Source organism: Carcharodon carcharias, chromosome 1, assembly GCF_017639515.1.
Source record: "Carcharodon carcharias isolate sCarCar2 chromosome 1, sCarCar2.pri, whole genome shotgun sequence".
Lineage (NCBI taxonomy): Eukaryota > Metazoa > Chordata > Chondrichthyes > Lamniformes > Lamnidae > Carcharodon > Carcharodon carcharias.
Window position 1 is genome coordinate 161,885,308 of NC_054467.1, and position 1,126,919 is coordinate 163,012,226.

The 1,126,919-nt window shown below is 42.2% G+C and overlaps 9 protein-coding genes, 1 long non-coding RNA gene, 1 other non-coding gene and 1 pseudogene across 23 annotated transcripts; 6 read left to right on the forward strand and 6 right to left on the reverse strand.

Moving 5' to 3' along the window:
- Positions 1-11,184: 11,184 nt before the first annotated feature.
- cnot7 (CCR4-NOT transcription complex, subunit 7) lies at positions 11,185-63,959 on the reverse strand. The gene is made up of 7 exons (XM_041193503.1): positions 63,836-63,959; positions 61,253-61,475; positions 36,879-37,072; positions 34,872-35,033; positions 21,913-22,057; positions 20,019-20,129; positions 11,185-13,409 (listed from the first exon to the last, which is right to left on the reverse strand). Exons 2-7 carry the CDS (start codon positions 61,367-61,369, stop codon positions 13,278-13,280), a joined length of 861 nt encoding a protein of 286 aa, XP_041049437.1. The 5' UTR covers positions 61,370-61,475; positions 63,836-63,959; the 3' UTR covers positions 11,185-13,277.
- A 240-nt stretch (positions 63,960-64,199) lies between these two features.
- On the forward strand, positions 64,200-101,062 carry vps37a (VPS37A subunit of ESCRT-I). 2 transcript variants are annotated; one of them, XM_041188144.1, is made up of 12 exons: positions 64,200-64,444; positions 71,913-71,987; positions 75,037-75,154; positions 76,218-76,318; positions 81,973-82,180; positions 87,686-87,756; positions 90,023-90,150; positions 90,241-90,299; positions 90,377-90,445; positions 94,128-94,271; positions 97,075-97,191; positions 100,712-101,062. In XM_041188144.1, exons 1-11 carry the CDS (start codon positions 64,329-64,331, stop codon positions 97,150-97,152), a joined length of 1,167 nt encoding a protein of 388 aa, XP_041044078.1. In that variant the 5' UTR covers positions 64,200-64,328; the 3' UTR covers positions 97,153-97,191; positions 100,712-101,062. The 2 variants fall into 2 exon arrangements, with proteins under 2 accessions (XP_041044078.1, XP_041044070.1); XM_041188136.1 differs by having other exon boundaries at positions 97,075-97,152.
- A 5-nt stretch (positions 101,063-101,067) lies between these two features.
- On the reverse strand, positions 101,068-230,630 carry mtmr7b (myotubularin related protein 7b). The gene is made up of 14 exons (XM_041188124.1): positions 230,434-230,630; positions 208,578-208,700; positions 206,735-206,897; positions 203,843-204,000; positions 200,232-200,360; positions 198,748-198,882; positions 195,859-195,991; positions 180,560-180,669; positions 174,598-174,723; positions 170,604-170,653; positions 137,938-138,138; positions 116,909-117,043; positions 114,674-114,800; positions 101,068-103,161 (listed from the first exon to the last, which is right to left on the reverse strand). The coding sequence occupies exons 1-14, from the start codon at positions 230,455-230,457 to the stop codon at positions 102,802-102,804; spliced, it is 1,974 nt and encodes a 657-aa protein (XP_041044058.1). The 5' UTR covers positions 230,458-230,630; the 3' UTR covers positions 101,068-102,801.
- A 4,318-nt stretch (positions 230,631-234,948) lies between these two features.
- Positions 234,949-433,645, forward strand: slc7a2 (solute carrier family 7 member 2). The gene is made up of 12 exons (XM_041191056.1): positions 234,949-235,002; positions 350,540-350,930; positions 352,497-352,652; positions 353,328-353,493; positions 375,721-375,857; positions 377,862-378,084; positions 387,511-387,647; positions 392,016-392,118; positions 396,466-396,680; positions 420,250-420,416; positions 421,624-421,732; positions 433,442-433,645. The coding sequence occupies exons 2-12, from the start codon at positions 350,555-350,557 to the stop codon at positions 433,612-433,614; spliced, it is 1,962 nt and encodes a 653-aa protein (XP_041046990.1). The 5' UTR covers positions 234,949-235,002; positions 350,540-350,554; the 3' UTR covers positions 433,615-433,645.
- Positions 433,646-437,212: 3,567 nt separating this feature from the next.
- On the reverse strand, positions 437,213-463,032 carry LOC121282891. Its single transcript, XR_005944144.1, has 2 exons — positions 462,640-463,032; positions 437,213-438,333 (listed from the first exon to the last, which is right to left on the reverse strand). It is a non-coding gene; the product is annotated as an uncharacterized LOC121282891 (long non-coding RNA).
- A 544-nt stretch (positions 463,033-463,576) lies between these two features.
- On the forward strand, positions 463,577-463,691 carry trnal-caa. The gene is made up of 2 exons: positions 463,577-463,614; positions 463,646-463,691. It is a non-coding gene; the product is annotated as a tRNA-Leu (tRNA).
- Positions 463,692-464,889: 1,198 nt separating this feature from the next.
- pdgfrl (platelet-derived growth factor receptor-like) lies at positions 464,890-496,295 on the forward strand. Of its 4 annotated transcripts, none has more exons than XM_041196688.1 (8): positions 464,890-465,142; positions 465,394-465,609; positions 469,880-470,201; positions 475,839-475,990; positions 482,047-482,340; positions 492,054-492,193; positions 494,400-494,606; positions 494,720-496,295. In XM_041196688.1, the coding sequence occupies exons 2-7, from the start codon at positions 465,600-465,602 to the stop codon at positions 494,589-494,591; spliced, it is 1,110 nt and encodes a 369-aa protein (XP_041052622.1). In that variant the 5' UTR covers positions 464,890-465,142; positions 465,394-465,599; the 3' UTR covers positions 494,592-494,606; positions 494,720-496,295. The 4 variants fall into 4 exon arrangements, with proteins under 4 accessions (XP_041052622.1, XP_041052618.1, XP_041052612.1 ...); XM_041196695.1 differs by lacking the exon at positions 465,394-465,609 and adding an exon at positions 468,978-469,221 and having other exon boundaries at positions 464,892-465,142; XM_041196684.1 differs by lacking the exon at positions 465,394-465,609 and having other exon boundaries at positions 495,373-496,295.
- Positions 496,296-541,553: 45,258 nt separating this feature from the next.
- mtus1b (microtubule associated tumor suppressor 1b) lies at positions 541,554-736,768 on the reverse strand. Of its 2 annotated transcripts, none has more exons than XM_041188957.1 (15): positions 736,428-736,768; positions 702,457-704,902; positions 690,701-690,911; positions 657,924-658,127; positions 655,070-655,207; positions 652,698-652,790; positions 594,382-594,623; positions 577,914-577,980; positions 568,021-568,235; positions 565,546-565,651; positions 565,291-565,364; positions 563,494-563,589; positions 557,445-557,564; positions 556,248-556,345; positions 541,554-544,899 (listed from the first exon to the last, which is right to left on the reverse strand). In XM_041188957.1, the coding sequence occupies exons 2-15, from the start codon at positions 704,710-704,712 to the stop codon at positions 544,683-544,685; spliced, it is 4,137 nt and encodes a 1,378-aa protein (XP_041044891.1). In that variant the 5' UTR covers positions 704,713-704,902; positions 736,428-736,768; the 3' UTR covers positions 541,554-544,682. The 2 variants fall into 2 exon arrangements, with proteins under 2 accessions (XP_041044891.1, XP_041044894.1); XM_041188960.1 differs by having other exon boundaries at positions 658,116-658,127; positions 736,428-736,767.
- Positions 665,638-665,965, forward strand: LOC121278657 (annotated as a pseudogene).
- Positions 736,769-804,277: 67,509 nt separating the features above from the next.
- Positions 804,278-842,193, reverse strand: fgl1 (fibrinogen-like 1). Its single transcript, XM_041191874.1, has 8 exons — positions 842,039-842,193; positions 841,817-841,895; positions 835,926-836,112; positions 826,926-827,085; positions 822,991-823,088; positions 812,716-812,804; positions 806,661-806,848; positions 804,278-804,626 (listed from the first exon to the last, which is right to left on the reverse strand). Exons 2-8 carry the CDS (start codon positions 841,883-841,885, stop codon positions 804,464-804,466), a joined length of 954 nt encoding a protein of 317 aa, XP_041047808.1. The 5' UTR covers positions 841,886-841,895; positions 842,039-842,193; the 3' UTR covers positions 804,278-804,463.
- A 73,051-nt stretch (positions 842,194-915,244) lies between these two features.
- Positions 915,245-1,085,431, forward strand: pcm1 (pericentriolar material 1). 7 transcript variants are annotated; one of them, XM_041207250.1, is made up of 41 exons: positions 915,245-915,365; positions 916,428-916,532; positions 928,838-929,083; positions 934,149-934,415; positions 936,069-936,239; positions 944,138-944,254; positions 944,515-944,691; positions 950,227-950,404; positions 953,481-953,590; positions 954,382-954,592; positions 956,026-956,224; positions 959,104-959,289; positions 969,442-969,626; positions 971,346-971,566; positions 975,141-975,286; positions 982,786-982,915; positions 983,294-983,428; positions 989,895-990,085; positions 991,511-991,747; positions 1,006,866-1,007,085; positions 1,009,900-1,010,045; positions 1,018,235-1,018,422; positions 1,020,473-1,020,650; positions 1,031,008-1,031,363; positions 1,034,553-1,034,714; positions 1,039,997-1,040,053; positions 1,041,345-1,041,517; positions 1,041,599-1,041,733; positions 1,045,956-1,046,097; positions 1,046,525-1,046,647; positions 1,052,632-1,052,768; positions 1,056,182-1,056,316; positions 1,059,949-1,060,146; positions 1,060,523-1,060,582; positions 1,062,427-1,062,574; positions 1,065,664-1,065,821; positions 1,068,717-1,068,786; positions 1,068,958-1,069,190; positions 1,081,332-1,081,427; positions 1,082,270-1,082,387; positions 1,083,284-1,085,431. In XM_041207250.1, the coding sequence occupies exons 2-41, from the start codon at positions 916,428-916,430 to the stop codon at positions 1,083,307-1,083,309; spliced, it is 6,471 nt and encodes a 2,156-aa protein (XP_041063184.1). In that variant the 5' UTR covers positions 915,245-915,365; the 3' UTR covers positions 1,083,310-1,085,431. The 7 variants fall into 7 exon arrangements, with proteins under 7 accessions (XP_041063184.1, XP_041063274.1, XP_041063357.1 ...); XM_041207340.1 differs by having other exon boundaries at positions 915,247-915,365; positions 1,081,335-1,081,427; XM_041207423.1 differs by having other exon boundaries at positions 915,247-915,365; positions 971,346-971,560.
- Positions 1,085,432-1,094,779: 9,348 nt separating this feature from the next.
- LOC121283012 (general transcription factor IIE subunit 1-like) lies at positions 1,094,780-1,102,377 on the reverse strand. Of its 2 annotated transcripts, XR_005944167.1 has the most exons (4): positions 1,101,930-1,102,377; positions 1,097,672-1,097,873; positions 1,096,762-1,096,978; positions 1,094,780-1,094,916 (listed from the first exon to the last, which is right to left on the reverse strand). XR_005944167.1 is itself a non-coding variant. In XM_041196922.1 (3 exons), exons 1-3 carry the CDS (start codon positions 1,102,375-1,102,377, stop codon positions 1,097,143-1,097,145), a joined length of 660 nt encoding a protein of 219 aa, XP_041052856.1. In that variant the 3' UTR covers positions 1,097,063-1,097,142. The 2 variants fall into 2 exon arrangements, 1 of the variants encoding a protein (XP_041052856.1); XM_041196922.1 differs by lacking the exons at positions 1,094,780-1,094,916; positions 1,096,762-1,096,978 and adding an exon at positions 1,097,063-1,097,152.
- Positions 1,102,378-1,126,919: the final 24,542 nt, after the last annotated feature.

Consider the following 1,126,919-nt stretch of genomic DNA (forward strand, 5'->3'; position numbering starts at 1 on the left):
CAACTATCACAAGCTGTGAATAAGTATACCATTTTCATATGAAGATTATATCAAAAGATATTTTTTGGTACAGACCAAAATCAAAGCTATTTAAAAAAAAAGTAAGCTTTTGTAAATTGCAACTTTCAATCCATTTTTTTAACTATCAATAAACAATTCCAGCCAGTTTACCTAAATCAATGGATCTTAATTCCATGACAAATCTACAGAAGTTGGAGAACAAGAAATTGTTTTACAGTTTTCATTTGGATGATATTCCGATTTCCGCTCCATTCATGAACAAGTAAGGTACCTAGAAAATGTTGCAACAATATACTTAATACTAAAGAGTCATGCTATTTTGTAAAATCTTCCTTTTCTAATCTAATTTATAAGACAGCTCCCTACTGAAAGGAGAATAAAACAGAGCAGTGAAGATAAATTGAGCATGTTGGTATCCATTATTTCAGCCAGCTCAATTTCTTTTTTTGGTATAAAGCTTTGTTATTGTCAGAATTTTTGTATGTTAATGAAAAGTATTGCTCTGTTTTGATTGTTTTTTGCAATCAGTGTAAGCTGTGGCATTTTGTTGTTAAAATGGATTTTAATGACGTAATTTGTGTATGCATTTGTATTATCACAAAACATATATCATACATGGGAGTTGATGTGCTGTTTACCATACTCTGTAATGCTGGGAACCACTCAACCAACATAAAGACATGTTTTGATTGTGACCACAGGGTATGTGCAATTCTTGCTTCGTATATTTTTTTTTAAACTTTCCTTCTCTGCAATGAATCATACCTTCACTAATTTTGTTTAGTAATTAAACAAGCTACCATTCAACAGTAATATCATATCAACAATAGCTTGGCTGCCAGATAATTGTGGAGAAATGGGGTGAAGTGTGGAAACAGATCCTCACAACTGTGGTAAATCAATTCAATGCCTTATACCAAATGTACTGCAGCCATTACTGATTGAGAAATGCTTGAGATACTGGTTTGGAATATCTGCTGTGATCCATCTCAACCTGAAACCCATAATCTCACCATCCAACATCACATACACAATACACAAGCTAGGTCAGCTTTTCCTACAAATAACAAGAAAGTATATCTTCTGTTGTGAAAAGGCCCTGTGCTTCTCCAATGCAAGAAAAAAACCCATGAGAAACATAACAGTCACAGCAAAAAATGTGAATCACCCTAAGGATAAAGTACCATGTCTGGAGTAACTCTCTGGAGGAATATGTAATAGCCTAACCAAATGAGCACTGAAGCCACTGAATTTATGAAATTCAGTTTAATTTAAATGATGTAAGCTGGTGCCCAATTGAATTCTCACCTCCAACTGCAATCGGTTACTCATCCCACTGGGGGATGAGGGAGGGATAAGAAATAACATAGTGTTGTCAGATATAAATGCATGCAGCAGCATAAAGGGCCATGCATCAGCAGGACAGCGCACACATGGGAACACTACCATCTGCAAGATCCGCTCCAAGCCATCCTAATTTGGAACTTTATCACAGCTCCTTCATTGTTGCTGTGTCCAAAACTGGAACTCCCTAACTGAGCTCTGGGTGGACAGCAGCAGTTCAAGAAAGCGACTTACCATCACCTTCTCGAGGGCAACAAATGCTGGCTTGTCAGTGACACGTCCATTTAATGAATTTAAAAAGAAAAATCAGGTCATTGGAATTCAAAGGACGTTTAGAAATTGATCACTCTCTGAGATGCCTGTCCATAGTGCACAGTTTGGGTTATGCATTGAAGTACTACTGCTTCATAATAAAGCTAAGAAGGAGCGTAGTCTTTGAGATGGCAAGGAGAAGGCCTGCAAGAACTCCTGTTCAGCTACAGTGAAAGGAGATGTGTCTGGATGTGTCATCTCCAAGTATAGCAACTCAATGACACAATAAGTTTAATAACTTTACCAAGCATGAAGTGCTCTAAGCATGCTTACCATTACAACTATCTTTCCCTCATTATATTGAACTGCTTCAAAGGCATTCCATTGATGTCTAATTAAAACTACAGGGCTCTTTACGTTTCACATGGGACAGAATTTTATGCTGATCGGGTGGGCGCATGCCTGCCCTGATCCAGTGTGAAATTGGGTGAGATGACACTGAGCGAGAGTCTTGACATTATCCCGTGATTGCACGATATTTCAGTTGGCGCACGCATGCAAAAGTCGGAAGCGCACCTGCTGACAATTAAGAGGGCAATTAAGGTCATTAACGGCGCAATTGTCTTTAATTTTACTTTGCCCGTCCAAGCTTACAGTTGACGGAGGGGCGAATTGGCCAGGAGTCCTTTACATTTTTCATGAAACCTCATCCTCGGGCAGGATGAGTTTTCTGTGATGAATTAAAATAAAAATAAAAATCAGTGGACAGCATTTTCATCATGTATATTTTAGAGGTGCCTGATCGGGATGGCTGGACATTTTTTTTCTGCTTTTCAAAACTTTATTTTTGACTTTTCAGGTCTACAGCTCCCTGAGGCAGCTCTCTGCCTTCAGGGAGCTTTCTGTCAGCGCTGGCCCGCGCCCGTGTTGACATCAGCGCCCACCCTCTTTCCATCCCCACCCCGGCAGCACTGAGCTTCTCAGCGTGCGTTTCACGCTGGCTTAATTGGTCAGCCAACGTGAAATTGCAGTCAGGGGCTGATTGCAGTCAGTGGTCCGTTCTCACCGATCACACCTGTCCAACTGCTGACCTAAAAATTCTGCCTGTGGTGTAAAACTGACTTCTGCCACAATCTTTTGTTTTACCCAAGGTAATCTCAGTGATCACATGTGGCAAGCCACAATACTCCAAAACGTAACAGTGGTCAAAGGAATTTCTGAAAATATCCCCTTTTCATAAAAAGAAAAAACAAATTGCTTGCACTATCATTTGCAGTTATAAGTTACCCAAATCCATGATCTTTTATGAAAATCATCATGCATGAACAAAAACCGTTTGTTCTTTCTAGCCTTTTCTGAGATGTCATGAGTCATGAGCGACTCTTTAGCTTGCTTAGTTAATTACAAGCATTGCATTGGCTGATGTGGCCCTTAATCTTATTCCTCATACTTGGCCACTATAGCACTTCTCTTGCTTTCCTCAGACATGACTCAATTCCTTGATGCCTTGCATGGATATGCTTCAGCAATTTTTTTCTCATCTCCTTAGGGATCATGACTCTAGTTCCTTTGTACAAGATGCCATCTTGGGTAGTCACTTCAGCTTTATGTCCAGTACTCTCTTACAGCAACAAGCGTGTCCTTGATGGTTTCAAACCATCCTTTCATCACTACTTCCTGTGTATTTGAAGAGTTGCATAGTTTGCTTGATCTGAGCAAGACACTTATCAGATTCAGTGTCTCTGCTGGGTTGATGACTTCTGAGCATGTCGGGCTGTTGCTTCTCATTAAATCTGGAAGATTTCACACTCTGTACTAGCATCAACTTCCTTCAAAGGGAGTGCAGCTCTCGACAGCATGTCGGTGATGTACATCTGCTTCCCTTGCTTGAACATCATTTTCAAATTATACCTCTGCAAATGAAGTAATATCCTTTGCAGGCACTTCGGAGCAGTCAGAAGCTTTAAAGTAGCTTGTGGTCAGACTCTACCATCATTTTCTCTCTCTTATACAAGTATAGATTAAAATGCTCACAAGCAAAAACAAAAGCCAGACACACACACTCAACTTGTGTGTAGTGTTTTCAGTTTGTGTTAATGCTCTGGATGCAAATGCAACTGGTTGTCCTGCTGCACGAGGGGCGTTCCAAGTCCCGTTTTACTGGCATCACACCGCAGCATGCCTTCAGCGAACATTGAAGTACTGGCATTGTCCTCACACATTGTTTGATGCAAATGAAAGCTACTTCTTGTTCTGTACCCCAATACCACTAAACATTCTTTGCAGTGAGCTTGTGTAGAGGTTCACAGTCTGAAGACAAATTGGGCAAGAACTTTGCTAGGTAGTTCACAAATCCAACAAATTATTGCACTGTTTTCACATCTGTTGCTTGCTGCATCTCTTCTGCAGCTTGTATCTTATCAGAATCAGGGTAAAGTCCTTCCACTGTCAGTACATGACCGATGCACTTGACTTCAGTTGCAGTTTTTTCTTGTTCAGCTTCAGATTAATCTGGCAAGCTCTCTCTAGCAGTCTCACCACATTCTGGTCATGGTCTGTGATGGCTTCTTCCATCATAAGTCCACATCCATAGATTACCCATGATCTTTTATGAAAGTCATCATGCATGAACAAAAACCTCCCACTCTTAGAAGATCATTGACTATCTTGTGTTGTTGTTATTTATACTCTTTCTGAGCAGTAGACATGCCAAATGGCATGCACAACCATCTGTACCTCCCAGATCATAGTCAGGAAACTGCTGCTTTCATCCAACTGCACTTGCCAGTATCCATTCCTTCGCCAAGGTAAAAACCTTTGCCTTGGGCAAGGTGCAGCAAAATCTCTTCAGTGGTTGGCATGGGTTAGAGAAATCTCTTCAAAGCTTAACTGGGGTCTTTTGGATCTATGCACAGTTTTACTCCTACCATGCTGTTAATCCAGTCTGTAGGAGTTGTCACTTTCTTAATTACTAGCAAATTTTCAAGTTCCTCTATCTTGTCTTTCAGGTTGGACTTGAGGGCAACTGGAACTCTCCTCAGAAGATGCTAAGTTGGTCTCTCAGTCTCATCTATTTCAAGATGATATTCACTAGGAAGACATCTAATATCTGCGAAAGCATCTTTGTAACTTTTTAGGATCTGTTCAGCAGTCAACTGTGCCATGCAGAATGCTGCAAATCTATTCTAGTACATAGAGTTCAAGTTTTTGACTTATTTTAGCTGAAATGAGGGGACTTTGTTTAGCCAGTATCACTATCATTAACACCCTTTTGTCCATGACATGTCTGGCAATCTCTCCTTTGCCTCCACCTATCGCTGGCCTTCTATCCAGCTTCACCTGCTCCACCCCCCCTTAAACAGAATAAATTTCATGACATTTCTACTTCTCTTTAGCTCTGAAGAAGTCATAAGGACTCGAAATGTTAACTCATTTTTTCTCTCTACAGATGCTGAGTTTTTCCAGCATTTTCTGTTTTTGTTTCAAAATTCCAGTGGTGAGCTTGATGATTGGTGGCAGAATGCATGTAAATATAATTTAATTGATGTCCTCACAAAACACAGGTGTTACTAGATATTACTGTAGCATATAACTTTGAACTCCTTGGAAAAGACACATGCCTTTCTGGTGAAAGAAATGGAGGCATAGTAGACCGCTTCAAACAAACCAACACAGCAGCTATTGGGAACATGAGCATTTCCTGTGACAGATCCACTGGACATCCGCTCTTATCGACAGAGGTGACAGGACTGATGAATGGAGCACACACAACTGTGGGAGTCCAATCTATGACTTTAATGATGCAGTGCCCTTTCATATGAGTGCTGGTTGAAGGCAATAATAAATGATCTTGCCTCCAGCAATCAATACTTCTGTACATAGCTGATTTGTGTCACTCAGGACAGTTTGGAACAAAGTTGAAACATTCAGGGTCATAATAATCTGCACATTGGTAGTGTGGTGCTTACAGTTGAAGTGGGTTGCAGAGCACCATATCTCATTATAGGTTTCCCTTGTTAAATGCTGTTTCCTCAAGCACCGTTTCGGAATACGTTGGAAGTCGGAGTGCCTTGGTTGTATATTCTGAATGTCAGGTACCAGAGGGTGAATATCCAGTGATACCTCACCAACCTCTGCATCTCTTCCTGAAAAATAAAACAAAGGGGAGGCAATAATGCAATAATATTGTCGCTGGATACCTGATTCACTAATGTTCTTTAGGGACGGAAATCTGTCGTCCTTACCTGGTCTGACCTACATGTGACTCCAGACCCACAGCAATGTGGTTGACTCTTCAATGCCCTCTGAGATGGCCTAACAAGACACTCACTTGTAATAAACTGCTACAAAACAGGAATAAAATCGGACAGACCACCCAGCATCGACCTACGCAGCAGAAACAACAATGGCAATTTCAGCCCTGTCGACCCTGCCAAGTCCTCCTTACTAACATCTGGTGGTTTGTGCCAAAATTGGGAGAACTGTCTCACAGGCTAGTCAAGCAGCAGCCTGACATAGTCATCCTCACGGAATCATACAGATAATGTCCCAGACACCACCATCACCATCCCTGGGTATGTCCTGTCGGCAGGACAGGCCCAGCGGAGGTGACAGCACAGTGGCATAGTTGGGAGGGAGTTGCCCTGGGAGTCCTCAACATCGGCTCCAGACCTCATGAAGTCTCTTGGCATCAGGTCAAACATGGGCAAGGAAACCTCCTGCTGATTACCACGTACTGCCCTCCCTCAGCTAATGAATCAGTGGTCCTTCATGTTGAACCTCACTTGAGGAAGCACTGAGGTTGGCAAGGGCACAGAATGTAGTTTGGGTGGGGAACTTCAATGTCCATCACCAGGAGTGGCTTGGTAACACTACTACTGACTGAGCTGGCCAAGTCCTAAATGACATAGCTGCTACACTGGGTCTGCAGCAGGTAGTGAGGGAACCAACGAGAGGAAAAAAAAAAATACTTGACCTCATCCTCACCATCTGCCTGCTGCAGATGCATCTTTCCATGACAGTGTCAGTAGGAGTGACCACTGCGCAGTCAATGTAGAGACGAAGTCCCATCTTCACAATGAGGATATCCTTGTGTTGTGTGGCACTATCACCTTGCTGAATGGGATGGATTTCGAACAGATCTAGCAACTCAAGACTGGGCATCCATGAGGCGCTGTGGACCATCAGCAACAGAATTGTACTCGAACACAATCTGTAACCTCATGGCCCAGCATATCCCCCACTCTACCAATATCATCAAGCCTGGGGATCAACCCTGGTTCAATCATGAGTGCAGGAGGGCATGCCAAGAGCAGCACTAGGCATACCTAAAAATGAGGTGTCAACATGGGGAAGCTATAACACAGGACTGCTTGTGTGCCAAACAGCATAGGCAGCAAATGATAGAGCTAGCGATCCCACAATCAATGGAGGAGATCTAAGCTCTGCAGTCCTGCCACATCCAGTCGTGAATGGTGGAGGACAATTAAACAAATCACTGGAGGAGGGTCCACAAATATCCCCATCCTCAATGAAGGAGGGGCCCAGCACAGCAGTGCAAAACATAAGGCTGAAGCATTCGCAACAATCTTCAGCCAGAAGTGCCGAGTGGATGATCCATCTCGGCCTCCTCTGGAGGTCCCCAGCATCTTAGATGCCAGTATTCAGCCAATTCGATTCACTCCACATGATATCAAGAAACGGTTGAAGGCACTGGATACTGCAAAGGCTATGGACCCTGACAATATTCTGGGAATAGTACTTGTGCTCCAGAACTTGCCGCACCCCTAGCAAAGCTGTTCCAGTGCAGCTCCTACACTGGCATCTACCCGGCTATGTGGAAAATTGCCCAGGTATGCCCTGTACACAAAAAGCAGGACAAATCCTCATTACCGCCCCATCAATCTACTCTCCATCATCAGTAAGGTAATGAAAGGGGTTATCAACAGTGCTATCAAGCAGCACTTGCTTAGCAATAAACTGCTCACTGATGCCCAATTTGGGTTCTGCCAGGGCCACTCAGCTCCTGACTTCATTACAGCCTTGGTTCAAACATGGACTCCGAAGGTGAGGTGAGGTAAGGGTGACTACCCTTGACATCAAGACAGCATTTGACCAAGTGTGGCCTCAAGGAGCCCAAGCAAAACTGAGTCAATGGGCATCAGGGGGAAAACTCTCCGCTGGATGGAGCCATACCTAGCAAAAAGGAAGGTGGTTGTGGTTGTTGGAGGTCAGTCACCTCGGCTCCAGGACATCACAGCAGGAATTCCTCAGGGTAGTGTCCCAACCATCTTCAGCTGCTTCATCAATGACCTTCCTTCCATTATTAGGTCAGAAGTGGGGATGTTCGCTCATGATTACACAATGTTCAGCACTCATGACTCCTCAGATACTGAAGCAGTCCATGTCCAAATGCAGCAAGACTTGGACAATATCCAAGCTTGGGTTGACAAGTGGCAAGTAACATTTGCAACACACAAGTGTCAGGCAATGACCATCTCCAAGAGAATATCCAACCATCGTCCCTTGATATTCACTGGCATTACCATCACTGAATCCCCTACTATCAACATCCTGGGGGTTACCATTGACCAGAAACTGAACTGGACAAGCCAGATAAATACAAACTACAAGAACAAGTCAAAGGCTTGGAATTGTGTAATGAGTAACTCACCTCCTGACTCCCCAAAGCCTGTCCACCATCTACAAGGTAAGTCAGGAGTGTAATGGAGTACTCCCCACTTGCCTGGATGAGTTCAGCTCCCACAACACTGAAGAAGCTGCACACCATCCAGGACAAAGCAGCCCGCTTGATTGGCACCACATCCACAAACATTCACTCCATCCACCACCAACGCACAGTAGCAGCAGTGTGTACCATCTACCAGGTGCACTGCAGGAATTCACCAAGACTCCTTAGACAGCACCTTCCAAACTCACGACCACTACCACCTGGAAGATCAAGGGCAGCAGATAGATGGGAGCACCAACACTTGGAGGTTCCTCTCCAAATCATTCACCATTCTGACTTGGAAATATATTGCTGTTCCTTCACTGTCGCTGGGTCAAAATCCTGGAACCCCCTTCCTAACAGCACTCTCGGTATACCTACACACATGGACTGCAGCGGTTCAAGAAGGCAGCTCACCACCACCTACTCAAGGGTAACTAGGGATGGGTAATAAACGCTGGCCCAGCCAGCGAAGCCCACATCCCAGGAATGAATTTTTTTTAAAATTATTTTATAATTGGGAAGGGCAAAAAATGGGAGCTCCACAGAAGGTGCTGCAGTAGACACTAAAGCAATTATTAGCAGTGAAACATTAAAATAAGGTAATAGTTTAGGAATAAGGATGCTAGCTTTTTTTAAAAAATTGTATCTGTGTTGCTTCTTTAAATTCACTTCCACCTTTAATGTAGCACCACACAGTACTGGATACCAAATTCTATACGAGTGTGATTAATGATTGGTATAACCAGTTCCACAAGGACTACTTATATCCAGGCCTCATTACAACTTCATAGGTAAGGTGAGGGTGACTGCCTTCAACAGCAAGGCAACATTTGACCAAGCATGTCATCAAGGAGCCTTAGTGAAATTGAAGTCCATGGGAATCAGGGGAAATCTCTCCACTGGCTGGAATCATACCTAGCACAAAGGAAGATGGTTGTGGTTGCTGGAGGTTCATAATCCCAGCCCAGGACATCGCTGCAAGAGCAGCGCCCTAGGCCCAACCATCTTCAGCTGATTCAATGACCTTCTCTCCATCATAAGGTCAGAAGTGGGGATGATTGCAGTGTTCAATCCCATTTGTAACTCTTCAAATACTGAAGCAGTCCATGCCTGCATGCAGCAAGCTTGGCTTACATGTAATCCTACGAAATGGGAGCAGAAGTAGGCCATTCAGCCCCACGAGCCTGCTCTGCCATTCAATAAGATCATGGCTGACCTGTTTGTGTTTCAAATTCCACATTCCCATCTGCCCCGATAATCTTTGATTTCCTTGCCAAACAAGAATCTATTTACCTATGCTTTAAAAATATTCAATGGCCCCATCTGAATAGCCTTCTGAGGCAGAGAGTTCCCTCCAAGAAAAAAATTCTCCTCATCTCTGTCCTAAAAGGGCGACCTCTAACTTTAAAACAGTGCCCCTTGTTCTGGACTCACCCATAAGAAGAAATATCCTTTCCGTGTCCACCTTGTTGAGACCGTTCAGGATCTTTTATACTTCAATCAAGTCACCCCTTGCTCTTCTAGCCTCCAGTGGAAACAAGCCCAGTCTGTCCAATCTTTCCTCATAAGACAATCCGCTCATTCTAGGCATCAATGTAGTAAACCTCCTCTGAAGCACCTCCAACGCATTTACATCCTTCCTTAAATAAGGACACCAAAACAGCACACAGTATGTGGTCTCAACAATGCCCTGTATAGTTGAAGCTAAGTGGCAAGTAATGTTCACGCTATGCAAGTGCCTGGCAATAACCATTTCCATCAAGACAGAATCTAACCATCTCCCCAGAGATGGAGTGCAGTTCGATAGTATAAACCAATGATTTTGATTGGGACTTTCAAAATCTTTACATTTATTTCTAAATTAGATGGGATTTCTGACATCAAAATGATATTAATTGAAGGCCCTTTGCAAGTTGAGACTACACAAAACTTTGTCCTTACTCTGAAGGTTCTAAAGGTCTGGAACAAGATGCCTACCAACATCAAAACAGGATGATAGCTACAAGATGATGTCTGCCTCACCATAAGAAGAATAATCCACATCTGGACATCCGTTGTTTCTGATTTCATACCAACCCATGAAAGCTCCTGTGTGGTAGGAGATACATCAAAACCATACCATGCTCGAGATAATTTTGCAGCATTATCATTTCAGTCCTAAGTGCTAAGACAAAGGAATAGTGCTTCACTGGATGGTTGTAAACTTTACACAGATTATTACTGGAAATGCACAAGCAATTGTACAGCATAACTAATAGTCTGGCGCAAGTACCAAGAAAAATCTGTTATTGGTTTTAACTAAAGTAACATTTCAAATAAATTATCAGATTAGGCTGTAACATGCACTGATTCACAGCAGGTTACCAAAGAAAATTGTAGAATTTTTTTCTATAAGACAACTAGACTGTGGTGTTGATGACTGGAAGAAATAAAATGACCCAAAGATTGACTTCAGACTAAGGTTGTTACCCAAGGCTATAATGAGGCAAATATTAAACAGGAAGCTGTCCTGCAGTTAATCCCTATGTTGGAAGATACATTGAAGGTTAATGCATATAAAGGATTATCTAGAACATCTATTTCTAATTCTAGTATAACTTTGCTTTTGATTATAATTATTCTACCTTGCAGATTGGAGAGGCAATAATAGGTAGAGGAAGCGAAACATTGAACAAGTCATTATCTTCCCAAGGTTCAACTGGAATACACAAAATAACTTTTGCAGTCCAAGTTTGCTGGTCAGGCTGGAAATAGGGTTTGTTTAGTTCCAATGAACAATGTAAAAAGTGAAGGGCATCTTGTGAGTCAATAAAAACAAGCAACCAGACCTTATGTAAGTAAGAAACAAATTTGAAGCCTTTATTTACAAAAAGGTTTAAAAACAAATAATACCTTGTTTTTCACATAATTGTTTTATAAAAGATCCATTAAGTTACAGTTCTGTAACAAAATGAAATAACAGAACACATTAATTACATCGTAGTCACATTGGTCTGGGGATTTTGACCTTTTGCTAAGCTCGTTGAAATCTAATAAGGACTGAATTCTGCAACATGCATTTGATGGTTTCAGGCAAGTACCAGCTATTCACTAAAGGTCTTCCTGCTCAGCTGCTCTAAATGCATGCAGAATACAATGCATAAGACTCAATAATATATTACATGGTGTTTACAGTTCATATATAATGTACTAAAGGGGTTGCATAGCATGTCATGCTGCATCAAAACCAGCATCACTCAGTTGATATACCTACTTAATGCTACTCATGGAATTGCAATACTGTAAAAAGACAAAGTCTGGCTTTTCAAAGATTTTTTAAAATTCCACCTTTTTGATCCTACAGAAGTAAAATGTTCAATAAAACAGTAGCATTAAAGTGTTGATTATGAATTTCTGTTAATTCCGGGTTGTGTGTGGTAACAGCCACTTTGAAAGCCCTAACAGCATTACAATTCAATTTTTACAATGCATGTATGGCCTCGCACTGTGCTAGCAGAGAAACAATTGTCTACCTCTCCATTTATCAAGGGCTTGAATCTCTTCAGACAACAACCCAAAGCACTTAAAATGATTTGATCATTTCTTAGCTATATTCCAAAACAGGAAAACCCTGCTTGTTTTCCCTCGTGTGAATATGTGCTTCCTGCCATTTGCTCTACAGGAGCACAACAGTGAGCAAAAGAGAAGTTGAAGCCCGATTCTCCACTAGGTAGGCAGGAAGGTGAGTCAGAAATAAAAACACTGATTAAAATGTAATTAAATGACAAAATTTCTGCATTACTATGTTTGAAAAAGGATTTGATCAAAGAAAATCTCAACTGAAGTTAAAAATTCCATGTAAATTGGACAGTGCTTTTTTAAACTTTTTGGAGGAAGCCTAGCTTTGGTGTAACTGAGATGCTCCTGCAATGTTGTAATTACTGTTCAATGAAAATGAAAATATATCTTTTATAATAAAGCCAAGTTTTTAAAAAATCTCAGAACATTCTTCAGTTGAAAAAAGGCTCATTGTCATAAACAATATCATATCACAGACATAATCTGGCACTAATGACATCAGTGCTCGGGTGTGATCAGTATAAATTGTAAGTTTTTTAAAACTGAAATTAAACTCATTCAAGTTTTATTTTATTACAACAATGCAGTTCATGTACAAACAGGCGTAGTAGCTGCAACACTAAGCATGTAAGATGCTGGTTTTGGTTCAGCTAGCTGCACTTCCGATATGTTAGAATTGTGTGTATGGGAGGCATTCCCAGAAGAAACTGATGTTAAAAGGAAAAATTGTAAGGCAACACTTACAGGTCTCCTTCTTCAACTGCAGCAAATACAAGAGCTTCAGTAATATTGTTTGCTACCACAAACCGGTAGCGAAGATGCTGTCACACTAAGCCAGCAGGCACGAAAAATCCATTAACAGTAACTCAATGGTGTGAAGTAGTTCAAGTTTCCGAGCTTTCTCATCTCACTTGTGAGAACGTGAGAACAAGAAGCAGCAAAATTCCCATAAAATAGAGGAACCAGTCACTCTTTAAAGTGCAAATTCGATGGTCCACAATCCTGAATAGCTAAAATTCCTGTTTTTATTTTAAGTGCCACATATTAGATTAGATAAATAACCAGTTGATACTTATTGCATGCTTTTAGGAAAAGGGGGGAAAAGTAACTACTTGAAAATTCATCCAGTTGGTTATTCTTCCCACTTTCTCCAGCAACTTTTCAAAGAAAATCTGTATTGGAACTAATTGGGCAGTTATACCAACATGGAGTTTCCTTACCAAGGTCAGAATGACCAAGATGTTGGCACAAATCTAGTGAACAGAAAGAACAGGGAAAAGAAGGAAACCTGAATGTCTGAGCAACTCAGACACAGATAAAAATTAGATCCAGTATATGTGGCCCAAAAAATTAATCTCCCCATTTCCGGTCAAGGCTGCTGTTTATTGGCTTCTTCTTCGTATGCATTTCCCGTACCATTCTGAACATATGACGAGCCTGAGCCAAGGCCATACAGGTGGCCACAATATTTGGCATCATCAATGTGATCCTCAAAGAACATCTGGAAGAAAAAAAGACAGACAAGAAAACAAATCAAAATTCAGAAAAGTCACTACTAGGTAAAAGATTCTTCTAAACCAAATATGTTGGCTTTCTTAATCTATTTTCGGCACCTTAATCTTTAGGGTACTGCAGAAAAATTAACTATTATTTTGAGGATCAATGAGTTTAGTAACCACTTCTGGTTCTGAATGACCTGATCACAACTCACCAATCATTGTTGTTCTGACTTTTTGATTGTATAGTAACTGCTTCCCAAAAAGACAATTAAAATCCACTTTAAAAAAAAATTACTCTGAATCAATCACACAGAAGTATTGTATTTGTATGTCTGATTCATATTAGCTAGCTAATTATAACTTGCAGAATGTACGACAAAATCTAATATGCAATTCTGATCTTGATTTACACACATTTTGCTCTAAAACTAAGAATTACAATTATAAAACCCGGACACCAATAATAGGTTGCTTACATCTATTTTGGCATAGATTAAGCAATTATTCTTAGTACATTAGCTTAGCTGTTAATCCTGGTGGCTTACTGTGCATTTCCACCTATATACATACCACAATGATAACTGAGCTAAGTCAAAGTATACTTTGTTGCAACAATAAAATCACAGAATTGTTAGAGCATGGAAGGAGGCTATTTGACCCATCCTGTCTGTGCCAGCTCTCCAAATGAGCAATTCACTTAAGTGCCATTCCACTGCCTTCTCCCCGCAACCCTCCACATTCTTCCTTTTCAGATAATAATCTAATTCCCTCTCAACTGAATCTGCCCCACCACACTCTCAAGTAGCGCATTCCAGATCTTAACCACTTGCTGCATGAAAAGTTTCTCCCAATATCTCCATTGCTTCTTTTGCCAATTATCTTAAATCTGTGCCCTCTCATTCTTGATCTTTCCACCTTTGGGAACAGTTCTTCTCCTATTTACTCTGTCTAGACCTTTGATAATTTTGAATAGCTCTATCAAATCTCCTCTCAACTTATTCTCCAAGGAAAACAGCCCCAACTTCTCCAAACTATCTATGTAACTGAAGTTGCTGATCCTTGGAACCATTCTCATGAATTTTTTCTGCACCCTCTCTAATGCTTTCACATCCTTCTTAAAGTCTGGCACACAGAACTAGATGCAATACTCCAGTTGAGGCATACAAGTTCAACATAACCGCCTTGGTCTTGTACTCTATGCCCCTACTAATAAAGCAGACGATACTGTATGCTTTACCTACACTCAACCTATACTGCCACCTTCAAATGACTTATGCACCCTCTGCTCCTATACCTCCTTTAGAATTGTACCTCTTATTTTATATTGTCTGTCTGCATTCTTCCTACCAAAATTAATCACTTCACACTTCTCTGCATTGAATTTCATCTGCCACTTGTCTGCCTATTCCATCAATCCACAACTTGTCCATGTCCTTTTGAAGTTCTACACTAGACTCCTCACAGTTCTCAACATCTCCAAGTTTTGTATCATCTGCAAATTTTGAAATTGTGCCATGCTTACCAAAGCCTGGGTCATTAATATATACCAGGAAGAGCAAGGGTCTGAACACTGACCCCTGAGGAACTCCACTACAAAACTTCCTCCAGTCCAAGAAACATCCATTAGTCACTACTCTGTTTCCTGTCACTCAGCCATGTTGCTGTTGTCCCTTTTTCTCCATGAGCTATAACTTTGCTCAAGTCGATTGTGTGGCACTGTATCAAATGCCTTTTGGAAGTCCATGTACACCACATCAAAACCATTAGCTTCATTAACCCTCTCTGTAACCTCCTCAATAAACTCCAGCAAGTTAAACAGAACTTTCCCTTAACAAATCAATGCTAGCTTTCCTTACTTAGCCTACAGTTGCCCAAGTGACCATTAATTTTGTCCCGAATTATTGTTTCTAGAAGCTCCCGCACCACCAAAGTTAACTTGTTTCTCATCGCCGGGCTTAGAGCTAAACATAGGGCCAAAAATTCAATATGGCTAATTTGCACGTGGAGGGATAGCGATGCACAACTACCCCACACTTGATCAAGGTGATGTAGACAGCACAGAAACCTCGTGTTGTTTGCTCTGTTCCACGATTGCGCTACGCAGCCCAGCACTAAGTGCGCTGCTAAGCGGCTGCAAATTTAACAGGAAGCCTAGATTCTTGTGAAGCTAACACATTAAAGCCAGCCTGCCCCTTTTAAAGGGATAATGTATTCTAGCAGTAGCATCTGTTGGAACTGTTTCAGAAAGTGTTTCTCACAGGAAATAAATAGTATCAATGGAACAGCTAGAGAGAAGGCTCCCAGGTTCTTCAATGCAGCACTGGAGGTTTTAGTTTAGGAGGTGGAAAGGAGGAGAGGTGTGTTCGGTTTTGGCAGGAGGCCTGGAAGCCCTCCAAACATACTCTGAAAGGAAATGGAAGAAGGTCTCCCTTGGGGTCGACACAAAGAGACTGGTCCAGAGGACCTGGTTGTAGTACTGCAAAGAAATTCAATTACCTTACACAAATGGTCAAGGTCAGTGAATGCATCTTCAAACGCATCACCTACCCATCACATGACTAACTTCACACATTTTCAACTCACTCATCAACAATTTCTAGCAACTACAATTCATGCCTAAATTCAAATGCTCCAATGACCCTCAAACACTTCCTACTGTTGCAAGCCTTATACCCACATCTTGCAGATTCTGTATACTTCCAGCTATACAGCTGTGACAGGCAAATCACCCAAACACATTGCAATACACTCAATGACACTCTTCCCACTTTCTTGCAGGACAAGGTGGCACCTAATATGAGTGAGCTGTAGATAGCCACTGGGGTGCAGACATGGCTGCTTCTCTTCAGCCCCTTGGAAAGGACGGTGCTCCAAATTATTGGCACAGAAATTACTGAGGCCACTGCAACCATCATTACTGAAAGCTTCCAGGATGATAACATATTCCTGCCTATGTACCCTGTCAGATCCCACTTCAAGCAAGTGTTGAAAGGGAGGGAGGGGGTTGGGAGGGGGAAGTGGTGAGCAAAACAGCTGTTTCAAAAAACAGACTGTGTGCGTGTGGTTACAATGTGGTTCTTGGCACATACGTAACAACCGTGCTAAATTGAAAATGGAGTGAGTGCTATTTGGGTAAGTTCTGTTATCTACAAACTACGTTAAAATACACTATTAGATTGCGCTTTAAATGGGAGATACCGGCTCAAAGTTGCAGATGGTGCAACTATGACCCTTTGCTCTCCACCTACCCTGCCCTTCTGCATTTGTATTTAGGTATTCTAGAACTGCTCCCTGGCCAGCCAGCATAGCCTGATGAAGAGTGTGAACAAGAGCAGATGTCGGGTGAAGAAACACTGTCACATGGAAACATGCAGCCATCAGTTCAGATAGAGACACTGCATGGACTTTGGAGTGTGGTTTAGAACTGTGATCAGCAGTCACTCATGCTGCAGCCAGACTGGGAGGGGGGACTGTGCGTGTGCCAGCTACCAGAGGGCAAGGTCGCAGACGAGTTCTTTTGCAGAGAACTCAAACAAGGGCTTTGGTGAGGCAATATACAGACAGACTTATGGGCACGTACACAGAAATACTTGGTGCATTTGTTGGCCAACCACTGTCTTCACGGTTAAGTGGATGGGGGAGCCTTTCTCCAACTTGGCACACTGCTTTCAGCAGAGATGCTCAGGCTGCTGCCATCATGGCTGCTGATCTCAAAGGGACATGCAGACTCTCAGCAGTCCGGCAATCTATCCTCCAACAGATTACTAGGATTGCCGAGATGCCACCCATAGGGAGTGGCAATGGCTCTTTGGTTCACAAATCTTATGTCCCTTCTCAGGATGACAGAATCTGTGCTCCCATTGCTCTCACCACTGCCACTTTGCCAGTTCCCTTGCTGATGCCTCTCACCCAGCCAACCAGTCCAAGCTGCTGCAGCCCATGCTGGGGTGATGCAGTCCATAGCTCAGCCCTCTACAGTCTCCCACTGAAAGTCAGTAGGCCTTCACCAGCCATACTGCACCCACTGTGGTAGTACTATGATGAAGCAATAGGCCAGGCAAAGGCAGCCACATGACAGGTAAAAAAGGGAATACACAATGGTAAGGAGTTATGTTTTGTAAATATTATTTGAATGCATCATTCATCAGATGTAATTTTTTAAACAAATGAGCAATGTACCCAAGATGAATTTCCAAATGGACAAAGTGAACTGATTGACTGATTATTATTCAGTGTTGTTAGATAAAGTTGTTACAGATTATTTTTAGTGGTGTCTTTTATTTCAAGATTTTAACAAAGAGGACATTGTGATACTACATTGCTGAGGAATGGAAAGGTGGGAAATTGTGAAGCAACAGTGATGAGAGGATATTTTCAGGGGAACTCTAGTCTGATGAGCTGCTCAAGGACAGCAAAGCTGTCTCCTTCCTTCTTGCTCCCAAGTGCTCATCAAAGGTCAGATGGCAAGATCTGTGCCCTCATCATTGCAAGGTCAAGTAGAACACAGCAAACCACTGCAAGTTTGGAAACACATTCCAGTAAGTATTGGATGGCATTACCTCCACCAGCCTTCAAGCAGTTCCTGCAGTGGAACTATTGCTTGAGAATAACCGATGGCTTGCTCCACAATGTCAAACAAATTTGTACTGTTTTCTTTTTCCTACAGCTTGCATCAGGACAAAAATTTTAAATACTTATTGCCTCAAAGCTTACACAAACCAATACAAGGTAAAAAGCACCTCTGCACCTAGTTCTTCTCTCAAATTTCCAATGTTTGTCTTTTACTTACACTGCATAAATTTTTATGAACAGTGTGACCACTCAAGTGACCTTTCAGAAAAGCTTTCCTTACTCATACGTCAGCACTCATCATAGGTGGATTCCACTCTTTAGCTTTATGAGTTTAAAGCCTGCTAATATAAAAATAAACCACTTTTCTAAAATATCTGATTGAAACTTGTGGCCTTTCTCAAACAATTCTTGCCAAATCATTATAGCTTCACATTGTACAACTGCATTGAGCATTGATGCTATTTATCCAAGGTGTATATATTTGGAAGGAATTAGGTTTACACATGTAAAGATTTTTGACAGGACTACAAGTATCAATTGAAGCACTAAAAATTTAATTTCAAACCATTGCGGCATAAAGAACACAACATTACAAATTCAAGTATTTATATATTATTTTAGCGAAAACAGAAATAAACTATACAATGTACATTTAACACTATGATCAGTTTTCCATCAATTCTGGATTGTAATTCTCAAATTAGAGAACCACTCACATTTAAAATCATTCCGCTGAGCATTTGCACTGCAGCAGATAAACAGCCGCATAAAATATTGAAGGAAAAAATTATTTTTTTGGTTCTCCATATTTAAGTCTAAACAGCCTACAGGATTCTGTGGAGAGATATGTTTATTGATGGAATAGTCTTCAATCTAGCGAAGTAAATGCTGACTTGGGTTGAAGTACTCAAAAATGAAAAGAATACTCAGTGAGCACACTTTCTCAAGCCAATTAGGGGTGAACAATGAATGCTGGCTTTGCCAGCGATGCTCATATTCCACAAAAGATAAGAAAAAATAAAAAGTAGGGGGATATGGGTTCGGTTCTAATACAGGAGTTGTCAGAAAATGGTCCATGATTCGGAGTGAGGGCCTAAACAATAAAATTAACTGAACGACTTTTATTTAATATTTACATTGTTTTTAGATTGCTATTACAAGAAATTAAATGAAAAGATAGAACTGTCTTTTACTATTGTACAGCATGGCATTCCTAGAGTCTTAAGCGCAATTCACAATTTGAGCAAATAATCTAGGCGGAGAATTTAGTGCAGTACTATGGTGACTCTGTGTTGTCAATGGTAACATCCTTCAGGCGGGATGTTAAACTGAGGTCCAGTCCTCATGTCCAGGTGGATGTAAAATATCCCGCATCACTTTCTCGGAGAGGAGTAAGGATCTGCGAGATTTACTGGCCAATATTAATCCCTAAATAATTGCCATCAAAAGAATGAACTGGTCATTCATTTTACTGTTGTTCATAAGACCTTGCTATGTGCAAAATTGGCTATCATGTTTGTATACAAAACAACAGTGATTACACTACAAAACAATTGCACTGGGACATTGAGGACGTTAAAGAAGCTGCTGGTTCTTTTTCTTCTAGTTTCTTTTCTTTCATTCAATAATATCTCTAATTATATGAGTATAGTTAATTTTATTATTATGATGTTAATAGTATTAGGATCTGGAATGCAGTCAGAGTGTGGCGAAGGCAGATTCAATTGAGGCCTTCCAAAGATAAGTGAGTGATTGAAAATAAAAGAAATTCAGGGCTGCAGGGAACAGGGAGGGGAGTGGGACTAAACAGGTGTTTTTACAGAAAGTTGGCATGGATGCAACAGTCCAAATGGTCTCCTTTGCTGTATCCATTCCATGATTTTATAAGTAAACACTAAATTCTGAAACTTAAGTGAAAATATTATATAAAAAACAATATTAACCACTCACAAATGATGTGTCGAGTCCTGAAAAATATCACGAAGAGACTCAAACAGATTTAACTTTTAAAGTTTTAACTTTTATGTTGATATGCATACCTCTCGCATTTTGAAAAAAGCCATCCCTGTTAATAGAGAGTCTGAGCCTGCTTGATGCTGTGGCCCAATTCGCTCTAACTCCAATTGTTCAGCTACTTCCTGCAAGCCACCCTGCACAAACAAATCTCAGTTAGATATATTTTGTTTATATAGCGTACACAGTATTTAAAGAAAGATGGGAAAAAGAAATATAAGTAATTGCACTCAGAAATATGTTGCACTGGCAATCAAATATTCTAGCTAAACAATAATCGAAATTTCTTAAAATAGCACCATAGCAGACTGAGCAAATCCAAACCATTAGAATAGCATTATGAACTTTAAAAATTTATATCCACTGGATCACAAAGTGTGCAAGCAAGGTGGGGCTTTGGGAAAAGGTGCACCAAATTCATCTGCAAAGCAAATTAAAACGCCAGTTGTTCTAAAACAATTTAAACATATTAGCCACATATTGTTTCCATAATCAGTCTTATAAAAATGACATATGCTGACAGTGCAGTAAATCATTATCAATCTGCCATAACATTTCAGAAAAAATACTGTCCTCTCAAAAATGTCCTTCTCAAACAGGAAACCTAGAATAATTTACATAGAGGAGCTAACCCTTTGACTCTAGCTACAATTATAATTAAAACTAAATGATGATTCTATTAATTACTCAGACTCATTCATTAGCCAGGTCAGTTTTCCATATTAAAGACTGCAGAAAGTACATATGAACAAGAGCAGGAATAGGTCATTCAGCCCCTTGAGCCTGCTCTGCCATTTAATAAGATCATGGCTGAGCTGATAGTAACCTGAAATCTGCATCCCACCTACCCCCAATAACCTATTACTCCCTTGCTTACCAAGAACCTATCCATCTCTGCCTTAAAAATATTCAAAGACTCTGCTTCCACCACCCTTCCAGAAAGAGAGTTCCAAAGACTCACGACCCTCTGAGTGAAAACATTTCACCTCCACTCTATTTTAAATGGGTGACCTCTTATTTTTAAACTGTGACCCCTAGTTCTAGATTTTTTCAGAAGAGGAAACATCCTCTCCACATCCACCCTGTCAAGACCTCTCAGGATCTTATATATTTCAGTCAAGTCGCCTGTTACTCTTGTGGATACAAGCCTAGCCTGTTCAACCTTTCCTCATAAAACAACCCACCCATTCCAGGTGTTAGTCTGGTAAACCTTCTTTGAACTGCTTCCAATGCATTTACATTCTTCCTTAAATAAGGTGACCAATACTGTATACGTTGTTACTTACTGCAGTAAACTAATATTCCACATACTCAATCTCTCAGGATTCTCTTGGTTGATATCAGCAATCAAGTTTTGTAATTAAAAACAAAATGGTCTATCAGCATCTTTTAAAAAAATATGGATTAATGGTGTAGACCTCTATCATCTGATGGTATTGGATATTTTTTATTCTTAAGAATTTTCTGGTTTCATTTCTGGTTTGCCAAATGTATATATTTTTTTCTTTTACCTCAGTTGTAATTTTGTCAAGTGTTCACATTAACTCAATCTTTAAGTTTCTGGTACTATAAACTCATATGGCTTAAACAACTTTGAGAAACATGGCAACTGTAAACATACTCTGTTTAATTCAAGGTTAGTGATACAGTTTACTTTTTAAAAATTATGAGAGAATGCTATTTTAGTGGCAAGGGTATCTGTGGTGCTGGATATACCAATGAATTTAACACAGTAAGCTTAGACATGTACATTAATACATATTTGTTAATTGATTTGACATTGGCCATAGCCTTCAAAAATTTAGTTTTCCACAAAACAACCTTTCGTAAATACAGCAAAGACTAATACTTGTGCAGTACTGAAAACCTTTAAATATAAACCACTCTCATGATTCAGTTTAAGATAAATTACAGCAATACCTTAAGATTTTTGCAACTTTTCATGAGGTATTTCACATCATAAATTACAGGGAAAAACAACCGTAGAATTTCAAAGAAGTCTGGTTCTTCTTCAGGCAAGTTGGAATTCGTGAGTATTTTAATCAAGTAGCCAAAGTCATACCCGCTGTAAAGAAACAATCATACTTTGATTACCAAAACCTTATTTTCAATGTTAACCACTCAACAATGCATTAACAATACTGCAAACCACAGAGACCAAACAACAGGATGCAGGTTTACAGCTGTGATTTTCCTCACAGCAAGTTACTGCCCTCTGCAACAGATGACCTTGCCATTTTTGTGCACCACTTAATGCTGGTTTCAGAGCATCAATAACGCAAGTTTGCCTCCCACAAACACACCTGTGAAATGGTCAAGGGAGTGGAAGAATGTGTTTTTTTTAATATTGTTATTCGTATTCCTTGAATGTGATAGCTATTCACAAATCACGATGAACATGTTGCTGCTGGTAGGTTTTTTAAATTACTTTGTGCAATGTGGGCATCACTAGTAAGGCCAGCATTTATTACCCATCTTAATTGCCACTGAGGTGGTGGTGTAGGTATGCTCAGTGTTGTTAGGTAGGGTGTTTCAGGATTTTAAACCAAGGATGATGAAAGATTGGTGTAGATTTCCAAGTCAGGATTGTAGAATTGAAATCCCCTCCAACTGGAAATTTATGGAATATAATTTCAAACCCACAGACGTGTTTTGACCTCATGATTGGAACTATAAATTTCAAAAATATAAGCTGCAGTCAGCAGTACAGGTCTGGACAGCAAGGGGTTAATTCGGACATTTAGTGAAAACACAGTGACTCCTCAAAAGTGTTTGGACGTTGACTAACGCAATCAAGAAGTCTGATTACCCAATGCAGTGGCATAAAGGACATATCATCAATACAATACACTCAAGAAATTATTCAGCCACCACAGACAATAGTACTGGAACAGGGTCATTCAAACCCTCAATAACTTTGGAGTCCTGTGCTTCTACTGTGTCACGTCAAACAGCTGGAGAATTACTCATACAATGAAAACTGATAATATTTGTGTAGATATATCTTCCATGGAAAATCCTGTATTATTTCAACCAGCAGGAGCTGATGCCATTTGTCTGGACTGTGGAATCTACTAAAAGGACATTGGAACAACCTTTGGAAATATGTTTTAACATTTCTAAATTAAATTGTTATAAAAACAGAGCAGATCTTGAGCATCTAGGCTGTTGTTGGAAGAAGGGTCAAGTTTGGTCACCTCGACTCAGACCTACAGTCAACACCGAACAGACCAACTGTGTTGGGGATTGTAAGTTTCAGTCAAATCATAGTTATATTGGTCTGAGGGTATTGTGAAGGTTTGGGGCGAAAACTTAGTGTTTTTTGCCAGTACCTTATAAATTGGTTTCAGCCACATTTTGGTGATATTGGTCTGGGTTTTTTTTTAAGGTTTCATGACAGGACGTGGTGTTTTGCCTGTGTTTTTATAAGTTTTAACAGAGTCATGGTGACTTCGTGTCAGGTACTGGGAATAGGTGGTTTTAAATTTTGGGTTTTGTACTGTGGGATTGTGGGTGATTCAATAAAGCAATTGTGAATTATCAGAAGAAACTTGTCTCGCTGGTCATTCTGACACTTGTGAACCTGGTGTCACGAACTTGACTGTGGCGAGGGTCTCATAGGGAAAAGGGGAAGTCCCACAGACTCCTGAGCCACTTGGTGGGGAACCTGCAGGTGGTGGTATTCCCACGTGCTTGTCATCCTTATTCTTCTAGGTGGTAAAGGTCACAGGTTTGGAAGGTGCTGTCGAAGAAACCTTGGTGAGTTGCGGCAGTGCATCTTGTAGATGGTACACATTGCTGCCACCGTACATTGGTGGTGGATGGAATGCATGTTGAAGGCGTTGGATGAGGTGCCAATCAAACAGGCTGATTTGTCCTGGGTGATGTCGAACTTCTTGAGTGTTGTTGGATCTGCATTCACCCAGGTAATGGAGAGTTTTCTATCTCACTACTGACTTGTGAAAGGGAAAAGGATTTGGGTAGCTCCTGCAGAATACCCAACTTTTGACCTGCTCTTGTAGCTATAATATTTACGTGGGCAGTCTAGCTACGTTGCATGCCAGGGTGTGGTTGGTGCCGAGTGCCAGCAATTACCGAGAATGCACTACTCAATCAAATCCTGCCTTGATGTCAAAGGCAGTCACTCTTATATTACCTCTGGAAATTGGCTCTTTTATCCATATTTGGATCAAGGCTATAATGAGGTCTGGAGCAGTGTGGCCTTGATAGAACCCAAACTGACTTTGGTGAGCAAGTTATTGCTAAATAAGTGCCACTTTATAGCACTGTTGACAATGCCTTTGTTGATGGCTGAGTGTAAAGCGATGGGTTTGTCCTGTTTTTGTGTACAGGGCATATCTGGCCAATTTTCTACTTCATCAGATACTTGCTGAAGTTGTGCTGTACTGGAAGAATTTGGCTAGAGGTAAGGCTGGCTCTGAGGCAGAAGTCTTCAGCCGCAAGGGTATTGGGGGCCATAGCCTTTGCTACATCCTGTGCACTTAACCGTTTCTTGATATGAATATAAGAACAAATGAAACAGGAGGAGCAGTAGACCATAACAGCCTGTCAAACCTGCTCCACCATTCAATATGGTCATGGCTAATCTTCTGCCTCTACCCCATTTTCCCACCTGTTTCCCATTTCCCTCAATTCCATGAGACACATCATAGATATCACATGGAATAAATCAAATTGCTTGAAGACCGACTATTGTGATGGTGGGGACCTGAGGAAATAGAGATGGATCATTCACTCTGCACTTCTAAATCAATCCCACTTATTGGTTCCATACAATACAGGACTTTGTCTCCACAAAAACTGTGCCATGATCACTCCTACTAATACTGTCAAGGACAAATGCATCCATGACAGGTAGATTGGTGAAAATGAGGTCAGATCAGCTTTAATTTCTTGTTGGTCCAGTTGCAGGTCCAGTTAGGTCACCATGTCCTTCAGAACTCAACCAGTTTGGTTAGTAATGGCACTATCGAATCATTCTTATTGATGGACACTGATGTCCCCCAACCAGAGTATATTTGGTGCCGCTGCTACCCTCAGTGCTTTTTCCCCAAAGCGGTGTTCAACATGGAGCAGCACTGATTCATCAGCTGAGGGAGTGCAGTAGGTGGTAATCAGCAGCAAGTTTACTTGCCCTTGCTTTTATTGTGAAGCCATGAGGCTTCAATTGATCCAGAGTCAATGTTGAGGACCCCCAGGACCAGTCCTTCCCAAGAATATACCACAGTGCTGTCACTTCTGGTGGACATGTCAGTGGGACAGAACATACCTAGAGCTGGTGACTGAGGAATCTAGGACATCAGCTATAAAGTATGATACTCTAAGTATGACTCTGTCTGGTTGTTGCTTGACTAGTCTTTATGACAGCTCCCTCAGTTTTGGCAGATATTAAAGAAGAGGGCTTTGCAGGATTGACTTGGCTTGATGTGCCTTTGACATGTCCAGTGTCTGGGTTGACACCAGGTGGTCTGACTGGTTTGATTCTAATTGTTTTTCCACAATAATCAGACAACTGAGGGGCTTGCTAGGCCATTTGGGAGAAAAATTAAGCATATTATTACAGATCTGGAATCTCACACAAGCCAGACTGGGTAAGGACAGTAGATTTCCTTCCCTAAAGGACAATAGCGAGCCAGGTGAGTTTTTACGACAATATGAGGGCAACAATGATCATGAAACTGATTCTAGCTTCTAATTCCAGATTTATTTCACCAGCTCACATAGTGGGATTGGAATCATGTCTCCAGATCTTTAGTCCAGGCCCCTAGATCACTAGTCCAGTAGCATAACAACTACACAATCATACCCCTATGCCCTGCATTATGAAGTGCACTACTGTTCCTATTAATCATTATCATACGTATACACTCAAGACAATTGTAGGCATGTGAGCATTATCGGTCTATAGAAGATTATTATAGTACTTCCACTCTCCTAGGGGCAAGGCATTGCCACTGGGTGGCCATTATATCAGAATGGTATGTTCTTAACTACTCAAATGGTCATGGTACTTTCAAGGATTAGATTATGAGAAGAGATTAGATTAGACTAGACTTGTATTCCTCGGAACACGGATGATTAAAGGATGATTTGATCGAGCTTTGTAGGATTTTGAAAGGAATTGATAAGATAGATAGACTTTCTCCGGCTGGAGGGGTCGTCTACGACAAGGGAGCATAACCTCAGTCAGAGACAGGCTATTCCGGAGAGAAGTAAGGGAACATTTCTTCACTCCAAGGGTGGCAGTAGTGTGGAACTCTTCCCTATAAATAGACGTTAGCTCAGTTAATAATTTTAAATGAGATTTATTGATTTTTGCTATACAAGGGAATAAAAGGATATGAAGACGGGCGCGCGGGGTTGTGTGTGTGTGTGTGAATGGAGATAAGATGCAGGTCAGCTATGATCTCACTAAATAGAATAAGATTAAGGGGCTGAATGGCCAACTTCTATTCCTGTCTTCTTGAGTACTTCCAAAGGAATTGCTATAACTATCTTTTTGGCCTGCAGTGAAAATGTGTGGTCCATCCATAGAAGTCATCTCAGAAAAAAGGACCTCACTGTCCAATTCACAGACCTTCAGAAGATCTCCTTTTATCTTCAGCTTATCTGCAGATCTTATGAGAAGATTCAGATTACAAAACTAAGCAATTCGGGTCTGACTAACCTGAACAGTACACTACACTCCTAGGTGCTGGGTAGCCATTACAATCTGTTACATCCAAGGTTATCCATGAAGGCCTCCACAATGGGAAGCGAATTCTCCCTCCTATTTTGGAATTAATAAAACCTGACAAGACAAAAATTACAGTGTTCTCTATTGTGAAAGCCCCATGCAGTGAATGGGATAGTGGCCACTCTTTGCTTTTCAGAATTCTTAGTAAATGCTATCTGGTTTGTTAAGTTCTGACATCAAATATTTGTCAAGTTCAGACAGGTTCTTTGATGTGCAGCAAAAAAGAGTGATGCAACTCCATGGCCTAGCTCCTCTGCATCTCTGTCACCTCCTCAAATCCTACAACTCAGATATCTGAGCTCCTCCAATTCTGGCCTCTTACGCAGCCTTGATTTCAATTGCTTCACGATTGGCGGCCATGCCCTCAGTGGTCTAGGCCTCACCCCATTCAAGATGCTTCTTATAATATAGCTCTTTCACCAAGCCACTGATCATCCATCCTAATATCTCATTTCATTGCAGAATTTGTTTGATATTGCTTCTAAAGCGCCTTGGGACTTTTTACTGCATTAGAAACACACTAAATGCAAGTAGTTGCTGTTGCATTAATTGATTTTCTTAGCCTCTTTCCATGACCCCCAGTACAAAACACTTGTCAATTAACAATCAGATTAAAACAGCAATGCTTAACAACAGCACAAAATATATTTCAAGTAGCTGACTTGCTGATAGAATTGCAAGAAACCACATATATATTGGCTCTAGAAATTGTCATAACATAACTACTAGCTAGAATCTCAAAATAATCCTATATTCTCTGGAGTTTAGAAGAATGAGAAGTTATCTCAATGAAACATGCAAGAGGCTGAAGGTGCTTGACAAGGTAAACACAAGTTGCTTCCCCTGGCTGGAGAATTTAGAACATTGGGGGCACAGTCTCAGGGTGAGGGCTCAATCATTTAGGACTGAGATAGGAAATTTCTCCTCTCAAAGGGATATTCTTTGGAATTCTCTGCCCCAGAGAGTTGTGGATGCTCCACATTGTTGAATGTATTTAAGATTGAGACAAACAGATTTTTGTTCTCTTTGGGAATTGAGAGATACGGGGTACAGGCAGGAAAGTGGAGCTGAGATCAGCCACAATCATACTGAATGGCGGAGCAGGCTTAATGGGCCATATGGCTGACTCTGGTTCCTAGTTCTTAGGTTTTATGCTCTTACCCATTGAAATAGTGTTCTTCCTAAAACACCTTTTTTTGTGTTTCAACATGCTGTCCATTCATTTCCCATTCCTTGATACATTTGCCAAGTTCAAAGATTAGAACTTGAAAATTGAATACTTAAATGTATTATTTTCCTACATCACATTGGTATAAGTTTTAGCTTGTTGAGAACACTAAACCCTGCAACACAGATGAAGTAAATGTATGCAAACTCAATTATTAAAATGAACTCAATATTTACTTGTTGAGACACAATAGTTCCTGATAATAGCTCGTATGTAAAGTGAATGTTCTGACATTGCTCAAAATAAGTTTGATAATGCATTGTTTTATAAGGGCAGGAGCTTAACATCAGATGATGTACAGTGTTTTACATTGCTAAGGTGAAGCAGTGGGCCTTTAAGGCTACAAAATCAATTAGTTAGGTCAGAACTTAGTTAATTGTTTGATGAAATTCTGCAGGTGAGGTTAAAGTTTAATTGTGTTTCAGCCTGTGAGTCAGAGCCCAGGATGAAATGCCCAGCAAAAACAAAAAATGTTACTATAAAATTCATTGTCTAACATTAATCAGAATGCCTGTAGAGAGGTAGCCTCTGTTCATTTCTTTCTCTGAATATTTCAAACAACTTTAAGTTGCAAAATTATTGTAAGAAATTTGCAAATGAGTCTGTAAGGAAAGGGTTATTCAGAGTAAGAGCAGAAGTTTGCTATTGGCTTGGAGTGATTTAAAACTGCTGTTTTGTTAATTTTTAACAATTGTTTGTTAAACTGGGAGAACAATTTTTAAATTGCAGTATCTTAAAACAACTAATTGATGTTATGGTTGTGTAACTACACAGCAATTCTAACATGGTGACCACTGATCTTTCAAACTGGGACTGACACTTCTAGCACTGGTGTGTTTTTAATATGAAGTAATCACCTGCTAAATGGGTTAAGTTCATTGGGAACGTGCCAATGTGTGCTGACCTCAGATTTGAGAGAAGTGTAGCACTGATCTGTAGCTGCAAGAACATTAGTTTATCCTGCAAAAGAAAAAGTCTGCATAAAACATTATCTTTTTAATTAAAGTCTCTGTAGGATATGATGACCAGGTTAGTGATTAGGGGGTACAGGATCAAAGACAGACTTATAGTTAACATTTCACTTGGTCAAATTGCAATTAAATATAACAGGAAAGAAATAAGTGGGAAAAATAAGGGGATGCAGTGAGCTCACTGTAAAAGGAGCTAGTGAGGGCAGGATCTTAGCTTGTTGACTGAGTTATAAGGTTTAGGTTCTTATTCCAATTCTATACGGAATTGTTTTGACATGTAACAATTATAACATGGTATGATGTGAAGGCAGCTATAGTCACATGGCAGGGTCAAGAGAAAAAAATTACAAATGATGACTTGTACCAAGAATATGGATTTCAAGGGTCTAAATACTAAGCTCAGAACTGTAACAAATTTGAGTCCCTAACCATCAGATGTGGCTGTGGGAACTAAACAATGAGGTTTATGTTTAAGTGACAAGTATTTTATATTGCGTAAAGTGGATTTTAACATTTCAAGACATTACTGATTCTGTGGGATGGGTAGAACATCCAATCATAAATAAACACATTTACTTGCCTTTATTAGCAGAGGCATAGAATATAAGAGCAGGGAGGTTATGCTGGAACTGTGTAAAACACTAGTTAGGCCACAGCTAGAGTATTGCTTGCAGTTCTGGAATCCGCATTATAGGAAGGATGTGATTGCACTAGAGAGTGCAGAGCAGATTTACCAGGATGTTGCCAGGGCTGGAGGGTTTTAGTTATGAGGAGAGATTGGATAGACTGGGGTTATTTTCCCTGGAGCAGAGGAGATGCAGGGGGAACATGATTGAGGTGTACAAAATTATGAGGGGCATAGATAGGCTAGACAGGCAGGAACTTTTCCCCTTGGTAGAGGGATCAATAACCAGTGGTCATAGATTTAAGGTAAGGAGCAGGAGGTTTAGAGGGGATGTGAGCAAGAATTTTTCACCCAGAGGTTGGTGGGAATCTGGAACTCACTGCCTGAAAGGGTGGTAGAGGCAGAAACCCTCAACATTAAAGGAGTATTTGGATGTGCACTTGCGATGCCATGGCATACACGGCTATGGGCCTAGTGCTGGAAAATGGGATTAGAATAGTTAGGTACCTGTTTGACCGAGGCAGACTCGATGGGTGAAGGACCTTTTTCTGTGCTGTAGACCTCTATGACTATTTTCTAACAATGCAATCAGCTACAAAAAAATGTGGAGTAAATTGTCTATCATATGTAACAAAGTGTGAGTAGTAAGACATATCTGAATAGAAAATGCACAAATGATACCATTTAAGAAAGTCAGCCAGTCATTTAATGGTGAACACTTCCAACCTTGAATCTGAAATTTAAAAGGGATTTTCCAATTCTCAAAGATTCATCACAAAAAAAAATTAATATCAAAGTGGCTTAATGGTATGTTTACTAAACAACTGTTACAACACTCTGGCCTTAAACTGACAGTTGCAATTTGGTCACAGAATATATTGTGCGTTATACTGTCATACATTCCTTATAAAAGGACATAACATTTGACTCATCAATAGCATTGGCTGATATATTTTTTAAAATGCAAACTTCCTGTCCACAAACCTTACTTCCCATCTAATGATTTTGAGCATCAATTCAAAAGGAGATCATTTGGTTCACTGTGTTAGCTTTTTGAAAGAACTATCCAATTAGCCCTGCTCTTTTTCCATAACCTTGCAAATGTATTCTTTTCAAGTATATATCCAATTCAATTTTGAAAGTTACCACTTAATCTTTTAACTTTTTAAAATGAAAACCATCTCTGCAAATTGTACATGCCATATCGTTACAATTTTCGACAATTGTTAAATTACTCATCATTACTCTTTGGTTCTTTTGGCAACAATTTGAAATTTGTACAATCTGGACACCAACCTTCCTGTCAGTGGAAAAAATGTCACCTATCCACCTACACTGAAACCCCAATCTCCACTAAAGTGCCTCATCCCTCGTAGCATTCATGCAAATCTCCTCGGCACCCTCTCCAGCTGAGGCTCTACTGATGAATTATAATATTTAACAAAGCTTCCTTGCTTTTGTGTTCTATGCATCTATTTATAAAGCTCAGTTCCATCTATGCTTTTTTTTTGTAAATAACCTGACCAACTTGTCCTGCCAACTTTAAAGACTTGTAAATGCGAACTTCCAGGTCTCCTCATCCCTGTACCCTTATTTTGTAGATGGCCAATTATTTTAATATGTGATCATAATGCACATAATACAGCAGGAAAGAGAAAAATTAGACACTGCCATTCATCAAGAAGAAAAAAAGGACATTAAAAAAAGCCTGAGATGGGAGTAGCCCATTTGACTCCCTGACATTCGTGTCTCCTTTTTTTTTATTCATTCAGGGATGCGGGAGTTGCTGGCTAGGCCAACATTTATTGGCCATCCCCAATTGCCCTCAAGAAGGTGATAGTGAGCTGCCTTCTTGAACTGCTGCAGTCCATGTGGTGCAGGTACACCCACAGAGCTGTTAGGGAGGGAGTAGCAGGATTTTGACCTAGCACAGTGAAGGAATGGCAATATATTTCCACGTCAAGAAGGTGAGTGGCTTGGAGGGGAACTTCCAGGTGGTGATGTTCCCATGCATCTGCTGCCCTTGACCTTCTAGAGGGAAGTGGTCGTGGGTTTGGAAGGTAACGTCTAAGGAAGCTTGGTGAGTTTCTGCAGTGCATCTTGTAGATGGTACACACTGCTGCCACTGTGCTTCGGTGGTGGAGGGAGTGAATGTTTCTGGATGTGGTGCCAGTCAAGTGGGCTGCTTTGTCCTGGACGATGTCAAGCTTTTTTGAGTGTTGTTGGAGCTGCACTCATTCAGGCAAGTGGAGAGCATTCCATCACACTCACGACTTGTGCATTGTAGATGGTGGACAGTCTTTAGGAACTCCTAAATCTTACCAATTAGGAACACGAGTAGGCCACTTAGCCCTTTGAGCCTGCTCCATCATTGAACAAGATCATGGCTGGTCAAATTTTAACCTCAACTTCACATTCCTGCCTAACCCTGATAACCTTCCTTGCTTATCAAGAATCTATCTACCTCTGCCTTAAAAATATTCAAAGACTCTGTTTCCATTGCCTTTTGAGGAAGAGAGTTCCAAAGACTCAAAACCCTCAGGGAAAATCTCTCTCATCTGTCTTAAATGGGTGACCCCTTATTTTTAAACAGTGACCCCAAGTTCTAGATTCTCCCACAAGAGGAAATATCCTCTCCACATACACCCTGTCAAGACCCCTCAGGATTTGAGATGTTTCAATCAAGTTGCCTCTACTTTTCTGAACTCCAGCAGATACAAGTCTAGCCTGTCCAACCTTTCCTCATAAGACAGCTCATTCCAGGTATTAGTCTAGTAAACCTTCTCTAAACTGCTTCCAATGCATTTGCATCCTTCCTTAAAGGAGACCAATGCTGTACACAGTACTCCAGATGTGGCCTCACCAGTGCCCTCTAAAACTGAAGCATAACCTCCCTACTTATGTATTCAAATCCTCTCACAATAAATTATAATGTTCTATTAACTTTCCTAATTACTTTCTGCACCTGAGTACTAACCTTTTGTGATTGATGCACTAGGACACCCAGATCCCTCTGCATCTCAGACTTCTGCAATCTCTTATCACTTAGATAATATGCTTCTTTTTTATTCTATCAAAATGGAAATTTTGCATTTTCCCACATTATCCTTCTTTTGCCAGGCCTTTGCCCTCTGACTTAACTTGTTTATATCCCTTTGTCGCCTCCTTGTGACCTCTTCACATCTCTTTCCCCTATCTATTTTTGTGTCATCAGCAAATTTAGCAAACATACTTTTGGTCCCTTCATCCAAGTCATTTAAATAAATTGTAAAAAGTTGAGGCCCTGTTACTGGCCCCTGTGGCAAACTACTGGTTACATCTTGCCAACCAGAAAATAACCCATTTATGCCTACCCTCTATTGCGTGTTAGTTAGCCATTAACATGTTACCCCTTACACCATGAACTTTTATCTTCCGCAATAACATTTGATGTGGCACCTTACCAGATGCCTTCTGGAAGTATAAGTACAGTACATCCACCAGTTCCCCTTTACCCACAGCGCTACTTCTTCAAATAACTCCAATAAATTGGTTAAGCATGATTTCCCTTTCACAAAGCCATGATTTCCCTTTCACAAAACCGTGCTGACTCTGCCTCATCACCCTGAATTTTTCCAAGTGCCCTGCTATAACATCTTTAATAATAGCTTCTAACATTTTCCCTATGACAGATGTTAGACTAACTGGCCTTAGTTTCCTGCTTTCTGTCTCTCTCCCTTTTTGAATGAAGGAGTTGCTATTTTCCAATCTAAAGAATAACCTTCCCCAAATCTAGGGAATTTTGGAAAATTAAAACCAACGCATCAACTATCTCATTAGCTATTTATTTTTTAAGACCCTGGGATGAAGTCCATCAGGACCTTGGGACTTGCCAACCCGCAGCTCCAACAATTTGCTCAGTACCACTTCCCTGATGATTGTAGTTTTCTTGAGTTCCTCCCTCCCATTTCCTGACTTGCAGCTATTTCTAGGATATCACTTATATCCTCTATAGGGAAGACCAATACAAAATACATTCAATTCATCTGCCATCTCCTCACTTTCCCTTATTAATTCCCCAGGCTCACTTTCTACTGGACGAACACTCACTTTAATTATTATTTTTAAAATATCTATAGAAACTCTTATGTCTTTATATTTCTAGCTAACTTACTCTCATACTCTTAATTTTTCCTTCCTTATCAATCTTTTGATCATTGTTTTTTTTTTAAATATTCTGTTCAATCTTCTGACCTGCCACCCATCTTTGCATGTTTTTTTCTTTAAATTTGATACTATCTTTAACTTTTTCAGTTAACCATGGATGGTAGGTCCTCACTTGGAATTTTTCTTTCTCGTTAGAATCATCTATTCTGTGTATTCTGAAATATCCCCGTATATGTCTGCCACTTAACCTCATTTTTCAGTTCACTTTAGCTAGCTCTGCTTTCATGCCCTCATAATTGCCCTTATTTAAGTTTAAAATAGTTGTCTTAGACCCACTCTTCTCTCCCTCAAACTGAATGTAAAATTTAATCATATAATGATCACTGCTACCTAGGGGCATCTTCACTAAGAGGTAATTATCCTATCTCGTTGCATAATACCAGGTCTAGTATAGCCTGCTCCCTGGTTGGTGCCAGAACATGTTTTTCTAAAAAACTCTCTCCAAAACAGTCTATGAATTCCTCATCTAGGCTACCTGTGCCCATCTAATTTTTCCAGTCTATACATAGATTAAAATCCCCTATGATTATCGCCGTACCTTTCTGGCAAGGTCCCATTACTTCTTGCTTTAATACCCCGTCCTACCATATCGTTGCCTTTAGGGGGCTTGTACATCACTCCCACAAGTGATTTTTTGTCATTATAATTTCTCATCTCTACTCAAACTGCTTCTACATCCAGCTTCCCTAAACTTAGGTCGTTTCTCTCTCTATTGTGCTAATACCATCATCAATTAACAGAGCCACCCCTCTACCTTTTCCTAGCTTCCTGTCTTTCCTAGATGTCATATACCCTTCAATGTCAGGTCCCAGTTAGGTCATTCTGCAGCCATGTCTTTGTTCATGGCTATCAGATTGTACTTATTTCTATTTCCACTATTTGTTCATCTGTTTCATTTTGAATGCTGAGTGCATTCAGATAGAGCCTTTAGTTTTGTCCTTTCGTAACTTCTAGCATTATCTGCTGATTTTCTCCGAGATTTGTACATTCTGCCCCTTCCTGTTATCTTGAAGCTAAAGTTGCATTTTAGTGCTCCTAACGCTTAGGAGCAGAAATATTTGTTGTTAGTCAACTGGTATACTGGTTACTTACCTGTGGAATGAAAGCCACTTGACCCCTTCACATAGTACAACACCAGATGTCATAAGAACTTCTGCAAAATACATTGTGTCAATCCCTTCCTCCTCATGTTTTTTAAACTGGATACCAGAAGTTGTAAGGAGCTCTATCGAGTCTTGAGCATACATGTCCTCTCTAAAGTCGACATGAAAAATTTAAACAGAAAAATAAACATAAGAAAATGTGCTTCTTGCAACACAACCCATATAAAATGGTAAATCCATCCATTATCCATGGTATAATGCACTACAGTCAGGTTGTTTTGTGCAATTTTTTTATGGTCAAACTGCATTGTTTTCAAAATTTTTAAATAGTACAATTTATTTTTGCTCACAATCACAATTTCATCTATTCATTTATTTTCCACTTGTTGATGGGAATTTCATGAATTTAACACTAAAAAACATCATTTCCCATACTAGAATCATGCCCTCCCAAAGCAGTCTGAAGCACATTAACTCTGACCAACTGATCATACAGAAGGGAGACAGGATATTCTGGTGTATCTTTCCACTACTGCCTTCAAGGACATTCCAGATCAACATTCAAGAATAAGTTCCAGCAGAACTTTTAATAGGAAATAACTAGCAAGTCTGCAGATCTTAATCCAAATTCTTAAGAGTCCTTGGAAAGACTTCACAAATTTAATGTTCTTTCAGGAGTTGATTCTTGTCAAGTAGTGTTTATGCATTTGTGTACAAAGTGAATTTTCAGCTGCATTAATTTTAATCTCTACTGGCAAACTATTTCCAGTGCTTGATAAACTTAGAGCTAATATGAAATATGTTTTAAGTAGTTATCTGTGAAGCAAATGCAAAGAAAAAATGAATAGTCCGCCTATATTAAAATCTTTCGCCTGTTTGATTGCATGACAGCACAAGTGCACGCTTGCAAGGTCCCTTCAATGTTGCTAATCAGTGCAGATCAATAAGGTAGGATTGCGATACCAACACCTCCAGGATGGCCATGGGTATCCTCCTGGCTTTGATCCGGTCTCAAACTTTAGCCCATAGCAGTTTCAGCCGACCTTCTCCATGGGAAGAATTTTCTGGCCAGGGCGGGGCCCACTCGCCGACCCATAAAATGAGGCGCGGTGGTGTCGGGCGGGCGTACCGACATCACTGCACGTCATTTAGATTGTCAGTTCGGCAGGCATGCAGACGCATCAACTGCACACCCACTGAACTGCCAAAGGCCTATTAAGGCCATTAAAAAAGTCATTAAAGCTGTTAAGAATGTTACCCATCCAACCTTAAGGTTGGCAGGCAGGCAAAGAGCCCAGGCGGCCTTCGCATTTTTCATGAAGCCTTATCCATGGGCGGGATGAGGTTTCATGAAGGGTTCATTAATTAAATAAAATTTTTTCAAAAGATTAATGGACATGTCACAGCTCATGTGACAGTTTCACATGAGGGGTCATGTCCTTAAAATTTTTTGTGACCTTTATTACATTTTTCAAGACTTAAACTAATCTCCAAGGCAACTCCGTGCCTCACGGAGATTTCTGTGCTCTTTCGCGCGCATGCCCACCCCCGCACAACCCCCTCAATGGGGGGAAAATTCAGCCCCATGTTATGACTTCCAACTCACAAACTAATGGTCTTTCCCCAGCTTAAGTCTTGATTCCTATGTGAACTTCCCAGTCACTGCCTGTTCTTGACCCAAGGGTCGGCCATGCCAAACTTCAAGCCAAGACTCTGCCTTAATGAGTGTTTTCAGCTTATTGCCCCTTCTCTCCTTCAGACAATCAAGGAAATGTAACCTATGATTGTTCAGAAATCTGAACATGGTTATGAATTTACATGCCTACTCAGAATTTTATTTTTAAAACTTGAAAATCTTTCTTGCAGAATATCCTGCCTTAAACCCGGACTTATACTTTTATCAGAAAATAATAAACAGACACCAACCAGATTGCCTACAGTTGGACAAAGCAGACTAAGCAGCAAATAACAAATACAAATCCTTAGGTGCACTTACGTTAGATTAAATTTGAAGTTGAACTGCCATGTAGAGGTGCCTGGAGGATACTCGCCCTGTTCATTTACAAATGTGAGTCCCAGCTGTATAATCTTCAGTAAATCTACATTACAGCGCAATAGTTGGTACTGGTAGTCTGCATTACTTCGGAATTCTCCAATTGGTCGTGCTACGACACCTGGAAATTCTGTGTCCTAGTAAATTTTTGAAAAATATAATCAGAAATCTTTTAAAAATCCTCTTTATTTTAACAAACACAAATGATTGCAGTTGGAGCTCTGAAAACAATATAGATCTCACCCCTCCAGAAGCAAACCACCATATTTAGAAAGTGCTTTAACTCTTGAGTTATGTTGTAGCAGAAATTACCATGAGTCACAAAACACAGCATTTTATTTGCTCGAGCAAGAAAATTATTTATCACAATGAAAATCATGAGAATCCTGTCCAGCAACCTATATGGAGACTCACCTGGTTTTTCCAAATGATCATCAGATTCTTTACTTTATATAATACTGTAGACGTGCATTAGCTAGTCTCAAAGACAATCACTACACATAGGCTTTATAATATTTTATGAAATAGGAAATTTGTGACAATGAAAGTCTTACACTGCTGATAGATTCTTTAAGGACCACCCCCCCAACCTCCACCCCACCCCACCCCCACCCACCCACCCAGAGTTCAAGGAGCTTTACCTTCCATAAAAACCACCTTCAATGAACAAACTAACTTGGTCTAAACATTTCTTGGTAGGTTCAAGCCTCAACAGCTATTATGTGTGGCTTTGCATCAGCCTACAGTTATACAACAGCCCTACTGTGAAGTCCATAACTATTTGCTAGTACACAATGATTTATTCTGAAGTGCCAAATCAACTCCTAAACAACTTTGACACGCATAGGAAACATTTTCTTTTAAAAAAAACAATAGATGTTTCCCGATTTTAGAATGACATTGAAAGCCATAAGGATTCAATGTTGTGTTAAGATGACATAGATAATCCTGACTACATCTAACAATTAAGTTTTAACACGTTGCTGCATCTGGCACATACCAAGATAGACCTGGAAGTTCCTGATGCAGACAGTTGCTGCTAAAGTGGAATGTTCATCTGGGTTTCAGCAGTTCCCTCAATTTGATGAGCATAAAAATTTAAACAACTTTTTCCCTGAAAAAAACCTTCATTTAATTCTCAAAAGCAGGCAATGCATTTCCAATGTAGCTTTTCAAAATTAAAAACATGGAGGTTGGTAATAATTCTCTACTGACCTAGAAGGTGGATTTCTAGGTAAATAAGCTTACTTTTGGCATCTTCCAAACAGAAACAATCTTTTCCAACACTGATAAGTTAAAAATGTAGGAGGTCAGTCAATAAAGTTCAACAATCTTGTTATTTATTCTTAGCCACACTGGACTACTGCAGGAGGAGTCTTCTTAACCTACATTATTCTGGTTTATTCATTCTTCTTATCATTGTTGCATGACTGTAAAGAACTGCTTTCAAATATAGCTTTTAAAAATTAAAAACAGGAAAGTATCCTACATTTGTAATGTTTCATGCTCCTTTAAGGACAGGGAATGTATTTTTCTTAAGAGGTCACAGAGGTTTGGAAGATGCTATTGAAGGAGCCTTGACAAGTTAATGCAGAGTACCCTGTAGATGATACACACTGTTGCCACTGTGCAGACAGTGAATGTTAAGGTAATGAATGGGGTGCCAATCAAACAGGCTGCTTTGTCTTGAGTGGTGTTGAGCTCCTTGAAGTGTTGTTGGAACTGCACTCATCCAAGCAAGCATATAGTATTCCATAACACACCTGATTTATATATGAACATACGAATTAGAATCAGGAGTAGGTACTCGGGTCTTTGAGCCTGTGCTGCCATTTGATAAGATCATGGCTGATTTGACTGTAACTTCCCGCCTATCCCCGATAACCTTTCACCCCCTTGTTTATCAAGAATCTATCTCGGCCTTGAAAACATTCAAAGACTTTGCTTCCACTGTCTTTTGAGGAAAGAGGATAGACTCACTACCCTCAGAAAAAAATTCTTCTGATCTGTGTTAAATGAGCGACCATTTATATAAACAGTGACCTCTAGTTCTAGTTTCTCTCACAAGGGGAAACATCCTCTCCACATCCAGCCTGTCAAGACCCCTCCGGATCTGAGGTGTTTCAATCAAGTCTTGCTCTCGCAGATACAAACCTAGCCTTTCTAACCTTTCCTCATAAGACTATTTGTCCATTGCTGGTGTTAGTCTAGTAAACCTTCTCTGAACTGCTTCCAACACATTTACAACCTTCCTTAAATAAGGAGACTGTACACAGTACTCCAAATGTGATCTCACCAGTGTCCTGTAAACTGAAGCATAACCTCACTACTTTTATATACAATTCCTCTCGCAATAAACAATAACATTCTATTCTAATTTGCTGTAACCTAGCTTTCTTTTTTATTCTTCGTGCCAAAAATGAACAATTTCACATTTTCCTACATTATGCTCCATTTGCCAGTTCTTTGCCCACACTTGCTTAACCTATGTCCTCTTGTAGTCTCCTTATGTCCTCTTCACAACTTACTTTCCTACCTATCTTTGTGTCATCAGCAAATTTAGCAAACATACCATCTGTCCCTTCATCCAAGTCACTTATATAAATTGTAAAATGTTGAGGTCCCAGCACTGATCCCTGTGGCACACCACTCATTACATCCAACCAGAAAAAGACCAATTTATAGCTACCTTCAATTTCCTGTTAGCTAGCCAATCTTCTATCCATGCCAGTATGTTACCCCCTACACCATGAACTTCTATTTTCTGCAATAATCTCCGATGTGGTACCTTATCAAATGCCTCCTGGAAATCCACCAGCTTCCCTTTTTCCTCAGCATGTGACCCCTTCAAAGAACTCCAATTAATTGGTTAAACATGATTTCTTCTTCATAAAACCATGTTAACTCTGCCTGATTGCCATTAATTTTTCTAAGTGCCCTGCCATAACATCTTTAATGACAGATTCTAACATTTTCCCTATGACAGATGTTAGGCTAAGTGGCCTGTAACTTCCTGCTTTCTGTCTCCCTTCCTTTTTGAATAAAGGAGTAACATTTGCTATTTTCCAATGTAATGGAGCCTTGCCCAAATCTAGGAAATTTTGGAAAATAAAAACAAACACATCAATTAACTAGCCACTTTTTTTTTTAAGGCCCTAGGATGAAGTCCATCAAGACCCAGGACTTGCCAGCAAATTGTTGGAGTTTTGTACTAAGTGTGACTTCCCTGCTAATTGTAAATTTTCCCGAGTTCCTCCATCCCTTCCAATTCCTGATGTACAGCTATTGCTGGAACATTACTTATCTCCTCTATAGTAAAGACCGATGCAAAATACTTCTCAATGCATCTGCCATCTCTTTATTTTTCATTATTATTTCCCTAGACTCATTTTCTATAGGACCGATACTCATTTTGTTAACTCTTTTCTTATTTAAGTATCTACAGAAACTCATACTATCTGTCTTTATATTTCTAGCTAGCTTTCCCTCATACTCTAATTTTTCCCTCATTAATCTTTTTGTCATTCTTCGCTGTTCTTTATATTCCATCCAATCTTCTGACCTGCCACCTGTCTTTGCACAATTATATACTTTTTCTTCAAGTCTGACGCTGTCCTTAACTTTTTTTTTTTAAGTTAACCACAACTCGTACTTGTAAATGGTGGACAGGCTTTGGGAAATCAGGAGGTCATTTACTCACTGCAGAATTCCCAACCACTGACCTGCTCTTGTAGTCACAGCATTTATAAGGTTGGTCCAGTTATGCTCCTGGGCTGTGGTGATGCTCAGGATTCTGATGGCAGGACATTCAGCAATGAGTCATAGAGGTCTACAGCACAGAAAAAGGCCCTTTGGCCCATCGAATCTGCACCGGTCAAACAAGTACCTAACTATTCTAATCCCATTGTATGCCATGTATGCCATGGCATCGCAAGTGCACATCCAAATACTTCTTAAATGTTGAGGGTTTCTGCCTCTACCACCCTTTCAGGCAATGAGCTCCAGATTCCCACCACACTCTGGGTGAAAAAATTCTTCCTCACATCCCCTCTAAACCTCCTGCTCCTTACCATAAATCTATGCCCCCTGGTTATTGATCCCTCCACCAAGGAGAAAAGTTCCTTCCTGTCTACCCTATCTCTACCCCTCATAATTTTGTACACCTCAATCATGTCCCCCCTCAATCTCCTCTGCTCCAGGGAAAATAGCCCCAGTCTATCCAACTCTCCTCATAACTAAAACTCTCCAGCCCTGGCAACATCCTGGTAAATCTCCTCTGCATTCTCTCTTGTGCAATCACATCCTTCCTATAATGCGGATTCCAGAGCTGCATGCAATACTCTAGCTGTGGCCTAACCAGCGTTTTATACAGTTCCAGCATAACCTCCCTGCCCTTATATTCTAATATATGGTAATGCTACTGAATGGCAAGGAGAGATGGTTAGGTTCTTTCTCGTTAGAGATGGTCATTGCCTGACATTTGTGTGGCACGAGTGTTATTTGCCATTTATCAGCCCAAGGCGGAATGTTGCCTAGTTCGTGTGCAGGCATGGACTGTTTCAGTGTCTAAGGAGTTGCGAATGGAAGTGAACTCTGTACCGTCATCAGCAAACATTCCCTCTGCTGACCTCATGTTGGAGATGGTCACTGATGAAGCAGCTGCAGATGGTTGGATCTAGGACACTGCCCTGAGGAACTCCCGCAGAAATAGCTTAAGACTGGTATGATTGACCTCCAACACCCACAACCATCTTCTTTTTTGCTGGATTATGACTCCAATCACTGGAGAGCTTCTGTTCCCCCCTCCCACCAATTCTCATGTTAAGTTTTATTTTCTGATACAAAAACCTTTTTAAAAGCAAACTAAACTTCTTACATGTTAAGAATATATATTGAACTGTACATGTTGTTTATATAAGGAAACCTAACAATTCTCAAACAAAACACGATACACAAACCAAAGTCACAATTCTGTCAATCTACTACATTCAATACAATTCTTCTCCGATATTTCTCATTAAAAAGTGTGTTCTTACAACAATCCAAGACATAAATACGCTGAATTCAAAGTCAAGTACAATCAATTCCTGAATAACATGTCTTACATTTATCACGTATGAACTTGTCAATAAATAGCACCAGTTCTAACCAACTGTTAACATTTACGTGCTGCAAGTGAAAGCAAGATTTTTGCTTCCGTGGCAATCAGATTTTATGCAGAACAGTTCTTTAGGAAAATATTTGAAATTCTGAAAAGATTCACTGTGAGGATATGGCAGTAGAGGATAAGGTGAATTCTTAGCAATTACTAGACGGGTCATGACTCATGTAGTTGTTTCAATCCAATTTGTATAATCTGATTTGGAAAATATCAGCTGACAAGTGCTCAACAAGGATCATGCAATAACAGTTTTCACAGGGCCCTTCTTTGCCTTATATCTGAACATTGAAACTGTTTAAATGCTTCCCTACCTGAGGATCGAGCCCCAGTTATGATGAAGGACTTATATCTAAAACACTAACCTGCCTGTTCTCACAAAATATCTGAATAGACCTATTTGATGTTTTCAGCATTTTCTGCTTTTGTTTCAGGTTTCCAGCAACGGTAACTTATTGCTTTTTGTTTTCACCAAACCAGTTTACTTTTTTTTGGAAAGTTAGCCAGTGTTCTTTCTGACAGTGGAAGGGGTTACAATTGTTTCAGCACCCTTCAGCTGAAAAGGGGCATTAAAACAGTAAGCTAGAAAACTAAAGGTTTTCAACAATATGGTGCTGATTGCATAATGTTCAGCACCATTTGCGACTCTTCTGAAACAGTCCACGTCCAAATGCAGCAAGCCCTGGACAATATCCAGGCTTGGGCATGCAAGTGGCAAGTAATATTTGTGTCACACAAGTGCCAAGCAATGACCATCTCCAACAAGAGAGAATCTAACCATCGCCCCTTGACATTCAATGGCATTACTATTACTAAAACTCCCAATATCAACATCCTGGGGGTTACCATTGACCAGAAACTGAACTGGACTAGCCATATAAATACTGTGGCTACAAAAGCAGGTCAGTGGCTAGGAATTCTGCAGAGAGTAACTCAACTCCTGACTCCCCAAAGCCTATCCACCATCTTCAAGGCACAAGTCAGGAGTGTGATGGAATAATCCCCACTTGCCTGAATGACTGCAGCTCCAAGGAGTTTGACACCATCCAGGGCAAAGCTGCCCACTTGATTGGCACCCTATCGACAAAGATTTACTCCCTCCACCACCGATGCACAGTGGCAGCAGTGTGTACCATCTACAAGATGCTCTTCAGGAACTCATCAAGGCTCCAGACACAGCACCTTCCAAACCCATGTCACTACCATCTAGAAGGACAAGGGCAGCTGACACATGGGAACACCATCACCTAGAAGGTACCCACAAAGCCACTCACCATCCTGACTTGGAAATATATTGTTGTTCCTTCACTGTCGCTGGATGAAGATCCCGGAACTTCCTCCCTATCAGCACTGTGGGTGTACCTACACCACAGGAACTGCAGCAGTTCAAGGCGGCAGCTCACCATCACCACCTTCTCAGGGCAATTTGGGATGGGCAACAAATGCTGGCCTAGCCAGCAACACCCACATCCCGTAAATGAAAAAAAAAAGAGATAAAGATGATTATGCCATAAATGATCTATCGATGCTCCAACCCTGGCTTTCATCTTTGTAAATAGATTTTGTTTTCATCAGCCTCTGCTGCTCTCCCATCGTCCCCTTGCTCAACAAGCCAAACCACAGCCCCCATCTCCTACACTAGCCACCATTCTCTTTCATTTTTTAATACCACATCCCATTCCCTGTCCTTTTGAAGTTTATCTTATCAACGGGATCCATAGTTTGTTCCATTGGTCCAATTACTACTAATTGACTTCTCTGGTTGGGGCCCTATATTAATCACCATTGTAAACAGTTCCAACTACTCAGACACCTTCTCCCTAGTTAAAATCATCGTCACCACAAAACCTTGTCAAAACCCACCCTGGACCTTTCCGTCTTTGCAAACTGCCATCTCATTTCCAAACCTTTTACTTCTCCAAAGTTTTGTATCCTTCTGGATAAGTGCCCATCGTTCTGCTTAAATCTTTATAATTTGTTTTCTACCCCAATGAAATATCCCTAAGCAAAATAACAAATGCCATTCTCTGTTACTGCAATCAATATGCATTACCCTACCTTGAATCTGCAGCCTTTTACAAGGTGGCAGGAAGAATGAAGTAAGGTAGTATGAGCTGAATTGTACAATTTTAAATGATCTGTAGGAACTGAGGAACCAGGGGGCACATGTACATAAATTCTTGAAGGTGGCAGGACAAGTTGTGAAGGCAGTTTAAAAAAATATGGAATCATCGTTAGAGCTATAGAGTACAAAAGCAAGAAAGTTATGCTAAACATTTATAAAACATTGGTTAGACCTCATTGTGTTCAATTCTGGGCACTGCACTTTAGGAAGAACGAGAAGGCTTTATAGAGGGTGCAGAAAAGATTTAAGAGCATAGTTTCAGGAACGAGAGACTTCAGTTATGTGGATGTGTTGGAGAAGTTAGGTGATTCAACTCAGAAAAGGTTGAGAGGAGATTTGATGGAGGTATTCAATCACCAATAATACAGAGTAGATAAGGAGTAACAATTCCCACTGTTGGAAGGGTTGAAAATTAGAAGACACTGATTTAAGGTGAAAGGAAAAAGAACCAAAAGTGACATGAAGAAAATCTTTTTATGCAGCGAGTGGTAAGGATCTGGATTGCACTGCCTAAGTGTGTGATGGAGGCAGATTCAAAAATGGCTTTCAACAAGAGAAAAAATTTACAAGGCTACAAGGAAAGGACAAGACAGTTGGGCACAATGGCCTCCCTCTTGGTGATTAGGAAAGCAGGAATGTTGCCAGTTATTGCAACGGGAATGGAATACCAAAGTAGGGATGTTTTGCTCAGTTATACAGAGTATTAGTGAGGATGCATAGAGAATATTTTGGTCTCCACATTTAAGAAAAAACATAACTTCATTAGAAGCAATTCAGAAAGGTTCACTCGACTGATTCCGGGGGTGGCGGGGGGGGGGGGGGGGGGGGGGGGGGGGTGCGGCAGTGCAGTTATCCTATGAGGAGCGGGTGGACAAGTTGGGCCTGCATCCATTAGAGAGTTTAGAAGAATGAGAGGTGATCTTATTGAAACATACAAGATCCTGAGGGGACCTTGACAAAGTAGATGCTGAAATGCTCAAGGAAGAGACTAGAACCAGGGGACACAGTTTTAACATAAGGGATCTCCCATTTACATCAGAGATGAGAAGAAATTTTTTCTCAGAGGATCGAGAGTCTTTGGAGCTCTCTTCCCCGGAGAACAGTGGAGGCAGGGTCATGGAATATTTTTTAGGCAGAGGTAGATAGATTCTTGATTGACAAGGAAGTCAAAGGGTAGGTAGGAAAGTAGAGTTGAGGCCACAATCAGATCAGCCATGATTTTATCGGATGGCGGAGCAGTCTCGAGAGGCCGAACGGCCCACTCCTGTTCCTAATTCGTATGTTATGCTGTGATCACATGGTGGAAGCAGATTCAAGAGTAACATTCAGAAGGGGATTAGATAACCAGCTGACGAGCCGTGGGAAAGGAGGGGAGTGAGATTGATTGGATAGTTCCTCGCAATAGCCACCATAGGCAACAATGGGCTGAAAAGCCCCCTTCTGCCCTGTATAATTCTATGATTCTGAGGTCAAACACACCATCGCTTCCATTGACTTTCTTCTGTTGTCTGACTCAATGGCCTGCCTTTGCTTGCTTTCCACTCATTACTATAGGCAGGGAATCTCCAGCAATTAATTATTTTATTTCACCTCCTGCACCATTGCCTTAGTTGTTTTCTCAAGATCTATCCTAGGCCACTGCCTCTTCCACATTTACATGCTACCTCTTGATGTGATTATGGGCACATAGGGTCAGCTTGCACACATATACTGACAACAACCCAGTTCTAGAACCCCTCTCGACCCAGCACTCACTCCATGTTGTCAGACTGCTGGTCCAACATCTAGTCTTAAACGAGCCATGAACGGAAATTTCAAATGATCAGGGCAACACATTATGACACAGCAGCTGGTAAAGGCTGAGGTGTTTAAATCCCAGGGGGAAACTTGAACAACTGTCATAACCAATATTTTCAATTGGTATGTTTGAGATGCAGCTCTGAATTCAGAAATAAAACCACCAAGCCTCAAAAGGCTTTTTTTGGCATAAAAACATTTATTAATTTACACCAAATTAAACACATACACAAATCTACGAATTACTATCATAATAACTTTTAAACAAATCCCCAAATTAATCACTCCTAGGTAAATCTCCACCAAGGCAAAAATAACACGTAGACTTTAAGCAGACAGCAGGCAAAGCATATTTGACCATACGAATTTGAAATAACGTTCATTTTACCTCTCCTAACAATAATCCTTTCATTCCACCAATTTTATTAGTAATATAAACACATTGCTTGGTGTCTCCCAGCTAGGTGCAAGATTTTACCCATTCTTTTGAATGGTTTATTCAACAAATCAAATTGCACTTTACTTTTTACTCCTTACATTTATCTAATTAACATCTGAAACTAATATACATCAAAGCACTCAGACTAACTAGCTTTAATCCAATTAAGCCACACACACACACACACATAGACCCAGACCCTACTACAATTCCAATTTTAAAATAATTTCCAATAACATTATACACATTAATATCTCTTCATGACAAATGTATACCACTGGAGAAAAGGGGTGCTGATTGGTTGGCAAGTCAACTTTGATTAGTTGAGGCATTGCCATGGAGAAAGCAATGGGGAACTACAGGTTCCCCATGTTTCTGGTAATTCAAAAAAGGTACAAGGCTCAAGCATATGCCTTTTGTTTGCAGAGAAAGGGTGCCTGTGTACGAATTTAACAGGTAGATTCTTGATTGACAAGGAAGTCAAAGGATGTAGCGGATAGGTAGGAAAGTGGAACTGAGGCCACAGTCAGATCAGCCATGATCTTATTGGATGGTGGAGCAGTCTCGAGGGACTGAATGGCCTATTCCCATTCCTAATTCATATGTTCGCATGTTCTGTGCAGTGATCATCCGATGAAAGCATGGTAGAAGCAGATTCAAGAGGAACATTCTGAAGGGAATTGGATAATCAGCTGACGAGTGATAGGGAAAGAAGCATGTTACAAGCTTGACTAGTTATCTTAAATTGGTGGTTAGTGTAGCTATTAGCGGACTGAAGATTGTTCAGCAAGAACCGCCCAATCATGGAATCATATCTAACAGTAAATGTTTGTTTTGGGTTTTGCAAGCACAGGTTGGTTGACGACTATCTGTCCACTGCTTATTACAAACAACTGGGGGAACATGTTTGATTCGGTCAGCCAATCGTTGGGACATAGGGGCTACATACCAGGCATTGAACCAACACTGAAATCCATACATGACATTACTCAACTGTGCCATAGGTAGAATGTCTTTTTGGACTGATGGCAGCATCCCATTAGTGGAAAATACCACTTGCGCTGCTACTGCATGGCAGCATTGTGAAGTGGCTTGCTTAATGTATTCAAATGTTCGAGATACTTTGTCTTTCCCAGGTGTTAGACAGGGGAGAGATGGGAGGACAGTTCCCCCCTTTTTTCCTGTCTCAGTCAAAATGTTTATTTTTCAATGCCAGAATGTTTTTGTAACAGCACCCGCTCACACGTACACAGGCAAAAGCATGCACATGGACAAGAGAAACGGTGATTACAGAAGTACTATGCACTTAGGTTTTAGTCCAAAAATTCAGTTATACTTGATTCTCTCGAGATGGGAGCTTGAAATGTTGCAGGCTTGATGATGCCCTTTTGGTTCACTGAAGAAATGAAGGTTAGGAGCTTCCAACAACAGATTTGCAGTGGCTTACTGCTTACAGCAGCAGATTTCTGACTTCAGATGGTCTCTGATGACTTGAGCATTGACACAAAGTGTTTGACTTTTACCTAATTGTATCTCCTTGCGATAGAAGGGGAGATGGTTGCGTAATGGTAATGTGACTGGACTAATAATCCAGAGGTCCAGGCTAATGCCCTGGGGACACAGGTTGAAATCCCACTATGGTAGCTAATGGAGTTTAAATTCAATTAATAAATCTGGAATATAAAGCTAGTCTCAGTAATTGTGACCATGAAGCCACTGTTGACTGTTTTAAAACCCATCTGGCTCACTAATGCCCTGTAGGGAAGGAAATCTACCATTCTTACCCAATTTGGCGTAAATGTGACACCAGACCCACAAAAATGTGGTTGACTCTTAACTGTCCTCTGGCTTGCTAGGCCATTTCACTTAATTCATGGGCAACTAGGGATGGGCAGCGATGCCTGCACCCCATGAAAGAATTTGTTTAAAAAATTGCAGGCAAGAAGTCTTGCAAGTCCATTGCAAACCAGCTTCTGTAGCTATTTGCACAATTGCAGCTATTAAAGTCACAGGAAAGGTTTGTTGCATTTTAATGCCTTTACAATTAAATGCCCAAAAGAGATCATTTGCATTTTAATGTCCTATCCAGACAAGCATACAACCTTGTGCAGTTCCATGTATTTTCAAAGACAAGAGGTCACCTGACCTCTCAACTCCATTTTTTTTCAAAACTGTGCTCATTCTCCATTTTTTTTTAAAAGGAGAAGCGTCTATTTTCCATAAATCCGTGAGTGTGGGCTTGACAGGTAATGAGGGAGACTGGGCACTTTTCTGGTCCAAAGGTGGCAGCCTTTGGCCAGTTTGTGTGATGCATAGCAAACAATAAGTTGATCAGGGTAGACACAGTCCTGCGGAATAGCTTTGATGTGCTCTACTTTTACACTGAGCTTACAAGGCAAAAAACCGGCAAGGGTCTTATTTTCAGGATTGCTGATAAGGCCAATCTTATAGTACTTGGAGCTACCTAAATCACAACGCGTATAATGACTAGTGAAGGTAGGCTTGCATTAGACAGCAGTGGAGAAGTCATTAGCGGATTTCTCAACTCACATCGAAGGGAGCACGTTAGACTGCTCCATCTCAAAAGTAAATTGGAACATGGGATGAAGCGCAAAGCGTGTAAGGAATTCCTTACACGACTGCATATTCCAAAGCAACACCTCAGTAATTCAGAGCCAACTTGCCAACCAATCAACATCCCTTTTCTCCTTTGTGATTGTTTTATGTACAAATACATAACATACATACACATATACATGTATGTATATTTTATTATATGATAGATATTTATAATATAAATCTCACAGTATTCATGACATAGTCAAAGGAAACATGGTTATATAAAACATAATTCTTTATTCTTCTATTAAAGTGCAGGCGTGCGTGACATTTTAAGACTATGGTGTGTAAATGATAAACACTGCAGTCAGTGCATTCACAAGTCTATTAAGATAATGCAGATATTTTAGCTTTGGTAAGCTGTGTTCCTGCAGTTTTTCTATAGATTCCAAATGCTGCCTTTGTTTCTTTATAATCCTTCTCTCCAAGCATAACCCAGAAATTTGCATTAACAATGTAAGACATCTAACTGCAAAGAACAGGAAGCAAATAAAGCTATTATAAATACAAAGTAAATAAAAATGCATTTATACTTAAATTAAGTACATATTTGATGGGATTACATAGGATTAGTTTAGGTCAGAGTTCAATATTCAATAAAGCAAGTGTCAGGCAGTCATAGTTTCCAACGTATCAGCTAAACGCTTGTGGTCACAAGCCAAAAAAAACATACATTTATATAGCATCTTTCACAATCTCAATGTCCCAAAGTGCTTTATAACATTGGAGTACTTCTGATGTTGTTGTCACTGCTTTATCATAGGAAATGTTGCAGCTTGTGTACAGCAGGCTCCCACAAAGTGATAATGATCAGTTCAAATGTTTTTGTGATGTTAATTGAGGGATAAATGTTGGCTTGGGCACCAGGGATAGTTTCAGTATTCTTCTTTGAAACACAGACATGGGATCCTTTACGCCCACCTGAGAGTGCAGTTAGTGCAGACAGCTGATGTTTCTACTGGAAAAGTCAGATCCTAGAGTTGACAGGTCTGAACTTTTATTTTTTTTAGAAATCATGGAGCTAAGTTACTGAATAAAATCATAGGAGGCTGATGAGCTTTTAACAAAAAGAATTAAAAATTTATTAAACAAGAAAAACTATATTACACAAGACAAAAAAGGTTGGAAAGATCTCAATACAAATTCAGAAAGATGAAACAATTTACCATATTGTTCTTATACTCAATATTCTGTGTAAGTATGCAGTGCATGTGAACCAACTGGCGAGCTGTAGTCAGACACACCACACTCCAAAGTAAATGACAGATAGAACCAAAGCAGGTTCTATGGTTTTCTCAACAACCCACCCAGATACTTGTCACACCATGGGCCAACTGAAACTCCGTCTTTCTCATGAGGCTTTCCAATCTCCACATTTGAAGAACTTTCATTAGAATTCTCTTCAAACGTCATTCCCAATTGAGCAGCTTCCACAAGGATCCACTTCCAAGGTTTCAATCTCGCCTTCTGAGATTCTTTTCCCCTGGAACGCCAAGTGTACTCAAGCTTCACCTTCCAAGCACAATTTCAGATCTTCGGCCATGACAAGTAGAACACCACTGCTCCCAAAAAGGTACCTTTGCCCTTATGGCCCGCAGCACAGAGTGACCAACCTTCAGCTGCCCCCTCGGATTTTCAGGTTTCTCTTGAGCCCACTTTAGTTCAAGTCTGCTCCTCACAGCTGTTTCTTTATCTTGGAGCCTTTTTCTCTGCTTCTCTCTCTCAACTTCATGTAACAGGATCTGTTTCTGATCTCTGCCCTTGTCCTTTACCTGCAACCTCTTTCTGCCCCACTCCCTGGTTTGTGACCACCTTCTTGGTTTGGGACTTTTTCTCCCTGTTCCCTTCCCTGTGTCCTGTTCCTTGGGACACCTTCTCTCTAATGGTGCTCAGGTTCAGGTCAGCTGACCTCCAGTTTCATGCCATTTCACTTCTTTCCTTCTGCTCTAAAGAACATAAAAAAAGACCAACTGCGCATGTGCAGCCCTTTCCTAGCTGGTACACATACAGAAGGCCCAAAGTTCATTAAAAGAAAACACAAACTGCACATGTGCGGCCATTTCTCGGCTAGCACATGTGCAGAAGTTCCGAGGACAGTCAGGAACTGTAGTTCCTGGCCTCCAAACTCCCAATCTCCACTGCCAATTAAAGCAAGTATTGGAGTTCATTACAATAGGGCCTCAGTTTAACTTCTAATCCAAAAGACCTCCAAAATTGCAATACTCTCTCAATAATGCACTGCAGTCTCAGTCTAGACTTTTTAATCTTCAAATCCCTGACTAAGCGGCGAGTGTACTCGACTGAGCAGTGGATGACACCCTAGGTATGATTAGGGCTGTCTGGCGACGAATGTAATTCATTCTAATTAATTTCAGGATTAAAAATTTTAAATCTCCATATATTTTGGCTTTAATCATACCATCACTCTAAACTGCAAGCCATGAATGGAAATCCATGGAACAACAGGCCTCCTGGGAACCCTGGCTAATGAAGATATAGTCTGCAGCAAGTCACAGTGATGAGCACTGACTGACATGCCTATGCCCATACTACGGCCATTTTGGCAACAATGCTCATATGTAGAAGAATATAATGGCTGCACATCGACAGAACACAATGTGTGCATGTGCATTGCAATGGGATAATGCTTGTTGATTGGCAAGACATAATGACTGCACAAATAAAGTAAGGAATGGTGAGGTGCACTGAAGGTTTCAGACATAACTAGTATCATTAATCTATGTTTAAAGAAACAAGAGCCAAAATAATTAATATATTAACTGCAGAAGTTAACTGCAATTAATCGACAGCATGTATAAACAAACTCATTTAAGTGGTCATTCAACTTATCAAATGATCCATTTCTCATATTCAATAAAACATAATGGGAAAAACATGTTGCAATACCATACTATAAATGACATTTGTGTTTAATGCAATAAATGTCCCAAAGCACTTCACTAGCATAATCAGAAAAAAACTGACTCCGAGCCAAAGGGGGAAATTTAATGGAATTGATATATAATTGGATAGGATACAGAATGGGATATAAAAAAGATGAGAATTGGGGGCTCAGCTGAGGGTTGTGTAGGATGGCAAAGTTAAATTAAAGAAATAAGTTTTAAGCAATTTATTAAAGGAGGATGGTTGGGTAGAGGAGGAGAGGTTGTGGGAAGAATTTCCCAGAGCTTAGAGGCTAAATGTCTGAATGCATTCATTAATGGTGAGTTGAAGGGAGTGCAGGCTTGTGCAAAAGGACGGAATGAGAGAAAGAGTTCTTGAAGGGTTGCATGGCAGGAGGACATTGCAAAAATATGTAGCCAGTGGTAGTCAGCTGGGGTGTGAGATGATGCAGGTGTTCAAACAAGAGAGTGAGAATTTTAATATCAAAGCACTGGTGAATCATTTGACAATGTTATCTGAGGGGGAACTAGTGTGGATTAGCATACGGTCAGCAGCGCTTTCAATGAGCTCAGGTTTATGGAGGGTGGAAAATTGGTGGGGTGGGGGGGGTGCAGAAAGCAAATCATGAGAGCATTGCAACAGTCAAGTCTGGAGGTAACAAAAGAATGGATGAGTATTTCAAAAGCTGGTAAGCTGAGGCAGGGGAAGAGGCTGTCAATGTTAGGGCAATGGAAACAGATTGTGTTTGTAACATTCAAAGATGTAGAATTGGAAGTTCAGCTGAGGGTCATATAGGATGGCAAGGCTGCAAACGACAATGGCTTGGATCTTCCCAATGTTTAAACTGAAGGAAATTGAGGTCGATCCAGGACCTGATGTCAGATAAGCAGGGAGAGAACACAGATAGAATGGAGGTGCCGAAGAGGTTGTGCTGAGGTAGAAGTGATGAACAGAGTATTCCCTCCTTAAAACTCTCTACTTCTCTTTCCTCCTTTAAGGCACTTACATATTTTTTAAAAATTATTTCACAGTATGTAGGCATCATTGGCTAGGCCAGCATTTTTACTGCCCATCCCTAATTGCCTTTGAGAAGAGGTATCCTACTTCCTTGAACTTCTGAGCATCTAGTACTGAGCAAATTGTTGGAGCTGTGGGCTGACAAGTCCCCAGGTCCTGATGGACTTCACCCTACAGTCTTGAAAGAAATGGCTAGTGAGATAGTTAATGTGTTGGTTTTAATTTTCCAAAATTCCCTATATTCAGGGAAGGTTCCATTAGATTGGAAAATAGCAAATGTAGCTCCTTCAGTCAAAAAGGGAGAGATAAAAAGCAGGAGACTACAGGCCAGTTAGCTTAACATCTGTCATAAGGAAAATGTTAGAAGCTATTATTAAAGACGTTATAGCAAGATACTTGGAAAAATTCAGGGTAATCAGGCGAGTCAACTTGGTGTAGTGAAAGGGAAATCATATTTAACCAATTAATTGGAGTTCTTGGAAGACAGAACGTGTGCTGTGGATAAACGGGAACTGGTGGTTATTCTGTACTTAGATTTCCAAAAGGCATTTGATAAGGTGCCAGATCAAAGGGTACTGCAGAGAATAAAAACTCATGGTGTTAGGGGTAATATATTGGCATGGATAGAAGGTTGGCTAGCTACCAGGAAACAGTAGGCATTAATGGTTCATTTTCTGGTTGGCAAGATGTAATGAACGGTGTGCCACAGGGATCAGTGCTGGGGCCGCAATGTTTTACAATATATATATAAAAATAACTTTGACGAAGGGACTAGAGGTATGGCTGCTAAATTTGCTGATGATACAAAGATAGTTATGAAACTAAATTGTGAAGAGGACATAAGGAGGCTACAAAAGGATATACCCTGTAGATAGGTTAAGTGAATGGGCAAAGATCTGGCAAATGGAGTATAATGTGGGAAAATGTGAAATTGTCCATTTTGACAGGAAAAATAAAAAAGCAGATTATCTAAAAGGTAAGAGATTGCAAAACTCTGAGTTGGGTGTCCTAGTGCATGAATCGCAAAAGGTTAGTATGCCAGGTACAGCAAGTAATTAGGAAGACTAATAGAATGTTATCATTTGTTGCGAGAGGAATCGAATACAAAAGTAGGAGGTTATGCTTCAATTATACAGGGCACTGGTGAGACCACATCCGGAGTACAGAATGAGGTGAGGTGAGAGCGACTGCCCTTGACATCAAGGCTGCATTTGACCAAATGTGGTATCAAGGTGCCCTAACAAACTTAGAGTCAACGGGAACCAGAGGGAAAACTATCCACTGGTTGCAGTCATACCTAGCACAAAGGAAGATGGGTGTGGTTGTTGGAGGTCAGTCATCTCAGCACTAGGACATCACTGCAGGAGTTCCTCAGGCCTCGGCCCAACCATCTTCAGCTGCTTCATCAATGACCTTCCTTCCATCACAAGGTCAGGAGTGGGGGTGTTCGCTGATGACTGCAAAATGTTCAGCACCATTCACGACTCCTCAGATACTGAAGCAGTCCATGTCCAACTGCAGCAAGCCCTGGACAATATCCAGCCTTGGGCTGACAAGTGGCAAGTAACATCTCCAACAAGAGAGAATCCAGCCCTTGCCCCGTGATGTTCAATGGCATTACCAACACTGAATCCCCCATTATCAACATCCTGGGGGTTACCATTGACCAAAAACTGAACTGGACTAGCCAAATAAATATTGTGGCTACAAGACAGGTCAGAAGCGAGGAATCCTGCGACGAGTAGCTCACCTCCAGACTCCCCAAAGCCTGTCCACCGTCTACAAGGCTCAAGTCAGGAGTGTGATGGAATACTCCCCACTTGCCCAAGGGCATAAGGACATAAAAGGTAGGAGCAGGAGTAGGCCATTTGGCCCCTCAAGCCTGCCCCATCATTCAATAAGATCAAGGCAAATCTGCCTCATGCTTCAACTCCTCTTTCATGCCAGATCCTCACAGCCCTCAACTCCCCGATATTTCAAAAATTCATCTACCTCCTCTTTAAATACTTTGTGATCTAGCCTCCACAACTCTGAGGTAGAGAATTCAAGACTTTCACTACCCTCTGAGAGAATAAATTCCTTCACATCTCAGTTTTAAACAAGTGTCCCCTTTTTCTGTAACTATGCCCCCTAGTTCGAGATTCCCCCACTAGTTCAAGATTCCCCTGCTAGTGGAAACATTTCCTTGACATTACCCTGTCAAGCCCACTCAGAATCTTGTACATTTCAATAAGATCACCCCTCGTTCTTCTGAACTCTAATGAATAAAGGCCTAACCTGTTTAGCCGTTATTGATAAGTCTACCCCTTCATCCCAGGGATCAGCTTAGTGAATCTCTTTTGAAATGCCTCCAATGCCAGTATATCCTTTCTTAAATACAGGGACCAAAGCTGTACACAGTACTCCAGGTACAGCCTCACTGACACCCTGTACAGTTGTAACAAGACTTCCCTATTATTAAACTCCAACCGCTTAGCAATACAGGCCAAAATTCCATTTGCCTCCTTAATTATTTGCTGCAGCTGTGTGCTAACTTTTTGTGTTTCGTGCATAAGAACACCCACTTTCCTCCATGCTGCAAATTTTTGGAGTCTCTCTCCATTTCAATAATAGTCTGCCTTTTGATTTTTCCTACCAAAGTGCATGAACTCACACCTTCCTACATTAAGCTACATCTGCTAAGTTTTTGCCAACTCACCCTACCTATCTATATCTCCTTGCAGATTCCTTATGTCCTCATCACAACATGCCCTCCCACTTACTTTTGTATCAGCAGCAAATTTGGACACATTACATTCTGCCCCGCCCTCAAAGTCATTAACATAGATAGTAAATAATTGAGGCCCGAGGACTGATCCTTGTGGCACTCCACTAGTTACGCCTTTCCAACCTGAAAAAGACACATTACCCCGACTCTATCTTCTGTGTGTTAACGAATCCTCAATCCATGCTAATATATTACCCTATATGGCGTGAGCTCTTATTTTGTGCAATAACCTTTTATGTGGCACCTTATCAAATGCCTTCTGGAAATTCAAATACACTACATCTACCCATTCCCCTTTATCAACTCTGCTTGTTATATCTGCTTGGGTGAGTACAGATCCCACAACACTCAAGAAGCTCAATGTCGTCCAGGAAAAAGCAGCCCACTTGATTGGCGCCACATTCACAAACATTCATTCTCTCCACCACTGACACACAATAGCAGAAGCGTGCACTGCAGCAATTCACCAAGGCTTCTTCAACCAGCACCTTCCGAACCCATGACCGCTACCATCTAGAAGGACAAGGGCAGCAAATGGATGGGAACACCACCACCTGCAAGTTCCTCTCCAAGTCTCTCACCATCCTGATTTGGAAATATATCGCTATTCCTTCACTGTCGCTGGGTCAAAATCCTGGAACTCCCTTCCTGACAGCACTGTGGGGTGTACCTACACCACATGGACTGCAGTGGTTCAAGAAGGCAGCTCAACACCATTGTCTCAAGGGAAACTAGTGATAGGCAATAAATGCTGGCCCGGCCAGTGAAGCCTGCATCCCGTGAATGATTAAAAAAGTACTGGTCTTGTTTAAGGAAGGACGGAAATACGTCAGAAGCAGTTCGGAGAAGGTTTACTAGGCTGATGCCTGGAATGGACGGGTTGTCTTATGAGGAAAGGTTGGACAGTCTAGACTTGTATTTGCTGGAGTTAGAAGAGTAAAAGATGACTTTATTGAAACAAATAAGATCCTGAGGGGTCTTGACAGGATGGATGCAGAGTGGATGCTTTCTCTTGTGGGAAAACCAAAAACTAAGGTTCACTGTTTAAAAATAAGGGGTCATCCATTTAAGGCAGAGTTGAGGGCAATTTTTTTCTCTCAAAGGGTCATGAATCTTTGGAACTCTCTTCCTCAAAAGGCCGTGTAAGCAGAGTCTGAATATTTTTAAGGCAGAGCTAGATAGGTTCTTGATAATATGACAAACGCTGATTCTTAGTTTAATTGGAAGTCAGAGATCAGGAGTTCAGATCCAGGAACTACAGTTCCTGTTGGGCCTCAGGACTTCTGCACATGCATAGAAACACAGAAAATAGGAGGGGTAGGTTATCCAGCCCTTCGAGCCAGCTCCGCCATTCAATATGATCGTGGTGATCCTCTATCTCAATGCCATTCTCCCCCCATATCCCTTGATACCTTTAAAGTCTAGAAATCTGTTCCCTTCTAAATATATTGTGACTTGGCCTCCATAGCATTCCGTGGCAAGAATTCCACAGGTTCACCACCCTGACTCAGTCCTAAATGGCCTACCCCGTATCCTGAGACTGTAACCCCTTGGTCTAGAAACCCCCCCAGCCAGAGGAAACATCATCCCTAAATTCAGCCTGTCCAGCCCTGTCAGAATTTTATACTTTTCAGTGAGATCCCCTTCATTCTGCTAAACTCGAATGAATACAGGCCTAGTCAACCCAATCTCTCCTCATACGACAATACTGCCACCCCAAGAATCAATCTGGTGAACCTAGCTGCATACCCTCTAAACCCTCTATATCCACTCTTAGGTAAGGAGACCAAAACGGCACACAATACTCCAGGTGTGGTCTCACCAGGGCCCTGCACAGCTGCAGTAAGTTGTCCTTGCTCACATGCGCAGCTGGTGTCTTTCATGTCTTCAGGCCGGGAACCAGCCACATACACACATGCAGTTCATTTCTTTTACATCTTTAGGCTGGGAACTGACTCTGCACACCTGTGCAGAAGGAACAGAAACAGTACGAAACTGCAGATTACGTGAGCTGTAGAGGAGCCCATTACAGAGAGCTAGTCCCAAGGTGCAGGCCACGTGGAGGGGGACAGGGAGAAGATCCTAAACCAAGAGCAAGGTCCCAAACAAAGGATATAAAGAGGCTCCAGAGGACAGTTCCAGGTAAGGGGTAAGGCAGAGATCAGAAATAGATCTGTTAAACAAAGTTGAATGAAAGAAGCAGAGCAATTGCCTCCAACTTAAAGAGTGCACACAGTGGGGAGCAGGCTTGAAGCAAAGTGAGCTCGAGAGAAGCCCAGATGATCTGTGGAGGTAGTCGACGCTTGGTTTCTCTTTCCTGCGGGCCTTTGGAGCAGTGGTGCTATGGTTAAGACAACCGAAGATCTGCAAGTGTATTTAGAAAGTGAAGCTTGAGCGTACACAGAGATCCAGAGGAAAGGAATCTCAGAAGATGAGATTGAAACCCTGGATGTGGATTCTTATTGAAGATATAAAAACAAAAAAACTGCGGATACTGGAAATCCAAAACAAAAACAGAATTACCTGGAAAAACTCAGCAGGTCTGGCAGCATCGGCGGAGAAGAAAAGAGTTGACGTTTCGAGTCCTCATGACCCTTCGACAGAATTTGAGTTCGAGTCCAAGAAAGAGTTGAAATATAAGCTGGTTTAAGGTGTGTGTGTGGGGGGCGGAGAGATAGAGAGAGAGAGAGAGGTGGGGGGGGTGTGGTTGTAGGGACAAACAAGCAGTGATAGAAGCAGATCATCAAAAGATGTCAACGACAATAGTACAATAGAACACATAGGTGTTAAAGTTAAAGTTGGTGATATTATCTAAACGAATGTGCTAATTAAGAATGGATGGTAGGGCACTCAAGGTATAGCTCTAGTGGGGTTTTTTTTTATATAATGGAAATAGGTGGGAAAAGGAAAATCTTTATAATTTATTGGAAAAAAAGGAAGGGGGAAACAGAAAGGGGGTGGGGATGGGGGAGGGAGCTCACGACCTAAAGTTGTTGAATTCAATATTCAGTCCGGAAGGCTGTAAAGTCCCTAGTCTTCCGACTAGGTGTTAACTTTAACACCTATGTGTTCTATTGTACTATTGTCGTTGACATCTTTTGATGATCTGCTTCTATCACTGCTTGTTTGTCCCTACAACCACATCCCCCCCCCACCACCTCTCTCTCTCTCTCCGCCCCCACACACACACCTTAAACCAGCTTATATTTCAACTCTTTCTTGGACTCGAACTCAAGTTCTGTCGAAGGGTCATGAGGACTCGAAACGTCAACTCTTTTCTTCTCCGCCGATGCTGCCAGACCTGCTGAGTTTTTCCAGGTAATTCTGTTTTTGTTTCTTATTGAAGCTGCCTGGGTGGGAGCAACTTTTAGAGAGAATTTCAAGGTGAGTTCTTCAAATGTGGAGATTGGAAACCCTCGTGAGAAAGACAGAGTTTCTGTGAGACCAGTTGGTTCACGGTGACAAGTGTCTATGTGGATTGTTGAGAAATCCATAGAATCTGCTTCGGTTGCATCTGTCATTTACTTTGGAGTGTGGTGTGTCTGACCACATTTCGCCAGTTGGTTCACCACATACTTACCTTGAATATTAGTGTGCAAAATGGATATGTTAAATTGTTTTACCTTTCTGAATTTGTATTAATATCTTTTCAACCTTTTTATCTGGTGTAATATAGTTCATTTTTCTTGTTTAATAAATGTTTGATTTTTTTTTTGTTTAAAGTTCATCAGCAGAGTTCTGTGAATTTGTTCAGCAACTTAGCTCCATGCTTCTAAAAGAAAATAAAAGTTAGCATCTATCAAGCCAGGTTTCACTCTGAGATCTGACTTGCCCAGTATCAACAAGCAAGAGGGTGAAAGGTTATTGGGGGTAGGTAGGAATGTGGAGTTGAGGTTATAATCAGATCAGCCATGATCTTATTGAATAGCAGAGCAAGCTCGAGGGGCCAACTGGCCTACTCCTGCTCCTAATTCGTATGTCCAAATATCTCACATGGCTTGGTGTCAGAATCTGCTTCATAACTCTTAATAAGACATCAAAACATCTTGATGTTGTATTAAAGGCACTATAAAAATGCAGGTTGCTGTCACTGACATCAGACCGGATGCAAAATGAAGCGGGCTTGGAAGCTGGAACAGGGATGTGAGTAATGAGGTATACAAGAAAATTATCAAAACGCCCGCATCTTTGACAAAAAGATGGGAATAAAGAGATTACATGAGACAACAAGATTAAGGAGGTAGCCAGGAATAATAGTTAGAGCTTATGTGGAGGGAGAGGGGAACAGGAGGGTACTGAACTCTTAGGAGAGGGGGCAAGGTAAGTTGAAAGAACAAGCAAGTGTCATGTTCAATTCCTGGTATATGCTGAGTTAGTTGTGCTCAGTTGAATAAGCAACAGAGCTTCAAAAAAAAGGCTCCAGTACTTTAGACTATGGAATGAAGAAAATAAAATGTCACCCAAGATTTCCCTTCCTGGAGAAAGTTGGACAAGAACAGATTCAGGATCTCCAAGGTTGAAAAACTAAATCAATATTCGCATTAACATAGGTCATTTGACAAGGTACCGGAGGACTGCAGTTAACAACAGTGAAACCATGCCCCAGCAAGAGGGATGGTTTTCAAAGGAGGCTAGGGTGAAAACTGACAAAGAAATTACAATTATAGCTAATATAAAAACAGAAAATGCTGGAAAAACTCAGCAGGTCTGGCAGTATCCGTGGAGAGAGAAACAGAGTGAAGAGTCATATGGAATTGAAACAGTAACTCTGTTTCTCTCTCCACACAGCTGTCAGACCTGCTGAGTTTTTCCAGCATTTTCTGTTTTTATTTCCAATTTCCAGCATCCACAGTATTTTGCTTTTATATTACAATTATGGCTATCTGGTTTCCTTTCAAATGACCATTTATGCTCCAATTGATTTCTCATCCTCGGATTCTTTTCCCATAAACTTTAGGGTTCTGTTTTCTCTGCCACACTGCTTCTGCACACAATATTTTGCAGCTATTCCACTCTATATTCATTAGCTTTCTTCAGATCATGTCAATGCCTGTAATACTCCACATTGTTGCCCCACACTGTTTTAGTTATCGCTTACTGGCACAAGGATAGGAAATATCAGTGGAGAAACTAAAATATACCCATCAGGATATTTATTTAGACAAGTGTTCACATAAGCAACTTTCCAAAATGAACACCTGTCATGCCCATAATTTTCAGACTGACAGCGCAAAAGTTTAAAATACCTTTGAACCAATTAATTGCACTTTGAAAGAAAAGCAATTTAATGCAGATTCTTATTCAGAAAATAATGACTGCCTCCTATTATGAAATAGCTAAGTGATAACAAACTGCAAGAAATAATTTTTTTTTTTAGAAATGAGAAAATACCAGTAAAAATGCCTTCTGCCATGAGACAAATATATATTTCCCAAAACCTACATTACTGATTTTTTTTTCTTTTGAAACATGCACAAAACAACCAACTTACCATTGCAACATAGTTGAATTTACGAATTACTTGACGTATTCTCTTCATCTCTTCATCCAGGTTACAAGCCCAGACCTCACAGATTCTTTGAGTATGATCTACTGTCGCTGCTGGCATGTTACCAAATTCAAGTAGCAGTCATCAAAGCACTACACCTTCAGGTCAGGCAGTTGTAAATGAAGAACTCCAAACTTATTGCCTGACCTTCAATCCCAATATTTACCTTCAAAACAAAAAATGACTAAAATTAGGATGTAGAATAAGTGAAATAACAAGTCATGCAAAAGATTTTCAGCATCAACATAAGGCTCAACTGCAAATTTCTGAAATCTTATGACAATAATTATTTGCTGACTGCTTCCTCAACACCTGGAGTCTTTCTGAATGTAAGAAAATCTGTACTCTTTAAAAAGTTATTCTTTCATGGGATGTGGGCGTCCCTTGCAAGGTCAGCATTTATTGCCCATCCCTAATTGCTTGTGAAATAAGTGGCTTGATAGGCCATTTCAGAGGACAGTTAAGAGCCAACCACATTGTTGTGGGTCTGGAGTTACATGTAGGCCAGACCAGGTGAGGATGGCAGATTTCCAGATGGGTTTTTGCAACAATCTACAATGGTTTCATCAATAGCCTGTTAATTCCAGATATTTGTATTCAATTCAAATTTTACCATCTGCCATGGTGGGATTCAAACCTGAGTCCCCAAAGCATTAACTTAGGTACCTGGAATGCTAGTCCAGTGACAATACCACTACACCACCACCTCACCGGAATACTCTGGAACACTCGCCACCTGCCCAGATGGGTGCAGTTGCTGCAAACAGTTCAATTGTTCGGAACCGCCCACTAGCCATAATCCACTCCATCCACCACTGACATACTGTGGCTGCAACGTGCACAATGGCGGCAGCTTGGGAAGGCTATTTCGACAGCACCTCCTAAACCCATGACCTCCATCACCTAGAAAGGCAGGAACTGCAGGCACATGGGAGCAGAAATACCTCCAAGTGTCCCTTGGAATCACACACTATCCTGACTTAGACATATATTAATGTTCCTTAATGGTTGTTTGGTCAAAATCCTGGTATTCCCTACCTCACAATATTGTGAGCACCCCTTCATCACAAAGACTACAGCAGTTTAAGGAAGCCCAACACCTTTGCTGTGGCAATTAGGGACAAACAATAAATGCTGGCTTTGTCAAAGGTACATAGCCCAGGAATGAATAGAAACTTTATGGAGAATAGATTAAGTAGAGGCTTTTAACTTCAAACAACAATAAAGAAGTTTTGCAAATTACTCTAGCAGCTCTGCTGAACTGTCACTTAAAGAAGCTTTCCAGCAAGTCACCTGCCTTGTAGTAACAGTAAGGAAGCCCAACACCTTTGGTGTGGTAATTAGGGACAAACAATAAATGCTGGCTTTGTCAAAAGTACATAGCCCAGGAATGAATAGAAACTTTATGGAGAATAGATTAAGTAGAGGCTTTTAACTTCAAACAACGATAAAGAGGTTTTGCAAATTACTCTAGCAGCTCTGCTGAACTGTCACTGAAACAAGCTATCCAGCAAGTCACCTGCCTTGTAGTAACAGTATAATTTCAAAATGAAAGTTAATATGTCTGTCAGTTGAACCCTGATTCAGCATCTCAATGTTACAAAACAACCAGACATGATATAGAGAAACTTTGTAAATATTCAGAGTGGGAGCAATAAGTTACAATTATGTAATGAAGATTCAAAAGTACAATCAAAATTATATTAAAAAAGTTTGGGAACATCTTCCAAGCTACCAAAATCGTTACAGCCTATCAAAACAGATAATCTAAAAATCTTTCTGTAGTGAATGCACATCTCATTGAAGTCACTGCCATATAATTAAGCTCTACTTTCAGAGGCCATGACAAGACTTTAAAATCAAAGTTCTGAATACACTATAGGGTTACAATCCATGTACCTAAACTCCAAATAAAACTGACCATGACAAAAATCAATAACACTACACAAAACAAAATCGCAATATAGTTATACTACTTTCAATGACTGATACTTGAAAAGGCCATTGCAATATTTGACTCGGAGGTTTTAAACATTAAATAAACGGTGGCTGTTTATTTTTAAGTTTCTGTTGGGGTTGAATTTAATCCTTTACCATCACCAAACTGGCTCCGGCTGAAGATAATTATTTCGATGGTGATAAAATTCGATGTTTGAATGTGTTAAATATCAGGGACGTGTAATTTATTTTAAAACATGCCCCATTCCCACACTGTCTCGCCAAGTCAACAGTTAACTTTGTTCTACAATCCATTCCCAACATATTTTAATCATGTTATGTACAGGCGGAAGCCTGCAGCCATATTTTGGTCACGTTGACTATCCTTTATAAAACACCAGCCTAACGGTTTTGAGAAGGTCCAGTTCTGGACAGAAGTCGTTTGTTATTATCACTCAGACACACGGTTTGGGGAAGAGGGAATTCTGTCGCTTTCAGATGGAAATGAACATCCCAAGCAAAAAAAACCCAGTAGCTCTATTGCGAACACAAATTTATGAGTTGCAGTTTCTTGAGCGTTCATTTTACCTGCGTCAGCCGGGAGCGGGCTCTGAAACTATTTAACTATTAAAATACAAGCCCGTCTCCTCACTGCCTCAATAACCCATTCGCATCCTCCATTACAGCCACCGCGCAACCCTCTGACGTCACTGAACCATGCGCATTCACCTTTCAACTTTACCCCGTGGAGTTAAACAAACAGAATCTAAAACGAACTTCCGTTAGAGAAAGCTAAACTTCGTGTATTACAAGTTAAAAAAGTCACAGTTTGACTCTTGAAGGATTATAATTTGATTTGGCTCAGTTGAGGGGAGAGACGTCAACATGGATTCTGATGACGTATTACACAGTGTAGGAGCTCGGTGTGGGGAAGCGGGATTTGCGCAGTCGCAGTCCGGGTCTAGAGCGGCTGATCCTCGCGCGGATATGAGGAGTTCAGTCGACCTGTCAGTTCATTAGTCTGAGCCGTGTTTTCTCTGCTTGTTGGGACTGGGCCCGGAGTCCTGTTGAGGCCTGGAGCATGAACTGGATTTTGTCGAAAAGCGGCGGCAGTAGCGCAGGACATCTGCCGCCTCTCACCAATTTACAGAAGCAGCGCCAGCGGCAGATCGAGTCGGTGAAAAGCTCACACAGTGGGTGAGTGAGGAGCCTGGCACGGCCCCGCACTGCAGTGCCCCGGGTATTTAACCCTGTTTGTGTTGGTGTTCGGCGTTGTGAACTTGGTGGCTTTGGCCTCCGATCATAGTAAATGGGAGAGTTTCCATGGGAAATGTTTCTCTGGAGGTCAATCAGCCTTCCTGAAATTTCTCCTGAGTCCCTGTCTCCATGATTATTATATATGTGCATCTAAAAGATTATATGGAACCTATATATAACATGAATAACATATGGTATCTGTGGATCAGTTCTTAACAATGAAAAGCGAGAAATGCATCCCCCTCACTCCACCGAGTGTTAGAAATAACGTAAAGATTGCTACTTTCAGAAAATCATCATTTCTAGCTCTTTATTTTAAAAAAGCCTTTATGATACGAATTAGTGAAGCATGTATTCAGCACAACAGTCAGTCTAACACTGAAATTCTATTACAACGGTAGTACATGAATGACTATAGTAATTGAAAGCAAAATGATTACTCGACAAATGTTTAGATATAAAGAAGCGATCGTATATGTTGTATTGTAAATGATGTATTGGTTACATATAAATGTGACTGCTCTATTAGTCAATGTCAGTTTAATGATAATTGGGAAGTGGTTTTATGATTTGGCGAAAGAGTAGTAGTTTCATCTTTTGTTCATGAAATCATTTCATCATGTTTGTTAGCGTCCTCACAAATGTTGCGTGTCTTTTCAAAAGGGCATAGTTCACAGAGGTTAAACCACTCTTGTGCTCATGATAATTGACAGTTAAATCTTTTTGTTGTGGGGATGATTTTGGCTGCACGGGCAGAAGTTATTAACCCTTTAGGAATTCAGCTCTAAAACCAAGCATTCACATTTTAGTACCTCAAACGTTGATGTCCCTTTTATTTTCACTTGGTTGTTTATATAATTTGAAATGGGAGGGATTTAAGTTTTGTTGCCGAAATCCATCTCACTCAGAAGCTTAAAATTATATTTTGTCTTTGCTGAACATGAACGTTCTCTGTTTTTAGGAAACCAACGTATTTCAATAACACTCATGCGATATATTGTATATACATAAAGGGCTGAGATGGTGCCTCATCTCATGGTCATGTGAAATATGATTTTAGGCTCTAGTTTCATTTTGTAAAGGTACATGTCCGACTGCATCAATATCTTGTGACCAGCAACTTTGAAAATATTTCAGAGCCATAAACTGTGCCGTTGTTTTAATCCCTATTAGTCATGTGATACTAACATCATTTGTTCCTCGCTGAAACTCATTCACAAGGGTTAATTAACAAGGAATGGCGATATATTTACAAGTCAGAATGGCGAGTGACTTGGAGGGCAACTTCTAGGTGTTGGTGTTCCCATCTATCTGATGCCATTGTCCTTCTAGATGATAGTGGTCAGTGGTTTGGAAGGTACTATCGAAGGAGCTTGGTGAAGTCCTGCAGTACATCTTGTAGGTGGTACACACTGCTGCTACTGTGCGTTGGTGGTGGAGAGAGTGAATGTTTGTGGATATGGTGCCAATCAAGCGGACTGCTTTGACCTGTATGGTGTCAAGTTTCTTGAGTGTTGTGGGCGCTGCACTCATCCAGGCAAGTGGGGAGTATTCCATCACATTCCTGACTTGTGCCTTGCAGATGATGGACAGGCTTTGGGGAGTCAGGAGATGGGTTACTCATTGCACTATTCCTAGCCTCTGGCCTGCTTTTGACTAGCCATATAAATACTGTGGCTACCGGTTCAGTCTCTGGTCAGTGTAACCCCCAGGATGTTGATAGTGGGGAATTCAGTGATGGTAATGCCATTGAACATCAAGGGGGAAGATGGTTGAATTCTCTCTTGTTGGATATAGTGCAAATGTTACTTTCTACTTGTCAGCCCAAGCCTGGATATTGTCTAGGTCTTGCATTTGAACATGGACTGCTTCAATATCTGAGGAGTCGTAAATGGTGCTGAACATTGTGTGATCATCAGCGAACATCCCCACTTCTGACTTTATGATAGAAGTAAGGTCATTGATGAAGCAGCTGAAGATGGTTGGGCTGAGAACGCTACCCTGAGGAGCTCCTGCAGTGATGTCCTGGCGCTGAGATGACTGACCTCCAACAGCCACCACCATCTTCCTTTGTGCTAGGTATGACTCCAACCAGCAGAGAGTTTTTCCCTGATTCCCATTGACTCCAATTTTTCTAGGGCTCCTTGATGCCACACTCGGTCAAATGCTGCCTTGATGTCAAGGGTAGTCACTCTCACCTCACCTCAGGAGTTCAGCTCTTTTGTTCATGTTTGAACCAAGGCTGTAATGAGGTCAGGAGCTGAGTGGTCCTGGTGGAAACCAAACTGGGCATCAGTGAGCAGGTTATTGCTAAGCAAGTGCCATGTGATAGCACTGTTGATAGCACCCTTTCATTACTTTACCGATGATTGAGAGTAGACTGATGGGGTAATAACTGGCTGAATTGGATTTGTCCTGCTTTTTGTGTACAGGACATACCTGGCCAATTTTCCACATTGTCGGATAGATGCCAGTGTTGTAGATGTACTGGAACAGCTTCTAAATTTGCATTTCTTAAATATGCATCGTTTGTTCCTCTTTAATATTCTAGATTTTCTGTAACTTTAATGTTCCCAATCTTTGGAGATTCTGTTATGTGCCAGTTATGAAAATTTAGAATGCTTTTTCTCATGTTGACTCAGTTATCTGCTCTAGAGTGATATAAGTGGCAAGTTTTGTACCTCTGTACTTGGGCAAGGCAGAACTCGTACTTCAATCCCATCTTGTTGGGCTTGGAAGTAAAAATATTAAAACAATCAAAGCTTTAGAACCTATAGAGAAATGTATTTAACGGGATAGTTGCAGATTTCAAGAAGACAGACAGACTGTCTCATGGCAGACACTACTTACTGCAGAAATGAGTGATGCGGTTTAGAGGGAAGAATAGAGAGAGGCAATACAAACTAAATGGTACAATTTTACTGTGGTTGTAGGAACAGAGATCTTGCACATACAGAAATCTGTAAAGGCAGCTGCACAACTCAGTAAGGCTTTATAAATATAAACATGAAATACAAAGGCAATAAAGTTATGTTAAACCTTTCAAGATTGATAGTAAGGTCTCAGCGAGATTATTGTCAAATTCTGAGCACCACACTTTAGGAAGGATTGAAGATCTTGAGGGAGGGTTCAGAAGAGAATTTACCAGAATAATACTAGGGATGAGCAACTACAGTTATGCAGAGAGAATAGAGAAGGATTGTTCTTTTTAGATCTAGTAGGTTAAGGGTAAATTTCATAGAGATGTTCTAAATTATGATGGGTTTTCATAGAATAAATAGAATCTGTTTCCATTGATAGAAGGATTGGTAAGCAGAGGACTCATTTGGGTGAATTAGGAAAAGAATCAGCAGAAAGATGAGTTGTTTTTATGCAGCAAACTGTAATCTGTAAAGCCGCCTTCTATGCTGTATGCTTCTAGGATGAGAATGTGATGACAAGGCATCTTAAAACAACAGAATTTGTTGCAATAAGTTTCTATTAGAACATAATCTGTTCATTTTTTTGATAACTGACCTCATAGAAAACCAATGCAACATTTTGCAATGTATATACCAGTAATTTTTTTTTACAAGGGGTGCAGTAGTACCATTGAATTATTAAATTAATGCAATGTTGAGTAGTAGTAAATTAATAAAATTAATAAACCTCTGGGATCACCAATGAACTGATAAATCAATGCCGCAATAGTTGCCAGTAAACTGCTTTAAAGAAACAGCAAAAATGAACAAATTAATGGAAATGAGCATTGGAGAAATTAATAAATCCATACAGCAGCAGAACACCAACAAATTAATCAAGTAATGGACACCAGTAATTGGCTTCACCAGCCTTTTACTTTTCAAAGCAAAGTGAATGTTTTCTAAACCTATAAAGTTTACAAAAGAGTTTATGAAAGAACGAGTAAACTTGGCAGCTAAGAGAGGATTTTTGAGAAGGCACATGTATGCTTGTGTATACTTCATGTATATACATGTATAGTATGTATAATATAATGTATAGATTCCTGTTTTTTCATCAACATAAAATGGTTGAGATAAAATTTCCCTTGCCTGCCTGCAGTGGAGAGCAGGACTGGTTAAGGAGTAGAGCCCATGGTCAGGTCGGGGATTAAGGCAGGTCCAAATGTTGTGATGTATGAACATGTGTCTGAAAGATTCACTGGGTCAGGCGTTATGTTATAGGCAGTAACAGACCCCGATACTAACTGCTGTATTCACCAGGGGCAACAAACAGGGTAATAGGCTGATCTTGAAATCAACCAACCAGTCACTATACTACTGGGGCAGCGTGGGGGAGATCCGGTAGTTTAGATTAGGTCAGGCTCCAGTTTGAAATCTAGAAAGTTCAGGTTACTGGAAATGTTATTGGAGATCTGTAAACTGTTTACTGTGCTAGTCAGACTAGCTTGTACAACAAGTTATTTATGTAGCACCGTTATTGTAATGAAACATCCCAAGGTGCTTCACAGGAGCATGAAATAACAAAGTATGACTTCAGGGAGATATTTAGTCAGGTGACCAGAAGCTTGGTCGAGCTGCTAGGTTTTAAGGAGTGTCTTAAAGAAGGAAAGTGAGGTAAAGGGGTATTCCAGAGCTTAGGGCTGAGACAACTGAAGGCACAGACACCAATGCTGAAGCAAGTAAAATTGAGAATCCACAAAAGACCAGAATTAGAGGAGCTTAAATATCTCCAAGGGTTGTTGTGCTGGAGGAGATTACTGTGATAAGGAGTGGTGAAGCCATGGAGCAATTTGAAAACAAGTTGAGAATTTTAAAAGCAAGACATTGCCATCATTCACTCCATGGTCAAGCATTGAGCACAGGAGTGACAGGGGAATGGGACTTGATGTGAATTAAAACATGGGCAGCAGAGTTTTAGATGACATCAAGTTTATGAAGGAAAGAATGTGAGAGATGTTATGCTCCTTCTATCGGGTCGCTTTGCTCAGCGAATATGGTTACACGCCTATCTACTAGTGAGTGAGTTGGTAATCAAGATGATGCAGACGAAGAGACCATTGTAAGATGAAGCACATGCTGTCCATTAACATAAGTAATGGAGCACTAACATGTGCTTCTGAAACCAAACAGTTTTCTAAAACTGCTGATTAACGATATAGCCAGCGCTACACAGCAATTGGGTAATACAATCATGTGGTCAATTTGCTCATATTCTATTAAAGGTGTATTGCACCTCAGATTACCATAAGAGACCAGCCAGGGGAGTGTTGGAATAGTCAAGACTAGAGGTAACAAAGGCATGACTGAGGATCTCAGCAGCAGATGAGCTGAGGCAGGGGTGAAGTTAGGCAATGATACACAGGTGGAAATAAGTGGTCTTAGCGATGGCATGCATATGAGGTCAGAAGCTCATCTATGGATCAAATGTGACACCAAGGTTGCAAATAGATTGGCTTAATCTAAGACAATTGCCATGGGGAGGGATGGAGTCAGTAGCTAGGGAATGGAGTTTGGCTTGGGGACTGAAATGGCTTTGGCCTGCCCAATAATTAGAGGAAATTTCTGCTCATCCTGTACTAAATGTTGTGGATATCAAATAAGCAGTCTGATCATTTAGCAATAGTGGAGGACTTGAGAGGTGGTGGTGAGGTAGAGCTGGGTGTCACCAGAGTATACGTGAATACCAACGCTGTGTTTTGGCTGATGTTTCAGAGGGGCAGTATGTAGATGAGAGATAGGACGGTCCAAGGATATATCTCCAGATTCTCTACAGTTCTGGTCAGCAAGAAACAAGAGGAATATTTAAGTACTTGGGACAGTGCAGAGAAAGATCATGAAGCTTAGCTCCAGTACAAGTAGTGCCAGTTATCAAGAAAAAACTAGTGAGAAATTGAGGATGTTGCTTTAAATTAGAAGAGTAGGACAAGGAGTCACTGGTTCAAACTTAAAGGCAAATGTCGGACTGATTATCAATTTTTTTCATCATTCAATGTGTTGATAACCTTTAGTGTAAACTATCAAAGTAATTGAGGCATGAGCTGTGCAATTATTGAACACTCTATCAATGTAAGATGTGTGCCAGTATATGAGTGTAGTTATAGTAATTAAGCTATATTGGCAGTTTCTATTATAAATGTGGTCAAAGGAATTTATGAAAGTGTTGCAAGAAATTGTGTGGATGTAAGATTTTTCATGTATTAGAATGCTATAGAAGGGCAGTTCCAACCTCCTTACAGGTAAAATAAGGTATTTTTTCATTTTACCTACTATAACTTTTACCATTTATAATCCTGTCCAAGCTGAACTATAAAGTTCCTAGAGTAGAAGTGTGTGCAACTTATATAATTTTCAGCACAGAAATGGGCTACTCGGTTGATAAGTCTGCCAATGTTTATGCTCCACACAAGTTTCCTTGCACCATTTCATCTCACCCTATCGACATATCCTTCTGTTTTATTCTCCCTCACTTAATTATTTCGTTTCCTCGTCTATGAATCGGGTAATATGGTTATTAAAGGTAGCTGCCAAATGGATTTTTTTTAATTAAGGGACAAACTGAATCTTTTGACTTTCTATCTTATGTCATAGAATACAAAAGTCAAAGCAATATTAGATTTAGGCAAGGCTGCAGTTGTAGCATTGTTTACTGTTTTGGCACCCCATCATAGAAAGGATATGAAAACAGTTGAAAAAATGCAGCGTGAATTCACTAGGATGTTACTGGAGATCAGTTGGTTATGAACTGAGGCTTGTAAAGTTGGGGATTTCTTCATTTCTCCATAACCACTGAGGACATTAAGGGGTAACTAAATAAAAGCCTTCAAGATTATTAAGGTTGATGCAGACCGGTATTAAGTGTGCAGAAATGTAAGATAGTCACATAATGGGAGGTTAGAAAAACAAATTACAAATCATTACTAGAATTGTAGCAATCTCTACCACAAACCAATGTTAAAGTGGGCTCTATGAATTAGTTTACAGAAGAATAAGATAGCTACTGTGGAAAAAGAAATGTTTAAAATATTCTGAAGCAATTAAGATAATGGGCTTGAACTTGTTTGAGAGAAACAGCAAAGAATTGATCGACCAATCGCCTGTTTCTTTGCTATAGCATTCAATTAAACCAATTTACAGAATAAGAAGTGTAACGTGGAATTGCCCTGATGAATGTCATTTTGTTTGTGTGTGTGCATGTGAATATATGTATTGGAGTGCAAAGTGAGACTTCAGAAACTCACTCAACAGCACCAAAGGCTGACGAGCCTGTAAGTACGTCATTGCAGGCAACTGTTTGCACATAGGATTTCCACGCAAGTTATTTTTCAATCAGCAGTTTCAATGTTAAATGACATGATTTTTGGTCAAACTTTAATGTCAACAAGTATATTTGTATATTATAACAATATTATTCTTAACACCAATTACAATTCTATTTGTTTGTGTAGTATTGTGGAAATACAGAAGGATGTGGAATACAGATTGCCTTTCACAACGAACAATAAAACAATCAATTTGAACATGTAAGTATAAAAAAGCTCAAGTTTGAGATACACATTTTACATGAAGTACATTCATACAACTATATTTTTCACTTGTATGGTCAGGAAGATATAATAATGTGATTGGAATTTATTGGAAAATAGTAGTATCTGTGTCCATATGTGTGTATGAGGCTTAATTGGATTAAAGGCAACTGGCCTGGAGGCTTTGTAACAAAAGATAAGCTAGGTTAAGTAGGTAAACGTGGGAGATGTTTAGAATGTAAAGCGTAAAAGGGCATTTGCATTTATTAAATAAAGCAAACTAGATTGTTTTCAAAGGAGGGGTGAAATGTGTCACCTAGCCAGGTGAAGTTCAGAAAGTGTTTATATTATTCCCAAAGATTACTGGTAAAATTGGTACTATGATAAATTTTTATGATCAGAGAGGTAAAGTCCAAAGACATAGTGAAACAATGGAAATTTGCATTCAAAGGGGCAAACATGTGTAAAGGAGCGAAGGCTGTGTATAAGGGTAGGCATTTTAAGATCTAACAAGTGTGAAATGCCTTCAGCATTTAAGCCTCAAGCTGCTGTCTACAGAGAACTGAAGTTAAGGAAACTCACTTAGATTGGATTGTTCAGGGTATCATGTTTCTTTGCTTGGGTCTTTTAAAATCTGTGTTTTACTGTTGCCTTAATGGAGGTGTAACTGCGAGTCAGTATAATTAGGGGATTTAGAAGTTATTCTAGTAGTAATTTGTAGACATATGTATATGCTTAAAATCACTTATCTTATTAATAAATGTTTAGTCTAGTTTTGTAAAAACCTACAGGGCTCAGTGGTCTTATTACTACTGAATTCAAAGCCCACATCTTGAAACGTACAAATTGCAAAAATAGTTGTGGCAGTTGTCTCAAGTTTCCCACTGGGATTTAAACAACTCAGCATTTACCATCAGCTGTGTCATAACACATATACATTAGGAATAAAATCCAGAAGAACTAATTAGACTTTAATAGCTTTAACATGCTCCTGCCATATTGGCAGCCTGCTATTTCTTGGAAAGGTCAGTGTGGTGGAAGGTTTGAAATAATTAGAGCGTTTTATTTCTTGAAGAATGGCATGTTTGTTGGGTTGAAAGCTCTGTCAATAGAGGTTTCAGGTTCCTAATGAGAAGGGTTGAGTTCAAATGTTGACATCACTTGATCAAATTGACTTATTTCCTTGATTAATAAGCTGCGGCGCTAAAACAAAAACAGGAAAAAGGTCATTCAGCATCTGTGGCTGGTTTTAGGCAGAGTCCTTAGAAGTGGGGAAAAAATGAAAGAAATGCAAGTATTTTATTCAAGTCAGAAGAAAGGGAGGGGGAAAAGAACAAATAGTTAGTGCCTTCCATCCTGCTTTTTCATATAAAAAGCAGGAGATTGTTAGATGAAGTAGATCTGTCAAGCAATAGGGAAACATCTGTTTTATTAAAAAAGTGAAAAGCTGTGATGAGAGGCCCACTGAAGGAAAAATGTGACAAAATAGAAGAAATTGAAAGCTAAGTAAACCTTCAAATCAGGCCTTGGAGTTCAAACAGTGGATCCGTTAGTCCTGAAATGTGTATTTGGTGAAAAAGTGAGTTTCTGCTACTCTCACAAACAAAAACAGAAAGCTTTAAAAATGGAGATGAGTAGAATACAAGAGATGACCATTATGTTTTTCAAAGAGTGGAAAGAACTTTCTAATGATTAGCATTCCTAAGCAGGAGTAAATTAATTGTCACAAAAAAAGCAAGAAATCTAAATATTTGTTTTAAGGTTATAGATTTCACAGCCAATCTAGACTTGGATGATCTGTTTTAATTTTTCCTTTCCTATCTTTGTATTGATTTGTCCTTGCTTATTCTTCATTTTTCGGTTGTGAAGATGGATCCTGCCCAAAGGCATAGATCTGCCTTTTCTCCACAGATATAAGATGACCTTGGGCAGCATTTTCCGGTCGGCGAGCAGGTGCAGGGCCCGCTTGCCGATGCGTAAAATGACATGGGGTGATGTGGGGCATGCGTCCCAACGTCACTCTGCAACATTTAGATTTTCAATTCGGCGGGCACACAGCCTGGTTGGCTGCTTGCCCACTGAACTGTCAACGGCCTATTATGACCATTAAAAAACTAATTAATGAACTTAATGGGCATGCCCATCCAACCTTAAGGTTGGTGGGCAGGCGGGGAGGCCAGGCGGCCTTCGGATAATGCATGAACCTCGTCGGGCAGGATGAGGTTTCATGTAAGATTTAAAATTTCACAATTTTCTAATAAAAGTAGTGGACATGTCCCATCTCATGTGACAGTTTCACATGAGGGGACATGTTCTTAAGTTTTTTTTCCGTCTTTAATTAGGTTTTTAAAAGTAACATTGATCTCCCTGAGACAGCACTTTGCCTCAGGAAGACCTGTGTGCTCTTTCGCACATGCGCGAAAGAATGCACTTCCGGCTCAGGGAATCCACCCCCCCCCCCACCCCCCACCCACCCACCACCACCACCACCATCATCCGTACAGGGAACGCACTGCGCTTCTGGGCAGGCGTCACGCTAGGCGGGCCTTAATTGGCCCGCCCACGTAAAATGGCAGCGCACCCAATCGGGAACCTGCCCACTACCACACAACCTCCCCCCGATTGGAGGGAGGATGCTGCCTCTTGTGTTTCCAGAGTTTTCAGTTTTTATCTACATTGATAGTTTTGTCCTTCCTAAAAGAAGTGAATTAATTGGAACCTGTTCTGGAGTGCAAAAAGGAATTGTAGGTTTTGATATTTAGCTTGTTAAAAACTCAGTTTGACTCAATCAGACTTGCCATATGAAAGAACGAATGAACATGGTGCGTGGATAGAGATAAATATATACCACTACTGCCAAAAAGGTTTGCAGAATGGTAATGGAAATTCATATCTTCATTTACATTTATAAACTATAATTATTTGTTTTTGAGTTAAAATTTTGTGATGTACACAAGTGACTCTATGTTTTTGTTTAAAGCCACTGTAAGATCTAGAAGGGATGGATACAGATTTTACTTCTAAATTTTTCCTTCTACAAATCTAGCTTGCTTCCTCCTCAGTTTCCACAAGAAAAGCCTGTGGTCTCAGTGTTCCCTCCAGTGAGGCATCATTTAGTGGACAAGCATAGTGGGACACTGGTGACGAGCCCACTGATTACAAATGTATGTAGACAATCTCATTTTTTTAACTCGCTCATTTTGTGAAGTATATAATTGTGTTGCTTTTCATCGTATTCATCTATTCCTAAATTCAGAATTCTTGTGTCTAGCGTGTCATATTTTAAATGGGTAGTAGCATGACATTGCTCACAGCATCCTGAAGGATATGCTGTTTTATAACAATAGGAGCTCCTACCATTCATAGAGAAATGTATTATATAATGCAAGTAGAACCACTAGAAAATTTTAAATAACATATCTAACTTACTACTCTTAATGAAGTTTTCGTTTGTAACAGTAGATTCAAAGACCCTTGAAGATGCCACCATGCGCAGAATGCCATGCAGATTGTACATTGGTTTGGGGCCGGGAGTAGTGTTTGTGTGGTGGGGTATGGAGTGATGCTCGGGGAATACCAAACTATTGAATAAAACTTAAAAAATAGAATTGAAAAAGTAGTAGATAAAAATTGCTGATCAAAGCTAAGTGCAAAGCAACGGAAAATTCTGAAGTAATAAGATTATGCATGTGAAAAATCAACAGAGGATCAATATAATAGAAAATAACTTGTCACCATATATCCAAATCACAAGCAGCACAGTTGAAAAATAAAAGTTGCTCAGCGAGGAAAGATTTGCAACTTGAAAGTAATAAATGTCTTCCTGCAATCCCCTACATTTACGTACAGATAAAGTGGTCCATTTATCCATGGAAACCCTACTTTTAATGTAACTCTTGCTGTAATCAGAATGTATTCAACCTATACCTTATCCAACTCATTAAATATTTCCCAGTACTGGTCTGTTGTTGGACCTGCCAGTTTTCCAACAGGTGAACTTGGGCTAGGTCTCCTTTCATCCCATTGAAATTGGCCGAATTTCTAGATCAGTATCTTTATTTTGCACTCCCTTTTTGTTTTACTTGATTGTAAAGGTAATTAGTTTATGGTTGCTATTACTTAATCTATATCTGTTATGTATTTTAGTTTGTTCCAATTATATCCCAATTGCTGTTTTTTAAATAATTAAAATCTTAATATACATTTTTTATTGATCTAATATTGAAGTTCGCCATGCATTCGGACCTTGGAAAAGTCATTCAGGCTGTCCTTGAAGAATTTTGGAAGAACCCTCCAGTGATAGCTTCAAGCTCAGCATCCTTTCCATAGTAAGTATGATCATCGTGTATGCTTCATCTTGGGTCAATGGTAACAAGCACACATTTGAGTTAGAAGGTTGTGGTTTCAAACTCAATCTAGGACTTGAGCACATAGCCTAGTGTAAAGCTTTAGTGTGGTACTTACGGAGTGCTACATTGTCAGGGATGGCATTTTGCAGATAAAAATATAACAGGAAATAAGAACATGAGTAGGTCTTCTGCTGTTCGAAATCTTTTCTGCCATTCAATAAGATAAGGACTGATCTTCAACCTTAACTCCATTCTTGCCAATCCCCATTTCCCTTAGATTCTTACACATCATGGGAATCAATCGACCTCAGCTCAGCCTTGAATATAATCAATGATTGAGCATCCATTGTTCTCTGTGGCAGAGAATACCAAAGATTCACAACTCCGAGTGAAGAAATTACTCATCTCAGTTTGAAATAACTGTGCCCTTAACCTGAGGTTATGCCCCCTTATTCTAGACTCTCGAACCAGGGGAAGCAGTCTCTCATCAGCTGTTCATTATTCTGCCATTTATACCTCTTCTAGACACTTCTTTTTCTATTTTTGTCCCACTACTATTCCCTTTGGGTCTGCAGAACAAACTCTTTAGTCATTTAATCTCTCCTGTCTTCCTCCCTATCACAGATCTTCCCTTTTGCTCTTTTTCAACCTGCCCCCACTTCACTTGTTTAAAACCTATTACATTTCTAAGTTCTCACAGTTCTGATGAAAGGTCATCAGCCTGAAACTTTAACTCTGTTTTCCTTTGCGTAGCTGCTGTCTGACCTGCTGAATACTTCCAGCATTTTCTATTTTTATTTCAGATTTCCAGCATCTGCTGTATTTTGCTTTTATGTTCTTACTGTTTTCTGTCCTCTAGCTAATCCTCTCTCCAGGCTAATATATTACCCCCAACCTCATGACCTTTATCTTGTCCCAGTACTTGTTAGTTATATCCTCAAAAAGCTCCAAAAGTTTAGTCAAATATGATCTCCCTTTCACAAGTCCATGTTGACACTGTCTAATCATATTATAATTTTCAAAATGCCCTGCTGCCAATTCCATAATACGGGATTCCAGTGTGTTTTTTTTTCTGACAACTGATGTCAGGATAACAGTCCTGTATTTCAATGTTTTCTCTCTTCTCCCCCATCCCCTTGCCTTCCTTTCTTGAATAGCAGTGTTACATTTGGTACTTTCCAAACCACTGGAACCATTCCAGATTCTTGGAATATCACAACCAGTGAATCCACTACCTTTGTAAGCACCTTTGTCAGAACTCCAGGATGTGTAGACCATTAGATCCAGGGGGTTTGTTGGCTTTTAGTCCCATTAATTTCTCCAGTACTTTTCTTCTACTAATATTAATTACTTTTAAGTTCCTCACTGTCATTAGACTGTTGGTTCCCCTTATTTCTGATATGGCTTTTGTGTCTTCTACTGTGAAGAGACAGGCACAAAATATTTGTTTAATATCCGTCATTTCCTTATTCTCTATTAATTCTTTCCTACCTCAGCTACTAAGATACCCACATTTACTTTCACTACTATCTTGCTTTATATTTTGGAAGCTCTTACAACTTGTGTTTATTTGTTGCTAGTTTACATTTATTCTATTTTTGACTTCTTTACCAATTTTTTGGTCATAAGAACATCAGAAATAGAAGCAGTAGGCCAATCTTTGCTTGTTCTAAAACTCTCAATCTTCAGGTTTATTATTTTTCTTGGCAATACTGTTGGCCTTTTTTTTTAATCTAATATTATCCTTAAACTCTTTAGTTTTGCCGTGGATAGATCACTTATTCCGTGGAATTTTTATTTGTCAATAAAATGTATATTTGAGATTTATGCAATATTTCTTTAAGTATTTGCTCCTGCTGATCTGCTATCAACGTTTTAATCTAGTTTCCCAATCTACTTTAGCCAACTTGCCCCTCTTACCTATGTAAGAGAGAGCCAGCTCTCTCTCTCTCTCTCTTCCTTCCTTCCTTCCTCCTCTCCCCCGCCCCCCCACCACCACCACCACCACCACCACCACCACCACCACCCCACACACACCTTAAACCAGCTTATATTTCAACTCTTTCTTGGACTTGAACTCAAGTTCTGTCGAAGGGTCATGAGGACTCGAAACGTCAACTCTTTTCTTCTCCGCCGATGCTGCCAGACCTGCTGAGTTTTTCCAGGTAATTCTGTTTTTGTTTTGGATTTCCAGCATCCGCAGTTTTTTTGTTTTTATCTCTGTACTATTACAGTGCCTTTGTTACAAGCTGCTCTTATTTCTTGGTTATTACTCTGTCCAGATGTGATGTTAAACTGAGTTCCTGCTTGGGTGTTCAGTTGAATTTGAAAGGTCCCATGGAACTAACGTAAGATCAGGAGAGCTTCCCCTGTTGTCCTGGTCAATATTTATCACCCGACCTACAGCTGCATCATCAAAAAAAACTGATTAACTGGTTATTTATCTCATTGCTGTTTGTGAGACCTTAATGTGCATGTTGTTGGTTGCTATATTTGTCAACATAACACCAGTGATGACAAAATAATTCAGGTGGTTGTGAATAGCTTTTGGATGCATATTGCAGATCTGAAAGGTGCTGTATAAATGTACATATTTTCCTAGGATGAACATTTTTGGTATCCCAGCACAATTGTGCAAGAAACTTGAACCAGCTTTCACTTTTTCCTTAATTTTGCAATAGTTCCTGTCAACCAATTTTTGTTCACATAATTGAACGAACTGATAGTCAAATGAGTTGCAGGGATTACACAATAAATGGATGTATACTAAGAGGGATAGATGAAGTGAGAGATCTTGGCGTACAAGTACACAGGTCCCTGAAGGCAGCAGTTCAAGTAGACAAGGTTGTAAAGAAGGCATATGGAATGCTCTCCTTCATTGGCAGAGGTATAGAATATAAAAGTAAGGATATAATGTTGGAATCGTATACAACACTGGTGAGGCCACAACTGGAGTATTGTGTGCAGTTCTGGTCACCACATTACAGGAAGGACATAGCTCTGGAGAAAGTGCAGAAGAGGTTTACAAGAATGTTGCCAGGGTTAGAAAAGAGTAGCTACGAGGAGAGATTGGATAGGTTGGGGTTATTTTCCTTAGAGCAAAGAAGGCTGAGAGGTGACTTGATTGAGGTGTACAAAATTATGAGGGGAATAGATAGTAGACAGGATAAAATTGTTTTCCTTGGTGGAGAATTCTAGAACCAGCAGACATAGATTCAAGATAAGTGGCAGAAGGTGTAGGGGGGACATAAGGAAGAACTTTTTTACCCAGAGGGTAGTGGTTGTTTGGAATTCGCTGCTCAAGTTGGTGGTAGAGGCAGAAACTCTAAACTCTTTTAAGAAGTACCTGGATCTGCACCTTAAGTGCTGTAATATGCAGGGCTATGGGCGGGGTGCAGGAAGGTGGGATTAGAAAGGGCACCTGGGTGTCCTCGGGCTAGCATGGACAAGATGGGCCAAATGACCTCCTGTGCTGTAACTTTTTTATGGTTCTGTGGAGTTATTTACATTTGACTGAGCAATCACTGTAAGTCATTATTGTAGAACTCTGATAATACAAGTATGTACACAACTATATTTAAGTTTGATCTATCTTCCTAAATACCTATGATTGACATGGTACACAATTTAAGTATAGCTGAAAAAAGGGACATGTTGTTGAAACTTTTCGTCCTGCACTCATCAGGATAGATTCAGAAGAATACCAATTGTAAAGGGAGCAACAATTATTACAGCATGAGAAGAGAGTGCTGATTGATTGGCAAGTGGGCTCCATTTAGTAGAGGTGTTGCCATGGAGAATGCACCAGGGAACAGTTAACTGCCATACTCTTCTCGTGCATTATAAATTGCTCCCTTTACAATTGTTTTCTTGCGAAACTGTCCTGATCATTGCAAGATGAAAAGCTTTGGCAACTTGTCTTTTTTCAGCAGTATTTATATATCTTGTAAGTTGAATTTGGAACTTTTTTGCTTTCCCTTCATCATATAGGTAATGGGATTATTTCAATAATTAGCCCACCTATGAATCCAAGATTTAAATATGATTTGAACGTTTTAAAATGCAGTAGTTTAGTCAGAAAAACAGTTCCCTGTTGACCGTTATAAATTTCATATGGACATCCAGTGGCATGGGCACTTTTACTCCATACCTGTCATAATGAAATCTGGCATTTAGTGATACTCAAGTGGCTAATGATGAATTTAATTGAAATTTGACATTCATTAACATGGTGTGTGCTAAAACTTTCGAGAAATTATTACTCTTTTGCTACTAGTTTATTAGTAAGGGTTTGATATTTATAGCAAAGTAAACTGTCCTCCTTGATGGGGCAAATTTTGGCCCAACTGTATCTCAAGAATTTTAGAAAACTGTTATTTTGATGTATTAAGAACAATTTTATTTGAGATTTAAATAGAAAATTGACTCTTTTTAATATAACTTTAGCATTAACCAGTGATCTGCTGTTTCTCATTAAGTTTCCACAAAGAACATGCTAAAATATCTGTCATGAGGCCATTAATGTATATAATATTAGTGGAAAATATTTTTCTTTTAAAATAGAGGTTTAGTCTGTGGGTGTGTCTTAATTGGATTAAAGCCAGTTAGTCTGGGTGTTTTGATGTTTACTAGTTTTGAGATGTAAGAGAGGTAGGGTGCATTTGCATTTTTTTTGAATAGAGCATTCAAGAAGTGAGGTGAAACCTGGCAGTTAGCTAGTAGAGACTAAACAATATGTTTATTTTACTAATAAAATTGGTACTATGAATGGGATTTTATTATTAGAAGAGGTGGAGTTCAAAAAGGCTGGTGATACAATGAGAATTTACATTCAATGAGATGTGCTGGATATAACCAATTACAGTTTTCATGTGTGCAGGGTAGAGGCAATGTAAGATCAAAGTAGCTGTAAGCCGACAACTGTCTCCACGGGGCCCAAAGTGAAAGGAACCTCATTTTGAATTTGTAAGGTGAAAATGCTTTCCCTGGTGTCTGGTTAAGTCTATGGGTTGCTTTTGCCTTAATGGAGATTAGTTTAGGAATTTGTTATAAGTTATGATAGTAGTAATTTGTAGCCATGTATATGTGTTTAATGTGTTGTAACTTAATTAAATGTTTCATTTAGTTTAATAGAAAGCCTCTCAAACTGGTAATCTGATTCCTGAATTTAGAGTTGCATCTCAAACATATCACTTAAAAGAAAGGTTATAGATTATGACATTTGTTTAAAACTTTCCCTCTGGGATTTTTAAATAACTCAGCTTTATCAGCTGCTGGGTCATAACAATATCTTAGTAAAAGGTTGCATCTTTTCTTAACATTTGAGGACGAGATATCTCTGTTACAGTAAGTCAAACATTTTTCTTCCAAGTTTCTGTTTGGAGCACTATCTCTTCACTTTTTTTTCCAGTTTGCGCTATTCAGTTAATAAGTACAGTTTATGTACTTCATTTTTATAAACTTTTTTAATATTGGGAGCCACTTGGGCTGTTACAAATTACACATGGCTGACTGTCCAGCTTTTATATGCTCATTTATCTTAGACTTCAATCATAAATGCAAATAATTATCCAACTTAAGTCTCTTGTTTTGCCCGTTTCTGTGTTGTAATCTTTACAAATTTAATCTCTTAGCCGTTTCAGTGGCCCTGCTGGTATGGCTCCTTACCCTCCCCAGGGATATCCATTTATTGCGCCGTTTCCTGCTCAGGAGTCAACTGTTCCTTGTCTTTCGGATACAGTTCCAGGCCAAGGCTTTGGTAGTCCCAGACCTGCAGCTCCTGCTTATGGATTGATTACTGACTTGCCTTTACCAGTTCCCACAGCTGACTCATCAGAACAGGTAAATTTGAAACCCAGTTTAATATTTAGAACATAAAACATTATCTCATGCTTTTATAATACTGTATTTAGTTGTAAGTGCAGAGGAAAACCGCTTTATTATGCTATTTTCCATTTTGCTAACCAACATGTTGTAGCTTGTTTAATTCCAAGTGTTCATCTTTTTTGGCTGAATAAGTATTATTTGTAAAAATGTGACAGATGTGACAAGTCTATTATCATATCCAAGAAAAACTACATTGGGGTTCTTGACCTAATAGATGGATGGTCAAGTGCCAATGGGAAGATCTGTTGCTAAACTGTGTCATGCTACCATTCCTTTATTCAAAAGAGCATATAAAAGAAGCTATTTTTCAGATAGACTTTACAAATACAGTTTGAATTTAAGTTCTGATTAATGTACTGTCAATTGCTTGGGAAGTTAGCTAGTCTCAGGTCATTTGGATAACGGAAAGAAAACTTAGGTAATGGACCAACAAGGAGCTACATTGATAAGAATCAAAGAATTTTGTCAACACTGTCATCTATCAAGCTTCCTAATTTTTTTTATACCTGTATTAAAAAACACGCTGTGTTTAAAAAAACACTTTTTCAGGCAGATACTCCATTTACTTGCCTTCCACTGGCAGTGATGAGGTTTATACAGTCTAGGGTCAATGCAGAAACTGTTTTATTCTGCGTGTGTGCTAGATAGAGTGTATCACCAGTACAAGGCAGAGCAGCAGAACCACCACAAAATCTTTTTTTAAAAATGGGTACATTGGGAAAAATAAGTCTGCAGCTAAAGAATCCTTTGGGTTTGACGAAACACAATCAACCAGTGAATCAAATTTAACTTCAAGCATGAAGAAATAAAGCACCATGTTTATTCCAGCCCCAGATTGCATGTATAGCTTTCTGATTAAGGTGTATGATGTTTTTTTTCGCAGTAGGTGACTTTGTAGAAAAGAGCTAAAGATCGTAGTCAATTTGATTTTGCTTCACAAGGATTCTTGGCTGAGATAGTCAGGATTCCCCTTAAATCAACAAATCAAACTTCTTTCATAGGGTACATTCAAAATGGTTTGGGAAATTGAAGTGGAAATAAAGAGAGACTTAAAAAGTTGATTAATTTCTTATACACTGACATCCCTTAGCTTAATAAGCAGAAAAAAAATAATTGCTTTGTCCCAGTCCACACAGAGTTGGGATTTGCCCAAAGAGTTCTTTGAACAGGGCATTCCCCCAGCTTGCATCAATGTCTGATTGAGGATTTGACATTTAAAATAGCTTTGATCTTATCCTCATCCATTCCTTAAATTCAGCCTTTGCTTTTAAAGGGTCAACAAAAATGTCCTCAGCCAGTGCTATAAAAGCTTCCAGCACAGAAAAAGGCAATTCAGCCCATAATGGTTGTGCTGGTTCTTTGCTAGAGCAATCCAAAATTAATCCTATTGCCGTGAATCTTCCTTGGCTTCAAATGGTTAATTACTCTGTATTTTAAGGAGGTAAATACGTGTCCAAGCACAATCATAGTAAAACTATCCTACACTTATTGACAAAACATTATAATACATTCCAAACTAAGATTTGTGAGATAAACACAATGTGCTGGAACTATTCAGCAGGTCTGGCAGAATCTGTGGAGAAAGAATCTGAACTCAATGTTTCAGATCAATGGCCTTTCGTTGATTCTGATGAAAGGTCATAGACCTGAAATGTTAAGTCTGTTTCTTCCTCCACACATACTGCCAGAACTGCTGAATATTTCCAGCATTTGCTGTTTTTATTTCAGATTTGTAGAATCCATGGTATTTTGCTTTTGTGTAAGATTTTTGAATGTTGGCAATTCCAATGTGTTCTGTTTTTCATTCTCTCTCTCCATATTTGAGGAAAAAATGAGAGAATAATAGGTAAGAAAGATTATCAGGACCTCTTAGGAAAATCAACTCAATAACCTAAAATTCTCTGCTTGCCTATTCCTTCTTTTTTGCTAGTTGTTGCTTTCTACTCTCCCTCTTCTGGATTAAACTAACATTGTTCTCTTCCTGACTGAGTCTGGCATGTTCCACCATATCCAGTGTTCTGTCATGACCCATTCCACTCAGTAGGCTGTGCAATTATTGTCTCCACAAGTCTCTGAACTTTGTGCAGCCACAGGAGAAGAAACAGTGTTTGAAGTTTCATGGCCTTGGAGAATTGGTAAAGCTATCGCCTCAGTTTTGGGGGGATGTTTACTTCCTCATTGGTCTTAAGTCCACCAGTGAGGGAGCAGTCTTTTCCAAGCCTGTAAAGCTAAAGCATAGTCAGCAACAAAGGAAGAAACTTGTGCAAGCAAGTGCACAAGTAAAGGGAAAAGGCCCAAAATATTGTGGATCAGGTAATAGGAGGTCCCAAACTTGAATCATCTTATAGGTCATATTCTGAATACTTTCGAATAGGATAACCTATTTTCACCAGTTGATAGTATGCAAGTTGCAAACCACCTCCAAAAGATGATTAGATACCATTAGTTAATGGTGCATTTTCCTTCCTAGACACACCCTATCGTGTATTTTGGATACCCTGTCTTCAAATAAAGTTGTTGGCTAGTCTTTCATGGGAAAACTGCTTTCTTTCTTGGACACACCCCCTTGTGTATTCAAATACCCTGTCTTCAAACAAAGATGTTGGCTAGTCTTTCATGGGAAAGCTGGTTTGAAGAATCTTGTAAGGTTTTAGAAAATTCAAAAAAAAAGATTGACGCATTTCAGGAACGACCATCCAAGGGACAGACAACTCAAAATAGCAGCCTATGAATCTGCCTTCTGATCAAAGATTCCCTTTATAAGAAATAGGAGCTGGAGCATATTATTTGCCCCTTTGAGCCTGCTCCACTATTCAACAAGATTCTTGACTGATTTTCTACATCAACTCTGCCTTTCTGCATTATCCTCATCTCCCTATTTCCCTAAGTACCTAAATATCTAGCAACCTCTGTTTTGAATATGCTCAGCGATCAAATACACACACCTCTCTAGGGTAGAGAATTCCAAACATTCAGAACCCTTGGAGTGAAGAAATTACTCATCTCAGTCCTAAATGGTCAACCTGTTATTCTGAGACTATGACCATATGTTCTAGATTCCTCAGCCAGTGGAAACATTATTTCAGCATCTACCTTGTCAAGTCCCTTAAGAATTTTGTATGTTTCGATTAGATCACCTCTCATTTCTCTGAACTCCAAGGAATAAAGGCCTAGTCTATTCAATCTCCCCTAACAAGGCAATATGCCAATCCTTGCAATCAGTCAAGTGAACCTTTGTTGCATTCCCGTATGCCCTTATGCTAGGAGGCCAAAACTGTGCATTTTATTCCAGGCATGGCCTCACTAATGCCAATGTTTAATTGTAGTAAGACTTCTGTACGCTCATACTCCAATCCCTTTGTAACAAAAGCTAACGTACTGCTTGCATTCCTAATTGCTTGCAATACCTATATGTTAACTTTGTGATTCATGTACATGGGCACCCAAGTCCATTAGAAGCAAATATTTCCCAGTTTTTCACCATTGAAAAAAAAATCCCACTTCAATTTTTCCTACCTAAATGGATAACTTCACATTTCACCACATTATGTTCCATCTGCCATGTTCTTGCCCACTCACTTATCCTATCTGTATCTCTCTGCAGCTTCTTTATGACTTCCTCACTGCTTACTTTCCCACCTAACTTAGTATTGACAACAAATTTGGGTACGTTACAGTCAGTCTCCTAATCTAAGTCATTAACATAGATCATAAATGGCTACAGCCCAAGCACTGATTCTCACTATAGCTTGCTAGTTATAGCCTGCCAATCTGAAAATATTCTGTTTATTCCTAATCTCTGTTTTCTGTCCATTGACCAATTCTCAATCTATTTTAATATAATATCCCCAGTCGATTGAGTCCTAATTTTGTGTCATAACCCTTGTGGCACCATTTAAAAATCTAAATGCACTACATCCACTGGTTTCCTAATACTTACGCTAAAAAAAACTCAACAGATTTCTCAAACACAATTTTCCTTTCATAAATCTGTGTTGATTCTGCTTGATCATATTCTGATTTTCTAAATTCACTGTTAATCACATTCCTAATAATATGCCTGGGTATAGACTGAATTGGAAACTAGGCGAGCAATAGAAGATGCATGACCATCTTGGAATCCAAAAGCTCTGAATGGTGACTTTATTTTTGTCTCCTTTATTTACGATCCAGCTGGAAGTTGAGAGGGAGATTAAGAATATTTATGTAGATAGATATATAGGTAAGAAAGATTGTTTAAAATAATTTTTTGGATCAGAGCCATTTTACTATGGAAGTCGTGTTTTTAATGAGAAAAGTTATCCATTGAGCGTAGATTAGATTGGGCTATGAGACCAAAGGTCACAATATTAAAACAGTGGTTAAGAAGAGTTTTGAGGATGGAGAAACTCTGATAATAGACGGGATTTTCCACACCCACCTGCCTTTGGGATCTTCCAGTTCCGCCGTAAGTCAATGGACTTCAGGCTGAGGTGCAGCCTTGCCCACAGTGGGTCCCGCCCGCGACAAGGCCGGAAAATCCCAGCCAATATTTAAGATTAGCCCAATCTGGATAGCAGTTTTTTTTTTTTGAAATGTGGATCAACAATGAGCATTTAAGCTCACTGTATTTGGTGGTGAAAATCATAGAAAACCAACACCCTGTTTTGTGGCACTAAAGTAACTATAATCCTGGGGTTGAGTAAACAATATGACTATAATTGTCTCCATTCTTTAACATAATTTACTCTCCATTTATCTTTTCATATTTTCATGACCATTGGAATAGACTGTTCATCACTCCAACTGCATTTTGAGTTTTTAACTTGATATTGTCAAATTATTTCATTGGATACTGGCCTATGTTAGGACTTTTTTTATGCAGAAGAGTGAGGAAAAACATTTAACAATTTAAAGTTTAATTAAAAATTAAAGCAAGCAATTAATTAGTGATTTTCCTTTGGGGTGATTGGCCTTAGCCTTAAAATATATGAACAACAAACTGCATCTTAACAATGAGGAAGACTGCACTGAAAGTATGTAATCCATTTGTAGCAAACTATTTCTTTTGTGTTGTGCTGCCATTTTTTTACTCTTTCATGGGACATGAACTTCACTGGTAAGGCCAGCATTGCCCTTGAGATGGTGGTGGTGGTGAACCGCCTTCTTGAATCACTGCTGTCCATTTGGTGTCGGTACACGCACAATGCTATTAGGAAGGGAGTTCTTGAATTTTGACCCAGCAACAGTGGAAGAAGAGCAATTTATAGTTCCAAGTCAGAATGGTGTTTTTGGTTGGGGAAGCTTGCAGGTAGTGGGGTTCCCATATGCCTGCTGCCTTTGACTTTCTAGGCGGTAGAGGTCAGGGGTTTTGAAAGTGCAGTCAAAGGCAATATTACGATTTAAAAATATTGTTATAATTTTCAAAGCATGCAACTTGAAATTAGGATGCAAATGTATTTTTTTTTTTGTCTGTTTTAGCTTGGTTTGAATGGTCACAGTTACAAGATGCCAGATGTCCCTGACCACTTTGCAGAGCTCCATGAACTTGGGTATAGTATATAGATTTTAAATTGTCATAGCACAATGTATTAATCAGAATTGATTTTAGAAGTAATCCAATAGAATAGTGGTGTAATTATTTTAAAGTACATTTAAGTAGTCCTGATATGCCAATCCTGTGGGGAATGGTGCGTTGTGAATATTTGAAGCTATGTTCAAAATGAAGATGAATGAGGATTCAACAGGGCATTTGAGTGGATCAGATTTCTGTCCTTTTGTCCAGGTATATTGTATGCTACAAGTACAATGTCTCGAATAATCTAAATTCCAAGGTTCCATTTATAATAGAAACGACCTATGTGAGCCTGTCATTGTAGTCACACCCTCTTACTAGAGGTGACAGTGCAGTTTTGTGTCTCACTTCTACTGCATGGAGAGTCTTGTTCAAATTGCTTTGGCTTTTGCTATTTAACTATGAATAATAATATGACTCATAGCCTGATTTAAGTTGGTATGCTGTGGTCCAATTGTCCTGGCCTTCTAAGTCCACTTCACTTGAAGGCAACACTTGGTTTTGACTCTCTTCCTGCATACTAAAATGTTATAATAATATCGATTTTTCCTTTAGGTAATTGATGCTATGGATGCTGAAGGTGTTTTCCACACAGGAATATTTTAAAAACTATGGACATAGGTTACACCAGTGTTAATCAACTGAAATTGCTAACTACAGCCACCACAACACTGTTTTAGCCACATGCACTCAATTTAATAGAAACACCTTACATACATTTAAATGTATGTCATTTGTGCATATTGGCTTAACAAACATCTACTGCTATTCAGTAGCCAAAAGATGTAAATACAGTTATTAGATAATTAATAGAATACTCATTTTACTGTATTGCATTTTACCAATGAACACCACGATGATACACAAATACCTAACCAAATAACTTTTATAATAAAAACAGAAAATACTGGAAATACTCAGCAGGTCGGGCAGCATCTGTGGAGAAAAGAGTTAATGTTTTGGGTCGGTGACCTTTGATCAGAACTGGGAAAAATTGTTTTTTAGTTGGTGAAAAGGGGAGGGTGGAGAAAAGAACATAAGGGAACGTCACTGAGGTTGGAAGACAGGAGACATTAAATGAGAAAAGAGTTGATTGTGCAAGGAAAAGGAGTGGTAATGGGACAAGTAAAGAAACAAAAGGTGGTGAGAGAAGGTGCGCAGCGTAATGGTGAACTGCTGCCACCTGCTCCTTAATCAAATAGCAAAAATAGGTGGCTGTCTGTGGTTCAGAGGGCTGAATTTTGCCATCAGCAAGCAGGGTGCGGGGCTCGCTCGCCGACATATAAATTGATGCTGGATGACGTCGGGGAGATTCCCCCAACACCATCCCGCCCCATTTAAATTTTCAAGAAGGCGGGGGCACAGTGAAATCAGCTGGGGGCCCGCCAACCTGTCAATGGCCAATTGAGGCCATTGACAGGATCATTAAAACAATTAACGGCCCTGCCCATCCAACCTTAATGTTGGCAGACAGGCCAGGAGCCCCAGCAGGCAATAGAAAAAACATGAAACCTCATCCACCGGTGGGATGAGGTTTCATGTAGGGATTTAAAAAGTTTAGTAAAGTTTTAGTGTCAGTTATGAACATGTCCCATCTCATGCGATTGTCACATGAGGGGGACATGTGAAGGGTTTTTTTTTTCTATTTTTAATGTTCTTAGAACTGTCAGCGATCTCCCTGAGGCAGCACTTAGCCTCAGGGAGATGTGCGCTCTTTCATGCACATGCACAAAAGAGCGCACTCTCACATCTAGGGGAACCCCCCTCCCCAACCGCCCGCACAGGAAGCACATAGCGCTTCCCAGCGGACGTCATGCTGGGCGGGCCTTGATTGGCCCGCCCACGTAAAATGGCGGCAGGGATCGGCTCTCCGTCCGCCGGAGATTGGGTCGGGCCAGCCGACCGGGAAGGTAGAAAATTCTGCCTAGAGAATTGAGGATGCAAGTTTACTTGAAGAATTCAAACTCTCAACCATTCCTAACACTTGGGACAGTTTACATGGCCGTCTATTGTTTCTTAATGGTAGTGAGGTTAAAATTGTTAGCTATATCTGAAATATAAAATTTAACTGACTCAGATTCTAATGAACATCTTGAATACAGAAGAAAATTGTTAGTGCCCATTATCTGACTTATTTGTCTTAATTTGTTTGGAAATATATTTGTGTACCCAAATAGACACATTTTTTGCTAATTTAATTTTAATTTTTGTTACTATGCTCTCAAATTGATTTTGTTTTATAGTATATCACAATTGACAGACTTGAATGAAAATGAGGACCTGCTCCTGGAACATTTCATCGGGTTGCCACAGTTGAAGCAGATTTGCACTGACAAAGATGATCTGGTTAACTACATTGAGGAGCTAGCAAGTATGTTTAGTTCTAATTATCTGTCTACATGTTTTTGTTTGATTAATGAGTATGGAGTCTCTCAAACTTTTCTTTTGTGTTTCTTGGAAGAAAAAAATTTGCAACTTGAACCTCAGTTGGAAGCAGAAAGACAGGAGCTGTTAGATAAAGTAAGACACAGTTTATATTTTTACATTTTTATGTTTTAAAATGTATGTTATATGTCATACTTTTTGTTTGCTTTCAGTATGATCAGCTAACTCATCTCAAAAGCACCTTTGAGAAAAAATTGCAAAGACAACATGAACTGAGTGAGGCAAGTGATGTCCTTTCGTTTCACTGTAAATTGTGTAGTTTGTTAACTGAGGGGAGACAATGGCATAGTGGTAATCCAGAGGCCCAGGCTATGGGTTCAAATTCTATGAGCTGGTGGAATTCAAATTCAATTAATAAATCTGGAATGTAAAGCCAATCAGTGATGGTGACCATGACAACTATTATCAATTGTTGTAAAAATCCATCTGGTTCACTAATATCCTTAAGAAATCTGCCATTCTTATTCTGTCTGGCCTACATGTGACTGTGGACCCACAACAATGTGGTTGACTCTTAACTGCCCTCAGAAATAGCCTAGCAAGGTACTCAGTTCAAGGGCAGTTAGGGCTGGGTAACAAATGCTGTCCTTGCCATAGATTCCATGAAAGAATTTTTTAAAATATTTTTTGTTGTTATTTCCTATAGAGTAAACAAATAATATGGAGGCTTATTAACGTAAAGCCATCTGATTTTTATAATTTCACAGGTTCACAAAATTGTTACAGCGCAGAAGGAGGCCACAGCGCAGAAGGAGGCCATTCGGCCCACCATCTCTGCACTGGCTCTCTAACTGAGTGCCATTCTCCTGCCTTTTCCCCGTACTCTTGCACATTGTTTCTTTTCGAATAATCATCTAATGCCCTCTTAAATGCCTCAGTCGAACCTGTCTCCACCACACTTTTAGGCAATGCATTCTAGACTCAAACCATTCACTGTGTGAAAAAGCTTTTTCTCACATCACATTTGCTCCTTTTGGAAATCACTAAATCTGTTCCCTCTTGTTCTCGAGCCTTTTACAAACGGGAATAGTTTATCTCTATCTACTGTATCCAGCCCTCTCATGATTTTAAACACCTCTGTCAAATCTCTTAGCCTTCTCCTCCCAAGGAGAACAGCCCCAACCCCTTCGATCTATCTTCCTAGCTGAAGTTTTTCATCCCTGGAACCATTCTTCTAAACCTCTTCTGCACTCTCTCCAATGTGTTCAGATCCTTCCTATAATGTGGTGCCCAGAACTCTACACAACACTCCAGCTGAGGTCTAACTATTGTCCTATACGAGTTCAGCATAACCTCCTTGCTCTTGTACTCTATGCCCCTATTAATAAAGCCCAGGATGCTTTTTGCTTTATTAACTGTTCTCTCTACCTGTCCTGCCACCTTCATTGATCAATGCACATATACACCCAGGTCCCTCTGCTCCTGCACCCCCTATAGAATTGGACCCCTTATTTTATATTGTGTCTCATGTTCTTCCTACCAAAATGCATCACCTCACACTTCTCTGCATTGAACTTCATCTGCCACCTATCTGTCCACTCCACCAGCTTTAAGCTTTACACTGTCCTCCTCACAGTTTACAATGTCTTCCAAGTTATGTATTATCCTCAAAATTTGAAATTGCCCCCTGCACACCAAGATCTAGATCATTAATACGTATCAGGAAAAGCAAGGGTACCAGTATGACCCCTGGGAAGCTCTACCATAATCCGCCTTCCAGCCCAAAAAATATCGTTTGACCATTAGCCTCCATTTCCTTACTCAGCCAATTTTGTATCCACGTTGCTACTGTCCCTTTTACACCATGAGCTATAACTTTTCTCACAAGTCTGTTTTGTGGTACTGTATCAATGTCTTTTGAAAGTCCATGTACACCACATCAACAGCATTACCCTCATCTACCCTCTCTGTTACCTCTTCAAAAAACTACAACAAGTTAGTTAAACAATATTTCTCCTTTAGAAATCCATGCTGTCTCTTCCCATCCAACCCATGTTTTTCCATTTGAGTACTATCCTATCCCAAATAATTGTTTCTAACTTCAGTGGTGGGAAGTTTCTAAACTGACTGGTCTGTACTTGCTGGGCTTATCCATTGAATTCTAATATTTACAGCTGTCCAGTCCTCTTGCACCATCCTGAGTCGAGGGAAGATTGAAAGATTATGGCCAGTGCCCCTATCATTTCCACTCTTGCATCCAAGGACATTGAAGGAAGTATCTCATCAGATCCTGGTGCCTTGTCAATTTTAAGTACCAACAGTTTATCCAACACTTCCTCCTTATCAACTCTGAACCCTTCTAGTGACAAAGTTCCCTCCTCTGTCACCGTGGCCTTGGTAGCATCTGCTTCCTTGGTGAAGACAGATGCAAAGTATTCATTTAACACCTCAGCCGTGCCCCCCGTCTCCATGTGTAAATCCCCTTTTTGGTCCCTAATTGGCCCTACTCGTCCTTTTACCACCCTCTTGCTATTTATGTGCTGATAGAAGACTTTGGGATTCTCCTTCATGTTGGCTGCCAGTCTTTTCTCATAATCACGCTTTGCTTCTCTTATTTGCTTTTACACCTCCTCTCTGAGCCCTCTGCATATTCCGCTTGGTCCTCAATTGTATTTTCTACCTGACACCTGTCATAAGCACACTTTTGCTTCTTAATCTTAATTTCTCTCTTCTTTTTCATCCAGGGAGCTCTGGATCTGTTTGCCCTACCTTTTCCTTTTGGGGAATATACCTTGACTTTTCCCAAACCATTTCTTCTTTTAAGATAGCCCATTGTTCAGCTACAGTTCTTCCCACCAACCTTTGGTTCTAGCTATACAGCCCAGCTCCATTCCTGCCCCTTTAAAATCGGCTCTCCCCCAGTTAATTATTCTTACTCTGGATTGCACATTGTCCTTTTCTACCATCATCCTAAACCTTACGATACAATAATCACTGTCTCCTAAATGTTCCCCCACTGACACTTGATCTACTTGGCCCGTCTCATTTCCAAGAACCAGGTCCAACAGTGCATTCTTTTTTTGTTGGACTGGACACATACTGCTGTAGATAATGCTCCTGAACACAGACTTGCCCCTCTCCACCCTTTACACTACCACTGTCCCAGTCTACATTCGGGGAAATAAAGTCCCCCTGACCCCAGAGTGAAGTCTGTCTCGCTAATCATAAATATTTTCTTTATTGTGAAAATGAGAAGGAAGAGCCACTGACTTCAAAAGCATAGAACTCCAGTAACACCTTTAGAATTTTTAAAAATTAAATGATTTATTAAAAAGGAAAAAAAAAACTAAGCACACAAGATAAAAGTTGCACAGTTAAAACAGTCTAGCAAAACAACCCCCAAAAAACAGCCTCAGTCAAAAGTATACAATTAAGCTATCTTTCTGACAACCCCTTATTAGATTTTAACCACAAAAATCCAATAAATATTACCTAAGTCAAGGAATTGTTGTTACTTTAATAAAGGTACACCTCATGACTTCTCAGACATTTCCACTCTGATGTGGAATGCCAAAAGGAGGTTCAGAAACAAACTGTTTCCTAAAACAAAGACTCTCCTGGCTTAACACTGGCTGCCTCCAACTCAAAACTTTCACAGCTTCTCAGCAGCACGCACACAAAGAAGCTGGCCCACAGTGGTTCCCACACAGCAACTCTCAACAGTTAAATTTCCCTTTCCTTAAATGTCTACTGAATTACAAAATGTGGTGGGTGCATGTTTAAAACTTTCCCCATATCTAAGTATTGAATCCACTCCACCCTTTATGGAGGGGAGAGTGGTGTAAATACTACAGTAGTTTCAAGTCTGCAATACTCAGGAATGTGTATTAGGTGTTATAAAACTAACCATTCACCAGTTTTAAGTTGTGGAGTTTTAATTACTGAAATTTTGGATTCCTTTAGAGTTGCAGTTTAAGTGCCCTGCAGGCCAGGTTGAAAGTAGCAGCTCATCAAGCAGAAGAGGAATCTGATGTGATTGCTGATGAATTCCTTGAGGGCAAAGTTGAAATTGATGATTTCCTCAGCAGCTTCATGGAAAAAAGAACGGTATGTACCAACCTTCTTTGATTATATGATGATCGGGTTATTGAGATCCCTTGGTGTGAAATGTATTTATTTTTTTCTTGTCTTCAGTCACTGCCCTTGAACTTTCCAACCCAGGAAACCCTTGCCCTCATTATAGCCTAGTAATAGAAAGAAGCAATTCAATATTATGCTGAAATAATTCTGTTTAAGTATCATGTATGTACTTAAGATAGACTTTATGTTAAATGTAAGCAAATCACCACTAAGCAATATTTTTAAAGTGTATAAAAAGGGGAAGAAAACTGGTCACTTCCTGATGCATGCCAATTATTGTGAAAAAAATTTAGTTTGTAAGTTGGTAATTGACCTCTGGATTTGCCTGTTTTAGACCACTATTATGACATAGCCGATGGTAAAGGCTGAGTTGTTCAAGCCCCAGAGGGAAACTTGAAACAACTGTCATGATCCATTTTTGCAATTTGTATGTTTCGAGATGCAGGCTTTGAATTCAGTAATAATAAGACCACCGAGTCTCGAGAGTTTTTTTATATATAACTAAATTAAACGTTTATTAATACAAGAAAGATTGTAAGCACATATAAATGTCTACAAAATTATGCTAATAATAACTACAAAAATCCCCTTATTAATCTGACTCTCAGTTAAAGCCTCGTAAGGCAACAGTAAAACTCAGATTTAACAGACCTCTAGCAAAGCGCACCCTGGAGAGTTGCATTCAAAATGAGTTTCTTGCAGACAGACTTGAGGCTTTCAGGCTGGAGGCTTCTCACACTTATTGAATCTTAAAATGCCTCTTTACACACAATCTCCTTCATCCTTTATACATAGCTTTCTCTTTGAATGTAAATTTTCCATCGTAGTACTAGGATTTTAACTTTATCTCTTCTAACAATAGCATCCTTTCATGCCACCAATTTTATTAGTGAGCTGAAAAAAAGTAAACACATTGCTTGGGGTGTTCTAGCTAGGTGTAAGATTTCACCCACAGTCTTGAATAGTTTCTTTTAACAAATACAAAGTTACACTTTACCTTCTACCCTCCTTATGTTTATTTAATTAACATCTCAAAACTATTATACATCAAAACACCCAGACTAGCTGTCTTTAATCCAATTAAGGCACACAAGAGACACACACATAGACACAGACCCCCAATAGAACTCTCTTAAAATAATTTCCAATAACATTATTATATCTTCTTGACCTGAATACCCAAGCAGTGGTCTTGAGTGGATATGACCTCTTAGCAACAATCGTCACAATTGTGCTGCAAACCCAGACTACCAATTAACATACTTCTGAAAATGGGAGAATATTTTAATAGTGGTCCCACTGGATTTTATTTTACCCTTAAGTGTTTGCATAACATGGACTGTATTTTTCACTTTTCAACATGGAGAACTGGGAAGACTGATCCTGTGATACCCCTTCAGACTTGCTGCAAAATGGAAGGCAGTACAAGCAGAGTTAAGCTTTTATATGAGAATCCATAATGTGTGTCTAAAATAGGGGTGGTGCAGACAGAAAACATTCAGAATCATTCACCAACACACAGTTTCCAAATGTCAGCAAAGGGCATTCATTTAACACCAGAATTAATTAAGCCAGTTTTCTCAAATTGCAATGGGAGGATTTGCCAAATCTCTAGAATCTGATTTTACATCGTAAAGAACATTTTACATTGCATCTTTTTTGCCAGTTGTGAAAACTAGTACTCCACTGCTGATTTGTCTTTTCGAATCTAAAATTGTGTTAAATATATTTTCTAACTATGCAAAAGGATTGCAAAGTTATTGCTTTCTTCACACCATTTTTTAACAGTATTGGGAATTACATCTGGTTTTAGAATGTATTTTTCTTCATGTGAATTTAAAACCTGTTGTCATACTCAAGTACCTGATTTGGCATCAGTTTTGCCATCTAAATTCAAGGCCATACACCGTGATGAACAATCCTTCAGTGACTAATTTCTGCGAATTGTGATTGTGTTGTCTCCTAATGTCTCTCTTTTTTGATGTACAACAACAACTGACATATACTGCCTTTAATCTAGAAAAACATGCCAAGGAACTCCCTGGGTGCATTATCAGACAAAATTTGACACCAAGCTATATATGAAAATATAAGGATAGCTGACCAAAAATTTGGTCAAAGGGATTGGTTTTAAAATGCATCTTAAAGAAGAAGAGGTGGAAAATTTACAGATGGAATTCCAGAGTTTACAGCATAGATATCTGAATGTACAGGTGTCAATGGTGGCGGTCAAGAAATTCAGGAGTTCAAGCGTATCGGGGCTGGAGGAGGTTAGAAAGATGGGGAGAGGCAAGGTCGTGGTGCAACTTGAACATGAAAATTCCTTCAGCATATTCCTTCAATATTGCCTGAGCTATCTAAGGAAGTGCCAGTAAGTCAGTGGCTTTGAAAAAGAGAGAGAGAGAGAGCTCCTGAGGCGCTAGCATATGAACCAGAGGTGAAATGAAATAAGGAACCAGAATGAAATAAGATGGTCAGCAGTTTAGTGAGATTGGTGTAAGGGAAGTCAGAGATGGATCGAACAGAGGCCACTAAAGAGATGGAAGTGTCCTGTGGCATTTAAGTTAAATATTTAGTTTTAAAAATATTAAACTCTAATTGGAAATGGCACAGAATAATTGTCGGACAAAGTGCTAATTTGGAAATAACTTTAATTTCCAACATATGCAAAATATTACCTTCTGTCGTTGCTTGAGAAATGCAACACGTGGATTTTTTTCTTAGAAGTTATACTTAAACTATCACTTGCACCCTTTCTTTGTTTCACCAGCTTTGTCACTGTAGACGGGCTAAGGAAGAGAAACTTCAGCATTTGATGACACAACATGGACAGTTTCACACACTATAGGTGAAGTTTAATTGCATGAGTTTGCCTAAGAATTTTAAGGTAGTGAAAGCTAAGTTTTTATCATTGATCAACTGATTTTTGATTATTAATGTTTCAGTCAAATATTAATGTGTACTATGCATTTACCATTCTTCTGCAGGAATCAACAGTTTTGATATGTTGTTTTTACAAGGCTTACTAATGTGGCATCATTCCATATCTTGAAGATGCCAATTAGGTTTATAGACTAATGGATTGTTACAACAGAGTTTTAGGCTTATTAAGTCTTTAATGTTCTTCTTCACATCCTCTAGGCTCACTGCTCATTTCCCATACCCTCATTCCCCATATTACTCTTCTTCAAGCAATGATGTAACTCTTTTTTAAAGAACTTAGTAGACCTTGCTTCAACAATAATTTTTGGCAAAGGTTTCTACATTTTAACCACCATCTGATTTTTCTAATCTGTTCACATCTCTCTTACTAGTAGGCACAATCTATCATTTCTTATAACTTTTGGATTTTACACTGGATATTTTACTTCGATTCGGACCACTCCCTTAAGCAGACCTCATATCTGATAGGTTCTAGCATGTGCCCAATATCCAGATAAGCAATAGTGAGATGCATGAATTAAAAAGTGAACTATTGCTGTGCTGGAATATATTGGTAGGCGGAATTATACATTCTTATAAGACCCAGGCTCAAACTATAAATCAAGACTATTTATACAACATAGAATAAATATGTTAATGAATAGTATCCAATACAAAGCAGTGTATTTTCACTAAATGATAACCTTAGTTATCTTTCACAACACATCAAAACAATAAAGGCACTTTTGCTAAAGCTACTTCTCTCTACATTGAACCCGGAAAATAGGTGCTCATATCTTGTGTGAGAAATTGCTACCTGGGGTCAAACTAGCATACACTTGTGGCTGTAGATTACAGACTAATTGAACTAAATAGAGGTTTCCCATAATTACAGTTTTTTTGGCAAGAATTGTCCAAGTGAAATATGATAGAATTGTTAAAACTGCCCAACTCTCAGATCTGACCTTTGTCGTCACTACAGAGATCAAACAAGAATTGCTAACTCAGAATGTCAATTGCCTTTAAAGTTTTAGAATCAGTCAGTTTAATTGATATGTGCCATGTATTCCCAAAGATTTGTTGGACTGGAGGGGAGAGGGAGAGGAAGACGGGGCAATGGCAGTAGTCTGTCCATACATGTCGTCTGTATCCTTCCTTATTGTGAACCAGATGCAATGTAAAATAGCTAATAATAAAAGATATTGACCTTGTTTGTGGCTGTCAATAACAAAATCTTAAAAACAAAAATGCTTCACTTTTGATACAACCTTATGGCTTTTAGTCCACCTAATAGTTGACTCCTTACCCTCAGTTTCACTGAAAAATCCTGACTTAACAAATCTCTTTTTAGTTGTAGCCCTCGTTACTAGTAGTAATCTAGTGGATCTTTACTACTACCTTTTGTTAATTTTTTATATTCTTAATTTCATAATTTTCTACGTTGAACTGTCTGCTCCCTATCTGCCCTTCATGTTAGCTTTTCAACGTCTTCCTGCAGTCTTTCACAATCCTCACTGGGATTTGCCACACCACTACCTAATTTGGCATATAGTTATCAAATCCTGATATTTTTCCCTCAATTCTGAGGTCCACCTTGTTTATTTATACACTAACTTAGAATGGCCCTAGTAGACAACTGTAAAACACTACTTGCCATGTCTGTCCAGTCTAAGAAGCTTTCTTTTGGGTCCAGCCATCATTTCATGTCTTTCAAACACTTCTATATTCCTGTGGTCACATTTCTCATAATTTAACCCTTTAACATGGAATTATGAAGATAAGTTGTATGTAGTTGGTTTTAATGGGCCAGAATTTACTGTAAAAAAAATATATAACAGTGAAGCTAATGGCACTGACTTGTTTATGTGTAAGTTGGACCCCAACTTCAGGCAAGCACGATACGCTACTGAATGTGAAAATCCAGAAATTGCTCTTCTGTTAACTTCACGAAAATTGCATCTTGCTGTCTGGCACCCCATTCAAATGTATTGAAATATGCATGAAGTTCCTCAGGTTGAATGTTAGGTACAGACTAAGCTTTCCACAAATTTAGGGTTTGTCCATTTCAATCTGTTACTAGTTTTAATTATGTACATCTTAATTACTATCAAGCAGCCACAGTGACTCTGAAAATTAACTTTTGGAAGTGTGGCATATCTTTGCCCTCGGATTTTAGTTGATGGAGCTCTTTTAAAAATAAATTATTGGTTGATTCTTTTTCTTTTTGTCTTAGTTGCCCAGATTTTCTTTACTTAGTCATGGTGAACACTTGAGATTTTCTCCTCTAACGAGGGCAGCAATGGCACTGCAGATCTCTGCGAATTTTTCTTAAGCTGAAATCCAGAAATTACAAAGCGCCTGAATAGTTCCAGAGGAACCCACTCTGATGGTCCTGCCATTCCTATTAAACTGGTAGGGACCATTAGTGCCAGAATTTTGTTTAATTGCCCTCACCTTGCCCAGAGTTTTATGTGCCAAAAGTTAGGGCTCATAAGCACAAGTGTAAGTCAGCAAATAGGCAGGATAAGTGAATGTTTCATTTCTGTAAAATATTCATGATTTACCCCAATTCCTCTTCATCCAACCCTGTCCCAGGAGAGCTGTATAGTATTGAACCTAATGTGCCAGAAAGCTGTGGACATGTTTCCTAGTCAGTTGCTTCTCTGCAGCACACTAATAGCTAAAGAAGCTTTCTCTTCTTTAACCTATTGCTGATAAAAGTATTTAGAAGTTTATAACAATTTTCAAAGTTTATAAAAATATTAGTAATTAAAAGTATTTAAATTTTAAAAAGTTAAACACTGCCTAAAATCATCATAAAGCACCAACCTGGACAGTTACTGACTGCTTGACCTCAAGGGCGTGACTTCTAGTTATGTCACTAGGAGTATGGCTTCACCAAGAATATGTCTCAGTGCTAAGCCTTGGAGATGATCTTGCCACTAGACTCCTGCAGCAGCGGGAAAGGCAAGTTCCCCCTACCACCTACAGACAAAGTAAATATGGATTTTTTTAGTGCAGTCAGCAGCGGAACATTGACGCTTTGTCATTGACAGGAAAATCTGGGCCAGTGTGATCTTTTTATCTTTCTGTTTTGCCTCTGCACCTGTTTTGGGATTAAATTTAATATTCTAATTTGCACTTCCTGGTTCACATTGTGTTGTTCATTAGAAACACTGCGATCTGCTTAAGGAGCCATACAGTTGCTTGGACTCAAACACCCTTTAGAGGGCGGTATCCTATTTGGATGTTGCTGCGAGTTAACCATTGGCATAAGGTTAGAAGATAAATAGGTAAAGGGCAAGTCTGCGGTTTGTTCACTGGTTACAGTAGTTTGTGTATATTTTTCTCAGTTTAATAAAGTGCGCAACCTCTCTGGTTTTTAGTTTTGCAGTCTTTAAATAATTTTAGAACTATTCTTTGCAGATAAAATCACTCAGTCTTAGAACATGCTGTTATTAATAATGCTATCTTTTCTCTCTCAGCTTTTAAGTTGGCATGAATTGAAATTTTTGCTCTGGACAAGATGGAATGCATTCAAACTGCAAAATGAAAATTACAGATGTGTCAACACATTTAAGAAATGTTATACAGCATGACTTTTTTGAAATGGTGATGTTTTTGTAAAATCACAATTTCCAGTATTAAAATGCAGTTCAAAATAACCAAAATTTACCTAAATTTGTTCCTGTATGTTAGATTTCAATATTCTTGGTAAATATTGTTAAATTTGTAAGCAACTGTAGTTTGAGTTCCTGTGTTAAATATGGCACTAACATGTAAATAGTACTGATAATTGCACTGTTGCTTTACTATTCATAAAATGTTTTCAAACAGTTTGATCATTGGTGAAATTTATTGAGCTGAAGTTTTCAGTTTAAGAATAACATCGTGGCATTTCATAAGTACATTACAATAAGCAATCTAAATGTCATGCTGAGGTAATTTGTATAACTTATTTCAGAAGGTCAAGGTGAAAGTGCAGTGACGCATGACTTCAGATGTTTTATAAAGTAAATCTATACTTTTTTAAAAATTCATTTTGCTTGAATTATGGAATTGCCACAACCTACTTCACATTTTTGTATTTAATTAGTACATTAAGCATACAATGATGTTACAATAATGTGACAGATTTTTCTATTTACAGAATGTTAAGATATATAACAGGATTTTCAAACTATAAGTAGCAAATATATTTACCAGCGTACTATTCTTTTCATAAAAGAAGGAATAAAATCTCAACTTCAACGTGTAATGGTTTGCACATGTTGAGTTTTCTAATGTGGGACATTGACTCATGCATTCAAAGATTGCAGATATAAAAGGTAGAGAGCAGTGTTCAGTGTTGAAACTGGGTGCATTTACACAATGGACATTGCAAAAAAAAATTCTGCTTTTGAGTAACTACTAAAACATACGTGAGTATCTGTTGGCTGAAGTTGAGAATAAATGAGCAATTTTTGGACATTTTAAATTTCAAAGTAATCCATTTTTAAACAAAATCCAGTAGCAAAATATGTTGGCATACTTGCCCATTTTGTCACAGTATGTTTCATCCATGATTGTTTAGACAACTTTTATCTTTGCTTGGCCTTTGTGAGGACACAAGACTGAGGATGAATAGTCTTTTATTAAATAATTGGAATGGGGTGAAAAATACTGTTACACCAAAGCAATGGCATTAATTGCAATTTCAACATTTTTTAACCTTGATTGAAAGGCATAGGCTACGAAGTCAAATAAATTAATCAGCTCGTATTTTTTGAAGGGAGGGTACATTAGAGGTACTTCTGTGTTTTTGGCTCATTACATGTTCACATTTTGCCATTTACCTGAATTTTTTTCTTTTCAGAAGTTGTATGGTGATGTGTAAGAAATCATTCAATTTGACGAGGAAACTATTTCATATAAAAAGCCAAATATGTAAATGCCATACTTAGAATAACTTAATGTTTACAGCTATACAAGTACATCTTTTGTGTTCACTTCATTTAATTAATTTCACAGCATGGAAAATCTAGGGATATACTCACTGAGATGCTATTGGTCCAGTTACAATTAAAACAAAATTCTAGCTGTTCACTTTTTAAAAATTTCAATTCTCTTGCCAGCACGTAGACTCTCAGTACGAATCCTTCTATCTACTGGTTCACTCTGACATCAGTTACAACTTTAGAACTGCTCGAGTTCAGGAAATTAGTCACATGCTGAATAAATTGCTTGACTTCCTAAGGTTGGCCAGTTCCCAGACTGCCCCCTGCTGGTTGTAACAGACCTGGTAAAGGATACTTCTGTCATTGACCTCACTAGAGTCCTCCAGCAGGAAAGAAAACTAAAGTAGTCAATCTGAAGTTTCTTCCCTTTTAACCAAAAATAACTTTTCCAATTGTTTCTCCCTCAGAAATAACTGAGCTCTATATGTTTAAGATCTGAGATGGAATTTGATTTATAAATTATAACGATACCAAAAACTTACAATCTGCCTTATTTACTAGTGTATAATATAAAATGGATCTTCTGCTCTCATAATGTATGAATTTGTGGTCCTTTTTAACCAGGCATCACTAAATTCTCATGCAATAGCAAAGGCAACTTCCTCTGGGTATTCTGACAGATTTTTGCTGCTATCTTCACTAGACAGGAAGTCTCCACCACTTGGTGATCTGCAGCTCAAATCAGCAACACCTGACTCCTGGTCACTATTGCCAGAAAGATCAGTGTCTGAATGCTTCATGCCATGTATCAGAATTGTAGTTTCTGAATCTTCATCTGCCTGTGAAGGGCTATAAGAAGTGAATGGTTTCCCACTGTCGGTGTAATCCTGAGGGGTGTTGGCTAAACATTGATCAGAAGTGGAGATTTCCAGTTTGTGAAGCAGTTTGATTTCCTCTTTTCTGTTCCTCACATGAGATTGATCCAGTCTTGCTAACTTCTGTTTAAAATAATCAAAGTAGCATGTCAAGAGAGATTTTGCTTAAATTGGATATCAAGTAGCTGTTCAAATGAAAGCAAAAGAATTAGAATGATAGAAATACTGGAGACAGTTTTACTTAATGTTTATTAATAGAAAATCATGGAAACACACCTGTATGTTCCCATTATGTATTCATGCTTGCTGAGAGTTCTTGCCAGGCCCTTATTTTGTTAAAACCAGTCCTTCTCTGCATCTTTCTCTAGTTCTATCATCTTTTCCTTACTCCTAGTTAATTTTGTCCATGATACCCATTCCCACTGAAGTGCTGACCACCCAACTCCCTTCTGGCTCCTATGCATACAAACTAGGAGCAGAAATAGGCCATTTGGTGCCTCGAGCTTGTTCCACCAATCAATAAGATCATGGCTGATCTGTATGTGTTTCAAGTTCTACATTCCCATCTATCCCTGAAAACCTTTGATCTAAGGATGACTGATTTCTGCACCTAAGACAGTAGTGAACCAGATAGCTTTTTACAACAATCCAATAATTACATGGTCTCCATTCCTACTGATACTAGCTGTTTATTCCAGATTTATTTCATTAATTAAATTTAAATTCCCCTGTTACCATGATGAGATTCAAACTAATCATTAGTGCAGTACCATAACCACTATGATACTATTCCCTTGAATCCTCTATCTCCTTGCAAACTTTGGACCTGTGTCCCATTTCAGACCTCAATAGTTCAATACAATGTCTCCCAAATCCATGTCCTCCTTCCCCACAACTCCTCATGTTTGAATCTCTCCAATCAGTAATACGATAGCCTATCTAACAAGTGAACTATCCCTCTTCATCCTTCTCTACAGCTCAGTCATTGCCTGAAACTCCTGCAATGACATATCTTCTCATCCTCACATTCTTACTTCCAGAATCCCCCAAGCATCCATCCTTGACACCACCCCCCCCCCATTTCTCATCTCCATGCTACCCTTTGTCAACATTATCCAAAGACATGATGTCAGGTTTTACATGTATACCAGCATTCATCTCTACCTCACTACCCACCTCTCTTAACTCCACCACTACATTGTTAGATATCTAACAAAATCCTCCAGTTAAACATGGTAAGACTGAAGGCATTGTATTTAGGCCCCCATCACAAAAGCTGTTTCTTTGCAAACAATTCCATTCAGTTTTCTGTAAACAGGTGTTTCCCAGGAGCATTAGTCAAACAAATCTGACACTGAGCCAACAAAGATGTTAGGTGAGATAACCAAAGCTTGGTGGGCAGCATCTTAAAGGAACAGAGATTTGGAAATGGAATTGTAGAGTTTGGGATCTACCTTGGTACCTACCTCTTTATCAAGCTTTTGACCATCCTTCCTAATACCTTATTTGATTCACTGTCAATTATTGTCTAATCGTCATTTGGTAGTACAGATCTCGAGTATTGCTGAAAAAAGACATGTCGAAGCTTTTCATCTTGCACTCTTCAGGACACTTCCCAAGAATACCAATATAAGGGGAAAACAGCAATTTATACTTTATGAAGAGTGCGCTGATTGGTTGGCAAGTGAACTCTGTGTGGTAGAGGCATTTTCATGGAGAATGCACCAGTGATACTGACTGACAGTTAACTGTCAAGCATTGTTTGAAACTTAAACCAGGCATCTTGACCCTGATTGGTCAAGGCATTGCCCTGAGGAATGAGTTAGCAAATGGCTATCGCTTATTTTGTTTAGCTGAAACTGGTGCAATGTATGTACATGTTCTTTCTGTCTGTAAAGAACAGGGCCCTGTGTATTATTATAGCTAATACAGTTTACAGTAAATGCAAACGTGGCACACTGAACCTGACTGACCATCTTAAATTGGTTGTCAGCGTAATTCTTACACGCTGACGATTATTTCGCAATTGTTGTCTACTCTCTAATTGCGGAATCATCTCTAATGTTGGACACTGCTTTGAGTTTTGCAAGCATGGGCTGGTTGGGTATGGTCTGTACCTTGCGAACAGCGGTTGGCACATGCTGTTTGATATGACCCGCCAGTCTTTGGGAATGTACGGCCTACATACCTAGCATCACACTGGCACTGAAATTCACATACCACATTACTCATTTGAGATAGGCAGAATGTCTTTTTGACGGCAGCATCCTGTTAGTGGCAAATACGACTCGAGTTGCTACTGGCTAGCAGTGTAAAACAGCTAGCTTTACCTGTTGCTCAAATTGCTCATTTGACATTGCTAGCCTATTCACCAATGTTCCACTTAAGGAAGCCATAGATATTTGTGCTGCAGCCATTGCATGAATCAGTGTTCATTGAACTTAGCAACTTGCGCAGTTGAGGTCAGCTTTTATTGATACCATGTATGCCCAAATTGTTGCCACGAGATCCCCTCTAGGCCCAATTCTCACAAACATCTTTGTTGGGTTCCATGAAAAATGTGCCTTCGATGGAATGAGATCTAACCTCCTACCCCTCGTATATTTCTGGTATGTGGATGATATTTTTGCTATATTTAAATCCGCAGATGCATGTAACAATTTCCTTACATGTTTTAATGGGCTCCATCCTGCACTCAAATTTACCTTTGAAATGGAACAGTGAAATGAACTCTAAGATAAAAGCTAAATACTGCGGATGCTGGAAATCTGAAACAAAAACAAAAATAGCTGGAAAAAGCTTTTAACAGCTTTTTTTGTTTTTGAGTCAAATGAACTCCCCTTTCTTGACGTACTAGTTGAGAAATCTGCCCGGGGGGTGCTCTAACACAGCCTACCAGAAGCCTACCTTCACTGGTCAATGTACGTGTTGTGATTCTTACAGTTCCACACGCTGTCATTTTGGTCTTATCAGTAACCTTGTAAATAGGGCCCGAGCCATTTGCTCACCATGCAAGCTTGATGCTGAAAAAGGTCGCATCAAAGACATTCTGTAGGATAATGGATATCCTGATTAGATCAATTCACACTGTATATCATGCAAACTCATGAATGGTGGGCCTAAGGCAGTCACTTGTGGCCCTGAAAAGTGCAGAGTCTACCTCAGATTACCCTGGAAGGGCAAGGAATCTCAAAACTAAAAGCAACAGATGAAGCTAGCTGTTTAACGTTGCTACTATGCTGTGGCTAAACAAGTGGTATTTGCCACTAATAGGGTACTGTTGTAAAGCCAAAAAGACATTCTGTCTATCACACAAATGGGTAACATGGTATATGAATTTCAGTGCCAGCATGATGCTAGGCATGTAGGCTATATGTTCCAAAGACTAGCGGATCGTATCAAATAGCATATCCCAGCCGCTGTTTGCAACAGGCAAGGTATATATCATACCCAACCAGCCCATGCTGGTAAAACTCAAAACACAGTGTGCAACATTAGATGTGATTCCACAATTGGACAACATTTTCTAAACAACCCTCAGTGTGTAAGAATTACGCAGACAATTTAAGATTGTCAGTCGGGCTCACAGTGTGGAGCATTTGTGTGTACTGGAAGCTACGTATATTAATACACAGGGCCCTGTTCTTTGCAGACAGAAAGAACATGTACACATATTGCACCTGTTTCAACTAAACAAAATAAGGGATAGCCATTTGCAGATTCATTCTTCAGGGCAATGTCTAGACCAGAGTCAAGCTGCCTGGTTTAAGTTTCAAGCAATGCTTGGCAGTTAACTGTCAGTCACCATCACTGGTTCATTCTCCATGGCAATGCCACTTGCCAACCAATCAGCACTCTCTTCATATACAGTATAAATTGTTCTTTTCCACTTATATTGGTATTCTTGCAAAGTGTCCTGAGGATTGCAAGATGAAAAGCTTCCACGTCTCTTTTTTCAGCAATGTGTTCTAATTACAATAGACAAAACACTTGGGACATGTTCCTACTTTAAAGGTGCTGTATAAACACAAGTTGCAGAGATGGGCAATCCCATACTAGTGTTCTGGAGTTAAACAAAGGTAACTACGTAGGTATGAGGACAGATTTGGCCCTAGTGGACCGGACAGGAAAACTACAAAGTAGGACAGTTGATGAAGTAGCAGATACTTAAGGAGGTATTCAATTCCTCCCAAGTAAAATATATCCCAAAGAGGAAGAAAGATGGTAAGAGGGGGGAAAAGCATCCATGGCTAAGCAAGGAAGTTAAAGATAACAAGGGTAAAAACTAAGGCATACCAAATTGCAAAGGTCAATGGGAAAATTTTAAAGATCAACAAAGGGGTTACTAAAAAAAAAATAAAAAGAGCAAAGGTAAAGTATGAAAGAAAACTAGCGCAAAATGTAAAAACTGATAGCAAAAGCTTCTACAAGTATATAAAAGGAAAGAGAGTAGCTAAAGTGAATGTTAGTCCCTTGGCGGATGAGACTGGGGAGTTAATAGTGGGGAACGCAGAAATGGCAGAGACGCTTACTCAATATTTTGCCTCAGTTTTCACGGTGGAGGACACTAGTATCACCCCAATAGTAACAGGTAGTGCAGAGGATGTAGAGGAGGAACTTAGAACAATCACCATCACTAAAGAAAAAGTACTGAGCAAACTATTGGGATTAAAGGGTGACAAATCCCCAGGATCTGATGGCCTACATCCCAGGGTCTTAATGGAAGTGGCAGCAGATATGGTGGATGCATTGGCCATAATATTCCAAAATTCCCTGGATTCTGGAAAGGTTCCAGTGGCTTGGAAAAATGCTAATAAAATGGTCTTATTCAAAAAGCGGGGGAGGCAGAAAGTAGGAAACTATAGACCAGTTAGTTTAACACCGGTCGTTGGGAAATTGTTGAAATCCATTATTGAAGAAGTATTAATGGGGCATTTGGAAAGTCAAAATGCAATCCATCAGAGTCAGCATGGTTTTATGAAGATTAAATCATGTTTGATTAATTTGCTAGAGTTCTTTGAAAATGTGACAAGCAAAGTGGATAATGGGGATCCTGTAGATGTAGTATATCTGGACTTCCAGAAGGCCTTTGATAAAGGTGCTGCACATAAGATTAATACACAAGATACGATCACACAAAGTTGGGGGTAACATATTAGCTTGGATTGAGGATTGGCTAACCAACAGAAAGCAGAGAGTCGGGATAAATGGGTTTTTTTCTGGATGGCAAGCTGTAACTAGTGGGGTGCCACAGAGTTCGGTCCTTGGGCCCCAACTATTTACAATCTATATTAATGACTTGGATTCAGGGATAGAAGGTATTATAGCTAAATTTGCAGATGACACCAAAATAGGTGGGAAAGTAAGTTGCAATGAAGAAATAAGAAATTTACAAATGGATATGGCCAGGTTAGGTGAATGCGCCAAAATTTGGCAGATGGAGTTTAACGTGGGTAAGAGTGAGGTTATCCATTTTGGTTGGAAGAATAAAAAGGTGACATTATTTAAATGGAGAGAAACTTCAGAATGCTTCAGTGCAGAGGGATCTGGGTGTCCTTGTGCATGAATCGCTGAAAGCTAGTATGCAGGTACAGCAGGTAATAAGGAAGGCAAAAGGATTTTTGGCATTTATTGCTAAAGGAATAGAGTATAAAAATATGGAGGTGTTGTTGCAACTGTACAAGGCATTGGTGAGACTGCACCTGGAGTACTGTGCACAGTTTTGGTCCCCTTAATTGAGGAAGGATGTAGTTGCACTAGAGGCAGTTCAGAGGAAGTTCACTAGATTGATTCCAGAGATGTGGGGCTTGTCTTATGAGGAGAAATTGAGCAGTTTAGGCCTATACTCACTAGAGTTTAGAAGGATGAGAGGAGATCTAATTGAGGTATATAAGATGCTAAAGGGGATAGGCAAAGTAGACGTGGAGCGAATTTTCCACTTCTGGGGCATTCTAGAACGAGAGGCCATAGTTTTAGGCTAACGGGTGGTAGATTTAAATCAGAGATGAGGAGGAATTACTTTTCTCAAAGGGTCGTGAATCTGTGGGATTCACTACCCCAGAGTGCAGTGGATGCCGGGACACTGAATAAATTTAAGGAGGAGATAGACAGATTTTTAATTAGTAATGGGTTGAAAGATTATGGGGAGAGGGCAGGAAATTGGAGTTGAGGCCGAAATGATCGTAATGATTGGCTGGGCAGGCTCGAGACGCTGAATTGCCTACTCCTGCTCCTAGTTCTTATGTACCTAGGGAGATGACCAAGATGTTGGGCAGTGAAGGGTTTGTTGAGATGGAAGTGATGTAGTGGTTGAGCAAATGGATAACTAGAGAAGTATCTTACTGAACGAAAGACAAAAGATAGTGGTTTAGTGAGGATGGTCTGGGGAGAGTTGAGAGTATTGTCAAAAGTAATTTGAGGGAGAGTTTATTTTTCCAGGAATAAGAAAGTGATAAGGACAGAGAAGGAAGTGAAGCTGTAAGAAAATAGTGTGGTGAGAGCTTCAGGAAGTGGCCAGGTGTGGTCCTGTCAAGAGATAGAGACCACAGATGTAAAGAGGGTACAGGTAGATGCCAAGATCACGGGTGATTCTACCATTGTCCATTTTGAAAAGCAAATAAAAGACAACTATTAATACCAGAAGGACACATCTTGAAATATTTGTGAATTGAACTGCCTGAATGCCACTTGCTGACCAAGCATTCTATCACATCTCAATTTTATTTTAAAAAGCGTACAATGCAAACAATGTCTTATGGGGAAATCTTTTGGCTGTAGCCTACACACTGAATAGTGAACAACAACCTGTGCAAAACAACAACCAGCTGAGAGAGGCAGAGACAATTGACAACTCCCTGGTTAGAATCATACAATGGTTACAGCACAGGAGGCCATTCACCTTGTGTCTGTGCTGGCCCTCCAAAGGAGCAATTCATTTAGTGCCACTCCCCTGTCTTTTCCCCAGAGCCCTTTTTTCCCTTTCAGATAATGGTCTATTTCCCCACCAAGTTGCCTAAATTCTGACAGCACGAACAAACCTGTCTTTCTACCTAAGTCATTGGTGCCAATGTGGACCACAACTGCTGGCTGTTCATTCACTCACCAAACCCCCCATCCCGTGTTCCCACCTCACCAGGGTACTCTGCAGTTGTTCATTGACATCATTGCCCTGGCACCAGGGAGACAACATAGCATCCTAGATTCATGTCTGTGGCCACAAAAATGCCTGTCTGTTCCCCTAACTATGGAGTCTCTAGTCTCTATTACTCTTACAGTTGTTTTGGTGCCCCTCATAGAGCTAGGCCAGCTGCTAAGTTGTGGACCTGGTTTTAGGTGCACTCCCCAGATAAACCATCACTTTCCTCAATATACTGGTTGGAGAGTAAAATGCAGTCTGGGGTTTCCTACACTAGCAGCCTATTTCTTCTTGACTACCTGGTGGCCACCTGTTCCCTCTCCCTCTGCATATTAAGCTGCAAGGTGAGCAGATCTATAAACATCCTATCCAAAGAGCTCTCAACCTTGTGGATGTGCCACAGTGATGCCAGCTGCTGCTCAAGCTCCAAAATCTGGAGTTTGAACTGCTGCAGCCCATGACACTTCCTGCACATATGGTTATCCATATGGTTATGGTTCTCTATCAACATCCCGGGGGTTACCATTGACCAGAAACTGAACGGGACTAGCCATATAAAAACTGTGGCTACAAGAGCAGATCGGAGACTAGGAATTCTGCGATGAGTAACTCACCCCCTGACTCCCCAAAGCCTGTCCATCATCTACAAGGCACAAGTCAGGAGTGTGATAGAATAGTCCCCACTTGCCTGGATAAGTGCAGCTCCCACAACACTGAAGAAGCTGGACACCATCCAGGATAAAGCAGCCCACTTGATTGGCACCACATCCACAAACATTCACTCCCTCCACCACCAACGCACAGTAGCAACAGTGTGCACCATCTTCAAGATGCACTGCAGGAATTCACCAAGGCTCATTAGACAGCACCTTCCAAACCCATGACCACTACCGTCTAGAAGGACAACGGCAGCAGATAGATGGAACACCACCACCTGCAAGTTCCCCTCCAAGTCACTCACCATGCTGACTTGGAAATATATCGCCATTCCTTCATCGTCGCTGGGTCAAAATCCTAGAACTCCCTTCCTAACAGTACTGTAGGCTTACCTACACCACATGGGCTGCAGCAATTCAAGAAGGTAGCTCACCATTACCTTCTCAAAGGCAACTAAGGATGGGCAATAAATGCTGGCCCAGCCTGTAAAGTCCACAACCCGTGAATGAATTTTTAAAAATACAGGAAATCTCCTGGAGTTCCAAAATGGAAGAGGATGTGCACTTCAGGCGTTCGTACTGCCCTGCCATTCACGCTGATCCTGACCTGTTTCACACTTCCCCAGGTAGCATAAGGAGTGTTGAGTTCCATTTCCATCACAAATGTAAAACACCAAAAACTGTTAAAAGCAAAAGGCATGAGGAAATTGTAGCATAGTGGTTATGGTACGAGATGATTAATCAAAGGAAATGAGTTTAAATCCAAATCCAGATGGACTTAAATTCAGTTAATAAAAGAAATCTGGAATTAAAACTTGTAACTAGATTATTGTAAAACTCCATCTGATTCAATAATTCCTTTAGGGAAGGAAATCCATGTCCTCGGCAGGTCTGGCAGCATCGGCGGAGAAGAAAAGAGTTGACGTTTCGAGTCCTCATGACCCTTCGACCATGAGGACTCGAAACGTCAACTCTTTTCTTCTCCGCCGATGCTGCCAGACCTGCTGAGTTTTTCCAGGTAATTCTGTTTTTGTTTTGGATTTCCAGCATCCGCAGTTTTTTTGTTTTTAATCCATGTCCTCACCTGGTCTACAGTACATGTGACTCCAAAAACATAGCAATGTAGTTGACTCTTAACTGCCCTTTGAAACGGTCTAGCAAGTCACTCATTTGTCAAGGTGTTGGCTCAAGAGCAATTAGGGATGGACAATAAATGCTGGCCTTGCCAGCATGTTAGGAAATAGAGATAGTTTAAGTAAGTTATATTGGTATGTGTAGGAATGAGTTTTAGCTTTAAAGTTTAAGTTTGATTTCTATTTCTGTGTCTGTGTGTTAAGAAAGGTCAAATGGGGTTTTAGTTTCACTTTAAATGGGTGCTTACATATCTAATGAGGTTTTTTATGGCTGTTGCAACTAAGTTAAATGAACAAGGGTCGAAGAATTGAACTGTTGCCTAACAACAGGGGGCCAGGAGGCAGGTGCCTCCCACGGACGCACACACAGAAGAAGAGAAACAGCAGTTTTGATTTGGAAGCTGTGGAGTTCAGGTATTTTTTTTTTTTGAAAGTTGCTGCCAGGAGAGAATGGAGCAAAGGGGACAGATAGCCAGTTCCAAGCTAAAGAAAAACATCAAAAAATCCAGGGGAGTGGAAGAGGGGAAAGTGAGCAGTTGAGCTATATAAACAAGGCTATCCAGAGTTAAATGTGCTGATTACTGAATGCTAGAGGTTTCTCAGTGCCATTAATGAAAAGTCAGCCAGACCTGCCACTTTTGATTATCACTCTGTGGCCCTGCTAGGGTGAGGTCAAGTTGACCAGTAATGTCAAAATGATCAAATACCATGCTAGGTTCATAAATGAATAATGACCTAGTAACTGCAGTACCAGATTGTAGCCTGTTGAAACCATATAACAGTAAAGAACTTCTTCACAAAAAATGTAAAGAAGAGAACATCAATAAGAGCAATTTTAAATTTTGCTCTTTCAACTTTTGGACCACTTCTCTGATTAGCCATGAATCTTTAAACTAGTACCACATGAGTTTCTAACTGTCTTCTTGATTGTTCATCTATCTGCCTCTTCTATCAGTTTACAAATTTAAATAACCTTGTGAGAACTTCTCATAGAGATATCCTTTGAAGCCTGAATCAACCCATGTCTTTCCTAACAATAAGCTGGCAGACTATGACTGCAAACGGACATTCCTCTAACATTATTGATCTTAACATGGTTGAGTCAGATGACTTCCAGGTTATTAATTGCTTTCACTATCTGATATCATCAGTAAAGGAGACCACATTAAAGATGTTGGCCTGGAGCCAGAGCAGAGTGTTAGAGCAGCACTTTTAAGTGTATTCACAATCATGCCAGCAGCAAACTCAAAATTTGAGGTAAAGCAAGTTGAATTAGCTTCAATTTTGGCTTTTTTCATAGCCTCTATCTCATGATCAGTTAAGGTGAATGGTCTAATGATTAACATAAATGTTAGGTTGCACTACATTTTTTTAATATGCTTTCCTGGAGGTGCAGACACATTGGTTAAAGAATATCAGCCAAATGTTTTTAAAATAAAATCAAAATACTGCAGATGCTGGAAATCTGAAATTAAAAACCAAAAGGCTGGAAATACTCAGCAGGTCTGGCTGCATCTGCAAAGAGAGAGAAACAGGGTTAACATTCTGAGTCGAATATGACTCCTCTTCAGAACTGGACCTTGCTCTGAGGAAAACCCTCTATGTTAAGTTTAACTAACATGCAAAGGGACAAATCCAGGGTTGGATCAGGCATGTCAGATCCAAATTTATACATTCAGATTTCAGTCCATGACAAAGAGGGGGTTAAATTAGATAATTCCCAAAAATGGGATTGGGGATTGAAGTTCACGATTAACCTGTGCCCACTGATAACATTGCAGGCAACATTAAATTCATGCTCTCTGCTGTTTTAAATTATTTCTGCAAGCAGTTAACATTGCCCTTTGGCTGATGCAACAGCAGAGGCCTGATATCACCAGTAGCTAATACTATTTAAAGTTAGTTTGCACCTCTAAAAGGGGATGGGCTTTCTATTTGCAAGAAGTGGTGGGAGTCTCTTGTGAACTCAATCTGTGCTGTGAAGTATTGAAGAATGGCTGAACATGCACAAAGATTTTATGATAATGCATAGGAAGTTTTGGCACAAGATATGGTGAGAAGGAGAGACATTCAAGGGTGCAGGAGACCATAGGTGCGTATGCTTAGGAGGCAGTGAGAAGCAGCAGCAGTGGAGGTCAATGTCTGTAGTACTGATCCGAGAATATGGATGCAATGCAGGAAGAAGTTTATGTACCACCGGTGCATATTCTATCACTGCAGCCACCTCTTAGAACCCTAGGATGTATGCCAGGGGATTAGCTGGCTTTCTGTCTCATTAATTTCTTCAGTACTATGGTACAAAAAATGTGAAGTATAAACACAAGCATGGACCAGTTGGGCCAACTGGCCTGTTTCTGTGGTGTAAATTCAATATAATTCCAAGATACATTGTCACTTTTATTTACTTGAAAACCATCCACCTATCCTGCTGGCCTAACAGTGTCCATCTAGTCAGAATTTGCCACTAACCCCCAAGAGAATTTGTATCATCAGCAAATTTCATTTTTGTTCCCTCAATTTTTAAATGGCCCCATGCAGTCCTCTGGAAGATCACATGCCATACCTTTCCAGTCAGATTTTTTTTCTCCTATCTACTGCCTTCTGCCCGCCAACCATTTCTCTAAACATTTAGCCACATTCCCTTAATTGCAAGTTCTGTTATCTTTAGTGTAAATCTCTGCAATGGTGCCTTATCAGTTAAGACAAATTACCTCCTCTAGCACTTCAAGTTCTTCTTCCAGTTGCTGGGTTTCCTCCTTCACAGCCATCAAGAATTCTGTAATAGGCTGCCGAGGATGCATGCCTTTTTCAAACCGGTTGTACATGCTCCTCCAAAACCTACTTGAAACAAGGCCGTTTAATTAGGATTTCTAAATGGCAGTAACTAATCGAGTCAAACCTAAACATTTGATCTGTGAAATAATGAGGGAAAATATTAGTACTTTGAAGTCATGTTACACAGAGATTAATTTGGTTTGAAGAAAATACTTCTGAGTTGAAACAATAATTCTGTACAATAAAATAGCACAATTATGCTAAATTATAACATTTTTCCTGCTTGACTTTGAAATCCTACATGGTTTTAGTCAACTCTTATTTTTCATGCTTAATATCTGTCCTCTCCCATGAGGAAATTTATTACATAAAAGCCACTACAAAAACATAACTTGCTTCACATGAGCGCAAAACCTAAATTATGGAAAACCTGCATGGTATTCATCTGTTCTATTTTTCACCCTAGCTCAAAGGTTACTTTAGGATCAGGTAGGAAAATTAATGATTATGAAACCAAGAGCAGATATAAAAACTTTGTTCACAGTTTTGAATAATTTTTCTATTGATTTTATGAAGTGGATGAAAAAATGTATTGTTAAGCAGTGGCTTAAGCAGTTGGCCATTGCTACTTCCTCTTAATAATCCCAGTATGGAGATGCGGGGATGAGAGGCCACAGCAACAGTCACATGCAATCCTATGGAGGTGCTCCCCCAACCTCAGCAGTGGGCCTTCCTCCCGACTGAGGGCTCCAGGATACGACGTCCTGCCAGGCTAGAGCTGCCAGGCCAGCAGCTCCTGCACTTGGCAGTGTCATGAAAGAGCCTGCGGCTGCGACTGCTGCCAGAAATCCCTGAGTCCCAGGGTTGCAGAGAGACCTGGGAAAAAGTTAAGTGCTGTTGGTGGGGGTCTCGTGAGGTGGGGATCGATTGGTGTTGGCAGCAAGGGCAGTGGGTGGCTGTCAGAGACCAGCCTCATGTCCATGCCCTCAATCATGCACAGATTAGTGCAGATTGAGGGACTCCCCCCACTGCTCCAGCTGATATGCAGCCCACACAGTTTAACCAGTCATTCAGAACTTCCAGTGGAGGCGGGAAGGCATTGGGTATCAGTCCTACTGCTAACCCACCTAATTTTCAGGCCCTCTGGCATTCTTCTACGCCTCCTGTGGGGGCAGAAGAGATGCGATTTTTCAAATGAGAGATTGGACATAGGACCAAACTTCCCTCAAGGGTGGACGTAAAAGATCCCATAACATTGTTTGCATAGGAGCAAACATGTTCTTTTTACTTGGCCAACATTTATTCCTCATTCAACACCACCAGAATTAGATTGCCTGATCATTCACCACATCGTTATATGTGGGACCATGTTCTACAGAATTTGACTTCTACATTTACCTGCAAAATAAAACTATAATTCGAAAGTAATTCATTAGCTATAAAGCGCTTTGGAATAACCTGATGACACAAATGGCACTATATAAAAACAAGGGGCAGAAATTTTCGCTCAGTGGGCGGGAGCGCACCTGACCCACTCGAGTGTGAAATGACACGCGTTGACATCGGCTGAGCTTGCTGACACCAACACACAGTCGTGCAATAGCTTGATTGGCAGGCGCGCGCCGGACAGGCGAAAAGGCCAAGCGGCCTTTGCATTCTTTTGGAAACCGCATCCACGGTGGGATGAGCTTTCCAACAGCAAATAAAAATAAAATAAAAACTTTAAATTTTCACGAATAACCTGTCCCTGCTCACCTGACAGAGTCACATGAGGGGACATGTTTTATTACATGTTTATTTTTTAAATTGTTTTTCTTCATATCTCTTCACCTCCTTGAGGCAGCTCTGTTCCTCAGGGAGATTACGCAGCGCTCATTCACATGCATGCATGAAGGTCACACTCGGCCCGCACGCCCTCCTCGCCCCCCCACCCCCGCACAGGCAGAGCTTAGTACTGCCACTCGTGTTTCACGCTGGGCGGGCATTAATTGGCCTGCCAGCGTGAAATCGGGGTGCGGTGCCAATCGTGGGCAGCAGTCAGCTTCCCAACCTCCTCCGCCTGCCAAGGGCAAAATTCTACCCAAGTTCTTTCTTTCTAATTCTCCCATGAGGAAGATGTTGTAAATTATAATGAGGTCTGATCTAATTTAATATAAAGCCGGTATACCAACCTGAAGTTAGATGGAGCAGTATGTGGTCTCAGGACTCCCTGAGTCTGACTGTGGTCTTGTCTGTAGAGGGGATTCTTATAATCTATTTGATTTTTCCACAAGTGAGGCCATAGTGAGTGAGTTTTCTCCTGAATTCTGTCATGAGAAACAATCATAAAAGTTAACACATCCAACACTTGGGGAAAAAAGATGGTTAGAAAAAAAATCAGAAAATATAGTTATCAAGCTGCAACTGGGAGCAATCTTCTGCGTTATGGTTGACTTTGCCATATTGTTGGTGTTCTACCACAATAAGCCATTATTAAAATACCCGCAGATTCCCGATACAGGTTCTCCTTTACAGCTAAAGTGTTAAGAGGAGAGACATAATTTGTGTGTTAAGGTAATAAAACAAGAGAAAATTTGATTTGGTTTATATTGCAGGGATGCAGGATTTTCATTGCAAGGTCAGGTTGGAAAGGCTGGGGTTGTTCTCCTTGGAGGAAAGGAGTTTGAGGAGAGATTTGGTAAGAGGTGTACAAGACCATTAAACCATAAGACGCAGGAGCAGAAGTAGGCTATTCAGCCCATTGAGTCTGCCCCGCCATTCAATGAGATCATGGCCAATCTGATAATCTTCAACTCCAGTTTCCTGCCTTTTCTCCATAGCCCTTGATTCCCTTACTGATTAAATTATATTTAATGACCCAGCCTCTACAGCCCTCTGCAGTAAAAAATTCCACAGATTCACCAGCCTCTGAGAGAAGAAATTGCTCATCTTTGTTTTAAATGGGTGCCCCCTTACTCCGAGATTATGTCCTCTGGTCCTAGACTTTCCCACAAGGGTAAACAACCTCTCAGCATCCACCCTGTCAAGCCTCCTAAGAATCTTATATATTTCAATAAGGTCACCTCTCATTCTTCTAAACTCCAATGAGTACAGGCCCAACCTACTCAACCTTTCCTCATAAGAAAATCCCTCCGTACCCAGGATCAACCCAGTGAACCTCCTCTGGACTGCCTACCATGCCAGTATATCTTTCCTCAGATAAGGGGACCAAAACTGTTCACAGTATTCTAAGTGTGGTCTAATTAGTACCTTGTACAGGCTTTGCAAGACTTCCCTATTTTTATACTCCATTTTCTTTGAAATAAAGGCCAGCATTCTATCTGCCTTACTATTACCTGCTGAACTTGTATGCTAGCTTTTTGAGATTCATGCATAGAGATCCTCAAATCCCTGTGCTGCAGCTTTCTACAGTCTTTCTCCATTTAAATAATATTCAGCTCCTCTATTCTTCCTTCCAAAGTGCATACCCTCACATTTTCCCACATTGTATTCCATTTTCCAAGTTTTTGCCCATGATTATGATCATCACAAGTTTATGATTAAGATTACGTCTGTATAGATAAGGTAGACAAGGAAAAACGCATATGGTACAAGGACTAAGGGTCACAGATTTAAGATTTTGTGCAAGAGATGTGGGAGAATGTGAGGAAGAACTATTTTACACTGTGAGTAGTAATGGCCTAGAACTTGCTGCTCACAAGGGTAGCGGAAAAGGAATCAGTCAATGATTTCAAAAGGAAATTGGATGGGCACATGAAGGAAATAATCTTGCAGGGCCACAAGCAGGGCATTGCTCCGTGGGGAGCTGGCATGGATTCATTGGACCAAATGATTTCCTTCTGTGCTATAAATGACTCTATGAAACCATGTGAAGAGCTTTGTGAATTCTGTCTTATTTCTCAGGTAGAAAATTAATAGACCATGTAGAGTCTTGCTCTATTCCGCCCAGTTACTTAAAAAGAACCAGAGAATGAAAACATTCTTTTGACAATGAGCATGCTGCCTCTTCCAGCAATAAGTGACTACTTATGCAATTCATCGGGCAGAATTTTGCCCACGAACGGCATGCGGGCCCCACCAGCTCGGCGGCAGGCAGGCAGCCGACCTCCACCACTGAAACAGGGCCTGCTACCATTTTAAGTGGGCGGGCCAATTAAGGCCCGCCCAGCGGCATCCCCGACAGAAAGCGCTTTTCGCTTCCTGTGCGGGGGTTGGGGGAGGGGGAAATTCCCCAGCTGTCAAAGTGTGCTCTTTCCCGCGCGTGAAAGAGCACACTGCTCCCTGAGGTAAAGTCCTGTCTCAGGGAGAATACTGACAGTGTCAAAAACATTAAAAATAGAAACATTAAAAAATTAACATGTCCCCCTCATGTGACAATGTCACACGAGATGGGACATGTTAATAAAAAATCCATACACTTTATTAATTTTGTACAAAATGGACACGAAACTTCATCCCACCAGTGAATGAAGTTTCATGAATAATCTGGGGGTCCTGGCCTGCCGGCCAGTCTTAAGCTTGGACAGGCGGGTCTTTAAGTACTTTAACTAACCTGTCAATGGCCTCAATTGGCCATTGACAGGTCAGCAGGCAGACAGCTGATTTCGCTGTCCGCCCACCTTCCTAAAAATTTAAACGGACCAGGATGACGTCGGGGATTCCTCCCAACATCATCCCGCGTCATTTTCCCCTCGGCGACCGGGCCCCGCTCCCAAATCGCCAAGGGGAAAATCCTGGCCATGGTCTATAGAACACAAGACATACTTAACATAAAATATTTAACCATCATTAATTTACTTAAAATGGAGTGTATCTAATTTCAACACAACCTGTTAAGGGATAATTTTACAAGTTTGTATTCTAGGTATGGAGCTTAGCATGCCAGAAGGGCAATGGGATTTCAGCTGCTGAATCACAAAGTCTTCTATCCAAACCTATGGAAATATCAAGGAGGTGTGTATATCTAAATTACCAATAAGTGCAGGTAGCCATATAGCACTAGAAGCACAAATCCAGAAAACTATATTAATTGGTCTCCGTAGAAAATATCAGAGGTTAAATTAAAGAAACCACAAAATGAAAGTCATGTTAGTAACAAGTTAAAAAAAACAAACAAAATTATAACTACTTCTACCACAACCTTAAAGAATGGCAATCTGTCTAGATCCAAAGTACTTGAAAGAAAGTATGGTAGTTTCCCAAATATCAAAGTGTGGAATACAGACCACAATGATTTCATATTCAATTCCTTGTTGGAGTTGAGTTAGCTGAATGGCCTCTACACTTGCTTCAGTGTTTCCAAGGGGGTGAAAAATCAACCAGGGTTCATTCCACAGATTACTATCCAATGATCCATAAGAAAGTGCTGATATAGGCGTGTGATAAGGGCAGGGTCTAGCAGGCTGGAGGCCATGTACAGTCATACATTAGCTCAGGCATGAATTTGGCAGGGTACCGACGAACCTATGGAACTGCTTCTCAACATATGGAAAACCATCCTGGCAGCAAGTAATAGACAACTTCAAAACACACTAGCAGCATAGACCATAGTTGCAGGGCTAGTGGAAGTTTAATGATCTCACCAGAAATACCAAAGTAAGGAGCATGGCATAATACACTGCACAGCAATAAGATTAAACTGGAGTAGAATGAATAGCCCTGTCCCACTCATATAGTATTATGGTACTGATGTAGCCATGCATGGTTGCTTAATATGCTCAAGTATTTATTAACATCCTCAACTGCAGGATCCTCTGATTACAACTTCTATGTGCATGTATGGTGGTAGCACCTTTGGACACCTATGTGATAAATGTGTATCTGTGTCTTTCATGCCATCCAATGTCAAGTATTTAATGCATTCCATTGCTTTGACAGAAGACTGCATGACAAGAGGAAGAGAGAATCCTGTTACAATCATGAAGTTTATAAGATTGTTATGTTTTGAGATGTTATGTTAATAATTTAATGTAAAAATGAAGGGGTCATGTGAACTGTTCTAAAGTCTGCTTGACAGCAGGCTCGGTCGGTTTGATTGTTAGAGATTAAAGGGTTCTCAGATTGTTTTACAGGGAAGAAGATGCAAGGTTTTTACACTTGGAGACAATGGCAACCACCTGTGTGCTATGAATTTTCAAAGTACCAGAAAAGTGTTGAGCATGTCGGGTCGTAAACAGTTGTGCTTTAAGCTGTTCATCTAATTCCAAGAGCAAAGAGATCTCAAAGATAGCTAATCAACATTTCGACCCGGATACAAGGCCCATGTGATTCAGGGGTTCATAGAAATGGGCTTTGAGAGGGGAAGAGTTTCTAAGATATCTCTGAAAACTCTCAGGCACAGTGAGAGAGAGCAGCTATAGGCATCAAGAAGCTGTGGTTCACCACGCAGGAATGCAGTTTGGAGCTGGAACTCAGTTTGAAAAGACTATATTCATAAAGAATTAAAACAAAACTGGAAGATTTGCCTAGCTTGTACTAGAAGAAAAATTTGCAGGGAATTGCGAAGGACAATTCTGAGATTAAACGTTTCCAGGCTGTGAAAGGAAAAGAAGGGATGGAAACCCTCAGGAGCTAAGAATCATGTTGGACTGGTTCACAGAGAATTGAATGTCACTTAAAAGAGAGTGTAACATTTTTTCAATTCATTTTATGGGATGTAGGCATCGCTGGCTGGGCCAGCATTTATTGCCCATCCCTAATTGCCCTCGGGGAAGGTGGTGGTGAACTGCCTTCTTGAACTACTGCAGTCCATGTGGTGTAGGTGCACCCACAGTACTGTTAGGGAGAGAGTTCCAGGATTTTGACCCAGCAACAGTGAAGGGACGGCAATATATTTCCAAGTCAGGATGGTGTGTGGCTTGGAGGGGAACTTCTAGGTGGTAGTGTTCCCATGTGTCTGTTGCCCTTGTCCTTCTAGATGATAGTGGTTGTGGGTTTGGAAGGTGCTGTGTAAGGAGACTGCAGTGCATTTTGTAGATGGTACACATTGCTGCTACTGTGCTTCGGTGATAGACAGCGTTAATGTTTTTGGATGTAGTGTCAGTCAAGTGATCTGCTTTGTCCTGGAGGATGTCAAGCTTCTTGAGTATTGCTGGAATTGCACTCAGCCAGGCAAATGGAGATATTCCATCACACTCCTGAATTGTGCCTTGTAGATGATGGACAGGCTTTGGGGAGTCAGGAGGTGAGTTACTCGTCACACGATTCCTAGCCTCTGACCTGCTCTTGTAGCCACAGTATTTATATTGCCAGTTTCTGGTCAATGGTAACCCCCAGGAAATTGACAGTGGGGGATTCAGTGATGGTAATGCCACTGAACATCAAGGGGCAATGGTTAGATTCTATATAGTTGGAGATGGTCATTGCCTGACGCTTATGTGGCACAAATGTTACTTGTCATTTGCCAGCCCAAACCTCGATATTGTCCAGGTCTTGCTGCATTTGGACATGGACTGCTTCAGTATCTGAGGAGTCGTGGATGCGGCTGAACATAGTGTGAAATACTCACTTCTGATCTTATGATGGAAGGAAGGTCATTGATGAAGCAGTTGAAGATGGTTGGGCCTAGAATACAACCCTGAGGAACTCCTGCAGTGATGTCTTGGAGCTGAGATGACTGACCTCCAGCAACCGCAATCATCTTCCTTTGTGCTAGGTATGACTCCAACCAGTGGAGAGTTTTCTCCCTGATTTCCATTGACTCTAGTTTTGCTATCACACTCGGTCAAATGTGTCCTTGATTTCAAAGGCAGTCACTCTCACCTCACCTAGATACATATACCTGATAGTGTTACTTTTCTTAATTACAGTAAAAGTTCTGTCGTTTTTTTTGTTCATTCACGGGCTGGGCCAGTATTTATTGCCCATCCCTAGTTGCCCTTGAGAAGGTGGTGGTGAGCTGCCTTCTTGAACCGCTGCAGTCTCTGTGTTGTAGGTACACTCACAATGCTGTTAGGAAGGAGTTCCAGAATTTTGACCCAGCAACAATGAAGAAACGATGATATATTTTCAAGTCAGGATGGTGAGTGACTTTGAGGGGAAATAGGCTAAAAGGTAGAGATAAAACAATGGATGGAAATACATTTAAAAATAATGGAAATAGGTGAGAAAAGAAAAATCTATATAAATTATTGGAAAAAAGGGGGATCGGAAAGGGGGTGGGGATGGAGGAGAGAGTTCATGATCTAAAATTGTGAACTCAATTTTCAGTCCAAAAGGCTGTAAAGTGTCTAGTCGGAAGATGAGGTGCTGTTCCTCCAGTTTGCTTTGAGCTTCACTGGAACATTGCAGCAGGCCAAGGACGGACATGTGGGCATGAAAGCAGGGTGGTGTGTTGAAATGGCAAGCGACAGGGAGGTCTGGGTCATGCTTGCGGACAGACCGAAGGTGTTCCGCAAAGCGGTCACCCAGTCTGCATTTGGTCTCTCCAATGTAGAGGAAACCGCATTGGGAGCAGCAAATGCAGTAGACTAAATTGAGGGAAGTGCAAGTGAAATGCTGCTTCACTTGAAGGAGTGTTTGGGCCCTTGGACAGTGAGGAGAGAGGAAGTGAAGGGGTAGGTGTTGCACCTTCTGCAGTTGCATGGGAAGATGCCGTGGGAGGGGGTTGAGGTGTAGGGGATGATGGAGGAGTGAACCAGGGTGTCCCGAAGAGAACGATCCCTGCGGAATGCCGCCGGGGCGGGGTGGTGAAGGGAAGATGTGCTTGGTGGTGGCATCATGCTGGAGCTGGCGGAAATGGCGGAGGATGATCCTTTGAATGCATAGGCTGGCGGGGTGATAAGTGAGGACAAGGAGGACCCTATCATGGTTCTGGGCGGATGCGCGGGAGATGGGCCGGACACAGTTGAGGGCCCTGTCAACCACCGTGGGTGGAAAACTTTGGATAAGGAAGAAGGAAGACATGTCAGAGGAACTGTTTTTGAAAGTGGCATCATCAGAACAGATGCGACAGAGGTGAAGAAACAGAGAGAATGGGATGGAGTCCTTACAGGAAGTTGGGTGTGAGGAGCTGTAATCGAGGTAGCTGTAGGAGTCAGTAGGCTTGTAATGAATATTGGTGGACAGTCTATCACCAGAATTTGAGACAGAGAGGTCAAGGAAGGGAAGGGAAGTGTCAGAGATGGACCATGTGAAAATGATGGAGGGGTGGAAACTGGAAACAAAATAATAAATTTTTCCAGGTCCAGACGAGAGCATGAAGCAGCACCGAAGCAGTCATCGATGTACCGGAGAAAGAGTTGTGGGAGGGGGCCGGAGTAGGACTGGGACAAGGAATGTTCCACATACCCCATAAAGAGACAGGTATGTACCATGCAGGTACCCATAGCCACACCTTTTATTTGGAGGAAGTGAGAGGAGTTTAAGGAGAAATTGTTCTGCGTGAGAACAAGTTCAGCCAGACAGAGGAGAGAGTAGTGGTGGATGGGGATTGTTCGGGCCTCTGTTCGAGGAAGAAGCGGAGAGCCATCAGATCATCCCAGTGGGGGATGGAGGTGAAGAGGGATTGGACGTCCATGGTGAAGAGGAGGCGGTTGAGGCCAGGGAACTGGAAATTGTTGATATGATGTAGGGTGTCAGAGGAACCACAGATGTTGGTGGGAAGGGACTGGGCAAGGGGAGAGAGAATGGAGTCAAGATAGCAAGAAATGAGTTCCGTGGGGCAGGAACAGGCTGACACGATCGGTCTGCTGGAACAGTCCTCTTTGTGGATTTTGGGTAGGAAGTAGAAGCTGGCCGTCCGAGGTTAGGCGACTATCAGGTTGGAAGCTGTGGAGGGAAGATCTCCAGAGGAGATGAGGTCAGTAACAGTCCTGGAAACAATGGCTTAATGTTCCGTGGTGGGGTCATGGTCCAGGGGGAGGTACGAGGAAGTGTCTGCGAGTTGACGCTCAGCCTCTGCGAGGTAGAGGTCAGTGCGCCAGACAACAACAGCACCACCCTTGTCAGCAGGTTTGATGACAATGTCAGGGTTGGACCTGAGAGAACGGAGTGCAGCAAGTTCAGAGAGAGACAGGTTAGAGTGGGTGAGAGGAACAGAGAAATTGAGACGACTGATATCACGCCGACAGTTCTCAATGAAAAGATCAAGAGAAGGTAAGAATCCAGAGGGAGTGGTCCAGATGGAGGGAGAATATTGGAGGCAGATAAAAGGATCCATTGAACGGGGAGAGGACTCCTGCCCAAAGAAGTGAGCACAGAGACGAAGGCAGCGGAAGAAGAGTTCAGCATCATGCTGAGCCCAAAATTCATTGAGATGAGGGCGTAAGGGTGTGAAACAGTCCTTTGTTCAGCATCGGAGAGGGGAAGGGGACAGAAGGATGGGCAGGGGTGGAGGGTCCTGGATGGGCGTTGGTGTCTTTTTCCTTTTGTCTATGACAATTTTTGGCAATCTCCACCTATCACTGACCCTCTATCCAGCTCTACTTGTCCCACCCCCCCTTAAACCAGCTTATATTTCACCAATTTTTCCTTTGTTCTGTTGAAGAGGCATACAGACTCGAAACGTTAACTGTGTTTCTCTCCGCAGATGCTGTCAGACCTGCTGAATTTTTCCAGGTATTTTTATTTTTGTTTTTCTATTGAGTCAGTCACTCACTGTTACTGAAGGACGCGCTGTTCTGCAGTTAAGTTCAGATAACTCTGGCAAGGACAATAGATGCAATTGGCAAGATGTTGACAGATAGGAGGCTTCTCCTGTAGTGAAATCTACCCTCACTGGCATCTATGCATTCTCTGCACCGCAGGCTTGCAAGTGGAAAGTTTAATGTAAATCTTAACTTCCGAAGTTATCCTTTCGCTGTAATAAGACATGTGGCCACTGGAGGGCGGGTCAGATCATAAAAAAAATCTTTCTACAACTGAGTTGATTATTCTAAAGAATGTTTGTTCACAGCCTTACTAAATGCAGACCCCCAAGTTTACACCAGGTGAGACAAAGCCGTCTGGAGTCGTAAATGTTACTCTACAATAAATGAAGCACACAAAACAGGATAGAATGAAGATAGCTCAATACAACCAGTACAACATCTGTCCCCATAGTGTTAAAAGTAAAGAATGACTGTGATTTAGCCCAAATGAACATGTTGTCCCACTCAACATAAAAGTACACTGCAATAGTTTCCACTTTGTGCACAATGGGGAAACTACACCGAAAATGTTCTGGTTAAGTTAGGCTTCAAATTTCCACTAAAATTAATTTGCACAATTACAAAAGTAAAATCTTCCAAAATGAACCAACACAATCAAACACTGTAACAGGACACAATTGCTTAATTTTCCTATCATTAAAAAAATCCTTGATGTATTTAAGAGCTGTAACCTGGTGCAATTGTATTAATGCATCTGAAAAGGGGCTGATCAACAAAAATAAACATTTTTGATAAAGGTGTCCAGTCCTCGATATGTGAGTAACCTGATTTAAAATAAGTGAGACAAAAACTATACTGAACCTTTTAAAGTTTCATTGACACTTGTTAGTCAGTTTCTTGGTAAATTAAATGTTGATATGAAAAATCTTATAAACCAAACCAACTAGTGTCTGTGCACCTAAGAAAATTAATGCAATTTGAAGAATCTTCCTGAACCAGTGGAATTGCTGGAATGATGCAGTTTTGACTTCGGTGGCACGTGGCTGGTTTTGTGGACAAGGCCCAATTCGGGCAAACTAAACCCTGAACCAATATAAAAGATTGAGGAAATTACGAATGCAAGTGGTTCTCAACATAATTCACATTTTAAATTCCCCATCTTTTTCATTGGATTGACCACTTCTGCCCCAGTTATTGATAACTAACAGAAATGAGTGGAAATTGAACACAGCTCCCCTCTATCTCTCTGTATCCTGACCTACCACCCTGGGTAGTTGTTTGCAGCCTTTAGCTGTCTGACTCACTCTTGGTGACTATGTTCTGATTGGTTTTTAAACCAAGTATCTTTCACAGCTACCTGCGAGATCGTAGAAAGATACTTAAAAGATGCAGAGTGTTTCCCTGAAAATCTAGCCAAAGTTAATCAACTGTACATTGCTTAAGTCTCAGAGAATAGAACTTAACATCTCACCACTTTAATTAACATGCATCTACTTCCTGATCCACAACCCAACATGGGACTGTCTTATTTATACCATTTGTGGAAAGTTTTTGCTTTAAAAAAACACATCTTAAAATAATTCCCGTCCTCCAAGACTTTTTCATGTCAGTATGGCTCATTTGGTAATAATAGTGCCTTTAAATCAAAAGGTTGTGAGTTTGAACTCTAACCTCAAAGTTGAGCACATAACGTAGGCTGGCATTTCAATGAATGGGTCTTCCATGGTCAGAGGTGTCACCTTTCAGATGACTGGAATGGCTGGATGAGATGGCTGGAATGAAACTATGGCTCAGTCAACCTTTTTCAAATGAATGTAAGAGATCCCATGGCATAAAGGAAAAGGTAGGATATTCTCTCAGTGTGTTCAACATTCTTCCCATACACAAATTGACCCCCTATGGTGACTGCATTTCAAACATTAATTTTTTGGTTGAGAACTATTTCTATACATTCTGAAGAAATGACAAGGAAATAGAAGTGCAAATTATTTCTGTTTCATCTAGAAGAAGCTGGGAAGAGTGTCTTGCAGTCAGCATCACAGTCTGCACTGGAGTGTTGCTTTGGGAGTTCGGTGATGAGGGAACAAGGTGATCCTTTGAGTACCGTGAGTACGGTCGGGTAAGTATTTACTACTAAAATCGCTTATAGTTTTTAAGGTCTTATTTTGTGGTTCATTGTTTGTAAGGGCTATATTCTGTAACAACGAGAAGCAGAGAAGAAGGGCCCTAGAGTAACTGATATTATTTAATATTAAGTATCTTCCAAAAGGTGTAATTTAATTTAAAGGGGTAAGTCATGGCAGGAGAGCTCAAAGCCGTGGGAAGCCGGGAACATTTCTAGTGCCTGGGGCCAGCATGAATGCGGGGAGTGTCTCCAGCTGCAGCTCCTGGAAGCCAGGGTTTCAGAGCAGGAGCGGCAGCTGGGGACACTGTGGAGCATTCACGAGGCAGAGAATATCGTGGATGGCATGTATAGAGAGGTGGTCACACCACGGGCTAAGAGTCCACAGAGAGGAAGGAAATGGGTGACCACCAGGCACAGCAAGAAGACTAGGCAGGTAGTGCAGGGATCTCCTATGGCTATTCCCCTGCAAAACAGATATCCCACTTTGGATACTGATGAGGAGAAAGGCCTCTCAGGGGAAAGCAGCAACAGCCAAATTCATTGCACTACTGTTGGTTCTGCTGCACAGGAGAGGAGTAAAGAGTGTGAGAATGCAATAGTTATAGGGGGTTCAATTGTAAGAGGAATAGATAGGCATTTCTGTGGCTGCAAATGAGACTCCAGGATGGTGTGTTGCCTCCCTGGTGTTAGAGTCAAGGCTATCTCAGAACAGCTACAGGACATTCTGAAGGGGGAGGGTGAACAGCCAGTGGTCGTGGTACACATTGGTACAAACGACATAGGTAAAAAAAAAGGGACGAGGTCCTAAAAGCAGAATATAGGGAATTAGGAAGTAAATTGAAAAGTAGGACCTCAAAAGTAGTGATCTCAGGATTACTACCAGTGCCACGTGTTAGTCAGAGTAGAAATAGCAGGATATATCAGATGAATACGTGGCTGAAGAGATGGTGTGAGGGGGAGGATTTCAAATTCCTGGGACATTGGGACCAGTTCTGGGGGAGATGGGACCAGTACAAACTGTGCAGGTTACACCTGAGCAGGACCGGGACTGATATCCTGGGGGGATTATTTGCTAGAGTGGTTGGGGATGGTTTAAACTAAAATGGCAGGGGGATGGGAATGTATGCAAGGAGTCAGAGGAGGAGGAATTAAGGACAAGAACAAAAAACAGAATGGGGAATAAGAAAAGTGATAGGCAGAGAAATCAAGGGCAAGAATCAAACAGGGCCTCAGTGAAAAATAGTGGGAATGGGACAAGTAATGTTAAGAAGACAAGCCTAAAGGCTTAGTGTCTTAACGCAAGGAGCATTCGCAATAAAGTGGATGAATTAACCGCGCAAATAGATGTAAACAGGTACGAAATAGTCAGGATTATGGAGACATGGCTGCAGGGTGACCAGGGATGGGAACTGAACATCCAGGCGTATTCAGTATTTAAGAAAGACAGACAAAAAGGAAAAGATGGTGGAGTTGCATTGCTGGTTAAAGAGGAAATTAACGCAATAGTGAGCAAAGATATTGGGCAGAATTTTGCCCTCGGTTGGCGGGTGGGCCCCACCGGCTTGGCAGCAGGCGGGCAGCCAAACTCCGCCGCCGAAACGGGGCCTGCCACCATTTTGAATGGGCGGGTCAATTAAGGCCCGTCCAGCGGCCTGCCCAACAGGAAGCGCTATGTGCGGTGAGGGGGAGGGAGTGCGGTCTTTTGCGCATGCTCATGAAAGAACACACTGCTCCCTGAGACTAAATGCTGTCTCAGGGAGATTACTGACAGTGTCAAAAACATTAAAAATAGAAATATATAAAAATTATTAACATGTCCCCCTCATGTGACAATGTCAAACGAGATGGGACATGTTAAAAAAAAGGACTTAAACTTTATTAAAGTTTTTAAACACAGACATGAAACCTCATCCCGCCAGTGGATGAGGTTTCATGTATAATCAGGAGCCCGCTGGGGCTCCTGGCCTGCTCGGCAATCTTAAGGTTGGATGGGCAGGTCTTTACTTATTTTAATGACCCTGTCAATGGCCTTCCTAAAACTTTAAATGGACCGGGATGACGTCGGGGGTTTCTCCCGACGTCATCCTGTGCCATTTTCCTGTTGGCGAGCGGGCCCCGCCCCCAAATCACCAACGGGAAAATTCTGGCCATTAGCTCCGACGGTGTGGAATCTGTCTAGATAGAACTGAGAAACACTAAGGGGCAAAAAAACTTTAGTGGTTGTACATAGACCCCCAAACTGTAGTGATGATGTTGGGAATGGCATTAAACAGGAAATTAGAGACGCATGCAATAAAGGAACATCTATAATTATAGGTGACTTTAATCTGCATATAGATTGGGCAAATTAAATTAGTAACAATACTGTAGAGGAAGAATTCCTGGAGTGTATACAGGATGGTTTTCTGGACCAATACGTTGAGGAGCCAACTAGAGAACAGGCCATCCTAGACTGGGTATTGTGTAATGAGAAAGGACTAATTAGCAATCTAGTTGTGTGAAGCCTCTTGGGGATGAGTGACCATAATATGATAGAATTCTTCATCAAGATGGAGAGAGATGTAGTTGATTCTGAGACTGGGGTCCTGAATCTTAATAAAGGAAACTACGATGGTATGAGGCGTGAGTTGGCTATGATGGATTGGGAAACGTTACTTAAAGGGATGATGATGGACAGGCAATGGCAAACGTTCAAAGAGCACATGGGTGAACTGCAACAATTGTTTATTCCTGTCTGGCACAAAAGTAAAACAGGAAAAGGTGGCCAAACCATGACTTACAAGGGAAATTAGAGATAGTATTAGATCCAAGGAAGAGGCATACAAATTGGCTAAAAAAAAACAACAGACCTGAGGATTGGGAGCAGTTTAGAATTCAGCAAAGGAGGACTGAGGGATTGGTTAAGAAGAGGAAAATAGAGAACAAGAGTAAGCTTGCGGGGCACATAAAAACTGACTGTATAAGTTTCTATAGGTATGTGAAGAGAAAAAGATTGGTGAAGACAAATGTAGGTCCCTTACAGTCAGGAACAGGGGGATTTATAATGGGGAACAAAGAAATAGCTGACCAACTAAATACATACTTTGGTTCTGTCTTCACAAAGGAGGACACAAATAACATACCAGAAATGTTGAGGAACACAGGGTTTAGCGAGAGGGAGGAACTGAAAGAAATCAGTATTAGTAGGGAAATGGTGTTGCGGAAATTGATGGGATTGAAGGCCGATAATTCTCCAGGGCCTGATAATCTACATCCCAGAGTACTTAAGGAAGTGGACCTAGAAACAGTGGATGCATTGGTGGTCATCGTCCGAGATTCTATGGACTCTAGAACAGTTTCTACAGGTTGGAGGGCAGCTAATGTAACCCCACTATTTAAAAAGGGAGGTAGAGAGAAAACCGAATTATAGACCAGTCAGCCTGACGTCGGTAGTGGGTAAAATTCCAGAGTCCATTATAAAAGATTTAATAGCTAAGCACTTGGAAAACAGTGGCAGGATCGGACAGAGTCGGCATGGGTTTATGAAAGGGAAATCATGCTTGACAACACTACTGGAATTTTTCGAGGATGTAACTTGTAGAGTTGTTGAGGGGGAGCCAGTGGATGTGGTTTATTTGGACTTTCAGAAGGCTTTCAACAAAGTCCCATATAAGAGATTAGCGTGTAAAATTAAAGCATATGGGACTGGGGGTAGTGTATTGAGATGGATAGAAAGCTGATTGGCAGACAGGAAATAAAGAGTAGGAATAAATGGGTCATTTTCCGAATGGCAGGCAGTGACTAGTGGGGTACCGCAGGGATCGGTGCTGGGACCCCAGCTATTCACAATATATATTAATGATTTAGATGAGGGAATTAAATGTAATATCTCCAGATTTGCAGATGACACAAAGCTGGGTGGGAGGGTGAGCTGTGAGGAGGATGCAGAGATGCTTCAGTGTGATTTCGACAAGCTGAATGAGTGGGCAAATGCATGGCCGATGTAGTATAATGTGGATAAATGTGAGGTTATCCACTTTGGTAGCACAAACAGAAAGGCAGATTACTATCTGAATGGCTACAAATTGAGAGAGGGGAATGTGCAACGAGACCTGGATGTCCTTGTACACCAGTCACTGAAGGTAAGCATGCAGGTGCAGCAGGTGGTAAAGAAGGCAAATGGTATGTTGGCCTTCATAGCGAGAGGATTCGAGTACAGAAGCAGGGCTTTGGTGAATGTTGTGTGCTGTTTTGGTCTCCTTATCTGAGGAAGGATGTTCTTGCTATAGAGGGAGTGCAGCAAAGGTTTACCAGACTGACTCCTGGGATGGCGGGACTGACATATGAGGAGAGATTGAGTCGGTTAGGATTATATTCACTGGAGTTCAGAAGAATGAGGGGGGATCTCATAGAAACCTACAAAATTCTAATAGGACTAGGCAGGGTAGATGCAGGAAGGATGTTCCGGATGGTGGGGGAGTCCAGAACCAGGGGTCACAGTCTGAGGATATAGGGTTGACCATTTAGGACTGAAATGAGAAGAAATTTCTTCACCTAGAAAGTGGTGAGCCTGTGGAATTCACTACCCCAGAAAGTAGTTGAGGCCAAAATAGTGTATGTTTTCAAGAAGGAGTTATATAGCTCTTGGGGCAAAAAGGATCAAAGGGTATGGGGAGAAAGCGGGAGCAGGCTATTGAGTTGGATGATCAGCCATGATCATGATGAATGGTGGAGCAAGCTCGAAGGGCCAAATGGCCTACTCCTGCTCCTATTTTCTATGTTTTTATGTGGTGCTATACATAGTTGGTTGTCCATGGTCTGAACTGTGCTAATGCCATATTGAAAATTGCACACAATGACTCCCCACAGATGGCAGATAAGATCTTGACTAAAGCTGACAAAAAAAAACACAATAAGCCCTAAAAGTTCAACGATTGAAAAAAGAGCATTACTTAACAAAAAGGGGCTTGTACACAAGGAAATAAATATTTAATCTAACAGCTAGACTCCCTTTCAAAAGATAAAATCTTAGAATGCCTGAAGGGCCTTCTAAGCAGCACCCATTTTATATGGGTAATGAAGAAAAGCAACACTCTTAAATCGCTGACCCTACATTTTGGAACTTTAGTAAGTGAAGTTATCAGGAAAATATGATCATTTTCATAATGTTATTGGAATTTATCATATGGTAGGAATAGTGTTTGTTTGTGGGTGTGTGTGTGTGTGTGGGTGTGGGTGTGTGTACTTAATTGAATTAAAGACAGCTGGTCTGAAGGTTTTGATGTATCATAAGAGAAGCTAGGTTGAAATGTTAAACAGGTAAACATGGCTGGAGTTTTAGAATGTGAGATGTAAAGGGAAAATTTGCATTTTTAGATAAACCAGAGTAATTTGAATTTCAAAAGAGCAACAAATATCACTATCACACGACATTAAGCATTGATTAGCCCCTGTGTCTCTTACATTGTTAATATCTTTACCTACTCTACCCTGTACACATGGAAAGACTTCCTCTTCACATACAAAATCTTTAAGCATTTCTGCAACCTGCTGCTCAGAATTCCCTTGCTTCAGGAGTTGGTGTGAGGTTTTTTTTTAAGTGGTGAGACCGCAAGATGGCTTTGGCAGTTGCTAAGACTTGTCTGGGAGTTGAAGTTATAACTTGGATTGTTTTACAAAAGGCAAATAAAGCTATATTTATGGAATTGACAGATAAGTTACAATTAGGGTTACCTGCAGGGGTAAGGAAATCAGACATAATTGAAGGTATAGCACAGCATTTGAAACCGGAAGGAATACCTGAGAGACCGAGTTCTGCAAGGGGTGGTTCATTGGAATAGGCTCAAATTCAGTTGGAAATGAAAAAACTTAAGCTGGAGGCAGTAGAAAAAGAAAAGGAAAGAGAAAGGGCACTTCAAAGGGAACAAGTAGATAATGAGAAAGAGATAGAAATGCAGGATTCTGAAATGGATTTTCCTCTAATCAAATTGGATGAGGAGGTGCTTGAAAATGTAATTGTAATATAGAGTTATCTTCCAGACAAGTGTCAAAGTGTTGGGGGAAGCTATTGCAGTCACAGAAAGCTATTTGTGGGAATAAACTGGGGTGGACAAATCTGACTATACATGATGTGTATGCTGCAGTTTCATCTTCAATGAGTTAACATTCTTTTGGATTAAATCTCGGAAAATTATCTAAATTACAGAAAGAAATCAAATTCATGCTTCAAAATGATATCATTGGGTCTAGTTGCAGTAACTGGAGTTTGCCTATTGTTCTGGTACCCAAACCAGATGGAACACTAAGACTATTGAAAGCTGAATGCAGTGACAAAAGCGGATTCATATCCTATACCATGGTTGGAAGATTGTATTGAGAAAGTGGGACAATCAAAACTTATCACAAATGTTGACTTGCGAAGAGGATATCGGCAAGTATCATTATCGGAGATAGCACAGGAGATATCAGCTTTTGTGACGCCAAATGGACTATGTCAATTTAAAGTCATACCATTTGATATGAAAAATGCACCTGCAACATTTTAAAGGCTGACAAACAAAGTAATTGCAGGTCTGAGTAATTGTGCTGTTTATATTGACAACTTGATAGTTTTCATCAGACATGGGAGGAGCATTTACAGCATCTGGAAGAATTGTTTTGTCGATTACAAGAAGCTAATTTGGTGATGAACTTGGCTAAAAGTGAATTAGCAAAAGCACAAGTTACGTATCTAGGCTATGCCATTGGACATGGTAAGGTGCCTCCGAGAGATGTAAAAGTCAAGACTATCATGGATTTTCCTGTGCCTACAACAAAAAGAGAAATTTTGAGATTCCTCGGCATGAGTAGGTTTTACCAGAAATTTGTACCAGATTTTAGCAGTCTGGTTGCTCCATTAACCAAACTACTAAAAAAGAACAAGAAGTTTCAATGGACACAAGAGTGTCAGAAGGCATTTGAAAGTTTGAAGATTATATTAACTACAACACAAGTGTTGGCAGTACCCAATTACGCCAAGCAATTTAAGTTGGCCGTTGACGTAAGCGATGTAGGCACTGGAGCTGTATTGTGAAAAGATAATGAAAATGGAATTGTAAAACCATTTTTTTTCACGCAAGTTGACTGTACCACAGAGAAGATATTCAACAATCGAAAAGGAAACTTTGGGTCTTGTGTTAGCATTGTAGCATTTTGAAATTTATGTTGAAAACAATTCACCAGAAACAATTGTTTATACAGACCACAATCCTTTAAAACAAAAACAGAATTAGCACCAAAGTACTCACCCGCATGGGCCCCAGCTATGCCTGTCTCTTTATGGGGTATGTGGAACATTCCTTGTTCAAGTCCTACTCTGGCCCCCTCCCACAACTCTTTCTCCGGTACATCGATGATTACTTGGGTGCTGCTTCATGCTCTCGTCTGGACCTGGAAAAATTTATTAATTTTGCTTCCAATCTCCACCCCTCCATCATTTGCACATGGTCCATCTCTGATATTTCCCTTCCTTTCCTTGAACTCTCTGTCTCAATTTCTGGTGACAGACCGTCCACCAATATCCTTTACAAGCCTACCGACTCCCATAGCTACCTCGACTACAGCTCCTCACAACCAGCTTCCTGTAAGGACTCCATCCCATTCTCTCAGTTCCTTCGCGTCCGTCGCATCTGTTCCGATGATGCTACCTTCAAAAACAGTTCCTCTTCCTTAACCGAGGTTTTCCACCCACGGTCGTTGACAGGGCCCTCAACTGTATCCGGCCCATCTCCCGCGCATCCACCCTCATGCCTTCTCCTCCCTCCCAGAAACATGATAGGGTCCCCTTTGTCCTCACTTATCACCCCACCAGCCTCCGCATTCAAAAGATCATCCTCCGCCATTTCCGCCAACTCCAGCGTGATACCACCACCAAACACATCTTCCCTTCACCACCCCGGCGGCATTCCGTAGGGATTGTTCCCTCCGGGACACCCTGGTCCACTCCTCCATCACCCCCTACTCCTCAACCCCCACCTACGGCACCTCCCCATGTATACGCAAAAGATGCAACAGCTGCCCCTTCACTTCCTCTCTCCTCACCATCCAAGGGTCCAAACACTCCTTTCAAGTGAAGCCGCATTTCAGTTGCATTTCCCCCAACTTAGTTTACTGCATTCGTTGCTCCCAATGAGGTCTCCTTTACATTGGAGAGACCAAACGCAAACTGGGCGACTGCTTTGCAGAACACCTGCGGTCTGTCCGCAAGAATGACCCAAACCTCCCTGTCGCTTGCTATTTTAACACTCCACCCTACTCTCTTGCCCACATGTCTGTCCTTGGCTTGCTGAATTGTTCCAGTGAAGCCCAACGCAAACTGAAGGAACAGCACCTCATCTTCCGACTAGGCACTTTACAGCCTTCCGGTCTGAATATTGAATTCAACAACTTTAGATCTTGAACTCCTCCTCCATCCCCACCCCCTTTCTGTTTCTTCCCCCTTCCTTTTGTTTTTTCCAATAATTTATATAGATTTTTCTTTTCCCACCTATTTCCATTATTTTTAAATCTATACCTTTTATGCCCTGTTAGTCTTATTTCACCCCACCCCCACTAGAGCTGTACCTTGCGTGTCCTGCCATCCATTCTTAATTAGCACATTCTTTTAGATAATATCACCACCTTCAACACCTCTTTGTTCTTTTGTCTGTGACATCTTTTGATTATCTGCTCCTATCACTGCTTGCTTGTCCCTACAACCACCCCCCCCACTCCACCCCCCACCCCACCGCCCCCACCCCCAACTTCCCCCCCCCACCCCACCCCACCACCACCACCACCACCACCTTAAACCAGCTTATATTTCACCCCTCTCCTATTTTTACTCAGTTCTGTTGAAGGGTCATGAGGACTCGAAACGTCAACTTTGTTCTTCTCTGCCATTGCTGCCAGACCTGCTGAGTTTTTCCAGGTAATTCTGTTTTTGTTTTGGATTTCCAGCATCCACAGTTTTTTTTTATCACAATCCTTTAAAGTTTATGAATAAATTTCGAGACAGAAGTGCAAGGCTATTCAGATTGAGTTTATTACTGCAACCATTTAATCTACAGATTGTACATATGGTTGGACAAGAAAATCTGATTGTCGATGCATCGTTAAGAGTTTATAGTTAAAGGAAAATTAGACATTTAAAACCTGGACAGTGGACTGGAATGATTTCTGTTGATACCAAGAATTTCTATATATATTGTTATGATAGTGCATGCATCTGGTAATGTAATAGTCTAGCAAGTATCAGAAGTAATGTAAAATGGGTAAAGAAAATGAAGCTGTCTTTTTAAATTATGACGGTTCATTTTTTGTAAGGAGGGGGGGTGTCAGGAAAATATAATAATATTCATAATATTACTGGAATTTATTGTAAGGTAGGAATTGTGTGTCTGTATGTGTGTGTTGGGGGGACACATAACTGAATTAAAGAAAGCTGGTCTGAAGGCTTTGATGTATAAGAGAGGCTAGGTTTGAAATGTTAAACAGATAAACATGGGGTGTAAAGGGAAAATTAGCATTTTAGATAAACCAGAGTTATTTGAATATCAAAAGAGGTGGTCAAATGTTATACTTAGCCAGAAGAAGCCAAGCAGTGTGTTTATTTTTCCCAAAGCTTACTGATAAAATTGGTACTATGAAAGATTTTTATTATTAGAAAAGTAGAGCTGAAAAGAGATATTGGGACAATGGGGTTTACATTAAAAAAGGAGAAACTTGTATAAAGGAGATGAGGTTATGTGTAAGAGGAAGGCGTTCTAAGATCCAACAAGAGGCCTCCAGCCTCTAAGCCTCACGTTGCTGTCTATACGAACTGAAGTCAAGAAAACTCACTTTGAATTCGACTGTTCGGGATATCGTATTACTTTGCCTGGATCTTTTAAAATTTCCATGTTTAACTGTTGCCTTAACGGAAATGTAACTGGGAGCTAGATTAGCTAGGGGAGCTTGGAGTTATCATGGTAGAAATTTGTAAGCCTATGTATGTGCTTAAAATCATTTTTTATTAATAAAAGTTTAGTTTTGTAAGAAACCTCGGTGGTCTTATTGTTACTGAATTCAAGGTGCTCATCTCGAAATACAAATTGTAAGATAGTTGTGCCAATTGTTTCAAGTTTCCCTCTGGGATTTGAACAGCTCAGCATTTATCATCTGCTGTGCCACAACAAAGTACATGAATGTACCATTGCCCTCTGCTTCCACAGTGTTGTCTGGCTAAATAACAGCACATTCAGCATTTTAGGTGAACAACAAAGCCCAATTCACTGAGCCTAGTAGCAAACCCTACTCGCATGATTGGCACTGGCAACACAACTTGTGGAATCAGCCTCACTATCTCAGCTGGCTAAAGAAATAAATTGTACCTTTGTTGTGGACAATTCAAACTTATGCAGCTGTTACATAAAAATTCAGACGAACTGATGATTAACAGAATGAATGCATAATGGCAAGCCATAAACGAAATCTTTAAAATTCACTTTACCTTAACTCTTTGCTCTCTTTATTGTTGTTACAAATAAAGTTGCCGAATTGGCAGGAGTAGACATGATGATGAATGTGCAGCAGAAACCTTTCATTGAATTCAAAGGCACATGGGAAGTGTTCCATCAGCTGCCAGACACAGTCAAAAAACTGATCAATTACTGGCGAAACCTCCCTGGGGTCACCATCCAAATGACTGTATCTGCAAAACAAAGGATTAGGTGAAGAGGTCAGCTTCTTACTGGAAAATTAAACAATATATTTTAAAAATCATAGTATTCATATATATGCTGCTTTAAGATAGTTTAGACCAGTATCCTCCAACTGAAGTTGGTAACTAGCCACAGTTGCTGCTGTGGCAACACCTTTTTGCCACGTGCACTAATTTTAGTAGAAATTGCCTTACATCCACTCACACAAGAGAGATAAATACACGTATTGTGTATATTTACTGAACATACTTCTATTATTTCAGTAATCCAGGAAGCAAAATACATTCAAAAAGCACTTGCACACTCTTCTTTTAGTTTGCTATTGTGCCAAAAATGCTAAAAAAAAGTTAAAGTACAAATGCGTACACTGTGCGAAGTACTGAGATCATAAAACCAACAACGGTGTCTCTCTTTTTCTGTACTAATTAGAAATGCAATTAGCAACATCTTGATTCTCAATTAGCCCCATACGGGGCAGAATCTTCAGCCTCACTCGTTGAGGCGTAAAATGATGCGTGGTGACCTCATTTAGATTTTCAATTCAGAAGGCGCACAGCCAAGTCGGCTGCGCACCCGCCGAACTGTCAAAGGCCTATTATGGCCATTTAAATATCAGTTAACCTAATTAACTGAGCCACCCATCCAACCCATCCATCCTTAAGGTTGGTGGGCATGCAAAGAGCCCAGGCAGCCTTTGCATTTTTCATGCAACCTCATCCACAGGCGTGCGTTTTTAAAGTGTTTTAAAAGTTTTTCATAAAATTAATGGACATGTCCCAGCTCATGTGACAGTTCCATATCAGGGGTCATGTCCTTAAAATTTTTGTTTACCTTTAATCAATATTTCATAAGTGAAACTAATCTCCCCGAGGTACCTCTGTGCCTCAGGGAGAATTCTGCACTTACTTGCACGCATGCGCACGAAAGATCGGACTCCCAACTCAGGGAACCCCACCCGCACAGGGTGTGCTCAGCGCTTCCAGGTGTGGGTCATGCTGGGCGGGCCTTAATTGGCCAGCCCACGTAAAATGCGCAGATCCGATCAGTGCACCCGTCCCCGTACAACCCCCCCCACTGGGGGAAAATTCTACCCATGATTTAGTGGTTAACAAATTCGATAACACTGTTCTGCAGAGGGTTACAAACACTGGATATGACACTGAAACTAGCCATTCGGCCCAACCTGTTCATACTGGTGTTTAAGCTCCACTCAAGCCTCCTACCCTCATTCCTCATTTAAATCCAACATCATAGCCATCTATTCCTTTCTCCCTCAAATGCTTGTCTAGCTTCCTCTTAAATGCATCCATGCTATTTGCTTCAACTACCCACCATGGTCATCGTCAGCTATCTCTCGATTTGAGAATGACATCACGACTTTAGCGTTGTGAGTTTCTGCCATGGATCCTTATGTGACTGAACAGGCCGATTCTCAACCCGCAGATCTTTGGGCACATAGAGAAGACGTCCCATGAACTATCACAATACACAGTATCTTTGCAGTGCAGAAGGAGGCCATTTGACCCATCGACTCTGCACTGGCTCTCTGAAAGCGCATTCCACCTAGTCCCACTCTCCTGCCTTATCTCTGTTCTCTGGTAGTAATCCAATTTCCTTTCGAATACCTCGATCAAACCTGCCTCCACCACCTTTCAGGAAGTTTGTTCCAGACTCCAACCACCATCTGGGTGAAAAAAAATTTCCTCTAATAGGAGATTGGAGTAAAGGATTTGCTTCCTTTTCTTTCCTTCATTACTGTCGCTCTGGCTCAACATTGAGGCGTTTGGACTCAACGTGAAGCAGCTTGATGGACAAGTTGTCTCCATTTTGAATGATTGGTAGTAAACTCCTCCCAGTCATTAATGTCAATGCTGCTGAACTTCAAGGAGAGCATCAGAGTCTTTGAAGTGTTTCTTTGTCATCCCCTGGAACGCTAGCCATTTGAGGGTTGAGGAAACAGGACCTGGTGGGGAAGATGCTTTTGGGCCATCAGGATATAGGAGGAATCTTCTGTTTCGGCGGATGTCTGGTGTGCTGCCTAACACCCGTGCTGACTCTGAGGAGGAAGGCCCGCCGTATCTTCTGCCAACAGACAGTTAAGTAGACAGTGGAAGGCCTTCCTCCTGACAGAGGACCCCAGGATATGATGTCCAGCCCACCTAGAGCTGCCGGCCAATCAGAGACTAGCAGTACTTGCGCTCAGTAGCACCGCGGAGGAGGCCATGGCTGCTGCTGGAAAAACACACCCTAGAGTCCCAGAATCACAGAGAAACTCAATAAAAAGGTAAATGTCATTGGGGGGGTGGGGTTGTGGGGAGAAGGGGCCCATGAGTTAGGCAGCAAGGGTAGGAGGGTGGCTGTCAACCGCAAATTATTGTAGATCAAGGGACTTCCCCCCTCCAGCTGACATGCAGCCTGCACAGTTTAACCAGTTGTGCAGGCTGCATGTGTGTTGTTGAGAAAGCTGCAACAGAGGTGCAACAAGCGAAAGTGGTCTTTAATTGGCCACTTGAGGGTCTCAAATGGAGGCAGGGCAGGAAGGTCAACCATGGGCCTCCCCACCCAGAACTCGCTTCAGCTGAAGGCAGGAAGGCATCAGGTATGCGTCTCGATACCAACCCATCTAATTTTCAGGCCCTCCCCCCTACTTCCTCGCCTCCTGTGGGGGAAGAAGATTCCACCCACAGTGTCTGGTCCTTCATAGTTGATTTTGCAGTTTTGCCTGAATACTTGTGGAGTTGGCTTCAAGAATGACACTGATGCTTGTTCAATGGTCCTCCCATTGAATCTGGAGGATATAGCAGAGATATTGCTGATGGAATTTCTCCAGTACCGTTATGTGCCACTGATACACAGGCCAGGTTTCACTGCAGTACAGGAATGTGATGATGACACTACTCTGTACACTTGGACTTTTGTTGACTTGCGATCTTTGTTGTCAAATACTCATTGCCATAGTTTTTATAAAGCTGAGCTGGCGCAGCAGATCTAGTGTTGGATCTCCTTGTCAAGGTATTTTGAGAGAGGCGGTTCCCAAGGTATTTTTTATTTGTTCATGGGGTGTGAACATCACTGGCTAGGCCAACATTTATTGCCCATCCCAAATTGCCCTTGAGAAGGTGGTGGTGAGGTTCCTTCTTGAACTGCTGCAGTCCACGTGGTGCAGGTACACCCACAGCAGTGTTAGGGAGGGAGTTCCAGGATTTTGACCCAGCGACAGTGAAGGAACAGCGATATAGTTCCAAGTCAGGATGATGAGTGACTTGGAGGGGAACTTCCAGGTGGTGGTGTCTGCTGTCCTTGTCCTTCCAGATGTTAGTGGTTGTGGGATTGGAAGGTGCTACCTAAGGAGGCTTGGTGACTTACTGCAGTGCATCTTGTAGATGGTACACACTGCTGCTGCATGTTGGTAGTGGAAAGCGTGAATGATGTAGATGGGGTGCCAATCAAGCGGGCTGATTTGTTCTGGATGGTGTCAAGCTTCTTGAGTGTTTTTGGGGCTGCACTCATCCAAGCAAGTGGTGAGTATTTCATCACACTCCTGACTTGTGCCTTGTAGATGGTGGACAGGCTTTGGGGAGTCAGGGGGTGAGTTACTCACTGCAGAATTCCTAGTCTCTGACAGGCTCTTGTAGCCAAAGTCTTTTTATAACTAGTCCAATTTAGTTTCTGATCAACCCCCAGGAAGGCTGATAGTGGGGGATTCAGCAATGGTAATACCATTGAATGTCATAGGGTGATGGTTCGATTCTCCCTTGTTGGAGATGGTCATTGCCTGGCACTTGTGTGGTGCAAATCTTGCTAGTCACTTGTAAGCCCAAGCCCGAAAATTATCCAGGTCTTGTTTTATTTTGAAATGCACTGCTTCAGTATCTGATGAGTCACAAATGGTGCTGAACATTGTGCAATCATTAGCAAATATCCCCATTTCTGACCTTATGACGGAAGGAATGTCACTGATGAAGCAGCTGAAGATGATTGGGCCTCGGACACTACCTTGAGGTGTGGGAAATGTCGACATATTCCAGAATCTCTCCTTCAACATATATGGGAGGTAAAATATTTGACTGACCAGGTGTGGATTGATATGAGTTTTGTTCTGACAACATTCAAGGGCAGGCCAAGTCTCTTGTATGCAAAATTGAAGAGATTGAGAGTAGCTTGCAAATATGGTAACAACACTGCAGTCAGCCGCAAACCGTAGGTCATGTATGTCTATGGTGGTGAGTTTAGTATCAGCACGGAGATGACTGAGGTTAAAGAATTTTCCATCTCAGTGATATTTAATAATCATACCAGAGGGCAGTTGAATTTGATGAGGTGAATAGCCACTGGTAGCAAATTCCTCATTCTCGCCATTCCTTGACTAAAGAAGTTTCTTCTGAATCCCCTATTGGATTTTTTGGTAACTATCTGTTATTGATGGACTCTAATTATGCTCATCCTCACAAGAGGAAACAGTCTCTCTGTATCCACTCTATCAAAACTTTCCTAATTTTAAAGACCTCTCTATGGGTCATTCTTCATTTTTTAAGAGGAAAGAGACCCAGCCTGTCAATCTTTTCCTGGTATGTATACCCATACATTTCTGACATCATCCTGGTTAATCTTCTCTGCACCCTCTCCAGTGTCTCTAGATTCTTTTTATAATACTGCAACCGGAGCTGTAAGTGTGGTCTAACCAAGATTCAATATAGGTTTAGTATAACTCCCCTACTTTTCAATTCTATCCTTCTAGAAGTAAAACCTACTGCTCGGTTGCTTTTTTTAAGACATTGCTAACCTGTGAGGCAACTTTTAATGATTTGTGTATTTGTGCTCCAAGATTGCTTTGTTTTTCTACCTCACTTAGACTCGCACCCTCCAAGTAATAAGTGATCTCCCTTTTCTTCCTACCAAAATGTACGTCCTCACTGTGTTGAGTTTCGTTTACCAAACATTAGCATTCTGCATGTCCTCCTGTAACTTATTGCAGTTATTTATTGTAGTCCTCCTCAGTATTGACTTGCCACCACCACCCTCACCGCTTCCAAATTGATGTCATCCACAAATTTAGAAATTGTGTTTTTGATTCCAAAGTTGATTCCCTTTTGATTCCTTTGTTAAGGGAAAGTCATGTCTGACTAACTTGATTCAATTTTTTGAGGAGATATCAAGGAGGAATGATGAGGGTAACACACTTGATATAGTCTCCACGGATTTTAACAAGTCCCATGGCAGACTGGTCAGAAAATTAAAGGCTCATGGGATCCAAGGGGAAGTGGTAAGTTGGATCCAAAATTGACTCAATGGTAGGAAGCAAAGCATATTGGTCAACGTGTGTTTGTGCGATTGGAAGGCTGTTTCGAGCGGGGTTCCGTGCAGCTTGTACAGGGTCCCTTGCTGTTTGTGTATCAATAATTTAGACTTGATTGTAGGAGTCATAATTAATGTGTTTTCAGATGATACAAAAATTGGTCATGTGATTAATAGTGAGGAAAAAAGTTGCAGACTGCATGAAGATGTTTTTGGACCGATCAGGTGGGCAGAAAGTAGCAAATAGAATTCAATCCAAAGAAATGTGAGGTAATTTTTAAAAATTCATTCATGGGATGTAGGAATCATTGGTAAGGCCCTCATTTATTGCCCTTGAGAAGATGGTGGTGAGCTGCAGTCCCTGAGGTGTAGGTACACCCACAACATGTTAAGGACGGGGTTCCAGAGCCCAGCAACAGTGAAGGAATGCTGATATATTTCCAAGTCAGAGTGGTGTATGACTTGGACAGGAACTTGCAAGTGGTGGTGTTCCCACGTATAAGAATATAAAAACATAAGAAATAGCACCAGGACATAGGCCATTCGGCCTCTCAAGCGTGTCCCACCATTCAATAAGATCAAAGCTGATCTGCCCAGTGCTCAACTCCTCTTCTGTGCTCTCAACACCCGATATTTCAAAACTATATTTATTAAAATGTATTTGCTCCCCTTGTGCTTCTAGGTGAGAGGTCATGGGTTTGGAAGGTGTTGTGGAAGGAGCCTTGTGGTGAGTTGCCACGGTGCATTTTATAGATGATAACACTGCTGCCAAGTGTATCAATGCACCACATTCTTCAAAAGGTGAGCCAGCAACGCTGAAAGCTATTCTGCCAGTCAAAGGTATCAAGGGATATGGGGCAAAAGTGAGTATATGGAATTAGATCTCAGACCAGCTATGATCTTACTGAACGGCAGAATAGGATAGATCGTGTCCTTGCCGGTCAACAAAGATCTGAGTACATGAAACCCATTTTCTAGCGCTGGAAGACTATGGCAACACAACTGAATGTCTAAATACTTCTTAAATGTTACAAGAGTTTCTGACTCAACCACCCTTTCAGGCAAGGAGTTCCAGATGCCCACACCCTCTGGGTGAAAAAAATTCTCCTCAACTCCCCTCTTAGCCTTCTACCTCTTACCTTAAATAAATGCCCCCTGGTTATTGACCCCTCTACTAATGGTAAAAGTGCCTTCCTCTCCAGCCTATGTCCTTCATAATCTTATACACCTCTATCGGGTCCCCTCTCAACCTTCGCTGCTCCAAGGAAAACAACTCCAGCCTATCGAATCTTTCCTCATAGCTCAGACCTTCCAGCCCAGGCAGCATCCTGGTAAATCTCCTCTGCATCCTCCCTAGTGCAATCACATCCTTCCTATAATGTGGTGAACAGAACTGCATGCAGTACTCAAGTTGCGGCCTAACCAGTGTTTTATACAATTCCAGCATAACCTCCCTGCTCATGTATTCTATGCCTCGGCTAATAAAGGCAAGTATTCCATATGCCTTCTTAACCACCTCATCTACCTGCCCTGCCAACTTCAGGGATCTGTGGATGTGCACACTAAGGTCCCACTGATCTTTAATACTTTCCAGGGTCCTACCATTCACAGTGTAACCCCTTGCCTTGTTAGCCCACCCCAAGTGCATAACTTCACACTTTTCTAGGTGAATTCCATTTGTCGCTGCTCTGCCCACCTGACCATTCCATTGATATCATCCTGCAGTTTACAGCTATCCTCCTCACTATTTACCACCCTACCAATTTTCATGTCATCTGCGAACCTCTTGATCATACCTTCTACATTTAAGTCCAAATCATTTATATACACCACAAACAGCAAGGGCCCCAGCACCAATCCCTGTGGAACCCCGCTGGAAACAGACTTCCAGTCACAGAGACATCCCTCTACCATCACCCTCTGCTTCCTGTCTCTCAGTCAATTTTGGATCCAATGTGCCACTTTGCTTTGGATCCCATGGGCTCTTACTTTCTTGAACAGTCTGCCATGGGGGACCATATCAAAAGCCTTGCTAAAGTGCATGTAGACCAAGTCAAATGCATGTCAACACTCCTAGTTATCTCCTCAAAAAATTCGATCAAGTTTGTCAAACATGGCCTTCCCTTAACAAATCCATGCAGAATACCCCTGATTAATCCATGTCCCTCCAAGCGCAGATATATTCTGTCCCTCAGAATTCTTTACAGTAACTTCCACACCAATGAGGTTAGACTGACTAGCTTGTAATTTTACCTGCAACTTTGAAAAGATTTTATCTACAGCAGGCGCTGGAAGTAGCTGGGGAAGAAAATCCTACCTTTAAGAGTAATAAATACACAACATGGCAGGCAGCATTTCCCAAGGTTCTCTGGCTCAGCACTGGAGGTACTGGTGCAAGAAGAGGGAGATTCTTTATCCCCAGGGTGCCAGGAGGGCCTCCTGACAGATGTGGCTCAGTGTGTCAGCTGTGGATCAGTTGGTAGCACTCTTGTCTCCGAGTCATAAGGTTCTGGGTTCAAGTTCCATTCCAGGACATCAGCACAACAATCAAGGCTCATGCTCCAGTGCAGTACTGGGGGAGAGCCGCACTCTCGGAGGTGCTGTCTTTTGGATGAGACATTTTGCTTAGGTGGATGTAAAAAAATCCCCTGGCACGGTTTCAACAAAAAGCAAGGGAGTTATCTAATGTACTTGTCAATATTTATCCCTCGATCAATCTGGTCGTTATCCATTGCTGTTTGTGGGAATTTGCTGTGTGAAAACTGGCTGCCACATTTCCTACATCACAACAATGACTGCCATCAAAAAGTACTTTATTAGCATTGAGACGCCGGTGGTCACGAAAAGCATGATATAAATACAAGTCTTTCTTTTCATAAGAAGACAGTAGGAGCAGATTGCTCTCAAGGTCAATGCCAGCAATGTAGCCCCGAGGAACTAGGTGTAGTGCTGCAAGAAGCTTCATAACCTCACATAAGTGATCAAGGTCAGTGAATCCATCCTCAAATGCTACATCCTCACAAACAAACCAAGAGACTCACACGCTGCTAAACTCACCTCTTCCCTTCATTCACTTACCAATAATCTATCAACCACAACTCATATTTCCCATTCATAGCTTCTCCTCACCCCCATGCATTTAGCTCTGCTGCAAGCCTTACACTTACATCTCACAGCTTACACATACTGCCAGCTATTCAACTCTAACAGGCACCTCATCCAACTCAATGACACATGACATGACAACTGTACAGTTTGACACACCACTTCTGACAGCTTCAGGGTCAATAATGGATTACAGGGTGAAAATTGGAGTGAAACAGGGCTGTGTCCCAGCCCATAATTCGTTTGGTATTTTCTTCTCCATACTCCTAACCTTCGTCTGTCCTGCAGATATGGAAGTTTACCTGCATGCTATGTCAGTCGGCAAGCTCTATCCAGACTGAAAATGAAAACAAAAGTACAGCACATGTTGATCAGAAAATTCCTCTGCACAGATGATGCTGTGCTAGCTGCTCACACAAAAACTCAGCTACATAGGCTCTCCCTTGCCCATAACTTACTCTCCCTTACTATAAGCCTAAAAAAAACTTGGTAATGGGACAGAGTCTCACACCTCTGCTCTTGATCACACTATATAACACCTTGCTAGAAGTAAAAGCAAAATACTGCGGATGCTGGAAATCTGAAATAAAAACAGAAAATGCTGGTAAATCTCATCAAGCCTGGCAGCATCTGTGGAGAGGGTTCTTTAGCTCTGAAGAATCATATGGACTCGAAACGTTAATTCTGTTTCTCTCTCCACAGATGCTGCAGACCTGCTGAGTTTTACCAGTATTTTCTGTTTCTATTACCATGCTGGAAGTGGTTAGCAAATTCTACTACCATGGGTCCACCCTGACATTTATTTGACTCTTGTTGCAGAACTCAATACAAGCATAGGGAAAACAGCTACAACCTTTGGCTGACCCACAAAATGTGCATGGAAAAACAACAAGCCAGACTAAGGCATTTGTTTATGAGAACTAGGTTGTCAGCACCTTGTAATAAAACTATGAAGCATGGATGACATAGAGCTATAGAGAAAAGAGGCGCAACAATTTTCACCTTGATGTCTGCAGTGCATCTGCGGCATCTCACGAAAGGACAAAATCCCAAATGCAATAATTCTCTCAAAGGCAAATCTCCCGCCTATTCCAGCACTCAAGCAGAAGTGATTTCGATGGCTCAAGTACGTTCAGAGAATGTAAGACGAATGCAATCCAGAGATGTTTCTGTATGGCGAGGCAGCCAGAGGCAGAAAGATCAGCAGAACCCCCAAAGTTCTGCTTCAAGGATGTTTGCAAGTGTAGCGTTTAGGCCCTAAACATTGATTTGCACACCTGGGGTACACTAACTAATAATGGAGGGAAATGGAAACATTACCTGTGGGCCAGCATGCATCACCATAACAATCAGTGACTAAAGCTTGACAACAGGTGCCTACACCAAAAATAGCCCACAATGACAACTGATAACCACCTCATATGCAGCTCTTGTGCAGAACCTGCCTCTCATGATTGGTCTCTGCAGCCATCAGCAAAATTGCACTAAGTGAAACTATCCCATGGCCAAAGGGTATGCTGCATATCCATCATCTCGCATAGATGGAAGGCTGCCGTGACACTCACTGACATATTTCCCTCTTGCAGGACAAAATGGCGCATAACCATGAGCAACAAGACCTAACTGGCAGAGCACATAGATGTACATCCTCACCCTGGAGGAGACAGTATTGGCCATCACTGAAGTGTTACGATTAAGACAGTGGCCAGTAGCCGAGCCGAAACCATTAAAGCTGACAGTATATTCCAACCTAATCCTTCTCATATCCCACTTCCCTCTCATCCTAAAATCTCTTCTGATTTACAAACTGCAGATTGTGTAAGCGTGCAGCTCGTTTTCCTCCCATACCCCAAACTTGCACCTTCCCCCACCTCCCTTCACCACAATCCTCCTTTCTCCTTCCAGATACCAAAAAACTGCCACCTGGCCAAGCAGCGATGAAGAAGTGGAAAAGCCAAAAGGAACAAGAGTCTGATGACAATTTAACACCATCTCTTGATTTCACAAGCTCAGATACTGGCATTTTGCAGGATAGCATTGAGGCGAGACCCACAAGTGGTGAGATACCATGCATGATTGGCCTGCAGCCAGGGCACTGGAGAAGGATATTGCAGGTTCCAGCTCCCCGGAAGGCTAGGATGCACACAGATTCTACTGCAGGGGACTCAGATAAGGACTTTGATAGGTCGGCATACAGGAAAAGTGGGTAGGCAAACTGTTATACTCCCAGCTGATGTTACTACTGGACAAGTCATATCCCTGGCTTGATAGATCCTAAATTTTATTTTTTGTTTAGAAACGTGGAGGGTGGCTACTGAACAGAGGTACAGAGTCTGCTGACCTACTTTTAACAAAAGAATAAAACGTTTATTAAACAAGAAAAAGATGAACTATATTACACTACTCCTTTGCCCACAACCATACATTTACAGATATATACACATTCATAAGAATTACACAAGTTACAAAGTATCTATGTTACAATCTTATGTTCTTAGTAAGTATACAGTCCATGTAAACCAATAGATAACCTTTGATCAGACACGCCACACTCCAAGATTAAGTGACAGATACCACCCCGAACAGATGCTATGGATCTCTCATCAAATCCCCCCAAATACTTGTCATACTGTGAGCCAACAGGTCTCATGGAACTCCATCTTTCTCCCATGGATTTCCAATCTCAACGCTCAAAAAAATTTGCCTTGGAACTTCTCCCAAACAACGCTTTCACTTGGTCATCTTCTACAGGGATCCACCTGCAGGGTTTTAACCTCTCCTTCTGGTGTTCCTTTCCCTTGGATTGCCAAGTGCATTCAAGCTTCACCTTCCACACTCTTTCTCAGATATTCAGCTATGCCAAAAGAATACCATTGCTTCACAGGCCTGCAGTAAGGAATCACCAACCTTTGGCTATCTCCTCAGATCTTCTAGATTCTCACAAGCCCACTCTGCCTTGATTCGGCTCCCTGCAGCTTTCTCTCTTTAATTCGGAGCCTCTTCCTCATTCCTTACTTTAACTTTATTGAACAGGGTCTTGCTCCAGATTCCTATCCTTAACCTTTGACTTAGTTAAAAGGTTTCTTGGGACCTTTACCCTTTTCCTTTGGACTTGCTCCCTGCAGTTCCCTCCCCCAGTAGACTGCTGACAACTTGTTACCTCCCTTGAGATCCAGAACTCACTTGACATTCACTGTTAATTTAACTTGAGAGCTCTAAGATTCTTAGACCTATTTTCCTCAGCAATCTGCTAGCATATCCAGCTAGAGAGACTTAAAAAGCTCCCTTCACCTTAAGAGTATAATCACCAACTGCACTCAAACTGCTTTCTGTTTCCATCCCCATTGGCGTTGAGCGTCATGGCAGGCATGAGCAGATAATATGGCTTGAAGGCCAAAAATCGGTTTCACATCGTGAAACCAGTTTGAGATTGTCCGCACCGCCCGTCAATGGTGGGCCGCACTTCCTGCCGCCAGAGGTCAGGAATGTCATTTTAATATATCTGCATATCATTATAAGCCCTGCTCACTGGAAACATCCGGCACGCTAGATCATCCAGGCATGTCGGTGTGCCACAGCATTTAAAAGGCATGCCCCTGGCAAGCTGAACTTCGAGGGGAACTCAGAGGTGAGTGCGCACAAATATTGTGTAGTGCTTGCGAGGGTCTCCCATTGGAGGTTGAGGCGCCGCGCATTCAGGTGAGGGCACAGGCAAGTTGCTTTTTCCCGGCTGGCTGACAGTGTAGTGCAAGGGCAAGGGCTGCACTACAGTTGGGGCGAATTGGGGAGGGGGGGTGGGGGAAGAGCGGCAAAGCAGCCTAGCCTGATGGCAGTGCACAAGCACCACCTGCAGCAGATGGGGAGTGGGGGGTGGTTGGGTAGGAAACCTTGTATAAAGTGACCATTCCTCCGCAGCTGAGACAGTTCAGATGCAGCCACTTTGGCATGCTTATATTTAAAGAAGCTCTTACTGTCCATTTTTATATTACTTGCTAGTTTACTCGCAAAATTTATTTTCTCTTTTTTTGGTTTGAGCTTTGCAATACAACTTTACATCATCAGCTTATCTGCTCACTCAAGGCAAGAAAATGCCACCCGATGCTCGAGAGCTTTTCACCCCTCAGGCAGAGACTGTAAACTAATGAACGTTTTAGTGGACTGCAGAACAATTGGACGGCTGGGCACAATCTCTTTGCGAAAACTGGCTAGGGAGCAGTCACAGGTGGATGCGCTTCCAGCCCCTTGCAATGTCATCATTCAGGTTTGGTCCAGTCTCCCCCATGGTTCACACTAACAGTGCAGCCTTGCAGTGCGGGTTAGGAAAATGGCTGCAACTGAACCGAGAGCACAGCATGCAGTCCTAGGCGTGGAGTGAGGCGAAGGTGGTTGGGGTTTCGGGCAGCCATGAAGCACACTAAACTCTGGCAATCCAAGTGGTGGCTAGCACTCTCTGGGATGCGTTAAGGGGCCTTCAGACTTAACCAGTTCTTAGTACACCCACAGTAACCATGCATCTCTCTCATTCACCCTGCAGGAGGAGTACATCAGGAGCATGGAACCTGGTGACCTAGCTGTATGACTCATGACTTAGAGGGAGCGGAGACAAAGAAGAAGAGAGTGACCTAGGCGCCTGGCTGGATAGAGGGAGCAGCACCCTCAAGAAGAAGAGGTGGCTGGGGTCCTGTGCACGCCTCTGAAGAGTGACAGTGAGCCGTCTCAGGCTGGTGCCTAGCTAAACCCAGGGTCTACAGACAGTGCTAGTCATTCCTACACATGACCAAGAACCAGTGTCGCCAAAGACTGTGCTTGACCAGGGAACTGGTTGGTCACATCCGCCACCTGCTGCAGGATTTGATGCTACGGGGCATCCACTGCCAGTAGCCGTGAAAGTGACCACGGAACTCAATTTTTACGCCAGCGGGTCCTTTCAGTGCTCCACAGGTGACCTCTCTGGGATATTGCAAGCCTCCATGCACCAATGCATCTAGGAGGTCACAGACCTCAATGAGATCATGGTGGATCTGATAATCCTCAACTCCACTTTCCTGCCTTTTCCCCATAACAATTGATTCCCTTACTGATTAAAATTCTATCCATCTCAGCCTTGAATATACTTAACCACCTAGCCTCTACTGCCCTCTGCGGTAATGAATTCCACAGATTCACTACCCTCTGAGAGAAATTCCTCCTCATCTCTGTCTCAAATGGGCAACCCCTTACTCTGAGATTATGTCCTCTGGTCTTAGACTCTCCCACAAAGGCAAACAACCTCTCAACATCTACCCTGTCAAACCTCCTAAGAATCTTATATGTTACAATAAGGTCACCCCTCATTCTTCTAAACTCCAAAAAGTACAAGCCCAACCCACTCAACCTCTCCTTATAAGAAAATCCCTCCGTCCCTGGGATCAACCTTCTTTGGACTGCCTCCAATGCCATTATATCTTTCTTTAGAGAAGGGGATCTATACTGTTCACAGTGTTCTAGGTGTGGTCTAACTAATGCCTTGGGTAGTTTTAGCAAGACGTCCCTATTTTTATACACTATTCCCTTTGAAATAAAGGCCAACATTCCACATACCTTCCCCATTACCTGCTGAACTTGTTTGTTAGTTTTTTGGGATTCATGCACGAGGACTCCCAAATCCCTCTGTGCTGCAGCTTTCTGTAGTCTTTCTCCCTTTAAGTAATATTCAGCTCCTCTAATTCTTCCTGCCAAAGCACATAACCTCACATTTTCCTACATTATATTCCATCTGCCAAGTTTTTGCCCACTCACTTAACCTGACTATATCCATCTGTAGACTCTTTGTGTCATACTCACCATTTGCCTTCCCACCTATTTTGTCTCATCCGCAAACTTGGCGATAGTATATTCACTTCCCTCATCCAAGTCATTAATATATATTGTAAATAATTGTGGCCCCAGCACTGATTCCTGTGGCACTCCACCAGTTACAGGTGGCCATAGGTGGCCATCCTGAAAATGCCCCCCTTATCCCAACTCTCCGTCGTCTATTAGTTAGCCAATCCTCTATCCATGCTAATATACTACCCCCAACACCATGAGCTCTTATCTTATTAAGTAGCCGTATGTGCTCTGACCACTGTCTTCCTTTTTATATATTTAAAGAAGCTCATACTGTCTGTTTTTATATTACTCCTAGTTCACCCTCAAAGTTTATTTTCTCCCTCTATTTTTTTTTTGGCTTCAGCCTTGCATTGTCATCACCTGATGTGCCCTTTACAACCTGGTGTTTCAATGGGGAGAGGAGTTGGCTGAGGAGGAGATGGAGAAGCTGCACATTTCCTCTGATGAAGAGAACTTCAAAGAGATCAGGGTGAGGGAGTCCTCGGAGTTCAGGATGATGGTGATGAGGCTCTTGCGCTGACCAAACGAGGCAGGCTCGTTCGGGAGGCCCTCATAGCTGCTAGATTCGTGGAGGATGATGACGACATGCAATGAGGAGACACCATAGAACCTCACATTGCATCTGTGAACGTTTGACTCCTGTCTGGCTAATGGCAGTGCACATGTGAGGTGAGGCTCCTATCATGGATACACAGCAGGTGCGCATAGTCCCTACATTCCAGGAAGATGATGACGACATGCAGTGAGGACACTCCATAGATACTCACATAGCTTATATGAATGTTTGACTCCTGTCTGGCTGATGGCAGATCACTTGGACTCTTTGAAAAGGGTCATATCATGTAGCTGCATCTGGAAAACTTTAACTTCTCCTGATCCTATGGCATCCTTCGTGAGCTGAACACTTCAGGACCACACTGTTACTGGACACAGATGCTGATGAGATGTGGAGCCAGCTGCATCTCAAAGATGCTGAGAGCACACAGAGAATGATGGAACTCTGTGCCACTGGCCCAGAACATTCTGGCAGCAATGGTTCAGGTGCAGCCATGACTGATGTGTCCAGTGACTGTGAAGACACACCATCAATGTGCTGGGAAGGTTGCACGAAGCACAGGGAAGAGGCCCTGGGCTAAGACACCTCCCTTTATCTTGTGCAGGAACCAAGATTTCACATCTGAGTGACATGAACACTGCTCATCATAACAAGGAGCCATAGGCAAGGAGACATTCTTGGGAGTTTATTTACAATCTTGAACATCATGTACAAGTGATTAACACCTATTCCCAGGCTTTGCAACTACATCTTCTTAACCCTGCTGCTATGTCATGGTGCTCCCTTGGCATCCACAGCAGAGGTGCAGGCAGCCTGCTGACTGTTACGCCCTGTGATGACCTTGACAGGTGTCCTCTGGAGGGCAGAGACCTGGAGGGCCCCAGCCTGCTTTCGGGGTTTGCTGTGTGGCAGTGACATCCTCTGGCCTGTGGAGCTGGAGCTCCTGGGGTCACAGGAGCCAGACACTCCCGGAATGACCTGGATGGATGGCCCCAGGGTGTGCACCTGCTGATCCTCCTCCCTATGGGTGCTTGAGGGCCCCTGGCTGACTCCTTGAGGAGAAGGGGAAGTTGGAGTGAGATTGAGCTGTCCCGTACCCCTCTTGCATTGACACTGTTGGAGGCCAGCTATGGCTTCAGCGATGGAGTTCAGCCCACACAGCAGTGCAGGACCAATATCCTGGACCAAGGCCTCCAGGGTAGTCGCCATCCTGCCAGTGTTGACCTTGATGCATTGGCATGCCGATGCCATAACCCCAGACTGAAGGTGGGCAGACTCCTCCATCGTGCCTTGCAGTCTGAGGACTGCAGCAGACGTCCCTTCCTGATGTTTCCAAGCTTGCCTTTACAGCTCCAGCAACTGAGGTATGACCGAGTCCAGAGGATCCTCATCTGACTCAGACTCAGCAAATTTCTGTTCTCCGGCAGTACTCCAAGTGCCGGTAACCTAGGAAGTCCTTGCCACCACCTGCTGTGGATCAGAGGCAGTGTGAAGTGCTCACCAGATTGTGACCCCAAGGCTACTCTAAAGCTAGATCCCACTGGGTTGTGTGTCTGCGCTGAAGGGTGTGGGTCAGTGCTGTGATGAATCTTCAATTCGGGTGTGATCCGATTCTTCCTCTGAGGTTTCTTCGGGGCTTGATTTGAGGACCTGGCTTGTGGATCCTCTCAGCTGTTTCCCAGTTGTGCCTGTGAAAGCAAGGAGGGATAATTAATGCATGGCAGGGGATTCAGAACAGAGGAAATGACTCACAGCATGGTTGTCTGATGGATGTTGCACTGTTGGATCCTCACTTGGTTGAGCGTTGCCGATCTCACCGTCAGCACAGGAACAGTCCAGATTGTCGCTGGCCGCTGGATGACTCTATTTTCAAGGTCCGTGAGGACTTGATTTCAGTCTCCATTCTGTTGTGTGCCAGCTTTTCCTAAATGAAGACAAATGAAGAGAGGGTAAGCAAGACGCCTGCAGGCCAGGTGAGAAGGAAGTCTGGAATGCGTGGATGCTGGGTGGTGCCATGGACAGGATGAGGACACGATTCGCAGAGCAAATGAAGTTGCATGTGAGAGAGTGAATGGTGATGGCTTATTCCTGACATGGTGATGTCCCTTGATCTGGCAGTGAATGAAATCCCAATGGATGTGTGATGGATTGGTGAGTGTGTGAGTTGAGAGTGATGAGAAGAGTGACTTACCCTGGCGAAACGGGGGAGATCATTCATCCTCTGTTGGCACTGGGGGGCTGTCCTCTTTTGCAGGACCACTGCTGCCACCCACTCCCATGCAGGATTTGTTTGCTGGCCTTGGCCTTGAACTGAGGTAGAGGACATTGCAGTTGGCCTCCACTGCATCCAGTTGGCACTCAAGGGAGGCATCGCTAAATCTGGGGGCAGCATATTTCCTCACTTTGGCAGCCATCAGTTTCCAACAGCTTCCTATCCCTTGAAGCATGCTAGATCTTTGCAGGGATGGCCTTTAAATATGATGCCCGGTTTACTGGAGGACTCAGGTGACGGTGGGGCAGGCGAATCGGGGACGCCTCACCAGTGACCTGGCAGGTTTCCTGGGAATGCATAATTAATGAAGTGATAAGGAGACAATATGGCACGAAAACCTGCCATTGAAGCCAATAGGTAAAAAGTCCTTTCTCCCGCCCGCTAGTGCACTTTGTGCAAATCTGGGACGATTCCGCCCTCTGTCTCTGTGGGCCCCCTTGGTGCTAGGCAGCAGCACTATTTTTTCTACTTTGTTTTAACTTCCCGCAACCATTTCAAAGGTCGTAAGACCTCATTAAAATGCAGGTATACACAGACTTGCAGGCTATATTCTCACAGAGAAAAACTCTAAATGAAATTAGACCCAGGTTTCATCCTGTTAACCCACAAATAAAACAGAAACTTAAAGCTTTGGCTTATTCCTGACACATATAACTTACTTAAAACTATCTCCAGTTCCTAACAATAATAAAATGTGCGGTGAATTGGCTTGCCTGCCATCACTGTTAAGCACGGAAGAATTTGACACCAACTTGCCACAGGGCCTTGCACAGAGCATGGAGTCCATGCTTTCTAGTGTGGAAGTGGTGGCCAATTCCACTGGTATACTTGTAGACTCAGTGTCTGATTGCCAATGTGTCAGCTTCAAATGCAGTACAAGCAGAAGTCATCCTATGTCCTACTGCTGCAGTGGAAGCTCAGACTGAGGTGATGCAATCTTGGCTTGCTGTCATGCCATCGTGGCTGCAGATACCAGTGCTCAAAGAGGCTTGCAGGGTCTCACAGCAATATGTCATCCAACAGATTATTAGGATTGTTGAGGCACTGCCCCTGGAAGGTGGCAGCAGCACCATGGTGCATGAACCTGCCACGCTCTTTTGGGATGACAGCATTCATTCTCCAACTACTGTCCCTCCACCAGCATCCTTGCTGTTGCCTGTCAGCCAGGCTGCTGTGACCCATGCCAAGGTGGGGCAAACTGAAGCCAGGAATTCTAGACCCAGGGCTACCCAAGATTATCTGCAGTTTCAGCACCCTAATGGTCTGTTCAATGCTGTTGTGTGTGACAGTATGATTCTCATATATGCGTGCTGCCCACATGTGATTGTGTTGTGCACCACAATCATGAGCCAGTTGGTAAGAAGATAGCCCTCATCACCCAGAAGCCACCCTCTGGTTTGATGTGGTTCAGTGATGCTGATGCAATAGCAGATTGGTGCAGAATAAAGGCATTATGACTGCTGCCAGGAAACCAGGTATTCATCCGGATACATCAATTGCACATTCAGGGATTGCTACACCTATGCATTTATACACAGTACCTGCAAAGCTGTGTGTATATGCAGCCAATGCCACCCTGCACCATGAAGATGCCCAATATCCTGACAAAGCCATGTCCAATCTCCACCTACTTCTCTCTGGTCAGAGAGAGAATGTCATGTACTCACCTCCCTAGCATAAACAGCATTAGTCACCACTCTCATACAGCAGTGGACAGCAAAAAAAGGTAATATTAAGAGCTAGCCCTGGGAGGATCCCTATGTAAAGAACCACATGGCCATGGGCATCTTCACACCCAAGGGGTATGATAACTAAAGCACCTCTAACTGGGAGCAAGTGGTCCAACCAGGCCTTTATATATGTAACACCACTCATTGGCAATTTTAACTCCTTTTAAATAACACTAGAAAACTCACAACATTGCTACAAACTGTCAGAGCCATTAGAAATCCATCAGCAACTAACCTGAAAGTAGTTGATGATTCATTTAAATACAGCTATTGGAGAGAGATGGGGGGAGGGGGCAGTGTGGGATTCTTCCTGTTGTTGAACACGTGGTCAACTCTACATCTTTAGGAGGGGGGCATTGGCTGGAGCAGCAAGCTCAAAAATAGCAGCATTGGCATCAAATCAGTGTTACACATTAATGTCACAATCTGCCTACTCTACATACTTCCAGCACACACTCAAACATCCACTAATGCCCACAACACATGGCATCTGGAGTGGGCTGCCTTATAATATACCATTTTTGTACCAAAATGACATGCATAGTGCTGAAACTACAAGCACGACAGACTCAAACTTTGTAGCCCATATATTTTGACAGAGGCGAGAAGACAATTTTTATCATCACCCTCTTTAGAGTTTCCTTCTTCCTATTAATTTTTCTGCTCTGGTGTCTTGAAGATGGTGGCTCAAGCCGCACCCAAGTGCCATTCTTGATATTTAGGCCTGAACAGTGATTACAAGCAGACTTTTCAACTGTGAGCAGTATCACCTCTGAGACCAGTTGTATCCACACGCAGATATCTCACCCATGTCTAAAAGAGTGGAAAGTCAGGGTGTGTGTGCATATGCATGCAGGTGCACAATTTTCCAATGTACACTCCTAGCAGACAAAGGGCAGAATTTTCCGTGTCTATTAGTGTTGGGCATGTTTAGCGGCGTGAGCAGGCAATATGGTGAGAAGGCCAAAAATCATGACGTCGATATGAATCCAGTTTGCAATGGTCCACTCTGCCTGTCAATGGCAGGTTGTGTTTCCCGCCATCAGACATCAGGAACCTCAGTGTAATACATCTGCATATCATTACAAGTCCAGCTCGCCAGAATTATCCCCCCACGCTGGACATCCAAGCACACTGGCGTGATTATAAGCCAATCTATCTCACAACTGTACATAAGCGACATGCACCTGGCGAGCTCCACTTTGCTCACAACTTCGAGATTTTTTTGCCTACCTTGCTTCAGGCAGCACTCACAGTCATCAGCGCCAGGCTTCGCAGACAGCATCACAACACTTTTAGGGCAGCTCACAGGCAGGTCTCTTTCCACCAGGCCAGCCATAAGGCGGGACTGGCTTTTCAACAGCTGCAGGAGTATGGCTTGCTTGGGGAAGGTTGAGAAGTGGCCTCAGGCAAGGGAAGAGGCTGAAGAGCAAGGTTTATACTGGGGAAGGTACATATCCCAGGGGATGTGTGGAGGCTCAAGTTGATTAGTGCAAATGGCCTCAAGATGGTGAGAGCTGAGGAGGCAGTCTCCAGAGGAGATGAAGCCAGATGGAGATGTGAAGATGTGTGAAAGAGAATGAGTGGTGATGTCCCTTGTGCTGGCATCGAGTGAGATGCCAGTGAATGTGTGATGGGCTTGAGGGTGTGTGAGTTTAGAGTGATGAGATGGTTGCCGTACCCTGGATGAGATCATTCATCCTCTATCTGCATTGGATGGCCAACCTCTTCTGTGCAGCATTGGCACTGAACACCACTGCCATCACCTACCAAGCCAGAGTGGTAATGTTGCTACCCCTCCTGCGGCCAGAGCAGAGGACATCACGGCAAACCTCCACGGCATCCAAAACATGCTCAAGGGACATCACTTAACCAGGGGACTGCAGTCTTCTTGCCTTTCAGGGCCATGTCTTTTGTGCAGCAGTCCTGGGCTGGAAGAACTGAGAGATGTGCGCGTGGCTGCATTTTAAATGTGGCATCTGGTGTGATGAAGCGGCGAGATGATGGCATGGAGGGCAAATGCAGCCCGCCCACCATCAAAATGGTGTGTTTCCCGGGAATGCAAGATTAACAAGGAGGGATTGGGATGATACAACGTAATAAGTTGCCATTGCGGCCGGCGGGTAAAACGTCCTTTTTCCCACCTGCTAGAGCACTTAGTGCAAATCTGGGACAATTGCACCCGAACTGTCAAAATTGTACAACTGAAAAATTTACCATAGTTGCTACATGGTGCTATGGGTTCTTATTTAGGCAGAATGAAAATTACATATAACAACAACTTGCATTTATATAACTTTTAAAGGTGCTTCACAAGGGCACAAATCAGACCAAAACTGACACTGAGCCTGGGAAGAAGCCATTAAGACAGGTGGCCAAAAGCTTTGTCAAAGGGATAGGTTTTAAGGAGCACCTCATAGGTGGAGAAAATGTTGTAATGCAAAAAGCTTCAGGGAAGGAATTCAGGATCTTAGGGCTTAGACAGCTGAAGGTTGCCAGCGAGTGGGTGAAGGAAATAGGCAATGCACTAGAAGTTAAAGGTGTGCAGAGTTTTCAGAGATTCATAGGGCTGGAAGAGATTAAGACGGCAGGGAGGAACAAAGCCATTGAGGGATCTGAATACAATGATGAGGGTTTTAAAATTGAAGTACTGCTGGATCAGGAGCAAATACAGGCCAGCAGATACAAAAGCAAAATACTGCAGACACTAGAAATCCAAAATAAAAACAAAATATGCTGGAAATACACAGTAGGTCAGGCAGCATCTGTGGAGAGAGAAACAGAGTTAAGTTTTCAGGTCAGGATGACCTTTCATCAGAACTGAAGAAAGATAGAAATGTAAGAGTTTTTAAGCCAGTGTAGGAGAGCAGAAAGAGCAAGAGAAGGTCTGTGATAGGGTGGAGAGCAGAGCAGATTAAAGAACAAAAAAATTCATCATGCAAAAGCCAAGGAGAGCGATAATGCATATAGTAAAGAAACAAAGGTTGCATCCAAGTCAGGGAGAATGGTTACACAGGTGCCATCTGATTGCAACATGAAGGGATAAAGAAAGAAGCAAGACAAGACCAATACAACAAAAAAAAAGAAAAAAACCACATAGAACAAGGTGAAGGCAGAGATTATAATCTACAGTTGTTGAACTCAAGGTTGAGTCTGAAAAACTGTAGAGCAGGCCTTCCCAAACTGTGGTTCACAACTCGCAGTGGGGTTGAGAGACAAAGTTTTGGGGTTGCATGCTCCAAGGCAGCAATGGCTGCCATTGAGCTCCAACCAAGTGTTAACAGCTATGAGGCCTGTATAAATGCTCATGACATTTTCAATGGTGGGTATGGTCTGACTCACCAATCTTTAGGGCTTGATTCCTGCTCCAAAAAAGCCAGTGAATCGGTAGTTTAGACAGGTGGCTGCTTTGCAAAACCCGCCCTTCCCTGCTTTCATAGCTGTTTGCCCTCCCCACCTCGCTCACCACTTGGCTCACACTCTGGGGTCACAGCAATTTTCCAGCCTCAATATGGGGTCACAGTGGAAAAAAGTTTGGGAAGCACTGATGTAGAGTGCTGTGTCAAAAGATGAGATGCTGTTCCACAAGCTTGCATTGGATTTCACTGCAACACTGTAGCAGACCATTGGAGGAAAATGTTAGCATGGGAGCAAGGTGGAGAATTAAAATGACAAGCGACTGGAAGTTTGGGGTCACATTTGGGATCAAATGGTGATGTTCTGCAAAGTGGTCACGCAGTCTACATTTGGTCGGCCCAATGTAGAGGAGGCCACATTGTGAACAGCAAATACAGTATACTAAATTGAAGTAAGTACAAATATATTGCTGTTTCACTTGGAAGAAATGTTTGGGGCCTTGGATGATGAGAGGGGAGGAGGTGAAAGGACAGGTGTTGCATCTCTTGCGCTTGCATGTAAAGGTGCTGTAGGGAAGGATGGGTGTATTCAGGGTGACTGAGGGGTGGACTAGGCTGTTGTGGAGGGAATGGCCCCTTCGGAAAGCAGGAAAGGGAGGGCAAAGGAAGATGTGTTTGGTGGTGGCATCACACTGGAGCTGGCAGAAATGGTGGAGGATCATCCTTTGAATACAGAGACTGATGGGGTGGAAGGTGAAGACGAGGGGAGTCCTATCATGGCTTGGGAGGGAGGGACGGGAAGGGATGAGAGAAGTGTGTGAAATGGATCAGACACAGTGGAAGGTCCTGTCAGCCACACTGGGACGGAATCCTCAGTTGAACACAAAGGAAGACATATCAAAAGCACTGTTGTGAAATGTTGCAATATCAGAACAGATGAGGTAGAGATGGAAAAACTTGGAGAATGGAATGGAGTCCTTATAGGAAATAGGGTGTGAGGAAATGTAGTCGAGGTAGCTGTGGGAGTCTATGGGCTTGTACTGAACATTAGTTGATAGCTTATCACCAAAATGGAGACAGGGAATTCGAGGAACTGAAGGGGAAGGTCAGAGATGGGCTAGGTGAAGGTGAGGGAAGGGTGGAAATTGAAAACAAAGCCAATGAAGTTTGTTCAAGTTTTCCACTTCATGGAGAAAGCAGGAGGCAGCACTGACTTGGTCATCAATGTATAAGGCAGGCACAGCCGGCACCCATAACCTTTTATTTGGAGGAATTGAGTAGAGTTGAAGGAGAAATTATTCAGACTGAGATCAAGCTCAGCCTGGCGGAGGAGGATGGCAGTGGATGGGGACTGAGGTCTCTGGGTAGGGAGGTCAGGAATGAATGGGACCTGGTGCAAGTTAGGGTACAGGTAGCAGAGTTTTGGATAAGCTTAAATTTATGGAAGATGAATGATGGGAGCCCATCCAGGAGAATCTGGAGAAAAGAAAGCTATGGATGAGGGATTCAGTAAGAGATGTACCAAGACAGGGGCAGAGAAGGGTGATGTTATGGTACTGAAAGTAGGCAGTTTTTGTGACAAAAAGGATGTGAGGCTAGATGTTCAACTTTGGGTCAAAGAAGGTGACAATTTCATGAACAGTCTATTGCCGTTAGTGCTGTGCTGTTCTGAACACGCTCTGCAGTTCAGCCAGGGCAACTCAGCTCCTGACTTCATTACATTGTTAACCTCGTCTGTCTCCAGCATTTCCTAATGATAGCATCTGAATTCCATTTCTTCAAAACAAAAACCCAAAGTGCTTCATCATGACCACAAAGTTTGACATTCTAGACAGGCACATTACAGCCTTAATCCAAACATGGACAGAAGAGCTGCACTCCATACTTGAGAGTGACTGCCCTTGACATTGTGACAGCATTTGACAGAATGTGGCATCAAGGAGCCCTAACAAAACTAAAGTCAATGGGAATTGGGGGAAAACTGTCCACTGGTTGGAGTCATACCTAGCTCAAAGGAAGATGGTTGTGGTTGTTGGAGGCCAATCATCTCAATCCCGGGACTTCATTGCAGCACTTTCTCAGGGTAGTGTCCTAGGTCCGACCATTTCAGCTGTTTCATCAATGACCTTCCTTCCATCATAAAGTCAGAAGTAGGGAGTTTCATGGATGATTGCACAATGTTCAGCACCATTCACGACTCCTCAGATACTTAAGCAGTCTGTTTCCCTGTGCAGCTAGACCTGGACAATATTCAGGCTTCGGCTGATAAGAGACAAGTAACACTTGTCTCACACAAGTGCCAGGCAATGACCATCTCCAACAAGAGAGAATCTAATCATCCCCCTTGACAATCAATGGCATTACCATCACTGAATCCCCTACAATCAATATCCTGGAGGATACCTTTGACCAGAAAGTGAACTGGACCAACCATATAAAACTGTGGCTACAAGGGCAGGCCAGAGGTTGGGATTCTATAGAGAGTAACTTACCTCCTGACTCCCCAAAGCCTAACCACCATCTACAAGGCACAAGTCAGGAGTATGATGGAGTACATTCTCCACTTGCCTGGATGAATGCAGCTCCAACAACACTCAAGAAGCTCCACATGATCCAGGATAAAGCAGCCGCTTGATTGGCACCCCATCCAGAAATATTCACTCCCACCACCACCGATACACAGTGGCAACAGTGTGTACCATTTACAAGATGCATTGCAGCAGCTCAACAAGGTTCCTTCGACAGCACCTTCCAAACTTGCAACCTCTACCAAGAAGGACAAGGGCAGCAGATGCATGGCAACATCACCACCTACAAGTTCCCCTCCAAGTCACATACCATCCTGACTTGGAATTATATTGCCATTCCTTTACTGTCGCTAGGCCAAAATCCTGGAACTCCCTTCCCAACAGCACTGTGGGTGTACCTACATCACGTGGACTGCACTGGTTCAGGAAGGCAGCTCACCGCCAACTTCTCAAGGGCAATAAATGCAGTACTTGTCAGCGATGCCGACATCCTGTGAACGAATAAAAAAAAAAACATGCAACAGTTGCAGCTGTGGCCAATGTCACAGTATATGGGAGAATTTACATAGAAGATCTTTTTGGGAAAGTCAATCAGCACTCAATGTTTCTGAAGATTCCACCCCTCAGCTCCCCCTACCCGCCCCCGTTCCTTTCCTGCCTGAGGCCTGATCAGGGTCACCTTCTGGGCTCTGCCATGCTGAGAATTGAGGCTGCCCTAAAGTGGTCATTATTTGGGATTTAAGGGCCTCAACTGGGGCAGGGGTAGGCAGGCTGGCCTATCAGTTTTTCCCTTTTTAGTGTTTGCTACTTCCTCAAAGAATTCTAATAATCAAACATGATTTCCCTTTCACAAAACCTGTTGACTCTGTTTGATTGCATTGAGGTTTTCTAAGTGCCCTGCTATAACCTCCTTAATACTAGGTTCCAACAATTTCCCCATGACAGATGCTAAGTTAACAGGCCTGTCATTGGCAAACTTAGATATATGGCTTTGTTGCATTGTCCAAGTCACTAATAAAATAGTGAATAGTTGAGGCCTCAGCACAATTTCTTGTGCAACACCACTAGTCACTTAGTTGAATCATTTGAAGAGCATTCACCAGCACACTAGATGTACAGTTATTAAAGGCCAAAGGCGAATAGAAGACCTGTATATGGCTTCAGGCATTTTAAACTTCAGACACACAAATTAGCAGATGGATGAGAAGACCGATGAAAATGTCTGGAGGCCACTTGAATTGGCACAGCAGGATAACAAAATTTTGCTGAAGTATCGTTACAGAATGTAATTTGGCAGAGATTGGATACCCTCTGAGGGTCTCGTGAATGGTAGTTTACAGTTTTTTAGGTTTGTAGATTTTGTTTGTAAGTTACTGTACTTTTTGGCCCAGATTTTGCAATCAGCAACGACTTCCATTTTTCCAACGGCAGTTTAAACCTGGCACCAAATCAAAGGGTTAACAGAATCACAGAAGCAAGAATTTTCCCATCGGCATGTGGGGCCCGCTCACTGACGTGTAAAGTGACACGGAATGACATTGGGCGGAACTCCCACATCAGCCCGCGTCATTTGCATTTTCAGGTCAGCAGGGGCACAGCTGAGTCAGCTGTGCGTCCGCCGACCTGTCAACAGCCTATTGAGGCCATTCAAAAAGCAATTAAAAGCAATTAGTGGCCCTTAAGGTTGGCAGGCAGGTCGGGAGCACTTGCAGCCACCTGAAAAAGCATGAAACCTCATCCACGGACGGGATGAGGTTTCATGACTGAATTTAAAAATTAAGATTAACTTTTACTTAAAGTTATGTCCATGTCCAAACTCATGTGACATTGTCACATGAGAGGACATGCATGGTTAATGAAATTTTCCAAAGAATAACTTTTGTCCCTTTGGGAACTGATCTCCCCGAGGCAACACTTAGTCTCAGGGAGATCGGAGCGCACTTCCGCATTTGCCATTCCCCACCCCCCCACCCCCCGCCCACACAGCGCTTCCGTGTGGATGTCACACTGGGCAGGCCTTAATTGGCCTGCCCACAATAAATGGCGGGGCGCCCCCAATTGGGGGCGCTGATCGGAGGGCCGCCCGCCCACTCCTGCTCCCACACTTCCCCCCCAACTAGGGGGGGGGGGGGGGGGGATTTTGCCCAGGATCGCCTGGTTTGCAGCAGCAGTGATATCAGCAGTTAGGGTGAGCAACCAATCACATTGAAGTGTTCCCAGACAGAAACAAGGATATAAAGTGCACCAAATCTCTTCATTTAATTTAATTTATCAGATTGCAAAACAAATAGCTATGATTGGATCAAAATAGAAGCTAAAATATCACATAAACAAACATTAGGAAAATTATTTTAAAAATATATGGAATTTCTTATATTGGAGCAATTTGCTTTCCAAAAAATATAAAATTAGTTTTTCAGGTCAATGAGACTGTTTAACAGTAATTATGAACTTAGTACACCATTAACCATTAAGGATAACATGAAATAAAGGCTACAACTCTAAGTGCAGGAGCAGAGGAATCTGGTTGTATATGTGCATAAGTCATTGAAGGTAGCAGAACAGATTGAGATAGCAGTTAATAAAGCATACAGTATCCTAACAGCAGTTAATAAAGCATACAGTATCCTAACATTTCTTAATAGAGGCATAAAAAACAAGAACAAGGAGATAATGCTGAATTTATATGATAATAGTTCAGCGTCAGCTGGAGTATTACGTCCAGTTCTGGGTGCCAAACTTTCGAAAAGATGTGAAGGCATTGCAGAGAGCACAGAAAAAATTCACAAGAATGGTTCCAGGGATGAGGAGTTATGAAGGGAGGTTGGAGAAGTTGAGACTGCTTTCCTTGGAGGAGTGAAGGCTGAGAGGAGATTTGATAAAGGTATGCAAAAGCAAGGGGAGCCTGGACAGAGTAGATAGGGAGAAACTATTACCACTCATGAAAGGATCAAGAAAGAAAGGACAAGATTTAAGGTAATTGGAAAAAGAAGCAAAGAGGAACAATGTTTTCACTCAACTAGTGGTTAAGGTCTGGAATGCATTGCCTGAATGTGTGATGGAAACAGGTTCAATCAAGGCATTCAAAAAGGAATTAGATTGTTATCTGAAAAGGCAGAACGTGCAGGGTTACAGGGAGTAGTCAGAGGAATGGCCCTCGGTGAATTGCTCATTCGGAGAGCCAGTGCAGACATGATGGGCTGAATGGCCTCCTTCTGTGATTCAAAATCCAGTTACACCTTATTCAACAGGGTCAACCTTTTCAAGAGTTTTTACTACAAAAATAATCATGGGGTTCAAGTTCTCATCAGTTCCATTAATTTTCCTTGGTTGCAGTCTCAGAGATCCACAGCAGTGCAATCTTTAGAGAAATATAGGGCAGAATTTTCTGCCAGTCAGGCGGGTGGGCCTGACCCAATCTCTGGCGGGCGGGGAGTTGATCCCCGCCGGAGAAGCGGGCCCCGCTGCTATTTTACGTGGGCGGGCCAATTAAGGCCCGCCCAGTGTTTCGTCCAGCAGGAAGCGCTATGTGCTTCCTGTGTGAGCGGGGGGATTCCCCAAAAGCGAAAGCGCGCTCTTTTGCGCCTGCACACGTAAGAGGGCACATCTCCCTGAGGCTAAGTGCTGCCTCAGGGAGATCGCTTACACTCTGAAAAAAGTTAAAAATAGAAAAAAAAATTCCCTAACATGTCCCCCTGTCACATGAGATGGGACATGTTCATAATATACATACTAACTTTATTAAAATGTTTAAAACCCTGCATGAAACCTCATCCCACCGCTGGATGAGGTTTCATGTTTTTTCTATTTGCCGCCGGGGCTCTTGGCCTGCCCGCCAACATTAAGGTTGGACAGGCAGGTCCTTTAATTGTTTTAATGATCCTGTCAATGGCCTCAATTGGCCATTGACAGGTCGGCGGGCCCGCAACTGATTTTGCTGCACCCCCGCCTTCCTGAAGATTTAAATGGGGCGGGATGATGTTGGGAGTTCCCCCCGATGTCATCCCGTGTCATTTTACACATCGGCAAGCGGGCCCCGCCCCCTGCTCGCCGACGGCAAAATTCAGCCCATAGAAACACTGACAACAAGTTCTGGATTTTTGCATTAGTCCGCACATGTGGATTCTTGAGGTTGCCGTCAGTTTCACTGATGTAATGACAAATATGCTGACAGTTTTACCAACATTACTAGTACAAAACTTGGCCAATATAACTAGTTTCCCTTAATATGCCTCTATGTTAATTGCCTCATACACTGCATATGGTGGAGTTCCATATTTGCACCTTTCTCTAAGTAAAGAAGTTTCTCCTGAAATTTATTCTTGCATTTATTAGTGACTATTTATTAGTATCTTATATTATAATGTACAGCTTGTTTCTGTTGTGTATTCACATTTGTGCTCAAATAATATTCTAATAATATTGAAATTTTTCTTTTTTCCAATTTCAGGTTATTCATGTATAAATATTTTATACTTAGCATTTTTCTACAAACAAGGAATTTTATTTTATTTTTAAATTTTAATGGGTTCTAACACACTCTTTCAAGACCTGATAGTCATCCTTTATAAACACCCACCCCCCTCCCAGCCCAATGGATTTTAAAGTATCTAAATAATGCCCATATAAAGCTTTATTTAATCATGCATCTTTTACTGCCCTTGTAATTTTGCCCCCCTCTACTAAAAGAATGTTTAAAAATGGTACATGATGCAACAATCCAAGGTCAGTCAAAGCCAGGTTCAAAGATAAACACAGTGTGCACCATTTGTTCAGGGAACAAGGTCAACCAGCTAGTGAAAGCAGACTATTCAATTGGTCATATGAATGTAGTAGAGCAGAAGAAATAGTTCGAAATTTAACATTTCTAAATACGAAAAACAGAAACTTCTTTCCACTTTTCAATGAACGTTTTTTGAAGTAGACCAACTTTACTATAAAATATAGTATAAATGAACAAGAATCACTCAGCTGTTAGTAAACTGTCATACACGCTTCAACCACACTGAACATTCAGTTTAATAACTTGCCTTTCATGTCTCCCCAAAACACATTTAATATAGGGAGCTAACACTAAGAATAAGCAAATTGTGATTTTACAAAATATTAAAGGAAAATAATTAGTAGCACTTGTGAATATGTACCTATAATAAGCTATAGCTTATAAACTGGTGAATGTGCAAACATGTATGTGCTAATACATCTTAACACGCCACTCCACTCTCTCTTTACTCATCATTTATGTTTTCAAAATTTCACAAATTTCTGACAGTGAATTTCCAAATGCATAAAATTCTATGCAAACTTATCTCAGGGCAGAAAATGACAACTTAGACATTGAGCTGTTTTTGCCTGTATTAAATTACAAGAATTTTTATTTTTTCTGGGATTAATTGTTTCGCTTGATTTGCCATCAAATGCACATTTAATTTATCCATTACTTTTCCACTTCTAAGAGTGCATGAACTTCAAGTGAAGGGGTTTATTTCAGTTTTGTCTTGATAATTGACCGGACAAAGGCAGCACTGAGTGACAATAATGTGTGATAGTGTCCAGGTCGATCTAAGATTTATTCTGTGAAGGAAATGAAAATAGACAGGCTTATTTTTTTTTAAAATCTCATTTTGCTTGTCTGATTTCAGGTTATCCTTTATTGAATAAAAGATTTTTAGTTGTACTTTTGCACACACAAGTCATTTTATTTTTTTTAATTCCACTGGGTTTTTAATTTTTTTTAAACTTTTTCAATTCTTTCCAATTTATAAATTTACATCAAGCTTTTAGTTCAACGAAGTTACTCAGAGGAAGTGATTCTTTTCTGCTTTGAAATTTGTAGCAATCCTGTAGCTGGCACACAATGATGGCACAGTGCACCAGTTTTGGGGAGTTATATATTCACAGCTAATTAGGTGGATTGCTTTGCCCTGGATGGGAGCAAAGTGAGACACTCATTCCAGAGTATCCAGCCTCTGCCCTGTTCTTGCAGACACAAAATTTATATCATTGTTCAGTTAATGTTCTGTTTAATCATGATCCTAGGGTGTCAATGGGGAGAGACATGTTGACAGTGCTTAAATTGCAAGTTGAGGAGTGGTGATTAGGCCTTTTGTTTTTAAAGGTGGTCACTGAATGGCATTTTTTGTGCCACAAATGCCATCTGTCAATTTTCAGGGTTACAGTAGTTGAGTTATGCTAATAGGAATATATACTCAATGGGATGGATGAACAGAAAAAAAGAGATTGAAATAAATAATTTCCTGAAAATGTATATGTAGGTAATTAAAAATAAGAATTAGTGTCTTTTTGGCCATGCTTTACAAATCTATCGGAATTATAGGAATGGAATAACTCAGCCGATGGAAAAGGATAATTCGGTAAAACTAATTTTCTTCGATCTTCTGGAAGCATTTGACAAAGCCTTTCATGAGGTCAGCACAAAACAGGCTTGTTCAACCTTTTCACATGGGGGCCATATTTCAATTTATTTCTCACTCAAAGGGCCAATAAGTAAATCTCAGAAAGATAAGGTTTGGCACAATATTAATTTTTTTTAAAAAGCTGATGTATGAAAAGGAACAATTGCTCAGCAAAACAATGTCAAAGCAATAACTTGATAATTTTTAAAAATGAGTAATAAATAAAGATGATGATTAGAGTGTGAGAGGGTGAGTCTGTGTGTTCCAAGCACACTCCCGGGCCAGAATTTTACATTCGACGTGCGGGCTTGGCGGGAGTGGGTGGGGGCAGTCGGGAAGCTGACTGCCGCCCGTGATCTGTTCCGCACCACAATTTCAAGCAGGCAGACCAATTAAGGCCTGCCCTACATGGATCGCGAGCGGAGTGCAACTGTGCGGGCATGGGGGGAGGGAGAGTCGGGTTTAGCGTGCAGTTCATGCACGCGCGCAAAAAAGCACTTCAATCTCCCTGAGGCACTAGTGAGCCTATCAGCAGCCAATGCAGAGGGAAACCAGCCTCTGATTGGACAAGTAGCTTTACAGCATTTTTCAAATGTATATCAGCTGAATGTCCAACAAGCCTGGCATCCGAGTTCAGAGGTCTCAGGGGCCACATGTTAGACAAGCCTGGTCTAAAAGGTCACGAAAGAGTTGGCACATCTTCTTGAAGGTTTGACAACTGCCTTGGTGACAGAGGGTAAACAGTGGCAATAACCTGAAAGTGTGCTGCCTGGAAAGAACAAACTATTGATGTTCCACAGGGAACTGTTCTGAGATCCTTCATATTAAAAATATTTGTAAATGACATAAAACAGGGTGTTCATAACTATTATTAAATTTACTGAAAACAATAAGTGAATGAGATATTCACTACTTATACTGACAAATGATAGATGAATTTCTACACAAATAAATATAGAAATAAACAAGTTCCCAGGCTCAATTATGCTGTCGGACGCTAGGGGCAAAGAGACCAAATTGCAGAATTAAGTCTGACCCAAACACAATATCTAGCAGCAAGTTTTCCGCAGAATTAACAGAAGCCTTGGGATAGCTTATCAGCCCAGCATTTTATCTAAGAATTTAAATACAGGAAAATTACAGAGAAAGTTTGTCATACTAACTGTCAAGTTACCAGTACAATGAATATTTCTTCTCTGGGAACTTCTATTGCTCCAATCTGGATTAAATTTATATTTTAAAAAATCTATTGAATATTTGTTGGTATGAGAAATAGAATATCAACATGCTATGAGGCATACAATTAAATCCTGCTAATCCTGCTACCTGTGGTTAAACTTGTGTCCAAAGGAAACCCAATCTTTTTCAATTAAAACCTACAAAAAAAATGAGAAGGGTTTAGAATATTATAATCAGTAACAATGACGTAAAACAATCAATTTTACAAAATCTCTAGTATCATGATTAGAGAATCAGAATAACCGGTCAATTTGTAGCAAGAAAGAATGAACCAGCATTTACATAGCATTTGTTAATTAACTCAAGACATTTTAAGCCCTTTTGCACTGGAAGAACTTCTTCAAATTCTGCAATGGAATCCTTTATGTCTTGATGGGGCCATGGTCATCCACCATGGGACGATTCTGAGCATTCACACAGGGATCATTCTGAGCATTCACAAAATTATCATCAGAAAGAGAGCACCTCCAACAGTAATGCACTCTAGCACCTGATTGCACTGCTCCATTAATGTAACCTGGTTGACTCCTTGAAAAGCCTCCCACTCCACAGCAAGGCAGTTTGCATAAAATTGTGTCTAAAGAGTTTATCCAGCAGCTATCAGGCCAGTCATATGAATTACTGAAGATGAAGAGTAATTTTTTGACATTAGCCTCAAGTTTACCCTTTATTAGTTGGAACTTGTGCTCCATTGTTCTAATGTCATGCTTTAGGCTGAAATAGTGTTTGAGATTCACCCTTTGTATGCCATTTGCTTTAAATGCATGCATACAACCCTATATCCCAATAAGATCACTCCTCAATTATCTGCTTTCAAGGTTGAAAACTGTTTAGTATCACCAGTCTTCCCCATAACTCAGACCTCAGATACCAAGATATTTTTAAAAATGCTGCAGATGCTGGAAAACTTAAATAAAAACAGAATGGTCAATGACCTTTTGTCAGAACTGTTTAAAATCTGTTACATCACTCCATAAAATTAAGCGTGCCATCCTGATCCACCATACAGAAACATGTTTTATGCAGCTCAGTTATGTAAACTATTGACCTTGATCACTGAAGTCCATAGTTAAAGCCACCACATCCTCTTTGCAACAAGAGGCAGAAGAGAGGATTCTAAAGCCAAAAAAACTCATGAACATAAATAAAATTGACAAAAATGATTGAATAACAATTAAAATATTAATTATTGAACTAGGAAACTGCTGCAACAGAACTGTTGGCCTTGCTGCATGTATCACATGAACATTTAGGAAGGATTAAAAAAACAAAGACTCAGTGGCTAAGTTCATTGCAGCTATAGTACTGAGTTATATTAGCCAAGTCTTGGGGGTGGGATTTCCGGCCCCGCCCACATCATGGCAGGTGGGAGTGGAAAATATTGCGAGGTCAGAAAAATCAATCTACTGCCATCGTAAAAGCAGTCCGGGATCATCTGCTCCAGCCACCAATGACAGGCCTGCATTTCCCACCACAGCACATCAAAAACATAATTTTACTACATTTCTACCTCATTATAAGTGGTGCTTGCTGGAAACATTCTACCACGCTGGATCAAGAGGGCATGTCGGTTTCCAATTAGACCGACACGTTTCACAATAGTATATAAGCGATGTGTAACTGGAGACCTGCACTTCGCTCATGACTTCGAGATTCATTCACCTACCTTGCATCGCGCAGCACTCGTAGCAATTCAGACTCAGCACCGGGCTTCGGAAGCAGCACCACATCACTTTCGGGGGGGTGTCAAAGGCAAGTTTCTACTTATCAGACCAATGGTAAGGCAGGGGCAGCTTTTAATGTGCTGCAGGGTAAAGTGGGAAAATGATCTGAAGCAAGACCAGGGGCTGCAGGGTAAGACCTGCACTGGGAAAGGTGAGAAACTGTCCTGAGGGAAAGGAATGTGCTGCAGGGCAAGGATTCCACTAGGGTGAGGGGGGTGGGTAAAGAGTGGAGAGTGGGGAAGGTTGTACTCAGACACGAGTTGGGGGGGGGGTGCAGTAGTAGGGTGCACCTGGGGGAGGGGAGGGGTGAGGGGAGTGTCCTCAGGGCCAGGATGGGGAGAGAGTCACTTACAGAATGACATAAGCAACTTTAGGCCAGAATGGGAGGATCACTGAGTGAAGTAACGCTTCAATGTTGAGCTTACGAAGACCGTCCTGTCCCAGTCCAGGTAGAGGAAGGCACGTCAGTCTAGATCATACCTAGGATGCATCCGCAGGATATCTCCTGCGTACCGCAGGACGTTGTTGTAGCCTCATACAAAGTTGGTCAGGGGCGGAGGGGGGGGGAATATTTTCTGGCATCATACTGGGCCGCAGATGACATACTCAGTCATGGGAGGCAATTTGCAGCCTTAAGATAGGGAAAAGGTATTGTGGGGGTGTTCAAGGGTGTCAGAAAGTGGGGTGGGCAGGTGGGGGGGGGCATGGTATATGTCAGTCTATGCAAGTGTCCTCAAAATGGGGAGGGGTGAAGTCCACATGAGGCATAGACACACCTACCTCAGCATGTTCTGGGAGTGACAAAGGGATATCCACCACAATCATGATGGGACCAAGGAATACGGGGGGTGGACTGAGAGGTTCTTGGAGGAAGGGAAACCTGAACATTAAGCTCCTGCAGGACAATTGGAGGAATTTCCACATTCACACAGGGAGGTTCCAAGCTGGTTTGGTAGTGAGACTTCAGCTCCACCATCTTCCAACCTGCAGCAATGGCGCAGTATATAATTAAAATGAGGAGATAGTCTGCTGGTGAGGGCTCTGAGGGCCAATTGGAGGGCAGATGTACTGCACTTGGGAAGCCAATTAAAGGGGCATCCAACTGAACTGTACATTTCCAAATGAAGAGAGATGCACAGCTGATACATCTTAGGAGCCTTTGAATGACAATGAAGGCAATCAGGAAAGTGAAGCAATGATGTGCTTCCATACAAGGCTAATCCCGCAAGGTGGCACTAACTGGCAGTGTGAGATATCCCTGTGAATGTGAGTGTGTGGGTTGAGAGTGATGAGATAGTTGACTTACCCTGACAGCATGATGAGATCACTTATCATCTTTCTGCACTGGATGACCTCCTCTAGGCAACATTTGCACTGACCACTCCTGCCAGTAGCTCCCAAGCAGAAGTGGTGATGTTGGTGGACCCTCCTTCAACCATCACGGAGTAGAGGACATCACGGCAGGCATCCACAGCACCAAGCAGGCGTTCCATTGAGGCGTCACTAAACTTGAGGGCTGCCATATTCTTAACTTTAGCGGCCACGTCTTCAGTGATGCAGTCCTGGGCAGTATGCAGAGAACGCTGTGTGTGGCTGTTTAAATATGGCACCCAGATTAAGGAAGCGTGAGCTCACAATGGGGCAGGCGAATCAGAGGCTGCCCGCCTGCAATCCAGCTTGTTTCCAATGCATGCATAATTAATGCGGCAGGAAACGGACGATAAGACTCAAAAACCCATCATTACGGCTGGCAGGTAAAATGCTATTTTTCATGCCCGCCACTGCGCTTAGTGCACTGGGGGGAAAAATCCCACCCTTAGTTTATTTCCCTAATTTGAGCTTGGCAGTAGTATCATGGGCCTCACTGCCTCTGGGCTTCAAACAGGAAAGGAAAATAAGACAGGTTTCCTACTGATCAATATTGAGAAATACCTGATGCAAAATGTACGTATGGCTATTAAGTTCGGATCAGTCTTAGTTGTGATATAAGCAACAACAAAATTGACTACCATTGATCATTGTCAAGTTTCACACATGAAGAATGGTAACATAAGCAAAAGTACCAGATGGTGACACTGGAACCACTCCCTGGTGAAAGATCATTGACCTGAAACTTTAAATCTGATTCCCTCCCCACAAATACTACTTGACCTGATTAGATCCAGCATTCTGTTTTTATTTCATTTTCAGCATCCTCGGTATTGTGTTTTCACACGCCTCAACACAGTTGAGTCTTCAAAATAAGGGATTAAGAACAGAGGAAAAAAAATAATAAAAACATTAGCATGTACTCTTGCTTCTATGCACTCAACATGCCTGCTCCCCATTTATTCTTTGGTATATCATGTTCTGCTTACCATGAATCCCTTTATGGTTCTGTAAAATGCGTCAAGTAACAGGCTTGCTATGGAGCAAACCTGTGCAGTTCTGTCCCAACCATCTGAGCAGTGAACGAGCACACTGGCTGCTTCCTCGGCAACTGCCTGAAACAATATGTTGCATCATATTTATGTCAAAGAACCTAAACCCTATGCATCATATTACAAAATTCATCTTTGTTATTTACCTTTATATGCTACAAGTAAGGCAATCAGTCACCTCCTACTGTCTGTCACACATAAATGATGGCAAGGAAGTGAGACTCATGTGACCACAGATTTTCCTGCCTTCCATTGCTACTACCACTGACCGTAGGGGGTGGCGGAAGTAACATTTGCACTACACAAGTGCCAGGCAATGATCATCTCCAACAAGAGAGAATCTAACCATATCCTTTTGACATTCAATGGCATTACCATCACTGAATCCCCCAATATCAACATTGTGGAGGTTATCATTGACCAAAAACGGAACTGGACTAGTTATATAAATACAAGAAAGAAAGACCCAAACCTCCCTGCCACTTGCCATTTTAACACTCCACCCTGCTCTCTTGCCCACATGTCTGTCCTTGGCTTGCTGCATTGTTCCAGTAAAGCTCAACGCAAACTGGAGGAACAGCACCTCATCTTCCGACTAGGCACTTTACAGCCTTCCAGACTGAATATTGAATTCAACAACTTTAGATCTTGAACTCCCTCCTCCATCCCCACCCCTTTCAGTTTCTTCCCCATTCCTTTTGTTTTTTCCAATAATTTATATAGATTTTTCTTTTCCCACCTATTTCCATTATTTTTAAATCTCGTATGCCCTGCTAGTCTTTCCACCCCACCCCCACTAGAGCTGTACCTTGAGTGCCCTGCCATCTATTCTTAATTAGCACATTCGTTTAGATAATATCACCACCTTCAACACCTCTTTGTTCCTCTGTCTGTGACATCTTTTGATTATCTGCACCTATCTCTGCTTGCTTGTCCCTACAACCACATCACCCCCCAACTTCTCTCCCCCCCGCCACCTTAAAGCAGCTTATATTTCACCCCTCTCCTAATATTCACTCAGAAGGGTCATGAGGACTCAAAACGTCAACTCTTTTCTTCTCCGTCGATGCTGCCAGACCTGCTGAGTTTTTCCAGGTAATTCTGTTTTTGTTTTATATAAATACCATGGTTGCAAGAGCAAGTCAAAGAAGGCAAATTCTGAGGTGAGTAATACACCTGATTCCCCAAAGCCTGTCTACCATCTACAAGGCACAAATCAGGAGTGCAATGGAACACTCTTCACTTGTTGAGTGACTGCAGCACTAACATACTCAAGAAACTGGACACCATCCAGGACAAAGCAGCCCCCTACCACCTTAAACATTCACTCCCTCCACCATTGGCACACATTGTCAGCAGTGTGTTCCCATTTACAAGATGCACTGCAGCAACTCACCAAAGTTCCTTCGACAGCACCTTCCAAACCCACAGTCTCTACCACCTAGAAAGATAAGAGAACAGATGCATGGGAATACCACCAACTGCAAATTCATCTCAAGCTATAGAGCATCCGGATTTGGAACTATATCGCAGTTCCTTCACTGTCACTGGATCAAAATCCTGGAATTTCCTTCCTCGCAGCACTATGTGAGTATCTGCACCAGATGAACAGAAGTTCAAGAGTCACCACCGCATTATCAAGGGCAATTAGGGATAGTCAACAAATGCTCGCCTTGTCGGTGATGCCCACATATCACAGAAGAATAAAATAAAGTAGTTAGATCATGAGGCAGTAACAGAGTCCTATGAAGGTCCTTATGGAGGATTAGCTTTTTTTAAATACAATCATGGAATGTGAGTATCACTGACAAGGACAGCATTTATCTTACACTGAACAATTTCTCCTTAAACTCCTCTCACTTCCTCCAAATAAAAGGTGTGGCTATGGGTACCCGCATGGGCCCCAGCTATGCCTGTCTCTTTATGGGGTATGTGGAACATTCCTTGTCCCAGTCCTACTCCAGCCCCCTCCAACAACTCTTTCTCCGGTTCATCGATGATTACTTCGGTGCTGCTTCATGCTCTCGTCTGGACCTGGAAAAATTTATTAATTTTGCTTCCAATTTCCACCCCTCCATCATTTTCACATGGTCCATCTCTGACACTTCCCTTCCTTGACCTCTCTGTCTCAAATTCTGGTGATAGACTGTCCACCAATATCTATTACAAGCCTACTGACTCCCACAGTTACCTCGACTATAGCTCATCACACCCCGCTTCCTGTAAGGATTCCATCCCATTCTCTCAGTTCCTTTGCCTCCGTCGCATCTGTTCTGATGCTTCCACTTTCAAAAACAGTTCCTCTGATATGTCTTCCTTCTTCCTTAACCGAGGTTTTCCACCCACGGTGGTTGTCAGGGCCCTCAACCGTGTCCGGCCCATCTCCCGCACATCCGCCCTCACACCTTCCTCTCCCTCCCAAAAACATGATAGGGTCCCCCTTGTCCTCACTTATCACTCCACCAGTCTCCGCATTCAAAGGATCATCCTCCGCCATTTCCGACAACTCTAGCATGATTCCACCACCTAACATATCTCCCCTTCAGTACCCCTGGCGGCACTCCGCAGGGATCGTTCCCTCCAGGACACCCTGGTCCAACTCCTCCATCACCCCCTACTCCTCAACCCCCTCCCATGGCACTTTCCCATGCAATGCAGAAGATGCGACACCTGCCCCTTTACTTCCCCTCTCCTCACTGTCCAAGGGCCCAAACTCTCCTTTCAAGTGAAGCAACATTTCACTTGCACTTCCCTCAATTTAGTCTACTGCATTTGTTGCTCCCAATGCGGTTTCCTCTACATTGGAGAGACCAAACGCAGACTGGGTGACTGCTTCGCAGAACACATTCGGTCTGTCCGTAAGCATTACCCAGACCTCCCTGTCGCTTGCCATTTCAACACTCCACCCTGCTCTAATGCCCACATGTCTGTCCTTGGCTTGCTGCATTGTTCCAGTGAAGCTCAACGCAAACTGGAGGAACAGCACCTCATCTTCCGACTAGGCACTTTACAACTTCCGGACTGAATATTGAGTTCAACAATTTTAGACCATGAACTCTCTCCTCCATCCCCACTCCCTTTCCGATCCCCCTCTTTTTTTTCAATAATTTATATAGATTTTTCTTTTCCCACCTATTTCCATTATTTTTAAATGTATTTCCTTTCCATTGCTTTTGGCCTTTTTTGATTCCTTCACCCCACCCCCAGTAGGGCTATTTGTACCTTGCTTGTCCTGCTTTCTACCCTTAATTACCACATTCCTTAGATAATATCACCACCTTCAACACCTCTTTGTCCTTTTGTCTGTGACATCGTTTGGCTATCTCCATCTATCACTGGCCCTCTATCCAGCTCTACCTATCCAACCCACTCTTTAACCAGCTTATATTTGCCTCTCTTCTATTTTTACTTAGTTCCGTTGAAGGGTCATTCGGACTCAAAATATTAACTGTGTTCCTTTCTGCAGATGCTGCCAGACCTGCTGAGTTTTTCTAGATATTTTTGTTTTTGTTTAGGGCGGCATTTATTGCCTGTCCCTAACTGCACTTTAGAAAGCGGTGGTGAGCTGTCTTCTTGAATTGCTGCAGTCCTTATGGTGTAGGTACACCCACAATGTTGCTAGGAAGGGAGTGTCAAGATTTTGACCCAGCGTCAGTGAAGAAGCAGCAATATAGCTCCAAGTCAGGATGGTGTGTGGCTTGGAGGGGAACTTGCTGATGTTGGTGTTCACATGCACCTGCTATCTTTGTCCTTTAAAGTGGTAGAGGTAATGAGTTGGAGCGTGCTGTCAAAAGTGGCATAATGAATGGCTGCAGTGCATCTTGGATGTTGATAATGGGGGTTTCTGTGATGGTAATGCCATTGAGAGTCAAGAGAGATGGTTTGATTCTCTCTTGCTGGAGATCATTATTACCTGGTACTCATGTAGCACAAATATTACTTTTCACTTATGTCTCCAAGCTTGAATGTTGTCCAGGTCTTGTTGCATGCAGGCTCGCACAGGTTCACTATCTGGGAAATTATGAACAGGATTGAAATTGTGAAATTATCAGCAAGCATCCCCACTTCTGACCCTATGATGGTGAGGGCATGGAGGGTTTACAAGGAGGTGGCCTTTGGCACTGGTCGTACCCTCTAGGGGCCACAGGGTGCCCAATTAGGACACCCACCTCCTTACCCCCAGAAGGATGCCAGCAAGTACTTGGTAGTCTCTCCGCAAAGCAAAAGGTCGCAAATGGCCTCTGAGCAGCAGGACAGTCTGCCAACTTCCCACCACTGGTAAAATGCCAAAGTGGCGGGAAGACAACAGATATGCAACCCTACCCTGCCCTGTCCCCCACCCCCACATCCTCCCACGCCACCTCCCAGCACATTGCCTGAGGCCCCATAAAATTCTGGCCATCGTAATTAAAGACTTCATGGACTTACTGTATCTACAAGATTGGAGGCAACTGAATTCACTGCTATTTACATCACAAAGCATGGGGTTTTTTGAATGACAGGGTTTCCCGTCCCGCCACCTGATGAGTCAGCAGGAACGCATCCCGTCACCATAGCAGCCCCACAGCCATTTAATGCTCCAAGGAGTGTAAATTGGCTGGAGACAGGAATTCCTTCCGAGTAGAGCTGGCAACCAATCTGATTGGTCAGCAGCTCTCTCATCCTAGCAATGCCAGTAGCAACTGTGGCCAGGACTGGAACTACAAACATCCCCAAGGTTCTAAATCCCAGGTAAGTGCAGGGTCTTCTCTTGGCAGGGTGGTAAGGCGAAGCCCGAGAGGGGTGGGGTCTAAATGGAGGCAGCACCTGTAGGGGACATACTTTGAGGGGGAATGCCCAATCTGGAAAGGAGGACCTGGAGGGTCCCATCCTTCCCACCAGAGGCCCATACAGGGTGACTTGTGAGGCAACCCCCTGCTCCTGAATTCTTCCTCTCAGGCTCAAACTTGAAGCCAGGACGGGAAGCGACCTTTAAGTGGCCAATAATTATGGACAGGTCAGGGGCGTGTTGGAGGGGGCAGGATGGTCACCCAGGGAATTTTATACACCCATTCTTTTCTTTACTTTTTCATGGGGTGTGGGCATTGTTGGCAAGGTCAGCATTTGTTGCCCATCCCTAAGCCGTTTCAGGGGGACAGTTAAAAGTTTATCATATTGCTGTGGGTCTGGAGTCACACATAGGTCAGACCCGGTAAGGATGTCAGGTCTTCATCTCTTAGGAGAATTTGTGAACCAAATGGGTTTTTATGACAATCAATGATACTTTCATGGTCACCATTACTGAGACTGTATATTCCAGATCTATTAATTGCATTTGCTGCAGTGATGGGATTTAAATCCATGTTCCCACATCATTAGCCTGGGCCTCTGGATTATTACTGCAGTGACATTACCACTATGTCACCATATCCCCTGTATTCTTTACTACATTTCTTTAAGATAAAAGTAAAAATAAAAATATTTAGCACTATGGCTACATGTTGAACAGCACTGTTCCTTTGATCTATACTCCTGAGTTTTAAAAAAATGTCAATGTTCTGGCAGGCATGCAGTTCATTCCTCAACTTCAGTGTATCAGGGTAAAGAACCTCATATCAGAAGGTGGTGATATATCCATAAAAGTGTATTTTGTGCCTTAAGAAACCATTGCTGGAGACCTATGAATATTGCCTTTGTGCTTTTAGTGTAATTTTGTTCTCAATTTTCCACTTACTCTTTAAAATGTAAATAAAACTATCAATTTTAATCTGCAGCATGCTAGCCCTTAATGAGATATTCTCATGTTTGACAGTCCCACCTAAGGAACAAGGGTGGTGTCAATGTAAGAAGGAAAAACAAAATGCAAAAAATAAAAACTGGAAACAGCATCATTAAAGCAGCTTTAGGAAAGTTAACTTACTTTTGCAATAAATATACCAGCATCCATGATGGCTTTAATGTGCTTCAACCAGCCTGAATTCTCCAAACCCCATAGGAAGTCACTCATTGAAGGTGATCGAAGCTCACAGACTGAAAAGCAAATCTCAGTAATGTTATATGTTACATTCTCACAATGCCAAACCTGCACACCAGCAAATACAATTATTTTATAGTCTTTTGTTCTATAGAACAATTCCAAATAAAAGTATATTGTGCATCACATGCAACTATCCATGTTGACAACAGTAATGACAACTACATTGGACTACAATAACACTTTTCATTCTCAGGTGAATATCATGACCTGAGCATCTACCATCAATATATGAATATACAAAATAGGAGCAGAAGTAGGCCATTTGGCCCCTCGAGCTTGCTCCGTCATTCATTAAGATCATGGCTGATCTGTTTGGGTTTCGAATTCCACATTCCCACCGACCCCTGATAACCTTTGATTCCCTTGCCTAACAAGAATCTATCTACCTCTGCCTTAAAAATGTTCAATGACCCGGCTTCCACCGCCTCCTGAGGCAGAGTTCCAAAGTCATACAACACTCAGAGGAAAAAGGATCCTCCTCATCTCTGCCCTAAAAGGACAATCCCTAATCTTAAAACAGTGCCCCCTAGTTCCAGACTCACCTACAAGAGAAACCATCCTTTGCACATCCACCTTGTCAATACTGTTCAGGATCTTATCTACTTCAATCAAGTCACTTCTCACTCTTCTAAACTCCAGTGGAAACAAATCCAGTCTGTCTAAGCTTTCCTCATAAAACAACCTGCTCATTCCAGGTATCCATCTAGTAAACCTCCTCTGACCCACCTCCAACTCATTTACATCCTTTCATATGGATGTTCTTCTTTCTTCTTGGTTAAGTGCAGATAGTCTCTATGGTTTTGTTGTCTAATTGGCTGTTTTCTATTTTTGTTATCCAGTATCACAGGAAACTGTTTTCCCACAATTATAATATTTTCGGCAATCACATTTCAGCACAAAAAATGTTCTTTGCACCACACATCAGCAAACAAAATTATGGACAATCATATTACAAAATGATCTCCAAAATACAGTCATCATGGCAGTTCCTTTCCCACTGCAAATATTATACATACACGTACACAAATATAAAATACAAAATGAATTAGAAATGGAAACATCTCAAAGAATCAGAGGGCACCTCAAAGATTTGTCTTCATCAGGAGACTCACCTGCCAGTTTGCACATGATCAGAAAATCACAGGAACACAATTTTCGGTATATTACAATGAATAACTGAACAAGTATGGGGAGTGTATCCACAACTCAACATTTGCTGGCTATCCTCGGTGCAAAGTTGGAAAGTCTGGCCTATAATGCGGTGCCTTTATTTTGATGGAATTCTTACATGGGTCATGTGCTTAACTAAAAACTGCATGTAAACAGTCCCTATGGAATCTCCAAAACAACACTGTCCACAATCAGCTGACACGGTTTTCTGCCAGGCCTGCAGATGGTATTTTAATAGCATTTCCCACTTTAATTTGGTCAATAAGCTGGGTGCCCAGCAGACTAGCAGGTCCAGCTATACCCCAGGCAGTAGGGTACAGCTCACATTCACCAGCACCAAAGTAAAACTGTTCTATCAGGTGGATCTGGAGAATGTCCTCTACTCCCAACACAAGTACCAACACTTGAATAGTTGAACACTTGAACAGTTCAGCCTATCTGATGAATACAAAGTTGAGGTGAAATTCCATTTAATAAAATGCTAAATATATGTATCATAGACAAGTTAATATTTGTAATCTCCCTGCTTCAGTCCTACTCTACATTTGATTCCTTGGTATATTATATGGCGCTATACCACTTTATTGTACTGCTAATTTTCCATTATCTGTCTGCCACATACCATGCTTCAAAATGACATGGCCTTCCAGCAGCAGTGCTGTCTGCAACCCACTGTACTTGGCTCCATGCTGTTGTTAGTGGCTGCCAGCTGAAAACTGCAGATATTCATAAATATATAATTATATAGTGAAGGGTGGAGATTATGGGGTGAGTCTTAAAGGTAGCACCTCTGCTTGTGAGACAACTGCACTCAGAATGGTGGCTTTAGAAGCAGCTGGTCTTGAAGACTCACCCAGCTCTCTCAGTGGCTTCAAATGCTACACCCTAGGTATGCTCTTTGGGTATGCTAAGCCTAGTGAGAGTAAGCATGGAGTAATGGTTGGATACTTGCAGAATTCAATGCCTATGAAAGCGAATGAATGGTAGAAGATGAGAAAGCCATTTGATGTTGGGTCAGGCTTTGCTTGGATAAACAAGGGCTGCGTCACTGTTCAGAGATCAAGATGGGAGGAAAAAATGCTTTTAAAATCGGTACAGAACATAAGATATCCACACAAATGTGGAATACATGGATTTTACATCAAATTGGAGCCCTGGTAACTTTGATTAATGAACTAAAAAGATATCAATGCGAAATTGTGTGTTCATGAGAGAAGATGGAATACTAAAGTTGAGTTTCACTATGATGGACACATGCGGCAGAATTTACTAACATTGTTTTTAAACAGGATAGGCATCATATGTGGATCCTGACTCTGATAGCTTCCGAGTCCTGCCTACTACTAACTAACAGGCCCCCTCAGGGAATTAGGCTCAGTGGTTGGGCTGTGCAAGCGGGAGAACCAAGAAGAGAACCCGAAGCTGAGGGTAGCCGGCAGCCCCAGCAGGAGAGGTGGGCTCTGCCAATGTTGGTGGCAGACAATGGTGGCAACTCAAGATGGACTTGTCTCCTAAAGACTTCAGAAAAGGCTTAAAATAAAGCATGGTCAAAGCTGCAAGGCAATCATTGTAGAGAGGGAGCCCATCACCAGGAGGCCAGTTCCAGGCCTCTGCCAGACTTGGCTTCAACATGAGACCTGTCTGCCATCAAGAAGATCCCAGTGGAGTCGCCAATCTTCCCCAAGTAGGCATTTAGTTGATCTTAATTAGCTACCTATTGGTGCCAGGGAGGTACATGGTGTTGGTCAAATCGCACCTCTAGCAAACTTGCCTGGAGCACGAACACATCAGGTCATCTAACCAAAGCATAATTTTCTCACCCTCCCGCCCCCACCTCCACAGGGCTGATAAGATTTCACCCACAGTTTTAGTGCCTGAAAGAGAAGATGGTCTAACAGTGTTAATCTTGCAACCAGCTACAAGTCAAGCATTCATTTCTTTCAATCTCACATATACTTATGTTAAAAGCTAGACTATCAGAGTAGGCTGGATTGTTCAGGTACAGGAGGAAGGTTTCAATTTGATGAAGAACTGTTACTTTCCTTCTGCTTAAGCAATATTCTGATGGTGGCACGCAGTTTTCTATCAAAGAAATAAAATGGACTTGGTTGTTAAGTAATGGGCAGACAAGAAAAATGATTGACTTCCTTCACTGTAAACAGAGGGTAGAAATCTAGGGTAAGAACTTGGTCACAACCTGAAAACAGATGTAGGAATCACAGTGCACAATTAATCCTCATCCATTCAATGTGATGCAGACAGTATATTAAATTCGAGTTGCTTTGTTTAAAATTGATTACTGCATGCAGCCAATGCTACCTATTGGACAGATCAGCAGGAGGTTCAATTTTTCAGGTGGCTGGATCGTGCAGGTATGTGCATCAACAGTTGGAGGAAGGTTTCAATGTGACAAAGAACTCTTATTTTCCTTCTGCCTAAGCAATATTCTGAAAAGGTCTCACACTCTGAGTTAGAGTCAGACTTAACTGGATAGTTACCCAGGAAATATTAGCCTGAAAAAAAAACACATCTAACTCCTGGGTAACTAGACAAGTGACCTCCCCCACACCCAACTCCCCACTATGTTAAAAATAACTTTGTAGTGGCAGTGTCATTTTGGATGATACATTGGGCTCCCCCTCTGACTCCTCTCCGGTCCCCTTGACCCTCCGAGTTCCTAGCTGACCTTCCAACTTCCCCACACGAACCCCCCGATCCTCCGACAACCCCCACACTCCCTTGGCTCATCCGACTGTCCGCCTGATCATCTAACTGCCCCTCTATCCCTCAGACCCACCTCCCTGAACCACCCATTCACCCTCCAACTATCCCCAACCCTCTGACTCCCCAATTAACACCGGCTGTGGTAATAACAATTCCCAGAGCGAGCGCATACACAGGGCAGCGTGGACCTTTACAAAGATCAATGCTTGGTGAATCATGAGGCCAGAAGGTGCAAGAGTGAATGCTGGACTTGTTCTCAATGCGAATAGTAGGACATCCTCTGAGATGAAAGGAAATGGCATTGAGGCCTAGGAGAACCATAGCCATCTCTCCTTGCCTTCACTTTACTCCTCCTGGAACCTGTAGCCATTGAAGTAAGTGTCAAGGGCACGTCTTCCAGGTCTTGCTTCCTCTATGGCGTTGTCTCGTTCAAAGTAACCATCAACACCCTCTTGAGGAACCTGGGCCTCTGGATCTTCATCCTCCGATGGGCTCTCATCCTCCTCCATTTCACCTCTGGCAAGGGATCACCTCTTTGCATCACCAGATTGTGAAGGACACAACACACAGCAATGATGAGGGAAACCCTATCAGGAGGGCACTATACTGAACCGCTTGAGCAGTCCAAGCATCTGAAGTGCATCTTCAGAATCACTATGATCTGCTGAATGAGGGAGCGCTTGGAGCTGTGAGCAGCGTTGTACCTCTCTTGGAATGATTTTGTGTGCGACGCACCAGTGTCATCAGCCAGCTTTTCAGCGGGTATTCCTTATCCCAAGCAGCCAACCCTGCAGACGTTCAAGCCCTTCGAAAATCTCATGCACCTCGGAATGACTCAGGATGTGGGAGTCATGGCAACTCCCAGTGCAGTATGTGCTTCTGATGATCACGCATCAGGTGTACATTGATGGAATGGTAGCCTTTGCAGCTTATAAACATCAGGCCTGCAGCCATGGAGCCCTTAAAACCTCATGGGTACAGTCAATTGCACTCCTCGCTCTTGGGAAGGCCGAGGTAGAGACGAAGCCGGTTAATCTTGCAGCCTGGCTATCTTCATCCAGAGCAAACCTTACATACTGATGTGCCTTCCTATAAAGGGCATGTGTAACCTCCTTTATGCATCGATGTGTTGCAAGCTGCAAGATGCCACAGAGGTCCCGTTGATCCCTGGAAAGACCCACAGGCATAGAAGTTGAGCATTGGGATCACCTTTAAAGCCACGGCAGGGGATAGCCTCCAACTCGATGAGGCATCAGGTCTTTACGAAGAATATAGCAGATCTGATATACCAGGGCTTAGGACAAGCGCAGACCCGGCATTGTGTCTCACTCATTTGTAAATAGGAAAGTCTTCTTCGATATACCCTTGGTCTGGCGATTCGCCTCCATTGTCTGGGTCTCCCATCCTACCTTCTTGATCTTGTTCTGGTCCCCCTTGACTCTGGACACCAGGTGCGGCAGCCTGGTGGAGCTGCTGTCTGCGTCGTCTCTCCCTCCTCTCGAGGGAGACGCGAAGCACTAGGACCTTCAGAAAGGCAGCAGTGAGCCCTAGATCTATTTCTTCTTTGACTGTCTCTCTGAAATGCAACATCGCAGACATTAATGAGGAAAGGTTCTAAATAGCGAAGCTACCTGCAAGAACTCTAATGGTCTACGTTGGTTTCAGCCCTTATTTGCATTGTCACTGATGTTGGTTGTCTTTGAGGCGCTACCATCCACATCGAGGTGACCAAGATGCCATCCCAGGAATGTGAAATGTGAATCCCTGATTGGTTCGTGAGGTTTGAATGACAAGCGCTACCTAACCTGACTCCGTGCTCCAATCTCTGACCTGGCATTCTAATTAACGATAAATTGCTGATGATTAATTACTGGGCGCCCTTTGGCGGGTTTGGAATGTCAACTCTGAAGAACATCTGACCGGCCTCCATAAATGGAAAGCCATATATTCTGCACCTGTGCCCCCTCCCCGAGTGCCTGCATTCCCAAGTTATACATTTGGATCTGTTAATGTTGATATGCAGTGAATTTGATGCGAAGCCAATGAGTTATGATCCCGTTTACAGCGCTGATAAATGCACTGGCTTCCAATGGCTTTCTGCGTTAGGAGGGCTTCCTCCTTCCTGCATAAGACAACTCCAGGTAACTCTTGCAGCAGCAACAAGTTAGAGGGCATCCCTAGAAAGGACCTCTCAGTGCAGCTGTGTTCTCCCACACAGCCTCACACACCGCCTGTTCAGAATCATTTTCACTTTCGAATTAAAATTGCGCAATAACTCCAATAGGACAAGATGGTGGTTCTGCAATACTATTTCAAAATAAGTCTTGATGCTCCCTTCTGACTGTCTGTGTACACGATATTTACCTGGAACCTCACGGTGTGAAAGTAGAGCGCCCTCCTGTTATTCTCCAGCCTCCCCCAATAATACTGGATCCCATAGTTGTTGTGGTGGACATTCCTACCTTCCCATCTGAGCCCATCACCACTGGAGTGCCCATAATCCATGTGGACATCTATACTGCTCATCCGGAGGCTGTGTGCATGGTCACCCTCTGAGGTGAATCCCCCAGGAAAGCTTCACATACCCGCCCCCACACCACCCCCAGACCTTTATTACATGTTCCCCAAATACAGGCTGCAGATGCTTCCCGTTACAATCTGCAGTCCAGTACAGAGACAGACAAGACCATGGACAGCGAATTTGAGACTGCCCTGCACACCAATCTGTGCATTATTCTTACTGAGCACACAGGGCTTGCACCTCTTTGCTGCTGAATTCTCCGCTCCCGACCGTCACAAAACCCGTCACAGGCGGGATGGGAAAATTAGAAACATAGAAAATAGGAGCAGGAGTAGGCCATTCGGCCCTTTGAGCCTGCTCCGCCATTCATTATGACCATGGCTGATCATCCAACTCAATAGCCTTTGATCCCTCTCGCCCCAAGAGCTATATCTAACTTCTTCTTGAAAACATACAATGTTTTGGCCTCAACTACTTTGTGGTAGCAAATTCCATAGGCTCACCACTCAGTGAAAAAATCTCTCCTCATCTCAGTCCTAAGTAGTCTACCCCGTATCCTCAAACTGTGACCCCTGGTTCTGGACTACCCCACCATCGGGATAGAAAATCCCGCCAAATGAAACTGAAAACAGATAAGCCAATTGAAAGGCCTATCCAATAACTAGCCTACCATTCTTCACATCATAGCTGGAGTTCATTATAGCTTTTTCAATGCTTTTTCATTAGGGCGTCTCCTTTGCTTCCACCTACAAGTGTGATGACGTAGTCAATATGCAATTTGCGGCAGGCTGAATTCTATGCCACATCAAATTACACATGGTGTAAAACAGGGCCCACACACAAAGAAGATTGAAAATTGTATATGTCTCTCCCTCACTACTACTTCCAACTGAGAATGACTGCCCTTGACATCAGACAGTATGTATTTGACTCAGTTTGGCAACAAGGAGCCCTAGCAATACAGCAGTCAATGGGAATCAGGAGGAAAAATCTCAACTGACCGGAGTCATCCTTAGAACAAAGCATTATGGCTGTAGCTGTTGGAAGTCAATCATCTCAGTCCCAGGATGTCGCTGCAGGAGTTCCTCAGGGTAGTGTCCTCAGCCCAACCATCTTCAGCTGCTTCATCAATAACCTTCCCTCCATTATAAGGTCAGGAATGGGGATGTTTGCTGATGACTGCATAATGTTCAGCACCATTCGCAACTCCTCACATATCTTTACCTTTATCTTAGTGTTTAACTTATCTTTATCTTAGTGTTTAATTCACTGCCACTTCTCTTCCAAGAATGCCTACCTTGAAGAAGTACTACTCATCTCTCCGACAGGATTTCTGCTTGTCTCTTTTGCCCTGTTCACTTTCATTACTTTCCATTTCCCTCCTGGTTTTTCCACAAGGTGTTTACTAAAACTCAATATCACAGTCATATTTCCCCCCTCAGTGACTGTCTCCGTCTCCAACTTACCCCACATGGGTTCCAACCGAAGTTCCATCGCTCATGTTTCGAATCCACCCAGAATTACAGGTATCTCCGGATCATACAACGTTCCTCAGACTGCTGTTCTCACTGCATCCTGAGAACTACACTCAGTGCCATGTGCTGCCATATGAACACACTCAATCTCTCCCTTCAGCAGCACAGACTCACCCTATCTCAAGCTGTCCTTGACCCCAGTTTCATTTTATTCTTCATCTCATCTGACAGCTCTGAAGAAGAGTCGTAAAGACTCGAAATGTTAACTCTGTCTTTCTCTCCTGCTGAGTTTTTCCAGCATTTTTTGTTTTTGTGTCCTCAGATATTGAAGCGGTCCATGTTTAAATGCAGCAAGACTTGGCCAACATGTAGGCTTGGGCTGATAAATGGCAAGCAACAATTGTTCCACACGAGTGCCAGACAATAATCATCTCGAACAAGAGAGAATCTAACGAACTACCCAAGACCTTCAATGGCATTATCATCGCAGAATCCCCAATATCAACATCCTGGGAGTTACCACTGGCCAGAAACTGAACTGGACTGGCCATATAAATACTGTGGCTACAAGACCAGGTCAGGGGCCAGGAATTTTGAAGCAAGTAACTCACCTCCTGACTCCCCAAAGTCTGTCCACCATCTACAAGGCACAAGTCAGGTGTGTGATGGAATGCTCTCCACTTGCCTGGTTGAGTGCAGCTCCAACAACACTCAAAAAGCTCAACATTATCCAGGACAAAGCAGCCTGTTTGATTGATACCCCATCCATCACCTTAAACATTCACTCCTTCCACCACCAACACATAGTGGCAGCAGTGTGTACCATCTACTAGATGCACTGCAGCAATTCACCAAGGCTCCTTCGACAGCACCTTCCAAACTTGCAACCCTTACCATCTGGAAGGACAAGGGCAACTGGTGCATGGGAACACCACCAACTGCAAACAGCACTGTGGGTATACCTACACCATATGGATTGCATTGATTCAAGAAGGCAGCTCACCACCATCTTCTCAAGGGCAATTAGGATGGGCAATAAATGCTGGCATAGCCATTAATGCCCACATCTTGTGAAAGAATAAATAAATGAATACTTCGTATAGTGCCCCAATCCATAAGACAATTTGTATGCACCAATCACCATGGAAGATGGATTGCTCAGCCAATCAGAATGTTGGTCTTCCCCCATATATATTCCAATACCATGCATTGGCAGTAATAGTCAAACTATGAAGCCTGTAGTTTAAATAATAAAAACTCACCCATCTCTGCTATCTTCCCTTCTCCATAAGGTCATCCTTTAACTTGGAGAGAACAATGATCTGGCACTAGCAAATGTCAGTGGCAGGACATGCGCTATACCCCCAAGATGACGAAACAATCTGCCCCAAGCCTCCGGTTGGGATCTTATGTGCCCGATCGTTGATGTGATGAGATCGGAGAATCTTGTAAGAAGACCCTAGGCTCGTTTCCCGATGGTGATACTCCCCTCCCCTCATCAATGGTGGGCTGCGTTTCCTGCTGTGGAATGTTGGGAACTTAATTTGAATGCATCTACATCTCATTATTGTGGCCAAATGCTGGAATCACCCCCTCCACCTCACCCCATCAAATTTAAAGTCCACCCCAGTGTGATTTTATGACGCCACGATTGACAAGGCATGCACCTGATGACCTGAACTTCGACAAAAGCTCGGAAGTGAGTGCTGCTTTTGCAATGATCTCAAGTGGCTCTGTAAGTCCGTGGGGAGGAGGGCGGGGGGTTGTGGTCACAGGCAAGTCTCCACAATGGCTTCTTCGTGGCTGTCTTGTGGTGCTGGGGCAGGGGCAACAGTGCAAAGTGGGAAGGGGGAGAAGGAAACATTGGAATAAGGCCAGGGGTGTTGCGGGGGTGTCATGGCACCACAGGCCAAAGTTTAAAAACAAACACATGGCAGGTGTATGGGTGGAGAAAACAGCCAGATGCTAAAACATGTCAAAGATGAGCACACTTCCACAGCTGAGAGCATTTAGCTTGAGCTCAATTGAAATGCTTGGATTCAGGCTAGTCAAGCAATTGTGCCCACTCAAATCAGCATAAATTCTTGGCAGTGCCAATGATTGCCCCTCTACTGTTAACCCTTCGCATGCACACTTCAAACTCAGATGCGTACTATGATGCTACAGAACCACTGGGCAGCTGAGCAAGCCTGAGGAAAGGTGGCTATCGAACACTGACAGAGGGTGCGCTCCTGGTCCCTTGCATTATGTTTGAGTAGATATCAAAAGGTCAGCCTCATGGTCCAAGCAAACCGTGAAGACTTGGGGGTCAAGTTAGGACAATGCCTGTGCCTAAAATGAGAGTTCAGGATGTAGTTGAATGGCCAAAGTTGTTGTCATTCTGTCATGTGATGTGGGGTGGTGCTGGGTGTGGGAATGGTGAACCATCATGCACACTAAATGCTGGGCATCCATATGGTGGCCTGGACTCTCTGCATGTGTTAAGGGGCCTTGAGAGGCAACTGCAGGCGATGACTTGACCAAGAGTGATCCTTAGGTGACAACTGATAATCTTTGCGTCTTTCTCTTTAATACTGTAGTGAGGAGGCCGTCAGGAACATGAAGCCTGTTGATCTTGCTGTCTGCCTCATTGCTTATATGCAGGAGAGAAGAGGGAGAAGAATGCAACAGAGGCACCTGGCTTGCCAAAGGGAGAGGCAGAAATCTAAAGACCAAGGGGTAGCGCGGCCTCCTATGCATGCACAGGATGAACTCCACAGAGTTGTCATTCGTAGGCGTATCACGAGACCCAGGGTCTATAGACACTGCATGTGCTACTTGCAGATGAGCAAGAACCAGTGTTGCTGATGCTTGCACATGTCAAGGGAACTGATCTTACACATATATCACCTTCTGCAGCATTTGGTATTACGGGGACTTGGAGGGCATCCACTAGCAGTTAAAGTTACCGCTGTGCTCAATTTCTACGGCAGTGGCTACCTCCAGGACTCCACTGGGACCTTGGCAGGATCTCACAAGCCTCCACCCACAAATGTATTTAGGAGGTCACAGAGGCCTTTCTGCCAAGGCACACAACTTTGTCAACTTTGACAGAGATCAGGCAAGCAGGAAGCAAGAGCGCTGGGATTTTCTGAGATTTCCAGATTCCCACAGGTGCAGGGTGCCATCGACTGCACTCACGTGGCTCATAAATCTCTCTGGCAACAAGCAATCCAGATGTGAACCCTAAAGGTTTCTATTCTCTCAATATTCAATTAGTCTGCGACCATAACAAACAGATCGTGCAGGTATGTGCAAGATACCCTGGACGCGTCCACGACACATACATCCTCGGCAGGTCTCAGATCCCGGACATCTTCCAGGGACCACACAGGATTCAAGGTTGGCTCCTCGGGGACAAGAGCTATCCACAAAGGAAATGGCTGATGACATCCATGTGGAGGCCTCAGACTCCTGGTGAGAGAAGGTACAATGAGGCTCGCTGGAGTTTGGTTGAGCACACCATTGGCATCCTGAAAATGAGGTTACAGTGCCTGACAGATCTGACGGACCACTTTAGTGAGTGTCATGCATCACAGTGGCTTGCTGCATGCTACACAGCCTGGCGATGCAAAGCGGGGAGGACCTGGATGATGAGGAGGTGCAAGAGCTGCACATCTCCTCCAATGAGGAGAAAGTCAAAGGGGAAGAGGGTGATGAGATCTTGGAAGGCGAGGGTGCAGGCGATGAGGCCATTGCACTGGTCAGGTGAGACAGGCATACTTGCAAGGCCCTCATTGCCAAAATAATCCAGGAGGAGGATGATAAGATGCAGTGAGGACACTCCTGAGATTTGCACATTGCATCTGAGAACATCTGACACCTGTCTGACTGAGGGCAGCGTACATATGCTCTGTGAAGAGGCTTATATCATGGAGACGCTGCTGAGATACAGCGGGCACATGGACTTTCAGACAACTTGATCCTTTAGCAGGCTTCATCACCTGTTCCCTTCAGCACCAGGCCTTCACCTGTCAAGAATGGTGTCGAGATGTTGGTGGGGTGTGGCGGCAGCCACACATCTAAGGTGCTGAGAGCACACAGAGAACATCATGGGACCCAGTGACGCTTGGGTATGAGATTCTTACAGCAAACAAAAGCCACATGGAGGTGCAGCAATCACTAATCTGGACAGTGACTTTGAAGCCGGACAATCACTGTGCTCAAAAGGTTACACTCTGCACAGGGGAAGAGGACCTGGATTGTGACACTTGCCTTCATTTTGTGCAGGATGCAAAGTTTCACATCTGATTGACACGAACACTGCTCATTAGAACAAGGAGCCATAGACAAGGAGTGTATTTACAATTGTCAACATGAAGTATAAGTGTTTAACACTCATGCCCACGTTATGCAACTACATCTTCTTGACCTTTCTAGCCTTGTTGCTACATCTGGCTGCTCCACCGACATCCATAGCAGAGGGTAGGCAGCCTGCTGACTGCTATGCTCTGTTGTCTGTGATGTCCTGTGGAGGGCCGAGACCTGGAGGACCCTGGCCTGCTTTCGGGATTCTGCTGTGTGGCAGTGGCACCCTCCTTGGCCTGTGGAGCTGGAGCTGCTGGGGTTAAGGAAGAGGGGATTCCAAAGGGCCAGACACTCCCAGAGTCACCTGGGTAGGCGGCCCCAGGGTGTAAACCTGCTGATCTTCCTCTCTATATGTGCCCGAGGGCACCTGGCTGACTCCTTGAGAGGAAGGGACAGCTGCAGTGAACTCGAGATGCCGCAGCTCACTCTTGCGTTGACATTGATGGATGCCTGCAAGTGCCTCAACGATGGAATGCAGCTCCTGCAGCAGTGCAGGACTGATGTCCTGGACCAAGGCCTCCATGGCGGCTGCCATCCTACTAGTATTGACATGGTGCATTGGCATGCTGGTGCTATCACCTCAGACTGAAGGCGGATGGATTCCTCCATCGTGTCTTGCAATCTGAGGAGCGCGCAGACATCCCTCCCTGATGTTTCCAAGCTTGCCTTTGCAGCTTCAGCAACTGAGTTAAGACCGAGTCCAGAAGCTCCTTATCTGACTCGGACTCAGCAGATATCTGGCATCCAGCAGTCTTCCAAGTGCCAGCAACCTGGGAAGTCTCTGCCACCGCCTGCTGTGGATCCGACAGTGCGATGTGCTCACCAGATCATGATCCTGAGGCTACTCTAGAACTAGGTTCCAACGAGGTATCGTTCTCTGAGCTGGTGGAAGGTGTGGGTCTTCAATTTCAGTGTCTGCAGATTCCTCTTCCGTGGTGTCCTCGGGACTGGAGTCGAGGATCTGACTTGTGGACTCCCTCTCAGCTGTTTTCCAGGTGTGCCTGCGAAAGCAAGAAGAGATAATTAATGCATGGCGGGGACTGCAGAACAAGAGAACTCAATCACAGCATGGTTGTCTGATGGATGTTGCACAGCTAGATCCTCACTTGGTTGAGTGCCGCCAACCTCACCGTCAGCACAGGAAAGGTCCAGATCATCATCAGCTGGCTGGATGGCTCTATTTTTAGTCTGTGAGGACCTTGATGCCGGGCATTCCTCCACTATCTGCGGTCTCTCCCCTTTGTGCGCCAGCTTGTCCTGCATGAATATAGATGGAGAAAATGTAAGCAGGATGCCTGCCAGGTCAGGTGAGGATGCCTGGCATGTGTGGGAGCTGAGTAGTGCCATGGACAGGATGAGGACACGATCTGTAGGACAGGTGAAGGTGCATGAAATAAAGTAAATGGTGGCGTCCTTTGAGCTGGCAGCGAGTGAGATCCCTGTGGATGTGTGATGGGTTTGTGAATTGAGTGATAAGAAGAGCAACTTACCTTGGCAGAACAGAGGAGATCATTCATCCTCTTTTGGAGGATGTTGGTGCTATCCACCCACTGCCACCCCCTCCCATGCTAGATTTGTCACCTTGGATGAAGTTCTTCACCCAAGTGGGGGTAGAGACATTGCATCCAGTAGGTACTCAAGGGAGGTGTCACAAAATTTGGGGGCGGCATTTTCCCTTCCTTTGGCAGCCATCAGTTCCCAGCAGTTTCCTACCCATTGAAGAGTGCTAGCTCTGCCCTGGCACCCAGTTTACTGAAGACCTGAGGTGATGGTGGAACTGGCGAATCAGAGGCCACCCCACCAGCGAGCCATTGTAAAACCCATGCCAATCAATTTTTTTAAACAAAGTGCGCACAATACAGTGGAAAAAGTCGCCACTACCGTCAATGGGTCACATGCCGACTTCCCTGACCGATATCAGACTTTGCCAATTTCTGGGACAATTCTGCCCTCCATCAATGCTGTTCACAACAAAACATGGGAGATATATGTCAATGTCACAGAATAATTTACTTCTACCTATTTTCAGGAAGACAATTTTCTTCCATTTAGCATTTTCTGTGGATTGCTCATAGTCAAGTTGAAGAATTTACCCAGTAAGAAAATCGCAGGATACGAATTTGTGTTCCACCATTAATGCACTAATTCACCAACAGAATGTGCCAGACAGCTGCTTTTGATGTTGTAATGTTTTAAGTTTTAACCTTCTGAACCCTAACACTGTTAGACTTTATGAGAGGCTACAAACTAGGATAGTACTAGTTTCAGAATCCATCCATGCAATTGGACACAGGAATTAAAGAGGTGGTTGTGAATCAGCCACCATTACACGCTCCACCAAATTCTTCTTTTCTTTGACTTTGGGTAGCATGTATAAAGCAGCAGGAAAATGTATAATAGGTAGAGGAGGGAATGTATAAATGGGCAGGCGATCACTAACACATGGTTTATGCTTCCAAAGCTGCAAGTTCTACCCACTGGTCTACTGGGGTAGAATCCTACAAGTGTCATCCTACTAGCCCAAGTGGCTATTCCCCATGTACCAGCATACTTAGTGATTGGCTAAAGACTATTTTACCATAGGCAGTATCACAGCCAAGTACAACTTGCCCTTAATCAATAATCCATTGGGTATCTTCTCTAGTAGAGGTCCACGATCAGAACATGGAACCTTAGGTGATTTTGTTCCCCCCCATAACTAAGGGTATTGGATCCTTTCCAATGATGGTCTTGGTTTAGATGAGCTGTATCATCACAGACCAAGGATCAAATCTGGGACATTTCTGCAATGTATGGCTCATTTCCATACTGATGCTGAATTTACTCATCAAACCATCGAGAATAGGATTAAAAATTAAGAAACAAAATGTCACGGTTGGGTAAAGATTTTGTCTCAACATGATTTATCATGCAAGTGTGCATTTATCCACACAGCAAGTATTTACCATCCAGCAGTTTTTGCAAACTATTTCTCATTACATGGATGTTTTCTATCCCTATGAAATGGAATTTTATGTTCGAATAGTTGTCTTCATTTTCATATCCTTTTCCTGCTGCTCGGTTTGCCATTGCGTTTAGCTGAAAAAAAAATACAAGTGAAGAGTTTAAAACAGCCTGAGGTAAAATCACATCTGAATTGCATTTAGGACTTGTTTAATTCATACATCAAAAAAGAGAAATGTCATACTTTTAATCTTATATCCTTTGGTCACAGAATCAGTGTTACATAGCCTTCTGAGTTTGAGAGCAATTTTATTCCTAGATTACCGTCAAGAAAAATCAAATTAAAACAGCTGTGAGCGAAAAATAACGGCTTACTTAGTCAAATTTCTCTTTTAAAAATGGTGACCATAATCAGAAAATTCAAGTTTAAATGGGAAATCAGGGCAAGTTAAATAAAAAATCCTGCACACTTAGGGCAGAATTTCCCCCCCCACCGTCTGGGGGAAAGTTGATGGGCAGGCGCGCTTCCGATCGGCACTCCCAATCGGAGGCGCGGTGCCATTTTACGTGGGTAGGCCTAGCGTGACATCCGCAGGGAAGCGCAGCGGGCGGGAGGAATGCCTAAAAATCAAGAGTGCACTCTTTCGCGCATGCGCACAAAAGAGCGCACTCATCTCCCTGAGGCTAAGTGCTGATCAGGGAGATCACCTTTACTTTCAAAAATATTAAAAATAGAAAACAAAAAATTCCTTTATATGTCCCCTCATGTGACAATGTCACATGAGTTGGGACATGTTCATAATTTACAAAAAAACTTTATTAAAATTTTTAAAACCCTACATGAAACCTCATCCCGCCGGTGGATGAGGTTTCATGTTTTTTCTACTTCCCGCCGGGGCTCCTGGCCTGCCCGCCAACCTTAAGGTTGGACAGGCAGGTCCACTAATTACTTTAATTGCTCTGTCAATGGCCTCATTTGGCCACTGACAGGTCGGCAGGCCCGCCGTTATTTTTGCTGCACCTCCACCTTCCTGAAAATTTAAATGAGGCACAGTAACATCTGGAGTTCCGCCCAACATCACTGCACATCATTTAAGTGTCGGCGAGCGGGCCCCGCCCCCACCTGCTGACAGTAAAATCCTGCGCTGAATGTGGCAGCAAACCAATAAACTGATCAATGATCTCAATGTTAAGCTGGGGCTGGGTCAGTCCATATAGGGGGTGCAGGGTGAATGAGAAATTTGCTGAGGTACAGGGTGATTTTGGAGATAAAAATTCTACCTGGACAGATGATAACGTATTGGCTACCCATTGTATGCTCTGCTTGGTAGCTATACCTCTTGAAGTCAGTCTAAGTGAATATTGGGTGAGGTGTTTAACAGGTGGTCTGTTCAATACTGCTTGTTTTGTGCTACTGCTCAAGAGAAATTTCTCTCCTTTGATTCCTGGCCTCAAGTAAATATTCAGGCTCAGGCTCGGACCAGAACTCAGCAGAAATCACCGGGGACCTGCAGGAATGTTCTGCAACGCTGATAGTATTTGAAAAATCCCAAGGACATGTTTAAAAAATATACTTTGCTCAAACTTTTATCTGGCACAAACAAGCACTCACTTTATCTCAAAGCAACTCTTGCCTCACCTATCTACTTATACTGCACAGCTTCAACTAACACCAACTACAATAACATCTCCACCTGGTATCAATGTCTGACCTATTAACTATGTCTGACCTGTTAACCGTGTTATGCAATACATTGAAAAACTCAAATGTCAGCCATGGCTCATTGGCAGCACTCTCAGCTCAAGTCACAAATTTGTCAGTTCAAGCCCCACTTCAAAGGCAAGCACATAATCAAAGATGACACTTCAATTCAGTACGAATATAGTACTGTGTCCTCAGAGGGGTTGTCTTTCATATATAGTGCTAAACCAAGGGCCTGGTGATCGTCTCAAGTCGATGCAAAAGATCCTACAGCACTATTACAAGAAGAACAAGTATCTTCACCAATGTTTCCCGCTTAGCCAATATTATTAAAACAAATTAATTGATCATTTATTTCTCTGCAGTTATGGGTCTTGGCCATATTTGTCACAACATTTCCTACATTAAAATAGTGGCTGCACTTCAAACAAATATTACCCACTGCGAAGTAAATGTAAAGATATGATCATAATATCACTAAATCAATTAATTACTTACAGCTTACAATTGGTCTGGTCCATTATTTTCCTTTAACATGCAGTTTAAATTATTAGACAATGATATTACAAACTCTGCTACCTCCCTGCTGATGCCTATGGGAAAACACTGAACTTTTTGGTTTACTTACTTCCACATAGCTAAAAATAGGCTTGAAAATGCACATTCTGGAAATGTTTAGATTAGGAACAATTAAATATTGTAGAAATAATTTTTATTTTGTAACAAAAATGTAGTCTTATGAGTTATTTACAGACTCTTATTGACAAAGGAAGCTATTTTGAATTTACATTTCCTCTTTTTAATAATCATTTATTTATAAGCTCATCAAATTCATTCTTGGAGATGTTCAATGATATTTTAATAAATGGTCTGATCTAGTTTTCCAATCAGGCTCAGTGGATATTGATCAGAGTGATATTAAGTCATTTCAGCATATATACTTGGCAGTGATCCTTACAACCTTCCTCCTTCCCCTTCCTCACTTAGTAGAGCCAAGGCTAATTGCAAAGCTCCCACCACCACTCATTGGAGATCAGATAACTTAGCACAGGCCAAGGAACATAGTTGGGATTTTCTCAGTCTGCAACACTTAGTATTTACTGCCTTAAACAGCTGAATTACAATCGAAAAATTTTAGAGCATACAATTAATGATGGATTCCTTTGTTGTAGCAGTAATGGCTCTTTACCTTTGGCCGGGTATCAACAACATACAAGAAATCACTTCCTGGATTTGACTTCCTGATGGCCTGAAGCATCTGTTCATCTTCAAGGCACCGAGCACTGAAACCTGATAGAGGTTGGCTGCTTCTACAAATAGCACCCTGGACACAGAAAAGCACAGAAATCAGAGGAATTTGCTTCACAATAAATCATTCATCTTCTTTTACTCGAGATGTTTCACCTTACCCCAAATTCCAAATAAAATTAATTTCCATATTTGTACAAACCATCTCCAAAATGACAAGGACTTCGATTTGACTTTGGGCTGTGTACACATAAGCCATATAAACCATCCTGTAGAAATCAAAATGCTTTCTAAAACATGAGAAGGGAAGAAGAGGAAGCTCTTCAATCTGTGTACTCTTGTACATTTCAATGGCCAGCTCAAAAATTGCCTTAGCAATGACCTAGAAACAGGACACATCCTGATCTTTACTCAGGGGGTGCTGTGCCAAAGCAAACTGAAGTAAGAGTTGCAAATAACTTATAGGAAAAGCAAAAATCTAAAAGGGACATGCAAACAACTTCCAATCAGCTGCATATACTGATCTGAACAAACAGCCATGCATAACAAATTAAAACACTTCCTGCGAAGATTGTCCCTTACCCCGTTCTACAGAACCATAGAAGTATACAGTACAAAAAGGAAGTCACTAGCTCATTGTACTGCAGTAGCTGTTTGCTATAGCAATCCTAAACTGATTCCACTGTCCTGTTTTCTCCCCATATTAATGCATCTTCTTCTGCCTTAAATATTTATCCAATTTTCCCTTAAAAAATTCCAAAGATTTCTGCAACAACAACAACAAAGCATTCCTTGCACTAAAACCTTTTTACATGAAGATATTTCTCCTTGTCTCTCATTCTCAATGATAATTTTAAAATGACGACTCATATTCCGTGTCTCCCCAACCACAGGAAATAGTCTTTCCCTATGAATTCAATCCGAACCCTTCATAATTTTAAACGCCTTTATTAAGTCTACTTTTAGCTTTCTATGCTCTGGTAGAAATAGTCCCAAGGTCTTATAGAGTTTATCATCCTTAGTATCATCCTAGAGGATCCATGTTGTATGCTCTCTATGTCTTCAATATCCTTTCTGTCACAGACATCTAAAGCTCTGACTGTGGTGTTACCAGTATCATGTGAAATGTTATTATTCCTTTACTCTTGTATTCTATGGATTTATTTCCAAAGCCCATAATTAATACTTTACCTGCTTGCACTTATGTTTTTGAATTCCTAAATCTCTCCTTTCCGCACTCCCTTCAGCGTTTTGTTTTGAGCACATATTACCAATTATTGGTTTTCTTCCCAAAACATTGCTCCACACTTATACACAAATATATTTAGATTTTCAACACTATTAAAGAGATTTCCACAGGAAAAAATATTTGAACAAAAACTGAAGATTTTTTTTAAAATGAAGTGTTTGAGAAATTGTACATACATTGTTATCCTGGCAGAAATAACAGAGAACAGGAAAGCGACCTCTGCTCCTGAATTTGGAGCTGCCAACTATAACCGGTGTAGAGGCCGATTTTGGTACATACAACTCAGCAGGGTACGTATCACAAACCTGTGATGGAGAAAAGAGCTTAATGAACAGAAATTAAGCAATTGCTGCTACAATTTTGACTCAATCAAATAATTGTCAATGTTTGATAGAAAATTAAAAAGCTATTTAGGAATAAGTACATCAAGAGCTGCTAAAATAATTCTACAAACCACCAGGTGTCATTGATATTCCTGCATTAAAGTAACAAGCAATCATTTGAATTAATTATTTTAACTTGCAGACCATATTATTACAGAGGTGTATAGAGGTCCGCAGTCTCATGCTTAACACAAAATGCTTACATTAAATATTGCAGTCCACATTCAGGACTACATGAATATTGCTTGCATCTTTGGAGCATAAATTTACACAACAACCTAACATCAAGTATTTAGTTGAACATTTGATTCCAATCTAAAGGGCTCTAGCTTTGTTTTTTTTTAGAACAAACTCTATGTCCCGAAACACTAAAAAAATTACACACAGTATTGCTGGTAGCAACTAAGGTAACATTTTGCTAATGAAAAGTCAGAAATGAACAACTATTATTTCTCTGGGTCCATTATAACTCTCTCTGTTCAGCAAGAACAGGGCAGCAGTGCCTGAAACTCATGGGTATATACTTCTCACACACATTCAATTATTGCCATTCTCCCAGCAGACTCTGCATGAGCAGTTCCCACCAGGAACCTAATTCTAAAATGATGTACTTAGGAGCCTTTTACAATTTTGAGGGACCAATGAACTGAATGTGGACCATATTCACACACCCATTGGTGCCAGGGGAAGAATTTTCCCATCGGTGATCGGGGGCGGGGCCCGCTTGCCGACGCATAAAATGACGCGTGATGATGTCGGATGGGCGCCCCGATGTCACCATGCGTCATTTAGATTGTCAGTTTGGTGGGAGCGCAGCCATGTCAGCTGTGCACCCGCCGAACTGTCAAAGGCTTATTAAGGTCACTAACAAAGTAATTCATAGAATCACAATGCAGAAGAGGCCCTTCAGCCCATCGAGTCTGCACCGACACGTGAGAAACACTTGACCTACCTACCTAATCAATTTACTTGCACTTGGCCCATAGCCTTGAATGTTATGACGTGCCAAGTGCTCATCCAGGTACTTTTTAAAGGATGTGAGGCAACCCGCCTCCATCACCCTCCCAGACAGTGCATTCCAGACCGTCACCACCCTCTGGGTAAAAAAGTTTTTCCTCACATCCCCCCTAAACCTCCTGCCCCTCACCTTGAACTTATGCCCCCTTGTGACTGACCCTTCAACTAAGGGGAACAGCTGTTCCCTATCCACCCTGTCGTGCCCCTAATAATCTTGTACACCTCGAGCAGATCACCCCTCAGTCTTCTCTGCTCCAACGAAAACAATCCAAGTCTATCCAACCTCTCTTCATAACTTAAATGTTTCATCCCAGGCAACATCTTGGTGAATCTCCTCTGCAACCCCTCCAGTGCAATCACATCCTTCCTATAATATGGTGACCAGAACTGCACACAGTACTCCAGCTGTGGCCTCACCAAGGTTCTATACAACTCCAACATGACCTCCCTACTTTTGTAATCTATGCCTCGATTGATAAAGGCAAGTGTCCTATATGCCTTTTTCACCACCCCACTAACAAGCCCCCTCCGCCTTCAGAGAGCTATGGACACACACACCAAGGTCCCTTTGTTCTTCAGAACTTCCTAGTGTCATGCCGTTCATTGAATACTTCCTTGTCAAATTACTCCTTCCAAAATGTATCACCTCACACTTTTCAGGGCTAAGTTCCATCTGCACTTATCTGCCCATTTGACCATCCCATCTATATCTTCCTGTAGCCCAAGACACTTAACCTCGCTATCAACCACCCGGCCAATCTTTGTGTCATTCGCAAACTTACTTATTCCCCCCCAATATAGTCATCTATGTCGTTATATAAATGATAAATAATAGGGGACTGAGCACAGATCCCTGTGGTATGCCACTGGACACTGGCTTCCAGTCACTTAAGCATCCTTCTGTCATCACCCGCTGCCTCCTACAACCAAGTCAATTTTAAATCCACCTTATCAAATTACCCTGTATCTCATGTGCATTTGCCTTCTTTATAAATCTCCCATGTGGGACCTTGAAACTGTTAAGAATGCTGCCCATCCAATCTTAAGAGCTCAGGCATTTTTCATGAAACCTCATCCACGGGTGGGATGAGGTTTCATTAAGGGTTCATTAATTAAATAAAATTTTTTGAAAAAAATTAATGGACACGTCCCAGCTCATGTGACAGTTTTACACAAGGGTACATGCCCTTAAAATTTTTTTTGATCTTTATTACATTTTTCAAGACTTAAACTAATCTCCCTGAGGCACGGGAGTGCACCGCGCTTCCGGGTGTGCATCACGCTGGGCGGGCCTTAATTGGCCTGCCCACATAAAATGGTGGCGCACACCCGATCGGGGGCACCGATCAGGTTCGTGCTCGCTCCTGCCAGCTCCCGCACAAGCCCCCCAATGGGAGAAAAATTCAGCCCCAAGTATTGAACAGCCCAACCAATGGTCCTTAAAACATCTCTCCAGAAAAAGTATGTTTTCTGTAGATGGGGAAAGTGAGGAAATGGGTGGTTGGTATTAAAGATTTTTGTGGAGCCATGAGGAGCATGAATTCCACTCCTGGCCCCACAAAAATCTTCCAGTCACCACTAGCTTGCCTATCTCCCACTGCCTATACTGGATAAGATTTCCAGCTCATTCCCAGGTTGGAGCACCCAGAATTCAAGACCCGCTCCTTTCAACTGGCAAGCTGTCTGTGTGTGCCACATTTGGGAGCAGACCAGTTGTAGCTCATCATCAATATTGAAATGAGGCTTGGTCCCAAGAATGGCTTGGGTCTCACAGCAACGACTTTGTATAAGTAGTGCATATATTTTTTGCCTAAAATTAAAATTGACCCCTTCATCTCTATCTGCATACTGAAGTTCCTGTTTTTACTTCTGGATTTGTCGATTTACTATTGAACCTGCTCACTTCGTGTTCTCCCACTTGTTTACGAGAATATTGGAAAAGATATGGGAAGCTGTGATTCACATTGATCTTCACTCTTTTCTACATCCTTGTAAGTAACTACATAAAAATTACCTCTGACAAGAAAGATCCCTGGGACTCTGCTAAGCAATTTTTCATGTGAAGAATCAGCTTAAGAGTACAACTACCTTCTAAGTAATGTTGCTAAATATTTAATTCTTTATACAGCAAGATAAATCTCAGCTATGTCACCGAATTCCCTCTTATAGTTTGAATTAAGTGGTAGGGTACTGTGGATTCTCTTTAGAATGATTTTATTCTGCTGAACTGACAACAGATTGAGCCTCATTTTATTAAATCTTAGTCAATAGAATCAATGCTTTTACATTTTAATATGCTAAAATATTTATAACATCCAGCTAGTGCAGAAGCAATGTGAGAGTTTAGAAAATGTAAGACTTGTGATCATTTCTATTCCTAAACTTACCCCATAGTCTCTATTTACATGAGAAACTTGCCACAAGCTATTAGGAACCCCCATGCGGTTGTATTCAGCCTTGAGATCAATCAGATTCCAGCCTCGGTCCCTCTCATTTTTTTCTTGCTTTGGGTTAAATGAGAAGCAATACAATTCTTCATACTTTACTAAAAACATCACAAAGACAAAACCATTAGTAAACTTTCATTTCCTGTTGTTCATCTAGCTTACATTAACTTTTAAGCTATTCAGCACAATCAGACCAGTTAATGTTGCAACTAAAATAATATTTTTTTTAAAATACTATACTTTCAATGGGGAAAATAAACAAGCACAGCAAGGAAAACCAATAGTCATATCAAGATACCCTTATTCTTAACTTTTCTTCCATGTACCATAACTGCTGACCAAAACCTATATGACCTTTTGAGGAGGTTTCGTGAATATATGCTGCTTAACGGTTTAGCTTCCACCATCAGCAAACATGTTGAAGAATGAAGCTTTGTATAATGGCTTTGGTATGGAATTTTAATGCTATATCACATCAAAAGTACTCAACTAAAAGTCTTATTTTTTGTTTAAAAACATGCTTGTGGGGCTGCCTTGGTGCTATGGTAAGCCAATGAATTGTGTGGTGTTGTACTGAGCCATTTTAATATTATAAGTAAAATGCATATGTGGGAAGCTTCATTTACTTCAAAATCTGTCACAGGGCAGATTCAGAAATGTGAAGCACTTATAGAGAACAGTCTGTTTAGAGAGCATGTCCAGATAAGGCAGATTCACAAACTTACAATCATAATACTGATACAAGTAAATGTATAGCACTACTTGATAGTAAACATAAAATTTACTCTATATCAAGCAAGTAATGATGCAATTACCCAGCTTTAATATGCGCAAATCTGATTATCCCAATTTAATTTACAATGGGATTCCAATGCAATCAAAAGATCTAGGAACATAGAAAACATTGGGATTTGCAAAATGCCCAATATGCTAGACATAAGGTATTAAGCAAGCATTCCAATTTGTCTAGAGATAAAATAAAGGTCACATATCTGCAGACAATGAATACAAAGGTTTCAATTGTGTACTTAGTTTTTCATTGGAATCACATTTAGATTATCACTTCAAATACAATCTTCCACTCATGTGCATTACAACAATAGCATCAATTACAAACAGACACATGGAAGACCCAATTAGAGCACACAATTTCTATTTAGTTTGCTTATGGAACGTGGGAATCATTGGCAAGGCCTGCATTTATTGTGCATCCCTAATTGCCCTCGAAAAGGTGGTGGTGAGCCACCATAGTATCATGGGATCATTAAGACAATATTCCTTTGAGGCAGTCTCTGCTAAACAAGTGTCTTAGATTTTATTTTGCCCAAGGACATCGAGCTTTTTAAAAATATTTTATCTTATAATGCTACACAAGTATCCAAATTACAGTTCAAGTGAAAAAGTGATAAAGGAAAAAAATAAACTGTAATGCTAGGAGTCCAAAATAAAAGTACAAAATGTTGGCAATATGTGGGAGATCACTCAGCTTCTGAAAAGAAAATGTAATGCTACAATGGAAAAAAAGGGACCTCAAAATTTCTGGTGGTAGGCAGTCAGAGTTGTAGCTACTCGGGGTTTCGCCTGCAAGTTTACCCTAGTGTCCACTTATCTCAATTCCTGGGAACGGTCCAGTAGCACTAAGAGAATAGGTAATGCAACATTTATGCCAATCCTTGTGTGCCCACCCCAGAATTTTAGAATGGTATTCTGTCTACAACATTGCCACTCCAGCCAAATATCCTGACTTTTTTTTTTAAAAGCTGAATGAACTGTCTTTTTCCACTTTCCTATTGATAATCAAATGCAAATCAAAACGTTGAAAGATGGACCCTACTGTGGCTAGTATGCAATGTTGACAAACAAAGAGCAAGAAATAGGTGCTGGAGTAGGCCATTTGGCCCTTCAAGCCTGCTCTGCTACTCAATAAGATAATAGTTGCTCTTCTACCACAACCTTGCCTTCTCACATCAACTCCACTGTACGTCTACATCATGTGGTCATACTGCCAGCCCTTGTGCGCGCGTCCGCGAAATGAAAACTTCTGCCCAGAGAATGGCAGCTTAAGGGTCTTAATAGGCCTCTTAATTGTCGGAAGGCGCGCTGCCACCTCTCGTGCATACCTGCTGATCGAGAGTGCACGATGACGTCGGGTCACTCACCCAACATCACCGTGCACTATTTCACTCCCATTTGGGTCAGGCGCACATCCGCCCGCGGGACAAAAAATTCTACCCAGCGAATTTATACAACCAGAATCCAGGATTTGCCAGTTTTCAATGTGACTTGTAATATCACCATACAAATGCATTCTAAGGCATGGAAAATAGAATGCAGGTCCCAGTGAGGATGTTTTTCTGAAAACACTTAAGCACTGAGATAAAAGATTAAAAAAATTACTGTTTCATGCTGTACCTGAAAATGTGTTCATAATTTGAAGAGAGGCTTGGAGAAAGTGCAATTACAGGAATCTCATATATAGGGCCCAATAACTTAGAGATGGGACCAGTTTTACAAGCCGAAATACGTTTGGGCAGTAGGATTTCTAGGTGATTGTAAAGATGGTGGAGATTTGGGAGTAATTTATTTGCACCTGTAATCTTTTAGTGTGTATTTGGTTTCTAGTTCATTTACGCATATCACGGAGTACAAAAACATAGGAAATTCCAGGTATTTACTAATTATTTTTCTCTTCTCAAGTGATTTTTCTAACATTTTAAGTTGGCTAGGAGTTTATTTAAATCTTAATTCAGATCTTGATTAAATCCACCAAGGTTTTGTGTTCAGTATCACAGTTTCTATTCAAAACAAGCTGATCAACTAGAAAAACCATACCTGGGCGTGATAAACGAATTAACGAAATGTAAATATCATGGCAATCTCTTTCTTGTGAAATGATAAACTGGATGACCTGGAAGTTTTTGCAACGAATAAGCAGGGGACAGCCTGTTGCAGTTGTTGCTTGCTTTTCCACAGCACAGATCTGACTATGAAGTATCTAACGGAAAAAGTAAATAAGCCACACATATTGTGAAATATCTACTGCCTGTTTTCTAGGAAATGATCATAGGATACCAGTAGAACTGCACATTTTGTCTTAGGAACTAACCAACAAAAAAAAAAGCTCTTTAATCTGAGCAACTGTGCCTCCCAGCTTACTTTCATCGGAAAATTTGAATATTCAATTTTCACTTCCTTCAACCAAGTCATCAACATACACAGTGTGTATAAAGGCCTTGTGTAGCTTTAAACTTTAATAACTTTGGATGTATAAATGATAGAAAGTTTTTCATCCAATTGTTAACTGATTTCCTGTCTGGTGCATTTTTCTTGTAATAAGCAGTGAATTTTCTTCTCCTAACTGCAATGAATTTCAGTTCCACTAGCCCTAACACACAGCTGGAGTTTTCTTCTACTATCGCTATTCTCAATCAGGAAAACATTAAAACAACATTAACAAAAAAACTTTATGCTTTCATATGCCTTTTATAGTCTGCTTCTATTATGTTATTCAAGTTTAAAGTTGCATAAGGTCCTTATAAATAGCCTGTATATGATGAAAAGCTGAGACCCCAGTACAGATCCCAAACCACTTGTCATATCCCACCAGTCAGAGAATGAACCTTGCATTCCCGCTTTCTTTCTTCTAACAAATTATCAACCCATTTCACAAGGTTACCTCCAATCCCATGCCCCTTTGTTTTTGCTAATAATCTTAATAAATGTCATCTGGAAGTCCACATAGGTGATATCTATAGATTCTCCTCCATCCACCATACTAGTGACCTCCTCAAAAAAGCAAACTCAATTAGTCAAGTGTAACCTCCCCCTCACAAATTCTCTTTTAACTTCTTTTAACTCTCTTTGATCAGCTGTTACTCGGCCAAGTACTCAGTCACTTACGATATAACATAGCAATTTGCCCACAACTGGTGTTAAGTTGACATGTCTGCAGTTACCTGCTTTCTCCCTGTCTCCCTTCTTAAATAACGAAGTGACATTTATAATTTTCCAATTCAAAAAAGGCACCATTCTTGAATTGAGAGAGCTGTGGAAAATTGTGACTAACGCAGTTGTATTTTCCTCACCTATTTCTTTTAATACCCTGAGGTGGCAATCATCAGCTCCTAGAGATGATTGAGAGTCTGTTCCAGAGGTTCATCTGGGTCATGTTATTGGCCCATGACAGCAAAATCAGGTACTGACATGTCCTCTGGCCTGTCTAGAATTCAGTTTGATGAACAGCACAGCTGGAGGTGGAAAATTAATCTTCATCTCTGCAACTTGAGAAAATTACATTTTCCCTGGTTTCAGTATAATCCCCAGTAAACATGTTACCTGGATGGACTCTTCTTTTTAAACAGCCCTTTACAGATTGATGAATTTTCCAACAGATTAAAATTTGATAAAGCAACATTCCATAACGTTCTGTCCAACATTGGGCAGACACAGATATAATTCCTTTTCACGCTCTTTGTTACTCTTAATACACGGCCAAGAGAAAATATATAAACTCTATTATTTCCCCTTCTGCCAAGACATCGCAATAATAAAGAAAGTAACAAATATAACAACATGCAAGGAAACATCTACCAAAATACATAAACATCTATCATACAAGTATCATAGAAAACTTTTAAATAGCCATTCAGTTCTGTGAAAGTTAAATGTAACTTACCCAGGTTTCTTTCCGAGATTCAGACAAATGCTCTACAAAAATCAAGTGTGTTGCCGTCAGATACAGCGAACCAACTGATGCTTTCTTTGAGGAGACTCGATCCAGCAAACGAACATTGTCAACCTACAAACATGAAATGAGTGCATAGAAAGTGAAGTTACAATTGAACAGGTAATAAACATAATAAAAATTGTATGTATCATATAATTAAATCCCATTTTGCTCTTCAGTCAAACAACATCAACTTAATATCTGTCATCCTGATTTCCAGAGCAGGATAGCATTTGCAGTTTATGTCAATTTGTTCTGTTATGCAGAACAGCAATGGATATGCTTAAGATATCTAAAGGAAAAAAATCTAAGATACACATTTAGAATTTTCCAAGAATAAACTGCAAATGAACTGTAGTTCACTAATGGGAGTCATACCTATCACAAAGGAAAATACTTGTGGTTATTGGAGGCCAATCACCTCAGTGCCAGCTAGGTCATCGTTTCAAGGCAGTGTCTTAGGCCCAAACATGTTCAGCTGCTTCTCCAAAATAAGGTCAGAAGTGGGGATGTTTGCTGAAGATTGCACAGAGATCAGTAACATTTACAACTCCCCAGATAATGAAACAGTGTGTACCCACATATGAAAAACCTGGACAATATTCATGCTTGGGCTGATATGTGGCAAATAATATTCACACTATAATAGTGCCAATGGTCAACTCCAACAAGAGAAAAACTAACAATCATCATTTGACACTCAACAGCATTACCATCATTAAAACCCCACCATTAACATCCAAGGGGCTATCACTGACCAAAACTTAAATTGGATCGGCTATCTGAACTTAAAGTTGTTAAGGCACCAGGACCAGATGAGATGTATCCAAGAGGAGGCACTGGCCATAAATTTCCAGTCTTCCTTAGACTCAGGAGTGGTGCCAGAGGACTAGAGAATTGCAAATGTTACAACTTTGTTCAAAAAAGGTACAAAGATAAACCCAGCAACTACAGGTCAATCAGTTTAACCTCAGTGGTGGGGAAATTTCTAGAAATTAGGTAACAGAGAAGGTTGATGATGTGGTGTACATGGACGTCCAAAAGGCATTTGATAAAGTGGGAAAAGCTATAGTTCATGGAATAAAAGAGGCAGTGGCAACATGGCTATGAAATTGGCTGAGCAACAGGAAACAGATAGTAGTGGTTAAAGGATATTTTTCAGATTGAAGGAAGGTTTGTAATGGAGCACCCCAGGTGCCAGTGTTGGAACCCTTGCTCTTCCTGATATATATTAATGACTTAAACCTTGGTGTATAGGGCACAATTTCAAAATTTGTGAAAGATAGGAAAATTGGAAGCATTAACTGTGAGGAGGATAGTGTAGAACTTCAAAAGGACATAGACAGTTTGATGGAATGGACGAACAAATTGCAGACAAAACTTAATGCAGAGAAGTTTGACATGTTTCATTTTGGTAGGAAGAAGGCGGAGAAACAATATAAAATTATGGGTACAATTCTAAAAGGGGCGCTGAGCAGAGGGACCTGGCTGTATACGTGTATAGGTCACTAGATGTGGCAAGACGGGTGGAGAATGCAGTTAATAAAGCATACAGCAACATAAGCCTTATTAACAAGAGTCTAAAAGAAAGGAAGCAGGGAAGTTATGCTTAACTTGTAAAAAAAACACTGGTTTGGCCTCAACCGGATTATTGCACCCAGTTTTGGGTGCATCACGTTAGGAAAAGATATGAAGGCATTAGACAGAGTGCAGAACAGATTCATGAGAATAGTCCCAGGGATGAGGATCTTCATTTACATAGATATACTGGAGAAGCTGTTATCCTTAGAGAAGAGGTTTGATAGAGGTATTCAAAATCATGAGGGGTGAGAGTGGATAGGGAAAGAAATGTTCCCATTAGTGGAAGGGTCAAGAATCTGAGGGTGCAAATTTAAAACAATGAACAGAAGAAGCAATGGCAACATGAGGAACAACTTTTTCACAAAGCAAGTGGTTAGGCCCTGGAATGCACTTCCTGAGAGTGTGGGGGAGGCAGGTTCAATCAAGGCATTCAAAAGGGAATTGGATTGTTATTCGTAAAGAAGGAACGTGCAGGGCTATGGGAGAAGGCTGGAGAATGGCACTAGGTGAATTACTGCTATAGAGAACTGGCACAGACACAAAGGGCTAAATGGCCTCCTATGCTATAACACTTCTGTGATTGTTCCCCACACAGTGCATCTCCATTTCAGCCTGACAGTGTCCAATATCGTATTTGCCAGCTAATGCACAGCTGTGTTCTTCTAACTAACTTACCCTTTTAAGATCACATTGGCTAACTGGTGTCGTTCTTCCTCTTTTTTAAAAAATAAACTTTTGAAGTTAGAATTGTAATGGACTTAATTAGTTAAAAAGGCAGATGCCAAAAGCCAATGACCCATTCAGCACATACTCACCAAAGCCAACAGAAGGCTTATGATTTGAATATGCTGGGTTCCAGCCTTCTTCCCCAACTTTCATAAGCCTTGCATAAGAGAGAATCTCTTCACTCAAATAGGATCACTTCCGTGAAGTGGAACATGGTCCAGGGAATCAAGTGCTCAGGCATAGAGTTTCCTGGTCAAACAGCAACAGTATCCCAGTGAGTGAAATGATGCCTACCAGCCATTGCAAGGCTGATAATAAAGACCAACTGGGATCTGCAACTCGTTTTGTAACTTTAAACCAACCTCCACCAAAGGAAACATTCGTTCAGTGCACTTGTTGGGCGGTGGAAAGATGCAGGTGGCAACACTGTGCCCCCAAAGCAGGCAAATTCTGGCAGAATTACCAATCTTTCCAGCCTGACGTGTGACCATAGTGGCACAGTATTACGTTGAGGTGGCCACTCCTTGATACCATATACAATGGGATATCAGCCCTGTGGGTTTTCAGTATCACAAACAGGGAAAATAAAACCTCAGCTTAAAATTTAGCTGTAATATCAATTGCCCTGTGCTCCTACCTGTTAAAGGCAAGTAGATCTTATTTGTCTACTGGTCTTTATAAACATATCCTCAATTTTACTACAGTTAAAGCATAGAAATCTTCCCTTTTCCTGTGGTTTGATTGCCATGTTGTGAATTTAATAATTGCATTTCAGCTAAGCATGGAAAATAGTACAACCTTTTAAAATTGACTAAAGTAAGAGATATTTGATGAAGGTGCATTCCACCATACTTCAAAAGAAATGGTTTCAACAGTGGTTCAGTGTGTTGGAGCGCTCCATAACACAGTACAAATCCACACCACCATCCTTGTAGGAAGTACAGTAGGCTGTACTTCCTACAAAACATTCCCACACGTCGAGGAGAGGAAAATTAAAGACATGATACAATAACATGCAGGTTACTTGTGTGCTTTGAGCCAGTGAGCACACAGAAAAACCCTGACAGCAGCTCACCAACAAATCATAGCGAGCAAGCAGAAGGTGAAGAGATACAGTATAAGCAAGCTGAATTTCGTGCGAAAAATTTGTTTTTAAATAAGACAATCAGCACAATATCAGTTTAGGAAGTACCTCCCCAATACAACAAAATTACTTATAAAAATAGGTACATTCTAGAAGTGCCATTATGAGCACCATTGCAGAAAAAAAATTGCTGCAGTTGCTTGTGACCCTTTGGGGAATGGGCTTTTCTCAACTTGTGGACTGACAGATTGAACTGAATACAAAAAACTTTGGAAGCACAATAAATCAATCCAACATACCACCCAAGGAGTGAGCTCTTTGTGAAGCACAACCAACCTATGTGCTAATCGACTTTGTTTTTGATAAAAGCTATGCTTTTCACTTCGCATTTTCTGAAGTGCAAATACTGATTACTCAAAATGTCCCCTCCGAACAAGAATACCATCTGCTCTTTTACCTAATATTAAAAGGCGGATAAAGTTCTCATGAATAGTATGAAACACAGTTGCAGTACAAGGAAAATATATTATGGTTTTCAGCAAAGGAGAATAAATATTTCAGGCAGGCTGCTATAAGTGCTGTTCTTCTTATCTAGAGAACCAACTAGGGGTTATTTGTGCAAATGCTGATAGATAACATCTCACTTGTAGGGCATAGCCTTACATTTCTTTGTGCTCATCAAAAATTAGATATATTAATACTCAAGGGAATAGATTTCCATTTTTTTCTAAACATGGGCCAGAATCAAGCTTTTTAGGTCCAGAACAGTACAAGCAAAGTACAGGATAAAGCTCTTCTTACACAGTTCCAACAAAGTGTCAAGCCCACAACCCCTTCCTGCACCAGTCTAATTTCTTCTGTTTCCCACACCAGCCACTGTTATGCTGTCTTTGGGTGAGATTTTCAACAACGTGCTAGGAATTCATACTCATTAGAAACTAGGTCAAACTGCATACTTATTTCACACTGGTCCTTCATAGCCAACAAACAGAATTTCACTTTAGTTTGGGCTTCATTCAAACTCCTTTGGTCAGAGTGTAATTGCCAATTCAGAGCCATCTTTCCCTCAGTTCAATAATTTAAATCAGCAAAAGAGATTTGAGTGAAAAGAAACGCAATGCTAGTAGAATGTGACGCATTTTGGGAAGAACAGAAAGAAGAGGGCATTTATACACTAACCTGCTGTGAACATCCTGGGAGTTACTATTGACCAGAAGCTGAACCAGACCAGCCATATAAATGCTGTGGCTACAAAAGCATGTCAGAGGCTGGGAATCCTGCAGTGAATAACTCACCTCCCGACTCCTTCAAACCTGTCCAACATCTACAAGGCACAAGTCAAGAGTGTGATGGAATACTCTCCACTTGCCTGGATGAGTGCAGCTCCAACAACACTTAAGAAGCTTGACACCATCCAGAACAAAACATCCCACTTAACTGGCACCCCATCCACCACCTTAAACAATTGCTCTCTCCACCACTGATGCACCGTGGCAGCAATATGCACAATCTACAAGATGCACTACAGCAACTCACTACTACCCTCTACCACCTAGAAGGACAAAGGCTGCAGTTACCTGGGAATACCACCACCTGCAAGTTCCCCTCCAAGTCACACACCATCCTGACTTGGAAATGTATCATCGTTCCTTTACTGTCGCTAGGTCAACTTCCTGAAACCCCCTTCCTAACAGCACTGTGGTTGTACCTACACCACATGGACTGCAGCGGTTCAAGGCAGCAGCTCACCACCACCTTCTCAAGAGAACTCAGGCATGGGCAATAAATTCTGCCGAGCCAGCGATGCCCATACCCTTGAAAGAATAAAAAAAGATAAAAATTTTAACAGGAGTAAAGGAGTAAAGTAGTGGTTTAGCAGGACATATCCTATGTTGGTCATAATCTGACAGCTTCCTGCAATCCTCCCACAAGCTATGGACTGTAAAGCCCAAGTCTCCTGACATCTAATTGCTACCTCTTGATTTATTGTATCTTGACTCTCCTATTCTTTTCAACTTTGGTGGTAGGCCCTACTGCAATCCTTGCAATTTCACATGTACCTCTCAATGTAAAGGTCTTGTTACCAACAAATTCCTCAGAACCTGACAGTATAATAGTGCATTGGAGGCAGCATTTGTATCTCTTAGCACGGTTTTTAAATTCATTCTTGGGATGCAAGCATCGCTGGCAAGGCCAGCATTTGTTACCATCCTTAACTGCTCTTGTACTGAGTGGCATGCCATTTCAGAGGACAGTTAAGAGTCAATCACATTGCTGTGGATCTGGAGTCACATGTAGGCCAGACTGGATAAAGACAGCAGATTTCCTCCCCTGAAGGATATTAATGAGCCAAGTGGGTTTTTCCAGCCATTACAGTCCCCAAAGTGATGAATTTTAAAAAGAAATTTGAACTTCCACTTAATGACTAAAAGAATAACACATCAAGGTTTCATGTTTTGAGACATTTTACCATTACAAATGACTAAAAAACATTATTAACTAATCACCATCTTTGTAGGCAATTTATACTTTAAAACCACAGAATGGAATACCCCCTTCCTTAGTCTTAGTCCAATCGAAAAACACGTTTCACAGGTATACCTTACACCATCCATTGCATAGGCATTCAGTTTTGTCAGAATCAATCCAAAGTGATTCTTAGCTTCTGAGAGTTTATTCCTGTTCTTTTCTCAGCCTGGTAACTTACAATCTTAAAACTTTCTTTCTCAGTGAGGTTTCTTTTTTCCCCCTGGAGACTCTCACTCTAGTCCAAGCTAGGCAATTCTTTCAGCCTTGTTTTAACTCTCCACAAATTTGATCTTTTCAATCAAAGCACAAGTTTCCACCCGCATTCCTGTGTGGCAAACCACAGAGACCTTTGGCCTCTAGCTACTCACTCTCTCCCAGATCCAGGCAGACTCCAAATGCTGTGTGTGATATTCTAGGGGCAACATTTTCCCCTGTTGGGGGAGAAGGGGGTGTGGGAGCGGGTGTAAGCGGGCAGCCCTCCAATCGGCGCCCCCGATTGGGGGTGCGCCGCCATTTTTCATGGGTGGGCCAATTAAACCCCAGCCAATGACATCAGCACAGAAGCACTGTGAGTTTCCTATGTGGGTGTGAGGGGGAGATACCAAATGCAGAAGTGAGCTCCGATCTTCCTGAGACTAAGCGCTGCCTCAGGGAGATCGGTTCCCAGAGTGAAAAAGTTCTGTCAAGAATTTAATTTACCATCCATGGCCCCTCATGCATAAGTCGGGACATGGACATAACTTTAAATAAAAGTGAAGCTTAATTTTTTAATTCAGTCATGAAACCTCATCCCACTTGTGGATGAGGTTTCATGCTTTTTCAGGTGGACGCCAGTGCTTAAGGTTGGGCGGGCAGGTCCACTAATTGGTTCAATTACTTTTTGAATGGCCTCAATCGGCGATTGACAGGTCAGCGGGTGCACAGCTGACTCGGCTGTGCCCCTGCCAACCTGAAAATACAAATGACGCGGGACGGGAGTTCAGCCTGACGTCATTCCACGTCACTTTACACGTCGGCGAGCAGGCCCCACGCCCATTCGCCGAAGGGAAAATTTTTCCCTAGGAAAAGTCAGTAACCTGATCTTTAGAATGGCTTCCTCTGCATCCTTCCTCACGGCAACGTGAATCGCATGGACCTTGTATTGAGGTACAATGGCTAATTAGCCATCCTTGACAGGCCAACTCTCTTTCATCTTGGAGCTAAATGGATAGTTTAAAGCACAACAGTTTACAACCTGACAGTTTCAAAACTTTTCTGGGACTTTGGAGACTCCCAGTCTCCACTGTTAACATACAGACTGCTGCCATTATATCCAAGCGTACTGACACCTTCTTCCCAGTAAAACAATCTAAGCTTCCTTTGATCTCTAAGAATCAAACCAAGCAGCCTTACTGTCAGGCAGACATCAGAACAGGTGACATGATCTCCCCAATTAAGCCTAAATTTAAAAAATACAGTCCCAAAACATAATACAGTAATCTTATAAACCTCATGATTGTAACACATTCCACTAGTTTCATGATTATTAATAAATCTAGAATAAAATGCTACTTTCATTCGTAATTAAAGCTGCCACCTAACATGACTCCATAAGTTTTTTTTTCAATTATCAAAGTTCTTCTGAGCACAGCAGCAGATGAAAATCAGCACTGCACAACTTTCCAACTGTTCCTGATGATATCCACAAAGGACTATGGCCCTCTGGAACACACCCAGTAATACAACAAAAACCAAAAAACAGCATGGAATGTTATGCCAGAGTCAAAATATCGGGTGCAAATATATACATAAGATAATGCTGGATTTTTAGTGTCACTTTACTAGATCTTGATCAAGAATTCTAACAATACCTACTTAAAGCACTTGCTTCTTCAGCATCTCTTTTATCAAGCAATTCCTATTACTGATCAGAATAAAGCAATGTCACTTGCACTAATCATCTGATAATCTAGCCCAGGGCATCATAAAAGAATACATATGGTTGGTAAGCACAGATATGGAAGAGAAGACACAGCTCCAAGGCAGATAAATAACAAAGGAAATCAGGGGTGCAAGGCAGGGAAGGAGGGTGTCCACACTTGTTCAGGGGAGAAACTGAAACAAGGAAGTAAGAGCTCTAAAGCAGGCACATGGTCAGAAAGTGAGAGGGTGGGGTTGGTCAGATGGTGGGAGGGGTGGGAGAATGTAGGACTGGAACAAAGATGGAGGAAATCTGAAGGTGGTATACAGAATGAAAGAGCTAAAACGACTCTCTATTTTCCCTAATAATTTAAATCCCCAGATATAAATAAATCCTTGTGCTACACCATCTTCCAGGACTGCACACACGAGTCTCACAAATCATGATTGAATTAGGTCCCTACAATTACTCTGACATCCTACCATAGAAACAATTGAGGAGATTTTCTGAAATTCCTCGCTCATGAAAAGAATTTTAGACTAACAAGTGAAACATTCATACACTAGTATTGCACAGTTTAATCCCAGGACCATTTAAAAAAATGCTGAAAGAAAATCAAACATTTTTTTTTACAAAGAACAGATGTTAAATCATGGGGAGGAATTTGAAAAGTAGAGAAAGGTACTGACTCATTAATGAAAGTAGATAAGGAAGGATAGTGTGCATGCTGACCTCCGCATTCTAAGTTATGCAGGGTAAATAGATTACAATTAAACTACTATCCTAATATTGAACTGCATTAAAGAAGGAAAGATTTACATTTGTAAAGCACCTTATCACATCTGTCAGAAGCATCCTGAAGGACTTCATATACAATAAATTACACAGTGTAGTTAATGGTGTATTGGTCAACAAGGCCTTCATTTTACCCACAAATCAGAAAGAGATAAATGGCAAGTTAATTTGTTTTTTGATAGAATTGGTTGAGGGAGGAATGTTTACCAGTTTAACCTCTGGTTCCTCTTCAAATACTACCATGGAAAAGTTCCAGTTTCAATCTCTGACCTCTGCCAAGTTAGTTGATTACCAGTCCCCAGGCTAAGTAGGAAACAAGGCTACAACTAATACGCATTGTACAGTGATCACACCCCTGTTAGAACAATTATGCCTGTGGGCATTGCGTGAAATAGAATGCAACAGTGATGACGTCCATTCAAATAGCCTGCGCACATTAGTTGGCTAGGTTCACATGAAGCATGGGCATTTGAATGAGGTACATGAGGACTGCGAGCCTCCATGTAGTCTTTCTCTTGAGCCACTTCCATGAATATCACCAGAGGCCAATTGGATGGACTGGCTATATCTGTTGGATGAACCAGGCAATCATTACCATGGAGACACACAGGGGGTCATTTCAACTTCAACAGGGCAGAAAACTGATGTTATTAAGTCAGCCGCCATGTTCAATGGAAAGAAAAATATCAGGTGAGCTGCTAAATAGCAGCTGATCTGAAACTGCCAGTTTACTAACCCTGCCAAAACAGAAAGCTGCTCCCACTGTGTTGAAATTAGCAGGAGGAGATGTCTTGGAATAGCTTAGTTACATTTTATTTCATGGTATATCAAGAGAACTGTATTAGGAAATACTATCACATTATCCCGTATTGGTTTAACTTGCCAACTTGTACAAAATTTCACTATAATAGTATTAATGAAAATGATCTTTCATTTCTTACTGGAAAATGCACCACCCAGTCCATCCACAAAGTCAAATAAGCCAGAAGATCCCAATTTCAGTTTCAATTTGATTAGCTAATCTCACTTAGGGACCCCAACTGATGTCAATAACACTGGGCTAGGGGTAGGAGGAAAATAACAGCCAGAGATTCCCACTCTTCATTGCTACCAGGTGACCCATGCCAGCATCAGGTTTGATGTCTTCCACAGCTATCACTTGCTTATAGGCTCACATATGAAGAATGGGAAGAAGCTAGTATTAGTGCAATTGTGCAGCAGAATGAGTCTGCATCTTTAAGAAAGGGTGGGGGGAAAATGTTAGTTTTTGTTTACCCACTTCTCATGCCTCCTTTGGCTCTATGTTCATAGATCTCTCTCAATAAAATCTGAGACATACACTTGTGGCTCCTGTGAATCCAGGTTTCGCTTTGGGTGATATGACATTGCAGTGGTTTCTATAAAGCAGCACCATTTTTTACGTTTTGAAAAAAGCACATTTTCATGACCATAACAGAACAGGGTAAAAGTCCCCTCAATTTACCACTACTTGATAGAAAGCTAAGACAGTAAAATACTTCCAAAAAATAGTAATGCTTTCATTGAAATATCAAAAGTCTCCTGTAATCAAATTATTGCAATTGCTATTTCAAACATTATTTGCAATAAATTTTGGTACTTGCTCTAATCTTAAATATTGGGATTTAACAACTTAATTTAAATGCAACTCACTTTTCAATTGAAATGAACAGTTTAAGCAGTCACAGCCAGCTGAGTTACAAGTGCTTTTGGAGTTTTGATCACCACTGCTGTAGTGACCTGTCTTTTATATCTCAACCAGCTATTTTTGTGCACCACATTTACCTTTCTTCTGCCCCCCCCAACTGCCACCCTTTGCCCTTACACCTACCATGCTAACTCACCCAGTACTCAAGAACTTAATTTTATCTCATCTCAACGCAGGGCCTAAGTGTCTATTGAGGAATTTGCTACTTCAAAAAAAAACGCATTCTCGTTGATTAAAAACCCATTCTCGTTGATTAAAAACCCATTCACTACATTTAACTTCCTTTAATCCTTCATAACAAGGAACATTGGAATTCATAATCCCATTTCAAAGGATCTATAAACACTTGGAGCTGTCAATGAAGCTGTGAACTGAGAGACATTCCACTGTGATAATGGAAGATTGTGAAATCAGGCATGCAACATTAATCCAGTAATGATTACCCTCATGCTTATGTCAACAGAGTAAAATAGCAAGGACTGAGTTTTTTTAAATACTGTAGACAGTTTTTTTTTCAAATAGTTAAAGGGCAGGAGTTCTAAGTGCCTTGACAGCTTGACAATTCCTTTTGACAGTTCCAATAAGTTTTTGCACTTTTTACAGCCATTCATGTCTGCTTTTAACAATCCAAAAAGGCACTTACCTCTCTCAAAGAGCACCTTGCCGATCCCAAAGGGCACCTGATCTCCCCCAAATGTGTCCTGGAGTCATATCCAAAAAGGTACCTCACCTATCCAAGCAACTCCTGCTCCTAGAAGGTCTAATCTGCACGTGTTATGTTACCCACTCCTAGCTGACGAAAATCTTAAATGACTGTTTTATATGAGCATCTGCCTCTATTTACCACAAATGTGCAATTTGAAACCTGACCCATTACCCTCCTGTGAAAATGGTGGGTGCTGTGACTTCCGGATCCGGGCCCTCTGCAGCCATTTTAATAATGGCAAAGAGGGTCTCCTTCTTTACAAAAGTTCAGGCCTTAGATTCTGCTTAATGTGTCTACACACGGGCACTTCTGAGATAAGAAACTCAAGTGGAAATAGGTGAATGTAAATCTGAGACTTAGTGTTATGTGGCACACTCATCAGACCTCCAATTCACTGAATCACTTTGTCACTCATAATTGGGGTATAACAATGCATCATCCCAGACTGGGGCAGGTAAGACCAGCAATGCAGTTATTTTCAGTGTTTACAAGTTACTTCAATGGGTCACATAACATGCAAGGCATAAACATCCAGGCTTGAGCTGATGCATGGTAAGTAACATGCAAAGCACAAAATACCAGGAAATGACCATCTCCACAAGACTCTAACCACTTCCCCAGGATATTCAGTGACTTAATGATCGCTGAGGTAAGAGGTCCAACAATCTTGGGATCACCATTGACCAGAAACACAAGTCAAGCTTGCCCACTGGAGCAGGTCAGGGGGTAGGTTATCTGTGATGGATGGGTTCACCTTCCAACTTACCACAGTTTCTCCACCAGCTACAAAGTGCAAGTCAAGGCTGTGATAGAATGCTCTCCACTTGTGTGGTTAGCTGCAGCTGCAACAACACTCTAGAAACTCAATACTATCCAGGGCAAAGCAGTCCATTGATTGGTAACCCATCTACTATCTTAAAAATCCACTCCATCCACTCCTGATGCATTGTGGCCGCAGTGTGCACTATGGCTGCAGTGTGTGCTATCCATTGGATGCACTGCAACAACTCACCTAGGCTTCTTCAACAATGCCTCTGAAACCCTCAAACTTCCACCACCTAGTAGGAAAAGGGCAGCAGGTGCATGGGACACCATCTCTTCCTGGTTCCTCTCCAATTCATACATCATTGTGACTTGGACACATATCACCATTCCTTCATCAATGCTGGCTCAAAATATTGGAACTGCCTCCCTAACAGCGCTATGGAAGTACTTTCACCACATGAACTGCAATGGCTCAAGAAGGCGGCTGACCACCACTTTCTGAAAGCCAACTAGGGATGAGGATAAATACTGCCCTTGCTAGCAATGGCCACATCTTGAGAATTATTATTTTTAAAAAAGAAGCACCCCCCAAATGGAAGTAATCCACTTCTGTAATGATAAATGCAGAATACGACAGTTGAACACACATGAAGTTACATGGAACAGATGATTTGTAATCTCTGATATGAGTACATTAACTCTCTTGATTCTCATCAATTACTTGTATCCAGAGTACAAACACCATTTATAAGACTTTTTGCTGTATTTATTCAGATAATACACTCTCCAGTATCCAACTAACAGGCGGACCGAAATCATGTTGATGTCTGATGATGGCAAAACAGTCAAAGCATTAGCCAAATATATGAAAATTGGCAGAGAAAAAGACCAATTGGTTCACCAAGCCATAAGCTATGTTGCAAACGACCACCATGACTTCCAATTCTCCTCAACCAACAAAGGGGAGATGATGGCATAGTGGTAATGTCACTGGATTTGTAATCCAAAGGCCCAAGCTCTGGGGACATGGTTTAAATCCCACTATGGTAGCTAGGGAATTTAACTTCAATTAATAAAGCTGGTCTTAGTAATGGTGAGCATGAAACTGAAAACCCATCTGGTTCACTAATGCCCTTTAGGGAAGGAAATCTGCCATCCTTACGTGGTCTGGCCTACACGTGACTCTAGGCTCACTTATTTCCAGATCAGAACCCAGTGGACAGATGTTTAAATTTGTACAAGCTCTTCCAAAGTTTGAGGAAAGTGATGTTGAAGCATTCTTTATTCCATTTGAGAAGATAGCTAAACAGATGAATTGGCCACAGGAAAGCTGGACATTGTTGTTACAATCCAGGTTGGTGGGTAGAGCACGAGGTTTATGCTTCATTATCAGAAGAAATGTCGCTGAACTATGACGTGGTAAAAAAGCCTATTTTGAGTGCACATGAGTTGTATCCTGATGTATACAGGCATAAATTTAGGAATATGGGAAAACAGCCTGGGCAAACTTATATTGAAAAAAGCAAAATACTGCGGATACTGGAAATCTGAAACAAAAACAAAAATAAAAACAGCCGGAAAAACTCAGCAGACCTAACAGCATCTGTGGAGAGGAACACAGTTGACGTTTCGAGTCCGTATGACTCTTCATCAGAACTAAGGAAATAGAGAAATGAGGTGAAATATAAGCCGGTAGAGGGGGGTGGGACAGGTAGAGCTGGATAGAGGGCCACTAATAGGAGGCAAAGAAGAGATTGCCAAAGACGTCATAGACAAAAGGACAAAGGGGTGTTGACGGACGGCTTATATTAAGTTTGAAAGAGTAAAACAAAGTAATTTGGAAGAATTTAAAGGTTCAATTCCATCAGTAGTGAGAACTCATGTGGAGGAACAGAGGGTTGAAACAGTAAGGCAGCAGCAGAGAAAGCTGATGATTATGAGTTAGTTCTTAGACATAAACCTTTTTGTCGTCACCCTTTTAAATCAGAGAAGAAAAAAGCGGGCAGGTGAAAGGAAGGTAGGTAGTCAGGGAAACAAAGGAGTAGGTGGAAATTTGCAGAAACTTTTCTTTCAGAATAAAAAGGAAAGTGCAAAGGGGAGAAGTGACTTTTGAAAATTGAGATGTTTTTATTGTAATAAAGTTGGACACATGAAGTTTGTGTGTTGGAAATTGCAGGGAAAATCTGTTGGGGTTATTAGGGTGCAGAAAAGTTCTGGAAGTAAAAGTACTATGGATTCTGAGGTTCAGGCACAGGAAAAATCAGTGGTTTGTGTACAGGTAAAACAGGAAGGATCAGTGATAGTTAATGAAGTGGGTATGTGTTCATAATTTACCCAAGAGAATTCTGAGGAGCAAGTTACAGAAATGTTTAAAGATTTTGTATGTGAAGAGGAAGTCTTTCCATGTGTACAGGGGGGAGTAGGTAAAGACGTTAATTTTAAGAGACACAGGCTAGTCAATGCTTAAAGTTGTGGGATAGTGATATTTGTTGTTCAGAGGGAGTATTGCAGGAGCAGATGATAATAAGTAGGGTTCATGGAGATGCTAAACCTATTCCATTGTGGAAGGTAAATTTAAGGAGTAAGAGGAAAACAGGTGAAGTGATTGTTGAAGTAGTGGAAAAAATGCTGGTTGCAGGGGTTCAATTTATTCTGGGTAATGATAGAGCTGGGTCACTAGATGTGGGTGACGCCTATGGTAGTTGAGCAGCCTATAGAAGTGTTTTTGGCAAAAGTGTTGCAGAGAGAGCATCCTGGAATGTTTCCAGACTGCGTGATAACAATACTGCAGCTCCTAGGTTGAAACAAGAAGAACAGGAAGTTCAAATGCAGGGAGAAGGTGTGGAAGTCCAATTAGCTGGCACTGTACTTGATAACATTGTTCAGGAAGAAAGAACAGAGGACAATTCAGCTGAGGCGTTTAACTCAATGCAGTTAAGAGTTACAGAAAAAGAATTCGCAAATAAAACAGTTATATCAGACAACTTACTCAGAAACAGAGTCAGAATGTATTTCAGAATGTTATTACCTTAAGGGTAATGATCTAATGAGAAAATGGCAGCCTTATGCTTCAGCAAATGAAGGCTGGGGGGAGGTGCACTGGATTGTAAAACCATTTGGATATAGAAATGAGATTCTAAGGATAGCTCATGAAATTCTGATTGGGGGACATTTGGGAATTAGAAAGACACAAGTGAAAGTACAAAAAACATTTTTATTGGCCTGGATTGCATAGGGATGTAGTAAAATTCTGTAGAACATGTCACACATGTTGGGTGATAGGGAAACCACAAGCAGTGATTAAGCAGGCATCTTTAATTCCAATTCCAGCATTTGAAGAACCTTTTACTAGGGTCATGATTGATTGTGTAGGACACCTCCCTAAGATTAAAAGTGAAAATCAGTGCTTACTGACAATAACAAATGTGTCTACAAGGATTCCTGAAGCAATACCTTTGAGAAATATTACAACAAAGAAAACTGTGGAAGAGTTAACTAATTTTTTTTTTACAAGATATGGCTTACCTAAAGAAATACAATCAGATCAGGGTTCAAATTTCATGTCATAGCTGTTTAAGGAAGCAGTAAACAATTTTGGGAGTCACAAGGGGCTTTGGAAAAGATGGCATCAAACTCTAAAAACTATGATGAGAGCCTATAGTCAGGATTATCCATTGGATTGGGGTGGGGGAATTCCATTCTTGTTATTTGTTTGGAACACTCCTAATCGATTGGTTTTAATCCTTTTGAATGAGTTTATGGTCATGAGGTAAGGAGACTGTTGAAATTGATTCATGAGAAATTGATGGCTCAAAATTCAGAAACTACTCTCCTGGATTATGCAACAAACTTCTGAGAAGGATTGGACAGAGCATGTGATTTGGTTAGGGAACATTCAAAGATATCACAGCAAGTGATGAAAGTGAGGGCAGACAGGAAAACTATAGCTCATAGTTTTGTTGCTGGGGAAAAAGTGCTAGTTCTGTTTTACCAGTACTGGGTGACTCATTAAAGGCAAAGTTTAGTGGGCCTTACAGGATTGAAAAGAAACCAAATGGAGTAAATTATTTAATAAGTACTCCAGATTGAAGAAAGGAGCAGAAGGTGTGTCATGTACATATGCTTAAAAGGTACTTTGTCAGGGAAGAGGACCAAAAGGAGGTGTTAGTGGTGGTAGATAATGAGAAAGAGGTAGAAATGTAAGATTCTGAAATGGACTTTCCTCTAATTAAATTGGATAATGAGGCGGTACTTAAAAATTTAAATATAATACTAAGTTATCTTCCAGACAAATGTCAAAGTGATTTGGGGAAGCTATTGCAGTCACACAAAGCTATTTGTGGGAATAAGCTGGGTAGGACAATTTAGTTATACATGATGTGTGTGCTGGAGTTTTATCTTCGATAAGATAACATCCTTATCCATTATATCTGTCAAAGTTATCACAACTACGGAAAGAAATCACATTGATGCTTCAAAATGATATCACTGGGTCTAGTTGCAGTAACTGGAGTTCGCTCATTGTGCTGGTACGGAAACCGGATAGAACACAAAGACTGTGCGTGGACTGTGTATCGAAAGGTGGATGCAGTGACAAAAGCATATTCATATGCTATATCACTGCTGGAAGACTGCATTGAGAAAGTGGGACAATCAAAATTTATCACAAAGATCGACTTACTAAGAAGATTTCGGCAAGTTCTGTTATCGGAGATAGCAAAGGAGATATCGGCTTTTGTGACGCCAGATGGAATATATCAGTTTAAAGTCATGCCATCTGGTATTAAAAACACACATGCAACATTTCAAAGCCTGACAAACAAAGAAATTGCAGGTCTGAGCAATTATGTTGTTTATAATGACCATTTGATAGTTTTCAGTCAGATGTGGGAGGAGCACTTACAACATCTGGAAGAATTGTCTTGTCGATTACAAGAAGCTAATCTGGTGATGAACTTGGCTAAAAGTGAATTTGCAAAAGTGTGAGTTAAGTATCTAGGCCATACCATTGGACATGGTAAGGGGGCTCTGAGGGATGTGAAAGACAAGGCTATTGTGGATTTCCCCATCCCCAGAACAAACCGAGAAATGTTGAGATTTCTGGGCATGAGTGGATTTTACCAGAAATTTGTACCAAATTTTGGCAGTGTGGTTGCTCCATTAACTGAACTATTAAAAAAGAACAAGACACAGGAGTGTCAGGAGGTATTTGACTGGTTGAAGACTGTATTAACTACATCACCAGCTTTGGCAGTACCCAATTATGATAAGTAATTTAAGTTGGCCATTTGAGGTATTGCGGGGGGGCGTCTGTTACAAGAAGATGAAAATGGATTTGAAAAACCGATAGGTTATTGTTCATGAAAGTTGAATGTACAACAGAAGATATTCAACAATTGAAAAGGAAACTTTGGGTCTGGTGTTAGCATTACAGCATTTTGAATTTTTTTAAAATGCATTGCAAATAACTCATCAAAAACAATTGTTTGTACAGACCACAATCCTAAACAAATTTCGAGACAGAAATGTAAGGCTATTCAGATGAAGTTTATTACTGCAACAATTTAATCTACAGATTATACATATGGCTGGATGAGAAAATCTGATTGCAGATGCATTGTCAAGAGTTTGAAGTTTAAAGAGAAAATTGGACATTTAAATTCTGGACACTGATTTCTGCTGCTATCAAGGATTTGTGTATATATATTATGTTAATACATGCATCGGGTAATGTAATAGTGTAATAAGTATAGGAGATAATCCAAGATGGGTTAAGAAAATGAAGCTATCTTTTTAAATTATGATGGTTCATTTTTAGTAAGGAGGGGAGTGTCAGGAAAATACAATAATTTTCATAACATTATTGGAATTTATTGTGAGATAGGAATGGTGTGTATGGTACTTAAATTAATTAAAGACTACTGGTCTGGAGGTTTTGATGTGTCAGAAAAGAAGCTAGGTTTGAAATGTTAAATAGGTAAGCATGGCTGAAGATTTAGAATATGCAGTGTAAAGGGAAAATTTGCATTTTTAGATAAACCTGAGTAATTTGAATTTCAAAAGAGTTGGTGAAATGTTACACTTAGCCAGAAGCCAAACAACGTGTTTATTTTCCCAAAGCTTACTGATAAAATTGGTATTCTGAAAGATATTTTTATTAGAAAAGTAGAGTTGAAAATACTTATTGGGACAATGTGATTTACATTAAAAAGGGAGGAAACCTGTATAAAGGAGATTAGGTTGAGAATGGGAAGAAGGAATTCTAAGATCTAATAAGTGTGAAAAGCCTCCAGCCTTTAAGCCTCAAGTTGCTATCTACATGAACTGAAGTCAAGAAAACTCAGAATTTGACTGTTCAGGATATCACATTACTTTGCCTGGGTCTTTTAAAATCTATGGGCAGAATCTTGCTGTCGGTGAGCAGGGGACGGGGCGAGGCCCCCTCGCCGATGCGTAAAATGACGTGGGATGATGTCAGGTGGAACCCCCATCATCCCGCCCCATTTAAATTTTCAGGAAGGCAGGCCCGCAGCAAAATTGGCTATGGGCCCGCTGACCTGTCAATGGCCAATTGAGGCCATTGACAGGATCATTTAAACCACTAAAAGGACCTGCCTGTCCAACCTTAAGGTTGGCGGGCAGCCAGGAGCCCCAGCGGCAAATAGAGAAAACATGAAACCTCATCCACAGGCAGGATGAGGTTTCATGCAGGGTGTTAAAAATTTTAATAAAGCTAATCTGTAAATTATGAACATGTCCCATCTCATGTAACATTGTCACATGAGGGGGACATGTTAGGGAATTCTTTTTTTTAATTTTTAATATTGTTCAAAATGGAAGTGATCTCCCTGAGGTTAAGTGCAGCCTCAGGGAGATGTGTGCTCTTTCATGCGCATGCGCGAAAGAGCATACTCTTGATTTTAGGGAATCCCCCCCACCCGCCCAGAAAGCACATAGCGCTTCCCGCCGGACGGGCCTTAATTGGCCCGCCCATGTAAAATGGTGGTGCGGCCCATTTCGCTGGCGGGGATCAGCTCCCCACCCGCCAGAGATTGGGTCAGGCCCGCCCACCCGAAAGGCATAAAATTCTGCCCTATGTGTTTTACTGTTGCCTTAACAAAGTGTAACTGGGAGTTAGATTAACTAAGGGAGCTAGGAGTTATCATTGTAGTAATTTGTAAACCTATGTATGTGCTTAAAATCATTTTTTTTAATTAATAAAGGTTTAATTTAATTTTGTAAGAAGCCTATAAGGCTCAATGGTCTTATTACTACTGAATTCAAGGCATGCATTTCGAAATAAATACACATTGTAAAATGGTTGTGCCAGTTGTTCAAGTTTCCCTCTGGGATTTGGACAGCTCATCATTTACCATCCGCTGTGCCATAACATCGGTAAAAGGATTAGAAGGAAATTGAGGAGTGATGTTTCACCCAGAGGGTGGTGGGTAACTGGAAGTCACTGGGTGAAAGGGTGGTAGAGGCAGAAACCCTCAAGACATTTTAAAAAATGGATGCGCACCTGAAGTTACCTAACCTACACAAGCTAAGGACCAAAAGCTGAATTGCACTGGATAGTTTTTTTTCAGCCGGTATGGACATGATGGCCTGAATGGCTGCAATGTGTGCCATAAATCTTTCTATGTTTCTATCATCTAACATCCTTCATACATATCAATATTGGCATGAACCAGAAACTTGTTCAGCTCCCTTTTGAATACTTGTAACAAATCCACATATACTGTATAGCCTGGCAACTTGCTCCATTGTCGATGGCCTTGTACAGTTAAAAAAACTCTTGATATCTAACCTAGTTCTACGCTTATAGGTATATCCCCTACCTAATTTAAATAGGCTATCCATTTGGACATAGTCTAGCCCTTTCTTATTTTAAAAACATCTCAGTCAAATCTTCCTAAAATCCATGCATATAAAGAACAAAAAGACCCAGCTCTAAGCATATAACTATAACTACAGACATACTTTGACATAATTTTATGTTACAATAGGCAATTTCATACATCATCAAACTAAAAGTCCTGTATTGGTGTGCACAAAGTCATAGCTTTGTCGTATTTTTTAAATGAGGCCTGAAAAGGTATCAGTGCACTGGCACGGTGTATGCCAACAAATGTTAATTAATTTGCGGAACAAATAAAGCATTTGTTTTGTTGTCCATATTACAAAATGGAAATCTGATAGAAACAACAGAGAATGACAGAATACAGACACTAACATGTAGAGTAAATAAAGACTAAGGTGTTCATTCTTTATCAAGTTGCACTGTAGTACCAGTGGGAGCAGTAACAACTTTGATATGTTTACAGGACATCAAAGCAGCAGTTCAGATGATCCATATAAAATTTGTCAGGTAATCAGATTGAGTTTTACTGATAATATAGTAGCATAAAACTAGAAGGGATTCATAAAACATTTACAGTCAAATTACTAAATTTATTGCAACAGTACTTCTTTAAATACAGGACTTCTAGTTATTCCTTGACCAAAGACCAACAGAATTAAAACTTCCCAGTCTGGAAAAAGCCACATAAAGCTGCCCATGTGTAAAAACTGGCTTAGGACTATAAATACAATTTTTGTCAAGAGTCTGGCCTTGTGATTTGGTTATAGTCATAGAATATGAAAATCTAATTGGGAATTGTTTTCACTTGAGGTGAAAAGGCAGTTTTACATCTGATGGGCTCAATATTATTCGAGGAATACATCTCTATTTCCTTAAAATCTGCAGTCATAATTTCAGCAATCATCAAACAGGTTCTGGACTAGCAATCTTGTTCCATGACAATAGGATTCAAACTTTGTAGCTACATTACAACTGCTCCTTCTTTAAGTCTAAGCTTGTGTGGTGACATGTCCATTGGTGTTAGCAGTGTAGAAACTCAGGAGAGTGCAGGTATGGAATGCTATCATCTGCTTCACCTATAGAATCAATGCTGCTGTATTCTTTTAGTTCACCTGACAACTCTCTGAAAAATTTTCCATTCAAATCTAGAAAATCCTCATTTTCAGCACAAAGAATAGCCTCCAAATGATAAGTTGCATCAAATAATTGTTCCTGCCATTTTGCCACACTTAACCAACCCCATCATCTCATCCATTCCTTTCATGTCATCCCTCTCAAGCAAACTCTATCCCATTCCATCCTCATTGCTCCTGCCAATCCCATTCCATCCCACACAAGAACAATGTCCCCAGCCGAACAAATTTTGTTGTTGGGTCCCCCCTTATCTTCCACTGTTTTTATCTTCCATCTACTCCCACAGCCCGCTACCAATCATTGGCAATTGCACATGCATCAAGCACTCCCAGCCTCTGCGTGCCTCACGAGCATCCAAGTGTGTCATGCATTTCCCCACCCCCACCATATAAACACATCCACAGATGCACCCCTTAAACTGATTAATTAAAGCAGTCCAGATAAAAAAACCTATAATTATGACAAATGATGCTGTTACAGATATGATGATGTCAGTAGTTATTTCAAACATTACTACTGAGTAAACAACTTCCTGCTATGCAATCCTCAAAAAATGCTTAAGAAGTGCCCTTGGCCTTGTAGCGGTCTTAAACTGAGCTATATATTGAAGCAAATACAGCTTCACACTGAAGGAGCAAATGTTCCTTCATGGGTCTATGATACAATGGAACACAGGAACAGACCAATGTATTTGGAATTTGAAATTGAACAAGAACTTTTGTTTTTAAAGAGAACATTAGTCACTTAAAGGTATCCAAAATGCCACATACTATATTTGTAATGAGACCATTATTCTTTTTAGATTTTTTAAAAATCTCTTTTCATTGTAATGCATATTACACCCGAATGGGCAAAACCAAGCAATTTTTTTTAAAAAAACAAGCTTTCCAAATCCAACACCTCACAAGTGACAAGGTCAAAACAACAAATGACAACGTCATGCACAATAACAGCACATCAGTGATGCCAGCTGCAGCTTGAGCATCTGCTTTTACCTTTGGGGTTCTGATGTGCTCCATCCCTTCCCTGAAAAACCCAAGGTGCCAACAAGGCAATTACTACTCCTAATTTTGGGGAGCCAAGGGGAACTGATTTCGCTGGAAAGATTGTGCTTCTTTCCTCCGGACGATGCAATACCAGTATCTGAATGATTCCAATCAATGGATGGATGCTCCAGCTGCCATCCCTCCCACTGCATTCACTCACCCAGCAGCCTCTGCGCAGATGTTTCCTCCGGGTCCTATCGCCCGTCCCTTTTATTGCCTTAAACGATTCATTGTCCCATTTGCCACTTCTCCCGTAAAAGAGGAACCAAGAAAGAGGCTGGTTTTGATTTATTTTATTAGAGTTTGAATATTTACTATTTTGTTATATTTCTGTTAATTTATAAGAGGCACAGCGAACGGAATGCTACTTACAAGAACTACAAAACTAGGGAACAATTCAGAGCTGGAAAGTGGGGTTAGGCTGAAAAGCTTTTGCAGCCAGCACAGACACGATGGGGTGAATGGTCTCCTTCTGCACCATAAGTTTGCACGATTCCATGATTCTATCCTTTTTTCACTCTCAGGTTCATGAGACTATTAGTTGGAAAGACATATGCTGTACTAACATATAAGCTTATTAATGCAGACCAATTTCTGTTCTGTTGACAAAAAAGTTACAAAAACAACTTAATATAAATTCTTCAGTCCTCTCATTAAGCTATTATACCATGGTGTTATTTTTTTCCCATACACTGGATGAGCAGAAATCTCCAATTAATTTTTTTCATACATTTACAGGGTGTGGGTGTCACTGGCTAGGCCAGTATGTATTGTTCATCCCTAATTGCTCTGGAGAAGGTGGTGGTGAGCTGCCTTCTTGAACCACTGCAGTCACTGTGGTGTAGGTACATCCACAGTGCTGTTAGGAAGGGAGTTCCAGGATTTTGACCCAGCGACAGTGAAAGAAAGGTGATATATTTCCAAATCTGGATGGTGTGTGGCTTGGAGGGGAACTTCCATTTGGTGTTTCCATGTATCTGCTGTCCTTGTCCTACTAGGTGGTAGTGGTCATGGTGCCACCTAAGGAGCCTTGGTGAGTTTCTGCAGTGCATCTTGTAGATGATACACACAACTGCCGCTGTTCGATGGTGGTGGAGGGAATGAATGTTTGTGGGAGGTTTCAATCAAGTGAGCTACTTTGTCCTGGATGGTGTCAAGCTTCTTGAGTGTTGTTGGAGCTGCACTCATCCAGGCAAGTGGAAAGTATTCCATCACAATCCTGACTCGTGCTTTGTAGATGGTGGACAGTCTTTGGGGAATCAAGAGGTGAGTTACTCACCACAGGACCCCTAGCCTCTGACCTGCTCTTGTAGTCACAGTATTTTTGGGGCTAGTGCAGTTCAGCTTCTGGTCAATGGTAACCCCCAGGATGTTGATAGAAAGACTAAAGCCACTATCTTTGGTCTCTACTTCTAACTCAGTTCCCTAGCCACCAGCTCCATCCCTCTCCCTGGAAATTGTCTGAGGCTGAACCAAACTGTTCATAACCTTGTGTCATATTTAACCCTGAGATGCACCTCTGACCATATGTCCACACCATCATTAAGATCATCCATTTCCTCCAGAATCTGTCCAGTGTTTGTTCCAATTCCTGGATCGTTGACACATCGCTGACAAATGTTTCAGCTCTATATATATACATTTCAGACCAAGCAGGACAGACTTCTTTCTTCTTGATATGACATATTCCACAGTAATTTTAGTCAATTTTAGAAGTTTTCCAACATTGCACTGTAAAAAAATTGAGTAAAAGATGCCAGTATATAATTAGAATCCAGCTGTTCAGTTACGTTTCTCAGAGAAGGAAAACTGTCACCTCTTCCTAGTCTGGTCTACATGTGATGCTGGTCCTGGTGATTCTTGTTGCTCTCAGAACAACTAGAAATGGGTAACAATTGGCAACTCCATTGCAACCTAAATTCTAAGCATGCATTTTTTAAAAATATTTTTAAACATTCTGGCAGATCCACATTGAGTTACTTCAATTCCTGGCAATAAGCAGTTAATGTTGTTCTGATCAGCCAATATCAAACCTGCAAAAACAGAAGTTAAAAACTACAGGGGTTGACAATCAATGACATGGTGAGGGGAGGGTGGGTGTGGCTGGGAGTGGTGTTGAGATATGGACAAGGATAAGGTCAGAATGTACTTGTTGCAAACTTCCACCATCGATGCAGCAGACTAGGATCATGGAGAAGTACCTTACTTTGCATTCCAGGCATTGGCTCACTGATGCTATTGTGGTTGCCAGGTGTAGGGAGGGGAGTTTGTGGATGTGAATTCTGGATCGTCCTGGGGGAAGATGCTTTCCTTCTCTCTTTGTAGGGGGGGCTGTTTTAAAGATTAAAAAATACCCACTCAAATTTTCAAGACTCCATATCCTCAATCCAGCCTGACTCCCACTGCCAACCACCAGTATTTAGCAGCATGGTAGGAAATATTATGCAAATGAGGAATCTAATATATCCCAGTCCTGGCTCAATTTCCAGCCCCTCTGGCACACTCTCATCAGAGTTAGAGCAGGAGCGCACCAAAAGAACCAGAAACTTTTAGCCCCATTTGTCTTTATTACTCAGCCACTTTGAATGTCTTCGTATTGCTGTCAATCCTACTGTTGCAGCAGGTTGCTGTAGAATAAATTTTGCAGAACTCATTTTCCCTTTCAAAAATGTCTAGATCCACCGCTGTAGAAATTACACTTCTGTGTACTTTAGCTTTTTCCATCCTGAAAATCCAACTGATGGCATATTGGTTAAAACAATAACTTAAGTCATAGCAAGTACATGATAACCCACTGCACTCCATTGTAACAAGAAAACAACTTGCATTTATGTGGTGCTTTTCATGACCAATGGATGTCTCAAAATGCTTTACAGCCAATGATATACTTTTAAAGTATATCATTGTTGTAATATAGACAACACAGCAAACTCTCACAAACAGCAATTTGACAATAATCAGATCATCTGTTTTTGCGATGTTGATTAAGGGATAAATATTCCAGTGAAGCCCAACGCAAACTGGAGGAACAACACCTCATCTTCCGACTAGGGACTTTACAGCCTTCCGGACTGAATATTGAATTCAACAACTTTAGGTCGTAAGCTCCCTCCCCCATCCCCACCCCCTTTCTGTTTCCCCATTCCCCTTTTTTTTCCAATAAATTATAAAGATTTTCCTTTTCCCACCTATTTCCATTATATAAAAAAAACCCCACTAGAGCTATACCTTGAGTGCCCTACCATCCATTCTTAATTAGCACATTTGTTTAGATAATATCGCCAACTTTAATTTTAACACCTATGTGTTCTATTGTATTATTGTCGTTGACATCTTTTGATGATCTGCTTCTATCACTGCTTGTTTGTCCCTACAACCACACCCCCCCCCCACCTCTTTGTCTCTCTATCTCTCCGCCCCCCACACACACACCTTAAACCAGCTTATATTTCAACTCTTTCTTGGACTCGAACGCAAGTTCTGTCGAAGGGTCATGAGGACTCGAAACGTCAACTCTTTTCTTCTCCGCCGCTGCTGCCAGACCTGCTGTGTTTTTCCAGGTAATTCTGTTTTTGTTTTGGATTTCCAGCATCCGCAGTTTTTTTGTTTTTATATTTAAGGGATAAATATTGTCCAGGACACCAAAAGTAAATTCCCCACAGATGCTGCCAGGCCTGCTGGGTATTTCCAGGACTTTCTGTTTTTATTTCAGATTTTCAGCATCTGCAGTATTTTATTTTAATAAATTCCCTGCTCTTAATAGAATTAGTACCATGGGATCTTTTGGGATTCAGTTTAATGTCTCACCTGAGGGACAGCACCCCCAACTGTGCAGCACTCCCTCGGAATGACTTTGGAGTGTCAACCTATTTTTTTGCGCTCAAGACCTGGAGTGAGACTTCCACCCACGACCTTCTGATTTAGAAAATAGTGTCACCAAAGAAGCCACAGCTGACACTTGCGCTATCTATGCGTAATGTTTTTCGCGGCATTCACAGTAAAACTGCACTGTGAACTCTGATCTCAAAATACCAATAAAGATCTTGAAATCCAATGCAATAAGAAATTTAATTTCATTCAGTGTCGTGTTTCAGTTGGTTGCAAGAAAATGTCCAACTGGGTCAATAATTTAAAGCTCTGAAAATAATTCACAAAACTTCAACAAAATATTTTAGCCCACGGCAATATGAAGTCTATTTGAGAAGCAAGGTCACATCAATTTTGGTAACATGTTGCTTCTGGTTGGATTGGGGAACTCTGATAGAGTTAGCAATGACTCGCAGTAGTAGAGTGCGCCGCCTCCTCATCTCCTGCCTGGTCAAGAGACTGGGCACGTGGCCGGGCTCACTTTATATCTTGCAGGAATTGTTGCAGTTCACTTGCAGTGCGACTGTAGATCAGGTCTAGGGCGGAAACAATCTTGTGTCCGGCTTTGGAGATTGCTATAGTGTCCTTTCAAAATAGCTTACCGCACTTTGGGGAATCGTTGTTACCAGTGGGTGCACTTTTGAAAGAAAAGTAAGTTATTCACAAAACGTTTCACGAAAAGGGCGATGAAGCGTTTCCACTTTATAAATACTGCATTGCAATCTCTTTTTCGCACCTTGGCACAGTGAAGTATTTACTTGTGTCAGGAAACGACGGTGCTTAGTGCCGACCTCTCGTAAGAAAGTTGTGTGTGTAGTTTTGATATGTTTATGACAACTGTACAAAAGCAATTTGTGTTACAGAAGGAATCCTCTAATTACTGTTGCCCCTCGGGTCACGTACTTGGCGGGTAAATTTGTACGGAATTTAAGTTTGTGATCGTATTCCATGAGTAACTCGCATGTCGTCTGCACACTTTTAATACTTGCAATACTTATAATTATTTGGCGGTCGATTCTTGACACATTCAAGTCAAATAACACTTTTGTACAATAGAAACGGAAAATGCTGTATATACTCAATCGGTCCGACAGCATCTGTGTAGAGAGAGGCAGAGTTAATGTTTCGAATCGACTGTGATCTTTCCTCATAACTGAACAAATATTTTTGGTTTTTTTTTGTTTTTTTGATGTACAGATTTTCTGCTCCCCTTTGACTTCTCCATTCCATTATTGACTGATTGACAGTGGGGGGGAGGTGGGATAATTTTCCGAGTACAGATTTGTGGTCGGCTAGCTTCCCTTTTTTGGAGTTATTAAGATAGACATTTATTTATTGTGTATATGCACATAATTATAGATACATTTTAAACAAATTATAAATGAAGTGGCAACACAGACACTGAAAGTTTAACCATTGGTTTCACGGGAAATTGGCATTCTTGATGTGTGAAGCCAGAGGGTGTGACAATAGGTTATTTATCTGTCGGCATGGGTGTGCATCACATTGATGTAGTCTTGTTGTCCCTCAAGAGGCTCAATCTTAACCCATTCAAAACTCAGGAACTTAATAAATAGAGTTAAAATTGGGCCCAAGGGGTCTGTATTGATTCCTGGATGGGTAGCAGGCTGGTAAGGTGTGCTGACTGACAAGCCACCCATTCCAGGAGGGGAGATAGCCTCCCTGAATTTGTGGCTCAGGCCTCATTTATTGCAAGAGAGCTTACTCGGACATCTGATGCAACTCATCAGATTGAGGTTCCAAAATTGAGTCAGATGTATGATTAGCTGCAAGTTTAGTCGTGATTTTGCGTCTCTGGGCCAAAATTATTCAACTTTTGCCTTTGGTGGCCCTCCACAGTTCCATAGGTATGGAAAAAAAGCACAATCTCAAAATATACATTGAATCATAGCCTGAATCTTAAGTAAGCTCAAGAAGAATTATATACTAAAAATATGAAAATGCTGATGTTGTAGTACAAGGATTGTATAATTGGGATTCACTTGGGAATCAATGATTTTATAGAAAGTAAAGCACTAATGTTGTGGATGATGTAACTGTCTTGATGTTGTGTGACTGTTGTCATTCAGTTTATTTTTCCTAGACTACCAGTCCTGGCATGTATGTTCTGTATTTGCAGTTTGTATTTGTTTAGTAGTGTGTGTTCAGGAGTCCATTTTCAAGTGGTACCTTTGCTAAGATGAGTTTTTTGTTCAACATGGCAGAATTACTTTATAATTTAAATTCAACATGGATTACTAAAAGTTGAAGACTAAGTTTAATCTGTGTTGTGGTTGAGATCCCCGGTGTTAGCCAGCATGATTTTAAAATCAATTATGAAGGCTTTTTATTTCAGTAGAGTGCAGTGCAATTCTTACAGTTAAATGTCGACACGTGCAAAAAATTTTCTTTTTGTTGATATTAAGTAAGTGCAGAAAGATATTGACACCAGATAGGTTTAAACTGGGCTTGTGTCTTCACAATAGAAACAGATCTGCTGAAATCTTTTTTTGGTACACCTGCAAAAATGATTTTGAATTGAGGCTGCTAGTATGTACATGTAAAATTGACAACATTTGCAGCCAATGTGAAAAGGGAGCTGTGGTCATATTGGCCACTCACATTAATCTAATCTGGGAGTGATACTATGCCTTAAAATAGAATTACATAAAATATACAGCACAGAAACAGGCCATTCAACCCAACCATCCCATGCCAGCATTTATACTTCATTTGAACTGCCTGGAATGTCTTTTTCCTTTTCTCTCCAAAACCAGGAATATAGCCCCACTCAAATGGTCAGTCTTAAATTGTGATCACTGTTAAGCCTGCTTCAGTTCTCATCAAATATTTGGAGACATACACTTTCTGACTGAGCTTATTGAAAAGTATTGATTACTCTTTTCTATCTTTCTAATGGAATGACATTCATGCCAGTTGTAGTGCCTTCAGTCCTCAAACATCTCAGCTAATCTAGTACTCTGCAACCTGGATCCTCACCCTTGCAAAGTGCCACACACTGATTGACCCTATCAAGTGCATTGGCATAGTGATTATGTTAGTAAATGGTTATCCAGAGGCCTGGAGTAACGACCTAGAAATATGGGGCAGTTCTTGAGCCTCTGCTGATTCTGGAAATGGAGGTAAGCGGGAGTTAAAAATATCACTGCTGGCTGGCATCCTGGTTCCTCAGCTCCGTTTCAGGCTGTTTTCACAGAGGTGCGATTGGATGGCGTGATGCTATAGCACTACATGCCCACATTCAGTGGTAGCTGACATGGCCCATTAACAGCCTGTTGAGGCCAATTGAATGACTGGCCTTTGGCTTCCGGGTTGCACCTTGGGGAGGAGTGTTGTGGTGCTGGCGACGCCCAACACTCCAGACAGGCGTGGGGCCCTCCCTCCCTGCCTTGATGCAGGAACAGCCACAGGCTGCCCTGCAAAGGGGCTCACCCTCCCTCTCCCCACCCCACAGTGGTGGTTTGGCTGCAACATCCATATTTTAATTTAAGTTTTAAAAAGTTAGACAGACGTAACTCCTATTTTAAAGCACACTCTCCCTTATTTTCTATTGCAACCTGCTGCTCCTTTCAAACTGGAAGGCCCCTGGTTCTCCAACTTGGAGACTCTGCCCACTCTCACTAATTGAACACAGAGCCTGTTTCCAGTCCAATGAAATGAGTCCCCCTATGAAAATCAGGAATGGTGACTATTTTCCCTTCCATCCCCTTTTGGGGGAGTGGGTACAGGACCAGGAATTTCCTGCTCCTGGAGGGAAAATCCTGCCTATGAGTTCAAATCCCCCCAAAGCAAATGAAGAATTTAAAAATTAGCCTCAGTAATGGTGATTGTGAAAGAATTGGTTTGTTGTAAAACCCCATCTGGTTCACTTATGTCCTGTATTGTAGGAAATCTGCTGAGCTTACCTGACCTGGCCTCTAAGTGACTCCAGACCCACAGCAAATGTGACAGATTTCTGAAAGCTACTCCATTTCCTCTAGGGCATTTAGTGATGGATAATAAATGTTGACCATGCCACTCATGCCCACGTACTGTGAATAAATTAAAAAAAAAACATTGATCCTCACCATGGGGCAGAATTTTGCCCTTGGCGTGTGGGCTCAGTGGGGAAGATGCTTGCCACCTGTGATCAGGCCCAGAAAGCAAATTCATGCTGGTGGGCCAATTAAGGCTCGCCCAGCATGAAATGTGAGTGACAGCGCTTAGCGCTGCGTGTGTGTGTGTGTGTGTGTGGAGAGTGAGTGGAGCAAGCACAACCTTTGCACACGAGTGCATGCTACGTAATCTCCCTGAGGCAGAGAGCTGCCTCAGGAAGAAGAACTGATTTCAAACAAAAAAATTAATGGTTTTATAAATGTCATGAAACATGTCCCCTCATGTGACTATCACATGAGCAGGGACATGTTATTAATGAAAAAATAAAGGTTTTATTTGATTTTTATGTGCTTTTGGAAACCTCACCCCACCCATGGATGAGGTTTCCAAAAAAATGCAAAGGCCGCTTGGCCTTTTCGCCTGCCCGCCAACTGTAAGGTTGGATGGGCAGCAAAAAATTTAAGTTAATTAACTTCTTAATGGCCTTAAAAGGCCTTATAATTGCCAGCGGGCGTGCTGCTGATTCCCGCGAAATATTACACGAATGCGCAATGACTTCAGGACTCTTGCCACTTCCCTCTCCTGAATCTGTGTTCCTAATGAAAATCCAGAACTGATCCAAAGCCAGAACACTGAAGTAGTGGAAGTACGATTCCCGAGCTGGGGCTGCTACAGTTCATGTTATTTTTAAATGTCCCAATTGCTGCTCTTCACCTGAGCCCTCGCTCACGGTAGGGAGAGGAAATACCACAATTCAGAGGTCGGAGAAGGGGAGAGGCCGCAACTCGGAGGGTTGATGAGGGGGAGGATTTGCAGTGACCAGGAGGATCAGGGAGCAGGAGGTTCAGGAAGCAGGTGAGCAGGATGCACTACAAGTTGAAAGGTACATTTTTGTTTTATATTTTTAAACCTATTTTATTTTTTAAGCGATTTCATTTACCAATGTAGGAATTCAGCAACATAAAATATCTCAACTGAAGAGGGTGTAATATTATAATATTTGATTTTTTTCTGATAAGGAAGGTCCTACAGAACCTAACTGCAGTTTTAACATTGATTCTTATGGAAACCAATGTTTCACTAAAGCTGTGATTTTTAAAATTCATTCACAGGATGTGGGATTTACAGGAATGCAACCGCAACATTAAGTGAGGATTTACTGTAATGAGCACCCAGTTTCTTCTATGGTTTCCAGGTGTCATGGACTCAAAATTTACGTTGCATTTGCAGTTAAGTCCATGACACCAGGAAACCATAGAAGAAACTTACTTAAAGTTTACATTGCATCTGCAGTTAAGGAAATTAACGTCAGAATGCAATTTGGAGGTTATAAACACCTGATGCTACTGACTCCTGGACTGCTATTTTAGTGCTTATAATCCTAAGGAAAATACTTTTTTTTGTCAGAGAAACATTTTTATTCTTCACTTTTTGAATAAAAAAATGGTTTTACTTTTCTGAATGTAACACTATGTGATGGAGTCTGTCTCACTGTTGCAGTTTAGCTTATTTGCTGACAGATGAGGAGCAACAAAATAAGAAAGCAAGATTTGTATTTATATAGTGCTTTTCACTACCAGCAGATGCCTCAAAGCCCTTTATAGCATATGAAGTACTTTTTGAAGCTTAGTCACTGTTATAATGTAGGAATACAGCAGCCAATATGCACACAACAAACTTCCACCCTGTCATGTGATAGTGACTAGGATTATTTTTGGTGCTGTTGAGGGATAAATATTGGTCAGAACGCTGTATAAATAACTAAGCTGCTCTTCTTTGAAATACTTTCACATCCACTTGAGCAGGCAGTTGAGGCCTTGATTTAATACCTCATCTGAAAGATGACCCCACCGCCAGCACAGCATGCCCTCTGTACTGCATGGGAGCATCAGCCTTGATTTTTGTACTCAAGCCCTGGAGTGAACCCAGAACCTTATGACTCGGAGACAAGGATGCTCCAACTGAGCCTTGGCTATCTTCAAGGGCTCTTGACAGCTACTGAAGTCATTTGCCTGGCCATCTCCTACCAGAATAGGAATTTCTACCTCCACCTCCTCATTTCTTATCTAACTGTTTTGTGCCATGTGTAACCAAAAACCAGTGCACTTCTGCCATTCTTCCATAGTTGTCATCCCTGTGCCTCTAGTTACTCTTTGGCAGCATGGTACAGCCCTTTTAGCAATCTTCACTAAGGCAAATTATGGGGCTATCTTGACAGCTGTCATGGCAGGCATGGCACAGTAGTGCAAACTCATTCATAGGATGGAATCTTAACATGCATTCGAAGATCACCAGTACATAAAGCACAGTTTCTGACACATATGTTATGGCAGGCTTGTAATTTCATTTGTTAGAAACTGTAATGATTAAAATCTTGACAATTACCTGCAAAAGAAACCAAAAGATCTGGGTTTATGGCTGCAACTTTAATAATGTTGCTGCCTCTAAAGTTAAGATGGCTCCACAATTCTCATTGTGCCCTATGAAGTGACTTCAGACAAATAGGTAAAGGGATTTGATGCCTGTTTCAGGACTGGGTACTGTACTTTGTTTTTAGTCTTTCCCAACATTGTGGGCACTGAAAGCTGTGACTCATAATGAGTGTGAACCTCTTACCTGCCATATTTGGGACGTAAAAGACTTTTTGGAGGTTGAAAAACAGGCCATATTACTAGGTCCTAACCTTCAGCTTTTTGTTTATGTGGGCACGACATGGAATTGCAGAATTTTGAATGTGATGCCAGAATCATTCCAGGGAATGGAGCAGGGGTAAGAGCAGAAGTCTTTCGTATTAATTGAAGATTTTACTGTGGATGCTAATTGTATTATTGGTATTCTCACTCTGCTGACCACCAATGTTGTTCCTCAACCTCAGAGAATTTTGACTATTTTTCTCACTTCACCACTTCCATTGATTTTTTTTTTTGAAGCAGAAGTGTGTGAAACTTTCCTATCAGCTTAGGAACTTTTGTAAATCACACCAACAGAGCAGGAATGCAAGCAGCACAGTCAATATTTACAATAATCCCCTCAGTTAATTTGGACACCTCACTTACCACCTAGTTGCACTTGGCTTCTGTTGCTCAGTGAGTACTGTTACTGCTAATTGTTCCAGTTCCTGCTCTGTTGCTACGTTCTCCTGTCTCTTCCGCTCCTTATGTAATGTAAAGGGAACTAAATATTACTGTTTAGCTAAAAAATACACTTTTTCAAATGTATCTTTTGACAACCATATTGGTACCATGTCCTACTCTTGCACCAGAGTGGAAAATTTAACCATCTTTGCTTCCAATTTCCACCCCTCCCTCACCTTTACATGTTCCATTTCCAATTATTTCCTTCCCTTGTTTGACTTCTCTATTTCCATTACTGAGTATAGGCCCCTCAACGGCCTATATTCCAAGGGGTATAGACAGATGCTCTGCAGACACAAATTCAAATCCCATCATGGGGACTTTAAATTCAATCAAGTAATGAATTTGGAATAAAATGCTAGTCTGATTAATAATGAAACTATCGGATTGTTGGGGTTTCACTAATGTCCTTCAGAGAAGGAAATCTGCCATCCTTTCCTGGTCTGGCCTACATTGACTCCAGATCCACAGTAATGTTTGATTCTTAACTTCCCTCTGAAATGACATAGCAAGCCCTTCAGTTATATCAAACCACTATCTACACCATGTGGACTGCAGCAGTTTAAGAAGGTGGCTCATCAAGTGCAATGAGAGATGGAAAGTAAATTTTGGCATTACCTGCAATGCTCAGATCCCAAGAATGAATTTAAAAGAAAAGTCCACTGACCCCACAGATTATACTTCTTCACACACTGCTTTCTGTTCCCAGTTTCTTTGTTTCCATTGCACCTGTTCTAACGATGCCAACTTCCATACCAGTGCTTCTGAAATATCTTGCATTTTCCTCAACCAATTATTCCCACACACTATAATTCACAGGGTCTTCAAGCATGCTCATCCAATTTCGTGCACTTATGTTAGAAACCATAGAACCAACCAAAGTTTACAGCACAGAAAAGGACCATTTGGCCCATTGTGTCTGCACTATGTTCTTACCCCATTTCCTGTGCCTCCCAGAAACATGACGAGGTTCACATTGTCCTTGCCTCTCACAGATCAACCTCCATATTCAATGGATCATCCTCCAATATTTTCACCATTTCAGTGTGACACCACTGCTAAACACATCTAACCCTCCCCATGGTGTTCAGCATACCAAAAGGACAGTTCTCTCTATGACACCCTAATCCACTATTCGCCCATCCTATGGTACCTTCCTGTGCAAGCACAGGAGATGCAACACCTGTCCTTCTACCTCTTTCCTTTGGACCGTCTGACCCCCAAACACTTCTTCCAGGTGAAAAGTGATTTACTGGTATTTCTTTTAATTTAGCATTCTCATAGACTCAGAGATGTTTACAGCACAGAAGGAGGCCATTCAGATCATCGTGTCCACACCGGTCAACAAAGATCTGACTACAATAATCCCATTTTCCAGCACTTGGCCCATAGCCCTGGAGGCTATGGCAATGCAAGTGTATATGTAAATACTTCTTAAATGTTACGAAGGTTTCTGACTCAACCGCTCTTTCAGGCAGAGAGTTCCAGATTCCCACACCCTCTGGGTGAAAAATTTCTCCTCAACTCCCCTCTTAACCTTCAACCTTTTACCTTAAATCTATGCCCCCTGGTTATGACCCCTCTACTAATGGAAAAAGTACCTTCCTGTCCACCCTATCTATGCCCCTCCTAATCTTATACACCTCTATCAGGTCCCCTATCAATCTTCGCTGCTGCAAGGAAAACAACCCCAGCCTATCCAATCTTTTTCAAAGCTCAGACCCTCCAGCCCAGGCAGCATCCTGGTAAATCTCCTCTGCACCTTCTCCAGTGCAATCACATTCTTCCTATAATGTGGTGACCAGAACTGATGCCCTACTCCAGTTGTGGCCTAACCAGCCTTTTATACAGTTCCAGCACAACCTCCCTGCTCTTGTATCCTATGCGTCGACTAACAAAGGCAAGTATCCCATGTGCCTTCTTAACCACATTATCTACTTGCCCCGCTACCTTCAGGGATCTCTGGATATGCACACCAAGGTCCCACTGATCTTTAGTACTTTCCAGGGTCCTGCCATTCATAGTGTAACCCCTTGCCTTGTTAGCCCACCCCATGTTCATTACCTCACTCTTTTTCAGGTTGAATTCCATTTGCCACTGCTCTGCCCACCTGACTAGTCCATTGATATCATCCTGCAGTTTACGGCTATCCTCCTCACTACCTACCACCCTACCAATTTTCATGTCATCCATGAACTTCTTGATCATACCCCCTATATTTAAGTCCAAATCATTTATTTACACCACAAACAGCAAGAGCCTCAGCACTGAGCCCTGTGGAACCCAGGGTGGCTTCCAGTCACACTAACATCCCTCTACAATCACCCTCTGCTTCCTGCCTCTCAGCCAACTTTGGATCCAACGTGCCAGTTTGCCTTGGATCCCATGGGCTCTTACTTTCATGACCATTCTGCCATGAGGGACCTTATCAAAAGCTTTGCTAAAGTCCATGTAGCCCACATCAAATACATTACGCTCATCAACACTCCTGCTTGCCTCCTCAAAAAATTCGATTAAGTTTATCAAACATTATCTTCCCTTAACAAATCCATGCTGACTATCCCTGATTAATCCATGTCTCTCCAAGTGCAGATATATTCTGTCCATCAGAATTCTTTCTAGTAACTTCCCCACCACCGAGGTCAGACTGACTGGTACATCCCTTCCTCCCTTTTTTAATAATGGGACAATGTTAGCAGTCCTCCAGTCCTCTAGCACCTCACCTGTGGCCAGAGAGGATTTGAAAATTATTGCTTGGGCCCCTGATATCTCTTCCCTTGCCACCCCCATCAGCCTGAGATTCATCACATCCGAGCCTGCAGATTTATCCACTTTTAAGGCTGTTAAACCCGCTAGTACCTCCTCTGTCTCCATGTTAATTACCTCTAATATTTCACAGTCCTCCACCCTGATGTCTATACCTGCGTCATCTTATTCCATTGTGAAGACTATGCAATGAGGACTGTACTCATGTCTTCTGCATCCACACACACATTACCTTTGTGGTCCCTAATTGATCCTACTCTTTCCCTAGTTATTCTCCTGCTCTTTATATATTTAAAAAGCCCCTTTGGGTTTTCTTTTATTCTACTCACCAATGTTTTCTCATGCACTCTCTTAGCTTTCCTAATTTCACTTTTAAGTTCCGCCCTACACTTTTTATACCCTCTAGGGACTCTGTTGTATTGAACCCTCGGTATCTGCCATAAGCTTCTCTTTTTTTTTTCTTAATCCTAACTTTTGTGTCCCTTGACATCCAGGGTTCTCCAGACTTGGTTCTCCCATTTGGCTTTATGGGAACATATTTGCCCTGTACTCTCGCTATTTCCTCCTTGAATGCCTCCCACTCCTCTGACACAGTTTTATCTGCAAGTAGCTGCTCCAGGTCCACTTGGGCCAAATCCTAACTCATCTTGGTAAAATTAGCTTTTCCCGAGTTTAGAACTTTTACTCCCAGCCCTTTTCCATAACTCTCCTAAATCTAACTGAGTCATGGTCACTATTTCCAAAGTGCTCCCCTACTGATACCTCTTCCATCTGCCCGGGCTCATTTCTGAATGTTAGGTCCAGAACTGCCCGGTCCCTTGTTGGACTTTCTACATACCGGCTAAAAATGTTCTCCTGGATGCAACTTAAGAATTTTGCTCCCTCCCTACATTGCACACTAAAACTATCCTAGTTAATATTTGGATAGATAAAATCCCCTACTATTATTGCCTTATTGTTCTTACACTTCTCAGAAATTTGTTTACATGTTTGATCCTCTATCTCTCTCCTCTGATTGTTTGGGGGCCTATAGTACACACCATATGCCGCTTTTGTGTTTTTTACTTCTACCCATATGACCTCATTTGATGATCCTTCGAAGATATCATCCCTCCTCACTGTTATAATTGATTCCTTCATCGATATTGTGACCCCTAACCCTCTTCTTCTATCCCCCACCCCCCCATCTCGTCTGAATACCCTAAACCAGGATTGTTGAGCTGTCAATCCTGCCCTCCTTTTAGCCAAGTCTCAGTCATAGCTATGATATCATACTCCCACAGCTCATCTGTCTTATTCCTTAGGCTGCTTGCATTAAAATATATTCCATTTATCCTTGCTAAACTTTCTTATCTAGCCAATGTTTCCTCTGCCTTCCAGACTCACTTACTAGTGTTTTAACTTCTAATCCCATCTCAGCTTCTCTCCCCTCTGAACTACTTCTCAGGATCCCATCCTCCTGCCAATTTAGTTTAAATCCATCCCAACAGCATTAGCAAACCTCCTAGCAAGGATGTTTATCCCATTCCTGTCCAGATGTAATCCATCCAACTTGTACAGGTCCCACCTCCCCCAGAAATGGTCCCAATGTCCCAGGAATCTAAAGCTCTCCTGCACCATCTCTCCAGCCACACATTCATCTGCTCTATCCTCCTGTTCCTATACTCACTACTGCGTGGCACTGGGAGTAATCCGGAGATTACTACCTTTGAAGTCCAGCCTAACTCCCTAAAGTCTGCTTGCAGGACCTCATTTCTCTTTCCTCCTATGTCATTGGTCCCAACATGGACCATGACCTCTGGACGTCCCCCCTCTGCCTTCAGAATGTCCTGCAGCCGTTCTGTGACTTTCTTGACCCTGGCACCTGGGAAGCAACATACCATCCTGTAGTCACATCTGCAGCCGCCGAAGCACCTGTCTACTCCCTTCACTAACGAATCCCCTACCACTATTGCCCTTCCACACTTTTTCCTCCCCACCTGACCAACTGGACTATCCACAGTGCCATGGCCTTGTCTCTGGTTGGCCTCCACAGAGGAACCATCACTCTCATCATTTTCCAAGGCTGAAAAACAGTTGTCGAAAGAGATGCACTCGGGGGGATTCCCTTCTTCTGTCTCACAGTTACCCATTCCATTTCTGCTTGCACTTCCTGTGGGGTGACTGCATCCTGAAATTTGCTATCCATGAACCTCTCAGCCTCATGAATGCACCGTAGTGCCCCCAGCTGCCGCTCAAACTCCAAAACCCGGATCTTGAGTTGTTGCTGTTGGAGACACCTCCTACACGCCTGGTCAACCAGACCACCAGGAATGTCTAGGATTTCCCACATAGCGCAGGACTGAGCTCCACAGATATATCTAAATGAAATAGAATATGGACCCTTGCTTTTATTTTACCCTTACTCCTACTTGAGTATAGACTAGATGCTAGATCCTCTAGCTAGACTAGATCCTTTGGGTGCTGTTGACTGCCTGATCCAGGGTCCTCTTCTTGCACTCTCCTCTGGGTGCTGGTGAATGCCTGGCTCGGGGTCCTCCTCTCATACTCTTTTCTCGGTGATGCTGACTGCCTGTCCTAGGATCCTGCTCTCTCACTCTCCTCTAGGTGCTGCTGATTGCCTATCCCAGGGTCCTCCTCTCGCACTCTCCTCCAGGCCTGTATTCACTACTCACAATATGGTCTCTCCTATGTCAGTGAGACAAAACACAGATTGGGTGATTGCTTTGCATAATAGCTCTATTTAGTCCACAGCTTTCAGTTGCTTGTCATTTTAATTTTCCACACCACTCTCGTTCTGGTCTCTATCATGAAAACAGAAATTACTGGAAATACTCAACAGGCCAGGCAGCATCTTTGAACAAAGTTAACCTTTCAGGTCAGTGACCTTTCATTAAAACCACATCTGTAGTGTTTTGCTTTTGTACTGGTCTTTCTGTCCTTTAAGATTCCTATATTGTTCTAATGAATCTCAATGGAAGTTTGATGAACTTATCTTTCTGTTGTGCTGTGTTCAGAAGTCTATAAAGTGCCTGAGTTTAAAAATTTCAGATCATAACCATTGTTTCCGTTTTTGGACAGTGGTTGCTGGTAATGATTCTTTTGTCATTTTCAGCTCTCTAGATCCATCTTTTTAAAGTTTTATTGTCCCATCATCACCTTTTTAACCTTGGCAGATCATCAGTTTTGTCACTTAATCTGTCCTGCCTTCCACCCAGTCACAGACCTTCATTTTTGTTCTTTCTTCTCCTCCGTGCTGTCTTTGCCTCTGTACTTAAAACCTGTTACATCTCCTAACATTTTCCACTTCTGATGAAGGGCTTGGTTTTTAAATTAGGCCGGGAAACTGATGCCCAGATAATTTCTGGGTCCCAACCCTACATCGCAACTGCATCACTCACGTGATGCTATCGTGAAATGCAAATGCCTTAATTGAACTGGAGGCGAGCTTGGTGTCCAATTAGTGGCACCAAGAATATCTAGGAGGCAGGAGATGCCTTCAAAGCATGAGCAACAAACTCAGACAGCAGCCATGATGGAGCCTGCCGCTGCTTTGCAGAATAGAGCAGACAGCACCTCAGAGGGTCAGCAGCCTCACCAACCACGAAAGCGGCCAAATGGATGGTAATGTGCACGCTCTGGTGCAAGATCCCCCAACTTGTGAAATTTTTCCCATTTTGAACCTGGCTTTAACCTGGCAGCTGTGCACTAACTGTTTGGTGATCTCAACTTTGAAAATTGCTTTCACACCCTCCCCCAGCCCTTTAACAATCTCCTCGAGGAGTTTAATGAGCTTTAATAGGAGGCTCATAGGTTTCTTATTTATTCCCCTGTCCTCCCTTTGCGTTACATCCTGGAGTCGGCAGGATCCAATTATGCCCTCTGGGAACACAATTTTCAAATTGCACCTGAACCCCTTCCCGGCCTCACTCGGAATTGAAAATCCCAGCCCTTAAACTCTGTTTTGATCTTTACATATGCCTCCTGATCTGTTGAGTATATCCAGCATTGTCTGTTCAGTTTTTTTGAAAAAAAAGCATCAGTTTCTAGCAACCTTCAATCTTGCAGTGTTGGCAGTGTTTTTGGGTCGTTATAAGGACAACCAAATCCTGAAAAGGGTAAAAATATCTAGGAAAAGCTTAAAAAAGCTTTGTAATATTAAACTGCAATTGTGCAATTTTTACACTTCCAAGTACCGGTGAAATCAGGAATAAAATCCCCAAAACATTGTAAAAATCCCATGTAAAAAAAAAAACATGAATTACTCTGACACCATAAACCGATAGACCCCTATCATTTACGGGATGTGTACACTGCAGTGGAGACATGTTGCTTACACAGGAATTTGGGTGGCAAAATGAGTGGATATGCAAGTTAACACCATATATTGGCAAGCTGAAAATGAAGTTACAACATTAGATTATGAATAATATTCAGCACAAAGCAGCTGTTTTGCATGGCTGCAGTGTGAAAGAGAATCCAGTCCAGCCTTCTACCTCTTCCTGCTTCTGATGTCTTATCCTGGTGGTTTTCCATTCATTGCAGTTGATGTTTCCATACATTAGAATGGATGCTAATGTTTGTTTTGTTTCATTAAATCTTCTCAATAATCTTGAAGATATTGGGGCATAGTTCTACAGGCTTTGTTGGAGAGATGTTATTAAAGAGCTATTACTGAATGAAATCCTTCCACAGTGACATAGTAATCTCCATGCAGCTATGAATTTATGTAAGATCTCAACATAGATAGTACCATCAACATATTTGTAAAACGCTGATAGGGTGGAATGTTTTCCCCAATGTCTTAATGACTCGCTGTCTATCATGGTGTCAAATTGAGCCAAACGGAATGGTGGTGGAAAGGCGAGCTTTGCTTTAGAAAGTGAGATTAGTGGTTTACTAAAGTAAAGCTGTTGTTAGTTGGGCTGCATATCCCAAGATCTGAATTATTAGAGCACATAGTGTACAGCGTGCTTGTTGGAAACCTAGTAATGTTTAAAGGGAAACATTGTTTAAAGGGTTGAAACTAAAACATAAGTATCCATTTGGTTTATCAATGCAAATGCCACAGGGTGACATATGCACCAGACCTAATGGAGTTTGTGACAGGAATTCACACGTGATGGTAACCTGCTTTTTATTTTCTGAATTAAAAAGCCATGGGTGGTAAACACAATGTTTTACGTTGATTTGTATATGCTGGATGATGCACAAAGGCAATCCTGCAGGAGTTGTGTTCCTTTCCAAAGTAAGTTAACAGGAAACATGGAACGAGTATTTTACACTTGTAATCAATAAATTATGTTAAGACTGAGCTGGAAAATCCTGTGGTGCTGGTTTTTAATGAAGCCTTGGTATGTGGTCTGTACATGAGTAATAACAAAAGCACTTGTCAGAGTGTGAAATAGAATTTGCAGGGCAACCAGACCAGCATAGTCTTTGAGTCAATGAACAGATTTAGGACAGGTTCTTATTTCATTGCCTTCGGCAACAGCTGTGCACATCCTCATTTCTTCTGCAAGAATATTTGGTAAAAAAATATTATGTGACAAAAGTGATTTTAGCTGCAAGAATAAAAATGGCAAGTACATGCCTTTAAATCATGCAGACTCATGCTGTCACCCAGCTAGTTTTATTTTTGCATCCTTAGTAAAATCTACAAATGCTATTCCAGTTGCCAAGTTTGTTATTCTGTAATTACTAAAACAGTTTAATTTATTTTATTCCTTTTGTTCTGGATATTGTAGCCAACTCAGTCTTTAACTGCTGAAAGTGCCTTGTATTTCATATGCTTCTAATACACTAATTTCTTGCTTAAATTTGTAGGTGCATACCTGAAATGTGCAACTTTAAATGTAACAACATTAAGCGAATCAGATTTTCCCATTATAATCAATTTAAAAGCTTTAGTTATGTTCTGTAGGACTTTTCCTGCCAGAAAAAAACATTAAACCCTTATAGCTTGTAAATCTAAATACAGTACGTTGGTAAATTACTATATTCATAAATGAAATAATGAAATATGCTATCTCTTTCTACTTGCCTTCTGCTCTTCGCCCCTCCATTTGACCATTTGTCTTGCCACCGATTGTGTGTCCCAACCCTCCCGGTTGCCACTGCCTTTCTTGCTGTCCAACCCTTCTGCCTGCTGCTTCCGTCTACGGAACTCTCACTGTAATTGAGGGCTCGGGAAATAAGCGGCAAGAGGCAGGAAGCAATCTTCTGAGAGCAGCTTTGAGTTGAGGTAAGCCACAAGCTGAAGAGGCAGCCAGCGGGAGGGTTTGCGGCAACCCTGGTAGGTGTCGGCCAGTAAGAGGGTTGGAGAGTGGGAAAGGCCGCTCCAAAATGGTGCCGATTGTGTCATGCAACCCTATACCACAGCCAGGGTGAAACAATGTTAATGCGAATCCACAACACTAAAAGCCCCATTAAAAACACAGTGTTAAACCGAAGCAACATAAAACAGGGCAACTTAAATTAAGGGCTTACTGTACTGATGTCCTGCAATGTTTCTATAACAGGTCTACTTTGCTAGCCTCCTGATTTTTTTTAATGAGTAAAAATTGTGTTGTGGTGCCAATGATATCATTAGCCTTTGAATTTTGAATGTAATGTCGGTCTCTACCTACGTGGAGTGGGCTGACCTCCTGAGAGACATGTTTTCTAAATAAAAATGGTGTCTGGGCCATATCTGGAATATGTGCATAGACCCCCTTCACCATTTTAACTACCCATCCCTCCGCTTGTGCTCAGTTAAAAACAGAGCTTTATTTTCTTCAGTGTAATTGTCCACTTTGAAGATACTTGCCAAAATGAGAAGAGGTTGAGAAAAGGGAAACTTTGGATGTTGAAAATCTGAAATAAAAACAAGAATGCAGGAAATGCACAGCAGGTCAGCATTTGTAAGGAGAAATGTTTGGTTAACATTTCAGTGTGACCCTTAGATCACAATGTTATCACCTTATCTTTGCACATGTTCACTTTGTAGAAAGGATAGTAATGATTAGGAGTGGGAAATCATGGCTATTTTTGCTTTTTTCTCTCTATTTCATGTTGGTTCTTGTTTTCATCTCACAGTCCTTACATTGCAGCACATTGCACAAATTATACTTAAAGAAGGGAGCAAAGTAAAATAGGTACTGTTTACTGTCATTGGCAGTATAACACGTTTAAAAAAAAAAAGCCTAATCTGTAATCTTTTTATTCACTGACGTGTTGGTTAATTGCATAATATTCCCATTCAGCCTTTTTAATAAAAATATTCATGCCAAGTCACATAGCCCCCTGAACTTTATAGATATATGATAACAGCACTCCTACTACATAAAGATTTACAGTACAATTATTGGAAACAGGTCAAATAAACATTACTTATAGAATACAAAAACAGAATTACCTGGAAAAACTCAGCAGGTCTGGTAGCATCGGAATGCTGCCAGACCTGCTGAGTTTTTCCAGGTAATTCTGTTTTTGTTTTGGATTTCCAGCATCCGCAGTTTTTTTGTTTTTATTACTTATAGAATGTTCGTCATTCCTAAAGAAAGAACAATATAAACTGCCAAAGCAAAAGAAATGAAAAAAAGCAGTTATTGTATTTAAAAAGCATTGTGATTTTTATAGTTGTCAAATAATCTTAGATTTATGTCTGGTTGAATGTTATTCTTATGTTTAAACAATCTAATACTTAGAGCCCCAAGTTCTTGCTTAGATGCAAAATAGTGCAATTCTGATGTAAAGGAACCCAGTTCCTGCTGCCTCCATTACTGGCCTCCTTTTCAGATCAGGTGCCCCCTCCCCAGGGAGGTGTTGCCTCCCCTCCCTGCCTGACCTTGCCATCATGACCCCCAGATCCCCCATCCCCACCAAGCCTCCTGTCCTATCTCCATCATGAGACCCTGCACCTGCCTGGTCTTGTGGGCTCAGGCACTTAGACTAGTGGGACTGATTGTGGCCCCTGCAATGGTCACTGCACCAATCTGATTGGCCGGCAGCTCTGAGAAGGGACTTCCTTCTCAGGTTGGTAGGTGCCTGTGAGGTAGCCAACACCCTGCCATCTGAAAAATCTTACCCGTAAAATTCTTGAGGGATTTGAAAGGGTAGCTGTTTAGAGCATATTTTCTCTGCAAGGGAATCTATAACGACGGATCACAGTTTCAGAATAAGGTGTTATCCATTTCGGACTGAGATGAAAAATTTCTTCACCCAAAGGGTTGTGACTGCTTGGAATTCGAGAGCTGCAGATTCCCAGTTGTTGAGAATGTTCAAAACCGAGATCAAGAGATTTATGTATAGTAAGTGAATTAAGGAGTATTGAGTAATTTGGGGAGGTGGAATTAAGTTAGATGATCAGCCATGATTTTACTGAACAGTAGATGGGGCTAATCCTGCTCCTGTTTCTAATGTTCTTATGAGATTAGTGGGAAAAGTCAAATATGCCAGAGTTACATCTGTTCCAAAAATCTGGCTGAGGTCAGGAGGAAGCCAGCCAACTCCTTTATAATTTGGATTCCAGATATTCAGCATCTGCAGCACTTTGGTTTTGTCCTTATAATGCTGCGCAGACACTGGATTTTCTAGCTGTATGGGATGGACATGCAATAGATACGCACTCAGTGACACTCAGTGACATCTGCCTGCCTGCTACAAAATTAGCATCCTCCTAACAAGCCCTTTCCTATAATGATGCTCTTCTCTATACTATTCAGATAGGTTTATTGATGGTGGGCTGTGGCATATGAGGGGAATGCATGTTACTTACCTGCATGCAGTGAGTGAGTTTATATTCTTACAAAATAAAAAAAGTACAACACTTGCTTCACTGTCTGAACATTTCTGTCTTGGAACTTCTTTTCAAATTCATTCCATGGAATAGTGCAGCCCTTTTACATTTTCACCTTTTAATCACAGTAGATCTGCTAGTTTTTTTAAAAAAAAAACACCTATTGTACCAGTGTGAATTGTTCTCTTTCTGCTACCTGTGTGCATGGTAAGAGAACATTACAAATGTGACTGTTCTAACACTGCCATCTGATGGCTTAATTATGACATTCAGTGAAATAAAACATATCATTTCAGTATCAATCATGTGGAACATTAAGGGTTAAAACTTCATGTTCTTGTTTGGTACCAAACAGAGTCAGGCTGGGAGGGATGCAGATCTGGAAGTTGCACCTGCATTTCTGACGCTGGCCGTTTTCAATAGCATGGGCAAGGGGGCAGGTCAGAAATTTCACATGCTGCGATGTAGAAGCTGCCAGAACCATTCCAGAAGTGGGCATTTCAGAACTTCTGTAATTTTCATTGAGGCAGCCACATTTTGGAAGCTTTCCAAAATTGTACCTGCAGAGTGGAGTGCAAGTTTTTCTGCATACGCCAATGTCAGGTAGTAAGGGTGGGAGAGATTCCTGATCAGTCATATAATGGAAAGATAGTTGGAGTCTCTGCTGTCACCATCCATAGCTCCAGACTACAACATGAATGGAAAATTGGATGCTGCCAAGGCAACTTGGACTCCGAGTGAACTGTAACATGAGTTATATCTGTGTTTATTAAAGTGAGTGACAGCGTGGTGATTGGAAAATGTAAGTGACCATTAAACAACCTGGTTGCCAGATTGTTACTTCTAACCACTGGTCAAGCTGTCAAGTGAAAGAACAGCATTGTAAAAGTAGAAGTCAGGGGCATTGGAGTAGATTATCCACTGGATAAAGTGTTATCCCAATTTGAGATCCAGAACTAATTATTTAAACTCTGCCCATTGCTTTCATTCATTCTTTGCGAAACAGTTCAGCCAACTGTTTGGCTGTTTGAAAGCTTGGACAAATGTATCAGCTTTTGGCTTCCTTCCAAAGCACTAATGGATTTTGAACTGCAGAGTTGGGTTATTCAGCTGTCCTGGAGAATAAGTTTAATGGTTTTGACAGATTTATGAGCTTATGAAGAGAATAATGGTTTTAAGTGCCTTTCAAATGATGTTTATTTTGACAGATTTGAGCTTTTAACAACTTCCAAATGTCATTATGGGACTTAAGAGTTCTTATAAAGTGGATACCAGAGTGGGGTTCAAAGAGAAGATGAAGAGGGTGAGGAAGGCTTTATTCCAATCTGAAATACTGGGCTAATTTATCTGCAAACAGAGGCGGGCTTTTAACCTGGCAGATTCATCTTCACCTCAGTCTATCCAGCCCTCCAAAAGATGAAAATTCTGCCAGTTGGCACTGCCATGATGGAGACAGGATTGCGATGTCAGTAATGCTCCTAACTCCCAATCCTCACCTCTGTGATAAAAATCTGGCCCCAGGACCCCACTTAGGTGCATTGAATGTGGAGGCCTTACAAATTTTATTGTTGTTCATAAACTTTGTACCTTCATTCACCAGGAGTTCCCTAAATTGGAAAAATTCAGCACATAAAATTGTTAATTTACATTCACAAATACATATCCAATTTGGTAGGAAAAATAGAAAAGAAATATTTTTTGAAGTGGTGAGAGACTGAGAAATATTGGTATTCAGAGGGACATGGGTGCCCTGGGTGACAATTAAAGCAAGAAAATTACAGAACAGCTGCAATTATTTTGGCTCCCAATTACATACTTTGAATCTGGCTGCCATTATGTACCATTTTGCTGTGCATCCTAGACTTTATGGACAGTCCGACTAAGTGTAATGATCAAGTGAGCCAGAGCTAGAGAGTGAGGGATAACTGGAGCACAGACATAATTCCAGCCCCATTTGAAATTCACCTGTCTGGCCTTATTCTCTCTCTATCTATATAATAATAACAAAATTAAATAACAAAACTTATGCCAATTTGGGAAGCAGAGAAGAAGAGTTGATTGCAGTATAAGGGCTTCTTGACAGTGCAATCTAAGGAGTGGGAGACACAAAACAGGCACTACAGTGCAAGAAACTAGTGTAGCAGGTTTATATTGGCAGTTTCCACTATGAGCAACTTAGTATGGAAAAGCAAACGCAACAGAGTGACAAGGACATGAAAATAGTAAGTAAGGTTTTGTGGATGGGAAGTGTTTGCATATCAATATATATGGATATATTCATTGAAATTCTCACAGTGCCATTGTAAGTGCAACAGGGCAGACCATCTAACCATAGTGCTAGCATTACCATGGCTCCAACTGAAATCCCAGAGATAGGGCTAGTTACACATTAGAGACTAGTGAAATTAGTCAAAAAGTGAAGTGCACCTCCTATCCTAAAATGATAACTGGAATCCTAAGCACATCAAAGGACTTAAATTTTCATATTATAAGAGAACTGCAGCCTTAAACAAGCAGCCCAGTCTACTGACCCCACTAGGCTTGAAGTCAATTTCAATAAGTTATAACTGATCATTGCTTCTTTACTTTTATAAGTTATAGGAATGTTGTCTCAATGTCAAATAACACATGATAATCAACTGATAATCAGACGCTGTTTATTTGTTTGAGAATTCACATTATTTCCAAAAGAAAACCCCACAAATAGGACTGTGAAAGACATCCTGGTGTGGAAATGGTGGCAGACTTGTGTGTCCAGCTTTCCTTGTGTTTTGCTCAACTTAATACATTTTCTGGGGTTTATAAAATATTGATGATTTGATCATCAGCTAATGCTGTAACTGTATTCGGGACAGTGTGTCATTTCTCCCTTTCACATGAAAACATAAACACAACAATTTTTTAAAGAGTGAAATGGTGCTTGTTGAGTGAGCAAGCTGTCCTTTTTGCAATCCCTCACCTGTACCTGAACTCCAGTACAAAATATATGCATTACTGGTGACTGAACGTTCTGATCGTTCTGTTAATTATTTGAAGACAGTTGATGGCAAATCTTTATTGCTGTCGTATCAATAATTGCTCAAATCGGCACCATTTAATTGACTAATCCAAGCAAAGTCATCACCTTTGAATAGCTGATTGATAGTATGTGCATGAGCATGATACTTCAGTAAAGCAAATCAATATTGGGCTGAATTTAATTCTCCCTCTGAAGGCAGGCTGAGAGGGGTTGTGGGTTGTGGGAGGTCCGTATGATCCGCCGGGAATGTGAAGTGTGAAGACCATGTCACCTTCCCGACTCCCCACTGATTAAGTCTGATGTAGGAAGAGTTGCGGAAGGCCTTCCCATCCACAGGCCAATTGAGACTCTTTAAGTGGCCACTTAAGGCACTCAGCCTGCAGTTACCTGCTCAAATTCAATAAGGTTGGTCAAGCAAGTTTTTCCCTTTTGAAATGCAGACTGATTATTCATAATTATATTTCTCATTTCTAAATGTTCTATTCACTCAGGATTCTGTGACCTGAATTTTGAGGATTTCAGGGGCTCGCCGCGCCCCCCACCCCCTTCACCCGCCTTCCGAAGAGTCAGCAGGGAACACATCCCCACCGACTCCGGCTGCCGCCCCAGCCATTTTAAGCTCAAATGAGTGTTGATTGGCAGGAGGCGGGACTTCTGCCCCTCACTCGGGCAGAAATCCCTCTTTCGAGAGCATGCAGGCCAATTAGATTGGCCGGTAGCTCTCCAGTCCCTGCAGCAACAGCGCTACAGTGGCTGGAAGAGGAACTGCAAGGAGCTGCCTGAGACTAAGGCTGGGATTTTCCATACCCACCCAGCATGTTCGGTGGCACCAGGGTCAGCATGTTCGGTGGTGTGAGCAGACAATATGACATAATCGGTTTCATGATGGCATGAAACTAGTTTGTGATCATCTGCTCAGTCTGCTGATGGCCGGCTGCATTTCCTGCTTTCGGACATTGGGAACCTCATTGTAATACTTCAGCACATCATTACAAGGCCAGCCAGCTGGACTCATTCACTGCTCCCCCACCCCCCCACCCCCCCACCCCCCCAATGGATTGTCTGCCCACGTCAGCGGGAAAACATGCCAATGTGTTTCACAAAAGCACATAAGCAATGTACACCTGCTGGGCTGCACTTCACTCGGGACTTCAAGGTTTGTTTGCTTACCTTGCTTCAGTCAGCACTCACAGTCATCAGTGCCAGGTTTCACAGACAGCATCGCATAACTTTTAGGGGGGCTCACAGGTAGGTTTCCGCCTACCAGGTCAGCCATATGTGGGAGGCTTTTCAATGACTGCAGGGCAAGGTCTTGCTTGGGGAAGGGGGAGAAGTGGCCTCAGGCAAGGGAAAAGGCTGTAGGACGAGGGCTGTACTGGGGATGGAGGATTTCCCAGGGTGTGTGTGAGAGCACATGTTGATCTGTGCAAGTGGCCTCAAAATGGTGAGGGCTGAGGAGGCAATCTCCAGAGGATTTGAGGCCAGTTGGACATGTGAGAGGATATGTGTGAGAATGGGTGGTGATGCCCCTTGAGCTGGCAGTGAGTGAGATGTCAGTGAATGTGTGATAGGCTGTGGGTGTGTGAGTTTAGAGTGATGAGATGGTTGCCATACCCTAGCTGCACAGATGAGATCATTCATCCTCTACCTGCCAACCACTTCTGTGCAACTGGCACTGACCACTGCTGTCACCGCCTGCCATGCTGGACTGTTGATGCTGCTGCCCGTCCTGAAGCCAGAGCGGGGTAGAGGACATTATGGCAGGCCTCCACGGTGTCCAAATGGCATGCTAGTGATGCATCATTAAACCTGAGAGCTGCAGTCTTTTTGCCTTTCGCGGACATCTTCCCTGCAGTAGTCGTGGGCTGGAAGCACTGAGGTATGTGCCCGCAGCTGAACTATAAGTATGGAGCTCAGCGTGATGAGCTGTGAGGTGATGGTTTGGCGGGGGAATAAGAGCCCACCCACAGTGGAAAGGGTGCATTTCCCAGGATGCATAAGTAATGCGGTAGGTTTGGGACAATATGGTGTGAAAACCTGCCATCGTGGTGGGATTATGTGCAAATCTGGGATGATTCCACCCTAAGTCCCAGGAACCGGCGACCCAGGTAAATGTCAGGGGTCCCAGGATGGGGTGGATAGGGAAGGCCTGGGATTCACAGGGGGTGATCGGGGTCTCAGGGGCTATGCGGGGGGATAGAGAGGGAGATTCAGAGTCACCGGGCCTTAAGAGGAGGGCACCCCTCCAGCGAGAAGGGAGTTTCTGATGGAGGTGCCTCATGCCCCCTCCCTCACCCCTTGCCTCCTCCCACACTGCTGCCACTTCCATCTGAGATCTAACTCTTTATTTTCAGGTTTCCCCCATGCCCGTCAGCTTAAAGATTAAGGCAGGAAATGGCCCTTGAGTGACCATTAATTGGAGCAAGGACGGGCTTCCCTTGTGGAGGCCTTGCCTACCCCAGTGTAAAATCGCTGCAAGGTCAGGGTGGGCAGGAACTCAGAGGGAATCCCGTCCCTGCAATTTTATGCTCTGCCCCGCCCAACTAGAAACCCATCGGCGGTGGGGAATGCGTAAAATCCTGGCCCATTATTTTTCCTACCACTGGCCTGTAATTCCTGGACATTTTCTGTCCCCTTAAATATAGGCATTACATTACTATCTGCCAGTTCTTTGGCACCACACCTTTTTCTAATGAATTATTAAATATAAGTGGTAATGCCTCTACTATCTCTCCCCTAGATTCTTTTAAAATACATGAATGCAATCCATCTAGACCAGGTGTTTGTTTAGTTAATTCAGTACATCTTTTTGGGTGGCACAGTGGCGTAGTGGTATCTTTTCTGCACAACTCTAGATGATCATGCTGAGTGCTGTTACCATGGTAGCCAGTCCCCATAATGCAGCTGCCCGAAACATAGAAAACACATTTCCAACCCTGCCCATTGTTAATTTTAAAAAAAACCCACACACACACCAAATAGAACTTAACAGTTAAACAGTTCCTGGGACACCACTGATGAGTGGGGAGATGGTCAGTCCTCGGTGTTATCGATGGCACTTGAAACCAAGGTCGACCATCTTTTTGCCATTTACTCCCCAGGCTGGAAGCTCCACAGGACTGGTTAGCGCTGCTGCCTCACAGTCCCAGGGATCCGCGTTTGATCCTGACCTCAGGTGTCTGTCTATGTGGAGTTTGCACGTTTCCACCAGAGAATGGCACTGAGTAAATTGTTGGAACTGTGGGCTGACAAGTTCCTGGGTCCTGATGGTTTTCACCCTGTGGTTTTAAAAGAAGTGGCTAGTGAGGTAGTTGATGCATTGGTTTTAATTTTCTGAAACTCTCTAGATTCGGGGAACGTCCCATTAGATTGGAAGATAGCAAATGTAACTCCATTATTCAAAAAGGGAGGGAGACAGAAAGTGGGAAACTCCAGGCCAGTTAGCCTAACATCTGTCATAGGGAAAATGTTAGAGGCTATTAAAGAAGCTATAGCAGGGCACTTGGATAAGCTCAAGGCCCTTAGGCAGAGTCAACATGCTTTTGTGAAAGCATGTTTAACCAACATATTGGAGTTCTTTGAATAACATGTGCTGTAAATAAAGGGGTACCGGTGGATGTACTGTACTTAGATTTCAAGAAGGCATTTGATAAAGTGCCACATCAAAGCTTATTGCAGAAAATAAAAGCTCATGGTATAGTGGGTAAAATATTGGCATGAATAGAAGATTGGCTGGCTAACAGGAAGCAGAAAGTAGGCATTAATGGGTCTTTTTCAGGTTGGGAAGTCGTAACGAGTGGTGTGCCACAGGGATCAGTGCTGGGACCTCAACTGTTTACAGTTTAGATAAATGACTTGGATGAAGGGATGGATCGGATGGTTGCCAAAAATGCTGATGACACAAAGATAGGTAGGAAAGTAAGTTGTGAAGAGGACTTAAGGAGGCTACAAAAAGATATAGATAAGTTAAGTGAGTGGGCAAACATCTGGAAAATGGAATATAATGTGGGAAAATGTGAAATTTTCCATTTTGGCAGGAAAAATAAAAGAGAAGCATATTATCTATGTAGTGAGAGATTGCAGAGCTCTGAAATGCAGACAGATCTGGGTGTCTTAGTGCATGAATTGCAAAAGGCTAGTGTGCAGGTACAGCAAGTAATTAGGGAAGCTAATAGAATGTTATAACTTATTGCGAAGGGCATTGAATACAAAAGTAGGCAGGTTATGTTTCAGTTATACAGAGCACTAGTGAGACCAAACCTGGAGAACTGTGTACAGTATTGGCCACATTTAAGAAAGGATGTAAATGTGTTGGTAGCAGTTCAGAGGTGGTTTACCAAAATAATGCTTGGAATGGGCGAGTTGTCTTATGAGGAAAGGTTGGACAGGCTAAGTTTGTATCCTCTAGAGTTTAGAAGAATAAGAGGTGACTTGATTGAAACATATAAGATCCTGAGATGTCTTGACAGGGTGGATGTGGAAAGGATGTTTCCTCTTGTGGGAGAATCTAGAACTAAGAGTCAATCCTTAAAAATAAGGGGTCGCCCATTTAAAACGGAGATGAGGTGAAATATTTTCTCCCAGAGGGCTGTGAGTCTTTGGAACCCTCTTCCAGAAAAAGTGGTGGAATATTTGAATATTTTTAAGGCAGAGATGGATGGATTCTTGGTAAGCAAGGGGGTAATAGGTTATCGGGGCTAGGTGGGATGCAGATTTGGGGTTACTATCAGATCAGCCATGATCTTATTAAATTGTGGTGCAGGTTCAAGGGGCCGAATGGCCTACTCTTGCTCCATGTTCGTATGTTCTACCTGTGTCTGCATGGGTTGCTGCTGGGTGGCCTGGTTTCCTCCCACTGAAAAAGATGTGCTGAATAGGTGGATTGGGTACAGTAAATTGTTCCCTACTGTGTGTGTCTACGTGCATGCGAGTATGTGCCCTGTGATGGGCTGGCGTCCTGTCCTGGGTGTACCCTGCCTAGTGCCCATTGCCTGTCAGGATAGGCTCTGACTCCCTGTGACCCTGAATTGGATGAAGCGGTTCTGGAAAGCTGAGTGAGTGAGTACATCTTTTAAAAAAAAAAATGTAAATGCTCTTATTTCATTACTTTTCTCATTATTCAATTTCATGTCTAATTGTTCAGTCTCCCTGGTAAATGTGGAAGAAAAATAATTATTTAATTTTTCTGCTGTTTCTCCATCGTTAATTGTGGGATTATTTTGTTAATCTGTTAATGGCTCTATTCCCATGACAGCCTTCCTTTTTATAGATGTGCCTATAAAATGTTTTAGTTTAATTTTACTTGATAATTTAATCTCATAGTTTCTCTTTGTCTTAATAATTGTATTTTATCTCCTTCCTCCTAAACTCTTTGTATTTCTCTTATCATGTACTCCTCCGCTATATATGTACCTAATGTATACTTGTTTCCTTGTTCCCTTATGTCTTTATCCATCCATAGAGTCCCACTAGTGTTTAGTTTGTTCTTTCCTTTTAGCACAATATATTTTTCCTCCACTCTGTTGCGTACTGCCTTTAATGTCTTAACTGTCATAGAGCTGTGCCATCTCCTGAAGATCATTGAAGAGGCTACTGAACAATAGGGATGGCACTTCCTGTACCCATGAAGGCTCCCACTGCAGAAAATGTAATGGGTCTGTGAACTTCGCCATGTTGCTAAGAAGAACATCTAGAGTATCATAGGGTGTGCAAGTTGCAAGCTGTTCTTTGTGGTCCTTGCACTACACATAGGAGAGATGTAAATCAAATAGCCAATGAGGAAACTAGAGTTTGAGATGGCAAGTGCTGGAGGCTGGGATTATGAACCTAAACTTGTTTATCCACTTTGTGATTTTTAAAGGGGCCAACAGTTGCTGCTCAAGTTGTGCATCTTTAATTTGTGGAGCTGGTGTTTCATGTCTTGACATCATTTACATTTATTTGATGAGCTATACTCCACAGCATGCCTGCTGTCTGATAACCACAAAGGAAAGACTGAAACTATGCTTGTGGCAATTGGTGACTATCCACTTGGGAGGAAAGAATAAAATGAGGCTGAGTAGAATTTCTTTGGGTCAAATTGGCACCAAAATGACTTGCCTGGTGATTGGAGATTGCAATCTCTGGCATAGATGGTACTTGAGCCAGGCAGGTCCACAGTACTGCACAGCATTGTTCCTGATTGGTAAACCTTCCAAGCTCAATGGAGATTCCCAAGAGGCCAACCTTTGACTTGCTATAAAAGTATAATACTGAAATAATTAAGGTAGTCCATTCTGGATTAACAGCAGGAAGTTTAGCAGCCCTTTGTGCTATTAAACTGTGAGGTTTTACTTGAACTCCCTGAAACGTAATCCTTAGCAATCTGTGGCCTCTGAGCTTAGCTCAAAGGAATGTATTTTAACAAGGAGGAAATGTATAATTCATGGACAAACAGAAAATAATTGTATGGATTCTCTGTAATTCAACTTGGAGTCTTAAGCAATGTGCCGGCTTTTTACTTATGTCAAGATGCGCAGCTGACGGCGGAAAACCCTGAAGCATCATATTCAGTTGCTGAAATAGCTTTTTCTTTCATTATCAAAACTTGGTTTGCTAGTTCACATTGTATTTTGGGGCCATGATATTTTCCAGTTCTTCAAGACAAAAGACTTGTTAGGTTCATGTTTACTCACATGAATGTACACACAAATATGTTCCAGTATATGGATAAACCTCCATATAATGCCTGATAGTACTAAAAACTATAAGTATGCGAGTAAGGAGCGGGTGAACGTTGCTTATTTTGATCTTGAGTCTATAACAATTTATATACAGATAGAGCAGAGTGGAAAGGAAAAACCTGATGGTTGATGTCCATTGGGCTGCTCCCAAGTATCTCTTGGCAGCTTGCCAAAAACAGCTTTAAATGGTTGTTGATATTGACTATTTAGTTACAAGAGGCTGAAGCCAATTGAACCAGAGAAAATCTGGAGAAAAGAGCTTACATAAGAACTAATTTTGAGTCCATGATGTTGGTAGGAGCCTTGCATCAGTGAATATCAGAAAATACTTCTAAGACCCAAAAATAATGATTGAACATGTTTCCCTGTGAGATTACAATCCTTGTTTTTCCTCACAATATTACCAATATATTTTTCTTTGGTTAATTTTGAGAAAATTTATAGTTAGAATAATATATGTGTGTATATATATGACTTCGGGGAAAAGGGACTAGGTTTAAGACTGGAAGCTGTGAATAGCAATAGCGACTGGGACTAGATGGGATTGGGATAGTAACACTGGCTAAAGAGGTAATGTCAGCACTAATAAGCAGATCAAATGATCTCTTTCTGTTTTGCAATATCTGATCAAATGAAATTAGTGACATTGAATGCTGTGATTTATTTGGCATATGGATATTATTTTTCTTGAAATGGACATTTATATTATAGAACAATTTATATTGAGTGTCTCTGTTGAAGAGACTCTGTTGAAAAGAGTGTCTCTTTTTTCCTGTTTTAGTGACGATGATCTGATTCTACTGTGTTCAGATTTGGCCAGCCTCCCATTTTGGAGGCTTACCCTGATGTGGTAAAGCGAAGTAACAGTAAAATAAATACCATGACGAAGCACTGGGTTTAGGTTTCACAAACTTCATACAGGGGTGAAAAGATTTTAACTGGACAAGTCCAATCCATTTCCACAAGTTAAATATTTACCAACTCCCACTTCGATATTGATTTGAAGTTTGAGCTGGTATGTAGTAACCGATCCTAAATATGCAAATACATTTGATCCATTTTGTGTGCTCTAACTTGCTTATACAATAGAATAGGGTTTGCCTTGTTGAAAGCTAACAAGTTTGGAATAGATCTGGAAGCTTGTGAAATGTATGTGAGTGACATCAACCAAATGTTTAATACTATTATGCTGATTTTTTAAAAAAATATTAGTAGATAGGAGGTATTTGGGGAGGGGAAGATTAGAATTTTTTATCTGGCATTGTATTTTTAGGTTCATTTTTGCTCAGTTTTTCAGCAAATAATATCACAATCTCCCATGGCCTCTTAATTGAAAATAACAAATTGCAACCTAGATTTCTGGGCCATTCCCCTATTAACACAATTCTGCAAGATTTTTATCACTGTATTTAAGTAACAATATAATCTTTGAAACTGGCAGTTTACTTAATTTGCACAGTAAAACGTGCAGTGAAGAAATGAGGCTTTTTGGGGAGATGATTTTGGCTGATTGCTGTTTCCAGCAAAGTTGTATACTTGGTCCTTTAGAATGATTTATGCTTTTGCTAGAAACTGTGATCAAGGGGGAAATGGTGGTGTGATGGTGACATCACTGGACTAGTAATCCAGAGGTCCGGGCTACTGTGGTGGAGGCATGGGTTTAAATCCTACCAAGGCAGTTGGTGAAATTTGAATTCAATTAACTAATCAAAAAAAAGTAAACTAGAATGAAAGCTAGTCTCAGTAACAGTGACTGTGAAACCATCAGCATTTGTTGTTTAAAAAAAAAAATTCTGGTTCACTAATGTTCTTTAGGGAAGGAAATCTGCCATCCTTGCCTGGTCTGGGCCTCCATGTGACTCCAGACCCACAACATTGTGATTCTTAATTGCCCTCAAAAGGCAATTGGGGGATGGGCAACAAATGCTGACTTTGCCAGTGATGCCCCCATTCCATGGAAGAATAATAAAAAAGGCAATCTTGCTGGTGAATTTACAGTTTGCACTGATCCTTTTTCAAGATGGCATTTTCATATCCCTTCCTGGATCTTCAGTCAAAATGTAATATTGAATATGGCCAATAATTTCTCCACAGGCCCTCCTGCTCTGTTGCCATAACTTTGCCAGAAGCAGAGTGGGAGCAGGTTCAGAGGAAATTCTTTATTAATAGGCTACAAGAGATTGTGATGCTTTTTGATGAACTACCTTTTAATAGAATTTCTGGCCTTTGTATTGATCACTTCATTTCATAGAGCAATGTTAGTGAAAATTGTGACTGCTTTCCAGTGCATCAGGATAGGGACAGGGTACTGAAATTCTGCATGGGTTGCAACAGTGTTTTACTGTGACTGTAATTGTTTTTAAATCTTAAAAATCCATGTGATTATCTACATTACTGAGTTGCTATATTGTATAAACTAAAGCACTTTTTATAAATAGTTAAGTGTATCCAGATGCATTGAATAGTCAAATGTACAATGTGGGAGTTATTACTGCAGAACTGTTATTCTTCAGGTAAGATTATTTTCATGCTTTTCACCTGACCTACAAAAGTATTCCTATCATACCATTAATAATATGGGTCTTTACAGAATGCATGGGGGCAAGGTATGTAGTACATTATAAATTTATAAATATGCACAATTCTTGTTCTAACAAATGTTTACTTGTTATTAATCCTACCGTCAATTTTATTTCAGAATTTGAAAAGAATATATGCTTGGCTCACTATAAAAGCACAAAATGGTTCGTTGGCTTATTTTATCTTTAATTAGTGTTTTCAATAATAATTTAGTCATTTGTGGACCAGTCCATTATGACTGCATTCTCCACACTGTGTTAAATGTAAAACTTGTGACAATTGTAACAAAAGTGAGATTGCTGCCAAAATGACAGTAATGCTATAAGCAGTAAGGCTGTAATATGACTGTAGATAGATGACATCCGGACCATGTTTTCAATATGCAGTGACAGATGGCAGACACTTTGTTCAGTGAACTGTAGTTAAGAGGACCCGAGGCTTTAACTTTTTCCTGCTGACAGTACTGTTTCATGACATTGACAATATTTATAATGCATTCTGCACACTTGGTAACACACATCACCTTTGATAGAAATGCATTCCGTATTCAGCTATACACCTCCTTTCACTGCTGCTGTCCAATACCTGAGTAATTTAGATGGGTTCAGCGACAGATGAAAATTTAAGCTATATTTCTCTTTCTCACAGATTTGGAGAAGGAAGATCAGTGCATGAGGTGGGAAAGGCAGATGCAGTTATCCTATAGGAATTATGCATGGGCCTTATCTATGCATGCTTGTAGATCCTGGTAGGTCTACCTGGGATGTTAGAGGGCAGTTGGCTTCGCTGTCTCTGCTGTCATGGAGCTATGCTTTTTTTTAAAAGGCCAACATAGAAGGCTGCTGATACAATAGGGATGGCTTTTCATGTGCCTATCACTGCAGTAAATGTGTTGTTCCAAGGAGTGTCTGCCATATTGGTAAAGGCTTCTGCACAATTGACTCTGGTCCATGTTTGAAGCTTCAGCCAACCTTGAGTAGGAACTGACTTGTCAATTTCCTGTTTCCCACAACCCCTTTGCCCTCCCACTGTTTTTGAAGCCCTGCTTCTTGTGCGCTTTTTGAAATCCCACTCTCTGGTTTCCGTTAACCTTATTGTGCTGCTCCACGTGCAGCAGCTCACAAGAATGTATGAAACCGAGTGAAAAGGAGATCCTTGAAAAAGCAAAGACGAAATAAAGGGAAAGTAATAAGTAAAGTTATTAAAATTGGGGGAGAAAAGAAAAATATAGAAGGAGACACTAAACATGAGTGTGGCTAGAAAACAAAAGTAGAAAAGGGCGACAAAGTAACAAATGGAAGTGAAAGACAAGAGAGAGGGGAATGTAGGAGAGTAATAGAAACCGAAGTGGAGGAAGAGACATTTACTTCACACTTAACACTGGGGTTACTCTTAGTTGCAGGATGTGTGAAGCGGAGAGAATTTTGGGGGTGGCCGTGTCCGAAAATATTTTCACAGCTACAAATTTATTCAAATTTGTTTGCCTGGAATGGAAAGTTTGCTTGAGTCAACCTTGAGCAAAGGCATTTAAATAGGGCAGACCCATAATTAATTGTCAAATTATCCTACCATCACTTTAGTGTTGGTTGCACTCATCATTAAACTTTTACACTATCAGATCCTTCCAAGCCACAAGTTGAAAATTAAGCCAGATCAGCCAGTTGGGTTTTCATAGATGCATCGCCAACAATTTCAAGTACCAGCACAATTAAAAGTTTTCCTTTGGAAGGGTGCCAAATCCAACAGAAAATGAACAGCCATTTGTACAAACATGGACTAATAACAGAGAGCAGGCACAGATTTGTTAATGGTAAACCATGTTTGACTAACTTGAGAGAGGGTGGATGATGACAGTGCAATTGATACTGTGTATATGAACTTTCAAAAGCACATTTTATGTTTGTTCACAGATTTGTTACAGCACAGAAGGAAGCAATTCAGCCCGTCGTGTCTATAAGACCATAAGACATAGGAGCAGAAATTAGGCCATTCGGCCCATCGAATCTGCTCCGCCATTCAATCATGGCTGATAAGTTTCTCAACCCCATTCTCCTGCCTTCTCCCCATAACTTTTGATCCCCTTACCAATCAAGAACCTAACTATCTCGGTCTGAAATACACTCTGACCTGGCCTCCACAGCCTTCTGTGGCAATGAATTCCATAGATTCACCACTCTCTGGCTAAAGAAGTTTCTTCTCATCTTTGTTCTAAAAGGTCTTCCCTTTACTCTGAGGCTGTGCCCTCGGGTCCTAGTCTATCCTACTAATGGTAGCATCTTCCCCACGTCCACTCTATCCAGGCCTTTCAGTATTCTGTAAGTTTCAATCAGATCCCCCCTCATCCTTCTAAACTCCATTGAGTATAGACCCAGAATCCTCAAACGTTCCTCATATGTTAAGCCTTTCATTCCTGGGATTGTTCTTGTGAACCTCCTCTGGACCCTCTCCAGGGCCAGCACATCCTTCCTGAGATACGGGGCCCAAAATTGCTCACAATATTCTAAATGCGGTCTGACAAGAGCCTTATAAAGCCTCAGCAGCACATCCCTGCTTTTATATTCTAGTCCTCTCGAAATAAATGCCAACATTGCATTTGCCTTCCAAACTACCGACTCAACCTGCAAGTTAACCTTAAGAGAATCCTGGACTAGGACTGCGCCAGTTCTCCGAATAAACCTCATGCTATTCCCCCTCCTTCTCCCCATAACCCCATACATTCTTCCCTTTCAGATAGCAAAATTGAAGACCATGAGATAAAAGGGGAGTAGCAACATGGATAGAAAATAAGCTAAGGGATAGAAAACAGAGTAGTGGTGAGTGACAGACTGTTGTTTGGATTGGAGGTAGGTATGCTGTGAAATTCCGCAGAGTTTATTGCTAGGACCATTGCTGTTTTTGATCTCAATTAATAACTTGGATTTGGGGATACAGGGCATAATTTTGAAATTTGCAGATGACACAAAACTTGTACATGTAGTGGCTTCTGAGAATTATATTAATAGACTTGAAGAGTAAACAGGTTGGCGGAATGGGCGGACACTGGACAAATGAAATTCAAGGCAGAAAATTGTGAGGTGATACATTTTGCCTGGGAAAAAACGAGGAGAGGCAGTTTTAAAGGGGGGGTGCAATTTTAAAGGGGGTGCAAAATGAGAGGGATCTGGGGGTAATTGTGCATAAATCTTTGTAGGTGGCAGGACAGGTTAATAAAGCATATGGTGTCTGGTTTTTATAAATAGAAGCATAGAGTACAAAAGCCATCTTGTTCATCATCTACCTTTTCTAGTCCCAAAATATAACACATATAATAGCAATGGAGTTATTGACTAGTCAAAGCAATCAATCTCTATCAGTTAGTTTACAATAGACCAAGATACAAGGCAAGGAAAAACCACAACAACAACTTGCATATACACTGAATTTTTAATGTTGTAAAATGTCCTCAGGTGCTTCACCAAAGTATTATCAAATAAAATTCAGAAGGCAGAAAGGGGGCAGAGAGGCAAAAAAATTCACACCAAATTCAGAAGGCAGAAAGGTGGGTAGAGAGGCAAAAAAATTCAAAGGAGGAAATTCTAAAATTTATGGGGCTAGGCAGCTGAAGGCACAGCCACCAATGATAGAGCAGTTAAAATCAAGATGCAGAATTGGAAAAGCATGGACTTTTCAAAGGGTAGTAAGGTTCGAAAAGGGGTTACAAAGATAGGGAGAATCAAGGCCATGAAAGCATTTGAAAGCAAGAATGAGGATTTTAAAATTGAGGCATTGCTAGTCTGGAGCTAATATAGATCAGCAAACATAGAGGTGATGGGTGAACTGGACTTGATGTGATTCAGGAGATGGGCAGCAGAGTTTTTGGGTGACCTTAAGTTTATGGAGATTCATTGGCTCAAAGTCATCTGTTACACCCAAGCATGCTAAATGTACCTACCACATGTCATGTCTCAAATCACTTATCTACTGTATCCCAAAATATTTTCTGAAATAAATCTGATCTAACTTTCATTTTATCTGCTTCCACCATCCCAACAGGAAGACTGTTCCATAGATTGACCGCTTGCTCACTGAAGTAATGCTTCCACAGATTTTGAATTTAACCCACTCCAAATGCAGGCATGTCTTTCAGTTCTACTGTTCTGGACAATGTTATGACCAGGATGGGAGGAGTCTGCTGTTTGACTAGACCCGCTACTCCATAGTTAGTTTAACAATTTAATTCACTCACCAAAATGGCCAATTATTTACCTTCACTACTGGTACGCAGAATGAAAGAGACTTTAACCAGGCTTCTTTCAATAAACAACAATCTTATTAGTTTATTATAAAACCAGTCTTGTCAAATAGAAAGGCATAGCTTATTAACATACAGTATGAAATAAGAAAGTGTACTAATTACACATGCACACACCAAAACAAATAATAAAATAACAATAGATGAACTCTGCCAAAGGTTAAAAGTCAAGGGGTCAAGGGAAAAGGAAAGATGATGGCGTCCTTGAAATTATATCTGGGTATGCAGTTGGTGACTCAGCGCTGATCTGCAAAACAATCAATGACTCTTGCACTGCTTTTGAGGCGGACTCAAGGAACACCTGGAGGTACTCAATTCCAGCATGTAGAGTAATTTAGAAGTGGTTTGTATTCACTTCTGACTGTGGACTAGCTCTGGACTGCAAAAAAGGTTGCTGATTCCTTCACAAGCAGTTGGTCCTTCTTCTCAGAGCAAAACCAAAGCCAACTTTTAAATACAGTTCCAGGCATGGTTTTTTTCCAGAGCAATAAACTACCTTTAGAATACAGTCCACCAGGGTCACAAGATTTCCAGCTGCTTTGCAACTGCTTAATTACATTTTCTTGTAAATGGCTGTCACTTCCAAGAAAAGCAATCAGAGTTCTTGCATTAACCCTTTAAGGAACAATGTCTTTTAAACACAAATTGTTCCAGAATGTTCTTGGTCCTTGAAGATGAACCATTTTCTGTGGTTAAACCGTTCATGACACTTACTGCCTTGGAGAAATGAAATGGCATACTTACATCCACTTCATTACAAAGTGAAATAAAACATAAAGAAAAATACTAAAACACACCCACACTCGTTCATTCACTTTTTATACGAAGCTAATACAGTTATTCTCTGTGTCACTTTGGCCTTTAGCAAATTTAAAGCAAAGTCAAGTTCTAAACAATAATGAGCAATTACAATGTGGACAATCTTTAAGTGACAAGGCTGTCATAATAAACTCCATCGAAATAGCCTGGCATTCTGGTTTTTAAATTTGTCCACAGAGGCTAAGGGTGTGTGATGAGCACATATCAGTGTCTCCCTGTATCCATAGCGGATATACACATCAAAATGTTAGAGAGCCAACTGCAAGCCCAGAGTTTCCTTCTCCACTGTGGAGTATTGTTTTGGTGCCAATTCAGCTTTTTGGAACAGTATCTCACTGGCGTTTCTATGCCCAATTCATCATCTTGCAACAGGACTCCACCTACCCCCAGGTAACTGGCATCAATCACTACTTTGAAAGGTTTAGTGAACTTTGCAGCAGTCAGCACTGGTTTATTGATCAATGTTGCTTCCAGCCTTTCAAAAGATGCGTGACACTCTCCCATCCACACTGCCTTGGCTTTCTTTTGTAGCACGTCCATCAGTGGAGCAACTATTGTACTGAAATTTGTTACAAATTTGCGGTAAAACTCTCCCCAAAAACTTCATGATCTCTCACGTAGCCTTAAGGGCAGAGCACAGCACAAATGCCTATACTTTTGCTGTTTTTGGCAATACTTGGCCTTGTCCTACGAAATGCCCTAGTTAAGTTACTAATGCTTTCTCAAATTCACTTTTGGCAAGGTTTATTACCAAAACAGCTGACTGTAGTTTTAAACAGGGCTTCCAGCTGTTTCGGGTGGTTTCCAAGTGTCACTGTATATCAGTACATCATCAAGATAAACCCCGCAGTTAGGAACATTGGTCACCGCTTTTTTTATTCATTCATGGGTTGTGGGTTTCCCTGGCTAGGCCAGCATTTATTGCGCATCCCTAGTTGCCCTTGAGAAGGTGGTGGTGAGCTGCCTTCTTGAACCGCTGCAGTCCATGTGGTGTGGGGACACCCACAGTGCTGTTAGGAAGGGGGTTCCAGGATTTTGACCCAGCGACAGTGAAGGAACGGCAATATATTTCCAAGTCAGGATGATGAGTGACTTGGAGGGAACTTCCAGGTGGTAATGTTCCCATCTATCTGCTGCCCATGTCCTTCTGGATGGTAGTGGCTGTGGGTTTGGATGGTGCTGTTGAAGGAGCCTTGGTGAATTCCTGCAACGCATCTTGTAGATGGTACACACTGCTGCTACTGTGCGTCAGTGGTGGAGGGAGTGAACGTTTGTGGATGTGGTGCCAATCAAGCGGGCTGCTTTGACCTGGACGGTGTCAAGCTTCTAGAGTGTTGTGGGAGCTGCACTCATCCAGGCAAATGGAGAATATTCCATCACACTCCTGACTTGTGCCTTGTAGATGATGGACAGGTTTTGGAGAGTGAGGATGTGGGTTACTCGTCGCAGGATTCCCAGCCTCTGGCCTGCTCTTTTAGCCACAGTATTTATATGGCTAGCCCAGATCAGTTTCTGGTCAATGGTATGTTGATAGTGGTGGATTCAGTGATGGTAATACTATTGAACACCAAGGGACGTTGGTTGGATTCTCTCTTGTTGGAGATGGTCATTGCCTGACACTTGTGAGGCACAAATGTTACTTGCCACTTGTCAGCCCAAGCCTGGATATTGTCCAGGTCTTGCTGCATTTGGTCTTGGACTGCTTCAGTATCTGATAAGTCGCTAATGGAGCTGAGCATGGTGCAATCATCAGTGAACATCCCACTTCTGACCTTATGATGGAACAAAGGTCATTGATGAAGCAGCTGAAGATGGCTGGGCCTAGGATACCCTGAGGAACTCCTGCAGTGGTGAACTGGAGCTAAGATGATTGACCTCCAATAACCACATCCATCTTCATTTGTGCTCGGTATGATTCCAACAAGCGGAGAGTTTTTCCCCTGATTCCCATTAACTCCAGTTTTGCTGGGGCTCCTTGATGCCACACTCTGTCAAATGTGGCCTTGATGTCAAGGGCAGTCACTCTCACCTCACCTTGGGAGTTCAGCTCTTTTGTCCATGTTTGAACCAGGGCTGTAATGAGATCAAGAGCTGAGTGGCTCTGGCAGAACCCAAACTAGGTGTCAGTGAGCAGGTTATTGCTAAGCAAGTGCCGCTAGATAGCGCTGTTGATGACCCCTTCCATCACTTTACTGATGATGGAGAATAGATTGATGGGGTAATTGGCCGGGTTGGATTTATCCTGCTTTTTGTGTACAGGACATACTTAGGCAATTTTCCACATAGCCGGGTAGATGCCAGTGTTGTAGCTGTACTGGAACAGCTTGCTTAGGGGTATGGCAAGTTCTGGAGCACATGTCAGTATTATTGCCAGGGCCCATAGGCTTTGCAGTATGCAGTGCCTTCAGCTGTTTCTTTATATCACATGGAGTGAATCAAATTGGCTGAAGACAGGCATCTGTGATGCTGGGGACCTCCGGAAGAGGCCAAGATGGATCATCCACTCGACACTTCTGGCTGAAGATTGTAGCAAATGCTTCAGCCTTGTCTTTTGCACTGATGTGCTGGGCTCCTCCATCATTGAGGATGGGGATATTTGTGGAGCCTCCTCCTCCAGTGAGTTGTTTAATTGTCCACCACCATTCACAACTGGATGCGGCAGGACTGCAGAGCTTAGATCTGATCCTTTGGTTATGGGATCGCTTAGCTCTATCACTTGCTGCTTATGCTGTTTGGCACACCAGTAGTCCTGTGTTATAGCTTCACCGGGTTGACACTTCATTTTTAGGTAAGCCTGGTGCTGCTCCTGGCATGCCCTCCTGCACTCTTCATTGAACCAGGGTTGATCTCCTAGCTTGGTGGTAATAGTAGAGTGGGGGATATGCTGGTCCATGAGGTTACTGATTGTGTTTGAGTACAATTCTGCTGCTGCTGATGGCCCACAGTGCCTCATGGGTGCCCAGTTTTGAGTTGCTAGATCTGTTCGAAACCTATCCCATTTACTCCTACTGATACTCTCATGGACAGATGCATCTATGGCAGGCAGGTTGGTGACGATAAGGTCAAGTATGTTTTTCCCTCCTGTTGGTTCCTTCACCACCTGCCGCAGATGCAGTCTAGCAGCTATGTCATTTAGCACTCGGTCAGATTGGTCAGTCATGGTGCTACCGAGCCACCCTTGGTTATGGACATTGAGGTCCCCCACGCATAGTACATTCTGCATCCTAAGTGTTTCTTCCAAGTGGTATTCAACATGGAACATCAGCTGAGGGTGGGTGATACATGGTAATCAGCAGGAGGTTTCCTTGCCCATGTTTTACCTGATGCCATGAGATGCCCAGAGTCTATGTTGAGGACTCACAGGACAACTCCCTCCCAACTGTATACCACAGTCCCTCCACCTCTGCTGGGCCTGTCCTGTCAGCTGGACAGGATGTTGGTGTCTGGAACACTACCTGTAAGGTATGATTCCATGAGGATGCTAGTAAGGAGGACTTTGCAGGGTCAACAGGGCTGAGATTGCCATTCTCGTTTCTGATGCCTAGGTCGATGCTGGGTGGTCCTTCCGGTTTCATTCTTTATTTGTGACTTTGTAGCAGTTTGATACATCTGAACCAGAGGGCATTTTAAGAGTTAGCCACATTAGTCCAGAGTCACATGTAGGCCAGACCAGATAAGGATGATAGATTTGCTTCCCAAAAGGGCATTAGTGAAACAGCAACAATCAACAATGTTTCATTGAATTCCAGATTTTTATTGAATTCAAATTCTACCATCTGCCATGGTGGGATTCAAACCCAGGTCCCCAGAGCATTACCCTGGGTCTCTGGATTACTAGTCCAGCAACAATACCACTATGCCATTGCTTCCACTGGTTCATTAGCCTCTGAAAAGTTGCTGGGTGTTTTTTAGCCCAAATAGCATCACTTGGCATTGGAAAAGACCATGTGGCATGACAAAGGCTGATATTTCTTTAGCTCAGGATGTTAAAGAAACCTGCCAATATCCCATTAACAGATCTATTTTGATAAGAAACATGGCACTGCCAAGTCTGTCATTACAGTCTTCCAAGCAAGGAATTTGGTAGGTATCTATTTTTGTTGCTGCATTGATCTTCCTGCAGTCTGTACAGTATCTGGTTGAACCATCTGGTTTAGGCACTAACTCAACAGGGGAACTTCAGCTGCCTTGGCTGGGTTCAGTGAGGTAATTTTCCAACATGCACTGGATCTCTGCTTTCACCTGAGCTTGTTTCCCTGGCCCTAAGCATTAAGGCTACTGTTTTATAGGAGGGGATTCTCCTACATCAAATCATTTATAGTTAAGGTTGCATGTCCTTGTTTGTCCCTATAGATTCCTTTAAGTTCTGAAAGGAACTTCACCAGATCCTCTCATTGTCTTTCCTCTAAGTAAGAAAATATGGTGTCTAACAGTCCTAATATTTCAGTGTTAGCTAACCTGAAAATAGGTGGTTCATTTCGTGAACTGTCTAAATCTCCTGGCTCCCTCTCAATGTCTCTTTCATCCTCCACTGTGCTTCCTACTTGACATACCAGCTTCTTATCCTCCTCCCTACAATGGGATTGTTTTAACATATTGATATGGCACTGCTGATTCTTTTTCCTATGATGTAGGGTGTCTATCTTTACTCTTCTTTAGGCTGTGGGCATCACTGGCTAGGCCAGCTTTTGTTGTCCATCCCCAAATGCCCTTGAACTGACCTTGCTAGGTCATTTGAAGGGCAGTTAAACATCAACCACATTGCTGTGGGTCTGGAGTCACATGTAGGCCAGACCAGATGCAGATTTCCTTCCCTAGAGGGCATTAGTGAACCAGATGGGTTTTTACGACAATCGATGATGGTTTCATGGCTACCATTACTGGGTCTAGCTTTATATTCCAGATTTATTAACTGAAATCAAATTCCACCAGCTGCCATGGTGGGATTTGAAGCCATGTCCTGCTGGGTCTCTGGATTGCTAGCCCAGCGACATTACCACTATGTCCCAATTTATCAAATAATTTATTTTACCAACCCTCATACTTTCCTTGTGTGGACCACTAAACCATGCTTTCAGAGGTTCTCTAACATTTCATCTGCTGGTTGTAATGTTCAGGCCATAGCTTGCCGATCTGCCCATTCCTTCATTTTTGTCTGAAAATCTTTCAGGATGTTCTTGAGCCGCTTTCTTCCTGGAACATGGACACGTAATGTAACATAGAGGATTTGTCCCTCTGTTCTCAAAACTTTTCTTTGATTAATTTCAGAGGACCTGTTACCTCATGTCCATAAATTAATTCCAAAGGGCTAAAATCAGTAGACTCATTTGTGAATTTCGAGTAACAAATAAAATAAATCTAGTCCTTTGACCCAATCATGGGGATATTCATGACATACGAACATTAAAAGTAGGAGCAAAAGTAGGCCATTTGGCCCCTTGAGCTTGCTCCGCCATTGAATAAGATCAGGACTGATCCATTTGTGTTTTGAAATGCACATTCCCATCTACCCCCGATAACCTTTTGATTCCCTTGCCTAACAAGAACCTATTTACCTCTACTTTAAAATTATTCAATGACCTTGTCTCTACTGCCTTCTGAGGCAAAGTTCCAAATTTGCACAACCGCCAGAGAAAAAATGTCTCCTCATCTCTGTCCTAAAAGGGCAACCCCTAATTTTAAACCAGTGCCTCCTAGTTCTGGACTCACCCACAAGAGGAAACATCAGTTCCATGTCCACCTTGTCAAGACCATTCAGGATCTTATATCCTTCAATCAAATCACCATTCACTCTTCTAAACTCCAGTGGAAAGAAGCCCAATCTGTCTAACCTTTCCTCACAAAACAATCCGCTCATTCCAGGTATCAATCTCTCCTCTGAATTGCCTCCAATGCATTTACACCCTTCCTTAAATAAGGAGACCAAAACTGCACACAATATTTGAGATGTGGGCTCACTAATGTCCTGTATAACTGAAGCATAACATCCTTACTTTTATATTCAATTTCTCTCGTAATAAAGGATAACATTCCTTTAGCCCTCTTAATTACTTGCTGTATCTGCATACTAACTTTTTGTGACTCATGCAGTAGAACACCTAGATCCCTCTGCACCTCGGAATTCTGCAAACTTTCTCCGTTTAAGTAATGCTCTGCCCTTTTATTCTTCCTGCCAAAGTGAACAACTTCACGTTTTCCTCCATTATACTCCCAATGCCAGATTTTTACCCACCCACTCAACCTATCTATATCCATCTGAAACCTCCTTATGTCATCATCACAACATACCTTCCTACCTATCTTTGTGTCATCTGCAAATTTAGCTACCATGTCTTCACTCCCCTCATCTATGCCATTGATATAAATTGTAAAAATTTGAGGTCCCAGCACATACTGTTTGTAGGACTCCACTCGTCATACCCTGTCAGTCAGAAAAAACCCATTTATGCATACTCTGTTTTCTGCCAGCTAGCCAATCTTCTTTCGATGCTAATATGTTACCCCCTACTTCATGGACTTTTATTTTCCACAATGACCTCTGATGGCACCTTATCAAATGCCTTCTGGAAATCCAAGTACAGCACACCTACAGGCTCCCCTTTATCCACAGCGCACGTTATACCTTCAAAGAACTTCCAATAAATTGGTTAGACATGATTTCCCTTTCACAAAACCATGCTGACTCTTCCCAATTACCTTGAGTACCTCTAAGTGCCCAGTTATAACCTACTTAATGATCAATTCTAACACCTTTGCCATAATGGTCATCAAGCCAATTGCCTATAGTTTCCAGTTTTCTGCCTTCACTCCTCCCTTCTTGAATAGAAGGGTTATATTTGCTACTTCCCAGCCTGATGGAACCTTTCCCAAACCTAGTGAATTTTGGAAAATTAACAGCAAAGCATCTACTGCCCCATCAGCCACCTCTTTTAAGACCCTAGGATGATGCCCATCAGGACCCAGAGACTTGTCAGTCCACAGCTCCATCATTTTGCTCAGTATTGCTTGCCTAGTGATTGTAATTTCACCAAGTTCCCCTCTCCCTTCCACCTCCTGATTTACAGCTATTACTGGAATGTTTCTTGTATTCTCCATCCGCTATTTCCTTTATTATCTACTATTAACTCCCCATTGTCATTCAGTAAAGGACAAACACTCACTTCACTTACTCTTTTCCTTTTTAAATACCTGTAGAAACTCCTATCCATTTTTTTATTTCTAGCTAGCCTCCGCTCATACTCTAATTTCTGATTAACCATTTAGTCATTCTCTGCCGTTCTTTATACTCTGACCAATCACCTGACCTGCTAGTCATCTTTACGCAGTAATATGTTTTCTCTTTAAGTTTGATGCTTTCCTTAATTTCTTCAGTTAACCATGGTTGGTGGCTCCTCCCTTTAGAATTTTTATAGTAGGAATATAGGTATTCTGAAATATCCCCCTTAAACGTCTGCCACTGCTTGACTAATGATCTATCCCCTAGCTTATTATTCCAGTTCACTTCAGCTAGCTCAGCTCTCATACCCACATAGTTGCCCTTATTTAAGTTTAAAATACTAGTCTAAGACCCACTCTTCTCCCTTTCAAACTGGATGTAAAATCCAATCATATTGTGGTCGCTGCTATCTAGGGGGTGCCTTTGCTCTGAGGTCTTTAGTTAGTTCTGTCACATTAAACAATACCAAGTCTAATATAACTTGCTCTTTGGTTGGTTCCAGAACATGCTGCTCCATAAAACTAGCTCGAAAGCATTCTATGAACCCCTCATCCAGGCAATGACTGCCAGCCTGATTTTTCCAGTTTATAAGTAGATTAAAATCACCCATGATTATTGCTGTCTCTTTATCACAAGCACCCAATATTTCTTATTGTATTTTTGTCCTACATTGTGGTTACTGTTAGGGGGCCTGTAGACCACTCCCACTACTGACTTCTTTCCCCTGCTATTCCTCATCTCCACCCAAACCAATTCTACATCCTGACCTCATGAACCAGGGTCACCTTTGAATATTGTACCAATGCCATCCTTGATCAACAGTGCTACCCCTCCACCTTTACCTAACTTCCTATTCTCCTTGAAAATCATATACCCCTCAATATTCAGGACCCAATCCTTGTCATCCTGCAACCATGTCTCCGTAATGGCTATCAGATCATATTTATTTACTTTAATGTGTGCTATCCATTCACTTACTTTGTTAAGAATGCTATGTGCATTCAGATATATTGTCTTTAGTTTTGTCTTTTTGTTATCTTTGTAAAATCTGGTCTTGACTATTGGTGTATTCTTAGATTTTATCTCTCTGTCCCTTTCCGCTATTCTGTGACCCTCATTTCCCATATTACTATTATTGTCTCCTGCTTTGAATCTAACCCTTGATTTTCCACATTTACCCAAGCTTGATCCCTCACCTCCTTGTTTAGTTTAAACCCCTCTCTACTTCCCTAGTTATGTGATTCACAAGAAACATGTTCCAGCACGGTTCAGTGTAGACCATCCCAATGGTACAGCCCCTACTTTCCCCAGTACACATGGTAGTGCCCCACAAACCAGAACCCACTTCTCCCACACCTGTCTTTGAGCCATGCATGCATTTCTCTAATCTTATTTGCCCTGTGCTAATTTGTATGTGGATCAAGTAATAACCCAGAGATTATTACCTTTAAGGCTCTGCTTCTTAATTTGGTACCTAGGTTCTTATACTATGCAGAACCTCCTTCCTTGTCCTACCTATGTCATTGTTACCTACATGGACCACAATGACTGGATCCTCCCCCTCCCACTGCAAGTTCCTCTCCAGCCCTGAGCAGATATCCCAAATCTTGGCCCCAGGCAGGCAATACAGCCTTCTGGACTCTCGCTCTTTGCTGTAGAGAAGTGTCAATCCCCCTCATATTGTCCCCTGCCACTACATTTCCTGTTTGCTCCCCCCATTTGTATAACTTGCTGTACCATGGTGCCATGGCCAGCCTGCTTATCCACCTTGCAGTCCTCGCTTTCGCCCACACAAGTTGTGAGCACCTCAAATCTGTTTGACAATACACTTAAATCATGGTTTTGAGAATTTGATGGCACTTCTCTAAAGCTCCCTGTCTTTGTGAATGACATGCTGTGGACTTTAACTGTTTTACACAAACTACTCATTATATTAATTCATATCGAGTAGAAAAAAAAATTGGGTTAACTTCCCTACCACTACTTTAGTTGTATTCGTCCTTAAAGAGATAGCCTCTGAAAATCAAGCTGTCATATCCATAATAGTGAGGATGTACTGGTGTCCTGCTTTTCTTTTTGGTTACGCCCTACTAAATGGTTCCTCAAAAACTGGTATGGGAATTAAGAGTGCTGGTTTGATTGCATGTTGTGCTTTTCCCACCATTTGGGACCTATGGGCATGTTTCACAAAATTGCACCACGTCCTTGTGAAGACCTGGCCAGTAAAACTGTCGGTTTATACACTTTTGAGTTTTCTGTATCCCTACAGTCATGTGTTATTTGTAACATCTCTTTACAATATTTGGGCATACCACTACCTGATGAGCAACTGTCCACTCTTCATCTGCAGATCTGTGAGGAGGTCTCCACTTCCTCATTAGTATCCCATTTTTATTATAATAACATTCAGGACTGCCTTAGCCTTAGCTTCAGTTTGGGCTGTTTGTGCGATCTCACTTTAGTGGATCAAGCTGATCCAGAGTTGAGAAGATTTGTTAGACATCTCTTTTGGATTATCTGACTCTTTAGAGAAAGTTTCAGTCAGCCAAACATCTGTCCGTGGCATCATTTTGACATCGGACGATGGGCTTTGCTTAGCCATCTCTCGGGTCGTTACACACAAAGGAAAAATTCCTGGAACCTTTCCTGTAATTGCTCCATCTCTTTAACCTCTTTTGGGCTTTCCACAATTATGGGAGAAGCTACTAGGTTCACTCTGGTGAAATTATTTCCCAGGAATAAGTCAATTCCATCCACGGGTAACTTCTGAACAACCCCTACCATCACTGTCCCAGACATTGGGTCACACTACAAGTGCATATGGATATATACTCCCCACCAATAATATTCATTAAAACTTTGGCTTTTAATGCGCTTCTGGAAAAGTTATGCCTTTCCCCAGCAAAGGTGTTTGAGTGGCTCCCGTATCTCTTAATATGATCACGGGTTTAACCATCTCATTTGAGGGATGAGGGGTTACTTTTCCTCTCGACAAAAATTCTTTATAACTTTGATGTCTTTGAATCACCTTTCCTGAACTCACAGCAGTGTTCACACTTGGTTTCACAGCTGCACTTAGTGTTACAACTTGATCTGTTGTATTTTCAGGCAGGGTTTCTTTTCCTGAATCACTCTTTAGGTACCCCAATAAGTCCCATGGATTTCTTGTGCAACTTGCAGTAATCTGCACAAACGTGTCCCACCTTGTTACAATGAAAGCATTTAGGCTTTCGATATATCACTTCTGCCATCAGCATCTTCCTTTCTTGTCTGAGTAGAAGTTTCTGGGGTATTCCCAACTGTCCCTTCTCTTCCCTACCTACTTGCCTTCCTTTCACCAACCCACCTTCTATCCTTCTTGGGGTTTGTGGGGGGTGACAGAAAAAAGGTTTAGATTTATGGACCTACTCATAATCGTCAGCCATCTCCACTGCCCGTCTAGCTGTTGGAACGGTCTTCAACATGGGTTCTTATTATTGGAGGGAGTGAATTTTTAAATTCGTTCAGGAGAATAATTTGCCTAAGAGCTTCATATGTTGTCTCTACCTTTAATGCCCGTATCCAACAGTCAAAATTACTTTGCTTTATCCTCTTGATTCAGTATAGGTCTGTCCAGGTTGTTTCCTTATGGGCAGAATTTTTCCTTCAGCATGCGCAGGGTGGGACCCACCTAGCTGTCAATGGCCTATTAAGGCCATTAAGAAACCAATTTAGCTCATTAATGGACCTGCCCGCCCAACCTTAAGGTTGGCGGGCAGACTGGGAGCCCAGGCGGGCTTGTGAAAAAACATGAAACCTCATCCACTGGTAGGATGAGGCTTCATGAGGGTTCTTAAATTTTAATGAAAGGTTGATATAAAAGTTATGGACATGTCCCAACTCATGTGACAGTGTCACATGAGTTGGGACATGGCAGAGAAAATTTTTAAACTCCTTTATTAAAAGTTTCAAAACGGAGCTGATCTCTGTGAGGCAGCACTTAGACTCAGGGAGATCTGTGCGCTTTTATGCCTGCATGCGCGAAAGAGCGCAATCCTGGCTGAGGGAATTCCCCCACCCGCACAGAGAGTGCACTGCGCTTCCTGGCAGACGTCACGCTGAGCTAGCCTTAATTTGCCTGCCCACGTAAAATGGCAATACGCCTCCAACTGGGGCTGCCGATCGGGAACCTGCCCACTAGCGCCCGCTGCTGCTCTTTTTCCGCCTCCCCACCCCCCTCCCCCAACAATGGGGGGAAATGTTTCAAAATTTCTGCCTGTACGTCTCAGGGACCAACTCATGCACACTAAGAATAGCCCTTTTTACTGCGTCATAATCCACAGAAAGCTCTTCTGAAAATATTGCAGGAACCTCATGAGCTCTACCCACCAACCTTCCGTATAGGAGCAATGTCCAGATCTCTTTTGGCCACTTCATTTGCTTAGCTACCTTGTCGTACGAAATGAAGAATGCCTCTACATCCCTTTCCAAAAACTTTGTGAGGGCTTGTACAAATTTAAACATCTCCCCACTGGGCTTTGAGTTAGACATGTTTTTTTCACCATCAGAATCTTCCTCAGCATCTGAGACCTTTTTTTAAAAAAAAAAAAAAATTCCAGAGTTTTAAGCTGGTATTCCCTTTCTTGTTCTTTCTCTCTCTTCTTTGACACTTTTTTTTATCCCTGTCCCTTGCTAACTTCTCTCTCTGAAGGTCAAGTTTCCACATTCCCAATTCTCTTTTTTTCTTTTTCAAGTTTTCTCAACCCTCTTTCTCTTTCCTTTTCTTCCCTTTCTCTTCCTTTTTCTTTAGCCTCCAATTCAAGTTTTTTCAGTTCCTATTCATGTTCAAGCTGCTTCATTTGCAGCTGAATCGTAGCTATCTCAATTGAATCACCCCTTGGAGAACATGGTTTCTCTTGTTTCCCTTCAAATTTCAAATTACCTCAAGTATACCCTCTTTCTTCACCCCTACAGTTAATTCCAACTGCAACTTATTCACCAATCCCATTAGCATAGACTTGGTTACTTTTTGTAAACCAGTCAGGGTTAAGCCTTCCATCTCTAGAAAAGCCTTAGTAACTTCCAAAGCCATTTTGCTGTACTAATGTATAAGAAATCTGGTCTCTGTCCTTTTATTTTTTTTTTTCACCACATTATTATTATTATTATTATTATTATTATTATTCCACATGCAATCACTCACTGTCTGTCTTTCAAATCCCACAAGAGCCCCCAATATATGTTATTACCTGGTTGGAAGGAGTGTGCAGTTTGACTGGCCCCTCTACTCCACAGGTCATACTATTAGTTTAAAAGTTTGATTTACTCACTGAAATGACTAAAATCACCTTCGCTACTGTTACCAAGAATAAAAGAGACTTTAACCAGGTTTCTTTCAATAAAAACAAACTTATTAGTTTATTATAAAACCAGTCTTTTCAAATAGAAAGGCAAAACCTATTAACATACAGTATGAAATATGCAAGTATACAAATAACAATTTTGAGATACCCTAAGTCTCTTTCTGTCACACACACACACACACACACACACACACACACACACACATACACAAACAAAACACAAAAAAAATAACAATAATAGAGGAATCCTGCCAAAGATTAAAAGTCAATGGTTCAAGGGAAAGGAGTATTTGAAATGGCATCCGGGTTATGCGGCTAGTCTCTCAGTGCTGATCAGTGAAACATTCGATGACTTTTGCATTGCTTTTCAGGTGGACTCTGGGAACACCTGCAGGTACTCAGTTCCAGCACGAGGAGCAACTTAGAAGTAGCTTATATTCGCTTCTGGTTGTGGTCTGGCTCAACTACAGAAAAGGTTGCTGTCTTCTTCTCAAGCAGTTGGTCCTTCTTCTCAAAGCAAAACCAAAACCAACTTTTAAACACAGTTCAAGGCATACTTTTTTTCCAGAGCCATAAACTACCATGTGACCTCTTGTACACAGTCTACCGGGGTCATGAGGTTTCCAGCTTCTTTTCAACTACTTAATTACCTTGCCATGTAAATGATGTCTCTTCCAAGAAAAGCAACCTGTCTTGCATTAACCCTTTAAGGGACAGTGTCTTTTAAAACACATTCTTCCAGAAGGTTCTTAGTCCTCGAATATGAAGCTTTTTCGTGATTAAAGTGTTCATCACAACAATGTTAATAGCTTGTCCTGGTCTACGTTACCTATTTACTTTAGAATCCTAAAACAGCAATTATATCACCTCCCAACTTTCCCTATTCTGGTGAGAACATGCCCAATTTACATAAATGTGCCTCATGAACTAATCACTACATCTCCTTAATTATTGGGTTCATTAGTGCTACGCAACCCGCAATGTTAAAAATTTCAAATGACATCTGAGGTGCACAGGCACACACTTCTGGTGCATAGTGCACTGGACACCAGATTGGTAAAGGGGTTGGAGCATGTGCACGTAATATTTGTCAAAAGTATGCAGAGTAAGATAGTGATGTTACTTGCTGATTTGCTGCCAGTGCCACCATTTGCAGTCCATGACTTCTCTTGGCCTCATATAGTTGGACATGACATTAAGCAGCATGAAGGACCTCCCACTAGCACTAGCATTAATTTTGGCTGTTACTACAATTCTGTACTTTTTTTGTGCCTTCCATTGATGTTTCAAAAATTGTTAAGGAATGGTGTGACAGATGTTGAAGTACTTTTTGCTGAGTTCAAGGCTTCTGCACAAACTAGTTTTTCCCAGCCATGGATACACTAGTAGGCTTTTGTCTTGGAATCGAGCATGAGAGTGGCAGATTGAGCAGAGCAGGGAAAGCTGTTGGAAGAGGAAGATGGGGGAGGAGGGCTCTCAGCAGGAGGACACATTCTCCAAGGATGTTCAGAGAACAATTTTTCTACCTGAACTTCAGTGACAGCCAACGTTCAAGATTTCTGAACTTCAGTAAAGAGATTATCATTGAAATCTGCCACCTGCTGCAGTCATGATTCCAGGCTCAGAGTAAGGCAGTTGTGAAGGTGACTATGGACTTATGACCTGACTGTGGACTGCACCATCCTGGCATGGTTAGCAACAGTCTAGGCTCACTGGATGACTGGCAACAGTAAGGGCACCGATGGAATGACAGGGATGGGTGTAGGAATATTGCTTTCTGAGAGGGGATAGTAGGTTTGTTCTGTATGAAGCCACTGCTACACCCCCAAGGCTGAACCTCAGCAATCCTAGTAATCTGTTGAAGGATAGACTGCTGTGAGTCTCTGCAGTCCCCTGAGAGCTGTGACACTTGGAACCATGATGGTAGCTTCCACTGCAACATTTAGACATTGAGTGGAAACTATTGGTCCTGCAGTGGAAGCTGAGACATTGGCCGTCAGGCACTGCATCATGGTTGGTTCCACAAGTGTGTTGATGGAGTTGGCCACCAATTCCATGATGGAAAGGATGGACTCTAAGAAAAGCCCTGAGCCAATTTGGTGTTGAACTCCTTCATGCTTCTTGGCATTGAAGATGGGTTTTCTGACAGGTTTCCCAAGAATTTCAATGTGTACATCCAGCAACCTTTGACGACAGACTGGCCCATCGAAGTACTCGGCTGAATCCTCTTCAGGTGAATTGGAGTGTGACTATTAGATGGTATGGACTATCCTTTCCCCTTTCCTTTGCTGCAGCACACTTGTTCCCAGTGGCTCCAGTCCCATTTCCTTGCTGTCCCCTAAACTATGCACCATGTCAGTACCTGAGCTGGTGGCTGTGAGTGTGCCACTAAGTGATGTGTGTTTTCATCATTATTGGTGTCTTCCTGCTGTTCCTCTGCTGTCTGGGCAGATTGTAGTTCCTGGGTGACTGAAATGAAAAAGGGATAAAGATTAAGTTGTGGTGAGGAGAGAGGAAGAAATAAGAAGTGCATGCTTACACAGTCTGCAGCTTGTAAATGAAAATAGAGTTAGGGATTAGGAGGAAGTGGAATGCGGGAAAGAGGATTAGATTTGAGGATACAATATCTTTGGTTGATTCAGCCCCATCAGTGGACACAGCCTCAGCAATATTGGCCAACACTGACTCCTCCATAGGGTTTAGGACATGCAGGCATGTCTATCCCCTCTGGTTAGTTCCTGCGGCCTCTGGTTGTACACCGCCGCCTCCTACCAGAGAGGGAAGAGAGGGAGTGTGGTCAATGTAATTGGGTGATGTTGTCATGGTTGAATAGCTGGCAGTGTGTGCAAGTTATGAGACATGGGTGTTATGCATGTAATAGAGCTATGATTGAATTTTATATCCAGTTTGAATGAGAGAAGAGTGTGCCTAAGACTAATATTTTAAACTTAAATAACTGTAACTATGTGGGCATGAAAGTTGAGCTAGTTGAAGTGAACTGGGATACTTGGCTAGAGGATAAATGAATAGAGGAGCAGTGGGAGATATTTAAAGGGATATTTCAGAATACCCAGGATAAGTATATCCCTACTATAAAGAAATATTCCAAAGGGAGGACCCACCATCCTTGGCTAACTAAAGAAGCTAAGGAAAGCATCAAACTTAAGGAAAAAGCACATAACTGTCCAAAGGTGAGTCAAAGGTCAGATGATTGGACAGAATATAAAGAACGGCAGAGAATGACTAAAAGGTTAATCAGGAAAAAGAAGTTAGAGTATGAGAGGAAGCGAGCAACAAATGTAAAAATGGATAGCAAGCATCTTCAGATATTTAAAAAGGAAAAGAATAGGTAAAGTGAGTGTTGATCCTCTACAGAGTGAGAATGGGGAGTTAATAGTAGATAATAAGAAAATAATGGATCAAATGAACAAATATTTTGCTCCTATCTCCACTATTAGGATACAAAAAACATTCCAGTAATAGCCATAAATCAAGAGATGAAAGGGAGAGGGGAAGTTGGTGAAATTACAGTCACTAGGGAAACCTTACTGTTGAAGCTGTGAGGTGACAAGTCTCCAGTTCCAGCTGGATTTCATCCTAGGGTCTTAAAAGAGGTGGCTAATGAGGTAGTAGATGTACTGGTGTTAATTTTCCAATTTTTTCTTGATTCTGGAAAGGTTCTATCAGATTGGAAAGTAGCAAATATAACCCCTCTATTAAAGAAAGGAGGTAGGCAGAAACCAGGAACCTGTAGGCTAACTAGCCTGACGTCTGTCGTGGGGAAGGTGATACAATCAATCATTAAGGAAGTTATAGCTGGACACTTAGAAAAACTCAAGGTAATTGAGAAGAGTCAGCAAGGTTTTGTGAAAGGGAAATTATGTTTATAACCAATCTATTGGAGTTCTTTGAAGGAGTAACTTGCCCGGTGAATAAAGGGGAGCCTGTAAACATACTGTACTTGGATTTCCAGAGGCCTTTTAATAAGGTGCCACAACAAAGGTTATCACGGAAAATAAAAGCTCATGGTGTAGGGTGTAACATATTAGCATAGATTGGCTGTCTGGCAAAAAACAGCTTGCATAAATGGGTCGTTTTCTGACTGGCAGGATGTAAAGTCCCAAAGGGTTTGGGGCCTCAGCTTTTTACAATTTATATTAATGACTTAGATGAAGGGAGCGAAGGCATGGTAGCTAAATTAGTGGATGACAAAAAGATAGGCAGGAAAATATGTTGTGAAGAGGACATAAGGAGGTTGCAGACGGATGTAGATAGTTTGCGTGAGTGGGCAAAAAATCTGGCAGATGGAGTATAATGTTGGAAAATGTGAAGTTGTTCACTTTGACAGGAGAATAAAAAATCAGAGCATTACTTAAATGGAGAACAACTGCAGAATTCTGAGGTGCAGAGGGATCTAGGTGTTCTACTGCATGAGTTGCAAAAAATTAGCAAGCAGATATAACATGTAATTAAGAAGTCTAATGGAATGCTGTTCTTTATTTTGAGAGAAATTGAATTTAAAAGTAAGGATGTTATTCTCCAATTATACAGGACATTGGTGAGACCACATCTCAAGTACTGTGTGCAGTTTTGCTCTCCTTATTTAAAGAAGGATGTAAATGCGTTGGAGGCAGTTCAGAGGAGATTTACTAGATTGATACTTAGAATGAGCGGATTGTTTTATGGGGAAAGGTTAGACAGGCTGGATTTGTTTCCACTGGAGCTTAGAAAACTTGATTGAAGTATATAAGATCCTGAACGGTCTTGACAAGGTGGACGTGGAAATGCTGTTTCCTCTTGTGGGTGGGGTCACTAGATTTGCAGCACTATATCTGATTTATTTGGGCTAAACACCTGGCATTGACCTTGCAGGCTATTTGTTCTTCTCATCTTGTGTCTGGAGTATATGCTCTGCCCCACATCCTCAATGTGCCCCCATTCCCCTGACCCCTGAGGATACAGGACATCTCTCCTCCCTTCCTTCACCTGCGCCAAGACTTCCAGTGCAACATCCGAAATCTCTGTCCACACTCTCCCATGGTCATCCATTTTTTTTAACTCTTCTCAGGTCAGATTCAATTACAGAATGAATCCCAACACCTGCTCCAGCCACAATTCACCTCTGCTTTAAGAGTTGCCTACTAGCTTTAAGTAGCACAGACTAGCTTTGACAGTTAACAACATTTGGCTGCATGCAGCAGCAGGTGGCTCAAAGAAAAGTGTGCTTAGTACTGGCTGCATGTAGAAATGATTAAAATAAACAGACAGCATGAAGTTGGCTGCCTGCACTACATTTGAATGGGTGTAAATTAATTGTGCTTTGCAATCCCCCACCCATTTTCAGGTGCTATCTAATTTAATTCCTCAGATCTCTCATTTTCCGTGCATATTTATTTTCTTTCCATTTAAATAGTAATGCTTACCTGGATTTTTGTCCACACATAAAGCACTTTGCACTGTTCAACATCAAACTTCACCTCACACCTGTCAGTCCAATCCCAAGTATATTCAACTACAATGACAACTTGTATTTAAATAGTCCTTTTAGCATAGTAAATTGTACCAAGACACTTCACATAAGCTTAACAAAATTTGACAGCCAGCCACATCAGATTAAAATGACCAAATGCTTGTTCAAAGGGGTAGGTTTTAAGGAGCATCTTAAAGGAGGAGACATAATTAGAGAAACCGAGCTTTAGACATGGAATTCCAGAGGTTAGGGCCTAGGAAATTAAAAGCACAGCCACTAGCAATGAAACATTTAAAATAAGGGAGTTTAAAAAAAAACAGAGTTGGAGGAACAGAGATGTTGAAGGGTTCTATGGCTGGAAGAGGTGAAAGATAAGAAGGGGCAAGGTTATTACTTAGATGAGGGAAGTGAATGTACTATCACCAAGTTTGCAGATGACATAAAAATAGGTGGGAAGGCAAGTGTTGAGGATGACACAAGGAGTCTACAGAGGGATATAGACACATTAAGTGAGTGGGCAAAAACTTGGTAGATGGAATATAATGTAGGAAAATGTGAGGCTATGCACTTAATAGAAAGAATGGAGGAGCTGAATATTATTTAAATGGAGAAAGATTGCAGAAGGCTGCAGCATAGGGGGATTTGGGAGTCTTTGTGCATGAATCCTAAAAAGCTAACATATAGGTTCAACAGGTGATAAGGAAGGCAAATGGAATGTTGGCCTTTATTTCAAAGGGAATGGAGTATAAAAATAGGGAAGTCTTGCTAAAACTATTCAAGGTACTAGTTAGACCACACCTAGAATACTGTGAACAATTTTGGTCCTCTTATCTAAGGAAAGACATAATGGCATTGGAGGCAGTCCAGAGAAGGTTCACCAGGTTGATCCCAGGTACGGAGGGATTTTCTTATGAGGAAAGGTTGAGTGGGCTGGGCCTGTACTCTTTGGAGTTTAGAAGAATGAGAGGCAACCTTATTGAAACATATAGGATTCTTAGGGGGTTTGACAGGGCAGATACTGAGAGGTTGTTTCCCCTTGTGGGAGAGTCTGGGACCAGAGGGTGTAATCTCAGAGTAAGGGGGCGCCCATTTAAAACAGAGATGAGGAGGAATTTTGTCTCAGAGGGGAGTGAATCTGTGAAATTCTTTACTGCGGAGGGCTACAGAGGCTGGGTTAAGTATATACAAGGCTGAGATAGACAGAATTTTTATCAGTAAAGGAATCAAGCGTTATGGGGAAAAGACAGGAAAGTGGAGTTGAGGATTATCAGATCAGCAATGATCTCATTGAATGGCAGAGCAGACTCGATGGGCTGAATGGCCTACTTCTGCTCCTACATCTTATGGTCTATGAAGGGATTGAAAATAAGGATGAGAATTTTAAAATTGAGGCATTACCAAAAGGTGAGCCAATGCAGGCCCACAGCACGGGCTTGATAGGTGAAAAGAACTTGGCGCAAGTTAGGATATGGACAACAGTTTTGGAGGATGATGGAAGGGAGGCTGACCAGGAGTCAATGAATAGTCACATCATGGCTTAACAAAGGCATGGATGAGAGTTTCAGCTGTAGTTGAGCTGAGATGGAGCTGAGTTGGGCATTCTTACCAAGTTGGAAGTCAACAGTCTTGGTGATGACACAGATATATGGCCAGAATCTCATCCTGGGGTCACACACGACACCAAAGTCGTGAATGCTCTGTTTTAACCTCAGGTAGCTGCCTGGGAGAGGAATGGAGCTTGTGGGTAGGGAATGGAATTTGTGACAGGAGCAAAAGACAATCGAGCAGCCTTTCCAATAAAGAGTTGGAAAAAATGTTCCTGTTTCTTATCCAGTTTACCTTTGGAGTTTACACCTTCATTTGTTTGTTATCATTATATAATTAGTCATTATGAATTTTACGGCTCCCTGCTCGTGTATTTGAAGGTGGGGGGGCATGTAAAATAAAACAGATGGCCAGCTCATCATCTATCCACCCACCCATAACCTGTCCTCGTATTACTGGATGTGGGTAATGGGTCAGGCAACCTGCCCTTGGGCCTATTGAGACCCTTAAGTGGCCAATTAATGGCCACTTAAGGAACTTATTTCACCTCTGCTGCTATATTACATTGAGCTGAGGAAAACAGGTTTCACTGCATAGGTAAAGGCGGACAGGAAGCGTGTGAGTACTCCTTGCAAGATGATATTCCCTTCACGTTCAGCCTCCCTCTCTGGTATCTGGAAACCAACACCCGCAATGCTCCCTTGCTGGGGTCACAATAATATACCCGCTCAAAACGCCCAGACTTGCCATAAGACTGGGAGACATATCCAGTTCTTCTTGGGACTACATGTAGTCCCAACAGTGTCCGCTACTGTGTTCTGGCATCACTGGGACTACAGAGCTGCTGGCCAATCAGATTGTCTGGAAGGGGCAGAGGTCCCATTCTCACCTCATTAAGGCCACCCCAGCTCTGTGGAAGCCAGATTTAAAGTTGGTGACCTGCCAACTGACTTTTCAACCAGGGTGGTATTGGGTAGGAGGGTGCTGGTAGGCAGGGGAGATGAATACGCCTCCCACCCCATAAAAATCATCTGTGTGTTTTTGACTCTTAGCTCCTAGATCTGGGTCATTTCTGAAGATGTTGGGTGCAATTTTAGAGCCTCATCCCTGCGGGGGCAGGGCTGGAAAATGAGGTGAGCCATTCAAAACTCTTTGACACAGTTGGGACTAGAAGATCCCACTGGCAGGAGTAATATTCCGCCCATTGAATGAAAGAAATCGCTAAACAGACTGCTTTTTTTTTCAAACAAATGGAGGAGAAATCTAGAATTCTTTCCCTCAAAGTATTGTGGATGCTGGGTCAATCAAAGTATTCAAGAATGAGATTGATAGATTTTGCCATAGTAGGACATTAAGGGATTTGGAGCAAAGACAGGTCAATGAAGTTGAGGTAAAGAACAGCCATGATTTAAATGAATGGCAGAACAGGCTTGAGAAAGTGAATTGCCTCACCCTTTTGCTGTGCCAAGTGAAACCGACATGGGGAAAACCTGAAACAAAATTGTAACTAAGATCAGTCAAAGATCGCAGTGGGTTAATAGTGTAACTTCTAGACAAAAAGAAAAAAACTATGAGTAGGTTGATTGCAATATTCACCTTTACTTTTATCTTATTGATTCACATCACCAGGTTAGAAACTATTACCAAGCTAAAGAAATGGTAAAAAAAAGAGTGGACATATTAGAATCATTGCTAGCATCAGCACATTTCTAAATGATAGTTCAGTGATTTTTCTGCCTAATTTACTTAAGCCCATAAAAAAAGAGCAAGCTGGAAGCTTGTTTTCTGAGTGTGTGTATGCACACAAAAAGCATTTCTTCAGCTTGATTAATGCTTGAGTACCCATTACATTTGTTTACATTTGAAACATTTTGGCAAATTATTGTGGGAAAATGCGCAAGAGTCCAGACGGCGTGGGACCTGTTTGAACAATGTCTCTTTGTGAACCATTTTATGGAGACTAAGAGTATATTGACCACCACATGAAGGGTTTCTACTGTGTCAGGAAATTTTAGAAATAGAAAATTTACTCCTTTTTTTTTGGATTTCAGCAAAATTATCTAATGACAGTATCACCTATCTCTATTATAGCTGTATTACTAATTACAGCAAATATCATTAGATTCTGTGCAAAAAATGAGATTCGGTATAACATTCCAGATTATTTTATATTTATCAAATTCAGCATATTTTAATCTTGTATCTGTTTTAAGTGGAAATGTTTCTTCAAGACGGAGAATATCTGTACTGTGGAAGGTACAAAGGTATGGCACTTACGTGATGAAGTATTCCCTATCAAGTCCAAGAAAGAATTATTTGCATTTATGAAACTTGTTTCAAAGCTTCAGTACATCACAAAGTGCTTTATTGTCAATGAAATAAATTGTTGTAATATGGAAAAAAATGATTGTTAATCTGCAGTAGGAATGTGGTTATGTTACTAAGCTAGTAATTTAGAGATCTAGATTAATGATCCAGAAATTTAGGCTCAAATCTCCTCTAGATAGCTGGGAAATTTTAAATTGAGTTGATTAAACAACTCTGGAATAAAACGCTCGATTTAGTAATGAAGATCAGGGACCGGATTTTCCCCTTTTTGAGGTGGGAATCACGTGTTGGCAGTACCCATCCACGATATTTTCATGGTCTGGTGGCAGAAATGGGCTGGAGTTGGGGCAGCAGACTTGAGGTGGAAGTGGAGATGGTCAGAGACTGAGGTGAGCAGGTTAGAAGGTCCAACCCCATTTGCTAGGATATTAACCCAGTTCTGAAGGAATTAGCCCCTAACCCTCACCCCCATACCCTCTCCAGACTATCCATACCACCTCATGTTTTCCCCCACCTCCCCCATCCCACGTCTACTCACCCAGTATCCGCTATGTACATAACTCATGAGTGTTATAGTAACATTAGAAAGTCTTTGAGATACTCATCAAACTGTCAAAATAAACAGCCATTCAAACTCCACTTGGGGAAAATAATCCTATTGAGTGGTCATTCATCTGTCAACATGACAAGCTCATAGACCCCTTGGCAACTGTGTCAACAACCCATGCTGAGCTGAATCCATTTTTGGATTTGGAACTCAGCCAACCATTCATAATGAGATTACATTACATAACTGTGTTGATAAAACCTTCAGAGTGGAATATATTAAAGCCTTTGAAGTCATTCAAAGAGCTTAGATATCTGTTCCACTGCTTCAAAGCCTGAATACATGACTGAGTTGTCAATCAAAGCTCAGCAATCTTAGTTTTTGAAACATGGAACAGATATCTGAGATGTCAGTCAATGAAAAGATCAAAGCACAGTGTACAATTGACGCTGTCAAATCTGAATTTCAATGCTGTTCAATGTAGAAGTGCACTTTATCAATTGGATAATGTATGCTAATGCATCTGAAGACCTTTCCACTTTCACAATGTTGGTCAATTTAATGGACACTTACCTTTTAAGAACAAAGCGCTATGGTCAGCCACTGCAGTTGAAACATACTTAATTTACCATACAGCATCTCGTTATGAAGTTGGCATCACTTTTTGAAATTATCTATAAATAGGTTCCTGACTCCAGAGCAGGATTCCCCCTTGGTTCACAACTTCTTTGAGATGGTGTAAACCACATTGCCTTCTGAAGGCAGAGGGATCTGAATTGCCCATCCCCGCAATGGAGCCAGCAACGTTGGGATTGTTGCAGACATGACCCACAACCTTATCTCATGCCCTTCAAAATTGCAGGCGATGGGAATGGGGTTAGGAATCCCTGAAATTGGTCCCAAGCACCTTTTTTAAAGCCGGTACAACACAGGTTGGCCCATGCCATAACGCTAATGTCCTTTTAGGGAACAACTTCTACTGGTCTAGCCTGTATGTAATTCCAAATCCATAGCAATGTCTTTGACTCTTAACTGCCCTCTGAAATGGCCTGACAAGCCCCTCCATAAATAGGAATGGACAAAGGATGGCCTTGCCAGTGACAGTTACATCCTGTGAGGGAATTTAAAAAATACAGCAAGATTACACAAACACCAATGTGATAATGATCAGATAACCTGTTTTTGTCTTGACTGAGTGATACATACTGACTACAAAATTGCAGCTCCCTTGCTCCTCTTCAAGATTGGAGAGGACAAGAGCGGATGGGGTCTTAGTTTATGTTTTATCAGCAAGACAGCACTTCTGACATACAGCACTCATTCAGTACTCTACTGAAGTGTTGGATCTTCTATTCTTCTCCAAAAGCTAACTTTTAACCTGAATCTTCAAGCTACTCCTGCAACCAGTATATATGTTCGATTTTCCACACCAACCTTCTTAATTTAATATTGTCAGGTTGTCCTTGACATAGAGACAGCAAATTGATCAAGTACTTTGGTTTTGTACATAGTACATCATATATTGCTCTATTCTGGAGGCACTTGTTTTTATTTGTACAGGGGCTGTAGGCATCGCTAATAAGGCCAGTGTTTATTACCTATCCATAATTGTCCTTGAGAAGGTGGTGGTGAGCCCCCTTCTTGAACCCCTGCAGCCCATGTGGTGTAGGTATACCACAGTTCCAGAATTTTGCCCTGGCAACAATGAAGTAACAGCGATATAGTTCCAAGTCGGGGTGGTGAGTGACTTGGAGAGGAATTTGCAGGTGGTGGTGTTCTCACGTGAATGCTGCCATTGTCCTTTTAGATAGTAGAGATCATGGGTTTGGAAGGTGCTGTTGAAGGGGCCTTGGTGAGTTGCTGCAGAGCACCTTGTAGATGGTACACACTGCTGCCACTGTGCATCAGTGATGGAGGGAGTAAATGTTTAAGTTGGTGGATGGGATGCCGATCAAGTGGACTGCTTTGTCCCGGGTGGTGTTAAGCTTCTTGAATGCCCTTGGAGCTGTGCTCATCCAGGCAAGTGGGGAATATTCCACCATGCTCCTAACTTGTGCCTTGTAGATTGTGGACAAGCTTTGGGGAGTCAGGAGGTGAGTTACTCACCTCAGAATTGCCAGTCTCTGACCTATTCTTGCAGGCACAGTATTTATGTGGCTTGTCCAGTTCGGTTTCTGGTCAATGGTGATTATCCCCCCCAGAATATTGACCATGGCGGATTGAGTGATGGTAATGCCATTGAATGTCAAATAGAAATAATTAGGTCCTCTCCTGTTGGAGATGATCATTGCCAGGCATTTGTGTGGTGCAAATGACCCTGGACAACCAAAAAGGAACCTTTACCAGTACAGCAGATGACATCCTTCTGGGGCAGAATGTGCACACGCATGTGCCCACCGTATTGGAGGTTTATAACACAGTCAAACTTTCCATTTACTATGGAAATAGTTGAATGTTTCACATTTTACATCCTTTCCAATATGACATGATAATGACTGATTCATTCTGAGCTGGAGCATTTCTTTTGCTCTGTGCTGTGTGCCTAAATTTACACCTTTCTTAGATCACAGAACTGAGGCTAGGAATTTATCAGGCATGAACATTCACATTCTACTATTCTGTGGTGATGTTTGCAATAAATCAATTGAAAATACTCAAGTATTAAGCTATAAGCCATGAATACAAAGTGTGTCAATAATCTGGATTCTCAAGCTTCCCTCTCCACATCGATCCAGAAAGACATTTGTGCTATGCATAACTAATTCTGACATACTTTTCCTGCTCCAGTAACCTGTCAAAAGACTAAACATTTGTGAAAGTACTCCATTGACATTTTTTCATGTTGATGAATAATTGCTGACCAATTACTACTTTTCTGCTTTTTGTAATAGAAACTGACTGCATAAGTAACTTTTTTGATAAGTAGCAAGAATTTTGGGGTTACTTATTCATTTAGATCTTGTAGACACAAACTAACTGATCAGTTACGGTTGATAAGATTTGATAGTGTATATAAGATAGTCCTATATTTCATTTAAGATAGGGACTTGAATGAAACTGCTATCTAATTGTCTCAAAAAGAGGCTGTGATAAAACTGAAAGCTTTTGTGTTATTGGCTGAAAGATACAAACCGGTAGAGCAGAACTTTCCGCAGCAGCATTCAAGTAAAAACTGCACCCCATCTACATTCACATTTTCTAAAATCAAAAACTGAGGTAAGTAATTTTTCCATGCTTTTCTTTTACTAAGATACGTTAAGACACTTTTTAAAAAAACAAATAGCCTCCTTTGAAGATCTGAATTGTCCGGTCCTTTAGCATTGTTAATTGAAATGTGCAAAAATAATTTTATTTTATTAATTGGTTGCAGTTACCAAGTTATTTTGCACTTATGTTTGGTTTAATAACTAAATTAACATCACTTTTTAAATGAGCATGTAACTATTGTGTCTACATTTTCTTCTATGAGAGACTGCTTCAGTTATTTGCTGGTAAAGTTATTGTTTCTGCAGTTTTTGAATTGAACTATTATATTCTGTTGATATGATCAACTAAATTGGATTGTTGCAATGCTTAATGGCAACAGCATTAATTGCATTTAATTTTTTAGCTTTCCTATACCTGCTGCCCTCCTGATAGACTACTAAGGTGTCAGGGTTCCAACTGTAGATTTTGCTTTTGTCAAATCCCAGTTAATAAAACCCAATCTTGCCAACAGCTTTTCAGACATGCCCAGATAGAAAACTGGCATCTACGTGACAATGTGGAAAATTACCAAGTTATCTTCTTTCCACAGAAAGCAGGACAAATCCAATCCGGCCATTTACCACCCCATCAGCCTACTCTCTTTCATCTCTTTGCAGCCTCTCTACAAACTCCCCACAGCTTACCTTTCCATCTACTTTGGAGCATCAAATTTATATACGTTAGTCTCTGTCCCTTCGTCTAAGTGATTAAATAAGTAAATAGCTGAGGCCCCAGCACTGATCCTTGTGACACTTCACTATTCACTGCCTGCCAGCTTGAAAAGCTCCATTAATGCCCACTCTCTGCACCCAATTTATGTCCATTCTCTATCCATTAACCATTGCTGTACCCATGCCAATATATTGCTCCAATTCCATGACGTCTTACCTTTCCTATTCATGTTTTGTGTGGCACCTTTTTGACTGGCTTTTGGAAATGCCGGTATGCTCCATCTACTGGTTCCCCTTTATCTATCCTACTAGCTACATCCTCAAAAATCTTTTCTAAAAAATTGTCAAACGCAATTTCTCTTCAGTAAAACTATGGGAAGAATTTTCCCCCCATTGGTGCGGGAAGTGCAGGAGTGGGTGCATGTGGGTGTGCCTCTGATCGGCGCTCCCGATTAGGGGCACGTCGCCATTTTACATGGGTGGGCCAATTAAGGCCCACCCAGTGTGACGTCCGCCAGGAAGCGCTACGCACTCCCTGTGCGGGTGGGGGGAGGGAATCCTTCAGCCGAGAGTGTGCTCTTTCACACGTGCGCGAAAGAGCGCACTAATCTCCCTGAGGCTAAGTGCTGCCGCAAGGAGATCGGCACCAAATTTAAAAATGATGAAAGGGCAAAAATAAAATTTCCCTGACATGTCCCCTCATGTGACACTGTCACATGAGTTGGGGCATGTCCATCACTTTTAATCAAACATTTATTAAATTTTTTAAAACCCTCATGAAACCTCATCTTGCCCATGGATTGGGTTTCATGCTTTTTCTGAAGCCTGCCTGCCAACCTTAAGGTTGGATGGACTGGTTCATTAATTATTTCAATTACTCTTTAAATGGCCTCAGTAGGCTGTTGACAGGTCGGCGGGTGCATAGCTGATTCGGCTGTGCCCCTGCCAACCTGAAAATTGAAATGACGCGGGTTGACGTTGGGAGTTCCGCCCGAGGCCATTCCGTGTCATTTTATGTGTCGGCAAGTGCCCCTCCCCCCCGCTCGCCAAACGAAACATCCTGGCTCATGTTTCTTGTTCTGATCATACAATACCTTTCTAAGTGCACTGTTAAGACATCCTTAATAATACATTTCAGCATTTTCTCAATAACTGATGTGAGACTAACTGGCCTGAAGTTCACCATTTTCTCTCTCTCCTTTTCTTAAAAGCAGTGTAACATTTGCCAACTTCTGATCTAATGGGACGATTCCTGAACCTAATGAATTTTGGAAAATCATAGCTAGCACAGCTCTGCAGCTATCTCGTTTAGAACCCTAGGGTTTAGGCCATTACGCCCTGGGGATTTGTCAGATTTTAGTTCGTTAAGTTTCTCTGCTGATATTAATTTCCTTAATTTTCTCAATCTTTTTAGCATCTAGGTTACCATCCTTGTCTGGTATGAAGTGTGGGTCTTCTACAGTGAAGACAGACAAAATATTTGTTAAGTATCTCTGCCATTTCCCCATGATAATTTCTCCTGACAAGTAACTCTTTCGAGTACAAACACATTTCCATCTGTTTTTCAGATGAAGTTACATTGTTTCAAAGTTTGCCATTGTGAGATTTGAACTCTTGATCTTGGGGTTACAAACCCAGCACCATAACCACTTGGCTATTTAGGCCAAGCTCTCTTGCCACGTAACCACACCACACAAGTGCAGGCAATGATCATCAATAATGAGAGTGAATCTAACCAGCTCCCCTTGACATTTCAATGACATTATCATCACTGAATCTCCCACCACCATTATCCTGGGGCTTACCAGTGATGAGAAACTTAACTGGATGAGCCATATAAATATTGTAACTACAAAAACAGGAGAGAAGCTGAGAATTTTGCAGCAAGCAACTCACCACTTGACTCCCCAAAACCTGCCCATTATATACAAGGCACAAATCAGGAGTGCGATGGAATACTCTCCACTTGCCTGGATGAGTGCAGCTCCAACAACACTTGGGAAGCTTGACACCATCCAGGACAATGCAGCCATATTGATCAGCACCTTAAACATCCACCACCTTAACATTCACTGCCTCTACCATCGAAGTACAGTGGCAACAATGTATACCATCTACAAGATGCACCACGGCAACTTGTCAAGGTCCCTTAAACAGCAACTTCCAAATCTGTGACTTCTACCACCTAGAAGGACAAGGGTAGCAGATACTAGGGAACACCACCACCACCTGAAAGTTCCCCTCCAAGTCACACCTTCTCAATTTGGGAATATAAGATCATAAGAAATAGGAGTAGGACTAAACCATGTGGCACCTAGAGCCTGCTCCAACATTCAGTAAAATCATGACTGATCCTTGGCCTCAGCTACACTTTCCTGCTCACTTCTGATATCCCTTGATGCCCTGTGAGATGAAGGTTGGGATTTTCAGCCCTCCATGGGGATGAGATTGGGAGTAGTGCACTTTGAAAATAGCACCTCTGGATTGTATGTCTGTGCAATGGAAATTTCAAAGTGAGGGCAGTGTGGGGCGGGGGGTGGGCCAGGAGCTTGCTTGTCTCCAATTTACAGCCTGTTAAGATCCTTAAGGAGCTTGTCAATGGGCTGTGGTGGGGGGGTGAGGGGGGGAGGTGGGGGTGGAAAGTGATTTACGATTCTCAAATTATCAAACATGGGCAGTCTGGTGCAAGTTATGTATGACAGTGCATAGCTGTCAGGTTCAGTGCTGGGAGTAATTAAATACTTTTTTAATAAGAAAATGTTTTCTGAGTTTTTGTATGAGGATTGGATTTAGCACCTTTTATAGTTGGCTGTTTTGGCTGCTTACCACACAGTGAGGCTGTAGGCCCTCCAATGCCTTGCCTCCTCTTCTGCAAGGCAGCAGCAGGCCCCATCATGGCTACCATCTTCCTTTAATGGTCTGCTCACTAGGCAGCTTCCACCTCCTGGCAGCACTAGGCACTACTGATTGGGTGCCGAACTTGCCACTGGCCCAATTAGGGCATCTACATTTGAAGACTGTGTTGCAGGGCTGGAACCAGGAAATTATTGGTGGGGGGTCAAAAATCAAGCCCCAAAAATCTGTCTATCTCTGCCTTATATATACCTAATGATGGAACATCCATAAACCTATGGGTAGAGAATTTTAAACACTTTGAGTGAATAAATTTCTCCTTGACTCAATCCTAAATGATTGTCTCCATATTCATGAATTGTGCCCCTATGTCCTAGATCCCAAGCCAGGGAAAGCTACCTATCAGTATCTATCATGTCAATCCCCTTTAGAAACTTGTATGTTTACATGAGATAACCTCTCATTCTTCTAAGCCCCAGAAAGCATAGGCCCAATTCACTCATCCTTTCATAGGATAATCCTTTCATCCCAGTAACCAATTTAGTGAACGTTTGCTGTACCATCTCCAATGCAAGTATATTTTTTCTTAGTTAAGGAGGCCAAAATTGCATATAGTACACGAGGTGTGGTCTCACCAACATCCTGTATAATTGTAGCAAATCTCCCTTATTCTTGTACTGCAATCTCCTTGCAATAAAGGCCAACCTGCCATTTGCTTTCCTAATTGCTTGCTGTACCTGCATGCTAGCTTTCTGTGGTTCTTGTGCAAGCACACCCAAGTCCCTCTGAACATCAATATTTGCAATTTCACATCCTTTAAAAAATATTCTGCTTTTCTATTCTTACAACCAAAACGAATAACCTCACACTTCCCCGCCTTATTTAGTAGAGATGGTAGCATAGGGGTAATGTCACTGGACTAATAATCCAGGGACCCAGGCTAATGCTCCTAGGAGTTGGTGGAATTTAAATTTAATTTAAAACAAACCTGGAATATAAAGCTAGCCTCAGTAATGGTGACTAGGAATTGGTTGTCGTAAAGGCCCATCTCGTTCACTAATGTCCTTTAGGGAAGGAAATCTGCCGTCCTTACCTGGTCTGGCGTTCATGTAACTCCAGACCTACAGCAGTGTGGGTGAGTCTTAAACTGCCTTCTGAAACGTTCAGTTCAAGGGCAATTAGGAATGAGCAACATGTCCATATCAAGAGCAACTAGGGATGGGTAATATGGCCATATCCCATGAAAGAATTTTAAAAAAATTATTCTCTATCTGCCAGCTTGTTTCTCACTCAAGTAACCTGTTTATATCTCTTTGCAGCCTCTTTGTGGCATTCTCACATCCTACATGCTTTGTATCGTCAGCAAACTCAGATATATTAATCACTGTTTTTTCATCCAATATAGATTGTAAATAGCTGAGGCCCCAACACTGATCCCTGAGAAAGTCCACTAGTTACAATCTGCCAACTTGAAAATGACCTATTTTTCTTGCTTTTTGCATACTATCTGTTAACCTATGTTATCTATGCTCGTAAATTATCCCAACTCTTACCCCAAGATCTTATCTTGTGTGGCATCCTATCAAATGGTTTTTGGAAATCCAGGTGTACTACATTTAGTGGTTCCCTGTTGTCTACCCTACTGGTTACATCCTCAAAGAACTCTAATAAATGTATTCAACATGACAAATATCCAACATTGCTTTCCTTCACTGTTGCTGAGTCAAAATCCTGGAACTCCTGTTCTTAATAGTACTGTGGGTGTACCTACACCACATGGGACTGCAGCAGTTCAAGAAGGCCAACACACCACCACCATCTTCTCAAGGGCAGTTAGGGGTGGGCAATAAATGCTGGCCTACCCAGCAAAACTCTCATCCACTAAATAATTTAAAAAACACATACTTTATCTAATACTCAGCTGTTCAGGCATACTGTATTTCCTGTTAGGTAAGTAATTTGCAATATCAATCCTATGCTTAATGGAAATTCTCTACACTTAATTAAAATTACATGGATGTGATACCATAGTGTGTGACATGAAATTTGGGTTTGTGGGACTAAGTGGTACAATTGATTAGAATACTGTTCTATCACTTTGGGGACCTGTGTTAAAATCCAGACAACTTGACATGATAAGGTTGTCTCAGTTGTGTGTTTTGGGTGACATCTGAGGCCTGCAGACTGCAGCATCTTGGCATGACCCAGGGCAGCTAGCTTTGTGGCATTGCCAAGAGAACTGGTGGATTATGTGGTGTGGGAGCAGGCATGCTGTTATCCTGAGAATGCTCACAGGTGCCTTTATCTTGGAGACCAAAGTCACTTTTCTGGCACCGCACCTCAGCACTCCTCTGGCCCTGTTTGAGAACTCAGCACAGGAGTGATATGGCATTTTGAAATGCCCTGTTAGTGCTGGACCCCGCAGCCAAGATAGTAATGTAATCTGCCAAGGAATCTGTCATAACTGTTAACATTGAGCACAATACTGTTTGCTTGCAGCTAACCACTCTCTCCATACTTGACTGAGCTCTACACAAACCACACTACCCCCACCCTCTCACGTAAATTGGAGTCCTCCATGCACTCAGCCGTTGTGAGCTTCTCACTTGCAGGCATGCCTGGGGCACTAATCATTTCCTGATGTATGCCCATGAGCCGTCTTCAGTAATAAAAACAGAAAATGCTGGAAGTACTGAGCAGGTCAGGCAGCATCTGTGGAGAGGGAAACAGAGGCCTCAATTTTTGTCCACACGAGAAGAAGAGCAGAAATAGAAGAATTCCAGGCTCTACAAAACTGACTTCTGTAAGTGTCTGACCAAAGGCTGGATTTTTGGTTTTGGTTTAGCAGGCTATATCAGGAGTTGGGGCAGGTGACGCCGGAAGTAGTGAGTGGTTGGAGGCAGTCCTGACACAGGTTGGGTAACTTGGACGCAGATAAAAAGCAAGCCTTCTGAAAGTCCATTTGAGAGGTTGGTCATCCACGCTGAAGTCCCTGCGACTCAATGGGGATGTCATTAACTTCAATAAAAGTATAGATACTGTTGTAATGTAGGAAATGTAATATTACACTTCCATCTACACTGCTTGTAATACCACCTATCTCTGTTTCATTGGAAAACTTGTACATGTGGTTGTCTATCCCATCATTTAAGTTGTTAATAAATATGGTAATTAAGATCCTAACACAGATTGTTGTCGGACACCAGATTCATATCCTGTCAATTAGAGTAGTGGTGGCGGTGTGTCATTTGGGAAGTCTGAGTTGCTGTGGCAACGTGCATATTTAGATGCATGTTGTAGTCTGGAGCTATGAATAGTAATGGTAGAGGTTCCAACTTTCCTTAAATCAAATGGCTGAGCAGGAATCTCTCCAGCTCTTACCGCTTGCCGTTAGTAGGTGTTGGAAGGATTTGCAGACCTGTTTGGTCACATTATGAATGCACCTTCCTTGGCCATTAAGTCCTGGGATGAGACTTGAACCCAGAACTTCTGGCTCAAAGGCAGGAACGCTGGCCACTGCGCCACAGGGATACCAATTAGAGTAGCTGCCCATTATCCCTTCTGTGTCTCCTGTTGCTCAACCAATTTCCTCACCAGGTCAATAATTTACCTTTAATTCCCTGAAATTCAACTTTTGCTAATAACCTCTTTATAAGGGGCTTAGGAGCTGCTGTGCTCAGTGCTGCCTGTGTGGGGGGAGAGGAGGGCAAGTGCGGAACATCTCGCATGTGCACGGGTGCGCGCAGTAACAGCTCCCTGAGGCACAGAGCTGCCTCAGGGAGCTGAAGCTTTTTGAAAATAAAAAACAAAGAATTTAAGAATGTTAATAACATGTCCCTGCTCATGTGACTCTGTCACATGAGCAGGGACATGTTACAAATTAGTTCAAAATTTTTTAATGGCCTTAACAGACCTGTTTACTGTCACCAGGCGCACTGCCGACTCCTGTGTGCACCCGCCGACCAAAATATCGCGCGAATGTGCAGTGACATCGGGACGCTTGCCTGACATCATCGCACGTCGTTTTACTCTTGTTCAGGTTGGGCTTGCGTATGCTCATCTGACGAGCGCAATGTGCTGCCCAGGACTTCTGCCCCCCAACTTGGGTGGAAGCCCTGCCTTAGAGAGCTGCAGGCCAATCTGATTGGTCAGCATCTCTGTAGTCCCAGTAATGGTCAGGACTGGGATTACAAGCAGTCCCCAGATTCTAGTGCCAGAATTCAAGACCAGGTAAGTGTGGTGAATCTCCTGGCAGGGAGGGTAGAAAAGGCCTGGGAGATGTGGGTAGGGAGTGGAGTGGGGTTTTTGATGATGAGGTCAGGGGGAGAGTGGGCACCCATGGAGGGCAGACCCTGGGGGCTAGGGGGAGAGCTCCCAGAAGGTGGCCCCCTTCCCACCCAAGGCCTGAACTGGGTTTCTTCATGCCAGCCTCTAAATTGAGGTGGTGGACTGGCGGGACAGCCAGGCCTCACGCACTCCCTGACAAATAGTGGACAGGCTGGGGGAGGGTGGTGTAAAGGACATCTGAGAGTTTTACGGGAACCCCCTGCCCCATCCTGCAAACCCGCCTGTGGGAGACTGTGAATTCTGCCCAGAGCTTCTGATTCAAACTGAATAGTCTTTGACATTAGACATTAAACATTAGTTATAAAATTTGGGAATAGCACTGATAAGAAAGGAATTCATGAATAATTTCAGAATTCAAAATACTTCGGATCATTTGCAAATGATGACTACATATGGCCTCTTATGCATCAGCAGAGTTCTTCCTTCAGCTCTTCTCCCTGCTGGGGTGCAGCTCAATAGGCAGTGGCTCTCCTTTGCCAAATGCCATTTTCAGATATGGGCCTCAACAGTATTATTCGTCCTTTGAAGAAACACTCCCAATCTTATTTTTCTGTTCTCATTTGATGTCTACACGCACAAATTTACAGTAAGGATTGTTGGAAAGCGACCAGGACAGTTAGCTATGGTTTTCTTCATCCCAGACCGAGGCATGTAATTAATTTGTAGTTATTCACCTCAATTTCAATGTATACACCCATTTTCTGCAGATCCTTTTGTACCCTGTAGGATGAAGTCTTTGACTTCAAAATAAAGCTTTGAAATAAAGCTACTTATAGATATTGTCACAGTCTCTTCAATGTTATTCCAATAACATTTCGATAAATATAACGACAGAAAGTAAAAGTAATATTGAATTAATATGCATATAGTGTAGTTAATGGCTCAAAGTTACTTGGGCTTTTTTTTGTCTGAAAAATACGTAACATGTTCATTAAAAAGCATACTGCCTTTATTTGTAGCTTTTTTTTCAATTTGGAAATTAGGAAGCTAGACATATTGCAGCCTTCATCTTTAAAATGTTTGGCATTTTTCACAACATTTAACAAATTTGTTTACATTTGTCAGTAAATACTCATTATGACTAGGTAAGAATTATTAAAGACATGCAGATGAAGAATGGCTTTACATAGCGGATACACGATATCTTGATATCCATCCTTTCTTCTTCTTCCCCTTTAGTGTTTAAATCAGTTGAATTTCAAGGAGAGTAATGAGAGTGCTTTTCGGGTCACTGCTCAAATTGCTTCAATTAACTGTATTTTCTCTGTTAGTGCAAATAGAGAGCAATGCATTGATGTGATTTTTTTATTTTAAGGCATAGTTGTCATAACTGTACATTTGTGCTTTGGTAAGTATTGTTTTAAAAAAAAGGATTAAATCTGTTAAGTTATTTTCTGGTAAATTAATTTTGATTCATAGACTGTGTTCTAATTTATTGCATTGGTTAATAAATTACTGTGAATACGTCGACAGCCAAGTACCTTGGAATAGCATGATTAACATTGAAATGTTGTATTTTTTTGCTTTATATAATTTTCTATGCTGTAGCTAGAAAATCAGTGTCTTTATCACAAGATAATGTAGTTGCTTGGGACTCTATCATGAAATCTTTAAACCAAAAGCTAATTTGTTTTGTTTGCATTGAACTGATCATTGGCTTGATAAAAGCCTGTGGAAATAAGTTTTTTCTTACAACTTATACCATGATCACATTAGTCTAGACATTTTTAGCCATGGTGCTTTAGCCTAGTGAAAATTTAAAAAGACTAAGTAAGGATGTCAGAAGCAGTTTGTGCTCTTCATTGATAAAACACAACAATAACATCAATATTAACTCTGTTTGCTTTGAGAGAAAATTGTCTCGAATTGGACCATGGATCAAAGGTTTCAAGACTGCTTTTCGAAGCTGAGGTGGCCTCTGTTCAGTAACCATGAACTGAACAAACTTGACAATATCAGTAGACATTGAATTCCATGGAGACAATCCATATAAACTGTGCAAAGTAATCTGCCAATTCAAAATCCTTTTCATTTGATGAATATCAAGTGATTTTAAGTATTTGTGCATCTTGCAAAAATTAAAACATTTTTATTGCATTACCTTGTGAAATACAGTAAAGTAGACTGAACCTTTTGATTATTTTTTCCTTTTATTAATCATATTTTTACTTCTAAAGATCACTTCTAAGGGACATAATTTTCTCATGTGACTGAACAATGGCTGTATTTTTCCTGAAGTCACTGACATTTATAAGCAGCCAAAGCACTGACCGAAAGTTCAAATTATAAGAATCAGGTGGATAAAGAATGGAGTATTGTATAGTATTGTGCATTGACAATGGTCTCTAAAGATGCATTACAGGATCTTGAAGCAGGCGTACCTTACAATGGATGTCTTTGCTTGATTATCTGATAAGGAATAGTGTTTCCATCAGAGTTACACATTATTTATTTGTTGTACATAATCTGTGATCACATGCTGAGTGTTCATTTTCTGCATTTCAAGTCACAGTCTGAGTTTTAGTGAAGAAGTATGTTGTAGGCTTTTAACCTTCAGAACGTGTCTCTAAATTTATTCAACCAAGACAAATGGGATGAGCTCCTTATCCTCAAATTACTATATTAGTATTCTAAGTGAAATCAGTGCAGGCTGTTCTAGTGGGGATTGTCCACTTCAAAAATTGGTACATTGCACAGCTTGTTGCCATTCATCCAACAGTCTTGCTTAGGGTCTTGTTCAGGCATGCCTTGATGTTCTGGGCAGTGGAAGGGAGCTCAAGAAAGTTATTATGGAGGTAAGTGCTTTTAACTATCATTATAAATAAAGTTACATAAAATGGTTTACATTTTGTTAATTCTCTATTTGAATGTTCACTACAGACTGACCACCCTGATGTTTGCTAGTTGGCAGTAATCCTTGGCAGTAGTGCATAGTACCTTTTATATTTCTGTTATATATACTAATATTTCAGGCCATTGATGGCTAATGTGTTTCTGAAATACAAAATTCACTGCAAATTTAAGGTAATCTTGCTCGTCTTACATCATATAATAATTTATATTAATGAACAGCTGTGCATTAATGATTTTGTATTTACAAATTAATTGTTTCTAACAATTGCTAAGTATATATAGCAGCACTGTAATTTTCTGGATTTTTAGAGTCATTTAAAGATACACTAGTCAAATCAAACATCATTGTTATTAATGTACAATATTAATCAACAGAGATTACACACTCGATAACATCTACCACAGACCCAGGCAAAATGAAACTTAATTTAATTGTTTCAATGCGATTTCCAAGATTTGAGCAAGGATGTTGTCTTTCCTACAAGCATAGCTAATTCATCACCTAAGAACATCGGATATTGGTTTGGTTGTTTGTCTCCTTAGCATCTGTGATCCATCCTTTCCCATTCATCAGCATGTTATGGGAATAGTTGGAAATATCAGCCAAACATGAAGTCTAAAATTTGTAGTAGGAAAAATACATTCTTGCACAATCATAGCTTCTTCACATAACTTATCTATGAAACATAGAGAACTAACCTACTCAGTAGAACACAGTCAAAGCCATTAATATGAACAATTTTACTTCTGGGTTGAGGTATTTCTGAAATTGATAAATCAGTTTTAATTCAACAGTGTATTAATTCTATATAATAATGCCTGATCCATGATATAATCGGCCCCATTAAGCCAGAAGAAGAAGCAAACATATTAAATGTGTCTGTGTATGAGTTCATGTAATATATACACACAAGTATATTATATATTTTAGGCACTCCTGAGGGCTGCTAACCTCACCCCCACCACACCCTGCCAAATCCCCAAACCCCATCACTGACCTCTTTCTCCATCCTCTGGCTGTTACCTGAAGTCATTGCTGGTAAGGCAGGTTACCCAAAATTTGATCCTGCAAAGGTTTGCATTACCAATGGTTCATCTGACAGGTGGCGACAGCTCACCCAGATTATTTAGATGAGGCCCAAGGCTCAATTTCAGGCTGTCATCAGGCCTCCTTGCGCATCACCGTATTCACAGCGAATGTATGGAGATTGAATGGTCTAACTCAATTAAATCCTATTAAATATGTTGTGCATTTAAAAAAGATTAAAATTGGAATTACAGACTTTTTGAGGAATAATAAATAGAAAAAGTAATCTATATTTTGTATTTAAAAACAAAGAATATGAAAGGGGGTAATGAAATATAGGGTATAAATTTCTTGGGCATAAAATAGATTAAGAAATTAGCCCTTTTTTTCAAGGAAAAATAAAAGAAGGAAAATAATAATGTTCAAGTATAGTGTACTTTTTTTTTAGGAGTTAGAGCATTGCCAGAGATGGGCTACAGCTCCGGCTTTCACCAATTTTACTTTATTTTTATGTTGAAGGGGTTTTCTGTGTTGAGCTTGACACTTCTGGATGTTTGATATGTTTCTTGGGAGTGGGCGGGTGTGGCGGGTGGTAGGAAGAAGCGGTGGTTGCAGTGACTATGATGTGAGGAAGTAGCAGGCAGTCTTATCGGCCTTGGAAGCTGTGCAGCAGCGGCATGGGACCTCGTATGATATGCCTGATTTTCTGATTGATCATTTTAAGGCAACAAACCTATGCTAGTGGAATGCCCCACACCTCATTTATATACATAAATATGTATGAAAGCGGTCCAAACAAACTGGAAAAGATTCTGCCAGATCATGAATACTGCCCATAAAAACTGGGTTTGGGGAAATATTGGAACCACCTTGATCCAACTAAAGGTGATCTCTTAAAGATGCTAAAGGCAATTTTTATTTCAAATTTTTGTACCTCTAATTATTGTTTATTGTGTTTTGATCCGCAAGTTAGTTGGCTTTGCTGGGTAGCCCTCTTTATTGCATTCCTGTGTTTCTTTTCCTTGCTGATATTTAGTTTTGTTTACCTTTGTATTCCTTAGTTGCTCTAGTGTCAGATGCTGAAGCTCATAACATAATCAGCATGCTGTATATTCTCCAAATGCATGGCTCATAAAGGTCTCAAATTAAAATGAGGAAAACTCACCATAATTGACTTGAGCCACAGATATATTTTGATTTGCTATTTTAATTGCACATGCATTTGAGCTACTTTGATATTTCAGGAACCTCAGGCTACGGAATTCAGCACCATAGCGCCTGTATCTTTGGTACTAAGGGTGCTGTTTAGAGGACAAAATAATAACCCTGCTACATGCATAGATTTCTAGGCCAGGATTTTCCCCTCGGCGATTTGGGGGCGGGTCCCTCTTACCGTGGGGAAAACGATGTGGGATGACTTCGGGAGGAATCCACAACGTCATCCTGGTCCCTTTAAATTTTTAGGAAGGCAGGTGGACAGCGAAATCAGCTGTCCACCCACCAACCTGTCAATGGCCAATTGAGGCCATTGACGGGGTAATTAAGATAATTAAAGACCTGCCTGTCCAAGCTTAAGGCTGGTGGGCAGGCCAGGAGCTGCAGCGGGCTCCAGATTATTCATGACACTTCATCCATTGGTGGGATGAAGTTTCATGTCCGTTTTTTAAAAATGTAATAAATTTAACTTTATGTGTTTATTTTTAACATGTCCCATCTCGTGTGACATTGTCACATGAGGGGGACATGTTAATAATTTTAATATTTATCTATTTTTAGACTTTACTTACCTCTCACAAATCTCTCTGAGACAGGACTTTGCCTCAGGGAGCAGTTCTTTTGCAAGCATGTGTGAAAGAGCACAGTTTAACAGATGGGGAATCCCCCCCTTACGGGAACAGGAAGCGTTGGGCAAGCCGCTGGGCAGGCCTTAATTGGCCCACCCACTCAAAATGGTGGCTGACCCCGTTTCAGTGGCAGGGGTCGGCTGTCTGCCCACCGCTGAGCCAGTGGGGCCCGCACACCATCCAAGGGCAAAATTCTGCCCCATGCCACATGCCAATTTGGGTTGGTCGAAAAGCACAGATGTTAAGTCTGTGCTGCAGATGTATAAAGGGTAGGCAGATCATAACTCCAGTCAGCGGGTGACACTATTCTGCTTCTAGGGCTGTTTTTGACATCGATGCTCCAGCTATTGTCCTCTCTTAACCTAGCATTGCTGAACATGTGTTGAATAGCTTGAAGGACTACAGTGAGAAGGTATATTTCAAACATCTTTCAGTTTGTCACTCTTGATGTATGAGGGAGGTGCCCGAAGCTGTCTGCAAAGAGAGGGGAATATATTGTTTTCTCTTTCCTGAGAGAAGCAGGAGGAGCGAACACATGCTTTGTCAGGTTGGTGGGCTTTCCCATGCTGAAAGTGCCATTTGGCCAGAATTTCGTGCTGGTGCGATTTTAGGCTGGTGGTGGGGGGGAGGGGGGTGAGCATGAAACTGAAGGGACAGGATTCGGAAATCACATTGCCGTGAAGCTGACTGCACGCCGAGCAGCGCTTATTAACGAGGACTGAGTGGGACTTCCACCCCTCATTGGGGCAGGTCCATTAGTCCTGGCAGTGCCAGGAGGCCAGTGGCAGCTGCCGGGACTGCAGCTGAAGTGATGAGCCCAAGGCCTCAGATCCCCAGAGCAGATGAGTCTAGGGCCTTGGCTGGGAGTGTTTGGGAGCGTTAAGGACAGGAGCAGTTTTGGGGAGGGGGTGGGTTTAAGAGAGGAAGTGGATAGGAACAAGGTGGTGGGTTCAATCTAAGAGGAGGCCACCCTGCAATCAGCAAAGGGCAACCCCTGAAGACCAGTTCTCCTCCATCCCCCCCCCACTTCCTTCCCACCCTTTAACCATTTGAGGTTAAAAATCAGGCTCCCCACTGCTGCCCATGCCAAACATATAATGGGGTGGGCAGCATATTATTAAGATCAATAGGCTTGATGGGATGGGTACCATTTTTTATGTGCCCCCAACCCCTGCGGGAAACGCCCATCTAGAGCACATAAAATTCAGCCCATAGTGTGCTTTCTGCTCTGTAATGCCATTTTTGGTCTGCTTGCTGGTCAAACACTCATCCCAAACCACTTTAGCACCTGCTGGAGCCAGAATGCACCTGCCTTTGAAAGATGCAGGCTGACTTTAAGTGACACTAACCATGCACAAATTTGGCTCCCCTGCTAAGGCATGCAACTACTCAACAACATGTTGGTCACTGGACTGCACACAGCGCAAAGTTTTATATACTGCATCAGAAGGAACGGCACAAGTTAGTTGGCCAATGCAATTCCCATGCTCATTTTTGGGGGCTATTGAATTATGTCCCAAACTGTTTAAAATAATACATTTCTGTGACTTGAGTTACAATGCTAAGCAAAAAAAAACAGCTTGAACATATATTCCATATGCAAAGAGGGATATCACCCTGAACTGTTTTAATAATGGTAAAAAGCAAGGCGTTTATATGTGACGCTGGCATGACAAATTGGTCCACAGTCAGAAAGCTTAAGTGTTCTGAACATATTGCTTAATCACTTTTTCGAACTAAAAAAATAAGCAAACATTTCAATTTCCATGACTCATGATTTAAAAGAAAATCCATTAGGGTAAAATAATCACCAAAATGCATTTATTGAAAAGGAGCTGTTCATGATTATCTTAACTGCCTTACATCAAAATTTTAAAATTTAGCTAGAGCATTGACAGTTATGAATCTAGATTCACTAGAGATCAGAGAGCCAATTTCAGTAAGGACACAAACTGTTGAGACATCAGCCAGTTTACACCACTTTCTGTTTATTTTAACACTTTCTTTAACTTTATTGCTTTTGTTCCTGCTCCAGAACTAGAGATGGCAATTTTTCATTAAATTCACAACGATATTTTTGGATTTCAAAATTTTATATTTTGTGATAAAAGCTATACATTGTGGTTAGGACTGTAGATAGCAGCACCTACCAATTCCTCTCCAAAAATTAAACTGAAACTGGGCTTTCACATGGGGCAGAATTTTTCAGCCGGCGTGCGGGGGCGGCCTGACACGCTGAAGAGTAAAAGGACAAGCGATGGTGTCAGGCGTGTGTCCCAACGTCACTGCGAGCCATCATGATATTTTGGAAGGTGGGCATGCTACAAGTTCGGAGGTGCGCCCACCATTAATTAAGGGGCCAGTTAAGGCCCTTGAGGCAGCAATTGAATACGATTTTTCACAGCCCATGCGATTTTCAGTTCTTCGCACGGGCACAACAGGCAGGTGGGTAGGCCACATTTTTAAAAGAGAGGTGAGGGGTCTCGCTAATGCGAGTTGTTAGAACTGAAGTTCATTACTTACTGCTACTTGCTTGTGTGAACAGGACAACTTCATTTTCCTTTTGAAGCTGCTTTGACAGAAATAACAAGCTTCAGTTCAGGTCTCTGGAGGAATCATACCATTTGGGGCCTGCCAGGTATCAGACAGCCTTCCCTTACTCTGGGAATGGGGATTGTGGTCTCCGCTGGAGGCACCTCCTCTGAGGAGGAAGAAAGGGCCAGAAGGAGGACGAGGCCAGGAGTCCATATTCAGCCTCCAGGGGAGTCACCTGTGGGAGGATAGGCACAGGCACAAGGGGCGCAGGGCCAACAGGAGGTCAAAAGCAGAAAGGGCTGCAGAAGATGCTACTGTCCTGCTGCCAGGGTTTACAGGCGGTGATGCAGCTACCTCAATATGTCTGAGGTGCAATGCCGAAGGAGGCTCCGTGTCTCAACGGAGACAGTGACGTCTATCTGTCAGATGATCGATCCTGAGATCAGCTCCAACTGTGTGGGTGGACACCCCATGCCAGTCACAGTTGCCCTCAACTTCTGTGTCTCTGGCTCTTTCCAGGGGTTGGTGGGTGATCTTCGTGGAGTCTCCCAATCTGCTGTCCACAGCTGTGTCAAGCTGGTGACAGACACTCCGTTCAGGTGTGCATTGACTTTCATTCACTACTGCATGGATGAGGCCAGCAAGCCAGAGGTATTCTGTGATTGCTGGGTTCCCCCATGTCCAAGGTGCAATCGATTGTGCAAATGTGGCCATCAAGGCACCAGCGGGTGAGCCGGGAGCCTTCGTCAACAGGAAGGAATTCCACTCCATGAACATGCAGATAGTGTGTGACTATAGGATGCAGAGTCTGCAAGTCTGTGCAAGGTGCCCAGGCAGCTCCCATGCCGCATACATCCTGAGACACTCCCAGATGCCGGGGCTCTTCAGTGCTCTGGCCAGGCTGGATGGATGGCTCCTGGGTGACAAGGGCTCTCTCCTCAAAAGGTGGCTAATGACGCCACTCTGCCATCCAAGAACAGAATCTGAGCAGTGGTACAATAGGAGCCATGCTCCATAAGGGCGGTGGTAGAGAGAGCCATAGGTCTTCTCAAGATGCGCTTCCGATGCCTGAACCATTCAGTGGGTGCACTGCAATACCCCCCAGATTGTGTGTCACTGATAGTGGTTGCATGCTGCGCTCTTCACGATCTGGCGCTGGAAAGGGGGGACACAGTGGAGGAAGAAGATGTAGATGCAGATGCTCTGGCAGCAGACAATGAATCCAGTAGTAAGTCCGAGGACGAGCGCGCTCAGAGAAAGCTGAGGGGATAGATGCTGACCTGGGCAACCTCCAGGGAGGCAGGGAGATCCTGAAGGTTTTGATCCAACACTCCTTCAGCTAGCCTACCAAAGATGAACCACCAACGCATGCCAGGGCTGCAGGCTCCATACGCGATACCTAACAGCAACATTTGCCTGGTCAGCAACATGAACTATGTGCCATTTCAATAAAGCCCAATTACAAACAAGTCACTCATAACATGGTGGGTTATCCTGCACCTGCAGAACCAGTGAAGCACCCAGAGGCTTGTTGAGAACAAACACATTTAATGATTTGCAGCTTGGCATACAGAAATCAAAATAAATTAAAAGGTGTTGAACATCCCACTAACTTAACAGTAACTTAAAAGTGGGGCAAAAGAAAACCACTAGTGATAAGCCCGTGTTGTGCCTAAGGTGATTTATGTTTACACTTGCAACTGCTACATCTAGGTGCTTCCCCTTGCTGGCATCGGCATTGGAGACAGCCTGCTCACTCTGCTGTCCTGTTGGCCTTGGTGACCTTGGCAGGCGTCCTCTGGCCTGTGGAGCCTGTGCTGGCCCTGCCTGGGAGGGAGCAGCCAGTAGCATGGCTGGCATCTCCTCAGTCATCGCAGCCTCATCGGATGCCATGGTCACTGGCACAGGGGTGGAGGAGCTGCTGCCGTCATCCAGACCGCCCTGAGAGGAGCCTGCAGAGACAACAAGCAGCTCGTGCGCCAACTTGAGGTCGCTTTGGACCTCCCTGCTCCCCATTGATGGATGGGCATCCAGCTCGGATTCTGGGTGCCTAATCCATCTCCCACAATGACACTGAACACCTGAGGTCATTGCTGCTGTGAGGGCTTGCCGGCTCGAGCACATACCCAGGAAGCCCTGATTGTTCTCCTGGAGGAGCCTCTCCATGAGAGTTGTCATTCTTTCCATGGAGGAGGCAGTGCGCTCGGCCATGAGAGTCATTGCATTGCTCATGCTCTGCATGGACTCCTCCACAACAGACACTATGGCACACATTCCCTTATGTATCTCCGCCAGATCCTCCCGCACATCCTGCTGGACTTACAGCATCTGCTGCCTCAGGGATGACTCCAGAGGCTCATCATCAGCCACCGACTGAGCATGTTCCTGGTCCCCTGCATTCCTCTGACTGTCGGCGCCCTGGACATTCTCTGCATCCGCCTGCATCTCAACATGGTGCGAAGTGCCTTCACCGCAGTGTGCCAAGATACTAGCCGATGATCTTATCCCTACTGACCTGCTGGTATCTGCGCTGGTGCCTGCCTGTCTGAGAGGGTGTGACACTGGTGCATTTATATCTTCTGTGCCCTCAGGGGTCAGCGGCTGTCCCTCTGCCTCCTGAAGGGTCATGAGGACTCGAAACGTCAACTCTTTTCTTTTCCGCCGATGCTGTCAGACCTGCTGAGTTTTTCCAGGTAATTCTGTTTTTGTTTTGGATTTCCAGCATCCACAGTTTTTTTGTTTTTTTACCTCTGCCTCCTGAGTCTGGTGAGGCTGAAAGGAAGAACAAGGACATTTGATTAGTTGAAGTCATTACATTGTTAATGTGCATGCCTGACACCCAGATCAGGATGTGCTCCTCCTTCCATCATCAGTGGGGATCCCGTGTTGGAGGCTGAAATCAATATACAATCAACAGTGGAATGTTTGCACGACAGACGTTGTGACCTCCGTGCATGGCGCTCTTAACTCCCTGTGGCACTCCAACCTCACCACGGCTGGTTGACCTGGGTACATGGCGCCTTTCCAGCTCCAGTGCTTCCTGCTCATATCTGCTGATGATCCGCAGCCGGTCTGCAGCCATTATTGTGGGCTGTCTTCTCCTGAAAGGAGAGAGAAGCATTGATTAGTCCACCCTGTACCTGCATTGCCATGGCAGCCTTGCCACTCCCACCTGAGGAAAACCTTGCAGAACTCATCCAATTCGTGACCCTGGAGCCACAATACATTCACTCCAAGCAGCCAGGGCTGACCTCCTTGCCCAAATGCTGCCTCCATGACATTTGCCACTCACAATCTAAGAACTTCCAAACTCACGACCACTACCACCTAGAAGGACAGGAGCAGCAGATGGATGGAAACACCACCAACCGGAAGTTCCCCTTCAAGTCATTCAGCATCCTGACTTGGAAATGCTTCGCTGTTCCTTCACTGTCGCTGGGTCCAAATGCTGGAACTCTCCCCCTAACAACACTGGGGGTGTACATGCACCACATGGACCGCAGCGGTTCAAGAAGGCAGCTCACCACCACCTTCTCACGGGCAACTAGGGATGGGCAATAAATGTTGGCCCAGCCAGCGAAGCCCACATCTCGTGAATGAATGAATACAAAAACAAAATTCTGAGGTGTTGGAGGTGGGTAGGTGGGTGGTGGCAATCTAACTGCTATGCTAAGTGACCCACGCTAACACGGTACTCACCCTTCCCGGTCGCAGGAGTTCATTAAACTGCTTGCGGCACTACACCCAGCTGCGTCTCACCACATCGTGAGAACTAACCCATGATGCCACCTCCCCCCAGGCACGTTTTGTTAGGTGGGGCGGCCTCCTCCTCCCGTCCCTTGGGACCAGGATTTTGTGGCGTGCTGCTACCTCCTCGAGGAGGGCAGCGAGGCACGCATCAGAGAACCTTGGGGCCAACTGCCCCGCACGACCTGCCCTCCCACCTGGCCTGCTCTCCGAAGACGTTTTCCATCATATAGCTACTAACCGAAATCAGTGACAGCCTTAGGGCTGCTGCCTGCGCCATTTTTGAATAGGCCACCGTGTCGCCATTGGACCCGGCGGTCATTGGCCTCCTGCTGCCACCCGCCCCTTCCCGCTGATCTCAGACCTTAATTGGCCCACCGCATCAAATAGCGGCACAGAGCTGATGGCGGGTGGCAATCGGCTCCGTGCCCGCCCACGTCAGCTCCCGCTGAGCCCACCTGCCATATGAAAAATTCTGCCCATAGAGAATTTTAGAATCCAGTGGCTAGTTGCCAGGCTTATTTTTTGCATGGGCTGCTAAGTAAGAAAATGAACTGGGTAAATAAGCAGAAACTGTTTCCACTGCCAGCTGATAGCCAGTGGTATATAAGACAGATGATGGTATGGAAAAGGTGAATAAATAAAATTGATTTAAAGTAAATTAAGAGTAGGAAAGAGGTTCAGAATAGTAAACTGCAAATTCAGGATCGATATTAAGAAGTCCTTGTCACACAGAATAATCAACATAAGTAATGGGCCTGGAATTATTATGGAAACATCTGGATACTTCACTGGGGGATCTTCAGAGCCTTTCTTGATAGGTGGGCTAAAATGGGCCAAATAGCCTTCCTTATCCATAAATACCTTAAGGACTTTTGCATTCTATTGATGCCTTGCAACTTTAAACTTATTTCTCACTAATAACCTCAATTTTGCAGTATCCTAATTAACACAATCATCCATTTCTCACGGGAAATATTAGTCAGAGAACAGCTAACGTTACCTCGAAGGAGATAACGTTATCAACTTTAGAAAATAATTTTGAATTCCCAGCTATTTCCTGAAAGAATTATGCCACAAGATTTCACGTTTTAAACAAAAAACTTCCACTGTACAAGAAGTAAACAAAGCAAGTACTACTAACTTAATAAAACATTTCATAAGCCCTTATTATTTAAGCCCGAAATCTCAACAGACTACCAGACTACTTCCCATTCTGTTTTTAATTCCATCCAAGAATTCCTCTATGCTTTCAGGATCTTGAGGGTTCCTTCTCTTCTAAGACCAAACCAAGTTGTGCCACAGCTCTTAGGAATTCACTTTGAGTCTCCTAACTGTTCCTGCTATTCTCTGAAGTGTGAAATTTCTTTCCACTAACATTTGGCCAGGCAACCCTCCAATTCTCTTTAAGCACCTCACAATTGTGGACATCCCATCTCAAGTATAGGCTTCACTACTTTCTTGATCAGGTGACTCCAAAATCAGAAAACTCCCTTGTTTCTGATAGTCCTTTGCCAGTGGTATTACCAGCTTCCAAGAACCCACTGCTGGCAGCTTTCTCTCTCTCTGCCTGTGTCCGTGAGAAAACACAGATAAACCCAACATATTGCAGCCTATTCCCATGGTAATGTACACACCTGGGATATCCCTATACAGAGATTCAAACACATCATCCACAATTTCCAAAGTCGTCCTGAGCAGTATATGGATACTTTAAGAACTTCCTTTATTGATCAGATGCTTTTCGAACTTTCTTTGACCTGGGAGATTATATGTATAATTCACATCTCCCACAATGACAGGACAATTCTCCTCAGTATTACTGTCTTTAGGTCCCCAGCTAAACAGCCTCAACTGCCGTTTTATGGTTCTCACACTGCTAACTCTGACCTTGTAACTACATATGGAAGCACCTTTGATGTATAAATACATTAGGTGATCTTGCAATTCAGAATTTGAGTTTCAATTACCTTATGTTTAAAATTTTAATTTCCCCAAAACTAAAAGTTATATTCCTACAATATATGAATCATGAAATTAGACACTTTCACATCTCTAATCACACTACATATATAATCAATTACTTAAGCTATTATTAGTTTAAACTATCCCAATGATAAGGTACCAAATAACTAAATTTAACAGGAATAGCTTTATAGAGCTCCTTTGATGTAGTAAAATGTCCCAAGGCACTTTACAGGAGCATTATCAAGCAAAATTTAAAACTGTGCTTCATACGGAGATATTAGAGAAGATGATTGGTAGGTTTTAAGGAGCAGGTTAAAGGAGGAAAGAAAGGCAGAAGGGTATACAAGGGGAATTCCAGAGTTTAGGTCCTGGGCAGCTGAAGGCATAGCCACCACCTTGGAGTAATTAACATTGGGGGTGTAAAAGAGGCCAGATTTGGAGGAAATAAACAGATGGAGGCAATGGTAAATCCCGAAAAACGAGATTTACAGAGGAGGCAGGGGCACGGGAAACAACCTCAGGCTCGTGCGTGTGTCCCAGGCAGTGCAGCATTTAGAACATCACAGCCTTCTAACTGATTTTAGAGTCAGTATAACTCTTCAACAATAGTGAAACACTCTGAAGTAGTCTTGCTTGATACAGTCCTGGAGTATCAAAGATATATGAGAATCAGCCCAGGAGCCTTTAGGATTTGCGAGAGTCAGTCTTGGAGAGTTTGTATGTGTGAGAGTCAGTCTTGGAGAGTTCGTAAGAGTCAGTCTTGGGGAGTCTGTATGTGTGAAAGTCAGTCTTGGAAGTTTATAGAATTTGAGAGAGTCAATCCTTGAGTGCCTGGGATGTGTGGAAGTCAGTTCTGGAGTCTTTGGGATGTGTGAGAGTCGGTTCTGAGTGTCTGGGATATGTGACAGTCAATCCTGGAGTCTTTGGGATGTGTGTTTGTGAGTCCTAAAAAAGAAAGACTTGATTTAGTCTAGCATTTTTTATGATCTCAGGATATCCCAAATCCCATTAGACCTCTTAAAATAAAAGGTCTACCTTTTAAGACAGAGATGATAAACTTTTTCTCTCAAAGGCTTATAACTATGTGGAGTTCTCTTCCCAGGAAGTAATGGAGACTGGGTCATTGAATTTATTCAGGCAGTATACAGATTTTTTGATAGATAGGGGAGTCAAGGGTTATGGGGGAAAACAGCAAAGTGCAGTTGAGACCACAACCAGATCAGCCATGATCTTATTGAATGGCATAGCAGGCTCAAAGGGCTGAATAGCCTACTCCTGCTCCTGTGTTCCTATAGGTGATGTATTAAATGAATACTTTGCATCTGTCATTCCCAAGGAAGAGAATGCTACTCAGGCCATAGTGAAAGAAGAAGTAATTTAGACACGGAAAGGGTTTATAATTGATAAGATAGAGATATTGGAATAGGCTGGCTATTCTTAAATTGATAAGGCACCATGACCAGATGAGATGCATTCAAGGATATGGAGGAAGCGAGGGTTGAAATTGTGGAGGCACTAACCATAATCTTTCAGTCTTCTTTAGGCTTAGATGTGGTGCCAGAAGACTGGAGAATTGCAACGTTACACCCTTGTTCGAAAAAATGTGCAAAGATAAGCCCAGCAACTACAAGCCAGTCAGTTTAACCTCGGTGGTAGGGAAACTCTTAAAAGCAATAATTTGGGAGAAAATTAATAGTTACATGGATAAATGTGGCTTCATTAAAGAAAATCAGCTTGGATTTCTTGAGGGAAAATTATGTTTAACTTGCTGGAGTTTTTGAAGAGGTAACAGAAGACTGATGGGGGCAATGCTGTTAATGTGATATGCATGGACTTCCAAAACGGCTTTGATACAGTGCCACACAACAGACTTGTGAGCAAAGTTATAGCTCATGGAATAAAAAGGATACAAAATTGGTTGAGCGAAAGGAAACAGTTGTAGTTAATGGATGTTTCTCAGGCTGGAGGAAGGTTTGTAGTGGAATTACCCAGGGGTCAGTATTAGGACCCTTGCTTTTCTAGATATAAATTAATGACCTGGACCTTAATGTACAAGGCACAGGTTCAAAATTTGCAAATGGTACAAAACTTGGTGACTTTGTACTGTGAGAAGAATGGTGTAGGACTTTGAAAAGAACTTATCTTTTTATCTTCTGTTGGACTGTGGATTGGAATTACAATGGCTGCAGTTTGAGAGACGTGTCCACGGGGACAGGATGAAAGATATATACAATGTTGCAGTCCTGGAACAGAGTGTGCCATGATAGACAGAATGGTGTCAGAAAGGAGTCCTGGACCAAGGGAACTGCCTGACAACAGCATTTTAATTGGCTCCTGACCAGGTGACCAGGGTGTGTGTGAGAAGCAGTGCAGCAGGATAGCTTCCAGCCTAAAAGGAACAAAACCTAAAACCTCTTTCTCCTGCGTGTGGAAGATTCCAGTGATTCCACAATAAGAGCTAGCTGTTTTTTTTTTTCCCCTTCTTGTACCTCTATAACCTGCTCTGCCTCTGAAAACCCCTGTTAAGAGGAAAAGGGGAAAACCACTGTTAGAGACATTGAAAAGCAAGTTTTCAACCAGTCAACTAAATATTGAAAGTGCTGGAAGACAATCTCTTGTCATCAACAAGAACTGAAAGGAATTTGGAAGACATCAATCAAAATCAACACATCGAATCTTGTACTCCGGATTGGTGCTATTGAACTGTTTTATCTCACACTTAAAATCCATGTTTTGTATGTGCGCATGTGCGTGCATGTATGTGCTCATGCACATATGGATTTAAGAAGGGGGTAGAGTTTAAGTTATAGTGTTAGAAGTTAGAACTTCCTTTTTCTTTTACCACTAGTTAAAGACAATTTGTTCAATATACAGTTACTTACTTATTAAGTTTACAGACTAGGTGCTTGTATTCTGTTAACCTAAATTAAACAGGTAGAATTGGGGCAGTCTGATCAGGTTTGGTCAAACTTTTCACATTTGTTGCGGCTTGGGAAACAGATATTACAGCACACTATCCCCAGTGAGTCGTGACAACTTCAAAGGGATATGGACAAATTGGTGTAAAGGGCAGACAAGTGGCAGATGAAATTCAATGCAGAGGAATGTGAGGTGATTCGTTTTAGTAGGAAGAGCTTGGAGACAACATAAAATAAAGGCTACAATTCCAAAGGGTGTGCAGGAGTAGAGGGACCTGGGTGTATATGTGCATAGATTATTGAAGTTGGCAGGACAGGTTGAGAGTGCAGTTAATGAAGCATACAGTATCCTAGGCTTTATTCATAGGGGCATAGAGTATAAGAACAAAGAGGTTATGTTGAGCTTGTATAAGAGGTTAGTTCAGTCTTAGCTGGAGTATTGCATCCAGTTCCGGGTACCACATTTCAGGAAGGATGTGAAGGCATTGGAGAGAGTGTAGAAAATATTCATGAGAATGGCTCCAGGGATGAGGAACTTCAGTTATGTAGAAAGGTTGGAGAAGTTAGGACTGTTTTCCTTGGAGAGAAGAAGGCTAGGAGATATGACAGAGGTTTTCAAAATCATGAGGGGTCTGGACAAAGTAAATAGGGAGAAACTGTTCCTACTCATGAAAGGATGGAGAACAAGAGGGCACAGATATAAAACAATTAGCAAAATAAGCAAAAGCAATATGAGAAAAAACTTTTTGGAATGGTTAGGGTCTGGAATGCACTGCCTGAGGGTGTGGTGGAGGCAGGTTCAATCAAGGTATTCAAAAGGGAATTAGATGTCTTTTGAAAAGGAAGAATGTGCAGGGTTACAGGGAGAAAGCAGAAGAATGGCACTAGATGAATTGCTCATTCGGAGAGCTGGTGCAGACACAATGGGCCAAATGGCCTCCTTCTGTGCTGGAACATTTCTGTGAAAATCTGTAAATTCTGTGGAGAAGCCCAGACATCTCAGAGGGTTGTAAGGCTGGAGAAGGCTACAGAGATCAGGAGGACCGACACCATGGAGGAATTTGAAAACAAAGAGGAGAATTTTAAAATGAAGGCCTTTCTTATCTGGGAGCCAATTTAGGTCAGCATGCACAAGGGTGATGGTTGAACAGGACTTGGTGAGACTTAGGATTTGGGGGGTTATTTTAGATAGTTTTGCCGGTTATTTTCATCAAAGATCTTAAACAGGTGTTAAATGGTTGCAGTGTTAATGAGAATAGTCTGTTTGAAAGTCTGGATATAACAGACAGTTTTGCTCCTAATTGTTGATTACCATAATTTGAACTTGCCCGGAAATACTAAATCAGACACCTAGGACAGAATTTTGCCATCGGGGAGCAGGCAGCGGGGCCCACTCGCCAATGCGTAAAATCACGCGGGATGATGTCAGGCAGAATCCCCGACGTCATCCCGCCCCAGTTAAATTTTAAGAAAGGCGGGCCGGCAGCAAAATCAGCTGCGGGCCTGCCGACCTGTCAACAGCCAATTGAGGCTATTGACAGGATCATTAAAACAATTAAAGGACCTGCCCGTCCAACCTTAAGGTTGGTGGGCAGGCCAAGAGCCCCGGTGGCAAACAGATAAAACATGAAACCTCATCCAGCGGCGGGATGAGATTTCATGCAGGGTTTTATAAAATTTTTTAAAAGTTATGTAAATTATTAACATGTCCCATTTCACATGAGGCGGCCATGTGAGGGGATTTTTTTTTCTATTTTTAATATTTTTCAACGTGGAAGCGATCTCCCTGAGGCAGCACTTAGCCTCAGGGAGATGTGCGCTCTTTTGTGCGCATGTGTGAAAGAGCGCACTCTCACTTTTGGGAAATCATCCCCCCCCCCCCCCCCCCCCCCCCCCCCCCGCCTGCACAGGAAGCACATGGCGCTTCCACCAGATGTCACACTGGGCGGGCCTTAATTGGCCCGCCCATGTAAAATGATGGCTGGGCTGCTTCCCTGGCAGGCATCGTCTTACCATATAACAGCTAAAAAATAAATAAAACAAATTTAATTCAAAATACAATAAAATAATTAAGAGAAATTACAGTATATGTGCATCAATCATCCCTGCCAAGGCAAAGCTCCACATTTCCCTGGCCTTTTGGATTCCGTGCCTTCTTGCAACTCAAGACATTAAATTGAAACAGTAACTATTTGAGTTACTGAAAATATCCACGTACAGTGGCTGCTTAGTCTGCTGTACCCATTGATTATAAAATTGTGTTTTCAAGAGAATTATGCAGTCTATTCCAAATGCAGGACTGGTTAAAAAACAATTTCAATGGATCAAACATAATTAACATATTTGTCATTTAGGCATAAAGTATTTTCTAGTTAAATGATTCTTAAGATGGATCTTTTAGCACTGGCCCAATGGCAACAGGAGAAGGAGAGTTGTTAAAATTGACACAACCTGAAAAAACTGACTGGAAAATTAGCTCACTTTGTTTTTTACAGAGGCTTATAGATAATGGATTACTAACAATTTCCAACCAGTCCTTCACTGGTGCATTTCAGTCACTTTCTTAATTGCTAGCAATTCATTGTTTCCCAACAAAAATAAAAGAAAATGAGAGAGAGATTGTTGTACGGTGGCAAAATAGTGGCAAAAATCAACAAGAAGTTGGTGACGCACCTGGAATGCATTATCAAAGATGCTGGGTGGAAGTTCTCTGTGTACTGGGCTTTGAGTTTCATCTCCATAAAGCCAGCAAGTTATGGAAGCCAATGGGGTGTCCCAAAGCAACTCACTGGTCCAAGCTCTGGAAAATTTGTCTAGCCCTCATGGGGAGCCATGCAGGCTTTAACCAGTTTCTGCTGAATTCAGAAGCAGGATCTGAAAACAATCATTCAGGCCCCGATTCAAGACACCTCATGCCTATTTCAGACTGGGAGGCTAGACCTTGGTTTCAAATTTTGTAGATGGTGCATTTATAGGGAATGAGTAGTGTGAGATTACGCCTGAAAATTGGTTCATAGCCCATGGCCCTTTCTCGCCCTGAACACTGAGTGAACAGTGTAACAGGGCACTTTTTCTTTTATAGTAGGCCCCATCTTAATTTCCTGGAAGGGAGAGAGGCAACCATAAAATTGACTTGAATTTTGATTATTCATCTGCACCCTCCTGCTTGGGAAAGTGTCTCATATCTGCTTGTGCAATTCACTGACAATCAAACTTAAATTGTAATTCAGATTGTAGCAAATTATGTGCATACACTTATGTCCTATGACATTGGCACAATTATTGTATTGGTTTTTAACCCTTAGCTTGAATATCAGTATCATTGACCAAACAATGATATGAAAAGACCTGTATTGCTAGTCAATATAAATTTATACAGGAGTGCCAAGTTCAGAGAAGCAATCCCATATCAACTTTCTTTGAGGTCTTTTATACAAAACAAAAAATTTGATCCTTTGTTTGCAGTTTTGCAAATTGTATCACACACTTAGTGGCTTGAATGATTTTAGAGATCTGTTCCTTCAGGTAGAGAGCCCCACGTCTTCAGCTGTAATAATCTTGCTTTGTAACCTCCTCAAGGAGATTTCATTAGTTCTTCCATTCACTAGGCCAATTTTTTTCCAATTTATTTTGTATATTCAACGGCATTTTCTTATCACACATGTACCAGACAATGACCATTTCCCACAAGAGAGAATCTAACCATCTTTTCTTGATAATCAATAGCCTTATCACTGCTGAATCCTGCACCATTAGCATCCTGGGGGGACCTTCCAGTTCCTCAGCCTGTTCCTATAACAAAAGGAGAGCCATTGAAACTCATTATACCTGTAGAGGCACTAATAGCTACCACCTGTCTCCTAAGATGAACAATGGATTTTGACCAGAAGCATAGAAACTACTTGTTAGCTTGCAACTGACTTATTAATGGGGAACATCATATGACCTTCTTCTAGCCTTTTCCAAGTTTGAATATTAAATTTCTACACTCGCTACTTAGTCTGCTGTTTAAATTCCAGCCTAAAAACATCAAAGCAGGACTCTAGGCTGACCAAAAGCCTGCATCAAGTCTAAGCCCCCTCAAAGCATATTTCTCTGGAAGATTCCTGCTATTGCCTTCTGAACAGACTAGGTCTCTTCGCTCCAACCTCATCTCGCTGTGTCACCATCAACTATAAAGGGATTCTGCAACTCCTGCTTCAGCTAGCTGAACCCACCTGAACTGTAACTCCTCCAGGAAGGAACCCTCTTTGGACTCTAACTTTTTGGACTGTGACTTCTTGAACTGTGGCAATCACCTGAACTGATATCCATATCTGTGATTCTTTTTCTTTTAAGTTATTCATAGTCTAAAAACTCTTCTTTCCTATCTTCCTGTTGTGTGCTTTTGTGTGTGTATGAAGTTGCGACCATCCCCTGGGGTTGAATGTATGAATAAACTCCTGATTTAACCCTAAAGAGAGTTTTCTGCGAGTCACTTTAAAAATTGAAATCACAAACAGGGTTTTGAAATAGGCCACAGCCTATTAAAACAGATAGATAGATGGTGAGAAAAATAAAGGAGTTCAGGTTTGCCCCTCTTCCCTGAACATAATACCTGGATTGCATTGTTTGTTTTTTTTAATTCATTGATGGGATGTGGGCTTCGCTGGCTGGGCCAGCATTTATTGCCCATTTATTGTGAGACAATCTGTGCGAGTATGTAGTTCCGCAGTCCTTGGGGGCTTCTCTGTGGATTGTTATGTGGCAGTGTTCTACAGCACACTGTGAAAATCCTTATTGCTATCCCAGAGGATGTCACAAAATCTTTTCTGAAGGTAAGCCTAATGGTATAGTAATTTCCTGCTCATGCAACCAAGAACGCAGTGGACTAGAATTCTCATCAGCTGCTACTGTTCCTTTACTGACATTTCCACTTGTCCTCCCCTTTATGATTTGCGCTTCTTTATGAAATGACTACATAAATTCTTCAGCATTCTTGATTCTCTGATGTTGCTTGCAAAAATGGATTGTATACAACCACAATCTGTAACCTCATGGCCTGCATATCCCCCACTCTACAATTATCATCAAGCTGGGGGATCAACCCTAGTTCAATGAAGAGTGCAGGAGGGCATGCCAGGAGCAGCACCAGGCATTCCTAAAAGTGAGGAGTTAACCTGATGAAGCTACAACACAGGACTACTTGAATGCCAAACAATATAAGCAACAAGCGATAGATGGAACTGAGCAATCCCACAACCAGTGGATCAGATCTAAGCTCCGTGGTCCTGCCACGTCCAATCCTGTATGGTGGTGAAGAATTAAACAACTCACCGGAGGAGGAGGTTCCACAAATATCCCTGTCCTCAATGAAGCGGGTGTCCAGCACATCAGTGCAAAAGATAAGCCTGAAATACTTTCAGCCATCTTCAGCCAGAAATACTGAGTAGATGATCTATCTTGACTTCCTTTGGAGGACACCAACATCACAGATGGCAGTCTTCAGCCCATTTGATTCACTTCACATGACATCAAGAAAGGACTGAAGGCATTGAATACTGCAAAGATTTCTGGGCCCTGGCAACATTCTGGTGATAGTGCTGAGTACTTGTGCTCCAGAACTAGCCATGTCCTGAGCCAATCTGTTCCAGTACAGCAACAACACTGACATCTACCTGGCAATGTGGAAAATTGTCCAGGTATGTTTTGTCCACAAGAAGCAGGATGAATCCAACATGGCCAATTACCACCCCATCAGTCTACTCTTGATCATCAGCAAAGTGATGGAAGGTGTTGTCAACAGTGCTATTAAATGGCACTTACTCAACAATAACCTGCTCACTGACACAACTTTGGTATCCTCCAGGGCCACTCGACTCCTGACCTCATTGCAGCCGTTGTCCAAACATGGGCAAAAAGAGCTGAACCCCAGAGGTGAGTTGAGTGACTGCCCTTGATAGGGAGGCAGCATTTGACTGAGTGTGGCATCAAGGAGTCCTTGCAAAACTGGAGTCAATGGGAATCAGAGGAAAACTCTCCATTGGTTGGAGTCATACCTAGCTCAAAGGAAGATGGTTGTAATTGTTGGAGGTCAATCAGCTCAGTCCCAGGACATCACTGCAGGGGTTCCTCATGGTAGTAGTCATACCTAGCTCAAAGGGAGATGGTTGTGCTTGTTGCAGGTCAATTAGCTCAGTCCCGGGACGTCATTGCAGGAGTTCCTCATGGTAGTGACCTAGGCCCAACCATCTTCAGCTGTTTCATCAAATACCTTCCCTCCATCATGAGGTCTGAAGTGGGGACGATTGCACAATTTCAGCATCATTCACGTATCCTGAGATACTGAAGCAGTCCGCGTCCATATACAGCAAGACCTAGACACCATTCAGGCTTGGGCTGGTAAGTGGAAAGTAACATTCGTGTCACACAAGTACCAGGCAATAACCATCTCCAATAAGAGAGAATCTAACCATCTTCCTTTGGACGTTCAATGGTATTAACATCATTGAACCATTACTGTCAATATCCTAGGGGTTACCATTGACCAGATATTGAATTGGATGAGCCATATAAGTACTGTAGCTAATAGAGCAGGCTAGGGGCTGGAAATTCTGGAGCAAGTACCTACCTCCTGACTCCCGAAAGCTTTTCCACCATTTACAAGGCACAAGTCAGGAGTGTGGTGAAATACTCTCCACTTGCCCAGATGAGTGCAGCTCCCACAACACTTGAATCTTGACACCATCCAGGACAAAACAGAACACTTGATTGGCACCCCATCCACCACCTTCAAAGTTCATTCCCTCCACCACCAATGTACAGTGGCAACAGCGTGTACCATCTACCCAGAAGTCCTCCTGCAAGCCCACATCATCCTGACTTGGAAATATATCACTGTCCCTTCACTGTCATTGGTTCAAAATCCTGGAACTCCCTTCTAATAGCATTGGACTGCAGCGGTTCAAGAAGGCAGCTTGCCACCATCTTCTCAAGTATAATTATGGATAAGCAATAAATGCTGGCCTAGGTGGTGCCACCAGCATTGCCCACATCCCTGTGAAAAATTTTTTTTTAAAAATTGTGCATTTAAAATATGCATAAACTCATTGTAACTGTCAAAGCTGCAAAATCTGTCAAGGAACTGTCAAAGGATACTAGGTGAGTTGGCATGGAAGAGTTAAGGGCAAAGGTTGATGGGTGGGGGCATAAGGCACTAAGTTGGCATAGGGGCTGTAAAACGCCATGGAGATGTGGGGTCATGGGGGTGTGAAAAGCCATGGAGAATGGGTACAGGGGCATGAATTGGCAAAGAGATTATCTGAGGCCATGGCATGGGTATAGGGGCATGGGTTGGCATAGTGGGCATGGGCTGTGGGGCTGGGTGGCATAGATTGGTATGGATGGGGCAGAGCCCACCTCTGCACTCAGCAGCCTCCACTTTCATTGTAGGATTGGCAGGCCTGACTTCCAATCCAGCCCACTCCCTGCCCCCGGGAATGAAAATCTGACCTGCAGGGGCCCATTTTATCAGAGCCAGGAGTTCTCCTGTCTCTGTGCACCTGATCGGGAGTGATAATCTGGGCCAAAGTTCTTAGTTAAGGGTCTGAATGAATGTCGTATTTGAATTACACAGCATTTCCATATTGTACTTAATTGTTTCTGTTATAATTTTGCAGTTGTTTAATTGTGATGCAGAACAGAGCAGCAAACTACCATGTTAAAACTTATGTGGTTGCATTCCATTATCAATGTTTGCAGCTTTTACAAATACAGTTATTGAAAGAATGTTGAAAGTGCTGCAATACTAATATTATGGCATTTAATCTTTCAATGCTGTGTGTGTCTTTATACCCCATTGTTCCATATAATTAGACAGCACAAGTGTACAAGTGAAAGTCCTTGCTTGCTCCATGGAGACTGCAAGGACCATCCTTGACATTGAGATCACTCTCTACGATAATGTGCAGTGTGTGCCCTTTTGCATACAAAACTGAAGAATTGAAATGCAGTCAATATATTTTCATTATACATAGTGTGTCGCTGCAGTAGATTTTATTTTAAAAAGTCCCAATAATCAAATACCGCCAGTGTTTCTTTTGCTATTAGAATGACAAGGACTCAGTCGTAGGAAGTAGTTATCACAACTGCAGCAACTTATATAGCACCTTTAACGTAATAAGATGGCAAGATGCTTCACAGGATTAAAGAAAAAAGTATGGCACTCAGCCACATAAGGAGATATTAGGTCGGATGACCAAAAGCTTGGTCAAAGAGGTAGGTTTTAAGAAGTGTCTTAAAGGAAGAAAGCAAGGTAGAGAGATGGTAAGGTGTAAGGAGGGTATTCCGGAGTTTTGGAGCTTAGACAACTGAAAGCATAGCCACCAATAGTGGAGCAACTAAAACTGGGGATGTACAATAGGCCAGAACTAGAGGAGCGCAGATACCTTTAAGGGTAGTGGGCTTGAGGGGCAAGATTGAAATAGTGAGGGGCAAGACCATGGAGGAATTGAAAACAAGGATGGGAATTTTAACTTCAGGACATTGCTTGACCAAGAGCCAGTGTAAGTCAATGAGCACAGGAATGATAGGGAAACGGGAATTGTTATGAATTAAGATATTGGTAGCAGAGTTTTGGATGACCTCAAGTTTACAACGGGTAGAACGTGGGAGACCAGCCCCATTGGGATAATTGAGTGAAGAGATAACTAAGGCATGAATGAGGGCTTCAGCAACAGATGAGCTGAGATGGACGATGTAATGGAGGTGGAAATAGGCAGTCTTAGTGATTGCATGAATATTAGGTTGGAAACTCATCTCAGAATCAAATGTGGCACCAAGGTTGTGAACAGACTCTCCAGCCTGAAAGAGTAACTCAGCATTACCATGCATTGGCATTCTCCAGTCTCATAAGGCTAACCTAGAAATGGCTTTTTAGGGCCAGAACCTCTGCCCACCTCAAATGTGGCCATTGACGTAGAAGATGATGAGATGTAGATAGTGGAGAAAATACTGAGATTAAAGATAGATAATTCTCCCGAACATGATGTTTTCTACCCCAGTAAATTAAAAAAGCAAATGAGATAATTGTAGGTATTTTCGTCATTATGTCCCAAAACTATCTTGATTAAGAAATTGTTCCTTTGCATTGGGAAATCACCAATGTAACTCCATTATATAAGAAGAGTAGGAGAGATAAAGTAAAAAGTGATAGACCTATTAGTGTAACGTTGTAGGGAAGTTATCCAAATCTTTAATTAGATACTTAGACAATATTTTTCACACAATACAGCAAAGTTCTAACCAGTGATTTGTAAATGCTTACCAGAAATTTGCTGCTTTGTAATCTGTGCCTTATTTATTTAGTATTCTTTCATGGGATATGGACATCGCTGGTAAGGCCAGCATTTATTGCCCATACTTAATTGCCCTTGAACTGAGTGGCTTGCTCAGCCATTTCAGGGAGCAGTTAAGAGTCAACCACATTGCTGTGGGCCTGGAGCTGCATGTAGGCCAGATCAGGTAAGGATGGCAGATTTAATTCCCTAAATGATATTAATGAACCAGATGGGTTTTTATAACAATCAATCATTGTTTCAGTCACCTGAAACTACCTTTCAATTCCAGATTTATTTTTAATTAATGGAATTCAAATTTCTTCAGCTTCCATGGCGGAACTTGAACCAGTTTCCCCAGAACATTAGCCTGGGGCTCTGGATTACTAGCCCAGTGACACTACCACTATGCTACCATCTCTCCCTTCCACCCACACCCCACCAAAATAGGCAAGATCCCATTTGATTTTTAACAGCCTCATCAACTTGTCCTGTCACCTTTAAAGATTTATATACATGAAGCCCATTCTCTGTTTCTGTGTGCTCTGTAAAATGACAGAAAGATCTACGTTTTAAAAATTCATACCAAGTGAGACCTCTGACTTTTATTAAAGTGCAATGTTTTATCAAAACACAACTTAAATCAACATTCATGTCCATGTAAACTCTTTATTTATCCCACAAGGTTTTGATATAAAAGTTGATTTCCATTGGGAGATCATCTTAATATGTATTAAATATATGTCAAGGTCAATATACCACACAGGAGGTCAGACTTATTTTCGTGAGCTCTAAGGCATTCCACTCCTCAAATTGAAAGATTGGTTGATGTTCACTTTGCAAATTAGCTTGACCATATTTTGATCAGAGCTCTTTCCTCACTTGACTTGATTGGGGAATGCTTTACATACTCAAATGAGAAGCCAAAACAGAAAGAAGGACCCCAGAAAATCCATTTTGCTGCTCTGATTACCAATTCCTTTGCATACTTTGATACATGGAAAAACAATAGCATTCGAAGTGTTAAAATGAGGCTCTGTTGTACTGTTGGCTAGGATTGTTGTACACCTATGCATTTTTTAAGATGCAAACTGGCTTTGCCAACTTTGTCTTAAGCCATTTTAAAATGTATTTGAGTGTTACCCACAAATTATTTTTGAATTCACTAATGAAGTTACTTAATCATCAATAAAGTAGATTGAACTGGATGAAGTACGAAAACAATAAGACATCGTTATTTTGACCTTAGAGTCAAATTCCCAGATCATGCTCATGATATAACATAGGAATCTTCTAAACTACAGCCTGGAAGTTCCTAGCAAGCTGCTGAGCCACTTTAATTAGGTCCGCCAGAGAGGGACATTACCCAGCAGATTGCTTCAGTGCAACCCCCGTCTGAAATCTCAGGTGAGAGCGCTAGCACAAAGGACATGTTTACTCATACCACTTATGTGTCCCTTACTCCCTGTGTGTCCATTGGATCTGAAGGGAGTGGGGAAGACAAGGAATTTCAATGCAGTTGCTTTCTGTCCCATTGAAATCAGGTCATTCTGAACATAGACGAGATTTTTTTTTAAAAAGGGAATCAAATGACATTTGCTGCTTTACTAATAGCAATTAATCATTTTTGCCATTCAGAAACTGGTATTGTGAGCACCATCCTTGCAAGCAAAGTATTTCTTATCCTGACTATTGGAAGCCTTCAAGTCAGCACTGTTAAGATTTCTGCTGGGTAATGTCATCCTTTTCTCATGCCACTTATGTGTCCCTTACTCCCTGGGTGTCCATTGGATCTGGAGGGAATGGGGAAGACAAGGAATTTCAATGCAGCTCCTTTGTGTCCCATTGAACACACGACCCATGTCCCTTTGAAATGTTAGTGAAGACCTAGCGGAGCTGGGTCACTTCACAAATTCCTCACCCTCCTGCATAGGTAACAGCAACTTTATATAATCAACAGCCAGGAATTTTTATTCCAGTATCTCTCATTTATCGATGGTTGATATACTAACTTCAATAGTTATATCCTAGGTTCTTTTTCTTTATTCTTTGATTGGATGTGGGTGTTGCTGGAAGGCCAGCATTTGTTGCCCATTGCCCTTGAATTGAGTGGCTTGCTAGGTCATTTCAAACACATTGCTGTGGGTCTGGAGTCACATGCAGGCCAAACCAGGTAAGGATGGCAGATTTCCTTCCCTAAAGAGCATCAGTTTTTATGACAACAATGATAATGCCATGGTCATGATTACTGAGATTAGCTTTCAATTCCAGATTTTATTCATTAAATTGCAACAGCTACCGTGGTTGGATTTGAACCCATGTCCCCAGAGATTTGGCCTGGGCTTCTGGATTACTAGTCTAGTGATATTCCCACTACATCACCATCTCCCCAAATGACATATGATTGTATTCCAGGTGTACTGATTTGATGAGATTAACCATTATCTAGATTTCAGACTGAGTGCTATTGACAGATTTGCTCCATTGGTTCGACTTATTTATACTTTTCTTTATTTTTTCACTTAAGTACATACATTCCTCTATTGTGGAGGTTTCTGTCACGAAGCTACAATAGATGAGATGATGTGTTAGGCAGTCAACTGGTTGGAAGAATTGTGTTAGTATAGAATTTGAAAATGTGATATTTGAATCATACCAAATATAGTTTCCTTTTTTCTTCTGCATAAACTCTCTTCATTACCTTAGCGGGGGTGTTGAACTATCTTATATGGGTTAACAGCTCTGTTAATGTTTCATGGAATGAAAAATTTGGTATAAACAAATGATATGATATGATAACATTGTCCGCAGTACGTCATAGGTTTGTGTGTTTCTCATTTGTTGTTTGGCCTGTTTTGCAATCCACACTTCAGATTGATTTAATGTTAGATTGGAAGTCGAACATATTGGAATTAACCAGGCTAAATTGCTTATAACTGAGCATGGGATCGTAATGTGCTGTTATCCCATGCCCATTAAAGTGATGCAGGCAGCATACAAATGTTATGTTATTTGCTAATTGAGGATTATGGCATACAGCCCAGTGCTACATCTGCTCCTGAATGGCAGCATGTTTATGCAGAAAATCCAAGCTTGTGCGGGGTTAGCATCACTTAAAGCTAGGCTGCAGTGCTTGAAGTCAGATTGCAACTCTTAAAGATAAAGTGCATTCTGGTGGCAACAGGGTCTAGAAATGTTTACGGTAGAGTGGAAAACCAGAACGAAGCTACAGAAATAGTGCAACAGGCCAGAAAATATGCCCTAAGGTTCTTGGATGCTGCATTGGATAATTCGGTGCAGGAGATGGACAGATCGAGATACACTCTTCCTGCTGGACAAGGAAGTCCTCTAGAAACATACTGAGAAGAGAATGGGAGCAGATATCGCAGCAGTCAGTGACCTGAGGATCTGGATGCAGTACCGAAAGATGTTTAGTAACCCCATGGTGGTCAAGGCAAGAATACACCCTCAGAGGGTCTGATCGCTGGACTGCTGTAAGATCCCAAAAGCCCCTTTGAGCACTGATATCTGCAGTCATAATGGCCTGAGCCCGCATGGCACCAAGCTGGAGTTGCATAGCAACAAGCTGAGATTTCATGATGTCAGTCTAAACTTGCACAACAGCACTCAGATGGCTTCTGCTTTGCACTGCAAAAAAGCTGAGTAATCAGCCATCTGAAGCTGCATGATGATCGGGTCTATAAGTGTTCACCTGGAGTTATCCACCACTTTCACACTAGAAAGTAAGGGCTCCAAACTCTCTGTGAACCTCTGCGCTAAGCAGGAACCCGACTCCTCCATGCCCCTTGACAGTGGTTGCAGGCTTTCTGGTAGGTCTGCCGTGTTCCTCTATACATTACTAATGTTCCTTCTAAATTGCAAGGCCGCACCACTCAGAAGTTCCTGTGCAGGCCATGCACAAGGCAACCCCTTTAAGTTACTGCACAGGCAAACAAAAATTTAAAGGGCACACGCAACACACAAAAAAAATTGCAGGTTATGTTGCACATCATCTGATCGAAGTCCTCATCTGTGTCCCATGCATCATAATTCATGTGCAGGAATCTGGCACCCAAACTCTCCTTTCTCCCTGCCTGACTGTAGCTCACTCGAGTTCAGTGACTCATCGAATGCAGAGCCCACCTCTATGCTATCTTCTGAGGTGCTCACACATCCGATATCTGAACTGGCGGTTGTGAGTGTGAGATCTTCTTCCTCCTCACTCAGCTCTCTGTCTAAACTTTTATGCTCCTGCATTGCCTGCTGGCCTGGCAGCAGCTCTTGGGAATTTGAAAAGACACAAAGGCAGAGTTGGGGGTGGGGGAAGGGGTGAAAAGCAAGAGGTGCATGTTTACATCATATACAGCTTGCACACCATATTAGTTATCGTGGTGAGGGTGAAATGTGATTTGCAAGGTGCATTAGGGAGAACAATACTGTCATCCTCATTGGCTTTATTATTTCACTGGCTACAGTCGCATCCACTCCAATTATTCCCAACACCATCCCTTCCACGGGGATGAGCATATGCAGCCATGCCTGCCTCGCCTCTCCTCCAGTTAACTGTTGCTGATAATGATTATGGGCCATCTTATCCTGTAAGAAAGAGAAATGTGCAATACACTTGGGTAATATGCCTGCCATAATTGAAGAGCTGACAGTGCATGAAAATCACCCTCCCCACCCCCCTGCTGAGCGAGAGTCGGCACCATGGAGAATAAACCTGTTGTCCTCTCTCAGGATGACAGAATTTGTTATTCCACCACCGTAACTCCGCCAGTGCTCCTGCTGTTGCCTGTCCAGACAACCATCACCCTTGCCATGGTTTTGCAGTCCCCAGAGTTCAGAGCTGCTTGAGGGCTTCCTTAAAGGCTGGCTGCTGTTATTCCCCCCAGTACGAGTCAGCAGCCTTTGACCAGAAAGGCTGCAACAACGGGGATAGCACTACATTGGAACATTACACCAGGAAAAAGCAACCGCAAGACAGGCACTAAGAGAATGTAGAGAATGTTTAACATCGCGTATTGGGTGTTTGTCAATTAAAATTTGTATGGAGTGGTTGCTTTATAGTGGCTTTTATTTCAGGATTGTGTCAAGTGGTTACTGCAATGATCTGTAACTGAGAAATGACATGGCCTGGAAGTGTTAAAATCAGTGGAACCTGATTTGAATGGTGCCAGTCTAGAACATGGATGTGCTAGCTGCCTCCTCCTCTTCCTCCTCCTCTTACCGAGGTGCACACTGAATCCATGATGATGATAACTGTGACCTCATGATAAGCAGGTTGCTATTCAGAGGGAATACAATGAAGTCCCCACTCCTCGTGTACAGAAGATCTGTAACTTTTCAGATGCACCGATGGACAGCAAACTGCAAGATGTCGGCTATGTTGCCTGTTCCAGCCTGGAAGGAGCTGCTCTTGAAATATTTCAGGGCCACATTACTTTCTTGGTCACTGGCAGTGCGGTTCTGATATTGCAGGTCTGATTCTGAAAGGTGGCATAATTCTGTGACCACCTCCTTGGTGAATTGCAAACACCACGCACATTGCACCTGGCTTAGGTGGAAGTAGGAGAGTGCTCCAGGAAGGCCCGAGATGGGTAAGGTCTCCTGTTGTGAGCCTGTTCCCACCTTCTTGTCCTCCCTTTGCAAGCAATTTTTCTTTGCTGCCTCTGCTTCGTTGCCATCTGATGCTGCAGTCCAAGAGAGACTGCTACTATAGCCCCATGATCAGGAGCAAGTGGTTGCTTAGGACCCTTGAAGTAGTAGCCAAACCTTTCTTATGTGATTCACCATCGCCGGCATCTTACAAACTGTTGTCAACTCCTCCGACTTCAATAAGCTCAGTAAACGCCAATAGAAAGTAACAAGCAATTAACATCCAAATGGATATTCCCTTTTAAATGCTGATGGTGGTTGGCAGGATTGGGTGAACGGTCCATTGTGTTGCTGGATGCATGTTTAGCTGTGCACATTTAAGAGAGGGCCAAAGCTAGAGCAGTGAGGCTGAAAATGGCAGGTTGGACGTCAAATCAGCATTAGGGTCTAAGTGACATCACATTCTGCTCACTCTACATACTTCAGTGCACACACAGAACGCCAGCACGAAAACAGTCAAAAACATGACGTATGGCATAGACTGCACTGGAAGTGGGCAGAAGTGGCAGAGGTGTCTTATTTCTATTAAACCTACAGCTATGGCACCTAACCTACCAGCAGTATAGAGCTGAATTTTGTGGCCTAAATCTCATCAGGCAGCTCTTGCACTTTAACTATGCACTGTACATTTAATTAGCATGGAAATAATTTATTCCATCCATACAATATACTGACAAATGAAGGTTACCCCTTAAATGAATATGACTGTAGTGTGTAAATATATAAATTTATTTTAAGTTGTTCACTCTGTCAGGACGAAAAAAGAGCGACATGAATATTTCTTAATTTGTTTTGTCCTTCACCATACAAATAAGTTAAAGGAAACTAAGTATGGTAGCCACGCAATGTAGCAGCAAGTGGCCCTTAAACTTAATCCTGACAAGATATCTAGATACTGTACTGACCAATCACTTGTGGTTCAGTACCTCCACCCGCTGTGGAAACTACCAACATGTTTTCTTATCACATATTCGGTGTTGCAATGGTGGTTGTTTTCTCAATCGTGCAACTATGTTTCAGGTTTTGACTACACAATAGCAAATGTAGGACAGGGTCTTTGACACTGAAAACACAGCATGGAAATTGAGTTGAACTTGTAAGAACTTATGAATTTTTAGGAACTGCTATAGGTTATTAGTATGAGGTCCAATAAATCTTCTGTAAGGGAACAGCCCTGTATAGATTTGCATTTTTATGATGCCTTATTATGTTAGAAATAACCCAGGTCACTTCAAATACATACAATTATTTTGTACTGGTGATGCAAGTGCTAGGGAGACAATCGAATGGTAAAAATGGATCTGGCCCTGATAAATTGGAATCAAAGATTAGCAGGCAAAACTATAACTGAACAACGGGTTACCTTTAAAGAAGGGAGAGTTCAAGTATATTCCTGTGAAGGAGAAAGATAGGACAAACACATCCAGAACTCCCTGGTTGACGAAAGGATTAGAGATTAAGATGAAGCAAAAATAGTGTGCTTATGACAGATGCTAAGTGGATAATACAATTGAGAATCAGGCTGAATATAGAAGGATCAGAGAGGAATTGAAAAAGCAAATAAGAGAAGCAAAGAGAGAGTACGAGAAGATCTGGCAGCTAACGTACAAGGGAATCCAAATGTCTTCTATAGGCATATAAATAGTAAGATGTGGTAAGAGGAGGAGTGGAGTCGATTGGAACCAAGAAAGGGATTTATATGCGTGGGCAAGGGGCATAGCTGAGGTACTAAATGAGTACTTTGCATCTATCTTTACCAAGGAAGAAGATGCTACCCAAATCATGGTGAAAAGGAGATAATTCAGACACTAGAAGGTTTTAAAATTGATAAGGAGGAGGTTTTGGATAGGCTGTCTGTGCTTAAAGTTGAAAAAGTTCCAGAAGAGGATAAGATTCATCCAAGGATAATGAAGGAAGTGAGTGTAAAAATTGTGGAGGATTTGGCCATAATTTTATAATCCTCCTTGGATTCGGGGCTGGTGCCAGGCGACTGGAGAATTGCAAATGTTACACCTTGTTCAAAAAAGGATTTAAAGATAAGCCCCGCAACTATAGGCCAGTTCATTTTAACCTCGGTGGTGGGGAAGCTTTTAGAAACAATAATTTGGGACAAAATTAATAATCACTTGAGCAAATGCAGGTTAATTATGGAAAACCAGCTTGGATTTACATATGAATGAACATACATACGAACATACGAATTAGGATCAGGAGTAGGCCATTCGGCCCCTCGAGCCTGCTCTGCCATTCAATATGATCATGGCTGATCTGAATGTAACCTCAACTCCATATTCTGCCTTCCCCACGATAACCTTCCACCCCCTTGTTAATCAAGAATCTATCTAACTCTGCCTTAAAAATATTCAACGACTCTGCTTCCGCCACCTTTTGAGAAAAAGTGTTCCAAAGACTCATGACCATCAGAGAAAAAAATTCTCCTAATCTCTGTCTTAAATAAGTGACCCCTTATTTTTAAACAGTGACCCCTAGTTTTAGATCCTCCCACAAAAGGAAACATCCTCTCCACGTCCACCCTGTCAAGACCCCTCAGGATCTTAAAGGTTTCAATCAAGTTGCCTCTTATTCCAGTGTATACCAGCCTAACCTGTCCAATCTTTCCTCATAAAATAATCTGCCCATTCTTGGTATTAGTCTAGTGAACCTTCTCTGAACTGCTTCTAACGAAGTTACATCTTTCCTTAAATAAAGAGACCAGTACTGTACACAGTGCTCCAGATGTGGTCTCACCAGCACCCTGTACAACTGAAGCATAACCTCTCTATTTTTGTAATCAATTCTCCTCACAATAAATGATAAAATTTTATTAGCTTTCCTAATTGCCTGCTAGACCTGCATAATAGCCTTTTGTGATTCATGCACTAGGATACCCAGATCCCTCTGATCTCAGAACTCAATGGCAATCTCTCACTATTTAGATAATAAGCTTCTTTTTTATACTTGCTGCCAAAATAAACAATTTCACATTTTTCCCACATTATACACCATTTGCCAAGTCATTTATATAAATTGTAGAACATTTGTTAAGGGAAAATCATTTTTAACTAACTTGTTAGTGTTTTTTGAGGAGGTAACTTGAGGGGGTAGATAGGGGTAATGCTGTTGATATAATGCACATGATCTTCCAAAAGGAATTTATTAAAATCCCGCACAACAGACCTATGTGCAAAGTTAGAGCTCATGCAGTAAAAAGGACAGTAGCAACATGGTTACGGAATTGGCTGAGTGACAGGAAACAAAGAATAGTGGTGAACAGTAGTTTTTAGAACAAAAACAGAATTACCTGGAAAAACTCAGCAGGTCTGGCAGCATCAGCGGAGAAGAAAAGCGTTGATGTTTCGAGTCCTCATGACCCTTCAACAGTAGTTTTTAGGACTGGAGGAAAATTTAATAGAGGGGTTTCCCAGGTATTGGTGTTAGGACCCCTGCTCCTCCGATATATAAATTGGTGCCCGAGACCTTTGTATGCAGGGCACAATTTCAAAATTTGGGATGACACAAAACTTGGAAGCATTGTGAACCATTGGAACCATGAGGAAGATAATGTAGAATTTAAAAAAGACATAGGTTGCTGGGAAGGGTGGACAAGTAGCAGATGAAACATAATGCAGAGAAGTGCACAGTGATTCATTTTGGTGGAAGAACACAGAAAGACAATATCAAATGAAAGGATACAATTCTAAAGAGGTGCAGGAGCAGAGGAACCTGGGTGTGGATGTGCATAAGTCACTGAAAGTGTGTTATAACGCAGCAGATGTGTGCCAGGTGGATCAAATCCACAAGGGAAACTTGATTGTGCTATCATAATGGCTTTGCAGTATGTGTTTATTTTGAGATGTGCGCCCTAAATTCAGAAGTAATAAGTCCACCAAGACTTTAGAGATTTTTTAAAAAATTAAAATTAAACAGAACCAGCAAATTAACACAATACCCTGGACAGTGGAGTTCAAATTGGCTCTCTCCAACTTCAGGAGGCTTCATTCCCTTCTATTAGATCTTACAATGTCTTCTCCTGACACAGCCTCAATCTCCTTATATATATGTTTCTCCCTTTTTAATATGTAAATTCCATTGTTTCCATATGTCTTTTGAACTTTACCTTTCTCATAATATAAATCTTCTCATGTTGCCACTATATATTGCCAGTAACCCTTGAGAAAAATAAACACATTCTTAGCTTGTTTGTCTGGCTACTTGTAAACAGACTGAGATCCCTTTGAAAACCAAATCCCCTTTCATCTATCTAAAAATGCAAATTCCCTTTACATCTTACATGCTAAGACCCCAACCATATTCACTCATTAGCATATTAAAGCACTTCTACACCTTACTTCTTTTGATAACTTCACCTTCAGTCTGCTTGGCTACAAAATATAATTAAATCACACACAAGACAGAAAAACACAGCCCCCATAAACCTACTTCACAATAAAGCAGAAAAATATTATGAAAATTATTATACAGTCATGACAAGGTGGTAGGACAGGTTGAGAAAGTGGTTAATAAAGCATAAGGCACCCTGGGTTTTATCAATCGGGGTAAAGAGTGCAAAAGCAAAGGAGTTATGTTAAACCTGTATAAAACACTAGTTTGGCCTCAGCTGGAGTATTGCGTACTGTTCCAGGTACCACAATTCAGGAAGGATGTGAAGACTTTAGAGAGTGTGCAGAAAAGATTCAAAGTATGGTTTCAGGGATGAGGAACTTCAGTTATGTGGAAAGTTTGGAGAAGTAGGAGCTGTTCTCCGTGGAGAAGAGAAGATTGAGAGTTTTGATAGAGGTATTCAAAATCATAAGGGGTCTAGACAGAGTAGTTGGGGAAAAAAATGTTCCCATTGGTTGGAAGATCGAGAATCTGAGAGGGCAGATTTAAGATAATTGGCAAAAAAAGCAATAGTGTCATGAGGAAAAGCTTTTTTCACACAACAAGTGAGAGTGTGGCAGACATAGGGTTAATTGAGGCTTTCAGAGGGAATTGGATTATTATCCGAAAAGAAAAAAATTGCATGACTACAGGAAACTTGGCCGGGGAGTGACACTCGATGAATTGCACCTTCAGAAGGCCAGCACAGATATGACAGGCTGAAAGGCCTTCTGTCCTTAACCATACTATGATTCTAGTTGTGCACAAGCATCTGCAAATAGAAGCTACATTAATAACCAAAATTTGGTTGAGGAATGTAGGCCAAAGCACCTGGAGAACTCTTTGCTCTTCAAATAGGGTCATGGGATCTTTAGGATTCACCTGAACAGGCAGACTCGATTTTGTACCATTTCAAATTATAGGAGGGCAATAATAAAATTGCAGACTGGGCATATAATTTGCAAATTAAGTTCAAAAGTTAAACGTGAGGAGGTAGGAAGAATTTTTTTTTATTAATTGCAAGGTGCAAGTCCAGGTGAGGGAGAGGAACAAAACAAATCATTGACATTTGCACCACAGGTTAGCAAGGCCGTAACAAAAAGCAAACCAACAATATGCTTTATTTTTTGAAGGATAGAATTGTAAAGTAGAGAAGTCATGTTAAACCTGGATCGAATTTTGGTTAGATTACTCTTAGAGTACTGCGTGCAGTTCTAGTCGCCATATTATATATATTTTTTAAATTTATTCTTTCACAGGATGTGGGCTTAGCTGGCTAGGCCAACATTTATTGCCCATCCCTAATTGCCCTTGAGTAGGTGGTGGTGAACCACCTTCTTGAATTGCTTCTGTCCATGTAGTGTAGGAACACCCAAAGTGCTGTTACAAAGGGAATTCAGGATTTTCGCCCAGCAACAGTGAAGTAACGACAAAATAGTTCCAAGTCAACATGTTGTGCGGCTTGAAGGGGAGCTTGCAGCTGGTGTCCCATGCATCTGGTACCCTCTTCCTTCTGGGTGGTAGAGGGCACAAGTTTAGACAGTGCTGTTGAAGGAGCTTTGGTGAGTTCCAGCAGTGCTGCTTGCAGATGGCACTCACTGCTGCCGCTGTGCGTCTGTGGTGGAGGGAGTGAGTGTTGATGGTGGTGGATGGGGTGCCAATCAGTTGGGCTGTTTTGTCCTAGATGATGTCGAGCTTCTTGGGTGTTGTTGGAGCTACATCTAGGCAAGTGGAGGGTATTCCATCACACTCCTGACTTGTGCCTTGTAGATATTGGACAGACTTTGGGGAGTCAGGAGATGAGTTACTTGCTGCAGGATTTCCAGCCTCTGACCTACTCTTGTCGCCACAGTATTTATGGGCAGAGTTTTCTGCCTGCCGGGCGGGCAGGCCCAACCCAATCTCTGGCGGGCAGGAAGCTGACCCCCGCCGGAGAAGCGGGCCCCGCCACCGACTTAAGTGGGCGGCCATTTAAGGCTCGCCCAGCGTGCCGCCCGGTGGGAAGCGCTATGCGCTTCCTGAGGGGGGGGGGGATTCCCCAAATGCGAGAGTGCGCTCTTTTGCGCATGCGCACAAAAGAGCGCACATCTCTCTGAGGCTAAGTGCTGCCTCAGGGAGATCGCTGAAAGTTGTCCAAACATTAAAAATAGTAAAAAAGTCCTTAATATGTCCCCTTCATGTGACAATGTCACACGAGATGGGACATATTAATAAATTTCACAAAAACTTTATTACACTTTTTTAAACCCTACATGAAACCTCATCCCACCAATGGATGAGTTTTCATGTTTTTTCAGAAGCCCGCTGGGGCTCCTGGCCTGCCCACCAACCTTAAGGTTGGACGGGCAGGGCCATTAATTGTTTTAATTATCCTGTCAATGGCCTCAATTGGCCATTGACAGGTCGGTGGGCCCGCAGCTGATTTTGCTGTGCCCCCGCCTTCCTGAAAATTTAAATGAGGCAGGATAGTATTGGGGGTTCCCCCCGACGTCATCCCGCGTCATTTTGCGCAATGGCGAGCGGGCCCTGCCCCCTGCTCACCAATGGCAAAATTCAGCCCTATATGTCTAGTCCAGTTCTGTTTCTGATCAATGGTAACCCCCACAATGTTGATATGCTGCATACGGACATAGACTGCTTCAGTATCTTAGGCGTCGCGTATGGTGCTGAACCTTGTGCAATCATCAGCGAACATCCCCACATCTGACCTTACAATGAAGTGAAGGTCGTTGATGAAACAGCTGAAGATGCTTGGGCACAGGACACTACCCTGAGGAACTCTTTAAAGGATATAGAGGCCCTGGAGAGAGCGTAGAGAAGATTTACAAGGTTGATGCCAGTAATGGGTGGGTATAGATATCAGGAAATGATAAACAACCTGGGTCTCTTTCTCTTGAACAAAGAAGACTGTGGGATGACCAAATAAAGGTCTTTAAAATTATGAAAGATTTTGATAGAGTGGATACAGATATTGTTCCTCTTGTGGGGAAGAGCATAAATGCAGGCCAATATAAGATAGTCACCCAGAAATCCAAAAGGGAATTCAGAAGAAATGTTTTTACCCAAAGAGTAGCAAGAATGTGGAACTCATTACCAAAAGCAAATAGTATTGTTGCATTTAAGAGGAAGCCAGATAAGCATATGAGGGAGAAGGGAATATAGGGTAACAATGATAGATTTAGATGAAAGATTTGAGGAGGTTTGAGTGGAGTACAAATGCTGGACAGGTTGGGGCGAATGTCCTGTTTCTGTGCTGTTTTTCCTACATAAGCCGATTGTGATCCGTCGTTTCAAAGCTTGTAGTTTTGAGAAAGACCATAATAAAAGGGAAACTGAGAAAGGAATTTGATCCTTCCAGTTCTAAGTAACCTAAACCTGAAACTGAGATTGGAAACCAAAACTTCAGGTAAGACTGAAACTGGGTGAAACCACATAAAAGAGGACAGAGCAGAGCCATCCAAGCTCAAGCTCAGATGACAATCTCAGCGGTGCAGTACAGGCAGGCTGAAGAAGCCAGAGGGTAGATCCAAATGCTGAGAATAGGCAAATGTACAGTTGCTACAGTTGTTTCTGTTACTTGAAGATAATATTGATGGCATGTGCCATGTCGACCATCATAAGCAGAGTTGAGGAGATTCTGCAGACATGCTATATTTGGTGATGACCTAGCTTGTGGAATTTGGATTGGTTGTGTGCTGTTGTTGGTTGGTAATCAGCTTAAAGTCTAAAAGAAGGGGAACTCAAATTCTTTACAAAGAAGACAGAGTTTTAAAGGACTTTGTGACTGAGGTTGATGACATGTAGGTTGGGTGGACTGCTCAGCCAATTTGTAAGATCTGCCTTAGTTGTATCTGCTATTTAACGTATATTTTATAGTCAACCGCAACTTGCCTGTTAATTCATGTTTAATTTCTGTTGATTGTGGGCTTTAGATTATAGGGCGGGGGGAGGGGGGCTACCTAAGATAGAAATTAGTTTTCCTTTGTTCGCCTCTTGTATAGTAAAAATTGTTTTGTTTTAAATTTTGGAATGTTGTGGCTTTATTCTTCCAGTCATTAACTAGGATTTTCTATTTTTTCTTAAATTACTGGTCTTGACCGAGATCATAACAGTATGTATTAGCCATCTGAAGTGTGCCATTGTGATAGCATTTATTCAAATTGCTGCATACTTGATTCAGTTGCATGAAGAGGTTCCTATTGCTGTAAATGGGACAGGCCAAGATAGATACAGTCACTGAAGCTATAGTTTCTTTCTTGACTGCAGGACTTCTTATTGGGTCCCTGTAATCTTTTGTCACACTTTTTTTTTAAACGGGATGTGGGCTTCACTGGCTGAGCCAGCATTTATTGCCCATCCCTAGTTGCCCTTGAGAAGGTGGTGGTGAGCTGCCTTCTTGAACTACTGCGGTCCATGTGGTGTAGTTACACCCACAGTGCTGTTAGGAAGGGAGTTCCAGCATTTTGACCCAGTGACAGTGAAGAAACGGCGATATATTTCCAAGTCAGGATGGTGAGTTACTTGGAGGGGAACCTCCAGGTCGTGGTGTTCCCATCTATCTGCTGCCCTTGACCTTCTAGATGGTAGTGGTCATGGTTTGGAAGGTGCTGTCTAAGGAGCCTTGGTGAATTTCTGCAGTGCATCATGTAGATGGTACACACTGCTGCTACTGTGTGTCAGTGGTGGAGGGAGTGAATGTTTATGGATGTGGTGCCAATCAAGTGGGCTGCCTTATCCTAGACGGTGTCCAGATTCTTGAGTGTTATGGGTGCTGCACTCATCCAGGCAATTGGGGAGTACTCCATCACACTCCTGACTTGTGCAGGCTTTGGGGAGTCAGGAGGTGAGTTACTCATCACAGGATTCCTAGCCTCTGACCTGCTCTTGTAGCCACAGTATTTATATGACTAGTCCAATTCAGTTTCTGGTCAATGGTAACCCCCAAGATGTTGATAATGGTGGGATTCAGCCATAGTAATGCCATTGAACATCAAGGAGCGATGGTTGGATTCTCTCTTGTTGGAGGTGGTCATTGCCTGACACTTGTATGGTGTGAATGTTACTTGCCACTTGTCAACCTAAGTCTGGATATTGTCCAGGTCTTGCTGCATTTGGACATGGACTGCTTCAGTATCTGAGGAGTCGCGAATGGTGCTGAACATTGTGCAATCATCAGTGAACATCCCCATTTCTGACCTTATGATGGAAAGAAGGTCATTGATGAAGCAGCTGAAGATGGTTGGGCCTGGGACACTACCCTGAGAAACTCCTGCAGTGATGTCGTGGAGCTGATTTGACTGACTTCCAACAACCACAAGCATCTTCCTTTGTGCTAGGCATGACTTCCAAGCAGCAGAGACTATCCCCATGATTCCCATTGTCTCCAGTTTTGCTAGGGCTCCTTGATGCCACACTCAGTCAAATGCTGCCTTGATGTCAAGGGCAGTCACTCTCACTTCACCTCGGGAGTTCAGCTCTTTTGTCCATGTTTAAACCAAGGCTGTAATGAGGTCAGTTGCTGAGTGGCCCTGTTGGAACACAAACTGGACATCAGTGAGCATGTTATTGCTAAGCAAGTGCCGCTTGATAGCACTGTTGATGACCCCTTCCATTACTTTACTGATGATTGAGAGTAGACTGATGGGGCAGTAATTGGCTGGGTTGGATTTGCCCTGCTTTTTGTGTACAGGACATACCTGGGCACTTCTCCACATAGCCGGGTAGATGTCAATATTGTAGCTGACACCGCCTCTGTGTTTATCATCCAAATGCACCTTTCTGTATGAGATTAAAAATGTATTCCATCTACAATCCTCCATCCCTACCTCCACACATCCTATTTATGGACAAATTTTTGACAATTTTCTTCATGTAATGTTCTTGTGGTCTTCACTTTTCCAATAAAGAATGAGCCCAACCTCCCTTACTGTTTCTCATAGCAGAATCACCATCATTGCTCACCTTTGTATGTTCTTAAAGGATGATAATATTCTTCCTTTGGGTGGTCAAAACTCCATTCGGTACACCAGATAAAGTCTGACAATTACATTGTACAACAACATTATAATTTTCTTAACTTGTCTCCATCTCTCAGCTAAGGCAACTCAGCATAATTTTTGCCTTTTTTAGTACATTAGATTACTAAGATTCCATTCGGCCAATTTTTCATTGAGTTTTCCCAAAATGTTTATTTTCACTGTTGATTTGATGAATTAAGCTACTATAATATATGTAATATCTTATGATTGCTACCTGCTTCATATTTGGTGTGGCTATGTAGGACATTTTAGATACTCTGTAGAACAAATACATTCGAAAAAATGGTGTTTTCCTTAGCTGAAATTGTGTCTGTAATGGAAGATGTTTCCAAGCATGGGTTAAATTGTTTTTAATAAAACCCTCCTTAGATAGTCAGTCCTCTTATAATCGTTTAATTAGTTATGGAATCAAGCCTGTTTTTTTTAATTAACGTGATTTCAGATCCAATTATCCTACTTCGTTAATACGTTATATCTTATACGCATAGCAAGCCTGTCCTTCAAGTTTAATAAAGATAAGATAGTACTTTTTATGAAATATTAATGAAATGTGGAAAGTTTGCGTGAACACCATTGTTTTACTTAGTCCTGAAACCTTGCCCTATTACGCAGGCAAAGCAAATATTTGTACTTTAAAGCTAAATATTTAGCCTCCTTTTGAACTCTATTGATAATGCTCTGTTCCTTAATACTTCAGCTGAAATAAATGTTTTGATACATAGTGCTGCTGGGCAGGTAGTTTTCCAGTGATTGGAACAATTAGCTTTCAGAGTTGATTTCGATGCCACAATGTACTTGAAACAGCTGCTTTGAAAACTCTTACAGTGACAACAATATACACCGATATGGCTGCATACGTACCAACAGGAACATGGCTCCTTGCCCATGTGACTATTTCCCAATGTAAACAAGAGTTGGCAGACAAGTGACCTGCAAGATGCACCACAACAAAACCCAACCATGACCTTGGGGACATGACATTTACACAGGTGCACTTTCCAGCAGGATCGTAGCCATATTTTACACTTTTCTTCCTGTTTGTATATGGCTGCGGCTGACATGTGATAAAAGCAGACTTGTGCATGCTGTTAGGTTTGCACGGTTACCTGGGGAATAGCTCAGCCATGCAGACCAGATACATGAGTACCATGATTCAAACAGGGCCAAAAGATAAGAATTCCCGAGGTGAGTGACTGCCTTTGAGATCAAGGCAGCATTTGACGAGTGTGGCATCAAGGAACCCTAGCAAAACTGGAGTCAATGGGAATCGGTGGGGGAAAACTCTCCGCTGCTTGAAGTCATACCTAGCACAAAGGAAGATGGTTGTGGTCATTGGAGGTCAGTCATTTCAGCTCTACAACATCATTGCAGGAGTTCCTCAGGATTTGTCCTAGGCCCAACCATCTTCAGCTGCTACATCAGTTACCTTCCTTCCAGATAAGGTCAGAAGTGAGGATGTTCACTGATGATTGCACCTTTCGTGACTCCTCAGATATTGAAGCAGCCCATGTCCAACTGCAGCAAGACAATATCTAGGCTTGAGCTGATAAGTGGCAAGTAAAATTCATGCCACACAAGTGCCAGGGCAATGAAAACTCCAATAAGAGAGAATTAACCCTTGACATTCAGTGACATTACCATCATTGAATAGCCCACTATCAACATCTTGGGGATTACCATTGATCAGAAACTGAACTGGACTAGCCATATAAATACTGTGGCTACAAGAGCAGGTCAGAGGCTAGGAATCCAATGGCAAGTAACTCACCTCCTGACTCCCCAAAGTCTGTGCACCATTTACAACGCACAAGTCAGGAGTGTTATGGAATAACCTCCACTTGCCTGGATGAGTGCAGCTCCAGCAACACTCAAGAAGTTCAACACCATCTAGGGCAAAGCAGCCCACCTGATTGGCACCCCATCCACAAACATTCACTCCCTCCACCACTGACGCATAGTGGCAGCAGTGTGTACCATCTACAAAATGCACTGCAGGAACTCACCAAGCATCCTTAGATAGGACCTTCCAAACCCATGACCACTACAATCTAGAAGGACAAGGGCAGGAGATAGTTGATGGGTTCTTGGAGGAAGGGCTGTTGTCAGTGATGATGATGGGACCCACTACACCTTGGTTTTAAAATGAGAATCCAAGATGAATTACTAGGAGTGAAATAACCCTGATAAATCTAGCACCAAACCTGCAATATTTTAGTGTGTATCTGTTTAACATGTTTAATTATGTTTTTAAAAAGGAAGTGAATTTTTTCCACCTGGAAGTTCCCCTCCAAGCCACTCCCCATCCTGACTTGGAAATATGTTGCCATTCCTTTGCTGCTGGTTCAAAATCCTGGAACTCTCTCTGTGGGTGTCCCTAAAGCACAGGGACTGCAGCAGTTCAAGAAGGCCTAGCCAGTGAAGCCCACATCCCCTGAATGAATTTAAAAAAAACACATCCCCTTGGATAAGCTTGCTGAACTATCAGAGTGCAGGTCTACACTGAGTTAAATGACCTTTGTGGGAATAGCAAAAGGTGCTAAAATAGGCTTTAGAGTGCTGTGCTTGTGTTAGGGGAAAAAATATTGATGGTGTTAGCTGAGGATGTCAAGATATTGGACAGAATTTCAAGACCACTGCCTATCAGAAAGACCTGTTGAGCCAAAGTGGATCCCAAATGGAAGTTTCGCTTGAGGTCAGGAATGCAGGGCTGCATAAAACAAGCCACACCTTTGGCTTTCTGCCCCATTCCCTTTAAAGATCAACGTCCCCCACTGCCTTTAGATTTGTAAAACCAACGCCTCAGAATGACACTACAATTCTGTCAAATTCCATCACCACCTCTCCAGCCTTCCAACATTCCGCTGACCAAACAATTCTAGCAAAATCTGGTTTATGTTAATGCTGCTAATCCCCAGGATACTACTCAAGTGGTGCAAAAACTCCAGACTCTCCCTAGTGCTGCAAAATCTTATGCTGCCAACTGCAGTGCTCCCATCCCTTACCAATATCCCTAGTGCTGGGAAATGACATTAACGTAACAGTCTGAAGATAGTCATATGGACTCAAAACGTTAACTCTTGTCTTTCTCTCCACAGATGCTGTCAGACCTGCTGAGTTTTTCCAGTATTTTTTGTTTTTGTGTAACCTAACACTCCCTGTGCCACAACCGCTCCCCCACCCCCACCCACAGTCAACCCACCACCTTTTTATAAAGTCGTTAAAGCTACGAGTCATTCCATGCTCCAGTGCCACTAATCAAATACAAACAGTATGTACATCTTGCTGAAACCTCCTAGGCTTTGGTGTACAGACACAATAAAATTGAATATATAGCCCAGGAACTTAGGTAAACAGAATTGCTGAACAGTTTAAAAAAAAACAAGGATAAAGATGCAATTTGACTTATTCAGTTGCTGTAAAACAGTGGCTCTGATATAACATTGTACACTATGTTGAGTGACATCTATATTCTTATAAGACAGTGCATTCTCTTTATTGTTGAGTGAAGTACAAATGATACAATTGTATCTTTATTGTACATGTACTGTGTCAGACATATAAAAGAAAAAATCCCGTACGACAGAATAAAAGGATTTAGACACCTGGATGTTTGTTCTTCCGCCACAGGGCAAGATTTGTCTGAACCAGTGGCCCTGACCGAGCTGGAATTTTCTGGGTCAACTAATGTTAATATTGTCTGCTGGGTCAACGATACCAGGGGATATGGTTCGAATTGGGGCAAAGAAAGTTATCCTGTATACTTCAAGTGCCGTAACAGTTTGTAGGCCCTGAAGGCCACATTAAATACATCTGCCTCTCAGCAGTAGCATAATACATTGTACATTGGAAAAGGAAAAAAAGACATTAAAGAATGGCAACATCAGAGCAATGGAGAAAGAAATTCACCTATGTTTTTAATACTGTTTAACTAGGCTAGTTTGATAAAGGAAAATGTTTCATCATAGCAAATTTTTTGTTATGCAGATATTTAGACAAAAGTTCTTCGGCAGTGGCTTGTCCTGACAATAAGCTGATAGAACACTGAAGAAATTGAAGATGCGAAACAAAAGATGTCTATTTAACGCGTTTTTAAAGTATTTTTCTTTTTGTTTCAGCACTCCCCATCAAAGATGATTCACTGTGGCACTGTGTGGTCTTTTGCTCGATGTTTAGTTCGTAGAAAAATCATAAACCAAAATAATCTTGAAGATAGCAAACTATGTCGCTGTTTGTCCACCATAGACCTGATAGCACTGGGAGTTGGTAGCACTCTCGGAGCTGGTGTTTACGTTCTAGCTGGTGAGGTTGCCAAATGGGATTCCGGACCCAGCATTATCATCTCTTTCCTAATTGCGGCATTGGCTTCAGTGATGGCTGGTCTGTGCTATGCAGAATTTGGGGCCCGTGTTCCAAAGACTGGTTCTGCATATCTATACAGTTATGTGACTGTTGGTGAACTCTGGGCATTCATCACAGGCTGGAACTTAATTCTTTCTTATGTCATTGGTAAGTGTTTCTTACGTACATAAATAACAAGTAAATAGCAAGTAATTAGGAAAGTTAATACAATGCTATCATTTATTGAGAAGGGAATTGAATACAAACGTAGGGAGGTTATGTTTCAGTTGTACAGAGCACTAGTGAAACCACATTTGGGTGTTGTGTACAGTATTGGTCACCTTATTTAAGAAAGAATGTAAATACGCTGAAAACAGTTCAGAGAACGTTTACCAGACTAATTCCTGGAATGGGTGGGTTGTCTTATGAGGAAAGATTGGACAGACTAGGCCTGTATCTGCTGGAGTTTAGAAGGGTAAGAGGGGACTTGATTGAAGCATATAAGATCCTGAGAAGTCTTGACAGGGTGGATGTGGAGAGGATGTTTCCTCTTGTGGGAGAATCTAGAACTAGAGCTCACTATTTAAAAATAAGGGGTCACCCATTTAAGACAGAGGTGAGGCAAAGTTTTTTCACTCAGAGGGTCGTGAGTCTTTGGAACTCTTCCTGAAAAGGTGTTGGAAGCAGAGTCTTTGTACATTTTTAAGGTAGAGGTAGATAGATTCTTGATAAGCAAGGAGGTGATAGGTTATCGGGTGTAGGTGGGTAGCAGATTTCAGGTTATTATCAGATCAGCCATGATCTTATTCAGTGGCAGTGCAGGCTCAAGGGGCTGAATGGCCTACACCTGATTCTTGTTCGTATATTGTATAACTGAAGTTCACTTTCCATTTATTTTTGTGCATTTCTTAATCTTGGGTTATCCTGGTTTTGCTGAAGATTAGAGAAAAAGATGCATTAATAGTTATCCTAAAGCGATTATGTTTATATTTTATGGGAGTTAGGTTCTGCATTAAGCTGAAGAGAAACAATTTCTTTCAATAAGCTGCTAGGCAGAGTTTTAATTTTAGTTATTCCGTTTTATGTTCAGCCAAGGGTATGGTGATGCAGTCGTTATGTCGATGGCTGGCATAGGAAAAAAAAATTATGAAAAGTTGACTTCTTGAATGTTACCAAATCCTAAGTTGGTTCACTCATGGAGCCTGCCTTTATCAACTTTGCTGGGTCATTTCAGAAGCCATGAAGAGTCAACTATAGTCAATTATAAAAGAATTGCTGCAAATCATATTGGTAATCATTATGCTAATGCAGTTTAAGATGAATGGCCACCAGCTTTTTGGCAATTATGCTCCAGCTCCCTTATGGGATGAGCTCCTAATTTGAATAGGATTTACATCTCAAAATGTTCAAATTGCCCCACCTCAAGATTTCAGAGTTACACGTAAGCTCACGTGTTTCAGATATTTCACATTGCATTGTTGATCCTACCGTGATCTCTGGTCTCTTTCAGGAAATTTCATAGAGCTTTGGAAAATGAATTATTTTGGAGTACAAGTGATAGTGTTGTAGTCTAATGGGATACCTCTTGTGTATAGCCTGGAATATTGTCGCGATCCAAGCAACAATTATTCATCCAATGAACATTTTGTTTTTCTTACTTTTCACAGGTTGCCAATGAAACACTAATGTGAATCCATAACTTTGTTGTATATGTTCATTTGTCTTTGCACTTAGGTACTTCAAGTGTTGCCAGGGCATGGAGTGGTACCTTTGATGAACTTGTTGGCAAACAGATTGGATATTTCTTTGGCACATACTTCAGGATGAATTCACCAGGATTAGCAGAATATCCAGACTTTTTTGCAGTGTGTCTTATATTATTATTGTCTGGTATGCTGAGAATAAAGTTTTAGTATGTCATTTTACAGTAATCTGGGAAAGACATTTATTGTAATGCTTATGAAATGGGGGAAATGTCTAATTTCTTTTACTGCAGGGTAGGATAATGAATTTAAGGAGATTTTTCAAGTAAAATTTCACATGACATATTAATGTATCAGTTGTTCCTTAAGTGGAAAGACTTTATTTAGTTTATACAGGGATAAAACAATTTCCCTTTGCAGAGAAATTAAATATTTTGAGGGCAAAAGTCTTTGACATTTCTTTCCAAAATATTTTATTCAAGTTCTTATTTCATGCAATGCCCACAAGTAGCCCAGAATGTCACCTGTGCCTGTTCATATCTATCAGAAGTATATCAGAAAGATTTCAGGGTAACCTGGGAATGCCCTAGACAAGATGTCAAACTGCTGCCAAGATATAAGTGTTGTGGGAAACCATTCGGATGAAATTTGCTGTACAGAGCAACAGGCACAGACTCTGCTGTACCTAAAACCTATCTCATTTCCTGAAACAAAACCAAAAATCTGCTGATTTTGTGCGATAAATATCTAGGCTATATTCTTCTATATTTACTTATATCTGTTGTGAAAACATTTTCCTGTCTGTGGAGAAAAAAAACAGTAAATTGATGCATTTATACTTTGAATATTCTATGCACCTTAGGTCTTCTGTCATTTGGTGTGAAGGAGTCTGCTTGGGTTACTAAAATATTTACGGCCATCAACATCGTGGTCCTTATATTTGTTATTATCACGGGATTTGTGAAAGGAGACATAGAGAATTGGAAGATCACTGAAGAGTCGCTCATAAACTTCACAGCTATTACAAAGTAAGTTTGCTAAAAGGAAGTGGATACAACAGAAATAATTTATCCCAAAAGTTATTTTGCATTTGAAACAGTGGGATCCTTAATTTGAGAAAGTTTTGAATCTTGCAACAAAACATTTTGCTGTTGAGAGACATAACTTTGGTTAATAATTTACCTTTCTGCAGTTAATGCAGCACATTGGGCAGAATTTTACATCCCCCCCGGGCGGACGCGCACCTGACCTGATCGGGTGTAAAATAGCACGCAGTGATGTCAGGTGAGTGTCCCAAAGTCATCGCGCACCCGGGCGCGAGCGGGTGCCACAGCCGCACTCGCCATTAATTAAGAGGCTGCAATTTAAGCCATCAAAAAGGCAATTGACAGTGATTTTTTTGTTGCCTGTGTGATTTCACACTCGACGCACATCGCACAAGCAAAACGGGCAGGCGGCCAGCCAACATTTTCAAAAACCCCATCCACTGGTGGGATAAAGGGGTCAGCAGCATTGCCTTTGTCAGTAGAGGGGAGTTTGGTACATAGTTTGTTGCTGGTGACTTATTGGTTCTTGGCAGCTTCATCTCTGCTCGGGGCTTAATTCTTAGCAATTGCAGGCTTCATTTCAGGACTCATTGGCGTCTCCAGGCCCCTGGAGGATTCCGGTGGATTCAGGCCATATGGACCCTTCCAGGTATAAGACAGCCTTCCATTATCCTGGTAATGGGGATTGGGGTCTCCACTGGTGACACCTCCTCTGAGGAGGAAGAGAGGGGGCAGAAGGGAGAGAAGGCCAGGTGTCCCAATGCAGCTTCCAGGGGAGCGACCTGTGAGAGGAGAGGCACAGGCACAATGGGCGCAGGGCTAGCAGGAAGTCCAAGGTGGAAGGGGCCACTATCCTGCTGCCAGGGTTTACAGGCAGTGATGCAGCTACCTCAATATGTCCGAGGTGCAATGCCGAAGGAGGCTCTGCCTCTCAAGGGAGACCACAATCTCCATTTGCCAGATGATTGGGCCTAAGATCAGCTCTGAATGTGTGGGTGGTCACCCCATGCCAGTGACTCTGAAGGTCACAGTAGCCATCAACTTCTATGCCTCCGGCTCTTTCCAGGGCTCAGTGGAGGATCTGTGCGGAGTCTCCCAATCAGCTGTCCACAGTTGTGTCAAACTGGTGACAGAGCTCTGTTCAGGCCCGTACTAACCTTTATTCTTATGGTATGGACGAGGCCAGCCAGGCTGAGTGAGCCAGAGGCATTGCAGTGATTGCTGGGTTCCCCACATCCAGGGTTCATCGACTGCACATGTGGCCAGCGGGTCAGCCGGGTGCCTTCACCAACAGGAAGGGCTTCCACTCCATGAACGTGCAGACAGTTTGTGGCCACAGGATGCAGATTCTGCAAGTCTGTGCAAGGTACCCTGGCAACTCCCATGACGCTTATATCCTGAGACACTCCCAGGTGCCGAGGCTCTTTAGTGCTCCAGCCCAACTGGATGGTTGGCTGCTGGGTGACAAAGGCTATCCGTTGAAGAGGTAGCTCATGATGCCTCTCCGCCACCCAAGAAAAGAGGCAGAGAAGCATTACAATATGAGTCATGCCTCCACAGGGGCAGTGATAGAGAGGACCCTAGGTATCCTCAAGATGTGCTTTTGATGCCTGGACCGTTCAGGGGATGCACTACAATACTACCCCATGTGTGGGTGGCACTGATAATGTTGCATGATTGTGCCCTCCACAATCTGGTTCTGGCAAGGGGGGACCTACTGGAGGAAGTGGATCTTGATGCACCTGCAGAGACCACAGATGACGAGTGCAGTAGTAAGTCAGAAGAGGAGCACAGTGAGGAGAATGCTGAGGGCATGGAGGCAGGCTTCATTACTCCAGGGAGGCAGGGACACCTTGATCCAACGCTTCTTCAACTAGACTACCAAAGATCAGCTTCAACCGCATACCAGGGCTACCTCCATCCCAGATGTCTGAAATCACCCTTTCATTTGCACCCAAAGTCTACTCAGTGCCTGTGCAATAAAGTTCAGAGCCACTCACGTCCAGCATTACACACTGGCGTACCCTGCACCAAAAAAGTAAAAAGGGAACTGTATTCCGGCCATAACGACAAAAACAAACAAAAACAGAAAATACTGTAAAAACTCAGCAAATGCTGGAAAAATTCAGGGTTGAGGGGGAGAATTTTCTCCCTATCGGGGGGTCTAAGTGGGAGCAGGCGGCAGGTGCACAGCCGATCGCTGCCCACGATCAGCTGTGCACTGCCATTTTACTTGGACAGGCCAATTAAGGCCCGCCCAGCGTGACGCGCATCTGGAAGCGCTTAGCGTTACCTATGCAGGCGGGCAGAGGAGGGAGAGTCGGGGCCTGTGATGCACGAAAGAGCGCAGAAATCTCCCTGAGGCAGCTCTGTGCCTCAGGGAGATTAATTTGATTGTGGAAAATGGAAAAAAAAGAATGAAAACAATTATTCAGGCATCTCCCCTCATGAGCTGGGACATGTCTATGAATTTTAATAAAATTTTTTAATTAAAGTTATAAACACTTCATGAAACCTCATCCCACTTGTGAATGAGGTTCCATGAAAAATGCGAAGGCCACCTGGGCTCTTCGCCTGCCCACCAACCTTAAGGTTGGACAGGCAGCCCAGACAAGTGCCTCAATTAGTTAATTAACAGCCTTAATAGGCCTTTGACAGTTTGGCAGGCGTGCAGCCGACTCTGGTGCGCGCCCGCCAAACTGAAGATCTGGATGAAGCGCGGTGACATCGGGACGCACGCCTGACGTCACCCCGTGTCATTTTATGTGTCAGTGTGTGGCCCCACCCCACATGCCGAATGGAAGATTCAGGCCAGAAAAAAATGAATTTTTCCAGCATTTTCTGTTTTTGTTCCAGCATTTTCTGTTTTTGTTTCAGATTTCCAACATCTGCAGTATTTTGCTTTTATGACAAAAACAAAATTAATCTCATTTAGCCAAACCACAAAAATTTACATAACCTTCTCTGGTCTTCATTCCCAGATCAGTAAAGATAATCTAAACATAAATGAACAGAAAATCACCTGTGAACTGTCCCTCTTGTGCTCGTGGTGCCTTTAACTTATGTTTCCGAGTGCTATGTCTTGGTGCAACCCCCCCACCTCCTGCTGGCACCAGCATTGGAGACAGCCTGCTGACTCTGCTGTGTTGTTGGTCTTGATGACCTTGGCAGTCTCCTCTGGCCAGTGGGGCCTGTGCTGGCTCCGCCTGGGAGGGAACGGCCAGTGCCACAGTTGGCATCTCTCCAGCCACTGCAGCCTCATCAGATGCGACAGTCAGTGACAGAGGGGTAGGCTAAAGGAGCTGCTGCTGTCAGCCAGAGCGCCCTGAAAGGAGCCCGCAAAGACGGCAGGCAGCTTGTGCATCAACGTGATGTTGTTCTGGACCTCCCTGCTCGCCATTGATGGACAGGCACTTAGCTGGGATACTGGGTGCCTCATCCATCTCCCACACTGGCACTGACCACCTGGAATTGCAGGTCTGAGCGCAACCCCAGGAACCCCTCATTCTGTCCCTGGAGCTGCCTCTCCATGAGAATCGCCAGTCTCTCAATGAAGGAGGCATTGCGCTCGGCCATGTGGGTCATAGCAGTGCTCACTTTCCGCATGGGCTCCTCCACAACGGAGACCATGGCACGCAGACCCTCATGGATTTCCACCAGATGCTCCCTCGCATCCCATTGGACATCCAGTATCTGCCGCCTAATGGACGACTCCAGAGGCTCATCTTCTGCCTTCGACTGAGCATCGTCCTGGTCCCCAGCAGTCCTCCAACTGCTGGCACCCTGGGACTCTCTGCCTCCATCTGCCCCTCAAGCGAGTGTGAAGTGCCCTCACCAATGTGCACCAACATTCTAGCCACCGATCTAATGCCCACCAAGGTACTGGTATCAGCGCCAGTGCCTGCTTCAGAGAGCGCAGCTGCAAGTGAAGTCCGGTGGTCCTCTGGCATCAGGGGTAGCCTTTCAGGGTCCACAGAGCAATTGTATGTTGGCGAACCAAAAAGGGAGAACAAGGATATGTTATTAGTTAAAGTCATCACACTGCCACTGTGCATGCCGGATACCCTGGTGAGACAACGGAGATCTGTATCATGATGCCATTGTCTTTCAATGAACAATGGGGACTCCAGGTTCAAGGCTCCCATCAATGAAGGGTGTACACTAGAAAGGTTGCAGAATCTGAAACTCTCACCCCTGTGCACTGCATTCTTACCTTCATCTAGCACCTCTGGCTCTCCACTCCCAGTTGCACGGGGAGCGTACTGGTTCTCAAGCTCTTGGGCGTCCTACTTGAACCTGCTGAGCAGCAGGAGGTTGGTTGGGCCCCCGCCTGTACATGACCACTCTGCTTGGTTATGGCTCATCTTCTCCTGAAAGGACAGAGGAGCATTGATTAGTCCACTCTCTACCTGCAGCGACATTGCAACCTGGCCAACACCAGCTGAGGAACACCTTGCAGGGCACATACGAGTCATGGCCCTTGAGCCACAAGGCACTCAGTCCAAGCAGCCAGGGCTCAGCCCCTTGGCCAGCTCCGGCGTCATTGACAGTTGACACTCAGACTCTAGCACCCTTGAGATCCACGGGGGGACGGCCACACCTTAACACTTCTACACACTGACCCATGCCAGGACAGTGCGCACCCTTCCTGAGCACAACAGGTCATTGAACCGCATCTGGCACTGCACCCATGTGTGCCACACAATGTCATGGCTGCTCACCAGTGCTGCCACCACCTCCCATGCCCGCTTGGTGAGGTGCGGTGGCCTCCTTCTCCCATCTCTGGGGACAAGGGTGTCCCTCCTGGCAGCCACCTTCTCCATCAGGACCGCGAGGCACTCATCTGAAAAACGGAGTGCCGAGTGCCCACCCAATTTGCCCTCCCACCTGGCACCTCCAGCCGCACTCGACTACATAACTTGAATGCTGGAGATGCAGAGGAGACGTTCTTCTGTGGCAGCCTTCCATGGGCTGCCTGGGCGTTTTTAAACCGGCTGCCGGGTCACCATTGGACTCGGCGCTTCAACAGGCACCCACCCCCTCCTGACCAGTGATGAGCCGCTTTTCATGCTGAGCGAGCTTTGACAAATTTCCAGACCAAAGTAGATAAATCTCCAGGCCCAGATGAAATGTATGCCAGGCTGTTGCATGAGGCGAGGGAGGAGATAGCAGGGGTGCTGGCAATAATTTTCAATACCTCTCTGGCCATCGGAGAGGTGCCAGAGGACTAGAGGACAGCCAATGTGGTACCGTCATTCAAGAAGGGAGGAAGGGATAAACCAGTGAACTACAGGCCAGTCAGTCTAACCTCAGTTGTGGGGAAACTATTGGAAACAATTCTGAGGGACAGAATTAATCTACACTTGGAGAGGCAGGGATTAATCAAGGACAATCAGCATGGTTTTGTTCAGGGGAGGTCATGTCTGACCAATTTGATTGAATTTTTTGAAGAGGTGACCAGGTGTGTAGATGAGGGCAATGTATTTGATGTGGTCTTCTTGGACTTCAGCAAGGCTTTTGATAAGGTCCCGCATGGGAGACTGATAACAAAGGTAAGAACCCATGGGATCCTAGGCGATTTGGCAAATCGGATCCACAATTGGCTGAGTGTCAGGAAGCAGAGGGTGATGGTTGAGGGGTGTTTTTGTGACTGGATGCCTGTGTCCAGTGGGGTTCCACAGGGATCAGTGTTGGGTCCCTTGCTGTTTGTGGTATATATAAACGATTTAGCCTTGAAAGTAGGAGAGTTGATCAGCAAGTCTGCACATGACACAAAAATTGGTGGGGTGGTAAATAGGAGGAAAGCCTTAGATTACAGGAGGATATAGATGGGCTGGTCAGATGGGCTGATCAGTGGAAAATGGAATTTAATCCGGGTAATTGTGAGGTGATGCATTTGGGCAGGACAAACAAGGCATGGGAATACACGATGAATGGTAGGACCCTGGGAAGTACCAAGGATCAGAGGGACCTTGGTGTGCATGGGATCGATCCCTTAAGCTAGCGGGACAGGTAGATAAGGTGGTTAAGAAGGCATATGGGATACTTGCCTTTATTAGCCAAGGCATCGAATATAAGAGCAGGGAGGTTATGCTAGAACTGTATAAAACGCTGTTTAGGTAACAGCTAGAGTATTGTGTGCAGTTTGGGAATCCGCATTATAGGAAGGATGTGATTGCACTAGAGAGAGTGCAGAGGAGATTTACCACGATGTTGCCTGGGCTGGAGAGTTTTAGTTATGAGGAGAGATTGGATAGAATGGGGTTATTTTCCCTGGAGCAGAGGGGATTGAGAGGGGACATGATTGAGGTGTATAAAATTATGAGGGGCATTGAAAGGGTAGACAGGATGGAACTTTTCCCCTTGATGGAGGGATCAATAACCAGGGGGCATAGATTTAAGGTAAGGGGCAGGAAGTTTAGAGGGGATGTGAGGAAGAATTTTTTCACCCAGAGGGTGGTGGGAATCTGGAACTCACTGTCTAAAAGGATGGTAGAGGATATATACTCATAACATTTAAGAAGTATTTGGATGTGCACTTGCGATGCCATGGCATATAAGGCTATGGGCCTAGTGCTGGAAAATGAGATTAGAATAGTTAGGTTCTTGTTTGACCGGCGCAGACTTGATGGGCCCAAGGGCCTTTTTCTGTATTGTAAATCTCTGTGACTATGACTCTAAAGCACAGTCAGGGGCTGATCATGGGCGATGGACTGTTTCCTGGCCAACCCGGGTCCACCCACCCAAACGACCTCAAAACCTGTCCATAGTGAATGGCCTTTTTGTCAAGGATGCTTTGAAACAAAGGAGACCATGCAGCTGGTGCATCAAATTGGTGTCCTATTCCAGGAAGTAGTACCTGACTTTTCAACTGGTGTGTGGGGCTGCTGCCTCTGTGAAAAATTCCAGCCATTAGGTTGAATTTTACCAACCCTTTGGGGATCGGCTGGGAGGCAGGAAGTCTGGGAAAGTAGCATGGGAAGATGTCAATGGCTTGCCCGATGTTTTCCTGCCACTGTGCCATTTTTTCAGCAGTGGGAATGATGGCAAACAAGTTTCCACCCAGAGATCAATTGAGCTACGCAGTTGGCCCTGGTGGTGGGACTTCTGCCACCCCCCCCCCCACAAAATTCAGCCCATTCTGTTGTTTTGTTCATCAAGAATGTAGTACAAATACCTGAAGAAACTGCATAATAAGATGATGTATTAGATAAGATTTTATCCTGCAAAAAACAAAGTTCTGGTGGATAATAATTATGGCAGATTACACACAATGGTGGTTTCACTGTATAGCCTAATGTTAATGTCTTGTTTTAGTCAGAAATACGTTTCTCCAGTGAGGACTTCCAGTTCAAAGGATATAAGTGAAACAAGCAAACCATTACAGTGATTGTGTTAACGAAAACTCACAAATCATTTGTTTAGCAGAAATCTCCCAGTCTGGCTATCAAAAAATCTTTTAACAAAATCAAAGGACTAGCATCAATTATTTAATTATCATTGCATTTTTTTTTAAAAAAGGGACTTGCAAATATATAGCACCTATAACTTTTATCTTTGGGAGCTGAGAGAAACCAGACCCACTTGGGAGCACCTCAATTCAGTAGGGGTTAAAGAGTAGACAAAGTGAGACTTGGGACCTTCACTTACCTTTGGAGCTGAGAGGAACAGGACCTGCTTGGGAGCACCTCAAATCGGGAGTAGATAAAGAAAGGGAGAGGCTTGGGGCTTTCACTTAGCTTTGGGAGCTGAGAGGAACTGGACCTGTGTGGGAACAAGTCAAATTGAGAGCCTTCAGGAGCTGAGTGAGTTTGAAAAAAAAATAACAGTGACATCACAGGAAAATGGTGATCTAAATGAGTAACTGTGGTTGGGGACTCTGTAAATAGCTAAAAATTTTAAAATGTTTAAAACAATTTTTTTTTAGTAAAGGCTACTTAAAATTAATTAAGTGACACAAGCTGAAGGGAAGTAAAGGCATGGCAGGGCAGCTCAGCTGTGTGGAATGCCCATCTTGTAACATGTGGAAAGTCAGGGACGCTTCCTGCAGCCTGGATGCCCATGTGCAGGAATCATCTCCAGCTGCAGAAACTTGAGCTCCAAGTTTCGGAACTCGAGCGACGCTTGGAGTCACTGTGCTGCATTCGTGAGGCTGAGAACTACATGGTTAGCATGTTTGAGAAGGTGGTCACACTGCAGGTAAATAAAAAGCAGGCAGAGAGGGAATGGGTGACTGCCAAATATTCTAGGAGGAGCAGGCAAGTGGTGCAGGAGTCCCTGAGTCTATCTTGCTCACTAACCGGTTTTCCATTTTGGATACTGGTGAGGGCAGTGGTTCCTCAGAGGAGTGTAGCAAGACCCAAGTCCATGGCGCCACGGGTGTCTCAGCTACACAGCTTGATGTGGGGTTGGGGGGCACGGGGCGGGAGGGGTGGGGGGGATGGTTGAAGAAGAGTGGAAGAGCGATAGTGATGGAGGATTCAATTGGGGAACAAACAGACATTTCTGTGGCCGTAGACATAACTCCAGGATGGTATGTTGCTTCCCTGGTGCCAGGGTCGGGCATATCACCGAGTGGCTGCAGGACATTCTTATGGGGGAGGGTGAACAGCCAGAGGTCATGCTCCGCATTGGTATCAACAACAAAGATGGAAAGTGGGATGGAGTCCTGAAAGCAGATTTTACGGAGCTAGGAAGGAGATTTAAAAGCAGGACCTCCAAGGCAGTAATCTTAGGATTACTCCAGTACTACGTGCTAGTGAGTATAGAAAAAGGAAAATTGAGCAAGTAAACCCATGACTGGAAAAATGGTATAGGAAGGGAGGGCTTTAGATTTCCGGGGCATGGGACCAGTTCTGGGGCAGATAGGACCTGTACAAGGTGGACGGGTTGCATCTTAGCGGGACTGGATCTCATATCCTCGTGGGGAGATTTGCTGGTCAGGGGGATGGGAATCTGAGAGGGAGCTCAGATAGGAGAGAAACAAAGCTGGTAATGGGAAATATAAAAGTATTAAACAAAAGTGGGAGGCAGCAGAAGCAAAGGCCAGCATCAAATAGAGTCAAAATACAGAATAATGTTAAGAAGGCAGAATTAAGGGCAGTTTAATCTGAATGCATGCTGCATTCGCAAAAAGATAGATGAATTGATGGCACAAATAGAGGAAAACAGGTATGGTATGATTGCCATTACAGAGAGGTGGCTGCAAGGCGACCAAGGCTGCAAACTAAATATTCACGGATATTTGACATCTAGAAAGGACAGGCAAAAAGGAATAGGAGGTGAGGCAGCACAGATAACAAGGGATGAGATCAGTGCATTACTGAGAGAAGATCTCAGACCAGAAGAACAAGATGTCGAATCAGTTTGGGTGGAGCTAAGAAACAGCAAGGAGCAGTAAACATTAGTAGGAGTTATTTATAGGCCACCAAACAGTAGTGGTAATGTAGGGAACTGTATAAAACAGGATATTAGAGGTGCATGCAACAAAGGTAATGCAGCAATCATGGGAGACTAGAATCCACATATAGACTGGACAAATCTAATGAGCGCTAATGCTTTGGAGGGTGAATTCCTGGAATGTGGACAAGTTGGTTTTCTAGAGCAGTATGTTGAGGAACCAACAATTGGATCTGGTTATTTTAGATCTAGTATTATGCAATGAATGGGGGCTAATTAATAATCTTGTAATACAACCCTTAGAGAAGAGTGACCATACTAGGATAGAATTTTCCATTAAGTTTGAAAATGGTATCGTTCAATGTGAAACCAAGGGCTGAATCATCGCACCCTGCAACAAGTATGGTAGTATGTGTGAAAAAAGACGTTTTACCCACCGATCACAGTGGCAGGTTTTCACGCCTTGTCGTCCCCTTCCCGTCTCATAAATTATGCAGTCACAGGAAACACGCTGGATCGCTGGCGTAGACCTCTGATTGGCCTGCGACGTCATTGCCTCTCCGCTTCCTCATGCTGCACGCCTTATTTAAAATGCAGCTGCACGCACACTTCTCAATGCTTGCAACCCAGAACTGCTCTGCTGAAGGCATGGCCCCAAAAGCCAGAATAATTGCAGCTCCCCAATTCAGTGAGGCATCCCTGGGAGACCATCTGCATGTCGTGGAGGCCTGCCGCAAAGTCCTCTACCCCTGCTCTGGCCGCAGGAGGTCCATCAGTCTCACCACTCCGGCTTGGGAGGGGATAGCAGAGGTGGTCAGTGCCTACACTGCACACAAGAGGTCGGCCATCCAGTGCAGACAACAGATGAATGATCTCATTCATGCTGCCAGGATAAGGCAACCAGCTCATCAACTCACCCACTCACAAGTCCATCACACATTCACTGGCATCTCACTCACTGCCAGCTCAAGAGGCATCACCACTCACTCAATCACACACACCTTCACACCTCCATCTGGCCACATCTCCTTTGGAAACTGCCTCCTCATCTCGTCCATGGCTCCACTCAGCACACACGCGTTCCTGGCACTCTTCTCATTTGGCCTGACATGCGCCTTGCTCACACTCCATTTGTCTTTTTGCAGGACAATGTTGCACACAATCACCAGGAAAGTTCCCATACCGGGGGTGGAATGCCGGATACCAAGGCCCTCACTCTGTTCGAGAGTCGAGTACTGGAGCTGGCCAAAGAGGACATCGACCGTTCCTGCGGCAACAGTGAGATCGGCAGTGAAAACACATGTGAGGATCCTGCACCACATCGTTCCTCTCTCAATACTACTCTGAGTCCACTGTTCTATGTTCAAAGTGGCTGCCAAGCACTAATAATCTCTACTTTCTCTCCTAGGTACATCTGATGCATCGCCCTCAGGCAAACCTGAGTCCGATCCCAGCACCAAGAGCACCTTGGATGAGGACCCTGAGGGCAGCACCATTGAAACTCTGTCATGGCGCTTACCCACACCCTTCACCAGCACAGTGATGCACACCTCCGTGGGACCTAGATGTAGAGCAGTCTTGAGATCACAATCTGGTATGCACACCAACCAACCTGTTTCACAGAGGCGGAGGCAGGGACACCCTTGGTTGCCGGCACTCGGAGGACTACTGGGGGCAAGGAGTCTGCTGAGTCTAAGTTAGATAGTAAACCTCTGGACTCAGCCGTTAGTCAGTTGGTGGAGCTGCAAAGATGATCACGGAACATCAGGAAGGGATGTCTGGTGCACTCCTCAGGTTGCAAGGGACAATGGAGGAATCCGTCTGTCTTCAGTCTGAGGTGATAGCAACAGCATGCTAATGCATCGAGTTCAACAGTGGCAGGATGGCGGCCACCACTGAGACCTTGGTCCATACAAATTGGGAGCAGGCATAGGCCACTTGGCTCCTCAAGCCTGCTCTGCCACTCAACAAGATCATAGCTGATCTGGATGTAACCCCAACCCCACATTCTTGCCTACCCCCTAATAACCTTTCACCCCCTTGTTAATCAAGAATCTATCTAGCTCTGCCTTAAAAATATTCAACGACTCTGCTTCCGCTGCCATTTGAGGAAGAGAGTTCCAAAGACTCAACCCTTAGAGAAAAAATTTCTCCTCATCTCTGTCTTAAATGAGCTACCCTCTATTTTTAAACAGTATGACCCCTAGTACTAGATTCTACTGTAAGAGGAAACATCCTCTCTACACCCACCCTGTCAAGACGCCTCAGGATCTTAAAGGTTTCAACTAAGTCACCTCTTACTCTTTTAAATTCCACTGGATAAAAGCTTAACCTGTCCAGCCTTTCTTCATAAGACAACCTGCCCATTCCTGGTATCAGCCTAGTAAACATTCTCTGAAGGAGACCAGTAATGTAAAGAATACTCCAGATATGGTCTCACCAATGCCCTGTACAACTGAAGCATAACCTCCCTACTTTTGTAATCAATTTCCCCACAATAAGTGTAAACATTCTATTAGCTTTCCTAATTACCTGCTGTACAAAAACAGAATTACCTGGAAAAACTCAGCAGGTCTGGCAGCATCGGCGGAGAAGAAAAGAGTTGACGTTTCGAGTCCTCATGACCCTTCGACAGAACTTGAGTTCGAGTCCAAGAAAGAGTTGAAATATAAGCTGGTTTAAGGTGTGTGTGTGGGGGGCGGAGAGATAGACAGAGAGAGAGGTGGGGGGGGGGTATGGTTGTAGGGACAAACAAGCAGTGATAGAAGCAGATCATCAAAAGATGTCAACGACAATAGTACAATAGAGCACATAGGTGTTAAAGTTAAAGTTGGTGATATTATCTGAACGAATGTGCTAATTAAGAATGGATGGTAGGGCACTCAAGGTATAGCTCTGGTGGGGTTTTTTTTTTAATTTTTATTTTTTTTTAAATAATGGAAATAGGTGGGAAAAGGAAAATCTTTATAATTTATTGGAAAAAAAAGGAAGGGGGAAACAGAAAGGGGGTGGGGATGGGGGAGGGAGCTCACGACTTAAAGTTGTTGAATTCAATATTCAGTCCGGAAGGCTGTAAAGTGCCTAGTCGGAAGATGAGGTGTTGTTCCTCCAGTTTGCGTTGGGCTTCACTGGAACAATGCAGCAAGCCAAGGACAGACATGTGGGCAAGAGAGCAGGGTGGAGTGTTAAAATGGCAAGCGACAGGGCCCATGCCCACGCAAAAGATGCAACACCTGCCCCTTCACTTCCTCTCTCCTCACCATCCAAGGACCCAAACACTCCTTTCAAGTGAAGCAGCATTTCACTTGCATTTCCCCCAACTTAGTCTACTGCATTCGTTGCTCCCAATGTGGTCTCCTCTACATTGGAGAGACCAAACGTAAACTGGGCTACCGCTTTGCAGAACACCTGCGGTCTGTCCGCAAGAATGACCCAAACCTCCCTGTCGCTTGCCATTTTAACACTCCACCCTGCTCTCTTGCCCACATGTCTGTCCTTGGCTTGCTGCATTGTTCCAGTGAAGCCCAACGCAAACTGAAGGAACAACACCTCATCTTCCGACTAGGCACTTTACAGCCTTCCGGACTGAATATTGAATTCAACAACTTTAGGTCGTGAGCTCCCTCCCCCATCCCCACCCCCTTTCTGTTTCCCCCTTCCTTTTTTTTCCAATAAATTATAAAGATTTTCCTTTTCCCACCTATTTCCATTATTTTTTAAAAATAATTAAATAAATAAATTTAAAAAACCACCAGAGCAATACCTTGAGTGCCCTACCATCCATTCTTAATTAGCACATTCGTTTAGATAATATCACCAACTTTAACTTTAACACCTATGTGTCCTATTGTACTATTGTCGTTGACATCTTTTGATGATCTGCTTCTATCACTGCTTGTTTGTCCCTACAACCACACCCCCCCCCCTCCACCTCTCTCTCTGTCTATCTCTCCGCCCCCCACACACACACCTTAAACCAGCTTATATTTCAACTCTTTCTTGGACTCGAACTCAAGTTCTGTCGAAGGGTCATGAGGACTCGAAACGTCAACTCTTTTCTTCTCCGCCGATGCTGCCAGACCTGCTGAGTTTTTCCAGGTAATTCTGTTTTTGTTTTGGATTTCCAGCATCCGCAGTTTTTTTGTTTTTACCTGCTGTACCTGTTTGCTAACCTTTTGTGACTCATGCACAAAAACACCCAGATCCCTCTGAACCTCAGAGCACTGCAATCTCTCACCATTTGGATAATAAGCTTTTTTATTCTTCCTGCCAAAATGAACAATTTCACATTTGCCCACATTATACTCCATTTGCTAGAACTTTGCCCATTCACTTAACCTAACTATGTCACTTTGTAGCCTCCTTACATCCTCTTCACAATTTATTTTCCCACCTATCATGGTGTCATCAGCAAATTTAGCAACCATTCCTTCAGTCCCTTAATCCAAGTCATTTATATAAATTGTAAAAAGCTGAGACCCCAGCACTATGGCACACTACTCGTGACATCTTGCCAACCAGAAAAAGACCCATTTATGCCAACTCTCTGCTTCCTGCCAGCTAGCTAATCTTCTCTCCATGTCAGTAGGTTACCCCCTATACCACAAGCTTTTACTTTTTGCAATAACCTTTGGTGTGGCACCTTATCAAATGCCTTCTGAAACTTTTAAGTTCAGTACATCCACCGATTCCCTTTTATTCGCAGCACATTTGACTCCTTCAAAAAACTCCAATAAATTGGTTAAACATGATTTCCCTTACACAAATCCATGTTGACTCTGCCTGATTGCCTTGAATATTTCTAAGTGCCCTGTTATAACATCTTTGATAATAGATTCTAACATTTTCTCTATGACAAATGTTAGGTTAATAGGCTTGTAGCTTCCTGCTTTCTGTCTCCCTCCCTTTTTGAATAATGAAGTGATATTTGCTATTTTCCAATTTAATGGAACCTTCCCTGAATCTAGGGAATTTTGAAAAATTAAAACCAGTGCGTCAACTATCTCACCAGCCACTTCTTTCAAGACCTTAGGGTGAAATCCATCCCGATATAGAGAGTTGTCAGCCCGCAGCCCCAACAATTTGCTCAATACTACTTCCCTGGTGATTGTAATTTTCCCGAGTTCCTCCCTCCCTTCCATTTCCTGATTTACAGCTATTTCTAGGATGTCACATGTGTTGTCAATAATGAAGACTGATGGAAAATACCCATTTAATTCATACACCATCTCCCTACTTTCCATTATCAATTTCCCAGATTTCACGGGACATTGGTCCTGCACTGCTGCGCGGGCTGAATTCCATCACTGATGTCATAGCTGGCCTCCAACAGTGTCGACACGATAGGGGTGCAGGGCAGCTCGATCTCACTCCAGCTTCCCATTCTCCTCACTGAGTCAGCCGTGGCTGTCAGGCACCCATAGGGAGGAGAGCCAGCAGCTCGACACCCTGGGGCCATCCACCCAGGTGACTCCAGGATTGTCCAGCCAATCCAAATCCCCTCTCCCTGTGACCCCCACAGCTTCAGCTCCACTGACCAAGTTGGGTGCATCTGGCCCACAACAGGTCACCCAAAGCAGGCCAGGGCCCTCCAGGTCTCGGCCCCCAGAGGACGCCTGCCAAGGTCATCACAGACAGGGTGTAGCAGTCAGTAGGCTTCCTCCACCTCCACTGTGGATGTCGGGGGAGCACCAAGTCGTAGCAGCATGGTTTAGGAAGATTAAGAAGATGTAGTTACACAGCCTGGGCAAGGGTGTTAATCATTTGTACATAATGTTCATTATTGTGAATAAACTCCCAAGAATGTCTCCTTGCCTATGGCTCCTTGTTATGATGAGTAGCATTCGTGTCACTCAGATGTGAGCTTAGAGCTTGGATTAGTACTTGGGATGTTATTGCTATTATAGAAACTTGGTTGAAGGATGAACAGGATTGGCAGATTTGCCAAACAGGAGGCAAATGTTCAGAGATTCAAAGTGTGAATGTCAGGGCTGACTTCATTGCTTCTCATCACCATCCTCCATGAATCTTGCTGCTATGAGGGCCTGCCTCATCTGGCCAGTGCGATGGCCTCATTGCTTGCATTCTCACCTTCGAGAACCTTATCATTCTCATCCCCTTCGACATTCTCTTCATTGGAGGAGATGTGCAGCTCTTCCATCTCCTCCTCAGCCAGGTCTCCCCACGTTGCAGCGCCAGGTTGTGTAGTGTGCAGCAAGCTACCATGATGTGCAACACCCTCAGTGGACTGTATTGCAGTGCTCCACCAGACCTGTCGAGGCACTGGAACCTCATTTTCAAGTTGCCTATCGTTTGCTGCGCCAAAGTCCATGTCGTGGCATGAGCCTCGTTATACCGTCGCCCTGCTGCAGTCTGAGGCCACTGCTCAGGCATCATCGGTCATGTCCTCTCTGAGTAGTCCTTGTCCCTGATGAGCCAACCCTGCAGCCTCTGGGCCCTGGAAGGTGTCAGGAATCTGAGGCCTATTAAGGATGTAGGAGTCATGGGCACTCCCTGGGAACCATGCGCAGACCTGTAGGATGTGTTTGCGGTGGTCACACACCAGCTGAACATTCAGCAAGTGGAAGCCCTTGCAGTTGACTGCTTGTTGCCATGGAAATCTAAGTGCCATGTAAGTGCAGTCAGTAGCACCCTGCACCTGTGGGAAACCTGAGATCCGCACAAATCCCAGTGCTCTTGCTTCCTGACTTTCCTGATCCTGGTTGAAATACACAAAGTTCTGTGCCTTCACGAAGGTGGTGTCCGTGACCTCCTGGATACACTTGTGCGTGAAGGCATGCGAGATCCCACACTGATCACCTGTGGAGCCCTGGAAGAAGCCACTGGTGTAAAAATTGAGCGCTGCGGTCACTTTCATGGCCACTGGCAGTGGATGCTTTCCATGTCCCCATGGCGCCAAATTCTGCAACAGGTGGCATATATGACCGAACAGTTCCCTGGACATGTGCAGTCTTTGGCAAAACTGGTTCTAAGTCATCTACAAGAATGATGAGCGCCATCTAAAGACCCTGGGTTTAGCAAATCGCCCATGATAAATAGCTCTCAGTGGATCTTCAGCTGTGTACGCAGCAGCCCTGCTGCATCTTTTATCTTGAGGTAGGTGCTCCTCCCTCTGCTGAGCCACTCTCTTTTCCTTCTTCTCTGCTCCCTATAAGCCATGAGGCGTATTGCTAGATCACCAGGCTCCATGATCCTGATGTTCTCCTCCTGCAGGATCAAAGAGAGAGATGTGTGGGTTAGCATATGTGTCCTAAGAACCTCTCTTGGTTAAGTCCAAAGACCCTTCAAGCATGCAGGAGTGCTGGCCAACATTTGGATGGCCAGTGTGCAGTGGGTGTCCGAAACCTCACCCACCTCCGCCCAACTCCGCCTGACCGATTGGCAGCAGCTTTGTCCAGTGGACTGCATGCTGTGCTCTCTGCTCAGGGGCAGACATTCACCTAACCCACATTGCAAGGCTGCGCTGTTAGCTTGAATGATGAGGGATATATTGTAAGGGGCTGTGAGCTCCTCCACGAGTGATTGCACCATGGCCATCTTTCACAAGGTGATTGTATAACTTGCCCAGTTGGCCAATTGCTTCCCTGTCCCATAAAATGCACATTAATTTGCAGTCTGCGCCAGAGGGGTGAAAGGTTCTGGAACATTTGGTGGCACTTTCATGCTTTTGCGTTGCTTGAGTGGCAGAAAAGCTTCACATGGAAGGCCTCCAAGCATGTCAATGGAGCTGCAGCTGGACAGTTTCAGCTGGGAAAGAACGTTCACTTTTGACAAGCTTTTCCAAGTACTTGGCCGCTTCCCTCCAACCTCCCACCCACCCCAGCCACCCGGTATGTGCTCGTGTACTTCCTTCAGTCTGTGCTGCCTTGCCCCCACCTCACCTCGGTCTGACCTGCGCTGAAAGCCAGCCAGGAAAAAGCGACTTGCCTGACTCCACCCCCCCCGCCTCTCCCTTGACGCCCAATGGGCAATGCTCGCGAGCACTGTGCAAGGCTGTATGCACTTACCTCCAAGTTCCCTTCAAAGTTCAGCTCGCTAGGTGCACACCTTTTAAACCGATATGAAGCACGCCGTTCTGAAGTCATGCCGGCTTGAGCAGTAAATTTTACACGGGGTGATAATTCTAGTGACCAGGGATAATAATGAGATGCTAAAGTATTGAAATTTGTTTCCTGATGTGCGGTGGCGGGAAGCACGGCTCGCCATTAATGTGTGGAGCAAATGATCACAAGCTGGTTTCACGACAGCGTAAAACTACTTTTTGGCCTTCACACCATATTGTTCACTTATGCACGTCATGATGCCCGACACCAATGGGACCAGATGATTCCGCTCTGAGGCTTTAAACCTAAACAAAGAAAACTATAAAGTTATGAGGGACAAGTTGGATGTAGTGGATTGGGTAAACACATTAAAAGGTATGACAGTAGGCAGGCAATGGCTAGTATTTAAAGAACTAGTACATGGTTTACAACAAATAAACATCCCATTAAGGCACAAAAAGCCAACAGGAAAAGCGAATCAACCGTGACTAACAAGAGAAGTTAAATATTGAATTAGATCAAAGGAAGAGGCTGATAAAGTTGCCAAAAAAAAAGCAAGCCTAAGAATTGGGAGCATTTTAGAATTTATCAAAGAAGGACCAAGATACCAATAAAGGGAGAATAGAATATGAATGTAAACTAGTGAGAAACATAAAAATGGACTGTAAAAGCTTCTATAGATATGTAAAAAGGAGAAGATTAGCAAAGACAAATGTGGTTCCATGGGCGGAGGGAAGAGAATTTATAATGTAACATAGGGAAATGGCAGAGAAATAGATAATTACCTTGTGTCTGTCTCCATGGAGGAAAGTACAAGAAACCTCCCTGAAATGATAGTGAACCAAGGGACTAGTCAGAATGAAGAACTGAAAGAAATTAGTATTAGTAAAAAAGTATACTGGAGAAATTAATGGGACTGAAAGTTGTCAAGTTCCTGGGATCCAATGATCTAAATCCCACAGCGTTGAAAGAGGTAGCTATAGAGATAGTGGATACATTGGTCATCTTTCAAAATTCTATCTGGGATGGTGCCTGCAGATTGGAAGGTTGGAAATGTAAACCCACTATTTAAGAAAGGAGAGAGAAAATGGGGAACTACAGATCTGTTACCCTGATGTCAGTAGTACAGAAAACACTGGAATCTATTATAAAGAATGTGATAACTAGACACTTCGAAAATAATGAGCTGATTGAGCAGGGTCAACGTGGATTTATAAAAGGGAAATCATGTATGACAAATGTGTTGGAGTTTTTTGAGGATGTTACGAGCAAGATAGTTAAGGGATATGGTGTATTTGGATTTTCAGAAGGCTTTCGATAAGACCCTACACAGGATGTTAGTAAACAAAACTGGAGCATGACATAGCAGTAATGTTCCAGCATGGATTGAGATTTAGTTAATGGACAGAAAACAGAGAGCAGGAATAAATGGGTCATTCTCAGGTTGGCAGGCTGTGACTAGTGGGGTACCACAGGGATCAGTACTTGGGCTCCAGCCATTAACAATATATATCAATGATTTGGATGTGGGGACTAAATGTAATATTTCCAAGTTTGCGGATACACAAAATTGGGTGGGAATGTGAGTTGTGAAGAGGATGCAAAGAGGCTTCAGGGGGATTTGGACAGGCTAGTGAGTGGGCAAGAACATGGCAGATGGGATATAATGTGGATAAGTATGAGATTATCCACTTTGGTAGGAGGAATGGAGGTGCAGAGTATTTCTTAAATAGTGAGAGATTAGGAAGTGTTGATGTCCAAAGGGACCTGGGTGTCCTTGTTCATAAGCCACTGAAAGCTAGCATGCAGATGCAGCAAGCAATATGGAAGGCAAATGGTATGTAGGCCTTTATTGCATGAGGATTTGAGTCCCAGGAGTAAAGATATCTTGCTTCAATTGTCTAAAACATTGTTTAGACTGCACCTGGAGTATTGTGTACAGTTTGGGTCACCTTATCTAAGGAAGGATACACTTGCCATAGAGGGAGTGCAGCAGAGACTCAGCAGACTAACTCCTGGGATGGCAGGACTGTCTTACAAGGGAGAGAAAGGAGACTGGGCCTGTATTTTTTTTTAGAGTTTAGAAGAATGACAGATGGTCTCATTGAAACTTAGAAAATTCTTAAGGGGCTGTACAGAATTGATGCAGGAAGAATGTTTCCCCTGGCTGGGAGGTCTAGAACCAGGGGACATCGTCTCAGAATAAGGGGCAAGCCAATTAGGAATGAGATGCAAAGGAATTTTTTCACTCAGAGGGTGGTGAATCTTTGGAATTTTCTACCCCAGAGGACTGTGGAAGCTCAGTCATTGAACATGTTCGAGACAGAGATCAATAGATTTCTAGATAATAGTGACATCGAGATATGGGCAATAGTGTGGGAAATTGGCTTTGAGGTAGATGATCAGCCATGATCTAGTTGAATGGTAGAGCAGGCTTGAGGGGCTGAATGGCCTACTCCTGCTCCTATGTTGCTATGTTCTTAAAAAGCTCATGGGGTTGGGGGTGATTTTTCGCATGAATAGATTGGCTAAACAGAGTCGGGATAAATGGGTCATTTTCAGGTTGGCAAACTGTTGGTAATCAATGCTGGGGATTCAACTATTTATAATTATTAATGAATTGGATGAAGAGATCGACTGTATTATAGTGAAATATGCTGACAATACAAAGATAGGTAGTACAGCAAGTTGCAAGGAGGATACAAAGAGTCTGCCAAGGGATATGGATAGGTTAAGTAAGTGGGCAGATGGAATATAATGTGGGAAAATGTGAACTTGTCCACTTTGGCAGGAAGAATAGGAAAGCAGAATAATGTTTAAATTGCTTGAAACTGCATATTGCTACAAATGTTACGAGGGATTTGTGTGTCCTCATACATGAATCACAAAAAGTTAACATGCAGGTAAAGCAAATAATTAGGAAGAAACAATGGAATGTTGGCCTTTATTGCAAGGAGGATGGAGTATAAAAGTAGGGAAATCTTTCTAGAACTATACAAGGCATTGGGGAAACCTAACCTAGAGCAATGTGTACAGTTTCGGTCTCCTTACTTAAGGACGAATATATTTGCATTGGAAGCAGTTTGGAGAAGGTTTGCTAAGCTGATTCCTGGGATGAAGGAATTATCTTATGAAGAACAGTTGAGCAGGTTGAGCTATACTTATTAGAGTTTAGAAGCATGGGAGGTGATCTCATTGAAACAAAAAAGGTTCTGAGGGAGCTTGACAACGTAAATGCTGGGAGGGTGTTTTCTGTTGTGGGAGAATCTATTACAACGGGACGCTGTTTAAAAATAAGTGGTGTCACATTTAAGACAGGGATGAGGAGGAATTTCTTCTCTCAGAGAGTTGTCAGTCTTTGGAATTCTCTTCCACAGAGAAAGTGGAAAACTGGATCATTAGATATGGCCAAGTTAGACACATTTTTGATCTTAACAAGGCAGTTGAGGGTTCTGGGGATCAGGTAGAAAAGTGGAATTTAGACCACAATCACATCAGCCATGATCTTAGTGAATGGCGGAACAAGCTGGATGGACCAAATGGCCTACTCCTGCTCCTATTTCTTATCATCTTTCATGATGTCAGGAAGTCCCAAACAGCTTTACAGCGAATGAAGTGCTTTGAAGTGTAGTTACTGTTGTGATCTAGGAAAGTGGTTGTTAATTTGTGCACAACAACTCTCACAAACAGCAATCTGATAATAACCAGATAATCTGTATTTTTTATGATATTGATTAAGGAATAAATATTGGCCAAGATATCAGGGATAACTCCCCTGCTTTTCTTCAAAATAATGCCATGAGATCTTTTACACCCACCTGAGAGGGCAAGTGGGCCTCTATTTAACGTCTCATCCAAAAGACTGCACTTCTTAACAATGCAGCACTGCCTTCGAACTACACTGGAATGGCAGCCTAGATTTTTGTGCTCAAGTCTCTGGAAGGACTTGACTCCACAATCTTCTGACTCAGAGGCAAGAGTGCTAACACCTAAGCATGAAATGCAAACCAGTTGAGTTTGTTTCCCTAAAACTAAAACTCCTTACACGTTGTAGGAAAAACTCTCCAAGCATCTCCTAGGGTGGAATTTTACTGCCCTGTCGCCGGGGGTGGCGGGGGGGTGTGCGCGTCAGGGTAGTGCAATGCGACGAGCTGTTCAAAAGTCCATTGACTTCGGCAGGAACAGAAAATCCTGCTGCCGAGAGGGGCCATAAAATTCCGCCCCAAGTGTTTTGATTTTGATTAAAGTATCATATTGGTATATTTGTGTAGTTTTGAGCAGATTTTGCAAGGTAGAGAGAAACAGACTTTTATGATGTATCTGTATATTATTCAATTAACTGTGCTAATTATTTTTGCAACTCAGCATTTAGAACTGTATAGTTTAATTTCAATATTATATCAATAGAAAATATAATTTTAAAAAGGTAATAAGTGGCAATTTATTAATTGCATTGTTACATAAAACAGACTCAAATAACAATCTGTAGAAAATGACTAGTAAAGCATATTGATTATGTCTTAATAGAAAGTTTGGCTCTGTACAGTACATTAATTTCTGTTGTTGCCACAGCATTCTGTATGTTGAATTCTTTTAAGAAAAAGGAAACCCTGTTTTCATACATCTGTGAAGTTGGCTAAATATCATGCATTAGAACATTTTTTCAAAATGATGTTGAATGAGTAAATGAAAGTTGAATGTGTCTGTAAATATAATGTACTTTTTTCCCTTTCCCTCTGTTTTGTAGCAATCTGTCATCTTCAGAGAATGTCACCAGCAATTATGGTATGGGTGGTTTTACACCATATGGATTAGCTGGAACATTGGCTGGTGCTGCTACCTGCTTTTATGCTTTTGTTGGGTTTGACTGTATTGCTACTACAGGTAAGGATCATGGATATATTAATCACTGTGGAATTTGGTCTGATGGTTTATGCAGCAACCAACCTGCCATCTGTAGTGATTCGCACACTATTTGCATTTGAACACATTTTTCCCCCAAAAAATATACATTATTCATAAAATTTGTAAAAGTACATTACAAAACATTTTGAGTTGAAAATTTTAGAGTGCAATAAAATTCAACTTTTCTCCATACAGTGTGTTCTACTCTGAGATGCCTCAATATAATTTAAATATTCTTGATATTCATAATGCACATTCCATGTCAGGCCTACGACCCGAGGGGTTCTACGCAGCTTCCAGCCCCTCGGTGTACTATGGCAGAAAGGCGTTAAATATTGACCTTTCCCCATTGTGCCTCTGTGGCGGCTGCTCCAAGCTTCAGTGCGTCTCTCAGCGTGTGTCCTGGACCTTGGAATGTGCCAGTCTGCAACTCTTTGCACTGCAAGACCAGCAAGTTTCAGGCAGAAGCTTGCACACAGTGAGCATGGATCAGATATTGGACTGTAACACCATACCAATGCTTCTCTAATTTGTGAACCCTTTAAGTGTGGCTCCCTACTGAAAGAATTAAATTTCCCTTGCAATTTGTCCCCAGTTACCCTATGCAATTTGGAACTATAACTGACAATCATAATTTCAGTTGCTATCCCATTAAAGAGACCTTCTATGTGGATTTAAAACTCTAGGCTTGGTCCCATAATTATTTTCTTCGTCGACTTTTGTGTTTATTAAGAGGATTGAGATTAGTGTTAGGGCATTAAATGCTTTTCCTTTTCTGCCATTCATTGTCATTATCAAGTGCAAATCAGAACATGTTCAAACTAAAGTTTCAATTCTGCCCCAACAATATGCTTAGCTCTTATATCAAGTGAGTATGCTGCTACACAAGCCTGATTTTCTTCTTTCATTTCACAAACCATAGTCATAGTTTTGGCCTTGTAATCTAGGAGTTTGATTTCTCCTGCTAGCATACTGATTACTATCCTTGCATGAAATTGCATTGCGCACTATTTTAGTGCAGCTGTTAACTTGTTTATTTTAAATGGGTATTTACTGTGTTAAATAATATACAAAGCAATCTTCTATAAACATGTCAACCAGTGTGCTAAGCAATGAAATTACCCTCTCACCACGTCAAGTTATGGCAACTTATGGGTGGTGTTATTATTCTGTGTTGACATCCATTAAGAACTGAATCAAGACAGCACAAACACATTTCTCAGAGATGTTCAGTTTTACAGTTTTGGCAAACAAAGGTGATTGCACACAGAATAACATGCAAAATGCATTTTAATTTTGCTTCTTAAATTATGAAGAAAATTCAAGAAATTTTAATGTTCAGTACTTCCAATTCTGGAGTATGTTACTATGATCTGTCTTAGAATGTGAATTGTGATTAGCACAAAATTTGATTTACTGTTACTGTGCAAATGTATGTCCCTTAGAATTTTTTTTGTGTTGCTTCCATACCAAAGTATGAACTACTTAATGTTTTGCATCGACTTATTTATTAACTATTTTATTGCTTTTGGATATAATTCAATTCTGACATAAAATGTATTGATGGTTAATTTATGTTCCAAATATCATTATACTTGGCCCTATTATATTATTTGCTACCCCTTCTATAGCCTTTCAAGTACCATTCCCCAACTGATGGAATATTCAAATGTTCTGCTCCCAGACCTTTGGTTGAATATTGTGTGGTCTACAAAGTAGCTAAACCTTTTTTTTATTTCTCTCCCTTTTTCATGTTGCCTTCTCCCTCTTTTGGTCCAAACACAAGTAGTAAAACCCTCTTCATCATCTGAGTGACAGCACGATTGAGATCAAAAATTAATCATCTGATATAAGCAAAGCAGGAGCAGTTCTGAGGAATTTCCTGGGTCTGTGTTTTCTGTCATCAACTTATCTGACAAAGCTCATCTTGCATCAGCAACTTTTTGCATTTGAACCATACAATGTTCTTTGCTGCCATTCCAGGTGAAGAGGTGAAAAATCCCCAAAAGGCTATTCCCATAGGAATTGTGACTTCCCTTTTGGTTTGCTTCCTGGCATACTTCGGAGTTTCAGCAGCACTGACCCTCATGATGCCTTACTACCTGCTGGATGCAAGAAGCCCACTTCCTGTTGCCTTTGAATATGTTGACTGGGGTCCTGCAAAATACCTGGTGGCAGTGGGATCCCTTTGTGCACTATCAACAAGGTATGAAAAAAATCAGATTTCTTTCAGAACAGACCAATTGGAAAGCTTTATTGTGTAGAATTCATACAAGCAAACATTAGATTCAGAACTTTTGCGTACTTCATCAAGTTGAAGTTATTTAATAAGTGATCATCTTAAAATTGTGATGGTTATTTAGTGAGGAAAGGGGTCATCCCTAAAGTTTGCATTTAATGGTAAGTGTGACAGTTAGCACATCTTAACTTCTACCCTTCTACTGCCACTCTCACCACCATATCCTCCCTTCTTTCTTGCCTCAGCACTGTACTTAAATCCATTTGATTTAACAACCCTCCTATCGTCCCTCAACCTTTCCTTCCATATAATTGTCCTAGTCATATTTATGACTACCCATTTTCTACTCACTAATTCCTGCCAACGCAAGATAGCCGCCAACAGCGCTTCTGCGTATGAGTACTGCTCCACTCATGAGCTGACATCCAGTGTTGTCACTGCTGCACCCAGCCTGCCAAGACCACTTTGTGCATACGCTGATGACATCACTGTGCATGGTGTGCTGATGCCAGAAAGATCATGCATGAATTTCAAAATCTGATAATTTTTTTAGCTGTGGAGAGACAGAAGAGGCCACCAAATGGTGCAACCGAGTCAACAATGGGCACCACACACAGCCACCTGACATAATCCGTGGGGTGCCCTCCTGTACCTCCCTATCTCTGATACTTTCTGCACCCCTTACCAACCTCATTAACCTGCCGCAGACCCCACAACCTTGCCTATCTTTGTGACCTCTTCCAATCCCTTCAACCCTCTGTGATTTGCGTGTTACTACAATTCTGACCTCTTTAGCATTCTTCATTGCTCCTAAATTGGCGCCTGTGTTTTCAGCTGCTAAATCTCTCATGCCTAGAATTAATCTTCTTAACTCTTGCTTCCAAGTCTCATTCTATCAAGAAGAATGAGGATTTATTGCAAAACTAATTTGTTTTGGATGATTATAAATTCATATGTTTCACAATTCTGCCCCAAGCGCACATTAAAAGGATGCCGCCACCCAACTGTGATTTCAGCAGCACCATCTTTGGTCCTGGCCCCTGCCTATTTTGTCGCTTCAAATTATGTCACAAAGCAACATGCTCAAACCTTTTCTACCTCAGAGTCTCCATCATACCATGGTCATAATTACGGGCAAGGATATCTCCTTGTATGCTTCGCTTCCCACGACCCCAAACTTCTTCCATCCTGCTCCCTTCTGCATCCACTGCTGCACTACATACTTCCCCAAGTCACTTACCACTACAGCTTCAAACTTCCAACTATTCACTTTTTGGCATTCCATTCGCCAGAATACTTCAGCACCTATCCATCTACTCAACCACTCCTTTTCTGTCGGAATGTCATGTAAAATGGGCAGCAGGAGATCAGGCTCCTGTTTACACTATGCCAGAGAGGGGCTCCTGAGCTACACCAGGCGATGCTTAACACAGAGTTGACCACTATGGTGCAAAATATCATCTTACGAGATGGAAGACTGCCAACAATATACACCTTTTCATTCAGTGTTGAACAGATTTTCTGTGATTTTCCAGATGTTGAAATGACATTGCCTTGCTGCAGTGGTTTTCCCATCCCTGTAATGCTCTCCCCTTCCTTCACTCTCGCTGGGTCAAAATCGTGGAACTCCCTCCTTAACAGCACTGTGGATGTACTTACACCACATGAACTGCAGCAGTTCAAGAAGGCAGCTCACCACCACCTTCTCCAGGGCAATTAGGAATGGGCAATAAATGTTGGCCTAGCCAACAACTCTCACCTCCCATGAACGAATAAAAAAAATGTCACTACTTGAAGCTCGTAGTGTGGAGATCACCAGGCAGTCACTGTTTCCCCCACAGCAGGGAGCAGGCTGACAGGACTACTGTCACTTCCTGTTGACACAGGTTTCCCATCCAAATTGTCAGGGTCAAATACTTGGCTTGTTTCTGTGCACCCAGTTAGTGGTTTGTGAAGTTGTGAATGTGTAACAGAGTTCATGGGAGCATTTATCATGTTGAGGCAGTGGTCTTGAGAGAGAGGCAGACATTGCCCTGGAGTTTGTCTACCCATTGGTGGTGTTTAAAATGCCCTGCGGTAGACCTTAATTTTCACTGCCAGGTGGTAATCTAAGGGTTGTGGTGTTGCCTTCAGTTATACACCCTGCCTGATTTTTCCATTCCATTGACCTCCAGTGGAAAAGAAAATAGAGTTGAGTATATAATTGTTAGCTTTCCACCAATGCAGAGTTTACATAATCTGTCAGTGAAAGATAAAAATCCACTACCCAATTAATTAGTATGCAATACAAATTGCAATTTTTGTGGAAACATTCAATATAAAATGTTTGCTTGTTGTGAAATGGTGAAGGAGAAAACAGTCTCCAAAACTTCTTGGCATGCCTAACTCTACATTTTTCTATCTTCACAGCTAAATAAAATCAAATCAAGCTAATTTTTATTACGTGATTACACTGTAGGACTCTACATAACTGTTTCCTGTTTGATAGCGTAAACACAAATCATGTTTGACCAACTAAATTTTGTCTAGCATGCTCGACCGGTTGAATACAATCGAACATTAACACTACCTACTTCAGCAAAAAAATCTGTTCTGAAATCCCATCTTAAAGTCAGGAAAAAGTCATAGTTCTGAGTTACAATGGCATGGGTGGAGTTGCTCTGGAATCACTTGTATAACTCCTTGCAGGCAGCATTGGTGAAGGCCTATGACAGTGGGCATATCATTGTTGTTGGTGAATTAGAGATTCAGCAAGGACAAGGAAGTTTAAGTCCTTGATTAATCTACTCTAAACATCATTGCATTTCTGATCCTCCAACTCGTCCATAGAAACAACACTATGAACTGAGGTGCACAGTATTGTTGGGGGTCTCCTGATTTCCAACTATAATTTTGGTGGAACTGCTGGAAAAATGGCATTAATGGCTCAAAGTGGTTTCTCCAGAGATTCTGCTGAAGTTACAGCAAGAGAAAATTCAGTTAGTCATGTATTTTATTATCTGTTTTAATTCCTCAGTTCTTGCCCTCCTCTCTTGAAACTGCAGATTATTTCTAGGATATAAACCTAAAAGGAAAGCCTCCTGCACCTTGGCTAAGTAATCATTCTTTATGTGTAAGCCTAAACATGAGTGTTGCACATGAACTACTTCTGCAGAGGTGTCAACATATTCAAACACAATAATGTTGCCACCTGATGTCTGTGTGCACGCCCACTTTCTGTAGAATTCCCTGAATGCTTTTTTAATCCACCCACCCCACCCTCCTCCCCGATACCATAGCCCGGAATCTTAATATAGGCTGGCAATGAAATTGGAATATGCTGCTTTATGTGTCTGAGTAATACACCAGGCAGTGTGCCACCCACTGGGGTATTGATGGAAATCAACGTGATATTTTGAGTTTGTAAATCTATTCTATGATAATTTTTAAAACACTTGTCATTTTATTTGGGGGGGTGAAGAGCTATGTGGATTTTACAAACCACTGCCCCCTGGACAAGGAGAATTTGGGAGTTTATGTAGAGCCCTAAAGTGAATGTCAATTTACTGCATACTGGCTGTGACTCTGATTTGCGACATTCTGCATGTCTTTGCTCTTCATTCAGTCTACTTGGTTCCATTTTCCCCATGCCCCGTGTAATCTATGCTATGGCTGAAGATGGGTTGCTTTTCAAAGTTTTAGCCCACATCAATTCTAAGACGAAGACTCCAGCTGTTGCTACAATGTCATCAGGTGTGGTTGCAGGTGAGATTTTATGGATGGATGGAAGAAGGAAAGTAAAGGGGGAATTTGTGTTAAACAAGCAAATGTAGAACAAAATTGTCAGATGGTCAGCGTGTTAATTCTTTGCTGGGTCTAATTTAAAATTTGAATTCTCATTTTCCAAGCCACTGCCACTCAGATCTCTCTATGCATGGGCTCCTTCACTATTTGAATTAAACTCAACAGAAGTTCAAGGAATAGCATCTCATCTTTTGATGAGGCACTTTACAGCCTTCTGGACTTAACACTTAAGTTCATCGATTTCCCATCATAATCATTACCATTTTTTTCTGGACAGCAACTGTCAGTAATTATTTTGCTGTTGTCATTTACACTTCCTCGGGACTCATTTATGTTTCTCCTCTTGTCTGAGATGAGGAGAAATTTCTTCACTCAAAAGGTTGAGAATCTTTGGAATTCTCTACCCCAGAGGGTTCTGGATCCTCCCTCATTGAATACATTTAAGGCTGGGAAAGACAGATTTTTGGTGTCTCAAGAAATTAAGAGATATGGGGAGCAGGCAGGAAAATGGAGTTGAAGCCCAAGATCAGTCATGATCATATTGAATGGCAGAGCAGGCTCGATGGGCCGCATGGTCTACTCCTGCTCCTATTTCTTAAGGTCTTATGTCCCCATACCCTTCGTCGACCTGACCTCTCCTCATCTCAAGGCCACATGCACCCTGACTTTTTGGGACCTTCTCACCCCTCCCCAAACCCCCACATGATACCATCCAATACCCACCCATGACTTTTCAGCTACTGGCTTACAGGATACAGATGCCACCCCTGAATGTGACTGTGCCCTCTGCATCACGGTACCATGTCTCTAACCCCAGGACCAAATTCCTTAGGTGACTGCCCACATCCTACATACCATACTGTGCACAACTGTCACTACCCAGAGAGGCCTTCACCTGCCCAAGACTGGGACCAAGACATGTGTGCCATGCAGAGCCCTCTAACATGGCCCGCATAGCCCCAGGATAGTCTCTTCAATATGTTTCCAACAGTGTGGCCTCAGCCCAAGGACAATCTCGGACTCTTCCTTGGATACTCTTGCCCCAAGCCAGTCTTTCAGTACTCCACTTTGTTCTTTGACCACCCACTAGTCCTGCCTCAGTTTATCCCCCACCCCTCTCATGCTCCAACCTCCTCCCCAGTCCTGCTTCCGTCTCCCCCCTCCCCACTGGTATTGCTTCCCATGCCCAGGCTTGGTGCAGCTTGTGATATAGGCAACCAAAATCTCGCTGCAACTCTCTTAAAGGTATGCAAAAGCAGCATCTACTGACCTCAAAGTCATTAATGTGAAGCTCGCCAGGTGCATGTCACTTATACACAGTCGGGTAACAGGCTGTTCTAATTATTCACTGGGTACTTAAATTCGAGGGGAATGTAATTCCAGTGGGTTGGCCTTTTAATGAGCATCATGAGATGCAAATATGGTTCCCAACACAGATCAGCGGAAAACTCGACCGCCTTTAACCTGGTATCAAAGTCGAGAGAACAAAATTCCAAACCAAATTCCCGCCAGCGAGAAACTGACTTTTTCCATCACGCCAAATTTAGTGTCCCTGCCTGGCAGGAGTTGAAAATGCCATGAGAAATCCTTCTGATGGCCCCAGGGCTATTGGCCTCCACTGCGACCTCCATGCAGGCCACTTCGGTCAGCCTTGGAGTCTCCTCTTAGCATCAGCTGGCATTAGGGCCTCCCACCTGGTACTTACAGCCTGGGGGAGGGCTTGCAGGGAGGTGTCATTGAACCTTAGAGCCATCCTTTTCCTTCTGCACTGGTCAGCAGCTCTCTACCTTCTCTCCGCCATCTGAGGAGACACGGGAAGATGTTGAAGCCTGATTCTCAAGATATCCCTGCAATCATGAGGCTTATGCTTGAAGTGCATTCAGCTTTCTTCAGCCTGCCACAATTCCATTAATCTACTCATAGATAATTAAATACACTAACACATCTAAATCGGTACTCACCTGTGTGAATGAATCAAAATCTTTTTTTTGGAAAAATATACTTTATTCATAAAATATCTGGAAGAACATACCAAACCATTTCAAAATCACCATCACAAAGGTACAATCAGGTTCAACTTTTACAACATGAATCACGAGGTGCATCAATACAATAAATGAATATTACAATCATTTGCAGACATTCATTTTGAGCTGCACAGCCCGAGGGGCTCTAAACAGTTCCCTGTCCCTCGGTGCACTGTGGCAAATTAAAATTTATATCAGCAGCAATAAATTCTTCTTTGCTCATGACTGCTTTCAGCCCTGGGGCAGCTCACAATGTCCTGTGCCAGGGGCCCCTTTAAATGAGTAGCCATGACCTCCTCCTGGTTCATGGCCTGCCAGGATAGTAGCCAAATGTCCCACCCTCCACTACACAATAGTCGAGCAGCCTACCCTCAGGAACCCATGTTGGCCAAGAATACACTCGGCATCTGTTAATAGGCCGATTAGCATATTATTCCAACTTTATCCAAAGTAGGGGCGGGATTCGGCGAACCGTTCTCCCCTGCATCGGACTCCTGCCCACCGCAATGGTATGTAAAGTTCAGCCCTAGTTTTATATTCTAGATTTTTAAAATTGAATCTGCTATCCTGGGACTGGTACATCCTTGGGCATTCCCAGGTGCCAGTTCTGCCCACCAGAACCTTTGGATGGTTGGTTTCTTGGAGACAAAGGATACCTGATGAAGAGATGGCTCATGATCCCAGTGTACAGAGGCTGAAATGTAGTACAATGTGAGCCACACATCTACTAGGATCATCAAATGAATTTCGATACTTGGACCGTGAAGGTGGCTTTCTGCAATATTCTCTAGCTCATGGCTCACTCATTGTCATGATCTGCTGCACCTTACACAACCTGGTGCTCCAGAGAGGGGAGACCTTGGCAGAGGATGACCTAATGGAGTGAGCCACATCCTCTGACAATGAGTCTCAGGACGAGTCTAAGGACAAGGACGAGCCATGCCAGCCAGGAGCAGAAGTTAATGTGCAACAGGCTTTGGATGGCAAAGAGACATGGGAGTCTCTTATAATGTAAGGATTTGACTAGAAATATGGAATTTGTTATACGATAACATCTTTGCCTCACCCACCTCTTCTTGGTATCTCCCACATATCAACACCAAGGCCATGTGCCAATGGTGAGGCGCAAAATGAGGCTGTTCAGAGAGGCCCATATGAGCACAAACTTGCTTGATAGCAGCCAGTCCATCAAAATCCAAATCCAAACAAGGACACCAGACACAACATAGAATCAAAGCAAGTACACGCAACACAGAATCAAAGCAAAATATCTGCAAACAAAAAACACTATACAATCATCCTTGTGAACTCATGTGTGACTGATGTGTTTTCTTAATTCATTTCTAGGTACTACAGCATGGTGCTTCCCCCTCACCAATGTGCTGGAAACAGGCTGCTGACCATATGCCCCTTTGCCTGGGATTGTCATTTTTCAGACGAACATACATGGGAGGGTGTGCGGGTGTGATGTGTGTGAATAGTCACCAGAATGGTGAAACATGCTCTCACCTGCTGCTGCTCCAAAGCTTCAGTGTCACATGGGACTTCGGCAAGAGTCCGTGGTCGCCCGAGCCTATGAGGGCCCCGGCAACGTGGGAGTCTCCTGCACATTGGCAGGAATCTCATCTGTTGCCGTGGCACTCAGAGGCATTAGTGTCAATGGCAGAGGTGCAGAGGAGAGGGTGCCCTATCAGAGGCACCTTGAGAGGCGCCCCCCCAATTGGGACAGCAGCTGCTTATTCACCATCCTGAGGTCCATTTGGTCCCTCCCTGCTTTCCTGAGAGGAACCAGGACCTGGCTGTGACTCCAGATATCTTGTCCCCTGCCTCATCTTGGCTCTGGGCACCTGAGCTCAGGGACAAGATGATTTGCACCCCAGTATACCATCAGTGAGCTGCTGGGTTTGGCCATCCATGACTCTTTAAAATTGAGAGAATCTTTCTTCCCAAAATGCTGCAAGCCACCAAAGTCAAACACATCTGTGCTCTCTTGCCACCCACTTCCCAATTTATCACCAACCCCTTCTGCACAATCCTTCCAGGTGAGAGCTTTGGGCCCTTGGAATCTTACCAGCCTGAGGCCCTCCTCCAGCCTCTCCACAGCTGGTGGTCTTGCACCATTGGTTGGCTGCTGTCTCCAAAGCCACCTCCTCCAGAGGAGTCTAAATGACGGGCTTAGTGCTCCTTGTCCACCTCATGAGCCAATTACACACTTCACACCCTCACACCCTCCCATACAGGTCCATCTGCAAAATGGCTGTACAGTCATCCTTGCCAAAAGTAAGAGGTCGTTCAAATTCTTGTGGCACTGCAGCCAGGTCCTTTGGATGACCCTGTAGCTGCTTATCACCTCTGCAACCTCCATCCAGGCTTCTTTGGTCTGGCAGGGAGGTCTCATCTGGCCATCCCTTATTCACAGCATGGAGGATGAGTCACAGGGAATCATTGTCGAATCTTGGGGCCATCCTTGATCTGGGTCCTTCCATTTGTCTTGCCTCCATTTGGCCTGCCAGACCCAAGACTTGAAGGTTCAAATGTGAGACTGCCGGAAAGGACAGGTTGAGTTTCCTGCTCTGTGGAGAGACAAACAGCGTTAGAGGATAGATGATGAGTCTTTTTCTGAACACTTCTTATTCAGAAAGGAATGGGACAAATATGCACAGATCATGTTCTTTCTTCCCTGACAAGGGCTCTGAATGAGACTCCCTGTCATTTTGCAGATCACCAAAATGGTGAAACATGCTCTCACCTGTCGCTGCTCCAATGCTTCAGTGTCACCTGTGGATTCTGTCCTCCTATCAGTCTTCTTTCAAACACCTTTTTCCAACACATGGATCTCTCCTCAAGTTGCCACCAAACCAGTGCCAGAGTGCCTTTAAATGGGTGGCTGTGACAAACTTCCAGTTCACAGCCTGACCCTTCTCCCATTGGACATCCCACCCTTAACATCCAATTGGGCACAGAGCCTCCCTTTTATGCAGCTAGTTGGCCGCCTTCCTGCCTGGTGCCTACCAATTGGCCGAAACACGCTTGATTCGCCATGAGGAAACAGCAGGGACAGCAATGAGCAGACTGCGCAGTTCCGTGTCCACCTCCCTTACCCAGCCATATAGCATAAAATCCAACCTATGAAGTAGTAATTTCTCAATTGCTAATCTTGTTCCATTGCATAATCTAGGAGCATCGAGGTTTCTCAACAGGATAATTGGGACACCCACTTTCAACAATAAATTGTGATAAGGCATGCCTGATGGTGTCAGAGAATTGAGAAACTCTACAGAGGAGCATCATCATCAACATCAACTGCTTTGTATGATACTTCTGTGGAATTTCTTTCGACAATAGATCATTAATCTTATCTACATCTGTGTATTTTGGAGCTAATAATACCCCTTCCACATAACCAACCAGCATTTTTGTAATTATAAACATTATGTACTTCAATGAATGAGAAGACTGTTAATCAAAGATATAAAAGTGATATGACCATTGACTTTGGCAATTCTACAGTTGCTAAATGTATCCTTTACAATACATTGCACTGAACATGCTTTTGTTTGAACTTTGACCTTTCTCCTTTTAGCCTGTTGGGGTCTATGTTCCCTTTACCCAGAATTCTGTTTGCAATGGCACGAGACGGTTTACTGTTCAGTTTTCTGGCAAAAGTGAGTAAGAGGCAGACACCAGTTGTTGCAACACTGGCATCAGGGGTCATCTCTGGTAAGCTGATGCAACTTGTCCCTTCCCCCGACGGGACCTCATCTGTCGATAAGCATGCCTGGGCTTGATGTACTGTTCCCTGAAGCATGCAGAGTTTTGGTGCCTTCACGAATCAGGTGGTCAGGATTGTACTGCAAATGGGTATGCCAGGTTCTAGGAAGCAATAATTATAATTCTGTAGAAGAAATTTATAGTAGCAGACATTATAATCTCCTTTATATTTCATAAGTGGATTAAAAAAATCTGGCATCTGCTTAAAAGACTAAATACGAATTCTTAATTTCATGAAATGAAAATACCTTCTGAAAGAAAAGATATATTTTATGAAAAATGTGTACAAAAATAACCTAGCATACCTAGCCTCTAGTGGTAATTGTTCACATGGATATTAAACAGTGGTGTTAAGATTAAAATATGGCCTTTTATAAACAGCCAAAGCAGACAAATCAAATCCTCCCGGTCAATGTCAAGTCATACGGTTTCACGGTGTCTGTGTCTGTTCTGGAGCAAACTGATGTTGATATGAAAGTGCTTTGCAATTAAGTTACTTACTTATTTTTCTTCTAATCTCTGTAGAATCTGACAAATGTTAATAATTCTAATGGGCATTAATTCCAGGGATTTGAAAGCACATGGTTCCCTTTGATAATATTTAACTTTTAATGCCATATCTTGTGATATGTGCCTGAGACAGATTAATGAGTTTCGTAATACATATGGGGGCTGATATTGTAATCCTTGCTGGAACCATTGTTCACAAAGGGATGCTTTGCTTGAATACTTTTTCAAATGCTTCCACTACATAATGTGTGTGGAAATATGCTAAATTGTTGAATTTAGCATTTCGGGCGCTAGTTACAGACAAATGGATCTTGGCCCCTAAATAAAACAATAACAATTTCCATTTGTGTAGCATCTTCAAAATAGAAAAAATACTCCAGAAGTGTAACCATGTAAAAATGTATATCAAACCAGAGAAGGAGATATTAGGATGGGTGAGTGAAAGCTAGGTTAGAGGTAGGTTTTCAGCAATGCCTTAAAGGATGGAAGTGTGGTGAAGAGGCCAAGAGGTTTAGAAAGGGAATTTCAGATCCTAGGGCCTAGGCATAAGATGGCACAGCTGTCAATGGTGGGACAAAGGGAGTTGATGATGCACACAAGGCTAGAATTGGAGGAACACTGAGTTCTTGGAGAGTTATAGGGCTGAAAGGTGTCAGAGATAGGTAACAGTGGCGGTGGGAGGTGGGTGAGGGATGGTGCATGGGGTAGGTTGTGAGACCATAAAAGGATTTAAACATAAAGAGAGAATTTTAAATTTGAGGTGTTGGAGGGCTGGGAGCCGTTGTAAGATAGTAAGCACCAAGGTGATAGGTGAATGGGACTTTGTGTGGAACAGGATATAAGCAGCAGAACTTTGGACTAAATCAATTTCCACCGCAAGGATATTCTAGTTGATTTATTTTTTTTTAATTTAAAAATGTGTAGGTAAACTAGAAGAAGCTTTTGAGATGATAACAAGGAGGGTCAGTGAGGGTAGCGCATTTGATATCATCTACATGGATTTTAGCAAGGCTTTTGACAAGCTACCAGATAACAGACTGGTCAGAAAGGTAACATCCCATGGGATCCAAGGGAAAGTGGCAAGTTGGATCTAAAATTGGCTCCGTGGCAGGAAGCAAAGGGTAATGAATGATGAATATTTGTGCTAGAATGTTGTTTCCAGTGAAGATCCACAAGGCTCAATACTAGCTCTTGTTTTTTGTAGTATGTATCAATGCATTCCCCTTTAAATGAAGGGGGAATGACTTAAGAACTTTGCAGTTGATACAAAAATTGATGTATGGCTGATAGCAAAGAAGAACGGAAGATATCAGTTGTCTGGTCAGAAAAGTGGCAAATGGAGTTCAATTCCAGAAAGTGTGTGGTAATACATTTGGAGAGGACAAACGAGGGAAGGGAATACACAGTAAATGATAGGATACTAAGAAGTTTAGAGGAACAAAGGGACCTTGTCGTGTACATGTACACACCTCAGAAGGTCGCAAGATAGGTCAGTAAGGTGGTGGTTCAGAAGGCATGCGGAATACTTGCCTTTGTTAGCTAAGGACTATAAGAATAGGGAGATTGTGCTAGACCTGTAGAAAACCCTTGTTAGGCCACAGCTAGAGTGCTGCATACAGTTCTGGTTGCCTCATTACAGGAAGGATGTGATCGCACTAGAGAGTGTAAAGAGGAGATTTACAGAGGGATGCTACCAGGATTGGACAATTTAAGCTATGAGGAAAGATTAGATAGGCTGGGGTTGTTCATTTGGAACAGAGGAGGCTGAGGGGAAAGTAATTTAAGGTGTAAAGAGGCTTAGATAGAGCGGATAGGAAGGACCAATTTTCCTTAGCAGAGAGCTCAATAACCAGGGGCATAGTTTTAAAATAATCGGTAGAAGAACTAGAAGGGAGTTGAGGGAAAAAAAAATTTCAATCAGGATGATGGAACTCACTGATTGAAAGGGTGGTGGAGGTAGAAACTCTCATCATATTTTTTTAAAAATACTTGGATGCTCACTTCAAATGCATAATCTACAAGGCTATGGACCAAACTGGAAAGTGGGATTAGGCTCTTGTATGTTAGCCTCTTATAGCACCTTTTCAGCTGAAATGGGCCAAATGGTCTCCTTTAGTGTAAATTTTCTATGCTTCTAAGTAAAATGGGCTCTTAACAAGTAAAGCCCAAGAGCAGCCATTTAGCTTCAGCCATTTACTTAAAGTATGTTCATTTTAATCTCTTCAAGTTTACTATAGCTATGCTAACTGCTTGCTGCCTCTGCATGCAAGTGTTTTGAATTTAACACAGCTGACTCAGGCAAAGCTATCCAAGAACCAAACAATCCTGACCAAGATCCTAACTTCATAACCAGTTTTTATGACATGGTTTAACCAAATAGCAACTGTCTGCTTAGAGTATTTATTCTCCTTTTCATTTGTACGTTTTTCATGCAGCTTTTATGATATTACTGGAGGGACTATTTGATGTGGAAGGGGAAGGGAATTGACTGCAACACAGATTATCATGGTTATGTGCAGATGTGCATTTTTTATCAGGAGTTTGTTGAGATGGAAGAGATATGGGACGTTGATTTAAGTGGATTAGGACAAGAGACCTGAAACATCTGGTCTAATTTTATTTCTCTCTCATGTTTTTTGGGAATCAGTATTAGAGTTGTGTGGAGTAAATTAGTGGACTAGAGTTTACTGTGGTGAGTAGTGTTGTAGTGTAGAGATGTGTAGTTTAATATGCTTTGTATTTGTTTCAATTTTCTGGTAGGAAAGCTTTGCCTTAGTGCCATTTAACAAAATAGTTAGTAATTTTTACTAAACCCGTAAATTAGAAATTTCTGAATTCCCAATTCATGTACATTTGTTTCAAAATTTCACTTGCAGATCAAGCAGTTTAAGCAGTTTTCATGGCAGAAGACCAGCTTCATTTCCACTCCATATTTGAATTTTTCAAACACACCTTTTTTTCATGGAATTCTGTCTAGGTGGGATCCACATTTTAATCTCCATCATCACTGTTTCAATTTACCTGTGAATAAAGGCCATACTAGAAAATTTAAGCATGATTGGGGATTTTTCTAAGTTTAAATGTGTCTTTATGTTTTCTATTTTGGTTGCCTCCAAAAACTAGCAAATTATTCATTCTATCTTGCCTATCAATTGTAGCACTGGCAATAACATTTCCAAATGTATTAATTTAATGTCTTATTAATTAATCAATTAACCTATTAGGTGTCTTAATTCATTGTGGTATATTTTCATTAGATCTAAGACATAATCTACCAACACAACAGTACTATGAAACCCATATTTTGTGCTATAATTGAAGCTTCACAAATTGCATGCAACAGGCTGTAATGATTAGCATGATTTAAATGTGTAAGTAAACACACTACAGAACTAAATCATTAATGGGTTCCGTGTATTTTCATGTGTCATTAACTCTTTAAAGAAGAATCTTTGAACAAACTCAATGACACTGTACCCTCCACACTTTGAAGATGTTTCTAACATTGCACAGCAGTTGTACAAGTTAGGCTAAAATGACTATACAACTTAAAAATTACTGAAGAACACTTAACATGCTTGCATGATATTTGTCTACTTGCTCTTTTAGCAGAGGCTTTAGCTCATTTAAAATGAAAGGATTGTGATAAAACAGCAGACAGGACTATTTCCTGAATATGTTAACTGATAATCTATTGATATCAGCAACAGGTCATTTCTAGACTTATATGTATTTTCCCACACAAACTATAGGTTTTTTTTGTTTCAACACTACTATTCACATCCTGGTGCGTTTTTTTTTTGACAGCTATCATGGCATTCCTCTTTGATCTTAAAGCCTTGGTGGATATGATGTCTATTGGGACACTCCTGGCATACACTCTGGTAGCAGCGTGTGTACTGCTCCTAAGGTACAGTAAGTCCTTGCTTAATGTTGACTCTTAACATTGTTTCACTTTATTAATGGCCTTAAAGTGAAACAAAGTCAGTGTATCCATTTAACATTGCCAGTTTCACTTTAAAGTCATTTGTCACAGACTTCTTTGTGGCCTACCTGTGCACAAAAAAGTTCCCATAGTGCTTTCCATTCTCAGCCTTGCCTCCCACATCCTCTTCTTATAAAGGTCTATTTTCAGTTGCTCTGCTCCTGGCTTCGCTGATTGCTCTGGTTCTGAACTGAAATTTGTGGATTCCATCTAGTGACAGAAGTTAGTCTGTGCAGGTAGTCCCAGGATTCCAGCAGCTTCTTGCACTGACCAACATCTGACAATAGATGGAGCGTAGTCAATCAAAAATTACTGAGGTGGGTGTAATTTTTTTTAAATTATATCACATTTTCTTGTATTTATTTGTTATATTTTGTAAGTTATTTCATGTAGCAATGCACAGTTTTGCACATGTATTGTACATTATTTTTCGGGAGACAAATGTCCGAAGGAGACTAACTCTGCCTTTAACATTGATTCCTTGGGAAACTATGATTCACTTAAAGTTGTTTCATTTAAAGTCGTGATTTTCAGGAAAACTACCACCAACTCTAAGTGAGGACTACCTGTAAGTATTTATGCCTCTGTGAATATCTTATGTTTAATGGACAGTACTCCTTTTTTTTTACCACTGTGATCAGTGGACATTTTGGACATATATGGGTCATGATAACTCAATTTTAATTGATGTAACTATTTTTATTTTTGTGAGCAAGTTCCACTGTGGGAAGAAAATGCACCCTGTTTGCTCAGCTACTGGGCCTTAAAAGTAGTCACAACCAGCACCCAATCACAGGTTAAATATTCTTCAGTGGGGTGGTGGTGGTGTAGTGATATTGTCACTGAGCTAGTCATTTAGAGACCCAGGGTAATGCTCTGGGAACCCGGATTCAAATCTCACCACGATGTCTCGTCCCACCGGCAGAACAGGCCCAGCAGAGGTGGCAGCACAGAGGTATAGAGTAGGGAGGGAGTTGCCCTGGGAGTGCTTAATGTTGACTCCAGATCTCATGAAGTCTTATGGCATCAGGTCAAAACACGGGCAAGGAAACCTCTGTCCCCCCTCTGCTAATGAATCAGTACACCATGTTGAACATCACTTGGATGAAGCACCATCACCAAGAGTGACCTGCTAGCACCACTACTGGCTGAGTCCTAAAGGACATAGCTGCTAGACTGGGTCTGCGGCAGGTGGTGAGGGAACCAACAAGAGGGAAAAACATACCTGGTGAAGATGAGATCAGGTATGTTTTTCCCTCTTGTTGGTTCCCTCACCACCTGCCTGTCACAGATGGATCTGTCCATGACAGTATCAGTTGGAGTGACTGCTGCACAGTCCTCCTGGATACCCTCCATCATGTTGTGTGGCACTACTACTGTGCTAAATGGGATAGATTTTGAACAGATCTAGCAACTCAAGACTGGGCATCCATGAGGATCCTCAATGATGGGAGAGCCCAGCACATAAGTGCAAAAGATAAGGCTGAAGCATTTGCAACAGTCTTCAACCAGAAGTGCCAAGTGGATGATGCATGTCGACCTCCTGAGGTTCCCAGCATCACAGATGCCAATCTTCAGTCAATTCGATTCACTCCACTTGATATCAAGAAAAGGCTAAGGGCATTGGATTCTGCAAACACTATGGGCCCTAACAATATTCTGGCAATAATACTGAAGACTTGTGTTCCAGAGCTTGCCATGCCCCTAGCCAAGCTGTTCCAGTACAGCTACGACACTGGCGTCTACCCAGCAATGTGGAAAATTGCCCAGATATGTCCTGTACACAAAATAAAAGCGGACAAAACCAAACCAGCCAATTACCACCCCATCACTCTACTCTCGGTCATCAGTAAAGTGATGGAAGGGGTCATCAACAGTGCTATCAAGTGACACTTGTTTAGCAATAACCTGCTCACTGACACTCAGTTTGGGATTCGCCAGGACCACTCAGCTCTTGATCTCATTGCAGCCTTCACTCAAACATGGACAAAAGAGCTGAAATCCAGATTTGAGGTGAGAGTGATGGCCCTTAACATCAAGGCAGTCTTTGACCGAGTGTGGCATCAAGGAGGCCTAGCAAAATTGGAGTCAATGGGAATCAGGGGGAAAACTTTCCATTGGTTGGAGTCATACCTAGCACAAAGGAAAATGATTGTGGTTTTTGAAGGTCAATCATCTCAGCTCCAGATTTCCTTGGGGTAGTGTCCTAGGCCCAACCATCTTCAGCTGCTTTGTCAATGACCTAGCATTCGAAACAAAACAGATGAACTGATAACGCAAAGATAAATAAATAAGTATGATCAGATAACCATTACAGAGACATGGCTACAGGATGACATAGATTGGGACCTGAATATTGAAGGGTACGTGACACTTAGGAAGGGCAGAAAGTTAGGAAATGGTGGCTCTGTTAATTAATTATAGTATTGGCACATTAGAGAGGAATGACCTAAGTTCAGGAAACCAGGATGTAGTTGAGAAGATTGGCTGGCTAACAGGAAGCAGAGAGTAGGCATAAATTGGTCTTTTTCAGGTTGGCAAGATGTAACAAGTGGTTTGCACAGGGATTAGTGCTGGCACCTCCACTGTTTACAATTCATATAAAGGACATAGATGAAGGGGTGGATGGGATGGTTGCCAAATTTGCTGATGATACAAAGATAGGTAGGAAAGTAAGTTGTGAAGAGGACATAAGGAGGCTACAAAAAGATATAGATAGGTTAAGTGGGTGGGCAAAGATCTTGCAAATAGAGTATAATGTGGAAAAATGTGAAATTGTCCATTTTGGCAGGAAGAATAAGAGAGGCATTTTATCTAAATAGTGAGAGATTGCAGAGCTCTGAGATGCAGAGGAATCCGGGTGTCTTAGTGCATGAATCGCAAAAGGCTAGTATGCAGGTACAGCAAGTAATTAGGGAAGTTAATAGAATGTTGTAACATTCATGCCACACAAGTGCCAGGCAATGACCATCTTCAACGAGAGAGAATCTAACCATCTCCCCTTGACATTCAATGGCATTATTGTCACCAAATGCCCCACTATCAACATCCTGGGGGGTTACCATTAACAGGAAACTGAACTGAACTAGCCAGATAAATCCTGTCGTTTCAAGAGCAGGTCAGAGGCTAGGGATCCTGTGGCGAGTAACTCATCTCCTGACTCCCCAAAACCTGTCCAGCAAGTACAAGGCACAAGTCAAGAATGTTATGGAATACTCTCCACTTGCCTAGATGAGTGCAACTCCAACAACAGTCAAGAAACTTGACACTATCCGGGACAAAGTTGCCCGCTTGCTTAGCACCACCTCCACAAACATTCACTCACTCCACTACTGACGCACAGTAGCAGCAGTGTGTACCAATTACAAGATGCACTGCAGGAACTCACCAAGGCTCCTTAGACAGCACCTTCCAAACCCACAACAACTCCGTCTAGAAGGCAAGGTCAGCAGACACATGGGAACACCACCACTTGGCCTTTCCTGTCAAGCCACATCACCAATATATATTCCTTCACTGTCGCTGGGTCATAATCCTGGAATTCCCTCCTTAACAGCACTGCACATCGCATGCACTGCAATGGTTCAAGATGGCAGCTCACCATCACCTTCTCAAGGGCAATAAGGAATTGGTAATAAATGCTGGCCTAGCCAGCAACGCCCACATCCCATGAATGAATAGAAAAAAGAATCCCCCACTGTGCTCTGGCCATCTATAATTCCTTGCCCACTTACATTCCAAGATAGATTGTTGGAGAAGTAAGCCAGAAGAAGAAAAGTACATAAAGTGCTTCAAAATCAACTTGAATGTGTGGAATTGATAGAAAATAAGTTGTGTCTTGGCTATTTTTTAATTATGCTTGATGTGAATAAGGGTGATTTCTCTGAGGTAACAGAGGGCCTCTGATTCTCGAGGAGCTATAGCCAGCATGAGTTCAGTACTTTCTGAAAAAATGTAGAGGGAGGAGTTAAAAATAGGACTTTAGATAGTTGTTATTTGGTGTAATTGTGGAAGAGAGATTCCCTTCCACTAGTTTTCCTCTTGGATAATAAGGAAATGTCCTTAATGAAATCCTTAGAGATGCCTATGGTGCCTTTTAATTTTGCTGACCTGGCTGGAATAAACAATCAGAACAAGTACCACGAAAAGCATACAGTCAGACTTATATTTGTACATTGTAATTGGGTTTGCAGAATTTGGAGCATGTACCTTTATTGTTTTTAAATGAACTTAATCTGTTTCTAAATTAAATTTTGTCTTTAAACTTGCTAGGTATCAACCAGATTCACTCTATGCAAAACAAAAATGCTCTTCAGAAAGACAGAAGCTCACAGCTGAGGAAGATGGTGAATTGGATGAAAATGAATCAGATTCCCATACGACCATGCTGAAAAATCAAGACTTCAGCTGTTCATCATTGCTGAATCCCTCCATGATCCCAACAGAACAAACATCAACTGTAGTATATGGTTGTGTTGGGCTTATAGGTAAAATTTGGAAATATTTTTCATTTTGAACAGTCATGTTATTTCTTTATGTGGTCTCCAGGAAATGTAGCACTAATTTGTCACACTGTTCCGTCAAAATTAGAGATTTTAAATCATTTTGGATCAAGCCAAGCTTAAAAAACAAACTAATGGATTCTTGAAATCGAGGCATGGGGTTTCGCCTTGAAGACAATTGCTAGTATGCAGAGGGTAAGAAAAAAGGTTGGAAGCAGGTTCCACTGAAACTCCATCTTATAAAGAGGAATCTGGGGAAATTGTAGTGAAGGAGCAGGCCGTATCTCTTTCACTCACCCTCCTCCCCACCCCCTCCCATGTCTAGGGATTGATTATATAGGAAGGTGGAGGAATTATGGTGTTCCTGTGTTTTCATAACAAATTTCCACTTGGTATATTGTCTGATGATCTCAGTTGAACTCTGTCTTCTGGGAGTCAGTACACATTCCATTATGGACCTTGAAGGCCCCAAAATGCTAATGTTAATTGACCCTAGAGGGACATAAGTACACCTAGAGCCCTATGCCTCTACACCTTTGTGGAAAGAAGATAAAAAATGCTAAAAAATCTGCTACGTCTGATAAGGCCCACTGGAATATACTAACCTTCTCTCCATGAGGTGGAGACCCAGCAGAAATGTGGTCCACCCCATTTTCCTGACCTCCCCAGCAATTAACAGGTTCAGAATGGAATTTTGCACCCTGTTGGGTTCATGGTCACTAGTTTAGTTGGACTAATGAATCCAGGTTGCATGTTTGTTTCAGGATGACTGAGTTGGTACCATAGACATAGCAGATCAGTAGACAGTTCTTATATAAAACACATTCTTTTTATTTACAAAGGAATTCAGCAGCTACACTTTAGTTGTACTTACAACTAAAACCCTGTCTCTACAGACTTTTACTCTAGATTACTAACTACTACTGACTACAGACTAATAAAGTAGCCTGCGCTACTCTATCATTGGATAAGATCATGTGATCTTCTATTATAACATTCTTCTTAAAGGTATATTACACATCAGATTACCATATTCCTCCCCATTTACTCAAAATATTTTACAGTTGCAATTACAATTTTTTTCAAAATATCAAATTATTTATACAGATAAGTAATTTACAAATTCGGTCTTTCTGGGGTTTCCTTATGTGAGTAGAACATCTCAGCTCTACAGCTTCAGATGTTTTGTTAGGAACCTGCTTTTCTGATGTTGTCCGAACATCAGGTTCTTTGGTGGGCACCTGCAACTCTGTTTCCTCAATTCTTGCAGGTACAACCGATCCTTCAAACGCATCTGTACTCAGTTGAGTTTTGTCAACAGGAGATGTTGACGCAGTCATGAACACTGGAGGAATCATTTCCTGATACTTTGTTTCTCTCCTCCTTATATGCTCTATATCTCTGTGTATGATTCGGTCTTCTACTTTCACAAGGTAAGAAAGAAGTCCAGTAACTTCACTTATTTCACCTGATAACCACTTAGGTCCTTCACCAAAATATACTGTCTCTCCTACAGTAAACTTCCTGTCACAACTATGCCAATCGTGTACAATTTTCTGACTTCCTGTCTCCTTTCCACCTTCCCCCCTAAATTTGGCATTACTAAGCTCAATCTCATTCTGAGATGGTGATTTATCAACAATTCCACAGGTGTAACACCTGTTGTCATGTGAGGGATGGTTCTATGATGGGGGAAAAAAACATACTAACTTGGCTGCTCTGGAGTCTCCAGTTAATTTCATCATACCATTTTTGAATGTTTAAGCCACTGTCTCGGCCAGTCCATTCGAAGAAGGGTGGTATGATGAAATTTTTACATGAGTAATACCTTTGAGGCTGATAAACCGTTGAAATTCAGCACTTGTAAATATAATGCCGTGTCTGATATGACTACTTCTGGTAGTCTGTTGATGGCGAAACTTTATCATAGCTTGTCAATTGTAGCAGATGTTGGTGACTTTACTTCATACATGTCCATCCATTTTGAGTGAGCATCAACAATAAGGACAAATATTGTTCCCATAAAAGGTCTCACATAGTCAATATGCAATCGCACCCATGGCCTTCCTGGCCACTCCCATGGGTGTGACGGAGCTGCTGGAGGTAACTTTTGTGCTTGCTGACACTGCATATAACTTTTTGTTAAGCTCTCTATTTCTCCATCCATTCCAGGCTACTATAGATAGCTGCGTGCTATGGTCTTCATTCAGGAAATAACTGGATGTGCACTATGCAATTCAGTTAACAAGGGCTTTCATCCTTTTGGAGGAACAATTACTCTAGCTCCCCACAATAAGATAACCAGCCAGGATGGTATCTCATATCTTCTGTGAAAATACGGTTTCATTTCGTCAGAATCCTGTTCTTGTGACCAACTATGAAAAACTTGTTCTCGCTCTTTGGATAAGACTCGGTCTCGACTTCTCCGCTCTCTAACCTGTCTAGCACTTACGAGTGATGAATTTAATAAGTTCAATAATAAAATGAGTTCTTGAGGAACTGGAACACCCTCATGGTTTTCTTTCAAAGGCAATGACTGAGTGTGTCAGCGTTTGCAATCTGATCTCTAAGCCTGTGGATGAAAGGATACTCATACGCTGCCAGAATCAATGATATTATTTGTGCTTCTTTGTCTTCTTTCGAGGGGCTTTCTTCTTTCTGACACTGACTTTATTTTCGGTCTTTTTGACTTATTGGCCAGACTGCTCTCAGATGCAAGCTCGTCTTGAGTGAACTCAATGGTTGAGTCTCCCAGAATTTCATCATTTGTCTGCTTTTTGGAAAATTCTGCAGCTTTTGTCTCCAAAGCCTTTTTAGCTTCATGCACTGCTTCTTCAGCTCTTTCATCTTTTTTTTGCATTGGTGTACTGCCTCCTGGAAAATTAAGCAGTAATGTTTTCTCTGCCAACTCATCCTTCATTTTACTCAGAGAAATGCAGAACTCGTTCTGTTTCTCTTCAGTTACAAACTTAGACAGGAAAGAAACTGGTAGTGTGTGAAGGCTTTTCAGCAGGTTTTCACTTTTCTATCGAACGTTGTTCACCTCGACCCGGACTCTGTCCTTCAGGATGGTCTCTCCTAGTTCTTTTTGCTGTCCTACCATGCTTTTGCTTAAAACACCCTGCATTTCTTTAGGTTGTTGAGTCTTTATACACTCCTTTTCCAAAACGGGAACATTTTCAGCTTCCTTTTGGAATCTCTGTCACAAATCAAGGTTGATTTCCCTCAGCCTATTTCATCCTAATAGGCTTGGTCCTCTGCCTTTAATATCAACACCGATAGCTTTGCTGATTGGCCTCTGTACTGTACACTAGCCCTGCTTATTCCTTTGACTTTGATGTCATTTATATAAACGACATAGATGACTATGTGGGGGGTACAACTAGTAAGTTTGCGGATGACACAAAGATTGGCCGGGTGGTTAACAGTGAAGTTGAGTGTCTTGGGCTACAGGAAGATATAGACGGGATGGTCAAATGGGCAGATAAGTGGTAGATGGCATTTAACCCTGAAAAGTGTGAGGTGATGCACTTTGGAAGGAGTAATTTGACAAGGAAGTATTCAATGAACGGCAAGACACTAGGAAATTCTGAGGAACAAAAGGACCTTGGTGTGTGTGTCCATAGATCCCTGAAGGCGGAGGGGCATGTTAGTGGGGTAGTGAAAAAGGCATATGGGACACTTGCCTTTATCAATCAAGGCATAAATTACAAAAGTAGGGAGGTCATGTTGGAGTTGTATAGAACCTTGGTGAGGCCACAGCTGGAGTACTGTGTGCAGTTCTGGTCGCCACATTATAGGAAGGATGTAATTGCACTGGAGGGGGTGCAGAGGAGATTCACCAGGATGTTGCCTGGGATGAAACATTTAAGCTATGAAGAGAGGTTTGATGGACTTGGGTTGTTTTCATTGGAGCGGAAAAGACTGAGAGGCAACCTGATCGGGGTGTACAAGATTGTGATTGTGGCATGGACAGGGTGGATCGGGAGCAGCTGTTCCCCTTAGTTGAAAGGTCAGTCACAAGGGGACGTAAGTTCAAGGTGAGGGGCAGGAGGTTTAGGGGGGATGTGAGGAAAAACTTTTTTACCCAGAGGGTGGTGACGGTCTGGAATGCGCTGCCTGGGAGGGTGGTGGAAGCAGGTTGCCTCACATCCTTTAAAAAGTACCTGGATGAGCACTTGGCACGTCATAACATTCAAGGCTATGGGCCAAGTGCTGGTAAATAGGATTAGGTAGATAGGTTAGGTGTTTCTCATGTGTCGGTGCAGACTCGATGGGCCGAAGGGCCTCTTCTGTGATTCTGTGATGTCTTCTCCAGTGTAAGTTTTCAATTTGGCATCTGTTTCTTACAAATTTTATTCACATTCCCCATGATTCAGTTTTTTAAAGGCTTGCTCACTTATCACCATAGCAGAAGCTCCATTTTGGTAGGCCTATTATTCACCCTCACAGTTACATAGATTGGTTCTGCTCTTCCTACCTTTAAATTACATAACAAATAAATATCTGAATCTGTTACTTCAGTCTCTTCTATGTTATGAATCTCATGGGGTTTTTTCTTTTGATTAAAAATCTGCCTGATTCTATCCTTCCCATGTCTCGTAAGGTGTCCGTTTCGATGGCAGTAAAAACATTTGACTTCTTTAAACTTCCATTCATTACAAGGTTGTCTGCTTCCACCTCTACTGCCATTATTCCATATTTTTGCTGCAAAGTCATTTTTAAAAATTTGCCTGTAAGCTTTGGCTGCTTCTCACTTCTCATCAGTACATTTTCACGCCCTTTTTGGTTGGGGCACCCTGCTCAACGTGGAGGACGGCACCATTTTTCCTCCCTGTATGGCTTTCGAGTCGCTCGCTTCCATAGCCAGCGCTATTTCCTAAACCTTCTGAAAATTCAAGTTTGTTTCAGAAAAGTAATCTCTTCCGAATTGAATCTTCATTTATACCTCACACCAAACGATATCTAAGCATTTAATTTATAGATATACCAAACTTGCAATATTCTGTTAACTGTTTTAGACTTGCCACAAAACAAGCAACTGTCTCCTCTGGGGCTGTATTTCTTGAGTTAAATTTGAACTGTTGCATTGTTACCGAGGGCTTGGGCTGGTAATGATTCTTCACAAGGTTCACTGGATCATCAAAATCTTTTGAATTCGGGGCACCGGGTGTCATGAAACTTCAGATAAGTCTTACTCCCACATGTGGATAAGAGGATCATGTGCTTCTTCTCCTCCCCCACAACGTCATTAGCTTGGAAAGAAAACATGAGGCATTCAACATAATGATACCAATCATCCACCACTGGGCTGAAAGGATCAATTCTTCCAAACTGCAACATGCTTTGAGGGGACTGCTTCAACAATTAGGACGGAAATTCTACTTACAATTACTGTGCGAGGTAGGGCCCAATTTTGGTTCACTTGATTTCCTTCCTCGCTTTTCTTGCGTTTTTTTAATTCGTCGCCAATTTGTTGGACCCTTGGACACTAGTTTAGTTGGAGTAATGGATCCGGGTTGCACGCTTGTTTCAGGATGACTGAGTTGGTACCATAGACATAGCAGATCAGTAGACAGTACTTATGTAGAACACATTGTATTTATTTACAAAGAAACTCCACAGCTACACTTCTGTACTGACAAGTGTCTCTACATTACAGACTTTTACTCTAGACTACTAACTACTACAGACTACTAATGTAGCCCATGCTACTCTTGTCATTGGATAATAAGATTATGTGCTCTTCTATTATAACATTTTTCTTAAAGGTATATTACACATCAGATTACCATAGGCCCTTAAATGTTTTAAAAGTTTCAATCATTCTTTACTAACTTGGCTTGATTCAATCAGATTTAAAACCTGTCAGGGTGCTGTAACGGTTTTCCAGCACTCCTTCAGGTAGGTACCATTAATGCACCCTCAAAGATTTATGCTTTACAACCAACCATGCAGCCTTCCCGGGAAATAACCAGCTTGTACACCTTTTACACATGAGTATACTTAAGGCCCACACAAACAATTTTTTTCCTCAGGGAGATGCTACAAATGGTCAAGGTGAAAAAGCAGTCATAGAAGATTCTGGTCCAAAGCAAATTTTGATGACAGTCATTTGTATAGCTGGGTGGGCTACATAAGCAGCTGACACCCCAGTCCAATTCAATCTGCCCTTCAATTTTTAACTAAAAAATGTTAAAGACTGGACTGTATCAAACTTAAAGAAAAAGCATACAATTGTGCAAAGATGGGTGGCAGGTCAGAAAATTGGACAGAATATAAAGAATGGCAAAGAATGACATAGGCCTGGATTTTTCCTATGGCGGGCAGGCTGGGCAGGAGTGGGCATGGAGCTGCCTTGGGGAGATTGAATAGATTGTAAAATATGTTAATAAATGAAGTAAAAATTTATTTAAACTTTTCCCCTCATGTGACATGTTTGTGAAGTTGGGAAAGTTTATTTATTTATTTTTTAAAAGCTTCAGGAAACCTCATCCCGCCCCTGGATGAGGTTTCCTGAAAAATGTGAAGACCTTAAGTTTGGACGGGCAGCATTCTAAAGTATTTTAATTAATCCCTTAATGGTCTTACTAGGCCCTTAACATTTCAGTGGGCACGCAGCCGACTCTAGTTTGCGCCTGCCGAACGAAATATCGCGATGACATCAGGATGCATGCCGACGTCATTGTGCATCATTTTACGCGTCGCCATATCTGGCCCACCCCACATGCCGACCAGAAGGTTCAGCCCATAAAGATTAATAAGGGGACAAAATTAGAGTACAAGAGAAAGATAGCTGTAAATATAAAGATGGATAGCATGAGTTTCTACAGAAAAGAGTTAACAAAATGAGAATTGGTCCTATAGAAAGTGAGTTTGGGGAATTAATAATGGAAAGTAATGAGAGGGCAGATGATTGAACAGATATGTTGCATTGGTTTTCACTGTAATGAATACAAGTAACTTCCCAGAAATAGCTGTAAATCAGGAAATGGAAGGGACGGAAGAACTCAGGAAAATTATAATCACCAGAGAAGTGGTATTGAGCAAATTGCTGGAGCTGCAGGCTGACAAATCTCTAGGCCTGATGGACTTCATCCTAGGATCATGAAAGAACTGGCTAGTGAAGCAGTTGATGCATTGGTTTTAATTTTCAAAAATTCCCCAGATTCAGGGAAGCTTCCATTAGATTGGAAAATAGCAAACGTAACTCCATTATTCAAAAAGGGAGGAAGACAGGAAGGGGAAGACTACAGGCCAGTTAGCTTAAGATCTGTCATAGGGGAAGTATTTGAAGCTGTTACTAAAGATGTCATATCAGGGCCCTTAGAAAAATTTAAGGCAATCAGGCAGAGACAAACATGGGCCAGAACTTTATGTCCCGCAGGCAGTTTTGCCCCCGACCCGAACAGGCGTAAGATCGCACGAGATTACTTGCATGATATTTCGTTCGGGCGTGTGTAAAGTTCAGAAGAGCACCCACCGACAATTAAATGGGCAATTGAGCTCATTTATGGCTCAATTATAAGTGATTTTTAGTGGCCCATTCAACCTTATGGTTGGCGGATGGGCCAGTCGGCCAGGCGGGCTTTACATTTTTGGCAAAACCTTATCCAAGGGTGGGATGAAATCTCCATTAGGATTTAAAATAAAAAGAAATATCGGAGAACTTTTTTATGAGGTATGCTTTCAGGTGCTTGATTGTGCTCTCAAGGACATTTTTTTGCAGCATTTTTGTGCTTTCTTTTATTATTTGGAGGTCTGCTGCTCCCTGGGGCTGCCTTGAGGGAGCTCTGTGGAAGCACCTGCTGTGACATTGGTGCCCGACCTCTTCCCAACCCCCAACAGTTGTGCTGAGCCTTTCTCAGGGCACATTTCACGCTGGCTGACTGTTAATTGGCCAGTTAACATGAAATCGTTGCCGGGGGCCGATCGCGGTTGGGGGACGGTTTCCGATCCACTCCCAGGCCAGCCAATCGCGCATGCCAGACAAGCACAAAATTCAGGCCAGGTTTTGTGATAGGGAAATCATAGCCTGAATGTTCAGCTCGGCAAGCGGGGGCAGGGCCCGCTCGCCAAGGTGTAAAACAACGTGTGGTGACGTCAAGCGTGCGTCCTGACATCACCGCGCATCATTTAGATCTTCAGTTTGGCCTATTAAGGCCATTTAATTATCAATTAAACTAATAAACTGATCTGCCATCCAACCTTAAGGTTGGTGGGCAGGCGAGGAGCCCAGGCGGCCTTCACATTTTTCATGGAACCTCATCCACGGGTGGGATGAGGTTTCATGAAGGGTTTATAAATCAAATAAATTTTTTCATTCAAGTTCATTGACATGTCCCAGCTCATGTGACACTGTCATATGAGGGGACGTCTTAAAAATTTTTTCTTTATTAAAATTTTTGTAACTTAAACTAATCTCCCTGAGGCAACTCTGTGCCTCAGGGAGATTTCTGCACTCTTCAGTGCGCATGTGCGGAAGAGCGCAGGCCCCGATTCCGGGATCCCCCCAGCCCACACAGGGAGCGCTCAGTACTTCCGGGCGCACATCACGCTAGGCAGGCCTTAATTGGCCCGCCCACATAAACTGGCGGCACGGACCCGATCGGGGCACCAATTGGGTCTGTGCCTCACCCCCACCTGACCCACACAGCCCCGCCAACGAAGGGAATGTTCTCCCCCATGTTTAATCAATTTATTAGAGTTCTTTGAAAGAGTTACATGTGCTGTGGATAAAGGGTAACTTGTGGATGTACTGTACTTAGATTTCCAGAAGGCATCGATAAAATGCCAGGTTATTGCCGAAAGTAAAAGCTCATAGTGTAGGGGGTAACATATTGGCCTGAATTGAAGATTGGCTAGCTAACAGAAAACAGTCGGCATAAATGGGTCTTTTTCAGGTTGGCAGGATGTAACGAATGGTGTGCCACAGGGATCAGTGCTGGGGCCAACTTTTTACAATTTATGTAAATAACTTGGATGAAGGGACCGAAGGAATGGTTGCTAAATTTGCTGGCAACATAAAGGTAGACAGGAAAGTAAGTTGTGAAGAGGACATAATATAAATATAATGTGGGAAAATATGAAATTATCCATTTTGGCAGGAAAAATAAAAAAGAAGCTTGTTATCTAAGTGGTGGAAGATTGCAGAGCTCTGAGATTCAAAGGGATCTGGGTGTCCTAGTGAATGACTCACAAAAGGCTAATATACAGGCACAGCAAGTAATTAGTACAGCTAATAGAATGTTATTGTTTATTGCGAGAGAAATTGAGTATAAAAGTAGGGAGGTTATGCTTCAGTTGTACAGGGCACTGGTGAGACCACATCTGGCGTACAGATGTGTACAGTATTGGTCTCCTTACTTAAAGAAAGATGTGTTAGAAGCAGTTCAGGGAAGGCCTACCAGGCTAATACCAGGAATGGGCAGGTTGTCTTATGAGGAAAGGTTGGACAGGTTAAACTTGTATCCACTAGAGTTTAGAAGAATTTGAGGTGACTTGATCGAAACATTTAAGATCCTGAGGGGCCTTGACAGAGTGGATGTGGAGAGGATGGTTCCTCTTGTAGGAGTATCTAGAACTAGGAGTCATGGTTTAAAAATGAGGGATCGTTCATTTAAGATAGAGATGAGGATAATTTTTTTCTCTGAGGGTGGAGAGCTAGATAGATTCTTGCTTGGCAAAGGGGTGAAAGGTTACCGGGGTTAGGCAGGAGGTTACAATCATATCAGCCATGATCTTATTGAATGGCAGAGCAGGCTTGAAGGGCTGAGTGGCCTGCTCCTGCTCCTAGTTTGTATTTTTGTAATTTTTTGCCGAAACTGTACAATTCCCTGTGGAACATTTAAATTGGAGAAAATGATTGATCCACTTCAGGATGGATTACCTTACTCCGGCAAAGGTTTGGGACTTTTAGACAATACTCATGCGGTTTTAACTGGCACGGGCTGTACGGATGTCTTTCAACATATAAACAGAGGAATTTCCCAAAGAAGCATAAGAACCCCTCTTGACACAGGGAACAAAGGCAGAAGATCCACCCACATTTCCAAACCGAAATTTAAGGGTATGATCCAACTTGGATCTGAACCTTGGTTGAGTGAGATCCAGCCCATATTTGGTCATGGTCCATGCCTCCCCAGCATAAATGGAACATTCATCCTTTCCAGCACTGAGAATTTTGGGCCATAGTTTGATCCCAACTTTCTTTGGTTTATTTTTACTACATTGTCTGCATGGTTTAGCATTTTATTGGCTTTGATTGCTGCTATGCATTGCCTATGTTGAAGATGTTGAATATTGGTCTTTCTTCGATTTCACCTTTGGATATTTCAGTGTTAATTCATGGAGTACGTGTGTTGCCTGCTTATCCTTCCTATGAACATTCATATCTTCCTGGCATTTTTTTTTATTCCACCCTACCCTGGACACAATCTTGCCAAAAGTTGGCAAACATTTCAAATCAGTTTTGAAACATTATAAAGGCTGAAATTATATTTTCCACAATATGCAGCCATTTAACTGTAGGTGGGACTCATCTTTAAATTTGAATTCTTAGCTTTAATACTTTACCTCATTAGGTTCACTGCCAGAAACAAAGCCAGAGTTGTACTGGGAGCTTAGGTTAACTGCAAATAATTAGAATCCACTAAATTGCACCAAGTCAGCTCCGTGTGCTTTGAATTAATTGTGCCCTTAAAACCACACATTTTGGGCACCAATGTTAGAGGTTGCATAATCAGAACCTAGGAGTCTAAGACCATCATGCTTCATACCTTGAGTATTCTTTGTACTCTATTTAGTTCTGGTTGCCAAGTCACAAGGGAAACATCACATTACCTGGCAGTGGTGGAGAAAGAAACCACAAGGCTGTTTTTTTTAAATCATCAGAGGACTGAGTCATGAGGGAATATTATAAAGTCTTGGATTCATTAGCCTTGAAGGGAAGCAAAGGAGACAGGGGGTCATTATAAGGTGTATGATACTAAATCAATTAGAAAAGGTTAAGCTGGAAGGTTTTTCTTTTACCAAGCGGGGACTGAAGGACAAGGAGACCCAGGTACATGCTGTTAAAAGCCAAATTCAGTACTGATATCTGGGAGCACTTCTTCACAAAATAAGTAATACCTGCTAGCTAATTCAAGGAGATAATTAGATGCTGTTATAGGTAGACTGAAGCTCTATGGAAAGATGAATTTAATGGTCTTTTGTACTTCTAGAGCAGGAAAAAAATTGAATCATTCAGTGTAGAGTATTGTTACCATATAACTGCAGCAGTAATTTTGACAGTTACTACAGCTGTACATTGAGTTAAAAAAAAACTTCACTGAAACATCATGCAAGGCAGTTACTGAGGGTTGGATCTGATTAAGTGAAGAAAACTCTTTTGGTGAAATTATTTTTTCCAATCCAGATACAGTGTTTATTTTTCATGAAGTACCCAGTCACTAATGCCATCCATAATTAGCAGCTTTAGGAGAATCCTTTTGGGAGAATTTATAAACCAAGAATTAACCTGGCTTTCACTGAGTTTGCAGCCATTATTGCCTCTCCAGACATGCCATTGCAAACAACTTCCACATATTGAGCTAGTGATTTGGATCAACACTGTTACAGCACCAACTGCAACAGCAGTGGATGTTGCTGCAATCAACTTCCATGCTATGGCTGTTTCAGGCTCCAGGAGGATGTTGTGTAACACTTCACTGTCAAAAGGATGACTATTCCACCACCTCCAAGAGGAAACAGGTAGATACAATTCCCAAGATCAGCAGAGATGCAAAGTTTTTATGGTATGACCACATTCTGTATGTGCTTAGAGTAGTTGACTATGTATTTGTAGAAAATAGCAACCCTCAACACAACTAACCAGCAATATTTGCAAGGGATACCATGTCATTGTGCAGATTGCAACATACAGCATTAAGTAATGTAAGTAACTGCTACCTTTTCGGATGAGTTTGGGCTGGCTATTTTGGAATAAAGAGATCTTTTGAACAAAATGAAAGAACTATATCCTTGGATCCATGACTGTATTCTGAAGAAATGCAAGGGGGAATTTTAACGCCCCCAGCTGATGTATTTGCAGGCAGGGAGTACATAAAATAAAACGGATGGCTAGTCCACTGCCTTCCCATGCACTCCCGAGCTGTTCCCCATATTAAGGCAGATAAGGCATCAGCCAGCTGACCCGCCCTTAGGCCTATTGAGGCCCTTGACTGGCCAGTAACGGCCTCATTCAGCCTCCGCTGCAATGATACATGCAGCTAGGGAAGGCGATACGAAGGCCAGCCCACAAATTTTGCATCTTGGGCTAAAAGGCAGGTGGGGGGGGGTACCTCCTTTGGGGGTTTCCCTGTGCCCATTTGGGGCATGCCCACCCAAGAGTGTAGTCCCTTCTTGTGCCCCCTCCCCACCCCGGCATTGAAAATCTGACCCCCAAGACCTCTCCCCCACCCCAGGGTCACCAATCCCTCTCCGACCAAAAACCCCTGTAAGTCTGGTCTCCATGGATCTCCTTCTGTGGACTCCCTCGTAGTCCCAGCAGCAGCCAACTACTGTTTTCTGGCACTAGTGGGACAATTCACCTGCCGGTCAATCAGATTGGCCAGCAGTTCTTGAGGGTGAGACTTCCTTTCCCTGAGGGTCAGAAGTCCTACTTTTACCTTGTTAATGCCTTCCCCCAATGTATTATCGCATCGGGCAGCCCTTTTTAAAGTTGGTGAGCTGCTGTCCGTCTTCTCTACCCCCGTAAGATTCACCTCATGGTTGCTGCCATTTCTATGCAATCCACTGACCCACCTCCAGTGACCCCAGTGAGCACAGGAACTGCAAAATGTACCAGCCAACACAAAACACTTGTCATCCTAAAACAAAGGTTCCATTCTGCTGTATGGTGCTGTTTGTAAATAATACATCAGGATACTTCAAGACAAAGATATTTTCAGAAATTAAGTAATGCCTTTGAAGCTCAGGGACCACATGGTTAAAACTCCATGTTTCCATTAACTTGGATATATCTCAAAGTACTGATGGTAGGATTTTGGAGTGCATGACTAGGATTTAGCTGTTAATTAGGCAGCACTACTGAGGACAGCAATTTCTAAACCTTTTCGGTCACTAAATTGAAACAGGACAAATCAATGAATAATAGAAATAGCTGTGCTGGTGGACTAAGTTGCACTAGTGTAGTAGGCCAATTTGACAAGAAGTGTGCCATGTGTTTTAGATTGTAAATCCTGCTAATTACGAACAATGAAACCAGGTAACATATGGAAGTGAGATTGAGAGTATTCCAAAGGATCAAGACATTAAGGAGATATATGAGGGAACTGAAAATGGGTTTTAATATCAAGAATTTATGTCTAGATTTCAACTCCCAGGAGTTGTGTGGGCAGGGGTGAAGGAAGTTGGCAAATCCTCTGTCGCCTTGCAGTGTGAAGTCCAGGAAATTTTAACTCCTAGGCTTCATTTGTAGTTGGAAGTTACGTCTCCCACCCAAACCCAATGGGAAGTCCTACTGGACCAGCAGGTAGGAGTGAGATGTCAGGTGACAGGAGGCCACCTTTCAGGAAGCTAAAGAATCAGCCCCCTGCAATCACGTGAGCACACTGTCACCCATGCGAAGTTGGTGTAGTCAAGACCCAGAGCAGTTTGAGTGCGTCCAGCAAGGCTATCTGCAGTCTCCTCCACAGTAAATCAGCAGTCTTCCACCAGACATACTGCAGCCACAGAGGAAGGGCAACCTGAATAATAAATCAAGACTTTCCACATCGTTAGAAGAATGCGTGAAAGGGATCAGATAAAATCACCTAGCAAATTATATTGAGTATGGGGAATTGACTCCTATTCAGGGGAACAAAATGGTTTGTTGTATAATTGGATGCTTTATTGGATAAAGATGCTAACAGAAAGATTTTTGCAGGTGTTTTTTATTGTGGAATGTTGGCCATGCAGATGCTGTAATGTGGTTTCTCAGATGGATGTAATGGTGAATTCAGGGTGGAGTTTATGCAGGCACTCTCAGATAGCCCTATGGAGTGAGGGATTTCAGGATGTATCCTCCTGCAACGGCCTCTGAGATCCTGGTGACGATGCCTGTGCCCTCTTGATGGCAGTGTTATGGAGGATGCAGCACACCACCCTCAAACTTGGGACACCTGCTTTGGCATGTATGGGAGGGCTTTCTCTCTCTCTCTCTCTCTCTCTCTCTCTCTCTCCTCCCCCCCCCCCCCCCGCCGCCGCCGCCAACCAAGTAGCCTAGGCATGGAATCATTGCTTCAACATGCTAATGGTCTGCTTCATGATCCTCCTGGTGGCTCCATGGCTCTTGTTCTACGCCATCTGCAGTGGAGGACTGAGGTTTGGTAGTGATGGTGGTGGTCGGGGGATGGGGGAGGGGGAGGAATGTCATCAGCCATGGCCTTTGTTCCCAAGCAGCCAACTTCTGGCTGATCTTGGAGGCACGAAGACAGAGGGAATAGAAGACAGCTTCAGGATGAAGGTATTGTGTTGCTGCTAGAATAGTGAGCATTTATAGTTTGTACATGGTTGCGCATAAACTGTGTATTAACTGACTGGTAGCTCTTGCGGTTCCTATACCTCTCCCCATTGATATGGTGGGCCTGCAGAGCCAAATGCATGCAGTTCATGGCTTCCTGCACTACCAGGAGGTTCAATTTCCTGACAGAGTCGCGTGCTCTCTCAACATGATTCACAATGCTGAACAAAAGCAATAAAATCACCTCTTCTGGCATGCATCATCTCCTAGGTGTATTAACAAATGGTATACTGGGTGATGTTGCAAATGTCACCCAGTTCCACCTGAAAAAATCAAGAGGCACAGAAGTTTTTTAAAATTTATCAAGGGAAATGGGCTTCACTGGCTAGGCCAGCGTTTATTGTCCATCCCTAATTGTCCTTGAGAAGGTGGTGGTGAGCTGCCTTCTTGAACCGCTGCAGTCCATGTGGTGTAGGTACATCCACAGTGCTGCTAGGGAGTTCCAGAAATTTGACCCAGCAACATTGAAGGAACGGTGATATATTTCCAAGTTAGGATGGTGAGTGGCTTGGAGGGGAACTTCCAGGTGGTGGTGTTCCCATGTATCTGCTGCCCTGTCCTTCTAGATGATGGTGGTTGTGGGTTTGGAAGTTCAGTGCCACTGTCAGCTTTCAGGCCTTTGGTAGCGCCACCTTCTCCCTGATGCAAGACTCCAGGTTGTGTTGAAGGAAATGGCAGAGTTTTATGACGGCTGTGATAACCTGAGGTGCAAAACACCTTTAAGAGAATGCGAGCAGATTGAGCACATGACTGTATGACTCAATGACTATGTAGCGCAGGCTACAATGTTAATCAGTAGTTTAGAATAGGGTCTGGCTGGAGGAGCACGTATGTGTTAGTGCTCTGTTACTTGTGTAAATAACCAGCATGTGCTTCATCTAATATTAGTCTCTGCGTCTGCAGTATATTGTTTGCCAACTCACCAACCAGTAGATAGGCGTGCAGCTGTGTTTGCAAGCAAAGCGACCTGACAGAAGGAACATAATAACTGACAACTAGGCAAAACACGACCAGTTGACAACACCAAGGAAAGCCGTGAAAATTCCACTTAAGTGAATCAGCCGTACCTTGCAGGCCAATTGTAAGTACAACCGTCCTCACCATAGTTGTCAAAGTTATCCCTCTCCAATATGCCACAGTTTGGTCATATCAACTTGTTTGATCAGACCACCAATGACTGGTCACATTATATTGAATGCCTCACATTCTCCTTTTTTGGCCAACGACATATCGGGGGAGGAGACGAGGCGGGCAATCCTCTTATTGACATGTGGCAGTAAAACATACGGCCTAATTCATGGTCTAAAGGCCGTTATTTACTCACCACACAACTTAAAAATGGGTAAAACAGAGTCAATCTATGTGACATTGGAAGTCAAAGGAAAACCCATCTGAATGGAGGTGGATACAGGGGCATCCACAACAGTTACAGGGGAACATACATCCAAATATCTGAATGGAGGAGGCCACTCACTAAATTTGGAAAATTCAGATGCTAAATTAAAGACGTAGACTGGTGAAGACATACAAGTAGGAGGCATATGCAATGTTCCAGTACAGTATGGAAGCTTGTCTGTTAATTTACCCCTGATAGTGGTAGCAGGGGAGGGTCCAAGTTTACTTGGTTGAAACTGGCTTAAGGAAATAAAATTGGAGTGGACTGAGATTTTTCAACTTAGAATGAAAGATTTGCAAGAATTATTACAGAAATATTCCCCTGTGTTCAGGGAAGAGCTCAGGAAGATTCAGGGGCTGCAAACTAAAATCCACTTGGATCCTGGAGCAACTCCCAGATATTTGAAGGCGAGGCCAGTCCTCTATGCTTTACGAGAGAACATTAGTGTTGAATTAGACAGGCTGGAAAGGTTGGGAGTCTTACAACATGTACAGTTTTCTGAATGGACAGCACCCATAGTTCCAGTACTAAAGCCTGACCAGAGTATGTGAATATGCGGGGACTACAAATTGATCGTTAACAAAGTGTCCAGACTTGACAGGCACCCTGTACCGAAAATGGATGAATTGTACTTCAAGCTGGCAGGGGGAACCGCATATACAAAACTCGACATGAGCCACACTCACCATCAAGTCGAGCTAGGAAAGGCCTCTCGGGATTTTGTGACTATCAACACACATAGTGGGTTGTATCAATATACCAGGTTCCCTTTTGGAGTCTCATCGGTTTATGCCATATTCCAGCGGACTATGGAAAATTTACTTCAAGGTCTACCCCATGTAGTGGTTTATCTCGATGATGTCCTAAAAGCAGGACCAACTGATGAACACATGGCTAACCTGGAAGAGATATTAAAGTGTTTCTCACAAGCCAGAGTATGTTTGAAAAGAGAAAAATGTATCTTCCAAACAAAAGAAGTGGTTTACCTGGGTCATAAGTTCGACTTGCAGGGCCTTCACCCAGTAGATGACAAGGTGAGAGCTATTCGTGAGGCGCCAGCACCAAAAAATACCATAGAACTCAAGTCCTTCTTGGGAATGGTTAACTACTATGGCCATTTTCTCCAAAATTTGTCAACAGTACTGGCTCCGTTATAAGGGTTACTCGAAAAACTACAGGTGGACTTGGCAAGTTCCACAACGACAGGTTTTTACAACTGTAAAGCAGTTGCTACATTCATCAGCCCTGTTGGTACATTTCAACCCAAAGGAAGAATTAATTTTAACCTGCAATGCATCCCCTTACGGAGTAGGGGCAGTACTCTCCCACCAGATGGCGGATGGCTCCAAACAGCCCTTTGGTTACGTCTCAAGAACACTGTGTGGCAGAATGAAGATTCTCACAAATAGAGAAAGAAGGCTTATCCATTGTATTTGGCGTTAAAAAGTTCCACCAATTCATCCATGGTTGCCACTTCACCATTTTATTCAATCACAATCCACTACTAGGCTTGTTTGGGGAAGATAAGGCAATACCACCAATTGCCTTGGCACGCATCCACAGGCGGGCACTGATTCTCGCTGCTTACGAATATACTTTTATCCACCTGCCGGGAAGCCAGATTGCAAATATCGACGTGCTGAGCTGATTACTTCTAAAAGACAGCAATGTGAATGTCCCCATCCCTCAACAACTTGTCTTGTTATTAAACTTTCTGGATTCATCACCAGTATATGCCAGATAAATAAGAGAGTAGACAGACCACAATCCAGTTTTATCTCATGTCAGGGAACAAGTTTTGCAGGGGTAGTCTAACAAGCCAAAGTCAGATGAAATGAAGCCCTATTTTAATAGGACATACGAGCTCACCTGCCAGGATGGCATCTTGCTGTGCGGGGCAAGGGTCAGGAGCGTTGGGGTGCTGCTAATTTTGCGCAATGTCCTCTGTCAAATTGGAACAGGACTCCTCCATGCACCTGGATAATGACAGGAGGCTGGTTGGGAGGCCTGTCAAGGCACCAAGCATCCCAGTGTGCATGTTTATCAGCATTCTCCTGCATGTCGCCTGATTGAAATCCTTATCTGAGTTCCCTGCAACAGAACTCACCTATGACCTCGATCTCGGGAGACTGGCAAAGAAGCTATCATTACCCCCTGGCTTGGCTACAGCGTTCATGCCTATGTCTCACAACATGCAAATCCCAACTCTGTAGTAGCTTCTGAAGTTCATACCATGCCAGTATCTGAGCATGTGACAGATCATTGGAGGTTGGTGCAACTCTCTCTCTTATGCCCGAGGCTGCTGTGGCTGGCCAGGTGGCAGTTCTTAAGTATCTGAAAGGATAAAATAAATAGGAGAGGTGGGGAGAGTTAGGTGAGTCCTGAATGCTCAGGACTGCTGATGGGTGAGCTATGGCAGTGTGGTGCACTGAGCAATATGAGAGCTTGGTTCTGCGGTGGGAATGAGATGTCATTTGAGGATGGATTCACTCACATAGGCAAGGTCAGTAAACTTCTTCCGGCACTGTTGCCACATTCCAGGCGATGGCCTCCCTGGCCTTCTGGTCCCATTCCCTTTGAAGGGCATGCCCTTAATGTCTCCTGGCCCCCATTCAGCCATGGAAGCATAGTGTCTCTCCACCTGTCCGTGACTAAGGCCTCAGGCACTGCACCTATGAACTGTGTAGCCCTCTCCCTGCCCCAATCCCCTATTTCTATTCTTTCCAATTGTGTCAGTGACAATTAGCAACAACCTCCTTTCATTCAGTGCAGCTTCCAATAAGAAAGGCAGACTGCCTTTCAGTGCTGGAAACTAGCCAGTACATGTGCTAGCTTCCTATGCTGTTAGGCACTTTGTTATATGTATGGTTAACCAACAGCATGGGTTGTACAGGCTGCAGGCTAAAATGATGGAAATGAGGAGTAAACATGAAGTGGGTGTGCTGCCTGCTTTAACAAGAATGGGTGCAAGTGGATCACAAATCATAACCGCACCCCGCCCGCCCTCACACCCTGAAAATGGCCTTAAATAATATTTTAAGCCAAATGTTTCACATTTTGCCATCGAATTTGTCAGCTTTTACTGGGGAGATGGTGGTGGAGTGGTAATGTCACAGAACTAGGAATCCAGAGGCCCAGCTCTTGAGACATGGGTGCAAATCACAGCAGCTGGTGCAATTTTAAAAATTTAATTCACCTGGAATTGAAAAAGCTAGTGTCAGTATTCATTCATGGGATGTGTGCATCGCTAACTATGCCAGCATTTATTGCCCATTCCTAATTGCCCTTGAGAAGATGGTGGTGAGCTGCCTTGCACCGTTGCAGTACATGTGGTGTAGGTACACCCACAGTGCCTGATAGTGGTGGACAGGCTTTGGGGAGTCAGGAGGTGAGTTACTCCCCGTAGAATTCCAAGCCTCTGACCTCTTATAGCCACTGTATTTATATGGCTGGTTCAATTCAGTTTCTGGTCAATGGTAACCCCCAAGATGTTGAAAGTGGGGAGATTCAGAGATGATGATGCCTTTGTTGGAGCTGGTCATTGCCTGGCACTTGTGTGGTGAAAGTGTTACTTGCCACATATCAGCCCAAGCTTGGATATTGTCCAAGGTCTTGCTGCATTTGGGCATGGACCACTTCAGTATCTGAGGAGTCGCGAATGGTGCTGAACATTGTGCAATCATCAGCGAACATCCCCACTTCTGATCTTATAATGAAAGGAGGGTCATTGATTAGGCAGCTGAAGATGGTTGGGCCTGAGGATCTCCTGCAGTGATGTCCTGGAACTGAGATGATTGACCTCCAACAACCACAACCATCTTCCTTTGAGCTAGGTATGACTCAACCAGTGGAGAGTTTTCCTCCCAATTCTCATTGACTCCAGTTTTGATAGCACTCCTTGATGTTACACTAGGTCACATGCAGCCTTGATGTCAAGGGCAGTCACTTTCACCGCACCTTGGAAGTTCAGCTCTTTTGTGCATGTATGAACCAAGGCTGTAATGCGGAACCCAAACTGAGCATCAGTGAGCTTACATTGCTACGCTCAGACATTGAAGGAAAATGGCTGTTCTCTGTTAACTAGCAGGTAAAATGCTGATGGCAGCTTTTTCTGTAGTCACAGGGCAGAATTTTGCCCTTGGCGGGCAGGAGATCAGGAAGCCGACTGCCGCCCGGGATCGGGGCGGAGCTGCCTCAGGGAGATGAAGCATTTTTAGAAAAAGAAAATAAAAATGTCATGAAACATGTCCCCTCACGTGACTCTGTCATAGGAGCAGGGACATGTTATTAATTCAATTGTAAAACTTTAATTTTATTTTTATTTACTTTTGGAAACATCATCCCGCCTGTGGATGAGGTTTTCAAAAAAATGCAAAAGCTGCTTGGCCTTTTTGCCTGCTTGCCAACTGTTAGGTTGGGTGGGCAGCGAAAAATTTAGGTTAATTGATTATTTAAAGGCCTTAACAGGCTTTTTAATTGTCGGCGGGCGCGCGCCAGAGACTGAACTATTGCATGACTGCATTGACGTTGGCACGCTCGGCCGACGTCAACGCACGTCATTTCACGCTCGAGTGAGTAGGGCATGTGCCCACCCACCGAGTGAAAATTTGCCCACAATGGGGAGAAGTGAACCTGTTGAAAGCTGGGAGTGACTTTGAACCGTTTCCTGAAAAATGGCAATTCTGTGGAGAGCATGGCGTAAAGTAAATGCAGTCTGGGGTTATCAATCATGTAAAAATGCTGATAAGGAATGTCATTTCTGTAGTTTACAGTATTAGTTACCTAATGTAATGATTAATGAGTAATGTTTAGTTAATGTTGCTTTTAGTTTGTTACAGTAAACGCCTTTAAACTTGAAATCTTGTTATGCAATCGCTTTAAGTCAGTCACTGGGAATTCATTTTTTTTAAGTTATCGGTCTCTGCAGGCATCATAATACTCTAAACCCATTATTTGATTTTTCTTATTGGTCTCCTTTTACTTCACACCATCACCCATTTGTTCATTTAGTCTCTCCTGCCTCCCACCCTATCACAGATCTTTCCTTTTGTTCTGTCCTCCACTCCTCTTGCTTTCACTGCCTTGCTTATAAACGGTTACACCTCTGAAAAAATTTAAACCCCAGGTAGATGCGTGCATCAGTTGCACTGGAATAAATTGTCTAGCACAACATGTATGTCTGGTGCACATCACCAAAGCCCACGTACCCTGCTGTGTCTAACAACAATTTATATTTATACAGTACCTTTTAACGTATAAAATGTCTGAAGGCACTTTATAGGAGCATTATAAACTAAATATGACAATGTGCCCAATGCAACTCTGCCACTTATAAATGTCACAAGGAGTGAACGGAGGGTAGATACTGGCATCTAAGATGGTGAGGAAACTAGGTAGAATTGTCCACTCTGCATTTTTGGCAGAAGTATTTGTAAATAATTCAGCCTTATTTATTGCACTCACTTTCTGACCTCTGTCATACTTAGGGATGGGGATTTTCATGGAATCTCACCCCTACTATTGTGTATTTAGCACATCAAAATTTGTCACACAGTGGGAAGAGAATGATCACAGGTGTTGTGGGACAAGTGCCACTCGGGGTTTGGAGCTATGATACAGTCAGCTACAGTAACTTCATCACTATACACAACAGCACATGTATAGGCCAAGGGTTGTGATGGAACAGTAGAGTGAGAATTGCAGCTTTCATGAATATAACTCACCTTTATAACTCATGTTAATTGTATTAACACTTTATTCCTCACATCACAGGCAAATGAGGAATCAGAGGAACAGTAGGGCATGAGTTTTCGCTCCTGGGTTGGGAACACAGTTGGGACAATTCCCAGCTCCGCAAACCCGACCTGGGAGTAAGTCCCCCAGACGGTCGGATTTTTGGTCTGGTGTGGAGTGGGGGGAGGGGTGGGGCGGTGCGGTTGCGAGTGAAAATTGGAATTGTGGCAAGCAACCCCGGGATCAGTGCAGAGGCTGCTGGCTGTGGTAGCAGGCTGGGTGGGAGGCTTGCCTCGGTGCACCAGCACTGTGTGGAAGTTTTTAAAAAAACCTATAAAACATTAAACAGTCCTCCAGTCCTCACCCCTCAACACCCACGCACTCCCCATGCCCCAGCCACGCAAACCTGTGACACCTGATGCCCCCCAATCACCCCATGGTGCTTCATACCTTCCATACCAATCTATGCACCCTGCTTATCCTCCAAGGCTCTTTCTAACCTCATGACAACTCATGCCCTCCAACCATCTTTTGCCTTTACATCTATCATGCCACCTCACGCAGTATCCATTATGGGCAGACCTCAGTTATTAAGTCTATTAAAAATTCGCAACCTTAAAAAAAAACCCTCATAAAAACCTATTTACTACATTTAACTTACTTTAATCTCTTATAAAAACGAGCATTGGAATTCATCATCCCACTTCAAAGAGTCTATAACCACTTGGAGCTATCAATAAAACTGAACTGAAGGGCACCTCACTGTGATAATGGAAGGTTGTGAAATCATTCATGCAGCACTAATCCAGTAATGATAACACAGGCTCATGTTAACAGAGTGAAATAGCTAGCATTGGTTTTTTTAAATCATGACAGTGTTTAATTCAAATTTTTAAGGGAAGGAACTCATTAGCAAGTTCCTTTTGCCAATGAACTTGACAGTTCCAATGAGTTTGACAGTGCCAATGAGTTCTTGCACTTCTTACACATATTAATGTCTAATTTTAACAGTCCCAAAGGGCACCTTACCTCTCTCAAAGGGCAGTTTACCTCTCTCTAAAGGATACCATAACTCTCCGAAAGGATACCCTACCGAGCCAGACAACTCTGCAAAGTTTAGACCCGACAGGTCTAATCTGTACACATCGTGTTTCTCATTCCTGGCTGGCAAAAGTCCAACAGGACTGAAGGCAGCTGCTGCTAATGTAGGCAGCTGCCTTCACGAATCACAGTTGTGCAACTTAGAACCTGCCTCCATTCCTTCCCCCCCCTGAATATGGTAGGTGCCATGTTCGGGACAGGACTTCTAGATCCTGACCTTCACAGTCATTTTCATAGCAATAGTGAGGTTCTCTGTCTTTACAGGAATTCAGGCCTAGGAAGTCTTTGGACTGGTCATTGCCGCTTTGAAAGATGCAAGAGAGAAAACTGCCTGTAAATACTTTGAGTTCAGGGAATGATGTGTTACACTCAGAGACCTGAGGAGGTGGGAAGATTATTTAAAAGAAAAGGGGAAGAATAATAGAGAAAAGAAAATAAGTTAAATAGCTGCAGATTCTGGAAACCTGAAGGAAAGGTGATACCTGAAATTTTACTTTATCATTCTTTTTCATGTGCTCATTGACTAATTAGATAATACAATGTTAGTGGCAGGGGGAGGGGGCGATAATTGCGTGCAACATACTAGCACAGACACCTGGCCCAATGAAATGCATATCAGAAAATCATGGGCTGCACACCCACAACTTCAGATGTGTATGACTGACAGGCAAGGTGATCCAAAATTTACCCTTTAGATGCTTGCACTTAAATGTACACATTATTTTAAATGACCACTCTAATTTCTTTCATTTTTCTTTCAGCTGTTATCACTTGTGCATTGAGTGTGCTGATTACTTATGCCAATGAAGCCATTCTTTCTGCGGTGCCCTGGAGCATAGGGATTCTTGCTGTATTACTGATTATGTTTGGTGTCTCTGTTTTCATCATCCACAAACAACCCCAAAGTCAAATCAAAGTGGCTTTCATGGTAATTCATCTGCACTCTATTCTAGAGTTTGTTACTGAATATAACCAGGGGTTAACTGATTTTGTGGGATGTCCTGAAAGGGTAACTGGACAATATATAGTCATATTGGATACAGTAGCATAGAGATTATATTAATGGACCAGCAAGCCAAAGTGTGTTCAAATCCCACAATGGCAGTGTGAATTTGAATTCTGTTTCTAAAAACCTGGAAATAAAAGAGGTGGTATCAGTAAAAATGATTTTCAGATTATTGTAAAAACCCAAATGCTAATGTTCTTTAGTCTAATGTCCTGTTCTGTATGTGAGTCCAGTTCCACACCAATATGATTGACTCTTAACTGCTCTCTGAAATGGCATCACAATCCACTCAGTAATATCAAACCTCTCCCAAGAATAAGAAAAAAATACCACTTGGGCCACAGCAGTTCAACAAGGCATACCTTATCACACCAACTAAGGATGAGCGATAAGTGCTGACCTTGCCAGTAAAGTCCACATCCTTTGAATGAATTTAAGAAAACAGAAAAAGAACAATGGGTGCTGCATATGTTACTGCAGTTATGAGTTTAGTGTTAGTTACAATTTAGTATCACACTGACAAAAAGTTAATTTTGTCCATGATCATTTTCCTGACCATTTACATTTTTGTATTTTTCTTCTAGTTTTACAAATTGATAGAATCACCACGTGGTCAGCACAATAGGCGACAAATAAATTTCAGTGTGGTGCATTTTGTTAAGAAGACTTTTTGAAAATTAGAGTCTAGTCAAGGAAGAAGAGCAAAGGAATTCAAGATACAGACAGACAAATCATTAAATTAGTAATGCAGGTATATAAGGCCATAAAAAAGCAAGGAAAGCACTGACGATCATTTCTAGAGGAATAGAATTGTGGGTCTGAAGTCACATCTAGGCCAAATCAGGTAAGGATGGCAGATTTCTTTCACTAAAGGATATTATTGAACCAGATGGTATTTACAACAATTAGTTGAGACTAGCTTTATATTCCTGATTTATTAGTTGAGTTTAAATTTCATTGGCTGCTGTGGTGGTTTTTGAACCCGTATCCCCAGAGAATTAGCCTGGGCCTCTGGATTACTAGGCTAGCTACAGTCCAACTGCACCACATCTCTCCCAAGTTGTAGGAGTTCAAGACTGCTGCATGCCTTTGATATAAAGTTAACATTAAACCTGTTAATATATTTTAGGTGCCACTTTTACCATTCCTGCCTATTATCAGCATCTTTGTTAATATCTACCTGATGATGCAGTTGAGCGGGGGAACTTGGATTCGTTTTTCTATTTGGATGGCTGTTGGTAAGCACCAGTGATATAATTTGCATTTCAAATTCCTAGTCCCATGTCAGGTTTCACACCCCTGAAATTCCTGGTGGGTCATTGTGCCACTGGATGTGCCAGCTGAAGACAGCTCAGGATCAATTGCAATGTTCGCCACAATGCACGTGTCAAAGGTCACTTATGAATAATGGACGCTTGGGTGAGGTACTGAACAATGACCAGTATCTAATTGGATACACGGTCAGGGTGCCAACCTCATTTTCTTTGGCTTGTAATGCTATTAATTTCCGTTTCTCTTGGCTCTCTTGCTCTCATGAATGACTGATGCAAAGATACAGATTTAATGCCCTGCGGCACCTACCTTATGCAAATGGTCCACGTAATGGGGCCCCAAATTTTCTTTGTGCCTAGACACCTGCTAAATTAAATAAAACCTAGAAATGGCCATCTGGCCACTGGGGAAATGGCCACTGGTGAAAGTTGGGATGGTCTACACCTGAACCATGCTGGGACCAGTGTTCTAGCAAGCCACATAACCAGGGAATTAGGGTTTTAAACTAAATTGTGGGGGCAAGGGATCAAATTTGGAAAGATGTTGTAAATCAAAGAATAGAGACAAGGCAAGAGAGAAATGTATTAATATGGGAAATGATAAACAGACCATGACAGGAAGGGACGGAAAGTACAAACCTAAGGGTAAATCAGATAAGGCTAGAGGTTACAAAAATAATATAGTAATAATAAATAAAGTCAGCATGGTTTTGTTAAGGGGAGGTCATGTCTGACCAATTTGATTTAATTTTTCAAAGAGGTGACCAGGTGTGTAGATGAGGGCAATGCATTTGACGTAGTTTACTTGGACTTCAACAAGGCTTTTGATAAGGTCCCGCATGGGAGACTGCATAAAGGTAAGACCCCATTGGATCCAAGGCAATTTGGCAAATTGGATTCACAATTGGCTGAGTGGCAGGAAGCAGAGGGTGATGGTTGAGGGGTGTTTTTATGACTGGATGGCATATGGGATACTTCCCTTTATAAGCCAAGGCAAAGAATATAAGAGCAGGGAGGTTATGCTGGAACTGTATAAAATGCTGGTTAGGCCACAGCTAGAGTATTGCGTGCAGTTCTGGAATCCGCATTATAGGAAGGATGTGATTGCACTAGAGAGAGTGCAGAGGAGATTTACCAGGATGTTGCCTGGGCTGGAGAGTTTTAGTTATGAGGAGAGGTTGGATAGACTGGGGCTATTTTCCCTAGAGCAGAGGAGATTGAGGGGGGACATGAGTGAGGTGTATAAAATTATAAGGGGCATTGATAGGGTAGGCAGGAAGGAACCTTTCCCCATGGTGGAGGGATCAATAACCAGGGGGCATAGATTTAAGGTAAGGGGCAGGAGGTTTAGAGGGGATGTGAGGAAGAATTTTTTCATCCAGAGGGTGGTGGGAATTTTGAACTCACTGCCTGAAAGGGTAGGAGAGGCAGAAACCCTCATAACATCTAAGAAGTATTTGGATGTGCACTTGCGATGGCTATGGGCCTAGTGCTGGAAAATGGGATTAGAATAGTTAGGTACTTGTTGACTGGCGCAGATTCGATGGGCCAAAGGGCCTTTTCTGTGCTGTAGACCTCTATGATTAAACTAAAGGCTCTAAATCTGAATACACATAGTTTTCAAAACAAAACAGATGAACTGATAGCTGAAATAAAAATAAATAAGTGTGATCTGATAGCCATTACAGACACATGGTTGTAGGTGTTATGACACAGCAGTTGGTAAAGGCTGTTATTTAAAATCCCAGAGGGAAACTTTAAACAACTGTCATTACCTATATTTTCAATTGGTATGTTTTGAGTTGCAGCTCTAAATTCAGGAATAAGACCACCAGTTCTCAAGAGGTTTTTACATCAATCTAAATGAGACATTTATTAGTTTACAACAAGGTATTAAACACATACATATGGCTACAAATTACTACTTTCATAACTTTTTTAACAAATTCCCAAATTAATCTCCACTAAGGCAACAACAACCAATAGACTTAACCAAACACCAGGCAAAGCATTTCACCGTACAAATTCAAAATGAGATTCCTTACAGTTTGGTTCCTTTGCAGACAGTTGTAGGCTTACAGCTGCTTTGATGTTACATGCCTCTGCCCTGCACACACAAACTCCACTCGGGTGATACTCAGAACTTCTCTTTAAATGTAAAGTTTCAATGTATCACCAGGCCCTTTGAACTTCTTTCATAGTACCAATTTTATTCGTGATATAAACATTGCTTAGTGTCCCCTAGCTAGGTGCAAGATTTCACTCCCAATCTTGAATGCTGTATTCAACAAAATGCAAATGTACTTCTTACCTCTCTTTACACCTCAAAACCACTATACATCAAAGCACCCAAACCAGCTGGCTTTAATCCAACTAAAACACACACAGACACACCAACAGACTAAAACTCTATTTTAAAAAATAATAAATTCCAATAACATTATATACATTAACAGCTTCATGACAGTAGGATGGCATAAATTGGGACCTGAATATTGAAGGACAGGAAGCTAGGAAGAGGTGGAGGAGTGGTATTAACATAATAGAGAACGCAAGTTCAGAAAACCAGGATGTAAAAGTGGTTTGGGTAAAGATGAGAAATGATAAAAGGCGAGAGGAGTGGTGTAACCACACGGTAGGAAGGAGTATAAAAGAAATATTGCAAACTTGTCAGAAAGGTACAACGATAATCATGGGGGACTTTAATACACATATAGGTGGAAAAATAAGATGGGCAAAGGTAACCTAGATGAGGAATTCATGGAATGTTTTCAGGATAGTTTCTTAGAACAGCATGTTCTGGCACCAACCAGCGAGCAGGCTGTACTAGACCTGATATTGTGCAAAGTGATAGGATTAATTAATGGTTCATAGTGAAGGTGCTCCTAGGTAGCAGCAGTCATAATATGATTGAATTTTACATTTGGTTTGCGGGAGAAAAGAGTGGTTCTAAGACTAGTATTTTTAACTTAAATAAGGGCAATTATGAGGGCATGAAAGTGAGCTTGCTAAAGTGAACTGGAAAATTAAGCTAATGGATAGGTCATAGAGATTCAGTGGCAGATATTTAAAACGATATTTCAGAATACACAGAATAGATACAAAACAAAAACAGAATTACCTGGAAAAACTCAGCAGGTCTGGCAGCATTGGCGGAGAAGAAAAGAGTTGATGTTTCGAGTTCTCATGACCCTTCAACAGAACTGATCTTTCTTTACAAGGAGAGGAAAATATAAGCTGGTTTAAGGGGGGTGGTGTTAGGATAGGAGCAGATCATCAAAAGATGTCACAGACAAAAGAACACAGAGGTGTTGAAGTTGGTGATATTATCTAAACGAATGTGCTAATTGAGAATGGATGGTAGGGCACTCAAGGTATAGCTCTGGTGGGGGTGGGGGAGCATAAAAGATTTAAAAATAATGGAAATAGGTGGGAAAAGAAAAATCTATATAAATTATTGGGAAAAAAAGGAAGGGATACGGAATAGATACATTCCAACAAGAAAGAAAAATTCCAAGGGGAGGACCCACTATCCATGGTTAACTAAAAAAGTTAAAGACAGTGTCAGACTTAAAGAAAAACATACAATTGTGCAAAGACAGGTGACAGGTCAGAAGATTGGACAGAATATAAAGAACAGCAAAGGATGACTGAAAGATTAATAAGGAGGGAACAATTAGAGTACGAGCGAAAACTAGCTAGAAATATAAAGACAGATAGTAAGAATATCTATAGCTATTTAAAAAAGAACGTTGGTCCTATAGAAAGCGAGCCTGGGGAATTAGTAATGGAATATAAGGAGATGGCAGATGAATTGAACAGGTATTTTGCATTGGTGTTCACGATAGAGGATACATCCCAGCAATAGCTGTAAATCAAGAAATGGAAAGGAGGGGGGAACTCAAGAAAATTACAGTTATCAGGGCAGTGATTCTAAGCAAATTGTTGGAGCTGCAGCCTGACAAGTCACCAGATCCTGATGGACTTCACCCTAGGATCTCAAACGAAATAGCTAGTAAGATAATTGATGTATTGTTTTTAATTTTCCAAGATTCCCTAGATTCAGGGAAGGTCCCATTAGATTGGAAAATAGCAAGTGTAATTCCTTTATTCAGGAATGGAGGGAGACAGAAAGCAGGAAACTACAAGTCAGTTAGCTTAACATCTGTCATGGATAAACATTAGAAACTATTATTAAAGATAACCAGGGCACTTGGAAAAAACTAAAGGCAATCAGGCAGAGTCAACATGGTTTTGTAAAAGGGAAAATCATGTTTAACCAACTTATCAGAGTTCTTTGAAGTAACATTTGCTGTGAATTAAGGGGGACTGGTGGATATAGCGTACTTAGTTTTCAGAAGGCATTTGTTAAAGTGCCACATCAAAGGCTATTGTGGAAAATAAAAGCTCATGGTGGTAGGGGGTATTGGCATAGATAGAAGATTGGCTAGCCAACAAGAAACAGAGAGTAGGCATAAATGCACTATTTTCTGGTTGGGAAGATGTAACAAGTGGTGTGCCACAGGGATCAGTGCTGCGGCCTCAACTTTTTACAATTTATATAAATGACTTTGAGGAAGGGACTGGAGATATGGTTGCTAAATTTGCTAACAACACAAAGTTAGATAGGAAAGTAAGTTGTGAAGAGGACATAAGGACTGTGCAAAGGGACGTAGGTTAGGTGAGTGGGCAAAAATCTGGAAAATTGAGTAAAAAGTGGGAAAATGTGAAATTGACCATTTTGGCACAAAGAGTAAAAAAGAAGCATGTTATCTAAATGGTGAGAGATTGCAGAGCTCTGAGGTGCAAAGGGATCTGGGTGTCCTAGTGCATGAATCGCAAAAGGTCAGTATGCAGGTACAGTAAGTAATTAGGAAATCTAATTGCACTGAAGTGCTGCTTTCAGCTGCTGTAGAGTGCTTAAGTTGGAGTTTGGTGACTGAGGGAGTTCAGTGAGGAGGGAACAAGATGATTCTTTGAGTACCATGAGTACGGTCGGGTAAGTATTTACTACTTTTATTGCTTATAGTTTTTATTTTGTGGTTCATCGTTTGTTAGGGTTATATTCTGTAACAAAGAGGAGCAGGGTTGAAGGGCCCTAGAGTAATTTATATTATTTGATATTAAGTATCTTCCAAAAAGTGTAATTTAATTTAAAGGGGTAAGTCATGGCAGGAGAGCTCAAGCCATGGTGTGCTCCTCCTGCTGTATGTGGGAAGGTGGGAATATTTCCAGTGCCCGGGGCCAGCATGTGTGCGGGAAGCGTCTCCAGCTGCAGCTACTGGAAGCCCAGGATTCGGAGCTGGAGCGGTGGCTGGTGACAGTGTGGAGCATCTGCAAGGCGGAGAGTATCGTGGATAGCACATATAGAAAGGTGGTCACACCACAGGCTAAGAGTCCACAGGCAGGAAGGGAATGGGTGACCACCAGGCAGAGCAAGAGGACGAGGCAGGCAGTGCAGGAATCTCCTGTGGCTATTCCCCTGCAAAACAGATATACCACTTTGGATACTGTTGAGGGGGATGGCCTCCCAAGGGAAAGCAGCAACAGCCAAATTCATTGCACCAAGGTTGGTTCTGCTGCACAGGGAAGGAGTAAAAAGTGTGGGAATGCAATATTTATAAGGGGTTCAATTGTAAGGGGAATAGATAGGCATTTCTGTGGCCACAAACGAGACTCCAGGATGGTATGTTGCCTCCCTGGTGCTAGGGTCAAGGATGTCTCAGAGCGGCTACAGGACATTCTGAAGCGGGAAGGTGAATAGCCAGTGGTCGTGGTACACATTGGTACAAACGACATAGGTAAAAAAAAAAAGGGATGAGGTCCTAAAAGCAGAATATAGGGAGTTAGGAAGTAAGTTGAAAAGTAGGACCTCAAAGATAGTAATCTCAGGATTACTACCAGTGCTATGTGCTAGTCAGAATAGAAATAGTAGGATATATCGGATGAAGAGATGGTGTGAGGAGGTGGGTTTCAGATTCCTGGGACATTGGGACCAGTTCTGGGGGAGATGGGACTAGTACAAACTGGACGGGTTAACATGGGCAGGACCAGGACTGATGTCCTCGGGGGAACATTTACTAGAGTGGTTGGGGAGGGTTTAAACTAAAATGGCAGGGGGATGGGAACCTATGCAAGGAGTCAGAGGAGGGGGAATCAAGGACAAGAACAAAAGACAGAAAGGGGAATAAGAAAAGTGATAGGCAGGGAAATCAAGTGATAGGTCAGAATCAAACAAGACCTTAGTGAAAAATAGTGGGAACGGGACAAGTAACGTTAAAAAGACAAGCCTTAAGGTTTTGTGCCTTAACGTGAAGAGCATTCATAATAAAGTGGATGAATTAACAGCGTAAATAGATTTGATATAGTCAGGATTACGGAGACATGGCTGCAGGGTGACCAGGAATGGGAACTGAACATCCAGGGGCATTCAGTATTTAGGAAGGACAGACAAAAAGGAAAAGGCGGTGGAATTGCTTTGCTGGTTAAAGAGGAAATTAACACAATAGTGAGCAAAGGTATTAGCTCCAACGATGTGGAATCTGGGTAGAGCTGAGAAACACTAAGGGGCAAGAAATGTTAATGGGTGTTATATATAGACCCCCAAAGTGTAGTGGTGATATTGGGAAAGGCATTAAACAGGAACCTAGAGACATAGGCAATAAAGGAACATCTATAATTATGGGGGACTGTAATTTGCATATAGATTGGGCAAATCAAATTAGTAACAATACGGTAGAGGAGGAATTCTTGGAGTGTATACGGGATGCTTTTCTGGACCAATACGGTGAGGAACTAATGAGAGAACAGGCTATCCTAGACTGGGTATTGTGTAATGAGAAAGGAATAATTGGCAATCTAGTTGTGTGAGGCCTCTTGGGGATGAGCAACCATAATATGATAGAATTCTTCATCAAGGTGGAAAGTGACTTAGTTGATTAAGAGACTAGGGTCCTGAATCTTAATAAAGGAAAATACGATGGTATGAGCCGCGAGTTAGCTATGATGGATTGGGAAACGTTACTTAAAGGGATGATGGTGGATAGGCAATGACAAACATCCAAAGAGCGCATGGGTGAACTTCAACAATTGTTTATTCCTGTTTGGCACAAAAGTAAAACAGGAAAAGTGGCTTACAAGGGAAATTAGAGATAGTATTAGATCCAAGGAAGAGGGATACAAATTGGCCAGAAAAAACAACAGACCTGAGGATTGGGAGCAGTTTAGAATTCAGCAAAGGAGGACCTAGGGATTGATTAAGGGGAAAATAGAGTAGGAGAGTAAGCTTGTGGGGAACATAAAAACTGACTGTAAAAGTTTCTATAGGTATGTGAAGAGAAAAAGATTGGTGAAGACAAATGTAGGTCCCTTACAGTCAGAAACAGGGGAATTTATAACGGGGAACAAAGAAATGGCTGACCAACTAAATACATACTTTGGTTCTGTCTTCACAAAGGAGGACACAAATAACATATCAGAAATGTTGAGGAACACAGGGTTTAGTGAGAGGGAGGAACTGAAAGAAATCAGGATTAGTACAGAAATGGTGTTGGGGAAATTGATGGGATTGAAGGCTGATAAATCCCCAGGGCCTGATAATCTACATCCCAGAGTACTTAAGGAAGTGGCCCTAGAAATAGTGGATGCATTGGCAATCATCTTACGAGATTCTATAGATTCTGGAACAGTTCCTACAGATTGGAGGGTAGCCAATGTAACCCCACGCTTTAAAAAGGGAGGCAGAGAGGAAACAGGGAATTATAGACCAGTCAGCCTGACATTGGTAGTGGGGAAAATTCTAGAGTCCATTTTAAAAGATTTAATAGCTGAGCACTTGAAAAACAGTGGTAGAATCAGACAGAGTCAGCATGGATTTACGAAAGGGAAATCATGTTTGACAAATCTACTGGAATTTTTCGAGGATGTCCGAGTAGAGTTGATGAGGGGGAGCCAGTGGATGTGGTTTATTTGGACTTTCAGAAGGCTTTTGATAAAGTCCAACATTAAGTGATTAGCATGTAAAATTAGCGCATGGGATCGGGGGTACTGTATTGAGATGGATAGAAAACTGGTTGGCAGACAGGAAACAAAGAGTAGGAATAAATGGGTCTTTTTCCGAATGGTAGGCAGTGACTAGTGGGGTACCACAGGGATCTTTGCTGGGACCCCAGCTATTCACAATATATATTAATGATTTAGATGAGGGAACTAAATGTAATATCTCCAAATTTGCAGATGACACAAAGCTGAGTGGGAGGGTGAACTATGTGGAGGATGCAGAGATGCTTTAGTGTGATTTGGACAAGCTGAATGAGTGGGTAAATGCACGGCATTTGCAGTATAATGTGGATAAATGTGAGGTTATCCACTTTGGTAGCAAAATCAGGAAGGCAGATTATTATCTGAATGGCTATAAATTGAGAGAGGGGAATGTGCAATGAGACCTGGGTGTCCTCGTACACCAGTCGCTGAAGCATGTAGGTGCAGCAGGCGGTAAAGAAGACAAATGGTATGTTGGCCTTCGTAGCCAGAGGATTCGAGTACAGGAGCAGGGATGTCTTGCTGCAGTTATACAGGGCCTTGGTGAGACCACACCTGGAATATTGTGTGCAGTTTTGGTCTCCTTATCTGAGGAAGGATGTTCTTGCTATAGAGGGAGTGCAGCAAAGGTTTACCCGACTGGTTCCTGGGATGGCCGGACTGACATATGAGGAGATATTGAGTCGGTTAGGATTATATTTGTTGGGGTTCAGAAGAATGAGGGGGGATCTCATAGAAACCTATAAAATTCTAAAAGGACTAGACAGGGAGATGCAGGAAGGATGTTCCCGATGGTGGGGGAGTCCAAAACCAGGGGTCACAGTCTGAGGATACGGGGTAGACCAGGACTGAGATGAGGAGAAATTTCTTCACCCAGAGAGTGATGAGCCTGTGGAATTCGCTATCACAGAAAGTAGTTGAGGCCAAAACGTTGTAAGTTTTCAAGAAGGAATTCTTGAAAAGGGAACGAAGGATATGGGGAGAAAGTGGGAGCAGGCTATTGAGTTGGATGAGCAGCCATGATTATAATGAATGGTGGAGCAGGCTCGAAGGGCCGAATTGCCTACTGCTGCTCCTATTTTCTATGTTTCTAATAGGATGTTATTGTGTATTGTGAGGGGAATTGAACACAAGAGTTAGAGAGGTTATGCTTCAGTTAAACAAGGCATTGGTGAGAGCACATCTGGAGTACTGTGTATAGTATTGGTCTCCTTTTTTAAGGAAGGATGTAAATGCATTGGAAGCAGTTCAGAGAAGGTTTCCTAGACTAATCGGAAATAGGGAGGTTGTCCTATGAGCAAAGTTCTATCCGCTAGAGTTCAGAAGAGTAGGAGGTGACTTAATTGAAACACATAAGATTCTGAGGGGTCTTGACAGGGTGAATGCAGAAAGGACGTTTCCATTTGTAGGAGAATCTAGAACTAGGGGTCACTGTTTAAAAGTAAGGGGTTGCCCACTTAAGACAGAGATGAGGAGAATTTTTTTCTCTGAGGTTCGTAAGTCTTTGGAATCTCTTCCTCAAAAGGCAGTGGAAGCAAAGTCCTTGAATATTTTGAAGGCAGAAGTAAATAGATTGTTGATAAGCAAGGGAATGTAAGTTTATTGGAAGTGGAAGGGAATGTTAAGTTGAGGTTACAATCAGATCAGTCATGATCTTATTGAATGGCAGAGCAGACTCGAGGGTTCGAGGGGCCAAGTGGACTACTTCTGCTCCTAATTTGTTCATATCAGAATTCTAGTTTTATGCCTGAAAAAAACCATAGCTTCCAATCTTCACCTTTAGGCAACCACCATGTTAGAATTCAGGAGACAGGCAGTGAAAATTAGAACACTGGAACCTAGACTTTATACATTTTACCAGCTTTTATTTAGACACACATTGCATATTGTGCATCTTCAGCCAGCAACTCAACTCCTCTTTCAATCTGCTCCCAAATGTATGAGCACAAAGTCTGCAATTAATACCCACCACCGGAACACAACTAATACTCAACAGATATAGAGTTAATACTCCTCATTCCAACTTGATTTCTTTAAAAATCAATCAAACCTTGGAAGCAAACGGAAAACCAAGGAACAATGGGGGTGAGAGGGAAAGCAGGAAGAAATTTGATTTTGGGTTATGGGTCCTCTGGAGGGAGTAGATGGAGGATTAAGGAAAAGAAGTTTCAAGGGTTTAGTGGGTAGTTCAAAGGGTAAAAGGTAGGGGTTGATTAAAATAGTGGGAAGGTGATAGGGCCTGAGAGTTGCAATAGGAGCCACTGATGGCCAGATTTTCTCTCCTAAACCCAAATGCAGCCTGCTGCCATTGACAGCTCCGTTCACTGGCACCACACACAGTCTCCCACTGAAAAGAAAAGAAAGAAAAATAAAAAGTCAGGGGAAGAAGAGGTCTGACAGAGAAGTTATGGGGAGAAATGCAGCAGAGAGAGGAAATACAAAGAAACAAAGTCATAGACTGGGCTTGTTTCCAATGGCGTTTAGAAGAGTGAGGGGTGATTTGACTGAAGGATACAAGATCCTGAATGGCCTTGACAAGATGGGCGTTGAAAGGATGTTTCCTCTTGTGGGTGAATCCAGAACTAGGGGACTCTGTAAAATTAGGGGTTGCCCTTTTAGGACAGAGATGTGGAGAATTTTTTTCTCTCAGAAGGTTATCCAAATTTGGAACACTGCCTCAGAAGGCGGTGGAGGGTGGTCATTGAATATTTTTAAGGTAGAGGTAGATAATTCCTTGTTAGTCAAGAGAATCAAAGGTTATCGGGAGTAGGTGGGAATGTGGAAATCGAAGCACAAGAAGATCAGCCATGATCTTATTAAATGGCGGAGCAGGTTTGAGGAGCCTGTTCCTTTTTTTTATGTTCTTATGTAAAAGTGGCCTTAATCTGACTTAACAAGTGCAATGATAGAGGAGGTTGACTAGCTTGCTGAAGAAAAAATCTAGGAACTAGAGTAAGGGAGGAATTTTATGGCCATTATCACCAAAGTCAATGAACCTTTGAATGGCTCACCACATTTTACTGTGACAGGGCCGTAAAATTCCACCTAAATGTTTCAATTGGCTGGTGTAAATTGCATGTAATTGATGCCATCTGCTGGTCACAGCTGGAAACTGCATGATTTATTAAAATAAATTCAGTCATAAAATGATGTACATTAGCTGAGGTGAGGTCCTAAGGCTTTAACAGACCGGAAGGGTTCAATAATGATGCTAGGTAACCAAAAAAAAAAAATTCCAGTCTTGCAGAGACTCCTTTGTTTTCTTTCTTAGGTTCCCAGTATTGAGTTTATTCACATGAACCTTTGTTATAGCTAACAATCATATTTGAAGAATGTCCACTAAACATGACAAAAGAATAAAATAGGTGGATTTACTGAAACACAACCTTACCTGAAACTATTTTCAAATATTCTTTTCCCTATTAAAAATTCAGCATTTTGTAGCAGTAGTGAATGCAGAATATTTACCAGTTTTCCTGACTTCCTCGACTTTCATTAAGAAAACTTATGAAAGTATTTCAATCTTCTTGAAATTTTAGTCAAATTTCCTTATATACTATAACGTAAGTAACATTGTTAAAAAATAACCGCATTTTCACATTCCCTGCTCCATTTAATTTTTTTCTCTGTTTAAAGGATTTGCGATCTACTTTGGTTATGGCATCAGACATAGTGTTGAAAGTCACCATGATGACGAATCGGTGCACAGTGAAACTGAAAACATAAAGAATTTAGAAGGAATGGACAACAATGAAATGGCAACTGAGCTTGACCAGTTTATTCTTCATGAAAAGACCAGCGAATGTTAGCTTTAAAGAGCAATATAACATGCCAGTTTGCCACATCAGACATGTTTGTGTTATCAGGAGCAGTGAAGCTGTATCGACTTTGGTCTCAGAATTTAGTTAAAACTCTTAATAGACGAATTGTACTAACAAATGAGTGTTTTGCAGCAGATCACCTTAAATTGCTTATGGGGGAACTGAATGTTTACTGATTAGCTGCCGAGTACCTCTGTCATCTGCAGTGGCACCAAGGTTGATTTAGTCTATTCAAAATAATGTTGAGTGAAAAGCTAAATAATATTTTCCCAAAACAATAGGATCTCCGGCATGAGAAAAGACTGTCTACTGGGAGGCAAATTGTTTTTCTGAAAAGCAGCAAAAGAAAGTGAGTTTTGTAACCATTTGGCAGTGTAATACAGAGTTTATTTACCGTCCTTAAGATTTTCTATAATTCCAAATTATTTAATTTTAAAATATTCGGTGAGTGCTATTGCATTAATTCAGAACATGAGATACGAGAACTTAGGAAACAGGAGTAAGAGTAGGCCATATGGCCTCTCGAGCCTGCTCCGCAGGATTAAATCACTTGTGGCATTGCTGAGTGTTTTTGTTTATATTCACCTTTCAAAATAAAACTAAATTGAAAAGAGAGACCTCCAAGGTGGTTGGGTTTAGAATTAAAAGGAGAGGAGAAATTTGCATTTTCTTTCACCAAACTCAGGAAGATATCACCCTAAACTATTCTAAAGCTTTTAAACCTCTTTTAACACATTTACCTGCAAAGTTTAGTTTGTAGCTACTAATTTTAGTAGCTACTAATCTTAGTAGTCCATCCTTTTGGGACAAAAGGGTTCAGATCACACTTGAGTGCTTCAGGTTTATCTGAAAATATAATCATTCATGCTTCTAAAGTTCATAACCTAATAGAAAGCATTTACTGTGAATTAGCAAAAAGTTTAATATTGACAAATCCTTATAAGGGATGTTCCTATCTATCTTGGTGGTGCTGTATTTTTTTTAAACTCCTGATTATAAGTCAGCTTTATATAAAGAAACATTTGAGAAAAAAACTATGAAACACTAACCGCTTGGCTCATGTAGTGATGAGTTAGTTTATGATTCTCAACATGAATCATAAAATGATTGTAGCACAGAAGGAGGCCATTCAACCCGTCATGTGCATGTCTGTTCTTTACAAGAGTAACTCAGCTAGTCGCACTCCCCTGCTCTTTCCCTGTACTGCAAATTTTCTCTCTAGGTGCTTATTAGATTCCCTTTTGAAAGCCACAATTGAATCTGCCACCACTACACTCTCAGGCAGTGCAATCCAAGTCCTAACCACTCACTGCATAAAAAGTTTTCCTCATATCACCATTGTGTTCTTTTGCAAATCATCTTAAATTGTTGTCCTCTGGTTTTCAACCTAATGGAATAGTTTTCATTTAAATATTCTGTATAGACCATTCATGATTTTGAACACTTCTATCAAATCTTCTGTTCTCTAGAGAGAACAACCCCAGCTTCTCCAATCTTTCATAACTGCAGTCCCTCCTCCCTGGATCCATTCTCATAAATCCTTTTTGCACCCTCTCTAAAGTCTTCACATCCTTCCTAAAGTGGTGTCCAAAATTAGACACACTGCTCCACTTGAGGCAAAAACCAGTGTTTTATAAAGGTTCATCATAAGTTCCTTGCTTTTATACTCTATGCCTCTGTTCATAAAACACAGTATTCCATGTGCCTTTTTGACCAATTTCTCAACCTGCCCTGCTACCTTCAATGATTTATGTGGATATGCCCCCAGGTCTCTCTGCTCTTGCATGCCATTTAGGATGTTACCCTTTATTTTATATTGCCTCGCCTCATTCTTCCTACAAAAATGTATCACTCCCCACTTCTCTGCATTAAATTTCATTATGTGACCACACATTCCACCATGTCATCTTGAAATTTATCAGTATTCCCTTCACAGTTAACAATATTTATGAGTTTTGTGTCTTCTGAAAATTTTGAAATTATGCCCTGTACACATAAATCTAGGTCATTAATAAATATCACAAAAAGCAGTGATACTAGTACTGACCCCTGGGGAGCCCCATTGCAAACCTTTCTGCAGTCTGCAAAAGAACCATAGAAAAGTTACAGCACAGAAGGAGGCCATTCGGCCCATCTTGTCCATGCCAGCCCGAGGACACCCAGGTGCCCTTTCTAATACCACCTTCCCGCACCCAGCCCATTGCCCTGCAGCTTACAGCACAACCAGTTCTCACTTTTCTGTTTCCTAACATTTAGACAACTTTGTATCCATACTGCTACTGTACCTTTTATTCCACAGGCTTCAACTTTCTGGCAAGCCTCAATGCCTTTTGGAAGTCCATATACACCACATCAACAGCATTATCCTCATCAGCCCTTTCTGTTACATCATCAAAAAAATACACAAGTTAGTTAAACATGATCTGCCTTTAACAAATCTGTGCTGTCTTTCCCTAATTAATACACACTTGTCCATGTGCCTGTTAATTTTGTCTTGGATTATCGTTTCTACAAGCTTTCCCCCCCCCCCCCCCCCATTGAGGCTAAAATGACTGTACTGAGCAAGAAATTGAGTTCCAGGCAATCTGTCATTCAGCCTTAGTTGCCTCAGCTGAAGTTGTTTTGACAATTTTGGGGTAAATAGCGGTGAGGGATAATATTGTAGGGACAGGAAAATCTGATCAATATGGAATCCAACTCCCACACCCCCAGTAACAGTCATTCCTTTCTGTTGACCATTTTGCCTTTAAATCTTTGAATATTTTAAGTCATGTAGCGTAAATAATCAGCGATAGAGGAATTCTCTTTCTGCAGTGGTACAAGGAAATTGATAGCTAAGTTTTTACATCAAGTGTTTAGTAAAACATCATTTTTGATGCAGGAGATAGCGGTGCCTGCAGATCAATTACCTATTATAAACCCTGTATGAATTGTGGCTTGGATGCATCGTGATGGGGGATGGCTGCTGATCCAAAGCCGCCTCTTTACTTCCCACACCTAAAGCAAAAGTTACTTTCATGATGAATCTTGTCAGTATTTTTATTCGCTGAATCGATGGAACCTGCTAATACTTTCTGCTATTTCCCAATTGCAATTTTGTTCTTTTTAGAGGTGTAGAATTCCTTAACATATTTTAGATGACTGTAAGTTTCATTAGAGCTATACCTGAAGGGACACAATCTTGAGGTGTGCTGTGGGCAAATTCCACCAACCTAGGAAGTAGCAGTTGACTTTTAATCAAAAATGTTACCTATAGTTTATTTTAAATATGAGGACAACAAAACCATATATGTAGTGAACTTAAAGGAGTCTGCCAATTCAAATCTTTTGAACGTCATTAGCCTTTATCTATTTCACTATATTAAATTGTCCTCAACTGGAATGTTAATCACTTAATATTGGCAATGTTTACAAAAATGATATTTTCATAACTGGAACTGCTGCTTGTAATAAAGTACTGTTTTCACTGCTCATTGTGCTGAAACACAAAATATGCTGGGAAGAAAGGTACAAATTGTCACTTTTATTTTCCTAAATTAATCCTGTTTAGTTGAATTCATTTTATAAAATTGCAGAAGCCTTAAGAGACGGTTTATAAAAATTTAATTCATTCACAATGCTGCTTAATCACTGCTTGTACAATAGAGCAATATTTTTTGAGAGTATTTTGGTGGATTATAATTTCAATTCAAGGAAATAGCACACACGATTATTTTATATCAAATTTTATTGGATGAAAGGTCTCAATTAGGCAAGTGTTAACTAAAGGGTACTTGATAGTCATAATATTTTCTTCGAATGAGAAGAAGAATTAACTGTATGTATGAAGACATTGCTTTATTTTAATTTAGTTCTGCAGCTGAGAACTAATTTTCCAGTATGAGCAAGTGGCAGGGTGTTGGTACATTCCCACGATTCTCCACATAGTGAGTTCCCAGTTTCAGACATGCCATCAAGAAAAATTGAAGAGAGGAACAGGCACTTTAATAGTAAGGGAGAAAAGTTTAAAATGAGGTTCATTGCAGGCTTTCAGTTAAATCTCCTAGCTCAGGGGATGGTATTGGCATTAGGCAGGGAATAGTTTTGCCTGCCTGCCCAGTAAACTGGAACATAGCAAATTATATGGAGGATTAAGAACTACTTTTAATTAATGAGAGGTTCAAAAATGATTGAAGAAATACTGAAAAATCTGAAACATCTGCCAATTAATTATCAAGAACTCTGCTAAATTAATTATTTTATTTTATAATCCATCAGTGAGCACACTCCCAATTGCGGTTCAGACCCAAGCATGAACTAAAAATAAAATATTACTTTGAATTATTGCTGCCAACCAAAAGTATTTTTTTCATCTTGTATGACAGTAAAATTAATTTTATTTTTCAGTAATTACATATTCCCAGTGTCAGCTCAGAGTCATATAGAGTTCTGCAAATGAGCATAGTCTTCAAACTGCAAGGTGACCTGGCAGAGTAGGTCACCACCCAGGGTGGGCTTTTCCAGCCTGCCCACCACCGGCATCATCCGAATCTCCCGCAACAGGTCCTGCCTCGATAAGGCCAGTATGATCAGGCAGGTGCTACAGCAAGGGGATGCCCCATTCCACTATTGCAACATGAGGACAGCCACTGATGAGTTACAAAGGGTCTGGCAGATACTCAAAATTTACCAGTATATTTTGAGTCTTTGGAGTAATGCTTTAAAAACCTAAGATACAAAAAAAAAGTATAGATACGTTTGTAAGAATAAGAACATCAAACAGTGAAATTTAAGAATGTTTTTGCCTATCACTTGTTCCATGGTCCATATACAACCTGCCATGTCAAAGACTACTTACCTCCTTAAGCTCTTTTTGAGAATGTTTTGTATATATCTCCACCCTGATTCTCAAAGGTTAACAAGGCTTTTATAATCTTTTGGGCATATTTTTAAATGTATTCTGTATAGAAGTCTTTTTTTTGCTAATAGATGAAAATATACTCAAATGTACAAATACGCATAGTTTCAAAAATGCTTATCTTTCAGACCAAAATTGTTAAAAAGCTGCTGAGAGGATTGGGGATTGTATATCTATGACACCTTTCATGACCTCAGGATGTCCTAAAACATTTTATAGCAGATGAAGTATTTTTGAAATGAGGCAGCAAATCTGCACACAGTTAAGTCACCAAGAGAAGACTCCTGCCCTTTTTTGCATAGTTCTAAGCAATCTTTTACTACCTGTAAAGGCCTCAGTTTAACATCTCATGCCAAAGACAGCAGGTGAGATTTTAACTCATTCAGAACCCATCCACTTTCAGAGTTATAATCAGACCCAGTGTCTCTTGACATCGCAGCTTCCTTTATCTCTGCACCAAAATGGGAGCCCAGATTGTGCTGAAATCTTTGGAGTGTGACTGGAGCCTACAGCCTTCAGACCCACTGCTTACACTGACCCAACCTTGATACCTGTGACTGCAAATCAGATTGAGGTTTCAGATTCAATCCCAGCCTGTACTGCATTTTCTTTGTTCATTATGGGGTTGTAGGTGTCACTGGCTAGGCCAACATTTATTTCCCATCTTTAATTGCCCTTGAGAGGGTGCTGGCAAGCCACCTTCCTGAACTGCTGCAGTTCATGTGGTATAGGTACACCCACACTGCAGTTAGGAAGGGTGTTCCAGGACTTTGACCCAGTGACAGTGAAGCAACAGAGATATAGTTCTAAGTCAGGATGGTGTGTGGTTTCAAAGGGAACTTGCAGGTGGTGGTCTTCCCATGCATCTGCTGCCCTTGTCCTTTGAGGTGGTAGTGATTGAGGGTTTGGAAGGTTATAGCAGCCTTGGTGAGTTGCTGCAGAGGGTACACACTGCTGCCACTGTGTGTCAGTGGTGGAGGGATTGAATGATTAAGGTGGTGGATGAGGTCCCAGTCAAGCGGGCCATTTTGTTCTGGACGGTGTCAAGCTTCTTGAGTGTTGTTGGAGCTGCATGCATCCCGGGAAGTGAAGACTATTCCATCATGCTCCTGCCTTTTCTAATGGTGGACAGGCTTTGGGGAGTCAGGAGTTGAGTTACTGACCACAGAATTCCCAGCCTCTGACCGGCTGACGAGGGATCTGCAGGTAGGGCATTTGTTGTCATGTGGGATGTCTGGTCATGTATTATCAGTTCGGGTCATGGTTTGTTCTTTTTGCCACACTCAGTTTTCCTCTTCGTTTTGTTGTTGGCTTTCAAAATGCTGAAATTCTGCCCACATACTTAATAGCACTGCCAATAACCCTTCCATCACTTTGCTGATGATTGAGAGTAGATTGATGGGGCAGTAATTGGTTAGGTTGGACCTGTCCTGCTTTTTGTAGACAGGACGTACTTGAGCAATTTTCCACATTGCCAGGTAGATGCCAGTATTGTAGCTGTACTGGAACAGTTTGGCTCGGGATGCAGCTAGTTCTGAAGCTCAAGTCTTCAGTACTACAGCCGGAATGTTGTCAGGGCCCATAGCTTTTGCAGTATCCAATGTCTTCAGCCATTTCTTGATATCATGTGGAATGAATCAAATTGGCTGAAGACTAGCAGCTGTGATGCTGGAGACCTCAGGAGGAGGCTAGATGGATCATTCACTTGGCACCTTTAGCTGAACATGGTTGCAATTTGTGGAGCCTCCTCCTCCAGTTAGTTTTTTACCACCACCATCCATGACTGGATGTGGCTGGACTGATATCATTTGGGAAAACAGCAACTGCTACAATTAGACATAGTGCCCAAGTTTGGGAGGGAAATATTGCTGATCCTTGCCTATTGGCCTGCTGTCAGATGGAAACTCAATTGGTGATGTCAAAATGTCAAACAGTCTGCCAACACTGAGCTTCCAAATGTGGCTTTCGGCTTTCTAATGAAAAATAGCCTGAGATAAAAAGAAAAGAAGAATTGCTGAAAATCTGAAATAAGAACAAAATACTGTCAGTGTACAGCAGGCCTGTCAGCATTGGGTAAGAGAAAAGACATTTAGAGTTTTGCGTGTAATTTCTGCCTGCTTTTCATGGAAGCTGATGAAGTTGATATTTCCAGAAGCATTCTACAAGGAATGGCTATTTTTGGGCATAGTGTTATAGGGTACCCTGTTTCTATGATATTGTCCCTCAGCAGAGTCAATGCCTTCAGCAGTCAGAAAGGGTAATTGGCAATTAAATTAACAAAATGGCTTCATTTACTGGCTAACTTGGAAAGTGTCTTTTGAAAACTAACTGAATATTTGAACCATTTACAGTTAACCAGTAGAGATAAGCTCATGGGATAATTTATTTTTATAATTTATTAAGTTTAGCTGTAATGATGACATTAAGGATGAAATTACCCCCCTAATAAAAGCATTAAAATACTATACATGTGATGCAAAATTGATTGAACCTAATCAGTTGTGTTTTAAAGAATTTGTGTGCATATTCTTGTAACATTGGGTGACTAGTTACCACAATGCATTATGCTTTGTTCTGTTACAAAATTACCTTCCTGTATTTCTAATATACTGTAGTCACAGTGGAAAAACAACTTCAATGTACATTTGTTTTATTTTTTTAAAGCACCTCACCCCATTCAATTACTCCATATTTGCAAAGGTTGACTCAATCGTACACCAATGATGAAAACTATTAAATTACTGATAAAATGCTGTTTATATTGAGATATAAGCAGCTGAACAACTTTGTGGTCAAAACTTTTCAATATATCAGTTACGTTCTGAGAAATGTAATTCACTCTTTATATTTTGAAAACACCCAAAGAGTTTGAAATATTGTACAAATACTGGTCTGGTTTTTTTAAAAAAGCCTTAAATTGTCCTTAACTAAAATTCACCCACGCGCAGTTTGGTCATGCCCAACTACTGTAAAAGATTATCAGCAGTCTTAATTCTTTGATTCCATTCCATTATGCCTTAGCCAGCCCTTTTATTATCCCATCCCAAAAATGGTTTTGGATGCAATTCAGCCAGATGTGTGCATGCTGTTTTCATATTTTGCAATCAAATTTTATGCAAAATGCAAATCCTAAATTATGATGATTTTAAAACATTCTTTAACTATTATAATCAACAAGCTATTTGGTGTTCACATTGAGGGTATCTATTAAGAGGCCTGGTTTTCAACAAATCTTAAAATGTCTAAACTTTGCTGTATTTCCTGTATTACACCTTGGGTATTTTCAGCAGATGTTCAGTAACATTTAGGTCATTACATCTCAGTCACTATGTAAGAGGGATATGAAGGACTGAGATGATGCCATACAGAGTCACATTTGCAGAAACAGACCTGGAAAAGGATAATAATATTTGTTGATGGCCAGCAGATTTGTAATTCTCTGATCACACCAAAGGAAAATTTTAAAAAAGCACAATGACCTACAAACGTTCTTGATGTTTGAAATAGAAAAATTCTTCTCTTTATATCCCATAAATAATCCCAGTACTTTATAGAACAGCATTTTTTTGAATCGTAGTGTCTGATTACAGCAATGCTATTGAGCTACGTTAATGTCACTTAAGTACTGAACGAAGCATTAAACATGAAAAACTTAATTGAGTTATAACTTCTGCTCCTGTAGAATTGGTGCACATTTCATCTTTGGGATTCTGTGCCAGTTGGTTAATTTGTAAAGGGAAAATTCTGAGTGTTGGCAGCACTCTGGTCCCTTAATGGTCACTCTTTATATGGAGGCAATGAAATGGATTAGACAGCTGCAACTGAATTTAGCACAGGCAACACAGGCCAAGTGTCAGCCTCCTGTGCTCCAGTTTCAATGAACCAGGATCATCCTGGAAAGCAAAGATAATCCCCAACTCCTTTCTCTGTTACCATCTCCATAGATCCCTCTATCTGCCCCCTTTACCCTCACCTCCAAAAGCAATTGTGAGGAGCTCATGAACTCCTTCGCCACTAAGGACTGAATTGTTCTGATGATGGCATTTTCCGTCCTGCCACCGGAGAAGTCAGTGGGGAACGCAACCCCACAGATCAGGGGTGCCTGCTGTCATTTAGTGCCACGAGGACCTTTAATTGGCTGGAGGTGGGCTTTCCATCCTTCACTCAAGAGGAGGTCCTGCCACAGAAAGCTGTCCGCGAATCTGATTAGCCAGCAGGTCTATAGTTTCAGCAATGCCCGAGGAGCTATGGCCACTTGGGACTACAAGCAGGCCCACTAGTGAAAGTGCCAGCACCCCAGGATGGAGTAATTGTGGGGTCCGCAGTGGGGAAACGGAAGAGAGCCCCAGGGAAGATAGGGGTTTGTCCTTTGAAGGTCAGGGGAGTGGAGCACCCAGGAGGCCCAGAGCTTGGAGGAGCGCACCCAATTTCTAAAGGGGGCCAGTAATGGAGGGTCACCACCCCCCCACCCTCATCCCTCCCAACCGTCGCTGAGTTCCAAGCAGGATAACCTGTCAGGCTTCTTCCCCTGTCCTTGAACCCCTCCCACTGGCCTCAAAAGGGAAGCAGCACTCAAGTGGCCACTTAAGGATCTCATTTGGGGCAAGGGCAGGTGGGCTACCCTAGGCCTCGCCCACCATCGCCCTACACAAAATAGCAGATAGGTTGGGGGTGGCCGGCGGAAAGGCCACCAGAGGAATTTTAACAGACCTCCTCGCCTACAAACTCGCCAGCAGTGAACTGTAATATTCTGCCCTAAAGGTTAACCATCTTGAAATGTTTTGTCACTTCTTAACAATTAAGAATACACACACACACACACACACACACACACACACACACAGCTATCTGCTTCTGGACCTCAACATCCTGTGTAAGAAACAGAAGGTTCCTTTATTCCTTATTCTATACCAGAGGGCAATACATCTAGGACTTAGCACACCCTACTGTCAGGTTTTTTATGTAACACTTTTTAACTAAAATGTCCTTATAAAAAAAGGCATAAACATTAAACACAAACATCATATCTCCTCCCCGTTTAGCCAGGAACAAATCGGTCAGGGTTATGCATATTCACTTCGGTCTAGAGAGGAGTGTTGGCTTAGGTATTTCAGTTTGTTTGCTTAGAAATGGAAGGTTCTGTTGCTCCACTTGTCTCTGTTCAGGTCCAGCAGTTGCAGCTACAAATTTATCAGTTGAATCAAGTCGGATTTCACCAACTGGAGCAGATGTTTCCCAGAAACCTTCCACAGTGACTGGAGATCCCTGGAAATTTGGTTCCTTGGATTTGGCTTCTCTGATCTGGTCGGTGTATCTCTTCTAGATTCCACAGGAAGATTTAACATCATAGGTCAGTGGTCCTCGACACTTGATGGTTCTTTCCAGGAGCCACTTTGGTGTTTCACAGTAATTTCAGACCCAAGCAGACTGATTCAGATTAAATTCACGAGCTGGTTTACTGGTTTTCATGTGACCTTTTCTGATCAAGCTGCTTTGATCCAATCTTTCCTTTCAAATCCAGACAAAATAAATCCATCCTGGTACACAGTCATCTTCTAAACATCAGCTTAGCAGGAGATACGCCTTTTGTTGAATGTGGAGTGTTACGATACATCATCAACAAGTTCTTCAGCTTCAAATTCCAACCTGTTTGCATCCTCCCCTTCAATATGACCGTTATCAATGTCTGGACAAAGTGCTCCGCTTCACCATTTGAGGATGGGTGGTAAGGCGAGATGAGAATCTGCTTGATTCCATTGCTTTTCAGGAATGCTTGAAATTTACATGGTGTGAACTCTGTGCTATTGTCAGACACAATCTGCTCCAGCAATCCAAAAGTAGTGAACACATTCTGGAGAGCATCAATGGTCTTTGCTGAAGTAGTCAACTTCATGGGAATAACATGAGGCCACTTTGGGCATCCACCACAGTCAGGAATGTATGTCCACGAAGTGGACTGGCAAAGACCATATGCAGTCTCTGCCATGGGTGGTCAGGCCAAGCCCACGGATGTAATGGGGCAGGTGAAAGAGAAGACTTCATTTCTCTAATATTCACCTGATGATGCTTTTTCTATCAGATAATTGCACTGTCTAAGACCTTACTTACCTGGCAGGGGAGAGACCATCACGTTTCTGCAGGGAAAGAGCAATGGCTATAACCAGTCGAACTCCTTACCATGGGGTACCTAACACCATCCGAGTCATGGTGAAGGGCAGCGAGCAAGGAACAGGAATGGATAGGACCTTCTTCACCAAGAGGATCCTATTCAAGCTGTGTGGTTTCGAGGCTGCGGAGATCTACTGCCGACAGGATTTCCCCAGCGCTAGTTTTTTTTTGATGTGACTTTCAAGCAAGTGGCAGCTTGCGTCAAACTCCTGAAGGTGTTTGAGGAAAAGAAAGACCTGCCAGAAATGAAGATCCTGACGGCGGAGCTGCTCTTTGCTCTGCCGTTGCAACGAGAACGGGTTGCGACGGTGCATCTGTACAACCCCTTCATCCCTGTCGCTGACGTGCTCACCTTCCTTACCAGGTACTTCGATAAGGTTGGGAGCTGCACCGCGGTTAGAGATGATTTGGGGATCTGGACATGTAAACGCCGGGTTAAGGTAACGCTCAAGACCTACGGTAAGGGAGCCGTCTTCCACCCCCCTTCCAGATTCGCTATCGGGGGAAGCCATGGCTACCTTGTCTACGCTGGGCAACCCAAACTTTGTCGCTCATGCGGCAAGTCTGGTCATGTGGCGGCCAACTGCAGCGCCGTCCTCTGCAAGAACTGCAAACAGGAAGGGCACCAGACAAAAGACTGTAAACAGGCTAAGTGCTGCAACCTGTGTGGCGAGGCAAGTCACCTCTACAAGACCTGCCCCAAACGTTGCCGTACTTATGCACAGGCAGGCAAAGCCAACGAGGGGGAAGCAGAAGAAACGCCTTGTGTCACTCCAACTACCAAGGCCCCCAGGGAGAACAACGGGACAAAGGAGGACACAGAGAGAGACAAGGTGGAGGAAAAGATTGGGGCAACAGAGGGCCAACCAACAGCACGGCCCCCTGAACCTCCCACTCCTCAGGAGAGCGAATCAATGGAGGAGGAGGAGGCAGCAGTGGGAAAGCAGCAGGGGGAGTGGCAGCTGGTGAAGATAGCCAAAAGGAAGAAGGGGCTAAAAAGAAACCAAGCCACTTCCCAGACAAGAGTCAAGAGGCGTCTCCTATCCGACACGGATAACAAGAGCAGCAGCTCTTCGGACGAAGAAGGGCCAGGGCGGCGCCAACAGAAGAAGCGGCAAAATGCTAGGGAGTTGGAGGATGAGACACCCGAGCTCCAGAACATTGGAGACAATGAAGAGACCAGCGCACCCCAACTTTGCCCACAACCCGAAGAGGCCAGTGTACCACAACCCCAGGAATCTGGGAACAGTGAGGCGCTCAGCGCACCCCAGCTCCGGGAAGCTGGGAGCAGCAACGCCCCAGAGGGGGAGAGGATTGGAGAAGCTTCTCCAACAGAGGACATTTCAAACCCCGCTCTCTGCACGGACCCCCAGATGCCACCCGAGCAGAACATCTCCAATGGGGAGGTTCAGGACGCTTTCCTCAGCCCATCCAAAGTGAAGCAATTTGAGCACACTACGGGCATGAAGGAGCAGACCAAGGTCTGGAACTCTCACAGACAACAGGTTTGGTAAGCGACTAACTGCTTTAAAATGGGTGTAAAGATTGTATCCATAAATGTGCGTAGCATTAAATCTACTACGCGATGCGTTGCAACCTTGGACTACCTTGCCAAGGTCAAAGCTGACCTGTTGTTTCTGCAGGAGTGTGCGATACCACACCTCAGCTCCTACAGGCAATGGTCACGATGGTGGTCCCATGGGCCATCGATTTGGTTGGAAGGAAACAACTCTCGTTCCTCCGGCCTGGGTATTCTTCTGCGGGGAGGCAACTTCACCGTCTCCCAGGTTAAGGAGGTGGTGGGCGAGCGCCTCCTCGTAGCAGACGTAATGTACAAGAATGCTCCACTCCAGTTAATTAACGTCTACGCCCTGTCACAAGGGGCTGAGCGGCTGGAGGTTTTTCAGCAGCTCCCACTGCTGCTGGCAACCTCCAGGCCGGTCATCCTGGGCGGTGACTTCAACTGCATCATCGATGCGGCTGGACGATCTGGCAGGGCCGAAAGCAGATTGGACACTACGTCCAGATCCCTGATGGAAACAGTAAAGGATGCCAAGCTGCATGACGTCTTCAGCAACCCTGCAGATGGAGCGCAGCGTAGATACGCCTGGTCGCGGCCTGACGGGTCCATCTGTTCCAGGATAGATTTCCTGTTTGTGTCCTGTGCATTCGCAGTCAGATCCACCGACGTCAGGCCGGTGTTCTTCTCTGACCACTGCCTCCTACTGGCTGACTGTCACTTAGAGGAAGATCAGAGAGTTGGCAGGGAGGCATGGAAGTTAAACGTGAAACTGCTGACCCCAGAGAACATTGAGGAGCTCAAGAGGGATTACAAAGGTTGGAGAACCATGAAACCCCACTTTGAGTCACTGACACACTGGTGGGAAGTGATCAAGGGAAACATCAAGAGGTTTTTCATCCTCAAAGGCACCCAGAAAGCTAGAAAGGAACAGAGGGAAATGTCCCGACTCCAGAAAAACATGCAGAATCTGCTCCGGCTGCAGTCGATGGGGGTCGATGTCAAGGAGGAACTCCAAGAGGTGAAGAGCCAGCAAGCCTCGCTCTTTGTCTCGGAGGCCTCCAAGATCATCTTCCGTTCCAGAGTCCGCTCCGTGGAGCAGGACGAGACATGCTCATGTCTCTTCTTCCAAAAGGTACACAGAGAGAGCTCTGTGATCAGCAGCCTGAAGGAAGAAGATGGCTCAGTAAAATCATCACAGTCTGACATTTTGAGGATCAGCAAATCCTTTTATGCCGGATTGTACGACGTGAAGCCCACAGACAGTACAGCCTCCCAGTCCTCCCTGTCCTCTATCACGGAGGTCTTAGACAACAGTACACGGGAGAGTCTGGACAAAGCGCTAACTCCTGACGAACTGACTGAGGCCCTTGAGTCCTTCGAGAAGAGTAAAACTCCCGGAAGCGACGGCTTGCCGGCGGAGTTGTATTCGGCTCTGTGGGACTGAATCGGCTCGGACCTGCTAGAAGTGTACGAGAGTATGCTCCTGGCCGGCAGTCTGTCAGAATCCATGAGGAAAGGCATTATCACCCTCATCTACAAGCACAAGGGGGAAAGGGAGGAAATTAGAAATTGGCGACCCATTTCACTGTTGAATGTGGGCTATAAGATTCTGTCCAAGGTCATCGCCAATCGGGTCAAATCCGCTCTGGAATTGATGATTCACCCTGACCAGACCTGCATTGGGCCGGGCAGGAAGATCTCTGACAGCCTCATGCTGCTCAGGGATACGATTGCCTATGTGCAGGACAGGGGTGTGGACACCTGCCTCATCAGCCTGGATCAGGAGAAGGCCTTTGACAGAATATCGCACACCTACATGGTGGACGTGCTCTCCAAAATGGGGTTTGGGGAGGGAATTCGCAATTGGATCCAACTGCTCTACACTAACATCAGTAGTGCAGTCTCTATCAATGGGTGGGAATCAGATAGCTTTCCTATTAAATCTGGAGTCAGGCAGGGCTGCCTCTCTCGTCTGTTCTTTTCGTGTGTTGCATAGAACCCTTTGCTGAGTCCATCAGGAAGGATCTGGGCATAAGAGGAGTGACGATCCCAGGCAGTGGAGGCACTCAGGTCAAAGTCTCCCTGTACATGGACGATGTCGCCGTCTTCTGCTCGAATCCGCTGTCGGTGCGCAGACTGATCCACATCTGCGACCAGTTCGAACTGGCCTCGGGAGCCAAGGTAAATCGTGGGAAGAGCGAGGCCATGTTCTTTGGGAACTGGGCTGACCGATCCTTTGTCCCCTTCACTATCACGGCTGATGGCCTGAAGGTGCTGGGGATATGGTTCGGAGGGACCAGAGCACACATTAGAAACTGGAAGGAGCGAGTGTCTATGGTGAAAAGGAAACTGGGCATGTGGGAGCGACGCTCCCTTTCCATTGCGGGTAAGAACCTGGTCATCAGGTGTGAGGTACTCTCGCTGTTGCTGTACGTGGCGCAGGTCTGGCCCATTCCACACTCCTGTATGGTGGTGATCACCCGAGCCATCTTCCGCTTTATCTGGAGGTCGAAAATGGATCGTGTCCGCAGGGACACGATGTACAAGCCTCTAGATAAAGGGGGAGAAAACGTGCCCAACATCGCCCTCATACTGATGACCACCTTTGTGTCCGGCTGCATCAAGCGGTGCGTAGACCCTCAGTACGCAAACACCAAGTGTCACTACATGCTGAGGTTCTACCTGTCCCCAGTGTTACGAAGGATGGGTCTGGCCACGCTGCCGCGGAACACTCCAAGTAGTTGGACCGTGCCGTACCACCTGTCCCTCGTGGGAAAATTTATGCAGAGAAACACCTTTGACCACAAATCCATCAGGCAGTGGTCGGCACGTAATGTCTTAAAGGCCCTGAGGGAAAAGGAGAGGGTGGATCCCGTGGGATGGTTCCCTGAGCAGACTGACAAAGTCATTTGGCAGAATGCCTCATCGCCAGAACTTTCCAACAAGCACCAAGACGTAGCTTGGCTGGTGGTGAGAAAGGCCCTCCCTGTAAGATCCTTCCTACATGCCAGCAGTCTCACCCCCTCTACACGTTGCCCTCGAGGTGGCTGTGGTGGGGAAGAGACCGTTGTTCACCTCCTTGTAGGTGTCTTTGCAAAGAAGGTCTGGAGAGAGATGCAGTGGTTTCTGTCGAGGTTCATCCCGAGCAGTTCTGTGACACAGGACTCTGTGCTCTACGGGCTGTTCCCAGGGACACACACCGAGACAAACATCAACTGCAGCTGGAGGATCATCAACTCGGTGAAAGACGCTCTTTGGTCTGCCCGAAACTTGTTGGTTTTCCAGCGCAAGGAGTTGTCCCCGACCAAGTGTTACAGACTGGCACATTCCAAGGTCCAGGACTACGTGCTGAGGAACACAGTTAAGATTGGGGCAGCCGCCGCAAAGGCACAATGGGGAAGGGTCGCTGCCTAAGACCTTTCTGCCACAGTGCACTGAGGGACTGGGAACTGTTTAGAGCCCCTCAGGCTGTACAGCTTAAAATGAATGTCTGCCAATGATTGTAATATTCATTGTTTGTACTGATACACCTTGTGATTCATGTTGTAAAAGTTGAACCTGATTGTATTTTTGTAATGGTGATTTTGAAATGGTTCGAAATGGTTTTGAAGATTTATGAATAAAGTATATTTTTGCAAAAAAAAAGACTTCATTTCTAGGCATGGAAGGCAATCACTGGCCATGCTTTCGATGTCTTTATCCAGGTGTAGCCACCATTCATGTAGACAAGCTAATGCTTTCATTTTGACAATTCCCATGTGACTGAGGTGAAGCTCTTCTAATACTTGTGTTTGGAATCTTGGAGGAATAACAACTCTGATTCGCCGTAACAAATAACTGTCTTGCAGAGTCAGCTCAAATCTACTCACGTAGTAAGGTTTAAGCTCAGTAGTCACTTCTTGAAGTACATACCAACCCTTCTGTGTACAGGTAAACTTTGGGGAGCACAGCATCCCCCTGCGTTTCAAGTGGAATTTGCTCTGCTTTAACAGGTAACATGTCTGTCTGGTTCACATTGAAAGCAATGACTTCACTTTGGGTTGTGGAGCTGTGGTGTAATGGAAGTCTGGAAAGTGTGTTCGCATTTCCATGATTCTCAGTCGAGCAAAATATAAGCAGATAAGATCAGTGCCCACCTTTGTAGGCGTGCAGCAGCAAGTGTTGGGGTTTATGACTTCGGGCTAAGCAACCAAGTCAAAGGCTTATGGTCCGTAATTAAAGTGAATTTACACCCATACAAATATTCGTGGAACTTCTTGGCTCCATTGATTAGTCCAAGAGCTTCCTTCTTAATTTGGGCATAATTTTGTTCTGTCTTGGACAATGTGCATGAGGCATATGCAGTGGGTCTTTCACTGTCATCAGGAAATGTGTGGGAGATGACAGGTCCAACACCATATCCAGATACATCACAAGCCAGGCTGACAGGTAACTTTTCGTTGAAATGTGCCAGGACTTTAGCAGAAGTGAGCTCTTGCTTGAGTTCCTTGAAACTTCTGTCAGACTTCTGACCAATCCCATTTTGCATTCTTCTTCAGCAGATTATTCAGTGGTGCTGCCTTGGTAGCCAAACAGGAAATGAACTTATCATAGTAATTCACAAGCCCCAAAAATGAATGAAGCTCCTTAACATTTTTGGTGCATTCACCACTGCCTCCACCTTTCTGGGTGAGGTTGAGAGGCCAGTTTTTGTCGATCACATGTCCCAGGTACTTCACTGAGGGCTTCAGGAACAAGCATTTGGATTTCTTACAGCAGATGCGACATTTTTCCAGTCTACACAGGACCCTGCCGAGGTTCTCTAAATGAGTTGGGAGGTTTTTCCCAGTGATGAGCATGTCATCTTGGAAGCAGATTACACCAGGGAGGCCCTGCAGTATTTTGTCTATGGCCTGCTGGAATAAGGCTGGTGATGACACGATTCTGAATGGTAGTTGCTTGTACTGATATAGACCTCTGTGTGCACTGATGGGCATATACTTCCTGGAATCTTCACTCAGCTGCATTTGCAAAAATGCCTGTGATAGGTCAAGCTTTGTGAATATATCACCTCCACTCAGAGCAACAAACAGGTCCTCAATTTTTGGAAGTGGATACTGATGCACTTCCAGGAAAGGATTAATAGTAATTTTATAGTCACCACATATTCTGATAGACCCATCATACTTCACAGCTGGGACAATTGGAGTTGCCCACTCTGCACAATCAACTTTCTCAATTATCTGAAAGTTTTCAAGTCATTCTAGTTCCTGCTCGATTTTCTGTCACATTGAGTAGGGAACTGAACGTGATTTGAAGAACCTTGGAGAAGCTTCAGCCTTCACAGCAAGTTTGGCTTCAATGTCTTTAAAAACTCAAAGGCCTTCTTTGAAAACAACAATATGCTTATCTAACAAGGACTGCAACATGGGGTTGCAATGCATTTTATTTATTTTATTCTAGTCCAACCAAATTTCTTTTAGCCAGTTTCATCCTATAAGTGATGGACGATCCCCTTTCACTATGATATATTGCTACTTGATCTCCATGGGGAACATTTTCCCCCCCGTTGGGAGGGATGTGCGGGAGCAGGTGCTGGTGGCCGGCCTTCTGATCAGTGCCCCCGGTCAGGGGGAGTGCCACCCTTTTACGTGAGCGGGCCGATTAAGGCCCGCCCTGCATGACATCCGCCAGGAAGCGTTATGCGCTCCCTGTGCAGGCGGTGGGGGGGGGAATTCCCTCAGCCGGGAATGAAAAGTGCTGCCTCAGGGAGATCGGCTCTGATTCAAAAGTTCACAGAAAGGTAATAAAAAACTTTCCCTGACATGTCCCCTCATGTGACACTGTCACATGAGTTGGGACATGTCCTTAACTTTTATTTAAACATTTGCTAAACATTTAAAAGCCCTCATGAAACCTCATCCCGCCTGTGGGTGAGGTTTCATGCTTTTTCTAGGCCCACCGAGGCTCCTGGCCTGCCTGCCAACCCTAAGGTTGGATGGGCAGGTCCATCAATCAAGTTAATTAGTCTTTTAATGGCCTTAATAGGCCACTGACCGTTTGGCAGGCGCACAGCCAATTCAGCTGCACGCCCACCAAACTGAAAGCCTAAATGACAAGGGGTGACTTTGGGATGCACGCCCAACGTATCCCCGCGTTGTTTGACGCATCGGCGAGCAGGCGCCGCCCCCACTCACCGACTGGAAAAGCCTGCCCCATATTTAGCTTGAATGGACATTTTTCCAAGTATATTCACAGGCTCACCAGTGTAGGTGCTAAGCTGGAGGAGGGTTTTTTCCAATAGGCATTTCTTGAAAATTTTCTCCCATGTCTTCTCTGAAGCAATTGAAACAGATGCTCCAGTGACAACCTCCATTTCAACCATTTTACCATTTAAGGCAATGCCAACTTTTAGTCCTTCACCTAGATTCAGATCAGACTGAATGCAATACAAATGCTCTTCTGCATTGTCGCTGTTAGCTCCACTTTCTTTCTCATCTGGACTCCCATTACTTTTGTATTTTGTTTCCAAGGAATGCATCTTTTCAAACTGCCTGTTCATTTTCAAACGTGACTTGTCTGTGTGCTCCTCATGATGCCCTTTTCTTGGCGGTTAATGCTTTACTGTGATCAGCCTTTGATCTACATGCATGTAGTATGTGTCCTTTTTTCCACAGTAGCAACAATCAGCAGTTTTCCACTTACAGGCTTCTGCATTATGTCCTATTCCATTACAGCGGTAACAGGTTTGGAAGCGAGTATACCCAGACTTTACTATTTTAACTTCGGCATTGTTAGAATGTGCTTTCAAATCTCCAGCCTGGTTCTCTGCCTTTTCTATGCTTTGTGCAATCTCAAACACTTTCTTCAGTTTTAACTCTTGTTGTGCTAACAATCTACGCTGAATTCTTTCATTTCTTAGCCCATAAACCAAGCGATCATGCAAAGCTTCTTTCAGGTAACCTTTAAAGTCACAATGTTCTGCTAATTTTCTCAACGCAGCCAGGAACTGGGAAACTAACTCACTTTCGTGCTGTGTTCTTCGGTGAAACTTGAATCTCTTGGCAATCGTTGCTGATCTGGGAAGTTCTTTTTCAAAATGTCCACAAGCTCTTTAAAGCTTTTATCTGCTAGCTTGTCAGGCGTAACAAGATTTCTCAGTAAAGTGAAATTTTTAATTCTGATGACTAAGAAACACTGAGGCCTGCTTTTCCTCTTGAATCTCATTCACAATGAAAAACTGTTCCATTTGCTCGACAAAAACTGCAAAGTCCATAGTAGCTGAATCAAAAGCCTCTAAAGTCCCTAATAATGATGATCCCACGCTCATCGCCATTTGAAGTGTTCTGTCACTTCTTAACAATTAAGAATACACACATGCACACACACGTGCACACAGCTATCTGCTTCTGAACCTCAACTCCCTGTATAAAAAAACAGAAGGTTCTTCTATTTCTTATTCTACACCAGAGGGCAATACATCCAGGACTTAGCACTCCCTGCTGTCAGGCTTTTTATACAACACTCCTTTTTAACTAAAATGTCCTTTTACAAAAAAGCATTAATGTTAAAAACAAACATCACACATCTGTTCAGCTGCCTCTGCCCCATTCCTCCTTCCCCATTCCCAGGAAGCCAACCAACTCCCAAGGCTCTCCCTGTCCTAGCATGAACATGTATAATTTCCAGTTTCTTTCCTACCTTCCTTTGTTCTCTCTGAGCTTAATTTTTTCATTATATCTGTCTCTTTCTCTTTTGATCCCATTCTATCTACCAAATTCCCTCACTATCCTTCATACTAGCGAATGCTTTAATCTTCCTTTCCTCAGGTACTGTCCCTCACCGTTTCAAAATTGCCACCAGTACCCCCCCACTCAAAAAACACATCTTTGGCCCTTCTGTCCTTGCAAACTACCAATCTCCAGTCTCCCAAATCTTTCCCACAACTCCATGTTTGAATCTCTCCAATCAGATTTCTGTCCCTGCCACAGTACTGAAATGGTCCTAATCAGATGACATCCTCTGTCACTATGAACATAAGAGCATAAGAAATAGGGAACAGGAGTAGACCACTCGGTCCCTTGAGCCTGCTCCGCCATGCAATAAGATCATGGCTGATCTTCTTGTGCTTCGATTTCCACATTACCATCTAACCCCGATAACCTTTGATTTCCTTGCCTAACAAGAATCTACCTACCTTAAAGATATTCAATGACCTCCTCTAACACCTTCTGATGCAGAGAATTCCAAAGTTGCACAACCCTCTGAGAAAAAAAAATTCTCTTCATCTCTGTCCTAAAAAAGCAACTCCTAATTTTAAAACAGTGCCCCCTGGTTCTGGATTCACCCATAACAGGAAACATCTTTTCGATATCCACCTTGTCAAGGCTGTTCAGGCCTTGATTGTGATGCATAATCCCTCTTTTTTCACTGTAGCCTTCAACTTTTTCAGGCACACCAATTTCCTCCAATACCTCTCTTTCACTGTCCAGCTCTGCCATTGCATTCACTTGGTTCCAGGTTTACCTATCCAACCAAAGCATCTCTAGCAATGGCTTATCTTCCTATCCCACATCATTACCTCTGCCATCCTCTAAGGATCCTATCTTTTTCTTGTCTACATGCTGCTCTTGGTGACATCATAGCTTCCACAAGTGTGTTGATGACACCAACTCTACCTCTTCCCCATCTCTTGTGACCCTTTAACTACTTCTTTGACATCCAGTCCTGGATGAGCTGCATTTTCCACCTGTTAACACTTTGGGAAGACCAAAGACATCATCTTCAAGCTATATTCAAACTCCATTCTCTTGTCACTGAATACATCCCTCTGCTCAGCTGTTGGCTAAGGTTGAAGTAGGCTGTAGCATCCTATTCAACCCTGAACTAAGCTTCTGACACCATATGCTCTCCATCAAAAGACCAAGTACTTCCACGTCCACATCATCACATGCCTACGCCCCACAGCTCAACCCTTTGGCATCACCAGACCCAACTATTCTAACACAAAAGCAAAATACTGCAGGATTAAATCTGAAACAAAACAGAAAATATTGGCAATAGAGTTAACATATCTATGTATCATATATATATATAGTTAACATATCGCCTTTTGTCAGAACTGGTAAGTTAGAGATGCAACAGGTTTTAAGCAAGTAGCGAAGCAGTGAAAGAGAGGAAAGAGCAAAAGAGAAGCTCTGTGATATGGTGGAAGAAAGGATGCTGCTGCAGGGGTTCTTCAAGGCAATGTCCTAGGCCCAAGCATGAGCTGCACTCAGAAACATTGAAAATAGGAGCAGCAGTAAGTCATTCGGCCCTTCGAGCCTTCTCCGACACTCAATATGATCACGGCTGATCCTCTATCTCAACACCGTACTCCTGTGCTCTCCCCATACTCCTTGATGCCTTTAGTGTCTAGAAATCTATTTCCTTCATAAATATATTCAGTGACTTGGTCTCTATAATAAGAATTCCACAGGTTCACCACCCTCTGAGTGAAGAATTTTCTCCTCATCTCAGTCCTAAATGGCCTACCCGTATCCTGAGATTGTGACCCCTTGCTCTAGAACCCCAAGCCAGAGGAAACATCAGCCCTGCATCCAGTCTGTCCAGCACTGTCAGAATTTCATACATTTCAATAAGATCCCCTCTCATTTTTCTAAATTCCAGTGAATACAGGCCTTGTCGCCCTAATCTTTCCTCAGATGACAATCCTGCCATCCCAGGAATCAATCTGGTGAACCTTCGCTGCACTGTCTCTATGGCAAGTATTTCTTAGGCAAGGAGACCAAAACTGCACACAATACTCCAGGTGTAGTCTCACCAAGGCCCTGTATAGCTACAGTTAGACATCCTTGCTCCTGTATTCAAGTCCTCTTGCAATAAAGGCCAACCATTTGCCTTCTTAACTGCTTGCTGCACCTGCATGCTTGATTTCAGTGATTGGTTTACAAGGATACTCCTATAAAGGTCCCTTTATATATCAACATTTCCCAATCTACCACCATTTAAATAATATTCTGCCATTCTGTTTTTTCTACCGAAGTGGATAACTTCACACTTATTCATATCATACTGCATCTGCCATGTATTTGTTCACTCACTCAACTTGTCTAAATCGCATTGAAGGCTCTTAACATCCTCCTCACCACTCACATTAGGCTAACCAGTCTGTAATTCCCTTTTTTAAATAATGAGGTTAAATTTGCCACCCTCCAATCTGCTGGAACTGTTCCAGAATCTACAGAAATTTGGAAGATGACAACCAACGCATCACTATTCCCATGGCCACCTCCTTTAGTATCCTGGGATGTAGATTATCAGGCCCTGGGAATTTATCAGCTTTCAGTTTGATTAATTTCTCCAGCACTGTTTTTTTAGTAATACTAATTTCCTTCAGTTCCTCCTTCTCATAAGACCCTCAATTCCCTAGCATTTCTGGGAAGTTATTTGTGTCTTCCTCCATGAAGACAGAACTAAAGTAGATGTTTAATTGCTCTGTCATTGTTCTCTATTATAAATTCTCCCATTTTGGACTGTAAGGGATCTATGTTTGTCTTCACCAATCTTTTTCTTCTTACATACTTATAGATGCTTTTACAGCCCTATTTTATGTGCCTTCCAAATTTACGCTCATATTCTATTTTTCCCCTCTAAATCAATCTCTTGATGCTCCTTTGTTGAATTCTAAACTGTTCCCAATCCCCAGGCTTGCTATTTTTTCTAGCAACTTTATATGACTCCTCTTTGGATCTAATACTATCCTTAAGTTCTTTTCTTAGCCATAGTTGGGCCACTTTTCCTGTTGTGCTTTTGCGCCATTAAGGAATATATAACCGTTGCAATGCATACATTCGTTCCTTAAATATTAGCCATTGCCTATCCACCATCATGCCTTTCAATTAAGTTCCCCATTCTACCTTAGCCAACTAATGCCTCATACCTTTGCAATTTCCTTTGTTTAGATTTAGGATCCTAGTTTCGGATTGGACTATTTCATTTTCTAACCTAAGGAAGAATTGTATCATGTTACAGTAACTGTTCTCTAAAGGAACCCACACAACAAGATTATTAATTAACCCCTTCTCATTGCACAAAACCAAATCTAGGATAGCCTATTCCCTAGTCGGTTCCTTGATGTATTAGTCTAAAAAAAACATCTTGTACACACTCCAGGAATTCATCTGCCACAGTATTATTTTTAATTTGGTTTGCCCAGTCTATATGTAGATTAAATGATTAACCATGATTACTCTAGCACCCTTATTACATGCAACTCTAATTTCCTGTTTAATACCATCCCCTACCTTACCACTACTGTTTGGAGGCCTATAGACAATTCCCACTAATATTTTTCACCCCTTGTTGCTTCTTAGCTCCACCCAGACTGATTCTACATCTAGACTTTCTGAGCCAATATCTTTTCCCACTTTTGCACTGATTTCATCCTAAACGAACAATGCCACACCACCTCTTTTTCCTATTTGCCAGTCCTTCCCAAATATCGAATACTCTTGGATATTCTGTTCCCAGCCTTGGTCACCATGCAGCCATATCTCCGTAATCACAATCATATCATGCTCATTTATATCTATTTGCGCTGTTAATTCATCTATCTTATTGCAAATGCTTTGTGCATTCAGATACAGTGACTTTAGAATTGTCTTTTTACACATCTCTTTTTGTACTATGACCCTATTTGCTGCTAGCCCATTTCATCTGCCTTCCACTTTTGCTTTTTACTTTTCTGTCTTTCATTTCTATCTGTTTCCCTCTCTCGTGTCTCCCTGTTCAGGTTCCCAATCCCTTGTCTCTCTACTTTAAACCCTCCCCCAGAGTACTAGCCAAGGTATTTGCCTCTCCAGGCAAATAGAGGGTATTCCATCACATCCTGACTTGTGCCTTGTAGATGGTGAACAGGCTGGAGGGGAGTCAGGAGCTGAGTTAACTCACTGTATCCACAGTATTTATGAAAACTCTCCAGTTCAGTTTCTGGTCAAAGGTAACCTCGGTATGTTGATGACAGGGGATTCAGTGATGGTAATTTTTTTAAATTCATTCACGGGATGTGAGCTTTGCTGGCTGGGCCTGCATTTATTGCCCATCCCTAGTTGCCCTTGAGAAGGTGGAGTTCCCCAGGGGTCAGTATTGGGACCCTTGCTTTTCCTGATATGCTTTAATGATCTACATCTTGGTGTGCAGGGTACAGCTTCAAAGTTTGCAGATGATAGGAAGCTTTGGAGTATTGTAAACTGCAAGGAGGACAGTGTAGAACTTCAAAAGGACATAGACAAGTTGATGGAGTGGGCAGATAGGTGGCAGATGAAGTTCAATGCGGAGAAGTGTGAGGCGATGCATTTTGGTCGGAAGAACATGGACAATGTAAAATAAGGATTGAAATTTGAGGGGGGTGCAGGAGCAGAAAGACCTGGATGTATATGTGCATAGATCATTGAAGGTGGCAGGGCAGGTGGAGAAAGCAGTTAATAAAGCATATAGTATCCTGGGATTCATTAATAGGGGCATAGAGTACAAGAGCAAGGAGTTATGCTGAATTTATGTAAGACAATAGTTAGACGTCAGCTGGAGTAGTGTGTACAGTTCTGGATGCGAATTATAGGAAGGATGTGAACACATTGGAGAAAATGCAGAAGAGATTTACAAGAATTGATCCAGGGATGAGAAACTTCAGCTATGAGGATAGATTGGAGAGGTTGGGACTGTTCTCCTTGGAGAGAAGGCAGCTAAGAGGAGGTTGATAGAGATGTTCAAAATCATGAGGGAGCTGGACAGAGTAGATAGGGAGAAGCTGTTCCCACTCGTAAATGGATCAAGAACGAGAGGGCACAGGTCTAAAGTGATTTGCAAAAGAAGCAAATGTGACGTGAGAAAAACTTTTTCACACAAGTGGTTTGGGTCTGGAATGCACTGCCTGGAAGTGTGGTGGAGGCAGGTTCAATCAAGGCATTCAAGAGGGCATTAGATGATTATTTAAATAGAAACAATGTGCAGGGGTGCAGGGAAAAAGGAATTTGAATATTGAAAAGGGGATAAAAAAGGGGTGAGGATAGGGGAGGGGGGCACCTTCCCATGCAATCGCAGAAGGTGCAACACCTGCCCCTTCACCTCCTCCCTCCTCACCGTCCAAGGGCCCAAAGACTCCTTTCAGGTGAAGCAGTGCTTCACTTGCACCTCCTTCAATTTAGTCTACTGCATTCGCTGCTCCTAATGCGGCCTCCTCTACATTGGAGAGACCAAACACTGGGTGACCGCTTTATGGAACACCTTCGGTCTGTCCGCAAGCATGACCCAGACCTTCCTGTCATTTGCCATTTCAACACCCCATCCTGCTCTCATGCCCACATGTACATCCTTGGCCTGCTGCAATATTTCAGTGAAGCCCAACACAAACTGGAGGAACAGCACCTCATCTTCCAATTAGGCACTTTACAGCTATTTTTGTTTTTGTCATTTGTTCGTTGTTCTTTCCAGAGTGCTTACCCTTGTCCTGCTATTACCACATTCTGCTTTCTGACCTTAATGCCACCATCAGCACCTCCTTTAGCCAATACCACTACCATTAACACCCCTTAGTCCTTTTGTTCATGACATCTTTGGCAATCCCTCCTTTGCCCCAACTATCGCTGGCCTTCTATCCAGCTTCACCTGCTCCATCCCCCCTTAAACAGTATAACTTTTATCACATTTTTACTTCCCTTTGCTTCTGAAGAAGAGTCATACGGACTCGAAACGTCAATTCTGTTTTTCTCTACACAGATGCTGTTAGACCTGCTGTGTTTTTCCCAGCATTTTCTGTTTTTGCTCCAGATTTCCAGCATCCGCCGTATTTTGCTTTTATTATAAAAAATTCTTAAACTGATTAACTGGGTAAGTGCTGAGAAAATGTTTCCCCTGGCTGGAGGATCCAGAACACAGAGTCACAGTCTCAGGATAAGGAATCAGCCATTTAAAACTGAGATCAGAAGAAACTTCTTCATTCCAAAGGTTGTGAATTTAATTCTCTACGAACATGCAGCTATCCCCAAAATCATTCTCCTAAATCTTTTCTGCACCCTCTCTAAAGCCTTCACATTCTTCCTAAAGTGTGGTACCTAGAATCGAAGCAGAATTTCCCAGTTGGCGTGCGGGTCCCGCCCCTGCACACTGACACGTAAAATGACGCGGGTTGATGTTGGCCATGCGTCCTGACGTCACCCCGCGTCATTTAGATTTTCAGTTCGGCGGGCGCGCAGCCAAACTGTCAAAGGCCTATTAAGGCCTGTTAATTATCTAATTGAGGTCATTGTCAGGGCTGCCTGTCCAACCTTACGGTTGGCGGGCTTGCCGGAAGCACAAGCAGGCTTCCAAAAAGCATGAAAACTCGTTCAAGGGCGGGATGAGGTTTCATGAGGGTTTTAAAACAGTTTATTAAGTTTTAACATTCAAGTAATTGACACGTACCAGCTCATGTGACAGTGTCACATGAGGGGACATGTCAATTTTTTTTCTTCTCTGTTCAGCACAGTTTTTAAAGTTGAAGCGATCTCCCTGAGGCAGCACTTTGCCTCAGGGAGAATTGTGGGCTCTTTCACGCATGCGTGAAAGATTGTACAGACCTGTTCAGGGAATCTCTCCCCCTGCCCACACAGCGCTTCAGGACGGCCGTCATGCTGGGCAGGCCTTAATTGGCCTGCCCACATAAAATGGCAGCACGCCCCCGATCGGGTCCACCGATCAGGAACTTGCCCGCTCGCAAATGCGCCCGGACAAGCCCCCCGACAGAAAATTCTGCCCTTGGATACAATACTCCAATTAAAGCAGTGCTGTGTTTTATAACCGTTGTTTAAATGGAGAGAAACTTCAGAATGCTTCAGTGCAGAGGGATCTGGGTGTCCTTGTTCATGAATCGCTCAAAGCTAGTATGCAGGTATAGCAGGTAATAAGGTTTGCAAATGGAATTTTGGCATTTATTGCTAAGGGAATAGAGTATAAAAATAGGGAACAAAAACAAAAATACCTGGAAAAACTCAGCAGGTCTGACAGCATCTGTGGAGAGGGACACAACTGATGTTTCGAGTCTGGATGACCTTTCATCAGAACTAAGACATATAGAAATGAGATGAAAATCTATATGCCTTAGTTCTGATGAAGGGTCATCCAGACTCAAAACATCAACTATGTCCCTCTCCACAGATGCTGTCAGACCTGCTGAGCTGTTCCAGGTATTTTTGTTTTTGTTCTAGATTTCCAGCATCCGCAGTATTGTGCTTTTATAAAAATAGGGAAGTATTGTTGCAACTGTACAAGGCATTGGCGAGACCGCACCTGGAGTACTGTGCACAGTTTTGGTTCCCTTACTTGAGGAAGGATGTAGTTGCATTGGAGGCAGTTCTTAAGAGGTTCACTAGATTGATTTCAGAGATGCGGGGCTTGTCTTATGAGGCGAGATTGAGCAGTTTAGGCCGATACTCACTTGAGTTTGGATGAGGGGAGATCTAATTGAGGTATATAAGATGCTAAGGGGAATAGATAAAGTAGACGTGGAGTGGGTGTTTCCCTTTGTGGGGTATTCTAGAACGAGGGGCCATAGTTTTAGGCTAAGGGGTGGTAGATTTAAATCAGAGGTGTGGAGGAATTATTTTTCTCAAAGGGTCGTGAATCTGTGGAATTCACTACCTCAGAGTGTAGTGGATGCCGGGACGCTGAATAAACTTAAGGAGGAGATAGACCGATTTTTAATTAGTAACGGGTTGAAAGTTTATGGGCAGAGGGCAAGAAATTGGAGTTGAGGCCGAAGTGAGATTAGCCATGATCATATTGAATGGCGGGGCAGGCTTGAGGGGCTGAATTGCCTACTCCTGCTCCTAGTTCTTATGTTCTTATAACATCCTTGCTTTTGTACTCTGTGCCTCTATTTATAAAATCCTGGATCCCTTAGGCCTCTTTAACTGCTTTCTCAACCTTCCCTGCTACCTTCAACAATTTATGCACAATAGCTCCAGATCCCTCTGCTGCTGCCCCTACTTTATAATTGTATCCTTTATTTCATACTGTCTTTCCTTGTTCTTCCGACCAAAATGTATTATTTCATATATCTCCGCATTAAATTTCATCTGCCAGATGTCTGCCCATTACACCAGCCGGTCTATGTAATCTTGAAGTCTATCACTATCCTGCTCAAAATTCACAATATTTCCAATTTTTGTGTCATCTACGAATATTGAAATTTACTTTACTCATGATCTATATACCTTATTTTAATTTACTGAAAATTCAGAACCTTTATTCCTTGCTATTTAATTTTAACTTTATACCTTAGATCTGAATAATTAGTTGACCACTGATTGTATTTATTGATAAATTATCAAATCCCTTTAGATTTTTGTACTGCTCAGTTGATGTAGTTTTACATTATAGTTTACTCATTTTAATTTATGAGTATACTCACCCCACACGAGGCGATTGTTTTCCCTAGTCGGAGAGAAGTTGAAACTGGGGACAAGGACAGCTTTGAGATAGAGTGAGTCGGTGCTGCTGGCTTGTTTTTCCTGTTGGTGCAGACTCTGCCCGATCACAGATCAGTGAGGCTCCTCCCCCAGGTCTCTCTTTCCATCTCCTCTGGACCCATCTTTTGTTTCTTTTCCTTGTCCCTTTACCATCCCCTTTTGCTTTCCACCATCATCCCTTTTCTCATTTCATCTCTGCTGCCCTCCTCTTTCACACTGACCTCTTTGTGTTCGTCATCTCCTTATAACTGCTTAAAACTTGTTAAAATCTCTAATATTCTGATGAAACAGATTCCTCTCCCCAGAGTAGCTGTTATTTCCAGCAGTTTCTGATTTTATTTCAGATTTCCACTATCTGCAGCATTTTATTTTGGTTTCAGTAACTGCCCCAATTTAGGTAAACGCCGACATTTATTCAATAACATAATTTATAAAACATCATTCAAAAAGTGAGTTAAAGAAAAATTACTTGTTCACTAACATGCTGAAATAGGTCTATAACCTCCTCTATGAGCATGCGTACAGATACGACTAACCGGGTACTACTGAGTATGCGCATACCCACACTCAACATGGCGACTCACTGTGTGCCTTTCAGGAACTGCCACACTCAACATGGCGGCTGACTGTTCCATCCTCACTGAGCATGCGTGCTGCAGGAGCACATAAGGCAAAGGCGATTGGTTGGAAATAATTAGGAGCAGAATGAGGGAGCGGGAAGTTCCCGAGATAAATAAAAATAAAAGTGTTGGTCCGTAGAGAACGTCTGCATTCGATCTCGAGGGTGAGGAAAATGTAGGAACTCCCATTAACATCAAGAAACGTGGCCTCAGACTCGACTCAGGGACTTATAGCTCGCTGCCGCCCCTACTGTCAGCTGTCAGGATGGCCGAGTGGTCTAAGGCGCCAGACTCAAGGATTCAATCCTTCCCATTGTGGGGTTGGGTGTTCTGGTCTCCGACTGGAGGCGTGGGTTCGAATCCCACTTCTGACAATAACTTTTAACAGCTCTCGGTGCACAATTCTAAGGCTTCAATCTCTCCAATGCTCAAAGCACAGAATCATTTTAAATTGACAACTCCTAACATTTTGCAGCGTTACAGAGTAAGAGATATCGAGTTGTTTTAAAGATTTTTAATTTTGATATATGAAATTATTAATAACGAGATCGTGCCTTTTCTGCAAGACAATCGTTAAGAAAAATATATTTAGCTTGCAAAATAAACATGTAAAATACTTAGCAATGCAGTCAATCTTTTGGACCAGATGCATTTCCTCAATGCCTCCTCGTCCCATAACATCCACCATTCCAGGATATTTTCTTTCACCCCCAGGGTCTCTCTTATTTTAAATTCATGGCCTCTCCTTTGTTTTAGTCCATTGCCTTCCTATCATTATGCCAGCAACAGCTAGCTTTGCCCACCATAATGCATATTAGTTCATTTCCTGGAACTTGCTCACAAGAATTATTTTTTTGCAAACTACTACATTTTTTTTTCTAGCTGGTGACAGGATTAAGAACAAGAGGGCACAGATTTAAAATAAATGACAAAATAAGCAACAGTGACACGATGGAATTTTTTTTCAGGTAGCCAGTCGTTAGGGTCTGCAATGCACTGTCTGAGTGTGGTGGAGGCAAATTCAAATCGAGGCATTCAAAGGGGAATTAAGCCGTTATCTGAAAAGGAAGAATGTGCAGCGTTACCGGGAGCGGGCGAGGGAATAACGGTATAAATGGCATTTGGAGAGAGGTGCAGGCAGGACAGGCTGAATGGCCTAATTTTGTGCTGTAACAATTCTGTGCTAGAATGGAGGGACATGGTAGATGAAATTCAGAGATGTGCGAAGTGATAAAATTTGGTTGGAAGAAGGAGGAGGGCAATAGAAACGTAAATTGCATTATATAACTGTGATATGGTATTCTTATATAAATGCCATAATTATATAGGAGCTGTGCATTAATAGGGGTTGTATATTACATTTCTAGGATTTGCATGTTAAAATTATATCCACTATACATTATAATTATAGCTGTGAATCTGAGTTGATTGGATGTAACTCCTGGTTTTCTGTAGTTAGCAAACGCTTCAGCCTTAGTTAGTTGTAGCGATGTTTCCCACAGGGGTCAGCCTTCTTGCAGGATAGGAACTGTTTCACTGACTGTTGAATAGCATCTTATTCCAATTCATTCGACCTGTCATTCAACATGCATTTTGGGTCCTCTAAAAATCCCAGACAACCATTTCCAGACTGTGGGATTTTAACAACAGTTAACTTCTCCGGAGACAGCCTGCTAACTTCTTACAAGAAAGTTAACAGCTCCGAAAGAAATACATATTTAATGTAGAACATCCTTTCTACTAGTCACTACTGAGAAAGGTTATACAATGAAGTTTTGTGTAATTTTGCTGTTCGTCTTTTTCAACGAATTACTTTTACAGATGGGTAAGTGACGCCGTTACAGTTTCAGCCGAAGAAAGGTGCTGACGTGTTTAATTTTGACTTTTAAGTTTTCTCGGACTGGATTTTCTTTGTGTGGATTTCCTCGAAACTGATTTAAATGTGACAATTATATTTGTAATAATCGGGCGATGAGCCCGAGCTGTCTTTTATTAAATCAATGTTATTCAATGAACAACCTTTAAGTGTATTTGAATGTTATGTTTGAATGTGTGTGTTTTTGTCTGTGTTTGAAGTCTGATACACAGTCCGTGCTATGGACGACTGTTGAAACTGGGATACCATTAACCTCTGAGGGTTCCGAAACAGATGATAAACTATGTCCTATTGTGTGATACAGTTGAATATCTGGTATTAAATGTAAGGAAATAGTTATCTCAACCAATTGCAAGGGAATCCGGTGGAGGACATAAGATGATGTTATAAACAACGAGAGGAAAGCATGTTTAAAGGTCAGTTCATATTGCAACTTTACTGCCAACGTGAAATGGCTTCTGCTTCACCGCATTTCAACATAGTGGGATCAATCTAGAATCAGAGCTGACCGAAGCACAGAGAGAAGCACCTACCAACATACCAAATAGGAGCCTGCTGCATCATTCAATATGATCATGATTGACCTGTTTGTGTTTCGAATTTCACATTCACATCTAACTCTGATAACCTTTGATTCCCTTGCCTAACAAGAATCTATTTACCTCCACCTTAAAAATATTCAATGACCCTGCCTCCACCACCTTCAGAGGCAGAATTCCAAAGTCTCACAGCCCTTGGAGAGAAGAAAATTCTCCTCATCTCTGCCCTAAAAGAGCAGCCCTAATTTTAAAACAGTGCCCATTAGTTCTGGACTCACCCACAAGAAACATCCTTTTCAAATCCACTTTGTCAATACGCAGCAGGTCCGGCAGCATCGGCAGAGAAGAAAAGAGTTGACGTTTCGAGTCCTCATGACCCTCTCCGCCGATGCTGCCAGTCCTGCTGAGTTTTTCCAGGTAATTCTGTTTTTGTTTTGGATTTCCAGCATCCGCAGTTTTTTTGTTTTTATCCACTTTGTCAATACCGTTCAGGATCTTATATACTTCAGTCGTCACCCCTCACTCTTCTAAACTCAAGTGGAAACAACCCACGTCTGTCTAATCTTTCCACATAAGGCAACCCGCTCATTCCAGATATCAGTCTAGCAAATCTCTGAACCATCTCCAACTCATTTACATCATTCCTTAAGTAAGCAAAACTGCACGCAATATTCGAGATGTGGTCTCACCAATGCTCTGTATAATTGAAGCACAGCATTCTTACTTTTTATAAAGGCAAAATACTACAGATGCTGGAAATCTGAAATAAAAACAGAAAATGCTGGTAAAACGCAGCAGGTCTGGCAGCACCTATGGAGAGAGAAACAGAGTTAACATTTTGAGTCTCTTGTAGCTCTGAAGAAGAGTCATATGGACTTGAAACATTAACTCTGTTTCTCTCTCCACAGGTGCTGCCAGACCTGCTGATTTTTATCAGCATTTTCTGTTTTTATCCTTACTGTTAAATTCCTCTCATAATAAATAATAGCATTCCATTAGCCTTCTTAATTACTTGCTGTACCTGCATGCTAATTTTTGGTGCTTCATGCACTAGAACACCTAGATCCCTCTGCACCTCGGAATTCTGCAGCCGATCTCTGCTTAAGTAAAACTTTTTTTTTTATTATTCCTGCCAAAGTGATCACTTTAAATTTTCCCACATTATACTCCATCTGCCAGATTTTTTCCCATTCACTCAACCTATCTATATCCATCTGAAACCTTTCAATTCCCTCTTCACAATCTGCTTTCCTATCTATCTATTTATCCTCTGCAAATTTAGTTAGCATGCCTTCACTCCCCTCATCTAAGTCATTGATACAAATTGTAAAAAGTTGAGGCTCCAGCATAGACCCCTGCAATATTCCACTCATTATATCCTGCCAATCAGAAAAAGACCCATTTATGCATACTGTCTGTTTTCTGCCAGCGAGCCAATCTTCTATCCATGCTAATATGTCACCCCCTATACCATGAGCTTTTATTTTCCACAATAACCTTTGATGTGACACCTTATCAAATGCCTTCTGGAAATCCAAGTACAGCACATCTACAGCACATGTTACTCCTTCAAAGAACTCCACTAGATTGGTTAAACATAATTTCCCTTTCACAAAACCTTGCTGAGTCTCTCCAATTACCTTGAGTTTCTCTAAGTGTCCAGCTATAACCTCCTTAATGATTGATTGTAAACCTTCCTCATGACAGACATCAAGCTAACTGGCCCACAGTTTTCTGTTTTTTGCCTCCCTCACTTCTTGAATAGAGGGGTTATCTGATGGGACCTATCCAGAATCTAGCAAATTTTGGAAAATTAACACCAATGCATCTACTACCCCAATAGGCACTTCTTTTAAGAATCTAGGATAAAGTCCATCAGGATCCGGAGACTTGTCAGCCCGCAGCTCCATGGGTTTGCTTAGTACCACTTCCCTAGTGATTGTAATTTCACCAAGTTCCCCTCTCCCTTCCAACTCCTGATTGACAGCTATTACTGGAATGTTTTTTGTATCCTCTATAGTGAAGACAGAGCAAAATATTTGTTCGTTTCATCCGTCATTCCCTTAATATCTACTATTAACTCCCCATTGTCACTCTCTGGAGGACCAACACTCACTTTACTTATCCTTTTCCTTTTTAAATACTTATAGAAACTCTTGCTAACCATCTTTACATTTCTAGCTAGCTTTCACTCAAACTCTAGTTTCTTTCTCCTGATTAACCTTTTAGTCATTCTCCGTTGTTCTTTATTTGTGGACCAATCATCTGACCTGCCACTCATCTTTGCACAGTTATATGCTTTTTCCTTAACTTTGATGCTTTCCTCAACTTCTTTAGTTAACCACGGATGGTGGGTCCTCCCCTTAGAATTTTTCTTTATAGTAGGAATATATTTATTCTGAATGTTCTGAAATATCCCCTTAGATGTCTGCCACTGCTTTTCGGTTGATCTATCTCCAAGCCTAGGATCCCAGTTCACTTCAGCTACCTCAGCTTTCATCCCCACATAGTTGCCCTTATTTAAGTTTAAAATACTAGTCTTAGACCCACTCTTCTCTCTTTCAAACTGGATGTAAAATGTAATCATATTGTGGCTGCTGTTACCTAGGGTGCCTTCAGATTAAGGTCATTCATTAATTCTGCCACATTACGCAATACCAAGTCTAATATAACCTGCTCTCTTGTTGATTCCAGAATGCGCCACTCTAAGAAACTATCTTGAAAATATTCTATGAACCCCTCATCCAGGCTACTACTGCCAGTCTGAATTTTCCAGTTTATATGTAGATTAAAATCACCCATGATTATTGCTTTACCACAGTCACCCAATATTTCTTCTTGTATACTTTGTCCTAAATTGTGGTTAATGTTAAGGGGCCTGTAGACCACTCCCACAAGTGCCTTCTTTCCTCTACTATTCCTCATCTCCACCCAAATCGATTCTACATCCTGATCTCCTGAACCAACGTCAGCTCTAACTATTGCACCAATGCAATCCTTGGTCAACAGTGCTACTTCTCCACCTTTACCTAGCTTCCTGTTTTTCTTGAATGTCATATGCCCCCCAATATTTAGGACCCAATCTTTGTCATCCTGCTGCCACGTCTCCATAATAGCTATCAGATCATATTTATTTACTTCAGTGTGCTCCTCTGTGAGGAGGCAGTTTTGGGCTTGACCCTGCATGGTTTCCAAGTGTGCTGGTCTCCAATGTGGTGTTAAATCTTATTGAAAATATATTGCAGGGGTCCATTAGATCTCCCAGACACTCCTGAAGTCTACTTGGAGTTATTTAAAATGTTATGTAATGAAGAAACAGCTACCCATGCCCTCTAGACCAGAGAGCCTTCAACAATACCAGCGTTGTTCTGTACAATGACATACCAATACATGCAGAGCACTTTCTTAGGCAGAACAACTCCCATGACAGTCAGGAACTTGTCAGGACACGTGGAAAGAAGGATATATTTATATAGTGCCTTTCAAAGGGTAAGTCACACCTGGCGACTCTGATTTAATTTTTTGGAAAGGTAACTAAAGTAATGGACAGGGAATATCTAAGCATATTATTTATATGGACTTCCAGAAGGATAAAGTCCCTCATAAGACTGTTAGCTAAAGTTGATGGAATTGAAGGCCAATTATTAACCTGTAAATTGGCTGAACAGATGTTTACATATCTCAATGAGGTTAGTTGTCGATAGAAGAAACTGCACTATTTTGTTTAAAGACAGCAAGGAGAAGCAAGCACAAGCACAGCAATTTTCAGTGTCCTCTGTTCAGGAAGCAATCGGCAACTATTTTAAGCCACCCATCCAACCATTATATCTTGGTGGTAAAAAGGACATTATTATAGTTGATGTGGGATAAATGTTAGTAGATGTTTAGAGCCTAGGCACATAGATTATTACTACTGATGTGAAAAAGACACTTTTCTTTTGTAATTGTAATTCATTAATCTAGTGTGTATGATAAACCACGGTAATAAAACAGCATTGTATTACACTTTCTTGATTGATTATTGACATTACTGAAGCTTTCATCAGTACTCACTGATTTCTGGAATTGCACATTGTTCTTGTAACAACTGCAGTAAGAATTTGTTGCTCTGATTTTCTTATAAAAATGTTTAATATTTTCTTATTAGGTGACTGTCAAAAGAAGGTGAAAAGGATCCCACAACAGAATGAGAAAAGTAAACGAAAAGCAGTTGGACAGAATAAAATCAGAGCAATACATAAGAAAATAAAGCTAAAAGTTCCAAACCTGAGAAAGGAGAGAATGTTCCTAGACAAAGACCTAAAGCCGACCTTTATCATGACACAGGTTTTGGATAAAGGCAATTTCCAGAAGCCAGCAGAGACATTGAACCTAGCCACAGGGCAATCCATTGAACTGCGCTGTAAAGGGAAGAACATTGGCTGGGCTTATCCACCTTACCTCAACAACCTAAATAACTCCAGGCTCAGGTAAAAGGCAAAATAGCATGCGTGTGGAAATCTGAAATATAAATGGAAATGTTGGAAATACTCAGCAGATCAGGCAGCGTCAATGGAAAGAGAAATACAGTTAATGTTTCATGTCTGTGACCTTTCAGCAGAGAGAAGAATTGCAGACAAGAATCATTGGACTGGATTTGACCAGCCCTATAGAGATAGACTGGGAGACGGAGTGCTGGTAAAATGGGGGCGGAAGGTAGCAAGAGGGCAGCTTGACATCTTCCTGTCGTCGTAGCATATCACCAGTGGCAAGAATATCAGTGGCCATCCATTTTGTGGCCAATTGTGCCAATGAAGTGCACAATCAAGGGCCACTTCCTATCCTCATTGATATTTTACCAATATCAGGGACACCACTGCTACACCACCGCCAAGAGAGGGTGCACCCATATCCCTGATTACTGGGGCCTGCCTGCTGACATGCCCTGCAGCTGCAATATTGGCCACTTCTGATTGGACCAGCAGCTTTGAGAGGTGGTCTAAAATCTTCAATTGTATGGTGGACCCAGCGATGACCTCTTAAATGACCACAGCCAGTAAAATACCATCCAGTGTAGCGGCAATGGAGCTTCATACCTGGTGAAAAAATTCAAACCATTAACTCTGCACAGGTACTACCAGATCTGAGCATTTCCAGTATTTTTTGTTGTTATGTTCCTTTCCATTTCTGCTGAAGGAACAGAAGTGGATCCCCACAACTCACCAAGCTACCTGGTAAACCATCCCTGTGATCCGAGCACAGCTCAACCCTGGTGCTTTCTTGATGCCTTCCCCAGCCTAAGGTCTCCTTCCCTGCACCCACTTCAACATGGCCTTCCTGGTCTGCGATCTTCCCAGGGCCCACTGCGATTTTCTCCACCACCCTCATAATGTCTCTGCATCTCCCCACATCTTCTCTGTGCACCAGTCCATGATCCACTCCATGCCTCCCCCGTAATCTTCTCCACCCCACCATGTCATATCTGCACCCCAGCACTCCTACCTCAAGGTAACCTACCCCACACAACCTATCCCACTCCTCTCAACTAGCCAGCTGAGCTGGGAAACAGATTCTAAAACTGGCAATCAGGTCCTGCCATTACATTTAGCAGGACCTGAGGGAAATCAGTTGCCCCAGTACTTGAAATGTTGTAATATCACTGCGCAATGCATTTGGTTGAAGTTGAATATGTAAGTTGTACGGTTGAACTAATGTTCTGATACTTCACAAGATTAACTTTAGGTGGACAGAACAAATTCTAAAATTAAATTTTCTTGTTTGTTTAACAGCAGTCAGTCAAAACAGGAGATTAAGTAATTGGAAGAATATATAGCAGCACAATTTTTAAGTGAAAGAACAGTTCCATGGCTGGTTTTATCTTTTCTTATTCTGTAAATATTGAAAGAAAAAGAGGTTGTTATAAAGCACATATTTTATATCAAAAATGACTTTATATATTGTGTAGGGAAAGTAAAAAGACAGAATAGCAGCATTTCAAATTAACAAACAGCAGCTTCCAAGATGGCCTTAAATTTGCATAACTGTACCCTACAAATTCCAAAACCATTGGAACGGAGTCAAGTTGTCTAGAGATAACCCACCAGAGACATTCAACTTGGATGACTGTGAGTGACCCAACTCCTGAATCATTCACACAGCATCCAGACATTGGCTGTGTATTCAACAAGATTCAATCACTTTGAATAATGGACCTAGAATTAACTTGTTATGACCATGTTTGGGTAACTGGTCAGTTCTTTAGGGGAGATCATGTGATGAGCCAACTCACATTCTTCGTGTTTTAAGAAACTGCTTTTCTCCAGACAAGTCAGAGAAAGTAAAGAGATAGTCCAAGTGTGATTCAAAATGATCCCGAGTGGGCAATCTCTCTCTCCAGCGATCCTGCAAGTTTATTTCCTGTCTCTTGTTTGACCATCCACATGCCACAGGCAGCATCTTCAAAAATCAACCCAACAGCTCCTAACTCAAGGAGAAAAGAGATAAATCGTCCATCAACAACTTTATATCGTCTCAATGCAAAATCCAGAATACCATCGATCCTAGTCAGAAACCATCCAAGTCATCAATCTACAAGATCCATGTACAACTGACTTTTTTGGTCCAAACCACAACAATTTAAACTACCCTTTCACTTTCTAAATTACTTCTGTGTGTGTGTGTGTGAATTCTTGAATGCATATGTGAGTGGGTTTTGGAGCGTTTTTATTATTTTGTTTAGATCGGCTATTAAGTAGAATAAATCCCATTTCCCTTTTAAAATTTACAAGAAAACCTGTCTGTGTGCATCTTTTTACAGTCACAGCATTTACACAGTTAAACACTCACAGAATTGGCAAGTGCCTGTTGCAGTCAACAGGGGAGTAGAAAAGAGATGAGCCATTCTACCACTTCTCACCTGACCATAACAGAAATTTGAGGGCTCTGTCTGTGATTGAACCCATGGACAATGAGAGATTGGAAACAGGAAATCGAAGTATTTAAATGCTTCTATCCAGGTTTACTTGTGGTTTACAGATCTAGAATACTTAACATGTCCACCTTCAAAGCTAGTACCTTCATAGAACAGCGTGAAGCAATTTAGCACAGTTTAAATAAATTTGGATCTAGTAACTCTTACAGACTAGGGGGAGATAGGATGGACATATACAAAGCAGAGATAGGCTCAAGAGAAAAGGAGAGTAGGGAAGGAAAAACAGATCAGCCTCCATCTTTTAAAAGAAGGAGCCAAGATGGTAAACCAGCAGGGGCGCACCCCATGTGTTTTCAGTACAGCAAGTCTGGGCATATAAGGCCAGACTGCTGGCATTCCAAAAAATCAACAGGGAGCAATGTAGTCAGAACAGTGTCTGAAGCCATGAAGGTGAAAAGCCTATGCTCCAGTGTAGCAGAGGACCAGAATAGCTACAAGAACCTTTTGCAAAAAGGGAAAATGATTCCTTTTCTATGCCAGGCACCCAGGAAAGAGTTAATCATCCTCAGGGATACCAAGTGTCTTCAAACACTACTTGTAGCAAAGGTTGTCGAGATGCCCACCTGAAAGCAAAATAAATACCACAGAATTGGTAGAAGGTCTTACTGGTAAATGCTCTAAGGTTCCCTTAGTTAAAATTTACCTACAGAGTAAACTAATCACTGGTGTAAAAACAGTCATGGTTATTCTGAGCTTACCAATTCAGTGGGTCAACCTAGTGCTAGACAATGACTTGGCAGAAAACATGGAAAGCATTTTTTCCAGATGGTCCAGAATAGTCAGGAGAGACTGGGGAAAGTGAGGGGAACAAGCACACTTCTGCTCAGATGCAGGCGGCTGAGGAAAACCCCACAGCGGGTAATAAAGCCAGTAGGATTTAAAGAGGCCAAGATCAAGCCAGAAAACTTTAAATAGGCTGAGACAGAGCCAAAGGAAAACAAAGGTACTGAGATAAAAGCAGCAGAGGTTGAAAGGAATGCACCAGAGGTACGGGAGGCCTTCTTTAAGGATTTAAGGGACAAGGAAAGTCTGCAAACAGGCAAGCCAAAAGTGAGGGAGATGCCTCACCTAATTGAAGTACCACAGAGGAGTGCAGCTGATGCAGACTGCCACCTCTGAGAGCATTTGTGTTCCAGAGGACATGGGACAGATTGGGGGAAACCCACGCATGAGGTAAAAGAAAAAGGGAAGGTAATATGCCCTAAGATAAACTGCACTTGTGAAAACTACAAGAAAAATAAAAGTGAAGTTGGTGGGCATTCACCTGCTGGAGAATCAAATGATCAGGTTCTAATTCCAGAGCTAACTAAACCCAGCAATTTAGATTCGGAGCCCACTAAAGACGAGGTACAGGGGGAGAACCCAGATAATTACAGAGACTAAAGGACAGTTTATCAACCACTGTCACCCTAGCAATAAGAATTATCAATGTTTCAGAACCTGAACTATTGAACCCATGGGTTGTGGAAACAGTGATTAAGGGGTTAAGGACTTTTTAGGGAGTGCAACAATGCAGTAACATAAATGTGCACATTACAAGCTTTGGGACAAAAAAGGCTGTCTCTTCAGCAGCCTATGAAATTTGATCCTCTTAAGGACTCAAGAGTTGAACTTGAGCTTCCACTTAGCCTAAAGCTCACCAAAGATCATAAGTCTGTTGGTACTAAAATTCCCAAAGCACTACAAACAGATGCTAGTGAAAATCCAAACCCAGAAGACAACACATAACGGGGATTTAGAAGGGGAAAAAAGACAGAAGGCACCAGATTTTCAAAACAAATCCTTTCCCAGGGACAGGCCCAACACCAGAAGAGATTTAATAATGATTGTGCCTTACCCAAAGAGGATGATGAGAAATTCAAACTTGAACAGAGAATGGTTGTGCAGACAGTGCCTGCTGTAGCAGTTGTAAGATTGATGTGTGGAGGTCTGAATGAATGTATGCTTATTTCTTTTACCTTCTCATAAATAAAAATTGTAATGACGTGCTTGCAGCATTTCATTTTGCCTTGGTGTGGAGGTGTTATAAAACCCACATTTTATACCCAAAATGACTATTTATTGAGTGGGCTGAAACCACCAGATAAGTAAAAAGACTGAGCAACAGCATTTGAAATGACTAAAAAGCAGTCTAAGATGAACAAACTTTTGCATAACTACCCTACAAATTCTAAAGCAATTAGAAAAGAATCAGAACAGAGATATCCTACCAGAGACAATCAACTTACTTGAGTGTGAATTACCCATCTCCTGAATCATTCACAAAACATCCAGTGTTCAGCTGGCTGTGGAACAAACCATTAGACTCAATTACAATGATCCTGGAATCAACTTACTATGACCATGTTCGGGTAACTGTTCAGTTCGTGAGGGGAGATCATGCAATGAGCCAACTCTTTATGTTTAAGAAACTGCTTTTCTCCAGGCCAGACAGAGGAAGAACAGAGACAATCCAAGCATGAGATCAAAATGACCCTGAATAAGCACTCTTCCTCTGTGGCCATTCTGCAAACTTGTTCAACCATCCATATGTTGCGGGCAGCATCTTCAATCCAGCAGCTGCTAACTCCAAAAGAAGAGAGATAGGTCATTTGTCAACATATTTAAATCGTCTCAACGCGGAATCCAGAAAGTCTGAAACCATCCGAGTCATCAATCTACAAGATCTGTATACAAATGATTTTTTTGAACTCATACCCTTTAACCTACCCTTTCACTTTGTAACTTACATGTGCGTGTGTGTATTTGTGTGTGTGTGTGTGTGTGTGTGTGTGTGTGTGTGAGTGAGTGAATTCTTGAATGTGAGTGACAGTTGGAGTATTTTTATTCTTCTATTTAGATTGGGTGTTAAGTACAAATTTACCAGAAAACTTGTCTGTGTGCATCTTTTTACAGTCGCAGCATTTAAACCGTTAAACATTTAGGAATTGGCAAGTAAGTCCTTTAAAAAGTACTTGTTGCAGTCAAACAGGAGTGGGAAAAGAGCGGAGTCATTCTACCACTTCTCACCTGGCTGCAATAAGATGCTTAATATAAATTGTGCAAAGCTTTTTCTCTGGTATATTTATAGCATGAATAAAAACAATGTTTAAAAAAAACTGCTCTAACATAATAGTGAAAGCTTTCTTTTTCTCAGCATTGTACAGCAGCAAAAATACAGCCAACTAACACTTACAAATACGAGGGCTGCAGACACAGGAGAATACAGCTGCTGGGTGATACTCTGTGATGGGCCAGAGTGTAGCAAAGATGACCTGAGAATGGGCAAAACATATATCTTTGTGGCAGGTAACAGGTTCCTCTTGAAGCATCTGTTTTATAAATTGTAAGTCTTATAAATTATTTTTCTTTATTCTATAGATCATCAAAAGAAATGGCATGAAAAGTATAAACAATAACTTAGCTAGGTGGCTACACATGTGACTGAGTTATGGAGATTGTGGCGGTGGGTTACAGTTCATGCAGGGAGTCCCAAGTTGCCATGGCAATATGCACTTTTACATGCTTTTGTAGTCTGGAGCTATGGATAGTGATGATAGAGGCTCCAATTTTCTTTGCATCATATGGCTGACCTGGAATGTCTCCACTCATACTGCCTGCTATTAGTGTGTATTCAAATGATTCGCAGGTTGATACACAACCTATTTATGAGGATGAGCTGTGTTTTTGATTCTGCTTAGCATTGGAATGTCTTTTACTAGGTTTCTCCTCATTCCCCTCCAGAGGACATGTTGGGTGTTTTCTATGAATGTTAGCCAAACATTGGTATCTTACCTATTTTATTATAAAGTAAAATAGTACAGCAATGAAGGAAGTCACTCAACCCATCAGGTCATGTGAACCCTGACAGTGAGAGTTGGCAGGCTATTCGACCCTGGAGGTATCACAGCCCAGCTGTTTCCTATTCTGACACCCACACACATCCTCTTCTCATAGTAGTAACTGAATACCAGTCAGCAGCAGGAAATGTAGCCAATTTTTATTTTTCCATCTCTATCCTAGGGGCGCAAAGGCCAATTGTAATTTAAAATTCTACTGACACTTTGGGAGATTAGCATGTGATCATTTTGATGTTAGCTATTGTTTCTATGTTCAATACAGTTAATTTGTATGTCTTCTTGCTGTAGGGTCAGCATTTATGTCCTTTAAAATCTGGGTTTGCAGCACTTTAATGAGCTTTTTGCCCTCTCAGCAGTCTTGGTGTGCTACCTTTAAGCAGGCCACATTCTCTCAGTGATTCAGAAGCTGCAATCTCTCAGATTTCCTGCCCCTGCAGAGATGCCTTGTTTTCATAACTTCACAGATTTGAGTTCATCTGGGCATTCTATAGTATTACTTCATTCTTAATCATTCCAGAAAGTTCCACATTAAATTATCAGGTTTTACTTGCAGTAATTTTAAAAAGTAAAGCCATCCCATACCAGCACAATTCCACTCAACGAATAATTTATTAAGCTCCCGGACCTTAGAAGATTTTCTGTGCTCCTTTAGCAGTAAAGACATTACAAGAAGCAAAGAGGAATTATGAAAAAAGACTGACAGCTAACATAAAAGGAAATCCCAAAGTATTCTATAAGCACACCAGCAGTAAAGGGGTGGTAAAAGGAGGAGTAGGGCCGATTAGGGACCAAAAAGGGGATTTACACATAGAGGCAAGAGGCATAGCTTAGGTGTTAAATGAATACTTTGCATCTGTCTTTACCTATGAGGCAGATGCTGCCCAGGCCAGAGGAGGAAACTGTCACTAGAAGGGTTTAAAATTAATAAGGAGGAGGTATTGGATAAGCTACTGGTACTTAAAATTGATAAGGCACCGGGACCGGATGAGATGCATCGAAGAATATTGAAGGAAGTGAGAATGAAAATTGCAGAGGCACTGTCAATAATCTTTCAATGTTCCCTGGATTCAGGGGAGAGGACTGGAGAATTGCAAACATTACGCCCTTGTTCAAATAAGGTTGTAAAGACCTGCCCTGCAATTACAGACCAGTCAGTTTAACTTCAGCTGTGGGAAAACTTCTAGAAACAATTATTCGGGATAGAATTAATAGTCACATGGAAAAATGTGGATTGATTTGTAAGAGTCAGGATGGATTTGTTAAAGGAAAATCGTGTCTAACTAACTTCCTGGAGTTTGTTGAAGAGGTAACAGAGATGGTTGATGAGGGAAAGGCCATTGATGTGGTGTATATGGGCTTCCAAAAGGCGTTCAATACAGTGCCACACAACAGACTTGTGAGGAAAGTTATAGATCATGGATTAAAAGGAACAGTAGCAACATGGATACAAAATTGGCTGAGGAACAGGAAACAGAGAGTAATGGATAATGGGTATTTCTCGAGCTGGAAGAAGGTTTGTAGTGGAATTCCCCAGGGGTCAGTATTGGGACCCTTGCTTTTCCTGATATATATTAATGATCTAGATCTTTATGTGCAGGGGACAATTTCAAATTTTGCGGACAACACAAAACTTGGGAGAATTTTGAACTGTGTAGAACTTCAAAAGGACATTGACACATTCGTGGAGTGGGCAGATAGGTGGCAGATGAAGTTCAATGTGGAGAAGTGTGAGGTGATACACTTTGGTAGAAAGAACATGGAGAGACATATGGGCAGAATTTTCCCTTTGGTGTGTGGGGCAGGCCCCGCACGTCTGCACGTAAAATGACTCGTGGTGACATCGGGCAAGCATCCTGACATCACCATCATGATATTTCGCTGGGCGGGCAGGTGATGATGTCTGACACGCACCGACCATTAATTAAGCCTTGAGGCGCCAATCGACACCGATTTTTCAGCACCCTTGCAATCTTCGGATCGGCACAAGGGCACAACGGGCAGACGGGTAGGACACATTTGTATTAACCTCATCCACGGGTGGGATAAGAGAGCTCACTGGGGTGACGAGTGTACACAGTCAAGCATTTATTTCTGAAAGTTTTTGAAACTTACCTGTGTGATCTGCAGTACTTCAAAATGCATCCCAGCTGCTTTTTCTGGACTCTTAACCTTCAGGTCAGCACACTGCAGTAAGTAATCTTTTCTTGGTCTGCAGGTTTCAGGAAGCCTTCCCTTAACCTGGGAATGGAAGCTGAACTGTCCACTGGAGGCAGCACCTCTGAGGAAGAAGGGAGGGCTAGAAGGGGGAGGAGACCAGGAGTGCACATTCAGCTTCCAGGGGAGCCACCTTTGGGAGGACAGGTGCAGGCACAAGGGGCGCAAGGCCATAGGTAGTCCAAGGCAGAAGGGGCCGCAGAAGACGCCTCTATCCTGCTGCCAGGGTATACAGGCGGCAAAGCAGCAATGAGGTGCAGTGCCAAAGGAGGCTCCATCAAGGGAGACAGTCAACTATATCTGTCAGATGATGGGGCCTGAGATGTCCACTAATTGTGTGGGTGGACACCCCATGCCAGTGGCTCTGAAGGTCACAGTTGCCCTCAACTTCTATGCCTCTGGCTCATTCCAGAGATCAGTGGGTGATCTTTGCAGTGTCTCCAATCAGCTGTCCACACTTGTGTCAAGCAGGTCACAGATGCTCTGTTCAGCCATGCATTGACCTTCATCCACTTCCATTGGGACCAGGCAAGCCAGATGCAGCGAGCCAGAGGCTTCGCAGCCATTGCTGGCTTCCCCCGCGTCCAGGGTGCTATAGACTGCACACATGTGGCCATCAAGGTGCAGCAGGTGAGCCCGGTGCCTTTGTCAACAGGAAGGGCTTCCACTCCATGAATGTGCAGATAGTGTGTGATCACAGATGCTGAACCTGCAAGTCTGTGCAAGGTACCCAGGCAGCTCCCATGATGCCTACATCCTCAGACACTCCCATGTGCCAAGGCTCTTCAGTGTTCCAGCCCGGCTTCTTGGATGGCTGCTGGGTGACAAGGGCTATCCCCTCAGAAGGTGGCTCATGATACCTCTCCGCCAGCCAAGAACAGAAGCTGAGCAGTGGTACCAATAGGAGCCACGTCTCCACAAGGACTGTGGTGGAGAGAACCATCGGTCTTCTCAAGATGCACTTCCGATGCCTGGACCGCTCAGGGGGTGCACTCCAGTACCCCCCAGATTGTGTCTCAGTGATAGTGGGAGCATGCTGCACTCTCCACAATCTTGCGCTGGAAAGGGGGGACACAGTGGACGATGAAGACATCAACGCAGTGGCTGTGGCTGCACACGATGAGTCCAGCAGTGAGTCCGAGGATGAGCGCGCACAGCGAAATGCTGAGGGGGTAGACACTGACCCGGGCATACTCCAGGGAGGCAGGGATACCCGGGTGGCTTTAATCCAATGAACCTTCAGCTAGTACACCACAGATGGACCACCAGGACAAGCCTGGGCTGTAGGCTCGATACTCAACACCTAAGTGCACAGTCTGCCAGTTTAGGAACAGTGACAAAGTGCCTTATTAATAAAGCTGACTATCCAAAACACTCATTCCATTTTTGGAAACCATATACATGCAGAAGAACAGGGGCACTCTCAGCCATGGTGACATATCTGAATTTAATGTGTCAAGTACTAAAAATCAAATGAAATCATAAGGGCCTCATCTTGGGCCAACACAAAAGCACCAGTGAAAAACCCGTGGTGCGCCTAAGGTGCCTTATGCTTTCGTTTCCGGCTCTTATGTCTTGCTGCTGCCCCATTGCTGGGAGTGGCATCTGAGACAGCATGCTTACTCTGCCATCCTGTTGACCTTGATGACCTTGGCATCATCCTCTGGCCCATGGAGCCAGTCCTGGCCCACCTGTGGGTGGGCAGATGGATGTTTGGGATTTTATGAGCCCCCCTGCTTCAAACGTGCTACAAGGAAGCACAAAATCCATCTGTTAATGTCTTCTCATAATTCGTTGCAGTCCTGCTCAGTTTTGATAATCCTCCCAATTTAGTGTCATCATCAAATTTAGAAATTGTTTTTTCCAAAATCCAAATCATTATGTAAATTTCCCTCTTCTTAGCTACTCCCACTCTCTGCTTCCTGTCTTGAGGCCAGCTGGCATTCCATTCTGCCACTTATCCCTGACTCCATATTCTCAGACCTTATTCGTTTGTCAATTAGGCACCTTATCGAAGCCCTTCTGAAAATTCAGAAATGATAGCTGCTGCATTCCCATTGTCTACTCTCTTTGTTACCTCCTCAACAAATTCAATAAGATTGGTCAAGAAAGGCTTTCCCTTTTGAAATCCATGCTTACTATTCATTATTATATCCTTCATTTCTAAGTGTTCATCTATTCTCTCCTTCAGTGGGATTCCATTATTTTTCCTACCACTGATGTTAAACTGGGTGCTGTATAATTCCATGTACATGTTCTACCCCTCTTCTTAAATTTAAGAATTACATAAATTATATGCCATTTTTCTAGCACTACACCTTTTTCTAAAGAATTATTAAAAATGAGCAATAATCCCTCTGTTAACTCTTCCCTAGATTATTTTAAAATACATGGTTGCAATCCATCTGGACCAGGGGTTTTATCCTCTTTGATTTTGATTAATTTATTCAATACATCCTCTTTTTATTTTAAATGCACTTATCTCATTGTTCTCCTCATTATTCAATGTCATATCTACCTGTTCTTTTTTACTTTTTTTATTGATCTGCCTATTTTAACATTTGGTCTTATGTTCCTTGATAATTTAATTTCGAAGTTCCTCTTTGCCTTGCTAATTGTTTTTTTTAACTTCCCTCTTGATCTCTTTTTATTCGCTCTAACCATGCTCTCCTCTGCCGACTGCTCTCTATGTTGTTGTCGTTGTTGATTAACAGTCAGAGCATCCAGAAAGTAAAAGCATTTAAACAGTCAAGATGCACTGCACTGGTGCCTGTTGGCCAGGTTTCTGGACGTAAGAAAAAATATGTACAGGGCGCATGAAACATGTGCAATGCTAGCCTTACTTCCAGCTAAATTGATAAAGTGGCATAACCACAGAACCCATCATTCCTTAAAACAGATGTAATTTAAAAGGTAAAATCAGCTTCATATTGATAATTTTATCTCCTAAATGTTTTTCAATTTTACTTCTGATCAGTAACAGCTGTAATTTTCCAGTTTTGGTAATATTTGGTCAGGAGTGATGTTGGATTCTTGTCCCACTGAGGCAACTACAGATTCTAACCTCTGCTGTATGATTGAAATCTTCAAGGGATGTTTAGGCCTATGTTCAGTACTTTACCAGTAGGCACTTAACTCTTGTTCTACATTTTTCTATTTTTTTCATTTTCAGGATAAAAACGGCCATTTCAGCCCTATGTTAGATTTAAAGCAATTATAACAGACATTAATGTCAATTAATTATACATCTTCCACTGAAATCAATTTGTTTCTGTTTATTTATTTTACCAGATCCAACTGAATTATTTGTGCCATCAACCAGTCAGTTTGATATTATCTACCTTCGACCTGATGGGCCTTCTATAATCCCTTGTCGCGTGAGCACACCTTTGGCCAATGTCACACTGCATCGAGAAATCCCCCCTCAGGAACTTCCTGTTGATGGATCACTCATTAGTTATGATGCAAAACAAGGATTTGTTATTTGGCAGCCTAATCTTGAGCAGAAGGGGGTTGTGTATTGCATGGCAAACCTACAGGGAACTCCACAGATATCAAGCAATTACCTTCTTTTGTACGCTGAAGGTAATGTCAAATATCTTAGTGTAAATAGATAAATTATTCATTCAGCATAGTTATGTGTGCAGCTTTATTAAATACCTTAATGCAATTATCTGTGTTGAAATATTCCTTAGTTGTCTAAAAACAGAAAAAAACATTAATGCAGATTCCAAATTTAAGATTATTGTCAAGAGATTCCTATTCATTGCCCTAATTAAATTGAAAATGTTGAATAACTTGTTTTTTCCCCCATATGATGTAAAAGAGCACCTGATAAGCTTTCAGAGACACTCCTCTTGACTGATGTGTGGGAGAGAAGATCTGAGAATCATATGTGCTGAGGTCTGCACCCGATTCTCCCATTAGTGCTCTATGAAGTGAGGCTCTGTGCCTGGAACAGAGGGAGTAATTTTAATAGTTTTAAATTATCTACCCTGTGTCTGGTAAAAATGAAACTCACATTTTTATCTTATTTCCTTTTGGCTTTGTGTGATGAATTCAAATGGGATTGGGGGCGGTGGGGGGGACATGTAATCTGTTGTTGCACTTCAGGCAATACAGCCGACCAACTCATGGAAGTTCCCTTCTCAGTGGCCATGGTGCATTATCGCTCTTTGGCTTCCTTTTTGCTCTTTACAACCTGGAGATGGTTAATTGCACAATTCTCCTCTAACACCTCTTCTCTGTTCGCCACCTCTGTGGGTCTGCCCTTGCTTGGTTCCACTCTTATATGATCACTGCCAGAGCATCCCCTGTGATGGCTTCTCTTACCAGTCCTGCACTGTCACTTCTTCCTTATCCACATGTTGCCCCTTGATGACATCATCCAAAGCCATGCAGTTAGCTTCCATATCCAGACTGATTACACCTGACTACCTTTCCACAATCCTCTCAACTGTCCTACTGCCTCTTTGATGTTAGACTGTTTGGCCAACATTAAATCTTGAATGAACTATAATTTCATCCAGCCAAACATTGAGAAGACTGAAACCATTGTCTTTGGCCCCTGACAAAAACTCTGTACTTTTCGTACCAACTCCATTCGCTTCCCATATTTTGATGCTCTGTTCAACCCTGTGTTGAAAATTTTTTTCCTTATTCTTACATGAGAGGTGAGTGTGCTGGCAAGGCCAGCATTTGTTGCCATCCCTAATTGCCCTTGAACTGAGTGGCTTGCCAGGCAATTTCAGACAGCAGTTAAGAGTCAACCACATTGCTGTGGATTTGGAGTCACATGTAGGCCAGACTAAGTAAGGACGGCAGATTTCCTCCCCTAAACGGAATGAGATGGGCTCGTACAACAATCAATGATAGTTTCATGTCGCCATTACTGAGACTAGCTTTCAATTCCAGAATTATTAATTGAATTAAAATTCCTGGGCATCTGGATTACTAATTCAGTGATATTACCACTACACCACCATCTCCCCATTTCCCCTCCCCAAGTGCTAATCTCTGCTTCATCTCATCAGCTGCTGAACCTTCACTCATGCCTTTGTTACCCCCAGACTTAATCCCTCCAATGGCTTTCTGATGCTGCCCTCCCATCATCTTCCCTTTTTAAACTTCAACTTATCAAAAAGTCAGTTGCCCAAATCTTATTCTCATCAATGTGTTCTTGCCCATTATACCCACCCTTGCTTGTCTACATTGGCTTAAAATTCTCAACCTTGTGTTCAAATCTCTCCATGGCTTCACAAAACTCACATCCGGTGTATTCTCCATCTCCTTCTGCTCTGCAAACCTATCTTGAACTCTTCATTGCTCAAATTCTGGCCTTTTATGCATCCCTCATCCTTTCTCCCCACAATCAGAAGCTACACATTCAAATGCTAGAAAAACTCAGCAGGTCTAACAGCATGTGTGGAGAGAGAAATAGTGTTAACTCTTTGAGTCCAGTATGAGTCTTCTTTAGAACTCCCTAAACATTTCCCAAACAACCCTTCAATGAAATTGGCACTCTGTGACCATTTTTTAGGTTCGAGTAAAATAGCTTCAATGAATCCACTACCAATTGATAAAGACTTTCCAAACACAATTTTTATTGGCCCCTTACAGGACAGGGACATCTCATCAGCCTTACCTGGATTTGAACCCAGGGTCCAAAGGTGAAATGTCGCTGTAGCACCCCTGTCTTCACAGCAGTGCTTGTTAGGCAATGTCACTTTCTGTTCTATTATCCATGCACAGTTCTCAGAGAGTCTACAGAATATGATCATGTATGAAGAGTGATTTATTGCCTGCATTAGAACTTGAGCCAGATATTCAGGGAAAACAAGGATATCTTGAAATTCAGATGCTGTGTTGCCCTAAGTCTTATTTTTTAGGAAAGCTAAAAATAGAAATGCAAAATATGGTAATGTGATTTCTATGTTAAATGGCGATCCATCAGCTGTTCTTTTTATGAAGTCAGTAGTAAACTTGAGATATGCTATTGGGCGGAATTTTCCAAGCCCATGGGTGTGATAGGTGGCGTGAGTGGAAAATATGGCGGGACCCACTTCACGATGGTGTGAAGGCAGGCCGCGATCTTCCGCATCAACGGGCTGCATTTCCTGCCATCGGCCAGCAGGGAGCTAATTGCAATACATAAGCGTATAATTAAAAGGCCATCCCGCCAGGCTCTTGGAACCCCACCATATCGTCCGTCCACGTCGGCGGGAAAGCGTGTGTTTAACAACAACACGCAGGTGACGTGCACTTGGTGGCCTTCAGGGGAACGGAGGTGAGTGAACAGCAGCCTTCGCCACAGCTCACCTGTTGTTTACAGGCCTCGGGGTGAGGTGGGGGGGGGGACTGATGCCTAGCCCCGCAGGCGACTGCTGAGGAGTGGGGGGTGTCCGAGCGAATTTGCTGGTCAGCCTCTGAGGTGACTGCTGAGGGGTGGGGGGTCAAATGCTGCCCTGGCGCTGCATCCTGTGCACAGCTGGGGGCAGAGTACGCGAGGGAGGTAGCCACACATTATTGACATTTGTATAAACTGACCATACCTCTGCAACTGAGACAGATCAGGTACAGCCACAGTGATATGATTGGGGTCGGGCCTGCCCACCCATGCAAGCATTGCGGAAGCACCAAGAGGCCACCAAGCGCTCCATACTTATACCACCCCTAGCACAGACTTTACTGGATCGTGGAGTAGTTGGACTGCACACGTTGTACAATCTCCTCGCCAACACTGGCCATGTAGCAGTCACTGCTGGAGGTGCTCACAGCCCCTTGCAATCTCTGCACCTTGGTTTGGACCAGTGTCCCCCATGTCGCAGGCTGACAGGGCAGACATGCAGTGCACTCATCTCTGGCCATCCGAGGGGTGACCAGCACTCTCTGGGAAGCATTAATCGATGGCCACACAGGGCCAGGAAAGGTGCTAAGTACAGCCATGATAATCACGTCTCTCTCTCTTTCATGCTGCAGGAGGACCATGTCAGGATCATGGATCCTGGTGCCCTAGCTGTATGCCTGATGGTCTACAGAGACCATAGAAGATGGAGAAGAGAGCAACTGAGGCTCCTGGCCACGCAAAGGCAGGAACAGCAATCTCATGAAGGAGCAGCGGGGGGTCCCGTACACGCTGCCCAAGAGCGACAGTGAGCCATGGCTGGTTGATGCCTAGCGACACCCAGGGTCTATAGACACCCCCTGCCATTCCTGCAAATGACTGAGAACCAGTGTCACCAACAACTGAGTATGTCTACCATCTGCCACTTACTGTAGGCCTTGGCGCCAAGGGGCCATGGAGATCATTCACTGCCAGCGCACAATTTCTATGCCAGTGGCTCCTTTTCGGGCTCCACAGGTGACCTCTGTGGGATATCACAATCCGCCACCCACAAATGCCACGGATGCCATCTTCTCCATGACACACAACATTGTGCATTTCACCCAGGACTAGGACAGCCAGAATGCAAGGGCCATTGGATTCATCCTGATCTCGGGATTCCCACAGGTGCAGGGTGCGATTGACTGCACTCATGGTGCTCAGGTCTCCGTTGCTACACTCAGTGGACTTCATCAACTGAAAGGGCTTCCACTCACTGAACATGCAGCTGGTATGCAACCACCAGAAACCCATCCTGCAGGTTTTGCACAGTTTCCAGGGAGTGTGGACGACGCCTACATCCTGAGTCACTCGCAGATCCCTGCAGTCTTCCAGGGTCCACAGAGGCTGCAGGGTTGGCTCCTTGGGGACAAGTGCTACCCACAGAGGCCGTGGCTGATGACACCCGTGTGGTGGCCTCAGACTGCAGCAGAGTGACACTACAATGAGGCTCATGCAGCAGCTCGCAACTTGGTGGAGCAAACCGTCAGGATGCTGAAGATGCAGTTCCCGTGTCTGGACCGGTCTGGGGGAGCCCTGCAAACAGCCTGTAGAGGGTGTCACGCATCATCATCGTCTGCGGTGTCCTTTACAACCTGGTGCTGCAACAGGGAGAGGAGCTGGCTGAGGAGGAGTTGCATGTCTCCTCCGATGAAGAAGACGTTGACGGGGATGAGGGTGAGGGGGTCCTCGGTGGTGACGACGATGGGGATGAGGCTCTCGCACTGGCTAGTCAAGGCAGGCACGCTTGGGAGGCCGTCATAGCTGCTAGATTTGTGGAGGATGATGACAACATGCAGTGAGGTGTCCCCGTAGATCCTCACATTGCAGTTGTGAACATTTGACTCCAGTCTGGCTTATGGCAGCACCAATACACTCTGTGAGAATGCTCCTATTATGGAGATGCAGTGGAGGCCCTAATAGTTGCTCGATCGCAGGAGGATGATGACAACATGCCATAGATCTTCACATAGCCTCTGAGAATGTCTGGCCGAGGGCAGTGCGCTTGCACCCCATGATCAGGGCCATCTCTGAGAGGCAGTCATGAAACTCTAGACGCATCTGATGTTGTGTTCAACTTCAGCACCTCAGCCCTTCAGGAGCTAATGCACAGCATCACTGGTCACAAATGCTGGTGTGATGGGGGCCAGCCCCACCTTAAAGGTGCTGAGAGCACACAGAGAATGAGAGAACTCTGTGATGCCTGCCCACTACATTCTGGCAGCAATGACCAGCACCGCCGAGGTGCAGGCATCAGTAATGTTTCCAGTGAGTGTGAGGCTGGACCATCACTGTGTTCTGAAGGCTGCATAGAGCACAGGGAAGAGACACTGGACTGAGACACTTGCCTTTTATCTTGTGCAGAAAGGTTTCACACCTGAGTGACCCGAATACTGCTCATCAGGACAAGGAGCCCTGGCAGGGGCTAGGCAGGGAGGCATTCTTGGGAGTTTATTGACAATAGTGAACATTACGTACAAGTGATTAACACACGTTCCCAGGCTGTGCAACTAATTCTCCTTAACTTTCCTAACCCTGCCGCTATGTCTTGGTGCTCCCCGGACATCCACAGCAGAGGTGGAGGCAGCCTGCTGACGCCCTGTCTTGATAACTTTGGCAGGTGTCCTCTGGAACGCCGAGACTTGGAGGGCCCCGGCCTGCTTTCAGGGTCCTGCTGTGTGGCAGTGGCACCCTCCTCGGCCTGTGAAGTTGGATCTGCGGAGGACACAGGAAGGGGGGAGTCAGATGGGCCGGTCACTCCCAGAGTCACCTGGGTGGATGACCCCAGGGCGTGCACCTGCTGATCTTCATCCCTATGGGTGCCCGAGGGCCCCTGGCTGACTCCATGACTGGAAGGGGTAGCTGGAGTGAGATCAAGCTGCCCAGCACCCCTCTCACGTGCACACTGTTGGAAGTCAACTATGGCATCAGCAATGGAGTTAAGCCCGCGCAGTAGTACAGGAGTGATGTCCTGGACCAAGGTCTCCATGGCAGCTGCCATCACGCCAGTGTTGACCTAGGTGCCTTGCAATGCTGGCACTATTACCTCAGCCTGAAGACAGACGGACTCCTCCATTGTGCCTTGCAATCTGAGGAATGCAGTGGGCGCCTCTTCCTGTTGTTCCCTAGCTTGCCTTTGCAGCTCCAGCAACTGCGACATGGCCAAGTCCAGAGGCTCGTCATCTGACTCAGACTCAGCAATGTTTTGGCCTCCAGCAGTCGTCTGAGTGCCAGGAACCTGGGAAGTCCCTGCCTCCACCTGCTGTGGATCAGAAATTGCTATGTGCTCACCAGATTGTGATCCCGAGGCTACTGTAAAGCTAGGTCCCACTGAGGTGTGTGTATCTGCACTGTGGAGGGTGTGGTTGAGTGCTGTGACAGGACTTCAGGGAGGGTGCCTTTCTATTCCTCTTCAGAGGTTTCTTCGGAGCTTGCTTGGAGGCCCTGGGTCATGGGCTCTGTTCGCTGATTCCCAGATGTGCCTGCGAAAGCAAAGGGAGATAATTAGTGCATGGCAGTGGCCTGTGAAACAGGACACATCACTCACAGCATGGTTGTCTCATGGATGTTGCACTGCTGGATCCTCACTTGGTCCCATGGATGGGATGAGGATAATGACGGTGTGTGTGAAAAAGTAAATGGTGATGTCCCTTGCACTGGCAGTGAGTGAGGGCCCTGTGGATGTGTGATGGGTTTGTGAGTGTGTGTGTGCTGGGAGTGATGAAAAGAGTGACTTACCCCGGCAGAATGGAGGAGGTCATTCATCCTTTTGTGGTACTGGGTGGCTATCATCCTCTGCAGGGGGTTCATGCTGACCACCGCTGCCACTGCCCTCCCAAGCCGTGTTGGTGACATTGCTGCCCATCCTGTACCCAGAGCGGGGGTAGAGCACATCCCGGCGGGCCTCCACAGCATCCAGCAGTCGCTTGAGGGACCCGTCGTTGAAGCGGGGGGCTGTGTCTTTTTGCCTTTGCTGGCCATGTCTCCCAGGCAGCGGTGGTGAGCTGGTGGTGATGAGCACTTTGCTTGTGGCTGCCTTTTAAAGCTGACGGCCGGCATGATGCAACAGCGGAGTGATGGCGAACGGGCGAATGAGAGCCCACCTGCCATGGAAATGATGTGTTTTGCGGGAGTGAATATATAATGAGGTGGGCTCGGGAAGATACGGCATTAAAACCCGCCATTTTCATTGGCGGGTAGGACTCCATTTTACCCGCCCACTACCACACTTAGAGAGTCATAGAGGTTTACAGCACAGCAAAAGGCCCTTTGGCCTATCAAGTCTGCGCCGATCAAACAAGTGCCTAACTATTCTAATCCCATTTTCCAGCACTAGGCCCATAGCCTTGTATGCCATGGCATCACAAGTGCGCACCCAAATACTTCCTAAACGTTATTTAGGTTTCTGCCTCTACCACCCTTTCAGACAGTGAGTTCCAGATTCTCACCACCCTCTGGGTGAAAAAATTCTTCCTCACATCCCCTCTAAACCTCCTGCCCCTTACTTTAAATCTATGCCCCCTGGTTATTGATCCCTCCACCAAGGGGAAAAGTTCCTTCCTGTCTACCCTCTCTATGCCCCTCATAATTTTATGCATCTCAATCATGTCCCCCCTCAATCTCCTCTGCTCCAGGGAAAATAACCCCGGTCTATCCAATCTCTCCTCATAACTAAAACTCTCCAGCCCAGGCAACATCCTGGTAAATCTCCTCTGCACTCTCTCTAGTGCAATCACATCCTTCCTATAATGCGGATTCCAAAATTGCACGCAATACTTTAGCTGTGGCCTAACCAGTGTTTTATACAGTTCCAGCATAATCTTCCTGCTCTTATATTCAATGCCTCAGCTAACAAAGGCAAGTATCCCATGTGCCTTCTTAACCACCTTATCTACCTCTCCCGCTACCTTAAGAGACCAGTGAACATGCACGCCAAGGTCCCTCTGATCCTTGGTACTTCCCAGGGTCCTACCTTCATCGTGTTTTCCTGTGCCTTGTTTGTCTTGCCCAAGTGCATCACCTCACACTTATCCAGATTAAATTCTATTTGCCGCTGATCAGCCCACTGACCAGCCTGTCTATATCCTCTGTAATCTAAGGCTATCCTTCTCACTATTTACCTCCCCACCAATTTTCGTGTCGTCCGCGAATTTACTGATCAACCCTCCTACATTCAAGTCTAAATCTTCTATATATACTGCAAACTGCAAGGGACCCAACACCGATCCCTGTGGAACCCCAATGGATACAGGCATCTGATTCACAAAAACACCCCTCGACCATCGCCCTCTACTTCCTGACACTCAGCCAATTCTAGAACCAATTTGCCAAATTGCCTTGGATCCCATGGGCTTTTACTTAATGCAATTCTGGGAAAATGCTGCCCGTTGAATTAGAAGTTTTTGCTCCCAAATAAATGCTGAATTTAGCTGAAATCATCATGATAATATATGGACCAGCTTAGAGGAAGTGCTCAAATAAAGAACTTTAATATCATCTAGTTTGTTTCGACATTAATAATAATGTAGCAAGTCAATGGTCAAGCTTCATTCCTTTAGGCATTGGCTTTCAACAGGACAACTTATTCTTTCCACATTTAGTAATGTGTTTATTGCTGTGTATATCTTGAATGTTTCAACAATTGGTTCACTCTGATTCTCAGGTAAGACTTGATCCTTTGTAGTACATATCAATTGAAGACAGAATTTCATTGAACTGTTTATCAATAAATCTGTGTCATACCTCACACCAAGACTTGAATTCTTGTATTAGTTTTCCATTCATACATTATTTGTATAACCAAAGGCAGTAATTTGAAATAATGGTACAGAATCATCTCTTTTAAAGAATACAATGTACAGAATAAGGGTTACAATTTTTACCTAACAACTGCATCATCATCAGGAACCAATGAGATATAGACAATTTGAAATGGTGCAAGTTTGCTTTGCTTGATACATGTCCACTTATCCAAGACTAATTCTGAAACATCACAGGATCTTTTCTTTTTCAAGTCAGGTCTAATGTTTACTTAATCTGAAGTTTTTTTTATGTACACCGCTTCAATTCTAAGAAGCAATATAGTTGCATAATCGGATTTCATTTGCTGGTATCATAAGGCACCAGCTTGTTCTGTTCTGTGTTAATGGCATGCTGTGATCAGAGAAATCAAATACGAATGGAAGTGAGATTGTGCCTGGAACATTGTTCAAACGGTTTCACATATGCTTAATGCCATTTTATATATAGATATATTGGCAGACTTTATAAAAAGTAATCTAATGGTGAAGTGATGTGATACCCAACCTTATGAATGAGCTGAACCTTCAATATGGGCTGCTATAATTAGTTTGTACACCCTGATTAGGAATTAGAAAGAAATCAATGAGGGACCCTTTCTGTGATCATTATACAGAGCATCACAATGCAAAATGTGCACCTCAGACACATATCAGAGTTAACTGGTCCCTCTCTTCACCCACTACAGCAGAATAGCACACCAACATTTGCTGCCTAAAGCTCACACATGAGAAATGGTTACTTGGGTATGGTACTGTGGAGCCTCCAGAATATACGAAACTGCATCCTAATATGAGTCATTATCTCCAGGGGAAAGGTAAATGAGGGAAAATCAATCAATATAATTTCCAAAAGCCATAAGTGTAGCTCTATACTACAAAGTGATTAATATCAAAGAACCTGAACATAATTTTTCTGTACAAATGAGTTTTGCTTTATGGTCCAAAATGAGAACATTTTCACTTACATTTTAGGCAGTGATTTTTTTGTTTACACAGCTGTTTTGCCATCAGAGCTTTACCCAGGTAAATTAATTAGTTTACTTTGTGAAATGTGAATCACATTTCAGGTGACTTGTTACTAATTAAGTAATGAACCATGTTTTATATGTGTGCAGTTTTCAGTGGCCCTCCATCCACAAGTATTGCAGCTTCATCAAATGCAGTAAATGGTGGCGATCAAATCAATGTGACCTGCACAGTGCTGGGAGACCCAGACCTACAGGTGGACTTCACTTGGCAATATCCAGGACAGCAAGTAATATGTTTTTATTTGCTCGATATCTAACTCATTTTATTTACCGTTTATTAAACAGACTTTCATCCGTCAGAATGGGAGTCAAGGTTCCCATATATTTTTCTAAACTGTGATGGAGCTAGTGAAAAAGTGAAGGGTCACATCGGCATATTATGATAAGTCTATTATTTACACATTAATCTGTTACATTGAAGTATTTGCAATGTATCTGGAGAAAATCCAGATCTTAAGCTGTGTTTTCAGAGAGAAAGAACACATCCTTTCTAATATCTTCAATGATTGTGGAATATTTATGGTAACAGAACCTGGCACGGCTAGAGTAATACAGAGATGATGAGAAATTTCCTCAAAAGGCAGTGGAAGCAGGGTCTTTGAATATTTTTAAGGCAGAGCTAGATAAATTCTTGATAAACAAGGGGATGAAAGGTTATCAGGGGTAGGCGGATGGTTACTATCAGATCAGCCATGATTTTATTGAATTGTGGAGCAGGCTTGAGGGGCCTAGTGGCCTATTCCTGTTCCATGTTCAGATGAATTCTATGCCATATTAAAAATGTGTAGTTTTCAATGAGCTGACCTTTCAAAAGGTTATAACAAAACAGCATTTCTGACACTTATTGTTAAAAGTAGGGTACCATTTGGATTTGTCTCATTAATTTTTCACAAAAAATACTAGATTTTTAAGAACATTGACAAAAGGGAATGAACATACTTTAAATGAAACATGGAAGTAGTGGAGCAGGCAGAGATTACAGTAAAGTTCCAAATTCTGCTCCACTGCTTGTAGAATTCTTCCCTGAGCAGTCACCAAGTATTACCACGGTAAAATACTGTGAATGCTGAAAATCTGAAATACAAATAGAAAATGCTTAAAGTGCTCAGTTGGTCAGGCAGTATTTAGGAGAGAGGAACAGAATTAACATTTCAGGTTGATGACTTTTCATCAGAATGAATATTGTCATCATGAAATATTACCCTTCAATACATTAGGGTTGCATGAACAGGCATCACTGCAGGAAATTTCTGATATTCCTGTTAGATTCCTGTACAATTTCTCAATATTGTGCAGTATTCTATCCTCTTAGGTAAAAATGCAACACAATATGAATCAAACATGGGAAGAGAGAGAAGAAATCATTAGTGAAGGCTATGCATGCTCATTTTATGCTAGTAATATGCTTTATTAGCTCAACTAAAACTAAAACATGTCTCACTTTGCTGACTTGCTGAATTACATTTTCCACCCTGGTCCCAGGGTAGCTGTATGCAACTTAGATAAAAAGAGTTACATCTTTCCAAAACAGTCCTGTAATGCTTTCTGCAAAGAGATCACAAAACTGAAAACTATGAGGATAAGGGACTTGCTTCATGAGCATACAAACTTAAACATTTATCCAACAGTGTTTTCCTCTGACAGAGGGAGTTGGCTTTAATATTGAGTATGATAGGGTGTCAAAAGCTATATAGCTCCGGAATGTTAAGGTGAGTTCTAGTTTCTATACTATTGTCCAGCTGTGATCATCTAAACCAGTGCAAAGGAGAGATTGATTCTGAACTCTGCCTGATCTTTACAGTTCAGTCCAAGATGCTTACATTTATATGTTTAACATAGCTAATGTGATTTATCCAATATAACCAATTCTATGGTTATGTATTTTAACATGATACAAATTATATTTTCTGTAATCCATAGGTCTCTGACATGTTAAATATTTATAACTGCACAATTATAAAGATACATCTATAAGTGAAGCAGTAAGCTGGTGTCAATATTGTTGAACCACAGCAAAGATGGGTACAGGTTTAAAATGAGAGTCCTCACACAGGAGGACTTAAACATGCTATTATCAAAGGGAGAAAACAAAGTATGAGCAGTGATTTAGCACCGACAGGAAAAGAGAGACAGTCTCACATATATGGGCCATTCTCATATTGTGACAAACACAGCTCCACTATCTTACACTCCTGGTAGCCAGTGAAGGAGGAGCAGTAGCAGAGATATGCTTGTCCATTTAGCTGCGAAACGTTACTTGGCACTGGGGAATGGAAGGAAGTAAGAAAAGGGTCATTGTAGTGATTTTCAAAGATACATGCTAAAGCTATGCCAATATTTTCTAGATTGATTTATTTCCACTATATCTGTCACTGTTGCTACTTTAATATAACAAAAATCAAGGAGGGTCTCATACTAGTTTTACTTTAACAGGATGAAAGGCCAGTGATTATCACAGAAAAATGGAGACTAATAGATCGGAACAATGGACACACTGTCAGACTGTCAAAGAGTATGCTATATATTGATGATGTTGAAACAATTGACATAGGGGATTACGTCTGTACAGCTCAAAATTTAATAGGAGAAACTACAGTGGCCACGCAACTATTTTTTAATTACTAACGGAACCCAAATCAGGTAATATTTTCCCTTGTGGAATATTCAAAGCTGTACTTATGTGCCAGACAGAGTGGTATCCTATTTCTTAAGTGAATTCTGATGTTGAATGTTTGTTTCTTCTCTCACTTCAGGACTTGAAATATTCTAGGTGCAGCATCCCAGTTTAAAAAGGAAAATGGAGATAACCCAGATTAAGTTTATCATCAGTTCTTTGTATCAGCAGACTAATTACTGAGATGTCATTTATATGCCTTCATGACATTATATAAGTGACTCTACACCAAAGCCTTGTTATGCACAGGAATTCCTAAGCTACACAACAATATTTATTCTTTGAAGCAGGGCAAACCCTGTAACAACACAATAAAACTTGGAAGTGCCACAATATTTATATTTTCCCCCTGGGTTGAAAGCCAGCCCAGACTGAAGGAATTGAAGTGTTCTCTATCTGTTGGTTACAAGTGAAATGTATGTGAGCAGCATCCAACTAATTTTGGATACACTGCACTTAAACTAGCACTAATTTAGCAATAGTAGTTGGTATGTATGGAATGGGAAGCAGGGAATGTTGTCTGAGGGTGTGTGTAAGGGAGTCAAAGTCTGCAGTTGGTTACTCCTGACCCTGGAGCATTTGATGCTGACTTAAATGTTGTGTTCCATTTCTGAGCATTAAGGTTTCACATCTGGTGTATAAAATTCACAAAGAATGACAAGAATCCTATATTGCATATGTTTTTAATAATAAACCTTTCAATCACTTACTTAACCTTTACCACCTATTCAGAAGGCAAGAAAAACACGCAAAGAAAATCTAACTGTACACAGCCCCAAAAAAAATCGTTCTAAAGTGATTCATTTGATATTTTGGGAGAGAAAATGGTTACATTTGGAGAGAAGATAATTACAGAGCTAAATAATTCAAATATAAGATTGTACTTTTATGAAATCTGAGTTGTAACCAAATTACATATGTATAAATGATGTATGATTATGGAAAGCAATTCATCGCTTTTGCCAGGACTGCTGCTCTGCCTTGCACAGATTATTTTATGGTATTAAATGGGGTGGTCTGAAGAAATTTGCTTGGCAGGCCCACTCCTCCAGCACTGTTTGTATTTTCACCAACCATTGCTTTTGTACAAATAGCAGAACATTATTTTTGATGCTACCAAATAGTTTAAAGACGAGGAGAATATAACAAAAATGAATGAATGTTATGCTGTGCAGACCTGGCTAACAATTATCTGACTTGAAATTATTGTTCACTTGCTCAATTCCTTATACAAATGTTTTTTTTAAAATAAATAAGCCTCAGACAAATAATTATAATTTCCACTCTGCAAAGAATGGTTTCAGTATTAAAAGCTAATGATAAGGTTTAGTTGTTGTCCTGTTTGTAATTACTGTTTACATACTTGGTTCTGTTTGATGTAGTAACCATTCATTATTACATTGTAAAACATTTTAAGGATTTTGATAGGGATTCAAAGCAACTTGATACCACGTTAGTTTGTATTGCATTATTGTTTTATTTCTGTTAAGATAATCAGATTTTTAAAAAATTACATTGGTAAATAATTTTAAAATTAACAAACTAATCCCCAGAAATGATACTAATGAATTGCATTGTTCAGTATAAAATTATATTATACACTTTTTATTATACAATTCTGTTATTAAATTTAATAAAAGAGTTACCAAGTTGAATTTGTGCTTTGCTTTTTTTCCTCCTCTTTTGTAGGGGATTGTTATGGAAAAGGGGTAAACTTTTGGAGGGCCTGCTAATGGCACACAGTCTCCCTTGCCAAGAGTATGATTTATAGAAGCACAGAAGACAGCTTCTTTGTTTGAGGCATTCTTAAAACTTTCTGGTCATTTTAATTAAAAGAGAGTTTGCTAGATGCAAATGCATATTTAAGACTCAGGCATTGAGTTCACCGCCCAGATTCACAGTCCTCCTGATTCTGTGATCATTAATTGTAACAATCAGAGGATAAGGAATTCCGCAAAATTGGGTGTGTGCACATCTGTACCTGATTCATTGATCCACAATTTCATTCAATAAAACATTTTCTAGTTTAAGGCACTTTATAAATGCAGATTATTGTTCTTGTTGACTCAATGCAGGAAATGGAGTCTGAAAATTTCTGGATGCCGACAACCCTCCGAGGACTCACTAATTTCTAATGTAGGATCCCAGGCAGATTGTGTCAGGCAGATTATTCAACAAACATGGTGGGGAAACATTACCCAGTATGATCCTTTAACATGTACGCATACAAATTTTCCAGCAAAGGCCAGAAGATTGTGATCAGGAGCTCGCATTGTGAAACTATGAAGCCATTTGAAATCTCTCAGTGTTAGCCTGGCTGATCAGTGAGTGATTTCACGAAATCCATATGCATGTAATGCAACATATATATTTATCCTTTTCATATTCTTTAATACCATATAGGCTCACCTGCCCTCATGAGGCCAATTCGTGCCATGGCACAGAGTTTACCACATAAAAGATCGCTGAGCACATTTTCTGTCAGGAATGGTGTTTGGCTCTGAATTTGTTAGGCAGTTGCACATGATCAACTAAAGCCTCATAATCCCAGGAAATTATTGCATCTGTGAATAATGCGACTGGCAATTGGTATAGCAATGCCATTATTGGTCTGGAATACGAGCACCACTCTGAGAAAGCTGTTGCTGAAGCCTCGAAAGGATCATAATGCTAGCTACAACATTCTCCTTCCTCCCACTGAAAACAGCTCCAATGGCCAATTTGCAGTGCTAAGCTAATTTTATGGGGAGTCAGGAGGGTGTCCTCAATGTGAAGGTGGGACTTCATCTCCACAACGACTGTGCGGTGGTCGCTGCTACCGATACTGTCATGGACAGGTATATCTGTGGCAGGCAAGTTGGTGAAGAGGAGGTCAAGTATGTTTTTCCCTCACCACCTGCCACACACCCAATCTAGCAGTTATGTCCTTTAGGACTCGGGCAGATCAGTCTGTGGTGGTGCTATTGAGCCACTCTTGGTAATGGATACTGAAGACCCCACCCAGAGTACATTCTGTGTCCTTGCCACCCTCAGTGCTTCTTCCAAGTGGTGTTCAACATGAAGGAGCACTGATTAATCAGCTGCGGGGGGAATGATACATGGAAATCAAGAGGTGGCATCCTTGCCCATGTTTGACCTGATGTCATGAGACTTCATGGGGGCCGGAGTCGATTCTGAGGACTCTCAGGGCAACTCCCTTCCACCTGTAAAGCACTGTACCACCAGCTCTGCTGGGTATGTCCAGCCGGTGGGACAGGACATACCCAGCGATGGTAATGATGGTGTCTGGGACATGTTCTGTAAGGTATGATTCTGTGAGGATGACTATGTCAGGCTGTTGCTTGACTAGTCTTTGAGACAGCTCTCCCAATTTTGCTACAAGTCGCCAGATGTTAGTGAGGAGGACTTTGCAGGGTCAACAGGCCCGGATTTGCTGCTGTCGCTTCTGGTGCCTAGATCAATGGTGGTTGGGCCTTTTGGTTTCATTGATTTTTATTGACTTTGTAGCGGTTTTTGATACAACTGAATGGCTTGCTAGGCCATTTCAACGTGCATTCAAGAGTCAACCACATTACTGTGGAAATGAAGTCACATGCAGGTCTGTTATGATGTGACAGATGATGTATGCCAGGTGGATCAAATCCATGAGAGAAACTTAATGACACGGCCACAATGGTTTTGCAATTTGTATTTTATTTCGAGATGCATGCCCTGAATTCAGTAGTAATAAGTCCACCAAGACTTAGATTTTTTTTAGAAAACTAAATTAAACATTTATTAACAAAAGAAAAGATTTCAAACACATACATAAATCTATAAATTACTGCTATACTAACTCCAAAAACCCCTAATTAATCTGGCTTCCAACTACACCCTGCTTAAGGCAGCAGCAAAAAAATAGATTTAAACAGGTCCAGGCAAGTCAAACATAATACCCTGTATAGAAGAATTCAAAGTGGGCTTTTCCCAGCTTTGGTTTCTATAGACAGGAGCTTGATGCACAGCTACTGGAGGATTCTCTCACTTCTGATAGATCTTGCAATGCCTCATTGACAAATAGCCTCATTTCTCTTTATATATGTTTCTCCCTTTTAATGTAAATCTTATTTTTCCCATATGTCTTTGGAACTTTACTTTTCTCATAATACAAATTTTTTCATACTGCCCATATTATCAGTAGCCTTTGGGAAAAATAAACATACTACTTGGCCTAGATTTTCTGGCTAGGTGTAACATCCTAGCATCTCTTTGAAATTCAAACTACCCTGATTTACCTAAAAATGCAAATTCTCCTCACCTCACATTCTAAAACTTCAGCCATGTTTATGTATTTAGCATTTCAAACCTAGCTTCCTTTTGATGTGTCAAAGCCTCCAGACCAGTTGTCTCCAACTCAATTAAATCTCTCTCACACACAGAAAATACCCAAACCCCACTATTAACCTGTTTTTACAATAAATCACAATAATATTATGAGAATGATTATACTTTTGTGACAAGGCCAGATCTGGTGACGATGACAGATTTCCTTCCCTAAAGGATATTAGTGAACCAGATGGTTTTTTTTAATGACAATTGACAATGGTTTCATGGTCACCATAAGTCTTTTTTTTTTCCACAGATTTTTATTGAATTCAAATTCAAACCCAGGTCCCCAGAACATTACCCCGGGTCTCTGGATTACTAGTGCAGTGACAATACCACTATGCCAGCACATCAAGGCAACATTTAACTGAATGTCGCACCAGGGAGCCCTAGCAAACCTGGAGTCAATGGGAATCAGGGGGTAAACTCTTCGCTGGTTGGAGTTATACTTTGCACAAAGGAAGATGGTTGTGGTTGTTGGAGGTAAATCATCTCAGTCCCAGGACATCACTGCAGGAGTTCCTCAGGGTAATCTTCTAGGCCCAACCATCTTCAGCTGCTTCATCAATGACCTTCCCTCCATTATGCCAGGAGTGGGATGTTAGCTGATGATTGCATAATGTTCATCACCATTTGCGACTCCTCAGATACTGAATCAGTCCATGTCCAAATGCAACAAGACCTGGACAATATTCAGGCTTGGGCTGATAAGTGGCAAGTAATATTTATGCCACACAAGTACCAAGCAATGCCCTTCTCCAACAAGGGAGAATCCAACCATCGCCCTTGATGTTCAATGGCATTCCCATCACTAAATTCCCCCACTATCGACATCTTGGGGGCTTCCAACTGACCGGAAACTGAACTGGACTAGCCATATAAATACTGTGTCTACAAGAACAAGTCAGAGGCTGGGAATTCTACAGAGAGTAACTCATGTCCTGACTCCCCAAAGCCTGTCCACCATCTACAGTGGACAAGTCAGGAGTGTGATGCAATAGTCTCCACTTGCCTGGGTGAGTGCAGCTCCAACAACACTCAAGAAGCTCAACACCGTCGAAGACAAAACAGACCCCTTGCTTAGCACCCCATCCACCATCTTCAACATTCCTTCAACCACTTATGCACAGTGGCAGCAGCGCACACTATCTACAAGATGCACTGCAGTAACTCACCAAGGCTTCTTCGATGGCACCTTGCAAACCTGCAACCTCTACCACCTAGAAGGATAAGGGCAACAGGTTCATGGGAATATCACCATCTGCAAGTTCATCTCCAAGCCACTCACTGTCCTGACTTGGAATGATATTGTCAATCCTTCATTGTAGCTAGGTCAAAATCCTAGAATTCCTTTCCTAACAGCAGTGGTGCTACTACACCACATGGACTGCAGCAGTTCAAGAGAGCTCAACACCACCATCTCAAGGGCAAATAGGGGTGGGCAATAAATGCTGGCCTAGTCAGCAACCCCGCATCCCATGAACAAATAAAAAATGTGTTACTATTCACACAAACAATTACAATATGCTGACAGTAGTGTTTTGAACATCCAGATAATAAATCACACTTTGAAACACTTTATCATACAGGTATTTGTAACATAAAATGTTGACTATTGGAATAATACTGGTTTTCAAATGACAATTTTAGACATATACACAACTGATGATATTTAAGATTTTGTGGATCAAGTGATTCCAAAACACTACTGAGTGGCTTACTTAATGACAAGAGAGTGCATACATAATTACATAATAATAAAAGATGAAAAAATTACATAAGCTCCATGGGCAGTTTTAAAATTGATAAATTATTTAGATGATGGTCGACCAAATCACTGCTAGCGATAGACTTTGCAAGAAATTGCTTCACATTTTGGAATTAATCTTGATTTATCATTAAAAATGTTGAACCAATAACAAAAGGGTATAGATAAATTCTAATACTACTTGCAATTTGCAAAAGATCATTGAAGTTTTTTTTTTACAATGCATTCTTGTGAAACAGGTATTGCTAGAAAAGTTTGGCATTTAGTGCCCTTGTCAAGTTGCCCTTGAGATGGTGGTGAGTCTCCTTCTTGATCTGCTGCAGTTCCTGTGGTGAAGGTACTCTCACAGAGTTGTTAGTTCACGAATCCCAGGGTTTTAACCCAGCGATGGTGAAGGAACTGTGGCATATGTCTAAGTCGAGATAATGCATGACTTGGAAGAGAACTTGGGATTGATGGTTCTCCATTCATGTGCTGTCCTGTCCTTCTAGGTAACGGAGGACATGGACTTGGGAGGTGCTATAGATCATCTTGTAGCTACCACAAACTGCAGCCATGGGGAATTGGTAGGGGATGTTTAGATTGATGGATGGATGCTGATCAAGCTTTGGCTTGGAGGGTGAAAAGTTCTTGAGTGTTGTTGGAGTTGCACCCATCCTTGCAAGTTTAGAGTTTTCCAACACAGTACTGATTTCTACCTTGTAAATGTTGGAAAGGCTTTGGAAAGTCAGGAGGTGAGCCACTCGCCACACAATACCTAACGTCTTAACTGATTTAGGCATGGCTGGTCCAGTTGAGTTTCTGGTGACCACCAGGGTATTGATGATGGGGATTTGGCAATAGTTATGATATTAAATGTAAAGGTGATTTGGTTAGACTCACTGTTAATGATGGCATTTGTATGGCACAACTGTTACACTTTACTTATCAGTCTAAACCTGAATGTCATCCAGAACTTACTGCTTGTGGCATGGACTGCTTCATTATCTGTGGAGTTTGCATTGGAGCTGCACACTGCAAAATCAATGAACAGCAATTAACAGTTACTATTAAATTGTTTACCACCATTTGTGACTGTGACAAGGATAAACTTTCCCTCCTCATCCTTCTCAAGCTGTGACATGGTGACTACATCATCGTTCTCCAACGCTTCTCCACTGGGTGGGACTGCTCTTACCTCGTTTCATTCTTTCCAACTAATTGTAGCCAAAGTATCAATTGCAATGACTTCTGGTCTTCCTACCACATTGTTACCTCTGGTGCCTCCCAAGGATCTTCCTTAACCCCCTTCTTTTTCTCCTCTACATGCTGCCTCTAAGCTAAAATATAGTTTGGCTTTTCTCATGCATGCTGTTGAAACCCAGCTCTATCTCACCACCATCTCTTGATTCTACATTATCTTCAGTCCCCACTACAAACTCCAGCCCCTAACAACTATTGCCATCCCTCTCCCTGGCACCTGTCTGTTGGAACCAGGCTGTTTGCAACCTTGGTGTTATATTTGACCTCAAGATGAACTCTTGACCACAAATATGCATCATATTTTATCTTAGGACCATTTGCATCTTCATGGCCTTACCTAACTTTGTCCTAATCTGCTGCTGATGCTCCCATCCTTGCCTTCATTACCACTTGACTATTCCAATGCACTCCTGACCAGCCTTTCATATTCTACCCCCCATAAACTTAAGGTCATGCAAAACTCTGCTGCCTGTGTTATTCACATCAAATCCTATTCACCTGCCACCTGTGTTTGGTAACCTATATGTGCTCCCAGTTAAACATCATCTTGATTTTGAAATTCTCATCCTTGTTTTCAAATCCCTCCATGGCCTCACCCCTCCCTATCTCTGTAATCTCCTCCAACCCCACAGCTCTCAGATATCTGCACTCCTCTTTAAGTGCCTTCAAGTACCATAACACTAAGCTCTGGAATCCTTCCCTCTACCTCTCTTTCTTCATTTTGGATGCTCCTTTAAGTTGACCTCTTTGACCAAGCTTTCAGCCATCTGCCCTATCCTGATGCTGTTCCCAGCATGTTATTTACACTCCTTATTGAAGCAGATTTGGTCATCTAGCTTGGGTATGTGCCAGCATGGAACCCCATTTATATTGGGCTGCACAATAGAACAACAGAGCCAAGGCAGTACAGAAGGGAAACCAGATATATTGACCAGCATATAAATGCCATTCCGATACTGCCGTCAGCAACAGTAAGAGAAATAAAAGCAGCCACTTAACTATGTTGCAGATAGGGAACACATGGAAATCAGAGATTTTTATAGAGAACTAAATAAATTGCAGAAAGCTTCCTTAAAGAATAAATAAAAATCTAAAAGCTGCAAATATTGGAAATCTGAAACAGTGAAAATGCTGGAGAAACAATGCTTCACGGGAGGGAGATAAAATATAATTTGTTTCAGGTATACTGCATTTTCAAAATTCCAACTATCCAGGAGGTGATGGTATAGTGGTATTGTCACTCAGCCTAGAGACTCAGGTTAATGCTCTGTGGGTATGGATTCAAATCCCACAATGGCAGATGGTGGAATTTGTCTGAAATTAAAATGACCTTTGAAACACTTTCTGGCCTACATGTGACTCCAGATCTACAGCAATATGGTTGACTCTTAAAAGCCTTCTGAACAAGGGCAATTAGGGATGGGCAATAAACACTGGCTTGGCTGTGACACCCATGTCTCATGAACAAATTTTTTTAAAAACCTGCCTAGCTTCATCTTTGATTACCTCCTCCTAATTAAAACCATTACTCTCTCTACCCACTGGCCCTCATCATTTTCACTGCCTTAAATCCAAGTGACACAGATATGGCAGAGAACTGGTTTAGTCATTCAGTGCCAGATCTACCTCAACACAAAACCAAAATGACTGTTGGAAATCTGAAATTAAAAAAAAGCATTTTTTTTGTTTTTATTTCAATCTAGATGTGTTTTCGAACACGTGAAGCCCATTGGATCCCCTTCTCATCTGCCAAATCTACTCATTCTTCCAGGAATACCTTGAAATGCAAAAATAACACAGGTTTCAATCAGTTCCTCACTGGCTGCTGTGCCTTCAACTGCAGAGACCCAGAGGCTCCAGAATTCCACTCCTACACCTTTCTGCCCCACTTTTTTCCTTAATGAAACGTCTTTAAAAATTTGACCAAACTTTAGGTCATCTTCCCTTATGTGACTGAGTATGGTATTATAAATGTGCTATATAAATACAAGGGTCACCAATTTGGCTCCACAGTACCTTCACCACGATGGGTTCCACTCTGGCACCAAAATCAATTGCTTTCAGGGTAACTGCTGGTTAATCTCCACTGGCACTGGCTACGTTTGTGAAAGTAATTGGTGGTTTGAAGAGTTGTTAAAGTTGGTGGAATCTAGAGGGAATGGTGCTATACATGAAGAAAGTTTTAGTTATGACTGCAAGGGTTCTGGTCAGACAACTTGCTTCCAGTCATTGGTGCTGTAGTTGTGATTCCTGATTTTATCTGGGATATGTGAAACATCCTTATGTTTCAATACTATTCAGGCCTCCCTTTTCCAGTACATTGATGACTGTAAAATAAAAGCAAAATACTGATGCTGGAAATCTGAAATAAAAACAGAAAATGCTGGAAAAAATCATCAGGTCCATCAGCAGCTGTGGAGAGAGAAACAGAGTTAATGTTTTGAGTCCATATGACTCTTCTTCAGATGACTGTATTAGTGCTGTTTCCTGCTCTCACCCGGAACTAAAAAATTTCATCCAGTTTGCTTCCAATTTCCACCCTTCACCTGCCTTCACACGATAAACCCCTGACTCTTCCCTCCCTTGACTTCTCTTTCTCTGTGAATAGGCAAACAACCAATATCCACCACGAGCCCATTGACATCTCCAGTGCCTTTGACTATATTTCCTCCTATTCCGCTTAATGTCAGGATTCTATTCCACTTCCCTAGTTTCTCAGTCTTCATTGCATTTGTACAGATGATGTAACCATTTGTGCTTGGTCTTCAGATAGATCTTCCTTTTTCCACAAAAGATTCCCCTCCATCATGGTTGCCCTCACCCTTGACCATATCTATTCCATTTCACACACTTCTGCTCTCTTCATTCCTCCTCCCCCCCACTCCCAGGCCATGATAGGACACCACCCCTCACCAACTTGGCCTCACCTTCCACCCCAACAGCCTTCATATTCAACAAAGCATCCTCCACTACTTCCACCACCTCTAGTGTGATGCCGCTACCAAACACACCTTCCTCTTTCCTCCCAGCATTCTGTTCCCTCTGCGACACCTTGGCCCACTCCTCAATCACCCACATCACTCTTCCATTCCCAAGTGCAGGAGACTCAACAGCTGTTCTTTCACCTCCTCCCTTCTCACTGTCCAAGGCTCCAAACACACCTTGCAGGAGGAAAAGTCATTTACTTGTACTTTTTCCTAATTTCATATATTGTATTTGCTGCTCATGCTGCAGTCTCCTCAGCACTTTCTGTGCCAGTGCATCCAAGACTTTGAAGCGAAACTGTTGGCATCCCCGCTGCTTTCACGATGTATGCCTGGAGAATTTCCCCACGCTTCCCCCCACCACCTTTGAGAGAAGAGGGCACCTGTCCTCCTATTCACAGCCTGCACCAAGGCCTCCAGTACAGTGCCACATTCAGAGAACTTAGGGACATGGCCTGTTGTGCCATTTCCACTCTTCTTTTTACTCATGAAGCACTTTGGTTGTTTAATGTTAAAAGAGTTATATAAATAATTGTTCAGGCTCTTGTTGAACCAGTTCCTATCTGCAGGTGCTCCAACCACAATCAAATGAGCAAAGTTGTTGGGTGGCACTTTTGACACCTCATTAAGAGAATTGCTGGCAGTTTAAGTAATGCAGGCTTGTGCCCCTGCTGAAGCATGTAGCTACTCTGCAGTGTACTTAGCACTAGACTGCATGCCATTGTCATTTAAAGGCAGTGCACAATGGCTGGGCTGACTGCAAAAACAATGTATGGAAGCATCACAATCCCTATGCCAGATTATCAACCAAATCTAATTTGTCCTCAACAAAAACAAAAATTGCTGGAAAAGCTCAGCAGGTTTGACATCATCTGTGGAGAGAAAGACAGAGTTAACGTTTCGAGTCTGTATGACTCTTCATCGGAACGTTTTTCCCCAAATTTGTGATTGGACCTTGGAACAAATTTAATGTCCTTTAGGGGAGGAAAACTGCCATCTTCACCTGACCTGGCCTGGCCTCCATGTGACACCAGACCCACAGTAATGTGGTTGATTCTTAACTGCCCTCTGAAATGTTCAGTTCAAGGGCAATTAGGGATGGACAACAAATGCTGGCTTTGCCAATGATGCTCACATCCCATGAAAGAATAAAAAAAAGTATGATTCTTGCTCCTTCCCACAAATATTCCTATTGCTCAAAATGTTTAACCACAAGCAATTAAAAGTTTTTGCTATGGCTTGCTGTGTGCAATCTGTTTATACATTCATCAGTAAAAGTACCAGAATACATGAATAGCCTTTTATGAAAAGAGAGTAGTCAAACATTCGCTGAAGATCATTCTGCCAGCAATTCTCTTAATGAGGTGTCAAAAGTGCCACCCAACAACTTTGCTCTTTTGATTTTTGAATTCTAACTAACACGTTTTTTTACAGGTGATTTTAATTGGAAGCAAGTGACCTCATGTCAACTCATCAAGGAAACAAACATTGTGTGCATCATTGAGAGATTAATTATCACCAGGTGAATTTCTGTCAAGAACAATTTGGACTAAAAATGTGTTCCTCATTGACAATGCCAAGTTCGTACACATGTGCGCCTCTGAGCCCCAGAACAAAAGCTTATGATTTCTCCTCTGCAGTAGTCTTGCTTCACCTCCCCCACAACCCCCTCCCACACCCCCAGCTCATTTATAGAACCCCTGCAAGACAGCTTGGCAGCCAGTCCCACTGGTTAGCGACTGTCAGTGGGTGGTGTCTGATTTTCCATTGCTTATTCATGGGATATAGATGGCAACCAGCCATTAAAATTAACCAGCCCCATTCTGCCATTGGAGGGTAGGAAGTAGGAAATTGCCATTGCAGTTTCCAATTGGCAATCCGTTGGCAGCTCAGCCTAAAATCATCAAATTCATGCAGAATGGTAAAGAGATAAAAAGCCAATAAGATTCAAGAAACTACTGTGCACGCTAAAGAGCTGTGTTTTATGTCATCCGCATCTGTGTTGGGGAGAAGTCAATTTTTGTTTTTTAATGTTTCCTTAGTTCTATACTCATTTCAGCTTTAAACACATCCCCCTAAAAGTACTCAAATATCATTCTGAAAATGATGTGTTCAAGTAATGTTATCATAAAAATTTGTTTCTATGACCCACCGGCATTATAATAGGTTATAAAAATATTTTCCATATTGCAGTCTTGCAGCTAAGTTGCACCAATAGCAAAGTACCTAGCACTTCAGCTCTGCATTCCTAAACCTGATCTGAAGTGATGTTCATTCCTAGCCAGAGTAGTTAATGATAATATTTACCATGTTCTACTGTTTTCATTGAGCTGATGATTCAAAACAAGGGATCCTGATTAGTTCTATGACAGAATGACTGCATTCTGCACTGAATTCTAATATTTTCCAAGACACTCACTCACCCCCCCAACCTCTATCTCACACCGCCCCCCCACCCCCCACAACCTCCCTGGAATTATAGAAGCCCCACTAGCACTCCACTTAAGAAAACTTTAGCCTTGCCCATACAGCGTGTGTGGAATCTTCAAAGGTTAAATGGTAACTTGAATTAGTGATTTTACCTCAGAGGAAATTTTATGCTGAAATGGTCATCATTTATCTGAAGGAACCAATGGTGCTGTTGATTACCCTATACAGTGATGTACCAGAAAGATCTCAGGTTTAACCCTCAGTCTACACTGAGGATAACTGTACTTGATTATACCAGAAGATGGATTGGGCACTGTAGCTTGCTTTTGAAAGGTCACCAAACTGAAATGTTAACTCTGGTTGACATCTCACCACAGGTGTTACCAGACCTGCTGAGTATTTCCAGCAGTTTTTTTATTGCTTTAATATTTTGGGGGGAGTAATTCTCATTTTTTTAAAAAAAAAGTATCCAGTCTTTTCAGCTCTGATTGCTATTCCATGAGCTCAACTGGAACCAGTTCACGTTGGACAAGGATAGAATGAGTTGGGCATTGATATCCATTCATGATTAAATATGTTCCCGGTGACACTCGTGAAGTATGATCGTTTGGGTGATATTCTGGTGAACTATATGCTCCAGTTCACCAGCATATGAACAAGGAGCAGGAGTACGGCAAAAGGGCCCTCAAGCTGATTTGATTGTTTTGGGTTAAGACCACACTCTTGTAGATCAAATGATGCAGCATCCACTTCTCTCTGGAGTAGAAAATTCCAAAGGTTCACAACCCCCTGATAAAAGAAATTCCTCCTTATTACTACCTTAAATGGGAGGCCCCTTATTCTGAAATTATTCTCCCTGGTTTTGGATTTCCCCTAAAGGAGAAACATCTTCTCAGCATCTACTCTGTCAAGCCCCCCCTCAGAATCGTATATATTTCAATAAAATCCCCTTTCATTCTTCTAAACTCTACAACCCTAAAATGAGTATAGATTGAATCTGTTCAAACCTTTTCTCATAAGACAATTCCTTCAGGCCAGGAATCAGCCTAATGAAACTTTTCTGAACTAATTCCAGTGCAAGTACATCCCTCCTTAAATAAAGAGACCAAAACTGTACGCAGCACTCCAGGTGAGGTATTAATACTCTGCACAGTTTTGGCAAGACTTCCCTACTTTTTGCTCCGTCACTCTTGCGACTAAGGCCAATATTCCATTTCACTTCCTAATTACTTGCTGTACTTTTATGCTACCTGTATTGTGTTTCATGTACGAGGACACCCAGGTCCCTCTGAACCAGTGTTCTGTAGTCTCTCTCCATTTTAAACTGTTCTTCCAACCAAAATGAAAAACCCCACATTTCCCAAGTTACTTTCCATCTGCCTTTATTTTGCCCACTCACTTAACCTATGTATGTCCCTTTGCAGATTCTCTGTATCCTTCTCACAATTTGCTTTCCCACCTATCTATGCATGAACAAATTGTACTACAGTATACTTTGTTGTTCATTCAAGCTATAAATACAGATTGTAAGTCATTCAGGCCTCAACACTGGCACCACTAAACTATTTATCCTACACACAACTATAGACAGAATTTTCCAGGGCTAATGGAAGCAGGTTATGGAGAGTGTGGGGCACAAAAGTCCTGGAAAAAGACCTTGGATTGAGATCATGATGTGATCCAGCCTTTTGCTGGTAGGGTTGGGGGAATTGGTGTGCTGCAAGGCAAGCAGGGAACCACAAGGGTCTGCGAGACAACTAATTGTGGGGTACTTTAAAAGGCGTTCTTGCATTCCACAGAAGGTCATCTCATTTTATAGCCGGAGAGACTTCCCTTTATCTTGGCAGCTATCTATTCTGAAGTCGCTGGACCTCATCTCACTTTACTCCCCACCAGAAGGACGCTATTATTTTTGGGTCAGGAACCTAACTGTTCAATTTGTGCATCTTGTGGTTGCCCTTTCCCAGAGCAAACTAATTATAAGCCCATATTTACAAGATTGCCAATAAGGCTAATCCTATGGCATATGGAGCTGTAGGAACCCCACCAATGAAAGTAGGCTTGCAGTAGTAGAATACCCATTTGCAAATTTCTTAAGTGACCACATCGAGGAAAGGACTGAATATTGAGTTCAACAATTTTAGATCATGAACTCTCTCCTCCGTTCCCACACCCTTTCCGATCCCCCCTTTTTTTCCAATAATTTATATAGTTTTTTCTTTTCCCACCTATTTCCATTATTTTTAAATGTATTTCCATCCATTGTTTCACCTCAACCTTTTAGCCTATTTCGATCCATTCCCTTCACCCCACCCCCATTAGGGCTATCTGTACCTTGCTTGTCCTGCTTTCTACCCTTAATTAGCTCATTCTTTAGATAATATCACCACCTTCAACACCTCTTTGTCCTTTTGTTTATGACATCTTTTGGCTATCTCCAACTATCACTGGCCATCTATCCAGTTCTACACCCCCACCCCCCCCCAACTTTAAACCAGCTTATCTTTCACCTCTCTTCTATTTTTCCTTCGTTTTGTTGAAGAGTCATACGGACTTGAAACATTAACTGTGTTCCCCTCCGCAGATGCTGCCAGGCCCGCTGAGTTTTTCCAGGTATTTTTATTTTTGTTTTGGATTTCCAGCATCCGCAGTTTTTTGCTTTTTGCATTTTGTTTTTATCGAGGAAAGGGAACTCATTCGACTGCTCTATTTCAAAGGTGTATTTGAATGACTGGAGGATCATATCAAACAGCACATCCTCCCCAGCTATTCACAATAGGCAGTGTACTGACCACACAACAGGCCCATGTGTGCAACATCATAATGTCTAACATTAGATGTGATTCTGCAATTGGACAGAATTTGCTGAACAATCCTGAGTGCTAAGAATTACACTAAATCCTAAATTGGTTATTAGTCAGGCTAGCATCATGGCTCACTTACACTTGCTAGAAGCTAGTGTATTCATACGCAGGGGCCTGTCTGCTGCAGGCAAAGGGAAGATGTCCAAGCATTGCGCCTTTTTTGAATTATGCAAAAACCTGGGGGATGATAACTCCCTGGTACATTCTCCATGGCAATAACTCAACTAGAGTTGACTTGGCAACCCTTTTCTCAAGCAGCATAAATTGTTGCTCCCTTTGAAATTTGACATTCATGCATCTGTCCTTATGAGTGCAAGATGAGAAACTTCCACAGCATGTTTCTTTTTTGAAAAATACTCAAGTAACCTTGCTTCAGAGCAAAGATTTTTTGTTATTCATTGGATGTGGGCATTGCTGGCTAGATTAGCATTTATAGCCCTTCCTTAATTACCCATAAGATAGTACTGAGCTGCCTTCTTGAACCGCTGCAGTCCATGTACTGTAGATACACTATACTTTTAGAGGTCATTTTTATAGATTTTTACATTAGAAATGTGTTCTAAAAAGGCCGGTCTCACAATGCCGTTAGGGAGGGAGTTCCTGAATTTTGATCCAGTGACAGCGAAGGAACAGCGATATATTTCCAAGGATGGTGAGTGGTTTAGAGGGGAACTCCCAAGCAGTGCTGTTCCCATGTATCTGCTGCCCTTGTCCTTCAAGATGGGTTTTGAAGGTGCTGTCTAAGGAGCCTTGGTGAGTTCCTATGGTTGTAGATGGTACATACTGCCGCCACTATGTGTTGGTGGTGGAGGGAGTGAATGTTTGTGGAGGGGGTGCCAATCAAGCGTGCTGCTTTTTCCTGGATGGTGTCAAGCTTCTCGAGTATTGCTGGGTATGCACTCATCCAGGCAAGCGGGGAGTAATTGATCAAATCTTGACCTGTTCTTTGTGGATGGTGGACAGGCTTTGGAGAGTCAGGAGGTGAGTTACTCGCTGCAGCATTCCTAGCCTCTGACCTGTTCTTGTAGCCACAGTATTTATATGGTTAACCAAGTTCAGTTTCTGGTCAATGGTAACCCTCAGGATGAGGATGGTGGATTCAGTGATGATAATACCATTGAATATGAAGGGGGGGGATGGTTAGATTCTCTATTGGAGATGGCTGTTGCCTGGCACTTGTGTGTCATGATTGTTACTTGCCACTTGTCAGCCCAAGCATGGATATTGTTCGGGTCTTGCTGCATTTGGATATAAACTGCTTCAGTATTTGTGGAGTTAAAAATGGTGCTGAACATTGTGCAATCAGCAGCAAAATCCCCACTTCTGACCTTATTATGAAAGGAAGGTCATTGATGAAGCAGCTGAAGATGAGGACACTACCCTGAGGAACTCCTGCAGTGATGTCCTGGAGCTGAGATGACTGACTTCCAACAACCACAACTATCTTCCTTTGTGTTAGGTGTGACGCCAACCAGTGGAGCATTTTCCCCTAATTCCCATTGACTCCAGTTTTGCTAAGGCTCCCTGATGCCACTCTGGGTCAAATGCTGCCTTGATGTCAAAGGCAGTCAATCTCCTCCTCCACTTTTTTAGGCAGCCCCTCAAGGTTGAGGATGACTTGCTTCCACACTAGAAATGAGTTCTCAGGTGAATGAAGAGTCCAATCCTGTCTCTGTCACATGTGGGACAGATGGTGGTTGGGGGAACGGGTGGGTGGATGACTGGGTTGGCATATGCTCCTTTCACTATTGACACTTGGCTTCAGTTAGCCCTTGGTGATGATAATCAAGGTGTCCAGCTTCTTCCCTCCACTTCGGGCAGTCTTAGACCAGGGGTTCCGAGATGTAAGTGGGAATGTTGCACTTTATCAAGGCGGCTTTGAGGATGCCTTGAAGCATTTCCTCTGCCCTCCTGGGGCTCACTTGCCGTGTTGAAGCTCTGTGTAGAGCGCTTGTTTTGGAAGTCTCGTGTCAGATGTGCTGACAATGTAACCCGCCCAACAGAGCCGATCGATCAGTCAGTCACTCTCCCAGAATCACATAATCACGGAATCTCAGAGTGCAGAAGAGGCCCTTCGGCCCGTCGAGTCTACACCGACACGTGAGAAACACCTGACCTACCTACCTAATCCCATTTACCAGCACTTGGCCCATAGCCTTCAATGTTATGACATGCCAAGTGCTCATCCGGGTACTTTTTAAAGGATGTGAGGCAACCCGCCTCCACCATCCTCCCAGGTAGCGCTTTCCAGACTGTCACCACCCTCTGGGTAAAAATGTTTTTCCTCACATCCCCCTAAACCTCCTGCCCCTCACCTTGAGCTTATGTCCCCTCATGACTGACCATTCAACTAAGGGGAACAGCTGCTCCCTGTCCATGCCCCTCATAATCTTGTACACCTTGAGCAAGTCACCCCTCAGTCTTCTCTGCTCCAACCAAAACAACCCAAGTCTATCCAACCTCTCTTCATAACTTAAATCCCAGGCAACATCCTGGTGAATCTCCGCTGCACCCCCTCCAGTGTAATCACATCCTTCCTGTAATCTGGCAACCAGAACCGCACACAGTACTCTAGCTGTGGCCTCACCAAGGTTCTATACAACTCCAACATGACCTCCCTACTTTTGTAATCTATGCCTCAATTGATAAAGGCAAGTGTTCCTTATGCCTTTTTCGCCACCCCACTTACATGCCCCTCTGCCTTCAGAGATGTATGGACACACACGCCAAGGTCCCTTTGTTCCTCAGAACTTCCTAGTGTCATGCCATTCATTGAATACTCCCTTGTCAAATTACTCCTTCCAAAGTATATCACCTCACCTCTGGAGTTCAGCTCTTTTATCCATGTTTGAACCAAGGCTGTAATGAAGTCAGGAGCTGAGTGATCCTGGTGGAAGCCAAACTGAGCGCCAGTGAGCAGGTTATTTCTAAGCAAGTGCCGCTTGATAGCACTGTTAGTGACCCCTTCTTTCACTTTGCTGATGACTGAGAGTAAGCTGATGGGACAGTATTTGGCCAGGTTGGATTTTTCCTGCTTTTTTGTGGTCAGGACAAATCAAGGCAATTTTTCACGTAGCTGGGCAGATGTCAAGTGTTGTAACTGTACTGGAACAGCTTGGCTAGGGGCACAACAAACTCTGGAGCACAAGTCTTCAGCATTATTGCCAGAATATTATCAGGGCCCATAGGCTTTGCAGTATCCAGTGCCTCCAGCCATTTCTTGATATCGCATGGAGTGAATTGAATTGGCTGAAGACTGGCACCTGTGATATTGGGGACCCCTGGAGGAGGCAGAGATGGATCATTCACTCAGCATTTCTGGCTGATGATTGTAGCAAATGCGTCAGCCTTATCTTTTGCACTGATGTGCTGAACTTCCCCATCATTGAGGATGGGGATATTTGTGGAGCCTCCTCCTCAAGTGAGTTACTTAATTGCCCAACATCATTTATAACCAGGTAAGGCAGGACCGCTGAGTTTAGATCTGATCCATTGGTTATGGAATTGCTTAGCTCTGTCTATCACTTGCTGCTTATCCTGTTTGACATGCAAATCATTCTTTGTTGTAGCTTCAGCAGGTTGACACCTCATTTTTAGGTATGCCTGGTGCTGCTCCTGGCATGCCCTCTGACAATCTTCATTGAACCAGGGTTGATCCCCTGGCTTGGTGGTAATGGTAGAGTGGGGGATATGCCAGGCCACGAGTTACAGATTGTCGTTGAGTACAGTCCTGCTGCTGTTGACAGCCCACAGTGCCTCATGGATGTCCAGTTGAGTTGCTAGATCTGTTCTAAATACTGCAGATGCTAGAAATCTGAAATAAAGACAGGAAACACGGAAAAACTCAGCAGGTCTGGCAGCATCTGTGGAGAGAAAAGCAGAGATAACGTTAAGTCTGAAAAGTCATATGGACTCGAAACGCTAACTCTGTTTCTCTGCCCACAGATGCTGCCAGGCCTGCTGAGTTTTCCCAGCATTTTGTGTTTTCATTTGTTCGAAATCCATCCCATTTCACACAGTGATCGTTCTACACAACACAATGGCGAGTAACTTCAATGGGAAGATGGGACTTCATCTCCACAAGAACTGGTGGCAGTCACTCCTACTGATATGGTCATGGACAGATGAATCTGCAACAGGCAAGTTGGTAAGGATGAGGTCAACTATGTTAAATATGTTTTTTTACTCTTGTTGGTTCCCTCACCACCTGCTGCAGACCCAGTCTAGCAGCTATATGCTTTAGAAATTGGCCAGCAGTGGTGCTACTGAGCCACTCTTGATGATGAACATTGGAGTCCCCGACCCAGAGTACATTCTGCACCCTTGCCACCTTCAGTACTTCCTTCAAATGGTGTTCAACATGGAGGAGCACTGATTCATTAGCTGAGGTATGCCTATGTTTGAGCTGATGGTGTCATGAGGGCTGGAGTCAATGCTGAGGGTGCCCAGGACAACTCCCTCCTGACTGTATACCACTGTGCTGCCACCTCTGCTGTGTCTGTCCTGCTGGTGGGACTGGGCTTACCCAGGGATGGTGGTGGTGGTGTCTGGGACATTATCTGTAAGGTATAATTCTGTGAATGCGACTGTCAGGCTGCTGCTTGAAAGAGTTCAGCTGACTAATTGAGTGAAGACTTGGAGTTTGGTGAAAGGGGAGTTCAGGGAAAGGGGGAGAAGGAGGTGTTTGTTTCCTCTTTCTATCTTTCTCACCTCATAGAAATTGGTTCTTGTTTTACAACAGGGAAAGGAGCTAACTATTTGTTTAGTATCTGGTAAGTGGGTAAGTTCTATTCTATCCCTAAGGTTTAAAATAGTACACAATTTGGTGGTAAAGTTAATCAAGTCTATAAGAAAGCAACATTAAATCACAGTAATACATTGATTAATATAATTAATTAATTAAAACACATTAAGGATGGCAGGACAGGTGATGTGTCAAAGCTGCAGCAAGTGGGAGCTCCTGGATAACACTGTGATCCAGGGCAAACATGTCTGCGGTAAGCACTCATGGCTTGAGGAACTTTGGCTCAGAGTCATTGAGCTGGAGGCTGAGCTGCAGACTCTGCAGTACATCAGGGAGGGGGAAAGTTACTTGGATGCTTTATACCAGGAGGCAGCCACACCACATCCTGGTCTTCTGATTTGGTCGGTGGCCAGGGACAGGAAGGTGTGATTGTAAGTGAGGCAGGTAAGAGGACCCAGAGGGCAGGAATGAAGGGAATCTAGAGGGCAAGATTGTGAGTCTCTGCAATTGTCCAATAGGTTTGATGTGTTGTCAGTTGTTTGGATGAGAATGGGGGCTGCAGGGTGGATGAGCAAATTGGCCATGGCACAGGAAGCCATCCAAGTGGAGGGAGCAAAAAGGACATAGTGAGGGGGATTCTCACTGTTCTCTGTAGCAAAGAGTGATAGTTCAGATGGCTTTGTTGCCTGCCCGGTGCCAGGGTTCGGAACATTTGCTCAAGGCTGGTGATGAACTTGCAGTGGGAGGATCTAGTGGCCATGGCCCATGTAAATACCGGCAGCATTGCAGGATGAGGAAGGAGGCTCTGCATCATCAGTATGACAAGCTAGGCATCAAATTAAGAAGCAGAACCTCAAAGGTAATAATTTCTGGATTATTACCTGAGCCACATGCAAACTGGCATAGGACAAATAAGATTAAAGAAATGAATGCGTGGCTCAAAGCCTGATATGGGGCAAAGTGGGTTCTGGTTTGTGGGGCATTGGCACTTATATTGGGGAAAGTGGGATCTGTGCTGTTGGGATGATCTACACCTGAACTGTGCTGAGGCTGGTGCCCTCGCAAGCCGCCTAACTAACTAGGGAAGTAGAGAGGGTTTTAAACTGAATATTAGGGGCAATGGGTCAAATTTGGGAAGATGTGACAAATCAAAGAGTAGAGACAAGGCAAGAGAGAGAGTCATTAATACAGCAAATGATAAACAGAATGTGACAGGAAGAGACAGTGTTGACAATTCCGAGTAAATCAGCAGATAAGGCTAGATGCTACAAAAATAACTGAAAGACAAGGTTAAGGTCTGTATCTAAACACACAAAACATTCGAAACAAAACAGATGAACAAAGTGCAAATGGAAATAAGTAAGTATGATCTCATAGCAATTAGAGACGTGATTACAGGATGACAGGTACCTGAATATTGAAGGTATGTGATAGTTAGGGAGGACAGGAAGTTAGGAGAAGGTGGAGGGGTGGCTCTATTAATTAATGATGATACTTGCACATTAGTGAAGGATGACCTAAGTTCAGGAAACCAGGATGTAGGAGTGGTTCAGGTTGAAATGAGGAATGATAAAGCCAAAAAGGTCACTTGTGGGAGTGGTGTACAGGCCTCCACTAAGGTAGGACAGAGAATAAAAGAAGAGATAATGGGAGCTTGCCAGAAAGGTACAGCAATAATCATGGGGGACTTTAATCTATATATAGACTAGAAAAATCAGATGGGCAAAGGTAGCATAGATGAAAAGTTCATAGAATGTTTTCAGGATAGTTTCTTCAAACAGCACATTCTGGAGCCAACCAGAGAGCAGGCTATGCTAGACCTGATATTGAGCAATAAGATAGGATTAATTGATAACATCCTATTGAAGGCACCCCTAGGTAGAAGCTATCATAATATGATTGAATTTTACATTCATTTTGAGGCAGAAACGAAGTCTAAAACTAGTATTTTAAACTTAAATAAGGGCAATTATGAGGGCATGAAAGCAGAGCTAGCTAAAGTGAACTGGCAAAAGAGAATAAGGGATATGTCAATAGAAGTTCAGTGGCAGACATTTAAAGGGATATTTCAGAATACACAGAATATATATATTCCATTGAAAAAAAAGTTCCAAGGGGAGGGCCCACCATCTGTGGTTAACTAAAAAGTTAAAGACAATATCAAACTTAAAGAAAAAGCATAGAATTACACAAAGACAGGTGACAGGTCAGAAGGTTGGAAAGAATATAAAGAACAGCAAAGAATGACAAAAAGACTAATATGGGGGAAAAATTAAGAGTATGAGAGAAAGCTAGCTAGTAGTATAAAGACAGATAGTAAGAGTTTCGATAGATATTTAAATAAGAAAAAAAGAGTTGAAGTGAGCGCTGGTCCTATAGAAAGTGCGTCTGAGGAATTGATAATGGAAAGTAGGGAGATGGTGGATAAATTAACAGGTATTCTGCTTTGGTCTTTACTCTAGAGGACACAAGTAACATCTTAGAAATAGCTGTAAATCAGGAAATGGAAGGGAAGGAGGAAATCGGGAAAATTACAATCACCAGGCAAGTGGTATTGAGCAAATTGTTGGGGCTGTGGGCTGACAAATCCCCAGGTCTGGATGGTTTTAATTTTCCAAAATTCCCTAGATTCGGAGGAAGGTTCGATTAGGTTGGAAAATGGCAAATATAACTCCTTTATTCAAAAAGGGAGGGAGACAGAAAGCAGGAAACTACAGGCCAGTTAGCCTAACATCTGTCATAGGGAAAATGTTGGAAGATATTATTGCCCTGCTATAACATTAATAAGAAAAAGCAAGGCAATCAGGCAGTCAACATGGATTTGTGAAAGGGAAATCATGATTAACCAGTTTATTGGAGTTCTTTGAAGGAACTACATGTACTTCAGATGAAAGTTGGATGTACTGTACTTAGATTTCCAGAAGGCATTTGATAAAGTGTCACATAAAAGGTCATTGCAGGAATAAAGGCTCGTAGTGTATGAAGTAACATATTGGCATGGATAGAAGATTGGTCAGCTAACAGGAAGCAGAACATTGGCATAAATGGGTCTTTTTCTGGTTGGCAGGGTGTAATGTGTGGTGTGCCACAGGGATCAGTGCTGGGGCCTCAGCTTTTTGCAACTTATATAAATGGCTTGGATGAAGAGACCAAAGGAATGGTGGCTAAATTTGCTGATGGCACAAAGATAGGTAAGAAAGTAAATTGTGAAGAGGGCGTAAGGAGGCTACAAAGTGACATAAATAGGTTAAATGAGTGGGCAAAAATCTGTCAAATTAAGTATAATGTTGACAAATGCGAAATCGTTCATTTTGGCAAGAAGAATAAAAAAATTATCTAAGTAATGAGAAATTGCAGAGCTCAGATTCATGGGGATCTGAGTGTCCTCATGCATAAATCACGAAAGGTTAGTGCAGGTACAGCAGGTAATTAGGAAGGCTAATAAAATGTTATAATTTGTGACAGGAATTGATTACAAAAGTAGGGAGGTTATTCTTCAGTTGTACAGGGCATTGGTGAGACCACATCTGGAGTATTGTGTACAGTACAGGTCTCCTTATTTGAAGAAAGATATAAATGCATTACAGGCAGTTCAGAGAAGGTTTACTAGACTAATACCAGAAATGGGCAGGTTGTCTTATGAGGAAAGGCTAAACAGGTTAGGTTTGTATCCATTGGAATTTAGAAGAGTAAGAGGTGGCTTAATTGAAACCTTTAAGATCTTGAGGGGTCTTGACAGGGTGGATGTGGAGAGGATTTTTCTTCTTGTGGGAGAATCTGGAATAAGGTGTACTGTTTAAAAATAAGGAGTCGCTCATCTAAGACAGATGAGAATTTTTTTCTGAGGGTTGATAGCCTTTGGAACTCTCTTTAAAAGGCGGTGGTAGCAGGTTCTTTGAATATTTTGAAGGCAGACCTAGATAGATTCTTAATTACCAAGGGAGTGAAAGGTTATCTGCTGTAGGCAGGAATGTGGGGTTGAGGTTACTATCAGATCAGCCATGATCTTATTGAATGGCAGACCAGGTTTGTGTGACTGAGTGGCCAACTTCTGCTCCTAATTCGTATGTTCATATGTAGGCATATGTATGTTCATAGGGAGTGAGACAGCACTCCCAATTTTGGCACAAGCCCCCAGATGTCAGTAAGGATAACTAGGGCAGGTTGACAGAGCTGAGTGTGCCATTGTCATTTCCGGTGCCTAAGTCAATGCCAGGTAATCTGTCCGATTCCAGTCTTTATTGACTTGTTTTTAGTGGTTTGATACAACTGAGTGGCTTGCTAGGCTGTTTCAGAGGGCAGTTAAGAGTCAATCACATTGCTTGGTTCTGGAGTCACATGTAGGCCAGACCAGGTAAGTGTGGTAGATTTCTTTCCCTGAAGGACATTAGTGAACCAGATGCATTTTTACGACAATGGTTTCATGGTCATCATTAGACGTTTAATTATAGATATTTTACTGAATTTAAAACATGTTTTGAAGGCATGAGTTTGAGAAGGAGCCATGCATTAACAGGCTGACTGAATTGTATGAAAAAGAAAAATATTTCTGATCAGATTCATTAAGTCAGAAATATAAACATTAAATTTCAAAGGTTTTAAAAAAAAGCTATGCTGCCTCGAAATCAATGGAGCCCAACATTAAAATGGATATTAGTTATGGGGTCTGCTTGGAACTTTTTATATTGATGTAGGAAATTTAATTGAAGTCCAAGGAGAAGGAAATTTTTTTATTGATAAGGACATGCTCACTTGCCCCTCTTGATTTGGGAGACATGTCCCAAGTTATTCTCTCCCCATTCTTCCCTTCGAATGCACAGGGAAATATTGAACAGGAGATTGGGCAAAAGTGCATCGAAGGATCAAATGGTGATGGGTCTTCTTGAATTACTGCAGTTTTGTTACACATTAATGGTTCAATAAAACTGATTTCGTTGCAGCCTGCAATTAGAATTATATTGGTAAAAACAAAAAACTGCGGATGCTAGAAATCCAAAACAAAAACAGAAATACCTGGAAAAACTCAGGTCCGGCAGCATCGGCAGAAAGAATAAAGTTGACGTTTCGAGTCCTCATGATCCTTCAACAGAACCAAGTAAAAATAGGAGAGGGGTGAAATATAAGCTGGTTTAAGGTGGTGGGGGGGGGGTGGGGGGAGAGAAGTAGGGACAAGCAAGCAGTGATAGGAGCAGGTAATCAAAAGATGTTACAGACAAAAGAATAAAGAGGTGTTGAAGGTGGTGATATTATTTAAAAGAATGTGCTAATTAAGAATGGATGGCAGGACAGGCAAGGTACAGATAGCTCTAGTGGGAGTGGGGTGAAACAAGACTAAAAGGGCATAAAAGGTATAGATTTAAAAATAATGGAAATAGGTGGGAAAAGAAAAATCGATATAAATTATTGGAAAAAACAAAAGGGAGGGGGAAGAAACGGAAAGGGGGTGGGGATGGAGGAGGGAGTTCAAGATCTAAAGCTGTTGAACCCAATATTCAGTCTGGAAGGCTGTAAAGTGCCTGGTCGGAAGATGAGGTGCTGCTCTGCGCGTGCCCCCAGTTTCATTTTACTCTTCGTCTCATCTGATGCCTCAACAAGAAACTTTTTCTCTTCCTCTCAAGTGCTAAGGAACACAAGCTCCAACAACTCATCGACACCAACACCCATCTAGGACCCTCCACCCCTGCCTGGCCCTCTGTCCCCACCCCATCTTCCAATCCCAGCCCCGGCCATGTATTCACTGAACATTCAGTGCTCAGCAAAGGACTTAGTTTCATACCCTTACGCCCTCATCTCAATGAATTTCGGGCTCGGCACGATGCTGAATTCTTCGTCCGCCATCTTCGTCTCTGTGCTCACTTCTTTGGGCAGGAGTCCTCTCCCCGTTCAACAGATCCTTTTACCTACCTCCAATATTCTCCCTCCACCTGGACTGCTCCCTCTGAATTCTTACCTTCTCTTGATCTTTTCATTGAGAACTGTCGGCGTGAAATTAGTCATTTCAATTTCTCTGCTCCTCTCACCTATTCTAACCTGTCTCTCTCTGAACTTACTGCACTCCGTTGTCTCAGGTCCAACCCTAACATTGTCATCAAACCCGCTGACAAGGGTGGTGCTGTTGTTGTCTGGCGCACTGACATCTACCTCGTGAAGGCTCAGCGTCAACTCGCAGACACTTCCTCCTACCTCTCCCTGGACCATGACCCCACCACTGAACATCAAGCCATTGTTTCCAGGACTGTCACTGACCTCATCTCCTCTGGAGATCTTCCTCCCACAGCTTCTAACCTGATTGTCGCCCAACCTCAGACAACCCGCTTCTACCTCCTACCTAAAATCCACAAACAGGACTGTCCCCACAGACCGATCATGTCAGCCTGCTCCTGCCCCACTGAACTAATTTCTTGTTATCTTGACTCCCTTCTCTCTCCCCTTGTCCAGTCCCATCCCACCTATATCCATGATTCCTCTGACACCTTACGTCACATCAATAATTTCGAGTTCCCTGGCCCCAACCTCCTCCTCTTCACCATGGACGTCCAATCCCTCTACACCTCCATCCCTCACTAGGATGGTCTGAGGGCTCTCAGCTTCTTCCTTGAACAGAGGCCTGAACAATCCTCATCAACTACTACTCTCCTCCGTCTGGCTGAACTTGTTCTCACACTGAACAATTTCTCCTTCAACTCCTCTCACTTCCTCCATATAAAAGGTGTGGCTATGGGTACCCGCATGGGCCCCAGCTATGCCTGTCTCTTTATGGGGTATGTGGAACATTCCTTGTTCCAGTCCTACTCTGGCCCCCTCCCACAACCCTTTCTCCAGTACATCGATGATTATTTCAGTGCTGCTTCATGCTCTCGTCGGGACTTGGAAAAATTTATTAATTTTGCTTCCAATTTCCACCCCTCCATAATTTTCACATGGTCCATCTCTCAAACTTCCCTTCCCGGACCTCTCTGTCTCAATTTCTGATGATAGACTGCCCACCAATATCCATTACAAGCCTACCGACTCCCACAGCTACCTCGACTACAGCTCCTCACACCCCGCTTCCTGTAAGGACTCCATCCCATTCTCTCAGTTCCTTCACCTCCGTCGCATCTGTTCTGATGATGCTACCTTCAAAAACAGTTCCTCTGACATGTCCTCTTTCTTCCTTAACCAAGGTTTTCCACCCACGGTCGTTGACAGGGCCCTCAACCATGTCCGGCCCATCTCCCATGCATCTGCCCTCATGCCTTCTCCTCCCTTCCAGAAACATGATAGGGTCCCCTTTGTCCTCACTTATCACCCCACTAGCCTCTGCATTCAAAGGATCATCCTCCGCCCTTTCCGCCAACTCCAGCATGATGCCACCACCAAATACATCTTCCCTTCACCCCCCCTCCAGGGGCATTGCGTAGGGATCATTCCCTGCGTGACACCCTAGTCCACTTCTCCATCGCTCCCTACTCCTCAACCCCCACCTATGGCACCTCCCCATGCATACACAAAATATGCAACACCTGCCCCTTCACTTCCTCTCTCCTCATCGTCCAAGGGCCCAAACACTCCTTTCAAGTGAAGCAGCATTTCACTTGCATTTCCTTCAACTTAGATTACTGCATTCGTTGCTCCCAATGCGGTCTCCTCTACATTGGAGAGACCAAATGCAGACTGGGTGACCGCTTTGCAGAACACCTTCGGTCTGTCCGGAAGAATGACCCAGACCTCCCTGTTGCTTGCCATTTTAACACTCCAGCCTGCTGTCTTGCCCACATGTCTGTCCTTGGCTTGCTGCATTGTTCCAGTGAAGCTCAATGCAAACTGGAGGAACAGCACCTCATCTTCCGACTCGGCACTTTACAGCCTTCCGGACTGAATATCGAGTTCAACAACTTTAGATCTTGAACTCCCTCCTCCATCCCCACCCCCTTTCTGTTTCTTCCCCCTCCCTTTTGTTTTTTCCAATAATTTATATCGAATTTTCTTTTCCCACCTATTTCCATTATTTTTAAATCTATACCTTTTATGCCTTTAGTCTTATTTCACCCCACCTCCACTAGAGTTGTACCTTGCCTGTCCTGCCATCCATTCTTAATTAGCACATTCTTTTAGATATCACCACTTTCAACACCTCTCTGTTCTTTTGTCTGTGACATCTTTTGAGTATCTGCTCCTATCACTGCTCGCTTATCCATACAGCCACCACCACCCCCCCACTTCTCTCTCCCCATCCCCCCAACTTTGTTCTTCTCCGCCGATGCTGCCAGATCTGCTGAGTTTTTCCAGGTATTTCTGTTTTTGTTTTAGAATTATATTGGTTTGGGACTGAACTTGAACATAAACCAGACAGAGTAAGGATAGCAGGCTTTCTTCCCCAGAAGAAATTCATGAAGCAATTGGATTTGTATGACAATTTGACAGCTTCATTACCAGAATCTGATTTTTGTATTAAAATAAGTATTTTAAAAACTGAATTCAAATTCTCAAACTGAAATGATAGGATTTGAACTCATGATTCAGAACTATTGGTTCAGCAGGATAACATTATGCTAGAATTACCTGGAAAAACTCAGCAGGTCTGGCAGCATCGGCGGAGAAGAAAAGAGTTGACGTTTCGAGTCCTCATGACCCTTCGACAGAACTTGAGTTCGAGGGACTCGAACTCAAGTTCTGGCGAAGGGTCATGAGGACTCGAAACGTCAACTCTTTTCTTCTCCGCCGATGCTGCCAGACCTGCTGAGTTTTTCCAGGTAATTCTGTTTTTGTTTTGGATTTCCAGCATCCGCAGTTTTTTTGTTTTTAACATTATGCTAGCGTGAGCTCTGCTTTTTACAGCTGGAAGGCTTGTGAGAATACTCAAATGAGAAGTCTTTCATTTGCAAAGATATTTTTACAATAGAGCTGATTCCATCCAGTTTTTCACATTTTACTTTAATTGTTAGATTAGGCTTTGACAAATGATTTTTCCATAACCTATTTTATTCTGGGCAACAGGGACATTTGTTACATTAGCAAAAGATTGAAGCTACATGCTACATGATAGTTGACCAAACAAAAAAAACACATTCATGACTAGATTTATTTCACTTCAGCAGGTTGCCCACAGCCTGACAATGATAAAATGTTGACTGATCTAAACTAGTCTGATTGGCAAGCTATGGAGCTACACAAGTATTTTTCCAATTTCCCCATTAGTAAAACAAAGCAAATCACATTACATCAGGAAAACAGCCTTTGTAATATTGTTCAGACGATTTGGAAGGATGACAGACTCTAGTTTGAATATAATTGATGGAAGGAAGTGAGTGAGTCAATTTTCATTTGAAAAATTGATAGATGAGTACCCAAGTTTTATTGCATTACTGCATTCCAGTAAGTAATGCTGGAATTAAAAACAGCTCTTTCCTTTATACATGGATTTGATCATTGATTCCTTACCTTCCATTGTCAAAAAAAAATCAAAGCTGGTCAAAATAATTCACAGGCGTTAGACTCATGATATTTCCATAGACCCAAAAGATCTGAATGGGTGCTCAAAGTTGTCTATTAAATGGGGTCTTCAATATTTTTGTACAATTTACTTTACATAATCAATAATCCGACAGAGCAGAATAGCTTATTTGATTAGCATCTGTCATTGCTCTGAATATCCACCCAGAACAATAGCATAATGTCTGTAATATGTTCCATCTATAGAAATGTAATACAACAAACAGCAGGGACCCGTCTGCCCTGTGAGCTTCAGTAACAAATAAACAAAGCAGCAACACCATCTCTTAGTTTTTAACACCCCACTCCACACCCACCCAAGATGTAGACCATCCTGATATGGGTATATATCATCGTTTATTGTCACTGCATCAGTGCACTGGAATGCCCTGGCAAACACCATTGCAAGATCACAGCAGTTCCAGAAGGAAGTGCACCATTACTTTTCCTGGCATAGGAATAAGGGTAGGCCATTTAGTCTTTTCAGGCTGTTCTGTTATTCAATTAGAGCATGTCTGCAAATAAGGTAATTGTTTAACTTCTATTCCCTGCAATGAAATTAAAGATTCTTCATCTGAATACATGAAGCATCTGCAGTAAGGAAGACGTGGCACAGAGGTAAAATGATTTAGATCGAATCACTCATTACAGAAACATGATTACACGGTGATCAAGATCGAGAAATAACTATTCCAGCGTACACAATATTTCAGAAAAACAAACAGAATGGCAAAGGAGGAGGAGGTAGCTGTGACAGTGAAGGATGACATAAGGAGATTCTTGTGAAAGAATCTGGTTTCAGGAGATCATGAAGTAGAATCAGTGTGGATGGAAATTAGGAATAACTAGAGTCAGAAAACACTGGTAGGAGTAGTTTATGAGCCCCCAAACAGTAGTTATAACATTGGACAATGCATTAAAATTAGCAAGGGAAATGTAACATTTGTGGAGAACTTTAGTCTTCATATAGACTGGGACAATAAATTGGCAAGAATAGTCTAAAAGATGAGTTTGTACAATTCATTTTTACAATGTTTTTGCAATAATTTCTTGGAGCAGTAGGTAGTGGAACCAAACAGGGATAAAGCTATCTTAGATCTAGTATTGTGTAATGAAGCATGTTTAATTAGTAATGTCATATAAAAGATCCACTGGGAAATAGTGACCATAATACCATTCAATTCCATGCTAAGTTTGAAAGTGACATACTCTAATCACAAACAAACATCTTAAACTTAATTAAAGTCGTTTACATAAGTATAAGGGGAGAACTGGCTAAGGTTAATTGAGTCAATAGACTAAAGGTATGGAGGTATATGAACAGTGGGAAACATTTAAAACAATTCAAAATATTCAACGCAATACATTCCATTGAAGAACAAACTCAGCAAGAAAGACCCATCTGTGGCTCAATCAGGAAGTTAAAGATAGTATTTAATTGAATGAAGAGGCTTACAATGTTGCAAAAAAACAATAACAAGTCTGAGGATTGGGATTGTTTTAGAAACCAGCAAAGAGTCACCAAAAAGTTGATAAAAAAGGAGAAAAGCAGAGCCAGCTAGCCAGAAATATAAAAACAGATTGTAAGAACTTTTAGAAGTTTATAAAAAGGAAGAGGGTAGCTCAAGTAAATGTTGGTCCCTTAGAAGCAGAGACAGGAGAAATCATTATAAGAAATGAAGAAATGGCAGAAACATTGAACAAATATTTTGTCTGCCTTTATAGTAAACAAGCTTCATTCCAAAAAGAGATAATAATCTATGGGCTAAAAAGTGAGGTAGTTAGGGAAATTAATATCAGCAGAGATAAAGTATTGGAGATATTTAAGGGACTAAAATCCAACAAATCCCCAGAGCCTGATAGTCCACACCCTAGCCGCAGAAATTGTGGATATGTTGACTATGATTTTCCAAAATTCCTTCAACTCAGGAGCGATCTCACCAGCTTGGAAGTTGACAAATGTTACACCACTTTTCAAGAAAGGAGAGAGAGAAAAAAAAGTGAACTACAGGCCAGTTAGCCTAATATCAGTTGTTGGGAAAATGCTGGAATCTATTATGAATGAGGTGTTGACAATGCCCTTAGAGAAGCATAGTTTGGTCAGAACAAGCCAATACATTTTTAATAAAGGGGAATCCTGTTTGAAAAAAATGAGTTTGAGGGCATAACTAGAAGGGTAGACAAAAGGGGAACCAGTATGCATAGCATACCTGGATTTCCAAAAGACATTCGATAAGGTGCCACACAAAAGGTTAATAAACAAGAGCCCACTTAGCTGGGGGTAATATACTAGCATGGATAGAGGATTGGTTAATGGATAGAAAAGAGTGGGCATAAACAGGGTTTTTTCAAGTTTGCAGGCAGTGAATATTAGAGTGTCGCAAGGATCAGTGCTGGGGTATCAGCTGTTTATAATCTATTTAATGACTTAAATGAAGAAAGAGCAATGTATCTAAGTTTGCTGATGATACCAAACTAGGTGCAAAGGAAAGCTATGGAGAAATAGAGGCTGTAAAGTGATATAGACAGGTTAAGCAAGTAAGCAATAAGATGGCCGATAGAGTATAGTGTGAAGTTATTCACTTTGGTCATTTAAAAAAAGCAGAATTTTTTTTGGAAGGGAAAGAAACTTGTAAGTATTGATGTTCAAAGAGACTTGGCTGTGCTTGTACAAGGAATGCAGAAAGTTAGCATGCTGGTGCAGCAAGCAATCAGGAAGGCAAATGGCATGCTGGAGTACAGGAATAAAGAAATCCTGCTACAGTTGTACAGGGTTTTGGTGAGATCACATCTGCAGTACTGTGTGCAGCACATTTAAAAAAGGACATACTTGCGTTGGAAGCAGTAAATTGAAGGTTCACTCAATTTGTCCTTGGGGTGATTATCATTATCCTATGATAAGAGGCTGAGTAAATGGGGCTTACATTCTCTGGAGTTTTGAAGAATGAGAAGTGATTTAATTGAAAAGTATCGAATTCTGAAGGGGCTTGATAGGGTGGATGCTGCAAGATTGTTTCTCTTGGTTGGGGAATCTGGGCAGTGTCAGGATAAAGAGACAACTATTTAGGACTGAGATAAGGAGAAATTGCTGCACTCAAAGCATTGTGAATCTTTGGAATTTTCTACCCCAGAGGGTTGTGAAAGCTCCAGCATTGAATATATTTAAAGTTGGGAAAGACAGATTTTCAGGGTCTCAGGGCATTAAGGGATATGGGGATTGGGCAGGAAAATGGAGTTGAAGCCCAAGATTAGCCATGATCGTATTGAATAGCAGATCAGGCTCGGTGGGCTGCGTGGCTTACTCCTGCTTTAATTCCTAAGTTCTTATGTTTTTGTTCTTGCATCTGATTTGTATCTAAATTACGTTTAGGAAGTATTGATTCTATATTCCCCAATACCTTTACCCAAAAGTCCATTCATCTCACTTTTGAATTTTAATACTCCAGCCTCAGCTTTTTGGGGAGTTATTTCCAGATTTCCACTAGCCTTTGCGTGAAGTGTTTTCTGACATTACCCTGAATAGCCTAATTCCAATTTTAAAGTTATGCTCCCTTGTCCAGACCTCCTCCAGAGAAAATGGCTCATCTCTATTTACCCTATCAAACCCTTAAAATTATCTTAAGCATCTCAATTAAAATCACCCCTTATACTCACTCTACATAAATTTTCTCTTATAAAGAAACTCTGCTACTCATGTCTTACCCTGCATTGAATCCTCGCCAACCTTTGTGTCCCCTAACTCGGCTGTTGCACTCATTTAGAAATTGTACTCCCATTTGTGTGTCTCTGCTCACACTCTGGTCTTCAAGAATATTCCCTCAGAAGGCCATTGAGCTTGGGTTTTTGCAGTGTGTGTGGATTCATTTAAACTCTCAAAAGGGAGCTGAATGGCATCAATCACTGCCGGGAATCCAAAGTATATATTTAAAAAAGGGAGATAAAAGCAAAATACTGCAGATGTTGGAAATCTGAAACGAAAACAGAAAATGCTGGAAAAACTCAGCAGGCCTGACAGCATCTGTGGAGAGAAAGAGTGTAAACATCCATATGGGTTCGAAACATTAACTTTTTTTTCCTCTCCACAGATGCTGTTAGTCCAGCATTTTCTGTTTTTGTTAAAAGAAAGGGAGATTTGGTTATTAGCTAATGTGCTTACTGTTACTGTGGCCTCCTCCAGCTCATTTTGATTGGACTTCCAGGATCAGAGTTATTTCCCCAATTTCAACCTGGAACTGACCTAGGGCTTTTTTCAACCTTTTTTTACCTCTTCAAGGCTATTGTATGGCTGGTGGTGGGTTTGGTGGGGTGGATAGTCTCAATAGACCTGCTCATCTTTTCCAGTCACCACCATTACAAGGGGAATGAGACCGCTGGAATCCTCAAGCAATAATGGTGGAAAGGTCAGAAGTATAGCAAGTACATTTAAGAGCAAGTAATGGAATTATGTAAAAAAAGTTGTGTCCACAAATTCTAGAAAACCTTCACTGGGGACATTTGATCAAAAATGCAAAAAAAAAAAAATGGCACGGCATATCCTACATTGACAAGAATAATCCAGGACATTGCTCATATGGCAGAAGAACCCATCCCTCTGGAGAAATGGCATGACAGTGGATGTTAAAATAAAATGAACAGCAGCTCTCCCAAACAATGGATTTACAAGTCAGCTCCCTTGAGAAATGCTGACAAAAATTAAAGATAAACAAATGTGAATTCATTTTGCAAGGCCAGAAATCAGAAATTACATTTCAACAAGGTAGAGAATTATAAAATGAAAAAGGATAAGGAAAAAAAATGTTGTGGAATCTATTTCAGTCGACCAAATCAGAGAGGCACTACACATGGTAAATTATTCAAATTGTGTAGGAGAAATGTTAAAATGTTTTGTAGCAATCATTTTAATCTGCCAGAAATTAATTGGCAGGACTGAATTGAGGCAGGAAGAAAGATATTTGTTCCCTGGTAATGATCAAGGACCATTTTTTGACCTTGTTTCCATGGTGGGTTGGTGATCAGTCGCAGCCAGTGAAGGTGAAACCCACACTGCAGCTTGGAAAATAATTCTTTTTTTTGTAAAGTCAGTAAACAAAGACCAGATTTTGCAGTAATTATGTTTCTGGTAACAATGTTATTCCAGAACAGAAATGTAGATGTTGAGAAGATAGGTTATTTCAGAAATGAAGGCTGCACGGGCCATCTAAAGCCAGTGAATCTGGTCAATGGTCTACAGTACAGCTACATCCAGTTGTGAATGGTGGCATCCAATAAAATAACTAATAGGAGGAGGAGGCTGCACTAACACCCAAATCCTCAATGAGGATGTCAGCATGAGTGCAAAAGGCAAGGATGAAGCAGGGCAGCTCAGCCAAGTGGAATGTTCCACCTGTGCAACTTGGGAGGTCAGGGACACTTCCAGTATCCAGAGTGTGCAGTAAGTGTCTCCAACTGCCGCTACTCAAAATTAATGATTCAGAGCTGGAGCAGTGCCTGGAATCACTGTGAAGCACCCACAAGGATGAGATCATCATGGATAGCACGTACACTGAGGTGGTCACACTGCAGGTTAAAGATTGCACAGGCAGAAAGGGAACGGGTGACTGCCAGAGTAAAAGCACTAGGCAGATAGTGTAGGAGTCCCCAGGTCCATCTCCCTCTCCAACAGATTTTCTGTTTTGGATACTGCTGAGGGAAATGGGTGCAGCAAGGGCCAAGTCTATGGCACCATGAGTGGCTCAGCTGCACAGAGGGGAGCGAAAGAAAAAAAAGTGGGACAGTATTAGTGATTGAATCCCTTATCTTAAGGGGAACAGATAGATGTTTCTGCAACCACAGATGTGACACCACGATTGTATGTTGCCTCCATGGTGCCAGGCTCAAGGATGTCACTGAGCGGCTGCAGGACATTCTGAAGGGAGAAGATGAACAGCCAGAGGTTGTGGTACATATTGGTATGAATGACATAGGTAAAAGAAGGATGAGGTCCTGAAAGCAGAATATCGGGAGCTAGGAGATAAATTAAAAAGCAGGACCTCAAAAGGTAGTAATCTCAGGATTCTCCCAGTGCCAAGTGCCAGCAAAATCAGGAATGAGAGAATAGGCCAGATGAATGTGTGGCTAGAGAGATGGTGTAGGAGGGATGGATTTAGATTCCTGAGACATTGGGACCGATTCTGGGGGAGATGGGACCTGTACAAGCTGGATGGGTTGCACTGCAGCAGGACGGGGACTAATATCCTTGCAAGGGTATTCACTAGTACTGTGGGGGAGGTTTTAAACTAGATTGGTAGGGTGATGGGAACCTGAGCTTGGAGACACAAGAGAGGGAAATAAAGATAGGAATGAAAGACGGAAAAGTAGAAAGCAAAAGTGGAAGGCAGAGGCAACAGAAGCTAGCAGCAAATAGAGCCATAGTACAAAAAAGTGTAGAAATGTTAAAAAGTCTAAAGGCACTGTATCTGAATGCTTGGAGCATTCACAATAAGGTAGACGAATTAACAGCGCAAATAGATGTAAATGGGTGCAATATGAGTGTGATTATGGAGACATGGTGGCAGGGTAACCAAGGCTGAGAACTGATTATCCAAGGGTGCTTGATGTTTAGGGTGGATAGGCAAAAAGGAAAAGGAGGCATGTGACATTGTTGGTTAAGGATGAAATCAGCACAATAGTGAGAGGGGATATTGGCTCAGAAAATCTATAATCAGTGTGGGTGGAGCTAAGAAGCAACATGGGGAGGAAAGCATTAGTGGGAGTTGTATATAGGTCTCCAAACAGTAGTGGATAGCATTAAAACAGGAAATTAGAGATGCATGTAACAAGGATGCTACAGTAATCATGGGTGACTTTACTCAACATATAGACTGGGAAAATCAAATTAGCAATAATACTGTGGCAAATTAATTCCTGGAGTATGTACAAGATGGTTTTTTAGACCAGTATGTAGAGGAACTGACTAGGGAACAGGCTATTCTAGATTTGGTATTGTGCAATGAGAAGGGTTTAATTAACAATCTTGTTGTGTGGGGTCCTTTAGGGAACAGTGACCATAACATGGCAGAATTTTTCATTAGGATGGAAAGTGAAGTAGTCCTTTCTGAAACTAGGGTCCTAAATCTTGAAGGAAAATACAAAGGTATGAGGCGTGAGTTGGCCAAGATAGATTGGGGAACTTGATTAAAAGGCATGATGGGGGATAATCAATGGCTAATATTTAAAAGGAACAAATGTGTGCATTGCAACTGCTATACATTCCTTTCTGGCACAAAAACACAACAGGAAAAGCAACCCAACCATGGCTGACAAAAGAAATTAAGGATAGTATTAGATGCAAAGAGGAGTCATATGAAGTTGCTAGGAAAAGTAGCAAGCCAGAGGATTGGGAGCAGTTTAGAATTCAGCAAAGGAGGACCAAGAGATTGATTAAAAGTGGAAAATTAGAATATGAGAGTAAACCTGCAAAGAACATAAAAGCAGACTGTAAAAGCTTCTACAAGTGTGTAAAAAGAAAAAAGATTAGTGAAGACAAATGTAGGTCTCTTCTAGTCTGAAACGGGAAAATTTATAATAGAAAACAAGGAAATAACAGAGCAATTAAACAAATACTTTAGTTCTGTCTTCATGGAGGAAGACAAATAACTTCCCAGAAATATTAGGGAACCAAGGATCTAGTGAGGAAGAGGAATTGAAGGAAATTAGTATTACTAAAACGATAGTGCTGGAGAAATTAATGGGACGGAAAGCCAATAAATCCTCAGGGCCCGATAATCTACATCCCAGGGTACTAAAGGAGATGGCCATGGAAATAGTAGATACGCTGGTTGTCATCTTCCAGAATTCTATGGTTCTGGAACAGTCCCAGCAGATTGGAGGGTAGCAAATGTAACCCTAATACTTAAAAAAAAAGAGAAAGGGAGAAAACAGCCAATTACAGACCAGTTAGCCTAACCTCAGTAGAAGGGAAAATGCTAGAGTCTATTATAAAGGATGTAATAATAGGACACTTTGACATTTTCTATGTCAACATGGATTTATGAAAAGGAAATCATGTTTGACAAACCTACTAGAGTTCTTTGAGGACATAACTAGCAGAATAGATAGGGAAGAACAAGTAGATAGTGTTTTTGGATTTTCAGAAATTTTTGATAAAGTCCCACATAAGAGGTTAGTGTGTAAAATTGAAGTACATGGGATTGGAGGTAAGATGTTGACATGGATTTAGAATTGGTTAGCAGACAGGAAACAGAAGGAATAAGTGGGTCTTTTTCTAGAGTGGCAGGTGGTGACTAGTAGGGTATCGCAGGGATCAATGCTTGGGCCCCAGCTATTCACAATATACATCAATGATTTGGATGAGAGAACCATATGTAATATTTCCAAGTTTGCTGACGACATGAAAGTTGGTGGGAATGAGAGTGACGAGGAGGGTGTTAAGAGGCTTCACGGTGATTTAGACAGGCTAAGTGAGTGGGCAGATACATGGCAGATGCAGTATAACATGAATAAGTGTGAAGTTATCCATTTTGGTATGAAAAACAGAATGGCAGAGTATTATTTAAATGGTGATAGATTGGGAAATGTTGATGTACAAAGGGACCTGGGTATCCTTGAACACTAATCACAGAGCAAGCATGCAGGTGCAGCAAGTAGTTAAGGAGCCAAATGGTATATTGACCTTCATTGCAAGAGGACTTGAGTGCAGAAGCAAGAATATCTTACTACGGTTGTATAGGGCCTTGGGTGAGACCACACCTGGAGTATTGTACGCAGTTTTGGTTCCTTACACAAGAAAGGATATACTTGACATAGGAGTGCAGCAAAGATTCACCAAATTCCAGGGGTGGCAGGATTGTGATATGAGGAGGGATTGGGCCACCTAGGCCTGTATTCACTGGAGTTTAGAAGAACGAGAGGGGATCTTATTGAAACGTGTAAAATTTTGACAGGGATGGACAGACTGAATGCAGGGATGATATTTCCTCTGGCTTTGGTTCCAGAACAAGTGGTTACAGTCTCAGGATATAGGGTAGACCATTTAGGACTGAGATGAGGAGAAACTTCTTCACTTAGAGGGTGGTGAACCTATGGAATTCTCTATCACAGAAGGCTGTGGAGGCTAAGTTATTGAATATATTTAAGAAGGAAATAGATTGATTTCTAGTCTGTAAAGGTGTCAAGGGGTATGAAAGCACAGGGGTACGGCATTGAGATAGAGGATCAGTTATGATCATAATGAATGACAGAGCAGGCTCAAAGTGCCAAATGCTTACTCTTGCTCCCGTTCCCTATGTTCCTATGTATATCCTACAAGAGCACTAGAAATAGAAGGGGCCTGTGGAGCCTGCTTAGCCAATGTGATCATGGCTGATCCTCAACTCCGTTTTCCTGCCCTCTCCCCATATCCGTTAATTCTGAGGCTCCAAACATTTGTCTATCCAGCCTTGAACATATTCAACAAGGGATCAACCACAACCCTCTGGGGTAGAGAATTCTAAAGATTCATAACTGAGCGAAGTAATTTCCCCTCATCTGAGACCTAAATGATTGGCCCCTTATCCAGGGACTGTGTGCTCATGTTTTAGACCCCCAGCCAGAGGAAACAATCCCACAGCATCCATCATATCAAGCCCCTTCAGAATCTTGAATGTTTCAGTGAAATCACCTCATTCTTCTAAACGCCAGAGAATAGAAGCCCAATTTACTTAGCCTCACCCCTTCATCCCAGGGACCAATTTAGTGAACCTTTGCTGTCTCTAATGCAAGTATAAGAATGGAGGCCAAAACTGTACACACTATTCCAGACGTGATCTCACCAAAACCCTGTACAATCACAACAAGACTTTTTTTATTCTTGCACTCCACTACCCTTGCAATAAAGGCCATTATGCCATTTGTTTTCTTAATTGCTTGCTGCATCTGCACGCTAACTTTGCATTCCTTGTACAAATGCACCCAAGTCTCTTTGAACCTCAAAACTTAAGTTTCACACCATAAAAATTATTCTGCTTTTCTATTCTTAGAAGCAAATTGGATAACTTCACACTTCCCTCATTATACTCTGCCATCTTGTTGTCCACTCACTTAACCTGTCTATGTCTCTGCAGCCTGTGTCCTCCCCACAACTTACCTTCACACCTAATTTGATAATATCAGCAAACTTAGATACATTACTCTGTCTCATCAAAGTCATCAATAAAGATTGCAAACAGCTTTGACCCCAGCACTACTCTTTGCAAGTGCTCCATTATTTACTGCCTGCCAACTTGAAAAATAGTATGTTTATGATCTCGCTGTTTTCTATCCATTAGCCAATCCTTTATCCATGCTTAAATATTAACCCCATCTCCATGAGCCAATACCTCACCGATAAACCGTGTGTGGCACCTTAGTGAATGCTTTTTGGAAATCAAGGTATGCTATGTCCACTGGTTCCCCTTCATCTACCCTAGTCACATTCTGAAAAAAATAAACTAATGAATTTGCCAACTTCGAATTGGACTGTTCCCAAATCTAAGGAATTTTGAAAAAATCATAGCCAGCACATCCACTATTTCTGCAGCTCTTTTAGAACCTTAAAGGTGTGGGTCATCAGGTCCCGGGGATTAGTTGGTTTTAGTCCCTTAAGATTTGCCAATATTTTATATTAATTTCCTCAATTTCTTCACTTTTTAGCTCCTAGTTTACTTCCAGTATTAAACTTGGGTCTTCTACTATGAAAACAGGGTATTTATTCAATGCCTCTGCCAATCCCTCATGATACTTTCTCCTGTCTCTGCTTTGAATAGACCAAGTTTACTTTAGCTACCTTTTTCCATATACACTTACAAAATCTCTTAGGATCTGTTTTTATGGCTAGTTTAGCTTCATTCTATTTTTTCCAGTTTTTAAATCAACTTTTTGATGGCCTTCTGGTTTTGAAAGCACTCCCATTCCTCTAACTTACTGCTTTTTTCCTGCCTCGACATGTATGCCTCTTTTAACCTAATACTATACTTAATTTCCTGAGTGGGCAAGGGATGGGTCTCTCTCTTTCAATGAAGTAGTGTTATTCAATGGAATTTATTTTTGAAAATTTAATATTTGCCACTGCTCATTTACCTCCATACCTTTTAGTTTATTTGTCTGGTTTAACTTGGCCAGTTCTTTCCTCATACCTATGTAATTGTCTTTGTGATTCTGGTTTGCAATTGGACTATGTCACTTCCAAACTTAACATGGAATCCAATGGTATTATGATCACTATTTCTTGGTAGATCTTTCACTATGACATTTGTGATGAAAGTATAATAATTTTCATATTTTTTTCTGGCTTATAGTGAAGTAGGTTTACGAGGGTAAGTATAGTTGGGTGTGTGTGATTTCATTACATTTGGAGTCAAATAGACTGCAAGTTTGAAATCATCAAAAGAAGCTAGATGCTTGACATAGAATTAAGTAAACATGGATGTGGCTTAGCATGTAAGGTGTGAAGGGAATTTGCATTTTTATATGAGTGATTTTGATTTCCAAGGGATCTTAGTCTGATTACAACTAGCCAGATAAGAAAAGTTAAGCAATGTATATATTTTTCCCCAAAGATAACTGACCATATTGGCAACATGAAAGTTTTTATATTGAGGAAGGTACTTTTCAAAGACATATGGAACAATAGAATTTACTTACTAAAAAGAGAAACATATATAAAGGAGAATGAAAGGCTGTGTGTCAGAAGCCCATGTAAGATCTAACAGGAGTGTATGAAATAGCCTTAATGAAGCCTTCAGCATTTATGCATAAGTCTGCTGTGTAACAAAACTGAAGTTGGGAAAAAGCCATTTGGAATTCCACTGTTAAGTGAGTATTTTGTTAACTTGCTGGTTCTGTTTAAATCTAAAATCTATTCTAGACTGTTGCCTTAAAGAATGTAACTGGGAGTGAGGTTAATTAGGAACTTTAGGAGTTATTATAGTAGTAATTGTCATTTTATGTATGTGCTTGAAATCTTTTATATTTTGTTAATAAATATTTTAATTTAATTTTTAAAATCTAAAGGTCTTAGTGGACTTATTACTTCTGAATTCAGTGCACGCATCTCATAATAAATACAAGTTACAAAACCATTGTGATAATGTGACAAAAGTTTCCCTTATGGAATTGGTCCACCTGGCACATGATCTGCCATGTCATAGCATTACGAATTGAACCTGTTTCGTTACACAATACTAGTTTCAAGATAGCTTTATCCAGGTAAAAGCAAAATACTGTAGATGCTGGAAATCTGACACCTCTGCCCTCACACCTTCCTCTTCCTCCTAGAACCATGATAGGGTCCTCCCTTGTCCTCACTTTTCACCCCACCAACCTCCGCATTCAAAGGATCATCCTCTGCTATTTCCAGCAACTCCAGCATGATGTCACCACCAAACACATCTTACCTTTACTCCCCATAAGCATTCTGTAGGGACTGTTCCCTCCTGGACACCCTGGTCCACTCCTCCAACACCTCAACCCCCTCCCACAGCACCTTCCATGCAATCGCAGAAGGTGCAACACCTGCCCCTTTACCTCCTCCCTCTTCACCAAGGGCCCAAGCACTCCTTTCAGGTGAAGCAGTGCTTCGCTTACACCTCCTTCAATTTGGTCTACTGCATTCGCTGCTTCCAATGTGGTCTCCTCTACATTGGAGACACCAAACGCAGACTGGGTGACCACTTTGCGGAACACTTTCGGTCTGTCCGCAAGCATGACCCAGACCTTCCTGTTGCTTACCATTTCAGCACACCACCCTGCTCTCACGTCCACATGTCCATCCTCGGCCTGCTGCAATGTTCCAGTGAAGCTCAATGCAAACTGGAGGAACAGCACCTCATCTTCGATTAGGCACTTTACAGCCTACCAGGCTTAACATTGAGTTATTATATTTTTCCCCATCTATATTATTTAAAATTTATTTCCATTCATTGTTTTATCTCCACCTTTAGGCCTATTTCGAATTTTTTTCCCCACATTGTCCCCTCCCCCACCCCAGAGGCCATCTGTCACTTGCTCATTCTGCTTTCTACTCTTAATGTCACCATTAGCACCTCCTTTAGCCAGTATCACCACCATCAACACCCCTTTGATCTTTTGTTTGTGACATCTTTGGCAAACTCTCCTTTGCCTCCACCTATCACTGGCCTTTTATCCAGCTTCACCTGCCCACCCCCCTTAACTAGTATATATTGCACCACATTTTTACTTCTTAGTTCGGAAGAGTCATACAGACTCAAAATGTTAACTCTTTCTCTCCACAGATACTGTCAGACTTGCTGAGATTTTCCAGCAATTTTTGTTTTTGTAGCTTTATCCAGAGTTGGTTCCACAACATATTGCACCATAAACTGTCATAAGTGTTGTACAAACTCATCATCTAGACAACTCTTGCCAATTTGATTGTCCCAGTCTATGATTAAAATCCCCCACAATTATTACATTTCCTTTGTTACAAGCTCCAATTACTTGTTAAATGCTCTGTCCAACAGTATAACTACTGTTAAGGGCCTATAAAGTGATCCAGTGTTTTTCAACTCTTGCTAATTCTAATTTCCACCCATATTGATTCTACTTCATGATCTTCAAAGGCCAGATCCTTTTTCTCTAACATCCTTATGGCATCCTTTATTGTATGGGCCACCCCATCTCCTTTGCTGTGCTCTCTTTCTGAAATATTGTATATCCTGGAATATTTATTTCCCATCCTTGATCATCTTGTAACCATGTTTCTATAATGGCAATTAGATCCAAAACATTTACCTGTATTTGTGCCACTAGTTCATCCATCTTAATATCTGAATGCACAAAGCATCTGCAAAAGAACCTTTAATATCAATTTTTAAACTTCTATTCCCTGCAATGTCCTTATTTGCCCGTGTACAATTTTTGTTAACTCTGACCCTTCCTACCCTACTGTTTGTCTTTACCCACATTGCTATACTGTCCCGATGCCTCGACCCCTCTTTGGATTCCCAAATCTCTCTTCACCCAAACCCTCCCCTGTCAATTTAAAGCCTGTCCACAGTCCGAGTTATACAATTGGCCAGGAAACTGGTCCCAGCCAGGTTCGAGTGGAACCCATTCCAACAGAACTGGTGAGTACAAATGCCAGAGACCCATCAATTGAATCCCTTCTTCACTCACCAGGCTTGCAATTCTAAGCTGTTTAACTTTGTGCCAATTGGCATGCATCTATGGTTAACAATTCAGAGGTGATTACCTTTGAAGTTCTGCATTTTAAATTCTGCACTTTAACTCCTCAAATTCTCATCACAGAACATTCCTGGTTCTACCTACATCATTGGTTCCCACATGGATCATGACAACTGGACCATCCCCTCCACTGAAAGTGCCTCTGCAACTACGAGGAGACGTCCTTAACCCTGCACCAGGCAGGCAACAACTTTCAAAGCTCCCAATTGCAGCTGCAGAGAATGGCATCTATTCCTGACTGCCTCCTATCACTACCACATTCATCTCTGCTCCACCCACTTAACCCTTTACCATGATGCCACAGCCAGTCCATTCATTCACCTAGCAGCCTTCCTCAGCCACACAGGCAAGCACCCCGTATCTGTTAGACAAAATTAGGGGTTGAGGCTTTTCCATCACTACATACTAACCTGACACACAGTCACGCCCTGCTGTCCCTGACCTTTGACCAACCATAGGGTTCTGCCTAACCTAAGGGGTATGCCTGCTTCCTGGAACAAAATGCCCAATAATTCTTTCCCTCTCTGATGCCCTGCAATGTCTGCAGCTCAGACTCCAGCTCAGCATTTGAGCCCAGGTTGCCTAAGCTGCTGACACATACTGCATAAATGGCTGTCCAAGATTGCAGTGCATTCCAGATTCCCACATGCTGCAGTCAGGGCACAACACCAGGCCTGCCATTTCCGTCAAACCTTATTTGGTCAATTAGTTAATAATTTGCACAGCTAAGGTAATAGAAATTTGCACTCACCTAGCTTGGAGACTAGGAAAAAAACTCACCAACTACTGGTGACTGAAAAAGAGCAGGAGCACCACTTTGCCCCTATGCACCAAGTTCCCACCTTAACCTAATTCCCACCTACATGCTGTCTCACTCCACCGTAGTTTCTTCCCTGTGTGACCCATACTCCATAACAACAGGCCAACCCAATTCCACAAATTACTGTCTCATAATCTACTCTCAAAATGATGCAAAGTGCTGTTGACAGTGCTATCAAACAGCACTTAGCCACCAACCTGCTCACCAATGTTCACAGTTTGGGTTCTGCCAGGACCGATTGGCTCATGAACTCATTACAACCTTGATTCAAACATGGCCAAAAAGACTGAATGAGATAAGCCTGAATGTCCTTGGCATCAAGGACCCCTAGTGAAACTGAATTCAATTGGAATCAGGGGAAAATTCTTCACTGATTGGAGTCACAATTGGCACAGAAGATAGTTCTGGTTGCAGGAGGCCCATCATCTCAGCCCCAGGATACCATTGCAGGTGTTCCTCAGGGCAATAACCTAGGCCTAACCATCTTCAGCTGCTTCAAAAACCTTCCCCAAGTCAGAACAGGGATAGTTAGCAATTGCAGTGTTCAGTTCCATTGGTAACTCATCAGGCACTGAAGCAGTCTATGCTCACTTGCAGCAAGACCTGTATAATTTTCATGCTTCAGCTAAGTGGCAAGTAACATTCAAAAGCATTACCACTGCTGAAACCCTAACTACCAACATGCTGAGGGTTACCATTGACCAGAAACTTCACTGGACCGGCCACATAGTTAGTGTGGCTGCAAGGGCAGGTCAGAGGCTGGAAATTCTGCAGTGAGTGGCTCATCTCCCAATTCCTGAAGGCTTTTCCACCTTCTAGAAGGCACAAGTCAAGAATATGATGAATACTCTTCCATTTGCCTGGATGAATGCTGCTTTAAGAAACTGTGGACCATGCAAACCAAAGCAGCCTCTTGATTGGAATTCCATCCACTACTGGTGCATCATGGCTGTCATGTGTACTCCATACATGATATAATGCAGCCTGTTTGACCGCACCTTCCAAACCTGTGACCTCTACCAACTAGAACATCAAGGCCAGCAGGCAAATGGCACCAACACCAACTTAATGTTCCCTTCTATATCCCACACCACCCAGACTTAGAGAGATATTGTCATTACTTAAACATTGCTGTGTCAAAATCCTGGAACTCCCTTCCTAACAGCACTGTGATGTGCCTACATCACATGGACTGCAGTGGTTCAAGGTGGTGGCTCAGCACTATCTTCAAGGACCAAAAGGGACGAGCAATAAATGCTTGTCTTGCCAGTGATGCATGCATCATGAATGAAAAAGGATCTTGAATCCAATCAAAGTACATACACTTCACCCAAACTCATCTGAAATGTGGGGAAAACACAAATCATCTCTCCCCTTCCATGAGTTAACATGCCCTTGGCATCACCTTTCCTTCTAGACAGCTAGAAGGAAAACCGGAAATCAAATACTTTAACTTCAAAAACAGTGAGTAGCTTACAATTTAAGATAATCTTGCTCCGCACTGATACCTACTGTACTGCCACTAAAAGGTAAGAGGGAGGTTCCATAACGCTGACTCCACAACTAGCCAGTAACTCACCAGTTCACAGAAATCTTTCTTAGTTATTCTTTCATGCAATGTGGGCGTCACTGACATCTCCAAGTGCCTTCGAATTGAGTGGCTTGCTAGGCCATTTCAGAGAGCAGTTGAGAGTTAACCATATTGCTGTGGGTCTGGAGTCACATGTAGACCAGGCCACATAAGGATGGTAGGTTTCCTTTCCTAAAAGGGGATTAGTGAACTAGATGGGTTTTCATGACAATCAATAGCTTCATCGTCACCATTAGATACTAGCTTTATATTTCAGATTTATTAACTGAATTCAAATTCCACCAGCTGCCGTGGTGAGATCTGAACCCATGTCACCAGGACATTAGCCTGGGTCTCTGGATTACCACACCATACCTCCTCACACAGCTCTAACATTTGTATTTTAGAAATCAAAGAGCATAAGATGTTTGATAGAGAAAACAATTACTTTATTCAACAAGGAAACAACATGTGATAAGTACATTAATAATGCATTAAGATTAAAAATGATCACTAACAGACAAAGCACACGTAAAATTAAATCAAAAATTTTACGAGCTTTGTTGCACAATGTTTCAATTAACTTGACTGACCCTTTTGCTATAGATCCTCAAAGCTACACATGAATAAATTCATCTTGTATCTAGTTGTACTAACCAAAAATGTCATCCTATAATGTAACAAGCTCATTTTAATCTCAAGGGTAGAGGTTTTATATAATTTGGGTATTAACTACAAAAGTTAGAACTGAGCTGCTATGGGTGTACTAGTTGTTAAAATGTTGCAAATACCTAGAACGGTATAACAAGCATCATTATATGGGAACTACCCCATTGGGAACTCTTGCTAACCTAGCCAAGTGATGCAATGTTCACTCAATAACTGGAATTCCTATTCAGCAAGGGAGTTGAGACTCCTCCAACATGCATAAATCAGTTTTAGCAAGTATGCACTGAAGTAATTGCTAAATGAGCTGCTGAGGTAACCATTTGCTTTGGCTTACCAACTGCGAGCAAGCTCAGATGAAACCTCATACTTTGTTTATAGCTAGTGACAAAGTGCAAATAAACACCTCATAACTTAAAAAGTTCAAACTAGTTAGGCCAAGGACCAGCATTTTTAATAGATTTCTGCAAAATTTGACCAAATCAGATTTGCAACACTGAAAGATTAAATTAAGGTAAGATTGGACTTGTTCTTCAGTTTGGCCAGCTGATCCACGGCTGTGAGCATCATAAAATTGCATAGAAAATAAGCATGCCAAACCCATCAATAAACCCAGTTGCCTGAAGCAGTTCTTGATTCTTTCTCTACTTCAATTGTTTACAGATAAATTAATTTTCAATACAGAAACACAAAGTAGATTGAACACTGGGTTAAATGGAAAAGAAACAAAGAAACAGTACAAAGACAAAGGTAATTTAAAGCGGTTTCACGTTAAAAAAATATCTGGCTTTCGCCAAGATTATCCTGAGAAATTGCAGCATTTTACATCTGGAATTTTAAATTTGATAACTTGCATGGTAATTTGCAATGTTTCTTTGCCTTAGTTTATAAGGAACCCATGACTATTTTGAAAGAAGTGTGAACCAGTGTATGTCACAACATAGTTGATAAAACTGTATCAAGGCAAGTGTCAATTTGCAATCAAGAGTTCCAAAAACTATACAAAATGTTTCACCATCAACAGTAGCAACACGTGACTGGACAAGAACAAGGATGTCTGTTCATAAATGCACCATTCTAGCAAAGATACATTTGAATCTAAAAAAATATAAATTTTGACAATGTTTGAACTGGCTTAAGCTGAATCGATTTAGAACTCACCAGCTCCTGATGCATTCAAACATGAAGATTATGTTCTAAAGACTAAATGATCTAAATGAAAAAAAGTGATTGCAATGTTTAAAAAAAGGAAAGATTGCACAAGTTTTCTTCGCTTGGGTTCATAACATTCAATGACATAACCCATGGATGTGCAAGCTTCTCTGTGGTCCCTATTCAAGTACAATGGAGCTGCTAGGATCAGTAAATTGCACGTGTCTGAAGTTGCTGATACAAGCAGATCTTAAGAGTTCCAATTTAAGGTTAATATATCAACGAGTCAATAGAAACCAGCCCCTAATAAACCTCTAGGCTAACAAATTTGAAAATCAACAAGTGCAAATAGCATCACAATGCCTGGGCTTTGAGGGGCAGGGTTAGGATCTGCATGTGGCTCCAGGGTCAAATGCCATTGAAGACATCAGAGAGTGGGGAGAAATGATCAAAAGAATGAGGTTAGGTCACCCAAAACGCTTACAGCAACCAGTTCAATAGAGACAGAAGTTTCAGAGAGGCAATATGTCCTCGCTCCCTCCTTCTCAACTAGAGAATAGTACATATTAAGGGTGTAAAAACACAGGACAAAAACTAGACACATCAAGATGCATTTATACTGTAATGTGAGTATCAATAAAGTAATACATGATCGTCTAAAGTTTCACTGCAATGTTTTTCAGAGTAATCTCAGTTCAAGAGACTTACACATTACAAAAAGCTAAGTTCATGTAACTTCATTTGAAGCCAAGTACTTGTGACCAAAAACAAAAAAAAACATTTCCCACCCTTTTCTTGACAGTTGTGTATTTAGGGCTGTAACCTTCTGCACAACCAGCATCCAGTTATGTGGAGAAACATTAAAAGCCAACAGAGAAACCATCTTGATACTCAAGGTAGAATAAGATGGACTATGAACCAGCCAGATCCTCTCACTTTGCCAAAAAAATAGCTAAAATTTCTCCAGACAGAAACAAGCAAATGAGGGCTACCTCAGTGGCCTTGGGACTTAAGTGCTCCACTTCCACTACAAGTCAAATGTAAACGGTTACTTTAATATTGCTTTAGTGCTTAGATAAATTGATAGCATATTTGCATTAAAATTAAAAAAATAAAACTCCATGATGTTAGATTTTCCTCAATCAGCTTTCAATAGATCAAATTTGCAGATACAGGTATCTGCATAAATTTAACACAGATCAAGGACCACATTCTGCACAGGCATCCTCTTGGCATATCTCCCGAAACATGGAGAATCTGTTTTCTAAATTTGTCCCACTTCCTTACGCCATATGTTGTGCAACTTCAGACAGCAACACAATAATTCCTCATTCTATTTGCTGGGAAAAACCTCTAGCAGCACCTTGCTTGTTAATAATTAAAGGCAGCCCTCAATACTTCAGCTCAATCTTAAATGCTCAGTTCACCAAACATAAATCCTCTTCACAAGTGAGTGAGGAAAACTCAAATTCATCAAATATAATCTACATGCCCTGAGTTTTCTTTTATTAGGCAAAAAGGCAAAAGCAAGATTCTTGCTGTGTAAATTAAGTGCTGTTGTGCAACATTTCCTATATACAGTCTCATATACAACTAGAAACAGAGAAAAAAGAATGCTTTTCCATATTTTTAAGCCATATAATACAATATTTTACATCATGGTCAACATCCAATAGCCCTTGTTTATCACAATAGCCAGTGACACAGAACAGGTTATTTTGAATGGTGATCATTTGGAATATGTCACCTTGGTGATGGTGCAGGGTTAGAGTTTGGGGACACTGAAGTTTTGGAGGGCTGAAAGGATAAAGGGGAAGTTGGTGACAGCTTCTTAGGGCCAAGAACATCTCCATTTTGCAGCTTCCACAGAAGTTCTTCATTTTCCATAGATAAGCGCTTGTTGACTTTTGATTCTTTCTGCAATGACTCCTGTAAAACAACCTGTTCAGTAGAGAGTTGCCTGCAAGATACAGAAATTAAAGTAGATTTTGATTTAAAATGCTGTTGTCAACAGGCAGAGTCAATTCATGGCCTCAATTGCTAGCAAACTTTCATATTATACACGTAAACATAGAAAATCATTAAGGATTTACTGCATTTGTAGTTTGGAACATCACAGTTTGAAAACCTAATCATCAGAAAAGTTATGCTGGAGACCAATGTGCTCAATTGTTTGTTCAGAGATTTCAGTTTATGCACAATAATTTTACATCATTCTAAAAATTACTTAGAAAAGCTGACATATCTGAACAAAACAGACAGTAATCAAAAAGTGAACAGCCTAAGAAAACCTCTTGATTTAACAGGGCATAAAGCCACCCACATTACTCTGACTGTAGCCTAGTATTATCTTGTACAAATTTAGATTCTTGTACTTTTCCAGCATTACAACAGTGACTACATATTAAAGGTACTTCTTTGCCTGTGAAGTATTTGAGATATCTGGTGGTGTGAAAAATACTGTATAAATGTAAGGGTTTTTCTGTATTCTTTTACTCCAAGTTCTCATCTACGGAACCGCAAGGTCACAAAGGCCAATGGTATTTATTTCACAGAATCACAGTGCAGAAGAGGCCCTTCGGCCCATCGAGTTTGCACTGAAATGCGAGAAACATCTGACATACCTATCTAATCCCATTTACCAGCACTTAGCCCATAGCCTTGAATATTACGACATGCCAAGTGCTTATCCACTTACTTTTTAAAGGATGCAAGGCAACCCACCTCCACCACCCTCCCAGGCAGTGCATTCCAGACTGTCACCACCCTCTGGACAAAAAAGTTTTTCCTCACATTCCCCTTAAACCTCCTGCCCCTCACCTTGAACTTATGTCCCCTCATGACTGATCCTTCAACTAAGGGGAACAGCTGCTCCCTATCCACCCTGTCCATGCCCCTCATAATCTTGTACACCTCGAGCAGGTCACCCCTCAGTCTTCACTGCTCCAACGAAAACAACCCAAGTCTGTCCAACCTCTCTTCATAACTTAAATATTTCATCCCAGGCAATATCCTGGTGAATCTCCTCCGCACCCCCTCCAGTGCAATCACATCCTTCCTACCATGTGGCAACCAGAACTGCACACAGTACTCCAGCTGTGGTCTCACCAAGGTTCTATACAACTCCAACATGACCATGACCTCCCTACTTTTGTAATCTATGCCTGATTGATAAAGGCAAGTGTCTCATATGCCTTTTTCACCGCCCCACTAACATGTCCCTCTGCCTTCAGAGAATCATATCATTGTAGATGTAGTGTATTTGGATTTCCAAAAGGCATTCGACAAGATGTCATATCAAAGGTTACTACACAAAGCAAGGGCTCCTGGTATTGGGGCTGATATATTAGTATGGATAGAGAATTAGCTAACAGTAAACAGAGCTGGGATAAATGGGTTATTTCCAGGTTGGCAAACTAACTAGTGGAATGCCACAGGGATAAGTGATGGTGCCTCAGTTATTTAATCAATATTATTGGCTAGGATGAAGGGACCAAGTGCTTCATATCCAAATTTGCTGACAATACATATGTTAAAAGCAAGTTGTAATAAGGACACAGAGGTATATAGATAAAGTGAATAGACAAAAACTTGTCATATGGAGTAATGTGACAAAATGTGAGTTGTCCACTTTGGCAGGAAGAATAAAAAAAGCACGATATTATTTAAATGTAGAGTCACTGCAGAAATCGGTGGTAAAGGAATCTGGATTTCCTTGTACATGGATCACAAAAAGTTCATATGACGTACAGCAAATAATTAGGAAGGCAAATTTAATGTTGGCCTTTATTGCAAGGGGGATAGAATGCAAAAGTAGGAAAAAATAAGTGCTGGAAATACTTAGGTCTGGAAGTATCTGCGAAGAAAGAAACAGAGTCAAGTCGAATATGACTGAATAACTGAAGGAAGGTAGGAATGGGATGGGTTTTATGCTTCATTTCTGCCTTCCTTCAGTTCTAAAGTAGTCATATCCACAAACAAACATACAAACCAAGAACAGGAAGCCATTTGCAGCCAGCACCCCCCTGTTGCCACCCAACAAGGTGATGACTAATCTAACCATGGCCCCAGGCCCTCAGTCTAACCACCCTGAAACCTCCAGTCCCCTTGTCAGTCAAGTATCCATCTACCTCTGCCTTAAAAATATTCATTGACCCTGCCTCCAAGGCTCTCTGCAGAAGTGAGCTCAAAAGGCCCATGGCCCAAGGAGAAAATAAATTTCCTCCCATCTTCATCCCAAATGGGAGAGCACGTAGAATCACTGCCTTCTAGCAAATCCCAACGTTAGTCTCAGGTTTGAGATGCTGGCCCTCAAATACTCTTCTTCAGTTGGCTGAAAACTGAGCTGGCACATTTGGAGGCGGTGAGGAATTTCATCATCTACATCGGCCTTCATTGAGAGGAGGCTCCCAAGATACAGAAAATGGTCTGTATTTTCTAGAATCTTGCTGTTGATCTTAATTGCTGGGGGTGGGAGGAGAGTGTTGTGCTGTGGGAGCTGATTGGAAGAGGACCTTTATTTTCTGGGTGTTTAGTCAAAGGTCCATTATATCATATGTTTTGAAGCAGTTAACAATGACCTGAAGCTCGACTTCTGAGTGAGCGCATACAAGTATCATCAGCAGAATAAACCTCAAGTGAGGCTGGAGTGATTTTGGATTGAAGGTGGTGTAGGTTGAACAGTTACCATCTGTTCTGCAGTTCATTTCCACATCAATGGGTATTTGCTGGAGGCAAGGTGCAGCATTTCAGAGAGGAAAATGAATGAGGGTTGTTGCAATGACAACCTATTTTGACCAGTCTTCACCAGGATAGAGTCCTGGTGGCTCTGTTGGGGAGGATCACTACTTGCCTGTCATCATGGAGTAGGTGGAGACAAATGTCAAAGGGCAACCAAATTTTAGACAACATTCCACAAGCCTGTGTAGCAGACAGAGTCAAAGGCTTGAAGTGAAAAAAAGGACATGTATAATATAGTGGGAATTCACCAAGGCTCCTTAGACAGAACCTTCCAAACTCGCTGCCATCTAGAAGGACAAGGGCAGCAGATAGATGGAACACCACCATCTGGAAGTTCCCCTCCAAGTCACTCATCATTCTGACTTGGAAATAATTTACTGTTCCTTCACTGTCACTGGGTCAAAATCCTGGAATTCCCTCCCTAACAGCACTGTGGGTGTGTCTACACCACATGGACTGCAGCGGTTCAAGTCGGCAGCTCACCACCACCTTCTCAAGGGCAACTAGGGATGGGCAATAAATGCTGGCCCAGCCAGCAAAGCCCACATCCTGTGAATGAATAAAAATGCAGATGCTGCTCCTTGCATTCTTCTTGAATTTGCCACTTAATGAAGATGTGGTTTGTGTTGCCTTGTGATGGGTGAAACTGTACTGGGACTTTGGAAGGTATCTCGTTAGCCACTGGGAGGAGATGATTGAAGAGGATCCTTGCAGTGATCTTCCCTGTGCTAGACAACAGGGAGATTCCACTTGAGGGATATACATGCTTTGGAAGCAAGTCAAAGTTTACTAGACTTATTCCTGGGATAAAGAGGTTGTCTTCTGAAGAAAGGTTGAGCAGGATGGGCCTATACTTATTGGAATTTAGAAGGATGAGAGGTGATCTTATTGAAACATACAAGATCTTGAGGAGGCTTGATAATGTAAATGCTGAGAGGATGTATCCCTGTGCGGGGGGATTTAGAACTGGGGGCGCAGTTTAAAAATAAGGGGTCTCTCTTTAAGACAGGGATGAGGAGGAATTTCTTCAGACGGTCGTTAGCATTCGGAATTATCTTCCCCAGAGCACAGTGCAGGCTAAGTCATTGAATATATTCAAGGCTGAGGTAGATGGATTTTTGATTAATAAACAAGTCGAGGGTTATGGAGGGCAGGCAGGAAAGCGAAGTTAAAGCCACAATAAAATCAGCTATGATCTTACTAAATGGCAGAACAGGCTCGAAGGGCCATATGACTTACCCTTGCTTCTATTCCTTAAGATATTTTGTTCCACTTATACTCCCATTCATTGTTTTTCCTCAAAATTAGTTCACTTTTATATTCAATTGCACCTATAATCAGACTGCCTGTGCAAATCGCCTCTATCTTTCTGAAGTCTTCTATATATCTCATCATTAGGCGAACACCATGTTTTGTGTTGTTAGAAACTTTCAATATCAGAATCCCCGACACTGAAATCAACCAGTTTCCTATTTGAAAACCGAACTGCCATTCAGGCTCTACATTGCTTTAGGCGATTCAACTAAATTTTAATAATCTTATCAAATGTCTTGTGGAAATCTATACACCATTCCTTCTATTTTTATAATAATTTACTACATTTCCAGACTAACTATCCTTAGCTTGTCCATGCATTTTAAAATGCTTACTAATTTAATTTCTAATGATGAATTCTAAATTTGCACAAAATCAACCACAGGAATCCAGTTTTTCCTCCGTAACATTAAATTTGTTATGGTCCAGTCCTTTAGCACAATTTTCATAGCTTAGTAGTATTCATTGTACTCATTTGGCCAACAACAAAGGGTGCACACCAGCCATCAATGTATACTAACTTTTTGCAATGCCAATTCCTATCCTACAGTTATCGACAGCTTTTGATCCATGTTCTGCTCTAGTACTGCCTACATTCTCATATGCAGTATTTGCAGAAGACCAATGCAAGATACTAAATATCTTCACCACACATATTTTCACAAAGACTCCATTCCAAAGCTGCTTCACTATTTTTGTCTTTAGAAAAAGCTTAATTACTTAATATGATCTGCAAGGTTTTCTCCCCATTCCATTTTATTGCATGTCACCTACCTTTACCTATTCACTACTAATGTTCATGACACTCTTAATGTCCACCCCAGTTTTATCCTATGCCTCCTTTATAATCAGTTGAGGTTTAATCTCTACTTACCATCAAAATTTTATTTTTGACACACATGCCTTTTACTTTATTCACTCATGGGAGGCAGACATGGCTGGCTAGACCAGTGGTTATTCCATCCCCAATTGCCCTCAAGAAGGCAGCGGTGAACCGCCTTATTGACCCACTCTTAAAATGTGTTGTAAGAATGCTCAGTGGTGTTGGGAAGGAACCAACTGCTGCTGGATCAAAATCCTGAAAGAACAGCAATAGAATTCCAACTCAGGATGGTATGGGGCTTGGAGGGGAACTTTTAAGGTGGTGGTGCTCCCATATATCTGCTGCCCTTGTCCTTCTAAGGTGGTAGAGGTTGCAGGTTTGGAAGATGCTGTCGAAGGAGCCTTGGCAAGTTGCTGCAGTACATCTTGTGGATGGTATACACTGCTGCCACTGTGGGTCAGAGTAAGAGGGAGTGAATGTTGAAGGTGGCGGATGGGAGCCAATCAAGCAGGTGGCTTTGCACTGGATGGTGTCCAATGTTGTAGGAGCTGCACCCATCCAGGCAAGTGAAGGGTATTCCATCACATTCCTGACTTGTGCCTTGTAGACAGTGGACAGGCTTTGGGGAGTCAGGTGGTGAGTTACTTGCTCAGGATTCCTAGGCTCTGACCTTGTAGCTGCAATATTTACATGGCTAGTCCAGTTCAGTTCCTGTTCAATGATAACCCCCAGAATGTTGATGATGGGGGATTTAGCGAAGGAAATGCCATCGAATGTTAAGGGGAGATGGTTAGATTCTCCTCTCCTGTTGGAGATAGTCATTGCCTGGCACTTGTGTGGTGCAAATGCTACTTGCCACTTCTCAGCCCAAGACTGAATATTGCCCAGGTCTTGCTGCATATGGACATGGACTGCTTTAGTATCTCAAGAGTCACAAATAGCACTGAACATTGCATCAGCAGACACATGACAGCCATGAATTGCAACACACTTGTCAACTGTTTTGAGATCTAAGTATGCAAATCCTAACTGCATGTGAAGGCATTAGAGAGGGTGCACAAAACATTTACGAGAATGGTTCCAGAGGGACTTCAGGTTACATGGATAGATAGAATTCGTTAGGGCTTTCATCTTAGACAATATTCAGAGGAGTTTTGATAGAGGATTTCAGTATCATGAGGGGTTTGGTCAGAGTACACCAATTTATGGGAGAGTCTAGAGGAACATTACTCTGTATCTATCCCATGCTGTACTGCCCTGGGACTCTGATGGTGACAATGTAGAGGGAGCTTTACTCTACAGGAAGAGTGTTAGAGAGAGAAACAGTGGGGCCATTTACAGAGAGAGTGAGAGAAGCAGCGTGGTCATTTACAGGGAATGAGTGAGAGAGGAGCGGGGTCTTTAACAGTGACAGAGAAAGTGAGACACCATTAAAAAGTGCAACAGCACAGACAGCAGTTGATTGGTGAGTATTTCTAGTCTTTAAAGTAAGGCCTTTACTTTATGTTTAGATCTCTAGTTTTTTTTTCTTTTTTTTTTAAAGGTAGCTTGTTAAGTATGAGATCGATACTGGTGTGTATAAAATAATAAAGTATAAAGAGTGGGGATACGGGAGTAATTAATTAATAAATTGAATAAAATATGTTAGCGATGGCAAAGCTGCTGCTGCAGCACATGGGGCTGGACACCAAGGTGATCCAGAGCGAACACATCGGTACCACGTGTTGCAGCTTGAGGAACTTCAGATCTGAGGTAAGGAGTTGGAGTCCGAGCTACAGACATTGCGCCACATCAGGGAGGGGGAAAGTTATCTGGTCACTTTGCTCTGGGAGATGGTCACACCCTTCAGATTAGGTAATTCAAATTTGGTTTGTGATCAGGGGAGGAGGATGTGACTGCAGGGGGTAGCACTTTGAGGAGACTCGGCCCCTGAAACAGTTACGATGTTCTTGCAAGCTGTGTGGATGAGAGTGGGGACTGCAGGAAGGATGAGCGAACTGACCATGGCACTGCAGTACAGGGAGATATTCAAGTGGGAGGAGGGAATGGGAACATCGTTGTGGTAGGGGACAGTATAATTAGGGGAATAGATACTGTTCTCTGCAGCCGTGAGCTGTGTTGCCTGACCGGTGCCAGGGGTAAGGTCATCTTCTCAGAGCTGGAGAGGAACTTGGAGTGGGAGGGGAGGGATCCAGCTGTCGTCAACCATGTTGGTACTAATGACATTGATAGGACTAGAAATAAAGGAGGTTCTGCTGAAAGAGTTTGAACAGTTAGGAGCTAAATTAAAAAGCAGAACCTCCAAGGTAATAATCTTGGGATTGCTACCTAAGCCACTGGCAAAGAGTAAATAAAGTCAAGGAGTTAAATGCGAGGCTCAGAGATTGGTGTGGGAGGTATGGGTTTCAGTTCATAGGGTACTGGGACCAGTACTGGGGTACAAGGGAGCTGTTCCAGTGGGACGGGCTTCACTTGAACCATGCGGGGACACGTGTCCTGGTGAACCGAATAACTAGGGCTACAGAGAAGGCTTTAAATTAAATGGGGAGGGTGGGTTCTGGAAAGGGAATACATAGGCTTACAAGGCAAAAGGACATGGTAGGCTTGCAGGCGGCTATTTAGGTAATGATATCCAGGGTGTGATAGGAAGAGACAGAGCACATAAACATTAAAAAAAAGCAGCAAATAGGGTCAAAAGAGGAAAAAACGATAAAAAGGCAAAATTAAGAGCTCTTAAATGCATGTAGTATTTGAAACAAAATAAATGAATTAATAGCACAGCACAAATAGAGGTTAATGGGTCCGATCTTATAGGGACGTGGTTACAAGGAGATCAAAGCTGGGAACTAAATGTTCATGGGTATGTGACTTTTCAAAAGGACAGGCAAGAAGGAAAGGGTGGTGGGGTAGCTTTGTTAGTATGAAATGGATTAAGTACAATAGCAAGAAAGGATCTTGAATCGGAAGATGGAGAATCCACATGGGTGGAGGTAAGAAAAAACAAGGGTAAGATGACACTGGTGGGAATAGTCTATAGGCCCCCTTACAGTAACTATACTGTAGGAGACAGAATGCATCAGAGATAATGAGGGCATGTAAAAAAGGTACTACGTTAATCACGGGTGACTTTAATCTTCATGTAGATTGGGAAAATCAAATTGGCAGAGGTAGACACGAGCAAGAACTCCTAGTGTATTCAGGACAATTTTGAACAATATGCTGTGAATCCAACCAGGGATCAGGCTATTTTAGATCTGGTGATCTGCAATGAGGCAAGTTTAATAAATGATCTCAGAGAAAAGGATCCCCTAAAAAAGTGACCATAATATGGTATATGGTAGAATTTAGCATTCAGTTTGATAGCGAGGAACTTGGGTTGGAAAAACTGTGCTAAACTTAAATAAACAATGGAATGAGGGCAGAGCTGACTTGAGTGGACTGGGAAAGCAGTTTAGCATAAAAGACGATTGATGAACAAAGATATATCCCAGTGAGAAAGGGAGGATTCAAGGAAGGGGATAAACCAACTATGGTTAACCAAGGAAGTTAAGAACACTATCAAATTAAAAGAAAAAAAAACATACAATGTGGCAAAGATTAGTGGTAAGCCAGAGGATTGGCAAAGTTTTGAAAACCAACAAAAGATGGACACAAAAACTAAAGAGGGAGAAAATAAACTTTGAGGGTAAACTAGTAAATAATATAAAAACAGACAATAAAAGCTTCTTTAAATATATAAAAAAGAGAGGCACCAAAGTGAACATAGGCCCCTTAGAGAATGAAGCTGGGGAAGTAATAATGGGGACCAGGAAATGGCAGAGAGTTGAATAAATACTTTGCTTCAGTTTTCATGGTACAAGATACTAATAACATTCCAAAAATACGAAATAATCAAGGGGCAGAAGTGGGCAGGCGGGGTAGAAATAAATACAATAACGATCACTACAGAAAAAGCACTAGGGAAACTCACGGGGCTAAAGGCTGACAATCCCCCTGGACCTGATGTGTTGCAACAAAGGATATTAAAGGGAGTAGCTACAGAAATAGTGGATGCACTGGTAGTAAATCCTTAGATTCTGGAAAAGTCTGAGGGGATTGGAGAATGCCAATGTGACACCCTTATTCCAAAAGGGAGGGAGACAAAATACAGGTAACTATAGGTCAGTTAGCTTAACATCTGACATTGGGGAAACATTAGAGTCTATTATAAATGATGTAATAGCAGAGCATTTAGAAATACATAATCTTAATCAAGCAGAGTAGGCATGGCTTCATGAAGGGGAAATCATGTTTAACAAATTTATTAGAATTTGTTGATAAGGTAACAAAGAGGATAGATAAAAGGGAACCAGTAGACATAATATATTTGATTTCCAAAAGGCGTTTGATAAGGTACTGCACCTAAAGCTACTTAAGATAAGGGCCAATGGTGTTGGGGTAGTATATTAGCTTGGAAAGAAGACTGGCTAACTAACAGAAGACAGAGTTGGGATAAGGGGGGCATTTTCAGGATGGCAACCTGTAACCAGTGGAGTGCCACAGGGATCAGTGCTGGGGCTCAATTATTTACAATATATATTAATGACTTAGATGAGGGAAGTGAATGTACTATCGCCAAACTTGCAGATGATACAACAGATGGGAAGGCAAGTGATGCTGGAGACCTCTGGAGAAGGCAGAGATGGATCATCCACTGGCACTTCTGGCTGAAGATTGTTGTGAATGTTTCAGCCTTATCTTTTGCACTGCTGTGCTCATCCATCATTGAGGATGGGGATATTTGTAGAGCCTCCTCCGCCAGTGAGTTCTTTAATTGTCCACCACCATTCACAACTGGATATGGCAGATCTGCAGAGCTTAGATCTGATCTGTTGGTTGTGGGGTTGCTTGGCTCTGCCTATCACTTGCTGCTTATGTTGTTTGGCATGCAAGTTACCATGTGTTATAGCTTCACCAGATTGACGCCTCATTTTTAAGTATGCCCGGTGTTGCTCCTGGCATGCCCTCCAGCATTCTGCATTGAGTCGGGGTTGATCATAATGGTAGAGTGGGGGATATGCCAGGCCATGAAGTTACAGATTGTGTTCCAGTACAATTCTACGACTGCTGATGGCCCACAGCGCCTCATAGGTGCCCAGTCTTGAGTTGCTAGATCTGTTTGAAATCTGTCCCATTTAGCACGGTGGTAGTGCCAAACACAATGGAGGGTATCCGCAATGTGAAGGTGGGACTTTGTCTCCACAATGACTGTGCAGTGGTCACTCCTACCGATACTGTCGTGGACAGATGCAGTTGCAGCAGGCAGCTTGGTGAGGATGAGGCCAAGTATATTTCTTTCCTCTTGTTGGTTCCCTCACCACCTGCTGCAGACCCTGTCTAGCAGCTATATCATTTGGGACTTAGCCAGCTTGGTCAGTAGTGGTGCTACCGAGCCACTCAATTATGTGCACTGAAGTCCCCATCCAGAGTATGTTTCTGTACCCTTGCCAACCTCAGTGCTTCCTCCCAGTGATGTTCAATATGGAGGAGCACTGATTCATAAGCTGAGGGAGGGCAGTACGTGGTAATCAGCAGGAGGTTTCCTTGCTCATGTTTGACCTGATGCCAAGAGACTTCATGGGGTTCAGAGCCGACTTGGAGGACTCCCAGGGCAACTCCATCCGACTGTAAAGCGCTGTGACGTCACCTCTGCTGGGTCTGTCCTGCTGGTAGGACAGGACATATCCAGGGATGGTGATGGAGGAGTCTGGGGCATTAACTGTAAGGTATGATTCTGTGAATATGACTATGTCAGGCTGTTACTCGACCAGTCTGAGACAGCTCTCCCAATTTTAGCACTAGCCCCCAGATATTAGTGAAGAGGACTTTGCAGAGTCGACAGGGCTGCGATTGACATTGTCGTTTCCGGTGCCTAGGTCAATGCCGGGTGGGCCGTCTGATTTTATTCCTTTTTTGGAACATTAAGATGCATCAAATGTATTTGCAATGGTTAGAGGTCAATTTAAGAGGGTATCAGCGCACTGAGTAACCTTTGACCTACCATTTTGTACTCATTACCCAAATACAGGGCAACATTAAGAAACTGATCATCATGCAAACATGTTGCGAAGCAAATTTTTCCAGAATACTTAGCCAAATCTCAACAACTTCTTTATACAAGCATGCCTCTCACATTTCGTTTAAATCAAATTTGTTTGCCCCCTTTAACAGTTGTTATGATGGGCTCAGATTCCTCTTTCTGCTATTTCATCCATCATCTGAATTATTTCAAGTTTGCCATCTCAATATTCACTGTGCCAAGTTCAAATAAGTTAACCATAAATATCAATTTTATATACAATGCTGGTAAAACTGTAAGCTTACTACGCAAGCAGAAAAAAAAATGGCTGATCAGTGATTTAGTTAATGCAAAGAGTACTCTATTCACTTACCTAGACACAGCTATGTGTTTGTCCATTCGAGCTTTTAAGTCTTCATTTTCTTGCAGCACAATTTTAAGCTTTTCGTCCAGCACAGTATGTTTCTCCATCTTTCAAAAATAAAATGGATTCGCTATTCAGGTTAGAGTTAAGTAGCATTATCTTTCATTCCTCCTAATTTCTTTGTCCCTCTCTGCCCATCTCTGATCATTACGACTCCATACCAGGCTTGTCAAGATCACAAATACCCGTCTAAGATCACATTTCAAGTTACGAGACACTTTTCAGAAGGCACACTTTTAGAAAGAGGTCAGTGCAGATTCACTAGATGTCACCTTGTATGAGGAAATACAGACATGAATAAACACAAGATTGAGTCTAACTTTGTTAGAGAGAAGTACAAGGGGTGATTTGATACAGGTGTTAACATTGTGAAGGGATGGGAGTGGGCAGAAAAGACTGCTTCTAGTGACAGAGATCCAGAACAAAGATTATAAATGCAGTGCAAGAGATGGGAACAGAGGAGGACAATTTTTTTTATATATATAAATGCATGGAGGATTGCGAAAGCATGGAATGCAGAATTAATGATTGGAGCAGAGGCTAGTAATATTAAGAACTGGTTCAATGGATGGCTATAGGCAAAGGGAGTAAGAGGATGAGAGAACTGAGCAAGCACATGGAATAGGCTATTCTACTGCCCGTGGTGAGGATAAAAACCAGCATAGACTGATTAGATTATAAAAACAGATAATTTAAGGTAAGTTCTATGCAATGCCAAGCAAGATTGTTTACATGATATGGCAGAAACTACATCTCGTGCAATAAATATGCAAAGTGTAACACACGCGTTTCAAGTGTGATGAGCTAGAGATGTAGGAAATTTTATCAATGATAACAGGAAAAATGTGTCTCAGTATTGTGTAGTGTGAACTTGCTGCAGTTGTCAAGATATGCCACAGCAGAAATTTCAGATTGCTATTCTGAGAACAGAATTGCAATATCTACAGCACTTTTAGGATTTCTTATCTAAGTTTAATAATTGTTTTGATAACCCATCTTTATTACTGCGCCATCAAGTTCAAAATAAGTGGTAACAGAAGTTACTTATGTCAATGGCTCAACCATCCCAACGTAAGAAGCTGAGCCTATTCTGAATACTGGACACAATTGTGCTGGATTCTGTTTCCCCTGACCGAGTTTACTTACCAGCTTTTCCATCTGCATCAGCTTCTTTTCCTGATTATGTATCTTCTCATTTTTTATTTCGAGCACTGCCTTTAGACTTTCCAATTCTTGCTTCAGGTATAGACTCAGGGGGTCAATTTTCTATGAATAAAGAACATAGTTAAATTAGTGGTTTCCAATGGTGCTATTGTATTCGAGTGAACATTGCTGCGCTGACTTGTTTAAAACGTCTGTGTGCACGTGTTCTGGGGGTTCTGTTCTAACACATCTGGAGAAGGTTTCAAATTCTTTTTAGACATATAGAAACAGCTGTTTTTGTTATATGTCGTTGCTTGCTGGCTTCCATGTAAACAATGCATATTTGTAGCATTTCCCTTGGGTCTCAACAAACTGTATTTGTATTGAGGCTTTAATGCAAAACATCCCTACGCACCTCACAGGAACACTATAAAACAAGATTTGATGCCGAACCAAACAAGACAACATTAGCCAGATGGGCAAAGCTTGACCAAAGATGCAGGTTTTAAAGGGAACATCTTAAAAGGAGGAATTTTAAATCAAATTAGTGATTTTATTTCCAAAATGGATGAACTTCTCCCAACATCCAGCTCTATCTTTCCACTGTCTCACATCAACTGGATATCTGGAAAACCTTCATAAAACCATGTTGACTCTACCTGATTGTGTGAAAGGGAAATCATGCGTGACAAAGTTATTCACGCTCTTTGAGGAGGTAGCAAGCTGCACAAGAACCAGGTGATATAGTGCATTTGGATTTCAAAAGGCATGCCATAAGGTGCCACATCAAAGGTTATTGCAAAAGGTTAGAGTTCATGGTGTTGCGGGTAATATATTAGGCTGGGTAGAGGATTGGTTAACAGAAAATAGTTGGGATAAATGGGTCATTTTCAGATTGGCAAACCGTTAGCTCGTGAAGTGTCACAGGGATCAGTGTTGGGGCCTAACTATTTACGATCTACTTCAATTAATTGGACGAATGGAGTGACTGTACTGTCGCCAAATTTGCTGGTGATATGATACAAGTTGTGAGGAAGGTGCAAAGAATCTGCAAAGGGACAGATAGGTTAAGCGAGTTGGTAAAAATTTGGCAGTTGGAGTATAAAGTGGGAAAATGAAAGTCCAGTTGGCAGGAAGAACAGGAAAACAGATTATTCTTCAAATGGAGAGAGACTGCAAAACTACTCTATGGTAAAGCGAGTTCTAGGTTACCTTGTATATGAATTTTGAAATTCAGCATGCAGGTACAGCAAGTCATTAGAAAGGCAAGCAGAATGAAGTTAAAAAGTAGGGAAGTCTTGCTACAGCTGTACAAAGGCATTGGTGAGAACACACCTAGAGTACTGAGTATAGTTTTGGTCACCCTCTTGAAGGAGGGACACACTTGCATTGGAAGCAGTTCAGAGAATGTTCACTAGGCTGATTCCTGGGATGGGGGGTTTGCTTTATGGAGGAAAGGTTGAGCCTTTACCCATTGGAGTTAAGAACAATGAGGTGATCTTATTGAAACATACAAGATCCTGAGGGGGCTTGACAGGGCTGATCCTGAGGATATTTCCCATCATGGGGAATCTCGATATTTGGCAGCAGAGTTTAAAAATAAAGAGTCCCCAACTCAGATAGGGGGGAATTTCTCCTGTCAGAGGGTTGTTAATCTTTGGAATTCTATTCCCCAGCAAGGAATGGCGGCAGCGTCATTGAACATATTCAAGGACAAGTTCGACAGATTTTTGATTGAGAAGGGAGTTGAGGGGTATGGGGGAAGGCCACAATCATATCAAGCAAGATCTTATTATTGAATTATTAATGTAAGGGGAATGCAAAGAGGCTTCAAGGGGAATCACACAGGCTAGGTGAGTGGGCAAGAACAGGTCAGATGGAATATATTGTGAAAAAACGTGAATCACTTTGGTAGGAAAAACAGAAATGCAGAGTATTTCTTAACTGGTGAGATTGGAAAAAGTGTCGATGGCCAAAAGGGCCTGGGTATTCTTGTTCACGTGGTTCAACTCATTTAAAAGGGTACTTGGATCTGCATCTGAAGCACTGTAACCTGCAAGGCTAAGGACCAGGTGCTGGAAAGTGGGATTAAAATGAGCGGCTAGTTTCTTTTTCTGGCCGGCACAGAAAAACTGGACTAAATGGCCTCTTTCCATGCTGTAACTTTTCTATGGTTCTATGTCACTGAACACTCATATGCTGGTACAGCAAGCAATTAGGAAGGCAAATGGCTTGTTGGCCTTTATTGCAAGAGGATTTGAGTACACATGTAAAGATGTCTTGCTGCAATTGCATAGAACCTTGGGACTGTACCTGGAGTAGTGTACACAGTTTTGGTCTCCTTACCCAAGGAAGGATATACTTGCCATAGAGGGAGTTCATCAGACTGATTCCTGGCAGAATTGTGCTAAAGATGAGAGATTGAGAGGCTGGGGCCTATATTATTTAGGGTTTAGAAGAATGTGAGGTGATCTCATCGAAACAAAATTCTTACAGAGCTCAACGTGGTAGATGCAAGAAGGGCGTTTCCCATGGCTGAAGGGGTCTAGAACCAGGGAACAGAGCCTTAGGATAAGAGGAAGGCCATCGAGGAATGAGATGAGGAGGAATTTCTTCATTGTTGGACTTCTCTACCTCAAAGGGCTGTGGAGGTTCAGTCATTCAGTATGTTCAAGACAGAGACTGATAGATTTCTAGATATTAAAGATATCAAGGATATGGGAATGTTTTTAAACTATAATAACTCTCAATATTATTGTGATTTATTGTAAAAGTGAGTTAATAGTGGAGTTTGGATAGTTTGTGTGTGTGTGGGGTTTTAATTGAATTGGAAACAGCTGGTCGAGGTTGAGTTATCAACAAGTAGCTAGGTTTAAAATGCTAAATACATAAACATGGCTGAAGTTTTAGAATGTGAGGTGTGAGGAAAGTTTGCATTTTTAGATAAACCAGAGCATTTTGAATTTCAAAGAGATTATAAGATGTTGCATCTAGCCAGATGAAACGGAGTCGAACAATGTGTTTATTTTTCCCAAAGGTTATTGATACAATTAGTACAATGAAAAGATTTATATTGTGAGAAAAGTAAAGTTGCAATGAAAAGATCAAGAACGGGGAGAGGACAGATCCTTTAACCCATCTCCAATATTCTCCCTCCACCTGGACCCCTCCACCTGGATTCTTATCTTCTCTTGATCTTTTCATTGAGAACTGTTGGCGTGACATTAGTCGTCTCAATTTCTCTGCTCCGCCCATCCATTCTAATCTGTCTCTCTCTGAACTTAGTGCACTCCGTTCTCTCAGGTCCAACCACAACATTGTCATCAAACCCACTGACAAGGGTGGTGCTGTTGTTGTCCGGTGCACTGACCTCTACCTCGCGGAGGCTGAGCGTCAACTCGCAGACACTTCCTCCTACCTCTCCCTGGCCCATGTCCCCACCACTGAACAACAAGCCATTGTTTCCAGGACTGTCACTGACCTCATCTCCTCTGGAGATCTTCCTCCCACAGCTTCCAACCTGACAGTCGCCCAACCTCGGACGGCCCCGCTTCTACCTCCTACCCAAAATCCACAGACAGAACTGTCCCGGTAGACCGATCGCGTCAGCCTGCTCCTGCCACATGGAATTCATTTCTCGTTATTTTGACTCCCTTCTCTCTCCCCTTGTCCAGTCCCTTCTCACCTACATCCATGATTCCTCTGACACCTTACGTCACATCAATAATTTCCAGTTCCCTGGCCCCAACCTCCTCCTCTTCACCATGGACGTCCAATCCCTCTACACCTCCATCCCCCACCAGGATGGTCTGAGGGCCCTTAGCTTCTTCCTCGAACAGAGGCCCGAACAATCCCCATCCACCACTACTCTCCTCCGTCTGGCTGAACTTGTTCTCACACTGAACAATTTCTCCTTTAACTCCTCTCACTTCCTCCATATAAAAGGTGTGGCTATGGGTACCCGCATGGGCCCCAGCTATGCCTGTCTCTTTATGGGGTATGTGGAACATTCCTTGTTCCAGTCCTACTCTGGCCCCCTTCCACAACTCTTTCTCTGGTACATCGATGATTACTTCGGTGCTGCTTCATGTTCTCGTCGGGACTTGGAAAAATTTATTAATTTTGCTTCCAATCTCCACCCCTCCATCATTTTCACATGGTCCATCTCTGACACTTCCCTTCCTTGACCTCTCTGTCTCAATCTCTGGTGATAGACTGTCCACCAATATCCATTACAAGCCTACTGATTCACACAGCTACCTCGACTACAGCTCCTCACACCCCGCTTCCTGTAAGGACTCCATCCCATTCTCTCAGTTCCTTCGCCTCCGTCGCATCTGTTCTGATGATGCTACCTTCAAAAACAGTTCCTCTGACATGTCCTCCTTCTTCCTTAACCGATGTTTTCCACCCACTGTCGTTGACAGGGCCTTCAACCGTGTCTGGCCCATCTCCCGTGCATCCGCCCTCACACCTTCTCCTCCCTCCCAGAAACATGATAGGGTCCCCCTTGTCCTCATTTATCACCCCACCAGCCTCTGCATTCAAAGGATCATCCTCCGCCATTTCCGCCGACTCCAGCATGATGCCACCACCAAACACATCTTCCCTTCACCCCCCTGGTGGCATTCTGTAGGGATTGTTCCCCCCGGGACACCCTGGTCCACTCCTCCATCACCCCCTACTCCTCAACCCCCACCTATGGCATCTCCCCATGCCCATGCAAAAGATGCAACACCTGCCCCTTCACTTCCTCTCTCCTCACCGTCCAAGGGCCCAAACACTCCTTTCAAGTGAAGCAGCATTTCACTTGCATTTCCCCCAACTTAGTCTACTGCATTCGTTGCTCCCAAAGCGGTCTCCTCTACATTGGAGAGACCAAATGTAAACTGGGCGACCGCTTTGCAGAACACCTGCGGTCTGTCCGCAAGAATGACCCAAACCTCCCTGCTGCTTGCCATTTTAACACTCCACCCTGCTCTCTTGCCCACATGTCTGTCCTTGGCTTGCTGCATTGTTCCAGCGAAGCCCAACGCAAACTGGAGGAACAGCACCTCATCTTCCGACTAGGCACTTTACAGCCATCCGGACTGAATATTGAATTCAACAACTTTGGGTCTTGAACTCCCTCCTCCATCCACACCCCCTTTCTGTTTCTTCCCCCTTCCTTTTGTTTTTTCCAATAATTTATATAGATTTTTCTTTTCCCACCTATTTCCATTATTTTTAAATCTTTTATGCCCTGCTAGTCTTTCCACCCCTCCCCCACTAGAGCTGTACCTTGAGTGCCCTGCCATCCATTCTTAATTAGCACATTCGTTTGGATATCACCACCTTCAACACCTGTGTTCTTTTGTCTGTGACATCTTTTGATTATCTGCTCCTATCACTGCTTGCTTGTCCCCATAACCACACCACCCTGCCCCCCCACTTCTCTACCCCACCACCTTAAACCAGCTTATATTTCACCCCTCTACTTATATTCACTCAGTTCTGTTGAAGAGTCATGAGGACTTGAAACATCAACTCTTTTCTTCTCCGCCGATGCTGCCAGACCTGCTGAGTTTTTCCAGGTAATTTTGTTTTTGTTTTGGATTTCCAGCATCTGCAGTTTCTTGTTTTTATTTCATTAAAAAACCCTGTTTCATTTAATTTACAAAATATGTCTTTGCACTTAACCAATTTTAATTTCCTCCCAAAACTCTTGACTTTGCTTTCCTCCTTTAAGACTCTTTAAAATCTACCTCTTTGACTAAGATTTTGACCATCCACCCGAATTCAACTTGTGGCTTGGTGTCAAGTTTTGCTGAATAACACTGCTCACGTTCTGTTATGCTGAAGGCATTATATAAATACAAGTTGTTGACCACAGGGTGTGCCAAACACCCCCACACAATGAAATAAGTGATTGAAAAATGTGTTAAGCTCAAGTCAAAAATACTTCAAGTCGTCCAACACAAACAACGCAATTCTAATTTAATGATAATTAGTGCAATGTGAAGAGCAGCCCCAAACCAAAGAAAAAATTCCTTTGACAAATCATGGAACTCACTTGGTCTTTTTGTCCTTGTGCTTTTGCAACTTCCTCCTTAGTTTTAATCTCCTCCTTTAAGGAATCATTTTCCTCATTCAGTTCTGTAATTTGGCCCTGACAAAAAATTTTGATTAAATGCAGATCCTTAAAACCATTACATTTGGCTTGGAATGATCACACAACAGTACTAAATGGCATTAAAGAATAGAGAACAGGGGGTGTATACAACTTGCAAGGCAGCAGGAAAAGTTGAGAAGGCCATTTAAAGAAAGGATCCTTGCCTTTGAAAAGCAAGGCTTAAAATCCCAAAGCAGAGAAATTCCAATAAACCTTTGTAAGATATTGGTTACTTTCCAGATGTAGTATTGTGCCCAATTCTGGCCACTGCAAATCAGAAAGAATGTCATGGCCTTAGAGCGGGTGCTGAGTACACTTAATGAAATGGTACCAGGGATTAAAGACTTCAACTACAGGGAGAGTGTAGACAAACTGGGATTTTTCTCCATTGGAGCAAAGAAGGTTAAAGGGGAGGTTTTTGAGAAGGTCAAAATCTTTAATATAAAGTAAAAGAAAGTTGAAACTGTTTCTAGTGGCAGAATAATTGGTAACAAGAGGACACAGATTTAAGTTAACTGGCAAAAGAACCAATGGTGAAATTAAGAGAGATTTTCTTTTTTGTGTGCCGAGTTATGATCTGGAAAGCCCTCCTTGAAGGGCTAGTGGATGTGGATTCAATAACAACCTTCTAAAAGGGAATTGGGTGAATATGTTAAGGGGAAAAAGATTCCATGGCTCTCTTGGGAAGGGAGAAATAGGACTAATTGGGTAGCTTTCAAATTAGGCTGAAAGATCTTCTTCCACACTATCATTTTATGATTCTATATTTTACAACTAGGTTGATCTCACTCCATAAATTTGTTCATGGGATGACAGCAACACTGGGAAGGAAGTATTTATTCTTATCTGTTTCAACTGAAGAAGATGGGATCAAGTCATAACCATATAGGGCCAGACTCAATAGGAATGATGAACTTTCTTCCCTTACAACAGGTTGGGTCTTCAACAATCCAGTAGCTTCCAATGTCATTTTCTGGTGCCAGACCAAATTAGTAGATGGGGTTCAATTTCACAACATGCTATATCAACTCCTATTCGGTTGGTAGCCCAACATAACTGCTTGGCTATTGTATCCACTAGATGATCACTGCATTGTCTTGTACTTTACATAAATGTTATTAACAATTCTAATACTCCAGCATGACCATGGGTATCTGAAACGAGGTTAAATATCTCAAGTTTGATACTTCTGTTATGAACAATGTAGTAACAATGATAAGTCTAATTTCTCTAAATTCACATACAACTGATGACAAAGATGGAACAAAAAGCCTCTAATCCTTTTCTCTTTGCAATTAGTCTCTTTTTCCATAATTCAACTTTTTTTTTTAAATGCTTTCAATGTTATTTTCACAAATTCATTAACGCCCCTGCCTCAGACTCAATTGTGGATTTGACTCTAAGCTGCATTCAATGCAGTGCTGAAGGAGCATCATATTGCTGGAGGTAATATCCTACATCAGGCATAAAGCCACGAGTTGGCCAGTAGATTTTGCAACAGGTATTGCAAGCTTCCATGACTCTACATAAAGTGCACTTTTTCAAGTGCAAAGATTTCTCCCTGAACAACTGCCAAGATGACTATTTAACCATTCACTTCAGATGTTTGATAGTACCATTATATATGCAACATAGCTGCTGTACCTACACATTGGAATTAATTCTCGGTGAAGCATTTTTTCAGCAAGTTAGACTAACCTGCAACAGTGATAGTCTTTCCTTAAAGCTTTCTTCGAGTATTTTCTGTTCCCGTTCATGTGATGTGGAAAGTTCTACATTGAACAGAAATAAGTCTCATTTGCTGTGATCAATCACTTGAAATTGTGCAACACATTATACTGCAGATGACAAATATCTGTCATCTGTGTTACAAAACATTAGATTTATTCCTTTCACAATGGTATCTTATCAGTAAAATGACAGATGTGTTGTGTGCTATTCAGCTTTGATTACCTGTCAGAGACTGTTGATATTCTTTTTGAAGACATTCTAGGTTCTTTGAATGAGTTGCAAAAAGCTCCAGTTTATGGGCTTCATGTTCAGAGGTTAAGCCTTCAATCTAAATACAAGAGATACATTAATCTTACAGCTGTTTTAATGAATTCTGGTACCTCATAACATTGAACCAGGTGACCACTATTCAGCCCATTTGACCTGCTTCAACATTTTGTTAGCAAGGCTTGCTTAGTCTTTAGTTCAGACTCCATTTTTTGCATATATTTCAGGTGCAAAACAGGAAATGATTTCATCCCAAGCATCTGAACGTACAAAACTAGTCAAGTCAGTGTCACAAATTTCATGTTTCTGTATTAAGGGATTCTCTCAGGTTAAAATAACAGTACGTACATTTTCCAGCAAGAGTTCTGGGCATCTCATTATGTAAAACACAAGGCCTATGGGTCTCAAACAGGCCAAGGGTTAAGGGGTCTGCCAAAACATGTCACTTTGTAAGCAGGACATCAAAAGATCAAATTCCGAGCCTCTTTCAACTGAAATCATCTCTCTAAACCCCATCTTCCAAGTGGTGTTGACTGAACCGTTTTCAACTCATTGAACAGCTCTCAGGGAAATGAATTGGCCAGGGTGCCTGTCAGAGGGATGGAGGCATGTTTGTTGAAAAGCACCAGGATAAACAAAATTGGTCAGATTGCCTGCCATCCCAAGTCAAAGGTTTTCACAAGTAATAGTTAGATAATTTTTTTTTTAAAAAAGGACTTGTTTTATAGGAGATCCATAAAATTTTCAATATGGAGGGGACTTCAGCAACATAAGGTTGAGAGGCCCTAAAAATTGTCAACTTTAAACATGGCTTGCCATATCAAACTAAGCTTTTGAAGCAAGGTGATCACAGGACACATTCTGTATGTGGCAGAAATGCAAGAGCCTGCCTTAGCCTTCTTAGCTGCTGCTCTGTGGTAGTTAGCAGGAGGGGGTTCTTCTCACTACTAATGAGCACAACGAACATTAGACTAGAAAAAATCCTAGAACTGTGTGTAAACAATATTTTGCATTATTTAGTTAACCAAGAAATGCTATCCTCAGTGACTGAAAACAATTTTGACTAGCTTTTAAGCTTGGTCATTCAAGCTAGGAGTTCACTATTATTCACAACTTCAACAACTTAAGTCGGCAAAGGATATTGATGCTGGCACATCTAAGAAATTAGAACTCAATTCACAAAGGAGGCCATAAATTAATTTGCATCATGAGAAAAGTCTGACAATAGATGCTTTCAGGTTGCTGGTTTACTGCCTTGAAAAAATTCCTTACATGCTGAACCTAAGGCTACAGAAATATCTAAAAAGCATTAAAAAAAATTAGACAATAAATAAAGTCCAGTTATCATCAGACAAGTGATGCAATCAAGTGCAGTTTGCAATAAATTACTTAGTATTTTCATATTCAATGTATACCTATTAAGAACTGTAAAGGACAGATTATGCCTCAGCAAGCAGGGTAAGCAGTTCTAATGCTTGTACTGGCACTGTCAGTTTCTTAGTTTCATTAGTTTTTCTGGAGAGTAATCAGCAAATGTAATAGTTTGGGGGGAAAAAAGAAAGCCTAAAGTAAATTTATTACACTTATGAAGTATGCATTCTTAGTCAAAACAGAATTAGATCAAACCATATGCTTATCAGTTGTTGAAATAAATGGAGCAGTGCCGAGATAACAGTCCTGATATGCCGGTCAGTGGCAAGGTCATGGCTTTCAAACAATGACCTCGAAGAAAGCTGCCAACAAGAACCTCGCAATCTCTACGATGTGGATTTCACCTTCCCGATGTTAACCTCTCAGCAGCATCAGGTATTTGGGATCCTCGATGCCCAGTGCTGTCAGCAAGCAGACTGAGCAGCAAATCATACCGAACAATTCTCAGACTACAACCCAAGTAGTAAAAAGCACCGATTATCCTTCCCTTTTTATTCACTTAACAGAGAGTGAAATAAAGATTAGAACATACGCACAGGATTAGGGAGAAGCTGAAGCATCAAAAATAAATTGAAGTTCTATGGATTTTTTTTAAAACTGAGAAATTTGATGTTCTACCGATATAATTCATCAGGGCCAGGGAATGTTCAGCATTATGGCTCAATATATCACTAGAAATCTAGTTATACCACATTCAAAGCATAATTTTACAGGCTTAAGTGGAAGTTGACATCAAACCAATGATTTCTACCTGCAGGGTCTTCAACAGCACACTGTGAAGGAACAGAGAATGTGTCAGCAACTTCTGGATTTGTGCGTAACTGCATGTGGACGTCAGAAGTCACTGTCAGTTAGAGATACAATAATAGCGAATGCTGACAATTTCCCTAGCATTACTACTACAAAATACAGCCATATGTTATAGCATCTAGAAGGAAGGCAAGGCAGTGGAGATTTGGTGCAAAAAAATCAAGAGCAAGTTCATCTAAAGTAACAGACCTCATTTTGCAGTTGTGCTTGCAATTTTTTGACGTCATTTTTAAAGTTTTGTTGCAGATGCTCCTTCTCTGCAGTGAAGAGCTCCTCGAGTCTTTTTTCTAACCCTTTAAGTTCAGCCTGGTGTTCTTCAGATAGCTTTTGAATTACTCCTTCGTATTTGTTTTGTAGTTCCTCTCGGTCCTTTTCCAAATGAACACAAGTCACATTCCTTGACTCTGATGAGCAGAAGTTATAAGTGTGATAGTAAGATTACAAGACTAACATCAGAAAAACACTATGCTCAATTTATATTGAAACGATAGTACAACTACTTGCAAATTAATTTGGAGGGGGGAGGGGGGAACCTGTGTATAAATTCTGTCCCAATCTAAAGATCATAGAAAAGATTTTGCATGTGCTTTCACCTGAGCTTGTAAGCATTTGAAACATTTGTAGCATTGAGCAAAATGATTTTTCACAATACCAACTCCATAACTGCACTCAAACAACATGCTTGCCAAAGAAGCTTCAAACACTGCTGGCATGAATCCAGGTGACATCATCACAGATGTTCACATTATCTGGAGCAAGCATCTAGCATGTTAACTAGTTACGTACTTCCAGTTTAAAGAACCCATAGTCCATTGCTGTGAAAATGTATACAAAGCTCTTTGGGCTATGTAGTCCTCCTGCATTCATGCAGGTTAATTGGCAGCATTTGGCCTGACTGCACACTGTACAGAATCAAAATTATAACTGATCCAAGCAAAAGCTAAAGCTAAACAAATATTTTGGCTCTAGTTGCCAAGAAATCTTTACAGATTAGGAGCACAACACATTTACAGCAACTGAAACATTATATAAACAAATTTATAAGCCAGAATTTGAGTATTTTGGTATTACTAAACCAAATGTATTTTGCTCAATGGAAATAATGCATAAATTCATTAGTGAAATGGAGTAACTAAGCTGAAGGACCTCTGCTAAATGAAATAATTTCATTAGCCAGCATTAAATTATTTCCAGGACAATAGTTCAATTGAGCAATAACTCAAAAGCAAGCAGCACCAAAATGGTACTTCAGGATTCAACAGAGCCTGGCCAGAGGCAGTTTGATTTCCCAGTCTACCAGTGCAATCCCAACATTGCTGGTCTTTGCAGCTCACTTCTGTTCCTTGGATCTTTTCTCCTTATCAACCATGCCCATCTGTGATGTTACAACCCAGATGCAAAAAATGGAATTTTATCAATTGTGAATATAAGAAATTTATACATATACAATTATAGCCATGAAAAAAAGGTAGACAGGTGTTTTGTTACTAAGGGAATTCAGGGATATGATGATAGAGCTGGAAGGTGGATTGGAGGCAGATCAGCTGTGATCTTGTCGCATGGCTGAAAACTCTCAAAATGGGTCAATGACCTACTCCTACTCTTATTTATATTCTTACATGCTTATGACTTAGCATCTGTCTGCTGGTAATTCTCTTGATCCCCAAAAACCAACCTGATCAATTTCCTCCCCACCAGCTTCCTCTCAAATGTAATGATGTCATGGCAACATCAGGCAGCACCTAGTTACCAATGCTCAGAACCACTTGGCTCCAGACTTCTTCATAACCTCAATGAGTGTCAACGGAGAGATAAGAACAACAAAGTAAATGTAGCTTTTGACCAAGGCTGGCACCAAAGTATCCTGGCAAAACAGATCAGTGGAAAAATCTTTCCAACACTAGAATTTCAAATACAAGATGGATACACACATTCCCCACAGCCCCATGAAGTGGCTCAAGCTCCTCAGGCAATGCTGTCAACCCAACTTCAATTACTTCAATGACCTTCTCTCGATTTCTATGGCATTGTCAACTGAATGATCCAGCATCCAGCTGCACTCATTTCTATTAATAAAGCAGTTCATGCTTTCCTACAGCACAACAGACAGTGAACAATTAAAATAGCTGTAATCTTGGGTAGAATAGAAAATTTCCAGATGGATCATTTTCTAGATGATAACTATCTTCAACAGCTCAATACAGACAAGCATTGGTCTCAATTCCTATTTGGATATCGGAATTTATAAAGCATTGGATAGCTGAAAATTATAGATGCTAATATTTTATTCAGGAAGAGATGAGACTACATCAAGTGACTATTTAAAAAGCACCTAACGAACTTATAAATTTCAATCCTTCCAGACTAATGTTAGAAGTTGCAACAAAGCTTCACTAATTTTTATATTAAAGATTGCAGCTTAAGACAACATGGAGGTTACAGTGTCTTTGTTAACCCCTCTAGTCCATTAAGTGCCTCAACAGGAAACAATTTCCTTTAAACTACAATTATATCTACTTGCATCAAGGAAGTGCACCTATAGTTGAAAGCAAGATAGCTGTAGCATATTTTCTAAATGGAGCCTGAAAGGGTATTAAGTAATTCAGTATTCTTCTTGACCCCAATATAAGGCTTACTCCACAATAATTACCCAACAGGGAGTGTCACAGTGCCAAAAACCATCAATTCCATTATAATTCTTCGATGTCAATGGTCTTAAACACCCCATAACCTCTTTTTGTTCCAACCTAGTCATTAAGTTTGCAACATCTCCCTGGTATGCATTTGAATAAGACTGCAAATGCACGAACAAATTTTAACTTGATAAATAAACTATTTAAAACTCAAATTTAACCTTGGTATTGGGGGTTGCAAGTTTGGCTTTCCTTTGAAATAAGAAAGTTCACCTAAGCAGCGAGCCGATAGTCACAAATTTGTACTGATTTACTTCACCTCTGCCTTTCAAACATGCCTTCTAAAGTAATATTTGCACAGAGCAATATGCTACAAAAAGCCAGCAAGTGAATTACACCAATTTGACAGTTTTGGTTGAGGGAGATCAGGACACCAAATAAAATACATTTTGCATCTTAATATATATGGGGTCAAATATCCACCAGAACACCAGTGAAACGGACAGGGACAGGTAATAAAATTCCATCACCATAATGGTAGAAAAAACTTCTGTGCACTTCAGTAAATTTACTTTCTCCATTTGGTTAACAACTCCCTCCTTTTAAAACAATTGAAATTTTAGTTCTCAAGCTCAGCACATAATATACAACTGCAACCACAGTTACCCACACGAAGAACATAAAAAATAGGAGCAGCTGGGCCATATGGCCCCTCTGCTCTGCCATTCAATAAGATCATGTTTGATCTAGTCTGACCTCAACTCCACTTTCTGCCTGTTCCCATAAACTCTCAACAGTTCAAAATCTGTACCTTAGCCTTCAATATATTGAATACTTAGCCTCCCGTTCTTCATGGTAGAGAATTCCAAAGATTCAAACCCCAACCCCCACCCCCACACCCCAAGAAGAAACAACTCCTCATATCCATCTTAAATCCTTATTTTGAAACTGTGCTCCCTAGTTCTAGCCTCTCCTGTAACAGGAAGCATTTTCTCGGCAACCACCCTTTTATCTCCTCTCAATCTTATACTTCACTAAGATCACCTCTCATTCTTCTAAAAAGTGAGAATCTGTTCAATCCTTCCTCATAAGACAACTCCTTCATCTCAGGTACCAACCTAGTGAACTTTCTGAACTATGTCAAATGAAACTATATCCCTCTAAGTATGGAGGCCAAAACTGTACATGGTACTTGAGGTGTGGTCTCAGCAACACCCTGCACAATTGTAGCAAGACTTCCCAACTTCGATACTCTATTCCCTTTGGCAAGGCCAACATTACATTTGTCTCAATTACTTTACTCCACTTACTTGGATCACTAAGTTAACATGCAAGAGGACACTTAGACTCTGTACTACAGCATTCTGAAGTCTCTCTCCTTTTGAATATTTTGCTTTTCTATTCTTCCTACTCAAGTGAAAAACCTCAAATTTTCCCACATTATACTCCATCTGCCAAATATTTGCCCACTGAGAAACCTGTATTCATTTGCATACTGTGTGTACTCCACACAACTTGCTTTCCCACCTATCTTTGCATCATCAGTAAATTTGGCTACAATAAAGCTGGTCCCTTCATCCAAGTCAATATAGATCATACCTGGGTAAACTATCGCCCATGTGCCATATCTGGCCTGCAGGAGTTTCTTATCTGGCTGTGGCTCTGCACTGGAAAAAAAGGGGCTTTGCACCCAGAGTGTGCATGTGCAGCTGCACCTGGCCGAAAGGCACCAGGAACTATGAAAGTTAGAAGATCCAAGTATTTCCCTTGAAGCTCTTAAAAGCCAACAGAAATACTTCCAGATGAGTTAGACTTTACCAATGATTGGAGACAGGCTTTCCTGAAGATTACAGCTGCCATGTTAAAGCCGGTGAGTGCGCGTGGAGGAACACGAATGCAGCACAAGTCAGCCTTTAAGATTACTTATTTAATTATTGCCATTTTTAATCTGCTTTAATGGTTTTTACACTCTGATTTTAGTGCTTTATGATAAGTTTAGTTAGCTCAGTTTTGTTTCCCCATTTTTCCCCATTCCCTGATTGAAGGCGCTGATTCTTGCAGAGATCTGGTGCCATAGGTACTGGCAATCCAATATTTGAACCTGAGATCTTCAGATCTGCAAGGGCATACACTGAAGAGCTCCTTCACCCACTAGAATGGTTCTATAATCTATTAAAAAATCTGGCATCTGTCTTAATGTGTTGTCCTTTCCACTTTTTACTTAACTAAATTCCATATCCCTGGTACCATTATAAATGTGATTGTAGGAATTAGTAAAGTGGAGATGAGAAAAGCTGTGCTTGTTCTCCTTAGAGCAGACAAAACTAAAAGGTAGATTTAATAATGGTGTTCAAAATCCTTAAGGATATTGGTTAGCTAAATGAGGAGCAACTGTTTCTGGTGGCAGAGGGGTCAGTAACTAGAGAACAGATTTAAAAGGTAATGTCAAAAGAAGCCAAGGATAGCAGATTTCTAGGCCCAGCAAAAACTTGATCTACAATTCTGCTAGTGGACAAGGGATTGAGGTATCGAAGTTTAAATGCAGTCAACTGTAGCGAGTCACAAAATACATGACTGAAAGTCTCAAAAGGCAATCTTGGTTTAACATTTTGAGATGGGCATCTGATTTGTTGTTTATGCACTTCTGGAAATTAGAGTTATAAAAGCATCTTCTGTTCTTGCCAGAGGTGCAGCTAAAGGTTTAAATTTTAGAAGGATGATGAATGTAATAGAATGTGAAGTGTGTAGGGTTTTAGGTTAGAGTCTTTTGAGAAACTTGAAAATTCAGAATGTAGATTACAGATACACTGGTAGTACCTTGGTGCTGGGAGGTTATTATATCCCAGTTATAGGAATGAGAGCTAGAAAGGATACAGATCACTGTACTCTGCAAGATACGGTGACCGCCTTTGAGATGCCTTTTGCTCTCTCCACATTTTCTCATCTCTTTACTGTTTTTTCCCTTGGTAGCTTGCAACACCATATTGTAGGTCAAAGCAGCATTTATATTGGCAAGACAAAAGCAAAATATTGCAGATACTAGAAATCTAAAATAAAAAATGCTGGAAGTACACAGCAGAACAAGCAGCATTTGTGGAAGAAATGGACAACAGAATGTGATGCCATTGCAAACAGGGATGATTAACTGCATTGTTCACATCCCAAGAGCATGTGAAAAAGGCACATTTGGTTTCATTATTGTCTATAAAACTTTATTGTATAACTATCAGAATGACGGTTCTTTCATTTGTACCAAAATTTGTTATATATATTCATTTCTTCAGCATTTACAGCCAGCCTCCTATACAATTTCCATACCAGATGTGTCCCTCCAGCCAGAAAGTTTGACTACCCTGATGGACACTAGTTGAGACCCCAGCAGTAATCCCTGTGGCATCCCACAAGTTACAATTTGCCAACCTGAAAACCACCCATTTATCCAGGTTCTATTTTTGTTAGTTAGCCAATCCTCTATCCATTTCATCACCTCAAACACAATAGGTTCTTGTGCAGTAATTGGTTATGTGGCACCTTATCGAATGCCTTTTGGTAATCCATTGGTTCCCCTTTATCCACCCAATTTGTTATATCCTCAAAAAAAAAAAAAGAGTAAATTTGTCAAACACTAGTTCCCTTTCATAAAACCATGCTGAGTCCACTTGATTCACTCATGACTTTCTATATGTCCTGCTGGCACTTCCTTAACTCCAGAACTTTTCCTAATGATGGATGTTAGGTTAACAGGCCTACAGTTTCCTGCCTCCTGTCTGTCTCCTTTCTTGAGGCAGGTGGGGTTTTTTTTTGGGGGGGAGGGGAGGAGGAAGGAAGGATGAGGAGGGGAGGTGGGGAGTGGTATATTTGCAGTTTTCTCTGTTTTTCTGGGGCCATTACAGAATCTAGGGAATTTTGGAAGACTACAGCCAATGCATCCACAATCAGTGCAGCCACTTCTTTTAAGACCCTAGGATGCAGATCATCAGATCCCGGAACCTGTCGGCCTTGAGCTGCATTAGTTTTCCCATAACTTTTTTTTTCTAGTAAGCATGATTGCTTTCACTCCCTTCCCCCAATGCCAATTATTGAGATGCTTCTTCTGTGAAGACAAATTCAATATTTGCTCCAAGTCTCTGGCATTTCCCATTAATTACCCAGTTTTAATCTCCAAGTGATAAGCATTTACTTTAGCTACTCTTGTCCTTTTTGAAGAGGAACTTTACACACATCAATACCATCGAATTGGTAACCAGTACTTGAATGGCTGTGACAACTGTTGCAGAATGAGAAACTTGAGGTATGACAATAGATTGGAGAGATTGGGATTGTTCTCCTTGCAGAGGAGAAGGCCAAGAGGAGATTTGATAGCAGTGTTCAAAATCACGGAGGAGGCTGGATAGGGTAGGGAGGGAGAAACTGTTCCCACTCATAAAAGGATCGAGAACGAGAGGAGACAGGATTAAAGTGATTTGCAAGAGAAGCAAATACGATGAGAGAAAAAAACTTTTCACAGCGAGTGGCGGAAGTCTGGAATGCACTGTCTGGAAGTGTGTTGGAAGCAAGTTCAATTGAGGCGTTCAAGAGGGAATTAGATAATTATTTGAATAAAAACAAATGTGCAAGGGTATGGGGGAAAAAAGCAGGAGAATAGCACTAAGTCATGATGCTCATTTGTAGAGCTGGTACAGGCGCAATGGGCTGAATGGCCTCCTCCTGTGCAGTCACAATCCTGTAATATACTTGTCGAAGATCTTGTTTTTTTTTTGTCTATTCGAATCAAATTTGTCCCTTCAAGTCATCCTTTAGTGGTTTTAAAATTTTCCCAATCTTCTGACCTACCACCAATCTTCACTACACTATACATCTTTGCTTTAAATTTGATACTATACTTTAGTTAGCCGTGGATGGTGCCTCCTTCTCGGAATCTCTCCCAATATATCTTTGTTAACCCATTTTCCCAGTCCATTGTAACCAACTGTCTTCATAAACTTAAAGACAATTACAAGGTAAGGCGCTAATTTCAAAAGCATTTTTCTCATCTGCAAACTACTACACACAGAATTCTATGTTATGGCCACTCTTGCCTAGATAATCCTTTGTCCCAAGAAAATGTTCTTAATACACTACGAACTCATCCTCCACGTTACCTTTGCTAATTTGATTTGTCCAAGGTGAAAGTCACCCACGATTATTGCAGCACCATGAAACTCACCATTATTTCTTGATTTATACTTCATCGTACAGTGTAGCAACTGTTAAAAGAGGGTTATGGACTATTCCCATCAGTGACTTCTTTCCTTTGCTATTTATCATCTCTAACCAAACTGTTTCTACATTTTGAAGCTGCTGCTGGCATGTCCTTCTGCATTCTTACATTTGACACACTGTCCCTTTCCATCATTCTGATTATCATTATTCAAATCACAACTCTACACTACTGCCTTGCCCTTCTGTTTTAAATTTCAAAATTTCCCCTCACTTGAACACACCACCAGCAGCCCAAATACAGCCCTAGATATTTGATTCACCAGGATCATCAGCCATGTATTTCATTGAAAGCTCTAGCTACCCAGGAGCCTAAATAGTTGAGGCACCTACTGTTTCAGGGTGAATGCAATGTGCCAACCGCCAGAAAACTTTGTACATAACTGCATAATCCTTTTCCAGTGATCACCTACCAGCTGAAAATTGAAGGCGTGCAAGTCCGTCCTATTGACAAGAGTCCCTGACAAAGCCTCTATCATCCCAGGACGTGAGGAAATCCTGCCATGGAGGCAAAGCCCACTGGGCCTGACTCTGTGACAAAGGCGATGTAGTCAGATGACTTCCTGTATAAGGCAATCACCTGCAAGATGCAATTATGAGTGGCCAATTGGGATATCCTGCAGCTGAGGCTTGAAAGGAGCAAGTTGCATAAAAATTCAGTGCGACTGTCACCTTCACCGCAATAGGCAATGGGCCATTTGTTCCAGGGGGCCTGATGACCAAGGGGTCAGCAACCGTCTACCACAAGAGGCACAGCCTTTAACACTGATACTCCAAGGTCAAGATAGCTAGCTTTTTGCCAGAAAGCTGTCTGGCTAGTGTTTTCTTCTACTCCTGTCCCTTGACCATTGGGTGTGTCTGGATTTGTTGCTGACAATGTTTATCTTCTTCCAGATACATAGCCCCCATGTTTGAGCAGGCCCTCTAATCCAATGGTACATGCAGCCCATCTGGTCTGGCAATTTATGCTGGCCAGATGCAATGATAGCCAAAGCAATCTACCAATCCAGTCACTGGCTTTGCATGAACTCATACTTGCTGTTTTCCCCTTTATACAATTAACTGGACATCAGTTTCATTGCTCAATGAATACCTGCTGGGCAGCCACCTTAGCCAAGTTATCAAGATGCTGACAGCGTAGGGTCCATGCAACATTATGACTGCATAGCAATGATAAAATAGGTGCTAACTACCCCCTTAAATGGCTTCCTGCCTCTGCTGGACAAATTGTCATTACTGCTACAAGCCCGCCTCTGCGAAATGTTCAAGGTGGTGGGAAACCAGCCGACACTTTTTCTGGTCTCTCCCCCCCACCGTTCCCCCCATCTTCAAAGCTGCCTTCATGGGGATGGCAGCATGCTGCCCCAAGATGCTCCTTTGTTGATTCACAGTACAAATCAGTAAGCTGCCTTGGAACTGCTAGTGTTCGAGTAATTCTTTAAATTGCAAATATTAAGACAAAGTACAGCAGGAGGTTGTTTTGGGAGATTTTTGTTCAGTGGGAAAGAAGTCACTTTTAGAGGCCAGAATGCCAATTCACTTTAGAACCCAGGTCAGTATCAAGCAGGCAAAGTAATTATTTCTCTTCATACATTTTATAATGTGTGGCTTTAAAACAAAGCTTCAACTCCACTAATACTTAAATCTCCTACACTACTCTAGCACCTGAATTGCGGCTGCATTTCTGCTTCAGATTTAAACACTATGACCATGGCTGACCAAAACTAACCAAGGGAAGAGTTGTTTAATTCTGAACACATGCTGCCAGGGATGAAAAGGCAAGTTCTAAACCACTGAATCATCCAGTTCAAAGTTCATTTAAATATTGAAACAGTCGAGGTAAAAATTACATTAAATATCAGGGTTAATTAAGTATTCAGCATTAAATGAATAGCCATGAAATGAATTATCTTGCATTTCAAGTCCGACGTATGGTTGGGGGGGGGGGGGGGGGGGGTGGTTTCCGGTGACGACATTTTCCTAAAGCAGTTCCTGGAAAATGCTAGAATTCCACAAACTTGAGTTAATGGCCAGTCTCCAGGGGAAAAAGTGTTTTAACAGTTAACAAGGAACCATCAACCACAGAAGTAGCACTAAACAATTCAGGGTTCAGCAGATTACATCATGCAAATTAGTTTTAGAGCTATGAACCACAAAATTTAAATACAGTTCAATTGCTCTATTTCTTACCTAGTTCACTACGCAGAGTAAGCAGCTCTTGAGACAATTCCTTGTGTTGTTTGCCTACTTCGTCCCGCTGTGAAGAAAAATATTTTGTTACTATGGAAACATCCTTAATGGGACAAAACTACGCACTACAAACCTACAATCATTAAGGATATGGGATTTTCAAATTTGAATTTTAAATAGTTTGTCATCACTAGTGCACAAAAATTACCAAAAAAATTACAATAGCAAAAGGATGTTATCAAGTTACCTGGCACACAAATATTCTTTAATGCAATCTGCATCTTTTAAACAAAGCTTCGGAGATGAAGGCAAGCTCATCTTCAGTAAAAACAAAATTCCAGTATTTCTCATTTTGTACTTCCATGAAGTCTTGACTGCTATAAGGCTAAGCACTGGTGACCACAGCTTTAGCCCATTACAGTTTTTCTAATGAGCAAAACACTTTGCATACACATTAGAGATCAACACATCCATCAGACTGCATACACTACAATTCCAAATAAAAAACTGTTTTAACCAAATAAGTTAGTCCTCAATTCACAGTCCTCACAAGAGTGTGGCTTAACAAGGTTTTGAAACAAATATCTTTTTCTATCTCAACTTAAAGTGCACAATTATAAATACAAATTAACAAGGAAACATGAAGAACTGACATCAGGGCTTCAGTACCTTGAGCATAAAAAATTAAGTGATTTAACTCACCAGCGATCAATAATTGTCAGGAAATTGAACTTGAGCTTTCTAATCCCTAAAGCAGAGTCAGGATGTGGCTTTAAAATGCTATAGGATGTTCTGAGCTCTCCTGTTTAATAACCTGGCTATCCAATGCACCACAATTATTCAGCTATTATTTTATGTAGCAAATAAGAGGGGAAACTATCTCTGGTGAGGAACAGCTGGAAATAAAAGAATTGGTTGAAATTACTTGCGTCAGTTACCAAACCCTCGCGTTTCCAGTCAGCAAATCACAAAAGAATGCATCAATTACCCTCTTTCCAGCACAAGGATCGTAGAGGCACATTTTGCTGCTGCTGCAACCCATTCTCCCTTTTTTCTGGCTGTGTGTGTGTGTGTGTATTGTGCAGAAGCGCAGGTGGCCACAACCACAACCCAAACTGGTCTTTCTACATTTAAAATACTTGTAGGAAAATATCCATTAGGCCTTGCCTTCCAAGCTAACTTTCAGTCCAGGATGTGTACCATATTTCCTGCAGTACTCTGCCCTGAAGAAAAAAAACAGCTGCATTCATAAGTGGGGTGGGAATCGTTCATTACAGGAGGCACAGCCCTATGCGTCTGCAGACGAGAGATGGGAGGAGGGGAATTGATCAATGTTAATTTACTCAAATGTCAGCAGCTAAAAGCTGAGCACTGGAACACTCATTGATCTTCCAACTAATTCAGTAATGGAAAAGCTCTATTTTTATATCTCAGCTTAATACATAATACCATCAAGCACCTCCAAGGTCAGGCCAGCTGGAAAGCAAAATATACTGCTCAAATCTCCCCAAATCAGTTTTGTATTATTAACACAAGCAGATCATATTTCCAATTCAACTCATCCTAATTCAAAACCAGCTATATTGAAATACTATATTGTAAAGGCATATAATAAAAACTGTAAGCAAATTCCAATTCAGATAAACCCGAGTTTTTGAAGGACAGCAGAAAGAAATTAGACATATGTAGGTGAGCACGTACACTGGAGAATAAGGTAATTGCTATCAGTGTTGATATTGCCACACTGACAGCTAACAGGTGGTGAAAAGCCCTCAAACATGTTCCCACCTTCATAAAACTTCAGTAAAAACTAACTCAAGTGTTTTGTTTGAAATCTTACAGCTGTGTGTCACAACAGAAGTTGCAGCATTGCAGTAAGGCACCCCAACAATTAAAAAGCAAAAATATTACTAAACTGTGGAAAATTTACATTTTCAGTGTGCAGTTTTTAGATGAGCTTAATTCATGTTAGTTTAAGAAAAATACTTAACACTGCATTTAAAAATGCAAACTTAAAAATCTGAATGATGGACAGATTGAATTAAGGAAAGCTATTTACAATCACCTAAAAAAGGTAGCAGCTCTGGCAGATGCTGAAAAACATGCATGAACATGAGGCAATTAACTGATTGGATTGTCTGCTTTTGGCACAGAAAAGGTGTGCAGGGTTAGATCTCCAGAATAATGCATCTGTTAACGCTTTTGTTAAAACTATACACATTAGTAGTGAATGAAATGCACAATTTTTGATGACACCTGATTGAAACTAACAGTAGACTTAAAATAATAATAGTTTTGACAAAAATTTTATTGAAATTGGTTCAATTTGATTTGATGCCTGAAGCATAGAGAGTACTGTAGTCAGTGGCCAACAGCATTTTTCACCATTAATAATTAGCATCGCACAAGGTTGTGTTTGAGTTTGCAGTATTGGCAATGACATTCCACATTGTTGCCCAGCGCTTCTCTGAACACATGCAACACTTTACTCAGGGTAAAGAATTGGAAAATGCTCGTTTCTTCCTAAACAGCTAAATTTTTAAAAATGACTCCAGCTGGAAAGAACGTCTGTAGAGGGGTGTAGTCCCAAAGAAGTGATGGAAAATAAATCTTTCCCTTGGAAAATAAGCTTATCCTCCAACCACAGGTATTTGCAACATGCGTCTTGAAACATGCACCAGACTAGCTACATTTGCTCAGCTTAAAGGCCTGGTCAAATTCAACTGGATGCATTACTAACATTAAAATGGAGCACCACATGCCCAAGCCCTTAGTTACATGGCTAAATTTTAATAATGGGTGTTTATTTGCAGTCACCAGTAGATGAACAATGGAGATTAAAAATCATAAAGCTTGCATTCCAATAACAATCCAGTTCCACAAAGATTGATTCTCAACTCTGGTTAACCAGCTATACAAGTGCTAATGCTAAAAAAAGCACTATTTGGAATAGCATGTATTAACTAATGCAAATCATTCACCAGCATTTGCAGCAGTAAGCCTAGATGTGATTTGACAGCTACAGGTATATTTATAATTTAAGTCTAAAAGCAGTTTTAAAATATTTTTTCTAGAAGAGAGACTTTTAACAATGCAGCACGCCCTGATAAAATCACTAAGCCCACATGGTATTTTGTGCCACTCAGTGTTGCAATATTAATTTGGCACTTGGAAATCCTTTACAACGTAATTCAAGATTAGGAAGGACAAATGCTAACAGCAAAAATTCTTAACATTTACTTCTGTCAGGAGTTGCTTTCTCATGTTATCACCTGATTTTCTGAAATAAGTTTAGCAGATTAGACATTTTATTCCTTATTTAAAAGCAAAGGTGTTAATATTTTGCATATCGGTATATATGTTGAAAATTTAGTGACAACAACTGTATCTCTGGTGCCCCAGATCATGTGCTAAAAGACTCCTAAATGGCTATTTATGGAAAGACGAATACAAGTAACTGAATTCAACTATAATTAAAAATATTGGATATTTAATAAGCACTTAAGACTGATCCATATGCCTGCCGCAGCCACATTTGGATTTCTCCCCGGTCCAACTTTGTGCATTTAGGTTAAAAGTATTGTATGATGTCCTAGATTTCAACATGAAGGAATCAGTTTGCCAGGCTGAAAATAGAATTTTCCATTGATTGCTCAGCTCATTATTACACTTGCACATAAGACTAAGGAACGAGAAGACTACAGGCAGGCCTCAACACTGCAAATACGTACTCAAATCTGCATTATGAGCTCCATTGTTATTGAAGGCATAGCTATTGGAACACTTCAGGATGTCTTACCTTAAATTTGAAGTACAGGTAGCTAGTGTAGGCAAATACAGCAGACATTTTACACACAATGTCCCACAAACAGAAACAACTGAGGGAGCAATTAAATACCATTACCAACAAACAAATTGAGGTAAATATTGCCAGGACACTAGGAACTTTACTTACATGGGGTCCATTATGGCCATGTTTTTCCCCATTGTTTCACAAGATGTGGGTGTTGCTGGTTAGGCCAGTATGTATTGCCCAAGGTGGTGGTGGCAAGCTGACTTCCTGAACCGCTGCAGACTATGTTGTAGGAGCATCCATACTGCTGTTAGGAAGAGACTTCCAGGGTTTTGACTTGGGTGACAGTGAAGGAATGGCAATATATTTCTAAGTCAGGATGGTGTGTGACTTGGAGGGGAACTTTCAGGTGGTGGTGTTCCCATGTATCAGCTGCCCTTGTCCTCTTTGGCCATAGAAAATGTGGGTTTGGAAAGTGCTGTCAAAGAGCCTTGGTGAGTTGTTGCAGTGCATCTTGTAAATAGCATATGCTGCTGCCGCTGTGCATTGGTGGTAAAGGGACTGTTGTTGGTGCTGTGAGTATTCTATCACACTCCTGACTTAGGCCTTGTTACAGGCTTTGGGGAGTCAGCAGGCAAGTTCCTCTCTGCAGAATTCCCAGCCTCTGACCTGCTCTTAAATCACCAGCAAGAGATGGAGAATAAATTGGACGTCTCAACCAAGAGACAGTTCTTCCCCCATAAATTTAATGCTGCACTGAAGCTGAAAGTCTTGGAACGTGTCTCAAGAGGCCAAAGTGAGCCAAGTTGACGCTGTCAAAAAAAAACTCCATCCAACACTGTAAAATGTTGATAACTAATTTCATTTCCCAGAATTGTCCATCAGTTTTTGGTTATATCAAGTTCAAACAGTTTTATCTTGCACCACTGCACTATGTTTTCCAGTCAATATGCAACAATTTGGCCCCTTCAGCCTGCTGCACCATTTGATAAGATCATGGCTGATGCAACTGTGGTCTCAACTCCACTTTCCAATCTGCCCCCTTAACCCTTGTCAATCAAAAATCTAACTCACTCAGCCTTGAATGTGACCCAGCCTCTTTGGTTTTCTCAGAAGAGAATTCCATAAACTAAAGATCCTCAGAAAACATTTCTCCTCGTTTGTCATAAATGGGAGACTCCCCAATTTTTAAACTGCATTCGTTACTTCTGGACTCCCCCACAAGGGAAAACATCCTTCAGCATCCACCCTGTCAAATCTCCTCAGGATCTTCGATGTTCCAATAAGATCACCTGTCATTTTTGTAAACTCCAATGGGTATCTGCCCAATCTGCTCAACGTTTGCTCATAAGCTCACCCCTTCATCCCAGGAACCTCCTCTGAACCATTTCTAATTCAAATGTATTCCAAGTATGATGATCAAAAACTGTACACCGTATTCTAGATGCAGTCTCACCATGGCTCTGCACAGCTGTAGCTATAGTTCACTATTTTTACACTCTATTCCTTTGCAATAAATTCCATTTGCATTCCTAATAACTTGCTGCACCTGCATATTAACTTTGATTCAAGTACCAGGATACCCAAGTCGCTCTGCACTGCTCTCTCCATACAAACAATTTACTGTTTTTCTATTCTTCTTGCCAAAGTGGACAAGTACACATTTTCCCATTTTACACAGCATCTGCCAAAATTTTGCCAACTCATTTAACCATTGTAGACTTTATGTCCTTTTGATAACTTAATCTCCTATCTTTGCATCACCAGCAACCATACAAATTGTTTCCTTCATCCAAGTCACTGATATAAATTGTAAATCGTTGAGGCCTGACATTGATCCCCATGGTACTCCACGCATCACATCTTGCCAACCTAGAAATGACCCATTATGTGTACTGTTAGCCAACAAATCCTCTATCCATGCTAATACACTACCCCTTACATCATGAGCTCTTAGTTTGCAAAACTAACCTTTGATGTGGCACCTTGTCAAATGTCTTCTGGGAATCCAAGTCTACCAGATCCACAGGTTCTCCTTCATCCACCTTGCTTGTTACTTCATCAAAGAACTCTAATAAAATTAGTCAAACATGATTTCCTTCCAACAAACCACAGACTCTGCCTGATCACAATCAACGCATCTACTACCTCTGCAGCCACTTCTCACAAGACCCTTGGATGCAAGCCATCAGGTCCAGGAATTGTCAGCCATTAGATCTAATAGTTTTCCCATTACCTTTTCCCTAATGACTGGAGTGGTTTTAAGTTCCTCCCTCCCTTTTAGTCTTGATTTTCAAGCATTCTTGGGTTTTGAGAGTCTTCTACAGTGAAGACAGACAAAATCTCTTTTCAACTTGCATGCCATTTCCCTGTTCCCCATAATTCCTGTGTCTCACCCTCAAAGGATCAACACTCACTTCACTTACTGTTTTCCTTTGTATACATTTGCAAAAACTCATGATAGTTGCTTTGATATTTTTAACTAGCTGTCTTTCATACTAAGTCATTCTTCATTGGTTTTTAAAATTTGGCTAATGAATCTTGACAGAATTGTACACTTTTTCTTTCATTATACTATCCTCAACTGATTTAGCCACAGATAGTGCATCATTCTCAGTCTGTCTCTCTCTCAATGAAATGTATCTTTGCTGAGTATTTGAACGTCTCAAATATCTGCCACTGCTTTTCTACTGCCCTACCTTTTAACCGATTTTTCCCCCAGTTCACTTTAGTCAACTCCTGCCCTCAAATGGCCATTACAAGGGAAATACATTAGTCTCAGACCCACACTTATAATTTCACCTTCAGCTGAAAATGAGATCATCTTATGAACACTTGCCTGAAAGCTCCTTTACTATAAGGTCATTAATTAATCCTGTCTCAGTGCACATCACCAGGTCTAGAATAGACTGAATTGGATAGAATTGGACAGCACGCTGCTCTAAGAAATTCTCCAGAATCTACTTTATGAACTCATCTTCCACACTACCTTTGCCAATCTGATTCATCCAATCTAAATGTCGATTAAGATCACCCATGGTTATTGCAGTACCTTTCTTAGCACATTTTTTCCTGCATACTCTATCCTACAGTGCTGCAATTGTTAGGGGCCTTTTACAGAATTTAAATACATGAAACTACTGCTTTCAACTTGGCTTTTCTGCCATTTTAATAAATCAACATGGAATTTTCAGTAAAACTATATTGCTTACCTAGTTATGACTAGCATAGTATGCATCAGCTGTGGCTCAATGGGGCAGCATTCGCACCATTGAATCAGAAAGTTCAAGTCCTACTAGAAAAACTTAAAGACCAAAATCTCCAGTGTGGTACTAAAGGAATGCTGCACTTTGGAGGCATCATCTTGAGGTTTTGTCTGCCATTAAAATTCCATGGCAAGATTTCAATCAAGAGATCTGCCTGGTGCAAATATTTATCACAACAAATATTGCTTTAAAAATGTTCTGGTTAATATCAAATGGTTGTTTATGGAGCTTGCTGTGTGCAAATAGCTGTCACACTTTTACATTTAACTACTCTTGATTACTACTCCTCAAAATAAGTTAATGGGCTGTGAAGTGCTTTGGAGATTCTAAGCTATTATAGAAATGCAAGTTCCTCTTTGTTTACTAAACTAAATATGCTTACAGTACCGGTGCTCTGGGAAAGGGCGGAGTAGAGAATTAATTGGATAGCTGCGTTAAAAGAGCTGCCACAGGCACAATGGGCTGAATGGCCCATGGAAATGATATTATAAACAGAACCTCAATTATCTGCAAGGATATAAAAAGTTACTTCACCTGATAATTAAATGTCCTTAAGCAGCATTCCAACCTAATTAGCTTCACTAATAGCTTCAAAATGGAGCCAAGTAACTCCAAAATACTTTTCCACTGTAGCTAATGGACATCACTTACTATCCATCTCATTGCTTTGCAATGCAAAACAAGTCAACTAAAAATCGTCCTGCCAATCTTAAGTCACAATCAAATGTAGCCCCTGTTGTTTTAGAAGTCTTCTGGAACATAGTTCCGAATTAGCATTTCTTCCTCCATTCACATACTTACTCCCTTCACCTGTTGAGGATGTGCTATTAGCCAGATATGACTGAATATCAGAACTCTGGATTTTAACCATTTTCCCTGAGGGGGAGTGGCCAGGCAAGACAGGATGGGGGTGTAGGTAAGAGATCCATATCCTGAAAGCCGCCTCAACCCAGGAGATGCCACCTGGCTTCGCGATGCGGTTGTCTTCTGTAAGTGTTCAAGGGGCACCTGCCATCGCAGTAGGACGTGGTATACAGGAATGTGCTACCAGCTCACTGGGGGAGAACACCATATTCTGCAGATAAATCCCTCACCCTAGCACGGAGACAAGGCAGAGTCAGTCCACTTCAAGTCTACATTCCCTCAATGGAAAATGCATTCTGCTTTTTGGTTAATGTCCTTTGTGTTATTGCAAACAGGAGAAAAACAAGCAATCTCCTGTTATAGAATCTCAGCACCAGGGCTGCGACCTATTTAGACTTCCCAGCCTGTTAGAAATTTTATAAGGATCAAGACTTGGGTCATGCAAGGCCACATTCTCTAGGAATATAGAGGTTTCTTTAGACCCCAGAAGTTGTGTGAATTACTTCATTTATCCTAGGTGAAGTATAACCACAATACCTAAAACAAAAAGACCATGTATATTACAAAATGAAGACAGCTGGTCAGAAATTAGGGTGTGTTACCTTATTCAGTAGATAGTATGACGGGGAAATGATAGTTGTGGGTGCAGGGAAGTACTTCTTCCTTGCTCAACATATTGGAAGTAATGTATTTCATCAGTAGTAATGGATTTAATCAGTAGCAGCTGAGATATCATCTGATTTCCATGTGATAACTGGAGAATTTCACAGCACAGAAGAAAGCCACTTGGCCCATCATTCTAACTGCCCAGCTCTCAAAGAACTGTCTACATCGTCCTATTCCCATGCTCCTCTATTGTTTTATTTCAGATATGAAATGGATTCTATTCCTGCCACTGTTTCTGGTGGGAACGTTCTGCATCCCTAACAACCCCTCAATTTAGGTCAATAGTCATATCATCAGCTTTCATTCGGTTGCAAAAATTATCGCTGCAGTCAACTTAGTACGTGGTCTAAGAATGGGCTCAATTTTCAGGTGTAAAGAAAGGTTTCAGAAATGGAGATTGCGATGTGCTGGCTGATGGAAATAAGTTATAGAGCAGAAAAATGAAGTTATTTAAATATAGAGTCAGAAATCTTATGACTTTTAATAAACGTGACAGCGTATGTTAAGTTGAAAATCTAAATGTCTTAACATAGGTACGTAGGGAAAGTAGCCTCAAAAATAAGTATTTCACCAAGTATAAAACCATAGCAAGATTGCATGTATAGATATCAGATACAACTGAAGTTAACAGAAGCCACAATTGAATGCCAAAAATGCACTGGGAACGAAAAAAAAATTGATCAGGTGGCATTCCCATGGTAAAAAAAACTTTGCAAGTTCTATTAGAGGCCAGGAAAACCACATAGGTCCTTTGAACGATTTAGCATGGTGATTAGGATTGAGGAGTAGGATATGGGTGAAATGCTAAATGTACATTTTGTGTTCATTTTCACTATTCATGATACAGTGGCAGGCACAAATGCTTTAGATATTGACTCCCTAAATGTAAATACATAAATTGCCTTAGCTTGTTTGAGGCACTGAAGATTGATCAGATTGCTAGACCTGATAACATTTAACCACAAATGCCATAGAAAATCGGAGAGGTGCAATGAGAGCCGTTAATTTAGCTGACTAAGAGCTCTTTGAGATACGGACTAGTTCGAATTGACTGGATAAACAGCATGATACATGAATGCTTGCATATTGTGCCAAGCTCCGTTCATTGACATCTAGATAGGAACATAGGGACAAGAGTAGGCCATTCAGCCCCTTGTGCTTGTTCTGCCTTTCAGTTAAATTATAGCTGATCTGTATCTCCACTATTTACTCACTTTTGTTCTATATCCTGCAAGCTAAGTTTTCTGTGATTCCTGTTTTTAGTAGGCTTGAATTAAATAATTAAACCTGTTGCATAATGAAATTCTAGCTAGGCCGAAAACTAATGATTCAAAATACCACAGTTCAAAATAACATGCCAACTGGCACATTTTCCACTTAAAAGCATAGTTTTACTATGTTTGGAGACTCAAATTAATACATAAGAAAACATAAGGTTTAGAAGTGATGTGCCCAACACATTTTCTTCAAGCTCCTTGCACCTCAAAATTTCCCATTACACTATGGCACAAATACTTAGCCATAGTGCATGAAGGGTCATAGGCACCTCTCTCCACTAGAGAGACAACTGGTTATATAGCTTGTGGGACAAGGCAAGGAGGCACACATTAATGAGCTACAGCTGACCAATGCTGTTGGCATCTTTCTGCATCACACTAGGCACCTAGCCAATTGAGGTAGCCTCAGTTATTTAAGAACTTGCTTTATTTGCATATTAATTGCCCATCAAAATTACAAAGTGAATTCTGATAATTGAGAATTGTTGCCTTTTAAACAATGTGATTACCACTAATGCAATACTAATTAACCTCTGACCCACAAGGGTTCAATTTCATTTCAGCATGCCATCAATCGTTTGGAAATTTAAGCAGAAATTTACTTCATTATTTTTCCCCATCTTCTTTTCTCTCTCAATTCAGTCTCATCTTTCTGAACCAGAGTTGCTTAATTCACCCTCCTCCTTACGGTTGGCCCCACATTGCTAAGGTCCCAGATACTCCTTTGCCCTTGCCATGCCACTATCAGCTCATACTTCCAGCAAGTTGAGCACAAGCTGAACTAAGAATTTAGAAAAAGTCAAAATGCCCTGCTCCAGCAAAATCTGGACAAAACAGATGATTTCAGATGACCCAGATTAACAACACGTATTCATACATTATGGAAACATGTTGTAGTTATCAGACTAAGGGAGTCTGATTACTCGCCTTCTCCTCCCTCCCAGAAACATGATAGGGTCCCCCTTGTCCTCACTTATCACCCCACCAGCCTTCACATTCAAAGCACCATCCTCCGCCATTTCCACCACCACCAAACACATCTTCCTTTCAACTCGCCCCCCCGGCAGCATTCCGCAGGGATTATTCCCTCTGTGACACCCTGGTCCACTCCTCCATCACCCCCTTCTCCTCAACCCCCTCCTACAGCACCTCCCCATGTGAACGCAAGATATGCAACACCTGCCCCTTCACTTCCTCTCTCCTCACTGTCCAAGGGCCCATACACTCCTTTCAAGTGAAGCAGCATTTCACTTGCATTTCCTTCAACTTAGTCTACTGCATTTATTGCTCCCAATGCAGTTTTCTCTACATTGGAGAAACCAAACGCAGACTGGGTGACTGCTTTGCAGAACACCTTCGGTCTGTCCGTAAACATCACCCAGTCCTCCCTGTAGCTTGCCATTTCAACAGTCCACCCTGCTCTCTTGCCCACATGTCTGTCCTTGGCTTGCTGCATTGTTCCAGTGAAGCTCAACGCAAACTGGAGGAACAGCACCTCATCTTCCGACTAGGCACTTTACAGCCTTCTGGACTGAATATTGAGTTCAACAATTTTAGATCTTGAACTCCCTCCTCCATCCCCACCCCTTTCTGTTTCTTCCCCCTCCCTTTTGTTTTTTCCAATAATTTATATAGATTTTCCTTTTCCCACCTATTTCCATTATTTTTAATGTATCCCACCGATCATTTATCTATACCTTTTATGACCTTTTAGTCTTAATTCACCCCACCCCCACTAAAGCTATCTGTACCTTGCTTGTCCTACTATCCATTCTTAATTAGCACATTCTTTTAGATAATATCACCACCTTCAACACCTCTTTGTTCTTTTGTCTGTGACGTCTTTTCGTTATCTCCTCCTATCACTGCTTGCTTGTCCCAACAACCAACCCGCCCCCTTCTCTCCACCCCCCTCCCCAAATCAGCTTATATTTCACCCCTCTCCTATTCTTACTTAGTTCTGTTGAAGGGTCATGAGGACTCGAAACATCAACTGTACTCTTCTCTGCCAATGCTGCCAGACCTGCTGAGTTTTTTCCAGGAATTTTTTATTTTTTGTTTTGAGTCTGATTACTGTTGTCCTCATTCGGCTTGCTGCAGGATAACACAGTTTAGCATTTCAAAATGAACTGCACTTTAATGTATGTTGAGTGCACCAAGCTTCACTTCACCATCACCTCTCTTGGCTCCTCCACTGTTACTAAATTATTAGATTGCTTGTCTGACATCCAGTACTGACGGGACGGGAATTTCCTTCAGTTAAATATTGGGTAGATTGAAGCCAGTGTCTTCGGTCCGTGTTAAAAACTCAGACACAGATTCCATCCCTGCCCTGACAACTGCCCAAGGCTGAGCTAAACTGTTTGCAACCTTTGTTATATTTGGCACTAAAAGAAGCTCCCCATGCCATCACTATTTCCACCTTTATAACATCACCCAACTTCACCCATTTCAGCTCATCTGCGCCTTTGTTATCTCCAGACTTGTCTATTCCGATGCACTCCTGGCTAGTCTCACATGTTACTCTTCGTAAAGTGGAGATCATCCAAATCTTTGCTGCTTTCTTTCTTACTCAGTAGCATAGTGGTTTTGTCACTGGATTAGTATTCCAGAGACCCAGGCTAAGGCACTGGGTTTGGATCCTGCCAGATGGTGGGATTTGAATTCAATAAAAATTAAAAGTCTGATGATGACCCTGAAACCATTGCTGATTGTTGCAAAAACTCATCTGGTTCACTAATGTCCTTTAGGGAAGGAAATATGCTGTCCTTACCTGGTCTGGCCTACATGTGACTCCAGACCCATAGCAATGTTGTTGACTTTTAAATGTCCTCTGAACGGGCAATTGGGGATGGGCAATAAATGCTGGCCTAGGCAGCGACGCCCACATCCATGAATGAAGAAAAAACACTCGTACCACGTCCCATTAACTCATCACCCCTGGTGCTCACTGGCCGACATTGGAGTCACTGCTCCACTAGGTACCACTTTAAACTTCTCAGCCTGGTTTTCAAATCTCGCCAGGGCATTGCCCCTCCCCAACATCTCCAGCCCCAAAACCCTCACATCTACACCAATTCCTGAGCATCCTGATTTTTAAATTGCTCCATCATTGCTGGTTCTGTCTTCAGTTGCCAAGGCATTAAGCTCTGGAATTCCCTCCTCTCCACTTGCTTTCCTCCTTTAAGATATTTCAAAGCTTAATTCTTACCAAGTTTTTGGTCATTTGGCCCAATATCTCATGGCTCAGTGTCAAGCTTTACTTTATAACATATCTACAAGGTGCCCAAGATGCCTCAAATAAAGCTATTATTTAAATACAAGTTGTCATTAATCCCCACCTGCAACCCTTGACTACACTTCTGCCACCATACTCTCCTGCTACCATCCCAGGCTTGAAAGCTCCTTGAAATCAACAGCTACCCTCTGTGCCTCTCTTGAACTCAAAAGCCTCTCAAGGAATGCATCATTGCCTTCTTATAAGCAGCAACCCCAGCAGCACATTCTGTGCCTTACCGTGCCACTCAGCATGCCCCCAAGGGCATATCTTTCCAACAGGGTGAATGTCAAATTCTGCACTCCTAGTTACTTGGTCTAATATTGTTTTTTCTAATCGTTCACAGGATGTAAACATCACTGGCAAGCCAGCCCTTTTTGTCCATCTCTTATTTCTCTTGAGAAGGTGTTGTGAGCTGCCTTCTTGAACCACTGCAGTCCATGTGGTGTAGCTCTGTTAGGAAGGGAGTTCCAGGATTTTGACCCAGCAACAGTGAAGGAACAGCGATATATTTCTAAGTCAGGTTGGTGAGTAGCTTGAAGGGGAACTTCCAGGCGGTAGCATTCCCATGTATCTGCTGCCTTTCGAGATGGTCAGAGTTATGGTTTTGGAAGGTGCTGTCTAAGGAGCCTTGGTGAATTCCTGCTGTGCATCTTGCAGATGGTACACACTGCTGCTACTATGCATCGGTGGGGGAGGGAGTGAATATTTGTGGATGTGATGCCAAATCAAGCAGGCTTTTTGGTGTCAAGCTTCTTGAGTGTTGTGGGAGCTGTACTCATCCAGGCAAGTGGAGAGTATTCCATCACACTACTGACTTATACCTTATAGGTGGTGGACAAGCTTTGGAGAGTCAGGATGTGAGTTACTTGTTACAGGATTCCTAGTCTCTGACCTGCTCTTATAGCCACAGTATTTATATGGCTAGTCCTGTTCAGTTCCTGGTCAGTGGTGACCCCCAGGGGTGTTGATAATGGGGGATTCAGTGATAGTAATGCCATTGAATGTCAAGTGTCAATGATTACATTCTATCTTGTTGAAGATGGGCATTGCCTGGCACTTGTGTAGCACAAATGTTACTTGGCACTTGCCAGCCCAAGCCTGGATATTGTCCAGGTCTTACTGCATTTGGACATGGACTCCTTCAGCTGGAGTCATCATGAATGATTCTGAACATTGATGTGCAATCATCAGCGCACATCAATTCTGACCTTATGGTGGAAGCAAGGTCATTGATGAAGCAGCTGAAGATCGTTGGGCCAAGGACCTCCCTTGAACTACCAGAAAATCAGCTATCACCACCCCTCTCCACAACATCCATTCACACAAGCACGTCTCTTGCCATCTTTCACATTACGACGGATGTTTGTATTGACATTGCTTTGACAGAAATCTGGTTCAAATGCTGTCAACACCTTGCCCTTGGCTGAAGTCTTGCTGCTTGGCGAGAATTGCCACTCTGCAGTTGCTAAAGTGCTGTGGTAGTAGTGGATCCTTTGCCAAATCACATATTGGGTTCTTCCTGCACCACATTAACTCAATTTTTTGCCTCCTCTTCAATAATGTTTGTTCTTTAAAGTCCCATGGCAAAGTTTCCATCAGGACATCTTCAGCCCCTTCCACTCTCAAGCCCCTACAACTTATCATCAACAGTTTACAAAGCAAATTAATGAGACACCCCTTAGAAATACCTCAACCTCAATTTCTTCAACAAGAGAGTTTGGTCCTAACCTCTCCCTCCACAACTCATTAACCATTTCCCTAGTTTAAGTGATTTGGGCCTTTTTTTCCAAGGTGCAAAAATGCCAGTTGTTATTGTTGGAAGGATAAAAAGACCCAAGGATTTTAGTAGCAAGTAAATGAGAGAAAGTTTGAAGTCAGCTAAGCAACTGGAGTAATTGAGATCATGCATATGGATATTCACAGAAAGATTCAGATTTCACAAATGATGGCTTTGAATAGATGTTTCAATCCTGATTGGAGTATCCTGGATTATTTAGCATACATTTATAAAATAAAAAAGGTTCAATATATGCAGATTGTATAGTTACTACATTATATGCAATCCAGTGTATTTAATCCAAACAGAATTAGAATTTGATTAAAGCCTATACTCTATCTCATCTGTTTTCCCCAGTCTATTTTACTTCTGTTTTTACACAAGTAGAAATTGAGCAAAAAAACCATGCATGTAGCCAAAATCACTTAAATGACGATGCATAGGGCAAATCTTAAGAGCTTCCCACAGCTGTCAATATAAAAATAAATTGAATGTCCAAATGTTTAAAGTTCTGCAGCATCAATTAAAGATCCATTTCAATAGAAGTTGCTGAAAAATCCTAATTATGAAAATGCTCATTGTAGAAGACAGAGCGAAGAGTTGCCGCAAACATTTCAGACTTCTTTCGTTCAAATTTACACTTCGTTGCAGATGTATACCAAAGTAAGGTGCATCAATGCAAAAAAGGACATGCTTTTTCTGTACATGTTGTACTCCAGGTACAGATCTATGCAGTTGCAAAAGTGCACCTCTTGGGTTTATTTGAATGTGTCTAAAATAGTAAATTTGCATTTGTCTCTTCATTTTCCACAACAACTTGCTTTCAACCAGAAGTAAAAATATTTTTTTTGTGATTTTTATGAGCAACAGGAAGCCATTTCACCAGTTATTCAACTGCAGGTCTGAGATTCAACTTCAAACCAAATGTGCCAATGTCACCACTTACCTTCCCTACAAGATTCTACACAGTTTAGCTGAAAGATAATGTAAGCATGACAAAACTCCAAAGTCATGCATTTACCAGAAATGTGAACCATACACAGGTCCAATGTTATTGCTTTGCAAAGCTATTGCAAAAAAAATCAGCCAGTTACCATAGAAATATACTTGATTACCCATCTCATTTTCTAAACCCTCACCCTCCTTCCAAAAGAGATTTTCATTTTGAGAAACAAAATTCTACTTAGTTTTTAACCCTTAGGAGTATTAATGGTGTGAAGCCTCAAATGTCTCAAGCTAGTAACCAACTCATTATGCATATAAAGACAGTGAATCACACAACAAAAAAGATACATTTTACCATTAAATCCTCTACAGGAGAACATTAGCTCACCCATCACTTCCTATTAAAGTAGGGTGCATTAAGAATTAAGCCAATTCTGACAATAAGAGTTGCACTACAAATTTTTGAATACAATTATTCATTATTAATTTAGCAGAGAGATCACAAGTTAATCAATTTTATGAATTTCAGATTGCCCCATTTTACTGTAACTGTTGGAAAAGCCAAGGCAGTCTACCTCAAGCAGAGAAACAAATTCTCACCTGGGCTTGGAGATATTGAACTACAATTGCAACAGCTTCAAATCTTTGGTTACTTGTTTTCAATAGTTCTTTCAACAATGCAATCCATTCAATCTGCTTCTCACATTTAGCTTTGTAGTGAAGTAAGCCAGGGGATTTCTTCACAACTGGAAGCAGATCTGCTGGAGCCCGAGTTGATGTACGAGTGGTTTGGGAACTTGGCTTGTGTATGAAAGAGTTTGACTTCACGCAAGTTCTGTCAGCTATGAAACATAAAATGGACATTATAAATGTATGTTACATAGAGAAAATAAAAATTTACTCAAATTAAGGATTACATTTTTCAAAAGTGCAATAGTGGTGTTTATTTAATATTTAGCTCTGCTGACTGATCTTGTAGCTGTAAACAGTGTGAACTAGCAAAAGTTTATCAAATTCAGACATGAAGGTTAAATTCAACATTACCTTTTATGGAAGGAAACTTGCTGCCCTTAACTGTGTTGCATTGGGACCAGACAAATGATTGTCCTAAAGTGGCCAAGCATGTCACTTATTTGAATCAAACAGTTACAAAGAATAATCACAGACTGCAGCAGTTCATGGCAGTCCACCAACACTTCTGGGCAAATAGGGATGGGCAATTAACATTGAATGTATGGGTCAACAGCATGGCCAGAGATGAAATCAACACTTAATGTATCCTTATGTATCCAGACAGTAGAATCCTATTCTGCTTCATATTGTAACATATCTGTATATCTTTCATAAGAACATTTACCAAGGGATTATGCTGTTAATTTTAAAGTGGAAATAAAAAATGCATCATGAGCAAGGAGAAATAAAAGTTGTCCTTAAATAACCAGCCACTAACATTTGCAGGGCCTTCCTTAAGGTTCTGCTGTTTTTTTTTGGTGGGGGGAGAGAAAGCCCGAGGTAACCATGGCTGACAAGGGAAATCAGGGACAGCATAAAAGCTAAGTAGAAAGCATAGAATGCGGCGAAGAGCAGTGGGAAACCAGGGGATTGGGAAGCCTACAAAGACCAACAGAGGACAACTAAAAAAGAAATAAGGAGGGAGAAGATTAAATATGAAGGTAAACTAGCCAGTAATATAAAATAAGATTGCATGAGGATTTTTTTTAGATATATAAAGGGAAAGGGAGAGGCAAAAGTGGACATTGGGCCACTGGAAAATGACGCTGGAGAAGTAGTAGTGGGGAACAAAGAAATGGCGGAGGAACTGACTAAGTACTTTGTGTCAGTCTTCATGGGGGAAGACACGAGTAACATTCCCAAAGTTCAAGAGAGTCGGGGGTGGGGTGGGGGGGTGGTGGTGGCAGAGATGAGTATGGTGGCCATTACAAAGGAGAAGATGCTAGGAAAACTGAAAGGTCTGAAGGTGGATAAATCACCTGGACCAGATGGATAACACCCAAGAGTTCTGAAGGAGATAGCTGAAGAGATAATAGAGGTGTTAGTGGTGATCTTTCAGGAATCACTCGAGTCAGGGAGGGTCCCAGAGGACTGGAAAATCACTGATGTAACCCCCCTGTTTAAGAAGGGAGTGAGGCAAAAGACGGGAAATTACAGGCCAATTAGCCTGACCTCAGTCATTGGTAAGATTTTAGAGCCCGTTATTAAGGATGAGATTTCAAAATACTTGGAAGTGGATGGTAAAATAGGGCAAAGTCAGCATGGTTTCATCAAGGGAGGTCATACCTGACAAATCTGTTAGAATTCTTTGAGGAGGTAACGAGTAGGTTAGACAAAGGAGAGCCAATGGATGTTATCTACTTGGACTTCCAGAAGGCCTTTGACAAGGTGCCACACAGGAGGCTGCTCAGTAAGATAAGAGCTCATGGTGTTAGAGGCAAGGTACTAGCATGGATAGAAGATTGGCTGTCTGGCAGGAGGCAGAGAGTGGGAATAAGGGGGTCCTTCTCAGGATGGCGGCCAGTGACTAGTGGAGTTCCGCAGGGGTCAGTGTTGGGACCATAAGTTTTCACTTTATATATTAATGATCTAGATGAAGGAACTGAGGGCATCCTGGCTAATTTTGCAGATGATACAAAGATAGGTGGAGGGACAGGTCGTATTGAGGAGGCGGGGAGGCTGCAGAAGGATTTGGACAGGTTAGGAGAATGGGCAAAAAAGTGGCAGATGGAATACAACATGGGGAACTGTGAGGTCATGCACTTTGGTAGGAAGAAGAGGCATAGACTATTTTCTAAATGGGGAGAGAATTCAGAAATCTGGAGTGCAAAGGGACTTGGGAGTCCTAGTCCAGGATTCTCTTATGGTTAACTTGCAGGTTGAGTCGGTAGTTTGGAAGGCAAATACAATATTGGCATTTATTTCGAGAGGACTAGAATATAAAAGCAGGGATGTGCTGCTGAGGCTTTAAAAGGCTCTGGTCAGACTGCATTTAGAATATTGGGAGCAATTTTGGGCCCCGTATCTCAGGAAGGATGTTCTGGCCCTGGAGAAGGTCCAGAGAAGGTTCACGAGAATAATCCCAGGAATGAAAGGCTTAACATATGAGGAATGTTTGAGGACTCTGGGTCTATACTCGATGGAGTTTAGAAGGATGAGGGGGGATCTGATTGAAACTTACAGAATACTGAAAGGCCTGGATAGAGTGGACTTGGGGAAGATGTTTCCATTAGTAGGAGAGACTAGGACCTGAGGGCACAACCTCAGAGTAAAGGGAAGACCTTTTAGAACAGAGATGAGGAGAAACTTCTTTAGCCAGACTGTGGTGAATCTATGGAATTCATTGCCACAGAAGGCTGTGGAGGCCAGGTCATTGAGTGTATTCAAGACCAAGATAGATATGTTCTTGATTGGTAAGGGGATCAAAGGTTACGTGGAGAAGGCGAGAGAATGGGGTTGAGAAACCTATCAGCCATGAGTGAATGGCAGAGTAGACTCGATGAGCCGAATGGCCTAATTTCTGCTCCTATGTCTTCTGGTCTTATTATGGGCTAAGCGGGGCAACTGTGGTTGTAGAAGAAAAGCAGGCGAATGCAAAGCTGGGAGAGTTAGGAGGGATGATTGAGTGAGTGCTTAAATTTGAATTTATGAAAGCTTTTAAAAACGGTGGATCTGAAAGATTAAGCTCAAGAGCCATGAGTCTTAGCAATGAGAAATGAACAGTACACAATCTGGTATCATGATAGCACTGCACAATTTAAGCAGGACTTCCTGACTTGAACTCTGCATTATTTCAACATAGCCCAAACAGTGTCATAGCTCAGAAATATGCCCGCAGTGTTGTTAACTACCTACAACTCAAGGAAACATGGATAACATTTCAATTATTACCATTACTAGAGCATCAAGTTAATTTAGGACACACTTTCAACCTTCCCTTCAACTGGTATCTTTGTTCAGGTCTTAATTATCAGATCTTAATGGGAACAGCTTGTGTCTAATTCATTTACTAATTTCAGACCTAGTTGGTCTGCAGTTTTATTAAAATTGTTTTAACTGCATTATTTTAACACGTTCCTAGGTCTTTCCCCATACTCCAATGTTGTCCTGCGTCTACATCCTACACATTATTCAGTAATTTGTTTTCTCACTGTTGGGCAGTAATTGAAGATGTAAGACCTTTGGCAAATAAACTTACAACCCTGACATATAAGCAACAAGTTTACATGAGTATTACAGTTTTTGCAACACTATTTTTTGCATCCCTTAAAACAATGATACATGCTAGAAGTACCTGATTAGAATTAGAATTACTAGATTAAAAAGCTTTATGCAATTTTTAGTGACTGGAATAGGTATGACGATGCTTTTTTCCCTGCGTTAATTGAGAGATCAGATTTCATGGAAGTAGCTCCATATTCAGCAGGAAATTCTATTGCTCAGTACTTCAAGAATTAGATTTCTTGAACCTCTCCATTTTACACTAAGATGCGACCAAAGTAACAAAATTAAACAAGGTGCTTCTTGCAAAGAGTTCGAATGGATAAATTCTCAGGCACTTAACCATCCATCTCGAGACTCTTCCCCCATTTCCCACCCTGAACGAACCATGCATTGTAACTATACTAGATTTAGTCAGTTGATTTGTGATTTATGCCATAGATTAGAAAATTGATTATCCATTGGCAAATAAACATGAACACTTCCAGCAAAAACTTCACATGCCTGGGTAAGTGCAGCTCAAATATCCATAATGCTCAATGCTTTCCAGGATAAATAGTTCACTTCATTAGAACCTCATCCATTAGCTACACAGTTGCAGTGTATGCCATCTCTAGAATGCTCTACAACAAATCACTAAAGTTTCTTCAACATCATCCCAACCCTGTTACCATCATCGCCTATTAAGAAATGGGCAGCAGGAACAATCACCTGTTAACTTCTCTTCCAAGTCACATACCACCCTGACTTGGGCACATTGTACCTTCATGTTAAAATCCTGTAATTCCCAACGAGTGTGGTGGTAGCACTTAGAGCAGAAGGACTGCAGCGATTAAGAAGGTGGCCCACAATGACCTGCAAAGGCAACTAGGGATGGATAATAAAAACCTATTTCACCATCAAAAAAACTCATTTGTTGATCCCTTTTCACTCAGGCTAGATGTCGAGTAAAACTTTCTATGCTACAACCTCAAGATTTGAATTTTTTTGCTTGTATTTACTAGGCTTGCTACTAATTTTTCCCCCAAGTTAAATAGCTTACTTACTTGAACTTCTCTGCACCCTGTCTGCATCATATCTTCTGATAGTCTCCTTAGATCTGGTCACTAGCATTTCATACTTCATCCTCAAAGTGGGAATTATCTTGATTGTTCTCGACCCTTCCCAAAGCATCAAGTCCCTACCACTTAAAATCACCTGATTCTTTAAATAGCACTAATTCCATGACCATTATATTCAAATAGGTCACTGTTAACAGCATGTTAAGATGCATTACCTATGGTGGGGCAGAAACAGCTATTCAGAGAGTAATTCACACCTAGAATCGTAGTATGGTTACATTACAGGTTACAGCCATTCAACCTATTATGTCTGTGCTGGCCCTCTGAAAAAGTAATACACCTGGTGCCAGCTTTCTCTCCACCTGCACCACCTCCAACCCCACCCCACCACCCCTATTGCCCTGCATTTTAAAAAAAGTTTCAGATTCAATTCTCTTTTGAAAGCCTCAATTGATCCTTTCTACACCATATTCAGGTAGTGCATTCTAGATCCTAATTACTCATTGAGAGATAAAAATTTTTCGTCTCATGTCACCATTGCTTCTTTTGCCAATAACCTTAAATCTGTGCCCTCAGGTTCTTGATCCTTCCACCAATGGGAACAGTCTCTGTTCTGTCCAGACCCCTTATGATTTAGAATACCTCTATCAAATCTCCTCTCAACCTTCTCATCTCCAAGGAGAACACTGCCAACTTACATAACTGAAGTTCCTTATCTTGCATTGAGTACCAAGTTACATGCCAATAATCCAAACAAAATACAGCTACAGACCATCCATCCATCTTTTCTCAGAATATATTTTAGTTTTTCATCTAGTAGCCTAACCAAACATCAGTGGGTTGAATTCTCTCTGCTGTTTGTAATTGAAGGAATCATTAAGGTGTCCCAGGCAAACAAGGTAGACAAGGTCAGAGTCCTCATCTATGCAAGTGCCATGGCGCTAGGTCTCTCGAAGCATTTTATTTTCCTTTTAAGGTTTAGTGTCAGAAGTTTTTGATGTAGTGAGTCCAACATGGTTGGATTTGTCCTGCTTTGTGTGTACAGGACATGCCTGGGCAATTTTCCACATTGCCAGATAGATGGCAATGTTGTAGCTGTACTGGAACAGATTGACTAGGGACGTGGTAAGTTCTGGAACATAAGTCTTCAGTACTGTTGTCAGAATATTGTCAGGGCCCATAGCCTTTGCAGTATCCAATGCCTTCAGTTGTTTGATATCACATGGCGTGAATCAAATTGGCTGAAGACTGGTATCTGTGATGCTGGGCACCTCCAGAGGAGGCAGAGATAGATCATCCACTTTGCACTTCTGGCTGAAGATTGCCGCAAATGCTTCAGCCTCATCTTTTGCACAGATGTGTTGGGCTCCTCCATCATTGAGGATGGGGATATTTGTCGAGTCTCCTCCTCGAGTGACTTATTTAATTATGCATCACCATGCACAACTAGATCTGACAGGACTGCAGAATTTAAATCTGATCTGTTGGTTGTGGAATTGCTTAGCTCTGTCCATCACTTGCTGCTAATGTTAACTGGCACGCAAGTATTGTATTGTTTCACCAATTTGACACTGCATTTTAGGTATGCCTGGTGCAACTTCTGACATGCCCTCCTGCACTCTTCATTGAACGAGGGCTGATTCCCTGGCTTGATGGGAATGGCGAAGTGTGGATATGCAAGGCATGAGGTTACAAATTGTGGAGTACAATTCTACTGCTGATGATGCACATCACCTCATGGATGACCGTCTGGAGTTGCTACATCTGTTCAAAATCTATCCCATTTAGCACAAGTGACAGTGCCATACAACACAATGGAGGGCATCCTCAATGTGAAGGCGGGACTTGATCTCCCCAAGCACTGTACGGTGGTCACTGCTACTGATACAGTCATGGACAGATGCATTTGCAGCAGGCAGGTTGGTGAGGATGAGGTCAACTATGTTTTTCCCTCGTTGTTTCCCTCACCACCTCCTGCAGACCTAGTCAAGCAGCAATGTCCTTTAGGACTCAGCCAGCTCACTGAGCAACTCTTGGTGATGGACGTTGGATGTCCCCCATCCAAAGTACATTCTGCACCCTTATCACCCTCAAATGCTTCTTCCAAGTGTTTTTTACTTAGAGGATTACTGATTCATCAGATAAGGGGGTGGGGCAGCACATAGTAATCAGCAGGAAGTTTCCTTGCCCAGGTTTGGCCTGATGACATGAGACTTCATGGGGCCTGGAGTCTAAGGTAGGGACTCCCAACTGTGTACCACTGTGCCGTCACCTCTGCTGGGTCTGTCCTGCTGGTGGGACTGGACATACCCAGGGATGGTGATGCTGGTGTCTGGGGCATGATCTGTTAGGTACGATTCCGAGAGTATGACAATGTCAGGCTGTTGCTTGACTAGCCTGTGGGAAAGCTCTCTCAATTTTTGCACATGCCCCCAGATGTTTGTAAGGAGGACTTTACAGGGTTGACAGGGCAATTTCTGGTGCCTAGGTCGATGCCAGGTGGTGTATCCGCTTTCATTACATTTTATTGACTTTAACGGTTTGGTACAACTGATTGGCTTGCTGGCCATTTCAGAGGGAATCTAAGAGTCAACCACATTACTGCGGATCTAGAATCACATGTAGGCCAGATCAGGTGAGGACAGGAGGAAATTTCCTTTACTAAAAAGGGCATTAGTGAAACAGATGGGTTTTTACAACATTCCACAATGTTTTCATGGGCATCATTAGGCATTTAATTCCTGATTTTTACTGAATTCAAATTACACCATCTGTGTTTGGGAGATTCGGACCTGGGTCCCCAGAGCATTACCTGGATCTTTAGATTACCAGTCTAGTAACTGTTTCACTGTCACCACCTCTCCCTACATGGAAAAACAAATGCAAGACTCTTGGGGAATGATACTAATTGCTTAGCTTTCAAGGAACTGCAAGCTCAGTAAATCAAGGAATCAAATGCCTCCCCATTCACCAGTACCTCACCAATATTCCTCATCTCCTCTCAAAGTCACACAAGCACTTTTGGACCAATGCACACCTCAGGCAATGAGGTTTTAACCCTGAAGGAGCTTGGCAAAATGAATGGTCCTCCAAAAATCATGAACAAACAACTTGTGAAGGACCTGACACAGAAGGTCCCTCAATTCAACCTCCCACAAACCTCATGGGCATCCCTAAACTACATCTGTACAATCTATGCCAGATGCAAATACCAGACTTTGAAATGGATAATTAAAAACGCCGTGTGACTGTGGTCACCCAGAACATACCATGGAACAACAACTCAATGCCCAACTCAAATACAAAGGAGGTATTACAGCCATACACACCTACATTCTTGATGTAATATCCTGGTTTGACCATTTTGATGTAAACCTATAGTTCTTGCTCTATACCCAGCCATACAAAAGGAGGAGTTGGCAGTGGCATGATAGGCTTGTGCGGTAAAATTGTAGGATGGTGCAAAAAAAGGATGGCTCTTAAAAAAAGACAACTTGTACTGCTTGGGAAGAATGCACACAGTCCTTCCACTTCCATATACCATGCAGTGTTCATAACACACCTGAACTACAACAGACAAATGGTACCAAAAAACCCTCTCCGCTGCAAACTGCAAATTGGAATGCCACCCACTCACCAACCGTTAAGCAGCTGGGCCGAGACACGCACAGAAATCCTTCCCACTAGCACCCAGAGCCGGCACAGGGGCCAAATTATTTTACCCCAAAATGGTCTGGTTCTCAAATGGGACAGTTTACATTGCCCTGGTTGGCTATTCCTGTCAGAATGGCATAATTGGCCAAACCAAAGGATTCCATGGAGGGCAGCAGCAGGGGAAGCACCGGAGTCACTGGGAGTAATTTATAGTTGGTCATGGGGTAATTTACCCACACAGCCTCCTATAAATTGACCCATGACCACCTAGGAGCGAGGAGGGAATCGGTCTCCAGGTGACAACAGAAGTTAAAGTGCGAAGTCCACCAACTACAAGCCACACTTTAAGAGGTAACCAGATAGCACCCTTGGGTAAACCACCAATCAGTACCGAGGAAGGTGACAGGTAAGTTCAGTTGAGCCGTGGCACATTCAACCTAACTTCATTGAAAGATCACATGCTTATGGCTCTGGGTGCAAACAAAATGAGGCGCATTTCCTAGTTTAAAATCCAACTTCTGACTGCGCAAATGAAATGAAATAAACAAGGCTGTGAAATGGAGGCTGGTCTTATTGTGCACTGTACAGTAAGTTAGAGCAATAGAGGATTGTGGGATCTTGTGATAAAACAAACCTTAGTTCAGTTTTTAAGAGCATGAGGCAGAAATGTCAGTCTGGTTTGTGACTGCTGTCTTCAATAATTGGGTGCCTTAAATCAGGTTGCCAACTCTGGCTGGACATATTCTGGGAGATGTCGACAAGGGAGGCAATAACATAGTGGTATTGTCACTGGACTAGTAATCCGGAGACCCAGGGTAATGCTCTGGGTAGGAATCCCGCCAGGGCAGATAGTGGAATTTGAATTCAATAAAATTCTGGACAATTAAACCATTGTCAATTGTAAACCCATCTGGTTCATTAATGTCCTTTAGGAAGGAAATCTTACTGTCCTTAACTGGATGACTCCAGCAATGCAGTTGACTCTTAAATGCCCTCTGAAATGGTCTAGCAAGCCACTCAGTTGTATTAAACCTTTACAAAGGAATGAAACTGAATGGACCATCTGGCATCAACCAAGGCACCGGAAACAACAACGGCAAACTCAGCCCTGCAAAGTCCTCCTTACCAACATTTAGGGGCTAGTGTCAAAATTGGAAGAGCCGTCTCTCAGGCTAGTCAAACAACAGCCTAACAGTCATCCTCAGAGGTCTCATGGAATCAGGTCAAAAATGAGTAAGGAAACCTCCTGCTGATTACCATGTACTGCCCGCCAACTGATGAATCAGTGCTCCTCCATGTTGAACACCACTTGGAGGAAGCACTGAGGGCAGCAAGGTCCAGAAAGTACTCTGGGAAGGGGACTTCAATGTCCATCACCAATAGTGTCTCGGTAGCACCACTACTAACCGAGGTGGCTGAGTCCTAAAAGACAAACATGGTCTGTGGCAGGTGGTGAGAACCGACAAGAGAGAAAAACACAGTTGACCTCATCCTCACCAACCTGCCTGCCACAGATAAATCTGTCCATGACAGTATCAGTAGAAGGTGGCCACCGCACAGTCCTTGTGGAGACGAAGTCCCGTCTTCACATTGAGGATACCCACCATTGTGTTGTGTGGCACGACCACTGTGCTAAATGGGATAGAGTTGCTAGATCTGTTCAAAATCAGGACTGGGCCCACAGCACCTCATGGATGCCATCAGCACCAGAACTATACTTGAATACAATCTGTAACCTCATGGCCTGGCATATCCCCACTCTACCATTACCACCAAGCCATGAGATCCAATGGAGAGTGCAGGAAGGCATGCCAGGAGCAGCACCAGGCATACTTAAAAATGAGATGTCAACCTGGTGAAGCTATAACACAGGACTACATGTATACCAAACGCCATAAGTGATAGAGCTAAGCAATCCCACAACCAACAAATCAGATCTAAGCTCTGCAGTCCTGCCACATCCTGTCCTGGTGGTGGACCATTAAACAAATCACAGGAGGCGGCGGCTCCACGAATATCCCCATCCTCAATGATGGGGGAGCCCAGCACATCAGTGCAAATGTTAAGGCTGAAGCATTTGCTACAATCTTCAGCTAGAAATGCTGAGTGGATGATCCATCTCTGCCTCCTCCAGTGGTCCCCAGCATCACAGATGCCAGTCTTCAGCCAATTCGATTCAGTCCAGGTGATAAAGAATCAGCTGAAGGCACTGGATAGTGCCCTGATCGTATTCTGGCGATAGTACTGAAACCTTGTGCTCCAGAACTTGCCATGCCCTGAGCCAAGCTGTTCCGGTACAGCTACAACACTGGCATCTACCCAGTTATGTGGAAAATTACAGGTATGTCCTGTACACAAAAAGCAGGACAAATCCAATCTGGCCATTTACCACCTCAACAGTCTACTCTCCATCATCAGTAATGGAAGGGGTCATCAACTGTGCTATATCAAGCAGAACTTGATAGCAATAACCTGCTTACGGACACGCAGTTTGGTTCCACCATGGTCACTCAGCTCCTGACCTCATTACAGCTTTGGTTCAAACATGGACAAAAATGCTGAACTCCAGAGGTGAGACGAGAGTGACTGCCCCTGACATCAAGGCCACATTTGACCAAGTGTGATATCAAGGAGCCCTAGCAAAACTGGAGTCAATGGGAATCAGGGGGAAAACTCTTCACTGGCTGGAGTCATACCTAGCACAAAGGAAGATGATTGTGGCTGTTGGGTTCAGTCATCTTAGCTCCAGGACATCACTGCAGGAGTTCCTCAGGGTAGCGTCTTCAGCCCAACTATCTTCAGCTGCTTCATCACTGACTTTCCTTCCATCAAAATATCAGGAGTAGGGATGTTTGCCGGTGACTGCACAACATGCAGCACTATTCACAGCTCCTCAGATACTGAAGCAGTCCATGTCGGGAAGAGAGATTACGAGATTCTTGAGCAAATTGATATAGGGACTGACAAGGTATTGGAGGTGTTGGCAGGCTTAAAGGTGGAGAAATCTCAAGGTCCGGATCATGTGTGTCCCAGACTGCTGAGGGAAGCAAGGGAGGAGATCGCAGGGGCTCTGACCCAAATTTTTAATTGCTCTCTGGTCACGGGAGAGATGCCAAAGGACTGGAGAACAGTTAATGTGGTTCCGCTACTTAAGAAGGGTTGCAGAGAGAAGCCAGGGAACTACAGGCCAGTGAGTCTCACGTCAGTGGTAGGGAAGCTATTGGAGAAAATTCTGAAGGAGAGAATCTATCTCCACTTAGAGAGGCAAAGTTTGATCAGGGATAGTCAGCATGGCTTTGTCAGAGTGAGTTCATGCCTAACAAATTTGACTGAATTTTTGAGGAGGTGACCAGGTGTGTCAATGAGGGTAGTGCAGGTGATGTAGTTTATATGGATTTCCGCAAAGCCTTTGACAAGGTCCCACGTGGGAGACTTATAAAGGAGGCAAATGCACATGGGATACAGGGTAATTTGATGAGGTGGATTCAAAATTGGCTTAGTTGTTGGAGACAGAGTGATGACAGAAGGATACTTCATTGACTGGAAGCCAGTGTCCAGTGGCATACCACAGGGATCTGTGCTGGGTCCCCTATTATTTGTCATTTATATAAATGACAGATGACTATGTGGGGGGGAGGATTAGTAAGTTTGCAGATGACAAAGATTGGCCGGGTGGTTAACAGTGAGATTGAGTGTCTTGGTCTACAGGAAGATATAGACGGGATGGTCAAATGGGCAGATAAGTGGCAGATGGAATTTAACCCTGAAAAAGATTTGACAAGTATTCAATAAACGGCATGACTCTAGGAAGTTCTGAGGAGCAAAGGGGCCTTGGCGTGTGTCCATAGATGTCTGAAAGCAGAGGGGCATGTTAGTGGGGAGGTGAAAAAGGCATATGGGACACTTGCCTTTATCAATCGGGGCATAGATTACAAAAGGAAGGATGTCATGATGGAGTTGTATAGAATCTTGATGAGGCCACAGCTGGAGTACTGTGTGCAGTTCTGGTTGCCACATTATAGGAAGGATGTGATTGCACTGGAGGGGGTGCAGAGGAGATTCACCAGGATGTTGCCTGGGATGAAACATTTAAGTTATGAAGAGAGTTGGATAAACTTGGGTTGTTTTCGTTGGAACAGAGAAGACTGAGGGGTGACTGATCGAGGTGCACAAGATTATGAGGGGCATGGACAGGATGGATAGGGAGCAGCTGTTCCCCTTAGTTGAAGGGTCAGTCACAAGGGGACATAAGTTCAAGGTGAGGGGCAGGTTTTTTGGGGGGTGGGGGGGATGTGAGGAAAAATGTTTTTACCCAGAGGATGGTGACGGTCTGGAATGTGCTGCCTGGGAGGGTGGTGGAGGCAGGTTGCCTCACATCTTTTAAAAGTAAAAAAGTACCTGGGCACGTCATAACATTCAAGGCTATGGGCCAAGTGCTGGTAAATGGGATTAGGTAGGTAGGTCAGGTGTTTTTCATGTGTCGGTGCAAACGCGAGAGGCCAAAGGGCCTCTTCTGCACTGTGTGATTCTATGATTGTGATGTACAAATGCAGCAAGACCTGGACAATATCCAGGCTTGGGCTGACAAGTGGCAAGTAACATTTGCGCCACACAGGTGCCAGGCAATGACCATCTCCAATTAGAGAGATTCTAACCATCACCCCTTGACGTTCAATGGCATTACCATCACTGAATCCCTTAACCACATCCTGGGGGTTACCACTGACCGGAAACTGAGCTGGGCTAGCCATAAAAATACCATGGTTATAAGAGGTCAGAGGCTAGGAATCCTGTGACGATGAACTCCCCTCCTGACTCCCCAATGTCTGTCCATCTATACGGCACAAGTCAGGAGTGTGATGGAATACCTCCCACTTGCCTGGATGAGCGCAGCTTCCACAACACAATAATCTTAACACCATCCAGGACAAAGCATATTGGCACATCTACAAACATTCACTCCCTCCACCACCACACAGTAGCAGCAGTGTGTACCATCTACAAGATGCACTGTAGGAATTCACCAAAGTTCTTAGACAGCACCTTCCAAACGCACAACCACTGCTATCTAGAAGGACAAGGGCAGCAAATAGATGGCAACACCACCACCTGAAAGCTCCCCAAGTCACTCACCATCCTGACTTATATATATATCGCCATTCCTTCACTGTCGTTGGGTCAAATTTCTGGAACTCCCTTCCTAACAGTACTGTGCGGTGTACCTACACCACATGAATTGCAGCAGTTCAAGAAGGCAGTTCACCACCACCTTCTCAAAGGCAACTAGGAATGGGCAATAAATGCTGACCCAGCCAGTGAAGCCCACATCCAGTGAAGGAATTTTAAAAAAACCTGACCTCCTACCTTGAGCTGCCCCTGCCCCAGCATCCTTTTGGTTGCCCTGCATGTACATCTCAAAGCTCCACCTTTACAAGGCTTTTCAATGTGTTCCAGTTTTGACTTCTGAAAATCTGTTCACCCTACCCTGCAGTTTAACATCTCAACCGAAAGAAGGGCACTTCAAGCAATGCTGCCACAATATTCAGTGTATAGTGAATATCAAGACTAGGCGGAGCTTTGATTCACAACCTTTTGACAAAGGGTATGGCAGTTAACAAGGTAGCACATTAGACGTTTCATGTGAAAGAGTGTTAAAAAAAAATCTGACTTTTAAACTGTTTCCTAAGAACCAAATAATTTTGTTAATTCAGCCCAGAGACAAGTCAGATTTTCTATTTAACACTGCTTCATATGATTGAACTGAAACCTGTCATTGGTAACATTGTTAGTTCACTTCCCACATCAGATATTCCTCACTTGCCCTCAAGTCTCTGATGGCATTGTTGAGAAAAAAATGCACCAGTGCATCTCAGGTGACCTTCTGATGAAAGACATCCTCTAAAAATGAGGGGAAATTGGCATACAAGAACAGTTGGTACAAACTTTCACTCAATGGTCCAGGTTGCATCATGCAACCCATGTCCCTTTACCTGTAAATTTGGATTGCTTGTTTCTTTTAAAATAGGTATGGAATGCCCAGTTGGAGGATAGGAAGCAACATACCTCAAATGGAATTTATATGACTAATGTAATGCCATGGCCACTAATTGATGTTATCCATTATCTATATAAATTTTATTTTGAGTAGCACTGTTACCACTGTCAGAATTGTTTACAGTGCTGCAAATCCACAGGTGATGCCTAATTCCATGGAGTACAGAGTTTGACTCTTTATGATTGTAACCATTGCTCCAGTGGGCTCAAGATAGAAACAATACAACTAAAGACCTACTCTGGCTGATCAGTTTTAAAAAAAAATCAAACTGAATGCCACATTGTAGCATATTGCAATTCTTCAACGTGCTTCACTGTGCCAGCCTGAGCCAGCTCATTTAGAGATGTAATGAATTTGTTGCGGTTATGGAGTACAAACAGCAACCCTGGGCACCTGATGCCAAAGATAAAAACATCTGTTCACTGAATTACACAACTTTACTGACTAAACAGGTCACAATGGTTGCTACACTGTCAGTAATTACAAATGCTACTCAAGTGCTTCTGCAAGAAACAAGGGGGATGGATGCTTACTGTAAACAATTTAAAAAGTCCACAGGTGATTCAATAAGCCCAACAATACATCACTCATTGAAGTGATCACAATTGTACATTTTTGTACCAAAATTAAAAACTTAAACTAGCTACTTCAGAAAAACCTAAACTGAATTTATCTTAAAAAAACATAATATAACTGGTCTTCTCTCATTACAGAGATATCTACTAGTACTTTGCCAGTGATATTTAGCTCTTTGGAATACAAATAGGGAATTGCTTTCACGTCTGTAGACAAATAATGTTTCTAACAATGTTTAGATATTTCCCTGCAGATGCTGCTAGCCATTAGAGAATGTGGTTAATAAAACATAACATTATGTAGCAATTATTCCATTCACAAAGCAGTTTCCAATTACAATGATTAACTTTTTAAATTGCTAAAATGTAAAATACTTCCAGTTTAGGACTACTGGGTTAACTATATTGATTTGTACTGTTTTCCAACCAAACTGTATTACAAAATCCTGGACACAACCCAAGTTTGTGAAACAAAAAATTGTCAAAAATTCTTATGTGACCCATCATTCGTTTACTCTGATGAAAATATTTGTGCAGAATATACAGTACATTCATACATTCACACGCTTCAGTTAAGGCATTCTCCTTCCCATTTCAGCTTTGTGACAAACCTGTTTGAAAAACAACTGCCTTCGGGCTGTACACAGATCGAAATTGAAGATTTTGGAGCAATCCTTTTGCAGTCAGTTGCACATGGATTCTGGTTAGGGAGAATTGCAAACCCCATAACATTTCTTCAAGATAATAAAGGCAGACTGAAGGAAGAAATCATGCTCATCTAAAATCACGTACTGCGCAACATGGATTCCATCAGCATCATTAAACCAGGCAAAACATGTTATTTCACAGGAGTCAAACTAATTACAACTACAAATCGAAAATGCTTTAAATCTGAAAAATTAGAGCAGACGAGGATACATCCATTTGGAAGAGCTTTCCTTCACAATTGTGACAGTCAAAGATCGAGCAGGCAGCTACCTACTTCCTACTGATTCATAAAGCAATAAGCCAGCCCCTAAGTTGCACTGATGTTTCATGCTTAATCTGTTGCAACAAACATGGTGGGGGTGGAGACTAGAGGTAAGAAAACAATCTCTGTTTATGAGTTTAAAACAAAAAGATTCCATGCTCAAATTGGCAGCGAAAATGTTGTACATTACTAAGATTAGTTTCTTAAATTTAAATACTTCATTAAATTGGAGTACAACTTTCTGGATTAGAAGTAAATTTGAGAGATTTCTTGCATTCCCCAAGAGAATTCTAGCTCCTTAGCAAGCTTATTGTTCTATAAACAGGTTTCCTGCTGAGAATCTGAAATTCAGCCCCACACCCAGTCTCAATTTGAACTTTGGGAAATATTCCAAAACATTGCAAATGTGTCTACTTTTGTGTTCTGTGCGCTCCACTAATTTCAATAGCTCATAGTCAGTAATAACTATTTCAAAAATATAGAGTATGCATAATTGAATGTGACTCATGCTGCTGAAATGCTTAAGGGTTTAAACAAGAAGTGGTATCTTCAGACAATTTATTGCAGCAAAAATAGCTACCTGCAACTATAAAGTTTAAATTGACATGTTGAAACAATTGAAATGAGTTCATTTCTGCTGCAATCACTGGGTAACTATGGATTTAGCACATAGCAAACTGGAGGGTGCACATTCCAATCTCAGAGTTAATTACGTCGCCCACTACTGCCAATTTATATTTTTAACCATCTTCCCGTAGGAAGGAAAATACATTAAATGGACATTAAAGATTAAGAATATTTTGAATTTTATTGAAGTTCTAACAGAAAATGAACTGAAATCTTAGCAACATTTTCCAGAAAGAGAGAAAGTGTTTTCAATGTGGTGAGCAAAGAATTTCCATTTTCCTTTGATGAGTTATTTGACTAGACCATAGGATTAGAGGAGCTCACGGACCTTATGCATTAGTCATACAATCTGAAATTAATTAACAAGGCAAATTTAAAGTCATTTATTTCCATTGTACAATGTTCTCTTTTGAAACTTTGGTGCCGTCAAAGGTCACTATCATTCAGCTTAGTCTGCAGTGTTAAGAAGGATGCCATTCAAATTTCACCCATGGCTACAAAAAATGTCAATGGTTTTTTTTAAACTTTTCCCAGTATGATCCTGCACTACAATTCAGTTTCATTCTTCCCCCCTGGGGCGGGGGGGGGGGGGGGTTAGGGATAGCGCGCTATGTCCAGGGGAGCTCACACCTGGTTTAAGTTGGCAAATTTACAAGCCAATTTGTGGAGAACAAGGTCCCCGTAACAGTTGTGAACAAACGATCAGGTTTTTTTATGGTTCAGTGATGATATGCAACTAGTACTGCACTGGTGTGAAGCAGCGTGGTTGTTACTGTACTATAACAGAGACCCAGCTAATGACCTGGAGACAGGGGTTTAAATCCCAAATCAGCTGGGGAATTTAACTTCAATTAAATCTGGAATTAAAAGCTGGCACCACATTGCTATTTGTGCACAAATTGGCTGCCAATAAGACCATAAGATATAGGAGATGTAGGCTATTCGGCCCATTGAGTCTGCTCCGCCGTTCAATGAGATCATGACTGATCTGATAAACCTCAACTCCACTTTACTGCTTTTTCCCCATAGCCCTTGATTTGCTTACTGATTAAATCTGTCTATCTCAGCCTTGAATATACCTAACGACTCAGCCTCTCCAGCCCTATGCAGTCAAGAATTCCACAGATTGACTACCCTCAAAGAAGGACTTCCTCCTCATCTCTGTTTTAAGTGGGCGACCCCTTACTCAGATTATGCACTCTGGTCCTAGACTCCCCCACAAGGGGTAACAACCTCAGCGTGCACCCTGTCAAGTCCCCTAAGAATCTTATATGTTTCAATAAGGTCACCTCTCTTTCTTCTAAACTCCAATGAGTATGGGCCCAACCTACTCAACCCCTCCTCATAAGAAAACCGCTCCATCCCCAGGATCAACCTTCTCTGGGCAGCCTCCAATGCCAGAATATCTTTCCTTAAAAAGGGGGACCAAAACTGTTCACAGTATACTAGGTGTGCTCTAACTCGTGCCTTGTATAGTTTTAGCAAGGCTCCCCTATTTTTATACTCCATTCCCTTTGAAATAAAGGCTAACATTCCATTTGCCTTCCTTATTACCTGCTGAACTTGAATCCCAAAAAGCTAACATACATGCACAAAGACTCCCAAATCCCGGTGCTGCAGCATTCTGCAGTCTTTCTCTATTTAAATAATATTCAGCTCCTCTATTCTACCTGCCAAAGTGCATAACCTCTCATTTTCCCACATTATATTCCATCTGCCGAGTTTTTGCCCAATTAATCTGTCTATATCCCTCTGCAGGCTGGTGTCATCCTCACCACTTGCATTGCCTTCCCACCTATTTTTGTGTCATCTGGCGACAGTACATTCACTTCCCTCATCTAAGTCATTCGTATATATACTGTAAATAATTGAGGTCCTAGCACTCCAATAGTTACAGGTTGCCATCCTGAAAATGTCCCCGTTATCCCAACTCTGTTTTCTATTAGTTAGCCAGTCCTCTATCCATGCTAATATACTACCCCCAACACCATGGGCTCTTACCTTAAGTAGCCTTGTGTGCAGTACTTTATCAAAAACCTCATTCTCTAAGGGGCCTATGTTCACTTTGGCCTCTCTCTTCCTTTTTATATATTTAAAGAAGCTCTTACTGTTTGTTTTTATACTACTTGCTAGTTTACCCTCAGTTTATTTTCTCCCTTTTTTATGGTCGTTTGTTAGTTTTTAAAACTCTCTCAATCTTCTGGCTTGCCTTCGCCACATTATATGTTTTTTCTTTCAATTTGATACTGTCCTTCACTTCCTAGGATAACCATGGTTGGTTAATCCCATTCCTTGAATCCTTCTTCCTCACTGGGATATATCATTGCTGAGAGTCATGAACTATTTTCTTAAACATATGCCATTGTTCATCAACCATCTTTTCTGCTAAACTCCTGTTCTACTCCACTCCAGCCAACTCTGCTCTCATTCCATTGTAATTGCCCTTATTTAAGTTTAGCACAGTTGTTTCTGACCCAAGTTTCTCGCTCTCAAACTGAATGTTAAATTCTACCATATTATGGTCATTGTTTCCTTGGGAATCCTTTATTCTGAGATCATTTATTAAACCTGCCTCATTATGCATTACCAGATCCAAAATAGCCTGATTCCTGGTTGGATTCACACATATTGTTCTAAGAAACTCCTGAATTCTTGCTCATGTCTACCTCTGCCAATTTGATTTTCCCAATCAACAAGATGATTAAAGTCACCCCATGATTAATATATTGCCTTTTTTTTAAAACACGAACCCTCATTATCTCCTGATTTATTCTCTCTCCTACAGTATAGTATCTGTCAGGGGGCCTATAGACTACTCCCACCAATTTCTTCTTCCCCTTGTTATTTCTTACTTCCACCCATATGGATTCTACACCTTCTGATCCAGGATCCTTTTTTGCTATTGTACTTATTCCATCTCATACTAACAAAGCACCCCACCACCCTTCCTGCCTGTCCTTTCAAAACGTCACATACCCCTGAACATTTAGTTCCCAGCTTTGATCTCCTTATAACCATGTCTCTGCAATGGCTAGATGATCATACCCATTAACCTCTATTTGTGCCATTAATTAATTTGTTTTGCTCCGAATACCACGTGCATTTAAGAGCCAATAATTTTGCCTTTTGACTATTTTTTCTCCCCTTTTGACCCTATTTTCTGCTTTCTTTTTAATGTTTGTACACTCTGTCCCTTCCTGTCACACTCTGGGTTTCACTACCTAATAGCTGCCATGTCCCTCTGCCTTATAAGCCTGTGTCTCCCCTTTCCAGAACCCTCCTCCCCACCCTCTATTTAGTTTAATGCCCTCAAGTTTCCTATATTACATTTCTAAAGTATTTCACTGGTTATGAAGTGACTACTTACAAGCTCTGAAAGATGCTATATAAATGTACATTTATTATTATTTTTGCTCCCTGGCGACCATGAAATTACCAGATTTTGCAAAAAGTTCACTTGCGTCCTTTGCCTGGAGCTGCATTTAGGCCAAACCAGCAGTCATGTGGTTGACCCTTAACTATCTCATTAAAATGGCCAAGCAGACCAGCTGTAGCAAACTGACATCTAACTCATCTAACAGTGGCATCACTGCAACATTCCCTCCATAATGCACCAAAACATTAACCTAGATATGGTGCAGTTAGTAAAGGCAAAACCATCGTCCACACAAAGCTATCAACAGGAAACCTGCAGATGACTTAGACCCAAAATCTTCCACCTCAGCAAGTCATGCCATCAACTGAGCCAATTGGAATTTGTTCTCCCAACAAACTGAAGATCTCATTTGCTTGTCTGAAGTAAATACTTAGTAAAATCAAGGTGGATTTATTTTCCATTCCACTTTGTATACTTTAAAAAAAAGTACATGTCGGGATAATTCAAAATTTTACTGTGCTTTACGCCACCTTTGTAAAAACTACACCGAAGGAAACCATTTCACTTGTGGTAATAAGAAGGAGGTTTCCTTGTTTGACCTGATGTCATGAGACTTAGAGTTAATCATTGTCTCTTCACTGTGACTGGATCAAAATCCCTATTAGCACTGTGGGTGTACCCATGACAGATGCACTACAAGGTTTCAAGACGACAGCTCACTACCACCACATTGAGTGTAACTGGGAATGGGCAACTGCAACCTTGCAGCATATCTGTCATGGGTTGCTTTCGATGGAGTCTTGGCGAATTGCTGCAGTGCATCTTGTAGATGGTACACACTGCTTGTCTGTGATGGAAGGAGCGCATGTTTAAGGTGGTGGATGGGATGTCAATCAAACCAGCCTTGTCCTGGATGGTGTCAAGCTGTGTGTTGCTGGAGCTGCATATATCCAAGCAAGTGGGAAGTATACCAGCATACTCCTGACTTGTGCCTTGTAGATGAACAGACTTTGGGGAGACAATATTTGTGAACCCTCTTCCAGTTAGTTCTTTATTGTCCATCACCATTCATGACTGGATGTGGCAGGACTGCAGATCACTTAGCTCCATCTATCACTTGCTGTTTGGCATGCAGGTCGTCATTTGTTGAAATTTCATCTGGTTGACACCTCATTTTCAGGCATGCCTGGTGCTGTTCCTGACATGATTATCTGCACTCTTCATTGAATCAGGGTTGAGCAAGGGATATGCCAGGCCACGAGGTGGCAGAAAGTGGTTGTATACAATTCAGTTGCTGATGCCCCACAGTGCTTCGTGATATCAGTTCTGAACTGCTAATCTGTTCTGAATCTATCCCATTTAGCATGTTGAGATTGCCACACAGTGTTGTGTGTGAAGATGGGACTTCATCTCCACAAGGACTGTGCAGTGGTCACTTCTACCAATGCTGTCTTGGGCAGATGCATCTGCAACTGGTAGTCTGGCAAGGCCAAGGTAGAGTAGCTTTTTCTCATGTTGGTTCCATCACCACCTGCGGCAAGCCCAGTATAGCAGATAGATCTTTAGGACTTAGTTAGTTCAGTCATATCCTCTTAGTCTTGGATATAGAGTATATTCTTGCGCCCTTGCCACCCTCGGTACTTCTTGCAAGTCATGCTCAAAACGGATTCATGAGCTGAGAGAGGGTGGTAGGAGCTAGCCGGCGGGGGTTCCTTGCCCATGTTCACCTGATGCCATGTGACTCTATGCAGCCTGATGCTGCAAGACTTTTATGGGAATCCAGGCTCAATGTCGAGGACTCCCATGGCAACTCACTCCTGACTGCATGCCACCTCTGTTGGGTCTATCCTGCCAGTGCGACAGGACGTAGCCAGGGTTGGTGATGGTGTCTGAGACATTGCAAGGTATAACTACATCAAGTTGTTGCTTGATAAGTTGATTAGTCTGTGACTCAACTTTCCCAATTTTGGTACAAGCCTGTAGTTGCTAGTAAGGAGGACTGAGCAAGGTGTGGCATTGTAGTTTCTAGTGTCTATTTCGATGTGGTCTGTTTGGTTTTATTCCTCCGATTTTTCTGTAGCTGTTTGGTACAACTTGCTAGGCCAAAGTGGAACTACTGATCATTCAGAGTTACACTAATTAAAGTTGCACATTGTAAAGGATGTTTTACATCATTTTTAAAAATCACATCGAAGTTGTTCGCCTCAAGTTGATCCTTACTACTTGCTAACCTAAGGCAGTTAAAAAATTGTTACAAGTCTGCATGCATGAAAGCAGGTGCTATGTCACTTGCAAGGCAGCTTTTTACACCACAACAAAAACAGAATTACCTGGAAAAACTCAGCAGGTCTGGCAGCATCGGCGGAGAAGAAAAGAGTTGACGTTTCGAGTCCTCATGAGGACGCGAAACGTCAACTCTTTTCTTCTCCGCCGATGCTGCCAGACCTGCTGAGTTTTTCCAGGTAATTCTGTTTTTGTTTTGGATTTCCAGCATCCGCAGTTTTTTTGTTTTTAGCTTTTTACACCCTCCAGGCAACCTAAAGCACTTCAAGGCCAGTTATTTTTGAAGGGCATCCACTTAAGTAAACAAATACAGCAACCAAATTACACACTGCAAAACTCAAGTCAAAATTAATGGCCAGTTGACTTGCTTTGGTGACCTTTGTCAAGAAACCAAGAAAACCAAGAAACCAGAACTGCTCTTTAAACAGTGCCATGGCACCTCATGTCCAGCTTCAGCTTGTGAGAATCACATTAGGGATTTTTTGATTCACTTATAGTAACAGGGTTGCAGGCAATCTTAGTTCAAATTACATGTGACAGTAAGGACATCAGTATTCATAAGTTAGCTTCTTTTGTTCGCAGTATCAAATGTAGTTCCATTAGCTCAGCAAAATGTTATAACAAAAAAAAACAGGATCAATAATTCCTTCTCAGCGGTAAATGAGTCCTATTTAGCGGTGGACCTAGATGCTACATCTGAAATCAGAAGCAATACAAGCAGTGGTACATAATTGGCTTATCTTCCAATTTTGCTTTGCAGAATTATCCCAAAATAATGAAGATTCTTGCAGTACTTAAATTTATTTTAAATACCTGTTATTTTGTTGCCATATTAGGAATAGTTTGACTACATACTGAAATCTCTCATGCAATGCCATCTCTGAAATCCATTCAGAAATGCAGTTACTCATTCACTGTACTGATATAAACAAGGGATTCTTTACTGGAGTTCAGTGAGAAATTAGTGCATTGATTGGTGAACATTCAAAAATTAATTAAAAACATTTCAGAACTACCTCTGTATATTTCACCTTGGGTGAAACACATTTTAATTTTTCAAAGCTATCCTGTAAATAGCATTTCTAGACTATAAATGGACTTCTGAAATATATGTAATTCAAGGAAAACCAATGTTGCACTGTTATATATGTAACTTGGGTGACCTTTCTGCAGGATCACCTCTTATTGAGGAAACTCTCAAACCAAAATATTTTCAAGCTACAGGATGAAATAAGGAGTGTTTGTGTCTCACCAAAGATGGCAGACTGAAGTTAGGCAAGACAAATTTGGGTTACAGTTCTACCACAAGGATACTCTTAAAATTTTCTACTAAGTTAAAAAATCTATATCATCTGCTATAGCTATTCTGCCCTCACCTGGGCCAAGTCAATTTGCAATATACTTCTATAAAAATCAAGCCATTAGCCACTTGAACAGATTATACATTAATGTAATCTAAGACTTCTAAACCATATTTTGAAACATTTGTTTTGGTAGTTTACTACTTTTCTTCTGATGACCCATGAAATCACTACCTCAACTACCTAAAAACCTGGAATGCATGACAAGCCTGGAATGCATGGCCAAGACTGAAATAGCCAGGGCTGGTAGAATAAACAACACAATTGTTTCGGGAACGGGAGAGGGAAAGGAATAACACTAGTTCTTGCTCAACTAAAATTTGACTTTTTTTGGTGTTCAAAAGCAAAATATTGCATTAAACAGTGTACATGCTCTATCCTCAAGCCTGCAGGCAAATTGTAGCTGAGGTTCTTCCAGAGTCCTAATGTGGCTTCCAGCCTGCCAGAAACACAACTGATATGATCTCTCAGCATGCCAACTTCAGCTAAGTGCAGAGAGGCTATCCCACTGTACATGAATTTCTGCAATCCGAAAAGCCTTTGACCTAGATGGATGATACTACAATAAAGATGACCAGCTAAATTCACAATCATTTATGACAACATGCAATGGCTTCACCACAGACCTCTTCCCCCTCAAAACAGATGAGAAACAGGGGGTCTATTAGTACATCAACTCGATCTTCAAAGTTACTTGCCAATAGCGCTGCAACCTACTCAGGCTCCCCCTGGTATGGTAACACTACTTAACACTGATGATCACAACTCTAATAGTATTAGGATGCACAGTTCAATGCTCATTCTGAAGAACTACAGAAACTTGGCATATTCAGCAAAGCTTTAAGAGCATGGAACTTGCCCCTGAACATCTGGGAAACCGAAGTCTCATACCAACCTACACCAAATGTATCAAAACCAACACCTTCAATTGAGGTTCATGATTAAGTGTTAGAAAATGTCCCTCATTTCTTAGGTCTCAGAAGCTATCAATGCCAAAAAGCAGAAATTGATGACAAGGTACACCAAATCCAACGTGTCAGCTCAGTTTATGCTAAATTTCGTACAAGTTGGAAAATTCAGATTCAGATCCAAACACTAAACTCCATCCGAAAGTGGTTTTCCCACATTTCTCAGCTGTGCTAAAGCATGGACAAATTAGGGACACCATATCCAGGTCCCAGAAACACATCAACACTGTCTTACATCTTGTGAATCAAGTGGAAGGGCAAAAGAACAATCATAAGCATTCAAATTAGATATGCCAAATATAGACGTCATGATAATCTAATCAGCAAGATGTTCTGATTACATACCCAGGATTTCAGATAAAACTGCCCAAAAAGATGCTCTATTCTTACACCAGGAAGCCTGTTCACACAAGGGCAAAAGAAAACTGCCTCAATCTCCATGAATATCTGCTCCATTAACATCGATGCATGAGAAGCGGATGTCCAATCGTGACCAAATAACAATCCAACATCAAAAATGGCGTCAAGATCTTCTAAACAAGTAGTGGATCTTTGAATCTGCAGCTGTAAGGATTTCCTTATGCACCTTAATGCACTCCACATAAAAATTCACTTTTGAGATGGAGCAGTCCATCATGCTCCTTTGCCTTAACATGCCAGTTGACAAAATCACTAAAGGGTTCTCCACTACTGTAATGCAAGCCTACCTTCAGTCAATATACAGGTCAAAATTTGTATTGCTCCATACATTATTAGACTAGCCTTATTAACAATCTTTAAATAGCGCACTAGTCATTTACTCACTTTGCAAGCTCAACACAGAAATAATCTATTCACTGTTCTTTCTGCATTATGCAGACTCAAATGGGCCAAAGACTGTCACTTTTGGGCCTAAAAGGTGCCCAATTCACCTCAAAATTACCTTGGAAAGGCAAACTACATCAAAATAACTGAAAAGATTAAGCAAGCCATTTGATGCAATGGCTACTTGATTGGTATTTCCCACTAACAATGCTGCCAGTCCAAAAATACATTTTGCCTTCCACATGAATTTCAGTGCCAGTTTGATGCCAGATATGTAGGCTTATGCCCCAGTTGGCTGAACCAAACAGCATGTTCCTTTGGTGGTTCATAATAGGTAGTGTACACTGTACTCAACCAGCCTGCACTTACAAAAGCCAAATCAAAAAGTCTCCTGTTAGATGCAATTTCATGACTGAGCAGCACTCGAGGGTGCTATTGGCTACACTAACAACCAATATCAGTTGAGATCGTATTGTAGCTTATTTATGTTGGCTGGAAGCAACAAATTCGTACACAGGGACCCATTCTATGCAAACAAGAAATATGTTCAAGCCTTCCTTTTTTTGAATTACCCAGGAGATTGGGGAGCAGTTGCTTTGGCCAAGGTGCTGTCACGGACAGAGGTGAGTTGTCAACCAATCAGCACCTTCTCCAATAGTATAAATTGTGATCATTTGAAATTTGATATTCTTGCATTTATCCTGATGAGTGCAAGACAAAAAGCTTCAGCAACGTCTCTGTTCAGCAATTTTAAAGGTCACTACAGAATAACTGAAATTTGGAATATTTATATGGGCTGATTTTCTTTCACCGTTACTTCAAGAAACTGAAATTCTTAAAAGGCTCATTGTGAAAGTAATAACTCCTACAGATGGATATGGAATACAATGCAGTCCTTTCAAATAATTGGAATGAACTTCTTGCAATCCTTCCAATTGCTGCACAAAAGCTTTACTGTAAAAACGGCCAGATACATGACCTTTGATACCATAGGGAAAACCTGTCTGCATTATTATACTTTTACATGAGCATTTTAATATGAAAGATTAGCAATAAGATTTTTCGTTGCTTCTTTGCAGATTTTGATTTCGGAGATGTCAAAAACGATGGGGAATAGGGTAGAAACTACATAAAAGGAAAATGGCCAATAACGCCTCTCAGCGTAACTGCACAAAGGGATGAAATGTTGCAGCACAAAGTAACCTTTACTCTTAGCCCTTTTCCCTCCCTTCTCAGTTATTGGAAAAGTTTAAGCTACCTAAGTTTCCTTTGCAAGCTGTTCCAAGAAATGCAGGGAATAATTTGTGAAGTATTAGATTCCTTTTTAAAAAAAAGGGAAAACGAGCCTTCAACTGGGTTTCCCATTCCTCACAGCAATGAGGAAATGGGCATGATATTCAGTAACCAGAGGCATATAACCTCCTCCTGATTCTTACTTCAATCAGAAGAAAAATTTAGCAAGTTGTTGCAATGGGGCAATGTTGGGAGTGACCATGAATAAATCTGGAATTAAAAGCTCATCTAATGGTGACCATGTACCAATCGTAAAAATCCATCCAGTTCACTTATGTCTTTTAGGGAAGGAAATCTGCCATCCTTTCCTGGTTTGGCCTACATTTGACTCCAGATCCACAAAGTGGTTGACACTTAACTGCCCTCTGAAATGGTTTAGCAAGTATCAAACCGATAAAGTCTACAAAGAATGAAACTGCATGGACCACCCAGCATTGACCAAAATTCTAACAACGGCAGTAAATCCAGTTTTGTTAACGCTGTAAAGTCCTCCTTACTAACATCTGGGGGCGTGTATTAAAATTGGAAGAGCTGTCCCACACACTAATCAAGCAACTGCCTGACACTCAATTATACTTTACAAGCCCAAGATGCCATCATGAAAATCACTAGATATGTCCTGTCCCAACAGGACAGACCCAGTAGCAGATGGCAGCATTGTGGCATACAGGAGTGAGTTGCTCTGGGAGTCCTCAACATCAACTACTGATGCTATGAGACTTCATGGGGTAAAGTCAAATTGTCGGTGGTCCCTCGTTCCGAGGATGTTCCAGAGGATGACGCCCGTCAGGCTTGGTAAGACTCCAGATGACTGAGGAGCCCAATTCTGGATCCACATGTTCTTCTGCTGTGGGAGCACATTGCTGTACAGGAGAGTGGAAATTGCAGCCCCAGGTTGGCACCCTTCCCCTTTCTCTGCTGCCACTGTTCCACCTCGCTGTCGGGCCACTGAACCTTCAAGTGGCTTGTGCCTTGATGGACCAAGTGGTACCATGCCAAGCGACAAGCAGCATTCCCCTCCCAGTCAGTGTTGTTAATGCCTCCATGCTTTAGGGTTTCAAGTCAAATATGGGGCAAGGAAACAACCTGCCAATTACCAATTACCACTTACTGCCTACCCCTCAACCTTAGCTGATGTTCAGCACTCCATGTTGAACAGCAACTGGAAGCAGCATGGAAGTAGCAAGGACACAATGTACTCTGGTGAGGGACTTCAATGTCCATAGCAAAAGTGGCTCATGACTGACCAAGCCTTAAAGAACACAACTGCTAGACCGGGTCTGTGGCAGATGGCGAGGGAACAGACGGAAAAAACCTACTTAACCTTGCCCTCACTAATCCACCTGTTGCAGATGCATCTGTGCATGACCATATTGGCAGAGTGACCATTGCACATTCCTTGTAGAGCCAAAGTCCCATCTTCGCACTGAGGATACCCTCCATCATGTTGTGTCACTGTGTTAAATGGGATAGATTTCTAACAAATCTAGTAACACAAAGATTGGGTATACATGAAGTGCTGTGGGGCATCAGCAGCAGCATTGTATTCGACCACAATCTGTAACCTTATGGCTCGGCATATCCCCCACTACCATTACAGGATCAACCCTGGTGCAGGATGATGTGCCAGGAGCAGCACCAGGCATACCTAAAAATGCAATGCCAACCTGGGGAAGCTACAACACAGGACTACTTGTTTGCTGCTTCTGCTGTTTAGCATGCAATGCACAGTTGAGCAATCTGACGACCAACACGTCAGATCTAAGCTCTGCAGTCCTGCCACATCCCAGACAATTCAACAACTGATGGAATGCAGTGAGGGAGGGGATAAAGGGGAGAGAATACCGCTTAACAAACATCCCCATCCTCAAATGATGGGGAGCCCAGCACATCAGTGGAAAAGATAAGGCTGAAACATTTGCAACAATCTTCAGCCAGAAGTGCCGAGTGGATGATCCATCTCTGCCTCCTCCTGAGGTCCCCAGGACCTCAGACAAATTCGTTTAACTCCATGTGATAAAGAATGAATGTCAAATAGATACTGGAAAGGCTATGGGCCCTGACAAGATTCCAGTAATAATACTGAAGACTTGTGCTCTAGAAGCTGTTCCAGTACAGCTACAACACTGGCATCCACCTAGCAAGGTGAAAATTTGTTCAGGTATGTCCTGTATGCAAAAAGCTGGACAAATCCAATGCAGCAAGGCCACAGAGGGATTTTTATAGGATTTTCTGGTCTGAGTGGACCGGGGTCAATTTAGGTCAGTGAGGACAGGTGTTGAGGGGCTGGGACTTGCACATTTTTAAAATATGATTTTCAAACCTTCAACAGACTGGAAATTTTCCCATTTGAAATGAGACAGAACAAACTACTTAAAAATACAAGGCTACCTCCTCCAAGGTGAAGGTGAAAAACAAACAAGCTACCCTCAGGAAATATTTCAGTGCTCCCCTATAATTCAGAGACCCATTGAAACTCGTCACTGTTTAAGGAAGCAACAGTGCAAAGTGCTGGATATTGAAACAATGGCAGCCACAGGCCCACCCAAAGCCCTGTGGAAATACTCAATGGGTGAAGTATAACAGGCTAGGTTGCAGTCACTGCAGAGATTGAAAAGAAGAGGGTCTCTCTCTCTCTCTCTCTCTCTCCTTCCCTCCCCAACTGTATTACCAGGTTGCAAAGTCAAGCTTACTAGAAATCTATCAGTGAACCGAGATCTTGTAATAACAACAATATCTACATTTGATCATACCCACAAAATCTAAACAAAAAATGCTGGAAAAACTCAGCAGGTCTAACAGCATCTGTGGAGAGGGAAAACAAAGTTAACAATTCGAGTCCTTTGACTCTTCTTCAGAGATAAAAATAAGCAAAAATGTGATAAAATTTATACTGTTTAAGGGGGGGGGGGGTGAAGCTGGATAGAAGGCCAGTGATAGGCGGATGGAAAGGAGAGATTGAAAGAGATGTTATGAACAAAAAGACAGAGGGGTGTTAATGGTATTGGTGCTGGCTAAAGGAGGTGCTGAGGGTGGCATTAAGGTTAGAAAGCAGAATGTGATAATAGCAGCACAAGGGTAAGCACTCTGGAAAGAACAACATGAAATGACAGGTAGTCTTTGTTGGGGTGGGTGAGGGGATGGTGGTGGGAAAAGAGATCGAAAATAGGATAAAAGATGGGATAAAACAAAAAAATAACAAATAGAAATCACAAAATGAAAAAAAAGAACGAATATTGATAAAAGGGGATAAAAAGGGGGGGCAAGGATGGAGAAGAGAGTTCATGGTCTGCCGTTGTTGGACTCAATGTTAAGTCTGGAAGGCTGTAAAGTGCCTCATGGGAAGATGAGGTGCTGTTCCTCCAGCTTGTGTGGGGTTTCGTTGCAACATTGCAGCAGGCATGAAAGGCCCTTCAATGGTGAGGAGGGAGGAGGTAAAGGGGCAGGTGTTGCACCTTATGCAATTGCATGGGCAGGTCCCCTGGGAGGGAGATGGAAGTATGTTGGGGGTGATGGAGGAACGGACCAGTGTGTCCTGGAGGGAAAGGTCCCTACCGAATGCCAAGCGGGGGTTGGGGGGTGCGGGGGTGAAGGGAAGATGTGTTTGGTGGTGGCATCATGGTGGGAATTGGTGAAAATAGTGGAGGATGATCCTTTGAATGCAGAGGCTGGTGAGGTGAAAAGTGAAGATGAGGGGGGCCCTATCATGGTTTCATGGTTCTGGGAGGGAGAGGAAGGTATGAGGACAGAGGCACGGGAGATGGGTCGGACACAGTTGAGGGCTGTGTCAACCACAGTGGGTGGGAAACCTCAGTTAAGGAAGACCGACAGACAGACATATCAGAAACACAGTTTTGGAAAGTGGCATCATTGGAACAGATGCAATGGAAGCTAAGGAACTGAGAGAATGGGATGGAGTCCTTGCAAGAAGCAGGGTGTGAGGAGCTGTAGTCAAGGTGTCTGAGGGAGTCGGGAGTTTTATTCCCTCCTTTTATCCTATTTTCAATATTTTTTCCCAACACTGTCCCCTCCCCACCCTGCCCCACAATGACCATCTGTCACTTGCTCATCATGTTCTTTCCAGAGTGCTTACGCTTGTTCTGCCATTATCACATTCTGCTTTCCGATTTTAATGCCACCATCAGCACCTCCTTTAGCCAGTATCACTATTGCTAACATCCCTTTGTCCATGACACCTCTAGCAATCTCTCCTTTGCCTCCACCATCACTGGCCTTCTATCCAGATTCATCTGCTCCACCCCCCCCTTAAACACAGTATACATTTATTTACATTTTTACCTCTCCTTAGTTCTGAAGAATCATAAGAACTCAAAACGTTAACTTTTTTTTTCCTCTCCACAGATGCTGTTAGACCAGAGTTTTTCCAGCATTTTGGGTTTTTTTTCAGATTTCCAGTATTTTACTTTTATCCTCAAAACCTAAATCAGCCTCAACATCAAAACTCTGTACCTCAAGGACAATCAAAGTACACTTAGCCATATATTCAACTGGGCTCTAACTTCCCTTATCTCTGATACCTGTGTGCATGTGACTTCACATGTTTATTCCTTCCTTTGAGTTTAGCAGTTAATAAATGCGCTCTGACTCAAGATGACCTTGTTTGATTGGCTTTGTATTGCTCAGCGTATAAATAGTTAAATACATTTGGATTTGGAAGAGACATACCCTTGTGAAAGAGAAACTTAAATCTGTGTTGTGACCATCTGAGGAAGCTGAATCGAGGGGGATCAGTTCACCCCTTCTCACCTGGTCATAAGACTTGGCACAAGTTAGAGTACTGCCTGCACAGTTTTCAATGAGCTCTACTGTGACTGGAAAACAAGAGGCCACCAGATGATCATTATAATATGTGAATCAGATCGCAAAAGCATGCACAAGCACTATGGCAGTGAATATGTTAAGGCAGAAGCAAAGATAGAGACGGAAGAAGGAGATCATCTTTGTGAAGGGAGGGACTTAGAAGCTCAAACTGAATAATATGACCATTATATTTTCAAAATTACCACAAATATACAACACAAAAATGTTCAATTTCAGAAGTGAAAGATTTGGAACAAAAGTAGAAAAATTATGGAAATTCTATGCTTCCAGACCTAAATTAACATTTCAAGTCTAAGCAATAAGAAAAATGAGTTAGAAATGTAAGAGGTTTTGAGCATGTGAAAGGGGGTGGGTGAAAAGGACAAAAGGAAAGCCTGTGAAAAGGTGGAGGGCAAGAAGATTACTTATCTCATTATGACTCATTTTGTCATTTAACAAAATGTAAATGGCAGAATCCTGAACAACTGCTATCCAAATGCAAAGTCAGGGAAAAATAAGAGAGCAAACCAAAGAAAAATAAAACAAAATAGGTGCAAGAAGTTAAGATCTAAAACTGTTGAACTCCATGTCAAATCCAGAAAGCTGTATGGTGCCCAGACAAAACAAGTCTGTTCCTCGAGTGCTTGTCAAGTTCCATTGAAACACTGCAGCAGGCCAAAGGCCAAAATGGGCACAAGGGAAAGGAGGAAAGAATGAAAATGACAAGTGACAAAGCTTGGGGTCATACTTGTGGACTGAATAGAGGTGTTCTGCAAGGCAGTCTTCAGTCCTGTATGTGGCCATCCCAATATAGAGGAGATGAGCAGCAAATGCTACACTAAATTGCTGTTTCATTTGGAACCTTGCCAAAAAGGGAGTTTGCGTTGGGGGTAATCAAGGAGCTGACCATTATGTTGTAAAGTGAACAGTCATTGCTTGCTTGGACTTGGGTGGGGGGTGGGTGGGGGGGGGGAGCGAGAGAGAGAGAGGGGGCGGGGGGGGGAGCGAGAGAGAGAGAGGGGGGCGGGGGGGGGGGAGCGAGAGAGAGAGAGGGGGCGGGGGGGGGGGAGCGAGAGAGAGAGAGGGGGCGGGGGGGGGGGAGCGAGAGAGAGAGAGGGGGCGGGGGGGGGGGGAGCGAGAGAGAGAGAGGGGGCGGGGGGGGGGGAGCGAGAGAGAGAGAGGGGGCGGGGGGGGGGGAGCGAGAGAGAGAGAGGGGGCGGGGGGGGGGGGAGCGAGAGAGAGAGAGGGGGCGGGGGGGGGGGAGCGAGAGAGAGAGAGGGGGCGGGGGGGGGGGAGCGAGAGAGAGAGAGGGGGCGGGGGGGGGGGAGCGAGAGAGAGAGAGGGGGCGGGGGGGGGGGAGCGAGAGAGAGAGAGGGGGCGGGGGGGGGGAGCGAGAGAGAGAGAGGGGGCGGGGGGGGGGGAGCGAGAGAGAGAGAGGGGGCGGGGGGGGGGAGCGAGAGAGAGAGAGGGGGCGGGGGGGGGGGGAGCGAGAGAGAGAGAGGGGGCGGGGGGGGGGGAGCGAGAGAGAGAGAGGGGGCGGGGGGGGGGGAGCGAGAGAGAGAGAGGGGGCGGGGGGGGGGGAGCGAGAGAGAGAGAGGGGGCGGGGGGGGGGAGCGAGAGAGAGAGAGGGGGCGGGGGGGGGGAGCGAGAGAGAGAGAGGGGGCGGGGGGGGGGAGCGAGAGAGAGAGAGGGGGCGGGGGGGGGGAGCGAGAGAGAGAGAGGGGGCGGGGGGGGGGAGCGAGAGAGAGAGAGGGGGCGGGGGGGGGGAGCGAGAGAGAGAGAGGGGGCGGGGGGGGGGGAGCGAGAGAGAGAGAGGGGGCGGGGGGGGGGAGCGAGAGAGAGAGAGGGGGCGGGGGGGGGGGAGCGAGAGAGAGAGAGGGGGCGGGGGGGGGGAGCGAGAGAGAGAGAGGGGGCGGGGGGGGGGAGCGAGAGAGAGAGAGGGGGCGGGGGGGGGGAGCGAGAGAGAGAGAGGGGGCGGGGGGGGGGAGCGAGAGAGAGAGAGGGGGCGGGGGGGGGAGCGAGAGAGAGAGAGGGGGCGGGGGGGGGAGCGAGAGAGAGAGAGGGGGCGGGGGGGGAGCGAGAGAGAGAGAGGGGGCGGGGGGGGGAGCGAGAGAGAGAGAGGGGGCGGGGGGGGGAGCGAGAGAGAGAGAGGGGGCGGGGGGGAGGGAGCGAGAGAGAGAGAGGGGGCGGGGGGGGGAGCGAGAGAGAGAGAGGGGGCGGGGGGGGAGCGAGAGAGAGAGAGGGGGCGGGGGGGGGAGCGAGAGAGAGAGAGGGGGCGGGGGGGGGAGCGAGAGAGAGAGAGGGGGCGGGGGGGAGCGAGAGAGAGAGAGGGGGCGGGGGGGGAGCGAGAGAGAGAGAGGGGGCGGGGGGGAGCGAGAGAGAGAGAGGGGGCGGGGGGGAGCGAGAGAGAGAGAGGGGGCGGGGGGGGAGCGAGAGAGAGAGAGGGGGCGGGGGGGCGAGCGAGAGAGAGAGAGAGGGGCAGAGGGGGCGAGCGAGAGAGAGAGAGAGGGGCAGAGGGGGCGAGCGAGAGAGAGAGAGAGGGGCAGAGGGGGCGAGCGAGAGAGAGAGAGGGGGCGGGGGCGAGCGAGAGAGAGAGAGGGGGGGCGGGGGCGGAGGGGGGGGGGGGCAGAGAGGGGGCGGGGGGGGCAGAGAGGGGGCGGGGGGGGGCAGAGAGGGGGCGGGGGGGGGGGCAGAGAGGGGGCGGGGGGGGGCAGAGAGGGGGCGGGGGGGGCAGAGAGAGGGGGCGGGGGGGGGCAGAGAGGGGGCGGGGGGGGGCAGAGGAGAGGGGGCGGGGGGGGGCAGAGAGAGGGGCGGGGGGGGGGGCAGAGAGGAGGGGCGGGGGGGGGCCAGAGAGGGGGCGGGGGGGGGGCAGAGAGAGGGGGCGGGGGGGGGCAGAGAGGGGGCGGGGGGGGGCAGAGAGGGGGCGGGGGGGGCAGAAGAGGGGGCGGGGGGGGCAGAGAGGTGGGCGGGGGGGGGCGAGAGAGGGGGCCGGGGGGGGGCAGCGAGGGGGCGGGGGGGGGGCAGAGAGGGGGCGGGGGGGGGCAGAGAGGGGGCAGGGGGGGGCAGAGAGGGGGCGGGGGGGGGCAGAGAGGGGGCGGGGGGGGGCAGAGAGGGGGCGGGGGGGGCAGAGAGGGGCGGGGGGCAGAGAGGGGGCGGGGGGGGCAGAGAGGGGGCGGGGGGGGCAGAGAGGGGGCGGGGGGGGCAGAGAGGGGGCGGGGGGGGGCAGAGAGGGGGCGGGGGGGGCAGAGAGGGGGCGGGGGGGGGCAGAGAGGGGGCGGGGGGGGCAGAGAGGGGGCGGGGGGGGCAGAGAGGGGGCGGGGGGGGGCAGAGAGGGGGCGGGGGGGGCAGAGAGGGGGCGGGGGGGGCAGAGAGGGGGCGGGGGGTGCAGAGAGGGGCGGGGGGGGCAGAGAGGGGGCGGGGGGGGGCAGAGAGGGGGCGGGGGGGGCAGAGAGGGGGCGGGGGGGGGCAGAGAGGGGGCGGGGGGGGGCAGAGAGGGGGCGGGGGGGGCAGAGAGGGGGCGGGGGGGGCAGAGAGGGGGCGGGGGGGGCAGAGAGGGGCGGGGGCGGGGGGCGGGGGGGCAGAGAGGGGGCGGGGGGGCAGAGAGGGGGCGGGGGGGGCCAGAGAGGGGGCGGGGGGGGGCAGAGAGGGGGCGGGGGGGGGCAGAGAGGGGGCGGGGGGGGGCAGAGAGGGGGCGGGGGGGGGGCAGAGAGGGGGCGGGGGGGGGCAGAGAGGGGGCGGGGGGGGGCAGAGAGGGGGCGGGGGGGGGCAGAGAGGGGGCGGGGGGGCAGAGAGGGGCGGGGGGGGCAGAGAGGGGGCGGGGGGGGGCAGAGAGGGGGCGGGGGGGGCAGAGAGGGGGCGGGGGGGGGGGGCAGAGAGGGGGCGGGGGGGGGCAGAGAGGGGGCGGGGGGGGCAGAGAGGGGGCGGGGGGGGGCAGAGAGGGGGCGGGGGGGGGGCAGAGAGGGGGCGGGGGGGGCAGAGAGGGGGCGGGGGGGGCAGAGAGGGGCGGGGGGGGGCAGAGAGGGGGCGGGGGGGGCAGAGAGGGGGCGGGGGGGGCAGAGAGGGGGCGGGGGGGGGCAGAGAGGGGGCGGGGGGGGGCAGAGAGGGGGCGGGGGGGGCAGAGAGGGGGCGGGGGGGGCAGAGAGGGGGCGGGGGGGGGCAGAGAGGGGGCGGGGGGGGCAGAGAGGGGGCGGGGGGGGCAGAGAGGGGGCGGGGGGGGCAGAGAGGGGGCGGGGGGGGCAGAGAGGGGGCGGGGGGGGCAGAGAGGGGGCGGGGGGGGGCAGAGAGGGGGCGGGGGGGGGCAGAGAGGGGGCGGGGGGGGCAGAGAGGGGGCGGGGGGGGGCAGAGAGGGGGCGGGGGGGGCAGAGAGGGGGCGGGGGGGGCAGAGAGGGGGCGGGGGGGGCAGAGAGGGGGCGGGGGGGGCAGAGAGGGGGCGGGGGGGGCAGAGAGGGGGCGGGGGGGGCAGAGAGGGGGCGGGGGGGGCAGAGAGGGGGCGGGGGGGGCAGAGAGGGGGCGGGGGGGGCAGAGAGGGGGCGGGGGGGGCAGAGAGGGGGCGGGGGGGGGGCAGAGAGGGGGCGGGGGGGGCAGAGAGGGGGCGGGGGGGGCAGAGAGGGGGCGGGGGGGGCAGAGAGGGGGCGGGGGGGGCAGAGAGGGGGCGGGGGGGGGCAGAGAGGGGGCGGGGGGGGCAGAGAGGGGGCGGGGGGGGCAGAGAGGGGGCGGGGGGGGGCAGAGAGGGGGCGGGGGGGGGCAGAGAGGGGGCGGGGGGGGCAGAGAGGGGCGGGGGGGGCAGAGAGGGGGCGGGGGGGGGCAGAGAGGGGGCGGGGGGGGCAGAGAGGGGGCGGGGGGGGCAGAGAGGGGGCGGGGGGGGCAGAGAGGGGGCGGGGGGGGCAGAGAGGGGGCGGGGGGGGCAGAGAGGGGCGGGGGGGGCAGAGAGGGGGCGGGGGGGGCAGAGAGGGGGCGGGGGGGCAGAGAGGGGGCGGGGGGGGCAGAGAGGGGGCGGGGGGGGCAGAGAGGGGGCGGGGGGGGCAGAGAGGGGGCGGGGGGGGCAGAGAGGGGGCGGGGGGGGCAGAGAGGGGGCGGGGGGGGGCAGAGAGGGGGCGGGGGGGGCAGAGAGGGGGCGGGGGGGGCAGAGAGGGGGCGGGGGGGGCAGAGAGGGGGCGGGGGGGGCAGAGAGGGGGCGGGGGGGGCAGAGAGGGGGCGGGGGGGGCAGAGAGGGGGCGGGGGGGGCAGAGAGGGGGCGGGGGGGGCAGAGAGGGGGCGGGGGGGGCAGAGAGGGGGCGGGGGGGGCAGAGAGGGGGCGGGGGGGGCAGAGAGGGGGCGGGGGGGGCAGAGAGGGGGCGGGGGGGGCAGAGAGGGGGCGGGGGGGGCAGAGAGGGGGCGGGGGGGGCAGAGAGGGGGCGGGGGGGGCAGAGAGGGGCGGGGGGGGCAGAGAGGGGGCGGGGGGGGCAGAGAGGGGGCGGGGGGGGCAGAGAGGGGGCGGGGGGGGCAGAGAGGGGGCGGGGGGGGCAGAGAGGGGGCGGGGGGGGCAGAGAGGGGGCGGGGGGGGCAGAGAGGGGGCGGGGGGGGCAGAGAGGGGGCGGGGGGGGCAGAGAGGGGCGGGGGGGGCAGAGAGGGGGCGGGGGGGGGGCAGAGAGGGGGCGGGGGGGGCAGAGAGGGGGCGGGGGGGGCAGAGAGGGGGCGGGGGGGGCAGAGAGGGGGCGGGGGGGGCAGAGAGGGGGGCGGGGGGGCAGAGAGGGGGCGGGGGGGGGCAGAGAGGGGGCGGGGGGGGGCAGAGAGGGGGCGGGGGGGGCAGAGAGGGGGCGGGGGGGCAGAGAGGGGGCGGGGGGGGAGAGAGGGGGCGGGGGGGGAGAGAGGGGGCGGGGGGGGAGAGAGGGGGCGGGGGGGAGAGAGGGGGCGGGGGGGGAGAGAGGGGGCGGGGGGGGGAGAGAGGGGGCGGGGGGGGGAGAGAGGGGGCGGGGGGGGGAGAGAGGGGGCGGGGGGGGGAGAGAGGGGGCGGGGGGGGGAGAGAGGGGGCGGGGGGGGGAGAGAGGGGGCGAGAGGGGGCGGGGGGGGGAGAGAGGGGGGGGGGGGGGGGAGAGAGGGGGCGGGGGGGGGAGAGAGGGGGCGGGGGGGGAGAGAGGGGGCGGGGGGGGGGAGAGAGAGGGGGCGGGGGGGGGAGAGAGGGGGGGGGGGGGGGAGAGAGGGGGCGGGGGGGGAGAGAGGGGGCGGGGGGGGAGAGAGGGGGCGGGGGGGGAGAGAGGGGGCGGGGGGGGAGAGAGGGGGCGGGGGGGGAGAGAGGGGGCGGGGGGGGAGAGAGGGGGCGGGGGGGGAGAGAGGGAGGGGGGGGGGGGAGAGAGGGGGCGGGGGGGGAGAGAGGGGGCGGGGGGGGAGAGAGGGGGCGGGGGGGGAGAGAGGGGGCGGGGGGGGAGAGAGGGGGCGGGGGGGGAGAGAGGGGGCGGGGGGGGAGAGAGGGGGCGGGGGGGGAGAGAGGGGGCGGGGGGGAGAGAGGGGGCGGGGGGGGAGAGAGGGGGCGGGGGGGGGAGAGAGGGGGCGGGGGGGGAGAGAGGGGGCGGGGGGGGAGAGAGGGGGCGGGGGGGGAGAGAGGGGGCGGGGGGGGAGAGAGGGGGCGGGGGGGGAGAGAGGGGGCGGGGGGGGAGAGAGGGGGGCGGGGGGGGAGAGAGGGGGCGGGGGGGGAGAGAGGGGGCGGGGGGGGAGAGAGGGGGCGGGGGGGGAGAGAGGGGGCGGGGGGGGGAGAGAGGGGGCGGGGGGGGAGAGAGGGGGCGGGGGGGGAGAGAGGGGGCGGGGGGGGAGAGAGGGGGCGGGGGGGGAGAGAGAGGGGGCGGGGGGGGAGAGAGGGGGCGGGGGGGGAGAGAGGGGGCGGGGGGGGAGAGAGGGGGCGGGGGGGGAGAGAGGGGGAGAGAGGGGGCGGGGGGGGAGAGAGGGGGCGGGGGGGGGAGAGAGGGGGCGGGGGGGGGAGAGAGGGGGCGGGGGGGGAGAGAGGGGGCGGGGGGGGAGAGAGGGGGCGGGGGGGGGAGAGAGGGGGCGGGGGGGGGAGAGAGGGGGCGGGGGGGGAGAGAGGGGGCGGGGGGGGAGAGAGGGGGCGGGGGGGGAGAGAGGGGGCGGGGGGGGAGAGAGGGGGCGGGGGGGGGAGAGAGGGGGCGGGGGGGGAGAGAGGGGGCGGGGGGGGAGAGAGGGGGCGGGGGGGGAGAGAGGGGGCGGGGGGGGAGAGAGGGGGCGGGGGGGGAGAGAGGGGGCGGGGGGGGAGAGAGGGGGCGGGGGGGGAGAGAGGGGGCGGGGGGGGAGAGAGGGGGCGGGGGGGGAGAGAGGGGGCGGGGGGGGAGAGAGGGGGCGGGGGGGGAGAGAGGGGGCGGGGGGGAGAGAGGGGGCGGGGGGGAGAGAGGGGGCGGGGGGGGAGAGAGGGGGCGGGGGGGAGAGAGGGGGCGGGGGGGGGAGAGAGGGGGCGGGGGGGGGAGAGAGGGGGCGGGGGGGGAGAGAGGGGGCGGGGGGGGAGAGAGGGGGCGGGGGGGAGAGAGGGGGCGGGGGGGGAGAGAGGGGGCGGGGGGGGGAGAGAGGGGGCGGGGGGGGAGAGAGGGGGCGGGGGGGGAGAGAGGGGGCGGGGGGGGAGAGAGGGGGCGGGGGGGGAGAGAGGGGGCGGGGGGGGAGAGAGGGGGCGGGGGGGGGAGAGAGGGGGCGGGGGGGGAGAGAGGGGCGGGGGGGGAGAGAGGGGGCGGGGGGGGAGAGAGGGGGCGGGGGGGGAGAGAGGGGGCGGGGGGGGGAGAGAGGGGGCGGGGGGGGAGAGAGGGGGCGGGGGGGGAGAGAGGGGGCGGGGGGGGGAGAGAGGGGGCGGGGGGGGAGAGAGGGGGCGGGGGGGGAGAGAGGGGGCGGGGGGGGAGAGAGGGGGCGGGGGGGGAGAGAGGGGGCGGGGGGGGAGAGAGGGGGCGGGGGGGAGAGAGGGGGCGGGGGGGAGAGAGGGGGCGGGGGGGAGAGAGGGGGCGGGGGGGAGAGAGGGGGCGGGGGGGAGAGAGGGGGCGGGGGGGAGAGAGGGGGCGGGGGGGAGAGAGGGGGCGGGGGGGAGAGAGGGGGCGGAGGGGAGAGAGGGGGCGGGGGGGAGAGAGGGGGCGGGGGGGAGAGAGGGGGCGGGGGGGAGAGAGGGGGCGGGGGGGAGAGAGGGGGCGGGGGGGAGAGAGGGGGCGGGGGGAGGAGAGAGGGGGCGGGGGGAGGAGAGAGGGGGCGGGGGGAGGAGAGAGGGGGCGGGGGGAGAGGAAAAGACACCTATTCAGTTAATATGCTGGAAAATGAGTTGAGGGAGGGGCTCTGAGTAGGACTGTGACAAAGAATGTTTCACATATGTCACAAAAGACAGACACAGCTAAGATCTACACAGGTGGGCATGGCAACACCTTTTATTTGGAAGTGGCAAATGGAGTTAGAGCTGTACAATGTGCAAAAAGATTAAAATCTTGTTTAGCAAACTAAACTGTTGCTTTGCTGTGCAAGGAGGCCAATAGATAAGTATGAAAAAGAGCATAAATATAAATTGCAATCTGTTTTCAGTGAACACGCATATTTCAGATTGTGTGAAGGCTCAAGATTGGGTGCAATGCAAAAAAAATTGCAGTTGCTAAGATCATCAAAATATTGTATGGGTGTTAACAGTAGAGCTACACAAATTGACACAGAATTATCAACAAAATAAACATAATAACTGGATCAAAGCTTTTCGGATCAACAACTTGGGCTCCCAAAAACTGAAGTTAAATATTGAATTTGCTTCTCATTTTAGTACACAAGCCCACACCAAGTCTGACAAAATGCCAAAATGTTTGATATTTAAAATGGGGTTGGGTCTTCAAAACAATTTTTGATCGTCATCAATTAAGAACACGACACTGCTTCACAGATCGTCAGCTTAAAAAGGAGACCAAATTGTTTCCATCTAAAATTTAGCAATATTTCTCATTTTAAGAGTAGCAGCTTTGGAAAAGATCTATTCCTTTCGCAACAGATTCCAAGCTCTCAAAAGTAACTTGTATTGATGCATTATCAACAAATAGTAATTTATACTTGTGGCTTAATTTGTAGATTGGTGAAAGGAGTTTAAAGACAAATAAGAACTTTTAGCAGTATATCAGTAGAACAGCAAAGTAAAGCTTCATCAACAGAGATAGAGACACAGGAGAATTTAATCATGGAGATTGAGGAAATGCAACCTTCTTCACAGATGAAGTCATAAATTACATACTGGAAACAGAGGGTAATCAAGTGGCTAAGAGTGGGGAAACTTGAGGTAGTTGTTATCAGCAGAGATCAAGTACTGGAGAAATGTCAGAGACAAAAAGCTGCAATTCGCAGGATCTGATGGCTTACATCGAAGGGTAGCTACAGGAGGTGGTGGAAGCAGTGGTTCTGGGATTTTTGAAAAACCCCATAGATTTCAGAACAGTCTTAGAGGATAGGAACAAATGTAACATCACTATTTAAAAAGTAAGGAGAGCGCACAAGCAGCAAACTACAGACTGCTTAGCCTGACATCAATTGCTGGAATATATCACCAAAGCAGCATTAGTAAATCAGGGATCAGAGGGTGAGAAAGGACCGAGATGGTGAATGGAGTTGAGATACGCTTCATGCGTAGAAAGTCCCATATGGTCAGTATCTCAAATAGCTTCTAATCAAACTTGTACTGCCCTGCTTCACATGCCCCCATTTAGATCTATGGGCAGTGTGAAGGCAAGTGCCTGGCTCCTCAAAGCCAGATAGCTCTGGGCACATGGGACTCAGCCTTGGTTTGGCAGCCTACCTAAAGGAAAGCTCTGATCTTAAAACTCCACCTGTGGGTCAAATAGTAAAGCTTTTATTGGCCAACAGTGCAGAAGGCAGAAGACACAAAACACAGACAATGCCAATGGACAAGATGGCAATGTAGAAATTGCAAGTGAGGTTCTCCAACTTGTTTAGTAGCTCATCTAGAAAGACAATTCCAAAATAAAATCCTGCATGCTTCAAGCTGCTGTGTTTGAGGCACATGTTGCACCATAGGTTGCTCAGAGGAGAGATTAGGAACAGCTCTTCACAAATTGCAACCAAAATGAATTACTTCACACTTTTCGGCTATAAATTTCATCTGCCACTTGTTCACCTATTTCAACAGCATGTCTATGCCCTTTTGAAGTAAATCACTATCCTCCTCACAGTTCAATTCATAATCATTCTAAGTTTTATGTCATCCACAATTTGAGACTTTTGAGAATGTAACAAGGAACTAGATGATGAAGTATACTTGGATTTCCTGTTCAATAAGGCACATTCCCTTATCTTGTGCCACACAAAGTTAAGGGCCTATGGAGATGGGGGTAATATTAGCATGGATGGAGAATTGGTTAACTGATAGGAAGCAGAGTAGGGATCAACGGGACATTTTCAAATTAGCAGGCTGTAACTAATGGGAGTACTACACGAATCAGTGCTGTGTATTAGTTATTTACAATCTATACTAGTGACTTAGGTGAACCGAGACTAATGTATCCAAGCCTGATGGGAATGCAAGCTGCAAGGAGGACACAGGCTGCAAAAAATATATAGACAGGTTAACAACAGGCAACAAGCTGGAAGGTTGAGTATAATGTAGGGGAGTGAGGGATTTTACTTCTGTTGTGAGAATAAAAGATATTTTGTAAAACACCTGAAACTTGCAAATGTTGATATTCAAGGTGGCCTAGGTGTACTTGTACAAGAAACACAGTTAGCACGCAGGTGCAGCAAGCAATTAGGAAGGCAAATAACATGCTGGCCTTTATTGCAAAAAAAATTACAGTATAAGAATAAGTCATGCCACAATTATACAGCCATGATGAGACCACACCTGGAAAACTGCAGTTTTGGCTTCCATATTAAAAATATATTTGCATTGGAGGCTGGGGAATTTAGAACAAAAGGGAGTGCAGTTTCAGGTTAAGGGCCAGGTCATTTGGGACCAAGATGAGGAAAAATTCCTTCACACAAAGGAATGTGATTCTTTGAAATTATTGATTATTGAATGTGTTTAAGGTTGAGACAGAGATTGTTGGTCTCAGGGAATCAGGGGTTATGGGGAGCAGGTGGAGCTGAAGCCAAAGGTCACCCATGTTTGTACTGAATGATGGAACAGGCTTGACGGGCCAAATGGTTTATGCTTGCAAAAAGCCTCAAAGTGGAAAATGTAAGCCTCAAATTTCCCCCCCAAAATTGATCTTAATTGTATCCTCCAGTATAATGTTCAGCAATTATTGCAAAACAAATGCTCAACAAATCTAGCAGGTTCTCCAGGTCATTTCTCAAGAGCCATGAAAAGAGCCATTTTCAATGCTGCGAATCTGAGCTGAGAAGTTCTTATTGCATATATTTGTACATCAATAACTATTGAAGAATGTCAATTTAACCTCTTCCACGCCAACTTAAAAATCAATTGAATGCTTTTGTACAGTATATCCACAACTGCTTAAATAATTTTACAACAATATTTAATTCCAGTTTTCAGAATAAAAATTTCACTAGCTCAAAACAGTAAATTTGGTGCAGCATGACAGAATTGTGGCATACTGGAGGCAGCTATTTGGCCTGTGACATCTGTGCTGATCTCAAAAGGACTATTTACTTAGTTCCAGTTCCCTGCTCTTCTCCGCCTTTGAATAAACCTATTTAACCCCTCCCAGTTACGAGGAGAGACTAGAGAAGCTGGCTTAGACCCTTTAACCCCAGTACCATCCGGGCACACCTCCTCCACATCCCCTCTTAAAAGCATAGTGTCCAAAAGTTAATACACCAAAAAAGTTCAACTAGTGATTTGTACAGGTTTAACACAAATTCCCTCACTTTTGCACTCCATGCCTCTTTAAAATTAATGATCCCATGTGCATTTTTGAATAATTTACCCTGCCACCTTCAAGGGTGTTTGAGAATCCCCAGCTCTTGACCATTTGAGTTTGTTATGCCTCTCCCATGTCCTTCATTCCAAAATTAATCACCTCACACTTCTCTGCATTTAATTGCATCCAGCAATGGGGAGCAGGGGGTGGGGTGTGTGGGAGAGTAGGCACAGCACTGACCAGAAATTTAATTGAATCAGCCACAAAGTAGCTACAAGAGCTAAAAATAACTCATCACCTGACTGCCTAAAGTCAGTCAACTACTTCTACCTTTGTAGTTGGAGGTCTGGAATGCACTGCCAAAATGTGGGTTGGAGGCAAATTTCAACTGAAGCATTCAAAAGGGAATTAAAGCATTAGAAAGGAAAAACGTACAGAGCTACTTGGAGAAGACAGAGGAATGGCATGAGTTGAATTGCTTAATTGGAGAGCCAGTGCAGACATGATGAGTTGATTGGTCTCCTCCTACATTATAACATTTGAGACTCTGAAGTCAGGAGTGTGATGGAATACTCTCCACTTGCCTGGACGCGTGTAGCTTCAACGCTACAAGAAGCTCGTCAACATCCAGAACAAAATAGCCCACTTGATTGGCACCCTGTTCACTGGCACATCATAACTCAACATGCATCTATAGACATGCAATAATTTGTTGTCAAGGCTCCTTCAACACCATCATCCAAATTCATGACCTCTACTCCCTAGAACAAGGACAGTAGCAGCATGGGAAAACCATCAACTGAAAGTTCCCCGAAGTCACAAACCATCACCACCCGGATTTAGAACCAGAACACTGTTCCTTCACCAATGGGATCCCTCCCTTATGTTACGAACTGGAGATAGTTAAAAGTACCATTCATGTTTGTGCACGTTAGGAATGAGCTTTAGCTTTAAGTTTAATTTGTATTTCTGTATTTATATGTTAAGAAAGGAGGGAACTTGAGTTTTGGTTTCACTCGATGAGAAATGGTGAAGGCACTTGTGGGACAAAAACAAAAGTTGCTGGAAAAACTCAGCAGGTCTGACAGCATCTGTCGAGAGAAAGACAGAGTTAACATCGAATCCAGATGGCTCTTCTTCAGAACTAAAGAGAAGTAGAGATGTAGTGAAACATATACTGCTTACCGGGGTGGGTAGCTCAGATGAAGCTGGATAGAAGGATAGTGATAGGTGGAAGCAAAGAGAGGTTGCAAAAGATGTCATAAACAAAAGGTCAAAGTACCACGGTGGTGATACTGGCTAAAGGAAGTGCTAATCATGACATTAAGGGTAGAAAGCAGGATGAGCAAGTGACAGGTGGCCCTTGTGGGGGGAGTGGATGATGTGGAAGCGAGGATCAAAATAGGCTAAAAGGGTGGGGACAAAACAAAGAATGGAAATAAATTTTAATAATGGAAATAGGTGGGAAAAAACATATATAAAAATTAAAATAAATATTTGAAAAAGGAATCAAAAAGGGGTGAGGATGGAGAAGTTGTTGAGGTCACTTGTGGGAGTTGTGTATAGGCCCCCCAGTAGTAACCACATGGTAGGGTGGAGCATAAAGGAAGAAATAATGGGAGGTGGTCAACAAGGCACAGCGATAATCATGGGTGATTTTAATATACAGATAGACTGGATAAGTCAGATGGGCAAAGGCAGCCTAGATGATGAGTTCATAGAATGTTTTCGGAATAGTTTCTGAAAACAGCACATCCTGGAGCCCACCAGAGAGCAGGCTATACTAGACCTGGCTTCGTGCTACAACGTGGGATTAATTAATAACGTCAGTGCAAGCGCCCCCAGGTAGTGCAACCATATGATTGAATTTTACTTTCAGGTTGAAGGAGAAAGGAGTGGGTTCAAGACTATGACTAAGCTTAAATAAGGGCAATGACGAGTTGGCTAAAATAATTTAGCAAATTAAGGGATAGGTCAATAGAAAACATTTAAATTGAAAACATTTAAATGGCAAACATTTAAGGGGATATTTCAGAATAGAATAGAGACATTCCAATGAGTAAGAAAATTCCAAGGGACCGACACACCATTCGTTAACTAGGAAGTTTAACAACAGTATCAAACTTATAAAGTGTATAATTGCGCAGAGGTAGAGGAAGGCCAGAAATTGGACAGAATATAAAGGAACAGCATAGGATGACTAAAAGGTTAATAAAGGAAGGAAAAAACTAGAGTACGAGAGAAAGCTAGCCAGAAATATAAAACCAGATAGTAAGAGTTTCTATAAATATTTTACAAAGAAATGAGTTAACAAAGTGAGCACTGGTCCTATAGAGAGTCTGGAGGATTGATAATGGAAAACAAGGAAATGGCAGGTGAATTGAAAAGATATTTTGCATCGGCCTTCATTAGAGAATACAAGGAATATCCCAGAAAGAGATGTAAATCAGGAAATGAAAGGGAGGGAGGAACTCAGGAAAATTACAATTGCTGGGCAAGTGGTTGGAGCTACGGGCTGACAAGAGCCCAGGTCCTGATGAACTTCATCCTAGGGTCTTAAAAGTAGTGGCTAGTGTGATAGTTGATGCATTGGTTTTAATTTTCCAAAAGTCACTAGATTTAGGGAAGGTCCCATTAGATTGGAAAATAGCAAATGTAACTCCATTATTCAAAAAGGGAGGGAGACACAACAGGAAATTACACACCAGTTAGTTTAATGTCTCATAGGGAAAATGTTAGAAGCTATTATTAAAGAAGCTATAACGGCACTTGGATAAGTTCAAGGTAATCAGGCAGAATCAACATGCTTTTGTGGAAGAGAGATCATGTTTAACCAACTTATTGGAGTTCTTTGAAGAGCTAACGTGCTGAGGATAAAGGGGAAATCAGTGAATGTACTGTACCTTGGATTTCCAGAAGGCATTTGATAAAATGCCACATCAGAGGTTATTGTGGAAAATAAAAGCTCATGGTATAGGGGTTAAAATGTTGGCATGGATAGAAGATTGGCTACCTAACAGGAAGCAGAGAGTAGGCATAAATGGGTCTTTTACAGGTTGGCAGGAAGCAACGAGTGATGTCCCACAGGGCTCAGAACTGCGGCTTCAATTGTTTTCAGGCTGAAGGGATGGATCGGATGGTTGCCAAATTTGCTCATGACACAAAGATAGGTAGGAAAGTAAGTTGTGAAGAGGATACAAAGAGGCTACAAAAGTTAATAGATAGGTTGAGTGGGCAAAGATCTGGCAAATGGAAGGAGTGGCATAGTGGTATTATCACTGGACTAGTATTCCAGAGACCTAGGTAATTCCCTGGGGAGCCGGGCTCAAATCCCACCATGGCAGATGGTGAAATTTGAATCCAATAAAAATCTGGAATTAGAAGTCTGATGATGACCATGAATAAAACCATCTGGTTCACTAATATCCTTTAGGAAAGGAAATCTGCTGTCCTTGCCTGGTCTGGCCTACATGTGGCTCCAGGCCCACAACAATGTAGTCGACTCTTAAAATGCCCTCTGAACAAAGGCAATTAGGGATGGACAATAAATGCTGGCCTAGCCAGCAATGCTCACATCTCAAACAAATAAAAAAAATGTGGGAAGATGTGAAATTGTCCAGGGGTTATACAGGCTCTGCTTGCAGCTGCAGTTAGTTAATTAGATAACTGGCTTAAACAGGCTTTTAGAAGCTAGATTCAGACAGCATAAAAGCAGGCCAAAGCAGCATGGCTTTGTCTGTCCTGGAATGCTGCTTTGAGCTGCATTAGAGTACTTAAGTTGAGTTTGGCAAGAGGGAGTTCAGTGAAAAGGAAAGGTGATCCTATCATTTTCCACCTTTCCTCAAAAAGAGCAGCCTTGGTAAATAGGGCCTGATGAGTATTTCCTCTCTCTAATATTCTAAACTAGAGGAAGTATAAGTAAAAGGGAGTCATTTAAAGGGTATGTCATGACAGGGCAGCTCAACCAAGTGGAATGCTCCTCCTGTGAGATGTGGGAAGTCAGGCATACTTCTGGTGTCCAGGGCGACATGTGCAGAAAATGTCTCCAACTGCAGCTACCTGAAATCTGTGTTTAGGAGCTGGAGCGGTGGCTGAAGTCACTATGGAGCATCTGCAAAGATGAGTTTTTCGTGGACAGCACGTACGATGAGGTGGTCACACCGCTGATAAAGTGTGCACAGGCAGAAAGGAAATGGGTGACTGCCAGCCAGAGTAAAAGCACTCAGCAGGTTGTGCAGGTCCCCTGGGTCCATCGCGCTCTATAGCATTCTGTTTTGGATACTGCTGGGGGAGGGCTTCTCAGGGGAGTGCAGCAAGAGCCAAATCTGTGGCACCACGAGAAGCCCAGCTGCACAGGGGGAATCGTGGGAGAGCAATAGTGATAGGGGATTCTATCATAAGGGGAACAGATAGACATTTCTCCATCTGCAGATGTGACATCAGGATGGTATGCTGCCTCCGTGGTGCCAGGGTCAATGATGTCACCGAGCAGCTGCAGGGCATTCTGAAGATGGAGGATAAACAGCCAGAGGTTGTGATTCATATCAGTACCAATGACATAAGTAAAAAGGATGAGGTCCTGAAGGCAGAACTTAGGGAGCTAGGAGGTAAATTAAAAAGCAGGATCTCAAAAGTAGTATTCTCAGGATTACTCCCAGTGCTAACAAGATCACGAATAGGAGAATAGACTAGATGAATGTGTGGCTGGAGAGATGGTGTAGGGAGGGACGAATTTAGATTCCTCAGATATTGGGACCGATTCTGGGGAAGATGGGACCTATACAAGCTCGACAGGTTGCAACCCAGCAGAACTGGGACCTATATCCCCACAGGGGTATTCGCTGGTACTGTGGGGGAGGTTTTTTTTTTAATTCATTCATGGGATGTGGACATCACTGGCTCAGCCAACATTTAAATGCCCATTAAACAAGGGGATTGGCAATAAGAGTCAACCAGTGCTGTTGGTCTCGAGTCACATGTAGGCCAGACCAGATAAGGACAGCAGATTTCCTTCCCTGAAGGACATTAGTGAGCCCAATGGGTTTATGTGTTTCATGGTCATCAGACTTTTAATTCCAGATTTTTATTGATTCAAATTTCACCATCTGCCATGGTGGGATTCAAATCCAAATCCCCAGAGCATTGCCCTAGGTCTCTGGAATACAATTCCAGTGACAATACCACTATGCCACCACCTCCCCAGGGTTTAAACTAGATTGGCAGGGGGATGGTAACCTGAGCAGGGTGACACAAGAGAGGGAAATGAAGGTAGGAATGAAAGACTGAAAAGTAGAAAGCAAAAGTGGAAGGCAGAGGAAACAAGGGATAGCAGCAAATAGGCCCAAAGTACAAAAAGTGTGCAAAAATTTTTAAGTCTAAAGTTACTGCATCTGAATGCAGAGAGCATTCACAATAAGGTAGATGAATTAACAGCACAAATGGGTGTAATCGCAATCATATCATACCTGTTTACAGAAACATGACGTGAGGGTGACCAAGCTGGGAACTCAATATCCAAGGTTACTTGATATTTAGGAAGGACAGGCAAAAATCAAAAGGGAGGTGGGTGGCATTGTTAGTTGAGGATGAATTCAGTGCAATAGTGAGGGGATAGTTGCTGAGAAAATCATGGATGTAGAATCAGTCTGGGTGGAGCTCAACAGCAAAAAACGGATAGAAAACATTCATGGGAGTTGTGTAGACCTCCCAACAGTAGTGGCAAGTTAGGGGATGGCATTAAACAGGAAATTAGAGATGCATATAACAGGGGTGCTCCAATAATCATGGGTGACTTTAATCTACATATAGACTGGGCAAACCAAATTAGCAATACTGTGGCAGATGAGTTCCTGGATGTACACGAGATGGTTTTTTAGACCAGTACATCAAGAAACCAACTAGGGAACAGGCTATCCTAGGTTTGGTAGTGTGCAATGAAGTGGCGTCAATTAATAATCTTGTGTGTGGTCCTTTAGGGAATAGTGACCATAACATGTTAGAATTCTTCATTAGGTTGGAACGCAAAATAGTCCAATCTGAATCTAGGGTCCTAAATCTAATTGAAACTATGAATGCATGAGGCGTGAGTTGGCTAAGATTGGGGAACTTCATCAAAAGGCATGACGATGGATAGACAATGGCTAATATTCAAGGAACAAATGTATGCATCACAACAATTATACAATCCTTTCTGATGTAAAAACACAACAGGAAAGGCAACCCAGCCATGGCTAACAAAGGAAATGAAGGAAAGTATTAGATCCGAATGGGGAGTCATACAAAGTTGCTAGAGAAGTAGCAAGCCTGAGGATTGCAATTCAGAATTCAACAAAGGAGGGCCAAGAGATTGATTAAGAGGAGAAAGAGTATGAGAGTAAACTGGCAAGGAACATACAAGCAGACTGTAAAAGCTTCTATAAGTATGTAAAAAGAAAACGACTGACTGAAGACAAATATAGGTCCCTTACAGTCTGAAACAGGAGAATTTATCACAGAAGGAAATGACAGAATAATTAAACAACCACTTTAGTTCTGTCTTCACACAGAGAAAGACAGAAATAACTTCCCAAAAATACTAGGGAACCAAGGGTCTAGTGAGAAGGAGGAATTGATGGAAATTAGTATTACTAAAACAATAGTGCTGGAGAAATTATTGGGACTGAAAGCTGATAAGCTGCCAGGGCCTGATAATCCACATCCCAGGCTACTAAAAGATAATGGCCATGGAAATAGTGGTTGTGTCGGTTGTCATCTTCCAAAATTCTGTAGATTCTGGAACAGTCCCGGGAGATTGGAGGGTGGCAAATGTAACCCCACTATTTAAAAAAGGGAGGAACAAAACAATGAATTATACACCGGGTTAGCCTAACCTCAGCAGTAGGGAAAATGCTAGAATTTATTATAAAGGATGTGATAACAGGACACTTAGACAATATCAACTGAATTAGACAAAGTCAACATAGATTTTTGAAAGGGGAAGAATATCAACTGGATTAGACAAAATCAACAGATTTATGAAAGGGGGATCATGTTTGACAAACTTACTGGAGTTTTGAGGACCTAACTAGCAGAACAGATGGGGGAGAATCAGTGGATTTGGTGTATTTGGATTTTCAGAAAGCTTTTGATAAAGTCCCACATAAGAGGTATGTGTGTAAAATTGATGCACATGCGACTGGAGGTAATATAATGGCATGGATTGAGAATTGGTTCACAGACAGGAAGCAAGAGTAGTAAGAATAAATGGAGAGGCAGGCAGTGACTAGTGGATCAGTGCTTGTGCTTCAGCTATTCACAACGTATATCAATGATTTGGATGAGGGAGCCAAATGCAATATTTTCAAGTTTGCTGATGACATGAAACTAGGTGGGAATGAGAGTGGTGAAGAAGATGTCAAGGGGCTTCAAGGCAATTTAGACAGGTTGAGTAAGTGGGCAAATAAATGGCAGATGCAGTATAACGTTGACAAGTGTGAAGTTATCCACTTTGGTAGGAAAAATAGAATGACAGAGTATTATTTAATTGGTGATAGATTGGGAAATGTTGATGTACGAAGGGGCTTGGGCGTCCTTCTACACCAATCACTGAAAGCAAGCATGCAAGTGCAGCAAGCAGTTAAGGCGGCAAATGGTATTTTTGCCTTCATTGCGAGAGGACTGGAATACAGGAGCAAGGATGTCTTACTGCACCTGTACAGGGCCCTGGTGAGATCACACCTGGAATATTTTATACAGTTTTGGTCTCCTTCCACAGGAAAAGATATACTTGCCTGAGGAGGGAGTGCAGTCAAGGTTCACCAGACTGATTCCTGGGATGCCAGGATTGTCGTATGAGCAGAGATTGGGCCAACCATGCCTATATTCACTGGAGTTTAGAAGAATGAGGGGAGATCACATTGAAACGTTTAAAACTTTGGTAGGGCTTGACAGACTGGATGCAGGGATATTTTTTCCTCTGGCTAATGAATCAAGACAAAGGGATCACAGTCTCACGATACAGGGCAGGGCATTTAGGGCAGAGATGAGAAATGTTTTCACTTAGGTGGTGGTGTACCTGTGGAATCCTCTGCCACAGAAGGCTGTGGAGGCCAAGTCACATCAATATGCTTGAGAAGGAAATAGATAGATCGAGACTCAAAGCGTTAAGGGGTATGGGGAGAAAGCGGGAGTATGGCATTGAGGTAGAGGATAGCCATGATCATACTAAATGGTGGAGCAGGCACGAAGGGCTGAATGACCTACTCCTGCTCCTATTTTCTACGTTTCTATGAGGTAGTGCGTTCCAGAACAATTTGCTGTGTAAAAAAATGTTCCATGTCACCTCTGGTTCTTTTGCCAATCAAATCTGGTTGCTGACCCTTTGCCACCATATAGAGCTTCCCTCATTACTCTATTAAACCCATTCTAAACTCCACAATCAAATCTCTTCTTACACAGGGTTAAGGACAGCATCCTTATCCTTTGCATCTTCCTGATAAATCTCTTCTGTACCCTTTTCAAAGCCTTTCACATCCTTCTATCATCCAAACTCTTGGGGAGGAATGAGAAAAAGCAGAGGGGCTTGCATTTCTGTCTCACCTTTTGCAAACTCAGGACACCCTACAGAACACTGCAGCAAATTAAGCACTTCTGAAGTGCGATCACTTGTTACTTAGGCCAATGTGGCAGCCAATTTGCAGAGAAAGGTCCTGCAACAGCATAGAAATATATGAACAGATAATGGCTTCAATGAGCCCTGATCAAAAGATACATGTTGGCCAGGACATTTGGAGATTTTCCTATGCTCTCTCATGTAGTGCCACAAGATCTTTTACATCTATCTGAAGACAATTTAATATCTCAACCAGACTGAACCAGGCAATAAAAAGACAATGATTGTCAAATCAACCTCTTTGGCATCCAAGATTTGCTATTACAAATGTACAGTCTCATTCCTTAAAGTCACGAATTGAGACTTTAAAATCAAATCACAATTTTTACTTTTGCTCAAGTCTTGCCTCCTTCAATCCAAACAGTCTTTTCCTCTTGAAATTTTCACAGTGAAACGTCCTCACTTTCAACTCCTTCAATCTCATTGGTCAAAGGGATATCCTTGGTTCCCCTGTTGACTAAGGTCCCTGATGTCCTACTTCCCATGCTGTGCAGTATTATATTTCCTTGCTTACCAGTTATGGTTGAATGTTTGAGCGTGAAAGATGCAGGAACAAGGCAACAGCACATGCTGTGCTACAGCAAATTCTGCCCCAATGCATTGCATCAGAAGCTGCCATTGAGGAAATGGGAATAAAACTCTCGCGCAAACAAATTAGCAGCCCATTTTATTAATCAAGTCCTATATCATTTTTGTCTGCACTGGAGTGCTGCTTTGGGCTTCAGTAGAGTGCTTAGGTTGGAGTTTGGTGACTGAGGGAGATCGATGAGGAGCGAACGAGGTGATCCTTTAAGTACCGTGAGTACGGTTGGGTAAGTATTTACTACTTTTATCATTTGTAGTTTTAAAGGTCTTATTTTATGGTTCATTGTTTGTAAGGGCTATATTCTGTAACAACAAGAAGCAGGGAAGAAGGGCCCTAGAGTAATTGATATTAAGTACCTTCCAAAAGGTTTAATTTAATTTAAAGGGGTAAGTCGTGGAAGGAGAAGTCAAAGCCGTAGTGTGCTCCTCCTGCTCTGTGAGAAGCCGGGACTTCAAACTGCTTCAGTGCAGAGGGATCTGGGTGTCCTCATGCATGAATCGCCAGAGTGGTTGGGGAGGGTTTAGACTAAAATGGCAGGGGGATGGGAACCTATGCAAGAAGTCAGAGGAGGAGGAATCAAGGACAAGAACAAAAAACAGAAAGGGAAATAAGAAAAGTGATAGGCAGAGAAATCAAGGGCAAGAATCAAACAGGGTCTCAGTGAAAAATAGTGGGAATGGGACAAGCAACGTTAAAAAGACAAGCCTTAAAGCTTTGTGCCTTAACACAAGGAGCATTCGCAATAAAGTGGATGAGTTAACCACACAAATAGATGTAAGCAGGTATGATGTAGTTGGGATTACAGAGACATAGCTGCTTGGTGACCAGGGATGGGAACTGAACATCCAGGGGTATTCAGTATTTAGGAAGGACAGACAAAGAGGAGAAGGCAATGGAGTTGCATTGCTGGTTAAAGGAGGAAATTAAAGGAGGAAAGATATTGGCTCCGATGATGTGAAATCTGTATGAGTAGAGCTGAGAAACACTAAGGGGAGAAATACGTTAGTGGGACTTGTATATAGACCCCCAAACTGTATTGGCGATGTTGGGAATGGCATTAAACAATAACTTAGAGATGCGTGCAATAAAGGAACATCTGTAATTATGGGTGACTTTAATCTGCATATAGATTGGGCAAATCAAATTAGTAACAACACTATAAAGGAAGAATTCCTACAGTGTATATGGGATGGTTTTCTGGATCAATATATGAGGAACCAACTAGAGAACAGGCCATCCTAGTCTGGGTATTGCCAATTATTCCTTTTTCATTGCACAACTAGGAAACCATAGACCAGTTAATTTAATGCCTGTCACTGGGAAATTTTGGAATCTGTTATTAAGGACTTAGTAATGGGGCATTTGGAAAGTCAAAATGGAACCCATCCGAGTCAGCATGGTTTTAAGAAGAGTAAATTGTGTTTGACTAATTTGCTAAAGTTCTTGGAAGATGTGACAAGACAAGTGGATAATGGGGATCCTGTAGATGTAGTGTATCTGGACTTCCAGAAGGCCTTTGATAAGGTGCCGCACAAAAGATTAATGCACAAGATAAGATCACATAGATTTAGGGGTAATAAATTAGCTTGGATAGAGGATTGGCTAATGAACAGAAAGCAGGAGAGTCGAGATAAATGGGTCTTTTTCTGGATGGCAAGCTGTAACTAGTGGGGTGCCACAGGGTTTGGTCCTTGGGCCCCAACTATTTACAATCTATACTAATGACTTGGATTCAGGGATAGAAGGTACTATAGCTAAATTTGCAGATGACACCAAAATAGGTGGGAAAGTAACTTGTAATGAAGAAATAAGAAATTTGCAAATGGATATGGACAGGTTAGGCAAATAGGCCAAAATTTGGCAGATGGTGTTTAATGTGGATAAGTGTGAGGTTATCCATTTTGGTTGGAAGAATAAAAAGGCGCCTTATTATTTAAATGGCGAGAAACTTCAGAATGCTTCAGTGCAGAGGGATCTAGGTGTCCTCAAGTATGAATCGCTGAAAGCTAGTATTCAGGTAAAGCAGGTAATAAGGAAGGCAAATGGAATTTTGGCATTTATTGCTCAAGGAAGAGAGTATAAAAATAGGGAAATAATGTTGCAACTGTACAAGGCATTGGTGAGACTGCACCTGGAGTACTGTGCACAGTTTTGGCCCCCTTAATTGAGGAAGGATGTAGTTGCATTGGAGGCAGTTCAGAGGAGGTTCACTAGATTGATTCCAGAGATGCGGGGCTTGTCTTATGAGGAGAGATTGAACAGTTAAGGCCTATACTAGCTACAGTTTAGAAGGATGAGAGGAGATCTAATTGAGGTATATAAGACACTAAGGCGGATAGACAAAGTAGACGTGGAGCAGATGTTTCCCCTTCTGGGGCATTCTAGAACGAGAGGCCATAGTTTTAGGCAAAGGGGTGGTAGATTTAAATCAAAGATGAGGAGGAATTACTTTTCTCAAAGGGTCGTGAATCTGTGGAATTCACTACCTCAGTGCAGTGGATGCCAGGACTCTGAATAAATTTGAAGAGATAGACAGATTCTTAATTAGTAACAGGTTGAAAGGTTATGGGGACAGGGTGGGAAATTGGAGTTGAGGGCGAAATGAGATCAGCCATGATCGTATTGAATGGTGGGCCAGGTTCAAGGGGCTGAATTGCCTACTCCTGTTCCTAGTCCTTATGTTATGTTCTTAACCTAGTTGTGCAAGGCCCCTTGAGGATGACCGACCTTAATATGATAGAATTCTTCATCAAGATGGAGAGTGACGTAGTTGATTCTGAGATTAGGGTCCTGAATCTTAATAAAGGAAACTACGGTGGTATGAGGAGCGAGTTGGCTATGATGGATTGGGAGATGTTACTTAAAGGGATGACGGTAGATAGGCAATGGCAAACGTTCAAAAAGTGCATGGGTGAACTGCAATTTTTTATTCCTGTCTGGCGCAAAAGTAAAACAGGAAAGGTAGCCAAACCATGGCTTACAAGGGAAATTAGAGATAGTATTAGATCCAAGGGAGAGGCATACAAATTGGCCAGAAAAAAAAACAATAGACCTGAGGATTGGGAGCAGTTTAGAATTCAACAAAGGAAGACCAAGAGATTGATTAAGAAGGGGAAAATAAAAGTACGAGAGTAAGGTTGCAGGGAACATAAAACTGAATGTAAAAGTAGGTATGTGAAGAGAAGAAGATTGGTGAAGAGAAATGTAGGTCCCTTTACAGTCAGAAGCAGGGGAATTTATAATGGGGAACAAAGAAATGGCTGACCAACTAAATACATATTTTTGTTCTGTCTTCACAAAAGGAGGACACAAACAACATACCAGAAATGTTGGGGAACACAGGGTTTAGTGAGAGGGAGGAACTGAAAGAAATCAGGATTAGTAGGGAAATGGTGTTGGGGAAATTGGTGGGATTGAAGGCTGATAAATCCCCAGGGCCTGATAATCTACATCCCAGAGTACCTAAGGAAGTGGCCCTAGAAATAGTGGATGCATTGGTGGTCATCTTCTGAGATTCTATAGACTCTGGAACAGTTCCTACAGATTGGAGGGTAGCTAATGTAACCCCACTATTTAAAAAGGGAGGTAAAGAGAAAACGGGGAATTATAGACCAATCAGCCTAAAGTCGGTAGGGGGGAAGATCCTAGAGTCAGTTACAAAAGATTTAATAGCTGAACACTTGGAATCAGTGGCAGAATTGGACAGAGTCAGCATGGATTTACGAAAGGGAAATCATGCTCCACGAATCTACTGCAATTTTGCGAGGATGTAACTAGTAGAGTTGATGAGGGGGAGCTGGTGGATGTGGTTTATTTGGACTTCCAGAAGGCTTTCGATAATGTCCCACATCAGAGATTAAAATGAAAGCACATGGGATTGGGGGTAGTGTATTGAGATGGATAGAAAACTGGTTGGCAGACGGTAAACAAAAAAGAGTAGGAATAAACGGGTCTTTTTCCGAATGGCAGGCAGTGACTAGTGGGGTACCACAAGGATCGGTGCTGGGACTCCAGCTATTCACAATATACATTAATAATTTAGATGAGAAACTAAATGTAATATCTCTATATTTGCAGATGACACAAAGCTGGGTGGGAGGGTGAGCTGTGAGGAGGATGCAGAGATGCTTCAGTGTGATTTGGACAAGCTGAGTGAGTGGGCAAATGCGTGGCAGATGAGGTATAATGTGGATAAATGTGAGGTTATCCTGTTTTTGCTACCAAAGTGGAAGGTAGTTTATTATCTGAATGGCTATAAATTGAGAGGGGGGGGGGGAAATGTGCAACAAGACCTGGATGTCCTCATACACCAGTCACTGAAGGTGAGCATGCAGGTGCAGCAGGTGGTAAAGGCAGCAAATGGTATGTTGGCCTTCATAGCCAGAGGATTAGAGTACAGGAGCAGGGATGTCTTGCTGCAATTGTATAGGGCTGTGTTGAGACCACACCTGGAATATTGTGTGCAGTTTTGGTCACCTTATCGGAGGAAGGATATTCTTGCTAAAGAGGGAGTGCAGCGAAGGTTTACATGACTGATTCCTGGGATGGCGGGACTGGCGTACGAGGAGAGATTGAGTTGTTTAGGATTATATTTGCTGGAGTTCAGAAGAATGAGGGGGGATCTCTTGGAAACCTATAAAATTCTGACAGGACTAGGCAGGGCAGATGCAGGAAGGACGTTCCCGATGGTGGGGGAGTCCAGAACCAGGGGTCACAGTCTTAGGATACAGGGTAGACCATTTAGGACTGAGATGAGGGGAAATTTCTTCACCCAGAGGGTGGTGAGCCTGTGGAATTCATTACCACAGAGAGTAGTTGAGACCAAAACATTATGTTTTCAAGAAGGAGTTAGATATAGGTTTTGGGGTGAAAGGGATCAGAGGATGTGGGGGGAAAGCAGGAGCAGGCTGTTGAGTTGGATGATCAGCCATGATCATAATGAATGGTGGAGCAGGCTTGAAGGGCCAAATGGCCTACTCCTGCTCCTATTTTCTATGTTTCATTCAGGACAGCAACCATTTTACAAATTAGTTTTTGAAGTCTCTGCAGCTTGTTTTCAATAGTCAAAATAAATATTTTGTTAACTACAATATTAGCATTCACTAGGAATCAAGTGGTTTGTCATTTTTGCCCAGGATGTGTGTACACTATGGAAAAAGGTAAAGTAAGTGAACAAAACAAGCTTTTCATTCACCAGTACTTGCTTTGTGCACATTTACTGTATAAAATGTAAAAGCTAAACACTTGCACTGGGACAGGGAGGCTGTTACAGCTGGAGTTGGTTAGATTTCTCAAAAGTAGAGCAGTCTAATTTTTTCCATTTGCCAAACATGTGTACTATAGATTTGAAACAGAAATCAAATACAAAAGTTTAGTTCAGCAATTCTTTCCACGTTTGACCAACATTTTGAAGGCACAACAGGAATATATGCTTTTTAAGTGAGAAATTGTTTGAATAGTCAACATTAATCCATGCTGCAATTCTCATATCAACTGGTTCAAATAATTTGTAACATTACTCTTCTACCTTATTTTTTCTGGCAGCAACTGTGCTTAAATTGCTGCAAATTGTCAAAAACACCAATTTGAAAGTCAACAAATCAAACAAGAAATTTTCAATCCAAGTCTTGTTCATAGTGGCACCACAACTTTTATCTTTGCATTTCATCCTACACAACAAAGCCTCTTCAGTCATGGGATTAGCACATAATTAATTTGACAGCTATCACCAAGATCAATAAGTCTAGCCAATGAAACAAAAATTAGAAAATATAATTTACCTTTCAAATTTTGTGAAGCACTCAGTTGTCTTGTAGACCTTGAAGCTGAACCTGGAACATTTTGACTTGAGGTGGTAACATTTCTGTTCACTCCTTTAAGGAAAAGGTGTATAAAAAATTAAGCCTGATAAATGTACATTAATAGTCCACAACCACATTAAAACGGTTTGGAATTCTTTTTAAAACTGAACTTTTGCATTTAAAAACGATAACAAATCAGGAATCTTATTAACACCATAGAAACATCTTTACATCTTTTATAGGATGCACAAAAAGTGACATCTGAGCTTATTTACTTCATTAACTCACTGCAATATAGAGCAGACACAATGAAGGGGAGAAAATTGGAAGAAGCTTGTATTTCTATAGCACCTTCAAAGTAATACAATGTGTTAGGACATTTTGCAAAAATGTTATAAAGCATATCGGAGCTGGATATGATTAGGTCAAAAAAAATGATCAAAGGTGTTAAACGGAGTGTGTTAAAAAGAGGAAAGGGATAGAGGCAAACAGGATTAGAGGGAATTCCAGAGCTTGAGGCTTTGACCGAAGGCACAGCCACTAGTGGTGGTGTAATTAAAATTAAGGATGCTCAAGAGGCAAAGTTAGATGAGTGCAGACATCAAAATTGGAGGCTGTAGGAGATTAGAAAGATAGCAAGGGCTAAAACCACACTTTGATTTATAAACAAGGAATGTTTGCTTTTATCCCCCCTCCAAATAAGCATTGTTGCCTGGGAGCCAAACTAAGAGTGAGCACAGGGGTGTGACGAATGACCCTTGGTGCAAGCAAGAACATGAACAGGACTTTGGATAACCAAGTTAATGGAAGCTAAAATATAGGCAGCCAGCCAGGAGTGCACTGGAATAGGGGTATCAAAGGCATGGTTGAGGTTTCAGCAGCTGATGAGCTAATGAGGTAGAGGCAGGCAATGTTACAGAGATGATCTGAACTCATCTCGGGGTCAGATATGACAATGCCGTGAACATTCTGGTTTAGCCTCAGATTGTTGACAGGGAGAGGAAGAGAGTCAGCAGCTAGAGAGCAGACTTCACAATGGAGATTAAAGACAATGGTTTTAGTCTCCCCAATTTTTAGTTGGGGGCATTTCTGCTTCTACAGAACTGATGTCAGATGAGCAATCTGATCATTTCGCAACAGTGAAAATGTCAAGGGAGTTGGTGGAGGGATTGAACTGGATATTGTCAGTATACGTAGAGGCAGAATGTAGATGAGAAATAAGCAGCCACTAAAGGGCATTGTGAGGGAGTGGGTGCAACCTTGAAGTCACGATTTATTATGGGAACCAACTTGTACAGAAAACAGCAACATCGAATTCGAAATGTGCAGATTGATCTTTTTAAGTGGTAATCATATTGATTTATAGCAATACACAAGCGGTGCTCAAGTGTATTGTGGAGCAATACTTGAGGACATCTTCTCCCTCTCCCACCTCCCCAAACTCCACCCTAGAAAAAAATGAGTTAGGGTTTTGACATGCATGCATATATAATGCTATATGAATCTGGGTGTGCAAATAAAATGTTTTATGAGTGTAGGAGCAAGCATACAGAGGGTGGACTTGTGGAGCCAGGTAGCAAAAATGTGGTTTTGCTGGCAGTGAGCAAGTACATAACTACCAATGAGATCACTTATTAACTGACCCTTCCAACCAATCGGCTTCCTTGAATGCAAGTTTTTGTGCAATTATTGAACCCTGCTAGATTAAGCAGAGAAATCATCATGACATAACTCAAACCAAAATCGAGCTCACATGATGCTTTACCCAATCTGCTTATCTTTCCATCATATGAATGGTCAACCAGTTTCTACTCTTCAAACCTTGGGACACAAGGGTGAGAAAGGAATGCTTCTTGTTGGGATGTTACGTACATACATATGCACACACATTTGGGAATCAGGCTTCAATCCACCAAGCCTAGAATATGCCAAGCTTAAACTTGATGCAAGATAAATATTTTTCCTTCTCCATTGCAAACCGACTGCATTCCCAGTTAATTTTAAAGATCAATTTGCAATTCCTAATCTGTACTTTTGTTTAATTACTCACAGGCCAAGTCACCTAAGCTTGTTTTGCAAATTGATTATGGTTAAATGGAAGTCTCAGAATAAGAAGTCATTATAGTTTACTTGGACTATTCTATAACTTTTCCAGTAACAAAACTAGATGTCACTTCCACAAAAACAGGAAAGTCAAAAACTACCAAAAAGGCTTAACCATTTGATATATATCTTAAATACCAGGTTAGTTTTATTCACAAATTTGATAGGACATAGCTACAAACAATGAACCCACTGTCGTTGCAAGTTTTAGAACAAACTTAAGTTTTTGCTACAAGTGTAATATCTACCTCTGCATGGGGTCTTCACAGAAAGCACCTTATTTTTCTGCAGTGACTTTGTACATGATGTTTGAATGCCGCAAGGGCTTGCAGAGAGCACGCCTTTCCTAGGGCCATCTCCTCTCCGATTTGTTGAAGCAACTACAGCTGAAAAAAGGGTTTGTTTTAGCAACCAGCCACTGTTCTAAATTGCACAACACTAAATATCTACTGAAGACAGGAATATGGTGTGCTACAGACAAGAAGTTCATCCTTGTGACAGTGAGGTTTTGTGCTTTTCTCAGGTACTGTTGTAGTCAGTTATGTAATGTCTAGTAAAGCTGTTAAGTCTCGAGTATCTGAAAGAAAGTGTAAGACTGAGCTTTCGGTAACCTTAAAATCTTAAGAGCTGGCATTAAAAATCAAGCCATAGTTGTCACCATTGCTTTACAGACTCAATTTTGAACTGTTAACAGCTGCCTCCTCCTGTAATTGAGTTTCAGTTACTGCTGTTCGATTATCTTGCAATGAAGTGGCTGAAATCAGAGTTTTATTTCTGGTATGGCTTGACAGCTGGAAGCAATTTTTCATTCAAACACTGGACAGGTCTGTTTCCTTCCCTGTTCAGACAGGAGCTTCCTCCAGACTAACTCAGGTTAGTCTATGTTATCTCATTTCATGTATTAGCCTTGGTAATCCACAACAGCATATTGTTTCAATTGATGTAACCTTGTTTAAACATATCCACATTTGCAGAACTGGTGCAAATTAATTTCAGGGAAGATCAGTAAATATCTACTTGTGTAGAAAACAAGTTATGCTTGCTATCTGATTTCACTCCTTTTGTGTAAAGATGATTTTCATTTCAGACAGCCATGTATATCTGAAGTAATCGTCCTACAAATGGAAGCAGTTCCAAGATTACAAAAGTCACATGACGAGGTAGGACCAGCGGGACGTCAGCTTTGGTTGACAGCATACATGATTTCCAAGATCAACCGATCTACCGCAAGTACCTCCCAATTCACAGAATTTAAGCCAACCTTTAACAGATTTTTATTTTAGCGAAAGGTTAGCACAGATTTGCTCTTAAAAAACGCGGGTGCTTCGCTACCGAATCAAGAGGACAGCATATATAATCGTCAACGGTGGTTCTGTATTCAATGCTGCCATGCTGTAAACATTTAAAGTTTTTACAATTTGGTTTGTTAAATATATAGCACCGAATAATCACCAACTGCACACATGTTTAATTGCCTTTAGGGTTATAATGTATTCATGATCCGAGATCACAGCACGATTTGGTCCCAGGGGAGTCCACTTGTTTCTATAGTGATGCTTTTCCACCATCACAAAAATGCAACTGCCTTTGTACTGCCATTCCCCATTTTTTAAACTGCGAGATCCTGAACTTCAGAGTAAGCTCAAGTAAAATTCGTAAATCAAAAAATTCATTTATTAAAAATCAATTGGACCAAAACAGCCGGACCCAAAACAAGAATCTGCAAGAACAAATAGCTCTTCTGGAACACACATGGATAACTTACTTTTTAATTGCTGATATTTAGGTCGCCCGATGAAGACTGCTAACAAAGGAACAATACATAAACTATACGATCCAATTAATAAAAAGGTCACAAACATGACATCACTACGACTCCCCGAAGTGTTTGGTGGCACAAGTGTAGAATTGGAGAAAATACGTGGAGAAAAAGTGGTGTGGGTGCAGCTTCGAAGTCCTCCTGGTACAGTCATTGAAATGGTCCAGAATCAAGCAGACGAAGAAGTAGCATTTCACCCTTGCTCATGCTGCCATTTCCTACGCTGACCCTCAGTGAAATAGAGTGGAAATAAACTAATTTGCTAGGCATGCATGTGCGCTATGCTTCAGCCACACACACGCACAAAGAGATGGCCAATCAAAGGAAACAAAGCAGTAGCATGTAGAATCCAAGCTTCATTTAAAAAAACTGCATCGGGGCTCATGGTTGAGACCGATTTTTTGCGTTTGTAAATTTGTATAAATCACAACCTAAATTTTTGAACGGTTACTTCATATTACATCTTTTAATTCACTCGTTACAGAAGAGGGGATCATTGTGTTTTGCTGGACTGCCTTTGTTCAGAGCTGGTTGCCGTGGAATGCTGCTCGTTTCTTCAGCGTTTAGACAGATGGACAAAATAATAACAGCATCAAAAAGAAAGCACATTCATGAATTTTATTCTGGTTCGATGTCGTCAAGACATGGAAATTTAGTGTTTTAAGCTTGAGCAAATGCCATCTGCACCGAGGATCGTCAACCCTCCAGGACTGGCCTCAAGTCTCCTGGAATTAAAGATCTACAGGACATTGCTGTGTGCAATCCTGGAGAAAAATAATAGTGGCATTAAAAAGGATTTTTAAAATTCTTTGCACATTTCTCTTTACCAGATGTAGAAATATTGAAAATAGGTGGCGGGGTGGGGGAGAAAAGAGGCTGTTTAGCTGACAGTCAAGCACCACCCAATTGGGTAATGAGCCCTTTTGCTTTCCAATTGGCATAGGAAGGCAGTACGTCACAAGGATGGATGGGTTGGCGACAAATGGATGGAGCAAGGGGGCAAGTCATGTGATGAAATCTCCAGGAATACATGTAATCACAGTTGGCAATCCTATCTGCACCTCACATACAACTCTGCAGAACAGGTATCCATTTTTGGCAGCCAACATACATATATTGCATACAGAAAGATGAATGCAAGTTTTAAACAGAGCAGAAGACTGTCACATTTAAGTGTTCCTGATTTTCAAAATAAATATCTTAAACTTTACAGTTATCACTAAAGATTAAAACAAATCACTATTAACAGCTTTTCAATGGACTTTTAACAAATAGACACTTACATTTATTACTATAACTGCTCTGAACACTCTGGATTGAGACACCACTGCTGACTGATGACAAGCTATTGACTCTTTGTAACCTAGAAGCTGGAACAGGCAGTTTAGAGCCAGGTGTGCTTTTTATTGCATTATCTCCCAAGTTCAAAGCAGCTGTGACTGATGAAGGTCTTGGTTTTGCTTTAATAGAAATACCTTTTTGTTGATCTGTAAGAAATAAGGAACATTACATTTTAGTTTTAACATGTAAAAGCAAAATTTACATTAACAAATGACTCATCTGACAGGAGTTAAAATAGGTCAAGTTTTCTTCTGTTGGTGTCCAAAAAACCAGACATGTACAGACCAGAAGCAACCACCTTCAAGTTTTGCCACACCCAACAATAAAAGCAGCTCACCGCAATCTTCAAGGGCAATTAGGGATGGGCAATAAATGCTGGCCTTGCCAGCGACACCCACATCCCATGAACAAAAAAAAAGACATCCACACTTTTCCATAATATTGTTACAAGGTTTGGCTCTGACAAAGCTCTAACAGAGCCCACCTGCAATATAGACGATTTCAAACAAGCTTTGCATACACCTTTATTCAGTACAGATGGAATATGTACACCATTCCCAATTTTTAATAAAAACATTGCCTACCATAAAGTTTAAATCTTAGCCAATATGGCAAAAAGTCATGATTTCTTTTTTGACCCCCAACCTTCCTTGTACTTCAAAAAAGTACTTAATTTCAAAGTTGTCATTGGCAAATGAACAGTTAGTGACAAGTCTTTACCTGTCAATGTATTTTTTTAATTAGTCCAATATTTGCACTAATTCTGTTAAATTGCCAAAATATTACAGAAAATACATGTTGACACACAATTGAGCAAACTTTTGGATAACACCACTTGTTTTACAATTGTTCTGTTGCCAGGGAAAGGAGAGTGGGAATTTTTTTTCAATGTTCCTTGATCTTACTTGAGCTAGTGCTTGCATAGGTTGACTGTTGAGTATCACTGGCAGTCGTCCAATAATGGAAAAAAACACTGCTCTAGTTTAGGGATGGGCACTATCCCTTTAAAATGAAGCCCAAAGTTTCTCCATGTTGTAGTATAAATTCTGGAAGACAATGAGTGTAACTCACCATCAAACTAAAGAATGAAATGCAATGCTACAAGTAGGGCCAGAATTTTGGCCATGCTGAGAAATTTCCAAAGGTAGTGCCTTTTTCCACGTGTAATCTTTATTCCCACAGTAGCAGACTCTTTGGATTCTTATGCAAGTTCATGATGATATACATTGCCACAAGAATTGAGGATTTGTGTCTGTTAATATCATAGTTTTGACACTTTTCCACCTGGTCAGCATAATACCAGTCACTAGAATCGATAGTTTGTATACACAATAGCCACATTTTATAGGTATCAGGCAATTTTTTCATCCCCATTGCCTGCACAGTAACCAATGATGTTCATTACCTGCCAGTTACAGAATCTACCTGCTTTTCATTTGAAGAGAGAGAGTTGTCCAGTTTCATGGCCAAAATCAACTCAATTCTAACATATAATTTGGTCTGTGATCGGTTTCTGACACTTTGATATGTCCAAATCATTTGCCATATTCTCCTACATTGCACCATGACTAAACATCAATAAATTTCATTGACTTGGGACATCTTGAGAAAATGAACAAGGTCTTGGTTTATAATCCTGCAGGGGAAAAAGGAAATGGTGCTCACTGCTATAAGTGAAAAAACATCAACATGAAAGGAATGATTTGTTGGGCAGATAGATACTTAGCCTCAGATGCTATGCCTTTTTCCAAGAAATAGTAAAAATTGTCTCAACGCCACAACAGCAAGAGGGCAGTTTGAGAAGCAGTGAAAAGAAATCAGCCACAAAATAGACATGAAACTGATGCATGATATTCTGAAAGAAACCTTCCTCCACTCACACAGCGAGAAGACACCCTCTATGACGCTCCAAAATAATGACTATGGTATAGACAAGGTCAAAGTCCCAAATTAACTAAATAGACCCCTAAAACACTGAATCTATGATTCAATCAACACTGGAGATGGTATCTGAATGGCAACAGATTTACATGGTACCCATATTCAAAACAAGCAAAAAAAGACAGGGCAGCTCCAAACACATTAGCTTTCATTCCTTCTGATGAAAGGTCAATCTAAAGAGTTAACTTTCTCTCTCCACAGATACCACTGACCTGAATATTTCCAGCACTTTATTTCCCCAATTTGCAGCATCTTGAGTACTTGCTTGGGTTTACCTTACTTCTTTTCCACATAAGTAACAGAATTGATAGTCAGAAGTAACAAGTAAATGACAACCATCAGTGTGGATTCAAAAGGGGGGAACCTGCCTGGCCAAACTACTTGATTAAATGGAAGCGTTTTCCACCCTTGAATTAGGCCATCAGGGACAAGGTGTATCTGCTACTTCCAAGCTACTTAAGTGCAAGACCTGGATTCAGATACAAGATAAAATGGACATATTTGCAGACCAAACTCCAAAAGGAAATCACAAAATGAGTTGGACAAGATATATAGGCAGACAGAATAATGGCTGATGAAAAAAGTAGGAACCCCAAATATCTGGGATTGAAAAGGGGCAACAAAGCAGCAGCTGATACCAGACAAAAAGGGGGGGAAAACTCAAAATGTGATATCATGGTCAATATAAAAAGTGAGGTGCACCAACAGCTACAGCTGATGAATCAGAGTTAATGTTTAATTTTTTAAAAACACTTATTTCAGTGTTAAGAGCATGGTATCAAAGCTTTAAGATCAAACAAAGGATGAAGCTGAGGACGAACCACATCAGCACTTAAGTATCTGCAATTCAAGGGGCTTACAGTTCAATGATCTGAAGCCTGAAATGCAGACATTGCAGAGCATCGGGGGGGGGGGGGGGTTAGAGAGAGAGAGCTACCCAAGCACTTCAATTTCATTGGGTAATGGAGTGATACAAGTCTGGTAGACATGAACAGGAGGGTGTGACTGCAAATCAGTTAATCAGCAAAGCATGGCAATCCCAGGTGTAGTGCCTTGGCCCATTTCCAACAGGTACAAGGTTCTTGCTGTGCATTTGGATGAGGGCAAAGTCTGCAGGGTGGGAAAGAAAACTTCCCAGGACACCATGGTACAAGAGGCCATTCAAGTGGGGAGGAAGAGGGAGCGGAAAAGAATGTGGCAGTGTTCGGAGATGCACAGTCAGGGGGCGGAGGTTGAAGATTGTACATAATGTTCAGAAACATTTGCAACTCCTTCGATAGTAAAGAAGTCAGTGTCGATATGAAGCAACACTGGACAACATTCAGGCTTTGGTTAATGATAGCAATTAACATCAGTGCCACACAAGTGCCGGGCAACGACCACCTCCAAGAGAGAATCCAACCCTCTCCCCTTGACATTCAATGGCATTAGCATTGCTGAATCCCCTGTCTTCAACATCCTTAGGGTTACAATTGATTGGAAAAAAAATGACTGGGCCAGCCATATAAATACTGTGGTTGTAAGAGCAGTTCAAAGGCTGGGAATTCTGGAGAGAGGAACTCACCTCCCATCTACAAGGCACGTCAGGAGTCTGTGGAATACTTTCTACTTGCCAATGAATGCTGCTCCAACACTCAAGCTCAACAGCAGAGAACAACACAGCTTGCAAATGGCACCCTATCCACTGCCATCAACATTCATTTCCTCCACCACTGACAGAGGCAGTACTGTGTACCATCTAAAAGATGGTTGAACTGCAGAAAAGATTGACAGGACCTTGCAATCCCACCAACAAAGGCGGCAGCAGATGCATGGGAACATCACCACCTGAAGATCCCCTCCAAGCCTTGGAACTATATTGTCGCTCCTTCACTGTTGCAGGATCAATACCTTGTAACTCCCTTCCTAACAGTACTGGATTGTGTTCCTGCAACACATGGACTGCAGCGGTTCAAGATGACGGCTCACCATGACCTTCTAAAGGACAATTATGGTCAGACAATAAATGCAAGCCTAGCCACTGATGTCCACACCCTGTGGATAATTAAACAATCCCTCGACTATAACCCAAGGTACATCCAAATTGGTATAGGCATAAACAGATTAAGTAAACATAGCTCAAAGAGTGATATGGGAAGGGAAGGAAAGGTTGTCATTTCTTGGGACACCAGCACTGGGGCAGGAAAGAACTGTAGAGTCAGGACTTGCTCCACCCGAACCAGACTAACACCAGGATCCTATCAAAAACAGAGCTGCCACCAAGACTTAGAACTGGCAAGTGTGGTTAGGGGTGGGTGGGAGTGAGGGGGAAGGAAAAAAAGAGGGGGCTGAAGTGGAAAAATACAATGGATAACAAAAAAGAGAATGGGATGACAAGAGAAACTGAGCCTGAAGAAAAACATGGCCAGAGATCCACAGTTAAAAGCAATAGCAGGAAGTCAACGTGTGATGGAGAGAAAAAAAAAAGGTGTGCCATCACAGGAAAGCAGGCAAGTGATTGGTTGGTGAATATTTTTCTAAACCTTGTTATCATTTAAACCATGAGTTGGGAAATTTCAAATCAAGGAAAATACAGCATTAAATGGATTAGAGCCTTAGCACAGAGCAGGTCTGGAAGCATAATTAATATATTAAACAAGGTACTGACTAGATTCTTGAAATGGGAATAGACTTTTTAGACCACGGATGGACAGCTGAGACTTGTTGCTTGCACTTCATGCGCCGTTTGGCAACTTCAGAACACTTCATGCATCTTGGCAGACCCTGTGTGTAGAAAGTGCCTCCAGCTGCTCAAGCTTGAGCTCAAGCGGGGCAGCTCAAGCGGGGCAGCTGAAGTCACTGCAGCACATCATGGAGGATGTGTTTTTTGTGGATTATTCCAGGTGGTGGTCACCCAACAGGCAGAGTGTTCAGGCAGCTATGCCTCTACCGGCATAAGAGTGGGATGAGGCAGGAAATACAATAGTCTTTTAGTCAGCATTGACTGCTAGGAGTGCTGATAACGGCAAGGAGTATAGTCCAGCCCATGGCACCAATGCGCAAGAGACTGAAGGAGGAGTGGGGAGAGCAAACAGCAAAAAGAGTACAAATGCAGTTGTCAGAGATTCCATAGTTAGGGGGTCAGATACTTCTGTAGTCAAACTCAAGCCTGGCATTGTGTTGCCCCCCTGGTGCCAGGCCCAAGGATAGAGTGAGTACAGAATATTCTGCACAGGGAAGGGAGTGAGCCAGGAGATGGATTACATAAGCACCAATCAGAGTGATAGAGGAAGGAATCTCTGATTACTCCCTAGTGCCACACAGTGAGTGTGCAAATTGGAAAATGGGTAGGGTCAATGCATGCTGCATAAGTGAGAAGCTTCAGAAACAGTTCTGGGGTAGGAACCAATTACTCAAAAGATATGGGTTGAGGCTCAGCAGGACCCTGAACAATATCATCAGAGGGAGGTTGCAAACTAAAATTGGCAGGGGTGGGCACCAGTCCACTTGGCAAATTTTTCTTAACCTCCCTTAGACTAAGTACCACATGAAAGATTGAGTAACAAAATGGAGGCTCTTGGAAGTGGTGGTCAGTGACAACTTGACGAAAAATCGGCCCAGGGACAGAAACAACAACTCATGTTAATAGTTATTTTAGAATGGAGGGCGGTAGACAATGTCCCAAGGTTCAGTGCTGGGACCACTTAATGATGGACATTGGAATATAAAGTAGAATTTCATAACTGATGATACTAAATTTGGAGGTGTAGACAGTGAAGATAATGCCAACTGACTGCAACAGAAGATAGGCACACAAGTAGTGGACGAAATTTAATACAGGGAAGTGCAAGATGAAACATTTGGATAGGGAGAAGCAATATGGAATTAATGGCACAGTTTGTGTGTGTGCAGGGGCAAAGGGACTTCAGTGCCATAAGCAGAGATTTGAAGGTGGCAGGACATACAAGAGTGGTTAGTGTAGCCGACAGAATCTTAGAGTCATAAAATAGTAGAGAATAAAGCAAGAAACATAGGGCGGAGCCTGTATAAAGATCTGGTTAGAGCACAATTTGAGTACTGCACCCAAAGGGTCCTTGAGTGGGTCAAGGAGATTTACCGGAACAGTTCCAGGGACAGGGTATTTTAGATCCAAAGTTGTGTTGTAGAAGCTGTTGTCCTCCTTGGAGCAAAGGAGATCGTAGAGGTATACAAGATTATGACAGGTTTAGATAAGGTAGACAAAGAAAAGATGTTCCCATTAGCTGATAGTACAGGATTTAAGGTTTTGGGCAAGAGATGTGGGGGAATGAGAAGAACTTAATAAAATAACCACAGCTAGCAGTAATGACCTGGAACCCATTACCTAATGAGGGTCATGAAACTGAAATGATCAATGATTTAATAAAGCAATTGGATAGGCACTTATGGAAATAAACTGAGGGCACAAGGAATTGGACTGACTGGATCGCTCTAGAGCGCTGGCATTGACTTGATGGGCTGACTAGCCTCCTTCTCTGTGACTCTGACTGACTAAATTGTGCTTTAGGCACCACAAGTAAAGGGAAAACTAAAAAAAAGTACTTAAACTAGGAGAAAGAACTAAGAAACAAATAAAATAGAGTGGAAGGACAGATTAGGCTGTGTGTTCTTTATACAAAGACACTTCAGTGCAACAGACACACAGAATGAACTGAATAGTATGACATGGCGCTGTCAGGCATTGGATACCATTTGGTAGGTCTTAATGAAATCTTTGTAGTCTTTAGGTTAACTATGTATTAACTATAAGAACTACGTGCATATGTACAGTAAATAGTTCAAGCTTGGAGCTGTCTCTATGCTTGCTTGTGCACATGGCTCTGTCCAACACTAGGTGCATGTCATGTGTTCTCTTACATCACTGTGGGCAGTACTATACTCAGTTCCACATTAACCCTGGATGTTTCAGAGCCTTATATGACAGATGAACATTAATGCAAGATGTTCAGAACTAGAAAAAATCAAAGCACCAAGTTATGAAGGGCTGCAAGGTAAATTACGAAGGGGGAGAAGATTTAGTAATTAAGGATAAAACCACTTCAAATGATAAGGATATAAAACAAGAGGCATGCAGGGAGTGGAAACTTGGTTTAGAGTTAGGAATCAAGGAAGAGTTGAGGGAGAGAGCACTTGGTAGCAAATGAAGTGGTAAATTGGATAAAAGCAGAAATTAGAAAATAAAACATGCAAAGCAGTGGTTTTAAATGGGGATAAAAACAGAAAATGCTGGAAAAACTCAGCAGGTCTGCCAGCATCCAGAGAGAAACAGATTTAATGTTTCAAGTCCATATGACTTGGTTTTAATGGGGGATTAATTTTCAGATCCTCGGGAACAAACAAAATAGCATATCAGAAGGGTTAGTGAATTTTGACTGTGGCCAGAATAATTTTCTAGAACAATATCCCCAAAAGGTGCATGCAATAACAGAAAATACTAGAAACACTCAGATCTGGCTGGATCTGGAGGGAAGCAGTTAACATTTTAGGTCAATTATTTTTCATCGCAACAAGGTTAACTTGAAATATTAACTGCTCCTTGCCACAAATGCTGCCTGATCTGACTACTTCAGCACCTGAAGTATTTTGCTTTGATAAGGAGGCATGCAATAATGAGCCACATTTAGTTAACATCCTAATGGTGCATGCAAAGGCCTGGTTTCCCCAGCAGGTGAAGGCTGTGTGGATAGAGAGTAAACCATGTCTTCTGCTATGATTGCCAAGCCTGCGATGAGGCGCCTGTTGGCCAAACGTCTACAGTTTCACCTAACTATGGCTTTTATTTTAGCTTTTCCGTAGCTGGTACCTTCAAGTTTGTAGTATGTGATTCCAGGAAGAGAACATATGCTGACTTCTAGAAGAACTATGATGCCATGAAGGCATTTGAAGCCATGAGGGATGCTGGTGTGTTTGAAAGTGTGAAACCAAAGAAGTAAATTCTTGCAAAGGAAACTTGGAATGAGAGACAGGATTGTTCCTCCAGTACACACTGGGAAAATGGACACGAAAGGATATACTTTGTGCATTCTATACCTGATGTATAAACGAAACATTTATTTTTCTGACATAAAAACAATCAAGATGATTACATTGAGCTTTACTTAAGTCTTTGAAAGGGAGAAATGTGAAGTAGTCATGCCTCAGCTATACAAAGCCCTTGTTAGACCACACTTATTTTTGAGCGCAGTTCTGAGCAACACACCTCAAAAGAAAGAGGGAGTACAGGGTGCTTTACATGAATGATGCCTGGATTTCAGATTATGAGACATTACACAAATTTGTGTAGCATTCCCTGAAGTTTAGACAGTGGAAGGGTGATTTGATCAAATATATTAAGGGAACATAGTTTCTCTTTCCACTGGTTGGAGAGACTGGACTATGGAGCATAGCCTAAAAATTAAAGCTAGACCCTTCAGGAATGAAATGAGAAAACACTTCAGGTAAAGAATTGGTATGACATAGGCAGCTATTTGGCCCATCATGTCTGCCTTGGCTCTCCATAGAAGCAACTCAAGAGTTCCATTCTCGCACCTTCTCCCTTTGGCCCTGCACATTGTTCCTTTTCAGCTAACAGTCCAATTCCCATTTAAATGCTTGCATTGAACCTGCCTCCACACCACTCAGGCAGAGCATTCCGGACCCTAACCACTCACTGCATGACAAAGTTTTTCCTCATATCACTATTGCCTCTTTTACAAATTACTTGAAACCTGTGCCCTCTCATTCCCTATCCTTTCACAAGTGGGAATAATTTCACGAGTAGGAATAATTTCTCCCTATCGACTGTCTAGACGCCTCATGATTTTGAATACCTCTAACAAATCTCCTCTCAGCCTTCTTTTCTTCAAGGAAAAAGTCCTAACTTCTCCAATCCAGCTTCATAACTGAAGTTCCTCATCCCAGGAACCATTTTCTGGAATCTTTTCTACACTCTCTCCAATGCCTTCACATGTTTCCTGAAATGCAGCACCCAGAACTGAGTGCAATATACTCAGGCCAAACTAGTGACATATACTTGTTCAACATAACCTCTTTGCTCTTGTCCTCTATGCCCCTATTAATAAAATTCGGATAGTGTATGCTTCATTAACTGCTCTTAACCTGCCACCTTCAATTACTTATGCACATATGCACCCAGGTCCCCCTGCTGCTGCACCCCTTTTAGATCGCACCCCCTTTTTATACTCTCTCTCCAAATGCTTTCTACTAAAATGAATCACTTGACATTTCTACATATGAACTTCATCTGCCACCTGTCTGAAGTTCTATCCTATCCCCCTTAGCTCACAATGTTAGAGTTTTATATCATCCAAAAATTTGAAATTGCGCTGTGTACATCAAGATCTAGATCATTAATTTGCATCATGAAAAAGGTGGTAGAAGTTTGAAACACTTCTGCAAAAAGCAATTGACGCTAGATCAATTGTTCATTTGAAAACTGAGAATAATAGAACTTTAGCCAAATGCATTAAATGGATATGGGATAAATGCAGGCATATGGAGTTAGGTTGCAGGTGATCTCAAATGAATAGTAAATAGACTTGGAGGTAATGACTTAGTCCAGACAAATGTTACACAGAGAAGAGAAAGTTGTGTACTCATTAAAATCACGTAGAAGTCGATCTTTCCACTTCATTCTTGGAAAAGACCCTCAAACATATTTGTCTAGACAAATGCACTCCAGGAAATTAACACTAATAGAATCAACCAAGTAGCTGCAACAATCAAATACAAAGTGCAGAAAGATTCACAAGGATAATACCAGAATTAAAGAGATTAAGAAGAGATTATAACAATCAGCAAAGACAACAAAGAGATGACCAAGGGGTGATCTGATAGAGGGCTTCAAGATGAAAACATTGTCAGGTAAAGGCAGGGAAAGTGCTTGCACTCAAGGGAGTGTCTATAGTAAAAGATAATCACCAAGAAATTCAGGGAAAATTCATCCTTTCTCCATTGTCTCTGCTATATCTGCTGCCTCAAAGTAACTGAAATCTGGCTACCAGTATTACTGCTGTTTCACCATTGTCTCTGCTATATCTGCTGCCTCAAAGTAACTGAAATCTGGCTACCAGTATTACTGCTGTTTCACCATTGTCTCTGCTATATCTGCTGCCTCAAAGTAACTGAAATCTGGCTACCAGTATTACTGCTGTTTCACCATTGTCTCTGCTATATCTGCTGCCTCAAAGTAACTGAAATCTGGCTACCAGTATTACTGCTGTTTCACCATTGTCTCTGCTATATCTGCTGCCTCAAAGTAACTGAAATTTGGCTACCAGTATTACTGCTGTTTCAGAACTGGGGACAATGTTAAAATCACAGCCTAACCACAGCACTATGTACTTTGTCACAAGATGCAGAGCACAAAAAATGGCCATTTGGTCCAATTGTCCATTCTAGTGTTATGCACCATGCAAGCCACCTCCCAGTTCTGCCAACCATGCTTATTTCCACCCCATGCTTATTTATATTTGTCTTGAACACATCTGAACTATTTGCGTCAACTACCCTTGAGAGAATTGAATGCTTAGCGTGAACCAAGATGCGGGGGAAAAGATTGTGACCAAAGATTAACTCTTGCAAAACAGCTTTCATGACACAGGACACTCCAAAGTGCTTTGGAGCCCATACAATACTTTTCGAATGTAACAGTGTAGGTGACATAGGCATGCAGCAGCAAGATTGCATTAAGGTCTCAAACAGCAATCTGATCTTGGTCAGTGGTAAGCTGTGTTTGCTGTCATTACTCCACTAGAAAGGACAGTGACTTAGGGTTTAGACTTAACCTAAAGAAGAAATTCAGAAGTTGCTGTCAGTGTGCCCCTGCACAAGGTGTGTAGAGGTTCCCACAGAATGCAATCTTCCCTACAGTCACTAACAGTTGCACTGCAAAAACCCTGGCATAAGTTGCAGAATGTTGAATTGGGCATAACACTGCTAAACACCCTCACTAGCCCTGAATAATACAAAATTTGACAGTCCATAAGATTATGCCACATTTTAAAACAAACACCTCTCCACCCCAAAAAAGCCACTTTCTATCTTAAATTTATTTCGCTATCTGAAAGTTCAAAACAAAAATGTTTAACTTCCTGGTTTGGTCCATAAATACTTCAATGTGATTGGCTAATTGGCTGCTTGCTGACATCATTGCATTTGCATGCCAGGACAGTATCTTGACTTGGCATCAGATTTAAACCGTCATGGGGAAGGGAAATTTCCACCAGAATGCCACATCTTTGTTGGCAACAAAGGTCAGTGGCAAGCATCCTCACTTGGCAAAATCCAAGTCAAAGATAAGTTTTGGTATCATTTGTTGAGGGATAAATGTTGGCCAAGTAACAAGGAATGCTTATGTTCTTCCTTGAATAGTGCCATGGCAATTAGCACATCCGCTTGAACATGTAATTGGAAGCAAATGGATGGCATATGCCACTAATTTGCAAACAGCTGCCCAGAGGCTTTTAGTGGACTTTTGTGGGACAAGTTATTGTAATCAGAGTTTGGTATATGGTACACTATCTGGGACCTGTGTGAACCAGACAAGCCACAGCATGTATTTTCAACAAAAGAGAAGGATCATATTTGCTGCCCCTGCCCATCCAGGTGACAGTTCATGGACCTGCAAGGTGCTGCCAAAGGAGTCTTGGCGAGTTGCTGCAGTGCATCTTTTAGATAGTGCACGCTGCTGCCATTGTGCACAAGGGTGGAGACAGTGGATGGGCTGTCAATCAAATAGGCTCTTTCCTGGATAGTGTCAAGCTTCTGCAGTGTTGAAGCTGCACTCATCCAGACAAGGAGAGTATTCCATCACACCTCCTGACTTGTGCCTGGTAGATGGTGGAAAGCTTGAGGGCATCAGGAGGCAAGTTACTTGCCACAGGATTCCCATCCTCTGACCCGCTCTTGTAGTCACAGTATTTATATCGCTGGTCCAGTTCAGTTTCTGGTTAACTGTAACCCCCAGGAAATTGACAGTGGGGAATTCCATGATGCTAATGCCATTGAATGTCATGGGGAGATGGTCATGAAGTAACATTTGCTGCACAAGTGTCAGGCAATCAGCCCAAGCCCGCATGTTGCCCAGATCTTGCTGGATATTGGCACACACTGCTTCACTTTGAGGCATTATAAATGGTCAACATCAGTGAACATCCCCATGTCTGACCTTATGAAAGGGGAATGGTGATTGATGAAGCAGCTTGAGATGGTTGGGCTTTGGACACAATCCTGAAGAACTCCTGCAGTGATGTTCCAGGACTGACTGAGCTCCACAACCATGTTCTTTTGTGCTAGGTATGACTCCAAACAATGGAGAGTCACCCTGCTGCTGCCCAATTCCCATTGACTCCAGTTTTGCTATTGCTCCTTGATGCCACAATGTCAAATGCAGCCTTGATGTCAAGGACAGTCATTCCCACCCAAATTCAGTTTTTTTGTCCGTTTGGACCAGGGTTGTAACGAGGCCAGGAGTCAAGTGGCCCTGGCAGCGCTCAAACTGGAAGTGAATCGAGAGCCACAAAGAACAAAAGAAAAAACGATGGAATTGAGACAGAAAAAGTTACTTAGAAAATAAATTAATTTCATTCAGATTTTAATTGTAACAAATGTTGCTCAATGCCAATGCAGCTGTTTGGTGTCATCCCATTAAAAATTGCACTTGAAATGTTAAGTCTCATCTTTTCTTGGCTGACTGTTTAGTGGATAACTGCAGGACAGGTATCACAACTGAACAGCGTGTTCTAATGACAAATGAGGCAGTCTAGCAGAGCTCATGTAGCAGCACAGCTAATTGAATAGCATTTCCAGTCATGCCCCTTCAATTATTCAAGCTGTTTTTACCTTCACTTTTAGTGATGGCATTATGACCTCGAACGGGAACGCAGAACAGGTAAAATAAAAGCAAAACTGTGGATGCTGGGAATCCAAAATAATAGAAAATGCTACAAAAACTCAGGTTTGGCAGATCTGTAGAGAGAAAAAGTTAACATTGAGTCCATATGACTTCAACAGAGCTAAAGACAAGTAGAAATGAGATAGATTTTGTGTTGTTGAAGAGGAGTTGGTTGGTGGGGGGGCGGGGGTGCTCTGGGGAGTGGAGCAAAATAGGTCAGGGATAGGTGGGAGCTCAGGAGGTTTAAAAAAAAGTCATGAATACAACACAAAAGGGAGTGTTAAAGACCAAAGAAGGTGCTGATAGTGGCACAAAGGTAGCAGAATGTGTTAATAGCAAGACAAGGGTGAGTGCTTTAAAAGCAAAATATAAAAGTTATAGATGGCCCTGTGGGTGGAGGGGATTGGGAAGAAAATTAGAAAAAGATCAAAATGGAGGACAGAGTTCATGGTATGTAGTTATTGCACTCAATGTTAAGTCCAGAAGTCTGTAAAGTGACTAATCAGAAGAGGTGCCATGTCTCCATTTCTATGATAGACCGTCTGTCTACCATCATTCATTGCAAGTCCACCAACTCCCACAGCTAACTTGACTCTTCACACCCTACCTCCTGGAATGACTCTATCCCATTCTCCCAGTTTCTCCATCACATCTGTTCCGATGATGCTGCCTTTCAAAACGATGCTTTTGACACGTCTTCCTTCTTCCTGAGCTGAGGTTACAACCTCCCCCTGTAGCTGACAGGGCCCTCAACTGTATCTGACCCACCTCTGCCCTCACCCCTTCCGCATCTCCCAGAACGATTGTAGGGTTCCCCCTGTCCTCACTTTCCACCCCACCAGCTTCTGCAAAGAATCCTCCTCGATTACTGCCAACTCCAGCATGACGCCACCAAACCCGTTCCCATTGTCTCCCATCAGCACTCCATAGGGACTGTTCTGAGACACCCCAGTCCACTTCAACACCCCCAACACCTCATTCCCTTCCCATGCAAATCGCAAAAGGTGTAACACTGCCCCTTTACCTCCCCCCCTCCTCACCATCCAAGGCCCCAAACACTCCTTTCATATGAAGCAGTGATTCACTTGCACCTCCTTCACTTTAGTCCACTGTATTTGCTGCTCCCAATGCAGTCTCCTCTATCTTGGGGAGACCAAAATGCAGATTGGGCAATTGCTTTGTGGAACACCCTCGCTCAGTTCGCAAGCATAACCCCGACCTTGCTGTCGTTTGCTATTTCAATTCACCATCTTGCTCTCATGCCCACATATCTGTCCTTGAGCTGCTGCAAAGTTCCAGTTCAGCCCAACACAAGCTGGAGGAACAGAACCTCATCTTCCGATTAGGCTCTTGACAGCCTTCTGGGTTTAACATTGAGCGCAACAACTTCATTTCATCAACTGTCCTCCAAATTGATCAAATGTTTTTTTAACCCCCAACAAATGCACCCCTGCCCAAAAAAACAGGGCCATCTGTAACTTGTTTTGCTTTCACAGAGCATGACCCTTGTTCTGCTATTAACATTCTACTCTCTCTTACCTTTATGCCACTATTAGCACTTTCTTTAGCCTTTAACACTACATAAAACTCCCTTTGTCATGTGTCCATGACATCTTGGTCAAATCTGACCTATTTTGCTCCACCTGCTCCACACACCCCCGCCCTCTTCAGTATAAAAATCATATTTCTACCTCTCTTCACAGCTGTTGAAGAGTCAGACATTAACTCCCTCTGCAGATGTTGCCAGGCCTGAGTTTTTCCAGCATTTTTCTTATTACACTAGAATAGGTAACCATGGTAATGATTTCCAGGTTTGGTGTATATCCAAGTTTGCAGCCAGCTACAGTGATGCATAAACAATTTTCCAGACACAAGGTATGCACCTTCAATGCATGAATTATGTAGAAGAAAAAGTAGCATGTTAATTCTCACCTCCTTGGAGCCATTAACACAAAAATGTCACATTTTTATTGTTGTTCTGTATTTCCTATACTGTAGTTTCATGCCACCCCATGGCAATGCCTAGTACTGCAATAGCAATGATACACCATGTGAAAATAAAAGTTTGCATTTAACTTGCACCCAAGCAAAATCCAACATGAGTCAAAATACAATGCCAGAGAAGCAAAAATTAGAGATAAGGATAAGGTTTTGAAACTTACTCTTCTAAACTGGCTCTCTCAATCTAATAATGCCTTCAAATCAAAAAATGGAGCACTCTATATTCCTAGATTAATCAGCTTCCTCACCAGGAAATTTTGTGCCATTTCCACAAAACAGTGGGTCATTACAAATTGCTTTTTGAAGACAAGCACTTGAAGCAACATAACAGCCAATTTTCAAACTACCAGCCAACACCAAGATTGAGAGGACCTGTAGTTCAGCAGATTCAAAAATTAAAATACTTGTCTGGACAAACCTGGACAAAATTCAGCATGACCAGCTTAAACAAGAGAATCTAACTATCTCCAGGCTCAACATTCAATCCCCTCTATTAACATCCTGGGGGCTATTGGACCAGAAGTTGAACTGGAGCAGCCATACTAATACTGTGCAGAATTCCCAGCCTCTGGCCCATTTTTGTAGGCAGGGATTAACTCACCTCCTGACTCCCCAGACACTGTGCACCATCTATACAGCACAATTAGTGCAATGGAATATTCTGCACTTGCCTGGATGAGTGCAGCTCCAACACCACAAGCAGCTCCACACCATTCAGGACAAAGCAGCCCACTTGCTTGGTACCCCATCCACCACTGACACACAGTGGCAGCAGTGTACACCATCTACCAAATGCACAGCAGCAACTTACTAAGGTTCCTTCAACAGCACCTTCCAAACCCATGACCTCCATCACCTCGAAGGACAAGGGCAGCAAATGTATGGGAACACCACCAGCTGCAAGCTGCCCTCCAAACCCCACACCATCCCAACTTGCAACTATATCACCGTCACCGTCTCTAGGTCAAAATCTTGTAACTCTTAACAGTACTGTGGGTATACATGGACTACAGTGGTCAAGACAGCAGTCCACCACTTTGTGAAGGGCAATCAGCATAGGACAACAAACACTGGCCAAGCCAGTGACACCCACACCCTGTGACTGAATTAAAAGTGTTTTCCCCATTCTCAGTTGACCTTCACAACATCTGCAGTGATAGGCGGTGGTATTATCACTGCACTGGTAACCCAGAGACCCAGAGTAATGCTCTGGAAACCCAGGTTCAAATCCCACCACAGCAGATATTGGAATTTGAATTCACCAAATATCTGAAATTAAGAACTCTGATGATGACCATGAAGCCATTGTCAATTGTCATAAAAACCCAACTGGTTCACTACGTCCTTAGCAGGTCTGGCCTACTTGACTGCAGACCCACAGCAATGTGGTTGACTCTTAAAAATGCCCTCTGAACAAGGGCAATTAGGGATGGGCATTAATGCTGGCCTAGACATCGACACTCCCATCCCATGAACGAATAGATATATCAGAATAGGCTCGCAGTTCACCAGTTTCATTTACTGTTGTGCAATACTTGCCAGATAGTGGCCATCTTTGAGAAGGCCCAGATAACTTTCACAATCTTCAACAGCACCACGAGAGTCCCAAACATCCTAGAAGCCTCTAGACAGAAGCTGTTCTGGACTCACCATTATAAAACTTGAAAAAGCAAAGCATATACTGGGTACTTGGTTGATCTGCTAATCCTCAAAGCCTCTACAGCATCTTCAAGACCAAACTCTCAACCCTCATCAGGACAGGATTGGTCCCAGTGCTTGTTGGCAGTGAGGGATATGCCAGGCCATAAATTTACAGATTGCAGTAGAATACAACATGTCTACAGTTCCCTGAAGGTGGATAAGATGGTAAAAGCATATGGAATTGCTTTCCTTTATTGGACAAAATATTGAATACAAAAGGAGGGATGTACTGATGGAACTGTATAATACCGTTGGTTAAGCCATAGCTGGAATTGCATACCAAGTTCTGGTCACCACATTACAGGAAGAACAATTGCTGCAGGGTACACAGGAGGTATACAAGAATGTTGTCAGAGCTGGTAAATTGCAGCTAGGTGAGGAAAGATTGGATAGGCTACGTTTGTTTTCCTTAGAACAGAAGCGGCCAAGGAGTGACCTAATTGAGGTGTACAAAATTATGAGGCGCCTAAATAGGGTAGACCCTGAGCTGAGGGGTCAATTATCCGGGGGCATAGATTTAAGGCAATTGGTAGAAGGGTTAGAGGGACATAAGTAAAAACTTTTTTGCCCAAGGGATGGTGGGTATCTGGAATTCACTGTCTAAATTGGTGGTTGAGCCCAAAATACTCAACGCATTTTAAAAGGTACCTGGATTTGCACCTGAAGTGCTGTAACCTGCAAGGCTATGGACCAGGTGCTGGAAAGGGGGATTAAAAGTGAGCAGCTAGTTTCTTTTTTTTTGGCTGGTGCAGGCACAATGGGCTGAACGGCCTCTTTCCATACCATACCTTCATGGTTCTAAAGTTCTAATTTTTCTGCTCGATGGCCCATAGCACCTCAAAGAATGCCTAGTTTTGACCTGCTAGATCTGTTCTGACCTATCCCATTTGGCATGGAGGTCATGCCATACAGCTCTATGCATGTTATCTTCAGTGTGAAGACAGGACTTTGTCTCCACAAGGACAATGCACTGGTCACTCATACTATGTCATGGACAGATGCAGAGGCAGGCAGATTGATGGACAAAGTCAAGTAGGTATTTCTCATGTTGTTGATCTGACCTCTAGCAGCTAAGCCCTCCAGGATTTAGCCAGTTCAGTCAGTACCCAGAGTATTTCACATTGTGCCCTTGCTGCAGTCAGTGCTCCAAATAGTGTTGAATGTGGAGGAGTACCGAATCATCTGAGAGGTCATTGGCTTGTCAACTGAAGGCAGTTTCCTCCTGGTGTGACAGGACATACCCAGGAATGGTCATTGAAAGGCATGATTCTAAATATAACACTGATTATCAAGTTGTTGTTTGACAAGCCTGTGAGACAGCTATCCCAGTTTTGGCACAAGTGCACAGATGCTATCAATGAGAGATTTGTGGGGAGAATGGACTGGATGTACCTTTGTTGTATCCGAATCAAATGTCTAGGTCAATTTCAAATGGTCTGTCTGGTTTTATTATAACTTCTCAGTGGTGGATATGTGTGCGTGTGCACGTAACAGAGGCTTTATAGAGTGGTTACATTTTGGGACTCAAAGGTAACATGGATGAAAGGTGGTGGTCATCTAACTTGATGCCAAATCTGTCCAACAATAAGCCTGGGTGCTTGGTTACCATTGGGACAGGGAGGCCCTGGTGCAGCCTTACTGTTTGAGATCCACAATTTTCATATCTGAAACAAAGGGGGAGGGTGTGCAAGAGGGAGCGCGCAAGTCTTTGTGGTCAACCAGCAGGCAGGCTCGGGTGGTGGGGGGGGAATTCATCCTGGTGTGGAATCACCAGGACTGGATCTTACTGCTGCTGGCCGGTTCAGGATTTCTCCTGAAAGAAAAAGTACCCACTTGACATTATGACTCAGCAAAGCAGGGAGCAGTGAACCTGTTGAAAGCTGAGTGATGTTGCACTGGTTTCTTTGAGAGATGCAATCTTGCAGAGATGATCAACTGTGACAGGGGGATTTCACTCGTTAAAAAAGTTAAGGGCGGGGGGGAAATATCTTCTCTGTAGTAATATTTCATTAATGTTGCTTTTAGTTGTCTGTTACAGTAAAGACCTTAAAACTTTGCCATACAATTCCTTTAGGTCATACACCAGAATGCTAAAGCTTCAGTCTCTACAGGGATCACAATATTTAATGCAACAAAGTAGCTTGCTAGACCATTTCAAAGCACAGTTAAAAGTAAAAATTACATTGTTGTGGGTCTGGAGTCACATGTAGGCCAGACCCAGCAAGGCAGGTTTCTACCAAAGAAGGACATTGGTGAGCCAACTGGGTTATGATAATCTGATGGCTTCATAGTTATCATTAATGCTAGATTTGAATTCAGATCTGGAATGAAATCGCACTAATTTGTACTCATGTCTCTGGATTCGTCCAGGCCTTTGGATTACTACTCTAGTAACACAACCACTGTTACTGCGCCCAATCCTGTCAACATTATCTACATCCCAGGAGAAAACTTAGCATGAACTGAGCCAAATAAATCACTACATAAAAAAGGTAACCATGAGGTTCCCAATCCAGGTTAAGTATCATGCAGATAGTTGTCTGCATGTGCACAACATCTTTCAAGGGAGAATACCTGGTCTCCTTGCCAATCTGCCTGTGCAAATCTTTAGTCTGACACCAAAGATGGGAACTGCCCCTTGAAGGCACAGTTGGCTCAATACCACCCAGAGCAAATATCCATGCCAGCAATGTCCAAACCCTGAGAATAAACAAAGAATCTGGTAAGACAGACCAACTGTTGTGTAAAATGCGATAGCATGCTTTGGGTTTATTCTTTGTTTAATGCCATAGATGTTTTTTTCATAAGCCATTATTGAATTGTTTGCTTTCTACAGCATCTGTATGCCCAGGATCCCAAGGATTCACAACATACCCAGCAAGTTGAAGGTTTTCAGTGATACCATTGGGTTCCCGACATGACTGGCGTGGAGAAAAGTAGTTCACATGTTAATATAGATTCCACAGCTAAAAAGAGAAAAAGTTACAGACCTGTAGCAAAGAGCTTGAACAGAGTAGAGAAACTAAAGAATTTCTGCTTTTCACACAATTGGCAATCTTGTCACATATTGTACTTGTGTTCCAAAATGAAGTTATTGTTCAAGTTTCTGATCAGCTCATTTGTATAAGCAAAAATCATCCATGAATTAGCACAACTGGACAAATGTATAAGGCAAATAAATTAGAGTGGCTGTCTGTGCTCTGGAACTCCCTTCCTGAACCTATCCTTGCCTCTGTCCTCCTAAAATGCTCATTCAAATCCACTTCTTCAACCAAGTCGCAAGATTGCATGTTACTCAATCACTCCTCTTGAAGTCGCTAAAAAGTTAAACTTTTAAAAGTTGTTTAGCTAAATATAATTGTGATAAATCTATTTTAAGTCAGGATTTCTAGCCTATTACCTGCAAGTAACCTAAATTTAAACTGAAAAAGGCAAAACAAAATTAAGAGCATTTCCAAAGAGCACCTCTGAAGTTAGACATATGGGCACAGTGGAAACTCAAATGGTATTTCAATGTGTGTGTGTGGGCAGCTGAATGAGGCCACGTGCTTATGAACTACTGCAAAACGACAGCAGAAAAGGCAAAAAAAATGTTCTTGAAAATCTATGACCTTTTGCATTTGTTTGAGCAAATTGTGGAGAAACTACTGCAACCTAATGGAGTTGCTACCCACTATGAAAATAATATCCTAGGCATGTCAAAAGTCTAATTCAACACTTTATTCCCAATATCTAAACAAACCTTGTAAATATTAACTTCCAATGAAAATAATGTTTTCCCCTGTAGCATCAAGGTGTGATTATTTCTATTCCACAAGCAAAATTAAATTTAAAAAATACTCCTGTTCTTCTCTTCACCCATTTTTGCTCCGAGTAAACTGTACACAGCACTGAAAAATAGCTAGTTTTAAAATCACCCCGTGACATTATGGTATAATAGAAAAGGACCAAGTAATTGTGCAGCCTCAAGACTATATAAATACAAGCAGAACACATTACTGCTATTATGGTGTTGAAATCCCAGGTTCAATTCCCCATAATTCAGCCAACTTTATTGACCACATGCACAAAACTCAGTTACAAAAGATTAAAAATAGCAACAAGGGCACTTTCAACTGTTTTGATGCTATAAATATCTACTTAAACTATTTCATGCTTATATGTGGCAATACACTTCTTTCAATGACTGTTGATCTATCTTCCTGAACAGCATCAGAAATTCTGGTACAAGAATACAGAAACCAGTACAAGTGCCTCCACATTGTCAAAGCATACCCATCTTAAGTTTAAAATCACCTAGAACTGTTATGTCACTGGAGCTCAAATTAAAAAAGAAAATGTGACAACTGTAGGACTGTCAACTTTAATTGACTACCAAGTGAATTGGTGCATTAATGACAAAATTTGGGTCAGTCATTACTGAAGACTGTTGCCATAAAATAAATTCTAACCCTACATGTGGCAATCTCTCCATTTGCCAAGTTTTCCCAAAATTGATTATTCCCGGTTTTGTCTTGGCACTAACAGAACTGCCAATTGTGAAACATTTGTAAAGTGATCATTTTGTTTTCAAATAGCACATAATCAAGCACCCATAGTTTCCCAAACTAAAATAAATAAATCGGCACATGTAAGCAGATATAGCAGCTCTCAATTTTAGTTGAGACTAAAATTTAAATTTCTCAATCAGGCTCAAATTTCAGGATTTCTCACAGGCTGCTACCTTGGAGAACACATTTTCTACTTGCACAAATATGAAAAATTGCTTTCAGGTATTTGGAGACTGATAATCGTCTTCTGGAAACATCATTTCAACTTAAGTTCAGGAACGCATTGCCAATTGTTAAATCCTTGATCTGTTTGATTACAGCACTCTGCACCTTTACACAAGGTTAGGTTAGAATTGAAATGAAAACAAGCAGAGGTACTACTCTGCCTTTTCCTTTGATTGCTGCTTGAGGAACCAGTTTGGAATTGGGTTGATGACAACCTGCTTATTGTGAAATGACTAGACAACAGCTCTGGAAGCCCTGTTTGGCTTTTTTTTTAAAAAAATAGCATTATAGAAGGTTGTGGTGTAGATTAATTTATAATCCATTAACCAAGTTCAATTAAGTTGACTACTTATATATTAAAACAGACAGTACCAAGTATCATCTTCTGACCAGCATATTCATCTGAACACTTGAGTCGAGATTATTAAATGCATATCAAAGCTAACTGTTTTTAGCTACCACTAGGATGGTTTACATTGAGGGTGGAGCACCATTGATGGCACTTCCACATAGTCACCCATAGTCTGGAGATGCAAAAGCATTGGAGAGCTAGTTTGTCCCGAGTTTTGATGCTGTCATCAAGTCTCCACTTACAATTCTTTTATATTTGGTGCTTTTCTAGTTCTTGTGAAAGCGTGAAGTCTATACATTGGCTTCCTGGGTTTATATGGGTTCACAAATTTCTGAGCCTACAAGTCAGCTGACAGAATAAGGGTGACATTTTTAGCAGTTTTAATCTAGAAAGTCAATGCAGAGGGCACTCTCTAATGACCAAACTACAGAACAAAATATAGATCAGCTTTAAATTGGAATGCAAGAAAATTAAATTAAATTAAATGACAGGACATTTGTGTAAGATAAAGGATCTTGGAGCACGGCACTTGATTTACCTATGGATGATTGTGAAAGTAGATTAAGTGTAGCTCCAAATGACCTGTTAAAGCCACTAATGGAGGTTCATAAACTCAACCTAAATTTGCTCTTAGCAACACTCACCCTCTCCAACATGGGGATCAGGAAGATAAGTCAGGTGGCCAGTGGTTTAGTGGGAATAGTGTCAAGAAAGCAAGGTGTGCTCAGAAGGAAATGGAGGTAGAGATAACAGACACAAAAGAATGATGTGAGTTCATCTTCAAGCAGGTGAACTTAAGCAAGTGCAGCTTGGTGGACTTGGGGAAGGGAGGGAAGCAACAAGGCAGCTGATCAGATGGTCTCAAACTTTGTGACAAGGTGGTCCATGGAGCTCCTTGCACGTGGAGATGACAGAGAGGGATTTGAGGAGAGTTTGTAATAGCTAAAAGAAATCTTAGCATTTCAGGATGATTTTAGAATAGTGAACAGTTTTGATAGACTTGAGCGGGGCCCTAGAATACTTTGAGGTCCAGCTAGTTCTAGAAATAAAATGGCAAATCAGTTGTCTGTATATCCATTCAAGTCCATTGGAGTCCAGAGGAGAGCACAGCCATAGTGGGAGAGTGGCCAGAGTGAGAGAGAGTCATAGTTTTATTGGGGGGTTGTGGCAAAGATAGGGCTGAGGGTATGTTTGAGCAAATCAGTAGCTGCAAAAATGTTAGTGGAGTACCCAAGACTAGACAGTTGGGGTTTTGAAAACGCAGTTGCAAGTGAATCTGGTGGGGTTGGGCAGGGAGAGAAGAGAGAGAAAAGGTGCAGAGGGCAGGTCAAACTATTTTGAAGCCACAGTGCCACTGCCTTAGCAGGGTTTAGCAGAGGGGTTTCAATAAAGTGAGTTGTCATCATTGCTCATTTTCCTATCACTGATATGATGTCACCATACCAAGTTCACAGGTAGCAAGTATTTTGTTCACAATTGTACAGGTATTGAAGGGGGCCATGACAACTGATTTGCTGGCAGAGTCCACAAGATCAGCAGGAAGGCAAGATTAACAGGAAGGAAATTGGCAAGGAGAGCCCCAGCCCCCAAACATGCTGGATACTAAGTTACAAGTAGGTAGAGTGGGGTAGTTGGGTTGCTATTCATTCTGGCACCAGATAGTGCCTCAATGAGCCCTTTGTTGGATGTTAAGGGAGGTACCTCCTAATTCTTCAATTACGTCGCAAGTTGGAAAAGTTGGAGTTGTTTTCTTCAGAACGGAAGTCCCTCAGCCAGGTCAAATTCGTGTTATCCTACACTACACCTTTTCTAACAGTATGGCTCCAGGACTAAGTTAGGTTAAGGTTATTGCTATTCTAGCACAATTTCTTTGCTTTTATGTTCTATTGCTCAATTTATAAAGTCAGGTGCAATCATCTCATCAACTTGCCCTCCATCTTTTAAGGATTAGTGTACCTGGACAGCAGGATATCTCTCCTTATTTACATTTTCAAAATTGTACTATTTAAAATGCACCGCCCTCCTGAAAAGTCCTTCACTTCACATTTCTCTGCTTTGAACTCCATCTGCCACGCTCCTGTCCACTTCAACAATCTCTATCTCATCCTGAAACCCATAACAATCTTCATGACCATCTACAAAACTTGTAGTAACTGCAAACTTTATATGGTATTCCCTACACCCAAGTGTATGTCATTTTTACATCTAAAACATCTGCTTGACTACCCTGATCAACTTATTACCTCAAGCAATTCACTCAAGTTAAAATCAGACAATTTGCCTTTAACAAATCCATGCTGGCTGATTAACCCATACCTTTCCAAATGAAAATTACTTAGTTTCTGAGAGTGGTTTCCAAGAGCTTCCCTACCATGATGTTAGACTGACAAATCTGTAATTTCCTTGTTTACTCCTTCCCTCTAAGGTATAACATTAGCAACTGTAGAGTCCTCTGGATACCGCATTAGTAGCAATGAGGATTGAAAGATTGTCAACAATGCCTCCACTATTTGCGCTTGTCAGCAACCAAGGATGCATTCCATCTGGACCAGGTAATTTACCAGCTTTCAGTAATTTTAGTACATATTCTATTATCTTGTCCATAGCTTCCAACATCTCTTAATGTAACATTCATCATTAAAAACTTTAGCCATGTCCTTTGCCTTTACATGAAGATTTCCCTTTGGACATTTAGGCCAATTTTTTACCTGGCTGACCACTAAAACTTGTATACAAAATGGAGAGATTCAATTTAATGTTGCCTGGTAATCCTTATGTAACCTGTCTTTCCAGTCTTCCTAATTATTAACCGAATCATGCTCATAAAACAAAAAGGCAGAGTTATGCCAAAATTTATTTTAACCTGTGTTTCCTTCATCATCCAGGGCGCATTATTTTTTACCATCCTTCAAAAAGGAGTATTTCAAAAGGCCTAGTTTGTACCCAAATTCTTTTTCCAAAATGCCATCCACAGCTGCAATGCCCTACAGTCATCTTTCCAAATGCCAGGGAAAAGTCCTTTCTCAAATCACTACAATGTAATCCAGGCATTGGGGGGGTCTTGCCTGCTATGTCACCTCCTTTCTAGAAAGCCCACCATATTAAGCACCAATCAAGCATTCCCCAGTATCAAGGGCAGCAGGTGCAGAAATCCAGACCCTGCTCCAACCAAGAGTTGCTAGTGGCCAGGAGATGTCCATTATAGGCAGTGCCAGCAGGAGCAATGGCAGCTGCTGGCAATGCACCCACCAGAGAACCAGAATCAATGAGGAGCAAAGGCCAAAATGATGAGAGAGAGAGAGCAGGATGGGGTCCAAGAAAAGGAGAAACCCAGCAAGGTGGATGTGGATCTCATGGACACCCACCTTCCCGATGTAGGTCCCTTAGTCAGTCAGTCACCGAGTACCTTTGAACAAGGGGTTTGCTGACCACCACCACCCCCCCCCCCCCCCCCCCCCCCCCCCCCCCTACACAACCACCACCCCACCCCCCACAACCACCCCTCTGCCCTGACCGCTGCCCAGGGAACCCACAAGCAAATAGGATTTTTCAGGCTCTGTACAGCAACTCCCTGCCTGCTGCTGGTTGAACACTAGCAGAGAGATGAGGCTTCCAAGTGGACATTCCTCAATTGGCAGTACAGGCAGACTGTCCACGAGCCTTCCTGCTGTGGACTTAATCAATGCAAAGATGGGGAAGGCAGCAAGATCCACATGCAGTGTCCTCTTGCCTGATTAAATACCACCCTGCCTCCAAAAACTCACCAAAAGGAGGGCATCAAATTCTGCCCATGTGTGTATCCCCCCTTCCCTTCCTTCTACTCCTTTAGGAAGTTGTTTATTTGTTAACCTTTTTTCAACTCAAAGCACCAGTACATGTAACATGAATCTAAGAATATAAGAACAAGGGAGAATAAGACATTTGGCCTCTCAAGTCTGCTGCACCATCTAATACGATCATGGCCTCAACTCCACTTTCTCTGCCTGCTTCCCATAGCCCTAGACTGTCTTATAGATCAAAAATCTGTAACTCATCCTTGAATATATTCCATTACCCAGCCTCTATTGCTGTCTGGGGCAGAGAATTTCAAAGAAGCTTAATGACCCTCAGAAGAAATTCCTCCTCATTGCCATCGTAAATGGGAGACTCCTTATTTTGAAACGGTGTCCCCTATGATTCTCCAGTATGGGGAAAACATCCTCAGCATCTACCCTGTCAAGCCACCTCAATCTTATGTTTCATTAAGATCAACTCTCATTCTTCTGAACTCCAAATGAGTATAGGCCTGCCTGCTCAACTTTTCAGCCCAGGAATCAGCCAAGCGAACTTTCTCTAAACTAAACTAACGCCAATGCAAATGTATCCTTCAAGTCAAGAGACCTCCAGCTGCAGTCTCACCAACACACCATACAGTTGTAGCAAGACTTCCCTACTTATATAGTGCACCTGTCTTGCAATAAAGTCTACCATTCCATTTGCCTTATTTGCTTTCAAAATCTGCATTCTAACTTTGTTAATCATGAACTAACCTGTTCTCTTCAGTTGCTGGCAATGTAACCTTGGCAGATTTCTTTTGCTTTGTACTTAATTATCTAGTACTTATGCTAACAAGTTATGGTTGGATGAGGGAGAAAACAGGATGAATGCTAACAAAAATTCAAGAACCTCAGTTCAGCACAAGCAAGCAGGACAGAATGGCCTCCTGTGATAATGTTCTAATTGATGAAACAACCAAATGACTGAAAATTTATTTTTTCAGCAAGGGCAGAAGAAAGAAGTTTATTGCTTAGCTGTACTTTGATATGATTCTGCAGATCTGATTTCATTGATTGAAGCATACCCTGGAACGTGCTTTTAGCAAACTTACTTCCCATCTTCAGAATAGGCTAAGGGAGCATTGCCACTCTGCCATTGATAAGTCCCTAAATAGGTGAGGCAATACTCTTTATGCTGTTAATTCTCATTACTGCATATGCATTTATTTTGGCACAAGTCAGGAGTGTGATGGAATACTCCCCACTAACCTGAATGAGTGCAGCTCCCACAACACTCAAGAAGCTTGACACTATCAGGACAAAGCAGCCCACTTGACTAGCACCACATCCACAAATATTCATTCCCTCCACCACCAATGCACAATAGTAGCAATGTGTACAAGATGCACTGCAGGAATTCACCAAGGCTCCTTAGACAGCATGTTCCAAACCCACAACCATAATCTAGAAGGACAGCAGAGAGATGGGAAACACCACCACCTGGAAGTACTCTTCCAAGTCACTCACCATCCTGACTTGGAAATAAATCGCCGCTCCTTCACCGTCACTGGGTCAAAATCCTGGATCTCCCTTCCTAACAGCACTGTGGGCATACCTGCACCACATGGACTGCAGTGGTTCAAGGTGGCAGCTCACTACCACCTTGTCAAGGGCAACTAGGGATAGGCAATAAATGCTGGCCCAGCCGGTGAAGCTCACATCCCATGAATGAATATAAAAAAAACCTTGAACATGTTAACCCAAGTGGTGCAGAAATATGTTTATTTCTCTCCCCATAGATGCTGAGTGTTCCCTGTCTTTTTATTTTCACTTCAGATCATCAGACGGCAGTATCTTCTCTGAGATTAAAAAAAATCTGCTGCTGGGCATACAAGCTAGATATTTCATCTTACAGAGCACCGGTGCAGACATGGGCTGAATGCCTCCTTCCACACCATAACAATTCTGTGATGCTGAGATCAGAAAAACATCAAAATAAGGCTAGATATGAATTACACCGCTTTAACTTTACAACCAGTAAACACACAATTATGGGTCATCTAAGTAGATCAACAGTTTGGCCCTGATTATGGTGTAATTATAGAAAAAACACTGCGCATTCTGTGCAACTCAGCAACATCTGGCATTCACCCACATGCAGTTAAAAACAAATCCGAAAGCTGTTGTTGGCAATTCTCTGTCCAATACCAGACAGCAATCTTCAGAAGTCACTGAACCAAACTGGTGTTTACACTGTGATACTGTTAAAGTTCAATGCCCCCTCCCCCTCCAAAAAAACTAATCTTGTTAAATGTGTATTGAGTTTACAACAGTGCACCAATTTGTAATTACTACGCAATCTCTGATCCTGCAAAAAAAAAAATTGTTGTTTTTTCAAATTTAAGGTGAAAACTCAGATATTGAAATGTTCCAATCTTTGTTTTAAAAACTTACAAAAATGCTAAATCAATGCACTTAAACTCATGGGCTTGTTCTAAGAAAATGGGGCCTTCAGTAAATGATACTTCTCAGAATAGGTATATAATTCTTACGGAATTGGTAAGCATAGCATAAGGCCAACTCAGAGAAACTGTTTTCTTTTGTGAAGGTCTCCTAGTTCAAGCTTCCACATTGACATTCCTAAGCTGATAGGATGGTGCCTTGTAACCTCTTATTGTACAAGTGCCTGGTGAGGGCTAGCAAGTGACCCTCAGCATCAGGTAAACTAAAAAGTTACCAAGCTGAGTAATGGATTTGGGTGTTTGGTTTGGGTGAGGAGAGAGGCAGCAATGGTGAGGTAAGGAGAATGAAGGGGAGCTTTCTGACATCTTGGGTACCTGTCCTGTTGATTACCAAAGGTTCAACCCCTAGATGTATATCAATAAGTGCTGAGGCAAGGGGCAGTTCTGATCAGGTAGGCACCTTCTTCAGATGGAAGATGGGCCAAGGAAAACGGAGGACGACAAGGAAAAAGAGTTCCCTAACACTTCGGCTGAAGCGTAGAATGCTAACACAAACTGAGAATAATAGATTGCGCCCAACGTCCATTGTCCTCTGGGATGAGAGAACCGCTCTCATCTTTTCCCTTCTCTTTAGCTGCTGCACCATACCTAAACTGTTGCTTCTTAACCTGAATAAAACTACTTCAAAATGACTTAAGAATGCTCGACTGCCTTGAGGTATCTGTTGCTCCCAAACTCAATCTTACATTATAGTAAGAGAACTCATCCTTGTGATTAGTTGCTTAACACCTGAAGATCTAAGTGAAATCTATGCCACAGAGAAAACTAGAGCCTTGTTGGCACCTTTCTTCAAGGCACCATCAGTTCAACACTTATTGAACATCTGGGCTATTAACTTCTGATTATTTTCTTGCATCCAGACTGTTCAGCATTTTTGATCAACCAAAATTGCCTCAACTTCTATTTGGAAATGTTAATGTCCATGCTAACTGTGATCCTAGGAAGCAAAATCTTTAGAATACCCTAGCAGCTATAACTACTTGAGCCAAGCTCAAATGAGTGAGTTAAATCACAACCAAGATAGACATGGAATGCCCATTGCATTGAGAGAAGCATGTGGTTTAGGCACCCCAACTGAACTAGAAAAAAAAAACCATTTCCCAGATCTGATATTCTTGAATTAAACTAAACTCTGAAAAGGTTAAAATTGAGAAGCATTTTGTATGGTTTATAATCAAGCATTCTCTAGCAGCAAAGTCGAAAACTCAAAAGTTTAAAAAAGGTTGTAAACAACAATGACAGCTGGCAGATTAGCATAATTAATGGTGCCAAAGGTCCAATGAATTCAATTAATAGGCAAGCATCAGCTTCCTTACCCAATCCATATGCATAGCCTATGGTGCAACTTATATGCATGACAACCACATGTAGACAAATAGTTAGAACATTCACATCAGAACAGCACCCCAAAAATCAATTTTCATGAAGTCGTTTAAATATGCAAACTTAATTCTCGTACTCTTTCTCTCCACCCCCTCCCCTCACTCCTCTTCCCACCCCCAAATCCCCAACCCCAATTTCTTCTTAGAATATGGACATTTATGTAGCATTTATTCTAGGTTGTCAAGCAAATCAAAAGTCAAACATGTAACTCCATTCTTGTACTATTCGTAAGCCAGACCAGATGAAGATAACAGGATGCCTTTCCTGAAGGTCATTACTGAACTAGTTGGGCTGTGTTGTAGTTGACAGAAATGGCAATTTATGCTCTTTTTCTGGTCATCTCCATTTCACAACTTGCTGAGTTGGATTGGAACTCATCTTCAATTACTAGCCCTGACGTTACTCATCCAAAAAACTTAAACTAGCAGGCAAATAAATCACTTTTTGAAAGTGCTAGACTTCAAAAATATATCCTGCTATGCACTTTACTAAAATTGTGAAGGCACATCAAGCTTTCAATCAAAAATTCTCTGTTTAAGATTCTTCCAATATGCGGAATTTCACTTCATGCCACAGCTTGATGGGTGTAATACACCAGTGCTGCTTTTCTTCACTTATTGGATAAAAAGTCACCCACATCATTCGTTGACAAGGTAGGCCTTACTTTGGATCATTAAAACCTTTATGATGATGATGCACCCAGGATATTCCTGGTATTCCCCACGTACAACTAATAGAACCTTATTTCTTTGTCACTGGCTTTAATGTTCCATCAATTGGGTGCAGTGTTCATTACTGGAAAATGATTCTCATCTAATCCAGAACCTGGAATGAGTGCAACTCCTACAGTATAAAAATTTCAGTATTTTTTAAATCTGGAAATAAGCTGGAATCAGTTAATGTGACCATGAAGCTGTCAGACTGAATCACTTCAAAAATATTAGATGCCCTTGAATGGGGGACACCTGTCTTTACTGGGTTTGGCCTAGGTAAATGCAGTCCCGTCCTCTACCACATGGTTGAGAAAGGACATCTGTCTTTACTGGGTTTGGCCTACGAAAATGCAGCCCCGTCTTCTACCACAAGCTGCTTGGTTATATCAAAACTACTCCACAGCCCACCATTTAAGATTTGGAAATGAAGCCAACCTTGCCAGCAACACACATCCAAGAATGAAATTAGTACAGCAAGTAAAAACTTAAAGCAACAGAGCATGACAATTCTTGTCTGTGGTAGATCATCCGTGTTAGAGTTGTTGCAATGCATCTCACATACCGTAACCAGAGATGTGCCAGGAGTGGAGTCATGGAGAATACACAAATTGAGAGAAGCTGTGTTATCAAGCAGATTTCTGGCCTAGATGGTTGAGCATTCCAAGCGTTGTTGCAACTATGCTCGTACAGGCACGAGGGTGTATTCCTGATAGTGGTTTTGAAGGGTCAAGGAGGCAACAGTACAAGCCTCTGCCCTGTTGTAGTCAAGATATTGACAGAGAGACTATCCGTTAAGCCCAGTCAATGGAAAACTTCACAATCGTGCTTTCAAAACAAATTTAGTTCTCCAGTTAAGTTAGCTCTTTAAAAAACAGGGGAAACTGGCTTCCAGTTACTACTTACTTTGAGTCAGTGCCTTCCAGTGCATTGTGCTTAAAGGGAAGGTTGATCATCAATATAGCTCGGTCCAACTTTAAAAGCATTAAAAGCTTTTTGTTTTGTAACCCAGGAACCAAAAATGTACAACAGGTATAGAATACACAAAGCTTTTGTTTAAAATTTAAGCTTCCAAATACCATGGCATTAACCAGGAGGAATTTTTCAACCTCAGTTTGAGCTAATATCTAATATAATCTTATTTAAAATAAGTGACCAGCCCATGCAGCACAGCACTCCCTACAAGATTGCAGCAGCTAATAGGCTGATACAGTGATATCACCATGAACTAAAATGATAGGCTTTTACCAAAAGGAAGTCACGATTTAAGTATGCATGCCTCCTGTTCATCCTCAGTCCTTGTAACTTGATTCTGCAGCCTCAAAGGCATTTCATTTGTTTTCAATCATGGAGCAAGAGCTTTTGTTAAACAATTCCAGGACAGAAACCAAAATTGCCTCGAATAGATTTGCTTAAATTGCTGCAGTATCTTGTTCCAAAATTAGGTAGAAGTATACATGTGGAAACCAAATATAACTAGATAAAAAGTTTAGGCCTAATTCCAAGCGTTGATACCAAATTAGATGCATTTCCAATAGCGCTAACTTCTAAAATTGGTCATAATTCCCTGAAATTCATGTTAAGTATTCAATACACTTGACCATAGTTCAAAGAATTTATATAAACTTCAGTGTGGGAAGCTGAAGACAAAAATGCTCATTAAACATTCATAACTGTTCTAAACACTTGAAGAACATTTGTTAGAAAATAATTAAAAACAGAAGTAGCTGGAAACATATCAGATAGCATCTGAAAGAAACAAAAGCTAACATTCAACAAATTCTAACCGACCTGCTAGAGTTCAATATTTTCTGTTTATCAACAGCAGTGCACTAGTGATTGCAAGGCAGAGGACGCTAAACACAAAATATGGCATTAAACAGTAAATATTTGCAATAAACTTGCATGGTAGAGAGATTGGCACTGCATTCTATATCTGAAAATACAGTCACGCAGTCCCCTCCAGATTTGGGTTTTCAGTCCTCCTTTCTTAGTACATTAAATGCATAACCACATGTGCAACGAGCATTTTGAACTAATTTCTAGTAACCATTATATATGTTTATGTGACCTTTGATATACACCAACTTCTTCCAAAAGTGGAGCAAATGTCAAATTTTTATGCTTCAGAAACTGCTATACAGAATGTTTATTAGGAGTTAATCAAAAAATACAACCTTGTTCAATTCATTACAAGATGGCTTCCTATCATTTTCACAACTGTTTAGTGCCACAGCTCCATCTGTAGTACAAGTTGAAAAGCTCAAAACCACCCATTACAACATTTGCCTCATTTAAAATTTGCTTTGAACAGCATATCGAGTAATTCACTTTTTCCAATGCCATACAAATGCAACAGTATTAGTGAAGATTCAAGATTTCTAAAAAGAACAGGAGCTCATGGTTTTAAACGGTAGCATACAAATGGGATGCTTGCCATGGGTTAAAAGGCTCCTCAGCACTTTCTATTTGGTTTTTATTATTTCCAGTCAATAAGTGATAATTCTAGGAAGCATTTTTTAAGCAAGATTTACACAATTTAACCAAGTTTGTGATGCAATTTGATGCCAAAGTCTATATTAGTTTAGCAGTTATGCAGAATTATACTCATTTCAAGTCAATTTAAAGTTAATATCAGCATACATAAGAATCAGTACAGATCTTTACCAGAGGTCAATGGCTGTTTGTTTGTTGAACCATGCATATTTCCAGTATGGCCATCATTGCTCACACGTCCCAATCGCAATCTGGATAAAGACGACGGCGCTCTTAGTTTTGCAGATGGAGACAGCACAGTCTGGCTCTTAGTATTGCCCCTTGGCCTCTGTTCAACTTGAACTTCACCAATGCTGGGTGCTGATGATTTAGTTAAAGGAGCCTGTAAAAAAGATAATTCAGGAAGTAGAAACCGTACATTCTGCAAAGTTTCCTAGTTTACCTTTAAAGTATTACATCATTAGCCATTTATAGAATTTTGCTGTTAAACTATGCTTGAAGAAACTGGCAATATTCCCAATTTCCTTTCCTTGCATAAACATCCACTGAATAAGGATTCTTTTGCCTGAAGCGCTGTGCAAGCCAGCTAAGCACATCCAACATTCCACCATATACAAACATGCAGTTGCCTACATTGTAGATGACATACTAGACAAGGGTAATGCACCAACTCTCACATATACTCAAAAGGCAATAATTTACATTTCTTAAAAAAATATGGCATGCCTAGCAGAAAATAAAAATTGTCTTAATGTTTAGCAAACAACTGTTGGTATTGGTCAACATTTAATTACCAGAAAATGCAACATGTTCATCAACACAAACCGGTGTCAAGTCAATCCTCCACTTGCATAAAGTTAGTTGATTTCCACAAATGCAACTGTTACAAAAAGGAGAAGGGGCAAAAAGTGCTATAGCTGACTTCAGCATTCACAGGCCTTGGCAGGAATTGGGTGATTTGGGTGGAGGGAAGATAAAAGGATAAGCTTTTTTTGCTTCATGTTTGTCATGAAGTGCCATCACTGACATGCTCCACAGTCAGAATAGGATCAGGGAAAGTTATATAATTAGAAATTTCAATTTATGGCGAAACCCCGAAATCAAAATTCACCTGGATAAACAAACATACATGGACCTCTTAAGGTCAAGGGATGAAGAGCAGAAATGCATGTGACAACTGAACAAATAATCAAAGTTGGTCTTAAATACCTGCAACCAACAAGGAGTTTTGGTGAGAGGTGGGGTGGGGTGGGCGCGTTTAGAAGGGGCATACAGTAAAGCTAGTATCAAAAGCAACTGGGCAGGACTGGGACCAATGTCCTTGGTTGGTGGGGTGGGGGAGAGAGTGGGTGTAGTTTGCTAGTGCTGTCAGAGACAGTTTGAACCAGAATGACGGGGGATGCGAACCTGAGCAGGGTGACAGAGGAGGGCAAAACAAGGATAGAATCGAAAGAAAATAAAGCAGCAAATATGGAAGGCAGAAAAAACAAGGGCAAATAACAAATGGGGTCATTGCGCAAGCTAAAGCTAAGGTGACTAACAAGGTTAAAATGACTAAAGGCATTGTATATTAACCTGTGGAGCATTTGCAATAAAGGTAGATGAATTAACAGTGCAAATAGTTATGAACGGTCATGATTTGGTTGCAATTATGGAGACATAGCTACAGGGTAACTAAGGATGGGAACTGAGCTTCCAGGGGTATTCAATATTTAGGAAGGGCAGACACATATGGAAAGGAGGTGGGGCAGCACTATTAGTAAAGGAAGAAATCAATGCAATAGTGAGGATGAATATTGACTCAGAAAATCATGTGGGCGGAGATAAGAAACACCAAGGGGTTAGGGGTTTTTTTAAAAAGTAAAAAATTAGGCTAGAGAAATTAATGGGTTTAAATGCTGAAAAATCCCCTGGGCCTGAATCTACATCCCAGATTTAGAAGGCAGTGACCCTGGAAATAGTGGATGCATTGGTGGTCATCTTCCAAAATTGTATAGATTCTGGAGCAGTTTCTGCAGATGACTCGAGGGCAGCAATGTAACCCACTATTTAAAAAAGGGAGAGAAAAAACAGAATTACAGACCAGTTAGCCTATAATCAGTAGTGGGGAAAATGCTAGAGTCTGTTATAAAAGGCATGGTAACGGAACAGTTGGAAAGCATTAACAGGATTAGATAAAGTCAGCATCGGTTTATGAAAGGGAAATCATGCTTAACTAATCTACTGGAGTTTTTTTGATGATGCAACTAGTAGAATAGATAAGGGAGAACCAGTGGATGTGATGTATTTGGATTTCAAGAAGGCTTCTGATAAGGTCCCACCATAAGAGGCAAGTGGGCAAAATTAAAGCACATGGGATTGGGGGGTAATAGACTGGCATGGATTGAGAATTGGTTGGCAGATCAGAAACAGAGTGTGGGAATAAATGGTTCTTCTTCTGGATGGCAGACAGGGACTAGTGGTGTACCGCAGGATATAAATGGTATGCTGGCCTTCACTGCAAGAGTTTTAAGAAGTAAGGATGTCTTACTGCAGTTATACAGGGGCCTTGGTGAGACCACACCTGGAGCAATGTGTACAGTTTTGGTCTCCCTACCTAACAAAGAATATACTTGCCATAGAGGGAGTGCAACAAAGGTTCATGAGGCTGATACTGGGGATGGCAGGACTGTCCTATGAGGAGAAATTGATTCGACTGGGCCTGTATTCACTAGAGTTAAGAAAGAGAGGGAATCTGATTGAAACATATAAAATTCTAATAGGCTAGACAGACTAGATGCAGGGAGGATGTTTCCCCCCTGCTGGGGAGTCTAGAACCAAGGGCTACAGTCTCAGGATTCAGGGCAGGCCATTTAGGACTGAGGGTGGTCAAACTGTGGACTTCTCTACCACAGAAGGCTGTGGAGGCCGGATTACTAAATATATTCAAGAAAGAAATTGATAACCTTTTGGATATTAGGGGCATCAAGGGGTATGGAAAGAGGGAATGTGGTGTTGAGGTAGAGGATCAGTCATGACCATATTGAATGGCAGAGCTGGCTCGAAGGGCCAAATGGCCTACTCCTGCTCTAGTTTCTACATTTCTATAAAAGGGTTAAGCAAAATGTCACTGCTCAGTATTTCTCTTTGTTAAATTATCTAACAACTTATTAATTGGAACTGATCTCACTTGTACCTTGATTATTCTTTCTCTATTTTCTTTTTGAGAGCAAAATTCTAGGTCATGGAATAAAGGGGAAAGTAGGAACTTGGGTAAGAAATTGACTGAATGACAGGAAACAGTAGTGATTGGAGAAAGGTTTGTAGCAGTCAGTGCTTGGACCCTTGCTCTTACCAATATATATATATATATATATATTCATAACCTAGACCGTTGTGTGCAAGGCATGATTTCAAAATTTGCAGATGAATGTCATCAATTGTGCTGGGGATAGTCTTGAACTTCAAAAGGGCATAGACATATTGGGTGGATTAGGCAGATATGTGACAGATAAAATATAATGCAGATGAAGTTCAATGCAGGGAATGTGAGGTGAATTGTTTTGGCAGGAAAGATATGGAGAGACAGTATAAAATAAAGGTAGAGCCTCTAAAAGAAGTGCAGGAATAGAGGAACACATTCATTGAAGATGGGAAGATATGTTGAGAGAGCAGTTAATAAAGCATATAGTATCTTAGGCTTTATTAACAGGGCATTGAGTAAAAGAGTAAGGTAGTCATGTTGAACTTGTATAAGACACTAGTTAGGCCTCATCTGGAGTACTGTGTCCAGTTCTGGGTGCCATGCTCAAGGATGTGAAGGCATTGGTGAGTTCAGAAGCGATTCACAAGAATGATTCCAGGTTTGAAGAACTGTAGCTATGAGGATAGATTGGAGGGGTGAAGGCTGTTTTCCTTGGTGAAAAAAGGCAGCTGCACAGAATTTTAACAGCACAGGAGGCCATTCAGCCTATTGTGTCTGCAACAGGTCTCCAAATGAGCATTCTTGCCTAGTGCCATTGCCCTGCCATACCCTTGCACATTGTTTCTATTTAAATAATACTCGAATGCCTCAATCGAATCTGCCTCCACCACACATCCAGGATTGAATTCCAGACCCGAACCACTCATTGTGTGAAAGTGTTTTCTCATGTCACATTTGCTTCTTTTGCAAATCACTAACTCTGTGCACTCTCATTCTTGATCCTTTTAAAAGGCAGGAACAGCTTCTCCCTATCTACTCTGTCCAGCCCCTCATGATTTTGAATATCGCTACCAAATATCCTCTCGGCTTTCTTCTCTCCAAGGAGAACAGTTCCAACCTCTCCAATCTATCCTCATAGCTGAAGTTTCTCATCCCTGCAACCATTCTCTATACATTTTCTGCACTCTCTCCAATGTGTTCTCATCTCACCTATAATTGGCACCCAGAACTGTACACTACTCCAGTTGACATCTAGTGTATAACTTCCTTGCTCTTGTACTCTATGCCCCTATTAATAAATCCCAGGATACTATATGCTTTATTAACTGCCCTCTCCACCTGTCCTGCTACCTTCAATGATCTATGCACATATACACCCAGGTCTTTCTGTTCCTGCACCCCCCTCCTCAAAATTTCATCCCTTATTTTATATTGTCTGTCCATGTTCTTCCTACCAAAATGCATCACCTCATATTTCTCTGCATTGAACCTCATCTGCCACCTATCTGCCCATTCCACCAACTTGTCTATGCCCTTTTGAAGTTCTACACAGTCCTCTTTGCAGTCTACAACATTGCCACACTTCATTTCATCTGCAAACTTTGAAATTGTCCCCTGCACACCAAAATCTAGATCATTAATATATATCAGAAAAGGAGACTGGATAGTAGTATTCAAGATCCTGAGGGGTATGGAAAGGATAAATTGAGAGAGACTGTTCCCACTCAAGCAAACATCAAGAACTAGAGGGCACAGATTCAAAATAATTGGCAAAAGGAGTAAATGTGATGAGAGGAAAGGACAAACTTCCCGAAAGGGTGGTAGAAGCAGGTTTAATTGAGGTATTCAAAAGAGAATTGGATTGCTGCCTCAACAGAGAGAATGTGCAAGGTTATGGGGATTTATATGGGAAGACAGTGGTGTAGTGGTATTATCAATGGACTGGTATTCCAGAGACCCAGGGTAATGCTCTGGGGATTAATTAAAAGATCTGGAATTAAAAATCTGATGTTGACCATGAAACCATTGTCGATTGTTGTAAAAACCATCTGGCTCACTAATGACCTTTAGGGGAGGAAATCTGCTATCCTTACCTGGTCTGGCCTACGTGACTCCAGACACACAGCAAAGTGGCTGACTCTTAAAATGCCCTCTGAACAAGGGCAATTAGGGATGGGCAATAAATGCTGGCCTGGCCAGCAACACCCACATCCCATGAACGAATTAAAAAAGAGGCAAGGGAGTGGGATAGGTGGAATACTCTTTTGGAGAGCCAGTGCAGAGTTGATGGTCCAAATGGCTCCTTCTGCACTGTAAAGATACGGTGATCTTGTGGATGGATCCTGTAATAGGACTTGGCTTGTAGGTGTGACTGGGTACTTGTACATTTTTTCAACTTCAGGTGCACAGCACAAATATGAATTTTATGGTGGTTAGACTTTTCTAAAGTTGAACGTGGTTGTAATGATCCATAAAAAAAACTTTACATTGGCCTTTGCATAGAAAAGAGGAGGAATTCAGCCTAGTTTGACACTTATACCTGCAGAAGAAAGTACAAGGAACAGTAATGGGACTAAAGGCTGACAGGTCTTCTTGATCTGAAGTCCTGCATCCTAGAGTCTTAATAGGAGGTGGCTGCAGAGGTATTGGATGCATTGATTGTAATCTTCCAAAATTCCCCAGATACTGGACAGATTCAGTGGATTGGAAAATGCAATATTTGTATTCAAGAAAGAAAAAATGACAAAGCAGGAAACTAAGCCAGTTAGCTTAACATGAGTCATTGGGAAAATGCTAGAATCTATTGAGAGCAAGGCATTTAGAAAATCATAATAGCATCAGGCAGAGTCAGAGTTTTGAGAAAGGGAAACAGTGTTTTGACAAATTTAAGAGTCCTTTGAAGATATAACAAGCAGGGTGGATAAAGGGGAACCCTGTAGTGTATTTGGATTGCTAAATAATAATGATAATGAAAGGTTACTATGCAGGAGCTCATGGTGTTGGGGGTGATATATTATTATGGGATTAGGATTGGTTAACAAAAAGGAGTGTTGGGATAAAGGGTTATTTTCAGATTGGCAAACTAACTTGTGGAGTGCCACAGGGATCAGTGGTGGGACTCGAATTATTTGCGATCTTAATGGCATAGATGAAGTAACCAAATGTATTGTAGCCAAATATGCAAATACAAACACAAACATTAAGGAATAGGGCACTGGGCCCTTCAAGTCTGTTCTGCTGATGGTAACCTCAGCTCCACATTCCTGCCTATCCCCAACAGCCTTTCACCCCTTTGCTTACTAAGAATCGACCTCCACCTTAAAAATATTCAAAGGCACTGCTTCCACCACCTTTTCAGGGAGTTCCACAAGATTCACAACCAATCACCCCCGCCACCAAGGGAAAAAAAGTTCTCATCTGTCCTAAATGGGCATCCCCTTATTTTTTAAACAGTAACCAGGTTCTAGATTCTCCCACAAGTGAAAACATCCTATCCGCATCCACCCTGTCAAGTCCCCTCAGGATCTTCTATGTTTCAATCAATTCACCTCTTACCCTTCTAAATTCCAGTGGATACAAACCTAGTCTGTCCAACCATTGCTTGTAGGATAACCTGTTATTCCAGGTATCAGTCTAGTAAACCTTCGATGAACTGCTTTCAACCCTTCCTTAAATAGGGAGGCCAATACTGCACACAACACTCCAGATGTGGTTTCACCAATGCCTTGTATAACTGAAGCATAAGCTCCCTAGTTTTCGATTCAATTCCCCTCAATAAATGATAACATTTTATTTGCTTTCCTAAATACTTCCTGCCTGTATCTGCATACTAGCTTTTTGTGATTCATTCACTTAAGACACCCTGATCCCTCCTCTGCATCTCAGGGCTCTGCAATTTCTCACCATTTAGATAATATGCTTCTTTTTTCCTTCTAACTGCTAAAATAGACAATTTCGCACATTATACTCCATTTGTCAGATCTTTGCCCAGTTAACCCATCTATATCTCTTTGTAGCCTCGCATCCTCTTCACGTTTCACTAACCTACCTACCTTTGTGCCATCAAGTTTAGTACCCAATCCTTCGGTCCTTTCATCCAAGTCATTTTATATAAAAATTGTGAAGTTGAGGCCTCAGCATTGACCCCTGTGGTACACCACTTGTTACATTTTGCCAACCAGAAAAAGACATTTATGCCTATTGTTTACAGTTAGCTAGCCAATTTTCTATCCACTTATCCCCTACACCATGAGCTTTTATCTTCCATAATCACTTTTGATATGGTAGCTTATTAAAAGGCCTTCCAGAAATCTAAACAGCACATCCACCAGCTTCCCTTTATCCACAGCATATGTTATTTCTTCAAACATTGAAACATAGAAAATAGGATGAGTAGGCCATTCGGCCCTTTGAAGCTGCTCCACCATTCATGATCATGGCTGATCATCCAACTCAATAGCCTGCTCCTGCTTTCTCCCCATATCCTTTCATCCCTTTCACCCCAAGAGCTATATCTAAATCCTTCTTGAAAACATGCCCATAAATTGGTTAAACATGATTTGCCTTTCATAAAACCATATTGACTCTGCCTGATTACCTGGAATTTTTCCCAAGAACCTTGCATTTTCCAAGTGCCTGCTACAACATCTTTAATGAAAGCCTCTAACATTTTCTCTATGACAGATGTTAAGCTAACTGGCTTGTAGTTTCCCCACTTTGTCTCCCTTCTTTTTTGAAATACAAAAGATAGGTAGGAAAGCAAGTTGCTAAAAGGATACAAAATGTCTGCAAAGGAATATGGGTAGGTTAAGGTGAGTGGGCAAAGTTTGGCAAATGGAGTGTGGAAAATGTGAGATTGTCCACTTTGGCAGGAAGAATAGAAAAGTAAAACATTTAAATGGAGAGACTGCAGATCCCTACAGTACAGACGGAAACAAAAACAGAATTACCTGGAAAAACTCAGCAGGTCTGGCAGCATCGGCGGAGAAGAAAAGAGTTGACGTTTCGAGTCCTCATGACCCTTCGACAGAACTTGCGTTCGAGTCCAGGAAAGAGCTGAAATATAAGCTGGTTTAAAGTGTGTGTGTGGGGGGGGGCGAAGAGATAGAGAGACAGAGAGGTGGAGGGGGGTGGTGTGGTTGTAGGGACAAACAAGCAGTGATAGAAGCAGATCATCAAAAGATGTCAACGACAATAGTACAATAGAACACATAGGTGTTAAAGTTAAAGTTGGTGATATTATCTAACCGAATGTGCTAATTAAGAATGGATGGTAGGGCACTCAAGGTATAGCTCTAGTGGGGTTTTTTTTTTAAATAATGGAAATAGGTGGGAAAAGGAAAATCTTTATAATTTATTGGAAAAAAAAAGGAAGGGGGAAACAGAAAGGGGGTGTGGATGGGGGAGGGAGCTCACGACCTAAAGTTGTTGAATTCAATATTCAGTCCGGAAGGCTGTAAAGTCCCTAGTCGGAAGATGAGGTGTTGTTCCTCCAGTTTGCATTGGGCTTCACTGGAACAATGCAGCAAGCCAAGGACAGACATGTGGGCAAGAGAGCAGGGTGGAGTGTTAAAATGGCAAGCGACAGGGAGGTTTGGGTCATTCTTGCGGACAGACCGCAGGTGTTCCGCAAAGCGGTCGCCCAGTTTACGTTTGGTCTCTCCAATGTAGAGGAGACCACATTGGGAGCAACGAATGCAGTAGACTAAGTTGGGGGAAATGCAAGTGAAATGCTGCTTCACTTGAAAGGAATGTTTGGGTCCTTGGACGGTGAGGAGAGAGGAAGTGAAGGGGCAGGTGTTGCATCTTTTGCGTGGGCATGGGGTTGTGCCATAGGAGGGGGTTGAGGAGTAGGGGGTGATGGAGGAGTGGACCAGGGTGTCCCGGAGGGAGCGATCCCTACGGAATGCCGATAAGGGGGGTGAAGGGAAGATGTGTTTGGTGGTGGCATCATGCTGGAGTTGGCGGAAATGGCGGAGGATGATCCTTTGAATGCGGAGGCTGGTGGGGTGATAAGTGAGGACAAGGGGGACCCTATCATGTTTCTGGGAGGGAGGAGAAGGCGTGAGGGCGGATGCGCGGGAGATGGGCCGGACACGGTTGAGGGCCCTGTCAACGACCGTGGGTGGAAAACCTCGGTTAAGGAAGAAGGAGGACATGTCAGAGGAACTGTTTTTGAATGTAGCATCATTGGAACAGATGCGACGGAGGCGAAGGAACTGAGAGAATGGGATGGAGTCCTTACAGGAAGCGGGGTGTGAGGAGCTGTAGTCGAGATAGCTGTGGGAGTCGGTGGGTTTGTAATGGATATTGGTGGACAGTCTATCACCAGAGATTGAGACAGAGAGGTCAAGGAAGGGAAGGGAAGTGTCAGAGATGGACCACGTGAAAATGATGGAGGGGTGGAGATTGGAAGCAAAATTAATAAATTTTTCCAAGTCCTGACGAGAGCATGAAGCGGCACCGAAGTAATCATCGATGTACCGGAGAAAGAGTTGTGGAAGGGGGCCGGATTTGGGTGTACGTGAATCACTACAAGTGAGCATACAGGTAAAGCTAATAATTAAGGCAGGAAATGGAATGTTGGGCCCTATTTCAAGGGATATGGGATATAAAGGCAGGTACGTTTTGCTGCAACTGCCTCTAGAGATCTGTGGAGAGCTGTGATCTCTAAGGATGCACTGGCATTACAGTTCAAAGAAGGTTCACTCGGCCAATTCCTGGGTTGAGTTGCCGACTTGAGGGTTGGGCCTATACTTATTGGAGTTTAGAAGAATGAGGGGGGAGGTTATTGAAACATAAGATTGAGGGGGCTTGACAGGATCAATGCTGGGGGGGATGTTTGCTCTTTAGAGATTCCAGAATGAGGGAAGTAGAGTTTCAAAATAAGGGGTTCCCCATTTAAGATAAAAGAATTTCTTGAGGTTCATTCACCTTTGGAATTCTCTTCCTCAGAGCAGGCAGGCTGGGTCATTGAATATAGTTAGGGCTGAATTAGACAGGTTTTGATCTGAGGGAGTCAAGAGCAGGTAGCAAAGTGGAGTTAAGGCCTCAATCGTGTCAGCCATGATCTTGTTTAATGTCAGAACAGGCTCGGTAAGCCAAATGGCCTACTCCTGCACCACGATATAACCCCTCTCATTTGTGCAGACCGTAGGCACAATTTGTTTAGTGACCTGGACAGAGTTCCAATGTCTTTCAAAAGCCGAGTATCTATGCATCTGTCCAGTGCCTTATTCACTAAGTTTCAACCACTTTCCAAAATTGCTTTTCCAAAGCTCCACATACCACTGCTGATCCACCAACTTGTTGCACTACGTTTCTGGCCCAGATCCTTCATTTTCTACTGTCCTCCTCTCTTCCAAACCCCATACTGCCCCCACACTCCCACAATCTTTTCAAATATCTTGCCTGCACTCTTCACAATTCTTAATCAGGACCAAAATTATACATTGATCATTTCCTAATTGCTTTGCCATTCTATCCTCACAGGACGTTTCCCAAAATAGAAGACAAGCAATGCAATTTTCGTGTGGTAGTACTGAACTTGAATATTGCTCAGAAAAAAAAGATGTCGACGCTTTTCATCTTGCACTCATCAGGACACTTTCCAAGAATGCCAATAAGGGGAAATAACAATTTATATTGTACGTGGAGTGTGTGCTGATTGGTTGGCAAGTGGACCCTGATTAGTAGAGGTGTTGCCATGCAGAATACACCAGTGATGGCGACTGACAGTTAACTGCCAAACATTGTTTGAAATTTAAACCAGGCAGCTTGACCGATTGTCCTGGGGAATGAATCAATGAATGGCTCACTTTGTTTAGCTGAAACAGGTGCAATGTACATACACGTTCTGTCTGCAAAGAACAGGGACCTATGCATTAATGTGTATAGCTTCCAGTACATGCAAATGCACCACAACGCAAGCCTGACTGAATCTTAAATTAGTTGTCAGTGTAATTCTTAACACACCAAGGATTATTTAGCAAACTTTGTCCAATTACAGAATCACATCTAATGTTGGACCAAGTGTTTTGCAGGCACAGGTTGGTTGGGTGCAGTTTGTACCTTGCCCATCGCGAATGGCAGCTGCGACATGCTGTTTGATACAATCCCCTAGTCTTTGGGATGTACGGCCTACATACCTAGCATCACTCTGGCACTGAAATTCAAACTACATTACTCATTCTTGTTTTCCCCTTATATTGATTTTCTTACAAAGTGTCCTAATGAATGCAAGATGAAAATTTTCAATGTCTCTTTTCATGCTATTTTCATGATTAGTGGGAAATGCTCATCAAGGAAGCAGTCTTGTATCCCCACTTAAATTGGAATTAAATTAATAGCCATTGATAATCTTGGGTAGTTTAAAAAAGCCATTGCTGCCTTGTGTTTGTATATTTCTCAAACTAGCTACACATCTCCATCTCCTCGGTATTGGCAGACACCCTATTGTATTGAAAACAAATCACAAATTCAGGGTGTGAACCAGTGCCAAAGTTAAGAGTTAAAACTACATTACTAGCAATGTCATTCCTTACACTGCACTTGCATTTTTTAATTAAAAATGAAAGCACTTTTGAACAATACAACCTGAACTTTTGGTTCTGCTTATCCTAGTTGACCCAAATTGTAGTTAAATACCCAAAATGATGCAAGCTACAAAAATCAAGATGGTTTTACCCAAGCAAACAGGAGCTGCACACCAAGTTGCAAATGGAAAATACTTGTGGTCACTTACTTTCATGGTGTGAAGATTCTCCAAAGCAGCAGCAGAAACTGGAATAAAGCTGACTGGGTGGTCATCAATCGCATCTGCCAAATTGCTGCATCGTACCCTTGGTTTTTCAACAACTGGAATAATCTTCCTTGATGGATTGATGTTCTCTATTCCATCAGCGTGAAACATTTTAAGTTCACATGTACTCGTTCCCATAGAAGAAAGTAATGGTTTGGAGAAGTGCAGTGAACCAGATACTTGACTTCCAGCTCCATTTGCAAAGGCCAAGTTTGAAGGTGCTCTGGCTTGAGGACTGTTACTGTAACTGGATTTTGAGGTTTTGCTTTCTGTCATACCAGTCTGTGGCTCATTTGCAGAGAGTCTTTTCCTAAACACCAACTTCTGGAATCTCATGATTTCGGATTTTGTTTTCAATGCTGATTTTGAAAGCGGTTCCTTTTTGTGTTTTGGTACAGGAGATCGGGAACATGGAGAATCAAGAGATGAGAAGGAACTGGTAGACCTTGGAAAATATTTACATGAAACTTCTCTTGAAAGACAGACATTGCCTTTTGGCACTGAAGACATCTGCTGAGTTCTAGATACAACTTTGGGTTTGACATTGTTAAAATTAGGTTTAGGATAAGATTTGATCTCCACTTTGGACAACTTTGGTTTCATATTTGCATTGCATTTCATTTTGAAGCCTGGTTTCTGTACAGAACCCCTTGCATCTGACAGCAGCATCATGCTTGGAGACTCTTCTGCAGAACAGCTGTCATGGTCAGATAAACTGGTTAGATTCTGTAATGGCGAACTGAAGAAAACCGTTCTTTTGGACCCTGCCAAAGGGGTTGATGTTTGAGAATACAAATTTTCATGTTCATGAATGGTTTGATTGGAAACTAAAAATGTTGTGTTATTTACACTCCCTTGGATAGATGCTCTTGCTTTGGGTACAAGATCCTGTGCCTCAGTCCTGCAACTGTTAATTTCAGTTTCAAGCTTTGGATCGTTATTTACTTCCTTCAACACTATAAATGTGGTATTCATTGCTGAATTTGTTGGCATTTCATAATTAGCTTTGCCCATTTTATTCCTGATTTCTTCATCACACTGTTCATTTATAACTGGTAGCTGTCCATCTACTGTTTCTTGTGACTGGTATTTCACACATCGGTAAAAATCAGTGTTACCAGTTACATTGTGACCTATTTCCTCTCTGAAGTTCTTATTTGCATTGAAGGCGGGGTACTGTGCTGATCCTGTACTTTGAACATTGGAATGTGTTTGATAAAGTACTTCAGCTTTATCTAGAACATGCTGCTGATTTGATACTCCTACAGCACACCCTTGAGAATGGAAATTGGTTTTCAATGGCAGTTGATACATAATTTGGGTAGCATTCAAAATCCCACTCTCACCTTGGGATTCAAAAGTCTCTAATGATTGATCTGACATTAGAAATGGATAATCTGAATCATGAGAAGATACAGATGATTCAAGGACAGGCGCACTAGATTCATCTTCCAAACTGCCTGCACTAATGTGTTTCATTTCTAACTTGGATTCACAAGGTTGTCTTGAGTATTCCAAACCTCTTTCCATACTCATTGTAATTCTCATCAATGTGTCTTTAGGACTGTCAGTTATACTCAACTTGAATCCATCACCCATAACATGATGCTCCAATGACTTCTGAAGACGTGCTTCATTTGTAACATAAGTGTTCAACTTTCCTTCAATATCTGTTGTATGATACTCACTTAAAGCTTTTATGCAAGGCAACTGACTTTTGACAACGTGACACTGTTTGTGGTCCAGCATGTGCTGCCCTGGATCTGGTGTGGCAGAACACTTCGAACTCCAACTTAAATTTGCTGTCATGCACTGATAATCTGAAGAGCTACTTAGTGAATCAGTGACAACCATGTCAACAGATGCTTCATGATCACAGAAACAGTCTTGAGCCATTTCCAAGTCAGGTCCAGAAATTTCACAGAGCCTACAAGCTGCTGGATCAGAAGTTTCCCTGACATTAACCCCAACATTAAATGGAAGCATCTTCATATCTGGGCAGTCAGAGTTTCCATTAGTCAATGGGATTGTAACACTGACTGTTTCTGGAGATATTTCTGTGCTGCAGGGAACTTCATTGCCATTTGGGTCATTGATCAAAATAGGCAGATTAAAGTTGCTTTTTATCTCATTGTCTGAAGACTCTCCCATCCTACTGCAATTATTGGCTTGAAAGCTCATTTTAAAGAAAGATTTCATTTAAGTAAAGCCTTACAGAACAGGTTTATGATCAGAAACAGCATACACAGTACAATTTTGTTCCATGCAAGCACTTTAGTCTCGAGTCAGTATGATAAAATGTACAAATTTTTCTTCCAAGTAGTAAGGCTTACTCTATTTTTCACTTGAGGAATCGAGATTTGAATTGGCCACCATTTTTGTGCTAGATCTAAAAAGAGAAAAGGAAACAGTTTAAATTTGTTACATTTCCAATTCATGCCAGATTTACTAATTTCACAATTATGGAGGTACCCCATCCAACAAGACAAGCCACTAAAACAATTCATGGCTGGAATAGAACCAAAATTTGTGGAAATATTCCAATATATACTTCACATTTAGCAAAAATGTTGGAGCTTGCCAGAGAACGCAAGAAAACTTCTTGTAACTAAAGCTTGCATTAATAACCTTATCAACCACTACCAGAACAAAGCATGGGTCTCCACCTCTTTGAGAGCATGTTTAAGCTGGAATCCTTCTATGGGCAGGTTCCACTTTGCAATTAAAATCTTGCAAATCACAAATAGCATCACTTCTATTTAGAGACAGAACAGATGACCTGGAGAGCTGTATTACACATTTTAATCTATATGTCAACACTACTGACCTAAAAAAAAAAAAATCCCCTTAAACAGAAATTAGCAATTGCACCTCAGAAGTTGATGTGCTGACTGAATGTCAATGATTCAATTGTAGAAACTATTACCCCACAAAGAATAAGGGGAGGCAGTGTCACTGGACTAGCAATCCAGACACCCAGGGACTAGGGTTCAAATCCCACCAAGGCAATTGGAGGAATTTGAATTCTAATGACGATCATGAATTGGTTGCTGCAGAAACCCATCTGGTTCACTAATGTCCTTTAGGGAAGGAAATCTGCTGTCCTTACATCCAGCAGTGATTGTCACTAGACTAGTAATCCAGAGACCCAGGATAATGCTCTGGAGATAATGGCAAAATACTGTGGATGCTGGAATTCTGAAATCAGCAGGTCTGACAGAATCGTTGGAGGGAGCGAGCGCACATTTCGCGTCCATATGACTCCGTAATGCTCTGGGGATTCAGGTTCGAATCCTGCCATGGCAGATGGTGGAATTTGAATTTAATAAAAATCTAGAATTAAAACGTCTGATGACGACCATAGAATGATTGTCGTAAAAACCCATCTGGTTCACTAATATCCTTTAGAGAAAGAAATCTGTCATCCTTACCCGGTCTGGCCTACACATGACTCCAGGCCCACAGCCATGCGGTTGATTCTTAAATACCCTCTGAAATGCCTAGTAAGACACTCTAAGCCACAAAGTCAAAAAAGGAATGAAACCAGACAGACCACCCAGCATTGAGCTCCCTTTCTATCAGCACTGAGTGTATCAATACCATATGGACTGCAGCAGTTTAGCACCATATTCTCAAGGGCAAGTAGGGATGGGCAATAAATGCTGGCTCAGCCAGCGAAGCCCACATCCTGTGAATGAATAAAAAGAATTCAAACAATGTGGCTGGCTCTGAAATTTCTTAGCAAGCTACTCAGTTATATTAAACCGGTAGAAAGTCAATAAAGGAATAAAACTGGATGGACCTGGGCACCTGGAGTGATAATGGCAAACTCAGCCCTGTTGACCCTGCAAAGTCCTCCTGAGCAACATCTGAGGGCTTGTGCCAAAATTGGGAAAGCTGTCTCAGATGAGTTAGTGTGACATAGTTATACACAAAATCATACCTTCCCATGGCACTAGGAACATGCAAACATGAACCAGGAAACCTCCTGCTGATTGCCATGTACTGCCCCCCCATCAACGGATCTGTCAGTACTCCATGTTGAACACTGCTTGGAGGAAGCACTGAGGATGGCAAGGGTGAAGAATGTACTCTGGGACGGACTTCAATATCCATCACCAAGAGTGGCTAGGTAGCACCACCACAGACCAAGTTGGCCAAGTCCTAAAGGACTAGATTGGGTTTGCAGCAGGTGGTGAGGGGGCCAAAAAGGGAAAAAAAAAATACTTGACCTCATTCTCACCAATCTGCTTGCCACAGATGCATCTGCCCATGACAGTAGCAGTAGGAATGGCACCGTATTGTCCTTGTGGACTGTAGACAGAACTTCATCTCCACATTGAGGATAACCTCCATCGTGCTGTGTGGCACTAACACTATGCAAAATGGGATTGATCTCAAACAGACCTAACACCACATGACTGAGCATCCATGAGGCACTGAGGGCCATCAGCAGCAGAATTATACTTAAACTATAACCTGTAACCTCATGGCCTGGCATATCCCCCATTCTGCCATTACCATCAAACCAGGGATCAACTCTGGTTCAATGCAGAGTACAGGAGTGCATGCCAGGAGCAGCACCAGGCATACCTAACAATTACATGTCAACCTGGTGACGCTACAACTCAGAACCACTTGTGTGCAAAATAGCATAAGCAGCAAGGTGGATAGACAGAGCTAAGCAATTCCACAACTAACAGATCAGATCCAAGCTCTGCTGTACTGCCACACCCAATCGTGAATGGTGGTGGACAATTAAATAACTCACTGGAGCCAGCTCCACAAATATTTCCAGCATCAATGATGGAGGTGCCCAGCACATCAGTGTAAAAGGTATGGTTGAATCATTTGCTACAATCTTCAGCCAGAGATGTCAAGTGGATGGCCCATCACAGTCTCTTCTGGAGGTCCCTGGCATCAGATGCCAGTCTTTAGCCAAATGAATTCACTCCACGTGATATAAAGAAACAGCTGTAGGCACTGGATATTGCAAAGGCCCTGAGAATATTCCAGTAAAAGTACCAAAGACTTATGCTCCAGAACTTGCCATGCTCCTAGCCAAGCTGGCCATTACAGCAACACTGGCATTTACCTGGGCAATTTTCCACATTGCTGGCTATGTCTTTGTACACAAAAAGCAGGACAAATCCAAGCCAGCTAATTACTGGTGGAGAGTAGACTGATGGGGCAGTGAAGTGATGGGAAGCATCATCAGTGCTACTAAGCAGCATTTGCTTAGCAATAACCTGCTCACTGATGCTCAGTTTGGGTTCTGCCAGGGTCACTCAGCTCCTGAGCTCATTACAGCCTTGGCTCAAACATGGACAAAAGATCTGAATCCCAGAGATAAGTGAGGTGAGAGTGACTGCCCTTGACATCAAGGCAGCATTTGACCAAGTATAGCATCAAAGAGCTCTAGCAAAACTGCAGTCAATGGGAATCAGGGGGGAAACTCTCCACTGCTTGGAGTCATACCTAGCACAAAGGAAAATGGTTGTGGTGGTTGGAGGTCAATCACCTCAGTTCCAGGGCAGCAATGCAGGAAATTCTTCAGGAGTGTCTTAAATCTAACCAGCTTCAGCTACTTCAATGACCTTCAGTTGACCATTTGCGACTCCAGATACTGAAGCAGCCCATGTCCAATGCAGCAAGACCTAGGCAATATCCAGGCTTAGGCTGACAAGTGGCAAGTAATATTCACGCCACACAAGCGCCAGGCAATGATCATCTCCAATAAGAGAATCTAAGCATCGTCCCTTGACATTCAATGGCATTACCATCACTGAATCCCGCACAAAAATCAACAGGGTTACCATTGATCAGAAACTGAACTGGACCAGCCATATAAATTCTGTGGTCTCAAGAGCAGATCAGGGGATCGGAATCTTGTGATGAGTAACTCACCTCCCGACTCCCCAAAGCCTGTCCACCATCTACAAGGGACAGGTCAGGATTATGATGGAATATTCTCCACTTGCCTGGGTGAGTGCAGCTCCCATAACACTCAAGAAGCTTGATACCATTCAGGACAAAGCAGCCCACTTATGGATGGGGTGCCATTCACTCCCTCCACCACTAATGCGGTGGCAGCAGTATGTACCATCTACGAGACGAACTGAAAGAATTCACGAAGGCTCCTTAGACAGCACCTTCCAAACCCATGACCACTACCATCCAGAAAGACAAAGGCAGCAGACACATGGGGACACCACCACCTGCAAGTTCCCCTCCAAACCACTCACCACCCTGACTTGGAAGTATATTGTTGTTCCTGGACTGTTGCTGGGTCAAAATCCTGGAACTCTATCCCTAACAGCACTGTAGGTGTACCTATACCACATGAACTGTAACAATTTAAGGTGGTGATGAGCTACTGTCTTAAGGACAATTTGGCATGGACAATGAATACTGGCCTAGCTAGTGATGTCCACATCCCATGAATGAATAAAAAAAGGTTGGTTATTGACAAAGGTCATTCTTTTATATACTAGTACACTTCAACTAAGTTTTAGCACATGAAATTAGATCAAATAACTGTTGCCACAATTAAAAACGATAATTCTAGATCTCCTTTCTCCATGAAATCAGATGTCCAAAACCATTATGTGAGGTGCAGGATTTATTCAAGTTCCTTATGCTGAAGTGAATTGCGCTTGGATTTTATACATTCTTGTGGCCAATGTATATCATTTCAGAAAGGAACCCTATATAGAGTTGAAGTTTGAGCATAATCTTGAAGACTAATCATCCATGCTTAAGCAGCAACACAAATTTTTTTTTTGGGAGGCTGAAAAGACAAGTGGAGAAGAAGCAGGGAGGGGGGGTAAAAAAACTCATTACCAACATTTTTTTTTGAAAGACCATGACCAAATTAGTGCATGGCCCTATTCAGTTTTCACATTGCCATGCACACAGTAGTTTAAAGGAGCTGACTTGTATGTGGCCTGCATGAGGACTGTCAGGATCCTGTGGAGCCACATAACTTACAATATTGCTTACTGCTAGCATGTGGAAGACCATAGAGCTGCTGAATTTGAAACAGTTTGCAGCAAGTAAATTTTGTATATAACAATGACCATCTAGAATGCCGCATCACAAGATGTGGTCAAAGGGTACTGCATCAGCCCTTCCACCACACCTCAAAAGGTGACAGTCTTTTTTTAATCTGCAATAAACTAAGCTACTGTTACTGGAGGTAAATTATGAGACTAAGTGCTCATATATAGATTTGCGTCACGAGTGGGTTGCGAAAATTCTAGTCATTGAAGTTTAATACGAACTGGTAAAACTAGTTTAGCAAAGGTAATAGATGGATAGATAGGTATATGTGTTTCTATGCTTTGCTCAGGAAAACGGCACCAAGTTATTGGAATTCTTCCATGGAATAAGTGTCACTATTAAGGCCACATTTGTTGCCATTCATAATTGCCCTAGAGAAGGTGGCAAGTTGCCTGGTGTAGAGACAGTGCTGTTATGAAGGGAGTTCCAAGATTTTGACCCAGTGACCATGAAGGAAAGCTGATATAGTTCCAAGTGAGGATGGTGTGTGATTTGGAGGGAATCTTGCATGTGATACTACCATGTTAGCTGCCCTTGGCCTTCTAGGTGGTAGAGATCATGAATTTGGAAGGTGCTATCAAAGGAGGCTAGACTAATTGCTGCAGTGCATCTTGTACATGGTACACTGCTGCCAGTGAATCAATGGTGGAGGGAGCATGGCCAGGGAGAGAAATCATGGGCCCTAATGCTTCTGTTTCTAGGCCCCTTATCCCTCCTCCCCTGCCCACACTTCCCCTCCACTTAACTCTCAACAGCTTCAATCAAGTGCCTTTGCAATCCACTTTGGGTCCTATTAGAATAAAACAGTGCAGCACAGGATGCCATTCACTCCATCAATTCTATACCAGTTCTTTCAACAAGAAATCCAATTAGGCCTATCACAAGCCCCTCACTGCACAATTTCTTTTCTCCAAATATTTATCCTATTTTCTTCAGAATCTGAATCCATCACAATATTAGAGAGAGCGTATTCCAAATCCTAACCACTATTTCCCTTACATCATCTCTGGCTCTTTTATCAATCAACTTAATGAAGTTAAATTTGGGCCATCTGATTATCAATCCTTCAGCCATTGGAAACAGTTTCTATTTATTCTATAGAAACCACCTCCATCAAATCCCCTCCTCAGGCAGCTTGGCTTCAAGGAGAACCACCCCAGCTTCTCCCCCTCATCCCTAAGTCATTTTAGTAATTCTTCTGGATCTTCTACAAAACCTTCACATTCTTTGTGTCCCCAGAATTGGGAATCATAGTCACAGTAGGGTCCAACTGTTTTTATATACAGCAGAACCTCTTGGCTTTTGTACACTTATGCCTCTATTGATAAAACCCATTGAAAGCTCAGGTTTCAATATGATACACTTTTACAACAACAATTCACTAGGCCAATTCCTGGGATGAAGGGGTTGACTTATCAGCTAAACAGGTTAGGCCTTTATTCATTAGAGTTTAGATGAATGAGGGGTGACCTTATTGAAACATACAAGATTATGAGGGAGCTTGACAGGGTACATGTTGAGATGATGTTTCCAGTAGCGGTGGGGGGAATCTCAAACTAGGGGACATAGTTACAGAATAAGGGGACACTCATTTAAAACTGAGATGCGAAGGAATTTCTTCTCTCAGAGGGTGGATCACTGAAAGGATTTAAAGAGGAGGCAGATGGATTTTTGAAATAATTGGGGAGTTGAGGGTTATGAGGAGCTGGCACGGAAGAGGAGTGAGGCCTGGGGCAGATCAGCCATGATCTTATTGAATGGCAGGGCAGGCTTGAAGGGCCGAATGGCCTACTACTGCTCCTATTTTTTATGTTATGTTCTTAGAGCTTTGTCAGACAACTACACGCAACTTTGTCATTCATCTCATGCAACCATCTCCACTTCTTTGTAGCTGGCCTCTGGCCTTATTCAATAATCAGAATTCCAAAGACTTGAACCTCGAGCACTGCAAACAATCCTATGTACAAATGAGAATATCTTGAACTAATAGTGACATATTCTATTAGGAAATGATTCCTGGTTTCACTTTCAAGTTTACTAATAGCAAAACCTTCTCACATTAACACCAGCCAATTCACTTGCAAAAATATGCTATTTCTATTCACACAAGTGGGCTTGGTTAACAGAAAAATTACACGTCGAGTAATAAATTCTCATTTTAAATTGAAACCAAACACTAATACCTAGTATGTGGTATAACAGAAGAGTAGACAGGTGCTGGAAATCTGAAATAATTATAAAATGCTGGCAACATTCAGCAGGCTAAGCAGCATCAATGGCGAGAGAAACGGACTCCAGTTTTCAGGTCCAGGATCTGCACTGGTTCTGACAAAAAGGTACTGATCTCTCTCTCTGCACAGATGTCACGAGACATGCTGTCCATTTCCAACGCTTCCCGTTTCTATTGGAGCAAAGAAAACCCCTTTTGCCAGCCCTCAAAAAAAAAAAATCAGACTTGAGCCTCATTCCCCTTCAGCAAGGAATCCAACAGCAACTTCCCGAGATCTGGTTTGGCACATAAAAGGGATAAAGAAAACTAACAACTGGCTGAGCAAAATAAGTCAAAGCAATAAACCAGGAATTCATAAAAGTAAATAAAACTGACCATTAAAAAGCCCCAAGCAGCAGAGCTAACTAATTAAAGCTGTTTTGCTTCTTCACTTAAGAAGCAGAGCTAGAGAGACAAATCCCAAGTCCTAGTCATCAGGGAAGAAGGGAGGGGACCAGGGCAGAAGAATGGGGTTTAACACCAATCTTGGGTTTGCCTCTGGTGGCAAACACTTGAGCTGGTCTCAGCAGAACTCATATGAAAGTGGGGTTTGGGAATGGGTTACCTTCCAGCTTGGCTTTTCCTCTTCTCCTGGACTTAGAGAATAATTATGAGCAGGGACCATTTCCAGTTCCTGTCTTTGATCATGTCATTGGTGACTTGGGAACTATTTTGCCTGAACTACAACATTGTACAAGCTTGGAGAAGAACGTGACCGACCTTTCTACCTTCTCCTGTGGAGTGTGCAGGAACCAACTGTTTCCCAGTCTCAAGACATTTCCCTTCCCACTTACTCCAGTACTTACTACTTGCACAAGTCAACTGTCAACATTTTACAGCCTTCAAATATAATACTTTGAAGTAAAAAAGTCCACTTCAAGAAGTGATAAATCTTTAAAAAATTTGAATGAAGCAATTATTTCCTTTCAATTTCTTCCCATCATCAGAGCCTGATTAATCTACTCTTTTAGCAAATTCAAGTCGATTTTTCTCCTTGTCAGCACTTTCAAACCAATCAATTTTTTTCAAATTTTGTTTGGGCTCAAAATGGGGTTGTGCACTTTTCTTGGGTGGGCAGGGTCACTGTTTGCAATCTACCTGTGTTCATGCAGATCTAGGTGGAAGCCATGCAATTTTCATGTGTCCAGTTCATCTGCTTCATCATAGCATGCTCCAAGTCAGTTCCAGCACTGCATCCTCTTTGCCTTAGCTGCTTGTGGGCTCTGCACTGGTGTGGTCTTGGGAGGGCATAAAATGGTGGATGGGGTGCCAATCAAGCAGGCTGCTTTGTCCTGGATGGTGTCTGAGCTTCTCGAGTGTTATCAAAGCCACACAGCCAACAAGGAGAGTTCCATCACTCTTGATTGCAACTTGTGGACTGTGGACAGGTTTTGGGAAATCCCAGCCTCTGACCTGCTCTTGTAGTCCAGTTCTGTTTCTGGTTAATGGTGATCCTAGAATGTATTTCCATTTATGGCAAATTGTGAACTGAGATTCTGATGCACATCACACCCAAGTTCCTTGACCAATTAATCAACTCTCCTGAGTTAAGGCAAGTAGGATATAGTATGGATTGTCCTGTTCTCCAGGCAGATGTCATTCTGCAACCAGAGTTAAATACTTGGAACTCACTGATGAACCAACAGATCCTTGGCTACCACAGTAGGAACAAATAACTTGTTCTACAGTTAATCTAGCACACAGGTGGAATATAGCATCTTTCCAGAGTCAGATTTCTGGCGAACCTACTGCAAGAAAATTTACTCAGAGTGGTGAAAACGCAGAACCCACTGCCATTCATGGGGAGTCTTTCGTGGGGTGTGGGCATCACTGACAAGGTTAGCATTTGTTGCCAATCCCCAATTGCTTTTGCATCAAGTAGCTTGCAATTCAATTTCAAAGGGCAGTTTAGAGTCAATCATAATCGATGTGGGTCCAGAGTTACTAAGCAGACTGGGTAAAGATGGCAGATTGCTTCCTTAAAAAAGGACATTAGTGAACCAGTTGGGGTTTTATAGCAATTGACTTTCATGTTCACCATTGGTGAGACTAGCTTTGCATTCCAGATTAATGGAATTCAAATTCCACCACCTGCCACGGTGGGATTTGAACCCTTGTCCCGAGGACATAAGCCTGGCCCTCTTGATTACTAATCTAGTGACATGACTACAAATGTCATCATCACCCCAAGTTTGTTGAAACATAGTATAGATGCATTATGCTAGGCAAGCATGAGGGAGAAGGGAATAGAGAGTTAGGATGATAGATTTAGAGGAGGAAAGATGGGAAGAAGCTCGAGTGGAGCACGGACTGTTCGAGCTGAATGGCCTGCTTCTGTGCTGTATATCCTATGTAATCCTATGAAATGCACAAAGTGGACAAGCAGGAACATTACATTCTGTTCTGGTAAGATGCTAGTAGGTTAAGCTCCATATTATCCATACAAATTTTTATGATACAGAGACAATAGCCCTCAAACTGTTCTTAAACATGAAGACTGTGACTGAGTAGGGGAACAAGACAAAGATCAGGGAACTGATAGATAAGTGCACATTTAACAAAGTGCACATTTAACATGAGGCAAAACAAATAAAGAGAGTTCATTATTTTTGCTTGGGGGTGCTTCAGCAGGATTAGTTTTGCAGGTTTCAAGCAGTTCCACATTGAATGTAAGTGGACTACAAGAGCAAACCCTGGGATCATATAAAACAAGTGGTCAGTTAACTTCAGATGCAGAGTGTAACTGTGTTACAATGTTTTCAAATACTTAAGAGTTCAGCACAGTCATATCTAACAGAAAACAACAGCAGGATAAGATGATGATTTGGGGCATTGCTCAATCAAGTAGTGATCATGGTGTAACAGTCAACATCAGCCATCATTCCTTGGAAAGCAACAAATCCTGAAGTCCGCACATGCTCTGTTAAATGCAAAAATCTAGAAGTAGTCAGTAATTCGCTGCTTCAAGGCACACCGAAGTCCCCCATTAATGTAGTCAATTAAAAAATCAATGAATTGATGAGAACTTGTGTTAATGTACAGAAGATTTGAAGTTACATCTGTTGAATGTGTAACTGGGTTTTTAAAGCTGCTAAATAGCCTCACTACCTGCAAAATGCCATTTAAAATTAGTTCAATGTCAAGTTGCATTAAACTCGTATTCAAATATTTTCAATCTATATTTTGGCTTCTATTTTAACCTCCTCCTGTATGCCCAAAGTTAAAAGAATAATGGTTTTCCTTCCTTGTTTGCTCTCTGGTGAATAAGAATACTTCAGTATAACTGGCTGCTCAACGACATAGCAGCTGGATGCCTAGAAATCACTTCAATCTGGCACCAGATTTGATGACATTGGGAAAAAGGCGATTCACACCACAAATCGTTAAATCTTATGTGAGCAGTTTTGAGGTCAGCAGTAAGCACTGCTTCTTTGTCGGATAACCATTAAACCTTGGCCATTTTATCAGAATTAGCCTTGCCCTCATTCTGCTGTAACCACTTGCACCTCTTCTTGACCAATCTTTTGTCTTGCTCCGTTGTAGCTATCACTTCCAGTCCTGGCATTCCTGTGAACAGCCGAACAAGATAGTTTGAATCCTCCCTTTAAAACAGCCACGTTTCCTTGGAAAAGTGCACGCATGAAATTCAAATAAAACAGAAACTGCTGACTGATCAAGCCAGCTTTAGCACCTGCACTTAATTCAGTCCAGCACACTCCTTAAGTTAAAACATTCAAGTAACTGAACAAATTTTCCCAACCTCAACTTCAAAGTGGCTACAAGCAACAGTTTAATGCTGAGCACAGCATTTTAAACCAACTGCAATTGAATACTACAACAGTTAATGTTTGGCAGAATACTGCAGAGATAGTTAGAAAAAAACAAACAAGTACGCTTATGTTAACAGTCCACATTTAAAAAACTTTTAAAAAGCTCAAAAGAAATCCCAAGTAAAGTATCATTTATAACATTGCTACAGCCAAACAGCCCATAGTCATACGCATGGAATCGTACCTTTAGAATCTCTTAGACACCACCATCCCTGGGTATGCCCTGTCCCATTTATAGGGCAGACCCAGAGGTGGCAGCACAGTAGTATACCAGTCAGGAGGGAGTTACCTTGGGAGTTCTCAACATGGGTCCAAAGTCAATGAAGTCTCATGACATCAGGTCAAACAAGGGCAAGGAAACCTACTGCTGATTACCACATACTCCAACTACCCCTCAGCTAATGAATCAGTACTCCATGTTGAACACCACTTAGAGGAAACACCGAGGGTGTCAATCCTGGAACTCCCTAACAGCACTGTGGGTGTACCTATAACCACAAGGACTGCAACAGTTCAAGAAAGCAGCTCACCACCATCACCTTCAAGGGCAATTAGGGATGGACAATAAATGCTGGTTGAGCCACCAACACCCACATCCCATTGAGTGACAACAGCCTTTTGAAAAAATAAGCTTTAGCCTCATGAGCTAAATGGTTGAATTGGTCCCATTTCAATCTAGGTATTTTCTTCCCAACCCAAAATGGGAATTCCAGCTTCACAAGGAACATTCGCCCCTAACCAAAACTACAACTTCTCCCTCCCGTCAAATATTTTCAACCAAACCTTCTGCCTTAGAAAAAAGTTGCCTTCTCAAAAAGTTTAAAATCCTTAGTAACTTATTCCGAGAATCTCCTTGCACACAAAACCTATACTTTGCATCAATTAACCAGAGCTCTCAACTCACTAAAGACACTTCCTCACATCCAGCACAGATGCACATGCAGACAACTGCAGCCATATTAACATAAAGTCACAACCAGCATGAAATGGTGCAGTTCAGGTCCCACTTGGGGGATGCAGTGGGTATATATACTTAATGTTGCCTGCAAGGTTATTTCTCATTAAGAAGGTCCTGTAGATGAAGATTTGAGGTAGTGAACCATCCAATAGCAACACCAGGCACTAAGTATATACACCCACTGCCTCCCCAAATTGGGACCTGAACTGCACCATTTCATGCTAGTTGTGATCTTATGTTAATATGACTGCAGTTGTCTGCCTATGCATCTGTGCTGGAAATGAGGAAGCGTCTTTAGTGAGTTGAGATCTCGGAATAAAAGAGGCATGTTGCCAAGGTCCATCTTGCACTCAGGATAAATGCAAGGAGACCAAATTTCAATCTCAAGTAATACTGCAGGAGAAGTGGCTTCTGATTGGTTAGCAAATTGCCATGGAGAAAGCAACAAGAAAGTATGAGCAATCTCCCAGGTAACTGAACATATTCCTTTGGCTTGCGGAGAATGGGTCCCTGCGCATGAATGTATGCCACTTCTTGCAAACAACAATGGGCCATTCTATGAGCTTGACTTAAATTATTGACTTATCTTAAATCTGCATCATTGGCATTAGCATCACTATTAGCGCAATCATTGTCCAGCCAGTTCTGCTCAACCCCAGAATCACATGTAATATTACCCTATTTTGGGTTTTGCAAGTGTGGTCTGATAGGGTACACACTGTACCCTGCCTATTACAAACAACCAAAGGAACATGCTGTTTGATTCAGCCATCCATTGGAAATGCAGCTGACATAACTGGCACTGCATTAGCCCTGAAATTCATACACAATGTCAACTGAGAGATAGGCAGAATGTCTTTGGGTTGGCAACAGCGCTCTGTTGAAATGTAAAATAACACTTGCGGAAATCCTCCATCTGGTGTTCAAATTTACTAGAAATGAAGCAGGTGAACATGCTCCCTTTGCTCAACATGCCAATTGGAGAAATCCACATGGGCTGCCCACTGTCTACCACAAGCATACTTTCATTGGTCAATTCCTCGTTGGGATTTGTATAGCTCTACACGCTACAAGATTAGCATCATCAGCAATCTTGTAAATAGGGACTGAGCCACTTACTTACCTTGCAAGCTTAAACAGAATAGAGCACAAAGCCCATTTGCAAGTTTGCGTGATACACAGCGAACAATGATCTGATCAGAATTAAAAACAAAAAACTGCGGATGCTGGAAATCCAAAACAAAATTACCTGGAAAAACTCAGCAGGTCTGGCAGCATCGGCGGAGAAGAAAAGAGTTGACGTTTCGAGTCCTCATGACCCTTCGACAGAACCATAGTTCATGAGGACTCGAAACGTCAACTCTTTTCTTCTCCGCCGATGCTGCCAGACCTGCTGAGTTTTTCCAGGTAATTCTGTTTTTGTAATGATCTGATCAGGAAAGCCAAAAGCCCCCACTTGTAAAAGGCGAAGTATCTCAGAATTTGAACAGGTTAAGGAAGCAGTTTCACACTGCTACAATGCAGTGGCTATGCAATTGGCATTTCCCACTAACAGGATGCGGTTTGAAAGAGTCTCCAGTCATCCGTTATCTAAGTGGATGGTTCAATCAATATCAGCACAACATGGTCAGCAATTTTTCCTCCATTTCAAGCCCCTACATCTTATGGCTCTACCATGAAATTGCCTTAATGGCAAGGAACGTTCTTACTTTCATTGCTGAGTCTCACCTTGGTTCCTTACTTTAAACCAGCTCTTAAAAACCTCATCCTTGTCCCTTCCCCACTTCATCTGAAGGCATTTAGTACCCTCCTAATCCCCAAGTCCATTACCAAATTTCTTGAATGTTGTTCTCCTTTTCCTTTAGCAGGGTAGTTATTCAGTGATTTTTATGTCAATTATCCTTATGTCCTCTGAACTTCATTACAGTTCCTGCTTCCTCTCTTCCCCCCACCCACCTCCAAAATCTCCTCCTCTCCCCACTACCCCCCAAACTCAGCTAAACACTATCTTGCACCCTGTCTTTGGCTATCTCCTCAAACTAATCATTTGTAGTTTGGGCATCTGTGCTGAGGTCAATTGAGCTTTGTTCCATGTCAAAGTTTCCATCCCCTCCAAAAAAATCACTTTCCAATCAAATCAGACAATTTGTGTAGACATTGCAAGGGAAAATCCTCTCCTTGTATGCTAAATACCATCTTGGCTTTGCCCCGATGTCAACACTGCCAGTCATTATCCCTTGATCACCATAATGGCTGGATGATTAAGTCTTCAATCCCATCTCAAAAACTCCTCAAAACTTCATCCAAAAATTTTTTCACTTAAGCAAAGCATGACTACTCAGGCAAGCTAATAGAAGGTTCCAAACACACATGGGAACTACACCATCACAAAAGTCATCACATTTAAATAAAGTTTGCATCTTGGGCAGGAAAATGGAGTATTAGATTTAAATATTACTTGCATCCCATAAATCCTTCAGATTTGAAAATATTTAGACAAAAAAGGGATCTGTGTACTTCAACTCTTCAGTTAGCTGAACTTCCAAAAGTTAAGCAAACCAATATTTCACCCCTTTCCTAATTTTACTTAGTTCTGTTGAAGGGTCATGATGACTCGAAACGTCATCTGTACTCTTCTCCTCCGATGCTGCCAGACCTGCTGAGTTTTTACAGGTATTTCTGTTTCACCAGTAACTAAGGTTAGAGGGTTTTGTTCCATAAACCATTATCCCACACAAAAAAAGTTGGTGTATCCTGTGACAGTTAATTATTGGTCTCTACCCCAGTTTTAACAAGAAAGGATAAGCCAACCCCACAGCCCATTAGAAGTTTGATCCAATTAGAATTTGTTGCTTTCATAGGTATTATGTAAGGATTTAGAAAAGGCAGATCATTGATGAAGTAACATCGGTTTGAAGAAGGGAATGAGGAGGACATTGTTTATATGGATTTTAACAAAGTATTCAAAGGCACACAAAAAGCTGGTTAACAAAATGGAGGTTCACAGATTAGGATGGTCAGTGTCCAATTGGATAACAATGGCAGAAAAGAGCAAATAGTGATAAATAGCTGGTTTGGAGACTGGAAGTTGGTGGTGTTCCAAGGGTCAGTGTTAGGACCACTGCTTTTTTCTCCCCACATATAGATGACTTGAATCTTGGAAGACAATAGAATTTTAAAAACTGCCAACGACACCAAACTTGGAGGAGTGGTAAACAATGAGCTTGAAATGAATCAGCTGCAACACTTCAGATAGACTAGCAGAATGGGCAGACAAACAGCAGGTGGAATGTACAGAGAACTGCAAGGTGATGCATTTTGGCGGTAGGGATAGGGCAGTGCAATATACACTTAAATGGCACAATTCTAAAGAATGCACAGCAGAGAAACACACGTACATCCATCCTTCAATAGTGGCAGGACATATTGGGAGGGGTTAGCAAAGCCCAAGGTCCTGGGCTTCATCAACAGAGGCAGAATGCACAAGTAACTTCACAGGAACAGTCACTGGGTCAAAACCCAGGAACTTCCTCCCCAACAGCACTGTGGACATTCCTAAAACACAGACTGCAGCAGTTCAAGACAGCAGCTCCCCACCATCCCAAGGACAATAAATGTTGGCCCAGCCAGCAATGCCCACAAAGCCATGCAGAGCCTTAAAATGCTCTGGTTAGACTCCAATTGGAGCACTGAACCCAGTTTTGGTCACCACACTTTAGGAAGAATGAGAGGGTCCTTAAACAGGTGTAGAGGAAATTTACCAGAATGGCTCCAAGGCTGGGGAAGCTCAGCTACAAAGTTGGGTTGGGGCAGCTGAGGTTGTTCTCCTTGGAGTAAAGGAGATCGATAGGAGGTTTGATAAATGTCTATCTTATCTAAGCCAGTCACAAGGAAAACTCTATTAGCTACCAGGACCAGGAGACAGATAAGATTTTGGGCAAGAAATGCAGGTAGGAAACAAGGAAGATTTTTTAAAAAAATAGCAAGTGTTATTGACCTGGAACATTTAGTCCACAAAGACAGTGGAAGTAGGAAGTGATTTCAGAAAGAAATTGGATGGGCACTTGAAAGAATTAAACCTGCAGGGATACAGGGATTAAACAGGGCTGGGACTGACTGGATTGATCCACATGGAGCTGGCATGAAGTTGAGGAGACAAATGGCCATCTTAGAAATGTAGAAGATTTGACCTTCAACAAAACCAGAACTTGACCATCTGATGAAAAAAAAATTCATACATTGTATAGAAGTGCTTTTACTAAGCACATAGGGTGCCCAATGTCTGTGAATGGAAGTTGATGAATTCATACAAAAAAGATCAATAACCAATTAGGAATTTAGTCTAAAGGCCCACCACCTCCAATTTAATGAGGATGTTTTATTGTAATGTACACATTCACAATTTGAGCACAAAACGCTCATTTGGTTTCCAAAGCAAAATCACAGCCTAGGTAAGAAAAATTCATCCTCCAAATGCAACTTTCAATCTCTGCTGTTCCTCTTCCGATTCCAAGAGTGAGGTTGAGGAATACTTTGTTGGGGAAAACAATGGACTCATTATACTACTGCAAAAAGATTTGGCTAAGAAGATTAAATGCCATTCAAGTGCTAAGCTATTGACTATGATTTACAAATTCTGTAAAAACACTTACTTAACTACTAAATGCACAGTGGGAAGGAAACCTAACTCAGACATTGGGGTTATTTAAATCCACATGGAAGCAAATACCATTACCTCAGAACAGACTTTGCATACAATTCTGTAATACTTGATTTGATTAGACTGGAGTCACATTTCAGCTACTGTTGCAGAATGTGGCCTTAATTTGCTTATTTTCACCCCATTTAAAAGAGCACAAAGCATTTCATTGATAATACAACTAGTATGCAAGAACAGGACAGCCTCTCTCTGGAGGTCATGTACAAATACCACCAGCTCAGAGAAAAGACACTGCAAGGCCATTTTAGTGATAGCATCAGATTGATGGTGCATTATATAATTGGTTTTGGACCAACTGACCTAGCAATTCTGTTCCTTCACCCAAAATCCTGAGGCAACCCAATCACTGGCTTGCAACTTCCAATTAAAAACCATATAACATGCTCAAGATGGCCCATATTTGTAGTTTACATGTTCAACATTATGCCAATATTAATTAACACTTGCATAAACCAACCATTCTAGACCAAAGCACAATAGAAGAAAAATCAAACTCAAAATGTTTGGCTTGTCTTTTCATCAGCCATTGTCTTGCTTGGAAATGATCCATGATCCATCTGTCTGTCAAAATCTGACATCTGTGCACACTTTCCTGCCAGTATCTCTGGCATGTCATTGAATTACAACTAAGGAAAAAATATCCTTAAACTCAATAATTTCACAATCAGGCCTCTGGGTTACCTTAATGTTTTTATATTGAGAGTTGTAAATTTGTTAATGAGGGGCAAACGTTCACATCTCCAAAACAAGGATTTAACCAAATTATGAAAACTATTGAAAAAATTACATCTTATAATGCTTTGAGTTTTTACTCAAGGTCACAGCCACTTCCAAAAGCCTGTCTGGACATGTTCATCTGGGCAAAACATGAGCACATATTCAGTACACCCAATTTCCAAGGGTGCTCCAAAACAGTTTGGCATACTAAGGAACACTGCTTTTAATTTCTAGTAATCTCAGAAAATAATTTCATCAAGGCTGTGAGAAGGTTATTTGTTCCAAATAAAAATTTACAAGATCGTCCCATAACCATAAAAGAATCTTCAAATGGGTAGAAAGAGGAATGAAGGGGATTATAGAAACTGCTCTGAATCCTGACAAGCCTGAAGGGAGCCCAGCTTGTATTACTGGGAAGGTGCAAGATATTCATACCTGCAACCTGACCAGAACAGCTGTGCTAATGGTGATGGTTCAAGTCATAGGGAGCTGTTAGAAATGTCAGCTGAAATTAAGTAGAAGGTTTGAAGTTTAAGATGGAATGGAGTTGGGTGGGGGGGGTCACAAGAATAGCAAATTAACATTCCTTACTGGATACAAGGCCAGTATGATTCATATTGCCATGGAGATGGGCCTTGTGATGGATGAAAGCTATGCTGTCACCTCCCTAATCTGTGCCTCCATTGTTTGCACCTTTGAAATGAGTTCTTATCCTTTCAAAATGCAAAATGTTGCTGTCCAACGTGATCATTCTTAAACAATTACTGCAGTGTATATTGCTCCAATCTCTGCATAAAGCCCTGAACTACAGGATATTGAAAAAACACATTAATTTAGAGGGTGTGGGCTTGGCTGGCTAGACCAGCATTTATTACAATCCCTAATTGCCCTTGTGGTGCTAAGCTGCCTTCTTGAACAGCTACAGTCTCTGACTTGCTTGGCCTAAATAGCCAAGTGGTTATGGTACTGGGTTTGTAACCCTGAGATCAAGAGTTCAAATCTCACAATGGCAAACTATGAAACAATGTAACTTCATCTGAAACAGATGGAAATGGGTTTGTACTCGAAAGAGTTACAGTCTCTGACTTAGGTACACCCAGTGCTATTAGGGAGTGTGTTCCAAGATTTTAACCCAGCAACAGTGAAGGAACATAAATATATATTTCCAAGTCAGGATGGTCAGTGACTTGGAGGTGAACTTGCAGGTGGTGGTATTCTCATGTGTCTGTTGCCCTTGTCCTTCTAGATGGTAGCAGTCGTGGATTTGGAAGGTGCTGCCTAAGGAGCCTTGGCGGGTTCCTGCAGTGCATCTTGTAGATGGTACACATTGTTGCCACTGTTCAGTGGTGGAGGGAGTGAATGTTTGTGGAAGGGGTACCAAATCAACTGGGCCACTGTATGGTGTCAAGCTTCAAGTGCTGTTGGAGCTGCACTCATCCAAACAAGTGGAGAGTATTCCATCACACTCCTGACTTGTGCCTTGTAGATGGTGGAAAGGCTTTGGGGAATCAGGTGGTGAGTCGCTCACTGCAGAATTCCTATCTTCTGACCTGCTCTTGCAGCCACAGTATTTATATGGCTAGTCCAGTTCAGTTTTTGGTCAGTGGTAACCCCCAAGATGTTGATAGTGGGGGATTCAGTGATGACAACACCATCGAGTGTCAAGGGGGACAATGATTAGATATTCTCTTGTTGGAGATGGTCATTCACACAAGTGCCAGGCAATGTCACTTGCCACTTGTCAGCCCAATCCTGGATATTGTCCAGGTATTACTATATTTTGGCATGGATTGCTTCAGTATCTGACGAGTCATGAATGGAGAACAGTGCAATCAGCAAACATCCCCACTTCTGACAGAAGGAAGACAATTGATGAAGCAGCTGAAGATGGTTGGGCCTAGGACACGACCCTGAGGAACTCCTGCGGTGATGTCCTGGAACTGAGACGATTGACCTCCAAAAACCACAACCATCTTCCTTTGTACTAGGTATGACTCCAACCAGTGGAGAATTTTCCCCAATTCCCATTGACTCCAGCTTTGCTAAGGGCCCTTGATGCCACACTTGGTCAAATGCTGCCTGGATGTCAAGGGCAGTCACTCTCACCTTGGAAATTTAGCTCTTTTGTCCTTGTTTAAACCAAGGCTATATTGAGGTCAAAAGCTGAGTGACCCTGGCAGAACCCAAGCTGAACAGTGAACAAGTTATTGCCAAGCAAGTGCCGCTTGATAGTACTGTTCATGACCCCTTCCATTACTTTACTGATGATCGAGAATAGACTGATGGGATGGTAATTGGCCAGGCTGGATGTGTCTTGCTTTGTGTACAGGACATACTTGGGCAACTCTCCACATTGCCAGATAGATACCAATGTTGTTGCTGTACTGGAACAGCTTGTCTAGGTGCATGGCAACTTCTGGAGTACAAGTACTCCACTGGAGTACTATTGCCAGAATATTGTCAGGGCCAATAGCCTTTGCACTATCCAATGCCTTAAGCCATTACTTGATATCATAACATATGGAATGAATCAAATTGGCTGAAAACTAGCATCTGAGACTGGGGACCTCTGGAGATGACGGCTCATCCACTCGGCACTTCTGGCTGAAGATTGTAGCAAATGCTTCAGCCTTATCTTCTACACTATATGCTGGGCTCCCCATCATTGAGGATGCAGATATTGGTGGAGCCTCCGCCTCCAGCGAGTTGTTTAATTGTGCACCACCATTCACAATTGAATGTGGCAGGACTGCAGAGCACAGATCTGATCTGTTGGCTGTGGAATCACTTACTTAGCTCTGTCTATCACTTGCTGCTTATGGTGTTTGGCACACAAGCAGTGCTGTGTTATAGCTTCACCAGGTGGACACCCCATTCTTAGGTATGCCTGGTGCTGCTCCTGGCATGCCCTCCTGCAGTCTTCATTGAACCAGGGTTGATCCTCTAGCTTGGTGGTAATGGTAGAGGGGGAGATATGCTAGGCCATGACATTACAGATTGTGGTCAAGTACAATTCTGTTGTTTCCGATGGTCCGCAGCGCCTCACGGACGCCGGGTTTTGAGCTGCTAGGTCTGTTGCAAATCTATCCTATATAGCACAGTGGTGGTGCCACAACACGATGGAGGGTATCCTCAATGTGACAACAGGATTTGGTCTCCACAACACCTGTGTGAAAATGCAAAAAGCCCCAAATGTTACGAAGGAGGACTTTGCAGGGTCAACAGGGCTGGGTTTGTCATTGTAGTGCCCTATGCCAAAGTCAATGCCAGGTGGCCTGTCAGATTTCATTCCATTTTATTGACTTTATAGCAGTTTGATACAACCGAGTGGCTTGCTGGGCCACTTCAGATGGCATTTAAGAGTCAACCATATGACTGTGGATCTGGAGTCACATGTAAGCCAGACTAGGCTAGGACAGCACATTCCCTTCCCTAAAAAAGACATTAGTGAACCAGATGGCTTGATGACAAACAGCACCAGTTTCACGGTCATCAATAGACTTAATTTCAGGTTTGTTATTCAATTCAAATTCCATCATGCCATGGCAGGATTCAAACCTGGGTCCCCACTATAGCAGATGGTGGCATTTGACACAGGACCTTGATGGCACACCACCTAGTTGACCACAAAACATCCTTTTCAGCCAAGTCCCAGCTTTCAAACTTCCACAAAATTTGAACAACCTTCAACTGATTGAAGATAGGCAGGAAGAAGAAGGCTGCTTGCTCCACCAGTGCAACATGAGGATCAACTCAAATTATGACAGTGGCCATCTAAGTCAGACCATAGTCCACATACTGAACCCTTGCCTCGAGGGATACATCCCTGGTGGCATCTCGACCAGTGTGTCAACTGAAGCTGTTGATCAAGCATATGGTTGGTGAAGCAGAGCATGTGTGCCATGTTGAAGGATTCTGTGGCCATCTATCCTATACTGTCTAGCTCAGCAAGACCGAGTTCACTGGTTCAACTCTTGTCTATCAGATTATAGCTCCAGGATCTGCAGCAATACCGCCACTTCCATGTTCCTCCATGCAACCACCTTTAGCCTAAGAGCTATCTATAACTGATACATGCTACCCCAAAGCAACATTATCCATGGATACAGGAAAAGCTTTTGTACATTCTCCGATGATGCCAACTTGACCTGCCTCGCTTCACTGCAGTGTTCAGAGTGCTCATTTGATATCCAGTTTTTGCCGAGCCACAATTTCCAGCTAAACATCAACACCAAAGGCAATCCTCAGCTCCGACAAGCCCGTGCCTGACTACAAACACTTCAAATCTCTATGCAGCCACCGCTTCAATCTAAACTGGGCTCGACAACCTTACCATCATGCATCTGACCCCACATTATTTCCACCTATACGTACATACTAACTCTCTAGCACAGCAGCTGTCAAAACCCTCACCTGTGCCTTGGTCATCTGCAGACTCCATTATTTCAACACTGCGCAAGCTTGCCATTAAGGTCATCCATGTTCTGCTCCCCACCATCCCTTTCCTTGCTAATCGACGTTTCATGTAAAATCCTCACATTTAAATCCTACTATGACCTCCCTCAATCAACTTTCTACAGCACAAATCTCTGGTACTGATTTTTGTAGTTTCCTTCCACACACTGGCAACTGCCTTATCCCTACTCTACTCCCCAAATGTCCCCTTCTTTCAAGGCCATTCTTAAAAAACTCTCTCACCAAGCTTGCCATTCTGATTTAGTTCTTGAAAGGACATTTTTCAGATATTAAAACATGATAAACAGATGCTCCAAGCATCTTCCCATCAGTTAGTTAAGGCTGATGATCATTATAACCAAGTTTATATTTTAAAAGCACATTGGTAGTTTAGAAACTTGGCATTTGGTATGCTCGCCAAAATCAACAGCAAAGTTTGAGAAATGGAATTGTGAAAGTGGTGAAATACACTTGGGATTATAAAATCTGAAATGGAGGACAATGGGCTGGAAGAATTTAACGTACATTTCTGAAATAAATTGCAATTTTTGGGTGAAATCAGTGGTTTAAAGGAAATTGAAAGTTAAGTGTTGTACAAGTTGCCACACGATTGTTGCATCAGTATGGTGGCAAGAAAATTTAGTGTTTACTTGAAAGCTCATAAAAAGATAAAGGTTGGTCAAGTCATGTATAAATTCCATTGAACTGATTAAGAAAAAAGCTAAACACTACTTGGAGGAAAGGCCCAAGTTGTTCTTGGGCTGCATGTAATGTCTGCTTCTAGGAACAAACTTAGTATTTAAGATGCCCCAGCTTTAGTAGGGACTTGCTGCAGGTGGACTCTATGCATGACAAAGAAATTGTGTAGAATTATTTGTACTTGTGGCATTGCAAATTTAGCAGGGTCATTAAATTTTGATCATAAATTATGTTTTGCCCCAGTGCCACTGAACCCAAGAAAACCCATGTGGAATTACTTTCATCATTAGACACCAACCAGGAATCTTAAAAAATACATCCAAATTTGCACTAAACATGTAATAGTTACTAAACATGGTTGGTGTCATTGTTATATTACAGACCATTAATTCAAATTAATTTAAAATCCAGAAAGAGCAAGTTCGAATCCCAATACTGGCAGTTGAGAATTTGAATTCAGTTTAAAAGATGTTAAAAACCTGTTATCAACAAGGAGTGAACATGAAGCTGTTGGGTTTATTTTCCTTTAGAAAGGAAACCGACCATTCTTACCTAGTTTGGTCCAAGAGACTCTGTTGCACACCGATGGAGAGGACTCGACTTACTTTTAAGCAGCCTAACACTTCAGTTGTATCCAACTGGCCCACTACCCCAGGGTTGGACAATAAATGCTAGTTTTGCCTATATTAGCACTAAAAAGCAGCGCTAAGATGACAAGTCATTGTTCCAAACATACTCCTCTACAGTACTAAATTTCAAGCTTGTGACCATTCAAACAAGGCCTGAACTCACTGCATTTAATTTTTCAGCATAATAGATTTATTATAGCAAAATCTAATTTCAACAACATGCACAACCAAAAATGTGCACCATGAGATTTGAAGTGTTAAAAAATCATCCAATCTCAATTCCTTTGGATCAAGTTTGCATTTACCCTGGTGATCAAAGCTCATGATTAAAAACTCTCCTCTTCCCTACCCAAAGGATTCTGTATCAAAAGCTGCAGACCATCCACATCCAAGCACACCATCCTGACTTGGAACTACCTTGCTGCTCATTCACCATCACTGGGATGAAATGCTGGGACTCCCTTCCTAACATCACTGTGGGTGTGCCTACACCTCATGAACTGCAGCTGTTCCAGAAAGCAGCTCACCATCACCTTTTCAGGGCAATTAGGGATGGTCAACAAATGCTGGCCAAGCCCCACGTCTTGTGCAAGGACAAAAACAACATTCAAAGGATTATTTGAAAGGCCATGTTTTGAACTAGTTCAGAAAGTTGCTAGGCAATACTCTATACTCAAGCTTGAATTTGGTCAAAGCGCCAATTGAGTAGCTTTTGTACAGTAGATACAACATAATTCTATTAGAGTGAAGTTCAGCTGTGAAAACAAGTTCCTCTTTAGAATAGTTATTATTTAAAGTAGTTGTAATTAGGATTTGAAGTTTTTGCCACACTCAAAAACTTCCACTCAAAGCTTTCAATTCCTCAGGAGGAGCTGTTATGACACAGCAGTTGGTAGGAGGCTGAATTATTTAAAATACCAGTGGGAAACTTTAAACAACTGTCAAAACCTATGTTTTCAATTGGTATATTTGAGATGCAACTCTGAATTCAGAAATGAAACCACCAAACCTCCAGAGGTTTTTTAAAAAAATTTAAACACTTACAATTTAACAAATTTAAAACACATACACGTCTACAAATTACTACCATAACTACTATTAAACAAATCCAAATTAATCACTCCCAGGTAATCTTCCAAGGCAACAATAACCCATAGACTTTAAACAGACATCAGGCAAAGCATATTTTATCTTACAAATTCAAAATAAGGTTCCTTTCAATTTGTTCCTTTGCATTGTTCTAGGTTTACAGGCGGCTTAGATCTTCCATGCCTCTTAACTTCCACACACAACACCCCTCTGTATATGGAAAAACTCAGCAGGTCTGGCAGCATCGGCGGAGAAGAAAAGAGTTGACGTTTCGAGTCCTCATGACCCTTCGACATAACTTGCGTTCGAGTCCAAGAAAGAGTTGAAATATAAGCTGGTTTAAGGTGTGTGTGTGGGGGGGCGGGGAGATAGAGAGACAAAGAAGTGGAGGGGGGTGGGGGGTGTGGTTGTAGGGACAAACAAGCAGTGATAGAAGCAGATCATCAAAAGATGTCAACGACAATAGTACAATAGAACACATAGGTGTTAAAATTAAAGTTGGTGATATTATCTAAACGAATGTGCTAATTAAGAATGGATGGTAGGGCACTCAAGGTATAGCTTTAGTGGGGGTTTTTTTTTTATATAATGGAAATAGGTGGGAAAAGGAAAATCTTTATAATTTATTGGAAAAAGGGAAGGGGGAAACAGAAAGGGGGTGGGGATGGGGGAGGGAGCTTACGACCTAAAGTTGTTGAATTCAATATTCAGTCCGGAAGGCTGTAAAGTCCCCAGTCGGAAGATGAGGTGTTGTTCCTCCAGTTTGCGTTGGGCTTCACTGGAACAATGCAGCAAGCCAAGGACAGACATGTGGGCAAGAGAGCAGGGTGAAGTGTTGAAATGGCAAGCGACAGGGAGGTTTGGGTCATTCTTGCGGACAGACCGCAGGTGTTCTGCAAAGCGGTCGCCCAGGAGAAGGCCTTCTCCTCCCTCCCAGAAACATGATAGGGTCCCCCTTGTCCTCACTTATCACCCCACCAGCCTCCGCATTCAAAGGATCATCCTCCGCCATTTCCGCCAACTCCAGCATGATGCCACCACCAAACACATCTTCCCTTCACCCCCCTTATCGGCATTCCATAGGGATCGCTCCCTCCGGGACACCCTGGTCCACTCCTCCATCACCCCCTACTCCTCAACCCCCTCCTATGGCACCACCCCATGCCCACGCAAAAGATGCAACACCTGCCCCTTCACTTCCTCTCTCCTCACCGTCCAAGGACCCAAACACTCCTTTCAAGTGAAGCAGCATTTCACTTGCATTTCCCCCAACTTAGTCTACTGCATTCGTTGCTCCCAATGTGGTCTCCTCTACATTGGAGAGACCAAACGTAAACTGGGCGACCGCTTTGCAGAACACCTGCGGTCTGTCCGCAAGAATGACCCAAACCTCCCTGTCGCTTGCCATTTCAACACTTCACCCTGCTCTCTTGCCCACATGTCTGTCCTTGGCTTGCTGCATTGTTCCAGTGAAGCCCAACGCAAACTGGAGGAACAACACCTCATCTTCCGACTGGGGACTTTACAGCCTTCCGGACTGAATATTGAATTCAACAACTTTAGGTCGTAAGCTCCCTCCCCCATCCCCACCCCCTTTCTGTTTCCCCCTTCCCTTTTTCCAATAAATTATAAAGATTTTCCTTTTCCCACCTATTTCCATTATATAAAAAAAAACCCCCACTAAAGCTATACCTTGAGTGCCCTACCATCCATTCTTAATTAGCACATTCGTTTAGATAATATCACCAACTTTAATTTTAACACCTATGTGTTCTATTGTACTATTGTCGTTGACATCTTTTGATGATCTGCTTCTATCACTGCTTGTTTGTCCCTACAACCACACCCCCCCCCCCCTCCACTTCTTTGTCTCTCTATCTCTCCGCCCCCCACACACACACCTTAAACCAGCTTATATTTCAACTCTTTCTTGGACTCGAACGCAAGTTCTGTCGAAGGGTCATGAGGACTCGAAACGTCAACTCTTTTCTTCTCCGCCGATGCTGCCAGACCTGCTGAGTTTTTCCAGGTAATTCTGTTTTTGTTTTAGATTTCCAGCATCCGCAGTTTTTTTGTTTTTAACCCATCTGTATATACCTGGCCTTCTCTTTGAATGCAAATTCTCATTGAACTCCACCTCGTTTACCAATAAAACCCCTATCACAGTACCAATTTTATTAGTAATTTAAACATATTGCTTGGTGTCTCAGCTAAGTGCAAGATTTCACCCTCAGTCTTTGAAATCAACAAAATGCAAATGCATCCTCTACCTTACTGTTTAACATCTCACAACTACTATACACCAAAGCATCCAGATTAGCTGGTTTTAATCCAATTAACACACACACACAGAACCTACAAGTCCATTTTAAAGTAATTTCCAATAACATTATATACATTAATATCTCCATGACAGAACAAAATCAATTTGACGATCTCTACAGAGCTGTGAAATGTTATGATCGCCAAGGGAACCATAACTGAAAATCATCAACTTTACCAAATGGCTCCTGGCACCTTCAATGACAAAGGTAAAGCAAAAAAAAGTGTACCCACAGACATGACACTACGCACACCGTTGCACAAGATGCTGATCTTTATTCAGGCAGGGTCAGTCGGTTGTCCTATCAGCAAGCTTTCACCTCAGTTTCATGAATACAAATCATCAGGAAGGCAGACTTTTGACAGTCCTGATAGTACAACTGGAGTCCTTTTTCAATAGGCAACCAATAGTATGGCTCATGATTCTGGCCCTCTAATACAAACTCAGCTCTTTCACATGCCTCAGCTATTTGCACCTCTTTTAGGATTCAGTCCCTTTTCATGTACAAACAAGCTAAGTGTCTTCAAATTCTCTTTCTTACCGCCAAACAGAAAAGTGACCTTTTCTTAGGGCTATGCTGACTTCCCTCACATGAATTGTGTTCCTCTGTTGGCTTTTTTTCTACATCTGGGCCTTGACCCTCCAAGCTCATCTGCTTATAACTTTCTGCAATTCACTTGTGTCCTGCTGGTATTGCTTCCAGGTCAAGGCTCACTCAGTCACATGGACCAACATTTCTTATCCAAGGTACAATTGGTCCCTTTACAATTGATGCAAACTCCAAATTCTTTTTAAGCATAAGACAATTAGATTCCACAAACATTTGAAAGAAATTACAAATTTGCTTTACTGCTGTTTCTGGGTCTAAGGTCATTACAACAGGCTGAATAATCCAATGTATTTAAAGTCACCTTCATTTATTACTATGCACTGAACAATACGTAACCCAAGAATAAAGTGCAATAACATCCATGACATCAAATCAGAAGGCCACAGCATTGAAGGAGGCCATTTGGCCCTTCATGTCATGCTGGTTCTCTGCATCTACAACTCAGCTAGTCTCACTTCCCTTCCTTTCCCATGTAGCTCCACAAATGTTGCCTCTTCAGATAGTTATCCAATTCCCTTTACCTTTTGAAAGCCATGATTGAAATGCATCCACCACAATCTCAAGCAGTGTATTCACTTGCAAGTTTTTCTTCAGGTCACTGTTGCTTCTTTTGTCAATCATCTTAAAACAGTATCCTCTGGTTCCTGACAATTCCAGGAAGGGATTTTCCCCATCTGTTCTGTCTATAGGAACACTATAGAATCTCAAACTTCTGAGAACAATCCAGCTTCTCCAATCTCTCCAGCTAACTCATGCCTGGAAACATCATTTCTGAACCCTCTCCAAAGCCTTCAGATCCTACTAAAGTGTGGTGTCCAGAATTGGACAGAATAGTCAAGTTGAAGCCAACCTAGCATTTTATACAGGCTCAATATCCTCATTTTTGTACTGTTTCTACTCATGAAGCCCAGGATCCCATATACTTTATTCACCACTTCAGCCTGCCCTGCCACTTAATAATTTGGACACCTTGATCCCCAGTCTCTGCTCCTGCAGCCTCTTTACAATTGCATTCTTTATTTCCTCTCCTTCACTTCATGCCTATCTGTATTAAACATTTTCTGCCTTATGCTCACCCACCCCACCAGTCTATCACTATCCTCCTCCTTCCAATTTGGTCTCATCAGCAAATTTCAAAATCTACATCCAAGTCGAGGTCATTAATGAAAAGCAGTTCTACCACTCTATACCTCCCTCTAATCTGAAAAACAGGCATTCACCAATGTATTTCCTGTAACTCAGTCAACTTCATAATTGCATGTTCTATGTTCACTAGGTCTCTGAGGTTTGGAGTCTGGTATGATTGGACGTGAAGTGTTTATTCATAACACAACTAAGTACAAATATGAAGGTCATAGCCCAAGCTAAGAGGTAACTGCAGGCTTCTACACAGGTCTCTATCCAGTCCATAACTGAGCTGAGTCTCAGGTCCTATGTTACCACTGAGGCCTGTACTACTGCCTCAACCCATATTAACCTTTGCTATGTTAAATACCTTTATACTACATTCATATACTACATTCATATACATGTTGCCGCTGACCCTTTTATTCCAGGGGCTTAACTTTGCTGAAAAGCCTATTGTGTGCCACCTCAAACACCTTTTGGAAGCCCATGCACATCAGATCAACTAAATTAACCTCATCCACCCCCAACTCAAAATTAATTGATACTAGCTTTCATTTATTAATCCGTACTATTATGACCCACCCCCAGGTGAGGCTTCTCAAAGTTGTTGATCCAGGTGAGACCCTCGGTTTGTCACCATCTGGCTGTCACCTCCAAATTGTTATGCCCCAGGTGAGGGAGGGGGGGAAATGAACTGGCTCCGTCTTTATTCAGCCATCCCCCTACTGTTGGTCACAACAAGATTTAATCCAAAAAGGATCCCTTTTGTGGATACCTTTTTCCCCAGACCCAATAATTCTAGTTTTGAAGGAGCCAATTTGATCTGACTTTGATCTGACCGTAAGTTTATTAACCACAAGGATAAAACACATGCATATACGATCATACAGGTTAAAAAAGTTAAGAATTTAGTTTCAAGTACATGAATATATGTATATTAAAAAATGGCATATGGAACAATTCTTGACTCATGGGGAATAGGTAATTCAACATTGCAGTCATTGAGATTAGAGGATCCAGTAGACTCTGGCAGATGAATAGTTGGATTCGAGGTTCCAATAGTTAACTCTGGCAGAGAGGGAGAGAGATTGGGATACTTGCAAAATGGTGATTTTCAGGATTAATGTGTGGCTATTACCTCTGAGTGAAACTTCCAGCACATGCTCTCTCTCAGAACACTACCAGATAGACAGACACCAGGGCAGCTTTTCAGCTCACTTTTAACCCCTTCTTTTTATGTTCCAAGTGAGAAGCAAATTCACAGTCTGGGCATTGCTGACAGGATTGCTTGATGAGGTGATACTCATCTCCTATTGTCTCTACCTGAGAGAGCAATTTCTGGATGTCTTCAGAAGTACCTTGTCTGGCAACAGGGTGGGGTTCTATTACTTCTCATGGAATCACCCTGCAGCATTCCAGCCAGTGAATTACATGCATTTTTTAAAAACTTGGGTCTTATTTTTGAGGTCCAATATTCCTGGACACACTTTGATGTTTTTCCTTCATTATCATGACAATACTTAAAAAAAGCTTTTCCACCATCAGATTAAAACTGACTAGCCTCTAGCTGTTGGTCTCATCATAGCACCCTTTTTTTTTTTAAAAAAAGGGTGTAACATTTCCATCTGGCACCACCCCTGTATCTTAGGGGTGGGAGGATATATGGTCAGTGCCTCTAATTTTCTCCCTTACTTCCTCATGAATATCAACTTTCAAGCACAGCCAACTTAAGTAATACCTCCCGTGTTCATTTTTCATTCCTTCAATATCTCAATCACACCTCCTTCACTACAAAGTTATCAGCATCTTCTTCCTTGGTAAAGACACATGCAATTAAGTACTATTTCATACCTCAGCTATGCCCTATGCCACCATGGTCCCAGTCAGCCCCACCCCTGCATACATGCCTGTAGAAAAAACAACTTTTGGATTCCTTTTATGTTAGCTACCAGTCTCATCTCATTATTTTCCTCATTTCCGCTCTGAACTTTCTTTGAACCTGGTTCTCATTTGTATTATCCACATGACATCTGCCATAAACACCCTTTTCCTGCTTCATTCTAGTCTTGTCATCTTCATAGATGATTCCAATTTCCCTACAAGTTACCAAAGATCTCAGCTTATCCACAGCTAACCTAAAATAACAGACTCAACCTCAGCATTACCAACATGGTGCATAGAAGGACAAAGGCCACTTTGTCAAATATATCCAGCAGACATGACACCATCACCTCGACACCATTCACTCCAGCACTGGGTCAAAATACTGGAATTCCATGCCAGGGTGTACCTACATCATATACCCATCACCTTTTCAATGACAATTCAGAATGGATAATGACACTGGCCTGGATAGTGATATGCACAAATAAATAATAAATGTATGACTATACCACCATGACACGACAGTTGGTAGCAATAGCTAAAACCACCCAAGTGTTAATCCAGCTGTACACAGATTTGCAATTATGCACAAATTCCTTTCCTTCACACAAATTCTGGTTTTGTATCCCAGTGAGCTAATAATGTGACACCAAGCAACTACTACCCATTAGTGTCAATACCTTATAGCATCAGTAAAGGTCAAAAGGAGCACGAAGGTTCCTGGTCCAAATTTACAATGAAACCTGAAATAATGTTGATTTCAGTAAAATATGACCCTAAAAATTAAAATACTGTTTGTGTAAATTAAGGCAGTCTACAACTTAAAGCTGCAGTGAAACTGTAGCAAGTCTGCATTGACTAGTAGAGCAAGTTCCATACCATCTTTGTTACAATTCCTTTTAGTATATAATTTTGCTTGGCCCTATAGTTCAATTTGCAAGCATAACAATCCACAACCAGAATTTTCCTTACTGCTGCATAAAAATGAGTTTATTACATAACGTTACATTTAAACTCTCAAGCTAAGTGGAATGAAAACTCTATCCCCTTCTAAACCCCAATTTTTAGGAGACTGAAAGAGCAGCACATACCAAAGTCTCACCATGGCACAAACAAATGGTTGCCTTCAAACAGGTAAACAAAGGCTCATGGCTGAGCCTTTCACTTAATGCTAGTTTTCTAATTAGGGAAAAAAGAAAGCAGATTTGCTAAATTCTCTCAAAAACCTCCATTTAGGAACTTATTACCAAAATAGTTAATTCTACAAAATCAGATCTTCCCCTTTCACCTACAATCCAATCGTTTTTTTTAAAAAAGACAAACTGTTTAAAAAGAGTTTTGTCTGTAAAATTTGGTCATTGTGATACTGCAAGTCAAAGATTCCACTCCAAAAATAGTTTTGTTGGAACATCCCATTTACAAGTTTTCCAGTTCTGACTGTGGTCTGGAAGCAGTTTAAAAAGATTGCTGGAATGCACTCAAAAGCAACACAAAATTTGTAACAAGGAGGAATTACTGGTAGAATAAAAAAGGCAACTTACCATGAAACATGCATCGTAAAAAGCATTGACAGCAAGCTAAGAAGTCAATGAAAGCGTCTCGTGTCTGCCAGTTCTTTACTGAATACATTCATTAATCTGCAGCTTGACTTTAGCTGTTCTGTCGATTGCGACATTCTAGAAGTGGAATTGTACTGTAAACCAAACCATCAGCTTGCATTAAGGGCACTCTCATGGGAGTGCTCTCTCTTTTTGCAGATTAACTCAGCCATGCAGCAATAATAGCAAGCATTCACTTTCTCAGACAGTGTGGAATCTATGTCTTGGCAATACTTCATCACAAATCTGCAGACACCTCTCTGCAGACTGGCTCTCTCTAAATGTAGTAATACTCGTGTGCGGCAGTTCAAGGTCCAATCAAGAAACTGATTGAAAATACAGCAAGCAACTGGCTGCTTTCGTCACTAAAATGGGAGTGTCTGATCCATCAGGCTAACTTAGCATTAACTGTTGCATAGCAAACTACATTTAGACAAAACGCACACTACTGAAGAACTGATTTTAAAAGTTTAAGAATAATACCCATCAGCAGTTGTTTTCCCAGTATGTGGAGACTTGAGCAATTTCCAATAATCTAAAAAAAGACTTGGCAGGCACCTCAAAGCACTACCTGCAGTGCCGTTGCAACAACCTCCAAATCCAGTGACAAGAAAGGCAGTCCAACAGGAATGTCCTCTCCTAAGCTAACTTGCCCAACATCAAGACACAAATGACTGAAAACCAGTTTTGTTGAGTGGCAGACATAGTTCACATGCCCGACACCAGACTTTCGTTGCAACTACTCTACTGGGAACTTGGTCACAGCAGGAGACTCTCAGAAGGACAAAGTGCTTTAGGACTGCCCTGGAGACATCCCTTTGGAGGTCAAACATTCCCACTGACTCATGGGAGTCCCTAGCTTGTGACAGACCAAGATGAAGCAGGCTCATTCAGGAAGGCACCAAGCACATCAAGACACTGGTTGGGAATATACAGAGATGAAGTAGGCGCAGGGGAGAGCACAAACCTTGAAAAAAAACCCATCCACCCAACCCTTCAAGCAATACTTGTGCTGCATGTGGACATCTGCAAATCACGCACTGGATTTATCAACCATCTCAGAAGCCATCAAACTGCAATGGAAACAAGTCATCCTCAAATCTGAGGGACTGCCCAAGGAGAATCATTGCAATGAGAATCTTTGTACATTCATGCAACATTGTATTTTGTAGAACTGTTGATCAGAAAAATATTTGGATAGTTTCCATTTTGGGCATAAAATTATTTAGGTTAGTTGGAAAAAACAAAAGGGGGAAGAAATGGAAAGGGGGTAGTGATGGAGGAGGGAGTTCAAGATCTAAAGTGTTGAATTCAATATTCAGTTCAGTCTGAATATTGAATTCAACAACTTTAGATCTTGAACTCCCCCCTCCATCCCCACCCCCTTTCATTTCTTCCCCCTTCCTTTTGTTTTTTTTATATAGATTTTTCTTTTCCCACCTATTTCCATTATTTTTAAATCTTGTATGCCGGGCTAGTCTTTCCACCCCACCCCCACTAGAGCTGTACCTTGAGTGCCCTGCCATCCATTCTTAATTAGCACATTCGTTTAGATAATATCACCACCTTCAAAACTTTTGTTCCATTGTCTGTGACATCTTTTGATTATCTGCTCCTATCACTGCTTGCTTGTCCCTACAACCACACCCCCCCCCACCTCTCTTACCCCACCCCCCTCCCTAAACCAGCTTATATTTCACCCCTTTTCTAACATTCAATCAGTTCTGTTGAAGGGTCATGAGGACTCGAAACGTCAACTCTTTTCTTCTCCGCCGATGCTGCCAGACCTGCTGAGTTCTTCCAGGTAATTCTGTTTTTGTTTTGGATTTCCAGCATCCGCAGATTTTTGTTTTTATAGCAAGTGATGGTGTTGGGTTGAAGAATTGAGTTTGTGGCAACCAAAAGCAATAACTTCTGTCTCCCCAATATTTAGTTGGAGGGAATTTCTGCTCACATCATATTGAAAGTCAGGAAAGCAGTATGATAATTTCACATCAGTGGGGGTCAGGTGGAATTACATGGAACCCAACATGTTTTCAGATTATGTCACAAGAGGGAATCATGTATAGAAAAATAGGAGGGGGTCAAGGATAACCCTTAGATGAACCCAAGGCAATAGCATAGGTGGAGTGAGAAGAAAAAGGAACTGCTTACTAGCTATGACTGAGAACAGAACAGAACCAGGTGCATACACTCCCAATCCCCAACCAGGTGGAGGAAAAGCACTGGAGGTGGGCAGGGGGAGGGTGGGATGGTCAGCTGTACCCAAAGCTGCAGATAAAGGTCAATGGATAGGTTGCTACAGTCACAAGGATGCCTTTTGTGACTTTGATATGGTGTTTCAGTAGTGGCAGGGGAAGAAAGCTGATCAGAAAGATTCAAATGTGAAGTTCAGCCAAGTAGGATAGATTTGGGAAATGACATGTAAAGATTTCAGAGGAAAGTGCGGAAGGAGATGGGGTGATAATTGCAAGGACAACAGGGTCAAAAAAGGGCAGCATTATAGAATTTTTTTTTTGCATTACTAATGTGTTAACCAATTCAAGATGGGTTCATTGCAATAATGTATTTTTAGTGGCTGTCCTTCATCTGTGAATAATTGATTTTAAATGAGTAGTGATTTAAAAAAAACTATAAATGGTTCAATAAAGTTCAACTATATCCTTTCAGTAAAATATTTTAAAATGGAAGAAAAATTGTGCCTGCTCATGCCTTGGTACCGAAGATGAATCTCCTTAAACAGCTGCAAGAAGGTGCCAACATCAGTATTTTGATCTGGGGTGTAATTAATTTTAAAGCAGGTATAGATTCTATTCAGGTTAAAGTTTCTTTAATATTTCATGCAAGTGCAACCAATAACACCATTTCTTTAAGTCTGTTGCAATGCTACCTAACGATTTTTGCATAGGTTTCACTATTGTATTTAATATGTAACTTTAAGCCTAAGATTATCCAGATGGTCAAGCTTGAATTAGTTATAGAAATTTCACCCACTATTAATGTTCAAGGTACAAAAACCTTAAAAAAACCTAATCACTTGGAGATTCACAACCCATCCCAATTAGTACATACCACAAACTTTGTCCTGGATTTTGCAGTCTGTGGTGACCCAAAGAAAGCCACCGATAAAAGATGCAGCAATCTGCTGTGAATCTCACCCTTCAACATTATTTGAATTTGGCACCAAGGATATCACCAGATATTTAGCAAACAAATTTGCCATTTAATCCAGTAAATAGAAAAAAGATTGTGAAATTTATTTTAAAAACAGTGGAGAATGAATGAAGTGATTGGGACATAAACACTACAAGCTGAAATAGACTAAAAACTATGAAACTAGAATTTATAATGCAAACATTTGGCATGATTCCAGGGCCAGAGAGATTCTTTGGCGGAAGTTATGACTTAGTATGCCATTAAAAACCCAACATTAGCAATGTCATAACAGCATTACAAGACATTTCCAATTCAACAATTTCTGAAGTTTTGTCTGTGGTGACTTCACGAGCACTCAGGGAGCAGTGAATCCCTGACAGCTTCTTTTTTGGTTTCCACATTTAACGATGCACGTGTGGACTCCAAAAGTTGTCAGTTTCAGAACTAGTGGTGGCAATGACAAATACTGAGTTGCAGTTTCACCATTATTACAATCAAACTCCATGCCATTTAATAAAAAATCCTATTAAATACTGGAGCGTTTAGGCTTTGACTAGAGTCAGCTAACATGAACACTATCTTAATTCTATTGTACTCATTTACAATTCACATAGCTTTGAACTTGAAATGAATGCAGCCGTTATTCAACAATAAAAATGAAAAGTTGCAACTGCCCAATGGATCAGTTGTAGAAATAACCTCCTCTAAAGGTGTTTCTTTAACTTGAGTGTTTCTACCATATTACATCAGACATCAATCTGCTTCAAAGCCTTCAACAGTCCATACTGGTGACTGCGATACAAGATGTACATGTCCTCCTGTCAACTAAAAGAACTCCTATGTGTAAAGAAAAATGAGGATGCAAGTTTGTGCCATTAGTAAAGGATATCTATGTCCCATGTGCTTGACCACCACAACGTGTTGTCATGAATTTAAGATTGATATCAAGTATTTAATGACAGCTTGAACTGTTCTTACACCAAAACCCTGAAAAGCATGAGGTGATACACTTTGGAAGGAGTAATTTGACAAGTAAGTATTCAATGAACGTCATGACACTAGGACGTTTTGAGGAACAAGGAGACCTTAGCACGTGTGTCCATAGATCTCCGAAGGCAGAGGGGCATGTTAGTGGGGTGGTGAAAAAGGCATAAGGGACTTTATCAATCGAGGCACAGATTACAAAAGTAGGGAGGTCATGTTGGAATTGTATAGAACCTTGGTGAGGCCACAGCTGGAGTACTGTGCGCAGTTCTGGTTGCCACATTATAGGAAGGATATGATTGCATTGGAGGGGTGGCAGAGGAGATTCACCAGGATGTTGCCTGAGATGAAACATTTAAGTCATGAAGAGACGTTGGATAGACTTGGGTTGTTTTCGTTGGAGCAGAGAAGACCGAGGGGCGACCTGCTCGAGGTGTACAAGATTATGAGGGGCATGGACAGGGAGCAGCTGTTTCCCTTAGTTAAAGGGTCAGTCACAAGGGGTCATAAGTTCAAGGTGAGGGACAGGAGGTTTTGGGGGCGGGGGGGTGGGGGGGAGAGAGATGTGAGGGGAACCCTTTTTACCCAGAGAGTGGTGATGGTCTGGAATGCACTGTCTGGGAGGGTAGTGGAGGCGGGTTGCCTCACATCCTTTAAAAAGTACCTGGATGAGCACTTGGCACGTCATAACATTCAAGGCTATGGGCCAAGTGCTGCTAAATGGGATTAGGTAGGTAGGTCCAGGTGTTTCTCACATGTCGGTGCAGACTCGATGGGCCGAAGGGCCTCTTCTGCACCGTGAGATTCTGTGAAAAAACCAATTGCAGTTTTCAACCTCCAGAAGTAAGGGTCAATGGCAAAATCATGCCAATGTGTTCTTGAAACTGAACATATGAGGAATTCTGAAACATTGTTATCAGCCCCAAAGTGAAACAGAGGACCTTGGCTAGGTGTTAAATCAAATTAGTTATAGAGTGATATAATAATTATGATATAATAATAATTAGCCACTATTTGGCTCATCTTGTCAGTGCTGGCTCTCTGAAGGAGAAATTCACAAAGTGCCATTCCACCACCTTCTCCCCATAGTGCTACACATTCTTCCCTTTCAGATGATTCAATTTCCTCTTGAATGTCTCGACTGAACCTGCCTCCACCATATACTCACGTAGTGCATTCCAGATCCATGAGAGATTCTCTCACTTGAACAAAATGTCCACCACTGCAAACACTACATTTATAGTTACTTTTGATATGCAGCATTTCCTGAAAAAAAGGGAAATATCTGATCTGCAAAATTCTTCAAACAATTCAAATCAAAGTCTTCAAATTATCCTTTAGACTTAAAAAAAATAATTCATTCATGAGATGTGGGCATCACTGGCCAGGCCAGCCTTTATTTCCCCATCCCAATCCTTCAGAGGGGATTTAAGAGTCAACCTGGAGTCACACAGGCCAGACCAGGATAGGACAGCAGATTTCCTTCCCTAAAAAATGGACATTAGTGAACCAGATGGGTTTTTCCAACAATTGACAATTGTTTCATGGTCATCATTAGACTTTTACTTCCAGATTTTTATTGAATTCAAATTCCACCACCTGCTGTGGCAGAATTCAAACCAGAGTCCCTAGGGCATTACCCTGGGTCTCTGGAGTCTGTCGTTCAGTGATTATATCACTATGCCATCACCTCCCCTTAAGCCTTCTCCATCAAATTTGTAAAGTTAGAAGCATTAGTTAGCAAGTATTTTGCTTAGTATTACACCTGCAGCTCTAATAGCTAAACTTGAAACTGCCCATTACATCATATGAGGTCCACTGCATACATGCCAAAACTTCAACCTGTACATTCTTTGAAAGAATTTAAAACATTTTCCCTTCCTAGAGACTGGAGGCATGAAGCAGGTCAGCTGGAAGGCAGTAAAGGTCATCAGGACAGATACCACTTTCTCCTGGTTGTAGCTTAATTTGGGAGATGGAAAAGCTAAGGAAAAGGATTATAGTTGAAGCATTGAGTGCATTGTGTCAGTTCACCATATGGCTGAAATGCAGTTTTTTTTCCCCCCAGAAAGGGAACTTTCAGCATATTTTGCTGTCATTATGTGTGAACGGTGTTTCCACTCATGAATACATAGGTTTGCTGATCCTGATTTGCAGAATTGCCAAGATTTCAAATAAAGTGTGGGGTTAGGGTGGAACAGCAAGGCAGAATTTCTGTTCTTAGAATGATACAGCATAGGAACAAACATACAAATTAGGAGTAGTAGTCGGCCTCTCAAACCCCTAGCAAGCCCCTCAAGCATGCTTGCATTCTGCATACTCTTCTTCCTTCCTTCCTTCAGGGGAGGTGATGGTGTAGTGGTATTGTCACTGGGCTAGCTATCCAGAGACCTAAACTAATGCGCTGGGGACCCGGGTTCAAATCCTGCCACGGCAGATGGTGGAAATGGAATTCAGTAAAAATCTGGAATTAAAAGTCTAATGATGACTATTGTCAATCATCATAAAAACAATTCACTAATGCCCTTTAGGGAAGGAAATCCTAAATGTAACTCCAGACCCCACAGCGATGTGGTAAGACCCTGGCTATTACCAAGGATCAGAGGGACCTTGGTGTGCATATCCACCGGTCCCTTAAGGTTGCAGGGCAGGTAGATAAGGTGGTTAAGAAGGCATATGGAATACTTAGCCAAGGCATAGAATATAAGAGCAGGGAGGTTATGCTGGAACTGTATAATACCCTGGTTAGGCCACAGCAGGAGTGTTGAGTGCAGTTTTGGAATCCGCATTATAGGAAGGATGTGACTGCACTAGAGAGAGTGCAGAGGAGATTTACCAAGATGTTGCCTGGCCTGGAGAGTTTTAGTTATAAAGGAGAGATTGGATAGACTGGGGTTATTTCCCTGGAGCAGAGGAGATTGAGGGGGGACATTATTGAGATGCATAAAATTATGAGGGGCATAGGATAGACAGGAAGGAACTTTTCCCCTTGGTGGAGGGATCAATAACCAGATGCGTAGATTTAAGGTAAGGAGCAGGAGGTTTAGAGGAGATGTGAGGAAGAATTTTTTTCACCCAGAGGGTAGTGGGAATCCGAAACTCACTGCCTGAAAGGGTGGTAGAGGCAGAAACCCACATAACGTTTAAGAAGTGTTTGGATGTGCATTTGCTATGCCATGGCATACAAGGCTATGGACCTAGTGCTGGAAAATGGGATTAGAATAGTTAGGTACCTGTTTGACTGGTGCAGGCTCGATGGACTGAAGGGCCTTTTTCCATGCTGTAGACCTCGAAGACATGTTCCTCTATTCAACAAGATCATGGCTGAACAGATTGTGGCAATGCCACATTCCCAACGATGCCTGATCATTTTTGACTCCACTGTTGGTCAAGAAAGTATGACAGTCTTCCCCAGAGAGAACTGGGGGGGCAGAGTTCCTAAAACTCACAACCCTTGAGGAAAAAAAATCTCCTCATCTCAGTATTAAATGGGAGACCCCTTATTTTCAAACTGTGGCCCCGAGTTCTATTAAGCTGCCATTCAATCCACTATGCCTTTTCCAAAAGATTGATTGGTTCCACCTGCAATTCTTTCCTCATCACCTCATCTCTTCTCCAGCCCAGCCAACCACCCCCTTGAAAGCCTTTTTGAAATTTAAGATTGCATGTGCATCAACCACCCTACTCAGCAGTGCATTACAGGTCATAGCTCAGATAAAATGAGACTTCTGTGCACTGTGGGTTTTTTTGCCAATTACCTTTATGACATCTTTTACTTACCAATCCTTCAGCTACTGGAACAGAGTTTTTTCATTTACTCATTCAAAATTTTCAAATCTCTGCTCTAAAATCCCAGCTTCTCCAGAACTGAAGTTCCACAGCTGATACCATTCTAGTAAATCATCTCTGCACATTCAATATCTTCAAATCTTCCTGAAGTGGTGTCCAAAATGGAATAAAATACTCAAATATGGGGCCTAACCACTCCATGGCTTTATCAACAAACCCCAAAACACCATATGCTTCAACAGCCTTCTCAACTTGGCTTGCCTTTTTCAAAGATTGGTACAAACACACTTATTTCCTGTACCTCCTTTAAAATTGTTAGTTTATATTGGTGTTTATCATTTTCTCTCCAATTTTATCTGCCACTTGTGCCCATTTTAACAGTATAAAATGCTCCCGAAGTCTGTTGCTATGCTCCTCACTGTTGACTACATTGCAAGCACATATTCCTCAGTAACCCATCTCTTTTAAATGAGATTACCACTAGAATGAAGGGAATGCTGCTTAGAAAATAAAGATCTGCAAGTTATTTGCACAAATAAAGCTCTTAGATTTTATTGGCTATTGGCCTGTTTGTGGGAAAATTGCAATTCACATTTAAAGTTTTGCAATTTGAAATATAGCAAATTGTAATAATTGAGAAATTGGAAAGTGTCTTCAAAGTCAAATTAAGGTGCAAAGCAATGTTCAAGAAAAAGGAGGGATTCAATAAAATTATGGATGCAAATAAAAGGCTGGAGATCAGAACAATGCTACTCAAAAAAAGAGGTGAGTGTACTGGTACAGACTATGCCTTACTTAAGGATGAACCTGCAATTGAAGAACAAATTCTGAATAGGTGGATTGAGTAGGGTCAGAGGGGAAATTAGTCGCAGGGCCTGTAGTTATCAGGCGGGCTTGTACCCAGTAACAAAGTTGTACAGGATTTCAAAAAACTGACATTGAGAGATAAAAAATTATATTATGCTTACACATGAACTCAAGAAACACAAAGTGACAGAAGAGGATTTTTTAACTGAAGAACAAGCCTTCAATATTACCAGGTTTTTAAATTTACAACTTGGATTTATGTAATGCCTCGAACATAGAAAATGTCTAAGGCACTTCAGAAGTGCACGGAAGTACAAAATGACCCTGAGCCAAAGGCAAAATAAGAAAGCATAATGAGGGCTTGGAAAGGGAGGCAAGTTTGAAAAAATCTTTTAAAAAGATCTGGATGTTTCAGAAGGAGAGAGCACCTAGTCTAGAAATTTGAAAGCACAGATGCCAATGGCAAAGTGAAAGGAATCGGGGATACTCAAGTTCATCCAGGGATGAATTTTTCATAAGTTTTGATCTTGGGATGAGCTCCAAAGTGCAATGAGACTTAGCAATTGAATTTATTCTAAATTGGACCACTGTAATTTAGAAGTACATCTGCTAAGTTCCTGACTGATTAAAAAAATCATAGTTGCAAGTCCCAGTCCAGGGAGTGAGCTCTTAATCTAAGTTAACGCTGCAATTGCAAAGGAATGTTGCACTATCAGTAGAGCTATCGTTAAAGAGAAAGATGTTGAACCGAGTCGCCATTGACCTATTTAGGTGGATGCAAAATATCCAATAACACTATTCAAAGGAAACAACTGCCATTGGTGGATTGAGAGAATTTGCTGCCACATTTCCCAGCATCAAGTAGTACTTAATTGGCCAAATGCTTATGTATATGCCAAGATGGATTAGGGGCTGAATAAAAGTAAACACTTCCTTTGCTCCCAATATAAAACCCATTCAAAGAAAAATCTTCAGACAAGCTTGTAATGCTGTTTATATTATTCAGAGTTAGGAACTATATTGTTATGCACACGCATACACAAGTATCCAGGATGCCACATCACTCACGACTACACTTCAGTCCACGTCCAAAAGCAACACGTCATCGTTCCACATCAGTGATAATTGAAAAAAATACACTGTCAGCTCCTGTATATCAAAAGTGTGATTATTTCAAACTCCTGGGAACTGCAAGGTATAACATGGTGGTAACAGACATTTGGGAGTAAAACATAAGCATAATAAATTAAATAAAACCTGAATTAGATGGAGAAAAATCAACCCCACTTAGCACCAGAGGGAAAAAAATGAAATGGCTGCTGCAGCAATGAATGCACAGTTTCAAATCAGAATGAATTGGGAGACTAACGCTGTAGAGGCATTTGAGAACTTTAAACAGAAGTGTAGATTGCCATTTAGTTTTATGGTTAGCTATATCTTGTTGTGGGCAGGAAAGAAAGGGTGCAAATTGTTTAATAGCTAGATGAGTGAACAGTAAAATGACAAAATGAAAAAAATCAGCAGACATCTCAGGACAAAGTCAAACCTTCAGGTCCACCAATATAAATTGCAAAATTGAGGTAGGAACCGGATGAGCCTGTTGACAATTTCTTAATAAGATTGAGAAATGAAGCCAGCCAAGTGTAAATTCAAGAAAAGAGACGAAAGACTGGTTGATCAGCTCATTTGGGTGCTGCACACCTTTATGTACAAAAAAGTTAATTGGATAGGACATGCTCAATATCACAGGCTGTTGACACTACCCAAGCAAATGAAGCCATGAGTAGACAATTGATGATGTTGACTACCCAAATAACTAACCTTTAGGCAGCATCGATGCAGTAAAACAGCAATGAAAGAATACACCAAGGAAAAGATGTGTGAGAGCTAGAGCCATCGACAACCACAAGTTCACAGCCAAAAAGAAATGTTGCACATATGGATCAAACTTCAGAATTTGTGGAAAGCCTAATGACTGGAAAAAGATGTACAGAACAATGGTTAAGAGTTACCAGAGGCAGAGAAAGAGGGGGAATGAGAAGGAAAAAGTAACCAAAACATCCCACATGGAAGTTGTTCTGTTTGGGGATATAATAGGCATACATTACATATCCAGATGTGACCATTCCTAGAGAAAAGAAATTCACACAACCATTTATCAAGAATGTGGTGAGAAATAAGTCCATAACCATAAGTTTTCAGGTGCTAAGGACGCCTTAACAAGAAACTTGTCTCTTCCTTTCAGGTCATCCGGAACGCAAGCTCCAACAACTTATTGATACCAACGCCCATCCAGGACTCTCCACTCCTTCCCGTCTTCTAATCCTAGCCCTTGCCATATGTTTACCATTCTCTCGGACCTTCCCCTCTCTGATGCTTAACATTCAGTTCTCAAAAGCTCAGTTTCATACCCTTACGCCCTTCCCTCAATGAATTTCAGGCTCGGCACAATGCTGCACTCCTCTTCCACTGTCTTTGTCTCGGTGCTCACTTCTTTGGGCAGGAGTCCTCCCCCCATTCTACAGATCCTTTCACCCACCTCCAGTATTGTTCCTCTACCTGGACCCCTCCCTCTGGCTTCTTACCTACTCTTGATCTTTTTGTTGAGAATGGTCGGTGTGACATCGGCTGTCTCAATTTCCTGCTCCTTTCACCCACTCTAACCTATCTCCTTCTAAACTTGCCGCACTCCATTCTCTGGCCACCAAATAGTTGCTAACATGTTGTTTGCTGTGCTACCCCTTCCCAAATCTTAAGGGCCTGTGCAACCAAACTGAATACATCCTACCCTAGCCCCATTCCTTCCCTGCAACAAACTGAATACATGAAATGGGAAGAAAAGCTTAAAAAGCAAAGACTAATAGAAATTTGTTACAGAATCGGAACTTTTAACTTCCAATAGTCTTTAAATTTCAAAAGTCCCACATTTACTGTGAAATAAAAAATGAAATGGATAAAATATTGCAAATTCATGCTTGCTTGGCAGCTAGTCCTCAGTTTGTACCAACTAGATTCAAAAACTAATCCTCAATCTTCAAAAAAAATTCAAAAATGTATACCCCAATACCTAATTGAGTGGCAGTGACATGTTGCTCATTTAAACAAAAGGACAACATACCATGCACGAGTCACTATTAATTGCACCCTGTTTATTGAATCCACCCATGCTCCAATTAATTCACGTAAGCAAATATTTCCAACTAGCATTTTTAAAACTCAAAACATAGCCCAAACTACTACATTCAACTGCAGTAGATACTGAAAAACAAAAAATAGCAGCAAGGTAGCAATGCTGCAGAATTCAGCTACAATATTGCTTTCCCTCTAATTGTATTTACTAATAAAGCAGCAAGGATGGTTAGAATAGTGTAGAATGGCAAAACTTTCAATCAAGCTATTTAACCCAGCAACTTTAAACCTGTGTTATTCCACAACAGATCTGTCTAATGCCATTCCCTTCCTTATATACTTATTCTGAATTCTTCAAACAGGAAAAGGTTCTGTTGAAAGAATTTCTGGATTCTTTCAGTACATTGCAGAGAATCCTAACCTTCATTGATGCAATTGAGTATTAGTACACAAAATGACAGACAGAGCTGCATTTATATGGTGTTTTTCATGACTTCAGGACATCCCAAAGTATTTCACAGCCCAAGTACTCTGAAATGAAAACAAAATGTTGGAAGGGCTGGTAGCATCTTTGGAGGGAGAGAGAAGAGTTAAAGTTTCAGATCTTGTGACCTTTCATTAGGAACATTTTGAAGTACAGTCAGTGCTAAATGTAGGAAATGCAGCTGCTCAATTTGCCTACAGCAGGTTCCCACAAACTGCAACATGATAACGACCACATAATCTGTTAAGAGTGTCATTTGAGTTAAATGTTGGCCAGGGGACAGGGGAGAATATACCTCCTCTAGTTTGTATAGCATCATAGGATCTTTGACATTCACTCAAGACCTCAAATTGAAAACAACAAATAAAAATACCTAGAAAAACTCAGGTCTGACAGCATCTGTGGAGAGGAACACAGTTAACATTTCAAGTCCGTATGACCCTTCAACAGTTCTGCTGAGTTTTTCCAGGTATTTTTATTTTTGTTTTGGATTTCCAGCATCCGCAGTTTTTTTGCTTTTACCTCAAATTGAACCTTAGCTTAACAATAAATTCCAAAGATGGGCACCTCCCCATCAGTGCAGCACTCACTCAATACTGGCTTGATGGATTTTTTAAGTCTCCGGTATGGGAGATGAACCCACAACATTCAGCAGAATGATCAACTATCCCATATTTGAATAGGTCATCCTTATTTTGTCCCACATCCTTTAAGGAGTTTCTTTGTCTTTTATTTCTAGGACAGGTTGTGGGAGACTGAGCCTGGGACTGAATAGGACTACAATTCAGAATCGGCCAGCAGAGAGATGCTGTTGTGACTGCACAAGATATAATACAAGTGTTGGTTGCTTTAACCATCCTCCCAACCCCACACTCACCAGCCTCCCCCTCCCCTCCCCTCCTCTCCTTTCCTCTCCTCCCAGTCCCATGGCCAAAGTACCCCTTATTTTGTTTCATAAGGAGTTGGTTACCTTGACAGTCAGTCTTTTGGAGACATATGGACCAACTAAACCAAAGCTGACTGTACAATAGAGTTTGACTCACTAAACTATTAACTAGGTCAGTATTGGTAGGTTGTATTTCCCCCACACTTGATTTTTTAAAAAGTTTTTCTTTCCTCTTTAATCCATTCAAGCTGTATATTCCTACACAAACAATAATAAGCTTCAAAACGAGCGAATGTAAAACGAAGGCACCACATTTCAAGAAGAAACATGGTTTTGTCTGTACATCTAAATATTTCTAAGTCTATAACTCGTCAAGTGAAATCAACTCCTCCAAAAAGTTACGCTTTTAATCTATACACAATTTATCACCTCTTTGGGGGGGAAAGTAGCGATCGTCAAGTAACAAATTCCATACATACAAATAGTATTTAACAACGTGAATTTAATTACTGCAGAACCTACCTTACTAACGTTACTGATTAACGAGCTGATATAAAATCTTACATGAGCCAGTGATTTAGAGTTACTTACTTTAAAAAACAAACCAGCACTACTGAAGACAGCTCGTTGATGAATAGCCAATAGGACAAAGTCCAGTTACTGCATAACAACCAGTCCCTAACCCGGAGGAAAGTTAGAAACTAATCCTTTCTCATACGTAAGCACCTCATGGAATGTGACTCCGTCCGATAAACATTTTTTACCAAGAACTATGAGGCGATCATCATTTTTTTCTGAAAAGCGTGTTCCGTCTATCCATTAGTGAAACTAAACTAGCAATAAAAACACTTCAATCAGTTCACGTTTTACCCGGACTGATCGCCTTGGTTAAACAGAAGTATTATCATTCACAACAAAGTGCAATTTTACCCAGTGTCAGTTAATTTATTGCCTGCTCCTTCAAAGTGAAAAGGATTTGGTCGGAGGCAAAAATAATTAGCCTACATTTAAATTGATTGCAAGGCAGGGCGAGGTTAAACACAACGATTTAAAATTATTCTTGAAGTACACTCGCTCAATGTAATTCGCCCGGAGGGTGAAGAGGGAAAAGTGTTCTCTTGGTAGGTGGTATTAAACACTGGGAAATGTGTTACTTATTACAGAAAGATTTATATAACTCATTGATTTACACACTGTATATACATTTGTTACCAAGGAATTAACTCCAAGGAAATGTCAAATTGCCATCTGGTGACCCATAAAGTGGCTGAGTGTAGCTGGAACAGGTTTCCCTGTGCAATGAGCTGCCTGGACAATCTAATTTACAGCAGGGCCAACAACTGGTGACTGTGTTTTAGATACCGCGCACGCACTGAGCTCTGGGAGTTGTCGTTCGCACTCTTTCTACGACAAGAATAGAAACTAAAAAGATAAAAAACAAAAAAACAGAACGGATCAACAAACCTTCCAACTGACTCTCAGATTAAGTGACAATGATATATATTGTTCTGTTGAAGGGTCATGAGGACTCGAAACGTCAACTCTTCTTCTCCGCCGATGCTGCCAGACCTGCTAAGTTTTTCCAAGAATAGAAACTACATCCAGAAAGTAACACGGTGCAACCCAACCCACCACTACAATTTGAACAAAGTACGGCGAAAAGGGGTGGGGAACACACTGATAATAGTGTTAATGTTAGATGTTTTCAACAGATTAAGAGTTTACAAATAATACCTCAAAATAGCTTAGAACGTACAATACTGAAAAATTTACTCGCAATTTTTCACACCCTAAACCCTAACAGGGTAATTGGAGTGAAATGAAGTGTACGTCAGTCACGTTTAACTGAGAGCGCCTGTGAAAGGCTGATCCGCTTCATTGGCGCCTTTGTAAAAACTGTGGTTGTCATCTCCGGTAATTCCGAAGCCCGGCTGTATATGTGGCTCTCTTTACTCATCCAACGGGACAATTCTGCCTTGTTCACGATGTTAAATTGGAGTCAAGTGCAACAAAAAAGTGCAAACTTCGAATTGTAAAACGCACGTATCTGTTCAGGTGATCGTGTAATTGTTGCCAAACCTTCCAACTGACTCTCAGATTAAGTGACAATAATTTATATTGTTTGACGATTGCGATCTATTTGATGTGTATCACTCTTAAACACATGATTGAAAACCTTCGATAAATGCTGCCAACATTTCCTCCTTGCTGTCAAGCATGTTCTCAGATGAAAGATAAATGTAGTTACAAATATTGCGATAAAGCCGATGGAATTGTTTAGCTACTAACTCCAGATACTAACTCTATTCCCGTATTACCAGCCCTGTTACAGATTTGCTAGGTATTCTTGCACCTCTCTACAACCGTAATTCAAAATATTCATAAAACTTGTATGACATAAAATCATAAGCATTTATTTCAAAGATAACAATGCCTGTGCCCAAAACCATACATACCATACACTGTCATATATTAACCATTTCCTCTAGACTACCGAAAACCAGTTACGAAGACGAGCCAGATTGGACTAGTTAATGTTAACAAATGCTGCCAGACCTACTGAGTTTTTCCAGGACTTTGTTTTCGTTTATCTTTAGTCTCGGGATTGTTTTTCGATATTTAAATATAAGATTTTTCTAAGCTAACTGTCACTTTGGTTTCAAATGAATTATTTGTATGAAACATTGAGATACAAAGAAAAAACTATTAATTCACAGTAGGTCGGCTAATGTTTTAAAGTGCAAAGTAAACATTCCAGGTGGGAAACGTCATTGGAACTCGGCAGCGACAGAGAGAAAATGGTTTCAAGTTTCAAACAAACGGGTAACCTTGTGCTGTCTCTCCCAGGTAGGCCAGGAGCTGGAATATAGTCTCTTATGTTTACTGTCCTGCTGCAGGGGTTCGTTGTTCCTGTGAATATGATCATATGATTCAAAATGTTCAAAAACTTGTATCGACGTAAAATCATAAGCATTTATTTCAAAGATAACACTGCCTGTGCCCAAAACCATACTTACCATACACTGTCATATATTAACCGTTTCCTCTAGACTACCGAAAACCAGTTACGAAGACGAGCCAGATTGGACTTGTTAATGTTAACAAATGCTGCCAGACCTACTGAGTTTTTCCAGGACTTTGTTTTCCTTTATCTTTAGCCTCGGGATTTTGGCTTGACGGCATATTAGTTACATATGATATACGGCAGAAAGGCCATTCGGTCCAACCAGTCCAGGTAGGCGTTTACTGCACCCAAAGTTAATACCAGACTGGAAAAATTAATTAATTTTGCTTCCAATCTCCACCCCTCCATCATTTTCACTGGTCCATCTCTGACACTTCCCTTCCCTTCCTTGACCTCTCTGTCTCAATCTCTGGTGATAGACTGTCCACCAATATCCATTACAAACCCACCGACTCCCACAGCTATCTCGACTACAGCTCCTCACACCCCGCTTCCTGTAAGGACTCCATCCCATTCTCTCAGTTCCTTCGCCTCCATCGCATCTGTTCCGATGATGCTACATTCAAAAACAGTTCTCTGACATGTCCTCCTTCTTCCTTAACCGAGGTTTTCCACCCACGGTCGTTGACAGGGCCCTCAACCGTGTCCGGCCCATCTCCCGCGCATCCGCCCTCACGCCTTCTCCTCCCTCCCAGAAACATGGTAGGGTCCCCCTTGTCCTCACTTATCACCCCACCAGCCTCCGCATTCAAAGGATCATCCTCCGCCATTTCCGCCAACTCCAGCATGATGCCACCACCAAACACATCTTCCCTTCACCCCCCTTATCGGCATTCCGCAGGGATCGCTCCCTCCGGGACACCCTGGTCCACTCCTCCATCACCCCCTACTCCTCAACCCCCTCCTATGGCACCACCCCATGCCCACGCAAAAGATGCAACACCTGCCCCTTCACTTCCTCTCTCCTCACCGTCCAAGGACCCAAACACTCCTTTCAAGTGAAGCAGCATTTCACTTGCATTTCCCCCAACCTAGTCTACTGCATTCGTTGCTCCCAATGTGGTCTCCTCTACATTGGAGAGACCAAATGTAAACTGGGCGACCGCTTTGCAGAACACCTGCAGTCTGTCCGCAAGAATGACCCAAACCTCCCTGTCGCTTGCCATTTCAACACTCCACCCTGCTCTCTTGCCCACATGTCTGTCCTTGGCTTGCTGCATTGTTCCAGTGAAGCCCAACGCAAACTGGAGGAACAACACCTCATCTTCCGACTAGGCACTTTACAGCCATCCGGACTGAATATTGAATTCAACAACTTTAGGTCGTGAGCTCCCTCCCCCATCCCCACCCCCTTTCTGTTTCCCCCTTTTTTTTCCAATAAATTATAAAGATTTTCCTTTTCCCACCTATTTCCATTATTTAAAAAAAAACCCCACTAGAGCTATACCTTGAGTGCCCTACCATCCATTCTTAATTAGCACATTCGTTTAGATAATATCACCAACTTTAACACCTATGTGTTCTATTGTACTATTGTCGTTGACATCTTTTGATGATCTGCTTCTATCACTGCTTGTTTGTCCCTACAACCACACCCCCCCCACCTCTCTCTCTCTCTCTCTATCTCTCCGCCCCACACACACACCTTAAACCAGCTTATATTTCAACTCTTTCTTGGACTCGAACGCAAGTTCTGTCGAAGGGTCATGAGGACTCGAAACGTCAACTCTTTTCTTCTCCGCCGATGCTGCCAGACCTGCTGAGTTTTTCCAGGTAATTCTGTTTTTGTTTTGGAACTCCAACACCCGCTCCTCAATGAGAAGGACTGAATCCTTGAGTCTGGTTCTTTAGATCCCTGCGCCACCTTGCCAGCTTAATATAATGGGGACTTTAATTATCTGAATATAGACTCTTGTACCCTCCTGCTTCTTACACTTGTGCTAAGAACATAAGAAATAGGAGCAGGAGTAGGTCATTCAGTCTTCCAAGTCTGCTCTGCCATTCTTTACCATTGTCTACTGCAAACCTACCTTGACTGGTCAGCATACACATTGGGATACTTACAGTTGCACATGCTATAAGAAAGGTCTCATTGGCAACCTTGTAAATAGGGTCTGAGCCATTAGCTCACCATGCAAGCTTGATGGAGATAGAGCACATCCAAAGTCATCCTGTGTGGTAATGGCTACCCTAATAAGATTATATTGTGCAAACTCATGAACAAGCTTAAGGCAATTACTTTTTGACCTGAAAAGTGCCTACTCTACCTCATTTCCTGGAAGGGCAAGGTATCTCAAAAATTTGAGCAACAGTTGAAGCTAGATGTTGCATGCTGCTACTATGCAGCAGCAACATAAGGTGGTATTCACCACTAACAGGATGCTGCTGTCAAGCCAAAAAGACATTCTGCCTATTATCAAGAAACTATCACATCTTTCCTAATATTGTGCCAGTCTAAATTAATTAAACTGGGAACTATTAGACCACAAGGTTTAAATTATCAAATAAGTGATGTGTAAAACAGGCATTTGAAATGCAGATGGGATTATATTCAGGGAAAAGGGATTTGGTGGGGGTGGGGGAGTGGGGGGGCATGCAGAGGGTGGGTGGGTTTGGGGGGATGGTGTGCGGAGGGTGGGTGGGTTAGGGGGGCGGCGTGCGGAGGGGGTGTGTAGAGGGTGGGTGGGTTTGTGGGAGAAAGGAAGCCTCTAACCACCCTGCAAAAGTTTGCTGTTTGAGTAACCAAAGTTGTGTTAAAAGCCTTTGGAAGTCCATTGTCTAGTGGATGCTTGTGGTAAATTGCTGGATGACTTTATAAATTTGGAATCTATTTGGACTGTTGCCTTAAAGTGGGTATGTAGTTGGGAGTCTGGTTAAGTAGAAATTTTGGGAACTGTTATAACTGTGTAACTGTAATCTTGTGTGCATTTTTGAGTTTGTTATTTTGTTAATGTTTTGATTTAATCTTAAATCTCTAAAGGTGGTTGTGGACTCATTACTTCTGACATCCGTGCACAAGTCTTCTCGTTATAAATTGTTGTGATAGCATAGCCAAATTTCCCTTGTGGATTTGGTTAGCTTGGCAAATACCACCTGCTATATCATAACCCTGAAGGGGGAGGTGAAAGGGTTAAAAACCAAATACAATGGACAAAGGCAGCTTTTGATAAACCATGAAGAGTCAAGGTCTGCGCATATACATTGAATAGGAGTGGACAATATAATCATGCACGCATGTCTCGAAGATAATAGGATAGAACTAATGAACTAATTGTGTGTAAATGATTGGGTCTTGTAACATGGTTAAAACATGTAGACTTTAATCATTGGTGCATGCAAATAGAGTAAGATAAGGGAAAAGTATAATTGCAAGAAAATGTAACCATTCGGGGAGCTTGTACCTATCTCGTATGGATACAGTCTCCCCTGCATGCTTGAATAAAACCGATAAAAGAAACTTGAGTCTCGTATGGTTGCTGTGGGATTGGAGGGTGTTTGAACTCCCTTTCAACCCTATCAAACAAATGGGTAATGTGGTATATGAATTTCAGTGCCAGTGCAAAGCTAGGTATGGATGCCTTGCGTCCCAAAGACTGGCCGATCATATCAAACAGTATGCACCAACCAGGCCACGCTTAGAAAATTCAAAACGGTGTCCGACGTTGGATGTGATTCCACGATTGGGCAACATCTGCTAAATAATCCACTGTTAAGAATTACGCTGACAACCAATTTAAGATTTAGTCAGGCTTGCCGTGTGGCGCATTTGCGTGTGCTGGGAGCTCCATATATGATTTCAGCTAAACAAAAGTGACAGTCATTTGCTGACTCATTCCTCAGGACAATGCCTTGACTGATCAAAGTCAAGCTACCTGGTTTAAATTTCAAACCGTGCTTGGCAGTTAACTGTCAGTCATCATCACTGGTTCATTTTCCATGGCAATGCCACTTGCCAAGCAATCAGCATTCTCTTCACATACAGTATAAATTGTTGTTTTTCCCTTGAATTGGTTTCTTTTGAAGGGGTGCAGGAGCAGAAAGACGTTTGTGTGTGTGTTGTGTGTGTGTTGTGTGTGTGGTTGTGTGTGTGGTTGTGTGTGTGGTTGTGTGTGTGGTTGTGTGTGTGGTTGTGTGTGTGGTTGTGTGTGTGTTGTGTGTTGTGTGTGTGTTGTGTGTGTGTTGTGTGTGTGTTGTGTGTGTGTTGTGTGTGTGTTGTGTGTGATTGAAGGTGACAGGACAAGGTAGAGAGTGCAGTTAAAGCATATAGTATTCTAGACTTTGTTAATAGGGGCATAGAATAAGAGGAAGGAGGTTATGGTGAATTAATATACGACACTCATTAGACTTCGGCTGGAGTATTGTGCACAGTAGTGCCACATTACAGGAAGGATGTGAACTCATTGGAGAGAGTGCAGAAGAGGTTTACAAGAATGTTTTCAGGGTTGAGAAACTTCAGCTATGAGGATAGACTGGAGAGGTTGGGATTGTTCTCCTTGGAGAGAAGAAGGTTAAGAGGAGATTTGATAGACCTCATAAGGATCAAGAACAAGAGGGCACAGATTTAAAGTGATTTGCAAAAGAGGCAATTGTGACGTGAGGAAAACTTTTTCTCACGAGCGGTTCGGGTCTGGAATGCACTGCCTGGAAGTGTTGTGGAGGCCTTTGAGAGGGCATTACAATGTACAGGGGAATGGGGAAAGGCAAGGCAATGGCACTAGGTCATAATGCTCATTTGGAGAACCGGTGCAGACAGAAGGAGGCTATTCAGCCTACCTTATGCCATTAAAATTGAGATTTCTTGCGAAATGTCCTGATGAATGCATGATTAAAAGCTTAGATGCCTTTTTTATTTTACAGCAATACTGCATGAGATCATGGCTGATCATCTTCAACACCATTTTCCTGCACTATCTTCGTATCCTTTGGTGTTTTTAATGTGGAAATCTATTGATCTTACTCCTGAACATACTCAACAACTGAACCTTCACAGCTCTATGGAGCAGAGAATTCCAAAGATTCACCATCCTCTGAATGAAGAAATTCCCCCTTATCTCTGTCCTAAATAGACTGCCCCTTATTCTTAGACTATGTCCCCGGATGCTAGACTTTCCCACCTCCATTTGTCCACCCCACCTCAATTGCAGCCAAGGTAAACATCCTTCCTACATCTACCATGTTGATACCTGTATGAATTTTGTTGTTTGAATGAAATCACCCCTCATTCTTCTAAACTCCAGAGAATAGAGGCTCAGTCTATTTAATCGTTCCTCATAGGACAATCACTCTATCCCAGGAATCAGTCTGGTGAACCTTCATTGCACTCCCTCTGGCAAGTAAGGAGACCAAAAGAGCACACAGTATTCCAGATACGTTCTCAAGGCTGTATATAGTTGCAGTAAGACATCTTTGCTCCTATTCTCAAAACCTCTTATGATAAAGGCCAACATACCATTTGCCTTGATTACTTGTTGTATCTGCATGTTAGTGCTCAGTGACTCATGAACAAGAATGCTCATATCTCTTTGAAGTTCAACACTTCTCAGCCCCTCATCAGTTAAGAAGTGCTCAGTATTTCTGTTTACTTTCCTGCAAAGTGGATAACCTCACTTTTCTCCACATTGTATTCCATCTGCCAAATTTTTGCCCACTTGTTTAGTGTCTCCAAATTTCCTTGAAGCTCTTTGCATCGTCCTCATAACACAATTCCGCTTAGTTTATCTACAAACTTGGAAATACAAACCCAGTACCATAACCACTTGGCTATTTAGGCCAAGCATGGTACATTTAATCCCCACATCCAAATCATTGATATAGATTGTGAACAGCTGGGGCCCAAGCACTGATCCTTGTGGTACCTGACCAGTCACAGCCTGCCAGCCTGAGAATAACCCATTTGACTCTGCTTTCTGTCTGTTAACCAGTTCTCAATCCATGCCATTATATTTCCCTCAATCCCATGTGCTCTAATTTTGTTTACTAACCTCTTGTCTGGGACCTTATCAAAAGCTTTCTAAAAATTTAAATATATCACATCCATCAGTTCCTCCCACTACCACCTTATCCTGCTACATAGTGGAAAAATCTCCCAAGTTTGTTGAACGTGATTTCCCTTTCATAAACCCGTGTTGACTCGCTCAATCCTACCATTATTTTCTAAGTGTCCTGTTATCACATCCTTTATTATAAATTCCAGCATTTTCTGTTCTACTGATGTCAGGCTAACAGGTCTCTATCTCCCTGTGTATTCTCTCCTTCCTTTCTTAAATAGGGGGGTTACATTTGCCACCTTCAAATCTGCAGGAGTTATTCCAGAGTCTACAGAATTTTGAAAGATAACCACGAATACATCTATTATCTCTGAAGCCCCCTCCTTCAACAGTCTAAGCTATGGATCATCAGTTTGGGGGAATTTATCTACTTTTAAAGTCCCATTCATTTCTCTTTTTTAATGAATATGGATATCTTGCAGTTCTTAATTTACACTAATCCCTTGATTCCCCATTATTTCTGGGAGGTTTTAGTATTTTCCTTCCAAGATAGGCATGAAGTATTTGTTTAGTTTCTCTGCCATTTCCTTATTCCTCATTCTAAATTCTCCTGACTCCACTTGAAATGGACTTGCATTTGTTTTTGCTAATTTTTTTTTCTTTTTTACATGCCTATAGAAGCCTTTACAGTCCATTTTTATATTTCTCACCAGTTTACCCTCCTATTTTCCTTTTCTTCATTTTTTTTTTGGTCCTCCTTTGCAGAATTAATGCTCCCAATTCTTAGGCTTAGGATTTTTTTGGCAACTTCATACACCTCTTCCTTTGATCTAGTGCAATCTTTGATTTCTTGCATTAGCCAAGGTTAGAACAACTTCCTTTCTTCCAGCAAGGAAAGTGTGCTAACCATGGCTAGGAAAAGAATTCCAGAATTGTGCATTAAAGAAATGTATTTTTTGTGAACTATATATTGGTTCTTTAAATGTTAGCCATTGCATATCTACCATCATACCTTTTAACAGTTTCCCAATCTACCATAGCCAATTTGCCCCTCATACTTTCATTGTTTCCTATGTTTAGATTTAAAACCCTAGTCTTGAACTACTGAGTTTTGAGATTATGGTCAGAAGAATTTTTCAACAGCATTATGTTTCCAGTCCAATGAGAAAAAAGGCATTGCTAGACCTGGTTCTTGGGAATGAGGCATTCCAAGTGGATCAAGTGTCAGTAGGAGAACATTTGGTGGATCAAGTGTCATTAGGAGAACATTTAGGGGACAGTGATATTGTATCATAAAGTTTAGGTTGACTATGGAAAAGTCCAGAGTAAGAATAATTTAACTGGGAGAAAGCAAATTTCAATGGGAATGGATCTGGGTTAGGTGAATTAGAATCAAACTTTAGCAGGCAAAACTGTGACTGAACAATAGGCAGCCTATAAAGAATGAGTTTGGAGTCGTTCATGTTGTATTCCCACAAAGGGGGAAGGTGGAACAAACAAATCCAAAGCTTTCTGGATGAAAAATAGTTGCAGACTTGGATGAAGAAAAATGTGATTGTGATAGATGTTAGGTGAATAATACAACTGAGAACCAGACTGAATATAGACGATTCAGAAGAGAATTGAAAAAGCAAATAAGAAAAGCAGAGTATGAAGAGAGACTGGCAGCTAAATAAAGAGAATCCCAAAGACTTCCATAGGCATATAAATTTTAAGGGTGGTAGGAGGAGTAGGGCTAATTAGGGGACTTGAGCATGGAGGCAGGGGTTGTGGCTGAGGTATTAATGAATATTTTGCATCTGTCTTTACAAAGGAAGAAGATGCTGCTCAAGCCACAGTGAAAGAGGAGGGAATTCAAACATGAGAAGGGGTCAAAATTGACGAGGAGGAGTCATTGGATAGGCTGACTGTACTTAAAGTTGATAAGATATACCCAAGGGTACCAAGGGAAGTGAGAGTGTAAATAGAGGAGGCATTGGCTATAATTTTTGAGTCTTCCTCAGGCACAGAAGTGATGCCAGAATACTGGAGAATTGTAAATGTTACACCTTTGTTCAAACAAGGTTTTGTAAAGATAAGCCCAGCAACTACTGGTCAGTCAGTTTAACCTCAGTAGTAGGAAAGTTCCTTTGAAACAATGATTTGGGACAAAGTTAATAGTCACTTGAGCAATTGGGGTTAATTAAGGAGAAGACAGTCTGGGTTTGTTAAAGGAAAATTGTGTTCAACTTGCTGGAGTTTTTTTTTGAAGTAGCAGTGGGGATTGATGAGGATAATAACAAAAAAACTGCGGATGCTGGAAATCCAAAACAAAAACAGAATTACCTGGAAAAACTCAGCAGGTCTGGCAGCTTCGACGGAGAAGAAAAGAGTTGACGTTTCGAGTCCTCATGACCCTTCGACAGAACTTGAGAGAAGTTCTGTCGAAGGGTCATGAGGACTCGAAACGTCAACTCTTTTCTTCTCCGCCGATGCTGCCAGACCTGCTGAGTTTTTCCAGGTAATTCTGTTTTTGTTTTTGATGAGGATAATGCTGTTTGTGGTGTGATTGGACTTCCAAAAGGCACTTGATACAGTGCTTCACAGTAGACTTGTGAGCAAGGTTGAAGCTCGGGGAATAAAAGAAACAGCAGCAACATAGGTATGAAATTAGCTGAATGACAGAGTAATGGTTAATGGATGCTTTTCAGACTGGAGGAAGGATTGTAGTGGAGTTGCCCAGGGGTAGTGTTCGGACTTTTGCTCTTCCTGATGTATATAAATGACCAAGACCTTGGTGTACTGACACCATTTCAATGTTTGCGGATGATACAAAACTTGGAAGTATCATGAACTGTGAGGAGGATAGTATAGAACTTTAAAAAGACAGGTTGGTGGAATGGGTGGACAAATGGCAGATTAAATTTAATACGGAGGTGTGAAGTGATTCATTTTGGTAGGAAGAACACTGAGACAATATAAAATAAAGAGTACAATTCGAAAGGTGGTGCAGGAGGAGGGGGACCTGGATGTATAGGTGCATAAATAATTGAAGGTGGTAGGACAGGTTGAGAGCAGTTCATAAAGCATACAGTATTCCTGGGCTTTATCAATAGGGCATAGAGGACAAAAGCAAGGAGGTTATGTTAAACCTGTATAAAACACTGTTTCGGTCTCAACTGGTGCTTTTACATCCAGTTCTGGGCACCAAAAAGATGTGAAGATGGTAGAGAGGGTGCACAACAGATTCACAAGGATGGTTCCAGGGATGAGGAACTTCAGTTATGTAGAAAGATTGGAGAGGTTGGGACTACTTTCTTTGGAGAAGAGAAAGTTGTGAGGAGATTTGATAGAGGTATTCAAAATGATGAGGGGTCCTGTCAGAGTAGGTGGGGAGAAACCATTCCCATTGTTGGAAGAATCAAAAACCAGAAGGCGCAGATTTAAGGTAATTGGTAAAAGAAGCAAAAGTGACATGAACAACTTTTCACAAAGTGAATGGTTAGGATCTAGAATTTTCTTTACATGGGATGCGGATGACACTAGCAAGGCCAGCATTTGTTGCCCACCCATAACTGCCCTTGAATTGAGTGACTTGCGAGGCCACTTCAGAGGGCAGTTAAAAGTTAACCACACTACTGTGGGTCTGGAGTTAGATGTAGGCCAGGTCAGCTCAGGATCACAGATATCCTTCCCCAATCTACAGCAAGTAGTTAAGGTCTGGAATGCACTGCCTGAGTGTAGTGGAGACAGGTTCACTTGAGGCATTCAAGAGGGAATTGGATTATTATCTGAAAAGGAAGAATGCATAAGGCTACAGGAAAAAGGTGAGGGAATGTCAGGAGGTGAATTACTCCTTCAGAGATCCAGCACAGACACAATAGACCAAATTTGTCTCCTTCTGTACTGTAACCATTCTGTGATGTAAAAACATAAACACCTTCCTGATATTGAATTGTACACACCACTTTTAAGGTGTGACCCTGCTGTGGTGATACTTTCATTTGCAGTGCCTTTTAAAGGATTTGATGTAATGGAAAGATACTGGACAGAAGGGCTGAAAATCCACGGGATATGATTCTAATTGTTATAGTACCCCCTCCATCTTTGCACTAACCCTGCTGGGTTTTGCTGAATGAGTGGGAGGCCACCTCATTAGCATTGGGCCATCTTGCACTAATCTTGGGGTCTGAATATCCAACATCAGTCCTCCACCCTGTCACCTGCCACCCACAAAAAAACTCGAGTCCTGCTTAAGTTGTTGGTGTAAAAGGACTGTTGGTGAATTTTTTAAATTTTGCTTTATTGTGGGGGTTTTGTCTACTTCCCTGGTGAGGCCCAATTAAACCCTTATGGGATGGGAAAGCAGGAACTCTCAGCATAGGACGTCATGACCTCAGCAACTGCCCCTGGCTGGGGTACATGTGCCTCATTGACTTCATAAGAAACTGGCTAACTTGGGACTCTGAGCTGGAGAAACTCCAATGGAATACACCTGGAAATTCAGACCAGAGACTTTTAGTTAGAGTTAAGTGGCATAAGGTGAGTGTCCCTCACCTGAAAAAATATCTTGCCATTCTTTGTCCGATTATATTAACAATCATGTTTTTCCAAGCTGCTTTGCTTTTTTATTTCATATGATATCTTGTTTTCCATTCAACAAGCTCTTTAAGGCACTCCCATTGTCCCTACAATCACATCCAACCTTTCAAAGCTGACACTATAAGCTAGGAACAGGTGGCCTATATCAGGTGGATATATATCAGGAATATCAGGTGGCCTCCAAAGAATAACAAACATGCAAGCAGATGGTCATTGACAAGAAGATCATTTTCAAGTACTATTACCATGCCTTGTCATTAATTGTAGGAACATTAACATTCTTACATCATTTTCTGCAGGGAACTAAGATGGTGATGTCTAGTCACTGATCCAAGCAAAATATAGTACACTTGGTGTCTTGAAAGAAAATATGTTAATTACTGTTTTATAATCTGAACATTATTTGAACTTGGAAAGTTTTTATTTTAATTACACACTTTATCTTTATCCGAAATAGCAATATAATTATGCTTTTTCAACAAAATTGTTAACTATTTACAAAAAAACCCTTCATCCCTATAATTGCATTAATCGTATATTGTGGTTTGCTTAAATGACAATTATAATATTACAATAATGCAATTTTAGCATGCAGTAGCAGTCTAGGAAAATGCTTATCACAGTATATGAGCCATTCTGAGCAAATTTGGCTGGTAGACTTGAAATGAGGTTTCCAAAATATTTTCAGCTGGTATGTTGCCTTTCTTTAATATTGGAAACATGACCAGACAAATATTTAACATGTTTTCTTGACATTCTACTGTTTTTTATTTTCATTTAGACACTAACCAATTTATTTTAAATGTGCTAGATCTGCTGAAATGATGAGCATAAAAAGTTGACAGGACCATGTTAAGTATTTGTCCACGAAGATCACCTAATTTCTAAGCTTGTGGCTGAGGATTTTAACATTCAGGTTCCCAATGTCTCCAGTTGAGCTCTGCATATTACTGAAACTTGGGGGAACAAAATAATTTGAATGTGGAAAATTTCAGTTAGGTAGAAACATATATATGAAAGGTGCAATGTCTTTTCAGCTTAGCAAAGACATTGCCCCCTGAGCCCATGTTCAATTTGGTCATAGACATATTAAACCCATTCAACCAAGTGAAAGGAAACTTCAGGAGTTAAGCAGTTAGTTGGCAGCACACTGTTCAGGAAAGAGTTCCTACTGAAGATCATAGGAATGTTATGTTAAAAACATTAAGAGGATATGGTTTAATTATTAACCATTTTACAGGAAAGTAAACAAACTTAGGATAAGGAAGGGTAAAGGATGAGCATAACACAGTTGTTATAAAGGATGAAATAGCAGAGCACTTAGAATTACATAATCTAATCGAGCAAAGTCAGCATGCCTTCATGAAGGGGAAATCATGCCTGACAAATTTATTAGAATTCTTTGCAGTGGCAGTGAGCAGGATAGATAAAGGGGAACTAGATAATATGTTTGGATTTCTAAAAGGCATCTGATAAGGTACTGAACATAAGGCTACTTAATAAGCTAAGAGCCCATGATGTTGGGAGTAGTATATTAGCCTGGATAGAGAATTGGCTAACTAATAGAAGACAGTTGGGATAGGAGGGGCATTATCAGGATGACAACCTGTAACAAGTGGAGTGCCACAGGGATCAGTGCTGAGGCCACAATGATTTACAATATAAATGACTTGGATAAAGGAAGTGAATGTACTATCACCAAGTTTGTGGATGATATTAAATTGGTAGGAAGGCAAGCGGTGAGGATGACAGAGTCTATAGAGGGATATAGACAGGTTAATGAGTGGGTAAAAACTTTGCAGATGGAATATAATGTGGGGAAAATGTGAGGTTATACACTTTGGCAGGAAGACTAGAGGAGCTGAATATTATTAAATAGAGCAAGACTACAGAAAGCTGCAGCCCAGAGGGATTTGGGGGTGCTCATACATGAATCCCAAAAACCTGGCATACAAGTTCAGCAGGGAACAGCGAAGGCAAATGGAATGTTGGCCTTTATTTCAAAGAGAGTGGAGTAGAAAAATAGGGAAGTCTTGCTAAAACTATACAAGGCACTAGTTAAACCACACCTAGAATACTGTGAATAGTTTTGGTCCCCTTATCTAAGGCAAAATATACTGACATTGGAGGCAGTCTCTAGGAAGGTTCACGAGGTTAATCCTGGGGATGGAGGGGTTTTCTTATGAGGAGAGGCTGAGTAGGTTGGGCCTGTACTCATTGGGGTATAGAGAGTCGACTTTATTGAAACATAAGGTTCTCAGGGGGCTTTACAGGGTAGATGCTGAGAGGTTGTTACCCCTTATGGAGAGTCTAGGACCAAAGAGCATAATTGCAAAGTAAGGGGTCACCCATTTAAGGCAGATGAGGAGGAATTTCTTCTCCTTAAGATGGTGGTGAATCTGTGGATTTCTTTACTGCAGAGGGCTATAGAGGCTGGGTCATTAAGTATATTCAAGGCTGAGATGAACAGATTTTTAATCAGTAAGGGAATTGAAGGTTATGGGGAAAAGGCAGGAAAGTGGAGTCGAGGATTATCAGATCAGCCATGAACTCATTGAATGGTGGAGCAGACTCAATGGGCTGAATGGCCTACTTCTGCTCCTATGTCTTATGGTCTTGTTAGGTAATTCAATCTGAATTTTGATTTATGGATCTTTAATTGTAACAGATTTTAGTGCAGCACGTAATCTAAACAGTAATGTGGGCAGATAGTTTTTAAAGGCTCAGACTTCAACAGTCTTGTGTTTGTAGTGTTGCTGCTCTGCACTGGAACATTTCACTAAATTAAAGGTGCCACTCTACAAATGCAAGTTGTTTAACTTATTTATACTGAGAATTATTCACTATTTTTGAAGTCTGTACATTTCTCTGGTAATGACAAATTCATTGTCCTGAACAGTTTAAATGCATGTCACGCTGAGAAATTTGAGCATGCTCTTTTGAAATGGAAGCACCTGGTTTCCAGCTTTACATTCCTCCCACCATAAGGTCAGAAGTGGGGATGCAGTGTTCACTCTTTGTGACTCCTCAGGTGCTGCATTTGGACATGGACTACTTCAGTAAGACCTGGACAATATCCAGGCTTGGGCTGACAAGTAGCAAGTAACATTCATGCCACACAAGTGCCGAGCAATGACCATCTCCAACAAAGAATCTAACCATTACCCCTTGGCATTCAGTGGCTGAACCCCCACTATCAACACCCTGGGGATTATCATGTAGCTCTTGAAATTTTGTGGTTAATCACTGGGGTGAAATCTTCCCACTTGCAACAGTATTACCATATCACATGCTAAGATTTATGTTCTTATTAACAGTTTTTCACCTTTTCCAGATACTGGTGGGTCCCTGGGCCTTTTTCTATAAATCACTTTTTTAATTATATCTGGTGTTAATTTTTTTAAAATTCCACATTCCCAGACATGCTATTTTCCATATTTTTCAAGCACAGGTAATAAGAAGCAACATTCTGTAAATCTGAGCACCTAGGTTTGGAGATGCCTGATTCACAAGGGGTCTAGGGATTAGGGTACCTGATTCATAGGGTGTCAGAGTAGGCACAAATAAATTGGTCAGTATTTCACATTTTCTATACAGTATTGTGCTGTGTTACTGGCATTAGAGACAGGAAAGGTTGTCTGTCAGAGAAGATCATCTCAGATCCTGGACTGTGATTACTAAATTATGGGAGAGAACGTGAACCTTACATTGCAGAATATTTGTGAAATGTTGAGAGCTGAGAAAACATCATCCAAGTTTTCATAGTATGGGACAGCAGTCTTAAGAATAACGTCAAGTTTGGAGGTAGAGAAAAGAAGAGGAAGAAGAATCCAATGCCGACTCTATGGCTGGCCTAACTGCACTCCAAATAAGAGATGCAGTGAAGGAGACAAATGGGAACCTTATGAATAAAGCCTGCATATTAAATATTATATTTCCACTTAAAATTTACAGATAGGAAACTTCAGCTGTATTTTTACCAATATGCTTTTGTGCAACATCCTAAGTAATTTCACCGTGGAAATTCACCTTAGAAAGTAGAACTGCCCTGCTGGAATTAAAATGCTTTACCTTCACAAACAGCAGATGGCGCTACTATCTTAGTAGGCAAAACGTTTTCTAGAATTATCCTGATAATAGAGAAGAGATATGATGTATTGTCAAATGGCTGCATGCTTCAGCAGGGGACCCAAGTTTGTGTGAGATAAGCACCACTTGAAGCCATGCAGCCTGCACTATTTATCGCCAGCCTGGTCCTCTTAAATGGGAGGTGCATATTCTAGATAAGGCAGGTGCTGGAACTGTTCATTGAGGGGAGACTGAACAGGAAGAGTGAATCATATATATAAATATATATATATATATAAAAATAGGGGAGAGGCATGCTGCAATGTTCTGAGGCTTTGGTGGAGGCAGTGGAGAGGAGAAGGCAGGCCCCTTTATCAATAGGGGGCCAAGAAATCCTCAAGACAAATTGTGCAAGGCAGTGGGAGCAATTGACTGTAGTAGTTACTGGCAGGAGTCTAGCCCCAAAGATAGACTCATAATTGCCTACAACACAGAAGGAGGCCATTCGGCCTATTGTCAGTTGCTGGTCAGCAAAGATTTGACTACACTAATCCCATTTTCCAGCACTTGGCCCATAGCATGTGGAAACTATGGCAATGCAAGTGAATATCTAAATACTACTAAAATGTTACTAGAGTTTCTGACTCGACCATCTTTCAGGCAGCGAGTTCCAGACTCTCTCCACCCTTTGGGTGAAAAAGTTTCTCCTCCACTCCTCTTTTAGATATGAGGTAGAAGGCTATGTCCCCTGGGTTTTGACCCTTCAGCTAATGGAAAAGTGCCTTCCTATCTATGCCCCTCAATCTTTTACACCTCTATCAGGACCCCCCCCCCCCCCCTCAACCTTCACTGCTCTAAGAAAAACAGCCCCAGCCTAACCAATCTTTCCTCATATCTCAGATCTTTCAGCCTAGGCAGCTTCCTGGTAAGTCTCCTCTGCAGCCTCTCCAGTGCAATCACATCCTTCCTATAATGTGGTGACCAGAACTGCATGCAGTACTTCAGTTGTGGCCTAACCAGCCTTTTATACAGTTCCAGCATAACTTGCCTGTTCTTGTATCCTATGCCTCGGCTAATAAAGGCAAGTATCCCAAACGCCGCCTTAACCACTTGATCTACCTGCCCTGCTACCTTCAGGGATCTGTGGATATACACATGAAGGTCCCTCTGATCTTCAGTACTTTCCAGGGCCCTACCATTCATTGTGTAACCCCTTGCCTTGTTAAAGCTCCCCAAGTGCATTACCCCTCACTTTTCTGGGTTGAATTCTATTAGCCACTGCTCTGCCCACCTGATCAATTCATTGATATCCTCCTGCAGTTTACGGCTATCCTCCTCACTATTTACCACCCTATCAATCTTCGTGTCATCTGCAAGCTTCTTAATCATACCCCCTACATTTAAGTCCAAATCATTTATGTACACAAACAGCAAGGGCCCCAGCACCGAGCCCTGTGGAATCCCACTATTAACAGACTTCCAGTCATAGAAACATCCCTTTACCATCACCCTCTGCTTCCTGCCTCTCAGCCAATTTTGGTTCCAATGTGCCACTTACTTTCTTGACCAGTCTTCCATGAGGGACCTTATCAAAAGCCTTGCTGAAGTTCAAGTAGACCACATCAAATGCATTACTCTCATCAACACTCCTGGTTACCTCCTCAAAAAATTCAAACAAGTTTATCGAACATGACTTTCCCTTAAATCCATGATGACTATCCCTGATTAATCTCTCTCCAAGTGTAGATTTATTCTGTCCCTCAGCATTCTTTCTAGCAATTTCCCCACCATCGAGGTTAGACTGACTGGCCTGTAATTTCCTGATCTATTCCTTCCTCCCTTTTCTTAATAATGGGACAACGTTTGCAGTCCTCTGGCACCTCATCTGTGGCCAGAGAGGATTTGAAAATTATGGCCAGGGCCCCGATATCTCTTCCCTTGCTTCCCCCAACAGCCCGGGATGCATCTCATCCGGGCCTGCAGATCTATCTGCTTTTAAGGCCCCTAAACCCACTAGTATCTCCTCTCTCTCTTAAATTTCTCTAATATTTCTCAGTCCTCCACGCTGACGTCTATACTTGTGTCATCCTTTTCCATTGTGAAGACTGATGCAAAGTATTCATTGAGGACTGTACCCATGTCTTCCAGATCTCCACACCCATTACCTCCATTGTCCCTAATTGGCCCTACTCTTTCCCTAGTTATTCTCTTGCTCCTTATATATTTAAAACCCTTTTGGGCTTTCCTTTATTCTACCCACCAATGCTTTCTCATGCACTCTTAGCTTTCCTAATTTCCTTTAAATTTTCCATTGCACCTTTTATACTCTAGGGCATTGCTCTGACAGTTATATCTGCAAGTGGCTGCTCACAGCCCACTTGGGCCAAATTGTATTTCATCTTAGTAAAATTAGCCTTTCCCCAGTTTAGAACTTATATTCCTGGCCCAACCTTATCCCTTTCCATAACTAACCTAAATCTAACTGAGTTATGGCCACTATCTCAAATACTCCCCTACTGATACGTCTTCCATCTGTCTGGGCTCATTTCTGAATATTGGGTCAAGAACTGCCCCCTCCCTTGTTGGGTTGTCTACATACTGGCTAAAAAAGTTCTGCTGGATCGAATTTTACTCCCTCCCTACCTTGCACACTAAAATTATCCCAGCTAATATTTTGGTAGTTCAAATCCCCTAATATTACCAGATAGTCCATGACAGCACATATCGCCCAATCATACTGCAGCAACATTACCTGATACATTTCCCTCTTGAAGGAAAGGGCGGCTCATAAACAGAGTCAGTAGTACCTAATCAGCAAGGGATAGATATGAAGGAGACAGGTGGACTCTTAGGACAACAAAGAGTATCATGAAAGGTGTAGGATAAAGGGTTAATGTTAAATATATAGACAACATCGTCAGTGATGTAAGATCATATTGTTAGAGCCACATCTACAAGAACTATATTTTCTTTTAAAATTTGGGAGGACTTTGCATTAATTGGACACTTGGGAGCTGAGCTGGATTTTTTTTTATTAAAAAGGGTCATAAGTTCATCTTGAACTGGAGCAACCATGCCTTTTCCAAGAAATCTCACAATGCCAGCTAAATGACCAGTGTAGCATTTGTGGAGGAGAGCTATTCGTCTATTTGAACTGAAACCACTTTTAATTGATTGCAGCGGTCGGGGGGGGGGGCGGGGTTTGGAGAAGAAGAAATGTTTTAAAGGCAAAGGCCTGGTGATTTACTGGAAATTGCCTGACTTTGGAGTTTTATGTTTTGAACTTCTTTTGAACTCAGCTGGGAATGAACGGAGAAGGGGAAATGCTGCCCAGCTCATGCTATCCTTGCCTTGCTTTAAATACAATGTGATTATCAGTATCCAGCTAGAAATCCTCAGCTCAGTGGAACTTGTCTGTTTAGAAAGCTGAGAGGCTGAGATGAGGATGATTGATCTGGCTCCATTTTCCTCCATGTAGAAGCTCTGTTGGTGAAAACCTCCAGATATCATCTAGAGCTAGTGATACGTCCTCACACGAGGGAGCACCAAATTGACAGCACCAAAACCCTGCGAACTTCACCCTTTTTAATAAAGATTTTTCTTCAACCGCCCGTCTCTGCAGCAATCCTACTTATTTGTCCTTTGTTTTTGAGTGTGCACGTGGACACTGGGGAATTTTAAAAGGGATAGAGTTACACTTCCAGATTACAAATTGTTAACCAGTATTTAATTCATTCATGGGAAGTGGGCTTCACTGGCTGGGCCAGCATTTATTGCCCATTCCTAGTTGCCCTTGAGAAGGTGGTGAGCTTCATTCTTGAACCGCTGATGTCCCTGTGGTGTGGGTACACCCGCAGTGCTGTTAGGAAGGGAGCTCTAGGATTTTGACTCAGCAACAGTGAAGGAATGGTGATTATATTTCCAAATTGGGATGGTGAGTGGCTTGGAGGTGAACTTGCAGGTGGTGGTGTTCCCATCTATCTGCTGTCCTTGTCCTAGATGGTAGAGGCTATGGGTTTGGAAGGTGCTGTTGAAGGAGCCTTTGTGAATTCATGTAGCGCATCTTGTAGGTGATACACACAGCTGCCACTGTGCATCAGTGGTGCAGGGAGTGAATGGCACCACATCCACAAACAATCAAGTAGGCTGCCTTGTACCGGATGGTGTTAAGCTTCTTGTGGGAGCTGCACTCATCCAGGCAAATGGGGAGTATTCCACCACACTGATTTGTGCCTTGTTGTCATGAAGAGATTTCAATGTCTATGATATTGGGATTATAGTTTTTTGGAATTGTAGGGTCTGTCTGTGTGGCTTCATTGGATTGAAGCCAGCTGGTGTAGGTGCTTTGATGTATAGTTTGAGATGTTAATGAGATAAACGTTAGAAAGATAAAAGGTGAAGTGTAAATTTGCATTTGTTGAATAAAGCATTCAAGAGTGGGAGTAAAACTTGCACCTAGCTGGGAGATGTCAAGCAAAGTGCTTATATCACTAATAAAATTAGTAGAATGAAAATGTTATTGTTAGAAGATGTGATGTTAGAAGCTTAGGATACCATGGAAAATTTACATTCAAAGGTGAAGCTAGGTATAAACAAAGGAGTTTTGTGTGTGTAAGTCAGAGGCCTTTAAGATCTAACCAGCCTGTAAGGCTTCAACTATTTGCCAAGGAACCAAATTGCAAGGAACTTCATTTTGAATTCGCAAGGTCAAATGTGCTTTGCCTGGTGTCTTTTTAAAGCCTATAGTTTACTGTTGCCTTGGTGGCGATTTACCTGGGAATGATTTAATTTGGGGATTTGTTTAAAAGTTATGGTAATAATTTGAGCACGTGTGTTTTAATTAGTTAAACTAATAAATGTTTAATGTTGTTTTATATTTAAAGAAAACCTTTTTGAGGATTTTATTCCTGAATTCCGAGCTGCATCTCAAAGATACCAATTTGAAAATATAGGTTATGACAGTTGTTCAAGTTTCCATCTGGGATTTAAACAACTCGGCCTTTATCAGTTGCTGTATCATAACAACTGGGGGCTCATCCGGGATAATATTTGCAATTTCTTGATCGGTTTGGAATTGGTGGATCTTAAGATTCCAAGTACGAGAAGCACTTTGAATTCAGGAATGGGTGTGAGGTATTTTTGAGGTGGTGAGACAGTAAAAATGGCAGTCTATGGCCATATCTTTTTTGGAAGTGGAAGATATAATTCTGGTTGGGTTACAAAAAGTAACCAAGAGTAAGTTAACAGATTTTGTGGGTAAATTATAATTGGGGTTACCTGTGGGAGCTAGGAAATTGAAGGTATAGCATAGCATTTGAAATTGGAAGGAATACCTGAGAGACAGAGTTCTCCAAGGGGCGGTTCATTGGAATGGGCTCAAATTCAGTTGCAAATGAATTGGAAGGAAAGGAAAGACAGGGCATTCAAAATGAACAGGCAGAAAGGCAGGAAGGAGAAAGAAAATAGGAAAGGGAATTAGAAATTGTGAAGATAAGGAGGAAAGAGAGAATTCCAACTGAAAATATTGGCAGTTAAGAGAAGCCAGGAAGTGAGGAAGAGCATATCTCCAGAGTCGAACCCAGTGAGGAGATGTTTAAATCTGTACAAGATCTTCCAAAGTTTGAGGAAAGAGATGTTGAAGCATTCTTATTTTATTTGAAGCTAACAAAACAGATAAAATAACCACAATAGTAATGGACATTTATTGTTAGTCTGGGTTGGTGGGTAGAGCGCATGAGGTATGTGCATGTTATCTGAAGAGGTATTGGTGAATTATAATGTGGTGAGAGGGGCTATTTTGAGTGCATTGGAGTTGAAACAGCATGATCATTCTCAGTGAGTGAGAGAGAGAAAAAGCGTGGTCACTTACAGGGAGCAAGTACAAGAGCAGCGATGCCTTTAACAGAGAGAGTGAGAAGAGCGTGAAACCATTAAAAAGCATGAGAGGGAAAAGCGCATTGAGAGAAGCTGATTGGTCAGTATTTCTAGCCTTTAAAGAAAGGTATTTAGTTTGTTTAGATAGCTTAAGTATAAGATCAATACTGGTGTGTATATAAAAAAAAAATTATAATAAAGTATAAAGAGTGGGGATACTAGTATAATTAATTAATAAATGGAATAAAGTGTGATGGCAGGAAGGGTGATATGTTGTTGCAGCATTTTGCAGCTGCTGGACACTAAGGTGATCCAGAGCACAAACATCTGTACCAAGAGCTTACAGCTCGAGGAACTTCGGATCTGAGTTAAAGAGCTGGGGTCGGAGCTGTCGACATTGCGCCACATCAGGGAGAGGGAAAGTTACTTGGATACTTTACTCCAGGAAGTGGTCACACCCCTCAGATTAGTTAATTCAAATTTGTTTTGTGATTGGGAACAGGAGGGTGTGACTGCAGGTAAAGCAGGTGTGGGAACCCAGGTGTTAGTGTCTGAGGAGATCTTGGGCCCTGAAACTGTCCGACAGTTAGAAGGTTCTTGCACGTTGTGTGGATGAGAGTGGGGATTGCGAGGAGGATGAGCGAACTGACCACAGCACTGTGGTACAGGGAGCCATTCAAGTGGGAGGAGGAAATGGGAACATCCTTGTGTTAAGGTACAGTATAATTAGGGGGACAGATACCATTCTCTGCAGCCGTGGGCGAGAGTCCCAAAGGCTGTGTTGCCTGCCCGGTGCCATGGTTAAGGACATTTCCTCAGGGCTGGAGAGGAGCTTGGAGTGGGAGGGGAGGGATCCAGTTGTCATCGTCGTTGTCCATGTTGGTACGAATGACATTGATAGGACTAGAAAGGATGTTCTGCTGAAAGAACTTGAACAGTTAGGAGCCAAATTTAAAAAGCAGAACCTCCAAAGTAATAATCTCGGAATTGCTACTTGAGCAGCAGGAAGGAAAGGGTGGTGGGGTGGCTTTGTTAGTACGAGATGGAGATATGATAGCAAGAAGGTATAGAATCCACATGGGTGGAGATAAGAAATAACAAGGGGAAGACGACACTGGTGGGAGTAGTCTATAGTCCTTCTTACAGTAGCTATATCATAGGACAGAGAATAAGGGCATGTAAAAAAGGCAGTACATTGATCATGGGTGACTTTAATCTTCATGTAGATTGGGAAAATCAAATTGGCAGAGGTAGACACAAGCAAGAATTTATAGTGTATTCAGGACAGTTTCTTAGAACAATATGTTGTGAATCCAACCAGGGATCAGGCTGTTTTGCTTCTGGTAATGTGTAATGAAGCAGGTTTAATAAATGATCTCCCAGGAAATTATCCCCTAGGAAACAGTGACCATAACATGGTAAAATTTAGCATTCAGTTTGAGAGAGAAACTAGAGTTGGAAACAATTGTGCTAAACTTAAATAAGGGTAATTACAATGGAATGAGGACAGAGTTGGCTGGAGTGGACAAGGAAAGCAGTTTAGCAGGAAAGATGGTGGTTGAACAATGGCAGATGTTTAAGAAAACAGTTTGACTCTCAACAAAGATATATCTCTGAGTAAGAAGGATTCAAGGAAGGGGATAAACCAACCATGGTTAACCAAGGAAATTAGGGACAGTGTCAAACTGAAAGAAGAAAAACATACAATATGGCAAGATTAGTGGTAAGCCAGAGGGTTGAGAGTTTTAAAAACCAACAAAAAAATTACCCAAAAAAAGGAGAAAAGAAAATTGAGGGTAAACTAGCAAGTAATATAATAACGGAGAATAAGAGCTTCTTTATGTTTTTTTATTCATCCACTGGATATGAGCTTTGCTGGCTGGGCCAGCATTTATTGCCCAGCCCTAGTTGTGCTTGCGAAGGTGGTGGTGAACTGCTTTCTTGAATGGCTGCAGGTACACCCACAGTGCTGTTAGGAAGGGAGTTTCAGGATTTTGATCCAGCGACAGTGAAGGAACGGCAATATGTTTCCAAGTCCGGATGGTGAGTGGCTTGGAGGGGAACTTCCAGGTGGTGATGTTCCCATCTATCTGATACCCTTGTCCTTCTAGATAGTAATGGTTTGGGTTTGGAAGGTACTGTTGAATGAGCCTTGGTGAATTCCTACAATGCATCTTGTAGATGGTACACACCACTGCTATTGTGCCTTGGTGGTGGAGGGAATGAATGTTTGAGGATGTGGTGCCAATCAAGCAGGCTGCTCTGTCCTGGACTGTGTTGAGCTTCTTGTGTTGTGGGAGCTGCACTCATCCAGGCAAGTGAAGTGTATTCCATCACAATCCTGACTTGTGCCTTGTAGATGGTGGAAGTCAGGAGGTGAGTTACTCATTGCATGATTCCTAGCATCTGACCTGCCCTTGCAGCCACAGTATTTAAATGGCTAGTCCAGTTTAGTTTCTGGCCAATGATTATACCCAGGATGTTGATAGTGGGGGATTCAGTGATGGTATTACTATTGAACATCAAGGGGCATTAGTTGGATTCTCTCACTGGAGGTGGTCATTGCCTGGCACATGTGTGGCATTAATGTTACTTGCCATTTGTCAGCCCAAGCCTGGATGTTGTCCACGTCTTGCTGCAATTGGACATGGGCTGCCTCAGTATCTGAGGAGTTGCAAATGGTGCTGAACATTGTGCAATCATCATCAAATATCCCTAATTCTGACCTTTATGATGGAAGGAAGATCATTGAAGGAGATGAAGATGCTTGGGTCACTACCCTGAGGAACTCGTGCAGTGATGTCCAGGAGCTGAGATGACTGACCTCCAACAACCACCTTCCTTTATGCTAGGTATGACTCCAACCAGCAGAAAGTTTTCCCCCAGTTCCCTTTGACGCTAGTTTTGCAAGGGCTCCTTGATGCCACACTGTCAATGCTACCTTGATGTCAAGGGCAGTCACTCTCAACTCACCTCTGGAGCTCAGCTCTTTTGTCCATGTTTGAACCAAGGATGTAATGAGGTCAAGAGCGATGTGACACGTGATGTGTCGTGATGTGCGTCGTGACGCGTGACGCACAGTGATCCATGACGTGACGCACGGCGTGTCTTTACGCACGATGTGAACCCTGGGCATCAGTGAGCAGGTTATTGCTAATCAAGTGCTGTTTGATAGCACCCTTGTGGACCTCTTCCATTACTTTACTGATGATGGAGAGTAGAATGGCGCACAGTGCCTCATGGGTACCCAGCCTTGAGTTGCTAGAATGTTCGAAATCTATTCCATTCAGCACGGTGGTAGTGCCTCACAACACAATGAAGGATATCCTCGATGTGAAACTGTGACATTGTCTCTACAATGATTCTGTGCAGTAGGAGTGACCACTGCACAGTCATGGACATGCATCTGTGGCAGTCAGGTTGGTGAGGGTGAGGTCAAGTATGTTTTCCCCGTCTTGGTTCCCACACTACCTGCTGCAGACCCAGTCTAGCAGCTTTGTCATTTAGTCCTTGGCTGGCTCGGTAAGTAGTGGTGCCACTCTTTGTGATGGAAGTTGAAGTCCGCCACCTCAGAGTATGTTTTGCTCCCTTGGTGCTTCCTCCAAGTGGTGTTCAACATGGAGGAGCACTGATTCACCAGCTGAGGGAGGGCGGTATGTGGTAATCAGCAGGAGGTTTCCTTGCTGATGTTTGACCTGATGCCATGAGACTTCATGGGGTCAATGTTGAGGACTCCCAGGGCAACACCCCCCCCCCAAAACTGTATACCACTGTGCTGCCAACTCTGCTGGGCATGACTAAGTCAGGTTGTTGCTTGACTAGTCTGTGAGACAGCTACTCACCCCTGTTAGGGAGGACTTTGCGGGGTCAACAGGGCTGAGTTTGCTGTTGTAGTTTCTAGTGGCTAGGTTGATGCCAGGTGGTCCATCCAGTTTCATTTTTTTTTTTTTTTTGTGACTTCATAACGGTTTGTTACAACTGAGTTGCTAGGCCATTTCAGAGTCAACCACATTGCTGTGGGTCTAGAGTCATGCAGACCAGGAAAGGACGACAGATTTCCTTCCCTAACGGCATTAGAGGGGTGGGATTCGAACCTGGGTCCCCAGAGTATTACTTGGGTCTCTGGATTACCAGTCCAGCGACAATGCCACTATGCTATCGCCTCCCCCGGTTCTTGGCACTTATTTTAAAAAGGAAGTTTTCTTTATAATAAATAAATCAACCAATCATTGTGTTTTTTGAAAGTAGCCTGGTGATAGTCTATCTTATTCTGGGTCTAACAGTAGCAAAGGTAAATAATTGGCTATTTTGGTAAGTGATTTTAAATGTTTATGACTTGGGGAGTAGTGGGGCTAGATAAACTGCTCATCCTTTCCATCCTGGACGTAACATAGGTTGGGAAGCTTGTCTGGGATCTCAAAATGCGGATAATGGGTGATTGGATGTGGAATAATGAGTAGTAAAGGATAAAAGGACAGATAGCAGGTTTCTTTTACATAAGGAAACCAAAATGGCTTTGGATGTTGCTAAGAGTTTTCTCAAAATCGAGGATTTAACCCTGACTGGTTTGCCTAAAGTAGCTAAGACTAAGCTAACAGAATTGACAGATGAGTTGCAGTTAGAATAAACCACAGGGTCAAGGAAAATGAGCATAGTTAAGATAACGAATGCAGCATTTGAGATTGGAAGGGATCCAAGGGGTGAGTCAATTGAGTTAGCTAGGATTCCATTGCAAATGAAACAGCATGAACGTGAAAAGGAACTAAAAAAAACTTGAATTGGAGGAAAGAGGAAAAATAGGAAAAAATTGAACTAGAAAAAAGAGAAATGAAAAGGCTTGAACTTGATCTCCAGAGAGAGAAAGAGGAAAGAGAAGGAATGAGAAAAGGATCCCAGTTAAAAGGCTGGAATTAAAAAGCAAAATGCCTCAGACTCTGGGGAAAATTCTGTTGATGAAAAGATTACATCCAACCCAAAGCCCAGGGGTGAGATGCATAAATTTGTACAAGCCCTTCTCAAGTTCAAGGAAAGGGATGTGGAGACATTTGTTATTTTATTTGAGAAGGTAACTAAGCAAATGAAGTGGCCAGGAGAAAACTGGTATCGCTCCTACAGAGCGAGTTGGTTGGTAAAGCTCATGAAGTTTATGCATCACTTTCGGAAGAGGTTTCTGTGGATTATGATGCAGTAAAAAAAGTGTATGAGTTGGTCTGTGAGACGTACAGGCAGAAACTTTGAAACCGCCTAAGCAGACCTATATTGTATTTGAGAGGGTAAAGCTAAGTAATTTTGACCATTGGATCCAGGCATTCAAGGTAGATACAACTTGTGAAGCTCTTGGGGAAATAATTCTCCTGAAAGAATTTAAAAGTTCACTCTCTCCAGTAATGTGAACCCATGTTGAAGACCAGAAGGTTGCAGCAGCTAGAAGGGGAATGGAGATGGCTCATGATCATGAGCTGGTCCATAAATCCAAACCCTTTTTCTGTCACCCCCACAATCCGGAGAAGGATAAGTGGAAATGGGAAAGGAAGGCAAGTAGCCAGGAACGAGGAGGAGGAGGAGGAGGAGGACAGCTGTGAAAGCCCTGGGAGTTCCTCCTCCAAGGGTGCTGAGGGTGGCAGTGATAGTTGAAGCCTCAATGTTTCCATTGGGACACGTTTGTGCAGATTGCTGGAAGTTGTGCAGGAAATCTATGGGACTTGGTTACTTAAAGACAATTCAAGAAAAGAAACCCTACCTGAAATTAATTACAACTGTGAAACAAAGTGTGAATGCTGCTGAGAGTTCAGGAGATGTGAATAAGATACATGAGAATTATAAAGAAATTTTGTCAAGGAAAAGTAACCCCTTATTCCTCAAATGAGATTGCTAAACCTATAATTATATTAAGAGATGCAGGAGCCACTCAAACATTTTTGGTGCAGAAAGGCATAACTTGTCCCTAAAGCACTTTAAAAGCCAAAGATTTAATAAATGAGATTGGCAGGGAGTATATACCTATACCTTTGTACCAGGCGCACTGAGATTTGCTTTATTGTTAGGGGTTGTTCAGAAGTTACCCGTAGATTAAGTTGACTTACTCCTGGGAAGTGATTTAGTTAGTGCAAAGGTAGTAGCTTCTCCATAATTATGGAAAGCCCAAATGAGGTTAAAGGGCCAAGTCCTGTTGGTTAACCATTTAGCCAGCCCTGGACTTTTTTGTTTCAGCCAGGGATCGGGTCCTTGCTTTGGTTAATGATTTTCAGTGCTTGGGAGGGAGGCTATCCCATGCTGCCTTCCTTGTTGGCTTTGGGCTTTTTCTGGTGCTTGTACTGGGGCAAATCTCATCCCTTGCAAGGACGAGCAATCCCTAGACTCTGCTGGGTGTTAGGCTGCCGCTTTTTAAGCCTGAAAAATGGGTGAAATTCGAAGTTTTCCCACCCATAGGTTTTAAAAGTTGGTTAGGCAGCAGCCTGGGTTGGCCTCTGCAGACTTGGCGGCTCAAGGAGACACTTAAAACCAAGGACCAAATCTCGATTTGCTACCTACTATTCTGCAGGTACACCGCCAGTCCTGTGGTACAGCAATTGCAAGTGTCAATTCGGTGGGTGTCCATGCGGTAGTCCTGCGGGCAATGAAGCACCAAAAGCTCACTGGGTGGGGGTTGAATTTTTCCCCATCTGCTCGGTACTTGTTGGCGCATCAGTCCCATCGCTCCACCTGCTGCGCTAAGGCTACAGGAGACGTTCCAGTCTCGATTGGCCATCTCCTATTCTGTAAGTACCCTGCTAAACTCCTGGTACAGCAATTGCAAGTGTCAATTTGGCGGGTGGCCGAGAAGTATTCCTACCAAGGAAGAGGCACCAAAACCCCACAATGGCATTTGGATTTTTTTGCCTTCCACTGGTTCCTTTTGGTAAATTATTTCCCTCTTTCTGCTTTGGTCTAGGGAAATTTAAGGTCGATATTTTGGTCACTGATTTCATGCTTTTTAGCCATTTTTGTGCTTTTTGGTTAATAATCTGCCTGCTTACTGGTTAACAATTTCTTCTTTCAGACTTGGTCTCCAAGTTTGTTTTCGATATTTCGGTTAATGATTTCACAATTTTTACTTGCTTTCAGGATTTTGAAAGGTTGATAACGGATCTTGTTGGGCTTAGTCTGCCAACGTTTTTATGAATAGGAATCCATGCCCCTGACCCTAGGGAAAATCCTTCCCCATGAACAGCGGTCTCCATCTCCACTTTTCTCTTTTACATTTGTGACCCGGCGGCACCCGATATGATATGTGGGAACCTGAGCCGTTTCCATTGAGCCACCCCTGATGTGAATCGGGTGGGTGGTTCTGGAGCAAAGGGCTTCAGAGCTCTGGCGCAAACAATCCCATTGTAATCAATGGGAGATCAGTCGGTGGGGCAAGACAGCACTTTTTACTGGCAAATCGCAACCTCATTTCCTGTGGGTTTCGGACATTGGCCCCAATGTAGTCAGACCGCTGATGGGCGCCTGCCTGAGGCCCCGCTGACTCGCTTTCAGCACTGTTCAAAACCGCTCAGCCCCTGCCAGTGCAGTCAAATGCAGGAGGGGGAAATTATTCTCCAAGAACTGCTCTCTGGTTTCTGGGCTCAGCTACCGTTCTCCATGACTTGTCGAGCCCCTAACTAGCCATTGAGTGCGTGCCAACCTGACCGTCCAAACCAGAGTTAAGGCCCGGTGTCCTAAGTGGGATGGGGTACAGGTACTCAGAGGGCCAGCGCAAACTTCCCCTGCTCAATCCGTTTTGGAGCAATGAAGGAGGGAATGCTGTTTCCGACGAGCACTCGCTGCCGCTAACCCTCACTTCAAAAAAACCATTTCCCTCAACACCGATTCAACCTGCAAATACACACTGGGAATGGCAATCCCCAGGCTGGCTATGGCCCCAAAATACACCCCCTTGGTGACTATTAAACCTGCCCACACATTAAAGCCAAAGGCAGCTGCCAGTCCAATGGGGCAATGTATTAGTCAACTGTCTTAGGGGAACAACTGATTTAGCTTGGGGCATAATATTTTTTTGCTCCACAGTCCCTCCGCTGAGGAAACTGAGTGACTAGGGAAGGAAAATAGGAAATGGTTAACCAGAGAACCAGCGTCGTTGGTTCTGATGTGGCAAATCATTAACCAAATGTACTTCAGAGAGGGGAAGAGGCAAAATAGGGGGATGGATGAATACCTAAAGCCTAACACCTGGCCAGGGTGACGACCCAGGTACCACTCCGGCCTTAGAGGAGGTAAGCACGACCAGCAAAGTCCTTGGATCTGCAATTGGCCAGAAAACACCAGAGGATTTTTGCATGGCAATGTGCCCTCTAAGGAAGGACGTAGCGTTGTTTGGGCAGAGCTGGCAGAGTCCTCGGGCAGCTTCGTCCAGCTTCATGCCACCCCACCACTCTCCCTCCAACCCAGCCTCCTGAGATTGTCTTCCCATGAGGATAAATCCTGAAGAAGGAAGGGGTTGAGAGATTCTTGCACTCGTTCCAAAAAAAGTTTGGATCAAGGGATGACTTTCAATAGATTGCAATGAGAGAGCTGCTGTGCTACATATGAAACCCTGAGCCAGAATCAGGTCATCTATGAATAATTTAGCACCAGTTTCCCCATGAATATGCTGTGCATTAACAGGAGAGAGGCGGCCCTCATCCGGCCGCACTCCAGCCCTGAATTGAGCGGCACTACGTACCTACCGACAGTCGGCTATCCAGGCCGACCAATGATCGCAGTGTGTTACTTTTGGGGGGGTTTTCTGACTTGGAGGTTTTTGTCCTTCTGTTCCTCTTGGGAGGTTTCTGTTCTCCTGGAGCTTGCCTTAGGACACCTGCATTACAATGTGACAGGTGTAACGCTTTAGTCAAACTCCCTACCTACCACTTCCCCGAAGCAGCTCCGGGACTCTCCTCCCTGCGTCACTGGGTAAGTGAAAAATCGATGAGTAATGGTATTTCACCAGCAGCTGAGGCCTCCCATTTATTCTGCACCTCTTGTGTCTCTTGAGTGCCAGACTAGAGTCAAGCTCAACAGGGTCTTCTTTCCCCGCTGATTCTGCAAAGCCTGTTCCCATGGCTGTGGTTCTACTAGATAGTACGCAGGAACAGTGGGAATCTTGTTCATCCATTCATGCTTGTTGCTAATTTGATGACAGACATTTGGCTATTTGAAAACCCTCAAGTGCCTAATCCAAATCTTTAGGTGGCTCGTCCACATTTTGTAAAACTTCGAGTTGCCACAGCTGGTGGGTCACGCTGGTGTTTATGCTGAGGACTGGGGCTTTGGTACCACATGAGTTTAGGGCCAACTCTTCTGAATTACCAAGTATGTTCTCCTGTACTAGGAGAAGCATGTAGCTGTGTATCATTCCAGTTAGTTGTCGAGGACATCACCAAGAATTCATCATTTGATAGTGGCGTTACAAAGTCCTGCCACCATTTAGTTAACCGTGCACTCTTGTGTTTTATTCATTCACACCATTGATTTTTTTTTTATTCAATCGTGGGATGTAGATGTGGGCGTTGCTGGCTAGGCCAGCATTTATTGCCCATCCCTAATTGCCCTTGTTCAGAGAGCATTTAAGAGTCAACCACATTGCTATGGGTCTGGAGTCACATGTAGGCCAGACCAGGTAAGGACAGCAGATTTCCTTCCCTAAAGGACATTAGTGAACCAGATGGGTTTTTATGCCAATCATTAGATTTTTAATTCCAGTTATTTATTGAATTCAAATTCCACCATCTGCCATAGTTGGCCGAACCTGCCATTCCTCTTCCTGGAATATAGGAGGCTGCCTATTGCATGGGGTGGGAGGTGTAGGAGATGGTTTTTGGGCTTTCTTAATGATTTGATCTAGTTTTATGAACCTGTTCTGCGACACATCAGGATCAACTTTGAATCTGGGTCCCCAGAGCATTATCCTGGGTCTCTGAATTGCCAATCTAGTGACAATACCATTGCCTCGCCTTTTTTTTTTTAGAGATTCACCTGCCACCATCTTTTCCCCCTCCGTTTTTGCATCCTGTGTTGGTGCCCACTGTACCCTTGATCAGAACACCATACCTTGGCACCGAGGGTTGGTATATATCATCACCAGCTCAAGGATGGAGTTATGTCTCCTCACCTGTTGCTGAAGATTCACAACATTTCTAGCGTCAGATATTGTTAGTCCAGAGATTTGCTGGGCGAATGTTTTGTATCTCTATTTTCAGGAATTGCTTTAAGTGGTTGTTCATTTTGAGCCATTGCTTCTTATACCCAGCACAAAGCCAAAATGTTTAGGCTCAGAGCCTCCTGAGTATTCCATTATCTCCAATCCTAGGTGTTTGTTTTTCTGCCTCCTCTTCCCATGCCTTTGAGCATGTGGTTGTGGTTGTCGTCATCGTCGACTGTGACATCTTCCACTGCAATCTCTGTTCCTTTCCTGAAGGTGGTTAAGGATGCCAAGATAGGTTCAGTGGGGTCCACCTCCATGGGTGCAACAGTATTTCTCTTGCAGGAAATCCTCCATTTCCTTGAGGTCTTTGAGCTCTCGCAATCCTTTGATTGCATCAGTGTTGCCCTTGCCCTGGAATCGTCACATCACTGGACCCTTGGAGTGCTTCGCATTTACAGATAATCGCGGCTGGAATTTGCACTTCTAACTTAGGTATGCCGAGCCTACCATTCCTGTTCCTGGAATATAGGAGGCTGCCTGTTGCATGGGGTGGGAGGTGCAGGGGCTGCTTAGTGGCGTTCTTGATGATTTGATCTAGTTTTGACCCTGTTCTGCGACATATCAGGATCAAGTGGAAGCACAATCTGGGAATGACATGTCTTTAGGAGTTCAACTCTCTGTACTGGTCGGAGAGCTGCTGCCCATAAGCTTTCAACCAGGACTTTAGCTTCTCCTCCCAATCCCCTTCTGCTATGCCTGCCCAGGGATTGATTTGGGCACTCGGGTATATCTTGGTCTCGCCTGGGGTGGGTACAGGATATAGATTCGCTCCTTAGCTTCTAGTTTTTGCCGTGATTGTATCGGAAGGCCATCCCCTTGTATGTGAAGTGAAAACCTTTAGTTTTTGAGGCACTGGTTTTCAGCCATGTAATATTGCAAAAGGACTGGACTAGCTTAAAGTTCTATTCTATCCTGACATGGGATTCACTTAGAAGGGCTATGTCATCCACAAAGGCCAGTGCACTGCAGCTGACTCTTTTGCCTCCCAGGAGCATGGGGACTCCTGAGTTTCCTTCTCCAGGGAGCATACTGATAGGTTCAATGCTATGTTAAATAGTATTGGGGTGAGGGGGTTGCCCTGCTTGACTCCCCTTTTTCTATTTTGATTGGGGTGGTCTTAGTTCTGTTCCCTTTGACCACCCTGTTGTTGTCAGAGTACAGGTCTTCGACCAGTGAGATGGAGTCTACTGGTAGACCCATATTGTGTAGTGATTTAATGAGTAGCTTATGTCCAACATAGTCAAATGCTTTTGCAAGATCAACAACGGGACCTGCAATGTCCTTTTGATGAACCTTGGCTCCCTTAACATGTTCGAGAACTGCAATATTTTCATTGCATCTGCGAGTTGCTGCTAGGAAACCCTTCTGCTGAGGGTTAATTTCAACTGTCTCGCTCAGTTGTTTCGCCATGATCTTAGTAAATAGACGAAGTAGTTTAGGAGCTATATGATGGGGTGCCAATTGTCAATGTCTTTCAAGCGTTCTGGGTCCTTGGGCTTGCGCATTAGTACCATGTGATTCTGGGATGGTGCTTGATTTTGACAATAGAGAGAAGAATCAGGGAAGCTGGGTGGTGTCTTAATTTTGGATGGCCTCTAGGTTCATCCTATCTGGGCCTGCCGCACTTTTCTCATCAATCCCTTGATTGCTACGTTCACTTTCTCCTCTCGTATTGGCCTCATCAGTGACCCCATTGTCCTTTCGGCAGGAATATTTGGCAAATTTGCTGAGATTCGCTTTATTGTTAGGTGTTGAAAGTTTGGTACAAAAACTCTGCAGTTCCTGTCTGGTGAGAGGTCATGAAGTTGTGGATGGTGCCCCCATGATCTGATTGGTAAGTTGGAGCTTCTTGGTTTTATAGAGCAGCTGGGTTGCTCTAAATAATGCTTTCTGGGCTGCACATCTTTACCTTGCACCAGTGTTATCATTGTGCTTTTCTTTCCTTAACTTTCCCTCCTGACCTCTTTGAGGCCATTTGGCTTTCCTTGGGAGTTTGTCCCTGCCCGTCAGCATTTGTGATGTTCTCTACTAGCTGATTGCTCAGAGCCCTGCTTTCGGGGTTGTCCTGAATGTCCATGAGTTCCTCAGCCTAAGTGAGTTGGTCATCAATGCCCCAGTGCCTTGGTATGCTGGCCAGAGGTTTAAGTATCCTCTTTGGACACAGGACTATCCCATCAGGGTTGCTGGCTTCCCCTTGTGTCTCAGCTTCTGGGACATCTTCCACAAAATTCTGTTGTTTCTTCTTGGGCCTCCACCCAGGTGCTCTGCATGACTCTAGGTTTGTCTGAGATTTGTGAAGTGGTCTGCTTCTGGCATCCTTCAAATCTCGGTTCTAGTTCTTGAAGATTGGTCTCTTCCTCAGACCACTTGTAGGCCCTCCCTCCTGACTTGGATTTAGCTTGTTAAGCTTCCAGGCACCACTCGTTATGCAGCGTGGCATGCCTATGCCTCTTGTGCTGTCCGAGTCCAGCCTTGGTTGTGAACATCTTTGCACTGACTGCACTAGTAGGCCCCCATCTGTATAGGTGGCCCTTTACTGCTATATTTCACACAGTGGCAGGCAATAGCGTGGTATTCCCCACTTTTTTTTTCTTTTGCAGCTTGTGTGCCTGGTTTGGTTGTTCTTGACCTGATGTCTTTGAGCCATGTGTATGCTAAATAGGCTGACTGTCAAAAGGAGGGTGTTGCAGAGCCTGCAGAACAGCCTGTCAGTGGGGTAGTGGATCACCACTTCCTGTCCTGATGTTCTGTCTTGTGTTGGCTCAATCATGACCCCTTCAGTGTAGGTGGTTATATCAGATGTTTCATAGCTTGGTGTCTCATCAACCTCATTGGCTATAATCTCCTTTCCCATGATTAAATTTTGATACTTTTTGTTATAGAAGGTTTGTGTTGCCACAACGATCACTTTTCCCGGGGGGGGGGTTGTCCGGGGGGCTCTTCTATGACATTGTTGTCTTCGTCTATCAAGGTTACTGGTCTTTTCTGGTGTGGTTCCTGGCCTTAGCTCCCAATAGGGTAGGTAGTACTGTCTTTTGGGTCTTGGGTCCTCCTCTGGTCTGAGTGGAGGAGGAATTTCTAGCTAGCCTGTTGGTTACAGGGCTAGATCTTGTGTAGCATTGGCATTTTGCACTGAGTGCTGCTACAGATGAAACTGCAGGGATGTTGTTTATTCAGGATACTTCCCAGCTGGGCTTATCTGAGCCACATGGGTCCTCCATTTTTTGATGGCTTGATACCGTCACAAGATTAAGTATCCAATCTACTTCATCTCGTGCTTTTCTGAAGTCATTTAGCCAGCAATAGTCGACTGTGCGCACTATTGAAGTTACTGGTGGGGCCAACTTGTCGCTGTGGCTAGCCAAAAACATGTGAAACCATCATTGAGTTAACTAGCCAGAATTGACTCTCCGAAGAGGGGGAGAGAGTGATATATTCCCATAATTTACCCGCACTTGATTGAATTTCTTTAACATTAAGAGCACTGGCAGAAATCACATCGTGTCAATACCCACACGATGCTTTGTTTTAACTGAACAGTCAAATTCCCTGGTCCGGTTCTAAGTCAGATACTAGGCACCGGCCAAGGCCACTCACCTGTTGAGGCTGATGGGCACTGCAGTGCAGCTGGGGTGATCCACAGGAAGGGACTGGCACACATCCAGAGTCGCCAGCACCCTGGGGGGCATGTCTCATCCAGTTGCAGCATGTGCCCAGCCCTCTTTGTACTCCAGCCCGACCCAAGTTATAGATCTGACTTGCCGACTTCCCTTGCCTACATTGTTCTAACATGCTAGAGGCTGTTCACCTTGAGACCTGCAGATAAAGGTACTACCCGGCGTGAGATTTACACCATCTTCCCTGGCATTTTCAAGGGCCAGTGAGAGCTCACTGAACACTGCCAGAACCATGACGTTTTCCAAGGCACCGGTCCCTATCTCTTGGGGCAAACCTGTTCCAGGTGCCCTGCCCTTCACAAAGTAAAAAGAACCTTCCCTGGGGCTGCAGCCGGCTTCTCTGAGATTGTTTGCGTTACGGCACCGTGAGGTACCTGTCTCCACCACTCCAGATTCGGGGATCTGAACACCATCTCCCTTTTGATCAGCTGAAGGCAATGGAGGCTGTTGTCCATCACTTTGCGATGGCGTTCGCCTATCTCTTAGGACCGACTGACCCATATTCAACTGTTGTACACGTGGAACCCTTCTCCACTTCGGCCTTCAAAGTTCTCATTTGAATATTTGCTACTCCCACCGAGACCTGCACCTGCAGCAGCTCCACTCAGGCCCCGTGCCCTGGGCTTCCATGCTTGCTGCAGCGGCCCTCCTACTCACCGTAGCCTAGCCCCCATGGGCTCTCCATTGCCAGTGACGGCTGGGTATGTGCCCGATGCTCCAGCACCATCCATTTTCGGGGCTAGTTGATTTGGCAGATGAGTTGTTACGTACTTTTTTTAGCAGATTCTGACTTCCATGGCCACCGTCCTGCTGTCTATATTAGCCAGCACCTTTGGTGGGGTCTGATGTGCATCGGCATCGGGCGCCTTAGCCCAGCGTTCAATTCATCCCGCAGTGCCAGTTCTTATTACCAGAATTGGCCAAGTAGGCACTCATTCCATGCCCAGCTCCCAGCTAGTGAGTCAGGTTCTTGTTCTTGCACATTTTGAGAATAAGTTGATTGTTTCAGCCCCATTATGACGCAGCAGATGGTGTGCCAGCAGACTAAATCCACGAGGGAAACTTGGACCTGCCATCACAATGGTTTTTCAATTTGTATTTATTACAAGATGTGTGCTCTGAATTCAGAAGTAATAAGTCCACCAACAGCTTTAGAGATTTTTAAAAATTAAAGTATTTATTAACAAAATAAAATGTCATACATACGACTACAATTACTACTATAATAATTCCTAAAATTCCTAATTGACCTGATCGCCAGTAACATACCCTTTCATGCAACTGTACAAAACAGATTTTAGATTTAAAACAAACTCAGCAAGTTAACACAACACCCTGGACAGTAGAATTCCAAAAGGCTTTTTTTTTTCAGCTTCAGTTTCGTAAGACAGCAGAATTATGCACAAATGCTGGAGGCTTCATTGAAGGCTTTTCACACACTCCTGTTAGATCTCACATGGCCTCCTCTTTTCACATAGCCCTGCTTTTTTCTTTTGTGTATGTTTCTCTTAATGTAAGTTCTATTGTTTCATATATCTTTGAAACTGTATCTTCCTCATTAAAAACTTACATATTGCCACTATTTCCAGTAACCTTTGGGGAAAAATAAACACATTATTTAGCCTTGCTTATCTGGCTAGTTGTAAACAGACTTGGATCTCTTTGAAATCCAAATATTCCATCATTTATTTAAAAATACAGATTCCCTTCACACCTTGCATGCTAAGCCAACATTTATGTACACTCATTAGCATGTCAAGCACCTGGCTTCTTTTGATGGAGTCTACTTGACTCCAAACATAATTAAATCACAGACCTACTTCACAATAAACCAGAAAAATATTATGAAAACTAATATAGTTTCATGAGACCCCCAAGACCTCTAATCATACATTTTACCAGATAAAACTGCGTGGGGATGAGCACCAGCTATCCAGATGGAAACTTCAGACGGAACCAGCTACTAGTTGGTTGAATAGACCCTCGCCCCTATACCAAGGGCGAACAACCAATTTGCACATCAGGACCTCTACGGACCAATGTCAGAGTTTCCTCTGTCTTCGCCCTGCCCAAGCATAATTCACCATCTTTTGGGTCCTAGCATCCTCCTGCTCCTCCCCCCGATTGGGTGGTGGGATCCCATCTCAATTGACCCGCATCGACCTTCGTTTTCGTTATGCTGTGGGATTTTGTGACACCCTTTGACTCACACACAGAGGTCCTGACAGTGAAGCAGTCATATTTGTTTTTGCAACCTGATGACAGCCCTGCTGGGAATGAAGGCGGCTGGGCTGCAAATGGTGCCGACGTGCCCTGAGGCCAACATTGAGAACGCTGAAGGCCGAACTCTCCGAACTGGAGAACTTTGGGTCTGCGCTTAAGGTGGTAGAGAGGACAGGTCCTCTGCGGCACCCCAGCTGCACTATTGCTGGCGAGGCGAGTGAGATAGATTGTCAAGCTACCTCAGACAGGCATTGTGCCAGGAGGAACCCGGGGCCACAAAGTGCGTTCAAAGTGTCACTGATCAATATGCCAACTAGCTGCGTTGTTCTTGAAAGCACAAACCAAATGACCCACCACTAAGTCATACATGCTTTTGTCCATTCCTCCCAGAGGGCCAAGCTTGGACTGCGCAAAACGTTCCTGACGGCGAGACGAGAGCCCCAGCCTGGTGCGGCTCAGTGGGTCTAGACTCTCAATCGGTCAATCATCAAAATGACAAAAGGGTTTCACCAAGCTTTGGTCACCAAGAGTGTCACCGCTGTGGGAAAGAAAAGCTGGGCCTGCATCACCGGTTCAGTCCCTGCGGAGCTCACAATGCCACTTGCTGAGGTCCCGGTGGTGAGCCGCCAGGCAGCACCCAAGCCTGCAGAAGCTCCCTTCAATTCTGCTGTGGTTGTAATGTGGCAAGACGGTGGCAAGTTGAGCGGCATAGCTCCTCTCCAGCCTGGATGAGCAGGAAAAGGTCACTCATGTTGGCACATGGCAACGTCAAGAGGCACCTGAGGATGAAGGAACGAGGTGGGTGCCGGTGTGCTACAGGCTGGGTATGGGCCAGATGAGACAAAAGTCTAGAGAAGAGGGCCAAGCAGGTCCCAGTAAGGTGTGGCTGATGAGCATCATGCTGTGCAGAGGGGTGGGCATTAGACAGAGCAAGAGAGATGGGCGGGCAAGGAGCACAGAGTGTGGAAAGCTTCGGAGTCACCGCAGTGCAATGCGGCATCCAGGACACCACTTGAGTTCTCGTGTCATGTCTGTCTATCATCAAACCGCTGGATGCAAACAACACCAAGGAAGCCAGGGCCGTGTCCCCATCACAGATGGACTGTAATGCCTCTGGTTAAACTTCAGGGCCCAAGTTGTTCATTGGACACCCATGCTACAATCTTGCTTATCTGCGTGTGTGCATTCAGAGGGCTGACTTAAACTTGCTTGGCTCCAGGTGACTGACCAAGTCAGTACAATGTTGCCCGTTCGTCTGGCTCACCAAACGTTGGGAGGTAACTTCCCACATGTATCGGAGGCGCCGGATGAGAGAGACGAAGGCTCCCAGAACCTGCTGAATCTGTGAGCCTCTCCTAGTGGCCTCCAGTGCCACAGGCTGAAGAAAGAGAGGATGATGGGCTGCTATGAGTAACAGGCCCCTGGCCGATAATGATCCTTCCACAGGTTCCCCTACAGAAACCTCGTTACAACTTTTACTTCCCCGGATAGTCAAGTTTGTTCATCTTATTGCTCTGCCAGGGCCGTCGCCAATTACGGCAGGGCTGATCTGAGGACCTCATTAAACCATACAATCGGTAGTAGTGACGGGTGGTGTGTACGAAGGGAAGCGACTTAATCAACGCGAGCTAATGACCCACACTCACTGGGAATTCCTTGTTTATGGGAAATAATTGCAATTCCCAATCCCTATTATGAATGGGGTTCAATGGGTTACCCACACTTGGCGGTGTAGGGTAGACACACGCTGATCTATTCAGTTTAGTGTGTGTGCAGCCCCGGGCATCACAGACCTGTAATTGCTCAATCTCGTGTGGCTGTATGCCACTTGTCCCTCCTAAGAAGTTGGACGTGGACCGCTTGGGGTCATGTAACTACTTAACATGGAGGAGTCTTGTTCGTTACCTGAATTAACCAGACAAAATGCTCCGACCAATTAAGAACGATCATGCACCACTACACACAGAATCGAGAAAGGGCTATCAATCTGTCAATCCTTTCCATATCTGGGCCAGGTGAGGTTTCCCATGTTGAGTCAAATTTAAGCTGCAGGCTCCACTCCTGGCGGTGCCCTTCCGTCAATTCCTTTAAGTTTTAGCTTTGCAATCGTATTGCTTTGACCACTAATTTTTTTTAAAGTAACTGCTTCGGACCCCCAGGACACTCGGCTAAGAACATCAAGGGAGCGCCATGAGGCAGGGCTGGGACAGGCGGTAGCTCACATCACGGTGGACCGCCAGCTCGATCCCAAGATCCAACTACGAGCTTTTTAACTGCAGCAGCTCCAATATACATTATTGGATCTGGAATTATCATGGCTGCTGGCACCAGACTTGCCCTCCAGTAGATCCTTGTTAAAGGATTATTCCAATTACAGCCCGATTGTTGTTTTTCGTCACTACCTCCCCTGAGTTGGGAGTGGGTGATTTGTGCACCTGCCTTCCTTGAATGTGGTAGCCATTTCTCAGGCTCCCTCTCTGGAATCGAACCCTGATTCCCCGTTACCCGTGGTCACCATGGTAGGCACAAAGTACCATTGAAAGTTGATAGGGTGGACATTTGAACGAGTCATCATTGTTGCGAGAACATGCAATCAGCCAGAGGTGATCTAGTGTCGCCAGAGGTGATCTAGTGTCACCAAAGCTGCCAGCTGAGCCCAGATTGGTTTTTAGTCTGATAAATGCACACATCCCCATGTGGGTCAGTGCTCGCTTGCATGTATTTAGCTCTAGAACTCCCACAGTTATCCAAGTAACGTTTGGAATGATCAAAGGAACCATAACTGATTTAATGAGCCATTTGCAATTTCACTGTACCGGCCATGTGTACTTAGACATGCATGGCTTAATCTTTGAGACAAGCTAATGCTACTGGCAGGATCAACCAGGTAGCTGAACTGCGCACATCTGTCAAGACAGGGAGCCCGCGATGTGACGGACAGGCAAGCAAGTGCAAAGTAGTACAAGGCAGCCCCAGCTTCCCAGGCACAACCCCTGCAAACTGTCCGTGGTCGAGCAGACACTTGTATGTATGAGCACACTCATTCAGAGACTAAGTGCTGCCACTTTGCTTTACTTGGCACTGAGCGAATATCCCCCAAGATTTTATTGGTGCCGTCAGATTTTGCGGTGTGCTTCATTTGTCCATTTTATAACCAGTGCAACCCTCCCCACCATTTGTGGCACCAGCATGGGTGCACGCTGGAAGTGCTGCATCATACTGATCCGATGGGATGGAAGGCAGCGGTGAGGCCATGAAGCCACTTGGAGTTGAAAGCTTGCAGAGACCCTCAGATGGCTTGGTGATACCAGTTGGGACTGTCTGATGGGCACAGGGACCCTCTACCCCCTCCTCCTCCTTCACCAACAAGGAGGTCAGTGCTGGGTTCAACTCTTTTGGTGCAACAAACAGGTACCATCAATTGAAAGACACGCATGCGCGCGCATGCACACACACATTGCGTGCACTTTCCTTGGCCAGAGAAATCTAATGTTTAGCCAGAGGAACGGGAAACGATTGCTTGTGAAAAACCACACTTGTGAGACGGTGGACTGCCCCTTCCATAGCTTGAATAAGGCCACTGATTGGGGGGAAAAAGAAAACACAGGTGCCTCAGCCTCATGAGGTGAGTACGCAGAGTAGGAGAGGGCACACCAACTCTTGGTCGATATCTGTCTGACACTGGGGACAGAATGGGGAGGGTCAACCAGTCGGTCTTAATGCCACGCTGGGCAGCTGAGGACCTTCCCGCATCGGATGCGAACTGCTCCAGGCACACGACTATGAATGGACGGACTGATGAGCTGACAGTGTGGCCCCACAAAGGACAAGGCTTTCGGTACTCGCACGGAACTTGCACCAAGCCGGCATGCGTCACCTGTCTGCATTCGGTTTTGGGCACGCACAGTTCAGAGGGGAATATTCTCGCGTCAAACGTTTGTGCAGTCCAAGGGCACCAGGCACCACCCCCCCCTCTCACTGAACAGGTTTTTCATCTTAAAGTGCACCACTAAGCATTTTTGTCTGTTTCTTGTTTCTTTTATTATCAGGGTTACCACTGGCCTGGACTGATATTTCAGCCTGACAACAGAGTTCAAAAAGTCTGCCAAAATTTGCATTAAATGCTCATGTAGGACTTCCTAGAGCTCTTTAGAAGGTCTTCGATTTGAAACCGAGTGCCTTTTTCCTAGTTGCACTTTTCTGGGTGTTTTTGAAGTGCAACCACTGTTAGCAAATATTTTGAAAATCTTGTTCCCAAAAATCTCCAGGTACCTCACCAACCACCAGGGACAGCAATTGCAGGTGCATTTCAGCAGGAGGCCTCATTGGTAGTTCTTCCGAAGGCGAGGCCCCAACTTGCAACAAATCGATTTTTTTTTCTTCATTTTGGCATGGGGACTTCCGAGGCCAACTCATTAACTACCTACTGCCAAGCAGAGAAATGCAACAGCCCTCCTTGCTGGGGGTAACGGAAGAAGAGGCAGTGCAGTTACAAGAAAAGGTACCAGGATTTTTTCCTTAGTGTGTGATGATCCGTGCAATGGCTAAGCAAAGTCCATCATCAGAGGTCAAAATAATACCACAAACGGATATTTGATTAGCTGATACTTACTTTCTTTGAAGACTTATATAATCCAAAAGAGATGTTTCATAAATCTCCTTTAGTTGAGTCTCAACAAGTTGATTCAGGGTTAAGAGAGCACAATCATCCCAAGCTGAAGCTGAATAAGTTCCAGAATGTTTATTATATTAAAAATGGGTTTGTAATTAAGAAGTGGAGACATCCTCATATACCTGCAGATGAGGGGTGGGCGCTTGTTCATCAAGTAGTGGTACCGCCCAAATATCATAGAGATATTATGGATAGCACATGGAATTCCAATGAGGGGACATGTAGGGATATGGAAAACTCAAAAGCAGACAAACCAACAGTTTACTGACCAGGTCTTCACAAGGACATGGTGCAGTTTTGTAAAATATGCCAGGAAGTGGGAAAACCAGAACCTACACCCTTAATTCCCACATAAGTCCCAACTTAGTCTATTGCATTCGTTGCTCCCATTGCGGTCTCCTCTACATTAGAGAGACCAAACGTAAACTGGGCGACCGCTTTGCAGAACACCTGCGGTCTGTCCGCAAGAACGACCCAAACCTCCCTGTCGCTTGCCATTTTAACACTCCACCCTGCTCTCTTGCCCACATGTCTGTCCTTGGCTTGCTGCATTGTTCCACTGAAGCTCAACGCAAACTGGAGGATCAGCACCTCATCTTCCAACTAGGCACTTAACAGCCTTCCAGACTGAATATTGAATTCAACAACTTTAGATCTTGAATTCCCTCCTCCATCCCCACCCCCTTTCCGATTTCCCCCTTCCTTTTGTTTTTTCCAATAATTTATATAGATTTTTCTTTTTCCACCTATTTGTTATTTTTAAATCTTTTATGCCCCCCCACCCCCACTAGAGCTATACCTTGAGTGCTGTACCACCCATTCTTAATTAGCACATTCATTTAGATAATATCACCAACTTCAACACCTATGTGTTCTTTTGTTCTTTTGTCTGTGCCATCTTTTGATTATCTGCTCCTATCACTGCTTGCTTGTCCCTACAACCACACCACCCCCCTCCACTTATCTCCCCCCACCCAACCCCCCTCCCCCCCACCTTAAACCAGCTTATATTTCACCCCTCTCCTTGGATTCACCCAGTTTTGTTGAAGGGTCATGAGGACTTGAAACGTCAACTCTTCTCCGCTGCCAGACCTGTTGAGTTTTTCCAGGTAATTCTGTTTTTGTTTAAGTCTTTGAGGAACCGTTTAGTTGGGTGTTAGTAAACTCTGTGGGACTGTTACCAGAAACAAAAGCAAGACACCAGTGTGTCCTTACATCATTGATATGACAACTCTATTTCAGCTATCATCCCATGCTGAAGTAGTGGTAGAGAAGTTCAGCCAATTGTTTTACTCTATATAGATTACTGGTGGAGATCGAGTTGGACCAAGGTTCCAATTTTGTGTCTAAAACTTTTCAGAACAGAATGAGTAGTTTGGGTATAAAACAGTTGAAGTCCACTGCATATCATGCATAGACACAGGGAGCTCTAGCGAGGTACCATCAACTCTGAAAACAATGATTAAAGCATATTGACATGAAAATTCCCCATGACTTGACAAAGGACTGGCTTTTATTTGCCACCCAAAATTCATCAAATGAATTTACTGGTTTTATTACTTTTGAATTAATTTATGAACATGAGGTTAATCAAAGTACGGTTTATAAGAGAGAAGGACGAGTGCTCTGTTGGATTCTGTCCATATTCCAGGAACAGCTCACAGGGGGCCTGCAAAGTGGTTCAAGAACATCTCAAAGCTTCTCAAACAAAGATGAAGGAATGGGCAGACAAACAAACTATAACCTGAACATTACAACCAAGGAATGAAGTGTTAGTGTTACTGCCTTTACAGGGGAAATTTCTGAAAGCACGGTTCAGTGGCCCACACAAGCTGATTGAGGTTTGGTAAAGTAAAATTATTTGATTAAATACCCCAGATTGCAGGATAAATAATCACTCTGTCATTTCATTACATTAGAACCATCGTAGGGAGGAGGTTAAGAAGGAGCAGGAATGTCAGATTATAAGCACAGTTGAGGACGAAAGAGATAGTGAGTGAGGTGGAAGGAGACTTGGTTCACAAATTGAACCTCCTTATCCGGTTGGCTAACACTGAAATATTAGGACTATTATTTACCATATTTTCATACTTAGATCTTCTCGTTCTGACTCTAGTAAGGTTACTTACAGAATTTAAAGGGATCTGTAGGGACAAACCAGGGTGTCCAACTTTAGTCATGCATGATATGAATGTCAGGGAATCTACCCTGAAAAACGACATCCTTATCATTTAAGTCTAGAGAAACGAGCTCAAATGAAGGCAGAAGTTCAATATGTTAGAAAATTACCTAATTGCACCTAGTAAAAGCAGCCAGAGTTTCAAATTCCACATTCCCATCTACCCTAATAACCTTTGATTCCCTAACCTAACAAGAATCTATCTACCTCTGCCTTAAAGATATTCAATGACCCTACCTCCATCACCTTCTGAGGCAAAGAGTTCTGGAGTGGCATAACCCTGAGAAAATTTCTCCTCATCTGTCCTAAAAGGGCAACCCCTAATTTTAAAACAGTGGCCCCTTGTTCTGGACTCACCCACAAGAGGAAACATCCTTTCCTTGTCCACCTTATCAATACCGTTCAGTATCTTTTATACTTCAATCAAGTCACCCTTCACTCACCTAAACTCCAGCCCAGTCTGTCAAACATTTCCTCTTAAGACAAGCTGCTTATTCCAGGTATCAATCTAGTAAACTGCTCCAATGCATTTACATCCTTCCTTAAATGAGACCAAAACGGCATGCGCTGCTCGAGATGACGTCTCACCAATGCCCTGTATAACTGAAGCATAACATCCTTGTTTTTATGTTCATAACAGATATCATTCCCTTAGCCTTCTTAATTACTTGCTGTATCTACATACTAACTTTTTGTGCCTCATGCACTAGAACACCTAGATCTCTCTGCACCTTGGAAATCTGCAGCAGTTCTCCATTTAAGTAATGCACTGCTTTTTTTTATTCTTCCTGCCAAAGTGAACAACTTCAGTTACAATCTTGAAAAATTAATTAATTTTGCTTCCAATCTCCACCCCTCCATCATTTTCACGTGGTCCATCTCTGACACTTCCCTTCCCTTCCTTGACCTCTCTGTCTCAATCTCTGGTGATAGACTGTCCACCAATATCCATTACAAACCCACGGACTCCCACAGCTATCTCGACTACAGCTCCTCACACCCCGCTTCCTGTAAGGACTCCATCCCATTCTCTCAGTTCCTTCGCCTCCGTCGCATCTGTTCCGATGATGCTACATTCAAAAACAGTTCCTCTGACATGTCCTCCTTCTTCCTTAACCGAGGTTTTCCACCCACGGTCGTTGACAGGGCCCTCAACCGTGTCCGGCCCATCTCCCGCGCATCTGCCCTCACGCCTTTTCCTCCATCCCAGAAACATGATAGGGTCCCCCTTGTCCTCACTTATCACCCCACCAGCCTCCGCATTCAAAGGATCATCCTCCGCCATTTCCGCCAACTCCAGCATGATGCCACCACCAAACACATCTTCCCTTCACCCCCCTTATCGGCATTCCGTAGGGAACGCTCCCTCCGGGACACCCTGGTCCACTCCTCCATCACCCCCTACTCCTCAACCCCCTCCTATGGCACCACCCCATGCCCACGCAGAAGATGCAACACCTGCCCCTTCACTTCCTCTCTCCTCACCGTCCGAGGACCCAAACACTCCTTTCAAGTGAAGCAGCATTTCACTTGCATTTCCCCCAACTTAGTCTACTGCATTCGTTGCTCCCAATGTGGTCTCCTCTACATTGGAGAGACCAAATGTAAACTGGGCGACCGCTTTGCAGAACACCTGCGGTCTGTCCGCAAGAATGACCCAAACCTCCCTGTCGCTTGCCATTTCAACACTCCACCCTGCTCTCTTGCCCACATGTCTGTCCTTGGCTTGCTGCATTGTTCCAGTGAAGCCCAACGCAAACTGGAGGAACAACACCTCATCTTCCGACTAGGCACTTTACAGCCATCCGGACTGAATATCGAATTCAACAACTTTAGGTCGTGAGCTCCCTCCCCCATCCCCACCCCCTTTCTGTTTCCCCCTTCCTTTTTTTTCCAATAAATTATAAAGATTTTCCTTTTCCCACCTATTTCCATTATAAAAAAAAAACAAAAAAAAACACCCCCACTAGAGCTATACCTTGAGTGCCCTACCATCCATTCTTAATTAGCACATTTGTTTAGATAATATCATCAACTTTAACTTTAACACCTATGTGTTCTATTGTACTATTGTCGTTGACATCTTTTGATGATCTGCTTCTATCACTGCTTGTTTGTCCCTACAACCACACCCCCCCCTCCACCTCTCTCTCTCTCTCTCTCTATCTCTCCGCCCCCCCACACACACACCTTAAACCAGCTTATATTTCAACTCTTTCTTGGACTCGAACTCAAGTTCTGTCGAAGGGTCATGAGGACTCGAAACGTCAACTCTTTTCTTCTCCGCCGATGCTGCCAGACCTGCTGAGTTTTTCCAGGTAATTCTGTTTTTGTTTTTAACTTCAGTTACAATCCGCAATTAGGAAAGCAAATAGCATGTTTGCCTTTATTGCAAGGGGATTGAGTACAAGAATAAATGTCCTCTACATTGGAGAGACCAAATGTAAACTGGGCGACCGCTTTGCAGCACACCTGCAGTCTGTCCGCAAGAATGATCCAAACCTCCCTGTCGTTTGCCATTTTAACACTCCACCCTGCTCTCTTGCCCACATGTCTGTCCTTGGCTTGCTGTATTGTTCCAGTGAAGCCCAACGCAAACTGGAGGAAGAGCACCTCATCTTCCGACTAGGCACTTTACAGCCTTCTGGACTGAGTATTGAATTAACAACTTTAGATCTTGAACTCCATCCTCCATCCCCACTCCCTTTCTGTTTCTTCCCCCTTCCTTTTGTTTTTTCCAATAATTTTATATAGATTTTTCTTTTCCCACCTATTTCCATTATTTTTAAATCTTTTATGCCCCCCCACCCCCACTAGAGCTATACCTTGAGTGCCCTACCATCCATTCTTAATTAGCACATTCGTTTAGATAATATCACCAACCTGTGTTCTTTTGTTCTTTTGTCTGTGCCAGCTTTTGATTATCTGCTCCTATCACTGCTTGCTTGTCTCTACAACCACACCACCGCCCTCCACTTCTCTCCCCCACCCAACCACCACCCCCCACCCCCCTACCTTAAACCAGCTTATATTTCACCCCTCTCCTTGGATTCACCCAGTTCTGCTGAAGGGTCATGAGGACTCGAAACGTCAACTCCTTTCTTCTCCGCCGATGCTGCCAGACCTGCTGAGTTTTTCCAGGTAATTCTGTTTTTGTAATAAATAAGTTTTGCTAGAATTGTGTGGGGCTTTGGTGAGACCACACCTGGAATACTATGAGTAATGTTGCTCTCTATATTTAAGGAAGGATATATTTGCATTGAAGGCAGTACAACAAAAGTTTTAGATTGGTCCCTGGGATAAAAGGGTGGTCCTATGATAGAGACAGAGTAAAATGGGCCCATTTTCTCTGGAATTTAGAAGAATAAGAGGCGATCTCATTGAAATTGACAAGATTTTTAAGGGGCTTTATAGGATAGAGATTGAGACATTGGGCGGAATTTTCTGTGCCCATTGGCGTCAAGCACCATGGTGGACATGAGCTGGAAGGCTCAAAGTCGGTTTTATGATGCCATGAAACTAATTTGCGATCATCCGCTCCAGCCGTCAATGGTAGGTTACATTTCTTGCTGCCGGATGTCGGGAATGTCATTTTAACGTGTCTGCATACCATTATAAGCCCTGCTTGCTGAAATTATCTCCCCACGCTGGATCATACGGGACCGATATGTTTCACAACACCATTTATAAAGCGTGCACCTGGCGACCTGCACTTCAAGGGGAACTGAGGTGAGTGCACAATAACGTTGCACAGCACTCACGAGGGTCACCCATTCAACTTCAAGGTTGAGGCATTGCGCATTCAGGCGAGGGCACAGGCAAGTTGCTTTTTCCCGGCTGGTTGACAGTGCGGTTCCAGGACAAGGGCTGAACTGCGGTTGGGGCGAGTTAGCAAGGGGGCAATATATCACACTGTGAGTTGCAGTGGTGGGAGGGGGGGGGTGCAAGGGCTGCCCTGTGTCTGTGTCTTGGGGGTCGAGGCAGCCTGGTTTGATGGTAGTGCACAAGTACATGAGGTTGGAGAGGGGGGAGGGAAGCGGCTAAATATTAGGGAAACCTTGTATAAAATGACTATTCTTCTGCAGAGGAGACAGTTCAGATGCAGCCATATTGACATGCTTGGAGTCTGGTCTCTAGCTTTTCTGCCCACTCAAGCAACGCAGAGGCATGAAAGTACCACCAAATGCTCCAGAACTTTTCACCCCTTGGGCACAGACTATAAATTAATGACCATTTTAGTGGATTGCAGAACAATTGGGCGACTGGGCAAGTTATAGAATCTTATTGCGAAAGCTGCCCATGGAGCAGTCACTGGTGGAGGTGCTCACAGCCCCTTACAATGTCATCATTCAGGTTTGGACCAGTCTCGCCCATGGTTCAAGCTAACAGTGCAGTCTTGTAGTGCGGGTTAGGAAAATGCCTGCGCTGAGAGCACAGCATGCAGTCCAGTGGGCGAAGCTGCTGCAAATTGGTCAGGTGGAGTGCGGTGGAAGTGGGTGGGGTTTCAGGCAGTCATACAGAGCACTAAACTCTGGCCATCCAAGCAGTGGCCAGCACTCTCCAGGAGGTGTTAAGGGGCCTTCAGACTTAACCAGGACAGGTTCTTAGTACACCCAAGCTAACCCAAATGTCTCTCTCTTTCATCCTGCAGGAGTACAACATCAGGAGCTTGGAGCGTGGTGACCTAGTTGTATGCCTTATGGCTTACAGGAAGTGGAGACAAAGATGAAGAGAGCTTGGCTGGGCAGAGGGAGGAGCAGCACCCTCAGGAAGAAGGGGCAGCTAGAGCTCCCGTGCACGTCGAAGAACCACAGCGAGCCATCACCTAGCTAGACCCAGGGTTTACAGACAGCAATTGTGATTCCTGTAGATGACTGAAGACTAGCATCACTGAAGACTGCACATGTCCAGGGAACTGGTTGGTCACATCTGCCACCTGCTGCAGGATTTGGTGTCAAGGGGACATGGAGGCCAGTGACTGTGAAAGTGACCACGGCATTTAATTTTTATGCCAGTGATTCCTTTCAGGACTCCACAGTTGACCTCTGTGGGATATCGCAAGCCTTCACCCACAAATGCATTCAAGAGGTCAAGGACTCCATCTTTGCGAAGGCTCACAACTTTGTGCATTTTGCTTGGGATTGAGAAAGCCTGGAAGCCAAAGCGTTGGGATTTTCCGAGATCTCAGATTTTCCACAGGTGCAGGGTGTCATCAACTGCACTCATGTGGCGTTCAGATCTCTGTGACAACAAGCAGTCAACTACATCAACTGGCAAGAGCTTCTCGCTGAATACTCAGCTGGTGTGCCACCAAAATTGCATCCTACAGGTCTGTGCATAGTTCCCAGAGAGTGTCCACGACTCCTACATTCTCAGTAGATCTCAGATACCTGATGTCTTCCAGGGTCCACAGACTGCAGGGTTGGATCCTCGGGGACAAAGGCTACCCATAGAGGATGTGGCTGATGACACCCGTGCGGCAGCCTCAGACTGCAGCAGAGGGAAGGTACAATGAGGCTCATGCTGTAACTTGCACTTTGGTGGAGTAAATCATCAAAATGCTGAAAATGAGATTCCGGTGCCTGTACCAATCTGGTGGAGCCCTGTAATACGGTTCAGAGGGTGTCATGCATCATTGTCGCCTGCTACACCCTTCACAACCTGGTGCTGCAACAGGTCTGGCTGAGGAGATGATGGAGGAGCTGCGCATCTCCTCCGATGAGGGTAAGGAGGTCCTCAAAAGCGAGGATGATGGTGATGAGGCCATTTGCACTGGCCAGACACGGCAGGTGCACGCAGGAGGCCCTCATAGCTTCTAGGTTCTTGGAGGAGGATGATGACATGCAGCGAGGAGACACCATAGATCCTCACATTGTATCTGTGATCGCTTGACTTCTGTTGGCTGATGCAGCGCACATACCCTCTGTGAGAAGGCTCCAGTCATGGAGACACAGCAGATGCCCATAGTTCCTACATTCCAGGAGGATGATGATGACATGCAGTGGGGACACTCCATAGATCCTCACATAGCTTATGTGTATGTCTGACTCCTGTCTGGCTGATAGTTCCTCACTTGCGCTCTGTGAACAGGGTCATATTATGGAGATGCAGCAGGGAAACTTTAACTTCTTCTGATCCTATGGCATTCTTCATGAGCTGAACCCTTCAGGACCACATTGTCACTGGACACAGATACTGATGAGATGGAGGCCAGCTGCCCCTCAAAGGTGCTGAGAGCACACAGAATGACGGAACTCTGTGCTACTGGCCCAGGACATTCTGGCAGCAATGATAAGCTCCATCGAGGTGCAGGTATGATTGCTGTGTCCGGTGACTGTGAAGGCACACCATCAGTATGCTGGGAAGGTTGCACAAAGCACAGGGAAGAAGTCCTGGACTGTGACACCTGGTCTCACCAAAGCCCCATACAATTCTAGCAAGATTTATATATTCTTTTACTCAATCCCCTTGCAATAAAGGCCAACATGCTATTTGCTTTCCTAATTGCGGATTGTAACTGAAGTTGTTCACTTTGGCAGGAAGAATAAAAAAAGCAGTGTATTACTTAAATGGAGAACTGCTGCAGATTTCCAAGGTGCAGAGAGATCTAGGTGTTCTAGTGCATGAGGCACAAAAAGTTAGTATGTAGATACAGCAAGTAATTAAGAAGGCTAAGGGAATGATATCCATTATGAACATAAAAAACAAGGATGTTACGCTTCAGTTATACAGGTCATTGGCAGAGATTCTTGGAGGACCTGTGGGCCTTGCACGCATTGTGAAGAGTCATATCCAATGCGATCCTGCCTTCAGTCATTCTGCCTCATTGTCCTGACCTCCATCTGCTGCTACGGCAACTTCTCTCCCATTTTCATGGCAGAGGGTGCAAAGGGATAATTAGAGTGGGAGAAGGCATGTCTGGGGTATAACTCTCCATTGGACAGTTAGGCCAAATGGCTGGTTTCTATGTTATAGATTCTATGTATACTCGTGAGGAAATCTTGTCCAAAGTTGTTCTGAGTGGACCTGGGAGTCGTGGAAGTCAAGGATCACAAAACTTTTTCCTCTGAAGCGAGGAAAGCACAGCAGTAAAATGGTGAGGTGGGCAGAATGCAACTCTGCTGATGTCAGCAGCCCTGCAGCCATTTAATACTCCATGGGCTGGAAGTGGGACCATTGTCCCTCACTGGAATGGTGGCCATGGCTGGGACCACAGAGTCCCACAGGACAAAGTGTGGTGGGCATCTAGCGTTGGGGTCTGGAGGGATAGATCCTGAGGTGCACCTGTGGGAGGGGGTGTTGGTTTGGAAAGGCCAGAGCTTGTGGGTGGGGATGGAAAGGCCCACAGTTGGGAATGGGGGCCCATGAGGGAGGTACCTTCCCCGCATTTTCCCACCTGAGCAAGGCCACCTGCCGCTGTCCTCATAATTGCGGCCGGCCTGAAAGTGACCCTTAAATGGCTATTAATGGCCACTTAAAGACCTCAATTGGGGAAAGAGTGGGTGGGCTGCCCTAGGTGTCGCCCACCCTCCTGCCCCCCACCACCGGTAAAATTGCAGACAGGTTGGAGCATGCAGGTAGGCAGTGGGAAGGCCACCTGGGAATTTTATGAGCCCCCTTGCCTATAAAACTGTCAGCCGGGGCCTGTAAAATTCTGCTGATGATGGTCTCTTCAGCTCACCAGTACTTCACTTGTTTTTTGAGATGTGGTTAGAGGCAGAAAACTTTCATGTGTTTAATCAGTCCAGCTACGCAAATGAGCCTTGAGTGGCTTTGATGGATATAAGATTCACACTTAAAAAGATTGAAGAAATTTGCATTTAACATAAAAGTGCAAAGGAGCATAATATGCTAAAGTTTCCTCAAACTTCATGGCATAATAACAATTGTTGAACCTAAATGCTGAGGACAAAATTCATGCCCAGTTGAAATAATGAAATAGCACTGTTTTGTCTTCAAATATATTTAAGAAAATGAATTTTGGATAAATTGTGATAATATAGAATTTGCATTTCATTTAACATGTATTGAAGCCCCCAAAATCAATCATATTATTGAGTAGTGAGCCACCTGCACTTTGTGATATAATCCAAACATTGTAGCAAGCTTTTAATGGAAAAGAGCAAAAGAATGCATTATTTATTATCATTATTCATTCCAGAAACTTGGCAGAGGAACAATTGTGCAGTACAGTGAGGGATTACAATTCTGTACAATGGGATACTGCTGCTTAGAGAACGCATTGTAGTACAGTAATACACATTTAAGCTAATTTTATGAAAGATTAGAACACTCATTCTGTGCTTGGTACAAATTCAGAAGGTCTAATCTTCATCACTGTGGATTTTAGGGAATACCACCATCCATGCCAGGTATACCAAACAATTCCATCATCTGTCTTTGAAGTAAAAGGTCCTCTGTTGTAATAACGCCCATTCAGGTTGACAGAGTGACATCTATGAAAATCGTTTAACAAACAGTTGTATTTTTAAAAATGACTTTCATGCAATTAACTTATTAATCTGTAAATACAATACAAGATTGCAAATCAAACATTTTATTTTGCTGACCTGTTCAGTTTTTGTATTTCAAAATAACATGAGTAGTCTATCTATGTAGCCTTAAAAACTAATAACACAGAAATTACTGTTTGCAATAATAGCATAAGAATTAACATTTGTTTCCATTGTGTCTTCCTTTGTTTCCTGCTTCTGTGATGTCACCTATTTCTCTCCTTGTGTTCTTTTTATAGTTCCGTTATTCTTTGCCTTATTCTTTTGTCTGTTTAAATCTTTAATTCTTGTGGCAGTTGGATTTATGAATACTGGTTGGTTGCAGTATGGGGTAGTGGTTAAGCAGATGGAAGAATGGCTTTGACTTGAGGGCACAAGATAATTTTTGATGATGAGCAGTGATATTACATGGCCACTGGGTTACCAAAGCAGAAATTTTAGGAGCTGGGCTCCACATTCACCATTGAGAACAACTGTAAATAAGTTCATCCCAGCATACCAGGGTGCTCTCGGTGATATGGAACCCAGGGCTTAGGAAATTCCCCATACCTTAGCCACGTTTGAGAAAAACAAAGGGAAAATTGTGGCCTTAGCAAAGACCTGATGTATCTGAGCCCAGTTAATTTCCAGCCCTCTTCTTTGCACTCACGATCAACTTACCTCTGGGTCTTGAAAAAATTCAATGTCATTATCCTGTTGATAAAGATCTGCTTAAAAAAATGTAAATATTTGTTCTTCAGATGTGGCAAACACTGGCTCCTAAGCATTTCTGATAGCTGTGGCCAGTTGTGATTAGACCTCTTCCAGTTTTCCACTCCTCCAAACCCATCCCACCCCAATCTTCTGGCACTTACCTGAGAATCACTGTCAACAAAGCAAAAGGCCTAAATACGTTTTTGGAAATGGATGAGCTACTTCTGGAGGCACAACAAATGCCGGTAGCTCATTCAAGTTATTGAAATGAGGTCCAAGATCCATTTTGGAGCCAGCCTCAAGCCTTCTGGTTGGGGACCTTGCTGCCTGTGCAATGCCAATTCTGGACCAGAAATTGGTCCCAGTCTAATTTTTACCCCACTATCTCTGGGTTGCTAGTTCGGTACCTTAACCACTATGTTACCATATCTGCCAAATACTCACTGAACATCATTTTTGCCTTACCAGTGATATTTTCATAGATTGCAACTGAAATGAACATTTAGAAGGCAAAATTTTTGCTAATGAACATTGGAATTTTTTTAAAAATTAAATATTTCCTTTGTTTTAAAGGTAGACACAGTACACAGCCCTGTCCAATTAAAAGGAAGATTAATATTATGATGGTTTTATCATTGAAAAATAATTAAATTTGCAATTGCAACAGAGTCAATTTGAGTTTTGGCCATATTTCAATCAGCAATAAATATTATGGAACAGATAATTTGCCCTTTTTAACTGCTTCAATGACCCTTGTTAACTCTCTTCCCCCCACCCCCCCCCCCCCCCCCCCCACCCCCCCCCACCCCCCCCCCACCACCTTCAAGATGAGAAATAACATTCATGGGTAATATTTTAGTGGTTGCTGAATGACAATTTGGAAAATGTACAGCAGTTTAAATCATGTCAGTGCATTTAATTCTTTAGACACCTTCACCTGATGAAATATCTCAGGCAACATTTCCTGGGAAAAATTACATTTATTTTCACGCAGTTTAGTTGAAAGAGTAAACTGGAGCAATGAATCTTCGGCTTACATGCAGATATTCAACTTCCCAGTTTCAAATGAAAGTCTGGGTTAAAGTTGCTCCAGTATTTCTCTCTTGCAAAATTAGTTTTTAACATGGCATGGACATTGGAACTTGTTGTGTAATGGATGGAAACCATCCCCTTTTTAAAAAGTAGCAACTATAAAACCTGGAGAATTCTGGACCGGCATTAATGCCAGTAACATATGAACTATATACTTCAGCAAGAAAAATAATTAATTAATCTTTAACAAACCTGTTAAACCACCATCCACCATTATCTTCTTTTGCGCAGTTGCCCTCATAACGGTCATTGTCCCTGTCTTTTGTGCTGAACCTCATACCATTGTGATTGGCCCACCATGCAACCTCTGGATGATAAGTACCACTCAGTGAGTCTCCTGCAGTTCCTGAATACTCACCAAAGCTTAACTGGTATAAATTCTGTAGAATAAAAATAAACAAAGCACAGATTGGTTTGTTTTCATTAATGTGCTCCTTCAAAGCAATGTTCATCAATAAGAATGGTACCAAAGCTGGTTGAACCTCAGCTCAACCCACTGCCGGATGAAACCACTGCATTGTGCTGTGCCGCTGTTAACCCATGTATCAGATACAGCATGCTAACTTCTTGGTGTGACCTAGATTATCAGATATGCTGCTTCTCAGAACAAGGATTAAAAACAAGGTAGGCAATTCAACAAGGGCACCTTCGGTACACAGTGGCTGCAGGCTTCTGTCGTGACAGATGTAACTGCAGGTTCTCAACCTGATCTCCTGACCAAGAAATAATGGGGTTCACAGGACATCAAGAATTGGATGCATAGATTGCTCTCTGCACCTGAAAGAGTAGGCCCAAGGCTCACCGATCTGGGGCCTCTTTTAAACTACATCTGTGAATTGCAGACACCGAGATGACCCTCGGCAGCTTACTGATGAAGAGGAATTAAAGATCCGATTACTGTGTCCCTCGGGTAAGTAATAAAGATGATTGAGAAGGGCTGTGATCAAGTTGGGAGGGTGCATAATGGTCTGGAGGGAGGGCAATTAGATGAGAAGAGCATTCTTCAATTTTGATGGCATTATATGAGTGCAAGTTGTTGTTGTCCCATTGTCTTTAACCATTATATTAAGTGGCCCATTAGCTTGGGTAATACACTTGAATTTGCACCACACAAGTGCCAGGTGTTATGACCAGGATGGGAGGAATGCGCGAATTATCAAGCCTCACCACTCCGTTCATCGTACCATTAATTTAAATGTTTAATTTTCTCGGCGAAATGGTCAATTGTCTACCTATATCTCTTGTACCCTGAAGAAAAGAGACACTGACCAAGCTTCTTTCAAAAAGCTTCTTTCAATATCAATTTATTATAAAACAAAACTTTTAGCAAGTTGCAAGTACTGGTTAATATACAATTGTAATCAGGAAGTATAACTATCTATTTCTTCCTAAAGGATTCCCACAGCATGCATACACAGACAAACAGATCGCATCTTCCTGCAGGGATGGGCTTTGGAGGATGGGCATTATAAAATAAAGGATAAAGTCCGGAGGGTCTCTACGCTGTCAACCTGGAGTTCCGTCCATTGGATGTCTGGAAGTTCTCACCATTGGTCTCGGCTTTGCTCTTTCCTATCTTCCTCCCTATGATGGTATTGTTTTAATATACTGATATGACACAGCCAATTCTTTTTCCGATGGTCTGGGGTATTTATCAAATAATTTACTAACACTGTTAATTATCTTGTATGGCCCACTGAACCATGCTTTCAGAGGTTCCACCTGTAATAGCAATAACACTAACACTTCATCTCCTGGTTGTAATCTTTGGGTTACAGCTTGCTTGCTTGCCCTTTCTTTCATCTTTGTTTGAGAAACCTTGAGATGCTCTTCAGCCACTTTGCAGGCTCCCGTGAGCTGTTCCTGGAACATGGACACATAAGCTAACATTGAGGATTCATCCTTCTCTCCTAAAAACTGTTCTTTGATTAACTTCAGAGGACCTCTTATCTCATGTCTGTAAATTATTTCAAAAGGGCTAAAACCAGTAGATTCATTTGGTGAATTTCGGGTAGCAAATAAAAGACAATCCAGTCCTTTGTCCCAGTCATGGATATATTCATGACAATACACTTTAATCGTTGTTTTGAGGGTTTGATGGTACCTCTCTAGAGGTCCCTATGTCTGTGCATGATATGCTGTGGACTTTAACTGTTTTATACTCAAACTATTCATTCTGTTCTGAAAAATTTTAGACATAATTGGAACCTTGATCCAACTGGATTCTACTGGTAATGTATATCGAGTACAAAATTGGGTTAATTTCTCTACCATTACTTTAGCTGTAATTTTACTTAAAGGGATGGCCTCTGGAAATCAAGTTACCATATCCATAATAGTAAGAATATACTGGTGTCCTGCTTTCATTTTTGGTCACACACAGTCCACTAACACACTGCTGAATGGTTCCTCAAAAACTGGCATGGAAATTAAGAGTGCCGGTTTGATTGTAGGTTGTAGTTTTCCTACCATCTGGCACGTATGGCACATTTTCTAAAACCACACCGTGTCCTTATGAAGACCTGGCCAGTAAAACTGCTGGTTTATCCATGCTTGAGTTTTCTGTATCCCTGCATGTCCTGCCATAGGAATTTCACGTGCTGTCTATATCTCTTTATTTGGGCAGCACCATTACAAGTATCCACTCCTCATCTATTTCACTTTTATTATAATAACATCTTGGAACTGCCTTAGCTTCAACTTCAGTTTGGGCTGATTGTTCTATCTTACTTAACTCTTGTTGAGCCTCAACTAGAGAAGATTTGTTAAACATCTCTTTTTGGAGTATCTAAGTCTTTAAAGAAAGTTTCAGCCAGCCAAGTATCTGCCTGTGGTATCACTTTGACCTTTGATTATAAACTTTGCTTAGCCATTGCTTGGGTCATCACACTCGAAGGAAAAATTGCTGGAACCTTTTCTTGTAACTGCTCCATCTCCTTAACCTCATTTGGGCTTTCTGTATTTATAGGAGAAGCAACCACCTTTGCTCCAGCTAAATCATTTCCCAGGAGTAAATCAATTCCATTTACGGACGACTTCTGAACAACCCCCACCGTCACTATCCCAGACAATAGGTCACACTTCAAGTGCATCCAGTACAAAGGTATGGGTATATACTCCTTAGTGGAGATATTAATAACCAGGGGGCATAGGTTTAAGGTAAGGGGAAGGAGGTTTAGAGGGGATTTGAGGAAATTTTTTTTAACCCAGAAGGTGGTTGGAATCTGGAACACGCTGCCTGAGGGAGTAGTAGAGGCAGGAACCCTCAACATTTAAGAAGTATTTAGATGAGCACTTGAAACACCATAGCATATAGGGCTACGGGCCAAGTGCTGGAAAATGGAATTAGAATAGATAAGAGCTTGATGGCCAGCATAGACATGATGGGCCAAAGGGTCTGTTTCTGAGCTGTATAACTCTATGACTGTGACTAATACCATTGACTAAAACTTTGGCCTTTAATGTGCTGTCTGGTGGAAAAGCTATGCCTTTCCCCAGCAAATGCGTTTGGGTGGCTCCCATATCGCAATATGATTATAGGTTTAGATGTCTCATCTGAGGCTTAAGGAGTTACTTTTCCTTTAGAAAAAAATTCATTACAACTCTCATGTATCTCATTCATCTCACCTGAACTCTCAGCAGTGTTCACACTCTGTTTCACAGCTGCAGTTCACAGGTGGAGTAAACGCTACAACTTGATGTTGTACTTTCAGTCAGTTACCCTTTTCCTGAATCACCCTTACGTACCCCAAAAAGTCCCACATATTTCCCACGCAACTTCCAGCACTTGGCACGAACATGTCCCACTTTGTTACAATGGTAATACTTAGGCCTTCGAATATCACTTCCACCCTCAGCATCTTCCTTTCTGGCCTGAGGAGGAGTTTCCGGGGAATTCCCAGCTGTCCCTTCTCTTCCCTGGCTACTTGTTTTTCTCTGCAGCCTGTCTTGCTGTTGTGGCTATCTGGTCTACAACATGAGTTCTATCTGCTGGAGGAAGTGAATTTTTAAATTCTTCCAGGAGAATTATTTCCTAAAATCTTCTTTTGTTGTCCCTATCTTTAATGCCTGTATCCAATGGTCAAAATTATTCTACTTTACTCTCTCAAATTCAATATAGGTCTGTCCAGGCTGTTTCCTTATATTCAAATTTCTGCCTGTGTGCCTACGGAGCCAACTCATACGCACTAAGAATAGCCTTTTTACTGCATCATAGTCCACAGAAACCTCTTCTTGTAAAGTGAAGCATAAACTTCATGCCCACCAAACCTGCTTTGTAAGTGCAATATCCAGATTTTCTTTGGCCACTTCATTTGCTAAGCTACCTTTTCAAATGAAGTAAAGAATGCCTGTATATCCCTTTCCTCAAACTTTGGAAGCGCTTGCACAAATTTAAACATCTCCCCATCAGGCTTTGGGTTGGAGGTTTTTTTCATCATCAGAACCTTCCTCAGCATCAGAGTCCTTTTTTTTTTCAAAGCCCAACCTTTTAAGCTGGTATTTCCTTTCTCATGCCTTCTCTCTTTCCTCCTTTGCTAATTTCTCTCTCTCTGGAGGTCAGGTTCTCTTTTCTAGTCTCGCTCCCTTTCTCACTCCTGCCTTTCTGCTTGCTCCCCTCGAAATGCGCTCTCTCTCTCTTTCATTTTCTTTTGCCTCCAAGTTTTTTCATTTGCAACTGAGCCTTAGTCAATTCAATTGACTCACCCCCCTGGGGAACATGGTCTCTTTGGTATCCCTTCCAATTTCAAATGCTGCACTATTATCTCAAACATGTTTCTTTTCCTCACCCCTACGGGTAATCCTAACTCCAAACTATCTGCCAATTCCATTAGCTGAGTCTTGGTTACTTTTTGTAAACCAGTTAGGTTTACACTTTCCATTTGTAGAAAAGTCTTAGCAACTTCCCACACCATTTTAGTTTACGAATGTGTAAGAAACCTGGTCTCTGTCCTTTTATCCCTTATCATTTATTATTTAGTGTCAAATCACCCACTGTCCATGTTTCAAATCCCGCAAGAGCCCCCAATTTATGTTACAACCAGTTTAAAAAAAAAACCCAGGTTAGCAATCACATGTCCTTCCATTCTGTAAAAGAAAACTTCTTCAGTTTTGAGATATATGATTCTAATTTAGGCAATGATCATCTCCTTCAAGAGAGAATCCAGCCATCTCCCCATGATTTTCAACGGCATTACTGTTGCTGAATCCTCCACTTTCTGGGGGTTACCATTGAGCAGAAACTGAACTGGACCAGCCATATAAATATTGTGGCTATACAAGAGCAGGTCAAGGGCTGGGAATTCTGTGAACAGCAACGCACTTCATGACTCCCTAAAGCCTGTCCACCAGCTACAAGGCAGGAGTGTGATGGAATATTCTTCACTTGCCTGGATGAGTGCAGTTCCAACAACATTCAAGAAGCTAGACACCATTGACAAAGCCGCCTGTTTGATTGATACCCCATCCACCACATTCAACATCCGCTCCCTCCGCCACTGACACACAGTGTCAACGGTATGTACAAGATGTATTGCAGCATCTCACCAGCGCTACTTCAACAGAATCTTCCAAGGCCATGACCTCTAACACTTAGGGAAAGGGCAGCAGATGCATGGGAACACTACCACTTGCAAGTTGCCCTTCAAGTCACATACCATCCTGACTTTGAAATATATTGCTGTTCCTCCACTGTCGCTGGGTCAGAGTCCTGGAACTCCCTCCCTAACAGCACAGTGGATGTATCTACACCACATGGATTACAGTGGCTCAAGAAGATGGCTCACCACCACTTCCTCAAGTTAATTAAGAATGGGGAATAAATGCTGGCTGAGAAAGCGATGCCCATGTTCTGAGAGAGAATTTTAAAAATCATCTAATCCATGGATAAACTTGATACATTTTTGACAAGGTTGGTGTTTAGATCATTTAACATTACTTGCTCTTTTTCAAAGCCTGTAAAAAGATTAAAGTAAAATACTGCAGATGCTGGTAATCTGAAAAAAATCTTTGAAGAAGGGTCATACAGACTCGAAACAATAACTTCCTCTCTCCACAGATACTGTCACACCTGCTGAGTTTTTCCAATATTTTCTGTTTTTATTCCGGTAAGAAGATTGTCAGGGAAACAAGTTGCAATTTAAAAGCCTGTTTCCAGTGTACCCATATAAACTGGTCCAACATTACAGATTATAACACAGCAAAGAACACACCATAATTTTGCTCATTCCAGTCATTTCTTCGTCCTCACCTGCTCATTTTGAACTCTGAAACTTCTATACTGGGCGTATTGTTTTCCACCATCCCAGTCAGAGAGATCAAATTTCACAGTATAGTCTCCTGATAGAGAAAAAAAATGAAAAGTTTAATTTTCTGTCTATTCTTGTGTATCTGTTTCAACCATTCCAAGTACCAATAACAAAAAATGTTTCCTAACTTTTCTTCAGTAATAACTATAAATTAATCTATCATCACTCTTTTTTTCCAGCTAGGAGTAGTTTTCCTCGATTTACATCAGGAAAATCCTTAATCTTTTTTAAATCTCTATTAATTCTCTTCTTTGCTTCAGTCAAAATAGTTTGAGGCCAAAAAACAAAGCCACCCAGGTTAATATAAAAGCAAAAAAACTTGGATTTCCAGCATCTGCTGGAAATCCAAAACAAAAACAAAAATACCTAGAAAAACCCAGCAAGTCTGGCAGCATCTGCAGAGAGGAACACAGTTAATGTTTCGAGTCTGAATGACCCTTCAACAGAACTAAGTAAAAATAGAAGAGGGGTGAAATATAAGCTGGTTTGGGGTTGTGGGGTGGGGGGGGGGGGGGGGGGGGGGGGGGGGGGGGTGGTGGTGGGGGGGGGGGGGGGGGGGGGGGGGGGGTGTGTGTGTGTGGGGGGGGGGGGGGGGGGGGGGGGGTGGGGTGTGGGGGGGGTTGGGGGGGGGGGCAGTGACGGCAAGTAGAGCCAGTGATAGGTGGAGATAACCAAAAGATGTCATAGACAAAAGGACAAAGAGGTGTTGAAGGTGGTGATATTATCTAAGGAATGTGCTAATTAAGGGTAGAAAGCAGGACAAGCAATTTCAGATGGCCCTAGTGGGGGTGGGGTGGGGTGAAGGAATCATAAAAGGCTAAAAGGTAGAGATAAAACAATGGATGGAAATACATTTAAAAATAATGGAAATAGGTGGGAAAAGAAAAATATGTATAAATTATTGGGGAAAAAAGGGGGGGATTGGAAAGGGGGTGGGGATGGAGGAGAGAGTTCATGATCTAAAATTGTTGAACTTAATATTCAGTCCAGAAGGCTGTAAAGTGCCTAGTCGGAAGATGAGGTGCTGTTCCTCCAGTTTGCATTGAGCTTCACTGGAACATTGCAGCAGGCCAAGGATGGACATATGGGCATGAGAGCAGGGTGGAGTGTTGAAATGGCAAGCGACAGGGAGGTCTGGGTAATGCTTGTGGACAGACTGAAGGTGTTCTGCAAAGTGGTCACCCAGTCTGCATTTGGTCTTTCCAATGTAGAGGAAACCGCATTGGGAGCAACGAATGCAGTAGACTAAATTGAGGGAAGTGCAAGTGAAATGCTGCTTTGCTTGAAAGGAGTGTTTGGGCCCTTGGACGGTGAGGAGAGGGGAAGTGAAGGGGCAGGTGTTGCACCTTCTACGGTTGCATGGGAAGGTGCCGTGGGAGGGGTTTGAGGTGTAGGGGGTGATGGAGGAGTGGACCAGGGTGTCCCGGAGGAAACGATCCTTGCAGAATGCCACCGGGGCGGGGGGGAGGAGGGGGGCGGGGTGAAGGGAAGATGTGTTTAGTGGTGGCATCATGCTGGAGTTGACGGATGATCCTTTGAATGCGGAGGCTGGTGGGGTGATAAGTGAGGACAAGGGGAACCCTATCATGTTTCTGGGAGGGAGAGGAAGGTGTGAGAGCGGATGCGCGGGAGATGGGCCGGACACAGTTGAGGGCCTTGTCAACGACCGTGGGTGGAAAACCTCGGTCAAGGAAGAAGGAAGACATGTCAGAGGAACTGTTTTTGAAAGTGGCATCATCAGAACAGATGCGACTGAGGTGAAGGAACTGAGAGAATGGGATGGAGTCCTTACAGGAAGCGGGGTGTGAGGAGCTGTAGTGGAGGTAGCTGTGGGAGTCTGTAGGCTTGTAATGGATATTGGTGGACAGTCTATCACTAGAAATTGAGACAGAGAGGTCAAGGAAGGGAAGGAAAGTGTCAGAGATGGACCATGTGAAAATGATGGAGGGGTGGAAATTGGAAGCAAAATTAATAAATTTTTCCAGGTCCAGATGAGAGCATGAAGTAGCACCGAAGTAATCATCGATGTATCGGAAAAAGAGTTGTGGGAGGGGGCCGGAGTAGGACTGGAACAAGGAATGTTCCACATACCTCATAAAGAGACTGGCATAGCTGGGGCCCATGCGGGTACCCATAGCCACTCCTTTTATTTGGAGGAAGTGAGATGCCTGGATTTCTAACAGCAATCATAATGCCTTCATTCGGCTGCAGTCCATTGTGCCATCTGCATTTGAGCCAATACGACAAAGCAGAGGGTGGTTACTGGGCAACAAGACCTGGTGTTCAACTCATGTATACAGACAGCACGCATATAATGAAATGTGATAAAGCAGATTATTGATGTGCAGAAACTGCCTGGACCATTCTGGATTAACCCTGCAATTGGCAGATTAAGTGTGAAGACTCATAGTAATCTATTGCACATTGCACTGTCTCACCATCAAGAGAGCACAGCCTTTGCCACCAGCTATACAGTGAGCAGCTAAGGAGCAAGAGAATGAACAGATGGAAGAGGAAGGAAGGAGGCAACCAGCCCATTTCTGGCCAGGCTCCATGAACATCTCATTCAACTGCAATACCAGTAAACCCACCCCAATTCCCCATTCGCCAACAATCTGACACTTTAATGGCCTGCAACAGAGCGAAGGTAAAGCATCCATTTGGCCACAATGCAAAGATAAAGGTCAACACAAAATAAAAACTCCAAACCAAATGTAGAAATTAAAGCATGCCATATTGCATACAAACATCAACTAATCACCCATGTGCATTTCCATGTGTCATTGCCTACCCTATTGTTTCTACCCTATTGTTTCTAGGACTACCTCAAGTAGTTCTGGCCACAGAACGCCCAGTTTTGGACCGCAACATCTTGGCATAGTTGGCAGCCGTCTGGGCTGGCTGGCTTATAGACAACAGCAAGGGCACTACTGGAGGGAAGATGAATGCTGTCATTCTGCAAAAGGACAACAAGTTTGTGCTTGGGGGTTACTACTGCCCCTGGGGCAGCATCCCAGCAATCTGTTGCTGGGCTGATTGTTGGACTGCTGTGAAACCCTGCAAGCCCCTTTGAACACTGGTATTTGTAGCCATGATGGCAGCAGTTTGAGCTAACACAAATTTAAATATCCCCCCACCCCCCACCCATCAAGACATTGGTTGGTTTCTTGTTTGTGCTGCATTGGAAGCTGAAACATTGACCAGCAGTTGCACATAACGGATGGGCCCATGTGGTTTCATGGAATTGGTCACTACTTCCATGCTGGAGAGAATGGGTTCCAAGCTCTCTGCAAAACCCTGAAACAAACTGGTGCTGGATTTCTCTATGTTCTTTGGAATTACGCACTAGTTTTCTGAAAGGCCTGCCAATGCACCAAATACTTCAATGGGCACGTGCATCAGCCTTCCTTTTATAACCCATACTATTGAAGTTCTCATCAAATTCCTCTGCACAGAACTCATGGGTGACTTTGCCCTCTGGTGAACTGGCACCCTTTCCCCCATCCCTGCTGGAGGTTACTGGTGCCAGGTGTCTTACCACATACAGATTCCCCCTCTATGCTATCCTCTAAATTATACACACAGTCAGTATCTGAGCTGGTGACTGCGAGTATGAAATTGAGTGATGGTGTTTAACAACAGTGTCTTGTTGTGCTTCCACCTGTTGCTATTCCTCTACTGTCCAGCCAGGTGCCAATTCTTGGCTATCTGAAGGGAGAAAGGCATGTGAGTAGGGTTGTGGTGAGGTGAGGCCGGGGAAAGCAAAAGTGCATGCTTACATCGTGCGGTTTGTAAGTCAGAAGAGAGTGCAGGATGAGGGGAAGTGGGTGAGAATACAGTTATCTTCGATGATTTCAGTCCCACCATTGACCTTGTTCTTAGCAATGGACACTCCAGTGTGTCGAGCATTATCTCCTCCATGAGGATAAAAACATGTAGCTGCATCTGGTTATGTTCTGCTGCCTCGATTATGTTCCTTCTGGTCTGTAAGAGATGTCTTGGCAGTGAGTGTGGTGCAATGTGTTTGGATGATGTGGCTGGCAGTGTATGTGAGCTGGGAGATGTGGATGTGAGGCCTGGAGCAGTGTTCAGTACATGACGGTGAGGTAAAGCTCTGAATGTAGCTGAGTTGTGATTGATAGAGATTCTTGGTAGATGAGAAAGTGATGAGTTGAGCAATATGTGAGGCTAGAGGTACAGTTGGTAGGAAATGGCATTTGAAGATACATCCACAGCCTTGGTCACTCATCTGAAGTTATTGGCCCAGATCTTCCGATCAGGATCAGAAATCCTACTTCTGATCCTGATCAGACAAAATAAAAATGCACACATCTTCCACCGATATTTCAGGGTAATTTTCTGATGGAGGATCCTTCTCCTCTGATCCAGTGCAGCAAATCTCGTAGGGAGCAGCGCAGAGAATCCATACAGAAACTACAGCCCCTTTTTATGGCACCAACTGCCATATTCTGGTAAGTGAGGAGTTTAAATGTCCCAAAGCTGCTTTGAAGGCAGCAATAGAGAGAAGTTAAGTGCGTAAGCGAAGTGAGTAAGGGTTGGAGCGAGTAAGGGGGTTGCGTGGGTAAAGTACATGGATAAGAGGGGGTAGGGTGGCAGATGGTCCTGGGTGGGGGGGATGGTTTTAGGTCTAGTCAGGTCAGGTCAGTGGAGAGTCAAGTGGTGTGACTAATCAAGGGTGGGAGGGGGGAGTTGGGTGATGGGGGCTAGTCAGATCAGGTCAGGGGGGTCCAGGGGTGGTGGGGGCTAGTCAGGTCAGATCGGGGGGTTGTCAGGGGTTTGAGGGGGGAGTAGTCTGGGGGGGGAGGTGTTAGTGTGAGTGGTTTGGGTTCTGTTGTGTAGTTACCCAGGTTTTAGACTAGGTTTTTTTCTATTTAACGTTTCCTGAGTAACTATTCGGATAAGTAAGTTACAACTGTCTGAAGTCTCTAACTTTAATTCAGAGTTAGAGATTTTTTCAGAGAATCCCACGAGCAGGGGAACTGCCCATTAGAAGTTAAGACTTCCCGGGCAATTCTTATGGAGTCTTTGCATTGGAACTTCCGAGAGGTCCCACAGCAGATCTTCCAGGGTATGTCCAGTCTCTAATTATCCGGTGACTTAGTAAGGTGAATAGGGAGCAGCTGTTCCCCTTAGTTGAAGGGTCAGTCATAAGGGGGCATAAGTTCAAGGTGAGGGGCAGGAGGTTTAGTGGGGATGTGAGGAAAAACCTTTTTACCCAGAGGTCAGTGACGGTCTGGAATGCACTGCCTGGGAGGGTAGTGGAGGCGGGTTGCCTCACCTCCTTTAAAAAGTACCTGGATGAGCACTTGGCACGTCATAACATGCAAGGCTATGAGCCAAGTGTTGGTAAATGGGATTAGGTAGGTAGGTCAGGTGTTTCTCGTATTGGTGTAGACTTGATGGGCCAAAGGGCCTCTTCTGCACTCTGATTCTGTAATTGGAAGATCTGGGCCAGTACGTCATCCAGGTCCTTAGGGCTTGACTCATGACAGTAGGTGCCACAGCTATGCATTCCCACTGCTTTCTGATAGTATGTCTGGATGACCTTCTGGCCCCCTGAGGAAAGTAGACCCCCCTCTTCCTCTCTACCTCCTCCATTAAGGTCCCCAGTGTGAGAATCATGGAGCATGATCATTTCCCTGTTGTGCCACAATTCACTTTTCTTACTGTTCAGTCTCTTCCATAAACATCTGCTCCAGCCAGGATGCACTTCCCATTTAAGTAGTGCAAGCTAGCTTGAAGCGATGGAGCTTGGCACAAACTTACTGAGTTCCTGCTGAGGCTTATGTCCATGCAACAGCACATTTGGCGCTAGCTGCATGCAGCAATTATACAAATTAGCAGACAGCACGACGTTCTTGGAGCAGACTCAAGGGACCGAATGGCCTGCTCCTCCTCCTATTTCTTATGTCCTTATGGCGGAATCAGAGGCAATGGGCACAAACTAAAGTATACATTATGATCCCTGTGCCCATTTTCAGCCGCTGTCAAATTTTGCCTCACCCCCAACCCCCAAGTATCTTCAGTTTCCTATAATTACAGTTTCCCATCCCTGGCCCCTTTGTGGCATATCTACACTACTCTCACAATGGATTACATATAAGTTTAAATCTGAGATCAATACGTTTTTGATAGCTAAGGATATTAAGAGATATGGAACCAAGTTGAATTGATGGAGTCAGGATTAACGATCAACCATGATCTCACTGAATGCCAGGACAGGCTTGGGAAGGGCTGAATGGCCTACTCCTGTTCCTACATTCCTTTAATTAAAAATACTTTAAAAGCTTTAAATAAAAACTGAAGGAAAAACTCAAAAACCTTAACATACTTCTAAAAATCTGACATATACACTTAAATTACACTTTATATTATATTGCTTACAGTTTGCTACAGGTTCATTGTGTCCTGCAAGTCTGGTCAGGCCAGTTCAGGCCTCAATGTCTATTCCAGTAAGGGGTTATTTTCACTAGGTAAGCCAAAAGGGGATAGGGAGGACAATGGGGCCATGCAGCAAATTGCCCCACTGCCTCTATCACAAAAGGGGGCACTGTATGAGGTCACTGACCACCTCCCCTGCCTCTTCCTCCACCCCTACTATTATTTGCATTGCATGGGGTGAGGATATGGTGGATTAATAAGTCCATGTTCAGTGGAGGCAAAGGAAAATCTCCAAAGCAGTTTTTGGCATAGTGATTTGGTGATAGAAATGAGTGGGTTTCCAGAGGAAAATCCAACCCACAGTAACAAATGCATTCAACAAAATAATTTTTAAAAAAAACCATTTTGAGTAATTCTGGTGACTCTGAATCAATCCTGTAAGCTTTATTTTAGATGCATTCATATGATCTTTTTATCATATTTCTCCACATGTTCCCATTTTCAATTTGATGTTGAAGCACCCATATGGAAAATACTGAAAGGCTTCAAAAAATTGACAATTCGGAGAAATGTAAAACTAGTTGTCTATTCACAATCACCCGTTTTACATTATTGTACAAAGTTAAGATCTATCCATCATTCTTTTGCCAAACAGGTAACCATCAAACAAACCAGTTGGCATATAAAGATGACTGACTGAGCAAGACCTCCCGCCTATATACACCTATAGATCTATGGCTTATAGATGGTTGCACAAAACCAATTTTCCTGTTTAGTTAAGAGTGTAATGTGAGCAGGATGTAGAGCAAAATTGGGATGGGAGCTGTTCTACCAGCCCCTGGCACCCCATGTCACTTCCACCTAAAAAGGCAATGAATATATAATAGGGGGGAATTTGTCTCCCTTCACCTGACAGAAAATATGCAGAATAGGGCTTGTTGAGGGAGAGTCGGGGACAGCTGGGTGATGGGGCTAGTTAGGTCGGGCCAGCAGGTCCGGTGGGGGAGTCGGGTATTGAGGGTTAAAATCAGGCACCTGTTTTTGCCACAGTATTCCTGCCCTGCAGCACAATTTAACACTTCTGTTTTTGTTGGTGACTGAGGTGTCCATTTGATTCAAGTGAAAGCACCATGAATGCATTCAAATCAGATTCCTGTGATGTATATTGGACAGCAATGGCAATCAAAGATGATCTCAGCAAAAATGATCATGAGTTGTCAGTTTGACATACAAACCCAACTGGTTTACTAATGTTCTTCATGGAGGGAAATCTGCCTCCCTTATCATGTTTGTGACTCCAGCCTCACACTAACAGGTTCGACTCTTAACTCTTAAATTGTAGCATAGATAGAAAGAAAGTAACTAAAGTAAATTAACTGAATATCATAAGTTAGAATGGTGGGACAGGTGTTATGTTGCAGCTGTGAGATAAGGGAGCTTTTAGACGTCAAGGCAATCCATGACAAATGTCTCTGCAGGAAGTGTAATCAGTTTGACGAATTCCGAATCAGGATTATTGATTTGGAAGTCGAAAAGCAGACACTGCGCAACATAAATGGGGGGGAGAAAAACCTGGATACTTTGTTCCAGATGACAGTCACATTTATTAGAAGAGGGTCATTTGTATTGGTCAGCACTGAGGGACATGAGGATGTGACTGTCAGTGAGGCAGGTAATGGGACTGAGCAGATAGTAGGGGAGGAGCCTCAGGCTTTGGAATTGTCAAACAGGTTTGAGGTGCTCACGTGGACGAAAGCGAAGTCTGCAAGGTGGATGAGCGGGCTGGCCATGGCTCTATGGTACAGGAAGCCGTTCAAGTGGCTGGCTGGAAGAAAGCAGAGAGTATGCATAAATGGGTCTTTTTCTGATTGGCAGGATGTGACATGTGGCGTCCCACAAGGGTCTGTTCTGGGGCCTCAAATTTTATGATTTACATCAATGACTTAGACGAGGGGAGTGAAGACATGGTAGCTTAATCTGCAGTTGACACAAAGATAAGTAGGAAAGTATGTTGTGAAGAAGACATGAAGTTGCAGATGGATATAGATAGGTTGAGTGATTGGGCAAAGATCTGGCAAACAGAGTTTAATGTGGGAAAATGTAAAGTTGTTCACTTTGGCAAGTAAAACAAAAAAGCAGAGTATTACTTAAATGGAGAATGGCTGCATAATTCTGAGGTGCAGCAGGATCTAGGTGTTCTAGTACACGAGTCACAAAAAGTTAGTATGCAGGCACAGCAAGTAATTAAGAAGACCAATGGAATGCTATCCTTTATTACGAGAGGGATTGAACATAAAAGGATGTTATGCTTCAGTTGTACAGGGCATTAGTGAGACCCCACCTTGAATACTGTGCGCAGTTTTGGCCTCCTTTATTTAAGGATGTAAATGCATTGGAGGCGGTTCAAAGGAGGTTTACTAGATTGATACCTGGAATATCTTATGAGAAAAGGTTGGATAGACTGGGCTTGTTTCCACTGAAGTTTAGAAGACTGAGGGGTAATTTGATTGAAGTATACAAAATCCTGAATGTCCTTGACAAAGGTGGACATCGAAAGAATGTTACCTCTTGTGGGTGAGTCCAGAACTAGGGGACACTGTTTTAATATTAGGGGTCGCCCTTTTAGGACAGAGATGAGGTGACATTTTTTCTGAGGGTTGTGCGTCTTTGGAATTCTTTGCCTCAGAAGGTGGTGGAGGTGGGGTCATTGAATATTTTTAAAGCAGAGGTAGATAGATTCTTGTTAGGCAAGGCAATCAATGGTATCAGGGTTAGGTGTGAATGTGGAAATCGAAACACAAGAAGATCAGCCATGAAATTACTGAATGGCAGAGCAGGCTCAAGGGGCAGAATGGTTGACTCCTGTTCCTATTTCTTATGCCCTCTGAAGTAATCAACTAAGCCACCCAGTTGTATCAGACTGCTGGACTACATCGATTCAGAAAGAAGATCAACTATCACCCCCTTCAGGCAACTGGAAATGGGCAAAAATTGTCAGCTTGGCCATTGAATCTAACATCCCAAAGATCAATTTAAAAAGTGGACAAAATATAACTTTTCAAAAATGGACAAAATTTAATTATTTTGGCACAATGATCATGTTTGAAAAGAGTAATGGAAAATACAAGAGATATTAAAAAGTCTGATATTGTGATGTCAAGCTTGGGCATTAATATCCTTCATCTTGTCAAAAGAAGGATAGGCTGAGGTTGGTAAGAATCCTATCATATTGGAATGCTGAAAAAGTGTTAATTAGAGTAGGAGACTCCTTTCTGCCATTGTGGGAAAAAAAAGCCAGAACACTCAATCCTTGATGACATTTTTATAGCATGAAGGGCTTGAAATTTCACTGCAGGGCTTTTGGAGATGATCTGGGCAGGATATAACTTCTGCCCATCCCATGGAAACAACTCTGACCCCAGCCCACTTTCCAGGGATGGGATATTTAAATATTTTGAGCAGGTGCTTATGACAATCATGGCATGACTGGGATGCCAGCCTCAAGAGTAGGGATGGAAAGTTGCTGCGCATTAGTGCATACTGCAGCATAGATGGTTTTAGTTTTGCCGTACAATCAATTTCTGCAGTAGGGAAACTAGCCATTTAACTCCACTGAAGCCCTTAGCAATGCTGAGTCCCAGAGTCAAAGAGGCATCCTTTGTGTGCAGTGTTCATTTTGTTTTAAACTCTGAAGGCATTAGAATTGATTTCTATTGTAATGAGAATGCTGCTAGGAACTCAGGGCAGCTATTATAACCTGAAAAATCAATTCCTATTTCAGTTAGAACTATTTAAAAAGATACTGACATACTTACCCTGTGACGTAAGATAATTCAAGTTATCATTTCCAATCCAATATTCTCCATTGAGATTTTGGAAGTTTCCGAAACCTTGCTTGTAATCAGACCAGGCTCTAGAAAAAAATGAGCAATGATTACATTTCATTGTTGTTCAGAAGTAAATACATAACAGTATGTATTGGAAAGGGTTAACCTGTAATGGAAGCCTTAGATAAAGTCCTCATCTGGGGTTATTTCAAAAACAGGATTTAGTGCCTTACTGAAAACCTGTATGCTGTGGACCATGAACCAAACCTCACTTTAATTGTTGAAAATGATTTAGGACCTAGCACAATTGAGTATTCAACTGCTGATAAACTTAAGATGTTATAATGGGATGATATCAAATTAACTTCCAGGGATAATCTTGTATGTTATCAAGCTTGACAAGAATGCGGATGCATTATTAATTTTATATATGCACATCCATTATTAATTACATGCTAACATCCATTACTGTTTATACACCAACATCCATAATTCATTAGACATGGAAACACATTAATGCATTAATTGCATTTAAACAGTAACACCCTGTAAAATATAGACATTTGCCCAAAATTCCTGGGCTTGGAAAGATAAATAAGATTTATGTCAGGGAGATAGAAATTTGGTGAAGAATACTTGTGCTGGGATTCTGAGCTGTTTACTTATTGGGGGAGTTGGGGAAGGGTGGGTGGGTAGATGGGATGGTGTGGCATTTGTGGTGGACGTTGGCAGATAGTTATTTACAAGTTTGCAATGAGGTGTTGAAATTAGCTGATGGCAATGATTAACTATATCACAAGAAAATTAAGGAGCCAAACATAAAACATTTTCATTTCAGGTGTCAACACTGCCTATTTGGCATAAAAAGGGACTTCAGTAAACATTAATAATTAAAAGTATTTTAAAAAGTTATTGATCTATTTTTGTTGATTTCTTCAATTTTTGCAAACAGCAATTGAAGGCTTAATTGGAGGAACTATCGAGAAATATTTGATGGAGCCACTAGAATGAGCAAACTCAATTCAAATAAATAGCTAAAATCAGCCCCCCATACTCCCCAGCTCTCTCGCTGGGGCCTGCCAGCCTGGCGATACCACAGACTTATCTGAAGTCTGTCCTCCATGAGCTCCTCTCCTTCAGGGACTGCCTGTAGTCCCAGCAGTGGCCACCCCATGTACCTGCTGCTGCTGGGACTACAGAGCGGCTGGCCAATTGGCTCGGCTGGCAGCTCTCTGAGGTGAGACTTCCTCCCTGGATGGCAGAATTCTTGCCTTTAGCCAAGTGTTAAGTGGTTGCAGGGTAGCTAGCCTTACATGGGCAGGCTTCCAACCAACTTTTCAGCTGGGGGGTACAGGGAACACAGAGATAAAAACAAAAAAACTGCGGATGCTGGAAATCCAAAACAAAAACAGAATTACCTGGAAAAACTCAGCAGGTCTGGCAGCATCGGCGGAGAAGAAAAGAGTTGACGTTTCGAGTCCTCATGACCCTTCAGCAGAACTGAGTGAATCTTAGGAAAGGGGTGAAATATAAGCTGGTTTAAGGTGGGGTGGGGGGAGAGAAGTTGTGGGGGCTGGGGTGGTTGTAGGGACAAGCAAGCAGTGATAGGAGCAGATAATCAAAAGATGTCACAGACAAAAGAACAAAAGAACACAGAGTCCCTTCCCACCTACATCCGTGATTTCTCTGACACCTTACGTCACATCAACAATTTCCAGTTCCCTGGCCCCAACCGCTTCCTCTTCACCATGGATGTCCAATCCCTCTACACCTCCATCCCCCACCAGGATGGTCTGAGGGCCCTTAGCTTCTTCCTCGAACAGAGGCCCAAACAATCCCCATCCACCACTACTCTCCTCCGTCTGGCTGAACTTGTTCTCACATTGAACAATTTCTCCTTCAACTCCTCTCACTTCCTCCAAATAAAAGGTGTGGCTATTGGTACCCGCATGGGCCCCAGCTATGCCTGTCTCTTTATGGGGTGTGTGGAACATTCCTTGTTCCAGTCCTGCTCCGGCCCCCTTCCACAACTCTTTCTCCGGTACATCGATGATTACTTCGGTGCTGCTTCATGCTCTCGTCGGGACTTGGAAAAATTTATTAATTTTGGTTCCAATCTCCACCCCTCCATCATTTTCACATGGTCCATCTCTGACACTTCCCTTCCTTGACCTCTCTGTCTCAATCTCTGGTGATAGACTGTCCACCAATATCCATTACAAGCCTAAAACTCCCACAGCTACCTCGACTACAGCTCCTCACACCCCGCTTCCTGTAAGGACTCTATTCCATTCTCTCAGTTCCTTCACCTCCGTCGCATCTGTTCTGATGATGCTACCTTCAAAAACAGGATCATCCTCCGCCATTTCCGCCAACTCCAGCATGATGCCACCACCAAACACATCTTCCCTTCACCCCCCCCGGCAGCATTCCATAGGGATCGTTCCCTCCGGGACACCCTGGTCCACTCCTCCATCACCCCCTACTCCTCAACCCCCACCTATGGCACCTCCCAGGCCCATGCAAAAGATGCAACACCTGCGCCTTCACTTCCTCTCTCCTCACCGTCCAAGGGCCTAAACACTCCTTTCAAGTGAAGCAGCATTTCACTTGCATTTCCCTCAACTTAGTCTACTGCATTTGTTGCTCCCAATGCGGTCTCCTCTACATTGGAGGGACCAAACGTAAACTGGGCGACCGCTTTGCAGAACACCTGCGGTCTGTCCGTAAGAATGACCCAAACCTCCCTGTCGCTTGCCATTTTAACACTCCTCCCTGCTCTCTTGCCCACATGTCTGTCCTTGACCTGCTGCATTGTTCCAGTGAAGCCCAACTCAAACTGGAGGAACAGCACCTCATCTTCCGACTAGGCACTTTACAGCCTTCTGGACTGAATATTGAATTCAATAACTTTAGATCTTGAACTCCCTCCTCCATCCCCACCCCCTTTCTGTTTCTTTCCCCCTCCTTTTGTTTTTTCCAATAATTTATATAGATTTTTCTTTTCCCACCTATTTCCATTATTTTTAAATCTTTTATGCCCTACTAGCCTTTCACCCCACCCTGACTAGAGCTGTACCTTGAGTGCCCTATCATCCATTCTTAATTAGCACATTCATTTAGATAATATCACCAAAATCAACACCTCTGAGTTCTTTTGTCTGTGACATCTTTTGATTATCTCCACCTATCACTGCTTGCTTGTCCCTACAACCACCCCAGCCCACCAACTTCTCTCCCCCCACCCCCCACCCCCCACCTTAAACCAGCTTATATTTCACCCTTTCCTAAGATTCACTCAGTTCTGCTGAAGGGTCATGAGGACTCGAAACATCAACTCTTTTCTTCTCCGTTGATGCTGAGTTTTTCCAGGTAATTCTGTTTTTGTTTTGGGGAACACAGAGCCTTGTAAAATCCAGTCCTAGGTTCTGAGTACCTTATTTTAACACCCATTACATTTTACAATAAATTTCAGATGCTAGCATTGTTTTCGTAAAGATAATTATAACTCATTTCAGAAGTTGGTCTATCAAAGCAACACATCTTTAAGAAACATTTTTAAACCCATAAAATAGGAAGGAACCAGCTCAATTAGTAATGGTTACAAATGTTAGTTTCCGGTAACAGCAACTTCAGGATGAAACAAATTTCAATGGAAAAATTAGACTGTCACAATTTGGGGAGGAATGTTGAAAATTTTTACCAAAAGAGAGAAGGATCAATGATATTGGAATGTTTTATAAAGGATAATCTCAGCAGTACAATAAACACCAACCCCTCTCCATCAGACACATTGTTCGAATAGACATTTATTCTGTTTATTATTCCTTTTCATTTTTAAAATAATTTTTTCTCAGATTAATTTGTTCAAACACACTCAAGATGTGTTATCTAATGTAATTTGTTTAAAACTAATACCAAACCTGTCAAAGTTTTCAGTGCCATCAGTCCGTCTCTGGATGACAGTCCAGCCACCACCATCTGTCATGTCACAGTATACGATGAAGCTTGTGGGAGATGCCAATGGCTGAATTCTGTAAAATCTACTCCTCCTATTTCCACTGTTGTAGATCTCTGCACAATCTTTACCAAAAATAAAATTTCAGAATTTGCTCAGTTAGCATTATTCCTGAGGAGGAGGTTAAAGGATGGGGGGGATAGGGGAATAGGGAAAAGGACAGAAAATAGAGTGATAGGGAAGGGCAAGGAAGAAAGGTGACAGGGGAAGAGGGTGGGAAGATGAGGGGTTGGGTGGGAGAAATAGTGAAGGGATGGAAGGACAAGGGAAATTCTCTCAGTGGGTGAAAGGGAGGGGATTCATTCTTGAGATGGGGGTGACAATTCAATCACTGGTGGGGATGGCGGTGGTGGCTAAAAGTGAAATTGAGCTGGGTAATAGGAAAGCAGGTGTGTCACTGAAGTGGGGTACACAGCAAGGAATTGTGGGATGCCACTGTTGTCACTATGACTTTAGACTCCCAGCACAGCAGAGAGTCCCGAGGCTTGAACCTCATAATGTCATTATTGCTGAGTAAGTACCAGTTGATAGTACTGTCAATGGCAGCTTCCATCACTTTGCTGATGATCGAGAATAAACTGATGTGGCAGTAATTTGCCGGATTGGATTTGTCCTGCTTTTTGTGGACAGGGTGTACCCGGACAGTTTTCCACATTGTCGGGTAGATTCCTGTGTTGTGGCTGTACTGGAACAGCTTGGCTAGGAGCATGGCTAATTCTGGAGTTATGGAGTTTTCAGTACCACAGCTGGGATGTTGTCAGGGCCCAGAGCCTTGACTATATCCAATCACCTCTGTTGTTTCTTGATATTACGTGGAATGAATCATGTTGATTGAAGGTAATCTGTAATGTTGAGGATCAGGAGGAAGCCAAGATGGATCATCTACTTGGCACTTCTGGATGAAGATGGTTGTAAATGCTTCAGACCTATCTTTTGTATTGACATGCTGGACTCCCTCCTCATTGAGGATGGGGATGTTTTGGAGCCTCCTCCTCTGGTTACTTATTTAATTGTCCACCACTCTTTGTAACTGGATGTGGCTGAACTGCAGAGCGTAGATCTGACCCATTGGTTATGGAAGTGCTTTGCTCTGTCTTTTATGTGCTGCTTTTGCTCTTTAGCATGCATGTAGTTCTGTGTTGTAGCTTTACCAGGTTTTCCTGGTGCTACGCCTGGCATGCTCTCCTGCACTCCTCATTGAAAGCAGGATTGATCCCCTGGTTTGATGGTAATGCTACATTGAGAGATATACTGAGCTGTGAGGTTACAGATTGTGGTTGAGTACATTTCTGCTACTGCTGATGACCCACAATACCTCATGGATGTACAATTTTTGGCTGGTGGATCTGTTCTGAATCATTTATGCAGTGCCACACAACACGATTGACGGTATCTTCAGTGTGAAAATGGGACTTCGCACAAGGACTGCGCAGTGGTCACTCCTGCAATACTGTCATGGACAGGTAGATTAGTGAGGGGCAGGTCAGGTAAGTTTTTCTCTCAACACCTGCTGCAGGCCTCTGGATTCTGGCAGATATGTCCTTCAGTAGTGATGCTACCCTCAATTCTTCTTTCAAATGGTGTTCAACATTGTGGTAATCAGCAGGAGGTGTCCTTGACCTGATACCATCAAAGTCAATGTTGAGGACTCAGGTTACTCCCTTGAACTATATTCCACTGCGCAGCCACCTTTGGTGGGTCTGGCCTACTGATATGACATGACATACCCAGGGATCATAATGGAGTAGTCTTAGACATTGGTTGTTTGGTGTGATTCAGTGAGTCTGACTATGACAAGCTGTTGCTGAAGTAGTCTGTGGGCCTGCTCTCCCACTTTTTGCAGAGGAGGACTTTGCATCCCATTTCAATAAGCAATTGAGAATCCAGCACATTGTTGAAGTCTGGAGTCATAGTAGGCCAGATCAGGAAGGACAGCTTTCCTTCCCTAACAACCTGGTAGTTTCTTGGTCATTACAAAGACTAGCTTTTTATTACAGATTTATTAATTAGTTGAATTTGAATTCCACCAGCTGTTATGGTGAGATTTGAACTCGTATCTTCGAAGCATCAGTCTGGGCCTCTAGATAATTAGTAACTCTCCCATTACATTACCATTCCTAAATAGTATCAGATATCTAGCACCTTATATGGTTTGATATTATCTTTCTCGACAATTGGCATTTAATCTTGCACATCTGTTGAATTGTTATTACTATGACAAGAACTTTAAACCTGGCCTCAATGTGTCTTACAGAAGAATGTGTTGCTGGGAAGACATTAGTTAGCATGATAAGAAATTGCAAGCTGCCTCACATTCAGGCTGTCCATTGGAAACGTGTTAATTCTTTCAGCTAACACTAGGTGCCAGGCTAACTTGTAGCAAGATAGGCTGATCGTGACTGTGCCAGCTGAGAAAGAGCTATCCAGCCTAAACCCTTTTCAGCTCTTGGTCTGTGGCTTTGTAGTTTACGTCTTATCCAAGTGTTTTTTAAATACAATGCGTGTTTCTGCCTCTATCCTCTCAGGCAGTAAGTTCCAGACCCTCAACATGGTCCAGGTGAAAAAAAAATTCCCATCAACTCCCCTTTAAGCCTTCCAACAATTATTTTAAATCTATACCTTCTGGATGTTAACCTCTTTCCTAAGAGGAATAGGCTCTTCTTATCCAGGCTCCTCATAATTTCATACAGTAATTCCTCATTTAACCTAGGGCAGAATTTTGATGTCGGCGTGCGGGGGCGGACCTGACACGTCGATGTGTAAAATGACGCGTGATGATGTTGGGCGTGCGTCCCGACGTCATCGCGCACCATTGCAATATTTTGGAGGGCAGGCGCTATGAGTTCCAAGGCGCACCCTCCATTATTTAACAGGCCACTTAAGGCCCTTGAGGGGGTACCAGACATTGATTTTTCTCAGCCTGTGCGATTTTCAGAGCATTGCACGGGCACAACGGGCATGTGGGTAGGCCACATTTTTGAAAACCTCATCCATGGCCGGGATAAGAGGGGTGAGTGGGCTTGTGAATGCGAGTTGTTAATCATTTACTTTATAAACTTATTGCTACTTGCTTGTGTGAACAGGACAACTTCAAATCTCTTCAGAGCTGCTTTGACAGGAATAACATGCTTCAGGTCAGAACTCTGGAGGAAACATAATTCTTGGGGCCTTGCAGGTTTCAGGCAGCCTTCCCTTACCCTGGGAATGGGGATTGTGCTCTCCACTGGAGGCACCTCCTTTGAGGAAGAAAGGGCCAGAAAGAGGAGGAGACCAGGAGTCCATATTCAGCCTCCAGGGGAACCACCTTTGGGAGGACAGTTGCAGGCACAAGGGGTGCAGGGCCAACAGGAAGTGAAAGGCAGAAGGGGCCGCAGAAAACATCACTATCCTGCTGTCAGGGTTTACAGGCAGTGAATGCAGCTAGATCAATACGTTTAAGGTGTGGTGCCGAAGGAGGCTCCATCTCTCAAGGGAGACAGTGACCTCCATCTGTCAGATGATAAGCCCTGAGATCAGTTCCAACTGTGTAAGCGGACACCCCATTCCAGTGGTGTTGATGGTCACAGTTGCCCTCAACATCTATGCCTCCGGCTCTTTCCAGGGGTCGGTGGGTGATCTTTGCCGAGTCTCCCAATCAGCTGTCCACAGTTGTGTCAAGCTGATGAGACAACCTGTTCAGGCATGCGTTGACTTTCATTCATTACTGCTCGGATGAGGAGACCAGGCAGAGCGAGCCAGAGGCTTTGCAGCGATTGCTGGGGCCCCCGTGTTCAGGGTGCAATCGACTGCACACATGTGGCCATCAAGGCGCCAGGGGGTGAGCCAGTGCCTTCATCAACAGGGATTCCACTCTGTGAACATGCAGATAGTGTCTGATAACAGGATGCAGATTCTGCAAGTCTGTGCCGGGTACACAAGCAGCTCCCATGACACCTACATACTGAGACACTCCCAGGTGCTGAGGATCTTCAGTGCTCCAGCCCGGCTGGATAGATGGCTGCTGTGTGACAAGGGCTATCGCCTCAGAAGGTGGCTCATGATGCCACTCCGTCATCCAAGAACAGTGGTACGATAGGACCCAGGCCTCCACAAGGGCGGTGGTCGAGAGAACCCTCGGTCTTCTCAAGATGCGTTTCTGGTGCCTGGACCATTCAGGGGTGCACTGCAATCCCCAGATTGTGTGTCAGTGATAGCGGTGCATGCTGTGCTCTCCACAATCTGTTGCTGGAAAGGGGGGAATGCAGTGGAGGAAGAAGATGTAGACGCAGATGCTCTGGCTGCAGACGATGAGTCCAGCAGTGAGTCCGAGGATGAGCACGCTCAGAAGAACACTGAGGGGACACTGACCTGGGCAACCTCCAAGGAGGCAGGGACACCTGGGAGGCTTTGATCCAATGATCCTTCAGCTAGCCCCCACAGATGGACCTCCAACACACACCAGGGCTGCAGGCTCTATACTCGATACCTGAGAGCAACATCTGCCTGGTTAGGAACAATAGCTATGTGACTTGTCAAAAAGCTCAATGACAAACAAGTCACTCATAACATCATGGGTTCCCCTTCACCTGCAGAACCAGTGAAGCACCCAGAGGCTTGTTGAGAACTAAAACATTTAATGATTTCATGCAACAAAACAGAAATGAAAGTGCATTAAGAGGTATTGAGCTGCACACCAAATGAAAAGCAACTAATATGGGGGCAACAGAAAACCACCAGTGAGAAGCCCGTGTTGTGCCTAAGGTGATTTACGCTTACGTTTGTGGGTGCTACATCTAGGTGCTCCCCCCTTGATGGCACAGGCATTGGAGACAGTCTGCTCGCTCTGCTGTCCTGTTGGCCTTGATGTCCTCTGGCCCGTGGAGCCTGTGCTGGCCCTGACTGGGAAGGAGCGGCCAGTGGCATGGCTGGCATCTCCCCAGTCGCCGCAGTCTCATCGGATGCCATGGTCACTGGCAGAAGGGTGGAGGTGCTGCTGCCTTCATCCCAGTGCCCTGAGAGGAGCCCGCAGAAATGACAAGCAGCTCATGCGCCAATGTAAGGTCGCTTCAGGACCTCTCTGCTCACCTTTGGTGGATGGGCACTGAGCTCGGATACTGGGATACTCCCACACTGACAGTGACCACCTAAATGCAGGTCTGAGTGCATCCCCCGGAAGCCCTGATTGTTCTCCTGGAGGAGCCTCTCCATGACAGTCACCACTGTCTCTCCATGGAGGAGGCATTGTGCTCGGCCATGAGGGTCATTCCATTGCTCATGCTGCTCATGGACTCCTCCATCACAGAGACCATGGCACGCAATGCCTCATGTATCTCCACCTGCACAGATCCTCCTGCACATCCTGCTGGTCTTCCAGCATCTGCTGCCTCAGGGACGACTCCAGAGGCACATCATCAGCCACCGACTGAGCATGTTCCTGGTCCCCAGCACTCCTCTGACTGCCGTCACCATGGGCAATCTCTGTCTCCACCTGCACCTCAAGCGAGTGTGAAGTGCCCTCACCACTGTACCCCGGGACACTAGCCGATGATCTTATCCCCACTGAGGTGCTGGTATCTGTGCTGGTGCCTGCCTGGCTGAGATGGTGTGACATTGGTGAGTGTATATTTTCAGGGCCCTCAGGGGTCAGTGGCAGTCCCTCTGCCTCCTGAGTCCAGGCATGCTGCAGTGAGGCTGAAAGGAAGATTAGTTGAAGTCATCACACTGTTAATGTGCATGCCTGGCACCCAGAGCAGGATGTGCTCCTCCTTCCGTTATCAATGGGAAATCCATATTGGATGCTGAAATCAATATACAGTCAACAGTGGAATATTTGCCCTGACAGACATTGTGACCTCAGTGCACGTCACTTTTACCTCCCAGTGGCACCCCAACCTCACCGCTGCCAGTAGACCTGGGCACATGGTGCCTCTCCAGTTCGAGTGCCTCCTGCTCATATCTAGTCAGTATGAGTAGCTGGGCCTCCGCCAGTCCTCATCCGTTTGGTGTTATTGTGTGCGGTCTTCTCCTGAAAGGAGAGAGGAGCATTGATTAGTCCACCCTGTATCCGCATTGCCATTGCATCCTTGCCACCCCCACCTGAGTGAACATTGCAGGACTCATCTGACTTGTGACAATGGAGCCGCCATACATTCACTGCAAGCAGCCAAGGCTGACCCCCTTGCCCAGATGCTGCCTCCATCACATTTGCCACTCACACTGTAAGACCTTCCAAACCAAGAAGCACTTCCACCTAGAAGGACAAGGACAGCAGATGGATGGCTGCCCTGCCACCTAGAAGTCCTCCTACAAGTCAGTCAGCATCCTGACTTTGAAATGTTTCAGTGTTCCACCACTGCGCCTAGGTCCAGAACTTGGAGCTCATCCCCAAATCAGTAGTGTGGATATACGTGCAGCACATGCAGCAGATACAGAAGGCAGCTCACCACCACCCTCTCAGCGGCAACTAGGCATAGGCAATAAATGCTGACCCACCCAGCGAAGGCCATATGCCATGAATGAATGAATACAATAATAAAATTCTGAGGGGAGGAGGGTGCCGGGGGGGGCCAACCTAACTGCTGTGCTAAGTGACCCACGCCAACACAGTACTCACCCTTCCCGATCGCAAGAGGTTGTTGAACTGCATGTGGCACTGCACCCAGGTGCATCTCATCACATCATGGGAGCTAACCCCTTCTGCCACCTCCTCCCAGGCACGTTTTGTCATGTGGGGGGGCCTCCTCCTCCCGTCCCTTGGCACCATGATGTCACGCCATGCTGCCACGTCCTCGAGGAGGGCAGTGAGGTACTCATCTGAGAACCTTGGGGCACAATGCCCCGCCAACCTGCTCTCCTGCCTGGCCTGCTCTCCGAGAGCGCTCTTGGACATCCTTCTGTGTGCCACCGTTGGCAGCCTTTGGAAGGCTGCCTGTGCCATTTTTAGACAGGCTGCCGGGTCACTAAGGGACCCGGTGGTCATTGGACTCCCATTGCCACCCGCCCCTTCCTGCTGTTCTCGGGAGCCGCAATTAATGCTGGGTGGGCCTTAATTGGCCCGCCCGCATAACATGGCGGTGCTTCATGCCCACCCACGCCTGCTCCCAAACAGCCTGCCTACCATAGGAAAGATTCTACCCCTAGTTACATTCCTTAAATGTGTGATTTTTAAGTGAAACAATGTTAAGCGAATCAGATTTTCTCATAAGAATTTATGTATAAACTGGAGTTAGGGTCCACAGCAAGTTCCTCCCCTGCTCCCCAGCAAGCCTTACACCAATCCTCAGTGAGTCTCCCCACAATCCCCAGCAAGTCTCTCCCCAATCGTCAGCGATTCTCTCTCCCCCCACCATCTCCAACAAGTCTCTCCCTAATCCTCAGTGATTCTCCCCAGTCTCTGTAACCCCAATGTCTTGTCTTGTTTTTGCTTTCATCCGTCCTCGTTCCAAGGTTGGCCATATAATGAACAATCTTTATCCACTGATTTTTATCCTAAGCTGCCCTAACTGCTTGTCCCATAGAGAGGCCAGTCCACATTCTGATATTATCCATCCATGCCAAATTGGGTCTTCCTTGTGCACGTCTTCCAGGTCTTTTGCCTCGCATTACTTCTTTCTCCAAGCACTTCCCTTCCCTTTGCATCACATGTCCAAATTATGCAAGGTTCCTTGATTTCACTGCCTCAAGTTCCTCTTAACACCGGTTTTCTCAAGTACCGATTCATTTGTCTGCTTGGCTGTCCATGACACAAGTAATATCTGTCCATGTCCTTTCATTTCAAATGCTCTTATTAGCCTCGTCACTCTTCTTGATAGTCCAGCTTTCACAGCCATACATTGTCATCGGCCACACAAAGGCTTTCAGAAGATGAACTTCCATTGTAACTGAGAACCTCAATGCGGAAACAGCAAAATTAGAGCACTTTTGGCCATTTGGAGCAAGCCAGTGAGCAGTGCAATGAGCACGGCAGCAAGCGAGTGGAAGCGCAGCTGGGGTGAGGCAGTGAGCGGAGCCGAAGCAGGGTGGCAAGCAGAGCAGAAGCAGGGCTGAGCTGAGAATTTACTAAGCCAACTTCTGAGATTCCAGACAAAACCTGTTGATGGTACTGTTCCATTGCTCTGCTGACAGTGATGACGATATGCAACACAAGCAATGGTGACATAAAAACAGAAATTGTGAAATAAATCAGAGAAACAGGCCCTAAATAATAAACAACTTTAAAACAAAATGTCATTAAGCAGGGTGACTTAAAGTGAAAACTTACTGTAAGCCTCATTTAAATCTCCTCTCAGCCTCCTCTAATCTAAAGAAAACAACACCCGACTATCCAAATTTTCCTCATAACTAACATTCTCTAGTCTGAGCAACATCTTCGTAAACCTCCTCTGTACTCTTGTGTGTGATCACATCCTTCCTGCCATGCGGTGACCAGAACTGTACACAGTCCTCTAGCTGTGATCTTACTAGTGTTTTATACAGTTCTGACATAGCCTCCCTGCTCTTATATGCTTCGGCTAGTGATTTAAAATATCCCATATGCCTTTTTAACCAAGCTTATCCACCTGTTCTGCTACTATGTATAACAGGTACCACAAGCAAATGCTGACTCATAAAATGGATTTTACCTAAGAATTTCAGTATATTTTGAAAGGTAATGTCATGATCCACCCTTCAAATTTAATATATAATTATTACATGGAACGTTCTCCATCCAGGTTGCTAATTCTGTGCCTGGATGTTAATGAACTGATAAAGTGTTTGACCTGAAACATTCTGTTCTTTGATATGCTGACTGCTTTATGCATTTCTAGTGCTTTCTGTTTGTTTAAATTGTAGTGTCTTTCAGCATTTGTGTTTTTTAATCTTGGATACCAAGAACATGGTTTCATGCCTGTATAAGTTTTCCGGTTAAATCTAAATTATGTGTGACCTGCAAAGAGTTTTCTTCCTCCCAGTTCATTAACAGTTTCATCAACTTCAGAAGCACCAGTGTCATGAACATTTTCCCTTTCCTTTAAGATGCGTTCAATCTGCAGTTGCTGCTGTTTGATCCGAAGCTCCAGAGCTTTCACCTGAGCCCTTAGTCGTTCTTGTTCCTGTTGACAGTCAACTGGGGCCTACAAAATTAAACAAGGCCATCATTCAGAATATATAATGGTTAGACCTCAGCTGCAGTTCTGGGCACCACACTGTAAGAAGGATGTGGACGCACTGGAGAGAGTGCAGAAGAGGTTTATGAGAATGGTTCCAGGGATGAGACATTTCAGTTACCCTTGGAGAGGGGAAGGCTAAGAGGAGATTTGAAAGAAGTTTTCAAAATCATGAGGGGTCTGGACAGAGTAGATTGGGAGAAACTGTACCCGCTTGTAAACGGACCGAGAACCAGAGGGCACAGTTTTAAAGTGTTTTGCAAAAGAAGCAAATGTGAGGTGAGGAAAACCTTTTCACACAGTGTTAGGGTTTGGAATGCACTGCCTGGAAGTGTGGTGGAGGCAGGTTCAATTGAGGCATTCAAGAGGGCATTGGATGATTACTTAAATAGAAACAGTGTGCAGGGTTGCGGGGAAAAGACAGGATATTGGCACTAAGTTAAAATGCTCAGACACAATGGAGCAAATGGCCTCCTTGTACACTGTAACAATTCTGTGATATACCTTTGTGAGAATCTGCCATGAGAAAATTGGAAAGTATTTCTGTGCTCAATTAGCCATAAGAAATTACCAAGTAGATGAAAAGAAACCTGTTCTGAATGGTAAATCTGAAATGTAGTCTACCCCTTTTAAATCAAAGTTGTTTAATTTAAGTTCAAGAAAAAAATAAGAAATAGCATGTATTAATATTGCATCTTTCCTTCATACACTCAACATTTCAAGTACGTTACATACAATTGAGTATTTTTAATCTGTTGTCAATGTTGCAATGCAGGGAAATGTGGCACACCAATTGCCCCACAGCAAGACCACTTTTTTTGCATTAATTTCCTATTTCCATCTGTAATTTGCACTAATTCAAAATACTGAACTTTCAGCTTTTAAATAGAAATAATAGCTTTGTCATGTCAAGATCAGTGTGTATTAATGTTTAGCAAAGGAAGTGGTGCCATTTTACATCACAGGTAAAAACAACTAATGAAGCACAATTTGTCTGTGTTGAACAAAAACAAAAATACCTGGAAAAACTCAGCAGGTCTGACAGCATCTGCGGAGAGGGATACAGTTGACATTTTGAGTCTGCATGACTCCTCATCAGAACTAAGACGTATAGAAATGAGATGAAATATAAGCTGGTAGAGGGGGATGGGACAGGTAGGGCTCAATAGGGAGCCAGTGATAGGTGGAGACTGTTAGGGGGAAGAAAGTAAGTAAGAATTTATGATAAGGGAGAATTTATTGAAAAGGAATGATTACTTAAAATCTCCAGGCAACCAGGGCTACCAAGCACATTGGCAGTTAAAGGTTACCAGATGAACTTTGCACAGCCTTAGGGCCTGCAAACAATAGAAAGGCCTTGGGAGCCGGACTGCAGTCAGAGCATTGGCAATAACAAAGATTAAGTGTGCTCTTCAACAGATAGGGGAAGAACAGATGGTCCCAGTTTAGATAGGAGGGAAGGTGGGTGAAAAATAGAGACATACGATGCATGTACCTGTTACGAGATGTCTGTTTAATGTAAACCTATATGTTGATGAGATCGGAATCTGGAAACTTTTCTCGCACGTGACCAATAATGTATAAATATGTTGAACATTTGTAATTTAGCAGAGTGCTATCTCAAGCTGCATTGAGATGGTTCTCCTCTTGCAATTGCTCGACTAAATGATCGTGACCTGTACCTGAGACTCCTGTCTGTTTGTCAAAGTGACCACAACAAGGCCAAGAAGACAATGCCAAAGATGTCATAGACAAAAGGACAAAGGGGTGTTGATATTATCTAAAAGATGTGCTAATGGGGACATTAAGCATAGCAAGCAGGACAAGCTAGTGGCAGATGGCCCTAGTGGGGATGGGGTGGGGGGAAGGGATTGAAATGGGCTAAAAGTTGGAGATGAAACAATAGATCAAAATAAATTTAAAAATAGGAGCGAAAAGAAAAATATATTTGCAAAAAAATTATAAATTATTGGAAAAAGGGGGATCGGAAAGGGGGTGGGGATGGAGGAGAGAGTTCATGATCTGAAATTGTTGAACTCAATATTAAGTCCAGAAGACTGTAAAGTGCCTAGTCGGAAGATGAGGTGCTGTTCCTCCAGTTTGCATTGAGCTTCACTGGAACATTGCAGCAGGCCAAGGACGGACATGTGGGCATGAGAGCAGGGTAGTGTGTTGAAATGACAAATGACAGGGAGGTCTGGGTCATGCTTGCCATTGACAAGGGTGGTGCTGTTGTTGTCTGGTGCACTGACCTCTACCTCACAGAGGCTGAGCGTCAAATCGCAGACACTTCCTCCTACCTCCCCCTGGACCATGGCTCCACCACTGAACATCAAGCCATTGTTTCCAGGACTGTCACTGACCTTATCTGCTCTGGAGATCTTCCCTCCACAGCTTCCAAGCTCATAGTCTCCCAACCTCGGACGGCCCGCTTCTACCTCCTACCCAAAATCCACAAACAGACCTGTCCGGGCAGACCGATCGTGACAGCCTGTTCGTGCCCCATGGAACTCATTTCTTGCTATCTTGACTCCATTCTCTCTTCCCTTGTCCAGTCTCTTCCCACCTACATCCGCGATTCCTCTCATGCCCTAGATCATATCAACAATTTCCAGTTCCCTGGTCCCAACTGCTCCTCTTCACCATGGACGTCCAATCCCTGTACACCTCCATCCCCCACCGGGATGGTCTGAGGGCTCTCCGCTTCTTCCTCGAACAGAGGCCTGAACAATCCCCATCCACCACTACTCTCCTCCATCTGGCCGAACTTGTTCTCTCACTGAACAATTCCTCCTTAAACTTGCCTCACTTCCTCCAAATAAAAGGTGTGGCTATGGGTACCCACATGGGCCCCAGTTATGCCTGTCTCCTTATGGGGTATGTGGAACATTCCTTGTTCCATTCCTACTCAGGCCCCCTCCCAAAACTCTTTCTCTGGTACATTGATGACTGCTTTGGTGCCGCTTCATGCTCTCGTCTGGATCTGGAAAAATGTATTAATTTTGCTTCCAATTTCCTCCCCTCCATCATTTTCATGTGGTCCATCACTGACACTTCCCTTCCCTTCCTTGACCTCTTAGTCTCAATTTCTGGTGATAGACTGTCCATCAATATTCATTATAAGCCTACCAATTCCCACAGCTACCTCGAATATGGCTCCTCACATCCCACTTCCTGTAAGGACTCCATCCCATTCTCTCATTTCCTTTGCCTCCGTCGCATCTGTTCTGATGATGCCACTTTCCAAAACAGTTCCTCTGACATGTCTTCCTTCTTCCTTAACCGAGGTTTTCCACCCACGGTGGTTGACAGGGCTCTCAGCCGTGTCCGGCCCATCTCTCGTGCATCCGCCCTCACATCTTCCTCTCCCTCCCAGAACCATGATAGGGTCCCCCTTGTCCTCACTTATCACCCCACCAGCCTTCGCATTTAAAGGATCATCCTCTGTCATTTCTGCCAACTCCAGCATGATGCCACCACCAAACACATCTTCCCTTCACCCCCCTTGGCGGCTTTCTGCAGGGATCATTCCCTCCAGGACACCCTGGTCCACTCCTCCATCACCCCCTACACCTCAACCCCCTCCCATGGCACCTTCCGATGCAACCACAGAAGGTGCAACACCTGCCCCTTTACTTCCCCCTCCTCACCGTCCAAGGGCCCAAACACTCCTTTCAAGTGAAGCAGCGCTTCACTTGCACCTCCCTCAATTTAATCTACTGCATTTGCTGCTCCCAATGCGGTTTCCTCTACACTGGAGAAACGCAAACTGGGTGACCGCTTTGCGGAACACCTTCGGTCTGTCCGCAAGCCAGACCTCCGTGTCCCTTGCCATTTCAACACACCACCATGCTCTCATGCCCACATGTCTGTCCTTGGCTTGCTGCATTGTTCCAGTGAAGTTCAACGCAAACTAGAGGAACAGCACCTCATCTTCCGACTAGGCACTTTACAGTCTTCTGGACTTAATATTGAGATCAACAATTTCAGATCATGAACTCTCTCCTCCATCCCCACCCCCTTTCTGATCCCCTTTTTACCAATAATTTATAATTTTTGCAAATATATCTTTCTGTTCCCTCCTATTTTAAAATTTATTTCAATCTATTGTTTCATCTCCACCTTTTAACCCATTTCAATCCCTTCCCCCCACCCCACCCCCACTAGGGCCATCTGCCACTAGCTTGTCCTGCTTGCTACCTTTAATGCCCCCATTAGCACATCCTTTAGATAATATCACCACCGCCAACATCCCTTTGGCCTTTTGTCTATGACGTCTATGGCAGTCTCTTCTTGGCCTCCACCTATCACTGGCTCCATATCGAGCTCTACCTGTCCCCCCCACCCCCCACCCCCCGACCCTCCCCTCCAGCTTATACTTCATCTCATTTCTATACGTCTTAGTTCTGATGAGGGGTCATGTGGACTCGAAATGTCAACTGTATCCCTCTCCGCAGATGCTGTCAGACCTGCTGAGTTTTTCCAGGTATTTTTGTTTTTGTCCTAGATTTCCAGCATCCGCTGTATTTTGCTTTTATCTTGTCTGTGTTGATGTGTCCTGCAAAATGTATTTGCTTATCATGCCAAAATGGTAACTTTGCAGTGCCATAAAGGGCAACAAAGTCTTTTGCCATTGCATTTCTCTTCAGATTGAATTTAAGGCAGATATAAGCAAATTATTTTGTATAGTTGTGATCATCAAAGTTCTGCATCTTGAATTGATTACAATATTAGTACATGGAAAATTAATGCAAAAATCCAAAATGAACAACAGTTTCCCTCTTGTTGCATTTGATATTTCTTTAAATTGTTTTGAATCATATTTTTAAAGTTAATGTTAAACAGCTGTAAAACTAATGTCAACTTTACAAATCTTTAGTTCTGTAATAACATGGGCTCCCGCTGGAACAGGAAAAGAGGAATTGAAGTTCTGGTCATTGGGGAGTCACTCCAACCTCCACTGACCATTCCTTTCCTGGTGTGATGGAGAAAACTAAAAGTTTAAAACTTAGAAGAAGATATGGCCAGAAACATTGTACCAAGCTGAAAATCCCACTAACTGATGTTCAGGATATCTCTGAATACGTAATGGGGCATTTGTTTGTCATTGTAGCAACCAGGGGTAAACAACAAAGCCACAGCATGCTGTGACATGAGCTAAAGCAAATTAGCTACCTTCCGATACTTGCTCGTTATGAAAACAAAAATGACACTGGACAGTTACGTCTCCCCAAAGTACTGATAATTCTTTGATAGGAATGTTGCTCTCTTGCCTGTGCAGTTTCTCCGGGCAGTGACCAGACGGCGTGACTCATTCCCTGCAACGTTACAAATGCAACGTTCCCAAGTTGTGAGGGGAGAAGGATCGGGGTAGGGGGTGGGGGGAGATAGGGCCGAGGTCAGCGCGGTTTGTGACTGGAATGTCGGTGCTAGATCCCCGTTCTACAATAGAAAACATCTGGCACAGCTTTCCATCCACGTTCACTCTTTTCTGTTTCAGCAAAACGCATTACCACCCTGTCTTAGTATTGTAGATGTTATGAATCAACATATAAGTTAGCGGCGTATTTTGCTTTAAGACTGCAACGCTTGAGTTTGAGATTTCTTAGAAGATGAGCGAAGTAAATCGCAAAAGCACGTACCCGCTTTCCATCACATTGTACTCACTTACCGAGCGACAACAATCCAACAACAAGCTGCACACCAACAGGGAATACACATAAACCAAGACACGCTGCATTTCGGAATTTCTGTTTGTAAACATAAAATTAAAAGAAAAATAAATGAACCACAGAAGGCCATTATTACGAGACTTAGGTTTTAGATTTACAACAGGGAAGTAACCAAATTATACTTCGACTAACTGTTCAAAAGGCAAAGACAAAACACTTACAGCGTTCTGAGAATGGATGTAACAGAACTCCTGTAAACTCCAAGTGGCTACGAGTCTTGTGGCGGGCCAGAAGAGTTTTAGCTTCAGCTGCTTTCAGGGTCCGTGGTTTTTTTTTCTCTGGTGAGTCAGTGGGCAGGAATCCTTTCCAAGGCCTTTGTCAAAATATTAGCACTGGTCAGCAGAGCTAAGGAGACACGAGGGTGACCGCAACAGAGGAAGACAAAAGATGGAACATACCCCAGTGCACAGATAGCTGGAGCTGATTAAGTTTTTACACAGAAATAAAATTAGGTAAGAAGGCTGGGGGGGATGTGTTTGAGTATGATTTAATTAAGTTGGAAACGAAATTGATAGCAGTCAGGCTGTCTGGGGGGTTTGAAATATGAAAAGAATAGAGGTGCTAAATTTGAGGTACAAGTAAATAGGTTAGATCTAACATGTGCATTTTTAGATAAGTTGAAAGTTTGCTTGAATATCAAAGGGGAGTCTGAGGTGACAGGAAAGCGGTTTGCATTTTGCAGGAGTTCCATAGGTAAATAGTAGTGGGGATATATTTTTACCCAAAAACAAAGACATGATAGTGACATAAAAGATTTTATATTTGGAAGGATTTGAGTTTCAAAGAGGTGTGAGAATACTGGAACCAGAGATGAAACAGGGAAAAAAATGTATTTTAGAGTTATTGAGGAGAGCTTAGATAGGGAGATAACTGGAGCTGAGCTGGGAGCTGTTAGCTTTGGGCTGGGAGGAGGTGCATTTTGAACCATCATCCTGTCAAACCAGAAAAGTCTTGGGCTGTAACAAGCAGTTTTATTCTGAAGCAGATTCCACTACAGAGTGGAAGAGGATAGATGTCATGTAGTATGCCTTTATTGAAGCTACAGCAGTTTGCTTTGTGTAATATTACTGGATTTCTTTTACAGTTAACATCTATAAGTGAATGTTGCCTGGAGGTGTTTATTTGTGGATCCAACCAAAGTAGAGAGGTTTTTTCAACTACATTTTGTAAGATTAGCCTTAATTATATAACTGTAATTTCGTGTGCATAAGTTTTCTTTTATTCTTGTTCATAAAACTTTTACTTTTAATTTTTGAAATCCCAAAAGTGTTACTGGACCTCTTACTGCTGAGATCAGTACATCGTCTTCTCAATTTTAGAATCCAAAAAAAAGGGTATGGCCCATAAGCCAAGTTTCCCTCTGGGATTATGGTTTGTGCAGCAATTAACACTGGCTGTGGTCATGACAAATTTGGGGGCTGTTTGCGGGATTAGTAAAATTCCCTGATTGGGTTGGAGTTTGTGAATCCAAGGAATATGAGTACGAGAAGAACACTGAACTCAGGAGTTTTGTGTTGAGGGGTTTAAAGTGGTTGGACTGCAGAATAAGTTTGGCAATTGTGACTTTTCTGGAAATGGAAAATGTAACTGTGGAGTATCTGAAATCTTTGACTAAAACCCAGTTGAAAGAATTAGAAGATAAAGTGCAAGTAGAAATAAAAGTGGAATTTTGTAAGGCTTATATGGTTAAAGTACTAACCCAGCATTTAAAGTTGGAGAAAGGGACATCTAAAACTATTGTGGAGGTAGTAAGACTTCAGTTGCAAATGAAGCAGCTTGATATAGAAAGAGATAGAGAAAGGCAAAAGCTTGAATTGAAGAAAGAGAAAAAGAAAGTGTAATGAAAAAAAACTCAAGTTAAAAAGAAAGGAGAAAGAAAGAGAAATTACAAAACTGGAAAAGAGCAAGACAGATTAAAAGAAATAGTAAAAAAGCTTCAATGGGAAAAGGAGGAGCAGGAAAAAGAAAAAAAGGCTACAAGAGATATAAATGTGAAAGCTTGAACCTGAACTTCAGAGAGAGAAGTTAGCAATCGAGGAAAGAGAGAGGAAAAGAGATAGAGAGCTTCAGAGAGAGAACAAAGTCAGGACGTATGATTATCTAAAGTGAACTTTGAATGAAGGAAAAAAAGAGTTGTTCAGATGGTGATTTTGATTCCTTTGAGGAATTTGACTTAACTAAAAATCTTCAATTGGTGCCTTAATTTACAGAGGATGGAGTTGAAAGATATTTTACCTAAATTGAAAAGCTAGCTATGAAATTGAATTGGCCAAAAGATGGTTGGACTATCATGTTACAGAGTGTTTCTTCAGGTACAGCAATGAATGTGTATGCTAGCTCATCAAAGGAGCAGTCTGCAGATTACGAGCTAGTAAAAAAGAGCTCTTGAACTTGTCCCTGAAACTTATCAGTTGAAGTTTAGAACTTTAAGGAAAAGACTTAATCAGACTTATGTACAGTTTGCAAGAGAAAAAAAAATGATCTGAGACCAATGGTTCAGTGCATTAAAATTAGATGGACTTTTGAAAATGTAAGAGAGGTTATGATTATGAAAGAATTTAAATAGAGCAATCCAGTAATCATTAAGACATATTTAGATGAAAGACAAAACAAAAAGATCAGGGAAGCTGCTGTTTCAGCTGATACGTATAATATTTCACACAAACGGTTTAGTGGAGGAAAAGGGTCATTTGGAAATCAGCAGGTAAGTTGGAGATCTAGAAAACCTAGTTATGGTAAAAATGTTAGTAATAAAGATCAAACCGAAGGACGCCAGTCTATTAAAGATGGGAAAGTAGAGTTGAAGGGAGGAAACTGATAGATTACCCTTGTAATAAGGCTGGACACACAAGATCAAGTTGTTGGAGGTTAAACAGGAACCGATTGGCACTCAGAAAAGTTCTGTAAGTAAGAGTACTGTGGGCTCTGAGATCCAGAGGCAAGATAAACCAGTGGGTTTTGTAAAGGTGGAACAGGAAGAATCAGTGATAGCTAGAGAAGTGAAAATATATTCACAGCTTATCCAAGGGAGTTCTGAAGGACAGGTTGCAAAGGTGTTTAAAGATTTTATGTGCAAAGGGAGAATATATTCATGTTTATAGGGAAGAGCAGAAAAGGATGTTAAAATTTTAATGGATCCTGGGACTAGCCATCCTTAATGTTATGGAATAGTGTTATCTGTTGCCCAGAAGGGTTATTGCAAGACAAAATATTAATTAAGGGAACCCATGGCAAAATCAAACCTATTTCATTTTGTAAGATAAATTTAAAAAGTGATTTGAAAACAGGAGAGATGATTGATGGTGTAGTCAAGAAATTGCCATGCAGGGGTTCAGTTTATTCTAGGGGGTGATGTAGCTGGATCACAGATATTGACTATGTCTACTGTAGTAGAGCAGCCTGTTCAGACACAATCAACAGAGATGTTACAGAAAGAGCATCCTGGATTGTTTCCAGATTGTGTGGTGACAAGATTATAAACGCACAAGTTTAAACACGAAGAGGAGGAATCTAAAGGACAGGGGGAGGATATTGAAGCTCAGTTGGCTGGATCAATTTTTGGAAAAGATTATTCAGGAGGAGAAGATGAAAGAGAATGAGGTTAAGGTGTTTAGTTCATTGAAGTTGGTGGAATTGCAGCAGAAGGATTCAAGTATGAAGCACTTATATCAGACAGCTTATTCTGAAACAGAAGCAGAATACATTCTAGAATGTTATTACATTAAGAACAATGTGTTAATGAGGAAATGGGGACCGCCTCATGTTCTGGCAGATGAAAAGTGGGTGATAGTGCACCAGTAGTGATACCATTTGGGAACCGGAATGACATTTTGAAAGTGCTCAAAAAATTCCAATGGCTGAACATTTGGGAATTAGGAAAACCCAAGCTAAGATGCAAAAACATCTCTATTGGCTGGGACTGCATAAAGATGTAGCCAAGTTCTGTCAAATATGTCACACATGTCAGGTGATAGGAAAACCTCAGGCAGTGATTAAGCCTGCACCTTTAATTCCAATTCCAGTGTTTGAGGAACCTTTTAATAGGGTCCTAATTGAATGTCTAGGACCCCTCCCTAAGATTAAAAGTGGAAATCGGTACTTACTGACAATCATGAATGTGTCTACCAAGTTTCCAGAAACAATACCTTTAAGGAAAATTACAGCAACGGTGATTGTAGAGGAATTAAACAAATTCTTTACAAGGTATGGAATACCAAAAGAAATACAGTTGGATCAGGGATCAAATTTCATGTCACCGCTGTCTAAAAAAGTAATGAACAGCCTAGGAATAAAGCAATTTAGGTCATCACCCTTTCATCCTGAATCACAAGGTGCCTTAGAAAGGTGGCATCAGACTTTAAAGACTACGACTAGAGCATATAGTCAAAGCTATCCACATAGTTGGGATCGAAGGATCCCATTCTTGATGTTTGCCATTAGGGACACCTCTAATGAGTCAACAGGGTTCAGTCCTTTTGAATTAATTTATGGTCATGAAGAAAGGGGACCACTCAAATGGTTTCAGGAGAAATTAGTTAGTCAACGTTCTGAAACCACTTTCCTGGGTTATGTGATGGAATTCAGATAGAGATTAAATAAGGCATTGGAGCTAGCTAGGAAACGTGTAAAGATATATCAACAAGTGATGAAGGCAAACACAGATAAGAGGGCAAAAGCTCATAGTTTTGTGGCTGGGTGATAAGTGTTAGTTTTGTTGCCAGTGTCAGGCTAACCGTTGAAGGCAAGGTTTAGTGGACCAGAGCATATTGAAAAGAGACTGAGTGGGGCAAACTACGTAGTAAATACCCCAGACAAAAAGATGAGTCACTAAGTGTGCTATGTAACTTGGTTCAAAAATATTTTGACAGGGAAATTAAACAGGAGGAGGTACTGGTAATTGTAAGTAAGGAAATAAGGGTGGCAATTAAGGATTCTGAAATAGATCTTCCTCTGATTAAACTGGACAATGAGGAAGTGCTTAAGAATCCAGATGTAATATTGGATTACCTTCCAGAAAAGTGTCAGAGTGATTTAAAAGAGATATTGCACTCACACAAAGCAATTTCTGGAAATAAACTGAGGAAAATGGTTTTAGCTGTATATTATGTTGATGTGGGGAATTCAGAGCCAATAAGACAATGCACATATTGATTAAATCCACTAAAATTAGTTCAAGTGCAGAAATAAATTGAAATTATGCTTCAAAATAACATCATAGAGGCCAGTTAATGTAATTGGAGTTCACCCATTATAATGGTGCCGAAACCAAATGGATCACAAAGACTGTGGATTGATTGCTGAAAAGTGAATGCAGTTATAAAAGCAGATTCATATCTTATTCCACAGTTGGAGGATTGTATCAAGAAAGTGAGAAAGTCAATGTTATCACAAAGATTGTCTTGCTGTGAGGATATTTCCAAGTACCCTTATCAGAAAGTGCAAAACAGATATCAGCTTTTGTGACGCCGGATGGTTTATATCAATGCAAAGTAACATCCTTTGGTATGAAAAATGTACCAGCAACATTTCAGAGACTTACCAACAAAGTTATTGAGGGACTGTGCTGTTTATGTTAATGACTTGGTAGTTTTCAGTCAAATGTGGGAGGAGCATTTACAGCATTTAAAGGAACTGCTTGATCGACTGCAGGAAGCCAATTTTGTTGGAAATTTGGTTAAAAGTGAATTTGTGAAAGTGTAGGTTACATATTTAGGCCACACTGTTGGAGATGGTCAAGTGGCCCCATGAGATGCACAAGTAAAAGCTATTGTGGAATTCCCAGCGCCTACAAAAAAACAGGAAATTTTGAGATTTCTAGGCGTGAGTGGATTTTATCAGAAATTCTTGCCAAACTTCAGCCGTATAGTTGCTCCACTGACGGGATTATTAAAAAAGAACAGAAAATTCCAATGGACACAGGAGTGTCAGAATGCATTTGATAGCTTGAAAGCTGCACTAACAACTACATCTGTTCTATTAGCACCTGATTGTACAAAGCAGGTTAAATTGGCTATTGATGCTAGTGAAGTCAGTGTTGGTGCTGTATTGCTACAAGAAGATAAACTAGGAATTGAGAAGCCAGTAGGATACTTCTCATGGAAGCTGAATGTACACCAGAAGAAATATTCAACTATAGAGAAAGACACTTTAAGTTTGCTGTTAGCTTTGCAACATTTTGAAGTACATGTTGCAAACAATTCTTCCGAGACAGTTATGTATACTACCCACAATCCTCTGAAGTTTCTGGAAAAGTTTCAGAACAGAAATGCAAGACTGCTTTGGTGGAGTTTATTATTGCAACCATTCAATTTACAAGCCATACATATGGCTGGGTAAGAAAATTTGATGGAAGATGCGTTGTCAAGAGTTTAAAATTCAAAAGAACTTGGATATTGCCGAATGGAGAATGGATTGGAATGAACTCTATTTTTACAAAAGACTTGTGTATATATTTTCATGGTTAATACATGTACACCATAGGTCAATAGATTTGTTTGTATGGTTAAATGTAGTAAGGAATAAGAAATGAGTTGAAAAATTAAACCATCTTTTTGAAATTATGATGGTTCATTTTTTGCTAAGGAGGGAGATGTGAGAACATATGTTATTTTTAAAAATATTTTTGGCGAATATTGTGTTATTCTGTAAAGAAGGGTGTGTGTATGTGTATGTGTGTGTGTGTAATTTAATTAAGCTGGGCAAGAGATTGATAGGAGTCAGGTTGTTTGGGGGGTTTGAAACATGAAAAAGATAGAGGTGTTAAGTTTGTGGCACAGATAAATGGGTTAGGTTTAACATTTGCATTTTAAAATAAGTTGAGAGTTTGAATATCAAAGGGGAGTCAGAGGCGACAAGAAACATGATTGCATTCTGCAGGAGTTCCATACTTAAGTAGTAGTATTATATTTTATTGACCCCAAAGCAAAGACAAGATAGAGCCATAGAAGATTTTATATTTGGAAGGATTTGAGTTTCAAAGAGGCATGAGAACAATGGAACTAGAGATGAAAGGGGGAAAAAAGGTATTTTAGAATTACTGAGGAGAGGTAAGACAGGGAGATAGCTGGAGCTGAGCAGGGAGCTATTAGATTTGGGTTGGGAGGAGGTGCAGTTTGAATCATCCATCCAGTCAAGCCAGAAATGCAGTTTTATTCTGAAGTGGATTCCACTACAGAGTGGAAGAGGGTAGAAGTCATCTGGTGGGCCTTTATTGAAGCTACAGTAGTTTGCCTTGTGTAATATTACTGGATTTCTTTTGTACTTAACATCTTTAAGGGAGCATTGCCTAGAGATGTTTACTTGTGGGTTCGACCAAGTAGAGAGGTTTTTTTGGGGTATGCTTTGGAAGACTAACCTTAGTTGTGTAATTGTAAACTTGTGTGCTTAAGTTTTCTTTTATTCTTGTTTATAAAGCTTTTACTTTTAATTTTTAAAATCCCAGAAGTGTTACTGGACCTCTTACTGCCAAGATTGATACATCTTCTTCTCATTTTCAGAATACAAAAAAAAGGGTATGGTCCATAAGCCAAGTTTCCCTCTGGGATTTGGTTTGTGTAGCAATTAACACCAGCTGTGGTCATAACAGCTGTCTCTGGGTCATTAAATCAAAGACAAAATTAAGAAAAGGTGCAGTGTGGGAGAATGGAATTAACTAATTTTATGGGGATTTTGGAACAAAATAGTGAAGATTCTTAAGAACTTAAATGTTTGACTCAATAAGGGGCATACTCCTATTTTCTGCTGGCTTGTCAGGTCAGGCACCTCTGTTCTGTCTCATCAGGCATGGACAACTTGCCCTGAATATTATAATCGTCCTGTCCCAAAATTTAGGATGAGATCAGTTGGTTTGCAAAATGACAGGCTGGAATTCTAACCAGCCATAGTTACAACTTCTTGTTGTCAACACACAGAATGTAATTTGACTGCATTCCAAACTCTGTTATCCGTATCCCTTCCAAGTCTAATTCACCATCATCCCTGATCTTGGCAAAACAAATTCTCTACTCAGGGAGTGGTGAGAATGTGAAATACTCACATAGTAGTTGAGGTTACACACATTTTAGGGGAGCTGGGTAAGTTTATGAGGGGGAAAGCTAGGGAGGACTATGATAGTAGGACAAGCTGAAGTAAGGTGAGAGGAGGCTTTTTTGGATCATAAACTGTTGCATAGACATGTTGAACTGCATAGTCTATTTCTATGCTTTAAAATTCCATTTGATTCTATGTAAATTGGCACAAGGTCCCCCAATGCCTTCCAATTTAAAATTCCTGTCTTTATGTTCAAATTTATTCATGGCCTTCCCTCACCCCTCATCTTTGTAACCTCTCCAGTCCTACAAATGTTGCACCTATGTTTCCAGAACTCTGCATTCTTCCAAATCTGTCATCTTGTGAACATCCTCTCCCATCACTTTGCCACTTTTGGAGGCCTTGCATTAGCTGTCTACACTCTATGCTGTATTGCCCTCTTCAAACCTGCTTACTTCTCCACTTCACCATCTTACTTTATTATCAACCTTAAAACATACAACAAGTTATTAATCTGCAAGGTTAGCTCTGTTTCTCTCTCCGCAGATGCTACCTGACCTGCTAAGCATCTCCAGTATTTTCTTTTTTTGTTTTAATTTCAACCTACGTCTTTGGTCTCCCTTACTAATGTTTTCTTCTTTGGCTTAGCGTTCATTTTGTCTGATTACCCTTCTGTAAGGCATCTTTGTGATGTTTGCTACAATAAAAGCTTTACATAGACATTCTTGTTGTTCAGAAAGGGAGAGGAACGGGGTCATATATTTCAACTAATGAAATAGTTCCATTCTCAAAAAACAATAAGAAAAGCTGCAAGACATTTGTTCAATTCTTTACTTATTAATTTTGAGAAAGTCTAAAGCTTGAAAAAAATTAATTCTTCATCTGTGGTCTGTTTCTGATCTTTCTTATACAATTATTTGACTGTAAGGTATTTTCCCAATATGTTTACATCTGTCAGTATTTTAAATCTAATTATTAGTTCTACTCTTCATGAGGTGTGCATCATGTTTAATTCCAGTTTAATAGGAGATGTAATGGGAATGTTATGCAAATTTTAGTGAGCAATGTTATTGCTGAATTGGGTAATTTCCTGCTTTAGGCATAAAACACATTACATATGATACCTGATTAAGAGGGGCACAGTCAATTTCTCAGTAGCTTGATGTAACTGTTAGAAGAGCCCAAACCATAATACTTCCTAACTGAAAACTCTGCAGATGAGCATTTTGCAAGATGACCATGCTTGGTCGATGTTAATGTTGGGTCTAGTCAGAAAACTATTTTTTCAGATTGTAGATGCCAACAGAGTTGTGGAGAGATTCAAACTGTAAACAGCCACCAGGCTGAGCTTTTGCTATGCTCAGAGATAAGCAACAGCAAATCATCTCTTTTTTTAAAATGAATGACTTTTCATTGACATGAACAAAGATGGGTTTAAGGTTCAATCTCCCCACTGGGATTACTTTTAGCCTTAACATCTTTGGGCTTTCATAAAGTGCATAAGTGTTCTCAGCAGGCACAAGAACAACTGTGACTACAAGTGGGGAGCTGGGTGACCATTGCATGGTGGCCCAAAAATTGTCCTTGGCACTCACACACAGGAAATGGAAATGTTAGCACAGAAGATGTCAGACCTTTTAAGATCCGAATTACAGGATAGCTGCTAAAGACTGTTAGATAGGAGGAGTGATTTTTACAGTAGTGTAGAAATGCCCCTGAATTGTAAAGAGTTCAGTTGATGCACAGAACCAGGTTTAGAAATTAATTGAAATCCCAGCATGGTTGGGTGGGAAATTGGGAGAGATTAAGGCCCAAAGAAGGTTGGTTGAAAAGGAGGATGGAAAGAAAAAAAAGCCCCAAGCAGACTGAAGAGACTGCATAAATAGAAGGGGGGCCTGGTAAATACAAAGGCCCAGAAAGAGCAAAGAAGCCAAACTATATTGCATAGTTAGATGAATGAGACAAAGTTGAGTTAATTACATGTACTGACAGAAAACAAAATAATTAAATAAAAGCCACTGGCCAGATCCCCCAGAAGCTGAATTTCAGTTCTTCAGGTCACATCAATGCTGTTCTGTTATCCTGAAGGCTGACTTGATGACTCAAGCCCATTTTGAAGCTGAATCAAAAAGATAACATAGCAAAATTAAAAAAGACTTAATGAAATATAAGTAGCAAATACATTAAATACATAAATATGACAGTGGTAGCAAGTCAAATTCCATAATATAGCTGGGAGACTTAGGTTGCAAAATTTAGATATGTATCACTTGTTTTTCTGGCATGGATGCTGTTTTGCTTCCAAAATGGTGTATGTAGCTTGCACATACATTTCTGTTGTGCCAGGGCATTAGCGTGTGAACAAGAAGCGTCAATTAGAAGTATGCAGTGTGGTAGATTGTGACATTGATGGGCGTGTAATGATGCTTTGGCAATAGCACTGCCATTTTGGAGAACAACATTCCAGCTAGCGCAAATATAAAAGCAAAATACTGCAGATGCTGGAAATCTAAAACAAAAACAAAAATACCTGGAAAAACTCAGCAGGTCTGACAGCATCTGCGGAAAGGAACCTAGTTAACGTTTCGAGTCCGAATGACTCTTCATCAGAACTAAGGAAAATAGAAAAGAGGTGAAAATAAGCTAGTTTAAGGGGGGGTGGGGGGGGGGGGGGTGGGACAGGTAGAGCTGGATAGAGGGCCAGTGATAGGTGGAGATTGCGAAAAGATGTCATAGACAAAAGGACAAAGAGGTGTCGACGGTGGTGATATTAGCTAAGAAATGTGCTAATGGGGACCAGCAAGGGACAGATAGCCCTAGTGAGGGTGGGGTTCAGGGGATCGAAATAGGCTAAAAGGTAGAGATAAAACAATGGATGGAAATACATCTAAAAATAGTAGAAATAGGTGGGAAAAGGAAAATATATATAAATTATTGGAAAAAGGGGGATTGGAAAGGGGGTGGGGATGGAGGAGAGATTTCATGATCTAAAGTTGTTGAACTTCAATATTCAGTCCAGAAGGCTGTAAAGTGCCTAGTCGAAAGATGAGGTGCTGTTCCTCCAGTTTGCGTTGAGCTTCACGGGAATATTGCAGCAGGCAAGGACGGACATGTAGGCATGAGAGCAGGGTGGTGTGTTGAAATTGCAAGCGACAGGGAGGTCTGGGTCATGCTTGCAGACAGACCGAAGGTGTTCCGCAAAGCCGCCACCCAGTCTGCGTTTGGTCTCTCCAATGTAGAGGAAACCACATTGGGAGCAGCAAATGCAGTAGGCTAAATTGAGGGAAGTGCAAGTGAAATGCTGCTTCACTTGGAAAGAGTGTTTGGGCTCTTGGATGGTGAGGAGGGGGAAAGTAAAGGGGCAGGTGTTGCACCTTCTGCGGTTACGTGGGAAGGTGCCGTTGGAGGGGGTTGAGGTGTAGGGGGTGATGGAGGAGTGGACCAGGGTGTCCTGGAGGGTACGATCCTTGCGAAATGCTGCTGGGTGGGGTGAAGGGAAGATGTGTTTGGTGGTGGCATCATGCTGGAGTTGGCAGAAATGGCGGAGGATGAACCTTTGAATGCGGAGGCTGGTGGGGTGATTAGTGAGGATAAGGGGGACCTTATCATGGTTCTGGGAGGGAGAGGAAGGTGTGAGGGTGGATGCGCGGGAGATGGGCCGGACACGGTTGAGGACCCTGTCAACCAGCTAGCGCCCTGTCTTTAATATGTACTGCTGCATATATGTTCAGTAGCACAAGAACCTTAGAACAATACTATCTAAAGGAATCATCAACTAATGAGTGAGTTGTTGATTGATTTCTGCTGGCTGTAGCTGCAATTGTGGAAATATTTGGTAGTTTCCAAGTTGTTTAATATTGCTGAAGTCTACAGGGAATGGTGTGACACTTAACTGAAGACTTTTGTTCTGAATTCAAGGATTCTGCACACTTGCTCCCAGACATAGGTGCAGCAGCTTACATCCCCTTTGACCGACAGCATCATATGAACATGTGTACTTACATACAAAATAGGAGCAGAAGTAGGCCTTTCGGCCCCTCGAGCCTGCTCCTCCATTCAATAAGATCACAGTTGATCTGTTTGTGTTTCAAGTTCCACATTCCCATCTACCCCTGATGACCTTTGAGTCCCCTGCCGAACAAGAATCTATCTACCTTCGCCTTAAAAATATTCAATGACCCTGCCTCCACCGCCTTCTGAGGCAGAGAGTTCCAATGTCGTGCAACCCTCTGAGAGAAAAAAAATTCTCCTCATCTCTGTTCTATAAAGGCAACCCCCAATTTTAAAACAGTGCCCCCTACTTCTGGACTCACCCACAAGAGGAAACATCCTTTCCACGTCCACTTTCTCAATACCATTCAGGATCTTAAATACTTCAGTCAAGTCATCCCTCACTCTTCTAAACTCCAATGGAAACAAACCCATTCTATCTAACCTTTTCTCAAATGACAACACATTCATTCCAGATATCAAACTAGTAAACCTCCTCTGAACCGCCTCTAATGCATTTACATCCTTCCTTAAATAAGGAAAACAGAGCTGCAAACTGTATTTGAGGTGCAGTCTCACCAATGCCCTGTATAACTGAAGCATAACATCCTTACTTTTATGTTCAATTACTCTCGTAATAAAGGATAGCATTCCATTAGCCTTCTTGATTATATGCTATACCTGCATACTAACTTTTTGTGACTAATGGACGAGAATACCTAGATCACTCTGTACCTCGGAATTATGCAGCCATTCACCATTTAAGTAATACTCTACTTTTTTGTTCTTCATATCAAAGTGAAAAATTTCATGATTTCCCACATTATACTCCATATGCCAGATATTTGCCATCTCACTCAACTTATCTATATCTGTCTGCCACCTCCTTATATCTTCGTCATAACATACTTTCCTACCTATCTTTGTGTCATCTGCACATTTAGCTACACTGCCTTCGCTCTCCTCATCTAAGTCATTATTGTAAATTGTAAAAAGTTGAGGCCCCAGTGTGACTCCACTCATCACATCCTGCCAATCAATCAATGACTCAGTTATGCACACTCTGCCAATATGTTACCACCTATACCATGAGCTTTTATTTTCCGCAATAACCTTTGATGTGGCACCTTATCAAATCTTTCTGGAAATCCAAGTACAGTAAGTTTACAGGGGCTCCCCTTTATCCACCACGCATGTTACTCCTTCAAGGAACTCCATTAAATTGGTTAAACATGATTTCCCTTTTACCAAACCATGCTGACTCTTCCCGATTACCTTGAGCTTTTCTAAGTGCCCAGCTATAATCTCTTTAATGATCAACTCTAACACCTTCCTCATGACAGACGTCAAGCTAACTGGCCTATAGTTTTCTGTTTTCCACCTATAATGATCCTAGCTGAGATTACCCCTGGACAAGTCTGATTCCAGGGTGGAACCCAGCTGGATAGATCCTAACTTTTATTCGTTTGTTTAGATATGTGGAGAGTTGCTACTGAACAGATTCACAGGAGTTAGCTGATGAACTTTCAACAAAAGAATAAAACATTTATTCAACAAGAAAAGCTAACGATATTATAATACTCCTTCAACCACAAATATACCTTTTACAGATATATACAGATTTGTAAGGATAACACAAGTTACAAAACTATCTTATACTTTAATGTTCACAGTAAGTACACAGTCCGTGTAAAACAATAGGCACCTTGTGGTCAGACATACCACACTGAAACCAAGTGACAGATGTCACCTCAACTAGATGCTATGGATCTCTCCTCAACTGTCCCCAGATGTTTGTCACACCATGGGCCAAACAGTCTCACTGAACTCCATCTTTCACACGATGGTTTCCAATCTCCACTCTCTAAGACCTCGCTTTGGAATCTTCTCCAAAACCAATGCTTTCTCTAAGCCACCTTCCGCAAGGGTTCACCTTCAGGGTTTCAAGCTCTCCTTCTGATGTTACTCTTCCCTGGGTCACCATATGCATTCAAGCTGTCTTCCATACACTGTCTTTCACCGACTCAGCTGTCAACAGTACTAGTGTTTCACATAAACATTGCAAAGAGTTACAGACTTTCAGTTATCCCTTTGGACCTTATTGCCTCTTGCAGGCTGTTCATGCTTTAAATAAGCTTTCTGCGGCTTTTGTCTCTTTAAATCTGAAGCTTGGAGTCTTTCTCTCTGCCGCTCACTCTTAACTTCATTAACAGGAGCTTTTCCAGGTTCCTCTCCTTCCTTTGACTTGAAGGTCTGCTTGGGAATATACCCTGTTTCTGTCTCACTCCTTTGGGACCTTTTAGTTCTATTGGGAAATCTGCAGCTCCCTCTCCCAGTGTCCAGTCTCTCTAGAGTCCTGCTGTTTTTTTAGTTTTTCTGTGTGTCTGTAGGAGAGACATGCCTCTCTGGACCCCTGTTTCTAGGTAACAGCCCTTTTTTCCACTCTTGTTTGCTTAACTTAGCTTTGTTGTAAAACTCTCATTAGAAATGCAAGCACCCTTTTAAAGTGAAACTAAAACTCAATTTGACCTTTAACACACAGATATAGAAATACAAATCAAACTTAAACATTAAAGCTAAAACTCATTCCTAACACTCAAAAAATACAAATATAACTTACTTAAGCTATCTTTATTTCCTAACATGCCTCCCTTCCTTCTTGAATAGAGGGGTTATATTTGCTACTTTCCAGTTGGATGGAATCTTTCCAGAATCTGGGGAATTTTGGAAACTTAACACCAACGCATCTACTACCTCATTAGCCACTTCCTTTAAGACCCTAGGATGAAGTCCATCTGGATGTGGAGACTTGTCAGCCTGCAGCTCCATCAATTTGCTCAGAACCGCTTCCCTAGTGACTGTAATTTCACTAAGTTCCTCTATCCCCTCCACCTCCTCATTTACAGCTATTACAGGAATGTGGGTAGGAAACAATTAGCAAGTAGTACCTGTTTGCACCATCTGCAACTTGTAATTGAGAAGAGATTTTGAAATGACATGGAATTAAGTGGGATGTGAGAAGGAGGATGAGGTATGGGCATGCCATCATCTTTGATAGTTCCAACCCTGCTGCTAGCCATAGCCTCAGTCATGTCCACTCCAAGATGGTGAGCACCATCTCCTCCATGAGGTTAAAGAAAGGCAACCACACCTGTTCCACACCAGTTAGCAGCCTTTGGCTATGTGTCACCTCGTTGTACAAGAGGGAAGTGTGTAAGTGAGTGTGCAGAAATGTGTTTGGGTGTGCCTGTCATAGTTGAATAGCTGACGGTATGTGCAAGCTATAAGATTTGGGTGTGAGGTTTGCAGCATTAGGATGGAGGTGAAGCAATGAATGTTAGGTATGTGTCATGGTTGATAGAGATATGTTGGTAGGTGAGTGTTGGAGTGTGGTGAACTAAACAGAGTATGAGACTAATGATGCAGTTGGTGGGATATGTCAACTGAAGGTACATTCACTGACCTTGGCCATTCATGTGAGGGCATTGAACTTTTTGTGGCACTGCTTCCAGATCCTTGGGGCTAGATTCATGGCATTGGCTGCCACAATTAACTGGTCTTGTTGTCTTCTCATAGTTTACTTGGAGGGCCTGTGGACATATGACATCTTGCCTTCTTTGCACCTCCTAACCCAAGGCATTTGGTACTCAGAATATGTAGAGACCAGACGCTAAGGGCAGAATCATCCCAGATTTGCACTAACTGCGGTAGTGGGTGGGAAAAAGAGCGTTTCACCTGCCGACCGCAATGGTGGTTTTTCACATCTTATCATCCCAATCCCACCTCATTGATGATGCATTCCTGGGAAAGACGCCATTTCACTGGCGGGTGACCTCCGATTCATCTGCCACTTCATCATACCAGACACCATATGTAAACTGCAACTGTGCACACACCTCTCAGTGCTTCCAACCCAGGACAGCTGCACAGAAGACGTGGCCCTGAAAGGCTAGAAGACTGCAGCCCCCTGAATCAGTGACGCATCCCTGGGATGACTGCTGGACATGTTGGAGCCTACCATGTTGTCCTCTACTCCCGCTCTGGTTGCAGGTGGCCCATCAGTGTCACTACTCTGGCTTGGGAGGCAGTGGCAGTGGTGGTCAGTGCCAACGCTGCACAGAAAAGGTCGGCCATCCAGTGCAGAAAACGGATGAATGATCTGATCCGTGCCTCCAGTGTAAGGCAATCATCTTATTACTCTAAACTCACACACTCACAAGCCATCACCCATTTACTGGCATCTCACTTACTGCCAGCTCAAGGGACATCATCACTCACACTCTCACATACATCCTCACATCTCCAACTGGCCTCATCTCCTCTGGAGCCTGCCTCCTCAGCCTTCAACCTCTTGAGGCCACTTTCACAGATCAACATGTGTGCCCACACACTCCCTGGAATACCCTCCTTCCCCAATACGGCCTTAGCCCTACAGCCTATTCCCTTGCCTGAGGCTACTTGTCCCTCTTCCCCAGGCAAGCCCTAGTCCTGCAGCCATTGAAATGCTACCCCGCTTTACAGCTGGTCTGGTAGAGAGAGATCTGCCCGTGAGCCCCCCTAAAGGTGATGTTGTACTGCCTGCAAAGCCTGGCACTGATGACCACGAGGGCTGACGAAGCAAAGTAGGCAAACAAGTCTCAAAGGCCCGAGTGAAATGTAGCTCACCAAGTGCTTGTTACTTTTGTTTAGTTGTGAAATACCACGCCGATGTACTCGGATGATCCAGCGTGGGGGGATGATTCTGGCGAGCTGGGCTTATGATGATGTGCAGATGTATTACAGTGAAGTTCCTGACGTGCAGCGATAGGAAACTTGGCCTGCCATTGACGGGTGGAGCAGATGATTGCAAATTTGTTTCATGATGTGAATTTGATATTTAGCCTTCCTGCCATATTGACTGCTCCTGCCCACCATGTTCTCTGACACCAACGGGCATGGAAAATGCTGCAAACCAAACTCAGTTTCACATCAACTTCCTGCATCTGTTCAAGCCACAGTGCTGGCTTTAACTTGTGCTAGCCTCTCATAATTTTATGCTCCCTGCTCATGGGTTCTTTTTTATTATTCATTTATGGGATATGGGTGTCGCTGGCTAAGCCAGCATTTATTGCCCACCCCTAAATGTCCTTGAGAAGGTGGTGGGGAGCAGCTTTCTTGAACCATTGTAGTCCATATTGTTTAGGTACACCCACAGTGCTGTCAGGGAGGGAGTTCCAGGATTTTGACCCAGAGACAGTGAAGGAACAGTGATATATTTCCAAGTCAGGATAGTGTGTGATCCCAAGTGTCTGCTACCTAGATGGTAGTGGTCATGCATTTGTAAGGTGCTGTAGAAGGAGGCTTGGAAAGTTCCTGCAGTGCATCTTGTAGATGGTACACACTGCTGCCTCTGTGCAAGAGTGGTGGAGGGAGTGAATGTTTGTGGATGTGGTGCCAGTCTAGCGGGCTGCTTTGTCCTGGGTGAGTTTTGTGGGAGCTGCACTCATCCAGGCAAATGGAGAATATTCCATCACACTCCTGATTTTTGCCTTGTAGGCGTTAGACAGGCTTTGGGGAGTCAGGAGGTGAATTACTTGCCACAGGATCCCTAACCTCTGACCTACTGTTGTTGCCACAGTATTTATATGGCCAGTCCAGTTAAGTTTCTGGTCAATGGTAACCCCCAGGATGTTGATAGTGGGGTATTCAGTGATGGTAAAGTCATTGAATGTCAAGGGGCGATGGTTAGATTCTCTCTTGTTCGAGATGGTCATTACCTGGCACCTGTATGGTGCGAATATAACTCACACTACTCAACAGTGCATTTAGGGCTGGCTGCATGGGTACAATCAATCATGGGGTATTCAGTGATGGTAGTGTGCAAAATACCTGTGCATGTTTCTGATCTTAACATCTTTTGCAGCAAGAATGTCACTGCCAGTGGTGGGAGAACTGAAAAGGCGTGCCATTTTAATATGCATGACTATGTGAACTATTAAACTCATGTAAGCAAGCATTAATAAGGCTAGGATGTGGCTGAAATCATGGCACAGGGAGGAGACTTTTTGGCTTGGCGAGCGGGAATGGGGCCCACTCACTGAGGCGTAAAATGACATGGGGTGATGTCGGGCGTGTGTCCCGACGTCACTGCACGTCATTTAGACTTTCAGTTTGGTGGGTGCACAGCCGAGTCGGCTGCGTACCCGCAGACCTGTCAAAGGCCTATTAAGGCCATTAATTAACTAATTAAGGCTATTAAGAAAGCTGCTTGTCCAACTTTAAGGTTGGCAGGCAGGTGAAGAGCCCTGGCGGTGTTTGCATTTTTCATGGAACCTCATCCACAGGCAGGATGAGGTTTCATGAAGGGATTGTAAATTAAGTAAATGTTTTCATTTAAGTTCATTGACATGTCCCAGCTCATGTGACAATGTCACATGAGGGGACATGTCTTAAATTTTTTTTGCATTGAAATTTTTGAACCTTAAAATTTATCTCCCTGAAGCACCTCTGTGCCTCAGGGAGATTTCTGCGCTCTTTCATGCACACATGCGACAGAGAGCACTCCCGACTCAGGGAACCCCACCCCTACCCCCACCCGCACAGGGAGCGCACAGTGCTCTCCAGCAAATTCAAATGCATAACACAGGAAATAAAAAAGAAGCAGTAACTGAAAATGCGTGATGAGAATTAACCCTGAATGGGGATGTAAGGGGTATTTCCTTAACTTGGGAATTGGTTTTGAGTCTAAAATATTGACCCAGAGTGACCCAAGAAAATATTAGGAATTTTTCCTCAATAAAAGAAAATATTCACTGTTTATAAGTATTCTACCTCATAAAGACCTACTTTCTCAGCTTTCCTCGATGGAAAGCTCCAAATTAGGACCCGATGACTTCAATTCCAGTGGCTGCAATGAGCTGCACTTGGCTTGGCATCCTTTTTTGCATTGAGTTTCAATCACTATTCTTCAAGACAGCACTAAAACACAGTATGGGCTGCAACTTGAGCCCTGGCTAATTGAGCTTTTGAATTATGTTCAAATAGCAGAATTGGCATTCAGAACTAGGAAGGTTGCCAATCCACCTTCAGCTCAAGGGCAGCTAGCAGCCGACATCTCTGTCAGACTTATCAATCAAGTATTTGCCTTTGACTGTTCAACCCACATGGTGGGTCTCCTTGAGTTTGCATTTTGGTTCAGAAATGGAAAATATGAAAATCTCCTCTGAGAGATGTTCTTTGAAATTTCTTTCTCTAGTCTTTCCAAAAATGTTCATTTTTACTTACACAGACCCAAGATATTGCTCTACCAGAATTTATTATAGTACACTTTCCTCAACAGTGGAGTGAAGTCTGGAAAACATGACCCTGTATTCACACTACTCTCCAGCTAGAAAAAAAGAACATTTTATAATTGACCACAGTTAGAGCTGGAAGCCAGACCAGCTGTTTTGAATTTACTTGTTAGTATTTTCATCTATGTTTATGTAATTCCAGATGAGGTCAATGTGTTTGCTCTTTACCCATTAATCCTTTGATGTTAATTCTATGTAAAGAAAACACCAAAATGTACAATTTCAAAAGCAGTGGATGTACTAAAGATTCGTCATTTGCTTAAATTATTAACAATTGTGGAACTTCACCAAAAAACCTCAAATTGCATAAATAGACATTCTACTCTGCCAGAAATACTTTTTATTAAAAAATATAGGTTTTATTTTATTTTTCTTGCCAAGTTTCTCTCCTCTCCCTGCTCCAGAAGGCAGTAACTCATAAATGGGGCTGAGTTCCACAAGTAGCTCACTCAAGCAGTGAATATCCCCATGGGAAAGTAAGAATTTACAGGCACAGGAGAGGGAGCTGATTTGTGGGTAAGGGCAAAGAATTTCTACTAATCTCAAGTTTATAGTTAATAGCACAAGAGTGGGGTTAAAGTAAGTAAAAGTAACTAAAGTTAAAGTAAATAAAGTATTTTAAAAGTTTAAGGCTGAGGCATGGCAGGGCAGCTCAACCAAGTGGAATGCCCATCCTGTGGCATGTGGGGAGTCATGGACACTTCTCGTGACCCAGACGAGCCCGTGTGCAGGAAGTGTCACCAGCTGCATAAGTTTGAGCTCCGTGTTTCAGAGCTTGAGCAGTGGTGGGAGTCACTGAGGTGCATCATGAGGCAGAGAACTATGTGGATAGTACGTTCAGCGAGGTGGTCATACTGCATGTTAGGGGCAAGCAGGTAGATAGGGAATGAGTGACCACCAGGCAGTCTGAGAGAATCAGGCAGGTAGTGCAGGGATCCCCAGAGGTCCCGCTCATTAACCAGTTTTCGACCCTGGATATCGGTGAGGGCGATGGATACATGGAGGAGTGCACAAGAGCCAAGCCCGTGGCACCACATGGGCCAGCTGTCCAGGAGGGGAGGAAGAAGAGCGGAAGGGCAGTACTGATAAGGCATTTTTTAGTTAGGGGGCAGACAGGCGTTTCTGTGCCGTTAACGTGACTCCAGGATGGCTTGTTGCCTCCCTGGTGCTAGGGTCAAGGATGCCTCCCTGGTGCTAGGCTGCAGGACATTCTTTGGGGGAGGGCGAACAGCTAGAGGTCCCAGTCCACATTGGTACTAACAACATATGTAAGAAGGGGGCTGTGGTCCTGCAATCGGAATTTAGGGAGCTAGGTAGAAAATTAGCAAGCAGGACCTCTAAAGTAGTAATCTCTGGATTACTCCCAGTGCCACGTGCAAGTGAGTACAGAAATAAGAAGATAAGACAGATGAATGTGTGGCTGGAAATATGGTGCAGGAGGGAGGGCTTTAGATTCCTGGGATACTGGGACTGGCTCTGGGGGAGATGGCACCCATACAAGCCAGACGTGTTGCATCTGAACAGAACCAGGACTGAGTTCCTTGCAGGGCATTTTGCTAGTACTGCTGGGGAGGGTCTAAACTAACTCAGCAGGGGTGTGGGAACCAGGAGGGATCATTAGAAAGTAATATCAGGGTGCACAGAATGTTGGGAGAGACAGATAGCACTAAAATAGAGAATATTAAGTTAATAGTTGGAGTCGGAGTAAGGGAGTGAGTAATGAAGTCTAAATCAGGGTTACACTGCATGTATGTGAATGCATGGAGTATTGTTAATAAAACTGGGGAGTTCCAGGCACAGGTTGCCTTGTGGGATTATGATGTTATGGTGATAACGGAGACCTGGCTTAAGGAAGGGCAGATCTGGATGTTAAATATTTTTGGTTAGATGGTGTTCAGAAAAGATAGGAAAGGGGAAAAAAGGAGGAGGGGTGGCGTTTTGGTTGAGGAGAGTATTGCAGTATCGGAGAAAGAGGATATGTCAGAGGATTCAAGGACTGAATCGATTTGGCTGGAGCTCAGGAATAAGAAGGGTGCAATTACATTGCTTGGTAATATATAGACCACCAAGTAATTATAATGGAGGACTTTAATTACCCGTATATAGACTGGGATAGTGGTAGGGTAAGGGGCAGCAAGGGACAAGCGTTCCTGGATTGTGTTCACACAGCGAGTAGTTAGGGTTTGGAAGGCACTGCCTGGAAGTGTTGTGGAGGCAGGTTCAATTGAAGCATTCAAGAGGGCATTGGATGATTATTTAAATAGAAACAATGTGCAGGATCAAGGGGAAAAGGCAGGAGATTGGCAATAAATTAAAATGCTCAGGGAGCCGGTGCAGACACGATAGGCCAAATAGCCTCCTTCTTACACCGTAACAATTCTGTGATTCTGTAAGCTTTGACAGTGACTGCAGAGACCATTATAGCTGAGCCAAATCCTATATGGACATGACATCTGTGCATCAGAACGAGCAACGAGCAGCCACCCTTGACAATTTTTCCTTTATCTTTAGGTTGCTGAGGTCGATTGTAGCATCATGACCATTGCCTCAGGTAAGATCAGCTAATGCAACATTAACCGAAAACTAAATCCGAAATCTTCCTGGTTTTGTGTGGTTCAGTTTGGATAAATTGGATAAACTGACTGAGCCATTAGTGAAGAACCTTTATTATTTTTTAAACTGGAAACAGTATGCTCACCATTACCTTTTTTTTAATTAGTCTTGAAATAAGAAATGTTGTCACTTAAGAGAACAAAACAAGCACAATGTGTGATTTTTATCTCCTCCGTAGAATAGGAACAGGAGTAGACCATTCAGCCCCTCGAACCTGTTCTGACAGGCAATGAGATCCTGGCTGATTTGTGACCTGACTCCATGTGGTGGCTTTTATCCCATATTCTTGAATACCTATGAGTAACTAAAATCTATCAATCTCAGATTTAAAATTTATTAGTAACTGAGCATCAGTTGCCATTTGCGGAAAGGAGCTGCAAACTCCTGCCACGCATTTTGTACGAGGTTGAAAGGTTTGTCTCTAATTTTCAGACTATGCCCCCGAGTTGTAGACTCCCTAAACAGCAGAATAGTTTTTATTTACCTGATCTATTCCTCTTAATATCTTGAAAAGTTTGATCAAATCACCCCTTAACCATCTGAATTCCAAGGAATACAACCTTAGTTTGTGTAATCTCATCTCATAACTGAACCCTTTGAACGCAGGTATCAGTCTGGCAACCCTACACTGCAATCCCTTTAAGGCCAGTGGAAATGTGTAAAGTAATTGTGCTATGAATGCAATGATGTGAGTGGAATGAGAAAGACAAAGCAGAACAGAGTATTGCACAGACATCAGAAATACCATACAATTTCAAAATTCATTTTCCTTAGTTAAAGAGGGGTTCCACTGGGAGGAAATATAGAAATGGCTGAAAGTGACCATTTATGTAGGTGGTGGCGTAGGGTTCAAATTCATTGTGGTGCCTTGCCACAACAAATGCAGGCCCAGGGGCAAGAGGGCACTAAAGGAAATCAACTTTTTAAATTTAAATTTATAAAATATTTGGTCCTGATATACTTAGTAGCCCTGGACCCATGGATGTACAGGTACTATGTGCTCATCTTCTATCAAAAAAATTAATGATGAGCAGAAAAGGTGGCGATGACTTGGTGCAGCTCGAAATTCCACCAGGCCTGACCACATCACCTTTTTAGCAGCCCAAGGGCTGCAGAATTTGGTCTCCTATTTATTCAGTTGGAAATTTGATCTGATTCAGCAAGTTACTTCATGCACTGTAGATTAATTATTGATTGCATAACAGAAGTCTGGATCCAATTTTGGTCTTTTTGTGATACAACAATTACTTCGCAACTAAAATTAGGCAGAAATGCTGTTTTCCTACTTATTTTCCGAAGGAATGGTTCTTTCTTGTTATCATCTCAATTTACAGTTGTAATATCACCTCTTCCAAAAACATGCATAGTAAATAAAACTAGCATGCCAAACTACAAATCTGGAATCCAGATGAAAATATGTTTTTCTGCATTAGCAGCAACAAAAGTCCCTCAGTGATGATCTGACAATGATTTATAAGAATGACTCAGACACAAATTATACAACAGAGCACAATATCAGTTATTGTGAAAAAGTCAAGCTGTTCTTCTTGGCCATTCTGCCCTGATTATTTTACTTAAAGATACACCATGCAGTGACTCGGTTGAAAATCTAAAACTAAAGGGGGTCTTAGAGAAAGTAAGGCAAGTGGAGAGAAACAGGGGTTTAGGAAGGGAATTTTAGAGCACGATGAGGTAGCTGAAGACATAGCCTCCATTGGTGTGTGAAGGGAGGTGAGTGCACAAAAGCCACTGGCAGAGGAACAGGGGGCAGAGTTTTCCATTAATGAGACTAAGTACGGTGGCAGGCGGTTTTGGCAGGGCCCACCCCGCTGGCTGGAATGATGGGAACTCGCGTCCAATTCCGCACTTGAAGGGTCATTAATTATGCAAAGACGCGTATCAATCAGAATCACCTGGCAGGTCGAGAGCTGTGGGTAGGTTTGAAGATCTGGATGTCATATTTAAAGGCCAGTCCAACTCATAATCTCGCTCTCTGCAACCCACCAGAGATGTCTGGCAGTCAGAAGAGGAAGGCCAAGAGCCTGAAGAAGAAGGCGGTACCCTGTTTCACACACCAGGCCCTCCAGACCTTGATGAGAGGGGTGCAGGCGCACAGGCAAGTGCTCTATCCCAGGGATGGCTGCAGGAATTGCAGCAGCCTCACCTCTGGGACCTGGGAGACTGTCACAGAGCAGGTCAGCGTGGCTGACAACCATGTCTGAAATGCCATCCAGTGCAGGAAGAGGATGAACAATCTCATCTGCTCTGCCAAGGTAAGTCATCCTTCAACTCCCTCCAATATCAAACTCTCATCAAGGCATTATGCACTCAAACAGCTATTCTCTTCAGGGATCTCACATAACCGTTAGCAGGGGATACATATCCATACTTGTTCTCCCACAGAGACTTTCACCATCATCTAGCATGTTGCTCACATTCCTCTGGGGAGGGCTCACCACAGACAGGGAACATGGATCTCACCCAACCTCTGCTCCATCCCTTCTCATTACATGCCTTTCTTTCTTCTTCATACAGGCCAAGCTGATGCATAACAGGCACTAGAGAGCGCAGACCAGGGGAGGGACGGCCAAAATCATTGGCCTCACTGAGCTTGAGGAGGCTGCAGCCTAGCTGGCTGGGAGGACAGGGATGGCTCCTGTAGGGAAGGGGAGATCAGCCTCCCCCAGCAACCGAGTACACATTACAGCTCCATCACTTCATCAAATCCTGACATTCACAGTGAGTCACATGCAGTCTTACCTAATTCATGCTCATTAACTGAAACTCTATTTTCTACTTTCTAGGCACCAGCAGATTGAGGCCCCCAAGCCAGTCCAGCACCAGTGAGAGCCCCCAGACAACCTCCAAAGCAGAAGCTCTGGAAGAACCATCACTGTGCTAACACATACCCTCCACCAGCTCAGAGACATACTAGTCGATGGCAGAGATGTAGATTAGGCTCAGGCTCACTTTCTGGGCAACACCTCACTGACATGTCCCCTTAGGAGGCAGGGATAGCCCAGGTCTCTGGCACTTGGAGGGCTGCTGAAGACCAGCCACTTATTCAGTCTGAGTCAGATGATGAGCCCCTGGAAGTGGCCGCCAACTCAATGCTGGCGATGTAATGACAGGCGGCAGAACATTAGACAAAGATTCAACAGTCACTCAACAGACTAGAGTGAACAACGGAGGAGTCCATTCATTTTTTTGTCTGATGTCATGGCTTTGACATGTGAGTGCCCCAAGGTCACCATGGGAAGGCTGGCAACCACCATGGCGATCTTGATGCAGCAGGCCTTGCCGGATTTGTGCTCAGCCCCGCACTCCATGGCCACACACCCTGGTGGGCACCATCAGGATGCAGGCAACATGGTATCGAGGCGCCTTGACCTCCCTCCAGGTGCACCATCTCCTGCAGGATTCAGGGCGGGTCCCTTGAGTACCCACAGGTAGAATGAATGTCAGCTGGACACCTTGGGGCCCCCTCCCAGGACACTCCAAGCATGTGCAGCCGCACACAGCTCCCTCTGCCTGTGATGCCATCCACTCCTGCTTCTCAGGCTGCCAAAGGCCCTTCTGCTCCTGAACAGGTGACCCTTATCAGGCCAGGGCCCTTCAGGCCTCAGGCACCAGAGGACGTCTGCCAAGGTCATCGCAGACATCAGAACATAGCAGTCAGCAGGCTGCCAACACCTCTGCTGGACGTCGGGGCTGTACCAGGTGTAGTGGTAGAGTTAGGAAAGTTAAGAAAAATTGATGTCACTTTTGGGTTATGGGTGTGCTCCACATGGAAAGAAATTGCACTTTTGTTAATACATTATGTTCCTGTCAACTGAAGGCGTTGTGATTTTGTACATTGGAATCCTCTTATTTTGAGGTTCAGCCTTCCGCCCACTGTGAGATTCACATTCCTGTGATGTCAACCTCAGTTGAACTGGTCTTTGCACCCTTGTGTATCATCAGGAAGATGTGTTTAAATCTTTATTTGAAGTGTGTGATATAAGTGTTTCTAACCCTCCTTCCTCAAGGAACACCATTGAACGAGGGCAACTCATTAGCATTGATATTCTAGCAGCATTTGTGTCTCCTCAGTGATAGTGGCAGAAGAAAAGACATGCACAGGAGGAGGAGATCCTTAGGCATGTCCACATCTCAGTCGCAGCAATGTTTGCATTATTAGACAGTGGCGAAGGCTTCAAGTCTTCTCTAGCATCGCTTTTGTTCCTAATTGGACTCTCCGTTCCCAGAGTGAGCTCACTCACAGGGCCCCATGTTCCAAAGCAAAGATTATGGCCTAGCGATTCATGAGGCCAGAATGCGCAAGTGTGAATGCAGAACTCGTTCTCGCTGCAAGTGGGTGGACACCCCCTGAGATGAAAGAAAATGGTATTGAGGGCTAGGAGAGATGTGGCCATATTCCCTCACTTGATCTTACTCTCCCTGGAGCCTGTCAGGAATTAACTTATCACACATCCTTCTCCATGGTGTGATCACGCTCATACTGACCGTCAGCAGCCTCCTAAGGTTCCTGGGTCTCTGGATCTTCATCCTCCGTTGAGCTCTTAATCTCCTCCAGATCATGCTCTGGCAGGGGCTTACCAAATTGTGAAGATTGCAACACACTGCGATGATGCGGGAAACCTTGTTGGGAGTGTATTGTAGTGAGCCACCTGAGTGGTCCAGCATCTGGAATGCATCTTCAGAAGCCCTATGGTCTGCTCTATAAAGGAGTGCGTGCAAGTGTTGTGCCTCTCCTCAGAATGACTCTGAGGGCGACGCACTGGTGTCATCAGCCAGCATTTCAGTGGGTACTCCTTATTCCCAAGCAGCCATCCTTGCAGACGAAATGGCCCCTCGAAAATCTCAGGCATCTGGGAGTGACTCAGGATGTAGGAGTCATGGCAACTCCCAGGGTACTGTGCACAAACATGCAGTATGTGCTTCTGGTGATTACGTTGATGGAATGATAGCCCTTACAGTTTATGAACATTAGGGGCTGCTGTCATGGAGCCCGTATAGACATTGGTGCAGTCTATCGCACCCTGCTTTCTTGAGAAGCCTGGGATGGCAGTGAAGCCGATGAATCTCACAGCCTGGCTATCTTCATCTAGAGCAAACCTGACATAATGATGAGCCTTCCTGTAAAGGGAATCTGTGACCTCCTTTATGCATTGATGTGTTGTGGACTGAGAGATCACATAGGTCCCCTGTTAACCCTTGGAAAGAACTAGAGGCCAGGAAATTTAGCCTCTGGCAGGGGATACCTCCAACTCCACGTGGCGTCAGGTCTTCATGAAGAATGTGGCATATGTGATGTACCAGAGCTTGGGACAAGCACAGATGTGCACGGCATTGCCTCTCACTCATTTGTAAATAGGAGATTCTTCCACAAGAAACCCCAGGTCTGGTGAGTCACCCCCATTGTCTGGGTCTCTCCTCCTGACCCTCCTGTTCATGCTCTGGCTCCGCTTGACCATGTCTCTCCTGCTGGAGCTGCGTGTGGAGTCACCTCTCTCTCCTTTGCATCTTCCATTGCATTAGGACCCTGACAAAGGCAGCATTGAACCGTGGATCCAGATGTGCTTTGGCCTTCTCTTTGAAAGGAAACATTGAAGGCATTAAAGATTCAAGGGGCAAGAAAATGAAGTTCAAAAGGTGATACATTTGGAAACTGTAAGGGTCCATAGTTTTTCCTGGCCTACTTGTATGCTGGCTGATGCTGCCTTGTCCATGAGACACTAGCGCACACATCAAGGTGACCAAGATGGCAGCGCAGATATAACATCTTGAGCCCTGCGTGGGATGCTGGAGTTTAATTAAGATGAGTGACCCAACCTAGCTCTGTGCTCCAATCTCTGGTGTGGCATATTAATGGCCAATCAGTTGCTCATGGTCAATGTGTGGATGCCCTTTGGCCCATTCGGAGTGTCACAGCTGGTGAACATGTGACAGGCCTTCATTGATGGAATGCATATATGATACAGCTGTGCCTCCTTCATTATGACTATGACTCTATGACTTCATGATTATTGCCTGCATTCACAAATTCTACATTCCTATGTGTTACTCTTGAGTTGCAGTGACTGTGATATGAAGCTACTGAGTTCTGAGCAGCCCTTTAACAGAGTTAAAAAAGCCATTGGCTTTCAGTGGTTTTCATCATAAGGCGGTCTTCCTCCTTTCTTTCTAAACAGACTCCTGTTCACTTCTGCAGTAACAAGAGGATAGAGGACAACCCCAGAAAGGCTCCACTCGTGTTTGCCCTTCCCGCTGACTTGCATTCCAAAGCCTTCCCTCCTCGTTGCCCCCTTTGTGTTTGCCCTTCCCCCAACTGCCATTCCACAGCCTTCCCTCCCCCTTGTAACCCTTTTGAGTACAAACATGTTTCCATCTGTTTTTCAGATGAAGTTACATTGTTTCATAGTTTGCCATTGTGAGATTTGAACTCTTGATCTTGGGTTTTTACAAGCCCAGTACCTAACCACTTGGCTATTTAGGCCAAGCTCCCTCCTCCTTGTCCCCCTCATGTTTGTCAACCCTCTCAATCACCTTGTTAAAGACAATTGCTAGTTAAGCAGGTGATGGGCATTGATTATCCCATCTAAATAGAATAAAAAGATACAGCTGGAACACTTTTTGTTTAGAAGCTACTTGGAAGTCAGTAGCACAGAGGAATTGTCTTGAAAATAAACCAGCTTAAACCAAAAGACCAGCCTGGATTAATTCTTACACCACAATCCCTTATTGTGATTAACATGGTAGCAGAGGATGAACTTTAAGCTTTGCTGATTGATTGCTGTATATGAAGATTTCTGTCTCAATCCCCTGCGGGAAAAGTGTACTGTTGCTGACAATTTAAGTTATGGAATGGTGGAAAGATGGTGCAAAATTGCAAGCTTTGACTATCCACCTGTTTTTTTTTTGACTCTGAACCTTAACAGCAATGGAAGGCTGAAGTTGAACTGTGGACACAGGTTATTTCAATACCCCGGAAGAAGCAAGGTATGGCTTTGGTGTTATCATTACCAGCCAAAAGTAAGATAAGGTACTTGCATAGTGAAAAGTGGATAATTTGGATCATGATGGGGGTTAAACCTTCTGTTACAATTTTTGGGTAAGTTTTACAAAAAGGATGAGTTATTGGTAGTGTATGAAACTTGGATGATCTTTGATAGGCTTAGGAAATCAGATAATCAGTCCATGGAAGAATATATCATGGATTTTGATAAATGGTACAGGAGAATACAGCGATTTGAACTTGAAATTCTGGAATCGGTTTCAGCATTTAAACTATTGGACTGTGCTCCCATTTGCCATGTTGGTAGTCTTTTAGTACTAACAGGGGTTCAGTTCCATGGGAGAGAATCTCTCTTTAATCAAATGGCTGCTGCCCTAAAAAAATTTCTGGTGAAACCAACGTTCCCTGCCACCTTTTTTAGCAAATGCAAACAACTATGCCTTGGAATAAAGGATAGAGGATTCAATGGTGGCCAAATTTTGATGTTGACCAAATGTTAGACAAAGATTCCACAAAGATGGAGTTAATGACAAGAGGTCTGAAAATTGTCGTAACTCTAGCCAATTTGAGAGTTGGGACGGTGACCATAGGTGATTAAACCCAAAAGATGGATGGGGAATGGTTAATTGATGTTTTCAATGGGATTCCCAGTATCATTATGCAATGAACTGCACATTTGAATTGACCCACGAGACGGATTCATCTGAAACTGAAAATGATGATGGTAACTGCCATGATGGAATTGTATTGATCAGAGTTTGAATCTAGTGATGAGTATCTTGATGGTAGATTCCTTCAACAGTGCAGTTCTGGGCAGTGGTTGTACTTCTACGGTGAGCGGCATGGACTGGCTTGACTGATATCTGGAGTCCCTCGATGAGGCCGACCGACAGAAGGTCAAGGAATGTGAAAGCTCTACCTGCTTCAGGTTTGCAGATGACAATACATTAACATCTTCCAAATGGGTGGTCCTCCCTTGTAAGATAGCAGGGATCAATCTGTTTATCAGTACTGTGGTTTCTAGTGAGATATTGCTATTATTGAGTCCATCTGCGATGAAGAAGGCTTAGCTAATGCTAGATATGATAGAGCAGTCATACTTGGGGGAACAAATGTGGATCTACGTTTTGCTCAGTTAGGCCATTATTGCTTGCCACTAAGGATGCCAGAGATTTCTCATTCAAAAGTTCATGAAGTTTTGTTAACTGTTGAGAATAAAAATTTGGTGGACAAAAAGAAGATCATTTGGAAATTATATAGACAGTTTGCACATCTGGTGCCACAGAAACTGAAGACTCAACTTTGAGATGCAGGTGTGGTCGATAAAGGATATGATGACTTTATTGAACAAATCATTGCTTAGTGTGAAATTTGCCTTAAATATCGCAAGACACTACCGTGACCTGTTGTGATTGTGCCACTAGCCAGGGAGTTTAACGATGCAGTGGCAATGGACTTGAAAGTTTGGAACAAGGATAGGATTTTTTTTACTACCCTTGATAGATATGGCAACCCGATTTAGCCTATCCACTGTGATACATAGTAAAGACAAAAGGACCATTGTCGATAAAGTCATGGAGAAATGGATAGGAACAGGATTAAGAACACCAGCAAAGTTCTTCACAGATAATGGTGGGGAATTTGCCAATGAGGAATTTTGAGATATGTGCAAAAATTTAAATATCATAGTTATGCACACTGCAGTTGACAACCTGTTTAGTAATGATCTTTGTGAGAGAAACCATGCGGTAATAGATGACACGTTACAATTTGGTTGATCAGCTAATATTTTATGTAAATTGTAAACTGTGCAAGCATGGGCAGTGCATGCAAAGAGTTCTTTGCAACTGGTTGTGGGGTACAGTCTCTACCAGTTGGTGTACAGGAGAAATCCAAACACCTTCGGTGTTGTCAGATGCTCCCCCTGCTCTAGAAGAGACTAACATTAGCTCCACCTTTTCTGCTCTTCCGAATGCTTTACATGCGGGCACAAAAGCTTTAATTAAAGCTGAGGTTTCTGGAAAAATTTGGCAGGTCCTATGGCTCCGCATAAGACCATCGGGAAAGAAGTTTAGACAAGGAGACCTGGTGTATTCTAAAACGGAAAGCCAGAAAGAGTGGAAAGGACCTGGCAAGGTAATAGGGAGTGATGGGAAAGTAGTAATTGGGCAACACAGCAATCAAACTGTTAGGGTACATTCTTCATGGTTAATTTGTACTCGCTATACCTTTACAGGTTCTGAACAGGATATAGAATGCGAGGAGGCACCATGCACTTCACATACATACACACACTGAGTAGTCATGAGGAGCAGACAACTGCAGATGCAGGCTTGACTGCTTATGAACAAAGTTAACACTGAGGTACAGGATAATGCTATTCCTCCAAAAGGGCAACTACCCAAATTAGGAACAAAGGTAACATACATGCCAGAAGGGACCAGTGTATGGAGGGCTGCCACCATCATAGGGAAAGCAGGAAAGGCCACTGGTAAATACAAACATTGGCTAAATGTGCAGGATGAAGGACAGGAGACAAGACCTAATGATTGGTAAACTGAGGTAACAATGTGGAAACCCAGAAAGCGCAGTAGGAGTTCTAACAGTGCACCAGAAAGTGGTTGTGACCCTAGAAAAAAATTGTGGACTTGCGAACGGGGTTCTGATTGCATGGTAGGATGATCATATAGTAGCAGTCCAGAAAGGGAGAGAAATGTGAGTAAGAGGCATAGCTTAACAAGGACGACTCGAGAGCAAGCTAGCAATCACAATAGAAGTAGAAGTCCTTATGACTGAGAGATTCTGCTAATAAATTGGAAAGTAAGCTGATAAAGGAAGCCAAATGGAAAGAGTTAGAAAGTTGGAAGCAATTTGGGGTACATTATGAAAGACCTGACTGAGGACAGCCAGCTTTATCTCACAGATGGATCTGTATAGAAAAGGTATTCCCAGATGGCACATTAGTAGCCCAAGGTTTTGAAGAGAGATGAGGAGATCAGGATGTCAGTGTGTACTTGCCTCCTGTGGGGAAAGTGAGTTTGAAGAGTTTTTTTTAGCTATTGTGACATCCTATTCCTGGGAATGCAAATCGATTGATAGGCTGCATTTATACAGGGGGAGACGTTTCAAACTTTTTTTTAAACCACCCAAAGAAGCCGGGAGTGTTGAAGGAAAGCTATGTAAATTGAACAAGTGTGTTCTACTGGTACCATAAGGACAAACCAGCTGGAATCTTTATCATGCATGTTGATAATTTTCTGTGGGGATGCTCTGTAGAATTTGAATAATGGGTAATCGAAAAGATAAAGAAGGATTTCAATGTCGGAAGTCAGGCTTCAGGGGCCTTTAAATACATAGGTTTAGGCATTAAGCAGAGCAAGTTAGGAGTGACATTGAATCAACAATCTTATCTAGAAAATGTCAATCATATCCCAATAACTCATGGTAGATCCTCACAAAAAGAGGATCCAGCTACCAAGGAAGAAACGGAACAGTTGAGAAGTTTGATTGGGCAGTCGAACTGGATGTGCGCTCAGACTAGGCCTGATGCTAGTTATGATGTGTTGGAGCTGAGAACCATGCTGAAATATGCTACAGTTGAGCAAGTTTTGAGAGCAAATAAAACACATAAAATTAAATTCTGTGAGATGTGTGCTCAAGTTTCCAGCCTTGGGTGATCCAGAAGATACGAGGTCGCTCATTTTTAGCAATGCTTCACATGCTAATCTTCCAAATGGGTTCTTTAGCACAGCAGGGTTTATCATAGTCTTGGTGGGAAAGAACGATAAATGTCGCCTGCTTGGGAGGCCAAGAAAATAACAAGGATAATGAAAAGCACCTTAGCTGCTAAAATGCTGGCCTTAGTAGAAGCTTTAGATATGGGGGTTTACTTATCCAATATACTGACAGAAATATTATGTAAGGGGCAATGTGAGAAAAGTTTGCCCATAGAATGTTATGTTGATAACTGGCCTTTTGGGACAAAGTTCATTCCACGAAAAGCATCACTGAAAAAAGGCTAAAAAATAGACCTAGCCAGCATAAAAGAAATGTTAAAAGAGAAGAGAGATTTCTAAGATAAAATGTGTTGGCACAAGTCACCAACTATCAGGCTGTTTTATGAAATGAAGTGCCCTCTCTAAGAAATTATTAAATGTGTTGGAAGAGGGGTGTTTTATTTTATAATGATGCAATGAAAAAAAACTTTGTTTTATAATTGTTTTATATATATTTTGGTAAAAGAAATACAAGAATTATAAATGTGGAAATAAGTGATATTATTTCCTTCTATTTGTTTAAAAAAAATGTTCTTTGAAAAAAAACTTAATTTTAATTTAAAAAGAATAGGGGAATCTGCCAATCACCTTGCTAAAGACAATTGCTAGTTAAACCAGTGATGGGCATTGATTATCCCATCTAAACAGAATAAAAAGATACTGCTGGAACACTTTTTGTGTGGAAGCTACTTGGAAGTCAGTAGTACTGAGGAGTTGTCTTGAAAATAAACCAGCTTAAACCAAAAGACGAGCCTGGATTAATTCTTCCACCGCAACCTCTTATTGTGATTAACAAACCCCACCCTCGCCTCAGTGATTCTGAAAGTGGAGGCCTGCATGAGTGCCACAGCACAGTGGTGTTCTTCGGGGTAATGTAGGCAAAGAGCAGGAGCAGGCCAACCCTACAGCCCCAGCAGCATGATGTTCATCGCAACAAGACCGGCGCAGCGCTATGGCATGTAGGCTATGTATGTTGCATTCACCTCGAAGTTACCAGCGAACTGATGTTTGACTTGTGCACACCACCCGTTTTCAAATAGGTTTGAGGCCAATGTAATTTCCCACGGGCATGACGCAAGATTTGGAAGGTGTGACAAGATTCCAACGAGCAGCTGATTTAATGAGCATTCATGACATGTTAATGAATGAAAATGGCATTCGCGCCACTTGTCGGCGGGATAACCGACCCACCATTGCGAGATTTGCAAGTTGTTCTTACGCCGATGGATTTCCGACTTTTTGCCTACTGCTGGATTCTCCAATCTGGCTTGCCACAGGCACGCACAATGGGAAAATTCCGCGCAGAGAGTTTGCATGGGTTGTAGGGGTGGATACAGGATACAGAGAAAGAGGGATGAGGTCATGAAAGGATTTGAATACAAGACTTTATGTTTTGGCTTATTGTGAGCAAATGTAGGTCAATGGAATAGTTGGGCTTATTGTGGGTTAGGGTATTGACAGAGTTTTGGATGAGCTGTAGTTTAAGAGTAAGGTGGATGGGAGGTTGGCTAGGAGAGCATTGGAATTATTGGGTACGGAGGCTAGAAATGCATAAATGAGCATGGGCGCATAAATGGCTGAAGCAGGAGAAAACAAGGTTTAGATAGACAGTTCTTTGTGATGGACAGGATATACAGGCTGGAAACTCAGTTCAAAAAGGATGCTAAGGTTGTGCACAGTTCAATCTAAGACGGTAAAATGGTGACAGGGGAACGGAATCAGTGGCAAGGTTGCAGTTTCTGGTGAGGGTCAAAGTTGTTGGTCTTCACAATGTTTAACTGTAGGAAATTTCAGCTCATCCAGGACAATGCCAGGCAAACAGTATGACAAAGCAGTGTCAGTGGAGGGGTTGAGCTAGGTTGTAGAGAAGCCGAGCTGGATATTATCAATATACCTGTGTATAAAGTCTTTGATGTTGCAAAGGGAGCTTCCAAACTTATATTTTGGGTGTACTGGCAGAAAAAGAAGTAATTGCTGTAAAGAGTCAACGGGAGAGTCCACTTTACTTTTAAGGAGACTTGCCAATGACTTAAAGGATTTTTATGGTTTCACTTGTATCCAAGCAAATACCCTGTATGGTTATTCCATAAATTGTCACTTTTCCCTCTTTTGATAACAGTCAAGTATGACTCAATTTTCTTTTCAACAGAATCATTGTGTGCACTTTTAATAAAAGAACATGCTTTTGTTAAACTTTTGTGTTTAGTGCTGCATGTTCCATAATTTTACTCAGTAAACAGATATAATAAACAAGGAAGGAGGAGATCAAGATCCAAAAAGTATGCCAATGCAAGAGGAAGGTTGTGAAAAAGAGGATGTTAGTAAAGTTTGAATTCTTGGTTGATATTACCCCTCAATTATTCTAAAGAGAGAAGAGAGTTAAAATTACCCTACATATTCTGCCTGAAACTCTATTCTCCCCAATCTGAACCCTCTTGTCTTCTTGGTCTGGAATACTGTGGCAGAGATATAAGTGATTGAAACCTTGCTCCCTGGACTTCTTCTCCGCAATCTTTACAACCTGTTTATTGTTTTTCTACCACCAAATGTTTCATCAAAGTTACTTCTTCAACCTTGCAATTGGTCATCTGCTAGTTCTCCTAATCCTTGCTTATTCTCCAAACTTCTCACCCTCCACCTTTTAATGATGCAATATGAGTACAAATTGTTGTACAGTCTTTCATAGCCCTTTCCTTACTGAGATGTTACCAACCTTTCGTAAGAACCATACTGTCAGCATGGCTCAGATGTTAGCACTTTTGCCAGAGTCAAAAGGTTGTAGGGTCAAGTCACACTTGCAGGGCTTTTATACATAATCAATCTTGATACTTCAGTGCTAAAGAAATGCAGCACTATTCAGATGAAATACTAATTTTACATCCTGTTTACCCATCAAGTGAATGTAGAAGATCTTAGGGCCAGAACTTTTCCCTCGTTGGGCGGCCAGAAGCGGTCAGGAAGCCGACTGCTGCCCACAATCAGGGCCGGACCACGATTTCACACTGGCAGGTCAATTAAGGCCGGCCCAGCATGAAACGCGTGCTGTAGTGCTCAACGCTGCCTGTTGGGGGGGTGGGGGGAGGGGGAGGAGGGCAAGAGTGCATGCGCGCGGGTGTGTACTGGAAAAGCTCCCCGAGGCATAGAACTGCGTCGGAGTTGAAGATATAAAAAAATTGAAAATAAAAAATTTTAAGGTGTTATGAAACATGCCCCCTTATGTTACTCTGCCACATGAACAGGGTGAAAAGTTAAAGTTTTTATTTTATTTTTAATAGCTGTTGGAAACCACATTCTGATGGGGGTTTCCTAAAAAATGCAAAGGCCGCTTAGCCTTTCCGTCTGCCCACCAACGTAAGGTTGGACAGGAAGCGCAAAATTTATTTGAATTACATTTTTAATGGTGTTAATAGGCCTTTTAATTGTCGGCGTGCCTGCCAACCGAAATATCGTGCGAGTGCGCAATGATATCAGGATGCTCACCCGACATCATTGCACGTCATTTTACACTCGAGTGGGACAGGTGTGCGCCTGCCCACTCAGCGAAAATCCCGTCCTATGTTACCATTTGAAGATGAACAGGCAATTCTCCAGGTGTCTAAGTCAAAATTCCTCTTTCACAAACAGTTACCAAAGAAAATACTCCATTGGTCATATATTTATTGTTTGTGGGAATTACTTTGTGCAAACCGCTGTTCTATTTATCTACAGAAACCAGTGACTGCACTTGGTAAATGACGAATTACTTAAAGTGTTTTGGGACATGCCGATGATGCAACATGGCTCTATATAAATACAAATATTTCTAAATGGATGTTTAAAATCTTCATCTGTCACTTTAAAATTATGCAACAAGTACTGTAGACATAAATGTAAAATTGAATTCTGATTTAAAGTTTGAATGAAAAGAATATATCTTCAGTGAGAATAGTAATTAAAAATCTCTACCTGTACATTGTTATGATCTGGTTAGGGCACAATCTTAGCTGCTTCTCTCAACCAGTCTTGCCTGCTGACTATGCCCTAAATCAATTCACAAAATTAAACTCGAAGCAAAGCACCTCACTCAGCTCCATCCATCTCCGCGACAATATGACATACATGGCCTGTTCCCGGCTAGAAATGTAAATTAACTACATTTTAATTGTAAAGCTTTTGTTCGTTCTGGGAACCCACATGACTAACTTAATCTTTTACTGGAATAACTGTCTAGGTAATGTCTCCAGTTCTTTGGCTAAGTAAGACCAGCTGCTGTTTTATGTCTCTCACCCTTTTAATTTGATTTTATCCAGTAAAGACAAGTTAACTTTTGAATTGTAAGTATTTTCAGTCTGTGTGGTTGTCCAGCCTCTAGATGTTTACCAGGGGTTTTCCCTATTCAACATACATTTAAAATTCAATTTCTAAAACTAAAAAGCTTATCTCTAAAATATATGAACTATAACATTAGGCATGTATAACAGCTCCACCCACGAAGGAATGAAAATGCATCACCCTTGTGATGTGTTTTCATTTAAAGTATTACAACTTTCAACATGTTTTATATCTTAATAACTATCTTATAATTTACCCATTACCTACATTACAAACCATTCTTTCCTAAATCTGTTACATTGCCCATCAAGCAGTCCATTTTGGCAGTGTTATGATGTTTGACTTGTGTCCAACCAATAAATGTCAATTTTTAAAGTCTCTTCTTTCATTTTTTTTAGGTTCTGTGATGGCTAAATCCAAAAGAAAAGGTCCCAGTAAACTCCAAAATCAAACTTTCTTCTTCCTGCTCAGCTGCAGGTATACCTTCAATTTTAAGTTCATCTCCAAGATGTAAACTTTCATTGTTCTTCTCCATGACAAGCAAGTTCAAAATTGCCTCCTGAAGTTTTAAATGTTGAGTCAACCCCTCAGTCATTTCTGCTGATATTATTGACTTAACCTTGGATAATTGTTGCAAATCACTCGAGGGTAAATCTTCCCTCTCAAGAAAAATTCTAGCACACGATAACACCATACTGCTTCTCACTAAGTACAATATAATTTCATCTTGAAATCTTGTTAGCTTAAACTTTAGCTAATATCCCAGTGCATCCATCTAAGTTTATGGATTCAGCACTGTGGGTGTACCTACAACACATGGACTGCAGTGGTTCAAGAAGGCAGCTCACCGCCACCTTCTCACAGGCAACTAGGGATGGGCAATAAATGCTGGCCCAGCCAGTGAAGCCCACATCCCGTGAATGAATTTAAAAGAAAAATCCCTGATGAGTCCCCAATTTTGTTACAATTCACTGAAGGACTGTTAACGTTTAAAGAATAAATCTGAACACCCAGCAATTAACCACAACTATGCCACAAGATTTCATGTTTTTAAACAAAAACAAACTTTATTGTGTATAAAACTTAAGCACTATTAAGTGAACAATATGGTTTATGACTTTGAATGCTGTTAATCTGATTTACTTCTTCCCCCAAGAATCCTCTTATACTTTTATGATATCTTAGAATTATCTACTTCTGTTAGGACCATCCAGAGATATGCCATGGGCCTTTGGAATTTACTTTAATTCTTGTCAGTTCCAGTTATTCGCCAAGATAAGACTCTTTGTTTAACACTTCTTGACTGTGGATGCTTTGGTCCCTTGTCTGGTTCTCAATGCTTTCCAGCTAATTCTGCTGATAACTTAATTTCAAACAAGCCTCTGAGGGGGCCATTGTAGATTTCTTCCACTAGCTGCAAGCTAGAGTAAATCTTCCAGTTGCTTTACTCTCATGAATCCAACCAAGATTAAGCCCTCACCGTATTCTATGTGGAACGATGAGGTTAGTATTTTCTCAGCTTAACTGCCACCTAACTAACACCAGTGGTCTTTGACTATCTCCTTTCAGTGAGCTGCAACTGCCCAAATTTCTAGGGCAGGCTTGTCCAACCTTTTCAAGCGAGGGGCCACATTTCAATTTTTTCCTCACTCGAGCAGCCAATGAACAAATTGCGAAAAGATAAGGTTTGGCGCAACATTAAACAAGTATTTCAATAAAATGTTGAGGTATGAAGAAAAGAAACAACTTGCTGAGCAGAAATAAAATGATATCAAAGCAATAAATTGATAATTTAAAATGAGTCATTAATAAATATGGCCATTACAGAGAGAAAGGGTTAAATTGTGTTTTTCTGGCTCACTCTCAGTCTGAGTACCTACTCACTCACCCTCACCCACTGTGTGAGTTGAGGTGAGTGTGTTGATGCGTGGGGGTGAGGGTGAGTGCAAACTCTGAGATTGAAGGTGGAATTGACCCAGATTTGCACTAAGTGCGGTAGCGGTACCCACCGGCCACGATGGTGGGTTTTCACACCGTATTGTCCCAAACCCACCACATTACTTATGCATTCCTGGGAAACATGATGTTTCCATGGCAGGTGGGCTCTCATTCACCTGCCACGCCATCACTTTGCCGCTTCATCAGACCAGGCACCACGTTTAAAGTGCTTCCAGCCCAGGACTGCAACAAAGAAGACAAGGCAAGAAGATCGCAGCGCTCGAGCGCCTTTTGGACACCACGGGGGCCTGCTGTGATGTCCTGTACCCCCGCTCTGGCCACAGGAGGGGCAGCAACATTATCACTGAGGCTTGGTAGGCGATGGCAGTGGTGATCAGTCCTAATGTTGCACAGAGGAGGTTGGCCATCCAATGCAGATTGAGGATGAATGATCTCATCCATGCAGCCAGGGTATGGCAACCATCTCATCACTCTAATCTCACATACTCAAGCCCATCACACATTCACTGGCATCTCACTCACTGTCAGCTCAAGGGACATCACCACCTATTCTCACATATACCCTCACGTGTCAATCTGGCCTCATCTCCTCTGGAGACTGCCTCCTCAGCCCACACCATCTTGAGGCCACTTGCACAGATCAACATGTGCCCTCACACACAGCCTGAGATACCCTCCATTCACAGTACAGCTCTAGCCCTGCAGCCTCTTCCCTTGTCTGAGGCCACTTATCCTGATTCCCCAAGCAAGACCTTGCCCTGCAGCTGTTGAAAAGCCTCCCAAATATGGCTGATCTGGTAGGTAGAGACCTACCTGTGAGCGTCCCTAAAAGTGATGTGGTGCTGTCTGTGAAGCTGGTGCTAATGATTGTGAGTGCTGGCTGAAGCAAGGTATGTAAACAAACCTTGAAGTCCCGAGCAAAGCGCAGCCCCAAGTGCATGCCTTATAAATGCTGTTGTGAAACACGTTGGCGTGTTTTCTTGCCGACATAGGTGGATGATCCAGCAGGGGGGGTATGAGTCTGGCGGGCTGGCCTTATAGTGATATGCAGATCTATTACAATGAACTTCCCAATGTCCGATGGCAGGAAACATGGTCTGCCATTGGCGAGCGGAGTGGACAATCGCAAACTGGTTTCATGATGTCGTGAAACAGATTTTTGGCCTTCTCGTCATATTGTTTGCCCATGCTACCGAACATGCCCGATGCCGGTGGGCACGGAAAATCCAGGCCTGGGAATGAGCCAGACTCTCGCTCACACATAACACCCACACTTGCTCACACACGCACAAACACACTCACTCAAATACACACACTAACTCGTTCTCACACACACATTCTCTCCCACACACACACTCTCTCGCTCACACACACACAGTCTGTGTCCTCACATCCCCCCTTCACCTCCTGCCCCTCACCTTTGAACTTATGCCCCCTTGTGACTGACCCTTCAACTAAGGGGAACAGCTGCTCCCTATCCACCCTGTCCTCACTCACTCACACACACATTCTCTTGCTCACAAACACTTTTACTCATACATACTCTCTCGCGCTCACACACACACTCTCTCTCGCGCTCACACACACACTCTCTCTCGCGCTCACACACACACTCTCTCTCGCGCTCACACACACACTCTCTCTCGCGCTCACACACACACTCTCTCTCGCGCTCACACACACACTCTCTCTCACGCTCACACTCTCTCTCACGCTCACACACACACTCTCTCTCTCGCTCACACACACACTCTCTCTCTCGCTCACACACACACTCTCTCGCTCACACACACTCTCTCTCTCGCTCACACACACTCTCTCTCTCGCTCACACACACTCTCTCTCTCGCTCACACACACTCTCTCTCTCGCTCGCACACACACACTCTCTCGCTCGCACACACACACTCTCTCTCGCTCGCACACACACACTCTCTCTCGCTCGCACACACACACTCTCTCTCGCTCGCACACACACACTCTCTCTCGCTCGCACACACACACTCTCTCTCGCTCGCACACACACACTCTCTCTCGCTCGCACACACACACTCTCTCTCGCTCGCACACACACACTCTCGCTCGCACACACACACTCTCTCTCGCTCGCACACACACACTCTCTCTCGCTCGCACACACACACTCTCTCTCGCTCGCACACACACACTCTCGCTCGCTCGCACACACACACGCTCGCTCGCACACACACACTCTCGCTCGCTCGCACACACACACTCTCGCTCGCTCGCACACACACACTCTCGCTCGCTCGCACACACACTCTCGCTCGCACACACACGCTCGCTCGCACACGCTCGCTCGCTCGCTCACACGCTCGCTCGCACACACACGCTCGCTCGCACACACACTCTCGCTCGCACACACACTCTCGCTCGCACACGCACTCTCGCTCGCTCACGCACTCTCGCTCGCTCACGCACGCTCGCTCGCTCGCTCACGCTCGCTCGCTCACACGCACACTCTCTCGCTCACGCACACTCTCTCGCTCACACACACTCTCTCGCTCACACACACACTCTCGCTCACACACGCTCGCACACACACGCTCGCTCGCTCGCTCACACACGCACGCTCGCTCGCTCACACACGCACGCTCGCTCACACACGCACGCTCGCTCGCTCACGCACGCTCGCTCGCTCACGCACGCTCGCTCGCTCACGCACGCTCGCTCGCTCACGCACGCTCGCTCGCTCACGCACGCTCGCTCGCTCGCGCACGCACGCTCGCTCGCTCACGCACGCTCGCTCGCTCACGCACGCTCGCTCGCTCGCTCGCTCACGCACGCTCGCTCGCTCACGCACGCACGCTCGCTCGCTCGCTCACACACACGCTCGCTCGCTCGCTCACACACACGCTCTCTCGCTCGCTCACACACACGCTCTCTCGCTCGCTCACACACACACTCTCGCTCGCTCACACACACACTCTCGCTCGCTCACACACACACTCTCGCTCGCTCACACACACACTCTCGCTCGCTCGCTCACACACACTCTCGCTCGCTCGCTCACACACACGCTCGCTCACACACACACACTCTCGCTCGCTCACACACACACACACTCTCGCTCGCTCACACACACACACTCTCGCTCGCTCACACACACACACTCTCGCTCGCTCACACACACACACTCTCGCTCGCTCACACACACACACTCTCGCTCGCTCACACACACACACTCTCGCTCGCTCACACACACACACTCTCGCTCGCTCACACACACACACTCTCGCTCGCTCACACACACACACGCTCTCGCTCGCTCACACACACACACGCTCTCGCTCGCTCACACACACACACGCTCTCGCTCGCTCACACACACACGCTCTCGCTCGCTCACACACACACGCTCTCGCTCGCTCACACACACACACGCTCTCGCTCGCTCACACACACACACGCTCTCGCTCGCTCACACACACACACGCTCTCGCTCGCTCACACACACACACGCTCTCGCTCGCTCACACACACACACGCTCTCGCTCGCTCACACACACACACGCTCTCGCTCGCTCACACACACACACACGCTCTCGCTCGCTCACACACACACACACGCTCTCGCTCGCTCACACACACACACGCTCTCGCTCGCTCACACACACACACGCTCTCGCTCGCTCACACACACACACGCTCTCGCTCGCTCACACACACACACGCTCTCGCTCGCTCACACACACACACGCTCTCGCTCGCTCACACACACACACGCTCTCGCTCGCTCACACACACACACGCTCTCGCTCGCTCACACACACACACGCTCTCGCTCGCTCACACACACACACGCTCTCGCTCGCTCACACACACACACGCTCTCGCTCGCTCACACACACACACGCTCTCGCTCGCTCACACACACACACGCTCTCGCTCGCTCACACACACACACGCTCTCGCTCGCTCACACACACACACGCTCTCGCTCGCTCACACACACACACGCTCTCGCTCGCTCACACACACACACGCTCTCGCTCGCTCACACACACACACGCTCTCGCTCGCTCACACACACACACGCTCTCGCTCGCTCACACACACACACGCTCTCGCTCGCTCACACACACACACGCTCTCGCTCGCTCACACACACACACGCTCTCGCTCGCTCACACACACACACGCTCTCGCTCGCTCACACACACACACGCTCTCGCTCGCTCACACACACACACGCTCTCGCTCGCTCACACACACACACGCTCTCGCTCGCTCACACACACACACGCTCTCGCTCGCTCACACACACACACGCTCTCGCTCGCTCACACACACACACGCTCTCGCTCGCTCACACACACACACGCTCTCGCTCGCTCACACACACACACGCTCTCGCTCGCTCACACACACACACGCTCTCGCTCGCTCACACACACACACGCTCTCGCTCGCTCACACACACACACGCTCTCGCTCGCTCACACACACACACGCTCTCGCTCGCTCACACACACACACGCTCTCGCTCGCTCACACACACACACGCTCTCGCTCGCTCACACACACACACGCTCTCGCTCGCTCACACACACACACGCTCTCGCTCGCTCACACACACACACGCTCTCGCTCGCTCACACACACACACGCTCTCGCTCGCTCACACACACACACGCTCTCGCTCGCTCACACACACACACGCTCTCGCTCGCTCACACACACACACGCTCTCGCTCGCTCACACACACACACGCTCTCGCTCGCTCACACACACACACGCTCTCGCTCGCTCACACACACACACGCTCTCGCTCGCTCACACACACACACGCTCTCGCTCGCTCACACACACACACGCTCTCGCTCGCTCACACACACACACGCTCTCGCTCGCTCACACACACACACGCTCTCGCTCGCTCACACACACACACGCTCTCGCTCGCTCACACACACACACGCTCTCGCTCGCTCACACACACACACGCTCTCGCTCGCTCACACCATTTCCTGCTGTCTCTCTCATTTTCTCGCTCACACACATTCACACACACACACTTTCTGACACATACACACTTTCTAACGTGCACACACACTCTCACGCACACACTCTCTCGCTCACATACACGCACTCTTGTTCACACAAACACTCTCTTGCTCACAAACTCTCTCTTGCTCACACATGCACACTCTCGCTTACACATGCAAACACATACTCTCGCTCACACACACACACACTCTCGCTCACTCACACTCTCTTGCTCACACTCTCTCGCTCACACACACACACACTCTCGCTCACTCACACTCTCTTGCTCACACTCTCTCGCTCACACACTCAAACACACTTTCTCAATCACACATACAGTCTCTCTCACTCCCACACTCTCTCACTCATACACACCCACTCTAACTCACACACACTCTCATGTTCACACACTCTCTCATGCTCACAGACTCTCATGCTCAAACATACACACACAGCCTCGCTCACACACTCGCTCACTCTCTCGTTCACACACACACGTACATTCTCTGTCCCGCTCACACACACTCTTGCCCACACACACTCTCTCGCTCACACACTCAAACACACTTTCTCAATCACACATACAGTCTCTCTCACTCTCACTCACACTCACCCACTCTACCTCACACACACACACTCTCACGTTTACATATTCTCTCACGCTCACACACACACAGTCTCGCTCGCACACGCACAGTCTCGCTCGCACACGCACAGTCTCGCTCGCACACGCACAGTCTGGCTCGCACACGCACAGTCTGGCTCGCACACGCACAGTCTCGCTCGCACGCTCACGCTCGCACGCTCACGCTCGCTCACGCACGCTCGCTCACGCACGCTCGCTCACGCACGCTCGCTCGCTCACACACGCTCGCTCGCTCACACACGCTCGCTCGCTCACGCACGCTCGCTCGCTCACGCACGCTCGCTCGCTCACACACGCTCGCTCGCTCACACGCTCGCTCGCTCACACGCTCGCTCGCTCACACGCTCGCTCGCTCACACGCTCGCTCGCTCACACGCTCGCTCGCTCACACGCTCGCTCGCTCACACGCTCGCTCGCTCACACGCTCGCTCGCTCACACGCTCGCTCGCTCACACGCTCGCTCGCTCACACGCTCGCTCGCTCACACGCTCGCTCGCTCACACGCTCGCTCGCTCGCTCACACACGCTCGCTCGCTCACACACGCTCGCTCGCTCACACGCTCGCTCGCTCGCTCACACACGCTCGCTCGCTCACACACGCTCGCTCGCTCACACACGCTCGCTCACACGCTCGCTCGCTCGCTCACACACGCTCGCTCGCTCGCTCACACTCGCTCGCTCGCGCACTCGCTCGCTCGCTCGCGCACTCGCTCGCTCGCGCACGCTCGCTCGCGCACGCTCGCTCGCTCGCTCGCGCACTCTCGCTCGCTCGCGCACGCTCGCTCGCTCGCGCACTCTCGCTCGCGCACTCACGCTCGCTCGCTCGCGCACTCTCGCTCGCGCACTCTCGCTCGCTCGCTCGCGCACTCTCGCTCGCTCGCGCGCGCACTCTCGCTCGCTCGCGCGCGCACTCTCGCTCGCTCGCGCGCGCACTCTCGCTCGCTCGCGCGCGCACTCTCGCTCGCTCGCGCGCGCACTCTCGCTCGCTCGCGCGCGCACTCTCGCTCGCTCGCGCGCGCACTCTCGCTCGCTCGCTCACACACGCTCGCTCGCTCACACGCTCGCTCGCTCACACGCTCGCTCGCTCACACGCTCGCTCGCTCACACGCTCGCTCGCTCACACGCTCGCTCGCTCACACGCTCGCTCGCTCGCTCGCTCGCTCGCTCACACGCTCGCTCGCTCGCTCACACACGCTCGCTCGCTCGCTCACACACGCTCGCTCGCTCACACACGCTCGCTCGCTCGCGCACTCGCTCGCTCGCGCACGCTCGCTCGCTTGCGCACTCGCTCGCTCGCTCGCGCACTCGCTCGCTCGCGCACTCTCGCTCGCTCGCGCACGCTCGCTCGCTCGCGCGCGCACGCTCGCTCGCGCACTCTCGCTCGCGCACTCACGCTCGCTCGCGCACTCTCGCTCGCTCGCGCACTCTCGCTCGCTCGCTCGCGCACTCTCGCTCGCTCGCTCGCGCACTCTCGCTCGCTCGCGCACTCTCGCTCGCGCGCGCACTCTCGCTCGCTCGCGCGCGCACTCTCGCTCGCTCGCGCGCGCACTCTCGCTCGCTCGCGCGCGCACTCTCGCTCGCTCGCGCGCGCACTCTCGCTCGCTCGCGCGCGCACTCTCGCTCGCTCGCGCGCGCACTCTCGCTCGCTCGCGCGCGCACTCTCGCTCGCTCGCGCGCGCACTCTCGCTCGCTCGCGCGCGCACTCTCGCTCGCGCGCGCACTCTCGCTCGCTCGCGCACTCTCGCTCGCTCGCGCACTCTCGCTCGCTCGCGCACTCTCGCTCGCTCGCGCACTCTCGCTCGCTCGCGCACTCTCGCTCGCTCGCGCACTCTCGCTCGCTCGCGCACTCTCGCTCGCTCGCGCACTCTCGCTCGCTCGCGCACTCTCGCTCGCTCGCGCACTCTCGCTCGCTCGCGCACTCTCGCTCGCTCGCTCACGCACTCTCGCTCGCTCGCTCACGCACTCTCGCTCGCTCGCTCACGCACTCTCGCTCGCTCGCTCACGCACTCTCGCTCGCTCGCTCACGCACTCTCGCTCACACACACCATTTCCTGCTGTCTCTCTCATTTTCTCGCTCACACACATTCACACACACACACACTTTCTGACACATACACACTTTCTAACGTGCACACACACTCTCACGCACACACTCTCTCGCTCACATACACGCACTCTTGTTCACACAAACACTCTCTTGCTCACAAACTCTCTCTTGCTCACACATGCACACTCTCGCTTACACATGCAAACACATACTCTCGCTCACACACACACACTCTCGCTCACTCACACTCTCTTGCTCACACTCTCTCGCTCACACACTCAAACACACTTTCTCAATCACACATACAGTCTCTCTCACTCCCACACTCTCTCACTCATACACACCCACTCTAACTCACACACACTCTCATGTTCACACACACTCTCTCATGCTCACAGACAGACTCTCATGCTCAAACATACACACACAGCCTCGCTCACACACTCGCTCACTCTCTCGTTCACACACACACGTACATTCTCTGTCCCGCTCACACACACTCTTGCCCACACACACTCTCTCGCTCACACACTCAAACACACTTTCTCAATCACACATACAGTCTCTCTCACTCTCACTCACACTCACCCACTCTACCTCACACACACACACTCTCACGTTTACATATTCTCTCACGCTCACACACACACAGTCTCGCTCGCACGCGCACAGTCTCGCTCGCTCGCGCACAGTCTCGCTCGCTCGCGCACAGTCTCGCTCGCTCGCGCACAGTCTCGCTCGCTCGCGCACAGTCTCGCTCGCTCGCGCACAGTCTCGCTCGCTCGCGCACAGTCTCGCTCGCTCGCGCACAGGCTCGCTCGCTCGCGCACAGGCTCGCTCGCTCGCGCACAGGCTCGCTCGCTCGCGCACAGTCTCGCTCGCTCGCGCACAGGCTCGCTCGCTCGCGCACAGGCTCGCTCGCTCGCGCACAGGCTCGCTCGCTCGCGCACAGGCTCGCTCGCTCGCGCACAGGCTCGCTCGCTCGCGCACAGGCTCGCTCGCTCACACATACACATAAACATAGTCTATCTCTTGCTCTCACACACGCTCTCTTGCTCATACTTACAGTCTCTCCCGAACACACACACTCTCTTGCTCATACATACAGTCTCTCCCGAACACACACACTCTCTTGCTCATACATACAGTCTCTCCCGAACACACACACTCTCTTGCTCATACATAGTCTCTCCCGAACACACACACTCTCTTGCTCATACATACAGTCTCTCCCGAACACACACACTCTCTTGCTCATACATACAGTCTCTCCCGAACACACACACTCTCTTGCTCATACATACAGTCTCTCCCGAACACACACACTCTCTTGCTCATACATACAGTCTCTCCCGAACACACACACTCTCTTGCTCATACATACAGTCTCTCCCGAACACACACACTCTCTTGCTCATACATACAGTCTCTCCCGAACACACACACTCTCTTGCTCATACATACAGTCTCTCCCGAACACACACACTCTCTTGCTCATACATACAGTCTCTCCCGAACACACACACTCTCTTGCTCATACATACAGTCTCTCCCGAACACACACACTCTCTTGCTCATACATACAGTCTCTCCCGAACACACACACTCTCTTGCTCATACATACAGTCTCTCCCGAACACACACACTCTCTTGCTCATACATACAGTCTCTCCCGAACACACACACTCTCTTGCTCATACATACAGTCTCTCCCGAACACACACACTCTCTTGCTCATACATACAGTCTCTCCCGAACACACACACTCTCTTGCTCATACATACAGTCTCTCCCGAACACACACACTCTCTTGCTCATACATACAGTCTCTCCCGAACACACACACTCTCTTGCTCATACATACAGTCTCTCCCGAACACACACACTCTCTTGCTCATACATACAGTCTCTCCCGAACACACACACTCTCTTGCTCATACATACAGTCTCTCCCGAACACACACACTCTCTTGCTCATACATACAGTCTCTCCCGAACACACACACTCTCTTGCTCATACATACAGTCTCTCCCGAACACACACACTCTCTTGCTCATACATACAGTCTCTCCCGAACACACACACTCTCTTGCTCATACATACAGTCTCTCCCGAACACACACACTCTTACTGACACACACACACTTTCGTTCACACACACTTTCGTTCACACACACTTTCGTTCACACACACTTTCGCTCACACACAAATACACTTTCTTGATCACACTCACTCTCGCTCACACACGCGCTCTCTCGCTCACACACTCAAACACACCTTCTCATTCACACACAGTCTCTCTCATTCACACACAGTCTCTCACTCACACACAGTCTCTCACTCACACACATCCATTCTAACTCACACACACACACACACTCTCTAATGCTCAGACACAATCTAACACTCACAGACACACACACAAACACTGTCTCGCTCACACACACTCGCTTACTTAGACACACTCTCTCGCTCAAAAACCCTCTCTTCCTCACACTCACTCACACACTCTTTTGCTCACACACTCTCGCTCACACACATGCACTCTTGTTCATACACATGCTCTCTCACTCACACACACTCTCTCACACACTCTCTCATGCTCTCACACACACCCACACTCTCTCTTGCTCACACACACAAACACACTTTCTCGATCACCAACACGATCTCCCTCACTCTCACACACACTCGCTCGCACACACTCTCTCACTCACACACACACACACACACTCACACACACACACATACCAAAACACATACTCTTGCTTGCGCACACACACCATTTCCCGCGCGCGGTCTCCCGCCCCCCCTCTCTCTCTCTCTCCCGCCCCCCCCTCTCTCTCTCTCCCGCCCCCCCCTCCCCCTCTCGCTCTCGCTCTCTCTCTCGCTCAAACACACTCAAGCACACACAATTTCCTGCTCACTCACATACTTTCTCGCTCACTCACATACTTTCTCGCTCACTCACATACTTTCTCGCTCACTCACATACTTTCTCGCTCACTCACATACTTTCTCGCTCACTCACATACTTTCTCGCTCACTCACATACTTTCTCGCTCACTCACATACTTTCTCGCTCACTCACATACTTTCTCGCTCACTCACATACTTTCTCGCTCACTCACATACTTTCTCGCTCACTCACATACTTTCTCGCTCACTCACATACTTTCTCGCTCACTCACATACTTTCTCGCTCACTCACATACTTTCTCGCTCACTCACATACTTTCTCGCTCACTCACATACTTTCTCGCTCACTCACATACTTTCTCGCTCACTCACATACTTTCTCGCTCACTCACATACTTTCTCGCTCACTCACATACTTTCTCGCTCACTCACATACTTTCTCGCTCACTCACATACTTTCTCGCTCACTCACATACTTTCTCGCTCACTCACATACTTTCTCGCTCACTCACATACTTTCTCGCTCACTCACATACTTTCTCGCTCACTCACATACTTTCTCGCTCACTCACATACTTTCTCGCTCACTCACATACTTTCTCGCTCACTCACATACTTTCTCGCTCACTCACATACTTTCTCGCTCACTCACATACTTTCTCGCTCACTCACATACTTTCTCGCTCACTCACATACTTTCTCGCTCACTCACATACTTTCTCGCTCACTCACATACTTTCTCGCTCACTCACATACTTTCTCGCTCACTCACATACTTTCTCGCTCACTCACATACTTTCTCGCTCACTCACATACTTTCTCGCTCACTCACATACTTTCTCGCTCACTCACATACTTTCTCGCTCACTCACATACTTTCTCGCTCACTCACATACTTTCTCGCTCACTCACATACTTTCTCGCTCACTCACATACTTTCTCGCTCACTCACATACTTTCTCGCTCACTCACATACTTTCTCGCTCACTCACATACTTTCTCGCTCACTCACATACTTTCTCGCTCACTCACATACTTTCTCGCTCACTCACACACTCACTTGTTCACACACACTCTCACACACACAGTCTCTGATGCTCACACTCTCTCTCACACACATACACATGCACAATCTCTCGCTCACACACTCCCTCGATCACACACACTCTCTCTTGCTCACATACACACTATCTCCCTAACACACCCTCCCTCCCTCTTGCTCACACACACACTCTCGTTCACACACAAACACACTTTCTCGATCACACACACAGTCTCTCACTCACACACATTCTCTCACACACACTCTCTCACTTCACACACACACACACACGCACACACACATATAATATTGTTCTCACACACACTCTCGCTCACACAAACACACAGTCTCTCTCACACACCACTCTTTCTCACACACTCTTTTGCTCACACACACTCTCTCTCGCTCAGACACACACTCTCCTGCTCTCACACACTCTCCTGTTCACAGTCTCTTGCTCACACACACTCTCACTCATACACACTGTTGCTCACAAATTCACACACCTACACTCTATTGCTCACACAAACATGCACACTCTCGCTCACACACACACTCTTGCTTACACACACTTTCTCGCACACACTCTCTCGCTCACACACAACCTCTCTCTTGCTTATGCACTCTCTCTCGCTCACGCACTCTCTCACCCAGATACACCTTTTCTCTTGCTCACACACTCTTGCTCACACATGCACTCTCACTCACACGCACAACCACACACACACACTCTCCCTCGCACGCACACACACACTTTCTCACACACACTCTCTCTTGCTCACACACACTCTCGCTCACACGTACAAGCACACTTTCTCAATCACACACACAGTCTCTCTCACTGACACACACTCCCTTGCTCACACACACTCTCAAGCTCAGACACACATGCACTCTCTCTAATTCTCACACACACACACTCCCTCTCTCGCTCACACACACACTTACTCACTCACACAGTCTCCCTCGCTCATGCACAAACTTCCTCGCACACACGCACGCTCACTCGCTCATACACACACCCACTCTCGCTCACACACACACACACACACACACACTGTTGTAAGGGTTTCCGAGTTGCTACTATTAATGATAGAGTTGATCTGCAGACAATTCTTGGATGTAAACATCTGAAGAAGAGACATACAGACTCGAAATGTTAACTTTTTTTTTCTCTCCACAGATGCTGTTAGACTTGCTGAGTTTTTCCAGCATTTTATGTTTTTGTTAAGGAATTTACAAATTGTGCCTTTCAGGTGGTTTCCTGGTACCTGTGGAATGTTGCAGCTCAACAACTTCAGATCCTTTGTCAGGAACCTCCTTTTCCGGAGTTGCCTGAATATCAGGTGCTTCAGTGGGCACTTGCAGTTCTGTATCCTCAACTCTTACAGGAACATAAGACATGTCTGTCCAGGGTTCAGTATCCTCAACAGAAAACACAAATGCAGTCATAATCACTGGTGGAACCAATTCTTGGTGATTTGTCTCTCTCTTCCTTATATGACCTACATAATTTCAGATGATTCGGCCTGCCACCTACACGTGGTAAGATAGAGATCCAGTCACCGCACTTATTTTACCCGGTAACCACTTTGGTCCTTCTCCAAAGTTCTTCACATGTACTGGCTCTCCCATAGTAAATTTCCTCTCACGACTATGCCAGTCATGTCTAGTTTTCTGGCTTCCCTGACTCCTTTCCACCTTGCCCACTAGATTCAGCATTATTAAGCTCAATGTCATCCTGAGACAGCATTTCAACAGTAATTCCACAGGTGTGAGGGGTGGTCCTTTAATGAAAAAGAAAGCGTGCTAGCTTGGTTGCTAAAGAACCGCCAGTTAGCATTTTCTTGCCTGCCTTGAATCTTTGAACTGCCCTTTCAGCCAGTCCATTTGAGGAAGGGTGGTAGGGTGCAGTTTTCACATGAGTGATACCGTTAAAGGCTGATAAACCGTTGAAACTCAGCACTCGTAATTGCTGTGCCATTATCAGAAATGACTACTTCTGGTAGTCCGTGAATGGCAAAACTTTGACATCGTTTCTCAATTGTAGCAGCCGATGTTGGTAACTTCACCTCATATACATCCAACCATTTTGATTGGGCATCGACAATGAGCAGAAACATTGTTCCCAGGAGTGGTCCAATGTAGTCAATGTACAACCGCAACCTGACCACTCCCATAGGTGTAATGGAGCTGTCACTGGCAACTTTGCAGTTGCTGATATTGTACACAGTGCTTTAATAAACTTTCTATTTCACCATCCATTTCAGACCACCATAGATAGCTGCGCACTATGGTCTTCATTCAGGAAATTCCTGGATAGGATCTGTGTAGTTCAATTAAAAGTGGCTCCCTTCCCTTTGGAGGAACTATCACTCGTGCTCCCCACAATAAGACGCCATCCTGGCTGGTTATTTCATGTGTTCTGTTGAAGTACAGTTTCATTTAATTAGATATGGGCTCCTGTGACCAACCCTGTAGCACTTGTTCCCGTACTTGAGATTTGACTGGGCCCGAGTTGTCCAGTTTCTGAGCTGTCGAGCACATCCCAGTGAGAAATCTAAGAAATTTAACAATAAGACAAGTTCCTGTGGAACTGGGATGTGCTCGTCATTTTCTTGTAAAGGCAAATGACTAAGGGCATCGATGTTTGCGATTTGATTGCCAGACCTATGTATGAAAGTGTATTCGTATGCTGCTAGAATTAAAGCCCAATTAGTATTTCTGTATCTTCTCTCTGTTTCTCTTCATATTTTTCCAGAGATACAAACTTAGACTTGAGGGCACCTAGTAGTGTGTGAAGGTCTTTCAACAAGTTTTCTTTTTCCCTGTGAAGGTTGTTCACCTCATCTCAAACTCTGTCATAAGCAGGGTCTCTTCAAGTTTCTTCTGCTGTTCTTCCAGGTTTTGGCTTAGGACAGCCTGTGTGTCTTCAGATTGTTGAACTCTTACACCTTCCTTTTTCAAAACAGGAATAGTTACAGCTACCTTTTGGAATCTCAGTGGTCAATCAAGGTTAATTTCCCTTAGCCAATTTCACCCTCGAAGGCTTGGTCCTCTGTCTCTCAATACTAACACTGGAGCTTTACCGATTGGCTTCCATAATGGACAGTTATTCTGCTTATGCCTTTTACATGAATGTATTCACTCATATATGTTTTGAGCTTGGCAGTTTCTTCTAAACTTAATTGATGTTCACCATTACTCAGATATCTGAAGCAATGTTCCCCAATTACTGTAGTGGAAGCTCCCGTGTCCACTTCCATTCTAACTGGTTTGCCATTTACTTTCACTGTTACAAATATTGGTTCTGTCTTTCCAACTTTCAGATTAAACAATGAATAAATGCCTGAATTTGTTGGTTCAGGCTCTTCTACATTGTAGATTTCATTGGGCTTTTTCTTTTGTTTACAAACCTGTTGAATCTTCCTTTGCATTGCCTCATCATATGTCCATTTCTGTGTCAATAGTAGCATTTGATTTTTTTGAAACTGCCAATCACTAAAAGACTGCTTGTTTCCATCTCTATTAAAATTATTCTTTGATTTTGCTGCTAAGTTATTTTTCTTTATTCTTCGGCTAGCGGGGGCTGTTTCCCTTCTCGGAAGAGTCTTGCATTTTCGTGCCCTTTTTGACTGGGGTTTCCTGCCTGATGTGGAAGATGGCACCATTTTGTGTGCCCTGTATTTCTTTTGAATCTCCCGTTGCACTTTCCGTGGCCAGTGCTATCTCTGTCACCTTCTTGAAATCCAAATTCACTTTGGACAATAATCTTTTTCGAATAGTGTCCTCATTCACACCACATACCAAACGATCTCTGAGCACGTTGTTCAGAGTTGTACCATACTCACAAAGTTCCATTAGCTGCATCAGATTTACCACGTAGCTTGCAATTGTCTTATCTGGGGATCTATTTCAAGAATTAAACCTGAACCTGTGCATCATGACTGAGGGCTTTGGTTGAAAATGACCCTTCATGGGGTCCACCAATTCATCAAAATTCTTCGAATTAGGGGCACTGGGTGCCATCAAACTTTGGATCAGACTGTAGGTTTTGCTCCTACAAGTACTCAAGAGGATCACTTGCCCCTTCTCTTCCCCAGTAATATCGTTGGCTTGAAAAAAGAACATAAGATGTTCTATGGTAATGAAACCAATTGTCTGTGGTTGGTTCAAAAAGATCAATTCCCACAAATTGCAGTATTTTGAATTCTAACAGAGCTTGCTACTTACAGTCACTGGGCAAGGTACAGTGCCGATTTCTTTCTAACTTTATTTCTTCTGTTCAATCCTGTTTTATCCTTGTCACCAGTTTGTTGTAAGGGTGGTCGAGTTATTACTACTGATGATAAAGTTGATCTGCAGACACTTCTTGGGTGGAAACAATGTATTCAGCAGCAACTACACGTGCGCTTTCAACTCCAGCTCCATCTCTACACTGACTGCTGAGGTAGCCCATGCTAGTCTCCTACTGGTTACTACAGATCATGTGATCTTCCTTAACAAGTATTATTCTTAAAGGTACACACTAAATAAAACCATAATTACTACACTCACATATACACAGTCATACACACACACACTTGCTCACATACACACAAGCACTCACACACACATGCACTCACACACACACATGCTGACACAAACTCGTGCTCGCACAGACACAAATGCACTCTCTCTCTCAACCAGTAGTCTCTTCTCCCTCCCCCAATAGTCTCCTGTCTCTTCTCCCCCCACCGCCAGCTTCCAGTCTCCTTCCCCCACACCAAGCAGCAGCCAGTTTCTCTCCCCTCACCAGCAGCCAGTTTCGACGACGTGAAACTGATTTTTAGGCTTCTTGCCAGATTGTCTGCTCATGCCACTGAACGCGCCTGACACCACTGGGCATGGAGGATTCCACCCATGTCTCCCATTCTTTAGCTAAGTAAGATCACCTGTTGTTTTATGACTCTCACCCCTTTGCTCTGACTTTATCAAGTAAACACAAGTTACCATTTGAATTGTATTTACCTTTAGTCTGTGTGGTTCACCAGCCTTTCAATGTTTTTCTCACTGAACTTACATTTAAAATTCAATTTCTAAAACTAAAATGCTATACCTCTAAAACATATGAACTATGACATTAGTAACAATATATTGCAAATTAAAAAGTGCAAAGAGCAGTTTAAAACAATGTACAATGGCTGAAATGCATTAATTCAGTCTACTTTCTAATCCACAAACCCATCCATGCATTGAGAAAATTTATTAATCCCATATCTAATAACACTAAAACATTACAGGCAAGCTTTAGATCGTAGGTCTAATGGTGCAATGTGCTCAGGTAACAATAACAACTTGCATTTGTACAGCATCCTTAACATAGTAAAACATCTCAAGGTGCTTCACAGGAGCATTATCAAACACAGTTTCACACCAGCCCACCAAAGGAGATGCTAGGACAGATGAACAAAATCTTGGTTAAAAAAATAATAGATTTTAAGGAGCATCTTAAATGTGGTGGAGAGCATTATGGAGGGAGTTCCAGAGTCTAGGGCCTTGGCACTTGATGGCATGGCTGTTAATAGTAGAGCAATAAAAATCAGAGACACACAAGAGGCCAAAATTGGGTCATTCCACAGCCACTTCTTGGGAATTCTGTTCTGACCGAGATGGGAGGAGTGCACAAATTGCAAATTATCAAGCCCCACTACTCCGCAGGCCAAACCTTTAATTAAAATGTTTAATTTTCTCACCAAAATGGCCAATTGTGTAACTACACCTCTAGTACCCAGGAGAAAAGAGACTCTGACCAGGCTTCTTTCAAAAAAATTCAGAATGATTAATTTATTATAAAACAAAACTCCTTTTAAACAAGTTTTAAGAACTAGTTAACAGACAATTGTGATCAGTAAGTATAACTATCTATCGCTTCCTAAATAATTCCCCCAGCACACACAAAGACACACACACAGACAAACAAAGGACAGAGTTTCTCTGCAGAGATGAGCTTTGGAAGATGGATGTTATAAAATAAAGGATAAAATACTTAGGGTCTCAATGCTGTTGACCTGAGTTCTCTGGAGTTCTTTCGTGTGAAGATGGCCGCTGGTCCCGTTGGATGTCTGGAAGTTCTCACCAACTGGTCTCAGCTTTGCAGGTCCGAAGGCAAACTAGTTACACTCAGGTGAGGGTTCTCTGGCTGCAGGCGGATAGCCACACAATTTTAGGCAAGCTAGAGAGATGGAGTCAGCTGGGGTAGCCTTACTTCCTCAGCTTGTTCCCTGACAAGACTGAAACCAAAACCACAGGTTCAAACTTAAGGTTTGCGTTTGTCGTGTGATTGTCTTTTCGTCTTCCTGCTTTTCATGAATTAAAATGCTTTGCAATTAACAGAAACAAACATCTCCTTCTCAAGTACCAAATACAAAAGGTGATTTCTTGGAAGAGGCCTGATTGTTGATAGTTCCAAGGTGATCTTATGACCTTTTTAAAAAAATCCCAGTTTAACATCCACATCTCCAGATCATGCCACGTCCTTCCATGTCGTTAAAGAAAAATTCAGTCTTAAGAGAAATGATTTTAACAACCCCAAAAACTCATGCCCCTTTATAACAATGTAAATTCAAATAATATATCGCAAGTAACACATTTATGTCCTGGACGTAATGACTTTCTGGGCTGGAGTTTACAGGATGTCGTAGTCTTACCCAGACCCCCAGCTAAGAATTCAGTGGTGAGCCTACCCATGATCTAGATGGCTGGCTCACATCAATTTAATGCTGGGAGCAGCATTAACTGCTTGAAGATGAGGCTTCCGCCCATATCACTGGAGTATAATGTGGGAAAATGCGAACTTGTTCACCTTAGCAGGAAGAATAGAAAAGCAGAATATCATTTAAATGGAGAGAGACTGCAAAACTCTGCAATACAGAGGGACCTGGGTGTCCTGGTATATGAATCACAAAAAGTTAGTATGCAGAGACAGCAAGTGATTAGGAAAGCAAATGGAATGTTGCTGTTTATTACAAAGGGAATAGAGTACAAACATAAGGAAGTTTTGCTACAGCTGTACAGAGCATTGGTGACCTCCACACTCCACAAACTCTAATTTAGTAACTTCTCTGCATCATTTCTCGCCTAAAGTTGAGTACTCTCAACTCTTCTTCGGTTTGCCCAGTTTGACCGGCAGTAGATCTTCATGCTCCAGAAAAATCATTTTAAAATAATTATCAACTTTCTCTTGTTGATTGCCAGGCAACTGCCACTCCTTTCATACTAGACTACCAGTTGATCCCTGTCACTCCATTCACCATCAATGCCTTTCATTCTGTCAGAGGTTAGGAATCCTGTGGTGAGTAACTCGCCTCCTGACTCCCCAAAGTCTGTCCACCATCTACGAGGCACAAGTCAGAAGTGTGATGGAATATTCCCCACTTGCCTGGATGAGTACAGCTCCCACAACACTCAAGAAGCTTAACACCACATAGGACAAAGCAGCTTGCTTGATTGGCACCACATCCATAAGCATTCACTCCCTCCACCAACGGTGCATAGTAGCAGCAGTGTGTACCATCTACAAGATGCACTGCAGAAATTCACCAAGGCTCCTTAGACAGCACCTTCCAAACCAACGACCACTACCATCTAGAAAGATGAGGGCAGCAGATAGATGGGAACACCACCACCTGGAATTTCCCCTCCAAGTCATTCACCATCCTGACTTGGAAATACAACGCTGTTCCTCCACCGTCACTGGGTCAAAATACTGGAACTCCCTTCCTAACAGCACTGTGGGTGTACCTACACCACATGGACTTCAGTGATTAAAGAAGGCATCTCACCACCACCTCCTCAAGGGCAACTAGGGATAGTCAATAAATGCTGGCTGAGCCAGTGAAGCCCACATCTCGTGAATGAATTTTAAAAAACTTGAATGCTTCTAATATTTGCTTTGCCAGAAATCTCCCTCACTTTCAAAAGCCTTTTTAAAATATTTCTCTGGGATTGCCTTTTGACTCCTTTTTTATTGCTCAACTTCCAAATTATTTTGTATTTTAGAGTGCTGCAAGATACTGTCTTTGCAGTAAAATGTGTTATAAAATTGTAAGCGTTTGAAATCTGTATACATGTTCATTTGCTGTAACTAATTCATGATATGGTGCCATCTAATGGCGAGAATGCTATAGTATTGCACTCTGCAATATTTTAGTCGCTGACTGACTGTCTTCACTTATTCCTATGGAACTACTTTCAGTCCTTTTACAGACATAGCAGAACTGCCTGAAAAGTTCAACACTCAGCAGCTATCTCATTACTCCATGTTTACTATAAGATTTCAGTAACATGGAAACAGCAGACGTTCCCCCAGCAACCGTGCTGCCAGTAATCTGCTAAACACGAAACCTGAACCACCAAGTTCGAAAGGTCCCTGCAGTTACCTTTTGAACAATTACACAAGTAGAAAAACCGGTGAAACACCACCAGATCGTTGAATATAGAGTGTGTATGTGGCAGACCTAATCATTTGAAATGACAGGCAAGATCAAAGAAAATAATCCAAGGTTAGGCTTTATTTCTCGAGGGATAACATTGAAAAGTAGGGAAGTTATGCTAAATCTATATCAAACCTTGATTAGATCACGTTTAGAGTATTACATGCAGTCCTGGTTGCCATAATGAAAACAGGCACTGGAGAAGGGGCAGAGAAAATTTACAAGGCTGATACCAGAAATGAATGGATACACCTATCAAGAATTGATTGGCTAGGTCTCTTTTGAAAAAATGCTGAGGTGACCTTTTTTTATTCTTTCATGGAATGTGGACATCACTGGTTGGGTCAGCATTTATTGCCCATCCCTAATTGTCTTTGAGAAGGTGGTGATGATCTGCCTTCTTGAAGCGCTGCAGTCCATGTGGTGTAGGTGCACCCACAATGCTGTTAGGAAAGGATTTCCAGGAATTTGACCCAGTAAGGAATGGTGATATAGTTCCAAGTCAGGATGGTGTGTGGCTTGGAGGGGAACTTCCATGTGGTGGTGTTCCCATGCATTTGCTGCCCTTGACCTTCTAGGTGGTAGAGGTTGTGTTAGAAGGTACTGTTGAAGGAACCTTGGCAAGTTGTTGCAGTGGACCTTGTAGATGGTATACACTGCATCCACTGTCCTGGTGGTTTAGCTGAAAAAGATGCAATGTATATACATGTTCTTCTTGTGTGCAAAGGACAGGGCCTTGTGTATTAATATATGTAGCTTCTCGCATGCGTAAGTGAACCAAAATAGGCAACAGCCATTCCCTGGTTCATTCCCCAGGGCAATGCCTTGACCAATCAGAGTGAACCTGCCTCGTTTTAATTAAACAAAGCTTGGCAATTAACTATCAGTTAACTGGTGCATTCTCCATAGGAATGCCTCTACCAATCAGAGTTCACTTGCCAGCCAATCAGCACTCTCTTCTCATGCAGTATAAATTTTTGTTCCCTTTACATTTGGTATTCTTGCAAATTGTCCTGATGAGTGTAAGATGAAAAGCATCAACAACATGTCTTTCTTCAGCAATGCTCAAGTTCTGCACTACCAAAATCTAAAATCTACACCAGCTTACAATAACTAAAGAAGTTTGCCCTGGTCTATCTAAAAACTCTGACTCATTTTTTTCATAGCCTGATTATGTCACCCTGAGACTTCCCTGGAAGATGGTATAATATTCTATCCAAATTTTTTAACATCTCTGCATTGGCTAACTTCATTTCTGGGGGTTTGATCTGAGAATTTTTAATTTTGACTCATCATTTGAACCCTTAAGTAAATTCATATCACTATTTTCCTTCTTTATTACCTGGAGTACACTCACTGGTTGATTAACCTCCCTGTCATAATGCTGCTTCAGCATATTTATATGTAACACTTTTGTCCAGGGTACTAATTACATGGTTTACCTCAGTGTGTCTCTTTTAACAGAATAAGGCCCACTAAACCTAGCTTTCAGTGATTCACCCAGCAATGTTAACAGGACTAATACTTTATCCTCAGGTTTAAAAGTTTGAGTTTCAGATGTCTTATTTGCTTGATTAGTCATTACTTGTTGGAAAAGTTTAAGATGCTCCCAAACTTCTGCGCGTGTTTTTGACAATATTTGTTGAAATTTAGACAAGTATTCTAAGAGAATATTTCTTCTTCCTGGGCCATAACTTATCCTTTAATAAATTTAAATGGTCCCCAAACTTCATGTCCATAGACAAACTCAAAGGGACTGAAACCAGTTGATTCATTCGGTATATCTCTCATAGCAAATAATAACCATGAAATTCCTTTATCCCAATTCTTGGGTATTCAAGGCAATAAGCTTCGATCATGGTTTTTAAGGTTTGATGGCATAATTCCAATGCCTCTTGTGACTGTTCAGATAATCCAATCTGCTTTACTCCTATGCTGGACATTGTTTCCTGGAATACTCGTGCCATGAAATTTGATTTCTGGTCAGACTGAACCTCTCTGGGTAACCCACATTGGTGAAAAACTGAATTAACTCTTAGATTACTACTCTTTCAGTAATTTTTTTTAAGGGTATTGCCTCTAGGAATCGGGTAGACAAATCCATAATGGTTAAAAGATATTGATGCCCTGTTTTGGTTTTGGCTAGAGTTCCCACACAATCCACTGGAATCCTACTAAATGGTTTAATGAAAGCATGTATTGGAATCAATGACCCTAGTTTAACCGACACCTGGGACTTCCCAACACTTGACATGTGTGACATATTTTGCAGAATTCAATGAGATTTCCATGCAATCCTGGCCAATAAAAGTGCTTATTACTTTAACCAGAGTCTTTCTTATTCTGAAATGACCTGTCATTGGAAACTCGTAGACAATTCTTAAAATTTCCCTCTGGGAACCAGGAGGGGCAACAATTTGATGGCCTACTCTCCATTCCTCATCTGCTGGTCTCTGAGGAGGTCTTCACTTCCATCAATATGTCATTTCTTAGGTCATATCATTAAGGGATCCTTTCTGATTCTTCTTCAGGATATGTCACCTGAAACAATCCCTGCAAATCAGGATCTGCCTGCTGGACTTCAATCAAGGAAGCTCAGCTAAATAATTCAGTCTCGCTATTTTTAGGGTCTTTAACTTCATTCAAATTCCTGAAAAAAGTCCTATATACCTGAACATCTAAATTACCCTTCCTCTCAATTTATTCCGCTTCATCTTGTCCAGCCTTATGAGCCTGACCCTGAGCCCTAGTTGCCATGCAATCTTGGAACAATCTTGTTCCTCTTGCAAAATCTGTTTCCCTTACCTCAACCAGCTTTCTTGAAATGTTTGGCAATGCTAATATTCTCAAACCTGGCAAATCATTACCCAGTATAAAATCTACGCCTTCAACAGGTAAACGAGGAACAATTCCCACAGTAACAACTCAGTTTACTAAGTCACGTTGTAAATTAACTTCATATAAGAGAACCATCTGGAAGACAAATCGTATCTTCAGCCACCATCAATGACTGAACTAGCCCACTATCTCTCAAAATATTAATTTATTTACTTGCTTTGTTGGGGGATTAAGGGAATACTTCTCCCTAAGCGACAAAACCTCTATAACTTCCAGTTACCTGACTCACTTTAGCATTATCAAGGGACGACTCCCCTTGCAGCCTCAATATCCCTATGTTATCCACATGATCCTTCGAATTCAATGGGAGGACCTTTGAAAAAATGCTGTAATGTCTTTCTTGAAGCCAGCTCCACAAGCATGCAGACAAGACTCTTGCAAAATCAAATTCAATGTACTGGACACTGTGTCTAGATGGCTGAAAAGCATCTCCCCCACCAGGTTTTTGTTTCTGAACTTTCAAATGGACAGCATTCAAGCTAGAGGGGACAAATAAAATGATTCATAGATACTCTGATGCTCTCCTTGAAGTGTAGCAGAATTGACTGTGATGAATTTGCTACCAATCATTCAAAATGGGGACACCTTGTCCATCAAGCTGCATCAAGCTTTGAGACACAATGTCTTAATGATAAGGTACAGCAGTGTCAGAGAAGGAAAGAAAAGGAAGCAAATCCAGAACTCTGGATCCCACAACCTCTTGGGAATTCCTGCCCCATGTGCCCAATCTGAGAATTGGCCTGTTCAGTCACATGAAGACCTATGGCAGAAACCTGCGACCATGAGTCTAAGTCATTCTTAAATCAAGGGATGGCTGATGACAACAATGTGATCCACACTATGGCTGTAGATAGATTCCTGGTCCTGACATGTCAAAGTTTCTTTCAAAATAGCAGAGTCCACTGAATATGTGCCTTCAACAGAGGGACAGTGTTTTATGAGAACAGTTGAAAGCATGTGGCTGAATAAGGCCTTAAATTGTGACTGCAACACAAAAACTCCGAATCTTCGAGGTGATGTCTGCAATTTTAATGGAAGCCTTCCTTTCTAAAGCATTTTTTTATATTTGAAAGAAAAAACACATCAAGATGAGGGTTGTCAATGCTAGGGAATTTCAGGCCAATATCAAGCATTCGCAGATTAGATGGAACATAGTGGAGTTTTCTCCATGCCCAAGAGTATGCAATATCAGATAAGCAATCCTCTCTGTATCAATACTCAACCCCCCTCACCAATTTTGAGCACCAAACATTCTGGATTTTGAAGGTGGTGACCTCGCCCACTGGCTGAAAAGTCATATTCATTAAAATGCTCTCACCATCACCTCCATAACCAATATTTGAACCAAGTGTCTGGTCCAATCTCAGTGAGGAAGAAGGATTCAAGGAAGGGGATAAACCACTCATCGCTACCCAAGGAAGTTAAGGACAGTGTCAAATTGAAAGAAAAAACATGCAATGTGGCAAAGAGTGGCAAGTCAGGGAATTGGGAAAGTTTTAAAAACCAACAAAATATGACCAAAAAAAAAATAAAGAGTGAGAAAATAAACTTTGAGGATGAACTAGTAAGTAATATAAAAACGGACAGTAAGAGGACAGTACACGGACAGTAATTAGGCTGGGGAAATAATAAGGGGGAACCAGGAAATAGCATAAGAGTTGAATAAATACTTTGCTTCAGTCTTCACGGTAGAAGATACTAATAACGTTCCAAAAATACTAAATAATCAAGGGGCAAAAGGGTGGGGGGTGGAAATGAATTCAATAACTATCACTAGAGAAAAAGTACAAGGGTAACTAATGGGATGAAAGGCCAATAAGTCCCCTGGACCTGACAGGTTAAATCCTAGGATATTAAAGGAAGTAATTACACAGATAGTGGATGCACTGGTAGTAATCTTTCAAGAATCCTTAGATTCTGGAAAAGTCCCAGAAGATTGGAGAACAGCCAAAGTAGCACCCATATTCAAAAAGGGAGAGCGTCATGGAACTATTAATGTATACAATATTATTGGAAAATATTTTTCTTTTAAATTAGAGGTTTAATCTGTGGGTGTGTCTTAATTGGATTAAAGTCAGCTCGCCTAGGTGCTTTGATGTGTACTAGTTTTGATATGTAAGAGAGAGAGCATGCATTTGCATTTTTTGAACAGAATATTCAAGAAGTAGGGTGAAAGAGGACATCTATCTTGCAGATATCAATAATAAAATTTGTTAGGGGGAAGAAAGTAAATGAGAATTTATGGTAATGGAGAATTACTTAAATTAGAATCTATAGGCAGACCAGCGTAAATCAGTAAATCAACAATTAAACAGTTAAACCAGATGAACCTTATACACTCTCAAGCTTTGTACACCCTCAGGGTTTGCAAACACTAGCAAGGTCCTGGGAGTTAAACTGGAGTCAGAGGATGGCAATAACATAAATTAAATGTGCTCTTCAACAGATAGGGGAAGGACAGATGGTCGCAGCTTAGATAGGAAGGCAGGTCTCTGCCTGGGTGAAAGTGGGTTACCTTTGTACCAGAGACCTGTTTGTTTAATGTTAACCTATATGTTGACAAAATCGGAATCTGGAAGATGTTCTTGTATGTGACCAATAATGTATAAATATGGTGAACGCTCGTAGCTTAGCTGAGTACTGTCTCAAGCTGCATTGAGATGGTGCCCTCCTTGCAATTGCTCAAATTAATGATCGTAACCTGTACCTGAGTCTCCTGTGGTCCGTTCATCAAAGACACCACAATAAATTGGTACTATGAAAGGGATTTTATTGCTAGAAGAGTCTGGTGATACAATGAGAATTTACATTCAATGGGCGGTGGTAGGTATATCTTCAGCAGTTTTTGGGTGTGCAGAGCAGAGGCAATGTGAGATCAAAAGGCAGCAGTAGGCCTCCAACTGTCTCCACAGGAACCAAAGTGAAAAGAACCTCATTTTGTATTTGTAAGGAGAACATGCTTTGTCTGCTGTTTGGTTAAGTCTATGGGTGGCTGTTGCCTTAATGGAGATTAGCTTGGGAATTTGTTAAAAGTTATGATAGTAGCAATTTGTAGCCATGTATATATATATTTTTTAACCTGTGTAAATTAATAAAATGTTTCATTTAGTTTAATGTAAAATCTCAAGAACTGGTGGTCTGATTCCCGAATTTAGAGTCACATCTCAAATATAACACTTAAAATTATAGGTTATGACAGTTATTTAAAGTTTCCCTCTGGGATTTTTAAATAACTCATCTGTACCAACTGCATCAGTCATAACAATTGGGGGCTCTTGCCAGGATAAATTACAATTCTAATTCTTTGATTGGTTAGGAATTGGTGAATCTTAAAGGTTATGAGTACGAAGGGCACTTTGAATTCAGGAGTTGGTGAGGTATTTTGGAAGTGGTGAGGCTACAAGATGGCTTTGGCAATTGCTAAGACTTGTCAGGGAGTAGAAGAGATAACTCGAATTGGGTTGTAGAAAATAATCAAAAGTAATTTAACAGAGGCGGCAGATAAGTTAAAATTGGGGTTACCTGAGGGGGCTAGGAAATCAGATATAGCTAAAAGTATAGCACAGATATATACAGTTGGAAGTGAAACCTGACATTAGTGAGTCACAGTTGGAGGTAGTGAGAGTTCAGTTGCAAATAAAGCAAAGGACAGAGAAATGGCTTCTAAAAGGAAATTAGAAATTGTGAAGATGGAGAAGAAGGAAAGTGAAAGAGAGAGAGATTTCCAACTGAAAATGTTGGCAGTCAGAAAAGATCTGTCAGTAGGTGAGGAAGGATTTGCCTCTAGACTAGAACCCAGTGGGGATATGTTTAAATTTGTACAAGCTCTTGTAAAGTTTGAGGAAAAAAATATTGAAGCATTCTTTACTTCATTTGAGAAGCTAGCCAAACAGATGAAATGGCCACAGGAAAACTGGACGTTATTATTATGGTCTAAGTTGTTAGGTAGAGGGCTTGCTTTTCTTTCAGAAGAAATGTCGATGAATTATGATGTGGTGAAGAAAGCTATTTTGAGTGCATATGAATTGGTTCCTGAAGCATACAGGCAGAAATTTAGGAACATGGGAAAACAGCCTGGGCAAACTTATATTGAGTTTGAAAGAGTAAAACAAAGTAATTTTGACTGGTGGATATGGGTGTTAATAATAAAGACAACCTGTGCAGCTCTTAGAGAAGTAATTATTTTGGAAAAATTTAAAGATTCAATCCCTTCAGTAGTGAGAACTCATGTGGAGGAACAGAGGGTTGATTCTGTAAGACAAGCAGCAGAGATATCTGATGATTGTGAGTTAGTTCATGAGCTAAACCTTTTTTCTGTCGCCCTTTCAAATTGGAAGAGGATAAAAAGTGGGATGGTAAAAGGAAGGCAGGTAGTCAGGGAAGGGAAGGAATAGCTGGAAGTTCCCCAGGATGTTTTTTCTCAGAATAAAAAGGAAGGTGCTGAAGGTAGAGGTGACATTCGAAAATAGAGGTGGTTTTCATTGTAATAAAGTGGGCACACAAAGTCAGTATGGTGGAGATTGCAGGAAAAATCTGTAGGAATTGCTGGGGAACAGAAAAGCTCTGGACGTAAAAGTATTGTGGGTTCTGAAGTTCAGGCACAAGGGAAAACAATGGTTTGTGTACAGGTGAAACAAGAGGAATCAGTGAAAGGTATAGAAGTGGGAATGTGTTCACAGTTTACTCAATAGAATCCTGGGGAGAAGGTTGCAGAAATTTTTTAAGACGTTGTATGTGAAGGGAAAGTCTTTCCATGTGTAAGAGTAGAGTAGGTAAAGATGTTAAAATTTTAAGAGACATGGGAGCTAGTCAATCCTTAATGTTGTTGGCTATTTGCTATATATTTGTTGTTCAAAGGGAGTATTGCAGAAGAAGGTAATAATAATAAGTGGGGTTCATGGAGTTGCTAAATTTATCCTATTGTGGAAGGTAACTTTAATAAACAAATGGAAGACTGGTGAAGTTATAGTTGGAGTGGTGAAAAAAATTGCCCATTGCAGGGGTTCAATTTATTCTGGGTTATGATATAGCTGGATCACAAATATGGGTGATGCCTATGGTAGTTGAGCAGCCTGTAGAAGGGTTTTCAACAGAGGTGTTACAGAAGGAACATTCTGGATTGTTTCCTGATTGGGTTATAATGAGATCAAAGGTTCATTGGGAAGAACAAGATAAATAAGATAAGCAGGCAGTTCAAAGGCAAGAAGAAAGTGTCAAAATCCAATTAGCTGGCACTGTATTTGATAATATTCTTCAGGCGGAAGGGATGCAGGACAGTTCAGCTGAAATGCTTAATTCAAAGAGGTTAATGGAGTTACAGAAAAATTATTTGCAATGGAAATAGTTAAGTCAGAAAGCTTATTCAGAAACTGAAGCAAAATGTATTCTGCTATGTTATTATCTTCGGGCAGGTATTTTACCTTGAGAAAGTGACGGTTGGATCACGTCTCAGCAGATGAAAGCTGGAGGGAGATGCATCAGATTGTTATCCCATTGGGGTATAGAAATGAGAATCTGAGGATTGCTCATGAAATTCCAATGGGAATTAGGAGAATGCAGGACAAGATACAGAGGTTTATTTTTTTGGCCAGGATTGCATAGGGATGTAGTCAAATTCCATAGAACCTGTTATACATGTCAAATAACAAGAAAATCACAAGCAGCGATTAGGCCGGCCATGATTGATTTTATAGGACCCCTCCCTAAGACTAGATGTAGAAATTAGTATTTACTGACAATAATGGATGTGCCTACCAGGTTTCCTGAAGCGATACCTTTAAGAAATATTACAACTAAGAAGATTGTGGAGGAGTCAATTACATTTTTTTACAAGATATGGTTTACCTAAGGAAATATATTAAATCAGATCAGGGGTCAAATTTCATGTCACAGCTGTTTAAGGAAGTAATGAACAGTTTGGGGATAAAACAGTTCAAGTCAACAGCTTATCATCTGGAGTCACAAGAAATTTTGGAAAGGTGGCATCAAACTTTAAAATTATGCTAAGAGCATACTGTCATGATTATGCACAAGATTGGGATACAGAAATTTCATATTTGTTATTTGTTGTTGGACATGCTCCTAATGCAGCGACTGATTTTAGCCTTTTTGAACTAGTTCATGGTCATGAGGTAAGGGGACCACTGAAATTGATTCATGAGAAATTGGTGGGTGAAAATTCAGAAAGTACTCTCCTGGATTATGTATCAAATTTCAGGGAAAGATTGAACAGAGTATGTGAGCTGGCTATGGAACATTTAAAGATCTCACAGCAAGTGATGAAAGTGATACTTTTTCTGAAGCCCACCAGGGCTCCTGGCCTGCCCGCCAACCTTAAGGTTGGATGGGCAGGTCCATTAACTAGTTTAATTAGTTTTTACATGGCCTCAATTGGCTGTTGACAGGTCAGCAAGCGCACAGCTGATTTGGCTGCGCCCTCGCCGACCTGAAAATTGAAATGACGCGGGTTGACGTCTGACGTCATCCCGCGTCATTTTACGCGTTGGTGAGCGGGTCGCACCCCCCGCTCGCTGACCTCAATATCCTGGCCATTGAGTTTGGTGTTAGCATTGCAGCATTTTGAAATTTATGCAGCAAACAATTCATCAGAAACAATTGCTTATACAGATCATAATCCTTTGAAGTTTTTGGACAAATTTTGTGACAGAAATGCAAGGCTTTTCAGATGGAGTCTATTATTACAATCATTTAATTTACGTATTATACATATTGCTGGAAGAGAAAATCTGTTCGCAGTTGTGTTTCAAGATTTTGAAGCTTAATGGAAAATGGGACATTTTTAAGAAAGACCTGGACACTGAACTGGAGTGATTTCTGTTGATACCAAGGACTTGTGTATATTGTTATTATAAAGGATGTCGTAGCAGAGCATTTAGAAATGCATAATCTAATCAAGCAGAGCCATCATGGCTTCATGAAAGGGGAATCATGCCTAACAAAGTTATTAAAATTCTTTGAGGAGGTAACAAGCTGGATAGAGAAAGGGGAACCTGTAGGTGTAATAGATTTGGATTTCCAAATGGCATTTGATAAGGTACCGCACATAAGACTACTTAATAAGATAAGAGCCCATGGTGTTGGGGGTAGTATATTAGCATGGATAGATGATTTGCTAACTAATAAAAGATAGAGAGTTGGGATAAGAGAGGCATTATCAGGATGACAACCTGTAACAAGTGGAGTGCCACAGGGATCAGTGGTGGGGCCTCAATTATTTACAATATATATTAAGACTTAGATGAGGGAAGTGAATGTACTATTGCCAAATTTGAGGATGAGACAAAAATAGGTGGGAAGGCAAGTGATAAGGATGACACAAGAGTCTACAGCGGGATATAGACAGGTTAAGTGGGTTGGCAAAAACTTGGCAGATGGAATATAATGTGGGAAATTGTGAGGTATGCACTTTGGCAGGAAGCATAGAGGAGCTGAATATTATTTAAATGGAGAAAGACTGCAGAAGGCTGCAGCACAGAGGGATTTAGGAGTCCTTGTGCATGAATCCTAGAAAGCTATCATACAAGTTCAGCAGGTAATAAGGAAGGCAAATGGTTGCTGACCTTTATTTCCAAGGGAATGGAGTATAAAAATAGGGAAGTCTTGCTAAAACTATACAAGGCGCTAGTTAGACCACACCTAGAATACTGTGAACAATTTTGGTCCCTTTATCGAAGGAACAATATACTGGCATTGGAGGCAGTGCAGAGAGGGTTCACTTGGTTGATCCCAGATATGGAGGGATTTTCTTTTGAGGAGAGGTTGAGTAGGTTGGGCCCGTACTCAATGGAGTTTAGAAGAAGGACTGGTGACCTTATTGAAACATAAGATTCTTAGAGGGACTTGACAAGGTAGATGCTGAGAGGTTGCTTCCCCTTGTGGGAGAGTCTAGGACCAGAGGGCATAATCTCAGAGTAAGGGGGCACCCATTTAAAACAGATGAGGAGGAATTTCTTCTCTCTGAGGGTAATCAATCTGTGGAATTCCTTATTGCAGAGGGCTGTTGGGGCTGGGTCATTAAGTATATTCAAGGCTGAGTTGGACAGGTTTTTAATCAGTAAGGGAATCAAAGGTTATGGGGAAAAGGCAGGAAAGTGGAGTTGAGGATTGTCAGATTAGTCATGATCTCATTGAATGGTGGAGCAGACTTGAGGGGCCGAGTGGCCTACTTCTGCTCCTACATCTTATGGTTTTATAATATAATTCAATTTCACATTCAGTTTGAGGGAGAGAAGAATGGGCTTAAGACTAGTATTTTCAAGTTAAATAGTGCAATTATGAAGGCATGAAAGCAGAACTAGCGAAAGTGAACTGGCAATTTAGGTTAAGGAATAGGTCAATAGGTATGCAGTGGCAGACATTTAAGCGGATATTTCAAAATACACAGACTAGGTACATTCCAACAATAAAATTTCCAAAGGTTAGGACCCATCATCTATGGTTAGCTAAAATAGTTAAAGATAGTATCAAACGTAAAGAAATAGCATATTATTGTGGAAAGATGGGTAACAGAAGATTGGAAAGAATATAAAAAAACAGCAAAGAGTGGCTAAAAAATTAATAAGGAGGGAAAAATTAGAGTACGAGAGAAAGAAAGCTAGAAATATAAAGACAAGTAGTAAGAGTATACATATTTTAAAAAGAAAAGAGTTAACAAAGTGAGCATTGGTCTTGTACAAAGTGAGTCTGGGGAAGTAATAATGGAAAATAAGAAGATGGCAGATGAATTGAACCGGAATTTGCATTGGTCCTCACTGTAGAGGATACAAATAACATCCCAGAAAGAGCTGTAAATCAGGAATTGGATGGGATGGAGGAACTCAAGAAAATTACAATCACAAGGGAAATGGTACTTAGCAAATTGTTGGAGCTGTGGATTGACAAGTCCCCAAGTCCTATTGGATTTCATCCTAGAGTCTTAAAAAAGTTGTGAGTGAGATAGTTAACGCGTTGATTTTAATTTTCCAAAATTCACTAGATTTGGGGAAGTTCCCATTAGATTGGAGAATAGCTAATGAAACTTCTTTATTCAAAAAGGGAGACAGAAAGCAGGAAACTATAGGCCAGTTGGCTTAACATCTGTCATAGGGAAAATGTTAGAAGCTATTATTCAAGATTGTTATAGCAGGGCACTAAGAGAAATTCAAGGTAATCAGGTAGAGTCAAAATAGTTTTGTGAAAGGGAAATCATGTTTAACCAATTTATTGGAGTTCTTTCAAGAAGTCACATGTATTGTTAATACAGGGAGATGTACTGTACTTAGATTTTCAAAAGGCATTTGATGAGGTGCCACATCAAAGGTTATTGCAGAACTTAAAAGCTCATGGTGTAAGGGGTAACATTTTGGTATGGATAGAAGATTGGCTAGCTAACAGGAAACAGAGTAGGCATAAATGGGTAATTTTCTGGTTGGCAGGAAGTGAAGAACTACAGGAATCAGTGCTGGGGCCTCAAATCATTACAATATATATAAATGATTTGGATGAAGGGACTGAGGGTATGGTTGCTAAATTTGCTGATGGCACAAAGATAGGTAGTAAAGTAAGTTGTGAAGAGGATTTCAGAAGGCTTCAGAAGGATATATATAGGTTAGGTGTTAGGTGAGTGGGCAAAGAACTGGCAAATGGAGTATAATGTGGGAAAATGTGAGGTTGTCCATTTTGGCAGGATGAATAAAAAAGTATATTATCTAAAGGTGAGAGATTGCAGTGTTCTGAGATGCAGAGGGATCTGGGTGTCCTAGTGCATGAATTGCAAAAGGTTAGTGTGCAGCAAGTAATTAGCAAAGATAATAGAATGTTATTGTTTATTGCAAGGGGAAGTGAATACAAAAGTAGGGAGGTTATACTTCAGTTATACAAGGCCACATCTGAAGTACTGTGTACAGTATTGATCTCCTTAGATAGTGTGCAGGGAACTCTGGACGAGCTAACAAAGGCTGTCAGATCCCTCGTGATGAATAAAACTCCTGAATGTGACAGTTTACTGGCCAAGTTGTATTTGACTCTGTGTGACTGGATCAGTCCACACCTGCTGGAAGTGTATGAGTGTATGCTTCTGGCCAGGAGCATGTCAGAATCCATGAGGAAAGGAATCATCATCCTTATCTACAAGTGGGAGAGGGAGGAAATCAAAAGTTGATGGCCCCCACCACCAAGTACCAGTCTATATCTTGTTCTCATGTTTTACTTTCAGAAAACACTGACCCTTGTTCTGCTATTAACACATTCTGCTATCTGGCCTTTATGCCACTATTAACACCTGCTTTAGTTTTAAACACTATTATTACTACTCCCTTGGTCTCTGGCCATTTCTTTGTCATTTTATCTCTCCAGACCTCCAAACTATCCCTGACCTATTTTGCTCCACCCATCCCCTTCACAACAGCATAAAAGCAATCACATTTCTACCTCTTTTCAGCTCTAAAGAGTCATAGACTTGAAACATTAATTATTTTTCTCTCACCACAGATGCTGCTAGATCTGTTGAGTTTTTTAAGCATTTTGTTTTTATTTGTCTTCTACAGGCCTTTCCCTTAAAAATAAGGGATAAACATTCAAAATAAGGGACAGTCCCTTAAAACACAGTACACTTGATCACCCGGGCCACCTTTTGTAAAACTGTAACAAAAATAAAAATACCTGGAAAAACTCAGCGGGTCTGACAGCATCTGGGGAGAGGAATACAGTTAACGTTTCGAGTCCGTATGACTCTTCAACAGAACTAAGTAAAAATAGTAAACTATTAACTAAGTAAACTATTTTTACTTAGTTCTGTTGAAGAGTCATACGGACTCGAAACGTTAACTGTGTTCCTCTCCGCAGATGCTGTCAGACCTGCTGAGTTTTTCCAGGTATTTTTATTTTTGTTTTGGATTTACAGCATCCGCAGTTTTTTGCTTTTATTTTTGTAAAACCATGTTAACTCAATCCAATCATACTATGAAATGTTAAAAAAAAATAAAAGCAAAAAACTCTTTTCTTCTCCGCCGATGCTGCCAGACCTGCTGAGTTTTTCTATGAAATGTTGAGTAGGAAGGTATTTTTAAAAATTTGTTAGCAGCACCATACTATATGCTTTTATATGTGTTTCCAGATTGTACAGCTTTTTAAAAATTCGACCATTCAGCATTCTGAGGGTATTCTGTCCAGGTTTATTGGATTTTTTTTCATCGATGCAGAACAATATTTGGATTTCGCGCTGACCCGTGACCCGGAAGCGGAAATGGGGGGTTACAGTTGACGGTGTGAGCGCGTTTGTTGTGCCCTTCGGGTGCGTCATTTCCGGTTCCATCTCTATGGTTTCGGTAACGGCTCCAGCGGCTCTCGAGGAAGGTTTGGCGGGAGAGTGCGCTCGAGCCCGCGAGACAGGGTTCCGTTACTTAGCCCTCCTCCTCCCTCCGGGAAGGTGAGCAGCCTCTCCAAACTTTTGGCTTCAAACCCGAGTGAGCGGTCGGCCGGTGGCGGGCAGGAGTCGGTGGGGGGTGGGGGGGGTGGGGGCGTTGTTGGTGCTCAGGTGCGGGTCGGATCGGATCGGATTGTCGTTTGAGGGCCTTCTATTTAGCGTTGGAGTCTGGCACCAGCCCGTTGCCCGGGTGACGGACCTACTGACTGTGGTGGTTTCACTCCCCTCCCGATTTGTCTGAATAAACAACGCGTTTCCTCGTGGCTTGAAATTCTGGATTTTTATTCATGTTTTGAAGATTGAGTTCAACAATTCTGTATTTCTTGGGTGGAAGTTCTCAGCTTCAGCAGGAAAACAGACAAACTGTAAAGGGTGAGAAATGCAGATTTAATGCAGAAGCTCGTGTTTGTGTTTTGTCGACCTGCCAAACTTGGGAATTAAGTTACTTTTAGTTAGTTGTAATTTGTTTGTCCACCTCTGATTGTCATTTATTTTCCATTGGGACCCCTGCATGAGTCCTTCTTCCATGGGACATGAGAGGGAACTTTCACTTAGGTAGCACCTTTCTCAATCTCAGGGTGGCCTGAAGCACATGATAAGCACATTACAATACTTAGAGACACTTGTGATTTAGTTGTGTGGTGGCCAATTTGCAAACTGCAAAGCCTAATAAACAGCATTGTGATAAATTAACAAATGTTTTTGGTATTGGTTGAGGGATAAATGTTGGTTTATTTTTGTTTGGTGCCTTGTGATATTTTAGATCTGCCATGGCATACTGGACCACCGTTTAACATCTGTGACAGGGCAGCACTCCCTGTGTCACCCCATATTTTTCATTCAAGTCTCTGGGATGGGACTTCAGCCCTCAGTCTTTTGACGTGAGGGTGGGAGTGTGACCATTGAGCCAAGGCTGATGCCTATAGAGGAAACAGTTAAATTGTGCACTACAATGCTGGGTATTTTTAGTAAAAATGTTTTAAGTTAAATGTTAAAGTAGACCGTATTATTTTTGAATGTCATGCGAAAAAACCCCACAAACTCTCTTGTCTCTACTAATTGAAGATGGCAACTGGTGGTGATCCTTTGTTTGAGGAGAATATTGAAGATCAGGACTTGTCCAACTGTGCTGTGAATAATGGAAGTCTGGATGATCAGCTTAATAACCGGGTAAGACAAAATGATTCCAGCTGAGTTAAGGTGCTGAGAACATGGATTTATGCCAAATCAGTGAAACTTTAGGGAATTGTAGGAAAAGTTCTACAACATTGAAAACTTCTTTCTTGGGTGTGAAACTTATGATGATACCATGAAACACAGACCAATCTGTCGTGACTCAAATGTCAGGTAATTTACTTTTGGAATAATCACTCTGTTTATTTTCATGTTTTGTTTCCTTGTGATAAACCAACCATGGTTAACCAAGGAAGTATCAAATTGAAAGAAAAAACTTAACATGTGGCAAAGATTAGTGGTAAACCAGAGGATTGGGAAAGTTTTAAAAACCAACAAAAGATGACCAAAAAAATGAGAGAGAGAAAATAAACTTTTGAGGGTAAACTAGCAAGTAATAAATAAACGGACAGTAAGAGCTTCTTTAAATATATAAAAAGGAAGAGAGAGACCAAAGCGAACATAGGGCCCTTAGAGAATGAGGCTGGGAAATAATAATGAGAACCCAGGAAATGGCAGAGAACTGAAATAAATACTTTGCATCAACCTTCATGGTAGAATACACTAATAACGTTCCAAAAGTACTAAGTAATCAAGGGGCAAAAGAGGGGTAGGAAATAAATACAATAACTATCACTAGAGAAAAAGCACCAAGGAAACTAATGGGGCTAAAGGCCGATAAGTCCCTTGGACCCGATGTGTTGCATCCTAAGATATTAAAGAAAGTAGCTACAGAGATTGTGGATGCACCAGTAGTAACCTTCCAACGATTCTTTGATTCTGGAAAAAGGGAGGGAGACAAAAGAGACAAAAAACAGGTAAGGATGGCAGATTTTCTTCCCTCAAGGACATTAGTGAACCAGATGGATTTTTACAACAATCGGTAATGGTTTCATGGTCGTCAGACTTTTAATTCCAGATTTTTATTGAATTCAAATTTCACCATCTGCCGTAGTGGGATTCGAACCCAGGTCCCCAGAGCATTACCCTGGTCTCTGGAGTACCAGTCCATTGACAATACCACTCCGTCACCATCTCCCCTAAGTATATAATACAATCAAGCAGAATCATCATGGCTTCGTGAAGGGAAAATCATGCCTGACAAATTTATTAGAATTCTTTGAGGAGGTGATAAGCAGTATAGATAAAGGGGAACTAGTAGATGTGATATATTTGGATTTCCAAAAGGCATTCAATAAAGTACTGCACATAAGGCTACTTAATTAGATAAGACCCCATGGTGTTGGGGGTAGTATATTAGCATGGATAGAGGATTGGCTAACTGATAGAAGACAGAGAGTTGGGATAAGAGGGGCATTTTCAGCATAGCAACCTGTAACAAGTGAAGTGCCACAGGGGTCAGTGGTGGGGGTGCAATTATTTACAATATATATTAAAGACTTAGATGGGGGAAGTGAATGTACTATCGCCAAATTTGCAGATGACACAGAAATAGATGGGAAGGCATGGGGTGAGGATAACACGAGGAGTCTACAGAGAGATATAGATAGGCAAAACCTTGGCAGATGGAATATAATGTGGGAAAATGTTATGCGTTTTAGCAGGAAGAGTAGAGGAGAGCTGAATATTATTTAAATGGAGAAAAACTGCAGAAGGCTGCAGCACAGTGGGATTTGGGAGTCCTTGTGCATGAGTCCCAAAAAGCCAACATACAAGTTTAGCAGGTAATAGGGAAGGCAAATGGAATGCTGGCCTTTATTTCCAACGGAATGGAGTATAAAAATAGGGAAGTCTTGCTAAAACTATACAAGGCACTAGTTAGACCACACCTAGAATACTTTGAACAGTTTTGGTCCTCTTATCTAAGGAAAGATATACTGGCATTGGAGGCAGTCCAAAGAAGGTTCACTAGGTTGATCTCAGGTATGGAGGGATTTTCTTAAGAGGTTGAGTAGGTTGGGCCTGTACTCATTGGAGTTCAGGAGAATGAGAGGTGATCTTGTTGAAATATATAAGGCTCTTAGGGGGCTTGACAGAGTAGATGCCGAGAGGTTGTTTCCCCTTGTGGAAGAGCCTAGGACCAGAGGACCAGAGTAAGGGGGCGCTCATTTAAAACCGAGATGTGGCGGAATTTCTTCTGAGGGTAGTGAATCTGTGGAGGGCTGTAGAGGCTGGATTGTTAAGTATATTCAAGGCTGAGATAGACAGATTTTTAATCAGTAAGGGAATCAAGGGTTATGGGGAAAAGGCAGGATAGTAGAGTTGAGGATTATCAGATCAGCCATGATATCATTGTGTGGTGGAGCAGACTCAATGGGCTGAGTGGCTTACTTCTGCTCCTACGTTGTATGGTCTTATGGTGATTTAAGAAACTCTGGCAGACCTTTGAGGAACAGGTGCTGAGGAGGAACAGAATGATTGATATCGCAGAAATGAGTTGACTGGATAACGCCTGTGCAAGGTGTAAATCATATTTCTTGACACTTAATCGTTTATTTTGTTCCAGTGGGTATTGCACTGTTTCCATGGACATTTATTGTCTTAAATGAAAGAAATTTGTGGCAATATCATCAAGAATTAATTTGTATTTTTTTTTGTAATCATTCTTTCTCTTCACATTTTGTTCATTACCCTGACTGACTGCTGAGCTAATTTTTGACAATATACTTTCAATTTATTTTAATGAGCCTTCTATTTCCAAACTGGTTATTGTGATTCGTGCCCTGTTGTTATCATCTTGTTGATCATTGGGAACAATGTGGTGCTTGGAAGACTTCAGCTGATTCACATCCTAACTTCAGCTTCCGTGGAAAAAACAGTAACTTCGGAATGAATAACCTTATTTTTTATCAGCCATACTAACCTCTTTGTGTAGCACTCTTTGTTGAGATCTTTCAATCAGCTTCAGAAGGAAGGAAGTTAAAAAGTAGAACCTCAAAAGTATCAATCTGGAATACTCCAGGTTACTGGATTACACTACAGTGCCATGCGCTTGTCTGTATAGAAATAGTAGGATAAAACAGGTTAATGTGAGGCTGGAGAAATGGTGCAGCAGAGAGAGGGCTTCAGATTCTTGGGTCATGGTGACAAGTTCTATGACAGAATTGGCTTGTTAAGGTGTATGGGCTGCATCCCACAGAGCTGGGACCAATGTTTCTGTAGGAAGGTTAACTACTACTGTGGGGAGGATTTAAACTAATTGGCAGTGGGATGGGCACCATTGCGAAACATTTGTGAGGAAAAACAGTCCACAGAGAATTGATAAAGGCGAGTAGTTCCGAAACAGGAGGGATTAAATTGGCAAATGTGACACAGTTTTAGTTGGTTTGAGGGGAGGTTTTGTGCTGTCGGAGTTGGTTGGAAGAGTACTTTAATCTTTTGGGTGTTTAGTGAAAAGCTTATTTTCTTATATGCTTCGATGGAGAAGTTGACGATGACCTGGAGCTCAGCTTCTAAGTGAGCTCACACAGCCCTCATCTATATACTGAAGCTTTTTATGACTGAAGTTGGAGTGATTTTGGTTTTGGATTGAAGATGGCATAGGTTGATGATGCCTCTGGATAATTTTCCAGACTTGAGGTACAGTACTGCAGTGAGGAAGATGGAGAAGAAGGTTGATGGGATGACACAGGCATCTTTGAGCCCAGTTTTTTCACTGAGATAGGGTCTGTGGTGGTTCTGTTGTAAAGGATCATGGCTTACATGTCAGCATGGAGTAGGTCGATGATTGTGACATTTGAGGGCAGCCAAATTTGAGGAAGATACTCTAAGCCTTCATGTTTGACAAGAGTCAAAGGTTGTGTGAGTTTGAAAAAGGCCATGTACAGCAGTTTGTACTGTTCTTGCATTTTTCTTGGATTTGCTGTGCTGTGAAAATGATGTCTGGATGCCTCTGGATGAAAACAATACTGTGACTCTGAAAGCAGCTCTTCAGCCACTAGTGGGGAGGAGATTGAGGAGGTTCCTTGCAATGATTTTCCCTGTGGCAAACAGCAGGGAGATTCCTAGGAACGTAGGACTTAGAAGCAGGAGTAGGCCATTTGGCCCTTTGAGCCTGCTGTGCCATTCAGTAGGATCATGGCTAATTAGGTTGTGGTCTCATCCCACTTTCCTGTCTGCCCCCCACAACCATCGACTCTCCTGTCTGTCAGAAATCTTTCTAACTCTGTCTTGAATAAATTCAATCACCCAGCCTCCACTGCTCTCTGGGGAAGAGAATTCCACATAACCATGATCCACTGAGAGAGAGAAAATCTCATTTCAGTCTTGAAAGAGAGATTTCTAATTCTTAAACTGTGTCTCCTAGTTCTAGTCATCCTCAGAAGTGGAAATATCCTCCCAATATCCACCCTATTAAGTACCCTCAGGATCTTATGTTTCAGAAAGATCATCTCTTGTTCTTCTAAACTCCAGTGGGTATAGGCCCAACTTGTTCAAGCTTTTCTCATAGGATAAGCCCTTCATCTCTGGAATGAGTCAAGTGAATCTTCTCTGTACTGCTTCTAACAAAATGATATTTCAAATAAGGAGACCAAAACTATACACAGTATTCCAGATATGGTGTCGCCAATGCCCTGTGCAGCTGCAGTAAAACTTCTCTAGTTTTATATTCCATTCTCCTTGCAATAAATGGCAACAATCCATTTGCCGCCTTAATCACTTGCTATATATATATATATACTAACTTTTTGTGATTCGTGTACCAGGACACCCAGATCCCCCTGTACCACCGAGTTCCGCAACCCCTCTCCAGTTAAATAGTACACTACTTTTCTATTCTTCTTGCCAAAGTGGAAAAGGTCACATTTCCGCACATCAAACACCATCTGTCAAATTCTTGCCCACTTGCTTAACCTAGCTATATTCCTTTGCGGACTCTCTACCTCCTCTTGACAACTTACTTTCCTACCTATCTTGATGTCATCGGCACACTTAGCAACCATACATTCAGCCCCTTCAACCAAATCATTGATGTAGATTGTAAACAATTTAGGCCCCATCACTGATCCCAGTGGTGTTCCACTGATTACAGCTTGCCAACCCGAAAAAGACTTTCTGCTTCTTGTTAGCTAACCAGTCTTTTATCCATGCTAATATGTTACCCCCTAGACCATGTTCTCTTACCTTGTGTTTCATGTGGCACTTTATCAAATGCTTTTTGGAAAGCCAAGTACATCACACTGAGAGGTTCTGCTTTATCCACCTTGCTTGTTACTTAAAAACTCCAATAAATTAAATATGATTTCCCTTTCACAAGCCATGTTGACTTTGCCTGATCATATTAAGATTTTCTAAGTATCCTGTTATAACCTCCTTAATTTCCCTATGACAGGAATTAGGCTAATTGACCTATAGTTCCCTGCCTGTTGTCTCCCTCCTCTCTTGAATAAATGTGTGATATTAGCTATTTTCCAATCCACTGGAACCTTTCCATAATCTAATTTTGGAAGATTATAACCGATGCTCTAATATCCCTGTAGCCACTTCCTTTAAGATTCTAGAACGTAGGCCATCTGGTCCTGGGAATTTGTCAGCCTTTAGGCCTAATAGTTTTCCCAGTACCTCTTCCTAATTGACAGTGATCATTTTAAGTTCCTCTCTCCCGTTCAACTTTTGATTTTTAAGTATCTTTGGGAAACTTTCAAAGTCTTCTACAGTGAAGAGAGATGCAGAATACCTGTTCAGCGCCTCTGCCATTTCCTTGTGGACCAGCACTAGCTTTAATTACTCCTTTGCTATTTTAATACGCGTAGAAACTCTTAGTATCTGTACTTTTATTACTAACTAGCTTTCTCTCATACAATGCTTTCTCCCGCTTTTTTTATTCATTCTTTGCTGGTCAGATTTTAAGAACCAGTCTTCTGACCTTTCACTAATCTTTGCAGATTTGTACAGTGTTTCTTTCAGTTTTATACCATCCTTAACTACTTTATTCAGCCGCGAAAAATGCATCCTTCTCAGAGTCTTTTCTTCTTATTGGGATAAATCTTTGCTGAGAGTTATTAAGTATCTCCTTAAAAGTCCCCACTACATCGCTACTGTCCTACCTTTTAATCTAGTTTCCTCATTCATTTTCACTAGCTCTGCTTTTGTACCCTTATAATTACCTTTATTCAGGTTTAAAACAGTAGTTTTAGAACCACACTTCATCCCTTCAAACGGAACATGAAATTGTATAATGTTATTATCACTCTCACCTAAAAGCTCCTTTGCCATGAGGTTATTGATTAATCCTCTAGTTACCGCAATTGGACTTTTCTCCCTTCTTGAACATAGTCACTTTCACAGCGTCCCTGAGGTCCACTGACATGCATTCCTCTTCCTCCCTGATGAGGGATATGAAGTTGCACAGCCATGTCAGGAATGTATCTGAGCCAGGTTTGAGAATTTCGGCAGGTTTATGTCTGCTCCAGAGGCTTTATTGTTTTTCAGGGTACTCAAAGAAACAGTGGCTCTGTTAAGGATGGAAAGGAAATCAATTTGTGGAGGCAGAAGACATGGCTGAAGTGCTAAATGCATTCATCTTCACTAGAAAAGTGAAAACAACAATGAAGGAGATGCATTTTCAACTTTGGTCCGGCTGCAAATTGGCTGATACTGAGCCATATGTAATGTTGAGGGCATTCAAGTCAAAGACAGAGTTGAGAAATTATTAAAAATAATCTCTGCAACAAACACTGTCCCTACCTTTGATGACACGCTCCATGCTTGGCTGTCAGTGGGGTGGGCCATTGAGTACTTGGGCCATAGATTGCCTTGACAGTGCTGAAGCAACCATGCATGTTGTTGGTGTTCGCAAGTTGTTGAATTTCCTGTGCTCTTTGAACCCACCATTTTTTCTTTATGTCACGGGTTTTATACTGCACTGTTGCCTTCACCCATCTATTGGACTGGTGCTTTTCCCTTGGGTTGCAGTGAAGTTTCCAGTCTACGAAAGCTTTACACTTAGATTTGATCTCTTGGTCATTTTCAACAAAGCAGTTGGTGTTTTCCTGTCGAGGCCAAGAACCTCTTCGTATGTGCTTGTTACCTCTAGACTTGGCAGTTTGATATCTTCAGACTTGACTATTCCATTGCACTCCTGACTCACCTCCTATATTCAATCCATAAACTTGAGGCCATCTAAATCTTTTCTGCCCATGTCCTAACTTGCTCCAGATCCTGTTTGTGCACCACCCATGTGCTCGCTGGCCTACACCAGCTCCTGGTAAAGTAAAATCTCGATATTGAAATTCTTTTCCATATTTTCAAATCCCTCCATGGTCTGGTCCCTCCCCATCTCTAGAATCTCTTCCAGCCCTACAACCCTTTAAGATATTTGCACTGCTCTGATTCTGGCTTCATGTGCATCCTTGAATTTAATGTCTCCACCATTAGTGGCTGTGCCTTTAGCTGCCTAGGCCCTAAATTCTGGAATGCCCTTCCTTACCCTCTCTGCCTGTCTTCTTTCCTCCTTTAAGAATCTCAAAATTGGTTTGGTGCAGGATGCAGCCTTTCGGCCCATCGTGCCTGCATGGGCTTTCTGAATGAGCAACTCAGCTAGTGCCATCATCCTGCCTTCTCCCCCATAACCCTGCACCAAATAACAGTCTAATTCCCTTTTGAATGTTTCAATTGAACCTGCCTCCACCATACTGTTAGGCAGAGCATTCTAGATTCTAACCACTCGCTGCGTGAAAATGTTTTCCTCATATCACTGTTGCTTCTTTAATTACTTTAAATCTGTGCCTTCTTGTTCTTGATCCTTTCATGAGTGGGAACAGTTTCTCCCTATCTACTCTGTCCACATTCCTCATGATTTTGAATACCCCTATCATATCTCCCCTCAGCTGCCTTTTCTTGAAGAAAAACAGTCCGAACTTCTCCAGTCTATCATCATAACCGATATGTCTTTAAACCACCAAGTTTTTGGTCATCTGCTATCATTTCTGTTGATGTCATATTTTGTTTCATAAGGCCTCAGAAACATCTTGAAAATTCCATTATACTAAATGCGCTATATAAATGCAAGTTGTTGTCTTGCCACTTGTCTGCCCATTCTGACGGAGAGATCAATAGATCTCAGCAAGATTTATTTTGAGGTCAGAGATGAGTGCCCATTGTTTGCCACTGACTGCAAAGTCTGGGCCATTTAGTTTGAAATGATACAGAAAAGGTTCATAATATAGAAGAGAACTAAGCTGAATATTAAGCCAGGAGATTTTCAAAAAGAAATAAGAGAGACATCTGGAGTGTATCAGAATAGATTAGTTTGTTGTTGGCGGGTGGGGTGGAGAGGGGGTGGTGGTATAATATGTAAAAGGGAGCCAAAGGCTTATAAATACATATAGTGAGAGGGTACTCAAAGGAATGGTGGGCCTGTTAAGGATGCAAAGGAAATCATTTTGTGGAGACAGAAGATATAGCTCAGGCACTAAATGAGGACTTTGCATTCATCTTCATTGGAAAAGTGAAAGCAGGAGTGAAGGAAGCGACAGTAGTAATATTGGATAGGATAAAGACGGATAAAAAGGAAGTACACTGGCAGTCATGGAGTCAATATGACACAGAGATGCTCTTAGTTGAGCAGTCCTATCGGTCTCATTCCTCTGTTCTATCCCTGTGGTCCTGCAAGTTTAGTTCTTTCAAGTGGTCACCCAGTTTCCTTTTGATATCGTAGATTGTCTTCGCTTCCGCTGCCCTTTTAGGCAGTGAGCTCCATGTCATTATCAATCACTGCATAAAAATGTTCTTCTTCACATCCCCTTGCATGTCTTGTCCAAAACCTTAAATCTGTGCCTCCTGGTCCTTTTACAATCAGCTAATAGGAACAACTTTTCTTTGTCTACCATATGTACGCATACCATAATCTTTATCAAATCTTCCCTCAACCTTCTTTGCTCCAAGGAGAACAATCACAGCTTTTCCAACCTAACCTTGAAGCTAAAATCCCTTATTCTTAGAAGTATTCTGGTAAATTCCCTCTGCACTTTCTCAAGGGCCTTTGCATCCATCCTAAAATGTGGTGACTAGAACTGGATTGTATTCTAGTTGTGGCCTAACACAGAATTTTATTCAGGTTTTGCATAACTTCCCTGCTTTGTACTCATTATCTCTATTTATGAAGCCCAAAATCCCATTTGCTTTGCTAACTATCTCAACATGTCCTGCCACTTTCAAAGTCCTATGAGTCCTGGGTCCCTCTGTCCCTGTACACTCAAGAGAACTGTGCCATTAAGTCTATATTGCCTTTCCCAATCTTTTCTACCAAGCTCTTCTCTATTAAATTCCATTTGCCACTTGTCAGCCCATTCCGCTAGCCTATGTCCTGTTGCAGTCCAATGGTGGTATCCTCACTGAAAGCTACACCTCTTAGTTTGGAATCTTGGGGAAATTTTACTTTGTATTCCAATATTCAAGTCATTTTATATGTGTACTAAAAAGGCAGTGGTCCGAGCACTGATCAATGTGGAACACCACTGTCTACTATCCTCCAGTCTGAAAAGCAACCATTTGCCATGGTTTGCTGTGTCCTGTCCTAGACAGCATCCATTGCTTTCTCTTCAACTTTCTATTTTACTTCATCACTAAATTCAGTTAGATTAGTCAAGCATGGTCTACCTTTTACGAATCTCTGCTGGCTAATGTTAATGAACTCAAATCTCTCCAAGTACCTCTTGATTTTTTTCCCCCTGCGATTATTGCTTCTAAAACCTTACCCACCACTGTTAAACTGACTGACCTGTAGGTACGAGAAACGTCCTTGCACCCTTTCTTGCATAAGGGTACCAGATTTGCCACTACAATCCCCTGGCACTACTGCTGAATCTAAGAAAGTTTGGAAGATTATGGCAAGCTTTTCTGCTATCTCTAGTCTTTCTAGTACATCCTTCCTATCAATTTTCACCCCATTTATTAACTACCATCTCTGCTTCTGCTGATATTTTGTCAGCATTCTGGTCCTAAGTAAACACCAATCCAAAGTACTCAGAGTATTTTTGCCTTACCTTGCACCTCGAAGCATACTATCATCCTCCTTGCCCCAAATAGGTCCCATACCTCTTGACACTCTTGTCAATCAAAAATATTTCTAACTCAATATATTTGTATAATTTCACCCAGGTCATATATTCAATAACCCAGCTTCCACTATTCGCTGGGGGAGAGAATTCCAAATGCTAACGACCCCCTGAGAGAAGAAATTCCTTATCATCACCATCTTAAATGGGAAGCCTCTTATTTTGAAACAGTGCTCCCACTTCTAGATTCCCCCATGAAGGGAAACATCCTCTCAACATTTACCCTATCAAACCTCCTCAGAATTTTTACTGCTTCATTAAGGTCACCTTTCATTCTTCTACGCTGTAATGAGTATAGGCCCAATCTGCTCAATCTTTCATCTTCATCCCAGAAATCAGCCTAGTGAATCTTCTCTAAACTACCTCCAATGCAAGCATGTCCGTTCTTAAGATGACCAAAATTGCACACACTACTCTAGGTATGATCTCACTCATGTTCTATGCAGTTGTAGCAAGACTTCCCTACTTTTATACTTCCCTACTTTTATACTTCATTCCGCTTGCAGTAAAGGCAACACTGCATTTCCTCCTTAATTACTTGCTGTACTTGCATGCAAACCTTGATGTGCTTCAAAGGTCTCTTTGTGCTGCAGCATTCTGCAGTCTCTTTCTGTTTAAATAATACTCTGCTTTTCTGTTCCTGCCAAATAGGATAATGTCACATTTTCCCACATTATATTCCATTTACCAAACTATTGCCCACTCAAGAACCTACCTTTTTCTCTTGGTAGACTATTTGTATCCTCCTCACAACTTGCTTTCTATCTATCTTTGTATCACCATCAAATTTGGCTGTAATACAGTTGGTCCCTTCATCTAAGTCATTGATATAGATCAGAAATAGTTGTGGCCCCATCAGTGATCCCCATGGCAGTCCACCAGTTACAGTTGCCAACTTAAAAGTGACCCTTTTATCCCGACCCTCTGTTTCCTGTTAGTTAGCTAGCCAGTCCTCTATCCATGCTGATATATCACCCCCAATACCATGAGCTCTTATCTTGTGCAGTAACTTTTTGTGGCACCTTATTGAATTCTTTTTGAAATCCAACCACACTACATCTACCGGTTCCTTTTTGACCCATCCTATTTGTCAGATCCTCACAGAACTGTCATAAATTTGTCAAACACTATTTCCCTTTTACAAAACCATATTGACTGCCTAGTTGAATTATGATTTTCTAAGTGTCCTACCACTACTTCTTTAATAATGGATTCTAGCATTTTCCCAATGACAGTTGTTAGGCTGACTGGCCTACGGTTTCCTGCTTTCTGTCTCTTTCCTTTCTTGAACAGAGGAGTTGCATTTGCAGTTGCCAACCTGCTGGAACCTTTCCAAAATCTAGGGAGCTTTGAAAAATTACAACCATTGCAATGAATGATCTCGCAATCTACCATTTTAGAAATCCCTACAATTGATCCTATTCCGCCTGTGTATTTTCAGGTGCTTCATTATTTCATCACGTCTAGATGAAAGTAAGATGAACTGTCCTATAATTTAGCTGATTTTGCTGCTTACTTTCATATGCCTCCTGTACACTGCCACAATTTTCCTTGCCACTGAAATTTGGAGAATTATAGTTGCCCATCAGTTTCTTTCAGCATTCTTTGATTTAAGGTTTCAGTGATGTGCCTACTTTACACTTGAAAATATTTAGGACAATTTTTCCTTGTGTTGCGATCCCCATAGATACCATAACTTTTAAAAAGAAATTCAAACTCCCAGTTAATAGCTAAATGGGTGACATGGCAAGATTTCATGTTTTAAGACTTTTACTGTAACAAACAAAAAGCACCTTGACTAAACACAATTTTGTGTGGCAATTTATACTTTAAACTACGAAAGGAATACTCAAAGCCCACTAACAGGAATATGTTACAGTGTCCTTTAAGTGGACAGTCCATTCTCCCAGAATCTGTCCAAAATGATTTTTATCTTCTGAGGGCTAACTTCCAATATTTTCCTTTCCCAGCCTGGAAACTTGTAACTCCAGAACTGTTTTTCATGGAGCACACCTTCATGTCGCTTTGTGTGATTTGTGGTGTGATGCTTAGCATTAGTACTAGTACATCTAATGTTGGTCACAGAAAGTCAGGGCAAATAAAGTTCTCCAGTCTATCCATGATGCTAGATCATGGGTATTGCCTGTACTTGAGTTTCCATTGAAATGTGTCCTGTACATACGAAATGCAATATTATAGATTGATTACTAATGTTACATAAAAGTCTTTAAAAAGCCACTGTATCAATAGATATGGAATCATGTCCACTATTTTTCTTTTCAGGATTGGAGTCTTCAGTATAAGAAAGCTAACAGATCATCTGAGAAGAACAAGAAGAAGTTAAGTGCAGGAAGTGAAAGCCGACTTACAAACGACATCTCTCCTGAATCCTCTCCAGGGGTTGGGCGGCGAAGGGCTAAAACCCCCAAGAGTTATCCTCCCACAAAGCATACATCTCATTTCTCTTTTCCAGACTCTGCAGAGCTTGAAAGGCTAAAGCAGCGTATAAATTTCAGTGATTTAGATGAGGTAAGTTGATGGGTTAAACTTTGCCTGAGATATATTTTAGCATTCATTTTCAATAACTTTCTTCAAAATATTTAGTAAACTTCATTTTTCACATGACCAGGTTAAAACTTTCTAATGCAAAGAAAAAGTGCTTAAATAGGAAAAGGTGCTGGCTGGAGATTTGTGGGTGGAAAAAGAAAGTTCATCCCTTCCTCTTGATTAAATAAAAAAAACAAATTTCACTGTCCTAATGCTAAAATAGACTGTAAATGCTGGCCTTCACAAAGAAGTGTATACCAATCAAGCAACCACAATACAAATAGTTTGTAGAAATTAATTAAATCATAAGTTTGGGTGATTTGATAGCCAGCATCTCCCTGACATTAAATCCACTCTCTGCAGCCTAAATAGTATTATTGTCTCCTTTATAATTACTGTATAGGCTCACCGATAAATTGTGAAAAATATGTTGCTGTTTGGGTTGAAATTGAGGAGTTGTCTCTTTTGCAAGTATGAAGTAACATGGGAGGCTTGTTATTCCAAGTGTGGTGATTGAATATTGCAGTTGTGATGCTGTTAGTCTCCTGCTGCCCTTTAATTTGCATGCAATCAGATAAACATGCATTTTTTCTTGGCATCAATTTGACCCACTATTATTCTTGTTCTACTTTAGTTAGAAAGTATTTAGATAGTGATGATGGGTGAGTATATGCATAGCCCATTGAAGTTTTAGTCTGCTAATGTGTTTTTAATGTGATGATATGTTACAATTGCTTGTTTCTGATTGTGGTAGTGGAGTGTATTGTCATTTCTTCATAATTGCTGGGTCAAAACTCTGTAATTGCAACTCATTCTCCAGCACCCACCGCCCACCACACTGACACCGTTGCGGGCGCATGTGTCATTATAAGGACAGCAGCGGTTCAGGAAGGTGGTGCATCATCACTTCAGAACTACTAGGAAGGTGCTGGGAAAGTGGTCATGCCAGCATTGTCCAGATGCCAAGTATATACTAATTTAAAAAAACTTAAGTTAAAACTTAGCAATAGACTCATAACATTTGGTGGGTGAATGGTAATTAAAACGATGAATAGGTAGACATTACCCATCTAATAAAATAGGTACTTGGATTTATTGATTTCCCTACCTTCTCTCAACTCAAATTAGCACTAAACTGATGTTACCAAATGTAAATCTAATGGGTTAACATTTTTTAAACGAGATATGCTCATCAGGAGGTGTCTGCTTGGAAACAGGCTGGGAACTCCTGTGCATTTGACTGACGTTTGATCAAATTGGTTCACGCTTGTGGTCTGCTGAGTTGGAAGGTTTTCTTTTTGTAATTTTATAATGGTATAATTAATGAAATCTTGTTCCTGGTAGAGCTTTGTGTAACAGAATGCATATTAGCAAATTTGGTGTGGAGGTCAAGGGGCCAAACAGGAATTTGATGAAAAGTGGGGAAAAAAACTACAAAGTATACTGACCTCAAAGCCACAATCCTTGATATGCACTGTGGACATATGCAAGGAAACAGAGAAAATAAGAGGAGTAGGCCATTTAGCCCTTTGAGCCTGCTCCGCCATTCAATAGGATCATGGCTGATCCTCTATCTCAATGCCATTCTCCGACTCTCTCCCCATAACCCTTGCAGCTTTTAGTATAGAGAAATCTATCTGTTTCCTTCCTAAATATACTTAGTTATTTGTCATTCAGAGCCCTCTGTCAAAGAGAATTCCACAGATTCACCGTCCTCTTAGTGAAGAAATTTGTCCTCATCTCAGTCTGAAGTGGCCTACTCCATATCCTGAGGTAGAAAAAGGGATAAAACGATGAATAAATGAATAATAATAAGTAATAACTTCACATTTATCCATGTTATACAGCATCTGCCATGTAGTTGCCCACTCACTCAGCTTGTTTAAATCTCCTTGAAGCCTCTTAACATGCTCCTCATCATTCACATTTCCACCAAGTCATCAGCAAACTTGGAAAATTACATATGGTTCCCTCATCCAAACCATTGATATATATTGCGAATAGCAGGTCCCAAGCGCTGATTCCTCCCACTAGTCACCGCCTGTCACCCTGTAAAAGACCCATTTATTCCCACTCTCTGTTTCCCACCTGCTAACTAATTCTCAACCCATGCCAACATAATGTCCAAATTTCATGAGCTTTAATTTTGCACACTAACCTCTTATGTGGGACTTTATCAAAAGCTTTCTGAAAATCCAAATATACCACATCCACAAATTCTCCCTTATCTATTCTGCTAGTTATGTCCTCAAAAAGCTCCAGTAGGTTTGTCAACCATGACTTCCCTTTCATAAATCCATGTTGACTTTGTGTAATCCCACTTTTTTTTTGTGTGTCCTGCCCTCACATCCTTTATAATAGACTCTAGAATTTTCTCTACTTCTGATGTTAGGCTGACTGGTCTGTAATTCCTTGCTTATGCGTCCCTCCCTTTTTTAAATAGTGCGGCTACATTTGCCACCCTCCAATCGGCTGGGACCATTCCAGAATCGACAGAATTTTGGGAGGTGACAACCAACGCATCAATATTTCCTTGGCCACCTCCTTTGGTACCCTGGGATGTAGATTATCAGGCCCTGGGGTTTTATCAGCTTTGTCTCATGATTTTTTCCAGCATACTTTTTTTTTTAAGTAATACTCATTTCCTTCAATTCCTTCTTCGCACTAGACCCCTGGTTTCCTAACATTTCTGGGAAGTTATTTGGGTCTTCCTCCATGAAGACAGAACCAAAGTAGTTGTTCTATTATAAATTCTCTTGTTTCGGACTGTAAGGAACTGACATTTGTCTTCAATAATCTTTTTCTTTTTACATACTTATAGAAGCTTTTACAGCCTGCTTTTATGTTACTTGCAAGTTTACTCTCATATTCTATTTTTCCTCTCTTAATCAATCTCTTGGTTCTCCTATACTGAATTCTATACTGCCCCCAATCCTCAGGCTTGCTACTTTTTCTAGAAATTTTATATGACTCCTCTTTGGATCTAATATAGTCCTTAACTTATTTTGTTAGCCATGGTTGGGCTGCTTTTCCTGTTTATTTTTGTACCAGAAAGGAATGTATAACTGTTCCAATCCATATATTTATTCCTTAAATATTAGCCATTGCCTATCCACTGTCACACCTTTTGTGCAGGTCCCCAATCTATCTTAGCCAACACACGCCTCATACCTTCTGTGAGAAATGGAGGTTTTTGAAATATTTTTGAGGAATATTGTGTTATTCTGTAAAGAAGGATGAGTGGTGTGTAAATGGTTTAATTAAGCTGGGCAAAGGTTACCAGCAGACAGATTGCATGTGGGGGGTTTAAAACATGAAAGGATATAAAAGTATTAGGTTTGATGTACTAGTGAATAGGTTGGATCTTACATTTGCATTTTTAGACAAGTTGAGAGTTCATTTGAATATCAATGGGAATTAGAGGTAAAAAGAAACATGTTTGCATCTTGCAGGAGTTCCGTAGGTAAGCAGAAGAGGGTATATTATACTTTATTGACTTGAAAGCAGAGGAAGAAATAGAAATAGAATAGATTTCACATTTGGGAGGATTTGAGTTTCAAGGAGGTCCGAGAACAATGAAACAAGAGATGAAAGGGGCAAAAAGGTATTTTTGACTTTCTGTAGCTGGAGCTGTTAGCTGTAGCCCAAGGCTTGGAGAAGATGCAGTTTGAATGAGCTATCCAGCCAAGCTAGAGAAGTCTTGAACTGCAACAAGCAGTCTTGTTCTTCAGTGTTAAATTTCTACAGCAGAGTGGAAGAGAGTTAGAGGTCATGTGCTGTAGCTTTAATGAAGGCACAGCAGTTTGCCTTGGGTAATATTGCTGCTGGATTTTTATAGTTATACATCTGTAAGGGACTGTTGCCTTGTGGGCCTGACCAAATAAGGAGTCTTTTGGGGGCTATGTTTTGTAAGACTAATTTTTAGTCGTGTGTTTAAGTTTACTTTTATTCTTGTTAATAAAACTTTTACTTTTAATTTTAAAAATCCCAAAAGTGTTACTGGACTTCTTGTTGCCAAGATCAATACGTCGTCTTTTCGTTTTCAGACTACAGCATAAAGGGGGTATGGCCTGTAGCCAAGTTTCCCTCTGGGATTGATTTGATTTGCGCAGCAATTAACATCGGCTGTGGTCATAACACTTCGTAGTGTCCTTTGTTTAGATTTAGGAGTGAAACATTTTTAAAAGCCTCCAGGATAAATTTTAGAATCTTGGCAATGCCTCTACATTTGCTGACCGTGTGGTCCTGAGTATTGTCATCAGCCCTGCAAATTGTAGTTCAGAGGTGAAGAAACTAAAATACCACATGTTCTTCACAAAGACGAGCCAATAGGAGGAGGAAAGAATGGTGGAATGCTAGATGCCTGTTCATTCTTGAGATTTTATTTTACACAAGACTGTTAGTACAAAAATAAAGTGGTAAAATCTGCATCTTAAAAGTTTTCTTGATGGCAAAGTTAATAGGACTATCAGGTGTATTAGTTTGGGGCCCATTCAGTGTTATAAAAATGCACTTCACCATGATTTTTTTTTCTGGCCCGTCCCAAATTGTTCTGGAGAAGGTGTTGGTGAGCCGCCTTCTTGAACCTGTCCCAACTCGTCCTTGAGAAGATGGTGGTGAGCTGCCCTGACGGGCAGGTTTTGGGGAGTCAGGTGGGTTAATCGCCACTGAATTTCCAGTTTCTGACCTGCTCTTGTAGCCGCGATATTTCTGTGGCTGGCCCAGTTCAGTTTCTGGGCAGCGATGATTTGCAGGATGTTAATGGTGGGGAATTCAATGATGGTAAAGCTGTTGAATGTCCCAAGGGGAAGTTGTTAGATTTTTTCTTGTTGGTGATAGTCTTTGCCTGGCACATATATGGCAGGAAAGCTACTTGCCACTTACCAAGCCAAGCCTGAAAGTTGAATAAATATAACTGAAAACATAATTAATCATACCCGATGATTGAAAAAAAGTTTGTAAAAAAGGTCTATATGAAAAGATCAGAGTACAATAATACATTCAAGTATTTTTTTTTAAACTAAATATTGTAATGTTTGTTGGTTAGCGGAGCATTGGAAGTGATTCTCATGGCAGAGCCACAGCTGCGAACAATCAACGTCCACCTGTTGAAAATAGGAAGCCATTCAACTTTCTTCAACAGCAAATCAACAGCAACAAAAGCAAGGAACCTGACATAAGTCCACAAAGAAGAGAAACTAACCTGCCTATTTCAAGGATGGATTTGTTTGGATCCATAAGCAAAGATTCATTGCCAAATGATCAGGTCTCACTTGGAGATGACCAAGGAGAATCTGAAATAGAAAGTAGTCAGGTGAGACATTTAAATTTCAAGTTGTATTTTGATGGATTAAAGTAAACCAATCAACTCTTAATGGTTTAAAGTGGGGAGGAAATAGACAAAAGTAATTTAGTAGTTGAAGACAAATTCTATTGATTTTAAGTATTAGGCATCATTGTAAATGAGCTGATTTGTCAAAATTGGTTGCGAGTTAATGATACGAATGAATGAAATCCTTAATAGAAATAGCTCAACGTTCCTCTGTCCACTGTCTGTGTTGCATTAACCCAATTCGTCTAAGTATCTCAGCAGTGGCTTTTAGACTAAATCGAATGTAATTTTAACCTTTTAAAATTTTTCATTATAAATAGATGATTTATTAATTAGGCATTTGTATATGATGGCCATGTATTTACTCAAACTGAACATTGCTCGTTTCCTTCAATCAGGGTGCCTTCAAGTTATTAGAGGGCAAAGGGGTAGTCTATTTGTGCACCATCCCCTGTCTGATATTTCAGCTTGGGGGTTAACTCATTTAATTGAGTATGTTGCTGCTTCACTTAATATAGCAAGTAATGAATTGGTTATGAATGTGTGAAGTATTGACCTACCCATATTTTTCTGTATGCTAAGTTGCTTTTTAAGTTGTAGCCTGCATTTCTGCTCGTATCTGTTAATGACGAACGGTCCCAGGGTCATATTGTGTTGTCTCAACCGTTGACATTTATATGTCAAAAATATGCTTTGTCTCAATTGATTTTGGTCGTCATAATATCACAAGGACTCATTTAGACTAAGTATCACTGATGGATTCACATACATGCAGGATTCATGCTGAAACACTATTTCTTCATTGTTCATTCACTTTTTCTGATTTATTAACCCATCTAAATTACACCAAGGAATTCTGTAACCTGTGAACTTTTGTATTAAGGTTACACAGTATAAACTCACTTGTAACAGCTGGGCTAACCTTAGCACTTTCACTTGAGTTAGAAGATTGTGCCTTGAGCATGTAATCTAGTCTGACACTTGAGTATGGTACTGAGGAAGTAGCTTCAGGTGAAACATTAAAATGAAGCATGCAATCTGCCCACTCAGGTGAATATATCATATCACAAGGCAGTATTCAAAGAAGAGCAAAGAGTTCTTTGAGTGTCCAAGTCAACATTTATCTCTCAAACAACAATGAAAATGGATCTTATCACTCATTTCATGCTATTTGTAGTTTGCAAATTGCCTGCCACGTTGCCCTAAATTGCAACATTGACTGCATTTAAAATGTACTTCATTAGCTGTTAAGTGTTTTGGGAGTGCCTGACATTGTGAAAGGTGCTGTTAAAATGCAAATTTATTCTTTAAGTATAATTTCTGAAAATAAAAGTGGAAAAACATTTCTTTCCTGTCATAGCTATCATTTTGCTTGTGACTGCCGATTACAGCTGAATGCTTTTGCCCAACAAAATTGATCTTGTTTCTTGGGTAATATGAATTTTTTTGAAAATTATCAATAAAGCTCATGAATATCTGCCACTCGTTCTGGCAGACAGTGGACCAGCCACAAAGATTATTCCTTAACTTTGTAATGACTCTTAACAGTGTGCTCTGGAAGCATTGAATGTACACGGAAACATAAATTGCACAGCCTATTTTTTAGCCGCCCCCTGTATTTGTTTTGACAAATAGGTTGTGAGCAGACTTATCCAGATTCGGGATTACATCAGCAAGGCTCGTTCTATGCGAGATGACCTTATGGAAAAAAATGAAAGATCTGCTAATGTTGAGCGTTTGTCTCAGTTGATAAACCATCTAAAAGAACAGGAAAAATCCTACATGAAATTTTTGCAGAAAATGCTGGTATGTTGTAGAACATTTGGATATTATTTGTAATAAAATGAACAGGTGTTTCAGGATTAAATGTATAATTTGCGCAGTTTGACTTCATAACCTATAAAGTTCAATCTAATGATATATAGTCATACCTTTTGTATTGATCTCTTGCTCCCAGCATCTCACTTTCCTGATGGATTTGATTCATGCTTGTACGAGACACTCTGGGTATAAGAAACTCTTGTATCCCTATCAAGTGACTGACTATTTGGTGTGCATATAGATGGTCTCAGCTGGCTCTTTGAAATGGAGAACATTGGAGCCAAGCCAGATGATGTCCACATCTGCATCAAACAAATGTTCCTGGAAAGCTTTCGGGAACCTTAGTCCCAGGCTGAGATCACAGAATTTCATACAATTTATTGATCAAACTGGGGCCATGTGTTCTGTACTATATACTAGTCACAGTTCGATAAAGTTATTTTAACTGGAGCACATAACACTGTATCATGAAATACAGTTAGCCTAGTTAGTTGTGGGCAGACTCTTCAAATCCATAATTTATGTTTAATATTAGTAAGCATTTAAAAACAGATTCATTAAGGATATTCAACATAAATTTGTTGAAGACGAGTCATATTTATCAAATTTTTATACTGCATTCCTTCATCTTAAAAAAATATATATATATGTTTATGGATTTTCAGAGGGTGCTAGGGTGTCTGTAGAGGTTCATTAGGTTTAGGTCTTTGGTATAAGAAGAAGTGTAACAGCATGAATGGAAATGTTGTTGTTGGTAAGTAACAGAATTAAGATAAATGAGTGTTGTTCAAATTGGAGAAGATTTACAAACGATGTTCCTTCTAAATTGCATGGTGAGCCCAAAAGTTCCCACCTAGACTACACATTTGTTGGCCCCTTTAAATGATAGCATATGTGGGGCTGCGCATTTAAAGAAATTGCCCGTGCACTTGAAAAAAATTGCAAGTGGTGTCCAAGATACACGTGTCTATTTTGCCCATTGTCAGGGAGAATAAAAAAGAAGCATATCATCTAAATGGTGAGAGATTGTCGAATTCAGATGCAGAGGGACCTGGGTGTCCTAGTGCATGAATCACAAAAGGCTAGTATACAGATACAGCAAGTAATTGGGAAAGCTAATAGAATGTTATCCTTTATTGAGAGGGGTATTGAATACAAAAGTAGGGAGGTTATGATTCAGTTATATAGGGCATTGCTGAGACCACATCTGGAGTGCTCTGTAAAGTATTGGTCTCTATTTAAAGAGGGATGTCAATGCATTGGAAGTAGTTCAGAGAAGGTTTACTTGACTAATACCTGGAATAGGTGGGCTGTCTTATGAGGAAAGGTTGGACAGGCTAGACTTGTACCCATTGGAGTTTAGAAGAGTAAAAGGCGACTTGATTGAAACACATAAGATCCTTAGGGGTCTTGACAGGATTGATATGGAGAGGATGTTTCCTCTTGTGGGAGAATCTAGAACTAGGGGTTTAAAGACGAGGTAAAAAACGAGGCGACCGCTTTGCAGAACACCTGCGGTCTGTCCGCAAGAATGACCCAAACCTCCCTGTCGCTTGCCATTTTAACACTCCACCCTGCTCTCTTGCCCACATGTCTGTCCTTGGCTTGCTGCATGTTCCAGTGAAGCCCAACGCAAACTGGAGGAACAACACCTCATCTTCCGACTAGGGACTTTACAGCCTTCCGGACTGAATATTGAATTCAACAACTTTAGGTCGTGAGCTCCCTCCCCCATCCCCACCCCCTTTCTGTTTCCCCCTTCTTTTTTTTCCAATAAATTATAAAGATTTTCCTTTTCCCACCTATTTCCATTATTAAAAAAAAACCCACTAGAGCTATACCTTGAGTGCCCTACCATCCATTCTTAATTAGCACATTCGTTTAGATAATATCACCAACTTTAACTTTAACACCTATGTGTTCTATTGTACTATTGTCGTTGACATCTTTTGATGATCTGCTTCTATCACTGCTTGTTTGTCCCTACAACCACACCAACCCCCTCCACCTCTCTGTCTCTCTATCTCTCCGCCCCCCACACACACACCTTAAACCAGCTTATATTTCAGCTCTTTCCTGGACTCGAACTCAAGTTCTGTCGAAGGGTCATGAGGACTCGAAATGTCAACTCTTTTCTTCTCCGCCGATGCTGCCAGACCTGCTGAGTTTTTCCAGGTAATTCTGTTTTTGTTTAAAGACGAGGGTTTGCCCATTTCAGACAAGGATGAGAAATTTTTTCTGAGGGTAGTGAGTCTTTGGAACTTCCTCAAAAGGCAGTGGAAGCAGAGTCTTTGAATATTTTTAAGGCAGAGGGAGATAGCAATAAAGCAGATAGGAGCAGGAGTAGGTCATTCGGCCCTTCGAGCTTCCTCCGCCATTCAAAATGACCATGGCTGATCCTGTATCTCAATGCCATACCCTTGTTCTCTCCCATACCCCTTGATGCCTTTACGGTCGAGAAATCTATTTCCTCCTCAAATATACTCAGTGACTTAGCCTCCACAACCTTCTGTGGTAGAGAATTCCACAGGTTCACCACTCTTTCAGTGAAGACGTTTCTCCTCATGTCAGTCTCTAAATGGGCTACCCCATATCCTGAGACTGTGATCCCTTTTCTAAAACCCCCAGCCAGAGGAAACATCATCCCTGCATTCAGTTTGTCCAGTCCTGTCAGAGTTTTATACGTTTCAGTTAGATCCCCTCTCATTCTTTTAAACTTCAGTGAATACAGGCCTAGTCAACCCAATCTTTCCTCATACGACAATCCTGTCATCTCATTAATCAGTCTGGTGAACCTTTGCTGAGTTCCCTCTATAGCAAGTATACCCTTTCTTGGGTAAGGAGACTAAAACTGCACACAATTCTCCAGGTGGTCTCCCCAAGGCCCTGTATAGCTGCAGTAAGACATCCGTGCTTTGTGATTGGTGTACAAGGACATCCAGGTCCCTTTGTACATCAACATTTCCCAATCTATCACCATTTAAATAATACTCTGCCATTCTGTTTTTTCCTACCAAAGTGGATAACTTCACACTTACCCACATTATACTGCATCTGCCGTGTATTTGCCCACTCACTTAGCCTGTTGAAATCGCCTTGAAACCTCTTAACATCCTCCTCACCACTCACATTTCCACCAAGTTTTGTGTCACCCGAAAATTTGGAAATATTATAATTGGTTCCCTCATTCAAATAGTTGATATATATTGTGAATAGCTGGGCCTCAGCACTGATTCCAGCGGTACCCAACTAGTCACCTTCTGCCACTCTGAAAAAGACCCATTTATTCCTACCCTGTTTCCTGTCTGTCAACCAATTCTCAATCCATGTCAATATATTACCTCCAATTCAATGTACTTTAATTTTGCACACTAACTTCTTAAGTGGGACTTTATCAAAAGCTTTCTGAAAATCCAAATACACCACATCCACTGGTTTTCCCTTATCTGTTCTGCTCGTTATGTCCTCAAAGAACTCCAGTAGGTTTGTCAAACATGATTTCCTTTCTTAATCCATGGTGACTTTGTGTAATCCCGCTGATCTTTTCTGAGTGTTCTGTTTCACATCCTTTACAATAGACTCCAGCATTTTCCCTACTCCTGATGTTAGGCTACCCATTCTGTAATTCCTAGTTTTCTCCCTCCCTCTTTTTTAAATAACAGGGTTACATTTGCCACCCTCCAATCTGCTGGGATTGTCCCAGAATCTACAGCATTTTGGAAGAAGACAACCAATGCACCACTATTCCCATGGCCACCTCCTTTAGTACCCTGGGGTGTAGATTATTAGGCCCTGGGCAATTTATCAGCTTTCAGCCCCATTAATTTCTCCAGCACTACTTTTTTTAGTAATACTAATTTCCTTCAATTCCTCCTTCTCACTGGACCTTGGTTCCCTAGTATTTCTGGGAAATTATTTGTGCCTTCCTCCATGAAGATGGAACAAAAGCAGTTGTTTTAACTTTTTTCAAAATTCGTTGACGGGATGTGGGTGTCACTGGCTAAGCTGGCATTTATTGCCTATCCCTAATTGCCCTTGAGAAGATGGCGGTGAGCTGCCGCCTTGAACTGCTGTAATCCACGTGGTGTAGGTACACCCCAAGTGCAGTTAGAGAAAGTGTGCCAGCAATTTGACCCAGGAACAGTGATGTATTTCCAAGTCAGGATGGTGAGTGGCTTGGATGGGAACTTCCAGGTGGGGGTGTTCCTATGTATTTGCTGATCTTGTACTTCCTTGTCATTTTCTTGTTTTCTTTTATAAATTCTCCCGTTTTGGACCGCAAGGAACCTACATTTGTCTTCACCAGACTTTTTCTTTTTACATACTTATAGAAGCTTTTACAGCCTGCTTTCATGTTCCTTGCAAGTTTATTCTCATACTCTCTATTTACCTCCTAATCAATCTCTTGGTCCTCCTGTGCTGAATTCTAAACTGCTTCCAATCCTCAGGCTTGCTGCTTTTTCTAGCATCATTATATGACTCCTCTTTGCTCTAATACTATCCTTAATTTCTTTTGTTAGCCATGGTTGGGTCACGTTTCCTGTTGTGTTTTTGTACCAGAAAGGAACATATAACTGTTGGAATGCATACATTTGTTCCTTAAATATTAGCTATTGCCTATCCAGTGTCATGCCTTTTAATGAAGTTCCCTAACCTATCTTAGCCAACTCCTGCCATATTCCTTCGAAGTTTCCTTTGTTTAGATTTAGGACCCTAGTTTCGGATCAGACGACTTCACTTTCCATCCTAATTAAGAATTCTGCCATGCTATGGTCACTGTTCCCTAAAGGACTCTGCACAGCAAGATTCTTGATAAGCAATGCGGTGAAAGGTTATCAGGGGTAGGTGGGAATTTGTAGTTGAGGTTACAGTCAGCTCAGCCATGATCTTATTGAATGGTGGAGCAGGCTCAAGTGGCCTGCTCCTAATTTGTATGTTCATATTCCTGCTATATGTCGATGATTTCTGTTCGGGTATAGTGATCACAATATAAAAGTTGGCCAAAGCCACAAAGGTGATTTAACAAACAATAATTAGGACTATTAAAGGAAGACATTGAACAGAAAAATGTTTAGGCTATTTGGCTGTTTGAGCCTGTTTTGTTATTCGCTAAAATCATGGCTGATCTTTGCCTCAACCCACCTCCTGCACTGTCCCTATATCCCTAAATTCCTTTATTGCCCAAAGATCTCTGACCTCTCTTGAATTTATTCAACAATGGAGAATTCCAAAGATTGACAACTCTGGAAATTTCTCCTCATCTCAGTCCTAAATGGCCAACCCCTTATTCTGAAATTGTGAACCTGTGTTCTAGATTCTCCAGCCCGGGAAAACGTTTTCTCAGCATCTATCCTGTCAATCCCTGTAAAAATTTTGTATGCTTCAGTTAGATCACCTCTCATTTTTTTAAGCTCCATGGAATGTAAGTTCAATCTATTCAATCTCCCCTCACAGGATAATCCCCTCACCCCATCTCCCATTTTCCCAATTTCTAAATGTGGATTAAACTGTTTTTCAGTAAATAAGGTTATGCTTTAATATAACATTTAGTTGCTGATAGCTCAGTGCAAGCATAAATACCCAACCTTCTAATGATTTTAAACTTTTCAATACTAAGGTAACTGGATCTTTTGTGAGGTGTTCATAACTGCTCATCTCATGGTATTTTTGCAACTCCACCCATTTAAAGTGGCCTAGAAGAATTTGCATTCCGTCTTCTGGCCCCTCATGCTGTAGTGACTTTGCCACTTTGTGCTATAATGTGTATGTGCTTCCTTGACAAAATATTTTCAGACCTTTTTGTCTTTGGCATCTGTCCCTGTGGACAAATAATTGGTTTATTGAAGAGCCATACTGAATTGTGGTGGTGCAAACAAAATGAACAATCATAATCCATGACATTTATGGATAATCACCAAGATAAAAAACAAAAATTAAGTATAAAGTAAAAGGATTGCACAATTGTTTTAATTTTAGCATACAAATAATTACATTATGTAAGTTTCCTTAATTTGCAGAATAGAAATGAATAGTCTGCTACACTCTGTATTGTGTTGAAGTCCATAGGTCATATGTTGTCAGGTTGAGTTCATTGAAATTTCAATCATTTACGTGGTATTTATGAGTTTTATAAAGCAAGGGTTTGGGCTGTGTTGTGGTTTATTCACTCTATATTTCATTTGTGGAATGGTGTCTTTTCTCCTTAATCCAATCACACGTTTAGATTTGTGTGGTTGTGGCAAGAGAGTGCAATTCGAGGTGGAATTCAAGAATTTGCTAGCAAAGTCCAGACACAGCTTTTTCCACATTTTCAGCAAGGAAACACATATTCAGTTGTTTGTTTGTCTAGATACGTTTTATCTAGGATCAGTTTCAGTGCTTGTTTCTGAATGCTTTTTGAGCTTGTTTGCATGCTGTTTGGCAAGGCCAGCATTCCAAACAGGTGCTGCTTGTTCATACGAACATACAAATTAGGAGAAGGAGTAGATCATTTTGCCTCTCGAGCCTGCTGTGCCATTCAATTAGATCATGGCTGATCTGATTGCAACCTTAACCCCATATTCCCACCTAGCCCCAATAACCTGTCACCCCCTTGCTTATCAAGAATCTATCTACCACTGCCTTAAAGATATTCAAGGACTCTGCCTCAACCACCTTTTGAGGAAGAGAATTCCAAAGTCTCATAATCCTCTGAGAGAAAAAAAATTTCTTCTTCTCTGTCCTAAATGGGCCACAACCATGACCCCGAGTTCTAGATTCTCCCACAAGAGGAAATATCCTTTCCACATTCACTCTGTCAAGTTCCCTCAGGATCTTGTATGTTTCAATCAATTCGCCTCTTTCTCTTCTAAATTTCAACGGATACAATCCTAGCCTGTCCTGCCTTTCCTCATACCTGTACCAGGTATTAATCTAGTACATTTTCTCTGAACTACTAATGCATTTATATCTTTCCTTAAATAAGCAGACCAATCCTGTACACTACTCCAGATGTGGTCTTACCAGTGCCTTGTATAACTGAAGCATTACCTCCCTACTCTTGTATTCAATTCCCCTTGCAATAACTGATAACGTTCTATTATTCAGATCAGCCATGATCTTATTGAATGGTGGAGCAAGCTCAAGGGGCTGAGTGGCCTACTCTTGCTTCTAGTTCATATGTTTAACAATGGGTCTTGCATAAATGTTAAACACAGTGAATAGGTCAGTTTGAGATACATTGTGATGTTTGAGAAGACGTAACACGTGAAGTCTTTCATTTGCTCTTGAGCGTTTCATGGATTTGGTAATCTCATTTAAGATCATTTTGAATGTAGATTCCTTATAGTTTTAATGCATGCTTGTTGCATAATCTCAGCATCATCTAAGTTATGAGAGGGAGATCAAGAAGTGTTGCGCAATTTCATAGCCTTATACTTTTAGGGGTTCATTCTCATGTGATTTGCTATTGTCCATTCACTCAACAAAGTGATTACGCCATGCATGTGAGGTATGTCGCCTTGATTGCAATACTCCAAGAAGGTCAGGTCATCCACATATTTGTAACAGTACAGGCATTGTTTATGATGGCTGAAAATATTATGTTTCCTTGTGGGACCCCAATGTAGCATTATCTAAATGGAAGTGCTCAATTTGTGTTGAACACATTGTTGTCGATGTTTGAGAGAGTGGGGCAGTGGTATTAATTTTGAATTATTGTGACAAAGAGCTAACTCAGACAAGATGACCGAAAGTTGCATTCTATGTTGTAATCCCAATGGCTCTGCAGGATTTTTGCTCTGTTAACTAGTGATTAAATTTTCTAGCGCATGTTAAATACATAAATAAATTGTTTATAATGTTCTGCTCACTTGATTTTTTTTTTCTAAAATAATTTGTTTCAGGCCAGAGAGAATGAGGAGGATGAAGTTGGCACAACAGACTCTGCTGTAGGATCTGGTTCTGTAGCTGATAGCACATCTCTAAACCTAGATGTTCAGTCTGAGGCATCAGATGCAACGGTAAGATGCAAGTAACTTAAGATGTATAAGTGCTAAATTGTGTACACAATTGGTTTTATAAGATGGACTTTGTAAGAGATTCACAGTCTACTGTGGACTGAAAAGTTTGGAGACTTAGATTGTACTGAATGTTATCCTCACACATTGCTGTTGTTAAAGGAAGTGTATTAAAGTTAGAGCAGATTTTTTTAAAAAGCTGTTTGTCTTGGGTTTCATTAGCATTTTAATCATAAATGTCTTAACCAAACTGTTTAATAAAGGAGGCATCTCGTAGTGTTCGGCCCCGCATTGAGGACAAGCTAGGAAATGCAGCCTCCCAAGCACAGGGCTCTTCAGTTACTTCAACTCCAAAAGGGGAAACTGACAGGCTTGGTCTGAATGACAGGAGAGTCTGGCATAGTGGGATTAATGGCAAGGAGCATGGAATTTCCTCCAAGGTACCATTTCATTGCATAGTCCTTGAAACTTGTAATCTATTAACTATTTCAAGTCTCATTACCAACTTCTGTTCTTCTCACCCTTTTTCATTTTAAACTGATCCCATTATTGAAGTTATTTTGAGTCTTGGCAATTGTTAAAATGCATGTTACAATTATATCTGAATTAATTAGAATTAAAATTTTATGGGGTAGAAAAAGCATTTAAAACAGCCTTGATCAAAGGTTACATGGTACATATGAAAATGACCATGCAACCTTCATTTTGATTTCCTGTTTGGAACTGAGAAAAATGCCGATTAAAACTTTTTGTCAAACTTTCCAGGTTTAACCACATGACCAGTGACAAATTGTATATTTTTTTATTGAAAGGGAAGATTATACATAAGTTCTTACCAACTTAAAGTCTTTTTTTCACCCTCTCCTGTGCTCCCCCACCCAAACAAAGTTTTGCATTAAGATTTGTGCCTGATTGGATGTTAGTTTTAATGTGCAGTTTACCTTTTCAGGCAGCTGGCCCATTCACATCAGTCAAGGAGTATGTGAATGTGCTTCATGTAAAAGTTGGTATTAATTTTTGCTAAGCGTATTCAGCTGTAACTTATATCGACAGATGTGAGGTTTCCTGTGGCAGTGAAGTAGAAAGGGTGAAGTGAAACAATGTCTTCACGTGTAGGAGATTTAATTTATACTGTCGGTTGGAATTTTTTATTATGCACTATGGAGTGGGAAGAACAATACATTGAAAGTTTGCCATGCTTGAAACTCTAGCGTCTGAAGAATTGTGCATAGGTTTGATGCAAATTATAAATCTCACTCTTGGGTGGTGGCCTTTGGTATTATTTATTCTAGGTGTAGTTTAGATGGGTCCATGAAGGCAATTTGAAACCTTGATACTGTTTTAGTCCTTTTTTCAAAAACCGGAAGTTGCCTGTGTCACTCTTTGCACTTCTAGGCCTCGGCTACCCAAAACATGCACTGTTAGAATCTTCAACCAGTTGAAGACCCGTTTTTAGTGTCAATACCACCTACAACATTGAAAATGGGCAAGTAGAAGTATGTTGAAGGTTTTTTTTCAATTGGAAAAAAGCCCCACAGATTGCTATATCTTTGAAATCAAATAGGCTTGTTACAAAATGGAGGAAAAACGGAATGATGATAAAGATGAGGTTAAAACGACCGAGGACCATACTGAAATATTAAATTAACTTTGACACCATACTGTATGATCTCAAAATTTAACAGAAGCCTGGGATTTGGAAGACCTTTGTTCTGCTGGTATGTTTGATGTTCAAATTCATTCAATGTCTAGTGAAACAATGTACTTCAATATGCAATTAGGTATTAGGCTAAATATAATCTGTTATCAAATTTGTAACCTGAAGAACAGGCTGGGGGTTGGGTGGTGTAGGTGATCATGCTCCTGTTTGTTATTTTATTGGGTTTCAAAACATATTTGAGTCCTTTGTGAAATGTATCGATGTAGAACAAAGTGCTGTTTGTTGTTTTTGTCTGACTCTTAACATCACTAAACTGGAAATTAAATAATGTATTAATTTCTGTTTGTTCAAAGCATAATGATTTTGGTTTTTCCCCTTTGAATCTCGAAATTGAATCTTTGAGGAGATGGGGTGGTGGAAGCAGAAATAATCAATGATTTCAAAAGGAAATTGGATGAGCTTGTGAAGGAAATAAACATGGGCTATGGGGGTCGAGCGGGGCAGTGGGACTGATTAAATTGCTCTGTGCAGAGTTGGCGTTGGCTTGATGGGCTGAATGGCCCCCTCCTGTGCCGTAAATAACTCTGACTCTAAGCATGAAATTATTACAAAAAAGCAGTTTTACAAAGTTGCTTGCTGAGCTGCTCAGATTTGTGACATTTGCATGTATTTTTTTTTTCAGACTGCCCTGAGATTTTTTTCCCAGATCAACATGTTGGTTCCTCATTGTTTAGTGTGTCACTGCAGGGCTGCTTCCCGCCATCTCAAAAAAATCCATAATCTAATAAATGATTTCCTGATATTAGGGTTCCACCTGCAAGGTTTCTGGACATATCTCCAATTTTATTTGGAGTCCAAGTGATCTGTTAACAGACCCAGGTGATAAATACTTGATTCCATCCCTAAAGATCTTGAGTACATTTGTGTTAATGGATAACATCTCAGTAGCTCATTTGATTATCAAATGAAGTATTTAGTTTAAACTCTTATCCCATGTTGCCCTTCTGTTACTCTGTGGATCTCAGACCTAAGCTAAATAGACATAGACTGTACAACAGTTGTCTGTGACTTGAAACTTTAATCAATGCTTCATGTGGAAGTGACTTGTGTTTTAAAACCTAGGGGTGAAATTGTGCATGCTGCTAATCCTGCTTTGTACTTGAAATTTTTTTTTTTACTAAAGTTAACAGGATAAGTTTTACCTTTCAAGAGATGTGTATGTCTGCATAACACCAGAAGCTGAGAGGCTGTTTTACCCCTCCTCCCCAAGCCCTTGCTGGATTCAGGATAAGGGGCCAGTCATTTAAAACTGAGATTAGAAGAATTTTTTCACTCAAAGGGTTGCAAATCTTTGGAATTCTCTATCTCAGAGGTCTGTGGATACTCAGTCTTTGAGTACATTCAAAATATCCGTTGATTTTTGGGCATGAGGCGGATCAGGTGATATGGGGATAGGATAGTAAAGCGGAATTGCTGTTAATCAACCATAATCTTATCGAATGGCAGCACAGGTTACCTACTCTTACCGCTATTTCTTGTATTTTTTACATGATAAAGCTGCCCACATACTGTTTGAGAACTGACAGGCCAGCTTGGCATTCTCGGAGAGAAAATGTTTTTTCTGCATATTTTTTTAGTTCATTTCTCTCAATTCCAATGTATTACAGAATATCAAAACGGGGAGCACAGTGGCAAGTTTCATAACCCCATAAAGGTTTTGTAGCAGTTGTTCTTCAACAAAGGAGTATTACGTGTTTTATGAGTCAATGTTGCAGTTATCAGCAGAGCAGTGAGGAGGACACAAAGGCTACAAAGAGATATAGCAGAGATGAGAAATTATTGCTAATTGACGGAATTCTGATATTAGGATAATTGAATTCCGTCATTTTAATTTTGTTTCCAAGCTCCACATCTGCAAGGTGTATTTGACATGTAGTATGCTAAGGAACGCAACAATAGAATGGGAACACACTATCAGTTCTGGCAGAAGGAGATGTGTGTGCACCTGTGCAATATGTTGATGTTTACTTTGTTGGATGTGGTGCTGAAACATGAGCTACTGGGTGAGGGAGGGATCAAACGTGGCATGAAGTATAGGGGCAGTTCCAAGATCTCTCATGGCTTGGAGCATGAGGTGGCCAGGCGGGCGGGACATTTCTGAGTATGGCTGCAGACTGAGAGGAAAGTGGGTAGCTGGAAGTACTAGTTCAGTGAAGTAAATTGTGCTTTATCAAAATACAATTATATGGCAGAACAAAGTAAAGTATTTACAATATAAATAAAAAAGGTCAGGGAAACAGCTTCTGTGTGTCCCAACTCCCTCCTGAATGTATATCACTGGCTGCTGCCCCCTCGGGCATGTCTATTTTGTCGATGGGACAGGGCAAATATGAGTAGGTTGTTGGTAAGTAAGTGCCATGGGAATGGTGGTATCAGAGTTTGGGATGTTGACTGAAAGGAATGACTCTGAATATGATGTAGCTTGTCTGTGGGACAGCTCTCTGTTTGGGCAGAAGCCCCCAGATGATCACGTGGAGGACTTTGCAAAGTTGACTAGGCAGGGTGTGCTTTTATTTTGTCCGGTGCATAGGCCGTTGCACAGTCACCTGTCAACTTTATTCATTAAGTTTCAGAAAAGGTTTGATATAACAGTGGCAACTTCAGAGGAAAGTTAAGTATCACCCAACATTGCTATGTGCCTGGAGTCATGTATAGTTCAGAATAGGTGCAAATGGAATGTTTTTCTTAAAGTTCATTAGTGAACCAAATGACGATTCTGTAACTTCGTGAACACAATTGATTGCCTTTTATTCCAGATTTATTTTTATTTCCCAGCTGTCATGGGATTCAAACTCTGGTCCCTAGCCCAGTAACAGAACTACTCTGCTTCTGTATGTGATTTAGAATTCTAGATCTCTTCTGTGCCCCTGTAAGGCCTTGCAATCCTAAAGTGAGGTGCCTAAAATTGAATACAATACTCCTGTTGGGGGCCTAACTAGTGTTTCTTAAAGATTTGGCATAACTTTCTTGTTTTTATGCTCTATATTTCAATTAATAAAGTCAAGGATCTCCTTTTTGTTTTAGCATTTTAATAGATTTATACATGTGTACGCCTCTGGTGCCTCTCTTTCTGCACCCCATTTAAAATTATATCTTTCAGTTACATATTGCCTCTTCTCAACCTTCCTAAAATTTATCAACCTCAGTTTTAAAATTGAAAATTGATAGGCATTGATTGCCATTTCAGGAACAGTGTCAAACTTCTGCTACACTTTGTGTGGAGAAGTGTGCTAATTTCTCTCCTGACAACTCTAACTCTAATTTTTTGACAGTGCCTGCCCTAATCCTGGACTTTCCAACTAACAGTACCAGTTTCTCCTCATCTATTGTATTTGTTCTCCTTAATATCTTAAACTTTGATCAATTGGATGAGGGTCATCAGGCATGACCTATCTTTTACAAATCCATTTTGGCTGTCTCTGATCAGCTGAAAATTTTCAAGGTGTCCAGTCAGCCTACTTGAGCAAATTTTTTTGACAACATATTCGGCAAACTGGTCGATATTTCGCTATCTCCTTTAAATAGCGGAGTAACATGTGCTTTAATTTTACTGACAAGTCTGGTTGGTCATCTTATCCTTGAATTGAAAGCATCCTTAATGTATCTAAATCATATGGTCTTTCTTTGGGAATAGATTTTAAGTTGTATTATTAATTTTTGCATGGTGATTTTTTTTTTCATTTCAACGAAATGTCAGCCCAGGTGGCATGTGCTAGGAAGAGTAAGCAAATTTGGAGCTGTGGTCCCTCAATTTTTCCTGCTGATATCTTGGGCTATAAATAGCATAGATACAAGATGCTTCCAGTTGAAGAAAAGGATCTTGTAAGGGACGACAGCAGTTCAGGAAGATAGCTCAGCACCACCACCTCCAGGGCAATTAGGGATGGGCAATAAATGCTGCCCTAGCCAGTGATGCCCACATCCCGTGAACGAATGAGAAAATTAGTTTAGATCATGTCTCTTTTTAAATGGATAAATGTGATGAGGCAGCGTATCTGCCACCTGCCCCTTCCTGTTTGGGTGTGTTAATATCCTCCTCTTCATCCCTGCTCTTCATATATATTGTAAGAAGAATCTGCGCAGAGCTGCATTCAAATATGTTGCTGTGTTAGTAGTAGTTTAATCTGACTTCACATTTGTAAGTGTGACCTGCATGATGTCAGATAAAATGGATCATTGACTAATGAATGTTTTGGGTGTCTTATAGCTTAACTTACCTTATTAATATCATTGTACGTTTTCATGTTATTTTTAGGAAGATGATCAGCATCGGAATGCGAAAGAAGAATTGGAAAATTTGAAAAAGCAGCATGAACTTTTGAAAAGAATGTTAGAGCAACAAGAACAGTTGAGGACACTACAAGGAAGACAGGCAGCACTTCTGGCACTACAGCACAAAGCAGAGCAGACTATAGTGGGAATGGATGAATCTGGTACACTGCATAAATATTAATATACAATAGGATGCATACTCATTCTGTAGTGAAAAGTTCTATTTGACATATTTGTGAGCATGTTAGAATGAAAGAGAAAGACAATTTTAGAGGAGAAAAGAGTGGATCAATGATTTTAGCCTTTGCTTTTTCCTGATAGAGATGCTTCCTAACTGTCAGATGTATTGAATTCTGCATTAATATGTGGAGTTTTGCTGGATGCACTCCATAACTTATTCCATTTGGATGGCTCCCTGGTATGTAAAGAAATCAGAAAGAAAAGCTATTCCTTAAAAAGGACATAATTTGAACTTGTCTTGAGAAGGGAAAGGGGACTTCTTGGTTTCATTCCATATTTCATTCAGAGTATTATGTACCACATAGCATTTAGTCATATTTTTGTGCACTAGTTTTATGATGGAACAAGTAAAATCCAGGTTTCTTTTACTTAAGATATCAGGATATTTAACTGCTGTTTTGTTCATCAGATTTTGTGATTTTGTTGCTTATAATTAAATTCAATAGATTGTGGTAACTGAGTTAACCAGACCTTTTTCAGTATCATAACTTTTTAACTGAGTCACCTCTACCCCTCAGCGTTCTGTCTCAGTGCAATGATGGCAAAGAATTGTTTGTAACAAGGGAACTGGAAGTTAATGAAATGGCGACAAAAGTTTATTTGACGAATTCCTGAGATTTGGGGGTGTGGCAGTGGGGAAAGGTGGTGCTGCAGTTTGAGTCAGCTCGGCCTTTATGTTCTAGAATTTAGTAGAACAAATGATCTAACTGAAGCATAATGTTTTTAAGGGGAGAGTGGATGCTGGAAGGATATTTCCCGGGCTGGAGAGTCCAGAATTAGGTATCCCAGTCTCAAAACGGGTTGGTCATTTAGGACTGAGATGAGGAGAAATTTCTTCACTCAAAGGGTAATGAATCTTTGGAATTCTCTACCCCAGAGAGCTGTGGATGCTTAGTTATTGATGTATTCAAGACAGAGGGTAGTAGATTTTTGGGTATTTGGAATTGAGGGATATGGGGATAGTGTGAGAAGGTGATGTTGAGGTCTGTGATCAGCCATCATCTTATTGTATGGCAGATGAGGCCTGCAAGGCTGAATAGCTTACCTCTCCTATTTCTTATGCTGTTACAGGATGTAGTTGACCCCTCACATTTTATAACAATACTTAGTCCAGGGCAGAATGTAACGCACCAACGAAAAAGAGTTAGGTAATTTGTTAGGAATTCATTTTGCCAATCTGATTAAAATATGGGAAAGATAGGTTTCTTGTCATTTGTATTGTGCTTTGATTGTCTCTGACACCTACTTAACATATAAAACAATTTGCCTGCAACTTCACATTGCATTAACACCTTGAAACATGAGATTTCTGATATAACTGTTCTATAAGTATAGGACGGAGACCTTAATATTGGTACACTGCTGGGTCCTCTTAAATTGTATAGTTGTGAATGACTTAATGTCCTACACAGAGGCACAAAAAGGAGAGGAAAAATCACTAAGATACTTTGAGGTTTCCCCAATCTTGCACTGATGCCACCCCAACCCCACAATCTCCTGGGAAAGTAAAGGAGAAGAAAATGACTCTCTAACACGTTTGAGTGAAATTTGATGGGGGGAGGGTGGTGGGTGGTCACGCACAAGAGCTTATGGCTCCTGATAAATATAGCAACTTGCCCTCCAGCTAAATTGCCCTGCTCATTCAGAAACTTGTTAAGTTTACTTCAAAAGGATTGTAATAAGCTGTAAAAACAAAAAAACTGCGGATGCAGGAAATCCAAAACAAAAACAATTACCTGGAAAAACTCAGCGGGTCTGGCAGCATCGGCGGAGAAGAAAAGAGTTGACGTTTCGAGTCCTTATGACCCTTCGACAGAACTTGAGTTCGAGTCCAAGAAAGAGTTGAAATATAAACTTATATTTCAACTCTTTTTTGGACTCGAACTCAAGTTCTGTCGAAGGGTCATGAGGACTCGAAACGTCAACTCTTTTCTTCTCCGCCGATGCTGCCAGACCTGCTGAGTTTTTCCAGGTAATTCTGTTTTTGTTTTGTAATAAGCTGTATCCACTGCATGTTTTGATAGTTTGCTCCTGAGGATAATGACTGAAAAAGAAATACTTCCAAAGAATTTCTTTCAAAAAGGAGCTAGCAGTGTTTCATTTGAAATTCCCAATTCATTGGTCAGCCTAATACTTAAGTTGCAAAATCTCATGTTTTTGTATTGAGGCAGCACTTCTGCGGCCTCAGATGACCTCAGGATATGTCATTTTTACCATAATTAGGTCTTTTGCCTTAAAGGGCCATACGCTCACGGCTCCACTTGAGCAGAAGAATAATCCAATACTTGTTACATGGTAGACTGTTCTGTCTTTATAAAATTGAGACAATCTCAGACCTTAGTACTCAACTATACCACTACATTTTTAACCCTGAATTCTAAGCCTGTGTCTTCAGCCATTCAGTTTTCACTTTTATTCAAATAAAGTGAAATATCTTGCCAATGCACCCTTTTCACAGGCCTGAATCAAAAGTTTGAATAAAAGGAGATCTGGATAGAGTAGATAGGGAGAAACCATTCCCCCTTGTGAAAGGATCAAGAGTGAGAGTACACAGATTTAAAGTAATTGGCAAAAGCGATAATGAGAAAAAAAATTTCACACAGCAAGTGGTTAGGCTCCAGAACGCGCTGCCTGAGAGTGTGGTGGAAGCAGGTTCATTCAAGGCATTCAAGAGGAAATTAGGTGTTACTTTTCAAATAATCAATCTGCAGGGTTACAGGAAGAAGGCAGGGGAATGGCAGTAGATGAAATATTCATTTGGACAGCTGGTGCAGATATGATGGGCCAAATGATGTCGACCTGTGCTGTAACGATTCTGTGAAAAGCGCAGGTTGTTCACTGAACTTTATTTTGTATAGCAGTTAGTGTATTATACTGAAAATCCATTTAAATTAGAACAGGGTTGTACTGTGGTATAAACTTTGTTACAAAACCCTTAAATATACTGACTACATTGGTTGCAAAAAATTGCTAACAGTTTTTTCTTGTCACCAATAGTTGTAACTGAGACAACTGGTAGTGTTTCGGGACTAAGCATAACATCTGAACTCAATGAAGAACTAAATGATTTGATCCAACGATTCCACAACCAGCTCCAGAACTCCCAGGTATGGGATTTCATTGATGAATTGCCATTGCCAAAAGAGCAAGACATTTTTTACAGTTGTACTCTGCTTTTTTCTGTATTCTTCACCTAATTGAAGGGAATGGGAGAGGAGGGGCTTGGCAGAGGTGGGGAGGGAAGGAAGCTGGAAGATGGGTTTGGTGGGGAGGAATGAGGAGCTGGCAAATGAGCAGCAGAAGAGCAAAACAGGCTATAGAAGCTGAACCGAGGAAGAGGGAGAGACAAGAAAGGAAGGGGATTAGTGGGAAGGTGAGGATAGAAAGAGCGGTGGAAGGGATGGTGACGCCAAGGAGGTGAAAGAAGGGGAGAACAGGAATGCGGGTAGTGTTGGGGTGTGATAATATGCCATTTTTACTCCATTCCTCCCTCCCCTCAAGGCTATCTCGTCGTTTTCACACCACCGCCACCACCACCACAAATGCGTGCTTCTACCCTCGCACTCCCCCTTTCATTCATTCCTTTCTCCTCATCTAGCATTGACTTGAGATTGGGAACTTAGCAGTACTGGGGCTACAAGTAAACCCTCATCCCACCACTTCAGGGAACCATGATAGTGCTCCTTTGTAATAAATTGTATTTCAGAACCAAACCGAGAGATCTTTACATTGAGTATTCTAAAAGATGAGGGAATCTGTGAAATTTTATTTTAAGCTGAATATCATGTCCATTTGAATAAACTTTCCAAAATTTTCGCAAACATGTACAGTTGTTTCTGGTGAAATCATGAATCTGTTGTTCATGTTCTAGTCAATATGTGTACTTTTGCAACTGCAGTCAGTCCCTGACAACAGGAGACGAGCAGAAAGTCTGTCACTGACACAAGAGGTTTCCAGGAGTAGAGGTTCCTCAACTTCAGAACACTTATCAGAACAAAAAGTCCAGCTGGTTAATAAGCTGAAAGTTTTGCAAGGCAAGAAGGAGAGAATGGATAAACTACTTGATGAGTTGCATACACTGAGAGACCAACATGTTAACAACAGTTCCAGTAAGTGCCAAGATTACCATTTGGGCAGTGTGATGACAAATACAAGTTTGACTAATTATGATATTGAAATGGCATCAAAAATGGTTTTGTCCAGAGTTGTTCTATGTATAAATATGGGATTGGCATACCGGATCCTGGGCTTTATAAATATAGAGGCATAGAATACAAAAGCAAGGAAGTTATAGTGAGCCTTTGTTAAACATTGGTTTAGCCTTAGCTGGAAATTTATGTCCAATTCTGAGCACCATACTTTGGGCAGGATATTAAGGCTGTAGAGAGGGTGCGGAAAAGATTTAGAAGAATAGTTCCAGGATGAGTATCTTCAGTTATGTGGATAGATTGGAGAAGGGTCCTTCTTAGGGAAGGTTGAAAGGAGATTTGAAAGGTATTCAGAATCATGAGGGCTCCAGTCAGAGTAGATAGAAGGTAACTATCCCATTGCCAAGAATTGGAGGTTGCAGATTTAAGGTAATTGGCAAAAGAAGCAAAGGCAGCATGAGGAAAAACTTTTACGCAGCAAGTGGTTAGTATTTGGAATGCACTGCTTGAGAGTGTAGTAGAGGCAGATTCAGCCATGACTTTCAAAAGAGAATTGGTTTAGGCACCCAAAAGGGAAAAATGTTGCAGGGCTACAGGAAAAGGGTGAGATAGTAGGATTAGTTAAATTGTTCAGGAGAGAATTGGCGTGGACTGCACGGTCTTCCTTCTGTGCTGTAACCATTCTATGATTAATTCACTCCAGCTACAGACAATCACATTGGCTGGCTGTACTATGGTGATTGATTATGTAATTGAAACTGCTGCATACGTCACATCGGACACAAAGTCCCATTCTCCTGTCACCAGTGTGCTCACTTGACTCATTCGGTCCCTTGTTCCCAAGCTCCCCAAATCCTCCCTATTTCCAGCTTCTTGAACCCCATCCTGCCCCGTTCTGCTTGTTTGATTTTTTTAAGCTACAGCCCTTTTCTTCACTCAGCTCTTGGTGACTGTCTCCAGCCAGAAGGCGCCAAGAAGAATTCTCTCCCCAAACCTCTCCAACTCTGCACCTCCTTGTTCTCCTTTAACACTCATAGAATCATAGAATGATAGAACAGAGAAGTTAAACTTGTACCTTTGCTGGCTTTTCGAAGGCTGGCTATCCAATTAGCCCTACCCATGTGCTTTTTCTCCAATAGCCTCACAATTACTTCCAAACTTGTTGCTCCAATTGCCTAGTTATTAAATCAATGTCAACTTTTAACTCTTGGTTTAGCAAGTGAGAAATGCTTATTTCTCCTCGATAGTGCCAAAGAGCTCAACATTTAATCCACTAATGTTTAGATTAGTGAGATTATATCATTGCACTTTTATGATAAAGATAGTAGGTTAATGTACAGTCAAACCCGCTGAATAAGGTAGTGAAGAGCCTAAATTTTGGTCTTGTTTTCTAGTTTCCTCCAGTGCTCCTGGTGTGTCCTGCTCATCTCACAAGAGTGATCAAAGAAGTTCTATTTCTGCACCGACAGAATGTGGTGCTGCAATCAACAGGGAACCCAGCAGCTTGGCCTCCTCAGCATGCGTTTTGGATTCCATACCCTCACAGCATGAGAATGATGCAGAAGATAATGCTAATCCTAGGAAGAAATTAAAGTATGATTATAAACCAAATGCAATTAAAATCAATGCATACTTCAGTATAGTCCTGCGCCCATTGTGTGTGGTTAAAGCTCACGATTCACAGAAGTGGTCATGGTATCTTCTGATCATTGAGAGTTGTTGAATCTTGTAATTTAGAACATTATTCTCATACACATTTTATCCTCTATTCCTCCTATTTTGTTTTTAACAAATCTAAGGATAAGTGAGGAGGTGGATTTTAATCCTCTTGCATTTGGGGTGAGGTTAAATTGTCAAATTTGTAAAACCTGACCTGCTGCAACTGTATCTGCTTGAGTTCTAACAGTGGCGTGTTTTTGGGCACCCAAGTGACCCACTCTGGGCAGATGGGTTAGTTTTGTAATATGTATTTTGGTAGGCATTTAAATGTAACTTTGGGTTTCCCATGGATTGGAAACCCAGCAACTAATCGGGTAGAAGCAGCTTTTTATAGCATTGCCTGTTGGTTAAAAGGAGCACCTATGATTGTTCCTGCACCACCTTCTGGCACCTTCCGAACTCCACCATCTCTCTTACTTGCTGGTTCACCTATTTCCCACCCCAACCAACCAGTCAATGCTTTCCAGTTGTTGAGGGCTGTCACCAACTGTTCTCGGCCGCAGCTTTCTCCTGCTGATTTTTCCCCACAGCCAGCATCTCAATTTGCTCAGCTGTCGGATGGGAAACCTAGTTAAAAAAAAATTGACTACAGGACTTCTGTGTTCTCAATACTTGAAGTTTTTGCACCACTTGGTCTTTCTGTATATCAGAGCAGAGGTGAGTGAACTTTCATGAGCATGAACAATGAATTAACCAAGAAGACATAATACACAATTGATGATTTTCCAAATAGCGTAGATACTGCTTTAGATCATTTTTCTTTCTAACCTAACCCCACATTAAGAAAAACAAAATTCAGTTAGTAATTTTTTTTACTGTTGCTACAGATAATTGCTAATGTAGAGTCTGTTCTCCTTTCTCCTTGGATATAAAAATCAGCTTGCTCTTAGCAAGTCTCAGATAGTTTGAGCGACTTGATATTTTTCTGACACAGAATGTAACTCCTTAAAAAAATGTTTTGTTGTAAAGATTTAAATCTTTGCTGTAAAATTATTTTCAAAATGCATCATTTTTGTTGCAAGTTGTGATGCTGATTGTCTATATAATTGATAAAGAAATCTTATCTTCCTCAGTTTATTGTCTACTTTGACTTGGAAATGCAGTAGATGAATAGCAAACCACTGATTGATTGCCCTCAAATTTATTATCCCTTCTGTCGAACCAACATGTTGCCATTTGGCCTCTGCTCAGTGCCTCCTGCTGTCTAAAGCTGAGACGCAAGTGGAAAACCCCTTTTAGTAACACTTGGTCTTATTTCTTGTACTGCATTATTATACCAACATATTAAATGCTCTTATGAATTATTTGAACCTTGCTGTGAAATGCAATCTTTATGGGCATTTGCGAGGAAATAAGTGAGAGTAAAAAGCAGTGACTAGCAATGTAAGAAATATGTTTTTATAGTCAGACATGGAAGGAACTCATAGCTGACACCTTTTATCAGAATTCTTTGCCATCTCTTAAGTTGTCTTTTACGGTTAGAAAACCTTTGCATGTTTTGACTCCTTAGAATTTATCCTGAGAGTAGCTGGGCCAAAAAGCACAAGTGGATTCCAACTTTGAACTCCTGCCTTAATTACCTTAATGATCTTAATTATGATGATGGAACAGGTGCTACAATTGGTCTTTCTTTTCTGGCTTAGTGAGGGAAAATTTATTCAGGGTATCCCCTTCTAATCACTATCCTGAAATGTGTAAATGCATGACTGTCTGCCATTGAAATCATTTGACTTATGTAAGCTAAATTGTTCTCTTTAGCTGAATGGCCTGCTGACACATCCAGACTCACTACGAAATAATAGCTCCTTGAGCGGTATAATAGAGAATGCTGGTGGCCATGAGACTTTCTCCAAGAGGTCAATGTCTTCGGGGGAGATGGGAGAAAATTGGAGGAAAAAATATATATGTATCTTCAGTTAGCTCCTACTAAAATTTATCAGATTGAGCAATTTAACACTAACTTACTGTATGATTTCTTCAATAATTCAAACTGTGAAAGTAAGTTAAAGCTTTGCATTATACAAATAATAGAAATTATGCACATTACTGTTGTTACAGAATTTGAACTGAGCAAATCCAAAAGCAAAAAATTGCAGTCAAAATTAATGTTGCTTGAATGTTAAAAATGATTTGGTATTTTCCATTTCAATTCACTTGAGTGGATTTCATTGTTGAATTTTATGGTCTATTCGTTGAGGGCATATCCTAAAGGTGTATTTTTGAGTTGATTTACATGGCAGTCAGAACAATGTTGGTAAAGTTCAAGGATGAGCACTAGTAAAACTATTATTCTGTGCTGCAACACTGACCTCAAAATTTATCAGAGGGAACAGTATTGAGTATTGAATTGCTCACCATGATAAATTTTAGTTATGTGTAATTAATTATGCAAACATTTTTTTCCTCCGAATTTTCTCCCCTCCTACTGTGAAGACATGGGCTGGTTGTGAGGCTAGGATTCCATGGCTAACAGAGGACCCTAGAATATCCCATCCCGTAGCTATTACTAGTAGATGAGCCTGGACGAGGGTTAGTGTTTAATAGCAGTCTTTTGTTTAGCCCACCTTCCCATTTAAGCGTGAGGTTACAGCCTTTAACAGGATGAGCTAATAGGTCTGTTGATAGTGTTATCATTGTTTCGCTTTGATTTAGTTTAAATTTATCATTTCAAGCTGAACTTTTAATAATTTTTTTTATTCTGAAACTGTTACAAACATATGTCATGATAAACTGCATAAACCTTCTTCCTTTAGGAAACTCAAGGAAGTTCACAAGAGGCTAAATGAATTGCGTGAATTGATTGATTACTATCAGCAGACTTCAGATATGATGACTGATGCTGTTAATGAGCATACGAAAGAGGATGATGATGATGAGACTGAGGAAGAGTCCTTATACTACTCTGATCAAGGGAATCCAGAAACAGTTAGAAACATCAGGTTGGAAAAAATAAGCATTGGGGTAAATGTTTCTGCTTACTAAAGTATCTTGAGGGAATGACAAAGGACGACGCTTAGGTTAGTGTGGATTTATTAGTGAAATGTAGAGTTCAGATGAGAAAATATTTTTTTTTTAACTACAATATTTGCATTGTTTTTAATTTGGACAAGCTGGTATGTTTTGTCGAAGCTTTGCTTCGTGCCTGGCTGTGCTGGACCTTACCTGGAACTGTTTCCTGACAGTGGCTGCCGGAAATGACGGAGTACAATTTACCAATTCTATTGCTCCTTATCTTCATTAATACAAAACAAAATATCTAATTTTTAATGACATGGTGTTTTGAGGCCATGTCTGTTTGACTCGTAATTGAACGTTTTTTAGAATCTGAAAGCTTTTCAGTCACTGATCAAAGGCAAATAACTAGTTATCGGCTTCTTAACATGTACCTTTTTCATTGATTTAATTTCCTTTTAAAAAATGAATCTTCTATTCCGTTACACTGCAGCAGCACTTGTGCTTGCTTGAAATATTACATCTGTTTGAGTTCTTTTTTATTCTTTTGCAGGATGTGGGCATTGTTGGCTAGGTCAGCATTTGTCATAATCTCTGGATTATTACCTGAACCACATGCGAATTGGCATAGGACAAATCAGATTAGAGAGATGAATGTGTGGTTCAAAGACTGGTGTAGGAGGAATGGGTTCCGGTTTGTTGGGCACTGGCACCAGTATGGGGAAAGTGGAATCTGTACCGTTGGGACGGTTTACACCTGGGGCATGCTAGGACCAATGTTCTTGCGAGCCTCATAACTAGGGAAGTAGAAAGGGTTTTAAACTAAGCAGTGGGGCCAAGGGATCAAATTTGGGAAGATGTGGTAAATCAAAGAGTAGAGACAAGGCAAAAGAGTAAGGTATTATTATGGGAAATAAGCAACAGACTGTGACAGGAAGGGATAGAGAGAACAAATCTAACAGTAAGTCAACAGATGAGACTAGAGGTTATACAAAGAATAAAAGGATAAAACTAAAGTCTCTGTATCTGAGTGCATGAAGCACTCGAAACAAAACAGATGAACTTAAAGCACACATAAAAATAAATAAGTATGATTTGATAGCCATTACAGAGACATGGCTGCAGGAGGACATGAATTGAACCCTGAATATTGAAGGGTACAGGATATTTAGGAAGGACAGGAAGCTAGGAAAAGGTGGAGGGGTGGCTCTGATGGTATTGTCACAATAGAGAGGGATGACCTACATTCAGGAAACCAGGATGTGGAAACAGTTTGGGTAGAAATGGTAAAGGCAAGAAGTCACTTGTGGGAATGGTGTACAGGTTCCCTAATAGTAACCACATGGTAACGTATAGGCAGACATAATGGGAGCTTGTCAGAAAGGCATGGCAATAATCATGGGAGATTTTAATCCATATATAGACTGGGAAAGTCTGATGGGCAAAGGTAGCCTAGATCAGGAGTTCATAGAATGTTTTCAGGATAGTTTCTTAGAACAGCATACTCTGGAGCCAATCAGAGGGCAGGCTATACTAGTATTGTGCAATGAGATTAATTAATGATCTCATTGTAAAAGCACCCCTTGGTAGCAACCATAATATGATGGAATTTTAAATTCAGTTTGAGGGAGAGAGGAGTGGGTCTGAGACCATGTTTTTAAACTTAAGGGCAATTATGAAGGTATGAAAGCAGAGCTGGCTAAAGTGAATCAGCAAATTAGGTTAAGGGATAGGTCAATAGAGATGCAGTGACAAAGATTTAAGGGGATATTTCAGAATACACAGAATAGATGCATTCCAATAAGTAAGCAAAAGTTCAAGGGATGGACGCACCATCCGTGGTTAACTAGAAAAGTTAAAGATAGTGTCAAACTTCAAGAAAAAGCATAAAATTGTGCACAGACAGGTGGAAAGTCAGAAGATTGGACAGAATATAAGGAACAGAAAAGGATAACAAAAAGATTAATAAGGAGGGGGAAATTAGAGTATGAGAGAAAGCTAGCCAGATTTATAAAAACATAGTAAGAACTGGGAATGTGGAAATCAAAACACAAGAAGATCAACCATGATCTTTTCGAATGGCATAGGCTCAAGGGGCCTACTTCTGTTCCTATTTCTTATGTTTCTATAAATATTTAAAAAAGAAACGAGTTAACAAAGTGAGCGTTGATCCTATAGAAAGTGAGTCTGGAGAATTGATAACGGAAAACAAGATGAATTGCACAGGTATTTTGCATCAGTCTTTCCTATAGAGGATACAGATAACATCCCAGAAGCAGCTTTAAATTAGGAAATGGAAGGAAGGGACAAATGCAGGAAAATCACCAGAGAAGTAGTGCTGAGTTAATTGTTGGAGCTGCGGGTTAACAAGTCTCTTGATCCTCATGGACTTCATCCTAGGGTCTTAAAAAAAAGTGTCTAGTGAGATAATTGATGCATTGGTTTTAATTTTCCAAAACCCTATAGATTTGGAGAAGGACCCATTAGCTTGGAAGATGGCAAATGTAACTCCATTATTCAAAAAGGGAAGGAGACACAAAGCAGAAAACTACAGGCCAGTTAGCTTAACACTTGTCGTAGGAAAAATATTAGAAGCTATTATTAAATAAATTATAGCAGGGTGCTTGGATAAGTTCAAGGTAATCAGGAAGAGCCTGATTTTGTGAAAGGGAAATCATGTTCAACCAACTTATTGGAGTTCTTTGAGCAAATAAGGTGTGCTGTGGATAAAGCGTAACCAGTGGATGTACTGTGCTTAGATTTCCAGAAGGCATTTGATAAAGTACCACATCAAAGGTTACTGCGTAAAATAAAAGCTCATGGAAAAGGGGGTAACAAATTGGCATGGATAGAATATTGGCTGGCTAACCAGGAAGCAGAGAGTAGGCACAAATGGGTCTTTTTCAGGTTGTCAAGATGTAATGAGTGGTGTGCCACAGTGATCAGTGCTGGAATCTCAACTGTTTGCAATTTTTATAATTGACTTGGATGAAGGGATGGATGGGTTGATTGCCAAATTTGCTGATGATGCAAAGATAGGTAGGAAAGAAAGTTGAGAAGAGGACATAAGGAGGCCACAAAAAGATATAGATACCTTAAGTGAGTGGGCTAAGATCTGGCAATTGGAGTATAATATGAGAAAATGGCAGGAAGAATAAAAAGGAGCATATTTTCTAAATGGGAGATTGCAGAGCTCTGAGATGTAGAGGGATCTGTGTCTTAATGCATGAATTGCAAAAGGCTAGTATGCAGGTACAGCAAGTAATTAGGAAAGCTAATAGGATGTTATCACTTATTGTGAGGGGAATTGATTGCAAAAGTAGCGAGGTTATGCTTCAGTTATACAGAGCATTTGTGTGACCATATCTGGAGTACTGTGTACAGTATTGGTCACCTTATTTAAGGAAGAATGTAAATGCATTGGAAGCAGTTCAGAGGAGGTTTACCAGACTAATACCTGGAATGGGCGGCTCATCTTATAAGGAAAGGTTGGACAGGCTTGGTTTGTAACTGCTGGAGTTTAGAAGAGTAAGAGGCTTGATTGAAACATATAAGATCCTGAGGGGTCTTGACAGGGTAGATGTGGCAAGGGTGTTCTCTCGTGGCAGAATCTAGAACTAAGGGCCACTTTAAAAATAAGAGGTTGCCCATTTAAAATGGAGATGGTGAAATTCTTTCTCTGAGGGTCGTGAGTCTTTGGAACTCTCTTCCTCAAAAGGTGACGGAAACAACCCTTGAATATTTTTAAGACAGAAGTGACCATAAGACATAGGAGCAGAAATTAGGCCATTCGGCCCATTGAGTCTGCTCTGCCATTCAATCATGGCTGATAAGTTTCTCAACCCCATTCTCCTGCCTTCGCCCCGTAATCTTTGATCCCCTTACCAATCAAGAACCTATCTATCTCGGTCTTAAATACACTCAATGACCTGACTTCCACAGCCTTCTGTGGCAATGAATTCCATAGATTCACCACTCTGGCTAAAGAAGTTTCTCCTCATCTCTGTTCTAAAAGGTCTTCCTTTTGCTCTGAGGCTGTGCCCTTGGGTCCTAGTCTCTCCTACTAATGGAAACATCTTCCCCAAGTCCACTCTATCCAGGCCTTTCAGTATACCGTAATGGATAGATTCTTGGAAAGCAAGGTGGTGGTACGTTATCAGGGATAGGCGGGATACAGATTTGAGGTTACTATCAGATCAACCATGATCTTCTTGAATGGCGGAGCAGGCTTGAGGTGCCAAAAGGCCTACTCCTTGTGGCCTGTTCTTGAGAAGGCAGTGGTGAACCGCTACCGTCCATGTGGTGTAGATATACCCACAGTGCTGTTAGGAAGTGTATTTTGGTTGAAACTGCTGGTTGATTCATGATCATCCTGGAAAGTACCTTCTAGGAGAGGATTTTTTTGACCCAGTGAAGGAACAGTGATATAGTTCCAAGTCAGGAGCTTGAGTGGCTTGGAGGGGAACTTGCAGGTAGTGGTGTTCCCATGCACCTGCTGCCCTTGTCCTTCTAGGTGGTAAAGGTTGCAGGTTTGGAAAATGTTGTTGAAGGAGCCATGGATGGTGTCGAGCTTCTTCAGTGTTGTTGAAGCTGCACTTATCCAGGCAAGTGGGGAGTATTCCATTACACTCCTGACTAGTTCCTTGTAGATGTTGGACAGCCTTTGAAGAATCAGGACGGTGAGTTATTTTCTGCAGAATTCCCAGCCCCTGACCTGTTCTTGTAGCTACAGTATATATATGGCTGGTTCAGTTTCTGGTCATTGTTGATAGGGGATGATAATGCCACTGAATGTCATGGGGAGATGGTTAGATTCTTCCTTGTTGGAGATTATCACTGCCTGGCACGAACGTTACTTGCCACTTATCAGCCCAGGCCTGAATATTGTACAGATCTTGCTACATGCAGACAACTTCAGTATCTGAGGAGATGTGATTGGTGTTGAACATAGGGCATTCATCAACAAACATACCCGGATCTGATCTTATGATAGAGGGAAGTCATTGATGAAGCAGCTGAAGATGGTTGAGCTGAGGACACTACCCTGAGGAACTAGTGCAGCAACGTCCTGGGACTGAGATGATTGACCTCTAAAATCCACAACCATCATTCTTTGTGCTAGGTATGACTCCAGCCAGAGGATAGTTTTCCCCCCGATTCCAATTGACTCCAGTTTTGCTAGGGCTCCTTGATGCCACACTTGGTCACAGGTGGCCTTGATGTCAAGGGCAGTCACTCTCACCTCACCTCTGGAGTTCAGTTCATGTTTGGACCAGGGCTGTAATGAGGTCAGGAACTGAGTCTCCCTGGCAGAACCCAAATTGATTGTCACTGAGCAGGCTGTTGCTGTGTAAGTGCTGCTTGATAGTGTTGGTGATGACAACTTCCATCACTTTCCTAATGATCGAGAATAGATGTATTGCATGCAGTTCAGAAACATGCATTATAGGAAGGATGTGATTGCACTAGAGAGAGTGCAGAGGAGATTTACCAGGATGGTGCCTGGGCTGGAGAGTTTTAGTTATGAGAAGAGGTTAGATAGACTGGGGTTATTTTCCCTGGAGCAGAGGAGATTGAGGGGGGACATAATTGAGGTGTATAAAATTATGAGGGGCATAGACAGGGTAGACAGGAAGGAACTTTTCCCCTTGGTGGAGGGATCAATAACCAGGGGGCATAAATTTAAAGTAAGGGGCAGGAGGTTTAGAGGGGATGTGAGGAAGAATTTTTTCACCCAGAGGGTGGTGGGAATCTGGAGCTCACTGCCTGAAAGGGTGGTAGAGGCAGATACCCTCATAACATTTAAGGAGTATTTGGATGTGCACTTGCGGTGCCATGGCATACAAGGCTATGGGCCTCGTGCTGGAAAATGGGATTAGAATAGTCAGTTACGTGTTTGACTGGCGCACACTCGATGGGCTGAGGGGCCTTTTTCTGTGCTGTAGACCTCTATGACTTTGAGGTTGACGGGGCAGTAATTGGCCAGATTGGATTTGTCCTTTTTGTGGATCAGACATCCTGGGCAATTTTCCACATTACCAGGCAGACATCAGTGTTGTAGCTGTGCTGGAACAGTTCGGCTTGGAGTCTGGCTAGTTCTGGAGCATGAGTCTTCAGTACTAATGCTGGAACATTGTCTGGGCCCCTAGCCTTTGCAGCACCCAGTGCCTTCAGCTGTTTCTTGATATCACATGAAGTGAATTGAATTGGCTGAAGACTGGCATCTGTAATGCTGGGCACCTCGGGAGAAGACAGATTGATCAATAACTGGCACTTCTGGCTGAAGAATGCCTCAACCTTGGCTTCTATACTGATGTGCTGGTCTCCCCCATCATTGAGATTTGGGATATTTGTGGAGCATCCTCCTGTTAGTTGTTTACATACGAATTAGGAGCAGGAGTAGGCCACTCAGCCCCACGAGCCTGCTCTGCCATTGAATAAGACCATAACTGATCTGATTGTGGCCTCAACTCCATCTTCCACCTACCTGCAATAACCTTAGATTCTTGACAATTAAGTCAATCTACTTTTGCCTTAAAAATATTAATTGACCCTAACTCCACCACTCTCTTGGGAAGAAAGCTCCAAAGACTCATGACTGTCAGAAATATTTTCTTCTCATCTCTATCTTCAATGGGAGACCCCTTATGTTTAGACTGTGTCCCCCAGTTCTAGCCTTTCCCACAAGCAAAAATATCCTTTCAGGTTTGTCTGCCACCATTCGTGATGGATGAGGCAGGACTGCAGAGCTTAGATCTGATACGTTGGTTGTGGGATCACTTAGCTGCGTCTATTGCATGCTGCTTCTGCTGTTTGGCATTCAAATAATCCTATGTTGTAGCTTCACCAGGCTCACAACTCATTTTTAGGTATGCCTGGTGCTGGTGCTGCTCCTGACATGCCCTCTTGCTCTCTTCATTGAACCAAGGTTGATCCCCCGGTTTGATGGCAATGCCATAAGGGGGGATATACAGCCAAGTCTCCAAATTGGCAGTTAGATTGTACCCATTTATGTCTCTTTGTGCTGTCAATCTACCTTGTTGCGAATGTGTCAGGTGCCAAAAATGATGGATTGGGGAACCAGAGAGGGAACATTCTCTTCTGAACGGTTAGTGCAGAGGGAAAGAAAAATGTTTTATAATGTTGGAAAATGGTAAGATAACCTGCCAAATGCAGAGGCTGGTGGAGTGTCAGGTGAGGTCAAGGTGAACCTTGTCACAGTATTGAGGGGGTGAATAAGGGCTGACACTTTGGGAAAGGCATGGTTGAGGACTCTATTTGCTCTGGTGGGGAATTTTGGTTGTTGAAAATGGAAAATGTTTTGAAAGCTGGTATGGAAGGTGTCGTCTTCAGAGCAGATATGCCAGAGATAGGGAATGGAGTTCGTACAAGAAGCAAAGCGGAAGAAATATTCAGGAAATTGTAGGCATGCAATAGACACCTTTGGAAAGTCTATCTCCAGATGTAGAAAGAAGTCCAGTAGGCAAGAGTCTGAAATAGGCCACATAAAGATGATGGAGCGTTGAAAATTTAAGGAAAAATTAATTCAATTCTGTAGATCATGACACAAACCTGAAGCAGCACTGACACATTCATCAATTTAAAGGCTAAAACAGGGAGCCTGAGTAGCTTTGGACCAAAAATGTTCAACGTTTCTTACAGAAAAACTGACATAGCCAGTCACTGGGTCAAAATCCTGCAACTCCCTTCCTAACAGCACTGTGGGTTTACTTACACCACAAGGCCTGCAGAGGTTCAAGAAGGCAACTCACTGCCACCTTCTCAAGGGCAATTAGAGATGGGCAGTAAATGCTGACCCAGCCAGCGAAGTCCACATCCCATGAAAGAATTTAAAAAACACATGTAGTTCCTGCAGTGACACATCTTATTTTGGTAGAAGTATGTATTGAGTTGAAGTAAAAGTTGTTCAGTGTTAGAACAGGTTCAGCCAAATAGAGGGCAGGTGGTGATGCATGGGGATTCACCAAGCCAGTATTCGTGGAAGAAGCGGAAGATTTTGGGGCTCTCTGGAGTCTGAAAGCAAACTTGCAAGAGACAACAAAATCAACGCGAACTTACATGTGGAGAAAGGGGATGTTAGAAGCAATGCGGGCCCTTGAAAACTGAAAACAGTGACGTTAATTAAAATGAAGGAATGGCATTCATGCTGAATAATCACTTTGCTTCAGTATTTACATGAGGAAGAGGTCAAAATGCCAGACACCTCAGGGAGACTTTTAGTGAATCATGGACAGGACTCAAAAAAAAAATTATGTAAGCAAGGTAACAGTCATGGGAAAATTAATAGCACTAAAGAGCGACAAATTCCCAAGTTTTCATTCTAGGGCTTTGAAACAAGTAGGTATGAATATGGCAGATTCCCTAATGATAACTTTCCTAAAAGAACTTTGGAACTGTTCCTTTAGATTGGATAATTGCGCATGTCGCTCTGCTATTTAAGAAAGATGACAGAGGGAAACCGGTGAATAACAGACCAAGTCAGCATAATATCTGTTGCTTGAGTCTATAATAAAGGATAAGGTGACTGAACACGTTGATTTTTCAACTGATCATTGTAAACCAGTTTGTGGGATGAGTGTGTCGCTGGCAAGGCCAGCATTTGTGGCCCATCCCTAATTGCTCTTGAGAAAATGATCAATAAAGCCAGTGGAATGCTGATGTTTTAATCTCGAGGAATAGAATGAAAGGGGTTAGAAATCATGCTTCAGCTATGCAAACCTTTGGCCAGACCAGACCTGGAGTACGAAGCAGTTCTGGGCACTACATCTTAGAAAGGATATTCTGACCTTGGAGACAGAGTTGCATGGGTTTGCCAGAATGCAACCAAGACTTCAAAGATTGAGTTGTGAGGAGAGGTTACACACACTAGAGTTGTGCTGCCTGGAATTAAGATAAACTTCAGTCAAATGACTCCTTTCCAAGTCATTAAGGGGACCAGAGAGGGGAGATTGGGAGAAACTATTTCCACTAGTTGGAGAATCTAGGACTGGGGGCATAGTCAAAAATATTGGAGCCAGAGCTTTCAAGAGTGAAATTAGGCAATACTTCTTTATGCAAATGATGGCAGAAGTTTGGAACTTGCCAGTTCAGTTGTTAATTGAAATTTGAGGTTGATAGATTTTTGTTAGCTAAAGGTATTATGGAATATCGGGCAAAGGTAGAAATGTAAAGTTGTAATTAGCGATGATCTCGTATGGTGGAACAGGCTCAAAAGTGAAAATGGCCTATTCCCATTCCTGTGTCATCATAGAAGTAAAGTTCTTGAGGAATTGCATTTCTATGTTTGAAAATGAGGCAAGAAAACAAGAATATGTTCATGTTGAGAGTTGTTGCAGATGTAGCTGGATAAAGACTTGACGACACAGTTAAAAATAAAGATAGGAGGAAATAAGCTCACCAGAGCAAGAGTTGGGGGAAGTAGTTGATGAGATTGAAGTCTAGTGGGAAGATCTCCAGAGGAGGTCAGGCCAGCAATGGTGTGGGAAATGAAGGTGTTCGGTTGTGGAGTCTTGACTCTGGGCAGGTAGGAGTTGAGAGAATTAGCATTAAGCTGTAACAAGGTAAAGGTCTTTCTACCGTGGAACAAACCTTGCTTCCTTCTGTCAGCAGATTTAATGGTGCAAATTGAGAGGAGATGGATTCGACCAGTGGAGAGACTAACATGGCTAATACTCTGCTAATAGTTCTTAAAAAGATGGTGGATTGGGTATCCCAAATGTAGGCGAAGGAGGCAGATGTGCACAAGGAAGTCTTTTGACTGAAAGAAATGTTTTGATGTTTATTGCTGGAAATTAGTAATAAAAAAAGTTCTAATGGTTTGAAGAAAGCATCGTTGCTTGAAGGATGCTTCATTTATGTAGCCTGAACAATTTTACACAATTTCATTTAATGCCTGGCAACCTGTTTTCAGAAGTGACTGGTATTATTGTTTGGAATAGGAAATATCTAATATGTGTATTTTGCAGCAGTTTTGAAAGCCATTGATTTTTCAGTGGGTAAGTTATAGATTTTAGTTTGATCTTGATTATATACCTGATTAAAGGTGGTGTTATAAGAATTACTATTTGAGCTGTTGCTTACATTTATATTTTAACAGCTATTATGTGTCATTCCCATAGAAATCCACAAAGGTGTAACTGGACAGATATCAGTAGTGCTTCCAGGATGGTGGCACTGAATGGAACCAGTAGCCGTAATGGGAGACTGCTGAACACAGACTGTGAAATCAACAATAGGCCAACAAATCTACAAACTTTGAATGTGCCACTTCCATCAGATGAACCTCACATAAGCTACGTTGAGTGTAAGATCAATAGTTAAGCAAACAAGATGAATTCTTTATACCCTATATACTGTCCAATCATTACCTGTTTGAAGAGGTCAGAACTCACATAAGTCTTTCCTGTATAACTCCAACATCTATCAATAATAAAGTGCCATATTATTGCGCATTGCATTTTATTATTGTGGATTTTGAAGTGTATGCAGTCAACCTGCTCTTAATTCCTGCTCTTGATTCCCCCGGGTGCAATGAAATACATTTAATTCTCATATTTCTAGGCACCGTCTGAGACACTTTTGAGAGGTGGTTGGACCCTCATGCTCTGCAAATGGCCCATGCCATTGAGGTGGCCATTGTCTCATTGTATCTTGGGCCTGGATCAGAATCATGGATGGCTGCAACTTTGAAGCTGGTGCTCGCTCCCATTTTCCACTGGGGTGATGCTCTGAAGGGAAAGCCTAGAATATATTGCTGTGGTAAGAGATCACAGTATCAGCCATGTAAATTCTAATTGGTGATTTTCTACTAATCAGAATGGCTGCTCTAATGGCAACTATCAGGTAATGAAAACCTTGAGAGAGAGAGAGTTGTTGCCATGGCCTGGAAGCCAATATGCATGCTTCACTCCATTCTGATTCATAATGCCTGCAGAGCTGCTTTGGCAGTAAGATCATAGTTATTTATGGCATGGAAAGCATCCATTTGACCCAGTGAGTGCATACCAGCCCTCTGCAGAACAAGCCAGTCAGACCCACTCCATCTGCTCGATCCCATAGCTGTAAGAGGCACCAACTGGTCCCGGGCTGGTTATCTATTGCAGATTCCAGTGAAGCTACTCATTCCATTGGTTCCTCCAAGAAAGACAAATCTCCTAAATTGGCACAAAGCTCAGCCTTAAACTTGAGAGCTCCGCTTATCAGTTATTGCACATTCTTGGAAATTAACTTAAGAGCATGAACGTGGTTGTAATGTTCCTCAAACATTTTTCTTTCCATGGAAATAAATATGAGTTCTAAGTCTCATGATTCCAAAGCCATTGACAAGCTTTTCCTTGGCCTCTGCTTGGAAGGTGGCTTAACTATTCCTATTTGTCTATTTCCCTTATGGTTTGAATTATCCGATGCCACATCCTCCTGAACACCATTTAATTTCCCTGGATAAAAGTATTTGAACTGGCAGTGGGAGTGAGGCAACAAATTCTGCAGGTGGTGATTGAGGTCAGAAGGCTCTTTGAAGCATGTTGCAGGGCCTCTGATTGGTCTGGTCCTCTTCATTTGTCATTTTCTTTCTTAACATTATCGTCAAGAAGAAATCTCTTTCCTGCTACTGCAACTCTGACTTCCTTCTCTGATTCCCATTCATATGATGAATCGGCAGAAAAGGAAGACAGAAGCTGTGTAAGAATAAACGTTGCCTCCTATGGATTAAAGAGACAGAGGGAGCTGATAGCTTGTGCCTTTGTGGAGCATCATTGGGATACCAGGGTGACTGTTTAGAAAGTATGCCACCAACCTTACTATCTCCCACAGCAGACTGGAGAGCAAGTTGTATGCTGTAAATAAAAGTCTTCAAATGACTTCAAACTGAGGATAAATTAAGATGCTTGAACCCCCTGAAGTTCAACGTTTACCTTTCTTTCAAGTGTGCAAGTTGGATCACTTTTTTAATGTATGTAACTTTGAAAAAAGTGTTGGCGCAAAGCAGCTGTAGAATGTTTGGTTTCTTCTATTTACTGTACAGGTTCTCACTACAATGGTGAAAAAGATGAAGGTAGGAATGTTGATGAAACACAGGAACATGAAACCCAGGGGGAATGTGCAAGCGAGGGCACACTATCGAGTCGGCGAAGTAGTTTTGTAGAAGAAGCTGATCAGGATTTTGAAATTCAACAGAAAATTAACAGATTAAATGCTGCTAAACAGAAACTCAGACAATTGCAGGAACTTGTTGCCATGGTACAAGTAAGAACTTGAGATTTTGCTGTTCATGTGTACACAATGTTGAATGTCAAAGTGGATAAGTTATATATTATAGCTTTCACAGTTGCCTTTTGGTTCAACTGAAACATATGCAGCTGGTTAAAACCCTGTTGTGATGAATTTCGGGTTGTGTCACAAAACAATACTGCAATTTGCAGAGTGACCCTTGGATCTGTGAAATCAACAAATCCCACTAAATCTTTGTGTTTCAACACTTCGCTCCAGTTTTCTTCTTAACGCTTATCTTGAAGGTGGTGAATCATAGCAAAGTACAGTCTAATGGGCATGAGCAGTTTTTTTGGAACCTCCCCATGTTATCTTCATGTAAAATACCAGACAGTGAATGTATGTGCATGCTTTGCCTGCTGTTCACTTGTATACTTTTTAGCAAGTTTAACAGGATAATGATCAAGATAGGCAGCCCCAGCTTGCTGATTTCCACAACCACCCCCCCGCCCCCCCCAAATTGCCGTGGGATGCTGAGCAAATTGTAACAACTATTGCACTGCCTTAAATCCAAAACATCGTAAAGTACAGAAACTGACCGTTTGACCTATGTAATGATATGGCGGGTGATTTTAAGCACATACATAAGAAATAGAGTTACTTAATGCTATAACAATCCCAAAATTCCTAATTAACCTGATTCCTAACTACCCGCCTCCTTTAAGGCAACAATCCAAAATAGATTTTAAATTTAAATAGCAAGCCCAGCAGGTTTACCACAGCACCCACTCGACAGTGGAATTCCAAAGGCTTTCCTCCGCCTTTGGTTACTGGACACAGCAGACTTCTGCTAAAGTGGCTAGAGGCTTCCCCAGTGCTGTTTTACATAGTCCTCTTAGATCTTGCATGACTCCCCAACATAGCCTTCCATTCCTCTTTATATATGTTTATCTCTCTTTTATCTGTAAATTCCATTGTTCTATATGTCTTTGGAAATTTACTTCTCCCATAATGTAAAACTCTTTCATGTTATCAATAAACACACTGCTTGGCCTTGCTTATCTTGTTAGCTGTAAACACCCTATCATCCCTTTGAAACCTAAACAACCTCTTCACATATCTAAAATTGAAAATTTCCTTCACACCCTACATGCTAAGCCCTTATCCATGCTTACTCATTAGCATTTCAGATGCCTTTTACCCCTAACTTCTAATAATTTCAAGATTGTTGTCTATCTGATCTAATTCAATTAAATCACACACAACCATCTACACTCACACCCACAAACCTACTTTAACATAAACCACAAAAATAAACTGAAAAAATGTTAGTTTCACGACACCTACCAAGCCTGTTGAGTACTTTTATTCAATGAGCCACTTGGTCAAATTGCACTCATTTCCTATATCCTTGCTATTCCCTTTTATCCAACCATCTATCTAAATTACTTTAAGCTTACAGGCTGTTTAACAAAGGCTTGTGGCAGATAATTCTGACCACCCTGTGTATCATTATTTTCCTGAAGTTTGCATCATTTATAAAAACCTCGCTAACTAGTGCCACTTATTTTGTTTCCTTCCACAGCCACTGAGGCTGATCTACTCTGCAACCTTGGTGTCATACTTGGTTGTAATTTGAGTTTCTGATCCCATATTCTGTCCATTACAAAGATCTCAAAAGCATTGCCTATCTCTGCCTCAACACATTTGCTGCTGAAACAGTCATCCATGCTTTTGTTACCTCCCAACTTGATTATTCTAATGCTCTCCAGTCTCACATTGCACCTTTCAACCACCGGAAACCTTTCTATCTCTCTCCTCTTTTAAGATCCTCTTTAACAGCTATTTATTTGAACTAGTTTTTAGTAACCGCATTTAATATCTCTTTCTCTGGCTCGGTGGCAGTTTTTGTCTGATTCTGCTCCGATGAAGCCCTTTGGGACAATTATCTATGTTATTGCAAGTCATTGTCATAACAGTTCTGATGAAGGTTCTGAGTGTGACACATTAACTTTCTCAATCAGTGCTAACAGACCAGCTGCATGTTGCTTGCATTTTCTGTTTTTATTTCAAATTTCCAATAGCTGAACTTGTTTTCCTTTTGTTTCTCTTGTATTCTTAGCTGCATTCTCATTCCAGTGACCTCTTGCAATTTGGTTTGCCTCTCACTTGTACAATGTAGAACTCACCACTGTTAGCATAAACAAGCAGCCAATTCAAACACATGTAAGAGTTCCAAACTCTAAGAATTCACTCAACAACAAACACCTTTAGACCTAATATCTAACTTTTTAATTAAATCAAACAAGTCCGTTGGTGCTTTTTTTTAAAAAAAAATGTTAACAGTAACTTGGCAAAAGATGTAATTTCATATTTAGTTACTCTGTGCCCTCTGACATATCAAATGTACTCGAGGCCATTAGCCACTGTTTAGCTGATGAAAATTGGGTTAACTGTCACTAGGAGACATTTCTTGTAGGTCCAATTACAACAGCACACATGATAGTTTGGCTGTTGTGCTGACCATAATTGATCTGCAGAGTGGCAAGTAGCTAATGTTAAAGTTCTGTAATTCCATCCGGCTGACTTGTGTTATGCCTAATCTGAGGAATGGTTGCAACAGGAGTTATACTGCATGTACTGAGCTCCTGGTTATCTGCCTCCTACCTAGTAAGGGTTCAAATCAATGTTCCTTCTCATTTCTTTTTGCTGTGTGGGGCCTTTAAAATTGTTGTGCTGTCATACTTATGTAGCATCTTAAATGGAACATTGGTTGTGTAGGGACTGTTTGCTCTTTTGCTTAGTAATTTCCAGAGTCACGTAGATTCAAAAGAATCTAGGGCTTTGATTATTGGCAAGCCAGTTTGAATCGCGAATGGTGTCTGGAGGGTTAGACCTGCCACCATAAACTTGGATTTTTCATACTTCAGATAACCTTACAGGTTTAACCTTTAAAGGGTAGGGTACGGGGGCTTGATGAGCATTAGGAAGCTGACCAGTGATTTGAACTAGTAAGCTATGCATTTTAAATGAGTTAAATTCCATTATTACCATTGTACATATTTGGGAGTACTTAATGCTTCATTCTGCCAATTTCTGCCTTGGTTTTCTGAATTTGGGAGAGTGGGATATATTTATATAAGGAGTGTGTAAGAACTCCATAAATGGTATAAGGAAGCACCCAACATAATGAAGGTAGATTTCTGAGTAGTTTGAATTGCAACTTCTTAGACATCATGAGTGGTTTCCACATCTGGGTGGTCAAAAAGAAAGGAACAATATAACTCTTTCCCCCCCTCCACCTCCCAACCCCCGCCGCCCCCCACCACACTATCATACACCACATCCCTCATCTCGAATGCCCAGTGTTTCTGTGTATTTGCCTCTGGACCAAGAGAAAGATAATAATCAAATGTATGGTTTACTTCAGGCAAAATTCATGGATAAGTACACTAGTGCATTCTCAGTACATGCAACATTTCAAAAGCTACATTGTCAGAAGCCTGGGAATGAACACACTGTTTGCTATAGTTAGCTGTGGAAAGGAGAGGGAGTAAATTTGACAGTAACACGTTTGAGACTGTGATGCCTCCAATCATTCTAATTGCAGGAAGTTCCAGATGCAACTGGTATTGATATCTCTAACTTCCCTGACATTTCATTAACTGAAGAGGATCAGCACAGACAGCAACCAAACAATGCTAGAACAGATGCATCTAGAAGTTCAAAAAAAGTGGCACTGGATGAAGAAAAAAGGTAAGGTTTTTCATTCAAGTGAATCAATCTTATGGCTAAAACTAATGGCAAATCTTCTTGTCTCAGTCACTGTATTTATTGTGCCAAGTGGCTCATTTGGTAACACTCTCTTGTCTTTGGAATTAGAAGATGGCGGGTTTGATTTTTAGGAGTTTGAAGTCAGCATTTTGTCTGATGCTTCAGTATAGAACTCAGATGCTGCTGTACTGTCACATGTCCTGTTCTTTAAACTGAGGCTCATTTGCCTGGTTTGGTAACTTAAACAGACAATGGATATCTCATGCCATTATTAGAAGAGCAAAATTTTTTGATGTCCTGGCAACATTTCTCCTGCTGCCAGAGCTATCAAAAACAGATTGCATGTGGCAACAATGACATGGACTGTCAAAACAGCCCAGTCTGTAGGTTTTGAGTCTGTTTTCACTCATACAAATACAATATAAAAGTGGAAGTTATTCCGCAATAGTTTCTAACAAGAACATAAATAGGAGCAGAGTAGGCCATTTGGCCTCTTGATTCTGCTCTGCCATTCAGTAAGATCATGACTATTCTGATGGTGGCTTTAACTCCATTTTACTGCTTGCCCCCATAACCTTTGACTCCTAGGTAGATCAAAAGTCTAACTCAGGCTTGAATATATTCAATGACCTAGCCTCCACTGCTCTCTTGGGTAATGAATTGTGAAGATTTGTGACAATTTAAGAGAAGAAATTCCTCACCTCCATCTTAAATGGGAGACTTTTTAGAGAAGGTTAAGAGAGGTGATTTTGTGGAACCATTCAAAATCATAAGTGCCTTGACAGAGTAGATAGAGAGAAATTATTCCATTTATGGAAAGCTTGAGAACCAGAGAACACAGATTTAAAATTATTGACAAAGGAACCAAAGGTGACATGAGGAAATAAAAATAGGAAACGCTGGAAAAATTCAGCAGGTCTGGCAGCATCTGTGGAGAAAGGAACAGAGTTAACGTTTAGAGTCCGCGTGGCTCTTCAGAGCTGTAAAATGTTGCCAGACCTGTTGAGTTTTTCTGTTCTTATTTCAGAGTTCCAGCCTCTGCAGTATTTTGCTTTTATCTCGGTGACATGAGGAAAATGATAGCACATGGTTAGGATCTAGAATGTGCAAACAGTAAGTGATGGAGGCAGATGCAATCAGGGCTTTCAAAAGGGAACTGGATAAGCATCTCAAGGGAAAATTTGCAAGACTATGGGGAAGCAGCAGGAAACTAGGACTAGCTGAATTGCTCTTGCAGAGAACCGGCATAGACGTGATAGACTGAGGGCCTCTTGCCCTTTAATTGTTCTATGATTCTGATCTGCAGCAAGAAATTTACAAATATAAAAGTAAATATTGCAGGTGCTGGATATCTGAAACAAGCAGGATGCTGGAAATGCTCAGCAGGTCTGTGGCGGGAGAGAGAAACATAGCTGATGTTTTAGGTTGATCACTTGTCTGTTCTGATGCAAGGTCATAAGCCTGAAATGCTAATCCTGTTTCTGTCACCTCAAATTCTGCCTGACTTGAGTATTTCCTGTCTTTATCTTGCATTGAGGAATTTAAAAACTCCTGTTACTCTGTCAACTTCTTGTGCCAGCAGTAATTAATCCTCAGATACTGAAGCAGCCTATGTCCAAATGCAACAAGACCTGGACCGTATCCAGGCTTGGGCTGACAAGTGGCAAATAACATTCTCACCGCACAAGTGTCAGGCAATGACCATCTCCAACAAGATGGAATCCAACCATCGTCCCTTGATGTTCAGTGGCATCATCATCACTGAATCCCCCACTATCAACATCCTGGGGGGTTACCATTGACCAGAAACTAAACTGAACTGGACTAGCCAAATAAATACTGTGGCTACAAGAGTGGGTCAGAGGCTAGGAATAGTGCGACGAGTAACCCACCTCCTGACTCCCCAAAGCTTGTCCACCATCTACAAGGCACAAGTCAGGAGTGTAATGGAGTAATCCTCACTTGCCTGGATGAGTGTAGCTCCCACAACATGCAAGAAGCTGGACATCATCCAGGACAAAGCAGTCCACTTGATTGGCACCACATCCACAAACATTCACTCCATCCACCACCGATGCACAGTAGCAGCAGTGTGTACCATCTACAAGGTGCACTGCAGGAATTCACCAAGGCTCCTTTGACAGCACCTTCCAAACCCACGACCACTATCATTTAGAAGGACAAGGGCAGCAGACACATGGGAACGCCACCACCTAGAAGTTCCCCTCCAAGTCACTCACCATCCTGACCTGGAAATATATCACCAGTCCTTCACTGTCACTGGGTCAAAATCCTGGAACTCCCTTCCTAACAGCACTAATTGGTGTATTCACCCCACATGGACTCCAGCGGTTCAAGAATGCAGCTCACCACCACCTTCTTAAGGGCAACTAGGGAAGGTCAATAAATGCTGGTCCAGCCAGTGAAGCCCAAATTCTGTGAATGAATAAATAAAAATTAATAGTAACTTGTTATTTATATGGGTTTTTATAGCTTTAAAAAGAGACATGACTCCTACGTAGCAGAGTAATCCATTGTGTATTACATTGTTTTGCTTATTGAAAATTGAGCCTAATTTAATTTACCTTAAGCAGCACCACAGGAGAGCTACTAACAAAACGAATTAAGTAATTGTAAAGTATTCTGAGCCCTTTGAAATAAGGCCCTTGTTGATACTGGCTAGCTGTAAAAGCTAGCTCTTGAGGGCACAAGCAGTAAACATTGCAGTAGAACTGGCCTCAGGCAGACCAGGTCATACCAGCATTGCATTCTTTCTGATCCCAACAGCCATGTGTATATGGTTATAGTCCCACTTATGCCTGATCTGGCTCTAGTTCTGCGTGTTCAATGAAGAACATAACATTTTTTCAAGTTCTTGGTTATTTCTGCTGTGAATGAGTCCAACTCTAATCACTAGGAAGTCTAAAAGGAATTAAACTGGACAGACCACCTGGCATGGGCCTAGGTACCAGAAGTTGCCAAGGCATATCCAGCCCTATTGATCCTGTAAAGTTCCCCTATTAACATCTGGAGGCTTTTGCCAAAATTGGGAGAGCTATCCCACAAACTAGTCAAGCAACGGCCTGACATGGTCACACTAACCAAATCATACCTTACAGACAATATTCAAGACACCACCATCCCATTCTACCATCTCGCCAGAGGTAGCGGCATACTGGTATGCAGTCGAGAAGGAGTTGCCCTGGGAGTCCTCGACATCAACACTAGACCCTATGAATTCACATGGTATCAGGTCAAGCACAGGCAAGCAAATCTCCTGCTGGTTACTGCCTACTGTCCTCCCTCAGCTGACAAGTCAGTACTCCGCCATGTTGAATACCACTCGGAGGAAGCACTGAGGGTGACAAGGGCCCAGAATGTGCCCTTCAATGTCATCACCAAGAGTGGCACGGTAGCACCACTACTGACCATGCTGGCTGAGTTCTAAAGGATATAGCTGCTAGACTGTGTCAGCAGCAGGTAGTGAGGAAACCAACGAGGGAAAAACCTACTTGACCACATCTTCACCGATCTGCCTGTCACAGATGCATCTGCTCATGACACGATTGGTGCATGTGACCACTGCACAATCCTTGTAAAGAAGTAGTCCTGTCTTCACATTGAGGATACCCTCCATGTTGTGTGGCACTGCTGATGTACTAAATGGGATAGATTTCAAACAGATCCAGCAACTCAACTGGGCATCCAAGACGCTCCATGGGCCATCAGCAGCAGCATAATTATATACAACCACAATCTGTAACCTCATTACCATCAAGCCTGGGGATCAACCCTGGTTCAACAGAGTGCAAGAGGGCATACCAGGAGTAGCACCAGGCATACTTAAAAATGAAATGTCAACCCGATGGAAGCTAAAACACCGGACTGCTTGTATGCCTAACAGCATAAGCAGCAGGTAATAGACAGAGCTAAGTGATCCCACAACCGATGAGTCAGATCTCAGCTCTGCAGTTCTGCCACATCCAGTTGTAAATGGAGGAGGAGGCTCCACAAATATCCCCATCCTGAATGATGGGGGAGCCCAGCACACCTGTGCAAAAGACAAGGCTGAAGCATTTGCAGCTGTCTTCAGCCAGAAGTGCTGAGCGGATAATCCACCTCTGCCTCCTCCTGAGGTCCCCAGCATCACATGCCAGTCTTCAGCCAATTTGATTCACTTCACGTGTTATTAAGAAATGGCTGAAGGCACTGGATACTGCAGAGGCTATGGGCTGCATCCCTAGCCAAGCTGTTCCAGTACAGCTACAACACAGGCTTCTACTTGGCAATGTGGCCTGAGGATTAGTGGCAACATTTGTGACCAGCAAAGGACGATTTTTAAAAAAGGTGAAATTAGGATGTGAGAATCAGCGAGCAAGAAATATAAAAATAGTAAGAGTAACAGTAAGTACATAAACACAAGAGCAAAGAAAGCATTGGTCCGTTAGAGGATGAGACTGGAGAATTAAAGGGAAAACAAGGAAATGGCAGACATTTGAGCAAGAATTTTGTTTCTGTCTTCATGGTAGAAGCTACTAAAATCATCCCAATAATGGTAGAAAATCAAAGGGCAGAAGAGTGAGAGGATAACAATCACTATAGAAAATGTACTTTGAAAACTAATGGGACTAAAAGCTGACAGGTCTCATGGAGCTGATGGTCTTTATCCTACAGTCTTAAAAGGAGTGGCTGTAGAAATAGTGGATGCATTGAATGTAATCTGGAATGAATGAACTGCAGCAGGGATGTCCTGGGGATGAGATGATTTGGCCTCCAACAAGTACATTCATCTTCCTTTGTGCTAGGTATGACTGCAACCAATGGCAGGTTTTTCTCCTGCTTTCCATTGAATTATGCTAGGGATCCTTGATGCCACATTTGTCAAATGCTGCTTTGATTCCAAAGGCACCCTTCTGCACTTGGATTTTCTGCTATTATTGGATAATTTTACTACCTTCTACCGTGAAGACAGATACAAAATACTTGCTCGAATACTCTTAACTCACTCCTTGAGTTCAGCTCTTTTGCCCATGTTTGGTAAGCCCCCAGCATGTTGATAGTGGGGAATTTAGTGATGGTAATGCCATGGAATGTCAAGGAGTGACATTCAACATTTTCAATTCCCTCCTGTACATGCCTTACTCTTATTGGTTGTTAAGTGAATCTTGCTCCTAACATTTGCTTGTGCTCTTAAGACAATTATAATGTTTGAACATTGTCTCACCCAGAAGACAGGAAGGAAAATATACATATCTACGTCAACCTAACTACTTGATAAAATTATTTCATTTTAAAAATGGGCAAAGGCTTCACTGTGATATGCCTGACCAGCCATGACTCATACCAGAGAAATTTCTAACCTTCAGAAACCAGCAGGGACCTCGTTACCTTTAAAGAGGCACTAATGCCCCCTGTGCAGAAAATCAAATTGTATAGAAATGCATAACCCCCCATTTACATTTCTAAGGCAGGACGCTGGGCAAAGGAGACAGTATGTCTACAGGGACAAAAGGGACCCTGATTTCTCTGTTAAACCTTCCAAGATTCCACACCTGGAAGAATACATCCTTTATCCAAAACCCAGGAGGAGTGGTGGGACGTATGTCACATGACCTACCCAAGCTGCTAGAACCTGTAATATTACCATGTGGAACTGAACCCAGGCAGTCTACCATTTCACCACCTAACAGGTAGCAGCAGAAAGAGCTGGCCCTGAACTGCACTGTATATGACTGGGACATCGGAACTCCTGTATCTGTGCTTCTGGAAAGACATCACCTGCAACAGTTTCAGCCTGCTAACCTCTGAAGGAATATGCCACTTGGCTTTTGATTTTGGACTCTGCACTCACATGAAACCATAACCCTTTTTATCATGGTTTTGCTCTGTACCCCTTTCTTTCCCTTATCCCCATTTTATTGTAAGAGTGTAAAAAGGGACCAACATTGCGAAACCCATTCTCGCGTTTTGTGGGTGCAAAATAAACCAACCTTATTATCTGACCTTATCTTGAGTTTGCTGTGGGGTTATTAATAAAAGATTGGATTACTCCAAACTGAACAGTTGGGGAAACCACGCCACCACTTATAAAGGGGAAATCAGAAAACAAAAACATCTTTCTGTTTACGGGCGGGTAGTGAAAGGAGAAATCAGGGCTGTTTAAATTAATCCCCCTCCTGTCCAGAACAATATTGTTGGAGACAGAAATAAAGATAAGAAAACAATACGTAGCCCTCTAAGCTTCTTCCATCTGACATGGTATAGCCAACATGCATTATCACCCCTCCCCCTTCCCAGTCAAGCAATCTCCTGTGTTTGTATTTATTTAATACATGCCTTTTTTAGGGTCTGATGATAATTGACTCTTCCAGTGCCAACCTTGCCCATCCAGGTGCTTTTGATAAGTAAACTCATTGTCAAGCTCTTGTTTCATGCCAAAACATGCTTAAGATTGATCTGCCAACATTTTGATGCAACTGTCAGCCATCCATTAACAACCCTTTGAAGCTGCCTACAGCTAATGAAAGTTTTCCTCCCAATTCCTAAATTGATAGTAGTGCTACTCTGGGTGATGGATAAAGAATCAATAATAGCTTTAAAAAGGTAATATGATAAATGCTTAGAGAAAAATTGCACAGATTTAGACTAGGGCAGTGGATTGTAAGAGCCAGCACGTGGTTGATGGGCCATTTGGCCTAATTCTGCACTATGCTCATGTAACTTGAGAGATGCAAAAATAAAGAATAAAAGCTTAGACCAATTATGCGAATACTCTAGAAAACTCCTTTCTAATTCCTGAAGACAATTGGTCATGCTAGATATCGCTCACCTAGCTTTCATAATTTACAGTGTCCTCCACTTGCAAGAATTTGACTTCTCTTGATGGACTGTCGTGACTCCATACTTAATGCACATGCTGGTAATCAATTTCAGAAGTCAGGAGCTTTTAAAGAAGCAAACTACCTAGCCAATGTTCCCTGTAAGCTGTGCAACAACTCCAAAGTCCCTGTGCAGACCACATGCAATGGCCGCACAAAAAAATTTAAAGGAGCTGTGCACATAAATCACCACACCCTGAGAAACTATGTTATGGGGAATGTTGCTACCTAGTATCCATCATAACTTTTGGCTTTCCTGTTTTATGCTCCTGTCCTTGAGTTTTCCCGTAATATTTAACTAAAATAACTTATTGACTGGACTAGATTTAATTCACTTCATCGCTTTAAGAGCTATAATAATACTGCCTCAAAGTATATGCTTCTCTTACAAAATAGTTAATATCCCAATTTGCTGCTTACAATCAATCTGTTTATTGAGAACCACATTATTGATCTAGCAACATTCAGTGCTATAATTCATTTTTATTTGGGGCACTTTATAAACTTAGTTTTGGGGCATATACTTGTAGTTTTGCTTCTGGTGATGATAATGGATGATATTGATTGAGGGTTTTTTTTTCTAAATGTGTGTTCCTGCAACAGAGAGAAGTTTTATGAAGCTAAACTTCAGCAGCAACAGCAAGAGTTGAAGCAGTTACAAGAAGAAAGAAAAAGGTTGATGGAAATTCAAGAGAAGATTAGGCATCTGCAGAGATCGTGTCCTGACCTACAGGTGGCTCTCAGATTGATTTTTTTTTTTAAAATAAGATTTGGAATAGGCACAAATCTCTACCTATATCAGAATTAAAGCACTTCAAAACTATGTTTACGTTCTTCCCAATATTACTTGGGTTTTTAATTTCCTACTGCATTGTTGAAGTATAAAACATTTATCTTAATGTGAAAGTAAATATTTATTTAAATCTATTTGTGGTTAATGACTTGACAATTTATAAATTTTAGTGCTTTGTAAAATTTAAAATTTCTCAAAAGCTTATGTAAATAGATGATGTTTACCTATTTAAAGTGATATATAACAGTTATGATGAGTTGTGCTACAGGTTTTGCCGATGGGTGCTACATATCACATATAGGCTTTGTTTACTTGCAGTTGTCAACATCGAGTCCAGGAAACTTGTCAAAAATAAAAGTTCCCATTGTTACATCTACCCCTGCTATCAGTGGTCAGGGTGCAACAGCTAAGGCTTTACCTGACCCAGTTGCGGCTCCACCTCCTGATAGTGAGGTAATGAATAGCTGTTAAAAAATATTCTTATATTTAGTTGTGTAGTTACTATATTTGCATAATATTTACTTGGAAAGGAACAGGTTAACAAAAATGTACTTAATTTTTTCTTTTATGTAATAATAAAATATCTTATGACCTTTAAAGGACATTCTAGCAGCAGAATAGGAAAAGGGTGAGACATCAGAGGAAGTGGTCAAAAACTGGTTGTATTTGAAGAACTTTTGAATTTAGTGTGAGAGGTAGTCAGGAAAAAGTATTTAGGAAAATAATTCTTGCGACGGAAAGCGTGCTAGCAATGGCAAAATGAGTTTGGGATATGTAATACACCGGTGTTGGAAGATAAAAATGTGGACTGACCTACAGATTGGTGAAAATTGTAGAGGAATAAAGTGATAGTGTGTGGAAAACAAGTATAAAGATTTTCAATTGTTTGTATCTTCTAAGTCAGGGACCCAATAGAGTTTGCAAGGATGGATAATTGCCATGTGGGACATAGTGCAGTATAGGATAACGGCTGTTGATATCTGGAAAACTTGTGGTTTCTTAATCTGAAGTTCCCCTTGCCCTCACCCTGGACTCTCATCTCTCTCTTTCTCTCCTATCACCCTTCATGGCCTCTCTGAGTTCATCATGTCAATGCGACCCACCCCATGCACCCTCAATGCTTTGCCCACTGAGCTGTTGTACCACCCATCAGATCCCTTCATGATCCGCATTTGACTGATATTATTACTGATTCTCCCTCTCCAATGCTGTCCCTCTCTTTCAAATCTGCCATCATCGCCACTCTCCTTTTAAAAGAAAGAACCCACTTGAGCCCACTTCCTTGCAAACTACCACCCTGTCTCCAGCCTTCCTTTTATTCTCCTAAGTCCTTGAACGTGTTGTTGCCTCCCAAACCCATGCCTCTCTTTCATGGACCTCCATGTTTTAATCCATCTAATTGTGTTTCTGCCCTGCCCAGTACTGACACGGTTCTCATCAAAGTCACAAATGACAACCAGTGTGACTGTGACAGGGATAAATGCTTCTTGACCTGTGGTTGACCACATCATCCTCCTCTAGCTCTTCTCCACCATTGCCCAGCTTACCTGATACTATTCTTATCTATCTAATCATAACCCAATGTATCACCTGCATTGGCTTCTCTTTTGCTCCTGCACAGTTGGCTCTGATGCCCCTCAAGGATCCCTCCTATCTCTGATTTACATGCTGCTCCTCAGAGACATAATTGAAAAACAACAGTGTGAGTTTTCTGATGGCACCCAGCTCTAGTTCACCATCACCTTGCTCGATTTCTCCATTTGTTAAATTATCAGACTACCAGTCCGACATTCATTATGGATGAGCAGAAATTTCCACCAATTAAACATTGGGAAGACCAAAGCCATTGTCTTCAGTCCCTGCTACAAGCTCAGCTTCCCAGGTCCAACTCCAATCCTCTCTCTGTCAGCTTTCTGAATCTGAACTAGACTGTTGCCAACCTTTGTGGCATATTTAATCTGAGATGAGCTCCTGACCTCATATTTGTGTTTTTACTGACTGACTATATCCATCTCTGTAATACCTCAGCTCATCTGACACTGAAGCTCTCATCCATGTCTTTGTCACCTGTCGACTTGATTACCCCTGGCTGTCTTTCTACATTCTACTCTCGGTTAACACGGTCACCCAGCAAGTACTGTTCAGATGAACACATGAAATGTGTTTCATTTAGCAAGCCATTCAGCCCTTCGAGCCTGCTCCACTATTCAATAAGATTATGGCTGATCTGTTTATGTTTCGAGTTCCACATGACTATCTATCCCCGATAGCCATAGATTCTTGTTAGACGAGGGAATCAATCTATCTCTGCCTTAAAAATATTCAGTGACCCCACCTTCACTGCCTTCTGAGGCATTATGTTCCAAAGCTGCATATCCCTCTGATAGAAAAAATGTCTCCTCATCTCTGTCCTGTAAGGGCAGTCCATAATTTTAAAGCGGTGTCCCTGGTTCAGTACTCGCCCACAAGAGAAAACATCCTTTCCATGTTCACCTTGTCAAGACCATTCAGGATCTTATGTACTTAATCAAGTCACCCCTCACTCTTCTAAACTCCAGTGGAAACAAGCCCAGCCTGTTCAACTTATCCTCATAAAACAGCTTGCTCATTCCAGGCATCAATCTAGTAAAACTCCTCTGGACTGCTTTAAACATATTTACATCCTTCCTTAAATAAGGAGACCAAAACTGCACATAGTATTTGAAATGTGGTCTCACCAGTGTCCTGCAAACTGAAGCATAATATCCTTATTTTTATGTTCAGTTCCTCTCATCATAAAGAATAGCATTCCATTAGCCTCCTTGATTACATGCTGTACCTGCATACTAACTTTTTGTGACTCATGCACAAAAACACCGAGATCCCTCTGCACCTCGGAATTCTGCAGTCATTTTCCATTTAAGTAATACTCTGCATTTTTTATTCTTCCTGCTAAATGAACAGCTTCGCATTTTCCTACATTGTACTCCATTTGCCATATTTTTTCCCCACTCACTCAACCTATTTATATCTGTCTGTAAACTCCTTATGACTTCACCCATTAGCCTATGTTTTCTGCCCTACATTGGCTCCTTGTTAAGCAATGCCTTGATTTTTAAAATCTCATCCTGGACTACCATTCTTTGTGGTCTTGCCCCTTCCTTTCTCTAATCCCCTCCAGCCTCTCAGTCCTCTGAGATAACATTGTTCATCTCATTCTGGCCTCTTCAGTACCCCTGATTTTAATTGCTTTATCTTCAGTGACTGTGCTTTCAGCTACCAAGGCCCTAAGCTCTGGCACTCTGGATTTCTCTACCCCTCTTTCCTCCTTTTAAGACTCTCCTTGAAACCTGTCTTTTTGACCAAGAGTAAATAGGAGCAGAAGTAGGCCTTTTGGCCCCTTGAGGCTGTTGCGCCAATCAACTAGATCATAGCTCATCTTCTACCTCAATGTCATTTTTCAGCACTATCCCCATATCTCTGTGTCTTGAGCATACTCAATGGCTGAGCCTCCACAGGGGCAGAAAATTCCAACCTCTGAGTGAAGAAATTCCTTCTCATCTCAGCCCTGAATGGCCTACTGCTTGTTCTGCGACTTTGTCCCCTGGTTCCCTGTCAGTCAGAGGAAATATCCTTCCTGTATCTACTCTGTTGAACCCTATAAGAAATGTGTATGCTTCAATGAGATCATCTCTCATTCTTCTAAACTCTAGAAAATACAGGCCTAGTCTCCTCAATCTCTCCTCAGGACAATCTCATCATCCCAGGAGTCAGCCTGGTGAACCTTTGTTGCACTCCCTCAATGGCATGTATACCCTTCCTTAGGTAAGGAGATCAAAACTGTACACAATACTCCAGATGCATATTCACCAAGCCTCTATACAATTGCAGTGAAACATATTTTCCCCTTTGCTCAAATCCTCTTATTATAAAAGCCAGTATACCACTTGCTTTCTTAATTTTTTTGCTGCACCTGCATATTAGCTTTCAGTGACTCATGAACAAGGACACCCAGGTCCCTTTGGTCATCAACGTTTTCCAATCTCTCACCATTTAAAAATACTCTGCCTTTCTGTTTTCCCTACCTAAGTGGATAACTTCACGTTTTTCCACACTATATTCCATCTGCCATATTCTTACCCACTCATTAGCTTCTCTAAACCCCCCTGAAACCTCTTTGCATCCTCCTCACAGCTCACATTCCCACCTAGTTTTGTGTCATCAGCAAACTTGTAAATATTACGTTTGGCATATTACATAAACCCATCTGGTTCACTAATGCCCTTTAGGGAAGGAACACTCTCATCCTGACCTGGTCTGGCCTACATGTGGTTCCAGGCTCTCAGCAATGTGGTTGATTCTTAACTGCCATCCGCAGTGGCTGAGCAAGCCACTCAAAGGCAATTCAGGATGGGCAGCATATGCCAGCTTTGCCAGTGAAGCCCACATCCCATGAAAGAATAAAAAAAAAATTACCCCATTGGGGTGGCAATGGTGCAGTGATATTGTAGATGGACTAGTAATCCAGACACCCAGGGTAATGCTCTGGGGACCCGGGTTTGAATCCCACCACAGCAGATGGTGGAATTTGAGTTCAATAAAAATCTGGAATTAAAAGTCTAATGATGACCTTGAAACCATTATCAATTGTTGTAAAAACCCATCTGGTTCACTAATGTCCTTTAGGGAAGGAAATCTGCCCTTATCTGGCCTAGCCTACATGTGACTCCAGACCCACAGCAATGTGGTGGACTCTTAAGTGCCCTCTGAACAAGGGTAATTTGGGATGGGCAATAAATGCTGGCCTAGGCAGTGACGCCCACATCCCATGAATGAATTTTTAAAAAATCCAAATCATTGACACAGATTGTGAATAGCTCGGGCCCAAGCATCGATCCTTGCTGTACCCCACTAGTCACAGCATGAGAATGACCGATTTATTCCTACTGTCTGTTGTCTGTGCATTATCCAATTCTCAATCCATGCCAGCATATTACCTGCAATCCCAGGTGCTTTAATTTTTTGTACTAACCTATTTTGTACTAATCCAAATACCTGCATCCACTGGGTCCCCCATATTTATTCTTCTCTTTACACCCTTCAAAAGCATCAGCAGGTTTGTCAAACATGATTTCTCTTTCATACATCCATATTGACTCTGCCCAATCCTGCCATTATTTTCGAAGTGCCCAGTTGTCTCATCTTTTATAATGGATTCCAGTATTTTCTCTACTACTGATCTCAGGCTAACAAGTCTGTAGTTCCCCGTTTTCCCTCTCTTTTCCAAAATAGCAATGTTATAATTGCTACCTTCCAATCTGCAAGAACGGTTCCAGAATCTGTAGAATTTTGAAAGATGACCACCAATGCATGCTCTACAGCCACCTCTTTCAACACTCTGCAATGTACATCATCAGGTGCCATCAATTTCTTTAGTACTTTTTTAAACTAATATTGCCTTTCAGTTCCTCATTCTTGCGAGTCCCTAGGTTGTCCAGAATTCTAAACTGTTCCCAATCCTCAGGCTTGCTACTTTATTTTGGCAACTTTATAAGACTCTTTCTTTGATCTAGTATAATATTTAACTTCTCTTGTTAGCCACAGTTGGTGATATCTCCTTATGTGGCTCAGTGTCAAATTTTGCTTTATAATGCTCCTGTAAAGCACCTCGAGACGTTTTATTCTATTAAACGCAAAATATAAAAACAAGTTGTTGTTGTACTTTATGTATAGTCAAATTTGAGGAGCTAATAAAAGGTTGTGGAAATTGAGCATGGAGGTAATGATGGTCTTAGCAAGGATTTTGTTTGTGATGAAGTAGGGGCATAAATGGGTGTGATTGTGGTGGTAAATTATGTTGGCGATGGAGTAGGTGTGCAATTTAGAACACTGGAAGTTGAACAGGACAGTTAAGTTGCACATTGTACAACGTTTGCTGCTTTAGGGAACAGCTGCATTCATGTCTTCACAATTGTTGAACTTGAGATAGACAGCTAGTTCACTCATGGTGTCATACAGCGCAGGAGCATTTGTAAAGTTTAAGTTAGTGAGGGGAGGCCAGAGATGAGGTAACAGTAACCCTGGAGTGGTCAGGGTTGGTGTTTTAAGGAGAGAGTGATGACTGTTTTGAAAAGGGAGCTGAATCATATTTGAGGAAATTAAAGGTTGCTGATATTTAGCTGTTAGGGTGTGGAAAGATAATTGAGCAATTAGGAGCAGAGTCAGAAGGAGGTCACTGGAAGAGGTGGTGGATTTCAGGCGATTAAGCTGATGAGGGCTTTGGGAGAGTTGGGATCCTGTTAGATTAGGGCTGGGAGATAGCAGGGTGAAGGGAGGCTTTGGGACATGAAGAGGCAGTTGTGCAGAAAGCTCAAGAGTTGGATCCAAAGGGGAAGCCCAGGCAGTTAGTACTGATTGAGATTGGTAGCATGTTGATAATGTTACTGGACTAGTAATCCAGAGGTCTGGACTAATGCTTCAGAGACATTTCTTCAAATCCTACAGTTGGTAGAATTTAAATTCAATTAATCAATAAAAATCTAGAATAAGACTATTCTCAGTAATAGCGATCATGAAACTCCTGGATTGTCATGAAAACCCATCTGGTTCATTAATGTCCTTTGGGGGAGGAAATTTGCCACCCTTACATGTGACTCCAGATCCACAACAGTTTGGTTGACTCTTAATTGCCCTCTGAAATGGCCTCATGAGCCACTCAGTTGCTGTTATGAACTGCAGCAGCTCACCACCGCCCTTTCAAGGGCAGTTGGGATGGCCTTGTCAGTGACACACTCATCCCATGGAATGAATACAAAAAATACAACTGATTATGAAATTGCTGTAAAATTGAATCAATTCAATTCTCAAAATTGGAATTTAACTCAGCCAACATTAAACTGATTTATGATAAGTGATTACTGTTTTTTTTTTAAATGGTCAGCTGTGGTCTGAGATGCGGAGACACCAAATTCTGCGAGAAGAGTTGCGTCAAAGAAGAAAACAACTTGAAGCACTAATGGCTGAGCATCAGCGGCAAAAAACACTGACTGAGAGCAACTCCGTCATTGCTGCATCTGTTAAAAGTGAAGGGACAGAAACACAAGATACACAGCAACTCAGCAGAACTGAAAGGTTAGATCGGAATATAAAAGCAAGCTTGCTGGATTAAGCTTTGAATTATCTGCACTTGACCTGGAATAGGCAGGTTTTTGGAACTTAACTGTTGTCAATTCTTAAAAATTGCTCAAATGTGCTCAGCTAAATGGCCTACAGCATGTACTGCCCAAAACAATTTTCAGATAAAATTGTTGCACACTTGTCTAATCATGATGTGAAATTAAGCATGGTCTTTTTGAATTAATTTAATGAAATTGATTTTTTTTTAAAATGAGCTAATTGTATTGACTGTATTTACCTACTGTAATTTTTTTGCCACATCTTAAAATTATAATTTTTAGTCATGAAGAAGGCAATGATACTCATTGGACTAATTTCCATTTTTGGCATGAGTTCTCCACACTAGGTACTCCATGCTGATTAGAGCTCAGCCAGGACACTGAATTGGGACATTTCTTGCATGCTATCAATTTATAGCCTATACCTGCCAATTCAAAGAAAGAGCTTCCATTTATATATTGATTTTCACAACCTCTGGATAACTCAAAGCATTTCACACCATTTTTTTTAGTCACTGTATAGGAAAATGTAACCGCCAGTTTCACATTGCAATATCACACAAACAACAGTCAGATATATGACCAGCAAATCTGTTTCTGGTGTTGGGTGAAGACGAAATGTTGTCCAGAACATAATAAGAATTTCTCTTATTTTCTTTGAACTGTCACTTCAGCGGGGAGGCATGTCATCCAAACAAAGTGTTAACCTAGATTATGTACCGAATTCCCGCAGTGAACCCATTTTTCCTCTAATTAAGAGGCGTGAATGTCACCACTAAACCAAAGTCATTTTTGTACTGAAAAATATAATTGCCAATAATTTGAGCTAGGCAATGTAAATGATACATCAGAATGGGTATTTAATACTTTAAAACGTTATCAGAAAATGTGATTCGAGGCAAATGTAATTCAATTCCAACTTAAAACATTACCTACAATGATGATCATCTCATCTCCTGAAATGAATTAATCTATATGTTGAATAGTTGATTTTTCTATGCTGTGAATCTTTGTCTACCAGGAACTGGGTTAAGCCAATAGATCCAATTTTGTTTGTAACTCTTTCAACTAGAAAGGAAAATAATTTTCTTTTTAATCATTATTTGGTGATGGATTCAAAGCTAGATCCCAGTGACGAAAGACTAAGGTATGTATTCATTGTCAGTGATTTTGAGTCATGGGAAAAATTAAGCCTTAGGAAATTTTCATATTTATGCCTTTGAACATAAGAGGGTAAATTTTTTATGAGAAGTGCAGGAGGAAAAACTTCCTTTTGGTCAATTTTCTTTGGTTGAGAAACCCTTATTTTATGTATGTGAGAGTATCCAGTTGGGTTGTAATAGTAATTTAAATTCATGTTAGAACTCTTAATATTTCACAGGACTATGGCTACTTGGGGTGGTTCTACGCAAGGTGCATTAGATGATGATGATGAGGAAGATGAAGATGAAGAGGAAGAGAATAATGACGAAGTTGGTGATGATGATGAGGAAGAGAATGACTACCAATCTGATGGGATTGCCCAATCAGAAGTTGAAACAAGTTCTCATGAAACATACACAGTGTATCCCAATCAAAACAGAAGTAAAGGAACACGCAATTCAAGAGAGAGCAACAGGTGGGTTACAGTTGAGCACTGTTCGAAAAATATATGGAGTAATGAACAGCTTATCTAGGCACAATCAACATAATCCCAAAATTCCCCTCATCAAAGTTAAGCTTTCTCGATTTCTATCTTCATGAGGGCATAGAAGAACCAATGTTCCTCCAATCCAGTGAACTATGAAAAATAATTATTTTTAGTCCCTCCTGAACCGGTTTTTAGTAATTCAGATTGTAAATTTAATACTAGTTCAATAAAGCGTGTAATGCTGCAGATTTATGATATTGGAGTAGAAGAAGAAATTGTTCCAGCTTTGTGTTAATACGTTGTTTTTGTGCAGTGTGACAACAAAACATGACTGTATTTTATTTTCTGCCGGAAATTTTTTAAAACTCACGGTGCTTTCTTACTACCCTTTATTTTCGGATCCCATTAGTATAATATTGTCTTTTCTCCTGTAGTATGTGCTAAAAGCAGGATAGTACACAAAGGTCTAATCTGAAGAAATATAATGTTAAGGTGGCAATTCATACTTAGGAATTATAAGGGTTGTTAACTGGTTCAGTTTTGTCTTAATTATTGTTACAGCTGCTTTACTGCCTTCTGTTCCTCTGTACCCTATTGCATACTATACAAAATAGATGGCAATGTATTGACCATTGTGTAAAAAGGCAAAACGTGTGGCTTTGACCTGTTCTCTGAACTTCATTTTAATTCTCTTTAAAGTATTAATTTTCTCCACTATGGTTTTTTAATGCATTATTTCATAGCTTCTGTTGCTTAATTTCTTGATGTAAGTACCAAGATAGAGAAGTTATTAAAAGCCAGATTATAAGATTGTCGCATTTGCTTTTGTAAAATGTTTGAGGCAACCTGTGAAAAAGAGTCCTATTTATGAGGCTTCCTTTCAGAGTAGGGTGAAAATTTAATGGTGCTGGTGAATTTCTCATGGATCAGGTTCTTTCTGCTGTGCTGCTGCTTATGGCTTTGTTCACCCCTTTGAGAGTGTAATACTAGTGCTGTGATAGAATAACCAGGCTTTGTTTCTTTCTCTTATGGGAGACCGAGCATGAGTTTCTGATTAGTCAGGTGTGGGATTATTAATGGACCTGTATCTTTTATGGAATGTGACTTGAACCAGAAAATTCAGAAAGGAGAATTATAATTTGACATTTTTTGGGAATTAATGAACGGCATTAAATTAAGAGAAAAAAAACAAAGCTAATTAGTTTAAGGAGAAAAACTTGAGTATTGTTCCAGTATTTTAAACAAAGTACTCTCAATTTCCAAATTTATTGGGAATCTTTGCAATAATTGTTTCCGATCATGAAGAGAAACCAGATTTTCAGCTGCTATTTTAGTTGCCTAATATTTTACTTTCCCACTTATTCTCTCTCCCATTCTATTATGTTTATTTTGTTTCCCCATACTTCTATTTTTAAGAGTAAGTAGCCATTTTTTTAACCTCATGACAAAAATTTGAGTTTTAGTTGCTTATGAATTGATTCAAAGGGACACCTTGGAGCCTGAAGTATAAAGATAGGCACAGACATGTAATATCAATATCTAGATCAGAATCTAATGCTTAAAAACAGCACTGCACTTAGGGTGGGAACTGTTTTCAAAAGCCTGTTAATAACTTGATGAGCAAAACTGTTCAGTGTTTTAAGCATTAACAATCTCCCCAGATAATGTATGTTGTCTGAGGGTGTTGCGTCTTTTTGCAAGCCAACGTCATTGAATTTTCTGTATAGTCCTCTTCCTTTGCTTTAGAAGCTGGCATAAACATAGGGAATTAGTTATCTTAGAATCTTAGATTTTATTAAATGCACTGCAAGACACCAAGTACAGTATGATGGAAGGTGGGTTGAGCACTGAAGGGTGATGAGTGAGCTTAGGAGTAAATTTTAATATTTTCTATAGTTTTAATATTTTTATAAATGTTGCGAAGTTGGGAATTATAAACATCATGGTTAAATTTGTAGGTGATGCAAAACTAATGAAGCTTATTGGTTTCAGAGTTGAAGAGGAAAAGCTGCAAGAGGATTTGAATATACTTGGGAATTGACAGACAGGTGGCAGGTTAACTTTAAGGGAGAAATGCCAAGTGCTTCACATTTGAATAAAAAAATTTGGAAGAGGCTATTATTTAAATGGAAAATAAAACATGCATGGAAAATGCAAGGAATCTGGAGGTCCTGATGAACAATAAATTGAAGCTGTGGTAGTGCATAGAGCAAATCAAATGTCGGTTTGTATTGAAACATTAATATTGAGCCAGAATAGTGAGATTATCTCACCACTTTATCAATCACTGCTGCAACGTATTTAAAATATTGTGTACAGTTTTGGTTGCCACAATGATTAAAGGATATTGCAGTTGACAGAATACAGATGAGATGAACCCAAAATATTTGGGTAATGGTGCCATTGAATTGGAGTATGAGGAGTAATTAATTAAGTTGGACACATTCTCACTGGAAAAGAGAAGGTCGAGGAATTATTTTGTTTTAGGATTCCAAAGGAACTAGATAATGTCCACCAGGGCAAACAAGGGACCCGAGTCTTCTCCTAATCGGGCCTTCACTTGACTCCAGTCCCAAAAGATATGATTGCCGCATATATTGCTCTCTGAAGTGACGTAACAAGGCACTGAGAAATATTGGACAGACTTATTAGCAATGAACCAGGCATCTGATCAGGACAAGATTTATGTCATCCCTGTCTAGTTGACCCTTTTCACTAACATCCGAAGACTGACCCACGTTGCGAGAATTGCCACAGGATGATCAGAATATGGTGAGTTAATCCCATATCCCTGTTCCACCATTCAGTGATATCATGATTGACCTGCAACCTAACTCCGGGAACAGAATTTATGGCCCCTGACTGGTAGGTCTTCGTGCAGTTTGGAGGCGGGCCATAAAATTCAATTTTGAGGCTGGCAGGGGGAGTTCAGGGTCGCGGCGGGGGGGGGAAACCCGGCAAGTCACCCTGCTAGAGTCGAGGCCTAGGGCCTAGTACCTCAATGGTCTCCTTTCCATATTGGGAATCCAGTCCCCTCTGTCACGAAGCCTCTACATCAATAAACCCACCCCACTTGCCTCAGAGCATCAAATGGCAGTGGGGCTGCTGTGTTCGGTGGGGATGCGTTCCCTACTGAATCTTAGGGTGGTGAGACAGAAAACCCCTTACTCCTTAGAAATTTATCAATCTCTCATTTAAAATTTACAGCTGATCTAATATTAATTGCTGTGGCAGAGAGTTCCATACTTCTACCACACTTTGTGCGCAGGTGTTTCCTAATTTCACTCCTGAAAAGTTTGACTCTTAATTTTTAGACTATGCCCCCTCGTCCAAGACTCTGCAACCGGCAGAACAAGTTTCTATCTACCCTGTTGGTTCCCCTTGATATCTTGAGAACTTGTATCAAATCACTCCTTATCCTTTTAACTTTCAGGGAATACAATCCTAGTTTGTGTAATTGCTACTTGTAATTTAACCCTTGGAAACAAGGTATCATGTTGGCAAATCTACGCTGCATTCCCTCGAAGGCCAATATCTCCTTCCTAAAGTGTGGCACCCGGAGCTGTTCATTGTACTCCAAGTGTGGTCTAACCAGAGTTTTGTATAGCTGAAGCATGACTTGTAGCTTTTCAGCATTCAGGAAGTACTCAGTTCAATCAAATTTAGGTTCAAAGTGGTGGCCTCACATTTGCCTACATTAAAATCTATTTGCCACAGTTTTACAAATTCAGTTAATCTATCAATGTCTTTGTAATTTTATGCTTCCATCCACACTGCTTACAATGCTGCCCATCTTTGTTATCAGCAAATTTGGATATGTAGCCTTTTATTTCACTATCTGAGTCATGAATAGTTATGGTGAGTTGTTGAGGTCCCAACAGATATTTGCACCACAATTAACATCCTGCCAATCAGAGTACCTGCTCATTATTCCTACAGTCTATCTCCTGCCACTCAGCTAATTTTCGACCAGGTCAGTAATTTCCCTTCAATTCCATGAATTTCAACTTTGGCTAATAGTCTCTTTTTCACAGAATCACAGTGCAGAAGAGGCCCTTTGGCCCATTGAGTCTGCACCAACACATGAGAAACACCTGACCTACCATTTACCAGCACATGGCCCATAGCCTTAAATGGTATGACGTGCCAAGTGCTCATCCAGGTACTTTTTAAAGGATGTGAGGCAACCCGCCCCCACCACCCTCCCAGGCAGCGCGTTCCAGACCGTCACCACTCTCTGGGTAAAAAAGTTTTTCCTCACATCCCCCCCGAAACCTCCTGCCCCTCACCTTGAATTTATGTCCCCTCGTGACTGACCCTTCAACTAAGGAGAACAGCTGCTCTCTATCCACCTTGTCCATGTCCCTCATAATCTTGTACACCTCCATCAAGTCGCCCCTCGGTCTTCTCTGCTCCAACGAAAACGACCCTATCCAACCTTTCTTCATAACTTAAATGTTTCATCCCAGGCAACATCCTGGTGAATCTCCTCTGCACCCCCTCCAGTGCAATCACATCCTTCCTATAATGTGGCGACCAGAACTGCACACAGTACTCCAGCTGTGCCCTCACCAAGGTTCTATACAACTCCAACATGTTGTCCCTCGATTGGTAAAGGCGAGTGTCCCATATGCCTTTTTCACCACCCCGCTAACATGCCACCTCTACCATCAGAGATCTATGGACACACACGCAAGGTCCCTTTGTTCCTCAGAACTTCCTAGTGTCATGCCGTTCATTGAATGCTTCCTTGTCAAATTACTCCTTCCAAAGTTTATCACCTCACACTTGTCAGGATTAAATTCCATCTGCCACTTATCTGCCCATTTGATCATCCCGTCTATTTCTTCCAGGAGCCCAAGACACTCAACCTCCCTGTTAACCACCCAGCCAGTCTTTGTGTCATCCGCAAACTTACTAATTGTACTCCCCACATAGTCATCTATGTTGTTGATATAAATGACAAATAATAGGGGACCCAGCACAGATCCCTGTGGTACGCCACTGGACACTGGCTTCTAGTCACTAAATCATCCTTCTGTCATCACCCTATGTCCAACAACTAAGCCAATTTTGAATCCACTTTATCAAATTACCCTGTATCCCATGTACATTTGCCTTCTTTATAAGTCTCCCATGTGGGACCTTGTCAAAGGCTTTGCTGAAATCCATATAAACTACATCAACTACACTACCCTCATTGACACACCTGGTCACCACCTCAAAGATTCAATCAAATTCGTTAGGCATGACCTCCCTCTGACAAAGCCATGCTGACTATCCCTGATCAAACCTTGTCTCGCCAAGTGGAGATAGATTCTCTCCTTCAGAATTTTCTCCAGTAGTTTCCCGGCCACTGACGTGAGACTCACTGGCCTGTAGTTCCCTGGCTTATCTCTACAACCCTTCTTAAATAGCGGAATCACATTAGCTGTTCTCCAGTCCTCTGGCACTTCCCCTGTGGCCAGAGAGGAATTAAAAATTTGGGGCAGCGCCCCTGCAATCTCCTCCCTTGCCTCCCTCAGCAGTCTGGGACACAAATCATCCGGACGTGGAGATTTGTCCACTTTCAAGCCTGCCAACACCTCCAATACCTTGTCACTCCCTATATCAATTTGCTCAAGAACCTGGCAGTCTCCCTAAGTTCCATGCCTTCAGCCTCATTCTCTTGGGTAAAGACGAATGTGAAGTATTCGTTCAACACTCCACCGATGTCCTCTGGCTCCGCCCATAGATTGCCCCCTTGGTCCCTAATGGGCCCTACTCTTTCCCTGGTTATCCTCTTCCCATTGATATACTGATAGAATACCTCGGGATTTTCCCTACTTTTACCAGCCAGAGCTTTCTCATATGCCCTCTTTGCTCTCCTAATTGCTTTCTTAAGCTCCACCCTGCATTTTCTGTACTCCACTAATGCCTCAATTGATTTGCTCCCCTTGTACCTGCTAAAAGCCTCCCTTTTCCTTCTCATCGTATCCTGAATATCTCTGGTCATCCTTAATTCTCTGGGCATGTTACTCCTTCCTATCACCCTAGATGGAACATGTTGAGCCTATACCCTCCCCATTTCCTTTTTAAACGCCCCCCCACTGCTCTTCTGTAGATTTCCCCACAAGTAGCTGTTCCCAGTCTACCTTGGCTAGATCCTGCCTTATTTTACTAAAATCCGCTCTCTCTACATATTGACTACATATTCTCCTGTACACATTTCAAGAAATCCACTCCATCCAAGCCCTTAACAACATGTCTATCTCAATTAATGTTGGGAAAGTTGAAATCACCTAATATAATACCCCTATTGTTTTTACACACCTCCGCGAATTGTGCACATATTTGCTCCTCAATTTCCCGCTGACTATCTGGGGGTCTGTGATAAACACCTAACAATGTGGCTGCCCCTTTTTTATTCCTAAGCTCTACCCACAAAGCTTCATTATATGCCCCCTCCAAGATATCATCTCTCCTTACTGCAGTAACTGACTCCTTAACTAATAATGCAATGCCTCCTGCTCTTTTATCCCCTCCCCTGTCTCGCCTGAAGATTCTATATCTCAGAATGTTGAGCTGCCAATCCTGCCCCTCCCTGAACCCCGTCTCTGTGATGGCTACTATTATCACAGTTCCACATGTCAATCCTGACCTTTAACTCATCCATTTTACCTGTAATACTTCTGGCATTAAAGTAGAGGCCATCCAGCCTTGCCTTACTTCCTTGAAACTTAATGCAACTGTACTCCCTCTGACTTGATTGTTTTACTGTTATTTTACTTATTTTAATTCTGGTAAGTTCCTGTTCCTTATTCAGTGTTAATTTTCTTGGAATGATTGGCAGACTGACATCTTCCTCAATTCTAAGTACTGATGTAAAGTAAATATTCAACATGTCTGCTATTTTCTTACCCTTCCACACATGAACCAAGGAACAACTTGATAGACATGGTTGCGTTCCTGTGGATCAACCAACATCCCGGACTGTTCCCTTGCTGTCACTGATTAGGTCATGTCCCAGAAACAGGATAACATTGACTCCATTTCCCATGAAATATCATGACTTTAAGTCAAACAAGGCCAAGGAAACTCCCGACAGATGGCCATTTGTGGCATCCCTCCCACCCAGACTGACTAATTAGTACTCTTCCAAACCAGGAACACCATTTGAGGGAAGCACCACTGTGTTATGAGGGGCATAGCTGGCAGACTTGGTGTGCATTAGGTGGTGAGTGACCCAACATGTAGGAATAACTGACTTGACCTTGTCCTCACCTACTTGTTTGTAAACCTATCTAATCAAAATAGGATTGGTAGCAGTAGCCACCAGCCAGTCCTCATGAACATGAAATCCTTTGTTGTATGGTGTGGCATTAGAACTAGCTTGCCCCTTATCCAAACTATACCAATACATGTATTCAATTGCCAAGGCAGCATTTGAATGATGCTGGCACCTGAAATCCCTTCAGTAGCTGGAATCATACTTGTACACACAAAACGATGGTCGTGGTTATTTGGAAACCATATGTCACAGTGTTAGGACATGGTAGCAGGAGCTTCTTAAAGCAGTAATGTTGCTTCACACATCTTCAGCTGCTTCATTTAGGTTTTCTTGCTCATAAGGTCAAGAAAAGGCACCATTTGCTGACAGTTCTAAAGTGTGCAGCTTCCTTCATAATTCTTCTGATATGAAGCAGTCCGTATCGCCTTGTATCAGCCTTAGGATGAACTGAATAAGGACATACTAATGTAAGTACGAGGCAGAAGTAGACCATAGTGTTATGACCACAACTGGTGTTAATTGCTGTGCAAACCAAATCCCAGAGGGAAACTTGGGTTACAAGCCACGGCCTTATTTTTGTATTCCAATAATGAGAAGATGACGTACCGATCTCCTTAGTAAGAGGTCCAGTAAAACTTTGGGGTTTTCTAAAATTATAAGTAAAAGTTTTATTAACAAAATAAAACTTAAGCACACAAGATTACAGTTACACAATTAAGGTTAGTTTTACAAAGCATTCCCCCAAAAACACTCTACTTGGTCAAACCCACAAATAAACACCTTCCAGGCAACATTCCCTTAGATGTTGAAGTGTGAAAAACCCAGCAATGTTACACAAGGTAAACTGCTGTAGCTTCAATCAAGGTGTACCACGTGACCTTTTTTCGCTTTCTCTCTGCTATGGAATCCACTTCAGAACAAAACTGCTTACTGCAACCCAAGACTTCTCAACAGCCCTGCAACTCAACAGCTAAAAAACAGCTATCCACAGTAACTAATATACCTTTTTTCCCCTTTCATCTCAGTCCCATTGTTTTCACACCCCATTGAAAATCAAACCCTTCCAAATATAAGATCTTTCATGTTCCCATCTTGTCTTTGCTTTGGGGTCAAAAAAAATATAATAACCACAATACTATTTACCTCCAGCAGGATACAAATATTTCCCTTTGCATGTCTGACACCCCTTCGATATTCAAACAAGCTCCCAATTTATCTACAAATGCAAATGTTAGATCTAACCTATTTCTTTGTGCCTCAAGTTAATACCTCTATCCTTTTCATGTTTCCCAGCCCCTAGACAATCTGACTCCTCTTAACTCTGCCCAGCTTAATGAAGTCTCACACACACAGACATCCAGCCTTCTTTACAGAATTTTCTTTTGTCTGCGCTGGAGTGCTGCTTTGGGCTGCAGTAGAGTGCTAAGGTTGGAGTTTGGTGACTGAGGGAATTTAAGGGTTAATTTCTATCTAAAGTCTAGTCTTTCTTTAATTTAGTAATTAACTAAAAGTTGCTGTTTGGGTTAGAAGAAGGTGAATTTTAGGCCAGTTTTAAAACAGGGTTTATACAGGCTCTGCTTGCAGCTACAACTAGTGAATTAGATAACTGGCTTAAACAGGTTTTCAGAAGCTCGATTCAGAGAGTACAAAAACAGACCATAATACAGTGCTGACTTTGTCTGCACTGGAGGGCTGCAGTAGAGTGCTTAAGTTGGAGTTTGGTGACTGAGAGAGTTCGATGAGGAGGGAACGAGGTGATCCTTTGAGTACCGTGAGCACGGTCAGGTAAGTATTTACTGCTTTTATTGCTTATTGTTTTTAAGGTTTTATTTTGTGGTTCATCGTTTGTAAGGGCTATATTCTGTAACAATGAGGAGCAGGGAAGAAGAGCCCTAGAATAATTGATATTATTTGATATTAAGTATCTTCCAAAAGGTTTAATTTAATTAAACAACAGCTTACCTTGTAATACTGCTGGATTTTTCAGACTTAAACATCTATTAGGGAGTGTTGCCATGGCAGGAGAGCTCAAAGCCGTGGTGTATTCCTTCTGCTCTATGTGGGAAGCCGGGAACATTTCCAGTGCCTGGGGCCAGCATGTGTGTGGGAAGTGTCTCCAGCTGCAGCACCTGGAAGCCCAGGATTCGGAGCTGGAGCAGCGGCTGGGGATACTGTGGAGCATCCACGAAGCAGGGAGTATCGTGGATAGCACGTATAGAGAAATAGTCACACTGCAGGCTGAGTCCACAGGCAGGAAGGGAATGGGTGACCACCAGGCAGAGCAAGAGGACGAGGCAGGCAGTGCAGCAGTCTCCTGTGGCTATTCCCATGCAAAACAGATATACCGCTTTGGATACTGTTGAGGGGAATGGCCTCTCAGGGGAAAGCAGCAACAGCCAAATTTGTTGCACCACGGTTGGCTCTGCTGCACAGGGGAGGAGTAAAAAGTGTGGGAATGCAATAGTTATAGGGGACTCAATTGTAAGGGGAATAGATAGGCGTTTCTGTGGCCGCAAATGAGACTCTATGATGGTGCTAGGGTCAAGGATGTTGCAGCGCGGCTACAGGATATTCTGAAGGTGGAGGGTGAACAGCCAGTGGTCATGATACACGTTAGTACAAACAACAGAGGTGAAAAAAGGGATGACATCCTAAAAGCAGAATACAGGGAGTTAGGAAGTAAGTTGAAAAGTAGGACCTCAAAGGTAGTGATCTCAGGATTGCTACCAGTGCCACGTGCTAGTCAGAGTAGAAATAGCAGGATATATCGGATGAATACATGGCTGAAGAGATGGTGTGAGGGGGAGGGTTTCAGATTCCTGGGACATTGGGACTGGTTCTGGGGAAGGTTGGACCAGTACAAACTGGACAGGTTACACCTGGGCAGGACCAGGACTGATGCCCTGGGGGAACATTTGCTAGAGTGGTTGGGGAGGGTTTAAACTAAAATGGCAGGGGGATGGGAACCTATGCAAGGTGTCAGAGGAGGGGGAATCAAGGACAAGAACAAAAGACAGAAAGGGGAATAAGAAAAGTGATAGGCAGAGAAATCAAGGGCAAGAATCAAACAGGGCCTCAGTGAAAAATAGTGGGAACAGGACAAGTAAGGTTAAAAAGACAAACCTTCAGGCTTTGTGCCTTAATGCGAGGAGCATTTGCAATAAAGTGGATGAATTAACCGCGCAAGTAGATGTAAACAGGCATGAAATAGGATAATGGAGACATGGCTGCAGGGTGACCAGGGATTGGAACTTAAGATCCAGGGGTATTTAGGAAGGACAGACAAAGAGGAAAAGGTGGTGGAGTTGCATTGCTGGTTAAAGAGGAAATTAACACAATAGTGAGCAAAGATATTAGCTCTGACGATGTGGGATCTGTATGGGTAGAGCTGAGAAACACTAAGGGGCAAAAAACATTATTGGGGGTTGTATATAGACCTCCAAACTGTAGTGGTGATGTTGGGTATGGCATTAAACAGGAAATTAGAGACGCATGCAATAAAGGAACATCTGTAATTATGAGTGACTTTAATCTGCATATAGATTGGGCAAATCAAATTAGTAACAATACCGTGGAGGAAGAATTCTTGGATTGTATACGAGATGTTTTTCTGGACCAATATGTTGAGGAACCAACTGGGGAACAGGCCATCCTAGACTGGGTATTGTGTAATGAGAAAGGAATAATTGGCAGTCTAGTTATGCGAGGCCCCTTGGGGATGAGCAACCATAATATGATAGAATCCTTCATCAAGATGGAGAGTGACGTAGTTGATTCTGTGACTAAGGTCCTGAATCTTAATAAAGGAAACCACGATGGTATGAGGTATGAGTTGGCTATGATGGATTGGGAACCATTACTTAAAGGGATGATGGCGGTTGAGCAATGGCAAACGTTCAAAGAGCGCATGGGTGAACTGCAACAATTGTTTATTCCTGTCTGGTGCAAAGGTAAAACAGGAAAGGTGGCCAAACCATGGCTTACAAGGGAAATTAGAGATAGTATTAGATCCAAGGAAGAGGCATACAAATTGGCCAGAAAAACCAACGGACCTGAGGATTGGGAGCAGTTTAGAATTCAGCAAACAGGACCAAGGGATTGATTAAGAAGGGTACGATAAGATAAGAGTACGAGAGTAAGCTTGCGGGGAACATAAAAACTGACTGTAAAAGTTTCTATAAATATGTGAAGAGAAAAAGATTGGTGAAGACAAATGTAGGCCCCTTACAGTCAGAAACAGGGGAATTTATAATGGGGAGCAAAGAAATGGCTGACCAACTAAATATATATTTTGGTTCTGTCTTCACAAAGGAGGACACATAAAATACCAGAAATGTTGGGGAACACAGGGTTTAGTGAGAGGGAGGAACTGAAAGAAATCAATATTAGCAGGGAAATGGTGTTGGGGAAATTGATGGGATTGAAGGTCGATAAGCCCCCAGCGCCTTATGATCTACATCCCAGAGTACTTGAGGAAGTGGCCCTAGAAATAGTGGATGAATTGGTGATCATTTTCTGAGATTCTATAGACTCTGGAACAGCTCCTACAGATTGGAGGGTAGCTAATGTAACCTCACTATTTAAGAAGGGAGGTAGAGAGAAAACAGGGAAGTAAAGACCAGTCAGCCTGACATCGGGAGTAGGGAAAATTCTAGAGTCCATTATAAAAGATTTAATAGCTGAGCACTTGGAAAACAGTAGCAGAATCGGACGGATTCAGCATGAATTTACGAAATGGAAATCAGGTTTGACGAATCTCCTGGAATTTTTCGAGGATGTAACTGGTAGACTTGATGAGGGGAGCCAGTGGATGTGGTTTATTTGGATTTTCAGAAGGCTTTCAACAAAGTTCCACATAAAGAGATTAGCATGTAAAATTAAAGCGCATGGGATTGGGGGTAGTGTATTGAGATGGATAGAACACTGGTTGGCAGATAGGAAACAAAGAGTAGGAATAAATGGGTCTTTTTCCGAATGGCAGGCAGTGACTAGTTGGACTCCGCAAGGACTGGTGCTGGGACCCCAGTTATTCACAATATATATTAATGATTTAGATGAGGGAACTAAATGTAATATCTCCAAATTTGCAGATGACACAAAGCTGGGTGGGTGGGAGGATGAGCAATGAGGAGGATGCAGAGATGCTTCAGTGTGATTTGGACAAGCTGAGTGATTTGGCAATTGCATGGCACATGCTGTATAATGTGGATAAATGTGAGGCTATCCATTTTATAGCAAATACAGGAAGGCAGATTATTATCTGAATGGCTATAAATTGAGAGAGGGGAAGGTGCAACGAGACCTGGTTGTCCTCGTACACCAGTCGTTGAAGGTAAGCATGCAGGTGCAGCAGGCGGTAAAGAAGGCAAATGGTATGTTGGCCTTCATCGCGAGAGGATTCAAGTACAGGAGCAGGGATGTCTTGCTGCAATTACGTAGGGCCTTGGTGAGACCGCACCTGGAAAATTGTGTGCAGTTTTGGTCTCCTTTATCTGAGGAAGGATATTCTTGCTATAGAGGAAGTGCAGCGAAGGTTTACTAGACTGATTCCTGGGATGGTGGGACTGACATATGAGGAGAGATTGAGTCGTTTAGGATTATATTTGCTGAAGTTCAGAAAAATGAGGGGGGATTTTATAGAAACCTATAAAATTCTAATAGGACTAGACAAGGTAGATGCAGGAAGGATGTTCCCGATAGTGGGGCAGTCCAGAACCAGGGTTCACCATTTAGGACTGAGATGAGGAGAAATTTCTTCACCCAGAGAGTGGTGAGCCTGTGGAATTCGCTACCACAGAAAGTATTTGAGGCCAAAACATAGTATGTTTTCAAGAAGGAGTTAGATATGGTCTTGGGGCGAAAGGGATCAAGGGCTATGAGGAGAAAGCGGGAGCAGGCTATTGAGTTGGATGATCAGCCATGATCATAATGAATGGCGGAGCAGGCTCAATGGGCCAATTGGCATCTCCTCCTATTTTCTACGTTTCTGTAGCACAATATACCCCAAAATATTTACAAAAAAACATCTATTCTCACACATAGGGCACGTCGAGCCTGCTCCACCATTCAATATGATCATGGCTGATCTTCAGCTTCAAATCTACTTTCCTGCTCATATCCCTAGATTCCCTGAGAGATAAAAATCTGTCTGCCTCAGCCTTAAATATATTCAATGATGCAGCATCCGTAACCCTCTGGGATCAAGAATTCGAAAGAATCACAACCCATCGAGTGATGAAATTTTTCTTCATCTCAGTACTAAATGATTGTTCCCTTATCCTGAGACTTTGTCCTCATGTTCTAGATTCCATAGCCAGAGGAAATAACCTCTCAAGTGTCTACCCTGTCAAGTCCCTTCAGAACATTGTATGTTTCAATGAAATCACCTCTCATTCTTCAAAACTCCAGAAAATATAGACCCAATTTCACAGCCTCTCAACACAGGACAGCCTTCTCCTCCCATGAACCATTCTAGTGAACCTTTGCTGTGGTGCTTCCAATGCAAGTAAATATGGAGACTAAAACTGCACACAGTACTCCAGGTATGGTGTCTCTGCCTCTTTCTTGAATAGTGGTGTTACATTTGTGAACTTCCAATCTGCTGGGATCGTCCTAGGATGTGGGGAACTTTGGAAACTCATAGCCAGTGTGTCCACTATCTCTGTGGCTATCTCTCTTGAAACCCTAGAATGTAGGCTGTCAGGCCCTGAGAATTTGTCACATTTTAGTCCCTTAAGTTTCTCCAATACTTGATCTCTGCTGATATTAATTGCCTTAATTTCCTCAATCTTTTTGGCCCCAGTTGAAAAGGCCTGACTATCACATCAAAGCTTGAGTAGCACTGTTATTGTTAAGCCCTCCACCAACAGTGTATTAAGGGGTGGTGAAGAAGTGAGCTCACCTTTGACCACAAGATTAACTGGGCAGCCAAATAATTGCTGGCTACTAAAGCTAAGTAGTGTTTGGGCATGTGGTAAGGAGAAAGTGTCACCTGACCCATCAGTACCTCTCCACCATCTGCACAGTTCAAATTAAGGGTGTAACAAATATCAATCACCTGCATGAGTCCACTTGCAACAACACTTCGGGAAATTGGACGACATCCAGGACAAAGTCCGCGACATTAGTGCCACTTCTTTTGAACTCAATGCCTTCACCTGAAGATTGGCATAATGTCTAAAGAGTGCATTGCAGTAACTCTCCAAAGTTACAGTTCCTTCACCTCTGGGGCCTCTACCATGAAGAATATGAGCAGCCTTGTCGAGGGAATGCCATAATCTTCCAGAAGTCACCCACCATCCTGATCTGGACATATTGGCATTCCTTTATCATTATTGTGTAAATACCCTGAAATTCCCTGTCCAATGCCACAATTGGATTATGATCACCATGGAAATTGCGATTCATCAACATATGGTTACAATGCTTCCTGATAGTTTGCTCCCCTATCTTTTCAAATGCAACAGCTGACACCCTAATTAAGTTTCCTAATTCCACGTTTGGTGTACAGCAAACTTGCTTATGATTACACAGCTGTCTGTTAGCACTTTCATGTTTATAGATAGTTTGGATTTCAGTCAATTTGTGCTTTTGTGTAACATCTAATTTGGAAGTCAAAGGGTATAAGGGAGTAGGCAGGAAAGTAGAGACCACAATCAGATTTTCTCAAGTGGCAGAGGAGGATCAAGAGGCCGAATTGCTTACTCCTGCTCTTAATTTGTATGTTCATATGTATGTTTGTATGACCTATTGACTGTTTTGGCCGTTACCCGACCATCCACGTTGTACTAAGCTACCTGTTAGATATTATACTTTTCCCATCTATCACTTCCATAGGTGGAAGGATAAACGAACATGTTCCATAGATGGGAACTATCGTCCATTCCCCAAAAACAAACAACAGAATGTTGGTATGCGTCGACAGGAGAATCTGCGCTGGGCAGCTGATCTTTCCTATGTGGAAGAGAAAGAGCACTGGCAAGAACAAGTAAACCAACTGACAAGGCAATTAGAGTTCAGTACAAATATGTGCCAGACCCTGATGCAGGACCAGCAGGTAGGAAGTAGTTTTAGAAGATCATGCATATCCTTGCCTCTTCTCTTAACCTCTCTGCTGCTGCCCAAAAAGAGTGCACAGCTTTTGCCAGCAACTGCTTTGCTGTTGATTGATTAAGACTGTGTCACTTGAGCACTTTGCGTCTTGTCATGAGATGTGTACAGATTGGAAGTACTTTAAACAACCATTTAATGCTGAGATCAATCTCGTTGAGAAAAAAACATGTTTTTTGTGTTAATACAAGGCAGTTCAGGGGCTTGGCCTAAATAGCTAAGTGGTTATGGTACTGGGTTTGTAACCCCAAGATCAAGAGTTCAAATCTCACAATGGCAAACTATGAAACAATGTAACTTCATCTGAAACAGATGGAAACGGGTTTGTACTCGAAAGAGTTACATCCGATTGATCACCATGGCTGCTCATTGTGAATGAGCAAATGCCTGCAACCACTGTGTATGTGTGACATGGACACCACTTGGAATTCTTGTGGCACCCAAAAAATGGTGCCAATGACCTGAAAAGCTTGGCCTAAATAGCCAAGTGGTTATGGTACTGGGTTTGTAACCCCAAGATCAAGAGTTCAAATCTCACAATGGCAAACTATGAAACAATGTAACTTCATCTGAAACAGATGGAAACAGGTTTACTCAAAAGAGTATCAAGAGTTTAAATCTCACAATGGCAAACAATGTAACTTCATCTGAATAGGAACAAGGCAGTTCAGAATTAGAAAGAAGAATTTAGCTGAAATTTGCTGACAACATTTAAAGTATTAAGTATGGCAATCATAGGTAGACTATATTGGACTTCTGGAGAAGACAGATTAAATAGATGGGTGAAAGGCACCGTTTGTTGTGGGGTAGTGTTAAGTGATATATTTTGGCAGGAGGAACAATGAATAGGAGTATGCACTCAGTAGAAAAGCACTGAAGGTTATGGATAAATAGTGGTTGAAAAATACAGTTCCTTGAAAAAACTGAACAGATAGATTAAGACGTCACGAAGCATTATGATAACTCTCATGGCAATAGTTAGGCCACAGTTGCTCTGTGATAGAAAGCTCAGTAAACTTCAATTGCAAATCCATCAGGATGAGACACTAAAGTTATGTGGAGAGACTGGAGAAACTGAGACAATTTTTACCGCAGTGCAATGTCGAGATATCAGGTTTTTAATAAAGGATTTTGGCGGTTTGTTTGTTTGGAGTTAGCAACTTGAGAGGAGACAAGTTTGGAGAAATGTTTTCAAATCGAAGGTATTGGAGCTTGGAGCACTTGGCCACAGGGAATAGCTGAGACAAAAAAATGTGTAATTTGAATTCATATTTGAATCAGAAAGAAGATAATGACATCCATTTTAGATTGCTCTAAACGTTGGAAGACTGCTATTCTCTAAACTGTGGTTCTAAAGGATTTTGTTGCCAAGACCCCCAAATTAATAGAAGGTAAATAGCAGCTTATATTTGTGGTGGGGGAGAATTTAAACTTCAGAATGCTGGTGTCTTTCAAAAGATCATTTGAGCGGTTTGTTTTTCAGCCAATGTATTTATATGCTAGTTAAACCAACAATTGCTACATTTGCATGTTACTAGTTTAATGCAAATTTTTATTTGAGTCTTAAGTGGGCAACAATGAGTTTTGATCAAAAACAGAATTACCTGGAAAAACTCAGCAGGTCTGGCAGCATCGGCGGAGAAGAAAAGAGTTGACGTTTCGAGTCCTCATGACCCTTCGACAGAACTTGAGTTCGAGTCCAGGAAAGAGCTGAAATATAAGCTCCATCCCCCATCCCCACCCCCTTTCTGTTGTCCCCTTCCTTTTTTTTTTCCAATAAATTATAAAGATTTTCCTTTTCCCACCTATTTCCATTATAAAAAACCCCCACTAGAGCTATACCTTGAGTGCCCTACCATCCATTCTTAATTAGCACATTCGTTTAGATAATATCACCAACTTTAACTTTAACACCTATGTGTTCTATTGTACTATTGTCGTTGACATCTTTTGATGATCTGCTTCTATCACTGCTTGTTTGTCCACACCAACCCCCTCCACCTCTCTGTCTGTCTATCTCTCCGCCCCCCACACACACACCTTAAACCAGCTTATATTTCAGCTCTTTCCTGGACTCGAACTCAAGTTCTGTCGAAGGGTCATGAGGACTCGAAACGTCAACTCTTTTCTTCTCCGCCGATGCTGCCAGACCTGCTGAGTTTTTCCAGGTAAATCTGTTTTTGTTTTGGATTTCCAGCATCTGCAGTTTTTTGTTTTTATCTCTAATGAGTTTTGATCCTCTGCTTTACTGTCTTGTTGGGAAAATCAGTGCTTTGCTCTTCTAAATATATGCAGTCCAGAAAGAATCAAATTGCAGTAGAATGCTCTAGCTCTGATCTAAAGTTTCCAAACTTTATTTAGGATGAGTCATGTTGCAGTTAATTTTAAATCTTTACAAACAGATTATAGTTCATGTCAAATCAATTCCTGTTCTAATGTGTTATCAGAAATGCTTATCAAGGACCTGTGTGAGCTTTAACTGAATAAAAATGCATTTGTAGGCAAATGGGCAAAAGTAGTATCATTTCTTCTTCTCTTCTGTTATTTTCTTGTGTACATAAAGCTTTTGGCCTGAAAATTTGCATTAAGCTTTTTGGCCGAGAGCATTTTTCCAAAGGTCTGCTTTCCTAATGGAACTTGAGTTGCATCATAAACATGTTAGATTGTAGAAGTTTGTTTTTGTTCAGGAAATATATTTTGCTTAAGTTTGGTTACGTGCTATTTTAGTGTAGCTATAAATAAACTTTTTATTTCTACACAGGCACTTTCGTATCTTCTGCAGACATTCCTTACTGGCCCTTACAGTGTAATGCCCAGCAATGTTGGATCACCACAGGTGCATATCATTATGCACCAATTAAACCAATGTTACACACAGTTGGCTTGGCAACAGAACCATGTGCAAAGGTGTGTTGATGTTCAAAATTAAGTTATTTACAAGTATTTGAAGCTGGTATTTATTGAAAAAATTAGTGGCAATACACCTTAGACATGGTAAAGTAAGAAATTTTGTCAAATAAATCCCAGGTTGTGCTGATCTATATATTTTTGTGAATGATTTTCCAGTTTTGGGTTACTTTAAGAATACAATGGTATAGTTGATGCATTAGCAATCCAGTGGACGAGAGCCCTGGTAATTTGTGGGCTAGCATATGAGTTTTTGACTTGCAATAAAACATAAATCACTGGTTCACCACTGCCTTTCAGACAAGGACACTTGCCTGGTCTGGCTTGCAAGTGACTTCAGTGTCACATTTACATGGTTGATTCTTCACTGCCTCTGAAGTGGCCCAGCAAATCTCACAGTTGTAAATGATTAGAGTTAAACAAAAAAGACCAGGCAGAACACCAACAACTACAAATATTTATAAAACACCTTCAACGACAATAAAGACACTTTCAAGAGCGTAATAAAACAGAATATACCACCGAGCCACATCAGGAGATATTAGGTGACCAAAGCCTTTGTCAAAGAGCTAGGTTTTAAGTAATGTCTTAAAGGAAAAAAGTAAAGCGGAGAGGTAATGGGAAGGTATTCCAGAGCTTAGGTACTAGGCAATGGAAGAGGTTTCCATCGTTGGTGGAGTAATTAAAATCAGAGATGCTGAAGAGGCCAGAATTAGAGAAGTAGAAATATCTTGGGATGGTTGTGGGGCTGGAGGGGATGAGAGGTTGAGAGAGGCGAGGCAATGGAGACATTTGAAAACAAGGATGAGAATTTTTAAATCCAGATGTTTTTTGACCAGGAGCCGGTGTAAGTCAGTGAGCACATGTGTATTAGGTAAACGGGACTTGGTGCGAGTTAAGACATGGGCAGCAGTGTTGTGGATGACCATAAGTTTACAAGGGTTGAATGTGGGAGACCAGCCATGAGTGCACTGGAATTATCAAGCCTAGGGTGTAATGAAAACATGAATGAGCTAAGATAGGGGTGAAGTATGGTGATGTTCCTGAGGTTGAAATAGGCAATCTTAGTGATGGTGCAAAAATGAGGTCAGAATCTCATCTCTGGGTCAAATGTGACACCAAGCTTGCAAGCAGATTTGTCCAACCACAGACTCGCCAGGGAGTGGGACGGAGTCAGTAGCTAGGGAACAGAGTTTTGAGTGGGGACTGAAAATAATTATTTCCCAATATTTAATTTGAGGCAATTTCTGCTCATCCAGCCCTGGATATTGGGTATGCAGCCTGATAATTCAACAATAGAAGAATGGAGAAAAGTGGTGGTGAGATGGAACTGGGTGTTGGTCAGCTAACATGCTGCTGCATATAGAACAGAATATAACATGTAGAACAAATCAAAAGTGGCTAAGGATAGATTCTGGGGAACAGCAGAGGTAACGATGCAGGAGGAGAAGCCATTGTAAGTGGTTATCTGGCTATGATCAGATGGTCAAGAATGGAACCACGTTAAAGTAGTGCAACCCAGCTGGATGACAGCTAGGAGGGACTGCACTTGCCTGGTTTCAATCTTATCGATTTGATCTTAGAGAATCCATAGATCTGATGACCCCCTTGGTCCTTGACCAGCTCCCTCCTATTTCGTGTCTATTTGCTGCCCCTGAGCAGCATCATTCAAAAACATGGCATCATTTTCCATGCATTCTAACGACAACTAACTGTACTATAAGACCATTTCTTTCGACCCCACTGCTTTCTCTCAATTTTCAGACTGCTTTTCCAGCATTCAGTATTTGGTAAGCGGAAATTTCCTCTTATTAAATACTGAGAAGACTGAAGCTTCTGTATTTGGTCTTTGCCACAAGATTCATTCCCTAACTACTGAGACCATCCTCTCCTTGAAAAATGTCTAAGGTAATCTTAGAGTCATATTTGACCCTCAGATGTGCTTTCAACCACATACCCATGATGTCCCTTTAATTCCACCTCCGTGACATCATTTGATTTCGCCCTGCTTCAATTCATCTGATAGTGAAACCCTCCTCCAGGCATCTGTTACTTCTAGACTTGAGAATTCCAATACACTTCTGGCTGGCCTCCCACATTGTGCCCTCATAATAAAAGAACTCGGAGCAGCAATAGGCCATTAGCCTTTGACTTCCTTTGCCATTCAATAAGATCATGACTGAGCTACTTCAACTCCACCATCCCACACTAGCACCATATCTCTTAATTCCCTTATTACCCAAAAATCGACCAACCTCTTTCTTGAGTATACTCAACAACTGAGCATCTGCAGATGGAGAACTCCAAAATTTCACAACTCTTTGAGTGAAGGAATTTCTCTTCATCTCAGTACTAAATGGCCAATCCCCTACATTGAGACTGCGACGTCATATGTTAAACCCCCCAGCCAGGGTAACATTTTCTCAGAATCTATTGTCAGTCCTCTAGAAAATGTTAGTTTCAATTAGATCATCTCTGATTCTTCTGAACTGCAAGGAATATAGGCCTGGTCTACTCAAACTATCGTCATGGGATGATCCACTAACCCTAGAAACCAGTCTAATGAACCTTCATTGTACTCTCTCTAGGGCAAATATGTCCTTCTTTGGGTAAGGAGACCAAAACTGCACGCTGTACTCCAGGTGTGGTCTCAATTGCTTGCCGTATCTGCATCATAACTCTGTGATTCATGGACAAGGACATCCAGGTCTCTATGGATGTTCACATTTCCCAGTCTCTCATCATTCAAAACATATTCTGCTCTTTTATTTTTCTTACCAAAGTGGATAACTTCACACTTACCAGATGAAATACAATGTGGCAATGTTCTTGCCCACTCACCCAACTATGTCTCTCTGCAGTTTCTTTGCATCCTCCTCACTGTTTGCTTTCTAACCTAACTTTGTATCATTAGTAAATTTGGATATGTTACGCTCAGTTCCCTTATCTAAGACGTTAGTATAGATTGTAAATAGCTGAGGCCTAAGCACTGATCCTGTGGCACCCTGCTAGCAAAAGCCTGACAACCTGACAATTTCATGGTTATTCCCACTCTATATTTTCTGCCAGTTAACTGACCCTCAATCCACACTAATGTATTACCCTAAACCTTAATTTTAGGTCTTAATTTTATTGAATAATCTCTTGGGTGGCACCTTATCAAATGCTTTTAGAATACACTGTATACCTCATATCCATCTTACTAGCTATATCTTTAACAAAACCCTAACTCCATTAGCTTGTGGCTATTCAAAACTCTACTGCTTATGCTCTAACTCTCACCAAGTTCTATTCACCTCTCACCACTAGGTTTGTTGACCTATGTTTGCTCCTGCTTAAGTAATACAAAGAACAAAGAAAAGTACAACACAGGAACGGGCCCTTCGGCCTTCCAACACTGCGCCGATCATATAGCCCATCAACTAAAACATTTCGCACTTCCGGGGTCCTTATCCCTTTATTCCCATCCTATTCATGTGTTTGTCAAGCTGCCTCTTAAACACCACTATCGTACCTGCTTCCACCACCTCCTCTGGCAGCGAATTCCAGACACTCACTACCCTCTGTGTAAAAAAAACTTGCCCTGCTCATCTCCTCTATAGTTTTCTCCTCTCACCTTAAATCTATGTCCCCATGTAATTGACTCTTCCACCCTGGGAAAAAGCTTCTGACTATCTACTCTGTCCATGCCACTCATAATTTTGTAAACTTCTGTCAAGTCGCCCCTCAATCTCCGTCGCTCTAATGAGAACAATCCCAGTTTCTCCAACCTCTTTTCATAGCTAATAACCTCCAGACCAGGCAGCATCCTGATAAACCTCCTCTGCACCCTCTCCAACGCCTCCATATCCTTCTGGTAATGTGGCGACCAGATGCCTTGAATCCCACAACCCTCTAATATATCTGCATCCCTCTGATTCTGGCCTCTCGAGCACCCCTGATTTTAACTATTCCTTTCACCTTCCGCTGCCAAGGCTCTATGCTATATGGAGTTACCTTCCTAACTCTCTCTGCTTATTTACCTTGTGTTATCCCTTTAAGATGCCCCTTAAAACCTACCTTTTTGACTAGGTTTTCTGTCATCAGCCCAAATATCTCGTCATGTAGTTCAGTTTGATGCTGCTCATATGCCTTGTGGAGCTTTACTACTTTAAAGCCGCATTCTAAATCCAAACTATTATTGAGTGGTTTTATTTTGCCTTTTTAGGTCTCTGCTGTCATAGATGCCAAGCATTTAAGTGTTCTCCACGAGCCATTAAATGTACTGGGCATAGCAACAAAAAACAGGGCCTCAAACTACATCCCAGCTGCTGTACTGAAAGGCTATACATCAGAGCTAGCCACTAACTAAGCCAAATTGTTCCAATACAGCTATGTCAGCAAACACCTTTTGTGTAAAACTGTCTTGTTGCTTGCAATCCAGAAAAAGCAAGACAACTCTAACCTAATTAGTTCTCACCCTATTGGGCTCCTCTCAATCACCAGTATCAGATGACATTAGCCATCCATAGTACCATAAGACAAACCTGCTGTCCACTTAATTTGTGTTTTGCAAGGAACGTTTGGTTCTGGTACCCCATTATAGCCTTGATCCAGATAATGGAAGCCAGAAGAGAAGTGAGAGTTCCCTTTGATACCAAAGCAGCATTTGACTAAATCAGGGTATCAGGGTGGCCCAGCAGAACTAAGGCTAATGGGGATCTAAGGAAAAACCTTCCAGTGCCTGGAGTCATAACTAACACACAGGAGGATGATTATGGTTGGTACCTATACTCCCCAGGACCAGATAGGTTGCTTGATCAGCCTAGCCCCTCCATCAAGCACATAATATGGCTGTGCCATGCCCCTAAGGCATGAAGATCATAACGTGTTAAATCATACCTTATCTTTTTGCTTATTTAAAAAGTGAACTTTGCTGAACCAAAAGATGGCTGCTACAGATCACAGAAATCATAAGTTGGCTGCAGTTTCTGAAAATTTCCACCAGCAGTTATAGGACAAAAGCTCAATCCTCATCCTTGAGGAATCTCACACCTATCATTGTGAGGACACATTGTTATCAACAAAACCATGGTCCAGCAGACGATCCATCTCCTCAGCCTAGTCCTGTAACAAAGGGGAAGCCATTGAAACTTGTTATACCTGTAGAGATGCGAAAAGCCATCATTTATCTCCCACAGTGAACAATGGATTTTGACCAAGGCATAGAAACTGCTTGTTAGCCTGCAACTGACTCATTAATGGGCAGCATCACATGATCTAAGCTTATGACTGTTGGAAAGTTTTAATATTATTTTTCTAGACTCGCAACTCAGTCTGCTGTTTAAACTCCAAACGTCAAAGCAGGACTCCAGGCTGATCAACAGTCTGCATCAAGTCTAAGCCTCCTCGAACCCTGTTTCTTTGGAAGATTCCGACCATCACCTGCTGAGCAGGCCAAGTCTCTGTACACCAACCTCATCTCACTGCGTCACCATCGACTTTAAAGGATTTCTAAAAAATCCTACGTCAGCTAGCTGAACTACCGTGAAGGAATCCTCATTAGAATCTGACTTTCTAGATTCTGGCAACCACGTTAACTAATATCCATGTCTGTGGTGCTTTTTCTTTAAGTTATCCGTGGTTGTAAAAACTTTCCTATCCTCTTATTTGGGCACTTGTGTGTGTATATATGAAGTTGCGACCATTCCACAGGTTTGAATGTGTGACTAAACTATACTTCTGATTTAACCCTAAAGAAAGTTTGCTGTGAGTCTCTAAAAATTTATCTCAAGAGAGTTTGAGGAAATGTGTCACAGCCTAATTCAAAAATTTAAAACACCTCTGCTTATGGACAGATGATGAGAAAAATAAAGGTGTTCAGTTTTGCCTCCCTTGTCTGTAACAGCTGAAAGCTAAAGGGTACGCTGCAGCAACTTGCAAGTTCCCTTTTGTGCAACTAACTACTATTGAGCAGAGCAAGAGCAGCAAAGTTAAGGAAACCCCATCATCTCAAAATCATACAACTTTCTGACCCGGATATGAATCATCCTTCTTTGCTGGATCAAGTCCTGGAATTCCAGAACTAACACTGTTGTCTGCATTTCTTCACCATAACAATTGTGTTTGTTCAATGGTATGCCCCAACATCACTTTTTCAAGTCAACTAGAATCAGCATTAAATGTGGCACTGCAGCATTGCCCACATCCCAGGAACAAAATTTTCTGACCTGTATCGTTGAGCTTTCAACAACTTTAAAATGTGGACTATAAACTCTTCACGTCCTTAATTCTGGAGTAACATTTCAAAATGGAAATTTTATTGTTGCTAATTCAGTTAGTATATATTGGGGAAACTGATTAGTGGTTGTCAACCTCAAGGAAAGGTATTCTATCAAATTGAAATATGAAACAGTCATATTGAGAACTGGAGGAAGTCCAAGTTCCACTGCAGTTATTTAATGCAGTCTTATCAGTTTTTGGATGTGCTGGTGATTAAGAGGAGCACAATAGGGTGAGAACTGGTTGGTTAGATTTATCCTGTTCTGGATTACATGCACCTGGGCAGATTTTCACACAAAGAGGGTAGATGCTGACATAAATATATTGATCAAAATGTACTTGTGTACAGTGACTGCATTTCTTCAATTGCAGCAATTTCACAAAAACTCAAGTCAGACAGTTGTCATCTTTGATCTTTTCCAGAGAATCCACGCTAGTAGATCTTGAACTTGCTGAGGAAGCTAGGTTCTATGTGAAGTGGGAATTCTCAGCTGGAGTTGCTTACAGGATCTGCCCTTCATTAAAATCTAGTTTACATTTACTGTCAAATACTATTCAACTGCTGCAGTTTTATGTAGTTTGAAAATTGATCTCTCCACTAAGGAAGCTGGGGAGGGTTGGCTATGTACATAAAATTCAGTAGCTGGCCTTCCCACCGCCTGCCTAGCCAATTAATGGCCGTTTAAGGAAGATCTACCTGAATTACTTACTATGCTGATAGGAGAGCGTTAAGCTGCAAGCAAATGTTATGGATAATGTTACAGTTGTATTTCATTTATGTCAAATAATTATATTCCTTAAAATTTAGCTGTGTCCACAGAATGATTGACCTCAGAATTTTGTTTATTTTGGAACAACAGGCTTTTGACACCATTGCACATTAACACACAACAAATTACAGAATGAAATTAGTTATGTTCCTTGGGTGGCCCTGTTTGACTGGGAAAAGTTGGAACTTGTGCTATTTGAAGGATTTTATTCACAATGTCTGTAACTTAGTTGCATAGATTAATTATGCATTTTCACAGAACATTATTTTCTCTTTAATCCTTTAATCAACCAAAGCAATGAGCTGTGGCTTTCCAATCTGCTCTTACAGTTCAGTCATGGGGGAATGTACTGCTTTGTACAATGTAATTCAGTGTATCTGAAAACACATTAATTGTAGATTAAATGTGAGAAACTTTAGGTGTCAGTGTGGATGTGGTGACTCATTAAATGTATGGAAACTTCCATCAGCACTCCCTAGACTTCATGTTTAACCTGGTGCTTGGCTCATTACTACTGCCACCTTTTAAACAAAGATGACATATACTTTGAGAACATTTCCTTATGTAAAGTTGGGAGACTGGGTAACAAGTGTTGCACCAAACAATAGGTGGGATGGCATTTTTATTGTGTGTACTCTTCCTACCTCCCCACCACCAATTTGGAATGCAACTTGTTTTCTCTGTACATGAAATTTTCACAGCAGACAAAGAGCAAGAGGTCATTTATTGTTTCTTTTAAATTGAGTTTAGTATAGTTTTGATGCTGCTGGCTCTTGGCACAATCTTTTGACACAACCAGCAGCAAACCTGAGAAAATATGTCAGATTTGCAGAAGCTGACCATTGGAAGAACATTTTTTAAACCATGTCTTCCCAACAACTTGTGAAGCTACTGCCAATTGAGAGCATCAGGAATGATAGATTAACTCTTTGCCAAAGTCAACTTAAAATGAGGTTTATTGCCAAAAGTTGAAGTGGTTTTGCATCTTTGATTTTTTTTGCCCCCTTAGATAATGAACATCTAAAGGGTATTGATAATGTAACCTAAATTCTTAGTGCTTCCTTGTCTAAGCTAGTATGTACCTAAAGAAAAAAGATTATTTCACCTGAATTTTTATTAGTAAATACTGAATATTTTCTTATTCCTGTATCTTGGTAGGCTAAAGCAGATGCTGAATGAACTTCTCCACCAACAGCAGCAAGACAAAAAGCCAGAAAATCATAGAGATAGCAGTGTACCACCTCCTTCTCCCAGCAATTTTGTCTTCCCTCCATTTAGCTTTCCTTCCCCGTCTTTAAATCCATTAAGCATGTCACGACTTCCAAATTGTTCTCCTTTTGTTCATGGTAAGTACTGCTATTTGTAGAAATAGTTGTCCTTGTATTGAGTAAATTCCATATTTTATAATGAAAATAACACATGAGAAAGTTAACGACACTTTTCCAAGTGAACTGTGATTTTAAAATTGGACAAAGAATAGACTGCAAACTTTGGTTAGAATAGTCCAAATGAAAGCAATGCATTTCTCATGAGAAGGAAGCAATTAGACTCACTGCTTATGTAAATCTAAGCAGGTCTTTTTGAGAAAAATTGAGGCCTGAAGCCGTTTACGTGGGGGATGAAGTATACTTTTGTCTAAAATGAACGCTATTTAAATAGAATTAAAATAAGATTTTATAAGGAAAAGAAACTGTTAAAGTTACCTGTTTCTCTAAGTTTAATCCTCCAACTATAACTCAGTGATGGGGGTAGGGTGGGTGGGGGGGTGGTGCCCTACAGTTTCGAGCTACTTTATGTTGTGCTACCAACAGCTAACCAGTGAGTTTTGTGCAGCTGGTGGTTTTTGAAAACTAAATGATTTTAGAAGTTTGGAACAATAAAAATAATCTTATCTGCTGCAGGTTTTCCTGAGGCTAGGACCTGTAAATATGTTTCAGCTGCACATATACTAATGTTATGTCACATATGGACAGTGATACAGAGTTAGCGATGTTATGATGTCATTTTCTGAGTACTTAGCTCATCCCTAAAATAAGATGTTTTACTGACCAGATCAGTTTCTAATCCACAATTAAATGTGACAGCATGTCACCTGCATGCCACTTTCCTTGACCCAGGCTGCAAAATAAAAGCAGCTTTAAATATGCCACATCTAGAATCTTCTAATTAAGTAACTATCAGTAATACTGTTACGTTGTAATTTTTCTGGCAAGTCAAAGATATTTAATGAACAAAACCTGAAGAGTTTTTGTTGTTTTCAGAGGAGTATTTTAATAGCAAATTGAGAGTGTAAACAGTAATTAGCTAGCTTGCGTTCAATTCTTGTTTTAATTCTTGAAGTTTTTTTTAATTTCTGAATGAATGTTTCCATCCTTAAGCTTTTGTGTGAATAGATTAATAAAATGGAGAATGCATTGCTTTGAGTAACTTAATCAAATACTTTTGAACAGTTTGATTATTTTCCCAAGTTAGTTATCATCTTCAGCTGTTTACTGCCTTTTGGAGATTTTTGCATGTTGTGACAAATCCTGCCCTGTTTATCTTGAACAATACACTCAATTTTTTTTTGCTAAACTTTTTGATATATTCTAATATTTTAGCTTGTGTAACTTGAGAAAGCCAAATTTGCAAGCTATTAACTGCTTGCTTTATGCCAAGAATTGCCTGAAATTGCCTCAAGTGGACTGTGTGAGTGAATTTAGTAAGTTATTAATTTAGATGTTGGGTGTAGTATTGCAGAGGAGTCTGGAATTCCATTCCCTAAGTAGTGTACATTCTTGTGCCTTTCATCTTGTAACTAATTGCATAGTGCCATGATTAGAGAGATGGTGGGCTTGAGATTGTTTCACCTAATTCTTAGAAGAATGTGCAGTGAAAAAGTGGCAATATTATGATTTTTACTTTTCTCCCATTTTACAAGTGGCTGCTGTGCTGGTCTCTGCAGCAGTTCAAAAATGCTTGAGACATTTTGGCTTTGAGAAGTACAGGACAAAAGTAAATATTTTTATTTTATGTATTCAAACATGTTGTATTTTCCAAACAATCTGCCATAAGTATCACCAACTTGTATTCATAAAAGTTCAAGTTGTTTCAGGGAGATGAGTTTTATGGTATTGATTGGAACACATTATTTTGGTTTCCTCACTCTTTTGTTCTAGCTACTCTTGCCATCTCTCCATAACCAAAATGCGACTATGCAAGAGATTCACATTTGGATGAGGGTAGAACTGGGTGGTAATTATGTCAGAGAAAGCATTTTATGTAATTTTATTTATCACCTAAATGAGCTGAGAAGCCTTGCTTAGCATTTAACAACTATTATATTTCTACTATACATTCAGATGCAGCACATGCATTTCATTTGTTAATAATCAATTTATCTTTTTTCGAACACAGGTTTTAACCTTAACCCGATATTCCCTCCTGGGTTTAGTGACCTGTCTCAAAATGTCAGTGTCCAGAGTAATGAACAACAACCACTTGTAACTGAGCACAGCATCTCTGGAAAAACAGAATATTTGGCTTTCCCAAAGCCATTTGAAAGTAATTCTCCAAAATACAGAGAGAACAAGTGGTACGTACAGTATTTTCAGCTCGTAATGGATCTTGCTGTTCAGTTTGTAAAAATGTTATTATTTCCCTTATAATTTGCTTGATGGACTATTTTAACTTAGAAATTCTAAGCTGGCATATTAACAATATATTTCTAATGTTATTTTGAGAAGAGTAGAGACAAGGATATGGTGTCCCTCACTGCATACCTGTTTGCACTTTGCTGCAAAAATAGTGAAGAATAGAAAACATCCCCTTAATTTTCTTCAACCACTGGAAAACTATTTTTCAAGAGCCTGGGGTCTATAATTTTTATCTCTAAGCCGGCAAGTCCATGAATGGACACGCTTGAGATATAGGATGGTCTGGTCAAGTTGCTATATTATAAATTTTTAATAATTTACAACCTAACTCTGAGTATTGATGTAGTTGAAAATAATGCAGTCTCAGGAGGGATTTTAAGAGGATCATTAAAACCATAGTCCTTGAGAGAAAGTATCTTCAAACATCATTTTCAGTTGTTTGCTGCCATCCCTTGCATTTTGGGGGTTTTTGCATACTGCAACAAATCCTGCTTTGCTTATCTTGAACATTACACACAAACAAAGTTTTTTATTTTACTAAACTATTTGAATGAAAGAGAGTTTCTAATATTTTAACTTGTTTTGCTTGAGAAGGCCAACTTCGCAAACTATTAACCGCTTGCTTTATACTAAGAAGGCCTAGTTTGATTGCCTAAAATTGTTTCAAGTGGGCTGTATGTGAGTGAATTTAGTCAGTTATTAATTTAGATGCTAGGTGTAGTGTCGCAGAGGAGTCTGGAATTCCATTTCCCAAGTAATGCACATTTTTGTGCCTTGCATCTTGTAATTGACTGCATAGTGCCATGATTAAAGAGACGGTAGGCTTGAGATTGTTTCACCTTATTCTTAGAAGAGGATGCAGTGAAAAGGTGGCAATGTTATGTTTCCCAGTTTTCCCTCATTTTACAAGTGGCTTTCAACTTTCCATTATTAGAAGATAGGTAACAACAAAAACTTGTATTTATATAGTGTCTTCAATGTAGTAAATTGTCCCATGGTGCTTCACATGAGTTATCAAACAAACCAAAGACAATTGGCAATGTACTTGCTATAAACGCTGGAACAGAACCTTTCCTCCCTGTTTCATGCAGACCTTAAGAAAACCTGTGAAAGTGGGTAATTACATCTTCCTACCTGTGAGTTATGGCTACTATTCAGAGTGAGTTCCCGAAGTAGGCTCAGTATAGAGTGGAAGTTGTCCAAACCTTTGTTAAGCAGATGTAGTTCAAGCAGATATTAATCTAACCCTCCCATCCTTAAATTAATCAATAACTGTATTTTGCAATATTTTTGCCAGCAGGCAGTATTTTATGTCTGGAATAATTCATGTACGTTGCTTCTTGGAATTGGATAGCTATCATCATTGAGGGTTTTAGTAGACTGCTTTGAAGATTCCAAGCACCAGCACAGTTTGCCATTAATTTCAGAAATGGATGTGAAAAGCAGTACATCAAAGCAAACCACACAAAGTCATCTATGCCTGCAGCCCTGTTCTGGCAAAATCTGGGGTTTTCAAACCCAGGACCCTGGAGAACACTAGACTTCCAGGATGATTTCTGATTCAGGTCTTAGCTGTGAACTGCTGGTTCTCTCCAGCAACTGCGGCCTTAGTTGTAGAAATTTGTGACGATTTAAACAAAGCCATTATAGATACATGAGTCATAGCAGTGTCCAGAGAAGCTTGCCGCCTTAGTTTATCAAGCACCCTCAAGATTTTACACAACAAACCAATTGGACTGTCTCCCAGTTGTCAGCGTCAATATCCACCACCTTTATATCTCGCTTGCAGGCAACGGAGGTATGAACATCCAGTGGCCAATTTGCCGTTCAGAGGGTATACAGCCATCATCCAACCAGTGATTGTGGCTGAGTGCATGCAGATGCTTAGCAATGAGTATGTACTGATGGAATTAACGTGCTCTAGGACCTCTGACTTGGTGACCTTGCCCTGCCAATGGATGCCGAGGATACATCAGAGACAACAAAGCTGTTTAGCTTTTTTTCCTGCCTAGCATATGTTGTCCAGGTTTCACCGCTGTAGAGGAGTGCACTGAGAATACAAGCTTGGTAAACTCGCAGTTTGGTCAGGTTGCTGTCCCGCACTCTCTTATGCAGCTTGAACATAACAGCTGCAGCTTTAGCAATATTTACATTGATTTCAGCATCAATTAACAGATTGGTGATTGTGGAGCCTAGGTATGTGAAACTATGAACAACCTCCAGCATCACATTGTCAGTGCTGATAAATGGCAGTGTGATAATATCTTGGATAATGATATTTGTCTTCCTGGTCCTAATGGTCAAACCAAACTTTTATAGGCACATGAGAGTCTGTCCATTTGCTGCTGCAGATATTCCTCAGCATGGAATGTTCGTGCAGCAGTGTCAGTATAGAGCAACTCTCTGATAAGGGTTGGCACACCTTTGCCTCGGATCTCGTACATGCAAGGGTGGGCAGCTTTCCATCTGTTCTGGTACATAAGTGGACACCCTCTGTAGGTTTTATGACAATTGATAATGGTTTCATGGTCCTCATTAGACTTTTAATTCCAGATGTTTATTGAATTGAAATTCCACCATCTGCTGTGGCAAGATTCGAACCCAGGTCACCTGACCATTACCCTGGGTCTCTGGGTTACAAGTCCAGTGACAATACCACTATGCCATCACCTCCCTTAATCCCAAATCTCAGACTTGAAAGTTTATGACAGCAGCAAAGAGAAGAATATGCTAAAGATTTTCGGTGCCAAAACACAACCCTGTTTGACCCTATTGCAGATCTCAGAGGGTTCTACTGTCTCCCTGCCATAGCTAACCATACTCAACATGTTGTTATGGAAAGAGGAGATCACATTGAGCAGCTTTGGCGGCAGCCAATTTTCACCAGCTTAAATAGACTGCCTTTGCTTACATGGTCAAATGCCTTGTTGAGGTCGATGAAGGCAATATATAGCTGTCTCCTTTGCTCAAGGCCTTTCTCTGGCAGCTGCTGGACTTAGAAGATCATGCCAGTTGTCGATCTTTCAGTTATGAAACCACACTGAGATTTGGGAAATCTGCCGTCCTTGCCTGATTCCAGACCCACAGCAATGTGGTTGACTTTTAAATGCCCTCCGAAATGGTATAGCAAGCCACTTGGCTGTATCAAACTGCTACAAAGTATCAAAAAAGGAATGAAACCAGACAGACCACCCAGCATCAATCTAGGCACCAGAAATGAAAACTCAGCCCTGTCGACCCTGCAAAGTCATCCTTAGTAATACCTGGGGTCCAGTGCCAAAATTGGGAGAGCTGTCTCACAGACTAGTCAAGCAACAACCTGACATAATCGTCTTCACGGAATCATATCTTATAGATAATGTCCCAGACATCACCATCACCATCCCTGGGTATGTCCTGTCGCAAGGGTAGGACAGATCCAGGAAAGGTGGCTGCACAGTGGTATGCGGTCGGGAGGGAGTTGGACTGGGAGTCCTCAGCATTGACTGCGGACACCATGAAGTCTCAGCACCGTAAGCAATGAAACCTTCTGCTGATTACCACGTACTGCTCCCTCAGCTGATAAATCAGTGCTCCTCCATTTTGAACACCATTTGGTGGAAGCGCTGAGGTTGGCAAGGGTGCAGAATGTACTCTGGGTGGGTGACTTCAATGTCCATCACCAAGAATGGCTCGGTAGCACCACTACTGATCGAGCTGGCTGAGCCCTAAAGGACATAGCTGCTAGACTGGGTCTGTGGCAGTTGGTGCAGGAACCAACAAGAGGGAAAAACATACTTAACCTCATCCTCACCAACCTGCCTGCCACAGATGCATCTGTCCATGACAGTATTGGTAGGAGTGACCACCGCACAGTCATTGTGGAGACAAAGTCCCGCCTTCACGATGTGTTAAATGGGATAGATTTCGAACAGATGAAGCAACTCGAGACTGGGCATCCATGAGGTGCTGTGGGCTATCAGCAGCAGCAGAATTGTCCTCAAACACAATCTGTAACCTCATGGCCCAAAACATCCCCCACTCTACCATTACCATTAAGCCAGGGGATCAACCCTGGTTCAATGAAGAGTGCAAGAGAGCAGCACCAGGCATACATAAAAATGAGGTGTCAACCTGGTGAAGTTATGACATGTGACTACTTGCGTGCCAAACAATATAAGCAGCAAGTGATAGACAGAAAACTAAGCGATCCCACAACGAACGGATCAAATCTAAGCTCTGCGGTCCTGCCACATTCAGTTGTGAATGGTGGTGGATAATTAAATAACTCACTGGAGGAGGAGGCTCCACAAATATCCCATCCTCAATGATGGGGGAGCCCAGCACATCAGTGCAAAAGATAAAGCTGAAGCATTTGCTACAATCTTCAGCCAGAATTGCTGAGTGAATGATCTATATCGGCCTGCTGCAGTGGTCCCCAGCATCACAGATGCCAGTCTCCAGCCAATTCAGTTCACTGCACGTGATATCAAGAAATGGCTGAAGGCACTGAATACTGTAAAGGCTATGGTCCTTGACAATATTCCAGCAATATTACTGAAGACTTGTGCTCCAGAACTTTCCATACCCCTAGTCAAGCTGTTCCAGTACATCTACAACACTGGCACCTACCTGGCTATGTGGAAAATTGCCCAGGTATGTCCTGTCCACAAAAAGCAGGACAAATCCAACCCAGCCAATTACCACCCCATCTACTCTCGATCATCAGTAAAGTAATGGAAGGGGTTTTTAATAGTGCTATCAAGAGGCACTTGCTTAGCAATAACCTGCACACTGACGGCCAGTTTGGGTTCTGCCAGGACCACTCGGCTTCTGACCTCATTACAGCCTTGGTTCAAACATGGACAAAAGCTGAACTCCTGAGGTGAGGTAAGAGTGATGGTCCTTTGCATTAAGGCCACTTTTGCCTGAGTGTGGCATCAAGAAGCCCTAGTAAAACTGAAGTAATTGGAAATTGGGGAAAGCTCTCCATTGACTGGAGTCATAGCTAGCACAAAGGAAGATGGTTGTGGTTGTTGGAGGTCAGTCATCTCAACTCCAGGACATCACTGCAGGAGGTCCTCGGGGTAGTGTCCTCAGCCCACCATGCTGCTTCATCAATGTCCTTCTATCATAAGGTCAGAAGTAGGGATATTCGCTGATGATTGCACAATGTTCAGCACCATTTGCGATTCCTCAGATTTTGAAGTAGTCCATGTCCAAATGCAGAAAGATCTGGACAATATCCAGGCTTGGGCTGACAAGTGGCAAGCAGCATTCGTGCCACACAAGTGCCAGGCAATGGTCATCTCCAACAAGAGAATCTAACCATCATCGTCCCTTGATGTTCAATGGCATTACCATCACTGAATCCCCCACTATCAACATCCTGGGGGTTGCCATTGACCAGAAACTGAACTGGACTAACCATGTAAATACTGTGGCTACAAGAGCAGGTCAGACACTAGCAATCGTGCGATGAGTAATTCATCTGATTCCCCAATGCCTGCCCGCCATCTACAAGGCACAAGTCAGGTGTGTGATGGAATACTCCCCACCTGCCTGGATGAGTGCAGCTCCCACAATATTCAAACTTGACATCTTCCAGGACAAAGTAGCCTGCTTGATTGTCACCTCATCAACAAACATTCACTCCCTCAACCACTGACATACAGTAGCAGCAGTGTGTATAGTCTACAAGATGCACTGCAGGAATTCACCAAGGCTCCTTCAACAGCACCTTCCAAACCCATGACGTCTACTATCTAGAAGGACGAGGGCAGCAGATAGATGGGCACACCACCTGGAAGTTCCCATCCAAGTCACTCACCATCCTGATCTTGAAATTATATTGCCGTTCTTTCACTGTCGCTGGGTCAAAATCCTGGAACTTCCTTCCTAACAGCATTGTGGGTGTACCTACACCACATGGACTGCAGTGGTTCAAGAAGGCAGCTCACCACCATCTTTCTGAGGGGCAGCTGGGGATGGGCAATAAATGCTGGCCCAGCCAACAAAGCCCACATCCTGTGAATGAATAAAAAAAGATAGATGTGTTCAGTCAAGATCTGCAGTGTTGACAGGGGCAATATGGACAAATACCTTTCCTACTAAGCTCAAAAGGGAGATGCCTTGATAGTTGTTGTAATCGCTGTAGTTGCCCTTGTTCTTATGCAGGGTCACAGGTCATTGCATTATGCATGTTCTGGAGCAATGGCCCCTCCCTCCAGCAGAGACAGAAAAGTTTGTGCAGATGCTACAAAAGTGCCGGTTCCCGTGCTTGATGAGTGCAGGTAGGATAGCATTAGCACCTAAAGCTTTGCTCATGACAAGCGAGTCAATAGCTTTGCAAAGCACTCCACTCTGATTTAATATCTAGCATTGGCATGACAGTCAGGCTTTCCATGGTATGCAACCTTTTCGCATGAGGGCCCATGTTTCAATTTTTTTCTGATGGGGTCAGTGAGCAAATTTCGGAAAGATAAGGCATTAGGAATTCATCTTGCTATTAATCAAAACAACCAAATAATGTGTTTTTTTTTTATGAACAAGCTTCAAATGAGATGACTAATTTATTAGCTTACTTTCTTATCACTACATTGAACTCTGATTTAGTGAGATACCTGGCCTGTAACTGCACCAAGGTAGTAGGTGATTCCTAAATGACTTGACACTGCTAAAATAATTGGCCACTGTGCATGTGAATTAACTGTCAATTACCGATGCATGCATAACCTAGCATGGTGGCTTTCCGGGGACAAATCAGGTCGACTCTTCCCCAAAGCACTTAGTGAAACTCTGGAATTCCCTCCCTAAACCCCTCTACCTCTTTTAAGACTGTATGTCTAGATGTTGACCAGGAAAAAATAAATTAATTAATGGTCATAGGAATCCAAATGATGATAAATTCTAAATATAAATGTGTTGAAACAGTTCTCTATTAATAAGTGACTTCTCCATGCTTCCCATAGCATTAGCCACAATTTTTGAACCACACATTCAGATTTTCAAAGGTATGCAAAATTAACGACACAATTCTGTAACGTTGAAATCAGAGCAAATGAATGCAACAAAAAAGACAAGCTGCACAGCAAAAACTTTCTTGAAGGTGCTGCAATCTGCAGAGCCAAGCCATGTATACCAGAAAGATTCCACATTCAGGTGCTGACTGGATGGCCTTAGCTAGACTGGAAGCAAGCATGTTATAATTGGCCTCATCACTTTTGACTTAGTGAAGTGAAAGATTGGATTTGACTGAAGGCTCTCAATGGCTGAATACAATGCCACCATTCACTACCTTTACACAAAATCATGGAGGGGACTATCAACTTCCTGACTGCTCCCACCCCTGGCAGACAGCCGCTCCCTTGCAGCCTCTCCCCAACTCCGGCAGTCTCTCTCAGCCCCACACCTCTGGCAGGCTGCAGTGCTGTTTTCTCTTTCTCGTTTTCCTCCACCTGCTGACAGCAAGCAGGCCCTTTTGCCCGCACCTACCCAGCAGACTGACCACCACCTGTGCTCAGGCCTCAGGCTGAGCACTGCCATTCACCTTCCCACTGCTCACTGCACTCCCAAACATAGACTATTTCCTTGCTGTGTTTTTTGCAGCAAACATAGGAGAGAAATAGCCTGTGATTGGAGGGGCAGCTCCTTACAGAATCTGTCACCTCCACTTTGTGTATTTTAAACACTGGTTGGTGGTCCAGATAGCAGGCCTTATGTTGAACAATCCCCTCTAGAGCTCCCTCCTTGACAGTGACCTCCCTCGGGTGCGACTCAAGATAGTGCTCCACTCATCTGTCTAACTTTATTACAGTCTGTGATGACCTCCCCTGTCCTTATTTTCAATAGAGCTGTTTTCTGTGCTGATGGACCTATTGCCTTTTTGATCCCTTGATACATGCCCCTGGCATTCCCTGTGTTGAAGGACATCTGGATATTCTGTCAGAATTATAACCAGTTGTCATTGGCACACCGCCTAGCAGTTTGTTGGCCTTTAATTCAAGCAGCTCTGCATGCATTCAGAATTTTTTTTTGCTCAGTTCTCGTTTGTAATTAATGAGAGTGGACTGCTTGCTTCAATGGCAGTTTCCATGGAGATGTTAATCGTGCACCAGTCAGCATTTTTCCATTCTGGTGTGCTCTATGTTGAGTGCGGTATTGTAGATGGTTTCTGAAAGTATGTTCCATTTTGCTCCTGCACTCTGTGTGGGAATGCTGGAGAGCATCTTTTTAACTTAATCGTGGAACAAAATAAAAACAGAAAATGCTGGAAAAACTCAGCAGATCTGACAGCATCTGTGGAGAGAGAAACAGAGTTAAAGTTTTGATTCTGTATGACCCTTCTCCAGAGCTGAAGAAGGGTCATACAGACTCAAAATTTTAACTCTGTTTCTCTCTCCATAGATTCTGTCAGACTTGCTGAGTCTTTCCAGCATTTTCTGTTTTTATTTCAGATTTCCAGCATCTGCAGTATATTTTGCTTGAATTGTGGAACTATTGGTTTTTTATCTGGGTAGGCAGTAAGTTATACCTGGATGGCATTTCTGCTTTGATAAGACTTCATGGGTTGCATCATCACCATGCCAGGGAGTTCTCTGTATCACAGTCAACACTGTGGCAGTTGCTTGGTTTGAGAATGCTTTTCAGAGAATTAAGCCTGCTGATAATCAGATGCAGCTGATGTCAATGCCCTGATCTTGGATGTTTCCCAGAATGTGGCATGGTTTGTTCTGAAAGAAGGTGTTGGTTCCGTAAAGCTTGTGGTAGCAGCAAACCACAAGTACACTGTGTCCATTTTCATTTATCTTTCTCAGGTCGTAATGTCTGAAGCAGGAGGCCCATGCATCATAGCCTGCATACACACTTGCATTGAAATCTCCCAGTAGATGAAGATGTTCTGACTTAAGGATTCTGCTGATAACAGTGTCAAGCTCCTCATAGAATTTGGCCTTTCACCTCTGTCGTGGAGCACAGCATTGGCACATCGATACTCATGAGGTTAACTGGTCCTGTTTGAGTTGAGAGGTCGATAGAGAGAATACATTCTGAACCATGATGGGATAATAATTACCCTGTAGTTTTATTGGACATGGCATTTATAGGTAATGTGTGGCAAAAAGCTCAATAATGTGGAATAAACACTCAAAAGGTTTGTTGCAATTTACTTCACCATGTTTGCATGTTGTTCGAAATTGACTTAGGCCAGGATTTTCCATGCCATCTGGCGCCAGGCATTTTCGGTGGTGTGAGCAGACTATATGGCACAATTGGTTTAATGAGCGTGTTGGCACTTGCAGTCATCAGCGCCAGGCTTCACAGACAGCATCACATTGCTTTTAGGGGGGGCTCACTGCAGTTCTCTACCTGCCAGATCAGCCATATGTGGGTGGCTTTTCAATCGCTGCAGGGCTATGGCTTGCTTGGGGAAGGGGGAGAAGTGGCCTCAAGCAAGGGAAAAGGCTGCAGGATGAGGGCTGTACTGAGATAGGAGGGTAACCCAGGATGTGTGTGTGTGGTGGGGGGGGCACATGTTGATCTTTGCAAGTGGCCTCAAGATGGTGAGGGCTGAAGAGGCAGTCTCCAGAGGAGATGAGGCCAGATGGACATGTTAGAGGGCATGTGTGAGAGAATGGGTGGTTATGTCCCTTGAGTTGACAATGAGTGAGATGCCAGTGAATGTGTGATGGGCTTGAGTGTGTGAGTTTAGAGTGATGAGATGGTTGCCATACCCTGGCTGCACAGATGAGATCATTCACCCTCTATCTGCATTGGATGGCCAACTTCTTCTTCTGTGCTGCATTGGCATTGATCACTGCCACTACCTCCCTAACCTGGTTGGTCATGGCGCTGCCCATCCTGCGGACAGAGCGGGCGAAGGGGATATCATGGCAAGCTTTCATGGCATCCAAAAGGTGTTCCAGTGACAAGTCATTAAACCTGGGGGCTGCAGCCTTTTTGCCTTTCGTGGACAGCTTCCCCGCAGCAGTCCTGGTCTGGAAGCACCAAGATATGTGTGTGCATCTGAACTTCAAATATGATACCTGGCGTGATGAAGCTTCGAGGTGATGGCGTGGCAGGCAAATGAGAGCCTACCCACCATTGAAATGGTGTTTCCCGGGAATGCATAACTAATGTGGCGGGTTTGGGATGATATGATGTGAAAAGCCGCCATTGCGGCTGGCAGGTAAAACATCTTTTACCCACCCGCTACCACACTTAGAGCAAATCTGGGATGAACCCAACGTAGTGTTTCTTCATGTAACATAGACATGAAGCTAGTTGTACTGATTTAACTCTCGTTTTTTCTTTGAAAAGGATCCAAAAACAGGCAAAGGATGAGAGAGAACAGAGTGAATTGATGTGGCTGAATGATACAAAAGATGAATTCGGACAATCACCCAGACAAATGCAACCACCCACTTCTCTACCACAGATAAATATAAACAATCCAAAGCAACAAGAACAATGCAAAAATAGAAAGAATTTTGAAGAATCATCCCTGGAAAGTTTTAGTAGTATGCCAGATCCAGTTGATCCTACCATGGTGACAAAAACATTTAAATCCAGAAAAGCCTGTGCACAGGCCAGTCTAGCTTCCAAGGACAAAACTCCAAAGGGAAAATGTAAAAAGACCTATCTACATCAGAAAAATCACCAGGAAATTAGTGCAGGTATGATTTGTGCTCTGGTTTATTTTTTAAGTATACATATGAATTTGTTTTTTTAAAACCATCATTACTCAGGACAAGTTTTATTATCACGTGTATATTATGGTAAAGTGAAATACATTTTTAAAAATGATCATACATTGTGGAATAGGAAATCACATATGCATTTCATTAGATTTGAATTCCAGACTTGCGAAAGCCAGATCTTTTGCATGCATTTGAATAACTGACCCAGGATAAGGTAATGTTGCAAATCTGCTTCTTGCTTGGCATTTGGTTTTAAGTAAGCTCTCCCTGTAGGTACACTTTCACTTGTACAGATTAGAAGAGTAGTTTGTGCGCAGCTGATTCCTGCGTTTCTGTTTCTAAATCTGCCCCCCTTATGCAGGTAGCAGAATCTTAGACCGAAATAAAGTGGGTCAAAAGCTCTACTATTGTCGTGAATTAACCAGTTTTAACATTGTAATTACTGAGATGCTACTCTTCTGCGGTTCATAATAAAATGTGTCACTGTGGAATCACTTTATTTGTAAAGGTGTTAATTATTTGTTATCGGGAGAAAATGTCTCTAATTTCTAACAAAGCAATTTCAACAAATTGATGTTTAAGTTTTAAACCCCTTTTTCCATTCTGTGAAGTCTAAATTTCTGTGACCACTCTTAAGATGGATGTATTCAATTTGATCACATGATTTGGGAGTGAAGCTGCTTTTGATCGATTTTGTGCATCCGCATTTTGATGTGATTTTTTTGCACAAAGTGACAAACCTGAAGGTTACTTCTGAAGAAGTCATATTCAACATGAAACACAAAATCTACCCCTCTCCACAGATGCTGCCAGACTTGCTGAGTATTTCCAGCAGTTTTTTTATTCCTGAAGGTTACTTAGTGGATTCATTGAGGTCAGATGTTCTATCTTTTAATGCATCTTTCCAGTGATATAGGGAGTGACAAGGTTTTGGAGGTGTTGGCAGGCTTAAAAGTGGACAAATCGCCAGGTCCGGATGATATGTGTCCCAGACTGCTGAGGGAGGCAAGGGAGGAGATTGCAGGGGCGCTGCCCCAAATTTTTAATTCTTCGCTGGCCACGGGGGAGATGCCAGAGGACTGGAGAACACCTAATGTGGTTCCGCTATTTAAGAAGGGTTGTCGAGATAAGCCAGGGAACTACAGGCCAGTGAGTCTCACGTCAGTGGTCGGGAAACTGTTGGAGGAAATTCTGAAGGAGAGAATCTGCCTCCACTTGGTAGAGGCAAGGTCAGCATGGCTTTGTCAGAGGGAGGTCATGCTTAAGAAATTTGACTGAATTTTTTGAGGGGGGGGACTAGGTGTGTAGATGAGGGTAGTGCAGTTGATGTAGTTTATATTGATTTCAGCATAGCCTTTGACAAGGTCCCACATGGGAGTCTTATAAAGAAGGCAAATGCACATGGAATACAGGGTAATTTGATAAGGTGGATTCAAAATTGGCTTAGTTGTAGGAGGCAGAAGGTGATGACAGAAGGACGCTTTAGTGACTGGAAGCCAGTGTCCAGTGGCGTACCACAGGGATCTGTGTTGGGTCCCCTATTATTCGTCATTTATATAAGTGACATAGATGAACTATGTGGGGGGTAAAATTAGTAAGTTTGCGGATGACACAAAGATTGGCCAGGTGGTTAACAGTGAGGTTGAGTGTCTTGGGCTCCTGGAAGTTATAGACGGGATGGTCAAATGGGCAGATAAGTGGCAGATGGAATTTAACCCTGAAAAGTGAGGTGATCCACTTTGGAAGGAGTAATTTGACAAGGAAGTATTCAATGAACGGCATGATACTAGGAAGTTCTGAGGAACAAAGGGACCTTGGCGTGTGTGTCCATAGATCTCTGAAGCCAGAGGGGCATGTTAATGGGGTGGTGAAAAAGGCATATGGGACACTTGCCTTTATCAATCGAGGCATAGATTACAGAAGTAGGGAGGTCATGTTGGAGTTGTATAGAACCTTGGTGAGGCCACAGCTGGTGTACTGTGTGTAGTTCTGGCCATCACATTATATGAAGGATGTGATTGCACTGGAGGGGGTGCAGAGGAGATTCACCAGGATGTTGCCTAAGGTGAAACATTTAAGTTATGAAGAGAGGTTGGATAGACTTGGGTTGTTCTTGTTGAAGCAGAGAACACTGAGGGGGCGACCTGATCGAGGTGTACAAGTTTGAGGGGCATGGACAGGGTGGATAGGGAGCAGCTGTTCCCCTTAGTTGAAGGGTCAGTCACGAGGGGACATAAGTTCAAAGTGAGGGGCCGGAGGTTTAGGGGGGTGTGAGGAAAATCTTTTTTACCCAGAGGGTGCTGATGGTCTGCAATGTGCTGCCTGGGAGGGTGGTGGAGGCAGGTTGCCTCACATCCTTTAGAAAGTACCTGGGTGAGCACTTGGCATGTCATAACATTCAAGGCTATGGGCCAAGTGCTGGTAAATGGGATTAGGTAGGTCAGGTGTTTCTCACATGTTGGTGCAGACTCGATGGGCCAAAGGGCTTCTTCTGCACTGAGAGATTCTGTGATTCAGTGACAGCAAGTTTACAAATATATTTTGCGATTTGCACTAGCTGCACAAGATACAGGCATTGAGAGCCAGTGCCACACACAACTAATATAAAAGCAACTGCTAATAATCTGTTGCTATGTTGCATTTCACTGTAGGTTCTGAGCCCTCATCTCTGAAGTGTAAATTTAACTGATCCTTCTGTACAAGGTTGACTAATAACCTTATATTCTGTTAGGCTGTATGAGATGAGAGTTGCTTTACTACACAACATTTCATTACTATAATGCAATGAATTACTTATCGCGATAAAATACTGTCAGCATCAGATTGCACCAAGTATTCTTTGGACTAATATTTTGGAATTTACAGTACAGTTTGTGAACATCAATTTAGCCACATGTTATCAAATGTACTAAATGCCTATTATAGATAATGCAGGGCAAAATTCCAGCCATAATTGTAAATATGGTCTTGTAAGAATCTGTTATCCTAGTTGCACTGACTTCTCAAATAGACCAATTTTTCCAGGTAAATTTCAAAAGTGATAGATGAATTAGCCCTAATTCTATAGAAATATTGCATTAAAAGGCTTGTGAGAAAATACTTAGAAGTATGTGATGAGTATTTATTTTTCAAGTCTTATTACTAAGCTCAGGTACTTTCTGATAGGTTTTGAATCTGCAAGTATTTCCAGTGCAAGTGAACGTTGTCGAGAAAAAATCTGCCATTCCACGCAGACAGAAGAATTTTTCAAACCTCGGACTTGCAGCGCAACCAAAGATGAAGTGGAAGAAAAGTCAAAACGAAATAAATCAAGTGACCTCTCCTCTGGTATGTTAGTATGATGGTGTTAGCTCATTTAATTTTATCTGTCCTGCCAATATACTGTAAAAAGAGGGAGTCTGTGGTTAATGTAAAAGAATCTCATAACTGAAATAATATTAATGTGCTGTGACACCAACACAGAATAATACCAATTACTATTGTAATAATTCTATATTAGTGATAACCAAGCTATTTCACAAATAACTAATTTTGTAAATGAAGCCTTTCACACCAGAAGATTGAGTACTAAAGCTGCTGAACCCAGAGATTCAAAATAATTTGTATGCAGATTGGGGAAGCAGCCCTCTTAAATTGTGGAATCATTTCCCCAGAATTTTGTGACCCCTTGTACACAGGCACTCAAGTTAGTGATCTTTCCTAGTGTTCACCCTTCCAGATCAGTGATCATGTTGGTGCGGAGGAGCAAATAAATGGAACAGCATTAGAATACTTGGCCATTATTTTATTCAAGTAGTTCCAAATGTAAGTGGAACTGTAAGATGGTGGGGTGTACATGGGAAGCAGCATGATATCTACCCTGTTGATGTATTCAGTTTTAAAGTATGCTGTATTTTTTCTTTTAAATGTTCAGTGTACAAATTATGGAAGGTCACTTCTGAATTCAGTTAATATGACATACAATTTTTTGGGAGAAACTCTTGAAGCTGGTTTATTATCTATTGAAGTGAATGACAAATGACCAGTTGCTTTAGCCAGAAAGTCATACTGTCTAAAATGCAAACTAGTGGCCCTGATATTTCAGGTGGTGGCAGCCCTTGAAGATATAGCTAGCTCTGTGGTGCAGACTTCCCCTTTGCCAGCAGTTGTTTAAATCTGGTGCCAAATCAAGGTGATGCTGGTAAGCAGCCAAATCACATTAAGGTATTCTCTCAGCAAACTGAGAAATCCAAAGCAGTGATTTAATTTACTTTTAAATTTCAGATAGCAAAATAAATTATTGTTTCGAATAAGATAGATACCAAAATAAGCATACTTTAAGAAAAGTAAATAAAATGTGGATTTTTTAATCAAATGGCAAAATTTAACATTGCACAAATATAAACTTAGCTCTAAGGACCAGCAAGAGTCTTTCACAGTAATTATGAAGTTAATATACCATTAAAACTTTTACAAGGATTTTTACAACGAGATTAACCGTTGTGTAAAAATGGAGATTCTCATCAGTTCAAAGGTTGCTGCAGCCAGGCGAAGGCCTCAATAGCATACGCTCTGGAGAAGTGTAAAATTGCTGTCAACTTCTGGATTTCTGTTAATCTGTGCATGTGCAGACTCCCCAAGTTGCTGTGGAGTATCGACAGCGGACAGTTTTGCTGTCATTTCCAGACCATTATATGTAATTACCAGAACAAACATCCATGCGCACACCCCATTGGAAAAGGTGAATGGGAGAATATTACCACTTTATTTTTAAAGTAATGTACCTGGAAGTCCAAGACAATATATATAACCACTTGGTCCTCAGTATGCCTTTTCAGTTGAATAGGAAGATGGGGTACAAGTGGCCTATGATATTTGGCTTATGATTTTCACTTCCCTTGTGTGTGTGTCTGTCGCTTCTCAGTGAATCACAGGATTGCATGGTTGAGATTGAAATATTACCATAAATTGCTATCCCCTTACTTTAGTAACCCAAAGGGGAAGATTTCATGCCAAATTCTGTCAAAAATTTGGCATCTTTTCATGTAGCGGAACTGAAAGACACCTCAGTATGGATTTTATTTGTAAACAGTGTGAAGAGAATATCATTTTTCTGTATACTGTCTTGAGGGGGCTGTGTGTGTGTGTGGGGGACTAATTAATTAAGCTGACGACAGTCCGACTGCAAAGTCATAAATCATCAAAGGGATTAAGTGTAAAAGTAGGCATTTTTTGAAAATGGAGATAGACAGGCTAAGATGAGATCCCAGTATCATAGAATTGTTATGGTACAGAAGGAGGCCAATTGTCTCATTATGTCTGAATGGGAATTTGCAATAGAAGATAAGTGAGGAGTGAATTGTTAGCTGTTGAATTTCAAAGAGGCATAACAAAGTTTTACAACTGGCAAAGATTGTAAATCAATTAGTTTATTTTTCCCAAAAGTGCTGGCCATAATGACAGCATGAAAGATTTTTATATTCTGGGAAAGGAAACTTGCAGAGAAACTTTAGAACAATGGGTTTAGAGAAGTGCTTGTTTGTTCCCGAGAACAAGGTTTTGCTGCAAACCTTAGATTTCCATTGCCGAGCGAGAGGGAAGCTTGTGAAATACCTCCCATATAGCAACAGTGGGTGCCTTGTGGTAATATTGTCAGATGTTTTATAGATTAAGGATCTGTTTGGACCGTTGCCTGGAAAAGGGTGCTTATTTGGGAGTCTAGCTATGTAGAAATCTTTTGGGAAGTGTATAACATTAAATTTAACTGTGTAACCGTTATCTTGTGTTTTTCTTTTCTTTGGTTAATAAATGTTTTGATTTAAAATCTCCAAAAGCAGTAGTGGAATTTTTATTTAGACCACAAGACATAGGAGCAGAAGTGGGCCATTCAGCCCATCGCATCTACTCTGCCATTCAATGAGATCATCGCTGACCTGATAATCCTCAACTCCATTTGTCTGCCTTTTTCCCATACTAATTCATTCCCTTACCGATTATAAATGTCTATCTCAAACTTGCATATAAGACATAGGAGCAGAAATTAGGCCATTCGGCCCATCAAGTCTGCTCCGCCATTCAATCATGGCTGATAAGTTTCTCAACCCCATTCTCCCCGTAACCTTTGATCCCCTTGCCAATCAAGAACCTATCTATCTTCGTCTTAAATACACTCAATGACCTGGCCTCCACAGCATGCTGTGGCAATGAATTCCATAGATTAACCACTCTCTGACTTAAAAGGTTTCTTCTCATCTATGTTCTAAAAGGTCTTCCCTTTACTCTTGAGGCTGTGTCCTTGGGTCCTAGTCTCTCCTACTAACGGAAACATCTTCCCCACATCCACTCTATCCAGGCCTTTCCGTATTCTGTAAGTTTCAATCAGATCCCCCCCTCATCCTTCTAAACTCCATCGAGTATAGACCCAGAGTCCTCAAACGTTCATCTATATTAAACGACCCAGCTTCTACAGCCGTCTGGTAAAGAATTCCACAGATTCAACATCCTCTCAGAGAAGAAATTCCTCCTCATCTCTGTCTTAAATGGGCAACTCCTTACTCTGAGATTATGCCCTCTCACAGAAGGAAAAACCGGCTCTCAGCAGCCACCCTGTCGAGCCACCTAAGAATCTTATATGTTTCAATAAGGTCACCTCTCATTCTTCTAAACTCCGATGAGTGCAGGCCCAACCTACTTAACCTCTCCTCATAAGAAAATCCATCCACACTCTGGATCAACCTAGTGAACCTTCTCTGGACTGCCTCCAATGCCAGTTTTTCTTTACTTAGATAGGGAGACCAAAACTGTTCACAGTATTTCAGTTTGGCGGGTGCAACATATTGTTCTCAGAAACTGTCCCGAATACACTAAATGAATTCTTGCTCATGGTTTCCTCTGCCATTTTGATTTCCCAATCTGCATGAAGATTAAAGTCACCCATGATTAATGTACTGCCTTTTTTACATGTCCCCATTATCTCCTGATTTATTCTCTGTCCCTCTGCCCTATAGTATCGCTATTGTTAAAGGTCCCATAGACTATACTTCTGTCTTCAGTGCACATACCTCTCATAATTGAATACAAATTCCAAACATTGTGGTAGCTTGGCCAGGTTTTCCTTTGGGATTTGGTGACCCAGCAGATACCACCTGCCATGTCATATGAACAATTTATTTTAAGTGAATAGTCTTATTTTAGACTTGAGCATCAGATTAATTTTGGAATAGTGAAAGTAACATTATTAGTGCATGACACAGGTTTATGGTACATGGAGGACTGAGGTCATAAGTCTGTCTTTATATTTGAAAAAAATATAAACATGGAAACAATGGCCACCTAGTTTATATCTTGAGAGGGCAGTTTAGTGAGCTCAGATCTGTAGTTTGTCAATAGCAACTGAGAAAGTGTATTCCGTCTTGTGGGTTTTTTTCACTCATTGATTTCATAGTCATGCCAGTTTACTTGGAGGTCATACACTGTCATTGATTCTGTTCATGAATTAGTCTGCCTGAACTATCAAACTATCAAAAAGATGCTGGGTTTTTACAACAATCGACAATGGCTTCATGGTCATCATTAGACTTTTAATTCCAGATTTTTTTTAATGGATGCAAATTCTACCATCTGCCATGATGGGATTCGAACCTAGGACCCCAGAACATTACCATGGGTCTCTGGATTACTAGTCCAGCAACAATACCACTACACCATTGCCTCTCCTTTGTGGGAAGCATTTTGCCTCATCTTAATAGATATATTTGGGACACTTGCCTTTGTCAGTCGAGGCATAGATTACAAAAGTAGGGATGTCATGTTAGAGTTGTATAGAACGTTGGTGAGGCCACAGCTGGAGTACTGTGTGCAGTTCTAGCTGTCACGTTATAGGAATGATGTGATTGTACTGGAGGGGATGCAGAGGAGATTCACCAGGATGTTGCCTGGGATGAAACATTTAAGTTATGAAGGGAGGTTGGATAGACTTGGGTTGTTTTCGTTGGAGCAGAGAAGACTGAGGGGGCGACCTGATCGAGGTGTACAAGATTATGAGGGACATGGACAGGGTGGATAGGGAGCAGCTGTTCCCCTTAGTTGAAGGGCCAGTCACGAGGGGATACAAGTTCAAGGTGAGGGGCAGGAGGTTCAGGGGAGATGAGGAAAAATGTTTTTACCCAGAGAGTGGTGACGGTCTGGAATGCGCTGCCTGGGAGGGTGGTGGAGGCAGGTTGCCTCACATCCTTTAAAAAGTACCTGGATGAGCACTTGGCATGTCATAACATTCAAGGCTATGGGCCAAGTGCTGGTAAATGGGATTAGGTAGGTAGGTCAGGTGTTTCTCACGTGTCGGTGCAGACTTGATGGGCCAAAGGGCCTCTTCTGCACTGAGAGATTCTGTGATCCTGTGATCTGAAAGCTGTTATTTACTTTCGAAGTGCTTTGCTGTTGTTGCATTATTTTCAGAATGAGCAATGAAGAACTTCATTTAATTTTGTGTGCATGTAATATTTCTAGCTTTTTAGTTAAGGCTTCATTCCTCACTTTTAATCCCTTTCCTACGGTGCAGTAGGTAATTTTTCCATGACAGTACACAGTATTCAGTACAAATTGCTACCTGTCTTTGTCCCTTTTTCCTACAGCACATACTAGGGGAGCACTGCTTGAATCGAACAGAAATGCATGCAGTGAAGCACCAGGTAATGTACTGAATTTAGTGTCACTTTTAATCAAATTACTATGAAATAAATAGTTCTTTTGTGCTTTTACTTTGGGTTGTGTTCTGTGACTTTGTACTTTTCCTTCATTTAGCAGTTTCTAATTACTGTTTAATGAAGCAAAGTCCAGTTGATTTGAAACTAGTTTCTTCTCTGCAATTCAGTTAAACGATGATTAACATCATCAATTTTTTTTTATTAGCATCTTTAAAATAATAAAACATCCCAGGGCAGGGCATATTACAACACCATTGTCAAACAAAATTTGACGCCAAACCATTTGTTAGGGCAGAGGAGCAAAACCTTGTTCAAAGAGGTGGGTTTTAAGAAGTATCTTAAAGGAGGACAAAGAGATTTAGGGAAAGAATTTCAGAGTTTAGGGCCCTGGTAGCTGAAATCTTGGCTGCTAATGATGGCGTGATTAAAATCAGGGTGGTCAAGAGGCCTGGATCGAATAAGCACAGATATCTCTGATGGTTATAAGGCTGGAAGAGATTAGAGATGGGGAGGATTTGAAAATTAGGATGCAAATTAATAGTGGGATGACTTAACCAGGAGTCGGTGTACATCACTGAGCACAGGGGTGATGGTCAGTGTATCCTCTAGTTTTCTTGTAGGACACAGGCAATTTAAATGCGATGGCCCTTTAAATTTTTTTTTTTTGCAGCTATCCACACATCGTAACTTAAAGGGGTTTATTTGTGTGCAGCCTATGCAGGAATTTTCGGGTTACTGTATGAACTTGTAGCTTAAAGAGAATATTAGTGATGGTATATTTCCAAGTCAAAATGGTGTGACTTGGGGGAGAGGTCCCTCCTGCCCTTGTCCTCAAAGTTCATGAGTTTGGGTGTTGCTGTTGAAGAGGCCTTGGTGAATTGTTGCAGCCCATCCTGTAGACATTTCCAGTCATTGAAATAATTTTATGGAGAGTTCTTTCTATACTGTTAATGCTTGTCTATTTGTGGATTGATCAGAATGAGGTTGATAGTGCTCACAGATACCTCTGTAACTGGATTGCCCATTCTTCTAACAAGGGGGTAAAGTGGAGCGTTTTTCTGGGTGCAAGCATTGTTTTAATCTAGTGCAGTTAATTGGTAGTAGCTACTGAATTATGAAATATATTTAATAAAACTGTAAAACATTTGCTGACCTTTTAACATTTTAAAATTTGAATGAGAAAGTTAGTTTAGAGAATTAAGATCACTATTTCATGATCAGTTTTTAAACATGGTCGTCTGCTGCTAAGTTATTTAAATTCTGTTTTCTGTTACAGAAACTGGTAGCGACTTTTCACTCTTTGAAGCTCTACGTGATAACATCTATTCTGAGGTGGCAACTTTAATTTCTCAGAATGAATCACGACCCCATTTTCTCATTGAACTATTCCATGAACTCCAGTTGCTTAACACTGATTACCTTCGGCAACGGGCTCTTTATGCTTTACAGGTACTGGGCATTTAAATAATGAATCATACATCAGGAATGTGATACTTTATCCTCTTTTAAAAACATTGTTTTGCATTCCAGGACATAGTAACAAGACATCTTTCAGAGAAGAGCTGTAAAGAAGGGGAGCACACTTTGTCACGGAATTCGGCTGTATGGATGACATGTAATTCTGAATTGACTCCTAGTGAAAGCCTAGCTACAAGTGATGATGAGGTGAATATTTTTTTGAGATATTGAACCAAGGTTTGACAAAGCTGAACATCATCCTTGATATTTAGAAATTCTGTGTTGCATTAAAGAACTCAAAATCTCAATGTGTCAGTGTAGTTTAACTCTTGGTGCTAATATTTTATTTTTCCAAGAGTTTCATGTTGTTTTGATTGATGACACATGTAAGAGTCAATCTTCACTGTGAAGTGTCTTTATATTGAAATCAGAACTTTGTCACCGCTCCTGGATCCTGATGTGTGGGTCCCTCATAGCTGGTAACAACCAAAATGTATACTTGCCAGATTCCACTATCGTGGAAGGTTAACATATATGGCTATTTACATCAGGTTCATGACAAACTTACTGCAGGAAACTTTACCCAAAGAGTGGTGAAAATGTGGAACCCAATGTCATTCATGGGGCATCTTTCATGGGGTGTGTGCATCATTGGCAAGACTAGCGTTTGTTGCCAATCTCCAATTGCCTTCGCACTGAGTGGCTTGCCATGCCATTTCAGAGTAGTTTAGAGTCAACCACATTGCTGTGGGTCTAGAGTTTAGTAGGCCAAACCTGATAAGGATGGCAGATTTCCTTCCTTAAAGAACATTAGTGAACCAGATGGGATTTTATGACAGTTGATGTAGTTTCATGGTCATCATCACTGAGCCTAGCTTTATATTCCAGATTAATTAATTGAATTTAATTTCCACCAGCTGCCATGATGGATTTGAACCCTTGTCGTCAAGACATGAGCCTGGGCCTCTGGATTACTAATATAAAATAAAAACAGAAAATTTTGGAAAAACTCAGCAGGTCATGCAGCATCTGTGGAGAGAGAAACAGAGTCGAAGTTTTGAGTCCATTTAACTCTTCTTCAGAGCTGGATTATTAATCCAGTGACATCTCCCCGAGTTGGTTGAAACAAATAGTATAAATGTATGAAGGGGAAGCTGGGCAAGCATATGAAGGTGAGGGGAATAGAGAGTTACAGTGGTAGATTCAGATGAGGAAAGGTGGAAAGAGGCTCAAGTGGAGCATGATCTGTTGGGGCTGACTGGCCTGTTTATGTGCTATATATCCTATGTAAATTAGGAAAGCATTGCAGAAGTTCTGCCTCCTTGGCAAAATTATTTTTGGATTGTGGCTAGCTACAAAAGAATTGAATGTTAGGAGTTGGTAAAAATGCAGTACAAAAACTGAGATAAACAAAGTCAGATACAAGAATTTTGGCTCAACCATTGTAGTTTGTTATTTGGTCTCTGGTAGCATCTTCAGCTGGCTACTTTGCAGGATCGGTGTTCAGCACCTGTTTCTTATGAGAAAAAAGGGAAAAGATTGAGAAGAAACTGAGATTTGTAAAACATCTCATTGGATAAAACATGTTAGCAAGGGGTGAGAAAATAAAAAGTGAAATTAGTTAAAAGAAAAATCCAACTACTTACAGTATACAGCACCTTCAATTGAGTAAAACATTCCAAGAACATCTCTTGCATGGAAGTATTATTAAGCAAAATGTGACACATAATTTGATAAACTACAAGAAGAGAGATTCAAACAGAGATAAGTTCTAAAGAGTGCCTTCCAAAATGAAAGCAAGTTTGAGAAGTGGAAAGCACAGAGCTTAGTGCCTAGGCAGCTCATGGCACAGCTGCGAATAGTGGAGCTATATTGGTGGAATGTGCAAGAGCCTAAAATTGGAGGAATACCGGGAACTTGAAGGAATGTAGGGATGGAGGAGGCTAAGTAGACAGGAAGGCGCAAGGCCATAGAGGGATTTGGAAACAAGAATGAGGACTTTTAAGACAAGGTATTGTCTGATCACAGGGATGCACAAATGGGATTTTGAGAGAGTCAGAGCATGCACAGCAGAGTTTTCAATGATAGTTTTCTGGAGCGTGAGAGGCCAATCAGGAGGACTTGTTACAATGAAGCATAGAGGTAACTTAAAAGGCTGAGATTTTCAGATGCAGATAAGTGAAGGCAGGGTTGGCGATGGGTGATGTTGCAGAGTTCAAAGTAGGCAGTTTTAATGATCTGTAGACATGTGGTAGGAAACTGCAAGGTTGCGAATGGTCTGGTTCTGCCTTAAATAATGTTCAAGGAGGGGAATGGAGTTTGCAGCTGGGGAGCAGAGTTTCCCAATATTTAGTTGCTTATCCAGTACTGGATGTCAAATAAACAGCGTGACAAATCAGTGGCATTCAAGAGGTCAGGGGAGATGTTGATGAGTTCGAGCTGGGTGTTATCATTGACCATCTGACGTATTTTCTGATAATTTCGTTTAGGGGATAGCATGTACATGAGAATTAGGAGGGGGCCCAAAGCTAATAGTGTGGGAGCAAAAAGAGAAGCTATTGCAGATTATTTGTCTATAACTGGACAAACAAGAATGGAGCCACGTGAGGGATTCCCATGCACCTGGAAAATAGAGGCATTGGGATAGGATTTTGTGTCAACCATGTCAAAGGCAACATAAAAGTTAAGAAGGATGAGGAGGGAGAGTTTACCATGGACGTGGGCACAAGCATGTCATTTGTGACTTTGGGTCGGGCCATTTCCGTGCTGTGACTGGGCGGATGACTGATTGGAGAGATCCAAAAGTGGAGTTGCATAAAATATGGGCACAGATTTGGGATGCGGCAACAAGCTCAAGCATTTTAAAGAACAAATGGAGATTGAGAGAGTACAATTAAAAGAAAGGAAAAAATATGAAAAATTAACAAGTGAAAAATAAAAGAAATTAAGGAACCATCAGCATTAAAGGAATAGGGAAAGATGAAAACATGAGTGAATAGAAGAAAATGTGGAGAGCAAAAGTAAGGTTATGGTGGCAAATAAACATTCATGGATAAGGGGCAAGAGTGTGTGAAGTGCTAGTGGAGAGTGCATATCTGAGAAGTCAAGAATGAAGAAAGAAGATGTTGAACTGCAGAAAATGACAGTTGGATTTCATACTTGCTGAAAATTTGACAACAGGTTAATGACTCCATAGCCTGGACAGCAGAGAGGGACTTTTGGGAGGAAGGGAGAAGAGAGCCCATTGAAGCGGGAATGGAAATTCTAAGAAAAAGAGACAGACTCTTGGACCTGGTTAAGTGAGTGCAAAATTTTGGGAGGGGGAAGGAGAGAGGATACTATAAACTTGCATTCATATAAAACTCCCATGACCCAAGTATGTCCCAGAGTGCTTTACAGCCAATGAATTGCTTTTGAGATCAATTTGTTATTTAGGCAAACATAATAGCCAATTTGTGTATAGGAAGGTATCTCTCAAATAATGAAATGAACGAATAGATAATGTCTACTACATTTGTTGCTCCCAAATTGGTTTTCTTTACATTGGAGAGACCAAACGCAGACTGGGTGACCGCTTTGCAGAACACCTTCGGTCTATCCGCAAGCATGACCCAGACCTCCCTGTCGCTTGCCATTTCAACACACCACCCTGCTCTCATGCCCACATGTCCGTCCTTGGCCTACTGCAATGTTCCAGTGAAGCTCAACGCAAACTGGAGGAACACCACCTCATCTTCCGACTAGGCACTTTACAGCCTTCCGGCATGAATATTAAGTTCAAATTTTAGATCATGAACTCTCTCCTCCATCCCCACCCCCTTTCTGTTTCCCCCTTCCTTTTTGTTTTTTCCAATAATTTATAAAGATTTTTCTTTTCCCACCTACTTCCATTATTTTTAAGTGTATTTCCATCCATTGTTTTATCTCTACCGTTTAGCCTATTTCGATCCCTTCCCGCCACCCCACCCCCACTAGGGCTATCTGCCTTACTCGTCCTGCTTTCTACCCTTAATTAGCACAGTCCTTTAGATAATATCACCACCTTCAACACCTCTTTGTCCTTTAGTCTGTGACATCTTTTGGTTATCTCCACCTATCTGGCCCTCTATCCAGCTCCTCTTGTCCCCTCCCCGCTTAAACCAGCTTATATTTCACCTCTTTTCTATTTTTGCTTAGTTCTGTTGAAGGGTCATTTGGACTCAAAACATTAACTGTGCTCCTGTCCGCAGATGCTGCCAGACCTGACTTTTTCCAGGTATTTTTGTTTTTGTTTTGGAATAGATAATATGTTTTGGTGGTACTATTTGAGGGATAAATGTTGCCCAGTACATTAAAGAGCAGAGTAATTCTTTCAAATAATAAATGTTAGTTGTTGCATTACACATGCAGCTGAGTAGTATTTCATTATGTCCCCTTTAATATGTTATAGGAAGTCTGTGGAAAAACCACTGACCACCAAGCTCGGATAGATCTTCAACAGCATGAAGATGCAGAATATGTAGAATCCTTGGAAAATGCCAGCATGTTGTCTACTTCCTCCAATTTAGAACCCTTTGCTAATGATGATCTAGGTAAGCTTTGCAGATAAGTTTTAAATTTTAAACTGGACAATAAACTTTTAACGAATGTAATGGATCAGATTTATATTTCCTGTGTTTAATTAGTTACCTCACTGAATGCCACACTGGATTGTATTGTAATATATTCATTTTAAAAAATTGATTTTGAATGTGAAGTTATATTTTAATATAAATACTGAATTTGTTGGTAGATTGCAGTTTCCTAATACAGGTGTGTAATCTAGTCTTCTGCATTTCTAGTCTATATCATAAACACCTTTCCTAGCTGTTGACATGACTTCAACATGCTCACCTCTAAAATTTAAGATTTGAAGTATCCCTTTATAACTTGGTCTACCAATCAGTGTTTTAAACATATGCAGAAGTAGAAAATGTCCATCTGCCTTTTTTCTCTTACTTGTGCTTTTTATGAATACAGGTAATACTGTCATTCACTTAGACAAAGCCCTGTCTAGGATGAGGGAGTATGAGCGCATGAAATTTGAAGTTGAAAATAACCAGATTGTCAATGTCTGTACCAGTGCCGTCGAATGTGCTGAAGGTAATTTGGAAAGAAATGTTCAACATCAAATGACATGAAATTATGCAGAAACCTGCATTTGGTACATAAATAATTTGGTAGCTGGTAACTTTTCTTGCGATCTACCTGGATTTTAACAGATTTGTGAAAGACAATCTATGATGGAAGTAGCTTGTGTGCAATTGTTAAGTAATATATGAACATAGGAAATAGGAGCTAGAGTAGGCCATTTGGCCTCTCAAACCTGCTCTGCCATTCATCTAGCTCATAGCTGATCATCTACCTCAGCGCCATTTTCCCGCACTATCCCCATATCCCTTGATATCTTTAATATGTAAAAATCTATTCATCTCCATCATGAACGCACTCAGTAACAGAGCCTCCACAGTCTCCTCGGGTAGAGAATTCCAAAGACTCATCACCCTCTGAGTGAGGAAATTCCTCCTCCTCTCAGTCCTAAATGGCCCACTCTTTTTCTGAGACCTTGCCTCCTAGTTCTTCTAGATCCCCTCCCCTCACCAAACCTGGGGAATATAAGGCAACGGTCTTGATTTTTGATGTTACAACGTACTTTGATTTTTAACTTGAACTGTGTTGTTTGTTAAAATTAATGATGTTGCTTGCCTGGTATTTTCTTTCTTTGAAATACTTCAGTTCTTTTCCATTGTCTCTGTCAGAAATAAAGGACAAAACAAAGTTGTCAAATTCAGTGATGGCTGAAGACTTTAAAAATTATTTTGAGAGATGTGGGCTTTGTTGGCTCAGCCAGCATTTCTTGCCCATCCCTAGTTGCTCTTGATGTATCAGAATAGTTGTTTCCCTCATTTATTTCATTTCTACCCTCAAGTAAATAGATAATCATCTGTGCAAGAGGAGAGCAAGATTCAATGATAAAAACAAAAAAACTGCGGATGCTGGAAATCCAAAACAAAAACAGAATTACCTGGAAAAACTCAGCAGGTCTGGCAGCATCGGCGGAGAAGAAAAGAGTTGACGTTTCGAGTCCTCATGACCCTTCGACAGAACTTGAGTTCGAGTCCAGGAAAGAGCTGAAATATAAGCTCCCTCCCCCATCCCCACCCCCTTTCTGTTTCCCCCTTCCTTTTTTTTTCCAATAAATTATAAAGATTTTCCTTTTCCCACCTATTTCCATTATAAAAAACCCCCACTAGAGCTATACCTTGAGTGCCCTACCATCCATTCTTAATTAGCACATTCGTTTAGATAATATCACCAACTTTAACTTTAACACCTATGTGTTCTATTGTACTATTGTCGTTGACATCTTTTGATGATCTGCTTCTATCACTGCTTGTTTGTCCCTACAACCACACCCCTCCTCCACCTCTCTGTCTCTCTATCTCTCCGCCCCCCACACACACACCTTAAACCAGCTTATATTTCAGCTCTTTCCTGGACTCGAACTCAAGTTCTGTCGAAGGGTCATGAGGACTCGAAACGTCAACTCTTTTCTTCTCCGCCGATGCTGCCAGACCTGCTGAGTTTTTCCAGGTAATTCTGTTTTTGTTGAGCAAGATTCAATGTCTGTTAAGGACTTAAGATCACCTTAAATTGGTGTCCTCTGGTTCTCAATCCTTCCACTAACACGAACAGTTTCTTCCTATCCTCTCTGTTAGACACCTCATGATTTTGAAGACCTGTTCAAAAATCTCTTCGTTCTTTTCCAAGGAGAACAGTCTCACCTTCTCCAATCCATCCATATAACTGAAGTTCCTCAACTGTCGAATTTTATTCTTGTGAATGTTTTCTGCTGCATCTCTTAACACTTTAATTTCCTTCCTAAAGTTGGTGCACAGAACTGGATGCAATATTCCAGTTGAGGCCGAACCAGTGTTTTATACCAGTTTATCGTAACTTCCTGGTTTTTGGATTCTCTACCCCTGTTTATAAAGCTGTGGATCCTGTAAGCTTTATTAACAGCATTCTCAACCTGCTGTTCCACCTTCAGTGATTTGTGTACATATGCCCCCTCACTGTTCCTGTGGCCCTGAAGAAGTTTACCCTTTATTTCATATTGCTTCCCTTCGTTCTTCCAACCAAAATGAATCACTTCATACTGCATTGAACTTCATTTGCTACTTATCCTGGCAGCCTACCTATGTCCCCTTGAAGTTGATTACTATCCTCCTCACAGTTTATATTATTGCCAAGTTTTGTCATTGCCATTTATTAGACATTTTTTGAGGATGTCACTAGGAGTGTAGGTGAAGATGAACCAGTAGATGTAGTATACCTGGATTTCCAAAAGGCATTTGATAAGGTGCCACACAAAATGTTAATGCATGAGTTATGGCACATGGGCCGGGATTTCCTGGTCGGTGGGCGGGGGCGGGGCCCACTCGCCGACGGGTATAATGATGCGGGATGACGTCGGGCGGAACACCCTACGTCACCCCGCCTCATTTCAATTTTCAGGTCGGTGGAGGCTCAGCCGAATCAGCTGTGCACCCGCCGACCTGTTAGTAGCCAATTGAGGCCATTGACAAAGTAGTTAAAGTAATTAATGGACCTGCCCATCCAACCTTAAGGTTGGCGGGCAGGCCGGGAGCCCTGGAGGGATTCAGAGAAAGCATGAAACCTCATCCACGGGCGGGATGAGGTTTCATGTAGGTTTTAAAATTTTTAATAAAATTGTCAATGAAAGTGATGGACATATCCCAACTCATGTGACAGTGTCACATGAGAGGACATGTCAGGGAAATTTATTTCTTTTTTAAAAATTTTTTCAGACAGGAGCTGATCTCCCTGAGGCAGCACTTAGCCTCAGGGAGATGAGTGCACTCTTTCACTCAGCTCAGGGAATCCCCCCCACCTGCACAGGGGGTGCATAACACTTCCTTGCGGACATCACGCTGGGTGGGCCTTAATTAGCCCGCCCATGTAAAATGGCGGCGCGCCTCCACACACCCACTCCTAAACTCTTTCTCCCCTCCCTCCACAATGGGGGGAAAATTCTGCCCATGGAGTTGGAGGTAATATATTGGCATGAATAGAGGGCATATAAATACTGTGGTTACAAGAGCAGGTCAGAGGCTAGGAATCCTGTGGCAAGTAACTCACCTCCTTGACACCCAATGCCTGTCCACCATCTACAAGACACAAGTCAGGACTATGATGGAATACTCTCCAGTTGCCCGAATGAGTACAGCTCTAACAATACTCGAGAAGCTTGACACTATCCAGGACGATGCAGCCCGCTTGATTGGTACCACAGTCACAAACATTCACTCCCTCCACCACCGATACACAGTGGCAGCAGTGTGTGCCATCTACAAGATGCACTGCAGGTACTCACTTAGACAGAACCTTTCAAACCCACGACCACTATCATCTAGAAGGACAAGGCCAACAGATAGATGGGAACACCACCACCACAAGTTCTCCTCCAAGCCACTCACCATCCTGACTTGGAAATATATTGTCTTTCCTTCACTGTCACGAGGTCAAAATCCTGGAACTCCCTAACAGCACTGTGGGTGTACCTACATCACATGAACTCCAACGATTCAAGAAGGTAGCTAACCACCGCCTTCTCAAGGGCAGTCAAGGATGGACAATAAATGCTGGCCTAGCCAGCGATGCCCACGTCCCATTAATGAATAAAAAGCATGTTAATGGGTAGGAAGCAGAGAGTAGGGATAATTGAAGCATTTTCAAGTTGGCAGGCAGTGACGAGTGAAGTGCTACAAGGATCATGCCGGGTCCTCGGCTGTTGACAATTTATATTAATTAAAGAGACATAGAAAATAGGAGCAGGAGTTGGTCATTCGGCCCTTCAAGCCTGCTCTGCCATCCAATTTAACCATGGCTGATCCTCTATCCCAACGCCATACACCCGCTCTCTCCCCATACTCCTTGACGCCTTTAGAGTCTAGAAATCTATTTCCTCCTTAAATATATTCAATGACTTGGCCTCCACATCCTTCTGTGGCAGAGAATTCTACAGATTCACCACCCTCTGAGTGAAGAAATTTCTCCTCATCTCAGTCCTAAATGACCTACCCTGTATCCTGAGATTGTAACCTTTTGTCCTAGACCACCCCCCCAGCCAGAGAAAACATCATTTGTGTATCCAGTCTGTCCAGCCCTGTCAGAATTTTATACGTTTCAATGAGATTCCCTCTCATTCTTCTAAACTCCATTGAATACAGGCCTAGTCAACCCAATCCTGCCATCCCAGGAATGAGTCTGGTGAACCTTCATTGCATTCCCTCTATGGCAAGTATACCCTTTCTTGGTAAGAAGACCAGAACTGCACACAGTACTCCAAGAGTGGTCTCACCAGGGCCCTGAACAGCTGCAGTAAGATATCCTTGCTCCTGTACTCATCCTCTTGCATTGGAGACCAATGTGCCATTTACCTTCTAACTGCTTGCTGCACCTGCATGCTTGCTTCCAGTGACTGGTGTAGAAAAACTCCCAGGTCCCTTTGTACATCAACATTTCCCAATCTATCACCATTTAAATAATACTTTGCCATTCTGTTTTTACTACCAAAGTGGATAAATTCACACTTATCCACATTATACTGCATTTGCCATGTATTTGCTATTCCCAACTTGTCTTAATCTCCTTGAAGCCTCTTACATCATTCTTGGTCTTGGATGTTATCAGACTTTATTGACAGTACAAAGCTAGGTGAAAGGAGATTATAGAGGCTGCAAAGAGATGTAGACAGTTAAGTGAGTGGGCAACAAGATGACAGATGGAGTATAATGTAGGCAAGTGTGAGGTTATTCACTTTGGAGTAAGTCTTTTGAAACCTCAGTGCTGATGTTCAGAGAGACTTTGGTGTACTCATGCAAGGAAAACAGAAAGTCAACATGCAGGTATAGCAAGCAATTAGGAAGGCAAAAGGTATGATGGCCTTTATTGCAAGAAGCCTGGAGTATAAGAATAAAGAAGCCCTTAGTGAGACCACACTTGGTGTATTCACTAGTACTGAGACTACAAGATCTTGTGGAACTGCTTAAAAGTACTATTTACTGTGTAAAGTCATTCTGGTGTTGAAGTGTAATTGTGTTATTTTTTTGCTTTATTCTTATACTAAACGTTTACTCTACCATAAAATCATCACAAGTGGTCGGGGCATCATTTCCTGAGTTCAGAACCTCTCCTCATACTATACAAATTGCAAAAACCATTTTGGCAGCTGTTTCAAGTTTCCCTCTAGGATTTGGCCTGTTCGGCATTTACCATCAGCTGTGCCATAACGGCATGAGTCAATGAAGGTGGCAGGACAGGTTGAGAGTGCAGTTAATAAAGCATACATTATCCTATGCTTTATTGATAGGGACATCAATTGCAAGAATAAGGAGGTTATGTTAAACTTGTAAAAGCCACTGTTTCGGCCTCAAATGGAGTATTGCACCCAGTTCTAAGTGCCGCACGTCAGGAGGGATGTGAATGCATTGGCCACTGCAGAAAATATTCATGAGAATGGTTCCAGGGATGAGTAACTTCAGTAATGAAGATAGATTGGAGAAATTAGGACTGTTTTCCTTAAGGAAAAGAAGGCTGAGAGGAGATTTGATAGAGGTATTCAAAATCAGGAGGGGCCTGGACAGAATAGTTCAGGAGAAACTTCACACTCATGAAAGAATCAAGAATGAGGACACCGATTTAAGGTAATTGGCAAGGGAAACAAAAGTGATGTGAGAAAAAACTTTTTTACACATTGAGTGGTTAAAGTTTAGAATGCACTGCCTGAGTGTAGTGGAGGCATGTTCGATCGAAACATTCAAAAGAATATTAGACTGTAATCTGAAAAGGAAGAATATGCAGGGTTACAGGGAAAAGGCGAAAGAATGGCACTAATGAATTGCTCATTCGGAGAGCTGGTGCAGATACAATGGACCAAATGGTCTCTTTCTACACTCTAACAATTCTGGGAAATCTTCATTTAAATCACTGCTGTATTTTTTTTCAAATAACAAATGGCAACAATTTATATCTATGTACTTTTTCTTCCACGATAAATTCAGATGGGTATACTACTGGAAACAGCTGTATGATAGATCACATTACTGATGCTTCTGATGTTACTTGTCCTCGCATAGACACGCAACAACTGGACAAACAAATAAAGGCTATAATGACAGAAGTAATCCCATTTCTGAAGGTGAGCTGCAAATGAAACACAAGATTTTAATGAAGTATCCACTTTTAGAGTTTTATCCTCAATTTTTAACAGTTTGAAAACCTTAAATCATTTTTATTACAATTCCCAATGTCAGGGAAATGTAAATATGAGGTTTGGTCAGCTGTGAGAAGACATGCATTTTATTTTAGTGCTTAGTTGTGCTGATAACATTTTTAATCAGCCTTCACAATTAAGTGAATGGGATGCTATCCAAACAAAAGAAATCATTGGGATTCTGTCCCTTTAGAGTTTAATGCACAGAAGAAATTGGTCCTTCCCTGGCTGCATATGGTTTTATCTGGTAATGCACCTCCACTGTTGCCAGCAACAGTTTTGCTCTGTTACAGTTATATGAAATGAAAGTTCTTTGTCACTTGTTAATGTTATTTACTGTTTATAAAATTAGTTTACAACTAATTTTTTGAAGTTTTCCAATTTCTGCATTTATTTTTAAGCTTGGAATGTTATTTTCAAGTCAAGCTAACTGAACCTTTTTAGTCAGTACATTGGCTTCTCTTTGATGCCGGTCCATTATGCACAAACAATCGTTTTTTGATACATTATATTTCCGCCTGTATTCTGGCTACTGGTCTTAAATTCTGTACTGCTTACCTGACCTGTTCGCCATCTTCTGCTTCCAGCGTGCTTATGATGTCAGTATTTAGACCAGGCTTATATACCCCTCGTCCTAATGCTCTTTGTATTAGTAAAAATGTTTTAAGCTTAGCTTTCTTATTTACACCATTCAATCTGCACTTGCTTTTTTTTTCATGCTGACCATTCTTCTTGTGACATCCTCCACACACAGTTGGAGATAAGCTCACAACAGGTCACGTTATGGGAAATGACACAAAGAGACAACTTCCTTTTGAGGCATTTTGACTTTGATGCATGTTGGTAGTGAATAATGACCCAGCAAGTTGTATCCTGTTCTCACACAGAATGAAACATTTGTGTGTGCGTTGGAATGTTGGCCCGTTTTACCTTCTGGGCAAAATTATTCAAAATTGAAGTTAGTGAGTTTAATACAAAAATACTATTCTCTGGACAGCCATTTCTCTTGTATAATTGTTCTCTGATTTTCAGTATGTTTAAATATCAAAATTGTTTGAGTAATGAACTGAAGCACCATTCACAAGATAGATATGATGAGGAAGACCCATCTCACCACCTCCATCTGAACAATAATTTCTCCATCCTGACCTTTTGCTTCCACATGAAATTAACTTTCCTTTGCCTTCTTCAAGGAGATGACTATAGGGTGGGATAGATTTGCTAGCGTGCACATTCGTGACATTGGGAGATGCTTGATGAGCGAGCCTGGTACTTTCCTGCCATTTTGCATATTCATATCACCCCTTATGTGAAGAACTTCCCAACATTCAACCCAAATTTGTCTATTGCTAGTTTGAACTTTTATTCTCTTCCCTGCTGTCACATTTATATCTTGACAATATCGTCCATATTTACCTTTTTGGTGTTTGATTATCGATCACTGAGGTCTTCATTTTAGTTGCCTTAAGGTTGAACTACCCAATTCTTGTTTTTTCTCTCAACTTTACCCCTCTGCTGCAGATGTGCACCATGGCTCAGCTGTTCAGTACCCAGTATTTCAGTGTCCTTGCTGTGACAAGCTGGATGTAATATTCATAGTGCAGTTTAAGGTTGAGTAGTACATCTTTTTAGCCTGATATCTTCTGAGTTGCACTCTACTCATTTGGGTACATAATTCTACATTTACTTTGATTCTTGCTCTGCAGGGATTGGATATTTTTAATGCTCTGTTGTCTACAAGATCTCCTTCAACTTTACTCTTAAATTATTAAGACATAATACCTCAATCCAATTGGTGCTTTATTCTTGCGATTGCACTCAGCATAATATCTAATCGTGGTGCATAACAGAACACCTGATATTCATTGGCAGTTCATCCCAACAAATTAAAATTCTACATTTAAGCTTGTCCCAAAATTGACTGGACCTTGAAAGCAATAATGGACACAATAATTTGCAAATCTGGGACAATCGCTGATTCCTTTCTTTTACCCCATTTCCAAGTGGATGTGGCCAAGGGAAAAAGAGGAATATCATAGTTTTGAACAAAAGCTGTATAAACCTCCACATTATCGCCAACCATGTTTATCTTTTCAGAGTTTATCTTCCATAACCATCTTGCATCAGTTTAGTTTGGAAAACATGCTCTGGTATCTTGCTTCACGTTAGCCACCTGACAATTAATTGCTCAGAGACAAATGGGGCATTAATCCTTCTGAACCTCAATTTGTACCAATTGCAATATTTGTGTAAGATGGTGCTCATGGTTGCTATATTTTCAGTTTACTAGATCTAAGCACTGGATATTGATCAGCTTTGATTGACCTAAAATCCTGTTCCACACACCAGGCTTCCTTTAGGAACTGTTGTTCAGTTTCGTTTAGGACAGGAATTGTTAATTTTTCACATTGTCTCATAAATCCAAGGTGGAAAGCCATTTCTTCTGTGTAGGTTACACCAGATTTTTCTTTTATACTTGACAGTAATTGCAGCTTACAGCCCACACTCCAAGGAGGAACCAGTCTTTTGAAAAATTGTCTGATCAGTGCACCCTCCTTTACTATCCTGTATTAACAATATCTGCAAAGTTGCTAACTGGCACGAACCACACATTACCCAAAGAATCATTATTTGGACTTAACTATTATGGATAAAGTAGCCTTTTGTTGATCTATTCTGGTGCCTGAATCAGTTCAGGCTCCAAGAGCCTCTCTCCTTTTAATCGGATACTCTAGGCCGCCAGTGGACTGGCAAAGATACTGAACATAGGAAGAAAGAAAACTTGCTTTGTAGGGGCTTTCTTCATTCTTTGAAAAGGATGTGCTCTTGCACTTCCAACTCTGATATTCTAGAATGAATGTGGACTTCTAACAGAGTTGTTCAAATAAAGTGATGCTCACATGGATAAATGTTTCATATTGCACAAGAGTGGAAAATCAGGTGAGAAAATGTCACCTGGTATCAGATTTGGAGGAAATTTGACCTTTCATGTAATTTTCTTAGAAATTATCTCGTGTCATGTAAACTCCTGGAGTGGAATAAGATGGAAGACAACCATGGAAGATTAATTACCTTTAATTCTCTCTGCCTTTAGGTCAGCAGTAACACTGTTCACCAGACAAAAAAATAAGCCTTGTGAAGTTCAAGTTTGAGAAAAGCCAATATTTTTACACAGGTGTAGAATTTCATTTTTTCTGTCTTTAGTTAGATAATCCTGATCTGTGCATGAAGCTTGAACTTAGGCCAGAGAATGAAAAAACAATATAAGTAAGCTAACCATATACCTAATTATAAAAAATGCAATTTTTAGTTTTGTTCTACTGTTTGCTTCTTTTCAGGAACACATGGATGATGTGTGCTCCCCACAGTTACTAACTACTATTGGACGCATGGTCCTGGCCCTTACACAGCAGAATGATGAAAGCAAGGAATTTGTCAAATTCTTTCATGAACAACTTGGAGCCATACTTCAGGTTTGGTCTTTACGAGCCCATTATGTTTTAATTTGTTACAATATTTTTGAAATACACAAAACATATGGTCCAGATATTGAAATCGTCATCAGTGTTTATTTGTTTCTGGACATGCTAGTGGATTAATTAGTATTGGGAGGGAAACAATCCACATTGTAAGCCAATGTTCCCTTTAAGCTGAATGGCTTTGTAGCCACCAAAAGCCCCTGCGCACATGTAACTCAGAGGCCAACATGTACACGTCACGCACAAGAATTTAAAGTGGCCACACACTTAAATCACCCATGCAATCCAAAAAAGAAATAGGTTGCCGTAAGTCAAAGCATGAGGAAAGGACCAGCAGAACATCTAAGAAAGATGAAGATAGTTACCCACATAAGAGTACTGTGCGTGAATGCATGCAGCATAAGAAATAAAACTTGATTTAGAAACAGAAATTCACTGTAAAAGGGCATGATGCAGTGACCATTACCGAGCCCTGGCTACTGAACATGATCATGTCTGTGACCGCTTTAGAGGACAATATGTTTGCAAACCAACATAGCAACAAGCCAGACTGCATGTAATGCTGAGTAACAAACTAGAATCAGTTAATAATTTGATAGCATGGGAACATCTTGTAAATAAGATATAACAGCCCAGATTTTGCAGGAGGCAACCATGCTCACTGCTGGTCTTGAGTAAAGGTGCAAACTTCCATGATGGTAAGGGCCAGAATTTTACTTGCATGGAAGGAAGCTGCAGCATGGTCCTGCAATGGGCAATGGTGTCTAACTGGGGAGAAAGGAATGGATCATGTGGTGCAGTGAATAGAAGCCGCATCTACAGAATTCACGAGAATGGTTCCAGGGATGAGGAACTTCAGTTGGAGTTTGTTGGAGAAGTTAGGGCTATTTTCCTTGGAGAAGGAAGGCTAAGAAGAGATCTGATAGAGGTCTTCAAAATCATGAGGTGCCTGGACAGAGTAGATAGGGAGAAATTGTTCCCACTCATGAAAGAATAGACACAAAAGGGCACATATTCAAAGTAATTAGTAAAGGAAGCAAAAGTGATATGAAGATAAACCTTTTCATGCAGCAGGTGGTTAGGGCCTGGAATGTGAGTGTGGTTGAAGTGGTTCAATTGAAGCATCCTAAAGGGAATTAACCTGTTATCTGAGAAGGAAGAATGCGCAGGATTACAGGAACAAGGCAGGGAAATGAATGTAGGTGAGTTGTTCAGTTGGAGAGCCAGTGCAGACACATTGGGCCAAATGGTGGCCTCCTGCACTGTAACGATTCCGAGAGAATCCTTCAAAAGTAAATTGCTGCAGTGCCTGTCACAGATTCATGTTTAAAATTCATTGGAACAAAAATTTGTAATAAATTTAATCATTTTAAAAGACATTTGGGAAGTTAGATAGACGATATTTAAAGTCCTGTATGCATTTAAACATTGAAAAATTCTGATAAATCATTTTGGGGACTGTTTAGCTCAGTTGGTAAGTGCGTGCTTAACGACGCCAGCAGCACAGATTCAATCCCATACCCGCTGGAGTAATTCTTGGGGCTTGCCTCTTCTTGCTCCATAATGATATGGCATCATGGAGCTGTGATTAACAACCCCTGGACAAAGAAAGAGAAAGAAATAAATCATTTAAAAGGTCTGATAATTAAATTTGAGGAGAGTTTTGAAAATTGAAATCATCATTCTGGTACTGGTGTGCTCGTAAATATTTGCCAACTGTCTCTGGGGGCTCTTTGTGCCTGCAAATAGCAGGCCTAAATGTTGTGACGAGAAAAACTGAGAAATTAGCCTAAATTTTTGCCAAATTAATTTCTTCCATTTTACTTTAAAACAGAAAGATTTGCACTTATGTCAGACTTTTTATGACCATCACATGTTTCAAAGTGCTTTACAGCCAATTAAGCACTTTTGCACTGTAATCACTATTGTAATGTAGAAATCCTGGTGTCAACTAACTTGAGAGTGAGTGCTATCAAGGAGTGCAGATTAGCCCAACACAACCCCAGCATTGCCACAATGTGCACACTCGCAAAGTTGCTGGCCCTTCCCTGATGCAATGACAGTCTGAGCAATTACAAAAGGGTTAATTGAGAATCACAAACAATGATAGTTGTAATGTGAAATCATTACTGAGACTAGCTTTCAGTTCCATATTTTATGAATTGAATTTAAATTCCACCAGCTCCCTTGGTGGGATCTGAGTCCATGTCCCCAGAACATTGGCCTGGGGCTCTGCATTACTAACCCAATGACATTACCACTACACCACCACCTGTACAGCTACAACATAGGCATCTATCTGACAATTTTCCACATTCAGAAAGGTGCCTGTGTTGTAGCTGTACTGAAACAGCTTAGCTAAGGGCACGGCTTATTCTGCAGCATAAGTCTTCAGTGCTACAGCCAGGATATTGTCAGAGCCCACAGCCTTTCCCGTCTGCAGTGCCTTTGACCGTTTCTAGATCTGGTTTCATGTGGAGCGAATCAAATTGTCTGAAGACTGTTAGTGATGGTGGTGTCCTCAGGAGCTGAGCTAGATCATCCACTTGGCACTTCTGGATGAAGCTGGTTGCAAGTGCTTCAAAAGTGGATGCTGGAGATCTGAAATTTAAAAAAACAGAAAGCGCTGTAAATACTCAGCAGGTCTGGCGACATCTGTGGAGAGAGAAACAGTTAAAGTTTTATGTGTTGATTTTCCATCAGAGCTGCAAATGCTCCAGCCTTGTCATTTGTACTGACTTGCTGGGCTCCATCATCATTGAAGATAGGGATGTTTTAGGAGCCACCGCCTCCTGTTAGTTGTTTAATTTTCCACTTTCATTCATGATTGGAGTGGAAGGACTGCAGAGCTTTTTACCTGATCCATTCAAAAGGGGAAAGTGTGAAATCATGCAGTTTAGATCTGAGAGTGAAATCTGAAGATTTTCTTGGAGACAAGCCTGGAGTTGAGGAAAAATGAAGGTATTTGAGTGTCCAGGTATACAGATTATTAAAAGCTAGTGCACAAGTACATAAAGTAATCAAAACGCTAATAGAATTGTTGGCCTTTATCTAAAGGGGATTGGAATCATAAATAAGGATTAGATGCTCCAGTTGTACAGTGCCTTGGTCCGGTTTCATCTGAAGGACTGTATTCAGATTTTGGCACTGACCCTCAGGGATGATCTATTGGTCTTGCAAAGGCACGCAGTGCACATTCACTAGAGTTAAGCTAAGGATTAAAGATTGAAATTATAAGGGAAAGTTGGATAAACATAGCTTGTATTTCTTAAATTTCAAAGAATGAGGGATGATCAGATCCTATATGGTAGAAACGGGGAAACTCTTTGGTTCAGCATGTCAGAAGAAGGCATAATCTTAAAATGAAAGGAAGGTCACCTGGGAGTGAAATTGGGAAGCATTTTCCCACACATCAGGAAATCTGGAACTCAATCCCCAAAAATTTGTGGGCACAGTGTAAATTGAAAATTTCAACACTGAGATAAAGTTTTGTTCAGTTAAGGGTATCAAGGGATATGGGACAGAAGTGGTTAAATATAGTTGAGGTACAGATCAGCCATGATCAAATAAATAGATAACTCCTGTTTCCATGTTCTGTGGTTGAAGCTTTGACTTTGTCCATGTAGGATTCTCTGGCAAAGTTTGCTGGTAGAAAACTCAAGGAATGTGGGGAGGATTTGTTGGTGGAGATTTCGGAGATTCTGTTCAATGAGCTTGCATTCTTCAGACTTATGCAAGATTTGGATAACAGCAGTGTGGCAGCAAAGCAAAGATGCAAAAGATTGAAGGAAGTGGCAGCTTTTAAACAGCGTTATACAACTGAGGTGTGGTAATGTGCTCATATATTTACATATGTCATCTTTATTTGCAAGTATATATTTTGTTGAACATTTTGTGTATCTTTAACAAAAATCCTAAGTAAGAAATAGAAAATGTTTTGCATTTTGAAGTGGATGTTATAATAATTGGAATATAGAGAATGTTCAATCTGAGAATGAGCAGTTTCTTTAGTGGATTATGTAGCCTAAAGGTAAGATTATTTTTAGGTAATATGAAACTGTTTTTACTTGCTGGAACTGCTGGATATCTGACGGAAGAAGTAGGTGAATATTTTACAGATAACTAGCATGAAATGTTGTTCAATTGTTTTTGATGTGAAAGCTGTTTTATGAACTTGTTCCAAAAATCCTCTTTTTACAGGAGAAACAACATTTCAAAGAGAACGTTTCCTCTGCAGAAGAGCTTGAAGATGAAGACAAAGTAAGTCTGACTATTGCAAAAGATAGTGGAAGATCACTACAGGTTGAGTAGCTTTTATCCGATATCCTTGGGGCAGATTGCATTTTAGATTTCAGATAATTTCGGTTCTTGGATACACATGTAGGCCTAGACTTACTTATGTTACAATGGCCAAAACCTAGACTACCTAAAGTACTAGTCTAAAGTAAATAAAATGGCTCGAAAAGTAAGATGTACCAGTGAATAATAAATACAGGGTGTGGTTGGCAAGGTTCATGTCAGCTAGGGTCTCAGACTTCCGGCACTAGAGATCATTGAGGTTCAAAAACAGTGCGGTTTTTGGATGTATTCGATTTTTATATTTTACAGATAAAGGATACTCAAGCTATACAGATTTCAGCCACATTGCAAATATTCTGGGGTTTTTTCAAAAGTGTTTTTCAATGTTCTATTGAAGTAATGACTTACAGTATAGTTGATGTTTCTAAAACAGTTTTAGATACTATCATATGAACATAGGAATTAGGAGCAGGAGTAGGCTACTCAGCCCTCCGAGCCTGCTCTGCCATTCAATCAGACCATGGCTGAAATGATTGCAACCTCAACCCCACGTTCCTGCCTACCTCCGATAACCTTTCACCATCTTGTTAATCAAGAATCTATATAGATCTGCCTTAAAGATATTCAAAGATTCTGCTTCCACCGCCTTTTAAGGAAGAGAATTCCACAGACTCACTACGCCCTGAAAGAGAAAAATTTCTCCTCATCTGTCTTGAACAAGTGACGTCTTATTTTTAAGTAGTGACCTCTAGTTCTAGATTCTCCCACAAGAGGAAACATCCTCTCCACATCCACCCTGTCAAGCCCCCTCAGGATCTGACGGTTTCAACCAAGTTGCCTCTTACTCTTCTAAACTCCAGTGGATAGCAGCCTAACCTGTCAACCTTTCCTCATAAGACAACCTACCCATTCCTCGTATTAGTCTAGTAAACCTTCTCTGAACTGCTAATGCGTTTACACCTTTCCTTTAAATAAGGAGACCGGTACCGTACACAATACTCTAGATGTGGTCTCACCAGTGACCTGTACAACTGAAGCATAACCTCCCTACTTTTGTAATCAATTCCTTTTGCAATAAATGGTAACATTCTATTAGCTTTCCCAATTGCCTGCTGTACCTACTGGCCTTTTGTGATTCATGCACTAAGGACACCCACATCCCTCTGCATATCAGAGCTCTGCATTCTCTCACCATTTAGATAAGCTTTTTTATTCTTCCTGCCAAAATGAATGATTTCTCATTTGCCTAAATTATATGCCATTTGCCAGATCTTTGTCCAATCATTTAACCTGTTTATGTCCCTTTGTAGCCTCTTTATGTTCTCTTCACAATTTACTTTCCGACCTGTCTTTGTATCGTCAGCAAATTTAGCAACCATTCCTTTGGTCCCTTTGTCCAAATCATTTATGTAGATTGTAAAAAGTTGAGGCCCCAGCACTGACCCCTGTGGCACACCATTCGCCACATCTGCTAACCAGAAAAAGACCCATTTATGCCAACTTTCTGCTTCCTGTTAGCTAGCCAATCTTCTGTCCATGTCAATATGTTATCCCCTATACCATATATTTTATTTTCTGCAGTAATCTTTGATGTGGCATTTTATCAAGTTTCTCCTCCAGCTACCATGAACTATTACACAGAATTTTTTTTTTTGAAGTTTGGATTTCTCATAACTTTTTTGTTTAAATTCTTTCAGTAACTTAAACCACCAATTTCCAACCAGTAATTTTCTTGGTAGATTTTTGAGGGTTTTTCATGTTCAAGCTTGCAGATATAGTTCTTCTACTAATTTTTGACTTCGTAGGACAAAGATGAAAGTGAGACAGCTGTTGCAGATGATCGCAAACCAAATGAAACTAATGAAGCTGAACTGGTAATGAAAAGTGGTTTGTCTGACAGAGAGGAAGATGATGTCGACAGTGAAGCATTGCCTGCAGAATGTGTCTCTATAAGTAAGAAATTTTTCTGCAGAATCTTAACTGTTAAGTAGGTCAAATACACATTTTCCTTCATATGTTGAACCTTCTCATCCGAGTAAGATATTGTTGTCATCCTCCAGGGGAAATCACTGAGTGATAGGACTTCTTATAGAAGAGATGTGCCATGTAATTTCAGATGATCACCACCTTTTCTCCCAGCTAACTAAAATTTGACATACCAGAGACCTGGAATCCAAAATTCTTGTACGTGGAAGTGCAGAAATCAAGAGTAGGTCACAGGGCGTAGAATTTGAGATGAGGCCCAGGTCTGCCAGGCTCCCGTTCCATCTAAAGTGCTTCCATAAACTCAATGGTTAATTATACTCCAGCCCCATTCCCTTGTGTCCTGCACAAACTTTGGAAGATTTCTGCCCAGTGTGTCATCCAATAAGCTGTTGTCAGACACCTGACAGAGGTTGCTGCTTATATTTTTCAGTGTTCTGTGTTTTGGTCCATCTTTTTGAAATTACTTTTGTTTCTCATTCCAAATTACTAAAATCATACCAGGAGTTGAATGGGCCAATTCTAGCCCCCATCGAATGTCATCTTTCCTATTTATCAAATCACATGGCAGCTGCTTATGTCTTCTTTTGTTGTAATTTTAGAAGTGTGAGGAAGGTCTCCAAACTCAGGAGCATAGCCTCACAATGATGGATCTGATCTCAGCAAGTTAATCAGTCAGGTTCCAATGTAGAACTGAAACAGTCCTCCCTCCTAGGCTAGATAATGAATTGAATGTTAGAAGAGAATATTCTGGAAGTGTCATTTTTAATAGATTATGAAAATTAAGAATTAACTTTAGACCCAATTCTTATGAAATTGATTAGATATGGGTGTCTTCAGCAGTGCCATCTTATCATTTAATGCAAAACACAAGCTTTTGAAATTATAGTATTGCATAAGTGTCTAATTTCACGATTCATATGTTTTTAGAATTGAATTCTTGAATGTAAAATAAACGGTTAAAAACTTGGATTTAAGAAACTGGTAAACACCCCTAGGCTAATTGTAATTCAGAGGATGGATGACCTGTGTTTATTTAACAAGTCATAGAGTTAAAATTGGGAAAGCAATGAACAATAGGTGACCTCTTCCTGAGTCTTGGTGGAGATGAGATGTCTACAGTTGTATTTATAAGGGGTTTAAATGTTCGTGTGGGTCCCAGACCAAAAAGAGATTTGAAAGCAACTGATAAACAAGGGAACATCTTAATGTATCCATATACATTTCAGATCAAAGGATAGGTTTTGGGAATTGAAGTTGATTAACTGAAATCTCTATCTGGGACAACCCAGGTGTGCCACAATGCCATGGAGATGGATTGCAGGGAGGCAGTTTTTTGTTTTGAGTTTATCTTGTGTGTTTTCTCACAAAAATAGTCATCTTGGAGTAGCTTTGAAACAGGCAGTGTTTAAACCTGGAGCTGAAATAGCTTAGAAACAGGAAGAGAGAGAAAGCTGCCAAGAGCTGTCAACCTCTAAGCAAGAAGAGCTGGGATGTCCGTATTTGTGAGGCGCTTAAAGAGATTTTGAGGGTCACCTGGCTGAATGCTAGTGGAAGGACACCAAGGAATCTCATATCTCAGAATAGCAGGAACACTGGGGATAATCAAAGTGAACTCCTAAGAGTTCCGGCACACCTTGGTTTGATGCCAGGAGAAGTGAAGGAAGCCTCAAGATACTGTAACGTATAGGAGAACTCTTGGGTGAAATTAAAAGCAGAATGGGAAGTGGTCTGTTGAGATTTTTGAGTTTAAATTCTAAGTTTTTAGAAAATATGTATAGTGTTAAGTTAATAGTACTTGTTTTGTTTAATTCTTATACAGTAAAAGTTTTTGTTTAAAATGTGAAATCCTGTGGCATAATTCTTTTCGTTATCTGGGAGTTCAAATTTCTTAAAGTTAATGGTCTCCCTCAAGATCGTAACAGCTTTAATCAAATAATGAAAATATTAACATTGCCTGAGAGCAATAAGTGAGCATGCGATTGAGCAAAGGAGTGCTTGGATGGTTGTTATATTAAATTTATATTTAGGTGTCTGCAAAAACTGAATATTAATTTAGAAATGGGTGAAGCTGTGTTTCAGGGATCATGAAGTTTATTTGGCAGCACAATAAATGCTTTGGCTAAAATTAACAATATGGAGGTGCAGCCTTTGGAACTATGGCCAGAAACTTACCCAAGTCGGGCAGGTGCAGAGCCGATCGCCGCTATTTTACGTAGGCAGGCCAATTAAGACCCGCCCAGCGCGACTCATGACCAGTAGCACAGCGCTATCTCTGCAGGCGGGGGGAGGAGGGAGAGTCGGGTCCTGCGTTCTTTTGTGAATGCACACGAAAGAGCGCAGCAATCTCCCTAAGGCATGGAGCTGCCTCAAGGAGATTAAATTATAAAAAATTTTGTTAAAAATAAAATACAAAATTATTCAAACATGTCCCGTCATGTGACAGTATGACATGAGCTAGGACATGTTTTTATATTTAGGAAAATGTTTTCGTTTAGTTAATAAAAACTTTAGGAAACCTCATCCCGCTCGTGGATGAGGTTTCCTAAAACAAAACGCAAAGGCCACTTGGGCTTTTTGCCTGCCTGCCTACCTCACTGGACGGGCAGTGTTGCAAACAACTTTAATTGGTTTTTTAATGGCCTTAATAGGCCATTGACAGTTCAGCGAGCGCGCAGCCGCCTCCAACGTGCGCCCGCCAAACGAAATATCTAAATGACGAGCGATGACATTGGGATGCACACCTGACATCAAAGCATGTCGGGTCTGCCCCTGCACGCCGACAGCAATATTCTGGCCTATGAAAAGACATTTTGGGAGGTTTAAGTGGGAATCAATGTTAAAATTAAATCTTGGACCATTGGAGAGTGGAAAGAAAATACATAGTTGAACACGACTAGAAGTATCCAAAATCTAGCCAAGGAATCTTTAAAATCTGAATGACTGCTGCTGCTGTTTGGGTTTCTGGTTAACTTATTACAATGTAAATTCAAAACACTGTTTCTCAATTTATAAGAGGAAAATAAATCTGATATTCTCTAATTTATTATAACCATCAGGTCTGTCCAAGGCTGAAACTCAGGCCCTGACAAATTATGGCAGTGGGGAGGATGAGAATGAAGAAGATGAAATAGAAGATTTTGATGCTGGAACTATTGATGTGCAGACATCGCTTCAGGCCAATAATGAAATTGCTGATGAAAATGATCCTGAACAGGTAATGTCTTCAATTCTGAATATATTGCCTTTCTTTTATATTTTTGAGCTAACTTTAAAATGCTTGTATAAAGTGCTGATTCAGCCCCAGCTCAAGTACCGTGTACTATTCTGGTTTTTGCCCCATAAGACAGGGGAGTACTTGGAGATTACAGAAGAGGACAACTAAACTCATGCTAATATCACGATCTGATGTAGAGATAAGGAAATAGGAATGTTTGCTGAGAGGAGGGAAGAGAATACCTGGTGGCTACCTTGTCAAATTTTTCATGGTTAGATAAACTAAACCCTAATGAATTATTTAACATAACCATAAACTCTGTAATCAGGAATGCAGACCCAGGTTCACATATGAAGATGAACAGACAGTTTTAAATTTAACTACTTCAAGTAGTTGGATATATGGGAACAGACTGGCCAGGGAGATAGTGCAGTCTGATTGTACTAACAGGTTCAAGTGGGAGTTGGATAGTGTTTTGGCAAGATTGATTGTGAGAAATATGGTGTGGTGGTACTTGAAGTTTGGGACTGTTCAGATAGACTGCAGTGGTCCTCTATATTTCTGTGTTATGTCTTTACTTGTATTTGTCCGAATTAGAGGAATTTAACAGCAAAAAAGACGCATTTGAACAGCCCATTTTTGATCTCAGCATGCCCCAAAGTGCTTTGCAGCCAGTGGACAATGGCAAAATACTGCAGATGCTGGAAATCTGAAACAAAAACAAAAAATGCTGGAAAAACTCAGCTGGCCTGACAGCATCTGTGGAAAGAAAGACAGAGTTAACGTTTCAAGTCCGTATGACTCTTCTTCAGAGCTAAAGAGAAGTAGAAATGTGGTGAAATATATACTGTTTAAGGGAAGTGGAACAGGCGAAGCTGGATAGAAGGCCAGTGATAGGTGGAGGCAAAGGAGAGATTGCAAAAGATGTCATAAACAAAAGGTCAAAGGGTTGTTAATAGTGGTGGTACTGGCTAAAGGAGGTGCTAATGGTGATATTGAGTGGAAAGCAGGATATGATAATGGCAGGACCAGGATAAGCACTCTGGAAAGTGACAGATGGCCCTGGTGGGGTGGGAGGAAGGGATAGTGGTGGGAAAAAAGATCGAAAGGGCTTAAAGCTGGGGATAAAACAATGAATAAAAATGGAAATAAATTTAAAAAATAATAATAAAAATAAGTGGGGGGAAATATATAAATACATTTTTAAAAATTAAAATGAAAAAATAAAAATGAATATAGAAAAAAGGGGGGATCAAAAGGGGTGAGGATGGAGGAGAGAGTTCATAGTCTGAAGTTGTTGAACTCAATGTTAAGTCCAGGAGGCTGTAAAGTGTCTTATCGGAAAATGAGGTGCTGTTCTTCCAGTTTGCTTTGAGCTTCACTAGAACATTGCAGCAGGACAAGGACGGATATGTGGGCATGAGAGTAGGATGGGGTGTTGAAATGGCAAGCGACAGGAAGGTCTGGGTCATGCTTGTAGACAGACCCCCCCAGCTCACTGCAACTCCACTCGGGCCACCTGTCACTTTACAGAGTGCTTACTTGAGTGACAGGGTCTTAACGTCCCATACAAAAAGCCTGCAATAGCCTTTTGAGGCAAGTGTTCCAGAATTCCAGTACTGTGAGAAAAAGTGCTTGCTGACGTCACTCCTAATAAATATTAACTAATTTTAAGATTTTGGACCCTTGTTCAGTATTCTCCCACCAAAGGAAATAGTTTCTCTGTATCTATCCCCTTGAATGCTTTTCATTTCATTTCAACACCTCAGTCACTCCTCAAGCTTCCAAACCCAAGAGAATATAAGTTTATGCAACCTTGGGGAAACAAATTCAAGAACAATTGAAGAGAAGCCCCCAATGATGGGAGTAAAGGCTGCATTACCAAGTCCTGAAATATGGACATCTATGTTGCTGTACAGGAAGGCTAGAACCTACCCCAGTGTGTTTGTAACATTAGGGGCTTGTATTAGGTAATTGATCTTCAGAACATTCATTATAGTGTTTTGATGCAACCGTCAGGTGAGAGAGAATGCAATCCACACACTGACTAGAATTGACAATGCTGTAATGTAATATATTATTGCACTATCCAAGCTTAACGTTGATCTTTTCACGACCACTCTAAGTTCTGCTGTGCCATTGCAGATTATGATAAAATAAGCATTTTGTAATAAAATAAGCATTTTGTACTTAATTTTTGTGTTAGATAAGTCTTTTTATCCATTAAACAGATTAATAAAGCTAGAGACGGTAGTATATTTGATAATTTATTTCATTTATTATTGACAAAGCATTAAGCTTAAACACCCTGACCATCCGTACAGAGTAACACGCATTATCCAAAACTCATGTGGATAATAATGAGGATCCATAAAGTTGCCGTTTCCAAGCCTGTTCACATCACTGGGTCTTGAAGGCAGCAACAGTCTCTTTCTTTCTAGCTGAGTAAAAACATGGCATCTGTTTATGCCATTCTGTCTAATGGTTTTCTTCCTGTTGAATACAGCCCTAACTGATGACACCGAGTTGTTTGAACCAATTGCTAAACAGAGATGACAGATTCCTAAGCACACCACACTTACTTCCTCTCATTGCTTTTACCCAAGGCATAGCCTGGTTCGTACAGTCTTTGATGTAAGAACTCGTAGTAGCATATTGCCTTTTATATTACAACAGTCTCCTGCCTTTACAGTACTGCATGCTGTGATGAAAGGTCTATGTTCAAAAGCCTATATATAGTATCAGCATTATTGAGGCTTTTCGAGAGCATAATTTGAGCTAATTATGTCTACATTACTGTTCTGTGTTTGTTAGAAATAAAATGATGGAAAAACAAATCAATATTCTTACATTTTATGTGGTGCTTATTGATGTTAAGAACTTTTCTCTTTATAGGATGTTCGGCCAGAACCCAGTAAGGATGACGTGGTTAATCAATCCTTGAAAACAAATTTAACAGCTTCAGGTAGAGTTTAACTTCTTGTCAAGTATTTTTAAAAATGACAGATGATGGTGTTCAACAATTTTGGGTCCATTGTATTATCAAATTAGAAGGTGAAAGCCCTAGATTGGATTATTGTACACTTGTGCGTATATATAAAATAGTATTAAATGAACTTTTATTTTCATTTTGTAGCTGAAAATGAAAGTAGCCCAATTCTACATCTTCCTTCTGAGCCTTTACAAAATACTCAGTTTGATGCTGCTAATGAAGACATTAAGAGTCCAAAGCGATCGTTACCTTTTTGTGAAAGTGCTAATGCTGGAACAGCAATGCAAATGGATCTAGAAAATGACCTGCAAGGAACACCAGAAAGCTCATTGGCTGGCAGCCCTGACACAGACTCTCCTGTATTAGTTAATGATTATGTAAGCACAGATCTTTCAATATTGAAAATACTTTCTAATATATCTTCTGTATCAACCATAGGTGTATAGGTGAGCTTAATAGGCTCCAGGGAAACAACGTGCTAAATTAGTACATGAGTGCGTCATTACATCTCACATAGCTGGTACGACATTGTTGTAGAAAGGCCCAGAACATGTCTGTGGGACAGTTTGTTTTTCTCCATTTGAAGCTGTATCAGACCTCTTGCCTAGGTTTTGGTTCATGGCATGAGTCTCTTTACAGGATAAGTTAAGCAGATAGAATATCAAACATTCTGGACTTCCTGGGGGGTTTTTTTCCAGGCTTCTTGGAAGTTTAAGGTGTCGACATTAAGAATGACAAACCTTCAGAAGGAGTTACGTCAAACTATTCTTTCCGGACAAGAAAAGAAAAAGAAAGGTTAATCTAAGTGATGTGATAACCAGCAACCAATTCTTAATCCCAGGCAATCAGTTAGAGAGAGAATAATACAGGCAAAAATAAATGCTTTCGCAGACAAGGAGGCAAGAGTGCCATATAGAATTTCTTCATTCAAGGTAGTATCTTATCTGTGATTGTCCTGTGTACACTCTGTGGTACTCATATTTTTATGAAAACTAAATTAAGTTGCTCTGTAGTTTGCTCAGCATGTCTGTGTTGCCATATGCCAAAGATCAAACATTGCAAGATTTGATTATCTATTCACAATTCCTGACCTTTGTGATTATTGCAAAAAATGCTTGTTACCAAATTTATAAAAATGTGCCCATAAGGGGTTGGTGAACTCTGCTGTATTTTCAAATCAAAAATGAACACAGTAAGCCTAAGAAACATAACCATTCCTAATTGGGTGTTGTTGGTCATGAATTGGCACCAATTACTGCTGAGAACTTGATGATTTAAGTTGAAGTTGATAACATAGTGGATTCAGGCAGCAGCACTGGCACTAAAGATCTTTTTATGCCATCGGGTTGACAGGTCATTGAATGTCTTCACCAAGACATCTATGGCATCAACAAGTGTTAAACTGTGTGTAAATGATAGAAGATATTATCCAAGAGTCTCATTATTAGTTCAAAAACTGTTTCTTCAAACAAGCATCCTTCAACTTAAGAGGTTCCAGCATCACCCACTGCCATACAATTAAAGAAATCCTTATACTGGTTGGTGCCTACTCTGAGGTAATGCACCTTGGGAGAACTAATAAGGAAATACAGTGTACTATAAGTGGTACATTTTTTAAAAATGTAAATGAACAAAGAAACCTTATGTCCATATGCAAAAACCCTTAAAGTTGACAGGACAAGTTGATAAGATGGTTAAAAAGCATGCGAGTTGCTTGGGATTATAAAGAAGAGGAATAGAATTCAAAAGCAACAAGATTATGCTAGAACTTTATAAATCTGGTTCGATCTCAGCTGAAGTATTGTGGACAGTTCTGGGCACCACACTGCAAGATAGATGTAAAGACATTAGAAAGGATATAGAGGAGGTTTACCAGGATATTACCAAGGATGAAGCACTTCAGTTGTGAGAAGTTGGGAAAGGTAGGATAGCTTTCCATAACCGAGAAGGTTGAGAAGTGACCTAATGGAAGTTTTCAAGGTGATGTGTTTTGTTAGTGTAGTTAAAGGGGAAAAATCCTCCTGGTGAGTTGGTCAATAACAAAAGGGCATGGAATTAAAATCAATAGGAGTAAAAGATTTAGAAGGGAGATAAATGTTTTCACTAAGTTGTTGAGACCGGGAATGCTCTCTGTGAAAAGTTGGTAGACATTGATTCCATAAATATTTTTAAAAGGAAGTTGGATAAATACTGGAGGATGACAAACTTGCAGGGCTATGGACGGGTTAAGGATGTAGGATTAACCAATGTTGCTCTTCCAAAGAGCCAGCACAAGGGTGACAGGCCAAGTGGCCTCCCTCTGTGCTACAAGTTCCTATGATTCTACAAACTGCTCAGTTTGATTGCCAGCATGAATTGATGTTTGAAAGACTTTTTTTTTTTGAGACAAGTACATTATTGTCCTTCACCTCTTTACCCCATCCATCCTCCTTTCACTCTTACCCCAACCGCAAGGTGACAATCTAAACTTTGACACCATAATCAAATGCCACCGTATTAGCTTGACCTCTAAAACTTTATAAATCTGCTTTATCTCAGCTGGAGTGTTGTGGACAATTCTGGGCACCACACTGCAAGATAGATGTAAAGGCATTAGAAAGGATATAGAGGAGGTTTACCATGAAGTTACCAAGGATGAGGGACTTCAGTTGTGAGAAGTTGGGAAAGGTAGGGCAGTTTTCCATAACGGAGAAGGTTGTGAAGTGACCTAATGGAAGTTTTCAAGGTGATTTGTTTTATTAGTGTAGATAAGGGGGAAAAATCCTTCTGGTGAGTTGGTCAATAACAAAAGGGCATGGATTTAAAATCAATTGCTTCCTTAGTGCAGCCATACTGTATAAAATAGCACAGTAATCAAACTGTAAAGATCACATTTCTTGAGATTATACCCAACTATTCCCTTGCCCCCATGGATCACCCACATGGCACTTCCAGACTTGCCTTTTGCAGACAAAGGTCTCCAGCATCATTGTGAATGGGGATGTTTCTGGAACTGCCTCCTGTTTGTTAATTGTTTATCACCATTGACAACTGTGGCAGGGCTGCAGAGCTTTGATCTAATCCTTTGGTTGTAGGATCACTTTACAATACCTGGTATTACTCCTGGCACGCTTTTCCACAGTCCTCATTGAACCAAAATTAATTCCCTGGTTTAATAATGATGGAGTGAGGGTTATGCTGAACTATGAGGTGACAGATTGTAGTGGAACGCAATTCTGCTGCTTGAGGTGACCCTCATCGATGCCCAGTTTTGCGATGCTCAATCTGCTAGGAATCTACCCCATACCAGTGATCGTGCCACAAAATTTTTGACCTCATTGTGCAGATGAGACTTCACTGCCACAGAACCGACTACTAACCCTGCCATAAATGGGTGGACCTGTGACAGGTGGTCTGATGAGGTTAAGTAGGTGTTTCCCTTGTGTTGATTCTCTCTCCACCTGCCAAAGTCAGTAACGTCCTTCAGGGTTTGGCCAATTAGGAACTGAAGTAGCACTCATAAGTTCGTGCAACCATTCGAACCTCTTTAAACATGACTATCGGCCTCATACATGAAAATAGCTGTTTTTGGTGGTCCACTAGTGTAGATTAACTATCCTGATAGTCTGGGCCATAAACGTCTTGTGTTGAGTCCTAACGTTGCTTAACAGTTAAATTTGGATCAAGAAATTGTCCTAAGCTATTACCTGAGACCACAGGAATCAGACCTAAGATGTGGTTTTCCATTGTGTAACTATTTGTAGTGCTTTTTTAAGAATTCATTCATGCGATGTGGGCTTCACTGGCTGGTCTAGCATTTATTGCCTATCCCTTTTTGCTTTTGAGGAGGTGGTTGTGAACTGCCTTCTTGAACCGCTGCAGTCCATGTGGTGTAGGTACACCCACAGTGCTGTTAGAAAAGGATTTCCAGGATTTTAACCCAGCAACAGTGAAAGAATGGCGATATATTTCCAAGTCAGAATGGTGAGTGACTTGGAGGGGAACTTCCAGGTGGAGGTGTCTGCTGCCCTTGTCCTTGGTAGTGGTCGTGGGTTCAAAAGGTGCTGTCTAAAGACCCTTGGTGAATTCCTGCAGTGCATCATGTAGATGGTGTACACTGCTGCAACTGTGCTTCGGTGGTAGAGGGAGTGAATGTTTATGGATGTGATGCCAATCAAGCGGACTGCTTTGTCCTGGACAGTGTCAAGCATCTTGAATGTTGTGGGAGCTGCACTCATCCAGGCATGTGGGGAGTATTCCATCACACTCCCAACTTGTGCCTTGTAGATGATAGACAGGCTTTGGGGGGTCAGGAGGAGATTTACTCATCGCAGGATTCCTAGCCTCTGACTTGCTCTTGTAGCCACAGTATTAATATGGCTGGCTTAGTCCAGTTTCTGGTCAATGGTAAGCCCCCCCAGGATGTTGATAGCGGGGGATTCGGTGATGGTTAGATTCTCTGTCAAGGGGTGATGGTTAGATTCTCTCTCTTATTGGAGATGGTCATTGCCTGGCACTTGTGTGGCATGAATGTTACTTGCCACTTGTCAGCACAAGTCTGGATATTGTCCAGGACTTGCTGCATTTGGACATGGATTGCTTCACCATATGTCCCACCATATGTTTCTTGTACAAACCAATCTAAGTCCATGGGTTAGTTATTTGTTATGATTTACCCAATGCAACTGGTAACTAAGCACCGAGTCAAGTGGATGATTCAGCAGTTCATTTTATAAGAAGTCCAGCAGGCAGATTCATGGTCACAACACCTGTTCATAGTTGTTTCCCATGCATTTCTTAATCATGTATCAATGATAATATATGAAGTTTATTACGTGGAGGAATTCTCCCACATTTATTAAACATTATCTAGATTAAACAGCAGCAGACATCACTGAGGATCTTGAGGGTGGTGGTTAAAAAGTCAGTTTGTGTCTGCGATCCCCCACATAGTTGAATCTCAATTTAAATTGTGAGGTTAGTAATTTCATTTTGGGGGAAATTAAATAGTAGCTGCTAGTATCAGGTACAAAGGCATGTAGGCAGATCTATCGGCATTTTATGCACTATATCCTTAATAGAAAAGGGGAAACGGCAGTCCTAACTGAATACTACCTTAAAAGTCTGTGTTACAACTCTAGGTCTGCTGTAGATGAATTTGAGGTTTGTTGCTCCCACAGTCAGCCTAAATGTCTTGCCTTTAAAGGTGTTGTCTACAACTACTCTGCATATATTTGTACAATAGCTTGACACAAGAGTTAATAATAATAATCTAAATTGGATAGCCCTGTTTCTCACTCAGATGTTTCTTCAGTCTGAGAAAACACTTTGTGGGCTGAGGATTGACACAAATCAAACTGGTGCTTTATTTCATGATAGTGAGCATGCACAACAGCAATTATTTGGGCTGCAACTTCCAAGTGCCCCAACATTGTATTGGGGAGGTACCCCAAAGATGTGCTGGGGAATCCCCTTCGGTAGTTACCAGCTAAGGTTTGTACGGCAATTGCCTGGAAGTGCAAACATCCCCGGGCAGTTACCCTGCACTGGGAGCCATATGATTTAAATTGCAAACTTTGGATGGTTCGAACTCAATTGTGCCAGTAGTTACCCAGAAAGGGTTCTAAGGATTAAAACCACTTCTAACTTCTGGGGAACTATTGTACAGACCCAGGCCAACCCCACCACAGGATTCTCCCCTGACCTCCCCCACCCAGGGGACTTTGTCCGTCCACCCAGGCCTGACCTGACCCGACCCAAGTCCTGACTGTCTTCCCCCTGCATCCCTGAACCTTTCCCTCCAATCACCACCAATCTCCACAGGCTTGACCTAACCCGAAGCCCAACCGCTGACCATCTCTCCCAACACCTGTTATCCCCATCCAAAATCCTAGCCACTTAACTTGGACACTTACATTCGCCCTGGCCTGTCCTTTAAATTTCAATGGACTTTTAAACTTACCTGGTTTATGGCAGCTGGTGCCATTTAAAAAGGGGGCATAGCCTCCTTCCCTTCGAGTCAGATGCACTTCAACACTAGGCTCCAGGGATGCGCTGTATTACCAGGATCTCGCCCGGACTGAGTGGGAAGGTCAGGTGAGATGGGATCAAAAAAAAAATTAAGAAAAGAAATTGGGCATGGAGCAGCAATCCGACATTGTTTGCCGCTCTGAGGAAGTTCCGGCCCGTTATCAAACACAGTTTAATTCAAAATAAAAAATACCTGGAAAAACTCAGCAGGTCTGGCAGCATTGGCGGAGAAGAATGCATTTGACGTTTCGAGTCCTCATGAGCCTTCAACAGAACTGTTCTGTTGAATGGTCATGAGGACTCGAAAGGTCAACTGTACTTTTCTCTGCCGATGCTGCCAGACCTGCTGAGTTTTTCCAGGTGTTTTTTTGTTTTGGATTTCCAGCATCCGCAGTTTTTTGTTTTTATCACGGTTTAATTCATATTGCATGACAATACAAAACAATCTGACACGCTTCCTCACAACAGTGGGTTGACCTCCTTGAACGATATAATTTATAACTTCTTTGCTCCAATTTTCTCTCAGCCTGCTGCCTGCTTGCCGCCTTCTGACACCTCCCTGCCTGCCTGTTTTATCACTGGCTTGTGTTTTTGAACAATGGGGCATCTAATTTCTTGTCTTATTATTGCTTATTATGTCCAGGAAACGACATCTAACTGAGCTCATTAACACCTAATTTTTTGAGCCTTATTTGTATAACTCAGTGAATACTCTGTTTTTAAAAACTCAACATTAAATGTAACTTTGTCCCAAGTGTTTTATGTAGAAAATGGTGTAATGGTTCTGCAATGCAGATTTATACAAAAGTTTGCTTTTGGTAGTAAGGAAATTATGTTCCATTTATATTTGTATGTTGGTGCTCAGATTTTTTTGTTGCCTTTGATGTTAAAGAAAATCAATATTAAGGACTGCAAAATGTTAGAATGTTATCCCTCTTGGAATTTGCACTTCACACATTATGCAAAATAGTGTTTAGATTCAAGATCTTGCAATATTGTTTGTTTCACAGGGTATTGAAGCTGGGATTTTGGTGAGTAAGGGGATGATGAGTGTTAATCTTGCTCTAAAGTTTATTTTTTTTACATTTAGCAATTAACTAAAAATTACTGTTTAAGTTAAGTTTCTTCTAAGCTTAAAGAGAGATATACAAGCTCTCTGAGAGCAGCTGTAGCTAGTTAATTAGGTGGCTAGCTTAAGCTGGTTTCTGAGTTTCAGAACTGACTTAGAAACATAGAAAAATAGGAGCAGGAGTAGGTCATTCGGCCCTTTTGAGCCTGCTCCACTATTTAATATGATCATAGTTGATCCAACCTCTGCCATATTCCCACTCTCTCCCCATACCCTTTGATGCCTTCAGTCTAGAAATGTATCTATTTCCTTCTTAAATATATTCAGTGACTTGGCCTCCACAGGTTCACCACCCTCTGAAGAAATTTCTCCTCAGTCCTAAATGGCCTACCCCGTATCCTGAGATCCTTGTTCTAGATGCCCCAGCCAGAGAATACATCACTCTACCATTCTGTTTCTCTTATTGAAGTTGATAACTTCACACTTATCCACATTCTACTGCATTTGCCATGTATTTGCCCACTCACTCCACTTGTCTAAATCACCTTGAAGCCTCTTAACATCCTCCTCACCGCTCATTCCCAACCTGTCCAGCTCTGTCAGAATTTTATACATTTCAATGAGATCCTCTCTCAATCTTCTAAACTCCAGTGAATACAGGCCTTGTCAACCTAATCTCTCCTCATAGGACAATCCTGCCATCCCAGGAATCAGTCTGATGAACCTTCGCTGCACTGTCTCTATGGCAAGTATATCCATTCTTAGGTAAGGAGACCAAAACTGCACACAATACTCCAGGTGTGGTCTCACCAATGTCCTGTATAGCTGCAGTAAGACATTCTTGCTCCAGTACTCAAGTCCTCTTGCAATGAAGGCCAGCATACTTTACCTTAGCTGCTTGCTGTACCTGCATGCTTGCTTTCAGTGATTGATGTACAAGGACACCCAGGTCCCTTTGTATATCAACATTTCCCAATCTGTCACCATTCAAATAATACTCTACCATTCTGTTTCTCCTATTGAAGTTGATAACTTCACACTTATCCACATTCTACTGCATTTGCCATGTATTTGCCCACTCACTCCACTTGTCTAAATCGCCTTGAAGCCTCTTAACATCCTCCTCACCGCTCATTCCCACCTAGTTTTGTGCAGTCAGCAAACTTGGAAACATTACATTTGGTTCCCTCATCCAAATCATTGATACACATTGTGAATACCTGGGGCCCAAGCACCGATACACCACTTATAATTGTTTTTCAGAGAGTATAATTAGAGGGCTATCTGATTGCTGCTTGAGTACAGTGTTGAAGCTGGGAGTTAGGTGAAGAGGGGGGCTATAAATTAATTAAGAAAAATATATTTAATTAGCACAATAAAGATAGCAGGATAGGTGATGTCTCGTGACTGCAGCATGTGGGGCTCCTGGATGCCACTGCAATCCATGGCAACCACACCTATAGTAAATATTTGCAGCTTGAGGAGTTTGGGTTCAGAATCCATGAGCTGGAGGCTGAGCTGCAGGCAATGCAACGCATCAGGGAGGGGGAAAGTTACTTGAACGCTTTGTTTCAGAAGACAGTCACATCCCTTAGGTTATGGTCAGTGTTCAGGGACTGGAGGGTGTGACTGCAAGACAGGCAAGTAAGGGGATCGAGAGGATGGGACTGGAGGAGCCTCAGCCTTTACAATTGAACAACAAGATCGAGGTCCTTCTAGTTTGTATGGAAAAGAGCAAGGGCTGTAATGTGGATGACTAACCATGAAGGAAGGGAGGGAGTGGAGTTAAAAGGAATGTAGTGGTGGGAGGGGATAGTATAGTCAGGGGGATAGATACTGTTCTCTGCAGCTGAGTGTGAGAACTCGGAAGGCTGTGTTTCTTGCCTGGTGCCAGGGATATCTGCTCAGGACTGAAGAGGAACTTGCAGTGGGAGTGGGGGGGGATCCAGTTGTCATGGTCCATGTAAGTGCCAATGACATATGTAGAACTAGGAAAGAGGTTCTGCTGATGGAGTACGAGGAGCTAGGTGTTAAATTAAAAAGCAAAACCTCAAAGGTAATAATCTCTGGATTATTACCTAAACCACATGCAAATTGGCATAACGTAAATAAGCTCAAAGATGAATGCATAGCTGAAAGACTGGTGTGGGAAAAGTGGGTTCTGGTTTATGGAGCAAAGGCACCATACTGGGGAAAGTGAGGGCTGTACCTTTGGGAAGGACTTCACCTGAATTGGGCTGGGGCCAGTGCTCTAGTGAGTTGTATAACTAGGGAAGTGGAGAGGGTGGGGGGTGGGGGAAGAGATCACATAGAGCAAGATTAAGTAAAAGGAAATGACAAGGCAATAGATCAAAGTAGCAATAAAGGTAATAATAATCAGTATGGCAGAAAGGGACAGTGATTGCAAACTAAAGAGTGTGCCAGAGTTTATAAAACAGTAAAAATAAATACTGACTTCAGGGCTCTGAATGCCTGCAGCATTCGCAATAAAACAGATGAAATGTCAGCTCAAATAGAAATTTATATGTATGACCTGATCGCCCTTACAGAGACATGGCTACAAGAAAACCAAAGCTGGGACCTGAATATCCAAGAGTATATGACATTTAGGAAGGATAGGAAGCTGGGAAAGGTGGGGTAGCTTTGATAATTAAAGAGGGCATTAGTAATATAGGCAGAGATGACGTTAGTTCTAAAGATCAAGACGTACAATCAGTTTGGGTAGAACTAAGAAACAGCAAGGGCAGAAAACATTGAGAGTTTATAGGCCACCAAACAGCAGTGGTAATGTAAATCACAGTATCATTCAAGAAATTAGAGGTGCCCGTAACAAGAATATTACAATAGTCATGGGAGATTTCAATTTTCATACAGACTGTGTAAACCTTCTTGGTCCTAATGTTGTGGAGGATGAATTGGAAAGCATGCGAGATGGTTTTCTAGAGCAATACGTTGAAGAACTAACTAGGGAACAAGCTATTTTAGATGCAGACTTGTGCAGTGAAACAGAGCTAATTAATAATTATGGTGTAAAGGAGCATTTAGGAAAGAGTGACCATAATATGATAGAATTTTACATTAAGTTTGAAAGTGATGGTGTTCAATCAGAAACAAGGGCCTTAAATCTAAGCAAAGGAAACTATGAAAGGATCAGGGGCAAGTCGGCTATGGTGGATTGGGAAACTACGTTAAAAGGTATGATGATAGCTAGGCAATGGCTAACATTTAAATAACTAACACAGTTTACAACAAAAATACATTCCTTTAATGCACAAAAACCCAGCAAGGAAAGTGTTCCAACCGTGGCTAATGAAAGGAATCAGGGATTGTATTAGATCGAAAGAAGAGGTGTTTAAAGTTGCCAAAAAAAAAGATAAACCTGAGGATTGGGAGCATTTCTGAACTCTGCAACAGTGGACTAAGAAAAAGACTTAAAGGCAAAATAGAATATTAGAGTAAACTAGCAAGAAACATAAAGACAGACTGTAAAAGCTTCTATAGGTATATAAAAAGGAAAAGATTAGAAAAACCAAATATGGGCCCATTACAGGCAGAGTCAGGAGAATTTATAATGGGAATTAAGGAAATGGCAAAGAAACTTAGCAAATACTTTGTGTCTGTCTTCACGGAGGAAAATACCGAAAACCTCCCAGAATGAAGACTCAAGGGACGAGTGGAAATGAGGAATTGATATTAATTTAAAGAAAAAAAGGACCAGAGAAATGATATTGAAATGTTGGTAAATCCCCTGGAGCTGATGATCTACATCCCAAAGTGTTGGAAGAGGTGGCTATTGAGATAGATGCATTGGTAGTCATCTTTCAAAATTCTATAGACTTGAATGATTCTTGCAGATTGGAAGGTGGCAAATTTAATCCCACTAGTTAAGAAACGAGGGAGAGAGAAAACAGGGACCTGCACACCTGTTAGCTTGACATCAGTAATAGAGAATATGTTAGAATCTATTATAAAGGATGTGGTAATAGGACTTATAGAAAACAATGGTAGGCCTGGGCAGAGTCAACATGGATCCATGGAAGGGAAATCATGTTTAACAAATCTGTTGGAGTGTTTTGAGGATGTAACTAGAAGAATAGATGAGGGGGAAACCAATGAATGTGGTATATTTAGATTTTCAAAGCTTTTGGCAAGGTCTCACAGAAGAGATTTGTAAATAAAATTATAGCATGTGGGATTGGGAGGAATATACACTGGCATGGGTTGAGAACTGATTAATGAGCAGAAAACAGAGTAGGAATAAATGGATCATTTTTAGGATGACGGGCTGTGATGAGTGGGGTACCACAATGATCAGTGCTTGGGCCCCAGCTGTTGACAATCTGTATCAATGATTTGGATATAGGGATCAAATGTAACATTTCCAAGTTTGCAGATGACACAAACCTCGGTGGAAGTGTGAGTTGTGAGGAAGATCAAAGACGCTTCAAGGAGATTTGGAGAGGCTAAGCAAATGGGCAAAAATTTGGCAGATGGAATACAATGTGGAGAAATGTGAGGTTATTCACTTGCAGGAAAAAACAAAAATGCTGAGCATTTCTTAAATGGTGAAAAGCTGGGAAGTGTTGAACTTCAAAGAGACTTGGGCGTCTGTTAATGAGTCACTGAAAGGTAACATGCAGGTCCAGCAAATGATTAAAAAGGCAAATGGTACATTGGCCTTTATTACAAAGGATTTAATTATAGGAGTAAAGATGTCTTTCTGCAATTAGTAAGAGCCTTGGTGAGACCGCAGTGAGTATTTGTGCAGTTTTGGTCTCTTTACATAAGGAAATATATACTTACCATAGAGGGAGTGCAACGAAGGTTCAACAGACTAATTCCTGGGATGGAGGGATTGTCCTATGAGGGAAGATTAAATAGACTGGGCCTTTATTCTCTGGAGTTTAGAAGAAGGAGAGGTGATCTCACTCAAACGTTCAAAATTGACAGGGCAGATGCAGGAAGGATGTTTTCCCTGGAGGTGGGGTCTAGAACCAGTGGACCCAATTTCAGAATAAGGGACAGGCTATTTAGGACTGAGGTGAGGAAAATTTCTTCACTCAGAGGGTAGTGAATCTTTGGAATTCTCTGCCCCAGCGGGCTGTGGAGGCTCAGTCATTGAGTATGTTCAGGACTGAGATTGATAGATTTCTACATCTTAAAATCATCAAGGGTTACAGGGTTAGTGCAGGAAAGTAGTGTTGAAGTAGAAGATCAGCCATGATTTCAGTTAATGGCAGAGCAGGCTTGAAGGGCTGAATGGCCAATTCTTGCTCCTATTTCTTATCTTCTTATGTTTCCATTGGTCCAGTTAAATTACTAATTTGTGAAATTGATCCCACTAGTCCAATGTTCACAAATTCACTTTCTCAATCATTTGTGCCCAATTTTGTGTGCCATTTTAGCTAAAAACTCTAACACATTTCCCTACTCCCTTTAGCAGGAAGCTGGATCTGGCAATCTAAGCCAAAAGTCAGATGAAGATGACTTTGTTAAAGTGGAAAACCTACCCCCAAGTCTCTCAGTCCTTTCTGAGGTAATCCCTGTAATAAGCTGTTTATGCTCCACATGAACCTCCTTGCACCCTTCTTCCTCTAACCCCATCAACATATCCTTCTATTCCTTTTTGCCTCATGTTTATCTAGGATCCCCCTAAATGCACTTATGCACGTTACCTCAACTACACTTTGTCATAGTGGATTCACATTCTAATTGTTCTGAGTAAAGAAATTTCTTCTGAATTCGCTATTGGATTTATTAGTGACTACCTTCTGTTTATGGCCCTAGTCTGATCTATGCTGCAAGTGGAAACATCTTCTGTACACAAATCCTATCAAATCTTTAAGAGATTCCCCTCAGTCTTTTCTTCTGAAGAAAAGAGCCCCTGCCAATTAAATCTTTCCTGATAGATATAACCTCTCAGTTCTGTTATCATTCTAGTAAATCTTCCTTGCACCTTCTCCAGTGCCTCTGGATAATTTTAGTAATGCATGAACAAGTCTGTTCACAGCAGTACAAGTGTGACCTCACACCAAAGTTCCACACAAGTTTAACATAACTTCTATTTGTCAATTCTATCATTCCAGATATGAGCCTCAGAGTATTATTTGCTATTTTTGTGGTCATATTAGTCTTGTTGCTACTTTTAATGATTTTTGTGTCTGTATCTTCAAATCGCTCTGATCCTCTACCACATTTAAATACTTATTTTCAAGGAGTATGAGGCCTCCTTATTCTTTCTACCAGAATGTACCACTCTCACTTCTAAATTATAAATTTAGTAATTGAACTTCTGAGTCCTGGGATGACTGAATAAAAATATTAATGGGCAGTAATTCAAAAGCATGCTCCTTCATTTTTTCTTTCAAATATTCACAGGATGAATTGATGAGGAGAATTTCTGAAGAAGAGCAGAATAACAATTTAGCTTGTGTTCTGCTGAATGTAGATGGAGCACAGGAGCTTGCAGGCAACTCTGAAACACTGAAAGAACCAGGTAAGAGGTGGATGACAGATATTTTACAATATCCTGCCATTTTTTTGTAGTTTAATTACGTAATTGTGTTCTAGGTAATATTGGATTAAATATTGCCGCCTCATCAGTTTATAAAACTGGTTAACCTGTACCCTAACTTCTGATTTGCAATAGTGTAAAGATGCTGGAGGGAGCAGCAATTACAAAATATCATGAGGGTAAAAATTTATAACAGAGAAACATTTATATTAAGCAGAGGCTAGAAGCTGCTGTTATTCTTCATCATGTAAATACTGTGTGTTTAAAATACACGTGGAAATTTTTCAAATATGACATTTTTCTGTGCCTTTTGTCCCTCAGTTAATTATATTTAAACTTTTATAAAAGGAGTAGTCTACTTCCAGTTTCTTGCTTTGATCTGTTTTCAGTCAATTGAAAGATTTACACAACTGCTCAATACCCTTTTCTGGAGCAGAATCTCAGAACTGAAGACAAATGCTCAGGAAAGAAGGATGTGGAAATTGAGGAGAGTCTAGGTGTAATACTTTATGCTTAAAATGCTGGCTCAATTTCTTTATGATAAAATATAACAAAGTTTTCTTATTTATAAAATTTCAGTTTTCTAACATCCATTTACCCTGCATCTGGAAGTTCTTTCCTGTTATTGTTGCTTCACTGTTATCAAATGGGAAAAATAGTTTGTCATTGACCCTCTGCTGTTCACTGGGGCTTCTGGGTAATGTAGTGTTATTAACGTGGAAACATTTCTGTGAAATGGAGGTGGGTTGGGGTGGAAGAAAAGAACATCAGCAATTCTTGTTACTGAACTAGATAATAAATCTGACAGGTATTTAGCTCGTAATTAGTCTTGTTGGTTTCTAAGCTATTAATAATAATCTTTTTTCCCTTTGTTTTAGAAAATGGTGGAGCCCGAAGTGCATGAATGAATATTTATTGATCTTCATCACTGTCTTGTTCTGTTTGACTAAATTAAATTAAATTTATGGTTCAAAATGTTTTCTTTTAATTAGCCTTTTGCTAGAATTGTTGCCCCTTTATATAGATTGGTTAGTCTGACCGTTATTTCTTGGTCCACAGAGTATAAGCTGCAGTACATCACAGTACTTTGAATAATTTTGTTTCTGAATAGTCTATGGCTTGAATTTTCATTTTTTACTGACAAAATAACATATATAACCCTGTTTTATAATAAAATAAATCCACTTTTATAATGAACGGCTCTAGTCCCAGCACTACTATATTTTGTCATTCAGAAGGTAGTGATCTATTTAGTAGACTTCCCTCATCAGTAAATTTTATCTACAGTGGGTAATTCCATCTGGTTTCATATGCTGGAGTTCTTTAAAGTAGTACTGTATCAACTATCAACCCATTTCTAGAGAGATTTTATTGTGCTTGTTCAATGTGGAGCATTTTTTTTTTGTGACTCTCTACAATGTATGCAAGTGGACAATGTTTATCCATATGCAATTTATAAGACTCTGCTGCAGTTATTTGACTCCAAGCCAGTCTCTTAAGCAAATATATGGTAACTTAAATATATTTGCTGTATTTCAAAGTGGCATTTGGCATGGAAAATGGCATTCTAGATTAGCTGGGTTCATCCATTGTAGTTAAACTGCTCCAACTGACTTGTGATACCATCTAGTCTGTGGAGCCTCTTCTAACCTACCAAACACACCTGTAGATCTGAAATATGTTAATTAAAGTTGGATATATAAAGAACTTGCCCTACTTTTTGTTAATATGGCAACTCATTTGCAAATTAGACCCACAGCATACCTGCATTGCAGGTAAAAGTGAGTTGTATTGGTCTGACACTGAATTACTGAACTCAAATCAGCTTGTTCTCTGCTTTCATATTCTGGTATAGAATTGAATTATGTACAAACACAATATCAGATTGGTATTTTAAAGAACTAAGGACATTGATTTGCCATTCCAGTAGTGTCATTGCTTAAAATTCTCTTCTGTAAATCTGCTTATTATTTTTATACATATACTAGGTAAATGAGATTCACTGGATGCCACTCAACTGAATTTAAGCTTGCAAATGAGCAGTGACTATTAACATCAAACTTTACTGTCAAAAGCAAGATCTGAATTAGTTCCACAGCTTCTGAGGTGCTGTTACAATGGAAAGCTCCATGTTCTGGTTAGTTCAAGAGCTGAGCATTACTTCATGCAATTTTAAACAGATTTGTACCATCCACATGCATGCATGTTTCACATGATTATTTCCATTTTCATAAGCCCTAATGGCATACATAGAAACATTTATATGTTTGCAACACAACACCAATTTAGAAAAAAATGCAACATATGCTTTTCCAGGTTTTAGTAAAGGAGCTCAAGCCTTGATAATAGGCACTACTACAAGGCTCTACTTTGCTTGTCTTGAAGATTTTGTAATAAATTTTCAATTTATTTGAGCCTAAAATATTGTGTGCATAAAATTATCAATCTGTTGTGTGATGTATCTTAAATGTAATCTAAATTAATTGAACTATTCTCTTTGGTACATTGGGCAACAACATGTGACTGAAAATATTACACATGACTCAAACAAGCAGCTTTAACCCCTTATTCATAGTAACCATTCTTAAGTCCTACAATTCTTTTCTCAATTGCTTACAAGGGTGACTGTCTCTAACAATATGTTGTTGGCTGCAGCATGCTACAGTACAAAGGGAGGAGTTGATCTACTTTCCTTTTCCATAAGGGAGGAGCGACTCCTGCAGAAAAAGGCTTTTTGTGAAATTGGACACAGATTTGTCTTTGACACTACTTAGAATAGGTGCACTGTTTCAGCTAGTAGCAGCAGGAACACATTTTTGTAGAATTGACATGCTAAGTTCTCTTTCAGTGCGTTGCATTTTCGCATCTTAATGTTTCTATGATTCGTGTATTTAATTTAAACTTGAACTTTTTGACAGGCATGTTGCTGTGTTGTGTGGTCAATCCTTAATCTGCATTTTTAACATATGATTTTAAAATGTTTACTATGCAATTTCAAAATAAAGTTACACTCTTTGTGTTTGTCATTGCTGATGAAATAATTAGGCTCATACACTGTTGCCCAATAGACTGACTTGAGATTATAACACATGCTATGAAATATTGTAATACTTTGTATCGTGTGATTCTTTTAGTAAACTCAATACTTGGGTCATAAGGAATATGAACAAGTGTCACAGCATTGTGCATCTTTGTGAGGAGGAGCAAACAACCCCGGGCTTCTTGATCACCATCCTCTGGTTGTACCCACAGCATAAGAACCTACAATTCAAGATGGCAACTTGCTGCCACCTTCTTGAGAGCAATTGGGTGGGTAATAAATGCAAGGCTTGTTACTGATGCATTTCCCAAGAGCAAATATAAAAACATCCCTGCCCAATGTGTCTATGTAGAAATCTTGAGTAAGGATGTGCTTAGGGTAAGGTTGTGAATCAATCCATGGTAAAATATACTCCCTGTGATCACTGTCTTGACTTGAATGTGAAGAATGATTATGACAAAGGACTGCTAGCACCTGTGAAACTTTTACTATAACAACAACTTTAGAAAAGGTGGAGATGAATTGGATGATGGGTTGAAGAAAACAACAGGTGAAATGTTTTGCTAGTCGTTTGTTAGCCATATATCTAATTGGAAAGCTGTGCCCTAACCCACCACACACATGCACAAAAATTCTTGCACCTCAGTTCGGAGGGATTGAATACTGCTGCACACCGAGAATGAGAATTACTGATCTCTCAATTTCTTGGGATACTTGAAATGTTCACTGTTGTTTGCACAATGTTCAGTATCATTCACAACTTCTCATACTTAAGTCGTCTCTATCTATATGCAGCAAGACTTGGACTGATAAGAGACATTTGTTTCATATAAGGGCCAGATAGTGACCATCTCAGGCAAGAGAGAATATAAGCATCATATTTTGACATTCAATGATATCATTGCTGAATCCCCCACCATCAACAACCTGAGCATTACCAATGGCCAGAAACTGAACTGGACCAGCCATATAAATACTATGGCTACAAGAGCAGCTAACAGGCTGGGAATTCTGCAGAGAGTAACTCTCCACCTCTCCCCCCAAAATATGTCTATCATCTATGAGGCAAAAGCCAGGAGTATGATGGAATACTCTCGTCTTGCCTGGATGAGTGTGGCTCCAACAACATTCAAGAGGCTCGACACCATCCAGAACAAAGCAGCTCACTTGATTGGCATCCTCCCACAACATTTTAAACATTCACTCCCTCCACCAGTGGTGCATGGTGTTTGTATTGTGTACCATCTACAAGAGATACACTGCAGCAACTCACCAAACCTCCTTTGACAGCACCTTCCAAATGTGTGATCTCTTATCACCTGCAAGTTCCCCTCCAAGCCACTCACCATCCTGACTTGGAACTATTTTGCCTTTCCTTCACTTGCTGGGTTAAAATCCTGGAACTCCCTAACAGCACTGTGTTCGTACATGCACCACATGGACTGCAGTGGTTCAGGAAGCCAGCTCACCGTCAACTCCTCAAGGGCAATTAGGGATAAGAAGCAAATACTGGCCCAGCCAGCAACCCTCATCTCTTATGAAAGAATTTTTTAAAATGTTGAATGAGTGCAGCTCCTACAAAACTTGAAGCTCAACACTAAGATAAAGCAGCCTGCTTAATTGGCAACCCATCCACCATTTTAAACATACAATTTCCACCACCGTGCACAATAGCACCTATGTGTCCCATCTACAAGATGCATTACAGCAACATGCCAAGGCTTCTTTGACAGTACCTTTCAAACCTGTGACTTCTACCATTTGGAAGGTCAAGGACAGTAGACGCATGGGAACACCACCTGCAATTCTCTTCCAAGCCACACTTCAGCCTGATTTGCAGCTATATTGCTGTTCCTTCACTATCGGTGTACCTACACACAGTCTGCAGCAGTTCGAGAAGGAGGCTCACAAATAGCTCAGGGACAATCAGGGATGGGCAACAAATGCTGGCTTTGCCAATGACACTCTCATCCCATGAACATCTTTAAAAAATGAGGGTTGGGGAATGTTCATATTCTTAAACTGAAATAAACAAGATTCAGGAAGGACAATTGCAGTAATTTCTTATTAGCCTGCTCATTACTTTTTCACATTTGGTTCAGATCCCTATTCATTATACGTGCCTTTGCTAACTTTCCCATTTGCTCTTCCAGCAAGGGGAGTTTATCAACATTTAAGGAGTTTGAAACAGTTCTGCTTGGAGATTGTACGGCTCTTGCATTTATATGAATTATGAACATTTTAATGGCCCTTGCTATCCATGAACTTATTGTGGATGATTTCATCAACATGGAAACCTGTCTGAGGGGCGATGATACCTTGCTACTTAACAAACTTCCCTGCCTGGCTACATCTTCCACCACTTGCCCTTTCAAGACTCATATTGGCAGTGTGACATTTATCAACCAATCACATCGAGGTGTGACCCTGAACTCCTCTGGCACTGCCTCCTCCCTTATGCATCACACCTTGTTCCACCTCTTTCACCTGTCTCAAAATTATCGGTCTCTACCACACTTCCAAGTGCAATGATAACGTTATCACCAAGGTATCTTCACTTTCCCCCTTCAGCTTCTGAACCAAAGGGCTTCTCATTTCACTGAACTCAACTCATTTCTCCTCTTGAGTTTACTGCTCTTTTATCCTCCCTAAGTCTCCCTCCATGTAAACTCCCCAACATATATTCACAGCCATTCCTTTACCATACCATATCACAAATTCTTGCTAGCCCCATCGTAGCAATTACAGGTTAAGACCATCTCTAATCACTTTCTAACTCACCACCCACATCCCCTTTCCGTGCAACCCACTCCCACCCCCACCCCCAGCTATATCTGTCGCTGGAATAAACTGTCTTCCAATTACATACAAAATAGGCTATTCAGAGCCTTAAGCATTTAATTAGATTATGGCTGTTCTGTTTGCGTTTTGAATTCCACATTCCCATCTACCCTTGAAAACCTTTGATTCCCTTGCCTGACAAGAATCTACCAAACCTGCTCTAAACTGCCTCCAACGCATTAACATCCTCCTTTAAATGAGACCAAAACTGGGTACAGTATGAGAGACATGGTCTCACCAATGCCCTGTATAACTGAAGCATAACATCCTTATTTTCATGTTCAATTCCTCTCGTAATAAAGGCTAGCATTCCATTAGCCTTCTTACTTACCTGCTGTACCTGAATACTAACTTTTGTGGCTCATGCACTAGAACATCTAGATCCCTCTGTACGTCAGAATTCTGCAGCTGTTCTCTGTTTAAGTAATCCTCTGCTTTTTTATTCTTCCCGCCAAAGTGATCAACTTCACATTTTCTCTCATGATACTCCATCTGCCAGATCTTTGTCCATTCACTCAACCTATCTATAACTGTCCTCCCCTTAGATTTTTTCTTTATCGTTGGAATATACTTATTCTGAGTATTCTGAAATATCTTCTTAAATGTCTGCCACTACTTCTCTATTGATCTATCCCCTAGCCTAGTATCTCAGTTCATTCAGCTAGCTCAGCTTTCATGCCCACATAGTTACTCTTATTTAAGTTTAAAATATTAGTCTTAGATCTACTCTTCTTTTAAAACTGGATATAAAATTCAATCATGTTGTGGCCACTGCCACCTTGAGGTGCCTTTACCCTGAGGTCTTTAATTAATCTTGTCACATTACACAATACCAATATTGTATTAATACTAATATAACCTGCTCTCTAGTTGGTTGCAGAAAATGCTGCTGTAAGAAACAACCTCAAAAGCATTCTATGAACTCCTCATCCAGGCTACTATTGCCAATCTGATTTTTCCAGTTTATATGTAGATTGAAATCACCCATGATTATTGCCATCCCTTTGTCACAAGCACTCAATGTTTCTTCTTGTGTACGTTTGTCATACATTGTGGTTACCGTTAGGGGGCCTGTAGACCACTCCCACTAGTGACTTCTTTCCCCTACTATTCCTTATCTCCAAACCAACTCTACACCCTGATCTCCTGAACCAAGGTCATCTCTAACCAAAGCACCTATGCCATCCATGATCAACGGTGCTACCCCTCCACCTTTACTTAGCTTCCTATACTTCTTGAATGTCATATACCCCTCAATATTCAGGACACAATCCTTGTCATCCTGCAGCCACATCTCCATAATGGCTATCAGATTAATTAATTTACTTAAATATGTGCTATCAATTAATTTACTTTGTTGTGAATGCTACATGCAGATACAGAGCATTTAGTTTTGTCTTTTTGTTATCTTTGTAACATCTAGTCTTGACTATTGGTATATTCTTGGGGTTTATCTCTCTGTCCCTTCCTGCTATTCTGTGACTCTCATTTCTTATATTATGCTCCCCTACCTTGAATCTACCCCTTGATTTGCTACTTCTACCCAAGCTTGACCCCCTTTATTTAGTTTAAAGCCTTCTCTGCTTCTCCAGTTATGCAATTCACAAGAACACTCGTCCCAGCACATTTCAGATGTAGTGGTCCCAGTGGGACAGCCCCCACTTTCCCCAGTACTGGTGCCAGTGCCCTACAAACCAGAACTCACTTCTCCCACACCAGTATCATTCCAGCATAGTCGCCTGTCTCCTCATGCGCCCTTTACTGATTCAGTTAGAACTGAGCTTTGAAAATCCCAACTCCCTGGCTCTGACTCTTTTCATTGGAATATTTCTGGAAATACCGATGTGCTCAGCCACACCCTCACCACCTTCAATGCCTTAGCCCCCAATAAAATTATTACTCTCCATCACCCTACAAGTTCGACCATATGACCCTCCTTTCTGTTCCCTTAAGCCTCAAGGGATGCAGACTTGAAAGGGTATGGCAGTTTCTTTTTAGCCATCCACTGTCAGAGCTGGCTGGACCACTTAAACACTGGGTTCTGCTTGTCTACTAGAACTGCCCGCCATTCCATAATCATTTGAATACAAAGATAAGCCCTACCTTTTATATACTGTAAACCATCTGAAACCCCTAACCCCTCCATTTTCATCTCCAATAAATGCGAGGAGCTCATGGACTCTTGTTACTAAGATCAAGACCATTGATCCCCTGCCTCTGCCACATCCCTCCCACCCATTAGGCCAAACTTCCTTTAATGCTTCCCTGCACCCCACCACACCCCCAACCGCCCTAAATTTGCATATTTCTCTAGTTTCTCTCCTATCTCCTCTCATGCCCTTACTGAGCACATCGTGTCCATGAGACCCACCTTCTGTTCCCTTGATCTTCCCATTAAACTGATCACCCAACTTCCGCTCCTGATATTAAATGGTTCTTTTTCTTCAGGTGTTGTCCCCTTCACCTGTAAATCTGCCATCATCACCTCTCTCCTCAGAAAATCCCTGACCCCACTGCCCTCGCAAACTATGGTCTCACCTCCAACCTCCCTTTCGTTTCCAAAGTCCTTAAGTATGTTGCCACCTCCCAAATCTGTTCCCATCTATCCTGGAACTCCATGTTTGAATCCCTCCGATCAGCTTTTCTCCTCTGGCACATGCCACAGTACCGAAACAGCTTTTATCAAAGTCAAAAATGGCACACTATGGGACTCTGACAACAGTAAACTTTCCCTCTTCATTCTCCTCAGCCTTTCTGCAGCCTTTGACACCATTGACCACACCAGCCTCTTTCAATGCCTCTCCACTGTTGTTCAGCTGGGTTGGACTGCTCACACCTGTTTCAATTCTTATCTAAATATAGCCGGAAAAATCTCTTCCTGTTCCAGACCATTATCTCTGGTGCTCTGCAAGGATCTGTTCTTGGCCCCCACCTATTTCTCATCTATATGCTGCTCCCAGTGATATCATCCAAAAACACGTTAGTTTTCACATGTATACTGATGACACCCAGCTCTACCTCACCACCGCCTCTCTTGACATCACTGTTGCTAAATTATCAGATCGCTTATCCAACAGCCCATATCAAATGAGAAGTTTAATCCAATTAAAAATGAATGAGACAAATTATTGTTTCTCGTCCCTAGTTAGCCTCCATCCTTGGCGACGTTTTGAGATCAAGCCAGTATGTTTACAACCTTGGTGTCACCTGACTCTGAGATGAGCCTCTTACCTTAAACCATCCCCAAAACTACTTATTTCCACCTCCAAAACACTGCCCCCAACCTTGCTACTATCCCAGTTCATCTGCCACTGTAACTTAGTCATACCTTTGTTACCTCTAGACTTAAATATTCCAATGCACACCCGGCCCATCTCCCTCATTTTACCTTCCGTAAACTTGGTCACCCAAAATTCTGCTGCTCATGTCTTAAATTGTAGTAAGTCCCAGTCACCTCTCTGCTTGCTGATCTATATTAGCTCCCAGTAAGTGTCTTTTGATTTTAAAATTCTCATCCTTTTCAAATCTTTCCATGGCCTTGTCCCTCCCCAATTCTATAATCTGATCCAGCCCTACACCCTTTGTAATATCTGCACTCTGGTAATTCTGGCATTGTGCATGCATCCCCCAGTTTTAAATCACTCCACCATTGGTTGCTCCTTCTTCAGTTGCCTAGGTCCCAGGCTCTGAATACCCTCCCTACATCTCTCCAAGTTGCTTTCACCTCTTAAATTATCTGTATGAATATTGACTTGCCCCAGAAGGAAACATGTTTGCCTCTGAGTCACAAGATACTAGATTTAAGTCTAGGCTGGTAGTAGAGTGGAGTACAGAGGGCTTGCTGTATTTTAAGCCAGAAGCCCTGTTTGCCATTTTGAATAGTAGGAGATATTTTATGTCCAGGGAAACAGAATTCTGTGTCCTAGCTAACACCATTATTTCTACCAAAAACAGCTAAATTGATCGTTCGTCTTGTCTGAAAAGTTTTCTGTGGAACAGAGGTCGTCAAAGGGTGAGGGAAAAGATTAATTTGAGGTGTACAAAATCATCAGGGCCCTAAGAATGAATAGGAAGGAGGGCATAAATTTAATTGATAATTAATCACTGGAGGGAGACAGTGGGAGTAATGGTAACATCACTGAGCTAGTAATCCAGGGGCTCAGTCTAATGGCTCAAATCCCCCTACAGCAGCTGGTGGAATTTAAATTCAATTAACAATCTGGAATTATGAAGCTAGTCTCAGTAACTATCATCAACTGTTGTAAAAACTGGTTCACTAATGTCCCTTTAGGGAAGAAAATCTGCCATCCTTACCGGGCCCAGCCTGCGTGTGAAGCCACACCTCAGCAATATGTGGTTGACTCTTAACTGCCCTCCGAAATACAAGCCACTCATGCCAAGGGCAATTAGGGATGGGCAACAAATGCTGGCCCGGCCAGCAATGTCCATAGCCCATGAGAAGATTTGAAGGCAATTTTTTTTTCCACCAAGGTTGGTGGGGGCTGAAAGGATGGTGGAACCAGAAACACTCATTGCATTTAGATATGCACAAGACTACAGCTCAAGATCTGGAAAGTGGGATTAGGGGCTGGAGTCAGCCAACATGTTCACAATGGAGCACATTTGTGTGATTTATTCTCTTCATGTTAAGATTTTGATTGAGTACAGTGGAGGGGACAAGTAAATAACTGAGAAGCTAAATCAAATTTACAGTAAAATCCCTATTGTAAGTGGATCTTAAGAAATAATCAGTGTTATCATGGCTAAGTCATTAGAGAAGGGAATAGGGCTAGAGGACTAGTAGGTAGCTACTGTGATTTCATTATTTAAAAATAAGGGAATTTTGAAGGGATCCATAATGAAAAACTACTCAAAGCTGTAATGGTAAAACATCTAGAAACCAAAAAATAGAGTAGGGATTGCAGAAGGGAATGTCATACTTGATCAACTTAAACACGTTGAAATATAACAAAGAAGATGTCACATGTGGATGTTCAGAAAGGCCTTCAATTGCATATTTATGCCATAGCACATGTTCTGACCTTAATTGCACATGTGGAGTAAAGAAAGTAGCAGAATAGATAAGGGGAATAAGGGTAGTTACTCGAAACTGGCCCTTGCTTTTCTTAGCAGTAATAATTCAGAAAGTGTAGTTTCTTTTGCTGAATGACACTTCTGAACTTGGGAAAGAAAAAGACATTTGAATTTGTACATTCTTGACATCGCATGAATTGATTATATTTTAAAATAATTTCCAATAACATTGAGTCCTAATGGGGGCTGTGTCTATGTGTGTCTTAATTGGATTAAAGCCAGCTAGTCTGGATGTTTTGATGTATAGTAGTTTTGAGATGTTAATTAGATAAACATAAGGAGTGTAGAAGGTAAAGTGTAATTTTGCATTTGTTAAAAGAAACTATTCAAGACTGCGGGTGAAATCTTACACCTGGCTAGAAGACACCAAGCAATGTATTTATATTTTTTCAGTTTACTAATAAAATTCGTGAGATGAAAGGATGCTATTGTTAGAAGAGAGAAAGTTAAAAGCCTAATGCTACAATGGAAGATTTACATTCAAGGAAGGAGATTGTGTGCGTAAGGGAGAAACATTTTAAGATCCAACAAGTGTGAAGCCACCAGCCAGTAATCCTCAAGTCTGTCTGCAAGGAGCTGAAAGAAACTCATTTTGAATGCTACTGTCCAGGGTGTGCTTTGCCAGAAGTCTGTTAAATCTATGAGTTTTACTGTTGTCTTACTGGGGGTGTAATTGAGTCAGATGAATTAGGGGATTTTTGTAGTAGTAATGTAGTATTTACAATCATTGTATTAATAAATGTTTAGTTTTATAAAAAAACTCAAGACTCAGTAGTCTTACTACTGAAGTCAAAGCCTGCATTTCAAAACATAACATTTTTTTGTTGCAAATTGTATGACAGTTGTTTTAAGTTTCTCTCTGGAATTTGAACAACTCAGCCTTTACCATCAGCTCTGTCATAATAGTGGAGGAGTAGATTAAGCTGAACAACTATCGCACAAGCTTTTAAAACTCCATCTCCAATAATTGCATAGTGAAATTAATGGTTAGCATTTAGTCATACTTACTCATTGATTTACCTAAACCAAAGACAAATGAGTGAGAAGCAAAGGCAAACTAAGTTTGTTGCAATAAATTATTCGAGAAAGTACTTTTTTCCCCAATTCACCAGATAATAATTTAATGCAGATGAAATTTAAATATCAGATGTTAATCATACATTAAATGGAACATTTCTTGGCAGGTACTAATGTAACTCTCTCGTTCTTCTTCAGTCATCAAAGACACTAATTCAGGATTTTGACTAATTTCACTGTACAGGTGGAGCTTTCCAGCAACCATAACAGTGGGCTTCTCTTGCTCAAACTCATCTTCCTCTTCCTGAGGATCTAATTTTGTGGATGGTTCTGAATTCTTTGGCTCATCCTCCGATTCACTGGTCTCACTGTCTGGTTCGCTACGATTTGCATTTGAAGTGAAGGTTGCTCCACTTAATATTTTTTTCTCATGAATCATAAGTGTTCTTATGACCTCATAATTTGGAGTCTTGTGGTTCAAATTTGTATTTTGTTGAGACATTTCAGCAGCAGTTTGTTCTAGAATATTTAAAACAGAAAAAAGTGAATTTTGAACAAATCTAAAATAGACAAAATTTCTCTTAATGCTAGAAATAAAGCAAAACCAAAAACTTCTGTTTGTCCCAACTAAGCAAACTTAACGCACTCAGGATTTTGTTAGGGTGAAATATCCCATTTTCTACAACCATCCTCCTTATAGTATCTTTCAGTTTGAGTCATGGAACCATACTTGGATTAGAATGAAGGCTCATCTTGCTTGTGATAATTTCAATCGGCAGATTATTTCAAAAAGTATAATAAAATCACAGGGCTATTCCAGCCAGCATTTTAATTTAAAACACTAAAATGGGAACAAATGCCAAGGTTTAAATTAAGAATTTTTTTATGGATTCATTCTTGGGATCTGGACATCACCAGTAGCTAAAGGCATACAGTTATGTTAAGCATAAACAGTTATGTCAAGCATGTTAAGTATTCGTATGCTTTATACAGCCCAATAACAAGGCTCTAATGTTTTGAAAAAAACAAGAGTTCAAGTAAACAATGTACACTGCTAAGTTATGAATGGCATGTGGGAGGAAGACATTGTACAGAGTAAGGTACCAAGCATGAACAATCACCAGGAATTCTACAGTGCTGTTCAATCATGCTCAGCAGCACTGGCCTGCCAATGTGTTTTATAGTTTGGTGTTAAAATAACATTTCTTACTGACGATTCTATTTGTAATGCTAATGTACACAAAGTGGTGGTTTATGTTTTTCTACAACTAGAATCAAGATTTTCTGCTCATGCACATGTCAAGTGGAAAGGGCAGGAAAGAAAAGAAAAACAATGGCAGATTGAAATTTCTAGTGATGCACTGTTCCATGTCTCAGGCATCTTACTACCCTCATTGGACCTGGACCTGAAATTGTTGCTCAAGCACAAAGATCACAAATCCCATTCCTAATTTGTGATGGGGTCATTTCTATTGATAGATAGACTACCAGTACCTCCAGTGACACTTACTTTGCACATAAGGCAGCATAGGCTGTTCACTGCCAGTATGCCAGTTTCCTTCCCTCTCCAACTGGGGAAAAGAGTTCCATGAAGGCCTTAAGGGAGTACTAAAATTCACAAGACTTCCCAGAAATTCAAGAATGCCCTTTTGGTGTGCAAGGTGGTATGGCTGGCAAGCAGGAAGAGGATTTTCCCTATTTTTTCATTGGACAAGAGCATGCAGAAAAGTAACATGGTGAAAATCATAAGTTCTATCTCAAATTCCAACCACCACTGGGCAATCTACTCTTTCCCTTAGCACTGAACCTGAGCCCACTGTACACAACAGCAATATAATGAAACACTAAATAATGTTATTTAACACTGGCAGCTACAACTATCCATTGCTATGTTCCACAAGTAGCTAAGAATTAACGACCAGGTAATTTAAAAAAAGTACGGGCAAGGGAATCTAGAAGAATAGGAAATCTCCCCACTCTCAGAACACTGCTATAGGATCTTTTGCATTCCCCTGCACCATTGAAACAGGCAAACCAGGACTTATTTTCAAGTCTCATCTAAAAATACAACTCTGAAAGTACTGAAATTGGAGTGTTGGCTTGGATGCAAGCACTGGACAGGGAAGTGGTGTTTTGATTAAAAAGATGTGCGCTACCAACTAAGCCAAGCTAACAGCTATAGTTACTGGAGAGCAGAGGGCAATTACTATACATGCAATGGAAAGGGAAATCCCAAGGTATTGTTTTGTTTGAAGACCTGAAATACCAAATGATTTGCAATTGCTAAAAGTAAGACTGGATCTTTTAAGTGATTTCTCAAAGCTTCTGAACGGAAAGGATTACAGAAAATACATATATACTCACCAGTTGAGTTCTCCGCTATATCCAAACCAGCTCCATCAACAGTACTTGCAGTCATCCAGATGGGCTGCGATTTAACCAGCTTTGCAGTTTCCTTAGTTTTGGCATCAGATTCTTGCACGTTTATTACAATGTTTTGTTCGTAGATGCCACTGTAAACTGTTTGGTTTGACCATCTTTCCAGATGAGCATTACTTTTAAGACATTGTACATTCTGATTCTGGCTGAGGAAAAAAATGCAATGAGAAAAGCTCTCAATTATTCACGCCTTTTATTTTTAAAAATAAAATGAGCTTCAGTACCTGCTATGTATAAAGCCAAGTGAATGAAAGGTCAACTTCTCTTGGTTCTGGAAGGTGGACTACCAACAGCCTAAATTCACTCTCATGACAACCTGCAGTAGATTCAAGCAGCAGTTATCATAAGGACTTGAACCTGCAGCTATTCAACCTAGACAATCTTAGTTGAGGCTACCTCCTGCATTTATAATAATGACCTTGGATGTACTGGTTGTAATTGGTTAATTGTGCAAAAGTGGGTATTTTCCTTTGGCTGCTGTCATGTAAGGACACTGAGCAGTCAGCACAAGCTACATCATGAAATGTCATTTCAGACTAGCAGTATTCAAACTTGTAAATTAATTTGCTTTTGTAATATTTAACTGAACAAGTTCTAGTCTCTACACACTTATGCATCATATGCTGCAGACTAGGACCATGAACATTCAATTTATTCAGATAGACTGGGAAATTAATAAACTGCCATTCCAAATGTATTACTACTCAGGTGCCAGGCCAACACACAACTTCAAGTACCCTTTAGCAAAGAAAATAAAATCTGCTGCTAAAGAGAGAGTTTATAGTGGCAGACAGTGCAATACCAAACAGAATTGGATTGATGAGACACACTTTACCTTAGTGCCAGTTCTGGAATCTCAGTTGGTTGGGGTTCCAGAAGCTCATGTGGAAGAGCAATATCTTCAGTTTCATGTAAAAGTGCATAAATTGGTTCAATTTGTTCGTTAAACGTTGCCAGAAGGGTTCGAGCATCTCGTTTAGGTATTGCAGAGGCATCTTCTTCTACCTCAGTATGGCAGTATGTGCAGTTAAAATTGCCTATAGGTTTTACAGGAACAGCAGACAATGATGACTACAGAGAAAAAAAACATGCAGCATAGGAGGCCATTTGGCCCATCCTGTTTGTGTTTTGACAGAGCTATCCCATTACTCATACTCTCCACAGGCCTGCAGTTGAGCACATATTCATGGAAGAGGCACAAGCTTTAATATATGGCAAGGCTAATTTAGTGTACACACACGTGAACTGTCATCGATCGGAAATTGCTCGGAGCCCATGTTTTTTCGCTATTGCTTCAACTAAAAGATAAACGAGTGGAAAAAATATCGAGAGACATATTCAGCATTGGCCATCACCTACGGAGGAAAATGCAACAGTGTCTGCCGCAGTACTGCCCAAAAACTGAAGGTAAAGGAAAGCAAAATATTGCCCTTTCACTTGGGATTTGTTACCTCCATGTCGGTTTTGACCTAGCTTCAATTCTAAAGGTACTAAGACATTATCCAATTGTAAAGGTAGCGAGTGCTCAACCAAGACTCGACTAAATACAATGCAACTATTCCATCAAGATCGCCCAAGATTCCCCCCCCCCCCCCACCCCGCAATAGTCGGTATTTCCACACCGACCTGTCCCCGCTAAAGTTATTTTTGTAATTACCAGAGCCACCATAACTTAAGCTGCTGCCCGCTGAACACAGACAATGCAGCAAATGAAGAGCAGGACCTAGGCGGTGCTGTGGTGCAATAGCCAAACAGGGCCACTGCCTCCCGTTGCCAATTTAGGCTGGAACGAGTGGGAAGGAGAATGGTGATGTCCTTGCTCTTTAGATAAAGGTTCATAAAGCTAATTGTTGTAGAAGTTTCTCAAGCAAAAGCTTTGTATTAAATTGTTATTGTGCCACGAAAGAGGGCAACGTCAGGTCAGTTTATGTGGAATGTTTGTACAAGTTATTTTACAATTACAACTTCAGCTTGTTTATTTTTGTAGCAATTGCCCTGTCCTGTGGAGGGTCTTCCTCCTCGTCAGGCTGCTCCGGGGAGAGGGGCGGACATGGATATATGTCTGAGACCTTACATTCAAAGACGTAGGGTTTGACCTAATCAAACCACAGCTGGTAGCACTTTTTTTGGTCAACTGCAGAAACTAAAACACCTTTTTTCCGAGCTCAGGACAAATGTGCTATAAACCCCCTTGTGAGCAGATTGAAGCTATAACTGCCACCCTCTACCCCTTCACAACTTCTGGTAGACATTTCATATAGGCAATTTCCTCAGAACCAAAGTTCAGTGAAATGCTGCTGGGGCCATTTTAGTATCAATGCTCCAGTGAATGTGCTACTACACAAAAATTCAAGAATCCCTGCATTTTCGAAAATAATCAAATTATTGAAAAGTTTGCAGCTAGCCCAAAAGAAGTTTCTGCATTATAATTCAAATGATTCTTTTGTGTGGAGCAATCAACATAATTCCAGTCAATTTTACAGGAAGATTATTAGCGGATGAATTCAAACACATCGTATTTCCCTCCTGAAGCAAGGCATGAATGAAATAAATTAAAAGCAAAAAAATGTGGATGCTGGAAATCCAAAACAAAAAATAAAAATACCTGGAAAAACACATCAGGTCTGACAGCATCTGCGGAGAGGAACACATTTAATGTTTCAAGTCCGTATGACTCTTCAACAGAACTAAGGAAAAATAGAAGAGAGGTGAAATATAAGCTGGTTTAAGGTGGGATGGGGGGGTGGGGGAAACAAGTAGAGCTGAATAGAGGTCAAGTGATAGGTGGAGATAACCAAAAGATGTCATAGACAAAAGGACAAAGGAGGTGTTGAAGGTGGTGATATTATCTAAGGAATGGGCTAATAGGTGGCATTAAGGGTAGAAAGCAGGACAAGCAAGGTACAGATAGGTGGTGGGGTGGGGGAAAAGGGATTAAAATAGTCTGAAAGATAGAGATAAAACAATGGATGGAAATACATTTTAAAATAATGGAAATAGGTGGGAAAAGAAAAGTCTATATAAGTTATTGGAAAAAAGGGGATCAGAAAGGGGATGGGGATGGAGGAAAGAATTCATGATCTAAAATTGTTGAACTCAATATTTGGCCCAAAAGGCTGTAAAGTGTCTAGTCAGAAGATGAGGTGCTGTTCCTCCAGTTTGCGTTGAGCTTCACTGGAACATTGCAGCAGGCCAAGGACGGACATGTGGGCATGAGAGCAGGGTGGTGTGTTGAAACGGCAAGCGACAGGGAGGTTTGGGTCATTCTTGCGGACAGACCGAAGGTGTTCCACAAAGCGGTCACCCAGTCTGCATTTGGTCTCTCCAATGTAGAGGAAACCGCATTGGGAGCAGCAAATGCAGTAGCCTAAATTGAGGGAAGTGCAAGTGAAATGCTGCTTCACTTGAAAGCAGTGTTTGGGCCCTTGGACGGTGAAGAGAGGGGACGTAAAGGGGCAGTTGTTGCACCTTCTGCGGTTGCATGGGAGGGTGCCGTGGGAGAGGTTGAGTTGTAAGGGTTGATGGAGGAGTGGAGCAGGGTGTTCCGGAGGGAACGATCCCTGCGGAATGCCGCCGGGGGTGGTGAAGGGAATGTGTTTGGTTGTAGCATCACGCTGGAGTTGGCGGAAATGACGGAGGATGATCCTTTGAATGTGGAGGCTGGTGGGGTGATAAGTGAGGACAAGGGGGACCCTATCATGGTTCTGGGAGGGAGAGGAAGGTGTGAAGACGGACGTGTGGGAGATGGGCCGGGCACATTTGAGGGCCATGTCAACCACAGAGGGTGGAAAACCTCACCTGTGGAAGAAGGAAGACATGTCAGAAGAACTGTTTTTGAAAGTGGCATCATCAGAACAGATGCGACGGAGGCAAAGAAACTGAGAGAATGGGATGGAGTCCTTACAGGAAGAGGAGTGTGAGGAACTGTAGTTGAGATAGCTGTGGGAGTCGGTAGGCTTGTAATGAATATTGGTTGACAGTCTATCACCAGAAATTGAGACAGAGAGGTCAAGGAAGGGAAGGGAACTGTCAGAGATGGACCATGTGAAAATGATGGAGGGGTGGAAATTGGAAGCAAAATTAATACATTTTTCCAGGTCCAGACGAGAGCATTAAGCAATCATCGATGTACTGGAGAAAGAGTTGTGGGAGGGGACCTGAGTAGGACTGGAACAAGGAATGTTCTACGTACCCCATAAAGAGACAGGCATAACTGGGGTCCATACGGGTACCCATAGCCACACCTTTTATTTGAAGGAAGTGAGAGGAGTTTAAGGAGAAATTGTTCAGTGAGAGAACAAGTTCAGCCAGACAGAGGAGAGTGGTGATGGATGGGGATTGTTCGGGCCTCCATTTGAGAAAGAAGCTGAGAGCCCTCAGACCATCCCAGTGGGGGATGGAGGTGCAGAGGGATTGGACGTCCATGGCGAAGAGGAGGCAGTTGGGGCCAGGGAACTGGAAATTGTTGATATGATGTAGGGCGTCAGAGGAATCACGGATGTAAGTGGGAAGGGACTGGACAAAGGGAGAGAGAATGGAGTCAAAATAGCAAGAAATGAGTTCTGCGGGGCAGGAACAGGCTGACATGATCAGTCTGCCGTGACAGTACTGTTTGTGGATTTTGGGTAGGAGGTAGAAGCGGGCTGTCCGAGGTTGGGAGACTATCAGGTTGGAAGCTTTGGAGGGAAGATCTCCAGGGGAGATGAGGTCAGTAACAGTCCTGGAAACAATGGCTTGATGTTCAGTGGTGGGGTCATGGTCCAGGGGGAGGTAGGAGGTAGTGTCTGCGAGTTGACACTCAGCCTCTGAGGTAGAGGTCAGTGCGCCAGACAACAACAGCACCACCCTTGTCAGCGGGTTTGATGACAATATCAGGGTTGGACCTGAGAGAACAGAGTGCAGCAAGTTCAGAGAGTGACAGGTTAGAGTGGGTGAGAGGAGCAGAGAAATTGAGACGACTAATGTCACGCCGACAGTTCTCAATGAAAAGATCAAGTGAAAGTAAGAATCCAGAGGGAGGAGTCCAGGTGGAGGGAGAATATTGGAGATAAATTAATTGGGCTCTCGTGAATGCAATAAAATGCATGGTTTACCTGTGCAAGGGTCAAACAAATGATTGACTTCCAAATCGGTGAATGTGCTGAAACAGAGCGGACATTTAAACGATGATCTTGTGGTCGAATTTCTCTCGTCTGTTTCGATCTTCCTGCGCATAATGTCCAGTTTGTATTTGACTACATCCACTAACAGCTTATAGTTGATATGATAATAATTATGTCTGGAACTCTTTCCCTCAGAATTTGTTTCAACTCTTATTCGACTCTTCAGAAACTTGTCAGATTTCAGTGTGTTGAGAACAGATCGGAGCTGCTTTTTCTCAAACTTTAGTAGTTGTTGCAAATCATCCTCCTTCACACAAGGATAGCGAATGAGAATATCAAGAGTGAGGGAATATTCCACCCCATAGAATCCACGCACTACGTATTTTGCCAAACGCTTTAAAGCTGCGGGGACTTCGTTAATGACATTTTGGTCACCCATGGTACCTTTCAATCAAAAATTATTTAATTTAAATCGTTTAGCTGAAAGGGATTAAGCAGATGAAACTAAACCAAAATTATTCTCTTACATCATGCGATCATTAATAGGGAACAATGATTATTCATTCAACATATTGAGCTTTATCATGGAAGTGAAGAATTTAGTCATAGCCTTATTTTAGGGTGGCAGCAGTTATAGTTACACAACCAGATAAAAATTTGGGTTCTTACCAATTGTAAACTAGAGGAGCACCATGCCAATCCCAGCAAATTCATTCAATCATTTTACACACATACTGCAGATGGTGTCAGGTGTAGCTTGTAACATTTCCCCAGCTCTGCATTATAGTCACAATAAAATAGTTTAAAACCTGTTCCTCATATTTCCAAACCAATGGCACTAAAGTATTTGGTGAGGTGCAATTGGAAGCATTACAAAGCATTCTTGCTGTTTAAGATTTTTTTAAAAATGTGATTGTCTTGAATATCCAAGGCCTGAATACGATATCCAGTTCCTTTAAAAGTTCATGATCAGTTGGTAATTTAATACTAAAATATCTACTCAAAACAGGGACAACTCAAATTCTGAAGTGTTGTTCTCGTTTTCCCAGAGGAGAGTTATGGGAGTGTCTGAATCTTTTGAAGCCCAATTCCTTTTAGTTTAAAAGCAGGCAGGCAATCTATCACAGTGGGGCCTAGTTTTGATCTAGCCATGTAATCAGGGACATCAAATACTGCAGTGTTGTCAGAAATACAGGATATTCCCAATTTGAATTCAACAGTTGCACAGGAGTGAAGTCAAACTGGGCAACTTGTCCAATAGGAATGGACAATAAATGCGGGCCTTGCCAGCACCAAATCCTATGAATGAAGAGAAGAAATTAAAAATTCTCCTGCAACTGTGTGGATAGTTTAAAGGAGCTGCTCAAAAGAGCAAAAGTGATGTGATTGGGAAAGCTGCCTGTGCTCTCAGATGAGGAAATGTACATATACAGTGAACCCAAAGTACCAAGCAGGTCAAGAATTGTGCACAGGACACAATCTACAATTCAGCACAAGGCTAAGAAAATTAAAAAGCAAGGAACCCAAAAAATCCTTCTGAAATATTAACTTAGCTTTTGAAATAATTATGTTCAATTGGTAAAGCATAAATTATAACATAGGAGCAGGAGTAGGCCATTTGGTCTTTTGAGCCAGCTCCACCATTCAGTAAGATCATGGCTGATCTGATTGTGGTCTCAGCTCCACTTTCCCCTATAAACCTCGACTTCCTTGCCTAACAACAATCTAACTCAGCCGTGAATAAGTTCAAAGACCCAGCCTCCACTGCTTTCTGGGGAAAGCAATTCTACACGCCAACCACCCAATGGGAGAAAAAATTTCTCCTCATTTCTGCCTTAATAGGGAGACCTCATTTTAAACTAATTTCACCCACAAGGAAACATCATCTGGGTATCCACCTTATCAAGTCCCCTCATTCTTCTAAACGCCAATGGGTATATGTTCAACCTTGACAATCCCTTCATCCCAGGAATGTTTCTAGTGAACCTCCTCTGAACTACTCCAAAAGCAATTATATTTAAATAAGGAGACCAAAATCATACACAGAACAGATATGGTCTCACCAAGGCCCTGTACAGCTGTAGTAAAACTTCCCTACTTTTATATTCCACTCTTTTTGCAATAAATGCCAACATTCCATTTGCCTTCCTAACCACTCACCATATCTGCATACTAACTTGTGATTCATGTACCAGGACACTCAGATCCCTCTGTACCAAGTTCTACAATCTTTCTCCATTTAAATAGGTTACTGCTTTTCTATTATTTCTGCCAAAGTGAAGGAATTTACCTACATTATACTCTATCTACCAAATTTTTGTCATCACTTAACTTATCTGTATCCCTTTGCAGACTCGCTACCTCCTTTTGACAACTTACTTTCCTACTTGATGTCATCAGCAAATTTAGCTACCATACATCGGTCCCTTCTTCCAAGTCATTGATAAAGATCTTCAGTAGTTGAGGACCCATGATCCCTGTAGCATTCCACTAGTTACAGCTTGCCAATCCAACAAAGACACATTTATCCCTACTCTCTGCTTTCTGTTAGCTAACAATCCTTTATCCATGCTAATATGTTACCCACTACACCATGTGCTCTTGTGTAGGAACCTTTGATATGGTACCTTGACATGATAATCTGTACAAACTATATAATAGTTCACCTGGAGAGGGGAGTTGGAGAGTTTAAACACTTGGAACTTCTCCTTCGTAGGTAGTATGGAATGTTTGGTAAATGTGATGGTCTAAGGAGAGCAGCAGCCTTTATGTTGCCTGAGTCTCAAGTATTTCTGTCCTCCCGGGGTTCAAATTCTCTCCTCAAAAATAGTAATCAAGGCTCAAGTGACTTATACTCTCAAAACAAAGATTGGAGCATTATCAAACCACATTTTCTCTTCCATCCAGTTTTATGCTTGGAAAAAGTAGTAACCATGAGTAGTAGGATACTAGAAACATTTTCATACCAGGATACAAGTAGAAGATTTTCAAAACATTTCTTGGTAGGTTCCACTACTTTAGTAGTAATGTTAAACCCAAGTCTTGTGTTTCTGTATTTCCAAAAATAACACCTTGCAGTTTGAGTAAATTAAGAAAAAACATAAATCATTGTTAAACTTCAATAAAGCAGAGGGGAATCAAAATATGAAAGAAAGTAAAAGATAAAATCAAGTAGAAATCAAATGCCAATCCATTTAGAAAAGGATTCCACACAGCTCCTACAATACACACACAAAGCAAAAGGTCTCGTAGCCAAAAAAACTGTCCTTAGCCTGAGATAACTTAGTTCAGAAAAATCAGGGGGTACCATTCACAAAAAACAGTATAATGTAAAAAAACTCACCAGAAATCTCTATTGCAACCATTACCTGACAACTAAGTAAATTAAAGTAAGCAGCTGATTAAGGGTGGAGTAAATCAAGAATTGAATCACAAGTGAAATGAATAAGGAGGCAATCAGGCTAATCAAATCACAATTAATTGGACAATTAAATGCAGAGATGCCCCTCCTTCATGCATTACAGAAATGTGTACAAACAGGTATATTACTGTGATTCCTGGGGCAGCTAATATGTAGTTGAAGAACCCAGGGATCTGGCTGGAAAACATTAATTTTAAAATGCCATTGATGGTCTTTTTGCTATTAGCCCCAGATGCAGCTTGTACCTGATCCCTACTACTTCATTCCAGCATCAGAGTCTCCGTGAATTTATAAATTCTCAGGAACATCCACTTGATCTCAGAACAGATCAACAAAATTTCTGTTAAAGTGGTAAATGACATAGTAAACAAGGGAGATAGTGGGAGGTGTGGATGGATGGGGGGTCCTTGTGAATTAGGGGCTTAAAGGTTGTGAAGGGGAGAGTGTCCCTGTAAATAAAGGAGGGAATTAGAGGGAGAAATAGGAAATAGATTTTGGAGTTGGTGGTGGGAAGTTTCTCTGTGAACTGGAGATATCTCTTTGAGTAGATGGAGGTGGTTACAGGGATACAATCCCTTTGTGATGGTTGGAGGGTAACAAGGTAAGGTAGGGGCTAAAGAAGGGTTATATGGACCTGAAACATCAACTCTGTTTCGCTCTCCATAGATGCTGTCTGACCTGAATTTTTCCAGCATTTTCTGTTTTTGTTTCAGATTTCTAGCATCCACGGTATTTTGCTTTTACCTAAGGTTCAGGGAAGTGTTAGCTCGGTTAATGTGTTACTTGAGGATAAATTGTCATTTTTACCACTGATATATTAACAGATTAAAAATCTATTGTGTGATGTAATTAACTCACAATGTCATGGCACTTTTCCACTTAGAGTATTCCCTGCTTCCCAATACAGAGCTATATCAACAGTGAGTATTTGGGGTGGGGCAGTATTCAAATAGAGTTCTAAAGTTGCCGGCTACTAGTCTGACTTTAATTGTGGCCCAGATCTTTTGAACAGTGGCAATAATCTTTCAGGTGAAACCAATTAAACTAAATCAACAAAATTGGGATAAATCAGGCACAGCCCCTAATTCAGGTCAGCTGTAAAACCAAGAACAAAATTTAAAGGAACCTTACAAACTTTAAATCAAAATGTGATTAAAGGGGTCAACAAAACACCCCAGTCCCCGCGGTGCCCACCGAGCACGGAAGGCCTCGAGCATGCCAGCAGATACTGCGTGCTCCCTCTCCAGGGACATCCGGCAGCGAACGTAGCCACAGAAAAGGGACAAACAATCGGGCGGGACTCCCCAGTCGTTGAACACTGGCAATGATGGTTGGATTGCCACTGCAATCAAATCCCCTCCAATTGACACTACATTTGTTTGAGGGTCTTACAATCCCAACTTTCACAGGAATGTGCAGTGTCCCATCTCCATTGGGGCAGAGCAGAGTTGGGGGGAAAATAAGACATTCCCCCCTGTTTGAAAAAGGATATAATTGCATTAGAAGCAGTTCAGAGAAGGTTCTCGCGACTCAAAAGTCAAAGGACTTTTATGAAGAAAGGTTGAATAGGTTGGGCCTATATTGATTGGAGTTCAGAAGAATGAGAGGTGATCATATTGAAACATATAAGATGCTGAAGGGACTTGATAGGGCAGATAATGGGAAGATGTTCCCCCTTGTGGGAGGGACTAGAACTAGGGAGCACAGTTTGAAGTTAAGAGGTCTCACTTTAAGATGGAAATGAGGAATTTTCTTACCCTCTGAGGATGGTTAGCATTGAAACTGTAATCAGTATGTTTTACATGGGAAGAGGTGTGTCCTTTCTTACCCATGAAGTGTGGGGGTGTATTCCAATTAAATAATTCAAGCAAGCTTTCCAGAGTTTAAATAAAGAAGATTATTTATTCTCGCACACTTACACTGTGTCCCTCTTGCATGTGTGCGCACACACAGATTGGATACAGATAAAGCTAGTGCAGTTTTTTTACACGTTACAGTTAAATCAGTCTCTCCTTTATGATTTCCAGGTGGGCCCATAGTTTCCTGCACAGATTTGATGATTTAAAGTGGAGTTCACAGCAGCTTGTTAGGTTTCTTGTAGTTTAATATCTAGAAGGTCTGTTCTCAGGTAAAACTTTAAAACTGGAACAAGCTAAGTATGTTGTTTGCATGATGACTTGCAGCTAGTTTCAGAGTCTGATGACTGACAGTTCTGAAAAAGCAAAGATGACACAGTCTTCCTCCGCATCTGTTGTCTTGTCAGTGCACTACTGCAGTTTGCCCAGGCCCATCTCTGGGTCTTAGGATAATAAGGGATCTCAGCATCCGAAGTCAGTTTTGATCACATGGCCAAAGGTCATTGTCCATACAAATCTTGTTTCAAGCTAAACGTCGTAATATTTGGCAACTCATCAAATAACTGTGATGCAGTGAGGGAAACTGGTGCAAGACTGGAAGGAAGAGAAATTAACCCAGAAGTTGCTGAAGATCAAATGTGCCATGAGAACAGAAACCACTGGTCTGATCTTGGGAAGCATGTATTAGAATGTGTCCTCAAAAATCAGAATGGCTTAAAGTTAAAAGGCCTTTGATATACAATAGGAGATAGATGGTGGTCTTTCAGACTTAACTTGTGGGACAACTGGTCTTATTAATTTTCCTTTGTTGAATTGCAAACCTGGAGATCTAGATCTAGGAATCTATTCACTCTGAGTAAACTTAGAACAATTGCAGGTGTGAATTCCACAGATAACATTCATCTTGGCACTCCCATTCCAGGGGGAGGCCCCCACCCATGGTTATTCAATTTGGAACTTTCTTGAAGCTTGATTGTCTGTGTTGAACAAGCAAAGGTCATGTGACCCCCTTGGCAGCCATCTTAACAGTTCATCAAGCTCTATTTTTAAATAATTCAGAGTTCCAGAAACTTCCATATGTGCTCAGTACATGTGTAAAGTTATAAACATGAAGTGCCTTACTGGGCATGACACAAGTATAACCCTAAACATGTATTTCTGAGCTGAAAAAATTGACGTTGACTCCTAATACAAGGATAACCCTAAATGGACATTTTGGCACCTAAAAATTGGGGTTGTCTTATGCACTGAGGTTAAATAGTTCATGCTTAACACTACTGTAGCTTTCACTTTGCTACAAGGTTTGTCACATGAAGCAATAATTTTGATTAATACAGTTATGTTCCCTTCACTTTAATACTTGTTTTCCGTTGTTATGCAGATAGACAGCTCGCTCATTATCAAAAGCAATTACACAAAGAAGGAAAGGTTGAAACTTGTCCACATATGTAAAGTGATGTGTTTTAAATATATTCTGTACATTGCACTGTGAATTCCATTCATTTTAAATAAAGAATATTTAACAAAGGCTAGATTAGCCACATTGAAATGTGGTAGCGTCTTCGATTCATGCATTTGGTGTGGTGGATTCAACTGAGTCTTCTGCTGCAGTGAGGAATTTAAGTTCTGCCTTCAGCTTCCAAGCCTTTCTTTGGAGCTTTTCTCTGATGATTTCTTTCTGCACCTTTTGCTTCCTAAACTTTTCTTCAGATCAGAATGCTGCTTTGATTTTTTTCCTTCAGGTTTCCAGAATTTAATTTTCTTCTGCAGTCTGAGGTTTTGAATTGTTCTGTTCACTGTTACCATGTTGTGAGCTGTTAGGCATAGTTCAGTAAGTCCTATTAAGGTATTTGTAGTCTTAGGTAGTTCAACAGTAGGTATTTATTAACTACTAAAAACTATATATACATAGGTACAGTAAAGGTCCAAGTTAGGAGTTTTCTTCATGCTTGGTTCTACACATGGCTCTGTCCAACACTACACTGACCCCTAGGTGTGGGTTGTATGTTCTCTTACATCATTGTGTGGGTGGTACTGTATTCGGTCCAATGTTAACCATTTATACACCAGACCCTTGTACTACATGGGGAAATATAGTACCCAAAAAAATGAAACCAGTGCAGTCTCTCCATGCAGCAAAAACAAAGTGGCCTATTGGGTGATTAAGATTACCTCCTGCTGGATACTTTGCAGACTGAAATGTGGTTGCTTTTTGTTAAAGAATGTGAAAGTGGATGTGATATTAAATGTATATTCCGAAGAAATTTAAATAATAAATCAAAGGTGTACAACACTTCTACACTTTTCACCAAATAGTTTATTATTTTGATTCCAATTGTTTTCAAAAGATTAATCAATATCATCAGTCTGTAGTTTGTTGTCTAGAAAAACCCTTGTTAAAATCTGTTATAAAACTCCTAAAGAGCCAAAGCAAGAACTTGAAAAATATAAAGCTCAACAATTATCTGCAAAAAAAAACTTCAGATACAGTAAAGAATATGTTACACCACAACAACTAGTTTGATTGGCTGCGTTTTATGATCTAGCAAGCCAGAGCAATATTTACGTTGTTTTCCTCCTCCCTTGCTGGGTCTTTGATAGACCTGTTCAGGAAGAGTTCTGTGAATCATGGAAAATCCTAGAAATTTACAGGAAGAAGGTTATTTGGCCCATTGTGTTCCCAACAGCTGACAAATAGCCATCCAGCCTAATTCCACTTTCTAGCTCTTGGTCCCGAGCCAAGGTTATGGCACTTCAGGTATATATCCAAGTATTTTTTAAAATGTTATTGGGGTTTCCGCATCTACCACTCTCTTGGGAATTGAGTTTCAAGTCTCCACCACCCTCTGGGTCAAACACACTTTCCCCATGAATCCGTTCTACACCTCCTATCTCTTGTCATAAATCATTGGTTATGTATGCCTGAACCAAGAGACTGTTCTATCTAGACCCCTCATAACTTCATAAACTTTAGGTCTCTTCTCAGTGTCCAGTGTTCCAAAGTAAATAACCTTAATGTATCCATTCTTTCCTCATAACTAAAATTCCCCATCCAGGCAACTTCTATGTAAATCTGCTCCGTACCCTTTCCAGTGAAATCACATTTTTCCCACAGTGCGGTAAGCAAAACTACATGCTGCATTCGAGCTATTGCTTTTTGCAGTTCCAGCATAACTTTCCTGCTCTTTTTTTATTCTATGCTTCTACTAATAAAGACAAGTATCTCATATATGCATTCATACCTATCAGTGGCCTTCATGGATTTGTGAACATATACTCCAATGTCCCTCTGTTTCTCTACAGTTCTCTGTATCCTACTACTTATTGAGTATTAGTGAACGGTATTGTGGCAAGGTATATGCCCATGCCTTTTAATATTGGGTGCACCTGGCATGCAACATTATTTCAGGGCTAGTAGCCCTAGGAATTGTCCCTAGTTCAAATGTGGATGTGGTTGGCCTGTTCATCGGATGTGATCTGGCAGGGGAAAAGATGATAGCTTCCCCAGTGGTCTTGAGGCTGAAAGAGGTGAGAGAGACACAGCAGTTACCAAGAGAAGATCCCTGTCATTTTCCCTGACTGTGTCGTAACCTGGTCCATGGCCAAACAAGCTCCATCTGAGGAGGCTGAATCAGCACTACTGACAGATGCCCCCACACTCTGGGTATCCGAAACCTCCTTCGGAAACTTAGATGAGCCAAAGGAAGTGTTAAGCAGGTCTTTCTTGGTCGAGGTTCAGCAAGCCAACCCTGTGTTAAAATGTTAGCACAGACTGAAGCAGAGGGAGTTCCAGAATGATACTATTTTAAAAAATGATGTTCTGATGAGTGGAGACCTCATAACAGACATGCAGATGAAGGGTGGACAGTGGTCCCCAAGGCAGTGGTGTTGTTGAAGTACTGTAGGCTGATGTTGAGGACAACCTAAGAAATTCTAAGGACTGGACATGTCAGTATCTGAAAAATTGAAGCCTGTATTAGTCAGTGGTTTTACTGGTCACATCTCTGCAAGGATGTGGTGAAGTTTTGTAAAAATTGCCAGTAGAACCTGCATGCCTAATTCCCAACTGAGTTTTTGGGGAACCCTTCAGCAGGGTGTTGGATTGTGTAGGGCCTCTGCCCAAAACGAAAAGGGGTTACTGGTATAATCTCCATTATGGGGGTGGCTTCCACAGGCCATTCTCCTAAGGTCCAGTTAGACCAGGGCACAAATTTTCTGTCAAATATATTTCAAAAGGTCATGGGTAATCTGGTCCAGCTAAAGTTCATGGCCCATCACCCACAGTCAAAAGGGGCTTAAAATGGTACCACCAGACCCTAAAGACAATGATCAGGGCATACTGCTGTGAGTGGGATAAAGGGCTGGGATTTCTCCTGTTTGCCACCAGGGATTTTAAAATTCATTTATGGGATGTGGGCTTCACTGGCTGGGCCAGCATTTATTGCCCATCTCTAGTTGCCCTTGAGAATGTGGAGGTGAGCTGCCTTCTTGAGTTGCTGCAGTCCATGTGGCATATATACACTCACAGTGCTGTTAGGAAAGGAGGATTTTGACCCAGTGATAGTGAAGGAACGGCGATATATGTCCAAGTCAGGATGGTGAATGACTTGGAGGGGATGTTCCATGTGATGGTGTTCCCATCTATCTGCTGCCCTTGGCCATCTGGATGGTAGTGGTTGTGGGTTTGGAAGGTGCTGTCTATGGAACTGGTGAGTCCAATCACTTTAGCCCGTTTGAATTAGTTTATGGACACGAGGTGAGGCGTCCTCATAAACTAATCAAGGAGAGACTTTTAATCAAAGGGAAGAATCCTTCCATGTTAAACTACTTATCTATGTTCCTGGCTCAGGCGCACCTTAAAACCTCCCAGACATCTATGAAAATAAAGACTGATAAATATGCCAAGGTCAGTACATTTCAACCGGGAGAACTCATGTTAGTGCTACTACCAGTACAGGGTGAACTGCTGAAAGCCTGGTTCAGTGGCCCATACAGAGCATAAAGAGAATTGGTGAGGTGAATTATTTAATTGACACCCCAGGCCATATAAAAGCAAAGGCCGTGTCATTTCATGTCAGTACATTGAAGGGGATCACAGCTGGAAGAGGACAAACAAGCACAGGTCTGTCAGGCAATAGGGACAGAGGAGTGTCAGAGGAGTGTGATGGGAACAGTGAGGATGAGTTAGAGGGAGGACCAGATAGCCACCAAATTGAACCCCCTACCATTGGGTTCGCTAACGACAAAATGTTAAGGAGATTCGACACCATGATCTCTTTTTTTAAAAATCACAGAACAGATAGGAGACCTTTTTTTATTCACTCGTGAGATGTGGGCATTGCTGTGCCTATCCCTAATTGCCTTTTTCAGAGGGCATTTTTAAGAGTCAACCACATTGCTGTGGCTCTGGAGTCACATGTAGCCCAGATGGGTAAGGATGACAGATTTCCTTCCCTAAAGGGCATTAGTGAACCAGATGGGTTTTTACAACAATCAACAATGGTTTCATGGTCACCATTAGACTTATAATTCCAGATATTTATTGAATTCAAATTCCACTATCTGCCTGGTGGGATTCAAACACAGGCCCCCAGAGGATTACCCTGGGTCTCTGGATTACCAGTCCAGTGGCAATACCACTACGCCACTGCCTCCCCTGACAAGGCTGCTCATGGATTTTTAATCAGGTCTGTAGAAACTAACCAGGCTGCATAACCATAGCCCTGCACCATGTGGATGTGGGAGAGACCCTTCCATTAAGCAGAATCCCTATCACCTAAGTCTTAAGAAACTGACCCAGGCTTGGGAAGAAATTTAGTAAATACTGGGGCACAATCTGATTGAACCCAGTCAAAGCAGCTGGAGTTCCCTAGTTGTGATTGTGTCTAAGCCTGATGACTCAACTAGGCTCTGCATTGCCTACAGAAAGGTTAATGCAGTGGCCAGAGCTGACTCCAACTCGATTCCCTGCCTGAAAGACTTCATCAGTAGAGTAGGAAATGCCACTTATATAACAAAAATAGATATGTTAAAAGGATACTGGCAGGTTCCCTTAATCACCCAAGCTAAGGTCTCAGCTTTCATCGCCCCTGACAGCTTATTCCAGTGCCAAGTTCCGCCATTCGGATTAAGAAACGCCCCGGCTACTTTCCAAATGCTGATGAACCAGGTAGTGGTCAGCCTACCCAACTGTGTAGTGCACCTGGATGACCTGCTGGGTTTACAGTGATACCGGGATGAACCATCTAGACCAGTTGGATGCCTTCTTCCAAAAGTTACAGTTGGTTGTTTTAGCAGTAAATCTTGCAAAGAGCAAGTTTGCTAAAACTTGGGTAACCTACGTAGGGCATGTTGTGGGTCAAGGGCAGGTGTTGCCCAGAGCAGCAAAGGTGTAGGCATTGATGGATTTCCCCATCCGCACAATAAACAGGAAATAATGTGATTTTTGGAGATGTGTAGGTTCTACCACAAGTTTGTTCTAAACTTCAGCACTATAGCTGCCCCACTCAGACTTTTTACAGAAAAAAACAAAGGTGACCTGGGAGGTGCTAAACAGCTTTTGATTGGTTAAGGTGGCTTTCAGCCTATGAACCGTTGCTGGCAGCTCCAAACTTTAACCAGCCCTTTAAAGTGGCCTTCGATGCTGGGGGTAGGGGCCATCCTGCTCCAAGATGATGGATCACCAGTTGGGTATTTCTCCAAAAAGTTAAACAGACACCAAAAGAGACACTCCACTGTGAAGAAAAACTCTGAGATTATTACTGGCTTTCAAACACTTTGAAGAATATGTCTGTCTGAAATGTATATCAAGAGACCTTAGTTTTTACAAATCATAACCCCTTGACATTTGTGGAGAAATTCAAAACCCAGAATGCAAGGCTATTTCAATGGATCAATTTACAACGTTATCACCTAAAGATTACCCACAGTACAGGGAAAAACAATGTAATAGCTGATACTTTATCCAGTTTAACTTGACACAGAACTACCTTGTTGTGAAAATTTTAAACAGAGCATAACTACAAGTGTTGAACATACAAACTGGGAGCAAGAGTAGGCCACTCAGCCCCTTGAGCCTGCTCTGCCATTCAATAAGATCATGGCTGATCTGAATAATAGAATCTAATAGGATGTTATTGTTTATTGTGAGGGGAATTGAATGCAAGAGTATGGAGGTTATGCCTCAGCCACACAAGGTAAGACCACATCTGGAGCACTGTGCACAGCACTGGTCTCTCCATTCCAAGGAAAGATGTAAATGCATTAGAAGCAGCTCAGAGGGTTCACCAGGCCAAACAGGCAGGCTATCCCATGAGGAAAGGCTGGACAGGCCAGGCCTGCATCTGCTGGAATCCAGCAGAGCAAGAGGTGACTCAGCCGAAACACTCAAGATCCTGTGGGGACCCAACAGAGTGAATGTGGAAAGGATATCTCCTCCTGTGGGAGAATCTAGAACTCTGGTCCACAGTTTCAAAATAAGGTGTCCAAGGTTGAGATGTAAGTGTTTGAGTTTGGATTTTTTTTTTCATTTACAACCTTATAATGAATTATTTGTCACATTTCATTTTACATGGTGTGGAGGTGTCATGAAGATGTACTTAATGCCAAATAATGATTTTTATTCCACTAGCTGGAAATCTGAACTTTTAAAAATAGACTTTAGAAAGCACTGAAACTGAAGTGATTTAAACTCTCAGCCCAAGATAGCAAATCCCATCAGAGGATGCCTGCCAAGGTCATCACAGACAGAGCATAGAACTGAGCAGGCTGCCTCCAACTCCACTGTGGGTGTCTGGGGAGCACCAAGACTGGGTGGCAAGGTTAGGAAAAATAAGAAAATGTCATTGCAAAGCCTGGCCACAGGTGTCTAGTCTCTTGCACATAATGTTCACTATTGTCAATAAACTCCCAAGAATGTCTCCCTGCCTATGACTCCTTGTTCTGATGAGCAGTGTTCTTGTCACTCAGATGTGAAACCTCTCTGTACAAGATAAAGGCAGGTGTATCAGTCCAGGGCCTCTTCCCTGTGCTTTGTGCAGTGTTCAGATCACTCCCTGGTAACTTTACTGATGCCTGCGCCTCGACCATGCTTGTCATTGCTACCAGAATGTTAAGGACAGGCATCACAGAGTTCCATCATTCTCTCTGTGTGTGCTCTCAGCACCTTTTTTAAGGTGGGGCTGGCCCCCATCTCTTCAGCATCTGTGACCAGTGTTCCTGTGCTCCTGTAGAGGTCAGTTGCTGAAGGCAGACAAAGGATTAGATGCTTTTAAAGTTTCACGGCTTTGTCTCTGACTGTGATGGCAGAGCACAAGTGAGGTGCCCTTGGCCAGACAGGATTCGGACATTCTCTGAAGATCTATGGAGTGTCCTCACTGCATGTCGTCATCAGCCTCCTGCAATCGAGTGACTATCAGGGCCTCCACTGCATCTCCATGACAGGAGCATTCTCACAGAGGGTATTTGCACTGCCATAAGCCAGACTGGAGTCAAACACTCACAGATGTAATGAGGGTTTATAGGGAGTCAGTGAGCAGGTTATTGTTAAACAAGTGCTGCTTGATAGCACTGTTGATGAGCCCTTCCATTTCTTTACTGATAATGGAGAGTAGCCTTTTGGGGTGGTAATTGGCTGGGTTGGATTTCTCTTGCTTTTTGTATAAAGGATATACCTGGGCAATTTTCCACATTGACGGGTAGATGCCAGTGTTGCAGCTTGGCTGGCTAGGGGCATGGAAAGTTCTTGTTCACAGGTCTTCAGTACTATTGCTGTAATATTGTCAGAGCCCATAGCCTCTCCAGTATCCAGTGCCTTCAGCTGTTTGTTGGTAATGCGTGGAGTGAATTGAATTGGTTGAAGACTAGCATCTGTGATGCTGGGGACCTCTGGAGGAGGCTGAGGTGGACCATGTATTTGGCATTTCTGGCTGAAGATTGTAGCAAATGCTTCAGCCTTATGTTTTGCTCTGATATGCTGGACTGCCCCATCATTTAGGATGAGGATATTTGTGGAGCCTCCTCCTCCAGTGAGTTATTTAATTGTCCATCACCGTTCACAACTGGAAGTGGCAGGACTGCAGACCTTAGATCTGATCCGTTGGTTATGGAATTGCTTAGCTCTGTCTATCTCTTGCTGTTTATCCTGTTTGGCATGCAAGTAGTCCAGTATTGTAGCTTCACCAGGCTGACATCTCATTTTTGGATATGCTTAGTGTTGATCCTGGCATGCCCTTCTGCACTCTTCATTGAACCAGGGTTAATCCCCTTGGCTTGGTGGTGTCGCGTGTATGTGTGCGCGCGTCTGTTAAGATGAATGGAGAGGTGTTTGGTTTTCAAACAAACATGATAAAGTTTTTTCAACTGACACAGGATAAATAGGGCAAGGTTATTATGTTTGTTTTTCCTAAAAGGAAAAGGCCGTATTGACAACATGAAAAATTTTATATTATGAGAAATGTAAATTCCAAAGACGTATGGGAACAATGGGATTTACAGGTTAAAGAGGAAGAACTATATTTAAAGAAGGATGGAAGGTTATATCGGGGGGATGGCTGTGTAAGATCTAAAAGATATACCATGTGAAATAGATTTGGGGAAAACACCCCCATCCTCTTTGCAGAAGTTTGCTGTTCCTGTAAGCAAAGTTATGTTTAAAAGCCTTTTGAATTCCACTGTAAGTGGGTGCTATGGTAACTTTGCTGAATTTACTATATAAATTTTAAAATCTATTTTGGACTTTTGCCTTTTAAAGGGGGTGTATGTAGTTGGGGATCAGGTTAATTAGGAATTTTGGGATTTGTTATAATAAGTAATGGTATAACTGTAATATTGTGTGTGTTTTCTTTTGTTAGAGATTTTAAAAATTAAAATATTAACGGTGTTAGTAGACTCATTACTTCTGAATTCAGTGCACAAACCTTCTCATAATAAGTACAAATTGCAAAACTGTTGTGATAGTGTGGCCAAGTTTCCCTTGTGGATTTCCCTTGTGAAATACCACCTGCTGTATCATAACAGTGGCAATGGTAGAGTGGGGGATATTCCAGGTCATGAGGTTACAGATAGTGGTTGAGCAAAATTCAGCTTTTGCTGATGGCCCTTAATGCCTCATAACTGCCCAGTCTTGAGTTGCTAGATCTGTTCAAAATCTATCCTAGCGGTAGTGCCAAAAAACACGATGGAGGGTATCCTTAATGTGAAGACAAGATTTTGTTTCCAAAAACTGTGCATTGGTCATTCCTATTGATACTGGCATGGACTGATGTATCTGTGGCGATTGTGTTGGTGAGGATGAGGTCAAGTATGTTTTCCCTCTAGTTGGTTCCCTCACCACCTGCCGCAGACCCAGTCTAGCAGCTATGTCCTTTCAGACTAGGCCAGCCCAATTTGCACTGGTGTTACCGGGCCCTCTTGGTGATGGACATCAAAGATCCCCACCCAGAGTATGTTCTGCACCCTTGCCACCCTCAGTGCTTCCTCCAAGTGGTGTTCGATATGGAGGAGTACTGATCATCAGCTGAAGGTGGGGGGGGTTCAGTACACGGTAATCAGAGGAACTTAAGAACCTCTACTGGGGAGAGGGCAGGCAGGCTGCCTTAGGCCTCGTGTAAAATTGGTGGACAGCACAGGGGTGGATGCGAGGGCCGTGGGGGGTAGGGCACCCAGGGAATTTTATGGGCCCCTTCCCCAACCTGCAAACCCACTGGTGGGGGAAATGTAAAATTCTGCTCTAACTGTAATTGTGAGATGTAAATAGGGAAGGTGCTAACCCTTTATTATTTGCATAATACACATCCAGAAGGAAAGCGTTAACTTGTAACAAGCCGCCAAACTGTTGATGAAACTACCTAGTCTGGTCTAACCTGGAAAAGTAATAATATATCCATACTGTATTAAATATTCAATATGCTCGGTACAATTAACTGAGAAGGTTGATTCTACGACTAATTCCCATGCCAAACTGATTGGAAACCAGTAGCCAAACTCTTTACAGCTCTGAAATGTCAGTATTCAATATGCAGGTAGACTAGGAAAATCAGGTTGGTATTGGATCCCAAGAAAAGGAATTTGTGGAATGTCTACGAGATGGCTTTTTGGAACAGCTTGTGGTGAAGCCCACTAGGGAACAGGCAATTCTAGATTTAGTGATGTGTAATGAGGCAGATATGATAAGGGAGCTTAAGGTGAAGGAACCCTTAGGAGGAAGTGACCATAATATGATAGAATTTACCCTGCAGTTTGAGAGGAAAAAGCTGGAATCAGATGTAATGGTATTACAGTCGAATAAAGGCAACTACAGAGGCGTGAGGGAGGAGCTGGCCAGAATTGACTGGGAGATGAGCCTAGCAGGAAGAACAGTGGAACAGCAATGGCAGGAGTTTCTGGGAGTAATTTGAGAGACACAGCAAAAATTCATCGCTAGGAAGAAGAAGCATACTGAAGGGAAGACGAGGCAACCATGGCTGACAAGGGAAGTCAGTGACAGCATAAAAGCTAAAGAGAAAGCATACAATGCGTTGAAGAGCAGTAGGAAACCAGGGGATCGGGAAGCCTACAAACACCAACATAGGACAACTAAAAAAGAAATAAGGAGGGAGAAGATTAAAAATATAAGGGTAAACTAGCCAGTAATATAAAAGAAGATTGCAAGAGGTTTTTTTAGATATATAAAGGGTAAGAGAGAGGCAAAAGTGGACGTTGGGCCACTGGAAAATGATGCTGGACAAGTAGTAGTGGGGAACAAAGAAATGGTGGAGGAACTGAATAGGTACTTTGGATCAGTCTTCACAGTGAAAGACACGAGTAACATTCCCAAAGTTAAAGAGAGTCGGGGGGCAGAGGTGAGTATGGTGGCCATTGCCAAGGAGAAGGTGCTAGGAAAACTGAAAGGTCTGAAGGTGGATAAATCACCTGGACCAGATGGATTACACCCCAGAGTTCTGAAGGAGATAGCTGAAGAGATAGTGGAGGCATTAGTGGTGATCTTTCAGGAATCACTGGAGTCAGGGAGGGTCCCAGAGGACTGGAAAATCGCTAATGTAACCCCCCTGTTTAAGAAGGGAGTGGGGCAAAAGATGGGAAATTACACGCCGATTAGCCTGACCTCGGTCGTTGGTAAGATTTTAGAGTTCATTATTAAGGATGAGATCTCAGAATACTTGGAAGTGCCTGGTAAAATCAGGCAAAGTCAGCATGGTTTCAACAAGGGGAGGTCATGCCTGACAAATCTGTTAGAATTCTTTGAGGAGGTAACAAGTAGGTTAGACAAAGGAGAGCCAATGGATGTTATCTACTTGGACTTCCAGAAGGCCTTTGACAAGGTGCCACACAGGAGGCTGCTCAGTAAGATAAGAGCCCATGGTGTTAGAGGCAAGGTACTGGCATGGATAGAAGATTGGCTGTCTGGCAGGAGGCAGAGAGTGGGGATAAGGGGGTCCTTCTCAGAATGGTGGCCGGTGACTAGTGGAGTTCCGTAGGGGTCAGTGTTGGAACCACAACTTTTCACTTTATACATTAATGATCTAGATGAAGGAACTGAGGGCATCCTGGCTAATTTTGCAGATGATACAAAGATAGGTGGAGGGACAGGTAGTATTGAGGAGGCGGAGAGGCTGCAGAAGGATTTGGACAGGTTAAGAGAATGGGCAAAGAAGTGGCAGATGGAATACAACGTGGGCAAGTGTGAGGTCATGGACTATTTTCTAAATGGGGAGAGAATCCAGAAATCTGGAGTGCAAAGGGACTTGGGAGTCCTAGTCCAGGATTCTCTTAAAATTAACTTGCAGGTTGAGTCGGTAGTTAGGAAGGCAAATGCAATGTTGGCATTTATTTCGGGAGGACTAGAATATAAAAGCAGGAATGTGCTGCTGAGGCTTTATAAGGCTCTGGTTAGACCACATTTAGAATATTGTGAGCAATTTTGGGCCCCGTATCTCAGGAAGGATGTGCTGGCTCTGGAGACAGTCTAGAGGAGGTTCACGAGAATGATCCCAGGCATGAAAGGCTTAACATATGAGGAATGTTTGAGGACTCTGGGTTTATACTCGATGGAGTTTAGAAGGATGAGGGGGGATCTGATTGAAACTTACAGAATACTGAAAGGCCTGGATAGAGTGGACTTGGGGAAGATGTTTCCATTAGCAGGAGAGACTAGGACCTGAGGGCAGAGCCTCAGAGTAAAGGGAAGACCTTTTAGAACAGAGATGAGGAGAAACTTCTTTAGCCAGAGGGTGGTGAATCTATGGAATTCATTGCCACAGAAGGCTGTGGAGGCCAGGTCATTGAGTGTATTTAAGACCGAGATAGATAGGTTCTTGATTGGTAAGGGGATCAAAGGTTACGAGGAGAAGGCGGAAGAATGGGGTTGAGAATCTTATCAGCCTTGACTGAATGGCGGAGCAGACTTGATGGGCCGAATGGCCTAATTTCTGCTCCTATGTCTTATGGTCTATTCGGAATTCCCTTGCGCCTCTAAAGGGCATCGTGTGGGGAGTTTGATGGCCGAATCTAGTTACACTGAGATTGATGAATTAAGTTATTTCATTCAGAGAGTGAACCTGTGAAGAAATATTTCAATGATGTTTCCTCCCAAACTTTAGTAAATTCTGTGGATAGGAAATATATGAATAGTTTTAGGCAAACTGTTAAAAAGATTCGCTTTTCAAAAACACTCCTGTACTTTTTTTGTCCCTCACCTCCAATTTCAATGCCCTAGTCCCCAATAAAACCATTACGCTCTCTTGCACTCGCTCGCCCTGGCCAATTCCCCTTAATACTTCCCTCATCTTTGCTCCCTTACAGCCAGGGAATGCAGACTTGAAAAGATATAACGGACAACCGAATTAGCAATCCAATCCCAGATCTGGGTGTACTGCTTAAAACATTACTGAGTCCTACTCTCATCTGCTAAGACTGCTCACCATTTCAGGAATATCCTGGAATGCAAAGAGAACACAGGCTTCTTTTTCTCTACTGTAACCCATCTTCTTAAACCCCTCTCCCTTGTCCCCTCCACCCTTATCTCAACAGAAAATGCAAAGGGCAGTTAAGGATAGGCAATCAATGCTGGCCTAGCCAGCGATTTCCCACATCGCATGAAAGAATTAAGAAAAAATACATTGGAGCACTAATATGTGGGATCACAGTATGTGTACTGTGTAAGTTTGTCACCCAGATTTTTAGAAATTTCCCGGACTGCAGACTCACATTTTTTTCAGAAGGGTGCGCTATCTTACTGCCCATGAAAAGATTTGCAAATATAACCCAATGCACAACTGTTGTTCAGTACAAGCAGCTGGATTGTCAATTACAGTACAACATTTAAAATATTTGTAGTTATCATTTCCCTTGCCACTTTCTGTAAGCCAGAAAGGAAACATAGCTATGCCCTGTCATACTTGCAGGGAGCTGAATAAAAATGAAAAAATTAATTATTGAACAACGAACAGTTGTGCTGATAAACTGTGCTCTGAAAAGCTCTCCTTAGTGAGCCTTCAATTATTTATTTGGCTGGTTATTAATTAGAGTTCTGAATGTAGTTCATGCTGTGTACATGTATGTACAGCTACTCCAAAAGCCTGGTCCCTGGACATTTTTGTGTTACTACTTATTACAAGTAACACAGTAAGAACGATCGATCTGGCAAACCAGCTATATTTGACAGGAGGGAACGCAGCAGAGCTGTGTCTTCTGGCAGGAATTGTGTTTGTCACCTTCAGTCAATTAACACCCATCACATCTGCTCATTTAAAAATGTCACCTTTATAAAGGCATCTCTGAGGTTTAGCACGTGCTAGCCGTGGCTGATCAGTAGCTTTATGCCATATGCCTGCCTAGCTTCTGTAATCCTTGATCACCTTGCCTAACACAAATCTATCAATCTCAGATTTGAAATTTTCAACACACCTAACCTCAACAGCTTTTTGGGGAAGAGGGTTCTGGATTTTCACTACCCGCTTTATTTATTATGCATTATTGGTAGATGCCTTGGAACAGTCTTCCTGCATAGTGCTGCCTGGATAATATGCACCATGTGTGAGTAGCCTAAACCACCACTAGCAGCCATGCCTTCAGCTGCCAAGGTTCTAAGCTCTAACATTCCCTCCCTAAACCTTACTGCCTCTCCACCTCTCTTTCCTCCTTTAAGTAGATCCTTAAAACCTACCTCTTGGACTGACCTTTTGATTGCCTTTTGTGCTCCATGTCAATTTTTGTCTGACAATGTTCCTTTATTGGGACATTTTATTACACTAAAGGCACTAAATAACTTCAACAACAACAACTTATATTTATCTTCAAATTGGTTAAGAATCTTACTTATGTAATGTCAACTGTACTTGCCAATATGTCATGTTTGAAATGAAATATTTTAAATAATTTTTATACTAAATACACTATTATACTGACTAGGTTAGAAAGCAAAAAGATACTTTTTTAAAAAAAACTCCAATTTATTTTTGTTTGTATGTCACTGAAATGTAGGTTAGGGTTAAACACATGGTTAGGGAGTTACTGAAAAATAAACCACCTTGTACCATCAGGACTGCATAATTGACTCATCCTTTATGGGTTGCATAAATCTGATGTCAGTAAGTAGTTCAAATATAGGAATGACATCCCTCAAAGGTTGGTTGGAATCCCCAGGAGTGAAAGGTTAATCTTCTAGACACTGCTACAAGCAACCAAGGAGAAACATCATAAGAATATTAAGGAAATTCTCAAACTGTATTTTCTCATTTTCTTTATTAGCTCTAACAATATGACATTGAATTTGCATACAGAAACAGGGAATTGGCCCAGTTGGACTATATCAGTGTTTATGCTTCAGAGGAGCCACCTCTTACCTTATTTTTTCCAACTCCATTAGCATATCCTTCTATTCCTTTCTTCCCATTACACTTTAACAAGTTTCCTCTTAAATGCATCTTTTGCCTCAACCTCTCCAAATGCGACAACAATGCTACATTCTAATCGTTCTCTGAGCAAAGCAGTTTCTCCTAAATATTGGAGATAGGACAAAAGGCTAATTGATGGGGTAGACAGAGGGAGGTCATGTAATGAAACCTCTAAGAATGTCAAATCAGAGCTGGCACTCTTCAAATACCAGGGGATTCAGTTTAAAAATTAGTTAACAGTAAGGAGGGAAGTAAGAGGAGAGATGGCAGTAGCTGCTCTTGCCAACAAAGCTCTGACAAAGTTTGGTACCAATGAGCCTTAGCAAAATTTAGACTATTGAGTTTCAGAGGCAAAACCCTTCAGTGGCTGGAGTTATTCTATACTTGACATAAAGGAAGATGATTGCAGTTGTTGGGGGCTAATCATCACAGTCCCAGGACTGTGGACAGCTGTGGGCATTCCTCAAAAGTGTGCTTGACATACCTATCACTGACCTTCCCTCCATCATAAGCACAGGAGCAGAGCAGAGCTGTTTGTGGATGCTTCCCTATACCGCTCCATTCATAACTCTTCCAAAGCAGGATCCTGTGTACCATTTAGGCTTGGCCTGACAAGTAACAGATAATATTCACATCACCATTAACTGGCACTGATACAATCTCAAACAAGAGAAAATCCAGCCATCTCTCTTTACCTTCAACAGCACCACCATTAATAGCCAGAGATGATGACTGATCAGAGCACCAAATCGATCTAGTCATATCAGCACATCGCCATGAGGGTTGGAGGGTAGAAGCTGGGCACTCCGCAAAGTGGTTCACCTCTTGAACTCACTACCATCCATAAGGCATGTCTGAGGAGTCTGATGGCCGTATTTCCTAATCACCTGGTTGGATGTACAAAGAAAAGTACAGCACAGGAACAGGCCCTTCGGCCCTCCAAGCCTGCGCTGATCATATTGCCCATCAACTAAAACATTTTGCACTTCCGGGGTCTGTATCCCTCTATTCCCATCCTAAAAGAAAATGTAGATAAGCAATTACTCTGCCACTGAATTCAATGTTCACCTTCTCCATTGCCAGTGTAATAGAAACATAGAAAATAAGAGCAGTAGGCCATTCAGCCCTTCGAGCCTGCTCTGCCATTCATCATGATCATGGCTGATCATCCAACTCAATAGCCTGCTCCCATTTTCTCCCCATATCCTTTGATCCCTTTCGCCCCAAGAGCTATATCTAACTCCTTCTTGAAAACATACAATGCTTTGGCCTCAACTACATTCTGTGGCAGCGAATTCCACAGGCTCACCACTCTCTGGGTGAAGAAATTTCTCCTCATCTCAGTCCTAAATGGTCTACCCCTTATCCTAAGACCGTGACCCCTGGTTCTGGACTCCCCCACCATCGGGAACATCCTTCCTGCATCTACCCTGTCCTGTTAGAATTTTATAGGTTTCTATGAGATCCCCCCTCATTCTTCTGAACTCCAGTGAATATAATCCTAATCGATTCAATCTCTCCTTATATGTCAGTCCCGATATCCCAGGAATCAGTCTGGTAAATGTTCACTGCACTTCCTCTATAGCAAGGATGTCCTTCCTCAAATACGCTGAAGCATCTCTGCATCCTCCTCACAGCTCACCCTCCCACCCAGCTTTGTGTCATCTGCAAATTTGGAGATATTAGACTCTTTGTTTCCTGTCTGCCAACCAGTTTTCTACCCATCTCAATACACTACCCCAATCCCATGCACTTTAATTTTACACGCTAATATCTTGTGGGACTTTGTCAAAAGCCTTCTGAAAGTCCAAATAAACCACATCCACTGGCTCCTCCTCATCAACTCTACTAGTTACATCCTTGAAATATTCCAGTAGATTCGTCAAGCATGATTTACCTTTCGTAAATTCATGCTGACACTGTCCTATTCTGCCACTGTTTTCCAAGTGCTCAGCAATTAAATCTTTCATAATGGACTAGAATTTTCCCTACTACCAACGTCAGGCTGACTGGTCTATAATTATGTTTTCTCTCTACCTCCCTTTTTAAATAGTGAGGTTACATTAACTACCCTTCAATCTGTAGGAACTGTTCCAGAGTCTATAGAATCTTGGAAGATGATCACCAATGCATCCAATAATTCTAGGGCCACTTCCTTAAGTACTCTGGGATGTAGATTAACAGGCCCCGGGGATTTATCGGCTTTTGATCCCATCAATTTCCCCAGCACCATTTCCCTATTAATACTGATTTCTTTCAGTTCTTCCCTCTCACAAAACCCTGTGTTCCCCAACATTTCTGGTATGTTATTTGTGCCCTCTTTTGTGAAGACAGAACCAAAATATGCATTTAGTTGGTCAATTGTGAAGGCACAGCCACCAATGGTGGAGCAATAATAATTGGGGATGCACAAGAGACCAGAATTAAACAAGTGCAGATATCCTGGAGGATTGTGAGAAATGAGATCGGGAGGGACCAGGCCATGGGGGGATTTGAAAACAAGAATGAGAATTTTAAAATCAAGACGTTGCTTGACCTGGTGCCAGTGTAAGTAAGCAAGCACAGGGGTGAAGTGGGAATGGTACTTGCTATGATTAGACACGGTCAGCAGAACTTTTGTTGACCACAATTTTATGGTGGGTGTAGAATGTGGGAGACCAGCCAGGAATGCACTGACCTAGTCTACAGGTAACAAGATATGAATGAAAATTTTGATGTAGATGAGCTGAGACATGGGCTGGGCAACGTAGGTGGAAATAAGCAGGCTTAGTGAAGGCATAATTGAGGCCCAGAGCTCATCTCATGGTCAAACGTGACACCAACTTTGCGAACAAATGGGCTTAATTTCAGGCTGTTGCCAGGGAGAGTGATGGAATTGGTACCTTAGGGACTGAAAACAATGGCCTTAATCTTCCCTATGTTTAGTTGGAAGAAATTTATGCTCATCCGGTTCTAGACGTCAGATAGCAGTTTGACAATTGAGTAACGGTGGCATTGTTGAGAGAAGCGCTGGTAAGATAAGAGCTGGGTGTTGTCAGATATATTGACAATGTCTTTTGATTTCTCTGGTTCCTGGCTTTTTAAATTTCCCAGCATGATCAAAAAATTAAGCAGTGCCACTCAATTGTTTTGTCAGTCCAGCAGCAAAGTGTTTCTCCAAACATAGGCAGAGTTATCCCAATGTATTATGGCATAACTATAGGGAGCAGTTTGCCTCTGTTACCCCACAGCACCATCCTCCAAGTTAACATCAAAGCATATCTGCAGGAAGTGATAGTGGGCTTGAAGCCACATCTGAATACTACCGTCACCAATTGTACCAGCCTAATGGTAAACATTTTGAACCTATATAAAACTCTGGTTAGGAAATTGGCACATTGCAATAATGCACATTGCATCGATTTCTGGTCACACTTTAGGAAGGATGCAAGGATCTTTTAGAGAATGCAGAGTTTTACCAGAATGGTTTTAGGGATGGAGAATTTTAGCTACAATGTTAGATTGGAGAAGCTGAGGTTGTTCTCCTTGAAGCAAGGAGATTGATGGGAGATTTGATAGAGGTGTATAAGGTTATGATAGCTTTAGATAAGGTAGACAAAACTGTTTCCATTAGCTGATGGGACAAGAACTAGGGCACACAGATATAAGGTTTAAAGAATATAAATCAATAGAGATTGAGGTGCTTTGAAGAACCATCCAGCATAAGTTAGTCAGGCCTTCACACATCTGTGCAATTGATCATGCTATCGCAATCCACCGAGAGAGTTGGAATCTCTAATTGAACTAATTATCTCCAAAACTGACAAGTCAT

Excerpts from the sequence above, each read along its gene's own strand:
- cnot7 (XM_041193503.1), bottom strand. The coding sequence starts at position 61,369 with ATGCCAGCAGCGACAGTAGATCATACTCAAAGAATCTGTGAGGTCTGG. Across the intron at positions 35,034-36,878 it reads AACTTCAAATTTAATCTAAC|AGAGGACATGTATGCTCAAG; the intron begins GTAAGTGCACCT and ends TGTCGACTTTAG. Across the intron at positions 22,058-34,871 it reads AAGTGGCTTTCATTCCACAG|CGGGTATGACTTTGGCTACT; the intron begins GTAAGTAACCAG and ends GTTTCTTTACAG.
- slc7a2 (XM_041191056.1), top strand. The coding sequence starts at position 350,555 with ATGATTCACTGTGGCACTGTGTGGTCTTTTGCTCGATGTTTAGTTCGT. Across the intron at positions 350,931-352,496 it reads AATTCTTTCTTATGTCATTG|GTACTTCAAGTGTTGCCAGG; the intron begins GTAAGTGTTTCT and ends CTTTGCACTTAG. Across the intron at positions 392,119-396,465 it reads GCGTGTGTACTGCTCCTAAG|GTATCAACCAGATTCACTCT; the intron begins GTACAGTAAGTC and ends TAAACTTGCTAG.
- mtmr7b (XM_041188124.1), bottom strand. The coding sequence starts at position 230,457 with ATGGAGCACATCAGAACCCCAAAG. Across the intron at positions 206,898-208,577 it reads AATCTCGGAAAGAAACCTGG|ATACTTCATAGTCAGATCTG; the intron begins GTAAGTTACATT and ends TTTTTCCGTTAG. Across the intron at positions 204,001-206,734 it reads AATTCGTTTATCACGCCCAG|TAAAGTATGAAGAATTGTAT; the intron begins GTATGGTTTTTC and ends TGATGTTTTTAG.
- mtus1b (XM_041188957.1), bottom strand. The coding sequence starts at position 704,712 with ATGAAATCTTTCTTTAAAATGAGCTTTCAAGCCAATAATTGCAGTAGG. Across the intron at positions 652,791-655,069 it reads TGTGAAGACCCCATGCAGAG|GAGTGAACAGAAATGTTACC; the intron begins GTAGATATTACA and ends TTTTCCTTAAAG. Across the intron at positions 577,981-594,381 it reads TTCAATATCTCCAAGCCCAG|CGGGACGAAGTAGGCAAACA; the intron begins GTGAGAATTTGT and ends TTTTCTTCACAG.
- fgl1 (XM_041191874.1), bottom strand. The coding sequence starts at position 841,885 with ATGCAGCGTGTCTTGGTTTATGTGTATTCCCTGTTGGTGTGCAGCTTG. Across the intron at positions 827,086-835,925 it reads AGGAAGAAAACTCTTTGCAG|ATTGTGCAGAGATCTACAAC; the intron begins GTCACACATAAT and ends TTTTTGGTAAAG. Across the intron at positions 804,627-806,660 it reads GGTGGATGGTGGTTTAACAG|ATGTCACTCTGTCAACCTGA; the intron begins GTTTGTTAAAGA and ends CGATTTTCATAG.
- pdgfrl (XM_041196684.1), top strand. The coding sequence starts at position 465,085 with ATGAAGTTTTGTGTAATTTTGCTGTTCGTCTTTTTCAACGAATTACTT. Across the intron at positions 470,202-475,838 it reads CTAAATAACTCCAGGCTCAG|CATTGTACAGCAGCAAAAAT; the intron begins GTAAAAGGCAAA and ends TCTTTTTCTCAG. Across the intron at positions 482,341-492,053 it reads CCTTCTTTTGTACGCTGAAG|TTTTCAGTGGCCCTCCATCC; the intron begins GTAATGTCAAAT and ends ATATGTGTGCAG.
- vps37a (XM_041188144.1), top strand. The coding sequence starts at position 64,329 with ATGAACTGGATTTTGTCGAAAAGCGGCGGCAGTAGCGCAGGACATCTG. Across the intron at positions 90,300-90,376 it reads GACAGGAGCTGTTAGATAAA|TATGATCAGCTAACTCATCT; the intron begins GTAAGACACAGT and ends GTTTGCTTTCAG. Across the intron at positions 94,272-97,074 it reads GCTTCATGGAAAAAAGAACG|CTTTGTCACTGTAGACGGGC; the intron begins GTATGTACCAAC and ends TTGTTTCACCAG.
- pcm1 (XM_041207250.1), top strand. The coding sequence starts at position 916,428 with ATGGCAACTGGTGGTGATCCTTTGTTTGAGGAGAATATTGAAGATCAG. Across the intron at positions 975,287-982,785 it reads GCACTGGATGAAGAAAAAAG|AGAGAAGTTTTATGAAGCTA; the intron begins GTAAGGTTTTTC and ends TTCCTGCAACAG. Across the intron at positions 1,020,651-1,031,007 it reads AAATACAGAGAGAACAAGTG|GATCCAAAAACAGGCAAAGG; the intron begins GTACGTACAGTA and ends TTCTTTGAAAAG.
- LOC121283012 (XM_041196922.1), bottom strand. The coding sequence starts at position 1,102,377 with ATGGGTGACCAAAATGTCATTAACGAAGTCCCCGCAGCTTTAAAGCGT. Across the intron at positions 1,097,874-1,101,929 it reads TTTGTTTGACCCTTGCACAG|GCAATTTTAACTGCACATAC; the intron begins GTAAACCATGCA and ends TAAAACCTATAG.